The sequence below is a fragment of the Equus przewalskii genome, chromosome 1 (assembly GCF_037783145.1).
Source record: "Equus przewalskii isolate Varuska chromosome 1, EquPr2, whole genome shotgun sequence".
NCBI classification, from domain to species: domain Eukaryota; kingdom Metazoa; phylum Chordata; class Mammalia; order Perissodactyla; family Equidae; genus Equus; species Equus przewalskii.
Genome location: NC_091831.1, coordinates 5593812 through 6573522, shown reverse-complemented (window position 1 = coordinate 6573522; position 979711 = coordinate 5593812). Strand labels below are relative to the sequence as shown.

At 44.1% G+C, this 979711-nt stretch overlaps 4 protein-coding genes across 6 annotated transcripts; 3 read left to right on the top strand and 1 right to left on the bottom strand.

Moving 5' to 3' along the window:
* Positions 1–162117: 162117 nt before the first annotated feature.
* Positions 162118–665323, top strand: DOCK1 (dedicator of cytokinesis 1). 2 transcript variants are annotated; one of them, XM_070566542.1, is made up of 52 exons: positions 162118–162414; positions 215283–215366; positions 221707–221747; positions 224738–224793; positions 228606–228702; positions 231090–231238; positions 235739–235874; positions 236868–237025; positions 238166–238247; positions 238659–238794; positions 245371–245443; positions 248579–248658; positions 254473–254598; positions 259130–259254; positions 260466–260564; positions 261531–261603; positions 266796–266899; positions 267287–267470; positions 271960–272057; positions 276311–276400; positions 276749–276849; positions 280920–281054; positions 289995–290103; positions 334674–334744; positions 337638–337744; positions 355375–355502; positions 357238–357333; positions 474146–474247; positions 481368–481462; positions 558140–558218; positions 565403–565503; positions 574776–574834; positions 586305–586453; positions 596904–596989; positions 597175–597331; positions 602855–602895; positions 604174–604264; positions 607621–607740; positions 622096–622185; positions 623057–623161; positions 627119–627260; positions 627394–627472; positions 629004–629088; positions 631947–632033; positions 634880–635056; positions 636114–636197; positions 641322–641459; positions 648702–648847; positions 653231–653429; positions 657312–657465; positions 660153–660304; positions 664140–665323. In XM_070566542.1, the coding sequence occupies exons 1-52, from the start codon at positions 162369–162371 to the stop codon at positions 664233–664235; spliced, it is 5598 nt and encodes a 1865-aa protein (XP_070422643.1). In that variant the 5' UTR covers positions 162118–162368; the 3' UTR covers positions 664236–665323. The 2 variants fall into 2 exon arrangements, with proteins under 2 accessions (XP_070422643.1, XP_070422579.1); XM_070566478.1 differs by having other exon boundaries at positions 248516–248658.
* On the bottom strand, positions 364040–423672 carry INSYN2A (inhibitory synaptic factor 2A). 2 transcript variants are annotated; one of them, XM_008526047.2, is made up of 4 exons: positions 423462–423672; positions 402754–403948; positions 382487–382558; positions 364040–366627 (listed from the first exon to the last, which is right to left on the bottom strand). In XM_008526047.2, exons 2-4 carry the CDS (start codon positions 403941–403943, stop codon positions 366444–366446), a joined length of 1446 nt encoding a protein of 481 aa, XP_008524269.2. In that variant the 5' UTR covers positions 403944–403948; positions 423462–423672; the 3' UTR covers positions 364040–366443. The 2 variants fall into 2 exon arrangements, with proteins under 2 accessions (XP_008524269.2, XP_070422832.1); XM_070566731.1 differs by lacking the exon at positions 382487–382558 and having other exon boundaries at positions 423462–423601.
* Positions 665324–706229: 40906 nt separating the features above from the next.
* Positions 706230–759888, top strand: NPS (neuropeptide S). The gene is made up of 3 exons (XM_070589598.1): positions 706230–706422; positions 756076–756179; positions 759155–759888. Exons 1-3 carry the CDS (start codon positions 706230–706232, stop codon positions 759332–759334), a joined length of 477 nt encoding a protein of 158 aa, XP_070445699.1. The 3' UTR covers positions 759335–759888.
* Positions 759889–902337: 142449 nt separating this feature from the next.
* FOXI2 (forkhead box I2) lies at positions 902338–906156 on the top strand. Its single transcript, XM_070608881.1, has 2 exons — positions 902338–902989; positions 903731–906156. The coding sequence occupies exons 1-2, from the start codon at positions 902431–902433 to the stop codon at positions 904171–904173; spliced, it is 1002 nt and encodes a 333-aa protein (XP_070464982.1). The 5' UTR covers positions 902338–902430; the 3' UTR covers positions 904174–906156.
* Positions 906157–979711: the final 73555 nt, after the last annotated feature.

Genomic DNA, 979711 nt, shown 5'->3' with positions numbered 1-979711 from the left:
ATAGTTGTGAGTGCTGAAGATTTGATTCCACTAACCTACTGAGTCTAATAAAAGGAAACCCTCTTCAAAAAGAGGCAACCGAAATATTTTTATGAAGGCGGAAAAACATGTCCCTCAGGAGCTAGGCAATAAACACATGTGAAAATGCGATAAGTGCACATAAAAGACAACTGCTCCACACTCAGCCATACCATGAAAACAAGAATAAACACACAGATGGCAGGTGGGCTCCCCCAGGCCCCCATCCCTGGGTCTCCGGTGCTCTCCAAGTTCCAGAAGCCCGAGGACTGAAGTGCACTCACAGCCTGTTGAGGCCATCTGGCTGTCCCTCATAGTCAGAGGTGACCTGGCTGGAGTGCGTAGCAAGGCAGGGTACACAGAGCTGCTGCTGAGACCACAAACAAAGTCAAACAGGCAGGGGTGCAAAGTCTGAGCCAGGTGGGCTTAGAAACCAGGAGCTGGGGGCCACTCCACGGACAGAGCCAGCAGTGCCAGGAGGGGAGGTGGCCAAGGAAGCAGAAGAGCTTACTGGCAGGGCCGCTGAACCTGCTGGGCTGGTATTTGGTTAAGGCCTCTGTAACCCCTGTCTCCTAAGACCAGTGGTTTGTGACTAAGGACCATTTTGCCCTCCCCACCCCCAGGGAACATTTGGGAATGTCTGGAGACATTTGAGGTTGTCACAACTGGGAGGACGTGTCATGGCATCTGGTGAGTGGAAGCCAGGGATACAGCTGAACATTCTATACTGCCTGGGACAGCCCCATGACAGTGGATTAGTCAGTCCCAAAGGCCAGCAGTGCTGAGGCTGAGCGAGCCTCACTAAGACCACGAGGAGGACATTCGCAGTTTCAAATGCAAAGTGGGTCTGAGCTTCCCCGTGGTTTGCACGTGACTGGAGGTCTCCACCTTCCTAGAATTTCCACTTTGAATCTCAGACCTACTGGCAAAGCTGTGCAAACGCCCTGATTCTCAATCACACCGTCAATGAAGTGATCCGAAATCCAGAGGGTCCTGAAGCCAGGATGGCTGCCTCCATTTTACCCACCAGGCGGTTTCCTTAGAACTATTCCCTCATGGAGGGGAAGACACCCTGAAGAAAACCAATTTAGGAGAAATGAATTGTTCCCTCCTCTTGCAATGAAACTGGAAAGCTGTCATTTGACTAAACAGGGGTCATTACCCTTTGAAAGATGTCTTCCCTTTTGTCTGATTCAAACTAGCCATTTTTCATGTAAAAAATAAGCTAACTGGGAAATTACATTTTTACTCTTTTATAATACAGATTACAGAGATGAAGGAAAATCTGTCATAAACAATAGAAAAAGCCATTATTCAGATGAAGAGCAGCCTGCAGGAGGCCAGTTTGCTTGAGATGGAAGCCCTAAAATCTGCAGATGGCTCCAGCAGTAATTCTCTACCTTGGCCGCACATTAGAATCACCTGGGAAGCTCTGACCCGCCCGATGATCAGGCCACACCCCAGACCAATTACATCAGAACCGCTAAGATGGTTCTGGATAGTGTGCAACAGAATCACCTGGATGGTTTGTTAATTCAGGTTGCTGGCCCCACCCCAGAGTTTTCAATCTGTAGGCCAGGGGTGGAGCCTAAGAATTTGCATTTCTAACAAGTTCCCTGGTAATAACACCGCAGCTGCTGGTCTGGGAATCACACTCTGAGAACCACGGCTCTCAGGAAGTGGCCCAGGTGTTCCCACCACTGAGAGTCACGGCTCTGCTGCTGCTCTGGGACGGACTTCACCGGGGAGGCAGGGAGGAGAAGCAGGGAGGTGGGGCATTTGTGCCTCTCTGCTTTACGAATCAATGCCATCCTGAAATTGGGAATCCCTTAATGAATAGAGTTTGGAAAAGGAAAAACGGTAACTGTGGAAAGAATCAACCTGGCAGCTGCCAACTCAACCAAGTGTCCAGGTTAACATCACCTGTAAACAGGTCCTGTGGCATCATGGGCCCTCTAACATGATGTGACAAGAAGGGCACATCGTCTCCGGGGTGTTCATCCTCAAAATTCATAACTTCAGCCCGATAATGAGAAAACATCAGAGAAACTCAAATTGAGGGACATTTTAAGACATGACTGATCATTACTCTTTAAAAATATCAAGATTACAAAAGTCAAGGAAAGACTGAGGAAGTGCCGGATAGGAGGACACTGAGGAGCCATGAGGACTCAACGCCACATGGGGCCCTGGACTAGATCTTTGAGCAGAAAGAGGACATTAGTGGAAAGTCTGGGGAATTCCAGATAGGTCTGGAGTTGAGTTAACGGTGCCGTACCAATGCTAATGTCTTGGTTTCGATGAGTCCACTGTGGTTATGTAACATGCTCACACGAGGCAGAGCCGGGAGAAGGGAGCCTCTACTATCTCTGGAACTCTTCTGTACATTTAAAATTATTGAAAATAAAAAGCTAAAAAATGAGAACCCTGGGACTGTAAGATTTTCTCAACTCGTTTTATAATTTGCAATTTATGAAGAAATCCACAGAAGTGATCTAGATAGAGACACCACCATTCTCTAACTCAGTTCCCATTGGTTGCTGGTGACAAGGACAAGGTCAGGTACTTGATAGAATTGGGGACAGTACATGGGCAAATGTTTCCATTTTAGTAGTAAAGTACTTGGTTATTAGGAAAAATGATTACTCCATTATATGACTATGATAAGGTTAAGGAGACAGGAAAGAAGTGGCACAATTTGTAAAATAGAGATGTGATGCAAAGAGCCATGCACTCCTGACTAGGTGCCCTTTCCCAGCCTCAATTTACCCAGCTACCAAATTGGGGGCTGAGACAAGATATTCTTGAAGGTCCATTCCACTCTCATGTTCAATAATTCACGTATATATTGGGATTTTTGAATGATCAGCTCTTTTTGAAAGCAAGGCGTGCCTATTCCAAACACACCGAGAAATCTGCAGGAGCATCTGCAGTGATCTTTAAATGGCATTATTGGTGATTTAAGTTTCTTCTTTATACTTTCATGTTATTTTCCCAATTTTGCAAAAAAATAATACATCGTGCTTTTATAAATCAGGGAAAAATAAACTAAAATGAACATACAACAAATACAGGAATATCAGTGTTTTCAAGACCCACAGAAAACAAATTACATATGAGAAGGCCACTGACGATTTGGAATTGCTAATGACGTTCTTCTCTGAGAGCTACCACAAATTGATAAAATGTGTAAATATGAGCGCCTGAAGGCTCAATAAGATGCTCAAAGAAATGAGTTTATTCTGTTTTCCACAATGCAGAATTGATTTTTCTCTTGCCTTGAAGTCTCAAATTACGCTGTTTTGAATCTATTCCACCAACACGTTGCCAGGCTGTGGACGTGATCGAGAGTCGAAATACACAACAGTACAATTTGAATACAGTGTTGCAGAGTGTCGAGTAAAACCTAAATGGAGCTTCCTATGTCTGGCCATGACAGAGTAACTGGTTTCAGATTTCCCTTCTTACTGTAAAGAGCTATTGATGGACTGAATGTTTGTGCCCTCCCCCAAAATTCATGTGTTGAAGCCACCCCAAAGGGGTGGTATTTGGAGGTGGGGCCTTTGGGAGGTGATTCAGTTCAGATGAAGTCATGAGTGTGGAGCCTCCATGATGGGATTGGTGTCCTTATAAGAAGAAGAGACACCGGAGCTTCCTCTCCTCTGCAGGTTGTGTGGGCACACAGCAAGATGGTGGCCACCTACAAGCCAAGAGAAGAGGCCTCAGAATGACACCTACCTTACCAGCACCTTGATCTGGGACTTCCCAGCTTCCAGAAATAAATTTCTATTGTTTAAGCTCCCCAGTCTGTGTATTTTGTTGTGGCAGCCTGAGAAGACTGAAAACAGCTGTATGTAAAACTGAAGAAAATGTATGTGGCCACTCTTTTGAGGTGCTGGGCAACAGCCAGTACAGGAGAGTAACCCCTGAGAGAAGGGACACACCAGGGACATTTGGAAAAGCTGCACATTTGCTGGGGTGGTTTTCAGAGGCCAGTGTAGAAGTTCCTCTCCCACTCAGGATGATATCCTTGCTGAGCAGAGGAGTTGGGGGCTGCTGAGGCAGTTGGAAGGTGTGGAAGAATATGCCAGAAAGGAGGGAACTGTGAATGGGAGCTCCCCCTGGTCATTGGTGAGGGGTAGACAGAGCACACACAGATGAGACTATGAAATCTAACAAATAGGGTGGTGACATCAGCATTGTGGCAGAGTGAGAAGTTCCCTTTGTCTCTCTCCTCTAAATTACAACCAAACAGACATCCATTGACCAATAGAGAATTCCCTACACAGCACAACAGGATGCCTAAGGGATCCAGGCAGCTATACATCTGAAGGTGAGTGGACTGGACCCCCAGAAAGCAGTGGAACTAGGGGAGCAGCCCCCTCCCCTACCCCCAGTGGCAGCAATCCAGGGCATGGAACCTCGTGCCGCAGCCAGTGCACCTGAGAGTGGAGGCAAAGGCTGCCAAGCCCCGTGAACCCAAATGCCAGCAGGCTGGCAGTGGCCTCATATGTGTGCACAAATGCCTGCCAGGCTGTGCTGATCCCCACATGCATGAGAACACCCATGGAGCAGTGAGGGGTGGTGGCCACTGGAGAAGCGGTGGGAGCAGCAACACAACTGCAAGCAGACAGTATGGGAGCACCCAGCCCCCAGTGGCAGCACCCCTGCCACCAACTCCACCAGCAGCAGGGACTGCATACAAGTCTCCGGGTCCCCAGGGCCCTGCCAGCAACAGTGACACCCATGAATCCAGCACCCCTGGCAGTGGTGCAACCAGCTCCCCTAGACAACTAGGGAACAATAATGCAGGTGCTGCACAGGACAACAGCATCCAAGACCGTGGAGAACCAGTGAAGGAACACAAGACCCAGGTGACCAGAACCAAAGTAATAAAAGCCATACCAAAAAAAAGAGATGATTACTACCACAAATGGGCAGTCAGAGGACCAATTCATCAAACACCATGAAGAACTACAGTAACATGGCAGAACAGAAGGAAAATGACAACTCTCCAGAAACCAAATCTGAAGTCACAGAAGATTACAATCTAACTGAGAGAGAATTTAAAATAGCTGTCATAAAGAAACTCAACGAGTTACAAAACACCTTGGAAAGACAGTTTAATGAGCTCAGGAATAAAATTAATGAACAGAAGGAATACTTCACCAAAGAGATTGAAGCTCTAAACAAAAAAACCAAACAGAAATTCTGGATAGGAAGAACACAATTAATGAGATAAAAAATTATGTGGAAGGCATTAAAAATAGAGTAGACCTTATGAAGGACAGAATTGGTGAGCTCAAAGATAGAAACATAGAAATGATTCAGGTGGAGGAGTGAGAACTAAGATTTTTTGAAAAATGAAGAAATTCTTCAGGAAATATCCAACTCAATTAGGAAAAGTAACATAAGGATTATAAGTATCCCAGAGGGAGAAGAGAGAAGTGAGCAGAGAGCTTATTCAAAGAAATAATAGCTGAGAACTTCCCAAACCTGAGGAAAGAACTGGACATGCAACTACATGAACTTAATAGAATTCCTAATTGCATCAATGCAAAAAGACCTTCTCCAAGGTGTATAGTATTAAAACTGTCAAAGGTCAATGACAAACAAAAAAAATTAAGGGCAGCAAGATAGAAGAAAATAACCTACAAAGGAACTCCCATCAGGCTTTCAGCAGATTTCTCAGCAGAAACATTACAAGCTAGGAGAGAGTGGAACGATATATTTGAAATACCGAAAGACAAACACTATCAGCCAAGAATACTCTATCCAGCAAAATTATCCTTCACATATGATGGAGAAATAAAATCTACCCCGGACAGACAAAAGCTGAGGGAGTTCATTGCCACTAGACTTGCCCTACAGGAACTGTTGAAGGGAGCCCTCCTACCTGAAACAAAAAAGGCAAAGGTTTACAAAGCTTTGAGCAAGGAGATAAATAGACAGACAAAATCAGAGAATTGCAGCTGTCTATCAGAATAGGTTAGCAAACACTTAATTAAAACATAAAGGATAAATAGAAAGAAAGCATCAAATATAACTACGAACACTTCAACTTAGTCACAAACTTACAACACAAAAAAGAATAATTTGTGACAACAAAAACATAGGAGGGAACAGGAAAGGGGTGGAACCTGCATAGGCTAATGGAGATAGGAGGCTATCAGAAAAAGAATTATCTCATCTATGCGATCTTATATACAAAAATCATGGTAATCACAAAACAAAAAATTAGAGCAGAGTCACAAATCATAAAGAAAAAATTGAGAAAACCTTCACAGAAAACCACCAAACAGAAATGGCAGGCAGAAATACAAGGAAAAAGAAACACTAGAAATATAGAACAACAGGAAAACAAAAGAGAAAATGTCAATATTAAGCCCTCATATATCAATAATCACTCCAAATGTAAATAGATTGAACCCACCAATCAAAAGACACAGAGTGCCTGGATGGAATAAAAAGCAAGACCCAACAATATGCTGCCCCCAGGAAATACATCTCAGCTCTAAATACAAACATAGGCTTAGAGCGAAGGAATGGAAGGTGATAGTTCGAGCAAATGGCAAGCAAACTAAAGGAGCTGTACATTCATAAGTAGAAGATAAAAACAATAACAAACAAACACATAAAGACAGAGACTGGACTGATGGTTACCAGAAGGAAAAGGGGGAGGAAGGAGGGCAAAATGGGTGATTAGGCATATGTTTGTGGTGATGGATTGTAATTAGTCTTCAGGTGGTGGACATGATGTAATCTACACAGAAATTGAAGTTAACATACACTCAACATTTATATAATGTTATAAACAAATATTACTGTAATAAAAAAATTAGAGCATGTAATGGCCAGTGCCCAAAGGTCAGGATATTGGTGACCATTTGAGCAGGGTTGGTGACCTTTAAGCATTTGTGCCATTGGTTCCATTTTAGAGGGTTTGAATCAACCAGCTGGTATCCACAAGTGGTGTCATTTGCATTCTTGTTTTATAAATATATAAAGACCTATTATAATCTAATAATAAAAGGTCAAATAACTCAATTTAAAAAAAGAAAGCAGGTGTAGCCAGAGTTATATCAGAAAAAGCAGACCTCAAGATAAAAAAGATAATGAGAGATAAAGATGGACACTATATAATGATAAAAAGGACATTCCACCAAGAAGACTTATGAATACATATGCACCTATCACAGAAGCACCAAAGTGTAAAAAGCAACTATTAACAAAACTAAAGGGAGAAACTGACAGCAACATAATAGTAGGGAACCTCAACGCCCCACTTATGTCAATGGATAGATCATCCAGACAGAAAGTCAACAAGGAAATGGTGACCTTAAATGAAAGCCTAGAACAGGTGGACTTAATAGACATATATAGAACATTCCATCCCAAAACAACAGAATACACATTCTTCTCAAGTCCACAAAGAACATTCTCAAAGATAGACCATCTGTTGGGAAATAAGACAAGTCTCAATACATTTAAGAAGATTGAAATCATATCAAGCATCTTTTCCAACCACAATGCTATGAAACTGGAAGTCAACTACAAGAAAAAAGCTGGAACAATCACAAATATGTGGAGACTAAACATCATGCTACTGACCAACTATTGAATCAATGAAGAAATCAAAGGAGAAATCAAAAATACCTAGAGACAAATGAAAATGAAAACACAACATACCAACTCTTATGGGATGCAGCAAAAGTGGTGCTAAGAGAGAAATTTATAGTGATATAGGCCTACCTCAAAAAATAAGAAAAATCTCAAATAATCAAGCTTATGCTATACCTAAAAGAACTAGAAAAAGAAGAGCAAACAAAGCCCAAAGTTAGTAGACAGAAGGAAATAATAAAACTCAGAGCAGAAATAAGTGAAATAGAGGCTAAGAAAACAATAGAAAGGATCAATGAAACTAAGAGCTGATTCTTTGAGAGATAAACAAAATTGACAAACCCTTAGCCAGATTCGCTAAGAAAAAAGAGAAAAGACTCCAATAAATAAAATCAGAAATGAAAGAGGAGAAATTACAACAGACACAACAGAAATACAAAGGATTAAAGGGAATACTATGAAAAGCTATACACCAACAAACTTGATAATCTAGAAGAAAATGGATAAATTCTTAGAATCTTATAACTTCCCAAAACTGAATGAAGAAGAAATAGAGAATCTGAATAGACCCATCACAAGTAGAGATTGAAACAGCAACCAAAAATCTCCCAAAAAAGAAAAGTCCATGACCAAACAGCTTCTCTGATGAATTCTACCAAACAGTCAAAGAAGATTTAATTCCTATCCTTCTCAAATTATTCTAAAAAACTGAAGAGGATGGAACACTTCCTAACTCATTTTACGAGGCCAACATTACCCTGATACCAAAACCAGACAAGGATAACACAAAAGTGAAAATTACAGGCCAGTATTGCTGATGAACATAGATGCAAAAAACCTCAACAAAATATTAGCAAATCAAATAGAACAGTACATTAAAAGGATCATACACCATGATCAAGTGGGATTTATTCCAGGAATGCAGCGATGGTTCAACAGCCACAAATCAATCAACGTGATACACCACATTAAGAAAATGAGAAATAAAAATCACATGATTGGCAACTGGTCTTGCGGTGTAGTGGTTAAGTTTGGCTCATTCTGCTTTGGTGACCTGGGTTCACTAATTCAGATCCCAGGCACAGACCTACGTCACTCATCAGCCACACTGTGGCAGTGCCCCATGTATAAAGTAGAGGAAGATTGGCACAGATGTTAGCTCAGAGCTAATCTTCCTCAAGCAAAAGAAGAGGAGGATTGGCAATGGATGTTAGGTAAATCTTCCTCAGGAAAAAAAATCACATGATCACCTCAATAGATGCAGAGAAAGCATTTGACAAAGTACAACATCCATTTACGACAAAAACTCTCAATAAAATGGGTATAGATGGAAAGTACCTCAACATAATAAAGGCCACATATGACAAACATACAACCAACATCATCCTTAATGGTGAAAATCTGAAAGCCTTTCCTCTGAGAACAAGAAAAGACAAGGGTGCCCACTCTCACCACTCTTAGTCAACATAGTACTAGAAGTTTTAGCCAGAGCACTTACGCAAGAAAAAGAAATAAAAGGGATCCAAACTGGAAAGGAAGAAGTAAAACTCCTTTTGCAGATGACATGATTCTATATATAGAAGCCCTAAAGAATCCACCAGAAAACTATTAGTAATAATCAACAACTACAGAAAAGTTGCAGGGTACAAAATCAACATACAAAAATCAATTACATTTCTGTACATTAATAATGAACTAGCAGAAAGAGAACTCAAGAATACAATCCTGTTTATAATCACATCAAAAAGAATAAAATACCTAGGAATAAATTTAACCAAAGAGGTGAAAGACCTATACACTGAAAACTATAAGATATTATTTAAAGAAATCAAAGACAACATAAAGAAATGGAAAGATATTCTTGCTCATGGATTGGAAGACTAAACATAGTTAAAATGTCCACGTTACCTAAAGCAATCTACAAATTCAATGCAATCCCAATCAGAATCCCAGTGACATTCCTCATGGAAAATAGAACAAAGAATCCTAAAATTTATATGGAACAACAAAAGACCCCAAATAGCCAAAGCTATCCTGAGAAAAAAAAACAAAGCTGGAGGCATCACAATCCCTGACTTCAAAGTATATTACAAAGCTATAGTAATCAAAATAGCATGGCACAGGCAGAAAAACAGGCACACAGATCAATGGAACAGAATTGAAAGCCCAGAAATAAAGCTACACATCTCTGGACAGCTAATCTTCGACAAAGGAGCCAAGAATATACGATGGAGAAAAGACAGTGCCTTCAATAAACAGTATTGGGAAAACTGGATAGCCATGTGCAAAAGAATGAAAGTAGACCTTTATCTTACACCATACGCAAAAATTAACTCAAAATGGATTAAAGACTTGAAGGTAAAACCTGAAAACATAAAACTCCTAGAAGAAAATATAGGCAGTACACTCTTTGACATTGGTCTTAGCAGCAACTTTTGGAATACCATGTCTAATCAGGAAAAGGAAACAAAAGAAAAAATAAACAAATGGGACTACATCAGACTAAAGGGTTTCTGCAAGGCAAAGGAAACCATGAACAAAACAAAAAGACAACCCGCCAACTGGGAGAAAATATTTGCAAATCATATATCCAACAAGGTGTTAATTTCCAAAATATATAAAGAACTCACACAACTCAACAACAAAAAAACAAACAACCCAATCAAAAAAATGGGCAGAGGATATGAACAGACATTTTTCCAAAGAAGATATACAGATGGCCAACAGGCACATGAAAAGATGTTCAACATCATTAATTATTAGGGAGATGCAAATCAAAGTTACAATGTGATATCATCTCACACCCATCAGAATGGCTATAATTAACAAGATAAGAAATTACAAATGTTGGAGAGGATGTGGAGAAAAGGGAACCCTCATACACTGCTGGTAGGAATGCAAACTGGTGCAGCCACTATGGAGATGCCTCAAAAAATTAAAAATAGAAATACCATGTGATCCAGCTATCCCACTACTGGGTGTTTGCCCAAAGAACATGGAATCAAGAATACAAAGAGGTTTATGCATCCCTATGTTCTTCACAGCATTATTCACAATTTTCAAGATGTGAAAGCAACCCAAGTGCCCATTAACTGATGAATGGATAAAGCAGTTGTAGTATATATATATATATATATATATATATATACATACATATACACAATGGAATACTAGTCAACCATAAAAAGAAAAATCACGACATTTGCAACAGTGTGGATGGACCTTGAGGGTATTATGCCAAGCCAAAACAGCTAGACAGATTAAGACAAACACCATATGATTTCACTAATATGTGGATGATAAACAAACATATGGATAAGGAAAACAGATAAACGCTTTCCAGAGGGGAAGCAGGTGGGGAGAAGAGCAAAAGGGGTAAAGAGGCACGTATGTATGGTAAGGGACAAAAACTAGACTATCTGTGGTGAACACAATGCAGTCTATACAGAAACTGAAATATGATAGTGTGCACCAAAAATTTACAGAGTATTATAAGGCAATATGACCTCAATAAAAAAATTAAATTTAGCAAATAGCTGGGAGGTGATGAGGTACCAGAGGTTGCACACTGCCAGGCATCTCAGCTAGTGGAGAAGGGGTTACAGATGTGGAAAGGGGTAAAATCAGAGAGTGCTCTGTGATATTGGATTGGAATCAGTGGTCACTATGAACTTGTGTACATATGTGTGTACATATACATGTACGAGTACATACACGCACACATATGTACACATACACAGAATAGATACAGGAATAAATATAAACATAGGTGGTGTTTGTATTTGACAACAGTACCATATGATGTTCTTAGGAAATATACCCTGGAGCAATTAGGGGTAAGAGGGAATGATGTCTCCAACTTACTTTCATGTGGTTCAGAAAAACTGTAGACAGACAATGAAGAAGCAAATGGGAACAATTTGTAAACAACTGATGAATCTTGGTAGAGGGATATTGGGGTATTTGTACTATTCTCTGCAACTTTTCTCTAAGTTTGAAAATATATCCAAATAAAAAGTTACAAAAGAACTTGTCACTGAAAGGAACAGGAGCTTCCCTCAGAAGCATGACTTCAGCCCACTAATCTCACCCTGTAAGCCACTTCCACCAGTGGAACAGGGTGCCTAGCAGACGGCTGGATGATCCGATATGGGGTCGATACTTGCTGGACATCATACACCCAGGGAACAAGCCCAGGTGAGTAATCAAGGGCTAGCCACATGCTAACATGCTCTTCCAAAGTCCTGCACCTTGACCCCCTGGGCAGGAAACTTCCATTTCCTGGTCTCCCATACTTTCTATTGTCCATATTCTGGGCCCTTAGTGTGTGACATGCTGAGATATCAGCTGTGAAAACATCTTCGTAAACTAAAAAGTAGTGTGTGTGAGCGCATGCACATGCATGTGTGTGTAGTAAATTGTTGTCATTCTTATCTACTGACCATATACAGAATACAGCATTTGTGTCTTCTCAGGCTGGGGGCTCCTTCGAATCAGGGAACGTGTCCTATTCATCTTGGAATCCTACCTAAATCCCACAACAGCACATGGCACGCAAGAGGTTCTCAGTGTGGTGTGGGAGAAAGCCAGCAGGAGTCAGGAGACCTGCATTTTAATGGCCAGTGTTCTCCATGTGGCCTCAGTCTGCTCACCTTACCTCTCTCTGGGTTTGATTCAGTCCATCATCCACACACTAGTGCCATCAATAGCCAGTCTTAAAAGTAGTGTCTGAGAGTTATTTCATCAGTCAAGATTTAATCAGGGGAGCAGAAACACCCTGAGTATCTGAGGATCGTGGATTAAGAGATTTATTAAAGGTTGAGACTTTACACTACCCTGGGAGAAGCTGAGAAAGAACAGTTCCAAGGGGAGCTGGTGGAACAGAGGAGAGTAACTCCACCACCAGCGGCCCTGAAACCAGGCATGGCCAGCTGCCACGATGGGGCTGGGAAGGACTGAGGAGCAAGGAGGGAAGCTGCGGAAGGTGCTGCCTCTGCCTTGGGCTGCTGTCAGCCAGCGGGGCCAGCAATCAGGGGAAAGAGCTGGACAAGGCGCAGAGAGAGCAAGGGCAGCTGGAATCGGCCATACCCCCCGCCTCTGGCTCTGATGGCCTTTGGAGAGTAGTTGTGGTTACTGCACTTCCACCTGCTGTGGCACCTGCCGAGGCAGATGGCTCCCCCTAATCCAAATTTTGGTTCAGATGTCGAGACCGAGGACGCCACACTCACACCAAGAGGGAATGCAAAGGCTGACGACTCACGTCACTGAGGTCTCTGGGGAAGCAGGGCAGGCCTCTGAAGCCTGAAATGGCTTGAGAGAGCCAGGAGAGGAGCCAGGCTCAGGGGGTTATTGTGGTTAAGGGGTGGGGCCAACAGGAGGGCTCCTGAGCACAGGCAAGGGCTTTCCAGGGTCAAATCTCCCACCAGCACCAGAAGGACGGAGCGCCTGATTTTCTCTTCAGCTTGCCCAGACGTGGGGCAGAGTGGGAGAGACAGAGATGGCTCGGCAAACATCAGAAACCAGTCAGATTCCTCATCACAACCTTCCAATCGCACACAAATGTTCCCCAACCAACTTTAATGTGGGATTCTAGAGGGAAGGAAAACCTGATTCTAGTCTAGCCAAGTTGACACCACACAGAACCACCACTGACATCACTTGGCAGATTTCTGATTAACTAGACCCAATTTTGTTAGATTAACAACATTTTTGTAGTCCGCTAAACTAAAATCCATGGCTGAAGAGCAGAATGACATGAGAGAAAATTCGCATGCTCGGCTCTTGAAACATACAGCCCTTCCTTCAGTCTGCAGATAGAATATTGTGTTCCACATCCCAGCCAGAAAGCACACTTGAACCTCTCGACTCTCTGATCTTTATCAAGAACACTATTTTCAGTAGCGGATGTTTATGGGGGCAGCTGGAAAGAGACGTAGAGGCAGCGCATCCATTCCTCAAGCTTTTCCAAATTTTACCCCTGTATCCAGTCAGCTTATCAGGGCCCCACACACTAGTTTTGACCCTGTGATGGATAAAAATGGCCACCTATTCTTTGCTATTTCTCCCATCAAGAGGTGGAGTCAGCTTCCCATTTCTCTGAGTCTGGGCTAGCCCGGTGATCTGTTTTGACCAGTAGAATGTGGCAGAAGTGCTATTATGTAACTTCCAAGGCTGAGCCTTGGAATGTCTACACACTCCTAGATGTCTACAGCTTCCCCTTCGCTCTTAGAATGGTTCTGTTGGAACTCAGCAGCCATGCTACAAGAACTGAGGCATCCTAGTCCAGAGCCCAGCTGAGCCTCCAACTGACAGTGAGGGCCACCAGCAGCACTGTGAGGGAGCCATGCTGGATGCTCCAGCCCCAGCCAAGCTCACAGATGATGCAGCCCCAGCAGACTTGACCTCGCCACTGCCCAGCTGAATCCAATAAATTCCACAGACTCAGGAGAGAGAATAAACTGTGGTGGCTGTGTTAAATCACAAAGTTTGGGGTGTTTGAATGCAGCAATAGAGAACCGAAACACTGCCACCTCCACCCCCACCCCCATTATGGTATCTTTCGCTGACATTGCTTTGGTGTTGGGTCACCTGCTTGCATTAAGGGACGTTGTGAGAAACTGGTGCTCGTACAAAGGTTATTACTGTCTCCTGAGCTCTTGCAAAGACAAAGTTTGCAACAACCAACGCTATTGCTTGTGAGGACCTGGAGGAGAAATTCTTCTCAGGTGTCAGCCATAGAAGAAGCAGGCCACCTGCTAAACGACTCACCTGCATTTATCTTACTGCTGGTGGGAATTTTGTAGCTAACCCTGTTCCTCTCTTTGCTTTGTGAGCTGGAAGCTTGGGGCCAAGTTCGCGAGCCACCTCTGTCAGCAATGAACTCTCCAGCTTCATTTTTTTCCTACTTAAAATTTTCCTTTTCCTGTTTCCCTCAACAACTTAGTCCAGCATCTTGAATTACTTGCATTTTTGGAAGTTACATCAAATCCTTGGTGGACTGAGGCAAAATATAAAGGAAATATGGAGAAAACAGGTAAGTAAACATCCCAATGTAAGCTTCTAAATATGTCATTCCACATTTTTCTGTAAATGTCATAAAGTAACATTAAAATAAGAATATTTTACATACAACGAAGTATGTCTTGTCCACCATGAAGGACAGAAAAAGGAATTCCATGATCCTTTTTGCAATCTTGCTCTGATATTATCTTTCTCAAACTCTGTGTCAGTCCACAGCTTAAAAACCTCCCGTGATTACAGGAAGTAGTGGGCAGAATGATAATGGCCCCCAAGGATGTTCGCATCCAAATTGCCAGCACCTGTGAATATGTGGGGTTATATGGCACAGGGAACTAAGGTTGCAGATGGAATTAATGTTGCTAATCTGCTGATCTTAAAATAGGGAAATTATCCTGAACTATTTGGGTGAGCCGAATGTAATCACAAGAGTCCTTAAAAGTAGAAGAGAGAACCAGAGAGACGCAGCTCGAGAATCCAGGACTCTACAACCCGGCCTAACTTTCCCATCTCTTCTCCAGCCATTCTTCCATCTCTAACCCCTTCACCACCCCTATTTCCCTCCTCCCTCTCCCCCTGCAATGCCCACTGGACTGCTTGGCCTGGAGTTCTCATGCTTCAGGCACTGGAATGCTAGCCTTCAGCCTGCCATGTCCTGTCCCTCCCTGACTCCTCCCCCAACCTGTCCACCTGCTGATCTCCTACTCATCAATAAAGACCCAACTCAATGGTCACCTCCTCCCAGGAGCCCTCCTCGATTCCACTCCTGTCCTGCCCGCTGCTCTGCGTCAGACAGGAAAGGCCCCTGGCTGAGAACACTCATGCAGTAGGTTGTTACATCAGCATTGAGAGTTTGTTTTTCTACAGCTCCCCCCCGGAACCAACATTTTGAAGGCAAACAAACAGTCTTGGTCACCTTTGCCTCCCCAGTGCCTAGCTCTTAGTAAATGCTCTCCTAGTAGAACGAAATGGAACAAAAACACAAGGACACAACCACATTGCCCACACTGGCAGGTCTTTCACCATCTGTAAAAATCCTGTGTGGACAAATTGAAGGCAGCACAGGGTCAAGAGGCTGGCTCTGCCACCAGCTCACCTGGACTCCCTCCAGCTCTGCCGCCACCAGCCATGTGGCTGTGGACAAGTTTTTGGATGTCTCTCTGCATCCCTTTCCTGACTATAAAACTAGGAGTTAGGTAGAAAGCATCTACATTTCAGAGCTCCCAGGATAAAATGCCAAGACTAAGCACTCAATAATTCTATGTTAGTATTTACTTATTACCTATTAAAAGAAGCCTCCATTTTCACCAAAGTCTAAAAATGACACAAGTTTCAGCTTTTACTAATGGAGAAAAATTCTTTTGCGACCATAAAGGCCTGATGGCTTGCCAAGGTGCATCTACCCTTTTTAGGTCTTCTCTCCCAGCACACCTTCCAGCCTTCAACGGTCCTGTCTTTGGATGAAGTTTGCTTCACATGTGGAGATTACTGGAATGTGATTCTTACGGAGTCAGAGAGCAGCCAGCACACCACTCTTGAAATCAAAAAGCTTGAAGGGCAAGCAGGGTCCAAGCCGAAGTTTGCAGAAAAATCACCAAGGAAATGTGCTAACACACACCTGGAGCTCACCCACCCCCCCCCATACCTCTGATAAAATGGCATCAACAAGACCCACCCCCACGCAGTGCTGATACAGGGAGCGCCTTTAGAGAAAGCCTGGATGGTGATCTTGAAGTCCTTTCTTGCTGGATGCCTCAACAGAACTCCTGCGGGAACGCTGTATGAATTTCTGGCTCAATACTGACGAATTCCAACTCCCCCACCCCACCCCCAACCTACAGAGGACCGCACGTGCCTTTGCCAGCCGCATCCATTCCCCTCCTTCTGCAATAGCAGCCACACTTGGCCTTTGGGACATAGCACACAGTGATGGTGGCATTGTCAGTCGAGGTCCCTGGCCCCACTGTCCAGCTAGCTAGCGCTGCTCCCTGCAGAGGCCACCCATTCACCCCTGCTCCCCAGTCGGCGCAGCAGCCCCTCTGAGGCTGGGTTCTTCAGCTTTCCATCTGTCTGTGAGCTGCCCCCCACCCTTCTTGCAAATTCCTTTCTTGGTTTTATGCCAGCTGATGTTAGTTTCCATTGCTTGCAAACACCTGAATGGCTGCTCTGTCTGTGACCTGGTCCCTAGATGAGGCGCCAAGGGAAGGAATGTAACAGATGTTGGCCAAGAGGGTTTCCCAGGAAGGGCTGCCTCCAAAATAGGAACGAAAGAAAAACTGTCATGTTCTGGGTTTCTACAATAACAGCTATCAATATTCAAGCTGCTTCCAGATGATTTAACATGAAAGAGCAGCCCTCGAAGGCAGAGACCTGCCTCTTGTGAGCAGCATTTTAAGAGGTTGAAAAGCATCCGAGAGCCTGAGTGACATGAGGGGCCCTGGGCCGCGCTGCTCGAGCGGCAGCAGGAGAAATGTGGGAAATATAAAAAGCAGCAAATTCTTCTCTGTGGGGTCCTGGGCCAGATCTTCCGTAGGCACTCGGCACATTGGAGACCCAGGAACCTTTCTGGGGTTTAGATTTTGTGTCCGGCAGGTCGATGCCCACTTGGTGACTGCAGGAGGGACCCAGGATGGAGGAGACCGGGCTGCAGACTCCAGTAAGTGCCATCCTTGCCCATGGGAACCAGCCGTGGGCTTCCAGAACTCTGTGGGGAAGGGGAGGAGACTCAGATGGAAACTTGGAGACTCTGATGGAACGTGAGGTGGCCCTTCTTGGACCAAGTGAGGGGAACAATTATTCGTTTCATGGGCAGATCCTTCCTGAGGTCCCACTACCCCCCGACAGTGTCCTGGGGGCTGGGAAAACAACTGTGAAGACAAAGAGGAGCCCACCTGCCAGTTCACACCGACTAGCACAGCTGTAATTTTTTGTTTAAAGGGAGTGGATAACAAGGGTTGGTGAGAAGGTGAAGGAATTGGAATCCTCATACATTGCTGGTAGGAATGAAAACTGGTGCAGCACTGTGGAAAACAGTCTGAGTGGTTCCTCAAAAGTTAAACACAGAATTGCCATATGGCCTAGCAATTCTATCCTAGGTATATACCCACAAGAATTGAAATAGGTGTTCAAACACAGACTGAAACAGGAATGTTTGTAGTTGCACTATTCACAATAGCCAAAAGGCGGAAACAACCTAGATACCCACTAACAGATAAATGGATAGAAGAAATGTGGTCCATCCATACAATGGAGTATTACTGAGCCATAAAAAGGAATGAAGTACTGACACATGCTACAACGTGAATGAACCTTGATAACACACTAAGTGAAAGAAGCCAGGCACAAAAGGCACATATTGTGATTCCACTTATAGGAAATGTCCAGAATAGGCAAATCCATAGAGAGAGAAAGCAGATCAGTGGTTGCCAAGGGCTGGAGGAAAGGGGAACTGGGGAGTGACCGCTGAATGGTACGGAGTTTCCCTTTGGGGTGATGAAAATGTTCTGCAACTAGATAGAGGTGATGGTTGCACAACATTGTGAATGTACTCAAGCAAAACTGTCAGAGAAAGAAACCAGGGGGATGTTCTGATCTTCCCAGCACCTCTGGGGCTGCCATTCCCCTGTCCCCGCACCTGGGCCCTTATCTAACGGGAACGGAGACGAGAAACAGGAGTGGTGGAGACCTCTCAAAGGAACAAATGAGAAAAGGACTCAGACTCTGAGTGTTGACTCTCCTGTCAGGTACGATCTCCACTTTATAGGTAGGGAAACTGAGGCTCGGGGACATTACACAAGTTTCTCAGAGGTACGTCGGTAATGAGAGATGGAGCAGGGACAAACCCAGGCATCCTGAGCTCAGGCCTGTGGGCCTAACTCCAAGGCCAGCGGGGAAAAGCAGACTCAAGAAAAGGACTCGGCCTTTAGAACATGGACAGGGTCCAGGAAGGAGAGGGCTCCTGGGGCCTCCTGTGAGTTCTTCCCTAGGTCCTCTGCCCTGTGCTTGGTCTGTCCCTGCTGCCACCTCCCTGGCTCACAGACGGGGTGGAGTAACACTCCCCTTTCATCCCACCCCTCCAGAAAATGTCCCCGATTGCCCGCAGTGCTTGAACCTCCAGTACCAGTAGAGTTTCAATTTCCTCTCTGCCACCTGCAGGCTGCCTCGTCCAGCTTTAGGCAGGACCCAGGCCTAGGGCCTGTCATTTCCCCTAAACAGCTACTCTCCTCCAAGCTCCCCACTGGGCTCTCCCGCCCCTGTGCCTGCCGGCGGGTCTGTCTCCTCACTCGCTTGTCAAGAACTGTCCAACTGGGACTCCAGAGTGCTGGAGCGAAGGGACCTTGCTTCTACTTCAGGCAGGAATTTCCCAGGTCCCCTGCGATTTCCTGCTGCCCTGGGGCATGATCCGGTTAGTTCAAAGCAGCCAAACTACTCAGCTCTGGAAGCATCTGCTGCTCTTAGGAGCTCCAAGACAAGGGATTATGAATAGCAGTTCCAGGGCATTCCTATCCCCATGGCCTCAGGGTGTTAATAGAGTCCCCAAGGTCACAGAGCACTTCCATCTTTCCTGCCTGAAGCAAATCCTGACTCCTCTGCTCCTCAGAGACATGCTTTCTGCTCAGGGCAGAGACATTATCTTTAAAAAATAGGAGATTATTGTGAATCTGCAGAGGCGTGAACTGAGTGAAAATAATGAAAACAGCCAGAATGCTGTAATTATTTAATTAGGGAAAAAATAAAAGATAAGAACCTTTATCTAACACTTCAAAACACAAGCCAGAAATTCATTCTCAATACTAGGCAACTCAGCTCCCCACCCCCCTTCCAGAGGCTCCAGCTGGCCTGATTGCTCCCTGCTCCTGAAACGGCACGCCTCTGCACCCTTGCACATTCTGTCCTTGCCCCCAGGTCTCCATCTCCACCCCTATATATCCAGTCGGGAAAATTCTACTCAATTATCACGGCCCAGCTCAAATGGTTCCTCCTCTAGGAAGCCTATTGGCTGAACTGGTGGCTCCCGCCGCTGAGCTGCCTCAGAACCATGAACACATCCTGTTCTCATGTTTACTGAGCTGTGTTCCCAGCATTTACCTCTCTGGCTCGCCATGAGAGTGAGCGCTTTTGGAATAGAGACCTGCTCATCTTCACTTCTCCCATTCCTCTGGCACAGCCTGGGTGAACAAAGGCAGGGCTTCTGAAGAAGAGGGCACAGAGCTTCCAGCTCTGAAGGAGGCAGTTATGGAGCCACACATTGAGCCCAAATGTACGAGTCTAGTTCAAAACCTTGGCTTGAACACCCCATGCAGAATGGCCAGACTTGATGGATGAAGGAGACTGATGAAGACAGATCCAGCCAAGCAAGAGGCAAAGCAGGCTCCTGCCTTTGGGGAACTTGCATTCAGTGCCGAGACAGGCAGTAAAACAAACATAAAAGAATTTCTGGAAGAGAGAAAGCAACTATGCGTGCTACATACCATGTAAGAATGAGGGACAGAGGCACGATAACCGAATCCTTACCATAACAGAGATTACCATCAGAGCCATCATTACAAACAACATAATCCCCAGATCCTAACTTTTCAAGCCACAAACTCAGGTATATGCAAATGTAATTTCATTTTTTCATACTTGAACTTAATTTCTATCTTATATTCCATCCACCAGTGGCAGGAACTTGACTTTAGGTCATTCAGGTTAAGCCCAGACAATTCATGCTCCTCCTTCCTCCTTCTTCCTGGGCTGGTCTCTGAATCTGGGGAGGGGAGTTTATATTGTATCAAGCAGAGAAGGGGAGGAGAAGGGGTCCATGGTGTCATCTGTCCGAGTGACAGCTGCTATGGAGCCCTCATTCCCTCTAGTCACCAGTCATTGGCATCGATTTCTGCTAGCATCTATGAGACATCCTCAGTGCCATCTGGTCTACCAGTAAAGGTCCAACAAGGTCAATGTGAAGGCTTCTCGTCCCTGCCTCCAGGACGCGTCAGGTCAGCAGCCATTTCTGCCTATGTCTACATCCCCCTTTCAGTGGGGTTGCCAGGTTTAGCAAATAAAAATACAAACAAAGGATGCCCTTGTTTTATCTGGCAACTCCGTCTTTCAAGGACACAGGAGATTTTAGATGCTCTTGCCCAAGGCTCCGGGGCTGCATAAACGCCTACGAGACTTTCTCAGACCCAATCTGCCTAGACCCCCCAACCCCACCACATCTACCCTCTTACTGCTGCACCACATGGGACTAGGGTTTGCTGCTCTTCTGGACCCGACCAGGCAGTGGGGCTCAGCCCTCCCTGCTCTAAGTCACCCAGGCTTATTTAGTGGTTTTATCGTCCGTCCTCCGTGGGGGTATTTGCCCAACTCCTCAGGGTAGGGAGGGGGTCATGGAACAACACCCTTTCCAGACTCCTTGGTTCTCCCTCTGACTCTCCCCAGCCAGTATCCAGGCAGGTTATTTTTCTTCTCTAGAAAATTGGCTCCTTAAGTCCTCTTCTAATCTTACTTATCTTATATCCACACCTCAATTTCTGAAATAAAAACTGAAAATTGCCTCTATTTATTTTCTTTGAATTTTGGCTAAACTAACCTTACCAACCCTATCCTAAAGGCAACACATTTAGTGGGAGTAGAAAAATACTAGGAAAAAACAAAGATTAATCATTCAAAATATTATAGAGATATTCGCTTCCAAATAGGCTGAGGGAACTGGGGGCTGACCAGTGTGCCCATCTAGAACAGCTGTAACAGCTGATAATATACAGAAATAACCTGTGTTGATCCAGGTCCTGCAAGAAGAAGACATCAAATGAGAGTGAACGTGCAATGATTTTATTAGGAAAAAATGCCTCTTGAGAGAAAATTGAGAGGGAGCTAGGAAAAGGCAGGGAGAGTCATGAGACCATGACACAAGTCTGATGACAAATGAAGGAGAAAAGGAGGAAAGAAGCTGTCCCAGGCTGCAGTGCAGTCCCCTTGGGGAGCCCACAAGACAAGGCCAGCTGGTAGAGGAGTCCTGTATCTCCCAGGAATGGTCTGCCTTAGTATCCTTGGCACCCTCAATGACTGGCTGAGAGCAAGCCATGGGAAATGTGGCCTCAGGACAAAGGCAGTGATGGATTTCAGAGCACAGCAGCTGGGGTTCTTGGTCGCTTGTGCTCCCAGTAATTGGAGGTTTATGAGGCTCATTCTCATGCCCACCACATCACATGTTTGGAAGCAGTAGAGAGCTACCGAGGCATTGAGAACTGGAGGGACTAAGATTCCAGAGAAGGAAGAATTTTAGAGAGGAAACCTGGCTGTCACTGGCTGCCATTGCTCAGGGACATTTTCCAATTATAAGTATGGAAAGGAAGCTGAAAATATTGTAAAGCCTGCTGGAAAACTAGGTGGAGGGCCATGCGGGGGGACAAAAATATCCAGCAGAGTTCTTGGACATTTGGGAGTCCTCAAGAACATGGACCTCTTCCCTCTCAATATTAGCTGAATTCTGTGGCTGTCCAGATGTAAGCTAAAAATTTAGGCAGAAACCTCTGAAAAGCACAGTCTCAAGAGAAAGATTTGCATTCGGGGCCTTCCATTAAGAGAGGCCTTGCAGAATAAACTTGGATCTTAGCAGAAAAATCCTGAAGGGTTACAGATGAATCAGAGTAGACTGACCCTTACTAAGGCTGCAAGCAATCAGCAGCTCAGTCAGACCCTGATTGCCTTGGGATAATCAGCCACTGCTCTGTGTTCCCAGCAGAGAAAACGGTGAAGTTCTGTCTAGAGGAAAACAAAACCATTTGGGGCCTCTAAAGAAACAAATCACTAGGTCACCAAAAGACAAAATCACAAGACCAAATAAGAAGAGGGGGAAAAAATCTAAACAATAGAAACATTCCCTCAAGAATCCTGATATTGAAATTAGCTGACAAACTCTATAAAATAACCATAATTAACATGTTTCTGATAATCTTTTAAATGAATAATAGAGATGATAAGATAGATCACTTTAACATAGAACTATTATCAATAAAAAATTAAATAATTGGACATTTTCCAACTGAAATAGATAATGTTTGAAATTAGGAACTCATTCACTGGATTTAACACGGCAGAATACAGGATTGTTGACCTGGACTGGAAGACAGATGAATGGAAAATATCGAAAATGAAGCATGAAAAGGAAAAAAGGATGGAATAAAAGCAGAAATGAATGTTTAAGTATGTGCGTCACAGTCAAAATATCTAATATGTGCATAATTGGTCTAAAAGGAGAGGAGGAAAAGGATGGGACAGAAGCAATATTTGAACTCACAGTGGCAGAGAATTTTCTAAAACTGATGAGAGACATCAATTCACATATCCAAGATGTTTCATATAAATATAAAGAAACCCATAATAAGATATACTATGGTAACATTAATAAAAATCAAATATATGGAGCATATCATTTAAGCAGCTGAGGAGGGGAAATAAATTTTCTTCAGAAGACCAACGGAAAAATTAACAGCTGCATTGTCAACTGAATCTATCAATTCTAATGCCAAAGAAAAAATTTTTAACGTTCTGCAAAAAGATACTGCCAACCTAGAATTTAAAATTCAGAAAAAATAATCTTTCAAAGATAAAGGTAAAATAAAGACATTTTCAGACAAATAAAACCTGAGAAAATTTGTTGCTAAACTTTATTAAAGCAATGTTATTATTAAAGCAATGTTAAAGCAATTATTAAAGCAATGTTAAATATTTTCTTCAGGCAGAAAGAAAATGATCCCACAGAAAAAGAAAGAATTGCAGGGAAAAACAAAGACTAATGGAAAATGTAAGTCTGCAAGTAAATATAAAGAGGTTGATTGAAAGCATATTATGCAAAACAATTATAGTGATTTCTTGTAGGTTTCAAAATATATGTAGAATAAAAAATACACACATTGTTTCATGACAACCATTGGTGCAAAAAATAGAGGGGGTAATGGAGTTCAAGTGTTTTAAGGTTCTAGTACTATTGGAGAAATGATAAAATTAATTTGTTTTTAGACCAACATATGACAAGATTCATGTTGTGGTCTCCAGAGTAGCTAACAGAATAGGAGAAGAATGTGTAATTAATGAGGAAAAATGAAATGATAAAAAATATTTTATTAACCCAAAAGAAGGCAAGAAAGAGGGACACAAAACAGATGGGTTATGTTTATGTCGTCACAAACATAAGATGATAGATATAAATCCAAATATATCAATAATTAAATTAAACATAAATGAATTCAATTTTGAATATTTCAATATATTTCAATTAGATGACCAAGCTTTCCAGATTAAGTTTTTTAAAAAATAACTTTATACTGCTTACAAGAGTCATACTTAAAATATAAGTACACAGGATGGTTGAAAGAAAAAGGTTGGGTAAAGATAAGTCATGCAAACAACAACCAGAAAAAATATGATGCAGTTATATTAAAGTAGACTTTAAGGCATGAAACCTGCAGGTAAAATGGGATATTTCATAGTGATACAATGATGTGATCCTAAACATATGTGCACCCAATAACATACTTTCAATATACCTAAAGCAAAAAAATTTACAAAACTAAGAGAAGTAGATAAATCTAAAATATTAATGAGAGATTTTAACACACTTCCCTCAATAGTTTATAGGAAAAAAGACAAAAAATATACTGAGTATAATATACCTAAGATGTGAATAACACAATTAATCAATTTGACCTAATTGACATATACGAAACGCTGCTTTTAACAATTACAGTATACATACTTTTTTCAAACATGGAAGAAACATTTACCAAAATGGATCATATTCTGGGTTATAAGGCAAAACTCAACATGTTTCAAAATATTGAAATCATTCAGAATAGTAATCCATGGGTCATAAAAGAAATTGTAAATAAAATGCAAAAATTCTTGTAACTAAATGATGATAAAAATACAACAGATCAAACCTTATGGGATGAAGCTAAAGCAGTGTTTGGGGGGAAATTTATAGCCTTAATTTTGTATGTTAGCCAGCCCTGGAAGTCTAGTGGTTAAGATTCAGCACTCTCACCACTGCAGCCTGGGTTCATTTCCAGTCAGGGAACCACACCACCCATCTGTCTGTTGTCATATTGTAGCGGCTGCATGTTGCTGTGGTACTAAAAGCTATGTTAACGGTATGTCAAACACCAACAGGGTCACTTGCAGTGGACAGATTTCAGCAGAGCTTCCAGAATAGACCGACTAGGAAGAAGGACGTGGCCACCAAATTCTGAAGAATTGGCCATGAAAACCCTACATATAGCAGTGGAGCACTGCAAAAACACTGGGCAGGTTTTCACTCTGCTGCACACAGAGTCACTGGGAGTCAGAATTGACCCAGCAACACCAACAACGCAATTTCGTATGTTAGAAAGCGAAATTATTAGAAATATGTGATAAGCTTCAAACTTTGACTTTCCAAGTCAAAAACAAAGAAAGGAAATAAACACAAGAGCAAAAATTAATGTACTGGAAAACAAATGTTAATTTTTAAAAAGTCAATAAAGCCAATAATCAGTTCCTTAAAATGACTTATCAGAAAAAAGGAGAGGACTCAGACTGCAGATATGAGGAATTAAAATGTCATAAAAAAGATAACAGACTATTATGAACACTTTATACCAATAAATTTGATAATTTAGATAAAATTGGCAAACATCTTGAAATACACAACTTAGCAAAGATGTCAGAAGGAGTAATAAATCTGAATACTCTTTGTGTATTCCAGAAATTGAAGGATTGTTAACATTTTTCCCAGAAAGAAAACCCCAGGCTTAGCTAGCTTCACTGCTGAACTTCTCCAAATACTTAATGAGTAAGAAAGACAAAATCTTCCAGAGAACAGAAAAAGAGGGAAAACTTTCCAAATTGCTTACTGAGGTCAGCATCAACTTGATACCAAAACCTGACAAGGTTATTACTGAAAAGGAAAATTCCAGCATCAATCTGTTTCATGAATATAGATTAAAAAATCTTAAACAAGAGTAGATCTTAAAAGTTCTCATCACAAGAAAAAAAATTATAACTATGTATGGTGGTGGATGTTAACTAGACTTATTGTGGTGATCATTTCACAATATGTAAAAATATTGAATCATTATATTGTACACCTGAAACTAATATAATGTTATATGTCAATTAAATCTCAATTTTCAAAAAAGCTATCAGCAAAGAAAAAAAATCTTAAACAGGACCTTAGCAAACTGTATCCAGGATATATGATAATACATCACAGGACTAAATAAGGTTTATTCCAAAAGTGAAAGTTGAATTAACATTAAATAACAGTGCAATTAACCACAACAGAATAAAAGAGAAAAATCTCACAATTTCAATAGAGGCAGAAAAATATGTTTGATTAGATTCAACACCCAGACATAGATATGATTCCATCTATATGACATTCTCTAAAAAACAAAACTATAATGACAGAGAACAGATCAGTGTCTCCCAGGATTTAGGAGATGGGGAGAGTGTGACCATAAAGAGGTAACATGAGGGAGTCTTTGAGATGTCAGAGCTGTTCTGTATGTTAATTGAGGTAGTAGTATTTATATGAATCTATGAATGTGTTAAAATTCATAAAAGCATACACCAAAAGAAAAAAGTCAGTTTTACTGATGATATTTTAAAAAATTGTTTCATTAAAAAAGTTTTCAAATGAATGACTTCCATGGTATGTTAATTATATCTCAATAAGGCTGCTTTTTTAAAAAACTTTTTAATTCAACACTCATTTATGAAAGATACTATTAGCAAACTAGGAATACGAAAATACCTCTGTAGTCTTGTAAAGATTTGCTACAAAAAAAAAAAAATGCCACAAACATCATATTTAATGGGAATTATTACAACTTCCCCTTTGAGATTGGAAATGAGGCAAAGGTATCTTTTATCACTACTTCTATTAAACTTGTACCAGTTTCTGGCCAGTAAAATAAGGCAAGAAAAAATAAAGTGCATGAAGATTGGAAGTGAGGAAATATGCTTATGGAGAATGTACAAATGAATCTACAGAAAAACTATTAAAATTAGCAAATGGATTTAGCAAGATTGTTAGATATAAAGTAAATATAAAAAGACCAATTATATTCCCATATATGAGAAACAAAATAATAGAAAATGAAACTTTAAAAATTGCCATTTACAATAGCATCACAAAAATTCAAATGCTATGAACAAATATAAGAGAAATGTGGAAAACCTCTACACTGAAATTTTTTAAAAAATATTTAGACACATTAAATAACTGAATACATGGTGGGATATATCAATTTCATAAATTGGAACACAATATTGTAAAGATATCAATTCTCCCAAATTTACTTATATATTTAACACATTCTCAATGAAAATCCCAGCAGGCTTTTTGTGAACATTAACATGCTGAATCTAAAATAGAAATGAAAGTGCAAAGGGCCAAGAACAACCAAAGCAAATCCTGAAGAAGAACAAAGGAGGGGATTCCCATTGCCAGATACCAACTCAGATTACAAAGTTATAGCAATTAAGATAGTGTGGTATTGTCACAAAGATAGAAAAATAGGCCAGTGGAAAAGAGCAGAGTCTAGAAATAGACTCACACATATAGAGACACCTAATTTATGAATCTGTTGCACAGAAGAAAAAAAAAATAGTCTTCTCAGTAAATGGTGCAGGGTCAACGAGATACGTATGTGAGAAAAAAGAGTATTGTGACCCCTGCCTCACACCATAAAGAAAAAACATTTCTAGATGGATTCTAGATACAAATGTTAAGAAAAAACAATAAAGCTTGTAGGAGAAAAGAAAAAGAGTAATATTTTTATGACCTTAGGATAGGAAAATGCTTTTTAAAGAGGATAGTAGAAGCACTAAAAAGGGGAAAACTAAAAAATTGGGCTATATCAAAATTGAAAACTTCTCTTAAATCAATGAACATCATTAGAAGAATGAGAAGGCAAGCAACAGAGTAGGAGAGGATATATGCAATACACATATCTGTCCAAGAACTGATTTCCAAACATATAAAGATGTCCACAAATCAATGAGAAAAGGCAGACAATCCAACTGAAAAATGGGCAAATGACTTGAACAGGCACTTCACAAAAAAAGAATATCTAAATGGCTAAGAATACAAAGGCACTCAATTTCACTAGTCATTTGGGAAAGGCAAATTAACACCACAATAGTAGATCAACACAGATCCACCCAAATAATTAAAATGAAAAAGACAAAAAACATCAAAATTATGGAAGATTGGAGCTCACATACACTGCTCATGGGAATGCAAAATTGTTACCATAAATTTGGAAAATTGTTTGGCAGTATCTTCCAAAGCTGGGCATACACAGTAGATTTATTGTATGACCAGCAATTTCATTCCAAATTAAATATCCAAAAGAGTTGCCTACATATTTTTGCTAAAAGACTAGTACTAGATTATTCATAGCAGCACTTTTCATAATGGCCCAAAATGGAAAAAACCCAAATGTCCATGCAGAGTAGAACAGATAAATAAATCATGCTATATACATATAGTAGAATCCTTTACCATGTTAAAAATGAACAAGCTACAGCTACAGAAAACACTATGGATGAATCTTGCAACAATGAAGGGTGAAACAAAAGAATACCGTTTTGATGTCGTATCCACCCACACCATTCCCTAGCACTCCCTTCAAAAAGCAGGACCTAATTCCTCTCCCCTTGAGTGTGGGCTGGACTAACAAATGGAAGAAGCATGCAAGCAACAAGACTTTGGAGACTAGATGTTAAAAGGCAATGAAAATTCCTCACTCTCTTGCGTTGGTCACTCTGAGGGAAGCCAGCTGCCATGTTATGAACAGCCTGATGGAGAGGTCCACGTAGCAATGAACTGAGGCCTCCAACCAACAGCCGTGTAAGCTAAGCTTCTTAGAGTAATTCCTTCAGCCCAAGTCAAGTCTTCAGACAACTGCAGTCCTGACTGACATCTTGACTGCAATCTTAGGGGAGACCCCAAGCCAGAGCCACCCAGCTAAGCTGCTCCTAGATTCCTGACCCACAAAAACTATGTGAAATAATCAATGTTTTGAGCTACTAAGTTATGGAGTAATTTGTTATGCAGCAGTAAATTACTTTTATAACACATACTGCATGATACTATCTATATAAATTTCCAAACAGGAAAAATTAATTGTAGTATTTGAAGTTAGGCTAATGGTTGTATTTGGGAATATGTAGCAACCAGATAGAGACACATGGTGGATATGCTCCAACAATGGCCATGATCACTTCCTCCTTTCCCCATACACACATGCCACTCCTTTCCCTGGGCAGGCCTGGTGACTTTCTTTGATCAAAAGAATGTAGCAGAAAGGACATTGTGCCAGTTCTGAGCCCAGCCTGTCAGAGGTCTGGAAGCTTTCCTTTTTCAGTCTATGGAGAAGACAGCCACCATGCTGTAATGAAGCTCAGGCTAGGCCACCGAATAATGAGGCCCTGCCAAGAGAAAGAGAGGCCACGTGGAGGAGCACTGAGGTGCCAGACATTTGAATGGAGCCTTCTTGGATGTACCAGCCTAGTCCAGCTGCCCACTCAATGCAGCTAATTAACTGACCCAGACAATGCTATGTCGAGTAGAAGAAATGCTCACCCGAATCCTGCCTGTTCCTGACCCCACAGAATCATGAGAATAAATAAGTTGTGTTTATTTTAAGCCACAAAATTTTGGAGTGGTTTATTATGCAGCAATAGAAAACTATAACATGGATTCATGGGGTTTATGGGAATCTGATAATCTTCTGCTTCTTAAACTGGGTATGTTCATTTTATGAAAATATATGGAGCTGTATACTTATGATTTATGCACTTGACTATATGTTATACTACAGTAAAAAAAATCACTGCCAAAAACTATCAATCTATTTATTTATTCATTCATTTATTAATTTATTTAGGATCCTGGCACCCAGGTGTTCAAAGTTCTGTGAAGAAGTATTTGATGTCATAGAATGGTGGAAGGAGGGCAGGAAGGGAGATTTACGCCTAAACCTAAACATCAGACAGGAGTCCGTGTGGAGTGAGAGTCATGTACAGAAGCCCTGATGGAGAAGAGATCTCTTTCTACTCAAAGCATCAGGAAAGGCCGGCATGAATAGGAAGGGCAGAAAGGTCATGTCTACAGTGACAACAACCCCCGTTATCCCAGGACTGTCAGGGTTTTCATACTGAAAGTCTCCTGTCTTGGGAAACCTCTCAGTCCAACAGGGACAGTGGTCTCCCTAGAGGCTCGAGATACAGACGGGGCAAGATCAGGCAGAGGTTGAACACACTGGGTCTTCTAGGCGATGGACAGAATTTTGGTCTTTACTCTAAAAGCTGAAGATACAAGCATAAAAGTGAATATTGGTTTTATTTCCAAAAGAACTAATTTAGATGACTGCTTGATTGATTTGACTGATTATATATGGAATTGATACTCACCTATTCACCCCTATGTTAACTGGAGACAAAGCACTGACATCACTGACTAAAGTCCCCCGCCACAATTGCAACCTCTAACATCAATTATAGAGGAGGTCAAGATGCTCAATCGAGGGGCTGCTATTTCCCACCCACCAATCACTCATCCCCGCCTCCCTTCATCTCTTGCAGTTGCTTCTTTGGTTGGATGCACTTGGTTGCCACCAGTTCCAGTGACAGCTTCAGGGCCCATTCCAACTGCTTCTTACTAGTGGTAAGCAAGGTCTTCTTTTCAAATGTCTTAACAGTATGATGTTTTTCAAGGACGTCTTTTAATTAGAAACTCAAGCAAACCAAAAGAAGTCAATAACTGGGAGAGCAACATGGCACTGGAAATAGCATGGTATTTTGAGTCCTATTTCTATTCTGTTCAAAGGGTGTAACCTTGGAAATACTCTTGGACTTAGTATTTTTATCAATAAAATGGAGAGAATGATCATAATAGCTTCCCTGTCTCCATCACAGAGGTGTTGCAAGGAAGGAAAGAGATAAATTACATGATGACATTTGGCCAACTGCAAATCACAAGACAACTGGACTCTGATCAGACATAAAATGTGGATAATAGTACCACATAGGGTTATTGTATGGGTTTTTCCAAGTTTCATATTGAGCACTAAGGGCTGGGAACACAATGTGTGTGTGTATATGAAAACAAAGTCTCTGCTTCATGGAGCTTACATTCTGGTGGGAAAGACAGTAAACAAACTATAGCTTGATATCAGATAGTGGTAAATGATAAGGCAGAGTAAAGAGATAGTGAATCAGGGGTAAAGAAAGCAGTTGGCTGCATGTTCAGGAAACGTCTCTGCGAACTGTTTATATTTGGACAGGCATTAAAATGAAGTGAGAATGTGGGTAATGGGAAGATTGAAGATCTGCATTTCAGGCAAGAGAAATGGCAAATGCAAAGTCCCTGAGGCAGGGGCAGAAAGAAGAGAAACCTGCCTAGGGCATGTGAGCAAGGTGCAGAAGATGAGTTTTCAGAGGTAGGCAAGGACCAGACCATGTAGGTCCCCCTAAATCACAGTAGGGAATTTGCATATAATTGGAGGGAATTGCATATAATCAGGGAGTTGAACAAGAAAATGACACAATTGGATTTATGTACTTTGAAAAATGGCTTTGGCTACTATGCAATGAATGGATGGGAAAATGAGAAAGGAGAAAGGATTGGGAGTAAGGAAAGCAGCTAGGAGGTCATTGCAGACGTCTTTGCAAAAGATAAAAGCAACAATGGTGGGGAGAATGGGAAATAGTCCAAAGGGGAATGTATTCTGATGGTAAGGCTGATGGGACGTGCTAATGGATCAGGTGAGGATTTTGAGGTAAAAGGAAAACCAAGAACGACTCTAAATGGCCAACAGGTGTTCAACATCACTAATCATCAGGGAAATGCAAATCAAAACCACAATGAAGTATCACCTCCTACCTGCTAGAATGATTATCTTCAAGAAGACAAGTGATGATAAGTGTTGGTGAGGATGTGGAGAAAAGGGAACCCTTGTGCACTGTTGGTGGGAGTGTAAATTGGTACAGCCACTATGGTAAACAGTATGGAAGTTCCTCAAAAAATTAAAAATAGAACCACCATATGACCCAGCAATCCTACTTCTGGGTATTGATCCAAAGGAAATGAAAACAGGATCCCAAAGAGATATCTGCACCCCCATGTTCATTGCAACATTATTCACAATAGCCAAGACTTGGAAACAACATAAGTGTCCATCAATGGATAAATGGGTAAGAGAGAGAATGAAATATTATATATATAATGGAATATTATTCAGCCATGACAAAGAAGGAAATCTTGCCATTTGTAACAATATGGATGGAACTTGGGGACATTATGCTAAGTGAAGTCACATGGAGAAAGACAAATACTATATGATATCACTTATATGTGGAATCTAAGAAAGCCAGACTCAGAGAAACAGAGTAGAACAGGGGTTAGCAGGTGCTGGGGGGCAGTGAGGGGGAGAGTTGGGGAGACGTTATTTAAGGTCACAAACTTACAACTAGTCGACAAATAAGGCCTGGGGACCTAATGCACAGTATAGTGATTATGGTATTACCACGTTGTATTATTACTACAGTAGTATGACTATATCATGCCCTTTAAAGTTGCTAAGAGACTAGATCTTAACTGTTCTCACTACAAAAAAAAGAAATGGTCGTTAAGTGATGTGATGGAGGTGTTAGCTAACGTTCCAGTATATAGATGTGTCAAATCAACACGTTGTACACCTTAAATTTACACAGTTATGTGTCAATTGTATCTCAATAAAAAAATGTCTCAATCACATATTTGACCTGAGCAAATGGAAGAAGAGCCACAGCACCTACTGATAGTTAAATAAAATAATGCACGAAAAGCACTTAGAGTACTGGCTGCCGTGTAAACACTTGATATACTATTACTGTTGTTCATTAAAATAATCACTTATTTTTGTTACAACCAAGCTGGAAACTTATTCCAGGTTCTTGGGCTGGCAGAGCCGCTGGAAGTCTCCAATGCCTTTCCAGCACCCACAACCCCCAGCCCTGCCCTGGCCCATCCATGCTATAGGTCTCACTCCCCAGCTGCTTGGCAAAGCCATTTGCCGGCCACAGCAAGGCCACTTTCTCATTGGATCCCAAGGGAGCAGGAAGAAAGGCTCTTTGGCCACACCCGGAGAGCATCACCCATTGGTACCTGCAGTATTGGCCACTCGCTCTTCACTCTCTGGGCAGACTTCTTGGCCTCATAATTCAAAGCTCAAGCCTCTTTCTCCTGCCCCCAGCCTTCCAGCCCCTCCCTGTTCACAGCCCCTGGTGCAGGAGGGCCGACCTCCACCCCACCTCAGCAGCCCAGGTGTGCCTCAGTGAGGGGTTACGGTCTCTTAGCCCAGAGTTGCTCCCTCCCAGCTCCACTTCAGAATCACCTGGAGAACTTTAGAACACACTGATGCCTGGGCCGTTTCTGGGATGCTGTAAATCCGAGTCTCTGGGGAACGGGACCGAGCCATCCACACTGCAGTTTAAATGTTTTCCCAGGTGGTTCTAATGAACAGCCAGAGCTGAGACGCGCTCGGACATTGTTGTAGCCTGGCTTTGAGACGCTGAGTTTCTAAATGCACCACAAAAGGGAGGCAGATTTTCACCAGGGAAACAGTGTTTCAGGAGAATCTTGAAATAGAGGTACTCGTTCAACTGATTGGCAACGGCAGCTTGAGTCATGAGGACAAAAGCAAACAGTTGAATTTTTATGTAAATATTTCAGGAGATTCAGCTAACCAACAAAGATGCTAAAAGGAGCCTAAGAGTTGAAAGATATCAAATCATCATCAGTGCCGTCTGCACTGGACTCCTCCGTATGTAATGGGCACACAGTAAGGATCAGTGACTATGTCCGCATACTCACGTAGACACACAAAAACTTCTCTGAGAAGTTTAGAAGTTTCACAGACCTTTGGAACCACATCACCAGGCCTGTGGTTCCCAGATTACAAAAGCTTGAAAAAGATTGTGACTCCTAGAAAGCAGGAGCCACGTCCTTCAAATTCTACGACACCAGCGCCAAGCACAAGCCAGACCTGTTGAAGAAGGAGAGAATTCCACACCCGCCATCCATTTGATCATTCGCCAAGTGATTACAATTTCCACAGTTGTTGCACCAACTCAGCTGCAGTCCTGTTGTATATTGAGAAGTAACCTGCATTCTAGGCGAGCTCAACAGATAGGAGAACATGGCTCCGTGAATCCCCGGTGAGCTTTTCAATGCTTAGCAGCTTCTGTTCCTGGAGGGCTGGTGCGCCTCTGGGAAACATTGTCACCCCCCTCTCTCACCTTGAAGTCGAGGACCTCTTCACACAGAGAATGCAGTTGAAGCCTTCTCCAGAGCGGAAGGAAGAGCTGAGGAGAGCGGGTTTCTTGGCACAGTAAATTACTCTTTATGAAAAGTCTTTTATATGCTTCTCACAAGCCATCAGCGCAGTTAAGAATGATGTCACCCGGCCACTCTTGAATCCTAAGTCTCAGCAGCAGGAGGGTGTCATGCACAAGAGGCAACAGAGCCCAGGGAGCGAGGCCACAGTGCTTGAGACAGAAGTCAGGGCTCCCCCAACACCGCACAGAATTCTGCTGGCATTTTTAAATGCTCTACAGAATCTTTCTCAGTAAGAAATGTCATCTGCCCTCTCCCCTCCCATGTCCTTCCCTTCTCGTTTTTCTCTTTAGCCCTTCACTCTATTTTCTCTACTTTTCCAACAGTGAAATACTCAGCCTCAGGACCCACTGAGTTATCTCATTTTGTTTCGCTTTTTTCTTGATAGCCTCTGTATTGGATTGAATAATGTCCCCCCCGCCAAAAAAAATCTATGTGCTTCCTGGAACCTCAGAATGTGACCTTATTTGGAAATAGGACCGCTGAAGATGTAATTAGTTAAGACGAGGTCACACTGGCATAAGTTGGGCCCTTAATCCAATGTGAGGTGTCCTTACAAGAAGAGAAGAAGAGTCTCAGAGACAAACACACAGCTAAGAAGGCCGTGGAAGAGGGAGGCAGAGATCAGAGTGATGAACCCACAAGCCCAGGAACCCCAAGGACTGCCTACCACCACGGGAGGAAGCTGGAAGAGGCAAGGAAGGATTCTTCCACAGAGCCTTCTGGGAGAAAGCTGCCCTGCCAACACCTGGATTTTGGACTTCTGACCTCCAGAACTGTGAGAGAATAAATTTCCGTTGTTTTAAACCACCCAGATTGTGGCAATCGATTGTGGCAGCCCTGGGAAACTAATACAGCTCCTTTGGTAGATTTGAGGCTGGAATTTGTGTTCATGGGAGATCAGTGAGTGTGTATTTCGTACTCATATTTATTGTTGCAGGCCGGTATCTGGTCTACGGACAAGAGCTGGAGAGGAGAGGGGACCTCGGGCCTTAGGATAGAGTAGCAACACTGGGTTCGAGGGCGGAGGGAAGAGCACTCCCCGCTCGAGTTGTAATTGCATGGAATTGTCCCCCTAAAGGTAAAAATTACTAATAGAAATTCTCTTCAACTCACTGCACTAACATTGGAGTGCCAACCCCTGTGGTTCTTGTCTCTGAGAGTGCCACTCCCTTTCTTTGAGGACCTCCCACTCCCCTGCTCGGTGTGGGTGTGTTGGGTCCTCTACAGAGCATCTTTCCCAGCGGGGCCCATCCTCTAAGCCCATGCCATGGCCACAGTGCTTGGCCTGGGGATAGACACAAGAGTCAGTCCAATCCTCCTCTGAGATTTCATACACAGAGGAGCTGTCCTGTCCCCTGTCCCCTCTGGTCTCTAATCAGGGAAGCAGTAGGCCGGAACTGTCTCTGGTCGTTCCTGCATCCCCACACCCTGGCCCTGCCGTCATCCACGGAGGAAGCTCATGACCAGCAAGAAAAATGAGACCCCCACAGAGAGAGGCCAGGCAGAGAGATGAAGAGGAACAAGGAGGGGCCAAGCGATGGGCCAAGGACGTCACTGAGGTCCCGATCCTTAGACCAGTTTCACACAACCCAGTAAACTCCTCGTTTTTAAGTTACTTTGAGGTGGATTTCTGTCAATCACTACCAAAAAAGTACTGGGTAGTTACCTACCATGTCAGGTATAGAAGAAGATAGAGAAAGAAACCAGAATTTGGATTTTTTTCCTAAACTATTTATGAATCGTGGGGTCTCTGAGCAAAACTTATTTTCATTAAAATGCATTTGAAACTATCAGTTTTCCCAGGGTGCTGCGTGAGACTCCTCAGAAGAGACGCACGCCAACACGAGGTCCACGTCATACATTCATTCACTCATTTATGCAGCAATTCCACCCTTAGGTTAGCCGGTCCTTCCTCAGCAAGAAGCTTACAGTCCTGAGGCTAAAACAGGCATGTGGGAAATAAGCTCCATTGTCGTGAGTACTAGGAAGGCAAAATACAAGCTTTCCCAGAAGCTGAGATATCTGTCGACATCGTGTTAAATCGCAGGCATCAGTGGCCCTCAGGCTGCTCTGGGGATTACCAAACCCACGCAGACACTTCCCTGAAGGCCGGTTCTGGAACATGAATGAACGATCCAGCAGCAAAAAGGACGGAGATTCTAAGCACTCTGTGTCTTATGCTGCAACACTCATTCTATCAAAAGACCAGGAATTCTCACAATGCTGCTTCTAGCACTAAAACCGCTGCCCCTACTGCATCTACTTGTAGCACAAATAATAATGTAGATAGAGGGAAATTCCCCTGAAATGCAGCCCCCCACCCCGTGTTCCCCCCACATGTAATTACTGCTAACAATTGCTGTGTTTCTTAATACTAAGCATTTGCAAACATACATCTCTACACATAGAAATGCATAGGACTCTTTTTCACATAAATACTATATATTTCCCTGCAAATTGCCTTTTTTTTTCATCTTGGCTATATGACTGGGAGACCTTTCCACGTCAGCACAAATAGGATAAGGTCTGAGAAGTACAACCTCATGGTCAAAGGCTGGGAAGAGTTTAATTCTCAAAGACAATGTCAACTTGACCTCCAAAACCCCAAAGATCTGAAGTCACAGAATAGCACCCAGCTCTGGGGAGCCACTCAAGTGCCTCAGTTCCTGATTTGTAAAGGTGGTTGGGAACCTGTGCCCTGCTTGCCTCCCAGGGTTCATGAGAACCAAATCAGATGTAGTATATGTCCACATTGTGAAATGTACGACTCAGGGTGCCGATGTTGGGAACCACTCAAGAGACTTCAAAGGCAGGTGGCGGTTTCACAGGCAGGCTGCTCCCGTTGCCGGCCTCCGGGAATCACATGGCCGTTTGTCCCCGGCATTGTCTAATGAGCACCAAGCCTCCTCAATTGCAGAGCTAGCAAGCACAGGCTCAGCCAGGCATACAAATTGCAGGGCTTCCTTCGTATATTCAGAGCATGTACGCTTGGCATTAATTTAAAATCATTCATTTCTCTTCTTATCAGGGCAAAGGACATTGGCGCATTTTAGTGTTATCTTGAAGTTAATTTGAGGCTTTAAATATTTAAGGGTTTGATAACTTGTAGTCTGGACGGATGAAACACTGAGAGAGGCGTGGATTGTATTTATTTATCTGCAGGTAAGACACAGGACACCTCCCCCTTTTGAAATAACACTGACTTTTAAAGAAGTCTTTTTAAAAATTCATTTTCAGGCTATTGATTCTTTCAAAATGAAGATGCTCTAACCGAGAGGCAAAAAAAATAGCTTCTGATTCTATAGAATATTTGGGTTAGAGTGAATACCCAAGTGGGCGAGGATGGATGTTTGTAACATGAGCTGTTGGCATCATAGAACTCAGGCCCACCTCCTTTCCGTCTCCTTGCAACAGAGCCCTCACCCCGCCAGGGTCACCACTGTGCCAATAAAATGTGCCAGGGAGCTGCTCCTTCTGTCAGAAGGCACGGCTTTTGTTGTCTCCTAGGAAGAATGATGATTTTCATGAAACCACCCCCTACAGGTACCCTTTGTACAATTCATTCATTCATTCATTCATTCATTGAGGAAGCCTTGTCAGCTGACAGTTGATGGTACCGCCTGGTGGATAAAGAGCTCCTCACCCAAGTTCAATGCCAGCTCTGCTGCTCCCCAAATGTTTGACCTTGGGCGAGGATCTCCTCCACTTAAAGCAAGGTAGGGATTTTTTTAGAAGCACCTTCTTCTGACACTGAAGATTAATTACATAATGCACAGAAGCACTGAGCACAGTACCAGGCACATACAAGTGTTCAACGAATGCTGTGCACCCCTATGAATACTCTGAGCTGTGGGCAGGGTCTGGGTAAGGCACGGTGGGGGTGCCGAGAGGAAGGAGGACAAACCTGCACCTACAGCTTGGGGCCCAGATAATATATAAGATGTGATAAAGACGTAAGAGCCTGCAGAGAAGGAGTTTCCGAATGTAGAGCAGGATGTGGCATTTGAAGAGCCCAGCATCCAAGGATACCCTATGTGGAGAGAAGAAACACCAGGAGCTGAGACCCTGGCAGATGGCATCCCCCAAGGCTTCCTGGGGAGAGAAATCAGCTCAGGGTGACTGGAGGCTCGGGCGTGGGACAGGGATCCGTGGAAGGGAATACGTGATTTGGAAACATGAACAGGCAGTTTTGGGCACTTTCACAAAAGCTGCCCCATTGCATGGAAAGATAGATTAGGACCAGAGAGGGTGGCACTATGAATGCCAACCAAGACGTGGGCTCCAGGAGCGTCATCTGACAGCAGTATGAAGAACAGGGGAGGAGGGGAAAACCTAGAAGCAGGGAGACCAGGTGGGGCCTCAAAGGGATGCTCACTGATGCCTGGTTAGAACGGGGCTAGTTAAATGCATCATGATCTGCTGCTCCTCTGTCTACAGGATCATTCCTAGCAGCCTTCAAACATACTGTAATTTCCAATCTTGGGAGCAGGGGGAGGGAGAGGCCCGCTGGGCTCAAAGGAAAAAATTTTAAAAGATCAATTAAACAACAAACAAATAAAATACATGAAAATGCACCTTTCAGGAAAACAACATCATCTGTCATGTGCTGTTGTGATTTGAACTTTTTTGGTATTGTAACTTTGTTTGTATTTAATTAATCGTTTGATTTGTTTTTAGAGCTATAGAAGAGCTGTCAACATAAGGTTTTATTCCTTGTTCTATGTTGCTATATATCTTGTGCAGTGATAATAAAACAATTTAGTCATCAAACTCTCTCTTGACCCTACAGCCTCTGCAGCCATTGCTCTGTCCCTCTGTTGCACGTTACAATGAAATTCATGGCCAAAGATATCTGAACAGAATGGTCCAATTCCCCACATCGCATTTTCTGTGGCATTCATTCCAAACGGGCTTTCACTGCCAGGCTCTCCTGAAGGTCACCAGTGACCTCCAAGCTGCTCAATCCCATGATCAGCCTCATTCTTTATCTTGCTTGACCCGTCAGCAGCATTTGACATGGTGGATTATTTCTCTTTCAGGGAACATTTTCCTCGTCTGCCTGCTGCATCCTCCTCCTTTCTCGCTGCTGCTCCTTCCCAGGCTGCTCTGCTGGTTCCTCTGCAGCTTCCTAACCTCTAAACCTTGGAGCACTGAGTCCTAAGGCATTGCCTCTCTGTCTATATTCACATGCTAGGTGAGAACATCCATCATACGCTGATGACTCCTACATTTGTAACTCTAGTCCCGACTTCTGCCTGGAACTCCAGATTTGTATTTCCAACTGCCTGTTCATCATCTCCACTTGTGTGTATAATGGGTATCTTGAACTCAAAATATCCAAGACTAAATTCCTGATTTCCTCCCCTGAATCTGTTCCTCCTGCAATGTTCACAACCCCAGTAAATGGCAACACCATTCCTCCCATTGCTGGAGCAAAGAGTCTTGGAATCATTCCTGTCTCTTCTCTTCCTCTCTCAACCCACGTCCAATTAATCAGCAGAATCTATCAGATCTCCCTTCAAAATTCACCCATAATGCAGTCACTGCTCACCATTTCCATCAGTAACATCTGGGTCCAAGTCATCAACCTCGCTCTCCTGGATTATTGTAATAGCTTCCTCTTGGCTCCCTTGCTTCTGTCCTTGACCTTCCTACAATTTCTTATCAACACTTCAAAACTGTAAGTCAGATCAAGTCACTCTTCTGGTTAAAACCTTAATCTTACTTGGTCTTTCCATCTTCCTTGGAGGAAAAACCAAAATATAACCAGTGGAAGCACTGGCCTCCAGAGCCCTACAAGACCTGGCCCAAGCCTGCCTCTTTAAGTTCATCTACTTCCCTCCCCGTTGCTCAGTCTGCTCCAGCCATTTGGCCCTTCTGGCTGCCCCTGGACCACACCAGGGACACCTTCTGCCTCAGTGGTGTGCTGGACCCTGCTCCCACCCACAGGCTCTGGCTTACTGGAGACAATTATGAGTATCCCTTCCCAACTCCATATGCAGTAACGTCGCATTGGTGGTTTAAAATCAGCAACGGTGAGCATGTTTATATGACAGAAATCAGCTAATGTTGCAAATAAAGGCTCATTTTTTTTCAGAGAGCTGGTTGTTAGTTACTGCTGTGCCTGGAACAATCTTCCCTGATCTGTCACTCACTCTTTGCCTCCTTCAGTTCCCTTCTCAAAAGCACCCTCACCAGAGGGGTCCTCCTCTGTGACCACAGTACAGAAGATGGAACCCCTACGCACACTCCCTCTCCCACCCACTCTGCGTTTACATTCTCCACCTGACATGCTAGGTCTCTAACTGTTTGTTTATTGTCTGTTTCTCCCCTCTAGAATGTCAGCTCTGTAAAAGCAAGGACTTTCCTTTGATCACTTCATCTCCAGCACCAAGAACAGTGCCTGGCATGTTGAAGGCATTCGATAAATATTGTTGAATTGATGAATAAATGCATTTTTATGAATTATTCCACACATTTATGAATTTTTCAGTAATTATTCAATACAGTGAATGTTATACAATAAAAAATAGATCTATTATCCTGATATGTAAAGAATCTAATATTTAAATTTAATGAGCAAGTTGCTGAACACATTATAAAATAATGTATGTGTATATATACACACACACACACACACACACACACACACAAATATATTTACAAAAATGTCTGGAAGAATATAGAAGTCATCCACACTTTCATTTATATGCTTTTAGAATGTGATTTTTAAAAAATAATGAGCGTGTATCACTTTGTTTTCATACACTTCAAAACTGTTAAAGCGAAACGTGAAAACTCACTAGATTGTGAGCTCCGTGAGGACAGATCAGAGTCATATTCACCTGGACATCTTTGGTGTCTAGAAAGTTCTTTAGTGTCTACAAACTTCCTGGCAAACAGTAGGTGCTCAAAGATGCTATGGAATGGCTGAGTTCCAGTGAGAGCTAACACAAGCCTGAACTCAGAAGGCATGGAGGGGGAAGGACAGGGTGGGGTAAAGTGGGTTAGAACCGGCAGTATGTGAGTAAATATGTGGGGCTTTAGGAGCAAAGGAACAGGAAGTGGCAGAGATTCAGCAATTTATTAGCAGACATTGCCTGAGTGTCAGTTTCATGCCAGGCACCAGGCTGGTATCAGGGGACAAGATGAACAACGCATGGTGCAACCAGACCCTGAGGGTTTCAGCGTCAAGAACTGAAGCATAGAACCCTGGAGGAGAACTGGGCTTGGGAAGGAAAGCAAGGAGCCCCCTTGAGAAGTGTTGCACTTGCAGAGAAGTCCCACGCCACGAACCTGGGGAGGCAGCCAGCACTCAGAGTTGGATTCTATGTGTTTGGCCTCATGTCCCCTCCCCACTCTTGAGCCATTACTCACCAAGACTCGCTGCTTATACTCAGCATTGACAAAATGACCACCATATTGAATCCCAATTTAGGGTACAAGACCATTAACTTGGAAACGCCTCTCTTACCAGCCTGGTAATGTAGCAGGAGAAATGGACAGAATTCGACCTAGACAATGATGCCTTTCTTCTTGGGAAATCAAACTTGTCCTGGGTCCCTGATGATACCCTATTACACACACCATTATCTACACATTCAATCTAAGAGACATTTATCTTCTATTTTAAGGAATCGTGATAACTCATTAAGGAAAAGAAAAAAAAAAGATTGGGCACACTTCATTATGTGTTTTCCCTCAATTAGGTAGAGATCTCAGTGGATTAACTTTCAAAAAGATATAGGTCTTTCTTCTGACTTGGATTTTCAGTGGACTTTCTCAATATTAGGCAGTAGATATGAAGATAAAAATCAATGATACGCGGCAAACACACACGTTACTGCATTTTTAACATTTCCCCAAGTCAATTATTTTAGCCATAATAACTTGATAAAAATAAAGAATTTCCCTCTACTGTTTTTAAAGATTTTATTTCCAGAAATGTGATGGGTATGATAGGAAAAGTCTTAAGATTGGTATAACAAGCTTGCTTCTGCAACTAAGGAAGTCATTTGACCTCTATTACTCAGTTCCTCATCTGTAAAAATGATTACAATAATAATCACTTCACAATGCTGTCATGAAGGTTAATAATGTACTTTACAAGAGCGTTATGACATATTCCAGTAAGAGGAATTATTACTTGTGCTCATTTGTTAAGTAAAAGGGTTTTAGATGTATAGATGTATTATTAAAAATAATTGTGTCTTAAGCTTGTTGTAACTACTAATGACATACATTTTCCCGCAACTCTTGTTAACAACCTGCTTTAAAATAAAATCCAACATGCAAGTCATATTTATTTTCCCAAATGGCCTTAACCAATCATTATCATCTCTGCTTCCCAAATTTTGTAAATTCTTCTATCCATTGTGGGAACGTCCCTTACGTGATCCTTGTAATTACCACATGAGTAGTCAATTTTCAAATATTCTATACTCTTTTTTTCTTAAGATTTTATTTTTTTCCTTTTTCTCCCCAAAGCCCCCCAGTACATAGTTGTATATTCTTCATTGTGGGTCCTTCTAGTTGTGGCATGTGAACGCTGCCTCAGCGTGGTTTGATGAGCAGTGCCACATCCATGCCCAGGATTCGAACCAACGAAACACTAGGCCACCTGCAGCAGAGCGCATGAACTCAACCACTCGGCCACGGGGCCAGCCCCTAGTATTCTATATTCTTTGAGGGAAAGAATACATAAATAAACTGGAAAGGCAAGAACCTATCAAGCAATAGCCCAGAAGTCCTACTCATGACCAAAGTCTCCATGGGTTATTTGGCGAGTCACTGAAGCTAGTCTAAAGAACTTGGGTTCCATGAAAGCAGGTGTTATCTCACCCTGAGCAAAGGATTTCCACTCACCCAATTTCATCCTAAAGCAGAGCAGCCCAATGTTAATGAAGCAGGCAAAAAGTAAAGACTCTTTGGGCCACATTATGTCATCAGTAGTAGGGCACATGGGGACAATGGTGTGAGGATGGTGAGGCACTGGTCCGTTTGGCAACTTAACTTGCACTCACTTTTTCTGAATTATGCACATGGTGCCCCACACAAACATCTGCCTCTTTTTCTCCCCCTTAATTTCTCCCACATTTTTCCTCCTTACATCTCCCGCTTTCCACCCTCCAGAATATTTATGCCCCCAAATCCCAGTGGTTCAGAGAACAAGTAGGGGTTGATAGAGAGGGAGACACGGGGAGGCAGGAAAAAAATGTTATAGAATCTTGAGTCGTTCACATCATTCCAACATTTTTATTTCACCATTTAGTTAGCTGCAGATTTTATCCATTTTCCCGTTGAGGTCTCACGCTGTACTTGAGTTTCTCCTCTGAAAAGGTTGCAGTGCATTTGCGTTTTAAGGTGTTTAAATTATCACCAGTTTAGCAAAATGTTCATCTTTAGAAGTGACCCTCTTGTCCTTGGCCTTCATACTAAATGAAGGTGAGGATTAAAATTCAACTCTTTCCGCCAGCGCTTTCTTTAATGAGAAAAACAAAATTGGGTTTGAAGCAGATTAAATAACTCATTTGATGTCACTCGAGGTGAAGATGAAACATGAGGCATTCTCTAGAGGCAAATACATGTGTTTCACTATTTAAATGTCTTGAGCACTCAAATCATTTAGCATTTGGTGACACGGTGAACCTGTGGCTCTGTCCACCAGACCGGAAGCGGAAAGCCTTGGACATGCTATTACTTCTTGTGTCATTCCCACAATAGACAGCATCACACCATGTGGGACCTTTGGGATCATCCACAGATTCCCAAACTTTAATGTGCGTGAGAATCCTCTGGGGTGCTTGCTATAGATGCATATTCCCGGGCTGCTGCTCCAGAAAGCCTCCTTCACTGCATCTGGGGGCAGGAGATGAGCATCAAAATCTGAACATTTAACAAGTTCTGCGTGTGATGCTGATGCAGGTGGCCCATGGAAAACACTTTGGAAAATACTCAATAATAAGGCGATGTTTTCCAGTTAGGGATGCCCTTCACCCACCCTGCAGCCTTTGATGTGATCAGTGCCTTAGGAACATTTCACACTCACGATCGATTTATAAAGAAAACAAACCCAACAGAAAGGGAAACTCAAGAGCATCTGCCCTCTCCAGGTTTTAAACATGGTGATTGTCTTCCTTGCATCATACTTCATTCCATAGGACTTGACATATCTGATTAATATCACACACATCTACTTATTTCATCCACACACAAATTCCCTGTCAGTGCTTCAGAACAGAAGTGAACTAATTTTAGTAAATCACTCACTGTGTGGTGAAACCATAAGTTTTGCCTCCCAGACCAGCTTCTTTAAGGAGACTTGGGATGTTTGAGAAAGTCTGAGGAAGGGTGATAACCAGCAGCTCCAAAACACAACCCAGGTGAAGCTGAATTTACAACTCTGGGGGCTCATGGCTCAAAAGCGGGGAACCTTCTTGCTTAGGTGCTGGAAAATTTCCCAAGTGGACATGATCAGCCACTAACTCAAACATTAAACAAGTGACACAATTTATAATTGCAGAAAAGTTCGTTTGAAATATATTGAGTTTAACAAACCCTTTGGCTGTGCTTTATCATTTGTGAGTATTTCTTGAGCATGATATTAATGAAATGTTTCTATTGGGGACCCAGAGGGACTTACACTCAAATCTTTGCCTTGTCACTAACTCACTATTGGGATGCCCGAGGCTGTGGATTCCAATCACCAGCCTTTAGATTTCTTTCCCACGGTGGCTCCTGCTCTTGACACTTCCTAAAATGAAAGGAATGTCCTTGTGGGATGGTTGGTGGCAATAGAGTTATTAAAGGAAGGGCGTGCAGCTTTGAAAAGCCCATCAAAGTTGCCTCTTGTCTGAAACTTTCTTGGTGTTCTTGACAAAGGATCTAAAAGGAGAGGAAATTAATGTACTGGCTCTTAACATGCCACATGGAGATGCAGACTCATTGACACTGAATTGGCTTCTGCTACAGCTGCTCTTTTATGTGAATTCTCTCTCTCTCTTTCTCTCTGTTTCCCTCTCTCTCCCCCTCATCCTCTCTCTCTTCCTCTCTCTCTCAACAAGAAGGAATCCCTGCTGCTCTTTTTGAATTCTAGGACCACCTTGATCTAAGGCTCTGTGAGTTCTTGTTCTTCTTATGAGAATGACAATCACCCTTTAAACAACATGGCAAGAGATCAAAGATCTGTGTGGCACTTCACTAAAATCAGAGTGTTGACTCCTGGGGGCATGAAATACACTGTTCATAATTCCTACTGACAATACTCTGGCTAGATGATTTCGTCCTCGTCATCCTAGTGGATTTGCTATAGGAAAAGCTCCTGGAAGCAGAATGGAGGGGCCGTATGCCATCTGCTCAGTGGAGACAACTCCCATTAACGATATCGAGCTTGAAGGCATTTGCCTACAAGTTGAGCCTCTCAAAGTGGGATTTCCTAAATTAATGCTAATCCAACTTACATAATCTACTACTTGGGGCTTTCTAAAGACAGTGTGATTTAGCAAGAAGCTGTTCTGCGGCATTAAATGGGGCCCCAGTATAGGGGAACCCCTGGAGTCACCGTGAGCTTTGGCGGCTGAGAGCCCGTTCTTGCAACTAGTGGAACTTCCGCCGACCGACTCTCAGGCAGGTGCACAGGTGAGCAGCGCACAGAAGTGGGTCACTCATTGCAGGGCACATGCTCAAAGCCTCCAGCGAACAGAGGTAAGAAAAAACGGAAGCTCACCTGTTTGGGATGGTGGCAAATGTGAAAGGGCATCTCCCACCCAAAAAGATCCACAGCTATGGATCCAACGCTACCAGGCAAAGTGGCAGCCCTGAGCTGCCAGATTTTCTGGTGTTTCGAAAGAAGCCAGATATTTGGTTTTTAGGTGAAAGCCACTGAATTTTTCTTAACCAACTTAATGCATGCATATAGTTAGAAAATCAAAGGCTTAAAACCTGTGGAGATCAGTTGCCAGGGGTTGGGGGAGTGGGGAATGAATAGGCAGAGGACAGAGGATTTTTAGGACAGTGAAACTACTCTGTATGATGCTATAATGGTGGATACACATCATGTACATCTGTGAAGGTACAACATCAAGAGTGAATCTTAGTGTAAACTATGAGCTGCGGGTGATTATGACGTGTCAATGTAGGTTCATTGATTGTAACAAAAATACCATCTGGTGGGGGATACAGACAGCGGGCGAGGCTGTGCATGTGTGAAGGCAGAGGGCACAGGGGAAGTCTCTGAACCTTCTCCTCAATTCTGCTGTGAACATAAAACTGCTCTAAAAAATCAAAAGCAAAGAAGAACTGAAAAAAATCAGAGGCTTATAATAATAGCAGTCCCTGTCCCACCCCTCTCCCGCCATCATTCCCTTCTCACTAACCACCACTTTCAACTCTCCTTCTTATTTCTTCTGGTTTCCTCTATATACTAAAAAGTATGCTTATTCTGCTCTGTGTTAGTTTAGTTATTCTAAACATTATCTACTTATTTCCCTCATTCATAGGGGGTGATTTTCTCAGCTCTGACAGCACCCGACCCTTCCAACATCGTCACAGCCCCTTTTCCGTGAACTCAGTCTTGCGAGCTCCCTAGCTCCGCTGCTGCCGCCTCTCGCCCTGGGGCAGCCCTGTGCCTTGTCCGGAGGTGGGACCCCTGGTCGCTGGATTCCATGTTTTTCTCAGCTGTTGTTTTGTTGGGACGTATTTGTGGTGGTTTCCTAAAAAGGCTTCTTGGGAGGTAAATTTTTTGAGGCCTCCCTGTTTGAAATGTCTCTCTTCTACTCTCACACTTGATCGGGAATTGGCTGGTATAGATTTAGGCCTTGAGAACCATGTTCCTCCAGAATGTTGAAGACACCTGTCCACTGTCTTCCATTTCCAGAGTTGTGTTAGATAAATCGGATACACTCTGATTCATGTACCTTTGGCTGTGTCCTGCTTTTCTCTCTGCAACCTTTAGGATCTTCTCCTCATGCATGGTATTCGGACATTTTACGGTGACAAAGGGAGATGTCAGTCAGAACACCTGGGCCTAAAATTCCACAATGCCACTTAGGAACGGTGTGACTTGGGCATGTAACTTAACCTCATAGTGCCTCCATAAAACAATGAATGCACTCCATATAAAGTGGCTGTGCGGGTTAATGAAAGACAACAGCAAAGCCCTTAGAACAGTGCTCAGCACTGAGGGAGCAACCAACGAATACTGGGTTTTATGACTATTGATACCACCATCATCCTGCTTTGCTCCAGTTCAGTTGACCAGATGCCCTTACCCCAGGACCACACAGGCTGAGAGGCCACTGTTTGCCTCCCTTGCAGGCAAGACCAGCCTTTCCTGGCCCAAGCGCCCTGTGACCCCAACCCCACCCCACTCCCATTGTTTCGTAGTCATTTTTCTAGGCATTAAAACTTTTCCTCTTCAAAATCCCTCTGGTGAAAATAAACTGGGACTGATTTGGTAATGTCTAGTAACAGTTAAAATGCACGGCAACTCCGTGTAGTCAAGGCTGTTTGCAAGAAGGTGTTCATGAGAAGGTGTTTGCTACAGTCTTATTTGTGACGGCAAAAAATTGGAGACCTCTTAAAAGTCCACCAATAAAACTTGGTCAATAAATTATGATACCCCCACATGATGGAACTCTGTGCAGAGTTAAAATGAAAGAGGTACCTGTCTGTCCTAACTTGGAAGGGCACCCATGCCTGATTATTGGGGGAATACCACTGTAGAGAGTATATACACAAATTTGTCTAAAAAAAAATCGAGTGTGTACCAATATATAATTGATGTACATATGAGCAAAGAAAAAGTTCTGCAAGGGTACACACTAAACTATGAACGGTGATTATGCCCGCAGAACATAATTGATAGCAAGGGGGTGATAAACCAGATTTTTCTTTCTTTCTTTTTTTTATTTGAATGGACTAATTTTGTATTTAAAAAATCCTTAATTCTCTATTAAAATGCAGATTTCTATGGGACAGGTCATTCCATGCTGTGGTCCAGTTGCTTGGCTGGAAGCTGGGTGAGCCATGGAAGGCAGCATTTATTATACAATCTGCCGAGAACCAGCCCAAGGATTTCACAGGAAAAGGGACAGCAGAGCCCAGATTCTGTCTGTCCAGGGCTATCCCCACCTACAGACTGGAGCACAGCATTTGTCAATCAGCGGGATTTGTGGAGTACTGCCCAACGGCATAGCCTTCTTCTTCTTGGCCAGCTCCAGTTGTTCTGTGTCCTGTCTCTCCCAAGGATTTCCCTTCTCAAAGATGCTGCCTCTACACGGAGTTTGAAAACCAATGGACTAAACTGTAAATTGACCGGCCCCTTATCCATTCCACGTTTTCCCTTCCATAATGTTCAAATCACTTTATATTTTTAAACATCAGAGTCTCTACTTGGTCATAAGAATTTAAAGCCAGTTTCACAAGGGCAGCTTGACACTAGAGGCAACAGCAGTTCCCATTACATAAAGAAATCTTTGGCTTTCTCCATTCAGAGCTATAGCTCCCCTTCCCATTGACTGAGCAGCTAACTGACACCTGAACACTGCATTTAACTAAAATCAAGAAGGGCTGGGGCCTAGTATTTTTCTTGCAATCCCAAGCAATCTGCTGATCTTTCTCTGACACCACTTATTATATTTTAGTATTGGAATCAATTGAATGGTGGGTTCTAAAGGGAGCGACTGAATACATTTGCGCTTTGGGAAAAGCAGCCTCAGCGATCCTCATCCATCACCGTTAGATGGAAAGGGGAAATACCTTAAAGTGGCTCGTTTTCCTTCAACGGCAATATGCCAGAAGAGCACATAAGGATTCTATAACATGCAGCAACCACTGTGATTTATTCTCATAAGGCTATGCCTGAGCCAAAAGAGAATGTAAATCTCAGAGAAATCTTTCTCTGTTGGGAAAGTGGACGGGGCCATTTGTCCTCTAGGTACCAACCATGTAAAGGTTACAGTGCCCTCTGGTGGTAGCTGCTTTTTCCTGCACTGCGCAATCGCCGGCTTGTAAGATTCGCCCCACCAGGACCAAAGCAACTCAGTTCAGTGGATGGCCTGGGGGAATGGGAGGCGCAGAGGAAGAGAGTATCTGAAACTGAAAGTAAAGCAATCAACATTTACAAATGTGACGGGAATGACTGGTAGGTGCAGGTCTGGCTCTTGTGTGTCATACTGAGAGCTGGCACCCAACAGGCAAGGCAATAGGCTCTATCAAGTTCTGGTGTCCTCTCCAGATCTGCTGAAAAGATATGGTGGAATGCCCAGGCATGAGGAAAAACAGCACTGCCCAGTGGAAGAACACAGACTTGGGAGTCCATGAAGCTGGGTGTGGGATCCTGCTCGGTCACTCGCTGGTTGAGTGACATAGGGCAAGTCATTTAGCTTCTAGTGTGCTCATCAGTTTGCTGTCTGTGAATGGGAGAAAGAAATCCTCCCTCATGAGGGCAACCAACAAGACAATATGCAGAGTGGCTTACGTCAGGGCGTAGCAGAGAGCAGGCGGTCCCTCAGTGGCAACAGTCACTAAAAGTGTGCTGCAATTCCGTGTATTGTCTTAGATTCTTTATGCACCTTCATGAGACTATAGGAGACAACGGATATTTTTAAATTACTGATGTGTGTAGTAAAGTTGTGGCCTCTTTCCTCTAAAGTTGACGTCTAAAACTGTGAAAAATCTGATATGAATAATCATGCATGTTCTTTATTTTTCCTTTCTCAATTTCCCCACTGTTTCTTGTACCTCATTCTAAAATTAACAGGCCTCAATAGCTCTTTTAAAACTCTCTTGCAAATTACTCTCAAGCCAGAGAATTCATATTTTAGACAACCCTGCTTACTCAAGTTGATCCGAAGTATTTCAAGGAATCAAGAGCATTAACAACATGCCCACTAATTTTAAGTTGCAAACAGGCAACCATTCTATGTGTCATCTACTTGAACACTGAGCTTATATGTATGAAATGTGTTATTATTATCACATAAAACACACCAATGGTCTATGTCTTGATTAGGGTGTTAGTTACATGAATATACACATTAACAAATCACATGGAACTACATACAAATCAGTGCAGGTAAACTGGTGAAATCTGAATAAGCTGTGTGGGTTGTGCTAACATCCCTGGTTGTAATAATGCACTACAGTTATACCATGTTACCATTGGAGGAAACTGGGTTTTGAGTACCTGGATCCTCCCTGTACATTTTTGCAACTAAATACAAATCTATAATTATTTTAAAATAAAAAGTTAAAATAACAGTATACCAATGAGTTTGCCCTGACCCACAATTACTGGTAGACATATAACTGTTCTGCTGAGAGGTCATAAGGCACTAACAGCAAGCTGTGAACATAAAGTATGATCATTTGTATTCCTTTTTGTATTCGAGTACAATAGTTAGTGTTCCTCCAGCATCTACCACATTTTCTCAATTTTAAGTTTTAATATTTTTATATTTTAATCCTCTGGAAGTCAGGATGAGTCTTATAACAGATAGCATATCATAGTTCAACTAGCGGCATCTTTTCTTTCTTATTGGTACACAAAATAATGGTGCACTTTCAACTGATGGCATCCAAGAGTCAAAGAAATGTAATGAATGTGACAGTCATTAATGCTATTTACCCGATATGCCTGTTCTTCTTCCAGAAACATGGTAGGACTGCGCTTAGCTGCCCTCTAGAAATCCAGTACGGCTGTGGGATTGACTTTGGCCAATGAAATGTGAGCAGAAATCACACCCCTTCCAGAAAAAAGCCTTCAAATGCCTGTGAGCCATAGGTCCTTCTGCTGCCACTATGACCAACAATGTTACTGTTCCTGGTGTCTTTGTCAGCCTGTGTCCCACAGGGAAGGAAGTGTGCAGAAGAGCCCCACGTACCCATGATGAACATGAAGCATGAGCTGGAAAATAAACTTTTATCATCCTAAGCCACTAAGATTTCAGGGATGTTGTTACTGCAGAACTTAGCCCACCCTAACTAATGAAGTGATGGTCACTGTGGGCCGTTTCCCCTTATACAGCTGATTCCCATTCTTCGCGGTAGTTATGTTCTATAAAGTTGCCGTGAACACTGAGCTGGGGAGCACTGAACCACTGTCCCTAAAAGAAATGCAAGGTTAGGTTCCTGTGAGCCTCTGTGCACAGCATTTTTATCAGCTGGTCAATACATAACCTAGTTTTATGTGTGTTTCTGTGTAAAGACACCTTATTTAGTATATACTGTTAACTCATTAACCTTGAACTCTTGGCCAACAGCACTATATACATGCCTGAACAAAACTTATCCAACACACGTATTTTCTCCGTGAGGCACATCACAGCCTTCTTATGCTCAGAAACACTAGACAGCACTGTGGCGCTATTTTAAACAGTGAAATCACCAACACCAAGCACAAAACTAAAGCCAAAAACGTGGCACTAAATAAACTGCATAAACGACACTTGTTTACTGTATGAAAGCCAAAAAAGGAGGCAGCATATCACCTTGTTTGACCTCAGCTAGGAACGTGCACATTGGGCCTCTCAAATTTAAGCCACTCTGTGCATGTGCTTGTCCACAAATGACCACAAACACACAATGAGTACTGACTGGGGGTTACAAATAATCTTAGTAAGTAGATGAGTTCACAATACTCAATCCACAAAGAGGATCAACAGGACCAGCAGTTTATCAAGTATGTCTGTGGCCCCCTGGGCATGCTGAGACTCTTCAAGAGCTTGTGAGATCCAAACAATTTTCACAATACTACCAAGATGCTATTTGCCTTTTCTCTGTGTAGACATTTGCACTGATGGTGCAAGCAATGGCAGTGAGACTGGTGGTACCCTAAGACCCAGTGAAGGCGTGGCACCAAACTACACTAGTCCTTACGGTTCTTGACCACCACGCACTCGGAGAAAGAACAAAATAAGCCAGTTTCACTCAAAAATGTCCTTGAAGAAGCTGTCAAAATTATTCATTCCATTTTGTCTCTACCTATGAGGACAGGTCTTTAGATGGCCCTTGTGACAAAATTGGGAACTACACATAAAACGCTTCCGCTGCATACCGCAGGGCAATAGCTGGCGTGAATAAATTTCTTGTGCAGTTATTTGAGTTGCACACTGAACTAGCCATTTTTCCATGGAACTGTTTCTACTTGCAAGAACTTCTAACAAACTATGGTTATTCAGACTCGGGTAAATGGCAGACATTTTCTCTGGAGTGGATGAAGTGAGCCTGTCACTTCAAGGAAAACAACTGGAAGTATTTGTTGCCAATGATAACATTCAAGCTTTCAAGTGAAAATTACCTTTGGAAATCTTGCATATGCCACCATGAACTGGAAGCCTTCTGATATTTAAACACTTTTCTGATGTGATGGGTGCTGATGTTAACAAACCTAATTTTTGATAGCAGCTAATGAAATATATCAACATTCAGAAGAGCTGTCTAACTTAGTGAACCAACCCTTCCACAGGACCAGTGCATCATGTTACAAAATCATGCATGGGTGAAAGATCCATAGCAAGTATAAGATAGAAAAGTGGATTTTAATGTAACAGAGAATGAAAAGTCATTGATGTCATTCCATATTCCACTTGCAACCAACTTTTGAGAAACTACCACCTTCAAGTTTTAATATAGTATAAAAAAAGAATATCCACAATTACCTGAAAAGACTATTAGAATAGTCATCCTTTTTCCAACTACACATCTGTGTGAGGCCAAGTTTTCTGCAGATGATTCAACCAAATATCTCACCACACATTTCACGAAGAAGCAGATATGAGAATATAGCTGTCTTCTAATAAGCCAGACATTAAAGAGATTTGCAAAAATGTAAAACAATGCCACTCTTCTCACTGTTTTCTCTTGGAAAACGCAGTTATTTTTAATTAATATGTTATGTTAACATGTAATGGGTCTGTTATTGTTATTTTTGATTAGTTAATAAATAATTTTTAATGTCTCAGTTCAGTTCTAATGTGGTAAATCTTAACAGATAAAACCAAAATTAACAAAATTCTTCAAGATTCTCAATAGTTTTTTTTTTTTTTTTTTGGTGAGGAAGATTAGCCCTGAGCTAACACAAACCAATCTTCCTCTATTTTACATGTAGGACCCTGCCACAGTATGGCTTTCACAAGCCATGTGTGGATCCGTGCCCAGGATCCAAACCTGCAAACTCTGGGCCAGCGAAGTGGAACACACAAACTTAACCACTACACCACCAGGTCAGCCCCCTCAATAATTTTTAGGAGTGTTTGAGAAGTGCTGCCTATGTCATAGTCCTGCTTAATCAACACCATTATCACCCCATACACACACACACGCACACGAACACACATACACAGATTCTCACATAGGCCACAAGGCAAAGGTTCTAGATCTCACTCCGCAATACAAAGGAGAGCAGGAAGAAGAGGCGAGCTTGATGAACTAGAGACACTGAAGACAAATTCTCAGCCTCGCAGACTTCACGCCAGTGGGCTTCAGCTTTCTGAGTCAGTGCAGAACACTAGAAGTTATGTATCCAAGGACTTTGATCTCTCTATGGAGAGAACTAGGATCTTCATGAAGATGCAGCCTCTGAAGAGCCATTGACAACAGTCCTCAAGGGTCAGTGGGTGGAGGGTTTGCTGATGGTGAACTCCTATGCTATGTCCTCACCCTGAGCGATCTCAGCGGCTCACAGACATCCAACTACCACCTATAGCAGGATCTCTCAACCTCTCTCTGAGAAGCTGTGAAATGCCTTCCTGTTACCCTAGGAAAAATGCAATAGGAAAACAAGACCACAGCTGAAACTTGCAAAGCTGCTTAAGTTGTTAGTGAAGTCTCCCAGGTGGGTGCCAAAAGAGGGAACGACATTGTCCAGCTCTCCATAAAATGATTCAAATTCCTCAAAGTCCCACTCCTCCGGGGAGCCGTGCCCTCCAAAGCCTCTCAAGTTTTTCCTATGCGTCCCTCCTCCCACTTTCCTCCTGAAAAATTCCTCCAGCCCATCTTGGCCTTAGGGATCCATCTTCTTTCCACAAATACCTGTCCCATTTTCTTATATAATCAGTCTAACGTTCCTCTCTTCTCTGCTCCACTCATTCCACAGGGGAACACAGCAGAAGCCCCCAAAACGAAACATCAGAATCCCCCTTGGAAGGAGAATGGGACAGGTTGAAACTACTTCTGTGCAACTATTTTTGTACAAATCACTTTCTTTTCTAACAGGCAAATGACGTGCAGTTCCAAAGTCTTTTATTTTTTTATAGGACTAAGAGCTACCCATGAAATGTGTTTCTAAATTTGGAGTTCCTAAACTAAAATTAGCCCCGTACTAGAATTTACTGAGGATTCTGCCTGACAGTATTGCTTCTCTCCTTCCTCCTGTGCAATAAGCACTTGGAATTTTCAGGGACGATGCTTTGTCATTAATGCATTGTCAACATTGCCTTGAGTTGTTGTGGTTTGGGCTAGTTGCTATTATTCCATTTTAATTAGAAATCTGTATTAGTTTGACTTCATCATTATCACTTTAATTTCTTGTGTGCTATTTGGTTTGCTATATAATGAGATGCCTATTAGCCTCCATGGCATTTTTGGCCCATAATTTTCCAGTGCCCAGATTTAGGACAATGTATAATGGTACAAATATGAACCCTTCAGACTCCTATTGCTAAGATTTGGAAGATGTTGTTATAGATAATTATATAATCATAACTATGTTATATATATATATAATTTTGTTGTATAAATAATGTCCACAGAACGTCTTTGGACAGTGAAATTTTGTGGTTATTAAAAATACGTCTTTTCATACTTTTGAAGGATTAAAGTGCCTGTATCTCAAGTAACTAATGTCAAAAATGTTTAAGATACAATGATTTGTAGCATATGCTGATAATTCCCAAATCAGAATCTTTAGTCCATGATTTCTCCTAAGCTCTAGTTCCGTATATTCAACCAGGTTCCACAAACAAATTCATCATTTCCAAAATGGAAACCCTCTCCACTGCCCCACACCCAGCTTGTTCCCTGTAGCTCTTCCTGTCCAGGAAATGGCATCCCTGTTCACTTAAGTCACTCCATCTACATCCTGGCTCGCCTCTCTTTCCCGGTCCAATTTCTAAGTTACATCAGCGCTGCCTCCTAGATACTTCTTAAATCTTTTCTCCCCATCCCCACTGCTATCACCCCAAGGCATTACCATCCCTTGCCTGGATTTTTTTGCTGCTTTATTCTCGGCCTCTAGAATCATTCCTGGCACACAGTGGGTGCTTGTACAGAATATTTTCTGTTTGTTCTTTGGATCCACTCTCCTCCCTCCCCCCGCCCTGTCCTGGGCCTGGGAAGCTGACCTGATGGACCATTTCAGCAGAAAGGCTCGGTCTCTGGCTTCTTCAGCAGTGCTGGTCACAGAAATAAAATACAAGCTACTGATGTGAGCCACATGTATCATTTAAAATCTCCTAGTAGCCACATGTTTAAGAGTAAAAAGAAATAGGTGAAGTTCATTTTAATAATATATTTTATTTAACCCCATATATCTAAAACATTACCATATCGACTTACAATCAACATAAAGACTGTTTATTAATGAAATATTTTAGCATCTTTTTTCTCACTACATCTCCACTCTCCAGTGTGTGTGTTCCACTACAGCCCATCTCAATTCAGACCAGCCACATTTCAAGTGCACCATGGCTGTGTGTGATGAGTGGCCACCATATAGGATAACTCAGACCAGGAGACCAGAGTGAGGGAAAGGAGTAAGATCAGAATATTAATGTCTCTAATTCCCCCACTCCCACAGGGTCCTCACAGGCTGGCGGGTCCCAGCTCTTGTCAAGCAGCTCTCTGGCTCAACACCCAATGTATTAGTGCCCTGTGGCTGCTGTGACAAAGAACCACAAACTGGATGTGGGAGACATTTATTCTCCCACAGTTCTGGGGGCTATAAACCTGAAATCAAGGTGTTGGCAGGGCCATACTTTCTCTGAAGTTTCTGAGGGACAATCTGTTCCGTGCCCTTCTCTTAGTTTCTGGTGTTTCCACAATCCTTGGTTCCTTGGCTTGTAGAGAGAGGCATCTAGCCAATCTCTGTCTCTGTCACCACATGGCCTCCTCCCCATGTGTCCCTGTGTCTCCTCTTCTAAGGACATCCGTCATGCTGGATTAAGGGCCCATCCTTCTCCAGTATAACCTCATCTGAACTGATTACATCTGCAATGACCCTGTTTCCAAATAGCATCACATTCTGAGCTTCCAGGAAGGACATGAATTTGAGGGGACAGTGTCCAACCCAGGACACACTATACCTGCAGACTCCTCTGTGGAAGCATGAGCCATGTCCTTGCTGTTTCCCCATTGGTTTGAGATCCCTTCTTTATCAAGTGCTAAATTTCCGTATGCAATTGGGTCTATTTCCAGATTTTTCTATTCTGTTCCCTTGGTGGGTCTATCTATGCATTCACCAATTCCACACTATTTTAGCCATAGAGCCTTTCTCGCGTGTTTTGATATTTTAATTCTAGAAGCTTCATAGTATGTTTAACCTCTGCTCATCACCTCTATGGCTCATCTTCCTCCAGGTTCTCCTAGTGAATCATTCTCATTTGTTCTTCCAAATAAACTTTATAAGTGAATTGTCTAGCTCCAGTTAGAAAAAAATCAATGATATTTTTTAATTGAGGTTGCCTTTAATTTACAAATTGACCTGTGAGGAACTGACATATTTGTGAAAATGAGTTTGTCTATCCAAAATATGGGGTGTTATCCATTTGTGAAAATGAGTTTTTCTATCCAAAGCGTGGGATGTCTTCCCATTTGTTCATGATCCCTTTTATGTCTTTCAGGGGTGTTTACATTTTCCAAGGAGCCCTGAGACATTTCTTGCTAAGTTTATGCTGAGGGATTTCCTTTTCTTTCTCTCTGTTGTCAATATAGTCTTCTCGTCCGTCACCTCTTCTAACTGGTGTTTGTTTATATACATGACCACTTGATTTGTGTATTTTGACTTTATAACTTGCTAATTTACTAAATTTTCTTATTATTTTATTGTAGTTTGCCACTGATTCTTGGGGTTGCCACACAATCATCGTCTCTATCAATAGGGATATTTTTTCTATTCCTTTCTAGTATCTATTCCATAAGGGCTTCATTTGGCCTGATTGCAGTGGGAATAACACAGCGTTAAGCAGGAGTGGAGGCACTGGGCCTTCTTTTCTTGTTCTGGACCTTGACAGCAAAGCATCAAATCTTTCTTCCTAAGTAAGAAGGTACCTGGTCTGAGGCATGTATATTTACCATGTTATGAAAGCATCCATCAAATCCTATGTTACTAAGCGTTTTAAAATGAATGAGGGTTGCTGTGGACTGAATTGTGTCCTCCCCAGATTCATAGTTGAAGCACTAAGCCCAGTATCGTAGGATGTGACTGTATTTGGAGAAAAGACCTTTAAAGAGGTGACTGAATTAAAATGAAGCCAAAAAGGTGGGCCTTGATCCAATCTGACAGGTGTCCTTAGAGGAGGAAAATTGAACACCCACAGAGACACCAGCGTGGGCACACGCAGGAAAGACCACGTGAGGCAGCAAGCAGGAGACCATGTGCAAGCCAAGGAGCGGCCTCAGAAGAAACCACCCCTGCCCAGGGCTTGATCTTGGACTTCCAGCCTCCGCAACGGTGATGATAAATGTCTGTGTTTAAGCCGCCCTGTCTGCGGTAGTGTTATGGCAGCCCCAGCAGACTGACACACGTATTGAATGTTGTCAAGTGTCTCTTCTGCATGTATGGAGACGATGATATGATTTATCCTCTTAGCTCTATTACTTGAGTGGTGCATCAATATATTTCCTGATACTGGACCATCCTTGCATTTTGGAATAAATCTCACTTGTTCTTAATGCATAATTCTTTAAATGTGCTATTGGATTCTACTGGATAACTGTTTTTTTAAGTTTTGTGTCAATATTTATAAGTAAAATCAATCAGAAGTTTTTAAATTTTCAATGCAGTCTCTTCAAATTTGAAGATTAAGGATATACTCACTTGATAACAAAAGTTTCCTTCATTTTTTTAAGCTTTCAGGTAATTTGGGAAGTACCAAGGTTACAAGAACTGGAAAGGTGATTTTTAGGCCTGATGCTTTTGGGGAAAGATAGTGCTTTAATGATTTTTCGATTTCTTCTGTGGTAATAAGTCTGTTTAGACAATGTCTTTACTAGATTCAGTTTTGTTAAGTTATGTTTTTCTAGAAAATTATCCATTTCGTCTAGGTTTTCATATTTATTTGCATAGACTTGTGACAAGCACTCTCTTGATTTTTTTATTTCCTCTACTTTCTGAGTTTCACCCTTTAATACTTCTAATGCTATGAATTTCCACTTTCTCCATTCTTTTCTTGATTTGATTAGCTGGTGGTTTGTTTATTTTGTTGTTTTTTTACTTAAAAGAAATCCACTTTGGGATTTCTTATGATCTCTACAGTTTTTACATTTCCAAATGTACTATCTTCTTCATGTTTATTAAATCTTTCCTCCACTTTGTTTCCTATGTTTTTCTTTTTCTAGCTTTTCGAGTTAGTGTTTATTTTTTTCATTATTATGACTATATGTATTTAATGCTACAAGTTTTCCACTGATAACTACTTTAGCTATATCCCTTAGATTCTGATGGATCCTATTTTTAACATTTACTTACTTTCAAGAACTTCTGCAATTTCATTTTGTATTTTCCATTTGACCCCAGAGTTGTTAAATAGAGGGTGTTTTTTTATTGTTTTGTTGGTAGTGGTGGGTTTTGCTTTTTCTTGTTCTGTACATATTTTGTTTATTAACTCTTTATCAGATACGTGGTCTGCAAATATTGTCTCCCATTCTTTAGGTCGCCATTTCAATTTACTGATGGTTTCCTTTGTTGTGCAGAAGCCCTTTAGTTTGATGTAGCCCCACGTGTTGATTTTAGTTTTCGTTGCTGGTGCTTGCTGTTGTTTTATACTTAGAGTGGAAGGATGTTTTTATTTGTTAATGTTGTCAATTTCTGGCTTATTTTGGTCAGAGAGTCCTGCTTATATTATTTCTATTTCTTTAAATTCATTGAGATCTTTGTGGGATAAGATTTGATCAATTCTCTTAATGTTCCATCTGTACTTTAAAAGAAGGAGTCTTCTCTTACACTGTTGTTTATGTTTCTACATATATCTATAAGACTCACCTCACTGATTATGCTAATTAGGTCTTCGGTATTCTTACTAATTTTTTGTCCACATGGTATTCCTTCAGTTGAGAGAAGTGGGTTAAGTCTAATGTTAACGTGTTTGACGATTTCTCCTTGAATTTTTTACAGATTCTGCGTTACAAGATTGTTGCTGTGTTATTGCGTGCCTGCACACTATAACCGTGGGATCTTCATTGTGACTTGTAGCCTTGACATTATGAACTGTCTTCTGGGTCTTTTATAATGTTTCCAATCTGAATTCTACCTTGCCAAATATCAAGTTTTCTTCCTTGCATTTTTATCCTTTATTTATTTATTTATTTATTCATTATTTCACATAGTATAAGTTTGTCCATTCTTTAATTGTTAACCTTCCTGGATCTCTTTATTTTAGGAGTGTCTCTTACATAGGACATAACGCTGGGTTTTTCTTTGGTAGCCAAAACTCTAAGTCCTTCTTTTAATAGGCTAAGCCCATTGATATTTATCCTTATAATCAATATATTTTGCCTCAGCTTCATCATATTATATATTTGTATGTACATATATACATATGTGTATATATTACTACACACACAGATACACGTATATTGAAACACACATAATAGTCTTTCAGTGTGGTCTTTTTGATTTTTGATCTTTCTATCCTTTATTTTATCTTTTGGAAGCCAAGAAGATTTGCATTTTTGTGCAAGTAGTTACCTTTTACTAACATTATTTGATAATACTTTAGTTCCTCCTCACTAGCTTTTATCTATTGATCCCCTACTATAAACAACATCAGAATTAGCTAGTAGCCTCTTCTTTGCACTCTTATGCTGCTCCTCAATGCCTAATTGGAAATAATAGCACTTTACTCCCAGTTATACCAATAAGGTAATCAGGAAGATTATCCTTGGAATTATTAACTGTGAGGTCTTCAAAGTTAATAACGCCAATTTCCGTAGTTCAGTGAGCTGCTATTTCATTGATCAGTCCAGCCCTGCAGGATTCATCTAAATACCCTGCATCCTGAGTTATATTGAGGAGTTCATGGTCAAGGGCTGCCTGTTACTGAACCCCAAACATTTAAAGAATAAGAGCATAATACACTCCAGGGAGGACTGATTCCCTATACCCCTGATGGTCACCCTGCCCTCAGGGCTGTGTCTTTGGACATCTTCAAACAGTGGCCAAGTCAGTGGGATGTTTATTGAATGGTCAAGCTGTGCCTAGCACTGTGCTAGGTATACATGAAAGATTAGTTCATGTGAGTAAAGGGCGTGAGATGATGTCTAGCACAGAGGAGATTATCGTTACAGCTATCAGTATCATCATCACTCTGAACACATATCAAAGCTGACCCCAGGACGCTGAATGTCGTGAGTGGGCATATCCTGTCATTCATATCCCAAGGCCTTTTGGGATCTGACTGCAAACTCTTTGCCTGTTATGGACATTCATGCTTTTTTTCATGATCTCTTGGAGTCTATTCTACTTTCCTCTCTAACCACATCCTTTTTTCCCTCTGGGAAACCGCCTCTACCAAACTCTCACTCCTCGTTGTTGGAGGAGACCTGGCCTCATCCCAGAAGATAAGCTCCAGAGATGAAGCACGTGAGCAAGATCTAGGCCAATCAGGGAATAGATCGCATTTCCTTTGGTACACTGGTTGGTTCAAGGATATGCACATGACCCATCAGAGGCAATGAGATGCAATGAGACATTTTTTAGGTATCCTGGGAAAAACATATTATCATCTGCTAGAAATGTGAGGTCTGGAGCTGTTGCAGCTCTTTTGTAGTCTTGAAAAGAAAGCCTGTCTAGGTTGAAGTCCATAACTAAAGCCAAGTGACAAGATGGGGAGAAAGAGGGTTGGGACGTTTTTCGAGCCATGCCTAAAGCTACTTCTGACTTTCCACTTAAGTGAAACAATAGATTCCTTTTCTCTTTAGCTGACTGGAGTTGAATTTGGTCACTTTCAAGCACGAGAATCCTAAGTGACACATGATCTGATCTTGCTTTTCCTGATTTTGCTGTCTTCTATGCGTGCTCCATAATTTTCCACCTACTTGACTTTGTTCAAACTAATCCCTCTGTCTGGGAGCCCCTTTTTCCCCATCCCTGAATATCCAAATCCTTTTCATTTTTCAGGATTTAGATCAAATGCTGCCTTCTCTATAAAGAATTCTTTGAAGTATTCAGAGAAGATGAGGCATCCACTCAGCAACTTCTTAAATAGTCCAAGAAACCAATGTTCTTTGCATTCCCCTGGCAATTTTTCTATAACTTTGTAATTACCTTAAAATTTTTAAAAGTTAAACGTAAAAAAGTCTAAGCTCTTTAGTGAGCTTGTGTTCAGTAAAGTCAACTTCACAACAGTACTATTAATAACACTCTTTCTGTGGGATTGATTTGAAATGGCCCTAAATGTGTCCAATGTCTTGGACGAGGTAGATGGGCCCTTTGTCAAAGGGCAAAAGTATCCAGGATTTATCCCAGTTGCTGGCACATAGTAGCGACTCGACCGAAGTCTTTTGAATGAATGAATGAACAGGGATGGATCCCACACACAGGCATCAAAGTGTTGAGCGTGCAGAGAATCCATAGAACATTGTCTTCAATATTTTATGTGATGTAAGAAAAAATTATTAGAGTTCTAGAGTCTGGTCCCTGTTAAATAGTTAGGAGACTAAAAAGGAGATTTTCCATCAACTGAAATAACTTTACTTCCTGCAGACTGTGTAACGGTATAATTGAAGATTCATGCAAGACTAATGGATTCTTTGTGAAAGGAATGGAGGCATGAAGGGAACCTGATTTCATTGCGCAGTGACAACAGCAGCAGTTATTTATCAGAAAAGTAAATTGGATTTACTCGCTCATGGCACTGCCCCTATTGTAATGCTAAGTATGCGTGTGACCCAACTTACCTCCTTCTTCCCCACCTCCCTCTGCTTCACCTGCCCCTCATTTGTTGGCACTTCTTGCATCAGATGATCAATTTCCATGACCCTATATAAAGGTGTAATCATGTATATGGTCATAAAACTCATGGGTATAACATGAGTTACACCATCATGAGTATGACACGCGTATACTCCATCACCATCATGAGTACAACACCTCGGCAAACAAAAATCCCACTCTTCAGCCTGGCTGCTGCAGGCCCAGCTCCAAATCCTAACCTCACATAGAGGGCCTGGACTCTGACTGCTCTCTCAGAATGGAGCATCAGAAAGAGTCAAGTGCCCATGTCTCACATTTGGAAAGAGAATTACATCAGTTCAAAAGAGTCCATTCCTGGCCCCAACGCAGTCCCTATGTGACTTTGGTAAATCACCCAACAGCCGAGCGTCTCAGGCTGCTGGTCAGACTGGCAGATACAGTAATGACTGCCCTAACTTCTTCACAGTCATAGTGAGGATCAAAGGTATGTGAAAGCTCTAAGTAAAACAGTTTCCAGTACACAAAAGTTATTATCAATATTTGGATGCTAAGGCAATACGTAGTTATAGAGAAATGATACCAGAGCAAAAAGAAGGTAGATGAATTAAGGGAATTTGGTCCAATCTCCAGATGGAACGGAATGTCTGACTTCTCCTCAGATGATGCTGGCCTTCCACTGTCCCTTTGGCTGATAGCATCACCAGGAAGGTCTCTGGTTGTTGGGCAGTCTTGTGACATGGAAAGTCTTATCACTTTAGCGTACATTAACTTACCCACATCTCCAGGAGATAACATCTGTGGTATTGGCGGTATTTGGTCTGGCAAAGAGAAGAGCATTACTGAAGTAGTCTTGTGGCTTCTTCTGGTCTCTCCCCATTTAGGAAGAAGTAGCCCTCCTTCCCACCATCTTTTCTCACCTGCTCTTCCGTTCTGCTCCGTCACGGCTCTCCCTCTCTCGCGTGTTTTCTCTTCTTATAGCTCCAAGCCAAAGACACACTTAGACCTGCCCAAACAGAAAATGCTTCCTGCTACTGTGCTACCTTCCAAGCCGAAGGATTCTTCTCTCCCCCGACTCCCATGCCTCCTAAGTGAAGATCCATCCATCTCTCAGCCCAATTCTTTCCCACTTTGTCCATGTCCTCTTTCCTTGACCTTCTCAACCCGCCCGGGCCACAGGTAATACCTCCCTGATGACTCCTGAGCCTGACTCTCCTGGGCTTCCTGGCCCCCACTCCCCCGTCTATGGGGCGCCCTTACCTGACTGTCCCAGCAGACCATCATGCTCACCATAGGCTCAACTCAGTTTTCATCTCCTTTCTCAACCTTCTGCTTCAAACTCCTGTATTTCAGCCAGTTGGGCCAACGTTACTGCAGTCATCCAAACTGACAACCTTGGCATCATCTTTAAACACCCCCTCTCACCTCCCCAGCCCTGTGAAACCTTCTATTGTTCTTGCTGCCACCCTTGCTCAAGTCATCATTGCATTCCTCCTGGACACTAGCCCTCCAACTGCCTGGCCTCCCACTCCGAGTGTCTCTTCTTTCTAACACAGCTGCCCAGTGGATCTTCCTAAATTGCAGCAGGCAATAGCACAGCGTAAAAGCCTGCAGCCCCATGCCCACCTCTCACCTTGCTTCCTGTAGCGTTCATCCCTCCGCTTGGCTTTAGAGTCCCCTTTTGGTCTTGTCCAAGCCAAGTTTTGCAGCTTTATTTCCGACACCTCCTTTGCAAATACTGCATATTCCTCTGTAATCAGAGTGTTTGACCCATCCAAGCATGCCCCGGCTTCCGCGCCTCCGGCCTTCACTTCCTGAAGTACCCTTTCCAACCGCCTGTCTCTACTTGGTAAAGTCATTTGAGACTCAGCTCCAACTCCCTGTCAGGAAACCTTCCTGGATTTCTGCTTTTCTGCTCCCTTTATTAGAACCATGGATGGAAATTCCCATTCTCTCCACTAGATTATAAATTCCTGAGGGAGTAGGCTGTGTCCTGCCCATTGATGAATGCCACATAGCACCTACCCCATAATAGCACACAAAGCTTATTATTTGCTGTGATAAATCCATTTGTTAAAATAAATTCCTCTGGAGTGGATTTAATACCTCCTTTGAAATGAACCTTGTTGCTTTCTGATGTTTTTATCCTCTTGAAATTTTCAGAAATCTTTTCTTAGACTTGAATCATCTAGATAGATTTGCTTAGCTGGTGACCACAACATCCATCTTGAAATCTTACAAAACAATAATAATCCAATTCACCTGAATAACAGAACAATGCTAAATAAGGGTTTATGTTTGTGAGGTAGAAAATGCCCAAAGAAGAGAGAAATGCTGCTTGAATATTTAATTAGCAGTGATGCAAAGAACCTGAAGGAAATATACATAGAGCCACTCCTTCTGAATTCTCCATTCCCTGAAAGCTGAGTGCGCTGTTTCTTTGGCCAGGAGAGGAGACAATATCACTTCCAGAGTTGAAATAGAAGATTTCTGAACGTCAAGTGGATTCGGCAAGTCTGAACAGGTTGACGGGATAGAGAGAGCCAACCAGGGTCTGAACTGGGCCGGCTTCAAGCGGGTGCAACTCAGGCAGCCGCACAGGGCCCCCTGCCCAGAACCCTGGGCTTGGTCTAATGCTCTGATGTCACTATCTTGAAATTCTTAATTTTTGAAGAAAGTGTCCCGTATTTTCATTTTGCAATGAGCCCAGCAAATTACGCAGCCAGTCCGGGTCTGGAGCCTTTGAGGTCAGAGGAGCAGAGGATGAAGAAACACCAAGAATGTGGTGACATCAGTGAGCTGTCACTTGACTCAGGGGTGGAGGGAAATGCTTGCTCTATTGGAAAAAGTCACGTATTCCCTAGGAAAGATGATATAAGTTACTCTTCTCTTTTGTAAGCCAGCCTCTGAAGGCATTTTGGAAAGTTTTTCCTATCTAGAAGAAGGGGAGTAGAATTTCCCATGAAAATCTTAACTAAAGATTTCCATGTGGAATCACCAGACCAACTAAAAATTATAACACATAAACGTCTCTGGCATGTATGCTCATAAACACGTTTACAAATACTCCAGGACGCCATGTCTTGACTGCCAATTACTCAGCAATTAGTCTTCCGAAGTATGTCACTACGTGATCCCCTTTTAGAAAATGATGTTACATGACCATAAATAGCTTATATCCACAACTTGCGCATTTTCTTAAATGGAATATCTTGGTAAGAGATCGTATTTCCATCACACCCGAGAAAACGCTCCTCTGTTAATTGGAAGAATGAAGAAACCTATATTTTGTAGGCAAATGCCTATGCTGGAGGAACTAGCGGGTTTAACTACAATATTTGTCTTGTGACTCATTTTGGCTTTGACAGTTCGACTACAATAATTATCACTTTCTCAGGAAATATTTAATGAAGATAATAAGATAATCCTGTGCACTACTGCACTTTCTCATTGAATCTTTTTAATTCATTGTTTTAATGATAGAAAAATGTGAATCTGTTATTAAGCTAACACAAGGCTAAATTTTCCAATATGTTGCAAAAAAGGTACTTTGCGGTGTATAATTTGAAGTGCAGTTAGGCTGTATTTATTTATGTGGTGAGGTTTAAAAGTTATCTTAGTGGAAACGTCAACATTCTTTTAGGGAGGGTGCTGGCTCTATTTAGAAAAATAGTGATAATTTGCTCTTGGGGTGTAAAGTCAAACTCTCCCACTCAACTTGGCTTGAAACAAGTCAACAAAAGTTGTGGTTAAGCTGCTCTACATTTGGGGGTCAAGGAGAGAGGAGAAGAGAGAAAGGTTGAAGCAGAGCATCCCAGAGGCTTTTAAGATCAGAATAGTTAATAATTCATCATGAGTTGCAAATCAGGCCCATCTCCCCCAACATTCCTTCAAGTCCACCGCCCACACAAATGCCTCGAGAGAACGGGCAGCAGCATCCACTTGGGATGGCATGGAGCAGAGAGATTGTGGGTCCTGTAAGAGCAGAAACTGAAAGCACATAGGGATTTACCCAAATGTTGGGCAAGCTGGAAGATGGCGCGTGCGTAGATCTCTTCATGGTGCTTGGGGTTGCCCTGCCTTTAAGTCTCTCTTTCGACATTACTACTAATTTTCAAAAAGAGATTATTTCCCCTTGGAAAATCTTTTCAGTGACTTTTGTTTTTCTGATTTGAGAGATCTACTATGACTCTCACCAGAGTTTTCCCCTCTCCCTTCAGCTCCCCCCAGGAAAGGCTTTACCTTGAGCAAGGCACAGAAAGGGTTAAAGATGAAATGGCCCCTGCCTTTTCCTGGGGTGTTTTCTCCTCTCACTTTCTCAGTATGGACTCAAGAGAGTCAGAGTTCCTGTGTTCCCAAACCCCATGGAAGAACTCTGCAAGAAACGGGGGCAATAGCAACTTCTGGCATCTTGGCTCAGGGTTGAAAGTCCATACGCTCTCTTCCCTTCTCCCTTCTCTCCCAACCATAAACTGGAAATCTTAAAACGCACTCACTAAGTGAGTCCTCGTCCTCCTGTTCCCTCTCAACTGTCAGCCATTTTAAAATGTGTTTTCTGAGCAGCAACTCTGCATGACATACAAACCTATAGACAGTCTTGCTTAAAGCAGTATTTTCCTAGTTAGCAAGAAATTGAGAGATGGCTGAAAGAGGAAGAAAATATTAAGAAGATTCACCCACTAGAATAGCAATACTGTGTAACTAACCTCCAGTAATACACAGCTGTAATGTGCAACTTCGCTAACTTCCCCGGCTCTGCAAACCCATGATTTATCCGCTACTTGCAAATTCTAAAACCACTTCCTCTAAGTTTCTGGACGATTCTTCATTCTAGGGTCTAGGAGATTGTAACCAAGTCCACTTCACTCCAGAACGGCATAACATGACACCTGGAGGTGAGATGGCTCACTGAGGGTTTTTTGAACTAGAGTGAAGAGAAACTGGGAAAACTCAGGTATGTTTGTCAGCAGTTTCCTTCCTGAGCAGGAGATGCTGGAATTTGCATTTTGATGTAGTCTGTTTCCTAGCTCTGGGGAAACCAGCCAAAGGTCCTTCAGTTATCTCAAAGCAAAGAGACTCTACTGGAAAGGAAAGGGTTGAGAAAATGTGGCTTCAGGGCACCAAGCACCTCTGCATAGTCATCCAAGATGCTGTTATTTTTGTGGACAGACAGAGCTGCCAACACTGCAGGGTGTTAGTGATGGCAAAGTGCTTCTTTCCTCAGCGGGGACAGAGTCTGCCCTTTGCCCATGTATTCTCGTGCGTTCTTACGGAGCTACGGGTGCCTTCTCACAGCAGTTTGGGGAGGCATGGATGAGGTATAGCGATCTACAGCAAGGATGCACAAGCCTATCCATCACCTTACTCAAAAGACACCAGGCTCACCTTGGCCCAGCACAGCCCAGACTGCAGGTGGGATTTAAGACCAGGTAGCCCAGCTTGGAGAAATGTACTTGTGTCCTACGGCTGGAGGGGGAGCAAACCTGGATGGACTTCTTACTAGAGTTAAGGGGAAAACATGTCCTCCTAGCCTTGGGGTCCAGGACCAGTCTTGAGAGTGCACCAGTAGCAAGATGGAAGCCAGCTGCGGACCCAGGAGGGAGGGGGCCGGTAGAAGACCCTCTGCAGTGGTTGAATGTGATTCTGTTCATCTCCTATGATCACAAATCCACCCTTAATATCTTTCTAGAAGTTGCAACCTGGTCTTTGCTGTGCTGTAGGTCCCAAAGGAGCCAAGGGGAAGGCTACCTCAGCCTTTGTATTCGTTTCCTGTGACTGCTGGAACAATTACCACAAACTTAGTGGCTTAAAACAACACAAAGTCTACAGTTCTCGAGGCCAGAAGTCCACAATGGGGCTTAGGAGGCTAAAATCAAGGCCAGTGTTCCTTCTGGAAGCCAAGGAAAGGATCTGTTTCCTTGCCTTTTCTACCTTCCAGAAGCCTCCTGAATTCCTTGGCTCATGGCTGCATTACTTCAACCTCTACTTTCATCCTCACATCTGCTTCTCTGACTCTGACCTTCTAGCCTTCCTCTTATAAGGACCTTGTGAGTACCTTGGACCCACCCAGATAATTCAAGGGAATCTCTCCATGGCAAGAGTCTTAACTTAGTCACATCTGCAAAGTCCCTTTTGCCATGTAAGGTCACAGGTTGCAAGGATTCGGACATGGCCACCTTAAAGGGCCCTTGTTAGCTTTCCACAGCCTTCCACCCCAGGGCACAGGTGAGCATCAGCACCTGCATCCTGCAGAGGGGCCCACTGGAGGGGCAGCGGTGGCAGAGGCAGCAGTGGCAGAGCCCTGAGTTGCAGGAGGCCAAAGTGGAAGACCGGAAGGGAGCTCCTCCATATTTTGTTTCAGATTAACAATGAATCGTTTTCAGTATAAGCAAAACCAAAATAGGACACACTTGTACTAAAAATGATGCATTGTTTACCTGATATTCACATTTAAATGGACATACTATATTTTTATTTGCCAAATCTGGAAACCCTTGAGGAACTCAGGGAAATAGTTCCCAGGCATCTGGAAGGAAGATACTCTGAGGGAGCAATGTCCTACAAGGAAACCATTCGAGAGGCTTGCTATTGCAATTACATTACACATAGAACTCACAAATTTTATAGACTGCAATCGGTGCTCCCTTAACACTTTCTTTTTTCCACATTAATATTTCTCTGATCTTAATTTTATTGTCTTTTCTCACATATGTTTTATGCATTTTTGAAACATGGCCAGTGTTACCCAGATACTAAATATTTATTTCAAAAATGTGATTCCAACTAATGTATCCAACTGAACTTTTTATTTTTATAAAGCAAAAACACCACCTGGTGCCTTCGATAAACAGATGTGTGGCTCGTACAGTCAAACTCAGGACTGGGCCATTGACTATCAAAGTTCCTCTTGAACATCAAGAAGATCAAGGCAACATTAGTAACCAGTTATATTCCTTATGCATCGGAAAATCCCCAGACGTCTTTTGTAAAATGCTATGACTCTTTGAACAGTATTATAGGCTAGGTATTGAAAAAAGTCTCAAATAAACTGCCACATCATGGGAGTTTTCCTACGCAGTGGGCGACCAGAAGTGTGAACAAGTCCAAGGATGATTTAACATCGCTTTTGAAGAGTGTATATTCTTGCTTGAATTGCACAATAATCTGACTGTCTAGACCAGCCGTATCCAACAGAAGTAATGTCAGCCACATAGACAATTATAAATTTTCTAGTAGCTGCATTAAAATAGTAAAAAGAAACAGGTGAATTTAATTTTAATGATATATTTTTTAATTTATTTTTTATTGAGTTGATAGGTTACAATCTTGTGAAATTTCAGTTGTACATTATTGTCTGTCAGTCGTGTTGTCGGTGCACCTCTTCACCCTTTGTGCCCACCCCCCACCCCACCTTTCCCCTGGTAGCCACTAATCTGTTCTCTTTGTCCACATTTTTAAATTCCTCATATGAGTGGAGTCATACAGAGATTGTCCTTCTCTATCTGGCTTATTTCACTTAACGTAATTCCCTCAAGGTCCATCCATGTTGTTGCAAATGGAATGATTCTGTTCTTTTTTATGGCTGAGTAGTATTCCATTGTGTATATATACCACATCTTCTTTATCCACTCATCTGTTGATGGGCACTTAGGTTGCTTCCACGTCTTGGCTATTGTAAATAATGCTGCAATGAACATTGGGGTTCATGGGACTTTTGGAATTGCTGACTTCAAGCTCTTTGGATAGATACCCAGTAGTGGGATAGCTGGATCGTATGGTAGTTCTATTTTTAATTTTTTGAGGAATCTCCATACTGTTTTCCATAGTGGCTGCACCAGTTTGCATTCCCACCAGCAGTGTATGAGGGTTCCATTTTCTCCACCTCTCCAACATTTGTTACCATTTGTTTTAGTTATTTTTGTCATTCTAATGGGTGTAAGCTGATATCTTAGAGTAGTTTTGATCTGCATTTCCCTGATGCACAGTGATGATGAACATCTTTTCATGTCCCTATTGGCCATCCATATATCTTCTTTGGAGAAATGTCTGTTCATGTCTCCTGCCCATTTTTTGATTGGGTTGTTTGATTTTTTGTTGTTGAGTTGTGCGAGTTCTTTATATATTATGGATATTAAGCTTTTGTCAGATGTATTACTTGCAAATATTTTTTCCTAGTTAATGGGTTGTTTTTTTGTTTCAATCCTGTTTTCCCTTGCCTTGAAGAAGCTCTTTAGTCTGATGAAGTCCCATTTGTTTATTCTTTCTGTTGTTTCCCTTGTTTGAGAAGACATGGTGTCCGAAAAGATCCTTTTAATACTGATGTCAAAGAGTGTACTGCCTACATTTTCTTCTAGAAGCCTTATGGTTTCAGGTCTCAGCTTTAGGTCTTTGATCCATTTTGAGTTTATTTTGGTGAATGGTGAAAAAGAATGGTCAATTTTCATTCTTTCACATGTGGTCATACAGATTTCCCAGCACCATTTGTTGAAAAGACTTTCTTCTCTCCATTGTATGCCCCCAGCTCCTTTGGTTAAGATTAGCTGTGCATAGATGTGTGGTTTTATTTCTGGGCTTCCAATTCTGTTCCACTGATCTGTGCACCTGTTTTTGTACCAGTACCATGCTGTTTTGATTACTGTAGCTTTGTAGTATGTTTTTGAAGTCAGGGATTGTGATGCCTCCAGCTTTGTTCTTTTTTCTCAGAATTGCTTTAGCAATTCGGGGTCTTTTGTTGCCCCATATGAATTTTAGGATTCTTTGTTCTATTTCTGTAAAGAATGTCATTGGGATTCTGATTGGGATGACGTTGAATCTGTAGATTGCCTTAGGTAGAATGGACATTTTAACTATGTTTATTCTTCCAATCCTGTACATGGAATGTCGTTCCATCTCTTTATGTTGTCATCCATTTCTTTCAGAAAAGCCTTGTAATTTTCATTGTATTAGTCTTTCACTTTCTTAGGGTGAAATTCACCCCGAGGTATTTTATTCTTTTTGTTGCAATTGTGAATGGTATTGTGTTAATTTTAATGATATATTTTAATCAACATACCCAAAGTATTATTCTTGCAACATGTAATCAATAGGAACAATCTTTTTTTTCAAAGATTGGCCCTGAGCTAACATCTGTTGCCAATTGTCCTCTTTTATTTTTTCTTCTCCCCAAAGCCCCCAGTACATAATTGTATATTCTAGTTGTAGATCCTTCTAGCTCTGCTCTGTGGGATGCCGCCCCAATATGGCCTGATGAGTGGTGCTAGGTCCACGCCTAGGATCCGAACTGGTGAAACTCTGGGCCACCGAAGCAGAGCGTGCGAACTTAACCGCTCGGCCACGGGGCTGGCCCTCAATTAGAAACAATCTTAATGAGATACTTTTACATTCTCTGTTCCCTACTAAGCCTTTGAAATTTGGGGTGTGTTTCATACTTACAGCACATCTCAACTTGGAGTAGTCACATTTCCAATGCACAATAGCCCATGTGGCCAGTGAGCCCACATTGGTTGGAGCAGACCTGCAGTGTGCTGGACATCCAGTCAACACAGTGAGTTTTCTAAACATAGAGGCCCAAGCAAGTCAGAGGTTATCCTGGACTGATGGGCACGGTGAGGGCATTTTCCAGTCCTCTGATCATCAATGAGTGTCTTTTAAAATCCCAAAGAGACGCCCCATTGGTTTCCATTGTCATTCTTTCAAACATGAAAGATGAGGGCTCACACAGACAAAGGCAATTAATTGGAGTTAAGCAATTAGGAGAGAATTGTATGTTAATTTAGTCCTTTCCATCTACGGGAAAAGAGAAGCAGTAAATCCAACAGCCCAAGGCTGAGGAGGAGACAAGTTGGCTTTCCAAAACAGAACAAGTTTCCGAGCCTGCTTCAAACATAAAATGAATCTCAGCCTCGTGAAGGAAAGAGCTGTAGCAATTTAAAGCTTCTGGAGTAAATTGAAGTGTGGGGTCTGGGGGCCCACGGGCCCCAGGGAAGAGGGGTTCAGGAGAATCTTAATCTTCATGGGCAACAGCATCTGGCACTGGGAGTCCCGTGAGCTCTTGGGGAATTAAAAATGACTTTTAGCCCCAATGATGTGGCTGTGGGCCTGATCTCGTCCTCCCAGAAATGAGACTGTCACACACTATTAGATCCCCGGGGGTGACTCGAGGCAGTAGCTGGGAAGGGGAGCCCAGGACATATAACGCATTGTAGAGCTCCATGGAAATTCCTTTGTCACAGAAAACCAGTGGCCTCAGTCAGCCCCACATCTGGAATTCTTACCCCAGCCGCGCTGTTAACGGTGTCCACAGACCTATGCATGGCAGGGAGGAAGCTGGCGCCCTAGTGAAGTATTTCATTTTGTTCTCATGTGTGAGTGTATACAAGAGCTCACTGACATGTCAAACCAAGGCTCCGAGTCTACAGTTCACATATTCCATTTCTGAGGTTAATAAAATATACCTTAGGAGTCGAAATTGTTTCTCTGGAGCAAGGGATCTTAGAGTGTGAAGATTTTCACTATTTACAAGACTACTGTGAACAGACTTAGAATTGTAGCTGTTAGAACATTCATTCAACGACAACAGGAACAAAACTCCCACGGCCCATGTGGGATGGAACAGCCATGATTGACAGAAGGGAAGCTAGTCTAAGTTTCCAAATGCATTTTAGGTCCTGGTGACTTGTGTCCTGCGTCTAAATTCCTCTCGCTGAAGCAAGTGACATTTTGGCCTCATTTTCCATGTTTCTTACTGAGAATAGAATAACACTGACTGAACTACCATCGTTGTTCTGAATATAAGTCTTCAAAGCACCAATTGTGTGTGTGTGTCAGGGGCAGAGAGCCACGGATGACTAATATCACAGCAACTGGCTAACATCCTGCTCTACGAGATCGAGAGGTGCATCTGTATAATGATAATGGTGGCATTACACTTAAATGAGAACTTACGGAAAATGGAAACTTCTCATCCAGAAGGCTCTAAGCCTGAGATGCCATCTCCAGGTCCCTGTCTGTCCTAGGAAAAGAGGCTGATACCAAACCACCAAGACTAATAAGTTAAAATACACATCTTCCTCTTGGAACACTTCTGCTGAGGGAGATTTTTGGTAAAGGAACAGAGAACTGCAATGGACTGACTCCAGGCCTCTTCTGGTGACGATGTACCCTCCAACATTCATGGAGCAAACTTCCCTTTGTGGGTCCTTTGGGCGTGGAGAGAGCTGCAGCCTTATGGATGTCCTCACATGGCTTTTAGCATCCTGATCTTGGAGACACCTCTGACTCTAGAGCCCTGGAGGAGGAATAAATGAAGGTAAAGTAAAATCTTTTTTTTTCTTATTCTTAATTGATCTAAGAGATAACTATTTGTTCTACATAGTGATAGTAATAATAATGGTAATAGTAATAATTATAGCAAATGGATGAGTGAAGTGAATGACAGCAATAAGGACGGGAGGGAGAAATTGAGGACTCTTTTTTATTAGATAAGCTCACTATACATAAAATGGAATAACGTTATTTATAGGTAGACTTAAATTAGTTTAAAAATGCATATCATAAACTCTACCATAGGGCAAACATTAAATTTTTTTAAAAGAAGAATAACTGATACACTAAGAGAGTAGATAAATCTAACCATATGAAATGCTCAAATAAAATCAGAGAAGGCAGAAAAGAAGTCTCTGACAATAAATAGAAAACAGTTACAAGCATGGTTGGTATCAACATTAATCCAAATACGTCAATAATCACATTAAATATAAATTGTTTAAATACTATAATTACAATACAGAGATTGTCAGAGCAAAAAAAAAAGGACCCAAATACATGTTGTCTATGTGAAACTGACTATAAATATAAAGTTTAATGTAAAAGAAGGGAAAAGATAGACCACGCTAATACTATTAAAAAGAAAGCTGGAGTAGCTACATTCTGGGCCACAAAACACATCTTAATGAATTTAAAAGAATGGAAATCACACAAAGTGTGTTCTCAGACCACAAACGAATTAAACTAGAAATCAGTAACAGAAAGATAGCTGGACGGGGGCCAGTCTGGTGGCACAGTGATTAAGTTTGGTGCAGTCCACTTCACCGGCCCAGGGTTTGTGGGTTCGGATCCCGGGCACAGATTTAGACTACCCATCAACCATGTATGGTGGTGTCCCACATACAGAAAAAAATAGAAGAAGATGGACACAGATGTTAGCTCAGGGCCACTCTTCCTCAAGCAAAAAGAAGACTGGCAACACGTGTTAGCTCAGGGCCAATCTTCCTCACCAAAAAGAAAGAAAGATAGCTGGAAATCCCCAAATATTTGGGAATTAAGCAATACACTTCTAAGTAATACATGGGTGTAAGACAAATGTAAAAATATTTTGAACTAGATTAAAATGAGATTACAAGTTAACAAAACTTGTGGGATGTAGTGAAATCACTGCTTAGAAGAAAATACACAGCATTGAAATGCATATATTACAAAAGAAGAAGCTATAGTATCAATAATTTAACCTTTCGACTTAGAAAATTAGAGAAAGAAGAGCAAGGTAAGCCTACAGCAGGAAAAGAAAAGAAATAATGAAAATTAGAGCAGAAATCAATAAAATTGAAAATGAGAAAATCTATGAAATCAAAAGCTGTTTCTTAGCAAGATCAATAAATTGATAAGGCTCTAGCCAAGCTAACTAAAAAAAAAAAGAGAAGAAACAAATTATCAATAGCATAAATTTAAAAGGATTCGGCACTACTGATTCCATGGATATTAAATCGATAACAAAAGAAGACTGCGAACAACTCTGTGCCCACAAATTTGATAATTTAGATGAAATGGACCAATTCCTTGAAATATAAACTAATAAAATTCACACAGGGAGATATAAATATCCTAAAAGTCTGATATCTTTTAAAGAAATTGTCTTAATAATTAACATCCCTCCCAAAAAGAAGCACCAGATCCAGATAGCTTCGTGGATGAGTTTTACCAAACATTTAAGAAAGAAATAATGTCAATTCTCCCCAATATCTTCCAGGAAATAAAAGCAGAGGGAACACTCCCTAACTCATTCTATGGCTCCAGCTCTACCCTGATAACAAAATCAAATAAAGACATTATAAGAAAGGAAAAACAGACCAATATCTCTCATAAACATAGACTCACAAATCCTCCAAAAATATTAGAAAATCAGATTTAACAATGTATAAAAGTATGCTATTTCACAACCAAGTGGAATTTATTCCAGGAATGAAAAGCTGGTTCAACGTGTGAAAATCAATCAATGTAATCCACCACATCAACAGACTAAAGAAGATAAAGCATGTTGTCAAATCAATTGGCAGAAAAGCATTTGACAAAACTCAACACATATTCATGATTTTTTTAAAAACCTCGTAGCCTACTAGGAATAGAAAGTATCTTCCTTGATCTGATAAAGAACGTCTACAAAAAGCCTACAGTTAATATCATAATGGTGAGAAACTGAACACTTTCTCCCCAAAACCAGGAACAAGACAAAGATACCCTCTCTCACCACTCCTGTTCAACATCATACTGGAAGTGCAAGTTAGCAGAATGAGATAAGGAAAGAAAGTAAAAGGTATACGGATTGGAAAGGAAGAAATAAAACTTCTTTGTTCTCAGATGACATAATTATGTCAAAAATCCCAACCAATCAACAATGACAAAAAAACCCCTGGAGCTAATGATAGAATATAGTAAGATTACAAGATTATGAGTTATGGCAAGATACAAGGTTAATAGACAAAAGGCAATTGCTCTCTTATATACCAGCAATGAATAATTGGAACTTAAAATGGAAAAGAAAATAATTTACAATAGCATCCAAAAAATGAAATACTTAGGTATAAATCTAAAAAATAGTGTAAGAACTATATGCAGAAAACTACAAAACACTGATGAAAAATCAAAGAAGAGCTATATAGAGAGAGACTGCACATTCGTGAAATGGAAGACTCAATATCGTTAAGATGTAAATTTTTCCCAACAGGATCTACGGATTCAACGTAATCCCAATCCAAATCTCAGCAAGCTATTTTGCAGATATCGGCAAAATAATTCTATAGTTTATAGGGAAAGGCAGGAGACCTACAATAGCATACATAACACTGAAGGAGAACGAGGCTGGAGGACTCACACGGCCTAATTCCAAGAGTCACTATAAGGCTACAATAATCAAAACAGCACAGCGCTGGAGAAAGAATAGGTACACAGATCAGTGGGACAAAATCAAAAGCCCAGAAATAGACTCACACAAATATAGTCAACTGATCTTTGACTAGAAGCATAAACAATTCAATGGGGAAAAGACAGTCTTCTCAACAACCATATTGTATGCAAAAATCATTGGCTATCAGTATGCAAAAATAATAACCTAGACACAGACCTTACACAAAAATTAACTCAAAATAGATCATAGACCTAAATGTAAAATGCAAAACTATAAAACTTGTTGAAGGAAATATAGGAGAAAATCTATATGAACTTGGGTTTGGTGAGAAATTTTTGAATACAGCACCAGTGGAATGATCCATGAAAGAAAAAATTTGTCAGTTAGGTGTATTATAATTAAAACATGCTCTGCAAAAAACACTGTTAAGAGAATGAAAAGATAAGCCACAGACTGGGAAAAAATACTTTCAAAATACATATCTGATAAAGGATTTATATCTAAAATATGCGAAGAACTCTTAAAATTCAACAATAAGAAAACAAACAACCTAATTAAAAATGGTCAAAAGATCTGAATAGACACCTCAATAAAGAAGATATACAGATGGCAAATAAGCAGATGAAAAGGTGTTCGACATCATTTGTCCTTAGGGAACTGCAAGCTGAAACCCCCAAGATACCACTGCACATTTACTTGAATGGCTAAAATCAAAAACACTGACAACACCAACTGCTGACAAGGATGAGGAACAACAGGAATTCTCATCCTCTGCTGTTGGAAACACCAAATGATACAGCACCTTCGGAAGACAATTTAGCAGTTTCTTACAAAACTAAACGTTGTCTTACCATACAATCTAGCAATTACACTCATAGGCATTTACCCAAGTGATCTGAAAACTTATGTTCACACAAAAAACTACACATTCATGTTTATAGCAACTGCGTTAATAATTATCAACAACTGGAAACAACTAAAATGTCCATCAATAAGTGAATGGATCAACAAACTATGGTACATCCATACAATGGAATATCTTTCAGCGATAAAGAACCATCAAGCTCTTTATGAACCCTAAATGCACATTGTTAAGTGAAAGAAGCCATTCTGAAAAAGCTACATACTATGTGATTCCAACTATACGACATTCTGGAAAATGCAAACTATAGAGACGGTGACCGGATCCACAGTTGTCATGGGTTCTGGGCGGGGGTGGGAGGGCTGAGTAGGTAGAGCACAGGGGATTTTTAGGACAATGAACTATTCTGTATGACACTATGCTGGTGAACACAAGACAATAAGCATTTGTCAAACTCATGGAACTTGACAGCACAGAGAATAAATCTTAATGTATGCAAATTAGGCAAATTTTTAAAAAATCACTTAGGATCCTGGGGGATTCCAGGATGGAAGGCAGAATGTGACAGAAGAATCTAAATGTATTAAAAAGATATGAAACAATCTCATTGAAGGGGTGGGGAATAAGATGTTGACCCAAGGAGCTTTGGAAATGAGCAGAGGCTGTAAGACCAAAGGCAAAAGGAACTAACCATAAGCACCTTAGCTGATAAATCTGTTTCCCACGTGGACGTGTGTCAACAATTCTGAAACCATCAGAATATATAATGGAAGTGAGCAGTTAGTAAATGGCAGGAGCCAGGCTTCTCTCTGTTGGAGTGGGAAGTTAAACAGATAAGCAAGGAGGGGAGGCTGGACGATCCCTGTGGGAATGGATCAGAGGGGGAGACAGGAGTATGCTAAGCTCACGTTCAGCTCAATCTAGATGCAGATGGTTACACATAGAAATATTTACAGAGGTATGTATACACGTGGATTAGTATACACACAAATGACTGCTGCTCTGTTAGCTGAGAGGGCCTAAAGGAAATGACACTCCAGTAGCAACAGCACAACCAGCACCCAGACTTTGGTTTCTAACGCAATTCTTCAATGAAAGGAAACAGAGCTCCTTGGAGAAATGCCGATTCTAGGCCTGAGACAGGAAATTCACAAGTGGAACCTGGAGAATCTTGCAGAGCAAGGAAGCCTAAGAAAAAGGATGGGGGTATTTCAAAGGGATACAGGAGCAACTGAAAGAGCTCTCAACGGCCAAAGTTGGGAAAATTTGAGCACCAAAATAAAGTAAATAAGTACTGGATTATCACCCAAAGTATAAAATGAATATATAGAGTCCATAGTGATGTCAATAGTGATTAAATAAGTAAATAAATAAGAAAAAGTAGACAAATCTTCCATGCAGAAGAATTCCAAATATACTCTGCCTTCAAGGAAGGGGAGCATAACTCCTCACCCCTTAAGTGTGGGCTGCGTATGATGACTTTCTTCCAAAGAGTGAAGTAGAGAAAGGGAGAAGCAGAAGCAGAATTTGACAGTAGAGAAACCTGACAAACACCACCTCAGCCCGGTGATCGACGGCAACATCAGCAGTGAGGAGTCATAGCGACAGTGTGTGCGCTTGAGATGATGTGATGAGAATGGCTCTTTGCCTCTGTGGCCTTCTTCCCACCCCACAACCCCAATCCAATTACAAGAAAAGCATCAGACAAATCCCAATTGAAGGACATTCTAGAAAATGACCAGTAATCCTCAAAACTATCAAGGTCATCAAAAACAAGAAAAGTTGGAGAAACTGTCACCTAAAAGGAGCCTAAGGAGACAGGATGACTAAACCTAATGTGAGATCCTCGACAGGATCCCGGAACAGGAAAAGGACATTAGGGAAAAACTAAGGAAATCTAGATAAACTATGAACATTTTTATATATAATTCTTTTTCTCCTGTGTGTGTGTGTGTGTGTGTGGGTGTTTTTTTCGAGGAAGATTAGCCATGAGCTAACATCTACTGCCAATCCTCTTTTTGCTGAGGAAGACTAGCCCTGAGCTCATATCCATGCCCATCTTCCTCTACTTTATACATGGGACCCCTGAAACAGCATGGCTTGACAAGCAGTGCATAGGTCCACACCTGGCATCTGGACCAGCAAACCCCGGGCCGCCAAAGTGGAACGTGCAAAATTAACTGCTGTGCCACTGGGCCAGCCCCCTAAACTATGAACTTTAATCAGTAATAGTATATCAACACTGACGCATGAATTATGACAAATATGCCTTATTAACGTCAGATGTTAATGCCGGGGGAATTGATGCGAGGTATACGGGAATTCTCTGCACCATCTTGGCAATAATTCTGTAGATCTAAAACTGTTCTTTTAGGAGTTTATTTTTTAAAATCAAAGGGAGAGGATCAAAGTTGAAAGAACTCAGAGAACTCTGAAATCAGACATTTGCAACAGATTTGAAAAAAAATCAAAAAAAATTTTTGTCTACAAACATGTCCATCATAACAGTATTGTTGGTTAATCTAACTTAATTCTGAGCTAAATTTGACTTAATTATATCCTGTTATAGGCAAGATGTAGATAGATACCAAACTATTCAAGCATCAGATGGGCTGGGGATAAAATCTTAATAGAATGAGTGGCTTGTTTTTAAAAATGCTAAATCAGAACATGAAAATCCAGACATGCATGCTGGCTAAATCCACACAGAGACGGGGGAACAGGATCTCAGACACCGTGCTGCTCATGTGTGGCATCCTTGTAACTAAATTGGGCAGTTTGAGGAACACCAGGGAAGACAGACAAATGATAAGAACGGATCTAAGGAGATTATAAACGGAGCCAGAAAATACGAAAGTGAGATTTCAGCTGGATAAATGCCAGGTAAAACATCTGGGAAAAATAATCCCAAACACAGATAAAGTCACAGGGAATAAGGTGCCTGGAGACACTGGAAGAAATCAAGCAGAGAGAGCAGATTAAATATTAGCCTGTATGCAGTGTGGTGGGGAGTGAAACAAGCGGGCTGAACAGAGGTGTGCCTCTCCCGGGTTTAGTGGCGCCGTAACGAAGCCCTGACTCTCCTCCTGGGTAAGGTCACAGCTCTGGTCCTGCGGGAAGCTGGGGAGGAATGGGTGTGGAGCTGGCTTGTCCCGAAGAACAAATTGCTAAGAAATTCACTGCTCCTAAAATTCTTACCAAATGAGAAGGTGGTTCTTCATTTCTGCTAAGTGTTCATAATGGAGCAGAGTCAAAGCAATCCTTAGAACACGGGAGATAGAGAGGACCTTTGAAATCCAGTGTCTGAAGAGTTTAGGGCTCATGATAATGGGGGCATTAGAGGTCACTGGTAAGTGACAGCTCAACACCATTATCTTCAAAAACTAAGAACAACAGACAGCATTTGCTGCTAGCTCACCATGTGCCAGCCCTGGGCTAAGCATCTTACGTGCGTTGTCTCATTTAATCCTCACCACACCCTCCAAGGCAGGAATTGGTATCATCCTCATTATACAGATGAGGATGATGAGGCTCAAAGAAGTTAGGGCACTTTCCTGAGGTCCCCTGGCAATTGATGGCAAAGCCAGGACTATGACCAGAGCCGCACGGTTCCCAAGTCTGTGCACTTAACCTCAACTTGTCGAGTAAGCATTGCAAAGTGAGCCCCACACAACACGCAGCCCATGTGGAGGGCTGCAATGGCCTGAGTTGCTGTGCTGCAAAGGGCTTGGTCCAGGAGCTGGAAGTCCTCGGGCCGGAGGAGGGGCAGGGCACTCTTTCTATCTCTTTTGCTCTGCTCTCTCATGAAGGAAGTTTTACAGGGCAGCTCCAGCCCTGGGGGTGGGGAACAAGGCCGGAGGCTGTGCGCACTGCAGATCTGGGGACCCCAGTGTGGCCACACACCGGAGCCTGTCGTCTTTATCATCAGGCAACCTGATGTGTTGCTTTCCATTTGCCTGACTCTTGCAGGGAAGAGTCTTTCTCTCCCGCCCTCCCTTTCTTTCTCTTCTGAACTCAATCAGAGAATGAAGTTGGCACTTAACAGCCCCTCACTTTAATACTTGACACCGCCCCGGACAAGTGAACAACACAGCCCCTCTCTCTGTTAGCTGCTTTCTGCTCCGGAGAGAAGGGCAGTGCCAAGGCCTCAGGGCACCCAGGCAGGGGACGTTCCTGGCACATGGCGGGCACTGCCCCAAACATGTGGCTCACCCCTTCCTTGAGCCTTACTTCCTCCCACCACCTACCAACCAGAGGCCAATTCAACTGATCTTTCTTGAGCATCAGTCCTACGCTCAAAGGGGTCCTGGCAACAGCCCCCTTGCTAGGAGAGCATCCACTTTAGGTGGGAAGTTCCTGTGTCAAACCAGAAATGTCAATTTAAGCATCTGTTATGTTCCAGGCCCTAGTCTGACATGGGTGCAGGTAAGAAAAATCATCCGTTGCACCTACCTTAAGAAAATCAGTCTGGTGGAGGCCACCATCCTGTCAACCGGGAGTAAGAGAGAGTGGGTCCTGCACAGCAGCAGCTCTCGACCTCTTCCTAGGGGAGTAGCGGGTGGCCTCCCCAAGCCGAGATGCACAGTAGAGGTAGAATATACAGCTGACGCAATATAGAGAATAATAGAAAATAGGACGCAATGGAGGGAGGCAAGATAATTGGGACTAGACAATGAGAAAAGAAGAAAAAAGAAGGAAAAATGAAGAGACAAGAGGCTGTGTGAGCTGGAGGGCCACTGACAAGGCTTCTGGAAGCAGCAGACTTCACCGCGACTTTGGAGGGTTCCCCGACTCCATGTAGGCATGGATCAGAGGCACGGATGGGGTTCCACGTGGGGAACATGGGGGATCGGAAGTCAGAGGTGGTCCAGGTCCCAGCCCAGGCCTGAATCAGCACTGCCTTGGGGGAAAGGGGAGGATGGAGGGGGCAGAGGAGGACAGAAGGTCATAGAGAGCTCTGTCCATGCCAAAGGAACATCAGGAAAGCTGATAGAGATCTGGCCTGGCGTGTATGCCCATCCACCCCAGGCTAATTGTGGACCCTCGCCAGGTGCCCGGGTGGGCTCTGCTCCTGAGCAGCCTTTCAGCAGTGCGTGGGTACCCAGGATGGGCCGGAACTGTCCCATTATCCAAGGAAAGCTAGGAGGTTCCTTCCCCAGCCCGCGAGAGCAGCTGTGCAAAAGAGCCTATCTGAAGATCGGGGCAAAATGGCTGCAGGGGGGATCCCCGCCTTAGACGTGGTTCCTCACGGTCACAGAACCCACCTGGAGAGCAGCTTAAATCTCACCCGATCCAGCTGCTCAACTATGCTTGCAGAAGACGGAAATGATCTTGACAGTCATCGATTTGACAAACAGAAAGAGAAGGAAGTTCCAGAAGATTGACCCTCCTGCCATGTCCCAGGATGTCCCTCAGTGCTAACCAGGCAGGCACTAGCACGAGGCTGGAAGCAGGAGGACCACAGGCTTTGCTTCCTTGTTGGAGCATCTTAAACCTGTGGCCCCCGGGCTGAATTCCCGCCACCACTAGCCACTGCCTCCAAGACATTCCAGGAGCCCCACAACCACATTCTCAGCCAGCTTGCATCCAAAAGAGCCCCCAGAATATGTCTTTGTCAACCAAAAAGAAATTGTTTTTTTGCCCCGAACTTGGGACTTTTTGAGTAGTCTCCCTGTACCGATGCTTCCATTTACACCCTATAGGTTTTAAAACAAAGATAATTAAATGGATCTTTCAAGGCAAAGACCAACCGGTGTGACAGAAAGTTATGGTTAAGCACAAACTTCTGATTGAAATATGCAACTTACCAAACAGACCACGTGCCTCCTGCCTCGCTTGTGCCAATGCCAACAGCTGCTGGCTTGATTTTCACCGTCAAATATGGTAACTAGGTAGCTGAAGGACTCTGAGGGAGCCCAGAGTGTGGTTCCATCTACCAACGCTTTCGGGCTTTCTTCTGAGTCCTCACTTTCAAGCCTTGGGCGCCGCAGAGCTAGGTGACTTCAAAGCCTTAAGCTTCTCACCTGGGCAAGTGGCCAACTCAGAAGGCCCAGCAGAGAGCTGGTCTGTGAAGGGCACTCCTGCACGTGGCCACGTGGGCCTTCTGCCGCACCTTCCTACGTTGTTCTTGGGAGAATGCCGGGCCTGGGACAGACGGTTCTGGAGAGAGGAGCTCCTGAAAGTCAGAGGCCGGGCCAATGAAGCCACATGCAGGTGAGTGTGACAAGGACAGGCGCGGCCACAGCACCCCACGATGCTCTGCCCTTGCCTAGCGCCTGGCTTGCTAAGTACTCCGGGGGCCCTGGCTCACAACCTACCCTCCCACTGCCTGCCGATTGCCCTCTGCGGCCTGTTCCTGTTTCTGCTGACCATGTCCAACTCTCTGGGGCCCTGTGCGGGTTAAATCCTGCCCGCACCCACCCTTTTGTGTTCCAGCAGGTGGCTCACTGCAGAGTCCCCCCCGTGCCCCACATGGCTCAGCTCAGATTCGCAGATGACCTCCTTGTTTTCCTACGACAAAGCCAGCCCAGACCCCCAAATTCCCGTTCTTTGTCTCATAATGATTAGCTGAACTCTTTGTTCCCACTGACCAACCTGGACAAAATGCCACTAACTTGATTTGAGCAAACTCTCCTCCGGCTGTCCCCTTCCTGGGACCCCTGAACTTGTCCATGAGACTGGACCAATGAACAACCCCTTCTTGATGGCCCTACGGAGAATCAGCTGCCCTCGGGGAAGGACATGCCCTGATCCACTGTCTGACTGTCCCCTCTGGGCCCCCACACTGGTTCTCTCCAGCCTGTCGACTCCCCCCCCTCCCCCCCCGACGTAGAGAGCCCGCAGAGCCCACGGTCATGTTCTCCTTATCACGATGGTCGTCCCCTCCCCCTACTGCAATAATCCCTACGTCGTCGCAAAAGGACCAAGAACCATTCTATAGATAAGGTGAGCTGCACTGGGGCCAGAGCGAGGATTAGAACCCAGGAAGGCCTTGGACAGTGTTGCAGAGAAGCATGGCTCTCAGCACAGTCTTATACCTTTTCAGAGCAAAGAGTATACATTAAACACACCTAGGATACATTTTCAGAGTTTCAAAGAGATGTTTAGTTGCAAATTAGCAATTCAATATGAGCCTGAGGTCGGGAAAGGGATTAATAATGAGCACTACCAATAGGACGCAGGAGGGGAAGCACACACTCTTATTTGAATGGTTAAAGCAGATGTATGATGTATGTTTGATAGGCTATAAATCAGGCTTTTTTTAGTTCAACCCAAATCAGTTTTGAACTCCAATAGTTTCCCCATATACCTCAAAATATGAAAATCTCCTGTCACTTTTAGGCCAAGTTTCCCTGTGCCTAAGTCTGGATCTTTTTTTTTTTTTTTTTTTTGGTGAAGAAGATTGGCCCTGAGCTAACAGCTGTTGCCAATCGTCCTCTTTTTGCTTGAGGAAGACTGTCGCTGAGCCAACATCTGTGCCAATCTCCCTCTATTTTGTATGTTGGATGCCTGCACAGCATGGCTTGATGAGCAGTATGTAGGTCTGCACCTGGAATCTGAACCTGTGAACCCCAGGCTGCCAAAGCAGAGCACGCAAACTTAACCACTACACAACTGGGCTGGCCCCAAGCACATTTTTTATCTGACACCGCCAAGTCCAGTCTCCCACACGCCCTCTCAGTCTCCTCTCTCCTCCATCACCTGGGAAAGTCCAGTTCGTGACTCAGCTCACCTCCTCACAGAGCCATCCCTGACTCCACCCAGGCTTAGCTCAGTGGAAAGCGATGGTGTCTGATCAACTCAGCTCTAAATTGTTTCGTTTGTGTAATGGCCACATGACCTCAGAGGAGTTCCTTCACTTCTCAGAGCCAAGCTTGCTCCTCTACAAAATGCTGTTAAAGATGTTGAAGATGCTTTCCTCCCAGGAGGAGTAAATGGGGGCGGGGGGGGGCCGTGTAAAGTACTCAGTGTGCATATCTGGAAGCCAAGGCCGGCACACAGAGGGTTCCACAACCCCACTCCAGCACCTAAGACAAACCCACCAGCCCAGCCGGGCCCACAGGCCCTGCAGAGGACAGGACGGGGCGGCCCCACCCACGAGAGGCTCGTTACCACTGAAGAAAGGACACCTGCCAGGGCAGCGGCGAGGAGCCGAGCTTCATTACGCCACTTGGTACAAAGCTGCAGACACCTTTGGGTGTCCCAGTGCTTCCCCTCAGTGGTCCCCACATGGCCAGAATCCGGAAAAGTAGTAACAGGGGTTATTGTCTCTATTTCCGATGCACTGATCTGCGTTAGCACTGCAGACACTCATTAAAATATCCATTTTCGAGATTGCCTTCAGTTGGCCTCATAACAACTCATTGTGATGGCACTGACTATTAACTGCAATATAAGAAGTGCATTTCGTATGCAAAGTCTCTCACAACACGAAATCGGTGGGGAGGGAAAGTTCTGGAAGACGTCCTGACACAGCAAAGGTGACCCACCTCCTGCAGCTGACGCCCTGAGAAGCTGGGGGGCCTTCCACGTTTACTCACAACAACCAGGGGTCACAGATTTGCCTCTAAGGTAAGTTCTGCTTGGCCAGAACACAAATCTTGGTTTTGGTTGTTTTCTTATACATTTGAATATTTTCAGTTCGGGTGTGCTGACCATTCCAATGTGCCTTGTCTATTTTCTCACAGGCCCTGTCACTGTCTACTGACATGTCCCCACCAGATTCCCACAGTTGTCAGCCCTGCTGGGATTTTTATTTTGTGGCGTCAGTCAGGTCTCCTGCCTCCTCTACCGGTGACTTCTCTGTTAGACGTGGCGTCCCGTGGCCAGCTGACAACTTCGGCCATTTCTCAGGGGGTCTCCGCCCCAAGTCAGCCTCACAGGCCCAGAGAGTCCTTCAGGTGCCCAAGAGATGCATTTGAAAATCCAAGACTCAAAAACCCCATTTATCTAACTTTGAACGCACAATTTTCCTCTCTGGCCTAGCTTTTCTATTCCTAGAAATATATCCCAAGGAAATATGGTCCAAAAATATATGTGTATAATAATATTCATCAGAAAGCTGATTGAATACCAAAAAATCAGCAACAATTTAAATGTTGAGCCATGTAGCATTAATACATAATTTATAGCCAGTGAGAAATTACATAGCCATTTAAAAAATGATATACACACTATAATCAGATATTAGTTCATACCATATTAATGGCCTATAGCGCAGCGGAAAAATCACACCTTATTTTGTAGTGGCCCCAGTTTGCTTGGTCCCCTGATCCTCCCACCCCTGGGGCCTTGGCTGTTGCCTCCGTGACCTCGTGTCCCGCCCCTGCCTGCTGCCTCATCTCCTCAGGCCAGGGCTGGCTTGGGCTCAGGCCCCTTGGCTCCAGCAGCCAGGTCCAAACCAAAAACCCACATCGGCCACCACACCTGCCACCAGCCCCAGAAGAAGCATGAGCTGCAGGGTGGAATCCGCTTTCTACAATGTCAGCCCCTGGAGGCTGGTAACAAAGCACAGAAATGCCAGGAAGTGGATGTCCAGGGGCAACATTTGACGAGTGAGAGGCAAGAGACTAGAAGAAGGCCTCAGAGGAGAACCTCTCCTTTCCAACCCCTAACAGACTGTTCCAAGACGTGGAGGTCCCATATAGCCTATTGCAAGGCAGCGCACTGTTTCTTGTGAAGCTCTTGACAGCTCAACGATGCACCACCGCATATTTGGTTTTTCACCTTCTCTGCCTCCTTCCCTTTTCCTCTCTGTTGCCACTCCAGGATTGCGCTTCCCAGGAAAGCCTCAGGAAATAAGCTAGGTGCCTGGGCTAAAACAAAAAATATCTAATAGATACTCTGTGTGTTTGTGTGTACATGTGTGTGCGTTCGCGTGCCTGTGCATGCATGCACATGTCTACGAGAGAGAGAAAATTGTGGTCCTGGATGATTTTCACTTTTATATATTTTAAACTTTCTGTAATTTTAATAATGCATATTATTGCATTTATAATCATTAAAGTTTATTTTTGAGAATGTCGTCCACTGAAAATTCTAACCACCTCTGCGAGGGTTAGCCAACTGCAAAATCAGAGGGAACACAGTCCACGGGATCACCCTCACTTCTGGCAACAATTGCCAGTTTGGGGAGATTCCCAAAACCACTCTCAGGTTTGATAACTCGCCAGAAGGACTCACAGAACTCACGGAAAACTCACGTTATTCTCATGGTTATGGTTTATTACAGTGAAAGGATACAAAATTGAAATGAGCCAAGGGAAGAGGCTCCTGGGCAGAGTCCAGGAGAAGCGCCACATGTGGCGCTTCCGTCGTCCTCTCCCCTGGAGTCACGGGCAGCACTACTTTCCAAGCATCAGTGTGTGAAAATATGCATGGAGTATTGCCAGCTGGGGATGCTCACCTGGGGCTCGATGTCCAGGGTTTTGTGGGGCTCCATCACATGGGCATGGCTGATGGTCCACAGAGCTGATCTGTCTCCAGCTCCTCTGGAGGTCAACTGATACCACGAGACCTAAAGTCCTCAGCCTACATCACATTGTTGTTTTCCAGCTTGGTCCAAGGCCCCTAGGAAAACAAAGATGCTCCTATCAGGCAGGACGTTGCAAGGGCTTAGAGGATACCCCCCAAATTTGGGGCAAAGTCCAGCCCTCATTTTGGGCAAAGTTAAATTACACACAACCCCTATAGAATTCCTCAGTGCTCTTCCGGTGCCTTCACAGTGAAGTCCAGTCTTTGCAGACCGCTTTAAGATCTGGCTGCTGCTTATCTGCATGCTTCCTTCTCTCCACCCATTTGCCCCCTCCACCCATCGTAGTCTGTTGCATGTGCTGCTGTCTCCCACCTCCAGGCCCTTGCACGGTCTGTGTCCTCTGCCTGGAACAGCTGGCTAATGCCACCTCATGCTTGGACATGCTGAAGTGTGGGAGTCTTATGCCACAAAACTTTCTTCTTCCCTGCAGGCCATCTCGCAGGCAGCAGCTCTCATGACATGATTTTTTTTTTACATGTTGTTTCTTTGGGGAAAATAATACCAGAAAGAAAATCAGTGCTGGTGATTGAAGTAAAGTATCTAGGAGATGATGGTTCTTAGCCAGAAAATGGAAGTTTGGGACAGATTAGAGAGTGACATGCCAAATGCGCAGGGCTTCCGATGTATGCCTATTAAGATTTTAGTCTCTTCCTGGAGAAGCAATCTGGGAGTTGACTCAACAAGCAGTCCCACCGCTGCAGAAAGTAGACATTGAGTTAAACATAAAACTTCAGTGATATTTTGGAAGGACAGTTCACCGTAATGTATCAATATGCAGAGAAAACATGTAATTGTGAATTGACTTAAATAATTTATTTACTTAATTCCTTTTTAGAACCCCCTGTGTGTCATGCATCGTCCCAAGCCCTTTACAAATAACTTTTTTAATACTCTTAACAATCCCATGAGGTCAGTAATATTATTACCCTCCATTTACATGGGAGGAAACTGACACACAGAGAGGTTAAGTAACTTGGTGAGGATCACACAGTTCATAAGTGGTAGAGCCAGGATGGGCATCTGAGTGCTGATTCTATGGTAATAATGTAATTCACTAGAGCATAAACTTCAAAACACCAAGAACTGAGATTAATTTGCTCACCGCTGTATTCCCTGTTATTAGCACAGTTCTTGATACCTAATAGATACTCAACAAAGGTTTATTGTCAATTGACTAATTAATTAAGAGGACTAAATATTTTTAAATGTCCATTTGATAATTAATCACACTGAGGGCCTAACATGTGGAACATTGAATGGACATTTGAAGACATTAAATTATCTGCCTGGGCAAAAGGGCTCTATTCTCTAGGGTATGTTTTGTGGACATTGAGGGAAAGTAAATGAGTTAGGGATTCAGGGAAGGATCCACAGAAAGAGTCTGAGAGCCCTCTCCTAGCAAATAAGAGCTGGCAGATGACTGGCTGCGGTGAATATAGCTGAGATACGATTAAATAAATTTCTTGTCGAATTTTTGAGTATACTGTCAGGTTCATTAGTCAGTGCCCATAAGGCTTAGTTCAAGAGAATCACAGAATTTCAAAGATGGAAATGACCTTAGAGGTCATCAAATTTAACTTTCTCATTTCGCCTGTGATTTTCATAAAAAGAAACCAAGACCCAGGGCGTTCAAGTGGCCGGCTTATGATTATCACTCCTTTTGCCTAGCAGTCCCTCCCTCCCCTCGGACTCTCCTGGTCTGATACACCCTGCAAGACTCTTCTCAACCCCCATCCACTCATGTGGTCTTTCCTGCACCCTCGAAGCCATTGGAAGCCATTTCATCTCCTTTGAACTCCCATAATGCCCAGTTTGTAGTAGTCTTTAAAGCTTGGCTTTTTTCAGCAGCTGAGAGTGTGTTTAATTTCCCCAGATGGGCACAGAGCTCGGCAAGCGTGCGTTGAATGAATGAATCCACTCTCCATCTTGGCTTTCACGGTAGCACACAGCGGCTACAGGGACAGCTGGTTTCACAGTCCATGACATGATATGCCAGCTCGGGGCTTTGCTCAGGGATGGGGCCCCAGAAAGACTTTGTGTGAGAACTTAGACCTGTCATCTAGGAAGTTGGCGGTCATAGAGGCTGGGATCGCAAGCTTCAGAGCCTGGATTCACTTCCTTTCTCCATCACTAACTAGCTGAGTTATTTAGGCATTTACTTAAGTTCTCTGTCCTCCTTGTCTTTAAGTGAGAATAAAAATAAACTACACTTCACAGAGTTTTCATGAGGAGAAAATGGATGATGTTATGTGAAGCACTTAGAATAGTATTGAGCACACAGAAGTGCTCAATAGATGTTAACTGATATAATTGTTAATTTCTTATTATTGTGCCTAGAATAAAGCCTGACATACAGTAAGTGCATAATAAATAGTAACTGCTATTAGTTCCTTTGGCATCCACAGCCTTTGTCTCTGCCTCTAAATATACTTCAGAAGAGAAAATTTCAAATTATCCGAAGAAAAAATAATTCAGAATAGACTAATGAAACTGTACCTCGAAGGGCAGTCAAATAACCAGGGAAGGAAAGCTTATCTATGCAGGAAGAAATGTGTATAACTACTACAGAGTCTTAAAAATTCCATAAAGTTGCATGAGCAATTAAAACACATTAGGGACCAATTCCGTATTTGCTCCCAGAACCAAATGGTGTAATTGTGTCACTGTACTAATATCATCATTTCCATTTAGCGGAAAGAGTTCTCAGGTCATAAACACAATGGTTTTGCATTCTACCATAGCTGACTGCTATGAGCATAATCGAGACCTAATGACCCAGCTAGCTTAATCAAAGCAAGGAATCTTCTTTCCAGAAGCTTCTGTCACTTAAATTGTATGATCTAAACTTAAAATTATGGCAGAGCCCAAACACAAGACAATATCCATTCACCTTTCTGAAGCTCTTAGCTCTAAAGATTTAAAATATACTGAGCCAAGTACTTAGAATTCAGGGGAAAACGTCTCCTCAGCATTAAGTCGCGGGGGTGATAATAGTTATGAGGCATTATTAACCTTTCCTGCCCTAGAACCACATTTTACAGATGATGAAGAAGGATTTTGCTTTCTGCCCTCGACCTCAGTGCCTTTTCTCTAATTTTAAATATTAGTCTCAGGTCCTTCCGGCCTATGGTAAAAGGACATGGGACTCAAATTTTATCGTATTTTCTCATCACTATTATATTTCCTACATTTGGGCGAGTAGTCTAAATATCCAGCCTCATCAACAGTAGTAGGGGTCTCGGGGCCTCAGCGAGATCTAACAGACTGGCATCCTCCTGCCGCTGCCAGATCTTCACGCCAGCTCTGACAAAGCAGGTAAATTTGCGAGCGTAAGAAGGGCTTTGTGTCCAAGTTTGTAGGTCTGCTTGACACATGAGCAGCACTTACAGCAGGAAGATAGAAACAGAAGCCCCTGTCAGAAGGGGCTCCTCTAGCAGGGCATTTCATGAAAAGAAACAAGACCATTTAATTCCATTGTTCGGCTGCACTAGAGGGGTCACTGCCTTCTTGTCTTGGGGAGGAAAGTTTCACTGTGAGAAACGTTCTTGATGTATTTCCATCTGAATTTTATTTGAAGATAATTCTTTTGCTCTTGTAGGAAGTTTCTTTTTTCTTCATTGAAGGAAAAGCAGCCGTGCTGTATCATGCCCTTCTTTCTAAATAGGAGGGATGTCACCTACTGCTTTGGCCTTTCACAGGCCCTGAAATTCCTGTGACTAAGATAATTAGAGGATACAACTGAATAGCCAATGAATTGAAACATCCTAAAGTTGCATTTGCAAGAATTGGTTAAATAACTAAGGCATTTGTTCAATGGAATATTATAAAGCTCTTTAAAAGTATGAGACAGTCCTTGTACTAATACGGAAGGGTCTCCAAGACAACATATTATTAAGTGAAAAAAGCAAGGCCATAAACAGTGGGTATAGTATGCTACAATTTGCAGGGGTTTATATATATATATATATATATTCTTTATACTTATATATATGCACAACTTCACTGTAAGAATCCATTATAAATTGATAACAACTGTTGTCTCTGGAGAGGTAACCAGAGAACTGATGTACTGTGGTGAAAGAGAAATGTACATTTTTACTGTATAATCCATATATTTTTACTGGGCTATAGGATTTTATTCAGAGAGAGAAAGATTTACATTTTTAAAAAAAGAAAGATGGTCCTAGAAATGATGTTAGAACAATTGTCATCTATATGCAAAAAAAATAAAACTTGACCTACATGAAGATTAACTCAAATGGATCACAGATCTAAGTATAAAATACAAACCATAAAACTTTGTAGAGGAAAACCAGCAAAACCTAGGGTTAGATGAAGAGCTCATAGAAATGACCAAAATCATGACCTGTTAAAAATAATTGATAGGATACCAGCAAATGGTGGAATACCAAATGCTGGCCAGGATGTGGAGCAACTGTGACAAAACTAGAGTGGCTGCATTAATAGCCAACAAAATAGATTTCAAGACAAGAAATATTACCAAAGATAAAGCAGAGCATTTTACAATGATAAAAAAGGCCACATATCAGGAAGGCACAACATATTTATAATTGTGTCCCTAACAACAGAGTTTCAAAATACATGAAGCAAAACCTGATGGAAATAAAGAAGAAATAGACAAAGCCACAATCAGAGCTGGAGATTTTCATACCCCCTCTAAGTAACTGATAGAACAATTTTTAAAAATTAGCAAAGATATAGAAGACTTGAATGGCACTACAAAACCCCCAGCCTAATAAACATCTACAAAATACTGCAGCTAATACATCGAAAACATGCATTCTTTTCAAATGTACATGGAATGTTCATAAAGCTAGACCGTAAGCTGGGCTATAAAACAAGTCTCATGAAATAAGACTTTTTTAAAAAAGATGGAAATCCTAGAGAGGCTGTGCTCTGGCCAAAAATTAGACATAAATTAGAAATCATTCAGATATGCAGAAATATCCCAAATATTGGAAATTAAACAATAAACTTCTAAATAAACTATCAGTCAAATAATAAAGTGGAAGGCCTAAATCAATTATTTATGTTTTCACTTTTAAATCTAGAAAAAGAAGAGAAGAATAAACCCAAAGTAAATAGAGGAAGGACATAACAAGGAACTAAAAAATAAAATAAAAGAGAAAACAGACAATGGATAAAATTAAGAAAAGCAAAAATTGGTTCCTTGAAAAGTTAAATCAAGTTGATAAACCCCTAGTAAGAGTGATGAAAGAAGAGAGAAAACCAATCACCAGTAACAAGAACAAAAGAGGTGATATCACTACAAATGCTACAGACATCAAAAGGACAACAAAAAATTACAAATTATGTCAACAAATTTAACAATTTAGAAGAAATGAACCAACTCCATGAAAAAACCCACTTATTAAAATTGAAATTACATTAAACAGAGACTGTCATTAGCTCTTTCTCTAATCATGAAAATTAAATTTATTAAAAAGAACTTATCAAAAAAAATCACTTGCCCAGATGTTTTCACTGGTGAATTCTACCAAACATTAAGGATGAGAGAATAACAATTTTACATAAACTCTTTCAGAAAATACATAAATAAGGATCTCTTGCCAAATGATTTAATAAGATAAGCATAACTTTGATTCCAAAACGTAGCCAAAACATTGTAAGACAAGAAATTTATAGCACAAAATCCTTTGCAAATATTCTTAACAAAATATTAGCAAATCAAAAATAAATACATATATAATTATATATTGCTATATAACATAGTAGTATAATGATTGTATATCATTATAAATATAAAAATATAATATATAGTAATATAATAATATACCATATATAATGTAATATGTCATATAATTATATTATATTGTTTTATATAGTTGTATATAATATATTAATTATATTATGTAATAAAGTATAATCACATATTATATAGTTATATATATTATATTATGGTGGTTTAGTCACATAATGGAATATTACTTGGCAATAGAAAAAAAGAAACTACTGACATATACCAACATAGGTGAATCTCAACTACATTATGTTGAGATAAAGAAGCTAGATATAAGAATACATACATGAGTCCATTGCTATGAAGTCCTAAAACAGGAAAAAATAACTTAATGTGAAAAATAAATCAGAACAATAGCTGTCTCTTGGGGTAGGGAGAGGGATTGTCTGGGAAGGGATCTAAAGGAACTTTCTGGGGAGATGGAAATATTCTACATCATAATAGGGTTGTGGGAATTATTGGTCTTTGTCCAACATCACACAGTCAAAATTTGTATGCTGCAAAGTTTTTAAATATTACCTTTAAAAAAACTATGAAAATAAGTAAGTATGGAGAAAAGTGAGTAGAAATAATAATGAAAAAAATTATGGGAGAGTGACATCAGCATCACGCTGGAGTGAGCTCTTCCCTTAGTCTCTCCCCCCTAAGATATAATGAAAAGGACATCATAAACCATCAGATGACATTCACACAACATGATATAGGTCTGAGAGATCCACGCAGCCATATTTCTAAAGGTGGAGGTGCTGGACCCCCTGGGAGGCAGTAGATGGAGATAGGGGATCTCCTCTCCCTCCTGAATGGCATTGATATAAGGCACAGGACCTCATGCTGTGGCTGGCAGACAACTCTAAGAGAAGAGAGGGGAAAAGGGAGCCCTATGCAGGAACACCTTCACTCTCAGAGTTGCCTGCCAGCCCATGGGAACGTTCCACACTGAGGAGGTTAAGCAATCACATGGGTGTTTCCACCAAGCCAAGCAGCCCACCAGGGCAGACAGTGACTGCAGAGGTAGGGAGCACCCAGGACCACATGTGCAAAATAAAACCCCCCTCCCCCACAGCACACCAGCTCAGCCAGAGCAAGAGACTCCCATCAGAGCACCTGAGCACCTACATGTGTACAGCAGTGGCAGCCAGGGGACAAATGCAGAAAGGCCAGTCTGGCACAACTTCCAATAGACAGGTATAGCTGCCAGGGATTGCAGTGGGCTCAGAATGCACAGATCCTGCTCCCTGCCAGTGGCAGCAGGTGGAATCTGCAACCAGGTACTACCACTATGAGACAGGACAAGTCCACACCATGAAATAGCATGAAGAGGTATATTAGCACTCCAGACCAGAAGGAAAATGACAGGTACCCAGAAATCAATCCTGTAATTGCAGAAATTTACAATCTAAATGACAGAGAATTCAAAAGAGTTATCATAAAGAAACTCAACAAGAAACAAGAAAACTCAGAAAGACATTTCAATGAAATCAAGAATAAAATTAGTGAACAGAGGGAATTCTTCACAAAAGAGATTGAAACTATAAAAAAAAATCAGAAATGTTGGAGATGAAAAACACAATGAATGAAATAAAAAAAATATCTGGAGTCCTTCAATAACAGAGTTGATATTATGGAGGACAGAATTAGTAATTTAGAGGACACAAATGTAGAAATGCTTCAGATGGAGGGGAGGAGAGCTAAGACTAAAGGGAAATGAATAAATTCTCAGAGAAATAACCAACTCAATTAGGAAATGCAACATAAGGATTATAGGTATTCAAGAGGGAGAAGAGTAGGAGGAAGGAGCAGAGAGCTTTTTCAAAGAAATAATTGCTGAGAACTTCCCAACCCTGGGGAAGAATCTGCAATTACACATAAATGAAGCTAAGAATACTCTTAATTAAATCAATGTCAAAAGAACTTCTCCAAGGCATATATTAGTAAAAGTGGCAGAAGTTAATGACAAAGAAAAAATATTAAGGCAGCAAAGCAAAAGAGAATAACCTAAAAAGGAAACCCTATCAGGCTTTCAGTGGATTTCTCAGAAGAAACCTTGCAGGCTAGGAGAGAGTGGAATGATATATTCAAAATTCTGAAAGACAAAACTATCAACCAAGAATACTCTATCCAGTGAAAATATCCTTTAGATATGATGGAAAAATAAAAACTTTCTCAGATAAACAAAAGCTGATGGAGTTCATTGCCACAAGACCCCCCACCACCACCACAAGAAATGATCAAGAAGGCCCCCATACCTAAAAAAAAAAAACAGAGAGAGGAGGTTTACATAGCCTTGAGCAAGGAGATAAATAGACAGACAAAATCAGAAAATTGCAGCTCTCTATCAGAACAGGTTAGCAAAGACTTAATTATAACATTAAAGATAAAGGGAAGGAAAAGATCAAAAATAACTATAATAGCTTCATTTTAATCACAAATTCACAACAAAATGGAATAAGTTGTGACAATACTAACTTAGACAGTGAAGGGAAAGGGTGGAATCTGTTTAGAATAAGGAAATAAGAGGCTATCATAAAATGGACTATCTCATCTATGACATCTTTTATACAAACCTCACGGTAACCACTAAACAAAAAATTAGAACAGAGACACAAATGATAAATAAAGAGAAAACTGAGAAAGCCATCATAGAGAACCACCAAACTGAATGGGCAATCAGAAGTACATGGGACAGGAAACAAGGGAAATACAGAACAACCTGAAAACAAGTGATAAAAATGGCAGTATTCGGCCCTCATATATCAATAATCACTCTAAATGTAAATGGATTGAATTCTCTAATCAAAAGACACAGACTGGCCGGATGGACTAATAAACAAGACCCAACAATATGCTGCCTCTAGGAAAACACATTTCAGCTCTAAAGACAAACACAGGCTCAGAGTGAAGGGCTGGAAGACGATACTCCAAGCTAATGGCAAACAAAAGAAAGCAGGTGTTGCTATACTTACATCAGACAAAGTAGACCTCAAGATAAAAAAGACACTGAGTGACAAAGAGGGGCAGTATATAATGACAAAAGGGACAAGCTACCAAGAGGACATAACACTTATAAACATATAGCAACTAACACAGGAGCACCAAACTACATAAAGCAACTATTAACAGACCAAAAAAGGAGAATTGACAGCAACACAATAATAGTAGGGGACCTCAACACCCCACGTACATCAATGGATAGATCATCCAGACAGAAATTTAACAGGGAAAGAGTGACCTTAAATGAAACACTAGACCATGTGGACTTAATAGATATGTATAGAACACTCCATCCCAAAACAGCAGAATACACATTCTTCTCAAGTGCAGATGGAACATTCTCAAGGATAGACCACTTGTTGGGAAATGAGGCAAGCTTCAATAAATTTAAGAAGACTGATGTCATATCAAGCATCTTTTCTGACCATAGTACTATGAAACCAGAAATCAACTACAAGACAAAAGCTAGAAAAGTCACAAATGTGTGGAAACTAAACAACATGCTACTGAACAACCAATAGATCAATGGAGAAATTAAAGGATAAATCAAAAAGTATCTGGAGACAAATAAAAATGAAAATATGCCATACCAACTCTTATGAGATGCAGCAAAAGTGGACCTAAGAGAGCAATTCATAGCAGGCTCACCTCAACAAATAAGAAAAATCTCAAATAAGCAATTTTAAACTACACCTAACAGAAGTAGAAAAAGAAGAACAAACAAAGCCCAAAGTCAGCAGAAGGAAGGAAATAATAAAAGTTAGAGCAGAAATAAATGAAATAGAAACAAACAAACAAACAAAAAACAGTAGAAAGGATCAATGAAACTAAGAGCTGGTTGTTTGAGAAGATAAAATTGACAAACCCTTAGTCAGACTCACTAAGAAAAAAAGAGGGAAGGTTCAAATAAATAAAATTAAAAATGAAAGAGGAGAAATTACAATAGATTCCACAGAAATACAAAGGATTATAAGAGAATACTATGAAAAACGATATGTCAACAAATTGGACAATCTAGAAGAAATGAATAAATTCTTAGACTCATACAACCTCCCAAAATTGAATCAAGAAGAAACAGAGAATCTGAATAGACCAATCACAAGTAAAGAGATTGAAACAGTAATCAAAAACCTCCCCAAAAATAAAAGCCCAGGACCAGATAGCTTCTCTGGAGAATTCTACCCAACATTCAAAGAAGATTTAATGCCTATCCTTCTCAAACTTTTCCAAAAAATTGAAAATGATGGAAGACTTGCTAACACATTCTATGAGGCCAACATCACCCTGATTCCAAAGCCAGATAAGGAAAATACAAAGAAGGAAAATTACAGGCCAATATCACTGATGAACATAGATGCAAAACTTCTCAACAAAATATTGGCAAACCGAATAGAGCAATACATTAAAATGATCATATGCCATGATCAAGTGAGATTCATTCCAAGGTTGCAAGGATGGTTCAACATCCACAATCAATCAATGTGATATACCACATTAACAAAATGAGGAATAAAAACTACATGAGCATGATAAAAACTTTCAATAAAATGGGTATAGAAGAAAAGTACCTCAACATAATAAAGGCCATAGATGACAAACCCACAGCCAACATCATACTCAACAGGGAAAAACTGAAAGTCATCCCTCTGAGAACAGGAACAAAACAAGCAAGTATGTCCACTCTCACCACTCTTATTCAACATAGTACTAGAAGTTTTGGCCATAGCAATTAGGCAAGAAAAATAAATAAGAAGTATCCAAATTGGCAAGGAAGAAGTGAAACTCTTACTGTTTTGGATGACATGATTTTTTTTTTTTAAAGATTTTATTTTTTCCTTTTTCTCCCCAAAGCCCCCTGGTACATAGTTGTGTATTCTTCGTTGTGGGTTCTTCTAGTTGTGGCATGTGGGACGCTGCCTCAGCGTGGTCTGATGAGCAGTGCCATGTCCGCGCCCAGGATTCGAACTGATGAAACACTGGGCCGCCTGCAGCGGAGCGCGCAAACTTAACCACTCGGCCACAGGGCCAGCCCCTTGGATGACATGATTTTATATACAGAAAACCCTAAAGAATCTATCAGAAAACAACTAGAATAATCAACAATTACAGCAGAGTTGCAGGATACAAAATCATCTTACAAAAATCAGTTGCATTTCTGTACTCCAATAACTAACTAACAGAAAGAGAACTCAAGAATACAATTTCATTTATAATTGCAACCAAAAGAATAAAATATCTAGGAATAAATTTAACCAAGGAGGTGAAAGACCTATACAATGAAAACTATAAGACATTATTGAAAGACATCAATGATGACATAAAGAAATGGAATGATATTCCATCCATGTGGATTATAAAAGTAAACATAGCTAAAATGTCCATACTACCTGAAGCAATCTACAGATTCAATGCAATCCCAGTCAGAATCCAAGTGACATTTTTCACAGAAGTAGAACAAAGAATCCTATAATTCATAAGGAACAACAAAAGACCCCAAATAGTTAAAGCTATCCTGAGAAAAAGGAACAAAGCTGGAGGCATCGCAATCCCTCACTTTGAAATTTACTACCAAGCTATTGTAATCAAAACAGCATGGTCCCAGTACAAAAACAGACACACACCTCAATGGAACAGAATTGAAAATCCAGAAATAAAACCATACAAATACAGACAGCTAGTCTTTGACAAAGGAGCCAAGAACATACAATGGAAATAAGAAAGTCTCTTCAATAAACAGTTTTGGGAAAACTGGACAGCCACGTGCAAAAGAATGAAAGTAGATCATTATCTTTCACCATACACAGAAATTATCTCAAAATGGACTAAAAACTTGAAGGTAAGATGTGAAACCATAAAATTCCTAGAAGAAAATATAGGCAATACACTCTTTGACATCAGTCTTAGAAGGATCTTTTCGAATACCACACCTACTTAGGCAAGGGAAACATAAGAAAAAATAAACAAATGGGACTATATCAGACTAAAGAGCTTCTGCAAGACAAAGGAAACCATGACCAAAATGAAAAGAAAACCCACCAACTGGGAGAAAATATTTTTGAATCATATATCCAACAAGGAGTTAATCTCCAAAATATATAAAGAACTCATACAACTCAACAACAAGAAAACAACCTGCTCAAAAAAATGGACAGAGGATATGAACAGATATTTTTCCAAAGAAGATATACAGATGGCCAACAGGCACATGAAAAGATGTTCAACATCACTAATCATCATCAGGGAGATGCAAATCAAAACTACAATGAGGGGGCCGGCCCTGTGGCCGAGTGGTTAAGTTCGCATGCTCCGCTGCGGCGGCCCAGGGTTTCACCAGTTCAGATCCTGGGTGTGGACATGGCACTGCTCTTCAGGCCACGTTGAGGCGGCGTCCCACATGCCACAACTAGAAGGACCTGCAACTAAGGTATACAACTATGTACTAGGGGGATGTGGGGAGATAAAGAAGAAGAAAAAAAAACTACAATGAGATATCACTTTACACTCCTTAGAGTGACTATAGTCACCAAGACAAAAAATAGCAAATGTTGGAGAGAATGTGGAGAAAATGGAACCCTCAGACACTGCTGTTGGGAATGCAAACTGGTGCAACCACTATGAAAAACAGTATGGAGATTTCTCAAAAAATTAAAAATAGAAATACCATACCATCCAGCTATCCCACTACTATTTATCCAAAGAACTTGAAATCAACAATTTAAAGAGACTTATGTATGCAATATTCATTGCGGCACTATTCACAATAGCCAAGACATGAAAGCAAGCCAAATGCCCATCAACTGATGATTGAATAAAGAAGATGTGGTATATATACAATGGAATACTACTCAGCTATAAAACAGACAAATTTGTCCCATTATAACAACATGGATGGACCTTGAGGGTATTATGTTAGGCGAAATAAGCCAGACAAAGATAAACACTGTATGACTTCACTCATGTGGAAGATAAATAAACACATGGACAAAGAGAACAGATTAGTGGTTACCAGAGGGGAAGGGGATTGGAAAGTGGGCATAAGGGGAAAGGGGCACATATATATGAGGACTGACAAATAACAACGCTGAAATTTCACAATGTTATAAATTATTATGACCTCAATATCAATGAATGTTCACAATTGTTGAAACTGGGTGATGGGTACATGAGTGGTTCACTGTACGATTCTGTTTACTCTGTATACGTTTGAAAGTAAAGTAAAAGCTAAAAATTAAGTCTAGGTGAGGATATATGGTCTTTAGTGGATGATTTTTAAACTTACACGCACACACACAAAGGCACCACTGGCTCTGAGGGTAGAACCCCAGGGACTGAATGTCCAGTGAACAGTGGCCCATGCCTGTTCCCCTGTTTTTTCTCTTATGCCTCCTTAGATCTTCCCACCCTCTGGGCACACCTAGTGCCTGTCCACATCCATAGGATTGTTCATACCATTCCCCTAAACTTCCCTCTCCTCCTCCACATGGTTGAAGCCTGCAATATTTAACACAACCCCACGTCCCCCTGAGGACTTCTCCAATTGTTCATCCTACTTCACCATGTGAAGACGTTGCCATAACTTTCTGTGACACTTATCTTGCAGTTAGCACATATTATCTAGTAAGGTTAACTTTCTTTCATTAAATTTCATAGTTCCTAAAATGGACACCAACTTTAAAAATTGTCAGAATCTCCACCTTCTGGGTAGAAAGCTGCCATTTTGTTTTGGTAAACACATTGATGAATGCTTCTCTTCAACCCATGCTGGAGAAGGGAGGTCACAATACAGGAAGTTAACTAGTGAGAGGCATCTCCTGTCTTCCCTTAGGTTAGTCCTAATGCTGTGGTAACAATGCACATGCCGCAGCCAAGGAGTGGAGGAGCCGGGTCTGTGGCCAGCCTTGTGGCACAGGTATGCAGAGAGAAGAGCAGGAAAAGGGACTTACGTGGCAAGTCGATCAAGACACATCTCTGAATTCTGCTGCTTCTTGCTTTCCATCTCAGAGTTTCTCCTTCTTTTCTGTGATAGCTAAATTTTTGGTAAAACAGTTTAAAGTCTCCCTTTCTTTTCTGTTAATATGAAATGTTCTACATTGGACCATAAAATATTGATCGCGCTCACTTCTGAAACAGACTCACACATCAAACCTTTCCAAACAGTCTTGGAGAGGATCCTTAGCTCAGGGATTGTCTTCAGCCTACACTACAACAAAAATAGTACCAAGAGAAAGAAAGAAACCTTTTTCTTGTTCTCCCTTCAAGCCTCAAAAAGATATACACCTTTAGGGGCCGGCCCGGTGGTGCAGTGGTTAAGTTTGCATGTTCCGCTTCTCGGTGGCCCGGGGTTCGCTGGTTTGGATCCCTGGTGGGGACATGGCACCGCTTGGCAAAAAGTCATGCTGTGGTAGGCGTCCCACGCATAAAGTAGAGGACGATGGGCATGGATGTTGGGTCAGGGCCAGTCTTCCTCAGCAAAAAGAGAGGATTGGCAGTAGTTAGCTCAGGGCTAATCTTCCTCAAAAAAAGAAAAGATATACACATTTAAGGGAAAATATGAAAAACAGGACCATTGTCACTTTTAAAAACGACCTGGAACACTGTGAGTCTGGGCAATCTTCACCTTGGTCGTGTGTGCAGCTGAAACCTATGCATACTGGGACTCTGCAAAATCAAGGACGGCCTGTACCTCCCTTAGCAATTCATGACTCCTTAGAATTCGGAGCAAGGGGAACTTTCTGAATAAAGACAGGTGACTAAACCTACTTCTTTCACCCCTTTCAAAGCAACCCAAACAACATGAAAATGGAAGAAAACACCATCTTCAAAGGGACAGAGAAAGAGTCACAACTCCAAAGTACAAAAAGGATGCAAAGTACAGTAAAATATGGTCTAAAACAGAGAAGCCTCCAAGAGATAAGGCACGTCTTCAGATGTTAAGCTACTCACAGATGTCCAGGAAAGTTAGCGTCACAGTCCTGAAAGGCCACTGGAGACATCAGCCTTCGATGAGATCTGTGAATAGGGTTGGCCGGGTGAAAAGCAAACTGGTCAATGGTCAGAAGAGGTCAAAGAAAAGGGGAAACCATGATGAGACATCACTTTCATGATCTGAGAGCATCTGAACTGAGGGAGGTCATCAGAGAAAAAGAAGAGGAGGCAGCCATGACCAGATCGTAAAACAGAGAGGCTATGAGCAAGGACTCTGTAAAGGCTCCACTGACTTTTTGGTTAATGAAAACTGAGACATTACTTCCCTTTCATCTCTAAGACATCACAGGTGCAATGGACTGAATGCTGATGTCCCCCCAAAATTCACATGTTGAAATGTAACCCCTAATGTGATAATGTTAGAAGGTGGGGCATTTGGGATTTGAGTAGGTCGCGAAGGTGAAGCCCTCATGAATGGGATTAGCGTCTTTACAAAAGAGACCCCAGAGAGTGCCCTTACCTCCTCCACCATGTGAGAACACAGGGAGAAGGCGCCATCTATGAACCAGAAGGTGGGCTCTCACCAGACACCATATCTGCCGGCACCATGATCTTGGACTTACCAGCCTGCGTAACTGTGAGGAATAAATGATTGTTGTTTATAAGCCACCCAGTTTACTGTGTTTTCGTTATAACAGCCCACATGGACTAAGACAACAGGCAACTTGATTCTCTGATAAAAGAGATCAAAAAAGAGATATAGGGGCCAGCCCTGTGGCCTAGTGGTTAAGTTCAGCACACCCTGCTTTGGTGGCCCAGGTTCCATTCCCAGGCACAGACCTACCCCACTCGTCAGCAGCCATGCTGTGGCAGCAACCCACATACAAAATAGAGGAAGGTTGGTACAGATGTTAGCTCAGGGCTAATCTTCCTCAGTGCAAAAAAAAAGAGCTATAACGATTCAAACAGATATTATAAGGCATCAGAAGAAGATAAGCAAGTTGGAAGATCTAAGAAAAATAAAACGTTGAAGGATTCAAACCATATTGGAAACAACAAAAATTGGTGTTCAGAAACATAGCAGGGGCAAAGCAAAATGCAAAAAATGAAACCATAAACTTATTAGAGTTCTGCCTTCTAGTAACACAGAGCAGCTTGTGTCAGACTAAGCCTCGCGTCAGTTATAGTAATTATAAACTTTGGACAAAATCTTTAAAAAATAATGTTCGAAGACACTGAAGAGCAACCAAAATCAGGCAGAAACTGGAGGCAATTCAACCTTTGAAAGAAAGGAATCACACTGGGCGTGACCCCCGTTTCGTTGCTTTTCCTCAACAACACTCCGCTGCACAGGGAGGGTCAGAAAGATCCCAAGGAAAGTCACAATCCTGTTAGCAGAAGGGAGCAGAGGGGACATTTGGGGCTGCCAGGGTGACTAGAAATTAAGGAGGAAATCCAATAAGGAAGGGAGGCACAGAAAAGGGAGCCCCAGTGTCTGGGAATAATCTCCCCTCCAAATCTTTGGCTGGCCCCGAACAGTGTGTGCAACCAGTGAGACTCAAGCAGCTGCCATTCCCACAGGGAAAGAGGGTTTGGAATTTGAGTTACCAAGTTCGAGGGACTTGGTGATCACCCGGGTTTCTACTGAAACCCCAGAAAGGCCATCCCTTGAAAGTCAAGTCCTTATCCAAGCCAACTGGGAAATTGGCACTGGGAAGCTGGACCACCAGGGGCTCAAGGTCCAGATCATCTATTCCAGCTGCAGGGGTCAAAGGATAAGGTTGAGGTGAGACCAGAAGGTGGACATGCAGCCAGGGGCCCTGCGAGGCTCCACCTGCCTGGGCTTGTGTCACAGGAGGCTCCAGGTGGACCCTCATTCCAGAACCATCCTTCTCCTGATGCATGGGCTTCACTTCGCACAAATCTGCCTCATTCTCCATTCTCGGAAACCTGAACACCACTCATCATCTTTCCAGTATTTATTGAGTGGCTTCCTGTGCTGACTGCTGGGTTTCTTCCAGCTGGTTCTTTTCAGCTCCAGGCTTTCATTTTGGATCTCCCCTTCTGACAAGACACCATCCCTCCTTGGCACCTCAATGACAAGTCCTTAAATACAGCCTGAATCCTTGACAAGGGCAGAGCCAGACTTTGCAACATGGGGTTAAGGTGAGAGGGACATCATTTACTGTGACACATGAATCCAAGTCAGGACAAATAGTGTTGCATAATGGATGGGTCTGCTCCTCCAACCAGGGGTTTGTTATTTTCTCCCACATACACGTCTTTCCCATTAAATACCAATCAACTGGGGATCTTCCATGAATTGTAACCCTGTTTTGTAAATACCTTTTTCTGCAATGAGTACATACCGTAGAAAGAGGTTTTGGAGCCTTCTGAAATCCAGCATATCTAATGACTTTAAAACGTGTCTACATGACTACTTTTGCTGTTGTTTTTTGGGGTGTTTTTGGGGTTTTTTTTTTAATTGGCACCTGAGCTAACAACTGTTGCCAATCTTCTTCCTCTTCCTCTTCCTCCCCCTCCCCCTCCCCCTCCCCCTCCCCCTCCCCCTCCTCCTTCTCCTTCTTCTCCTTCTTCTCCTTCTTCTCCTCCTTCTTCTCCTCCTTCTTCTCCTCCTCCTTCTCCTCCTCCTTCTCCTCCTCCTTCTGCTCCTCCTTCTCCTCCTCCTTCTCCTCCTCCTTCTCCTTCTCCTTCTCCTTCTCCTTCTCCTTCTTCTTCTCCCCAAAGCCCCCCCAGTGCACAGTTGTATATTCTAGTTTAGGTCCTTCTGGCTGTGCCATGTGGAACACCGCCTCAGCATGGTTTAATGAGCGGTGCTATGTCTGCAGCCAGGATCTGAACCAGCGAAACCCTGGGCCACCAAAAAGGAGCTCGAGAACTTAGCCACTTGGCCACGGGGCGGCCCCGACATGACTTTACTGTTGAGGGTCAGAAAAATAAGTTTTTCTGAGACAACCTTCACTGGTTCATTAACCCAAATGTCTGTGCTCTGTTCACAAGAAATTGATTCAAAATGCTACAAGTGCTAACTGTCCACTGAGCTGTGTGGCCTTGAAGCTGGTCACCTGCTGTAAGCCTCTGTTTCTTCTACAAAATGGGAATAATGATGTCACATACATGATAGAGGCGTTCAGCAGATCAAGAACGCAGAGGAGAAGGGGCTGGCCCCCAGGCCAAGTGGTTAAGTTCGTGTGCCGCTCTGCTTCGGCGCCCCAGGGTTTCGCAGGTTCGGATCCTGGGCGCAGACACGGCACCGCTCATCAAGCCATGCTGAGAGGACATCCCACATGCCACAACGAGAAGCACCCACAACTAAGAATATACAGCTGTGTACTGGGAGGCTTTGGGGAGAAAAAGGAAAAATAAAATCTTAAATAAAAAAGAATGTATAGGAGCATTTAGCTCACGGCTGGTACAGAGGAATCACTCAGAGAAAGCAAGCTGTCATTCTAGGTTTGTCTCTATACGTAAGGGTTCGTGGAGGAGGGGCAGAGGTTTGAACCCACAGCCAGCGCTTAGAACTTTCTTACACTTTCCGTAGTACAGAGCCCTCTGCCCAACGCCTCGCACTCAGGAAACACAAGTCACAGTGACTATGGTTGTGAACCAGGGTCTACTCTTGCTTCCGTTGGTCTCTCTGCAAAAATGCCACTCCACCGAGTCTGCTGAAAGCCAGTCCTTCTTCATAACGATCCTCACAGGCCACGTGGGCCCCCAGAGAGACATTCTTTCCCTCCAGTCCCAGCCCCCGACTTCCCATTCTCCCTAACTCTGCCGCACCTGCTTTCCACACCTGGCACACCTGGCACCTCTCTTCCTGAAACCAGAAGGCTCTTGGTGTCCTGGGAGGTGCTTGGGCTTCCCTGCCAGGGTCGGAATCCTGGTTCTGCTTTTCATTCACTATGCGATCTCAGGTAAGCTCCTTAGATCCCCCACCTGTAAAACAGAGGCAGCCGCTCCCACTTGCAAGGGTTCCCCGAATGCAATGGACCGTGTGGCCCAGGCACAGAATAAGCCCCTGCTCCCCACCCCTGCGCTGAGAGCACTCCTGGTGGTGAGCTGGTATTTCTTTTGCTACCTGGTTAAGTTGCATGAGACACACGATGGACAGTGTCTTAGTCATTGTGTGTTTTCTGCTCAGCCCAAGACATTGTAGGCCCTCTGTGACCACCTCAAATTGACCTAAATGCATACCTCCCCCAGAACATGGAATAAACACTTACATCGCCCTTGTTTATTCAGCCTAGATCTCATAATATACATTTTTAATGTAATAAGAATTATTCAGAGTTATTAACTTTCAGAAACAGTCTTTGGAAAGAACTTCTAAATCTTCAGTAGGAGCTGTGTTTACATAAATATTTATTGAGTTTAAGGATTTCAGTGTATATTGTAAACAACACTTCCAGGCATAGTTTCTATTATTGCTCAGAATAGACCGAATTTAATTTTTCATATTCTGTTCTTAGTTACTAAGGACACATCAACCTGCCTTGGTATCTCGGGAGTCATTAGCATGTAGAAGCAAGGAAAGAAAGGAGCAGAGAGTGACTCTAGGATCCTTGGTCGACGTTATCACTCACCAGCTGTGGAATCTTAGATGAGTCAAGAAATTCTTCTATGCCTTTATTTCCCAGCTGTAAAATGGGGGTAACGACAGCATTGCCCTCGCAGCAGTGTCGTAAGACTTCAATTAGAAACTGTTTGCAAATGTGCTTGCTAACATGTAAGAAATACAATGTTAATAATCATTATTGTCCCTTCGCTATTGCAGTTGTTCACCAAAAATAGCTCTGAGCTTCCTGGGTATCTAATCACAAGAGAAAACCATAGTTTATATGGTTTTTAATGTTTAGTAAGAGGAAGCTTAACACTCTTTGGGAAAAAAAACTAACACTGTGCTGAGGGGGATTTGCCATGTTGATACAGACGGGAGACCAGTAATTTCCTAATGAATGACATGTTTGGGCCATTTTGGAAGAAACAGAGACCTTCTTCCTCGGAATGTTTCTCACAGTGACACCTGATAAAAGCTGAGGATGTAATATTGGATTGTCACTCAGGGAAGGGGTTCCCGCAGCTGGATTTCCTGCTCCATGCAAAGCCCTTCTCAGACCTGAGAATTTCTCAGTATCAGAGAATGGCTTCATTATCTATAGACCCTCCACAGGCATATGAGAGAGAAAGAGAGACGGGGAGAGAGAGGGAGTGCATGCTTCAGGTGTCAGCTTCACCTACTCAAAGGGCAGAGACTCTAAGATCCATGATTTCTCGCACCTGTCTCATTTGACAAGCTAGAAAGAGGTAAAAGTCTTTTCTAGAAAATAATAGTTCACAAATAGAAAAATCCCTAACCAAACTACTTTCCTAGTCCATAATAAATTCCTAAGCCACAGTTTATATCAATTAGCACAACCCTCATTTGTCTAACACTCAAATATTCGGCAAATATGTGTTAGGCATCTATTACAGTCCTAATGATATTATCATTGATAAAAGCATATAGTAAAAATAATAGCAAACATTTACTGAGTGCTTACTATGAGCCAAGATACAAGTCTGGGCTGTTCCAGACTTATTTAAAAAAGTGCTGTCTCGGGAGCTGGCCCAGTGGTGTAGTGGTTAAAAGTTCCCGCACTCTGCTTTGGCAGCCCTGGGTTCGCAGGTTTGGATCCCAGGGGCAGACCTAACACTGCTCATAAGCTATGGGGAGGCAGCGTCCCACATGCAAAATAGGGGAAGATGGGCACAGAGGATAGCTCAGGGACAATCTTCCTCAAGCAAAAAGAGGATGATTGGCAATGGATGTTAGCTCAGGGCCAATCTTGCTCACCAAAAAGCAAAAAAAAAAAAAAGTACTGTCTGAGCCACCACCCTGGAGAAGCAGAGGCCCTTCCTCTTCCCCCTCCTAGGACTTAGGGAGCAGAGGTCCTGGTGTCCACCCCAGAGGAGGGAGTAAGGAGAGCACTAAAGGCTGGGACAGGAACCTGAGGATGTGAGAATGCATCGTACACCAAAGGGTGGTATGGCCCATCTGCAGGATGAAAAGCACTGCTGGAGAGGTGAACACATTCAAGAGGGAAAGGTGAAGGACTCCCCGTACTGGAGAAATGGAGATTCCGTGTTGACCCCACATCTCTCTAAAGAGCTAGCCTGCAGGTCGGTCTTTTGTTGAAGTCAAATATCACCAACAGGTACCCACATGTCTGGAATCTTCCATCTGGCCTGCCCCACCCTGTCCAAGGCATCATCTTCTGTTCCCAGGCAGCGACAGCTGCTTCCTAACTGCCCCCTCCCCCGTGCTCTGCACAGGAGCCTGAGTGAACGTTCTGGATGGCAGATCTGACTTCGTCACTGCTCCCCTTGGAATAAGCAGAGCAGCCGTTCCCTTGCAACCTCAGGATAAAGGCGGACTCTTCACAAGGACTCCAAAGGCCTTCCCTCATCTGTTCCCACAACCTTCCCGGGCTCTGCTTCTCAGAGTCCTTCTTGTCACCCTCAGACCCGTGCAGTCTTTCAAGGTTCCCTTCTGCACCCTCACCTCCCGGCCTGGCATAAGCCTCGCCCACTCCCCTCCTCCCACTTTGCTCGGCTTGCTTCTCGTCCTTCGAGCCTCTGGGTCTCGTTCAACGGGAATCCTACGTGATCTTCCACCATGAACCTGCCTCGCTGACTGTTGTTGCCCAATTGCTGTCTGACGCCCGGGCCGGCTGCTGCTGCTGCTAACAGCCCAGTGGAGAGCCCAGGGCGCCCGGGAGACTTGGTGGGATGAACATATTAAAGACAACAGGCAGAAGACCACCCAAGAAGCCAGCTCCTGACCCAGTCTAGACCAACACCAGCGGAAGGGCCATCCTGGACCAACCAGCTCCTCACCTCTGCCTGAGGGCCAAACCAACCACAGGCATGGCTTCCATGAAACAGCAAGACAGGAAGGCACTGGCTGGAGTTCCTTTGGTGTCTGTCACAGAGATGTTCTTCTCCGATTACGTCAACACAAACGTCCCCGTCGTCCTCCGTGGCACTGGCCTTTCTTCGAGATGAGGGCCGTCATCATACTTTACATGTAGGTGCACTGTCTATTTCACCGTGTCTTCCCTCCTGAGCTCTGAGATAATCGTCTGCAGAACAATATACAACACATTCCAGGCCCCTGGGGTTTGAGGGTTGGTGTTTTCTTTTTGCCACATTTCTGAAATCAAGTGATTTTTTTTCCCTCTGTGACATGTAGCTCAGCACAATCTTTCACTTATGTTGCAAAATAGGGACTTCTCGGAATTTTGATGCTGAAGGTGCATCCTACGTGAAAATAATGGAATTGCAAGGCCATAGCTTTATCTGCAACCACCTGAATCCACCTCCCCTTCCCCACCCGCCCACCACACACTCCACAACCCCCAGGGCAATGCTCCGTGCCAAATTCAGTGAACCTGGCACATCTCCCCGGGATCTTAAGGAAAATGGATAGACTCGCTCTCTGATTTTGATCAAAATATCTAAGCAGAAAATACCAACAATGCTTTGTTTCCACACAAAACTTAGCCCCTTGGGAAATTACACTTGGATGATTTATGGAATGTGGGTCTTTAGCTGTCTTACACTTTGCAGCCGACAAAGACAACAATAATGTATAATTGATTCCACTTGGATCTCAGCGAGTCAATAAAGAACTTTGTTTATACATAATTTTGTTGGGCAAATCTCCCAGATGGTGCTGAAACGTTGCATTTTTAAGATGTTGAGTTTGGTCCAGGAGGATCATAAATTATAAAGATAATGTGTCTTTGTATCGTTACAGTCATCTAATTGTAATCACAATTATAGTCACTGTGAAATCTAACTACATTCTATTTTAGTATTTCTCTCGACATTTTTAAAGCTTCATTTATTGAAGAGCGAAAAGTCAAAATAGGGGCTCCAGAATCCCAGAGCACCACCTGCTAATGCAAGGGCAATTTTACAAATTAAAAACTATCATGAAAAAACATTTAATATTGTCATAATAGGAATCAGCAGTACAAATATAAACTTGTCAATAGGTTTTAGGTTAACTTTCTCACTCTATAGAAAGAGGTTTTAGCTGGGTTCCTAGGAAACTAACACTTTATCTCTGCAATAATTTTCCGCTCTCCAAAACATGTAATTTGTGCTTTTATTAAAGAAAAAATTATGTTTCTCTTGCTGCCGTATCCCACAAAAATGCTTGAACAGATCATCACGAAATTGGGAGGGTAGGTTTGGGATGGCAAGACTTAAAATGCAAGGTCCTGGCTTATGAAACATCTCTGGGGCCCCCTGATGGGTGCATCTCAAAGAGCCTGGCGGGTGTCCCACTGCAGCTGAGACTGGCACCCCAGCACGCCCCATGGGACTCTCTCCCAAGGGAGCAACAGGACCTGCATACTAAGACACTGGGGATAGAGAAAGCAACTGGTAGTTTCAAAAACCAGCCCCCGAATGGAAAATTACCCAGACACAGGCTCCAGATTGCAGGCATTGGCTTAGAACTAAGCTGCTTCTCCCAAGGGCAATGCCACATCACCTGCTCCAGGTGAGAGGCCTCAGGGATCCGGGATCAGAGGATGGTTAATGATTCTCTCAAATAATGGCAGGAAGCCCAAGTGGCTTCTGGATAGATGGGAGGAGATTTGGAGCAGAGGAGAAGGCCATGGAGGAAGGGACTAGAGCAGCAGTTCTCAGACCTGAGTGAATGTCAGAGGCATCTACAGGGCACTTTCATCAGAGATTCCCAGGCTGCACACCAGAGATTCTGATCCAAGGGTCTGGGATGCAATCTGAGAATACGAAGTCCTAGCAAGTCCCCAGATGCTGCTGCTGGTCCAGAAACCACATGTGGAGAGCCACACCGAGAGCCTTGCTGTTCCAAGGGCCATCCTTGCTGTTCCAAGGGCCATCCTTGCTTAGACCAGCAGCAGCAGCAACACCTGCGGGCCTGTTAGAAATGCGGAATCTCATGGAGAAAAGGAGTCACTCCAGCCCATGGCCAGTTAAACAGAGGAAGAAAAAACCCAACCCAATCCTCCAGGGGGCTGCTGGAGACACAGACACCCCTAACTCTGCTGACCTCGTCGATGAGATGAGCAGATGTATAAATGTTATCAATAAGGAGGCACTTTACTAAGCAGCTGCTGCATGCCAGGAGTTCGCACCTGAGAACATCCTCACGGCCCTGTGAGGTAGAGGGCATTGCTCTCCTTTACCCACAAAGACAGCCAGGGGCGGACCACTGGATAACGTGCCCAGAGTCACACAGTAAAGAGCAGGTTCAGGAATCCCACCCAGGTCTGTCTGATGCCTCTGCAAAGCGTGATGGTTGTTGTGTTGTTGTTGTGTTGTGTTGTGTTGTGTTGTTGTGTTGTGTTGTTGCCTAACCCGGTCTAGAGACCCCGTGCCTGGTCCCCAGCACGGTGTACCTGAAAGTGGAGACAGCACAACAGCCACTGCATGAAAGACCATCTCCCGAAAGTTCTCCTCTTTTCCCTGTCATTCTGTTGGCTGAATGAGTGCTGGGGGAGGGGTGGGTGGCAGACACAGAGTCTGACTTTGTGAGATTGAAGCCCACTCTGATCTGCTGTGTGACCTCAGACACATCTTTGAACCCCTCCGAGCCTCAGTTTCCTCATCTGTGAAACGGGAATAATGATAGCAGTTCCTACCTTGAATGTTTTGTTGTGAAGGATTGTATGATAGAGGATGTGAAAGCCCTATTCAAAAATGTTTTGTGCTTGAGTTGGGTTCGGTTTTGTTATCATTGTGGGGGTGTTAACTTGTGCACTTTCCCATGTGTTTTGTCAGCAGGGAAGGCAGCCCTGCCTCTTCCACAGTCGTAAACCACCTCATGGGGCCCGACTCTGAGTCTATGGTATGACTTGTCATCACGCCATTGGGTCCTCACCCCCTGGCCTTTCATCATTGGCCTTTCAGATCCACCTGAGAGCTTCCTAGATTGTGGTGACCCTACTGTGGGGCGGGGGATCTCGGGGTCCCAGAGAACCAGAGACAACTGAAGGAACGGGCGTCCCTCATTGGGGTCACTCAGCATTTCTGCTTCTGCTGAACTCTCCATCTTATTCCAGCTCGCCTCCAGGTGGGCCTCTGCTCTCTGCTGGCCCACCTGCCTCCGTCTTCACCAGCACACCCCACCCGCCCACTGTTCCAATCCCTCAGTACCTGTTGGAGAACAAATGGGACTATGCGAACCCTGTGTTATTGCAACAAATCTCCCAGAGGGCACATTTACACTTACCACTTACGGGGCAGGACCTCTGGTGTCTTATTTCAAACAACAGCTAAGGGTGAAATTTGAGATGGAGGAATTAGGGTCACTGGGCTTTTTCTTCGCTTGGGCTCTGCTGACAGGGCTCTGCCCATGACCACAGTTTCTGTAGGCCTCATTCTAACTTGGAGCAGGAGTCGCACCCACAGCTCCAGGGAGACAACACACGTAGATGCTTTCCATTACAGTGTCACGTGGATTGATAGGAAACATACCTATTTTTTTAACTTCTCACCTTGTTTTCACTTAAGGAGATTCACTGGTCCTGTACTTCATGATGCATTACAGCCCATCCATCCCACACCGTGTCCTGGACAGCAGAGGAGTGACCTGTGCCAAGCCCAGTGACTCTAGTGTTGGGGAGTCTATCAAGCCCCCAAGTGGTGGGTACAGGGGGTGAAAGGACAGAGTTGCAGAAATGCACGGGGGGCCTGGGCCCCTGTCTTCACCCTTATTCATGGTCTGCCACGCAGGGCCAGCTAGGTACCTGCACACATAGGCTGCAGCCACAAACAGGACAATAAAAGGTATTTGTCTTCATACCACCTAAAAGCAGTGTGCGTAGCACATGTGCCATCCCGTGGGAGTCACTGGCCCACACCAAAGAGCCTATAAATTCATCAAGTACACTTCCTCTCCCACTAATTTTGTAATTTAATTTTAAAAACATCAACTTTGCTTGATATGATCCATCCTTTCTATACTGGAGGGATCAGCATTACTGCTTTAAATTAAATATAATTTTGAAATGTGCCACCTGGATGCCACCGTCCCTTAAGGCCTTTAAACTATGTTCTCTTGGAAACAACGTGACATTTTAGCTGAACAGTGTCTTTTTTCCAGTTGTAAATGAGAATTTTATGTCTTCCAAAAATCAAAAGGGTATTTTCACTGTTATGATTTTATTATGCTTCTTTATAGTGTCGTTTGCTTTTGTGAAGTTAAAGAAAGCGGCGAGGTGGAAACCGGTAACAAATAGGGCATATTCAAATCGGGCTCCACAGTTTAAAGTTTTTATTCATTTAATTGGGGAGAAAAGTGTGTGTTTGTTTGGATATCTAATTATTGGGAAAGGAGAGGTTCATTTGTCTAAGTTAATATCCCTTAACCAAGTTAAAAATTAGCATACATCTCTTTAATTACACCTCGCAGTGACAGCAGCACACATCAGCCACATGCACAGGCCCATTTACCACGGTTCCCGTTCACCTAATCCACACACCAGGGTGGGAGGGGACATCCCCATCCCCTGCCCCCTGCACTTCCTGTTGCTGGAGAGACATCGGCCAGGTATCCCCCAGGACCCTCCAGACACTGCTTCTCCAGGGGCAGCTCGAAGTACACGTGGCCTTGTGTGACCAGCCTCCCTTAGTGTGCTCAGCTTGTACATTGCTTGGTGCGTGGATGTGCACAATAGCTGTCGAATGAATGAAGGATGAAGGAACGACAATTGAACAAATGCTTGGGAGCCCTCCGCTGTGGCATCACAGGGCATGTGGCCTCATATTTGACCTCTGAAGCCAAGCATTAATCGGCCACATGGATCCACTGTGGCTCCCGTGACGGCGCCCCCTGGAGGCTGAGGGGAGAAGGCTCCCTCCTGCTGCAGGTGATGGGTTAACCTTGAAGCACATCATCTGGAGGTTCCGTCCGTTCGCTCTCATTATTGCCAAAAACAAATGATCTGTAGCTTAAATGGCCGACACTGAGAAATGGTTGAGGAAATAGTAGAATCGCAATGCACCAAATTGCTATTAAAAATGATGTTTATACAGCACTTAGAATAACGTGAGAAATTGCTTATGATCTAATACTAACAGGAAACAAAATAGTCTATGCCATATAATGTTACATGAAGACTATTACAGCAAACGCATTTTTTTAAAAATCAGCGAATTCTAATAAAACACCAGAAGAAAACAGCAAGAATGCTGTCTGTGGGTGATGTTTGTTGCTCCTTTCTGCTTCTGCATACTTACAAGATCTTCAAGAGTGAGCATTTACTACTTTTATTATATAAAGAAATCGTAAAGTTTCTTCTTCCAAGAGAAGGGATCTATAGCACCTCTATGCCCACAGCCGGCTCAGAATTGCTACTTCTGGTTTCCTTGAAGGGGGGGTTCTGGTGACATCTGCGTGTCCAGGGGCCTTTCCCACACCTGGAGGGCTGTGGGGTCTGTGCTGCAGAGGAGTCCCCGGGCCCCACGCCCCACTGCAGCCACCCGTTTCCAGTGACTGCGAACTGAGTTAGTCCCCAGACGAGCGGGGTCAGCGGAGGACGGGGCGGGAGCTCCTGCCTCTGCTTTCCTTGTTAATTATTCAGGCCCGGACGCTGTACTGCCTCCCACATTACATTCCCAAGCTGTTTCAAAATCAATAACTAATTTATATGCAGTCCTCTAAGAAATAGTTAGGTGTTATTTTTTATCTCATTAAAATGCAACTTGAGCTTAAGCCGTGACCGACGCTGGGATTCGGCTCTGGCTGGGGGCTCTGGGGGTGGAACAGCCAGAGCAAGAGGATGAAGAGTCTCTAGACACCAGTCCTGCTGAGGGAAGGGAGGCTGTTGGGCAGGAAGTCCTAGACGCTTGGCCCGAGAGCAAAGCCACCGCGGTTATAGGGGAGGGAGCATTCTGAGCTCCCACCTGGAAATTTCTGTGTACCACGGTGTGAATTCACTTCAGGGATTCTAGTAACTCATGATAAATGGAAGGGGGAGTGTGTGTAGGAACGATTTTTCAAGGGTCCCATTGGAAGTCCTGCAATAGTGTGGTTATTACTGCTAATGTGCCCCCCACATCACACGTACCCTCTGGACTGCACGCCCAGGGAAACCACCATATGGTCACACACTTGCTATGCTGTTTCATTTTTAAAGAAAAATCTTTAAGGTGTTACATTTCATAACGTCTAAAACATTGCTGTCATGGGGACAAAATCCCTTTTTAAATCACTTGTTGAAACATTAGTCATTTAAGTTCACAAAGATATGATAAAAAATTTTATCACAGAACCATTTAGTTATAAAAGTAAAAGGAATTCATCTACCCTAAAACTTCCAGTGCACATTTCTTTTGCTTTGTTGGTGTTTCTGAAGCCCATCTATTAAACTTGCTTTAACAAGGGCCGGGGCAAATGGTGCCCTCGGCCCGGGTCTCGCATCTTCTCTCTCCTTAAATCCTAGCGGTCCTGTACACTCACCTCCAATGGCGCCCACTCTTGAGTCCCAGGTGGCACCAACACCGAGTCTTCTGGACGTCTTGGTTCTGTGTCTTCTTCCCCAATCCTCTGACTCTCCTGAGGCTCCCAGCGTGGACCCACCACATCATCACTACCCTGCTGGCGTAATGGGACGGGGCCATCCCCACATCAGTTTCTGGGAAGAGCAGAGGAAGAGAAGAACCTATGTTCAGGAAATAGACAGTGAGACCATCAACTAGAGGCATAAAAGGTAGGAAGGAGAGGGTGTGAGATCATTCCAGAAAAGTAGAAGGGCATCACTTTTGAAGGCCCCTGAATGCAATGCCAAGGCTTCATTCTGCAGGTAACAGGGAGCCATTTATGGTTTCCAAGCAGAGGGGTGGGGTGATCAGAGATTGGGTCTTGGAAGGTCCTGCAGTAAAAATTAAAGCTGGAAGAAACCATTCCAGCCCTCTAGCTGGAAGTCAAATCACCCCACTGGAGACCCTCTCCTCATTCCTCCCAGTCTCTCTCCATTTATGGAGGCTCCTTTCTACCCTGTGGCTCCACTTCTCTGTGCTAATGTGCCTCATCTTCCGTCTGGTCAGTCAGCTACTTGCAGGCAGGGGTGGTGCCTGACATGCCTCTCCCATCAGCACCTGGGGCAGTAATTGTTGCTACCCATGCTGCCTGGCTCTCTGCCTTATTTAAACAGGACTCAGAGCAAATTGTTGGCCGTAAGGAAATTAGATGAATGTAATGAACAAATGAAGGAATGAATGGATGCTTGAGGAAATGCCAGCTTTCATTGTCCCAGAGGCCTCTGCTTTTCCCACAGCCCGGAGGGGCCAGAACTGGCCGTACCCATGGAAATCTCTGGTCATTAAAGCTCAAATGAGAAGGAGATCCCTGGGCTCCTGGGCGCCAAGGGGGCCTGCCACACACAGCCAGGTTTCCTGTGTCCCCTCTGCTCCCTCTTGAGACCCTCTTCATCCTGCTTACCTCATTCCGAAAGGACAGAGACCTTCTCCAATACTAGTGTGTGCAGAGTTCATTGAACAAAAGAGTCACGCCATAGTCACCTCAAACCTCCCTTGATCACACGTCCTGGACCACACTCCTTTAGAAAAAGAGAAACCCTCACTGCTTAGGCTGATTACACCCGGTCTGCTGAGGTGCACAGTTCTCTCCCAGCTGAGCCTCCGCACCGTGAGTCCACCCCAGCTCCCGCACCTGGGTAATATTCTTCTGTCCACCGTACCTTGTCCAGGTGAACTGAGCCCCCTGGGTAAGACAGCATTGTTTAAAATTCCACCGCTGGACAAATATTACTGCAGAAACTGGGCTGAGAAGAAATACGACATGTATTAGAAAAGTACCTAGGTACTGGGTCTCCAAGTTATGTATATTTTTTAAATTAGCCTGTACCCAAGGATCTTTACATATGGTATTAAAAAGCAAACTGTTTGGAAAGCTGTAATAACTTTAACTGCAGCATAAAGGAAGGTAATATGTGGCATGATTTGCTTGCCATTTTGTTATTTGTACTGTATAGATACAAAATTTCAGAATCAGATGTTTTATGGGAAATCATTGCAATTCTGAAAATGTGACTGAACTTTTCCTAAATATATCAAACATGGAACAGCTTGTGAGCATACATAATTGAAAACAAAGTTTATGAGGCAGTAGATGTCTACAAATATCAACAAAAATTTAACAGAGCTCAGTCAAAATTTGTGTTTTGTATATTACACTCAGAAAGACTCTCCCCTACATATATCCACTGTTCATGTAGCTGATGGTGCTGAGCCCATTCACAGATGGGTAAAATGAGTTAAGGAGAGAGTTTATGGGGTTTGAGACTGAAGGAGCTGCCATGTACAGCCATGCAGGCTGTGCACTGCACCATTACAGGGGACCCCTTTGACACTGAGAACGGAGTGAAAGGCATCTGCTGGAGTTGCATAGTACACAACCTGCACAGCTGTAAAGAGTTCTTCATGAGCCACCACCCTGAGGGAGAAGCAGAATCCACCTGTGCTCCAAACACAGCCAAGAAGGAAAACAAATTTCACTTCTTAGAAAGAACTGCCTAGCAATAGGAACCACCTCCAATTCATTCACTCCACTCATTCATTCATTCATTTATGCAACTCTCAGAGCTGTGTATTCCCCCACAGCACCGTCACAGGGACTGCCAGGGGCTTCCTGCATCGATGAGAGAACACAGCTCCTCGGTCTGCTCTCACTCTGGGGTCCATGATCTCTCCAGGAATCCGGGTGTTTTTATCCCCTGTGCCTGCTCCTGGGCACGTCTGTCTCTGACCCCAGGGCCTGTGGGTTGGAACTCATGCTGTGTTCCAACTAACAACCAGGAAAGTTATTTTTGCCAGTGGAGAGTTCATGTTTGATAAAAGTCTCAACCACATCCTCCCCTGTCACGCGTGATGGATTCCTAACTCTGTCTGGCAGAACATTCAATGGCTTCCGGGGAGCTGCCCATGTGATAACCTAGAATAACTCTACGAAATGTGCTCCCATTTTAGGCCCAGCAAAAAGAATTCCATTCTAACAAATGATTTAGAACTGACAAAAAAAAAAAAGAAAGAAAATCTCACAAATACAATAGAAAGGAATAAGCAGTGAGTTGGCATCTGTTATGGCTTTTTTAAATGTCCTGTTGGGCGTGGACAGACTTTGGGACCGCCAACGTCTGTAGGACACAAAGCATCTCCTTGAGGTCACGCCTCTGGCCCCGGGTTCATTTCACACTGGAAAGCTCCTCGCTGATTCTTTGCTGCCTAACTAGTATTTAATAGAATCACACACATCAACGCACAGTGAATAATTGCAAGAACTCAAGACTCTTCTGGAGAAAAGAAGCGCCGGTGATTTAGGAGCTGGAAAACAAGAACTAAGAGAAAAATCTGATGGAATTAGGACTATTTTACCCAGAGAAGAAAAAGACTGCATGATGGGTCACTAGTTCCGGCAAGTTTATTAAAAGTTATTTTACACGAGATACCGACCATCTGGTTTCCCTTTCCTGAGCACAGAGAGGAAATGATTTTCAATTGCATCAGGAAGGGTTTAGGCTGGAAAAGAAGGACAAATTTCCAGATGCTTAAGGTTATTAATGCCGACTGCTGACAGGCTCTAGCCTCACCTTCTGGAAACGATTCGGGGCACAACAACTATTGTCCGTCCGGGCTGTTTCAGGGGCAGTCTGAGCCGAGGAAGTAGGATGAAGGAAATGATCTCTTTGAAATGCCTTCCAGCCCTATTTGTTGTACTAAACGTGCCTCTTGCAGGGGCATACATAATTCCTAGGCTTCCGCACTTTCCTTACTGCCTCACTTACACAGACCCTTCCTCCAGGCAGAAAGAGGCAGTTGCTCTGGTTCTGACTCCTCTTCTGTCGGGTGAGTCACAGGACATGCAACATGTCACAGGATCTCTAAGCCCCAGTTTCCTCGTCCGGAGCTGTCTCAGTGGAGGTAAACACATCAATGACTAGCCGCTTGCTATCTGCACCAGCTGTCATTCTCACCCCGCTGGCATGCCCTCCCCTGCATCTAGATCTGAAATCGGCTTCCCTGATTGCACCCAGGTGAGCTGCAATACCCTGTCCACTGTCCACCCTGATTGGTCCAGAGGTGGGTTTGGAACCCGAGGCTGGCCAATCAGGGTTCTTTGCTGGGAGTGTTCTACCAGAAGGTGTTGGAAAAAGGTCTTTGTTTCCTTTCTGGAGAGAAGTCAGCCAGGATGGGAGTCCATAGCTACATGATGCCCTGTCTCCACTACTTGGAGAAAGCTATTTGCGTCAGAATCCCCAAGACTGCGAGAGGGGAGACAAATGCTGAGAGAGCACTCCCGGGCCTGCATGTCAGCCCGCAGGCAGCCCTCCGGCTCCTATTTCCCCTTTGGTCTTGTGAGTCAATAGAACACTCCCTTTTTTTTTCTTCTTCTTCTCAAGCTAATTGGAGTTGTGTTTCTGTCATTTGCAACCCAAAAATCCTGACGAATATGGAGTAGGAATGAGGTCCCAAGGATGTGGGTGCTAGCAAGAGGCAAGGGCACAGAAGAGAGGACCCAACTGTCCTGCATCAGAAAGACCCATGAGCAATATCTATTCCTACCTCAGAGAAAAAGAAGAGACAGAAAGGAGAGAGAGAGGAGGGAGAAGAGAGGAGCCAGGTGATAGCAGAGGCAGGGCCCTGCCCCCGTCAATCGGCAGAGGGTCCAAGGGTGCTCTGAAGAACAGCAGTGCCTGTGCAGGATTCCCAACGCTTGCTGCATGCCCTGCCAGGTGACTATTCCCCATGACCCACAAACTATCAGGAAAAGTTCTGCCATGTGGAAACAGCCTCTATTCATGGTTGCTGGACGGCGAGTGATAAATCCAGAAGAAGAGGCCGAGGGTCACAGAGGGGCTCGCCATAAGGTGGAGACAGGAACAACCACAAGAGGCAGAGTATAGGGAGGCTTCTTCAAGGCTGGGAATCAGGGGTTCTGATCTGACTTCCTCAGGAGAGGTAAGCAGCGGCCATTTGTTGAAATCTAAGGGCTGGCTTTTGATTTCCTTGGGGCCAGGAATGGGTGCTTGAGTTACTGTTATCTGGATGTGGTGGAACATGAAGACCCCAGAAGACATTTGGATTACAAAGGAATAGGTCTTGAAATCAGAGGAGACATTAAAATGTGGACCCAGCAACCTCTTCAGATGTTATGAGTCACTCTACCGGAAGAATGATGTATGCAGGCAAGTAAATAAAATATTGTCCTTTGATGAAACAATGTTGCACAGTGATCCAGCATCTATACGTGAGCATCCTTTAACAACAGCTAAGTCAGCCTCTTTCCGTTTTTCATGGAGCATTTTACAACCAAAGGATATGTAGTGATAGAGAAAGGTTTTCCCAAGTCTTTTGGGGAGCCCAGCAGGAGCCAGCATCAAACAGAAATCGTGAACAGGACGGTGTCAGCAAAGCCAACACAATTATTGCTCCTAAATCTCGGAATGGAAGGAAGCAGATTTCAGAATGAAGCTGATTTGGGTGAGAATTACTGAGAACACTGTTTTAAGGAATAAGCTACCTTTTTTAACATGCTAAGCTTCTTCCGAAACTACTTTACCATTACATTTTAACAAAGAAGATTTAATGTGAGAGAAGCTAAACTTCCACTAAGTCATTTCAAATGCCCCCGATTCATATTTACTAATAATAATGATTTCCAAAAGCTCCTTCCTGCAGCCGAGAGCGGGCGGCCCAGCAGGCGGACACTGTGCACGGGGTAATCTCCATGAGTAATTGCCTGTCAGCGTGGCGCATGAAAGAGAAGCAGCAAGCTTACAAGACAATGCTTTGGTCTGGTGTCTAACTTGAAGACACAAAGCAGAAAACTAAGCTTGAGGAAAACGCTTTTAAACTTTCAAGTTTACATGAAATTTGGGAGTCTTAACCCCTAGGGAGGGCCTTAAAGGGATCAATGGATGCTCTGAACATTTGCACCAGACAGTTTTTATATGTCTGTGGTGTGTGCCTTTTCCTGCAAAGAGGATCCATAGCGGGGATGTGACTCTTAAATATTTAAGAACCACTGAATAAATTTACTTTTACCTGTGCTGTCCAATAGAACTTTCTGGAATGATGGAAATATTTTATATCTGGACTGTCCAAATTAGTAGCCATTGCCACATTTGCACATGAAATGTGGCTAGTGCAACTGATCAACTGAATTTTTAAATTTTATTTTAATTAACACATTTTAAAAGGCGAATTTAGGGCCAGCCTGGTGGCGCAGCAGTTAAGTGCACACGTTCTGCTTCTCGGCGGCCCAGGGTTCGCCGGTTTGGAACCCAGGTGCGGACATGGCACCGCTTGGCACGCCATGCTGTGGTAGGCGTCCCACGTATAAAGTAGAGGAAGATGGGCACGGATGTTAGCTCAGGGCCAGTCTCCCTCAGCAAAAAAGAGGAGAACTGGCAGTAGTTAGCTCAGGGCTAATCTTCCTCAAAAAATAAAATAATAAAAGGCAAATTTATAGAGATAAAGAACAAATCAGTGGTTACCAGGGGTTAGGGGTTAGGAGAAGGATGACCACAAAGGAGCAGCCCGAGGGAATATTTTGGAGTGCTGGAACTTTTCTGTGTCTTGATTGTGGTGGGGGTTACTTGACTCTCTGTATTTATCAAAGCTCAGGGAACTGTACAGCAAAAATAGTCAATTTATTGTATGCAAATGAAAAATGAAATTTTAAAAGATTTAATTGGCTCCTGGGGCATAGTAATTACCATATCGGATACACAGTTCTAGACCATCACTTAAAAAGACCCACGTGTGCAGGCATTGGCTGTAACTGAGCTTTCCTGACCGACAGACTCACTAGCTTAGAAACTCTTCCCCAAACCATTGCTCTAATCCAGCGCATTCCTGCCTCACTGATGAGGGCCACGTGCTAAGCGCAGGATGTTGCCTCCGTCTCGCATTCCCTCCATCCCTGCCGGGCGGGCTCACCCCTCCTTGGCTACCTCAAAGTCAGGCGGAGCAATGTTGTCACAAGTCTAATGCCATTGCCCCAAGTTCCATCTCCAGTCTCCGGACTGACCTCCTGCCTTCTCAGCATGCAAAGCTTCCTCCAGGCAGAGAACAGCCTCGGTGACCTGAAGGTGCCACCCTAGGCTTGACAACCTCCGCTGACGACCACAGGCCTCTTAGAAGCACTCCCAAGCTCCCAGGCTCACGCTCACTCTTTCAAACACAACTCCGGTTCCTTCCCTTGTCCTCCTGTATTAGCGTCCTAAGGCTACTCTAACAAAGTACTACAAACTGGGTACTTTAAAACAACAGAAATGGATTCTCTCGTGGAGACCAGAAGTCTGAAATCAAGGTGTTGGCAAGATTGGTTCCTTCTTGAGTGCTCAGAGAAAGAATCTATGCCATGCCTCCCTTCTAGCTTCTAGCGGCTTCTGGCAATCCTTGGCTTTCCCTGGCTCATGGCAGCATCACTCTAGTCTCTGCCTGCGTCTTCACATGGTGTTCTCCTCTCTGCATCACTCTGAGTCTGTGTCCTAATTTCCCTCTTCTAATACGGACATTAGAAATCGGATGGGGGGTCAGCCCCCGTGGCCGAGTGGTTAAGTTCGCACACTCTGCTTCGGCACCCCAGGGTTTCGCTGGTTTGGATCCTGGGCGCAGACATGGCACTGCTCATCAGGCCATGCTGAGGCAGCGTCCCACAACTAGAGGGACCCACAACTAAAAATACACAACTGTGTACCAGGGGGCTTTGGGGAGAAAAATGAAAAATAAAATCTTAAAAAAAAAAAAAAGAAAGAAATTGAATCAGGGCCCGCTCTAATTCAGTATAACCTCATCTTAATTAATTGGCAAAGACTCTTTTTCCCAATAAGGTCATATTCACAGTTATGGGTGGTTAGGGCAAATGTACCTTGGGGGGCATAATTCAACCCATAAGAAATCCCAATCATCGTTAGGACAGAGTCCCTTCCCCTAGGGTGGAGCATTCCAAGCCAGGTGTGGCCTCACCTGCGACTGCTTTTAATTTCATTTGTATACGCGTGTGTTTTCCATTGTAGTGTTTTTGCCATAACATGAGTATGCAATTCGTGGTGCCTGGCCAGTGTCCGCCTCTACTGAGCCCTTAATACTCAGGAGAGACTTCTATGCATCAACAGAAGGGCAGGCCCCCCGGGGCAGAGATGCATCATCTAGGTGGGTGGCCCATGCCCTGGTTCACAGAATAACGTTCATGGGGCAAATGGGACACAGTAGAGGAAGAGAAACGGGATTTGATTCTACAGCACGTCTCTTCTTACAGGTGACTGAATGAGTTACTTCCCGTTTTGAGCCTTAATTTCCTCGTTAGTCACATGTGAATGTAACGCCCACTTCTTAAGTTGTTCTGATCAGTAAATATCGCACGTATTGAGCTCTCAGCAGCTAATGCACCAATGTTGCTTTCCAAGACCTTCCCTTTATTATTATATCCCTTTCACTTTTCCACACACATAGGGGTCTTATAAAATAAAAATAATTTCTATTTAATACAAAAATGCAGACGACTATAAGGAATAAATGACAGTATCTTAATTCCCTCACTCAGAGATGGTCATTATTTAAATTTCTATGTATTTCCTTACAGTCTTTTTAAATACATGTATTTATACACACTGCTTCTGCAAAATTGGTTTCATTCTGTACATATTTGTTTTGTAACCGCTTTCACATAACAAAATAATACATTTTCATATTTAATTAAATGGTCTTCTAAAGCATGGTTTATAATGGCTGCAGAGTAATCCATCATGGATATAACATAATTTCTTCAATTAATACTCCTTTGTCAGCCATTTTTGCCGTTCCCAATTTTTTACTATTTCAAACAATATTGTGAGAAACATTCTTATGGATAAAACGTTGTGCACCTCTCTGATTATTCCTTTTAGAAAAGTTCGAAGTGGAATGACTTCAAACCACTCTCTAAACGACCATTTCATAACCTCTCCTTCCTTCTTCCTTCTTCCCCGCCTTCTCTTCATCTCGGCTGGTAACCTTCTTCCTCTATTTCACCGAGAGAACAGAAAGCATCAGAAGGGAACTTTCTTATCCTCCCTTGACCAGCTCAGGAATCCACCGTCATCTGGACCATCACGCTGTCTGGCCTCGCTCCCGTACAGGTGAAGTTCAGCCCCTCCACTTGGGTACCAGGTCCCGGCCTCTCCTGCCTACTTGGAACGCTGCTCTTAGAACTCTCTGCTTCCTCTCCGCGTCTGCACGGATCTTTACTAGATCTGGGTCATCCCCAACACCATGCAAACATGCTGAGTCATCTCCTATATTCCTTTCCTATGGCTGCTGTAACAAATCACCATAAACTTAGTGGCTTAAAACAACAAACTTACTATCTTCCGGTCCTGAAGGTCAGAAATCCAGAATGGGCTTTACTAGGCTAAAATCAAAGCATCAGCAGGATTGCATTTCTTCTGGAGGCTCTAGGGAAGAACCCATTTCCTCCCCTTTTCTAGGCTGCCTGTATTCCTTGGCTCATGTCCCCTCACTCCATCTGATCAAATCTCTCTCTGACTCTGACCCTCTTGCTTCTCTCTTTGAAGGAGCCTATGATTACACTGAGCCCACCCAGATAATCCAGCATAACACCGCCACTCAATATCCTTAAATCAAATCTGCAATGGCACCTTTTGCCATGTATGGTAACATCCTCACAGACTCCAGCGATTGTGGTGTGGACATCTTTGGAAAAATCATTATCCTGCCAACCACATCTCCCGTTTTTCCTCTCTGAACCCACTGTTGGGGTTCCTTATCCCACCAATGTCCTTCTTCTGCCAAGATCACCCACAATCTCCAGGGTGCCACATCTGATGGTCAAGCCTCAGTCCTGCTGTGCCCTGACGTCTCCTCTACATCTGCTCAGCTGATCATTGTTTCTGCATAAAAATATTTCTTTAGCTTTTAGGGTGCCAGAATTTCTTGGCTTTCTCATTTCACTGGCTACTCCTTCTCAGTCTCTCTCACTAAATCCTCCCCTTCCTCTTGACCATTGTGTACCATACGATTCACTTCTTCACCTGCACTGACTCCCAGAGTGACTTCCTTTGGTCCTATAGCATTAAGTGTTACCTTTTATTAATGATACCCAAATCTATATTCCCATTCCTAAACTCTCCTCTGAGCTTCCAGACTCATTGGTACAGTGACACATTCAACATTTCCCCTAGATTCTAACAGACCTCTCCAGTTTGGCATGTCCAAGACTGATCTCAAGGTCCCTCCACTTCCACCTGTCCAACATATTATTCCCATCTCAGCAAATGGCACAATACACCCAGATGCTCAGGAAAAACCACGTGGCTTCATCTTGACTCTGCTCTTTCCCTCAAAACCACATCAGGCCCACCAACTGGGAGAAAATATTTACAAATCATATACCCGATCAGGGGTTAATCTTCATAACATATAAAGAACTCACACAACTGAACTACAAAAAAATAAACAACCTCATCAAAATGTGGGCAGAGGATATGAACAGACATTTTTCCAAAGAAGATATACAGATGGCCAACAGGTACATGAAAAGATGCTCAACATCACTAATCATCAGGGCGATGCAAATCAAAGCCACACTTAGATATCATCTTACGCCCATTAGAATGGGTATAATCAGCAAGACAAAAAATAATAAGTGTTGGAGAGGTGGTAGAGAAAAGGGAACCCTCGTCCACTGCTGGGGGGAATACAAACTGGTGCAGCCACTTTGGAAAACAGTATGGAGATTTCTCAAAAAATTAAAAATAGAATTACCATATGACCCAGCTATCCCACTACTGGGTATTTATCCAAAGAACTTGAAATCAACAATTCAAAGAGACTTATGCACCCCTAAATTCACTGCAGCATTATTCACAATAGCCAAGACGTGGAAGCAACCCAAGTGCCCATCAACTTACGACTGGATAAAGAAGATGTGGTATATATATATACAATGGAATACTACTCAGCCAGAAAAAAAAAAGACATAATTGTCCCGTTTGCAGGAGGCATCACCTTGAGGGCATCATGTTAAGCAAAATAAGCCAAAGAGAGAAAGACAAACACAGTATGATTTCACTCATATGTGGAGTATAAACAAACTTACAGACAAAGGGAACAATTTAGTGGTTACCGGGGGAAGCGGGGGGAGGGTGGGTACAAGGGGTGCAGGGGCACATTTATATGGTGTTTGACAAATATTAATGCACAACTGAAATTTCACAATGTTATAAACTATTTAGACCACAACAAAAATTTTTTTTAAAAAACACATCAGACCCATCAGCAAGTCCTGAAGGTGCCACCCTTTTTTTTTTTTTAAAGATTTTATTTTTCCTTTTTCTCCCCAAAGCCCCCCGGTACATAGTTGCATACTCTTAGTTGTGGGTCCTTCTAGTTGTGGCATGTGGGACGCCGCCTCAGCGTGGTTTGATGAGCAGTGCCATGTCTGCGCCCAGGATTCAAACTGACAAAACACTTGGCCGCCTTGCAGTGGAGCGTACGAACTTAATCACTCGGCCACAGGGCCAGCCCCTGAAGGTGCCACCTTTACCACATGTCCCTAGATGATGCCTTCCATCCCTGCAACACTCCTCACACTGTCCCCCTTTCCTGGGTTACTGCAGGTACCTCCAGGTTACCTGGATTACTAGTCTTCCTGCTTCTAGTTCTGCCCTACAGCCTGCTTCTCATGCAGAAGCCAGAATGATCTTTAAAATTTTACATCAGATCATGTCATTCATATCCTCAAATCTTCCAATTAGACTGTGTACAAGACCAGGACGGTAAGAGTGCCCCATGGATCTCAGCCATGTAACAAGTGGATTAAGGACTTTGCTAACAACCAACAGACAGGTAAAAGACTCAACGCATTATTAGTCCTGGAGGGTTTCGGAGGTATTGTAGGAAGTAAGCTAGAAAACAGGTGGTGAAAGAGTGAGGTCAAGATTTAGGAGAGCTCCAACGAGTGGGCCAGGCAGTGGCTCTGAAGCCTGGCTGTGCATTAGAAGCAGCTCAAGAGAGTTTTGACAATACTGATGACTTAGTGTTCCCCAGATTATGTAAATCAGAATGGCTGGGCATGAGGTCCCAGCATCAGTGCATTCTAAGAGCTTTCCAAATGATCCTGCTATGAGGACTGAGAACCACCAGTCAAGGGTGAGAACATGGGAGTATGTGGATAAGGTGAGCAGAAGGAAAACACGGCTAGAAGTGAGAAGATGAAGCAGCTGAGAGGCCAAGGTGTCTGATGGCCATTCATGCAGATACTGAAATCTCCCCCACAAAACTGTAGGGCAAGGAAATCCAGGTCTAATTGCAGGTGCTTCCTTGGGCTGATCTCCTGGGCATTTTGTTGAGATAAGACGAGCGGTTTGTGGTGGTAGCTGGGAGTGTGGTCTTACCAGGGGCATGTGGGCCTCCTAGGGTCTCCCTCAAATTCTTCTGTACTGAGACCCAGAAGTGGGGTGATCTACATAGGATCACTCTGAACTCAGGGGGCCCCTTTTGTGTCTCTGGCAGGCAGAATAATGGCCTCCTGTGTTGGGTTAAATTGTGTCCACCCAAAATCCACATCACCCTGAAACTGAGAATGAGACTTTATTTGGAAATAGAGTCTTTGCAGATGGAATTAAGTTAAGATGAGGTCATACTGGACTAGAGTGGTCCCTAAATTCAGTGACTGGTGTCTTTATAAGAAGAAAAGACACACAGAGATACACAGGAGAGAAGGCAGTCATGTGAAGATGCTGGCAGCGATTGAAGTGACACAGCTACAAGCAAAGAAACACCAAGGAGTGCTGGGAGCCACCAAGAGCTGGAAGAAGCAAGGAAAGATTCTTCCCTAGAACCTTTAGAAGGAGCATAGCCAAAAGGACACCTTGATTTCGAACATCTCATCCCCACAACTGTGAGAGAATCAATTTCTGTTGTTTCCAGCCACCCAGGTTATGGTGCTTTGTTATAGCAGCCCTAGGAAATTAACATACCCCCAAAGATGTCCACGTCCGATTCCCCAGATCCTGTGAATGCATTATGTTATATGGCAAGGGAGAATTAAGGTGGCTAATCAGCTAACTTTAAAATAAGAAGATTATCCTGGATTATCCAGATGGGCCCATTGTGGTCACAAGTGTCTACAGAAGAGTCAGTGTTAGAGAGATGCGATGCTGGAAAGACTCAACAGGCCATTGCTGATTTTAAAGAAGGAGGAAGAGGCTACGAGCCAAGGAATGAGCAACCTCTGGAAGCTGAAAAAAGGCAAGAAAGCAGATGCTCCCCCAGAGCCTCTGGAAAGGAACACAGCCCTGCTGACACCTGGATTTGGGCCCAGTGAGACTCACTCGGGACCACGGACCTACAGAACGGCAAGGTAGTAAATTTGTATTGTTTGAAGCCACTAAGTTTGTGGTAATTTGTTACAGCAGCCATTGGAAAGTAATCATCTCAGAAAAGAAATTTTACCTTTTTCTATCTATTTTTCCCCAGTTGGTTTTAACTTTGCTATTTTTTTAATATATAGAAACTTAAAATTTTTACAAAGTAAACTCATATAATTTCCTTTATGTTTTTGTCCTTTCCTATTATACTTAGAGCTCCTCTCCATAGAGATTAGATAAGTATTTTCTTTATTGTTTTACATTTTTCATGATTTCAGTTCTTTTTTTTTAAAGATCGGCACCTGAGCCAACATCAGTCACCAATCTTCTTTTTCTTCTTCTTCTCCCCAAAGCCCCCCAGTACTTAGTCGTATATTCTAGTTGTGAGCACTTCTGGTTGTGGCATGTGGGACGCCGGCTCAGCATGCCCTGATGAGCAGTGCCATGTCTGTACCCAGGATCCGACCGGGTGAAACCCTGGTCCACCGAAGCAGAGTGCATGAACTCAACCACTTGGCCACAGAGCCAGCCTCGATGATTTCAGTTTTTATATTGAATTTTATAGTCCAGTAGCCCTTAACACTTTTTCTGGTTGCAGATACTTTGAGAATCTGACAAAAGCTATAGATGCCCCCACTTCCAAAGAAGAGAAACACATCCACGCAAAACAGCCACGATCAAGAACTTTCTCATTCCTGCCGTGGTTCCCTCTGGTGCACAGCCTGAAACAGAGACCTTATTTCAAAAGGGTTTCTTGTCCCACTAATACATCCCAGAAACAAAAATTTCAAATATGAAATAGAAGGCTTTTATTCCCTCAGAGCAAAGTTTTCACCTCTAGGAAAACAAGGTAATAAATCTATTTTAAGAAGTGGACCTGGGGGGGCTGGCCCTATGGAGTGGCAAAGTTCACGTGCTCCACTTCGGCAGCCCAGGGTTCACCAGTTCAGATCCCAGGTGCAGACCCACATACAGGTCATCAAGCCACACTGTGGCAGCATCCCACATACAGAATAGAGGAAGATTGGCATAGATGTTAGCTCAGTTACAATTTTCCTCAAGAAAAAGGAGGAAGATTGGCAACAGATGTTGGTTCAGGGCCAATCTTCCTCACCAAGAAAACAAACAAAAAAATGGACCTAGGTATATACCCCAAACAGTTAAAGCAGAGACTCCAATACTTGTACACCAATATTCATGGCAGCATTGTACATAATATCTAAAAGGTAGATGACTGAAATGTCCATCAATGGATGAATGGATAAATACAATGTGGTCTCTCCATACAATGGAATATTATTCAGTGTTAAAAAGGAATGAAATCCTGACACATGCCATAACATGGATAAACCTTGAAAACATTATGCTGAGTGAGATAAGCCAGACACAGAAGAACAGATATTTATGATCCCTCTTAAATGAGGTACCTAGAGTAGGAAATTTGCAGAGACAGAAAGCAGAAGAGAGGTTACCAGGGGCTTGGGGAGGGGGAAATGTGGAGTTACTGTTTAATAGCACAGAGTTTTAGTCTGGGATGATGAAAAAATTCTGACATGGATAGTGGTGATGGTTGCACAACATTGTGAATGTGCTTAATCTACTGAACTGTGCACTCAGAATTGTTCAGGGAGCTGTGTATACTTTACCACAATAACAAAAGAAACACTGGGGGGCTGTCCCCGTGGCCGAGTGGTTAAGTTCGCACACTCCGCTTCGGCAGCCCAGGGTTTGGATCCTGGGTGCAAACATGGCAGCGTTCACTGGGCCATGTTGAGGTGGTATCCCACATGCTACAACTAGAAGGACACACAACTAAAAATATCCACTATGTACTGGGGGGATTGGGGGGAAAAAAAAGGAAGATTGGCAACAGTTGTTAGCTCAGGTACCAATCTTTAAAAAAAAAAAAAAAAAAAAAAAAGGCACTCCTCCCCAGGGACTGTCCCAGTGAGCCCCAAATGGAGAGACTAGGACAGGCCTAGAATAACAGTCAACAGTAATACAGAATGTAAAAAATAGAGAAAGAATACAAACAATGGGACTAAAAAAATTTCTTAACAAAAATGGAAAAATGATTGGACTAAAGCTGTAGATGCTACGCACTGCTCACTTGCTGGTTTATTCATTCATTTCACAGCTATTTACTAAGGACCGACCACGTGCCAGAGGCTGTGCCAGATACATTGAGCAAACGCACACACACATAAGACCTGTCCCCTCTCCTCCCTGGGCTGAGTCCAGAGGCTGGAGCTGTGGTGTGCCACCCAGGTCCCCTTTAGAACTGAGTCAGTCTCCTTCCCAACTGCTGGGAGTGTTGGCAGGTGATGGCTCTCAGCTGAATCTCTCTCCAAGCATCACAAAGGCAGTCACCACACCTAAGATCGAACACCCTACTTGGGACAGCCTGCATCCAATGACCAGTCCATGATAGGGTATAAAGTCCTGGCCAACGAGGGCATCCCCAAGATGCCACTCCAGCTCAGGGTCCCCGTATGATGGGCTGAGGCCTATCTCGAGACTGCATTGCAGCTCAGCTCCTCCCTTTGCCCAGCCCAGCTTCCTCTACTCCCCTAGAGGAGTCGATCTGAAGGAGCCTTCCCAATAAACTTCCTGCACACAACTCTCCTTCGTAGAATCTGTTTCTCAGGGAACTCGACCTCAGACAAAGGGAAAGCAACACAAGTTGATAAAAAATGATAAGACAAACCATGAGTGATCCTCACTACAATGAACGAGACAATTCTCTTCCTGGGTGGTCAAGGTCGACCCGGTTGGGGGAGGCGGGTTTTATCTGATACATGAAGAATGGAAAGTCTTCTGGTGGCCGCAGGTCAGAAGGCATCCCACCAGAAGGGACAGGCGTGAGCAAAGAGGAGCAGCCAGGGAACGGCAAGGCATGTCCCTCAGACGGTGGGAGCCCGCTGCGGCTGGGCCAGGTATGCGCAGGGAAGCTGCAGAGGGAAAGGTGAGCCTCACTGACCTGTTTCTGCCCTGAACTCCGTCCAGGCCCAGAGGCTCCTCCTGATGAAGACAGTTTCCTGCCAGTAAGTCAGGGAGGCTGTCAGACCTGAGGAGGATCAGGAACTTTCAATAAAAGAGCTTTTGTGCATTGAGTATGGATGTCTAAGAAGTGGAGAAAATTACCTTCTGAGATAAATTGTTAAAGGAACAGCAACATCTTACTCTGAACGCTTTTCTCTTATAAGTTCCATATGGAGATATACAGCGACCTGCAGGAAAAAATGGGAAGGAATTATTCCTAACATCCCTTTTTACAGAAAATGATTCAGACAAAGACACAGGGAGAGGTCAAGCAATTTGTCCAAGGTCCATGATTTGTAGAATTACATTCCTGCAGGGCAACGGAGGAGTATAGTAGCATATTTAACGTTAACATTGATGGAATTTATAAGCATATAGACTTCCGGGGAGCTGTAAGGATTCTTAAAAGTCATTCATATCATTCACACCCTTCATGGAACAAGTAAAGACACTGAGATTCAGGGGGGTCAGGTAGCTCACTCAAAATCACAGAGCTGTTAGAATTAGACTGGGTCCCACCTCTCGGGAATTCTTAGGACTGAGCAGCCGTGGAAAGTTTTGTCAGCGACATAGCGGGATTTGGTGTGGAACACATCTTTGGGCTCAGACCAGCTTTATAAGTGGCCCCACAGACAATGCACTTAGCTAGATCACCGTGGCTGGTGAGCAGGAGCTGTAGAAATTGTTCACTTCTGCGTGCTCCATTGAGACCCAGAAAAATTGTAATGAGGTCCACTCCTGAGTCATACGGCATCAAATTACAACTTTCGAATCATGGCGTCTTATGGCTTAGGGCCCTCTCTGCAGTATATGGGCCTGTCATGATCCTAGCTCACTCAATTGTCCAGACTCGTCTCCCCTTACTCCTTACTACCGCCGAAGACCCAGCAACATAGAACCCCGACCATCCCCAAGGCCTCCATGTTGTCAGGATCTGGTGCCTTTACACATGCTGTGTGTGTTTTCTGGTCCCTGCTTTCCTCTGTTCTGCCAGTGAAATCCTGCTTCTTCATGTCTCATCTTAAAAAAAAAAGAATCTTCTACAATCATGTTTATAGCAGTAATAGTTACTATAGCCTAGAGGTCGAAACAACCCAAATGTCCGTCAACAGTGAATGGATAAACAAAATGCGGTCTATCTATACAATAGGATGTTATTTAGCCTTAAAAAGGAAGGAAATTCTGACACATGCTACAATATGGGGGAACATTGAAGGCGTTATGCTGAGTGAAACGTCAGACACAAAAAGACAAATAGTATATGAGTCCACTTATATGAGGCACCTAGAGTTGTCAAACTCAAAGACAGAAAGGAGAATGGTAGCTGCCAGGGACTAGGGAGAGGAGAGAATGGGGAGTGATTGTTTAACAGGTACAGAGTTTCAGTTAGGGAAAATTAAAAAGTTCTGGAGCTCGCACAACAATATGAATACACTTACCACTACTGAACGGTACACTTAGCAATGGTTAAAACGGTAAAGTTTATGCTAGGTGTATTTTACCACAATTTGAAAACAACTATTAAAAAAATGTCCATCCTGTGCAAAGCCTTCCTTGATACCCCACGTAGGGTGAGGCACCCCTGCCAGGTCTGCCCACAGCCCTCTAGACTCACTTCCATTGACACATTGACCACTGCTTCCTGTAACTTCTTCAAAGGTGCTTCCTCCAGCTATCCAATCAGGGGCCTCCTGAGGCGACATGGCCTGATTCCTGTTGGTCTCTGCAGCCACAGCCCCCTAGGCAGCTACTGGCATATGTTCAGGGCTCAACAAATCTTTGCTAACCAATTAGGACACTAAGGAGGATATTACCATGGGGTGTCAAGCTTTCCCCAGCTCTTTGGTCGGATCATAGACCCTGGACACTCAACCTGATGCCTCTACAACTGACAAGCTATATATAAAGAACCAGCTTGACAGATTGAACACTTTCCCCTTGAAAAATGGAGATGAATAAGAAAATATTGAGCATCCTGAAGCAATCGGATGATTTACAGAGACATTAACGAGAGCTGAGCCCTGCCCAGCTCAACTTTGCATTGTTGTCATCTAATTCACCTCCGTAGCCTTCCTCCCCTTATCAGGATCTGCAATCCACAAGCCCATAAATATTTTGGTAGCATATGACCAGGGGTGTCAGGGATGTCAGCCACAGTGATAAAAGTGTCTGTTGAAGAAGCTTGAGGGTGCGTCTTGGTGAAGGATGGACTGGAGACAGGACATGGCGAATGTTAATTACTGGGGTTTGGGATCCAGGTGCAAAGGCGGCCTTGGAAGGAAGAAGGAAGGAGGGGGCGGAAGAGCTGCTGAGGCCTGGAGCCTTCCTGGGCCTCTCTTCCCCCTGAGCTGCTTGCTGCCCTCAGTACTTGTGCTCTGGGCCCAGTGGTGAGGGGTTATTTGTCCCGACACAAGCCCCAGCCCTTTTTTGCAGCTCCCCAGCCCTTGCTGTATGCCCGCTCCATCTCCACGATCAGCCTCTGGCCTTGGGTTGAAATGTGAAACAGAACCTGCTGTATGGATTGCAGAGTAAACCCAGAGATGTGGGAGGAGAGGGGTCATCAGTGGAACTGGATGAAGGGATTGGAATCAATTGGAAACGAGTATCTCAGAGTCAAGGTTTCCCAGATGATCTACCACAATCCATACAAAACCACCAGGGAAAATGGGTCTGTAAAAGGGGCCTGAGGGGCTGGCCTGGTGGCATAGTGGTTAAGTTTGCACCCTGTGCTTCAGCGGCCCAGGGTTCCTGGGTTCAGATCCCAGGTGCAGACCTACACATTGCTCATCAAGCCACGCTGTGGCAGCATCCCACATACAAAATAGAGGAAGATTGGTAGGGATGTTAGCTCAGCAACAATCTTCTTGACCAAAAAAAAAAATTGGACCCAAAAGCAAACAGCAACATGTGTACACAACCAAAAGTCTTCATTGACAATCACAACAACAATAACTTGCATTGACTGAACACTTGCTCAATGCCAAGCCCCGTGCAAAGCAATTTTAAATGGACTATCTCATGTAATCCTCCAATTACTCTCTAGAGTATATTCCATTATCTCCACTTTCTTATCAAGGAAATTGAGGCACTGAGAGGTCAAGTGACCTGCTCAAGGACCTGTGTGATGTCTGGATAAGGACAAATGTGGAGAGGCTAGAAGGAAACCATCATAAATCAAGATAAAGAGCTGCAACCCTGGGGCTGGCTAGCCGTGGAAACACACGCTAGAAATTGCCGGCAACTGTAGTCATCCTCAACAGGCAGGCAGTCAGAAGCTGGAACTAAAATATTGTCTAGGTACCAAGCATTCCTGTTAATCAGAGGATAGGTTGATATTCAAAGGGGCCAGCAAGGAAGTAGGGGCGAGACTGACTGGCTGCCCCCACCTCAAGACGGTGAGTTCTGGGCGATGAGGCCAAGCTGGCTGCACAGAGGATGCCCGAGTGACACAGAGGAGCTGCTGCTGTCAAGGAAGGCAGGTTCCTACCCAGGGTCCCTGCCCACACACTCCAGCAAGACCTCGGCCACATGCAGGGGTGTCCAGATCTGGTGGTTCACAGGCATCCACATTCTCAGAGAAAAGCAGAGGGCAGTTCCTTGTCAAGAATCTTCAACCTGCCCCTTCTCCAGAATCTGTAATGAAATCTGCCTGAAATCACAGACTGAACTTTTAATGGTCACTCAGCGGAACCTGCAGTGAAAATGATGAAGTGCATTCCCCAGTAGACAGTGGGAATACACCCCCTCAGATTCTCTTAGCCCTGGGGTTGCGGATGCCACACGAGTGAAGCCCGTGCTATGCTTCGTACTCAGCACATATTTAGTGGGATCCCATATGTGCCAGGCGCTGTGCTGGGCCCTGGGGCTAAAGCATCAAATAAGAGGGCTCAGCCCTCAAGGTACTCACAGCTTCAGGGGATACAGGTCGGTCAGTCAGTCTCAAGGCTGCAAGAAGCCCCATGGCGAGAATGCACGTGGGGCTCTGCAGGAGCACAACAGAGGGTTGCTGTCGTAGTTTGGGTGCACCCAGAAGCTGATCTTGGAAACTAGAATTGGAATGCAAGGAGCCACCTCGGAGGTACAAGGCATGCTAGTCGGAGAGTGGAGAATAAGACAGGAAGGGGAAGCAGCAGTGAGGGGCGTTCTCAAGCCAGCCATGCCGCTTCATCCTGCTGGGCACTCCGGAGCAGCACAGACCACCCCGCTCTGAGCCGTCCCACCAGAGGAAGAGGGAGCTGGGGCTTTAATGCATAAAATCCCTCCAGTCATCCGCTGAGCCTACACCCAAAGGACTTTAATTCCCTGGCCCTTCTGACCTGCCACACAGGTGACGGATGACTCCATTGGCAAGCAGAATCCCTCAAGGGGGTAAAAAGAAAGGAGCCTATGCTGGCATTGGGACGCTAACCAGCGTGCCCTGGAATGGTGAAGGCGAGGAGACATGGCTAGGACACTCATAGTGTCTGCCCAACGGTCACGCACCTCCCAGTGCTTATTTTTAAGGGTTTGTCTTGTCTTTCAAACTAGAATATAAACCACTCTAAGGACAGAGGCCACTCTTACACCTCTCAGCATCCGGTCACACACCTGACCCTGTGGCAGAACAGGAGGGTTACACACATAATTCCCCCCAAGGACTCTGAGCTGTGAGATCACCAACTCTATTTTACAGAGAAGGAAGCACTCTCAGAGAGTCAGGGCCAGTGCATGTGGGCTATGGGTGTTGTGCACAACACCCCCACGGCGGTGCTTTTCATGCTGACTCCTATTTGAATGGAGCCTCCTGGAGCTGTACAGTGCGCAGCCTGCACAATCATATGCAGGGCTTCTGTGTGCCAAGCATCTCACTACTGGGAATCAGCAACAGCTTGGAACCCTCACCTGTCTAATCTGAAGCCCTGACTCCTAGTCCCTGCCTCTTCCCCTCCACGGCCTGGGGCAGGCACTTCATAATGCTGCTGGGTAACACAAGGTTCCTAAAGAAAACCCATCTTAACTCTTTCAGTCCCTTGAGATGCTGCTGAGTCATCCAGCTCCATGGCTTAAAGGATTTGCGCACATAACCAAGAAGAAACCAGACCTAGCCAGGAGGCGGGATGAGTCATGATAGGCAAAAGGAAAGAAACAAGCAAGAATCAGAGAGGGGGAGGCAGCTGAAAACACAGAGTTCTTTGCAAAACAATGGAGCATCTATAAGAGGCAAAGAGATAGAGGAAGAAATGAGGGCAATTTAGAGTAAGGAAGCTCTCAGTATTCCCAAAGAACTCAGAGCTTTGACTCCGGCTCCCAGCACATGGACCTCCCTTGGGGTCATCGCCGGGAGCAAGGGTTGTAGTCAGAGGCGTGCAGGGCAATGCTGGGGACCAGCCACAATTCCCTGCTAATATTTCTCTGGCAAGAACTTCATGCACAATCCAGCCTGATTCCAGCCAAGGGTCTGAGGCCCACACTGGTGGGTCAGTGAGGGCAGACTCCAGTGTTGCCTGACGACAGGGCCACCATCGCCAAGGGCAGACCTGGGATGTGCTGCTGCCCGCACAGACGTCCTTGCCTCCCTCGTCTGACTCTCAGCAGCTCCTCATCAGTGAGAGCATCATCTCATCGTAAACCTGAGTCTCAGAGATCTGGCTGCTCTTGGTCTCAATCTTGTTTCAGGGCCTGAGGCCATGCAAAACCCCTCCCAGGATTTTGCTAAATTCTTACAGATGTCTGCCCCCACACCCCAGCCTCATTGCTCTCCCCCACCACATACTCTCTCAGGATGCAGCAGTGTCATCTTTACCCCAGGCTGCTTAGGAGGAATGTCTTCCAAATGAATGCCAGGGGCCCCCAGGGAGTCATTCAGGCTAGGGTAATTTCCTCTTCGTTTCAACCCAGGAGTAAACTCCCCAAGTGATCACTTCCCATCCCTCATGGCTGGAAGCCCTATAGCTCTAGGAGGAGCTAGATCACTGAGAAGTGATGTGGAGACAAGTCCTGGAGGTTCTGGAAAGCAGAAACCTTCAGGAGAGCATGTGCCCAGCCTTGGAGAAGAACACACTCTCAGCCTATAGATAGACATTGTGCTGTGTTAACGAGGGCCCTGAAGGATTCCCCAAAGGTCCCTCTTGAACCACCCAATCCTTCTGCATCTGAGACCACACCCGCCCCTCCCTCCTGCTCGCATCCTGCTTCTGGCTTCTAGGACACCACCCTCTCATGCAAACCTGCACTTGAAATAAATATCTACGATCTCTGTATCCCGTCTCTGACCTCACTCCAAACAAACTTCTGGCTTCACGACTCCAATAAGATTGCTCGAATCAAGGTCACACATGAGCTTCACGTTGCCCAGGAAGTGGTCCCTCCTGTATTCTCATCCCAGTTTCTCAGCGACGTTCACAGTGGACAGCTCCTTCCTGCTGAAACACCATCTTGCCCCACCTGCCAGGACCCCGCCCCTTCTGGGATTCCCCTGTGATCTTTTAGATCCTCCTTCCCAGCCCCCTCAGCTGGTTTCTCCTCCTCTTTCTGATCCTACCTTCCCTTTCTCTCTGCACATTCTTCCCAGGTAATCACATCCTCTCTCCAGGCTCTAAATGCCATGTATTTGAGCCCCCTAGTCCTTATCTCCTGCTCACATCTTCTCCGGGAATTCCAGACCCCTACATCCAATTGCCTATTGACATGGCTCCTTGGATGTCTAAGAATTAGCTCAGACTTAACGGACCAATCAGAGTCTTTTATTTCCCTCACTTACCCACAGCCTGCAACTTCCTGCATCTCCTCCATCTCTGTAACTGTCCCCAACCACCGACCCAGATTTTCAAGCCAAGATCTAAGAGTCCTTGTGGAGTCCTTTCCTTACTCCACTTGCAACCGTTACTGAGTCCTGTCACACACCTGCTACCAGTGTGGACCACAACACCCTAATCTCCAGGGAGGACAGCACCTCCTCATGGGTATCCTGCCTCAACTCATGGACCCTCTTCAGTCTGCTCTCAGTAGAGCAGTGGGTAGAATTTTAAAAAACATTCCGTATGGTCCTACTCTCAGCCTAAAACTCAAGGCTTACCCCTACATTTAGAATAAACCCCAACCCTTTATCCTGGCCTTCCAGACCTCTAACTCTTGTCTACCTCTCAGCCCTGATTTGTTCCACTCTCCCTTTGTTCACACTTCACCAGCCACACAGCTGTGTCTGTTCCTTAAACACACCAAGTTCATTCTTCACGCTGGCTCTTGGCCCTCCTCAGTCCCTCTCCCCATCTTGGCATTGTGGAGTCCCCTTTTAAATGTCCTCTCCCAATCTCCACCCTCTGTTACTTCCTCCTGTTTTACTTCTTTGCAGAGCCCTTACCGCCATCTCATTTGTTCTCTGGTTTATACGTTTGTTTATGGTCTGTCTTCTCAGTCTCACTCACTGTTATCACTCCAGGGCTTGGAGCAGTGACTGAACGTTGTGGTCACTGAGAAGCACTTGAGTGAATTAAGAACGAGCAAATGTTTGAATTAACCCAAATGAAGGGGAATCAGGCTGTAAACTCTCTTTCAAAAATGGGCATCCTCAAGAGTCTTCTAAGGACTAAGCTCCTACAAGAACCATGAGATCACCGTTCTTCTATTCCCAAAGACCATGACGGAGGGCAAGTCCTGCCCAGAAGTCCAGTCGAGGACACTGCCTTCTAACTCCTCCTCTAAATCAAATTCATCATTGCAATTAGCACATTTTACAATACAGACTCAACCTGAGCTTGATGGTAAGTCAATGACCCCAGGAATGACAGGGAATAAGTGGGCCCATTTTGCAGTCCTCAGGCTCAAACTTCAAAGAAATGGTTATTTCCACTTTAACCCTTAACTCCTACAGCTGGCCACTCAACGCCAGGCCGTGAGTAACAGCTTTACAATCACACCATTGATCAACTGCCTAGGTTTTCTTTCATTGGGGTTTGGATTTTGATCTGTCATTTTGCTATAATTATATGTCAGGATTATACTTCAGTAAAAAATCTATCTGAAGCCAAAAGTATAGGTCTTAAATTTAGACATTAAAGAAAATGCACCAATACAAGAAAGGTTTTGTGCACCTCTATCAGAAAATAATCCAGAAGTTAGAGTGGCCCATAGCTATGCAAGGTCAAAACTTAGTGCTGTTATTGTTCAAACAGGCAAACTCTGGATGTGTAAAGAGCACAGTTATAACAAGGAAAGAAGGACTGGGCATATTAAACAGAAGTATGCAGGACTTTGCCCCCAGAGATAGATTTTGCCCTTTGACATCAGTTGGCACTCTCAGACGGCATGTACCTATAGACTTTCTCCTTAAAATTCTGATTTTAAAATCGTAATGCATTCTGTAATGTGTTGGCTTAGATCCTGATGAAGATAGCATTATTTATGTTATACTAAGTACTAATAGTAACTTCTATCACTGTATCCTAGAAGTGGGCTCTGTGACTTAAGGATGTGGTTTAATGGAGCCACCACCCCATTACTCCCTGTGTGAGATCTTGCTTGAGGACAAGCCAGTCCTGAGTGACTGAGGATGAGGTAATTCATTGTGCCAACAACCAGAGTCCTATTTAGAAGGCTCTTAGCTCTTTTGTGTTCTCTTTTCTTATCTCCCATCTGTTCTATCAACTCCTATCCTTCTTCCCTGATCGGGGTCAGGCCCTCATCACTTCTCACCAGGTGAGCCTCTCCTGATTCACTCCCCAGACACCCCACTGTCCTCACCCTCCAGATGGGCATCTTTAGCCCAGCCTCCCTACAGCAGCCCCTGTGTCTGCTCTAAAGTACAAATACAGTCACGTTGATACTCAACATGGAGGGGTGCCTACAGGAGAAGTCTTTAGCATCATATACCGAAGCAGCTGTGACCTTCACCCTTCCCACTTGAACTTCACCTTTCCCACGTTTCCAGTTTCATGTCATTTCTCCTCACTCTTCCGTCTCAGCACACACTGCAGCTACACCAGACTCCAGGCGGCTTCCTGTCTTCTTAGCTTCACTCACACTTGTGCTTTCTCTTTTTGAAAGGTGCCTCCTCCCTGCCCAGCTTGTTTCTACTCATCCCCCAAAGCATGGCGTCACCTCAGCTGGCCAGTGTTCCAGCTGCACAGGCTCAGCTCCAGGCCTCTCCTCTGTGTGCCCAACATCCCCGGGGCATACTCTGAGTCCCCAGTGAACCATTTACTCGTCCAGCTGCCCCACCTGACTGTGATCCCCTTGAGGGCAGGGTCTGGGTGCTTCCTGGGACACAGCAGTCATTCAACAAATGTTAATTGAATAGATCTGCAGTGGATGAATGAACAAGACAGCGCCTGTTATTACAGTTATTGCCAAAAGCTTTTAAAAATTGCCAGCTCCTGTCATCTGGGCCAAGAGGAACCAGGCAAGAAACCAGTGTCCAGGCCTGGGCAGAGAGGTAGAGGGAAGGTGCGTTAGCTCGTAGGGGCCACCATGAAGGTGGCCACAGGAATCAAAGGGAGGAACAGTCTTCACAGTGCCAAACACAGGAGGCTCTACTGTGGGTTTCAGTGAGGAAGACAACTTTTCTAACCTATGTACATTTGCTCAAAGGGGCCATGAACAGAAACGAAAGAAGAAAAGGATTGGAAAAGGAATTTGAGAGCAAAGATTTACAGACCTTTGGTATTTAAAAATAATAATTGAACTAGAGGAGAGGCCCTGAGGTATGCGAACAAGGCATTCACTCAACACAGGACTGGTGAGGAGACGTCCACGGCACTGCAGGGCAGCCACGGCTGAGAGTCGGGACGCGCGGCTTCCCTCTGGAGGAAGAACGGGAGGAGCAGGAGGATCTCCATCCATCCACTTAGCTTTAGTGCTGCACTGGGGAGCCACAAATAACTGACATCTCAAAGTTCCTGCTACAACAGGAAAGACAGGCTAGAACTGCCCCCTAAGAGGCCGCTAAATGTGACTGTTGGGTCTTGCAGGGGTCACAAGGTAGACATGTCCTCGCTGAGTTCCCCACGTGCCAGTTACTGGACATCAGCACTGCAGGTCCAGAAACTGAATCTAGGGTTGACCAGACATAGGAACAAATTCCTGTTAACAGAATTTCCAAGAGGCGAATGTATAGATCAGAACAGCTTACACATTCACTTACGTCAAGAAGTAAAATGCTAAGTCACCTGTAACACTCATGTCCATGGATCTGTGCATGCTGTCCCTGGGGAGAAGTCTGCAAGAGAAGTCATGCTGTCAAGGAAGGGCACTGGGGAGCACAGAGTCCAGCAAAGGCTGCTGGCTGGGTGACCCTAAGGCTAAGGCCAGGGGACTCTACCAGCCAACGCCCTGTCTTTTCTGTAAGGCCAGCTCTAACCCACTCCAGAAACTTGGACTTGAATGGACCCATCCTTGCTTTCTGCTTGCAACTTTCCTAGCCCCTCTCCCTTCCTCAGACCGCACATAGGGGATGAGGTTTAAGACTTTTGGAAATAATACCCAAATTAATTGGTGTCATAGTTTGGGAGCTCCCCAAAGCAGATACTGCGACAAAGACTTGAGTAAATATGGTTTTTGGGAAAGTAGAAGGAAGCACAAGGGAGGAAGTGAGGAAAGCGAGCCAAGGAAGGGAGAAAAGTCAATGACCGTTTGTTAATGATTAGGATGCTCCTTGGCCCCCACTGGGGGTCAGCTGAGATACCAGGTGGAGCATGCCCAGGAGAGCACTTACCCACCGATTCTCTTCCCCACTTGTTGAAGTTCATCCCCAGAGGCATCTGCTCCACTCCGCTTCCAAGCTGCGCCTGCGAGCACCTAGGCACACTTCAAGAGCCAGAAAGAGCCTCCAAGCAGAGGGGAAGAGAGAGAACCAGAGCTCAAGGTGGGGAGTCGTCAGGGCGCTGGGAATTGTCTGCAGGGGCAGATGCAGGCGCTTAGACCCAGGGAGTACACTACCGCTGGGCATTCTCAGACCCCATGGGCCACAGATTTACAATCAGCTAAATTGCTCCATAGATGGCTAATTATCTGATCCTTGATTCTTTTCCATTCTCCTTGGGGAGCATCTGCCAACAACCTCTGTTCAAGCCACCACCCTAGGTTCACGGTCCCACCACATTCAGCCAAACAATTCAACCCCAAGAATAGAAGCGATATTCCATGATGAGATTGTTCTTGTCTCCAGGACATTTTCATTCACCGTGGACTATAAATGATTCATAACTTGACTTTCCCCACCTATCACAAAAGATGAATTTTCAGTTCATTTTAAAGATTAATTTTAAACTTAAATCAGCCCCTAAAAAAAATAGAGTGATACTTAAAATAATCTTTTGGTTCATTTCTATTTTAATACAAAGATTAACAGACCTAGCCAAGATTTAAGATATCTCTTTACGCAATTAATATCTTAGAGTGAACTATTTATTATTGATATTAATGAAAACTAAAAAAATTATTAATTGGGCCTAAATTACAATCAAGTCAAAATTTTCCAAATTAAGATGTGATACTAAAACAAACACTTATCACTCCTTTCAGCTCATAATATAATTACAAAGACAATCAACCTGCTATTTATCTAGAGCATTCATTCAACCACATTATAAGCCATTAATTCTTAGAGAAAGTTCAGTTGCCACCAAACTCTTGGCTTACGTTTGAGCATCTAGAGTATATTCTTTGTTCTTCCTCCCACTGTAATAGCAAATGACAGTGACAAATGACAATAGCAGTGACATTTGCCACCTCTAGCTGCAGTGCAATTATGGAAGGAGTGGACCATAATTAAAAGCCATCAAAAAGCAAAGGTCTAGGGGAATTCTGAGAAAAGCAGTTGAAACCAGGAGGAGTTTTGCCCCTTTCCACAGCTAATGACTGCCAGGGGCCCATGGGAAGGCGATGAGAAGGGGCTGGAGCAGCTCAGGCCCTGTGAATGCTCAAAATTCCCCTGCCAGGGCTCCCTTCTAGGACAGGGCCCACACAGAGGAGAAGCCTCAGGAGAGAGAATCAAAAGTGATGAGGGCAGGGACAGTAGAGACAAAGGCAAGAGAAGATCCAGACCACAGCAGGGAAGGGGAGCGGATCCAGGAAACTTTGCTCAGAAAGCAAGTTGCTGTAGTTTTTAACAACACATGAAACAATGAGGAGGGAGCTCTGTGGAGTCAGAAAAGCTTTCCTGACCACTGCCTTAAATGGAAAGTCAGGAGAACTTATAAATGAGTAACAGACAAGTATCAAGGTCAAATGCCAAACAAAATAAGAAAAAGAGAGAAGAGGCAGAATATACACCCTATAGACAATCAAAGCATGCCTGAAAGATGTGGCAACAGAACAGATCAAACTTAGCTTATTTCAAAATAAGCTAAAATGCTACAACCCATGAGTGAACAACACTTAGGAAAACTCGGATATGAGATAAGAGCACTCACAAAAGAATCAGAAGTCAAAGAAAAGTTTATATAAAAAATGAAGACTTGGGGCCAGCTGGGTGGCATAGTGGTTAAGTTCACGTACTCCGCTCTGGCGGGCCGGGGTTCACGTGTTCGGATCCCTGGTATGGACCTACACACTGGTCATGGAGCCATACTGTGGTGGTGTCCTACATACAAAATAGAGGAAGATTGGCATAGATGTTAGCTCAGCAACAATCTTCCTCAGGCGAAAAGAGGAAAATTAGCCACCGATGTTGGCTCAGGGCCAATCTTCTTCACCACGCCCCCCCCCCCCAATGAAGACTAAATTGGAAGGAACGTAGTAGTAAATAAACACAAATCATGCCTGAAAAGAAATAGTGATAAAAAGTTTTTAATCAAAGAGAAATGAAAAAAAAGATGTGAGAAAAAGTAACAGATATTGAAGATAGGCAAAGAAGATTAAATATGCACATAATAGGAGTCCATTAAGAAGATAATCAAAGCAGGGGAAGAAAAATATTAAAAACATAATTCAAGAACAATTCCCTAAAATTAAACAAAGGATATGAAACTACATCTTGAGAGACCATACCACACACCTGACGTTACTAACTCAGAAGGACCAACACCAAGACATAGTCTAGCAAAATTACTGAGCTTAAAAAATAAAAACAAAAAAACCCACTTTCCGTATCTAGAAAAAAAAGAACATGAGACTCAATAGGGAAAGAAAATTAGATCACCTTCAGACTTTTTAACTGCAATGCTTCCTGCCAGAAGAAAACAGAGTACATATTTAAGAAACTCAAAGAAAGGGACTGTAAGCCAAAGATTTTTTTATCCAGCAAAACTGACTTTCAAACACAAACACAAATTATTACAAACACACGGGAAAGCAAGAAATGGCGTTTCCATGAGCTCCTCCTGCGGAATTCAGCAGAGATTGAGCCGCATCCCCAAAAATGATCGGACCACATCAGCATAAGGACTGGTGGCTGGTGGCGAGTGTTAAACACACCATTGCCTGTAGGACTCAGACTGAGGGTAAAGAAGGAGAGGTCGTAGTAAGTCCTGAGGACATGCTGTGACGATGCGGATAGGGACAACTATTTTTTTAAGTGGGGGAGGAGAGAAGGTGGAGCTCATCTGCTCAAAAAATATCTTATACATGTTCATGGTAGTATTAGTACCTTTATTCTGAGGCTGCTGTGTGCTCAATTTGGGATAAAACAAACATGTAATTATGGGCTATATTCATTCTCTCATCGCCTGTGTCCTTGAGATCCAAGATGCTTGGTATCAAAGAAGGTACAGATCCAACACAAAAGGACCAGAGACGAGGCTATGGCAGAGCTCTGGAGTCTTACTTTGGAGTTGGAAGATCAATACAAACTCAGGGAAATTTTTTTCATATATATGATTTTTTCATACATGCTCTTTTCAAATGGATATAGGTGGTCAAAAGGTACAAACCCCCAATTCTAAGAGAAATGATACTAGGGATGTAACATACAACATGAAGACTATGGTTACCACTGCTGTATGATGTAGATGAAAGTTGCTAAGTGAGTAAATCCTAAGAGTTCTCATTATACAGAACATTTTCTTTCTCCTTTCTTTCTATTTCTTTGTGTTGTATCTATATGAGATAATGGATGTTAACTAAACTTATCGTGCTAATCACCTCACAATATATAAGTCAAACCTTTATGCTGTACACCTGAAACTCATACAACGATGTATGCCAACTACATCTCAATAAAACTGGAAAAAATTTTTAACTAAAAATTAAAATTGCTGCTTCATATATTGAAAATATATATACATATATGTATATATATTTATTTACATATATATATAAAGTGGCTGAGAAACAATAATTATTCCAATAATAATAAGAGCCCCAATTGTCATCTTAAAATACAGTTTCTCTCTGAAAGAAATGAGCGCTTTTTGCAGAGATCACTGATCCTAGGTCTAGGGCAGAAAACATATAGAAGACCTGAAACATCTTTTAAGACCAGAGAGCACAGAAGCTGTCAAAAACGACTAGGGTCATGTCAGAAGGACCCAGGAGCCAAGCGAAATGCCTTCCTCAGACCAAAGATGGGACAATGAGCTTCAAGAATGATAATAACTGCAATGGATGAAACCCACCTTACCAAAAAAGGGATCACATTTGGAAGATGACAGAGAAAGGATTCGTTATCTTGAAAACTGGCAACTGGAGAAGAAGAATCAAGCATTATGCAATCTTTTCTAGAGGAATCATCCTCCTGGGGACCCAAGCAGTAGATGAGGAGACGTGTCTCTTTAAAATCGCATTCCAGCTAATAAATGGAGAAAGAAATGGTGGAATCAGAATATTACCACTTAGGGAGCTGGTCCCGTGGCCAGGTGGTTAAGTTCATGTGCTCTGCTTTGGTGGCCCAGGGTTCACTGGTTTGGATCCTGGGTGCAGACCTATGCACTGCTCATCAAGCAGTGCTGTAGCGGCATCCCATACAGAAGAACTAGAATGACCTACAGCTAGGATATACAACTATGTACTGGGGCTTTGAGGAGGGGGGAAGAAAAAAGAGGACTGGCAACAGATGTTTACTCAGGGCCAATCTTTCTCACCAAAAAAAAAAAAAAAGCACAAGAAAGTTATTACTATGAAAGTCAGGATAATGTTGCTTATGGGGCCCAAGGAGGGGTTGTGACTGGGACAGGGGCTTGTGATCTGGATGGGCTTCCGGGGTAGCTTGCCAAGTTCTATTTCTTACCCTAATAGCATGTGCCTTGAAATAATTCACTAAGCCATATATTTGATTTGTGAAGTTTTCTGTATTTGTGATTTATTTTATAATAAAAAGCTTTTAAAAAGCAAAAACAAAGGTCTATCCCACGAGGACAATTTCCATTTTGAAAGCTAAACCCTTATTTGCCTCATGCTCTTTTCTATGCATTATGAAATAACCATTTCTGTAAAACAAAGACGTCTTTAAAAATCTCTCCAGGAACTTGTCTCTAGGACCAGAATGACCACAAAGTTACTCTCTTGCTTAGTTTCACAAGGCTCTGTGTGGTGTCTGGAGCCTGCAAAATAGAGAAATTCACGCCCACAGCCCTCACTTTCAGTATAGGATTAACTCATGTTTCTTCACTACAACAAAAACTGGCTTCTCTATTATCTGCTTGAGACTAACAGAGAGACAATCTGAGATTCTGTAATTTCCTTAGAAAAGTATAGCCCGGCTTGGTCACTGAAGGTCATCCATGCCGGTTTGGACTTGAGCCTGCCAAGGGCTCCCTGCTTCACACTAATGAGTGGGTCTAAGTCGGTGTGAGCGTAGAAGGCACTCTGGAGACGCCTGACTCTGCCTGAGCCTTCCTCCCATGCCCTTAGGCTGGATACTTTCATTTGCACCTTGTTTATGAGCTTCCAGAGCCAGTGATTCAGCAAACAAAGCCACCAGGGCCCTACAGTGACGTTGGACTTGAGCCGTGACTCTATAACTCCCCCACTGAAGTCAAAACCAACCCCCTGCATATGCATTGCTCGAAGAAAAGGAAACCAGCAGAAAAGCAAGACGGTTTGCCTTTGTGAAGTGCACAGCTCCTTCTGCATTTGACCTATCCTAAACTCATCAAGGTGGACACTGGTGGTGCCCGCCCAGGTAACTTTATCTTCCAGTGCAGCCTAGCCCCAGCTGCTGTGAGTGTGGATGTGAACTTGAGAAATAATAACGCTATCTATTGTTGTTTCTAGAAAAAGGGGCTATACTTTTAAGATGCACCTCAAAAGGGCTGGGCTTCCGGGTTCTAGGAGCTCCCTGACAGTGGGAGGAATCAAGGCTTCCTACTCTCCCAGCCAGCAGCACAGCCCAGCGCAGCAGAAGCCCTCAGTGAATGACAATATGTAATAATAAATACGTATACTATGTGTATCAGAGTGTACTCGTATGCTCATATGAATAAATGATAATACTAAGAAATCTTATGGCATGCTTTCTGCCCTGGTTGGGGGTGCCTGTTGGGTTGACAAGGCTCACACACATAAACCAATTAAGAAGCAACTGAAAGCTGAACTCCATCATCTGCCTGCCATTTCCAGGCCCTTCTCCCCTCTCTGTTCGATCTCATACTCCAGCGACCTTTTTATTTTGAGGAAGATTTGCCCTGAGCTAACATCTGCTGCTAATCCTCCTCTTTTTGCTGAGGAAGACTGGCCCTGGGCTAACATCCGTGCCCATCTTCCTCTACTTTATATGTGGGATGCCTGCCACAGCATGGCCTGCCAAGCGGTGCCACGTCTGCACCCAGGATCCGAACCGGCAAACTTAACCACTGAGCCACTGGGCCAGCCCCTCCAGCGATCTTTCTGATCCTGGCGTCCAGCAGGCGCATTCCTGCCTCAGACCAACATATACGCTGTTCCCTCAATTCTAGTTACTCTGCCCCTAGATTTTCACAAACCTCTTCCTTCTCTTCATTCAGGTCTCTGCTCAGATGTCATCCTCTCCCAGAGGCTTTCCTGAAAGCCCATTATCTACCTGATTTATTTGCATGCTGGTTTGTTTCCTGTCTCTCTCTGGACTCTAAGTTCCGACAGAACAGAAATCTTTGTCATTTCTGGATCCAGATCTCGAATGCCTGGAACACCAGCAGACTCAAGAGCGTTCAGGGGACAGAAGTTGAGCGGTGGCCCCTGGCCATCCCCATCACTGGCACCCTGTTTCCTTCCAGTAGGGTGTTCAGTGCCTCCCATGGGGCCTGGGCAGTGTGCTGAAGCAGCCAGCCTCAAGCTGGGGTCCAGGTCCCGAGTCTCTTCTTAGTCTGGGGGACCTTCCTTCACCCCCCTGTCACCAACTAGCTGCCCCGATAAACTCAAAGGTGGGTTTGGAAGCATTTAACTGTTTTTCCAAATTGTTTTTTCCCTTTTGTTATGTTAAGGAGATGCAATCACCAACCACCCTGAGCCAGACCAGGCCTTACCACAGAGCTATGCCTATGACCTTTGCCTCATTTTTAACGCTAAGATCTCTCCAGGAGGAGCTTAGGCCTTATTACCATCACCTGCAGTGTGTGTGGAAGCATGTTTTCCAACTGAGCCTGCACAAGGGAATACCCACCTCTCCCTTTTGAATATTCATTCCCCATCCAAAATAAAAGGTCCCAGCTTCCCTTTGTCCCGGGACCCCACGACTCTGCAAATGATTCCGCACGTTCTCCTATTTGCTGCAAATACACCTTACGTTGTGACGCTGCTTCTGGTGGAGAGTCTAGTTTAACTCGCCAGGAGGGAACACCACTGGGGTTTCGGTAGCACCCTGATGCTACCATCCAGTACACTGGCCTCTTTCCTTAACCAATGTGTTAAGGCAGTTTCTCCAGAAGTAGGTCTGAGATTGGAGATCACGTTCAGAAGCAGGGCTCTCAAGAAAAGGGAAGAGAGGGAAGTAGGGAGAGAGGAACTCAGCACAAGACCAGCTTCAGCGTGACTGCGGCAGCGGGCAGGGTTCAAGGTGAGGGAGGGAGGCTGGGGGGGGGGGGGTGGGCAGTGGGCAGGAGTCACTCCAGAGTTGTCCCATTTGGAGGCATGAAGTGACTTTTTTTGTTTTTGTTTTGTGGTGAGGAAGGTTGGCCCTGAGCTAACATCCGTGCCAATCTTCCTCTATTTTATGTGTAATCCTGCCACAGCGTGGCTTGACCAGCTGTGCTAGGTCCGCGCCCGGGATCCGAACCCGCAAACCCCGGGCCTCCAGGGCGGAGCGCCTGAACCTAACCACCATGCGACCAGGCCGCCCCCTGAAGTCGCGTTTTGCGCTTCTATGCCAAGCAGTCCCTGGCCTCAGTCTGGGTGGGGTGGGGCTCCCGAGCGGGGCAGTGCTCCGAAGGTGGCAGCCAACGGTCACAGTGGCCGCAGGTAAGGTTCCATGGGCGGGCTCTGGACTCCGGCAGCCGCTGCCCCCCTCCCTTCTGCGGGCGCCCCGGGGAGGGAACGGCACTCGCCGGGAGGGCTGGCACCCTGGCCCAGCGCGGGATACGAGGAACGCAGGAGCCCGAAGGATCTCTCAGACATCAGGCCGGAGAGGCAAGTGCTCAGTAAACGTTAGCGCTCAGCGGCAGGCTTGCACAGCAGAGGGAGTAAAGGAGGCCTGGCCACCGTCCTGCCCTCCCAGGGGACCCCCAGCTCCTGAAGGCAGCCGCGCGGGCTGGGGGCCATCCCCGGGGTGCAAGGAGAGCGCGGCGGGGGGACTCCCTTTCCCCGCGTCACCGGGAGCCCCGAGCTCGAGATTTTATAGCCTTCGGAGATCCCATTCAAGTGGTGCTGTTCTTGCGGAATTTCTCCATTACTATTTTTACTTGCGGGGGGCGGGGAGGGGGGGAAGAAAATCAAGGAGGCCTAAAAGACACCGAGAGCACCTGTTTCTTAAAACCGTTTTATTCTGCTCGTTTAAAAACAATGAACTTCAGAAAATGAAGATCTCTTTGCAAATTGCTTACATCCAGAAAAGGAATGCTATGCATATTGTAATTATGAGATAATTAAAATAGTTTGAGATTTTAAATTTTATAGCATTATAAAAACCAGGTAGGTGAACCCTGGAAGGCATTCATGTGTCCACCTTGTCGGGGGTGGGGGTCTTAGTATCTCAGAGTTCAAGTGGAGTGTGGTAGAGGCAGAAAGAACCTTCCCAAAGGCCTGCCCCTAAGGGAGTCTAAACCACAGGGAGAGTCTGGTCGCTCACCTGCAGCAGGTCAGAGGGAGAGCCAGGGGCCAGCAGGGCCAGAAACTGTTCCAACAGGGTCTTATCTCTCATGTCCAGAGTTTGGAGATTGTGCGGGCCGGCAAGGCCATGGCCCTCTCCTGGTTACCATGAAGCACTGCCTTGGGCAAGTGCTGCCTCTCCGGATTACAGGCCACCTCCCTTTCTGGTCTGGCCCCCTCCAGTTCAGCAGAAGGGCTTCCTATCTCACCTCTCATCACATACGCCACTCCCTGCTGAAAACTCTCTGTGGCTCTCTGCCTGCTCATAAGACAGAATCTCCATGTCTCACCCGGCCCCCAGGTCCTTCAGGGAGCACGCTGCCACCCTTTCCCCACCCTGCGAACCCTCCTGCTGTGGTCTAATGTTTGTGTCCCCCCAAAATTCATATGCTAAGTCCTAACCTCCAGTGTGATGGTAGTAGGAGGTGGGCCTTCGGGACGTGAGTAGGTCATGAGGGTGGAGGCCTGATGAGTGGGATTGGTGCCTTTATAAAAGAGATCCCACAGAGCTCCCAAACCCCTCTTGCCCTGTAAAGACACAGCAAGATGGTGCTATGAACCTCACACCCGCCGACGCCTGGATCTTGGACCTCCAGCCTTTGAAACTGTGAGAAATAAATGTCTGTTGTTTACACAGGCTGTGGTATTCTGTTATAGCAGCCTGGATGGACTAAGACAGTCCCCTCTGGAGATACTAGATGCGGGTTTTGTAGCAAACACACACTCGTGCACACTCACACACACAAGCCCCAAGTGGCTTCCCACTGCCCCTGTGGCCTGCTGTTCTGATCTGCTCCTCTCCTTGCTGCCTGACTCACTCCTTCATTACTTCCACAGCCCCATTGCTGCTGCAGGGCCATGCTTCTCCTGCAAACCCTTCCCCTGTCCCCTCTGCCCCTCGCCTGCTCCCCTCCAAGAGGCCCTGCAGAGAGCAGAGTGCCCCGAGTATGGGACGGGAGAGGATTTGAAATGGGCGCACGAATGAACATTTCTTTCTTAAGGTAGTTAGGCCTTTATTTTTAGCTACTTTCTATTTGTGGCAAGTAATACTGGTTCTCCTTTTCAAAAACAGCTTACCTTTTTTGATTTTAAGAAAAATGTTAAGCAAATAATAACACAAGGGGTACTGGGCATGGCCAAAGTCCTCAGGGTGGCAGGAGGGGGACTCGTGGTAGGACCCAAGGGCCAGCTGTTCCTGTCCTCTCTCGACACACCTTTCTTCTGTAGCTGTTTCCTAGTCTGTTGTCCTCCAGACTGGGAGCTCCTGGGGGCCAGGGACATCTCTTGGCCATCACCGTGTCATCGGGACCCGCCTGCACGGTGTCCGGCATGCAGTGGGTGCACCATGCACACTTCCTGCCCTGAGCTGAACCCCATGTGGTCCTGGACCCTTGCCGGGCCTGGGTGTGCATCTGGCTTGGCCCCAGAAGCCGCTTCCTCATTGCCTGTGTTCCTGGTCCTGGGGTAGTGGCCCAGCACGGACAGGGCGTGTGTGCCTGCAATCTCGCTGTGGCCTTGCCTTGGGCTTCTCGCTGACTCCACTGTGGAACTCAGCTCTCCAGGGTGGCTCGGCAGAGCCTGTTTCAGGGCCCAAGAGTGAAGAAGGCATGTTGGTGAATGTGTTTGTGAGTCTCAGGCTTGTCCTTTTCTGGGGAGGGGGTCCCAAAGTGGGCCTTCATCATGCTAAGCTTAAGGTGGCTTGTGCAGGTTCAAAAAAAGGTTAACTGGGATTGGTTCTGGCCCCCCTGTCACTCATGCACCCCTGCATAGGCTGGATCAGCTGGTCTGCAAGCCAGGAGCATGAGCTTGTATCATGCTCCATGACATGTATCATGTATCATGACAGTCCATGCTGTGCACGGCCCCTGTAGCACGCAGAAGGGAGGCCGAGTCACCCCATTTATTCACTCACTCACTTACTCATTCATTCAACAAACATCTACTGAGCTCCCACTCTATTGATAATAGTAGCTAACATTTATTGCACACTCACTATGCTCCAGGCAGTGCATTAAATGCTTCCCACATAGTTATCTGCAAATGAGAAGCTGTAATTAAATGAGATAATACATGAGCTCCATAAGGGCTGTCTGTCTGTATTATTATTGCTCTCATCTCAGTACTATTAGCCCGAAGTGCCAGGCTCTGCAACTAAGATGCATAAGGCTCTCTCCCAACCTGTGTGGCAGTCACAGATCATTACAGGACAAGTTAAGTCTAGGTAAGTGCTGTCCCAGAGGGAGGGCCTTCTGGGAGCACTACAGAGAGAGTGACTAACTGCCTGAAGGGTGGAAAAACCTTACCTGGCTGACATTTGACCCGGCTGGGATGGCGTTAGCCTTAGCCAGAGGGAGAAATGCAGGGCTAGGAAGTACTGGCCTAGGAAGGCATTAGCTTAGATGTACTCTCTGCAGGAGCAGGTTGTATATGTCCAGGGACCTGGGAGGAGCAGGTGTGGTGGGATCCAGGTGGAGAGGGGTGCAGGCCCATAGTGCACCTGGTTAGCAGGGCCTGTTGAGAAGTACAGATTATCCTGGTGGGCTGGGCCCGTGCCTGTCGGGTCGGTGGTGAGCCTGGAGGTGCACTCTGGGTGTTGAGGCAGCTCCCAGCAGGGTTGCCCTGGGCCCAGGCCACACTGCACTGAGGGAGCCACCTGGCTGCAGAGCTGGGCCTGTATCTCCATCCAGTTGTGATATTGGGACATTGATCTTTATATCTCCAGGAAGTTTGGGTTTCACTCTAACGACACATGCAACTGTGCCTAACCCCCCTCCAGGAGGACAGGGGCATCCACTTAGTCTAGTGGTTGAGGTGGCATTGTGTGATCTGGATGATGCATATTACTTGGCTCCAGTGCGTACCTTTGGGCTGCTGAGACCTGGAGGCAGCAAGATCCAGGTGCACTGGTCCCTGAGGACGAGAAGTCTGGAGGCCTGAGCTGCAGTCCCACAACCCTGTCCACCTCCTCACCTGTACGGTGGCCAGTAGAACAACACATGTCACATCCACCCCATCAATTTGCTGTCAAGACTAAAGTCACATAGTGGGTTAAAAGTCTGGGGTCTGACGTTAGAATGACTGGGTTCAACCTTGAATCTACTGCCTGTTAGCGGTGAACTCTGGGCACGTTACAGAGGACCTTTGATGCTGAACCTCTTCATCTCAAGTTCGTGTGCCTGATGCACAGTAAGCCAACCACTGAGACACTGGTGCTTGGAGACGGAGAAGGATTTATTCGAATTGGCCAAACTGAGAAGGCAGGAGCAGGTTCTCCCAAATCTGCCTTAATAAGAGAAGAAAGCAGGGTTTTGTATAGAGCTAAGGCCGTTTCTGAGGAATAAAGGAGTAATTGTGTTTCTTTCACTCCAGATAAGCCCTTGGGCAATGAGACTGCTGGGCATCAACAGCCGGTGGAGGCTGGTTATCTGGTGATCATATCTTTCTTGAAGGCATTCTTTGTCTTCTATTTAAAACAAGCTCATAAATCCTTGTGACTCTTGAGTCATCCCTCAGGTTAAGAAAAAAAGCAGCAAATTGACAAGATTAACTTTGTTTCATAACAAGGTTGAAAGGTAATCTTACTGGATATTTACAGTGACCCTCAGGTACCTGGCTTTACCTTTAGGAGCCTCAGTTTCCTCATCTGTAAAATGGGGAGAACCACAGTGCCTAACTCATAGGTTATTGTGAGCATTAAAGGCTCTGAGTGCATTCGTGGGCACATTCTCAGTAAATTAGCTGTTATTGTGCATAGGTTTAATTAGTAATGTCAAAACCCTAAAGGACTTCCCAAGTTCATCCTCCTTTCCTCTTAACTCATTTTCTAGATCCAGTTTCTCTTTTCTGTAGTCCATCTTCCCTTTTGCCACCAGGGTGAGCTTCCTAAAGCACAGATTTGGAACCTGCTGGCCCCTTGACTTGGGGGTCACAGCCCTTCCCCTCTGGCCCTCTATCCTGCCAGCACTCTCCATCCCACCCCCATCCTCCTGTCCCAGGTGCTGAACACCTTCCCTGCTTGGACCATTTCTCACACTCTTCCTTCTGCCTGGAATGACAGGTCACTGTCATGTCTCACCTTCTCCCCCAGATTGTCACCTCTTTGTCTGCTTTCCCTGATTCCTCCAGCTAGCACACATTTCTCTTTCTTCCAGACACTGCTGAGTCTCCAGAGGCAGAGTGTGGGTTTGTGTGTGTGTCTGGGCCCCTTCACTGACATCCCCAGCGCCTGCCCGCAGCGGGCCTTTCGTAGGTTGGCACTTACCTAGACTCCTCCGTGGTGCCTGAGAAGGAAGCTCTGGGCAAAGGGACCAGCCCATGAGGCCCAGAAGAGGAAGTGCTGTCTCTGCCATTTGAACCGTCAGCTGGCAACAGCAAGACCCTGGAGCAGAGCCAGCCTCCAGCGCTGGGGCCCACATCCTGTCCCTGGCTTTTGAGGTGGCTCTGGGTGTATGACAGCGGGAAACCTTGGCAGCTACTGTGCAGGCAAATGCAAGAAGCCAGGGAGGAGAAATTTATTTCCCATTGTTCTGGAAGCTGGAAGTCTGAGATCAAGGTGTTGGCAGGTTGGCTTCTCCTTGAGGCCTCTCTCTGTGGCCACCTTCCATGCCCTCACATGGCCTTTCCTGTGTGCACACACATCCTTGATGTCTCTTTATGTATCCAAATTTCCTCCTCTTGTAAGGACAGTAGTCAGATTGGATCAGGGCTCATCCTAATGGCCTCATTTTAACTTTATCATCTCTTTAAAGGCCCCCAAATACAGTCACATGCCGAGGTACTGGGGGTTAGGGTTTCAACACATGAATTTTGCAGGGGACACAATTCAGTGCACAACACTGGGTCCCCAAAGGACAACCAGGATGGTGTTGAACAAAGAAGGAAGAGTCGGGCGAGGACAGATAAACCCAACAGATACTCACTGTAATTCCTGACCACCTCTTCCCCTGGCCAAGATGCTTCCTGCTCTATGCCCAGAGCAGTGGGCACTTTCAGAACCGGAGACAGGAGGGGTCTCATCTGAGTAAGTTTAAAAGGAAGAGGGGCTGGCCCCAAGGCCGAGTAGTTAAGTTCGTGTGCTCTACTTCGGTGGCCCGGGGTTTCACCAGTTCTGATCCTGGTCACAGACATGGCACTGCTCATCAAGCTATGCTGAGGGAGCGTCCCACATAGCAGAGCCAGAAGGACCCACAACCAGAATATACAACTATGTACTGGGGGGCTTTGGGGAGAAGAAGAAGGAGGATAAAAAAAAGAAGATCAGCAACAGATGTTAGCTCAGGTGGCAATCTTAAAATAAAATAAAATAAAATAAAATAAATAAAAGAAAGAGGCTGTGAGAATTCCAGAATTTCCCAGATAGCAAAAAGTACCTTAGAGATATGCACCACCAATCCCACCATGACAACAATGGCACCCATTTATGAGCACCAACTCTGACTTTATGGTCTCCATTTCTTTCCTCACTATCTTTGTGTTTTCCTCTACATTTCTGGGCACATGGAGCATATTGATAACACTGTTTTAAGGTCCTTGTCTGCTAATTCCATCATTCCTGTCCTTTCTGCATCCGTTTTGATGATGGATTCTTTTCCCTGGCTAAGGGTCACATTTTCCTGCATCTTTGCATGACTAGTCATTTTTGGTTGGATGCCAGACATTGTGAACTTTACATTGTTGGTGCTGGGTTTATTGTATTCTTTTAAATAGCACTGGACTTTATTCTGGCATGCTCTTAAGTGACTCAGGTTCAGTTTCATTCTTCTGAGCTTGCTTGTAACCTTTACTATTTACTAGAGCAGCCTGTAGGTTAGGGCTACTGTAGCCCCATGATGAAGGTGTGGTCCTTTGTGGGACTCTATATTATGAGGTCTTTCCACCCTGGCTAGAGGGTACACTAAGCACCATGTGAGCTCTGGAAATTATTCAGGGCCTGCTATTGTCTTGTGTTCTCGCTGCAGCTAGCCTCATGGAGTTTCACTCCACAAGTGCACAGATCAGTATTCAGAGACTCCGGCAGCCCTTCTGCAGATCTCTGGCTTTCTTTCTCTGTGTGGGCAGCCCTCTCTGCCTGGGTTCTCTGACCTGCAAGTCCCAGCAGCCTTGCCTTCTCTGGACTCCAGTGTCTGTCTCCACTCAGTGAGACCCCAGGCTTGAGTCTCCCTTTCTGTGCTTCAGCCCAGAAACTGCCTCCAGGAAACCAGCTGGGCAGCCGTAGGGCTCAGTCCATTAGTTTCCTTTCTTTCAGGGATCACACTCCTGCACCGTGTGATGTCTGATATCTGGAAACCATGTTTCATCTGGAGCCCCCACCAGTGTTAAGCTCTGCTACCATCATCCCATTAAATCTTCATGACACCCTAGAAGTCAGACCATTTTAAAAACAAGTAAACTTAAGAGCAGCCGGGTAACTTTCCTAGAGTCAGACAGCTGCCAAGCTCTTGGTCACGTGTCTGGTTGAGTCTATGAATGCCACCCTGCACTATCTGAGGCCTCTGAGGTCCAGAAGGGGACCCCGAGGGCATCTACAACCCTCAGCCCTTGCAACCCAGATCCAGGGCTCCTTCCATTCTAGGGCATTCTGCCAAGTGCAGGTGTCCTGGCCCCAGCTCCAGAGCTCATTTCTTTGTGTACTCAGTGTGGGAAGGAGTGCTTGGTCTGCATTTATATTCACAGTCACACTTGCCCACAAGGCACATTAGCGCAGCATGCAGCATCCTCTCCGGAACAACATATTTGCTCTGTGGAGCTGGCTGAAGTTTTAACACCCAGGGTCTGCTGTAATAACCTTCACGGAGAGTGCTGAGTCGTGCACCTGCAGGTGAGGCCCAGCCCAAGCTCTCAGGGTGAGGCCGGGCCAGGCTCCTGTCTCGCAAACTGGTTTTTAAATTTCAAGCACTTCCCTTCCTCCACTTTAACTTTATTTTATACAAAATTTCAAACATATAAAAAAGCAGAGAGATGAAACACTCACAGACCCAACACCTAGATTGAACAGTCTCACTTCATCTTTTTTTGTTTCTACTGTAATAAAGTCAGTGACCAACACAGTGACACTTCACTTCCAGACACTGCAGCATGCATCTCTAAAATATAAGGATGTTTTCCGACATAACCACAATACTACTATTATTACACTCAGTAAAGTAAATAATAACTTAAAAATATTATCTAATACTGGTCCAGAATTAAAATCTCCTGTTGTCCTTAAAATGTTCTAGAGTTGGTTTGTTAGAAGCAGTATTCAGTCAAGGACCGCACATCACATGTGAACGTTATATTTCTTTTCTTTTCTTTTTTTTTTTTTGAGGAAGATTAGCCCTGAGCTAACATCTGTGCCCATCTTCCTCTGCTTTATATGTGGGATGCCTGCCACAGCATGGTTTGCCTAGTGGTGCCATGTCCACACTGGGGATCCGAACTGGCGAACTCTGGGCCGCCGAAGCAGAAGGTGCAAACTTAACCGCTGCGCCACTGGGCCGGCCCCTCAACATTCTATTTCTTAAGTCTTTTAAAATCTAGAACTCTTCTCTCCCAGCCACCCATTTATTTTTTCAATATCAACTTGCTGGCAACGCCAGAGCAGTGTCCTAGAGAAGGTCCCACCTTCTAGCTTTGTCTGACTGTATTTCTTGTGGTGTTTAACTCATTCCTCAATCTCCTCTATTTGCTGTAAACTGAAAGTTAGATCTAAAGACTTGATTATACATTTTGTGCTGTGTGACATTGTGCACTGTGACCACATGCCTGGTCATCTAATAAGATGACAAGATGTGCCCCTGGGTCAAAGCGGGCAGCCATTAGATGCTTCGCTGCAAGACCACATTCCTCCCCTTTCAACTGGCAAGTATCTGTGGTCACGCCCTGTTTGAAGCCTGTAAAATCCCCACTTCCCTGTCTCATGCTCATCTGCGTCCTTCCCCCCAGACTCAACATGCCCCCTCCTCACTGTGCCTTCTCGTACCTCCCCCAGGCAAGGTTTTGCTGAATTTATCTCTTGAGTTTGCATCAAAAATACGGAAAATTTTTTGAAATTAAGCAAAAATACCTTTCAAAATTTAAAACTGTAATATCGATTATTCTTTTTCATTGCTCCATCCCAAAAGTCTGCTATGTCTTGGGAGGGAGTCACTAGTCTGACCTCCCACTGATGCTTAGGACGGGGCCCCTGGGAACCCCAGTACTCTGGGGTGGGTCGCACTTGCAAGCGTGGCACAGACCCAAGTCCTGCACGATGCCTGGGAGGTACTGTGGAGATCTGTGGCCCAGCCATGTCGACACAGGAGTCAAAAATACCCACTGACCACAACCCCCAAGGCTCCTGGAATCGGACATAGAGCCAGTCCCAAGCTCATGCAACCACGGGGCAATGAGCCAGGGCCGTGGACTCGATTTAGAGCCACAAATGAGACCATTGCTGGGGTCAGCCAGGAAATGCCGATGAACCTTCTCAGGGCTGCAAGGACTGCGGCCACATGTACAACTTCTCAGCCAAGCTTGGGCACACATCGCAATAAGGCTCATTGTCTCAAACACAGGGTCCATGGGCCCATGGTCCATCTGGAGTTTTTAAATTCTGATTTAGAAATTTATTTATGTGACAGTCTTACAAAAGTACATGAATTCCACACCACATTTATTTATATATTCAGTGGGTCACTTTTAGCAGAGTGAAAGTGGCAGCTGTTCTAGAAAATGTGAAGCAGGAGGCTATCAAACAAAGAGCATCACATGAGGAAGATAACCAGTCACCATGTCTTACCTGTGTAGCTTCATCTTCTCCTGTGACCCTCAAAATAGCCTCGTGGGGTGGGCAGCATTACCCCTACTTTATATGGAGGATGTCAGGGGCCTAAGGCTTAGAAACAGAAAATGGCCTGAAACGGAAGGAGAATGTTGACACAGCTGGCAATGGCAAGGCCAGGCCTCCGAGGGCTGTGTGGCTCTCGAGCCCCTGGTCTTTCACTACAACACCCCATCTTCCCCAATGTGCAGCCACACAAGCAGAGCTGAAATTGGGCATAAAAGAGAAGGTAGGGATCACCAAAGTTTGTTTTTCAGGTTTTCTTTGCAGAATTCCGAATTCCTAGCAAGATCTAAAAGACCATTCTACTGCAGGCCCATTTTGTGTCACTTCTGTGTTGTTCCCTATGCTTCAGACATACTGGCCTTTCGGTTCCTTGAGGGCTTTGTGTTCCTTTCCTCCCCAGGGCCTTTGCACATGCTGTCCCTCAGCCGTTCACCTACCTAGTTTCTGCTTATCCTTAAAGTCTGGGCCGACATTGTTTTCTCAGGGAAGCCCACCCTGACCTAGAGTAGGTCAGGCCACCATGTCGTTTGTCTTGGAGCACTCTACTTCTCCTGTACAGCACCTTCCCAGGTGTTCCTCCTTCAAGGAGTCAGAGTCACTAGGCCATGGGTTCAGGGTCTGAGCCCCTGAGGTTTCTAATTTCCACAGAAGGCTATAAGTGTGTGCATGAGGCTGTGTGATCGGAGCCTAGTTACCTTTGCTCTGTGGGACTTAAGTTCTTTATCAGTAAAACAAGGCCTATAAAGTTCTATGAATCTGTGGTTGATTATCGTAAACTCTCAATTCAAAGGCAATGGCATTGCATCCTCTTGAATACAGCAGATTCCCTCTCATCCACCCAAACTGACAAACTCCTGGCGCATTCCCAAGTGTTCATTTAATGTGCATTCTGGGTGGAACGCTGAGATTTCCCTGGCTCATTGTGGCCCCAAGGGCAGACGACGGGCCATCTAGGCAGCAGAAAGGTGGCCCACCTGGCCTTTCCTAGGCCCTACTGGTCCCCTCCCCAGCTCTGCCACCCAGTGCTGTCCCTACCCCATGGAGCCTTCCATCCTTTTTACCTTCCTTCCTCCAGCCCCTGAAGGCGCCCAGGCCGACTGCGTTGTCACTGGTTCTTAGGGCATGAAAGAGAGGAGGATAGCGTTAACAGTCCATGAAACCAAATTTACTCCATTTAGGGTGCTGCCTTCATTCTGAGGCTGTCTCCTTCCTCCTCCTTTTCTTGGCTTTAGCCTTTCTATTGCTTTCCAAAATCATGGTAAAAATAAATAGGCATGTGTGCTGTTTTAAGGTTTTCCTCGGAAGATCCGAAGCCCCATCTTTCACTGGAGTGAGCAACAGGAGAGTCTGAACACTCCCTGCAGAGCGAAGAAGTTCCTAAGAAGTGATGCGCGCTGCTCTAGACCTGGCATGGGTGTCCTTTCCCGGCCAGCACCTCTCCCAACTTCCTCTCTTCTCCCACTTCACACACCTTGAGTGCCGCTGAACCAGCAGAAGTTTCTGCAAGCCCGAGGCGGCTGAGGTCTCGGGCCTTAGCGAGGCTGTTCCTGCCTCTCCCTCCTGGCTTCTCTGGGTAACTCCACTCATTCAACACTCAAGCAAGAGGTCAACTTCCTGGAGGGTGCTCCCTGACCAGCACGGCACCATCTCTTCCCACCGCCTTGGGTGCCCTTGCCCAAGCACGAAAAGCCGGCCTATTTGTTGTTAACTTCCCTCATCACCCCCTCCGCCCTATGCCGGCTAGTTTGGTGCTCTGAGCACATCTGGGCATTGGGTAGGTGCTCAGTTAATGTCCGTCTAACGAATGCATGAACCACGTGCTCTGGAAGGCTCCTCCCAGTGGACCTCCGAGTTAGCTCAGCTCCAGGACTCACCACCAAGGCGGAACCTCATTTAGGGACATTACATCACCAGGCGCTGGTCTAACCCCCGTGCTGTACAAACCACACGCTTCATAAGACTCATAGAAATCCCTCGTCCCCCGGGGGCGCACCCCTCTCATTGCATGAGACCCAGTCCCCAGGAGGGCTCACTGGTTCAAGGAGACTCTGGATAATGAGAAGACGACGTCCCTGCGGGGGGCTCCATGGGGTGTCCGGGGGCCGGGAATGCGGGGGACGGGTGGGGCGCGCTGTGATCGGGCTGGGTTACCGGGTCGGCGGCGGCCGCGGGGGCCGCGGGGTAGGGGCGCAGCCGGGGCGCCGGCGGGGTCGGGGCGCGCGAGGGCGGGCGCGCAGCCGGCGGCCGTCCCGCCTCTCTCCGGAGCTCCCGGCCTTTCCCATCCGGCCCGCGACGCTCCGCCCGCCCCGTCCCACATGACACCGCCTCCGCCGCAAACTTTTTCCTCCCATCCTGTCGCGGCTCGAAAGGAATGGAAAATGGCGGCCTAGGCGCGGAGTTTCCTGCCCGACCGGCGGCGGCGGCGGCGGCTCTCGCGGCGGCCTGGGGCGCGGGCCCCGCGCGGCGCCATGACGCGTTGGGTGCCCACCAAGAGAGAGGAGAAATACGGCGTGGGTGAGCAGCGCGCGCCGCCCGCTTCGCGCCGGGCCTGCCCCGCGTCCCCGCCGCCGCGCCCGCCACTTGCCCCAACTTCTCGGGGCGCGGCGCTCCGGGCGGCCGGGGCCTGGCGGGGCGCGGGCGGCGGGGCGGGGGTGCGCCGAGCCTGTTGCAGCCGGCGCGGGCGGCGCGGGCGGGATGCGGAGTGGCCGCGGCGCGGGAAGAGGCGTCTTCGCCCCGCCCGCCCGCCCGCGCCGCCCGGCCGAGCGCCCGATCGCACCCCGTCGGCTGGCTCTGCCCACTCGGACCCCGGGCGCACGCTGTCCCCGCGCCCCCGCCGGAGCCCGGGAAAGCCGGGCCGGGGACACGCGGGGGTGAGGGGCGGGTTGTGTCACTTCCCGAGGGTGTCCCCTCCGACGTCCAGTGCTCGGGCGGGCACCCCAGTGGCGGAGCCTTCCAGTCTCCGGGGCTTCCCCTAACTCGGAGATCCCATTCTGCCCGCGGCCGAAGCCTTCAGTTTGGCTGGGCCCGGCCGGGCAGCCCCGGCGTCATTGTTCTGCCGCGCCTTTTTGCTTTTTGGATGAAGTTGTGTTCAGAGTCTGGGGCTCGGTGTGGACAGTTTCAAGTTGCAATGATCAAAGCGAAGAATTGTTCTCTGCCCAGTAGGAAGTGGCCTGCGCCACCCGGGCGGGCCGAGCGCGCTGCCCGCCACTTGGTGGTCGCGCCCTGGGCCGTGCGGGACCCTCGGAGAGGAGCAGCCGAGCGCTCCGCTGTCCCCGGGGCCCGGAGAGCTGGTTGGGGAGGGCGGGGACCTGTTTTGGCTCCGCCGCTCTTTGTCGTTTCCTGAGGGGAGTGGGGGAATCGGGTTGCAAGTTTACATTTCGGACGGAGTGACTACACATTCCAGAGAGCGAGGCTTTCCTTAATGGCAAACGAGCAGACCCCGGCCCTTGCCGCGCTCTGCCGGCCTCCGCAGGCCATTCGCAGCCCGGCCTGCCGAGGCCTGTGGGCTCCTGTCTTCTCTACCCCGGGTTCCCGTCCGCCCCGGCTGCCCTCTGGGATCCCTGGATGTTCCCGGTGATTTTAAGTCTCACTTTCCTCCTGCTTTTCCATCCAAAGGAGTCCTGACCACCTCCCTCACCCAGGCCAGACTCTGCCCCACTTGCAAGGCCTCTTGTGACCTTGGCCTCCCCTCTGCCGCTGGGTTGTGCCCTCTAGGGCTCCGGCTCAGCCTGCCCTGCCCTCGGGTCTCTGAGCCCGTGCAGCGCCCCGCTGGCTCCAGGAGTGTGGTGCCCACTCCCACGGCTGGTCTGGTTCAGTCCTGGCCCTCTGACTTTTGGAAAGCCTCCTAGGTGGCTTTAGCCCCCAGGGCTCTCCTTTATGAGACTCCAGTTGCTTATCTCTGCTAGATGCTTGGACAGTGGCCTTGGGAACAGGCCTGAGCCTGGGTCCCCCTCTCTGGGCCTACAGTGGCTTGTGCCACACACCGGTTGGGGGGCCTCCTGGCTTCAGGACCACTGTGACGGAGCTCCCTTCCTGCCTCTGTTTTAGAGATGTGGAAACTGAGGCTCAGACATGCACAAAGGTCAGTGGCAGAGGTGGGCTTTCTGACTCTGTGAGCTGAGCCTGCACCCTGTGTGCTTCTGCATGGATTCAGCTGGGGGCACGTCGTGCAGAAACCTCCCCATTAATCTGCATTTGATGAGGGAGGGTTGGGGTGGAGATGCTAGCTGGGATTGTTTCAGGTGTGGTGGCAATGGGGTCCAGGCTGTGGTGAGCCTGCTGGGGTGATGTGTATGGGGAGAGAACTCAGGACAGACCTGCAGGGAGCACAGCACTGAGAGATGGAGGAAGAGCTGGAGGACTGAGGAGAGGCAGGAGCAAGCAGAGGAGCCAGGGGCCCACCACCCTGCAGAGGGGGCACGGAGCAGCTCTAGCTGGGGCGCAGGGCTTGCCCCCTCTGTCCTGTGCGGTGGGGACTACAGAGGCAGAGGGAAGATCAATTGCTTCCCCTCTCTCACACCACTACTAAGTGCTGCTCCCTGGCTTGAACCCTTGCTGTGGTTCTAGAGTTCATGCTCTCCTGCACTGTACTCCCAGGAGCTGGGGGAGGGGCTTCTCTTTGGAGCACTGCATTTGAAGCCACCTTGATACATTTCCTTGGCTCCCTGGGTGATCTGATGGTGTCATTGAGGAGACTGTAGGTATGATACCTGTAGAGTGGCTTGACTGTCGTGTCTAGAGGACACCAGAAGGTAAGTTCAGGGATAGAGTGAGCAGAATCTCCTCAGTGGGGAGGTGGTTGAGGGCAAGAACATGGCTGTGTCCCTCCCCATTAAGTCACACGCCTCGCAGAAGCTTCCTTAGGACTCACTGCTGTGACTTCTAACGTAAAACCTTTGGCTGATACTTCAGTTTTAAGAAAACTTTTTTCCAAAGAAGAAAAGTGTCTGGATGGTTTTGCCAGGTGTGTCTAGGAAGGATGTGAGTGGCTGTCAGGTAGAAGAAAGAGTAGGGCTACTCTGCTTAGTTTCACAGGGTAGGGATGAGACCGCTGAACTGGGTGGAAATGACAAGGCAGCACAACTCGCTCAGCATCAGAAGGAGTTTTAAATAATAGAGCCTCCTACAGGGAGGGCAGGCCGGCCTGGAACAATCGATTTTGGGCAGAAGGGAAGGAAGGGATGCGTGCACTGGGGTCATCCCAGGCTTCCCACTTGTCTGGGATGCACAGGGAGGATTCCACTGGTTTTCACGAAGGGTGTGGGCTGGGAAGATGTAAGTGCTGGGAGGTAGGGATTCATTCCCATTAGCTAATTGGCTGTTTCTGCTTAAGGGAAAATTACTGGAGATACCCCTTCCCAACCACAGTGTTTTTCTGGGGAGCCTAACAACAGAGCTCTGTTTCCCTAGAGGCTTTCTGGGGGATCTGTGGGTGGGCCACACTTCCATTCTGGCCACTGACTTGGCCAATGAATGAATCACGAGGGGAAAGAAAATGATAAAACTCCATCTCATTTGGAAACATGAATCACAGCGCATTGTTTGCAAGTATTTGGACTCTGTTAGAAGCATTGTTTGTAAATTAGACACTTCAGTTATTTATTTATTTTGCAAAATCAGGCAAGGAGTAAACAGCCGATGTGTTGCTTCCTCAGCAAAGGCAGAAAATGCTGGTTCCCCAGATTCATGGTGGGGGCTGCGAGTGCCTGTGAAATTTACTAGCCTGTTAATTTCTCCCGTTGGGCTTGAGTTTGGTGGGTCAGTGTTTACAGACTTGGTTTATTAATGCTGGCATGAACTTTGACCTAGCTGTCACACCACGGCTTGGACCGTATAAACTTTTCCATCACCACCAGTAACTCAGAGTCTTAGCTCTCCACACCAGTAAGATTGTGTTCATATGGATCCTGTTCCTAAGACTGAGTAAAAAGATGCAGCATGTTCTGCCGTCACAGCTGAAGATGCTGTGCTCGCCTCTCAGTGATAGTGTGGGAGGTAAGTAATGGTCCCCCAAAATGTCTATGCCCTAATCCCCAGAATCTGTGAATGTTATGTGACATGGCACAAGGGACTTTGCAGATGTTATTAACATGAACCTTGAGATAGATGATCCTGGATCATCCACATGGGCCCAAAAAGCAGACAACTTTTCTGGCTGGTCACCGAAGAGGGACTCAGAAGAAAGATGCAGAGGTAGAGTCAGAGAGATTCTGAGCCTGGGAAGGGTTTAGTGTGCAGTTGCTGGCTCTGAGATGTAGGGACCCACTTGCAAGGACCAGATAGAGGCCTCAGGGAGCCAAGGGCAGCCCTCACCTGACAGCCAGCAAGGAAACAGGGACCTCAATCCTACAGTCCCAGCTGGATTCTGCCAACACCCAAAATGAGCCTGGAAATAGATGGCAGTTTGTTATGCAGCAGTAGGAAACTAAGAGAGCCGGTGTAGAGGGCAGTGGGAGAGTGAGGCTCTCTTTCTAGCCTTTAACTCTTTTTTTTTTTTAAAGATTTTATTTTTTTCCTTTTTCTCCCCAAAGCCCCCTAGTGCATAGTTGTATATTCTTCGTTGTGGGTCCTTCTAGTTGTGGCATGTGGGACGCTGCCTTAGCGTGGTTTGATGAGCAGTGCCATGTCTGCGCCCAGGATGCGAACCAACGAAACACTGGGCCGCCTGCAGCGGAGCGCGCGAACTTAACCACTTGGCCACGGGGCCAGCCCCTCTAGCCTTTAACTTTGTTTCGAAGCAGACAGAACACTAGTGGACCAGGTGTGTTCTTCGCTCTGGCCTCTTCCGGGTAGAACTCTCAAACGAAGATGTGGGCGTGGCTGCACAGAAACCTTTTAACTCCTGGGTCTTGTTCAGTAAGTGACCTTTGAGCAAATTACTCATGCTTTCTTAGCCTCAGTTTCCTCATCTGGAAAATGGAGCCAAGCCTGCCTATGCAAAGCCCAGCAAGGATTCATTGAGAGAATGTTGGCAGAGCACGGAGCCCTGTGTTTGAGATAAGCCAAGCACTCAGTGGAGTGTTGCTTTCATTTATTTTTTACTTAATAAAGCACAGTTTAGAAATGTCGTGGCAAGTGATTTCCTGCTTGGATTTAACAGCCGCAGTTGCTGGAAGAATGCTTTTCCTCAAAAGTTGATTTCTTAGTGGTGTATTTTTGTTCCTATATCGGGGGTAAGGGACATTTGCTTGGTGTTGGGGAGCATGATGTGTATATGCCGATTAGGTGTGAGTAATGATAATTGCTAGGAATAGTGTAATGTCCAAATAAATTTGGGAGTGTGGGAGTTGCAGCGAGATCTCTTGTTATCTAGAGTAGCAAGCAAGCTGCTACTTTGGGGAAGAAAAATTAGATTTGATTCTAAGTAAATAGAAATGCAGACATTTTCATTCACTGCAGTTGCAGAAAAACCAAATTAGGGCATATTATATTTCTACAAACCTGATTTTACTTTGGAAACGTTATACAAATTTTAAATTTATTGTTGTGCTAGTGTTTGCCTTAGAATATCAGACGTTTTATCAGGATTGTCTTAAGATCTGTGAACAGTTCTTTCTCTTGTTCTCTTGTGACTTCTGAGGATGCAAGTAGTGAAAACATAGACAAAGAAACAGGCTGTTGTTGAGTCCTTTGCTGGGTACATCGGAGAATGCCACAGTGTCTCTGCCCAAGCTCGCTCACTTGCGCTCTATCCTTCCCTCCTTCCTTCCTCTCTCTTTTTTTTCTTCTTTAAACTTTGCGTTTTCAGATAATTATAGACACATGCAGTTGTAAGAAATGGTACAGAGAGATAACCCATGTACCCATTACCAGTTTCCTCCAAAGTTATATCTTGCAAAACTATAGTACAGTGTCTGAACCAGGATATTGACATCAATACAGTCAAAATGCAGAGCATTTCCATCACCCCAAGGACCCCACATGTTGTTCTTTTATAGTCACACCATCTCCCTCCTCCTTCCAACAGAAGCCCTGGCAACCGTTAGTCTGTTCTCCATTTCTATGATTTTATCATTTCAAGACTGTTATGTGAACAGAACCACACAGTATGTAACCTTTTTGGACAGGCTTTTTTCACTCAGCGTAGTTCTCTGGAGATTCATCAGGTTGTGTGTGTGTATGTCAATAGTTCATTCTTTTTCATTGCTGAGTAGTGTTCCATGGTATGGATGTACCACAGATGCTTTCAACTGTTCCCCTGTTGACGGACATCTGGGTTTTGGCTGTTACAAATAAAGCTGCTATGAACATTCATGTGCAGGTTTTTGTGTGAATGGAAGCCTTCATTTTCTGGGATAGATGCCCAGGAGTGTAACTGCTGAATTGTATGCTAGTTGCATAGTTGGTTTTTTAAGAAACTGCCAGACTTTTCCAGAATGGCTGTACCATTTCCTATTTCCTGCAGCCATATATGTGTGATCCAGTTTCTCTGTACCTCGCCAGCATTTTTAGTTATCTCTCTTGTCTATTTCAGCCACTCTGAGAGGTGTGTAGTGGTGTGTCATTGTGGTTTGGATTTGCATTTACCTTATTACAGCCCATCCTTGAGGGCTGGCTTGGTTTAATTTGGGAGACGAGCCTGTGGGCAGGTGCCTGTGCTGTGGTTCGAGGGAGGGCTGCTGCTGGAGGTGGTGCTCGCAGGAAGGGCAGCAGGAGCAGGGCTACTGAGCTGTGAAATTGTTGAGTTTGTTCCTGGAAGGGCCCTGAGTCCAGTTGGAAAGATCAGGAGTGAGAGGCTGGTTGGCAGATCAGCAGTGCTTTACACTGCTGGCCCACGTGCTCGGCAAGATGGGCACTTTTCAAACTCCTTTTGTGTCTTGAGAGGATCTTCTGAGAGGTAAGCAATGAGGAGGGGACCCAGTGAGGGCACGGAGTTTGAGTTTTAGCCCTGCCACTACCTACCACTCTTTGTTCATGTGACCTGAGAATAGTCTTTGAACCTCTCCATCCTTTTCCACATTTTCAAAATGGGTTGCTAGTGCTTTTGGGAGGGTCACAAGAGCTAATCTACCATAAGGCAGTTTGGAAACACTGTTATGCGAATAGAAATAGCATTCTTCCTATGTTTGCTTTTATTAATAAGGTGGGAAGGACTTTGGGGCTGTGATTCAGATCAGTGTGTAAAGTAAAGTATGTGTATTAGTCTGCTGCCTTAACAAAGTACCACGCTGGGGGCTTAACCAAGAGGAATTTATTTCTCACAGTTCTGGAGGCTGGAAGTCTAAGATCAAGGAGCTGGCAGGGTTGGTTCCTTCTGAGGCCTGTCCTTGGTTTGTAGATGGCTCCTTCTCCCTGTGTCCTCACATGGTCTTCCCTCTGTGTGTGTCTGTGTCCTATTCTCCTCTTCTTATAAGGACCCAGTCATATTGGATTAGAGCCCACCCTTATGACTTCCTTTTACCTCAGCCACCTCTTCAGAGACCCCATCTCTAAATACATCCAAATGCGTGCTGAGAGCTGGGGGGGGTGGGGTGGTGGTTAGAACTTCAACGACTGAATTTTTGGGGATACAACTCAGCCCATAGCATTGTGATTATCATGACATAAGGTTTTTTGTCTGAATTTTCATCTGCCTTCAGTGGCCACCTTCTGGGTCATTTTTTCCTGTAAGGCTTTGGGTTCCCAGTGCTTTGCAGACGCCTGGGAAGTGAGGCGGGGGGAGCTAGCCGACTAAGCCCCCACTTCCCTCGCAAGGCTCATGGAATTGAAGTTAAGGACTCCTACTGGTTTCTGTGTTCAAACATCAGGATTTCTTGTCATCAGATGGTGACAGGACAGTATGATCAGATAGTTTGAGAGCTGGACACGAAGTCGTGTGTGTGTAAGTGAAGGCACACTGGGAGTGGGCTTTTCCTCTGGGGTGTCTCTCGGGCTCCACCTGCCTGTGTTCACCTGCCTTTAGTATTGAGAGACTAAGATATCCGCGATATTTATTTCTGGTCTCCTTCCATTTGTTTTTGTAGTGTGAGTAGGAAGGCGAGGCTCACTCTGGTTCTGGAATCCCAGTTCTCTAGGGATGGCAAGGAGGCTTTGCTACTGGCCTCGCACATTCCCTGTCAGCGCAGTGAACAACTCCAGGGGGCACTCTTCACTTTTCAGACCATGAGGCTGGCTCCTCCCACCGGGTCACACCATGCACAGCCTGCTGTGGCCCTGGGCCGTCCTGGGAGCGCTTTAATTTCAGTAGTGCATGGGGTGGGGGAGGATGTTGGCCTGTGACAAATTAATGACTCAGTGCTTCTTGATGGTCATTTATAAGCACAGCCTTAGCACGGCGCTCTGCAGTCATCTGCTTCCCTGCGTGCAGGTGGGATGCTGAGTATCCGTGCACACAGGCCCTCTCTGCCTTCAAAAGGCAGATGGTTTCACCCCCAGACAGATGTCTGTTAGCTTGTTTAATTTTCATTTGGGTGCCTTGAAGAGAAAAAGGTTTTCTTTTAGCGTATGGTATGTGCCAAAAGATCACAGGTTTGTGGTCATAGAGATCCCTCTTTGAATCTCAGCCCCATCTCCTGCTAGCTAAGTGACCTTGGGCGAGTTGTTTACCATAAACCTTCTTTAAAAAATTGATGATAATGCCAACCTTGTTGGGCAGTTCTGGGGATAAAGAGAGAGAACCCAGCACAAACCTTGCCCTTGGTCTGTGCTTGGTCAAGTGTTAGTTTCTTTCATTCTTTATTGATTGATTGTGGGGAGAGCCTTGTGTTGCTTGAGACTGAATTCCTGGTTTAATTCAGGCTCTCCCAGCATCCCAGTCTGCCTGGTGGGCCCTATTGCTTCTGCAGCCCCTGCTTGTTTGAGGGGAGGGTCGAAGATGGGGAGAGATGTTTCATGGCTTCCCTAGAATTTTAAAGTTTGCTCCGGGGTCGGATCAGGGGCCAGGGTTCCTCTTGATTCCCAGGGGCCCTGAAGGGACTAGATGAAGGCAAATCTCTAAAGCTCCCCTGGATGAATCTCATCACAAATGTAACTCGGGGGCCCGGCCGGGTTGCATAGTGGTTAAGGTTGCACGCTTCACTTTGGTGGGCGGGGGTTCACTGGTTCAGATCCCAGGCGTGGACCTATGCACTGCTTGTCAAGCCATGCTGTGGCAGGCGTCCCACATATAAAATAGAGGAAGATGGGCACAGATGTTAGCTCAGGGCCAGTCTTCCTAGAGGATTGGCAGTGGATGTTATCTCAGGGCCAGTCTTCCTCAAAGAAAAAAACCAATAACTCAGAATCTTTATCCTGTTGCAATTACTGTTTACAGTAGCAGTTTGCTGCTGCAGTCCCTCAGGAGTGTGATACAAAATTTGTATGCCATCTTAAGTGATTTTGCTTAATGTACTTGGATAAATTAGATACATTTTTATATATAAATGTAACTATTGTGAATTCCTTTCTGAGTTAGCATTAGCTAGCTGCTGAAACAAAGAGCTCCATCGTTTCACTGGCTTCATCCCACAAAAGCTTGTTTGTCCTTCCTGTTACAGTCCAAGTGGGCAGTGGGGAGGGGGCACAGGGGCTCTGCACTGGCTAGTCATTCAGGGATTCACACTTCTCTCCTGTGGCTCTGCCTTCCACTAGGCTCTTGAGCTCCTTGCCTTTCAGCTTGTGGATGGGTAAAGAAAGAGATGAAGGACAATTCACAGGAGATTTTCTTCCCTGCCGGGGCTGGAGGTGGTGCCCATCCCTCTGCTCACATTCCTTTACCCAGAGCTCAGTCCCTGGTCAGACATAATGGCATCTGGGGCTCAGGAATGTAGTCTGCTAGGTGCCCTGCAGGACGAGGAGGGGTGAGCTTTGGTGATCTCCACATGTTCCTCTCGGTACTTATTCTCCGTCCGTCAGTAAGAGTTATGATGGACCCTTTAGCATTATGGGCTCTGAGCCCAGGGATTGTAAGTTCTCACACCTTCTCATCCCTGGGAGTCACTGGCAGAACAGAAGTCCAGACCCCTACAAAGACGTGAAGAGATGTGAATGAGGGCAGATGCTGCCATTTCCCTTGATGTGTATTCTGCTGCTTGTGTCCTCTAGATTGCAGGGTGTTCTTCTCTGTGTACTTAACCCAGAAGGTGCTCCTGGCGGGAGGGGGTGAGGTGGGGTCGACTCGTGAGCATAAGGAAAGCTGCTTTCGAAATGAGTTATCTTCATATCTGCCTGGCACTTCCTGTTCTCACTATCCTAAAACGTGCATGGCACCCCCAGACCCCATGCCTGTTGCATTCTTTTGGCCTCAGAAGGTGGTGTCCTGAAGCCTGCTAATGAGATCTGTGTCTTTGTTTCTACGTGTTGGTTTTTGTTTCTTTTCTGGAATGGAATCTTTATATTCTGCAATAACCGAGGTCTTTATGACTAGGCATGCATCGAAAAAGGCTGGAGAGTTCCATCACAGCTACAGTCCCAACTACAGTAACTTAAAGTTAGGGGTGGGGACATTATGGTGTAGGGTAAAGAGCATTTGATTGGGAGTCGGAATGCCTGGAATCCAGGCCTGGGTGCAACACTTACGCCTCGTCCACCCTCCCCGAGCCCCGGGCCCTTCTCCTGGGAGATGGAAAAAGAATAGTGCTTGTGTTCACCTCTCAGCTGCGCCTGGAGGAGCTGGCAAGATAATGTATGCGGGAGAGCTTTCAGCAGGAAAAAGGACTACTCCTTGTTGTTATTAATCTTCACTTATTATATTATTGATATTAACTTATTATAATATTGATATTATATTATTGATATTTCTAGAGAAAATATACAATTTCTGGTGATCGTTTTAATGACTTTTTAATTGGAAAAGGGCAGTGTGGCATTGTGAGCTTTACTTTTCTTAAAATTTTCTAATTTTTATTTTATTTATTACTGGACAAGTTGTCTAGTAATTGGTTAACAGTATGAGCAGAGGAGCATTCTGCATAAGCAGCTAACCTGGGCAGGTGACGCTACGTGTAGAGATGATTAGCGGTGAAGGTACGTGTGTCCCAGCTTGAGTGGTAAACACAATTGTCTTAAGCTGCGGAGAAATTAGAGATATAGTCATGCCCCACATAACCACGTTTCGGTCAACGATGGACAGCGTGGATGACAGTGGTCCCAGGACATTAGTACCATATAGGCTCGGTGTGTAGTAGGCTATGCCATCTAGGTTTGTGTAAGTACACCCTATGATGCTAGAACAGTGATGATGATGAAATCGCCTAACAATGCAGTCCTCAGGACATGTCCCCGTCGTCAAGCGGTGCATGACTGTAAAAGAAAACTGCCTTCCAGTAACTCTTTCCTTCCTTCCTTCCTTTCCTCCTGGTTGCTTGCTACCTTTGTTCTTCGACATTGGGGGTCTGGAGCCATCCTCATGGGGGGATCTGGAGCCATCCTCATGGGGCTTTTATATTCTGGTACAGGTTAGCAATCCGTTATCTGAAATTCTTGGGGCTAGTGGTGTTTCAAAATTCAGGTTTGTCTCAGTGTGCGAAGAAAGGTGGTACCCCTGCAGATGGCTTGTGTGCTGACCACCCCCAGCAGGTCCGGGCAGCACCCCGCAGTCAAACATATGGATGCAGCTGCCCGAGTGTACCAGCATGCACAGTGGGAGGGAAATAACCTCTAATTAGCCTCATCTGCACTCAGGCTAGATTTTTGCCATTAAATGAATTACAAAAACTCTGTGGTTTTGGAGCTTTGGGGGGATTGCAAGGACGTGGATCTGTGAGATTTTTTTCATGGCTAAACCAACACGTTCTGTGTTTGTCTTCTTGGAGTGTAGCATCCATCCTGGGCCCTTGGGTTCTCTGATCCACGTTCTCAGACTTTGGTGGCTGCTGCCTGATTGGAAACCCCTAAAGTACCCTTTGTGGCCTTCTTGGCCTCATTTCCTGCTACACTCCTGTCCGGCTGGGTGCCTGGCTAGTGCCAGGTCACCATCTGCGATTTGCTGCCTTAGTGTGATGTAGGATTTGTGCCAAATGTAACTTGTTCCCTGCCACCCTCCCCAGTATTGCAGGGCTTATCACATTGGCCTCCTCACCCCTTCCAGAATTGACTGTGCCCTTGGTTCTCAGCCCTGGGCTGTTCCAATAGGTGTATATAACAGCTGCCTAGTGAGAATGGTCCTCAGTCCCCCAGACCTGGGAGGGATGAGGGAGGAGGGAGGGGAGTGGAGAGAGAGAGCCTGGCGAGCATGCCCCAGAGGCAGATTGAGGAGCCCAGAGGCCTGCCTCCCCCAGAACTCACAGCACTGTCCCTTCCCCTTCTTATATTTGTTAGCAGAATCCCTAAGAAAGCAGATTCTGGGCTGAGGGAGCTCTGTGGTCCAGAGGATGAGCTCTGGTCAGTGGCGCTCAGCAAGGGGCCTGGAGCAGCTGGCCCTAAGTCTATGTGACAGAGGCCAGCTCTGCCCAGCGGGGGCTGGTGCTGCACAGGAGGTGACCTGTTTGAGGCTCACTGCCTTGTCCCTGCGGATGTTCAGTGACGTCACTGCAAGGAAGGTGCTTCCCGTGGAGGCTGCCCAATCAGAGCCAGGACCAAGGTGCCGGGTTGGGACGTGTTGGGGCTCTGCAGCCCTCCGTGCCCCAGTCTGCTCACTTGTTGACTATGGAGGACAGTAGTTTCTCCCTCACAGGATTGCTCGAGGGCTAAACAAGCTAATCCATCTAAAGCGGATTTCTCGACCTGTGTACTGTTGACGTTCTGGGTCAGATAATTTTTGGTCGTGGGCAGCTATCCTGTGCATTGCGGGGTGCTTAGCAGCATCTCTGGCCTCCTCCCACTACATCCTAAGAGCACTCCCCTTCCCTCAGTTGTGACATCCCCAGATATCTCCAGCCATTGCCACATGGCCCCTGGGGGCAATTTGGCTCTCTGTTGAGAACCACTGATGTAGAATGCTGGGGGTAGTGTGTAACTTAGTCACACTCAACAGTTGTGACTTGGTAGTCTTGTGACTGTGTTATTGGAAGCAAAGTCTTTCCTGCGTATTTGGAAAGAAAAGAGAAAAACCTGCAGGACTTGCTTCCGGAAGCGTGTGTGTTGGGCAAGAGGATGGGGAGGAGGAGACAAGGAAGCGTGGTGCGCCCCGCTCACCCTCCCCACCCCCCACACCGCTGGGCGCCTTGGCTGTCCAGAGATGGTCAGGAGCCTGCCGTGTTTCTTCTCCTTTCTGAGAGACCAGCGGCAGTTTTGAGCTCAGGTCCCAGGAAAGATGCTCAGATTACCATGGGAATTATGGACCGTCCTCAACATTTTGGCTGAGAAATACCATTCAGGCTGCCCGGAGACCCTCAGAAATACAGGAACTCAAGCATTCGCTCTCCGAGTTTTATTTGCTGGAATAAAGGCACTTATCAAGCCCTGTTTTTTTTTTTCTAAAATAACTTATTTTCTTTAACATAATTGACTTTACCAGGGGCAAATAGTGATTTAGCAGGAGGGAAATGTGGGTATTTTTCTTCCAAATTGCTGTGCTGCTAACTTCACAAGATGTATTTTCAAGTCCTTCTAGTGTCATGTGTGTTCTGCTACCCATTTTTCAAAGGCAGGAATGCGTCTTGGTTCTCTGGGCAGTGTGGCTAGCCTGCCAGATTTCTTCAGATCGTTCTTGGGGGTTGTTGCTTTGAGGATCGGCCTGGAGATTTCAAGGGGAGGGAAAAGGGGGATGGGACCCATACTGGGGACTCCCACATACAGGAGGGATGGGACTTAGTCCTGCTGACTCCAGTGACGTTTGGTGGTATTTCTCACACATTTAACCCTGCGTGTTCTGGCAGGCCACGGTGCCTTTGCGTATGCTCTTCTGTCTGCTTAGAAATACCCTTTATTTTCCTTCCATCTGTCTAGCTTTTCCAGGCTCAGCTCAACTTGTAAACCTTTCTCCACTCACCCAGGCTGAATGAGGGGCCTCCCCCTTGCTGCTCTCTGCAGTTCCATGACATGCTTCTGTTCCTCTCGTGGGAGCAGTTGGTGTACTCTTTACCCATGTCCCCTCCTGGACAGAGGGCCCTTGAGGACAAGGGCTGAGCTGTCTTCCTCGCTCTATTCCCTGCACCTGGTGTGGTCCCTGGCACACCTTGTTAAATGAAGGCGAAGGGACAGAGAGATTTCATGTCAGCCAAGTGTCAGGAGCTGCCTTGAGAGACACACGTCTCCTGTTAGTGGGGAGTCACACCCTTGGATGAGTTGTCCCTTCCAGGACATGCGGCAGAGTTAGCGCAGGATTCCAGTGAGTGCTGGGATTAAATGGCCTTGAAGCTCCCTCATCCCTGACCGGGGGGAGGGGCTCCCTAAAAAGGGGCTCTGTCCTGAACTAAACTGGATGCCAGGTGCCGTGCTGCAGCCATATTCGGTGATATTGGGGAGCCAGACAGTTCAGCCACACACCTCTGTTGATGTGTTCCTCAGATAACTGGGGGCATCACCAGCATCTTGGTGGCTTTGTTATCCCTAGAACTTCCCCCTAAGTTTCCCCCTCCTCTCAGCATTGATACAAGATTACTTCTCAAGTCTCCCATTTAATGTAAGGTTCCAATAACGTGCTTTCTTAGTCTGGTTGTTGGTGTAGTTGACTGCAAGGGCTGTTTAGTCTGGTTGTTGGTGTAGTTGACTGCAAGGGCTGCATTAGCAGGAGGGAGAGGAGAAGGAAAGCTGGGTTTGAGAAGGGAGATGGGGTGAGTCCAGCTCCAGCGCCTGGTGGTCGTGGGCCTCTGATCATCTGTAAAAGGCTGGTCTTGCCACCGGTTTTTCCTGCCCCACAACGTGGTGATGAAAAGCCAGTGAAATCAAAGTAGACCGTATATCCAGAAGTACTTCGTGATTGTAAAGCCTTCAACCGTTAAAAGGAACAGTAAGATCGGCACCCTTTGTCTGTAGAGGTCCAGATAATAAATACTTTAGGCTTTCCAGGCCAGGAGGCAAAATTGAGGATATTTATATAACCATTAATAAAAGGGAACCATGTAAAAATGTAAAAACCAGAAAACACTTTGGCTCAGAAAGTTAAACATAGAACTACTGTATCATCCGGCAATTCTACTCCTAGCTTTATGCCAAAAGAATTGAAAACAGGCATTCGGACAAATCCTTGAACAGGAACGGCCATAGCACTGGTACTATTCCCACTACCCAAAAGGTGGAAGTGGTCCAGGTGGCCATCAGTGGATGAATGCATAAACAAGATGTGGCATAGCCATAAAATGGAATATTGTTCTGCCGTAAAAATGAGTGAGGTACTGATACATGCTACGACATGGATGAACCTTGAAAACATGTGGAGTGAAAGAAGCTGGTCACCAAAGGACATATATCTTATGATTCTCATAAGAAATGGCCAGAGTAGGCAAATCCATAGACACAGAAAGCAGATTAGTGGCTGCCGGTGGGGGTGGGGGGTGTGCGGAGAATGGGAAGTGATTGCTTAATGGGTATGGCGTTTCCTTTGGGGATAATGAAAAATATTTGAGAATTAGAACTAGACAGCGTTGGTAGTTGCACAACAATGTGCTAAATGCGACTGAATTGTACACTTTAAAATGGTTAATTTTAGGGGGCTGGCCCCGTGGCCGAGTGGTTAAGTTCTCACGCTCTGCTTCGGTGGTCCAGGGTTTCGCTGGTTCGGATCCCGGGCACCGACATGGCACCGCTCATCAGGCCACGCTGAGGAGGCGTCCCACATAGCACAACCAGAAGGATCTGCAACCAAAATATACAACTATGTACTGGGGGCGTTTGGGGAGAAGAAGAAGAAAAAAAGAAGATTGGCAACAGATGTTACCTCAGGAGCAGTCTCTTAAAAAAAAGGTTAATTTTATATTATGTGAGTTTTACCTCACTAAAAAAAAAGGTGAAAACCATTCTTAGCTTGTGGCAGTAAAAGCCAAGCTGTGCCTGGATGTGGCCTGGGGGACACAGGTTGCTGACCCTGGCTGAGATGTTAAGGATCTTTTAACTTTTGAATAATAACTGTTACTTTTGTAACAATATTGTATGCTAATTATGAACGGAATGCCAGCAGTATGAAACGTAGAAAGATGTAAAAAACCTCCCAGGCATTCTCCAAATAATGTACCTTTAGGAAATAACCAGCCCTGCAAGCGTATCTGCATTCGTGTGTCGGGAGTGGACAGAGAAATGAGGCCTTTGTAGACCCTTAAAGCCGACCACCGGGCAGTGAGCCTCCCCATCTTTCTAAGTGAGAACGGGGGGCCGTGGGGGTCAGCTGGCCGAGACCCTCTCTGGCAGTTCCTGTCCAGAGCTTTAGTGAACACAGGAGGCCCTGGAGATGTTGGGAGTGGGGGTGGGGCAGTTAAAGTTGAGTGAAAGGTTTAAAAAAAGAGCGATTTAACAGAAACCCAATTCTTTAGGATTCCTGCCTCTTCAGCCGAGTTGCCTCCAGTCAGACAGATAGTAAAATCTCCATTTCACAGTTTGCATCCGAGCAGCAGTTACCCGTGGGGACCAGACTTGGTCAAGGGCCCTCCACCGTCTGTCTGCACCCTTTCCCTCTTTGATCTCTGTGAGTTATAGGCAGCCCCTTAAAGGTGGGATTAGCATGCAATGAGCCTTCAGGGTGAGGAATCTGAGTCCCTGGAAATGAAGGATTGGATGACAGTGTTTCTTAAGGACAGAGTTTTAATAATCGTGGCACAAACAGTATAGCATTAGTACTGCCATTTTTAAAGTCGATGTTTTATTTACCTGCCAAAGTCTGCCGCTTACCTGCAAATAAGTGTAGCAGCTTTGCAGAGTTCCTTTAAATGTGTCAGCCAACAACAATTTTTTTACCAGCTTATAAAATTTTCACGGGCCTTCCCGCCTTTATCACTGACCTAGTGGTGATTCATCTCGTGGTTGGGAGGGCACCCAAAGCCCGAAGAAACGGCATAGTGGTGTTGAGTCTTGTTTTCAGCTTTTATGAACATTCCTTGTTTCGTACAGCCCGCCTTACTGGGCAGTAGGCCTAATTTGCCCTCTACTCGTGTTCTAAAATACTTTTAATTATGTGTCTCCTCAGCCAGGGGCGTGCACGCACACACGTAGTAGGAGCTGGCCGCAATCCTGGCATGACCCAGTCTAGCTTCTTCACTTTACCCGTCGGCTCTTGTGACGCCTGTCCTTACGGCTCGGGATTCCTGGTGCGTTTCTGAACTCACACACGCTGCAGAGTGGACGCGCGCCTGGGGCCTCTGCACAGAGTCCAAAATCTCGAGGGACGGCTGAGACCCAAATGAAGTCACACCGTTACAGAGCCTTTTGTGTGACACTTCCAGAGCATGGGAGCTTCTGATTTCTTCCTTTTCTGAGAAGATGAGAAGTAGAGGAATACCTAGAATGTCAAGTAGAGACAGTTTGTAGCAATGAAATCGGATTTTCTTAACTTCCACTTCTGGCGAGTGAAGTGAACACCAGCTTCATCCGAGAAGGCAGGGAGAGCCTGATAGCTGGGCTGGCCAGCACACAGACGGCGGACTTTGCTCTGGAGCACTGGCATTATCAAAGGGAGCTCGTCCAGCCATGTCGGCGGGAGCTTTGTGACTGGAATAAAGTACTGTGGCAATTTTAAATCAAAGGTTAAAAAGTCGTTGGTGACCAGTGGCATCCGTGGGAGTGTGAAGGGCTGCTGAGGAGTTAGTAGCATGGCCAGTGCGGCTGTGACTGAAGTGTGTCGGGCCAGTGCGGCTGTGACTGAAGTGTGTCGGGCCAGTGCTGCTGTGACTGAAGTGTGTCAGACTAGTGCTGCTGTGACTGAAGTGTGTCGGGCCAGTGCGGCTGTGACTGAAGTGTGTCGGGCCAGTGCGGCTGTGACTGAAGTGTGTCGGGCCAGTGCTGCTGTGACTGAAGTGTGTCAGGCCAGTGCGGCTGTGACTGAAGTGTGTCAGGCTAGTGCTGCTGTGACTGAAGTGTGTCGGGCCAGTGCGGCTGTGACTGAAGTGTGTCGGGCCAGTGCTGCTGTGACTGAAGTGTGTCGGGCCAGTGCGGCTGTGACTGAAGTGTGTCAGGCTAGTGCTGCTGTGACTGAAGTGTGTCAGGCCAGTGCTGCTGTGACTGAAGTGTGTCGGGCCAGTGCGGCTGTGACTGAAGTGTGTCGGGCCAGTGTGGCTGTGACTGAAGTGTGTCGGGCTAGTGCTGCTGTGACTGAAGTGTGTCGGGCCGGCGGCTGTGACTGAAGTGTGTCAGGCCAGTGCGGCTGTGACTGAAGTGTGTCGGGCCAGTGCTGCTGTGGTGACTGAAGTGTGTCAGGCCAGTGCTGCTGTGGTGACTGAAGTGTGTCGGGCCAGTGCGGCTGTGACTGAAGTGTGTCGGGCCAGTGCTGCTGTGACTGAAGTGTGTCAGGCCAGTGCTGCTGTGACTGAAGTGTGTCGGGCCAGTGCTGCTGTGGTGACTGAAGTGTGTCGGGCCAGGGCTGCTGTGGTGACTGAAGTGTGTCAGGCCAGTGCTGCTGTGGTGACTGTAGTGTGTCAGGCCAGTGCTGCTGTGACTGAAGTGTGTCGGGCCAGTGCTGCTGTGGTGACTGAAGTGTGTCGGGCCAGGGCTGCTGTGGTGACTGAAGTGTGTCGGGCCAGGGCTGCTGTGGTGACTGAAGTGTGTCGGGCCAGGGCTGCTGTGGACTGACGTGTTTCGGGCCAGTGCTGCTGTGGTGACTGAAGTGTGTCAGGCCAATGCTGCTGTGGTGACTGAAGTGTGTCAGGCCAGTGCTGCTGTGACTGAAGTGTGTCAGGCCAGAGCTGATGTGACTGAAGTGTGTCAGGCCAGTGCTGCGGTGGTGACTGAAGTGTGTCAGGCCAGTGCTGATGTGGTGACTGAGGTGTGTCAGGCCAGGCTGGGTGACCTCTCAGGGAGCTGTCAGGGAGGCTGCGAGCCTGTTAGAACCCTCATGAGGTGCACGGGAAAATGGAAAACCTCCCAAATGAGCCCTCTAACAGCAGGGATGTGATGTGAGGTGTGCCTTCGTCTCGGGGTGGGGAGTTGAACCAGGCAACAATGAAAATCTTCCAGTCCTGAGATCCATAAGCTGAGACCACAGAGGGGCACTTGGCTTGAGTTCAGACCCCTTAATTCCTGTTTAACTTTGGGCTGGTTAGTTAGCCTTCTGAGCTTCAGTTTGCACATCTGTAAAATGGGGAGAGGAGTACATGACATGATAGGTATAAAATTCTTAGCACCTGGTAGCCACTTGGTAATGGGAACGCCATCATCAGCACAACGTAGCCTGAAAATGGATCCCTGGTGACAAAGCCACCTATGTTTAGTGTCCTTTTGTCTTCTATTAAAAAAAAAAAGAATTAGAGCGCTGTTAAGTAGAATCATCGGATTTCCACATAAATTACTTGATGTTTGTTCTCAGTTCAAAACTACTTAGAAGCTTCAGTTTGTATTTAGATATCCAGGAAAAGAAGACAAAAGAAAAAATTAAACTTTGAAAAACAACATTTTCACACAAGGATTTGCATATATTTACATATTAACTTAAGGGAAAACACATTTCCTTATGCTTGCAATGTCTTGACTGGATCATTTAATAAACATTCAATGATGGGAGAGGGAGGATGTTATGGGTTAAATTGTGTTTCCCCTCAAAAAAGAGAAATTGAAGTTCTAACCCAGGTGCTTCAGAATGTGACCTGATTTGGAAATAGGGTCATTGCAGGTATAATTGGTTAAGATGAGGTCATACGGGCATCGAGGAGGCCTTTAATTCGATAGGGCTGGTGTCCTTATAAGAAGAAGACAGAGACACATGAGAAGAAGGCCGGGTGAGGATGGAGGCAGAAACTGGAGTTATGTTGCCACAAGCCAACGAGCATCCAGGAACACGTGGGGCTGCCGGGAGCTGGAAGGGGCGAGGAAGGGTCCTCCCCCAGAGGCTTGGAAGGGAGCATGGCCCTGCCCACCCGTAGATTTGGGACTTCTGGCCTCTGACACTGAGAGAACAAATTCCTGTTGTCATAGGCCACCAAGTTTGCAGTAATTTGTTAGGGCAGCCCTAAGACAGGGGATTAGGGCAGAAATGCCGTTGAGAAACATTTGGAAGGAGAGACTCATGAACTTTTAGGGCCACCGCAGACTCCTGCTCCCTGCGCCCTGTCCTCTGTCTCCATTCAGTGAGGAAGCTGGTGCTCAGAGAGGTCACACGCCAGTTTGTCTTTTGTATCATCTTTTTAGAAATTGTCTGGAGACTTAAGGTAGTAACTGATGTGCAAGGTATGTGATAAGGTTAGTGGATTTTTGTTTCTCTTTGGTCTACTTTTTTCTTTCAGTTCAGATTTGATGTGAAGTTTGTTGACCAGAATTTGTGGTGCATAGGCTCTCTGGCGCCGTTATCTGAGTAGATAGATGGTCTCTTTCTTTCCCTCTAGAGAGAATATCTATGAGTGACTTCATGCGTTCACCAGCAGACTTTGAGTGAGAGACGCCTACATGGTAGACACCCTTCTAGGTGTTGGGAATTCGGAGAAGAACGAGGCAAATTTCATTTGTGCCCTCGGGCTGTGACTGGCTAGTGGGAAAGATGGGGGCGGGGACCAGGCGGTTCTGAGCTCCGAGTTTGTGCTCTCTAGGGTGAGGACACCTGCCCAGCAGGCGAACTGTCTGGGCACGCCGCCGGGGGCAGGTGTCATTTATAGAGATATGGGGGGCCTACAGAAGATATGCGGGGGACGAGAGGGGATGAGGGCTCTCTCCAGAGGGAACTGTGTGTCCTAGGTTTGGAGGGGAGGTGAGTGGCTTGTTGGAGCAGCTGAAAGAATAAAACATGAATGGCGTGAAGACATCCCCTGGATTCAGCATATAAATCCTGAGTGAGATGAAGGACTCAGAGCCCCCGGGTGGAGTGAAGGGGCCTGGAGGAAGTGCGTGGGAGCACTGGACCCATTTCCCTGGCGCCCGCTCTGGGGCCAGCTTCACCCTGGCTGTCAGCTGTGATGAATTGTGCAGAGCTGTGTCCTGGGCTCAAGGCTGGGCTCTGCCCCCAGGGGACTCAGCAGAGCCCGCAGCCCGACTTGTAAAATTGCCCGGCGTTATTAAGTTTCCAAGTCCTAATTTACCAGAAACTAAGGAGAGATGGGCTTCCTTTCTTCCATTTATAAGCGTTGTTTTGCACAATTGCTGCATAGCCAGTACCGCTCTGAGCCAGAAGGGTTGATCTATTGAGTCTAGACTGGTGTTCCAGTTAAGTATTTAATCAGGTCACTTTCCGTAGCTTGGCTGTGGGCATTTAATCTCTGGAGGCATTTTCATATGTCTTGGTCGAGGATGGCGTCTCTGTCCAAAAGGGCTGCAGGGAAGAAAATGTGCTAAACATGAAAGCCAGGGTTGCCTGGGAGGCCGAAGGAACGCTAATTTCCAGCCGTGTGTAGATCTATCAGGTACTGATGAAAGTCCATGCAAGTTTATTTGCGTTGGAATTGATTCTGCAACTTGTTGTCAGGCCTTATTATGGGCTGGAGAGTTATTGGCCTGGATGCCAGAGAGTTAAGAGATGGTTTGCAGTTGCACTGATCTGGGGGTGAATCCTGGCCATACCCCTTGCAGGTTGTGTAATATTTAGAATTAACTTCACCCTCCATGCTGTGGTTTACTCATCTGCAAACTGAGGATAATGCTAGTTCCTACCCCTTAGTGTTGTCATGGATTAAAAGTCGACACCCAGGTCGTGTTGTTGTTTTTTGGACCTGCTCTTAAGAGTCCAGTGGAGAAATGGACCATTCAGGGTGACCATTCAGTTGCAGGACTGGGATGCAAAGTGTTTGTTGTTGGCCCTAGAAGGGGTCTTGGCTCTGTGGTGAGGGGTAGGCTGTTTGTGAGGCTTCAGTGAGGGGGCTCCTGGTGGTTCTTGGAGGATGCCGAGACAGGAAGGGAAGCAGAGAGGGAGCTCCTGGAGGCCAGGGGCCCTTGGGACGCTCTGCCTGGGCTGCAGCGTGGGATGTGGGGAGAGGACTGCGGCCAAGCCCACGAGCTTGCAGGCTCAGTTAGGGAGTGGGAGCTTTGTCCTGAGAGCTGCAGGACGAGGAACCGTTGCAGGGCAGAGCGGGGGTGGCAGGCAGAGGCGCACTTTCTGGCACAGGTGTAAGTTTATGAATCAGTTGCAAGATTTGTAAAAAATGTAATGGGGGCTGGCCCGGTGGCACAGCTTTAAGTGCGCACGTTCTGCTTTGGCGGCCCGGGGTTTGCCGGTTCGGATCCTGGGTGCGGACATGGCACTGCTTGGCAAGCCATGCTGTGGTAGCAGCATCCCACATATAAAAGTAGAGGAAGATGGGGGCACAGATGTTAGCTCAGGGCCAGTCTTCCTCAGCAGAAAGAGGAGGATTGGCAGCAGATGTTAGCTCAGGGCTGATCTTCCTCAAAAAAGGAAAAAGTAATGTATTGAGGCGAGAGTCACATAACGTACAATTAAGCATTATACAGACAACACTTCGGTGGCATTCAGTACATTAACGACTTTGCGCAACCACCTCTATCTAGTTCCAAAACATTTACATCACTCCAAAGTAAAACTCCTTACCCGTTCTCCCCTTTGCCTCCTCCCCTGAGGCTCTGGCAACCAGCAGTTTGTGTTCTGTCTCCATGGATTTATCTGTTCTGGACATTTCATGTAAATAGGATTATACAATGTGTGGTCTTTTGTGTCTGGCTTCTTTCACTCAGCACAATGTTTTCAAGGTTCATCCACGTTGTAGCATGTGTCAGTACTCCACTCCTTTTTATGGCTGAATAATATTCCGTGATACATCTGTGTACCACAATTTGTTTATCCACGCATCTGTTGATGGACATTGGGTTGTTTCCACCTTTTGGGTATTGTGAATGGTGTTGCTGTGAACATTCACGGACGAGTATTTGTTTGAACACCTGTTCTCAGTTCTTTTGGGTATAGACCTAGGAGTGGAATTGTGGGATCATATGATAATTCTATGTTTCAATGAATTGCATGATTCTTGGACATAACTGTAAACACTTCCTGAGCAATAAAGATGGATCCTCCCTGGTGGAATGTGCTGCCAACATCACAGAGTCACAGACAGGGTCCAGGGCTCAGTTTTGGAGTTAGGAGTTCTCTCGGGCCAGTTACCACACACACCCCACCAAGCAAGGCCTCCGTGTCTTGCTGGAGCCCCAAATGTGCAGGGTGGTCCAGGAGCCCTGCTCTGTCTGGTGCTTTGGGAGTCAGTGGCTCTGACATCCAGGGCATGGTGGAGGGGGGTGGTTCCCAGGATTTCATGAGGAAAAATTACTTGGGAGAAGGATGGGGGCAGTGTGGGTGTCAGCTTTCACACCAGTGCTTAGAGTGGATGTGTCAGCTGATGATTGTGCCCCTTCTAATAGGAAGCTGGTCCCTCGCACCCCAGGTACAACGGGACTGGGGTGATAGGACTAGGATTGGAGGAGGGAAAGGGGATGATGCCCCTGATGGAAAGGCAGACTTGGGTGTGCGCCCCATCTGTATCACATGCTAGCCAAATAACTGGGCTAGGTACACGCTCACTTTTTTCACCTCTCCAAGCGGTGCGATTAGGAACTGACCTTGTAGGGTCATGCTGAGGATGATGTGAGCTGGTGGGTGTAAAGTACACTGATGGTGCCTGCCATAAAGTCAGTGTGATTGATGAATGACACCTAGTGTCTGAATTTCCTAGGGCTGCCATAATAAAAGGCCGTAACAAACTGGGTGGCTTCAAACAACTGAAATATGTTCTCTCAGAGTTCCGGAGGCTAGAAGTCTGAAATCAGGGTGTTGGCAGGGTTAGTTCCTTCTGGGGGCTCAGAGCTCGAATCTGTTCTATGCTTCTCTTCTAGTTTCTGGTGGCTTCTGGCAGTCCTTGGCTTGTGGCAGCATCACTCCAGTCTCTGCCTCCGTCTTTGCATGGAGTTCTCTCTGTGTCTCTATGAGTCTCTGTGTCCTCATTTCCCTCTTCTTTGATGACACCAGTCATTGGATGAGAGACCACCCTAATCTTAACTTGATTCTATCTGTAAAGACCCTTTTTCCAAATAAGGTCACATTCACAACTACCATGGGTTAGATACTTGAACATAACTTTTTGGGGGACAAAATTTAACCTACGACACTAGTAATTATGAATACTTCAAAACAGACAGATCTAATCAAGAATCTTTTTCAAGAAGGTTATTAGAAAGGTGCTGTATAGAAGTCCGCACACCTGGGTGAGTGGGTGCTGCTGCCCTGGAGGGAAGTGCTCCTGAGTGGCAGTGCTTTCCTGATGCACATTATGGGATAGGCCTGAGCAGCATACACCAGCAACAAGTGAGTTCCTCCGTCTGGCCATCCGCCGGAAGCTTCTGTCTGCTAGAGCTGAGCTTCTGTAACTCTCGACTTGCTGGGCTGACAGTAACGGCTCCCAGAAGTTAGGGGAACCGGTGAAGGGGAGCAGCTGTTTGGATCTTAATAAAGTGAAAGTGGGCGTGACTGGGCCCTGGGGAGACCATCACCCTTCATCTCAGTGGTCCTACCAGCTACAGAAGCCAGCCAGGGATTCCAGGAAAGGGATTTCAACAGCTTCAAAGATGAGATGGGCACGAGCTGATTAGTAAAGTCCCTGAAAGTTCCAGTGATCCCAGAGGGACTGGAGCTCCTTGGAAATAAGATCTGGACTGTGTATTCCAGATGACCCTGGAGGGGGAAGGACAGCAGTGTGTTTTCATGGGAAGTTTCTCATGGGCTTCATCTTGGAGAGACATGGATGGAAGTGGAAGGGAGAAGCCCATGACCTGGGGTGGGTCACTCCTGCTTCAGGTCCTCATCTGTTGAAGGGACCATTGGCTTTGCAGGATTCTCTCCAGCTCTCCTTTTCTGTGGTTTTTATGGAAGCCAATCTGTAGTGGGAGGTGGCATAGCAAAGAGTTCATGCATTCAGGCTATGGAGTAAGACTCTCCTCTTATCTCTAGGAACCAAAATGTCTTCATCTATCAACTCATGTTGCATGTGGACCCTGCCTTCCCTAGCTAGTGTGAGGATTCAGTGAGAGAACAAATGGAAAGTGCTCAGTGTGGTGCCTCGTACGGAGTAACTGCTGTTACTGTTAGCTAAGCCAACTCACTCTCAGAGCCCGTTCCCGGAAAGTTATTAGAAAGGTAACAAGGAATTGTCGGATATTAAAAAGGCATGAAGTTGGTTGTTAACAAGATGGAGTAAAAGTGTGGGCGCATTCTTTCAGGCAGATTGACCATTTTTAGAGGATTGATGGGTAGATGGTGATTCATTAGTGATCCTGCCTGTTGGGTTCTAGAAGGTCGAGGATAGTCTAAGCTGAATGACAGAATCAGTATTCACAGAGGTCTTGATTGTCTAGGACTATAGGCCTGAAGACATCAGATGAAGCTCCACCAGGCTAAATGTGGAGTTTTACCATTTGGGATGCAAATCAGCTGACGAACCGGACGATAGAGGAGGAGGGCCTCCCAAACTAGCCTCCTGGGGGACGCAGAGATCGCTGCTCAATAAACTCAACCAACAGGGTGACAAGATTGCTGGAAAAGCAGAATTTACAGCATTCCAGACTGTCCTGGAGAGGAAGAAGAAGACTCTGTGGCTGGGAGGTTTAAAGAAGAGAAGATGTGAGGACACTCGGCGTATCCCTCGGCATATGGAAGTCTGTCCTGGAGCAGCAGGTGGGACCTGGTCTGGTAACACCAGAGGAGATGCAAAGCCTAGGGATTCAGGTTGAAGGAGTCAGAGCTGAGCTGAGCGCAGGGATGCTCTTCTGGCAGATGAGAGGCGGACTGTCCCCTGGAGTATCATGAAGCCGCCAGTGGAAGTGTGCATATCTTGATGCATGGGGTGGGTGTCACTCTAGAAGTCCCCAGGGGATGGAATCACATCTCAAAGGTCCTTTCCTCCTGAGACTTGGTTCAATTACTGCTGGTCTTGGGGGAGCTTTTTTAACACTAGGTGCCCAGGAGAGAGGTCATTGCGTGATATCATCATTGGTTCATGGACAGCTCCCTCTCTTCTCTGGTATATTTAACATACGTCCTTCAGTCCATTTTCCATGGGTTGACTTGGATAGATATGAGCCCTACAGACACTTTTGTGGCCGGTGGAGGAGGACAGTGAGGACTTTGGCTTTGGACAGTTGGAGGAGTGGAATGCCTGGGGACCAGGGGCTTGGAAAGGTAACAATGATGGATGGGCAGACCTCTGGGAGGCTGTCCTGTGTGCCGGGTGCTTGCTTGTCTACTTCCCACAGTTGGGAAGGACTCTTGAGGGGTCTGGTGGGTGTTGAGATATGTAGCTCTTGCAGGCATGTTGAGGTGCATTGTGACTTTATTTTGGGGGAAAGCAAATGTAGCCCATAAAAATGGTTCATGTTGGTGCTGCGATGCACTGGACGCCAGCACCTTCAGCATCTCGTGCCTGACGCCCTCCCTGCTGTGTGAAGCTGCCCCTCGAAGGAGCACGGAGCAGCAGAAGGGCGATTCTTAGTGGTGACCTTGAGTGAGACGTGCATGCTGTGACTTGCCTGCTGCACATGGTGGCTCCGTTGCAAACTCTACCTTCTAAGAGAAGCCAAGCGCCACTTGATTCACTTTCTCCTAATCGTAACGTTTGGTGTTTAGGATCCAAAGCTGATAAATTCTGCAAATACCCGAAGATGAGTTTTAACTTTATCTTAAAAAAAATCACTATTACCTGACGTGGAGCAGTAAATTGGAGCAAGACTGGGCAGCCACTTTAAATCCACATTGCAGGTTTTTAAGGTTTTATTCCTGCTTAAAAGATGGGTGTCAGCTTTATCTATTTTCCCACCTGCTATGAGTTGACTTTGTACGTGGCTCAATATCATGGCTAGCCATAGCCTATTTGGGATTTATGGGTTTTTATTTTATTTTTGTCTTGTCTACTTGATGGAGCCCATACAAGAATAGAGTGACAATAAGGATTATGAAAAGTATGGAACTTTTCCTTTGAAACGTGGACTATTACATTTTAGCCATGTAAAAGGCTCAATCGGCATGTCGCTGATATTCATCTAGAATTTTCTATTATCTAGAATTTTCAACTCCATGAGGTTGAAGAGTAGTCATAATATTAATACATTTCATTGATTTCCGATGAGCGATTGTGCGGTTTTATCTGGAAAACGCTCACGTGTGGTTGGCTGGTGCAGCTCACTGGAGAAGGGCAGGAATTGCTCCACCCCACATCAGGTCTGGGTGCCCCCAGAGGCGTTCTGGCTGCTTTACAGATGCAAAGAGCTGCCCAGGAGGTGTGGATTGGGGGCCTGTTCTTTGAAGGGCCAGCAGGGCTCTCGCGGGCCTGGCCTGGCCTCTGTTGCTGCCCCTGACACACCTCGCCATTGCTCCCCGAGGGCCAGCCAGGCCGAGCGACAACCTGGCAGCTGTTGATAAGCGAAGGTGTCCTGTTCTCTCAACCCGGAGTGTGCCCTCCTTCCCCAGGACCTCCTCCTTTCTTCCGCCTTCTCCCCTCTTCTCTGCTTCACTTCTCTCTGATCTTCTTTCAGGTTTGAAAGCCCCCTGGGACTTGCCTTCCGTGTGGTTAAGGTCCCCTACCTTGTGATGCCCACAGCATCCAGTGTTTCACAGTCCAGGGTTGCAGGCTGTTGGGACCCCTGGTTACTGGGTTATCTCTGCCATCAAACTAGGAACTTCATGAGGGCGGGAAGGCGTCTACCTGCCTGTCTTTGTATCCCTGGTGTGCGTTGCTGTCCTTGGCACAGGGCCTGTGCTCAGTAAATACCTGTTGAATAAATGAGGCTGAAATGTTAAAGTTCTGGAAACCTTTGATGATTTGTGGGAGTGATGTTGCACAGAATGTGTGAAATTGAGGATGTTCTAGAAAAGAGTTGGCAAACTTTTTCTGCTGATGGCTAGAAAGTAAATATTTTAGGTTTTGTGGACTATACAGCCTCTATTGAAACCACTTTCTGCTCTTGTAGCCTCAAAGCAGCCGCAGACAAGGCATCCGTGTGTGAGCATGCCATGTTCCAATAAAACTTTATTTATGGCCACCGAAATCTGAATTCTGTATAATTTTTGCATGTTGTGAAATATTCTTATTTTGATTTTTTCCCAACTACTTGAAAATGTAAACATCATTTTTGATCTCACAGCCATACAAAAACTGGTGGCAAAACCAGATTTGTCTAGGGGCTGCAATTTCCTGTCCTCTAGTGTTTGTGGTTACTATAGATTAGGATCTTGTTCAAATTCTTTCCCGACAAAGGCAGAATTCCCACTTAAGCAGAATAAAAAACATTAGTGTAAAATCAAAGACAAATGATTGAACCTATTGGGAGAGGTAGATTTCCAAAACTTTCCCTAACATACATGTTTATGTTGTTATATGAATGTTACTCCAGTAAATGGATCTTTGAGCCATTTCGAGTTAATTTTGGTGTGTGGTGTTAGGTAGGGGTCTGACTTCCTTCTTTTGCGTGTGGATAGCCAGTTTTCCCAGCACCATTTGTTGAAAAGACTGAATGATCCCCATTGACTGGTTTTGACTCCCTTGTTGAAAATCATTTGACCGTACATGTGAGGGTGTATTTCTGGGCCCTTTATTCTATTCCATTGGTCTATATGCGTGTCTCTGTGTTGGTATCGCACTGTTTTGATCACTATAGCTTTGCAGTAACTTTTGAAATCAGGAAGGGTGAGTCTCACAGCTTTGTTGTTTTTCGAGATTGTTTTGGCTCTTCCGGATCCCTTGGTATTCCTTATGAATTTTCGGGTAGGTTTTTCTATTTCTATACGGACCTGTTTACTTTTGCTGTATTTCCTAGGCTGATAGTTTAAGGGACCTCCAGGTTTTTATATTTTAATTTACATGTATTGATCTTTTAATTTTTCCCTCATTGGCCATGGCTTGATTGAGTAATAATCTACCCTTGATCTACCAGATTAGCGTTTCCTGGTACACGAGTTCAGGGACTAGAGTCGGTGTAGCTGCTGTCATTCTTCCCGGATGCTTTGGTTTAGTATTCGAAAATCACAGAAGTTATATTATTAGCCCTTTTTGTACTTGGGTCCCTCTTCTGGTGGCCATAAGTCTGGCATGTGCTTCTGAGTGAAGGAGACTGCCTTATTGGGACCCTCTGTCCTCTGAGGGTCATGCCCAGAGGCTGGGCTGAGCAGCAGCCTCGTTGAGCTGGTGGCTGGCCCTAGTCCTGGGTCAGGGCTGGAGTGGCAGTGAGTCCAGGGAAGACAGATTTAGAGGAGAGGCAAGAAAGAGAAGAAAGTAGGTACAATTTGCTCCTCCAAAATGCCTTTTTAACTGTGGAAAGCTCTATCTGTATGATATTTTTGCCTCTGATTTGCCCATTTCCTTGTAGTTTCCATAACTGACCAGAAATTGACCCAATGAATTAAGCATGGCTTAGAGGAATGGTGGCAGATCATGGGGCATTTGAGGACTCAGTGACTTGCTTTGCTTCATAATTTTGGTTAATTTGTTGGGAGTTGATTGAGAATGATTTGGAATAAGCCAGTCCTAGGAGGAAGGGATCCACGCAACCATTCTGCTTATTCTTTCAAACCAGGGTGATTTTCCAAATTAGATAATAGAGGGAATCTGGGGCATTTCATACTCAATATAATTTCTCAAAGTACCTATTTCAGTAAACAAACTCTTCGCTCCGAATAATTTGTAGGGCCAACTTTTGTAGTTGGCCAGTATTTGTTTAATTAGTGTATCAAGTAAAATTTGAATTGTATTGACAAGAACTGGAGTTGTGATAACAAACAGTAATTGCTGACTCTTTGTCTTATCAGGAAAATCAAAAGTGTCTATTGAATTATAGTCACTCTATTATGTCGCTCTGTGAACTCACCAAGATAATTCTTTTGAGGGTGATTAACTGTAATCATGAGACCGTATATATGAGGAAGCAAACAGATGGATAAACAACCGAAGTAATTATCAGCTGTACATTTACATTTTTCCATCACAGTATTTCAGAGACCCGCTGGTCCAGAGTAATCTGTTGGGTCATTGTCTGGAAGGATATTCTTCATAACATTGCTTGATTGGTTAATCTACCCTAAGATCTGACCAGAGGGCATTTCAACAATTTATCCTCCCAGAAACTGTTTGGAGCTTCATGTTTTTATTGGTATCTAGTAGTTAGAGAGGAAGAGAAAGTTTGATGGTATGTATTCTGTGGTTATGAAAGGAGGTGCTGTACTGTATGAATAAGCCCCAAAAAGAAACAGATAAAAGAGATTACAGTTTGTGGGTAGACTGCACATACCTCAATCTGGTGAAACTTTTCACTTTATGGTGCTGGTTTCGACTCTAGTCCTCTTTTAAAACACAAACACAAAACAAAATCAATCAACCCGACAACAACAAAAAAATCTGGCAAAGTCATAGTTAAACAGAATTTGTGGATTTTACCTGAGTACAATCGCCTTTCCTGGAAAACTTTCTCCTTTCTCTACCAGCCTTTGCACCCCACACGAAGAGTTCAAAAGCCCATGTGAAGATATCATGGCCAGTGGTTCTCTGCACGTCTTTTCGGCTGCTTTGTTTTGAGTGTTCTGGGATGTGGACCCCAGGCTCACATGGTGAGGAGCCGAGGGTCAGGAGGGTGCAGGGTGGGTGCTGGCACTCTGTGACGTTAGCTCATTGTCCCCAAGCTTCCTGAGTCCCGAGTGATGGGCACAAGGAGAGGTGGGCTCAGCTCCTCTCCCTAGTTTGTTTCCAGTGGCGTGAAGCTCACTCTCAGGAGCCAGTTGAGCCTGTGCACTGGATTCATTTGGGAGCAGGTTGCCTGATGTTACAGTAGAAATAAATCTTGAAAGACCTACCACCGTTAGAATCGATGAGTAATGGATGAATCTGCTTCTTATTTCTGATTTGCAGGAAGTTGCCTTAATGGCATGAGCTGGCCTCCAGGGATCGGCCATCTCTGGGAACCTGGGACCTGTGATGCAGCAGAGGAATATCATCCTGCTTATTTTTACTGTAAATACACTCAGCATTACCAAAATTCATTAAAAGATAACCACGAGCTGTCCTTTTAGGAAGCTTGTAACGGAAAGTAGAGGAGAACTGATGATTCTCTGGCTGGGTATTTATTTACAAGGCATTTCTTTCCAGAAAATACTTAAATAGATTATGTGTTTCACAACCTCAATATAGATTCTTTTAGTTTTCATGAGCACTTGTGATTTTAATTACCATCCTAAAAAATATTGATTTCCTTTCCTTTTTCATCTAGAGATGATCATTAAAAACAAACAAAAGGTTTAAGACCTTCTTTGTGCCTGACGGCTTTACTTTCTTTGAAGGGCTGATTATTCTATGTTCAGGAGCGCAGACTCTGGAGCCAGACTGCCTGGGATCAGATCCCAGCTCTGTCGCTATAGCTGGGTGACCTTAGGCAAGTCAACCCCTGTGTGCCTCAGTTTCTTTCTCTGTAAAATGGAGATGATGATAGCAGTCATGGCATAGCGCTAGGGTGATGATTAAATGAGTTAGCGTATGCGGGCACCCATTAGGAGTTATTTAAATTTGTGATCGTTGAATGGATTTTGGCTACATTCATACATTCTGTAAATAATTACCAAGGGCCTACACAATGTCAGTCACTGGGCAAGTCCCTGGGATACAATGTGGGCCAAGATAGACATGGAGGGATGGTAAGGAAGTGGGCAACCACAAGACAGAGTGAGGAATGGTAGGAGGGAGAAAGGGCTATCAAGGAAGGCTGCCTGGAAGAAGTGACATCTTAGTGGGTAATTTGAAGAATAGTTATGAATTAATGAGATGAAGAAGGTCAGGCAAGAGTAGCGTAAATATATCTGAAGGCCCAGAGGCATGAGAGTGCATAGGACATTGAATTTCAGTCTGGATCATTCTGAGGGTGGGTGGAGGATGGAGTGAAGTGCAAGTTGAGGCTGGATAGCCAAGGTGAGTCTTTGCAAGGAAGCTGACTTTATCCTCAGAGCAATGAGTAGTTATTAAAGGATTTAAAGGCGGAGAGTAACATCATCAGACTTTGTTCTAGAAAGGTCCCATGGACAGTGGTTTGAAGAACCACTTCTTGAGGAAGGAGAGGTGGTAGGAGATTGAGAGACTATGGCAGCAATCCAGGAGGGAGATGATGGTGACCTGGATGAGGACGGTGGCAGTAGAAGTTGGGAGAAGCGGATGGACTTGGGAAATATTTGGAGGATAAATGACACCGTGTTGTGACTGACTGGTTGTAGGGGGAGTGCGAGGGAGGCGTCCAGGCGGGATGGACGGTGCTGCTAGCGTCTGGGATGGGTGGTCCTGGAGAAAGATGGATTCCGTGACACACATTCAGGAAGTCTTTGTGGCGTTCCACAGGGAGCTGTCAGCTCAGTTTGGGAGGGCTGAGTGCCAAGTGTCTCTGAAACATGCAAAGGCACATACCTGCAGAGTGCTGGATCGACTGCAGCACTGTTGGAGAGTTGGGAGTCGACCCATAGATGGTGACAGAAGTCGGCGGAGATGAGTTGGGCGAGGAACCTCAGGATGAAGCAACTGAGGAGGAGGAAACCTGGAGAGCAGAGGCCCGGGGAAGACACCACCCCAGGAGTGGAAGTGGTCGGGAAAGAAAGGATGGGAGCCTAGCTGTTGCCAGGATGTCTTTGATGCTGTGGGGCAAGTTTCTGTGGGGAGGTGGTTGGAACCGGTGTGCTTTGTGGGGTGGGGGGGGGGTGGTGGAAGCTTCTCTGTGAGAGGGAGAGACAGCATGGAGTAAGTAGCTGGGGAGAGGCGTGTGCAGGGAGCGCTTTGGGACTGGAGGTGAGGAGGGTGTTGGACGGATGAAATCGGGAACTGAATCCCTGCTCTGCCAGTACTCTGTGGTAGTTATCAACTGCTGGGTAACAAAGTACACCAAAGCCTAGTGGCTTGAACAATGTTTATTATCTCGTTGTTTCTGTGGGTCGGGAATGTGGGTGTAGCTTTTCAGGGTCCTCCCGCTCAGGCTCTCTCAGGAGGCTGCATTTAAGACCGAGGTGATTTCAGGGTTCAAGTGGGGCAGGATCCACTTCCCAGCTCACGCAAGGGTTGTTGGCAGGATTCCTCTGTGGCTGTTAGCTGAGGCTGCCTGCAGCTCTTTGCCACGTGGACCTTTCCACGGGCCAGCTCTCAACATGGCAATGGGTTTCATCAGAATGAGCAAGTGATGAGAGAGACAGAGAAAGAGAGACAGAAGCCAGAGTTCTTTTGTAACCAGTCATGGAAGTGCCATCCCATCACCTGCTCTATTCTGTGGTCTAGATTCGCGTCACTAGGTGCCGCTGGCATGTAAAGGGAGGGGACCACACAGGGCACAGACACCAGGAAGCGGGGTTCATGGTGGCCACCTTGGGAGTCTGTCCATCCCAGCCTCTGAGTTTTGGGATGCCCTGGGGACCTCTTCCCATCAGGCCGTCGTGCGTGCCCAGCACCTGCCCTGCACACACCATGGTCGTTGTACAGGCAGCATCAGCTCTCTTATTGGTTCTTGTAGAAAAGGTGCAGGCAAACACCGACCTGAATTTCCCAGAAGCTCTGATTGAAAGGGAGACGCCTCTTTGGAAAAGAAAACATTACATTGTGGAATTCAGTGTCTTTTATAAAATATCGTGCATCGAGTGGGCTCACGTTTGGGGAGAGGGGAATGTTGCTCCTTGGGGAGGTACTCCTTCGCACATCCTTGCTCTGTGTTGCGTTGGGTGTGTTCTTGAGTCGCCTGTCCTGTCCTGGAGGAAGGAGCCTGCAGGGTGCTTTGGGGAGGGGTGGAGATGCTCCTTGGACTGGGTACCCCAGTCTCCTCATCACCTGAGGATAAGGGTGGAGGCTGTTCCAGGGACCTGCCGGCTGTTCCCTTCTAGGCATCCTTGTGTGTATTCTCAAAACCATGGTTTGAATGCTTTGAGGCAACTACTCAACTATCCTGTTATACTGTAAATAAATAAAACTTTATTTGCAACAGTAGGCATTAGGCCAGATTGGCCTGCCGGCTGTGGCTGCTGCCTCCTGATCTATGGAAGGAGCCAATAAAATGCCTTGAACGCTTTTCACTGATGGTCATACACATTTATAGTTTTATGTTGTGTTTTAGTATCCATGTTACAGTTTGCACAGTGGGCTGGTGGAGATCGAGTGGGGCACTTTTGAGAGGTGCTGGGGAGTGGTGGTTAAGGTTTTGCTTTCCTGACATGGCCCCTTCTAAGCTGTGTGACCTCAGAGAAGTTACTTAACCTCTCTGGGTTTGTTTTAACAATTGAGCTCTCTCTTTCTCTGTTCTTCCCTCTCACCCTCCCTCTCCCCACTCTCCTCCTTTCCCTCTCCCTCACTTCCTCTTGGTCCATAACTGAACTTGTCCTTGCTTTCAGAATCTGTACAAGTTAGATTTTCCTTGATGAGGTTTCTTGCACTTTCCTCTTTGTTGGGAGTATTTCCACTTGTAAGTTGGTACCTTAGAAGCAGAGCTTGAGATGGGGATTCTGGTCCAGGTGATTGACTGGGATGCCTCTTTCAGGAGAAACCTGGACGGAAGTGAGGGAAGCCAGCAGGACAGGGGAAGAAGCTCCGTGGTGTGAAGAGCACCTGGGATGTATGTGGTCCCCCTGAGCCGTGGGCCTGGCCTTCTGTGTTCTTGTATCAGTCAGTCAGGGGCTCGGCCTCTTCTGAGTGTAACCTCCTCGGCCTCTCCTGGCAGGGCGGCTTCCTGGTGCAGAAGGCAGCTGTGCCGGGCGTGCTGGCAGCCCACACCGCAGCAGACTGGGGCGTGGTAACTCCAGTACTGTCTATAACCACCACCCACTCCGCCTCTGCCCACTCTGTTGTGCCAGGCTCTAGGGGGGGACCATCTGGCCACGTGAGGGCCCTTGGCTCTTGCCAGTCATGCTGGGGAGTCCCCTGTGCTTCCCGAGAAGGAGGGGCACAAGCCAGGTGCCGTAGAAGTGCCTCTGCCCTCAGCGTAGGGCCAACCCCAAGGACGTTTCTTCCAGAATGGGTCAAATAGATGACCACAAATGAAAACAAATCTTTAATCTTGAAGGCAGATTTGTTTTTGGCTATATTCTCTAAGAGTAAAGTGTAGATCACGTCGTTTGATGATAATTTGTGTGGGTTTTCTGGGAAAATGAGTGTAGTGAGTGAAGCACTCTTGACTTTCTATCTGGACTTGCTAAGCCGTGCGCCAGGTCTCCTGGACCTCGTCTCCTTTTCCAGTCCTGGGGGCATGTGTGCCCTGAGTCCTCCTGCATGCAGATGGGGCTCCGTGGCTGGTAGTTTGTTTTCTGTTGGCAGTTGAGAAGCAGTTTCTTGGAAGCTTCTGGTGGTTTGCTGATGCCGGCAGCCCAGTGGCAGTGTGGCCGTGCACAAGGAGGTCACCAGCAAATCGCTGCAATGCCTCTCATGGTCATCTCCGTATTTCATTAAGTGTCAGCCTCGGGGTGTTGGAGGTCGTTGCAACGTGCGTTGTTGGTGAAGCATCCCTGATGGGCAGGGACGCCTGCTGGACGGGCCACAGTGACATCCTAGGGTTTTTAAAAGCAGCTTTATTGAGATTTTATTCACATACCGTGCAATACACCTGTTTGAAGTGTGTAATTCAATGGTTTTTGGTATACTACACTATTAATTTTTAAAAATTGTGGTGATACATGTATATATTTTAAGGTATTTTTATTTAGAAGTTTTGAAAAATGTGCATTTTTTACCTGGGTGACTTGCACAAAGTTAGATTTAGAAGAGTGTAAACGCATAAAAGGTGACAATGGAACATTAGACAAAACATTTACAGCCCTGTCCCACGTGTCACTTAAAGGTGCCGTCGATCTGAAAATGCAAAAGCCACGGAAAGATTGCAGACGTTGACTGTAAGGTTCTCGTGATGCTGATAGGGGAGAAGAGACTAAAGCATATGCAGCATTAACTCAGGATGTGAGTGGAAAACAGTTTACCACAGATGTGCTGCCTTCCTTGGAGTGATTAAAACTCTCAAACAAGATGGGAGATTCTGTTTATCTAGGGGAGCACTGCTCCTTTAAAAAGACTAAGGATCGCCAACCTTCCCCAGCTTAAAAACTAAAATATGTAAATTTAGTATTAAAACTAATCTAACTATAACTATATATAACTCTCTCCATCAGTGGGCTCTTTCCTCCTTGCAGTGGGTCAGGGATGCTGCATGGAGGGGCCCTCCGGTGCCCGAGGTGGAGCGGGAAGCCTCCAGTGTGGGGTCTAAGCACCAGCACACTGGACCAGAAGCCCTGTTTCCCAGCAGTCTTAGACTCTTAAGAAACCCGTGATTCGTGTGTCTAGCTATTCAGCTACAATTAACCCCAAACTTCCCATCCCTGGTCGTGTATCTGAGCTCCTCTGGTCCTTTGGGCTTCATTTTCCATCCTCTCCCTCACAAGGGACCCTTGCCCCCGTCAGCCCTCTTGAGGTGGGGGGTGTGTACCCGTGTGGCTTGTGTCCCCTCACCTGGTCCTCAGGGCAGGCTGAGGCAGTGCGAGAGCCTGAGTGTTCCCTGGTCAGCCAGGCATTGAGAATCCCTTACCTCTCACCCAGGCCTCCCTACTTGCACCCCCTCCTGCCCTAGAACCTGTTCCCCTTTATAACAGCCCTTTCACCTTTGCCTCTGGGACCCTGGGCAGCCTTCCAGATCCCATCCACCCTTGTGGGTGGTGGTGCAGGTGGTGAGGGCTTTCTGCCTCAGGGGCCCTGCTCTCTGCTCCCTGCTGGCCCCTGGATCCCTCTCTGCACTTGTGGGCTGACCTGTCCCAGCTGAGTCCTGAAGATGTAGGTTGCACATGCACTGGGTGCTGGGCACTGGGGGCATGGGGTTAACAGCCCCCCACTCCTATTCTCGTGTAGCCCTGTCTCTGGGATGGGAGGTGGGAGCTTCAGGGAGGCTCCTAAGCCATGCAGTGCTTTTGTGAGTTACAGAAAGGTGCCCCCTTGGGGTACACATACTGCTTGGCAACCAGAAGGTGGGCTGGATTTCAGCTCCTGCTTGTCCCTTCAGCCCTGAGCCTTTGTATAGTCAACAACCTCCCAACTGCACATGGCGGCCCTGACTGGGTAGGTGGGCGAAGATTGTCCAATAATGGGATTGCGTCCTTGCGAACTCCTCCTCTCCCCAGAGCATCCATCCATAGCTCCCCTGTTTGTCTCAGAGGAGCAGGGCACAGCTGGGACATGGATGGATCTCTCTGTGTGCTCGTGCTCTGAGCATGGGGTAGTGAATGTCCTCTCCGTGCAATAACTATAAATTCATGTTGGACGGGAAAATGTAGGAGTTTGACTGATGCAGGAAGGATCTGGAGGGGAAAGAATTACTAGAGAATATTTCACCTAAAAAGGACTTGGTGACAGGGTTTGCCTGTGACAGTCCTTGTGTGAGATTAGATGATATTTTGTGTGACTTTTGTTTTGACATCTTTCCGCCTGGTTTTATGAGAGCTATTCAGGGAGCGTCAGAGGGAGAGTGGCCAGGGAGGAAGAGCCTGTCCAGCTGCTGGGGTGGGGGCGGCGCTCCTTCGATGTGAGCCCTGGTGCTTTGTAGCAACGCATGTGCCACTGTCAGACACCTGCCTCCAAAGCCCGCTGTTCCCCACCTTCTAGACCTGTGAATCTGTGCAGGCCACTTGACATCTCTAACCCTCGGTTTCTCTACATGTGAAATGGGAATGATCATAGTAATCCCTGCCTTGTAAAGTTTTGTGATATTTAGATAATCCTCGAGAAGCTTGCAACAGTGGCTGTTCCATGGTCAAGGTGGAAGAGCTCCCATTACTGTTTTTGCTGGTTGTGTCATTTGGAGACCTAGCTTCCAGTGAAGGTTCTGCTGCAGCTCATCTGTATCGCTCACTGGCTCCATTTTTGGCCCGAGGGAGGTTGTTGTAGATTGTGAGCTCTCTTGGTGTAGGAGTCTTGTCTCGTCGGTCTCCACCTGCCCCTTGGTACGCATGGAGGGTCTTGGGTGGTAAATGTTCCTCCTTTGCTGGACTGGATTGGCTGATGGTCTTAAGGATGGTGTAAGCTTAGCCAGATATGACATGGAAAGGTAGGTTCTCCTCTAGACTGGGGTTCCGTTCATGGGATTAAGGGAACTGTTATTTCATTATGTCTCAAGGGCTTTCTGGAGTGAGGCATATGGGCCTTTGACACTGTCCACAATTGTCATGGCCCCTCTGAAGGGAAGGGGCGCGGGTCATGGAGGAGGCACTGTGAAGCCTGGTTTGTGAAGCTGCAGCATAGTTGCTCTTTGCTTGGGAGGTGCAGAACAGCCAGGGAGGCCTGCGCTCCTGGCCAGAGCTCACATGATGCCCGAGGCCAGGTGGGCAGTACACCCTCCTTCTCCTGTTCTTTGCTTAGAGCTTTGTATGCAGAAATGGGGATGATGCTGTTAGTACCCGCATTATTGGGCTCATCTGGGATGAAATGAGGAAATGCTTGAAGTCTTAAGTGGAGAGTCTGGTCTTAGTTAAGTGCAGAATGAAAGTTAGCTATGATTATTACCATGGTGGTGGTGGCGGTGGTGGTGTCGTTGTTGTTGTTGGTGGTGGTGATGATGGTGTGGTAGTGGTGGCGATGGTTTTGTTGTTAGGAGTGATGATGGTGGCTGTGGTGATGGTGACGGTGAGTCCTCCATCTTTTTCACTGAATGCCTTTGGGGCCGGGGCCTTATGGGAACAATATGAGTAAGATATCCCTCACTTTTGGTTGAGATTTTTCCTAGGAGACTGCTTTGGTGGCGGAAATATTTTTCTACATATGTTGGGGTTGGGGAGGTGTTGTGGCTTCTCAGTGGTCAGCTGCGGTATTATCTAGAGCATGCTTTGGGAGAGTCAGATGGAACAACAGGGAATTGTAGGGCAATGAGTGTGTTCTGATGTCAAATCTGTTGGAGCTTTAAAAGTTAAAAATGAAACAAACAGAAATAGCAGAGAGACGTTCAATTTTTTGCTGAGTGCGTTAAAAAATCCTGAGTGGCTCCTGTCTGTAGAGTATCATGGTGGACACACCGTTGCTGCATTTGCTGGGATGGATTCTCTGCTGCCTTGCCTTTATCCCCTTCTGCTTTTGTCCCGTTCAGCAGCAACTCTATAAGCAAGCAAATAGGTTTTTATAGCCTCTTACTAAGTATTTCTCATCTCTTGCTAAGTATTTCTACCATGGTGCAAAAGCAATTTTATTATGTGATTCTGTATTTTTATAGTCAATTGAAATGACTATTAAAATATAACATAGCTCGTCAGACTCTCAGTAGCTCGCTGGAGAGGCACTGCCCTTGCAAAATGGGGCGGCTGCATCCTGGAAAGAGAAACCTTCTTGGGAGCCAGAGTTGGATTCACATAGGACCCTGCACTTCTTTTTCGTTTTTGCTTATTATGGTAAAATGTGCTTATATAAAATTTACCATTTTAGCCATTTTTAGATGTACAGTTCAGTGGCATTAAGTACATTCACATTGTTGTGCAACCATCGCCACCATTCATTTCCAGAACTTTTCATCTTGCAAGACTAAAACTCTGTCCCCTTTAGACACTGACTCCCCTTCCCCCCTCTCCCAGCCCCCGGACACCACCATTCTACTTTCTGTCCCTATGAATTTCACTACTCTAGGGACCTCATATAAGTGGGAACATACAATATTTGTCCTTTTGTGACTGGCTTATTTCACTTGGCATAGTGTCCTCAGGTTCATTCATATTTAGCAGAATTCCCTTCCTTTTTGAGGCTGAATAATATGTCACTGTATGTATATATTATTTTTTGTCTGTTGGTTCATCGTTGATGGACACTTGGGTTGTTTTCACCTTTTGGCTATTATGAATAATGCTGCAGTGAACATGGCTGTACAAATATCTGTTCGAGTTCCTGTTTTCAATCCTTTTGGGTATAGACCCAGAAATGGAATTTCTGGGTCATATATTAATTATATATTTAATTTTTTGAGGAACCACCAAACCGCAGCTGCACCATTGTACATTCCCACCAGCAGTGCATAAGTGGTCCACTTTCTCCACATCCTTATCAATACTTGTTATTGTCTGCTTTTTTTTTTTTTAATAATAGCCATCCTAATCGTCTTGAAATTTTTAATAATTTTTGAATGAGGGGCTTTGCACTGTTATTGGGTGCAGAGAATGCATTGGGCCCTGAAAATTATGAAGCCAGTCCTGCTGCGAACAGATGCTGCTTTGGGCTCCCTGGGTGTCCTGTGGACACTCGGCCATGTTCCAGAGCATAAAGGTCTGGCCAGGTGTGGATTTGCGACCTGATGGGGCAGACAGAGGCTGTGCTGGCTGGGCCTCAAGGCCATCGCTGGCAGGCTGGGTCTCGGCAGAGCAGCATCTTGAGCAGTGAACAGGCAGGCAGGGCAAGACTCTCCCAGAGTCTGCTCGCTTGCTTAATGCCATGTCTTGGATCTGTATTCGTGCCTGGGTGTCCACGTTATGTGATGTCTGTGAGCAGACCCTGTGGCCTGCTCTGTGAAGGGCAGCTGACCTGCAAACACCTCTTTCAGATAACACGCACTGCCTTCCCCCGTCTTCGTGCACTGTCCGTGGAAGGCAAGTTCATCAAGCGATTAACTAAAGAAAGATTTGTCTTGTGTCTTCTGGGAACTGACAGGAGTGCTGCAGGAAGAACTTTGGATCAGACTTTCCACAACCTGATGAAACAGACACGAGAGGCAGGTGGCCCCGGTCTGGCCAAGTCAGGACCATGCCTCCCTCCATGAAGGCTGGGCCAGGCTGGCCTCTCTTCCTGTTTCCTGGCTTCCCCTTGCAAATGTGGAAATGTCCCTTCTCCCCACACAATGCATCTGAGCCAGGCTCAAGCTGCGACTGCCCAGTGTTGCCCCTCCCCTGTGGGAACTAGAGGGCTGTGTCCGGGCACCCTGGCTGTGCGATTGCTCATTAGCAGTTAGCATCGGGAGTGCATAAACACATCTGAGCAGGCTTCTCCCTTCCTGAGCACAGCCCTTTGTGGGGATTTCTGGAAGGCTGGGACTGCCCTGGCAGAGGGGGCATGCACTGGTCCTGACCTTTGGGCTCTGAGAGCAGCTTCCAGTCCTTCTCGTGCTGAGGCGCCAGGCTACAAGCATCTCCCCTCTGTTTGTTCTGGAAGTGAAGGTACCTGGTCTTGATCCAGTGCGACAAGTGAAAGGAGAGAGGGGCTCAGGAGGAGAGGGGAGGGCATGGAGCAGGGAGGAGGGCATAGCAAAGATGTTCATTAGGAAGATGCCAAGATATCACTTGTTTTGCTCTCCACATGCATTGCTGCTAGAGGAAAGCGTATCTTCCCTTTGCACATGAACTCTTTTTAGATTCAAGCTGACATTTATTGTGCACACGCTGGGGGATGGCCCTGGTTGGTAAGCCTTTACATGCATTATGTCCTACACACTGATGAAATGCTACCTTTACTGTCATCACTCCATTTCACAGAGGGAGAAACTGAGCCTCACAGAGCTCGTGTTACTTGTCCAAGGGCACAGAGCTGGGCTTTGGAGTTCAGCCCCTGTTTCCACTCCAGAACCTGAATGCCCTGCTAAGAGGGAATGGTTCCGCTGGTCTGCAGAGGTCAAGAGTGCGTGACATGATGCACTGAGGGGCCAGCCAGCCTTGAAAATGGGACTGTGCAACAGGGCAGTGGGGATGAGGGGCCCTGGAGCTCGGGTCCTGGGCTGTGGTCCCGGGTCAGCAGGTGATGAGGGGCCCCTTCATTTCTCAGGTATATCACACAGATACCTGTGTCTTGCTACTCTCATCTGCGACATGGGGCAGTAGTGGGACTGGCTGTGCTGTGTGGGAGGGTCAGGTCAGAGCAGAGTGAGGGGGCAGGGTGCTTTGTAACCTGAACGCGGCCCCCACACGGGAAGGACCGGAGCACGTGCCTGGAAACCGCCGCGACAGGGAGGGCTCGCCGAGGTCCTTCGTGAACACCCCCGTGCATGCACTCGGCTCTATTGTTTTCCTAAGAGGGCTTGATTGTTTTTTTAATCTTCAATTTTATTTTTATCAAAGCTAAATAATGTAACACTAAGGAGGAGGAATTTCAACAAACTACAAAGAACCCAAATGTTGCCTGCGTGCTGAGTGGGTCTTCCCTGGGAGTTCCAGCGCGGAAGGGGGTGCCCGCCTTCCGTGCCTGCCGGCTGCTCGGCGGTGCTGGACGCTCTTGCCGGGCACAACTTTTCGAAAGTGCGGGTATCTTTAATCAAGGCTGAAATTCCCATTGGTTGAAAACATGTTCACAAAATGATTCATGAGAGAAGGCTCATTACAGCTTTATTTATAATAGCTCCAAACAGGAAATAAATAACCCAGATAAATGTTCATCCATGGGAGAACACAGAGACACGTTGTGATATGTTGATACAATGGAATACTATTCAACAATAAAAAGAGCCAACTACTCACATGCACCATGTGTGAAACTCAAAATGTTGAGCAAAAGAAGGCAGATATAAAGAAATGCATGTAATATAATTGCATTTATATCCCAGAATTGACCAAATTCATCTATAATTCTTGGATTCTGTTAAATCCAAGAATTGATGGAATTCATATATGGTGATATGAATTATTAAACGGTGTTGTGTGAGGAAAATTGCCTAGAGAATGGCATGAGAGTACTTTCTGGAAATCTTATTTTGGGTTTACCTGGGATATAGCATTATCTAAAACTCATCGAGCTGATTACCTGATTGTGCATTTTATTGTGTCCATTAAAAATATATATGGATGTGAGTGTCTATCTGCAGCAGTAGGTGAGTGTATTTATATAGGTGTATGTTCTCATTTGTTATATGGTTCACTGCATTAAATTTTTTCTGTGTTTAGAGATATTACATACCACTGTCCTCATGTAATACCCAGGACTATTGCTTTTTTCATCCAGTGGTTTTAAACCCTTAGGTTTTGCTGCGACTTCAGAGGAGCAGGTTGAAGGGGCAGTAACAGCTTGTGGGGACTGCAGGAGGGGCTTTGTTTCTGGCATTTGGCACAGTGCGTTTTCCTGCATTTCTGCAGACACAGATCATGGGGTGATAAAGTGTCTTGACTTATAAGACAGGAGGATGGAGAGTATGGAGATGATGTTGGAGGTTCAGGGCCCTGTTAGAAAGAGTAGGTAGGTTTTCTCTAGGAGGCTGGAGTAGTTTGGGAACCAGAGTGTTAGTACACTGGAATATATGCCACACGACACTAGTGACTGTTTGCTGACACCCAGTAGGAGGAATTGGGGGATGTGACACAGAGACCTTTATCATTTAGCATCACAAATAAATAGGTCCAAGCCTAACTTTTTGTTCTCTTTTTTTCTGCTAGCATGTCCCCAGGGGTGGGGAACTGGCTCGCCTCTGTCCCTTGAAGTCCCCAGGTCCTGTGCCTGTTTTCACTGTGCCCGTTTTCACTGTGCCCTTTAGGTAGAACCTGTTTGACCAGTGTGGGGGAAGTGCAAGCCCTGGCCAGGTTTATAGCAGAGAAAGTAAGGTCTGTGTCAAATCAAACATTGGAGGGGTCCTGGCTGCCCATGGACCCCATCGGGACTCTCACTGTAACCAGTCTTGGTTGTGGGGTCTACTGGGCTGATGTCCCACATGGCCATCTGGTCTGTAGGAAGCCACTTGGGGCTGGCTGGTTGGTGGGCTGGCCCAGATCCTAGGACCCATGGGGCGAGGTCATTGTAAAGTCCCTGTTGCCTGGGGGGTAAATGCCTTACTATTTCGCTAGCATGTATTTTCCTAAGTTGCAATAACCTTTTTGCCTTGAAGAAGGATGATTAAAAGAGATTAAATGTTTTTCTCTATCTTGTCTCTACACCTCTTTGCTGCTGAGCAAAATGAAATGCAAAAATAGATAATTTTCAGGTCCTCTAAGTCTTTTCTTATTTGTGGGTGGATTTGCAAAGACTATCAATAATGAGGTCAGTGGTTTTCTATCCTAACACTGACTTTGTGAAAGACAAAAGTTTTGAAAAGTGGAATCTTAGTTTTCCTGTCGTGGGAAAGCAATAAAGCACCACAATCCACAACCCAGTGTATTTCCTAAGAAACCTGTCTGTTTTGGGCACTGCGACCTTTTGGACTAGATAGAAATAAGATAGTTGTGGATAAGGCATACAGTGATATTTTATTCTGAAGAAAGATATTAAAATATCTTTGAATTGTGTCTATCAGTTCAATTAGAATTTGATAAAAAGACTCTTTTACATATTTCTTTTCACTCTCTTATCTTCACCATCCCTCCTGCCTGTTTCCATCCAAAAGGCAAAAAGAAATATTGAATAACAAATGACAGTTCTTTCATCTTGTTATACCCCTGCTCCATTTTTTTAATTATTTAGATGAATTCCTTGTTTCTAATATCCAAACATTGCAGAAAATCCTGCCTCAGGGGATTTTATTGGCAGAGAAACAATCTCTCTATTCCTAAGAAATAAAGATATGAACCCCAAAGAGGTAACTTTTGTGACTTTGAAAGTAGTGTCCTTTTTAGAAATGTGGGTATTCTGTCAGACACACAGACATGCACACACACACGTGCGTGCAAATGCAACTGGTGGTGCTCTTTGAACTTGAGTCCATCTCCCCTTGTTTCCTGTTGCTTCTCCTGGTTTTAACCTGATGTGTTAAACCAGGTAAGGGAAGCTGCCACATCCACTGTGAATTTCTATGTGGAACCAGTGAATGTTTCACAGCTCACAGTAATGGGAGATGCTAAAGCCACTAGGAACTTGGCCTCATTTTCTATAGCAGCCTTTCCTTTTAGTCACTGCATCTTTTTTTATTACTATGGTAAAATAGCTGTAACATAAACTTACCATTTTAACCATTATTGGTGTACAGTTCTGTGGCATTAAGCACATTCACATTGTTGTGCAACCACCACCACCACCATCCTTCCCCAGAACCTTTCATCTTCCCCAGCTGAAAACTCTCCACCCATTAAACGCTAAATCCCGTCTTCCCCTCCCTCAGCCTTTGGCAACCACCATTCTACTTTCTGTCTCTATGAATTTGACTGCTCAAGGTCCATCCTATCAGTGGAGTTATACAGTATCTGACCTTGTGTGTCCTGCGTATGTCACTCAACATAATGTCTTCAAGGTAGCATATGTCAGCGTTTCCTTCCTTTTGAAGGCTGAATAATATTCCATTATGTGTATATACCATATTTGTTTATCCATTCATCCATCAGTGGACACTTGGGCTGCTTCCATGTTTTAGCTGCTGTGAATGATGCTGCTATGAACATGGATGTACAAATAGCTGTTCAAGTCCCTGCTTTCAGTTTTTTTGTCTATATACCCAGAAGTGTAATTGATGGATCATATGGTAATTTTAAGTTTAATGTTTTGAAGAACAGCTAAACTCTTTTCCACAGTGCCTGTACCATTTTACATTCCCCCCAGCAATGTACAAGATTTCCTATTTCTCCACGTTTGCCAACACTTGTTATTTTCTTTTTTTAAATAATAATCATCCTAGTAAGTGTGGAGTGATAGCTCATTCTGGTTTTTGATTGGGCTGGTGATGCTGAACATCTTTTCTTGTGCTTAGTGGCCGTTTGTGTATCTTCTTTGGAGAAATGTGATTCAAATCTTTTGCTCGTTTTTACTTGCACTGTTTGTTTTTTGTTGTTGAATTGCAGGAATTCCTTATATATTTTGGTTATCAATTCCTTATCAGATATATGATTTGCAAGTATTGGCTCCCATTCTGTGGGTTGCCCTTTCATTCTCTTGATAGTTCCTTTGATGCACAAAAGTTTTTGATTTTGATGAAGTCTCACATCTGTTTTTCCTTTTGTTCCCCATGCTTTTGGTGTCATATCCAAGAAAGTCATCATCAAATCCAATGTCATGACATTGTTTTCTTCTAAGAGTTTTATAAGTTTAGTTTTTAGGTTTAGGTCTTTCATCCATTTTGAGTTAATTTTTGTGAGTGAGATGAGAGCCCAACTTCATTCTTTTGCATGTCCATGCCTAGTTTTCCCAACACCATTTGTTGAAAAGATAGTCCTCTCCCCACTGAATGGTCTTAGCACTCTTGTCAAAATAATTTGACCGTATATATGAGAGTTTATTTCTGGATTCTCTCTTCTCTTCCATTGGTCTGTATTTCTGTATATACCACATTGTTTTGATTACCACAGCTTTGTGGTTAGTGTTGAAATCAGGAAGCATGAGGCCACTTATTTGTCTTTTAAGTTCTTTCAGCAATGTTTTGTAAAAGTTTTTGGTGTGCAAGCCTTTTGCCTCCTTGGTTAAATTTACTCCTAAGTACTTTATTCTTTGCATTCATTGTATCTTTACAAATAGTAGAGACAACACTTGAAGCAGCAGCTTTAGAACCAGGCTCTGCGAATCTTCTTTTCTCCCCTCCCCTCCACTTTAGAGGTCCTGCTGTGTGCCAGGATTTCGAGGTACTTGGCAGGAGTAACCCTCTGATGTCTGAAGCAGCGTCTGATTCAGCAGGCTCAGGGCTCGGGGAAGCTCTAACCCTGCCTGAGTCATTACCCCCAAATCAGAGAGGTGGAAGGATCGGGCGACGGGTCATAGAAGCTGGTAGTTGTATGAGTGCCAGTCTCTTTTTGATGATAGAATTTAGGAAACCCAGCCTCTCGCTCTGATATGGGGGAGGGAAGCGTGAGGATCTGGTTTCTGCCCAGAGTCAAATTCAAAGGATGTATATAATGTCTGATTCTTTCTACACTGTATTTCCTGAATGGATCCAGTGTGGGAAAGGGTTATTCCTTAGAGACCAGGCCGTGGGGTGACTTTACTCGCTGGGGCCGCAGCGTCCTCAAGCTCATTTCTCCAACACCAGCACCAGCTCAGCACTGGACCAGAGCAGGAGCCCGGCAGAGGCTTGGAAAACACTCTGTGTGTGGTTGGCATGGACCAGATAAACATGTGTGGGGCTTGTGAAACTCAAGGACCGTAGACAGATGGCCCTGTAGAATGAAGCCCTGTAGGGAGCACAGACAGGGCCCTTGTGCTGGTCCCCTTAAGGGCATGGCCTGCATTTTCCTCAGCTCTGAGAAGATGGATGCTGTTGAACATTTTTTCCAACTGAAGGCAAGACAAAGGGAATGAGATCACAAACAGAGCAATTAATTTTCACAAATTGACTTTTTAAAAGAATTAATTAGCTTTTAAATTGCTACTTGAAATCCTGAAGTCGTGTTTCAAGGGGACAGCGTGTGGTGTAGAGAGAGAAACTCTGAGCTGGGCAGATTTCAAGAAGTAATGTGTGGTCAAGCCCACGACTTCCTTAAGGAGGCTTTGAACCTGAGTGCTGATAGTGCATTATCTCATTAGATGGAAGGAACCCAAAGCAGAACCGGGAAAGCTAATATTGTGTCTGTCTTTCTCATTGATTGAATAAGTCTTGGGCTCCTGGATCTTTCCGTAGAGGGCAAGATCATTTTGAAGAGGAACAAATGACAACAGTTTTTGCTTTCACTCTATTGCAAACCTCACAAGAAGGAATACTTTGTGATCTGGTTAAATTCAGTGAATTTTTATTGAGTGCCTGCAAGGCATAGTTGTTAGCTACTGTGGGAAATCTGATGATTAATAAATGTTTACTTCTCCCAAGGAGTTTGGTCTGGAGGGAGAAACGGACATATAAATAAATGATTCTACAAGGCTGTGGGATGTCACCAGCTTATAGGAAAGTTCGGGAGCAGGCAATTAATTCAGGCATGTGTATACCTTTTTCTAGTTGAGAGAGAAAATCAGAATTCAGTAAGGATCTGTAGAAGGATGTGAAATTAAAGGCAGATGTTGTAGACAGTGGGATCTTCAGAAGTGGAGGAAGGAAGGGCATTCCTAGTGGCAGGAGCAGCCTGTGGTAGGCCTGGAGGTCAGGGGATGTGGAGCTAGAGGAGGGCGAGTAGGGTGGGAGGAGACAAGATTGGAAAGGTGGGTTGAAGTCAGATCCCACAGGGGTTTGAACGCTCTACTGGAGAATTTAGCCATTATTCGGAAAGCCAAGGGAAATGGTGCAGTGTTTTGGAGTAGGATATCAAGAAAGTAATTCTAGTGATGGAGAGAAGACAAGATAGTTTATACAGGGAGACCAGCTAAAATATTATTTTCCATCTTAGTGAGAGATGGTGAAGGCTTGGGCCAGGTGGAGTGGAGGGGTGGAAATAGTCTAGAATAGACACCGCGGGGTCCCAGGCCTGCTATCAACTCACTGTGCTACCTTGAGCAAGTTGTAACTCCTCTGTAGGGCTCTGTGTTTCCATCTGTTAAATGGGTTGATGGACTGTAGTGGGTTTTTTTCCTAATGTCAGAGTATCAAGTAGGTTTCTTGTTTTTCCCTCAGTAGGAGCTACATTTCATCAAATGCTTTTTCTGCACCAATTTGGATCATTGTATGACTTTTTCTCCTTTACTCTGTTAATGTGGTGAATTACATAGATTGGTTTTGGATGTTAAACCAACCTTGCATTTCTGGATTACCCCAACTTGGATTCTTCTGTGTAAGGAATGAGAAATCCATTAACATAATGTTTTAGACATTGGTGGACTTCAGGAATGCACAGGCATGTTTGTCTGTCAGGGAGCTCCAAGCTGGGTGTTGTGATTTTCAAGGGAGCCATCAGGAGGGCATTCTGAGGCTCAGAGGGGGCTGTGGCCAACTCCAGCTGAGGGTTGAGGAGGAGACCATGCAAGGCTTTGGCATTCTGGTCTTTCATCCAGCCTGGCCTTTGGTCCTCTACAGCCTCTCCACTGGCTGCTCATACATGGACATACATGCTCAGACTGTGGGCTGCTTAAACTCTGATGAGGGAAATTCTATATCCGCCTTGTAGGACTGTTGTGAGGGTTAAATTAGTCTCAACATGTGGAGCTCTTAGCCCGCTGACTAACCCATGGAATATACTCAGTAAATGTCAGTTAATATCATCAGCAGCATTATCACCATCATCATCACCACCATCATCACCGTTATCATCATCATCCGTGGTATCCCATTATTATACCATCAGCACCAGCAGCTTCATCCATAGTATTGTCACCATCAGTATTATTAATAATGTTTGTGCAAATGGAAGCCCTCCCGTCTGATTTCTGAGCCCCAGTTCTTTCCTTACATCCGGGCGGCTGTTTTAGGGGGATCAGGACATTTGAGCAGAGGTGATAATTCTGCCTTTTCCTGTCTCTGACGCATGTAAGTATATGTGCACAGACCAGAGTGTTAGTTTTTTATTTTGGGAAAAAAAGAGCCACACGCTTACTCATTCTTGGCTACTGCTGGCTCTTCCAGAAAAAGAAAAAAACCACCATCCTGGGAAAGAACCTTCATGCTGGGTTCATTGCCACATCCTTTCTCATTTCACTTTCACACAAGCAACTTGTCAGGCTTCTGCGCTGGACTCTGCAGTCCAGGATTGAGAAACTCCTGTGAATGTGCATTTATACCCAGTGACGCCCTTTTCTAGTGAGGCTCTTAAAAAAGGTAAATGGATTTGAGGAGGAGGAATCTATGAAGCATGTAGCCCGCCAGCCAGGGCGGGGTGAATGCCACACTCTCCCAAGACGTGAATGGACACGTGGTGGCCTTATTCTCTGGTGGAGTTGTTCCCAGGTCTGAACAGATCAGAAGAATAAAGAAGACAAATGGGGCAGCTTGCAAAAGGCTACCATCTTTGTGGTCCTATCAAGTAAACACGTTTTTAAACCCAGATGCCATCTGTCATCATCATCCTTCATAAAGGACATGACGCTTCTGCTCTTTCTTGTCTCTGCTCTCACCCCCCAGAAAGGGGCAGCTTTGAAAAGTCGCATAATCTGAATAAGGGATAGTGTTCTACATTGACTACTTTGGGGTTTATTTAAGAAAGATTTACTGCATTGTCCTCATTGTCCTATCACCTAAGAATTGGGAACCTCAGCACGGACTGGTCCAATTTAGATGCGTGCGATTGGGACCCCTGCTGCAGCTGCCGTCAGTGGTGAATAAATTAACCCCAAAGGACCACTTTTACCTTTTTTTCACATACCTTCCTGTCTATGCTTCTTATTTTCTTTTTTTCTTTTTTTAAAGATTGGCACCTGGGCTAACAACTGTTGCCAATCTTTTTTTTTTTCTGCTTTATCTCCCCAAATCCCCCTGTACACAGTTGTATATCTTAGTTGCAGGTCCTTCTAGTTGTGGGATGTGGGACGCCGCCTCAACGTGGCCTGACGAGCGGTGCCATGTCCGCGCCCACGATCCGAACCCTGGGCCGCTGCAGCGGAGGGCGCGAACTTAACCACTCGGCCACGGAGCCGGCCCCTATGCTTCTTATTGCTGCTGTAACAAATTACCAAAAATTTAAGGGTTTCAAACAACACAAATGTATAATCTTACAGTTCTAGAGTCACAAGTCCTGGGAAATGCGGAGCCTTCTGGAGGCTCAGGGGGAGATCCATTTCCTTGGCTTTTCCTGCTTCTAGAGGCTGCCTGCCTTGCGTGGCTTATAGCCCCTTCTGGGCATCACTTTGACTTGTGCCTCCATCATCACATCTCGCTGACTCTGACTCTCCTGTCTCCATCTTATCTGGATCCCTAGGATACATTGGGCCCACCTGGATAACCCAGAATTAGCACCCCATCTCGAGATCCTTAACCTAATCGTGTCTGCAGTGGCCCCTGTTGCCATGTAAGGTAACATTTTCCCAGGTTCCGAGGATGTGGATGTGGACGTCTTTGAGGGGCCATTATCTTCGCTACCACACTTCCCCACTCCCTCCCACTCTGCTGTCTAGTCATCTTGTGTAGTTGAGTCGTTTAATTTGCCTTTAAATATGGGATTGTTTAATCGGTAATACTAAGAGTTGGCACCTGGGCAGCCTGTGTTGTGTTGTGGTCCTAGCTCTGCTGTGTCATTTGGGACCGTGTGCATAAACCCTGGGAGGCCGTTTTTTTCCTTCATCTATAAAATCATGGGTCTTTAAGGCTTATTTCATAGTTAAATTTGAAGTTTCTGTATTCATGTATGAGATTTTCACAACTGCTTTTGTCTGCCTACCTCAGAGGTGGAGGGGGCGTAACTGAAAGGGTTTTGCCTGTGCGCCTTACAAATTCACTTGAGTCTGAGTATATTTATAGTGGAAATGTTCATTTTATTTTATTTTTATTATTTTTGACGTGTTTATTTTTTTCACATCTATAACAGAATAGGCATGCTGGCAGGCATGCTGTTAAGAACTGTGATAAATGCATTTATGGTTCCTAAAAGCTTAGGAATATGTTTATGCTGACCTGGGAGAGACTAGCATATGCTCTGAGCTTCCTTTACCTAATGCTGTTATTTCTTGTTAAAGATTCACCATAAAATGCTAAATAAACTTAATAACTACTAATAACCATTTATGTCAGTTGAGGACATTTAAATTTCATGAGTTTTGGTGAAAATATAGGAAAATACCTGTGAAAATGGAATTTTCTACACACACATGGTTTTTGATGTTTTAGAATTTTTGCGAACATGTGACAGTGCTTGCCCTGGCCTTTTAAAAAGGATTCTGGTAGTGATAGAAGTCTTTATTGCAGTAAAAACAAAATCCCCCCAACCACAATAAAAGCCTTTACAATTTACTGAGTGTTCACTGCGGGCCACCCATTGTGCCAAATTGCCAAATCCATCAGTGGCATTATTTTCTTTAAGACAAAAAATGCGTACACAATTCTGAGGTAGGTATCAATATCCTTATTTTATAGAGGGGGAAGCTGAAGATGGAGAGGGTAGGTCATTTGCTGGCGGCCACTCTGGTCTTCAGGGGTAAAGGTGTTACCCTGCCCATTTTGTCAGTCCCCAGAGGCCACAAGTGTGAAAACAAGGGGGCTGCTTGGGCCTGGAAGTCTAAGTGCCTTCACAGCCAGAGGTAGCCCAGCTATGGAGCTCACAGCAGGGGTTAAGTGTGCTGTGGTGCTGGGGATGTTTGGCGAAAGGGCAAACACATTTGTGGCCCTGGCTTTCTGGAAGAGGTGGCACCCTGCGGGAAGACCCTGTTGACAGGGGATGTCGAAGGAGGATAAGTTGGTACACACAGGTGAGGGATGGGCCCACTTCTTTCTTTCAGGGACAGGAATCGGGAGCGTGTGGTTGGAAGGCAGGCAGGCCAAGTGAGGTGGTCAGACGGTGGAGGACCCCCTTGCTTGCCAGAGGAGTTTGCATGTGACATGATCAATTTTAGAGATGCAGACAGTAAAGGTGCCATTTAAGGATGGCACTGTATTCAGGATGCAGGGATGAGAAACTGATCAGGGCTTTGAAGATGAGTTTTACATCCAATATGACATATTTTAAGGTAGAATCCGTTGGGAAGGAGGAACATCATGTATCTATGTATTTTTCCTTAATTGAGAGTGGGCTAATTGAATATTTTTTGGGTCTTAAGCACTTTCTAACATCGTTTTTTCACTGTGATGACTGCCTTTATCTCATAATGCGTGAGCAAAAGTGTGGTCTGAATTTAGTGGTGTGATTTTTTTAGATTGCTTATCTAGGAGGAATAGGTACTGCTTTATGTCAGGGTAAACATTTGAGTTTTCAGACATTTGTTGAATATTATCAGTTTTGAGGATTTCTTCTTAATGTTGAACATATTTTTGCCTGTTTTATTGTAATGTGGCTTTTTGGCTTAATATCAACATTGGTTATATGATAATTTTTTTAAATCAATTTGGTTTCCAAAGAGTATTCAGTCCATGTGTAATTGATTTATAGTTAGGAAAAAGTCATCTAATGAAACAATCTATTAATGGAAATATAAGAGAGTATATGAAGTGATAATTAAAATGTTTTTAATATCTTCAGTTTTCTTCTTCTTATAAACATTAAACAGCCATAAAAAGGATAAAGTTCTGATACATGGTACAACATGCATGAACTTTGAAAACATTATGCTAAGTGAAAGAAGCCAGGCACAAAAGGACAATATTTTTTGATTCCATTTATATGAGATAGCCATAGTCGTCAAATTCATAGAGACAGAAAGTAGATTACAGCTTATCAGGGGCCAGTTGCAGGGAGGAATGGGGAGTAGTTACTGCTTCCTGGGTATGGGATTTCTGTTTGGAGAGATGAAAAATTTTGCAAATTGATAGTGGTCATGGTAGCACAACATTGTGAATGTGACTAATGCCACCGAATTGTACACTTCAAAATGGTTAAAATGGTAAATTTTACATTCTCTAAATTTTACCACAATAAAAAAAAATCACTTATAGTTGTGTGGTGTTGTGAATAGTTATGAATTTCTCCTGCTTAAAACTGATGACTGTTTGTGTTTATCCCTTGAAAGAAAAGGCTCCTTTTGTGGGTATTAGAGAGAATGACCTAGGTGAAGATTGAGTGTATTTCAATATTAAAGAAACAAGTTGAAGCAACCCAGCATGGTCACTTCTGCCTCTGCTAACATCTTCTTCCCCCTTTTTCTTCTTAACAGCTTTTTATAACTATGATGCCAGGGGAACAGATGAACTTTCTTTACAAATAGGAGACACCGTGCACATCCTCGAAACATATGAAGGTACGTATACATTTTGGTGTCCTTTCGTTTATTGTTTGGGGCAGTTAGCATGCTTTTGCAGTGCCTCATGGGCAAAGCATTACCCTGCTAGGAAAGCATGCATGGTCATGTCCTTTCTCCTAGGATCAATGTTCTTGCGTGGTGGATGGCATCTCAGGGAAGGGTGGTAGTGAGTCTGTCTGTTATTTAAATAATGCTTTGTTGAGATGAACTTAAAGCTAAAAATTTCTGTTTTTAACCTCTGAAGGTTTCTGTTGAAATAGTTGTTTTTGATTAAAAAAAACTCATTGGTTCCTTTTTTGTAAATGTATGTAAATCTTGACTGTTAACTAACCATTTGAAAAGAAAATTAAAAAATACCTTTAAAATATTTTAGTGTTTAGCTCATTGTTTTGAGGTGTTCAATGGCAGTAGTGAGACTTTACATCGATAATTTCAACAGCAAAATTGCTGTTAGATTGGGGTTAGCCAAACCCTTCCAAGTAGGAAGTGGGGGTGGGAGAGGAAATTGCAGACATCCCGTAGTAATCAACAGACTGAACTTCACACTCAGGCTTTGGAATCTACTTTGCACAAGAGCGAAGCAGTGCTAAGCATCTGTGCACTAGGCAAGCTGTGGCTTGCCCCAGTGTTCTTCATACGTAGATGCTGGTGAGAAGCACAAACCTATTAAAATACCCATGTTCACGTCCCTTATTTCTCCATCTGATGCAGGCTGACTTAGAATTCCATTCCATTTGCACCTTTTACCCTAAAAAATGTCCTATGGGGTAGGAAAAAACCATATAAGCTTTAGTGGCATATGCCTGGAAGCAGATGTAACGCTGCAAAAACAGCCCCGGTCCTTAAGTGAATGAGTAGTTGTGATGGGCGCCTTCTGCTTGTTTTCAATTTTTACAGCTGACAGTTGGATTGCCTTATCTGCTCTCAGTATATATTGCCAATGGCTAAGAGGAAACAGAGAGAAATTAAGTAGAGGCTAAAGATCAAACCTCTCATCTCAGACACTTTTCTGATCTGAAGGGAAAAATGCTCTTACATCTTTTTTATTTCTGCCCCCGGTCAGTTGAAGTTGAAATCCTGGTTAATAAACACTGCACAATGACGTCATTCCTGAAGAGATAACAATTTCCTGTGCAGTCTGGGATATGGGGACTGTAACTTCTTGTCCTTTGCTTTATAAGAAGAATGTACTCTTTAAACAGTGGCATCCTTAGGCGAGTCAATGATCCTCGTTACACATTTAACTTAAAAAAAACGTGATAGCAGGCATCTGACTTTTTGGCCGGCGTCATGATAAAGGATTCTTCAGTTGAGCATTTAGTTTCTGGGCTAATCAATCTTCCAAATTCTGATTAAAATATTCCAGTCTTTGTAAAGACTCTTGAACATACAACAAATTCCCCTTCTTTGACAACTGTCTTTTGGTTTTAATCAGAATCTGATCAGAGAAATGCTTTTGGGGAAGTAGTTTTGAAAACTAGTTGGGAAACTTGGTGACTTCATTATCATCAAATCCAAATGGAATAATTGTTTTTCTACTCTTTCCTGGTGTTCTGTTTAAATTTCATGGTTTAGATTAGAGTTTGGCGTTTTCTTTTTCTTTCCTCCTTCTTGCTCCCACTTGTCCCCTGAGAAAATTTATTTCCGTTTGTCAAATTTAATTTTCTTTTTCTGTGTGATCCTTTTCAGGATATTGCTGGATTTTTCCAGAGAATATAATTTCTGGATGGTCATCCTTTATATTAAGGTTTAAAGAACAAATTTACCTTTGAATTATGGTTAATTTCTCTCTCTCAGGCTCCTGATGGCTTGGAGCAGTGAACAAAGAAAAGGACTTTACGGGTCACTGTGGAGGTAGAAAGAGCTTTGAGAGCTCATTGAGGACATGCCGCTGCCTTAAAGCAGGTCCCAGGGTCAATCAGACAGGAGAAGTGAGCTGAGAGCACAGATGTTTATTAAGTGGCTCTCGAGTGGCCAAAGATGTGCCAATCCTGCCGCCTGCTCATTTCCATAAGGATCTCTAGGGGCTGGATGCTGTACCTGAGGGAGATGGCAGGCGTTGCCCAAAGACTAGGAATGCAGGCACTGCACAAAGGTTAAGAAGTTAGTCTTTTGATTAAACCACAGCACCGGAACTTAATATATTCAAATTTTAAAAAGTGATAATGATATATTTTCTTCCAAAATGCACCTTATTTCCTCTTTGTGCTCCCAGCGCCTGTCAACTGAAGGTCTCATAAGAACTGTGTGGGAGTTTCCTGAGACTTCTGGGACAAAGTACCACATACTGGGGGCCTTAAGCAACAGAAACGTATTCTCTCACAGTTCTGGAGGGTGCAAGTATGAGATCCAGGTGTAGGCAGGGTTGGTTCCTTCTGAGGGCTGAGAGGGAGAAGCTGTTCCGTGTGTCTCCCCTAGCTGCTGCTGGTTTGCCGACAGCCTTTGCCTTGGCTTGTAGATGCAACACCCTGATTTCTGACTTCATCTTCACAGGGCGTTCTCACTGTGCATGTCTCTGTGCCTATTTAGCCTTTTCATAAGGACACCAGTCCTACTGGATTAAGGTTGATTTTGGATTAATGACCTCATCTTAACTTGATCTTCTGCAAAGACCCTATTTCCAGATAAGGTCACATTCACAGGTAGAGGAAGTTAGGACTTCAGTATCTATTTTGGGGGACATAGCTTAACTCAGACTGGAAAAGGTAGTCAGGTTGCCAAGGCTCTCATCTCATAGAAGACCACTGAGTACTGCAGCCTTGCCTCTCCTCAGCAGGCATCCCTTACACCTTGTCCCGGGTGACTGGCCTCCTGGCCCCTGTCCAGTGGACGTGCACGGTAGCTGTGCTTATCATCTTTCTGAGAATGATTCGTTGCTCCCTGAACCTCCATCCACTGGGCTGGGTCTGCCCCGTGGGGTCTGCAAAATGATGCTCACGGGACAGCTGTAGGTTCTTACTCCAGAATGCTCGTTGTGCATGTGGATGCTAACCGTCCATTAGGACACGGTTTGGTCAAATCTAGCCTTTGGTTCTCTTGTTGTTCAGTACTCAGAACACGACACAGTACACCTGATAAAGGTGAATGTCCTGTCACTTAAAGAGTGCTAAAGTACTGCCCTAAATGGCAAGTACTTGTGAACTGGGTAGGTCAGCCCACCTGCCCAGCCTGAGCCCCATCCTCTTTTGTGTGTCTTGGCCTTGTTGCTGGTGGTTTCTCAGATGAACAGTGAATGCAGCTGTGCACATGCTGCTTTGCTTGGCGTGACTCCTCCCTTCTCTCTCTGACTAACCATTAGCTGTCCTTGAAGACTCAACCTAAGCACACCTCCCTGGGCAGAAGCTCCTTCCTGACTCGCTCCTGCCTCCTTTGCTCTCCCTGCTACTCTGCCCAGTTGGTACCGTGTCTTGACTTGAGTGTGTGTTCTCCCATTGTTCTGCTGAGAACACTGCATGGCACTTGCAGACTTGGCTACCATTTTTCTATGCTGGACTGTGCCCTCCCTGAGTTTTGGGACTTACCCACATTTGCCCGTGCCTTGGGTGGGTGTCTCTTGTTTGGAGCAGGTTGGTTGACAACATGGAGGCCTGGGAGAAGTTAATCAGCCTGTTCATTCTACTAGCCATGAATCTCCCTACTCCTAGCCTCATCCCCTCTTCCCCATCCCCTACAGAGCAGCCGCGTCATCATCTTCTTATATCCCCTCATTCGCCTGCATGAAACCTTTGCAGGGACCTCTTCTCCCTTCACACTAAAACCTTGGTGCTCAAACATGGTTTGTGGTTTGACCCCTCTTTGTCTTAGGAGGTCTTCTAGTTTGTGAGCTCTTGGAGAGCCAAAATCGAGTCTAATTTCGTTCTGTATTTGCAGTCTCTGGTATGTAGTCTGTGGGCTCAGTTGGTCGAAGGAATAATGTATGCAAGAAATCTTGGGGAGGAAAACCATAGGTTTTCATTTTGCTTAGGAAGTCCACTAAAAAAGAAACTGCCATCTATTACCATAAGTAAAATAAAATAAAAGACTCCCTACTTCTTAGCCTCCTGGCCCACCCCTTTCTTCTTCCTCTTCTCATAGAAAACCCTTCTGGGTTTGAAGTGGATTTTTTTTTTGCTGGGGTTCTTGTACTGTTTGGCGTGCATATATTTTTCATGTATATAAATGTGATTGGAGCTTTCATTCTATTTCTTACTCTTGCTCAATGCACATTTGAAGATGCTCTGCTGTTGTCTGTGTATGTTTAGTCCATGTCTCTACTACACTCCCCACGTATTACTCACTGCTCTCCCATTACCTCCACTGCCGCCACCCTCGGTCCTGCTGCCATGGGTCTCCTCTCCTTTGTCTCTCCTTCTGTGGCTCGGTGTGCAGATGTCTTTGGGGTGCATTCCCAGGAGGGGAGTTGCTGGTCAAGGGGTGTGGGAATGTGTACTTCTGATAAGTAGGGACGCTCCTGCAGCCTACACTCCCAGCTACAGTGCCCGGGGCGGCTCATATCCTGCAGCACTAGGATTTCTACCACTCTGGTAATTGTGCAATAATACAGGGTTATACATTTTCATTTCTCTGATGATTATTAAGTTAGAGCATCTCTTCATATATGTTCAGGTCTTTTGGGTTTCTTCTTCTATACATTGTTTATAAACCGCTCATTTTTTACTTGGTTTCTTTTTCTTGTCACTTTGCGGTATTTCCTTACGTTTTCGAGGACATTCATTCCTTGTCAGTTTCAGAAAGGAAAGGGCACCTTAGTGCTGAAAATGCAGGAAAGATGTAATAACAGGACAGAGGGCAGTCCTTTAGATTGAATAAATATGGCCTTTTGAATAATTTATCACGTTGACCTCGCCTCTTTTTCCCTTTTACTGTCTGTGAACACTGCTCTAAATGGGCACTGATTCTGGGCTGGCGAGTAGAAGCCACTGAAGTAGACAGTGGGGCTGTCAGGAGGTAATCCTCCAAGAGTGCGGCTGAAATCTAGACATTTTGTATCTGTGGTCCCCTAATTGATCTGTTTATTCCCCTTGTCAGGAAAGTGACATGGGTTCCTTGGTCACATCTAGGTCTTAGCAGATTCCTTTGCAAGACTTTTGGGAGTCTCATCTTTTCTGAATGCTTAGAAAGCAACTGTTTAATAATCCCTTGAGGATTTTGCTCGTTTTAACCCCATCACTTACTGGTCTGTAATCATGCTCCCCACTTCTGGTTGTTAAAATAATTACTTCTTCAGAGAGATGCTGCAATTGCTACAGTATTTGCCCATTTTCAGTTTCTGAGCTGATTTTAGACGTGTTTGATTTTTTTGATACTGTGTAAGAACCCAGTATTTGGTTATCCTCTGGGAGTTTACCCAACTTGCACTTTCTGAGTGCTCTCCGTGATTCTCTGACCGGGTCCTTTTGCTTCTGTGGAGCAGAGTTGGAATTTGTCTGAGCTTTTGGTTTACTTTCCCAGAGCAAGGGGGCATAAAGCAACTTCAGACTATTTGGGATAAGGAAACGCCGCTGACAGCATGCCCTGGTGGGGTTGTTGGGAGGCTAGTGACTGGCCTTGGACCCCTGGGCATTTGCAGGACAATTTCTTCCCTCAGCCTGAGGGGAGGTGCCAAAGGTGTGGTCAGGTGTGGTCCATCATTGAATGGATTCTTCCATTTAGCATTTAATTTGTGGTGACAGTTCTAGCGTGTCTGTCTTCTACTCTCGCTCTTTTCTTTCCCTCTCCACGTGGAGGGAGCGGGAACTTGAGTGGAGGCCAGACCCCGCGGCGGTAGTCAGTTCCTGGGCCTGGTGCTTCCTGTTGAGGGCCGGGTCTTTGCCACAGAAGTACTTTGTGAGATCGTGGCTGCTCCAGGGCAAAGCTCCTCCCAATTGAAGAGGGAGGAAGTTAGCTCTCAATAGGTTGTCTGTTATGGGGCAGCTCTGATGATCTGAGGATGCTGGTATGTGCCCTTGGCAGTGACCCCCCATCCAAATCGGACAGAGGGAGAGAGAGGAAAATGCATGTCCAAAAGAGCCTACTCAGGGGCAAGATGTCAAAAGGACAATTCCTCCTTTTGGGACTGTCTTAACTTCAATTGATGGCTTCCAGGCCTTGTGTGGCAGACGGAGATGAAGGAGGTAGATGTCTGTCTGTGAAGGTCACTAGCCTCCCTTCAAGTACGGTTTTGAGATGCTCCCTACAAACCCTGCAATATATCTCCAAAGTGTTAGGATTATTGAATTCTGGTGACAAACTGACTTCTCTGGTTCTGCACAACAGTGAGTTCTGCACAGCATGCGGGTATTGCCAGGACCCCAGGATGTCTCCTTGTGCTGACTGTTTCAACTTTGTGTTTCTTTAGGGTGGTACAGAGGTTACACCTTAAGAAAAAAGTCTAAGAAGGTAAGTTGTTCTTGTTGTTAAACCCAGTGCATGTCTCTTCATAAATCACACTGTGAGAGGAAATCAATTCTGTCTCATTTGTGTCTAAGAGTTTTCCTTATGTATCTCTTTCTCTGAATTTAAAAAATACATGGGTTGAAATGTGGACTCCCTTGAATTGTTTTCTTCTGAACAATATGTGTAGATAGAAATTGCAGCTTCAATTCCGTGAGTGAATTGTTGGGCTGTGATACGGTGTTGCCCTGTTGTCATGAAGGGTGAAATCCTCTTTTCCTATTTAAACACAGGATGTGTAAGAGAATCATCTGGGTATAATGACTTCAGAAAAAAATACTGTTCATGATTTTCAGTCTTTTATTATCCTTGAGGATAAATTAACAGAGTTGGAAAGCTCCTAGGTGCTTCTTTCTCTCTTGCTTGTAAGTACTTTTATACCATTTAAGCCGGCTTGTACAAGAGAGAGGCTCTGCTATCCAAGGCGGTTTGCAGGCGTGGTTGTTAAATTTTTGAAGCTAGGACATGCAATTACACCTCCATCATTGTGGTAGACACTCCTGTACGTAGTTCCGTTGTGGCTTTTCTGTTCTTAGCTTCACAAAATCTAATTATGGCTCTTCTGTTTCATTCTATGATTTTGAAGTAATGTCCATTCTAAGCTGTGGTTACGCTGTCCACGTTAGCTTATACATTTTAATATCTAATTATGCTTGACAGATGGTTCCTTTTACTTCTGTTTCTTAACTTTGCCTTTCATTATCTCCTTATGGGGCTGGACTCCTCTTGTGGTCCTGAGCCTGTAACTAAGGCTTCTGAAGTCCAGCAGCTCAAGCACAGGGCTTTCTTTCTCTGCTTCCCCCGGAGGCCCTGCAACCAGGCCCTGCTGGCCACGTGGGAGCTGTTCCTCCTCTAGTAGCAGTCACTTGGGAAAGATCCAGGTTGAGCTCAATGGCAGCCATCCTCTAGCATAGTCCTGTTGCTGTTCTCATGTGAGAGACGCTGTTAGGAGTATTGGTGAGCCAGATCTGCAAATTGGAGCAAGGACCTCCCACCCCCACCCCCACCCCACCCAGCGCAGACTGGGCTATGAGTCTCTGCGCATCCAATGACCTGGAGCCTTGAGGTTTCAGCAAGGGAGGTTCCAACTAGGTGGTTGGTGGAATAGATTTCTGTAGGGTAAGTTCTATTTTCACATTGATTGCCCCTTCTATAATCAAGAGTGTATTCCTGCAGATGAAACCCTGAGTTTCATCTGAGAAAGCCACAGCTGAGGACTTTATTAATCAAGAGATTAGGATCGTGGACTACCAGCTACCACCTTCTCCATCCTCCACAACAAAGCTGCAACTTCCCGTGCCTCCCTGAGCTCTAGTCCTTCCTGCCCTGACACAGTAGGTACAGTAGAGCTGGGTAGGTGTATTTATTTCTCCATCTAAAATCTTCTTTGGCACGTGAAGCAATTGGAGCCTTAAAGAGGTCGTGATTTTGCCTTGATGGCCCCCAAGGCACTGGCAGAGAAGGGACTTGGCCCCCAGTAATCCTGACTCCAAGTGTTCTGGAAGCATCCTTTGTGTAGGTATTTATGAACGTGCAGTTGATCTGGGCTGGTCCTGAATGACCCCAGCAGGAGAAGTTGCCATTCAAGCCTCCAGTTATGTCTAGCTCATCCTTTCACTGTCCCTTCTTTGGCTCCATGAGTCCCGAGAGCAGGTTTACTGAGATCGAGGAGTATCTCTGCTTTTGGGGGTTGGCAGGGGCAAGACTGGCTTGTTTGTTTTCTTCCCCTCCATCTGAGCGCACACCTCTTGACGTCAGATGTGTACCTGGAGACCCTCCTGGGATTTGGAGGTGTGCTGAATAACCTGGACCTGAAGGTAGCTACCCAGCGTTGGGTCCCTTCAGGCCCTTTGTTGCTCTGCCTGTGTCTTTCTGCCTCACTCCTTCTTCTTTATATGAAATCTGGCCACTTTCCTAGGAGGCAAGGGGAGCATGAATCAGTGATGCTCAAGCTCTTCCCTTCCCAACCACGATCAGTAGTTGTGGTTTCTGGATCACCTGTGTAAATCCTTTAGGGTTAGATGCCAGGGAAACCCAGTCAGAAGCTCCTGTTCCCACAGCAGGTGCCTGGAAGCCACTGGTGCCACTGAGCGAGTTTTTGCCATGTGTACTAAATCCCATGCAGGAAGCCGTGACCGGCTTGTGTGGTGCTGCCCGAGACCCCAGCACCTGTGCCCCATGGCGTGCCTTTCAGGTGCTTGCCTACGCATCTCTCCAGCAGGGAGGTATTTTGCGTACTCTTGGTGATGCTCCTGGCACTTCACGGCTTGTGCCTGATGCTGAACGTCCTCTTGAGAAACTGCCTCCCTCGGGTTGAGGTGGGCCCATGTGTGTGGTGCACTTTAGAGAAGCAGAGCACTGTATGGATGTAAACTGGTGTGCTCCCCCTGGTAGTCGTGCAGACTGGGTGAAACTTGCCCCGTTTCTGTACTTTATCGGCTGTTTGGAGATTGCTGAGAAAGTCTCCACGGGTCAGGTAAGTAGTCAGTGCAGATGTGATTGTCAAAGGTGTAAACTGATTTTTGAGGACAGTTTGAGCATTTTGAAAGGAGGAAGTGTGAGAGACCATCATCAAAAATTGGTTTTAGGCATCAGTTGGCTGTTGATCTGCCTGTGTCAAGGTTGGCAACAAAACAAAACAAGCTGTGACCTGTGGAGAAGACACAGGAAAGTCCCATGGAATATTTTCTTTGCAAACAGATTTCTTCTGTTTTCTTCTAAGACGTATACAGCCTCTGACACACAAGCAGGTTGAGCGGTCTCTTTTACATTTCTTTATTTTCTTTGAGAAATGTTGTGTATGAGAGTTAGCCTAAGACTTGCAAAATTAGTAGTCATCCAGACATCCCTACCACCACGTTTTTGGGGGCAGTTGTTTGATTTGCAATCAGTATTCATATTGATAATAAAAACTACTGTCTTTTTTCCCCTCAAAGGGTATATTTCCTGCTTCATATATTCATCTTAAAGAAGCAATAGTTGAAGGAAAAGGGTGAGTCTGGTCTTGATGTTTACATGAAGAAATGTAATGATTTTATTAGGCCCTGCTGCTCTTTCATATGGCAGGGTAATATTTGGGGGTTGGACAAAGGGTGTGATTGACCATGATGTCACAGGACTTTTGGGAGAGAAAGGGGACTTCTGATTTAGAGTTGTGCACAATTTGGCTTTGAGCCTTCAGAGTCTTAGGTCAGCACCATAATTGCAGTCATTCTCCTTGAACCTGAGGTCGATTTTGGAAAACATCCTAGTGCTCTATGCATCCTTAGTGAGCTACCCATTAGGCAGAGGCTCCACAGCCCCCTAGCTCTGAGTTCATTTTTCTGGAAGACTTTGCAGGCTATGGTACAAATGGAGTTTAGGGTGAAGCAACAGTTGTTAAATTGGGATATGTGTGAATTTACGTTTTGTCTAATTGTGATGTATGTTTCTTAGGGGTCATAAAACTGATGTATAAGATCATTAAAAGGACATTTGTGGAGCAGGAACCCATTAGGCGTGAATGGCAAATGAATAGCCAGGTGTGAACTTGGAAGAAGGAACATTAAAATGTTTTCCTTTTTTGTCTCTGCTACATCTTCACACTCAGTTAAATATGTAAATTATAAAATTACTAATCATATGATTACTGCATAATGACATTTCTTTGGCTGATTACAAAATTGCCTCTCCAAGCGCTGTGCTTTTAACGTATGAAAAAGACTAGCTCAGGTTTTGCAGTTCCATGACGCATAATTAAAACGAAGAAAATAATTTGGAGGCATAAATGGTGATGACCTGTAATATGATATTTTTTTATACACATCAAATGTTTTGTATGCAAAGTTTTAAAGGGAAGGAAAAAAAGGAAAGTTTTGAAACTTTCAGCCTGTTGTGGAAATAATTGAATAAAGTACTCATTTAACGTATTTTACATCTGTCTGTATCAGAATCAGCATAGAAGTCAGAGTGCATATGATTCATTTTTAAGAAAGATCATTTAAAGGACATTTGTGGGGCAGGATATGTACAAACGAATATATGTAAAATGTAATTATGAAGCATAATAAGAAAGTGGACAAGAGATCATTTTGATTCTCAATAAGTAGAGTCGCACCCCACCAGACAGACAGACAGGCATGGACGGACAGACAGACAGGCATGGACAGACAGAGACACATTTGTTCCCGTTAGTCGTTCTAGTGTAAGATGTCCCCGGGTGTGAGCGAATGAATGGAGCACTGGTGAAATTAATAGCTTAAAAACAATTTCCCTGGCATTGCTTTGGGGCTCCCTGTGATTGTTCTTCATACCGTTTACCTAGCCCTAGCTGTCTTCCCTCTGCAGCTCCCACCCAAACCTAACCACCTCCTCCTGGAAAGGAACCTCCTGCCTTCAGACTTGACAGGTGGTCTCACTCCTTCTCCTTTCCTCCAGATGCCTGTGGACATCCACCTTTCCTTTCTTCTCCTGGTCCTTCCTCCTTTTCAGGGCAGACCACTCTTGCATGCTGCTCCTGCCTGCCTCCTTGCTCTCCAAGTTCATTATCCTAGCTCTCGTGCGTGCTCTCTCTCTTATATCTTCTCTCTCTTGCAGAATCTCTCTCTTGCGTGATCTCAGTCTTGCTGGCTCTCTCTCTTTTGCAGTGTCTCTCTCTTGCATGATCTCTTTATTCTCTCTGTACTCCAGGTTTCCTTCACTCTCACACATGCCAAATCATTACTATCTGCCTGCTGCCACCGATTCTGTACCTTTTTCCCCATAACCAATGCAATTCCCATTAGTCCTCTCTCCCATACTGACATGGTTGCCAACGTCTCTTAATTTCCAGACTTCCAGTGTCTTCTCAGAGCTCCTCTTCTGGAGCTTCCCTGCAGTGTCAGACCCTGGCCGCCATCCAGTTCATCTAAAGCTCCTTGTTTCTTCTGATGCTTTCTTACCTTGTTTCTGTTGCTACCCTAACCTCCTCTCCCTCTGCCTGCTGCTCTGGGTGCTTTCCTTGCCCTTCTCCGAGTTCTCTGCCGCCTTCCTTGTGAGATGCCCCCACTGTCCTTGCACCATCAGCTGTTCTCTCTCTATGGATGATGCTCGGATTGGGACCTCCAGCCCTGACCTGTTCCTTTTCATCTAGTTCAGTCATGCAAAGCCAAGTAACTAATACAAATGCCACCACTGGCTGAATGTCTGCTGTGTCCCACTCATTCTTCCGTGCACCCTGCATGACACTCCTTTCCTCGGGATCATCAACAGCCCGTTGTGGCAGACATTGTTGGGTTTGTATATTGCTGGCCCCCTGGCAGCTAGTGAGGTGGTTACAAAGACAGTATGACACAGTCATGTTAAATATGTTAGAGCCAGTTGGCATGTTAGTCCAAGGGAAAGATCAGTCCTATCAAAAGGGAGGAAGCTAAGAAGGATCCAGAACTGAGACCAGGACTCAGTGCATGCAGTGAGGCCCTCTCCACGTGGTGAATGTGGAGTCCAATTGAGGTTCAAGCTTCTAATAGCCAGTGGTAAGAGCCCAAGGGACTCAGCATGAAACTCAGGATCTATATGATGAAAACAACCCATTTGCTGATGAATGTACTCACACTGTGAGTGGACAGAAATTTCTCCCAGGAGACTGTAAGGACGTCATTGCAGAGTGCAATGAAGCACATTTTCATCAACATCTTTACTGGGAAACTTGCTGACAGACTTGGCAGGTCTGTTTTAACAATCACATCCTGTAATAGACACTGATGATGTCCCATCAAAGGGTAATTCCTAAAAGCAGCTTTGTGGGGGATGGTCTCATATGCACCCCTCCCTTACACATCTGGTCCCTGCTGTGCCAGCTGGCGCACGTGGCCCGACCTCTCCACAGAGACTGACTTTCTTTCAGGAACTCTGTTATTTCTTCCTTTGGGAGCCTCCATCATCAATAAATCACTGCAGTCCTGAACCCCAACTGTGAGCCAAAGTCAGGGCCCAGCATAGGTCTGGGCCTCGGGCAAATCGAGATCCGTAGGTGGGGCCTATTTCAGCATCCCTGGATGTTCCATGCTGGTTGGAGTCTTGTCTGTTCAAGACACACAGGACCTCTGGGGTCAGGTGGCCTAACTTCATAAGCCACAAATTCAGTGTCTTCCTTAGTCCCAAATATTCTGAGTCCTATTTAGCACAATACCTTACCCACAGCACGTGACCAGAAAGCTATGGTTGATTTGATAAAAACCAATGTAGAATAGATAAAGAGTTAAGAATAAGTCAAAGGTCAGCCTCTTGGGGTGGAGAGAAAAGGGAGAGAGGATTAGAAAGAGTAGCTACAGACATTTGAAAGCCATAACCTTGCTCATATTTCGCCAAGGATAGCTGCTTCATGTGTTATCATATAATGAATTTTATGCATGATGGAAATGTAAAAATCATCTCCACCCAAACCCGCATTTTAATGCCCCACAGATTGGTTGTAATATATGGCATCTATGAGATAGATGGGTACATATATTCTGAATTTACTTTCCGCTTCCCAGACCTTGACATTCTGAAGACTTTTAATGGGATATTGCTTGCCTCCTTCGTCTTAGCTTGACGTAGGAGGTGGACGACTTACATATAGGGTCCTGTGTGAACATCCTCAGGCTCTGTACACTTCTTACTTGTCACTCTTAGAGATGTATGTATTCACATGTGTGGACACATTTTTATTTGTATATTTTTCTCTCCATTTGCTTAAATATTTAACTCTATGGCCTAGATTTGGAATTTACAAGGTGCATCTTACCGAGTGTAATGAAGCCATGAACGCCATTGTCCTTTCCTCCTTTCCTTCTTTCTTCCCAGGCAACATGAAACGGTCATCCCGGGTGACCTCCCGCTCATACAGGAAGTCACCACAACACTCCGAGAGTGGTCCACCATCTGGAGGCAACTCTACGTGGTGAGAAAATGGGATGTTGAATCAAAGCTTAAAATAGAGAGTGGTCTTTTTGGACCGTGATCTACCAACAGGATGTTTTTCTTTTCCCTGGGAACCTCCAAAGCAGCACTTCAGGGTCCAGGTGATACTCAGAAGGAACAAAGAAAGCAACATGGCCTGATATTGTGGCCACCACTGGGGGCCGTGTGCCCTTTGGTCTGCCTTGTGTTGGGGTGCAGCCGTGCTCACTGTAATAAAGTGACTGGAAAGGAAGGAGCTACTGGGTTCCCCTTTCCTTGTGTTGGAAAGGGAAACAGGCTGCTTAGGGCCCCTGGAAGAAGCATTAGGCAACCTGCATTGATGTACCCTCAAAGTTTATATTTTGATCATGAAAACTAAAATCTACTTTTAAACTGTAATAGCTGCTTATTTATGGATGCAGTAGAGGGTGATTATGATTTATTTTTTTGCCGTTTGTCTGCCTGTTGGTGATGCCCCTTATTGCTGGAGAAGAACTACACAGCCTTCTAGATTGAAGCATGTTTGTTACAGAGGTGGGGAATAGTTTACATTCTGGCTTTGTGTGCAGTTGTCCAGCTCTCCTGATCAGGAAAGAAGTCTTATTAATGCAGAGAGGTTGAGGCTCTGACATCTTCCATTTCATAGTCCCTCAGGGACTTTCTTTGCACATAAATTCATATTTGCAGAAGATTACCTTTTGTTAAGCCTGTATTTCTATTCACTGTTGATTTCTCATATGCTAATGTTGTCAGCACAAAGCAAGGGCTAGGGAGAGAAGTCCGTGCATCAATTTCTCGGGCACATAGAAAACTTCCTGAAGTCCCACAGCTGCTCTCTGGGCAGGCTTGTTGTTTTTGATTATACAGTGGTTTCCTATAAATGCACAGTAATAAGCAGTTGCAGTAATTGTTCATCAAATGTTCTCAAAAACCTAAAAGCGTAAAGTTAGCCATGAATGTTTTGTGTAAATCTGAGCAATTCTGTAGTTGGTGTTTCATGTTCAACTTAGCAATTTTTAAACAAAAATATGGCAGCAAAGCAAACTGGAATTGATGCTGACTGATATGTTAGTGGACATGGTTTTAGCCATACAACCCCAAAATAGGCATTCCTAATCTAATGATCACCTTGGTTTCCTTTTTAAAAATTTACATTTGCCTCTTACAGACTTAGTATTGGATTGGTGCAAAGCCAAAGATGCTTATAATATGTTTATATGCCTTTTAAAAATTTTTTGCTCTGTGGTTGTAGATAGGTTAGCAAAATATTAAGGATTTTAGATATTTGATAAGGCTTTAGAGAAATGGACCAGCAGAATTACTAAGAACGGAACAAACATAATTTTGAAATAAACCATTAATTTTGACCATTTCATTTTCATTTAAGAAGTTAAAATTAGGATGATAGTATAAAGAAGAGCTCGTGGGATGTAAAATAGCCTGAAGGGTGTTATATGATGGGTGGGTGGTGGGGATCTTAGACACTGCTAGACAGAAGGTCAAATACTAGAAATAGTGGAGTGAGAGATTCAGATATGTAGAGGAGAAGTTATTTTAAAAAGTAGAAATGACCACATTTTAATTTTTTGGGGGCCATGATGTTTGGAATTTTATCAAGTTGGGTTTTACCCAGATTTCTTTTCATGGAAAGAACCACTGGGTTCTTTTTCCTTTGGGCAATCCCTAACTCCCTTGATGAATCGTCCTCTTGAAGTTGCAAAACTGTGCTCTTTGTACCATTCATCCCCTCGAGATGCTTAGAAAGTGATAGGAAGTGTGAATTTTGTGTCTTATTTGCATTTCCCTTTTGGTATAAACACACAAAGAGCTCGTAGATTCAGATTTGGCTTCCTGGGGAAGATTCTCTGTGTGCTGCGTGAACCAGTGTGCCAGGAGAGCCCAGCGCGATGTTCTTTTCTAGCTCAGTGGACAGCCAGATCTGGGGGTTCATTTTCTCAGTGTGCTGAGAATGGTCCAGGGCGAAGGGTATTCTGAAGACTCAATAGGCAAGATCTTTAGGCTGAGACACTTTCTGAGGGAGTTTCAAAGGATACTCGTCCATGCGCCAGACGCTAGAAGCTCGTGGGCTGGCTTTGAGGCTCCAAGTCCAGATCCTGCCTTAGTCAACTTCTTGATTCAGTGGTACATCCTCTGGAGTGTTGGATGGCATATTGAGGATTGTGAATAACTTTTTATCCTTTTAATCTTTTAGTGTTTGATAGGAACAAAATTCTGTATCATGTGTTCCAGTTTCATGCTAAAAACATCTTTTAATTTGACATTAATTGAAACCTATCGTATAAAGCATATACTGTACTTAGATTTGAAAAAAACCCCACAATACTATTTTATATCAAAAGCTTTACCATTGGCCTTTCCCCCCCGTAGCAAGATAACAGGGAGATGTTTCGAAGTGTACGACACATGATCTACGACCTTATTGAATGGCGATCGCAAATTCTTTCTGGAACTCTGCCACAGGATGAACTCAAAGAACTGAAGAAGAAGGTGACTGCCAAAATTGATTATGGAAACAGGTTTGTTTATTTGAAAGATGATTTCATGCTTAAATTATCCAATATAATAACATCACCATAAGCCTTGCAGAGACTAAAATCATATTTTATCATAAAATAAAATTTCTACCTTCAAAATAATGGCATGGTTTTCTTTTTTAAAAGGATGAGGTATTTTTTATTGGATCCTGAAAATCAGGAGTTTCTCGAGTCATTGTTGAAACCTGTTCTTCAAGTGATGGAGTCAAGAAGTCAGGGCTAGGGTATCCTGTCATTTTCCGTCCTCTGGAGGGGACCCCACAATGATTCCCCCTGACAAGGAACTTTTACTTTCTGCTTACAGTGTTTGACTTTGAGTCCAGGCGTGGGGATACTTTGTGCAGAAACAAGTACCAGGTTTCTTTCTGTGGAATGCTAAGTTCCTAGAATTGGAAGGGATTTCAAAGGTCACCTTACAACTTGTCACCAGCATAGCATGTCAGATTTGGCAACCCAAAATATAGCCAGCTAACTTTGAATTTCAGATGAGCAACAAATAATTGTTTTGCAAGTATGTCTCATGCAAAAGTTCCCATCTACAGGGACCTCCACCCAGTTCTGCTTGAATGCCTTTGGCAATGGTGTGCTCACTGCCTCATGGAGCTGCATGTTCTAGCGTTAGCAAGTGATTCTGATGCTGACAGGAAGTGAGGTTCAGTCATCCTAATTTTGCCAGGTTCTGTAGCCAGAATGAGGCCGTGCCCTTTCACACTGAATAACTGTTGGGTTGTTCGTATGTCAGAGCTGCAAGAAGCCTTAAAAATGATCTTGTCAACTGGTTCCCAAATGCTGGTGTCTCTCAGAACCACTTGGAGAGCTTTCAAAATACAGAATCCTGGGATCCAGTCCTTAAGATTCTGATTGCTGATGCTTGGAATGCTGGCTGGAAATCTCAGTTTTTAAAAATAGACTTGGGTCGTGATGGACAGCAAGCAGATTGGGTAACGCTTGGTTTAGTCCAACCCTCTCATTTTACACATTAGGATGTAAAGTTCAGAGAATAGGAGAGGTTTTCCATTTAGCTGAAGGGAGCCCTGGAAAAACTAAAGAAACTTTTTGTAAAATCAGAATTATGCAGGGCTTACCCTGTGGCTGAGTGGTTAAAGTTCATGTGCTCCGCTTCAGTGGCCCAGGGTTTCGCCAGTTCGGATCCTGGGTGTGGACCTAGCACCGCTCATCAGACCGTGCTGAGGTGGCATCCCACATAACACAACTAGAAGGACCTGCAACTAGTATATACAACTATGTACTGGGGGGCTTTGGGGAGAAGAAGAAGAAGAAAAAAAGAAAAGATTGGCAACAAAAAAAGAGAAAAGGTTGGCAACAGATGTTAGCTCAGGTGCCGATCTTTAAAAAACCCTCAGAATTGTAACATAATTTTGTTTTCTGGTAATTCATACTTCCAACTGTGAAAAGTTTCTGAAAGCAACATTATTAGTAAGATGTAGTGGTTGGATTAGAAAGGCTATAGGAGAAGGTTTTGGTTTTTTTCCCAGACAGGCAGACTTCTGGGTATAGGATATTAGATACTGTTGCAGTGAAACCCATTTCAAGACCACCTGCCTAAAAAAACCAAACTTTTGGAGCTTTGATTTTATTTTCTATTGGAGTATCATATTTTGAACTTATGTTCAGAGACCACCTGGTTAATTTGGCCGTGGGAATCTACCAAAGGACATTATGTCACAGAACAATCTAGTTAAGAAAGGAAGTGTTTCCAAATGCAATTTACTACTTTGATAGGAAATGCAATCCTTAATCAGATGGTTTTTGCCTGAGGAACTCAGGTCTACTCCATAATTTCTCTAATGTCCAATGCTCTGTGCATATCTTTCTAGTTCCTTCTTCAGAAAACAAAATAATGAGAAATAAAATCAAAGTGGTGAAAGTTCAGTTTTAAGATGATTTCTGGGAGATATTTGAGAATGTGATTATGGTCATGGACCATCTCTCTAGAAAATCGCACATACATAATACACACACAGACAGTTTTGCATCTAGTTTCAGGGGGATTCTGCCCTGCTTTTGTCACAGGTGCTTCAGGCTTCCATGGAATTAATCTCTAATGGTGTTAGAGCCTCTTGCTCTGCCAAGATGCAGCTTCATAGCGGAAGCTCACGCTGCATTCAGAACCACCTGAGCACTGATTGCTGAGAACAGTGCGTAGAATGGTTGGCATGAAGAAGATCCATGACAGGCCACTTCCCATGATGATTTGCCTGTGGCATTCTGGAAAGAGCATTGGCTCTGCCATGAGAGCCTTCTGGCCCAGAATCCAGGCTCTGGGCTCTTCTAGATGTGTCTTTGAGCTTAGGTGTCTTCATTTGTGAAACGGCTCTGATCGTCTCTCCTGGCAGGACTGCGGTGAGAAGCACATTGCAGAATGTACAGCAAGTTGGCACATGGCCTGGGCCCCCGTTCCTCAGGGAGCCTGATTTTGTGTGGCCTGCAGGACCTTCTCGCCCAGTCATCCTAAAGCCAAGTGCTTTGTAGCTCTGCTTACACCAGCGCTGATCCCCTCTCCACCCTCAGTAGCATGGACTCCACCCACACCCACACTGACCCCACCCACACCAGCACTGACCCCGCCCACACCAGCACTGACCCCGCCCACACCCACACTGACCCCACCCACACCAGCACTGGCCCCGCCCACACCAGCACTGACCCCGCCCACACCAGCACTGACCCCGCCCACACCCACACTGACCCCACCCACACCAGCACTGACCCCGCCCACACCAGCACTGACCCCACCTACACCAGCACTGACCCCGCCCACACCAGCACTGACCCCGCCCACACCAACACTGACCCCACCCACACCAGCACTGATCCCGCCCACAGCAACACTGACCCCCGCCCACACCAACACTCACCCCACCCACACCAGCACTGACTCCTCCCAGGGGCAGGTTCAAGGCAGAGATAAGCAGTAATATTTGAGAGAGAGGGGCTTTATCTCATTAGTGAAACATGTTTCAAAGACGACTAATGAGAACTTAAAAGATTAAAAAAAAATGTCTTTCTGTTCCTCTTGAGGCACCCACAACTATTGCAACTACCGAGGCTGTTTCCATGAAGAAGGAAAAACCTCTGTTTGTTTAAAAGACTGTTTAGCCTCATGCTGCTGACAAGCCTAGTGGGTCCTGCTTCACCATCAGTGAATTTGCTCTGTAGATAGTAAAGGAAAAGATGAGATTTTTGTCATTGCCTTCCACACGGTGCAGCGGTCCAGCGTAACTCTCAGAGCTAAACCTGTTTGACACATTATTAGACTTGCATCCAGCTTTAAGGTGTGTGACCTTCAGAGAAGTCAGCGATTAGTTTGTTTGGATGGAGTCTTTATTGCCCAGTCAGCTTTCCTCTTAAACTTGTAACTATTAAAGACATTCTCTAATTGAAATTTATTTTTCTTTCAAAAGACTCTTTCCTTTGTTGTGTGGTTAAAAAAAAAATTTCCTGCTTTTATAGGCTTGTTAATAGCAGGAAGAAAATCCCAAAGGCAACATATAAGGCCTCTGTGGTTAAGATCCTCATGTCTTATTAAAAAGAAAATTAGAACACAGCGCCATAGCGCAACTCTTGGTTTCTTTCTGTAATTGCCTTTGTTTATTCTTTAAAGAAAAACCATGGTAAAAATCCTCTAACAATTTCTTTGGACTTTGGGGATTGGAGAGAATGTTGCCAAAAAATATTTCCAGATATAGACAGACAGATTTATTAGCCAGGTGCTGCTCCTGTTTTGAGTTGGCTACTACGTTTAGCCATCTGGCCCAAGTTGCTTAATGTTATTGTGGGTAACTTCCATATGTTTGCTGTTGAAACACAATAGAACATCTTTATCAAAACATCTGATGGGCTAATTTAGGGATTAGCACTGACTCTAGGTGGAAGGAAAGCTGTGTGGTGGAACCTACCAGAGACAGTGGTGAATAAAGACAGTGGTGGGTGTGCCTTTGCTCCAGCTTTTCCTCTCTCCTTCCTCTCCCCAAGCCAGTGATGATGTCACAACCACCAATCTATGTCTTTGGGAATATGAGTGTGTATGTGACTGCATATATATATATATGAGAGAGAGAGAGAGAGAGAGAGAGAGAGAGAATGCATATATATACACACGCTATATACACACACAAATATATATATATTTAATTCTCTAAAATATATTTAGCATGTGTGTCCATACTCTTCACAGGGTAATTAGTAACATATTTTATTTGGGCTTTGTAGATCTATAAAATTTCTCATTGTAAGACAAAGTCACTATTGGACTTTGGAAATTAATTTTTTTTTCAATTCCAAGGATAATGTTTTAAGTTATAAAAAAGTGACCTTTCAGAATTATGTTCCCTAATATTTGTGGGTGACCCCAACTTTCTGTGATGTTTTCATCAGCTCAGTTGCTGGGACTGAAGTTGTGTTATAGAGTTCAAAGCCCTTGGTTTGTGTCCATGAAGTTCTGAATTCTTGCTGTTCTAGAATTCTTGATTTGGACTTGGTGGTGAGAGATGAAGATGGGAACATTTTGGATCCAGAACTAACTAGCACGATTAGTCTCTTCAGAGCTCATGAAATAGCTTCTAAACAGGTGGAGGAAAGATTACAGGAAGAAAAAGTAAGTTCAACTCTTTGTAATATGCCATTGACATTTGGAGTATATTTTCTCAGTAACAGTTTTCAACATTAGTAAAACATCAGTGAAGCCCAGAATTGCATAAAAAGGACCTGAAAAGGCACGAGTACACAGCATATTTCATACAGTGATGGTTGGAATGGAGCTCAGTGTCCAAACGTGTTGTTGATAACCTGAAAGGATGTCATCCCTTCAGGGGGATGTGCACAGCGTTGTGCTTCAACTTAGGAGGCAGGCTCTTAGTGACATTGACTTTGTGTTCTCATCTCATGGGAAACAACACTTTATTCTGCATTTCCTCTTTGATAGGAGTAGGGGAGTGAGGTATTCTAAGCTCACTGGGGACAGGGAACACCTGTCTTATTGATCTTTTTCATTGTCTATGGCCTTTAATGGTATCTGGTAGATAGTAGATAATCAGAAATTAATTGATTGATTGATTGGCTCATCCATTCATTCAGCAAGTATTTTTTGAGCATCTACTGTGTGCCAGGAATGATGAATAAGACAGAGATGAATAAATATAAATATTTATTTTATATTACATATAAATATATGAAAATAATATATTTTATTATATATATAATTTAAAATAATATAAATAAATATAAATAAGTAAAAATAAAATCCTCAGGGGGTTTGATCTGTTGGTAGAACCAAAAATTGAACAAGTAACCACACATGTAATCACCTTTCTGATTCATTGATTGACACTTGAATGTCAGTGTCTCTGAAGAAAGCACAGTACAAACTGTTATGGGATTGGGACCATTGCACAGGGAGCTATTATTTTCAGTTGGGTGCATGCGTGTTTGAGGATGTGAAGTGGGGACAAGGAAGTGACTGCATGAATGGCTATGCTGTGTTATTGCCAACTAGTTGTGCACAGTTTTCTATTCTGTAGGGAATGTAAAAAGTGAGGGTTGGCGATTGAGTGTTGCTAATGTCAACTTTCTGCTTTGTTTCCACTTACAGTCTCAAAAGCAGAACATAGAGATTAACCGACAAGCTAAGTTTGCTGCCACCCCTTCTCTGGCCTTGTTTGTCAACCTCAAAAATGTGGTTTGTAAAATAGGAGAGGATGCTGAAGTGCTCATGTCTCTTTATGACCCTGTGGAGTCCAAATTCATCAGGTCAGTGACAGTCCCTGGCTGCCGTCTCTCTTGGTTGGTCAGTGTTAGGAAAGTGGCATCAGGACCCCTAGAGTCTTGCTCTCACAGAGAGCTCCTGTGCTCTCTGGGACAGCGTGGTGTCAGCTGGCTGGGCTTTGGGCAGGGTCGGCTTTCTTGTGCCTGTGTGGATGTTTGATTGTAGAGTTTTACTCTTGTAAAGTCTTAAGGACCTAGCAACCAAAGATTGAAGTAATCCTTTGTTACCTATGTTGTGTTCCTAGGATTCTATATTTCTGGACTCCCCAGATATCACTCTTCTCTTAATCTTGCCTTCTTGAACTTTTCTATAAATGTCGTTTCTGGACCTTTGACTGTTGTTATTTCTCCAACATGGTTGGCTAGAATACAGTGTCTAGAACAATGCCTGCTACATAAAGGCTCTCAATTAGTATTTGTTGAATGCAATATGGTAAGTCCTGTCTCTGCCATTCTTGTCATTTTGATGTGGTCGTCTCTTTCCTGGTTCCTCTTTTGTCTCTAGTGTAACTTTCTCTTTGTCCAGATGGAAGGATTATGGTTTAAATTATGTATGTGTGTGTATGTGTTTAAAATTCCAGTATCTACACTTGTGTTATTCAAAATTTAAGAGCTTAGTATATGATGGAAAACAGAATAAATGGGTGAATTTTACTTTCACTTCTGGAAGGGGATCATTTTTTCTTGATATTTTGTATTTTTAGGTCATATTCGGCTTGTCATAGGCTCTGAAATAAACTTGCAGTGTTTATTTTATGCTATAAATGAATGAATGGTGAATTTTATACTATAGTCATTCTAAATGAACAAATATGCTTTTAAAATAAAAAGCTTTGAAATACTATTTGAAAATAGTTCCATTGCAATTATAACCCTAGTCTTCCAAAATTAAAACCTCTCAAGGATTTTGTACACGCATTCCTCGAATACTCCCTTGTAAGGGAAGTTACTTATCTTCTGTGCTAATGGAAGGGTGGCCTATTTGATGTTGTTTATATTTCTGAACTCATGTGGTTGGCTGTGTGGTGGACCTCCGTAGTATTATTTATAAGTCAATGTTGATGTTCATTTGGTACCCTGTCATATTTGGAAAGTTAACTGGCTTTTATTTCTTTGTTTTTCCAGTGAAAACTATCTGGTTCGCTGGTCAAGTTCAGGATTGCCCAAAGATATAGACAGATTACATAATTTGCGAGCTGTTTTTACTGTAAGTGCACTCGAAGAGCTTCCGTTGAGTCACTGCCCGTTCTAATGACTATTTGTAATGACCTCCTTCTGACTTCTCACCACACTAGATATGAGTCCTTGGATGCCTGTAATGCATGGCACTTTAGTAATAATGAAACGCCTTCCCGGAAATCTTCTGGGTCTCTAACTTCCCTTAAAATCCCCATGACGAAGATTTACTCCAGCACTTCTCTTAAACTTGTATCCTAAGTTCACTCAGCGTTAAATGACTATCGTTATTCAGTTCCTTTTTGTCATGTGAATAACTTACTAAAATGCTAAAAACTGGCCCACGAAAAGAGTCTCAATCCATCTTTTTACTGTCTGTTTCAATTGAACCTGCACTGAGTAATGGTTCTCCAACATAACTTATGGAAATTAATATTTCTAGGACCTTGGAAGCAAAGACCTGAAAAGGGAGAAAATCAGTTTTGTTTGTCAGATCGTTCGAGTGGGTCGCATGGAGCTCAGGGACAACAACACGAGGAAGCTGACCTCGGGCCTGCGGCGGCCTTTCGGAGTGGCCGGTAATCCATTTCTCTCCTTTTTCTTAAGTTTCAAAATCATCCCATTCACCCTGAGTTGCAGCTGCTGCTGAGTATTGGCCAGTGGGCCGCTTTGATTTATAAGCTTATCTGTTGGAGAGAAAAAACATCTATTAGTTCTTTTCTCTGTGCTTTCAAGTCGACGTGCAGCTCAGGGTGCTTCAGTCCACAAGTTTCAGACGTAAATTATACATTTGGTTTTAAAGTGGATCGCATCTCCTGGGGGGAGAACCTGACCCACATTCTCAGCCTGGCGGGAAGCCAGTCGGTGGAGGTTGGCAGGGTTTCTGGACTTGGTGATTGATTGATGGAGGAGCGAATTTGCACAGAATGGTCAAAGTGATAAAGAGGAAGAAGGAGAAGGAGCCTGAAGAGGACATGGTTATCTCAAAATAGGTGCTTTTTATCCTCCATATTTGTGTTGTTATTTTGGCAACAGCACAAGAAAAGTGAGAGATTAGTTATCTCTGTTCAGGAGAGATAAAAGTGTCCCCACCAAGTTCTAATTAATTTACTTCTTTCAATGTCGCTCTCGTTTTTCACAATTTGGGAAGTGATTTTCTCTCACTATGGGATGTTGCATTGGAGTTTCATCACGTGGACCTTATTTATTCTTGTCCTTTTTGTGGTCCTTTAGCACTTACAGGAATATGGGTGTGGGAAAAGTTCTTCGTTTCTGATGTGTAGCTGGATTTCTCATGTGAACAGCAATGGAAGACATTCTTTGCCTTGGCGCCTGGGAAACTCAGGGCTTAGTTTTTGTTTGTTTGCCTCTTCTAAATTGATTTTACTTTTAGAGCAGTTTTAGCTTCAAGCAAAACTGAGCAGAAAGTACAGAGATTTCAGAGTTCCCATGTACCCCCTGTTCCCACACACACAGCCTCACCCATCAACATCCCCCACCAGAGTGGTATGTTTGTTACAATTCATGAACCTATGTTGGCACATCGTAATCACCCAAAGTCCATGGTTTACAGTAGCGTTCACTCTGGGTGTTGTACATCCTCTGGGTTTTGACAAATGTATAATGACACGTGTCCATCATTATAGTATCATCAGAGTTTTCACTGCTCTAAAAGTCTTCTATTCTCTGCCTGGATTATTTTTGAAAAACATATAAAATCATTTAAGTTAATGATTCGCTACTTCATAAGGATTAAATAATAACAATGATATAGGCATTAATGAGAAAGAGGTGGGGCCGGCCCGGTGGCACAGTGGTTAAGTTCACACATTCTGCTCGGCGGCCTGGGGTTCGCCACTTTGGATCCCGGGGGTGGACCTATGCACTGCTTGTCAAGCCATGCTGTGGCAGGTGTCCCACATATAACGTAGAGGAAGATGGGCACAGATGTTAGCTCAGGGCCAGTCTTCCCCAGCAAAAAAGAGGAGGATTGGTGGCAGATGTTAGCTCAGGGATAATCTTCCTCAAAAAAAAAAAAAGAAAGAGGCACATTAATTCAGTTTACTTCCATTTACCAACAGGGCTGTATTTATGGAGTTCCACTGAATTTTCTATTTGTGAGTGAAATTTTGAAGGTGACATTGCCTTTCTGAGTCCCCACACCCCTGGGCTCTGGAAATCCTTTCACATTTTCATCCTTACTACCTGAATATTTACTTTAAAATTGTGCCTCTATTTTTCAGGACCTGTAGCATCATTTTTCTTTGTTTCTGAGGAAGATTCACCCTGAGCTAACATCTGTACCAGTCCTCCTCTGTTTTGTAGGTAGGTTGCTGCCACAGCATGGCAGCCAACGAGTGGTATAGGTCTGTCCCTGGCTGCCAAAGTGGAGAGTGCCGAACTTAACCAGCAGGCCACTGGGGCTGGCCCCCAGAACCTGTAACATCTTTTATATGTAATCTGATATTATAGTTGAAATACCTGTAAATTTTAGGGAATTCTTTTTTCTCTTTCCCACCTCTATGATAGCTTTAATGAAATACTGTATTTGCACCTGAGGTGTATTAAGCTTCCCTTTACGTGACCAGAGCAATCTTTGACAGTGTATGCAAGTTGGGCCTCTTTCCAACACTGATGCTGTTGATTCTCTGGTTATTAGATTGCCAACAGAGTGAGAAGTTCGTATGAGTGCACAGTTATATTTCTTAAACAATGATGACATCCAGACCAGAGGCTAACATTTTCTTCTCCTTTTGATTAAAATGGGGATTTTTCTCAGCTTTCACAGGTTGACTTTTGAGGCTCCAGGAAGGCCTGGGGAGGAGGGGTGGACAGGTTGATGGTTACAGATCTGGCTGATACCACAGTGGTGTCTCATCATTGGCAGCGTGCTCCTTCCTCTCGGTGGAGTCTGGAGTTAGGCGACCTTTGGGAAGCAGACCAGAGCCTCCCAGCGCTGGAGTTCTCTGTGGATTACTGACTCCCGGGTTCTTCTCTGGGGGCGGGCAGGGAGCCCTGACACAGTTCCCTGTTTTTGGAGGCCCCACCTGTGTCATGTCGGTAGTGGTACTTGGGCCTCTGCTTGGGTCCCTGGCCACAAGGCCGCCATTGTCTGGTCCCCAGACTTCTGCTGACCATGTGGATGGACCCCGTGGGTCTCTAGTTTCTTCTGTCTGGACTCGTGTGTCTGTCTGCTCCCCTCTGCTCCTCTCTGGCTGGAGCCTTCTCCCACCTTTGTGGCTGCAAGAACCCGTGTGAAGGGTTTCAGAGACACCTGGGAGGCACTTTTTCCTTTTGGAAGATTTCAGATGTGTCACTGTTAGAGTAGGTTTCCAGGTCAGGGGGATGTCCCTCTGCTCCCCTCCAGTGCAGCGACGGCCAAGCTATTGTTGGTTACTTGTCTCCACTCCCCACGTGGTGATGTCCTGTTCATCCCCGGGTGCTGAGCACCGAGTGGGGCGAGGGCTGAGGGGACAAATGCTCTCTCAGCTTCCACTTCTTTCTGGAGGGGCCAGCTTTCCTCGAGCTATGTAGCTGGTGTGTTTCTGTAAATTATAAGTAAGGATCTGAGCATTCTGCTTATATATATGTTCCAGCTTCCTACTGATGTCTCCGCTCTGACACAGGGGAGTATGTTTCATCATGTGATTTGACCATGTAAATTTTTGGCACAAAAGGCAAATATTTTAATGCATCGGTTCTTAACCCTAACTGTGCATGAGAACAGCCTGGAGCTGTTAAAGCATATTGTTGCTCAGGCCCCTCTTGAGCCAGTTCAATCAGAATCTCCGCTTTAACCAGCATCCCCTGTGAGCCTCTGTGGGCAGTGCAGTGACTGGCCGGATGCTGCCATCCGACTGCCTCGCCTCCCTCTATACACGGTGGCATCAGCCTGGGGCCTCCTTTCATAGTACACGCTTCTAACCACTTAGGACCTCCTCCGACCTCACGTTCTCTTTCTGGTTAAGAAGGGACACTTCTCCGCCTCACAAAGTCAGTCAACTTTCTGGTAACCATATTCTGTTCATTTGTCTGCAACGCCAATTTCCACGTACGAATTTAAGTTTGAAGCTTTATCCAGGATAACTTCTGCATGTTGTGTCGACAGAGCCCAGTTCCTTAAATTGAGCAAAGTGTTCAGGCACCTGTGAGCCTATGGTTCTGTCTTCTATTGGAAATACTAGGTGACATTTTTTTTTTTCCTTTTCCATAATGTAAAAGTGATATAAAATTGTAAAAATCATTGAAAAGAAAGAAAAGCATAATTAAAACGTAAGTTATTCATAATTCTGTGCAGCTGGGGCCATGCCTCATGATATTCTGGTGTATTTCTGTTTTTTTCCTCTGTGTGTGTGGTATATAATTTGAAAACAAGATCAGATCATACTGTGTCCTTTTTCTTTTTATTCTTTTTTGGGGGTTCATTTATTTATTTACTTTTTTTGTCTCTTTAGTCTCTTTTTTTAAAGCATCAGAACCATTTTTAAGTGTACAGTTCAGTAGGGTTAAGTATATTCACTCTGCATATTTTGTACTTTTTATCTTTTAAAAAACTTTGTATTATGAGCATTTCATTTTATTAAAGATTATTCAAAAATTGGAGTTTTTGCTGGCTGCAATCTGTGGCTGCTCATTCTTTCAGCAACCCCTCATTTTGGGGCTTTGAGGGTGTTTCCAGCTTTGTGGTATAGTAGGTATGCAGAGGACATCCTTGAACTCCGGTCTTTGCACCCGTCTTACTGTGCAGGGTGAATTGCTGAATGGAAGGGCGTGTGTGTCTTGGACGCCTCGATGCTTGTGCCCAGTTGCTGTGAGCAAGCTGTGGTCCCCGAGCCTGCCCGGCCCCTCTCTTCTGCAGCGTGTTTCTCATCGCCTGCCTCCCTGCTTTCCTGCTTTTGTTGTCCCTGATCCTCCACCACGATCGTCCTGACGCCACCTTCCTTCTCCTACCCCCTGCATTCTGGTGTCATGTGATGCCATCTGTTTGCTGGGCCTTTGCTGGCCCTCTTCCATCATACGATGGTGACTACATATGGCTGGACTCTTGGCTATTTTTTTTGGTGAGGAAGATTGGCCCAGAGCTAACATCTGTTGCCAGTCTTCCTCCTCCCCGCCAAAGCCCCAGAACATAGTTGTATATCCTAGTTGCAAATCATTCTAGTTCTTCTATGTGGGATGCCACTACAGCATGGCCTGATGAGCATGTGTAGGTCTGCGCCCAGGATCCAAACTAGTGAACCCTGGGCTGCTACCAAAGTGAAGCATGTGAACTTAACCACTCGGCCGTAGGGCCAGCCGTGAGAACTCTTGGCTTTCTTAAGACTTAAGACAGACCCTTATACCTGAACATAGAGACCCTGGGCAGTCAGTTTGGGGGCGATTCTCCCTCCACTCCTTCATTTCCCCCTTTAATGACAGGGACCTTTTGAGGCCCTAAGTCTCAGCTGCAGCAAGAGTTTCCTCGGCACGGCCTGTGTGCCAAGAAACTGGGAGGGAAAGTCCTTGGGAACGTATGTGATGACCGTGGTTTCAGGGCATCCTCCTCTGACGCTTGGGGTGGGCAGGCCTGAGGGGCATCACTTCCGGGAAGTAGCAGGACTAAGGCCGCTTTCAGCTTACTGGTGCTCACACTGAGGTTGCACTGCTTGCTCACATGCTGCCTTCCTGCGTGTGGTTACTGGGCTCCTCGCGTGTTCCAGCACGGGAGGCTGGGCTTCTGGCGGGGGAGTTGGATGATCAGGGACACTCACAGTCAGCTGGTGGGAGGAGTCCCATGACAGAGAGGAGAGGCCTGTGGACACCTAGGCAGGCCGCCCACTGTAGACTGGGGTGCAGGGGTGGTCTCCAGGTTCAGACTCACCGTGTTCTGGCCCACAGCCGGTTGTGTGGACTGATGCAGTAATAACTGCAGGCTGACTGGACTTTGGCTGTAAAATGAGCTCTATTTGATGGTTCTGAACTGCTGGTAAAACTGTGGTCTTGGGTATTATGAGCATCTTAGCAATAGGTGGATGCCGTGATCTAGTGCTAATCAGTCACCCAAGAATGTTTGAAGCTGGGACAGTCTTCTAACGGGTGGAGATCGGAGTCCAGGCCATTCGTCTTCTGAGCAACCACAACTTGATGTTCCAATTTATTTGCGCTTCTTTGACCTGTACCTGTGAGCATTCGTAGGCTCTTTGCTCTGTGGGTAGTACTGGTTCAGCAGAGTGTGGGTGGGTGTTTTCCCTCAGGACACACTGTGTACACTCTGTGGGCTCCATCAAACCAACCAGGAGGTTGGGAATGCTTCTCTTCTGGTCCTATAGACCTCTCCCCTTTATTTTGGTTGGGGAGGGTGGAAGAAATGGAAGTTGTCCCCATTTTCAATGTGTGATTATAGTCATCAGGGAAGGGATTGTGCCAAAGAAGATAAACGAGTTGTGTTGCTCCTTTCTCTTTAGTTAAGTGTGGAGGTTGAGTGACGATAGAGAAAGTGTCCAGTGCCAGCTAGGGCTGATCTTGGGGTTTCTCACTGTGTAGGTCAGAGCTTGGGTATCAGAGGCTTTCTAGCTCTCTGACCTGGGGCCAGTTCATTCGTTCGTGTCTTTGAGCCTCAGTTTCCTCAGCTGTACTGTAGGTGATTGTGAGGATTAGCTGTGAAGTGTCCTTTGAAACAGTGTCCACATTGTAGCTGCTTTATAGTTGGTTTATTATCAGGGGGACGCAGCAACTTGGGTGAGGCTCCAGAGCACTGCTGTCCAGTATGGTCCCCCCGCCGCCTGTGGTGATTTAAATGTAAATGAATGAAATCTAAGTAGAAATTCAGGTCCTCCATCACACCTGCCACGTTTTAGGTGTTCCTTGTCATCGCACATTTCGTCATCACACCAAGTTCTCTAGCACAGTGCGGCCCTAGAGTGGCAACTGGATAATAGGCAAAGGAATTTGCTAAATAAACAGCACCCTGTTGTTGGACCCCCAACCCCATTTGGGTCGACATTTTTGGTAACTTAGTCTTTCAAACATGGAAATACTTTAATCTTGACTATAAAAAAATTCCACCATACAGTTTATGCTGTTGTTTGTGAGAAGACATTCTGATGTTCTTTGTTTGTTTGTTTTCTGTGATTATAGCATAGAAGCAAAACAATCTGTTCTTTTCTTGTCCCTAGTGATGGATGTAACAGATATAATAAATGGAAAAGTAGATGACGAAGATAAACAGCATTTCATTCCCTTCCAGCCGTAAGTATGGAGCAAAGTACTTAACCACATATAAAGGAAAATGTATGTTTGGAATAATCATCTTCATAATTAAGTTTGGAAATTCAGAACAAATGGGGATTGATTATTTTATAATAATGAAAAATCTGTTTAGTCATTGCTATAGCACATGGACTTTTTTGTAGCCATAAGAATCCTGGGTTCAAATTTGTTTATGGTCTTGGAAGTGGAAGATTTTGCATCTGATCCCTGAATTGCCTTATCGTGTAGGACACGCAGAACTACTCTGAGCGTGAATGTTTCTTTACATAATTGATTTATTCTAGTAGTGGTTCACATCTTCAAAATACGATACTTTCAGATTCATCACAGGAGGTTGCTGGTTTTAAAATAGAAAACCAAACAAAATAATGATGAATTCTTTTGTAAAGTGAGAGATCATGCTTTAAAGCAAATAATCACGCTGCTGATTTTTCTGCCTTGGTTGTTACTTAGAGTGGACTGTGTCTGTGCTCGCCATTTTGAGGATTTGTCGAGTCTGACCTGAAGCCTGTAGAGAGGTGTGGGAAGCTTGAAAGCACTTGCAGGAGATTTGTTAAATTGATTCTCTGATTTGAAGGTAGATCCCATGGAAGAGGTTGAAAGAATTGGTCTTATTTCCCTGGAGATTAAAGCAAGAGGGTACCGAGATAATGGTCTGTGGTCACTTCAAGGGCTTTTCTGCACCTCAGACAAAGGTGGAGAGAAAGAAAGAGGAATCAGAGTGTTTTAGGTTAATCGTAAGAGACAGCTTCCTCCTGGAGGTGTGAAATCTTAGAAGAGTAAATGATAAAGGCGAGTTAGAATGACCTGTCACAGTGTCCTGCGTGTTCTGTCTTTTCTCCTCATTTCTATTATGACTTAAGTGGTTTCTCGCTTGAAACAAATTTCAGGGTAGTAACCCTCCACTGTTTCCAGGTGTTGGCTGAGGGTTTGTAGGGGCTGGTGATACCCACTGGGAGGCTGACGGAGTCCTGTCTTGCGGGGACAGGAGATGTGAGGCTGGCTTCCCTTTGCACCATGTATCTTTGCATGACGGACCAGCCCACTCAGTTCTGGGCTTGAGAACCAGTTGTTCAAGATGAGAATAGAGTGGTTTTCTTTACAGACAGGTGATCTTGTCAGATAGCATCCCGAAGCATCACTCAGTAGAAAATTTTGCAATCTTTTTGACACGAGAATACCAGAAAACCCTGCCTTATGAGCTTGAAGTCGGGGTCCAGTTATATGTATCTCACCACGCACAAGTGGAGGCAGGGGTCTTCTGTGGCTTGAATGCTTTTAGATTTACTCTTCTGTCCAGTATGGTAACCACTAGCCACATGTGGCTATTTAAATTAATGAAAATTAGATAAAATTAGAAATTTACTTCCTCCATCAGAGTAGTTCCATTTCAATTGTTCAGTACCGTGCATGGCTAGTGGCTGCCATATTGGTCAACGCAGATAGAGAACATCTTCATCATTGCAGAACTTTCCATGGGATGGTGCTCCTGTGGGAGTTCAGTTCTGCAGAATCTGGAAGTTTCCTCAGTAAACAAGGGGAACATCGTCTTTGAACATGGACAGATATTGAGGTGATAAATAAAATGCACTGTAATAAAATGATAATATTAAGTTGCTTCTTTTGCCCATGAGAAATAATGCAGCCCAGTGCTGTTTTGAATGCTATTTTATATATTAGACCTCAGAGGTTTTTGATACCCAGTGTATTACTGAGTTGAAATTACCTGTTGCCTGCTCCTGTCTTCTGGGAAGAGTCTAAGAATAAAAAAAACGTGGGTTAGTTAGTGTTTGAAAAGTTAGAGGGGTTATTAGTTTTAGATGCACTAATCTAAATTTCACTGGGATGTATTATGAGCTACTTGAGATGGCATGTTGGCACCATCTTTTTGCTTTTTAGTGAAATGTCCACTTTAAAAAATATTATTACATGTTTTTAACTCATTGTAATTTGTGACTCATTGCCGCATTAAAGGAAGACTAAATATACAGATTAATATTTGCAGTGTTAGAAAGAAAAGAGTAGCATGATATTAATACCAAATAAGCAATGAAACCACTTCTTTGGGAAATGCCATGCTAATGAAACCATTTTTTGCTCCATTAAAACTGATTTATGATATCACAAGCTAAGTTTTATGGAAGGAAGCACAGTGTACATTTCTCTCTCTCTTTGTCTTTTTTAACCTGGTGAGGTAAATTCAAATAGTCCTTGATTCTCTTGAGTAATGTAGGCTCAAGCAATGAATAACACTATCCTTGTTTCTAGAAATGATTTTAAACATTTCGTACATGACGTATATTTTCTTGCTCCTTGTATATTGTGCTTTGCTGTGCTACCTGGTATATTTCTTTTCACATGTTGCCTGTTTGTATTTATTCTCTTGGTCCTAGTGCAGCTTTATTAAAAGCTCTTGATCCATGGGCCCCCCAAACGTGGATGGTTTACATTCATAATTGTGTCACAGTTTCACTTTTTAGACACAGTAGTTGTGCTCTCCAAAGACCATGGTATTCTTTTCACATTTAAGTATTTTAGGCTATGGTGAGTACAAAGTCTTATGGAATAGAGTGGTAGCCACCCTAGCTTCCCAAGCAATTAGGTTGGAGGGATCTTTTTTTTGGTCTTGATTTTGCTTTTCCCTTCAAACCACCTGCTCCTTGACCTATGCTATGGTCAGGAATTATTAAAATGGAAGAAATGGCATAAAGATTCCTTGTGATTAAATGCCATCCAACCATGTTACCTTCAGATAAGTTTCCTTTTTTATTGTCTAGTAGAAATGGAGTGGAGGCCTGGTGGTGCACATTTATTTCCTGGGGATAGGATCAACCTCGTTTGCTTTACTTCTCTTGTGTGGTTCAGCATTTTCCTGATCAATGCTCTTCCCTGTCTCTCTTGTCACCTATCCCGTCCTTTGTCGTGCGTTGACTCATGATGACTCTCTCTCGCACTCGGTGACGATGATCTCTTGTGTTCCCTTGTTACCGTGACCTCTGGGTCTCTGTGCCCCTTTGTCTCCTGTGGTCTTGGTCGTCCCGTGCCCTCCAGGCTCGCGTTGGACGACGCCATTCGACACAAGCCGCTGAACATGTCATCCCGTTTTTCACCCAGGGTGGCAGGGGAGAATGACTTCCTTCAGACTGTTATAAACAAAGTCATTGCTGCCAAAGAGGTCAACCACAAGGGCCAGGGTATGTATTCTATTGATTTGTTTCTATAAATGTCCATTTACATGAATTTGGGACAGTGCTGTGTGGTTTGATGATGATGATGCAGAAGATGAGGATGATGATGTAATGGTGATGATGAAGGTGATGATGATGGTGATGACGGTGATGTATGGTGATGATATGATGAAGATGATGATGTAATGGTGATGGTGATGATGATGATGATGGTGATGAGGGGGAGGAGGAGGAGAAGGAGAATGATGATGATAACAATGCTAATGGTGCTATTGTTGCTGCGACTGATAATGATGATGATGATGGCAGTGTTGGAAATGATGTGTACTTTTCGTCCCTGATGTAGAGCTTATGAGAATTTTCTTGCTGATCACCTTTGTAAGCATTGAGAGGGGATGAGAGGGGAAGACTGAGTGGGATACAGTTAAATGTTTGCAAGGAGCCCAGAGTTGATGAGACTGGAAGTAACTCATTTGTTTGCCTTCCTCAGTCTTCTCCAGCCATCTCCTCTCATCCTAACCAGTTTTAAAAACTCTTAAATGACTTCACAAGAGAACACAGTAACTGTCCACTGGCTGTTATTTCACATTTCATCTTGCTGTTTAAAGAAACGTGGAGACATTAGACATAACCCACCTCCCATGTGCTCTTCTCTCTGGTTTTTCCTCGCTCATGTCATGCACTAATCACTGCCACATTGGTTTCTGGGACCCCTTTTCCCGTCCCCCTGGGAGAGTGGCTTCATTTTGCAGACTGACTCCCCTTCAGTTTTGTAATGGAAGAGATTTCTCCTCCCCCACTCTCCGTCTCACACTCATCATTTTTAATCCCATGCTGACAACTTTCCCAGCAACTGACCTTCTGTGGGCAGAGGCAATGAATCAATCATCTCGGGGGCTGGTGACAGTTGGCACTTGGGCTGGCCAGGAGGGCTGCCAGTAAACAACTGTTTGCTGAGGCCCCGCCTCCAGCCCCAGGGCAAGTCACCTTCAGAACTTCTCCTTTCTAAGGCTGCTTTAAGCACCCCTGGGAAATCCTCTTCTCAGTCCTTGATTAGATGCAGACAGCATAAACTCAGCAGAGCTTAGGTGAATAGACCTGGTTCACTGTCTAGTTACCTTGTGTCACCAGACTTTTAAGAAACAATTATCTAGATTGATTTCCCGTTGTTCTAAAGGAGAGTGTGAATTGAGTCTGAAGAATGCTCTGGAGTATTAAGGGACCTTTGGCTTTCTTTTGGTGTGACTGCCTGCCAGACAACTGCAAAATGAAAACCACAACCCAAAATGGTAATGAAACGTGGCCTCTGTAGACAGAGCAATTTTAAGCTGACCCAGGACCCATCTTCTCATAAATTAACAGCCCTCCCAATTTGCACTTTAATTGAAAACCACGGGGAGGTCCAATTAAAGCTGTTTCGATTGGAGCCCTTCTCAGGCTGGAGCGCCAGGCCCCAGGCCCCTGGCTCCCCTTGGATCTCATTCTCTTGCAGAGTCATCAGAATTTTGATAAACTTTTATTGCAGAGTCACACAGGAAAGGTGGAGGTTGGTGTCAGGCCTGCAGGAAATTACTGAGAAGGAGGATCCACAGCCTGCCTCTGTCAGTCTCACTGGTATTGTGGGCAAAATCTGTGTCACCAGAGGCAGGGGGGCTCATGCCGAGGGAGCCCAATTCCTTGAACTCCTGGGGAAGGAGGAGTGTGTTCAGGTCATTGTGAGAACCGAGAGACAGGAACTCTGCTTTTTCAAGGGGACCACAGGTGCCTTCCTGGACGGAGATGCCCTTGGGCAATGTCACTGAGTCAATTTTCACGAAAGCGAACACTGCTCCAGGGCTCGCTCTGGGGCCTGTTTCAGGGCATTCCAGGGAGACCTGGGGGAGCTGGCCCCAGTGAGCGCAGCACAGAATTAGCTGCTGTGTTGGCGGGGTTTTTCCCAACGTTGCTCCATGTTTTCATCAGTAGTGACCTGGGCTTACCCTGATGCTGGCTTTCCATCAAGTCACTGTCCAGAGTGCAGGGCAGGGGAGGGGCGTGGGGGATGTCCGTCCTCACAAAGAACCAGGCGTTTCCCACTGTCTGTTCATACTCACGGCCAGTCTTGCCTGAGCTCGTCTCTAGCCTTTGGCCCATTTTACACTGACACCAGACTTGTCACAATTGACAACATCTTTTGTATTTAGCCGAAATGATTCTGAACCCTGAACCCAGAGGTGCTGGGTGTTTTGTGGGGACCGTGAATCCTCAAACAGCCCTGAATCTGCTCCTGTTGTTGGAGAAATGACGGATGCTAATTCCTTTTGTTTTCGGTTATTCTGGTTAAGCAAAAGTCCACCTAAAACGTGCTTTTTCTTTGAAAATTGGCCTCATTTTCTCCCGTGAGGAAAGTGTTTTAAACCCAATGTAATCAGGAAAATTTACTTTCTGTGTTTAAGTTGTGTTATAACAAATTGACTTGTGTGGCTAAGTTCCTAGTTTGTGAACTAAGATAGTTGAGCAGGCTGGCGTTTTGAGAAGGAAAAGCCGTTTGAAAGACAGGATTTTAGAATGGTGGTGTTAAATGTTTCTTTATCTTCAGCCTCTATAAAGAATTTCCTCACCACACCCTGCAAGTCTTTGAGAAGTGTCTTCGAGTTAGAGTGATTCTGGAGACCTTCATTCCTTTGGGAGGTTTTGGGAGGTTTTGGGACGCACTCCTAAGATCTGAGAAATGCTTAGCTGCGTCCTGCTGTCCCCAGCAGGGACCAGGTCTGCGTCAACTGCAGTGGTAATTCCCCCTGCACTGCTGTGAGTGTCCCTTTTACTAGGTTTGCCCTACTGGAGGACAAGCCAGGGGTTAGTGCCCAGCCCTTCAAGGGGCCATCTGCTCACCTGTCCTGCAGGTCTGGAGCTGCACCAGCCTGTGGTGCTTTTGGGTAAATTTGAAGAAGGGGACCTGTCCTCTGGGTGAGTGGGGAGATGCAGTCAGTGCCAGGGCACAGGGCATGATGAACAGAAGGTGGGCTGGGTTTAGCTCCCACTGGCCTTTTTTTTGCTATTTGCCTTGTGCAGTGCACATCCTGAGCAATGATACATGTGCCCCTGTTTGGGTACCACCACCTGAAGTCTCTTTAGAGACCTCGTTTTATTGGTTCTTCTTCTCTTCCATTTCTTCAAATGCTCCCTATCATGATCGGGAATTCTATACCTTGAAAAGAAAGAAAAAGGGAAAACTGTAGAAGGAAAGAAAAGAAAAGGAAACCAAAAAAAAAAAAAAAAATCCTGCCTTGAATAATACATCTGTCTCTGTATACTGATTCTCTCTCTATCCTACTTCTCAGTAGAGATGCTTATGCCTGCTGAGAATCTCTCTGATCTTCATCTTCTGTCCTTCTTTGTCCTTCTCCCACCAGCGCTTGCCCCTCCGCTTACACCAGGGGTGCTCTAACTGAGGTCTTCGGGGGCACCCTGGTGGCCCCGTGCCTCAGACACTCCCCATCCTTGGGCAGCTGCATTTTGTGCCATCAGTCACATGGACGACGCCCCCTCCTGGTTTTCCCTGTTTCCTCTGGCCTCTGATTTCTGTGTCCCCTGCGGGCTTTCCCTGGGAGAATGCCCAGTGTCGGGAATTCTCCTGTACACAGGGGGCCCTTTTCTTTCTCTCCCCACACTGTGCTCTTGCCCTTCAGGACATCTCCCTGCGATGCAGGGTTTCCTGGCTTAGGGAATGGAACACCCGGCACCTGCTATTGGTCATGCCCACAACTGTCACCATCTCTGAGAACTGCCCCTCCTTCCACACCTCCTTCTCAAGTTCTGCTTGGACCTCCACACTGGGCACTCCACTGCCACCCCCTGTGGAGCTGAAGTCCCGCCAGTGTCCGCCTGGGTTCCTGCAGTGCTTTCTCCACTAGGATCCTCACTTCGCTCTCATCTCCCACCTACCCCGTCCCACACAGCCCCCAGAGCACTGGCAGGTCAGACTCTGGTACTCGCTCTCCCTCGGGGCCTCCCCACCATCCTTCAGATGGACCACAGCCCCAGACACATCTCATACCTGTTCCCCTGCATCTCGGGACTCCAGCTACCAGGGTGGGCACAGGCCTGGAATCCCCTCGCTTACCATGGGCCCATTCCTCAGATTTCAGTGCAATGTCCCTTCCTTTGGGGGACCTCTGTGACACTCAGAATTGCAGCCCTGGGATACACTCTCCACATGCGGTGGCCTTGTTCTTTCGAAAGTAGTTGCATATTTCACCGAGAGAGAAGTTTAGTGTTTAGCTCATGGAATGGAAGCTAAGCCCCTGGTGGGGATGTAACGAGCCTTCACTCTGTGTCTGCAGTGCCCAGCACGTGACTGGCACACAGCAGGTGCTCATTAGATACTCTGAATAAAGTAGAGGGACTGTCTAGATGTCAGGAGGAAAGGGGGTTTCACCAGCTGGCAAAGAGTAAAATGTCATTGGTGACTGTGGCCTTTCTTGACCACAAGTCGTGTAAATCTTTGCAGAGGACAACGATGTTTCCAGGCCAGCTGCTGGAAGACGGGGAGCTAGAGGCTGAGGGTGTGCGGTGTGGGGTTTGATCACGCAGAGGCAGCCTCCGACGGCGTTCCTTGTGTGGACCCATCGGATGCTTTCTACTTCCACTTAGAATGCAGGTTGTTTGTGGATAGGGTCTGGTCTGTGGTTTTCCCATTTGTCTTTGACTGAGTGTGGGGTGCTGAGCTAAACAGTGATGAATGGCTGGTCCCTGCTCCCTGGAAGGATGCATCTGGAGGAGGAATAGCTGGACAGACAGACAGACACACACACACGCACACGATAGTAGTGTAAGTGAGGACAGGTACCTTTATATTCTGATGAGCATGTGGGGTCCCACAGAGCTTAGTGAGTGGGGAGCAAGCAGGCCAGTCCCCTGAGGTCTCAGGGATGGAGACCCTGAGGTGCCAGCTGACAGTGACAACCTCCCTTCCCACCTGGGAGAAAGGCACCATCCTTGAAAACGGCTGAGAAAGCCAAGCAATTGCTTTGTGTCCTGCCTTTGATTTTGATAAAAGTGTCGCCTTTTTTCCCTCTTATTGTTACCTCCCGTTTGATTGCCGCTCAGGAGTGTTTTATACAAAATGCGATTCTCCATCAGCTTTGCAGAGGGAGAGCACAGCACACTCTCTCAGCTCACAGGCATTATCAAGTTCACAGCGCTCTGTCTAGGGCATCCTTTGCATTTTGCTTAGAGGGTTTGAAAATCTTCCTTCTTCCCCTTGGAGGAAAGGGCCGAGTGACAACCAGAGCATTTGTTCCTCCTTGGCTGTGACATTGTGAATCAGGGACCAGGCTGCCCCAGCCCAGTGCTCTGCTGCTCACCTTCTGGAGAGCGTGGATGCTGCTTAGCAATTTGAAACTTTCATGGGTTGGTGAAGCCGTGAATTTACCTTCTGATTCCTCCTCTGCTGTCACCCTTCTTGGGAGAATGGAAAATGATAGCCTTCTCAATCCACTCCCAGAAAAATGCTACCTTCTGGCTTATCTTAAATGTATATCAACTCAAAAGAGTCATTGGTCCTGGGCAGATGTGGCGCACAGCTGCTGTTCACGTGCAGCTGCCTGTCCGATAGGCGCCTCCTGCACAGAATTGTATCCCAGGTGATAGACACAGGTAACTCCCGGGTACCAGGCACCTTTTTCCTAGTTCCTTTCTCTTTCTTTCTCATACGCCCACATATCTTAACACGTTGAATTGAGAATTAAAAGTTGCTCATTCATTGAAATATGTTTCGTGAAATCTTCTTTTAAAAATGTACGAGATAAAACGTGACTCATGCAGCCGTTGTTTTTCTAGGTTTGTGGGTAACGTTGAAACTACTTCCTGGAGATATCCATCAAATTAGAAAAGAGTTTCCTCATTTAGTGGATAGGACCACAGCAGTGGCTCGGAAAACGGGATTTCCAGAGATAATCATGCCTGGTAAGAGCTAATTTCTTCAGTGCTTCTGAGCGTAGCGTGGCTGGAGCCGGCGTCTGGGGAGTTTATGCAGCCGGTCATGAAGAACGACGTGTGGACAGTGACTTGCAGGAGCCCTGGTGGGCGGAGGGTTGAGTGTGTGGGAGGTGATATGTAGACCCCAGTGTGGTTATGGATCATTCCTGCTGGCAGGGGCTGTGGCCGGAGTGAGAGCTGACCACTGGGTTCAGGCTGAGGGGAGGCGGTTTCTCTTGGTTATGATAACCTGGGAAGGCTGGTGGGGAGCCACTCCTGGCAATGCCATAATAGGAACAAGAGGGTGAGACAAGCATTGGCCAGGAGCTGAGCCCTGAGGACTTAAGGTGGGTTCTGTCAGCAGCTGGGGTCGATGTCAGCATGACCCTGAGCAAACCCTCGACTGTCCCATACTCCGCTGTTGCCCTTAATCAGGATGCCTGGTGGTTGTCTTTTGCCCCAGTGGTTAGTTAACATTCCCTGTTCACTGGCTGGAAGGACTGAGTGCCTTTGGTTGGGTAATTCTTACTAATGTGATAAAGTCCGGCAGGGGACCATTTTGAGAGTTGTGCGGAATTCACTTTTAGGCTCCACTGGATGGGTTGATTATGATGGTTGGTTCACTCTAGGACCAACGCAACTCCTTTATGATGACAACATGGGTTCACAATGATGCTCCTTGTGTGTATCCCTTATGATCCTGTAACAGCATTTGAATCATCCAGAACATGTTCAAAGTTAAGGGAGCACAATTTAGGTAAACATCCCCGGTTAGGTTCCAGGCTTTGAATAATGGCCCTGTGGTAGGTCGTGGGTTAAATATCTGTTCACCACAGTGGTGCACAGCCTCGAATCCCATCCTTTGGCCCCATAAGTGAGAATGCTGGACCTGGAGTCCAGTGGCTTCCTTTGAGTCTCACCTCTGGGCCTCCCTGGCTGTGTGGCCTTGTGCAAGTTACCTGCCCTCTCTTAGCTGTGGTTTCCTCATGTGCAGGATGAGAATAATAATAATTCCTACCTATAGGGCTGGTTGGAGTTAGAATGTTTTAGGATATAAGTATCAGAAAGCACAAGGCCAACTCAAATGGCCAAACCCTGAGGATGTTTATCAGCTCCCGCAACTAAGGAGAAGAGGCAGAGTGAGCTTCTGAGTCATCCTGGACCACTGGCTCTGGCTGTCCCACGCTCCCTCTGTTGAGGTGTCTCCTTTGCATATTGACTTCATCCTCTGGGACAGGCCCTGCTGCTATCATCTTCTTCCCAAACTCCAGTGTCCTGAAGAAGATGGCATGCTTTCTACCCAGTGTTTCCAAACAAGGAGCCTGAGCATCATCCCGACCGGACTGCTCAGGTCCCCTCTGGACCCTGAAGAGCGAGAGGCTGGGGTGGTGGAATATGCACATTGGCCCCCTGGACCTCTGGGTGGGTCAGCTCCTCTCAACTGCAAGGATTGTGTGAGGGAAATGTGGACACCCTTCACATCTGGATAGACATCTGATCAGAGGAAAGATGGAGGACCAGAGGGCAAATATTTACATCTGGGACTTGCTTAGTTCATATTATTTATCATACTAGCCCAATAATGGATTTTAAGCTTATTAAACCGATAATAGGATTGCATGTTAAGGTTAATCTCTGATATTTACATAATACTTTTCAGTTTCCAAATAACATTCAGTCATCTGATTTGATCCTCATGGAATGAATCTTGGGAAGCCTGTTAATATTTATTCTTTATATTTGTGGGATACTTTTTGGTTTGCAGAGAATGCTCCATTAGTAATCTAGCTTGATCCAATAAACGGATCTTGGAAACCTGCAAATTGGTGTTGAACTAATTCCCTCAAGATTAAGCTACAGCCTGAAGTCACATGGCTAATGAGCAGAGGAAGTGGGGCCAAAACACCCTGTGTTTGGCGATTCCCCGCAGCCTCCTCTTCCAGGGCTCTGCTGTATATTCACAGGGAGAGGTGTCCACTCAGTGCGCACGCTGTCACAGTTATTACTTTTTTATTTTAAGGCAGTTTAGGGACATGTTCTTTCTGCTCCCTCTGTCTTTCAGGGCTGATGTGGATCATTGTGTAATCTGTCTGGTAAATCGATAGGAAAGACATCTCAAATTGGTTAGACTGAATCATAGCGGCTTACCTGTGAAGGAGGAATGTGGCCTTCAGCACGTTATGAAACTATGGGATATCTACAGCTTGTATGATTCAAGTCTGTATGCAGCAAATTAATTTAGGCTTCTTAGTGGATGTGTTTGCATTTAGATTTGAAATGCAAATTTATAGATTAGGAGGATGTCATTGACATCAGGCATTTATCTTGAGTGGCCTGAGGATGTCCTCATGTTCATCGGAAAACCTGGGAAATTTCTAGCTCACACTGGGTCGTGTTTCCCTCATAATTGATAGACTTAAAAAGTATGTCTAAACTTCTAAAATCATCTTATAATAGGTTCATGGGGAAGCCATACACAGTTGACCGTTGTTCTGGTGGGTTCTTTGTGCTAAGTCAGAGGCGAGGGATCCGGTTGTGAGATTCTACCCTGAGTGAGTCACCCAAGTTCTGTGTGGCTGTCATCACTGACAGGCTGTGGGCACCATGTCTTACCCTTGGGGGAGAGATGGCATGGAGCATTTTCACTCAGACCCCTGGCCTTTAGCCCGTGTCATCCCATCTTTCCCATCTTGTTACGTGCATCTTACAGAGACCTGCGTCTCCTTTGCTCAGTGGGAGAGTCTGCTGTGTCGCCCTGGTCGCTGGCTATTCTTCCTTCTCCTGATCCGTTGGAGATCCCGAGTCCTTCTGAAGGGTCCTGGTGGGGAATCAGAGTTCTTACCTGAGCTGGGAAGGTGGCGGGAAGCTGGGAGGAGGTGAAAGAAGGGCTCTCTGAGTCCACCCATGTCTACTTCCAGTTCCCTCCTCCTCCAAATGACAGCCCTGTACTGCGAAGAGGCAGTTGCTCAGGGCCTCTTGAGAGTGCCCCTCTGTGGGGTTTACCTGCTGTAAATGGGGTCTTACTTCTGGGATGGCTCCAAGGTATGGATCTCCGGGCCAGCAGGAAAGTGAGACCATGGGGTTTAACCACATCCCTGCCCTGGCACGTGTTGGTTATCTGGCTGATGAGGCCTTCCTGAAGCTATTGCAGCCCTTTTTGATTATGGCTTTTGTGCTCTGATAGAATTTCCGGGCTGAGAGACCATACTGACTACTCTGGCTTGTCGACGAGGTTGTTTAGCGGTGGGTGGCCCTGGAGGTTGACTTGTCTGTCACACAGCTAGTTAGTGGCGGACCCTGGACCAACAGCCTTGCCTCCTGCCCCTGCGCTCCATCCTTCCCAGCTTCCCTCGTGGTCAGGGTCAGTGATTGCAGCTGCGCTTCCTCTCCCAGCAGCTACGGTGGCTGTGCTAGCAACCCACTGGGATTATTATAGTAATGACATTTAAATGAAAGCTTAATTTAATAGTTGGGTACATTAAAAGCAGAATAGAGCAGTAAAAAATGCAAAAGAAAAAAACAAGAAAGCAAGGGGCTTTTTTTCTTAAGGGATCTTATTCTTTGCCCAGAGCGGGCCGTTTGCTGCTCTTGACAGACCTGTTCCTTGGGGTCCCCGTGGGAGAGCCGGTGGGTCAGGCGTGGGAGGTTGGCCGCACAGACAGCAGAGGAGCAGTCACTGGGTGGTGAGGCTTCCTCTAAATCACGTTGCTAATGAAGCTTGCGGAGTTTTCCCACTTGGACCATTAGCGAGGCCTTCATATGTTCTCAGTAGGAAGAAGCGTCTTGAGCTCATTTGTTGTGTGTGTGTGATTTTTTTTTTTTTTTTGGCACAATTTAAGGCCCATCTCACTTTAAAATGCACAGGTCTGTGTTGTTCTCTTTCTGTTCCCTGTGGTCTCCATTTGGGATCCTGACAGAGCCTGCCAGGCAGAGGGAAGACCGTTTGGAAGGTTTTTCTCTTGACCTCTCTCTTGCTTCTCTCCTGATCCTAGGCATCAACTCAGGACGTTGGATGGTGGTTCCGATTCTTAATCAGCTTTTTGTTCAACTCTTTAGAAGGAGGCCAGCGTTGCCAGCTACATGCTTGCTGTGCTGGTTGATGTTGTGATACTTTTTGTCTACCAAGACTCAGATGATCACGGCCAGGGGTCCAACAAAGGATACTGATGTGGGTTGCAATGTGCTGTGGACACTCCAGAGGGAATGGGTCATTGCAAACCCCTTGACAGCATTTGACCCGCCCACAGAGGTATAGGAACTCCTGCCCAGTTGAAGAACCAAGTAGATAATTAGGGGCCTTGAAATTTTTCCTCTTTCTTGCAAGTCTTATGAGGATGATGAAAATTACTTTTGTCACGCCTTTAAACACTGAGACTATTTTGTAGAAAATATTTCATAATCCTGTAATACAGTATTTATAATATGCTGCTAGGAGAGGTAGTGAGTTAGACAGTTTTGCAGAATTCACGGTAACACTATGAATAATCGATTGGTTTTAAAGGTATAATTTTTCCCCCAGGTGATGTTCGAAATGATATCTACGTAACATTAGTTCAAGGAGATTTTGATAAAGGAAGCAAAACGACAGCGAAGAATGTTGAGGTTACGGTGTCTGTTTATGATGAAGATGGAAAACGATTGGAGGTATTTCTTGTTGCAAAGTTTAATGTGTAGTGTTTAAGTTTGACTTTTCAAATATTCACCTTAGTTCTGCTACAGAATGTGAAAGACATAGGTGGGGCTGCATCATCCCGTTTCTAGAGATGAGCATTTGCTCTTGCTTCCCTTCCTCTAGCTTGCCTTCGAGGGCTTGGTGTCCATCCACTGGGTCCTGGCAGCAGGCCTGTGTCAGGCGGTCCCTGGGGTCCTGACCACCTTCTTTGCCTGTCACTGTCATGGCATCCCGCTGGCCATGGCGTCTTGCTGGCATAAACTCAAGGCTCAAGGGTTACCAATCACACTATAAGTTCAGACCCCATTGTTACCACCATCTGAGAGATGAGGAAACTGAGGCCCAGAGAAACCAATAGACTTGCTCAGGGTCAGAGAGCTAGTGAGAAGTGAACTCGGGTTTGAATCCAGGCATCGGACCTTGTGCTCTTCTGGGTGGTGGTGGTTACGGAGACCTACTCCTCCACGGTCACAACAGTCTGCAGGACTCGGTGTCCTGGGAAGTGCTCAGAGGCTCTGGCGTCCTCTGATGACCGGAGGCTAAGCCGGAGCAGGTGTATTTGCCAGCTACCTCTCGGGACTGTGACTGGAGGCCTGGGCTCTCCTGGGCCCACGTGGCTGAGAGCAGTGCCCTAGGTATGCCCCTGAGGCTCCACTGTGCCAGGAGGTGGGTGGCATCCTTTCTTTCAGGTGGCCCATGTCCAGTGTCGCTGCCAGGCAGTGCTGCCTTGCCACTTGTGCTTTACCAGTATTGCTCCCACTGGAGTCAAGTGGTCAGTGTTTACAGCTGGAGGAACAGAAGGGAGTGTTGCCATCTCCTAAAGTTTGGTCTGTACCCCGTTATTCTGGACCTACTGAGTGAATCATGCAACTTCCTGTAGACCCTAATGCTGGAGTTATTAAGGGTGACAGTATGAAGGATGGAGGACAGTGGCATCCCCATATCACATAGCCATCAAGATCTGAAATGTCTGAGTGCAGGGTTTGATGCTGGCTACTGGCTTCAGATGGGTCTGTCCTTCCAGTTTGGGGAGTGTATTCCATTTGTGATGCGGTCTGTTGGCATTTCTGGAGCGCTCTCCCTCCTTCTTGTAGCGCATCTCCTGGGGGCGGGAGGTGGGGAGATGTATGCAGTGTCGAGCTCTGTGAGGTCTGATGTGAACTCTTTATGCCTTCCCTTAAAGCATGTGATCTTCCCGGGTGCTGGTGATGAAGCAATCTCGGAGTACAAGTCCGTGATTTACTACCAAGTAAAACAGCCGCGCTGGTTTGAGACCGTTAAGGTATCATTTACATGGTCATTTTATCCCATGGGGTTGATTATGAAATGCTCATGTGTATCCCAAGGAAGTCCCCACCTCTCACCCAACCCAGGGGCTGCTCGCTGACGGGCACCCTGCGTTGGCGGAGCAGCTCTTTCAACAAAGTCATTCAAGGTTGCTAGGGAACCACGCTGGCATTTCTTGGAATACATTTACTCTCATCTCCTTTTGGACATAAAAATAGGACTTTCATGGAGACAAATGACAGAGTACTTTAAAGATAGCTATTGTCTTTCTCTTCTCGGGTCTGTTTCATGTGTGGCTTACTGTCTTTACACCAAGTGGAAAAAAATAGAGATGACAACGTATGGAGGCTATCACTGGGGAGATGGATCCTGTTCCCATGGCACTGATGCTCTGCAATTCGTAATGCAGCGTGCCAGCATCCCCATGGCAGCCCAGTGTGGTAAACTCCAGCCCACTCGCCAAGGGCTTGAATATTTGAAAACCAAGCCAGGGGTTGGCTCTGGATACAGATGTTAGATATGAGAATGAGGGGCAATCTTCGCTTAAAGGCAGCATGTATTGGGTCTTTTTTCTTTTACCTAAGTCACAACAAGAAAGCTTTCTTCCTGCAGCTGAGGGCAGGTCCCCAAAGCTGCAGAGGGAATATAGACACCTCCAAAAAGGGCTAAAAGTGAAAACGGCAACTTTTAAAAATAGAGCCTTAACAGTGAGGATCAGAATGTTTAAAAAAACCTCAGCTGTCTCTCAGAGTCGGCTTGGCATCCTTTACAGTATTATCTTGTTTAAATTTTCAAAAGGCATTTGCCTCTGGGAAAATCATAGAGGGGATTAGGTATCAATATTTTCACCACTGCAGTGTAGAGATGTGTGCAGACTGTATGGGATCTCTCCAGCTGAATAAACCTTGAATGCAGGAAGATGTTGGCACAGGTGCTCACACTTCCTTTTTCCATTCCGAAGGTGGCCATTCCCATTGAGGACGTTAACCGCACTCACCTTCGGTTTACCTTCCGCCATAGATCGTCGCAGGACTGTGAGTAATTAAACACTTCATTATCCCATGTTGTTTTCAAGGGAAGACAAGGGGAAAGCTCAATAGGCCCCATTGTGCTGGATTGTTCTAGAACTTGGTTATAATAACACAATGAGGTCTTGACATTTGAGCTTGTTGCCCACGCTAGTCTGTTCCTGGGAAATGTCATTGACTCTTTTCATTGAGCCGATCACAGGGAATCTTAATTTTCTTCTAGAATTTTTCCGATGAGGTGCTGCCACTTCCCATTCTTTTGGTTTTCTCTCTCCATTTTGACTTGGAATACTATTCTGTCCATCACTGAGATACATCAGAGTTCAAATTTGGCTCTTAATACTCTTTGCATTGGAATTGAAAACGTTGAGACACTTTGTCTTTGCTGTGGTCCCTCATGTCTGGAGTAGGCAGAGCTGTTCTCGTAGGAGACGTTTGTTCACCTTTGACCGTGATGCCAAGACTTTGGGAGGAAAGGAATGGTGTTTGAATCACTCACCTTGAGAAAGAATTTGCTATCAGTGACTGAAGTTTGTCTCACCATGTTTGTTGGTTAATTGTTTACTAAGGATGTAGCCTGTGTTAGACTCTTAAGTAAGATATCAGAAAAGGAAGATGTGCCCCCTGCCCTTTGTGGTCTGTATCCAGTTGGCAGCGGGCTAAGATTTGGGAGCAAAAGTGACAGTGAGAATTGGCTATGGTTGTGTGTGCTGCGCCATCGAGGGAAAGGGTGGTCTTTGTGGCTGTGTTTGCCACCAATGACCCTATGGGGCCAGGGCCACATGGATGGGGCTCCTTTATCCTGGCTCTTTGTGGCCTCACAGATGCTTCAGCTTGGGCCTCAGCATCCCCATTGTCACATGAGGATAAGAATGCCCTGGGGATGTCTCAAAGACTAAGGGAGATGGAGGCTGCCGACCCCTTGGCACAATGCCTGACATAGAGTAGGGGCTCTGTAGAAGCCACTGATACTGTGATAACGTGTCTGTCCTTTTTACTGTTTCTGAGGGCCTGCTAGACCCAGGCCCTTGCTGAAGGGTGGGGCCTGCCAGGGAAGGGGGTGCAGTGGAGAAGCCTGGGAGAGTGAACACATGAGCAAAGGTTTGATGCTGGGGGTATGTAGACCCGTGTGGGGCCAGTGAGAAGCCTAGACCCACTGTTATTCAGAGGTGTGGGGAGGCATGGTGGCACACGAGAGCTGCAGGGTGTGTAGAGAGCGTGGATACCAGCCTGAAGGTGTACATGTGGTGGGGTGAGGCTGGGAGGTCGTTGGACCAAGGGCTCTAGAAGAGCGTGGCATCCATCGTGGTGGGGTGGCTGTGTTGAGGTTAGAGGGAGTGGGTAGAAGTGAGCTGGGGCATCGTTCCACCCCTCATCCTGTCCCAGTGTTTAAGCAGGCTCTAGAGGTCCAGCAAAAAAGAGGTCGAGGTTCAAGTTGAATGGTGGGAGAAGCAGGGTCCTGAAGGCTGGGCAGCTTGGAAAGTAGTGCCCACCATTGCGAACTTGCCTTAGGGCCAGGTCCAGGCCACTAGGCAGCGGGCCAGGATCTGCTATTCGTGCATGGCACTCTCTGATAGTCAAAGCTTCTGGATAAGAACGACTATTAATAAATGTTAACTAGCATTCACTATGTCTTACTGTGCTCCCGGCACAAGTATTTTACTGTATTATTTGGATTTGTCTTCACAACAATCCCCTGTGATACCAATATCGTCATCATCACTGCCCCTATTACAGATAAGGGAACTCAGGCTCAGAGACCTCAGGGCACAAAGTCACCTAATTAGTGGAAGAGGTCTGGTCCAAACCCCAGTCCATGTGCCTGAGCACCACACTCATGCCTTTGGGGAGTGGCAAGGCCACTCCATCACCTGTTCTTTGTTTAGCCCCTGCTGTATACACAACTCACGGAGAGGGATCCCCCGCAGAATTTAGGTTTGAGTTGAGGTGTGAGGTCAGCTTGCAAGAACCAAGTAGAGAACAGCAGCCTGGGAGTATCGTGGAATTAGGCAGACGTATGGGGTGAGCAGAGTGGGGTGCATGAATGAGGGACGCTCTGGGGGCGGGTGTGTCCTCAGCCAACGCGTAGAGGGAGTGGTGGGCCCTGTGCCCTGCAGGAGTGAAATAGCAGCGGGGGCAGTAGACCAGAGCACGGCCCAGTGGCCTGCAGGCAAGAAGGTGGGGAGCCCGGGGTGCGCAAAGACGGAGTTCTCAAATCCACAGAGGACTTGTCTCAAAGGCACGCTCCCCCTGTATAACATGCTCATTCTCTCGAATTAATAAATTACACTAGGGCAGAGGGATATCTTCTGTAGCATTTTAATTTTCAAAATCCTTGTTTTTCTTGTCAGTTTTAAGTACTCATTATAGACAAGATGCTATCACCCATCATACGCGACACATTTGCGTAATTAATGAAGTCTCCCTGGCCATGGCTTGTGGGGTTTTGGAAACGTGTTGAGCATCAGAAGTGTGATGCTGATGAAATTCCCAGCTGTCTGCCGCTGGAATGATGGTGGCCATGCAGCCTCTCCTGTGGCCGCTCTGCAGATACTTTGGGTCAGAAACAGGTAGAAAGAACTGAAGCCACATTGGGCACTCCTGCCCCCACCCCAGCTAAACGTGAGCTGCTTTCCCCTTAAAGTGGAGGTGAGCAAAGAGAACAAGTGGTGGGATTTCTCACGCTGGGATCTGTCCTTAGGGCTGGAAAGTTTGGTGCTGACATGACTAACACACTCCAGCAACTTGTTAGCAATTCCAGAGGCATCAGCTCATGCTTTACATGGATGCGAGCAGACGTGCAGCTCCCGGGTCCAGCCCGCCAGGAGCTGAGTTCCCCTTGTTTGTAGGGGGCCTCATTGGGTGGGGCAGCGCTGCCTCCTCTGGCCCCTGACGTTTTGTAAATTTGTTGGGTATCTTGTAATGACTGCTAATGAACTTGTAACAAATGCAGTCCATTCTCTTGTGTGAAGACGTGGAATGCTAATTAAAGGTGCACATTTGTATCTTGTGCCGATTAATAGTGGCAACGGGGAAGCCGTCTGCTGACAGGTGTGGTCACCTTCCAACCCATGGCTGCTTTCACCAAGACAGGTTTTTATTTTTTTCATGTCAGCCCAAACTTAGAAGGATCTGTTCTTTCTCACCAGAACATTAAGATATTTTGCATTTTCTAGTGCCCTTTTACAAAGCTATTTTTTCAAGTCCTAGGGTACATACTTTTTACTTTTCTCCTTTCCTTTAGTTTTGGTTGATGGATCATTCATTCATCCATCTAATTAGCCAGCGGTTAGTGAGGACCCTCCATGTGCCAGACACTGCTGGACACCAGGAGGTCAAAGGTTAGTGAGACCTGTTATCTCAGGCAGTGGCATCTTAGGGTAAATGTTTTGAGTCCCTGACTCAAGGTGTGTGGCTGTGTGCTCCTTCCCTCTTTGACCTGTGTCCTTTCATCTCTAAAAAGAGAATGTGGGATATATAATTTTAAGGATATTTTCTGGCTATGAAACCCAATGTTTCCATGCTATACTCAGATCGCATCTTGAGAAATTCTTGGGGAATCCATTTCCTCGGTCCAGGCTCCTTATCCGTCCCCACCTGATCTGGCCCCTGCCTACCTTGGAGTCCTCACCACCCAGTCCTCACCAGCCACACTGGTTTCTGTCCCCAAACGAGCCACGCCCGGTCCCACTCTAGGGCCTCTGCCTTTGATCCTCTCTTTCCCTGGAGGGTTTGCATCTTGGCTCTTAGGTCATCCATCTATTCAGAGAGACTTTTTCCAGCCATCTAACTGGATCATCCCTGCTCCTGCCCTCACTCTTTAGCAAATCAGCATTTTTGTTTTCTTTATTATCTGAAAGAACTTGTTTGTTGTTGGCATCTCCCCAACTAGAGCAAATATTTATGAATAGTAATATACACCAGGCACTGTTTCATGCACTGGGAAAGTAGCAGTGAGAAAATACACAGTCTGTTGTATTCCAAAGTCCAGTGGATGAAACTAAGAATAAACAACAACAAATTCTCACACACACACGTACACACCCACACACCCTGCGCCCCTGGTAATCTGGTAGTCATAAGGGCTGTTGTCTTAGTCCCCTCAGGCAGCCATAATGAAATACCATAGGCTGGGTGGCTTAAATCACAGAAAGTTCTTTCTCACAGGTCTGGAGGCTGGCATTGTGAGATCAGGGTGCCAGTAGAGGTGGGTTCTGGTGAGGGCTCTCTTCTTGGTTGCAGATGCCACCTTCTCACTTGAACTCACATGGAGGGGGAGACCTTTGGAGTCTCCTCCTCTTCTTAGAAGGGCACCAGTTCTGTGGGGTCAGAGCTCCACCCTTAGGACCTCCTTTGACCTTAAGTACCTCCTTACGGGCTTTATTTCCAAGGCAGTCACATGGAGGTAGGGCTTCAATATAAGGATTTTGGGGGACACAGTTCAGCCATAGCATCTATGATGAAAGGTAAGTTAGGTGAGGGGAAAGAGGATGACCAGGTTACTGATTCACTGTTTTAGATAGGCTGGTCACTTCAGAGCAGGTGGTACTTCAGCAGAAACTTGAATCAAGGAGGGAATGAGTCTCATGCAAATATCTGGGCGGAGAACTTTCTTCCCAAAGAGAACGAAATTTCACATTCAGGTCTTTAGTCCACCTGTAATTTACATTAGTGGATGGTATGAGGTAGGAATCTATCTATTTCGTTTTTCCATAATGATAGCCAATTTTCATAGTGAACGTTATGCCTCTTCATTGCGACAGCTTTATGTTTCCAGATCCTGTCCCTTCGCATTGTTCTGTGTGTCCCTGTGTTAAACCACACTGTCTTCTTTATTCTCACTTTAGAGTTAATTACTCATGGTTTCTAGTATTGCCGGCTTTCTGCCCTGTCCTTCTTTAAAATCGTCCGCTGCTCTTGGCCTTTTACTCTAGAATGAGTTTTCAAGTTCCAGGAGGAAACTCTTTCATGAGATTTTGATTGGAATTGCTTTGAATTTACAGATTAATTTGAGCACAACTATTCCTTTATTATAGGAGTCTTCCTACTGGTGAACACTGTTCATTTCTCCATTTATTTATGTTGATGTTAACATCTGTCAATAAAATTTCGTAATTTTTCCATAAAGGGAACTTCATAGCATTTTATGATATTAGTTTGTCATGACAGCACTTGATGATTATTGATTTCTATTGCAGCTAAGGATAAATCTGAGAAGATATTTGCACTAGCTTTTGTAAAGCTGATGAGATATGATGGGACCACTCTCAGAGATGGAGAGCACGATCTTATCGTCTATAAGGTAGAGTGTTTTATTGGTGCAATATCACTGATATTGACTGTTTCAGTCCTTTCTGGGCCTCCTAACCTGAGCTGACATTTCCCATCTTTGTGAGAAAGCTGCTATCTAGTGACACTTAATTATGCAAAAGAACCTTTCAGATGACCAGCCCTTTTGCTGGTCCTCATGAATGAAAATGATATACAATAACACATTAAGTGCTTTATAAAAAAATGCTCTGTTAACATTAATCTACAGGAATAGGGGAATCATTAAAATAAACAGTTTAGCAAATTATAAAGAACAAATATCGTGATTCTTAAAGGATTAAGGATAAGAAAGGATCGAAAAGAATTGCATGTGGCTGATTGTGAATTGTGTTCAACATACTGCATCTTTAAACTACAGGCTGAAGCGAAGAAGCTGGAAGATGCTGCAACCTACTTGAGCCTGCCCTCCACGAAGGCAGAGTTAGAAGAGAAAGGCCACTCGGCGACGGGCAAGAGCATGCAGAGTCTCGGTAGCTGCACCATCAGCAAAGACTCCTTCCAGATCTCCACTCTCGTGTGCTCCACCAAGCTTACCCAGAATGGTGAGTTTGGAGTGGACACCTTTTCACCCCAGGACTTGTTCTCCCTGAGACTGCATCCTTTTTGCTGCCCCTGTTGGGTAGAGGAGGCATCTCTAGGTGCATGAAGACTGCCTCTGGGGCACTCAGGGTGTCCCTCTGCAATGGCCTGTGTGGATGTCAATGGACTAGGAAAGTGGGGGTGGCATCCTTCATACTTCAGAATTCACACTCCAGTGTTGATCTAAGGATTGACCATAAAGAGAAAGCAATGGGTTTACTCTGAAGAAGGCTTTTTGGTCAAAGGAAAGTAGCATGGTTTAAGGGAAAGTCCACGGCATTTGGAATCAGATCAAAGATCTGGGGTTGAGCCCTAGACCTGGGCTAACCTGGGAATGACCTTGAACTAGCACCTCTGATCCTGTCTGGACCTCCTTTTCCTTGTCCGTGCACGTGGTTCTAATGCCTGCCTCAGTGGGCTTTGTGAGGGTTACAGAACTGTGGGATGCAAGGCCCCCACTCTCTTTGTGTCTTCATCTTTCCTAGCTACTGATTGAGATAATTACGAGTTTTTTTGTTTTTTTGAGGAAGATTTGCCCTGAGCTAACATCTGCCGCCAATCCTCCTCTTTTAGCTGAGGAAGACTGGCCCTGAGGTAACATCCGTGCCCATCTTCCTCCACTTTCTATGTGGGACGCCTACCACAGCATGGCTTGCCAAGTCATGCCATGTCCGCACCCAGGATCTGAACCAGCAAACCCCTGGCTGCCAAAGGAGAACATGTGCACTTAACCGCTGAGCCACCAGGCCGGCCCCGATTTTTTTTTTTAAAAGTTGATTTTGATCATATTTCTAGTCCCCCTGGTGGTGACATAAGGCACCCCTTGCTGATGCATGCACAGCAAACTGCAGCCTAATGCGGCATCAGATGGTGCCCAGTGTTCCTGTGCTGGGTCCGCCAGGCTGCTCTGAGCTCTGTCACCACTGCTTGTGGCCTCCCCAGTGACACGGTGTCTGGCCCGGGTGCTTCTTACTCAGAGTGCACAGGCTGGATGCGGCCGGGTCTCCTCTGCACAAATCCTGCCTTTAAAATTGCATCTCCCACAAGTGCCAGGATCGCAGCTGTGCAGAGTGACTTGATGCACTCTTGAAACTCAGCTTGGAAATCCAATTTTTTCCTCTTAGCCACCTGATGCGGGTTTTGATTATTAATATCTGTTGCTAACATGAATTGCATCCCTGGGGCTTGTCCGTAAATCTTGGCAGTAGTCTCGCAGTTGCCCGAGGAGCAGTCATGTTTGGACTTTAACGGGATAAACACAGGACAGGAGTAATCCCATCGTGTGGCAGCCACTGCCTTGTAGTGGAAGGTGCACTGGGGGTTTGGGTGTGCAGGCCTTTTTCAGCCTTGCCACGCCTGCTGTCCTGGGCAGTGCACGCTGTGCCTCCTCCCTACTTGTGTCCTGAGTAAACGGTGCAAGGGAAGGCGTCAGTCAAACCCTTCAGGTATCATCACAGTTTGTCCGAAGCGTTATGAGTTCTCCTAGCTTGTGGGGCAATGATCTCCATGAGCAAATGAAAGCTGTTAGCTGGGGCTTTGGGTTCTGTGCGAGCGGAGGAGGGGTAGAGAATGCCCGGGGAGCTCTCAGATTTAGTGCCCAGGGGGCGTGTGGTCAGCAAGATGGGTGCTGGTTTGGGACTGGCTTATGGAAAGGGTACCCCCTTAGGTCAGATATGGCCCTGGTCGTCCACTAGCCTGACGGCTACACTGTCCAAGTCTCATTAAACTCAGGGCAGGGGCAGCCTTTCTGGTGAGTCACCACCCCACCTGTGTGGCACTGTGCCTTTTCAGTGTGAGAACTGCCGTGTATTGCCATTTTCACTGTGTAGGAAGCCACTGTCTTATGCACGGGTCATATTCCAAAAGCATGTTTAGAAGTTATTTGAAACTTGAACATATTTTCCCCGTCAAAACAATGTTCTGAATAGCAGGTAGGTTGTGAGGCTCACCCACAGATTCCTGGTTAACCCACGCATCCCTGGAGAAGAGGACTGTGAACTAGGAAATCCCCCAGGTATTACGTTAGAGAAATCTCCCAGGGGATGATGTCGATCCCTCCTTGGACCTCCAAGCTCCTTGAATCTCACCAGCCGCAGGGTAGTTCCCTCCCTGGAACTGAGGGAGTGAGCAAGCGCCCTGATGCACCCTGGCCTTGGCAGCAGCTGTTAACCGTTGCCGGGCAACAAGGAAATTCCAATGTGATGCTGTTCATCAAGAGTAGAGCGGGGGACGTCTTTTGGCTTTCATTTCATACCAGCCACCAATTCCTCTTCTCGGAATGATGGCATGTCGGGTCTGTGCGAGATGGAGCTGCCTCAGTGGGCATCTGAGCATCGAGTTCCTGGATTCTCATTTGAGGAAGTCAATTTTCTAAAACCATGATTTGTTACTGTGAAGTTCCATTGCTTAGGCTGAATTATTCATTGAGATTTGTATTAAACATCTCTGTTCTCAGCATTATGTTGGATGCTGTGGGGGAAATAAGAAGTGTAAGATGTGATTGCTCTCCTCAATTAGCTTACTGTATAATTAGAGAGAAGTCATGAAATGCAGTGTTATTGTGGGCCAACTTCGGTGGCTCCCAGAGAATGAGGACGTGGAGAGGGAGAGTTTGGTTTGACCTGGGTGGCTGGGGGTGCTGGGCAAGCTCTGTTTTCTTAAAACGTGCTGCCCCTTCCACTTCAAATTTGCCCAGTTGTAGCTTTTCCCAAATTTACAACACAGAGGTAAAGCTCAGCCTCCCTCACATGCAGAGTGCCATGAACTTTGCATGAGAGGGATCCAGATTATTAACTAGTCTCCATTATAAAAATACTAGTAAGTAGTGAAATCTGCCTTAACCCTGGAACTGAGAGCATGTCTGGGCAGCATGTAGCCTTTATCATTACTTCACTTTTGATTAGAAATTAAAAACATGTTGGACCAGCCCTGGTGGCCTAGTGGTTAGATTTGGCGTGCTCTGCTTTGGCGGGCCGGGTTTGGTTCCTGAGTTCGGACCAATACCACTTGTCTGTCAGTGGCCATGCTGTGGTGCCTCCCATAGAAAATAGAGGAAGATTGGCAGCAGGTGTTAGCTCAGGACAAATCTTCCTCAGCAAAAGAAAAGAAAAGAAAAGAAGTTAATACATGTTAACTTCCATGATGAATGGCTAAAATGTTCAATTCCTGATCATCCCTGTGATAGACTGCTGCCATTAGTCTTTATGCTGGGCATCGTGCGAAGTGCTTTCTCCAGGTCATACCATTTAGTTCTTGCACCAAGCCTGTGAGTTAGGCAACATCGTACCCATTGTTCAGATAGGAAAACTGAGGTGAATTTACTCGCCCAAGGTGGCATGGCCCACTGGTATTTGATCCTCCGCTGTACATATTCCATAGTACTTTAGACTGCTCTCCCCTTTTCATCCTCTCATTTTAGCCCTTTCCTTTGTCAGCTGTCCTTGGGGGTGAGGTGACATAGATGAGAACGTGTGTTGTGGTGCTCATCACGCATATGCCTTTGATGTGGTTTGGTCCTTAAATTACAGTTGATGTCTTGTGTTCCCTGAAATTCTAACGATTGCCAAAATTATATTTTTCTTTTCAGTATTAACTAGAGTTTTTCTTATGGAGCCAATTTCTGCAGCAGGAGTTCATTCTCGAAGAGCATGAACAGTAAATTAGATGTACTTTGCTAATTGTGTTTTTTCTCACGATGGGATATTAACATGACTTCAAGTGAAAGTCGACAAGGCGTGTGGTCTTTTTTAGGGAGGTTTGGGATGCTGTCTCCATGCCTTAAGGAACATCTTGCTGCCTTAAACAGCGTCGTTTCTGGACATCGTCTTCCACATTTAGTCTGGGAAAACCAATACAATCAGTCTGTGATTTTTCTGTTACAAAACAAGCAAACAGAAATTCACCCCTAAGGAACCAATGGCCATGGAGGGCCAGGCGGGGGTAGTCGCAGGCTCAGCACCGCAGGGGACCCAGGAGCCAGGCGTCCGGTCTCCTTCCTGTGCTGTCACCTTGCAGTTTCAGTACTCGAATCAGTGTTAGTTATTTTATCTTAAAAAAAAAAGTCTTGCTCTCAAACAGGAAAGACCCCTTCGTAGCAGATGCCAGGCCAGCACTTTGTGGGTGAGCTGCCTCCTTCCAGACTTGCTGCTGCTTGGAATCTGCCTTCTTGTGGGTTGGAGAGGCCAGTCCTTCTTTCTTAGGCTCCCAAATATATTTTTAAAGCTTCTAAAGGGAAATCATTTCATAGTAAATGTTGGTGGAAATAATGAATTCAGCCACACTAGGTGCCAGGTATGTCGCTAGAAAGTAAGGAAATATTTAGCTGGTGAATGTTTCCAAATAGGGTTGATTTTTCTCTTTAAAACATTATGTGGACAAGAACCTCATGTGGTACGTGAATAAGGGAGACGGAGCTCTTGCTCGGAGGAACTGATGGTGGTTTTCCGTTTGCAGTGGACCTGCTGGGGCTCTTGAAGTGGCGTTCCAACACCAACTTGCTGCAGCAGAACCTGAGGCAGCTGATGAAAGTGGACGGTGGCGAAGTGGTGAAGGTAACACAGAGCCCAGGGTTGGGCTGTTTTCTGTCCATATATTAATGGATGTAGGCACTGCCTCCAAAGGTAGTATGGGATTGTGGTTATGATCCCTTTAACAACTACTTTCTTTTGGGTATAGACATACACCTCTGAGTGGACAGAATCCCTCTTGGACTCTGGTCTTGGAGGGTGGTCTGGCCTCACTGTGAAGGAAATGGGCTTTGGAATCAACCCAGTCTTGGGTTCTGGTTCCTCTTCCAAATGGGTCCTCGCTGCACGACTGACAAAGTTGAGTAAGCTCTGTAAGCCTCACTGTCCCCTGTTGGAAAATGGAGACAACAATCATGCCGTCTTCAGAGGGTGGTGGAGGTTAAATGAGATATGAAAGCCTGTGTCTGGCAGGTGGGAGGTGCTCAAGGAGTGTTGGGTCTGATTGTTATTATCATTGTCATTGCCATTCCTGTCACCATTACTATCCGCCCTGGCTTACCACTCCCCTAGAACTTCTGTAATTGATGGGGGGAGATAAGGGGTGTGTCACGAAGATCAGTGCTGAGATTGTTGTCTTGGCTGTTTTCCTCCCTTATGATCTTGGACTCATTTCTCAGTCTCACACATCGCAGGCTCTGGAGAAATGTTAGGTGCCCTCTCGAATCTTTATCTTTATTTATATGATAGGACAGACTAAGGTGATCTGAGATCCCTTTGAGTGTTCAAATTCTTTAATTCTTTATTGGGTAATGGTTGGTGGTTCTGATGTTCTCTTCAGTATTGGGCTCTCCTTACCTCTCATCTGCTCACATGACTTTTCCTTGTACATGAGGAAACGCATTTTCATTTTCAGAATGCTCCATTTTGGCTGGCGGACAGTAAGCCGGTCCCCACTTGTGATTTGTGAGTGAGGTCTCTACACCAGGTCTGTCTGTCGCTGCCTCAGTTCTTCACCCTCCATGAGAAGTGCTTGCAGAACGAGACCTCCTTATCTCTGTAAAAATTAATTACTTAAAGTGGCCTTAATTAAACAGCAATGTGGTTAACTCCAGTGTAAATTAATTTGGTTGCACCACTTTCCTAAGTTCATTGTATAGCCATTCAAACATGTCCTTGCTTATCTTCCAATTTTAATCATCTTTTCAGGTTTTTGTCTTTTACCTCTGGCTTGGACAATGTTAATTGCATTTTAAACTTTCTTGGGTTCTCTAAATTCCCTGATTCAGATGGAAACTGGGTGAATGAGTTAGCATAACTTTAGAAGACATGCAGTTAATGAAATTCTGTCCCTTTTCATTTTTAAGTCCCTGTATCGTGTCAGGAATTAGTTGTATTTCTGTTGACCCCTTGTTGCACTTACCAGGGAAAATCTGGAACCATCTTTTCCTCTTCTTCTCCTCCATTACCCTTACCTAATCTATTATCAAATCCTGTTGTTCATCCCTGGACATGGTTTTCACAGCTTCCCTCTCCTTCCTGTGTACACAGTACCGCTCAGGCCTGGATGACCTGTCCATCCCTTACCTGGTTTATCTGATTTTATTCTTTCCCATTACCAGTGCATCCTGTACACCCTGTACGCCTAAAGAGGTGAATTGACATGTCTTAGGCCACAGGGCAGTGAATGGGAGTCAGCACTGGAGGGATTGCCAGCGTGGATGGGGCCACATTTCCCCTATTTAAGGACACTGATAGACTGAGTGTTTGTGCCATTTATTCAAAGCCTCCCTTCTGTATATTCATAACTGGTGGGAGAGAGATGACAGTGCTTGATAGATTGAGAAAAGTATCTCCTTATTTAGTAAAAGATACAGTCTCCCATTTTGGCGTAAACTGAAAACAGTGATTTTGTTCCTCCCGTAGGAAGTCTTAGTGAGAGGATGGGTGTTGAAAGAAGCCCTTTCATGGCCCGGTGTGAGGGACCTCCTTCAGCTCGTATTCCCGCACCACTGGGGCTCTACAGCCAGAGCAACAGGGCTGCAGCTCTCTGCTGTCTTGCTCGGCTCTCTGCTGTCATGCTTCTGTGCTACTGACGGTGCCATTTTCCCTGGATGGGGTGGGTAGACCTATTGCCGGGACTCTGCGTGAACCGTGATGGGCCAGGGCTGGGCACCTGGTGAGTCTGTTGGCAATAACATTGGGCTGTTAGCAGATAGTGTAAAGTTTTGACCTTGGAAAGATTTTACAATCTGAACATGATGGGAAATGATACAAAAGTAACGAGGGGTAGAGGCCCCAATAATTACGGCATTGAGGAATTCCTTGGTGTCCAAAATAGAGCCCCTCTTGTTTGTGTGGTTTCCTTCTCCTGCCGTGTGTGTGTGACACTTCTGGCATAAATAGGTGGAGGGTGGCACAGTGGAATATAATGAGGATTTTATGTGTGGTGGGTTTCGGATCTCTTACTAGTTTTGGGAACACGTTCTTCCTCCCAAGGGAGATCTCTGAGATGTTGGATTGGCTGCTGTTGCAAGGTTGCCACAGCACAAGGGGAAGCAGTGGGGTGAGCACTGGTTTTGGAGCAGGTCCCTATGGTTTGTTTCCTCAGTCTGAGGACTCCAACAGTTTGAGATCATCTGTAGGGACACGAAGGCCTTTCGGATTCTGTGCATGGGCTGAGCCATCCAGGAGGATCTGGACCAGAGATCTCATTCAGCCATCTTGTTGCTGTCCCTGCTGTGGGGCTATCTCATCTACTCTGTTTGTTTTTAATACCCACTTCATTAAGATTTAATTCATATAAAAATGCAATTCACCCTTTTAATCTGCACAATTTAGTGGTTTTTAGTATATTTATAGACTTGTGCAACTATTACCACTAACTTCAGAACATTTTCATCACCGGAAAAAGAAACCCCATCCGTTTTAGCACTCACTCCCCGCTTTCTCTGCAACCACCAATCTACTTTCTGTCTTCAGAGATTTGACTGTTTCTGTATATTTTGTATACATTGAATCACACAGTGTATGACCTTTTGTGACTGGCTGCTTTCGCTTAGTATAATGCTTTCAAGGTTCAACCATATTGTAGCTCGTATCAGAACTGCATTCCTTTTTATGGCTGAATAATATTCCATCGCATGGATATGCCACCGTTTGTTTATCCATTCATCACCTGATGGACATTTGGGTTGTTTCCACATTTGGATCTTTACAGATAAAGCAACTGTGAATGTTTGTGTACAAGTGTTAGTGTGGACATATGTTTTCCATTCTGCTGGATATGTAGCTGGCAATGAAATTATTGAGTCATATGGTAAATCTCTGTTTAAGCCTTTGAAGAATTGTCAAACTGTTTTCCAAAGCCATCGCACCATTTTACATTTCTACAAGCAGTGTAAAGGGCTCTGATTTCTCTACATCCTTGCCCACACTTACTATTGCTGATCTTTTTATCAGAGCCATTATCATGGTTGTAAGGTGATATCTCATTGTGGTTTCAGTTTGTATATCCCTAATGACTAATGATGATGTATCCATCTTTCATTCCTTTTTCTGGCCAATATTCCATTGTATAGCATTCTGCCTATTCTTGAACTCCTCCACAAACAGGGAACTCATTACTCCCAGTATAGTTTTTCGGTTCATTTTACACATCTTTTGGGAGAGGATGTGGATAAGGTTTGAGGCCAGTTTCTAGTGGGACATAACTTTGAAGTCTCCGCATTTTTTCTTTTCATTAAATTCATGATATTTTGTCATTCTATGCTATGATATTTGTTTGGTGAATTATAGTGGGATATAAAGGAATTTCTAAATTACTCTTGAATAAAAGTACTTCCTGGTGCTCTGCTGTGTACCTCAGTTTCCGAATCACCTGCCTTTTCTGTCCTGGGGCATGTGGGTCTGTCGAAGGTCCTTCATTAGACTCAGCTGGAAATTTGTCCCTGTGTGACCTCTGCCTGCTCCCTAGCTCAGGTCCTACACTCAGAGTGTATGGGGTGAGTCACGTGCAGTCTTCCCAGGGTTGTTGTTGAGCTCTTTGTCACCAGACTGATAGAAATCGGGAATAGGTTGGAAAGGTTCCTTGAGAGGTCACCCCTCTGCTGCCGGTCTTTCTGTTTGACTCAGGGTGCCATGTTTTTGTTCTGAATTCAGTCATCTCAAATTTTTGTCTTATGCATCCAATGGCTGGGAAGATCCCTGAAGTTAAAATGGCTTAATGGGTGACATTTGGGAAAGGTGGGTTGGGGGTATGGCCAAAGATGGTAGTTACTCCAGGCTGGGAGAAAGCTGGGTGAGTTTACTTTGTCGGCTGACCTCTTGTGTCTCTGTAGTTCCTCCAGGACACCTTGGACGCGCTCTTCAACATCATGATGGAGAACTCCGAGAGCGAGACTTTTGATACGTTGGTGTTTGATGCTCTGGTAAGAGGCCTTTACTATTCATCTGCTCAAATACTAAGGTGCGCTTTCATGCTGCAGCCTTTGAAGCTGGGGGAGGGGATCCATCATCGGAACCTTGAAAGTGCTTTCAGTTGTAAATCCAATCAAAGCAGATGAATTGAGAGGGAGAAAGTTTCTTTCAATGCAGCGCCATAGTTAGGCAAACGTAATTTCTCAGTAAGAAGAGGTAACCTGGCTGACTAACTTCTGGCTGACTAACTTCTGTCTGAAAATGTTATGTACTTTATCGACTCACATAGTAGTGCCCATGATTCAGAGGAGATCTCAAATTGCTTTGCATTATTTTGCTGATGAAAATATTATTAACAGGTATTTATCATTGGACTCATTGCTGATAGAAAATTTCAGCATTTTAATCCTGTTTTGGAAACCTACATTAAGAAACACTTCAGTGCAACGTTAGCCTACACGTAAGTTCTTTTTTGTTGTTTTAAAACCAGGACTTCTTTTTTGCATGTTTGTTTGTTAAGGGTTTTCTCCATATACATTTGTTTATGATTGTACATTTCCCCCCTCAAAACTCTGAATTTACTAGGATAATGTTAATTATTGTTTCCCCCAACGGACCTCAAAATCTTGTCGGAAGAGATGTGTGATACATTATCATAACATTCTGGAATAAATTCTCGTTCTCCTCCACACCTTCCATTTGTCTTTGAAATTTTCCGTTTATGTTCAATGAGACTGATACGTGGGTGCAGAGTGCCTGCCACACTGCAGCTTCCCAAGGAGCGTTTGATGAGTGAATACATGGATGTGCTCCTGTTCTGAGATTAGTGGTTGTGCAGTGTGAATAAAATTCAGTTTTGTACTTTTCAGTATATCACTCTGCTCTGTAAAGAGTGCCTTCCCTTTTGTTCCTGAAGCTTCAGCTGTAACTAACTAGGATTCTTACTGCCCACTCAGCTGCTCTTGACCTGCCCCCACATCCCCGTACATGCCCCACTGGAGGTCTAGTGGAACAGCAGAGGGGATGTGTGCTGCCTGGGCCTGAGAAGCTGCTCTCCTGATGCTGAGGAGCACAGTCCTGGGACTGGGCTGTCTGGGCTGACATTTCAGCTCTGTCACTTACAGGTTTAAGTTGCTAAACTTCTCTGGGCTTCAGGCTTCTTGTCTGTAAAACGGGCATGATCGTAGGGTTTCCTGAGAATTTCAGTAAGTTATTACATGTCAAGCGTGGAATCATCTTTTGCGCTTAGAAAGCACTAAGCAATTGTTAGGTTTTGTTAATTAGAATTATTATAGTGAGTTACTCTTTTCTCTCTCTCTCATGGCGGGATTTATTGGCATTTATTCAAACTTTTTATTGTGTGAGTTGCAGTGAAAAAAGACAGATTTAAATAATTTCTTTAAGAACATCCCGCTGAGAATCATGAGAAATAATTCTCTTTAGTGCCAGTAAATTGAGTCAAAGCTCCCATCTCTGTCTTGAGCCTCCATTGGTCAAAACCTGTCTTCCTTGCCTGTGTGCAGCTGTGAACTCAAGGTCAGAGATCTGATGCCCACGGTCCTGTCCCTGATTCTTTCACATCTGCCTCGAGCGCATGTGTATTGCAGGACAGTGGGTGGTGCCTCAAGGGGGCAGAGAGCTGCAGCCGAGGTCCTCACGCACACAGAACAAGCCAGATAGGTCCTTTGTGCTTGCTTGCTAATCAGTGTTTGTTTAAAACATTTCCTTCTCTCACCGGAGATGCCCAGGTTTGTCCACACTTCGGACAGTTCCTTACAGACTGTGGGGAGAGCAGATCAGTGGCACCATCTTGCTATAGCAACTAAAATGTAGCCTGTTCGTGGAAATAGAACGGGGTTCATGGAAGTGGCCTGTAAACTGCTCTTAATGTGATGTGATCGCCTTCTGTGTCACTGTCACGGTTCTGCTTCTTTATTGAAACATGGCCAAACCGCTCTTCTCAGATTAGATTTTGTACTTTAATCTCAGGAAATCAAAACACTGAATAAGCCTACCACATTGCGTTCCAGATCCTTTTGTTGGCAGCTCTCTTCCTTGCCATGCCTTTGGGGCAAGAATACATGCACTTATTTTCCTAGAAAGGAAAATCGGGGAGTTTTGGCAAGTTGATAAATGGCAGAAACAAAAAGAACCACTTTATCTTTAAGTTATGATGGGACTGAGTCAAGAATTGGTATCCTTTCATTCAGTCTCTGTAATCTGCTGGAAAGGAAGTACTCATTTTGAAAAATGAGTATTCTTATCATGTTTTGATAAACTAGCAGCCCAAAGTGGGTTCCTCAGCAGTTTGAACCTGAGTATTTACGCCTTGAAATACCAAAGGAGATAATTGTGATTTACACAGTTCTAACCAAATTGTGGAAGGTTGTCTCTGTGCTAATGAAGTGCTTACGGCATTCTCTGAGCAAGGGGTCCTTGTAGGACTAAGTGTTATCACAGAGAGTCTCTGCCCCTTTTCCTCTGGAAGCCTTGGCAGGCGTGGACTTAGGTTAGACTCTTGTCCAGGTAGTTTGAGAGCTTTTAGCCTTTCTTCACAAACAACTCCAAGAGGAGAAATTAAAGATGACTATGGGCAGGGGCTGGCCCCGTGGCCGAGTGGTTAAGTTCGCGCGCTCCGCAGCAGGCGGCCCAGTGTTTCGTTAGTTCGAATCCTGGGCGCGGACATGGCACTGCTCATCAGACCACGCTGAGGCAGCGTCCCACATGCCACAACTAGAAGGACCCACAACGAAGAATACACAACTATGTACCGGGGGGCTTTGGGGAGAAAATGGAAAAAATAAAATCTTTAAAGAAAAAAGATGACTATGGGCAATGGGTGTTATTGCTTGGTGCTGCAACTCTCATAGACAGCTCCCCTGCATGGCCAGTTCACGGGTGCTGGGCCCCCATCAAAGTGACCGGTGCTGGTCCGAGTGAGAAGGGAGCGAGGCATAGGCTTTGGGGACTGTTGTTCGAGAAAACCAGCAGGACAGGCTCCTTTCTGTCCACAGAGCTACCTTTCCGGGAGCTGAGTCATGCTTCCCTCCCACTTAATTGATGCTCCACTTGACCTGCCCCTCTCAGCTAGTGCCAAGGGGTTTGGGGGTTACAAGATGGCCTGGCATATATGGATGTGGGTCTTTTGACTTCCAGATTAATTTTCTGGTTCTGGGTCATTCTCTTTGCAAATCATTCCTTCTTTTTATCCTTTTTGGTGATTAATCTGTTGGAAGAGTTCCCAAAATGCATTCTATGGAATGTATATTCCTTGGCATATCAATAGGTTTTAATAAGAAAAGGTCCAGTAAGTTTGGGAAAATAAGTTAAACTGAGTCAAACAGGTTTTATGCCACTTTAGATGTCCTATTGTTCCTTGAGAACCACCAGGAGAGGTATATGCTGAGCTACCCTTGCCAGCATAGGGTCCCGTGGGGCCTGTGGAAAGAGGATCCCTCTGCCTAGCTTCTTTCAAACACACTTGCACAAATGCTTCTCTAGTCCTGTCAGGTTTCTTTGCCAGAGTTCTGCAACCCAGTCAGTGTTAGAAATGACTTCATATTCACTTAGGCGCCTAGAAAGCTTTTTCTTGTGATTTATCAGTGAAATCGTTAATCTCAGGACTGTTTCCAGGTCATCCCTAGCTGAAGTCACCTTTGCTCTTAAGAGGGTCTCATAATAATCTCAATGAACAGTCTGAGGCATACTGGCTCACAGCCTAACTGGAAATGCTGTCAGTATCCTAGCAGGTTTTTTTGGTAACTATGATGAATATTTAAAAGCCACAGTGAATTCCTGTTGATTACATGAGAAGTTGCGGAGCAGACACGTTTGGTTAATGGGATAATCTTGGTGGTGGTTGTCATGCAGGTTGCACGTATGCTGCAAGTTTTTGGAGAGTTACCGTGCAGCCCAGGACACTAAAAATCGCAACTATATTGAAGTTAATTAAGTTGGCTTTTATGATTTAGAAGGGTTGCTTGAGAATCATTCTTACAATGAACAATGATTATTAGTTTATGGGCCAGTAGTGGTAGAAAATATAGAAGTTTGGGCAGAATTAAAAATTGATTATTATTACCACTGCCTCTGTAATTTGAAAATATCACATGCTCAGTGTAAAAAAAAAAAAGAGAGAATTACAGAAACTGATATGGCTGTAGAGGAGATCCCTTTGATTTTGTTATTTAACATTGGGAAAGCTAGTTTACCTATCTAAGCCTGTGCTTCGTCATCTGTAAATTAGGGATAACACCCTCCTCCTTGCCTTATAGTGTTGTTGTGAAGATTAAATTACATAATACATTTAAAAGCTTAGGAAAACATCTGAAACTTCGGAAGTGCTCATTAAATGCTCAGATCTCACTCTTCTGAGAGTTATTTTATGGGTCACTTTCTCTGTTGAGAATACATTTTACAAATATGCATAAACCAAAATAAAAATAACCCACTTGTGTATTTCTGTTCCAGTTAGGCGTTGAGATACTGCAATTTTCTGAACTTATTTATTTGTGTTTCCATTATGAATAGGAAGCTGACAAAAGTTTTAAGGAACTATGTGGACAATGCTGAGAAGCCAGGAATAAATGACCAGCTGTACAAAGCTATGAAAGCTTTAGAGTACATCTTCAAGTTTATTGTGCGCTCCCGGATCCTGTTCAATCAGTAGGTATCGCCCGTGCTGGCTCTGTAGGGGAATTCTGGGAAATCCTTGACGCCTTCGTTTTTCTTCTCCTTTCCCCTTCCTCTTTCTTCTTCTTTTCCTTCCTCTCCTCTTTTTCCTTCCTTTCCTTGCTTTCTAGCCTGACAGAGCAGTCATAGATGGCAGCACTGCGGTGGAGTAGCCCCTCCTTACCATGACTTCTCCCCGGGCAGTGAAATGCAAGCCCTGAGTCTGAGTTTGAGCCCTGTTCCTCAGTCTGCAGTGTGTGCATGAGAGTCGAACATTGTCTGTTGAAAGTGTTCCCAGTCCTTCCACGGAAGTGCAGGGTGTACACCAAGGGTTCTGAAGTTCTTCTCAGTAGATCTTAGATGGAAAAAAGCCCTCAAAGAACAAACAAAATTAAAACAAAACAGTAACAAAGCAAAAGCCAAAACCAAGTTAAATTGCCTCACTTGGGAAAAATGTGGGGCTTCCTCCTCCCTTTCCTTCCAGCAGAGCAATGTTTTGTTTCTATAGAGATATTCCCACATTGGAAATGGCTGTGTGGATGGACGCTTGATTGTTTCAGCTTAGTGACATCTTTCGCATGCTATCTGGATGAATTTATGTATTGTTTTTGAACTTTAAAGTGGATTGGGGTGTTTATGACTTCCTTATTTATAGAGAACATTAATATTTTTTTCTAGATATCTATAGATTAAGAGCTGTGCTAAAATAAAAGAGCTTTCAGTTGACCTATCATATTTAACTCTATGAATGAGGAGATGTGGAAAAGAGGTCAGTTGAACACTGAGGTGTGGAAGACGACTCACTCTGCTTGTTTCTTTTGGAGGAAGAAACAACTGCTTTGGGTGACCTACCCTGAGTGATGTTGCTTCATGTTGGTTATTCGAAGTTGATGTTCTTGTAGTGAGTTCTAAGCACAGAGATGGAGGTCATGAACCAATGTCCCTCTCGCTTAGGGAATACACATCACCTTTTAAAAGCACAGTGCTCTTGAAACATATCCATGAAAACTGAGAATTGAACCAGTGTGGACCCAAATCAGTACCTCTCTATTTCCTCTTCACTTTATCTTTGTTGGCCTGAAGTAGCCTTCTCCAGAAGGGCCCAGGAGAAAGGGAAGACATTCAGAATCCAATCTCGTGTGCACCATGGTGCAAGTAAAGCTAAAGGAGTAAGTTATTGACTGTGTGTAGAGGTATAAAAGTCACAAACAGGGTGGTGCCCATCACTGATCAGTGGTTACAGTGCCTGTGTTACTGGTCAAGGATTGATAGAGGTTGTGTTCACTCTGGGGTTCCCAAGATTTAAACAATACTCTATGCTGCCGTTTTTATGTATGAAGACGCACAGTTTGAGGCCATCATGCTATCATCCTTGACTAAGACATCAAAGGCACACTCTTTTATTTTGCTTATTATGGATAGGCGTGAATCTTGATGTGGAGCAAAGCCTTCTCTTTTCTTAAGGGGCAAAGCCATGTATGATTTTTCTCAGTGTCAGGTGTGAAAGATGACCAAGTAAACTAGGTTTTGTTTTCCTTTATTTTTTTCAATAAAATTAATTCTAGTCTATTAATTTAATAAAATTAATTCTATTAATTTTTAATTAATAAAGTTAATTTGATTATTCTTGGCACTCTCTATCTTGCTTTTATATTTTTCCCACTAATTTTAAATCTTGGATTACCCTAAACCTCTCACTAAGGTTAGATGATCAATGTGAATGAATGGAACAGTCAGGTGACATGGGTTTTGTCATATTTTATTTGAAAAACTTTTAATCTTGTACCATTTTTGATCAATATGACAATGAGTCAGGGTTTGATGATGCTCATCTCCTTTCTAAATACACGGCTGACTTTCCTTCTCATTCAGAGATTAGTAATCAAAAGAAACGTGCATTGATTGTCAGTGTGTTTCTGCTATTGTGGTAAATGCTATAATCTTTTACAAAATAATGCTGCTTAGAAAAGATTGGGGTCACCCAAGTGGACCAGTAGCAAAATTATTTCTCTCTCTCTCTCCTTAATCTCTTTCAATCTCAAAAAACAAATGGCATGAGATCTTAGAACCATGGTCCATAAACATTATTGAGTTTGATCTTGTAGAGGTTAGGAATATGATTGGCTGCATGTTATACAAAAAACCAGCTTAACACGGCTTAACCAGATGAAGTTCACTTTTTCCCCCCCACACAACATGGAGCCCAGAGGAAGAATCTGAAGCTCATGCACTTGGTCCCTAGTTTCCCCATGTCCTTGGCTCCTTTTATCTTTCTGCCCTACCATCCTTAGGGTCTCTCTCTTTATCTCACGGCCCCCAGGTAGCTGCTGCGCCTCCTGGCATCAGGACTGTGTTCCAGGAAGCAAAGAGGGGAAGGTGAAGAGTAAACAGCTCTTCTGGTTACTCTCCTTTTAAAGAGCTTTCCCCTGTCCCTACAAAGTGTCATGTGTCTTCATCTCACTGGACAGAACTACGTCACGTGGCCACCCTAGATGCAGGGGAGGTTGGAAAGGATTTTTAGATGGGCTTATTGATGCTTCCAACAAAACCAGAGTTCTTTTAGTAAAGTAGTAAGGGAGAGATATATGTTGGATAAGCCATTAACATTTTCTTCCTTGGGGCTGCCCCATGGCTGAGTGGTTGAGTTCAGGCGCTCCTCTTCCTCGGCCCAGGGTGTCACCGGTTCAGATCCTGGGCATGGACCTAGCAGCGCTCATCAAGCCATGCTGAGATGGCATCCCACATAGCACAGCCAGAAGGACCTACAACTAGAATATACAACTATGTACCAGGGGGCTTTGAGGGAGTGAAGAAGAAGAGGAAAAAAGATTGGCAACAGATGTTAGCTTAGGGCCAATCTTTAAAAAAAAACCCAACATTCTCTTCCTCAAATTCCTTTTAACCCAGAATTTCTGTTGCCTGACAGCTTAGAATGTCCCTAACTTACTTCGGGTTACTAAATCCTACTTAATTAGGCTTCTTACAGCTTTTTTTCCCTGTTAGGTTGGGGGTCAATCTCTGAGACTCCTGTCACCACAGTCTCCTTGGCTTTAAATCATTGGAGCCCTAAGTGACCCGCAGACGTGATTCAGCCCTACCATGTTTCGCAGAAATGGAGTGAAATACTCAGCAGACCCTTGCCCATGACCCAGGACGTGTTTTATGTTTGACATCCTTAGGAACATCTTGGTTTTGTTGCTTAGCAGCATGGCGTTGGCGCAGACCGTGATCCCAATGCTGGCTTTTGTCCTGGAGTGGCCCTCGCAGAGGCCAGGCCTGATCCCAAACTGAGTCTCTTTGCTGGGATAACTTGTGTGTCAAGAGCCGAGACCATCCAGGAAGGCGGTGAAGCTTCCTAGGCCTCCCATGACCCTTGTCTGGCCTTCCAGACCTGATCTAACCAAAAGTGTAGTGATGGCAATGGTCTTGACAATCAGGATCCCTCCCTGCCTCCTTCGTGTCTTCCTTCTTCTGTAAGTACTTAATGAGCTTGGGAGTCCTCATGGTATCCTAGACCTTAACAGTTTATTGACCTCATTTTTTTTCTCTCAGTGTTTCCTAAATGAGTATCTTGGCGGCCTTCGACGATTCTTGAGGGCAGAGAAGGACACGTTCCTTTTGAAACTTAGAACACAGTGTAGCCACATTGTGTACCTATCATAATACTTCTTAAATCTATAGTCGTAAAACTCTTGAGAAGATTCTGTGGTAGGAAAAAAAAGTCACGACCTTAAAATCATGCACAAGGCCACATACTTTTTCTATAGTCTTGTCCTCCTCCTCATCGCCACTGCCCGTGTCCTGCCATACTGTTTCAGGAGTTCTCCATCTATGATATTGGAGATGTTAATTTAAACTGAAATAATATTCCTATTTTGTATAGACTGCTTAAAGCGAAAGCAGTCCTGTGTCCTACACAGACGTCTGGAACGTTGATCCGTGACAAGCTCTAGGCAGTTCTTGTGCCTCTGGTTTTCAAAGGTGGGGGGAAGACAAACTAAACTTCTCATTTTCTTACCTGCAACACATTTATTACCTTGGGAGAAAAACAATTGTACTCACAGCTGGAATTGACAAGTGTGTTTTCCTTTTTGCAGTTGGAATAAACTTTTGAGGTCTTTTATTTTTCTTCTTCTTTCGAAGTGGTCTGCTGTATTTTCATAATGTAGTAGCTTTGTAAAATTCCAGGATAATTGACAGTAATTATTCCTCCAAAGAACAAAGAGAGGAACCTTTGGAGATGAAGATTTTGAAGCCTATCATAGTTATCCCACTATCTTTCTCACTATGCAAATCTGTACTTTCTGTTTTGTTTAGAAAGCTCATTTTGTTTTGAAATGAGAACAGCAGTTTTAAAACTGGCCCAGAGACATTTGGTTCGTGGGGAACCCATGGAAAGATTCCTGACAGCCAGGGGCACTTCTCCACTGGTTTTTGTTTGTCTGTGTTTTCCGTGTGGGCGGATTGCTTTAACTAGAAGGCCAGAAAACAGACACACACATCCTGCCTCAGACCTTCTGAATCAAATGACTAAAACCCGTTATCACTGTGTTCCTCTTCTGTCTTTCCGGTGCTTTGTGGAGTTTTGCCTGTCATCAGTGTTAGCTTTGTGAATAATTAGTTATTGATCATGAATAAGTTGTTGCAGATCTGTCATTTCGTTATCATTTCCTTGGTCACAAAAATAGAATGTAGGTTATAGACAAAGACCTTGTCATTCCTTGTTAATGAATACTTAATAACATTTAAATAGAGCAAGGAATGATGACTAGGTTTTGTTCACCTCTTTATCTGCCATTACCCCTCTGACTTCTTTCCTCTCGCTCCTTCCTCCACCTCAAGGTGGGTCAAACAAATGACTCTTTCTGGCTTATTTCACAAAACCAAGAGGCGAGACTCAAGAGACGTCCGTTTCATTGCAGAAAGATGCTTCAAAGGGATTGCTGTAAAGTACTAACCATTTATGTTTTAAGCATGATGCTTGGCAGCAGAGAACTAATAATTAAATTTTCATCCTTGAGGGATTCTTGGTGGAATTTTAAATATAAGAAAGACTCATTAATTATACCGTATAGATTTTGAAGCTGTTATTGGGGGCATACAGATTTAGAATTGTGATCTCTTTCTTGTGGATTTTCTCCTTAATCAACATGAAAAGCTTCCCTTTATCTTTTGTTTAGGATTTGCATGGAATACCTTTTCCTGTTATTTTACTTTCAACCTTTCTGTGTCATTATATTTAATATGTGTCTCTTATACACAATGTAAAGCTATATTTTTATTTCATACAGTCTGAAAGTCCTTCTAATTGAGTATTTACTTTACATATAATGTAATTAAGTCATATATTAGGTTTATAGCTACCATCTTTCTATTAATTTTCTCTTTTACCCATTTGTATTATTGTTCCCTTTTTTCCTCTGTTTACCTTCTTTTGTACCAGTCAAAATTTTGTCTTTATCAATCCATTTTCTCCTCTCAAAATATTCTTTTACTGTTCTTTTAATGATTATCTTAGAAATGACAACATGCATGTTTGACTTATTATAGAGTAATTCAAATTATTTTACTGCTCCCTTGAAACCGCTAGATAGGGCCACAAGAGCGGAACACTTTAGCTCCGTTTACTTCCTCTTCTTCTTTTTTTTTTTTGTTGCTTAATTCCTTTTAATATAGATAATTCCCACTTATAATCAGCAATCTTTTTCTGATAATCAGTTTTTATTCATAACAGTATTTACTGGGATATTATTTCTTATTAAAATGGGAAAATTACAATGCGTAAAACTTCAGCCTCAAACCCATGACCATTTTCCTTATAATAAAAACACACAATAAAACTCTTCTCTTTAAGTACGAAACTCTCAGTTTGGGGCATATAATTCCTTAACAATTCTTTTTCAACACCAAGCAATTGATGTAGATATTAACAAGTAATCACTTTGTGTCTTAATTTGGGTTCTGCCTCAAAATTGTTCCCCTGAAGATTGAGTAGCCTGGTATACTTATTCACCGACCCTTGGTGGGTAAATTTCCTGTTAGATTTACCCCTCTGGGCATTAACTAACTCCTTCATACTTTTATGTTGCACTGCTTATGGCTGAAAGATTTTTCTACTTCCTCTTCTTTTTTGTTAGGATTGTCATGCATTTCGATCCCACATGTATTTTAAACCCCTTAAGACATTATTGCTACTATTTTGTAGTTAGTATTTGTTCAACATGTTAGATATTTATCACTATTTTTTCATTTTTCTTTCAGTTCCCAGTTTCTCTCTGGGACAGTTTTCCTTCTGCTCAAAGAACTCCCTGTGGAATTTCTTTCTTTCTTTTTTTTATTTTCAAGATTTTATTTTTCTTTTTGTTCCCCAAAGCCCCCCGGTACATAGTTGTGTATTTTTAGTTGTGGTCCTTCTAGTTGTGGCCTGTGGGACGCCACCTCAGCATGGCCTGATGAGCAGTGCCATGTCCGCGCCCAGGATCCGAAGTGCGAAACCCTGGGCCACTGAAGTGGAGCGCACAAACTTAATCACTTGGCCACGGTGCCGGCCCCAAGAATTTCTTTTACTATAAGTCTGCTACAGGTTTTGTTTGTATGAAAATCATTTATTTCATCTTTGTTTTTGAAGGAAAATGTCATTTAGTATAGAATTCCAGATTGACAGTTTCTTCCTCCAGATATTATTCTGTCCTCTTTTGGTTTCCATCATTTCTGGTGAGAAGTCAGCTTTCAGACTTATTGTTACATCTTTGCAGGTAATGGTCTCTTTTTCTTTTCCCCTCTGGCTGCTTTTAAAATTTTTCTCTCTTTCTGTGGTTATTGGCAGTTTTGTGATAGATTGCATAGGAAAGCTTTGCTTTTTGTTTATTCTACATTTTATTTTCAGAGCTTCTTGAATTTTTGAATTGATGTCTTGTATTACTTTTGGAAAATTCGTGTCCATTCTCTATGCTAATGTTGCATTTGCTCCATTGTATCTCTCATTTTCTTCTGCAACTTCAGTTACCTGTGTATTAGATTCTTTCATCGTGCCCTACATGATCTCTAACACTCTTTTCTGTGTTTTCCATCTCTGTGCTTCTGTTTATTTTCCTATTGACTGTGTTCCATTTCACTATCTCTGACTTCTCTAATCTCAATCTAACCCATATAATGAATTCTTAATTTTAGATACTATATTTTTAGTTTTAGAATTTTCATTTGATTCTTTTCTTTAGATTCATTTCTCTACTAAAATTTTTCATATTAACTTCCATTTTCTCCATCTCTCCTTTATCTGTGTTTCTGTCTTTCTATTTCTCCATCTTTTTCTCTCTGTTTTAAAATATAACAATTATATTTATTTTGACGTTCTTGTTAGCTGACCACAATATCTTGATCACCTGTGGATCAGTTTCTGTTGTCTTCTTTTCTTCTTTGATTTGGCCATGTGGCCTGGTCTTTTGCTGTGTTTAGTAATTTTTTTTGAATGCAAGACTGTGTATATGTGAAACATCACAAGCTCCAGACGATGTGATCTTCCAGAGACGATCGTCCTTTCCCCTTCTAGGCAGAGAAAGTGGGGCTGACCTCCAAGGCTGCGTGTAGCCTTGGTAAGCCTCAGTAAGTCTCACTCTACGTTTGGTTTGCCACTTGTTCTCCAAGGTTTTCAACTGAGAGTCTGCTGTGTTATCTGGGGCTCCTCTCTCTGGCATTTCCAAACTATTCATCATCTCTGGAGACTGATGAAAATTCCACTCTGCTTTATGGAGGTTTTCGTTTTGGTTTTTAGCCTCCTATCCCAAGCAGCTCTAGGAAACGGCAGATGTCCTGAGGAGGGAGATTGACTGCACGCTGAAGCCTTCCCAAGTGTTTGCGAACGTTGCTGTCTGCCCAGCACTGCTCCGTGTCACCTGCAGCAGAAGTTCGTGACTCCATCGTTTTGATTGTTTGGTACACCATTTAAGCAAACCCCATTTGAAACCCCTTATTTACAAAACAGATACAGTAGGTTGCAATTTCTCCTTTGAGACAGAATTTGTTGCTTTACAATGGAACTCATTTAAATGTTAGATTACCTCTAGGGTAATTAATTATCACTTAGTTTACAAAATTTTCCATTTTCCACAAGTTTTCAGGTATGGTATACTTTTAATTGGGCAGAAAACTAGTCTATATTAATAAAACATCTGAGTTACAACATTTGAAAATGCAAATGCATTGCTTTTTGGTAATACAGACTTGTAGTAACTGCTGATAAATAATTTATAGATGGAACTTATTTATAATTAGCAACATACATTTGCATACATGTAACTAATGCACAGCTTCTTTATTATCCATTTATTGAGTATGTGCCACCTCTTGAAAGTTAGCCCGTTACCACCAATTCTATGATGAATGAATTTATATAGTATTATTACTCTGAAATAATTTTGAGTTCACTATTACAATGTCACTTTCAAATGGTTATGCGATCATGTTAAATTTAGGCAATTAAATGTCTTTGTGATTGTCAGTTATATGACATTATAGGTTTAAAGAACACTGGCAGGAAATATACCAAGAATATTAGTGGTGTAATCAATGTGGGGTAGAATTAAAGCTGAACTTCTCCGTCTTTCCTTCCTCTCTTCCTCCCTCTTTCCTTCCTTCTCTCCCTTTTTACACATTTCTGTTTTTTAGATTTATAAAACGTACTATGTTACCATGAACAAGCAACAAACAGTGTGATTACCAACCTGCTTTTTCAGTGTGAAGGCGTTATCTCCATAGCTGAGTGGTCCAGGGTAATGTGATTCCCGAGTTGCCGGTCACGTTTTGTGAATGTTGAGGACTTGCTCTTCCATTCTAACTTGTCGCCCAGGCAGCCCCTTTAATGGCTGTAGATGCAGGAGAAAAAGTGGCGAGGCGCTGTGTGCCCAACCCCACAGAGCTCTCTGTGTTCCACTGCAGACTGTATGAAAACAAAGGCGAGGCCGACTTCATGGAGTCGCTCCTGCAGCTCTTCCGATCCATCAGCGACATGATGAGCAGCGTGTCGGACCAGACCGTCAGAGTGAAGGTAGGCCCTCGTTTGCAGCAGCACCAACCACGCTCCAGGCCGTCTGTTCGAGGCTGGGCTCTGTGCGCGCGCTGAGTGAAGCGCGGACTGACAACACGCGAAGCCTGAACTTGAGCAGAAGGCCAGGAGTTGCTTTTGTGATGAACGTATTCCTGCTCCCTGTGTAATGAAATGGATTTTGGTTTCTCTGTAGGTGCCCTTAAATGCTGTCATCGCTATGTCTTTGCTCCTTGCAAGGAGAGGTTCTGAATTTGCTTTGCGTAAGTGTGGGGAAATCGATGAGAGGAATATTTTACCCGTCACTTGTCAGCGTGTCTTGGTACCTGAGCTTATGTGGGAGGCTGAGGCTGTAGGTGCCGCAGGCATCAGTGACACCTCAGGCTATGCTGTGGAAACGGTGATACATCCTTGTCCTTCAGTGTGTTTTTTGCAGAACAGCGAGGGGTCCAACCTTCCTGTGTTCCTGCTTTCCTCGCCACCTTTCATTACTCTTCTTGCCCTGAGGCCCTTTGGCAGGAAGACACCTTCATCTCAAGCGGGGTCTGAGTGTTCTTGAGGACACTCCTGGCGTGGAGGTGCCAGGGGTGGGAGCGTAGAGCAGCCCCAGGACCTGCACACTCTCGAGCATCCCTCTTCTAGCAGTTTCTGTGGGGCTGACTTACTGCAGAAGGAGGGTACAATTTGCAGTTTGCTGCCTGTGCTAATTCCATCAAAGAACAAGAATCTTCCAAATGATTGACTTGCGGCTTTCACTCTACTACTCATTGTGGCCGCCTCAATTCTTACTTTTCTCTTTTAATGTTTTTTTAATGTATAATTTCAGAAAACGTCTTTATGGCTATTGTCTTAAAAGTGTTTTGGGAAAGTGATTTTCCAGCTTTAAAGCTTAGCCTTCAGTCTGGAACAAAGATGTCTGTGTGCTCAGGCGTGTCTCGTGGTTGCTGTGACCTGGGGAACCAGCATAACGAAAACTGAATAAAGTCATAACATCCCTTTCATCTCTGAGGGATGCAGCTGGCTGGCAGGGCTGCTGGATTCTTCAGTATAATTTCTGGATCTTTATGTGAATTTGTTGTAAAAAACTGATGATCTATAGAGAAAGCTATGTGGTGTGTATATTAAAGTTTTAAGTTAGTTATTTTGGCAACTTGATATTGCCTAAAGCTCCCTTATTGTTCCAAGGTTAAAATTAGCAGCGTGTTCAGGACGTTTACGACTAAAATCTTGTGGCTTCTTACAGACGTGGGTAGTGTAAGAATAGATAAAAATTACAGGAAGTTTTGAGCCCAGAGGTAATTTTAGATTTCTAAATATACCCTTACATTATTCAATTTGATTGGGCTTGACTTGTGTCTGCCCACTCCCCTCGGTGTCAATCATTCAGTGACTGCAGACTTGGAAGGCCTTCCTTTGGTGGGTGTTTATTATAAGACTCGAGTGAGTTCAGTGGCGTTCACGCATTGATGCAAACCTTACTCTGCGAGTCAGAGGACTGAGTTTTCTTTGAAATGTTGCCTCCCTTGCTGCTACTTTTGTGTTTTGTTCTTTCACAATAGATGCTGTCTCAGCATCTGAGCTTCACCCTGGTTTTTGTGTTATTTTAACTCTGTAAGAGTCTCTCTGTTGAGATGGAAATACAGTGGTTGATCGTCTTACGTAGAGAAAATATGAAAAAGACTGTGGCGTTTCCGAGGGGTTAAACATTGTTTCTCCAAGCCCTTGTTGGCTGCTTTGATTTTTGAGATGACCTCTGTGCCCTCATTTGTGATTAGGAGGTCAGCATGCCCTCGTGTCTTGTTGGCCTTATTCAGGTGACCTGATGCATTCTGGAGCGTGGGAGGTAGTTGCTCTGTCTGAGAGGGTCACACCCTGCGGTCACCTTCTCCTAACTGAAGCCGTCTCTTACGTCCACCTTGCAGATTCGAGTCAGCCGTGGCATTTTATGCCTCAACTAAGGGAGAGGCAGGAGTTTCGGATAGTAATTGACTGTGGGATAAACACGGCATCAAAGTAGAGTTTCAACAGTGCCTCTTTCCATTTGACTTAGTGACAAAGTTTTTACCAGGGTCATTTAATTTAAGCGAGCAAACGCACAAATGGGAGAATACTTGGGTAAGTTTTTGGTAAATAGGAGAGGGAACCATAGCGAACGTGTGGGCAATGCCTTCCTCCACTCTTCTGCCAGGTGGCCTCCAGTCACCTCCCCGTCTGGATCCTGCTCGAGGGCATCCATGTGTTCCTGGAGACAGAGTTATCAAGGTGCCCGTATACTATCCCTCAGTTAATGTCCCCTAACCTCAGGGATGCTGCCAAATCCTTTAAAAAAATTTTTGATTATGGTAAATAGCATTAAAATTTACCGTTTTAACTATTTTAAGTGTACAGTTCTGTAGCATTAAGTACATTCACATTGTTGTGCAACCATCGCCACCAGCCATCTCCAAAACTTTTTCATCTTCCCAAACAGAAACTCTGTACTCATTGCACAGTAACTCCCTATTCCTCCCTTTCGTCAGCCCCTGGCACCCACTATTCTACTTTCTGTCTCTATGAATTTGCCCATTCTGGGTTCTTCATGTAAGTGGAATCATACAGAATTTGGACTTTTGTGACTGGCTTATTTCACTTAGTATAATGTCTTCAGAATTTGTCCATGTTATAGCCTGTGTCAGAATTTCCTTCCTTTTTAAGGCAGAATAGTATTCCCTGGTATGTTCATGCCACGCCTTGTTTGTTCGTGTGTCCATTGATGGACACTTGTGAGTAATGCTGCTGTGAACATAAGTGTACAAGTAACTGTTCAAGTCCTGTTTCCACTTCTTTTGGATATATACCAAAAGTAGAACTGCTGGGTCCTATGGTAATTCTATGTCTGATTCTTTTTTAAAGAGTTTACTTCTCCTTTTTCTCCCCAAAGTCCCCTGGTACATAGTTGTGTATTTTTAGTTGCGGGTCCTTCTAATTGTCTCATGTGGGACGCTGCCTCAGCATGGCCTGATGAGCGGTGCCATGTCTGCGCCCAGGATTCGAACTGGTGAAACCCTGGGCCGCCAAAGCGGAGCACGTGAACTTAACTACTCGGCCACGGGGCGGGCCCCATATGTCTGATTTTTTTGAGGAATTACCATACCATTTTCCACAGCAACTGTACCATTTTATTCAAAAACATGTTTTAAAATTCCTTGTTGAATTTACCTTAGCAGCTATTTCTGGCAGCTTCTCAAGCTTGAGGCTTATCACCCGTGCAACCCCACCTTTAGCAAATGATGTTGGTCTGTTTGCTTTACTGAGAAGATCCTCTGGGATCTGTCCAGCATCACCTTTTCTTTCTCACTTTCCTGTGAAGAAGAGAAGTCCATCCTACAACCTGAAACACACCCTCCACCTGTGCTGAGGTCTCCCCCAACCTCCCCTTCTTCTGCGGTCCTGAACAATCCCTTGCACTTTCCTCTCAGTCTGGAACCTTCTGTCTTCACCTCAGGTTGCCCCTTCCCTCTGCCTACAGCCATGCCCAGACATTATCAAAATTCAACAAGTGCTTTTGGGATCCTTCTTTGCCATCATGCTTCTCTCTCTCTTTCCCACCCCATGAGAGGGTCCTTGTGTCTATTGCCAGTGCCCTTGGCTCTCTTCTCTGGTCTATGCCATGTGATCACGGTCTGCCTCCCACATAAGACCCACCTCAGATGTGGCATCTCAAAACCAGACCTGGTCACTTTCTTCCATTGCCTTCTTTTCCCTTTGGTCACCTCAGCTGTGATAGCATGAGCCACTGGGTTTGTTCAGGGACCCTCAGTTACTCTTGCTGAAATTATTGCAGAAAGTCACTTAACTCTACTCCTGACACCCTCAGTGCTGTACCTGCCCTTTCTTGTTTCCTGACTGTATTTCAGTGTTTTCCTAAAACTCACATCTTGCGATGGCTTTCTTTTTCTCAGAAAGCTGTGATGTTCTCCAGCTGCCTGGAGAAATGGGTCAGATTCCGGTTTCTGCCATTCAGAAATCTTCATAGTGAACCCAGCCAGCTGTCCTAGCTGTTAATTCTTAGTGACACAAGTAGAGTGCCTCCCCTAGAGAACGCCAAACACCTCGGTGTTTGGAAGCTTCCTGAGGATTAATTCCCCATGCCAACGGTTGATAGAAACATGAGCTCCAAGTGCAGAATCGCGACGGCTGATATTTATTGACCACTTACTCTTCCAAGTGCTGTATATTTATCCACTTCTCTGATCCTTACAGTAACCCTTTGAAATAGGTACTATCATTGCTTTTAGATGAAGACACCTTGAGATATTAATTATGTGGCCCAACCCACACAGCCAGGATGGGGCAGAGTGGTGATTTAAGCCTGGGGCGCCCACTCTTCCATTCAGCATCTCTAGAGAGTGTTGCTCAGCACCAGCTAGCTGATGGTGTTTGGAGACAGGACCCATGCTCGTCCTCCTCACTGCTGGACACAGCTCTGTACCAGATGCTGTGAGGTTGTGAGGCATAAACATTCCTTGTGGAGCTTTCCATCTAAGTGTTGTCTGTGTTCATGCGAAAAGCAATTTGAAAACATTGACAGGGACTGGCCCTGTGGCCAAGTGGTTAAGTTTGCATGTCTGCTTCAGCAGCTCTGGGGTTCGCCAGTTCGGATCCTGGGTGTGGACATGGCACCCTTCCGTCAGGCCATGCTGAGGCAGCGTCCCACATGGCTCAACCAGAAGGACCTACAACTGGAATATACAACTATGTACTAGGGGGCTTTGGGGAGAAGAAGAAGAAGGAAAAAACAAGAAGACTGGCAACAGATGTTAGCTCAGGTGCCAATCTTTAAAAATAAATAAATAAAAACATCGAAAATATGCCACAAAAATTGAGTGTGTCTAAAGTGGGGGTAAAGGGAGTTCCATGGGGCTGGTCACAAAGCCTTCTTGGAGGAGGAGGTCTTGGTGGTGGCCCTGCTGTGTGGGCAGCAGGTGGTTGTGTTTGTTGACCACTCATCACTTGCAATGTTAGATTTGGGGCATTTGGGGCTTTGCAATCAGAGTTATCACAGATATTGACGTTTTCACTCAGGACCACAAATATTACTACCAATTCTGTGTGATAAGCCTGGAAAAAACTACCCTGTGACCTTGGCATAGTCTGCTGTTTAGTTTGGGCCTGAGGATTCCAGAACTTTCTGTAGCAGGAAACTTTGACCATGATCCACAGTAAGAAATAAATTCTTGGGGGGGTGTGTGTGTGTGTGTGTGTGTGTGTGTGTGTGTGTGTATGTATGATAGATTCTTGGTGTATGTATGTGCTCTGTTTATGAAGCTGAAATCTGTTTCATGAAAAAGTTCTTACCCTTATTCCATGTGATGTGCTCTGGCATTTTCTATTCTATTCTAGTACCTTTTAGTCTATTCTGAACTAAAGTATTTGACTAAAAAAATTGTTCGTTGACAGGCACTAAATTTATTTCCTGAACAGCTAATGTATCTCAACCCACATTTGGAGAACACTGCTCTTTATCATTCTTTAGATTTCTTTCACCGTTTCTTCTGTTCAGTTCACTATGAAAATCTTCATGGTTTTCTGTGTGTCTTCCTGTGTCTTATGAAGCCGTGGGCGTCTGGCGCTTGGTGACCTCCTGCTGGCGTGTGGACTGCACTGGGATGAGGGTCCCCAGCTGAGGTTGGCACAGCTGCAGGGGGCTTTGTCTTCCTTCTGGGGGCTGTCCCTGTCTCTTTCCCTGTCTCTTGCCATTCTAACCATCTCATGGTGCCGTTTCTGTCTGGCCTTCTCCAGAAGGTACTAGAAATAAGCTATACTGTAATCACAGTAAATACAGTTTTGGGTGAGTTTTGCCTTCCAAGAAGCACAGTGTTCATTTTCTTAAAAATAGTATCCTGACTTGGAATGAACTGTACTTACTTCCTTCATATCTTATCCAAAATTCTTCCTTATCAGAAGTTTTTGCCCCTTTTTGTCTATTTCTTAGCTATCATCTGGGGTCCACACTGTCTCTCACACATTTGTAAGTTTAGGATTGTTTTGTCCTCAGGAAAAACTGTCTGAATGTATTAGGGATGATGACAAATAAGGATCAGAAATAACGTGATTTCCTTGCAGATGAGGAAGTCAGGTTTCCTGGGTGCTTTTGACCTGCCCAGGGCTCACTTACAGCCACAGCAGCTCCCCACTCGCCCTGACTTCCCGGCCGGGCGTTCTGCACCTCGAGGGCTGCGTCCACAGTTTCCACGAGGAGGCAGGGTCTTATCCATTCCCTTCAACAAAACAGGCATCCATTGTGTCCTTGCCTTCAGTTTTAAATGTAATATGTCATCTTGTTAGAAAAATGAAAAAGCCAAAAAATTAATTAAGAAAAATAAGAATCACTATCATCTCACCTCCCATAGATTACACTGTTAGCATTTCTGTCTTTATAATTCTGTGCCTTTTTTCCTGAGTCATCATATTTACAGGTATATGATATATATCTACTTATATATTTACATTTATTTGTATGTGTGTGGATCTATACATACTTTTACAACTTTTGCTGTTCCACATATATTTCCCTGCGTCTTTTGACATTTTTCAAGAACTTATTTTTTAAGGTTACATCTTACTTCATGGTGGTATCATAACTTGCTAACCGATTTTCTTTTTTAGGGCACTTACATGGTTTCTGTTTTTCATTTCCATGAACAGTGCTTTAATAAGCCTCCTCAGCTGACCCCTCTCTCTATGGCGAAGACCTCATTCCATCTGGTTTGCTGTGATGCATCCAGATTTCCGAGTGCTCTGACATCCTATGAAAGTCATGAGCAGAGCTGTTAGTCATGACCCTGACCCGTGGACCATATGTACCTTTCATCTGGGCTGCTGTGTTCAATGCAATTGCCTGGCGTTGGCCCTCCGTGGAGCCCTGGTTCTGTGATTCCTTTTCATTCTGCACTTTGTGGACTGAGTGATTCAACTGCAGTGTCTTATGGCTAGGGAGCCATTTGGTCCTCAGAGGCCAGCTGCTTACGTAACCTTGGCTTCTCTTGGCATGGAATCAGTGGCCAAATCAGGCAAGGAGACGAGAGCTCCACCGAGTCTGGCTCCTTCAGCCCAGAATCATCTGAGCCCTGAGGAAACCAGCCTGTGAGATGTGGGGACCATCATAGACCAGCATGCAGATTAAAGGAACTGGGGCGCATTTGAGCCAGAAAGGTGTACTAAGAGCAAACAATAAAATATTTTCTTTGCTTTCTTTCCTTTTTTTTTTGAGGTTAGGTGAGAGGTTGTTGACTGTTATTTGATCCAAGAATGCCATAGACACGAGTCAGGGTTTGGCTTGCAAATCTCTCATCATTCATGTGGACAAGGATGAGAAGGTTTGGATGGCAACCTTCCAGGTCATGTTACCTGTGTTGGGGGAAGACTTGTTGAACCGGAATATCTGGGAGCCGAGGGCTGGCAGCTCAGGGGAAGCCAGCCATGAAGGGAATGCCTACACTTGATTGAGAATCAGCAACAGGCCAGGCCTTCTGGAGAGTTCTTCTGCTAACACAGAGAGAAGAGGGAGGTCCTTGACTACAGGAAGTGGAGAGCAAGCCAAGCTTGGCTGAGATATTAGTCTCCTAGGACTGTTGGAACAAAGTGCCACAAATTTGGTAGCTTAATACAGAAATCTGTTCTCATGGTTCCTTCTGGGTGCCTGGCTTAGTCAGCTCAGGCTGCTGGCACAGAACACCATAGACTTATAAGCGACAGAAATTTCTTTCTCGCAGTTCCGGAGCCTGGAAGTCTGAGATCAGGGTGCCAGCATGGTTGGATTCTGCTAAGAGCCTTCTTCCGGCCAGTTTCTCATTTCATCCTCATGTGGTGGAGAGCAGAGACAAGAAGCAAGCTCTCTTGTGATCCTTATAAAGGCACTAATCCTACCGCGAGAGCCCCACCCTCATGACTTCATCTAATCCTAATCACCTCCCAAAGATCCCGCCCCCTAATTCCATCACAGGGAAGGGTAGGGTATCAATGTATAAATTTTGGAAGGACACAGACATTCACTCCATAGCAGGGCTCCAGGAGAGTCTGATCTGTCTTTCTCCTCGCTTCTGGTGGCTGCTGGCAGTCCTTGGTGTTCCGTGGCTTGTTGCCATATCACTCCTATAGCTGTCCCCATCTTCACATGCTGTTCTCTCTGTGTGTCTGTGTCTTTGTATCTCTGCTCCTCTTCTTATAGGACATCAGTCATGTTGAATTTAGGGCCCACTCTACTCCACTATGACCTGATGTTAACTTAATTATGTCTGCAAAGACCCTGTTTCCAAATAAGGACACATTCGCGAGTACCAGAGGTTAGGAATTGAACGTATCTTTTTCTGGGACACAGTTTAACCTACAGTAGAAGTCAGTGTGGACATCAACATGGATGCCGAAGGCACCCAGGCCGGCGGTTGAAGAAGGGCTGGAGAGGAAGGAGGCCCTCAGCCAGGCGTCCATAGTCAGCTGGGCACACAAGGAGCTATAGACCCATGCTTCTCAGACCTCAGTGTGCGCATGCAAGTCACCTGGAGATCTTGTTAAAATGCAGATTCTCCCTCAGTAATTCTGGGGAGGGGGCACAAGAATTGTTGTTTCTAATCAGGTCCTATTTAATGCAGATGCTGCTGGTCCCTGGGCCACATTTTGAGTTCGGAGTGGCCAAGGTTGACCTAGTGTAGAGAGCATTCTGGTTGCTGTGTGAACACTAGTTGTGAGGGGAGAGCAGGGCCCACAGGAATCTCGGCTGGTGCAGGTGTTCGCTTAGGGACTGGCTTCACCTGGACTGCAAACTCTCAGGTGCCTGATGTTTTGGGCTAGTCAGATTTCACAAATTTTCCCTACACACAGATGGTGAGACACTTGCAAGTGAAGTCACGACTCATGTCAAAAAATAAGAAGCAACGACAAAAAAAGTGAAGAAAATATTATATGGCTTGCTCTTAGTAAACCTGTGGCACAAAATGCTTCCAATTTCTTTATAGTGCTTGCTGGTCCGTGCCTTCTACGCTCTGCAGAGGGTTCAACAGCCTGGCTGAGAGATTTGGACTCACCAGACACTGTGCCTAACGATTAATAATTTGGAGAGCGTTTGCCCAGCACTAGATTTCTGGGGTCTGTCTTCTGGCCACAGTTCCTTTGGGGAGTTCCACAATCTTCTTGGCTGCTTCCCTAGGCCTCTTCTTGCCCTCTTTTCTGGGAGAGAGACTACCCACACAGGCAAGACATTATCTGAAGCCTCTCGGATGGATATACATATTTCCTTGGCCACTTCTCTATCTTCATTCGTATTGCATGGTGCATTGCAACAGTAGCAGAAATGCAACAGTACCAGAAATGAGTATCATTTCTGTCTCACCGCTCTCCCTCAGCAAGCCAAATATTTCTATTGGTTTTCTACCAGTTCTAGTGCATGTGCATGAGAATTTTTACCATTGCAATATAGATAACTTGTAAAAAAAAATTTTTTTTTCTGAGGAAGATTTGCCCTCAGCTAACATCCGTTGCCAATCTTCTTTTATTTTGTACGTGAGCTGCCACCATAGCATGGAAACTGACAAGTGGTATAGGTCTGTGCTTGGAAACTGAAGCCTGGCTGCTAAAGCTGAGCACACGGAACTTGACCATTAGGCCCCTGGGACTGGCTCTAGACGACTTTTGATTTACTGCTTTTTTTCTTTTGAGGAAGATTAGCCCTTCAGCTAACGTCTGCTGCCAATCCTCCTCTTGTTGCTGAGGAAGATTGGCCCTGAGCTAACATATGTGCCCATCTTTCTCTACTTTATATGTGGGACACCTGCCACCACAGCATGGCTTGATAAGACGTGCTCAGGTCTGCGTGTGGGGTGCAAACTGGTGAACTCCGGGCTGCCACAGCGGAGCACACAAACCCGCTACGCCACCAGGCTGGCTGCTGATTTACTGCCTTTTTTTTTTTTTTTAAAGATTTTATTATTCTTTTCCTTTTTCTCCCCAAAGCCCCCCGGTACATAGTTGTATATTCTTTGTTGTGGGTCCTTCTTAGTTGTGGCATGTGGGACGCTGCCTCAGCGTGGTTTGATGAGCAGTGCCATGTCCGCGCCCAGGATTCGAACCAACGAAACACTGGGCTGCCTGCAGCGGAGCGCGCGAACTTAACCACTCGGCCACGGGGCCAGCCCCTGCTTTTTTATCCTTATATTACAAGCACCTTTCCATATTAAGGAGTAGTCATAATTATAACTGTAATGGCTGTGTGCCAGTTCAGAATGTGCACCTGAATTGAGGTGCATTCATTTGCTTAATGACAAGATTTTTCGTCATGTTAACTTTTCCATTGTTGAATGCTAAGGTTTTGCTCTTAGCATTTTAAGCCTGCAACGAATGATGTCATTGAGAAGTAGTTGGTAGCGTTCATCTTTCCTTTAATTTTGTGACAGATATCCTCCTTGATGATTAGTCCCCGTTCCTTCCTGTGTCAGAGGACAAGCTTGTAATTTGGGATTGCAGAATTCCAGGAGCTTCCCAGCTGTCTGCTCTGTACTGCCCCGTTAGTGAGGCTCATTAGTGAAAAGCATGCCTTTGAGTTTGTGGCTTCAGTGCTCAGGAACCTGGAGGGATTTCCTTCTCCGTACCCTTGACCTTGACCTTCAGAGGTCTCTCAAGCTCCCCTTCCACATCTGTGCCTTCCACCTCGGGGCCTGCCCCCTGCCAAAAGGCAAGGGGCCCTCTGATCCTTTTCTCCTTCCTCTGTCCTTGTGAGGATTTATTCAGTGTTCTGTGGGGGTGAGCAGCTCTCATAGACAGGTGGATCCCTAGCACCTCATCATTTGTTTATTTGTTCACTTATTTAAAACATTCATTCAATAATATGCTCCTTCTGCTGTGTGCCAGGCACTGTGCTAGGTGCTGGGCATACAGCATGAATAATACAGATGTGTTCTCTGTTCTCATGGTGATTACATTTGAGTGGGTGAGACCAATATTAACCAAATAAACACACCCATAAATATATAGTTTTATGATCGTAATAAGTGATTTTAAGCAAATCACAGCCATAAATCTCTAGTTGCAGGTTGTAGTAAGTCTTTTTAAGGAAATGTGAGGGATAGAGTGGCTAGGTATGTCAGGGAATCAGGGGGATTGGGAATAGTTTGGGGTTCAAGGAAGGTCTCAAGGAGGAGCTGGGTAAAGAACGCACGAGGTCGGGGAAGCTGCAGGTAGGGGCAGCAGACAGGAGGGCATTTGTTGCTTTCCAGAAATTACAAGATTAGTGTTTGTGGTTGGATGTGGTGTGCAACGAGAAAGCGAGGACTGTGGGCAGGGAATGGAGAGCCAAGTCTGGGTGTATCCGGCAGAGCCCTGTGGGTCTGTTCAGGATCCGTGGAAGCCACTGGAGAGGGCTCGATCAGGTCAGAGTTGGCTTTCCAAAGGGTCATTTGGCTGCTGTCTGCAGAAGGGATTGGGGCCGCTGAGAGAGGAAGCAGTGGGGTGAAAGGCTGTCAGGGAACCCAGGTAAGAGCATGGGACTGGGGCTAGGGCACCATTGACATTTGGGCTGATAATTCTTGGATGTGGGGCTGTCTTGTGCACGGTAGGATGTTTAGCAGAATTGCTTGCTCTACGCACTAGGTGCATCCCCTAGTATGACAACCGAAAATGTCTCCACACATTGCCAAGTGTCCCCTGGGGTGGAGTGGGAGGGCAAAATCTCCCCCCTGAGAACCATTGGTGAAGAGCTTTGGGAATGTGATGGAGACTTGCTGGTGTAATTTACAAGCTGTGGTGCTGGTTCTGAGTGGCAGGTGAGGAAGAGGAAGGGAGGTGTCATGATCACTTCCCAAATCTTTGCTCTAAGCACCTGCGTGGATGGAGACATCTTTAAGAAGGAAGCAGGTGAAGACTGTAGAATGTGTAGACATGAGGGTGGGCTTCTCCTGAGACCCTGCTTGAAAGTTACTTCCTTCCAGGAGCTGCTGTGTTAGTAACGGCCTCTCTCCGTGTTGGGAGACCTGTCCCTGTGTAGCTGTAGTGTGCCGAAATATCCTTATTTACTTCTCGTCGCACATTTTGGGTATCCCTTCATGTGTTTCCACCTGCCATTTTTAACTACCCTCTTTTAGGGCTGGGGTCTCATTTCCTTGTCCTGTTTCCACCCCTTGTCTGGTGGTGACTTACTGGTGCACGCTGGCTGATTGGCTGTCAGTGTGTGTGTGCAGATAAAGAGCTTGTTGCTATTGGATGCTTGGTTACGTAATACAGTGGAGTTAAATAGCAAACCCAGACTCTCATATGGTTCAGAGAGAACTTATCTGCTGCTTCTGTCCAGATGGATTGTGGAGCATGCATTAATCCTAATCCCTTACATTTGTGCAGGGCTCTCACTGGTCACAGCCTTTTGATGCATGTTATCTCTTATGATCCTCCCAGTGCCACCATGGTGTCCATTAAAAATAGTAATGAAAAAGCTTTCTAAAGAGGTGGGCAGAGAACATAATCATGTAAAGTCTGTGTGTTTTCATAGCTGAACCATTGATACAAACATTTATATTTCACCTCCACTGGCTCTTCTCTGGGATCTTCAAATTGCAGCTGCCCCGTGGAGCCCCTTCAGAGAGATTCAGTTCTAGGAAAGATGAGGGGGTTTGGTGATGACCAGTCTAAAAGAGGGTCTTCTCAAATGACCTGAAGATACAGGGTCTACAGAGCCTTACATCCACCTCACTTGTGGGATGATGCTTATAAATGCGTTTCCTGTGGCTTTTTGTAGATCCTTTATATATTTTGAGTTTCCACGGCATTGAGGCCTCTTGACTGTAAATTGCGTGAACCTCAAACAAGATCTAAATAAATGGAAAGATTTTCCAGTTTATGGATAAGAAGATTCAATATTGTTAAGATGTGAGATCTTCCCAACTTGATCTATAGATTCAGTGCAATCTAAATCAAAATCGCAGCAAGTTACCTTGTGGATATTGACAAGTTGATTCGAAAGTTTCTATAGAGAAGCAGAAGACACAGAATAGTGCACACAATACTGAAGGAGAACAAAGTCAGAGGACTGACACTACTTGACTTCAGGTCTTACTCTAAAGCTATAGTAATCTAATTGCATAAACCCAACTCAAATTAGCTTCAGAAAGAAGGAAAATAATGGATGTCGTTGGGGAGTCTAAGACGTTAGATAGGCATGACGGTGTCCAGAGGTTAAAAGGCATCCTCTCTTTTGGCTCAGTAGTTTCTTCTCTCTATTTGAGGGGGAAAATGGCCAGCAAAAGTCACAGGCTTGATTTTTCTTATTGTTTATAATCCTAGAGGACACGGGGTGACTGTCTTTTTCTTCAAGGCTCTCATAGCAATCCTCAGAAAGAACCCTAATTAACCTTCTTACTGTAAAAGAGAGACCAAGCTGAAAGGAAAAGTCTCAAGGAAGTTGGAAAGAGAAGCAGGGGCTTCGTACTGCAGAGAGTGGAGAGAGAGGGCTGAGGGCGGCTTGCAGGAGAGCTGCCGTGATATTTGTCAATGTAGCTGAAGTCCATGCAAATTTGTGACTTTGTGAAATGGGTTCTGCAGCTCTGGACCTGTCTACAGGGCTGATGGAAGGGGTCGTTAAAGCCTTCATTTAGGATTGGTGTTCCAGCTGGCATGCCAAGTAGCCCAGCTGAGGCCCAAGAGGAGACTAGACCTTAAATATGGCCGGAAAGAATTTTACTGAGAAATGTGTTGGGTAGGGCTATAGCATTAGCAAGTGTGAAACAGGAATATGTCATACATGAGCTTAAAAAATCATCAGCTCCATTAACTATTTTGCAGAACTTTATGGTGGGGTGTTTTGATGAAATCATGGACTTTATGTGAAGTCGAATTTCAAAAGCAAGCACGTAGTTAACATTGGGGCATCAGGGAAGTGGGGAGTGGGAAAGCCACCCCGGCGTTTTTTCAGGAATTTGCCCAGGAACAGAGTGGTCCTGTGAGGGAGGTGCAGCCCTGATTTCCCATTTTTTGGGCCCCCATGCTTTTCCCATGACATCCCGAGTCAGTAGTAAGTTTGTACATTCCACTGGCTTTATTTAGAATCCTGTGGCAGGCAGTATAATTTTGATGAGAAGCTGAGCAGTATTATTCTCCATGAACTGTGAATGTGACACTTTTTATAATTCAAGTAGAATTATTTTTCCCTGGGGAAATCCTATACATTCAATATGGTACATTGAATTAGGGAAGACGTAAAGGGGAAAAAAAAGGGCTATAAAAGGCGTATCTTATTAAAACAAAGCAGGTTTTATTCTTGCCTGTGTAACCTTTAGATACAGTGATTGAGTCTTAGTCAGAGACTCTCATTCTTTTTTTTATCATAAATTGTCTTCTCTCTACTTTAATGATTCAGATAGGACAACAGTCCTCATCGTCTGATTATGTAAAACGTAACAAAAGTGTAATTAATTTTTGAAAATGGTGTTTTCATTGAATTCCAAGAAATACACGTTGTGACCTTACACATTTTGTATGGTCACCACTCAAGATTAAAGGCAAAGATGCAGAGTTGCTATGTCCGAGAAATTAGGTGACCGCCAATTCCTTTCATTGTTTTTCATTTAAATGATTGATTTTATATTAAGATGGAAAAAAATACTGTTCCTACTGTCATTTGTCGGCGTAATCGTCTTGTGGTAGTTCATGGGTAGGTCATTCGGCAGATGTGTTCCCGTCAGTGCATCCTTCAGAGGAGTAGCTTTGTGGATTCATTCCCCCTGGCAGTCACCTTGCTGACTTACGTGGTTTACCAGTTAGCCCCTCTCCTTTCTGCCGCTTTATTTTTCCAGGTCCATAGAGTGGACGTGAGGACAGACCACTGGTTCAGCAGTATGTCACTTAGCTCCAGGTGATACGATTCATTTACTGACATTTTCCCTTGGGGAGTGTCTACTATGTGTGTGTCAGGCACTTAACCTTTGTAGTTTTCCACCTTCCTACTGCCACCAGAGATGGCCTCGGGGCAACGGGCAGCCGAGTGTTCTTTGTGATTCATTATTAAGACTTTGCCTCTCACAGAATCTTGAGCCAGGAAAAACTGTAGGAGGACTATTTTTAAGTGAAAATTTCATTTCTTAAGTTTGATTGCTTCTCAAAGATAGGTAAGAGAAAAGAATAAAGTATGGTAAAATAACACACATAGATCTACCAGTCAGAGATGACTCACTGTCGGCCCTCTGTCCTGATCATTTCTGAATTCTTTTTGTTCCTATATGGATTATATGTGTGTTTTAAAATAAGCTGATGTAAATACGTGGCCAGTGTTGTTACCTGCTTCGTTTCCCCACACAGTGTGAAGAGATAGCCCTTCGTATTGACACGGAGGGACATGTTGGTTGTGTCAAATCAGTATCCAATGAGATGCTGGTAAACTGAGAGCTACTTGACATCAAGGGACATGAAAAAGTTCAACCAAAACGATCAGCAAAGATGCATTAAGGAAAAACAAAGACTCAGGAAGCAGAGGTCCCAGTGTAAACCTCTGCAGGAACCTTGGAATTCAAGGCCTGAGGCAGAGTCCCTCCTGATGGTGTGGGGCCGGGTCTCTGCAGGGTGGGCATGCTGCGACACTGTGGCGCCCTGGCTTTTTTTACTGCACCCCAGTCCTCCAGAGGCCTTTCCATTCCTCTTTTCCTCTTCCCGCCCTAGGGATGGCCCTGCCTGGGCTGCTTCACCTAACCCAAGGGCTCATCTCCAGGCCTGGCCTCAGCCTCCTCTTTGCCCCCTGCCCATGAACTGGCTTCCTCATCTTCCTCCAGGCCTGCTCCTTCCTTCGTTCTTTCTGGGGGCATTTCTGTGTTGCGATTTCTCCTGCTTGTTTCTCTTTGGGCACAAGACTTCTGCTTCTGCAATGGCTCCGACACTTTCCTCCCTGCCTTCTTGCCTGAACTTTCACTGCCTTTTGCACTCCTCCGTGGATGGAGGCAGACAGGTGCCAGAAGCTTGTGTGTCCACAGTGAGTAGGGAGCCGATGCCTCTGTGGGAGTGCCCAGGAGGGCTATTCTTGGGGAAAAAAATTGTGGTAATTTAAACATCTGTGCGGGCAGGTGGCCTGATGTTTATTAAGTTCTTACCGAGAAAGCAACCTTCAGTGCTTCCCCATGTCCTCTTTAGATGATGAAATCTTTGTGGATGTTATTGTCAGGTGTAGTATTTTAATATATATGTATTTTAACATGTATGCAAAGGTAGTGTGGATTAGATTACTTGACTTGACAGCATGCTAAGTGCTAATTGGGTGCCCTGTGGGGTTGAACTGGCCCAAGGCCATGAGGAATATACAGAGAATGGTGTAGCCTTCTGTCTGCAGGAGAGGAAACCAGGTATGTGGTCCCCAAAATAGATAGCAGATGAGGTGATGCATCATTGCATCATTGGGCATCTAGATGAGAGATTGCAGGCAAGACAAGGACCCAAAGAAAGTGGTAAGTGGACTGAAATTACCAGATAAGGGCTGGTAGAAGCAGATAGGACTGGCTCTGAGCTTTGAGGGGTGGGTGGAAGTTGAGAGGGAACATTCCAGGGAGGGGGCGGAAAGATGGGAGGATGGGATTGGGAGGAAGAAGGAAAAAGAGAGGGTGGAGGTGGCAGGAGAGGATTGGTTTTTTGGGAAGACAAGAACCCAGGGGCTGGAGTGGAGATGTGCATCTGGAAGCAGGAGGCAGGGAGCAGGGAGCAGCAGCGGCAGCCTTGGTCCCACCCTGTGACCTTGGAGCCGAGGAGTATGGATGTGGTCTGTAATCAGATAGTAATATCTGAGATTCTCAACTGACTCACTGAGAATTGAAATATGGGTTGATTTTTTAATCTAAAATTACACTTTTAGAAAAAGATAAGGTCTCCCACGGAGGAAATAGGGGAAAAATGGACTTTTCCCATGAGGGTGTCTCTGTGAAAATTACATGAGTTCTTAGAAATTTTATCTCATGAAATTCTTTATTAGTTCTTTTATTTTTATCATGGGATAACTTTTTTCATTTAAATTCTTAAGTAGAATATGTTTTTAATTGATAAAAGTTTTCCTGGAATCTTGCAAGTCCCCTTTCTGAGTTTTGTGGCTCTCACTGGGAGCCCCTTCTCGGGGTGCATGGCCAGTGAATGCCCTCCTGGGGACTGTGACCATCTGTCCCAGGGAAGACACTTGGGGGAGTTGGGGCACTGGCATCTGTTCTTCACTCAAGGTGCCCTGATCTGCTCGAGAGGTGAGGAAACATAAAAGCAATGTCCTGCATATGTGAAGGGTATTGGTAGAAAATAATGGTCATTTTCCAAGTCTGTGTCAGTCATCTTTAGTAGATATGTCGTGTCCCGAGTCACTGTTTGACATGAAGATGGCTCTGTTCCATACATTCTGTTTCGTGGCTCTCCTTCACTTCCAGGATCCTCGAAGCTCCTTAGCCTGTCCTGGGCGCTTTCCACTTTCCTCATGCACCAACTCCTTCCATGCTGCCAACCCTCCTTCTCGGCACTGGAAAGCGCACTGGATTAGGGTGAGGGAGACACTGGGCACGTCCCTCCCTCTCCAATATCTCATCCTGAGAATGTGTGGAAGTGGTGTTATTGGGGCCTGAAGATTAGGTGACTTCCGATGGACTACAGCTGCACCTGCTTTCTGTGGACTAGTGTCTGCACGGAGCATCTCTTTGTTTATTTTCAACTTGTCTTTGTTCTGATGTTTTAGGACAGCATATTGTAAGCAGCATATTGTTGTTGTTTTACCCAATCCGACAATCTTTGTCTTTTATTTGGAGTATTTAACCTGCTTACTTTAAAAAAATTTGTTTAAAATCTATATCAAAAAGCTGAATTTTAAATTGAGGTGTAATTCATACATGTTGAAATGCGCAAATCTGATGTGTCCACCATACTCAGTTTTGACAGACGCTTACTTCTTGTGAGTCACACCTTCATCAGAAGGAAGGACATTTCCGTCACCAGTCCCTGTACATTGGGTTGTTGGGTGCGTTTCTTCCGTTCTCCTCTCTGGAATCTGAGCATCTCAATCCCGGTTGCCTCTGCAGCTCTGGTTCCTTCAGACAGAAATTTTTTCTCCACTGAATTTTCTCGTTCCCATCTGTAAAAAGAAAGGAAAGGGCTGAGACAGTGTTCCGAGGTCCTCTTTGCATTTACGCTGTGTTACTCTCTAGAAAGGAAACAGCCACCTCTTTAAAATAGACAATGAACGTCAAAGAAAACTTTGCATGGGCTGGAAAGGACAAAGTGCCATCATTTGTTTGCATTGGGATGTAATTTCTTTTAAGTGTGCACAGAGACAGATTTTTAAAAGAAATCTGTTGAGTGTGTAATGCAGTACTCAGTCCTTTAGAAGTGCTCTGTCTGTATGTTAAACTAATCGTAGCTCCTGCAATTAGTATGCCAGTTCTGTGATATTTAAAATCTTTTCCCTAGCTTTTTTTTTTTTGATACTGTGTTAAGTTCACTGGAGCAGCGTCTCATTCACACCCCACTTATTCATAAATTGGGGTAATTAATGTACTGGCTGGGCTGCCATTCACCTCTTCCAGCTAGAAAAATGAGACCTTGCCAGACAAATACATATTGTAATCAGGATTAAGCATTGATGGCATGCTTATATTTCCTAAGAGAATAAAATCTTTCCAGGTACCACACTATATACAAGTCCTTCTCAACTCTTCTTTTCCACGGGATCCCTTCCAAGTTCTCCTCCAGCTCAGAAATTCTGAGTCCTTGCCAATATCATGCTAAGTTGGGTTGTTAATTTCCTTTGAAACTTGAAAGTAATAGCATTTTGTCTTTTGAAAATTTATCATTCTTACTTCAGACTTTTTACTAATCTCTCTCCCCTCCCACCTTGCCAAGACACACATGCTCCAGAGTTTGGTTGATATTTGCTTTTGTATTATAATTACTATCTGATAGCCAACCATCTTGAGGTTTTCTTCACTGCAGCTACATTCCATTGGATCTGGAAAATGTCACATCATCTGGAGGTGTTGGGAGTTGTGTAATCATGGTCCTCTGAGTTTTTTCTGGCATCTCTGGCTCATGGCATCTCACAGAGCTGAACATGCACGTGCTTCCTGGAAGGAGCCCTAAGTGGGTACTTAGAATTATGTATCACAGTTGACACTGAGTCTGTCTCTATAAGCCTGTCTTTAATGCTAGACTATTAAAATCAGTTTTATTTATTCTGTGTTTGAATTTGGACTTTCCTACCCAATAATTTAATATTTTTTAAATGCCATCTTTGGTCTTTTATTTGTCATGAGCGAGGATAGAGTTAGCCAGCCTGCAATTTGCCTCTCTCTTCTCTCGCCCTCCCAGTGCCTACTCATTAGTCATAATTGTTTTCATAACCTCTTCAGAGTCTGCTGTGATCTCACTCTCACCCCTGAGTGACCCCCCAAGGTAGTTAAATGAGGTTTTGCTATCTGTGAATTAAATATGTCATCTCTATTTGAAATGTTCCTGAACTCATGGAGCTATATTTTGGCAAAATAAATACTATTTTCAGAAAATTAAAAACCCATCCATTTATATTTCCTTTTATTAGGAGACATCATGATTTTATGAGGCATGTAACTATCAGCTGACGTACACCTTCTTAGAAGAAGTGGCGGCTGGCAGTTTTGTGGTCTGGATGCGTGACAGTTCTGGCGAACTGATTTGCGCTTGTGTAGACCTTAAGTGTGGCATTCATTTGAGATTTCCTGACAGGAGGGGTACACTGCTTAATGCTTCCATGGTCCCCAAGTCTGAGAAGGAATGCATCCTCTGGGTGCACCCGCTACATCAGATCAAACCCTGGTGGTCAGCATGGTTCTCGTCTCTTGCCTGTCTTCACTTTTCTCTCATCCATTTTTGTCTTTTCCGCCGGGTCTCTGTACGGTTATATGACTCCAGCCCTGCTCTTTCCTCCGGCAACAGCAACTGCGACAGCCTTGGATTTCCTGGCCTTAATCCAAGACAGGGGGAAATGCTTGTGTCCTGGTTCAGCATTTTAGGCAGTCTCTTCAGTTCTTCTACCCTGCCATGAACAAACAGAATCATGGTCCCTTATGAGTTCTTTCAAAACTCACTTTTGTTGAGGTATAATAAATTCAACCCTGTGGAGGGTCTGGCTTAAAGAGTTTTGAAAATGTACGCACCCTCTCATCCCACCACAATCCAGAGTTGGAACCTTTCAACCCCCGTGATGATGAAACGGTTATGCTGGCCCTGCGATGCTTATATGTATGATGGTCCTTCACAGGAAAGAACTTGAACCCATAGAAGGCAAACAAGAGCCTCAATCTCTCTTCCTTTTGGCTTCTGCTTCCATTCTTCTCTCAGCTACAGGCTTTTGCTATTTTAGTCCTCTTTTCTCTCCATCACTGTGATGGGCAGCTGACACCTCAGGCTAGGAAAGGTTAATTGTAGTAATGAGGAAGAGGTGTTCCCACCAGGTGTCATTTCCTCGCCAGAACACAGAGCCTTCCTTTCTCACAGTCATTTCTCCTTCAGTGTTTGGAAATAGTCAGTCAGACCCCGTCCTTCTAGGCTCTGGGAGTTGGTGTCTGCCTGAGTCTGGCTTGTGGTGGAGAGGACACATAGAGGCTTAAGTGGGAGAATAAGAAGTGACAGTGGCTGTGTGGCAGGAACGGAAGGAGCCAGAACGTGCCCTGGCCTTCTGTCCCCCTGTGACTGGCTCCGAACACTTGTCAGCCTTACCCCTTCCTTTGCTTGCTCCTGTCTCTACACCAGGCCCCAAACGGGACTGCTCATTTCCTTGCCATGCTGTGGTGTTGCCTGTCTATGAGTCTTTGCATGTAGAGGTCTCTCTTCCTGGATGCATGCTCCCCTCCTCTCTCCCAGGGGATCTGCTAGCCAGCCTCTGAAACCCAGTGCAGAGGCCACTTATACTAGTTTGTCCTGGCATCCCGTGCTTCATGCTGTTGGACTCCCAGAGTCCTCCACAAAGAACTCTGATATTTTATTAAACCACCGAGAAGAAGTGTGTTGGCAACTGCCATTTGCACGCCCACTTTTCCAGCAGATCAAAGCTCTTGGCCGGTGAGCACTTGGCCTGGCATATCTTGGGTGCCGACACCTTATGAATAAATGAATACATGAACTGGGGACCAGAAAGTTACTCTGAATATGCACCTGCCGCTGGCATCCAAGTAGATGTACAGCACCTGGTGCCATCACTTTCCAGGCCACCTCCAAGCTGGCCGAGCAGCGCTGGTCCCTCAGTGGTGCCTCATCTCGTGGCTGGAGAGTGTGCCTCAGGATCTGTACTCTCTCCTTCTGCTGCCTCCTGTGGTGTAGACTCTTGACCTGACCGCGTTGATTTGAGAAACCCTTTGGGTATTAGAATAGGAGTTAATCATAGGAGAAACTCACTCCCTGAACTCGATAGTGAGGAGGTATGCTTCCTGTTGATAGATAATAAAACAGAGTGGAATAATTTGAATTCTTTATAATGGATGTGATTATAAATGATTTCCCTATTTACTCACATAAAAGGTTAAATGGAAGATGATTAGTGAGTTCTGTTTTCTGTTTTTCCTAAGGTGATTTCTTAATCTTCCAAACAAATTTCTGTGATACATAGAAGATAACGAAAAACCAACTAAAACTTATTTAGAATCTTTAAGAAGCTGTTTAAATCTTTTGAACTGAGCAGTTTTGCTGTTTCTTTATTATGTTATGAGAAAGGAGAGAAAATAGATTAATAGACAGCCCTTCTGCTGTGCTTACTTAACTGGGGTCAGGATGGCCACACGTTCTTCTGGTCACAATATTGGGCTCGTGGCACTTGTCGTAAGTAGAATGATGAGTTTTTGGATTTAAAAAATATTTATACTTTTCCCTCTTTTCTGTATTGTTCCTACAAAATTAGTATTCCTTTTTTTAAAGATTGGCACCTAAGCTAACTTCTGTTGCCAATCTTCTTTCATTTTTTTTTTTTCTTCTTCTTCCCAAAGCCCCCCAGCACGTAATTATATATTCTAGTTGTGGGTTCCTCTGGTTGTGCTATGTGGGACGCCACCTCAGCATGGCCTTATGAGTGGTGCCACGTCTGTGCCCAGGATCCAAACTGGTGAAACCCTGCGCCACTGAAGCAGAGTGTGTGAACTTAACCACTTGCCCATGGGGCTAGCCCAAAAATCAGTATTCCTAATGAACCTAAATCTTTCTAAATCCCATTGCTTGATATTGTCCTGTCACTTGATGACTTAAGAATGCTATTTTTTTTAACCTCCTTTATCCTTAAATCCTTCATCCAATAATCTCCTGACCATATCATGGGTGTTTCGTGACTTAGAATTAATTAATTCTTCATTGGCAAGTGATTGTTATACATTGCAATTAGGAAGATAACATATAAAGCCATTTTTAGCTAAATGTGTATGTTCTCCACCACACTTGGGTTCAAGAGGCGTCTAGTTATCACATTATAATTATCTCCTATTTTATTTTTGTTAAGCAGACAAATGATTCAAAGCCCCTCTCTCACTAGCATGCCAGACGTTAAATCTAATCATGATATAGGAGACCCTCTCCCTATATGGGCCTCTAGGCATAAAGGGGTTGGGGCCGTCCTCACCATGTCCAGCGACTTCTCTTTGGGAGCCCAAATGGAAAAATAAAAATGCTACTGATGCCCCCCACACCCACCCCCTCATGGGTGTGGTATTCTGTTCTACAAAGCAAGATGGCCTTCTATGTCATATGTCAATGAGAACAAAACACAAGTTCCTATCTCAACAGAATATTTGTTTGCCGTATCTTTCAGTGAGTTTCCATGAGGATTTCCATGGTCGAGGGAAAGAGCTCAACCATTACAGTGATTCTATGCAGAATACATCCACCCCAGAAATGCTCCCTGGTCCTGTCTGCCACACCCACCAGGGGACACAGAATCTTGCAAAAGTGAGCAAGAGGGTAGGGCAGTGCTCAAAGAGGGGTGGCTTCTGCAAAACAGGGCTGATCAGAGGTGTTTACCTCATGTGAATACTTGGGGAGGTGCGAGCCTGGGGCACTGACAAGGGAGGGCATTGAGATCCCTTTGCCCCCGTTGGGACGGAAGACCAGGAATCCCATGCCTTTGATTCCTGGCTTTTTCATCATCCTCTAATCCATCTCTTTTTTTAGCCATTGTCTACCCCAAACCTGATTCTTATCCCTTCAACCTTCTGGCCTCTGCAGTAACGGAGAAGCCTTGGGCCTGGAATGTGGGGGAGGATTCGAGGAAGAAAGGACGGCTAAGAATCCTTCTTACCCATTGGCCTTCTTCATTGTGTGGGCTTCCTAGACTGTTTTGCACAACAGTTAGCAGAATTTGATGGGCCAGTAAAAACAGATTGCTATCATCAAAAGAATTGCAGTCACCAGATCTTGTCGAGTACCAAGTACGTGTCAGGCAATCTTGTAGATGTGGAGGTCTGTCAGTGTCCGGGCATGGGGAGCAGAGCGTATGCTTTAGTCAGGGGAAAGAGACAGTAGAGAAGTGTATTTCATTAGTTAGTGATACAACAAAAATACAAAGCCACTGCTGTTTATTATCACTATTATTTTATTTAAGAAAGGACCTCCTGACCTTCTTAAAGTAGAAGGGATCCAGCCTCATAATAGGGAACAGGTCTAAAGTTTAAAAGCTTTTGACTGTTATAAAATGTTTTCCTTTTCTCTGTTTTTCTTAGTTGTCACAGTCTGATGGGTACATTGTGTTGGCTCATCCCAGGTTGCATGCGGGTGTTTAGGACAGGTGACTTCAGGATTCTTTGAACCAGAATTCTTTCTGTTCCCCAAATCTCACCTGTGGATACTATACCTTTTTTTAAAAGCCGTTTGGTGATTTTATTCCTACATGTATTCATTTGAAAAATATTTCCTAGTACCTATTAAGAGGCCAGAGACTATGGAAGGTGTTGGGGATGCAGAAAGATATTAGAGTCTCAGCTCTTGGGGAGGTCCTGAGTGAGTGAGGGGATGCGAGAGGACCCCAGTGAGGACACAAGGCCCCTCAGTCCTGGGGAGTGTGAAAACTGGAGGAAGTTGCTGTTTAGGTCCTAGGAACCAGATCTGGAGAAGCCCCCACATTGCAGGACCTGCTCGCCACAAGGTAATGGCCCGGTATATGCATGCCCACCATTTGTCTCTACCACTATTATTGACTCCAAAATTAGGTAGCCTTCTTGTTGAGGCCTTATAACATCTTTCTCATTATTCTGTTTAAAAAAAATACCAAAACACATTTGCCTGAAACCTTGATGCTAGTTTGTCGTGATTCTAAAAATTACCTGGCAGAACTGATAAAAAAAAGGAGCAAAGAAACAAACGTACATTTCGCAGCTTCCTGCTCCTTTGCACCCAAGTGTTGGATGTCATTATAATAAACCTTTTAAGGGTCATTCAAAAAGTAGGATAATTGGTTACATTGCCGTGATCATGAAAGTTCACGCATAAGTACCTAACATAGAAATTAAAAAAATAAAACTGCTAATATTATATAAATGGGGATTTGTGGCTTGGGAATTAATTTATTGTGGTCCATAAAAAGTCCCATATTATAAACATTTTAGATTCATGTAAAATGATGACCAAAAAATGGATGTTGGTGATTAAGACACATATAAAAGATACAAAAGTTAATATAAAATAGTTTCATGAAATGTGAGAGTAGACAAAAATATTTCTAAATTAATATCTATATGCTATGATGTTAGGAATCCATCTAACATAGTTTAGATAGAACATTAATTTAACATAGTTAAATTAATGGAGTATTATAAGTAGACATTTGGCTTTTATCTATAGGCATAAAATTATATATATTTGAAGTTGCCAAAATGTAAAATTCTCTCACTGGAAAGTGAGGGATTGTCTTAGATCCAGGGACACCTGACTCATAGGGGCGAAAGGCAGTTACATACAGCTGGGTGAGTGGAAGTGGATGAGGCAAGATATATTCGTCATGGGCTCCAGAAAGCTCCAGAAGGCTCCAGAAGGTGAAGAAATGTGGTCAGGTTTGGGTGGAAGGAAAGAACACTATCTGTTAAACAGGGGACCTTGTTCACTCTCTGCCTGTATGGCATTCACACCACATTTGCCAAAGTGGTACGAGTTTTCAGAAGATGGGCTTATAGTATTCCAAGCAGCACAGGAAACATCACCTTCTCAAGGGGGTGCTGAGAAGTTGTGCAGTGTTTAGAGCAACAGCTAACATAAGTCATTGCTTTATAAAATTTAACCTGGCATTGACCAAGTCTGAGAAATTTGTGCTGGGCTCAGTCCATGGTGCTCATGGTGATGGGGGAGGGAGGAGGGCTGCCCTGTGGATCCATCTGTGGGAGATTGTTGAGTCGTGGGTTGGTCCCTGGAGCTGTTAGATAGAATGGATTGGGGTCACTGAGAAATCCTGGTGCTCCTTCTTCCCGAAACCAATCAAGGGTTAACTCGGTGTGAGAGTCCGGGCCTTCCTGAGTATGAGGGCCTGGAAGGAATGTTAGTTTACAGACTTCATTCCCAAGAAACATCGCCCATTCCCCTGCTCTTGAACCAAAATAATTTTTATATTAATTGGTCAATAAAGAGAGAAATGACTCTTTGGCTACAAATACAAATCTTGGAAATAAATGGGGAGTCCCATCCTGAACTTTCTTCTTCGTGGTTTTATTTTTATACGTTATTGTCTTTGTCAAATTCCAGACCTTCCAAGATCCAGAGCTGAATTATTTAATTTTCTCTGATGATCATGTCACTTCATTTTCCAATAAATTATTTTCTTGAGATTGCTTTTGTATTTAATTTCAAAGTTTTCTCCAAATCATTCTAAATCATGCTTTGCAAATGCAAAGTGCAAGCCAGCAGATTTTCTCTTTTGATGGTGGCAATTAGATAAGTGTAATTGTAAAATGCATTCCAAATTTTATTTATCTTGATAACCAGTTAGCCACCATCAGGTGCCTCAGATTTTTTGTATCATCTGTCCAGGCACATTGTGGAGTCTTCAAATAACAAACCTTTTATACATTGGAAGTCGATGCTTTTGTCCTTTTCACTTCTTATTGACTGTTGACTGTCGTTTCCTCTGACATTTTCTCTATCCTTCAGTCACTTTTGGGAGTAGGCACTGTCTTCTTCTGGAGCTAAATACCATTTTTTCCAGATTGCAAACAGGGATGTTGCTCCCGTGTCTGTGTTAAACATACTCGTCAGAAATTATTAAAAGCTATTAACTTGACTGCTATGTATGTGCACGGTGGATACCTCAACATTGTGTTTGGTTTTCCCCTGTTTTTATGTCTTTACGTGAACTCTTGTTTTGGTTGAAATGAATCTATCATTTCTCTTAGTGCATCTGAAAACAACAATGATTATGGCGCTTTCCAGATAACTCACAATTTATTTGAACTGTAGCTAGGAAAGGACACATAAGAGGTATATTTTATGTCTTTTAGTGTTACCTGGAAAAATGAAGCCAGGTTTTGGGGGAAGTCATTTTAAAGGAATCGATGTTGCCTTTTCTGTGATTTTCATGTTTAATTGCATCACAGTTACTCATATAAAGGCCTGAAAGGTCCTGAGAATCTCATGTCGGCCAAGTGGTCAATGACTGCACCACCCTCAGCGTCAAAACTTCTATTAAAAGGAAAAAGAAAAACCCTGTGTTTGGAAAGTTTCTTCTAGAAGGGTTCAACAATTTTGCTGAGCAATCCTCTTTGTAATTTTAACATATCTTTAAGGCAATCAGTACAGTTTGGTTGAGTAAGTGAGAGAGAGAATGACTAAACATGTGGAGGGCGGGCTTCTTGCCTTGTAAGTTAGCTGAGCATTTATTGGTTTGCCTCTTTTATTAATTCAGCATGTGATTATTGAGCGCCAGTCCATTCGGTTCCACAGTTCTCCCCCGAGTGTTCTGCCAGGGTCAGGCAGAGGCTGGGGGGACCTGCAGTGCTGGGTGAGGCACCTCCCCTCCAGATGTGCTGGGTCCAGTGGGGCGGACCTAGGTAAGGCAGGTCAGCCTGTGCAGGGCTGATGTGCATGAGAGGAGTATCAGTTCAGCATCACCAGAAAACAGAACCACTGGGTGTGCGTTTATCCAGTGCAATGAATTGGTTTACGTGATCGTGGGGGCTGCCTAGGCAAGCCTGAAATACGTAGGGCGGGCTGGAAACTCTGGGGCACAAGCTGACACTGCTGTCCTCAGGCCGAAGTTTTCCTTCTTTAGGGAAACCCAGTTCTGATCGTAACGACTTTCAATTGGTTGGATTGAGCTCACCTCCTTTATCCAGGATTATCTCCTTTCCTAAAGTCTCCTGACTATAGATCTTAATCCCATCTGCAGATTACCTTCACAGCAACACCTAGATTAATGTTTGATTGAACAGCTGGGTGCTATAGCCTAGCCGTTGATACAACAAGGTGACGTTCACGGTACTGTTGTCCTGGGGGTGTGTGTATGTGTGTCTGAGGAAGGGACTGGTGGGCTCCCACTGCAGGGGCATCTCGGCTGCCTAGTCAAGGGCTCAGTGAATGAGTTAAGGAGCAGAGGGTGGCAGAGACAAAGGGGAGGAGGGGGGACACCTGGCTTCCTCAGGAATCTGGAAAGCAAGAAAGGTGTGGGAGCATAGCTTTGAGAGAGAGACATCAGCAGGGAGTGGCCAGGCTGTGGATGGTCTGGAGTGTTACGGGAGGAAGCTAGGACTTGGGCCTCTTGGGGTTGCACATTCCTGGAGGTGCTCAGCAGGGAAGTGACTGGGCCAGACCCGCCTGTCTGGTGGATTTCTCTGCAGTGGTCAGGGAGCGCCATGGGCTTTGAGGGGCTGTGCAGGAATTGTAGCACCTGCTCCCTGTTCTCCTGGAAAGAGCGCTCGGTACCCTGGAGGAACATTGCAGGGCTGTGGATGACTCGTTCCAGTGGAGGAGGCTGAGCAAATAGGGTGGAGATGGCGGAGGAGTGGGGATGAGGAAGGACCTTTCTAACTGGAAAGAGTGTGCTGGGAGGTGGCCTGGGCATAGGAGGAGGCAGGCTTTGAACAAAGCCAGTCCCGGCTCATGGGGGCTCATGAGCTCGCATAGAGGGCAGAGGAGGAACCTGTGAGGGCAACACGGCAGGCTGAGAGGTATAGGAGCAGCTGCTGTGAATGCGCAGAGGCCGTCTTTCCCCATCACCCTATTTCATTATGCACAGAGCTGCCCTGTCCCCCGCGTGCCTGCTCAAGGTGCTGTTACAGAACAAGAACGTGAAAACCAGAGCCGTTCCTGTAATTCCGCGTGTCCAGATGACTTGCTGCTTAGGGACAGGATGCCGTAGCTCTTTTGAATTTTAGCTAGCTCTCAGCATGCTCTGGGCTTCGTTCTCCTCCTCTTCCAGCAGCCACCATGAACCATAAAAACACCCAGCAAAACACTCTTTTATAATTCGTTCTGTAAGTATGTGTTGATCTTTCTCAAAGCCAGATGCTGGGTACGGTGTGGTAGGTACACTCACGAACAGCAACAATGTCTCTGCCCCTGTCAGGACACTGACAGGCTCACGTCTCATGACCCGTGGGTTTTCGTCCCCATTGGTAATTCTGAGGGACCTGAGAGGAGTTATTGTGGCTGGGTCAGGTGTGCCATTGTGTGGTCCTGCCAGGGGGAGTGTGTCTACCCCGTGGCTGGGGGTGGGGATGTTGGGAGAATGTCCTTTTGAAAGAACTTGTTTGTTGGCAGATTTGAACTTTCCCCACACTGGGCTGCATTTCCTCGAAGGGACCCCTTTTTTTTTTTTTTTTTTTTTTATTAATGTTATGATAGATTACAACCTTGTGAGATTTCAGTTGTACATTTTTGTTTTTTGTTAGTCATGTTGTGGGTACACCACTTCCCCCTCTGTGCCCTCCCCCCACCCCCCCTTTTCCCTGGTAACCACCGATCAGATCTCCTTATCAATATACTAATTTCCACCTATGAGTGGAGTCATATAGAGTTCGTCTTTCTCTGATTGGCTTATTTCGCTTAGCATAATACCCTCGAGGTCCATCCACGTTGTTGTGAATGGGCCAATTTTGTCTTTTTTTATGGCTGAGTAGTATTCCATTGTGTATATATACCACATCTTCTTTATCCAATCATCAGTTTCTGGGCATGTAGGCTGGTTCCACATCTTGGCTATTGTAAATAATGCTGCGATGAACATAGGGGTGCAACGGACTCTTGAGATTTCTGATATCAGGTTCTTAGGATAGATACCCAGTAATGGGATGGCTGGGTCATAGGGTATTTCTATTTTTAACTTTTTGAGAAGTCTCCATACTGTTTTCCATAGTGGCTGTACCAGTTTGCATTCCCACCAACAGTGTATGAGGGTTCCTTTTTCTCCACAACCTCTCCAACATTTGTCACTCTTGGTTTTGGATGTTTTTGCCAATCTAACGGGTGTAAGGTGATATCTTAGTGTAGTTTTGATTTGCATTTCTCGAAGGGACCCCTTTTCATGGCAGTATGTTACAACAGCGTATAACAGTGAGATTGCCATTAAGGAGAAGAAAAAAATCTTTTTTATTAATAAACAAATGTATTTGCATAAAGAAAGGAGAAGAGGGAACCTCTGTGTTATGGGCTGGATTGTGTCCCCCAAATTCGTATGTTGAAGTCCTAACCCCCAGCACCTCCAAATGTGACTGTATTTGGAGACAGGGCTTTTAAAGAGATGATTAAGTGAAATGAGGTCATTGACATGGGCCCTGATCCAGTGAGACTGGTGTCCTTATGCGTGGAGGAGATCAGAGATCTCCCGACACACACAGAAGAGAGACCATGTGAGGACACAGTGAGAAAAAGTCTGCCTACAAGCCAAGAAAGAGGTCAGCGAACCAAGAGGAGAGGCCTCAGGAGGAACCAGCCCTGCCCCACCTTGCTGTTGGGTCTCTGGAAGCTGTGCAGTCTGTGCATGTTACACATCCCTAGTGAACTCATACAGCTGTAACAACACAGCTCAATGAGTTGCCTAAACTTGGGTTTTGACGGCCTCAACTTGCCTCTCCTCCTCAGCAGCCTGATTCAGCTGCCACCCCGTGAAAGGGTTTTTTCCGTGGTGGCTGGAGCGGTGGCCAGAGCTTGATCGATTGAGTCCCTTGTCCTTCGCCTGCCCTGATGACTCAGCCCTACTGGAGTTTTCTTTGTCATCTCAGGTCCACCTGTTCCAGTCTCTCCGGTCATCTCGGGTCTGCCTGTTCCCTCTGTGGGTTTGAAGCCTGTTCCTGGGGCCTCTTGCCTGCTCAGCTCCCGCATTCCTGGAGCAATCGTTCTTGCTCCTCCACGTCCTCTGTGTGGATGGACAGATGGCTCCCTCAGCCTACCCCCGCCTTGCTGGCTGGTCATAGCCCTGTCCCACCCGACCCCTCTCTTCCTTCTCTAGTTTCACGTCCCCTGTGCACTCCCTTTGTTTCCTTCCATTCCTGTGTTCTCATCTCAACCTCCCCCGTGACATCCTTTGTGGGCCGGGGGGTGGGTGTTCAGGATAACTGAGGATTCAGACCCCCACATCGAAGATACTAGGAAAGAAAACCCCACCCAGGAGAGCAGGCTGCCCCTGAGTCCCGACACCAGGCCACAGGATCTTTGCGTGAGGCCCAGGGTGGGCCGTGGGGGTGGGGGGCGCCCTCGGGAGCAGAGGGGTTGACGCTCTGGTCTCCAAGAGAGACGTGGCCCAGGGCTGGTGTCTGGACGTGGTGATAATTAGTCTGCCCTGACCAGCTTTTCCTTTGGAGGAGAAGAGACTGACCCGTGGAAATATTTTTAATTACCTAACCTGAAGCTTTTCTTTATTTTGGCAACATTTATAAAAACTGCCCATATTGCATGTCTGAGAACATTTCTAAAAAGTTGTTAATTAGGATGTTCATGTTTTAAATCCTCTGACTTAGATAGCAAATGTTTGTTGAGACACCAGTTGGAGACACAACTATAGAAAAGTAGGGAAGTGTGTTTGGGTGGCATTTGGGACAGTGATGGTGTTGGGGACATTGGGGTGGCTCTCCTTTCTGGTTTCCTTGGATTTCTACCTTGGTAGATTTTATTACATCTGGCTTGATTAAAGCATTGGCATTGATAGTGGCTGGCTTCAGGCGAGATGTAGCTGTCCCTGTGAACCAGGCTCTGACACTGGAATCATTACTACGATGACTCATTTTATGCTTCGTTTTAGAGAGGGTTGGGGCACCTCACTGTTTCCAAGGTGTCGGTCTGACACTGTGGGAAGCCATCCTGTGGGTCGGTCACATGTGTTACAGCTCCAGTGACAGACAGCATCTCTGAGTCAGTAAGTAAAGAGCAGTTCTGTGACAATCTCAACGAAAAGTGTCATTTCACGGTTGGGGGCAGCACATTCTTTTTTTAAAAATTAATTATAATTTTTTTGTGGTGAAATACACATAACATAAAACTCACCGTTTTAACCATTCTAAAGTGAACGTTTAGTACGTTTATAATGTCATTCAAGCACACCAGCTAGGTCCAAAACATTTTTATCGCCCCAAAAGGAAACCCCCTTCCTGTTACAGTCACTCCCCACTGTCCCCTCCCCCAGCCCCGGCGACCGCTAATCTGTTTTCTGTCGCTGTGAAGTTGTTTATTTTGGATATATCATATAAATGACGGCCTAAAATAAGTGGCCTTTGTGTCTGGCTTCTTTTATTTAGTGTATTTTCCAGTAATTTCCAGGTTCATCCGTGTTGTAGCACGTGTCAGTGCTTCCTTCTCTTTCATGGCCGCATCGTATCCCATTGTATGGATAGACCTCATTTGGTGTCTCCTTTCATTAGCTGGGGACATTTGGGTTGTGTCCGCTTTTTGGCCATGGTGAATGGTGCTGCTGTGAACGTTCATCTGCAAGTCTTTGTCTGAGCATCTGTTCTCAGTTCTTTTGTGTATAGACCTAGTAGTGGAACTGCTGAGCGACATGGTAATTCTCTCTGCTTTATTGATGAATGGACATTCTTTTTATTGTTTTATCTATATGGACTCCGGAATTCCATATGAAGATCGATCTGAAAAGATTCCCTTCCTCCCCTCCTTTTTATATTAAACCGTTCTCTATAGGGCAAACACAGGGCTATCTTTTATGTTTTCAGACATCTAGGGTCTAGTTGAGGCCCAAGGGATCAAAGCTCGTGCTGTGTTTTTCCCTAAGTGGTAGAGAGGGCTGTCTAGAGGGGAGAGAAGAGAACTCTTAAGGTCAGACTCATGGGACAGCAAATCAATCTTGAGATTTTAGAAGTCATAGTAGAGATGTGCCTTTTCCAGGAGCACATCATGTCAAAATATGGCATTCCTAATCAAAGACAGCAAAATGAGTATTTATTTACAACCTACTAAATCGTCGAGCCTATGACATGGAAGAGTCTCAGGGTGGACTCTGTCTTCAAGGAAATGATTGAGCACCGACTGTGTGCCAGACCTCTTCCCTGCAGTGTCTTGTTTAATTCTTACAGGATGTGTCCTCTGGGAAAAACTAAGAGAAATCAGTACCAGTGTACCCCAGGGTTCAGGCACCAACTTGGGGATAAAACGAGCAGACTGAGGAAAGCTGTGATGGTGTGTCTTCTAGAGCTGCATTGCCCTACTTAGATTTAAATCCTTTCAAATTAAATAAAGCTAAAATTTTTACTTCTCAGTCACCCTAGCCATATTTCAAGTGCTCAGTAGACACATGTACCTAGTGGCCACTGTATTGGACAGAGCAGATACAGAATATTTCCATCACTGCAGGAAGTTCTGTTGGACAGGGCTGGCTAGACCATAAATAGTGGAGTGACCACAGCAGTAATGTTCATGTGCTGGGGAGGAGGGTGGGGAAGGAGGCACTGGGTGGGGAGGAGGTGTCAGGATTCCACCCTGGAAAGGTGGAGCCATAATCCTGGCTCTGTCATTCCTCATCAAGGCATACCCCATCCCTGCGGGTCTCACCTGCTGTGTCAGAGCCAGGGCCCAGCACACACAGCTCTTTGTTGGCTCACAGCAGAGGTCTCAGGCCCTTGCCTGTTAGGCACGATGTTTATTACTTCTCTCTAGTGAGACCAGGACAAGCACTGACAGTACATGCTTAGAAACTTACATAGTGATTTGACACCACTGTGTCATCCAAGTGGCATTTTGGTTTACTAGAATATCACTTTTATTGTATTTTACAAAGCTTTTGGTTGGAAACAGACTGAAAATGAAAGGAAACCTTCATCTTTTACTACAGGTAGAGGGAGAATCCTTGCCTTTTGGTCTTGGGACCGGGCGGTGCATTCATTTCCCAGGGGTTCCGTAAGAAATGAACACAATCTGGACCACTTCAAACAACAGGAATGAATTCTCTCACGGTTCTGGAGCCGTCGGCAGGGCCGTGCTGTCTCTGAAGACTCTAGGGGAGGGTCCTTTGCTGTGTCTCCCAGCTCCTGGCGGCTGCTGGCGGTCTGGCATTGCTTTTCTTGCTGCCGTATCCCTCGGCTCCTGCCTCTGCCTTCATCTGGCCTTCTTCCCTGTGTGTGCCTCTGTGCCCAGTCTCCTCTCTTTCTGTTATAAAGACACCAGCACTGGATTTAGGGCCAACCCTAATCTAGTGTGACCTCATCTTAATTTGATTTCATCTGCAAAGACCCTATTTCCAAATAAGTTCACATTTGCGTGTAGCAGGCGTTAGAACCTGTACATGTTTTTGGGGGACACAGTGTCACCCACTATGGTTGGGTTTGTGTGTGGGATGCAGGGCAGCCAATGTGCATGTGGCTTGGGGTTGGCTGGGAGTGGGAGGGGTATGCGGATCCCAGAGGGCTGGGTCCCTCTTTGATTTCACCGTTTCCTCTTCCCGAAGGGGGTTTCTTCTCCCTCTCAGGCTACAGCTGCCTGTTGAGTGTCTCCACAACCTTGACTGTCGTTTCTAGGTTTGTCTGAGGGTTGATGGAGTGGGCTGGGCTGTGGGTGGAAAAGAGCAGCCTGTGGGTTTTCTCCTTCTTTCTCCGTCTTCCTTCCTCTCTTGTCCTGCACAGGCCCCTTTTTCCACCCGGTTCTGCTCCTCAGAGGCTCTATTTTGTAAGATTGTTCAGACTGTGAGTCAAATACAAGTGTGATGTGTTATATTCTCCCGTCGCTGTTTTCAAACCGCTTCACTGCGAGTCAGGCCCTGAAGATGCTTTTGAACTGGACCATTTTCCTGTCTACCGACTTCTGAATTTCAAGTGTTTTTTAGAAAATCACCATCATTTGGAAGTCGTGCTTCGCTCCTGGAAGCTGTCTAGACAGGTAACCAATTTGGAGGCTTTGGGGCCCTGTTCATAGGGTCATCCTCTTCTCCCTGAGCCTCCTTAGGTGCATGGCTGTGTTGGTAAAAAGTAAAAAAAACCTTCGTAATTTAATTCAGGTTTGTTCTTGCCTGGATTACAGTAACACCCCTATTTAGCAGGACTCAATTCCTGGCAAATGGATTTTTGGAGGTTAAGAAGAGCACAGTGGCTCCAGAGACGAGGGTTTTATTCCCATCCGTGATGTGGTTAGCTGATTCCTCCCCTTTATTTCTCTTGCCTGGTACTGTTTGCTACTTAGTCCCACATCTGCTGGCGCCTGTGCTCTGCTGAGGGTTGGAGCTCTGTCCTCACCCCTTGGGTCCTGGCAGTCCACCCTGACCTTTCACTGTCTTATAGTTTGTTCTGTCCTTGACTGCTCTCCCTTTTGGTCTCCTGTGCACCTGGCACCGGGGAATCCAGGATGAGACAGGTGCAGCGTCTGGCGCTCATTCCAGTAGTGTGTCTTACCTGTGAGAGAGGAGGTAGAGCCAGGGCACACCTGAGCTCGTGGTCCTCCACCCTTTTCATACATGGGCACATAGAAACTCATCATCCTTGTATAGCGCAGCTTCTCATGGCTGGAGAGGCTCCGGGACCCAGGTCTGGCCAGGCTGACCCAAAGGCTGAGCGCTTCTGTGCTCTGGGGACCCATTTGTGACATAGCCCCACGGGTGGGGAAGCTCTTGTCTAACCTGGTGGTTCTCAACCCAGGGCTGTTTGGGAATGTCAGGGGCATTGTGTGTTTGTGACAGTGACTCCGTGTGTGCGTTGTGTGCAGGGGGTTATTCCTGACTTTGAATAGGCAGGAGCCAGAGGTGCTAAAAGCCATCCTGCCGATGAAAATAGCATCCCTCCCCTGGGAAACAGGGCAAGACCCTCTACCCTTGTTGATATTCTCCAGGGAAGGCATAACACATTGTTTGTTTATCTACTTGTTTTTAATTTTGGTAAAAGCCACATAACATTTACTGTCTAAACAGTTTTTAAGTGTACATTTCAGTAGTGCTAACTGTATTCACATCGTTGAGAAGCAGATCTCTAGAACATTTTCACCTTGCAAAACCTAAACTCTATCCGTTAAACAGCTCCCCGTTCCCTCCAGCCCCCAGCCTGACAAACAGTTCTACTTTTGGTCTCCATGAGTTTGACTGCTTTAGAAATCTCTTATAAGAGGAATCATACAGACATGCATATTTGTCTTTTTGCAACTGGCTTATTTCACTTAGCGTAGGTACTCAGGGTTCATCTATGCTGCAACATATGTCAGAATTTCCTTCTTTTTTAAGGCTAAATAACATTTCATTGTGTGTATATATACCACATTTTCTTATTCATTCATCCATTGATGGACATTTCGGTTACTTCCACCTCTTGGCTATTGTGAAAAATGCTGCAGCAAACATGGGTGTTCACCAATCTCCTTGAGATCCTACTTCTAGTTGTTTTGGAGATAATACCTGGAAGTGGAATTGCTGGATCATATGGTAATTCTATTTTGAAGTTTTTGAGGAATCTCCATACTGCTTTCCTTAGTGGCTATACCAGTTTACATTCACACCGACAGTGCAGAAGTGTTCCAACTCTCCATATCTTTGCCAACACCTGTTATTTTCTGTTCTGGTTTTTTTTTTTTTTTTTTGATAGTAGCCATCTTAATGCGTGTGAGGTGATATCTCATTGTAGCTGTGATTTGCACTAATGTTTAATGATGTTGACCATCTTTTCATGTTTGTTGGCCATAAGAAATTGATTTTTTTTTTAAAGATTTTATTTTTTTCCTTTTTCTCCCCAAAGCCCCCCGCCGTTACATAGTTGTATATTCTCCGTTGTGGGTCCACCAAGTTGTGGCATGCGGGATCAGTGCCATGTCCGCGCCCAGGATTTGAACCAACGAAACACTGAGCTGCCTGCAGCGGAGCGCGCGAACTTAACCACTCGGCCACGGGGCCAGCCCCCATAAGAAATTGATTTTTAAGTATAAGAGCTTGTACTGGATTCATTGAAGTTCATATCTTTTTCATTAATTTTTTGGTTTGGACTATGTGATATTTAAACATGAAATTACTCATAGGAATGATTTCCTCTAACTGCTAAATTGTCACTTGGGATTGAATGAACCATAGCGTTTTGGTGGTAGAGATGGGGAATGCTATTTTAAAGACCAGAATGTGCTTAAAGGAAGCTTGATTACAAACAGAAGAGATATTTTTAAATTTAAGATACATAAGATGAAGGTAGTCATTATTTAATAGGGTTTAAGGAATAGAAGCAGTTGTCATTATCTTTCTTTTTGTCTTGGATTTCTACAACGTGTAAACCAGGGTGGCTCAGAGTGGCACATGCTGGAATCTCTTCAAAGTGCTGTGTGTCTCTGTTCCTTAGCTGCACGAAGCCAGCATGTCCAGCCATCTGCCCTGTTTCATTCCTTCCCACTGAAAGGCACAACCTCGGGTCCAAGCATACCTATTGGCCAAGTGGTCTTACCACATTTTCCTGTATCACCAATGCTCTGGTTCTTCTGAGGCTGTTTGGCTATGCCTTAAATCTTCCAAAGAAGGAAAGCATAAGTCTGAAAGGAGAATTTGTGAGCCCTACATATTTTAACTCAAAACCTCCAAATGGAATCGTTTTAATATGCGTTTTCTTGAGAAATATGTAAATTAATAATTGCTTCATACATTATTCAAGAAAAACTTATTTTGTATCACCGATAGCTCTTGTAATCTTATATAAAGATATGCTAATGGATTTAATTAAAATAATTATACTGAATAATGTAGTCTGAACTTTACCCTAAAATAGTGTCTATTAATCATCATCAGTAGTAATATTTTTAGCCAGAGAGACACTTACAACATTAAACTGATACTAGATAGAAAGTGCATTTTTCGTTTTGTTTTACGGTTTGGATTAAGTTGGCTTTCTCATGAGATGCACGACAATTAAATTTGCTTAGAGAAGAGTGTAAAATTTATTCAATTTCTTGAACTTGAACTATTTCAGCAATTAGAAAACTTTCAGCGTTTTCTGCCATTTCATAATCCTTTTTATGCATTTTTTCCCCTCTAAAACTTTGGTTTCCATGTGCTTCTTGTCGTTTTGATTCAGTTCTGACCTCGCCTCCCTTCCTCAGTTAGGATTGCTGGGTACCATGAGTTCTTGATTGCCTGCGTATTAAGCGATGACCCCAATTTTAAGCGAGACAGTCAGCAACTTGCCTGTCTTTTAATAGAATTAGAAGTAGCCTTCCTACTGGGCATGGTTCTCTCTAATTTTGTTTCTGAGAACTTTCCCTGGCTTGCTGGCTTTCAGTCATTGCTCAACGGTGAGAAGCCCTATTGTATTCGGTGGTAATTTCAGTTTTACCTAAAGCCTTCGTGTGTCTGAGTGTGCAGGAGACGCGAGTGCATATTCTCAGCACGTCAGTGTGTCAGTGCACACGTGTCGATTGCCCCCAGGTCCAAGTACATTTAGAATTGGACCCATCCATTCTCAGGTGAACAGATGGAAGCTTTACTGAGTTCAAAGAGAAATGCAAGCCAGGTCTTAAACTGCTATTACCTTCAGTTATTTCGTAACGAATCTGAAGAAATAACTTTCTTGGAAAGCAAATATTGATTTGATAAGTTCAATTATGACTTAAAAAACAGGAGATGACTAAACAATGCTAAAAACAGTGCATTCATCTAAATTCCTATATTGTGCTGTTCTCTCTTCCTCACTAGGCCTTGTCATATGGCTGTGCTTTCATAGCTTATGTGGTCCATGGCTCATAGCCCTGGGTGGGATGGAGGAAGAGGACCCACTCCACACTCAGATCTGCCTCTTGAGCACATCCCATAGGCTTTATGCCCCTTTCCACTCTCATCTCCCATCCCACATGTCTAATGAATTGAGTAGTGACCGACCCACTGCCTGCAGGGGACCTAGCCAAGCCCTGGGAGGCACGCTGGGGCAAAGGGTTGCTGAATGTTCCAGCCTCTCTCCTCCATTCAGAAGTGCCTTGCACATTTGGAGAAAGATTTTGTTTAAAGAAAGAACTTATTTACAAAAGATAATGAGAGTAAGACAAAAACAGAAAAAAAAAATCCCTCAAATGCCCTCCATTTCTATTATCCTGACTACTTCTGTGATTTGGTGAATTAGTCCACTCAATATTTACCACTTTAAATAAGACTTCGTAAATGGAAGTTCTCACAGAGTGGAGTGTCAGGCTGGAGAGTTCTGCATGTTAAGGTTTTCCATGTTCATATTTGCACACATCCACATGCTCTCCTGCCTCCACTTCCTGTGGCAGCAATGCCCAACGTCTGTGGAGCACTAGTGATGTGTTAGAATAACGTGCTGAGCATTTTGCCTGCAAAACATCTTTCCAGCCTCCCACCAGCGCGCAGGGGCAGACACCATTAACCACCACCATTTTCCCAATAATAAGTACTTATAGGAAATGCCATCTTCTGAAGTTCACCTAGCAGGTGGTGGAGGTGAGCCTTGCAGACAGCCTGGCCCTGAACCCATTTCCCTGTCCAGTAACCGACACTGCGTCCCGTGGATCGTGCCGGGTAGGTTCTCTTGCCTGCATTCGGAACTTTTATTTCTGGAGGTGTCTTTCTGTAGATAAGATTGTGCCCAGCGCAGTCTGCACCGTGCAGGAGCCCCGCTCTGTCAGTCAGGCGCGCTGCATCTTGGGAAGCTCTTGAAGCCGCAGCTCCTTCCACTTGAGAGAGACGGAATTGAGTGAAGCAGCCTACAACTCCACAGAGGAAACAGGAGCCTTTGGCTGCAAACATGAGCAGAATCCAAAACACTTGAGATTCTCGACAAATAACCGATGTTAGAAATGGGCAAAGCTAGATGTGGTCCTTGACAGTAGTGGGCCATGGAACGGCCTTTGCAGGAAAGTTAGAGAGCCTGTGGTCCGGTGGATGTCCGAGTTCCCGCTGCCTCTTCTGGCTGCTCATCAGACTCGAGGGGATACAGTTGTTTCTCTTAGCTAAGGATGGCCATTTCTGTGGGCCGAAAGCAAAGAGGCAGAGTGTCTCTTGAGAATTCAGAGGTGACTTTACGCAAGCTCTGTCAGTCTGGGAGTCCTGGAGGTTCTGCTGTGTCCAGGATCCTCAGCCAGGCCTGAGGGAGACTAGAGAGAAGGCATAGGCCCGGCCACAGCATGGGAGCGTCGTCTGGGGGATACAGACATGTCGACCCTGGATTACAGCCCATAACAGGAATATCTGTAGATGCCTAGCCCAGAATCCGTGTGTCTTGAAGATAATGATGTCAAAGCTAAGGACTGAGGAGTGTTCAGAGATTAACTCTGAGTGTTTTGGGGGCAGGGACAGGAGTAGGGGAGAGGAGAGCAGTGACCCAGGAAGAGGGAACAGCATGTGCACAAGCCTCTGAGCTCTGACCACAGCAGAGAGAGGGTCTCGTCTATGTGGGAAACTGGGCAAGGCGTCAGGTGGTTGGAGAGTGTCCTGCAGATGGAGGCAGAGACCACTGAGGGGGGGGACTTTGGGGAGGTGGGATCAGAGCCTCTGAGGATGCTGGGTATTTGGGTCTGTATCCCAAGACCGAGGTGATGCCACTCAAGTATCTAAGTTAGATTTGCATCTTAGGAAAGCTGCCCTGGCTTGGAGCGAGGCAGGAACTCAAGGGGGTCAGAGCAGGGGCAGGAGGTTGGTTAGGAGGCTGTGTCATCGTGTTCGAGGGAGGTGAAAGTGGCCTGGACCAAGTAGTAGAAACTGTGGAAATGGAGAAGGCAGTAGAACCAGTGGGCATTTGATGGTGAGGATCCAGACTTTGTGATTGGTCAGCGGGGGTTGTGAGGGAGAGGGAGCTTCCAGCCTGATGCTGTGACCTGGGGCTCAGCTGTGCAGTGCCCTGAGCCAAAAGCACTGGGAGGTAAGGTGTTGGTCTCCAACTGCGGCAGGTGGAATTTGCAGTGTCTGTGGGACAGCCATGTGCAGAAGTCCAGTGGCTGTTGGGGGTGTGGATGTGAAGCTCAGGAGAGAGGTGAGCCAGGGTGGTAGGCACTAGGAGTCCGAAGCTTAGCTGAAGGTGGGGTCCCTGAGGAGCATGTGGAGAAAGGAGAGTAGTCTAGAACATGACTTCTCCAAAGAACACCCAACTTGAAGGGAGGGGTGGAGGACAGGGCCCTGCGCAGAAAGCTGGGGAGGAGTGGGTGCAGAGGAAGGCAGTGGCCTGGGAGTCAGGGTGGTGGATGCCACAGGAGGTGAGGGCTCATATCTGTGTCATTGGAAGGGTCACTTAAGAAAAGGCCTGAAGTCGCTGTGACCTTGACAGGAGTGGAGATGTGGCAGCATCTGAAGTCAGGTTGCAGAGGGCAGAGGAGGGAATGTGCTGGGCAGTGGATGCTGGCTGAGCCCAGGGCTTGGGGAAGTGTCTGTGCAGGAGAGGAGGGAGGGAGCCTGGAGCTCTGGGGTGGTTTTAAGGTGAGAGACTGGTGTGGGCTCAGGGAGTGGGGAATGAGCCAGCGAGGGTGAGAACTGAGCCACTTAGAAGGACAAAGGGCAGGAGGTCCTCAAGCAGCCAGCTGGGGAAGGGACCAGAGCCCAGAAGGCAGGATTCCTGTCCCTGGATGTGGGCGGGCGCTTCCTCCCTGAGCCTGGAGGGGTGGGCAGAGGCTGTGCTGGCAGAGGCCAGTGTTTCAGCTTAAGGGGGGTCAGCTCTGGGAATCCCTTTCTAGTGATAGTTTGTTTTTCTCTGAAGGAGGAGATGAGATTAATGGGGAGGGGATGGGTCCCAGGCTTGAGGAGAGGGAAGACAGACTGAAGCACTCACTGTGGGAAAGGAGAGTGGAAGAAAAGAGCCCAGGACCACCAGAACAGAGATGGACACGAAGTACAAGGGGTGGCACCCCCCACTCCTCCTTCACTTCATTCCTCTGTCCTGTCCTTTTGTCATGTGATCCAGGACTGATGTCAGGTGTGTGGTCCACCTCTCTTCTCTCTAAACCCCATAAGACATAAAGTCTGTAAGATGTTGGGCTGTTGGGCAGAATTCTCTCTTAACCTGTATTTTGGGATTTCAGTGGGCACAACCTTCTCTCTGGGTGTCACCGTGACACCAGTTGGGGGCAGCCTTTGGGAGCCGAGGCCCTGCTCAGGTGCTCAGGCTGCCTGGTTAACACAGCGCCCCGGGAGCCCCAGGCAGCGAGGGGAAAGTGGGCCATTGAGGCCTGTCTTGTTTGTCACTGTCCGCTTTGTCCATGTGAATTGGAAGCCATCAAGTTGCCACAGGCAGACAGTGCTCTACTGGGTGCAGGATAACGTGCAGGAAGCTGATGCGTTCTTTGCCCTCAGGACCATCACCAACCAAATGAGATGCTGTAGGGCCTGAGCAGGGAGTCTGTGCGAATGCTTATTATTAAATGTCACGATAAATAGTTTGTAGTTTTTCAAAGCAACTCTGAGCTAGTTGAAGCAGAACTTTCGGAACCAGAATGAAGTTGTTTCTGTTTAATAATGTTCTTTTCAAAAGTTGCCTTTCAAAGCGGATAGTTGGAATCCCTGGATCCAGCCAGCATCGAAGGAGAGGGTTAACACCTGGAAAAAAGCATTGCTGATGCTGTAGTGCAGAAAGTACTTTCTCATCCTTTATCATCTTGACTGTGAAGCGTTGAGAATCGTGGTGATGATTGAGTGTGGTGGTTTCACAGTCACCTGGGAGGTGGACAGACTTGCTCCAAATTCCAGCAGTGCCAGTCCGGACAAATGACTTCGCTTCGTGCCTCTACTTTCTCATCTGTGAGAGGGGTAGTAATAGACCTCTGTCATATAGCTGTTCTGAGGATTTGTTGTGTCAATAGAGTCGAGCACCTAGAAGAGTGTCTGCCGTGTACACAAGACTCACGTGTCACAGATTAGGAAACTGGGACTCATTTGAAGTGACTTGAGCCTGACCACTTCACTCTTTGGCATCAGAGTTGAGACTTGGGTCCAGCATTCTCTCCGGTGTTTTCCATGCCTACCTATCCAGGTAATATGTTTGTATTCATTTTTAAAAGTAAGGTGTAATTTGCATACCGTCATATAGTAGAGTTCCATCAACCCCCTACGTTCGCCATCCCCCAGTATAGACAAGCCCTCACCCCAACTCCATCCTCTGACAGCCACTGAGGTGCTCCCCATCCCTATAGTTTTGCTTTTTCTAGAATGTCTAAAAAATGGAATCATACAGTATGCAGCCTTTTGAGTTTGTCTTGTTTCACTTCTCTGAGTGCATTTGAGATTCATCCATGTTGCCTGTAAGGGACTTGGTTTTTTTAAAAATCTTTTTATTGCTAAATAGTATTCCATTGTATGGATTCACCTCTGAGGGACATTTGAGTTGTTTCTAGTTTTTGATGATTACAAATAAAGCTGCTGTAAACATTCACATACAGGGTTTTGTGTGAGCATAACTTTTCATTTTATTTGGGTCAAGACCAAGAGTGCAGTTGCTGGGCCATATGGAGGGTGCATGTCTAACTTTATGAGAAAGTGCCAGGTGCTTTTCCAAAGTTGCTGAACTAGTTTTGCATTCAGACTAGTAGCATCTGCAAACAGCTCTTGGTATTGTCCGGTGTGTGTGTGTGTGTGTGTGTATGTGTGTTTGTTTTTGGGTTTTTTTTAGCAATTCTCATAGATATTAGTGGTATCTCATTGTGGTTTTAATTTGCTTTTCCCTGATGACTAATGATGCTGAGCATCTTTGCAAGTGCTAATTTGCCATCTATATATCTTCTTGGAAAAGTGTCTCTTCAAATCTTTGGCCTGTGTTGGGGGTAAGATTCCTATCTTACTATTGAATTTTAAGAGCTCTTTGTATATGCTGGATACAAATCTTTATCAGATATGTGATTTGCAATTATTTTCTCCCAGTGTGTAGCTCATCTTTTGTTATCGTAGCAGAAGTTCTTTTGAAGAGCAGAAGTTCTTTATTTTGATGAAGTACACTTTTTCAGTTTTTTCTTTTACAGATCATGCTTTTGGTGTCATATCTGAGAAATCTTTGCTTAGCCCAAAGTCACAAGTATTTTCTTCTAGAAGTCTTATAGTTTTAAGTTTTACATTTAAGATCTATGAGCCATTTTAAATTAATTTTTATATAGGGTGTGGGTATGGAGTGAATTTCGTTAGGTGGTGGAGGTGGAGGGGTCTGTGTCCCTTTATTGCAAGTGACCATCCATATTCAGGGTATTATGTTTACGGTGGGTTTCTGCCTACTTGCTTTTGGAAAATAGTATTAACAGTTGTTTATGTAACAGGTGTGGTATTTTCCAGTGTTCAACGTGTTATCCTATTCTCTTTTCAGTTTCATTTTGAGCTTTAATGAAACCGCTGGAGGTGTTTGGCACGAGTGTTATTTTCCTCCATTTCATTCAGGGAGGGAGGAATCCAGCCTGTTATAAGGAGTCACTTAGATTCACATTGCAGGAAGGGGAGGCAGCCAGCATCAGAACACTTAAAATCCAGAAACTTTTCCCAACAGGATGTATTGAGGGGGCTGAGACTCTGGCTGCCCATGGAACTGAATTTTCATTGTAGCTCAGTTGAGTACTAGCTGTGTGGTCAGGGGCAAAGTGCTTAACATCTCCATTGTCCGTATCCTTGCCTTCCAACACAACTAACTCCCAGTAGGAGGTCTGTTGGGACTAAAGATGAAATGTACAGGGGCCCTAGCATAACACATAGCCTGTATTAGGATCTATCATTATTCCCATCCCTCTATTTTTTGAGAGAGTGGGTTTTCTAGAAGATACAGGATATGAATATAAGAGATAAAGTTACTAAAGAAAAAAATGATTCCTAATTAAGGGATACACAGATGTACAGGAAAACTGTTTTGGAATGGAATGAAGACAATTATTTTAATTGTTGAATATGATGGAGCTGCGGGGACTCGAATGGAAGAGGATTCTTCTGAGGGCACAGGTCTTCATTCGCTATAACTTCATTAGAGTCAAGGAGAAAAATCACATAAAAGCTTAGTACAGTATAGGCATTTGGCAGAAGGCTATAAATGTTGGCTTCTATTATTATCATTGGTATTATGTATCAAGATTATGATGTAATAAATCATCATTGTTTGTGGATCCGAAGTTTTTTCTTTGCTCTGTCTTTGTTGTGTTTAGCCATCAGCCTGTCATCTAGAAAGTGGTCTTTCTCTTCTTGGTGTGTCTGTGGTTCTTTATAGTAATTATAAATTTGTGTTAACATTTGCCAGACTGCACAAGGCTCAGCATTCTTCTCTGGTCTTGGTTTGCAGGGAGCAGCGCTGAAATACTTGCCTACAATCGTCAATGATGTGAAATTGGTGTTTGATCCCAAAGAGCTCAGGTAAGGAAGCACCCCGGGCGAAGGCATCCTGTGTGTCTCCTTTTCAGTGCATTTAATTTACGAGATGCTTGGGGTTCTGTCTCATATTGGCAGAGGTCAGTGCCCTGGATTGTTGTGGAACATGTGCTAGTGGTGGTATCTGTGCCACTTCACTAATTCTGTCTTTATATGAAAAAAGTATCATCTGTCAACAGTCACAATATTTTCTTTAGAGGGTTATTTATAGCTCAATGGGTATACAATACAAATTTGGCGTTTTGCATTTTTCTAGTGTTTGAAAGTCAATGTGTGGTTGTTGGGCTTTGGTTTTGTTTTCAGCACCTAAAAATTTTGCCACAAGAGCTTTAATATTCGTGTCTTGCCTCCTCCTCCTCATAACACGCACCGCTTCTCTTGGGGAGCCCCTCAATGAGGGGCTCTGAGCCTCAGGCAGAAGTTGTCATCTAAAATAATAGTCAAAACAAAACATAACCGTGGGAAGCTGGTCCTTGGGCTTTCAGACTGAGGGGCGAGGCCGGGGCCCAGTCCTTCCTTTTACTTCCTGATTTTACCGCCCTCGCCGTCCAAGAAGCCCGGTCTCGGTTGTTTAATGTGTAGACGTTGCTGCCGTGCCTCCTGTCTCCCCCCAGCTGTCTACAGCCCAGTCCTTATCTGCTTGTTGGTTTGGTTTTGATTTAACATTTGACACCATAAACTACCTGCAGGTGATGGCACCAACGCTGTTTTTACCAGCCAAAAAAGCCCACTTAAATATTAGTTAAGGGCCACCTGTCCCCCGGGTGGCTAAACTGAATGAAATATGGCACCCTTCCTGTGCTTTCTGTTCACCATAGGTCACTCACGCCCTGGAAGGGAAGGGCGAGGGGCTCTTGGGGAGCTGCTCTTCCCCACCAATCATCCTGTTTCTGATGAGCCTGAGGATTTAGAGTCCTGCATGGACACATTTATTTCATGCTCCCGGGAACTGCCAACACTGGTTATACTGTAACATGCCCTAAATGAGAACAGGAGGAACAAACGGGCACCGGCCCCATGTCTGCCCTCCCGGGGCTCTGGAATGCCCTGACTCTGAGCACGGCTCTCCAAGGGTGGCCCCCGAAACAGCAGCATCGTCAGTCCCTGGGAACTTGTTAGAAAATGCTGAGTCTCGGGCTTCTTCCCAGATCTGCTGGATTAGAAATTGGTGGGGGTAGGGGCCCAGCCATCTGGTTTTAACGAACCCTCCAGGCACTTCCAATGAATGCTCGTGTTTGAGAGCCTCAGGTCTGGAGAAACAGGACTTGAGGGGAGCTGTGGTTGGGTGGGCCATCACCGTACTCTGCGCCTGTCCTCAGTGTGCACTGGGCTCAGGCCCTCGTCCATTAGAGGTTCATAGTTGGTGCTTGTGCCATGTGCTTGGAGATCCAAGGAAGACCCCCTTCCCTGGGGCCTTTATGGCTCTTTGTGCCTGCATGTGTCTTCAACACTTTATCTACTGATTTAAAAAAAAATGACATTGAAAATCATTTATGTATTTTTTCCTGTTTAGAAAATTGATTCATATTTTGATGCAACAGAAGAGATCACAGAGGAGAATAACTCAAACTTAATTCCACTACCCAAAAATAGCCAGAAGGATCTGGATCCTCTGTTATCTTTTGTGCATGCACACACACTCATGCGTGCACACACGGATACCCCTAAAAAATTCAACGTTATATTCTTTATTTTACGATCAGCTCCTGCACTTAAGACGTCTTGTTTTCCCACATCGTGAAGTCGTCTCTCCATCATAATTTTTAATAAATTCATGGTGTTCCATCCTGTGCTGGCCCATCATTTAGTTAAGTAGCAGCAGTAGACACTGACATCGATTATGTGCTATCTCCCCACAGAATAGGCTTTACACAAAGCACTTTCTGTGTATTGTCCAATTAATCTTTACAATAACAGTATGTCCTAGATTCTGGTGTTAGCCCACTTTTATGCCAAACAAGTGTTCTTCTAACACTCCTTCAAAGCTTTATTGGCCAATTGTAAATTTTTCAAAACATCTCTACTGAGATATAATTTAGGTACTATAAAGTACATCAGTTTTAGAGTGTTCAATTAAATGGTTTTCAGTATATTTACAGAGTTGTGTGACCATCACCATAATCCAATTTTAGAATATTTTCATCACCCCAATAAGATTCCTTATGCCTATTAACAGTCATTTCCCATTCTCACTCAGCTCTAGGGAACCACTATTCTACTTTCTATATCTAAAGATTTTCCTTTTCTGAGCATTTCATATAAGTGGAGTCATACAATATGTGGCCTTTTGTGACCGTCTTCTTTTACTTGGCCTAATGTTTTCAAGGTTTATCCATGGTGTCAGAATTTTATTCCTTTCTGTGGATGAATTGTATGGTTAGGCCACATTTTGTTTATCCGTTCATTAGTTGATGGACATTTGGGTTGTTTCCACTTTTTGAGTATTATGAATAATGTGGCTGTGATTCATGTGTAGATATATATTTTCATTTCGGTTGGCTATATACCAAGGAGTGGAGATGCTAGGTCACATGGTAACTGTGTTTCACATTTAGAGGAGATGACAGTTTTCCAAAGTGGCTGCACCATCTTACATTCCCACTGGCATGGTCTGAGGGTTCTGATGTCTTCACCTCCTAGCCAACACTTGTTATTGTCTGTCTTTTGGATTATAGCCATATTAGTGGGTGTGAAGTGAAAAGTAAAGCATCACTTTTTGGGATGAGATTTTGGCTCATATTGTATAATGGGCATTGTCCAATATTCTGGTGGCATTTAATGATCATTTAATGACCTTGCATCTTGGTACTGTCTTGTTACACATTGGATCATTTTGCTGTATATCCCTAATGCATATCCCTTATGTTTTTCCTCATAGCAAAATGTTTACTGATTTCATCCTAAATGTTCCCATGGGTTTGCTGACCATTCAGAAGCTGTATTGCTTGATTGAAATCATTCACAGTGACCTCTTCACACAGCATGGTGAGTGGAACCCTGAGAATCATTAAATTGTCACATTATTCATTGTCTGTAGACCTTGCCCCTTCTGAATTCTCTCCTCATTGCCAAAAGGAGTGGAGGTTGCATCCAATTAAAACAGCTCCATTACAAGACAGGAAGATTTAGCCCTTACAAGAGAATGGTAATTGACATATAGTGTAGGTAATAGATCATTGAAAAATGAAGGCAAAACCTCGTAGTTTGTCATTTAGGTGTACGCCAGAGTCCTCGGATAATCAGCATACATTGTAGCCTTTAAGATAATGTGATTGTCTATCCCGGGGAGGCAATCACTTGCTTCCATTGACATGATTGCAAAGAAAAATTTCAAGTTTTCTTTAAATTTAGAAGTAATGGTTCTCTCTTATCCTGAACTTTGTATTCTTTGCCAGGGTTTCTTCAAACCCTGCTCAAAGTAATAAGAATTTTAATGATTCCTCAACTCATTTATCCTGAGGAACACCTTATATTTCCCCATGTTATTTCCTTACCGTTTTTATTAGTCATTTCCTTTCTATTTGGACAGACTGAATTAACATTTTACACTTGTCAAGCAGTTTTATTGAAAGCTTAGAACTTTTGCATAATTTCACAACCTTCCTCATTTATTAGAGGCAAATGTGAAGACTGTTGAGTGACATTCTGACTGAGAGGCATAGATTTATTCTGTTCCATTTGTGTCTAGATGGTTCCATTCATTTTCTTTCATCCCCATGTGTGATGTTGTTTTAGTGATGGAGTAGGCCAGGTCTGGAATGTCCCTGTTGAGTTACTGGCTGGACTGAGAACTCAGTGTGTATTTGGCTTAGTCCTTTGTATCTTCTGGGCTACTGGACTCTGTGTTTGCCTGCTGGCTTTAATTTTATTTCTTGATTTAACTTTATAAAATGCACTGGAGTCTACACTTAACAGCTAAGGCTCATGTTAAGAGAAAATGTTAAGACTTCACTTGGGTGGGAATGTTCTTCTAGGGAAAAAATGTCAAACCAAGAAGTGGGTGGCTTTCTGTAGCCGCCCCCCCTTGCAGGCCTCTGTCTGGGCCAGAAGCTCATTCTCACTTTCATAAAAGAAAGTCAACTTTGTCATCATTGTTTGAGACTCAATAGACATGAATCTCCTCCAAGCCATTAATCCCGACTGTCCATATTTCAGGTTCTCATTGGAGGGCTGGATCTTGCATTGCTCATTTAGAAGGTGTCTTCTAAAGCTTGTGGACACTATGGGGCTCAAGGAAGGCATGATGATGGAGGTGATGGGTAGGGAAACAGTTTCATTGTTTCCTTCTATATTGACTAAACTTTATACCAGAGCAAATAAAATCCCCTGAAAGTTTTATATCTGGGTCTTATTAGGTAGGTTACTAATGCCCCTTCTTCCAACCATTCAACCCCAAAATACACACACACACACACACATTCATGCACACACACCTTCACACCCCCCACCCCCCGCCCCCCGCAGTGCCACCAGTGAGTTAACAATTGTCAATGAATGACAATGGTCAGTGGACTGATTGTAGCTGACTTTTATTGAGTGTTGATATAGGGAAGACCTTCTTGAGGATGTATTTAAATATATTTCAAAATTTCTTGCAAAACTTTGTTCCATGTATCATTTAGCTCTCCTTGAATAAGGATCTAAGACATAAAAGAGTCAATTAAAAATATTTAAAATAGAAGGAAATGTTTTCTTCTATTGAAACTTACTCTATTTCTTTAGCTAAGAGAAAGCTTGAAGGGGAACTTACTGTTTATTTTTGGTAATTGTGCAGGCCTAGGTGTTGGGTGATGGTGTTTTTCTTCCTCTTTACTGTGCCCCATTTCTGTTTTCACTCTTGTTCTGTAAGTCTTTATCATAGACTGCCTCAAGTCCTCTTTTGGAAGTATGCAGTGTGCAATTAAATACCTAGTTTTGTTTCATATGGAGTTACCAGGACATATGATATTTTGGAATTATTAGCCTAGTATTTTTTTAAGTACAAAGTTAGGAGTTTAATCTTAATAGCAAGTTGCACCCATCATAGTAAATGAGATTGTACAAAATATATGAATCCAAAATTATCATGGGCTAAATGAGCTGAAATTAGCCTGGAGCTTCGTGTCTTACGAGCAGTTCCAGAATTGGCCCATCAGTAGAAGTTGTTTAAGCCATAATCGGCAGCCCAAATGTGCTTCAAACGCTCACTGGCTGCCTGGAAGCATTTCAGAATGCATTGTCCCATGTAAAAATGGCCTCGCTTAGAGGCTTTGAGTTTTAAGAATCTTTCTGGGTAAGGATAGCAGAGCCAGCCCTGATTTTTCTCATCTGCAAGCTCCCTGATTCTTCAAAGCAGCCAACATCTGTCTTACCTCCTTGTCAGGAAAAACTTATCAGTGGAAATCTTCCAGTTGGTCTGTTCTTACAAAGATGTTATTACTTTTGCAAAATATTCTGTGCTACCTTTTGTGCAAATATTTAAAGCCAAACCATTTTCTGATAAGATGTGATGGCTGAGATTTCTTGCTTTGTTCCATTTCTTGTTAATTTGTAAAAAATGTAGTTGTCTCTGTCCTCTTTCCTGATCCCAGTGGAATCAGTCAAACTAACTTCCCACGTGTCCAGAGTTTTAGAACTTGATGTAACTAGATTTAGTTGCCCAAGCTACTAAATGTGCCAGCCCTTGGGGAACATTCTTTTGGGGCTGTGGTCAGAGTACATCACAGTGCAGCTCCTCTGGTGACCTCTGTGGGCTCCAGGGCTTGTCATTGCTTATCAGCACATGTGTTGCCCACTCATGGAAGACACTCAACTTAATTGTTTTGCTCTGAAACATTTATTTCCATCTCCCTCCACTATCAAAGACATTCCATCGTTTTAAGGGACTCACTTCAATGGGAATGACAAGCTGATCTGTGTGCAGTGAGGCTGGCAGTGAATTCTGAAACTGGAATTGCTCCTCTGCAGAAAAGCCTTCCTTTGCCAGGTTTGGGTCCTGGTAGGCTAAGGCTTACAGTGACCTGATTGTTTTAGCCCTGTTTTTCCTGTTGCTCCTCTTCTGTCCCTTTACAGGACACGGAAACTGAGGATTCATCGGGCTGAGTTTGTTAGGCTACAACAGGAGATCTGTCTTTTGGCTAATAGGATTGTGTTTGTCTGGCCCCAACCTGTGTGGACAGCACAGCCGCCGTCACTGCTGTCTGCTCACAGGTGTACCAGTTGCGATACTCCTTCTGAATCAGGACTTTGCAACTCTTGATGCCTCCACAGCCTCCACCCTGGTCCAAAGGAAATGGGAGTTCTTCACAGAGCTGTCTCCTCCCACTGCTCATTTCCAGTTGCCATCTTAAGAAGTCATGCCTCATCACTAGAACCTGGGCCGTAGTCTGCGTTGTAGTTGCAAGGGTGGCTGTGGACTTGAGTTCTGGCCTCTGTACAGCAGAGACAATGTAGGAATTGTCCCTGATGTAAGAAGGCTGTTCAGAAGCTGAAGTGCAGACCTGACCACATCAGAGGTCAGTAGTAGACTGCTGATAAAGCCAGTGCACCAGGCCTTCTGGAGACTTCTGACCACTCGTTGTGCTTGGTGATGTGTGAGCCACTTTGGCCTTTTCTCTAAGTACCTGCTCCTTTCCCTTTGATTTTTAAAAAAATGAATGACTGCTTTGCACCATTTTTCCTGCAAGTAATTTAACTCCCTCATTAATAAAGAACTGTTTCTTTCTGATGCCCTTTCTATGATGAGGGCAGGTAGTACACAAGAGGATTGGGAGTGTGTGTGGGCTTTATGATCAGATTGCCTCGGTTCAAATCCTGCCTCTTTTACCTGCTAACTCGGTAACTTTGGGTAAGTTATCCTCCAGGCATCTTTTTCCTAAGCTGCCCTTTTCTTGTTGCCTGTGTCATATGTTTTGAGGATTAATATATGTTTAGTCCTGAGATTTGCACTCAGCATTTAATGCACATTCAATTAATGTTAGCCATGTCTGTCACTTTTGTTGAGGATTCAGTAGAAAAATGGCAGATAAGATCCTGCCCTCATCGGAGAGGATAATTAGAATGTCAAATATGAGCTGAAAGGCAACAGACCTGGACCAAATAATGAAACGGATTACACTGAGAGCTTTCTCTGCGAATTGCTGCATAAAACACCCCGAGAAACTCTGCCCCATGGCTCCTCATGGCACTGTCCACAATGTGAAATCATTGCATATTTTTACTCCTTGCCTTACTGTCTGTGGTCCCTCCCTAGAATGAGAGCTCTCCAAGCAGGGCCTTCTTCGTCTTGTTATTACTCTGTTGCTGTAACCTAGATTGGTGCCTGACCCAAGGCACACTCACAATGCATATTTATTGAGTGATCAAAATTGGACTTGGATGTTCAAAACTAGCACTTCTTTTCCCAGGGAGTAGCACAGAGAAGGAAGTTGATCAGCTATGTACATATGTAGTTCACTTGACCTAAGGGAGGAGAGGCTTTGTGTTTACATGGGAAGCTGGCTGTCTCTGCTGGTCTTGGCTGTGAGTGGATTGGTCATGGAGGAGGAAGGAGATGTCTTTGAGGTAGGGTAACGTAAAGAGAGAAAGAAAAGGAAGAGTCATGAGAGACTCAATATGGAGGGTCTTATGTGAGTAGTCTTATAGAATTAAGCCTATCTTGTATTTGCTTTTGATCTAATTATCCTCAAGTTTTGTGGAAATACGAAATAGGGGAGGGCACGGTTCAACTCCACCTCTGGGATCAAGATAGCTTTTTGTTAAAATTATGGAAAATTTTAAACATACAGAAGAGTGGAAAGAAGAATGTAGTGAACGCCTTTGGACCCCTCACTTGGCTTCAGAAGTTATCAAGTCGGTCAATCTTGTTTTTATCTATGCACTTCTCTCCCAGATATTTTGAAGCAAATCCCAGTCATCACAGCATTTCATTAGGATATCTTTTCAAATGCATGGTGGTGTTCAAGAGTGAATGACACTGTTTCAGAAAAGGGAGGATGTGCAGAGGGGCTGGTCCCCATGCTGGTGTCTGGAATCCACCTTGAATGTTCCTGCTCCTGCTCCTGTGCTGAGGTGAAGGGGTTTTGACTCATTAGCATGCTGTGCACGAGAGCCAATGAATGGGCGGTAATGGCTTCCAAGCGTTGTCTCGTGATGTGACTTGACTACTGGGAAGCTGGTTAAATAGATTATGCGCTTCACAAAAAGATGACTCTTGCATATAATCTGTGGTGTGGAGTGAACAGATTTTCAAAGCAAGATACAAAGAGACAGAAAGGTCAGAGCTTCATAATTTGTGCATTTGTAGCTTTGTTCCCATGTGGTTATATTGTTGCCCACATATCTGACAAAAGCTGTAAAAATTAAAGCTGAAATCCTATTATAGAAATGAAAAGTTTCAATGTAATTAAATTAAAATAAACACTAGGACACTGAGGTTTAGGATTTATGCCCACAAAAATGTTTTACATTAATGTTATAGAAATTGGAATGAAAGGAATCAACGTGAGATAGCATTAGCTTTTAAATTAGTCAAGAGCTTTGGACATGCTTGCAAAGAAGCCTTTGAGTTAAGGTGGGAGACCTGGTGGAACACGTGCCCTTACCCGCACAGGCTCCTTTCCACTGTGGTTCTGAACCTGAGACCTTTGGAAAGCTTGCTCCAGTTAACACTGAATCATTTCTTTGCCTTTCAAGGTCTAATCTTTCCATAGTCCCGTATGGAAAGTAGCCAAAGCAATGGACAGATTTTCTTTAGCACTTCCTATGTACTTATCATTGTGTCTTAAGGAGTTTTTTTGCTTGTTTTTGGAGGCTAGTGTAAGATTTGAAGATTTAGTGGCAAGACAATCCCTTTGTGGTCTTGACAGTAGTTTCATACTCTTGGTAGATTACTTCCTTCTAAGCTCACTTTTCATTGGCACCCCTTTGTCTGTTTTTGTGTTTTGGATTTTTTCCCCCGATGGTTGGAACCCAGCAGTGGGTAGGAGTGGGACATGTGCTATCCTCTCATTCCCTGCCCATTCCCGTAGTTCTTTTCCTCAATATAGCAAACAGGCTCCTTTTAGACAATGTTCATCAGCCTCATAAAACTTCTTTTGTGTTCCAAATTGAACAACACAGAGCTTCTTAAAAATGTAGGCCTTGAGAGCTTAAATTATTTTCCTCATTCTTATTTTCAAGGCGAAGGATTCTTTCCGTTATGAGGCAAAGTAACACTCTCCTTTTTAATGGTGGAAACATTAGTTACAGCAGCCCTTTGAAATCTGAGGGCAAAGGCCCAGATACCTATTGGGACTAGCTATTAGGAAATATTGAAGTCAGATTTCCAGACTGTTTTTTCATTTTGATTAGATCCAACATAGATAATTTATCTCTCTAAAAATTATCTTATTTTTTTTTTTTTTAAAGATTTTATTTTTTCCTTTTTCTCCCCAAAGCCCCCCGGTACATAGTTGTGTATTCTTCGTTGTGGGTTCCTCTAGTTGTGGCATGTGGGACGCTGCCTCAGCGTGGTCTGACGAGCAGCGCCATGTCCGCGCCCAGGATTCGAACCGACGAAACACTGGGCCGCCTGCAGCGGAGCGCGCGAACTTAACCACTCGGCCACGGGGCCAGCCCCTAAAAATTATCTTACTAATCAATTTCTTGTGCTTTAAATTGTAGAAAGAAAAGGTGTGTGTTTAATACAAACCCATAATAAAATATACCTTCTTAATGCTTTGATCTGTAAACAAATCAAAATAAAGTCTCTTGAGCTTCTCCACTGTGGAAAATGGAGAAATATTTCTCCTTATTGAAAGGGATCTTAAACTCAGAGCTACTCTGTAGTAGTTTTGTTAACTTGATGGATGTTGTCCAGAAAGAAAAATTGGGGTTGAGATCATCATGTGCCACAATCACTTAATGTACCAGTTGTTTAGCATTCTGGAGTACTTTAATTAGATAGTTGTGCTGATGACTTCTAATGAATGTTACCAGCTGTGAACCCCAACGACTGATTCTTTTAAATAATGGGGAATATGAATGTTATTCTCTCCTCTTCTATTTTTTTTTCATGCCTTGAGAAAATTTTAATCTTTATCTGTAAAGTACTGTACCTTTTTCAGCCCTCATTCTATATCTTTCATTAATAGTGTTTTTGAAAAGCCTGTTTGTTAAAACAGTGCAGCCCTTTAGAAACGGCTTGATGAATCTAGGAGGGTGAACTCAGTTTTAGTTTCTTAATTATATCTATTTCAATTCCATTGTAATTTGTTGAGCACCTACCATGTGCTTATGACTGTTGGTTGGTGAGTTTGATTTCTCTGAGTGGCTTCAGAGCCATCAACTTAAAAATGTATAATTGGGAAGACTAATTCTCTTAATTTATAGATAAGGACATAGGAGTTAAGTAACAAATCCTAGTCTGTATAAGCAGGACCCAGACAGGGAGCTGTCCAGCATCATGGTGCTGATTAAGGAGTTTTGTTAGCAATCCATCACCCGCTCTTTTCGTAAACTGTTTCACACCCATCATATGAGCTATGCATTTTGAAAACTGAATTTACTTCAAATGCCATATAGAACAAGATAAAATACAAATATATGAATAAATAAACACGTAAATGAATTAAACATAAATAAACTATGTAGTGTACTCATATGCTCATGGAATTTTCATCGTTTTTCTCTTTCTGTGAGGGGAGTGTTATCTGTGATCAAATTGGCAGTGCCAACAATTCCTCAGAGTATAGTTGGTCTAACCTTTATCTTAGTCTATTGACTCTCTGTTCTGTGCCCACCTCTGTGTGGGCTCCTACTTCTGTTACTTCATGTTGGGAGCAGGAAGAGCAATCTCAGAAGAGGCTGCCTTGATTAGGCACCAGGACAGCAAGTCCCTAAGTCTTCCCATTTCATGATTCCCTCCGGGCCCTACAAGCTGAGCTCCGTCCTTGCATGATATGTTGCCTACAGTAACTTGCCTGGGACAGTTGGAGGAGCCCCAGGTCAGCCTACAGGCTCCTATGTTCTCCTTCCAGACCTCATTCTTTTTCTGTTCCATGGACACCTCTCTGAGTGCACAGAACTTCCCTCAAGATGGAATGTACCAGTCTATATGTTTTTGACATTGTTTTTAAAATATGCATTTCATTGTTGGGACAACCAGGAGAGGCATGTGTGCTGGACCTCATTGGCCAAGACCTGTGTTGTGGGTTAACTTCACTCTCCTGGTTAAAAGAATGCATACCACTCCCCAGCCCTGTGTATTCTTTCTTGTATTTTTTCATCCTCAGTGTGTAGAGATTCTGCCCAAGGACTGGCACACCTGTAGGATTCCTTCTGAACTTCCCAAGCCACTTCCTTGATGTACTTCCATCCACCTAGAGAATAGATTCCTAGCTTCACCATTAGAGCCCACACAGTCTTCCCCAGCACTTTTACTTGACTCTAATTTTTTCATCTACTTATAGATGGGACTTATTTGTGACTGTTCTCCATTGGTTCCTCTTTCATTTCTTTCTTCTGACAAATTATTTATTACTACAATACTAATGAATGTTTAATCCCCATTATTATACTTCTCCAAACTAAAGGATACAAAATATCTGCTGCCCCACTCCCTTTTCCAAAAGATGACACACTTTTTACTAGACCCAATGGCTTTATCCAGAAGACAGTCTTAGACCAGCTGCTTTTTCCCATTGTTTCTGCAATTTATATCCTGTTGTGCTCCTCCTTCCAATTTCCAAGATACTTTTAATTCCTCTATCACCCTCTTAATTAAAATTCTGTGACATTGGGCATCTCAAAGCTGAAATGTAGCTTACCTTACTTCTGATCATTTCAGCACTCAGCTGAGTGGCACTGAGGATCTGTGACCACATCCTGACCAGAAGACTTACAAAGGTGCTGCTGGTTGATAGGGATAAAAACACAGTTGTATTTACTCCATTTCACAGACAAAGAGACTAAAGTTCAGAAAGTAAAAATAACCTACCTAATAAGCTTAGTCAATGTGAATTTATTCTCCTGGTATTGCTCACTCTCATGACTTGTTACATTAAAATGATTCTTGGGAAGATTTAATTTGCATTTGACATGTTAGATACCTGAATCATACATGTTTACAGGCATGTGCGCATGTCTGGATCATTTACTCTAAGGTGTTCTGGCTTTAAGATCAGGCATCTAATTCCGGCTCTGCTGCTGCTTAGTGGTGTAATCCTCACACATCCCTTCTCTCTGATTCCTGGCTCGCACTCTGTAAAATGTGGACATGAGTAGATAGTTCCTTATGATTCCTTCCATTGCTGACTCTGTTTTCTGCACTTCTGTTGCTTGAAGACTTGCAAAGAGGGAGAAATCATTTGAACAAATTGAATCATGTGGGTACAGAGTTCTTAGATGGTTGAAAAATAAGATGATTGTCTATAGAAGATAAATAGTGAGCATCCTCCATTTATATGGCTCTTACTGTTTAATTCTCATTAAAAGTGTTAATCTGGATCTCAGTTCTATATAACAGGCTCAAGGTTATTAAATGTACTTTATGGATCATTTGTTTAATGTGACCAAACTAAAAATTAAGAAGCATATTACTCACTGTTCATAAAACGAATGTTTTAAATGGACAAATTCATTCTCATATTTGCATCTTGCTTTAGTGTAGAGCTGTAATGGGGTTATAGACAGATATTCTGCTTGGACATTTATAAGCTGATGATGCCTGTTGAATACCTTTTATAAAGATTAATATTTTTTACTCTGTGCCCATTACCAGAGCATTAATCATCACAGCTTCAGCCTGCACAGCTGAGGATGAACAGATGTCAAATTATTGCTGTCTGTAATCATAGTGGATCACACTGGGAAAGGAGGATGTGGAAGGGTGGCCGGTGTGCGGCAAGACCTCTGATCCCCATGGCTGATTTGTGTGCCCATCGGGCTGCCTGTCCCTTCCTGGCTGCCTGGGCTGGGCTCACTGCATTCCTCTCTGTGCATACCATGGAAAACCGGGACAAGTGTGCTAGGTAGTTCTGGCTTCCTTGTAGGTCATGGCTATGCCTCGACTCAGTACTCATGGGCACTGACAAGTCTTGCAGTCCCAACATGTGATGTGAGGTCTGATAGGAGAAAGCTGTGGCTCTGATTCTGCCTCCAGTGGTGAACGCCAGCTCATGAAAATGAGACTTTGCACATGAGGTCTCTAACATCTGCTTCCTAGCAGACTCATAGATGATGCTACTCAGCAGATAAAGAATGTGAGCGACATAGGTAATTTAAAATTTTCTAGAGGCCAAATTTTAAAAGAAAGTACAAAGCAATTGGTGAACTTAATTTGAATAATATATTTTATCGAAAATATCATCTTAATATAACTTTAATCTAAAAATTACTAATGGCATACTTTACATTCTTTTTTTTCACACTAAGTCTCTGACATCCAGTGTGTTTTTTAACACTTAACAGCACATCTCAATTTGGATGCTAAATTTTCATCAGAGATGCTTCATCTGTATTTAATGAACATTTAATAAAATTTACCATTGACAGGTAGATTCACGTACTCAAGTTGCTCCACTTGTTCCAAACAGTTGTTTCCAATAAATCAAGCATTACTTTTTACATGTAGGTTTAAATTACTTAAAGTTAAATAAAATTCAAAATTCCATTCCTTAGTGGCACTAGCTACATTTCAGGTGCCCGGTGGCTACCATATTGCATACCACGGCTCAAGGACGTTAGTTTTCTTTGTGTACTGTTAGTTGCAAAGGCTGACTTTGTATATTAGTATAATTCCTATGATCGTTATTGACAGCTACCATTTAATGAATGCTTGCTGTTTGCCAAATATACATGTTGTATCATTTAATTCTCACTGTAAATCTAAAAGGTAAACAACAGCATTCCCATTTTGCAGATCAGAAAAATTAAGGCCTAGAGTGTTTAAATAACTTGCTCAAGATCCAAAGAAAAGAATGAGCAGAGTGGTGTTATTATTTCCCACGTGCTTGGGCAGACTGGACCTGAATGAGAGTAAAAGGCTCTGCCTGAGCCTCACGGTGTGGCCCCCGCTCCTGGACTTGGGGCAGGTGTGACTGCAGCTGGTTTCAAATGGTTGTCTGTGGGGAGTTTATTTAAAATACCAGGTTGTTTTGGGTTTTGTTTTTGATTGTCAGCTTTCCAGGCCGTGTGTTTTGAACCTAATGCGACCATCAGCACAAATCATAGTATAGAAATGACATCCGGTTCATGAGGAAAGGCAGGATATTCAGGACACCGAGTTGGGGCATTAATAATGTGACAGGGGATTGCTCTTCCTCACTTTCCAGAGTCTCATGATTTAAAATAGTTAATTGCAGGAGTGTGTGTGTGTGTAGTATATGAGTGTGTATGTGGTGTGTATGAGTGTGTGGTGTGTGTGTGTGTGTATGTGTGATGTATGTGCATAGTGTGTGAGTGTGTATGTGATATGTATGTTGTGCATAGTGTGTGACTGTGTGTGGTATATGTATGTGTGTGGTGTGTGTGTGATGAATTTATGTGTGGTATGTTTGTGGTCTGTGTGATGTGTATGTGTGGTGTGTGAATGTAGGTGTGGTGTGTATATATGTGTGGTGTGTGTGTGGGGAGAGTGTTGTGAATGTGTGTGGTGGGTGTGTGACTGTGTAAGTGTGTGTATGGGAAGTGTAGTGTGTGTATGTGGGGGGTGTGTTGTGAGAATGAGTATGTGGTGTGTATGTATGTTGTGTGTACTGTATAAATATGTGTGGTTTGTGTATGTGTGTGGGGGAGTGTGTGTGGTATGTGAGTGTGTGGTGTGTGTATGTGTGGGGGGTGTGTGATATGTGTGTGTGGTGTGTATCGTGTGTGAGTGTGTGTATGTGTGGGGGGTGTGTATGTGGTATGTGTTAGTGTGTGGGGTGTGGTGTATGAGTGTGTGTGTGAGTGCATGTGAGGAGTGTGTGTACGTGTAGAGTGTGTGGTACGTGTGAGTGTGTGGTGTGTATGGTATATGAGTGTGTGTGTGAGGAGTGTATGTATGTGTGCTGAGTGTGGGGAATGTGTGCTATGTGTGTGTGAGTGTGTGTGGTATACCTTCCTCCTTGCTCTTGACTTTTTGGCCTTGACTTACAATAAAATTTGAGGGACTTTAGTGTTATTTAAAGTGTGTGCCCCACTTCTTGGAAAAACTGAAAGTAGACTGACGTGCAGAGTAAGAGAGACCTTTGAAAAAATGAGGTTTTGAGAAACCTGTGTTAATTTTGCTTTTGGGGGGGTGCAGCTGAGTGGCTGAGCGGCCCTGGGAGGCAGACCTGCAGCCTCCTGCAGACCCTGTAATTTGATACTGTGCTCCTGTAATTGCAAATGAATGCATACCAACACTTGCACATCACACACGCATGCACCTGCACTCTACTGTCCAGATTGGCTTGGACACTGTCCAGTGAAACTGGGTCACCAGAAATGCGGGAGAGGTTTTGTTATGATGTCTTTATCCCTCTGATGTCTTGCAAGGATGGGCCAGGGCTACGCTGGACTTCAGGTCCCTCCTCAGCACGAAACAAGTGTGAAGTACTGTGGTTTCCAGAAAAAAAGTGACTGCAGACAGAAGTAAATAAGCTGCAACTGTCCTGGTAGGAAGAAAGAGCCCTCTCGACAGTGAGCATATGCACACACAAACACTCACATGTGTGCACACAGAATACCACCATCACGTCTTGGTTCACGTGCAGAGGCTCTTCCCATTGATGAGAACAACACCTCTGTTTTCCTGGAGATTGCCTTCCCGTAGGAGAAGAGGGTAATAGAACCAGTGGTAATTTACGGTGGTCCAAGAACTGGGCCTCTGAGGCCTGCCTGCACCCAGGCCTGTCGGTGGGCTGTGCCAGGGCCTGCAGATCACAGGTCACAGGCTGGTGCTGCCTCCAACTTTGGTCCTCTCAGCGTCTGAAGGACTCTGGAGCATTGTCTTTCTTCCTTTGGGGGCTTGAGATGTGTTTCTGAAGGGTGCTGCTGCCCTGTGACCCTCTGTCCCTGGAGGCCTGCACGAGATGCCTGGTGCAGCCTCTGAGGAAAGCCTGGGTGTCTGGCTGCCGCTCTCCAGGGATTGGTCCTATGATTTGTGAGTGGTCAGGGGCCGGAGCTCTGTCCTGGGGCTTTCCTCTGCATTGGAATGTCGGACTGCTTTCACAAACTCTTTCTGTAGGCATTGTCTCTTGTCATCCTCTCAATGAAGTATGCTTATCCCCATTTCCCACTTCGTCTTGACCTGCCATGAGTGGAGTGGATGATGAAGGATGAGTTACAGTTCTCTTGTGGATACTGAAAACATCCAAGTTGTGGATACGGGTCCATCCGAAGGATTATAACAAATGGGTTTTTACGTTCTCAAAGGACTAAGAGAATGAAATGTCTTTCAATGTGACAAAATGGCATGAAGTTTCCAAAAGATGTTTTTCATCAAGAGAGGCTGGATAACAAACAGGTGAAGCTAACACAGACCCCTGAGCTGGGTGGATAGCGGACGTTCCCGCCAGGCAGCCAAAGATAGTTGACAGCATCTCCCTGCCGAAGAGGAACAGGGCACTCATTGCTTCCCGGAGTACTTCTGACAAATGAGACCAACACACTCAATTACCTCCGAGAACAGTGAAGTCTACAAGTGTCTGTCGAGCGTAACAGATAAATGGAGCGGTAAGGGATGGATTTTGGCCAGGGCACCTGGGAACCAGGGCTTGAAGGGCTATTTCTGCCATCTCTGAGTCCAGAACTGTGTTCCTCAGATTTTCTAGGACTGTTCATGGACACACCCCGCCCCCTGAACCAGATTGCCAGTCCACTATGCCATCTGCCTCTGTCCAGTCCCTCCTAAGCTTGTTTCAGAGCAGTCTTGCCAGGCTTCCATAGTCATTGTTTTCCTTAGTCATGGTGTCAGGGTCTGCCTTTACCTGCTCGGGTCTTCAGGACTCTAACTTCTCCCTCTGAGATGTCTTGGAAATTCGACTTATCTCCCAAATGATGAGTTGTGATAGGGATGACCAAGAAGTGGACGTGTGGCCAAGGGCTCATCCCCTCTTGAGGGTGGTCATACTGGGCGATGTGTTTCAGGCCGAATGGAAAGAAGACCCATTCTGGAGATGTCATACCATGGACTGAGAGGATAGGCACAGGCAGGGCTGGACTCAGATGGGTTTGCGGAGGAAACTTCCCAGCCTGCTGGGTTCTAGGAGCTTCAAGTGTAGCCCCTACACTGGATGTTGTGTTGTGGTTAAGGTCAGCCAGTCAAGAGCTCCTGAGGGTGGAGGTAGTTTGTGAACATCGGGATTCTGTAGGAAGGACATTGGGTTTTTGGGATGCTTGTGGAATTTGTGTATTCCGTGGGTCAGCATTTTTGGCAGATGCATTTTGAGGCTGGTTTCACTGCTACGAGGACAGTTTCTTGTGGCATTTCCCTTAGACTGGCTTCATCCTTGGCCGGCTTTCTGACACTTGTGCACTCTCCATCATGGACAACACGTCTTGGCTCTTTGGAGCACTTCCCTCATGAGTTCAAGGGGCTGTGACTTTCGGAGAGATGCTTTCCATGGGGGCCTGAGTTCATCCAATGGCATCACAGGAAGGGCAGGATGAGAAGACCAGGGAATTGTACGAGGCCCCCTGATATCCAGGAGCACAGACGTGGAGGGACCATCCTAGTCCCCATAGGACAGTGCCTTCTTCTTGTGCTGTGCCGTGGTTCCCTGACCTCCTGTGGATTCTTGCCGTCATAGTCAGTGAGGCTGCCTGGCCTCTGCCCAGAAGATGTGCAGCATTTTAGCATCTCTGCATTACTTCTGCCTGTGTATCGCTTACTGTAATTGTGAAGTCAACAAGTAAACTCATATATTCATTGGACAAAACTCTTTCCGGAAAAGTGGAGGTGCCATCAGTCCTTTCTCGGGAAATAAATCAAAATGGAATTTGAAAAAGCCTTAGCATCGGCTCCCTACCTGTAGTGCTCTGGAAGACAGTGGAACAGAAGGGCTTGTTCTGCATCCTCATTTCTCCCCATCTGCACCCTACTCCCGCCTCCACCCCCAGGCCTTCGTTACCCTGTAGTCTTTGGGAAGGTCTTCTGAGCGGGTCTCTGCATATTTACAGGAACCATTCCAGTGCTACATGCTCATTTTTTTTCTTATAGCAAAAAAAAAAAAGCTCAGGAAACATTAATGCAAACCATGCTTTTATATATCATTAATGCTGTAAGTCTTAATATGTAAAACCCTAAAAACAAGCTGAGGATATTTAATGTTTGAGAGCTCTGCTGTCTCCTCTCTCGTGCTCTGCATTTTAAAGGAAATAGCAATAGCTGGGCCAGTTTCACAATACAGAGCTGGTGTCGTAAACAGATAGTTCATGTTGGAGGGTGGATGATGCTGGAGTTGAACGGGATTTCCCAATTGGAAGAGACAATTAGTAATTGCATTTTGTCTTTAATCTCATTTATATCTGTTTCCTTATTGTTCTTTAATTTTCTGAACATCCTTTCTATGTTCCTATTTACAAGACAAACGAAAACTCAGATGTTCTTTGACTCTGATCCTCACACCCCAGCGTCCTTTCATTTCATAGCCATCTGCCAGGAGTTGTGTCTGGTCTGTGCTGCTGATTCCATTTCTTTGTGCCTCTTCAATCCACACCAGGAAGCTGCCTTGGGAAGGGGTCTGGGTGCCTTTATTGCCACATCCTAAGGCTGTCCTGTTCTAACTGTTGTCCTGCCACGTTTAGCCACACTGACCACCCTGTCCTCCCTTGGTTTGGGTGATGTCACTCATCTCCGCCTCGTCTCGCAGCTCTCCTCACTCCAGCTTCATGTCCTACCCGTCTCCTGTTCTAATACCTACGTACTGATGCTGTTCACAGTTTTTCCTTCTCCTTTGACACGCTCTCCTTCCAGAGTCTTATTCACATACTTGGGTTTCATTATTGCCTAGAGGCTGATGATTCTCCAATTTGTATTTCTAAGCCCAAAATCTCCTCCAACGTCTAGAACCCTCTATCCATTTGCCTACTACATGGGGCCACTTGAGTGGCCAAGTTGCCCAAAACCAATCCCAGTCATTTTCTCCTCCCTTCAATGCACTTCTTTCGCCAGTTTCCTCTCCTTGGATGGCACACTCATCACCAGGAGGCTGTTCTTTTTGACTCTTTTTTTATCCCCCACACTCATCTCCGGTTAATCACCAAGCAGTGTATTCAGCCTGCCTCCAGTTTGCTCTTATTCAAGGCCTCTTCTTTCAAAGTCACCACTACAGCAGGAGCTCAGGCCTTTACTCTTTCTTGCCTGGGCTCTTGTAGTAGCTAACTGACCAGTTCTGTGCTTCCCATCTCTACTGCCCTGCCTGTGTAGCAGCACAAGGATCTCTCTAGCCTTTTGATCTGATCACATCTCTCCCCTATCAGCCTGGTCCAGTTCCTTACTCTTTTCCACCTCACTCATCATGTTCACGATGAAATCCAACTGCCCATCCCGCCTTTCATTCTGCCCCTCTTCTCCCCACCCTCCTGAACTGAGAACGTCACTGTGACTGCGTCACATGTTTCTGTCTCTGTAACTTGGTGGATAGGATTCCCTTTCCTGGACTGCCCACCCTACATGGCAAATTTCTGCCAGCAAGTGAAGGTACTGCCTCCCAAGGGAAGCCCCTCTGACCCTCCCCTCCAAGGTCAGTGCTTGCTCCCACTGCCCCCTCCCTCCCATCCTGATGCCTTCACCCAGGGGTCTGGGAGCCAGAGAGAGGCTGTGGCCCATCACCAGTATCTGTGTCACATTGTAAGAGCAAGTACCTTTCCTGGGCATCTAACCTGTGGCAGACCCAGGCCTTCGGAAGCGCGTCACCTTGTATCATGCCTCACAGCTGTGAGTGGCTAGTGCCAGCATGACCATGGTAGAGGTGAGGAGACCTTGGCTCAGAGAGGTGATGTGAGCTGCCCAAGAGGACCGTGCTAGGAAGCCAGCAGAATTTAAAGCTGGACAGCCTCACTCTTGAGCCTGAGCTCTCAGCCCTCCACACACAGTCCCTCTGCAAGTGGGAGCCCAGCAGAAAGTTGTCCCCGAGTGAAGACAACACGGAGAATTTAGTAGGTTATGAGCTGGCTGAGCTCAGAAACGTTAGGAGGCTGTAGCATATGGGAGTAGGAGGAAACCATGCTTTGGTGTCCTAGGAATAAATGAGAAATAGCTGCAATTCAAATAGTTTTTGTTGTAACAAGTATTTCTTCTAAAGTTGCAAATCAGTGAATTTATAGTTCAGCAGAGAAAATTAGTTAAAACCCCAACGTGTGTGTTTCTGTGTGCACACTATGGGATATATGTGTATTATGTGTTTATATATATGTATGTTTGTGAATTGTTATTGTATATTTACTTGGAGACGCACACATATATGTGGGCACATGTGAGTGTTTGTGTGTAAATTATTTGCATAGCGATATGAGTGATTTACTCACAGTCAGGTAATCTGAGCCTCTCCAGATGTCAGTGTCATGTCAGGGAGAATGTAAATGTAACGTGCTTGAAAACAGTGTAACATGCTAGGATAACAAGCTTCTAGCAAACATGAGTTGCATCTTGGTGGGTTCCCTGCTGACTGGCAACCCCATGTCCAATGCAGACTGCAGAGAGATCCTGCTTCCCATGATGACAGATCAGCTCAAGTACCATCTGGAGAGACAGGAAGACCTGGAGGCCTGCTGTCAACTGCTCAGTAACATCCTGGAGGTTCTGTACCGGAAGGACGTGGTGAGTAATGGCTGTGCTTGCTCAGGCTGCCTTCGAGGACCACGCAGGAAGTGTTGCCCTGTACTTCACATAAACCCCAGCCTCGCGGTACAGAGGTACCTTTGATTCCTTTAAAAAGCAAAGGCCTTAAGTTTTGGGGGTGAGCCTTTCTCTTGCTCTTTATGGAGTTGCACCCTTATGTTATATTTATTTATAAATATAAAATTATGAAATATGATAATTATATTACAATGATTATTCTTCCACAATACAAATATCTTTTTAAGTTTATTTCTTGTGACTTCTCAGCTAAATGCCTCCCAAGACTTAGATTTTGATCCTTAAGGTCAGACAAAGGTTTTGATGTTAAAAATTGGCGGTAAACTTGTGGAGATTAATTACCTGCATTCCTTTTTTCAATTCTTACTTTTTTAAGGTAGTACATACACATAGCTTTTTAAAAAAACAACTCAGTGGTGCTTCAAAGAGTTCAGAGAAAGAGCAGCTCTGCCTCTTCCCCAGGTTCTTCTCCGTGCAGGTTGCTTTCTTTCTGTGCTTTCTTAGCTGGTTTTTTAAAAAATGGTATCTCCTTTTGCATCTTCTAAATTGTGTCCTTATTCCATTGACCTTGGTTTTCATCAGAAGTTAGTGCCATACATATGGAAAAGTCTGACCTTAAGCCTCCCCATCCCCAGTATACCCACCAGACACACTTGTGCACACATGTGCATGCACATGTGAAGTCATTGATTCTCCAGGCATGTCTGGAAAAGTGTACAGGGCCTTGTCCATCTCTGCCTCCAGCAGTGGAAAGATGGGCCATGATTTTCAAGTCGACAGGGCTTCTTCTTGCTCTCTCCCACATGACCTCCAGACACCTTTCTAATCAACGCACGCGCACACACACATACCCTGTCCTGCCCACTCCTTTTCTGCACTGGCTCATTCTCTGGGCCTGGTTAGTGTCTTTGCAGAAAGAGGTCAGATCAAATTAGTTCACACTGATGGTTGTTATATCAGCTTTTCCGGTGATGTTGCCTTTGAAAGGTTTTGGAAGCGTTACCCCAAAGGCCAGCCTCCTGTGGCCCCATTCCAGGGCCTTCTCTTTTCTTAGTGGAGAAAAAGTTGAGAGTAAAGGGGTGGTGTGGCCAAACCTCACAGAGGAGGTGGTGCCTGCCCTGGCCTCGTGTGGAAGTGCCTAGAGAGTCCGTTTAAACATGTTGAGCGTTCATGAAGAAGAGTCAGCAATCCCATCACACACAAAATAAAAGAGCAAACTTTTCCTGACAGAAAATTCTGTGGCACTGAGGATTTTAGGTGGTTTGCTAAAATGATATTTAACTATTCTCTGTGATTGTTCCCCAAGTCATTGAGATTTGACACGCAGAGCAGTTTGCAGTTGTTGTCTGCCTGCCTTCCATTTACAAATGGCCAAGTGTCTAGAAAACTAATTGGTGGGCTAATCAGGGATCATAAACATTATATTGTTTAAACAGATTTGCTTTTATTTTTAAGGTTTGCTTAAATTAAATTACTATGATTATATAACGAGTTATCATTAATGGACTATAATTAATAAAATGCCTGGAGTTTTCTTCGTGAAGGCTTTTGCCTTTGACAAGGACCATTTTTCATCTCGTTAAGGGTTGTAATTGATTTACTCTTTCCAGGGTAAATGGATTCAATGACAACGGCTGGGGCTTGCATATTAATGATTGCCTTAGGATTTGGTTTTCACTGATGTGTCCTCCTCCAGGGCCCGACTCAGAGGCATGTCCAGATAATCATGGAGAAACTTCTCCGGACAGTGAACCGAACCGTCATTTCCATGGGGCGGGATTCCGAACTCATTGTAAGTGCTGAGTGACATACATTTGGGTATTTCATTGTGGCTGGGAGCATCTTCCTGAAGAATATCATTTATTCTCAATCCTGAAAATGCGTCCGGTTCTTTTCCAACTGCCTTTTGAAACTATGCTTATTTTAATACAAGATAGCAAGCAGTTGAGATGCATTTATTTACAGTCCGGTACATAAAAGGTAATCATTTTCCATGATTCTAGAAGCAAGTGTCAAAGTTGAAGGGTAAGCAACCAACAGTTTGGAGACAGAAGCGTTTGGCTCTTGTTTCTTCCTTAGTTACCTCTAGCAAAGGATGTGTAGTTTCTTCTAAACCTTCATTCTTCTGGCAGTTTCTTTCTACATATTTACCTTTAAGATGCCTTTAATAAAATTTTATGAACAACCTTAAAAAGTAATTGAGGTACTCCAACTTAGCTATTTTATTGTCTGCTCTAATGTATTGTTAGGTGTTTCTCTTATACAGAGTACTGAGGCATGGAACGGTATCTATTTCTTCTTTTCCAGAAAGTTTTAACAATAATTGAGACAGTCTTTCAAGTTTCACGTTATGGCGCCTTTTCCCCAGAGTTTATGGCTCTCCTCCTCAACCTGTTACTCTTAAGTTTGGTTTCTTAGGCAAAAGATGCACACGTAGGTCTCATGTAATTTCTTTCTTTTCTATTACGTGTTACTATTTAATTTGGTTTGGTTGCTGGCATTAAAAAACAATAAATAGCTTCCCTAATCATAGAACAAAAAATCTAGTTAGAGTTTTCACTGGCAATCAGCCAGGCACATTGGTCTTCCTTGGTGTGTGACCTTAGTTCTTTCTGCATTTCCTGGAGCAGAACAAGTAAGGTGACACTTGTCTCCTTCAGACAGCAAAGCAAGAATATAGCAGTGGGCAGCTTTTGGTTCCCGTGGTTGGCACCACAATAAAGGCTGTGGTTTTGGGTGAATCACAGATAGGTGGCACAGATGTGGAACAATCGCTGCCTTACTATGTTTCCGTCCAGTAAAAGACTCTAGTCTATGTCTCAGAGTTTCAGCATATTATGTTCAGATTTTCTTTTTTAAGAGATTTGGGCTATAACGTATATAAATTAGGAAGGCAAATGTTTCCTTGTAGATTGGCTTTATTTGCAGTAGGCTTTTCCATTATTCTGTAACCATAAATTTGTCTGCTTCTTCATGTTCTTCTTATATAATCTTCACTACTCTTCTATATAATCTAAAAACACCTTTGTGTAGGTGGGTGGAGACTGAGCCCCATGGAGTGAGACTTGGGGTGACTCCAGGAGTACTCCTGGGGTCTGGTGTTCCTGTCTTCTTGGGTCATGCTAGGGGTGTCCTTGAACCCTCTCATATTGTGGGACTGCAAGACAGCCTTAAGTAGCTGGATAATGTGTGGCTTGAAGTTGAACCAAGTTTGGTATCATTTTGCTAAGACCTCTTGGAATGGGCTGGATTAGGGAGGCTGGGGTGACATGATGTCGGCACTCACGGGGTTTCAGTGAGTGAGTGGTAGACCCTTGGGATGGGCAGAGCGGGGAGATGGCTGATGTGGAGGCAAGTGAACTGATGAGTTAGTCCCGTCTCTGGTTAGGTCTTGACTCGAGCTGTGTGCTCACTTGGGTCAGCCTGATGGTCAACAGTTAAACTGGGGAGAGGAGGGCTGGGAAAGCCCATAACAGTTTGGATTCATCCTTGGAATGTGGAGAGATTGTGAGATGTGCTCACAGCTCAATCAGAGGATCTAAGGAAGGTAGACAGGAGCATGCAGAGCATAGTGTCTTCTCTCAGACCATGTGGGCCAGGATGCCTTTGGGAAATATCTCATATCTCAGGCATAATGATAATAGTGGCAATAATAATAGCTGCTCTTCATTGAGCACTTATTTATGTTCTGGGCACTGTATAACTAATGGGAATATTCTCATTTAATTCTCACCTTTTGTCGTGTATATGCAACTGTAGAAAATCCCTGCAGAGAGATGAGAAATTGTTCTAGATCCCACAGCTAGCCTGGCAGCACTGCTTTGGAGCCCTGATTTGGTGCCAAGGCTTACTCTCCTTAGTCTGTTGTGTAAGATTGAGACTCATGATACTGATCTCAGTGGTATTCCAGGAGGTATCAAAGAGGACTCTGAATTCTGAATTCCTTCAAGATCTCTATCCTACTTAGGGAGGCAGCTGACCAGGAAAGTAGGCACCTTTCCATTTTCCACCTCTCGTTCATTTCCATGGGGCCAAACATTAGAATCTCCTGGAGGTAGAAGGGCCAGGCCAAGAGTCGGGTGTGCCTTTCCTGAAAGGCTTGGAGGAACCCATGTGTTGTGAGGACCCCTTAGGAGTTCCTTAGGAAGAGCCCTGAAGTGTTCTAAGAAGCGGGTATGGCAGTGAGGACCCATGCTCTGTCTTACCTAGCTGTGGCCCTGTTCCTACTGAGCAGTTGGCAGGGGTCCAAGGCACTGTCAGGGAATGGGGGTGGAGCAGGGCACGTTGCCCACCTCTGGCTCATTCCCCACTGCCCTGACCTTCTCCAACAGGAGTCTTCAGAAGCAGGAAGGGGATTTAGGTCCTAAGCTGACTCTTCTCAATTCCAACATTTCCAATATCTGTGAAAGGAGTCCAGACATTCTTTTTGTAAAACTAAGCTGCCACGGAAGGAATCTCGGAAAAAAAAAATTCTGAATAAGCTATAATTTAATGAGTGATGACAGCATCAACATGTTTTCAGGAAGGGCATTTGCCATTTAAAATTAGAGTTGTGTGGAAGGACCTCTCAGTCATCAAGGAACCGTGAGTCCTCATTGTGATGTCCACGGAGTGGGAAGACTGAAATGCTCCCCTGCTCAGTGTGCTTGACCTTGCTCTCCCCATCCTCTCAGATGGAGATTTATGCATTAGCTTCTTAATGTCACTGTTGTTGCTCTGTGAATTTAGATTAGAGGAAGATCCGGGGAAAAAATATGTCTGACAAGGTGGACAAAAAACTTAATCAGTGGACCTTCTAGAGTGGAAAAAGAGCAGAAAATGGTTTATAGACCTGTTTTGGGTAAGCTGTAACATTCCATTATCACACAGAGATTTCAATCCTTATGTGCTTGCTACTCATTTTTGTATAAATGTAATGGAAATGGTTATAACTATGCATCAGCTTTAAAATTCTAAGCAATTTCTGAAAATGGAGTTAAAACATTAAAGTGATTAAAAGAACTTTTGAATAAATGCTTCACTTCATGATTTATTCCATGGTATTGTCAACAATAATACTAGAAATGTGACCTCCATTTCCATTGAAATAACTTATTACTTGGGAATGCTGCTGTGGCCCGACAATTTCCCCTGTTTATGGATGGAATAGAGAACTGGGGAACTTCACACGTCACTGAGTAAGCTGTGATATATACAGCATAAGGCTTTTCTTTTATCTGCATCTGTGATGTTTTATGAAGACTGTGCAGTTGGTTGTATATCATTTGTTTTAGTTCATTTTATACTTTTCCACATTATATTTGAAATGGGCTGTTAGAATGTATCTCATGCATAGGATAAAAATATGCCATGATTCTAAGTATACTTAAAAAAAAAATCCATTTGGCAAGTATAGAATCATAGACCATGTGGATGTCTAAAGCAGGCCCTAACACAGAAGCCGTGCAGTAACCTTGCCACAGAATTCAGATGTCATTTTATCTCTACTCCAGTGTAGTCTGATACTGTAGAATAATTGAGTGAAATGCTTGGTTTTCTATTGTCTGATTTCCTATTTTATTTTTCTGTTCCTCTTTGTAAAGTTTTCTGGGCCCTCGGTGTTAGCATTCTTAGTGATCGTGTGTGGTTCTGAGCAAGTGGGATGTGGGATGGGTGCTCTTGTCTTCTGGGCAGGTGGCCGGGCCAGCCATTTGGTGGGTGATCTGGTCCCCTCTTCACCTCCCCCCTCCACTCCCCAAAGCTAGTGTGTCTTTGCTGCAATAAGCGCTGTACGCGATGCTGGGTTGAGAAGGGAAGAAATGAAACACAGAAGGACCGTTCCTTCTCCTGTGCTATTAGCTGCTGCTGCTTCTTTCAAATGATCAGATTTACATTCTGTTAATGGGTCTTTAAAAATGTAATCGAGTGAGAAGGACTTTTAAAGATTTTTCTATGGCCTGGATACACACCAGAAGACTGGCAATTACTAATTCACTAAAATGAAAATGTGGGCCTCTTCTGAGGAAAGATTCCCTTGGAAAATTCACAGAAGTAGGCTTAGGAAAGGGAAAACTCTGCCTGGATCCTCCACTTGGTCTTGTGACCAGCACACCTCCTGAGTCACTAGACGCAGGCGTCAGGAGTTATTTTGCTTCCATTTTGAACACTGCCTGTGGGGACACTTGGGATGGGAGTGTTTTTCGTCGGCAGCATCAGTGGTAGGGAATATGCTGTTCGTGAAAACCCAGGGCTCTCTGAGCCTGGGTGACTTATAAGGACCTGACATGCTTCTTCATTGGGAAAATAATATAACAGAATGGTCTTCCAGTAAATAGAGCCCTTTTACCAAGACTCATAACCAAATATTTTCACAAAGATGTTATGTCCCCATGCATGAACATTCCTTTTGCAGTCTTTATTCTAATGGAGTTTATGCATGAATGTGCCTTTTTAAAAATGCTGTTTAAATCTTCATTTGCAAAAGAAAAGAATACATTTTGAATGTTTCAAATGGACAGTGGCTGCTTTTGCATATGAGTGTCCTAAAAAGTGTCGGGAATTGTACTGTTTGGTGATAAATCTACTTAGAAAACATGCTTTCAGGAAATATCCTAACACAGGTACGCATGTGAGCCGTGATGACTTTATAAATTCATTTTGATTTGGTATCGGTACAGCAGGTTTTCCTGCCTTTCTCATATTTCTGTGGCCCTGATATTTGCTCGAGGTTGGTCACTGACTGTGGATTTACTGCAGAGGAAATAAAAACCACGTCACTGCTTGGGAAAAATATGGTCTGCAATTCTTGCATATTCATACCAAACCGCACAAGTATCTTAGGTTAATTATTGAGCTACTTAAAAGGCAATATGCTACTTCACATGACCTTCTTATCTGCCGAAATGTAGGCTACACATCATAGCATGATTAGTTAACACTAATTCACAAAATAGAATGTTATTGCTGAATCATATAGCTCTTTTCTTCCGGTAAATAAATCGGCCGCATACTGCCTGTGCCAAATGTGCCCGTGGTAGAGTTTTTCTAGATAAAAGGAGATATATCGGGGTAGAAAGCAGCTGCTGTGATCTTTAGGTGACAATGCACCAATGACACTGCCTTGCTTAGTAATCAAGTCAAATTTTTCTTGCTGATAAAAGTGCTCCAGGAGAATCAGTCCGGGCTTTGTAAATGTGCTACACTGTTACAGAAAGCGTGGGATGCACAAGTTCACGACCCATTTCTTGGTTTTGCTCTCTTCTATGAAAGGCAAAAAGCAAGCACTTTAATCTGATGGTGTGTCTTTGGAGTTGGAATTGAGGATTGTGTATCTCAGCTGTGCCATGCGTGCCATGGTACCCCAAGGCGCGTGGCATTGCAAGGCGTGCTTATTACTGTTTGAGACTGGAGTCAGCCTGGTGCTGGTCCACAGGCTGTGATGCCATATGTGCTACACCTCAGATCTCCATGGCAAGGGACACCTCGGCAACCTCATAGGATGCATGGGGCAGTTCTTCTAGCTTCCTAAGCCCTTTCCAAGATAGCATGGTTTCCCCACACCTTGATTCCCTTCCAGTTGACACTCTGCCAGAGTAGGGCAGGGTCTGAGATCGAAGGAGCAGATGCAGAGGCCCCGGGACTTCTCCTTGGAGGGCAGTGGTACACTTTCAGAGTGACTGGTAGGCACCTGCATGGCAGAATGTCGTATCTAGTTGTTTATAAGAGAGTCCCTCCGAGGCAGCACCAGTAGGTGGCTCACAAATAGTTACAGGCTATGACTTGGAGGATCCCTCACTGCTCTGGGATGGAGCATTGGGTCTTGCTCCTTCTCTAGACACCTGAATTGCACTCATCCCCTTCTGCTCCCTGAGGAAGCTGGGAGGTAGCAGGAGCCTTCTGTCTCAGCCTACCATGTCTCATCCTTGCAAGTAGACTCTGTCATTGCAGAGACCAGGAGAGGAAGTAGTGACCTCTTCTCTCCTAGGCTTCCAGGAGAGGTAGGGTGCTCAGCCCGACTGGGGCACTTGTCTTCTACCCAGGGAAGGGAAGAAGAAATGAAGGAGGTGGCCCATCCCCTGGGGTTGGGGACCTGCTTGATAGATGTTCTAGAGAGAAACTGTCTCCGTAGGGCCATCCTGGGATTTGCCATGGAAACACTGGATGGGTTCAGTTGTCTCTCTGAAGTTCTTTAAAAATCAGACATCAGTTAGCTAGATCCTGCTGTGAGCCTGGGCGATGCCCTGTGCCCTTAAAAAGTCATCCTGTCGTCCTGGCAGCTGAAGCCCATGCCAGGGAGCGTGATGTGGCAAGCTGAGCCAAGCTGGATTTCAGCCTCGCCCCCTCTCCAGCCAGGCCAGGCCAGCGGGCAGTGCCCATGCCTGACAGTGCTCTCCTCTCCCGAGGACCCAGTGAAGTTCTTTTCAGCCCAAACATCCTTTCTTTATTATTATTTTCTTAGATTACTTCTATTTTCCCAGATTATTGAGACCATGAAATAAGTTTAATAGCCACACAAAACATTACTTTTGATTTTTTATTTAAAAATTAATAAAGAACTTAGTGACAAGTATAATAATTTAATCTCTATACGTAATGCCATGTGTACATCTACATATGAGGGAACACTATACTTTTTACCTTGGTTTTGTATCAAAGTTTTTACTTAAATCTTTCTAAGAGAAGAATCATCATCTGTTAGTGACACATTGCAATTAAACTATGAAATGAATTTGAAAATATTTTTTTCTATTCTGAAGATAGTTTTATTTTTAAATAGGAATTAGTTTATCTTCAGTTTCCTTTTTGACTCTGAAAAATTTAATGATGATTATTATTATTTTTTGGTCTAGACTGCTTTCAGACAGTGATGTTGTTTTGTTTACTAGGATGTCCTCTTGTTCAGACAGATTTATGGTACTAATCGGAAAGCTGCTAACACCCTTATTTCAACTCACTGAGATAGCTGGGTTTCTTAAAACACAAGGAGAGATAACTTGTTGCAAACATTTTTATAACTTTAGTTAAAAACAGTATAAAATACATGAAACACATTTTTTAAATTTTATGTCTACATGAAACAATTGCACTTCCTTCATGGTACAGGATCCACTTGCTCATCCTTTTTGCACAAAAATATTTCTCAATTCTGTTGACTGATATTCAAGGATTTGTATCCTCATATAGTGTTTCCACAAAAGATGTGTTTTTCGTTGAATTGAAGCATACATTTGCAGGATAGTTTGAGTAACCCCCAAAGAATGTTTACATGATACACCCTTTTCATTTTTTCGAGTCCAGGTCTGATTGCTGATCACCAGGACCTTGTACAATCAAACACTTAGAACTAAAATAGATTTGCTGTTGAGTTGGGAGGAAAATGCATGGCAAGAAATAGCTCCAATCTGAAAAGTGCAGGTAGAGGTTCTTTTACCAAGGGTAACCACTTATTTTTGGCATCTAATCAGTGAGGTGTGCATGTCAGCACTAGATTAGATAAGAAACTGTTGGACAGAAACTTGAGGACTAGTTTTTCTCGTATGTTAACAAACTTCAAAATTTCAGTTGTACAAAAAGAGGCAAAATAAGATCCCTTCTTCCTATTGTGAAAAGCAAAAAATTGATAGACAAAGTCATTAATAGACTAGGGGCTTTGGATTTCTATAAAAAGATACTTGCAAAGGTGCAGAGGAATGAGTGAAAAAATAAAGGAACTAAGATTTATATTGCAATGTGTAATCAAAAGAGAACTCTAAGTGTCACTGTTGTTTTAAAAAATACCTAAAAACATTTGATTTCACAGCTTTCCCCTAGGTATGTCATTTAGTACAACTTACTAATAGGTTAAATGTGGGTGACGTTAAGTTTGTTGGTTGGTAGCAGCTAAACTAAACACGCTGTTTCTCTTTGAGATGGCCAGGTCTTCCACAGTTGTTACAAAGCATAACGAATAGTATAAAATGTCTGGCTGCACTTTCGGTGATGAACAATGTCTCAAAGATTGATCCACAGAAACACTTTCCGGTGGCAGAGAACGCCTGGGATTTATTGGTGACTGTATTATCCATTGTGTATCTCTATGTGTGTTTTCAAATTCTTGCCAGAATGTATCATTTGGCCTTTGGGTACCAAAAGATTAAAAATGAGATCTAAGAAAGCTTAGTGTCCAATAGCTCTGACCCTGTCAACTTGCAGTGATTAAAGGCTTGTCCGGACTTTGGGGGCCTCCTGGCTGCTGGCCATTTGGAAAATGAGCAGTAAACATGTCGCAGGTCTGGAGATGAAGAGAATGCTAAATTTGAGGTGTCAATGTGACACTGAGATGTGGTTACTTGGCTTAGCGCTACAGCACATGAAGGCAAATATACATATAGTCACATTTTAGAGATTATTCATGGTCTCCGACCACTTGAAAAAATTGTGCTTTCTCCGGAATTTGATGTGCTGAAAATTGCACTCGCCCCCTGCTTATTTGCAAAATTAAACATAAAAATGAAGTCCTTTGCAAACATAAGGCTTGCTTTTTCTTCTCGTTATTTAAAAAAAATAATAAAGGCTTGAAAATAATTATGAGTTTTAGCTGTGTACAGAGTGACAGCCTGCCATTTCGCAGGTTGATAATGTAATACTTGCCGATCTGGGGTGGGGGCATAGAATTTTTACTTACCATCTTTGACTACATAAGTTTTGTTTCAGATTTTACATTCCACATCTGTGAACTGCAAAGAACAGCTGGCAAGGTGCGACATTTAATACCTTGCTTCTGTTAATTATCTGTTAGTACAAAGGCCTTTTTGGTAAGCAGGGTGAGAACTGGGTGGCGCCCGAGTCAGCCAAGGTTCACTTGATCCTATTCATTTTGGAAAAGGATTGACTTAACTCCAGTGGGTTTTAAAGACGGCCTTTAGACTCCAAACACCATGAGTTTTAAAGGAACCAGAGTTTCCATCTTCCATGCTTTTTAGATTCAGTTTTGGATTTTTGCTTGGGAGTCGAGGAGTAAGTCTCCTGAGAGTAAGGCGAAGGTGCAACCTGAGTTTCCTCAAAAGGATGGAGTTTCTTCAAAACTGGCTGGAGTTTGTCTTCTTGCTGCTTAAAATCTAGCTCCACACTAGAAAGAAAAGAGAGGGCAGAACTTAGTGCTTGATCTTTCATATATAAAGATCTCCCTTAGTGACAGCAAAATTTACTGACATGCTACCAGTGTGATGATAATTCATCCTATGTTTATAATTTAATTTTATGGTTCAATATTAAGCAGATGGCTATTAGCTTTACATCTATGTCACCGTGAACTGTTTCTAATAGATTCATTTTCTTTGAAAAAGAACTTATTTGCTTTCATTGTGAACCCCTGAAGTGTTGTTAAGGTATACAGCTCGTATCAAAGTATAGAATGTGTTTTTGAAATGAAAAGTGTGACATCTGAATAACCCTTTTGCTTGTCCATAGACTGCACACATGTGCTTCATGGAATAAATAGAAAAACAAAAGGATGAGTGTTCAGGGGTCATCTTAGGACATATACACCAGGTGTATGAAAGCTCTGTGCCTGTGCAGCTTTTCACAAGATCAGAGAAATCTATTTCTCTCACCTGAAGCAGTCGTGAAGTGAAATGACCTTGGCTTATGTTCTTCCAAAATCTCATTCACTCGAAAAACTGGCAAGAGCCAAAATATCCAGTGTTGAGGAGAACAGTGTGTTTATTGAGCCAACACGATGGAACATTACTCAGTTGTTATCAAAGATGCTTTTTCAGGCAAAAACATAGACAGCACACCATGAAAATAACCCCAAAGTGTAATTACATCACTGAAACCGTAGTGTACAAACATGGAGCCATGTGGAAGGATATTGGCCAGCAGTGGTAATATTTGTGTTAGAAGGATAGGATTAAAGATGATTTTTAAAATATGTGTTGTTTCTTATGAAGAATGCTTCAACTTGCCTAGGGTCCTCCTGTTTCTTCATGGCTTTGGAAAGAACCATTGTTGATCCCCTATCTGTAACTAACTCTTAATGGGTTTGGCATTTGAGATGGGACCACCCCGGTCCAGTGTCACTTTTCTGTGATGATCCCAGCACTGCTGAGCTTTGCCCCCCTTCTGCTTAGCTCCCCGAGACCCCTATTATTTGGACCTGGGCGCTGCATCATGCCAGGCCTCCGGTGAATTCTGCTCCGTGCTCCTTCCATGTCTGGTCTAGATGCCAGACTAAATGTCAGTAGATTTCAGTAAAGGCTCAGCAATGATGATAATGCATGAGCTCATAACATTTTATATCCAGTGGAACCGTAAACCATTTATAAACATGAAATCCTATTGATCTAGAGAACCATTAATCCTAGCCAAATTTTGACATTTTGGAAAGACAAAACAGCGAAGCTGTATTATCTGGAGTTTTAAAACCAAGTTCAAGACCCGTCTAATGGACCATTTTATGTTTTAAATCCACTGTTCCATTTTTCTTATTGTCAGACTATAATATTACTGACAAAATTAAAAATATTGTCAGAGAAGTTTATGGCTAGTTACCCCCTGCTCCCAAAACAAGAATTATTTTTTTCCCCTGTTTCAAAGGGTCTCTGAGGCATGTTGCAGTTTATAGGAAGTAGAATAAAACTTCATGAACTCATGTTTTGCTAGTGTAGAATGTGTGACAATGGGGGCATAGTTCCTCTTAAGGACAGTTGTAAAAAGTGCTAATCTCAGGATGTGGTGCATTTATGAAAAAATGAGCCTCAATTTTGTGGCACAGTAGAAAGAATGTGGATTTCTGTCCTGCCTTTTCCACTTGATGTTGGGCGTGGTGAGTGAGGACTCAGATAAGTCCTTTATCTTCTTTAAGGTTCCGTTTCCTTCACTTCAAGGTAGATAATAATTATTTCCTGACTATCTCACTCCTCCCCCCACAAAAAAGGTCAGTGAAAAAGTTTCCTAAAGTGTAAGATGCAACTCAAATATTATTTTTTTCCTTATTATCTGTCGATTACTAATTTTGAGATGAGCTAACAGTGATAAAGATACCTATTAAAGAATTCTTCAACTTGAACATTTAACAAGGAAAACAAGAACCCTTCTATTGAGTCTGTGATATACTGCAGTATCCACTATGTTACACTAGGTACCAGCGTAATTTTATCAAGTTAATATTGAAAGCATGCGCTGTCCAGATTGTAGCCATTTTAACAGTCCCAGATAGGTTTCAGTTATTAGATCGGAGAGGGGTGCTAGCATTTCCTAGGCGAACAGCAGAATTCCGGGTACCTGTAATTATTGAATTTCCATTAAGCAACTACATTGGGAATCCTGTTATTAACCAATTTATCACACCGCAGAACCATGTAATCACAGAGTAATCTAATCTGAGTTCTTGTTAACAAAATGACTCGACTTTATCTGTTGGGTTGATTCCTGTTTGCGCTCCCCCTCCACTGAGAAGCTGCAACCAGGAGCAGTTTTCTGCATGGAGGGAGCATGCGCGGCCATGAATACCTGCTGGGAGATGCTTGCTCTGGGGCAGGCAACGCGACCCTGAGCCTGGTGCCTCCCTCCCCTCTGTAACATGCAAGTTGCGGTGTACCGGCCGGGCAAACTGTAGAGTCTTGTGCCCTGGCCATGAGGTGGGAAGAATGTGCTTTTCTCATTGGGGAAGGAACACACCAAGTCACCGGGATGAATCTGAAGCAGATAGCTGGCTGGAGAGGGCAGTATCTGAAGGTTAATAGTCTGGACAACTCTGGCTGACACAATCCTCAATCTTAACAGCCAAATAGCCAGAAGAAAGCAGCACCTGCTGTCCTGGTTAGAGGAGACGACTTGGAACGGAGCCACCAGGGGACATTCTAGGGCACTTTGACTCCTTTGTGCACAGATGCCCCTCCCTACTTAACACAGTGAGGAGTCCATAGGTGGGTTGGGAGGCTGCCTGATGGAGTGGTAATGGCCCTCACTTTGGGCTTCAACACTGATGTCCCAGTGACAGTGGGTGTGGGGATGGGGCCCTGGATGCTGCCTGGCAGACCATGTGGTGTGGGTGGGGTTGCCATTACAGAAGACATTGTTACTGTCCTCATGGCTGTTACTTTGTCCCCTGCCTGGAACACCTGTCTTGGCTGGTGGCATGGCTGGCCACGCCTTGTCCCTCTGTCCCCCAGGTACACATTGCCTCCTCATTCTCTAGTACCTTCCAAAAGATCCCCCATCACCGCTTTCTTTTTCCTTCTCTGCACTTGCCATGAATAATTATTTATTTGTTTCCATATTATTTTGCTTCCATCCCTCAAATGCAGGGGCTGTGACCAGGGAGAATGACCTGTCTCTGTTCCCAGCATCTACAGCAGGCCCTGAATCATGGTGCTTGCCTACCTAATATTTACTGAATTAATGAATGAGCACGGAGCCTTAAAAGACAAATTCCATCTCGGCTTTGGTCCCAGTTGCCCTGGTCTGCTCTGCCCTGGTCAGTAATCTTGTGGTGCCCCACTTTCTCCTCCCACAATGAGCCCCCTCCTTGTTGCAGACAAACAGACCTTCTCCCCAAGCCGACTTTGTTGGCGAGCTCTGTGACCTGGCTCCGTTCTGTCAGAATTTAATCAAAGAAGATTCTGAAACATTTTCTGCAAAGCACACACCAGGATCTTTTTGGAGCTTGGCTGCTTTCTTCCACTCCCTATTTCTCTTTTTCTGGAAAAGCCTGCAATAAGATCTTGGAAAGGATGGGTAAGGTCAGCAGGGTGCACTTGTGGGTGACCAGCTGCTGCTGTGCTCTGCTAAGGGAAACCTGAGAGTGTCATTTTAGTCCCTTTCCACTTTTCCTGTGGCCTGGAGGAAGGCCTGGCCCTATGTGCGAGGCTGTACTGGTGTTTTCTGCATGACGTTGCTTCTAACCGCCATCAAAGGCAGCAGGCCTCCCCTGTGTAGTCTGGACCTGCTTCAGAGTGGTTCCAGCACAGAGACTTACTCTGTAGTCAGATGGGCAGACGGAGCGTCTGTGTGCCAAGTCTGGGCTCCAGACCTCGTCGTCTCTTAGGACTTGGCTGGGGGTTTACCCAGCTCCCTAAAGCCTCCGGGTCTTGATGCCCTGCAGCACACCTGAGGCAGGGCGCTGCTGCTGGTGCCACTCATCTCCTGTGGGCGAGACCTGCTGTTTGCACTGCACTGTCAAGGGACTCACCCATCATGCTGAATGCTTATTCCTCGGGAGCATGAGCAGTCTGGAAAAGTCCTGACTCTGGAGTTTCAAAGCATGAATGTGAATGTGGAGCCAGGCCAGCCTTACCTGTGCTAGGTGCTCTCCCTTAATTATCACCCGAGTTAGACAAAGGCTGCAGACAGTGTGGGGTGAGACAGAAAGTTCCAGGACTGCTGGGGCTGTGTACAAGATTTAAATACCCAGAAGCTGCTATATGCTTATGTCTCTCCTTTCTCTGCCTTCGTCCCTTTCCTCCCACCAGACAACGGAACCATTCAATAAACCCTTGGCATTGAGAAGTCCACATGAACTGAAGCTGTGCCACTGTGCGTGCCATTGCAAAGCCATTTGGAGCACTCTGTGTGCCTCATGGTGATGAATGATTAGAGCAATGGGGTGTAGACTTAATTTCTTTGCTTAGTCTTTTTCTCTTAAAAATGAAGTTTTAAGGATGGGGGCTTTTCTTATGAAATTATTCTTCTGTACATTTCCAAAGAAATAAAAATCGGTCCTACATCCCAGCTGCTCCGTCTGCTGGCACCCTAATAGCTTTACTTGCTTCCTGGAGACTCTGCTAGGCTCTGTAGTAACACTTCTCCCAGCACTGCATGGGATTGTGCAGGAGTGTTGTTCTAGCTCCTCCGGCTGATACTCTGCTGTCTAATGCTCCTATAAATACACGGACCCTGCCACGGTTTCCTCAGCAAGCTGTCACGTACTCCTCAAATTAATTTAAGGGGAATGTATTTAAAACACACCATTCTCCAATCCCCTGTGTGTAGTGCATAAGAGTTAAAAGCAGGTGAATTTGGCACCCAAGCACCCAAGCACTTGTTTGTTTTCTAGCGTGGAAGGAAGCCTGAAATCTCGGATGTCTCTGGCCTCGACAGCATCAGCGTGGCTCAGTGGGCTGCAGAGCAGAGGCTTCTGTTTTTCTCTTTGAATTAGATCGCAGAGTCCCCCGGTGCTAACCGTGGCCCTGACTGACTCACGCTTTGCCACTGTGGATAAATCATCTCACCTTCTGGGACCTGAGCTTGCTGGGCTGTGTAATGATGGTGGAGATGCACTCCCACCCCACAGGGCATTCCACGAAGCAGCCACACTTGTGGGGAACCACGGTGCAAGCCCAGGAAAGCCAGTGCGTTGGGGTGCGTGATGGCGCTTACTGTGGGGAGTTGGATGGGACAGATGGTGTCTCCAAAGCACAATCCTTTATGTCTACAGAAGCAGCCAGAATCTGGCCGGCTGCACATTAGCACCATGGACAACACCAGCGTTGTTCAGAGGAACCTGAAAGTTAGGGTCCGCGGTCCAGACCTGGCTCCCTTGCTTGCAAGCTAGGTGAATTTAGGCCAAGTTTCTTCTTCATTCTGGGTCTCGGTTCATGTCAAAGAACCAGGACCCAAAACGGCCATCATTCTCTCCTGAACGCATTTCCATGTGAATTTCTGAGGGCACCATACATTCAACAGTTCCAAAATCGAATCTTTCCCTAGCCTGTTGCTCTGTCCTCCCAAACGTAGCCAGCGGCCACCATTCATCCAGCTGGCCAAGCTACCCACCTTGGAATCCAGCCTGACCTGTCCGTCCTGCCTGCTGCCATCAGTGGGGTCTGGTGCATTTGCCCTCAGCAGTCTCCAGTGTCCTTCCTGTTGGGCCCCCCTCCGCTGCCCTAGTCCAGATCTTCAGCAGTTTTCTCTTTGGCCATTGAAATAGCCAAGTCTCATTCTTCCTCTCTCCATTTCTCTCCCCCCTCAACCCTTTTCGAGTTACCAGTCTCCTTAGGAGGACCTGAAACTCCCTGACAAACTTCTGCTCCTCCTTCAAACCTAGGTCACATGCTGCTGCTGCTTTCTGTGGATTTTCTAGAATAACCACGTCTGCCCACTGCTCCTCTGGTCCTGTCCAAACTCTTCTGGAACAGATTGCTCCTTGGGCAGGGTTGTCTCCACATTTTTACTAGAGCACATCCAGCTCAGGGTGGACTGTAGCTATTTTTTCTCAGGACTGTGAACTCATTGAAAGGCGGACCATGTTTTATTCATCTTACATCTGTGGTGCATTTAGTACAGTGTCAGGCTCAGAACATGCTCTTTGTTTACTGAATTGAAATAAACTGACAAACTGAACCCAAAACCCCTCACTTCTAGTCTCATCAAAATGCTGCTGCTCTAGTTTCTACTTTCATTTACAATTTATTCATCAAAATAAATATATGTATAAAAAATAGGCCTATATGTTACATACGTATATTATATATATTATATATGAATACCATTCCAATAGTTTCAAATATTCATAATTTGTAATTACTAGCTTTTAACACTTTGAACATAGAAATGATTCATCATAGCTTTGAATCCTTCCCTTACCACTCTTACACACAGTAGGTACATAATCAATGTTTACAGAATAACTCTAAGATTTAAAATACCAGAAATAGATGGGTATTCAATAATATTAATTCAATATAATTAATCCAATTCAAATAATCAAATTCAATATAATTAATCCAATATATTGAATAATATTAATTCAATTAATATTATCAGTATTTTCAATATAGATTTATTGATCTATATTGATCTATATCCAAACTATAAGATCTATCCTCTTTTTCCTGGTATGCTATGGCAAGGAAATTATGATCACAGTTAAAAAAAAGCAAAACATTAGTCTGTTATTCCAGCTGTCAATTATACTATGAAGTATCTAAAGTTACAGTTAGACAGTGACTTTCCTGAATACATGCTGGTTATTTACCCTTACCTTCTTGGAGAACAGTCACACTCCTTTTATGCTTGACTAGAGCTCCAGCCTCAGTGTCCATCTTATCTGTGACTTTCTCTGAAGCACAAATACTGGCCTGGCACCCAGGCCTAATCTAAGTGCCCGAGTTTGAGGGCTGGCCAGATGCACAGGAACCAGGGAACCATGTTTTAACCTCCTATAAATTGTGAGGTTGAAGTGGAAACCCTCAAGACCTATTTCTAACCTCTGCCCATAATAATTTCTCAAGGAGGAATGCGACCAGATCACTAACAAGAGTGTCGTGTCTATTAAGTATATCTTCTGCCACACCCCTAGCAAGCCACAAAGATCATACATTATATTTAGAAGGGGTCAATAATTATTAAATGTAGCCTGCCAATATGCTGCCGTCCCTGGCCGCAGTGAAGAGCACGCAGTTTTTTATCTCTGGGTAGGAAGTGCGTTGTAACTGCACTGTTAAATGGAGAAAATACGTGACTGTCCAAAATAGGTTGTAGTGAGTCCAGCAGGTGCCAGGGGTGGAACACCAGGTCGGGTGACCTGATTGGCGTTGGCCAGGATCTTGGCCATCACCTCGTCTGCTCTTCTCATTTTGAAGATGGGCACTCTTCTGCCCAGAGAGAAAGACTTCTGGGGTCACAGTGCTGGAGCTAATGTACAAAGCAGCCTCACCCCCCTGAGCTACCTGCGCAGTACTCTGAGTTCTAGATGCTCCAAGGAGCTCCCCTTCTATTCTGACATGAGCAGAGAGAGCCATCTTCACTGGTATGAAGCAATGATAGTCTCATCACAGACCAGGAAACCATTAGCTTCTTGGTTTTTTTAATAAAGTCTATTTTATGTATTTATTTATTTATTTAGATTGGCCCTGAGCTAACATCTGTTGCCAATCTTCCTCCTTTTGCTTGAGGAAGATTGTCCCTGAGCTAACATCTGTGCCAGTCTTCCTCTATTTTGTATGTGGAATGCTGCCACAGCACTGCTTGATAAGCAGTGCATAAGTCCACGCCCAGGATCCAAACCCGCAAACCCTGGGCCGCTGAAGCAGAGCATATGAACTTAACCACTATGCCAACAAGCCAGACCCTGTTAGCTTCTTGCTTGTGTCCTCTGGTGTCACCCTGGACCAGTCTAAACCCCGGGCTCCCTGCCATCCCTCCAGGGATGTCATATCTATGAGATTAGTTCTTTCAAAATGACTGACGGTAGCAGAGTCAGCCGAGTGGCCCTAGCAACCACTGTCTTCTCTAGTCACCGTGCCCACCGTGAATTTCACATGACCTAACTCAGGGCATTGTGTTAAAGACTGAATCCTGTATTCAGCCCCTAGAAAAATCTCCATATTCATCTAAAAATGAATTACATTGATTTCCTCATGAAGTTGACAAGGTAACCCTGTCCCTCAGTTTTGGACATTGGTGAATGCCTCCTTTAACTTTTCCCTTTGGCATAACCAAAGGTGAACGTCTTTAGAGGAGGGTCATCAGTATAATTAACCTTTCTCCGCTGAATAAATTTTAAGTAATTGCTTTACGAATAATATGTTGAAATGAGTGATCAGTTTTCAGTTTTATAGCTGTAATCAAGTTTACAGCATCTGATATGTATCAGAATTACATTTAGAATTAACGTTACTAAAGGTTACTAAAAGGTTACTAAAGAGTACTAAAACATTTCTAAATCTTTACATATTGGGGGAAAAATAATATATTTTTAGAATTCTAATAGAAGAGAAAAACTTGAGTTATTGGCATTGGTGATTATCAAGGAGAATTTTTGAGGCCTGTTAAATCACTTTTTTTTCTGACTTTTAATTTACTTTATTAAAAATTTTTAAAAAAAATTTCATTACACCAGAATAACATTGCATAAGGTATTATCCAGGGAATCATTTCTCTCATCTTCCTCCCACCTCATCACTCACTGTAAATACTAAGAACAGAGCACTAAATACTAGACAAAAGGCTAATTTCCTCCACATGGTTCATGTTGTTAAAGAACTTAATATGCGCAAGTGGTGGTAATTGAAGCAGGACTGGAAGGGGCACTTCCACTAAGAGATAATCACTAAATGACAAAGGCTGCAAAGACTTCCCTCCAAGTGGGCTCTGGACAGGCAAGAATTGGCACCATTTCTGCCTACAAATGCAATTACCTCTCTGAACAGTAAGACTTCATTAGTCTCGAGGCTTTTAGTTCTGGAGGCTGTCCTGATCCTGCGCTACCCTCACCAGCTCTGTTTTTGCAGTACACCACAATCTGAAATTTCCATGCACATTTTTATCTGGAATCTTTGCAACCTTATATTTTGTGCTCTTATGGGTAATGCAATGAATTATCAAAGATGATTTGAGAAAATGCAACCCACTAATTCTGCAAATTCCTCCTTCAATCTCCTAATATTAGGGTATTTTATTCATCTTTCCTGAAATCCCTCCAATCATTTTTGGAAAAAGCTGGCAGAATTGAGGAACTTCCTACTTGAAAAGCAGTCAAAGACTGCAGTGTACTGGAAAGTTCCCCAGCTGCTGTAAAGATGAGTGCACACGTGTAGCAAGGCATCCCCTTCCATCCTTGGGCATGCTCTGGCTGTTTCTCCCCCTAGTTCCCGTTGGTTGTTCCTAACCTTCTTGCCTGGGGTGGGGGGCTCTAGAGAACACATCTAAACCTCCCACCTGGTACCCCTCCAAGATGATGCTGTCACCTCGGAGTCAGCTGTCCCCACCCAGGTCAAGCATCCTGGCTTCCTTCAGCTCCTCCTCATCTGCCTTTCCTCATTGTGTCTGTGGCCCCCACCTTTAGTACAGAAGGTTCCCTTTTGTCGGTGCTCTATTGTTACAGGGTCTTATGGTAGGGGGTGTGTTTGGGCTTGTCTTCAGCCAGATTACGACTCCTCGCCAGCTCTCAGCGTGTGGCACAAAGGCTGTCATCTCTAGGAGTCCTGTGCAAAATACTTGCTGAAGAAATGCATATAAAGCATCAAATGGAAAGGACTTCGGGTATTGTATCAAAATGGTTGTTTGAAATCCTGCCTGTGCCTGACCATTGATGGATTATATCAAATGATGAAAATATGACATAGACCACAGGGCATCTGCAAGCTCCCTCCCTCTGTGGTGTTGAAAACAAAGTGATAGGCAGAGCCTTGGTGTTCCCATCCACTCAGGTTCTCAGCCCACTCACTGATGCACTGCATAATTATTAATGTCACTCGAGGCCAGCTGTGTGGTGGTTGACGATACAGAAATGAAGCAGGTGTGGGCAGCATCCCCCTGGAGGGTACTGTCACTTCAGGTCTTGTAACTAATGGTAGGAACTCTAACACTTTACAGGGAGACTTTAAATTCTGGTAAAGATTCTATTTAGTCAATCTGAGTCAGCATTATTATTATCTTTGAAATCTTGCTTTCATTCCCAAAAGGCTTTGAATTGAGGTTAGCACGTGCTCTTTTCATAAAAATGTGCAAATTTGAATTCAGGCCATTTTGTGGTGGTGACGATTATACGAATTAACCACTTCAGTAAAGGAGGGAAATGGTACATCTCATTGTTCTTCTCTGAAATAAATCTGAACAAAAGGTGACTCATCAGTGGTGTGACTCATAGATTAGTCTGACAAGAGAATTACCCAGATAGGCTGCGTACAAAGGCTGTCAACTGCTTATGAGCAAAGATTATATTAGTAATTTATCCTTAAAACATCTTCTGAAATAATTACAGCTTATTTTGACAGGAAATATGAATGATCATCCAGAAAAGTTTTACTAAAGAAAAAGGAAACTTCCATCTCTTTTAATCTTTTGTCATGCTGAGACGGTCTTTAATTAGAATTTCACACTTGGTCCGGATCACAATTGAAGGGATGTCATCGTGGGAAGAAATGTGATCATGTCAACCACCTCAAAATTCCCAGTTATGGAAAATATCACTTTTGATGCTTGGGGTTTCAGTGGATTAGTGAGCAGGGCAATCAATTCACTGCCCAAGAACGGTTGTTCGACTCTACGTAAATTGATTTGCCAATACAGGAATGGATGTTATTTGGTTGAGAAATGCCTTGTGACTGTCCACCCTTTCACCTCCATGTGTATTTTCTGTTGAAGCGCCCAGACCCATTCCTTTCATAATCGTATATCACTCCCTCATGGGATTTCAGAGCTGGAAGGGACCTACCTCATCCCTTAGTACAATCTCGCATGACTTAGAGATTTCATGGACATCCCACCAAAGAGAGAGTAGGGGTTCAGCCCTAGCCCCTGGGGTGCCCAGTACCTGAGCAGCAGACTCCAACAGGCTGATGTTTCCAACTTTTTGCTTGTGGTTCTGGCAGGCATTTTCTCCTGAAATTGCTTTAAGACCTTTTGTCCTTTTGATGTTTTTTCTAAGTCCTGTAGATTTCCCTGACAGACTTATTTTTTACAGAGAAATATGTACCGCCACCCACGGCAAAGGTACATATTTATTACAGGATTGTGTTGATAAAACCACAGGGAGCTGGGTCTTGAACATGGTTCCATTTGCATCTCCCTGGGCCAAGTGTTACTGGAAACACAATGGATTCTTATGCTGCTTGGAGAGGGTAATTGATTTCAATTGAAAAGCAGTGTGGAAATGCAAGACAGACGGGGTCAAATTCATTGACCTCCAGGGCTCTCTGCCTGCCAGCAAACAGGTATGACAAATTGCAACATGTAGAAATGGCAGCTATGATGGCCCCTCATGTTCTCCCAGTCTCTGGGACAACCACAGTCCTTTGGCATTTCAGAATTTCTTTACTTTGAAACTCCTTTAACCTATTGAATCGTGAGGTGCTCCAGGTATCCCAAAGGAAAGACCAAGAAGAGTGGCAGAGATGCTGGTGCGAGGACTCACAGGAACATCTCTGAAGTCTGGGATGCAGGCCCTGGTACCCGAGAGCCTGGGTGCCAGAGCCAGGCTTGGAACCAACTGCAAGGACCCTGACCTTGAGCTAAACTCATTCCTTCTGACGGGATCCTCTCTATAGAGGTGTGCAGGAATTGAAGGATGGCTTGTTTGCAAGTTTCCTTGGTAAGAAGAAATGGACTTAAATCATAAAGACTTTGAAATTTGGACACTTGCCCTGGCTCACTTTGGGTCTATACTTGTGAGATGTTGTGGCTGCCCATGTGCACAGCTACAGGGTCACCTGAACGGTGATTTCTCCTGCCCAAGGACTATTGAGTTCTGAATGCTTTTCTACCAAAGAAACCTCTAATCTTCATGAAGCATTTGACATTTGAGGATTGAATCATAGGGCTACCCGAAACCTGAGAAATCATCTGGCAGAATTCTCCCTTGCTCCGCCCATCCCTTTCTTTTTTGGCAAAAGGGAACCCCGAGGGAAGTAACCTATCTCTGTAACAACTGTCAGCCACCAGGGCCAACTCAGATAGACATGAGTCCTCCAGGAGCCAGAGGGAGCATTCCCTTCATCCTCTTATATCAGACTTTGATATTCTGATAGGATTATAGAAGGCCCCTTAACCTACATGCTAGATTAACCACCACTACCCTGTCCCCTGTGACATAACTGACGCCCACACAGGCCAGATGCTCCTGGCGAACAGACTTCTCTGTTGTTGACCCGTGACCCTCTGTTGTTCCTTCTCCAGCTGCATGCTCACCAAGAGGAGGCTGTGTTTGAGTCTGTTTATGCCAGCTGTACTCATCATTGAAATGATGTGATTTATTTGAATGTTATGTAAACCAATGAAATATAACTGAGGCAAGAGAGAATGATTTCTGTGAGTTAGGTGCTTTGGAAAGAGGAGCGTGCTACAAAATATTGAGCGTGAAAAGGGGAGGAACAAATCAGCATCCAGAAGGATTCTGAATCAGGTTCTTTCCCAAGACCTCATTCCACTTCAAAGGAAGGAAAATGAGTGTGGTTCATGGAAGATAACCCCACTCAAGTGGGGGCGCCCACATTCACAGAAGACATCTGGGCCTCACCTCGAAACACAGGCATGGCTTTAAGTCACGTAATTGTAAAATCTCAATTTATATGACTCCACCTCTTTTGACTGGTTTTCAATTAGTCAACCAGAAGTGGGCTTCACTCCTCTTAGCATCTATAGAGCTCAGAAAACTTTTGCCTCATGTCAATAATGAATGTACAGAGTAACTTAAATTTTAATTATTTCTAATATAAAGTGATAGGAAAATTGAGAAACACAGTTTGTTGAATATGTTCAACTCGGTAGTCATATCAAGACCTTGCTTGAATTAATAGTTGGAAGACTGCGGGAACCCCCCTGAAATGGAACCGTTAAGCCTTCCAGAGGAACTTCTGTCTGCAGCAGAAATTTGAGGTTGGGGGCATTTTAGTTGTTGTTATCACTCTGAAGGGAGGGAGTTTAAAATACTTTCCTGAAAAAAATCTAAAACTCCGCTTTCTCTCTAGTACCATCTCTCCAGGGATGCTTTGCTCTGTCTAGAGGCCTGATGGTAGGGTTGGCATGGCTGTAGATGGCCTCGTCTCTACTCAGTTCCTGAAGACCCACACCACCAAATCCACGGTCCCTACAATCGCATCTTTGATGAAAAGATCTCTGAGTAGACATGCGTTTTCCCAGTTCATGAGAGAGAGCCAAAGCGATCACAATGGCCCGATCACTCCTCCTGGTGAGTCTTTGCTAAATTCTGGCGAATTCCTGTGGTGCTGGGACACTCACAGGTCTTTTGAAAAGTGGGCCAGTGGCTGGTGTATTGGGATTCATGCAGAATGGTGGTTGAGTCAGTTCTAAATTCCTGAAGGCTAATTCCTGAAAAAGACAAATTCCTGTCCTTCACAGGCTTGTTAAATCACTTTTAATAGCACTTTTAATGTATGTTACTTCTGGATTAGAGCTAAATTTATTTAAATTACTTCAGTTACATTGGAGAATGTCCTAATAAATTCTTTTTTCAGTTCCCCCACAACATGTTAAATGGGTTTATGCTCATCAAGCTCACTGTCTGAACCTTTTCTGAAAACTCTGCTCACTTCTGCTTTGTTGCATTAAAAGACTGGATGAGCTTCAGCTCCCAAACTGACAAAAGCTCAGCTGTGAGGATACCTGGCAAGGCTGCACCTTCCTCCCTTCTTGTGCTAATCGACTGATGTTGGGGCAGGTTTATTTTATGTCAGGGTTACGTGGCTTTGCTTTCTTGTTGATTGAAAATTCCTTTCCACCATATGAATGTAGTGAAAAGATTTCCACTAACCAGACTTCTCTGATAAGTTGCTATCTCTGAGAAGATAATTTGTAAAGTGTAGGAGTTCTTGCTAAACAAAGCTTGCCTGGGTGCTTGCTTTTCACCTCCTCCTTGTTAACAGTGGAGAACAATTAGGGGGCTTGGCTTGCTGGGCCAGGGCTGCTGCAGGGTCCTGGCTCCCTGCGTGCTGCTAGGGGCCTTTAGCTGCTGGCATTTGGCTTTCCCTAGAGCTTCACTTGGTGATGGTTCCAGCAAGGCAGGCTTTCTCAGTTCCGGCTCTTTTGACATTTTGGACCAGATGACACTCTGCTGTTGGAGGCCGTCCTGTGCGTTATGGGATGTTAGCAGCATCCCTTGCTTCTACTTACTAGATGCCAGTAGCACCTCCCTAGTTGTGACAGCTGAAAATGTCTCCCTCGAGACCTTGCCAGATGTCCCCTTGGGAGGCAGAACTGCCCTCAGTGGAGAGCCCCTGCAGTAAGGACTGTGCTGGTGTGACACCTGGTGCTCATGTCTGCCTTGTGGTTTCTTCTGCCTGCTCCCAGACAAGGTCACCAGGTGGCCCAACTCTGCTTATAAAGAACCTGGAGCCCTGTCCTGGATTGTGTGATGGGTTCAGGATTGTGTGGACTCAAGGTTTTTGCTATATTGAAGACGTTTATGCCCTCCTCCTGTCTCTACCTTCTTGATGAGAGGATGGTAGCTTTGAAGATCTTTCTAGAAAGTGTATTTGGTGGGAGATGGGAGTTCCTTTACATATATTTAGATATTTAACTATGCAGTTAGAATTGTTTCTGATAATTGGACAGATCAACTAAGTTGTTCTTCAGGCTTAATTTCTAAAAATGAACTAAATTATGACATTTCTTTTGGCTCTCATATTTTGTTTGTGAAAATTACATTTCTGAAAAGAACAAAAAAAGACAGTAACCTCTCTGAAGGTTGTAACCATGTCTTAAAATACTAAATTATTGGGGCCGGCCCCATGGCTGAATGGTTAAAGTTCTGTGCGCTCTGCTTTGGCTGCCCAGGTTCGTGGGGTCGGATCCTAGATGCAGACCTACTCCACTCATCAGCCATGCTGTGGAGGCATCCCACATACAAAGTAGAGGAAGATTGGCACAGATGTTATTAACGCTCAGGGCTAATCTTCCTCAAGCAAAAAAGTAAAAATAAAAAAACCCTAAATTATTGCCAAAAGCCTAATATGGCTTTTGCTTGTTGCAATTTCTGCTATATTCTTATTGATACTAGTAGTCTAAACACACTTCAAATGAAAAAACATGAATACCAGCTGTAGGGGTTCTAGAGAGGGGTTTATGCCCCAAGGGACATATGTGCCATAATACTTGTGAGTTTCCAGGAAGTAAATTGCACATTTGGTGTGAGCAGCCTGGGTTCTTCTGTGGTATTCCTCGCACATACAATTTGGTTTCCAGGCTTTGATCTATACCATCTGAAGGGTTTATATTTCACAGCCTTTCTGGAACACACAGTACAGTGCTCATGGCTATCGATTCCAAGGGAGCAAGCTATCAAACTTACACCAATTTTTGTAACCACTAAGATGCATTTGCAAGAAAAATGAATTCCAGCTCTCCCTCATCCCATGATCCTATACCTGGGGTTGAGTATTTAGAAGTAGCTTAGAATTATGGTCAGGTAAGGTCCTTTTTGTGTGATAGAATCATCCCAGCATGGCCCCAGATGGTACTTGCATTCGTGGGTAAACATCATTTGTCACTCATAATACGAAAGTGGGAAGAGGAGAATGTTAACATACCTATAGATAATACATGCACTGTTCCTGCATGTGTCACAATTAGCTGTGTCTTGCCCCGTCCGATATGAAAGCCTACAAGATAAGAACAGGAGAGCATTACAAGTGGTGGCTGGTGGTTGCTGGCTTTTATAGAGCAGACACCTCAAATCAGATGCTTTCCCAATGCCACTGCTCATCATGGTAATGGAAATTAATTAATGTGTATTTCCCATTTTGCTCCTGTCTCTGCATTTATTGTACACAACCAATGCAACGTCTACAGCTAAGATGATATTTAAATTAAATTTAGAGTGTGAACATAAGCTGGTAGATGAAGTAAATAATCTGATTAATCTGATTTTGTTATAAGCAGAGGGAATTTGGGATGTTTTAGTGCAGCTTTATATTTATGGTGTTTTGAAGAAACTTGGAGGGAAAACCAACCCCAGATATGCTGACTCCGTGGCTTGTTTTTGCCCCACTACCTCGTTGCTTGTTAAGAGTACACGTCCGCAAATTTCCGCCCTTGGGCCCAATCCCTCCCTCAGCCTGACTTGGTCCAGGAAGCTAAGAGTGGATTTCACATTTTTAAATGCTTGAAAAAAAAATCAAAAGAATAATAGTATTTAGAACGCATGAACATTAACGAAATTCAGATTTCAGTGTCCAAAAATAAAGATTGCAATTTTGTCAATAAAAAATAGTGAATATTTTTATATAAGTTCCTACACAATATCCTTGATTTTGCCTCATCTATGGCAAATTCCAGAATATTTATTCTCTGGCTCTACAGAGAAAAAGTTTGCTGACCCCTGTGGTGGAGTATCCTATTGCTGTAGTCATGCCTTCTGATTTCCTTGCTGTGCCTATATTCTCCGGTGAGTTCTGTCAGTCCTATGAGGCCAGACCAATTTGCTTTTTGTGAGGGAGATGCTAACTCTCTTCCCTCTAAAAAAATAACCTTAGAGTATTTTTTTGGAGTATATTGTGAAAGGTTGTATAAACTTAAAGCTTTGATAAGCAGGATTTTCTTGACCAGGCCTTGAATAACTCTCAGCCCAGTCATCCCAAGAAACTAGTTTGGGGGTGCTTTCCCAGTGTTTCTTGTAACCACTTTGCTGACCTTTCCTCTGTGATATTTTTAACAGGCAGGAGTATTTTTTCGCAGTATTACTTTGTACCCAGGGACAAACATGATAACCAGAATCTGTTAAATTCGTGGCAGAAGGAAAGCTTTCATCAGAATTGGCTTATACACACTCTGGGGGCAAATTTACATTTATAGAGTCACTCAATGTAGTAATAGTGTGCACAGAAGGTTTCCTGTCAACATTGATTGTCAATATTTTCATCACCTTCAGTAAGCAAACTTTATGCATCATGGATTTTGAATTGAAAATAACTTTTGTTTTCCTCATTATATTTTGTGTTACGTAAACATTTGACAAAAGGATTTTCCACTCAGTGCCATGATGTCTCAGTGAGCTTCAGTAAACTCAGACTTGACCTTTGAATTCTGGTGTGTTTTATTTTATTTATTAATAAAATGACCATATTCTGCCCCAAAATCATTCTGCCAGTCATTGCCTGTGACCCATTGTATTTGAGCCGGAATTGGAATCATAGTGTGGTTGCATTTGTGTTGACCTTTGTCCACCATCATTTCTTGTATTGAGCTCCTTTGATGCCCACATTGGGCCTTTTCCCCTCCCCTTGCCTTTGTCAGGAGAGAGGAGCAATAAAGAGCCTGTGCCTTACACCCTCCCTTTTTCTTCACCAGACACGGCAACTGTTTTTCTTTTATCCCTTTCCTCTTGATGACAGGCCTCAAGAGTACATTCCTCCTGAACCTTTCCACCTGGCTCCAGATTTGTCGAACCCATTCCAGGGTTCTTTCCTGTCATGACACTGACCTCCGTTCCTCCGTGCCTTTTCTATATATAATGCCTTTCTCCATCCAGCTGATTCTACTAGAGCTTGGCCCTAAGCTCATTTCTGACTAGGGTCACTTTGTACAATATTGTGCACAGTACTTGAGCCCATGTCCTAGCAATGACATGTCTGATGTGGAATGTGTTGTAAAACTGTTGGGTTGGGTTGCAGATGAGAGACTGCTGCTATTATTGTGTAGTAACTGCCAGCCAGGGGAGAAGATATATAATAGTTGTCTAATATGTGCTAGTCACATTCCAAAGTTTAGGTTTTTAAAAGAAAACAGACAAAATCAGGGGTCATTTCTTAACCTTTATCTGAGGAGCACTCTTTCTGGGTTCCAAGGTATGAATTCCAAGCTCACAGAACCTTCCTGCCCTAGACCTCAGGACAAATCTCTGTCAAGCCTCATCAATACCAACACCCCTTCCTTGCCTGGTAGCATAGATTCCCAAGTGTCTCACTTACATTAGAGCCTTGAGTCCTCAAATTAATTATGCTATCCTCATTTTACAGAAGAGAATACAGTAAGACTTCAGGTCCGAGATCTCATTATTCTTAGACCCCAGGCTTCAGATGCTCTGCGATGCCCTGTTTGTACCTGGGGACTGGTGTTCTGCACTATGTGTAATTGGCAGCTCAGGAGAGTCAATGAATCCTGCAATGACAGGACAAGGGCTTCAAGTACCTGAAATGCACAAAAGGATTCTCTTGCAGGACCTTGGAGTTCTTCAGTTTGAAACTGTTTTTTAAAGCTCTTTCTGAAAAGACTCTATTCTTATGACCTTGTAGAAAGCACATATATTTTTTTTTACCCTGTTACAGTCAATAAGCAAATAGTTATTAAGTGCCTACTAAGTATTGGGCATTATTCTAACCACTGAGGAGACATTTTTGAATAAGACAGAGTCTTTGTCTTTATGAAGCTTATAGTAGAGCAGGAGAGGCAAGCAATACATAAACACACGAATGAATGGATGGATAGACGGATGGATCATTTTTGATACTGCTCTGTGTTAAGGAAGTGTTGTGAAGGGGTGGCTTTGGCTAGCACATCAGTGACATGACATCTGAAATGAGACCTGAATAATAAAAAAGCAGTTAGTCATCTGAAAATCCAGGGTTGAATGTTGTAAGCAGAAGGACCATCACGTGTGAACATCCTGCAGTGGGAATGATGTTGGCATGTTTCCAGGATAGAAAAGAAGGCTAGTGTGGCTAGAATAGATGGAGCAAATGGGGATGGAGAGAGATGAGATCATGTAAAATAGGAAGCTCTTTGGACAATATTTTAAATTTAATGGAAAGCTACTATAGAGTTTTTCTTATAGGTGGGTGAAAGAATGACATGGAAAACACTTCCTCTTAACTTTTACTGTCACCCCTCTCCTTTTATAATATAATTTGCATTTAATTTCCTTTCTCTTCTTTCATTTACAACCCAACCTAACCCACTCAAACCTGAGATACAGTATAGTCTGGTTGATGTCTGTTGATAAGAAGCAAATGAGTCATCATGTCTACTTTATATGGAGATGTATCCATGGTGACTCTTTTTTTTTTTAGCTAGTTTAAAAGAAAATAATTGGTGGTCAGTCATATTTCCACCATATCTGTAGTATGAAGATGCAGTATGAAGAATCTGAAGTATTTTCAGGATCTCATTGCCATGAACTTCTCTTGCAGAGACCCTTCAGTATGTTTCTAAGGTTTTGTTTAGGACCTTTCTTGTGTTTTAAAGGATTCAAATGTTTGGACTCCATAAAGGTAGTTTATAGAAATAGAGGTCAACGAGAGATTAATTTGAGGGTGAAATTTAAAGTATTGCCCTTGCGTCATGTGGTCAAGTTCCAGGCTGCCTCCAGCAGCTAATGTCAATCAAGGTATGCCTGCCAAAGTTTTATTAAGCATGAGGATGTTCCCAGTAGAGAGCTTAAACTATGTAATCCATTGTGCTTATTGCTTTGATAATCCATCTAATAGTCTTTGGAGCTTCCAAGCTGTGGGGGTTTGGCTTCACTGATAGTTTTGTGGTCACATTAATAATTGTGTTGCAGCATCTAAATGAATATGTTCTCCAAATGCAGACAAAACAGATAAGTTCTTTCTATAGGACGGGGAACATAAAGTGCTGTGATGGAATTTCCCTATTTTTTCCTTCTCAATTGGAAGCAAGTCATAAAGCCAATACTTAGAATGATTATCTTTCTAGATTTCCACTGCCACAAAGAGAAGCAATCCAAAAACTCTGAAATGCTGGAGCAGATACTTCTCCAGTGACAGCAGGGCTAGAGATCTTTCGTGATTAAAAGTTTGGAGAAGAGAGAGCTTAGATTATTGATGTAAAAGCTGCAGAGGAAGAACATCTCAGTGAAAAATTAGACTTTTTTTTGTCTTGCAGTTAATTGCTACTGTTGTAAAGCTCTCTTCTTTTTTGTTTTGAAGAGCTTATACCTAATATAGGTTTATCATCCTGGTCCTGTCACAATGCCTGGTACACCCTAAATGTTTGGTTAATATACACTTGACCAACTAATAGAGTCAGTCTTTGCCTTCTCATATTGAAGCCCAATAACAGATAAATCTAATGAAAAAATTCCAAGTAAGTGCAAAAAGCAAATGAAAAGTATAAATTTTGAAAAGCTCTGGTCCTTACTTTTTTCCCAGTACGAACCCCTTTGGAGCTCAGTGATAAGCACGCTTATTATAAATATGGATTTTTAATGCATTATTTTTTGTAGACATCATTATTTATTGTCCCATTACAGTTACTTGCCATTTGTCTGTATTTTCTAGTCTTAACAATGTATATAACTTGAGTAAAATATTCAGCACCAAGGACAGCACCAGAACCAAGAGTCTATGGTGCTGTCTTTCAGTACTTTTTCTTTTCTCTCCTGTTGACCCTCTTGGCCCCTATCCCACAGTTCTAATCCAGGGACCAATTCCAGGACCTTCAACCTCTCCTCGCTTGATGCCCTTTGGACATTAATGGGTCAGGGTAGCCAAGTAGACATGAGTAATGAAATTCAAAGGGGGATGTAAAGAGCATGGACTCTGTGAAAGCACGAGGAGGAGGAGTTGTGCCTGATTTGTTGAAGCAGAAGGGATTTGGACAAGCTAATTTCACAAGGTGGTTTTGGTGGAGTCCAGTTTTAGAGTCATTTCCATTTCTGCTTCATAGTGAATCAGATTTCTTCACAAGAACTTGCTCTACTTTAAAGAAAGTAAAATGAGTGTCATTTAGGAAGACAGCATGGAACTCTACTCGGGGTACTCCCATTCGAAGAAAACATCAGGGCCGCCTTTCTTTAGCGGCCTGGAATTCTCAAGTTTAACTCAGCATGCAGTTTATCACTTTTTCTAGCTACCTGAGGCTTCTTTGCAATAATCTGCTCCAATTCTTTAGTTGTCTTTATAAAAAATTCCTGATAATAAAAATATACTTTTGTATATTTATATAAAAAAGACAACATCAGTGATAATTTTGGGTATGAAAGTTTTCAGTTATTCCTGTTGCCAATCACAGCAAAAGAGGCAATGGGGAGTGGAATTAACAGCAACAACAATAACAATAAAGAAGGAAGGCACGTGGCAGAGCTGGTGTAGCAGTTCTTATAAGAAAGCCGTGGGAATGATAAAGGAAGAAGGATGACTGCCAGCTTCAGCCTGAGCTATACCACGGCTGTGTCCTGGGAGGCAGGGACCGAAGAGCAGGGGACAGGAGTGACAGACAGCATCTGCTTTTTCATGAACACATCACAGGGAGATCTAAGACAGCAGGGCCCTAGGTGGTAGGAAAGGATGCTGAGAAATGTCAGAGAAAGGTCACCAGAAGCTTTCTTCCTGGCCACATATCCAAGCTGCTCAGTGTCTCTGAGACCTTGAAGATGGGGCCTGAGAATCAGGACTAACAACTCTGAGTCCTCCTCCCCCGTGTCCCCACCCTCCCCCCCCCCCAAATATTTGGTGAAAAAAGTCAGGAGAGAAAAAAAAAATACATTTCTTACTGTGCCTGTTATCAGAAGCAGCAAAGTCCAGCAAAATTATAAGCATCTCAGAGGAGAATGGTTGGCAACTGGAAATTAATTCTATGGTATTTAATAGTAATTACATTGGATTATTGGATTGACTTTAATGTGCTGTTTCTACTGCCACAGCCCCACAACACTATTTTCTCTGTAAGATCTTAAGTTCTCAATTGGAAATTCTCTTCTTGCCTTCTTGAATAACTGTGGATGGGGTGTTTGGTTTTAGATTTCAGAAAAGCATTCTTCTCTGAGCTACCATCACAGGTGTGTTAGCATGCAGCTGCTGCGGGCCCCTCTTCCAGCGTTTCACTTTTGCACCGAGTGCAGGGTGACCCAGTGCGAGTGACCTGGTTACTAATTTGCTGGTTTTTTAAATGGCATGTTGATTTTCAGCAAGTTTAGAGTTTCTACCACGTAAGCGAACGGCATTTTGGGTAATCTAAAATCAGGGCGTGATCCTTTAATTGCAGTCGTCAAAACACGAGTTACATAGGGTATTGGAATTGTCATTTTGCATTAACTCAAAGGTACATGTTAAGCCCTCAGCTAGAGATGGTGGTTGCTGCACAAAAGAACACGGCACAGTCTCTGCTCCCAGTGATAATTCTAGGCACTTGTTTAATTTATTCTCTTAATTCTGATCTCTCTTGTTCCTTTGGCTTTCTCACTGGGTGCCAAAAACCGTTTTTGTCTTCTGCATTCTAGTCCAGGTTTTTGCTCCAGCTGTCCCTTCATGATAACTAAGCCATCATTTATGTCAGCATCTTATAGGGGTTTTTCACTTAATAGTCTCAAAGTGGCATTAATTAGAGGCATAAAGTGATACCATTACTGTTGTGGGGAGAAATTAAATTTCAAAAAGTAGTCAAAGTCACCTGTTTTCAGTGACCCCCTCCTATGTTTGAAGGCCACCCCCGGCAGTAGTTTTGTCTTGTTCCTAAGGCTACGTTCTCACTAGGAATTTGCCAGGTTATGCCCCGGAAGTGTAGTTATTTCATGTATCAGCTGTTCAGGAGCTAACGTGAATTTAGCTAACGTGAATTCCCCATATATCCATGGTAACTCAACTATTCTCTTTTAAGCACTTGAGTGGTTAAATGCCAGGAATTGGGGAACATCTAATTTAAGTTTGTTATAAGAATATGAAGTCGATTTTCCTAACAAACACCAAGATTACCCATTGGTCAATAAAAGGCAGTACTGGCCTTCGTTGGCAATGGGAGGACCAGTTCCTTTCTCCCAGGAGCTGAAAGGAGCTGCCTTTTAGCCAGTGGCCAACTTGCTATGTTAGGCTGAGCAATTCTGTGTTCATTAGTGGCCTTGGATCCCCAAGCAGACAAAGCAATTTGTTTGTTTTGAAAACTGAGGTTGTGTTTTGAAAAACACAAAGTAACAGTGACCCCCCCCACCCCAATTCTTTGCAGCACCCCTGCCTCAGGAGAGTCTAAGTGGGCTCCTGGTTTTGAAGCCTTAGTGTTTGCAGGAGTAGCACCATCAACTGCCCTTCAGGTGCCTTTTGGCCAGCTGTCAATAACTTTCCCTACCAGAACACTCATCATTCAGTATTGTCGTGGCGTGCTTCATAGTTTTGTTTGCCCAGCTAACGTCTGGCGTGCCAGTTACAGGAGAGGTGGCAATAAAGGTTTGTGGATGCATGAAATGATGAATGAAAGAGCAAATGAAAAAAACATTAATTGGGAAAGTAATTTTGTCTCACTAGATCTATGAGGGTTGGTTTGATCTCTGTTCCAGTGCAATTTAGCAGCTCTTACTTGACATTTCAATAAAACTTTAAAGGACTTCCTTCCATGTTCTCTGCTCAGTGCCTTGAATATGGTATAGCAGTACCTACATTAGAGTTGCTTTAGTATCATCACCGAATCATTTGTGTTTAGAGAATTTTTATTTATTATATGACTTGGTTTTTCTCTTCTGCCCTTTTGCCTGTAGATGTGAGGCCAGTCCCATTAACTCTTGGTTTCCTCTATCTAGGACTTCTTGGAGGAAGGGGCTCTCACTGACACTGAAGTACACCGTACACTTCTTCTTTTCCACACACACTCATGTGATCCTCCTCAATATGAATGTGTATGTTCTAAACATTCCTTATATAAAAAGGAGTCGTCCTGGTTGACTCCACTAAGGGAACCCCGTGTCAAAACTCAGAAGGAACATCCCTCTACCAACATGATGGTGAGATTTATGGCACTGTCTAGTTGAGTCTCAATGCAGCTGAAAAAATGTGATGGCTAGCCTGGGAACTCCAACACCATGTATAATTTTAGCTTGTTGGAAAGTTTGCGGAGGTCCAAACAAATTACTTAGAAATGATGTTTTAGAGCACAACCTGTTCATAAGCTGAGGTGGGTCTTTCTTCTTCCCATTTGTCATACCCTTAATTTTTTCCACTGGAGAGTGAAGTTCTCAAAATTATACAATCTCCTTCTCCGTAAGCTAGCAATTGAGATATTGACTCTTGAAGAACTAGCTCTATATTTAAACCCTGTGTTATCTCATTAAACACATCAGGATAATTTTTAGTCATCCTGGTTATTTCTACTTAGTGTTCTAATTATAGATCTTAAAGGACTTTGCTATAAATTAGCCAAAATAACTAACTGGCCATCACCATGCTTCCTGTGTGTCAGCTCTATGCATGGCCCTTTGCTAGGGAGTAGTTGCTAGGATGAATAAAACATAGATCTTGCCCTCATGACACTTAAAGTCTAGAGGACATATGTTTCCAAGATGGAGAATTGCTTCTATATTAAGGGACTAGACGTCTATAACTTTGAGAAGTAGCACTCCTTCCATTGGACTGTTTCTATGCTCATTCAAACCAACATCGTTGGTTCTGGCCCAACCTCTCTGTTCTCTCATAGGCAGCTCAGCACTTCCTCTGGCAAATTCCCAGCACCCTGTTTGTGGCTCTCTGGCAGACCTTTCCTCAGTGGATACTGATGACAGCAAATAGAGGTGTCTTTCTAGGTGTGACTGAGAGCCTGTTGGTGGCCATAAACACATCTTCATTCATCTTCCCAATCCTGGCACTCAGTCCAGTGCCTTCCACAGAGCAGGCCCTGAGGTGTGCCTGATGAATATCTGTTTCTTTCATAACTCATAGGAAGTAAGCGCCCTACGTCCCTTCTCTGCTTTAAATGTCTCCACAACACTGATCACCATGGAACATGCCATAGACTTTAGCTATTATTTTGCTTTTAGTCTCTCTCCCCCAACAGAATGCCAGCACCATGAGGGCACAGATTTTTGTCTGTTTGTTCCTGAATGTTCAGTGCCCACCTCGGGGACTTAGGTATAGCAGATGCTCAAGAAATATTTTTTGAGTAATGAATGAGTGAATGAATGAATGAATGAATGTAGACTCTGTGAGAGTATCCTGCTGAGTTAACTGATACCATAGCCTCATGCTTCTCAAGAGAAAAATAGGGTGCTCAGCTTTGTGATGTTCCCAGCTGGATCCGGTGAGAACATCTGTCTACAGGTATTACCATGATCCCATCTTAAATTTCCCCAAACAAGTGGAAAAGGTCAGTCGTCTTCCGCTTCCCACACCCAGTTATTAAAATAAATGGCTTCGTCTGCACCTAAACCAGCCCCCTCCGCACCCCCAGGAAATGTCACTTCTCTATCCCGGAAGCAATCCTGGTGAATGCATTTCAGTGAGAAACACCCTATAAATAATGAACTCGGTGGCTTTCTTTAGACGGTGTTGACAAATTAACTTCTCTTGGCCTAGCAGCTCCCCAATTGTGGTGACACTATAATTCTGGGGAGGCTCTGGCTGTTAGGGAAGCTTTTAATGCTTGTTTTCATTACAAAGAATTAAAGTGAAACAACAATGGTGTTTAGTGGTAGAGCACCCCGGCTAGTGTGGAGGTTCAAGCCCGTGTGGCCTTTCGTCCCCTGAGAGTTAGCAGGAGTCAGGTGGCCCCCCTTGCTTTCTCCGTCAGCCTTCTGCCTCACCTTCAGCAGCGCTGCTTGTTGTCTGAGCCTCGCCCTGAGGCCCTGCCCCATCTCCCTGCCTGCTTCCCTTTACCTAGAGCCACACAGGAGGAAGAAGGTAGAATATATTATTATTATTACTGCATAGACATTATTATTACTGTCAGAAATACATGGGGATTTGGACACAGACACAGAGAGGAACACTATTATTAGGGCAGGACTTTTTTCTTTAGTGTTTTATAATCATATTTCCATAATATAAAATCATGGTATGTAAAAATTGGGGACGAGAGTAAATATTATTTTGTGAGTGAACTACCTAGTTATATTACAAACCAGGCAAAGCTCACAGTTTCTCTCATACTTTCCTGAAATCAAGGAGACACCATGTTGCAAAATGATGACAATAATGAGAAAAAAGTCACTCACCCCAGAGGGCACTGGGGGTGGCTATTAATAAGGACAACAACTTTTTAGGGCTGAGCTGAGGCTGAGTTGATTAACTTGTTTTCCTGGAGGAGAGATAAAGCTTAAGCTATAATTCATTGAAAATTAATGAAAATGAATTTTGGTGGCACTGGCTACCAAACTAGAATGAAAACAGGAATGTGAGTACAATCTATTAGAACAGATTTTCCTCTGGCTTGCCATCTTTCTCCAGCACCAGTACTGTCACATATCGTCTCACTGACAGAGGTTTTAATTTGAAGGCATTAACGTTGTGCATTCGCCAGTGGTTCCAGTGGTAACCTCCACAGAGGCTTTTATTGTTGATTTATCATTTCTTTTGATGTATGTTTTTAGAGCAGTTTACTTAACAGTTTTAAATCAGAACTTACTGTTCATGAAGCTTTTGTGCTTTGTTTTGAAAGCCTGACATTGTACCTTTCTTTTGGTTTTTAAACAAAAGCTTCAGAGTTCTTGTAGCTGAAGATTAAAATTTTTAAGTTTTGGTGTCATCATTTATGAAATTCTTGATGTCTGGCTATGAGACTTTTTTGGGAAGATAATCTAGTGCTGTAACCAGTGAGATATTGATGGAAAAAATTTTACTCCGTTTTTGGCCCAACTATGCCCATTTTAGATCATCTTTACCTAGGAACTTTACCTAGGAACGATTTTAGGTCATCTTTACCTAGTTCTCATAAATGTCCTTTCATATCTGGCCTTTAAAATACATGCATGCTTATTTTTATGTTGAATTGAAAACTTCCCTTCAACTCATTGTTCACATGAACCTGGACCTAAATTTGAGGAAGGCAGAGCCAGAGGGACTCGTGGTGGTCACTCGATGAGCCACTCACATTACGGATAGTGCGCGAGGGCCCTGAGGTGCTTTCCCCAGGAAGGCTGCTCATGGATAGATTTTTTTGCTTGGCACTCAGGTCCCTAGACTTCAAGATCAATGGCTTTGATTTTTCTAAAATTACCTCAAAGAAGGGATTCCTCTCACTGATTATGAATCCTTAAAAACATACTTTATTACTGGGAGCCCTTCAAAAGGTGGTTTCTGCTATCTCTAGCATCAGAAGTCTGCTTTCTGCAGAACATAAAGTCGCATAGACCTTACCAGGTCTGGGCGAGGAGCCTCTCAGCCCCTTCCAGTCAAAGGAAGAACCCAGATTTGCAGTAGCAACAAAAACACCAGCTTTTTAATTCTGTGCAGACTTACAGGTTTCCCATTTTCAGAGAAGGGAGGGTATGGGTGCTCAGGCCTGACGGGTCTAGATGTGAATTCTGTCTTTGCCATTTCTCAGCAGCCTTTGACCTTGGAGAATGCTGCTTAGCATATCCAAGTTTTAGTGTCCTCGTGGAGATAATTCTACCTCACAGTGTTATTTTCAGGATTAAATAAGACAATGCAGAATGGCCAGCATATTGGAGGTGCTCAAAATAGATGAGCTTTGTAGATGCTGTGCCGAGAGACACCCCAATGGAACCCTCCCACGGATCCAATGGGAAATAGAGCTCAAAGCATTTTTGCATAGCTTAGCAGAAATTGCACAGGATTTTAAAAAGTATTTGAAAACTAGAACTTGCATGGCATCTCTTTTTTAAAAAATCTGAATTCTGGGACACAAATCCATAAATTCCATAAACGTTCACGTCATGCCTTGAATTGCTCATTTCATCTGCAAATGGGTTGTCTCAATTGCCCAGTGGCTTGGTGGTGAGGCTGGCATTCATCTGCCAACTTAAAAGGCCGGGGAGGTATTTGAAAGCTATTTTAACATGCTGCACAGGAAGATTATTTAAATTACATTTTCAAGTATGTGTGATACCTACATGAAGCCCAAAGCGAGTATTTGGAATGTGTTTTATAGTGTTACAAATATGTTTGCTTCACTTTTCATATTAAGGATAGAAAAGCTTATTATTTTTCCAAAACTTAAAAATAGCGTTTACAAATTTATGTAAATATAAGCTATAGAAAAAGTTCACCATGACGCTGTGCATTAAATGAAGAAAAAGCTAGAAAGTATATGATGTGTGCTTTCATTTCAAAATCATAAAGCATGAAAACTTAGACTTTAGAACTTGAATATTTCATCACAAATATATAAAAGCCATGAGTGGCAACAGAAAAGGAAAAACAAAATGGTTTCCCTGAGAACTATTCAAAGGATTGCAACCTAGAAGGACAAGGCCAACTCCAGCAGGTGTAGCAGTAGAAGAGAGAAGCAATGGACAAAGTGTCGGGAGGAAAAAAGAAAACCTAACAGTGGGATCATGTACGCATTTATTGCGGCCTTCTGTAGAGAGGATTGTGTTCGGTTTTTTTCCTTTCTCTCTGTACACTTTTTACAAGTATTTTAAGGCAGTGGCTGAAATTATGATGTTGTTAGACATCTCTGGGAAAGTTGTTCTTAGAGCAGAAAGGAGCCTTGAGGTCCCTCCTCTCATTTGGACTGTCCTCCTTTCCTATGGAAGCGTGGAGCCCAGACAGTCTCGGAGAGCTCGGCGAGATGAGCTAAGACTAAACCCGTATTTCCTGACTCCATATCAGCAGCCCTGTCCGTGACGCCAAATAAACTTGCCCTGTACTTTTCTCTGAAAACGAGAACAAAGCTTGATGTCTCCATTCTGTAATCCTCAACTCCTCCGAACCCTTCAAAATAAACCAGCCTATATAATAAAGCAAGAAAATCTCTCTGGAGGTGTTCAAGCTTGCTCCCTTGCTTGTCCTCGTTGCAATTTAGCACTTGGAAGGCTGCTTCTCAGTAACAAAGTAGCCTGCAAGGATGTAACTTTTACTGAGTGCGAACACAGTCCGAGATTGAGAGCCTTGTCTTCTGTCTTTCACTTAATCTCCAAAAGAAGCCCATGAGGCAGGTTTTTGTAGCTCTCTTTTACACAGTAAGAAGCTGAGGTTGAAAGAGGTTAATGACCCCACCCACGCACAGTTAGCGGGGACAAGGGCCCAGTACAGTTGCCAACTCAGGGCTGGCTGAGCTGAGCCAGGCTGTTCCACTCTGCTCCTCTCCTGCATCTCATTCTCGGAAAATGGAAAAGCGAAGTGCACGGGAGGCAGACCTCCGTCAGCTGGCTGGAATGTGTTTGAATGTTTTGGGTTACAACCCATGTGCAGAGAGAGACACTGAAACTGATTATCAAGAACATTAGAAAGTGAAGTGCTGACGTTTTCATCCAATTCAAATAGGGACCGATAAGGGATAGGAGTGCGTTTGGCAGGGAAGAGGACCTTTCTGCTGCTGATTTCGCTGCTGAGCGCTGCATCCCTTGCTGCTCACATGCTCTGCTTTTCTGTGATGCCTCCTGCCAGATGCTGGGGAAGGCAGCATACAACCTTCCAGAGAAGATCCACAAGGATCATTTGCAGAACCACAGAGGCTAGTGAGACGAATGCCATCCACCTCTCCTCTTCGAAATCTGGCCATTCCTGGCTAACCAGGTGGAAGACTTTGATCTCAATTAAGTGCGTAGGTTTTGGCAGGAGTAACCCAATCATCCTTCTAGAGGGTGCCCAGCCAAACTGAGATGAGATCCCCTAACTGTGCCCAGCTGTCCCCTCAGCCCTCCAAGTGGGGCTCTGGAAAGTTCATCGTCAGAATCTCATGCTGGGACCTTGGTGATTCCCATGCTCATGTCCTGGCTGCTGCAGTGGTGCACATTTTCCATGTTGGTTCTTACTGCTCTGTGACTTAAAGAAATTAAATTGTCCCCTTATGCTCTCTCTGTAATTGTGATGCAGTATTTATTCCGTTTGGGCATGGGTAATTAGAGAAAATTCAGAGAGATTTCTCACCCCCTGACAGGTCCTTCTGAAGAGGGCCTGATTCGGAGGGATTTGTCAATATAAGGACAGAAGATAAAGCAAGTACCTAATTTCTGTCTATGTTGCATCAGTATCTAGGTGAATGCGGTCACATCACACAAATACGTGCTGTGATGATGACCTCTTATAACTGCTGGTGGGAGAGTGAGACCTTTTTCATGTTTTCATGAAATGCTTTCATGTATGCATGATACATATAAATTACATATATGTTTATAATACACACACACAGCATTCCAAAGCAGAATCCTGAAGGTTATATGGACTGATGAACAATTAAGGGTAGGCTTGAGCAAACCGAATGTCAGTGACCTGGGAGCTCTTCAGAAGTGGCCCTGAGTTCATTTGACTTGTATCCCTCATTGCTTGGCACAGTGCCCACACTTAGGAAACCCTGACAGAAGCCTTCTGAACGTGGGAATGAATGATGCACCTGTTTGTGTGGCAGTCACACACCTGGGATTGTCCTGCACCCATATTCTGACCTGGTTTTCCATTGAGTATAAATGTGGTCACTACATTTACAAGACCACGTCGCAGAAGTTGGCAGACTCCGGCCCGTGGCCAGATTCTGGCTACTGTCTGTTTTTGTAAATGAAGTGTCATGGGAACACGGCAATACTCATTTGTATATGTGTTGTCTGTGACTCCTTTCATGATATAGTGCCAGAGCTGAGTTCCTTCAACAGACTTTACGGCTCTCAAAGCCTTAAAGATTTGCTGTTTGGCCCTTTGCAGACAAAGTGTGCTGACATGTGCCATATAAGAAACGGACTCTGAGGTCTTCCAACAAACACACATCCTGTGAACCTGAGCCCTGACCTCCACATGTGTGTCCCACACAGGGCTCTTCACCCACTCCGTGGCTCTCCTCCTGGTTTTAGTCATTAAAAGGAGAACGAAGCTGAACAAGCATGAGTACGAGATGCCACATTGGGTTTGAGTTAACTCGTCCCTCAGACCTTTTTTCCTGTCTCCTTTGTTATCAAAGCCACTGTGAGTGCTGCCCTCAAAGGCCTCTGATCTCACGGTGATGCCTTTGGCTTAGTTTTCTATCACTGTGTGCCCTGGGCCTCACACCATGGAGAAATGCCCCTTTCTCAGTGTGGTGGAACAGGACCCGTGAGGGGGTCGCAGGGACTAATGGGAGACTGCATCGCTGGATTCACAGCCCTTTCCTGCAAGCTACCGGGCTCCTGGGTGGGTTTGTTATTTAGGATTTTCTTCTTTTAAATGGTAGTCTCCCATTTGGTCTGTCTCCGTGCAGCCACAGAGCCCCCGGAGCTTCATGATTTCATCTCTACTTATTGGTCACATTTAAGGTCCAGTTGTCTGCTCCTGCCTTCCTCCCCGACACCCAACCCTGCAGGTAATACCGGCCGATGCTGAGAGACCTGACCAATGAAAGAACCTCCTTCACTCTGGGCAATGGCAGATCCTGCGCTTGTGCTTGACAGCTCGGAAAAAGCTTCTCATGTTGTTCTCAGGTCTTCTCTGAATAGCAGAGTCTCATTAGGCCATCGCCAGCCAATGAACCCATCAAGACACTAAATGTGTGGGGTGCAGCATCTTAGTGGCAAACAGCCATCTTCCCCTGGAGGTGCCACATCACAGTTGCTGGTGAGCACGCACCATGAGTACTGCAGCCCTGCAGCCCGTGGGTCGGAGGCTCTGCTGCCCAGCAACCCATGGATGCTCTGGGGAATTATGACTGTTGACAAAAATTGGTTGGGTTTTGAAACTCAGTGCCTCATTTGCCTGGTTCTCAGCCTTCAACGACTATATGAGTGGCTTATTTAGGTAGTCTGTGTGACCCTGAACTTCCTGCGAAGAGAGAACAACAATCCGGAGAGCTCTGAAATAAGCAGGGTAATTTCTTGGCATTCACGCAAGCAGAGTGATCAAATGCTGCTGCCCTGCATAAAGCAAGCCATTTGAGTGAATTGCCCAGACGTTTTATAAGGGACTAAAGGCATGATTTTGAATACTTTTTACATGTCTAACTACTCACAGAATGCATCTTACTGAAATGCTCCTAGTAGGAAATGTCCTTTATTCAGTGCCCAGTGTGTCTTGGTTATTGCTAGGAGCTTTGTAGATACCATCTTTTGAGCTTCTACCATCCCTATTTGATAGAAGATGAAATGGAAGCTCCCTGAGCTTAAGTAACTTGCCTAAGCTGGAACCTTTCTCTGCTGAGGCCTTCCAGAAATCTCCATAAGCAAATGAGATTAATGAAAGAGGCTCTTAGGAAAAATAATTTGGAAGCTAGTGAAAGTGGTCGTGGTTGGCAACACAGAAATTCCTATGCACAGAGTAAGAACTACTGTAAAGAGCTCGCCTGGCAAACTTAATCATGCAGTTTGCACAAACTCAATAGTGAGTTTGCATAAACAAATAAGCAAATAGTGAGAAGAAAAAAAGTCTTATTATAGAGTTAATACATTCAGTATGCTTCGGGAAACATAATTTGGCCCACGGCCACTAGCCAAGCTCCAAGATTATTGCCTTTCCTAGTTCTGTCCTAACATCATACACAAGAGCAGGCCTGTGGCCTCACCCAGCCTGGCTTAAGCCTACAATGTGATGTGCATTCGAGGGCAAGACTTGTCACTGGGATTCAAAGTCATGCGCTCCGCGATGCACACCAGACGGACACCTTCCCTCACCAGGAGTCCCCTTAATGCAGGTAAAATTCTCTACAAAGCAGGCCCCTCCATGCTTTATTGAGGGTGAAGGGTGGGGAGAGAAATTGATTTTACCCAGCTTCTGAGCATTCTCTACTCTGACTAACTTTTCAACTTTAGAATATTTTCCAAGGAAAACTCTATTGATATTTTAACTTGGTCATGAAATTCTTTGTCATGTTACATAATGACTACACAACAATCTCCATAAAGTAGAGTGAGTTTTCCTGTTTTCTACCATAAGAGGCAATAAAAACATCTATTTCCTAGCTTAGTTTGAGTACATAAAATAAGTCCTGTGAGTTCCTCATTTTACTAAAACCCCTATTTCCCAGCTCAGATCAAGTACATAAATTAAGTCCTGTAAACTCTTCCTTCTAAAGTCACGGTCGTGGAGCATACCATTCAAGGAATCGGTCTGATGCTCAGAGGAGCAGAATGGTAAATTTTCAGAATTTTGTGAGCTGGTTGAAATTGGCCACGGGAGCAGTATTTACACCACTGAAATCAGCACATGTTACTCCCCCTCCTTCCAGGGCCAGTTGTTAAGGATGTGCCAGCACACCTCTCCCCACTCCCTGTGACTGCACTGGACGCAGATACTTGGGGATGGGATGAAGAATGAGCTTGTTTCTTATCTGCCCACCTCTGAGGCTGTTGTCTTCCCTGTGTTCTCACATGGAAAATAGTAGTGGAAATTGGAATTTTAGCCAAATTATGCATTGATCAGGAGAGGTCACCTTCAAGGTGGCCTTGGCGTTTGAAACCACTTGATTCTTTGAGTCCAGAGGGCTCAGGGAGAGGTGAAAACGAAGGTTTTTAGGATTCATCAGGATAAGGACCTGCCTTTCTATTGTGAGCTTGTCGTGTGCAGGCAACAACAGGGATTGATTTTAAAGCAATGTCATCCTTTGCCTTGATCTAAGGTGCTCAGGCCTCAATGGCTAGGAGGCAGGCACTGTGCCATGTTTTGGGGATGCTGGGTTGATGATGGAAATGTTCTCTGCCCTGTGCAGCAGCCAGTCGCCACATGTGGCTCTTGAGCACCTGAAATGTTGCCAGTGCGACAGAAGAACTGAATTTTCAATTGTAATTAATTTGAGTTTGAATTTCAATACCGACATATGGCTAGTGCTCACTGTATTGGACAGAGCAGCTCAGGGCTTTCAGGGACAGCACTGGGTGGAGGCTGTGTGCTGCGGGGGTTGGGACATTCATTACGCTGGACTCAGACATGGGGCTGCCAAGTGTTCTCCAGACCCTGACATGCTGACCAGCAAGACCAACATTCACACCTCTGGCAGGCAGCAGCCCAGTCACATGCACCTGGCACTGGCTAAATGGATGAGGAGGTCACCCATATCATCCTTGCCTCCACTTGCAGGACGGGCAATCATCTCCACCTTACAGGTGAAGAAATGAGGCACAGAGAGGTACAGCCCTTGCCCAGTCCTCAAAGCCAGAATTCCCAGCTAGACATGTCTTACTAAACACAAAACCACTTTGCTAGACTGTACACTCTCAGAGAACTCAGGGGATCCCATTTAAAACACATTTCCACACTTGTCCTAAGAGTGTAAGAAGGAGCCTCCATATGTCACCTGGCTCTCCTTTCACGGGTCTTGGTGAGTGTTTAGGCTTTGCAGGTTCTTATTGGGCACAATGCACAGTAGCAAATGCATTGGTTTTACACCATTTGGTGGACTTTATTTCCCAACTGGTGATGTGGGTATCTTGCTGTTTTGCTGTCTGGTTTAAGTCATTACCAGCTATATCAAAGTCAGTGATCGGGTTCCTGTTTGGGCTTTTAATTTTTCCCTGGGAATGTGGTCTACTGATCAAGAAACTCCTTGTAGACCCACCTTAGTGTGTTGCTTTTGGATATGTACATGTTCAAGTCTAAATGACTGAAATGGGATGAAAATGGGAGATGTAAACCCAAGACTGAACAAGGCCTTTTGGAAACATTCTATAATGTTAGGTTACTACTGATCTCCTATTAGTTTATTTTATGATTGGTTAGCAACTCTTTTTGCTTAATACTGTGGATTGCAAACAATACTATATAAATAGGAGGCAGGGGGTATTGAGAATTAACTCCCTTTGTGGGAGCTTTGTGCACAAAGCTGGAGAAGCCAGAAGCCAAGGGCAGACCCTGCACCAGGCACCTTGCCTCTGGAGCCAGGCTTAAGCCTCACTCCTGCCCTGGAATGCAGAGGTTGTTTCCTCCTGTTGTTGGCAATATACAAACACTGTGTAACTCAGCCACAACAATCCTCTTGAGGAAACTGTGCATGGGGTGGTTTGCTGCCCTGACAATGCATTTCTTGGTGTAGGTACATGCTGGATGCCAGCTTACTTAACCAGGGGTAGGGGCCCACAGCGAAGGGTGCTAATCACTTGAGGCAAAGCAACACGCCTCAGATCCAACCTCCAGAACGTGGGCTGGAGGACTCCAGAGAAGTTCAAGGTGGAATGGGAAAGAGAAGGCCTGGCAGTCTAAACAAAGGCCAGCAAGCCTTGGGCACTGTTTCGAGAGGCAGGGAACCAGCCCAGTGCTGGCTGTTTTGTATCAGCCTAGCACACTGCCTGGCCCACACAAGGAAGCTTCCTAGCTAAGCGGCTCAAGACTAATGTCCTAGCTTTAGGTCATTTGTTTTTAAATTTGCTGCTGCACAATTTCAAGTTCAAAAGATGGAAACCAAGTTTAGTAATCTGTTATCAGTGCTGAACAGTATTGGCTGTTAACTTGGGATCATTCCCTTTACAACCCAAGTGGACCCACAGGGCAACAGCGGGAAAGGCCTCTCTCTCCTAAATGTATACAGACAGGGCTCGTCTCAGGATGGGCCTGGCTGCTGGCAGTTCCGCGTAAGGAAAGAAAAACATCTTGTCGATTGTGTAAACCCCTGTACGGTCCTGCATATCAGCCTTATTCCAATGATGTAATATAAACAAGTCAGCATCTACTTTTCAAAATGCTATCTGAATTCTTTCTTTTCTCTTACATAATATGATTCCTAAAAGGCAACTGGCTTCTTATTTAGATTAGATAGTTTGGATTGGCCTATCTATTATACTTCATCAAAATCATAAACTTTTAGTCCTAGGAGATAAAAAGGAAAGATGAGTCAGTTCATTCAAAATATTAAGTATGGTTTGAATTCCAGGCCAGGCAGATGGGTGCTAACCAGCAAGTAAATCTTGAAAGTGAGGATGCAACGGCTAGTGTCATAAGATACTGTGACCCCTTTGAGCTCTCTCTGTCCTCAGACTCTAGCCTGTTCACAGAAATCCTAGCTTTGGGGGACTAGAGATGGACCCCTGGGGTGATGAGCCTGCAGAGCTTCATAAGAAACAGATGAGCATACATACCCTTCCCGATGGGCTTCTCCTTTTTCCAACTCCTGAATGACCCCCAAGAGCACTTTGATGGTTTCTTGGCTCGAACTGATCAAGTTCTCCATCATCTGAAGCTGTGCTTTCAGGTCGACCACTTCTGTATGAGGCACGATTTGTTGGCATTCTTCACCCACAGCGACTGCTGTCGGACAAGGCTGGTTCTCCTCCCCCAGCAGCGGGGCTGGAGTCTGCGGGGGCTGTTCGCTACATTCGGGGGACAAACGCTGCACTGGAGGCGAGCAGGCCACAGCCGTGCCCAGGGGCGCCTGGAGCCCATTGAGATGTGTGGCTCTCCTCCGCTCCTGGTCGGTCACCGGACAGAGGGACCACTCGCTCGCGGCGGCAGAGTTTGACAAGGCAGGCTCGGGGGCTTTTGCACTGGGGCCGGGTGCATAAACAGTGGCCACCTCCGTTTTAAACACCCTCCCATGAGCCGACGCAGTGGGTTCCTCAGCGTCTGGTGTCGCCCTGTCATGTTTTGCTTTCCCATGCAGCTGGTAATCAGGCTCTTGGGAGGGAGGCCGAGTGGCATTTGGGAGAGGGGTGTCTCGGCAGCTGTGCAAATCAGGGTTTTTGCACGGCTCTGCACAGTTGACCCCAGCAGGCGGGTCCAGCGCATTCATGTGTTCATCGGAATGGAACACCAAGGCCGCTGTCTTCTGAACCCGGCCCGCACCCCACGGTCGGGCCTCCTCCCGGGGCCCTTCCTCACTCTTCTCTTTCGCATCTATTACAAACCCATTGTCTTGACTTTTAAAGGCATCCGCAGCCGGGATGCTTTTGAGAGTCCCTTTTTTGCGGTCCAGAGGGAAGGTCTGGTAACACTTTTTAAGGTCTGGCGAGGTCTGCACACCTGTGCTCTTGGTGACGTTGGGGATGGACCTCCGGGCGGGCACTGTCATGTATTTGCGATAGGCTGCTCTGCAGGACACAGGCTTGGCCTCCCGCTTCTCGCCCAGCTGTCCTGCAGGGAGCTGCGCGTCCCTCTGCTCGTTCTGCGCCTCACAGATATCCTTAAAGCGCACCTGCAGGGCTTTATTCCGCTTTTTAATCTGCCGGTTGGGGTCCAGGGCATATTTCATCTCCAGGGCCAGGCAGGCGGCGGGTTCTACTTCACTCTCCGACGTCGTGAGTCCGCATTTGCCGGCTTCCTTACTGACCATGATTCCTGCATTCGGAAACATCAACAGAGGCGTCAGTGGAACAGAAACACGCACACAAACACGGGCGGCACAAACTTTTAGCCAGAATTACTACTGCCTGCTTCCTAATTATTTTTAAACAGGTGAGGTCGGCTTTTAATGTTAAGGAAAATCAGACAGGCGGAGAATTGCTGGCAGGCACAGCTTGAAATGCTTCTCAGATATTAAAGCCTGCTTGCTTTTCCATGTGGGGATACATTCGTTTCTTTTGATAGTGATGCATGTTTCCCCATTAGACAAACCTGCTTTACTATATTCATCACGAAACCCATGGATGCTGCCTCTTCTGCTTCGCAAATTATCGTTCACACACACACCTCATCGTCTCCACTTCACGGGCGGATGGGTTTCCAAATGCAACTTATTTGGTTTGGCTTTTGACTATTTTTTGAGGATGACGCGATTAATCTATTATTGGAATCCAAGAGAATTGCTGTTTTCTCTTAAAGACTTATTGGAGATTCTGGCTCCTGATCAGATAAATGTGGAGAGCCCTAAGATGAGGAACTGAAATAAATTTATTTATGTTAGCCGTTATGGATGCCATGGGAGAGTGGGCCCTACCACTTTATGGGAAAACCATAAAGGAGAAATGTTTGAGGTGTGGCTTGCTTGTAATGGGTTAACACCAGCCATAAAAAGAGCCTGGGTTTCCCTGCCTTTACAAAGGCAGTGTTAGCAGTTCTTTTCTTTGATTCTATGGAGAGTGGTGTTTGAACATACATTTTTTTTTAAAAAAAGGAATTATTCATTCTAGAATCAAGTTTTGTGTTTTGATCACAACCTCTGAAAATGAAAACAATGGTGGTTGTTTCAGTATTTAAATCCTGAAAGAAAATAAAATCATGAGGCTTTATGTTAATCATGCAAATTCATCTTGGGCTGAATTATTAAATGCAACTAAAAAGATGCAGGTGGCCAATGATTGCTCTCGGGGAACACCAGTGGGGGAAAATGCCTTCACTTTATTAGGCAGATTCACAGCTGTTTATTGCACATGGAAGAACTTTCTTGAGGGTTGAGCTTAAAGCAAGAAAATATAGTTAAGTATGTTGTTTGTGAGTCAGTGTTCGTCTTTTCCCCTTGTGTTCGAGAAGAAAACAGTAGGTGGGAGGAATCGGGTGTGTGGGGCCCTGGCACTGGAGCGAGGTCCCAGAGAGGCACGGTCACAGACACCAGCATGCAAGAACTGAACAAGAACAGGCTCTGGCTGCACTGCCCAGCCCAGCTGTCACAGACCGTTTGGGCCACCCTGGGGAGCCTGAGAACCCAACACAGAAACCTTCTAGAGCACATCTTAGGAAAGGCAAGACGCAGGGCTGCTGCTCCAGGAGCCAGCGGGTGTGTGGGCCGCCAGGTACTCCGCTGGTACATGAGGACTATACCTGATGCCTTCAGGTCTATGCATCCACTTTAAGGAGGAAACTGAGGTTCAGCGAAGTCATGTTACTTGTTCAACATCACACAGCAAATAAGACATACAGGCAGGAGCCGGCTCCTGATCTACCTGACTCCTGAGTCCATGTTGTTTCTATAACCCAGGGGCCCAACAAACAGAGGGGCAGGCCACTTCCCCCACACTCTCAGTTCTTACTGAGTTGAGACCACAGGCCTATGAAAGGCCCCTCCTTGCAGTCTGGGGACCCCATCACATTGACCTCTGCCTCTCAGACCAGCAAGGCCCTGGCACTGTGCAGGCCTCCACTAGTGTTCCTGAATGAAAGGCTTAGACGAAGTTCAAGTATTTGACCGATTATGCCCTGAACAAAGAACTGGTCATCACACAGAGGACAACGAAGATCAGCTCTGCCGGATTCGCTGTAGATTAGATGCGGGTTCCTCAGCGGTGGCCCTCCGGGCACTGTCGGCCAGGTGATGCTTTGTTGTGGGGCTCTCCTGCACAGTGCAGAATGTTCAGCAGTGTCCCCGCTTCCACCCACTAGATATAAGTGGCAGCCTCCAGTGTGACAGCTAGAAGTGTGGCCAAATGGCACTGGGGGGCCACGACGGCCCAGGTGAGAACAGCTGCATTTGACCTTTCACTCTTGGGTGGCCACAGTGTGTCCTGAGAGAAAGCAAAGTGACAGATGAAGGACAGATGGCAGGGTCCACCTCCCGGGGACAGGTGGGTCTGGGGAGCACCTGCTCTGAAGCTTCACTCTGGAAAAGACCCCACTCTGCTTTGGGCCAGCAGTGAAGCAAGTGCTCACCCCCAATGCCTCTGTGTGTCCTCTGACCAAAGAATTCACCCGAAACAGTCTCATCCGGGGGTAGTTTGCAGAAGACAGAGAACAAGCCTTTGGTTTTTGGTGCCTGACTAGGCGCTCCGGACATTTGGAGACCTTTGTAATCTGAAACTCAAAAATCTGGGCAGTTTTGGAGAGTAGGGAAAAGGAATGCAACAGGTCGCAGTGGAGTGGCTGTCCTGGCTCCGTTTTGGGAGGACTGGAGTGGACAGTGGGTGGGGCAGAGCCTGCCTGCTAAAGACAGATAATATATACCTTTCAGAGACACTTATCGCAACAGGTTAAAGGGACGCACACAGAAGGACCTGGTGTCTGGGAGAGTATGGGAGACGGTGGGGTATAATAAGGAAATTAAATCTTAACCCTCACTCTTATCTCATATTCGTTCTTTAACTGCCTTTGTTGTCCAGGTATGTCAGAATGTATTGTGCCATCATTCTGCAGAAGACCTTCATACTAGGGAAGATTTGAAAGAGAGAGCATTTTTACAAAAAGCAATTTACTAGTAATTTTTCAGCCTTTTCCCTGCCACTACTGAAAAATGTGTGTCTGAATAAGTTTGTACTACCACGCTATTCATCATCACGATTTGCCAGGAACTGCACTGAAATCATGCCTACATCAGTCTGCTGGTTTGGAAAGATATTCTGAGTCTTGGACCCAACCATCCAACTAATAAAACAAATTAGAAGAATTAATTGCCAGTGGCAAAATAATAATAAAAAAATTCCTAAGGTCTCTATTTTACAGGGAGTTGATAAGTATATAAAAAGCCATTTCTCATTAGCAAAAATGATGATAATACTTAGGATTTTTTTTTCTCATTTAGTTTGTTGTTGCTAAATTTTTCTTTAAGTAATAGTAACTGAGTTGTCCTAATCCCACTGATAGGAAAAGTCGTAAGGAATTCCTGTAGTTGACTTACTCTGGCTTCAGATGAAGTTATGAGTTGCTTTTGATGGCTGGATGATATTTTCTCTAGCTTTAGAATGAGATTTTCCTGGACATTAAGCCTTACATTGATATTAAGGTGGATGCATGTTTCCAGGGTGTTCCTTTACTGTTTGTTCAGGGGATCAGGCTTCTAGTGATTTCCATTAAGAAAATGATTTTGTCATGAAAGAAAATTGGGCATCCTATAGATGACAGTCCACAAGACCAGTGGAACCTTCCAGTGCAGTTTATTCATTACTGTTTCATCCATTCATTCAGCAAATGAATGTACATGTTAGTTTGATGTCAACATTCAGTCCACATGTTCCATGCTTCTGTGTCCTAACCCGGTGCCAGCATTCTCCTCCACAGTTCACCTGCATTTTCTCCTTGACCCGCATGGTAGCCTCACAGGGGAGGCACTGCTGCTATCTTCAAGATGCAGATTGAGAAACTGCGGCACCAGACTTTTTTGTAATTTGCTCAGAGTCACACAGCTTGTGGGTGGCACCCTGCATCCTTTTGAACCCCGTGCATTAAACCGCTTGCCCTGCCCAGGGAAATCTGTAACCTGAAGTGACCCCTGATAAACTTCAGGAAGCATCAAACAGCTGGGACTCGTCGGAGCGATTCTTTTGGCCTGTGGCCACGAGGTATCTGGGTGCAGGTTATGCAGAGAACGTCCAGGTAGGTCCCAGGAACACACCTGGCCCTGGGCACAGCCTCAGTGAGGGCTGCCTTGAGTTTTGGACTGAGCACAAAACCAAAAAGGCATTTTCAGCAATGGCTTGCCTTGGCTGGGTCACCTCAGAGGCCCGTGCGCTCTGGTTCTTGGAGTTAATCTCTTAGCTCTAAAGCAGCAGGAGTTCATAAAGTTTATTTTTCATAAGAAAATTGTGTTTTAGAATTCATCGGACTGTGCTGTCTTGAGGTGAAAATGGCGAGTCATGGTTGTGCCTGTCTGGCTCACGGAGAGCTAGATGTCGAGGAGCTGTTTGGAATATAAATGTCTTAATTACTCTCAAATTAAATTTCATAATCAAATGCGAGTTGTAAATATATAAACCCTGTATTTTTAGATTAGTGATGGAGAGTCATCTCTGCACGCTGCTTTAAATTAATAGCTTATATAAAAATGTTCATTCCAGCTTAAAGGAGTGAAAAATGGAAGCAACTAAATGCCTAACAATAGGTAAACGGTTAAGTAAATTATGGTGTACACTCACTCAGTGCACCATTAAAATGATAATTATAGTGATTATTTAGTATCATAGAAAAACACTTATGAAATAACGTTAAGTGAAAGAAAACAGTCTACTAAATTGTACTGGAAGAAAATGAACAAAAATGGTCATCATTGTGATATTAGGACTGCATTCGGGGAGATTTATTTTCCCTTTGTTTTCCAGTTTCTTGGGGGGAAGGAGCAGTGTTGTTATATTGTTTGCCAATTTAAAAACCATAGGGTAAAGTCAGTCCGTCTACACCTTAGGCCGAATGACAGGATCAGGCCTCTGGAAAGTATAAACACTTGGATCAGAATAAGAAGAATCTAGAAATGATTAGATTTGGGTACCAGCAGTCTCCCAAAGGTCATCTTTTATTGTTTTGAGCAAGCCTTGAATAAAGAAAGAAAATGAATTTCAAAGTAGTGATAGTATGTGTTTGTGTGTGTGTGTGTATGCGTAGTATATACATCTCCACACATACACATGGATATAGATGTGTGTGGATCAGCTGGGAGAGCAAGAGAGTGTTTAGTAGAAGATGTATCAATATGAGAGAAAAGTCACTGTTGGGATGGAATTTGCCATCTGTTTTAATTAGAAATAAGATGGATTTGACCTATAATCTGCACTTATAGTCTGAAGGAAACTTTGTGGGGTCTCAGCAGCTGACAAGAGAGACTCTCCATTGGCTTAGCTCTATTCTTGAACTGTCTGCGCTGATTGAGAGGTTTCCAGTTTGATCCTGCACTGTGATATATATGGCATGATGCAGTCGACTGACAGCGGGTGCTTGCGAGTGGGATGGCCTTGCCAAGACACCTCCCAGTGTCCATCAGTCAGTGGATGTAGCAAAAGAGCTACGCAAGCAATCCAGTGAGTCTGGAAAGAGGCTGTAGGATATTATTGGTTTTTCTAGTGGCTTTCCCGCTGTTGAGACACCTTGGAGTCGAAGATGCTGGCTGGAATTCAAGATTAATTGGGTCAGCGTTTTATTCCATATGCTGAGGGAATGCCTGAACATTAGGCTACTCAGAATGGGGGAGTGGTGAAATGACTATACCATTCTTTAACATGCAGCTTCCCAGAGGGAAAGGCAAGTAAGACAGAACCTCACCCATCAAATGAGTTCATTTGGGTTGTGAAATAGTTGACTTCCAGACCTATTTTATAGGCACCAATTGATTCTTCCAAAATGAAGTCCTGCTTTCCTTAGGGCACAGCTAACTGCTAGAGATTTTGGACTGTGTCTTAGATTCATCATCCATTTTAATTTCCTTTAATACACTGCAATGATATTTTTCCAGATATTTGTTCTCTTCTTCAGAGGTCACTGATTAAGAGGACTGAAATGGGGTAACTAAGTGAGTGTCGACACCCCTCTGAGACTGACCATTTACAGAGGAGGCTGCTCTCATCTCAGCGCTGTGGCACATCGGAGAAAACATGGCCAGGTTGTGTCCCAGTCCCTTGATTTGTGGAATATTGCAGTGAGGCCTCCATTATTAAGATCTGATGACCATCCAGTTGGAAGTAGGGAAAAGGGACACTCATGAAGCTTCAATGCAGGTTTTGAAGCAGAAGAAAAACCATCCTAGGTGGAGTTCCAGTTCATGTATATCTGTGATTTCAGAAAACAAATTTCAACCAAGAGAAAACCTATAGTCAGTTACTTCAGTGATGTAAATCACTGTTGCCACATAGACTCGCCACTGGCCTGTTTCTAGTGAGTGGAACAAAGGAAGTGACCCATCCATTTTATACATGGATGCTTAGGGCTTGGTGCTGAGGTTTTAGAAGAACCAGAAAATGGGCCTGTTCAATGGACTGGACTTCCTCTGTATTTGTGTTTGACTATTTACTGAGTTCTTTGATTTTCAGCTTATACTGATGTTAACCTTTGCTTATCCTCTGTCCAAACGGAATCTAAATTAGTAGAAATGAATAGGCAAAATTTTATGATGTTGGTGAAAATCAACCGGAAAAAAATCATTTTCCTCCAAGTGAGATGTTACGTCAACGTGAAAAATTAGTTTTATTTGCAGCAGTTAGCCTTGCTAACTAATAATGTCCAAAGAGTTCAGTAAAACTGGTTCCATCAACTCAGCAAAGTCATCTGTAAGATTAGTAAAAGGAACTAATTTCCTGATTCTTTCCTCTCCCCCATCAGTGAGACAGTCACAGAAAATGTTAGATATAAAGGCTCTAGTTTTGAGCACAAGTCATGAGTATATATATTTAGATTATTGCAGCAAATGTCCCACCTACTCTATTGCCTGGATGGCTCCAGGTAATTAAGCAATAATCAGCTGTTAGTTTGGGGCCCATAAGAGGTTGGGGTTGGTAAGACGCACAAGAGGTGGCCTGTCTTTGTTAGACTTTATGGGAATCTTACTCCCATGAGCACATGTACATACTGGAATGGACTTTGGCAGTATTTTGCCTTATTGATTAACTGATGAATCCATATGTCTTTTACTAAATGGCATGATTTTTCTGATGATACATCTGAAACTAAAATTAGAACATTGATTTTTTTTTCCAAAAAATAAGTCAAAAGAGTATGTTTTCCCTGCTGCTTCTCCCAGTTGAATCTCAGGATACAATTTAGAACACTCAGGGCAGGATTTCTTGCCCTTGGGTTACTTGGAGGTAACCGTTTACTACAATTGAAGTCATTGAGAGTTTAAGATGCAATCTGTCTCTCTGGCAAGGCCATGTCCGTCTATTACCATCAAAACCGTTCCCCTTGCAGTTTGCATTGTAGTGCGTCTCCTGGGTTTCTTTGGTCTGGCCAAACCATAGACTCTGCAAGGTCCTGGGTTTACTGCAGAGATAGCAAGCCAAGAAACAAAGGGAGAACTGAGCATTTCTTGTAATCAGCTTCTATTTATAAGTGGATAGCGAAGCACAGAGAAACTATTGCCCTAGGAGCCCGTGCACACAATCCCAACAGGAAGCCGTAGACAGAGTTAGTATGTGTGGTCTTCCCAGCTCTGATACATTGTGTCAGCCATGGTCCAGTGTGGAATGGCTGTCTTACTTTGAATTCTTCAGTCTTTCCTCTGACTCTTGGACTAAAAATGATGCAGGGATCGTTTAATTTGAGTGGAACAAAAGAACATGAATTGAGGCCCACAGCGTAAAGTGGAGGAACCTTTTCTTTCCTTCCATTGCAGCTGAGGGACAAGGAGTGGAACCTCAGAAATAGTCCATCACCCTGAAGAGAGATGTCAGTCTAGGCAACACTTAGGCTTGGCAAAGAGAGAGTGTGTACAGTTAACCACTTGGGATATGGAAACTGAGGGAATGTTGCTAGTAGCAACTGATAGTTACTCATCGCAGGTGAGCTAAGGGCGAAGTTTTAGCAGTCAATATCCAAAATGTCATTGTTACGGGGTGGGAGGATGAAAAGTGTCTGTATGCTGTATACTTTAAACTATGACATGCAAATAGCTGTCACATTTTGTTCCTTAAAGACAAATTCTACTTCTCATCAATCCTGGTGTTATTCTCTATTCTGTCAGGTCAGTTGGTTCTTTAATTCTTTCTTTGACCAACAGCTATTGTGAATTTCTTCATGCATAACAATAAGGAGCCACTTTTTTTTTTTTGGCTGAGGAATATTCACCCTGAGCTAACATCTGTTGCCAGTCTTCCTCTGTTCTTTGTATGGGAGCCGCTGCCGCAGCATGGCCATTGACAGATGAGTGGTGTAGGTCCATGCCCAGGAAGCGAACCCAGGCTGCTGAAGCAGAGCATGCTGAACTTAACCACTAGGCCACCAGGGCTGGCCCAGTAGCTACTTTTTAAACATATGAAGTCACATCCCATCCCCCAGAGACTTCTGTTCTAATGTCTTTGAAGGCTTGTCACCTTGTGCATGGAAAGCTCAGCAGTGTCTCAGGCAGCCTAGAGGGCTCAGTGGTCCTTCCTGGGAACTGGTCTGGCACAGAGCAATGGCCTGAGATGTGGGGTGGTCCATGCTCAACCCAGAAATGTAGCTATTGTGCTGACCTCAGCCGAGCATGGAGCAAAGGCACCCAGTGTTAAATGCAGGACTGAACTTGGCTTGCAATGGGGTCAAGAGACCCATGCCCAACTTGGAATAGCATAGAGTCGCTCAGTCCTTTTATTCTGAGGGTGCCCTGCCAGGTAGGTGCTGGCATTCCTTTGCCTGATTCCTTCCCTAGTTTAATCCTCATAGCTAGTCATCCATCACCAACTCCATTGATTTTTGCTTTTCCTTCCTGTTGCTTCACCTATTGATTTCCTCCTATCCGTTCACACTGTTTCCCACCGTGACCTTGGCGATCTTACATCCCCTGCCTTCAGCTGTCCATCGTCCCATCTTGCAGGTCCTTCCAGCCCAGGTTTCAAGTGCAAACATCTCTCCTCTCTGTGGATACCTATATGTGTCCCCGTTTGGTAGCACTTTCAAAAACCAATTTTTTGTAGGGTCTTTTATAATCTTTCCAACCCTGCTTATCTCCCTAGATTTCTCATGGTTACTCAAAAACTGTCTGCTAACGTTAAGCCAGTTCCCGTACTGTCTCTAGAACACATCATGGTCAATCCTACTTTGTGTCTTCATTCCCAGTGGTGTATGTTCCAGGACTGTGCCCCTATCTTCCTCTCCCCAAGATAGTCTCTTCTTGCTGGTCCAGATCCAGTCTTTCCTTCTCGGGCTACTCCAGTCCTCATCACTGCCTTCATTGACTCAGGGAATAACACCTGCATGTCTAGGGTGCCCCAGGCACCAGACCAGGTGTGGGCACTCAGGAAAATGAGGCACGGTTCTTGGGAATGTGGATCTCAGCATGGGAAGACATGGGTCTGTGGAAAACACCAGTCCACTGTGCTCAGGACTGTCATGGAGGTAGGAAGAAGAAAGTGCTAGGGAAGTGTTCCCTGGGGAGTCAGGGCAGGCTACACCCGGGAGACAGGTAAGAGCAGGGTTACAGCATGAGTCACTTTTCTTTGATGTGTGTCAGTTTTCTCTCCTTACACAAATACAAGCATTTGTAGACTAGGTCACTTTACGCTCCTCCTCTCTCCTGAACTTAATCAGCCTTGATACTTGCTACTTGGTTTAAGAATATAAGGATGTACATCACAGTACCCTCACAGCTGCGGCCTCACCCAGGACACTTTAAGGAGGGTTAGGCTGGGTGCACAATATTGTTGGTTTCATGGATTCTTTCAGCATTACTTGGACCCTCAGATCAGGTGGAACGTGACTGTATTCTGAAACCTGGGTAGGAATTAGATAAGTCAAAGGGAAAGGGATGGAGTTTCCCTTTAAGTTTAAGTAAAACCACGTCCAGAGTGATTTTTCTCTTCTGAACTTTGGCATAACTAAATTGAGTTTGGTTGTTGTACAGTGTTACTTTAAATTTTTTTGAGTGCTGATAGAGGAGAAAGAGATGGCCCACACCCTCACAAAAATGAGTAGATGGTCCAGAAGTGGTGTATGTTTCATATTTAATCGTGAAGTACATCAGGGCCCTCACAGCGGATTTGTTGTGTGAATGTCACTTGCTGCACACTGCCAGCAGGTTTGTTCTTATATTATCCAGCTGTCTTCTTGGGGGTGGAATGTGGTTGTAACAAAATAAATTACAAATTTAATTCAAAAATCTCCATTGCATGGATTAACATAAACATTTTAGAGCGTGGAATCTTTGCTAATCTCGGCCTTCTAATCAGAGTCTGATTGCTGGAGAGGCAGAACCACTGACCTTCAGGGAAAATCAACAGAGAGGCTGGAGCACACTTCTGAGTCAGGTTACTTCAGAGGGGAGTGTGTTTTGGCACAAAAGTTTTAAATGAAATAAATAACTTTCATTTTTCCTTACTTTGAATTGAGAACACAGAATATAAAATTATATTCAATAAATAAAATCAATATAGAGAACTATAATTCTAGACTGCTATGTGTCCATTCAGATGAATGTGGAGGGGAAGGAATAGGGAAATGAGGAAGAGAGAGACAACGGAAGGGGCACAGGAGGGTGAGAACCACACAGACAGACAGACAGACAGACAGACTCAGGAGAGGAAGGGGTGTTCCCTGCAGTGAAGTCAGTCCAGGTAAACCATATCACAGCCTGCCTGCATTAACTGGAGTAGAGGAGGCACATCCAGTTTTGATGGACCGGGGCCACTGCTGTCAGCGTCTCGGCTGCTCTGTATGGGGCAGCTACAGTAACCCCTTCTCCTCCCGGCCAGAATGGAACTTGACAGTTCATCCTGGGGTAAACAAAAGTCAAGGCTGGGACAGGCATCCAGGGTAGACATCATACAGTTTCGTGTTCTAGGAAGCACCCAACACACAATAAGAACAAGCGTTAAATGTCATGAGTAAGCCTATGTTAAGTTTATCTTTCTGTGCTCTGCTTCTATCTTGACTCTCTTGGGCCCTTCCTTGGACCTGATGCCGTGTTACTTCACAAGGATTGTGGAACAAGGGAAAGAATGAACAGTAGGATAAGATTGTGTAGGTTCACGAAGAGAAATTAGCATCATCGTGAGTGGGCAGTACTGATGATCATGAAAGGATTCTCTGCGCACATCAGAATCCCAAAAATACTTTTCAAAGGAAAACATAAATCTTTCCAGAACCTCAGATGACCCCTCTCTGCTTTGGCCTTCTTGAAGCTTTGGAGGAGAGCATAGGTGTTGAAGGAGTGGAACCCTTTACAAGTTTGTTTTTTTTTTTTTTTTAAAGAAAGCATTTCCAGCCACATAGGAGAAGAGAATCCAGAGGGAGGCTGTGCTCCTACAGGAAGCAGGAGAACATGCATCTTCCTCAAGGGCTCCATCCATGAGCCTGGCTCTCTGGAAAAAACATACTGGTCCCCACTCCAGTTCCAGGTCAGTCAGAATGTCTGGCGGATGGAGACAGGGCAGCAGAGCGCACTGTAACAATGCATCCATGAGAGAGCACCGCTGGGCTACAGGATGGGTTTTGTTTATTTGTCTTCCCCATCCTTCATCCTCTTCAATTTTCAACCGTATCCCCCAAGCACAGAACAACATGTGGCACCTAAAACGTACCCATAAATATTTACTGACTGAAGAGATGAATGAATGATGTCCCAGGGGAGCAAGGAACGCCAGCCCCTTCCATTTTTTCTAGAATGAAACCAGGACTTGGCCAAGTGTTGGGGTGATCACCAGCAGAGCCCAAGTTGCGGCCAGCAGGGTGCACCTTCCATGGCCCTGCTTGTGGCTCAGCAGTGGGGGTAGAGTCACGTGCCACAGAGGGGGACAGTTAGTAAACAGTCATTGTCATAGTTTAAGCTACAGGTCTTTCTGCAATGTGGAATGATTATTGAATGGCAAATTCCAAGTAAATGGTCGCCCGGTAGGTCCACAGCAGGAATATGGCCTATGCACACCTTGGCTGTTTTGAGGTTTCTGGTTGGGGGTGCAGAACATCTAGAATTCTGTCCCCTCCTAGGAATTCCATGGCCGGGGGCAGCTCTTCGCAGTCACGGGGTTTGAGATCAACTTTTAGTACACTGCCTGTCTTTTCAGTGAATGTTTACTTTTGGATTTTACATGCAGGATTTTCTAAATTGGTGAGGGGGTACTCAAGGTCATCCATTTAGCATTTTCACGTTCTGTAGTCTTTTCTTGACATGGTAATTCCTGGCTCTGTAGTATCACATGATTAAGAACTGGAGTTCAGAGATTGACTGTCTGATTTTGAGTCTGGCTCTTCCCCGAATTAGCCCAGAATCTTGAGCAAGTTATAAAACCTGGGAGAGTATACGTAATAGTCAGAGCTGACACTACTGTAGTGCTTGCCATGGGCTAGGTACCACTTTGCACATTATATATGTTCTAACAGTGCATTCTCCAACACTCTCTGAAGGGAAGTTACCATTTTTTATAAAGATGGGGAAACCGAGGCACTGATAGGTGAGTCCATGCTCATGGTCACACAGATAGTAATTGGCAGAACTGGGAGTGCAAATGTAGACAGTGTCGCTTGGATACTGCTCTCACTGCTCTGATCTGGGATGCGGGCTCAGTAGGTTGGTGCATAAAGCCCTCAGTATATGTATGGTCTTGGTGACGCTGCCCCTGGTGACGAGGTGGATGTTGACAAGGACAGCACACTTAGGAACATGTTATAAACATGGATAACACTGGATATGTTACTTGAGAGGAGCATGCTTGAAAGCCACGTTGAATGGCTGATTAAAAAGTATACAGTTTCGTAGGTTTTTACTTTAAGGCTGGCATGCCAGTGGTCATTTTCACTGACTCCTTAGATCTAGAGTTAGAATTGATGCTTCGATGTAAAATTTAAGTGATCTCTAGGAATGACTTGAGAGCCAGGAGCCCTGGGTTACAGCCCATTCTCTACCACTCACTCAGCAGTCGACCTTGCCCCATGGAGGAGGAGTGCACACCCTGAGCTTCCCCTGCCCAGTAAGACTGGGGGATATTTTCATAGATCCAGTGTTCCAACTGTATGATAAATTCCATCATTCTGCCTAACCCTGGGTATTTTTGCCACACTAGCAAATCTGATAGACACAATAAATAAAGTAGAGATCCACTCAGAGGGGAGTTAATATTCTATATGGAGACAAATATAAAAAGAACAAAACAACTTCAGCAGGGATGGAAACTACCTCTGTGAAGCCGCTGAGCTAACTACTATTAAAAAAAAACACACACAGTGGAATAATTAGAAAAGCAGTTATCATTGGGCTCTTCAATGGCCCAAGAAGGCAAATGAAAAGTAGAGTTTGAAAGTGAGAAACTTATCTTTCTCAGCACTCCTTTCATGTCAAACTGTACACTTGCACGTGGCATGAACTTGTCTTGGGAATGATTCCTGGCTATACTCCTGAGCTATACAAGTCTTAAGTGCATGAGTAACAGGAAACTAGTTGTTTGTGCCATGTGATTTCAACAAGGAGAAAAGATTAAAAAACAAGTCTTTATGCATCACTCTGATACTGATAACAAAAGAAGTGATAAATTGATGGATCTGGCACAAAGATCAATGGAGTTGATGTCATGATGTCAAATTGAGATGTGAGGTCAAGACCGAGAGACAGACGTCTTCTGGCTGTCTTGAATTGATCCAGTGAACTTTCCGTTATTTTGGTAAAGCTCTCCTGAAAATTCCTTTCCAGCAAAAATGTCAGCATTTGGGGTATAAGAGCATTTAATCCATCTGATGGAGGCAGGATCGAATTTCTCATTTCTCCTTGTTTGCTTCTTTTACTCTAACGCGAGGTCATTAAACTCAAACACATTCTTTCTTTAGAAACTAAACTTCCACCCAAGTGAAGAGTTACCAAAGAAACTCTAAGGTTGAGTTTGCTGGTAGAAAAACCCCAATCTTTGACATTTTTCTCTTTTCTAAACACTGTGTGGCCAGATGTAAGGACTGTCCATGTCTGGAAGTAGTCTTCCTTTTTACCACCTTCTCCTGATATTTCCTTTTAATTTCTATACAAAAAAAGTGCAAATGGAAGAGAAACAATATTATCCAATCTGAATTCCTTGAATTTCTAGCAAAATTATTGACTAGGTTTATTGTTAATAGCCTCATTAAATATTTATTGAGCACCTGTTATTTGATAGTACTATTCTTAGTCCTTTATGAATTTGTGTTGTCACTTCTTCAGTCTATGTTTCCATTCTCTGAAAGTATTTCTCATGGAAGTTCTAAGAAGTAAGAAATGATGAAAAACTCAATTTTTAAAATAATATCTCCAATTGGAAACTCAAACTCAAATTTCTAATAGTAATCCTATCTTTCCCCGGAAACTTGCTGGCTCCCTGACTTCTCTGTTTCCATTTATATCACCTATCACCTTATTTGCCTGGGGTAGCATCTTTAATCCCTTCTTCACGTTGCCATGTTACAAAGATTTGCCACTCAGGATGTTTCTCTCACAGCTGCCCCTTTGTATCCATCCCCAGTGCTATCAGTCGTCCTTGGTATCAGTTAATTCTCACCTGTCACACCCTCTCAACTGGTCTCCAATTTCTCTTCTCTGGTTTATCTCTAGCTATCAAGACTTAATCTTCTGGAAACGTATGTTATTGTTCAAAACATTCAATGGTTACTCATTGCCAATGAACAGAGGCTCTTCCTGTCCTGCTGGTTTCTCCTAAAACTGGCTTCAAACTACTTCTTCACTCTGCCCATACAAGTCTCTTTTTCTGAGCATCCGAGAACTGGGCCTAAGCTCCAGGTTCTGTGTGTGATGGGCTCAGGAGTCCCAGCTCCACCTTTGTCTCAGCTGGGCCATCACTCTCTCCTGGAAACTTCTAAAGCATGCGGTTTGTTCTATCCTGATTGTACCTCCCACCTCCTTTTGCCCTCCTGGACTTGAATTTCTTGAGGACTTGGTCTTGCGTGACACTGCACACATTGCCATGGCCACTGCTGCTACTGCTCAGTACATTTCCAGGAAAGAACAGTTTTTTCTAGACAAGTCCATCTGCCTGTCAGTCTCCCTTCCCTACATTTGCCCATTTTTAGAGCCCAGGTTTTACAGTTCCATTACATTTCCAAGGATGCTAAAATCGCTTACTACAAAATTAAGCAGATTTCACAGAGCAAAACAGAGATAATGTGAGGTGTTCTGAGTCTAACCACTAAGGACCAATGGAAAAGATAAGGAAATGGGCAATTGACAAACACAAGATACTTCTGAGGGAACAACCAGCGTGGAGGGACCCACCAGTGAAATGACCTAGAAACAAACAAAGCTGGGTCAGTTTTATTAAGGTTGGCAGTGAATATGATGTATCTCAATGGTCCTTCCTCAACTGAGCAGCCGAAACAGGGCCCCCAGACCATCAGCCTCTCCTTTCTCCCTTTTCTTTCTGGAGTACTGAGGAGAGAACAACTTTCATTTGCAAGGTTGCCTGTAATATTTTCACCCTCCCACAGCCTCCTTCTCATGTCTCTCATATGCTGTAGTTTACTGCATTTCATTTTATGCCCAAGACTAGGTTATTAAGGACTGAATTGGAATTTTCCACAGTAACTGCACTATAAACTTCGACCAGCGTTTTGCCATGCCGTTAGGATTTTTTAAAACTTTCTTCACCCCGTCATGGCTCTAATAGTGTAACTCAGGTAAACAAACAGTGTGCAAACATGATCCTCTCTCTGGTCTTTTCGAGCTCAAACTTCCTAACAGCAAGATGACACAGTAAAGAAAACATGTCTGTGGATGTACAATGCTTTGAATAATCAAAAAGCAATATTCACTCTCTAAAAGCAATATTCACAAACAGTGACTTTGGAGATAGTTCTTTTCAAATCCCTTTGAAAAATGGTATCAGCCAAAAAGTTTATAATTTACAAACATGATTCCATCTTGTCCCCGATATCTGCTTTTCTGTATTCAAGTTAATTTTCTCTCTGTCCCAATTAGAGCTGGGAACATGCACTCAGCAGAAAGACACAGAGCTTCAGGTTAGAGCGTTTTGTTTTTATTTAGCTCAGCGGTTTGTCACTTGATAATATCTTTGTATACCTCAAAGTCCCTCAACTCATCCATTATAGTGTGAATGATGTCTGAAGTACATATGACTCAAACCCATAGTGAATATCCCGATGGCTTATCGGAGAGGGGCCTCTGAAAGAGTTTATGTCAGGAATTGAATTTGGAACCAGGAAATGTCTCTGAAGTTACAGTTTTTCTTAATCTGAGATGTAAGATTCTTGGTTGCTTGGAGACACCCTAGGGCCTCCGGATCTGAAACAGACCCATTATCATACATGGTCATTATCATCCTGTACCTCGTATGTACTGTTTAATGTGAGATTATGTCTCAACAACTTGTTTATATGAATCTCGACAGGGTCCCCACAACTTGGTACCAAATCTCTAGTCTGTCCTTAATATACAAGAAAAATATACTTTTAAAATAAACTGATTAAAAGTTATGATGTTTTCCTACATTTATATTATGGATTGGCTCAAATTTTGGATAAAGACTTATCCAAATGTTTGTATGCGAATTTCATGGTATTAATAGTGTTGTCATGCAATATCAATCATATTAAGTTTTGCTTTAAAATATTGAAGTCATTCCATAATCTTATGAAATATTAAAATCAAATATGTGAGGAGACTAATAAGGATCTGCTTCATAAATTATGTCAGCTAATTTCGGGTTGGGGAATGAAGGTCTCAGTGGAATTATGGTGGGGAAGGGATGTGGTTCTTTACATTTATGAAGGAATTGTTTAAAGTAACGATGCCAGTTTTCTCTGGGGCTGCCAGTTTTCTCTGGGGCGTCCTAACAACCTCACGTTCCCCCAATGACTGTGGTTTGCCTCAAATATGCATAATCTGTGTTTACCCAAGCTTCTTGGGTGCTGCTGATTGGTTAAGCAGCAGCCTTGACATACACCTGCTCAGGTATCCTGTGGGCTGGTGGAGAGCTTTTGGGAAAAAAAAATTCCTGGTGGCCCTGTCTCTGCCTTCTGAAATTGATACACTGTTACTTTGCAGTGTAGCCGAGATTTCTTTAGCATGATTCCCTGAGAAGCAGCCTGTCCCCAACCTGAGTAATCTGCTTCTCATACAAGAGAGTTCAGTAGTTTTCCTAAATGAGACGGCCATGGGTTAGGGCGGATGAGAGCATACAAATGTCTGCGGAAGGGAATGCATCTGTCCAGCTGCTCTGCTGGGATCAACTGTTCGTTCTGACAGTCATTTTCATTTTCTGACTGCTTATTTCAGTGTGTAGGAGTCTTCCTGGTAGACTGATGCTTTCATGTACAAGTCTTTCATTCATTTACGTATTTACTTAACTTTCTTTTCTCTACAGAGGGAGAAACAAAAGACAACAATTCCTTCTCCTGCCATGGGGAAAACAATTGTGGCAGAACAGAGAAGCCCCCTAAGTAAATGGAGTAAGAGCGTATCCAGCTTTCCAAAGGGCTTTTCGAAAGCTCTTTGTGCAAACACGCAGCTTCCCAGCTTCTGCCTTCTAAGCCTATTTCTTAACCAGTAGTTGTGCTTCTCTGTAGGATAATGGTCCTGATTTAAGGAAAAGCTCAAAATCCTAATCAGAATAATAAAAAATGAAGTCGTGGCAACTGTAGTAAGTTTAAAGGCATACTTTGCTTTTCAAGGGCATCCTGTCTTTAAGTAGAGGTCTTCCATTTAGCTAAAGAAATTAAACTGAATCGTTCCATCTTTAAGGAAATGATGAATTTAGTGAAGTGAAGAAAAGCTCAAACTCTCTGTAGCTAACATAATTTATGCAAAATCATGCAATTAGTGATAGCTATGCTAGACATTTTTTCTCCAAATACGCCTCTAATAAAACCATCATGAGTAGCAGTGCCATCTAATGTAAGTAGTAAACATGGATAGTAAATTATTAATATCTGGTGAGGCATGCAGATGGCAAGACTTCCATTTTTCCTTTGAGCTGCTTGTGCACGTCTGCTAATCATTCTTGCAAAAAAATGGCAAAGATAAATAGGAACTTTTCTTTCAAAAGTACCATTCAACAGGATATGAATTTAATAAATAGCACAAAGTGAATAGTAAAAACCTGCACTTTTCGCCTCTGCAAAGTGAAATGATGGTTACCTTCTGCTCTCTCTGGAGCATAAGCTTAATGAGGTTAAAGCATTTTCAAATATGTACTACTCATTGGGAATGGCCCAGGTCAGGTGATTTGGGTGGCATTTTTCAATCAAGTGCCCAGCGCTGTCACCTTGACGTCCCCCCACTGGCAAGTGGAAAGGTAACCCCCCAGCAAGTCCTTGTGCAAGGGAAAACCTCCAAGCGCACCGACCACGACCCTCTGCTAGTCTGAGCTGTAGTCTTGAGAAATAATCCAGGGGCTTCCTAGCCAAAGCAGGTCTAGCCCAAACTTCCTTCCCACTCTGGCCAGTTCACCTCGGGATGCTTCCGCAGAATTTAAGCGCCTAAGCAGACAAGGTCAAATTAAACTGCTTCACTGACGCTTCTGGCTCAGGGGCCTGACCAGGCGTCCAGCCCCCAGGCACAGACCTGCAGCCACAGAAGGGTCCGGGCCAGAGCCCTGCTCTGTCGATGAGCCCAAAGCACCCATTTTCTCCCCTATTTACTCCAGAGGCGCCTCTCCTCCCCCACTCCTGGCATACCCTTATCGCTAGCTCCATCTCCCTGTGGCATATTTTTGGGTAGTAGAATGCTGAGGTCACAGGGACAGGCTCTTTATCCCCAGGATGGAGACGCCGGCCAGGAACCCTGAGCATGAACCAGCAAGACGCAGACTCTAGCTCTTGACTTTGGGCTCTAGGCGCTGCCCGGCCCCGGGCCGGCCCGCGGGCTCCCTCCTCCCTCCTGCCCTCGCCCGCCAGCCCGCTCACTCGGTCTGCAGCACTGGTTGGTTTCCCACGCTTGTCCAAGTCTGACACGGGGTGCCAGGCACCCGGAAGCCCCGCGGGCGCCGACCCCGGCCCGCAGCCCCGGGAAGCTGCCAACTCCAGCGAGCCCTGGCGCCACGGGAGGAGACGGGCATTTCACGTGGGCATCCGCCTTCGCTCCTGCTCGTGCCTCCCCTTCGCAGCCGGCGTCAGGGCCCCTCTGCTCGGACTTATCCCCCCGAAGTTAATCAGCCGTACTTGCCAGTTCGCTTTAGTTTGGAAAATTCTTAAAAATCGCGAAACGTTCCGGGGATACGGCCGTCCCCGGATCCCCCCAGCTCTGCCTGCCTAGGGCTGTCGGGCGCTCACGAGGCTGTGGCGTTTGTCTAGAATCGACATCGCAGACATGCAGCCCCGCTCCTCTCCGGCCGTTGCCAAAGTTGCCGGACGCCCCTCGGCGACCCGGCCGCGCCAGATGCAGTTGCATAACCTCGCCCCCCACCCCCGCCCGCGCCCGCCGCCGGTCCGCTCCTGGCTGCACCGGCACGTCCTGGCCCCCGGAGCCGCCGAGTCCCCGGCGAAGCCCGTTTGGGGGCGAGTGCGAGCGCCGGAGCCGGGGTCGGCGCCCGTCCGGGCGGTGCTCTGCCCGCGACCAAGTGCAGCGGGCGCCGGGGCGCGGGAGGAGGGCGCGTGGAGCTCCGCTTACCTTCCGCTGCTTACAGATAAGTCGAGGTCGGTGCAGCGCCTGGCTCGAGCATGTCTCGCCGCGGACCCGGGCAAGCCTGGCGCGGCGCGGAGCACTCCGGGCAGGGCATCCGCGGCGAGGCTCGCCGGGCTCGCGCGGAGGAAGGCTCGGCTCCGGGGACTTGGCCGGCTGCGCCCGCCGCCCGCCCCCTCCACCGCCGCCGGCCCGGCCCGCCCGGCCCGGCCGGCCCCCGCGCCGCAGCTCGCGTCCCTCCGGCCCGGCTCAGCGACGCGCGCGGGGAGGCAGCGGTTCGGCCGGCTCCGGGGACGCCCGCGCGCTCGCTCGCTCGCGGCGCGGCGGAGCCAGCCACAGCCACCCGGCTCCGTGCTCCTCCGATGTCCTCATTTACTGCAATTGTCTTCGGCGAGATCTCGGAGCCGGGGCCGGGAGGCGGGGGCGGAGAGGGGGAGGGAGCGGGAGGGAAGTCCTTGTAGCCGCCCCCGGGTCCCAGCTACTCAGCGGAGCCGGGCTGCCGGAGGAGAGGGCGCCGGAGCCGCGCGCCCGCCGCCTATGCGCCCGGCTGGCACCGAGGCGGGCGGAGCCCCGGGCCCCGCGGGGCGGGGGCGGGGGCGGCGCGGGGCCGGGCGGGCAGCGAACGTGGGGTGGGGGATCTGGAGGGAGTGGAGAGAGAGGGAGTGGAGAGAGAGGGAGTGGAGGAGCCCCCGCCCGCGGACGCCCGAACCCGAGCTACAGAAGGAGGTGGAAGGAGCCGCCGCCGGCTGCCGCCTGCGCGCGGGCATCCACCGCGGCGCGTCCTCGGGGTTTCTGGGCTGCAGGCGGCGCTGCGCGGCCCGGAAACTTGTTGAGTCTACCCTGGAGCCGCCTCCGGAGCAGCTGGAGGGCTGGAGATCCTGCGTTTTCTCTCAAGAGGGGTCTCTGGAGACCCCGCGCGATGGCTGCCTGTTGTGCCAGCCGGCCCAGCCCAGCGGGGCTTTGAAATCCCGGAGCGCGGGAGGCTTAGGCTCCTGCCCCCTCACCTGCGGATTGCTGGCTTGTGGAGGCTGGGGTCAGGGGCGCGTTTCCGTGCCGAGTCGAAACCGGGGTCAGACCCCCGAAGTGGAGACCGACGGGCAGGCCAGCTGGGAGTATCCTGAGGACCTAAGTGGGAGTGCCTGCCAGGTCTGTTGCCCGCTGAAATTTAGGAACGCTCCAGAGCAGGCGCCACCTCTGCTTCTAATCAAGACCCCCCCCCCCCCCCATCACACCACCCACCTGCAGATGCCACAGGGCAGCGTGCTGCCTTTATTTCAGGGTAGAGTTGAGCTCACTTGGGGAGGAAGAGATTTAGGATGCACAAGGAGCTACACTCCCCCCGCCCCCCAAGGAGTAGTAGGTCTTCAGAGCTCAAAGCAGCTGGCCCAGGGGCCTCCCTGATTCCTGGTAGTCTCTGGTGTCTGGACCTAGGACTAAGCAGCTCGCTGGATGCGGGTCTCCTGGCCTCCTAATTTTCCCAGGCTTGGGGCTTGAAGTTCATTCACCTTGAACATACTTGAAAGTAGCCACATTCATTAATCTGAATGTTTCCCGAGAAAGGACAGAGAAATGGTCGACCCAAGGGCAGTGACAGGCTTTGGGGAGTGGTATGGGAGGACAGGGAGAAAGTCCTTTCGCTAACCCACCTGTCCACACACAGCTGCAGGTGCACACACCTCTGCCTGAGCATCCTTGAGTCCCTGCCCCTACATCAGCTCTGTGCCTGGGACCCCAGCCATTGCTCAGTCCTTGTTCATTGAGCTGAACTCAGCCTAGCACCGTGCTTTATATAGTGTCTGTTTTTTGTAAATCATTTAATTGAAATGCTTTATTAATATATATGTGGATGCTTGAGGCATTGCATTCAGATATTCCAGAAGAAAAACATTGTAAAATCTTTTCCTTTTCCCTCTCACCTCTCAGCATCCTTTGGGACACAACTCTACAATCCTCTGCCATCCAGATATGCCCAGGAAGGGAGATCTGAACCTATGGATCCAAAGTCTGCCCACCTCACTCTTTTTATTATCCCTTTTTAACCCAGATCCCTCAAGTCTAATTTTCAGCCCGTTTACTTCTCTGGCTGGCAAGTGATGCTGGTGGGAGCTGGCTGGAGTGATATGCCAGGTGATGCGTGAGCAGCCTGGAAACCTGTAACCCCCGTTCTGCCTGGAAGGGAACTGATGTTGGGGATGTGTAGGACTTGGGGACATTTAATGCCAGGTGGTAGGGATTGTTGCCATGGATCCCTCCAACATAATCCACTGGGGATGTGCTGTTGCTCCTGTAGTCTCAGTAATTCTCCCAGTGGTCTGGGGAACTTTCTGTAAATCTTGCTTTATTGCTAATCCATAAAATCGAAATCTGCCTTCCATCTCTTAAACTTGTCACTGTAAATAAAGCTGCCAGGAAATACCGAAATTGTGCTAGTGGTAATGGAAAGCTAAATTTTGGGGAGCCGTGAGTGAAAACAGATAAACATAAATGCATGCACAGCAGGACAGAGCAGAGCCACAGGTGGCAGTGTGAGCTGGCAAGAAAACGGCTCCAGGGACAATGTTATGTGAGAGCCGCATGATGTGTAATTTATAATTCTAGGAAGAAAATGGAAAGCTCTAATTGGCAGATTAGAAAACCCACTTATATGAAGAGGAGAGTTTAATTGAACTTAGTATCGTCAAGACTATTTTTAGTTGTTCAATTGTCTAGTAGACTTACAGTTGTTTTCTGAATCTATTAAAATCATTGTATCCTCCCTCTTTCTTGAAGGAAGAAACCATTTGTCTGTTGTATAGCTTAATAGCAGGGCTCCAACCTCACAAACGTAAATATTGGTGAAAACTTGTTTCACGTGCCTTTGGCTAGGGAGGGATGGTCCACAGGTGGGATGCTGACGGGCCATCACACTGTAATCTTTAAAGCAAATACTGTGCTCTGGGACGGCTGGCTGGGGTGATGGGGGTTTCAACCATCTTCCTGCCCACGGACCCACAGTGCATTATTTTCTTCTGGATAAGACGTGCATATCTTTAGAGTCTAGAATGATTCATTATGTTCAGTTTCCTCAGGAAAAGAGTTAAAGGTGGTAGAAAGTAGATTCATCTTAGGAATCAATTAGGTAAAAATTAGTCTCTTACATTTTGCTTCAGATTTTTGCTAAAAGCGATGGACTTATAAAGGGAAAAATAGCTACTTTTAAAGTGGGATTTCCTGAAAGTAGAAGGACCTAAGGAATGAAATATCCTTAGGAAATATCTGAGTCTTTCTTCTTTGCCTTCTTCTTGGAAGTGTGCAGGTGCTGTGTGGAGAAGTGCTGGATTTGCAGCCCTACAGTTTGGTAAATTTGGGGGTCTCAATTTCCATATTAAAAAGGATGAGAATATACAAGTCAAAGATGTACAAGAATGTTCATAACAGTTGTGTCCATCTGGGTTCCAAAGAGGAAATAACCCAAATATCTATTGGCGGTAGGGTGGATAACAATTTCTGGGTTTATTCATGCAGTGGAGTACTACGCAGCAATGAAAAGAAGTAATTGCTAATGCATGCAGCAACATGAATAACGTTCACAAACATTACATAGAAAAAGCCAGACATAAGAGTATGTATGATATGGTTCCATTTAGATGAAATCCAAGAATGCGAAAAGGTTATCAACGGTGGTAAATGTCAGAATGGTGGTTCCCTTTGGGCATACTAGTTGCACAGGGCCGCAATAACTTCTGTGGTGCTGGATTGTTCTGTGTCTTGAACTAGATGGTCGTACAGTTGTATCCATATGGAAAAGTTCATCAAGCTGTTCTCTTTTCTCAGCATGCCTCCATTCTGTCTGAGCATTACCACTGAATCTTCACAGTGTCTACACACATGCTCCCCAATAATCTTTCCTTTAAGTGAACCAGCTTGTCAGTCAGTCAAATTAACTCGTATCTGCTGAAGCCGCTTTCTTAGCCAAGGTAAGAGACAAGGGGGGTGTCTGCAGCCTCACTGCTGCTGTAGATGAGACCTCATGTTTAGCTGCTTCAGAACTTCCGTCTTTGGGAGGCTGCCAGTAAACACCTGCCTGACTCTCGGGTGCAGCCACGGTAGAGTTCACTTTGGAGATAATTTTCCTGCCTCGTCTTTTAATGTTCTAAAGTGACTGTCAGGTGAGCTTATGTCTGTGACGGCGGGTTACATCCTCCAGTTCAGAAGCTGTGATAACAGATCAGCCGGGCTCCATCCCTACAAAGGAGAGGTAACTCAGGTCGACATAAACCTGGAGGGGAGAGATGAGTCACACCAGGATGTGTTTCTTTTCTCTTTCAAGAACGAGACACAGTGCTCAAAGGGGCTCCAGCCAGACCTCATCCTTCGCCTAGAAGACTTGCGAGAACCCCTTCTGAATCATCCCTTTGTCATATTCAGCTCAAGCATTCACCGTCTGCTTTCTGGACTGACTTTCAGAGCGTAAAGAGTCTCCCTCAGTGCCAAGCCCCCTGCCTGTAGCTCTTGCATTGTCCTGGCGACAAAGCTGTGTTTCCTCCTGGTGGGAGTCGGAGCTGTGTTTCTGAAGTGCTGGTCCGGGCTGCAGGGACTCTCCCCACCCCAGCCTTCTTTTCCTTCCATGATGAGCAATTCGTGATGGTTTATTGGCCTGGAATACTGTTTGGTTTGGAAAAACTGAACATCATGCAGAACTGGTTGAAGTCCCTGTTTTTCTATAAGGCATCATTGTGAATCTAATTTATCTGTAGGAAATGGAGTGGTTTTATTTTTAAAGAGAGCAAAGGTGGCTCTAGGTTTCCTTTAACACGTCACGCAGCAGAGGAAATAGTAGAAAGGAAGGAGAGTAGGCATAGGCTTCTGACTCTCTCCCCTCCACCCTCAAAATCCCTCATTTGCAGGGCTCTGATCAAACCCAAAGGCTTTCCCGTCTCCCAAGTCAGTTACTACCCTTCTTTCCTTTAGGTGGGCGTGCGGAGACAATGACCTCCTTTCCTTTATCGTGCTGACCTTCATTTGGTCGGTCTCGTGGTGGTGTCTGTGCGGATTTCTTATTGTCCAAGTCTAATCCACTGCAGAGCAAACCTCTTCCGGATGAGGCCGATGGCTCAGGGGCCTTTCCTCATGCCTGCTGCTCATGCCAGCAATCTCTTTGAGCCTGCTCAAGTCAGCTCCTCATAAAGCAGGTAATATGCCCAGCCTGAAGAATGATACCTTTGACCAGAATTAGGTCAAGGAGGGATAAAAATTGCTTTCACATTTCAGTGTCTGCTCTGCTAATCCACTTTGCTGGTGTCAAGACTCTTGACAGCCCTTCCCCGGGCCGTCTGCCCTGGTGCACACAACCTGAGGTGAGTTTAGGCCGGTGTCTCAGGGAGGCCTGAGGCCTTCCCACAGCGCTTGCCGTGGGGAGTCTGGTGTAGATTTCCTTGCTTGCTCTCCATTCCCCACTTAGGTTTCACAGACATGGAGGAGGGATGGGGGTCGGGGGAGAACACAGAACCCTCCTTGTTCCACTCTTTCCTTCCACAAACCCTGTTTGACAACAGTGATGATCCAGTTTTGTTGTGTGTCTACAGAATGCCAGGCACTCTGCAGTATCTCCTTTTGTCCTCATAAGACAACTGTGAAATAGATGCGGTTATACTCTTTTCACAGATGAAGAAGAGAAAGGTTAAGTCATTTCTCCAGGGTCACACAGCTGGAAGGTGATGGAGCCTAGATTCAAATCCACTTCTGTTGGATGCGGCAATGCAACCCTGGCCTGCTCAGGTTTATGATTTTCGTAGGAAGTTGAGATTTGCTCAAGAGCACATGTTAGTATTTAGTGTTACTCTAAAGTACCACACACTGCTCAGACACGGTGGTTCTACTTGAGCAGTGTCATTAACCAGCAGCATCCTCTGCTGGTACATCCTCTCCTGTCCAGAGACAGGTCCAGGCACCCTTCCAGGCTCTTGTGGGATCAGCGTGGCTCTCTCATGGGACAGACCCTGACTAGGAGTGTTAACTGCGGGTGCCAAGCTCTCATAAAGCAGACCGTCTGTCAGGCTGACTGAAGAGTGTCTTTGCCTGGGTGTTGTGTTACTTATACTCGCTATGCCTCCTCTTATCAGTTATACTTTGAAGGAAAAACAGTGACTGGAACAGCAGTATTCCATGATCATGTCACATTTGGACAGCACCTTATGCTTCTCCAATATAACTTCAATAATATTATCATTATCCTACATTTTCTTCAAAGAATAACAGCTATTAAGATAATCCATCACAGTATATGTTCCATATATACCACAAAAGACCATTTCAGATTCTTCTGGTGCCAGGCGTAATGACACTGTATTGCTGTGGTCTTTCAGTGAACCTAAACGACCCATTGGTGTGCTCGTCACCTGACTGGAGGTGTGTTTGCTTAGTAGAGTGGATCATGGATGGTGTGGTGGTGAGCTATGGTGCCTTGGGAAGGAAGCATTTTGTTTTTAAATGCCAAGTTCAAATGGGGAAGAGTACAGAATTTTTAAAAAATCTCTAGTCATGTTTGATGACCTCTAAGGCTGCACACAGATCTTCAGTTCCATGTGTTTCATAAACATTTCTTTTTTCATGTTATCGAATCCTCGAAGAACTAAATGGGTCATTCCTTTAATTTCACTGCACTGAGGGGTGGCAGATAGCCCTGTCTCCAGTTTGCCTGATTCGTGCTTTGGCGCATTCTGGTGCTATGTGGAGCTGCTGATGTGTGCACTGCCTGGGAAACTCACTTCTGGGTTCCCATCTGTTAATACCAGTGCACCTTTAGCTGACATTAAAGCAACGATCAGGGGCCGGCCCGGTGGTGGTGTGGTTAAGTTTGCGTGCTCTGCTTCAGTGGCCTGGGGTTCACAGGACCAGATCCTGGGTGTGGACCTATCACTGCTTGTCAAGCCATGCTGAGGTGGCGTCCCACATAGAAGAACTAGAAGGATCTACAACTAGGATATACAACTATGTGCTGGGGCTTTGGGGAGAGAAAAAAGAAAAAAGAGGAAGATTGGCAACAGATGCCAGGGTAGCTCAGGGCAATCTTCCTCACCAAAGAAACAAAAAAAACCTCACAAAAAAAACAAAAAAACAAAAAACACATACCTTTAAAAGAAAAGCTACTCATTTATCAAAAAAAGCAATAATCAAAAACATATTTTAACACATTCTTATACAATTTTAATTTCTTTCAGGATTCAAAGAAAAGCAAAACATTTTGATTTTAAATCTTGCGTTGTATTCTTTCTTCTTTTTTTAAGAAAAACTTTTTTTACTAAATCCAGTACCCGTAGGTTAAAATTCCTATGGTTAGAATGTGGTGCAAATGGTCACGGTTTACTCCAATCCCTGTATCTCAGCGGTCACAGCTCATGGCAGCTTCTCTCCCATCCCTGGAGGGAGAACTCTGAGGGGTCCCTCGACATTCCGAGGCCAGAGGATGGAGGCGTGTTGATATCCCTGAACATGCATTTCGTGCAAGTGATGGAGGCAGACCACACAAAGCTTGTTCTCGCTTGTGTTCATTGGCTGGCTACCTCAGTGGGTTGCAAGGAGAACCTGAAAAGTCAGTGTGTTTTTAAACAATAAATTTGAGCTGCAAATTTGGAAACTGAGTCACCAAAATGATGAGATAGGCTTAGTAGAGAAGTCTGTTACTCAGCGTAAAGTTTAAAGGAAATCTTAATTCATTTTATGTGTGTTGTCAACGTGAACCCCGAACGTTGGTTCTGGAATTTGTTCACTATTGAGAATGGTCACCTGGGGTTGGACAATTAAGTAATAAATGAGAGTTCAGGAGACCGGGATAAATGAGGCCCTAAATGGCCAATTTTGACCACAGTTCACCCTGTCGTCATTACACGTGATTTGCCCCGTCCTGGCCCATCTCGCACGGCAGATCTCTCTGGTCATTGGAATGTGGATCTCTGACTCCATTTGATCAGCATGAGCAAATGTAAAATTACCCTTTTATTAGGATGTCTTGGGCAATGAGCATTAAGCCCTGAAGTTCTAGCAGAAGATGAAATTTGTTGATGATTTATTTTGTTCCCTGATTCCAAGTATGAAAATGAAGAAATTCATTTTAATGGTATTTTTTTTTTCCAGCGGAGTAAATATTGTCACATGAAGTTGCTGATGATACTTCCGAGTCCCTTAAAATAAGACTTGTGATTCATTCACACCATGAAAATAGTGAAGCGTCGCCGTCTTCACCTGCGGATCCAGAAGTGATTGGCTCTTTCCTTTTTGGTCTCTGGGTGTTAATGAACATTTTCACCTCTGGAGCTTTCTTTGCTTGCAGCTCCAGTGTGGACTAGGAATGGCTGTCTGGTTCAGGCTCTGGAGGTCAGCCCTGGGAATTCCACTTTTAGGCGCTGCTGGTGTGGGCGAGTTGCATGAATTCAATCTGAAATTTTAGACAAATAGGCTAAGCAGATGAAAGCCGCCCGCGTGTTTGGTAACCGGCCTCTCCTGGTCACATAAGTGGACGGAGGCAGATGCCCACAGCATAAAGCATGTGGCTTTCCAGAGAGGTACTTTCCTTTTGTACCTTAGACGTGTAGAGTTCTTTGTTGAATTCTTGCTTTTTTGGATATACAGACTTTGTTAGTAGTTAAAGGACATTTTAAAACATTGCTGAAGTGAAATCAGCTTAAGGTGTGATGCAGGTGACAAGTGTTGAACATGGCTCATGTTTCTCCATGAAATTTAAATAAGCTTTGCTAAAGCAGAAATATCTATATACCATGTAAAATGCAAAGATCTCCCGTAGACTTCCCTATTCTTTATTTCTTGACAAGCATGCATAATCTCTGCATTTGAATACGGAACAGAATCAATATTTTAAAAGTTATTCATCCATGGGTGGAACTCACTTTAAGCAAACTGCTTACATGAAAGTGAGGCTTAGCCGCAGGTGAACTGTAGGGTTTCCCTTTAACAAAACCTCATCTTGATGAAGGCAACCTTCAAATAACCACTGTGTCTCATGCACTTACAGGGAGTTAGTTTGTCAAAATTTACTTAATTCATGATTTTATAGAAATGCATCTATTGCGTCAAGTGTAATCTATCATGTATTCTTATGAATATGCGTGTATGAATGCACCTACACGCTGACAGTTTCTGGAATGGTTTATGGTGGTTTTCTCCACATGTTCCATGATAGCCTGGACAGGATTTGAGCTGGCGGAGTGGAACATCGGTGCTCTAAGTTCCCTAAGGTTCCCTCTGCCTCCTGGATGGCCTTTACTCAGTAGAAACCAGAGTTCAAAAAATAAAGAAGCCGACCTATCACCCAAAGGGCCAGGCCCTGTGCTTTACACATTTCTCTCTTAGTTTCATCCCTTCAGCAATGTTATGAAGTACGAACACATGAAATGTTAATGGGGTCTGTGCACGGAAGGGCTGGGGTGCAGGGTGTGAAGGCGTCGTGGAATATTCCTTGCCTACACCACTCTTCAAAGTGTTAGTGAGTCAGAACTTCGTAACGTGCTCTTCTTAATACTTCTGTAGGTTTTGTCCAATTCGACTCAGTTTATTCCTGTTTTTATGATAGCCAACACTATGTTCTCCCTAATAGAAATAGACTTATTGGCTTATTAAATCTTTTATTTAAAGTGTATGCTAATTTCTTCTGGATAAACGACACGTCTTGGCATCTCAGGTCCTATTCTCCATGAAATGCAGACAGTTTTAGGGATAGTTTGTCCTCCATCAGGTGTTATTACAGCCTGGATTTTCATGGGGAAAAAGAACACTCCAGCTCTCGCTGTCTAGTCTTCACTGAGCTAACTCAGTGTCTGCCGCTCCGTTCTGCTGTGCTCGTCACGGTTCTGGAGCTTTATGAGATTTAGCACCTTGATCCTCCTCTTAGCTCCATGAATCTAGATATTGTTATCAGCACATTTGTCAGATGAGGAAAGAAGCACAGAGACATCAACAAATGTGACTAAGTCAGTCAGGAATCTTACATGGACACTGCCACCGAGGAGTTGTGGGTGTCTAGGAATTGTCTCCAGAAATCTCAGATAACAATTCGCCTTGCAGTGAGGCACGATACAGATGTATTTTGGCCTGTTTGTTTTTACTGGTAGCTGCATGAACCAATAATGCTTTTGGAAGACCTGGAAGTTCTGTTGCTGTTTTCCCAGAAACATAGAACATCATTCATTCTTGTACATGTTGAAAACATGGGTAATCAGCACATTTTGGGATTGCCCTCATAGGCAACTGACTTCACTACGTAATTGTGGATGGAAAGAATAGTTTATAGCAGGGGTCGCAAACTTTTCCTTAAAAAGTTACATAATAAGTATTTTTGACTTATTCTATAAGTATATCTAAGTATGAATATATAAGTATATTTGACTTATTATGTCTTGAATTACGCAGGTCATTCAGTCTCTGATGTGAAAACTCGTCTCTGCTGTTGAAGCAGGAAAACAGCTATGGACAACATGTAAACAGTAAAACTCATTTATAAAACTAGGAGGTGGGCCGGATTTGGCTCACAGGCTCTAGTTTGCAACCCCTGCTTCATATGTTGGGTTGTTCTGAAGACTTTTGATGCCGTATATAGACCCAAATTTTAAGGATGAGTTAATAAAGCGTTTGATTCATCACAAGAAACAATGTTTTTCCCTTTCGCTTCTCATGTGCACTGGATTCTAGGTGAACGTGTCCCATCTGAGGTTTGGGCGGGATTAGTGCAGTGTGTCCTGTTGAGGATACTTCTGGTGAGGGATAGGGTGATGGAGGTATCCATCTGTGAGTATTTGAGTAACGAAAAGTAACTCCATGTCTTAAGATTCACATTCTTGAAAAACAAAATGAAACAAAACAAAACTGGGAATGGCAACATCTTTGTCAACGTGTACTGGAAGAATTTTGCATTGCTGCTTATGGGAATACCATAGTTATTGGAGCTAAAATGCGGTAATCCCTTCCAAGAGAAAGCTGTGTATGTTGGGGGTCTTTGCCCTTCCACACTCCCCCTGAGAGAACACTGTATAAGTCAAGACAAGACAATATTGGACAGTTAATATTGGATTTTCATCTCTGGCTGATTTATTTAAGTGCCTCATGAAACCAAATGGAACCTCTTTGCTGTAGGCTTTTAACACTGGCGCTGTTATGGTGACTGATACGGTATATATTTTTTTGTTTTGGTAGTTTCTAAACAACTGAGATAAATAGCTATGTTTCAGTAATTGTTCTTTGTACCATATGAAAAATGATTTAAGTATTAGCTTAATGTGAACTTTTCGCTAAAATAAGGATCAATAATCAGCCAAATATCCTTATTAATGTTATATTTAACTTTTTAGATTTGAATATCATCAGGGAGTAAAGATTTCATGACCCTGTATCATTTTTTCAAACATGCCAAAAATGTGACACAGAGATCATTGAATTCAATAAACTTCATTGTGTGTTGTCACCCCACTTTAAAATTTGTCAGTACTATGTCATGTTAGTACTTTGCGGTATTCTCTAAAGACACAAGATAAACTTTTAATTTAATTTTATATAGCAGCATTTTGGTGCTGCCTGTCATTGGGACTATGGAGGTCCTTTATCAATTAAAATTAATTCATTGTGGGGCTGGCCTGGTGGCATACTGGTTGCAGTCACACACTCCACTTCAGTGGCCCGCAGGTCATGGGTTCGGATACCACCTACACACTGCTCAGCCAGTCATGCTGTGGTGGAGTCCCACATACAAAATAGAGGAAGATTGGCACAGATGTTAGCTCAGGGCCAATCTTCCTCACCAAAAAAAAAAAAAAAAGTAATAATGATAAATAAAATTTTTGTTATGCTATAATTTACCAGGTGGTAGTTAATATAATCTCTCTTTGGTGATGGTCATCTGTTTACCTAGCAATGAGAAGCTTACCCTACACTGCATTTCGTTCATCTTTGAATTTATCTTCTCATGGCATAACTCTTGAAAGCACTGAAATTCCTTTGAGTATCCAGGGGCAGTTCTTTGGTTTTATACTTCAGCCAGCAACGAGTGGCAGCTTTGAGAACCGGTTTTCATCTTTACACTAAGGTTTCACTTATGAGTCAGAATGTTTAACTCATAGAAGTTAGGAGAAGATCGAGCTTGCCTTTGTACTTTAAGAACAAAAGTGCAAGTGGGTGTGTGTGTGTGTTTTAGGTCTTGATTTGGATTTTCGTAAAAGAAAGCAAAATCTGAGGTCTTTCTGCGTGGGAAAATCTCCTTCAAGATTTTCTGGATGTTGAAGATCAGAGGAAGGGCAAGTTGAAGCCACCTGGAGAGCAGAGCCCGGGATGGGTCCAGCACACCTGTGACCTTTGGCCGCCTGGCGGTTTTCGTGACTTGCTAGACCTGAGGGTGAGGGTAGATCTCATCCCCATGTCAGCGCTGAAAATAGGATACAGTTACCATGCAGAACACCCCGAGAGGGTGCGGGGCTTAAAGGGAGTCATCAAATCCTTCCATTTTTACTTGGTCAGAGCTGCCTTTCATTTTAAAATCATGGATTTGGAAAATAGAAAAGTAGTAAAAGGGCAAGAAAATGATTCACACTAGTAAGTGCTGCATCAAATAAGTTGTGAAAATAAATACGTCCCCAAACCAGGGCAACTATGTGTTACATGTAGAATTTACTGAAAGAACTTTGGAGAGACCCAGGGATCACGACAACAATTAAGAGATGGGTGTGCCCACCTCCTCCTGTTAGCAGTGCACTCACATACACAGGACCTCTGAGCACATGCATTCAACTGGGCCCCATTTATTAATGCTTCTCATTTTCACTTTAGTTCACGCCAGTAGGGCTACAAGGGTTTCGATGTCCGCTATGCTGTTTTCCAAGGGCATGGAGACTTGGCTTAAGGAATCCTAGCTTGGCTGCTGTGCGGCTGGTATAAGTCATCATTCCCGCTTTATAGTCACTTGGATACATTACGATGCTGTGCCAGTCTTTTTTTTTTTTCAATCAAGAAAAAAAAAGGAGAAGATTTCTATCTCAGTTCCTTGGTTCCCTCACAGTGAGAATGAAATTTTTTATGAAGTCTTAAATTTGGTGGTTATTGTCCCATTACCTATAGAAACTACCATAAAGACTCCATTCTGCTCCCATCAACACGTGCTGTGGGCACCATCAGTGCCCATAACGTGGCCCCAGTGCTCATCCCGGGAAGAAGAGCCCCTGCTTGTCTCTGCAAATGACTCCCCCAGAAGCCGTGGAGTGCCAAGGAGGTGATGGGAGGCATTAGAGCCGCCGTTAAGGGCCCTGTGCCTGAGAATTTATTCCGAAGGATGGAGGACCGTGTGCAGTTGGACGATAATGCAGTCAGAAGGGGGCTGTCTGTGATTACCGGGAAATCTCTCTCAGGTGGAGCCCAGGAATTCAGAAATGCAAATCTACCAGGAGCCACGTCAAGCCATTTCTTTGTCCCTCCTCTGCTTTCTTGGCCTTTGGTTCTCCTGTCTGTTCCGCGTTGCACCTTTAGATACTAATGGCACAGGCCTCTGCCTGCGTGGGTGCCAGGCCCGGCTCTTTGCTCTGCCCCTCCTTGCAGGAGCCTCCAGGCTGGTCGAGGTTGGGAGCAGGATGACCTCTGCTGGTTTCTCTGTTTTTGTTTTCCTTCCCCGAGGATCCCTCAGCACATGAAGTTTAAAGCCTAATGCAAATTCTCTCCCTCTGCTGTATCATCCCAGGCAGTACTAAATTTCTTTAAAAGAGTGACATAAAAGCTCAGAATATGCCTGTGGCTGATTTCTGAATGTGGCAATGGCTTAATGACTTACTGCATTACAGCCAGCACCTCTTGGTCTCCTTTTTAGAGCTCCAGCTGGGCTGCCGAGCCTGCATCCCCATCACAGGGAGGGCAGCTAGGGACTGCCAAGAGGAACTTGCTGGAGAGAGGGGTGTGCGTGTCTCCTCTGTTGCGCAGGACGTTTCTCTTCATTTACTCGATGGGTTAATGGTCGAGGGTTCCAGGCAGATGGTGTCAGACACCTTAAGAGAAGAAACACTCCTCCTCAGGGTTCCTAAGACTCGTGTAGTGACCTTAGCAAAGCCAGCATCCCTGTCTCCTATTTTCTCTCTTTACAGAGGCATGTGGAGTGACTGCCACCCCCTATTTGTGATTTTGGGGTTTTGAGATATGATCTGACCAGTGTCCGGTCCTCCCTAAAGGATGCTTTTATTATTGTCATATTTGCTTCTGACTTTTGACAGCATTTATTATCAAAAAAAATTTTTTTAACCACGTTTTAGTTTTTGGAGCAATGTTAGGTTCACAGCAAAATTGAGAGGAAGATACAGAGATTTCCCATATACTCCCTGCCCTTCCACACACACAGCCTCCCCTACGATCAACATCCTGCACCAGAGGGTACATTTGTTACAATTGATGAACCTGGACTGACAAAACATTCTCACCCAAACTCCGTAGTTTACAGTAGGGTTCCCTCTTGGTGGTGTACATTCTGTGGGTTTGGACAAATGTATAATGACACGTATCCGTCATTATGGTATCATACAGAGTAGTTTCACTGCCCCCGAAATACTCTGTGCTTTTTATTATTGTCTAACATTTAACAGTTTTTCTTACTGAATTTTTAATACATTGATTTTTTTTTTCCTAGTAGAAATTATAGACTAGATAATTGGTCAGAAAAAGTTCAGACACCATAATTTTTTAAAAAATATACTCAAAGGTAATTCATTTAGTTGGTGAAAAGTGAAGACAGCCTGGTAGCTGCCCTCCCACCACCTGCTGGGTGGGGCCCTGAGTCCCCTCAGGGGGGTGCCCGAAGATACAAGCTGTCCTCAGGAACACTCACACTTTCCTGAGTTGGCCCTTGGCCTTTTGCACGTGGAAGTGAATCTTGCCGAGCCCTTTCTACAGTGTAAACCAGCCTGTTACTTGTTCCAGAGCACTGCAGTGTGTGCCATGATTGCAAAGTTTGAAAATAGTGCCATTTAAAAAGATTTAAACCTGCAAACAAAACTCAATTCACTTTTGAGAATACAGTGTGTTTTCTTCCATGAAGGGCTCAATACTTTGGAGAATAAGCATATATTGCAAAATTATCCAAAATTGGTTTTTATCTTGACAATGTGTAAAAATCAATTTGATCTCTTTTGGCTTTTAAAAAATACCCATCACAGGTGGGTGCGTCATTTTGGTTATGTGTGTTTTTTCAATGACTCGGAGGATAATATCTTGAGGGAAGGCGAGTCATTTAACCCCAGTTCACTGATTTCTCCAATTATGTGTCTGCTTGGATCGAGTATGAAATTGTTTCAAGAATCATTTTGGTCTTTGCATTCATGTAAAAAATGTTTTTAGAAGCAAAATTACACTAGGCCACTATGTGACAACACTGGTTACACTTTAAGAAAAGTGAGACTTCTTTTTTACAAGTTATTTGGTACTTATGTATGCTTGAAGGAATACGTATGCATGTGATATAACCCACAGAGAATTTGAAAATGTGTGCATAGCCTCCTCCACTGTCAACAACCCCACCAGAGAGGTACGTTTGCTACAGTGGATGAACCCACATGGGCACGTCATCCTCACCTACAGCCCATGGTTCAGTCTGCGGTTCACTCTTGGTGTTTTCCACTGAATGGGTTTCCACTAATGTATAATGGCATACCCAATATTATAGTATCATACAGAATGATGTCACTGTCCTAAAAATCCTCCATACTCCACCTGTTCCTTCCTCCCTCCTCTGAACCACTGACAGCCACTGGCAAAGCAAGCATTTAATACTCCTAACCTACTGCACATCCTAGCTTAGCCTAGCTTGTGCCTTAAAAGTGCTCAGAACACTTACATTAGCCTACAGTTGGGCAAAATCATCTAACACAAAGCCTATTGATAAGTATTTAATATCTTGTGTAATTTACTGAATACCCAACTGAAAGTGAGAAACGGCACGGCTGTGTGGGTCCAGAATGGTTGTGAGGGTGTCGGTTGTTCACTCTTGTGATCACGTGGCCGACTGGGAGCTGCTGCTGCCCAGCATCATGAGAAAGGATCATAGTGCATGTTGCTGGCCCAGGAAGACATCAAAATTCAGAATTCGAAATACGGTTTCTACTGAATGCGTGTCACTTTTGCGTCGTCATAAAGTTGAGAAATCCTAAGTTGAACCATCCTAAGTCAGAGACTGTCTATAGTTGGAATCATACAGTATGGAAACTTTTCAGACTGGCTTCTTTCACTTAGCAATAGGTGTTTAAGCTTCCTCCCTGTCTTTTCATGGCTTGATAGCTTGTTCCTTTTCAGCACTGAATAATATTCCATTGTCTGGATATACCGCAGTTTACTTATCCATTACCTGCTGAAGGATATCTTGGTTGCTTGCAAGTTTTGGCAGTTATCAGTACAACTGCTGTAATAACATCTGTGTGCAGGTTTTCGTGTGGATGTAAATTTTCAACTCCTTTGTGTAAATACCAAGGAACACGGTTGCTGGATCTTATGGTGAGAGCATGTTAAGTTTTGTCAAATTGGTTTTTCATTTGACAATTTAACATGGACATTCTTGCAGTTCATAGACAGAGATCTAAGTGTTTTGTTTTCTTTTACCAGAATATTCTTTAAAACGTTCCTCATCTGTTAATAAACTGAAGGCTATAATTTCTCCCCTAATTTTTCAGAACAAGTTTATTAGTACTAATCATCTTTGCTACAAATACATTCGTTTGTTTTTCATGGTGGAAGAGTTATTTTAAGACACTACTTGGAAGTTAAGTGTTTTCGGTAGCATTGTAAACAACGAGTAGGATCCTAGATAGAGAAGGAACACGACATGTAACTTTTCTTTCTATTCAGAACAATCAATGATATTTTTCAATGCTTTGAAAAAACTATACATCTAGAATGTTCCTATGAAAGATCTGATTTATTCTTCACAGAGTTCTCTTGTGTTCTTCTGGGCTAGGGTAGAAACTATATGATTTGGAATCATATTTTGGGGTGTTGTCAGACATTTTCTTTGACATGGTGATAAGATGTACTTAATGGATTGGTCACGTAAGACTGGATAACACCAAGTTGAACCAAATAAAAATGTTTCCCTATGTCAGTGTTATCAGAAACTTTAACATATTAATGCACACTATGAATTTGTAGAAGATGGCATAGGGCTTAGCATCAGAATGTTTTCCTAACGTTCCTTTCCAGGGAGCTGCTTATTTATTTATTTTTGTGAAGTATGCCAGTGTTCCAGGGAACACACTTTGGGAAACGATGCTCCATTGGCTGTGTATTCCATGTAGAGCCATGAGCTTTCACCTTGTAGAGGATTCTGCCTTGTTCCAAATGACTGATGGTGCTCATCAGCATCATTTTTTTCTATCAAAATATATCATGCATACAAAAGAATAAATACAATAAGTATGTACAGTTTAAAAAATAATAAAATGGGCTTTTGTGCCACCTCTAGCTCAAGATCTTTAGATACTCCTCTCCTCCAGTATATTTCTCTTTTTCCGTAATCTTTAGGCAGATTTTTGAGTTAATTATCTTCTTGGTTTTCTTTATAGTTTCATCACATATTTATGTATCCTTTAACAGTATTTTTTGTTTTGCCTGCTTTAGCCCCTCATACAAGTGGAGTTATGCAATATATGTTTTTCTGTGACGTGCTCTTTACTTTCAACATTACTGTTTTGTAATCTATCCATGTTGATGGGTTCAGCAGTGGTTCATTCATTTTCTTTGCTGTGTACTATTCCAGTTGTAGGCATATATCATGACCAAGTTACCCCCTTCATCATGCATGGATATGTGAGTGGTGTCAGTGTTTTTTATCAGAACACTGCTGTTAAGATCATCCATCTAACTGTCTCTTGGCACACCCATGTGAGAGTTTCTCAGTCATGTACTCTGGAGTGGATTGTTGGGTCACCATCTCCTTGAGGCAAACGCATACTTAGGCAAGGAGAGTCCCCAGGGCTTGTAAGGTTCCAGAATTCCAATCTGCACAGTAATAGTTGAAACTGGCACTCTGTCATGGTGATTCTTCCTCAGGCTCCTCCTCATTCTCTCTTCCTAATCCAGAATTATATTTCTGCATTGTATTTTTAACTGTACGAATGCACCTTCTGTGTGATGTGAGCATATCAGTGGCCTGACCCTGAGTACTCTTCCCATTGCCTCTCTCTGGCTTCCAGCTCCTCTGGAAGCCCAGGGCATGTAATCAAGACAATTTAGAACAGAAACCTCGGCTCAATTCTGTACCCTGTTTATCTTGAGTTGGTGCTAGCAAGTATGAATAATGATGGATTGTGAACAAATAGCTCTGCCATGTTTTTTTTAGACCCTGAAATAGATAGGATGGCTTTGATACTGCTCTTTGACTGATGGGCACTTTTTGTAACCAAATCCCATTCAGAGGCTTGAAATATGCTTCCACGAGGTTGATTTCGAGATAAATTATACAGGGCTACTGAAAAGAAAAGGCAGAAAAATCCTACTTATGCATGGGATGATTTATGGACATTTTCAAAATAGTCAAAACCCAACTTTTTTTGTAGCAAGCACAAACAAACAAAAAAAAAACCCCAGAAAACAACAGTAGCAGAAATATCTAAATAACATAGGAAGTGAGAGCAAGATTTCTCTTTTATTACCCAGTGCCTTCAGCCAAAAGGAACTCACCACTTTTATTCAAATATGGCTGTGAATATTCATTTGTGTCTCTGCTTCTGAATTATGTGACTGCACCTGTCCATCTGAAATGTAAACTTATGGTGATATTGCTCCCCAGTAAATGTATCTTTACTGTGACAGGAGGATTTACTCATAGGGATTGGCATATTAGAATCCCTGATACCTGGCAGTCAGGGAAAAGACTGGCTGTGGAATTCATGAATGAAATTGTTTTCTAGAAGGTGTGTAGTCCGCCACATCCTTGAGCTGCATCAGGAAACACAAAAATCAGGAGCTCCCCTTTAGAGTCACTTGCAAGCTATTGTAACCCAGTTGTCAAAGGTATTTTTCGTTATATTGACTCTCCAGTACCCAAGTTTAGAAGTGGCTTCTGTGAGCTTTTCTACCAAACTTCATGTGGACTTGAATACTTGGTCAAAAAGAAAAAACAAGTCCTCGGAACTGATCTGAAAGTGCCTGGTACAGATACTCCCTGGGCAGAGACGAGCAGAAGAGAGATTAGTGCATAGCTTTAGAAGCATTGCCAGCTTTTAAAGGGAAGGCCACTTGCTGTTTTAGTTAGTGGAAATTTGTCAGGGGAATTTTATTCTTTCAGAGAGAGCGTGTACCAGGAGGTACCACCCTGGAAGGATTCTTGAGGACCATGTGTTGCAGCCTCTGGGTTGGGAACCTCACTATTCCATCTGCTACAAAATGAAGAGGCTAAAACCCGTGCTCACACAGGGGCAAAAGGCTGCTGTTGATAAATTCATAATTTCTCCAATGCATTAATAATACTGCACCGCACCCTCATCTGCTCCAGAGCTTTGCTGTCGAGGAAACCTGTGCATATCTTGACGTACCCTTTATCACACATTTCGGAAGTGTTGCTTTTTCTCATGGCTTGTCAATGTGGGTGAAGTTTTGAAACATCAAAAAGGCCAACTTACTAATTTAACAAAAGATTCAGACCTGAGTAGAAAGTAGCTGCACAACAGGTGTGACTTCATGCTCTCCTTTCAGAGCGGGCACGTGTCCCGGGCAATGCAGACATCCTGTCTGTACCGGCATCATTTCCATTTGGTTGAAGTCCCAGCCTCATGATCCTGCCTTGAGACCAAGGCATGGCTCTTGCTTTTTAGAAGTTTGCACATGTCTGTTATTCTGTTAGCTCTGCTTTGCTAGGTGGCACTGCAGGATACAGATGTTCACAGAATAGGACGTCTCTTTTCTATCACTGTTCTTAGCGTCCAGCTGTGTCCCCTATTGCTGCCTTGCAGATGACATGGCCATCCACTTTGAGCTCCTTGCACGTAGCTCGTGCTTTGTAAACACATTTGATCCTAACCATCACATGTGAGTGGTCTCGGTTTCCTTTTCCTTCACTTTCATTTCAGAATGCCTGTTTTTCTATGTCCTATATACAGTTCTCTCCTGAACTGGAGACAAATATGCCTGCTTCTTTTCAAAGCCAATTCTAATTGTTCCTTGTTTTCATTCCCTCACCTTTTTAGGACTTGCTGCATTCACTATTCCCACGTCCTCGTGCATCTCCCATCTCTGCCTCTTGTCTCCATTCATGCTCTGTGTTAGAACTCTCCTAGCCCCAGAAATGCTGCCATGCCATGCATCCTTCATCCCAAGTCTCTCTAGTCCGCTCTTCTTTGTTCTGTTCACCATTTGCCAACTCCTAGAGAATATCCAGCTGTTGCCTGCACTTCTAAGGGCCCCTCCTGCCTTCTCACTTGTCACTTCTCACCTCTCACTTCAGGCACTGTTCTGTCGTGGAGTCTCTATCAGCCTCCTGATAACCACATTTGAAGCCCTTCAGACAGTCCTCATCCTTCTGGATGTCTCACGGGCACTGGATTACCTCTTCCTTGTTGCCGATGGATAATCAGAAAGGACACATTTGACTATCCATTAAGTAACAGAACCTTTCAAAACAACACTTGAGGGTAGAAATAATCACCCTAAATTTATATAGGAATGTATTGATACTCACAGAGATTAAGTAATTCTCCTGGTGTTACATTATATATGAAAGAATTGGAATTCTAGCCAAACATTTTCTAAAAATACACTTTAATCCCAGTGTATGACCCTCATTTTTATTTCTTTTACCTCTCTGAGCACTTTTACCCATTGTTTTTTCTGGCTTCTCTTAGTCTGGCTGGTTCCATCCTGTCGTCACTCTCCTGCTATTTTTGTTTCAGTTTCTCTTGTTTCTTCTTATTCTCTGCACAGATCTTGACCTTCTGTGCAAACTTCTGTTCTGCATCCGCATTTCCCATCATTTGCTAGAGCGCTTCACCTGCATCTCCCACTGGTGGTTCATATCTAATCTCTAAGCCAGGCACGTTTTCCCATGCTATCGCTTTGTCTTCCTAACATCTACTTTTACTTATAAATTTTGTCAACCAACAGAGTGTTCTTTATTTTTCTGAACTATTTTGTAACTATGAAATATTTAGGTCATTTCTAGGGATAAGTAATCCTGTATGGAACATCTTTCTGCCTAAAACATCTCTCCATTTAGGTTTTTTCCCTTAGAATCAATTCCCACAAGTGGTGTTGCTGAGTCAAAAGTATTTTAAAGGAGGACTTAAGCATATCAGTTTGGGAGATCAGATGAGCGAAACGGAATATTAAATTGAAAGCATAAGCTTTAAAGCTAAAAATGAAATGCTATCTATAAATCAGAAAACATTTAAATGTCTCTTTATGTATCAAGTATAGTTGTTTGTCATGTCTGTAAGCAGCGTGTTGCTTTGACTTTAGAGCCATTCATGGATCAGTAAATGGTCAGGAGCTTGCATTTCAACAAGCATGTTTGAATTCCCTGACTTTTCCTCTTGGTAATATTCCACATTCTGTTCTGTCAACTGTTGAGGTATCCAGTCCCACAGTAAGCACCCAGTTTGGCCCTTATACTAAAGCAATGTTTTCCTGGTAACAGTTCATTGATTTCGTGAATGTTCTTACCTGCTGGTAGAAGGTTTTTGGCCTTTAGAACAGTGTGTTGTTCACAAGTGGAGTCAGACAGGAATTGATAGAAGACTTAGGTTGTCAGACGGAAGAGCTCTCCTATGTATGACTGGAGTCAGGTGAGGATTTGAACAGAATTTTGACAGGGGAAATGCCTTGTACACATTGGGAGGGAAAACCATTCTCCAGCAGGTCAGTGGCCTCCCCGTTGCTGGCTGCAGCCATCACCTTTCCATCGTTGTGTCTGTATAAGGGACAGGGTTTGGTGTTCTTGCATAGTTCGTCCCACAGCTCTAATCTGGTTAACTCCAAAGAGGGATGCACCCTGGCCATCGTTTCTCCTCCTCCCTTCAGTTGTTGGCTGTCCAGGAGGATAGAGAGGTTGTTCATTCACTTGTCTCCCATATTTATCAGGTGATTACCATGTGCGCATGTCCTCAGTGCTAGGCAGTCAGTGCTGCACCCTGTAGCCATGTTCCCTGTCCTCATGGAGGCTGTATTATAACAAAGAGGGAGAGGGGAGGAGGTGGGAAAGGGAAAAGCAAGAAACATTCCAGAGTCACGCATCTCAGGACCTTGTATCCAGAAGCAGTGTCTGCTAAGGGGATAGCTGCTAACACCTTCTTCTTCCACTGTGACTTGACTTTGTCCTTGATTTCCAGATTTAAGAGATGAAAACTGGTGTTTTAATTGGATTCTGTGCATTACTTCTGTGAAACTGCATAGTGTAAGCGGTTTAAGCAGTTTCGTGCTGGGTTTATTTCATTAGTAATACTGTGTGTGGATTATAATTCTCATAAGCTGATAATATGCTAATTTGCTGGAAGCCAAAATGATGAGAAACCTACTGTGTGTATTGGCAGTCTGTGGAGTGTACTGTGCTTTGCCAGGAGATTCTGAACTCCAAAGAATTTTTCATCTTACTCAAAAAAAAGCAAAGATACATCTTTAAAATATTTCCAGTTTATGAATTTCATGTCCGCTTAACAGTTTCTTATCTGTTTGGAGATCCTCGTGGATATAATGCCAAAGTCGTGCTTCAGATATGTAATGCCAGCATCCTGGCAATCTGAGCATCCTCAAATATGCTTTTGCATATTGAAGAATAAAGTTTCTAAACATTTATCTGAGGAAAGAAATGCCACATGGAAAATATTTTTATGAGATATAAAAATTGTGGAATATAATTACTTTCATTAATTTAAGAGAATTTTCATTAAAATGTTTGAATGGGGATTTCCTTTATAGAAATATAAGCATAATTTGACTTAATGTGCATTAGTATATGTGAGACTGTGTGATTGAAAATATTGTGGTGTCTAAGTAGAATCTGCTAATTTTCTTTTTGTATTGCTGGTAGTAGAGCCAGATAAGTAACTTTGGTTCAAAATGGGATCATCAAGTCATAACATTTTGAACCAGAGGAATCTTTTTACTTTTATACTTTTTGGTTGGGAGTGGTGGGAGGGAGAATCTTCTTTAAACGTGGAAAATCGGTGACTTGTGTAGTTTCCAGGCCAGTCTAGATGCGATGGCTTCTCACTCCCACCCGGTCCCGTCTCCTGCCTGAACCTGTGCTCGCCAGATTTTTCTCACCCTACCAGCCGAGAGTGCTGTCTGCCAATGACCTCTACAGTCTGCACTGAGACAAGGCGGTGCCTTTTCAAAGTTCACATGTCTCTCTACTCTGTGTCCACAGTTGATACCTATTGTGTGTGCCATATTAAAATTCAGGCTCCTTTTTCTTTATTTTCTCCTTCTTTCTGCTGTTACTTCCCAAAGGACAACCAGTGTCATTAAGGTCTAACTTCTAGGATATTGGCTATTTAATTTTCCAAAGTCAGAGTTGGGCTTGTGCATTTGTTCTGAAGTTTTCCTTTTAGGTGAAAGTCGATAGGGGCATAAAAAAGAAAGTGTTAATTCGCTGTTGGACTGCACTTGCTGAAATACTCTACAAGTCCTACCAAGTGTGAACATGTAGATGCCTGTCTGTTCAGAGCACCCCTAAAGAAGTAAAGGTTTTGGTTAAGCTTCCTGCTATTTTGGGGTTACTTATGCAGCTTTTTGCCAACTTCCTCATCCCACTCGCTCACCACTTGGCCATTTTGTCCACATGGGCGGGTAGGTCCTATCGGATTGATTTTTTCAAAAGAATTTTTGTAAAAATTTAGTTGTGGTAAAATATGCATAGCACAAAATGTACCACCTGAACCTTTTTTAAGTATACGGCTCAGAGGTATTAAGTACATTCGCATTGTTATGCAACCATCATCTGCATCCATCTGCAGAACTCTTCATCCTCCCACACTGCAACCTTTGTCCCCATTAATCGATAACTCTCTGTGCCCCTTTCCCCAGCCCCTGGGACCCCAGCACCATTCTGCTTTCTTTCTCTGTGAATTTGACTGCTCTGGGTAACTGGGGCTCCTTTTGACAGCATTTCCTGATGTGGAATCCCCTGGTCATCTCCTTCTCAACCCACTTGATTCCAGTGCCAATGGAGACCCTGTCTGCGGAGCCCTTTACACTCTGCCCCATCTCTGTCCCCAGCCCACCCTGCTCTGTGATACTTCTCATGCGCCTGGCCTACACCTGGGGAAGGTGTGAGCTATCTCGTACCATTTGACTCGCATCCATGCAGCGCTCTTCAGTGTTCACACTGTCCTCTTCCTTGCTGATTGAGATGCTCAAGTCTTGAGACTCTGTCTTCACATTTCTGTATCCTCAGCCTCTCGTACAGTCTTTGGCACAGAATATGGGGTCAGAATAAATGCTGAGAGCAATAGGGATAAATTACAGAAAAAAAAGTTCAAAGATTTCATCTTGGTAAAGTTCCTTCCACTCCTGTGTCCTGAAGTGACCTTGGAGTGACCTGGAGTATCTTCCGGGGTAAATGAGCAGTTGCTTTTCTCAGTTCACATGATATTTAAATGTATGAAATTTGAAGTTTGCCCAGAGAGACACGGGAGAAGCTAAGAAAAAGACCTTGGGGAGCACCTGGACTGAGCAGATGGGAGGAGGAGGATGAAGAAGAAGAGAAGGAGGAGGAACAGTCAGAGAACTGGGAGGCCCAGGGATAGGTGTGGCAAAGCAGCTTTGACGGTGAATGGGTAAGAATAAGCTGGAGGTGGGGCTCCCACATTTAGCAAATAAAAATACAGGAAACTCAGTTAAATCTGAATTTCAGATAAGCAACAATTTTTAAGTATCAGGATCTCCCAAATATTGCATGAGACATGCTTACATTAAAAGTAATTTGCTTCTTATCTGAAATTAAAATTTAACAGGGTGGTCTGCATTTTGTCCTTCCATCCCAGCTGCAGAGGGAACCAGGCTCCCTGGGGCGGGGTCTAGAGCTGGACAAGGTGAGGATAGATGAGCAGTTGGAGAGCCCCAGTTCAGGGCAGGGGGAGTAGGTTACAGGAAAGTACAAGGGAGGATGGGGCTGCAGAAGTCTACCTCCCACCTTTAAGGAATTTGTCTTTTTTTTCCCTTTTAATTTGCCTTTAGCTCTGTTTTGAGTTGTTCTCTCTTGAATATTCACAAACTCATTCCCCAAACAAGAGCTCTTCACTGCCCTCTGCTTAGCCCGTCCTCAGAGGAGGCCATTGCTCTCCATCCCTCTGTGTGATGCCTCGGCACGCTCAGGGGAGCAGCTGGTGGGCGGAGGTTTTTAAGGATAGCTGCACATTCACTGGTTCAGATGTGTACTTGCTGAGAGTCACTTGTTTTTGTTTCCAAACCTCTTTATACCACCTGTCTGTGTTAAAATTATTCAGTTTTGTTACATTTCATTGGAAGATATTTTGATTTCAACAAGCTGTGGAACGGCCAAGAAAGGCCAGTTGTTAGACAGTTGCTCTTGAATTGGGTGTGGCTGAGACCATTGTCAGAGATTGGGGAAAATCATAAAAATCAAGGAGAATTTTCTATTCAATTTGCTTTTGATGTGTTGTCAAGCTTTTTAAAGGAACTGAAACTGGAAATTGTGGAAAATGCATTATGGGTATGATTTATGAGACAAAGAGGAGTTGACATTCCATTCACAGGACTCAAAAAAGAAAAAGAGGTCTAGTCCAAGAGGTCTAGTCCTTTTATGAACTGAATTATTTCTTCCTCTGAAATTCATATTTTGAAGTCTCAGCCTCCTCCAGTCCCTCAGAATGTGACCTTATTTGGAGATCAGGTGTCTGAAGAGGTGATTAAGTTAAAATGAGGCTGGTAGGCTTGGCCCCCTATCCAATATGACTGGTGTGTCCCTATTGGAAGAGTCAGACCCCAGGGGTGTGCATGCACAGAGTGACAGCCACGTGAAGAGGCGGCAGAGGGCGGCCATGGCAAGCCAAAGAGAGAGGCCCCAGAAGAGACCATCCCTGCCGACACCTTGATCTTGGACTTTCAGCCTCTTGAACTGTGGGAAAATAAATTTCTGTTGTTTCAGCTGCCCAGTCTGTGGTGTTCTGTTATGGCAGTCCTAGCAGGCTAATACAGATTTCGTATGAGGGTGCTAGTACTCATATGTTAAGTAAACGTAACAGGCATGTGTGTACTGTGTTCAGTGCCTCTCCAGTTTGAGCTGTGGTTTGGTTGTCTGATCACATCAGCTAAGAGCGGTCTCGTGTGTACCTTGTGTCACCACCCATCACCCTTTTGACTTCCCTTCAGCATCAGCTACTTTGATCCTTAGATTCACTGCTACAGTGCTCAAAACAAACCATGTAAATGGGGATGTCCAAAAAGTCTGTCAGCCCTTAAGGTCAAATGTCCCTTGCTTTGAGATGTCACAGTGAAATGGAAGGACTTAGTGAATTCGGCCTCTGCTGCAAGTGATAGCTTCCAGAGGGCTCTCTGGCACGGTTCACCAATCCATCTTGGGGAAGTGGTGTAACGGGCAGTTCTCAGAGTCGGAATGTGTCTTGAACTGATGATCTCTTGTGTGGAACCTGTGCATTATGGCTTATCTTTCCTTTACTGGGTTTCCTTCAGTTATTTCCTTACTTTAATACAGAGCTTAGTGCTATTTCATTTAAAAAATATTGAAGTTAAACATTTGGGAGGACATTCTGCATCTTTTGATGTTCAGCTTTTCTGTTCTGAAAGGCGGGAGAGCCATTGGCCTCGCTCAGAAGAGACTGATGTGCCGTGTGCAGACTGGCCTGCTAGGTAAGAAGGTACTGTTATGGTGAGAGTGTTTGACAGAGACCCTTTAATTCCGTGAAATGCTATTGGGGGATGCGATTCTAGTGGTGTTGTTCAGTGTTTTTGTCTCTCTAGTCTTTAGACTTGGTTGTAGGAGGGCAGTTGCTGCATCTGAGCTTTGAGAAGCAGTGCAGAAGGGGTTCAGATGTTAAATTTTATACAGCCTGATATTTCCTGCATTTATTTATTTATTTTTCTTCTTCTCCCCAAAGCCCCCCAAAACGTGGTTGTATATTCTAGTTGTAGGTCCTTCTGGTTCTGCTATGTGGGATGCCCCCTCAGCATGGCTTGATGAGGGGTGCCATGTCCCCACCCAGGATCCAAACCGGTGAAGCCCTGGGCCACCGAGCCACCAAAGAGGACTGCGCGAACTTAACCACTCGGCAATGGGGCTGGCCCTCCAGCATTCATTTTTAATCAGGATTGGTGCTTATAAGTGGCCCGTTGAAAAGTAGTTGCATAATTAGCTTACTAAGTCACAATTTCGTCATCATTCTCTTCCACATCTCTGAAAAAAAAAAATACACCCCATCTTAGAAACACTCCCCGCGTCACTGCGTTTACCTTCTTTCACAGTTAGCTTTTAGGAGCCACAGAAGTGTTTAGCATACCCATAAATACCGGGTTTGTAAAATTTAAATATATTTTTCAAACATTAGTTTCTTTCTTGTATTCAAGATTTTTACAAATGATTAAATCCCTGTGTTGTGAAGTTGACATCAGGAGGGACTCCATTGGGCGGAGGCAGGCTGACTCATGTAAGGGTTTTTTTGTTCACTCTTTTTGGTTAGTAATCTTTATGTACTAAACAAGTTTCCTTGGTAGATGAATTTTGTGGTTTCTCCAGATAGAGATCACTTTTGTTGTTGTTGTTGGTTTTCTCCTATTTTTTTTAAAATTAGCTTTATAATTTGGAATGGCTTAGACTTAGTGCAAAGCTGCAAAGATCACGTGTTCCCGTGTGCCCCTCACTCGATTTCCCCCAGTGTCAGCATCTGACATTCCCACGGTGCGTGTGTCACAACTAAGCAGTCAACCCTGAAAATCACTTTGAGTTTATGGAGATGTGTGATTATTTAGTGTGAATGATCGGTAAAAAATTTGGAAAAACACAAATCAGCATCTCGTGGGGATATTTTGAAAGAAAGTAGCTTAGGAATGTATACAAAAACAAATCAACTGTTAAATTTTGTATGCTTGTTTACAAAGATAAAAATCAATTCGTCCTATCAAAATTACCTTTTAATGCCCTTTAATATAACATGTTATTATTTAACTCACAATTTTTTGAGCCTAATAATTCCATTTTGCTAATGTACCTTTAATTCCTACTTATTTTATTTTTTTAAAATTTCATTTTTTCTTTTTCTCCCCAAAGCCCCCCGATACATAGTTGTACATTTTTAGTTGTGGTCCTTCTAGTTGTGGCATGTGGGACGCTGCCTCAGCATGGCCTGATGAGCTGTGCCATGTCCGTGCCCAGGATCCGAACCGGTGAAACCCTCGGCTGCCGAAGTGGAGTGCACAAACTTAACCACTCGGCCACGGGGCCAGCCCCCCAGTTCACTCATTTAAAACGTACAGTTCAGCGGTTTTTGGTCTGTTCACAGAGGTGTGCAACCATTGCCACAATCAATTTTAGAACATTTTCTTTTTTTTTAAAGATTTTATTTTTTTTCCTTTTTCTCCCCAAAGCTCCCCAGTACATAGTTGTATACTCTTCATTGTGGGTCCTTCTAGTTGTGTCATGTGGGATGCCTCCTCAGCATGGCTTGATGAGCAGTGCCATTTCTGCACCCAGCATCCGAACCGGTGAAACCCTGGGCTGCTGAAGCGGCGCATGCCAACTTAACCACGTGCCCGTGGGGCCAGCCCCCCAATTCCTACTTATTTCGTAGAATGTTAATATCATTCTTCACCGAGGAACCAATAGAGAAGACAAAGCATCAGACACTAGCTACGAGTGGGCGCTCAGCTCCTTTGGGAGAGGGATTTGTCTCTGTAAAGCAGTGCGGTTTTAGTGACGTTGGTCCATTCTCCGTAGCTCCCCTCTCTCCTTGTGTGCAGAGGAACCCAGGAAATCTTAGCTGACAGTGAGAATCAGAGTGGAACTATAGTTCTTGCTGCATCCAATGGTGAAGGATAAAGTGAAATGGTGCCCAGCAGTGCTGTTGAGGGAGAAATGAGTTACCATAACCCTGTGAAAATTCTGCTTCCTGGGGTTTGCTTTCTGCTCGTTAGCTTATCAAAATAAGTCAGAAACTGGCAACAAAAATGAGAAATTGATGTATACGATGTATAAACACATCTTGGGGATGTGTTTATAACCATGCATTGGGCTTACATGCTCCTTCTTAAAAATTCATGTATTTACTTTCTGTCCCAGGAAAATCCGGTTTTTTTTTATGAGCCATTAATTATTTAATAAAAAAAGATATTGTACATTAATTATGTCCAAAGACGTGGACCATGATTTTTAGGATGGAGAAAGACTATTAAATACTAATGTTCTAAAATGCATGTATTTTTTCATGATTTAAAATATTTGAAATAAATAATTTCAAATGAAAATTTGAGGCAGGAGTTTTGGAGGAAGGGCACAGAGGAGTGTTTATAATAAAAATTCTTTTAAACTCAAAATAGTAGAAGGTTAAGTACGTTTTAATGAACCTGAATATGTTAACTGGGCTGTTGTAATAGAAAGAAAAAGTTATACATAATCATTAAACTACAAGTAGGTATCACAAGAGTTATGTATATACTTTTGTAATCTAATTTTGAAGAAGTCACTATATATACATAAAATCTATTTTTACAAAATATATCTTGAAATTCACATTTCCCACTAATGAACTCTATTCTCTGCCAGTAAATCTGAATTAGAGAGGGGAAGTCCTGTGTTATTATGTGTCAAAAATATAGAAAGTAATTGATGGGAAGGAGAACAAGTATTGTAATTTGTTGTAACTCAATTTTCTAAGTACTAAACTGAGTTTTTTTTTAATAATTGAATGTTTTATTGGTAATGACAGGAAAGGAATAAGTTTCAGTCAGTCAAACTAAGAGTCCTCCCACTTACACCATCAAAGCTGCAGGCAGAAGAGAGTGTCCACCAAGACTTCCCTGAAGAGACGCAGGTGAACACATGGCGTGGCCTCTGGGCTGGGAACCTTGACATTTTCTCTGATGTCAGTCTTTCCTCTTAGATCCCAGAGAAATGACACAACAGAGGATGCAACCGACCCATCTTTCGTCTATACTCTCACCATCCCATATTGCCCCAGACTACCAGCAGCCAATCGCAGGGCTTACTCGGTTCCATCTTGATGTGGAGTGAGAATTCTGAGTTCTAGCTGCTCAACACATAGCTTAGAAAATTATAAGTTGCTTCAAAGTTATCTTTTTCACTTTTTCACTGTGTGATTGCCAAGAAAGCAATTGCATTTGTGTACAAGAATGTGCGAATGGAAAGCCAAATAACAGCTGTCATCCATGAGAAGTAGTTAATATCATATGCTCTTTCTTGGTGAACACCAAAGTTCTTGGTGTTTTGATGTTTTCTTAATAGGCAACTTCTTTCCCCATCATATTGATTGTACTTGTGGAGTGGAGTAGTGCCCAATTTGCAAGTAGAATGACAACATACAAGACCCAGGAAACTTGAAGGCAAATAAAATTGAGTAGTGTCATTCCCCCCCTCACCTCCCCCCCTCATTATTTCTTGGCTTCTGATGGAAAGTCAGACATGAGAACACGATTGGAGAATGCTGCCAGCCAGACCCAGTGGTTTGTTGGCTCCCCAGAGGCCATTGCATTCCATGCCAGGTGCCTAGAACCCTGTCTTGGCTTCCTGTTACTTTCCTCCTCTCTGACAAGCTCCCATAAAAAGGCCTGTTGGCTCCCAGCTCTCAGGTTCCTGATGCTTTCCCCATTGTCATTAGGTAGCGTCTCTGCCTGGACTGAATTTCTGCCCCCTCCCATCCCCACCTCCACCTGTTTAGGTGCTCCTGTTCCATTCCCCTACGGAACCCGTGTTACCCCATCCCGGTGCTGTCACATTGCATACAATCGCTCCTTTAATGAGTCATTTCTCCCCAGACACAGGGGCAGGCACCATATTGATTTATTTCTGTTCACATTCCATGCCCCAGCACAGGATCTGGCCTATAGCCAGCGATAATGCATATATCTGTTGAGAAGTGAGTAGATGATACTGAGGACCTTGTTTACAGCGAACTTCTCCATGTGGCCATCCTTGACTGCCACAGCTCACCATGTATCTCTTGCATTACACTCTGAAGAACACGCCTGTAATTGATATGCCAGCCAGTCCTCTTCTTTATCTATTGTTCTTGTCTTAGTCATTGGTTCTCTTGCTCTAGAGCTTCTGTCTTGGACACCCTCTCTTCAGGGCCAGGGCAGCACGAATATACTTGATAGAGGAGGACACCTGGCCATCATCAAGAGCCCTTGTGGGCAGGGGGAGGTGAGATTACACTTGTAAGGCTCTGCCAGTGTGGGCCTTCCTCACCTCTGGAGATGGTGGGCAACTATTTCTATCTAATATGCTTTATAAGCAGTGTTCCTAGTGCTTCCATTCTGTACCCTCAGCATGTCCTGAGTGCCTGTCTGACTGGCAGGAAGCAGACACAAAACGGGTGTGACCTGGGCTCTCTAGTCCCCCGATGTCTTCGTTCCAAGCCACCTGCCAGCAGCTTTTAACGGCAGCGTCTGCCTGCAGTGGATGGTCTGAGCACTGCACACATTCTTGTCCACACAGAAATGACCTTGCTCTTTCTGGACCCAAAATGGTACCCTCCGATTGGAAAAGGCTTCTTCGTGCTCAGTTATGAAGGGAAAGGAGTGCATAGAAAGGGGTGAAACCACAGTGATGCTCATCTCTTCCTCATTGCCTCACGGCTGCAGCCAGTAAATACCTCACATGGCACTCCATGCTGGCAGGAATTGGAATGAAGCCCCCTTTGACTTAAGCCTCTTCTATTGGGAAATTGACATTGGGGTTTTCATTATGGCTCAGACACAGATCTGGAAGCCAAGTCTCAGAGTGACTTTAGGGCTGGGCTGAAAATGGATTCTCAGCGATCCCACTCAGCTCCCTCAGTATAACATGGGATAAAGTAGGACTTTTTGAACCTTTCATAAGCCTGGTATATTGGATTTTTCTGAGCTCTGGCTGTTTCTTCCGCATTACCTCAATAACCCCTAGCTTGAATTTTACTGCCTGCCTTTTTATATAACTGATATTTGTTAGTAATCAAGTAGACTTTTCATCTGGTAAAATCACAAAAACATTAGCAATTTGAAGATAATTTTAGTATTTCAAAACAAGCCACATTTGCCTTCATTTGTTTTCCGTATGAAAGGATTATGGTCTCAGGTTGTAGAGTGCGGGTAGTCGAATAATTTGGCTGCATGATTTCCCTCTTTTCTGATGGAATGTAGATGAAGTGTGTGCCCAGTAACCCTTTCAGAATGTTGTTTCTGAGTCACGCCAACACTGCCCAGGCCCCGAAGTGGCAGAAAGACTCACTGCTTCTCTCATCTGCTGGGCAGTGACCAGCACAGTGCCCTGGGCGTGATGTTCTGTCAAATGCTATAAAAAGCCTGTTAGCAAAATGAAGTTTTCTGCTTCCTCATTTTTGCTGGATTATGTGCCTGCATTGTGATGGCTGGTGGGTACCAGCACACTTGGGTTTGGCCTTCGTCTTTGCCGCATGTTTTGATGGAGACTTACAATGATTCAATGTGACTGACCCACAAGGTGAAGCTCTGCGCGGGATAGAAAGCCACAGGCTGCACTGTGTATGGAGCAGAGCCTTGGTACTGCCTAGTAAATAGACTCGCAGACCATTCTTTTGTCTTCCCACAGGGCCCTGTGCCTTTGCTCTCCATGCAAAATCGCACAAATTCTTCAGCCTGTCGGACTGTCCTTATTACTGTCATTTCCATTAGACAGAGCAGGCAGTTTTGCTTTTAGACTCATCAGGCAATTCTTTTTTCCAGGGCAGTATTTAAATTTGCTTTGAAAATGATAACATGGAGGGAGAGCTTTCTTTAGAGAAAAGGTAGACTGTGAATCCAAGGTATTTTCTAACATTCAAATACCCTCACGGCAAACCCCACCACAGAGACATTTTGAAAACATGAATTCAGTACTATTAGATACAAGAAAATTCTGGTATCATCAATGTCTCAGAACATACATTTCAAGTTTATTGTGAAAAGTACTTCGGTGCATGAATTTCTTTAGAATGGTACCATTTAGCTGTAGGTTTAGAGATCTTTAAAAAGATTCGAAAGAAATCAGTGACTTCATCAGAAATACATTCTTTTATTAATTGGTAGGATCAGTCTCTCCTTATTTCCAGTTCTGGCCTTTGCTGGACTGAATAATTCCCTCTTCTGCTTGTTTATATTAGGCCTTCTTCTTTTCTTTGAGTTTAAATATTCTTTTAAAAAAATTGATGTTCCAAGGCACGCATTAGTTAGCCTTGTCATAGATTTATTGGTCTTTTCCAGGTGTGAGAAGTCTGTTGGTAAGCAAAACAAAGATCCCCACCCTCATGGAGTTTACATTCTAGCAAGAAGAGAGGATAAATAATGATTGTAATAAGCAGGTAGATTATATAATGCATATGAAGGGGACAAGTGCATGAAGAAGGTGGGATCATGGAATCAGGTATGCTGGGGCTGGAGATGGCTATACGTTTACATGGGATGTGGCAGGGTTAGCACTTGGACAGGCAGGCCTTGGAGCCAAGCTCTGAAGGAGGGGAGGGAGGGAGTCAGGGGGTCCTCTTGGGGAGGGGCCTTCTTCAGAGGGCTTAGGCTGGCAGTGTCTACAGGGGAGGGAGCTGAGCAAGTTCTAGGACCCCATGGAGAGTGTGGCTAGAGTAGTAAGGGAGCAAGAAGTTATATTAGGTTGCTAGGGCTACCATCACAAAATCCCACAGAGTGGGGGGCTTCAACAACGGAAATTCATTTCCTCCTGGTTCTGCAGGCCGGAAGTCCAAGATCAAGGTGTTGGGCAGGGTTCATTTCCTCTGAGGCCTCTCTCCTTGGCTTGCAGATGGCTACCTTCTTGCTCTGTCTTCACACATTCCTTCCTCTCTGTGTGTCTTTATGTGTTTCCTCTTCTTATAAGGATACCAATCATCTTGGCTCACCCTAATGACCTCGTTTTACCTTAATTACTTCTTTAGACACTGTATCTCCAAATTCCTTCACCTTCTGTGGTCCTGAGAGTTAGGACTTCAACATACGAATTTTGGGGCGTGGGACACAGTTCAGCCTATAACAGACATGGAGCCAGGGGAAAGGGGGAGCAACTCATGGATAGTCTTGTAGGCCCATACGCTGGTCCACATTAGTACTGCAATTTTGGTTTTTATTTGTGATAATTTGGATTTTATCCCAAATAATGGTGATTTTCTTACCAGAATTCCCATGTAGTAGTGTTTGAAGTTTCTGATTCTTTCAAATGAATGCCTCTTTATTGATCCTGCTTCTACTTAACTAATCAACCTAGATTGCTGCTTTTTGCCCCTTCATGACACCAAAAGAGCTGATTTAAATTCAAAACAAGTGGGCTTCATTATCCTGTATGCTTTTTGTTTATACAGGAATGAGGAGTGTTACAATTTGCAAACTTTTAACTGTGTAGCCAGATAATTAGCTTGTGAACAACATAGTCAATTTTGCAAACAAGTAGTGATTCTGGAAAGTAATTAAAATTAGTCATTATAGTACCACTTTGTGGATTTACCTTTCACTACATGCTGTTAAGATCTCGTCTAAGCAAGATTAATAAAAAAATAAAAAAGTCTTGACTGAACATCTGTTGCAAAGTGACTTCCAATTTGCATCTTCTTTATGTGGCTTGTGATTAGAGTTTTGGGTTCAGGTAAAGGGAAACCAATTTGATTTGTGATGCTTCCTTTTTAATTTCATGTGAGGCAAAAAACTGAAATATTTGCCATTGTGATAAGTTAAAAAATTAATCTTTAAAATCTGTGAATTTTGTTCGAGGAGAGAATCTCAACAAACCAATGTTTTGTTTTCTCTAATTAAAATTATGGTGGTCACTATCATGATCAATGCTAAATAATTTGCTAATTACAAAATGCAGCTCTAAACTTTGATAAGTTTAGTGGAATGGCCTCTTGTAGTATTTTCATTATGTCTATGTAGAAATAAGTAGGAAATATGAATACTGTTTACTTAACTTGGGGGAATTTCTCTATATTTTGACTGATAGCCCCTTGAATGTTTTTCTCAACAAGTGGACATCCAAGAGGGTTTTGTTTTGTTTTTGCAAAATGTGATGTGAAAGCATCTACAGTATATACTTGCCAAGTGTGTGATGTTACCTTGCTCCAGGATCAGAGGGTCTCCTTAAGATATTAATTGATGTCAACTCTGACAACTGAAGCTAATGTTTAAAATTAGCTCCCAATAAGCTCTCTGTGGATACACTCTGACCAATGGAATGTGAACTTCACGAGGGCTTCAAAAATAGTGCCTGATACACATTCTGCCTCCATAAATGTTTGTTAAGTGAGTGAGTAAATATTGTGGCTCCATTCCCCTCCTAGGAAATGAGATTTATAAAAATATTTCTCTTCTAAGTTTTATTTTATCATAACTTGACCTTACATAATTATGTTATGATTTTTGGAGAGTACCATTCTTACTCCATTAGTAAGAATTTTAAAGCATCCCTGTGTTCTCTTTTACTGCTTCATTTTATTGCTGATTCCATTTGCTCTTCAATAAGTAAACTCTTATTTTGTAACAATATACACAACCATATTTGTTTACCTTCACATGTTTTGTTATAGATGATCTCTAGGTTAGGAATACTTCTTGGACATGATACACAAGGTCTTTCTTAAACCAGAATCTGGAACAACTAGTTAAAAATTAGACCCTAAAGACATGCCCATTAAAATCTCTAAGAAAACAAAGACACTGGCCGTTCTTATTACAACTTGACATTTCCTTGGTGGTGACAGCCTGTGTAGTAAGTCTGGAAACAAATAAGACTTACAGTGATTAAAAGGACAGCACAAAGTTATTGACAGATGTTGATTTGATTTGTTTCGAACCACCCCCCCCCATAGCAAAAATTATTGGGAATGATAAAAGAGTTCTGCAAATTCAATTACCAAATATACACATCAAATTCAGTAGTTTTCCCCAGGTATACAAAAACAAATACAGAGAAAATTTAAAAGCATTTTGAAAAAAGCAGTCCTTCCAATCCTTCCAGCAATACAAGAGCTATTTAAAGTCTATGTGATGGAAACCACAAAATATTCCTGAATGGCATAAAAATAGACTTGAGCAACAAATGGACAGACATTGTATGTGTGTCAGTGAGAAGGCCGGTATCATAAACCTCCTCAATTAGTTTAAAAACTCACTGAAATCTCAATTTGAATTCCAGTGGGACTTATTTCAAACTCAGTAATGTGGTTCTAAAGTTCACGTGAAAGAGTAAATTGCCATGGATACTCAAGAAAAATGTGGAAAACAAGGGTAATGATGTTGGACTTGCAATACTGATTAACAAAACCATTTGAAAGCTACAGTAATTAAAGTATGATGCTACTTTTATTAAAACTAGCCTGGTTCTATTATGTGTAAGAGCAAGAAGGAATTCGCTGAAATATCAATAGTGGTTGCATATCACTTATAGGGAATTTTATGATTTCAAAAACGTTTTCTTAATTTGTATATTTAAGGTTATATAGTAAAATGCATACTTTTTAGTTCTGAATCTTGACAGGTATGTACACTTGTGTCACCACCACCAAAAACAAGATTTAGAATATTTCTGTTCTCCTGAAAATGTCCCACATGCCCCTCTGGAGTCAACTCCCCCTCCCTTTTGTCACTATAGTGTTTGCTGTTTCCAGAATGTCATAAAAATGAATTCATACTCTCTGTCACCTTTTGTGCCTGGCTTCTTTCGCTTAGCCCAATGTGTTTGAGAATTATCTACATTTATTCATCAGTAGTTTGTTCTGTTTTATTGCTTACTGCTATTCCATCATATGGATGTACCATGATTTGTTTATCCAACTATTTGGTAGTAGACATGTGTCCAGTTTGGCAATTATGAATTAAACTGTCTATAAACATTTGTGTAAAGGTCTTTGTGTGGACTTATGTTTTCATTTCTCTTGGGTAGATCCCTCGAAGCAGGATCGTGTGGTAAATACAGGATTAACTGTATTAGAAACTGCCAGACTGTTTTCCAAAAGCCTGTGTCATTTTGCCTTCAGACCAGCAATATAGGAGAATTTCAGCTGTTCTGCCTCTTCCTGCTTTTTTCTTTTCTTTTTAAACTTTAGCTGTTCTAGTAGGCATAGTGGTATCTCCTTGTGGTTTAGTTTGCGTTTTCCTAATGACTGGTGACACTGAATGTGTTCTCATGCTTCTTGGCCCTTTGTAGGCGTTCTCCTTTTGGGTGAAGTGTCTTTTCAAAAATATTTTGCCAATTTTTCAATGGATTGTTTGTTTTCTTATTATTGAAGTTTCAGAGTTCTTTATATATTCTGAATACAAGCCCTTTGTCAGATATGTATTCTGCAAATATTTTCTCCTATTCTGCAGCCTGCCTTTTTGCTTTCTTTTCAATGTCTTTCAAAAGACAAAAGTTTATAATTTTGAAGAGTCCTATCTATCATTTTTGTCTTTTATGTTTCATGCCTTTTATATCCTAAGAAGTATATGCCTAATCAAGGTCACAAAGGTTTTCTCCTGTGTTTTCTTGTAGAAGTTTTGTTGTTTTAAGTTTTGCATTTAAGTCTAAGATAGATTTTGAGTTGACTTTTGTATATGGTGTGAGGTATGGACCCCTCTTTCCTTCCTTCCTCCCTCCCTTCTTCTCTCCCTTATCTTCTTGTCTTTTCATGTGGTGTCTAACTGTACTATCTGAAAATACCATATTTTGAATAGACTATACTTTCTCACTGAACTTTAGGCACCCTTGTTGAAAGTCAATTAACCATATGTGGTTAATTGTGGTCAGTTTGTTTCATCTATGGCTGTCCTTTCATCAGTACCACACTGCCTTGATATCTGTAGTTTTATAATAGGTCTTAAAATCAGATAGTGTGTGTCCTCAGCTTTGTTCAAGGTTTCTTTGACTGTTTTCACGTTATTTCCTTTTCCATATAAAGTTTGGAATCAGACTGTCAATTTCTATAATAAACGCTTGTTGACATTTTATAACTATAGATCAACTGGCATCTTCATACTGATGCTTCCAAACCATGAACATGATGTATCTCTCCAGTTTGTTATGTCTTCTTTGATTCTGTCATGAATGTTTTGTGGTTTTAGTATACAAATTTTGTGACTTTAAAATACTGTCCTGTGTGTGTTTTTGTATTTTATTCTTCATCATCCTCGTCACACACCATCATCATTATAACCATCATTTGTTTCTGTAGCCAGGGACTGTGCTAATATCATACATACATAATGAATTTTAACATCTCAAGAATTCTAGATTTTAAAATCACTATCCCTATTTTATAATGAGGAAACTGAGGCTCAGAGATCTTAATTAGCCTGTTCTACTTTATGCAGCATTCATAGTCTTGGTCAATTGATTATTTCAATCTCTCTGCCCCTGAAACCTTTACTCTTTTCTCCTAAACTAATTTTCTCTTGTATACCTGTAAACCTTTACCCTGAAAAGAAAAGTATTGTCAAATATTGAAAGGAATGTGAGTGATATTAAGAACCACATTTGGGAGGGAAACAGGATGTTTTCACTCTTCCTTCCGACATTCACTGTATTTTGTTAAGGCCAGCATACATGTCTACCGTGAGTGGTCCAGATAAATTAGCCATTCCTGCATTTAAAAAGAATGCATGTGGTGGAGCTTTATGTGCAAAAGCAATAAAATCCTCCATTTAGTCATAGTTTAGCTCCTCAAACATTTTCTTGAGTGAATATTCCTGGATTTGGGTTGCTTAAAGCTCTTCGCTACTCCTCTCTCCCCTCCCTAATTGTGTCTTAAAATAGCTAAGTCATTGCTTGTATTCCCATTATTATATTCAGTAGTAGTTCCTATGTGTGGAAAAGAAATACTTCCTCCTTAGAATTCCCTTGTCAGTATGTAATAACTCCCTTTTATAATATTTACAACATTATGTCTTAATTAATTGTTATGTCTACCAGACTGGGTAGAAGCTGTTTTCCCTCAGCTTTTTATTTTGAAATTTTTCACATATACGGAAATGTAGAAAAAATAATACAGTAAAACCTGTATACCCATCAACTAGATCCACCACATAGTAACATTTTGCCATGTATGTGTTATCCTTGCCCTCCCTCTATTGTGTTTGAATATACGTGTAATGTAGACTTTTTTTTGCCAGACCAGAAGCTCGTCACTGACATCATAACACATCATCCCTAATGTTCATGCGTCTCCTAAGAATAATTCTGCTACATAGTCACAATATTACGACACCTACAAAAATTAACGATTCCCTAATATGATGGAATATCTGCCCCAAATGAAGTTTCTCCATTAACTTTTTTTAAGAACCCAGGCCAGTTGTCTTGTTAAATGTCCCACATTCTGGATCTGTCTGTTTATTTCCTCATGATTAAACATTTTTGGCAAAAAATACTACCTAAGTGATTATGTGTTCTTAGCATTTCATCACATCAGGAGGCCGAGACTGTAATGAGGAAGGATCCGTGGGGTGATACTTTCAGACTGAGTGAATATCTTCTTCCCCAATGACCTTTGACCTAACGGCTTCAATTCCCCATAAGGGTCCTTGCTGGAATCAGCCATGACTTTAGGAGTTGAGACTGGCGATTTTCTAATCCTCTGATTGCATCTACATTTTTTAGTCTTCTGTGAGGAAGAGCTTTACCTTTGTCTCTCATTTCCCTGCAAATCAGTCTAGACTCTTGGACGTTTTTTTTTAATTCAGTGGGTTATTATCCAGTGCTCTCATTGTTCATGTTGATACTCAGGTTGTCCCAGTTGTTCCCCTTGTGGCCAGGGGAGCCTCCTCAAGCTCCCTCCTGTGTCCTTTTGACTTGGTGCCATTGGTCTGGGAGACAGTTGTGTCCCAGGCTCCCTGTGTGCTCATCCTGGGTGGGGCTGTGCTTACTCGCCTTCTGACCTACCTCTAGGAACTCCGTGCTTTCAGCACGGCGCCCACTCAGTGAATGTTTACTGAGTGTTGTGTTTGTTAATACTCTGCACCATTTTGAATCTTCTCCTCATTTGACCTTATCCCCTTAGTTTCTTATGATGCATTCCAAGTGGCCCCATTTCCTCAGAATCTCGGGAACCTTTGATTTCCTCAAGGAAGTTAAGGGGAGACAGGATAGATATGAAGCCCCAATGGGTTGTGCCTTGTACTTTCTTTCTTTTCCTTTACACATTGCTAGATAGATGCATTGCTCTTCAGAATTTCTCTTGAGTACCCCCATATTGAGTCACACTTCCCCACAGTAGGAGATTTCGAAAATGAGCACTAAGGCATTTAGTTGCCCAAAACACTTTGGTGGCTTAGGTAATCGTAAGCTGACAAGGTGTGGGTGATTATTGTGATGTGTAGTGTTTTAGCATATATCCCCACACAATATATGTATGTATTTGTGAGTAAATATTTCCTAAGATATAATATCTTATAATAGATTATCTCTGTTGCTATTATATAATAATCTCCTATTTCAAAATATATTTTGTCCTCCTTATGATTCATTAAATTTTTTTAACACTTGGTATGTAGCATAGTTTCTTTCTCACTAACTCATCCAACCAATATAAATAATATCCTTTTGTGATTCATATAGAGGAATTTCATTTTATCCAAGAAAGAGTTTCAACTTTAAATTAATCCATAGCTATGATGGTAATAGTGTCCTTTATGGACAGAAGTCAATTAAAAAAAAACATGGAGGCAATTTGATCCTCTCTTCATTGTGTAAAATTTGATTAAGACAAAATTACTCTTGTTTCTATTATACTGTGTTTACAGATATTGTATATCATGGGAAAAGACTTAGAAAATCCTAAGCTCTCTAAGGTTCTAATATTATTTGATTTATTGAGTTTATGAAAATAAATATAAAATTTTCTCCTTTACTAAACTCTGACTTGTGTTAGCAACAAATGAATTATATTAACAAGTTGTATATAAAGTATGTATCCCTCGTTATACCATAAAGTATAATTGTATATATAAAATTTGATTGTAATTTATTTTTGCCTGCATAACAAATGCGAATATGTGTTTAATTTATTTCATTGAATAAGTCGCAAATAATTGCTATGGGTAACTTAAGATCCAAATATTCCTTTTTGGTATATTTTTTTTTTTTTTTTTTTAAGATTTTATTTTTTCCTTTTTATCCCCAAAGCCCCCCGGTACATAGTTGTGTATTCTTCGTTGTGGGTTCTTCTAGTTGTGGCATGTGGGACGCTGCCTCAGCGTGGTCTGATGAGCAGTGCCATGTCCGCGCCCAGGATTCGAACTAACGAAACACTGGGCCGCCTGCAGCGGAGCGCGCAAACTTAACCACTCGGCCACGGGGCCAGCCCCACCTTTTTGGTATATTTGGCCTGTAAACGTCTTCCTACAGTTACTGCCACTGTAAAATTGAAATTGATTTTGTTTTTAAAATTAGATTTCTTAGAGTGTCTGCAATAATATGAAATACTAGTACTTTATGAATTCAAGCAAGCACTCAATTTAAATTTAAGAATCAGGATTAATTTTGTTGGCTAGTAATTGAAAATAGTTGATAGATGACACTAGTATAATTTATCAATCATACTATTTTTAATTTTGTGTATTTCTTTTTACAAACATTTCTCACTCTATGGTCCGTTATAAAATAAGGAATCACAGTATTTTGGAAACCAAATAAGTAATAATTAACCATACCTTGGATAAAAGCATCATGGGACTGAGTTTATCTTTAAATGAAAAAAGGAACAAAACTCAGTCCTCAATTTTACCATGGATTGTATTTCTGGGACAAGGGTAGTAAGTTCAAATGATGTGAGTAAATATTCATTTTTCCAAGAACCTCAGTTTTAACAACGGTACCTGATTCAGCCTTTTTATTATATCTTATGCTTAATCAAATATTTAATTAACACATGCAATACCTTTGCAGAATACGGCAACGACTTGTGCTTCTAACATATTTCGCATGGCACAGTTTTCTGCTTCTTCATTTTACAGCATTGTTCTACCCACATTTTCAATGATCGTTTCTTCCTTATACTCTACCCTCCTCCCCCTCCCTATCCTAAAAGGGTTAAGAAATTTCATAGGACGTGAAAACACGTAAGTGAAGAAATAAAAGGCAAAGGGGAAAAACTGTCTTGTGTCTGTTTCAACAAACCTAAAGAGAAAGAACAACTTCACAAGGATCCTAAATTTGGAAGGATCTTTCCAATTATGTAATTATTATTTTAAATCTGAGTAGTACATTAGCTGGTTTATAAGGGCAAATAGTTTGACTTATCCTGAGAATTAGCTGTCCCCTGCGCCATCCTCTTCATGATCAGTTCCCGGTCCGCACTTGCAACGCTTTCTTGCTTTTCTCTTTTCTGGAATGTTTTAGGATCATTGTTTTATCACTAGTATTCTAAAAATCTCACAAATATAAGTCTTGGTCATGCTTGACACTCAGTGGGCCCTTTCATTCTACTTATGCATGCCATTTTAGAAAAATTATCTTAGATAGTTTTTTATTTTTATAAACTTTTGACAGCTTTATTGAAATATAATTTATATACCATAAAATTCATCTGTTTAGAGTGGGCAATTTAAGGGTTTTTAGTATATTCACAGAGTTGTTTAACCATTACCATAATCAATTTTAGAGTACTGTCATCACCCTTAAGAGAAACTTGTACCCATTGGCAGTCGTTTCTCATTTTCCCCCAGACCTCCAGTCCTAGACAATCACCATTCTACTTTCTGTCATTATAGGTTTGCCTATTCTGGATATTTTCTAGAAAGGGAATCATATAATGTGCTTGTCAATGTGACTGGCTTATCAATTTCTGCAAAGCAGCCAGCTAGAATTTTGATGGGATTGCACTGGATCTGTTGATCAATTTGCCGTCTTAACAATGATAAGTCTTCTATTCCATGGACATGGGGTATCTGTCCATTTATTTATATCCTCTTTAATTTTGTTTGACACCATCTTGTAGTTTTCATTGTCCAAGTCTTATACTTATTTTGTTAAATTTATTCTTAAGTATTTTGGTTTTTTGATGCTTTTGTGAATGGAATTATTTTCTGAATTTCATTTTTGGATTGTCCATTGCTAGTGAATAGGGAAGCAATTGATTTTTGTATTTTGATCCTGTATTCTGCAATCAGCTGAACTCACTTATTAGTTAGAATAATTTTTTTGTTGGATGTTCTATCACTTTGGAACAGTAGCTTTTGTGTCTTTATTTTCTTTGTTTTTTCTTTCTGGAACTCCTATTTATTAGATCTGGAATCTCTTGGATGGATTCCCTGATGTTCTCTCTCTTCTCTCTCTCTCTGTGCATGTTTATGTGTCTTTTTGGTCTCCTTTCAGGAGGATTTCGTTAGTTTTACCTCCAACAGTTCTATTAAAATGTTTATTTCTGCTAGTATAAATACTCAAGAATCCTTTCTTTGTCTTTGTTCTTTTTATAACATTATATTCTTGCTTTATGGATATAATCTTATATCTGTCTAAGGATAATAATTATAGTTCTTTGAATTCTCTTATCTTTCCTGAATCTTCCTTCTTTCCTCCATGTTCTACTTCTGTCTGTTTGCTCTCCCTTATTGATACTTGCCTGCCTTTAGCCCTGAGGCCCTGCAGTCTTGCTCAGATCCTGTTTCCTGTGTGTGCAGGGAGCTTGGAGACTGGGGGAGTTACTGCCTGGTGACCCTGTGTGGGCTGAGCTCTCACACGGGCACGGTCAGAACCTTGATGGGAAGTTAGTGGATATGCCCTCTGGGGCTGGTCAGTTTCCCCAACGAGGATTCCTCTGCTCTCCTGTTCCAGTTTGATATGGGCTAAGACTGGTGGAGGAGGTCTCCTGCCATACTTTCTCTTCTGCTTTGTTAGGCACCCCTCTGCCCAGAGAATAAACCTGTGGTCTCCTGCCAGGCAGTGAGTGGGAGAGTCGCCTTGGTGGACATGCTGGGAGTGGGCATACAGGCCACATTGTAAAGACATCAATGCTCTTGATTTCCACCTCACATGTAGCCTCGCTTTCTGAGAAATTGGTGCCTCCAATTTCTGAGACTTCCTAGGATTCTGTGCTAGGAATCAACAGGATTCCCGTTAGATAATACTGCCTGTCCTGCCTCCAGGGCTGCCAGCAACCTCTCATGCATCCACTTTTCACATTCCCGAATTCTCCTGTCTGTAGTTGTGTCTCTTCTCATTCTCTTGGTCCCTGTGGGTTTGTGAGTTTCACAAATGTTCGTTATTGTCAGTTTAATGTGAGGAAACAGAGATGAATGCATGTTTTGAATGGTTTTGAATTTGCTATGTGAAGCCCCTAAGTATATTTTCACAAACATCATCTCTAAGGAGACTTTGGAGGAATCTTTGGGCCAGTTAATAGCATTTTGAGATATTCCTTGTGTTAACTTTTTGGACTCCCTGTTTTTCTCTTTTAAATTTCCTTGGAGCGGATAGAACCTTTAAACATTTCCCATTGGCTTTCCCTCTTGAAGGCTGAAAGCCTTTGTGCTCCCTAGTGCTTCCACCTTATCTGTACCAACAACCTGCCCACACGTGGATTTATTTCAAGTCATACCTGCCTTTAAATGGAGGACTCGTCTCTCAGCTGCATTCGCTTTTCCTGCGTTTTAGTCCTTATAATTTTCCTTTACAGTGTGGATTCTTTGGCTGGAATGCTCCCTAAAACGAAAGTCTTTCAGAATTCACCAAGCCATACATCTTCCCACCTTTACTTACAGTTCTCGCTCAGCGTCATTTAGCAATATTTTGATCATGTCACTAGAAGATTACTTTTTCTTTAATTTTTAATGATAATTATGAGGTAGGTTTGTTTTCATCGATGTATTTGAAATTTAAACATACAAATGAGAGTTCCTCTTCAAAGTACTTGCCTTGGTGAAAACATGTTTAAAATTTTTAACAAGCCATCACTGGCAATCATGGAGTGTAATCCCAGATTTGATAAGTGGAATTTTCCTTTTTTTGTAAACCTGGTGCCTGCCCTCCAGACTCAGTGCTTCTGCGTCAGTGTTTGCAGCTTCTACTGTTTGGAGCCTCCCAAAGATCCTTTGGCATTGAGAACTCTTTGAAGAGAGTTAAAATTTCTGCCTGTGCCATGTGTCCCAGAGAGAGGCTATGTACCTCATGCAAAGTGTGAGCTCCAGGGTCATAGGAAATGTTCTTGTCTGGTTGACCAAATTACCAAGAGCAACTTCATACTTGACCTTCAAGTCACATGGCTAAGTCTGTATTACGTAAATGAGGCATGCCTTCACAACTCCTCAGGAATATGAATTAAAATCCTTGGGATTTTTTCTTCTAATTCATTCAGTCACTCAGATCTTAAACTAGGCAAAGTTGACAAAGATGCTGTTTAAAAGAATTCATCCCTGTGGCTGAGTGGTTGGATTCTTGCGCTCTGCTCGGTGGCCCATGGTTTCACGGGTTCAGATCCTGGGAGGGGACATGGCACTGCTCGTCAAGCCATGCTGAGGTGGCGTCCCACGTAGCAGAACCAGAAGGACCTACAACTAGAATATATGACTATGTTCTGGGGGGGCTTTGGGGAGGAGAAGAAGAAGAAAAGAAAAAGGAAAGAGGGTTGGCAAAAGATGTTAGCTCAGTTGTCAGTCTTAAAAAAAAAAGGTAAAAAGAAAAGAAACAACAACAAAAAGAATTCATCCTAAGTTCCCATTCTCCCATGTCTGTTCTTTTTTTAACTTTTTGTCTCCACATCCTGCAGTAACATCTTACGTTCATTTGCCTGCCACAAAATGTCTCCTGCTCCACCACGAGTGCTCCATTCAACCTGTCTTCCCTTCTATCTGTGCTCCATTCTACCTGTCCTCCATTCTACCTGTCCTTCATTCTACCTGTCCCCCATTCCACCTATCCTCGATTCTACCTGTCCTCCATTCTACCTGTCCTCTGTTCTACCTGTCCTCCATTCTGCCTGTCCACCATTCTACCTGTGCTCTGTTCTACCTGTCCACCATTCTACCTGTCCTTCGTTCTACCTGTCCCCTGTTCTACCTGTCCTCAATTCTACCTGTCCACCATTCCACCTGTCCTCCATTCTACCTGTCCTCAGTTCTCCCTTTCCTCAATTCTACCTGTCCACCATTCCACCTGTCCACCATTCCACCTGTCCTCCATTCTACCTGTCCTCAGTTCTACCTGTGCTCCATTCTACCTGTCTTCCATTCTACATGTCCTCTGTTCTACCTGTTCACCTGCCCAGTGCACTGGGGGCCCAAACAGATTTAAAACTGGGCATTGAGGGTAGTTCTAGGAGGGCTCAGAGGCGAGTTCAGTCCAGGGCTTGAGGAGCAGTGCAAAGCAGTAACCACATCCACACGGACAGGGGCGCCCTGTGAAAGAGATTGGTGAGGACACGGGAGGAGGGAGTGTGGGTCTCAGGGGCAGGGGGAGTTGGTCTCTGCTGCCAGATGGGCTCTTTTTCTCTCAGGACTAACTTTTAAAATATTAATATATTTTTTGTTTATAAAAGGAATCTGGGCTCATTCTCCCACCCCTGAAGACTATCTGGTGTCTTTTCTTCTAGTTGTTTCTTCTTTTTTCTTTTTCTATGCTATATTCTTTATATTGCTAAAATATGTTTATATAATTATGTACAGTTTTGTCCTTCAAGCTTTTATCATGTTATTAAAATATTTCATATTTGTATGGTTAATGTTTTAATGATTGCACATTTCATCAGAACATGATGGTATAGTTGCCTGATTTAGCAGATAAAAATACAGGATACCCAGTTCAATTTGAACTTCAGATAAACAACACATAAGTTTTTAGTATATGGATGTCTCATGCAATATTTCCAGTGGAATATTTGGGACGTACTTATTTTTCACTGCTTATCTGAGATTCAGATTGAACTGGGCGTCCTGTGTTTATCTTGCAATCCTACAAAATATCATACTACGTATACAGTTTCTTCCTATTGAATATGTAGATGTTTTCAGTGATGCAATGGACATCTTTGGGCGTAAAATTTCCTATTTTGAATTACTTCCTTAAGTGGATTGTTAGAAGTAGAATTACCAAGGAGATGAGTATTCTTTTTCCCAAGACTTTTCAAACCTATTGCCAAATCGTTTTTTAAAAAGGTTATAGCAATTTATGCTCCCACCAGCGGCGTGTAAGAGTCTCTTCTCCTGCGTCCTTGCTAACACTATCATCACTTAAATACTTCTTTGCTATTTTGGCAGGCAAATAATGATATATCATTTTCATCTTTGATTACTAATGAAGTTCACATGTTTTCTTTATTAAGCATTCTATGTCCTGATTTTTAAATTTCCTGCAACTGTATCCTGACTTCTTTTATCCCTATTTTGCATTGCTTTGAAGTCATAAAGAATATGTCTTATTTTTATTTATGTTTACTCATTTTTACTCAGCCAGTGGGGCTGAAATCCATCCCTCAGGACCAGGTTCCATACGAGTTCTGCACAATCACCACCAGCCTACCTGCCAACCTTCTTATTGTTGAAAATAAAAGCTTCAGGTGACTTCTAAATGAATTCCGAATAGATCAGTTAAAAAGCAGAGAATAATAATTTTCTTCTGAGCCTGCAGAATAAAAGTTTCGTTTTATGGTTTTCCCTCATTTCTGTTTCTAGTGTATGACTGGTTTCAAATATAGCTTCCATAAATACCTGCTTTATCCACCCTCGGAAGCCCCCCAATTTGCTCAGGCATCTGCTGGGATCCTGTGAGCAGTACAGCTTCATGGTATCCACAACACTAAAAATACTGCTACCCATGGGTGGGACTCCACTCCAGAGGCATGGGGGAGCATTTCTGTGAATTTTAGCAGGAATATCGTCCCTTTCATGGTAGGATCCAAAGCTTCAGCTTAGAAAAGATGAAATAGTGAGATTTGCTTCTTCTAAGAAAGGAAAGACTGACCAGTACCAATTCCTCCCGGACGGTTTTCTTAGTTTAAATAAAGAGCACACTGGCACTACCTGGCCTTTTGGCCTCTAACTCATGGTGATGGCCTGCCTCTGTCCTCATCCCTGGGGCCTACTCCACTTAGTCCCCATCGCTGTTAAGTAAGTGGCCATTTGGTTACCTTCACTGTGACGTTCTCATCTGGAGGGACGACTTCCTGACTGACCATTTGCATATTCCCAGGACGTGCTTTCTGGGAACTGCTGCGTTCACTTCAGTTTTTCACGTTGGCATCATGTCAGTTCCTGCAGCCTTTGCCTTGCGTGAAGTGTTCAGCGTGATGTGGCAGTCTGTTCCTTGCATTGAGTATGTCCACATGTCACCTGTTTGGTGACCTGGCCGGACTCCTGGTGCCCTGGGTTTCCTCATTCTTGTTGCTCAGTGCTCAAGCCCTCGGCATTCTCGAGACCGCTCTGAGGTCTTGCTTTTCTTTGTACTTTCAACTTGATGTTTTAAGTTAAGCCATCAGTATGTCACTTCTGATTATGCACAGCTGGCTTTGTGATTTCAGCGATTCTAATGTGTAAGCCTCCATCGTTTAACTCCTTTGACCTGCAGAAAATCGATGTGAGCCCCTGCTAGGTGCACATTGGCCACTGCAGGCCTCTTCTTGTTCTGGAAAAGCTCCTCATCTAGCGAGGTGGAGTCTGGGTCGTGGACAGCTCCATCAGGGTGGAAGGTGGGCCATCATCTGTGGTTGCCTCTATCTTTTCCCATCCTCTTCCAGCTTCCCCTGGTGAAGGCAGGAAGGTGGGCAAGTGAATCTCTAGCTCATGTTGGCCATCAGTAGCAGCCTCAGATTTGTCAGAAAAAGAATTAAAATGATATATGGATAAGAAGGAAAGAAATTCGCTCAGCCACGAAGCACCGGCCTTGTAGCCGGCCGTGTTGGATTCACACCCAGTTTTGCCCTTTACTCAGAGGGGAACGTCTCTCAGCCTCAGCTTCACTGCCTGTAAAATGAGACAGGAAGAGAATCTGTGGTGTGATTGAATGAGGCTGTGGTTCTCACGGCTCCGGAACAGCCCTTGCCACATTATAATTGATCAACACGTAATATGAAGACCATTGTCCAAAAGATGGCATCTCATAGGGAGTAAAGAAAATACAAAGGCAGCTCCTCTGGAGCTCAACAGGATGCCAGGTATTTACATATTTTGGATGTTCATATGCATAAATAGACATTTTGCCATGTTATATCTCATCCCTCCCATGGCCAACAAGCATTATTTACTTCTTTCCCTGAACACCAACTTGAAATATAAATCTCAGCAATTATAATCATTCACAAATAATTTACATTTCTGGACAAATGGAAGATACCTTATTATCATTATTATATTTGCTCAATTTGTAATTTTGTAGCACATCCTTTGAGAACTCATTTGGAAGGATATATGTAGACTATACATATAAAATGAATTGGAAAAAATATTGGACTTTAACATTTGACTGTAGAGCATGTCTTCCAAATTAATACAAAAGCCACTTAGGCGTTCAAATATATTACTTGTAAAAGTAGAGCTACTAAAAAAATGCAGTTTGGGAACTCATTTAAAAGGGCAAAATTAGGGACATGTCTGAAATTATGTCTCATCCTATAATTTTTCCAGACTTGTACTGGTTTAATGGGAGAAAATACACATCCTATGTTTCTTAAAATGTCATTAATTTAGGGGAAAATATTCAAAAGTAAGGAAGCCCTTTAAGATTTTGTTAGCCATGAACCCCGGAAGTGATACATTGCGGTTAATGGTGGCAGAACTGCTTGGCCTTCCGCCCACTCACCAAACCAAATCCCCTCGGTGCGCACACACAAACACGCGCGTGCACAGAGCTGCACACACAAGCGGGTGCACACCCACAGCCGCACGCAGACTGACTACTTCCATGTGCTAGTTGCTTTGGCCCTTGTCTTTCTCCTTGTCTTGATTTTGTTTGTTGGTTTCTTTTTTCTCCTTCTTTTCCTTTCCTCCTAGCTCTGTCTGGTGTGAGAGATTCCCCTCTCTCCCACTTTACATTCTGATGAGCCTGCGTTCCTCCACACATTCTTCTCCTGCAGGAGAATTGGACCATAACTCATTGTGGAGTCGCTGGTGATTGCCTCCACATTGGCTAAAGGGAATACAGGCAGATTTTGAGAAATAAAAGGCCTCTGTTTGCCATGGCCCAAGAGGAGGGGCTGCACACACATTTCGCTTGGTAATAAGGGCGGGAACTTTCCAGAGAGCACAGAACATAAGTGGCAGTGATTTCAGTCCTGTCTTTCAGTTTTGTGTATTTAATGCAAAAATATTTAAAGCTTATTTTTCCAGCCTGGACAGCCATGTGTCAGGAAGCATTTAGGGCAGTTAGAGAGAAGGAAACAGGGGGGAAAAAAAAAGATGGTGAGGTTGGAAGTGGCTGGTCACCTTCGATGTCGGCCAGCGAGGGGGTGGCAGAACTCTGGGCTTGTCACTCGTGCCTGGCTGCTTCTCTCTGACGGGTTTCGATTCCGGACTCTTTAGTTGATACCAACTTTTGCCCTGAGTGTTGTTCATTCCCCATCTAATTGTATCCTTTGATTCATTTACAGGGAAACTTTGTGGCTTGTATGACCGCTATTTTACGGCAAATGGAAGATTACCATTATGCCCATTTGATCAAGACTTTCGGGAAAATGAGGACTGATGTGGTGGTGAGTGTAACTGACCATTTTCACACAACTGTGTTTTGGGGCCAGCATTTTAGGCAAAACTCTGCTGTAAATATTTCCATTTTAAGGATGAGTTTTGCATGAGGACTTGCCTCCGCTTGATTTCAGAAGCCCCTGGAAAGGTCTAACTGAATCTGTGGGTCCTGACACGTAGACTTGCTTCTCATGCTGGGCTGGGGAGGGACTCAGATGTAAGGCCAGGGAAATCTCTTTTCTTCTTAGGTCAAAATTTCCTTTCTTGTGCCTTGGGATCATTGAAAATTTGGAGGTGTTACCCATGGAGAGTCTACCATTAACTTCGTTTATTGATTGACTTCCTAATAGCAGAAGCCAGAGAGCCTTTTCAGCCTTAAATTATACTCTGTTATTAATTAACTCTAATCATGGAAACTCATCAGCATTTCTCCAAATAATTCTCTAGTCATCCTCCGTAAAACTATGATACAACTTAATTAGGAGAGGTATAATAGAGGGAAATTTATTGCTTAGGAGCTCCCTCCCTAGCGACCTGAAGTCACATGGCCATATGGCAGATGTCCTCTGCAAAGCTGCAACCAAACTTGTTGGCAGAGTTCCCGATTAGACACTGACCTCAACTCTGGTGTCTGGTAGCACAGATTCCATTTCTGAGGCCCCTAGATTCCTACAGAGTACAGCAAATGCTACAAATGATTCCAGAGCAAGGTGTTGCACTTTACATCTGTCTTATTAAGGGATGGGAAGAAGAGAATGCATTTAATGATTTTTTGCAAAGGTTTATTTCTAATAAGAAATTTCCTAATTGTTTCCACTATATATGTGTGTGTGTGTCTATATATGCATATATATTTAAATTTCTAAGAAGACAAAAGTGGATCTATACCTTAAAATCATAGCAGTTTCCCTCAAATAAAAGTCAAGGAACAAGAATGTGTATATGTTTGTGTGTCTCTATGTTTATTTTTTTATTTTTTGGTGAAGAAGATTGGCTGAATTAACACCTGTTGCCAATCTTCCTCTTTTTGCTTGAGGAAGACTGTTGCTGAGTTAACATCTGTGCCAATCTTCCTCCATTTCATATGTGGGATGCTGCCACAGTGTGGCTGGATGAGCAGTGTGTAGGTCCATCCAGGGTCTGAACCTGCGAACCCTGGGCCTCCAAAGTGAAGCATGCGAACTTAACCACAACACCCCAGGGCTGGCCTCTAATTTTTATTTGTTTAGTATTAATGAGCAATTTGAAGTAGGGGTATACTGGTATATGTAATATATATCACATTGCTATCCTGTGGTTCTTGAGCAATTATGGCGCAGTGAAATCCAATTTGGTATGTGTAACATTTCATGCCTCGTGCATCCCTCAGCCCTGTCTTGGTCAGTGGAAGGATAGTTTAGCTGCACCTATATGTAAACAATTTCCTAAATAACATTCCTGGCTGAATAACAAAGTTTTCAGAATGAGAAGTATTACCCATCCTGAAAACTGAGGACTCCAAGTAATAATTTGCCCTTTATGAGAACAGTCATATGATCAAAATCCACATATGCAAACTGTTAAAAATATTTAATGTGAGCTGTGGAGTGGCGCTGTTGATTGGGGAGCTTCAGTGTATTGTGAAAAGTGATTATACAAAATGGTGTTTAAAAATGACTGTAATTTGCTGAATTCCAAGTGTGTGCACAGAGCAGATGATCGGATACTTACTACATGTTGTGGTCCTGATTTCCCAAGGGATTTTTTTCCTTAGACACGGCAGTTCAGAAAATCGATTATTTGCAGACGATTTGATATCTGTTATAAAACGGCATTTGTGGTTTGGATGTCCCGAATCTGTACTGCAAGGACTGTCAACCTCTTTTATTGTTGTTGAGCTGTTAGAACCTTTGTGTAATGTGCTCTTATCCATTAACTACACATGGAGAGCATTTGACTATTTTTCTGCTCTGACAACCTATCACAAAAATAAAAGATCACTTTGTGTTAACTAATTGGGAGTTAATTAGTATTCCAATATGAAAATAGACTAGACCATTTTCTCAAGACTACTTCTTTATAACAAGTGCTACTTCAAATTTTCAAATTTAGCCCTTTTTTGGTTGAGTGAGTTATTCCCGTACAAAATTGCAGTTATTATCAACACCAAAGTCACATGCCACAGAGCTGTGACTTTTACAGTCTCTCAAATGGCCCCTTGGGTCCCAGGATGGAGCACAGCATGAGACAGAAAATGAAAAGAATGGGCACATCACCTCAAAACTCTCTCACAACGGAGGCAGCCCCTTTAGGATGGTGAGCCACACAGGATCTGTAAATCCTTGTTCTGCAGTGGGGTTGTTGATCTGCAGAATGGGCCACTAGCTGTCATGTGTCCGAGTCTCAGAATCAGGAACAGAAGTAGAGAACTTGCTCAGAGTCTCCAGAGTAAGATCGAAGGTGATGAGGAGTGCTCTGGACCTTCCAGGGGAGATGCTGTCTTGCCGCTCATCCCAAATTCCCACTAAGAGGCCCTTGAGAAATGTCTGTTGAGTGACTGAGTGAACAATGACTTATTCAAGGACAGTGCCGGTAGAAGTAATGCTTGTTGGGTGAAGGTTGAGTGAATGCAGGATAAAGGACAGCAATGCTTGACAGAACCGGGGTGCTGCCGTCCCTCTCAACTCCAGCGAGGACTCATGGCCAGCCACAGGTTACTGTGCGGCCCCACTGCTTCCAGTGGCCTCCCCGTCTTCGGTCCACTTGTCAGTCACCTAGGGAAGCCGAGTCAGGCAGGCCTCTGAGCTCTCAGGGCCCTCCTCCTGGGATGTCCTCCCGCCTTTATTCAGCTTCAGTCCCACCCTTCTGAGAACCCCTACCTGACACCTGCCCTGGACTCACCAGGCAGACACTTGCCCTTTGCCCCTTCCTTCTTAACCTTGTCCATGCCAATCGACCAGCAGCCTGTACTGTGGTGGTGCAGGGTGACATCTCACACCTGGGAAGTAGTGAGTGAGGAGGCTCATGGGGATTATGAAAGCAAGAATGTTAACCAAGTACCTGCCCTTCCTAGGAAACATTCTGCTATTGGGCATGCCTAGTCTTAAAGAGCCTTGAGTTCCATGTGAAACAGCCACCGAAGGGTAGTTTGCAAGCCTGTGTAGGGCATGTCACAAGTGGGAGGAGAAGTCTCGTGCTGAACATCTGATTCTTTATTCCTGTGACCATTTCGTAAATGAAGCCTTAATCAAGGCACTCTACACTGGACAATGAGTCTGGGGGGTGCAGAATCCCCAGTGAATTTACTCAATAGCTGTTTATTGAGCGATGACTTTGTGTTAGCAGAGTGGATGAAACAGTGGGCAGAGTGGATAGGTCCCGCCTTCATGGCCCTATGGGCTAGAGGAGAATGTCACAGTCAGGGAGTCCTTCCAACCAACGCAAATTATCCATGCTTCAAAGGAATGGTCCTCGTAAAGTAGCCAGCCTGGACTGGGTCAGGGGGTCAGGAAGGCTTCTTTACAAGGGAGAGGGTTGTGGGATATTGAGCAACAGGAGGAAGAGCAATGCAGGTAGGGGGAGCAGCCTGTGCAGGAAGGAGCCTGTGCTGGGGGCAGTGAGAGGACAGGGGCTGAGGTGTGCCCGGAGAGGGGCTAGGGTGTCAAATCACACAGGACCCCATAAGCCATGCTCAGAAGCTTTATATTCTTTGCTTGTGTGTTTTCAACTTTCTGTGTCATCCATTTCCCTTTTTCCCCTAATTGTTTTAAATTTTTTTTAAAGCATTGATTTTTTGAGTAAACTTTCTATTTTGAGATAATTGTAGAGTCACATGCAGCTGTGAAAAATAATACAAAGAGGTCTGTGTATGCTGTACCCAGTTTTTCCCAATAGTACTGTCTTGCAAACTGGAGTACAATATGAAAACTAGACTGTTGGCGTTGGTGCAGTCTACTGATCTCTTGCTGATTCCCCCAGTCTCCCATGTGTTGTTCCCTCTAACTATTTATCATGAAAAATTTCAGACATACAGAAAAGCTGAAAGAATTGTACAATGAAAACTATTATTCTTATCACCTGAATTCAACAGTTGCGGGCGCTTGGCCATATTTGCCTCCTTCGTGTATCTCCAGGTACCTCTATTTAGCGAAATCCTGGAAGGATGTGAGAAACGTGCTCCTCCCCTAAGTGTTCAGCAAACATTCTCAAGAATGAAGACAGTCTCCAATGGCCCTGTTGCCCTTCCAGAACACGGCAACCATCCCCTCATACCATCTATATTTGGACTTCTTCAATTCTTCCCAGTCTTTCTTTCTTAGGAGCTTCCTCAAATCAGAATCCAGTCCAGATTCACCCATTGCATTTGGTTGTGTCTCTTTAATCCCTTTTGTTCTAGAACAGGTCTATCACCTTGTTTTTCTTCTTTTCATGGCATTGCTTTTTTAGTTTTTTGAAGGGACCAAGCCAATAGCTTTGCAGATATCCCTCATTCGGGAATTTTTGAGTTCTGCTTGGTAATGCCTCTCAGATGTTTCTCCATCCCTCTGAATGTCCTGCAAACTGGAAGCTTGGTCTAAAATTCAAGTTCATCCTTTTGGCAGGAGTGCTTCAGAGATGGTGTATGTACTCCCTGTTGTGTCCATTGGGAGCTGGGAATGCCAGGCTGACCACTACTGATGATGTTAAGTTCCATTGCTTGCTTAAAAGGGAGTAACTGCCAGATCTCTCTATTGTGAAGATACACACCCCTTTGCAATAGTCATGTAATCTTTGCGTAATACTTTGGCATCCACAGAAAGTTGGCAAGTATCCTATTTTCTGACAGTCTTTTCATCTGGTGAGTTTGGCATCCGTTGATGGTCCTTGTCTGAAACATTTATTTCTCTGGCATAGCATAATGGTGATTTCCTACTTCTGAGAGTCCAGATGCTTTGGCTTTAATCTAAGAACACTGGGAAGCCACTGGGGCTGTGGTTTAAGTGGAGACTGGGGAAGCATTGGTGCCTTGACCAGATTTGCGATTTGAAAAGGTCACTCTGGATGAAGTGTGGGGACCGAGAGTGGACATAGGTAGATGAGTTAGGATTCCCCACTGGCAGTCCAAGTGAGAAAGGATGACTGTCTGTTCAAGTGGGTGGGGATAGGGATGGACAGAAGCAGATTGGTTTACGACAAGAAGGTTTTGCGTATAGAATACGCTGATTGCTATTGTTAGAGGTGCCCCCTACTATATGGTGCATCCTCTGAACAATGACATTAAAAAATGCGGCAGGAATGGATTGGTGTAGAATGATGAAATTTGCACAAAATATCCCATATTAATCCTGTACTAGTCTGTTAAGCCTCATCAGCCATTCTAGGCAAATGCAGTGATGGGGACCACCGCCATGGCTAGTAAATTATGCAGACCAACAAGGAAGCCTTGCAAAACCTCATCTCCCACAATATGCAGCATTTTGTTTGATCAGCAAAGTACTAAAATTTAACAGCTGAGCCATACTAATGAAGTATGGGACTGTGTTCCCTAGAAAAGAAAAAAACAAGGAGTTGGAAAAATAGGCTTCTCTTCCAGAATAATAAAATCCAGACCCTGTATCTCAATTATTAGGCTTTGAGGAGTGATCAGCAAGAAAGCCAGCAATTTCATGCAAATGGAGATGTGAGTAAATTATGGCACTCAGCTGGCAAAATATGCAACCTGGTCATTAAAATGTGAAACTCTTGACAAAGTGGGGAAACTTAGGTCGTGAAATCTGAATTTCAATAATTAAACTGGAGAGAGAAGCCATTCATTGTGCAGGGGGACACCTGGAACACTCCTGCTCACAAGGCCTGGTGTCAAGGCGCGTGTGAGCGGAGTTTGGAGGACATTGTGCTGACTTTTTCCTCTTGACTTTGCCCAGGTCCCTAACCGCTCCTGAACTGGAGGCCTCTGTTCAAGGGTGATCACGGTTGCTTCCTGAGTTTTCATCATGGTGGAGGCACGCCCAACCCCTCATACAGCAGACATACTTGCCGCAACCAGGCATTGCTATTAAGGCTGCAGAGAGAGTATCTTAACTTTGAACATCAGTTTATCGTCGCTGTCAAATTTAACTTGTGGCTCTTTGCAAGAAGTACTTGTTTAGGACTTTGTGCTGGGAATTGCTTTCTTGGCTGCTTAAATTCTGTTCACCACTTTGGTCTTCACAGCCATTGCACCTAATTATGATTCAGTAGATTAAATAAATGAGAAATATCCACTCATTTGGCAATCTCTGACCATGGCCTCATTTTTCCAAGTGAATTCTCAGTTGCCTTTTTCCTTCCCACCCCAGATCTTGGGAAAGCATGTGGACTACTGGGGGGTGGGGGGTGTGGTTTTCAGGATAACCACCTGTTTTGTTCAGGTTAGCTCAGAAAAAGTGCCAACCTGTCAGGTTCAACAAATTCTCCTAATTCCAACAGGCACAGGGTGGACCTCTCAGAAATGGGTACCTCTTCCCCAGGCAGGGGCGGTCTTGTGCGTGTGGAAGCTGGGTGGGGCAGCAGGACACAACCCGTAAAGCTCAGAGGGTCATCTGTGAGACAGCAGAGGCATAATGAGTAGTTTATGGGGCTGTAGCTGCTATATACAAGAGTCTGGCAAAGTGACCACATGCTCAAATGGTTTACAGCAAGCTGAACATGTGCCGATGGCAGGAGTTCCTGTTTGAGCCTTTTGTTTGTTAAATTACATAAGAAAAAGGAATGGATAATTATGTGGCATATTCAACCTGATAGGCTCTGTTCACAATGAAAAATGGATGTAGAGTGAATATAAGAAATGGCTGGAACCTGCATGTTATGTTTGTAAGAGATATGTTTTCCTATAAGCAGAAAGAATAAGAATGCATGTTTGGGGATTGACTCTTTATAACTATTAGAGAGACATACCCAGGGTCTATTTCCAAATGTATCCTTGAGAAAGTTCTCCCGGGCAGGAAGTGCTCAGGCAAACAGAAAGATAAAAGTAACACACGCTCCTGTGAAATACATCTTCATTACTTTCTAGAATGTTTTCATTCAGCTAACAAAAATGAGGTCATTTATAATGCAGCTATTGAAGGAGGGCGTTGGCTTTCCCCTCTTTCTTGGTGGGCTGTCTCAATGTTTTGGTTTTTGTTTCAGGATTTCCTGATGGAAACATTCATCATGTTTAAGAACCTCATTGGGAAGAACGTCTACCCTTTCGACTGGGTGATAATGAACATGATGCAGAATAAGTAAGTACAGGGAGGAACGCTCTCGTCTTTTATGAGGCACCTAATTCATGTCTGGGGGGTGCTGGTGGTGTTGCCTGGATACCATGGGGGCTCCCCCTTCTGGGATGCAAATAGCTATTTGAAGAACGGGACCTGGAGATTGGGTGATTTCCTTATGCCAACAGGAGGTGCTGGCACAAAGACCTTGAGCTCTGCCCCTTGGAGGAAAACCAAGCTGAACGTGAGCCACCCTTGGTCTTTGTCAAGGGCAGGGAGGCACTGTTTGCCATCAGTTTGCCATCTCATTTTAACCACATGTGTTTATTAGCCAAAGGGATTCTCAGCACTGTGCTGGGTTTTGAAAGTGTTTGTTTGCATTTCACATATTTCAGCTTTAAAAGAAATCACAAGCGTTTTTTCATACTTATGAAATATTAAACTTATGCCTTGCTTCTCCTCTCCCTGTGAGGGCTGTTGGTTCATTTTCCAGCACTTGGGTTTTATAATTTCTCTTAGCACCAACAGAGCTCATCGTGTTCTCAGTCACATGCGATTTCTAGGAGAAATTTATGTTGACCTCTTCTTTTTTTCCCTTCTTTCTTATTGCAGTTTTTCTGGAGATAATTGTAGATTTAGACGGAGTGCAGTTGTAAGAAGTAATACACAGACATCTTCTGTGCACTTTACCCAGGTTCCCCTAGTGAGAACGTTTTGCAAAAGTATAGCACCAACCACAACCCTGGCATTGACATTGCTTCAGTTCACGATCTTGCTCAGATTTTCCCAGTTTTACTTGTCCTTTCTGTCACCACAAGTGTCCCCCTTGTTACCCATTTCTGAGCCACCCTCCTCTCCCCGCAGCTCCACCTTCTCTAATCCTAGGCAACCACAAATTTCTTCTTTATTCCTAAAATTTTGTCATTTCAAAATTGTATAAATGGAATCTTACAGTATGTAGCCTTTGGGGATTGGCTCTTCTCATTCTTCTTAATTCCCTGGACATTCATTCAGGTTGTGTATTAGGTTTGTTCCTTTTCATGGCTGAGTAGTGTTTCACAGTAGGGATGTACCAGTTTGTTGTTTATCCATTTTCCTGTTGAACGTCATCTGGGCCATTTCCAGCTTGGAGCTGTTATGAATAAAACTGTTATGAACATTCACATACAGGTTCTGTGTGAACATAATCTTCCTTCCTCGGGCACAAATGCCCCAGGGTGCAAATGCTGGGTAAATGGCAGTTACACGTTTAGCTTTATAAGAAAATGCCAGACTATAGCTGTGCCCCTGTCCATTCCACTAGGTATGGAAGAGGGATCCAGTTTCTCTGCGCCTGCACCAGTATTTGCTGTCGTCACTATTTTTCTTTTTAGCCGTTGTGGTGGGTATGGAGTGTGTCTCATTGTGGCTTTAATTTGTGTTTTCCCTGATGGCTTTGCCCTTCATTTGATGCTTTTTCTCCACCTTGTGGAAAATCCTCAGCAGCAAGAGCCTTTCCTGTGGTTGCTGCTTTCTGGGACCGCACAGACAAAACTAGTCTTGGGCACCACTGCTGCAGGATTCTGAGCGTGCTTCCGTTAGGATTAAGCCCGAGTGAGTGTCGTCCGTCTTAAGTCATACGTTGCTGTGACTGAAACCTCTTTCCACACATCAGGCAACATTTGAGCGCTCACAGTGGAGAGGACCAGGGGAGGCAGCTGAGAGCTGGGATGCAGCCATGGCCTGGGCATCAGGGTGGAGTCCTGGCCTCGGCTTCTCGCGTTTCCACCTGCTGTATGACTTTAGATTATTCACGTGGCTCTCTTGGCATCTGAATCATCTAGAAAACGAGAGACTTAAAGTAAAGCACTAGTATTCTCTTCTTTTTCTCTGTCAAGATTAACTTTTGTGAGTGACAATTTAGAATTACACTGAAGGGCTGCAGTGTTTGTGTTTCGAATGGCCTGTTTTTCACATAACAAACAAACAAATCAACAGCAAACAAAACCAACTGTCCTGGATCAGCGTGTGGACCCATATCCTCCTTGCTCTGCTGTGGGCTACAGCCAAAAATGACAGACCAGTCGTTGCTGTCTAGCAATAAAGTCACTCGTGGCTTCTGCATTTTAACTAGACTGGGCAGATTAATTTGCCACATCAGTAAAGAAACCACAGACCCCGTTACATTGTTGACCAGAACGGGAGGGCACTGCTGCATCAGGCCAGCAGGGCAGGCCCCTGGGGCAGAGTGGGGGAACCCGTGAGTGTGGACTCCTTTCTCTGCCTCCTGACCCTACACGTGGACTTGACCTGCTCTGCATCTCCCCTGCAGGGTGGCCATGTCCTGGCACCCGTGCTGTGCCTTCCATACCCCTGGGGGATACAGCTCCTGCAAAGGTCAGATGTGATGAGTTCCCTGAAGCTGTATGTCTTGGTGCCCTTACTCCCAGGGGACTCACCAAGATAAATTCACTCATCTAGGAGGGTACAGCCATACTCTATTTACTTAGTTTTATGCTATTTTTATGATGATTGAGAATCTGTTTTCAGTTTTAGCATTATTGGTGCATCATTCTCTCTTTCTGCTACTCTATCAACTGCCTCCTACCGCCAACCCAGAAGTATCTGAGCGTCGCCCCAGAACTGCATGTGGGTGAAAGCCACGTGTCTGTGGTTTAAACTGTGGAGCACTGCGGCCAGCACTTTCTTCTCCAGAGACCCTGTCCAGCTTCTCCCAGGATGTTTTATTGTTTCTGGGGTGAGGAACTGGCTTGACCTGTGCTCACTGGAATTGTTCATCCCCCGCATACCAGAGCCAGCTTGTCCCTGTGTCCCTACTCACCAGTGTACCTCTGCAGGGCCAGTTGCATGACAGAGATGCAGGTGTGCAGTGGCATCTTGGACTCAAGCCTTTGCACCTCAGCCGTAGGAGGAGAGTTTTTGTTTTCTCGGAAAGGACACTACGAGGGAGAAGCTCCAGTTTAGTGTATCTTCTTAGTGAAGGATATGATGGAGGCTTCTGAGGATAAAGACTTGTGTAGGTGATAATGGAATTGAAGCCTGGAGCCGGAAGTCCATCCTGTTCTCTCATTCAGTGTGCATACAGGCTACAGCCTTAAAAGACATTTTGATAAGGGAAACACTCTGAATGTGAAATCCCTGTGGTTTATTTTACATTGTGCACAAAATGTCATGTGGAACTGTCTAATCTAGCATTCTAGTACTCTGAGGCCAAGTCTCCAGCTGACAGTGTTTCCTCCATCAGAGCTTCCTAAGGGTGAGCAGTGTGTGTGCATGTGTATGATGTTTGTGTACATGCACCTGTGTATGTGGATACCGTGTGTGTGCGTGCACATGCATATGCGTGTTTGTGCATGCATGTGGTTTATGTGTGTGGTGTATGTGTGCATGCAGTTGTCTGTATGTGTCTGTGTACATGTATGTGTGGGTTTGTTGGTGTCAGGTAAAGACACTTTTATTATTGGAGATTCTGACTCTGAGAAGCTCAAACAAATTGGCATTCCCGTCACAGTTGACACTGTCCACAAGAACAATTCCCAAGCCAACATGAATAGCAGAAGAGCGTGCCACCAAAGAGGCATGTTAGACTCTGATCGAAGTTTGGGCTGTGATGATTGTAATCTTTACGCCTGCATCCCACTACCCCCAAATGCTGCTCCTCTGTTCAATAAACAATAGTGGTTTTTAGAAGCTGAATCAGTTGGATGTTTGGAGAGGGTATTGCCTTAATGCAGCCAACTAGGTAAAACTTAAAGCTATCTCAAGACATGTGGTTTGATGACCCTTCAGTTTTCTTTACCATCTTTGCTTGAATGCCAGTTTCAGAATGAAGAGTTTATTTCATTTGTTATTTAATGCACTCATTCTTTGTGATCTGTTACGTGTTCACGTCCTAGGGCTAAGGATGACCCAACATTTGGCGTGCTTTCCATGTGCGAGGCACGGCAGTGGGGATATTGCATGTAATCGTGTCCTTAACACCCTCAGCAACATTCTGAGACAGCTGTTGTTTCTATGCCCACTTTACAGATGGGGGAATTGAGGCATAAAGGTTTGGTAACTTTCCAAAAGCCACATAGCTGGGAAGTGGTAGGGCCAGTATTTAAATGTAGGCTGTCCACGCCTGTGTCCACACCCTGCCGCCTTGCATAGTCCTCCTATTTCCCAGAGAATGTTTTGTTTTGTTTTTAATCCTAACAACTAATCCTAGTCCTCTTTTTAATCCTAACAGCTTTTCCACAAAACTTACTACTTACCTGAGTGAATTTTAAGCCCAGAGGTCAAGATGTTCCTACATACTGTTTTGGTACCATTAGAAGTCTGTGCTATTAAAAGAGGGTCCTGTTCCTTACCGAGCTTTATGGAGTCCTGCTGTGAAGTTCTAAAAGAACAAGGTCTCACTAATATTATAATCAAATGATTCCTATAGAAATTACATAGATGCCATAGAACATTGTGTCTATGTCATTATCTGATTGTCTTTTTCTTGTTTTTTGCCTATAACTTAATAGCTTCATGTCTTACATGTTGCCAGCCTTCCCTGCTCCTCCTCCTCCTGGCATGCATCAGAGACTTCCTTGCCTCCATAGGATAAGTAGTGATTCCCAGAAGCTTCTGGAGTCTGTATTTAAGTTTTAATGGCACAGCTGGACATGCAGTTTGACCACCCACAGCTTAGAAATGGACAAAATCAGCCTCTGTGGTCTCTTAAATATTTGTGTGCTTGTTCAGCTTTGTCCCTGCAGATGTACTGTTCCTTCAATTCATGGGGCTTGTAAAATGTAATTAAAGATAGCGCCTGTTAGTTTTGGTGCAACAACTTGTAAATCAGGAATCCAAGTTATAGGATATAATGAATACCCCAAAGGACACCAGTCATTTGGTTGCTGTGTTCAAGATAGTAACTGATTGGCGGTGGCCTGACATTCTAGCTCTGCTCTAGGATATGATAGTGCCAGACAGCAGGATGACATTTAAGATAAGCACACTTCAGACACAGGAGAAGTGTGTTTGTGTGTTAGCCTCCAGAAGCGCTTTCTCATCTTCCCAGTGGGAAGCAAATGCTAAGTCTCCATTTAAGATCTCAGGTTGTATTGGAAGCACAGGCCGTCACTGTTAGCATTTAAGTGCTGGCATCCATCAGTGAACTCATTATCTAAATTTTTCAGATTTACGCTTTGCAGTGAGCGTAGCATAGTCTAATGTTGAAGAGATATGTGTGGCTATCATATAGTTCTCTCTAGTTGTTGACTTGTTTGAGTTTCTTTGTCTTTCTTCTAGTCTTAGGGCTTGAATTCATCCCGGTAGGGTGTTTGTACACTAATAATCCCCGACTAGAATTTTAAGGCATAGAAGTGACCTGGTAGGAAATGAGTCTTTTGGTTTGACTGAATTTCTTTTTCAGCTTGAAGAAAGCATTTGTTATTAACTGCTTTAATTTCGCTTGAGAAAGGCATTTCTACAGTGTGCAGTGGGTGAAAAAGGGGGCAGGACTGAGTATAATTTTCAGACTTTTAGACGGAGCTCTCTTGTTCGTATTGACTGCATCACTTGCAACAAAACCTTTGCTACATTTGTCAACTAGTCAGACTCGCGACAGAATTTTTAAAAATTCAACTACCCTGATTCAAATTCTCATGAGGCCTTGCTGCTTGTGTCATTCTCCCTCAGGGTGAGAAATAAATGAAACCAATGTTTTTTACTTCCTTTGAGCTATCAGAGTTTGCAACTGTGACTGTCAACCATTCTCATGTGTCCCTCTTTATTACCACAGATTTTGTGTCTCATACTTCCCACTTTCTTTCAGGTTAAGCTGAGGCTTAAAGGAGATTATGTTTATAAGTTGTAGTTTATATTCTACACACTTTCATACAGGACTTGGTATGCTTTACAAAGAATGATTCATAGACCATGAATATAAAATAGAACATGTAAAACCATAGAGAAAATTTGAAGCTTTCTAGAAGCCAAAAGACGTGAAGCTGCCTGGAAGTCAAGGCCAAAGGGAAAATATAATGGATCACAAAATTCTCACTGGATGATAAAGAAGATCCTTGCAGTTTGTCAAGGGAGACGGACAATTTATGATGTAGATCCTTATATATGACACATTGAGCAAGAGAATATCATAGTTAAAGAATCAGTTGAGAACTCACAATTCTGCCCACCGAAAATGGAAGAGATTATTATTTCAATTTTGAAATGCTTAAGATGTTACCAGTCAGCATGTTGGCCATAACCGAGGTTGGCCATAACTGATAATTGGACCTGTCCGAAAGACTAGTTTATTGAATATAATGGATTTTGCTGACATGCCCAATTTAGTCTTGTCTAGATATTGACCATTTAAACATTGGAGACCACCAGTCAAAAACTGTTGTCTGGTTTATTTTATCTAGAATCAAGTTAATCTTAGGTTTGTTCCTTTGTCCTTTCAAACTCTGAAATTGCATTCCAACTCGGAATTTGTGAGATCCTGTTGCTATTTATTTCCTGTGTCTAAGTGTCACTCATGTTTTTGGTCATGGCCACGTGGAGACTGTCCCAGAGCAGTCCAAGATGATATTTGCACCATCTGCGTAGTTCATCACCTTTTGACGGCAGCGTTGGCTCCTTTCTGTGTTGCCCCTTCTATTTCTCCTCTCACCTGTGATTCAGGCGTCTTTTGACCAGGAAGCATTTTCCTCAATCCATTAATGTAGTGTATTACATTTCCACCAACCTAATGTACATAATAGACATTTATAATCATTTATAATCATGTGTGGCTCCTTTCATAAGGTAAATTTTCCATACATATTTTTGTGACCCAGCAGTTCTCTCCTTTTAAATATAATACATTTCCCACTCCTGCATAGTATTCGTCAGATGTATCAGAGTCCAGGATGGAAAGCTCAATGATGTTTCGGCCAAAATTAATTTGGCATGTAGTCAGGACAGGAAAGAGCCTTAAGCCTTAGAAAGGGATTCCACCTTTGAGAAGCCAGGTTTCTTAGGGATAAATCATGGTAATGCTCAGAAAGCAATTTTGCAGGGTAGGCTATTTGCAGGTACAGTGCCATTTGGTGTCACTGCTGTGGAAGAATTTTAGTCCTTGCCAGCGCTATGCCTTAGGTCTGTGGATCGGAGAAAATGTACCATTTGCTTTAGGATGGGAGAGAGAGAGGTGGAGGTCCCCACTTGCTGGGGTCTGCCTCAAGGACCTTGGCCCCAGCCCCAGCCTGAAGATGGTAGAGTTGGGGAGGACTGTGTGTTTTCCTTCCTGTTCTGTCTGCCTCCCAGGAAACACTTCTCCCGAGAAAGGGCGTGCAGCTGAAATCTTTGTGCAAGTTGAAAGCACAGATATAAAGCATTTCGGGCTCAAGAGACTCCTGGATTATTTCTTCTCAGCATCTTTTTTCCTTCCTTTGAAGCCTTGGGTTTTAGTCAATGTTGTTACTTTTAATTTAATTTATTTTTTAAATTTACTGGTTTCCTGTTGAGGTTTTGCATACCTAATAGCTTGAAGATTTTAAGCACACCTAAGAATAATTCTTTCCTTTGAAACACTATACAGAAGCTATTGACATAAACACTGTCACAACACAACTAGCTAAGGACCAAAAGGAAAAAAAATAAATATTGTTTTTCAGTGAAGAAATAGGAATTCAAAGTCAGTATAATGGAAACATTCTGGAATGAAAATTTCCCTAGAGCTCAGCATGCCTGCCTTTTCCCCAGCTCATACACTTAATAATAATGCTATTTGAACCTTCGTCCTTTCCAAGGAAATTGGTCTTGCCTCAGATATTTTTTAGCTCAGACACCAGTTTGTGGGCACTGAGGCACAGGCCTGCCTCCTTGGTTGGGGCTGACCTGGGCTGCACCAGAGCACGTTTCTGGCTAGTCTCCCAGAGAAACACGTGAGACATTCCTCTGGGGCTGAGTTGTCCATCTTGAAGCACTGGTCTTCAAGACTGACATTGACTTGGATCTAGTAATGATGCTCTGGATCCCATGGCAGGAAAAGGACCCCATGTGCACCGTGCTTTGCTACCAGTTGGAGTTCTGTTTATCCTTTATGGTGTTTTCATAAATTATTTTAATATTTTCCTTGTAGTTATTCTATGGCATGCTTGCTTTTGCTCCTGTCTTAATAATTAAGCTTGGCTTAAAATTAAAGCACATAATTCCAGATTTTACCTGGTTGTTTATAACCAATTTGTTGCACATAGCATAGATATTTTATACAGATGGGTTTTATTCAAATTGCCTCTTTATTTAATTCAGAGATGAAAAATCAAACTACTCTCAAAGGAATGGCAGTGATGGAGAGCTCTTAGCCAGGGCTCTTATTTAAGGAGGCTGGCTTTGGAGGAAAGTTTTGAAAGGGCAAAGCCTGTTTAAGAATTCTCAAAGACGGCGCCAACTTTCCTGTGAGCTCCTGGCTGGTGTTGACGATGCCGTCCTGCTGGCACTTAATCCTGGAGGACGTACTCCACTTCACAGGGAACGAAGCCAAGTGCCTTCTCTGTGTGATGCATGAAACTTCTCTTAATGCAAAACAAAACGGAGGCAATACATTTTATTAATTAAGGTCGTTCTCCAGATCCTTCCATCCTACATTTTTACCTGCAATGCTCCTGGGACTTAGAAGAAAGCCTATGCAGTATAAGACGCTCTGATGTTAGGCTTTTAATTTAATCGAGAATGGGAGGAGGAGGAGGAAGCCAATGTTTATTGAATGCGTGCTGCTTTGCCAGAATTGTCTGAGATATCTTTTCAGTGGTTCTCAGCCAGGGAGGATTTTGCCCCCTATAGGACGTTTGGCAATGTCCAGACACATTTTTGTTGTCAACTGGTGGAATGAGCGCTGCTGGCATCTAGTGGGTAGAATCCAGGGATGCTGCTAAACATCCTTCCATGTTCAGGACTGCCCCTTACTCCAAAGAATCATTTGATCAAGATGTCAATAATATCCCCATTTTGTGGATGCAAAAACTGAGTCTCAGTGATGTTAAATACTTAATAGAAATACTTGCGATTCATTTCAATGACCCTCTTTATTTCCCATTTCTCAGCCACCCTTCCATGTCACGTGACCCAGCAAAGCCAGCACTCCTTAGAATAAATAATAGCAGCAGTCCCCTGAAGATGCCAGAGCAGAGCTTTCATGTGTTAGGGGGGTACCTGAAAACTGGAGGCAGTTGCCCCCAAGACTCCTTGCCAAGTGCTCCAGCTTTAAAGCAGATCCCTATTGGCGTGGCTCAGCTTCACTTGGCAATGGGAACAAGGTGGGCATTGGGCTCACAGGGATGTGAATGTATATCCCAGGCACCCTGCCGGTGCCTGGCATATAGGACATGTGTGGAAAACATTAGCAAGTGTCTCTTCTGGAGAAGTTCATTGTTTTTGTTTGTTTGTTTTAAAGATTCCACATATGAGTGAGATCATACTGTATTTGTCTTTCTCTGTCTGGCTTATTTCACTTAGCAGAATGCCCTCAAGGTCCATCTATGTTGTCACAAATGGCAGGATTTCCTTCTTTTTGGGAGCTGAATAATATTTCATTATATATATCACATCTCCTTTATCTGTTCATCCTTCGATGGACACTTGGGTTGTTCCCATGTCTTGTCTCTTGTGAATAATGTTGTAGAGAACATGAGAGGGCAGATATCTTTCTAAGATAGTGTTTTTCTTCCCTTTGATTCATACCCAGAAGTGGGATTGCTGGATCATATGATGGTTCTATCTTTAATTTTTTGAGGAACCTCCATACTGTTTTCCATAATGGCTGTACCAATTTATACTCCCACCAACAGTGCATCAAGGCTCTCTTTTGATAATAACCATCCGAACAGATGTGAGCTAGTATCTCATTGTGTGGGTTTCCCTTATGATTAGTGATATTCAACACCTTTTCATGTACTTGTTGGCCATTTATGTGTCTTCTTTGGAAAAGTGTCTATTCAGTTCCTCTGCCCATTTTTTAATTGGATTGCTTGCGTCCTTCAATTGAGTTGTGTATATCTGGGACATTAACACCTTATCTTTGGATTTTACCCCCTTATCCCATTTTTCTTCTGTGCTTGAACCCTCTTTCAGGTATGTGTGTAACAGACAGCTTTTCCTACTCAGGAACTCTTCTGGCTTTGTTGGTTGACATTAAAATTTTTTATTCAAAAAATTTCTTGAAAAAATTTGTCTTTTGAAGACTTTTGCAGAAAGAAACTGAGTGGACTTCCTGCTGGTGAATCGATCATCACCAGCGTGGTGACTGTCCAGATGGCGGAGCTTTACCTTGTTTCTGTGTGGAAGCTCCATGAAATGCAGTGTTTGAAATGAAATCATCTTGAAGACTGAATGTGGAATTACACCATTATTTATGAAATTTCTGCTATTTTCTAGACACAAAATCAGAAATAAAATGGAATAATATTTTGTCTCCATTTTCAGGAAAGCCTTACAGTGGAATACTTAAATTTTTAAAAGTTCACATATGTAATACATTTTCAGATCTATAAAAAATGATAATATTTAATATAATTTCTCCATAGAATTCAAGTATGTGGGGCCAGCCTCATGGCTGAGTGGTTAAAGTTCTGCACACTCTGCTTCAGCGGCCCAGGTTTGCAGGTTTGGATCCTGGGTACAGACCTAATCCACTCGTCGGCCATGCTGTGGAGGCATTGCACATACAAAAAATAGAGGAAGTGTGGCACAGGTGTTAGCTCAGGGCTAACATTCCCCGAGCAAAAAAAAAGTGGGGGATGGGAGGATTGGCAGTACATGTTAGCTCAGGGTGAATCTTCCTTATCAAAAAAAAAAGAAGAAGAAATGAAGTGTTAATAGGATTGTTGCATCTTCTATGTATTTCTACTCATATAAGACACTTTTCTAGGTGACTTACTATGTTTTCGTGCAATTCAGTACATTTGTATGTAGATCTTGGATGCTCCGTGGGAGAAATCACTCCTCATCATCTTGGTGGCCCCTCAGTGCCCAGTGGCCCTGCTGGCATGGAGCAGGTTCTCAACAAACAGTGGTTGACTGACTGAAAGAGGAGTATCGGTGGGAAATGTTCTTTACTGCAGAGTCAACTCATAAAATACATGACATACTTTTGTAGCAGGTGTTTTCCAGGAATAAAATGCAGTTACCCTTTTTATATTTGGATACATAAAGAAATAATTCTAGATGTAGATAGACATTGAACAAATAACACCTCTTATTATCTCAAAGATCTATTAGCTAGTGGATTTCTTTAATGGAAAGTTGTTCTAAATTTACTACAAAATGTACGCGGGAGCTCCCGGTTTATACCTACGAGCCTGCATGCTAACTGCGGGGCTGTAAGCTGCAGGAGGCTGCTGTCTGCTGGAGCTTGCTGTTTTGTGGTTAACCTTTGCAATAAGACTTCTGAGGAGGGTTTTTACTTAATACGGTACCTGTCAAATTCCCAGAGCTGCAAGTAAATTGAGGTTACAAATTATATTGTAAAGTGAAATATTTTGTGTTATTCTACAGTTTTGTTGATAGAAGAAGTAAACGAACTCTGACAGCTTGGTCTTTTCAGTTCAGTGGATTCTAATGGTTCAAAACAAAAACTCCGCTCCAAAAGGCTCTCCCCACTTTGCTGTATCAGAGACACTACAAGCCGTTCTCCATGCTTGGGGTCCAGTGTCCATCGACTCCGTGTCATGGATACACAGGATCTTAGGAAGGGATGGATAGCGCTAAATGTTAATATTTGTGAATATAAATATTAATCCTCCCCAGAAGGGGAAGGAGCTCTTAGCTATTCGACCCTATGGGTAGCTTTTTAGCACTTGCCACTTTTCTCAGCATGCCATCTATTTTTCATAGCAGATAAGATCTTTTTCCCACTTTGTCTGATTTGTTGCTGTTGAATCCCTATCATGGGGCTGCCTGGGATGCAGAGGCGGGAGGGGAGGTTAGAGGAGTCCCCACTCTCTCTCCTCTTCTGTGATTATACTGCCTTCTCTCCTGATTCATTGTGTTTAGGGGGAAACCCTGAGTGGGGTTTTCTGCAAGAGCTAGAAAATCCTAAATTATCAGATTGAATCCCTCAGCTGTGATGCAGTGGGATGGAATGGATGTGTTGAAAACGTGGGTGAGTGTGTTGTAGGGCTGGGCTCTCTGGATGGAGGCTAAGCGATAAATACCTCCCAATCTGGATTTGCATCTGGGAGCTTTCTACACCTCCGTCCTGCACACCTTTGTCGTGGCTGCGTTGGGCTCCGTGGCAATGGAGGCATTGACAGGTGGCACCTCCATCCCTTTCCTTGGAAGCCCCCCAGTCCTTGCCCTGCGGGAGCTGGCCTCCTCGCTGCACTCTCCAACATCCCTGGGATTAAGGGGTCAGGAATCTGATTTGATTCTTCAGACTGAATGTTATTGCTCGACTAAAGTAAGTGGCCGTCTCATTCCCATCTGAGGCTGCAGCGCATTGCGTGGAAGGTGTTTCTAATTAGCTATTAACCCGCTGATGATTTGGAAGTGGAATATAAGAAGCAAGGTGAATGTTGGCTAGATTTCTTTATTTTTGATATTAAACCTATGAATTAGGCTTGATTTAGAGAGAATGGAGTGCTCCTCCTTGACGAGATACGCTGCGAGGTGAACGTGGTTTGCATGTCATTTACGGGGCCGGCATTTCTGAGCAGCATTTGTCAAATAGTTAGGTGCTCTCTCATGGACCTTAAGCTCCCTGATATCCAGTGCATTTTGAAGTGAGTTACCATTATGGAGGAAAACGGCAGAGAAGGGAAATATCCAGCTGATCATTGATAATCTGCCTATAAAATGCATTTGGGGTGATTTTTCAGTTTAAAGAAACTGTATATACAACGTGACACTTGAAGGTAAACATGTAGTGAGATGGGGATTGTTGAGGGGAGAAGGAGTTGGAGGGGATCCTATGGGACTCTGGCTTAAGGCAGGCACGTGGGGAAGCACCCCAGTTTGCTCCCAACCGTCTCTAAGCCCAGACTATTGAGGGATGCTGTGAGTTCATCACTCTTGGGGTCTAATCAGAAAGGAAACTACTTCTTTCTCCAGGGGAGGCCTGCTTTTCCCTGACACCAGTTTCTAAGGAAGTTTCTCCTTGCTGTCCTTGGAGGGGAGGTAGGGCTTGATTTTGTTTTGTTTTACATCATAGAACATGTCCTCAGTGTCAGATTTGGAGAAGTCGCACAGGCCTTCTTTGTGTGTTACTCATGGTGGTCATCTGGGTCAAAGTCAGAAGGTGAAAGTAAATGCTGACTCAGGGCTAGTATCTCCAAGGTCGCTGAGGTTGTGTCAGGTCAGGCACTCACTTTGTAGAGGGAGAAGCACGCCTTCCTTGGAGTTAGACGGATCGTGGTTCAACACACCCCTGAGTCGGGTGGCCTAGGAAAGTAGTTTGACTTCTCTGGGCCACTTGTGGATTACAAACAGTCTGGAAAGACTCATGATGGTGTATGCCTAGTGCCTCGCAAAGAGTAACACTCCACAAAGGCTGGTGGTAGCACAGAGCTTTCAAGTTTCCCAATTCTCAGACTTTACAATTTGGCAATCTGTATTTGCAAAAATTACACTCTCTATAAACTACTTGGGGTGTCTTTACTTTTCATTCCATGAGTAATGGCTGTTGGGTGACCGCGTTCCTTTGCCTGTGATAATCCTCACAATTATTGTTACTGGATGATTATTATTGGATTAGTGGGAGGCAGGGGTCAAGCTTTCGGAGGCCGGAGAGCAGGGCAGCTCTGGTGGCTTCTTCATTGTCAAGTGTTTCTCTTCATTGTCAGGTAAGCTGGCCTTGCAGGAGGGGCAGCATGCCGAGCTATCTGCATCAAGCTGTCTGCAGTGCTAGTGATCTGGATTAGTGGATGGAGATAAATCCATGGTGTGGACTGCAGGTGGCAAAGTTTTGTGATTCAGTGTGTTCTTGCCCTGAGAGAGCCCTGCTCAACCCTGCTTGGGGGGGCTGGAATGACTTTGTATTTTAAGTGCTGTGCATGTCCAGTTCCATTGACCTGAGAGGGTGTCAGCCTTGGCTTTGGCCCTGACTCTGGTTCTTGTGGTGAGCAGGATGAGGACTGGGTCCGGCCGTGGCTGTGTGGTTCTCTTTGAGGTTCCAGGAGGCCTTTATCTGCATCCCTTGCGGCGTGTTTCCCCTTGTGGTCTTCTCTGGGGTGAATGAAGCTCACGGCCTCTGACTGCCCTATGCTCTTTTTGTCTGGCAGTGTTGGTGGCCTTGAGCCTGAGTTCTCTGTCACCCCAGGCAACAACGCTTGTTCCGAGGAAGCCAGACACATGCCAACTGGGGACCCCAGAGGAGAGTTTGCTCTGTGCCATGGGCCATGGAGCTGTCACTGGGCAGCACCCTTTGCCTTCCTGCTCAATGTGTGCAGAATTGGAAAGAAAATCCCCCTCATGGCTGGATTCTGTTTAGTTTACAGAGCTGGGGTGAATCACAGCCAAAAATGTTTCCTGGAGGAAGAATGACCTGGTCCCCTCCGGCCAAGGAGGTGCTCCTTTAGGAGGAGCTGTGACCTTCCTATCAAGGTGCTGAGTCCATGAAACAACCCGCCCTTTGAACGTGAAGCCTCCAGGGCTGTGAGCATCTCAGAACTCTGGGCTTGAGGAAGAGGAAGAAGGAAGGGTCTGGTAGCTTCAGAGCAGCCTCTGGTCAGCTGCTTGTGGGACCCACTGTGACAGATCACCTGGAGTGACCCCAAATGACTGAGGTAGAGGCAGATTCTGCAGTGGGTGTCTTGAGATCATTCAAAATTCTTGAGTGTAGACTCAAGGGGAACCATTTGTATTTGATGGGATTCCAATACTGATTTGCAGTTGTTCTATGAGAGACAAATCAAGGTCATGTACTCCCAGAGCTGGGGCATGCCCGAGGCTGGAGCGAGGTTTGGTAAGCCAGGACAGAGCTCTGCGGCCATGGTCACATGCCATCGCTGTGATGAAGGGGAGACGCCACACTGTCTTGTGACCTGGACACTTCCAGATATGCTTCCTTTTCACTCTGTTATTTTCTTTGAGATTCTGCTGCTTATAAAGGGAATATTCGTCAATTTAGTTGTTTAAACTTTTGGTTGTGTTGGGATGCTTTGGGAAGCTCATGGTGGATCATACAGTGAGCCCCGTGGGTAGCAGGAGAGCATCTTTAAGTCCCATCATGAAGGTGTTGAATACATCACTACGTCTCTTTTAGATCGTGTTTTGTCTTATTGCTAAATTTCACTTTAATCAGGTCTTCATTTCTTTAAAGTAATTCCCATTGGATTTCTAGGTTTATCTTTTTCTTCAAATACCCATTTCTGCTTCAAAGTTGAGCTATTCAAGGACAGGTCTTCTCTCACTTGGCAGAGGGTCAGCCCGGCCCTTACCATGAAGCTACGCACAAATTTGGGATTTAAAGAATACTTGTTATTGAATGGCTGTGGAGATAGAGGGATACCTAAAGATGCTTCCAGTCTTCGGAAATCCTCAACAAAGGGAACAAAGGGATGAAAATAGCACAGAGCTTTCAAGTTTCCCAATTCTCAGACTTTACAATTTGGCAATCTGTATTTGCAAAAATTACACTCTCTATAAACTACTTGGGGTGTCTTTACTTTTCATTCCATGAGTAATGGCTGTTGGGTGACCGCGTTCCTTTGCCTGTGATCTCTCCTTTCCAGCCATTGCTCTTGTGTCTTACCCCGATTCCTCCACACTCCTCCTGTTCTTATGGTTGCTGAGATCTCTCTGTTCCAGTTTCCATTGCTTTCATCCCTCCACTGGCTTTTCATGCATTGTTTTCCTTTGGGATTTCTGTATCTTTCCTCCATCTGAGACATTTGATGCACATTGTGTTGAAATAAGTGTCGTAGCTCCTCTCATCCACACAGTTACTCGAGGAGGCAAAACCAAGAGGCAGTGAGTGGATGGTCATAGAAGCTGTGGAGGGATTGGCCAAGGCTCAGGCTTGAGGCTCAAACTGAGTTCCTTCACTGGAAGGCACATAGCCTTGGGCAAGTCCACTAATTCCTTGAGTTTCAGCTTCCTCATTCGTAAAATGGAGATAATAGTGACTTGCAATGAGCATTTCAGAAGATATTGTAAAGCAAATAACTGGTCTACAGTAGATACACGGTGTCTTTGAAAAACAAAAGCAAACCAGGACATAGCAAAGGATCGGGTACCTCTAAAAATGAAGACTTTTCTAAAAGTACACTGAGAGAAAGATGTTGCGAATAGACAAAAGATGGAGCTTTCATCTGAACGACATACGAACATCTTTAACCCAGTGTGAAACCCTCAGTCGCACACACAGTTGTGTGTGTGATTTTGTATGATACTCTATATAATGTGGGAAAATTTCCTGTGGCAGAGATTGTGGTCTATGTGTATATTCTTGCTCATCTGTCAGTGCATATTTATTGATAATTCATTGAGGGAAAGGCATTGTTCTGGCTCTGGGGACATAGAATGAACAAGGCAGAGCAGCCCCAGCCTCCAGGAACTCTAGGCCTTTCAGCTGTCAGACTTCAGGGGCATTTGGTGGACGGGGCATTGGGGAAAGACAAGGAACAGAACAACAAGCAAATTAATAAATCCATGTCTAACCATGAGGAAAACATCAGACAACCCCAAAGTGGGGGACATACTGCAAAATACTTGACTTGTACTCCTCAAAACTGTCAAGGTCCTCAAGAATCAAGGAAAGTCTGAGAAACTGTCACAGCCAAGAAGGGCTTAAAGAAACATGAAGACTACAAATATTGTGGTATCATGGATGAGTTCCTGGAACAGTAAAAGGACATTAGGAGAAAACTAGTGAAATCTGAATAAACTGCGAGGTTTAGTTAATAGCAATGAGGCAGTGTTGGTTCCTTGATGGAGACAAATGTACCATAGGAATTTAAGATGTTGACAACTGGGGAAACTGAATGAGGAATAAATACTGGAACTCTTTTTCAACTTTTCTGTCAATCTAAAATTATTCTAAGACTTACGTTTATTTAAACTTTTTTTAAAATGCAGGAGGCAAGTTGGAAAATAACCAGATGGTGATGAGGATCGTTCAGAGCATTTGAATAGGAGGCTGTGATAGGCAAGGCTATGTGACACTTTAGACCAGGGGCTCAGCAAAGGGCTCTCCAGGGGAGTCACAGTTAAGTTGGGATCTAAATGATGATAAGTAGATGGAAGAGTGTCCTAATCAGAGAGAGCAGGTGGTACAAACGCTCTTGAGTGCATACGAGCACAGAATACAAGGATCAGAGAGAAGCCTGGGCTTAATGTTACGTCAGGGATTACTTTTGAGACAGAAAGTTGCTGGAAGCTTTAAATTGCAGAAATGGCATCGTTGAGTTATGTTTTGATGAGACTGTTGGGCTGCTGTGCGGAGCATAGAGAGTAGGAGAAAACAGTGCCAACTGGAGGGCCAATTGGAGCCTTTGGAATAATCCAGGCAAGACATGGCTGTTGCCTGGGCTTAGGTGGTCACTGGGGAGAGAAAGAGGAATGGAAGATTTGGGGCAACTTTTGGAGGTGGAGTCACATGGACCTGTTGCAGGCTGTATGCAGGCAGGGAAGGAAAATGAAGAATCAAGGAAAAGTCTTAGATTTTTGGCTTGAGCCAAAAGTTATTGGTGGAACTTCTAATGAGATGGAGAATCAGGTTTTGGGGGGTGGGGGGTGTTCACGAGCTCTGTGTTGCCCTAGTTTAGTGTTTCTCAACCTCTTTTTTTTCATTATCACCCTCCTAAGGAGAAGGATTAAATTAGATTTAAATTTAATTAAGAAGAGACATTAAATGCTAAGGAATAAGATTTTGTAAGGTAGGGTATGCTTGGAGGGCCTTGGGCCAGTATAATATCTAGAATGTTCTTCACCCTGTCCAAGAACCAATTTTCACCCCCTTAGGGGAGATATTGCCTCCTAGGTAATGACCTAGTTAATTATGAGGTGCCTAGGAGACAGCGAGATAGAGAGGTTTAGGCAGCAACTAGAAATTCAAGACTAGAATTCGGAAGAAAGGTAAGATTAGGAGATACAATTTGGCATGTCACTAGCATTTTGATGATGATCTCTGAGGCCACCTGGAGAGTGAATGTAACTGGAGAAGAGAAGCAGACTAGGCAGAAGCCCCAGGGCATTCGCATATTTAGGGGCGTAGCAGTTGAAGGTAAGTCAGCAAAGGAGACCAAGAGTGGTTCCCAATAACAGGAGAAAGGAAAGAGAAGACAGTGGTGAATTCTAACGTGAATTCTAACATGTGTAAGATAACAGAGAAGTGACCAAAGGATTTGGCCACACAGGGGTCATTGTGGTGGGTCGTGGAGAGAGTGGAATGTAGAAAAGTGGTTATGCTATCTGTGGGCACCTCCATCAGGATTGAGTGATGCCAGGGTTGGAGAAACAGTATCTGGAGGGAGCTGTGCTGTCAGATGGGTTTTTAGGTATTCGTTGTTGATATAGGGCGTGTTGGGAATCATCTGGCGGAGAGAGAAACTGATGAGGGGTGGGAGTGGGAGTGGTGGAGGAGGTCAGTGGGATCTATGAGGTCTCAAGTGGAAGGGATGGAACGGGACAATGTAGGAATAAGGACAATGCATCCATTGTAACAGGAGAGAAAACAATGTGTACAAATGTCACCATGTGTGTAGATGTGGGGGTTGGATGATGAGAAAAACTCTGTGATTTCTTCCTGTTTTCTCACTAAAGTATGAAGCAAGGCGATTATCAAGAAGGGGTTTAGGGAGTAGTCAGGGATTAAGCTACACCTACATCTCTGTGATGTCCATATGAATCTTTCACCTATACCCCTTCCCCACTAATACTCACTCACAGGTACCGACTGAGGTCCCGTGGCTCATGCTGCCCTCTTACATAAAACCTGGTAGAAGCCTCACAAGCAGACAAGTCTAAAAGGATACATTGCTTTAAATAACTCATGTGAAATCATCCTTCTGTGAACATTTCTAGATGGATCTTGTCTTTTAGGCTTCAGCAAACCCTATTAGCCATCAAGACCTTCTAGTCTCTCAAAATAGCCCTCTTCTTGCTTCCTCCCACAACGTGCATCATGGCTGTGTGGCCACTAGAGAGGCTGGGATGGGATGTTGGCTATGTAATGAGGGACCAGAGCCCACTGGAGAGGACTTGTATCCAGGGCCCACCTCCCTTCTGTAGCTGTCCTATACCCAAGGGCTTCCTGATGTGTGGGTTCCCAATGGCTGGATGTGTCTTCTTCTCTGTTTGACTCAGCTTAGGCGCATTCCCTTTTTGGAATGGGGACGCATTAAACATCTGTTTGCGGGTACCTTGACTGCTCACTGCCTTCCTTTCCCTCTGCTGTATGTTCTGTGATGCTTGGGTGTCTTCTATAACCCTTTCCCCTGATGTTCCTTTTCTGCTGCTTCAATTTAGAATCCTGGAAGACTACTGTCTTGTTCCTTTTCTTTCATACCTTGTGTCTTCCTCCCTCCCCACTCCGGTCCTTAAGGACAGCAAAGCAAAGCCAGGACACACTGTCATAATGGCCGTTTTGGGTCCCACCTGTGGTACACTTCAGTCAGGTGTCTTGCAATCCTTTCTCTATTTTGTTTAGGGTTATAGTACATACAGCTCTGTTCGGAGCTTCTTTATCAGGAAAATCTTCTTTATCAGGAAATCTTGGATACAGCAAACATTTTGAGAACCAAATTCTTCCTACATCATCCCGATTACTCCTTGGTCTCCATAAGGCCATTGTTTTTCCGACTCCTCTATTGCAGAAGGCGTGAAGGATTTAAGAAATCACATGGTAAGCGTTATGGGTCATTTCCTACTGCTGACTTCACCTTCCTAGTTCCTCAGTGACATGAGATGAATGTCCCTGGTGCTAGCAAGCAGCTGGTCAGTGTGTTCAGAACTCAGAAAGCTAATGGCCTAGATGCACCTTACTGATCATGTTCATATAGAAATGTCTCATATCTCTGGTCCAGCTGGAAATGCTAATGCTGGCCAGGGCAGCCATTAAGAAGGGATTCCTCTTTCAGCTGCCTTGGTGTTGAGAGTTGGGTTCCAAGCTCAATTGGAACATAATCAGTTTCCCTTTAGAAAAGAATGTTAATCTAGAAATATCTTTCGAGCATCAGTGATTCTGATGACCTTTTAACTTTAAAAAATTCTTGATTTTCAATGCTGCAGAAGCGTTTCGTCCAACATGATCATGAACGTTTTTGGTTGTTAACCAAAAAATTTGGTAAGGCAGTGGATCATTAAAAAAAATATAATACAGATATACCATGCACACTTTAACGTAAGATATAAGTGTACATTCATTTCACAAGACATTTTTTTTGTCGTGTTGCTTTGCTTTGTTTGTGTATTTGATTTAAGATAGGTCTATTGATTAGCATTTCACATAGTCTTTCTGGCATAAAACACCTACAATAAACCAGTTTTCTTCCCTTTGAAACTGAAGAAGAACTGAAGACAAGTTGTACAGCAGTTTGAACTCCTTCAGACGTCTCTGACTCTCCCAGTGGTCGCATACCCATCTGATTTGATGGTGGTTTTTAAAGTGAGTCATCTTTAGTCTCTTCAAACCTTTCAATTTCATTTTCACATAAAAGTTAACTTTCTTTTTGTAGTCATATTTTATGTTCTATTTGTTTTATATAATATTTAAGTAAATTATGCTGTTAATGCTAACAGGTTTAAAGGGTATAAGCCAGGTTGAAAACACATACAACTGTGTATACATGCGATACGTATGTATGTGCTTTGTTCTTAACTGTAGCGGTTACATGATAACCTCACTAGGGGAGTTGTTTAATGGAACCTGTGGTGTCATTGTTGTATAGATTTAAAAAAAATAAAAAACGGGCTGATCTGGTGGTAAAGTGGTTAAGTTCACACACTCCGCTTTGGCGGCCTGGTGTCCATGGGTTCTGATCCTGGGTGTGGACCTACACACCACTCATTGAGCCACACTGTGGGGGTGTCCCACATACAAAATAGAGGAAGATTGGCACAGATGTTAGCTCAGGGCTGATCTTCCTCACCAAAAAAAATAATAATAATAATAAAATAAATAAACAAATAAAAACCTCAGTTGAAGTAAAAATTAGATCCTCCTTGGTCAGTGTTGGGTGTAAGGGATTTTGCATATGGATGTCCCTTAAATCCACGTACATGAGAATAAAGAGACCTAAACTAGATTGTATGGGACCTTCCCAAGCAAAAGGGATCAACATATTTAAATTAGCATTAAATACAATACTGGCAATTATGCACCTACTCCTGTTTACTGTTACTAATTAGCTCTTCACCTACCTCTCAAAGATGGCAGGTTGATAAGCTCTCAGATCCTTAGAAAATGAAACCAGGCTTTATTAAGATCTGAGAGAAAAATACTAAAGGAAGCAGAACTAGAATTCAATGGTCCAGAGGGTTTCGTTCTCACTTTTCCCCTAAATATCTTTCATCCAATATGGAGAGAATCATATGAGTTTGAGGGAGTTAGTTACACGAAACTAAGTTGAGGAAGTTATAAAAAACAGGTCATTTAACTTTAAAGGTTTACATTCTTCCTTCGCTCTGGGTATTGAACCTGATCATGTGGTACCAGATCACACAGTACTGGATGTGATCACGTGGTACCTGATGTGATCACATGGTACCTGGTCATGTGGGGAAGCACCACGCAGGCACTGAGACTGGCAGAGGAGGAGGCTGGACAGGGGCAGGTGAAGAGAAGAGAGAAAAGAAACTTATTTTGTTTTCCTTCAAAAAGATGTGCTCTTTCTTGTCAAAATATAATCACTGATTTTAGCAAACTAGTGAGATGCTCTTGGCATTGTTTATCAGAAAGTCTGCTTCCATATGACAAATAGGAGATCAGAGCAACAGTGTTTGGATCTGCTGCTTGTAAGATGATGAAGGCAAAAGGTACGTAAATGGACTCTTGAGGTACGAACTCACAGAAACCCAGCACAAGGCCCACCACCTGATGGAGCTATTGTGCCCCCCCGATATACTCAGTGCCCTGAACATTCTGGGTTCCCAAAAACCGTTTGATGAATTGACAAATTCTGTTGTTCCTTCTTTATATTTAATTAATAGTTTTCCACCATAGTATCTCCTTCCAAGGGGTATAAATGGCTTTTTCACAATAAAATGGCATTCCTGATGCTTTGAAACAGCTTCAAAAGCCCCAAATACTTTCTTAGATTTCTAGGTGTATTTTGCAGGAATTATTATCAAGGGTAATGAAAATCATAATAAAAGCATTTAATATTTGTCGAGCCTTTAGTCTGGGCTGCACACTTTATCTGCATCATTTTATTTAATCCTCTCAGTAGCCACAGAAGGCCAGTCATGTGAGCCTTACTTTGCAGGTGAGGGAGCGGAAGGTAATACTGACTTAGCAGTTCCCGCAAGGTCACATGGATAAAAAGTCATTGAGGACCAGATTCAAATGAAGGTTTGCCTGACTCCAAAGTTCATGTTCTATTTTTTTTAATCTCCAGTTACTTTTCACCTTCATTGTACCTTCTTTATCCTTTTGGGGCTGAGTTGGGAGAAAGGCATGATAATAACGTCCAATAATGTAATTGCTTGGACAAGCATTTTTCCCCTATTGTTTTTACATAGACCTTCCTGCTCCCGTCTTAGCCCTCTGCCGGCCAAGTAAATGTTTGGGGTGTTAAAGGAAAAATTATTCATGACACTTGTTAAGGAGAACCATAAGGCCGACTTTATTCAGGACCATCATGATAGGTGTAGGGACCGCTGCAATGGGATTTTGCAGGGAAGGAGAGAAACTGGGCTCAACTCCAAACACAGCAAGGGAAATTGACAATTTATAGCCAAGGGAGCAGGGTGGGGTCAGCGGATGGAAAATCACCAAGGGGAAACCTCATGGGTAAGGGGGATTTTGGCTAAGTTGACTTGAGAAGATTCTTGCTAAAGGTAGGCCAGGGTGCTCAGACGTCACCTGGGGGACAGTGGAGGCTGAGGAACCCCATCAGATATCGAGGGTGGGGGATTCTGGCTAAACTGACTTAGTGGGATTCTTGCTAAAACTGGACAATGCAGAGAGGAAGAAAGGAGCCCAAAAGTCAGGGCCTGGTGGAGGAGAGAGTTCGGGGAGCCTGGGTTTGGTCAAGGAGGGAATCTTTGTCAGGGGACAGAAACATGGCTGGAATTCAAATAAAGAAGCGCATTAATGTTCACTGCAGAGCCTGTCCTCATGTTTTCACAACGTGCTTTGGACAAACAGCCCAGAAGGACAGTCCCGGTAAGCCTGGTGCACTTTCGCCCACTGCAGCTGCATTAAGAGACCGCTGTGCTTCTCCTTTTTATGTGGGGAGCTCAGGAAGCGTGCAGAGCGTGGCGGTCTGTAAAAGATGATTGCGTGCAAAGGAAACATTTATTTTCCTCCATCATTGCTCATTCATCACAGCAGCAGCTTTTCCATAATATCTCCATTTAATAGAATTGTAGAAAAGTGACCTTAAAATTGAGTCAAATTTCATACTTTGAGAGCACATTCCTTTTTAAGGGAATTTTTGTGGTTTAAGCAATTTATTTCATATATTTTAGTTTTTTAAAAGGGAGAAAGCTTTGTTCTTTGAGTAAAATTCCCTGGCAGTGAACACATTTTTTTTTTAAAGGATTTTTTTTTTTTTTTGACTTAGACAAAAGTGCCATCTATTTCACGCAGGATCCGCCTCCTCACCCTCTCTGATCGCCTTGCATTCAGACAGCTTTCAGGCACTTGGGAAATTGAAGGCCAAAATGAAGGGGATTCATTCAGCCTTGACAACTGCTGGGGACAGTGTTGGCAATTTGCTCCCTGTTCTCGCTGCACTCAGCCTCTTGCCGAGCACTTCGACATCAGAGAATCCAGGGCGCGGATCAGTGCTGCAGAGGTAAATTGTGTGCAGGGAGGGTTAGGAGCCTACAGTGGAAATGCAGAACGCCACGGTTCTGCAACGTCCACTGAGAGGCTGAATACTGCCGTCGATAACCTGTGCTCACTTAGAATTGAAGATGTCTTTCTGTCTTTTTTCCTCCCTTTCATTTTTTTATTCCAAGCCAGGGAAAATCAAGAATATTTTCAGCTTTCCCATTTGTAAAATAGACCAGAGGAAATGAAGATCAGTTCAGCCCCATGGTCCATACTTTATTCCTTGAGTTAGCAAATCACCGACACTATTTAGTTTAGCAAGTCACTCCGTTGGAATTTACAGTAAAGCCTTACTTAATATATTTCCATTTAGCGAGTATTTGTTTTAAATAACTGCCCTGGCCTCCTTGTTTGGTTTGTGCTGGAGACTTTGTTTCTGTGTTTCCAGTATGGCTGGAAATGGAGGCCCCAGGGCTTTGCCACATTGTTACAGTTTTATTTTTAAATTGAAAAGTGCATTTGCTTAATGTCCTTCAAGAAGCAAATTCATAAAGCTGCAGCTTTCCTAAACTGCAATGCCAAAGTTATAATTGGTAGAAAGTTAGCAAGAAAGAGGGATTAGCTCCTTGAGCCATGGCACAGCAAACTGTAAGGGGCTCAAGCAGGTCTGTGGCTTGGGGAGAAAATGATACGCAGTTTAGTGTGCCTAAGCACCCGGGCGGCGCACTAAGGCTGCCTTTGCTGGGAGAATTTGTAATAGGATAGTTCTCAACCCTCCTGGAGGAACTTAAAAGGACATATCATTCCAGAAAGGATTAGGAGGAAAGTCTTTCATTATTTGCCAGGAATCAGTGCTGTCCACGAGAATGGGTATAGCCAGCACTACACAGGCCTGATGTCCCTGGAAGGTGCGCATTCCGGGCTGGGTTCCTGGTTGTCTCATGACTCAGTGCTTCACTGGCATTGCCGAGGAGGGGAGGGAGCCTGCGATGGTCAGAGTCGGCAGAAGACACCTGAGGTAATCCTGTGCTCGCACACTCTCAGCTCGGGTTGGGTATGTATTTGAACAGGATACTTCGAAACACAAATGGAGCAGAGCACTTGTTGATTCAGATGAGCAGATGCTGACTTAGCAGCGACGCTTGGGGGGCTGGTTTCAGCCCTGATGCTGGGGATACGGGGATGAGGACAACCACTGCCCTAGAGGTCAGAGACGGTGTGTCAGTTCTGGGATTAGATTATAGAAGACATTGCAGCTTCTGGCGTGGTCGATGTCGCCCTCTCCCTCTCTCCTCTCTCTCCCGTCTCTCATCTCTCTCTCTCTGGGGGAAGTCCTATCTGGGAAGGATGTGTAAACAACCAAGGCTAAACCATTGGCGTGGGGAAGAAATGTGCACTGAATGGAGGTACATGCCGTGTGCTGTGGGCGCTGGTGCAGGCTCATCTGACAGGGGTTCACGAGGAGCATTAGGCAGAGTGGATCTGGGAACCGGGCTCTAATGGAGAATAGGATTTGGTCTGCAGAAGCAGGAGGGAGGTTCCTGGGGTTGAGGGCAGAGTGTGGAAAGACCAGGAGTTGTGCCAGGGCCTATATTAGGAATCAGTTGATAACCTAGGAGGGCTGAGCAGAGGAGGACACAGGATTTAGCAGGATAGGGCCTAAGAAAGGGGCTCTGAGGCCAGATCACAGGAGTCCGGGATGGCACCCTCCGGAGGCGTTGTTTCCATAGGAGCTGTCAAGCGGCTTCCTGCGTGGGGAGAGCAGGTGTACTGATTTCCTGAGGTTGCTGTAGTAAATTACCACAAAGAAGTGGCTTACAACACATGTTTATTTTCATACAGTTCTGGGGGTCAGAGTCCAAAACGGTCTCATGGGCTAAATTCAAGATGTTGGCAGGGCTGCTTTCTCAGAGGATCCAGGGGAGAATCCATTTGCTTGCCTTCTCCAGCTTCTAGAGGTTGCCTCCATTTCTTGGTTCATGGCCCCCGTGCATCTTCAAAGACAGCCATGACTGATTGAATCTTTCCCACTCTGTATCACTCTGACACTGACCCCGTCTCCCTCTCCCACTTATGAAGACCATTGTGATTACATTCGGCCCATCTAGATACTCCAGGATAATCTCTCCATCTCAAGGTCAGCTGATTAGCAGCCTTAATCTGTCTGCAGCCTTACTTCTCCTTTGCCAAGTAACCTAACACACATTCACAGCTTCTGTGGAGTATGACATAGACATCTTCAAGGGTAGTAAGGAAGACTGTTATTCTGCTTACCAAAACAGGCAAGGCTTGTCTTGGTCCCAGTATGTGAATGTCTAGAACAGGGCCTGGCACTTAGTAGGTGCTCAAACATTATCCTGGGATGCATAGTTGGTATACTACAAAGGCTTGCTTTCCTCTTTCTTTTCTCCTCCCTGCCACTGAAAGTGCTTAGGGAGAGATATATATGTTTTATTCTGGGAGGTTCTGGTACAAGGTTTATGGGGGCACTGACCAAAATTTTTTCCTTTGATACAAGTTATACCTGAGCTGACTCAGGGCAGATGATCTTTCCTTTGAGTCTCCGGCTCAGGGGAAGTTGAGATGTCTCCTTTGGCTCAGCTGAGTTAGAGTCTCTAACAGTTAAATTCTTAATCAACTTTAGACTTTTCTATACCTATTAACTCTTACCAACCCATGGCATTGATCCAAAAAAACATTAAGAATTTCTCAATTGCTTTGGCTGTTACAATACTTTTGGCCAGCAAACACAATGCTTTCTTTAGAGTTGATTAAAGTATGGAAGATTTATATGTGTAAATAGGCACAACTAATGTTTTGATGTTTTTTAACTTTCTTTTCTTTTCGGGAGGTTAGGGGGTGGGGTGAAGTTTACAAGTTTCTTGGAGAAATCTAAGCGGAAAGTAGTTACTCCTCTTCTAGCGGGGGAAATGATCAGCGGGCGCTTACAGCAGGATCATTGCTTCAAAGGAGTTTTTGCTACCCCTTCTTTGATTGACCTTTCAATTTAATCAACATTATTGAGGTATAATTTACATTCAGTAAAATTCACTCATTTTAAGTGTATAGAGTGTTTTCAAAACTTTCTTGATTCTGAGGTCATGTTGGGAGAATGAGTTTGAAGCACCACCACCCTTTTGTGTAGCTTTGTGGGAACGTTTCAAGTCTGCGATAATAACCCCGAGAACTGGCTTTATTAACCCTGATTCTGACTCCTTTGGTTGGTGAAATCACACGTGCCTGAAATACAGCTGTCATTTCATCTTTCAGCCATGTCCTGTTCTTCAGGACTTCAGGCACACAGGGTCAGAGAACCTTCCAGAAGGCTCACAGTTTCTTGGCCTAAAGGACCTTTGTGTTTAGCACGGATGACCTCAGGGCCTCTTCCCGCTGCTCCAGTTTTTTTCTCTTTCTGGAAGAGAGGCCAGAGGCACAGACTAACGTGGCCTACAGGGAGCTCTGTGGTCCCTCGATGTAGCTGGCTGTCTCCCATGAACCTGAGAGACACAGGCCGGGACTTCTGACAGCTGATTTTCCTCTACCTGGGCTGTGCAGGTGATCCAGCCTTAGCCGGCTTCGGCCGACTTGTGCTCAGAAACCTTGAGGCTTTAGCCGGCAGATGGTGATCTGCTCAGGAATGAATAGTCATCAGAATTGTGTTGCAAAGATCAATTGTAAAAAGCCAAGGTAAGCCCACAGAGAGGTCACCTGCGGAGAGCCGCAGCGCAGCTCACCCGTCCACCACACACCACACTCTCCCAGGCACGTTTTTCTTCTCTTCTCCTGGCCATTTCTTCCTTTGCTTCTTCAGCAGCAACAAGCATTTGATTGGCTACATATTCTCTTTACCTCAGCTTGTTTCCACATCATTCTTGAGAGCAAGCTCTGCTTTGGTGACATCCAGGTGTCATTTCTTAGAGGCAGACTTTTTTTTTTAAGAAAAAAAAGAAGAAAAGGCAGTCTCTTCAGAGTGATATTGGGGACCTGGCAGAGGGGACCGAGGTTCACTCATGGGTTTACCGACTGCTTTTCCGTCCTCTTTCCTCCTACCATGTAAGAACAGATAAATGTGGAAAGTTCTCCACACAGGGGCCATGCGTCCTGTGAATTCAAAATGTGCTAGAAGAGCAGGGTCTTCCGTGGGACCTATTTGGCTAAGAGGAGGAGTGTTGCTGAGGACTGCATTGGGCTATGGTGCCCTTGGCTGAACTCCAGAAGGAGGCCTCAGTGCCGTTGGAAGTTGTGCTCATGGAGCTGTCACTGGGGTTTTGCCTGGCTGCAGTGAATAATGAGTCATCAGTTTTGCTCTCCCAGCTGTGTTTTCACGCCCCCGCTCTTGGATGGAACTACTGGGTTCCTTGTCTGCCACAGGCAGTAATTGTTGGAAGTAGCAGGTCAGGCAAGGGAGGGGAGGAGTATACTTCACAGCCAAGCAAGCCAGTGAGGTCAGAGCAAAGCCCTTAGCTTGAGCTGAGCCCAGTTTTGCAGTCTTGACCTGATTTCTCACCATGGGGGTTAAAGAAGGCTCCAGGAGTCACGCTGCCTGCTCCCACCCTCACTGGGCAGAGGCAAACTGAGTAGTGTCTCCGTTCAGTCCATTATATTCATCAATTATAGAAGGCATGAAATCGTCCTATTCCCAGCCTGGGAAGGAGTGAAGAAGGTGTGTGTAATCCTACACTAGCACAACTCTTCTCCATTTGGATTCCTGCAGATCTTTTTACATGAATATTTTCCTTTCTCGTAATCTTAGTGTAAATATCGTCTGTGCATTACACTTTTACTTACCAGTCTATCCACAAGCATTTGTCCATGTTGCTACAGAGTTGTCATCACCAGCTTTCTTGTTGGCTGCATAAGAATCTATCCAGTGATTTGCCAGCACATTCCCCCATTTTTTGTGCATTTAGTCTGTTCCCGATTCTATCTGTTATAGATTACGTTGTGGTGAGTGTCTTCATGCATATGGGGTCTGTCTTTTGGATTATTTCCTAGGATACGTTCCCAGAAATGGGATTACCAGGGCTTGATACGTATTGTCAAATTGCTTTCCAAAAGCACTGTACCAATTTTACTGCAGCCTTGCCAGAATTCAGTATTTAAAAAAAGAGAAGTTTTGTTAATTTAATAGACAAAACGTTGCCTTATTTTGTTTACATTTGCATTTTTTGGATTATTTGCATGATAAAATACTTTCCATCCATTTTCTTTCTAACTGTGGTTTCTGTTTTGTAAACTATTCACAGCCTTTGTCTATTTGTCTATTGGCTTTAAATTTTTTTTAAAGGATTTTGTCACCATTTTTATACAGTGCTCATAAAACCCATTTAATATTTCTACAAATATTCTTCCTATGTTGTTGTTTGCCATCTCATTTGGTTATGTTTCTTTTTTAAATTTGTTTTTTGTTATTTTACATACAAATTTTTATCTTATTGAATCTTTCCATTGTTTTCTTTGTGATTTCTCTATAATGGCATCCTCCGTCCACAAATTTGATATTCAATTCTAGGTTTTATTTTTATTTTTTTATATTTAAACTTTTAATGTTATACAGAATTTGAGTCTTTGTGCTAAATGTATCTGAATTGATTTTTAAATCGCAACTAGTTATTACAACACCATTTATTAAATAATCCTCTATAGTTTAAAAATGACTCTTTCAATTAAATTTTTTTGGTAGTTATCAGTCATTTCTCGGCAAGCTGTTGCTTCAATGATACAATCTTTTATTCCTAGGTGAGGAGCACATTGTTTTAATTACTACTGCTTTATGGTTTGTTTTAATATCTGGCAGCATCAGTGCTCCCTCATTCTTGTTTATCTGATATTCTAAGGTATTTTTCTACCAAATGAAATTTAAAATCATTTTGTCAAATCTCCTATCAAAAGTAATTATTTTCAGATTCTGATTCATTGCATTAGAGCTGTATGTAAACCAGACACATCTTATGGTGCTAGATTTCATGCTCAATGCATTTTGTTTCTTTATTTTGAGAAGGAAATCCATATTTATTATGGAAAACATTGGAAGATAAAAAGTAAAGTTGCTCGTCACTCCCAAATGACCTTGCTGACCATTTAGTGTAGAACCTTCCAGTCTATGTGCATATTTCCCCTTTACTGGCTTTGGCGGTGGGGGGTTCCCCAACCCTGCTTCACCTTCAGTGCGGAGGTCAGAAAGGGACTCCATGCTGAGGACCCCAGATACCATCTGTCCCATCTTCACGGGGCCAGACCCAGGAAGCAAGGGGAGCAGATGTGGTGGCTTGGCGAAAGTGCAGTCAGATGGCCAAGGTCGCTCTGTCCTCTGGACGCTGGTGGTCTGTATAAACTGCTGCCAGAGTAGAAGGAAGGGGCATGAGGGCTTTGAGGATACTCTTCAGAACCTGCGGCAGCAGCCCTACCATGGTGCTCGACAATATACTCTCTGTGAAGACGGTGGCTTTGTAGGAAGGAATTACTTGAAAGACCTCCCTCTGGGCTCAGTGGAGCTGTCTAAGCAGATGATTCAATGAGCAGATATGATAGAATTGGGCTCCAGCGAGCCTAGGGCTGATGCCTCCCTCTCAGACCATCCTTCCAAAGCCAGAGCAGGTGTTCTCCTCTGGTTGGGGCATGGCGTCCCCGCATGCCCTTCCCAGTCGCTCACCCCCAGCATGCTCTCCTGGACTCAGCTACCAGCCTGCTTTTCTCCTATTCCACTTTTCCTGCCTTCCCTTCAGATAACTTCCAGTGTACGCCTCCTTCTCAGTCCCTTTCCGTGGTAATTAAACTATGAGTCGTGTATCTCTTACTTTCCACCTGGGATCATTTTTTTGGTTTTTGGTGTTTTTTTTTTTTTTTTTTTTTTTTGCTTGAGGAATGCCTGGGTCTGCTGGTTTTGAATTCTCTCGTTATTGTTTGTCTGAAACTGTCTTTGGTTTGACTTCATTTTTGAAGAATATTTCAGGTAAGGAATTTTAGTCTGGCTGTTACCTTTTTCAGCAACTTGAAGATAATTATTCTTCTGTCTTTTGGCTTTTATCATGTCTTTTGAATCTTATTGCTCCTCTGAAGGTAATGTAGCTTTTTCCCCAGTGGGATTTTAATCCCAATGTGTTTTCGATTTTTAAGCTTTTATTATAAAAGCTTTTGCATATATGCAAAAGTAGAATAGTGTAATGACTCTCTATTATACCCATTATTTAACTTTAACTATCATAAACCATGGCTCAGCTTGTTTATTTATCACCTGAACTTTGTCTCTTTCACCATTATTTTGAAGCAAATCCCAGGCATTATATCAGGGCAAATATAAACACTTCAGTTGTATCTCTGAAAAATAATTTTTTTAACACCATCACAATATATTATTATACCTGAACAACATTGTCCCACATCTATTTTCTATAGTTTGTTCAAATCAGTATCTAGACAAGGTACAAACATTGCATTTGGTGCTTATTTTTAGTAAGGTTCTTATAATCTTTAGGTTCGATCTCCCACTTTTTTTTTGTCTTACAATTTATTTATTGAAAATATTGCAATCTTTGTCCTATAGGAAATTCCACATTCGGGATTTTGCAAATTGGATCCCCATGGTGTTTACTTAACGTGTCGCTCTGTCCACTCTATTTACTGTAAACTGATAGATCTACAGACTCAATGAAATTAATTTCTTTGTTTGTTTGTTGTTGTTTGACAAGAACGCATCATAGGTGGTCTGGTGCTCTTTGTATAGCCATCACACTGGGAAGCACAGTATGTCTGTCTGTCTGTCCAATGCTGAGATTGATTAAGGTCTTTAGGTATTGTCAGCACTTACCCATTTCTCCAGATATATTCAAAATGTAGTTGGTTTTAACCTAATAGAGGAGCTAGTGATGATCATTGACTACGTCCATTATTTCCTCTGGAGTTACAAAAATTTATTATTCTAATTGTTATTTTATCTGTATTCATTAGCTGGAATTCTTTCATAAAGCAGAAAATTGTTTCACAAAATATTTAGTTACCCCAAAGAACAGTTTTTTAAAGGAAAGGAAGGATAAATACTTGCCTTTTTTATTTACTTGTTTTCTGAACAGTGAATTGGATCCATAGCACCCTCCAAGGATGACTGATGAGGTTGGGTTTTTCATCATGAATCATCATGTGTTTTAGCCTATTGCCATCATTACTGATTTTGCTGCTCAAATTGTCCCATCTTGGGCCAGTTGGACTCTCTTCACGTGGACTCCTGGGTCCTTTTCACACAGCCCAAGTCCTCTCAGATAGTGGCTTGGCTTTCTGAGATGACAAGATGTCTCAGGCTGAGCTGGCGCATTTCCTGCCCCAGACTTGGAATTAGCCAATAGCTGTAGTTGCTTTCAGTGGGAATTGGTATTTAGAGATCATACGCTGGGCAAGAAGGTGCTCATTGCAACTGAGTTAGTCATTGTTTCCAAGCCTTTTAGTAAGCAGAGCTGGAAAATACCTTTTCAACATAAAAAGCAACAACATGAACTCATACTGATATTTCCAATTCCAATTTAGGATTATGGAACTTTTACTTCTCTTTTTTGATTTTTTTATTTCTAATTTTTTTCACACTGAAAATATTGGTTCCTAATGACACTAGCATAATTGTTTTTTGTTGCTTTGTCCATATATACGTGTGTGTGTATATGTGTGTGTGTGTATGTATGTGTATAATATATAATTTATAATATATAATAGTATATAATACAGAACACATAGCATATAGTATATATTTCTCATACTCATTTACACATGTAAGTTTATAAAATAGCTTCAGAATAGCAATATCAATATTATTACCAACAATATGATTACTAAAAATAGTTTATTTATTTTTTTTAGGATTTACCCCAGAAGAAATATACAGTCAAATTATTTTGTTTGGCACACACATGAGGTGATTCCTCTCATGTGGCTAAAGTCATCAATTCGATATTTAGGATAATTTCATTCTGTTCTTGATTTTTGGTGGTTGCTCTTTTATTTTGTTTTATAATTATGTGTCTCAAATACACTAAACAGATGTTTTTAGAGTACTTTCATTTCTGCCACTCCCTTTCTCTACAGGAAACCATTTTTGTTAGTTTGTGCTTTATCTGTACATTGTTATTTAATGTTTAATGTAAGTAAATACACGAACACATTTATATTCCTCCCCCATTCTTATTCTTAATTAAATGGTAGCATGTTGTACATACATTTTTCCACCTTGTTCTTTTCATCTAACTTTATACTCTGGAGATTGGTCAGTAACAGTTTATAGAAATATTTCTTGTCACTTTTTACCTTCTCATTGTACTTCACTGTGTGGATAATAGCGCAGTGCATTCACCATGTCCCTGTTAATGGACATTTGCTTGTTCTTGCTCTTTTGCTGTAGCAGACAGTGCTTCCAGTAATAGCCTTGTCACACATCTTTTCAGAGTTTTGCCGGGAAGATTCTGTGCAGTGGGTTGGCTGGATTGAAAGATAAGTGCATATGCAAGTTTGGTAAATAATACCCAGCTCCATTCCGTAGGATTATTCAGTTGCACTTTACCACCAGAAATAAATGAGCTTACTTATTTCTCCACAGTCTTTCTGACTTATTGTGTTGCCAAACTTCTGTATTTTTCCCAATCTATCAAGTGAGAAATGTAGTTTTGTATGTCTAGATGTGGGGTGGGGGGTTGGTTGGTTTGTTTCTATAGTGGTTGGAATTCATAATGTTTTGGAAAATCCTCAGTCAGTATCTCTGTCATTATTGCTTCTCTCTCGTTCTCTTTCTCTCCTTTTTCTGGAACCGAAATATATGTAGTAGACTTCTTCATCATATCACATATATCTCTTATGTTCTTTTGTTGTTTATATTTTCCATCCATTTTCTGTCTGTATTTTAGTCTAAATAGCTTTTTCTGAAATATCTTCTAGTCCATATTTCTTTTTTCTGTCATGTAATTTTGCTGGTAACCTATGTATTTTGTCCTTAATTTCTGTTATGGAATTTCCCTCTGATTGTTTTTGCTAATCAAAAACTAAAATCCTTTATCCATTCTCTTAATCACTTAAACACTCTTGGTGCATCTGTTGCCATGGGTCTGTTTCTGTTGTCTTTTTTCTAGAGAAGGGGGTCTTGGGGTATGGTTATATCTTGATTTCTTATATGCCTGGATTTTTCTGAAATTAATGCCAGAGAGCATATGTATAAAATATATAGAGTTAATTGAGGATCTGGGTGATGTTACTTATTTCAGATAGAATTTGCTTTTTCTTCTCATTTCATGTGTTTTTATAGTGTATATATTTATATTGTACAATCAGCTCTTTTTTTCTGTGATATTCAAAATGAAAGTGAAGGTAGTTTTGAGTAGAAAAAGGTTTTTTATTGCATTTCTTAAGCTTTTTATTTTCAGTGTAGATTTCCATGCAGTTATAAGAAATAGTACAGGGAGATCCATATACCCTTCACCCAATTTCCTTCAATGGTAATAATATCTTGCATAACTATAATATATCATAACCAAGAAATTGACATTGATGCAAGCCATGGACTCTGCTTATATTTCACTAGTGTTAATGCACTTGTTCATCTGTGTGTATGTGTGTGTATACTTAGTTCTCTACAGTTTTATCACAAGTCGAGATTCATGTGACCAACAGTCCTACCACAGGATCCCTTGCGTTACCTTTTATAGCCACGGCTCCTCCTCCCCCTTGCCCTCCCTAATTCCTGGCAACCAGTAATGTCTTCTCCATCTCTATAATTTTTTCATTTCAGGAATGTTATGTGGATGGGATCATACAGTGCATAACCTTTTGAGAGTGAATTTTTTTCACTCAGCATAATTCCTTTCAGATCCATTCAGGTTGTTGTATTGTATCGATAGTGTTTTCCTTTTGTTGCTGAGTACTCTTCCATAGTGTGGATGTAACACAGTGCTTTAACCATTGAAGGACATCTGGGTTGTGTCCAGTCTGGGGCTATTACAAATAAAGCTGTTATGATCATTCATGTGTAGGTGTTTGAATGTAAGTTTTCATTTTTCTTGGGTAAATGCCTAAAGAGTGCCATTGCTGAGTCATATGGTAATTGCATGTTGAGTTTTCTAAGAACCTGGGAGGCAGGATTTTAAGGTTGCTGGGGCCTTGAGGAGGTGCATATCATAACTGAGACTTTCATCCCCTCCTGCTTCAACTGTGGACACGTGTCTAGAACCTGAGTGCTGCTGGTGTAGGTTGAGATTGAGAAGACATCACATGTCCTCTCATCTGAATCTTTTATGTCAGTCGAGGCTCTTGGTTACAGGGGTCAGGACACAGGCCCAGAGTAGCTTGGGCACAACACGGATTTACTAAAAGGACTTTGTAGGCACAGGTAAGGCAGTGGTTAGATGGACATCTGGGGATAATCAGAATTGGTAGCCTGAATGTTGTCTGTCCTTTTGCCTCTTAGTGCCTGCTAGCTTCGTTCCTTCCTGCCATTGTCCCCCTTCATCCTTGTGGCAGGCAGAGAGTATGGCCACCTGCCATCCTCAGTCTCAGGTCCCACAGCTCCCACTCGCAGACAGAGATTCATACCTGACCCTTAGATTGTGTTCTGGAAATCCATAGGTGGGACTCTGACTGTCCTGGTAGGTCAGATGGTTAGTTCACAACTCTGTATCAACCAAGTGCCAGAGATGGATGATCATTGTAAGCCAAGAGCGCCCCCTGTTGGATTAATCTGCTATGGGAGCCTGACAAGGGAGGGGGCTTGCTCCAGGTGATATGGGGGCTCAGCAGCTCAGCAACAATGGCCAGTTATTTGTCTCCTACCTTGTGGCTTTGCTTAATTCTCCTTGTTCGAGAGGCAGAGCTCAGCCTCCCTGCTCTCCTATCGCAGAGGGTGTATACTGTTTATTAGAAGCCTAAATAAATAGAATACAGAGGGACCGACGGCGTTTCTGGTCAGAAGCCGAGTGGAATGAATTGCAGCCATAAATAATCCATTAAACAAGGGGTCGTTGGCAGTAGGAGGTCCTGTGTGAGGAAACAGGTGAAGCCGGGCTCTCTCTGGGCTCGCTCTGTCCTCGTGGCGTGCTCAGCAATCCACGGCTGCATCAGGCTCCGTGCCCAGCACCACTCTGGAGCAAGTATCTGTGTCTTGACAAGGACATAAGCAGCAGCAGATCCTTGGAAAGTCTGCGTGTCCAGAGGGCCTCTGGCTGTAATTCATCGACTTGCCTGAGCTGAGTCACAGTTGGCCTCTGACAGCAGCTCTAAGAGACCACTCTGGCTCTAGACAGTTTTCATTATGTGCATTTCCAATATGACCACTCCAGGTTGCCATGTTTTTTTTCTTTTTTTCTTTTTTCTTTTTAAATCTTCTCTAAAATGTTTGCTGGGGCCTCCATGTCTAGGCAAGATGGGATATTTCCAGACACTGTGGGCTCTGTTGACCCTTTAATGCCAGCCCCAGGGAAGGAAGTGAGGGATCTCCCTGGGCCCCAGGAGCTTAGGGACTCGAGTGGCTCTCCCGCTGGTTGGGACATTCCCTGCTACAGGTGGTCCACTGGCACCTCTGCTGCAAAGCTCTTTTGTCTTGTGTCATAGCATATGGGAATATGAAACAGTGCTCCCATACATGTCTTTACAAGAGAGATGGGCCACCAACGTTTGTCACAGGGCTTCTGAGTATCATGCCCAAATAACGTGGAACAGAGGCCTTGGAACAGTGTGGATAACTCTGAAGAAAAGAACAACAGAAACTGACAAATCCAGGTGGGGTATTACTATCTATGAGTCACCTGTTTTCAGATTCATCGTTGCATACATCTTTGCGTCCTTCTGCATTCCTGTTGGTTGATTAAAGGTGCAGCCGGGCCTCTGTTTCACACTTGTCAGATAGCTATTGACCACGCTTATTTCAGAAGAAATAAAGTCCTTCCCGCCGCTCGCCCACAGCGATGGGCTTTACGCTTTGCACTTGCCAAGGAAAACCTGCCAATGATGTGAAGTGATGTTTGACCCGCTGAGAGTTGGTATCGGCAGACAAATTTCATGCCCTGTCTCCTGGCCACCCGTTTGCTGCCTCGGAGTTGTTAGGAATATTAAAAACAGGAACGGGAAGTCCCAACTTGACAGGTTCAATTTGTAATATGAAAAGCCCTGAGAAAAAATAAATCAAAGACCCCAGCAGTGCCCTGCCAAACCTGCTGGCCAAGAACTTGGCCAGACTGAGAGAGAAAAGGGGTCTGCTAATGGCAGGAGTGTCAGAGAGATCCCTCGTGGGAGGCCTGGAGCCTCCTCCACATGCACTGCAAGAAGAGCTGCTAGCAGCCAGGGTCAGGAAGGTTCTGAGACATGGGGCTCCCATTGCTCTGTATCTGCTGCTCCTTATCTTCAGAAGAAGCACAGAGTGGCTTTTCCTCGGGACATAAGGCACTGTCGCCTGATATCTACTCTGTTGTCTTGAAGGAGACTTTGGTGCAGGCAGGAAAAGAAACAAATGCCTGCCTCTGAGGAGGGGGCCCCGGTGGCCTGGCCTTTGAGGAGAGGACCCCAGTGGCCCGGCCTCTGAGGAGAGGGCGCTGGTAGCCTGCAGGTAGCTGTGGCTCTCCCTTACCTATAGCTTGGGGCCCAAGAAGGAATGCTCCCATCCTTGTCTGGACACCGAAGGGCCAGGACCCAGTTTTGTGTGTCACTTGTGTCCTCCTTCAGTGCACCCAGCTTAGACTGGGTTCATGGTCCATTCTCAGTGAAGAGAGCAGTGGCTTTGCTGACAAGGTGGATCTGTGTCCTTGACCAAGGCACACTTCTCCCTCTCCCCCCTCCCCTTGTGGACAGGTCATGCTCTTCAACCTGCTGGGCAGCCTTAAGAGGGGTGAATGTGGGGCCATGGCAGGGGTCCTTGCCTGCCCAATGAGCCAGATAATCCACCCCTCTGGATCTGGGCAACAGATTCTGTGAACCAATCACCCTTAGATATTGCATAGGGCCTGGCATGTAGGTGGCACCTAATAGAGATCTGTGGAATGACTCCACGAAGAAAAATACCAAGCAAAAACAGGAAGCCGCTTTGATTCTTCAAAACTCTGTGAGAAAAGCCAGGAGCCCTCCTCTTCCAGAGCACCTCCTCCCCCAGATTGCCTCTGACAAGGTTCTAGAACCTTCCTGACCTGGTCTACCTCCAGCATTCGAGTGCACTGAGGCTCTTCACTTCTCAGGGAAGTGGCTGAGGATCCGGCCATGGGTATGCAGCATGAGAAAGCCAGTGTGCCCTTGCTCACACGATGCTCAGCCTCCAGGGCAGATGGGGGGCGGGGGGCCTCTCGCAGTTAGCTGCCTCGCCAGCTCAATTTATGTGGTTACCCCCTGCCTGCCATCCTCGTGTTCCTTTGAGTGGTCACTGCCTGCTTGTTTTAAGCCTGATCTCGGATAGACCTGGAATGGAGTGAAACAGTTTTTATTTACAAGTTGAACTTTTTCCCAAGAGATGGGTGTTTGCACCAAGTGTTGTATTTTATGTGAATTGTTCCTATTCTTAAGTAAGAGTGACAGAACTATGGTGGGAGGGATTTGGGGACAGGGAAGGGAGCCCCTTTAAGAAACACGGCCCGTGGCTGAGTGCTGATGGAGGTCCAGGGTTCCTGCCTCACCCCAAGATTACCCAATCAGATAGCTACAATATATCAAGTTCTTCTTGTTCCTAAAAACAGTTGTAGGTGTCACCGAGATCTCGACAACATGAAAAACTTAAAATCAAGTTTGTAATAAATATTTAAATCTTCTCCCTTGGATACTGGTAATTGGGTTTTAAGTAAAATTAAACATAGAAGGAGTGTCTTTTGGGTGGACTGGCTCTGGCCTTCTTACAGCATGCTGTGTGGTTTGGGGAAAGTTTCTTAAGGTCTCTGGGATTTCCTTTCCTCATCTAAGAAATGAGTGGATGTTATATTTGCTGTATGATTTCTGAAGCCTCTTTTCACTCAAAAGATCTGTTTCAAAGATGCGGGATTACTTCTCCATACCTGACTGATCATTCGCCAGGCAGTCATCAGATTGCGTTAGAAAAGCAAGCTAGCCAGTTCTTTTTCACATAGACCCTTACAAAACCCTGAAACATCACAGCTACTCACAAGGGAAAGCAGAAGAAGAGGGAGACGTGGTGCCGGAAGCCAGACCCTCCCCTGTGCAGTGCAGCTGCACCTGCCATCTCCAGGAGGTCTCCGTGCTCCTGTCAGTGCCTTGACGTGCAGGCCTGTTCTTTGCATGTCAGTATGCAACAAATTGAACCAGACTAGCGGTGATCTCCTTTGTAAAACCGAAGATTATCCAGCAGTTGTTTGCTTTTCTCTCTTTACCCCCACTGCCAAAGTGAGCAAACCAGACACGTGCCGTTCACTCTCAAGATGCCATCAAGGCCCTGTCAATGACGGGTGAGACCTTGCTGATCCCTGCGTGCCCCCTCAGTCAGTTCCGAGTCAACACATCTGGGAAGTGGCTGCTGTGCAGCAGATGCTCTGCTCATCCGCCTCTGTGCTGACCTTCCAAAAACCGCTGGTCCTTTGGAAGGGCTGGGCCTGTGCACAGCCAGTCCCAGGACAAGGTGATGAGGGCAAGAAGAGGAGGCCGGTATCCTGGCATGCATATGAGGACGGGTGGAGGCCTTCCCACAGAGGGAAGAGATTGGTGTGTGGCTGGGAGCTGGCCCTGTGCTGCTGAATCTCAGGGGGCACAGTGAAGGAGAGGAACAGTTTGGAAACGCATCCTAGGGGGCCCATCAGCCACGTGCGATGTGAGCTGTGTCCTGCCAGTGGCTGGAGGTCGGGTCGTTCGGATTTTTTACCAGGAGAGAGACAGGGTCAGGTGTTCTGGACCACGTGCTGTGATCTTAGGTGAGGATGGTTGTGGAGACAGTGTGACCAGTGCAGAGGGTGGGGCAGCAGTTCACAATTCAGAGGACATCGGCAACTGGGAGAGTGCAAAGGAAGGATGGAAGCAGGAGGTGTTTAGGAGTCAGAATCTGTTGTTTTACCAGCTGTCTAGCTGTGGAAGGCAAGGAGGGCCTGAGGGAAGATGAAGGATGCTATTATTAGATATTAATCGGGTTTAGAAGGGAAGGTCGTCTAAAATTTGATTTGGGACATGCTTACTTTGAGATGCCTACCGGACAGCAGGATGAGCTGATCAGCAGGAATGTGGAAAGTACAAGTCTGGAGCTCAGAAGCAAGTAGCATCTGGAGAAACTGGTGGATAGTAGAGCGACCATGGGTCACAAGAATAATGAGCTCTCATTCTGGAGTGTGAGAAGAGTGATAAAAGAAGCGGGGGACCATCTTCGTGGAAGAGGGCAGAGAAGAGAGGAGAGATGGGCAGTGAACAGTGAAGAAGAGCAGAAGAACCAGCCTGGAGCTGTGCAGCTTATGCCAATGAAGGCAGCGGTAGATGAGATGTATTCTCATCAAGTTTTTGTGATTAAACAACAGGATAATATTCCTTAGCAACACGAAGCACCTCTCAATCGTGCTATATCCCCCTCCCAATTTTACAGTAATAAATGTTAGTAACTCTCTTTAGCATCTTGGAATATTGAAAACATAAACCCAATTCTCATGGCATTAGCTTGGAAGCCCTTGCAATGAAACTCAGTTCAATGAGAAAGGAAACAAGGGAAGCATTTTTAGAAGAAAGTTGATGACAGCTATGAGCATCCTGTCGGAGTGAGAGAGTCTGATCCCACCACCCATTTCCTGTTGGGATGCCTTCTTCTCTGCTTCTTAATCTGAATATTATTCATTTCAAGGTTTTGTCTATATTATCTTGAACAGAAACAAACACTACTTAATTAATCCCACCAAACATAATATCAGAAAAGCAATTATTCTCACCATGTGTAATAACCCACCTGTAGGGAAAATAATCCATTAAGTGTGAATCAATGTGAATTTTAAAACTATTGTTAGGATCAGATTGGTTCCTAGTTATGAGCACCATAATTTTAGTATTCGCTCATGCATACTTTGTGAAACTGTATTCTGTAACATTAAAACCTTAATACCCATACAAATAATATCTAGACGGTAATATCACAGGTCAGCCAATCAGATGTTTCATAGATGAATCCCTTTGTTTGGGGTTAGTTTGAATCTGTGACTAATTAGATAGTGAGTTCCCTATTTTGAAATTCTAGTGATACTTGTAGCAGAGGGCTGAATTTGTTTGCATTTTCGATAAATCATTCATTAACTGAAATGAAAGCTTTTTGTTAAGTTACCTCTCATGGTTGAGTTAATAGGGAGTTTTCCTTTCTTTTTAAATTTACTGGAGTACCCTTCACTTCTCCTTGGGTGAACCAAGCGATTGCTTGGACCATTGTCAACCAGAAAGCGTTTCCCCTCAGCATTTCTCTCTTCCCAGCTGGGCCATAAATTGTCCCGCGACTAAGATTGCTGTCTGCTTCTAGGGAACGTGGATGCCGAGGATCTGCTCAGAGCTGGGCTCTGTTAAACCTTAGGAAGACACATGAAAACTGCTGTTAGTTGATTTCAAGATCTAGCAGACTTATCTGAGTTTATATCACAAGACCCAGGGCCTGCGGTTAGCAGAACATCACTTATGAAAATCAGTTGGGCACATTTGTCAGAACTTAACTGCAGTTTGACTGTGGAAGGGACATGAAGGCCCTGCTCATGAGAGAGAGGAGAAAATCTACCCAGAGGTGACAAAAAGGCCTGGTGACTGTTTCATTCATAAAGTAACTCAGATGATCTAGAAATGTTCAGTGGAGGCGTGATACAGCCAGCCAAGGCATCTGTTGTGTGAAGGATTACGTCCTTCAACAGATCTGTTGAGTTCCTAACCCCTGGTACCTATGAATGTGACGTATTTGGAAATAGATGTAGTCAAGTTAGGATGAAGTCACACTGAAGTCACAGACACACGGGGAGAATGCTCTTTGACAGCAGAGGCGGAGGTTAGAGTGATGTGTCTACAGGGAATCCAAGGACTGCCAGCAGCACCAGTTACTAAGAGAATGGCATGGAACAGACTCCCATACAGGCCTCTTGGAGGGCTTGGCCCTGCTGACACCTTGATCTTGGACTTCTGGCTTCCAGACTCTGAGAGAATTAGTCTGTGTTGTTTTGCACGACCAGTTTGTGGTCCTTTATTACAGCGGCCCTGGGAGACAAGTGCACCATCTCTCAGCGATTCTGGTTAAGTTCTGATGTGATGTCCCAGACCTCTTCTGGCTACTTTGGAAGGTCACCGTGTTGTAGTCAGGGGTTGACAGGACTCAGGCAGTTCAACTAAGTTCTTGTAGCCCATGTTAGCCTCAACCCAGAAGAACTAAAGCTTGCATGCTGTCCATTTTCTCCTGCCTTTCTGGAGATAAGTTTCTATAAAAGAAAAGTACCTGTGTGAAGTTCTCTATCTCAGACTCCATTCTTGGACACCCCTCAGGGTCTTGTCTGGGAACATCCTGGCCTTTGGGAGCTGACTCTGTTTCTCCAAAGCCAGCTCCCCGTGTTAGTTGAGTGCTGAGAGGAGACGATCCAGGCAGAAAGGCTGGAAAACCACAGAAGGACAGGTGGCCAGGGGACTCAACAGGCTCAGCAAGTTCTGGCTCTCCTCTCAGGAATGTTCCACAGGCCAGCAGCAGCCTGGGGTTTCAGCCGGCTTCCTCCCGCCTGATGGCAGATGCTGGTGGGCTGCAGCAGGGGGCGCTCTTGTCCCCACCTGAGCTCTTGGGAATTGCCAGAGACCACAAAGTGAAGGGGGAATTAAAGGCAAAATCAGAAGGCCTCCCTCATCCCTGCCTGCTCCTGTCTGCAGCATCTCTCCATCTTCCATCCTTATCCTTGTGCTTTCCCGGTAATTCTGATTCTTTTCTGAGCTCGCCGGAAAAAGCTAAATAGGAACTAAGCCACTGAGAGATTGGGCTTGAACAAAGATGGCCGAAGCAGTAAAGGTCGGTGTGTTCTAGAATGGGGCACCCTGGAGCAGATAGCAGGGAGCTATGAAAATGCATAGACAGTGGTCCACTGGGGACCGCCCTCCAGGGAAATTGTGTTAGGCCACCAAATAGAAAAGAGACTCTCTCCCTTTTATGTCATGAACTTTACCCATCGTGCTGGTACCAGGGATTATATTCTAGTTTATTTTCTTTTTCCTTTTCAGGTGGGGTTCTGAATATATCCATCTTTGAATTCTTTCTGATTGTTAATTTTTGGGGTGCCTTTGGTCTTCCCACCAGCCACCACCCCGATGGCTGCCCCAGGCTTTTGCCCTCCTCAACTCTCCAGGCTGGCCTGCCTGTCCTCTTGAGGGCACCGCCCAACTTTCTCTGCTTTGTTTGCTCTTAAACTTCTTCCACCCTTTCTTCCTGGCTGTTTTGAAGGCGATGACAGGGAGCTGGAGAACCATCTCGTGCTTTCAGTCCCCCACGGAGCCCGGCAGGCCTTGAGGGCTGGGCACACCCCCTCCCTGTAATCCCCAGAACAGATACCAGCTTTTTCTAACCTCCAGCCTTGTTCAAATATTCCAACTGTTTGAGAGATGTCAGAATCATACCTCCCCTGGGAAGAGCAGTCGATGTTTCTGTCTTAGCAGAGACAACACGCATCTGTGAGATTGAATCTCTATAAAAGGAGCCAAGATCAACAAAGGGGTTTTGAAGCTTTCCCAGTTGCAGTGAGAGGCTGCCGTCCATTTCTGAGCAGGTGCGGGCCTCCGTGTCTGCACCACTTGGATGCAGGGCACCTCGGGTGGGGTTCCTCTGGACCAAGAGTTAATGGTTTCTCCGATGCAGTTTTATGCACCAGCACGATTCAACAAAAGACTTGAAAAGTAAATTTTGCTTCCTTTGAGCTTCTAGCCATGTATATTGACCTTGAAAAATGACCCAAATATTTGGTTGATTTAGCATACCCGAGTTTGTAAAACTAACTTCGGTGAGTACTGAACTAACAACTTTTTTTTGCAGGGGTAGGAGGAATGTTTGCAGGACAGGTTCACTTGGCTGTTTTCATAGCTGTGGAATAATAATTTCTCAAGGCTTTGTGGTCGCCTGTGAATATGGACGTCCAGGTTTCAGTATTCATAAAAAAGTTGAATGTACACAGGCAAGGGTTTATATGGGGTCAGCTCCCTAAGGATCCTTGAATGGGAGATGCACAGTGGGATCCTGCTGCCCCCAGACCTCTGTGGTGTCGCTTGGTGATGGCCTTGTGGGCCTGTCTCTTCCGGTGGCCCTGTGGGTTCACAGGACAGGGTCCTCACTGGCAGCCCTCAGACTCCACATACTGTAAGAGCCTCGAATGCTGATCTTGGTCACTTTCAGGCCCAGCTCTTTTCCACAGCCTCTGTTGTCTGCCCTCAGTCTGCCCTCGAAGGGTTCAAGCCAGTCTTGACTGCTCGGCTTGGCCAACCTGAGCGTGTACCTGAAACCCCAGGGTCGCTGCCCCCTCCACAGCCGCCTGTGAGGGAGGCAGGAGGGCAGGCTGCTGAGGAAGTGCTGATGGGAGTGACGTGCTCAGACATCATTTACAGAAAAGATGGGCACTGAGCTGAAGGGAGGATGCCCAGAGACAATTCCTGTGGGGCCAGAGCTGCCACCTGAGGGAATTCTGAGGCTGTTTTGTAATTCTCTTTTAGCTCTGAAGGAAAGCTGTGGCTGCTTTCCATAGTTAAAGGCAATTTGAGGACGGCAAAGATATTTCCCCCCACAGAATCCATTCTCATCTGGGGCTGTGTCGGAAGTCCAAGCCTTGCTGTGGAAATGGAGTGCTGAAGGGCACAATTCAAACAATTTTGTTCTCTAAATTTATTGTTTCAGTTGAAGTCTTTGTGGTTAATGCCGATCGTTGGTAGGTACACTATTCTATACACAGGTACAGCCTTTCCTCAACTCTTAGCCTGGAGGAGGTGTGCGTGGGTGTTTCCAAACACTGATGGAAGAGAAACATTTCAAAATGCATCTTGTCATGATAGCATGCAACATGGACATGCGATGCCAGCTCTGTGTGCAATGAAATTGTAGGTTTGAGGTCCCTAGAAAAGCTGCATTGTTCTTTAAATTTCTAGCTCCTTGAAACACCAGTGCGATGCTAAATATTTTACCAAAATGTAGCATGATTAAATCTTGTCTTTAAATTTGCAGTAAAAAACAAAAATGCTATACACTATTAAAAAATTGCTCTGACCCTTGTTAAAATGGTAAGGAAGACTTTATTCAGGCCTGTTGTGACAGGTGTTGAGACTATTTTGCGAGAGAGGAGAAGATCAAGTTCAACTCCTAATACAACAAGAACAAGTGGAAATTTATAACCAAGGAGCAGGCTGGGGGCAGGGGGTGGGGGGGTCAGTGAATAGAAAATTACTAAGAAAAGACAAGGCCAAGAACTTATCCATCCAAGACGGGGAATGGGAAATTTGATCAGCTATTGAGGGTGGGAGGTTCTCTCTAAACTGACTTAGCAGGATTCTTGCTAAAACTGAGCTGTGCGGGCCCAGCAAAAATGGGCTAAAGTTGAGACCTAGTTGAGAAGAGGGCTCAGAGGAGCCTGACTAAAGTTTGCTCAAGGAGAGAATCTCTGTCAGCACTTGATTGTTGCTCAATAGTTACTGACATCTTCTGGATTGGGCAGTGGGGTTTAAAAAGAATTCTTAGTGGAGGATGAGAGAGAGAGTATCACGTAATCACAGTGCATTGAAAAGTGCAAGGATGGAATCATGTACAGAATACAGCGTGGGCTCATCAACTGGAAAGGTTCACTCTGGGCCAGCCCGACACAGGGGGAGTTCAGCAAGAAGTTACTTTAGGGATGTTCTTCAAAGATTTTTTAACAGTTTGCTAGGATGAGAGTATGCGAGAGTGGAAAGGGCATCAGGATGGAGGGACAGCATGTGCAAAGCAATGAGGAGCACAAGAACCTCCTTGCCTCTCAGGATGGAGGGTTCCATGTAGGCCCAAGGAGCATTGGAGGCTCAGGAGTTGAGAGGAAGAGTAGGCAGAGGGAACCTCAACCAGCATTAACAAAAGAATCAAAGCTGTGCTCCTCTGTGAGGAACCACCCTCCCAACTTGTTACCCAGCTCTCGCTGACGTGACGTGATCTTAGTGGTCCCTCATGGACTTCAGAAAATAAAATCCTTTTGTGATGAGCAAAATCCTAGTGTATTTTGCATTTTCACTAATCATACCACAGAGCAAAGTGTCAACCCTTTTCCTGAAGTTTCTTGTACCCACTCGTGCCCTTCAGTTAAATTTTAAAGTCTTCCAAAGTAGAAGAAATCTTCCGCAGTGTGGTTAAACCGGAAGTTAGGTGATTAATTGCAAAAGTGGAAGCTATTTTGTGACTATCACTTTATCTTAATCTTTTTATTTTTACATAAAACACATAAATGTAGCTTTTTATTTTCTTTCCCTTTTTTTCTCTTTTTTTGGCTTATCTTTTTATGTAGGGCCAATGCCTTCTTTTGAATGTGGTTCCACTGATTAACTTTCATAATGCATGGTCGCTCTGTTCCATCCAAGGTTTCTTTAAAGTGGAGTTAGAAGATTTTTACATTTTCTAGTTTTTCTAGTTGTCTTACCCATGCCTAATTTTGCAGAATTTTTTTAGCTACTTACCTTTATAATCTTCTAAAGCATTCAATTTGGTTTTCCAAAAGTGGCTCTTCCTTTTTGGCACTCATAATTCATTGTTTCATATCATATTGAATGACCTGACTGACCTTGGGATGGTGCACACTGACGAGGGTGATCAGAAGAGCCCCTCTGTCTAGAGAGGAGCTTGGGGCTGCAGTTGTCATTGCGCTGTGGACACTGGTCGGCATGTTTTGCTGAGGCCCTGCAAAGCGTCAGTGAACTCTGGGACTTGTTTCCCTGGAAATGACTTAAGAGGATTTCTACTGTAGTTGAGCCCCCTACGCGTGTGTAGCCCTGTGCTGCTAGGTCTTGAGGGGAACACCTATGATGTATATGACCTGGTACCACCCTCGGGCATACAGTTTAGGAGGCAGGATGGCAGTCTGGTAACACAGTGCAAAAAATGAGACGTGCCCTCCTATCTTATCAGGAAGATAAGGCAAGGAGCCCCTGGGGGCCAATGAGCAGTAGTGGTAAATGTGCTCAGGCCTCAAACACTGACCCTCAATAACAAAATCTTATGTCAGATTGGCAATCTCTTTGCAATCAGATAAGAATCCAGAGGAACTTACATTGAAGATGCAGAATTGAGATGTCCATTTGTGTGGCATCTCTATGCTAAGATAGAAGTTTATTGATTTGTTCCTTCTGGTTGATTTCAGAGGTAGGTTTTTTTCAGAGCAGGGTTCATTTCAGCTGTTCATGTCATAGACCAGTCCCTGACCTTGACTGGATTGACAGATGGCTTGAAGGCAAGATTGTGGCATCTATGTTTTTTTTTTTATTTTATTTTTTTAAAGATTTTTATTTTTTCCTTTTTCTCCCCAAAGCCCCCCGGTACATAGTTGTGTATTCTTCGTTGTGGGTTCTTCTAGTTGTGGCATGTGGGACGCTGCCTCAGCGTGGTCTGACGAGCAGTGCCATGTCCGCGCTCAAGATTCGAACTAACGAAACACTGGGCCGCCTGCAGCGGAGCGCGCGAACTTAACCACCCGGCCACGGGGCCAGCCCCGGCATCTATGTTTTTAGATAAGGTAATTTGACGTTGAATGTTTCCTTTGGTTAGCTCAAGTGTATGTTAGATGTATATTAGATTTGGAGTTGTATGAACTTGGAAACCTCAAGAGTGGGTTGTCAGAAAAACAGTATTTCCTAGGAACAGGGCTCCATGTTCACTTCTTTTGTCTAAGTGGGCTCTTGATGGTTTCTGTGCAGTAGCAATGCCCCTGGCTCACAGGTGCAGGAGCGTGAGTGTCGGTGTTCCTCTTACAGCCTGGTTCATGACTGCATGTAGAAGCACAACTTCGGTTTCACAGGGGCTCTTAGAGGCGTTTTTAGGAGACTGACTACAGAAAACATATTTGTGTTGATGGGAATGAGAATTTTTTTCTTTCACGTAGATGTTTTTCCTAAGTTCAGCGTTAGACCTACTTTCTCTGACTTTGGCATTTTATGGTCCTCAGAATTTATCAGGGAAATATGTTTTGTTTATACTGACTACATTATGGGAAGCTTGGATAACTGTTTGGGGGGCTTTTAAATTTATCTCTGTGTGCTAGATTTTCAGCTATTATGAAATTAAACCAAAAGTGAAGCAGCAGGGGGGCATTAAAATGGAAGTTTGAGAATCTGAACGTCTTGATTTCTTAAAAGGAATCTTACCATAATCTCTCTCTGGATAAGAATTAAGACAAATATTTACATGTATAATGTGCAAAGTGTTAACAGTTAAATTAGCCATAATTGAAAAGATGCAATACACCGACAATAATTTGGGAACTGTTTTAAGATTAAAACTAAGATCCATTTATAAGAAAATCTTTTCATTTTTGTTCTTGTAATGTTAATTTGATAACTTCAATATGTTACTTTTCAATATATTACTTTGAAAGTGGGTAAAAAGAGGTTGAGAGAGCCAACTGGGACTGTGCAAATCGAATTTATGGTTCTTCTTATTTTTCTGGTCTTTCATCACTTTGTTCGAATATTTAAGTCTTGCGTGTTGACAGTATTGCCATTTTATGAAAGATAGGTGAAAATCCTTCCTTCTTTTGCACACATTTGGGCAGCTGGGTCCTCGGCGTGGGGTGGCATTGTAAGGCAAAGTGCTGCTTTCTCGCGTTTTGTCATTTTACCTTTTCAGGATCTGCACTTTCTCTACGGGACCATCCTCTCTTCCCCACCTAACCTCATGTCCTTGGAGATGATTTAGCCCTTAACCTGGTTTCCAAAAGCGGACACTAAATCCTCAAAGGCAGTTCTCATGTTCGATGCACTTTCATAGCAAACAATGTCCAAATGGGAAAGAAATGTGTTCTGCTGTTCTGCATGCAGCCACACCCTTCCCAGATCCTAGGAGGGGTGGCGTGCATGCCGGTGACCTGTCCACAGCCTGGCCTGGGACAGAGGCAGAAGCCAGACACCTTGGAGGCCCCTGGCATAGGTCTGCTGCCCTCGCAGGCCTGTCTTCTCCCTGGGTGAGGCCCTACTCTGAACCTGGGTCCTGTTTGGATCCCTTTCACAGCAGCGCCCCTGGCCCACCTCCTTTGTCTCACAGGCTTACATTTAGATGTCTGCTTCCCCTCCCACCCACCCTGCTGAGTGTCTGAAGACATCACAAGGTGCAGGTACCACCATCTCTGGGAAATCCTGCTGTCTGGGCCTCTCTGTCTCTTTTGTCTCTTGCTACCTACAGTCTTCTCATGGGACCTCCTCCTCTCAGGAGGGTCCCTTATCTCCTCAGCCACTTGTTTCCCTGGAGTTGTCATAGCCCAGAAAGTGAGGCTCTGTATGGGTGAAGATGGGGTGGGTAGCCCTCTGACTGTCTCCGTAAGTGGTCCGCATATGGTAATGGGACAGCCACCTGGTGGGCTGGTTCCATTGAAGACTGCTTCTTGAACCAGCAGTAGACCTGTGGGGAAGTGGCTGGAGTTGTCACACCTACTTTCTGGTGCACGTGGTTGCTCTGTTTCTAGAAGCACCATAGAATGAGTCTCACACTGTGTTTCTTTCTTTTTGTTTTTTTTTTATTAAGGAAGATTAGCCCTGAACTAACATCTGCTGCCAATCCTCCTCTTTTTGCTGAGGAAGACTGGCCCTGAGCTAACATCTATGCCCATCTTCCTCTAATTTATATGTGGGACGCCTACCACAGCATGGCTTGCCAAGCAGTGCCATGTTCAAACCCAGGATCCAAACTGGCGAACCCCATGCCACCGAAGTGGAACGTGCGAACTTAATCACTGTGCCACCAGCCCGGCCCCCACACTGTGTTTCTTGATCCAATCCTGTTGGCAGCCTGGTTTGTGGAAATTCAGAAACTGCTTGACTTTCTCTCCTGGCATGGCAACCATTAGGAGCTTACATTTGCTTCTGTTAATCCTCATGAGTATTTTGGTACCTGATTGGGACAGAGCCTATGTGCTAGCAGCTAGCCAGCTGCCCTCTCGGATATGGGACCCGGCCTCCTTGTTCTTCCTTCCTGGTGGAGGTGACCTGGGATGCAGGCCCACTCTCTGTTTGACCTCAGTTTGGTATTATCTACATCGTCCTCCTAATTATATAGCCACGACCAAGTGTCTGTTTCTCTGACCATTTCCAAGGCATTGGGACCAGTCTTATGGAGGACTCTGTTAATTTTCAGTGTTAATATTCTTTAATTAATGAGATGACTCACAACATTAAACAAGTCCCTTCACATCTTATGTTCTAGGTCAAGGGAATACCATGATCGCATTTTTTATTAAGGTCTTGGTGATAATTAAAATTGAGAACTCAGACTTGGGATTCTCTATAATGGGAGCGTGTTGCATGTTGTATCCCACACCCCACCGCACCCCCCTTCCTAATATAAAGAAAAGATGCAGCAGCCCATCCAGCATTAAGCAGATTACCCTGGGAAATGAAGGAAATGGGCTCAAAGCTCTCCTTCAATAGCTGAGTGCCAAGTTGGCTGGAATGGCTGGATGGCAAGTAAATTGTTGAGCTTTGTTGCTGCCTTATTATGAATTTGTTGATAGGGAACAACTTTTCTGACTGTTTACATCATGGAAATTTGATAATGCCTTTGTATGACTTAAACTGCATACTTTGTAAGTGTTGTCGAAACGAGGGAGTAATTTGTAACAGAAGCAGAGTATATAGAAACTGTTCTCATAAAAGTGTTCTCTGAATTGCTTTGCTTGCAGCTACAGAGGTTGCCATAAAGAATAATTTCTCATATTGGATTTTCAAAGCCACAGGAGTGGTCACAGAGCAGACAAGGGACAGCCCGATGATTTAAGACTATTTAATGCCTCAGTTGTCATGAAATAGAAGGAAATAAACTCCAGCGGGCTGCTAGAACACATTACTACAATCTCTTAATGCCCCAAACGAGGAGGCTGATTTATCTCCTACTATATCTTATTAGATGGCAATCTGAAGAAGAGAAGAAAAAAGGACAACCTAAGCCAATGGCAGAAAATTAAACTGAAATGAGTCTGATGCAGGCAGGCCTGTGTTGTTCTTAAGTTCAAGTCAAGCTTGGACCGAACGCTCCTTCCATGGACTTATTTCCTGTAGTGCACAGGTATTTGGATATGATGGAATATGAGTAAGAATGGGCCAGATGGCCATCTACCCCGGTGCTTCCCAAATGCTACTGTGTACATGAATCTCCCGAAGATCTTATTAAAATACAGATTCGAATACAAAGACCTGGGAAAGAGCCTGGAACTCTGCATTTCCAGCAAGTTCCCAGTTGTTTCCAAGGCACCTCTTCCAGGGGCCACGCTTTGAGGAGCAAGATCCTCACACCTCCTTGGTGATTGCAAACCGGCTACAAGTCATCCTTTATAGAGAGCCCCTTCTGTCCTCAACTGATGGTGGGTGAACTCCCTGACGCCCTCCCTCACTGAGCAGACTATCCTCGAGGTTCGCCTGTTCCTCCAATGGGCAGGGATTTTCTGTGTCTCTTCCAGGAGGCCCATTCCCTTGTTGCATCATGGTCTGTGAAGAGAAGGAAAGTTCCTCCACTGTTCGTGCAGCGGGTCCAGGATTTACGTAAACGACTTAAATTCTTCTGTCCTTTCCAACTTTCCTCAAGTCTGAGTCATCCCTGCTCCTTTTTCCAAGGGTCCAGGGCCTTGTTTTAATCATTCTGTAAGCAGTGGTCTTGGGCCTAGGCCCCCGACCTTCTCTCTGATTATTTGGGATGGTCTCCAGTTCTGCAGCCTGTGATGATCAGCTGATCTTATTTAATCTTTGCCCGGTGCTCCTGGCACCCACAGCATATAAGGTTTTCCCAATTTTACAGTTTGAATAGAAACAAATTAACCTGCTGTTCACTCACCTAGGAAAGTAGCTAGTGAAGATGAGCAGTAATGGACTTTTTGGTACAGCACCGAAATCCACATGCCAATAATAACAAAGCCATGTGCGGAGTCCTTCCTATGTCGTAGGCTTGCTGGCTGGGTTGTTTTTTTTTTTAACTTTAATTTAAAAAAAAAGGTTTTAATTTTTAATTGTGGCAAAATACTCATAACATAAAGTTTACCATCTTAAACTTTTTTTTTTTTTTAAAGATTTTATTTTTTCCTGTTTCTCCCCAAAGCCCCCCGGTACATAGTTGTGTATTCTTCGTTGTGGGTTCTTCTAGTTGTGGCATGTGGGACGCTGCCTCAGCGTGGTCTGATGAGCAGTGCCATGTCCACGCCCAGGATTCGAACTAACGAAACACTGGGCCGCCTGCAGCGGAGCGCGCGAACTTAACCACTCGGCCACGGGGCCAGCCCCCATCTTAAACATTTTTAAGTGTGCAGTTCGCTAGTGTTAGGTATATTCACATTGTTGTGCCAGAACTTTACCATCTTGCAAAACTGAAGCTCTGTACCCGTTAAACTCTGAATCTGCATTTTCTTCTTCCTCCAGCCCCTGGCAACCACATCCTACTTGCTGTTTCTATGAGTTTGACTTCTCTAGAAACCTCATATAAGTGGAATCATGCAGTATTTGTGTTTTTGGAACTGGCTTATTTCACTGAGCATGAAGTCCTCAAAGTTCATCCATGTTATAGCATAAGTTAGAATTTCCTTCCTTTCTGAGGCTGAATAATATTCCATTGTGTGGATGGACCACGTTTTGTTTATCTGTTTGTCTGTTGATGGTCACTTGGGTTGCTTCCACCTTTTCGCTATGGTGAATAGTGCTGCCATGTGGCTAAGCTGCACCTGCCGATTCTGAGATGAGCATCGCGTTAGTGTTGGGGAAGGCCCCAAGCAACTTCAGCAACTTCTGTTATAAATGAGTTTCGTTCACTTATGAGTTATTGTGAATGATTTCTTGACACCAAAGCTGCTGCCTCTCTAAATAATTTTGAATATATGTGTATAAATAGGCAAAGCCACATGTACCCCGTCTCCAGCATTAGGTTTCTCTTGAAAACTAGGAATCACAATGTGACAAAATCCCCTTGCCCGCTCATCAGGAGGGACCAGCTGGGCCACACAGGCACATCCGAGGGAGGCTGGCTTTCAATGTCTCCCCTGATTCCTCTAGGACATGGCTATGGGAGCTGGCACCTTGTCTGTCTCCTGGGGACCTTCATGCACGTGTGAACCGTGGCCTGAGTCACCCCTCATAGGACTGGCAGGGGGCTCGGCACCGGCATTTACAAAGATACGTGCTGTAGGGGGTGTTGTGTTCAGAAAGTGTGTGTTGTGTCTTTGCTTTGTGCTTTGGGGATTCAGAGATGAAGTACTTGGGCTCTGCTTTCAAGGTACTTCCCGTTCAGATGGGCAGATAAACATATACGAACAACTGTGATAGTGATGCGGTGATTACCCGACGGTCACCCTGCACGAGCAGGGCCGACAGAGGAGAAGCAGGTCCTCTGTTCCTGACCAACTGGTCCTGAGCCACAGGTACTTCCAGGTTTTAGGGTTTAGCTGGGCCAGATCTTTCTTCCTTTCTTCCAATGGGGTTATCCAGTTGGCACAGTGGAAAGCATCCCCTTCTCCACGAGAGAGGATTGGATGTGGTGGCACAGAGTGTTGGCAGTGAAAAATAACTAACAGCAAATGTACACATAGGTCTATGAGAGGAAACCTGTCCTGTGGACTGTTAAAAACAGACGAGAAGGGTTCCATGGCTGAATTATGCACCTCCCCCACAAGCCATATGTTGAAGTTGTAATCCCCAGCACCTCAGAGTGCGACTGTATATGGCGATAAGGCCTTTACAGAGATCATTAGAGTTAAAATGAGATCATTAAAGTGAACCTTAATCCTATACGACTGGTGCCCTTTCAAGAAGAGGAGATCAGGACAGACAAGTACAGAGGGAGAGGGCGCCATCTACAACCCAAGGAGAGAGAAGAAACCAACTGTGCTGGCACCTTGATCTTGGATTTCCAACCTCCAGAGTTGTGAGAAAGTAAATTTCTGTTCTTTAAGCCCCCCAGCCTGAGGTCCTTTGTTCTGGCGGCACTAGTGGACTAAGACAGAACCCTGTCATCTTCATCCTTTGGGAAGGCTGGCCCTGAAGTCCCGTCAGTTGAGTGTCAGGGCTCCAAGCGTCCTTCTCAGCCGGCTGGGGGCAAGCAGTGAGGACTCACTCTCATTCAGGATTTGGAGGAGAAGAGACTGATGGACTATGTTTACCCAACGGTAAAACTCCGTTACGCTGGTTAGAAGGTAGAAGATATCACTGATTTTTTCCATCAGAAATCATGCTGAGAGAAAGTTAGGAAAAGCCCTCTGTGTTGTGTTTGGCTTTGTGTTGGAACTCATTTTGAACAGAGCTTTAAAAAACAAAGGCTCTGCTTCCTTTCTTCTCTTTCTCATATTGGAAAGTGCCGTGTTTGCGTTGTTATTTTTGTGACAACTTGAGTTTGTTTTTTTGGACTGTGGGTGATTTTGGCAAAGATGGACGACTTTTACCTCAAAAGGAGAGTGTTGGCGAGATAACTGGGTGTGAGTCTATGGAACTGTAGTGTCCTGCAGAAAAATGGAAGTGCAAGGATGGGGAAACCACAAAATGGGGCCAGAGACGGTGATCGCTCACAGGCCCCGGCGGCTCCCACCCCTGCTGCCACCCACTGGCCTGACCCCCACCCTGCCAGTGCACTGGGGGTCATATGTGTGGACGGACTTGGAAATAGCAACCTTCCACCGAGAATGACGACCCCTCCCCAGGCCATGAAAAACACCAGGGTAGAACATAGAAATCCCTCTTAAGTAATCAAACATTTCACCTAAAACCTTCTTCACTGGGCTGCCATTAGCTAAAATGAGCTGACACTTCTCTGTAGACTCCTGTATCATTTTCCTGGATTATTTCCCAAAATTTGACAGACCTTCGTAAAGCTATTTTGTGACTTTGCTGACAGTTTTTCTGGGCCCACACTATGTATTTCAGCTATTTCAATCTTAACTCTGTGACCTCATTAAATGTGTATTTTTGTGTGAGCCTGTGGGTATGGGAGCAACGACACGCACTGTGTTCTTATTCAGGAATCCCGAGTTAAAAACAACCCTTTTTTTAGTGCACTCTCTGGGCATCTGAGTTTGGACCAGGAAAGAAATGCTTAGTCCACTATGACTTTTTACAGAAAAGCATTGAAACAGTGTTTTTTAACACTTGATATGATATGGCATCCTTTGATTTGTTGAAATCGTACACCTTTTTCTCTCTTCATTTGCTTGCCTTGTTCATGCAGGTGAGTCTCAGATGTCGACCCAGGTCCAAGTGTGTTGCTCCTCATGCTCCTCTGATCGCCTGAAATAATTTATAGTTACAGAACTGACAGGAGGTCGCGAGAACACACAGTGTCCAGAGTTAGGATTCTGGATTCTAGTTCAAATTCACTCACTGGTAATGCTGAGAAGGTAATTCACTAAAACCACCTGTGCTACAGCTCCCTGAATGGCAGTTTAACACAATGACATGTTTTGGAGCCATCTCATGGGGTTTGGTGAGTTGAGATAATCAACTTGGCTGGCTTTGAAAATCTTAGAACATCAAGTCTTTCAAACTTGCACACATGCCTACGTGTTCTGTGCATGCCACTCACCTGCAACTGGCCAGCCCTTTGCTGTTTTGTGTGTTATGGGGGGACAACTCAGTTCTTGCTTTGACGCTGCAAGGTGTCTAAACAACACAGCTGCCATGCTGTGAGGTACTCAACAGTCGCCACCAGTGGAATTTGCCACTGTTATAGCTCCAATAGGCTCTTCTTTAGCTTTGCTGAAGGATAAGAAATTCGATGGCCTTCGGTAATAGTTGAGCTGTTAGACTGAAGGCAGATAGGGTCTCTCATGTGCAGCTGGAAGCATGTCTGGGGCACAGTCGGTGCTCAGCAGCTATTAACCTTCTCTTCCCCACCATGGAGTAGAAATGTATGTAAGGAAACAGCTGGATACTGATTGCTGAATTCGATGGCATTCCAGTTTTAAAATGACAAATGAGTTTCCACATCATTTTCATGGTAACATTTTTCATTCTTTCTCTAGTCACGTGTTTATTGCGTGCCTACTAAGAGCCACTCAGAGTGCTAGATGCTGGGGATAAATGTGAGCTAATGCAGATGTGGAGCCTGCCGTCAGGAGTGAGAGTCTACGGGGAGACACTGGTCAGTGCTCAAACCACCAAATGTGTGACGCTAGTGACAAGTGCCATCCAAGCACTGTGACGGAGAGCTACATGGTTCTGTAGGAGCATGTTATGAGGGAAGGCCGGGAGCTGAAAAATTGGAAGGCGTTAACCGGGTGCTTCCAGGCAGGAAGTGGGAGCCCTCCAGGGAGAGGGAACAGCTTATCAAAGGCTCTGCACATGGGAAGTGCTGAAAGAAGGTCAGTGGGGTCTAGCACTTATTCCTCCTACAAGTTCATGTGTCAGGGCCCCCATGGCCACCTTTGATAAATACTTTTCCTCCCCTCTCCCCTTCTAGCTAGAATGAAGCCTCCCATGCTTTGGGATCAATATGGTGGCATTATCTCATTTTGTAAGGTATTTTGACTTTGTGTATGTTTGTGCCAGGCCTTGTTGTAGATGCTGGGAATTTAATAAGACTGATGAAGCTCCCATGGAGTTTGCCTTCTATGTGGGCCAGGGCTCAGACAGTGACCCAACAAACATATGACCAGACTGTACAACATCAGGGACTTACGAGTGTTAGGGAAAAATATGACTCAGGACTGGAGAATGCCTGGAGGGCTGCGCTGCTCTTGGCAGGGAGGGCGGGATGGCTTCCTTGGAGGGTGAGAGTGGGTTGTCCTTGACAGAGACTGGAAGGCTGAGGCAGCCTTGCTGAGGCTTTCCCTCGAAGGCTTGCTCCTGCCTGCTGCTGCTCTGCCACTCAAAACTGAAACCTTCCCCAAGGACGACAAAGAGGAAGAAAAGGAAACTAAGAAATCAAGAGAGATAAAACCCACAGAGATCGCCGAAAGCACGTGGTGCGAACACCGATCACACCAGTAAGAACATTGTTTCCATCCCCGATTTGCTTTCTCTTTAAATAGGACATTCAGTCATCACTTGACCATAAAATTGATTTATTGTGTGGAAATAATTTCCGTAGCAGGGGAACTAATTTGATTGTGTAGCATAAAGAAAATGTATGTGGGACAATGGGGAAGAATAGAGCCAAAATGAATCCAATATATTTTAATCTCTGCAATACAGATTATATTTTCAATTAAGAAGCTTAACTTGCATGTGTTCGGCTGGCGGGAGCTTCCCGGAGCACATTCCACGTGTGTTTACGGGTAATAAGTCACTTAGCATTAAGAAGGTAGACGATCATTAGCCCATGATCACCCAGTTGCCTCTCGTTAATAGCAAAGTCAGTGCACATCGTCACCATGGCCACTTTCCGGTGGTAGAAAGTGGAGTCATGGAAACTGCAACTATTGTGTTGGTGAATGCAATTTATTAGACAGAGCAAGGAAATCCTGAATTCCATGTCCTTCAGCACAAGCAGGGCCTGGTTCCCTGAAATCATGGTCAGGTGAGAAGGTGGCCTTTGGATCATCACCACCAGGCTCTCTGGAAACAGCATAGCACAGCCAAGTGGCTGAGCAGCTTGGTTTTATTAATTGTGTCTAACGAACATGGGGTTTGCAGCAGCTGACTTTGGTCTTTGTGCCATGGCTTACCTCCTGCACGGCCTTTGAGCTGCTCACTGCCTCTCAGCCTCACCGGCTTCTAGGTCAAGGGGAAGTCAAGACGCTAGCCATTGTCCACTGGTCTCGGATCTCATTTAATCTTAAATCAACAGATGAGGGGGAGCCGTAATCATTCATATTTTACAGGCAGTGGAATCTGCCTCTTGGGCTTCTTATATAGGAGTAAATAAGACAGCATCTAGCACCTTTCTGCAGCTAGTCCTTGCTCACAGTTCCTCATTAGTTCCTTTCTCTTTCTTCTTCCCAGTAGCTGTCTACTGAGCTGAAGATTCTGGGGCCTGGCTTTGCAGACTCTCACACTTTGCCTCACCCCTCCCTTCTTTAGCACAGACGTACAATTAGGAGAAGAGCATGAAAGAAATAACGGGGTCATTTCAAAACAAAACAAAACAAAACAGAGAGAAGGAATCTGGCAGGGAGAGCAGGGACAGATGTGGAGTTGGGTTTTTTTTTTTAAATCTATTTCGAGCCTTTCCAGAGGGCCGACACACAGGGGCCGATGCAGCCGGAGAGCAGTTGCATAAGTGGAACGAGAAGCCCAGGGCTCCCTCCCGCACAGCCACGTGGCTGGGAGCACGTCAGGTTTGATAGCGTCAGATCAGACACCGTGGACCTGGAGGAAGGACCGAAAATGAGGTCAGAGCCAGGAAACGGGAGTGGAGGCTGTAGACCAGAGAGCCACCCGAGAAATGGGCTCAAGGCAGGCCGGGTGGGCAGCAGGTATACGTGGAGGGCAAGGAGCCCGAAACCTGGACGTGGGAAGAGCAGTGAAGGCCGAGAGTAACAGTGGTGATAGGCAGCACACACAAGGTTTAAAATCTGGTCTCACATCGTTCCTGTGGGCATTCATTTGTTCTAGAAATATTTATGGAGCATTCAGTGTGGCTCATGTGGAAACGAGTCAGCACCAGGCCCAACCCAGAGGAAGCCGGGTCTGGGGCTCTGCCTGTGCTCGGAATGGTCCCTCCCTTAGAGATTTTCCCTCTGCCTTCTATTTCTCCAACACTGATGCAAGCTTACCTATAAAACGCTCCACTGGCACCACCCTCACCCCAGCCACCCCCATTTTGTTCTTCTCTTCGTGGCCTTTCACCATCATGCTTCCAAAATCTGTTCAACTGTGGGTACCAGTGATGTCCCTGCCAATACACCCGTTTCTCATTGACTCTCCAGTTGATGACGTCCTCTTTTTTAAAAGGTCTTGTCCCCCAGCTTCTGTGACCCCTCACCTTCCCACCTTCCCTGTCTCCCTCTGGCACATCTGGTTCCTCTCTCTCCTACTCCGCCTCCTCCTTTCTCCCTCATCCTTTCTCTCTTTCTCTCCCTCTCCTCTCGTCTCTCTCCCCTCTACCCCTGCCCCAAGTGTCTATCACAGGTTCATCTTTCTCTACCCAGAAGAAATGCTGGAGTCCCCTAGGCTCTATTCTTAGCTCGTACCCTTCCTTTTTTTCCCTTATTCTAAAATCTCTCTTCCGTGGTCTCTCATCCATGCTCAAGGATTAGTTTACATGTGGACTCAGATCCAGTTCCAAATGTACATCCCACCCTTGACCTACCATCTGATTCCAGACCTCACTCACACCGAGGGTCCCCAAGCCTGAACCCAGGGTCTTGCTGCCCAGAGGAGAGCTCTGAGTGCATTCCCGTGGCTGTAAATGTCTCTGTGAATGGCGCCGTCCATCCTGTTGCACCACGCACAAGGCCTAGTCGTTCTTGCCCATCCCCCTCCTCATAGTTCCTCCTCATAGTTCAGTCCATCACCCGTTCCTGACCCCCCCAGCTCCTGGACATGGCGGGTGCTCAGTCTCTTTAAAGAATGAAAGAATGAGTGGGCAGAATGAGAGGCAATGGGAGATGGGCACCAAACATAATTTTTTAAACCAGAGGTTGGGAAACTACAACCTGCTAGCTAAATTTGGCTCGCCACCTGGGTTTTTTTTTTTTTGTGTGGCCTACAAGCAGAGAATAGTTTTTACATTTTTAAAGGGTTGAAAGCAAAAAGTCACAAGAAGAATGATATTTCATGACATAAAAATTCTATGAAATTCAGGGGCTGGTCCCGTGGCTGAGTGGTTCAGTTCGTGCGCTCTGCTTCAGCGGCCCAGGGTTTCACCTCTTCGAATCCTGGGCACGGACATGGCACCACTCATCAGGCCATGCTGAGGCTGCGTCCCACGCACCACAACTAGAAGGACCGACAATAAAAATATATATATATATACAACTATGTACTGGGAGGGCTTTAGGGAGAAAAATTTTTTTTTTAATTTTTTAAAAAGTCTATGAAGTTCAAATTTCAATGTCCACAAATAAAGTTTTATTGGCACACAGCCATACCCCCTCACTTGATTGTTGCCTTTTGCTGCTTTTGCCACAACAGCAGAGTCCAGCAGTTGCAACAGAGACCATCTGGCCCACAAAGCCTGACTTATTTACTGTCTGGCCTCTTACAGGAAAAGTTTGCTGATCCCTGGACTAAACCATCTGGTGTGGAAAGTACCGTGTTAGTAATGGGCACATGTTATTCACTTGCTATCATCAATAATCGATAGTCAATAATTCTCATGTTAACTTAGAACTTATTATGTACAAGATGGTTTGGAGGACACAGAAAATGGCTCACACGTGGTCTCTGCCTTCCAGGAGACAGGATTATTACCATGGAAAGACTAGTGAAGAGTATAACCGCTTGGGAAGTAACTCAACATGGCTTTGGCCAGGAGAGAGGTGCCATATCGGTTCTTTGGATCAGTACCGGTGTATGGTTGCTGGACGGTTTGATGATTTCAGTGTGGTAGGCAGAAGAAGACTTCCCCAAAGATGTCCATGTTCCCCTCCCCACATCCTGTGGCTGTTATGCTGCCCGGCACGGAGGTATTAAAGTTGCAGATGGAATGTGGGAAGCTAGAGAACGCAAGAAAATGGAACTTCCCTAGAGCCTCTGGGAGGAAGGCAGCTCTTCTGACACTTCCGTTTTAGCCCAGTAACATCCATTTTGGACCTCTATCTTCCAGAACTGTAAGATAATCAAATTTGTGTTGTTTTAAGCCGCTAAGTTGTGGTAACTTGTTAGAGCAGCCATAAGAAACTAGTACACTCAGGAACATCCCTGGATCCCTTTTGAATTTCCTACTTAAAGAAAAAATGCCAGGACTCCTTTTGGTTTCCCCTCTGTTGATCTGCCATCAGCTCGACTTCCCTTCTCCTTGGCCTTCCCTCTTCCCAACCCGGGCCAGGCAGGGGTCCGAGATCCTCAGGGATGTCTGCCTGTGCCTCTAAGAATAAGTCAGCACAAAGCAGGACTGCGGCACCCTCGTCTTGATTTAATAGGACATTTGTGGATTTTGTTCTAAACGGCAGTTTCAGAAAGATTTTCTTTATCGCAGTGTAAAAAAGTCATTCGATTCCTTGCAGTTGTAAATTTTTGATGCTGCTGAACACTGGGGGCAGGTGGGATGACTCAGCCTGAAGAATAGAGGACGGTCTTTATTCTCCCGTCCACCCCTGGATCTTCACAGGGCTCCCTGGCTCCCCCTAACCCTCTTTCCCCTTCGACAGCATCCCGCCTGCTCACTGGGGCAGGGGGCGTGGAGAGCAGAAGGCTGAGCAGACAAAACCATCAGGGGCAGGGCCCCTGGGCTGGCTCTGGAGGAGTGCTGCACCTTGTGCCCTTCTCAGCATGGTCCACAGATGCGCTCCAGATGTCGAGTCACCCCATGTTAGATCCCCAAGAATCCTACAGAAAATCCAGTTAAGCACTTACACTTACAGGTGGTAAACTCCAGTCTCTTCCCATAGGTAGCCACCTCTTCACCCACCCCTTGCCCTCCTAGCCCTTTTCCTCTCCCATGCCTTTTCCGCATTCGATGTAAAGTGGAGGAGGATGACATCAGCTCATGCGTTCCTGATAATCTTCTGGAGTTCTTTGGCTCAAGTTAACCCAGCCCCTGCCCCGAGGGTGGCACACCCCAAATGCGAGCAGCCAAATCCGGTACAGGGCTCTGTGGCTGCTGCTTCGTACCGTGTGTAAAAATAACATTTCCTGAGAAAGCTGGAGACCACTTCTCCATAACCACCCTGCCGAGCGAGTCTGATGCTATTTCAGAGGCGTCTGCTCTGACGTTTGGTCTTGCTCCACACACTCCTTCCACAGCCTCTCAGTAACGTCCCCTCCACTCTGGCTGTCTTGCCCATTGATGCTTCTGGGACTTGAGCAAAGTACGTGTATTTCTTTTCAGCCAATTGTGCTAAAATAAAGGCAGGCTATTTAAACTGCAGTTTCCCCAATATAGCTTTTAAAACCCAAATATAGTTATCTATAAAGGGTACTTCTGTGGTAATGCCAGGCAGCTCAGTTAAATCTGTGGGGTGCTTCCTGTGTGGGGGTGCTTGCATCTGAGCCAGTGAGCCATGGGGTGGGGAGAAGGATGGGCAGCAGCTTGGCTTCTTATTTCTGCTCTACTCTTACTAGCTGGGTAACCTGGGCAAGTGGTGAGCCTCCTGGATCCTTCGTGTCCCACCTGTACATTATAGAGAGTTAAATATGTGAGCTCCTAGCCCAGCAGGTGCGTTGAGAATTGCTTGATCGATGTTAGCTCTCTCGTCCTTGCATGTGACGAAAAAGAGCCTACTTTTTTCCTACTGTGTATTTCAGCATCTCGCTGGTGTCCAGTGTTTCTCCCACTGCTGGGTGGTGTCAAGGTCAATTGTGAAATAAGCCACTATGCATCTGAGTCTTGCACCATCCCCCCACGGTGAGGTGTGGCAGCAGAGATGGAAAGAAGTACTGTGAGGGAGGATGCTGCTCGTGGACAGCTGGTTCTTGATTGTTGAGGAGCGGGGAGGGATCCTTTGGCTCTCCCCAGCCGAGCTGCATCTGTCATGGGATCAAGAAACAGCAGGTAAACAGAGATATTCTCAAAGCCATCAAGAAGAAGTATGATGTAGATGCTCACTCAGAGGAGACTCCTGCAGGAAGAGAAATCTGCTGGTGATGGCTTCAACCCCTGGACCTGAAATGACAAAGAGATGGACTGAGTAGAAATAACCCATCTCAAATTCAGTTGACAACCTAGCACTAGCCACATCTCCTGGGAAACATGAAGTAGCCTTAACTGTCATCTGCCTGTCATCTCATACTTGCCATTAATTGGGCATTCTTTAATGTAGCGTGTCAATGATTAGAATTCAGAAACAACTGGAAAGTTGATTTCCTAAGGGGCAGCTTGAGAAGACAGCCCCATGTTTGGCCCCCACTGAGGTTCTAGGGCAGGACTGGGGACTTGTGCACATGTCGTCTCATGGCTAGCATTCTCTCTAAGCCCATTTTGCAGATGTGACAGCTGAACTCTAGGCCAGCGCCAAGTCATGCCTCTGTAAGGTGGAGAGCCACACTGTTGGGAACTCACTGAAGGCAAGCTTTAGGATCTTTTTTGTAGATAATGTTAGTTGTTCATCATTATAAATGGGTGGAAGTTAGCTGTTATGCACCACTTTCCAACAGGTTATAATGAAAGAAAGTCTCAGATCAGAGTCTTCCACACACAGACATTTAGTCGAAAATACTTTCTCACCAACAGGCACAATCAATGCACACAGTCTGTTCTGAGGCTTCATGAGGCCCCACTTCGCTGTCTTTTTAAGTGGCCAGAAAGTCTCCCGGAGGTAGGATTTGTTTAGGCTTATAGTCATCATCAGGCAACTGAAGTCCTCCAAACCAGTGGCTTGACACTAGAGTGGAAGGTCAAGCCTTAGGTCCATGTACCCTATTTACATGAGTCGGGAGAGTCCCTAAAATATTTTAGCTCATCCGCCTACCAAGCATAGCATTGATTTCAACGAGGTGCCCCCATTTCTGTTATCCATTATATTCATTAAGAAGGCGCAAATTTCACAAAAGAAAATAATTTCTAACAATTATCATTCTCACATTTCTGCTTTTGATCAAGGTGAGGCTAACCGAAGCACTCTTCGGGAATGTGGTTTTCTGATGAAAGGTTGGAGACCAACTGACTACTAGAGTGTAGCACTCTCTGTTGAAGTACCTGAGGGTAATTTGCAGACCTCCTAAAACTAACCTTGTGCTTACTGTGTGCCAGGAACTGTTCTAGGCACTGTACACGTTTTAGCTCATTTAATCTTTACCACCTAGCAGGTTGATGTACTCTTGACACCCATTTCATGGATGAGGAAACTGAGGAAACCAGCTCAAGGTTTATACAGTTAGTCACTTGTAGAGCCTGGATTTCCTCTCAGGTTGTTTATCCCTGGAGTCCCTACTCTAACCACCATGCTAACCTGCCTCCAACACTGACTAGGGCTTGAGTCTCGGTCTTCCAAATATTACACCAGGGCTTCTGTTAAGGAGAAAGCTCAGAGTTGCTTGATAGCTCCAGTCAAGGATGTGGAGATGCTGACTGTTATCTAGGAAAGAATAAACAAGATCAAATGGTCTTAGGAGTAAAAAGTAACAGATTTTAACTAGATAATAGGGAAGGATTAATTAGTTTACAGGGAGAGAGTAGTAGAAACTGTTTTTAGAGATATGAGTAGGAGGTTATATCTTTTCTTCTTGAATATCACTTGTTAAAATAATAGATACACCCTATTTTCAGCTTTGTGGGCCATACCTTCTCTGTTGCGACATATAAATGAATGGGCATGGTTGTGTGCCAATAAAACTTTATTTACGAAAACAGACAGAGGGCCAGACTTGGCCCACAGGCTAAAGTTTGCTGACCTCTGAGATATGATATTGTCCAACCTTGGATATGATACTGTTCAATTTTATGTTTTTCTGCTTGGAGTTATAACAGGGACATGGGAAATTGGGTTCCATTAAATGAGGACCGCACTACTCTCAGTAAAAAGAAAGCCTTGTCTCTTTAGTGCAGATCAAAGGAATTATTTAGGTGCATTTTATGGACTATATGGGGAAGAAAATAATTTTTCAGTTCTTGAGCTCTCATGGTCTGGGTTGCTCCACTGAATCCAGTGAATAAATGAGCTTGCAATCAGATGACACCATAGGCTTAGAATAAGGTTATGCCCGTTAATAGAGAGTGTCACTCAGTGGTTTGCAGACAAGCGGCTTCCTGAAAGAGCCACTTCATTCTTGCAAGATCTGGTTCAGATTGGTTATTTCTGGCTTTATCTTCTAACCTCCCCTTCGCTAAACTGAGTCTTTCATCTTGTCATAAACACTCAGAACAGCACAGGGGCCAACAACAGAAAGAATCCCATGATGAAAGCCTCTCTCTCTGAGGTTAGTCTCAGGCTGCAGGGGAATGGGAGGGGGGCTCAGAAAAACCAGTTTGGCGTTGAAGTTTGTGGCTCCAAGTGTTCAGTGAGGGTCCCAAAGACCCTTCTCCTTACAGAGTCTTCTCTGCTGGAGTATGGGTGGAACTATGAATCAGATGCATGATCACTCCTGTCATTTTGTTATATTACCTGGAAAAAGGGATTATGCACATATAATTAAGGTTAATGATTAGTTGACCTTAAGACAGGGAGATTATCTGGTTGGGCCTAATATAATCACAGGAGCCCTTTAAAAGGACAGTTTTCTCAGGTTCATAGCAGAAGGAGGAGGCAAGAGATTTGCAGCATGAGAAGGACTCGACATGTCGTTGCTGATTTGAAGATGGAGTGTCCACGTGAGAAGGAATGCAGGCAGCTCCTAAGAGCAGAAAGCAGACCCCAGCTGACTGTCAGCAAGGAAACAGGGACCTCAAACCTACAACCTCAAGGAATTGGCATCTGCCTACAGCCTGAACGAGCTTGGAAGAGAAGAGCCTCCAGATCAGAACCCAGCTTGGCCAACACCTGGACCTGAGCCTCCTGTGACCTTAAGCAGAAGACCCCACCAAGCCTGCAGTGAGGTCTGACCCATGGAACTGGCATTGCTTTAAGCCACTGCCTTTGAGGGAATTTGTTCTATATCAACAGAAAACCTACCATGATGGTGGCTCTCCCCAGATAAACTTCACCTGAAGTCTGCCAGCCAGAGCCAGGGGCTGAGCTGCAGCCCTGGGCTGGTGCCTGTCTCTGCAGTACCATTAGGAAACAAGGTCTCAGAACCTGAGCACAAACTGCACCAGGCCACCCATGTCCACCTTGGGAAGTGAACCCTCTCCATGAGAGTCTTTGGCACTATCTAAGCTACTCTCTGTGGACGAAGATGGTTGAAGAAGGTTCCATACACTCAACAATTGAGTGATGGTAATTCTGAGCCACAATAGAATCAAAGAGCCGGAAGCTCTTAGTTACAAGACTTTCTCTTTTCTCATGAGCTTCGACACCAGCTGAGCTTTCGTGAACACTTATCTCCTAAACTCTCCTTTGTCTACTGAAAGCCAAGGAGATACTTCAGAGGCCTCTTTTGAAACAAATAGCAAAGAAGAGGACAGAGGCCTCATCTTTTGTATCTTTATCATACTCCCGACCGATTATTGAAGACCTACTATGACCCAGGCCCTTTCCACTGACTCCTCTAATTCCCCCCACCCATAGACCTCAATAAGGAAAACTGGAGGTCAGAGGTGTTAATTCACTTGTGCAAGGTTGCACAGCCTGTAAGTGATGGAACGTGATTTAGGCACAGATCTCAAGGCTCCTACTCTCTCCACTTCTCTACCTCTTTGTGTGTTTCCCCCTGCTCCTCTCCAAGGTGAACACCCCATAGAGAGGCCCCCCAGGCCTAGTGAGAGTGAATAATCAACTAAATGAATAGTGAATAGAAGCAGCAAATCAGCAATGAGGATGGGAAATGAGGAAAACATCTCCACTGCCAGGTAGCCACTCCCAGAACATTCTCAAGCACCTCGGCCCCCCTCAGTGTGCAAAATCCCTGTCCCGGTTTTTAGCCTGTGGCCAGTGAGCCGACAGCAAGTTACAACCATTTGCTAAATGATTACAGTGCCCATTAGCAAGTCTTGAAAATGAACCAGGATAAATTCTAGGCATAGCTGGAATATTCCAAGATGAAATAACTGGAAAGAAGCATTCCCCTTTGCAATTATCCTAGTGTCTCCTAAGAATTTCTGCCTTGAACCTTACAGTTGGCTCAAGGCCTCTGACTACTTAACTTTTTCCTGGGCTCCCTAGGTGGATTCAATTACACTGTGTTTTATTTTATACAAGATACATTGTGGGTGCTGTAGGGAATAAAGAGTCAGCACAGATGGACTGTCAATGGACATGCAGTAGAACTGAGGCATGCCAGGTAGGGGACCACTGTCACATGTTAAGTGAGACATGACATACTTGGGCCATAAAGGACTCTGAGTGGATGGTTGCTGTTGTCATTATTAGTCCTATTTATTTATGTTTATGATTATTTGTTACTGCCCCACCTACTCCCAGAACAGATCTGAACAACCTGATCCTTTGGGGAGTAAAAGTGAAAGATTCTTATTTCCGTGTGTGTGTGTGTGTTTGTGTGTACGTGTGTGTATGTGTTTCAAATCACGGAGCTTAGTCACACTGATGGTGGAGTTATGGACAGAAAAATCATGACTTCCACTGCTGTAGTTTCTAGAAATGTCCAGTTCTCTTTCCTTCTCATGTTTTTCTTTTTTCTTTTGGTAAAATATATGTAAACTTAAAATTTGCCATTTTAACTATTTCTATGTGGACAATTGAGTGGTGTTAAGTACATTCACAATGTTGTGCAACCATCACCACTGTTTATTTCCAAAATGTTTCATCACCGAACAGAAATTCTTAACTCCTCGTTCTGACCCTCCACTCTCCATTCCCACATATTTGGAACTCAGAAAATCCTCTAGATAGTAACATACACTCTTACACCCGGGAAAGCCCATCTTCCAGGACAGTCTGTGCCCATGCCCAAGGGACGGGGCCACGGTGACTCTTCCTTCCCTGCTTCCTCCGCCCTCCAGCCTGCCGTGGCACATCCACTCATGGTTGTCCTTGACTCCTCCAGTTAGTAGTCCTAGATGGATGCCAAGGTGCTGGGGGCGGCGGGTGGAGGGGGAGTAGTCTCTGGGGTGAGCCAGGGCCTTTACTTATTGTCACAACTGATTCTGTGAGTTGGGATATGCCCATTCCGTAACCGAGCAAAAACGGGCTCATCCTGCTCACCTCAATCTGGTGCCAATCAATTGCAAACAAGCCCGTGGTTGGAAAAGGAAAATTTATACGATTAGCCAGCATAATCGGAAGATGGTGGACTAGTGACCTGAAGAACCGTCTTAAAATCATACAGATCTTGAGGCAGTTTCTATAGGGGAAATGGGCAGATAAGGAGGGGGTTTAGGGATGTCCACCATCTGGTGTGACCAACTTCAAGACGCCACATTATCTCTTTCTTCTGTCATTCGTGATGGGTACCAACGCAGAATTTTTCTTTCAGGAGGGTCGTCATGTTCCTGGGGAATTCAGAGAACAAAGTTTTCTGGTCACAGCTGGGAGACATACGTAAGCGAGGGTCATAGAACCAGCAATCATGTATTTCGTAAAAGGGAGAGGTGCTTTCTCATCGGCCGACGTGCAGGCTAGAATGTGTCCACAGAGGCTAGTGAGTCACCACCACAGTTACAGTGTTGCTTCTTTTCTCTCTGATGTCTTCCGTTGTGGTGACTTAAGATCTTGCTGTTACAATTCCTTCTGTTTCCTCCAGCAACAGAGAATTCTCACTTCCCAGTGTTCGCTGGTAGGCGTTCCTGATGTGTCTGTCCTGGGGATTTTTTTCCTCTCACCCAAGGTGCCCCTAAATCCATCCACACTTATTTTGTGATGTTGAAATAGGTGAACCGGGCAGGCTTGGGTAAGGAGAGGAGAATAAGGAGGAGAAGGGAGTAGAGAGTAGAGGGATGGCGTGGCTTTGTGAATCTTTAACACTTGACCCTGAAATAAGACTATTAAACATGCTTGGTGCCCTGGAAGCGCAATGGCAGGCATCTGCCCACTTTAGTCTCCAAATCACTTTTGTCCCCGTACTTGGTAACTCCACTTCTGGGCTCCAAGTGGGAGGTTATCTCCTCTAAGCTTTGAAGGGGGCTTTTTAATGTCTTTTTGATCAGCAAGTTTTATTTTCCGATGACAAACAGGTATGAACCCAACCCTCCTCACTGAATTGGTGAAAAACTCTCCAAAAATCTGTGTAGAACACAGATCAGAATGTATCACAGCTTTGCAGAGACAGCAGAATTGTCTGTACACAGCCAGATAACTTTGCAACGCAACTACTCAACACGGCTGTTATAGTGGGAAAACAACCGTAGAAAACCCCTAAATGAATGGGTGTGGCTGTTTTCTAATAAAACTAATTATGCTACCTCACACCCATTATGATGTCTACTATTAAAAAAACAAAACTATCAAGTATCGGGATGTGGAGAAATTGGAATCCTTGTGTACTATTGTTGGAATATAAAATAGTGCAGCCACCACGGAAACTAGTTTGGGAGCTCCTCAAACAATTAAAAGTAGAAATACCATGTGGTCTGGCATTTTCACTTCTGGGAATAGACCAAAAGAATTGAAAGCGGGCACCTGAAGAGACATTTGCAAACCCATGTTCATAGCAGCATTATTTGCAATAGCCAAAAGGTGGAAGTAACCTAAGTGTCCATCAAGAGATGAATGGATAAATAAAATGTGGTCTATCCATACAGTGGAATATTATTCAGTCTTAAAAGGGGAGGAAATTCTGACACATGCTGCAACATGGATGAACCTTGAGGGCATCGTGCTAAGTGAAATAAGCCTGACACAAAAGGACAAATATTGCATCATTCCACTTATATGAGGTATCTAAAATAGTCAAACTCATCAAAATAGAAAGTAAAATGATGGTTGCCAGGGACTGGGGGTGGTGGAAATGGGGAGTGAGTGTTTAATGGGTGCAGAGTTCAGTTTTGCATGATGACAAGAGTTCTGTGGATGGATGGTGGTGATGGGTGCACAGCAATGTGAATGTACTCAATTCCACTGAAACATACACTTAAAAATGGTTAAAATAATAAATTTATGTTATATGTATTTTACCACAATTTTTTAAAAAGCCTTTATAAAGAAAACCTTTTTATTTACAAAAATAATCTGTGGCCTGTAGTTTGCTGAGCCCTGCTTTGAAGAGTGGGGGAGGCCATTGTAGGAAGCACAATTCCAACCAGGTGAGTTTGGTGAGAAGTAACTGACCTAGGATTCATACCCCAATTATTCTATAGGATGAGAGATGTATATGTGTATTTGTTATAACAATAATTAATGCCATTCACGAGACAGTTGCTACATCGCAGACACAGATTCCTCACGAAGGCCTGGTGAGGTCAGTGTTAAGAGCCCATTGTACGTAGGAGAAGACCGAGGCCCTGAGAACAGAGGGTCCTACCCAAAATCATGTGGCTCGTCAGTGACAGTGGTGCATCCTGAGCATCAGCTAGAAGTTGGGGGCAGTATGTGCACCAGTGTTAAGAATGTCCCATCACCTCTGTGCAAGGCAGGCACCTTCTGTTGCCAAGATAGGTTAGAAAAGTCTGACAAGAGAATGTATTTTAAGTCTTTGCTATGAAGTGGCTTAAACCTGGCAAAAATTAACTTAGAGAACACCATAAAAACAATAGGGGCCAATCTGAAAATGCTATATACTGTGTGATTCCAACTGTATGACTTCCCGGACAAGGCAAAGCTGTGGAGACAATAAAGAGATCAGTGGTTGTCTTGCCAGGTGCTCAGCAGGAGGGAGGGAGGGATGAATGGGCCGCACACAGAGGATGTTTAGGGCAGTGGAACTATTCTGTGTGATGCTCTATGCTGGACACGTGTCCACAGCCATAGGATGTACAACCTAAGAGTGAACCCTAACATAAACTGTAGAGTTCGGGTGATAATGACGTGTCAATGTAGGTTCTTCACTGGTAACAAATGAACCATCTGGTGCAGGATGTTGATAATGGGGGAGGAAGAGTATGTGGGAACTCTGTAATTTCCGCTTAATTTTTCTGTGAACCTGAAACTACTCTAAGAAATAAAGTCTGTAAAAAAAAAAAGATAATAATAATGTAGGAGGGGTTAAGAGATGGCATAGAGATGAAACAATCATGGGCAGAAGGTGGTAACTGTTGAAGCTGGGTGAAGGGTGCATGGTCTTTTACGCTGTCTACTTTTGTATATGTTGGAAATTTTCCTTAATACAGTGTAAAAGCAACACAATTGCAGGAATTTAGTTGTATCATGCTGACCACATGATTAAGGTTCCTAAGGATGGCAGCATAATTTAGTGACTGGATTGTGGCCTTGGTCTAAGGCTGCTCTTTCCTTCTAGGAACATGTACATCTGTCTCTCTGAGCTTCTGTTTCCCTATTTTTAAAATACTGGGTAATTCATGCCCCACAAGACTTGTGAGCATCAAGTAACAGAATTTCTGTGAAAGTGACGACAGTGCTTGGAATGTGTGGTGCTTAGTCAATGCTTATCAGCAATGCTGCAGAAACTAGAGCTGGTCAAGAGGGAGAGGAAACAGGAGAGCTGGGGTTGGTCTCAGACACTTTCAGGATTTCTCACCTTCTGCCCGTGGTGGCTCATTGGCCACAAGTACTGTTTTGGCTGGAATCTGAGACAGAATGTGCATGCAGGGTGCCACTCTGTTTAGCACGAGTCACACAAGTAGACCAGGCCCGGAGTTCTCTGCTCATGGAGACCCCACAGCAGGGACGACACAGTCTTAGTCCAGAGTACACACTTCCTGGGATTTCTCTTATTCCCATGAGCATCACAGACGGAGCCTGCTTCTACCAGGGCTGGCCAGCGGAAAGGCTCTGAGCAGTTTGGATTTTAGTTAAGAGTTTGATGGATGTTGAAGCCTTACTGACTTGAAAAAGAAATGAGGAAATCTTAGAAAAAGGAAAAGTCCCTAGTGCGTTCCAGAAACAGTGCAGTTGAATCTTTTGGCTTTACTGCTCCTGACCGCAGGTGTTCCTTCTCTGCTTTAAAGTCTTCAGGGCCCCCACTGCCCACCATCCAAAGGAAGACTCGGTGCCCTGGCATTTCCAGCCTCTCACCATCTGGCCCCAGCTGAACCTTCCAGCCTCATTTCCAGAAAGTTCCCGTGACAGTGGTTTTCCCACTGTTTCCCAAATCTCCAATATGGGAGGAAGGGCCCACCCAGACCCCCACCTTCCCTGCATCACTCCACCTCTTTTCTGCCAGGCTCTTTCTTAGAAGTCCTTCTTTGTGCATATGTCTTCACTTCCCACCCAGGGTCCCACTGTAGGAAGTGGCTGATCCTGTTTAGTCACCAACTTGACAAAAGAGCCACTCTGCCAAGTGTGGGATGTGCTAGAAGACCCATCGTCTCCCCTCCCCGTCTACCGGAAGTAACATTGCTGCATCTCTTTTTATCACTTCATCTTAAGTTGCTTCTCCTTCCCAGCATTCCTGAATTCTGCGGAAATCATTTTAAGGCAGATTTCCAGCTACTATTATGTGACTCATCGTTCTGGGATAGAATCTGTCACTTTTAATTTGTTTCCTTCTTTCCAACCATTTTGGGCAAAACATTTTGTTAAAAGATGCATTTTTTTTCCCCTGAAGAGACTCTTGTTTTACTGCCAGGGGTATTTAAATGCCCTCATATTGAATGCTACAATCTAATTATGTAACATAAAGTAAGTTTAAGGAAGGAATTTAAAAAACCCCACAGCTTCACCATTTGAGAAATGGGGCTTTGCATTCCGCTGGAAGTTCAATGTCTTTCTTGATATTTTTTTTTCTGTAGTAATGAGGCACCTCATCTTCGAGTTTTATTGGCAGCAAACACTGGCTAACAGAGATGCTAGAAATGCCTGAGGCTCCGTCATAATAAAGTCATTTTAGTGACTGTAATTGTGCCAGGAGCTTCTAATAGTTAAATTGGTTCCTGATTACGTTCCACTTGCTAAGTTCCCCTCTACTCAATTAACACATAATTATTTAGGACTGTGCTACTTTTATTGCTCTCCACATGTTGCTTTCCAATAGGCAGCTTTTGGGGACCATCTCCCCTTGGAGCCCATGAGGCATCATCGCCCTTTTTGTGCAAGAACAGAGCAGGGATATGGGCCGAGGGCAAGGCCTATGGGGCCTGCTCTCTAAAATGCTTGTGGCTGAGAGCCTTGGAACTAGGCAGGTAACTCTTGCGGGCAGAGCCTCACCCAACGACACCCAACCTGTCTCCTAAAGACGTGCAGAAAATTCACAGGGCATGTCTTCCCATTTTACCAAATGCTACTTGACATTGTGTAAAGTGTCAGCAGAGATCAGTGTGTGAATGACTTTGTATTACATGGCGACATCTCTTTCTTACCTTTAATCTCAAAGTTAGAAAAACCCTCAAAAACCCTTAGTTTGAGGGAGCTTCAAGGCCCTATAGTTTAGTACCTTCATTTGTTGGTTGAAAATATAAGAATCTCAAAAACTTGAGCAACTTTCTGAAGGTCACATAGCTAAATGTTTACAGGGACGTGAAGAGAGAGAATGAATTGGATTTAGACTATAATTGGATGTTTGTGTGCGTGTGTGTGTGTGTGTGTGTGTGTGTGTGTGTAGACAACAAACTCATATTTGACAACGTCAGGAATTATGGTCCTGGACAGACCACAGACCACTGGCTCTGAGAGATCTGTTAGTGTGAGTATAAACCAACAGTTCCTTAGGTCAGAACATTTCAGAATATGTGTAGTGCTCAGGGGTCCTTTTAGATGCTTTGGAGGATCCTGATATGTAAAAGACAAAGTTCCTGCCACCAAGGAAAGAGCTCAGGAGGTGGAGAGGAGAGTGGGGAAACCAGCTCCAGAATGCCAAATGCCTACTGAGAAAGTTGGTTAACAAGAACCTCAAAAGAGCTGAACCCCGCAGTAGAAAGTCTACTTGGAGTGCGAGGACTCCAGGGAGAGCCAGGGGCTGCCAAATATTCTAGGCTCCCTGAGCCCACTGACTTGGGTCAGGGCCTGATCTTCTGGGCCAGCTCATCCATCCTTCATTGGTCCATCCATCCATCCATTCATTCCTGTGACTAAAACTTAGTGAACATATGTGACATGCCAGATGCTGACTTGGCACTGCGAGTACATGGGTGAATAAGCAGACAGGGCCATTTGGGAACAGTTCTGGAGGACTTCCCTGTCCTTGAGCACAGCTCCAACAGTGCCCAGCACAGACAAGTCACCAGGGACGCAGAGGCCAGCCCACTCAGACTGCACCCTCCCTCTCCTTGCCTCTCGACGAAAAGGATTTGATCTCGAGCAGTGTTGAGCCAGTCTGAACCCTTCGTTTCAGACTAGTAAGGCATCCTGCTGTCCGTTCGCTTGGCTTAGCTTGTGTTCCTCTCCACAGTCCTCTGTGACTGAAAGCAGATTGTTAGGCAAAAGCTTTAATGTGATTTCCTTACTTATTTTCTCTAGGTTGGCATTTATTAGAAGTAACTCATGAATTACAGTAGATAATAGATATTTTGACCTAAAAGTTATTCTCTGTTTATTTTCTTTTTGACTAAATATTGATTTATCTTCAGATGGACTTGGGATGTTGCGAAGTTTTTAATCCCATCAAATGTGAACTGTAGGATATAATTTGCATGAGTTGTGGATGTGGCCCTGGATGCAGCCAGCCGGAGCTTCATCTCTCCATTGTTTCCTGCATCGATTACAGTTTTTATTTGATCTTTCCTTTAGTTTTCCTCCAATGATGCACATTCTGTGTTGTTTTTTGTCCTGGGTTTTAAAAAAATTTCTAGTGAAGCTAAATTATAGAATCTCTCACAGCACTGCTCATTCTCAGTGGTCATTTCATTAAAAAGTTTTTGTTCAGCCTTCTTATTTCAGCATGACTTTTTTTCAAAAAAAAGTCATTTTGAAAAATATCTTTATTTAAGTAACTGAAATTGTTCCAAAGCTTAATTAGAAGTGGCATATTGCACCTGTTTGGGTGCTATCTTGAGGCAAAATAATTAGCCTGTAATAATAATGTATGTTCTAGTAAGCTTGTCATTATTGTCATAGAGGCCTGGAGAGAAGGTCTTCCTTAAAGCTCATAGGACCATGGGTACTCTAGTGAACAGCTGAGTTCTGAAGCTGAAGGAAAAATTAAGGAAAAAAGACGTTCGTTAGTGGCCATAAGCCCCGTGTTTTTGTGCTGCAGCAGAGCCCATGCCCCTAATGACAGGAAGTTGTCTTATTCCATTGACACTTGGGTGATTTCCTTTGGTTGCTGGCATTAATGCAATGCACATCCTCAGATGTTATCTGAGCGCAGTTGCCGAGGGTCAAGTGGACAGGTAAACCATCTTCTCCCTAGCCACACATCTATGCATCCCGTACTTCAGAGAGCTGAATGTGACACGGGAGACCCCAGCCCAAGACTGGAGGGCTGATTAGGGTTGCCAGGTGTCCTGTACCTACAAGGCATGTCCTGGATTTAGTGATTTTGCCCTGGTCCTATATTAACTTGTCAGGATGTGCTAAATGCCCTATGTTCGGTTTTTTTTTTTTTTTGGATGACTTACAAAATTCAGCAGGAAGAGCTATTTTTTAGACTTAACTGGACATCCTATATTTGCAAAATCTGGCAGCCTTATGGCTGATGGATGCTGCTGCCCAGTCTGTACTCCTGGTTAATGGACAAGCCACGATCCCCAAGTCCCTTCATTAATAGTCACTTAAAACACGAATTCCTCCTTTATGGTTTTATTTAACATGGACACACACCCCATGGCCTTTACCAGGGAAGAATTCAAATAACTGACTCCAGTTTTCTTCAGTGATTGAGATAGCAAACTCCATCACAGGCCATTTGTTACACCTGTTTCTGTCCTTGATCCCACTGATAGGTTTCTTACTGAAATGATGTCTGCAAATCTGCTTTCTTAGCACTGTACACAGTAGGAGTGTGAGAGGAAGTGCCAGACAGTGGGTCTTGGGCAGCGGGTGGTGGTGGGAGGTGGTGATGGAGACCTCCTTAAAGCCCCGGGTGGAGATTCGCTTTCTCCATCCTCGCAGGCTGACTGGCCTTTAATGGCTCTGGGATGGCCAGGGATGGGGAGCTTCTCCAGGCAGGCATAGCTGAAGAGAGCATGTTCTCAGAGAGCGCTGCTTCCTAGTAACCTAGATTTCTCTTATACTTTCTGGCTGCTTCCTGCTGTCTAAATAGAGGAAGTGTAATTAAGTTTATTATCTGTGACCTAATGCTAATTCCTCTCGCGTCCTGCCTTTGTGCAAAGGGAGAAGGGTCATTTAAAAAGAAGTATCTGAACTAAGCTTTATTGTTGTAAACACTCTCAAGGGTAATAAAACAAATCTCCTGAATGAATAAGCTTGTGAAAGTACTTAGTACTCTGGAGTCATTTGTGACAGCCCGTATTGCATATTTCGTCATAGTAAAGTAAAAGTCAAGGTATTAAAGGATATGATATTTTGCTCGGAGTGTTTAAAATTGTGAATTGTCCATGAACCATTGAATTAAATCTCTGCTAAAATTCTTGTCAAATCACTTTCAGACCTACTAAGGCTTTTAAAATCAATTTAAACATGTAAACAGTGCCCCAAATTAGCATTTGGAGTATAGGACAAATGATACAGAAGTAAGCCACACCTCCAAGCATGGTAATATTTCACCAAACCATTCCAAGCCTGATAGCTGGTGTGTATCAGCACTTTCAAATGCTTAACTTTAAAAAGCTGGCTAAGCGAGGACCAATTTAATAATATAACATTAAGACATTGTGATGTGAGAAAAGGACTTAATTTGTACCGTTCCTTTTTTTTTCAAACTAGTTTTTTTTAGTGATACTTTTCATATGTTACTTTCAGGCGCTGTTATCTGGTCTGTTATTCTGCATGTGCTAATTTCTTTGATTAATTTGGAGAGTATCTGCATATAATTCTCTGGGCTTTTCACTGGCAAAACCTCACAGCTTTTTACAGGACTAAGTTCACTTTCCAGACAGTCTTGGATCGGATCTAATTGAAATGCCAAATCTACAAAAGTACCAGAGCAAAAGTGTGTAATTATGTAATTTTCTCTTGATCTTTCAGAGTCTTCCTGCGAGCGATTAATCAGTATGCAGATATGCTGAACAAGAAGTTTCTGGATCAAGCCAACTTTGAGCTACAGGTAAGAGAAGAGGGAGACATGACCTTTGTTGGGAAATCATGTTAAAACAAATTGTTCATCTGAGCCAATATCTTCTGTTTCTAATCCTCAAATTTAATTGGTCTCCCATCCAAGATGTGGAGATGGAATTTACAATATGGACATTTGGAACCAGAGCATTGAAAATTATGCCCTTGGGGTATTTGCTCAATTTAGCAAGGAAGGAGATGGAGCTGTCTCAGAGAGAAAGTGTTGGATCAGAGTGACAAGTAGGGGCTCTCTGAGCTGGGAGGCCACCATGTCTCAGTTGGTATGGTTGCCAAGATTGTCTCAGATCATCCTAATGTGGGGAGGAAAGGAGCTGCAGAGGAGGCCAAGTGGGTTTGCATCACTGAGCTCAGCTGGCTGGTAGAACTCAGGTTTTCCCTGATAAATTCTCTCCCTGCTTTGTGCTACCCACAGTGGCCTTTACCAGGCAAAAAGGCCCTACCCCTATATGCCTGGGGTTGTGGTCAGCTGGTCAGGCTCAGCCCTACTCCTCCAGTACTTGCAGCGTGTGTGTGTGTTTGTGTGTGTGTGATAAGGACTGATTTTGCCTGGCATCATTTCTTACTATACATCTGGTATTTGTGGCTCTCGGTGCCTTTGTACCCCAGATGTGTTTCTGCTAATAATCATTTTGCATTATTACTACTTAGTTTTGTTTACTAAAGTTTGCAAATACAGAAAGTGTCCAGATGCAAATGGCATTAGTTTCCTGGGCAGGATTGTTCACTGAGAGGAAACCTGAGGATTTATGTACACTCACTGGGTGGCCCAGCTCTGTTGTCTGTCACCAGATAACAGAAATTAGACACCCATCTACTGTCCCTTTTTCATTGCTTTCTCAACTTTTAGAGCTAATGTGATAGTCAATTTAGATTGAGTTCTAAGGTACCTATGCCCTTATTTCTTTTAAAATTTAAAATTTATAATTTATTAACATTATACTATATAAGTATATAATATAACAAGCACTATATATCTAAAAATGTTTTTTCACAATTTTTAATTTTTTATCATTTTCTCTGCTTAATGCTTGTTTTCACACGTCCTGAAACACAGATATATACTCATTGTGAGACATTCGTGCACTGTAAATCAGCACCTTGAGTAAAATATGAAAGACTCCTTCCCTCCCTTTTCACCCTCCACAGGGTAAATTTTAATCAGGGTGACTTTTTTGGGGGTGGGGAGGGAAGATTGGCCCTGAGCGAACATCTTTTGCCAGTCTTCCCCCTTTTTTTTTTTTTCTGCTTAAGGAAGATTGTTGCTGAGCTAAGCCCTGTGCCAATCTGCCTCTATTTTATGTGGGACGCCACCACAGCATGGCTTGTCTTAGCAGTGCTAGGTCTGTGCCCCAGATCCGAAACTGTGAACCCCAGGCTGCTGAAGCAGAGCATGCAAAATTAACCACTGGGCCACTGAGCTGGCCCCAGGGTGACTTTTAACTAATCATTGTGTGCTCTTTCTAACTTTTCTTTAAGCATTTCTGCGGACCTACGCATCCTTTCTGTTGGCTTTTAACATGAGTTGGATCATACCTATATGTTTTTCAGTTCTGTCATATTCCACAATATAAATGTACGATGTGCAGGCAGTCCTGTACTGATGACCTCCAGGCTGTTCCCATTTCTTCCCTGTTGCAAGCAATGCTACCGCGAACAGTCTGACAATGCGTCTCAGGGCTGCAGTGCTATAGAGAACAGGTTCCTGGAAGCATAATTGCCAGGCCGGATGGTAAGAAATTTTAAGTTTAATGGACATGGATAAATTACCCTCCTAAAATGCTTTAGCAATTTGCAATCCCACCAACCTTCTTTGAGAGCAACCATTGCCTGGAATCTTCTCCAATGCCAATTTCTTTAAAATGATTGGTTCTTATTTTTGTTGGGATTTCTCTGCCTGCTAGTTAGGCTGCAATTCCTCGTGGCCTGTGTGATTTCTGCTGTGAACCATCTGATCATTTCCTCTGCTCGTTTTTCTCTTGGGCTCTTTGTTGTATATTTTGTAAGTTGAAGTTCTTGATAGAGCCTAGTTATAGGTTTAGGCTTATCCTATAGAAATATTTAATTTTTCTGCAGTCCATCTGTCATTTCTTTTATGGCTCTTGGGTTTTAGGTTTTGCTTGGCAAATCCTTCTTTGCTTCAATGTTATCAATGTAACTATTTTTTATGTAGTTAGTATCTGCTAATACCGTTATAGTTGTGCTTTGTTTTTCTTTTAATTTTCCAGTGATTAATCCATCTGGGATTTCTATAGTTAGCGTTAGGAGTAAGAGTTTAACTTCACTTTTCCCCACGTAGTTTCATGAATGATGAGGAATCTTCTTTCCCAATGATTTGAAATGCTGCTGTAAAAAACACAGTTGCCAATGTGTGTGTGTCAGTTCTATTTTCTGTGTTCTTCCCTACTGGTTTTATACCCAGCTAGTAGAGCCAGGACTTCCCCATTAGTGTGTTATTACAAAATCATCTTGGCTCTTCCTGTGTATTTCCTCTTCCATGTGAAATTCAAAATCAGCTTGTTAACTTTTTTTTAATGCTGCTTGTATTTTAATTGAGATTCCTTTGGATTTATAAATAAATGTAGGGGAAATGTTACAGTATTTGGGGAAATACTTTGCAGTATTTATTTTTTCCCATCCCATACAGGAATGTTTAGGTCTCCTTTTTGTGACCTTCCTTAGGTTTTCTCATTGGATCCACATAGGCCCTGCCCCTCACTTGCTGGGTAGATTGCTGTGTACATTAAGTGTGGCTGCTGTGAGTGTGGGCTCCTTTTTCCCAGCACATTGGTTATTGCTACCCTTGTTCATTGTTTCATGAATAAGGTCCCCTGGATGTTCCCCTCATGCCCACATGCCTTAGCAGCAATGCGCTCTTTCAGCCCAGCAAAGCACCTTGCCCCTTGGCAGGTGCAAAGTGCATTCTATCCTGGAGGACACCCACTCTCCCACCCCCAGGGGGAGTGCTTGGGTGCTGTATAGGGAGGCAGCCTTCAGTGAGTGCTCTAGGCAGCTGGTGCTCTGATGAGGCCCATTCTTATGTTCTTACATCCTCAGTCTGCCTCACAGTTCTCTCTCCTGACGCTTCCTTCTCCTTAAACTCATCAGCCCTGAGGGCTGCTGCTTACCTTGTGTCCCTCTGCTCCTCCTCAGCCTGCTTCTCATTTCTGGCAAGCACTGTTCAAAGAACTCTTTTTCTTAACCTTCTAGTAGTAAGCTGCCAATCGGACACCCTATCACCTCCTCAATACTGTAGTGTATATTTCCTACTAACAAGGACTTTCTCCTACATAACTACAATAAAACTACCCAAATCAGGAAATTTACATCATTGTTACTACTATCTACTCCTCAGACCCCATTCGAGTTCAGACGTTCCGATCGCATAGACGTCCCAGTCATAGGTCCCATCACCCGTTGCAGTTAGTTGTCATATGCATTGCTTACGGTTTTGTTTGCTTTTAATGTGGAATTTTTATATGATTTTTTTAAGACTTTTTACAGCAGTTTTAGGTTCACAGAAAAATTGAGAGGAAGGTACAGAGATTTCCCATATGCCACCTGTCTCCACATATGCACAGCCTCCCCCGGCTATCAACATGCTGCGCCTGAATGGTACATTTGTTACAATCAATGAACCTGTATTGACACATTGTTATCACCCAGAGTCCATAGTTTACATTAGTTTGCTCTTGGTGTTGTACATTCTGTGGGTTTGCACAAATGTATAATGACTTGTATCCTCTATTATAGTATCATGCAGAGTAGTTTCATTGCCCTAAAAATCCTCTGTGCTCCACCTGTTCATCTTCCCTCCCTGCCCTGCATTCAGTTTTTGTGTCTTTTTTGTCTCCTTCAGACTAGAATAGTTCCTCACTCTTGCTTGACTATACTGTCCTTGACACTTTTTTTAGGCTTTATTTTTATTTTACTTATTTATTTTTTGTTGAGGAAGATTTGCCCTGAGCTAACATCTGTTGCCAATCCTCCTTATCTTTTTTTTTTTTCACTTGAGGAAGATTTACCCTGAGCTAACATCTGTACCAATCTTCCTCTATTTTTCATGCGGGTTGCTGCCACAGCATGGCCACTGATGAGTGTGTAGGTCCACCCCCTGGAACTGGACCCAGGCCACTGAAGCAGAAGGCATAGAACCTAACCACCAGGCCACAGGGCCCGCCCCTGTCTTGACACTTTGGAAGAGCACAGGCGTGTTATTTGCAGAAGGCCCAGCAGTGTGGGCTGTCTCATGTTTCCTTGTGCTTAGACCCAAGCTACACCCTTAGTAGGAATATCACCAAAGTGATAACCCCTCACCATGCCAGACCCTTTCAACCCCTGGGGCCCCCCTCACCCTGCTCGGGCTCTAACAGTGGCTAAGGGATTTTTGAGGTGCAGACAGTGTGCAGCCTTCCCATTCCTAAAGAAATGAAACCCTCCTCCTGTTTGGTCCAGTCTTGCTTCACGTGCAGAAGAGCCAAGATACCAGGCATGTGGAGCGCAAGGGAATCAACCTCCTTCTTCAGGGCATTTGATGACACTGTTCCCAGAAACGTCTCTCAGGCAGGTTTTAGGAGACTTGTGGCTCAGCAGTCGTCCTGGTCATGTGCGTGAAGAGGATGAGCAGGGAGTTGGTGACGCTGGCGTTTAAAGGAGCGTTCGTGTTTTTGTCAATGTCGGTTTACGGGCAGCCGGTATACGTTAAAGCATGTTCTGGGTCCTGCTCCGGCCATGCCCTGACAGTGATTCTCAGCATGCCCCTGAGGGTGGCCAGCGATTCCTGCCAGTGCTGTGACAAGGAGAGCACTGCCTGACATGGGCGGCCGTAGTCAGGAGGTGTCAGTTCCGAAAACAGAGGAAGCAACTGTACTTTAGTGACTCAAGTCACCCCTTTTATTCCACAAGGGGCTAAAAGAGAAAGTGCCTTTGTGGGTGGTGAAGGAGTGTGGGCTTGAGGTCCAGGACATCCCACTCCAGACCCTTGTTCCATGTCACGTGTCACCTGTGGCTTTGGGCGAGTCTCTGAACGTCATCTGAGAAACGGGGGAAGAGTGCTTACTTGGCTGGTTCTGTAGCGATCAAGGAGCTGCTGTGCTGCTACCGAAAGCGCCCAGTTCACGGCAAGCACCGCATAAATGAAGCCCACACACTCTGCTCACATCCGTGCTCGAAAATTGCCACTTACTTCACTGGTAACTAAAACTGGAGTCAATACTGTTTACACTTTATTTTTGTGTAACTCCTTGCAAGTGTCTCTTTTGATATAATAAATATTAGCCTCGTTTTGTAAATGAGAAAACCAACGCCCATACGTTTCTTCTAAAGAACACTGAAAGTGCATTCAAGCTTGGACGGGTGACGGAAACTCTGACCATCCGGGCTCTTTCCCACTGAGAGCAGGTGAAAGTTCTCCTGCAATGTCCTCTGGGACAAGAACAGTCAGTTCCTCAACCAGAAAACAGCCCTTTGCTTAGGAGTTCAGTTGTATCTGTAATGGCCAGACTCTCCGAGCCCCCTGCTGTAGTACCTAGTTGGGGGGGTGGTCTCCCCACTTGCCTCTCACCTCCTTCCCCCACCTCCCAGCTGATGCCACCTTCTGAGAGGGAGCCGAGCAGATGGAAGCAATCTGGAAGAAATGTCCATTGAGTTTCCATGTTGCATTTGAGAAATCCCCACAGGTTCATCCCTCAATTACTGGTTATGATTGATGGATCACTTACTTTATGCCAGACGTGGAATCTCGCCCCCACCCCAGCGCATTGTGGGGCATAGAGGGAGAATGACTAAGGCAGGACTACAGTGCCTGCTATGGGAGGGTGACCCGAGTGTGGCTGTGGGGACAGATTGTAGTGCTGTGAGGGAGAGGAAAGGGTGAACATACCTGGTCCAGATGTGCTAGCACACAGTGAGGGAGGTGGGGTGGGTGGGCCTGGCATCTGCAAAAGCCCAGAGGTGGGAGAGTGTCAGTTCAAGGATCTGATGGGAAGGCAGGCGAGATGCAGAGTGTGCGTGGGGAGGCTGTGAGAGGGGAGGCCAAGGCAGTGAGATTGGTGGACTCATCCTCGGGTCTGTTCTGACCTGAAAGGTGTGGGAAGTTCTTGAACGAGTTCGAGCGGGGCTCCCTCTGGTTGGTGTTAGTTCCCTCTGGCTGCACTGGGGACTGTGGGTTTGAAAGGGAGGAGGCCAGAGACAGGAAACAGGCTGTTCTGGTCTATGAGGGAGGGAGTTGGCCTGGATTGTCAATACAAAGGGGACGGACTTGGGAGGTGTTCGCAAGGTGAAAGCAGAAGGACCTGCTGGTTGATCTGGTGCAATGCGGCCAAGGACACAGCCCAGGGTGAGTCCAGGTTTCTTGCCCGGGCAGTGAGGGGGATGGTGGTGCCATTTATTGAGCACCAATGAGCTAGCAAAAACATCCCCGTTTGTGATCCAGGAGTTCTTCCTTCATTTTAATTATCTTGACTCAGTCTTAAACATTGACACAACCAGGAGGTATCCGTTCCATGACTTTAGGAATCTACCTATAATAACATTTCTTGTTGAAGAATACTTTTATATACAGAGCTTTATGACAAGAAAATCATTTCATAGTAAATTGTCTTTCAAGCACTGTAAAGTCCGTAAATCCTTGAAATATGAAATGTTTGATCTTTTTACTTCTGTTTTCCTTAGTTGTCTAGGGTTTATATATGTTTTTAGTATCAGAAAAAATAGTAAATTATGGAAATGTATATACTATTAAGTAAGGGGCTCCATAATACAATAATAATAAGAGAGAACGTTTATTATGTGTTTATCGCGTGCTCGGCACCACTTCAAAGCCTCTGCATTATTGACTGCTTTTACTCTCCAGCAATCCTGTAAGGTAGGTACTACTGAAATTCCCATTTTACCAGTGAGGGAACCGAGGCACAGAGAGGTTTGATTGTTTGCCGAAGTGGCAGGGCTGGGATGTGAGCACGTGCGCTGTGACCTCAGAGCCCTGGCTCGGCCCTGAACCACACCGTGGGTTGCTGGTTTGCAATTTGTATGTAGTGAGTGTGGTTTTTTAAACATTTCAGAAGTGTGTGTTGGGCAGGTGATAAACGTCTCAGGGTGTTTTTAAAACCCGAGGTTAAGCTGTCCCAAACTTAGCATGTCTCCCTTTTTGGCTTTCAGCTGTGGAACAACTACTTTCACCTGGCTGTCGCTTTCCTTACTCAAGAGTCTTTGCAACTGGAGAATTTTTCAAGCGCTAAGAGAGCCAAAATCCTTAACAAGTAAGTCGGCGTCCAGGAGCCTGCAACTCTATTAGCATAATTTTCATGTAGTCTCAAAGCCAACTTGGTGCAAATTGAGATGTAATCACCGTGTAATGAAAGGTGGTTTCAAATCATGAATTGGTATTGCCTTTTCTAATCCCTGAATCGAGATCTAAAATTGCAGGGTTCATCTGGTGGGTTCAAACTCAGTGGATTCAGGACCATCGGCACCACCCTGAAGGGGCGTTTGGGGAGAGCCTCGCTTTTGCTGAATATTATTGTGGTGTCATTCCACACGTGGTTTGCTTTATTGCTTGATTCTCCAATGCTGCTTTGAAAAAGCAAGCTTCTGACAAAAGCTCTTAGCATTGCTGGAATTGTTGAACACTTCGTCGTGGAGTGAGAGCTGTGCGTGGTTTCCTTCTTTGGAAGGGATAAGCCCTGTCCTCTTCGGGTGGGAGGTCCCTTCAGGGACTGAACTAGCCTTTGGATTGTCCTAAAAACCTCTCAGAAGCCCTGTGGAGGCCAAGGTCCCTGCCTGGCACCTTCAGCTCTGCATCCCGCACAGCTCCTGGTCCAGCATAAAGAAAGAACTCCTGCTCACGTTTCTTTCCAACCTTTGGGCCCCCGTAGAGTCTTGCCTCTTGTCTTTCTGGCTCAGTTTCACTAACTTCTAACTTCTCTGAGTCCCCCTGTCATGTGGACTCCTGAGAAGAGGTCTCCAATTGCTCCCACGTTGCTGAGTCATCAGTTCCTGTTTGTCATTTCTTGATACCTATGCGTCGTGTTGACTGTTCCAAGGCTTTGCCAGCCCCGGGCTGCTCCCTGAAGTTAGAGAGTCCAGAGGGAGTCTCGGAAGGTGACAGCTGCTTGGCCCTTCTCCTGTTCTGTGAGTGTGTATCTCACTTGCAGGCCGTGTCTAAAGCACGTTATCCCTGGGGAGAAACCATTAGTTCAGCAAATATTTACTGAGCAGATACTATATGCCAGCAACCGTCCAAGCACTTTATGTGCATTTTTCACAAACAATCATTAAAACAAAAACCAAAACTATTCATTAGGTTCTCTTCTCATCCTTATTTTCCAGATAAGGAAGGTGAAGCACATTGTGAACAAGTCACGAGGCCAATGTCACACACCTGGTCATTCTAATCCAGGCAGTTCAGAACCAAAGATTTGAACCTGTGCTGCATTTAGAACCTTAAATCCTTTCATGTGTGCCCATCTACATAAAGGTCAGCCTTCACGGGGCCAACTTCCCTTCATGCTTCCTCAGTTGAGTGACTCCAGTCTATTTGCCCTTGATGTAGACAAGTGTTTGTTGTTCAGAAAAGGGAAATGCACCTGTTCTAGCGCTGAGAAAGGTGTAGGCATAGTGGGTGCCCCCCGGTGACGGCAGGGACAGCGTGCAGCAGCAGCAGCCTGCCCTCTCTGAGCCAACACGGGTTTTTATCACTTGTCCTGGCTGAAGAGGCAGACCTTTCCAAGTGGCACTGGGGATGGTTCAACAGGGATGCATCCGCTTTGCACAATTTACATCCCTCTGGGGCTCCTAGGAAGTTAGGGATGGCTGCTGGTGGTTGCTTTGTCCTTGTTGTTTAAATGCTCTCTTGGTGGAAGTTGTTTGTAGTAGAAACGGTGAGAACCTGCACACTCTGAGAACAACACTACACACCTCATTCACAACCACTGCTGGCCGTCCGGGTCCCCAGGTTCTCCTGTCCTGCAGGAGGAAAGCTAGGCCGCAGAGGTGGGTTCTCCTGCCACGTGTCTGCAGGGCTGTCTGTGGAGTGAGGTTGGGATCCAAACCCAGCTCCTGTCGACGGCGGAACCCATTCTTTGCCAGGCGCGCAGCAGACGCCTGCGGGAGAAGAAGTGAATTTAAACCGGAAATCTGCCTTAAAGAGCTGACATCTCCTTCGCGGTTTTTAGAATAAAACAATTTGATTGGCAGCATTCTCCAGGCCAGGGCGGGGGGCGCTCACCATCTTGGCTACAGCAACATCCGTCAGTGCGGTAGCCGCACCAGGCCTCGGCCACCAAAGAAAATGTTTGCTTCCCACGTAGCCTTGTGCATTCCGGGGCTTCAAAGCCAAGGAAAATAAAACACAGCCAGCTGGTGTCTCTCCATCCAGAGCCGGCGGGCCTCTGAGTTGGGCCTTTAGTATTCTCCGTCTCACAACCGTGGCCGTATGAGACTCCGGATTTTCCCTTTGAAATTTTCTCATGATCTCCCTGAGGAAGAAAACCCCCAAAAAACCCTGAGAGGCCCTCTCCCAGGGGCGTAGGCTCAGTGTGTGGCCACAACAGGCCACCAGGGAGAAGGCGTTCTCCTGTCTGTGAGAAGCACTCCTGGCCTATAAGGCCATGCCGCTAAGATGCATGGCAGCTTCACCTGTGTGTGTTGTATTCTTCGTGCCTCTTGCTGTACCTTAAACACTATAATCAATGTGCAATTTTTATTTCTAAATAGCTGAACCTGAATAAGAAATATTTGAAGAGATCCTACCCAAATGTTTAAATTTTCTAGACACGCCCAGCGCCTAGAAATGTTTTAATTGGTTTCAAATTGTGCTCTGTGCTCAGTCAGGCCAGGGTCCTGGTGCTCAAGATGCGGAGATAAAAAGTTCACAGTCTATGGAGGAGGTAGATATGCAAAAATAATAATGATCGGAGTGGAGCATAAGTGTTCACTGGGTGACTTTGCCTCCCGGGGCTGGGCGGAGAGGACTCAGCCTGGGAGGCTGGAAGACCTGGGGCAGCATGGACCACCGAGCTGGGTGGTGAAGGAGGCTGAGATCTTTACCAGATTGACTGACTGAGCCAAGTGTCAACAAACAGCCAGTCCCAAAAGGGACATAAGGTCCTAAAAGGCATGGCTCGCTCTACAAGCAAAGAGATGCTCTGGGTTGGTGAAGTGTGAGTGAGTGGCTGCACCTGGAGGGCTGGGACTTGGGGCAGGGTGGGATGGGCCCAGTGATAAGGGAATTAACCACGCCAGTCTGAGCAAATGGCTGGGTGCTGATTTAGAGCACAGTGGAGCATCATTCATGTGGTAGGGTCTGAAAGAAGAGCGATGCCACGCCCATTAGCAGCCTCTGGCTGGCTCCATATTGGCCTGTGTGCTGCTCTAGGGTTTGTGAATCCAGACAAATGCATCTGAGTAAGGGCTGTGGAACCTCACACACAGCCCGCTTCCTCTTCCTCTTCTCTGCCAGGCCCTGCAGCTACTCACATCTGCCAGAGTGACAGCATTCTGGCTCAAAATAATAGAAAATTTCAGGATCAGAAGATCTGCCTGTTCATTCCCTCTTGTTAAGCTGTCTGTCCTCCTGATGACCCGGGTTGGGGAGATAATTAGGATATTCATTCCAAAGACGTTCCTCAAAGCGCATGGGAGTAACGTACAAGAATGGGCCATACCACTCCGAGAACTGATTATGTCAAACCCAAACTGAGTAAAAGATTTGCCAATGAACCACAAAATAAATAACCCCTAGGAATCAAGTCCATAATAAGAAAATTTAACTGACTCGACCTTCAGACATTCTTGGTGCTAGTGACTCTTAACAAAGGACAGAGATGTCAACGGAATGCTAAGCCTGAGCGTCATTTCTTCCTCCCATCCCACTGTCCAAGTCTTGTACACTGTTGGGGCTCAGGAAATAGGAGTCAAATGGGAAAGAGATGACTTGATTAGCAGCCAGCTTGACCATTTTAGTATACAAGGCCTCATGTCTCCTAGTATGGGACGCTGTGGCATGTGACAGCAAACAGGCTTCTGTGTTCAGCACCAAACCTTGTTCTGGATGAGAAGAGGGACTCATGAATTAGATCTCCAGCATATCTAAGCATAAAATGCCCACTTAAAACTTTTAGCCCAAGGTGGTCATGTTTGATGGCCCAGCTCATGGCAATGAATTTGGACCTGTGTGCAAAGACCACCCTCCACAAAGACCCTCTCCCCGGTCAGTCTTGGGATGTTTCCGCTCATTTTTTTTTTACTAGAGATGTCTATCCTCAGGCCAGTGTACCTTCTAAGAGAACAGGTTGCACAACTGGACCAAAATACCGCATAAACAAAACATCTCCATCTTTCTGATCACTGGGTTCTGAAATGCCAGTGTATTAAGTCAAACTGGACACATCACTTTTCAGGGAAATTGAAAGGAAATAAACAGGCTGTGACAGCCTTGTTTTGCAGTAGTACCTAATCCGAAGCTGCATTTATATCTTCCAAATAGAACAGGAAATATGATGTTTAATTTGTGTATGTACTATTTTTTTTCCAAAAGGCTCAAATTATTCCAAATAAATTCACTATAAACCAAGAATTAGAAGGGAGCCCAGGGAGACAGACTCAACAGTTGATAACCCTGTGCCAAGTTCCTGTTGGAAAAGTTAAGGGTCCTGCGTGCAGTGGTGATGCTGTGCTCTATAGAACATGATGAAACTTTATGCAGTGTAGGACACCCCTGTGCCTAGTAAGACTTATTCCCATCGGTCACATTTGGGGTCCCACCTCCTCCCACCTCCCCAGGAACTTACCAGTCTTTCCCATTAAAATAAAAATGTCTCACTCTGCCCATCATCTCCCTCCAGCTACCTCCTTGTCTCCCCGTTCCTCGGCCCCCCTACTCCTGACTCTGGTCGCAGGCCCCGGTACTCCACCTCTTTTCTCACTCTCGGAACTCCACTCCAGGTTCTCCTCCTGCTGTCTGGCCGCTCTGTTCCCTTGTCAGGTTCACACTCTTCCATCCGACCAAGAAGTGGCAGAGCTCCTCGTGCCCTGGTCTTAGGCTTTCTCATCCTATTCTCTCTCCTTAAGATAGCACTTTTCAAACTGTGCATCTCAACCTTTTATTGGGGCAGGAGAGCAACTTAATGGGTCATTGTATTAGTTTCCTAGAGTCATCTGCCATAGCAAATAACACAGACTCGGTGGCTTGAAACGACAGAAATTTATTGTCTCATAGTCATGGCGGTCAGCAGTCAAAATCAAGGTGTCGGCAAAGTTGGAGGCTCCGAGGGAGAATCTGTGCTATGCCTCTCTCCTCGCTTCTGGTGGTTGCCCCCAAGCCTTGGCTTCCTGGACTGTGGCTGCATAACTCCAGTCTCTGCCTCCATTTTCACATGGCCTCCTAACCTGTGTGTCTGTGTCTCTGAATCTCCCTCCCCTTATGAGGACACCAGTCTTTGGATTTAACCTCTCTCTCCCTCAATCCGTTATGACATCATCTTAACATCATGACATCTGCAAAGACCCTAGTTCCATATAAGGTCACATTCACAGGGCCTTTGCACCTGCTGGTCCTGCTGCCTGGAGAGCTATTCTTTGCCCTCTTTGTCTGGATTACACCTCTCCTTCTTCAAATCTTAGGGCAAGTTTTATTCTCCCAGAGAACTCCTACCACAGCCAACCTGGACCCACTGTTAAATTCTCTCACTCTTTAAAGAGCCATGATCATGGCCTTCACAAAACTACTGTATGTACATATATGTGTGTATCTTGTGTGATTATTTGTTTTATATCCATCTCTACTGCCATGCTAATAGCCCCCCAAGGTCTGTGAGTCTTGTCTGTTCTCCACATTATATTAACATTCCCATGTTAGCTCTGCACCTGGCCCAGTAAGTCTTCAGTCATGAATGAATCAATAAGTAGTGCTCACTGAACAAATCAATCTAAATGACCAGTGCAGCCATGATGGGGATGCTGTGATGATGCCCAGTGTGCGTTTTTAAAGGAAGGACCAGCCTGGCCTCAGTGCTTACTAGGACAGCCAGGGGCATCATCTCCTTCATTCTCACAAAAGCCTGGGAGATGAGCATCATGCATCATTGTCCCAGTACTACAGATGAGAGGCTGAGGGTCAGAGTGGTCAGGTAACTTGCCCAGTGTGCTTAGATTTGGGCTCAGGTCAGCCTTACCCCCAAACCTGCGCTGTCTCTGGTGGACATTGATTTTCCGCCCTTGGGATGAAGATTCCAGAAACCAGGTGCTGAGATAAAGCCTCAGAGACCAGATTCATGCTATTTTAGGTCGGAGGTATAGGCCTGGATGTGGGATCCTAGATCTACTTAGGCTGTGGAAAGTTTGCCTCCTGGGCCCCCCGTGAGGCAGGCACTTTGAGGGTGCTCACTCACCTTGTGGTGGGCGCAGGTGAGCTGGGTGTGGTGGCAGCGCCAGGTGACTCCAGCTGCCTGCTGCTCTAGCTGAGCAGAGCCAGGAACACCAGTTCACTGCTGGGAATCTCTGCTTCCTCAGCGGAAGGATGGCTAAGCACCATCTTCTCATTCAGCTCATAGTCTTATTGCCAGAGTCAAATGAACAAAAACACTCTGAGATGCGCCACAGCGCTGTGCTGTGACAACAGGGAAGTCCATCCTTGCCGGTCCTTAGCGGGTGTGCTGTGGGGGAAGAACATGGATTTTGGAGTCTGAAGACTTGGAATCTCCTCTCTCCTTGCTTGTGACCTTGGCCAAGTCCTTTTGCTTCTCCCCTCTAGGACTGGTTCAGTTCACTCAACTATAAATGGTTAGAGATGAACGTAGTTGTGACTGCTAAGGTTGCCCCCCGCTCTGGAATCCTGTTTCCAGGTTGTGAGCGTTAGCCCCGACATTCTCAATTATGGCTTTTTCTCCTCCTTGGGAAGAATGTACAAATGACTCGGGAATCCCTCTTGAGCTCTGGAGACGGCCGTAACTCTATATGGGGGTGATGCTGAGAGGCATAGATTCATCTAAGCTGCCTTCTTAATAAAACTAAAGAAACGGTCAGTCTCTCTGCCAGGAGCTGCACTCCCACCCTTCACCTTCTAGCTCCTTACTCCTCCTGTTACCTTTGTTCTGGCCTTGAGCCCCTTTGTCTGATTTGACTAGGAAAACCACATTTTTGTCACCTTTATACGCTAGGCCTGACTCTCGTGAGCGATGTGCTCCCAGAGCTTTGCTCACCCCCCTGTTCTCCAATACTGTGAAGGCACATTTTCCACATACAAGATGGTAAAGCAGAACTGGAAACTGGAAACCATCAGCACCTGAAGGAGCGGTGCAGACTCCCCTCTCCAGGCGGCCCTGCCGGTGTCCAGCTGTCCACTCCGGCTCTGGAGAAATGGCCAATTACTGGAGGCCGTGAGACTTCAGGTCACTCCTGAATGACCCAAACCGCCTCGCATTAGCCCTTCTTATTTTTTGAGAGATATCATGCCAGAATGAGAAGGAATCACTTGGCCGTTAGAAGAGTATTTAAAGTTGAGTTAGTCAGTCATTGACAGGCCAGCTGCCTGGGACTGGCTCGCACCTCCTCTGGGACCTCTGGCCTTCTCAGTGTGCTGAGGCCTGAACCTGTGCTTTGTGTTTGTGTTCTCGGGGTCCTCCCTGCAATGCGGGGTTCCCAACTCGCCAGATTCCCCACTCCACTGATTGGTGACTCACCCACCTGCCCAGCGGGACCCTCGTCGACCTTGGCAGGAAACATCAGCCCTGGGGTGGGGCACGCACGGTTCTCCTCTTCACGGCCTTCCTCCCCTAGTAAGTGCTGGAAGGATGCCCATCTCCCAGATCACCATGCAGCCAAGCATATACTCTCCAGGCCTAGGCTTTGGTGGCTGTGGGGACCCCTTTGTCATTTTTGCAGGTGCAAAATGGGAGTTGTAAAATGGCTCTACAAGCCTCAAAAGGACGCACAACTTAGTGGTGCTCAGATCAAATCATCCTTGGGCAATTTGTGGTACCAGTTAGACATTCAGGGGTGCTCTCCCGCTCCCCGCAAGCTCAGGTCCGGTAGCTTTGCTGTCAGGGGAAACTGACAGTGGTTGGACCTCTGCTCACTGTGGCCTTGGTGATAGCCTCATTCCTGGCAGAGATCCCCCCCTCACTTATCAAATTTAACTGCCTCAGTGCTCACTTGGTTGTTGAGCCAGGTGGGAAGGTCATACATTTACCTCAAGGACCAGCTTGTCCTCACAGGAAGGGGCTTACGCTCCCCGTTCAGTTTTCCCATCTGTACAATGGGCCGTGGCACCTGTACAGCTGAGGTGGACCGAGCTGGACTTCTAAGAGGAAGCTGCCTGGCGGGTTTCATCTTCCCTGCTTGAGATTATCGACGGTTTGTAGCCCTCTCCTGCTGTAAGTGACAGACAGGTGCTTAGGGGCGCTGGAGGCATTTATAATAAGGTGGCAGCCAGCTTGGTTGTTGATTTACCAGCCAGGATCTTTGCCTTTAGAGCCCCAACCCAGTCGTCTGTAATCAGAGCTTTTCTTTCCACATCAGCTGACAAGAGGAGGAACAGAGCAGGCTTGATGACACAGCTGCTAAACTGTAATACTGTGCGATCATTTTACAAATTATTTTTAATATAATCAACCTTTTCCTTAGGCAATAAAGGAAAAAGTTAAATTGCTCACAAACTAATAAAGGTTTATCTTCTGAAGCATCAAATTCTGTTTACTCACGAAACACACATCTCCTTTGCTGACCCACTGGGAGGAAAATTAGCATTTAGTTTCCCCGATAAACGAAAACCGGGGGATATTTGTTGACATCTTTAGGTGTTCAGCCCTTCCATGCACTGAAAATGATAGAGAAGCATGGGAGATATTCGGAAGAGGCCTTCCCTGCTCTGACTGTAGACTCCAGGGCTTAATTTTAACGTGTGAAAGCTGCTTATTGTGAGCGGGGTTGTAGGATGGCATTTGGTGTCTGCGTTGCCTGGATGCTAACAACATGCTTGGAAAACAAACTCCCCCTCAGGCCAAGGAGCCGGGTCTTTTTCTCTTCCCATTAGAGACTGAGGAAAGAAAAATCCATTCATTACTCTCTACCACCTCCCCCAGGGTCCCACGGGGGGAGGGGGGGGAGGAAGTTGCGTAATCTGTGGTGATGGGAAAGTGAGACTCCCCCGGCTGGAGTCCTCCTCCTTCAGTTCCCTTTCGTGGAAAGGAAGTTGGAGCTTTGACACTCTCTTTATTTGTCTCACTGATGGGAGACTTTAATTGCACTTAAAAAAATAATCTAAGTCTGGGGCCAGCTGGGTGGCATAGTGGTTAAGTTCGCATGCTCCACTTCGGTGGCCCTAGGTTCGCAGGTTTGGATCCCAGGTGTGGACCTGCCCACTGCTTATCAAGCCATGCTGTGGTGGCATGCCACATGCAAAATAGAGGAAGATTGACACAGATGTTAGCTCAGGGTCAATCTTCCTCACCAGAAAACGTAAATAAATAATCCAAGCCTGATTTTCAAAAGCTCTGTAGAGTGACTCAGTGTTTTTCCTATCCCTGGTTTTCAGATATGGAGACATGAGGAGACAGATTGGCTTCGAAATCAGAGACATGTGGTACAACCTTGGTGAGTAACTGGGATTTCAGGGCAGCATGGTGACTGTCTTGAATCTGTGGTGGATGATGACATTGCCCTGTATGTCAGTTTTGGGGCACCTTAAAAATCTGAATTGCTTCTGTTCCTCAGAGAGCAATTGCTATTCTTTGCAATGACTGTTTTCAGTAAATAAGAGGTGGGACACCAAAGTAAAGGGAAGAAAATCTGATTGGTGGGGGAAATAGAAAAATCTGTAGAGCACCCTCTTGTGTCAGATGAACACAGCTCAGCCTTAGAAGTCCTTTGCTCCTGGGCATCACTAACATTCCCTCAGTTTCTCATGCATCAAACCATGTAGCTCATCCTACTGTTACATATGCCACCCCTTACTGTATTCAGTTTCAAATACTCTATCTTCAAAAGAGTTTACTTGCCTACTCAAAACTGGATCCTGTCTTTAAGTACACTGCTACCAGGTGGTGGTAGCACAACATGCGTGTGCAATCAAAACTGTAAGGGATATGCGTGTTTAAGAGAAGAAATTAATGCAGGTGTTTATCACTATAAACTGCCCTCTTAATATTGCTTTTGCTGCATCCCGTAAGTTTTGGTATGTTGTGTTGTCATTTTCATTTGTGTAAAGATATTTTCTGCTTTCCCTTTTTGATTTCTTCTTTGACTCATTGGTTGTTCAGGAGTATGTTTCTTAATGTCCACGATTTGTGAATTTTCTAATTCTCATTCCGTTACTGATTTCTAGTTTCATTCCGTTATAGTCAGAAAAGATACTTAGTATCATTTCAGTCTCCTTAGATTTGTGAAGAATTGTTTTATGACCTAATATATGATATATCCCTAAAAAACGTCCCATGTATGCTTGAGAACAATGTGTATTCTGCTGCTGCTAAGTGGAATGTTATATATATGTGTCTGTTGGGTCCATTTGGTCTATTCTGTTGGTTTTGTGAAGAAAGATCTCAAATAAACAACCTAACTTTACATTTTAAGGAACTAGAAAAAGAAGAACAAATTAAACTCAAATTTAGCAAAAGGAAGGAAATAATAAAGATTAGAGCAGAAATAAATGAAATCAATAATAGAAAAATGCAACAAAACTAAGAGTTGGTTTTTTGAAAAGATATACGAGAGACAAACCCTTAGCTAGATTAACTAATAAAAATGGAGAGAAGCCCTAAATAAATAAAATCAGAAATTAAAGAGGAGATATTATGTCTGATATCACAGAAAAAGAAAGGATCATAAGTGACTACTGTGAACAATTGTATACCAACAAACTGGATAACCTAGAAGAAAATGGATAAATTCCTAGAATTTATTTTATGAGGCAAGCATTACCCTAATCCCAAAGTCGGACAAAGACACTACAAGAAAAGAAAACTGTAGGCCACTATCTCTGATGAACATAGATGCAAAAATCCTCAACAAAATGCTGGCAAACTGAATTCAACAGCACATTAAAAGAATCCTACACCATGATCAAGTGAGATTTATTCCTGGGATGCAAGGATGGTTCAACGTACCCAGATCGTTAAAAGTAATACACTATATTAACAGAATGAACAATAAAAATCATATGATTACAGTCATGCATTGCTTAACGATGAGGATAAGTTCTGAGAAATGCAATGTTCGGTGATTTTGTTGTTGTGTGAACATCATAGAGTGTGCTTACAGAAACCTAGATGGTACAGCCTACTACACACCTAGGCTATATGGTACTAATCTTATGGGACCACTGTCCTATATGTGGTCCGTTGTTGACTGAAACATCATTATGCAGTACATGACTGTATCTCAATAGGTGCAGAAAAAGCACTTGACAAATTCAGCAACCTTTCATGATAAAAACTCACAGCAAACTAAGTATAGAAGGAAAGTGCCTTAACATAATAGAGGCCATATATGACAAACCCACAGATCATACTCAATGATGAAAAACTAAAAGCTTTTCCTTTAAGATCAGGAAGAAGACAAGGTGCCCACTCTCACCACTCCTATTCAACATAGTACTGGAAGTCTGAGCCAGAGCAATTAGGTAAGAAAAAGAAAGAAAAGGCATCCAGATCAGAGAGGAAGAAATAAAATTATCTCTGTTTGCAGATGACATGAACTTATATGTAGAAAACTCTACAGACTCCACAAAAAACAATCGTTAAAACTAATAAACAAATTCAGAAATGTTGTAGGATACAAAATCAACATACAAAAATCAGTTACATTTAAATACATTAGCAACAAACCATCCAAAAAAGGAATTAAGAAAACAATCCCATTTACAATAGTATCAAAATGAATAAAATACTTAGAAATAAACTTAACCAAGGAGTTGAAAGACTTTTACACTGAAAACTACAAAACATGGATGAAAGAAATTAAACACAAATAAATGTAAAGACGTCTTGTGTTCATGGATTGGGAGGCTTGGTTTTGTTAAAATATTTATGTTATCCAAAGCAATCTACACACTCAGTGTTATCCTCTTCAAAATTCCAATGGCATTTTTTTTACAGACATTAAAAAAAAATCCTGAAATTCATATGGAACCACAAAAGATCCCAAGTAGCCAAAGCTATCCTGAGAAAGAAGAACAAAGCTGAAGGCATCACACTTCCTGATTTCAAACTATATTACAAAGCTACACGAACTGAAACACCATGGTACTGGCTTAAATACAGACATGCAGACCAATGGAAAAGAATAGAGAGCCCAGCAATAAGCCCACGCATATACAGTCAACCGATCTTTGACAAGGGAGCCAAGAAGACACAATGGGGAAAGGATAGTCTCTTCAATAAATGGTGTTGTGAAAAGTGGATATTCATATGCAAAACGAATGAAATTGGACTGTTATCTTACACCATACACAAAAATCAACTCAAAATACTAAAGACTTAAACATAAGACCTGAAATGGTATAACTCCTAGAAGAAACCATAGGAGAAGAGCTTCTTGACATTGGTCTTGGCAGTGATTTCTTGGAAATGACACTAAAAGCACAGGCAACAAAAGCAAAAATAGACAAGTACAACGACATCAGGCTAAAAAGCTTCTGCACAACCAAGGAAGGAAACAGCAAAATGAAAACGCAGCCTATGGATGGGAGAAAATATTTGCAAACTCTGTATCTGATAAGAGATTAACATCCACAATATGTAAAGAACTATAATTCAATAGCAAAAAAAACCCAAATAAGAAATGGGCAAAGGACTTGAGCAGAGACAAAAGAAGAAATACAAATGGTCAACAGGTATATAAAAATGTGCTCAGTATCACTAATCGTCAGGGAAACAGAAATCAAAACCTGAGTGATATATTACTGCACACCTATCAGGATGGCTGTTACGAAAAAAATAAAAGAAAACAAGTATTCATGAGAATGTGGAGAAATTTGAACCCTTCTGTGTGGTTGGTGGGAATGTAAAATGATGCATCTGCTATGGGAAACACTATGGAGTTGTCTTTTAAAATTAATATTAGAACTGACATGATGCAACCTCACTCCTGGGTTTATGTCCAAATGAACTGAAATCAGGATCTTCACAAGATATCTGCATTCCCATGTTTATTGCAGCATTATTCACAGTAACCAAAATATGAAAATAACCTAAATGTCCATTGACAGATGAATGGATTAAAAAAATGCCATGTGTATATGTATATATCTATATACACACTCACACACATATATATATACACACACACATATATGATGGAATATTATTGAGCCTTAAAAAAAAGGAAATCCTGTCATATGCAAAACCATGGAAAGGTCTGGAGGACATTATGCTGTGGGAAATAAGCCAGTCACAGAAGGACAAATACTGCATGATTCCACTTATATGTAAGGGAGTCAAACTCATAGAAGCAGAGAGAAGAATGGTGGTTGCTAGGGGTGGGGAGAGGGAGGGGGAAGTGGGGAAGTGTTGGCCAAAGGGTACAAAGTTTCAGTTATGTAAGCTGAGTAGGCTCTAGAGATCTGCTGTAGACATAGTCCCTAAAGTTTACAATACTGTATCGAACCCTTAAGAATTTGTGAGAATAGATCTCATTTTTAAGTGTTCTTACTACATTGAACAAGAAAAGAAAAAAAAAGATAAGAAATTAATATAATTTAATTGGTTAAAATAAGAAAGAATTTTCTATTAAAATCTCAAACGCTATGACATGTCATTCTTTTAGATAGCTCCTTACATGAATAAATAACTGACTATAATTTGGTGTCCTCTCACCATCTTTAATGTGTCCTCTGTGAACCTGGCCTATCTCTTAGTTGAAGTTAAGCTTCTCCTGGCATCTGTCCTCCGCTCTCAGCTTGCTTTGTGCCTGGGTATCCCTGGCGTCTTTCTTCAGCGTCATGCATCGTCCTGTGCGAGGCTTCGGTTGCATTTCCTGCCTCAGAGTCATCCAGGCCCTGCTTGCTTTCCTCAGGTTGGCACCTGAAGCCCACAGTGACTGTTTTCCTCTAGCAGGAGGCAGGCATCTGTCCACTTGTCTCTCTAGGTACCCCATTGCATCAGGGATTCATTTATTAACCCTCAGGGCTGGGGTAACCAATTGCCTCCCAACCTCCTCGCTTCTTGAATAGCTTCCTGCTTCCCTTGGTGGCTGGAGAGTGTGGCTAGAAAGATGCCCTCATGTACTGCTATTTCTTGGGCAGAATGAAACAAGGCGATAAAGATCACACGTGGTTTCTGCTGAAGGTGTGGAACTGGACTCCTGCACCCTCCTGAGGACCCTTCGAGCAGACAGGAGCAGGGTGTGAGGGTCATGCCTGTGATTTGGCTTGGCAGTCAGCAAGTTCAAGGTGGCCTCTTATCAACTGATGCCAGATTTCCTCAGAGGCATTTGACTCCTAATCCTTCACGAGTGCCAGGATGTCAGCAAACGTGTGTAAAGGAAAGCCCTATCACATCACTAGGGAAAGTTAGAATTTCTAAATATTCTTTTGTCTTTCTGTTTACTTGAAGGATAGAGTCTTTTTCAAATGGGTCTTTGCACAGAAAAATAAATGCAGAACATCTTGGGGGGAAAAAGTCTGTAAGATCCTCTATGGATAATACCAGCAATATAGAAATTAAGAAGCTTGGGTTAGCATGAGGCACCAGCTGGGTTCTCAGGAATAAAAATTCAGTGCAGAAGCCCCTGAGTGGAGAGGAAGAGCTGGTTGCAATGGCTCCGTCTGCCTGTGCTCTCAGTGGAAATAGAACCTGCACCCCACATGCTGTTCGGGTATCAGTGCTGGAGGCAGCTGAGGACCCCTTAAGGAAACTCTCTGCTCAGTCAATGCAAAGGACTTTGCTTCAGCAGCTTAAATGTCCACAATCTAAGTACTCACTATCAGGTGTCAAAGGGCTTGCTACATCTCCAACCAGAACCTTGCAGGCACCATCCTGTCCTTGGTCATCCTGCCATCCTTGGGAGAGTAGGAGCCCTGGACTCTGAGTGAAGACACTTGATGAGTCCCACTGGAGTTGTCATCCTTGCCCATGCCCACCTTTGAGGCCTCAGTCACATGACCCAGACTGTCTGGGCTTCCATTAGTTTTCTAGGCTGTAAGATAAAGAGGTTGAACTCAAGTTTTCAAGAGCCTTCCAGTCCTGAAGCTCAATAATTCTTTTGGTATATATTCGATGATGATCTCAGTAATGACATGCTAAGGCTTCTAGAACAGGGAGGAGGACCATTCATGATTCATTTTAATTGATCGTGCACTGACAGAGGCGTTTGTCATTTGCCCCGGCAGGCCAGACACTGCAGGACTCGTGCCAGGAAGGGACCGAGTGTAGCCCCATTGGAGAGAGGGGCAGGGTGGATGGGGAGGGACATTCAGAGAGATGGCGTGGAGGGAGCCATTCTCTGCTGGACCAGAGGGAGTCGAGGGCTTTTCTAGGCGCCAGCATCCACGGCGGAGGTGATATGTGCTCCACCTGCCATGGCCAGCTCTCAGCGTGGACCTGCTTCTCCTCTGCGTGGGGGCCTCTCTGAGGCTGTCCTTCACCCTGGCCCTTCCTAAGAGAGTGACAGCCCCTTCTTATGAGTTGTTCAGTTTCAACTCTAAAATACAAACTATGAGTGGTGTATTTCCCCGAAAAGGACAGTTTCAGGTATGTTTTCAAATGACAGCGCTTCATTGTGAATGCCTTGATAGTATTTTTTACATCCATCCTGGAGGATATTCAGACTGATCATTAACATATTGAAATATGCTTGATAAATAGCTGCTGTCCCAACTCAGCCTGCCCTGGCCCCTTACCGCTCCCCCAGGACTCCCCCCTCATGGCCCCTCCACTGAGGGCCCACTGCCTGGCATGGAGGGAGCCTCTAAAACTCGGCTCGAGCCACAGCTGGCCTGACTGATGGTGCTCCTGCCCTTCTGGTTTTCTTTTTTCTATAGAAATTGTGTTCATCACCACCTCTGTAGACCTGGAGATTGAGCACCCTTTGAAACTGGCTCCATTTCATTTTTGTGCGTTTGCATGATTGCCATGAAGGAAGGTGAGGTGGGCCCAGGGGAGTGGGTGCTTCTCTGTGATGCCACCTCCAGGCCCTTGTGATGGCGCAACCTTCTGAGGGTGTACTGTGGTGTGAATCAGCTCTTTAAAGCCGTTTGGGATAATACTAACAACATAGAAATTAAGAAGGTTGGTTTAGCAGGAGGCACCAGCTGGTTCTCAGGAATAAAAATCCACTGCAGAAGCCCCCAAGTGGAGGGGAAGAGCTAGTTGCAGTGGCTCCGTCTGCCTGTGCTCTCAGAGGAAGTAGAGCCTACCCCCTTGACATTATCTCTTGACATTATCTGTCGTTAGACTCCAGATAGGCTGAGTCAAGTGAGGGAGACTTTTGATTTGGAACGTCAAGGATGCAGTTAAGAGAGCAGATGCCCCATTTCATCCTGTCAGGTGCTGATTTGATTACAGCAATGAATGCATAAGATCTGTGTTTTGTAGCTTTTCAGCCAGGAACATTGACTCTGGCGTAAGCAGCAGCCCAGAGGTCAACTGTAAACCATGACGCTGGTCAATTAAGGGCAGGGAGCTGGTAACAGCAAGAACGTACCATTGACCGACATAATTGGGTTCTTTGCTTGTAAAATAATTAAATTATTTTTGAAAGTTAAAAAAAAAGTAATAAAAATATCAGCTGCCCACAGGATGTGCCCCAAGCAGCCCCTCTTAACGATTAAGAATAGCTGCATGGGGTCACCTCAGGCAGCCTGTGTCTTTCCCGCTGCGACTCTCAGGTGTTGGAGCCTGCCCACGGATGTCATTGCCTAGGCCGCCACTCTGGAAATTTGTGACAGCACATCTCAATTACCCAAGATGTACACAACCTATTTTCTACACAGCTTTTTTCTCTTTTTAATGGGCTCAGGTTTGGGAACATATTGGCAGGCTGATATAGCCAGCTCTGCCAAGAAAATAAAAATAGAAGTCAGATAAATTTATCATCCTACAATTAGTCACCTATCACTCGATCAAGCCTTAAGCCCAATGCTCCATGAGACAGTTTCTGCCTTGAGTCTTCCCAATAATGAGTGGGTACACGGAGATGAGTGTCTCAGATCACACCTCCACGCAGAGCTTCGGGCAGAGGATCCAGGGTCTGTTTTGCTGCATTTAATGCAAGTGCAAAAACGGCACTGCCCCATGGGACAGGGCAGCACAGTTTTTTTCCCTCCCAAACCTGTCATATTTTGAGTCTGAAAGAGGAAATCAAAAGCAGACTCTCTCCAAAAGAGAAGGGGGAAAATGTGCTCATTTACCCAGCTCTTGAGTTATTTATCAGAGCATGCCCTGCGAGGCAGCCTGCTGGAGCACCTGCTCTCGCTGTCGCCGCCTCGATTTACATTCGGTTTGTTACCTACGGCACGCTGGAGCCGGCATGATCTATCCACCCAATCCAGCCAGAACAAATGTGCTTACCGAAAGATCTCTATGGGCTGGGTTCGGTCTGGGATGTTTTTCACGCAGGGATTCCCTCCCTGGGTATTTTTGGGACTGGACAAATTGTGTGCTTTTCATTAAAGCTCATATACAAGGAGACCTCATCAGTTGGAGTGGGTGATGGAATTTTTTGCTCTGTCTACCTTTGTGTATACGGAGATTTTCCTGGGATAGGACTAGGTTTAATATCCCGGATTTCTGAATAGTGGTGATTGTAAAGAGATCATCCAGGGGGAGGCTGCTAATGGGGGAGAACCTGGGTTCTGTGTGAGAGCACGTCCCACTCCTGGGGGTGACGGCTCCATGTTTGTAACTAGGAGAAAGACTCTAGGTGAGTTTTAAAGAATTTGGGAGGAGTAACTAGGAGATGGGCAGGGTGAGTGGAGGTGACATATTCCCATTGTCATCTGATAATTAGCTTGTTCTTCTTTTGTCTCAAAAGGGAAAAAAAAAATGTATCCTTTTTTTCTTGAAGTCTACACTGCAGGAGTCACCTTGATCCTCATTGATTCCAAACCTGAGTCCATCATTACATTGAGCAAGACATGCTCCAGGGGAAATCCATAATGCAAATGTCAAAAAAAAAAAAAGATGAATACTGAAGAACCTCACTCAGCCCTGCTCACCTTGAGGACCATTCCTTCTCGAAGGTCAAATCCCCAGGGATATCATCACAGATAGAGCTCAGCGCTGGCCCCAGGCCAGCGTTTCCTGTATTAATGGGAAGTGTAATAATAGTCGAAGATTAGGAAACCGTGGCCTTTGTCATTTATTTTTCCAGTGCCTGTATCTGCAACCACTTGTTACTGCCTTCTACGCGCCTCCCAGCCCAGAACAATAAAAGCTGTCGTTGACAGACAGAGCTCTCTGTGACACTCAAATTGTGGTTGATGAACAACTCGCTGTCACTATCATCTGTTTTCTGAAACATTGGCTCTGACATTTTTTAGGCATAACACAAGAAAAGTGTCACCTGAGAGACTGGCTATAATAGCGTTTTTAAGAGAATGCTTTGCTGCAGTTACATGCCTTTCAGAAACATTGAGCATTTGGAGAAGTGACGAGAATCACGTTATTACAGCCTTAGTCAAAATATTACTGAAAATAGGATTTTAATTACATTCAGAGTCCTTATAGAAGGTTACATTTTGTGGGTGTCCACCCCATACAAATTTTAGAAATATATTAATTTAGGCTAATTGGGAGGATTATGTATTTTCTTAAGTGTAGTTATTTATAATAGCCAAATTTCTTGAATGATTCTCTTTACAGAAATCTTTATTAGTTGAGTTATAAAGAAAACCAAATTCTTTAGAGTATCCACTCTATTTCCTGATGGTGTGAAAATGTTAGTAAGATTGATTAACTCTGGATAAATTGCTGGTGTTAATAACAGAATGTCGCAAATAACTCATTCAAGCATTTAATTTCTTGTGCATTCTTCTGTTTTATGTTGGAAGTGAAATAATATAACTTGTAATGAGGTGAAATGAAAATAAATTAAGATTTCTGAAATTAACGAAAAAGGGGTAAGACTTTTAAAAGATCACTCTCTTGATAGGACCTGCCTCTAAATTACATTATATCACTTTATTTTTTTTTTTTGATGAAGATTAGCCCTGACCTAAATGCTGCCAATCCTCCTCTTTTTGCTGAGGAAGACTGGCCCTCAGCTAACATCCGTGCCCATCTTCCTCTACTTTCTACGTGGGATGCCTACCACAGCATGGCTTGCCAAGCAGTGCCATGTCCACACCTGGAATCCGAACTGGCGAACCCTGGGCCACCAAAGCACAACGTGCACATTTAACTGCTGACCCACTGGGCCAGCCCCTATATCACTTTAAATAAGGCCAACTCCCTCTTTTTTTAGAAATGAGTTGTCCAGTAGCTGGTGGTTCCTGCAGCTTCTTCTCTCTGCCTTTGCTTAGACCTTCCTTGGCTCACTTCAAGTTTTCTATAAGCTCACCCATGTCACTCCCAGCCCTCAGGAATTTAGAAGCAGCATATCCAGAGAGTGTGGGGGCCCCAGTGGGGGTGGGGCCCAATGGTGACCAAAAAAAAAAAGGAGAATCTGAGTTAGCAGCATCTGTCTGAGTCAAAGGCAGAGGCCTCAAAATGCAGGACACCAAGATTTTCAACAGAAATAGTTGAAATAGGAAAGAAAAATGGTGTCTGCAAGAAGCCAGTCTCTACTTTCTGGGGCACTCATTTTAGAGTTGTGATAATCGTAGCTAAAATGACAGGTTGCTGTCCTCTGCGTCTGGGTTCCTGTTACAGCAGAGAAGGAAGGGAGTGATGTGGACAGGCAGCACCATTTCTCTTACAGAGCAGTGGAGAGTTCTGGTACCCTGGAAAGCTCCTGTGACCAGCAGGCAGGAGAGGGCTCACTAAAATGAGGGACCCAGCTGACGCTTCCGAATCACAGATCTGGGTTCCAATCTGGCTCCTCCATTTCCACCGAACAGCTCTTTGGCCTTGGGAATGGCCCCAATTCCTCATCTGTAAAATGGGGCTAGGAACGGTACGCACTCTAGTGGAGCGGATTGATACTGGGGGAGGCTGTGCACGTGTCGGGACAGGGCAATACGGGAAATCTCTGTACCTTCTGCTCAGTTTTGGTGTCAAAAATAAAGTCTATTAAAAAAAAAGAAAGTCTGATAAAAAAAAAAGTGGAAGTGGTAGCTACCTTCCAAGGTCATCATGAGAATTCAATGAGTTGTTTTCTACGAGGCTTGTCATGTCATGTGTACTTAGGAAATGTTAGGTAATATTATAATATGTGTTACTATTCACAATGGCAGTAGCATTTGTTTAAGAACTTTTGAGAAACCTTTCCTGAATTCTTTAAAAGTCATGTCTGGACGAGATGGATGAGATAAGATTAATGAAGTAATTATTTAAAGGAGCGTTTTCCAATCACACAATAACCGAGGCAGGCGGCATCATTTCTGTTTTCACAGCTTCATATTCTGAGGCCTGTGCTTTGATTTCTTTGACTGCAATCATTCGGAATGTTCCAGACATCACTCTGCATTATTTACAGAGGGTCCAAATAGTAAATTCTTCTTCCTAAGATGTTGGAGATAGAGAGGACCCAAGGGACCACCTGTTCTAACTCCCTCACTTTATCGACTCTTGTTCGTTGTCCGCGAAGTTAGGTACCACGTGTCCTGCCTCCCAGCCCTGCTCTATCCAAAACTGGGTCCCCGTTAGCTGCTCGGGTCCTCGATCCGTGTGATGTAATTGTCTGTTTGTGAAATGGCGTTTATCTTCTCTACAGACAAGTCATGCCTACAGGCCTCATATTGGATGGATTTTTTAATAGCTTCACCTACAACATTTGGAATACAGTCCACTTCTTATACTAAAGGCTGGAAATGTTCAAAATTGTTGCTTGCAGACGAGAAATGGATGCACATTCCCAAGATCCTGGCATTCAAATTCACGATGATCTGTATTGTTTTGTTTTGTCCATTGAAGCCCATTTTAGAATCCTTTTTTAGATTTCTGAAAAATGTATTTCTTTATTCAAGGTCAGCACAAGATAAAATTCATCCCTGAAATGGTCGGCCCAATATTAGAAATGACGTTAATTCCTGAGACAGAACTTCGCAAAGCCACCATTCCCATCTTCTTTGATATGATGCAGTGTGAATTCCATTCCACCCGCAGCTTCCAGATGGTAAGGACAAAGGGTTGTGGTAAGTGGCTTTGGGAAAACAGGGAGACAAGCCTGAAAACCTTGACAAGCCTGAAAAGCCTAGAGGCTTGTAGATGGTTCCTGAGTTAAAGATGTTGAACATGGAAAATATAATTTCCTACAGCTTACAAGAGAAAAATCCTAGCTCTTTCCTTATTGAAGAAGCCTATCATCCTTGGGGGGGATTGTTCTCAATTTTTAGCTTTTACTTATTTTTATCTGGATTTACTTACACAGTAAACCCTGGATGAAAGTCTCCTTTTCACCTTCCTTGGTATGTGCACTCATCAAGGGTTTAATCAGATGTTACTGTGGTCTCCCAGACTGGCTGCTTATTGTGGAGTTATGTTATTCTAAAGTCTAAAGTCTTCGCTTTTATTCTTTTAAGTGCCTATCTCGGTTTTTTACCTGTGCAATGGAACTGATGAGAATTCCTCAAAGAAACTGTATGTAAAGTGCTCGAAACATACTGTATCAACAGGAAGTGTGAAATCTGAATAATTCATGCTTGAGAAGTAACAAAATCTCCTTCCTTGGATTCCATGAAAATAAGCATGGAGTTTCTGGACTCCTGGGGAGGGGTACACAGCCACGCGTACAAACCCACACACATGCACATGCAGTGAGTTTCTCCCTAGTGTGTAATGGTTTGGCCGTGAAGCTTTGCAGGAGGCAAGAGAAGAACCCAAATGGTAGGGAGTCCTCTAAATTGAAAGCTACCTTTATCAAAATATAGTAATTCAAGTTAATGTACTAGGCATTTTACATCGATTTTTGAGGAATTTTGAGGAAAGTTCCTATATTGAAAGCAAGCAAAAACTGCATCAGTTGCAGTAGCGAGATTTTAGTGGGATCTAATATTTAAAGGGTAAGTTTTCCTTCCCACCTTTGTGCTTTCTAGTTTAAAGGAACTTTGACTCATTTATAGATTTTAATTGGTCAGCCCTCATCATTGCTACCCGAAGGTAGTGGCCAGGAAGAACAATTTTTCAATTTCCCAGAACAAAAAACAGAGATACAAAGCTAAGAGACCCCTCGCCCTGTGAGTAGGGGTTGAGTTTAGACACTGACGTCAGGTAGACCATGATTGATTCGCGGCCTAGCCAGGTGCTACCTGGGCCTTGAGCAAATCACTGAACGTTTTTATGTCTCCAATTCAGAGCTGTAAAATTGGTATGAAATACAGTCTATTTGGAAGAGATGTCATAAAAAGTGAATAAAATGAAAACCATAAAGCCCACTCTTCCTTCCTTGTTTCCTTCCTTCCTTGTTTCTCCCTTTCTTTCCATGCGGAGGAAGATTTCCTTACTTTTATTTATTTGTAAAATTAAAGAGACTGTTTTAAAAGAACAGCTGTTTCTGTTTCTCTGGTTCACTCTCAGTCTTTGTACATATGTAATGTAATGTTGTTAACTTTGTCCAAATTTTTTTGTTGTTCTTTTTGTTTGACAATATATCAAAGGCATTTTCTTTGATTACAGTGTAGTAATGATGATTTTAATGATGGCATTACATTTCATAAAATGAGTTGGCTAATCTTTTCTTATCCATCCCTTTAGTTGGGCATTCAGGCTGTTTGCAGATTTTCACTGCTGTGAATAAATGTGCAGTGAACACATTCGTGCATAGAGCTTGAATTTCTTTTGAAAGTTTTCCTGGTGTACATTCTCAAAATTGGAATTGGATGATTCAAAATATTTTTGTAGCTTTTGACATTATCGCCAAATTTTTTAATATTATTGCCATAAGGGGGCCAGCCTGGTGGCGTAGTGGTTAAGTTTGCATGCTCTGCTTCAGCAGCCAGGGGTTTGTGGGTACAGATCCCAGTCACGGACCTACACACTGTTCATCAAGCCATGCTGTGGTGGCCTCCCACACATACAATAGAGGAAGATTGGCACAGACATTAGCTCAGAGACAATCTTCCTCAAGCTAAAAGAGGAAGATCTGCAACAGATGTTAGCTCAGGGCCAATCTTCCTCAGCAAAAAAATAAGTAAATAAATAAATATGTGTATATATATATATATATATTATTGCCCTAAGACTTGACCCATCTTCACTGCCATTGTCACTAAATCATGATCCAATGTCACTACCAACTCACCAGGACTAGGACTTATAACTTAAAGTCCTTCTTCCTAGACTGAAAATATGTCTGACTTTTTGAATTTTAGATGAAGCAAGCCTCAAAGAAGGACTCTATGAAAAAAATGCTATTAAATTAAAGAATCAGGTAAAGGAGAAAAATGTATTTATGTAGATAAATGTTCCTGGCCCAGGAAACTAAGCTCAAAGTCCTTCAAAACATTGTCATTTGTCATTCTTTTAAGCAGTCTTGGGGTCAAAATATGGGCAAAGGCAGTTGGAATAAAGATGTGGATGAGAGTTTGGTTTCTGAGTTGTTCCTCGTGTTCCTCCCATTCCTTTTGTCTCTTTCCTGTTTCACTAAAGTTTTAAAATATTCTACGGTAATCTCCTGCAGAAGTGCTTCATTTTCTCCAGTTGACAGGGTCTCAGGCGTGTCAGTAAACAGCACAGTTAATGAGAGTCATAGCATTTTTGCCTCCGTTCTCACCTTTCTGCCACCAGGGGTGGCTTCAAATCTGTCCAATATCAGGAGACATCTTTCCAGAAAACCAGCTGCTTGAACAATACCATGAAGTAGTTATGCCCATTTAATTCTATGTCACAAACAATTTCGTTAGCGTTAAACATGCCTCACTTGGATGTATGTAAATTAAAGCATACACAGGTCCACAAACCCACTGTCAGGCTAAGCAGAGTCAGCTCCTTGAATTTCTTGGTCAGTAATCATTGCCCATTTGTTCATTTGTGTTGTCATCTGCTTGTACCTTCTCAGACAAGTGATGGGGCACACTGAAGGATTTTAAAATGCAGAAAAACTAAAACTTGGGAAAAAGTCTCTGCTATATTAATCTGTTCTTATCAATTGGGAAAAGATCAATTCCCTTTTCTGTAGGGTTATCTCCATTTATTTTTTCTGTTGCTCTTATCGCAGCCTCCTAGGTGGAAGGTCATCCTTCCCAGACCTGCTTCCCCATTGTCCCCATTTCTGCCAGGCTCCTTGTCCTTTGGTTTTATGGGTATGGTTCACGTTGGCCTTGTCTTTGGTGGCTCTGCTGGCCTTCCTGGAGGTTTGCGACAACTTGTCTCATCTCCAGCATCCGTCTGCTTCTGTCAGTCCCTAATCCAGGGCTCTCCTGGACCACAGCATTTGTCCCTCAACTTGCTGTGTCTGTTCTAACTCCTTTCTATTCTCGGTTCAACCCTGGTCCTTCATCAGCTGCTCTTCCTAAGCATGAGGCATGCCCTCTGTTCCTTGTAGGTGCTGGCTGTGAATGTGTAGTGAGCGGGCATGTGGACAGAGGAGCAGTGCCCAGCCATCCCTGCCTCCATCCCAGGGAGCTTCTAGGACAGGGCTGGCTGGCTGCTATTTAATCTGCCACCAATCCAATTATCTAACCTTATTAGTCACATCAACAAGGGCTTAAATTGGCTCCACTTTTATAGCAGATGTGCAAAGCTAATGGAGTGAGGGGAAATCATTAAGGTTTTTTGTTTTTACAAAACTTTAATGTTTTGAACATAGGATGTAGCTTTTTTTTTTTTAAGGTTGCTATGTCTTTCGGAGTAGGGCTATTAATATGCTCCTGTTGGTGAAATATGGATTGTGTCCAGTTGTGTTATACTCTTACAGTTAGAGTGGAGAGGGGACCTGCTGGATTCAGAAGAAAAATCTGCCATTTTACTCAGGATTAAACTGCATCAAACTATTATTGGAATTTCAAAAACATGTGCTACAAATTGGCTTCTCTAAAGTGCCCCACAGTTGCTGTTCCTGTGTTCTTCAGCTGCAGTGGAGAGCATTTCATTAGAATGTTCTTACACTTACATTTCCCCAAGAGTCTACTTCTTCCTTGTGTCCACTTTTGCAAGAAAGAGCATGAATCTTCTTTCAGAATAAGGTGTCCTTGCCCATGCCTTGGGTGTTACTGGTCCTGCCTCTCCAGGGTCCATGCACTGAATGGTCTGGCATGGTGGTGGGATGGGATGGCATCAAGTTGTCTATTCCTGTGCCCTATCCTCCTGGTGGCCCAGGACACTCTTTCCAGGGCTGCAGGCAGTGCCTTAGTCAGCTTGATATCGTTTACTCTAGGCAGGTTTCGACAGGTGGCAAATAAGGTCTTCAAAGACCCACCAACTAAAATTCTCTAATGCCAATGGAAGTCGCCTGTGAGAGGACATGTTGTGCAGGGACCTGAAGCCAAGGGGAGAGTTGATCTGATCCACTGTGGAGGAGCTTGGACCTGGCAGAAGCATATGAACTAGGAGGCCCACATTTGTACAAAGTGGGCTTGAGCTTTTCCAGAAATCCTTCCCACCTACTAAACAATATACTTCGTGTTCAGCTGGTGTTCACGGCTATGGATCTGTGGTCCAGTGAAAGGAAGACTTTACGAGAGATTGATGCTGTATAAACTTTTTTGTGATCTGAACGGCTCACTCTCATCCCCACATCCTCACTTGCTGATTCGTCCTCTATCCCTGTTGGTGTCCTGGTGAGAGAGGGATGGTGCCTTCTTTTCAGGTTGTCCTTTTCCTCCTTAGTGCTTGCATTGTGGATGCTCCATTGGCATGGAGGCAAAAGTACATCGTGAACCTCAGCTTGATGTCCATTCTAGCTGTGCCTCTCATGGGTGCCTCTCCCTGCCCTGTGGTGGCCATTGTTGACCACAGGGACTCTAGCCACCCTCTGTCATCATTCCATGTTCTCATGTGATTCCTCTGCCCTGTCCATGTGGCCGTTTTGTCTCCACTCAATTAAAGCCCATTTCTCATCTTTTCTACCTCTTTCATTTTCTCTGAGTGCCTCCAACACTCCAGCTGCCCTTGGCCATCCTGGGTCTTCCAGCCCTGTCTAAGAATCTTCTATGATCTGGATGCCCTACCTCTTCTCCTAAATTGTCCCCTTCTACTGCTTCTCTCCTGGTCGTTAGTCCCACTGGACGTATTCTCGGCTTGCTTTCCTTACAACTCGTCCACTCCTCAAGTCATCCCTGCTGTCTTTACTGTCCCCCGTCCTCACCTACCCCACCCCAGTCCCAAAGCAGCATGTTTACACCAGAACTGAGGACTTTAGGAAATCTTAATATTTTTTGGTCAAAGGAGAGATCCCACCTGTGAAGATTTCAGGACCTGCCAGTCAGCATGGAGAGGCTTGGAGTCTTCGTGGTCTTAGTGCCTCTTAGATCATCCATGTAGACCAGCTGAGCTGTCTTACCACAGATGAATCTTCACCTGGCCTTAAACTAATCTCTCCCCATCTCACTGAGACCCCCCCTCAAAGGAATACCATTCTGAGTCTCAGCCTCACTGGATTTTGCTTCATCAAAGAAGCATACCTTTACATTCTCTTCTGGCACCTTTTTAAAGAATTCCCGTGTTATGTCTTTGGAAAATACAGAACTAACAGCTGAGAACGGCAGCAAATGACCATATGGGCTATATAGCATTAATAAAAATGGAATGGAAAAGGCCCCACAGCAAAATAATGTTTTCAATCATGGAGCTATTTTCTGTCATCTTTGTGAGGGTCGGTAAAATGCTCCACAACTTCCAGAAATTCCCATTTAGTTGTAACAATATTAGAACATGAGTAATCTTTGTGTTTGCAATGTTTCTGAGTTCTGTTTGAATAATCTCTTCCTCCTGCCCATGCTGGTAACCTTAAGCAAATAATTGAATAACCTAAGTGCATGTTGGCAGCTTCTGCCACTTGGTGGGAAAGCCAATGTATTTTGCACTGTAATATGAATGTGACTGTTTGGTGGTGATTTTATCTTGTTTATTCTTCAAGTCACTGGGATTTTGTTTGTTGATTTCTTTATTTTTGCTTTCATTTTTAAAAATAATACTTGATTCTATTGTTTTGGAGGCTTAAAGGGGGAAAATGGCATGGAAATTAGGCTTTTATTTCATTGAATTCCAGACCCAAAAGCGATCTGAGAGATCATGGAAACTAATACCCTGGACTCCAGGCTTTCTGATTATGTTGCATTCTATTCTTTTAGCCCTCCTGCAGAGAGAGGCCCAAACTTTCATAATCTCCTTTAACCGCATTAAGCAGGACTCACTCTGAGGGCATATTCCTGGAGTCCACTGTCGTTGCCTACAGCCCAGAAGTCACTCCTTGATCTGGGTCATGTAGAAATGGGGAGCAGCTGCGCCTGTCTGAGGTGTTGCCGGGTGTAGCAGCCACACAGCGAGCTGTTCCTGAGCCAGGCTGCTCCTCGTCTGGGGCCTTGGGGCCTCTAGAGTATTCATGAGTCTGCTCACGAGTATTTCACAAAAGCTTCAAAGTGAGCTGCCTGCCTGTTGGATGCAGAGAGTGTGGGGACTTTAGAACATGGGATATGGAGTGCCAGAGATTACTTAAGTGCGTATGTAAGTTTTCAGAGTGGTTGAATAAGAGGAATGCAATATACATTAAAATATTAGCATGTCTGAACACAGGGATTAAAGGGTGAGTGATAGATCTGGGGGAGATCAGTACCTTTTGGATGTCAACATGTGCACCTGGAGCCCCGAGGGTGTCGGAGTGCCAGGCTGCTCTCTGCCAAGACACTTCCTTCTTCTAGGTCAGGTTTTCCTGGAAGATACAGTGACTTTCTCCCACCCATCCCTCCTGTAATGCTAAAGAGAAGGCATGTGGCTCTCAAATTCCATTGGATTGGTCCAATTCCATCTGGAGGTACAGAAGCAAAGAGAATCTCATTCTCAGGGTTCTTTGGTACCAGGGTATAGTCTCCAACCATAGTCCTACTTCCAGTATCTTGTGAGCAGTTTTTCTTGAAAAACAGGAGAAAGTAGAGCACTGCAGGGCAAAGTGCAACGGTTTACTGAGTATTTTTGGAGAAGGGTCAAAGAAACCCTTTTGCTAATATTCTTAGCAGATTGTGTTCCTAGATTTTAGCTTTCACTCAGCTCTTGAAAACCTCTGAGCACTTCCTCAACGTGGTGAGCTATTTGTGCAAACCTTTCCATAATGGTCCACCTTCCTCCCTTGCTCTGACAAAGCCCCAGATCTCTTCTATAAATGTTTCTGGATGCCTGGAAAGTACAGGACTGGTTTTATACATGTATAAATACGTGATAGCAAGAATGGTACATATAACCCCCAACAAAACTCATGCATTCCCAACCAAATAGAATTGGCTTTTAGATTTTCCACTACTGAGACCCTTCACTCCATGATCTCTTAAACAGGAGCCGATAACCCATGGTTATCTGTAGCAAGGAGTGGTGAAAGCAATGGTTCCTCTCTAAGTTAGTTGAATTAACGGCGATGTCAATCTCCCTGTGAGCACAGCCCCCCTGTTCCACCACGTTCAATTTAACAGCAACCTTCCGAAAGCCCTGTAGTAATACGTGGCCTCTTAAGTTTTATATTCTTGGGGGGGCCACTGGTATTGGGTGCTTAGAGATGCTCTGTGGATATTTTTGTTGTGATAGTGGTGACTCAGACAAGAAAGGAAAATATAATGGTTTCACTTATCACATGAATGAGCCTCTGCTACCTTTTGAGCAATGCAGTAAACTCTTGCAAATTCTGTCCTAACCGTAGAGAACCCAGTTGCAAATTACCCAGCAGCATGCATTTACGAGTAAGATAATAAACATGATTTTTATAAAACCAGTTCTGCTCTATCAGCAAATGCACTTTCTCCGATTTATTTGGACAGGATCGTTTAATTCTGATCATGATAACAGTTCACAGCACACTAGCAAATTGATTCTAGTATATTCTGTAGAAATTAATGAAGAACCTGGAATTAGAGGCTTGCTGCAGATCTGTGGTATTGAATCCTTGCTGATAAACAGAATAGGTTTGCCAGGTGTTTGTGCAAATTATGTCGTTTAGACTAGAGGTTAGTAAAATTAGAATCAGCTGTGTTCTTCTGATTTACTTATCATTCATCCACTCTTTTTAGCAAACATTAAATTCATCAGTCAATATTTGATTAGCAGCATACTTAAGGAGCTTCCTTATTGCCCTTGTTTGTGACAGCTAGGTTTACGTGGAAGCAGAGAAAACATGCCATTTCCATAAAGAAGACTCCAAGTTCCAATGCCTTCTGATTATCTAGTGATGAGCAATTTGAAAATGCCTGTGTGTTTGCCCATGTTAGGATGAGGCATGTTTTCCTGCATTCCCTATGCCTTCTTCATTGTATGTTCATTAACGATGGGTGGGGTTGAATCCTGCGTTTTGATTAAATTCAGTGTTATTTTGTATCTCAATGATCTGTTCTGAAGAATCAGCATGCACCAAACCCAGTCTTTGGCGTTCCCGTCCTGGCACTGTTTGGGAGACAGGACTGCACTGAAACACCAACTTTTGGGCCAATAGCAGGCCATCTCCCTTCCATTCGATTCCAAAAACAACTGCCTTTCACAGAAGTTTTTTCTGTAAAGAGCAAGGTAATGGTGGGTTAGTAATGCAAAGGTATAATTTTATAGTAAAAGTCATTATCATGAGACTTCAGGTGGAAAAAAAAAAGCAAGGCATTCTTTCTTCTTCAATGCAACCATCTCTTTTTCTGTGTTGCTAAAATCCCTGAACTTCTCAGGCCAAACAGAATCAGAAAGAGGGTGTTTATTTGGGGTAGGATACAATGGAGAAGATCAAGAAAAGAATTGCAGGGGTTCGCTGAGGTCCGGCTTTTTGTTGATGTTGCCCAGTCCTTGATGTCAAGCGAGAATCAATACTTCTCTCCAGTCCTGTTTGAAGCCTTTGTTTCATCTGTAGTGTGATAAAATTGTGGCTTCAGGCAGCGTGTCCTGATCAAGGTCAGGCAGGTCTGTGCTTGCTTTGAGACTCCTCCCTGGGTCTCACCAGACCCCTCACCTTCTGCTTCGCAGGGGGCCACAGTCAGCTGCCACTGCAGCAGCAGCACCCTGAGTCCCCAGTGCAGTGCACGCTGCCTGCAGTACCTGCTGCAAGTGCTCTGATGAGTGTGTTCGCACTCGGCGTGTGTGGCCAAGAGAGCAGGTAGTGTCTTAGCAACCTGCTGGCTCTCTTCTTTGCTGATATATTAAAGCCCTCCCAGCTCCAGCTGAACACCAAGACTGCCCAATAATTTATGTGCGCATTGCACATTCATCCCAGTAGAGCGTCAACACCAGGCGCTATTCTAGGGGTTGAGGACACAGCAGTGACCAAGAAAGAAGAAAATCCTTTCTCTCAGGCAGCTTAGATTCTTAGGGGATCCTAATAATAGTGGGGGGTCTTGAGGATTGTTGCCTGGGAAAGCTGTGTCTGAGCATACATTTTAAAGGGATCTCAGAGGCCCTTGCATACATGCCATGGTGTGCTTGCTTTGTGAACCCTGAATTCAACTGTTTCCTTCAGTTGCTCCTTTGTCCACCTTCGTTCAGTTCAGTGTGGATGTCTCCATCTCTGGGAACTAACGCTCTCTCAGCCTCTCCTTCCCACCTGGCCCAAATCGATGGGTAACTTCAGGGCTCCCTTGCAACATGAGCACTGGCCTGGTTAGCATCCCGGTACTGAGGTGGCTCTGAATTCTGCCAGGGATGGGGGACTGGGCAGAAAGGATGAGGATGCACATTTATCGTTATTGAGGTAGTTATTTCCAGCATGATTAGCCATGGGGTTCATGACCCCTGTGAAAACATTTTGGAGATTTGCACCTCTCCAGAACTTAGAGTTTTCCCAAAAGCATGGGTCCAAGAGACACTCAACCAGTTCTGAGGGTCCTTTCCCACCCCTATGCTCTGGAAATCCCTTCAGAAACTTTGGGGAGTTAGGGGAAGACCTGCAGATGGACCTTCTGGAGGTGTCTACTGGTCTGTCTTTAGAGACATTGCCTCTCTTGTTTTTTATAATATTTTTGCAACCAGAGTGAGAAGTTTCACTAGGATCCATTGAGGAATGACAGTGAAGTGGCCCCTTGGATGTTTTCAGATTGCAAAGAACGCTTTGCTGGCAAGTGAAATGCCATCTGTTCTTTTCCAGGAACCAACGAGCTATTTTAGTTGCTCCTTGTTCATAGAAATAAAGTTTGAGACTTTTTTTTTCATGTTACTCCCTGACTTTTTTTTCCCCATGGTTTCCTTCTCTGTCTTTCTCTGATTCTTGCTCCTGCTATTAGAATATGCGTGTTTAGGCTCCATTAACCAGGGAAGGAAATGAAAGATTCCCCCTGTGGCCTGGGATCATCAGAAATCTCCGGGGGTTCAGGGCTGGCAACTCTTAAGTGAAATCAGGCTTCAGAGGAGGGTAACTGTCTGACGATGATCTCGCGCCGATTTATGTGCTGTCGACTCTCAGGTCATAAAATGAAATATCTGCCATGCTGATTATTTATGCTTCCTCTGTTTAATTATAGTTTGAAAATGAGATCATCACCAAGCTGGATCATGAAGTGGAAGGAGGCAGAGGAGATGAACAGTACAAAGTGTTATTTGATAAAATGTAAGTGTTGATTAACAGTGGGATTTATGTTGGAATAGAGACATAGAGACTGTAATTAGACTACAATGAACTTTGTAGCCCAGAAATAATTAAAACGTGTTAATAATGGAAAATATTTTAAATTGCACCTCAGTCAAGTTTCTCTCTCTGAGTGTGATTAACAAGGTGTGTATAATTATTTTCAGCCTCTTGGAGCATTGCAGGAAGCACAAATACCTCGCCAAAACAGGAGAAACTTTTGTGAACCTTGTTGTGCGCCTGATGGAAAGACTTTTGGATTATCGAACTATCATGCATGATGAGAACAAAGAAAATCGCATGAGCTGTACTGTCAATGTGCTGGTGAGTAAAAAGTTAATTACATTTTCAGTCCTCACAGTAAGTCAGAAACTGAACCAAAAAGTTCAGTCGCCTGGCCATAGAGCTTTCCGTGGCAGAACACAGCTTCCTTTGCTTGTTTCCTTGTCTGTTGCGGGGAAGGAATAATGAAGAACTTTTTGCAGATCTGCTCTAATCTGCAAGATCATCTCCCCTCTGGTTGTTTTCTGTGGTTAAGAATGATGAGCCATCTTATTTTGTGACCAGGGTGGCACCTTTATTGATTACAGTCTTAAGTGCTTCATTATTAGATCGTTGTAAATATGTCCTGTAGTGGTTTGAATGGTGGCCCCCAGAAGATATGTTCACATCTTAATCCTCAGAACCTGTGAATGTGACCTGATTTGGAAAAAAAAGGCTCCTTGCAGATGTGGTTAAGTTAAGGATCTCAAGATGAGAGCGTCCTGGATTACCCAGGTGGGCCCTAAGTTCAATGACAAGCATCCTTATGAGAGACAGAAAAGGAGAAAACATAGACACAGAAGAGAAGACCATGTAAAGATGGAGGCAGAGATTGGAGTGATGCTGCCACAAGGCAAGGGACACCGGGAGCCACTAGAAGCTGGAAGAGGCAAGGATGGATCCTCCTGTAGAGCTTTTGGAGGGAATGTGGTCCTGCCAACATGTTGATTTCAGACTCTGGCTTCCAGAACTGTGAGAGAATACATATCTATTGTTTAAGCCTCTATGTTTGTGGTAATTTGTTACAGCAGCCACAAGAAACTAATGCACGGCTGCATGGATAGCAAATGGCTTAGGTAAACTTAGCCACTGCCATCCATCGGGCCTCTTGCACACCTGCTATTACTGTGACATGGCCATGTTCTCTGGGCACCCCCTTCCTGGCATAGTTGTGGTGCATCAGGAAATGCTTTAGGACAATGAGCTTTTAGGAACCTTTATGACAAGCTCAGCTGAAGGAAATGGTTGGCAAACTCAAGGCCCTCAGGAGCCACACAACTCCCACATTTGGCTTCAGAGCTCTCTGCATCTCACTGCATCTTCCTCCTCTGCTGTTCCTGTAAGGACCAGAAAAGCGAAGTCCTGGCCCTGGTAGGAGTTTTCTCAACTTCCTCTGCCTGTCTGAAGGCAGGAATGAAAGAAAACACTACTCCTCCTTTGTTCTACTTGCTTCGCTTCTCTGGATTTTCCACATCACCACCTGGTCATTGGACAACATGTAGTTGCTAGCCCTGACTTCCATATCTACCATTGGTATGGACTTGTAGGTACTTTGAGCTCATGGAAAGAGACTTCTGTGCCAGGAGGGATATGATACATCATTTGTTCTTTAGAAAATCACCAGAAATGTTTGGGTTAAAAAAATAAACAAAACAGTATTTTCATCTTCCATCCGTTTTAGTGTCAATACTAAATCTAAGTTTTGCTATGAGGAACGTCACAGCTGAAAGCTCATAAGCAGTCTCAGCCCCTTCATTCTATGGCTGGACAACCTGTTTTGGCTAATGATGAACATTTCCTATAGCAAGTTTTCTTTTCCTTAAAAGTCGAAATATGGGGGACTTCTGGTTTGTGATCCAGCATATAAAAGGAGCTTGGAAGTTGTCACTGCCATCCTCACAACAAGAAAAAAGCTGGCAAACTTAAAATCAACAACTCTTCTTAGATCTACAAAGAGAACTTCTGCCTCCAAAACTGGAGAGACAGGAAAGCAGTGAGAATCACAGCTTATTGGAACAGGAGCCCAGTATCAGAGACCATCACTGGAGCCAGCGCTGGATTCCTTTTACCCAGTACATCATGTCCATTTTCAACATCAAATTACAAGGCATGCTAAAGGCAAAAACACGGTTTGAAGAGACAGAGCAAGCATCAGAACCAGACTCAGATATGGCAGAGGTTTTGGTATTATCAGATTGGGGATTTAAAATAACTGTGATTAATATGCTAAGGGCTTTAATGGCATTTTGCAAAAAACAGATGGGTAATATAAGCAGAAGGATGGGAACTCTAAGAAAGAATGAAAAAGAAATGCTAGAAATCCAAAACACTGTAGCAGAATGAAGAATGCCTCTGGTCTCACCAGTAGACTGGACAAGGGCGAGAAGAGAATCAGCGAGCTTGAAACGTCTAAATATGTTTGCATGTATGTCACAAGGGTCTTGGGCAACTGTGGGAATTACTGGCTTTGGCATCTGTCCCTGAGGTCTGACCCACTGGCTCTGTTTGCCTTTACATTCACCTGTAGACTGACTGCGTGTAGCAGAGCAGTGAGCTCGGCCCCAGGTAAGCTGGCCTCCATCTTTTGCACAGGAATGAGGCTGGCCCTTGCTTCGCTGTCTTCTTGCATTCTTGCCTCTGTCCACAGTAATTTACTCCTGTGGTGCCAGTCTGGTTAACATGAGATAGTTACAGGAAATCAGTATTTTCCTGCGGGAGAGCAATGGAAACCTTTTCAAAATCATTCCCTAGTGTGAACGTACTTTTCTAGTGCTCTCTTGGATTCTTAAGGGGATCTAAGAGGCCAATTTGTGTCCAGAACGAAGAATTATTAATATGTTTATTAGGTTCCCCAGTTTGTTGATTGAGACTACTATTTATTTTAAGGAAGATCTCTCATGCTCACCAGGATACAAAACCTGGTGGAGAAATGGTGATGTGCTGTGAAGGTGGCCTTTTATCAGAATCAGAATTCAGAGTCGGAAAACAGGCTCCTGTGATGACACTTAGTCACAGTTCCTCACAGTAACGTGTTCCTCTCTCCTATGGAGCCTTGCTTGTTGCCTACCTATTTTTCCTGCCCTCAGCACTAGGTAGATTTTTAAGTAAGAAACGTACCCATGATTCCTGAGATTTTCTGACATCATTAACTACCTTCGATTTGGAACATTCTGAATCACTCCATGAAGAGTCAAGTGTTCTATTCTTAACCATTTCCTGGGGATAATAAGATGGATCCCAACCTATCCCAATTTTTTAATTTGAAAAATAAAATAGATCTATGGGTTAAAGAGAAATGATAAAACTGGATTTTTACGGACAGGTGTTCTGTCTCTTCATATTCACTGCCCAGCTCACATTTAGTCATATAAATAAAAATATAAATATATTTTTAATCTTCAGGTCCATTTTTACCTTTTCTCCTGGTACTTTTCATATGAAACAGACTTTCGTAGAGATGAATATGTATATAATGAATAAACGTATGTTAGAAATATTTAAAATGTACTCAGTTTATCACTAAGCAGAAATCCCCTTGAAATCCTAAAGTTAAAAAATAAGATAAAGAGCATAGAATTTCTTGATGCCCTTTAAGCCCATTGCCAACTTTCCTTCAGAACTAGTGCTATTTTTTTTTAATGGAGTTAGTGGAAGCTTCAAGATTGTGTGGATTTGTTAATGTCCTAGTCTTCCTTGCACTTAAAAAAAAAATTTAAATGAGAAACACGAGCAGTCATTCTGTCCAGTGACCTAAGTCCCTTTAATGTCCCCCTGTGAGCACATCTGCATATATATTGGATCATGGTTCCCATCGGACAAAGTGCACATTTGTAATTAAGTAGAATTTAATTGTCACCTCATAATCATGCAATCTTTAATTACTGGTTGATAATTTTGTTGTGTGTCACCTCGTTCTTCCATGCAATCACCAACATATCCATCTCTAAGACTGGATAGATTCATTGTCATTTAAAAGATAAAAGTTACTCTGTTCATGGCTCCTTTACAAGGCTAATTAAGGTGGTTTTGAGTAGAATTCTAGAAATCGTGGTATCTCTTTTAATCATGAAGGAGTACAAAATTGACCTATAACGCAAATGCCCAACTTTTGAAGGATCAATGCAAGGTGGTGGATTGGAGTTGGGGGCCCTGTCCCAATGGGGTTGCTCAGAGAGCTGCCAAGCTTTGAGCCTGGCACGGACCTCAGCACTGATGCCAGGGGATTTGAGAGAGAGGACCATGGTGGGGCAGGATGCTGCCTGCAGAGCCCAGAAATGGAGCGCCAGACCTGTGTGAATTTTATGTAAGAAACCCAAAGGTTTTATATAGAAATTGGGATTTGAGATGAGTGTCCTTTGGTTCTAGAGAGGTTTTGAAGTCCTAGGAAGGGTGCAGAACTCAGCGCAGGCAGGAAATAGAGGACATTTCCATACTTGGAGAGAGGAATGAAAGTCGCATGATATCCCCATTGTGAAATTGTAAAGGAGAATGATCAAAAGCTTAGGAAAGGATTAAAAATATGAGAGCAAAGAGGATGGTGTGAAATCGTAGCTTGTAAATACTGGCTCGTTGGAGTTGGAAGTGAAGGGCTCATCCTCTGCCTTTGATGCAGAGTGTCTTTGTTACATCGCTCCGCGTTGTCAGCTGAAAATGTCCTCATTACCCAGCCACGGCGTGTGAACCAGAGGACGTTAAAATCGGGTGCAGCAAAACCTCAGATGCCCTCTCTTACTTTCTATGCTAAGTTATCATTTCTTTTCAGAGAGATCAATTCTGGAAGCAATGTCTTTTTTTGCTAATGAAATTAAACAGACTATTTCATCTTATTGGATGATTGTATGCCTTTATAATGGTGATATTCACTAGCTATCTCAGGCACCCTTTCTAGAGGTGTAACATTGTGTTGAGGTGCTAAGTTTCACGTTGGGAGTGGCGATGGTCTTTCCCTTACCTCAGGCCTTGTTAGGTGACTGTTCTATACCCTTCTGGTGCCTCATATACGAAAAAGATTTTAACATTAAGAAATATAATTTTGACAGAAATGTTTATGCTCACCCAGAAAATATTTTACTATATGTAGAGATAACCCATTGTTTGTAATCTGCTAACTAAACCTTTCTCCATCAGTGCTTATACACAAGGTGTTTTTTTAAGTGGCAACCAGTTTGCTTACTATATTTTAGAAGGTCTGTCTGTCTAGAACAGCACTGCCCAATAGAAATTTCTGTGATGATGAAAATGTTCTGTATCTGCACTGTTTGATACAGCAATGCTAGCCCCATGTGGCTACTGAGCACTCAAAGTGTGGCAAGTGCAATTGAGGAAGTGAATTTTTCATTTTATTTAATTTAAATTAAATTTACTTTACATTTGAATACATGTGGCTGGTTGCCTTCTTGTGGCTCTTGGTGAGGCTGGCCCCAGCGTGCTGAAACCATTTTGATGATGCTTATTCCCAGGTTTGGGATCTTTAATTTTTCTTCACTTCTAATGAGATTACTATGGTTAAGAATGGTTAAGATAGCGTATCTTTGGATAGTATCGGGTTTGAACTGACAGAAGTAGATTTCAGCCATCACAGTGTTCAAAGTGTAGGAAATGTAATCGTTAGAATCACCTTCTGAAAAAAGTGAAGGATAGTGTAAGATGATTTTGCATTTTATGTGAGTTTATGATTCTAATCCCAAGAGCTGGTTCCATTTGGCTGTTTTCGACACAAATTGAAGAACCGTGAATTTTTAATGTGCTTGTGATGCCTTTCATAGAACAGGTTTCTTAAACCAGTGTTGTGGTTTGATTTTTCAGAATTTCTACAAAGAAATTGAAAGAGAAGAAATGTATATAAGGTATGTAGGCATCCTGCCTGTCTGCACCGTCTGCATGTTTGTTATAATTGCTGTTTGTCAAGTCTGTGCTAAGAAATGTTTTATAACCGTGCAAGTTTATCTTGTAGGAAATCGTGGAGCCTAGAGCTTGAGTTGTTGGAGCTCCCAGTTGTGTTCCCAGGCCTTGTGCAGTTTGTGCCTGCTGGCGCAGAGGTTGGGGGGGTCATCCTTAGCCAGCTCCGAAGCAAAGCCATAAATGACTATTTCACAAGGTTTTCATACCTTCTGACCAATTCATATGACTCTCTTGAAAAAAAGGCACCACTACAAATTTTAATGTTTCACAGTAAGCCATCTGATCAAATGAGAAGTCCAGTTTTAACTTATCAGACATAGACAATGTTATAATTTTTCAGCCTATTCTTACTTTAACTGACAGCATATTCTTGTGTTTTGTATTATCTCCTGGGTTTTTCTCCTTCACTTGCCCTTTTCTCTAGAGTGATGGGCTGTGATTGATTTCCTCTCCTTCTTGGTCACTTTTAGGGGCCAGTGTTAAATATTTAGCGAGATTACCACTTAGAATAGACCAGAATAAACATGTAATACACATGGCATTAGTGTTTAATGGTGGGTTTACTATACCAAGCATTATTTTCTAACTTTTGATTTCTAAGATTTTTTTACTTTCTCCTTTAAAAAAGGAGAAATATAATATAAAATATAAATTTAATAAACTGGGAAAACAATCAGCTTCTTTTATCTTAAAATATAGGTTGTTCTATATTAAAAAAAACCTTTATTTCTTTATGGCAGAGAAATATTTTTGATCACATTCAATGTGATTATTGGAGCTCTTTATTTTTATGGATTTGTATTTTTATGGATTTTTTTGTGTATTTGGATTCAATAGAAATTTAAGAAATCACAATCAAACTGTATAATCTCATTTCGAATGTATGCAGAAAACTCTGGAAAAGATGAAAAGGCATGAGAAACCTTGAGGTACAATTTTACCTTCTTGTGCCATCTTCATTTTTGTCCTGAAAAAAGAGGATTTAAATTAAAATATGTATATATATATGTGTGTATATATATATGTATATATATATATATATTATCGTATCTTACTCTTGGTTTTTCTTAGAGCTTTCTGCACCAAAAGCTTTCAAGGCATGAATTGTGAGCATTGTACAAAGAAAATATAGATATGATTTACTGTAGAGTTTAGCTCTTGCAATCCTCAACACAAACTATTTGGCGACATTTTATGAACGTACCTCTTTTTTATCACCTCAGGTATCTGTACAAGCTCTGTGACCTGCACAAAGAGTGTGATAACTACACGGAAGCAGCTTATACCTTGCTTCTCCATGCAAAGCTTCTGAAGGTAATAAAAGCTACCACACGCTTTTATGATTCTGTCATTATAAATTAGAAGGTTATTTAAAATTTGATTTTTCTGTGACAAATTTTAGTAAACCTATAATTTAAGATTTTATGGATATTGACTAAATGCAATGACATAAACAGAGATATTTAGGAAGTACTTGGATTATACATTTGGCCCTACTGAATGCATATTTCACGAGATGTCATCACTAAGCAAGTTATCACTAAGCGTCGTAAACACTCATCATTGGGCTGTCAGCTAGCAGTGAGTTAGAGATTCTTTGATTTCTTATTCATGCCAGCAGGACTCAGTGATGATGAAGAATGACAACAATAAGAAGGAATTTCTGTGGTAGAATAGCTAAGAGACAGGATGAGACATACCCCTAATTATCTTAACAAAGAGTATAGGGACCAGATCATGACTTTTCTCTCCATGAGTTCACGTCGAGATCTCCTGTTAGTCCATCAGTTCACATTAATCTCCTGCCTGATTCTCCTGGAGAGTGTTGCTCCTGAGCACAGGTCTGGCATGACAGTTGTCAGCTCTCAGCGGTTCTTTTGTTATGCAGATAGCTTTTGATATTGCTTTTTTTTTTGTTTGCGGTAACATATTCATGCTCTCCCCCATATCCAGTTCCAGCCCAGCTAGTCATACAGAGTGGACCCTCAGTAAATAACTGGGTAGATGAACGGATGGTTGGATGGATGGGGAGATAGATGGATGGAAATGTGGGTAGATGGATAGATGGATGGAAGTATGGGTGGGTGGGTGGATGGATGTGTGTGTGGGTGGGCGAATGGATAGATGGATGAGGGAATTCCTACACAGCCTCTAGTTTTATATTTTAGAACTTTAGCAAGTCATTAGATTATCTTTCCCACGATATCCTTATAAAAAATTGAAAAATTAGGGGCTGGCCCCATGGCCGAGTGGTTAAGTTCACGTGCTCCACTGCAGGAGGCCCAGGGTTTCTTTGGTTTGAATCCTGGGCATGGACATGGCACTGCTACTCGAGTCAGGCTGAGGCAGCGTCCCGCATGCCACAACTAGAAGGATCCACAATGAAGAATATACAACTATGTACTGGGGGGCTTTGGGGAGAAAAAGGAAAAAAATAAAATCTTTAAAAAAAATTTTGAAAAATTATCCACTGGATAAACAAAAACAGTTATAAGAATTAGAATTTAATTAAGTGACGCTACAGAAAGACTACTCATTCAAGGAATCCTGTCCCTGAACTCAGGCCAGCCCCCTAAATGCTAAAAACCTGAATGAAAAAAACCAGATGAGACTGTGTTAAAATGGGCAGTAAGCAATATCTATTGGGTGATGAGAGGCATTGAGGAGAACACTGTGTTAGGGAGTGAAACTCTGGCAAGAATCTTCTAGCCTTTGGCCCATCCGGAAATCTCCAGTAGGTTCTGTGACACGAATAAGCACAGGCTGCTTCAGAGACATTGCAGTGTGGAGATTTCCCTCTGCCTGAAAACAAAGGGGTCTATTACAAAGAAAACACAAGGAGGCTCAGCTCAGTCTGGATGCCTCGTCAATAGTCATCAATAGTCCCCATTTGGCTTCAAAACATATAAACCTTTCCCAAGTAATGTAATTTATGAAGATAGAGATTTCGGTTCATGCAGCTGACACCAGCTGTCTCACTATGAATTCTAATGGCCTTAATTTGTTAGAAACCCAAATTTCAGTAACAAGGCGTTTTTGCAAATATGAAGATATTTCTTTTATACCAGAGAAATGAAAATGAGGTTGACAAACTGCCTGCTCACCCTTACTCTCTCTCACATAGTACATAAACTTTTATATGTGTGCGTGTGAATGTAAGAAATATATATGTGTGTGTGAACTATCATTTGTTTAATCCCTGAATTTATTTAGTACAGATGGATTTGTCACAAACCACATGAGGGTGTGTTTCACAACCCAAATCGGTAGTCCCAATTGCATTAGTCAAACTTTAAGGTGAAAATATGTGCAAACTACTTAAAGGTTTCTCAGTCTTACTTGACAGTCCTAGAGCTGCAGAGCCATTCTGGCCCCATGCTCTGAGCCCTGTTCCGTGGAGCCCTGGGGTCCAGCAGGAGGTGTCCAGGGCCCCTCTGGCTTAGGGAAGGTGGGGAGGGGTGTGTGCTGTGTGAGCCTCTTCGGGAGCCTTGCCGCATTCCGCAGACCCCTGCTCCTCATTTAGCAGGCTAGTCCCTTTGGGCCTTTGCCCTATACCACAGTGGTCCCTGTCCAGCTCTTCTCATTTTCCGTGCCCCACAAAATGTGGTACCACAGTTAGTCTCATTGCTCCAGATGTGGCCTGACCAACACTGAGTTCAGTGGGGCACCCCCAGCCCGACTTGGGTTCAGGCAGCCTGGAAGTCCCTTGCTTTCTTTGCAGCACCCTCACTGTGCTGTCTTAAAACAGGTCAAGCTCCACTGCCTGGGTCCACCTGATAAGCAAGCTCATTCTAATTATGTCCTCCGAGGAGTCTCCTCAGACCTCCCAGTGTGCAGTCTTGCTTTCCACTCTTAAATGACCATGAAATCTTTTTTTGCAGTGTTATTATATATCATTATCCTCTATTTGTAATAGCACTTTCTCTGGGTCAGGCACCTTCAGACTCATCTTTGCCCTAGTGCTTCTCCCATAGTAGCCCTATGCCTAACGCCCTTGGTTTGTTGGGCCTAAGTTCAGGAGTTTACATGTCAAATGAGCTTGGCTTCACTTTGGTGCGTCTCCCCAGCTTACTGAGACCTCTGTCATCTTTCATAAGTCCACCGACACTTCCACCAACACTGGCTGAGCCCTGCCTCTGTGCCAGGCAGTGTGCCTAAAGCTAATGGTACAAAGGCACTTCCCAGTCTGTGAGGAGCTTGATAGCTGATCAAGTCCCTTTCTTTATGACTTGTAAGTGTGATCCACGTGCCTTCTTGCTGTTGATTGAAATGCTGAGCAGCACAGGACCCAGGCCAGCACCCTGGGACTCCCCACTCGAGACAGCCACAAATCACCTGGTTTGTAATTCATCTCAGATGTTGCAAGGCCTTATCAGCAAGCTGACAGCTCTGTGCTTTCCAGATCCTTGGTGGGTTTCTCTTCTGTATGAATGTAGACCCAACTTTGCCTCCCTCTTGTCTTGCCTTCCTCTTGGGGCCTCTGCGCAGAGATTCTGCCCTCATTTCCAGGCCCCGACAGCCTGATGACAGCAGCCCCAAGTGTCCCTGGAATCATGGCCGCGTGTGTGCACCGAATGTGGAGCTCACTGTGCATTCTGACCTGAGGGTAGGCAAGTGGTGTACCGGACATGCCTTCGCCTGGCACTACTCATGCATTGCTTTTGCCACAGTGGTCCGAGGATGTGTGCGCAGCCCACCTCACCCAGCGGGATGGGTACCAGGCAACAACGCAGGGACAGCTGAAGGAGCAACTCTACCAAGAAATCATCCACTACTTTGACAAAGGCAAGGTAAAAAAATGCAATTTTTCTTGTTTTTCTTATATGTACCTTCCTGCAGTGTTGTAAATACATTTTTTAACACTTGATGTTTGTGAAACCAGAAATTTGTTACAAATCATGTTTTGGAAGGTTATATGCATGGTCCTCCAGCTGGTATTTCTAAGTAGAACTCTTTAAAAAAAATCGATCGTCCTTTTATAGATGCTCTCCTAAAAGTCAGGACTAAAAAACACCAGGATTTTTATAGTCCTTGCCAGAGAGAACCAAGTCTGGGACACTGGTTTTGGGGGAGAGTTTCTGGACACTTAGAGCTAATGTATTGCTTTGACAGTTTGTGTTTTTCTATTGTCACCGAAAAATTAATCCTATCATAGTACCAATATTAGCCTGCCCTGGTGGTCTAGTGGGTAAGGTTCGGCACTCTCTCTACCATGGTCTGAGTTCATTTCTCAATCAGGGAACCATACCACCCATCTGTCAGTTGTCACACTGTGGTGGCTGCATGTTGTTGTGATTCTGAAAGCTCTGCCACCGGGATTTCACATACCAGCGGGTCACGCATGGTGGACAGGTTTCAGTGGAGCTTCCAGACTAAGGCAGACTAGGAAGAAGGACCTGGCCACCCACTTCCGAAAAAATTGGCCATAAAAACCCTGTGAATAGCAGTGGAGCATTGTCTGATAAAGTGTTGGAACGTGAGAGGATGGTGCAAAAAGACCGGGCAGGGTTCCGCTCTGCTGTCCACAGGATCGCTAGGTGTTGGAATCCATTCTATGACACTAATAGCAACAGGGACCAAGATTGCTCCATTTTGGCAGCTCCTAGATTAATTGGCTCAAACAGAATTGTTTATTCCATTGACTTCTACTAAAAGGAAACATGCCATCGTTTTAATCAGCCAGGAATAGATCTCAACATTGTTGTTCACATGGTTCAGATAAGCAGTAACTATTAAAAAAAGGAGCTGCTTCAGCTTTGGAATTTTTCAAAATCTGCCGCCAAAGTGACTTCAGGGCTCCTTCTGAGGCTTTATCAAGATTATTAACTCATCTCGTTACCTGCTCTTTTTCACTCTGAGAAAAGTGACCAGAGAATTCTATGAAGATAACCTGTATTCCCTTCCTTGGGCTGTGGTGACAAACCTCTACACACTGGGTGGCTTTAAACAACAGAATTTATTTTCTCACAGTTCTGGAAGCTGAAAGCCTGCAATCAACATGGCAGCAGGGCCATGCTCTCTGTGAGAGAGTGATTGAATGGGGAGAATTGTTTCCATGCCTTTCTCTTAGTTTCTGGTGTTGCTGGCAGTCCTTGGTTTTCTATGGCTTGCTGACACATCACTCCAGTCCCTACCTCCTTCATTACATGGCATCTCCGTGTGTGTGTCTTGGTGTCCAAATTTCCCTCTTCTAAGAACACCAGTCATTGGATTTAGGGCCCCCCCATCCAGTATTATCTCATCTTGACTTGATGACATCCAAAGACCCTATTTCCAAGTAAGGTCACATTCACAGATACCTGGGGCTAGGACTTCAATATGTCTTTTGTGGGGGGAATACAGTGCTACCCAAAACAGCACGTATATCAGGAAAGGATGATGGCTACCCCTTTGTGTGGCTGTCGACATAAACCACACCTTATTGACAAGATAATGTGTGTTTTATTCATTCCCTTCTGTCCTTATCATAGGACAAAAATAAAAATATTCAGAATAGCATGTGGATTGGCTGGCGGCCACTTGGAAATAAGGATCAGAAATGTTCTGTGGACTACACCCAGTCCTGTAGCGGAACAGAATATATTTCTTCATAGAAATGAGATGCTTTCACCACTAAGGCTAATTACTAAAATTATATTAGCTTAGCCACGAGAATCCTATTTCTCAGCGAACTGCTAAAGAAATGGAGCTGATTCAGCCATTCCTTCCCGTGATGGCTTTCTGGTTTGTTGTGTTCTAGCAAAGGGTGATCCGGTGCTATGGAGTGCAGAAGAGCAGGAGGTAGGGACCTTGGGAGGCCCAGGAAGCCCAAGGGCTGGGGGTCATCAGGGCTGAGGAACGTTTCCCTTTTCTGGTGCCCCTTCTGGGCTTGCCTTGTGGCAACACAGCCTCTGACAGCATCAACCCCTGAGCCCTCTTCAACCACATTCCACCCCGTGTTCCCTCCCTTGCTCTCTGTGTTTCGGCCACACCATCCCTTTGGAGTCCTCAAATGCACCAGCCCTCTGTGCCTCTGCCCAACAGGTTTCTGCTGCTCCTGCCCTCAGCTCGTTTCTTCCCATCTCAGCATAAATGTCACTTCTTCTCCAACCTCCACAGTGTCCTCTTTTTTTCCTTTATAGCACTTACCACAATTTGCAATGACAGATTTACATGTATATTTCTTTAGCAAGTCTCCCAGTAGGTTGTAAGTTCGATGACGATAGAAATCACACATAGTTATTCCCCACAACATATCTAAATCTCAGAACAGTGCCTGGTATATAACACAGTGGGCATTTATTTAAGGAACGAAGAAATCAGTGAAGGAATGAACGAAAGAATAAACACTACGTATTTAAGAGTGATTCCTAACAAATGAGAAATACTCATTTAGATTGGATTTAGGGCACCCCCGTCCAGTATTATCTTATCTTGACTTGATGACATCCAAAGACCCTATTTCCAAGTAAGGTCACAGTCACAGATACCTGGGGCTAGGACTTCAATATGTCTTTTGGGGGGGGGATACAGTGCTACCCAAAACAGCACCTATATCAGGAAAGGATGATGGCTACCCCTTTGTGTGGCTGTCGACATAAACCAAACCTTATTGACAAGATAATGTGTATTTTATTCATTCCCTTCTTTCAATAAATAACAAATCAAAGAACAAAGTCCTTTTTCTTTTTTTGGCAAAGGCAGCCTCGTATGGAGGGAAAAAAGAATGTGTTCAATTTAAACAGTGGTTCTCAACTGGGAGCCACTGGATACTTTTAGGTTGTCATGGCTGGGGGAGTGGATGCTACTGGTATCTAGTAGGTTGAGGCCAGGGATGCTGCTAAATACCCTACAACGCATAGACAGTCCCCTACCACAAAGAATTATCCAGTCCAAAATGTCAGTAGTGCTGAGGTTGAAAAAATAATTCAAGTGACAAAGTACTACAGGTAAAAGGAGAAATGGGCTAAAGGAATGTCCCTGTGTTTTGGAGGAGACAGAAAGTTGGTTTTGGTAAAGGGATCAGTTAGCTAACCTGGAATCAGAAAGAGTGTGCTTGTTAACCAAAGTTCAGAAGGGTTGCCTTCACAGTAGCTGTTAGGGTTCTCTTGGCAGAACAGATTGAAAAGCCATTTCTGAGTATCTGTAACTTTTCCACAAGAATGTTAAAGAGAAACAAAGTCTGCTCGTCTGTCGAAAGCTAAAGTAAGAATGAGCACAGGTGAGGGAGAAAACTTCATCAAATGAAATTTGAAGTGCCTGGGTGATTAGCTGTGAGGAGGAAAAAAGCCATTTTAACATCAACAAGCGTTACGTTTCCTGGGAAAAAAATAAGAGGAGGAAGTAATTATTCATCTTCTGTATCAGTTAGAATGGGCTGGAACATGCTGGAGTTTCAACCCTTGAAGTCTCAGCGGCCTTACCCAACCCAAGTTTATTTTTCCCTCATGCTAATTCCCATCCTCCCTTCCCAGAACCCAGGTGAGGAGAGGCTCCACCACAAAGGAGTGCAGCCTCAGGAGGGACCATGAGTTGCCAGCCCAGCCCTTACATGCCCAGAACTGTAGACACACGCATTTCTGCTTGTGTCATTAGCTAAAGCAAATCGCATGGCCACAGTGAACTGGGGCAGATGGGGAAGCGCCAGCTTCCGCTCGTACATCTCCCAGGGCATTTAATTAGGCAAGTGAGTTGGGGTTCTAATCAAGGGCTCTCAAGGCACATGGAAATTACCTAAATGTGTGACGGTTATGAAAAAGATACTGTTCACACTAATCGCCCAAATAATGTGGCTTCCCACAACTGGACATGTGAGAATAGAGTTCTCTCTCAGAACTTGTGTTGGGCCTTGACCCCAGTTGCTCCATAGTTGAATTTCTTTCTTTCTTTAGGGAGGGGTTGGGAATGGTGTAGACAGGCAGGGCAGTGCAGGAGAAGCCATGAGAGAATGGACTCCTGTTTCCTATGGCTGGGATGCTGGAAATCTCACCAAGCAGGGAATGGAGAAGACGGGGGGGGGGGGTCACAGTAGAAGATCAAAGTTTGGCACTTTGTGCCAGATTTAGAATCACTTTCATTTAGGCGGTAAGAGCGAAACGTGGGTGTCCCTACCATGTGTGGGTGTATGTAGTAATTTGAGAAACATTTGTGCCTTTTCTGAAAGTGATGGAACCAGAGAAGTGCCCAAGGCCATTGCTGCAGATTGTGAAAGTTGATTCTGGGAGGACCTAGATGCACAACTTTCCATACTCCATTCCCAGATGGCAATTATGTTGGGGGAAAAATATCTCTAAATGGCTCATGGGTGATGGGTGGCAAGAGTAATAGCCAATGGAAACTTGAAGGAAGGGCTTGGTTAATGTGGGACCCCTCTGAGCAAGTGGGCACCAGGGAAGCCGGCTGTCACAGTGGGTGGGGCTCTAACCTGAGGTGGCCTATGCTGGAGACCTGAGCGACGTGCGGCCATTGGTACTTGAGATGCGGCCAGTCCAAACTGAGATGTGCCATCACTGTACAATACACATTGGATTTCTAAGACTTAGTCTGAAGAAAGGAGTGTTGTTATGGGCTGAATTGTGTCTGCCAGAATCAGAAGTCATAACCCTCGGTACCTCGGAATGTGACTGTATTTGGACATAAGGCCTTTAAAGAGAAAATGAAGTTAAAATGAGGTCATTGGGGTTAGCCCTGATCCAATATGACTGGTGTCCTTACAAGAAGAGGAGATTAGGACACAGAGGAAGGACCATGTGAGGACACAGGGAGAGGGCTCCATCTACAAGTCAAGGAGAGAGGCCTCAGAAGAAACCATCCTGCCGACAGCTTGACCTTGGACTTCCAGCCTCCAGAACTCTGAGAAATAAATGTGTTTTAGGCATCCAGTCTGTGGTACTTTGTTATGGCAGCCTGAGCTGACTAATACAAATGTCAAATATCTCATTTTTTGTTGTTGTTGATTACATGTTGAAATGATAATATTTCAGATGTATTAAATATTATTAAAATTCTATTTTTTTTTAATGTGGCTACTAGAATTTAAAATTACATGTGTGGGTTGCATTATGTTTCTGTTGTCAGAGCTGCTCTGAGCCAAAGACTTTTTTCTCATTGAGCACCAAGAACGTTATGTACCAGCACATCCACATGGATACGTGCTGGTGGTCAGCGGAAGCTTTGCTGCGTCCTTGGCGCCCTCACAGGCAGCCAGCTTTGCTTACGTGCCTGTTGGTATATATTCCTTATACTAAGTGAATGTTTGAAAAACTGAAATACGTTTAAGAGAATTAGAAAATGGGGACCAAAGCCAGGAAATAATAGGATTTGCATCAGAATGACGAGAAACCATAATCACAAGCACCAAAATTAGATTTTTGTTCCTGTGACCCAGTGTCATTTCTGTAATTTTGAAATAACTGTCAAGAGTATGGTAATGATTAGCATTAGGGAATTTGGAGGGATGGGCAAGTTAGCGGCTCCTTTATGGCCAGAGATTCTCTGAAGGAAGTACGTGCAGACAAGGCAAATGGTAGGGAGGGAAGGAAAGAGGTAGAAACAGAAGGAGTTATGAAGATAATTCGTAAGGGATCAAGAAAAAGCAACATAGCTTCATTGGAGCAAGATGGTATTTTCTGATACTTACCTATTTTATTATTAAAGTTTAGAATGATGCCTCTCAGTTATGTTTTCTTTTGTGCTTTGACCAAAGTCTATTATAATCCTATTGTTAGTTTCCCAAGCCCTTAAGGATGAGTCACATTTTCTCCTTGTGATTTGAATAGCCAAGTCGGGAATGAGAGTCACTGACAGGCTAGCTCTGGGATCTGCACCGTCCTGGCCGGCTTCTCCCTGAGGCTCTGCTGGACGGCTTGGGTCTCTGGGCAGAAGGCTACCAGTAGAGCTGGCTCATCTGCTGTCTCTTCTCGTGAGCTCTCATTCTCCCAGGCCTCCCAGTCTGAGATGCATCACCCACTCCCCTTCCCAGGGACCCCCACATCCTTCCCTGCCATTCTGCTCCCTGGGCCACCACTCTGGGTTCTAGCAAAGTGCCTGTGGTATCAGCTCATACTTCAGGGGTCATCTACCTCCTCTGTAGGCAGATCCAGCCTTTGCACCTGGCAGGGGAGACCCCTCGCAGCTGGGCTCTCCCCTGTATATCTGTCCTGTCCTCACCCATGACTTCTCACCTTTTTCCAAACATACTCTTTGATTCCTAACCACTTGACTTGCATGGTCTTCCCTGGGTGTGGAACGGACCTTCTTGCCTGCTGTCTCCGTATGCTGGACTTGTTCTCACCTTCTGGGCCTATTTCCATGCTCTCTCCACCTTGGAGCCTTTCCTGCCCCCACCATCCAAAGAGAGGGCCTCTCTCCAGACATCTCTGCCTGGCCTTGGAACTATTTATATATATATACCCTATATCCCAACTTTGAGTGTCTCACACTTTAGTGGCCCCCTAAGCCCCCTGGGATCTTGGTAAAATGCAGATTTTGATTCAGTCGATCTTGAGTGGGGCCTAAGTTTCTTCATTTCTAAGCAGCTCCCAGTAATGGCCATGCAGCTGGTCCAGGGACCACTCCTGGGTCACTAGGCCCTGCTTTGACTTAAGCTGCTTGAGGGCAGAGCAAGCTGTGTTTGACACTTCTGTTTGTCCCTCTGAGGGAGCCCTGTGCTGCACACAGACTGGACGCTCAGTCTTGTTTTTAAAAATAGACTTTATTTTTTAGAGCAGTTTTAGGTTCATGGCAAAATTGACCTGAAAGTGGAGAGTTCCCATATACCCCTGCCCCCACACGTGCACAGCCTCCTCCACTATCAACGGTGTCATTTTTTTTAATTGAATTGAGCAGATTCTGGCTAGTGTTTGAGCAAACAGTTGAAAAGTCCACCATCATTCAGACATTCTACAAAGTGTCTTCCTTTGGGTGTATTTGTTTCATTTGTGTGGTCTTGCCTCTTGACCCAGACTTTGAGCCCCGAGGGGTCTCAAGGTGTGCCCCTCGTCCGCCCTCCCCCCAGCACCTCACCTGGGGCACGTCCCTGACGTCACATCTGACTGTGCAGCTCTTAGGATCATGTGTTATCCGCAGGCTCCGGTCCCGAGTCTGGTGCTGACTTTGCTCAAGTGCTGCCTTCACTGCAGAGGTTGTAGGTCGGACAAAGACAAATTCTTGCAAGAACAAGGCCAGCCTTTCCTGCCTGGATTCTTGTGTGTCTGTAGACATTCTTTGCTCCGATGATCGCAGCAGTGCACAAGTGAACAAGCCGGGACAGGCACACGGGGGCCTCCAGCATCGGTGACAATCTCTGACTTCACTCCTGACGCTGGATTCACCCTAGCCCCACACTCTGCACAGGCTTCTGCAGCACATGAGGATTTAAATCTGAAGAATTTCTTTGATTTGATTTTACACTTCTTTCGTTTCAGGGGGGAAAAATGGCAATTCTGGTTTAAATCCATATATTTGTGTAAGGGAACTTCATACCACAGTTGAACTTGAAGACCAACCATTGCAGGAGACTGTGAAATTATAAAATGGAAACTGAATGGTACATCAACCTGGCAAAAGTATGACTCAGTGATAGCTCCATCGATACAGGCTGTCACCTTATATAATTAAGGAAATCTTCATTATATACGGAATATGTGGAACCTTCACAGCTAATTTTCACTGTTTTAAATGTGTATAGCTCCCTAGGGGGAATAGGGACTTAGAGAATCCAAGGCAGGTGTGTCTCATGAAAACCTCGTGCAGGCGGTTAAGGAGCTGGTGCCCAGGCCCGCAGATGGCATCTCCGTGTGCTGCGGGGAGAGCCGAGGGCACCAGCAAGAGCCTGGGGTCAGATTATGTTCAAAGTCTGTCTGCCTTTGTCCTCTGAAAGCCGCAACGCGGAATGGGTTTTCTGCTTCTTTATATTGGACACTCCAGCTTTTGAATTATGTTCTGTTATCTTTCCGTATTTCTTCCACACAAAATCATTCTCCTATTTTTGCTTTTCCACCGTTTCAAAAGTTTTGAATGTCTTTTAGCCTAGCTCTTGGTCTTTTCATCTTTTTCTTTCTCTCCATAAAATGTCATTTCCATCTGTTTCCCTTTGCATTCTCTTACAGTTCTTCCTTCCTGGGCTAATAATTACTCCTAGCGCCTTTTCCATTCTGTTTTTACCACCCATTTGCACATCCCCCCGAAAGCCTTCTGTCGGGTTTTATCCTGGCAGACGAACATTCTGTCCTGAAGATGCTCTGAATTGTCTGTCTTATTGTATTTGGTTGAGGCCTAGTAATTTTCAATAAAGCCCTTAATCCTAGTACTTCACTGAAAATTACCAGGCTTCTCTGTGGAGGATGAGTCAAAAATAGAAGGCCTGCTATCAGGAACATGTAGTCAGGGCGAGGGAGGCAGTATTAACCAATGTTAAACCCCTTCTGAAACCAAGAAACAGCCTGGCGGCATCGACAAAGTGGTCCATAGTCGATAGCGCACGTGACGTGTGAAGCTGTGTGCCTATTTTCAACTGGGATTCTGGTTCCTTTTCCCTTAAAATAACCTTGCCTCGACAGAGTTCACACTTTGCCTTGTGCCCAAGTCGAAAATGAGGCATCTTGCGTCATCTTGTGAACTAAAAATAGGGGTTTGGGCGCAAGATTCTGTTTTTGGTGGAAATAGTTGGATTTCTTTTCTGAGTATTTGGAGTGAAATTTTCTCCTCCTTTGAGTTTCCCTTTAAAATACAGTTGTTATTAAGAGGAATTGCAGGTACCAGGATAACGACTCCCTCTTATTGGTTTATTCTCAGCATTCCCCAAATTTTTGAAAATCCTGATAGTTGTCAGAATTTTTTCAATTAGCCAGAATTTACCCCACATTTTCAACGAGATCATATGTTAATTATTAAAAAAATACTCATTTATTATCAAAGCATGAGGAAATCAATTTTAGAATCGTTAACCACATTGCTCCCCCACTCTCTGCAGGATCCCTAACAAGTTTTTCTACTAACAAGCCTACTATGTGCCCGGTGCCATCCTGCACCCAAGAGTTACAGGGGTGGAGAAGACAGGCCTGCCTCGAGGCCCGCAAGTCGAGCATTAGGGCTTCTGGATAAGCAGATAAATATAATCCTCCTCCACTCAGTCACACTGGCGGGTACTGGATCTCCCTATCTAACAGGGACAAAAGTGATTACTTCTTCTAGGGAGAAAGGGAGGACTTCACAGAGGAGGTGACATTTAAATTAGTTTTTGAAGAATGGGATGAAGTTTGCCAGCTGTCAGCCAGGAGGGGCAGGAATTCCAGGGTGGGGATAAGGATCCTGAAGCCATCTCACTTTTCTGGGGAAGCTGAGAAGTCTATCTGTTGGAGGCAGGGGTTTCCTGGAAGACAGAGAGGACTAGGGAGCCAGTTTGCCAATGGCCTTGTATGTATCTTGAAAATAGTACTTACTCCGTAAAGTACGAGGCTGTGTGATGCAGATTTGACGTCCACATGCCCCTACCACACCGTTGTGGGCTGGTCTGCATCTGTCCACATATGCTCTGCTTCCTTCCTGTCCTGGGAGGGGCTCCCCATGCTCCTGTCCAAGGTGGCTCTTCCACCTGTGCCTGGATCCCCCCTCGCCCGTTCCAGGACCTCATGCCAGCCCATCTGCCCTCTCCCTGCAGCTTCCATGTTTTCCTCTCTCTTGGCTAATGCACACCTACAACCAGGTCATTGTTTCTCCCATCTTTAAAAAAGTCCTCTCTTGTTCTAACTCCCCTCTCTAGCTACTGCTGATTTCTCTTCTTTCTGGAATGCGCCTTAAAATGCTGTCTGTACTCACTTCTCCTGTCCTCTCCTCCTCTTCTCTCTGGAGCCCACTCCCATTGTAGGTGCCCCATAATTACCTGCGGATGATGGAGTGAGTGACAAAATGTGTGCCTTCTCCTTTGCAGCCTGGATTAGCCTAAAAATATATGCAAAATCTCTTTATTTAAAAAATATTTGACCCTTCCTCACTTTTTCTTCCAGGACATTAAAAGCTGAGCAAATAGTTTTCTGTTTTGACTGTTAAAGAATTGCTGTGGGAGAAAGAATCCATGTTGAGGAACATGATTCAGATGGGTAACGACTCCTGGAGTGCCTGGCTGCACCAGAAAGCGGAGTTCCTCTTCAATTTTGTTTGAGAGCCTTTCCACAAAGGCTTCCTAAGTCCAGCCCGAGTCCCAGATCCTGCTGGTTTCCTACCCCGAGGGGAGTGTGCCCCCTCGGACCACCTTCCTCAGGTGACTGGCTCCGTCTTGTTCACGCTGAGGGAGAGGATGGCGTTTTTACTGCAAGATCAGGCAGCTTTGAGCTGCAGACCACAGCGAGAATGCGCCATTGCTGGGCCAGGAGAGCGGGGCCTGACTCTCTCCTAGAAATGTCTTTGGGAAGATGTTGTTCCTTTGCTCAGTTTAGTTGAAGCCAGTGGAGAACACCAGGCGGACAAGGATGGGGCTTGGCTCAAGAAAACAGCCAGAGGCCTACTGAGAGTGGAGCTGCCTGCAAGGAGTCTCCGTTCTGGTGGAAGAGACTACAGGCAACATCAGGACCAACTGCACCACAGCCCTCAGAGTTGCTGTCCTTCTCAGGACACACTGTTTTTCCAGGGACTCCAGCCCCTCATCCTAGCAGGACTGGAAAGAGGCTCTCACCCACAACAGTCCTGGACTAGAGCACTGACCGGGCAGGGCCGTATGCTAGTTCTGGGCCACCTTGAGCCCCTCTGTCGCAGGGACCTCAACCAGTGGTCTGGATTCTTCCACGCCGTTGAATTTTTATTCATTTAAACATCAGAGGCCTGGGTAGGGCCCTGGAAATTCAGAGAGTAATTAAGTATGACTCTTTTCCCAACAACTGCCTGGAGAAACAGATAAATTTTAAAAGAATGACTGAACTTTCAGCATCCCATAAAGCATCTTCACCAGTGAGTTACTTACAACTAGTAAGCACATTAAACCAGAGCTGCCCACTGCTCTCCTGGTGAGTCATCACCAGCCTGAATTATTCGTAAGGGACAGTTGGCCCCGCTGCCATCTTTTCTTTCATCTGCTGCTGCCCCCTTATCCTGTGTGATCAAAATCGCCGTCCTATCGGACTGGTCAATCATCAGCCTTAGAGTTCTCTGTTGGAAATCAGTAGCTGACATGTTCTCTGCAGCCACTTCTGTCTTGCAACGAAGAAAGGAGTTTCATCAGAAGGAAAAAGTTTTCTATTCATGAAACTCGAAGACGTGAAGTTCCTGAAACCAAGAGGTTCCAAAAGAAAAGATTATCATCATCTCAAGACAGTGTAGCTCAGATCATCTGATGAAAAGAGGCGATGGAGGAACGTGCTCCATGTTGCGAGTAAACTCACGATTTCAAGCATGCTATACAATGGATTAAGGATTTCAGATCAGAAAATGGAGCTGTGTGTTGATAGGATGCTTTTTCATCTGCGGCTGGGTGAGCTCTTAAAGCATGGTGCGCTTCTCAGAAGGAAGCAGAGAAGGGGCATTCAATCGCACCGTTCCGATGATTCGGAATTGTCACTGAGATCACCTAAATCTAGTTTGTATTGAATCTGTTTTCTCTCTTGCGCTGAAATATTTTGCAAGGTATTCACGTTGGAAATATGAGTTACCCACACTCTTCAGAGCCCTATCCAATTAAAAGTAGATGAAAATCTGCTTAATGCAGAATCCTTTAAAACATGCTGGGGGCAGAAGGTGATGTGTGTTTATAGAAAACACATTCATGTAACCTCAGGGTGAGTCGGATAAGATATTTATTCAAGACTTATATTTCTTTTAAAAACAATTACTTTTGATATGTATCTCAAGCATCTCATCTGTCATTTAGGATAAAAAGAGATTAAGCTTTTTCTGAGCCATGAATTAGAAGACTTAACATTCCAGGCAGCTAAGAGTGTGTGCATTAGCTTGCAGAAAACTGAAGAAAAATCCGGTGAAAGAAAACAACAAGTAAAGGTAATGTTTTCTTTGAAATGGAAGTATGCTGAGGGAGGTACTGGTCACTGGAGCTGAAAACAAACATTGAAAGTGCAAGAAGCTCCCCTTTCCTGGAAATGTGAGCTGGGGCTCTGGCAAAGGACCCGAGAAAGCTCTGGAGTAGCAGATGAAGATATTCAAAGATTGCAAGTCAACTTGGAAAGCTCCAGCAGGATGGAGCAGACAGGGGGTGTTCTCGGGAGGAAACACACATGTGGACCGTGGGGAGGGCATCTCAGCCACGTCCTCTCTTCCCTGGGCACTGGTCCTATCTCCGAAATCTTTTTCTGCTCTGGGCTTATTTTGTCTTTCAAAGTATTAAAATGCAGCTCTTATTCTAGAATAGCTTTTTTCTCATCAAACGTAGCAGATGGTTTCTTTAAGTAGTAGCTATGAAAGGAGTATTTTAAGTGTGTTGGGTGATTCAGTATCAGTAAGGCCCTCAATGGAGTTGTTCAGCTAAGAGAAGGCAAAGATGAGCAGGCTGGTGAGGGGCGGCTGGAAGTGCTGGCACACGGTGGTTGTTATGGACTGAATATTTGCGTCCCCCCAAATTCGTATGTTAAAGTTCTAACCACGCCGTGGTATTTGGAGGTGGGGTCTTTGGGAAGTGACTGTGTTTAGATTGGGTCATGAGTAGGATGGGGGCCCCATGATGGGGTTCGTTCCCTTATAAGAAGGGGAACAGAGAGAAATCTCTCTCAAGGCCTTGTGACCCCACAGTGAGAAAGTAGCTGTCCACAAGCCTGGAGGAGAGCCCTCCCCAAGAACTGAATGTGCCTGCACCTTGATCGCAGGCTTCCCAGCCTCCAGAACAGTGAGAAATAAATGTCTGTTGTTTAAGCCCCCATGGCTGTGGTATTCTGTTATAGCAGCTCCAACTAAGACAGTCATCGAGAACAAGAACTTTGGAAAAACATGAAGCTGAGCTAAGTCTCCATGTCCACCCTGCTGTGTGCCCTTGGGCAAGTTACTTGCCTGTCTGACTCCCAAATTCTTTCTGTGCAAAAGAAGGTAATAAAGTACCCACCTGACAAGGTGAGGGACTTAAGCGAGAGAACGTAGGTGGCATGTTGCTGGACATAGAGTAAGCTCACAATCACTCGCTCTAATGACCAGTGCTACCAGCCTGTGGGAGTGCTGGGAGAGGAGCAGCGGGCAATTCGTGGCTAGGGACACAGTATGTGGGATGGTTGATGCTTTTCTGATTCTGAGTCAACAACCTTCCGTTCTGTTCGATAAACATTGTTGAGCAGGCCTGGGGCAGAGGGTCTTGAGGTTTTGATAATGCTTGCTTCCTGCCCTCAAGGGACTTACAGGTTTGAAGTAGGGGGATCCTGGGTCACTGTGGGACACAGAGAAGGAGGGCGGGCAGCCCCTGGGAACACTCCTGGAAGAGATGGTTCCTCCATATTTTCCATATTCTTCTCAAGCAAACTACTTTATTTTATTTTTCCCAAGGAAAATAAGGGAAATTCAGGCCTACTATATGTATCAACAAATTATTCCACATGGAAAAGTTTATTAAAACATTTTAATAAATCAGTTACCTGACTGGGAAAGCCACTTTCAAACTATTACCATACAAAGTTCCCCCTTTCAAAATGATAGCAGGCTTCGCATCCTCACGGTATTTGCACCCATAAAGCGACCTTCTTGCAAGCCTTCATTTAGAGTTGAAATAGATCCTGGTCTTTCTGACAGTCAAAACATAGTGTTTATTTCGTGGGATGATTTGGGAAAGGAGCAAAAGCAGGCCCCTAGTTTCTCCATAAACGTTCCTCGCAGCCTCTCCTTTGCCCAGCCCCTCGGCTCCTTAGATAGATGGGCTTCAGTGGCCGGAACTGGCAGCCAGAGAGACAGGGCGGGAGTGAGCGAGGGTCGGGCCGGCAGACTGCTGTGACTGCAGGCAGAGGGCAGCGTGATGGATGAACCAGTGGTTGACCAGCTGAGTCAGCTGACGCCCAGTCTTGAGCCAAAGGACATGGGCCTCTGGAAAATATTGGTATTTTTCAACATTATTGTCGTAGTGTTTTCAGACGAAGCAAGCATATTTCTCAACTGTTTTATTATGAACGGCTGTGTTACTGTTTTACTTTTTGACTGTGTGATTCAGGTTTGAGTTTCTCTTTCTCTTTTTCCTTTGTTTTTCCTCACAGATGTGGGAGGAGGCCATTGCCCTGGGCAAGGAACTTGCAGAACAGTATGAAAACGAGATGTTTGATTATGAACAACTCAGCGAATTGCTGGTAGGTCTTTTTCTTTCTATCTAAATGAGCACAGGCAATCTAAACTTGTTTTTCTAGAATTTCTCTTTCCCTTTGAATGTTGGGATTCTCCTCAGACCTTCTGTGGCCTTGGCTGTGGTCCTCCATTTTGTTCAGGAGAACGGTCTTGATGTACTTGCTAGTTCATTCTGGGCCACAAGTATTCATTTTTTATTCCCAACTGAACGTTTGTAACCAAACTTTAGGACACCTATGAACAATTTGTACATAAACAACTACTGACCGCATGGGTACAGTGGTGTTGGCAGCCTAAGAGTCTCTGAGAGTCTCAGCTATTTAAAACTGCGACCCGTCTACAAGAGGCAGACGGCTAGTAGCCCAGGCTTTCTCCTGCCGCGGAAGCTCTGTCGGTTTCTAACGACTGCCTTCTCAGCTACATCATTTTTGTGTTCAGCAGACTGACTTGACGTTGTAATGTGTATCATTAATTCAGAGCAGAATTCTGCCCTTTAACATTCTTCTTTAATGTATCCCAGTATCTGATCCATACCATTTTAAAAAATACTAAGGACCAGTCATTTAATCAAAAGAAAAACCATTTCTGTGGCACCTCTTTGGGTATTGAAAACACCCATAAATCACAACTGGCTGCTGAATTTGACTTTTTTGGCCAGATTCCCCTGCTAAATTCTGGAGGATGAGTGAAAATACTGTCAAAGCTATGTGGTGAGATTGACCGCAGGTGCATGTACCAGCACTGCCCCTCCCACCTTCTCACTCTCCCACCGTTTTAGAGTTGCCAAAGCTTGAAGAGCCCACTGGAAGAATCCAGAAGAATGGATGCTCAAATACTCTATTCAAACCTGAAACACATTTTCTTTCTTCCTTTCAGAAAAAACAGGCTCAATTTTATGAAAACATCGTCAAAGTGATAAGACCCAAGCCTGACTATTTTGCTGTTGGCTACTATGGACAAGGATTCCCCACGTTCCTTCGGGTAAATTTTGATTCTGTTAGTCTGATCCAAGATTGCTCCCCAGGCACAGTGCCCCTTCCCCTTCTGAGGACAGACTTGGACTTTGCATCCTTGGGTCTAAGTCTGACTCTTCATATTTTAATAGCTCTGGTCAGCTTAGGGTGCCAGAGAGAGGCTGATAATATTTTCTTTGGTTTCATTTAAACTTTCCATTTGATTTTTCCTAAGCAGAACTCTCCTTCAGAGACTTATGTGTATTTTTTAAATTGTGGTAAAATATACATAAGGTAAAAGTTACCATCTTAACCATGTTTAAATGTACAGTTCAGTGGCATGAAGTACACTCACATTGTTGTGCAACCATCACCTCCATCCATCCGCAGATCTTGATCTTCTTCTCCAACTGGACCTCTGTACCCACTAAACAATCACTCTCCCTACTTCCCTCCCCTGGACCCTGGCAAGCACCATTCTACTTTCTGTCTCTATGAATTTGCCTCTTCTAGGTGCCTTATGTAAGAGGAATTACACAGTATTGGTCTTTTTGTGTCTGGCTCATTTCCTTTAGCATAATGACTTCAAGGTTCATTCATGTTGTAGCATGTGTCAGTACTTCATTCCTTTTTATGGCTGAATAATATTCCAATGTACAGGTAGACCACATTTTGTGTGTCCATTCATCCTTCAGTGTACATTTGGGTTGTTCTGGCTATTGTGAATAATACTGTTATGATAATAGGTGCTTTTAATTATATGAGAAAATGGAAGTGGATTTTCATGGCCACAATGCTGGAAACTCTGAATCACTCTCCATCCCTTGGTCAGGCATGTGCTGTTTGACACATGATTGAAAAAATACTGTGATCATCAGCCCAATGCCCATTTCCTAATACTCATGGGACTGGAGGAGAAATCGTGTATATAAATGCTGCCTGACCTCCCAGTAGAATTGTTTAAAGCTTCTCAAAAGCTCATTCTTAGATGCATTGACCAGCGAGTCATGATTTCCTGTCGTTTCGTATCACATCTTTTTAAGACACATGGTTTTCTTCTGTTCTTGGAGACTGTGCATGATTCCTCTGGTTTTAGGGCAGCAGAAGCTATGTGCCCAGAGCACAGCTTCCTGGGGCAGTTAGATCCAGTTAGGGCATTTCCCCAGTCCCAGAGGTGTGCTCCTCGGGCCCCAGTGTTTCTGATTCCACAGGAGTTCCTGGTAGTTAAGACATCCCTTCATGCTGGCACCGGCAAGAAGGACTTCCTTGGTGAGGACCTGTCATTGTTTGTAAGAATGTCAACAAGTGACCCTCGCGGGGCTGGCCTGCTCCAGAAGGTGACCTGTTGGCTGGTCCCCTCACTCAGGGTCCTGCCAGGTGACAGAGGCATCTGGCCCTGGCCCTGTCACTGCTGGCCGGTCTCTCCCTGACAGCCTTGCCTTCATTGTGCAGCTCTAGCGTGTTCCAGGGGATTGCACTGGGCCGTCTCCCCCGTCAAAAGGACAAAATGCAAAGTACAGATAGAGAGTTGAACGAACTTGATTAATATTGAACTGACTTTCCCGCCACACCTGAATAATTCTGTGGGGCTGTAGCAATATATTTACTACGCTTCACAGATCACCTGTCAGGGGTCAAGCTGACAATGACATTAGCAGTTACAGAAAAGTGGGCAGGATGTTTGGCTACTTAATGCAGTGCTGGGAGAGCAGCCTCTGAGAACCGACTAGCTGTCCCTTTTGCTTTGTTTTTCTTTAAGAATTGAGCTCTTCTTTTTTTATTCATATTAATATTTATGACTCTTACACGAAATAAATATCGTTGACTATATGTGCATTTCCCCCTTGTTTTTGTGTTTGAAGGGACCACTTCAGAATGCAAAGTAATTGACATTTCTAGAAAATGTTATTAGTGTTTTCATCTATAACTCACTAGTGTTTTTCTATTAAAGCCTTTATATACATTTTTATTATTATGTCTTTCTTCTGGTGTAAAGCATGATAAATGCCTGCTAGTTACGCAGTAGCCTGTTATACATTAAATCTTCCTGAATTTCTGAAATGTTTGTCTTAATATAGCCTTAAAAGATGCCCACACGGTGTATTTATATTTCTAATTAAGACTACATATTACTTTAGTTTCTGCTTGACATTATTTTTTAGAGAAAGAGAACATTTTTCTCCCATAATGGGTACTTTAAGACATACCTAAGCACAAAGTGAAAAAAATTCAATTCTTAAACTGTTCCTTCTTTAGTGATTTACAGGAACTCAGACTAAGTTGGGACTAGGGAAGGAGGTAAATTGAATACCATAGGATTTCTCTTTATCTTTTAAAAATTCATTAGACAAATTTTAATTTGACTTTGAACTGAGTCTCTAGGAGATAAATATAAAAATATGCAGTGGATATGTGGAAGACAACAAATACGTGGACAAAGAGAACAGATTAGTGGTACCAGAGGGAAAGGAGGTCGGGGGTGGGCAAAAGGGATAAAGGGGCCCATATATATATGGTGACGGACAAAAATTAGACAACTAGGGGTGAGCACGGTGAAGTCTGTTCAGAAATTGATAAACAATAATGTACACCTGAAATTGCACAATGTTATAAACCTTTATGATCTCAATAAAATTACTGGGGAAAAAAATATGCAGTGGAATGCTCTTCTGTCTGTCTCTCTCTTTCTCTCTGGCGTCTGTCCAGGGTCATGACAGATAACAGAGCTGCAGCTGACTCATGACCAGCCAGTCCAGAGCCTCTTGCCCAGTGTCCCCTGGTTGAAACAATAGATATGCCCACGCACCTGAGTCTCACAAGGAAAAGTGTCAGCTCCCAGCCTCCTATTTCTCAGGTCCCATGGCTTCTGCTCACTGTCTTTTCCTTGCTGCAGTTTTCATTTGCATTCAGATGGCCCTAAGGTGGGGCAGGATAGGTGAGGGCAGGCTTCAGGAACCAGCAGTAGCGTCATACTACCCACTGCCATCTTTTTGTGACCCAGTTGAGTCTCAGAACACACTTCCTGAATCTGTGAAGGTGCAGAGACCTGTTACATCTTGGAATCAGAACTTTCCTTTCATATATATTTACAGAGTGATGACGCCACACTCAGACAGAGATGGTTTCACCAAGACAGCCTGTGTAAGGAGGCATGCTTACCTAGTTAACACCCACCCCAAGGTCACCTAGCCCGGCCATCTATACAACCCCCAGATGGACTCTCCAAGTCAGAATTTATGCAGGTGACAGAAGTGTCATTTGAGATGGAAAAACCCCAGCCCTGAGAAGGAGAGCTCTGTGTGTTTTACCTTGTCATTTGTTGGTGGAGGATTGTCCACACAACAACTCCGAGTGTGCAGTCAAGGAAGTCCTGCCGTCCGCCTTGTCTCTCACCACCAGGGGAGGCCGAGAATCTCGCCCCTCTCTGCTTTGCTCTGGACCTCTTTCCCTCTGCTTCTGAGGGTCTCTTGGCTGTGTCCTACACTGTGTCCTACAGGAGTCAGCTTGGGGTGGACATGCTCAGGTTCTGAGGCCCCACTTTCATCTCATGTTCTCTTAAATTCCTTTTGGCAGGATAAAAACTATTTAATTAAGGCCTACCTGGAAAAAAAAAAAAAATGAAAACCATTATCCACTTGCCCTGGGGTCTTTATGCTGCCTGAACATTTCATGCCCACTAGAGTATGGGCTCCCATTGCTCACTTGGTTTTCCATAGTTTTTTTTCAGTTGGTTGTTACTGTTCAGACTAAAATATATTATGAGACTTCAGTAATGTTGTGTTCCGAGCTTCTTAAACAGCATTAACTTTCGTGGCTTATGTTCCCGTGTTCCCGATTAAGACGACCAGTGCAATTACAAGTTCTTCTTCAGTTCAGTGACATTTTTTTTTAAACCGTCAAGCATATTTTGACGACCAATGCATTTGTGTGTGAACTCTTCCTGGCCCTTTCCCTGTGGTGCTATTTAATGAATGTCTTATTCCAGGGGAAAGTTTTCATTTACCGAGGGAAAGAGTATGAACGCCGCGAAGATTTTGAAGCTCGGCTATTAACTCAGTTTCCAAACGCCGAGAAAATGAAGACGACATCTCCACCAGGCGACGATATTAAAAACTCTCCTGGCCAGTGTATCCTTTAAGACAACCGTATGGAGTATAAAACGCTTGCAAGGCCGTTCACTTGGATGGGTGGGTGTGCCTGTGGGCCTGGTCATGGTTAATGTCCACGCTGTCTTTATGATCCTTATCCCTTCCCCTGCAGATATTCAGTGCTTCACAGTAAAGCCCAAACTCGATTTGCCTCCTAAATTTCACAGGCCTGTGTCTGAGCAGATTGTAAGGTAATCGATCCATTTTTATTACCAACATGAGGGTGGTGAGAGGCTGTATAGGGATCTGTCATTAATAATTTCACCTTTTAAAGGATGGATTTTAGCCTTTGATTAGCTTTCCATATGCTCTTTCTGTTTACTTAGAAGAGCGGGGAAGCAAATTATTTTCAGCATCAAAGAAGTGAGGGAAGAAGTTAATATGTGTGGGCTGGGAGGTGGCAAGGGCAATTCCTTTCCAGTAGTTTGAGAGGCAAGGGAAACTCAAGGAGGGGGAGGGGGCATTCTGGTCTCCTTATGACCCAGCAGGTGGCAGAATCCCTGTAGAGCTTTTCAGCAGCGCACAAGCCCAGCCCACACTCAGCAGATCTGAGTCGCATGCCGGGGTGTAGCCTGAGGGTTTGCATTTGATAAGGAAGGAAAGGGGGTTGGGACATTGGCTCTAGGGGTGTAATCCCTTTACCCTACAACGCGGAGATTGCATAACATGGGATGATGAGGCGGATTTTAACACTCCCGAGTCAACTGTCCAAATCTGAGTGAGATTTCCTGCCTCTCCATTGAATTGCACCTGACTTAGAAATGGTGTGGAAACACCCGCTTTGGATGTTTCTTTGATGTTAAGAATTTTCTTTTCTATTTGATCACGTTCTGATGAAAAGATCAACTTCTCTGAGGGCCTGATAATGCTCAGGATCTGCTTATTTCACATCCTGAAGTTTGGTGGGTCGTGCTCTTCCTCCAAATTCACTATGTTTCTTTAACCTTTCGTCAGCGATAATGGGGAATAAACCAACACTCTGGCCATTGACAGGTGGGGGCTTTCCTAAGGCGTATATTTTAAGTTTTGCAACATTTTTTCTCAGGAAGAGGCATTAAGCAAATAGGGAACTGTAGCATTCCTCAGATATTCCCCTTTGACGTGGGGACCCCGCCTGCATTCCCGTGCAGGGCATGAATGAGTCCCCCCAGCCTGCCTCTGGTGTACGTGTGAAACCCACGCTTTCCACACAAGAGCAAGGCACACTCTTGTTCCACGCGTGCTCCTCTTGGTGGTTCTAAAATCAGCCTTTTGTAGATCTGAAACTAAAGTATGTGAGACCTTTTAAAAAATAATGAAGATATAATTTTTAAAATTTTTAATAATAAATTATTTTAATAATTAATTGTTGAATTACTAAATTAAGCTAATAAGTTATGAATTACATGTTTAACCTCATAAGCATGTCCATGGAGAAGGAGGGCCTCTGTCCTGTCTCCTTCGCTTCACCTCTGTTTCTGGCCGTCTCACTCTTGCTCAGCATCTCTTCCCCCTTGAGGGTTTGCAGGGACCAGGAAGACAGAAAACTCAGGGTAATTTTTCCACCTGCCAACATCTCTCCTCCGAGGCTGGCGGGCAGAGATGCCACAGCTCTCACTGCAGGTCAAGGCTGGGTATATTTTAAGGGATGCGCTGACCTACAGGGAGGCCAGACCCTGCATCCAAAAGCAAATCGGCTGCTTTCTGGGTGGAGTGTCTAACGATTCGTCTCTCTCTACACAGTTTTTACAGAGTGAACGAGGTGCAGCGATTTGAATATTCTCGGCCGATCCGCAAGGGAGAGAAAAACCCAGACAATGAATTTGCGGTAAACAACCACCACCCCAAAAACTCATTCCACCACCCACAAAACTGCCTGTAGGAAAGGGTGGCCGCAAAGGCTACCCCAGTGCAGTATTCAGTGTCTTTGTGCATCATGGGCGGAAATCCTAGTGTATTACCCCTCCAAACTTAGTGAAACGATAGGCATTGCACAAACGGCATCGCTGAGGTCCCTGTCATATTCTAATAAGGTGGCCGGTGCTGTGAAAGTGCTTCCGCCTCGTAGCACACTTGCTTCCCTCCTGGGTGTGTTTGAGTTGGTCTTCTTCTGGGCCCCAGGTTTTGGAAAGGTGCTGATGGCTCTACTAGAAATAGGCATATGGAGGTGCCGAGTGTCTTACGTGGCTTCCTGCAGGTGACACGCAGCAAGGGGAGGGGCTGGGGCTCGACCCAGAGGCTCACTCCTTGTCCAGTACCCAGCGCCTGAATGTCACTGAGGCACGTCACACTGCAGCAGGTTTCCACATGAGCACTCCTGAGTCGTGGGCTGGGGGGTTCTTTATGGTGGGGGCCATCCTGTGCATCTCAGCTTGTCCGGCAGCATCCCTGACCTCTGCCCACTAGATGCCAGCGGCACATCCCCACTTGTGACAACCAGTGTTACCACACGTTGCCAAGTGTCTGTCTCCTGTTGAAAACCACTGCATTAGAGTCCTGGAAATATGAACACAGATTCTGACAGCCTTTTAAAAAATATACGTACAACTAGTTTAACGGATTCCATTTTGCAAAGGCATGAAATTAAACACAGTTTTTTAAAATGTTAACGTTTCTCCTTCCTCCTGCCTTGAAAACCCTGCCCCAGCAGGAGACTCAGTGTCTGAGTCTCCAGTCACGAAACGCTCTTCCTGCCCTGAGCCCAGTTCCCTTGTGTGTCAACCAAGAGTGTGGGGTCAGAGAATTCTAAGGTTGTCCCCAGTTCCAACACTGGTTATTCCAAGACCCTGTTTTTTGGTTAATGCGGGCATCCTGGGCCTGTTTGGTAACTGGTCACTGTAGCGTCATCTATAATAGTGAGAGAGGAGACAGCTGGGCACAGCCCAACCCAGACCCCAGCGCTCAGGCGGTGGCTTTCTAGTGGTCTCCGTCTGTTACGGTCATGGCGGCAGTAACGCTCTCCTTTGCATAGTGTCTCTCGACTGCCGGATTTACAGGCAGTACTTGAATCTCCCTCCCACCCCTCGCATCTGGCAGCTATGTATATTCTTATACTGTAAAGAAAGAGACACAAGGAGGTCAGGCAAATTGCCGATGGGTGCACAGCCAATCGGGGCAGAGCTAAGAATAACCCAGCCTCCTGACGTTTGAAGCTGCACTGAGCTTCGAGGCTGTCTTTCTTCTAAATGGCCCTGAAATCCCCTAATGGCCCCGTTAGGGCCTCGCACACGGATGAGGCTTTCAGAAGCCAGGGATTTAGTCCTTCACACGCCTGACAAAGCCTCAGGCTTCCAGATAAGCATGAGAGTGTTTGCGGGCCCTGCTGCAGGGCACCAGGCTCCAAGGGCGGGGCACTGGGGAAGCTGCCAGGCCAAGCAGGAGCCATGCCTCCAAACCCAGCAAGGCTCTGGACCCAAGAGCCAGCGAGGAGGAAGGAGGCAGAGAGACAGGGCCCGTGTTAGCCAGGGCTGGCCATGAAGCCTAGGGTGGAAGCCAGGGCCCCTCCTAGGGTGTGTTGACTGGGGGAAAGCACTGCGCTGTGGTCTGGGGGCGACTGTGAAAATGCAAACTGCTGTTTTCTAGGGCGGGTGCCCCCAAGGAGGGTAGCCCCATGGGGCAAAAGGAGCATTGGCCTGGGAGACAGGTAGCCTCTGCCTGTGTCCTGGGGGCCTCAACCAGCTCCATCCCTTCTCCCTCTCTGGAATCTAAGAGGTTTGGGATAGATGCTTTCTAAGACCCAGTCCAGTTTTCTGGAATTGTTGACATGCTATTATGCCATCTGTTTATATCTCGATCACTATTGACAGACTCCAACTGCTGGGTGATTACCCATCACAGGGAGGTTTACCACGGCAGAAGTTTGCCGCAGGCTAGACCTTCCAAAATAGGTGGTGGAATCGAAGATTTACCGTTTACCCCTGCGATGGAGTCTGTGCCCCCTTTAAAGAGGTGTAGAAGGATGTTTATCGGCTCAAATGTTAATGTCCTATTCCACAAAGAATATGATTATAAAATGGCATTTTTCTTTAAAAATATATATACCACACTTTTTAATAGTTAGTAAGAAGTCTTGAACGATAGATCCTAAAATGTTTAGCTTGTCATCTTTGGGTAGTGGGTGATTTTTCTCCCTTTTATTTCCATATCTTTATTTCCTAATGTAAACATGCATTAGTTATGCAAAAAAAAAAAGCAACCTTAAAGCTTAAAATACTGACTGATTTTATTAGAATGTGAGAGGTCACTTTTATGGAACCCAGTTTTCCTTAAAGCATTTGCACTTTTGAAATTCTCCTGAACACTAAATAAGGCTAACATAGAATTCATTAGAGCCTTTCCAAAAATCTGTTTGCTCAGAGGGAAGCTCCTTGTTTTGATGTATATAATTCTCCCTGACTCTCCTATTATATTTTCTTTGACGAATATGAAGGAGGTGGGCACCTTTGGCCAGGAAAGCAGGGGACGCTGATGTGTCCCGTGTCACTGTCTAACTCTTGAGCAGTTAGTGGCTTGTGAGATGTTGCCTCAACACAGAGCACAGAAGGGCCCTGCGTGAGTTCTCCCAGGAAGAACCCTGTGCTGCTCGAGGACTTGTCTCGGAGAGAGTTGTAAATCTGTGGGGCAGAACCTGTCATCAACCTGCCAATATCCTTCTCCTAACAAGTGTCGTGTGTGTTCTTTTTGCAGAACATGTGGATCGAGAGAACCATATACACAACTGCATATAAGTTACCTGGAATTTTAAGGTGGTTTGAGGTCAAATCTGTTTTCATGGTAAGGACCCCCCCTCCCACAGAAGGAATTGCCCATTACCCTCTCTTATACTGTCTACCATGCCCTCCTCACCTCTTCATGGCACACAGGTACTGTGGCCAATGTGGTCATGTGGCCAGCAGGCACACGGTAGACCCCAGATCAGACAGACTTAACCCATAATCAGCCTCTATGTTCCTGAGAGCATCAACTCTCCTTGTCTATAAATATTGTAGTGGAAATGCTGTGTAATCACAACCAACTCTAGCTTATAAGAAAACCAGAACTAAGATTGCATTTCTTCTTACAAAATATTTAAATCCAGTCACTGCTGTGCTGTTTTGACAGTTCTTTCTGTTAACTAAATGAAAAGTTTGAGACAAGTTCCAATTTACGTACACTTTTTAAGATCTTTCTTCCTGATGGTTTTATAGCCATTTACATGACAAACAACTTGATTAATAGTACTCGCTCATTTCGAATAAAAATAGCCTGAGAATATACCCCTTACTGGCACTTTTTAAAGAAATAATGACTCGCATCTGATTAGCTAAACTTTGCTTTGCCTCTGTGGTGACAGTTTTCATTGACGTGAACCAGGGCTGGGCAGAGATTGTGACTGAATACATAGAAGCCTCCGGGTGTGGCCATTGTCGGTATAAAGAGATCTGATTGAAATATGTGCATTTTGTCCACGTATCTCAATGCCTTTTATTTCCACCGGGCAGGATCCTATCCAGAGGGGTGGTGCCTCCATTTAGTTTACAGAGAGTCCCCTTGGGAACTCCTGATTTGGGCCACTCCCTGAGTGCGCCCTGCTCTGCCTCATCCCCATCCCAGGGGCTGCGTCCCCTCCTCCTGCTCTGAAGCTCGAGGGCTCTGTGCCTGCCCCCCCCCTCCTTGGGCACATTTCACTTCCTGCTCTGGGAGCTCCCATTCTGTGGCCCCATGGCACCCAGACAGGCCCCGACATATGGAAGGCTCAGGAGATATGTGGCAGGTGGCGGAGATCAAGCCTGTGCTGGCACCACTTGGAGCTGGTGATGTGGGTGTGAGAGGCCCTTGGCGTAAACAGGCACTAATCCTCCTAATGAGCCTCTTCCCGTAAGCCCTTTGTAATCAGGCACTCTGTGAGCCAGCCAGGGTGCGCACAAGGAAGGAGCTTAACAGCTTGGACGTGGAGAGGGCTGAGCCCTGACTTTCTGCTATGTGCTTCCACCACAGGCTGCGTTTGCTGTGTTTAACAGACTAAGAGGGTTGGAAGCCAAATAATCCCAGAATGATGTGCCTGAAATCCTGCCATCCACACACCCTGCCCCCTCACCTCGTGGGGACAGCCACCATGGGATATCTCTGGGGGTGGGGGGGGGGGTGGCAAACCCTGTTGGTTTGATAAAAATAGAAAACTATTCTTTCTTGAGGCAAATAGGATCAGTGACAGGGAGTTAACAGTCAGCCAAAATGGAATACTGCGCTAGAGTGTCCACTTGGCAAAGTTGTATGCCTGCGATGGTACATTCCAGGATCTGACATAGGATCCAGGTAGAGGAGAACAGCGGTCCTAGAATGTATGTTCAGGGTGCCTGTGTGACCAGGGGGCACCCTCAGCAGCCCGCACGTGGTTGGCCGCCTTTTCGTATGTACGAGCTCTCCATCAGTTCACAGACAGGCACAGCGACGAGCAGGCGGCTCTGTGAGATGCTTCCTCCGCAGCAACTAAGAGTGTCACTCTGGGATTTGGCGATGAGCAGAGTTGTCCATTCTCTGACCCTCTCTGCTCCTCCTCCCTTTCCCCTCCACCTCTCAGACAATCCCCCAGGGGCTGCAGTAAGAAGAAAGCGGAGGTTCTGCTTTGTCATTTGCTGAAAACATCCCAGGGTTCCTGGGCACGGGGTTTGAGGGGGAGGGCGCCCATTCCACCTCCTTTGGGAGAACCGAAATTATTGTGTGTTGTTGAGGTCATCCCTGGATGTGGCTCCGTGGCCCAGTCCTGGGTCTGTTAGAGCGAGGCCTGTTTTAAACCCGCCCACGTTCTCACTGCACCTTAGGGCTGAGTCAGAGAGGGGCGCTGGGCTGGGCCTCATGGGAGCTGCAGGGCCCCCAGGGAAAGGAGGGCATTTGCAGGATGGGCACAGGTGCAAGGGCGGCATGAAGGGGAAGGCGAGGAGGACGTATGGTTGGTGCCCCTGCCTTCTGTGCTGAAGGTCCTGCTGACCAGTGGTAGATTTTTAGATGAGGCTGTGAGGTCAGTGGAGAGTGGTGACCTGCTCTCTCCCCTGCCCTGGGGAGTGAGAACTCTTCCTTCACAGGAGGGTGTGTGCTCTCATGTGCAGGGCCCCTCTCTCTCCATCCCTGACAGACAGTGTAGGGGGCTTGCCTCCTGCCTCAGAGACAGTGACAGATCACTCAAAATTCCCTGAAATCTTCACCCTCTTTCAAACAAGTTGGGAACGAGACCATGGTTAAAAGGCTTCGTTTGTGAAGCCGATAGGTTGTGTTCAAGCACCACCCAGGGCTGTGTGTTTTCTTGGGATGACCACGCGTACACGCATACACTTGCAGGCACACACACAGCCCCCAGAGAGGGCAGCCTTGCACTGTTCCTTTGGAATTTGCATGTGAAGGCCACATCTATGGAAACACACAGTGCTACTGAAATGCCCGGGCAGCTCTTGGTTGGGCAGTAAGGGTTCTTGCCCGAAAATTCCACTGGGAAGAAAGGTACATGGGGAGTAGGAAGCCTGCCCCACTCTGAAATGTTTCTCCTCTGGCGAGGTCCTGTGAGCCAGAGGCCTCAGCAGAGGACCCCAGCAAGGGGTCCCCCAGCAACTGGCCTGATGTAGGGCTGTCGTCCTCCTTCCTCACAGGTGGAGATCAGCCCCCTGGAGAACGCCATCGAGACTATGCAGCTGACAAACGACAAGATGAACAGCATGGTACAGCAGCACCTGGATGACCCCAGCCTCCCCATCAACCCCCTCTCCATGCTTCTGAATGGCATCGTGGACCCTGCTGTCATGGGAGGCTTTGCAAATTACGAAAAGGCATGTGACAGGACAGCTTCTCTTTACAGCCTTGTCCTGGGACAGATTGAAAACTCCAAATGCTGTCTCCAAGCCCAGAAGCTACTCTAATCTGATTGAGTGATCTCAGCTGTGACTGAGCCAAGGCCGGGCCAGGAGCATCCAGAGGCAGCCTCTGCAGGCTGCAGAAGGTCACGGCCCGCCCCCAAGCCTGACCCACTGGGCATCCTGAGCCAGCCCTGGGCTTTCCCACCCGGTTGGGCTAATGGAACTCTGGAGAGTGACCCTTGGATGGCTTTCAAGAGACCTGGGATTGTTAAAGACCAAAAGATCCAGTTTTAGTGGAAAATCAAAAGAATTAGAATATTTTAGAGTAGATAGGCAGGACTCCCGGGGAAAATATCTCGATAGGAATGGACAGAAGTTGAAGGACACGGTGTGGTCTAGACTGGGCGTCTGCCCTGCAGCCCACCCGCCGCCTGGTTTTGAAGATCAGGTTTGGAACGTGGCCACGGCCGCTCATTACTGTCTGTGGCTATTTCCTGATACACCAACAGCAGAGTTGAGTAGCTGTGACAGAGACCCATATGCTCTACAAACCTACAGTATTTACCATCTGGGCCTTCACAGGAAAGGTTTGCTGACTTCTAGACAAGTTAACGGAGGCAGAGGGGCGGTGCCCCAGGGCAGCTGCAAGGGGTGGGGAATTGCCCTGGACACAGCGGTAAGGCTTGCTTAGAGCTGCTGTTAGGTGTGGAGCAGGCCCAGGGAGGGCGCAGGGTCGGGGCACGGGCATGCGAGCAGCTGCGGCTTTGCCAGACTCCAAGGACCAGGGGGGCCACCCTGAGTGCCCCTCCTGGCTGCCCGTTCACTCCGTTTGCGGTGTTTGACCTTACCAGGCATTCTGTCCTGAGTGCTGAGGAGTGTCCAGCCTGGTGGGAGTGAGCTCTGTGGCGGCAGGGGTGTGGGTCTGTTTTACACACGGCTCTGCCCCCAGGGCCTGGCCCACAGTAGCTATGCAAAAATGTGAATGGCTGGGTGAGCGGGTGTCCTGAGTGGCTCTCCCTGTCTCCCCCAGGCCTTCTTCACAGAGCGGTACCTGCAGGAGCACCCAGAGGCCCACGAGAAAATCGAGAAGCTCAAGGACCTGATTGCATGGCAGGTAAATGTCTGAGGCAGCCTTGCAGGGCTGGGCGGGGGAGAAAAGTGGAGCCTAGGCCTGGATCCTCCTGCACTACCTCTGCACTCACGCAGTGGCACATGGGCCTGACATTGGCCAGAAGGCATGTAGCCACGTTTGTCCCCAGATAAACTTACCCACCACTGCCATGATGAACTCAACTCCTGGGCTGCAGTCATGAATTTGAACACCCAGAAAGTTCTCTCTTGCAAATAAGCCTGCTCTGTTTCCTCCTTCAGTCATTTTACCAGCTGCTGGAAACTCTTTGTCTGGTATTGACAAAAAGGAATGAAATGCAAGGTCAGAACCGGGACATCTCAGGGAGCTCAGCTCCAGCCTGTCCCGGGAGGGCGCTCAGGCCCCCGCACCCCGCAGTCTGTGAGCACTGTGTCGATGGGAAACTGCAGGGGGCCCTCCCTTCCAGCCTCCTCACCTGTGGTCAGGGTTTGGGGAGGGTGGTGTGTGTCCTCATTGGTGTTTTCCCAGTTGTCATTCTGGATATTATTTTGCTTTTCTGCTCATGCTCCTGAGACCTTCTGAGTCTTTCCTCAGAGGGACATGGTGTTAAAGGGTGGTGACTCTGGAGGGTGTCTTGTGTGTAGCTGGAAGTGATTTGTTCACGCCTCTGTGCTTCTTGGCGCCTTCATGAGCCTGGTGGTGGGGGGGATGTCCAGACTCGGTTCTCACGGGAGCTCTGCCTGCTTGCTCGCTGCTCGGGGCAGCTCACTTCTTTAGGCTGCGTTTTCTCATGTGCAAGGCCAGGAGGATGCCATCTGACCTAAACCCCACCCTCCAGGCTGAGGAAAGAGGCTGTGGGAGGCAGAGGCTGGGGTCTCCCTGTGCCCGACTGAGTGTTACACCCCAGGCCACCTTGCTCATCCAGGGGTCCCAGGCTGCCATTTGGGGCCCTGACATGGCCTCTGAGGAGGTCCCTCTGTGGACACTTTTATCCTGGCCATCCCAGAGCCTTCCCTTAGTGGCTTCTCCATCATCAGTTGACTGGTGAGACCTCTTAGGGTGGAGTGGAGCTAAGGTTTGGTTTCAAGCCAAGTTATAAGTACTTATTATATATAATAGATATTTTTTTTATTGTGGTAAAATTTACATAACATAAAAATTACTGTCTTAACCGTTTTTAAGTGAACAGTTCGGTGGCATTAAGTACATTCACATTGCTGTGCAACCCTCACCACCATCTCTCTGCAGACCTTTTTCATCTTGCAAAACTGAAACTCTGTCCCCATTAACCAATAACTCTCCATTCTTCCTTCCCCTGGAAACCACCATTCCACTCTCTGTCTCTATGAATTTGACTTTTGTAGGTACCTCATGTAAGTGGAATCAGACAGTATGTGTCCTTTTGTGACTGACTTATTTCACTTAGCATAATGTCCTCAACATCCATCCATGTTGTAGCATGTCAGAATTTCCCTCCTTTTTAGGGCTGAATAATAATCCATCACATGAACACACCACATTTTGTCTATCCACTCATCTGTCCGTGGAACACCAGAGTTGCTTCCACCTTTGGGCTATTACAAATAATGCTGCTGTGAACATGGGTGGACGAATATCTGTTGGATTCCCTGCTTTGACTTCTTTTGAGAATATACCCAGAAGTGGAATTGCTGGATCATATGGTAATTCTATTTTTAATTTTTTGAGGCACTGCCATGCTGGTTTCCACAGCAGCTGCACTATTTTACAGTGTCACCAGCAGCAGTGCACACTGGTTCCAATTTCTCCACATCCTCACCAACACTTGTTAATTTCTGGTTTTGTTTTTTATGATAACCATCCTAATGGGTGTGACTTTGCCACAAATCTGTAGGCATCTGACATCTATTTGCCTTGGAATTATTCTCTGATAAGAAACCCTAGGAGCTGACCCCAAGGGACCTCGTTGGCCAAGGGTGGTTCTTTGCATGGAACGTAAGCCTCACGTAGGCAATCTCCCTCTGTTACTGAAAAAGAGAGAGAAAGAGTTTAAGAGTCTGAATGATTCCATTTTTGATGTTGTAGAAACCGAAGGGAACAAAATTCAAAACCCCTCTGAAGGCTATAAAACCATTGCTACACAAAAACTAGTTTGGTCTGCAAAAGTCCTATTGATTTTTTTTTCCTGTAAGCTTTTATAGCAAATTGGATTTTAAGAGTTTCAAGTCCTACAGAGGAAAATAATTTGTTCCCCAGGGAGAACTTTATGTCAGCACTGTGTCATCACCCCTAATAACTATATTAAAGGATGAATTTTAAAGCGGCTCACAGGATAGTTGAAAGGAAGAATCCGTTTTCTAGCAACTTCATTAAATCAAAGAGTGATGAAAAATACATATTCAAAACATTACCTGTGATTTCGCTTTCATTTGCAAATGTTTTGAGAACCCATATTTTAGTATCAGTAATTGAGTCATATGGTCATTAGAAATAAGTTTGGGATTATCAGAATGCTTTCTTCTGTTTTTGTTAGTTAGTTTGGTTTGGTTTTTTCCTGAAATTCATCAGGGCTGAGTGAGGCTTTCCTCTTGGGAATCCCAAGGCCTCGTTGGCAGAGTTTCCAATACTGATGTACAGTAAGCGCATTTCGGTGCCTACAATCATTTGGGAAGGCTGGTTGTTAAGTCCCGGGCAGCTCCTCGCTCTGCTGCTGCCCTCACTGCAACAGATGATGGTGCTGACCTGCTCTTCCAGGTGGGAGCTGGGGTCGTGCAGGCTTCGTGGGCCGCTCCTAGGTTTACAGCTGTTTCCAGGTCAGGAGTGAGCACTAGCCCCTTCCTCCAAGGCACAGCTCAGTCGTTCCCCTAACGCAGCTGTCTTGTTGAGCATCCCTGCCGAGTGTCCACAGATGAATCCATACAGACACGTATTAAACTGCTGTGATCTGTACATATTTCTCTTTTGAAATGTGCAAAGATGAAGGACCAAACTCACTCATCATCCCTAGCTGATGACAGGTGCGCCACTGTCGCCAGGGGTGGTGCTCCTGGAGCACTGAGCAGTGCTTCCAGATGTTCTGTGCTGCTGGCAGGCCGTGACTCCGTAGGGGACACACAGGAGCACCATCGCATAGAAGGGCATCTTTTAAGAGCAGGCTGTGTGCTCCCTTTGAATAACTGAAGGTGTGACTCCTCTCTGGGCTCTGGGAAACTCTTCAGAAATGCAGATTCCTGGGATCTATCCTAGAGCAAATCTGGGTCCTGGGGGTGGGGTTCAGCTATCTTCCCCAGAGATTTTGATGCTCAGCCTGGTTGGAACCTACTGCACGAAAGAGTGTCCAAAGACCATTTCAGGCATCAGTCCACGGCTTCTCTTGGTATGCTAAACACCTCATTCATTAGGAACGTGTCTACACAGAGCATCGCTTTATTCAGGATGCACTTCCTCCCCAAGTAGACACAGAACAGAGGTCAGACCCCAGCCTAGAAGAAAGTCATATCTGACTCATGTCGTGGACCTGTTGGGGGATAAATCTCTTACCCTACACACTTCACCTGCCAAAATGCAGCTCATGCAGTATTGACCTAAACCAAATGGTCTTAACTTTAGTCCAGCAAGTAGCTTCTTTGCTGTGAAGAATCTTCCCGATTAAGAGTTTTAACAAACCAACAAAAAAATTTAGAAACAACTAGACTGCGTTTTGCCCATTTGAGAAAGGTCCTTTCTACACAAAAATGCTATCAGCATCTAGAGTGGCTGTGCTTTGACCTCTAGATAGCACCTCCATGCTTGCCTTCGCACACGGATAGACACAACACATTTACCACCCCCCCAAAGTTATCCCCAGCCTGTCTTTGCCGTTCCCCAAGGCAGAACTCAGGAAGCAAAAGGATTACTGTGAGTATTTTCCACTGTTGAACCTCAACAAACTGCAGCTAGCCCCTGGGAAGCTGCCATCTGCAAGAAAAATTCATTTGGAATATTAAAGCATCCCATCTATTTTGAAATCTCACCTCCACTGTCCTTTTGGCAATAATTGGTGAGAAAGGCCTGTGCCTTAGGTATAGGCCCAACTGTCAGGAAAACAAACTTTGCTGGGTCCCTGCAGCCCCGGAGCAGGCAGGGTGGGCTGTCAACACGGGGAGCGCTCACTTCCTCCGTCCTTTCCTGGAGCACCAGGAGAGGCAACAGCTGTGTGCTATAAATGGCAACCAAATACATTTTATGGGTTGATCTCTCTTGATAAGATTTCTTGAATTTGTTCACATGAAATTCAATTGTGTACTTATTATCCTTCTCACTAATAAATCTGCTCGTTTAGATTGGTGTTCTGTCATATTAGGAAAATCTGTTTTTAATCAGTATTTTGATTTAATTATAAATTATTAAGAGGAAGCCTCTTCGCTTGATTGCACTGAAGAGTGTCTGACTCCCGGTCTGAGCCTCGGGGGCAGCAGAAGCCGGGGAATGGAAGGAGCCCGTCTGACACCCACCCGCAACAGCGGCCACTCGGAGGGTCTCTGTGGCTGGGGAGTGAGAATGTCTCTCTGTGACACTTTTAAAGGTCAGCTACATCTCCACACTCGGAAAGTGAAGTGTTGGCATGGATATTTTGTGACAGCAGTGTTGGCAGAAGAGTGATTATTTTTAGTCTTAAAGAAGAATAAATTTGGTTTTCCTTTCCAAATAAGACTATCCTTCAGGACTGTAGATCACGTATAATTAGATTTAGACATTTTGGAATATGGTCTCAATTGCCTATAAAGGCGATATTCTTAGCTAAAAAATCTTTGCACTGTGACATGACCCTTTGCTAATAGACCAAGTTACATCTAAACTAATTCGAAATGCAGCTCTTCTCATACGCAAGCAAAAACCACAGATAAGTCTATTCTGGATTGATCCACAAATGCCAGTCGGGCAAAGTAATCGAGTGGCCATGATGTGCTGAGCGCCTCACTAGACGTGTCCAGTTTAAAACACAAATGATTTTAATTCAAACGTTTTGGTCTTTGGGGGTAATGTGCCTGCTGATGAATTTAATCAGCCAGTTCGATTTGGAAACAAAAGCAGATGCCTTTTGCACGGTGCCGCTTACTGCCTGGTGTGTGTTCCTCTCCCTGGATCATTAACCAAGAAGTAAGGCATGTCGACCTCTCTGGTTTGCAGATTCCATTTTTGGCCGAAGGGATCAGGATTCATGGGGACAAAGTCACAGAAGCACTGAGGCCATTTCATGAGAGAATGGAAGCCTGTTTCAAACAGCTAAAGGAGAAAGTGGAAAAGCAGTATGGCGTCCGAACCATGGTAAGTGGGAAGCGTTGCAGAAGAACGGGGGGTGCTGTGCGTCACGCTGTCCAACTGGGTCAGGCTCACAGGGCAGAAGAGCTAAGACATGTACATGATGCCTGCTTAGGAAGCGGGGGTTTAAGGGATCTCAGCCCCCTTTGTCAGTCCGTCTGCCAGCAAACCACAACCTCCTTTCAATAGTTGGAAATGTCAGGGTGAATAAACATTCACGAATTTGTTTGATCACCAAATACCCCACTCATCTACTCTGAACCTGATCTACCCTTTTGCGGTGGGGCAACAGAGAAATCTCACAGAGGCCCATGCAACTCGGGCTGGTTCCCAGAGACCACACCTACAGTCATGCAACACAAACAAAGGGTTAAATGCCACACAGAGCAGCAGCCCTCACAATGTCCCAGAGCAAAAGTGGAGCCTGTGTCCCGTTGAAGGTCGAAGTCATTGAGGGGAGGAGTGATGGATTGCTGAGGTCTGAAATTGTTAGCAAAGACTTACCTCTTAGAGGGAGCACTCATTGATCTAGGCCAAGAAGGGTGAGCTGGAGATGGTCAGGGGAGGATACCACCTGGAGAAAGGACTCACTCATCAAAGGCTGGGAGGCAGGAATTTGAATGACAGGCCAGAGGCCAGTGCACAGATAGCCATGCCTTGGGCAGAAGAGAAATCGTAGGGAGGAATTGGAAAGGTGCCTAACCTCCAAGAGCCTGGAACGTCAGTCTGGGGCAGGAGGCTCTGCTTGGGGATGAAGGGCAGAACTGGGCTTTTGCTAAGAGTTCGTGTAAGGTTTCTGAGCAGGGGCCAGGATCAGGAGCATGATCCAATAGTGGCTTGTAATTTTTAATGATGCAAAATACCTCACAGTTTAAGCCTTATGGCAGGCTTGAGACCATCTTTGTGAACAGTGTCTTAGCAGCTCTGGGGACAAGGCCAGACACCACACATCCCAGCGCTACTGTGGTGTGTGGGTCACAGCAGCATTTCCATCCTTACTCACGGCCTCTGCGAGCCTTCGTAGGTCCTAACCTTGATAGCCCATGAACTCTGGAGATGTCAGGGACAGCAGATGCCTCTTGGCCCCCTTTCCCCGTTGTTCAGAGATGAGCAGCAATGCAAGCTCTCTTCTGCTCTACTGGAATCCCATGCCTGCTCCATGGAGGGGATGTGTGCGCACAAGTCTTCCGTGATCCTGCAGAAGGAAGGCGTGCTGTGGGCAGTTACTCCACTCTCACAACACACAGCATTTTTCTCTGCTTCCTAAAGAACCAGGTGTCCAATGTGGTGTGCCATTTTGGTTTCTTTTTTGGTCCAGCTCCATCTGTCCACCATTCTCTCAAGTTGTCTGCTGCTCGCTCTGTGGAATGCACTTCTTTTTTTCACACGTTAATCTCATTTAGCAAACACTAATTTAGTGCTTACCACATGCCGGGGACCTTTCCAAGTGTTTTGCAAATATAAACTTGCTTTAATCCATGTGAAACTATGAGGGAGGCACTGTGGTCATCCCCATTTTACAGATGGGGAAATGGGGACATGGGAAAGTTAATTAGCCCAAGGTCACATGCCAGCAAGTGGCAGACCCAGAGTTTGAACCCCATCAGTCTACCTCCAGAGTCTGTGCTTTTAGCCACTCCTCTGTTGTTTACACTGTGGAGCTTTCCTTCTCTTGCCTTCTCATGTGGTTGGAGACATAGAGACTGAGCTTCTCCCTGAGAGAAGTTCATTTGGCTGTGATTACACTCCATGCTCTCCCACTCTCCCGACCCCAGCAGGCCATGGCTGGGCCCCGGGCCAGCAGGGCACGAGCCTGACAAAGCCAAGAGTAACACAACTGCTGGGCTCTGGTCTGAAAACTCAGCAGGCAGGATTCCAGGACTGCCAGCCCAGTGGGGGGCTGCTCCAGGTGAGCAGGCTTGGAAATCAGGGTGCTCTCCTGCTGGGCCACGCTGGAGGACCCTTCATGCAAGTCAGAATCCTTGAGCAGTGCTTGATCACTTTGGAGCTTATAGCTCATTACAATCAGAGTTAAGTGGCAAGAAGAGTTTCAGAGTGCCTCGTAGTGCATCTCTCCCAAAGTTTGACGCTACTTTTAATTCTTTCTAAGAAATAAACACTTGTGAAATTTCAAAGTTTTCTTACCAAGTGAAAAGCTTCCTCTTTTATCAGTCATTTAATGTATATTTCAATATGACGGAAACCTGTCTGCCTCACCAGACATCCTTCACATCCCTTTCTCTACCGATATTCATTATTTCTGTGCCGCTTGCTCTTGGGCACAGGGGAGAGAAAGCAAGAGCAGGAAGGCAGGGGGTTGAGTGGTGGCAGGTGTCCCCCTACTCAAGGACAGCTTTGCCCTGTTCTGAGGCAGCTGCATTCTGAGACGGCATCATCACGACATCCCACCTTCTCTATAGGGGCAGCCAGGACACCCCCACCCCCCGCCCCAACCCCCACTAGGGGCCGGGTCAGGCTTATTGGGAGGGTGGTCCAGGAACAGAATTAAGAGTGCGTTTACCACCCCCCCCCCCCCCGGATGCTTGTCCCCTGCAGCTGCCTTCCTGAGTCGTCCTCCATCCTGGGACCTCAAAGGCAGACTCTGCAGCCAGCCTCCCTTGAGCAGGCAAAGGGACAGGCAGATGCCCCTGTCATTCTCTGAGAAATGTGGCAATAAAAAGCAGTCCGGGATGAGCCTTCCCTATCTTATCTACTTTGAAAACTTGCAACCATCTCAGAATACTTTGAAAAGCAATATAGTATCATCCTGTTTAAAAAAAGATGGATTTAAAAATAAAATCCCCATAGAAAGGACATAAACCATTTTGTCAATTTTTTTGAGCCAGCCTAAGCCGTAGAAAGGGGAGACTTGGACACCCTCTGACTCCTTAATCCACGGGCGGCTCGTCAGACCCTCTGGCTCACTCCACCTTGGCCTTCGTCTTGCCAGTCCTGGGCTCTAAGGAGCCACCGCTCCCTGGATGAAAGTGTGGGAGCCCAGGGTCTCCTGATACTTATGGAGCAGGAGTGCAGACCCCGGGGAAGACACGACAAGCACCAGCTGTGTTCAGCATTGGCCCCCATGCCTCTGCTGGCCCCTGGGCACATGGGAGGCATTTCTTTGTTCTCAAGCTCCTGAAAAAGATTGCCGTGTTTCTCATCCAGCCCTTCATCTTCGTCTTCCTTCAGGTCTGCTGAGGAACAGGGAACCTTGCTTGGTTCTGCTCTCTCTCTGCCCTCATCCATGTCAGTACTACCTACCTACCACCTGGTCCGGGTGCTGAGCTCAAGTCTTTCTCGTGAGCTCCACACCCATCTCTTAGACTGCCTCCTGGCAAACTCCCCGACACCCCTCCAGCCCCTCAGCCCAACGTGCACAGAGTAGAGCACGCTGTCTGTCTTCCCTGCTAATATCACACCACCCACTGGTCACCAGATGAGAAGCAAGGAGGCACTCTTCACCCCTCGTACCAGTTTTCACCATGGCCTCCCCCAGTGGCGCTTTGGTTTACCCTGTCACTCTTGCCGTTGCAGAGGCTCCCTGCCTCCTGGTTTTCTCCTCTCTAGGCCTCCCTCCACTGCTGCCAGTAGGACTTGTTCCAGTGGTTTTCTTACTGGGTTCCTCAGAGGCTGCTGGGAGGAGGAATGTTGATTGGGAGGTTAAGCTGGTAGCCCCTGCCTCAGTGGAGAAATTCAGCTTCACCTGTTCTAGGTGCTGGAGTTCAGTGGAATATTGCACCAGGGAGAGGAGGTGGCTTACAAGACTTAGAGAACACTCATGGTGCCAGGGGTCTGTCGGAGATGCAGAGCTGACCACGTGACTGCAAGTCCTTCAGCACCCCCCACTTCCACCCCCACCCTGTGGCCTCTGAAGGCTGAGATCAGGCTCCTACCTCCATGCATGCACCTCCCCACCTGGCGCTGCCCACCTGTCCCACTTGCCTACCCCAGGCCCACCTCCTCCCAGACCCCCCTAGATGCTAGCATGTGGCCCTTTGAGTTTCCAGTCCACAGCTGACATTTGGGCAGCATTTGGAGAAGAAGATTTTTCAGAAAACTATAAAACACACCTACTTCTCACCCTACCCCATAAAATACTGGTCACTGATTCAATTCAGCTCGGCCCACCCCACCCATGACTCCATGGGCAGTAAGTACTAGTGGTGGGTCAAGGTGGGGCATTCCGGCTCAGCTGGGAGACAATGATGCAAAACACATCCAAGTCATTGGGCAGGGCAGGGCTCGCTTCTGGTAAGAGAGCTGAAGTGAGTTTGTGCTTCAGGCCATAATAACAACAGCAGCAAGGACGAGGAAAGCTGCCATTGGGAGTGTGCCAAGCCCTACGGGCTTCCCCTGCACCATTTCATTTCATCCTCATGCTGGCCTCTCAAGGCGGGGCGCTCACTCCCTGTGTGCTCAGGAGGAAGCTAAAGCTCTGAGAAGTTCTGTAGTTTACGCAAGGTCACATCGTCGGCCCCAGAGCCAAAATTCTAGCTTAGTTCTAACTTCCCCACCCCCTGCCAGCCCTGCTGTTGGGACAAAGAGACGTCAGTTCACTCACAGGATTCAGTGTCCTGGCACTGGAGCTGCACCTCTCAGGACTGGGAGAGACTAATTCCTTCAGATGAAAAAAAAAAGTCCTGATGGCTGAGTTTCTAGAGGCTGCTCAATCAAGAAGGAATTATGAGGGGAATGGTCCAGCAGAGCCCACAGCCACACCCAGTGGGTGCCCTGCAAGTGCGGGACCCAAGAGTGGCTTCTCTCCCTCCTCGACCAGAGCCCTGCTCCTGACTTGCTCCTTTCTTTATTCTTCCTAATCCATAATCGTACATCCCGGCCAAGTCTCAAGGTTGCCTCTCGAGAGACATCACCAGCCCTTGTGGTCAGTGGTAGGATGTTCAAAGGCTGCTTTCTGAGCCTTCCCAGGTGCTGGACTGAGGTCCTTGCTGGCCGTCTGCACCTCCTGGCCCAGGACTGACCCCCTCCTGTGCACCCACTCACTCAATGCTCATGTCCCCCTGGCTGCTGTGAAGATCCACTCATCAGAGAAATGGAAAGCATCATGCTGGGCACTCTTAGGAGTGGGGCTCATGGCACCCAGATGTCAGAAGGTCACGTTTCTTCTCCACAGTACGCTCAGCCATGTCTCCTTGAGTGCTGCATCTCCATGTGCACAGTGGATGATGCTGGAACATAGAGGCAGCATCCTCTCAGCCACAAAAATCACCTGAGCACAAAGTTGCTGGCTCTCTTCCCTTCTGCCCCTCTCCTGGATCCAGAAACGATCGGGTCAAAGTCAGGCCCGAGACGGTTGCACAGGAGAGGCAGGAAGGCAGCCCTTCCCAGATTGGTAGGTGGGATGGCCTGAGGAGGTGGGTGTTCAGAAAGACAAACACTGGCTTCCAAAAGCTGATTCCCCACCTCTGAGACGTCTTCAGAAACTGCTGCTGTGGAAGAAATGGCAAAGAATAGCATGGATTTGGAAAGACAGAGGCTGCCAACAGGTCTCATTCGAAGTGTAAAGAGAGTCAGAGTCCCACAGAGATGCCCAGGAGGAGAGCAATGGAAGAACTGGTCAGGGTGGTGCCCAGGATGGTGGGTAAGGTGGTGCGGGCAGGGCGGGAGTAGCAGGCGGGACTCTTGCTTGGAAGTATCAGGAACAGTGGGGCACAAAACAGACTCTCAGGGCCCAAGCAAGAGGCTGGATGAGAGGAACACTTCAGATAGCTGGGCCTTGGCTTGCCATCTGAAAGTGGTTCAGAAAGGCTGAAAAGTGGGTACTGTAGACTTTGATTTCATATAGGAAACATTTTCACAATTTGGACTAATCTGCAAGTAGCCATTTCCTTTCTAGTTTCCTCGTTAAGACCAATTAATGACAATGGGCATCTCCAAGGAGAGGTGCATTGGTACCATCGTTGATGCTAAACCCAAGACTGACCAAACCCTCTGTGCTGGCAAATTCCAGCAGCATCTTGCTTTGAGTCACTGGTTGGCAAACTGGCCCACCACCCTTTTCGTAAATAAAGTTTTATGGCAACGGAACCGTGCTCACTCATTTCTGTTTTGTCTATGGCTGTTTTCCTGTTTCTGGCAGAGACCTAATGACCTGCAAGCCTAAAAGACGGATTATCCAGCCTTTTACAGAAAAAAGTTTACCAACTCCTGCTTTAAACTGTTCTTTCGCAATTTTGAACCTTTTACTATTATAAAGAGAGAGTGTATAGATCAAATAGTATTTGATGTGCAAAACACACATTTAAGAAACAGACCCACTTTTCAGATGTAGAAGTGGGATTACACAGTCTGGAATCAACTGTGGTTCCAAGCAGGTCTTCGAGAGGTAATTGACTGAGTGAGTTGCCAGCTTTGGTGGCGTGGGGTTGTGGGATGGGGAGACTGAAGCCACACAGAGAGGAAGTATTCTACAGGAATTTGCTTCCCACATCCTGAGGTAAAAGGAAGGAGCTTCTGCAGCAGCTGCAGTCCCAGATGTGCCAACATCTGGCTTGGGATGCAGGTACACTAGCGTTTTCTAATTAGATGTTGACACGTGCTGTGTTTCAGTGATACTTGTCTTGGTAATATACAATAATATTTCAAAGAAAGGATGGAAAACTCCATCCAGAGACTGTTTGTCTCCAGAATGCATCGCTAGTACACTGCCTGGCAGGGAGGAGCAGCTTGGGCAGCTCCGGCCGTGGCTTCATCTAATCCACTGTCAGATCAGTGGCAGGGGAGGAAATCCATGTTTAATGAAGCAGCAAGATCATCTTATTTTAGTTAGAGAAGTGCAGTCATTACACTTCCATGTATTTTGATGATCTGCCCGGTTTGTCAACATGCAGAGATGTACAAAGTTGATCGAAAGATCTTGCAGTTTCTTTAATCGTGTACTGGGTGTTACTCTATAAATTAAATTTTCTGGTCAGTACGTTCTTCCGCGACTTTGGAACAGTTTGACGCATTGTGCTCTTGGTAAAAAAAAAAAAAAACTGCGTTTAAAATTTTTAACAACCAAGAAGTTTCTTTCCAGTATTTTTCATATCAGGTAAGGTTTCAAAACAAACCCCCAAATAATCATCATTTTCGTCTTTGTCCCTGAACAAGAATAGGCACTGTTCATAAAAGTGTGGACAGTTTCAGTCAAGATTCCAGACTGCTAAGGCCACTTGGTCCCAAGAGTCTGACCGTGCCAGGCTGGAAGTCGTTTGGCACAGACATCAAATAAGCCTCTCTCTCTTGCAGCCCTCAAGTCTGGACGACAGAAGAGGCAGCCGGCCGCGGTCCATGGTCCGATCCTTCACCATGCCCTCTTCATCGCGGCCTCTGTCGGTGGCCTCTGTCTCTTCCCTGTCATCGGACAGCACCCCTTCCAGGCCGGGTTCTGATGGGTGAGTCAGGCTCAACGGCAGGGAGAAGTTGGCAGGTCCTGCAAGGAGCCACCCAGGTTCCTGGGTTTGTTTTATCACCACTGAGAGGATTTTTAAAATAAACTATGTTTGAAACTAAGACCCTCCAAGACTTTACAACTGTAGTGCCCAATATGACTTTCAGGGTCTTGTGCGTTTTTGAGAAAAAATGCTTCGGGTAAGGTGTCCATCAAATTTTAAAACCTCTAGTGAGTGTTCAGTCCCCTTCCACATGTCCTGGAAGAGTCGTGGTGCACTCCTTGGGTGCTGTGCTTGTACTTTTCATCCCTTGTCATTTCCATGGTGTCACACCAGTGCAGAACTGTCACACAATCAGCCTTACTTGAGAGCTGGCAGGGCCAGGTTATTTCTGTAAGATTTCTTAGGAGACCAGATTTTGCTCTTGAGCACCCAACAGCACAAGATGATTAAGAGGAACAGGAACCAAAAGGAGTCAATGTTGGTTGAGCTCCCACTGTGTTTCTTGCATTCACTCGGAGTCTTCAGAGAGAACCTCCATACTGATAATGTTCTGGTGTTTTTGAGTAGCAGACATGTAAAGTTTATTCTTTTCTTATTAAACAAAGAGAAAAAATGTCTCATGCACCTTGAACACCAGAGAACCACTTCTCATTGTTGTACTGTCAAGTTTGCACGGTTGTGTGCTTGTCCACCCCCATTTGGTTTACAATCCATCACCCTAGTGAACCTGCAGGCCCTGGCCCCTGCAACATGCAGACACGAACTCTCAGAGCGCCCCCAGGGATAGCTCAAATCTAAGTGCCCTTTGTTGCCAATGACCGATGTGCCCCATGGAGGATTGAAAACTATATCCGCATTTTTTTTCTTAACAGTAATTTTTATCAGGGTCTGCTGCTTATAAGGCCAAATCCATATGGAAATTCTCAATTTAGAAATATTTAAATCATGTGTGCTTATCACTTAGAGCAAGATTGCTAAAGAAATTTAATTCAGCTTCTCAAGAAAATCCCCAGGCTGGTTATGAAAAGGTTTTTATGTTTCCGAGAACGTAGGGGTGAGGGTGGAAATTGATGTAGAGGTTTCAGATAAAAGTGATGTATTGCACCTGTGAATACAGGAGCGCGAGCAGTCGTCTCCTCCTGCCCAGGAGATGTTTGTTTAACCTTGAACTAGAAGGCATCTTTATTAGAGCCCAGATTTTTGTTCATTCTCGGGGTTACCACCCTTAGCTATGTAATTAATCTGGAGAAAATGAGGCTTTGGTCTCCAATGGCACGGGTTATGTGCAGAATAAAGTTCCTCCTGTTGGCAGTTGCTTCTCCTAATGTGAAAAATTTAGCTCAACCTGTCTTTCTCTGGGTTCTTCGTGTACTCACCTGGATTTCACAGCACAGCTCTTTCCCTGAGCTGAAAGATGTCCCCTAATCCTCTTATTTCCTACATTAATTGTCTCAAGTTCTGCAGAACCCAGAATAAAATCATGGAGATTTTTCATTGTTGCTTATAATATAATAGATATAATATCTAATGCCTAATGGATGTTGACTTAGTGGTTATGGCATATCCAGTTGGAAAAGTCCAGGGGTCCCAAAACGCCTTAGTGATCAAAGTCAACACTGGCATATTTTATTGTAGAAAAATTTCAGACATAGACAAAGTGGATAGAATATTATAATGAGACCCCATACCCGTCAACTCCTAGCCAATCTTATTTCAGTCTGTATCCCACTCTCTCCTTCCCCCATATTATTTTGAAGCAAATCTCAAACATCATGTGATTTCACCCATAAGTATTTCAGTGTGAATTTCTAAAAGGTAAGAACTTTTTTAAAAAAGCACAACCATCCTACCTTTATCACATGTACAAAAGTAACAGTAATTCCATATTATCATCAAATATTGGTGTTAATTTCCAATTGTGTCATAAATGTACTTTTTTGATTTTGTTTGAAAATGACCCAAATAAGATCCCCACCTTGCAGTTGGTTGATATATCTCTTTAATTCTCTTTTTTTATTTAACTTAATTTTATTTATTTTTTTATTTATTTTTGAGGAAGATTAACCCTGAACTAACATCTGCTGCCAATCCTCCTTTTTTTGCTGAGGAAGACTGGCCCTGAGCTAACATCTGTGCCCATCTTCCTCTATACTATATGTGGGATGCCTACCACAGCATGTCTTGCCAGGTGGTGCCATGTCACTACCCGGGATCCGAACTGGCGAACCCTGGGCCGCTGAAGCAGAATGTGCACACTTAACCGCTGAGCCACCGGGCTGACCCCTCTTTAATTCTCTTTTAATCAATAGATTTCTCCTTCCACTTTCTTTCTTTTCTATTCCTTGTAATTTATTTGTTGAAAAGTCTGGATTGTTTATCCTGTAGTCTGCATTTTGCTGATTGCATCCCTACTGTGTTGTTTGACGTGTGTCTCTGTCCTCCATAGTTCTGCATATCGATAGTTGCATCTAGAGGCTTGATCAGATTCAGGTTTGATTTGGGGACAGGACAGTTTCATAGTTTTTCCGTTCAGAGGCACATTGTGTCTGGCTATCTTTCTTCCAGTGATGTTAGCAGCTATTGATAATCAATGCCTACGTTCAATACCATTACTGTTCAAATAGTATGCACCTTAACAACAACAAATCCTGCTGCCCATCCAGGTTTACTGGGAGAAACAAAACACAGGAGATGTGATTCTTGCTCTCAGCAGGCTGTCTCTTCAAGGGATTTGAAATGTGGTTTTGTGAATGATCCATCTAAATGTTGATTTGCACGTTACCTCTCGCATACTGGGGAGTGAGGTTGCTGTAATGGCCTTCTTAATCAGAGCACTGGTTTTGTTCTAAATGTCCCATTCACAAATAAGTTTAAAAGAAACCACAGCTATGCTGAAAATGTGACTGGCTTTCTAAGTTTCTTTCTCTTGCAATCAATGTCCCCTTGAAAAGCCAATTTATTCTCCAGATGGTCAAGGAAGTCAAGCTTGGAAGGTGGCTGTCAGGACTGGGGGCTCCCAAGGGCAGGCTCGGGGCCAGCTCCCTGTCCGACGGTCCACATTACGGGGACTGTGGTTTGTCCTGCCCCTGGCTCAGGGACTGCATGGGCACTGGGCAGCTAGAAGGTAGGGAGCTTCTGTGAACCTTCTTCATTTCCTATTTTGCTTCTCTTAACCATACGGAAATGATGTGTAGACCACCGTTTAAAAGACATTTATGAGAAATCGCAATATAGGCTACTCCTCCTAGATGTCTGTAAGACTGTCATTCCTCTTCAGGGACCCTATCCCTTTTCAAATACCATTTTCAAATGCTGTATTTTGAAAATATAAGATCCTAACAATACCTCCTGTGTGAAACATGCTATAAGGTTTTTAAGACATTTTCGCACCTTTATCCACGTTGGCTATCTCTCCTAACTCCTCTCTGCCACAGAGGGTAAGACTCCAACCTTAGAATTGGACCCATTTCTTTCCTCTCCTGATAAGACTTACTAGGACAGAAACAGATAGACATCTCCCCCGCCTCAGACAGTCCTGTCTTAAAATAGCAAACCACAATTGCGTGTAGATGTGTGTGCATACTCAGCTTTGACAGGTGCCTTAGAAACTAGTCCAAGATCCATTTACTCCATAGGCTAACCATTAACATGCTTTTAAGCAGAACGGTGGTGGTGGTGTCCTCATTTCACTTTGTGAATGGGGACATCCAGCCCATAGTGGTTAAGAGGATGTTGAGACTCACCAGTAAGTGGCAGAGCTAGCAGCCAGGTCCACTGCCTCTAGCACAGTTCTCAGCTGACAATCTGAGAGCATCTACACATTCCTACAAGCTGAGATCAGCTTGCTTCTCACTGAGCCATCCAGAAGGCTTTCCAATGGAAGCAACCAATATATCTGTAGTCTTAAACTAGCCATAGAAACTTGGTCAGAATCAAGGTACCAGAAATTTCTTTGCATCAGCACCTGCCTATTTCTCCTCATTGCATTTGTGAAAATTTCAGTATGAATCTATAAAAGGCGAGGGCTCCCTTTTTGAAATATACCCCAAATACCATCCTTGCGTCACAAATCAACAATAATCGCTGAGTATCATCACCACATATCCAGTCAGACTTCACATTTCCTCCTTCGTCCTATAAATGTCCTGTTTTTCTCCAGTTTGTTTTTATCAGGATGCCAGCACCGTCCATCATTGCAATTGGTTAATATGTATCTCAAGTCTCCCTCGGCCTCTCCTTTTAAATCATTCCTCTCCTGAGAGAATTTTGGGGGTCCCGGTCCACACTTAGGTTCGTCATGAGTGACTTTACATACATCTGCAGGGTGAAAAGCAATTGCTCTCCTGTTAAGCCGTCACTGATTTAAAGAACCATTTCCTATAGGTTTGCTCTGGAGCCTCTCCTGCCAAAGAAAATGCACTCCAGGTCCCAGGACAAGCTGGACAAGGACGATGCGGACAAGGAGAAGAAGGACAAGAAGAAGGAAAAAAGGAACAGCAAGCATCAAGAGATATTTGATAAAGAATTTAAACCCACCGACATTTCCCTTCAGCAGTCTGAGGCTGTGATCCTTTCAGAAACGGTAATTTCACGGGGACCGTCCCCTCACTCTGCCGTGGCTGCTGGACCTGCCTTTGCTCTACAATCAGGCAATGGGGCTGTCAGTGGGGGTTTATTGAACTTGCTATAAAATAGTCACTTGAGAATCCGGGGTCTCCCTCAATGCCCCCCACCCCCCATACACCCCACAGGTGAAAGGTGAGCTCCACAGGTGAAAGGTGAGCTTCCTTTCTCAGGGAGATGCTTGTTGGCCTTCATCTTCCATTCCGAAGGGGCTCAGGCGGGGTCCGCTGTTGGCAGGACCCACGCATTTGTAGGCTCTCTGCAGCAATGTCGGACTGGCTTCCAATATATGTCTGATATCTCCGAAGGTGAACAGGAATGCTCTTGTCAGAAAACAAACAGTGCTCTGGGTCAGCTAACACCTTTCCCTCCCCCCTTCATGACCAGAAATCTCTAAGCCACAGTTTCGCCTGGGTGTTATAATCTGCTCAGCTAGAGTCCAAAAGCCCCTTCCTGCCAGGTTCCACTAGCTGCACACGGTTCCATGTCATCCTCCGTGCTTCATCTGCTCCGTGTTTAAATCTCTTGGCCATCTTTCAGGAGGATTTTCGGGGACTTAAACCTGACACTTGCTGGTTAGTTAACATTAAACATGGATCCCAGGGAATCTCGTTTATTCTGGAGTCCAGGGCGTGTGATGGCAGTGACACCCAGGCAGCACACTCTCGTCCCTGGGCTGGGCAGGGCGGGCGGCTGCTCCCAGAAGTGCACAGCAGCATTTGGAGTCTGAGGGCAAAAAAGAGGTATGGACAGCTTCTGGAGTGAACTTTATTCAGAAAGGGCTATTTGTAGACTGGAAACTAAATAAAGAAGAGGCTCACCCAGGCTGTCAGCTTCAAAGGTTACTTCAGGCTTGGAGCCGCCTCCTCCTGGAAACTGATGGGCGTTTGCCTGTATGGGACCAAGAATGCCCCTGCCCTGGGCAGGAGCCCATGACCTGTCCTCGCTGTGATTGAAGGGATGCTTGATCGAAGGGCTCAGATGGGACCGCTTTTTGATAAGACATACCTCGCTGCTTGTTTATTTCTTGAACACCAGAGGGTGTACTTCATCCAGACTGCCTGCCACTCAGACCCGTGGTCCCATGTTGCTTGGCTGTCTAGAGGCAGAAGGCAAATCCGAGAGCCACAACATGGCCTCCTAGAAGGCGAATGCCCTTCTGAGACCTGAGACTCAGCTCTGACTGCAGCTGGTCTGTGGGTTTCATGGCAGCACGACAGTGGCCAAGGGTGTCAGGGCCCAGGGGAGGGGCTGGCCAGAGGCAGGCATTACACGCCCAAGCGCTGAGCCTCAAGCATTGGGATTAAGAGATTTCTGATGAACCACCCGTATTCTCTGTCCACTATTCTGGAGAGTTGAGATGCCAGCAACCCTGCTGGGACTGGCCAAGATCCCCTTCTCTCAAGCTCAGAATTCTCAAGTCGCAAGACAGCATAACTGGGTGGGGAAATTAACAGAAACATATTTTGAATATTTACTAAGTGCCAGACACTGTGCAAGTCTTTCATATATTTTTATTCAAGCTCCATTTTAAGATGTTAAAACTGAGGGCCTCAGAGAATTTGAGCCAAGTGGCAGACTTGATCACAATTAAGTTATATGAAAAGATGTCGAAGGACTTGCCAGGCACTTGACCATCACAGTACAAGTTCTTTCCCTCCCTGCTGTGGCCCTGTTTTCCTGCAAGGACACTAGCAAAGACGGGCTGAGTTCAGCACAAGGTGGGCCTCCCCATAGCTGACCCAAAGTGCCCTCAGCAAATCCACAGAGATGCACCAAGGTCAGAGCACAAAGCTTGACACTTCTGTCGGCCTCTGACAGTTCTCAGAATGACCACAGCTGCAGCTCCAGGGGCCAGGAATTCTGACCTCTCACTGGGAGCAGATTACTGTTCTTCATCCGGCCCAGCTACTTGTTTGTCCGCAAAGGGGCCTCTTCCTCCTGGTGGCAGGTGCTAGCAAGGTCCTCGAGTACAGTAGGCACCTGGAGGTTCCTACGCGCGTGTCCATGTGCCTGTGGCTGGCCCAGTACCCTAGGGTGGAGCAGGTGGGTGAGTGGGACCCCTGGGAGGGGGCTTTCCTGGACCAGATGCGGCAGCCCCATTCCCTGGGGCAACACCACGCCCCCTGGTCTTCCCCAGGCCGTCTAGGGTAGCCTTTGCTCTTTGCCTCCCACCTGGCCTCCTGAGCTTCTACAGAGGTTTCCTCTGGTCTCTCCGTGGGGCTGGGTTCAGCTTCCCACTTGATTTGCGTCATTAACAATTTCATGACCTTTAGCTGAGCCTCTCTGAGCACCAGGTGGGAGGCCGGGGCTCTCCAGGTGCAATTTGCCTCTCACCAGTAAGACATCCTTCAGCTCTCTGAATCGTAAGAAAGTGCCCTTAGGGAAGGGCGGGAGAAGCACCTAAACAATTCCTGAATCCCTGTCACCAGTCCACAAACACATCCACGGAGATCCCAGAGCTTCACCAGGCAGGCCCCGACCTCCCCCAGCGAGGCCGCAGGGAACTCATCAGTTCTGCAGATGACGGCTGACGCCTGGTCTCCGGGATCTGCTCCATCAGCATAGGATGGTTCTGGGAGTCAGCCTGTTGCCTGTGTCCCCCAGTCACCCCATTTACCAAAGCACTTAAACCTTCCTCCCCTCCTTCCAGCTTCAGCAGCCTCCAAACAGGCCCTCCTTAGCCTTTGCAGACCACTTAGAGGGCACACATCGCAGTCCACCTACTCTGCTGCTGGCCCTGACCAGCGAGACCCCCTGACCCCAGCCAGGCCCAGGAATCAGGCCGCAGCCCCAAGCCCAGAGCCTCCTGCCCTTCTTGGTGGGGGCGGGGTGGAGGGGGGATTCCTCCTTTTTGACTGGGTTAGTAACTTTTCTAATTCCTCCTACCTCAGCAGTTTGGAATTGGTTGTGTTCCCCAGGTCTGATGATCTGAGACCAAGTTGTAAGAAATACATAAATAAAACTTCTCAACATAACAAACACAAGAAGGGGGCTTAGATGGGGAAATGTCAGTTACATTTGAGAGTCAGAGACTGGCAGGAAAAATGTGGCGAAAAGTAGAGAGAAAGAATTCCTACTCAGCAATAACATAGCATGAGAGAAGAAACAGGAAATGGATCAAGAAAATCCCTCAGCAGGTTTCTAGACTTTTTCCTGTAGCTGCCAAGAAAGCCCAAGAAATGAGGAGCAGGCCTGAGCATTCCGGTTGCTGAGCAGGCCGTTTATTCCATTCTTGACCCTTGGGAGGTATTCCTCTGTGCTCTCACATGGCCCTGAACAGTGCAGCAATCTTCTGCCTGTTTTACATTTGTGTTCAGGAAACATGTGATGTGGGATCCACCCCCAGACTGTGTAAGCAGATTATTGTGAGGCCCTGTTTAAGTTTTCCAGACCCCAGACTGGGGGCTTCAACAGCAGAAATGTACTGTCTCGTAGTTCTGGAGGCTGGAAGTCCTAGACTAAGGTGTCGGCAGGGCTGTTTCCTTCTGAGGGCTGTGAGACAGAATCTGTTCATGCCTCTCCCCTGGCTTCTGGTGGTCTTACCAGCAATCTTTGGTGTTCCTTGGCTTGTAGAAACATCACCGCAATCTCTGCTTTCATCTTCACATGGTGTTTTCCCTGTGCGTGTGTCTCTGTGTCCAAATTTCCCCTTTTTATAAGGACACAGTCATAGTGGATTAGGACCCACCCCAATGACCTCATTTTAACTTGATCATCCGCAAAGACCCTGTTTCTGGATAAGGTCACATTCACAGGTGCTAGGGGTTAGGACTTGTGGGGTGACACACCCCAGCCCATGACAGACCCTAACTATGCTCTTTCTGTCCCTCCAATACAGATAAGTCCTCTGCGGCCCCAGAGACCCAAGAGCCAGGTGATCAACGTCATTGGAAGTGAGAGGCGCTTCTCAGTGTCCCCGTCGTCACCGTCCTCCCAGCAGACACCCCCTCCGGTCATGCCAAGGGCCAAGCTCAGCTTCAGTGTGCAGTCCAGTAAGAGGAACCTTCTCTGTATTCGAATCCGTGACCTTGTTCTGTGCTTCCCTCCTGATCGAAGGCTCTAGAGTTAGAGGCACTTCCTCTCCTTCCAGCAGATGGAAAGAGTTTTGACAAGCACCTGACTTATTGGGAATGTCCCTTAGGACTTCAGCAAATCAGGCCAGAGCCCAGTCCTGGGCTCCTGAGTTCTGTGGGTGGACAGTGTGGGCCCCCTCCAGGCTCTCAAAACCCCCTGCCTTGGGAGGAGACTTGAGAGGCCCATGGAACAGTCTCCCTTTTTGTATCACAGGGTAATGAGTCATGCGAGGGCCTTGGGCCTTCTTGTATCCAGGAAGAATGTAAAGTGAGGAAGCACTTCCGGGCTGTTCTGAAGGGCTAAGGGTATAGCTTTGTTTTCTCGTCTTGTGCAGTTTCTAGCCTGCCATAAAATGTTACCACAAACGTGGTGGTCTAGAATGCAGAAATTTATTCTCACAGTCTGGAGGCCAGAAGTCTGAAATCAAGGTGTCGACAGGGTTGCTTCCTTCTGGAGGCACAGAGGGAGAATCTATCTGTGCCTCTCTCCTGGCTTCTGGTGGATTCTGGCTGTCCTTGGCGTTCTTGGCCTGTCACAGCATCACTCCAGTCTCTGCCTCCGTCTTCACATGCCCTCTTCTCTGGGTTTCTGTGTCCTCTCCTCTCCTTATAGACACTAGTCGTTGGCTTTAGAGGCCACCAGAAATCCAGGATCCCATCTTGAGATCCTTAACTCATTATATCTATGAAGACCCTATCCCCAAATAAGGTCATATTCTGAGGTTCTGGGTGGACGTGAATTTTGGAGGAACACTATTCAACCTACCGCAAGTGATAACCAGCTTTTCGCAACTAAAGTCAGGCCCACCAGAGGAGGAAATCTTGGTGCAAAGAGGGTGGTAGGGAGTGAGGGCGGCAGATCAAGGGAGCCCAGAAGAACCCACTTTCCTTCCTGGGGCCGGAGAGCACGGCCCTGTGGAGTGGCTTGTGCAAGGCAATGAACGATTGTCCTCAGCACCTGGTTTTCTTCTTGCTGAAAGGGCAGCAGCAGCGATTCTGGAGACCCTCGGGGGAGGGGTCAGGGCTGCCTCTGTGGATGAGCCTCATTAGTGAGCGAAGAGTTCTCTGGGTGCTGGAAAGGAGGTGGTCTCTGGGTGCTGCCTCTTCACATCCTTACACTATTACCATGTGATCTTCTTCTAAAAATATTTTATTAATTTTATTAAAAGTAGTTAAAAACAGGTACCATTGTAGCTGCTGTGGAAAACACTTTGATGGTTCCTTAAAGTTAAATACAGAATCACCATACGCCCCAGCAAGTCAGCTCCTAGGCATATAACCCAAAGAATTGCAAACAGGGGCTCAGACAGATACTTGGATGCAAATGTTCATAGCTGCATTATTCACAGTAGCCAAAAGGTGGAAACAACCCATGTCCATCAATTGATGAATGGATAAACAAATGTATGTCCAGAGACATATCCATGCAGTAGGATACTATTCAGCCATAAGAAAAAATGAAGTTCTAATACTTGCTACAGCATGGACAAACCTCAAAAACATTAAGTGAAATAAGCCAGACATAAAAGGACAGATCTATGATTCCAATGATATGAAACCACTAAAATAAGGAGACAGAAAGTAGATTGGAGGTCTTCAGGGGCTGTGGGGAGAGATGGGGGAGTTATTGCTTTGTGGGTAGAGACTTTGTGTTTGGGGTGATAAAAAGTTTTGGAAATAGCGGTGATGGTTGCACAGCATTATGAATGTAATTAATGCCACTTTTTTGTGCACTTCTTGCTCCCACGATTCAATGGCAAGGCTTCCTTATACATTGACACAACGCTTCCTGGGAGGCATTTTCCTAATGAAGGATTTTTCATTAGATGGATCATTGTGGAAAATTCTGCAAGAGGCCCATCAGGAAAAATGTTTATTTTCCTCTCTTTTAAGATAAAAGAAAAACAAATTATTTCTAAGAGTCTCCGCACAGGTTGAGAAAATATGCTGTCAATCATTATTCCTCCATTTGAAAACGGCTGCTTTTTCAGTTTACTTTAAAAATCAATTGTCCTTCCCCTTGGCTTATTTAAAGCCACAGCCACAGTGACTGCTGCCGCTAATAACTTCATTTCATACAGTCGTGGGTTTTCCTATAGGAGAGAGATTTGAAGGGCAGGTGGCTGGCTTGTGCTGCGTTATTACACTTCACTTAGAGAAGCGCTCTGGGTCATAACTGCAGGAGGCTGGCTACACAGTCCTGGCTGGGCTTTGAAAAAGGCAGGTGTAGACAGGCCTGTGACACCCAGCTGTTTAGATGCCACCGAGAGAAAGGGCCTGAGGAGGGATCAGAAGGGGCCTGGGGTTGACATGGCTGTTTTTATAGTGCATCAATGCCTCCTTTAAGAGCTGGTTTTAGGTGTCTCATGGAACTTGGTGTTCTTTCTAGAACATGCCATTAGGAGGGGATCCCACCCTCTGCCTCCTCTACCCCTCCATTCTGTCCTCTCTGCCCCATTGACAAGTGTTTCTTGGGGATAAAGTGTTTCTGCCCCCCGCCCCCCCCCCCCCCACCACCACTCCCAGAGGGAACCTGAAGCAGCCGCCTGTGCATTCACGGCCCACGGGGATGTGGATGTGGTTGTAAACGGATCCCGGTTTTCCAGGTTTGGAGCTGAATGGCATGACCGGGATGGACGTGGCTGAGGTTCCGCCTCCTCTTCCTCTCAAAGGCAGCACGGCAGATTATGGGAACTTGATGGAAAACCAAGACTTTATCGGCTCACCGACGCCTCCGCCCCCTCCTCCTCACCAGAGGGTAAGTCGTCGGGAATCTGAAAAATGGGTTTTTACTCTCTTTCCCTCCACAAGGCAGATATCTCTCCTTCCTGATGTAAGTGTGTTTCCTCTGGGCTAGCCTAGACTTGATTTTGAGAAAAGAGGTCAAAGCGATCAGGTACGTGCCATCTGTAGTTCTGTGTCATTATGACTACACAGACACACACGTTCAGATGTGGGCCTCAGAACGAGAAAAGGGGAGAGAAGATCCAGACGGATCGAAGGGCCAGCCTCATCACCATGGAGGCCTTCTCCTTGAGGTGCAATTCTTGTGGAAGCTTGATTTTTGAAAAGTAGCTTTTCTATGAAGCGTTTGTCTGACTTTTTTAAGAAGTTGGCCCATGTTACACTGCATGGCTGCGGGCTCCTGTTGGATACCAATTTGGCCCATGACAAGCCTGTATCCCCACAATTCCTCAAGGCAGCATCATCCTCGTGTTGTTGACTCTCAATGGGGACAGGCACTGGCTGCATGGAAAATCTTCGGAGGAGAAGCCAGATATGGCTCCACTTTGGGCAAGCCCTCTGAGCTCCCTGAGGCCACCCCGCCCTAGCTGTGCCTGCAGCCCTGAAACCCTTCCTGCTTAGATTTGGGGTGCTGGCTGCCATAAGCATGAACAGCCAGCTCAGATCCTCATCAGCGCTGGTCCCCAGGCTGCCATCCCTTTGGAAACTCTGTTTTGGTCATTAATCTTGTCTGATGTGCTCACTGTTCAGTGGCCTCTGGGCCTGCCTCCTAAATGCAAATATTAGATAAAAGTCTTAAAAAGTCATTTAAACCAGCACCTCTGTTACCAGTTGGCAGTTCTAGAAACATTCTTTTGAGATCTGCCGCCTTCCTCTCCTGGTTCTCAAGGCTGCTGTCACATGGGGTTCTCTGTCCCCTGGGTGGCCGTGTCCGAGGTCAGCGCGCAGGTGGAGGAGCACATGAGAAACTGACCCGGCAGTCAGGGATGCGCCTCCAGGCTTGCCCCTCCCCGGCCACGTAATTCATAGCCTTACGATATTAAATCAGTGCCGTCGGAAGAGTACGGTCTCCCTGTTCCTATGTGCAGCTGCTCAGCCTCCAAAAAGCAATCATGGCAACAGAACTGCTGTAGAACATTGAAGACGTGACGTTGTTCTGTGGCTGCGATTTTTTTCATAGCAGTGAGGCGTGTTTTTTTCCCTTAAAAAACAATAAAAAACCTGCATGCTCTTTTTTTTCTGGAGACTTTTTCCCTGAATGTTCTACAAGTTTATTATCTCTCTTCTTGTGAGAGGAGTAGAAGAGAGAGGGGATTTATTTACAGTCTGTGAGTTCGATTATTCCTTTTGTAAGAAAACCAAGTAAGCAGTGGGGCTTCACCTTTGGTGCTGAGGGGGTGGATCATCCTTCTGTGGCTGCCACACCTTTCAGATCGGCCCCCCGTCCCTAGAGATGCCATGAGGGAGGACTGGCCCTGGAGAGGGGACCAGTTGCCCTGTGATGGCTTTTCAGGAGGCTGGACTGATTCTTTACAGCTACAGAAATGTAACATTGACTGACTACAAGTTAGAACAAAAGGAGACTCCGGGAGTCGAGCAAGAACATTGATTGGTTGGTGTGTTGTTTTCCTAACAGCTTAGTTAACTGATCGCAGCTTTGATTTATTGGAAAAGCAGGAACGCCTCCAGATGTCCCTACATCAGTGAACCGAGGGTTCTCAATTTGGAAGCACGACCAAGTCCGTTTTTGTTACAAATCATTTCAGGGACAACATTTTATCATCTCAGTTTCTTTGATACATCATTCAAAGTTACTGATACCACGCACTCTTGGTTAAGGAAGGAAGGAGCATGGACAAACTTTGGCTGCATTCATAAAGGAGTTGTGAGTGCAATTAGATTAATTACCCAAGCCTCTTTGCTGTTTGTTTCTGGTTTGATTTGCTTGCAGCACAAGAGCACATCCAGGTGACACGCTCGTGGGGTAGCATGTCATAGTTAGTTGGAAGTAGTTGGCTTTCCAGGGTGCCTCCCTTTGCGCAGGCCCGAGAGCTCTTGTAGGATAATGATCGCTTGTCTGCCATGGGGAGTGATCGATATCCTCCTGTCACTCTCATTGATCGGCCTCGGGCTTGTAGTCAACTCTATCTCTAGTTGTCGCCACTTTACGCTGTCATTCTTTCAAAATGGCTCTTACAACCAGTAATCTGAGCTATCGCTCTGCTTGATAGTGATAAACCTGCCAGGCTCATATTGGCATAAAGGGTGTCTGTGGCGTTGCACTTGTATCCGATGGTGTCAGCCCGGCCCTCCTTCTCACCATTGACCTACACTCTGGCTTTCACATGTAAACAACCTTTTGATCAGACTTCAAAACAGGTGTTTCTTTTAACCGTTGTTATGAACTTAAAAAGACTTACGAGCCTATTATTTTCCTTCCCTTTTTGTAATGTCTATCATTATATCTGTTCTAGTTTTCCACATGTAGACTCTTCTCTCTGTTGAGCACTAGGTCATCTAAGTATTTACTTGTCTGTGGGTCAGGAGGAAATTTGGGCACTGAGTGAGAGACTACTGCATCACTGTTCTGTCCTTGAAACTTCTTTTCTCACCTTGAGCTAAATGTGAACCTCCACTGAGAGGCTGTTAGAAATTCACTCCCCCCTCAGTTAGATGGTCGCGCTCTTGACTTCACTGGGTTTATGTTCTGCCTGAGGCTGCGCCCACTTATCCTGGTCTGTTGTTCATCCTCTGCTCATTCATTCGGTGGTCCATCGGCTCACTCGTCACTTCTTCATTCCTTCGGGTGTTCGTGTGTTCGTTCATCATCATTCAGCTCCCTCTCACTCAGTTACCTGTTTGGCGAACACATATTTACAGCTGCTGTATGTCAGCGTCTGTGATGCCCACGAGGGTGTGAAGCGAGAAGGCAACAGCTGCCCTCAGTCATTCACCCCCCACGGGTCCGTTAAGCAGGGGTTTGTCCATCACCTTTACAGTGGTCAATTCGTTCTTGGGAATCTAAGGCAAATGATGGCCAGTGGCCAAACCCAGCCTGCCACCTGATTTTGTAAATAAAGTTTTACTGGGACACAGCTGTACCTGTTTCTTTATATAGTGTGTTTCTCTCATGGAGAGTTTAAACATCCCCCTAATCTTGTTCATCCCCATCCGTTTGCGGTTTTGGGAGCGACTGTGGATGAAAAACTACCTTGTAAATGGGTCACTTGGATGGTGGCCACAGGTGCCGCCCATGGCCTGGCTGACCTTCTCTCATGTGGCCTTTCCAGTTCTGAGAGCAAGGGAGCACCTCTCACCCACCCCTAGGAGCATCTGCAAGGACTTGTTTGTCCCTGAACAGTTTAGGGGCATCCCCAGGGTCAAGAGGAGGGACCCATTGGGTCTTCATCGAGGCAGGCTCAGCTGTGACCCCACCAGCTGCCTGGGTGGCTCTGGGTCCTTCTTTGGTCATATTCACTTGCTTTAGCCATTTAAACTGCCCAGTTCTGAAACCAGTTCATTTCCAGGGGCCCCCAGATAAATAGCACCTGGATTTAAATTGCCACGCAAAGAGCAGCGGTTAGACTTCTCAGGGGCCGTGCAGACTTCTGCAGTGCCCTGTGAAGAGCAGTGAATCAGATGCCAGAAAGGCCTGTCACCCCCACAACTTGGTCCCGAGTGTAGCAGACCTGCCAGACCCGAGTCATGCAGAGAGGGCATCCCCATCCAGGGGTGCAAATTAACTCTCCCTCTCCACTGTCGTGCCAGGTCACACCCCACCAGGAGACCAATCCTTTCCTGTCAGAGCCTCCGTAATGTGACATCTCCCTGGTATTTGTGTCTTGTAGCATCTGCCACCTCCGCTGCCCAGCAAAACCCCGCCTCCTCCCCCTCCAAAGACGACGCGCAAGCAGACCTCGGTGGACTCTGGGATCGTGCAGTGAAAGCAGCAGGACGGTCTGGAAAGAGCGAGCCATCATCCCTCCTCTCTGTCCGTGTCTTCTTCCGTGTCTGGCGTTTACCTCGTTGGGGCTGTGATGTCTGACACTTAGTGCAATTGCTTTTCCTTAATAGGAGTTCATTTCTAGCCGTGGAGTGAGTGGCCTTTAGCCTCGGGGAGCAAGGTGCATATGGGTCTGGACGTACTGTTGTGTTTATCAAAACTGGGGGCTTCTGAGTATGTCCGTCTTGAGAGAGCCTAAGTCTTGCCAAAAGTCCTTTCTTTTTGTGCCAAATGACATGTTGGCAAAGAGCTCGGTTGGTCTGAGTTTAGCCCAGTAGGAGAGGTTAAGCCATCACCCTTAAGAACTGTGTAGCAACCAAGCTTCTGAATCCTCATCTTCTCTCCATAGGCCAACCCCCAACTTACACTCGAAGGACCTTTTATCAAACCCTCCTCGCTCCAGCTGGTGGTGTGACTTTTGTTGGTTGAGTGTCTTCAACCTACATCAGGCAATTAAGGTCAACCCTTTCAGGGAAGTTCCTGATTTCCTTTGGGATAATTTAAAATAGGGTATTTCTCAGCTACTGAACAGTTACTAATTTATGGAGTGGAAACACCATTAAAAATACTGGATCAAGAGGAAAAATAAATATGAGTATAGGAAGATAAATTTTCTTTCTTTTTAAAAAAAGAAAACATATACCACAAGAGACGGTTTTAATTCGGTGAATTCTTTTTGTCCTCATTCTGTACAGAAGTTTGTATATATGATGGTTCTTAGAACTTGTTTTAATTTTTGTGGTCCTTCGTTTATTGTAATAGACATCCACAAATGATTCTCAATATGTGTTCTTAATTTTTAACTGCTGGAAATGTAAAAAAAAAATGCAAATTAAGTTTTGTTGGTTTTTTTCAAAGCTCCAAAGTCCTACAAATGTTGGTGGACAATGATTTAAAAGAACTAACTTTGTACAACCTAATTTTTTATTCTATCACCTATATTTTTTTATTCACTATAATCATGATACTCTTCTAGTAGGCTCAAAAGTTAATCATTGACAGTGAAAAATAAAATGTTATTTAAAAAGACTCACATTGTCTGACATACTGTGTTTTTATCCCTTGATGTAAAACACAAATGCTACTGTTTCTATTCTGCTTTCTTAAAGAGCTTTGTGACCCACATTTGTATTGTGCGCATCTTCCCCAAGAAGTGTACTTCGCCACCCATTAATTGTCTCTGATTTGGGGTCCAGATAGACAGCACCCGTGTCCCTCTGTGTGTCTGCCTGTCCTTACAGATAGAGCAGAGCAGAGCCTAGCGCTTGCTGAAGCTTTCTCCCCTCAACCCGACCCCAGGGCTCTCTGGCTGCACGTCATTTCTGCCTCCTTTTAGCCTTTTCCGCTGCTAATTTGAGAGGGGGCTTTGTTTAGTGGCATGTGTCATTTATTTTGGGAGACATCAGACATCAGAGCTTTCTCTGGACCTTAGGTGGCAAGAAGCAAAGAAGGCAGTGGGCTCCTCTTTGGGATGTTAAGTGCTCTCACCCGCTCATTTTAGCTCGATAGCTGCCCCCCCACCCCCGCTTTGTTTTTATTCCTTGTAAAGATTCAGTTCACCCCCAGCAAATGTTAGACACATGTGAATATGGAATTTTTTTCTTTGTGAATCCTTACTCTTTGACTGAGACAAATTTTCATCCTCCGTCAAGTTGTGTTAGAAATTGGATATTATCCACCTTCCTAAAATAATTGCCTCTGCTCCACAACCTGGGAGAGCACAGGAGAGGCCAGCCCCTGGCTGGGGGTGATTTTTGGATAGTCAGCATTTCACGTTGCATAGCTGTCACCGAAAATTGTAAAAAGTAGTTCCTGGTCCTGTTTGGAAAGGGATAGTTTTTATTCTAGAATGGCATCTAGGTTCTAGTTCTCACCCTGCACCATGACCTCCTCCAGAAGTCACCCTGGCTAGTCCCCACACTCTGGCTGGATCCTCTCCCACCGGCTCCTCCCACCAACTGCTATGGTGGGCTCTAGAGCTGGAAGGTAGTGGAGGACACGACAGTTAGGAGGAGAAAACTGGACACATTTTATATATGTTTCAGAAATGTGCTAATACAAATTGTAAGTATGTGAATATATTCACAAAGAAGTGAACTTCTCAAGCGATACAGACACAAAATTTCTTCACCTTTTAAATCCAGTGTTGGATCGCAAAACTATAATAAAGGAGAAACTGGCCTCGTTGTCATCAAGTGCCTTCTTGAGACATTCCTTCCGGAATGAGGTTCCCGGGGCACGGCTTGCCTATCTAGATGCAATAGTGTATTCTTTATGCCCAGAAATGGTGTTTCTCAACCTTTTTTCATTATTGCCTCCCAAGGAGCCTTTTTAGACATTTATTTCTAATCATTCTCCCATCATGAAATTTTGTACAGGTGTACCATATATCTACTTATGGACTTTATGTATGTCTATGCTTTTTACATTAACAAAGTAGGATTTTTTTGGTCCCCTCGGAGTGATAATTGCCTTATTGAGAATGCATACTAAAACGGGAATGGTGAAGTTCGTATGTTCTATTTTTGCTTTGGTTTCCAGGAAGCTCAAAGCCAGATTTAGCTCTCACACTTTCAGTTAAATTTTGGTTTTATTCTTCTGCCTTCCAAAATGCTTACTGGTCTATTACAAATCCATCCATCCAGTTTAACATGTGCATGCCTCAAATCTTTATTAAAAGATAGTATATAAGCTATAGTTGTCAGGTGGGAAAGTCTTTGTCTTACTTAAAAATCACCCTGATGCTTGAAGATTGCTCCCTGGTATTTAAAGAAGTCATTTTTTAATCAGTGCTAAGATTAGTCTTTCATGTAAAGATCTGATCTCTTTCAATTCCTTACAGAGTTCGTTATCTCCAGCTCTGGATTCTTTTATGATATTGGGCTTTATGTTCCATGTTCACCAAAGTCTTTGTTGTTGTAATGATTTTTTTTCTTTGATTTAACTTTTGCTTTTTAGTTCTATCTCTAATTACTTTTTAGTAATTAACTTACTTTTTAAAGTCTGTTTGGGGAATTTTACCTTTTTTTTTTCTGCCAGTCTGCCCTTTCCGAGTTATTTGAACATCTACTGTTCAGTTGGTGATGGCTCAGATAAACTTCACAGGCAGCCTGTTGGTTCAATAACCCTTTGCTCCCAAATAAGGTAGAACTGATGCTCCCTGCTTCTCTCTCACCAACACAAAGAAGCACCTGCTCCAGCCGGGTCCGGCGACGGCCTCAGTGTGGTGGGCCAAGCTTGGGAGGGGACGCGGGGACTTCATGGAAGTATGACGCACAGCAAAGCTCCTTTTGATAATGCTGATGAGTTAGTGTGAGCCCTGGGCAAAAGACTTGTGGTGGTTAGTTAGTCTCACGTGTCAGCTTAGTGAAGCATAGCACCCAGTTATTTAAACCCTAATCTAGGTATTTCTGTGAAGGTGTGTGGTAGGTGTGGTTAGCATCTCCGATCAGTGGAGTTTAAGTAAAGGAGATTTTCCAGAGAAGAAATTCTGCCTCAAGGCTGCAGCATCAACTCCTGCCCGAGTTTCCAGCCTGCCGGCCTGCCCTACAGACTTTGGACTTGCCAGCCCCCATAATCATGTGAGCCAATTCCTTAAAATATACCTCACCGTCGCTTTTTTTGTACACGTATCTCCTGGTGAGTCTGTTTCTGTGGCGAACCATGGCACAAGCGTATAATGAGATTTTCAAAACAAAACAATTCACAGAAAAGACGAAGGGCGGAGCACAGCAAACCTCTAGTGAAGGGGTATTTTGACAGAAAGAGGTGACTTTAGAGATTCCTGAATAGAAGCCCAGATTTTCGAGACCCCAGAGAAGCCACTCATGACTGGAGTTTCTTCATCAGCCAAATGATAATAGTACAAACTGCTCACATTGTCCTTTGTTTCTGGGGGCTGGAACATCCAAACGGCTTCTTTCATGAGGCTGGCCGGGCATCCTTTCTCTCTCTCACTGTCGCCCTCTGTCTGTCCTGTCCTGTCTTTCTCTTTTTGTCTCTGACTCTGTCTGTCTCCGTCTGTCTGTCTCTCTCTGTGTGTCGGTCTCTTTGTGTTTCTGTATCTGTCTGTCTCTCTTTCTCTGTCTTTCTGTCTGTCTCTGTCTCTCTCTCTCTCTGCGTCTGTCTCTCTCTCTCTCTGTCTCTTTTCTATGTGTCTGTCTCTGTCTTTGTGTATCTGTCTCTGTTTGTCTCTCTCTGTCTGAGTGTCTGTCTCTGTCTCTGTGTGTCTCTCTGTCTCTGTCTCTTTCTCTTTATCGCTCCATCTGTCTCTGTCTCTCTCTATGTGTCTGTCTCTCTCTGCGTCTCTCTCTGTGGGTCTGTCTCTGTCTCTTTGTCTCTCTCCTCCTTGAACTGTCCTTCATCTTGCAGGGCTGTTCCACTGCTAGGAAGCTACTTTGCATGGCCAAGGTTTTCCCTGTTTAAACTCTGATCAGAACTTATTTTCTCTGCTAAACCATGTGAGGTCATTGCTGTGACCTTCCCATATGACCTGAGGGGTGCAGGATGCCCTTCATCTAAATCCCCCCCAGTCACAACTGTGGGTCCATCTGAGTTGCAGCCTCTCCCTGAGCTCCTGGCTGTGCTGGTTCCACCAGCTCCTCTGCGGCTTGGCTTGGGTTGGCCAGTCCTGGGAAGGGCGTCACACTTCAGCCCTGCTCGCTTGGTCTTTTCTTCTGTTGACAACCTTTGCAACATTTGAAGCCTCCAAAATTTGTCCTGCCATCCTCCAGCAATCATGCTGCCCTTCTCACCACTGGGAAGAAATCTCATTTCTCTTTCTAGCTTCTGAGCATCGTTCCTCACCTCCCTGGTCTCCTGTAGTTTTGTTCACATATCACCACCTGTTTACCTGTTACTACTAATTAATGTTTATTTTCAATATTGGAAAGTGCTGAATTTCATCTGTTCTTTCTCCTTTCTCTTATCTGGGTGTGCCATTTTATAAAACATTTGAAGCTACGTGCCGGTGCCTTCGCAGGCACTGTGGTGAAGGAGAGAGACCCAGTCCTGAGTGGTGAGGGAATGGACGAGCCAACAGCCATGTAGGATTCAGTTTATTGAAGGCCACATGTGGTGAGCACCGATGCCCAGAGAGTGAGTAGAATTGGACAGACTGGGAGGAGGGTCAGGGAAGGGAGAGAGTTCTAGAAGAAGAAACAGCACGTGCAACCTCCCGGAACTGAGAACCAATACTTGGAAAGAGCTTCCAGCAGACCAGCAGGGTAGGTCCAGCGTGGAGGAGCAGGCTGAGGGAGGCCAAGGATCTGGGCAGTGTCTAGATGGGGACTGCATATACTTCCAGGCCATTATGAACACCCTGGGCTTTGTCCTCTGTACTCCTGGGCCAGTGTCGAGAGTGGGAGGACCCACACAGCCTCCATGTCGTGTTCTCCTCTGAATGGAGTCATAGGGACCACAATGAATTATGATGGAGCATGAGGAAATATGAGGGAGCTTGGTAGAGCAGGATGGAACATGGCTAATGAAGGCCAATGTGTGATGGTGTGAGGCTACAGTGTGTCCAAGTGGACTTGTTGGCTACTCTAGAACACGTCAGGGTAAGGATTCTGTGCCCGTGGGGCACCTGCCTGTGCAGGCACCACAGGACAGACTTCCCTCACCCATGGTGCCCTAATGGCCCTTGGTTGCACTTACAGGAAAGGGCCTTTGGGCAGTGGTGTAGCTTTCCCTCCTGGGCTTTGATAGGCATTCAGTGCAGTCACAGACCTAAAGAAGCAGCAGGACCATCTCGCATTCTGGTGTCCCTCCCACCGCAAACATTTCATCAAGTAGACTTGTTCCTCATCACAGGCTATTTGGGTGGCACTTGATTCCTTCCATTAGGACCTTCTTGTGGATTTCACTGGTTCAAAAAGTAAAGCTCAGCTCCCTTTCTTCTCTTTCCCCTCCCTTTCCTTTCTGACAGTTGAGTCCTAAGGTCATTATTGAGGACAGAGCAAGGTAGACATCCACCCTGGGGACAGGGGTGGGGAGCCATGGGTGACAGAACCAAATGCAAAAGGAAGGACAGATGAGCAGTTTTCCCCCAGGACGCGCAGGTGGGAGTGCTCTCCCTGCAAAGGACTGGAGGGGAATGGAAGGTGTGGCCACAGGGTCTCCTCAAGTGTCCTCTGCTAGATGAAGCAGATGTCCACAGACATCTCGGTGGAAGCAGAAAGCCCCCAGAAGGAGCAGTAGGTTTCGAGTTTGTGTCCTCACCATCAGTCCATGATGTTCTTGTTGGGGGTGAGCGGGGAGAAAGAGGCGCCCCCAGGAGGGCCAGCAAGCAAACCTGAGCCCTCCCTCCCCATGATGCCTGCTCAGGCAGGAGCAGAAGGAATTCTCCCACGGCACCCTGACCTTGATAGATGGTGCTCACCACCGGTCAGTACTGGTGGCGTCCTTCTTTCTCCCGCAATCATGACAGGTCGTATCCACGGCACATGGTGCATAAACCGTGCAAACGCGCCCATGGAAACCACCCTTGGAAATGACCAGGGATCCAGAAGTCATCCAGAGAGATGCTTGATCACAGCGCCCTGCCTCGGCTGCTGCTGATGCAAAAGCGCGGCAATTCGGGAGGTAAAAATAATCAGTTTGGAAACGGAAATATTTCTGAATTAGCATAAATTATACTATTTAAAAATACTTGTTAACAGTTAATTTAGCATTCCGAACACTTGCGTTGGAGAGGAGGGCACTTAATATCGAATAAGGAGCTACCTGCAAAAGGCACGGTTATTTTTAAGCTCCTCCATATTTTTGGTTTCTCTGCGGGGAACACAGACGACAACCATGGCTTTCTTTCACTGCCTTGCTAAAGGTTTTTCATGTGAAAAGTAAACTTTGGAAGGCAAAGCTATTATAATGGAAAAGTAGCATCGAAATCATCCCTGACTTTTGGAAACATTAGTGAAATGAAGGTTCGTCGGTAGAAAGACCATATTATTTTAACCTTGAGGTAAAGAGTCTGCTGCTTCCTCTGGAGGTTTGATGGCCTCCAAAGGAGGCTCAACTGACAGCCTGGAGGCAAGGTGGGCAGAAGGGGCCTGTGCGTGCAGCTTTTCTTCCTTTGAATGTGCCTTGGATAATGACACCCCAAGGAAGGAATCCCGAGAATTAAATGCAGAGACTGAAGGCTGGAACCCTGCTGTCACTGGGTACCTTGGTCCTCCCTGCTGAGGCGAGAGAAGGTTTGCACAGAATTATGGAGGGTCTTCAATGACTTGGGCATCGTTCCAGGCCCAGCTCCCAGCAGCTCTGGGTCAGGGATGCACCAGCAGATATGAAAAAAGACACCCAGAGCCTGCCTCATCCGCAAGGCAGCCTCGAACTTTCAATACCTGTAGTGCCCATGAGGACAGTCTTGATAATGCATTTGTGTCAGATGTGAAGGAAATGGTGGTCCACAATTGGAACAGGCTTATGTTTTGGAACAGTAGAAAACAAATCCCAGAATTTTGTCTCGGGAAAGCCCCTTAGAGCTCCTAGGGCTCCAAGTCCTCAATTTTGAGGTTCTTCATTCATCAGAAAACTTAATGGAAGCCTGGCAGCCACAAGGCACTGGGCTAAGACACGGAATGGCCGTGCCACTTACCAACACCACACAGCTGGTTTTCTAGTAGGTAGCATTTTCAAACTCACTTGGGACTAGAAATGGGCAGTTCAGCATCGAGCCCTTTATTTTTCTTAAGGCTCCAAGCCTTCCCAAAGTGCTGTTAAGCACAACTCAGCACTAAAACTCGGCAGCAGAGTGGGCTGCTTTATTGGGCCACTTTATTTTTCTCTCTACAAGCATGACAAAGTAGCCCGCGGGGCTGTGGTTAGTTTTCTAACAACAGCGCTGTTGTGAGCCGGAGCTGCACTGCCCCAGGACGACCATTGCTGCCACAGCACCTCACCACACTGTGCAGATAGTAATTGCTCCGCGTTAGTATCCTGCCGAAAATTTGGGTAGCATCGTTTCACAGCACCTCTCATGGATAACCGTGTCGAAACGAAGAGAAGACTGTTCCGTGTGGGTGGGGACCATTCTTTCCCAGGCTGAACAATACTAAGCTTTGCTGGTGGAAGGGGCACGTTCAGTGCTGGTCTTCACACTGTGGCCACCTGGCCAGAGTTGGGGAGAAGAGACTCAGAGTTCCTAACATGGACGGGCTGCTTCCGAGCAATCTAAATGAAACCCAGGGCCTTGGGGGAGCCCGTCTTTGAGAAACGTGGATTCAAAGAAACAACATTTGGATAGAAAGCTATAACTGAAACCAATAGTCTTGCAGAAATCCACGAAATTTAAGGGAAGAGGAGGGGCATCGGGTATGTTTTTTGAAAGCCCAACAGAATAGTTTAAAAGTACCCTGTCCCCACCCTTGTCACCCTTTATCCTCAACCCAGTGGCAGCTGTGCCCCTAAGACTCTCCCCATTCCCAGTTCCCTCTGTGGCCCTCTGGGACAGCTCATGCCCTCCTATCCCAAAACATTTAATTCGTCCGTGCATTTCTGCTTGTCAGTCTCCCCACTTTTGAAGGTCCCCTCCTCATTCTAGGTCTCAGCTCTTTGTTCTCAGGGTCCCATCAGCCTCCTTGGAGCCCTCAGAGGCAGTCTCACAATCAGAGACTCTTCCCATTTGGGGATGGAGGAGCCTGGAAAGGCCATACACTCACCATCGTGGTTCCTTGTATGTGATGTGGCACAGATGGAGGCAGAAAAGAAGGGATGATGCCTCTGGGAAAGGACTTGGCCTCCTGCTCTTCCGTCCTGTGTCAGGGGTCAGTGCCCCACTTCCTGACAGCCACTGCCGCTTCTCCCCAGGCATCCTTCCCCTCCACTTGGGGAAGCACCCATGGACCCTCTGCAAATCCTCAGCTCCTGCTGGAGGTGGCAAGTGGCCACCTACCCTGCTTCCATTATGTGCCTTTCCCCCTCGTACCATATCCTCAAAAACCATTGGCTCCGTCTGCGGGGGTCGGGGCAGGTTGGGTGCGGGGAGGATCCATCCACCTTCGCTGGAGCTTGGGCCAACTGTAGAAGCTCACCAGTTCGGGGAACCCTCCTTGCCTTGTTCTGTTCTGTCCAGCAGACACTGTCGTCTTGGCCGTATGGTGACCAACCGTTTGCCTTGTCCTCATCCCCAGGCCTATGTACTCCTGACCCAAGGGTGGGTTTGTGGGGCATTCAGACTCCAGATCCCATGGTTTAAGGTTGCCCCAAGGGTTTAACAGCCTTATACCTCCAAGCTTAAAGAAAGCCTGAGCAGCTTCAGAGAAGCCCCTGATGCATAAACATCGAAGGCCACAGGGCAGGTGGGTGGGCGCTGTCAGCTCCTCAGCTGCGCTGAAGTCACAAGTCACAGCTGGGCCCCAAGGACGTGACAAGTCCTACTGAGAGCACCCACCATCCTTTGCAGTGTAGTATGAGGCAACACCATGAGCCAGGAGCAAGCAGAATAAGGAATACAGGTTCAGCAGGAACACTGAAGCCCCTGAAAATAAGGCCAGGCTTTGAGGAAACGAGAAAGACCACACACCAAGGTCAAGAGCTGCTGTTGGCTAAAGGACACCAGGAGGTCAGAAAATGACAAAAAAGTAAGGGGTCACAGATGGTGGAGGCTGCTGGGATGAATTCCAGGAGGATGGGGGAGGAATGCTTGGGAAGAGACAACCAGGAGCAAAAGGGACAAGGGCCTGTCCATCACCGCTGGCCCTGAGGTAGGTCTATGCAGTGTGACAGGAAGCAGTTTCCATGAAAGAAGTTTGCAGGGGGGATCAGTGTCCGCAGGAGGCCACCAGGAATGCGGTCCAGGTTCAGGCTGAAGAAGGTGCAGAGGTGGGAGGGAGGCGTCAAGGAACAGCTCAGGTGCAGGCGCGTGTGCTGACAAGGGACTGGGCTTCTGGAGTCAGAGCAGCAAAGCGGGGTGATGTCTACTTTGGGAAACTCTTGTCATCACCAGCCTGTCCACAGAGGGACAAAGTGGATTGACAGAAATTTGAGAAGAGAGAGGCAGATAGGGACGGAAGGAGGGAAGGGAGAGAGAAAGAGAGAGAGAGAGAAAGGAGACAGAACAGAAGAGGAGGGGAGAAAGAAAAAAGAACATCTTGCTCCCCTGCACAAGCGGAGCTCTACCTAATTTGCACACACTGGGGAACCTGTCATCAATTTCGCAGACTCAGAGAATGAACAGCCAAAGGAAGAAAAAGAAAAACAGCAAGCCCCCATCGATGCCCACCGGGTGCCCAGGCTTGCCTCTCTCTGACAAGGCTAATTCTCACCCTTTCCCATCACTTGCTCCCTCTCTGATACATTTCTTTGGTGGGACGGGAAATGCCATCTTCAGTCTGGGGAAAGTAGTAGAAAAAGAAAGTAGAAGTAGGAAAATCTTAACCAAATTTTAATCACTGCCATCAGCTTCCTAGAGACTCTTAGTAGTGGGCCAAGAAACTTATAATATTGGTGAATTACTAGTGTACATAAAATGTAATAATAATAATTTATTTTGTTATTAATCTCTTTACTTCCCAAAATACTTTCACATTTATTCTCTTTTCGGATCTTCAAAACTGCCTTGTAAGTAGTTAAGAGGAGTAACATATTTTCCTTCCCAATTTATGGAGGAGAAACTGAGACCTGAAAAGGCCGAGTGACGTGTCGTGGTGGCAGAGCCAAGTCCCATGACTTTCTGCGTACCTTTGGTGAGCGCAGCCAGGCGTCGATGAAACCCAGAGCATGCTGTGTCTCTTTCAGTCCTCTCCACACCCCTGGAGGTGGATAGAGATTGGCTTATTCATTTACTCAGCATATATTTCCTAGGTGCTGGGGATACAGCAATGAACCAGTAGACACAAATCTTTCCTCCCTCTCAGGACTTACATCACGGTAAGAACTTGGTCTCTGGAATCTGACAGCCTAGTTTGAATTCTAGTTTCACACTTACTTAATTTGTGCAAATTATTGACCTTGAGTAAGTTAATGAACCTGAGCCTCATCATCATCATCATTATCATCAGTCATCATATATAAGTAATATGAATGATAATATGAATCTATGTACCGGAGATTGGGGTTGATGCCCCAGGAGATTATTGTGCCAGCCAATCAGCATGGGCATCCCGCTGGCACCTTCTATTGATCCAGAGGTGGATGTGAAATCTACATTGGCTCAATCAGACCAAGGAGAGAGATTTATTCTTTACTCTTGGGAAGGAGGTTCTCTTGCTCCTGAAGGATGTGAGAAAGAAAGCTTTTGTTCCCATTATGACTATGCCTGGTTCCATTGCTCAGCCCTCTTGGGATCATGAGGAGAACGAATCTTAGCCTGACACTGGCACTGGGGACAGTGTATCAGTCACACACATTAATAACCCAGAAACTTAAGTGGCTTAAAACAACACACATGTTATTCTCACTCATGCTACATGACCCAGCTAGAGCAGAAGGGTGACCTGCTCATTATATTCACTCAGGGGACCAGGCAGGTGGAGGCTCCATGTCAACGCTGGCTTCCATAATCATCATAGCAGAGGAAAAGAACATGGTGAAAAGAACGTGCCCTGGCACTTAACACAGCCTCCCAGAAGGGCCCCATGTTGTTCTGCCTGCATTTCATTGACCAAAGCAAGTCACAAGGAGGTGGAGTAATCCTGCCATGTGCTGGGAAGGCAGTGGGTGTAGAAATATTTGATGAACACAGTGAAGAAGCAGAGAGAACCTGGGTCCCTGACAGCCTCACTGAGCTGCCATCCTCTCGCTCCTGGCTCTGCCTCTGGGTCTACAATTATGTGAAATCACACTTTTGTTTATCCTTTGAGCTACGTGTTTGTTTCTGTAAGGTTGGTATAGCAATGTCCCCTCTTTCCTTCCTGGTTTTAATATTTCGAGTCTTCTCTCTTTTACTCTTGGTCCATCTAACTAAAGGTTTGTCAATTTTGTCAATCTTTTCAAAGAACTGACTTTTGGTTTTAGAGATATTCTCTGTTGCTTTACTCTCTATTTTATTTATTTTTCCTCTCATCTTCTCTACTTCCTTCTTTCTGCTTGCTTTGGGTTTAGTTTGCTTTTCTCTTAGGTGTTTGTTACTTACAGGTGCAAGCATGCTCCCTGATCACCTACCTCGTGGTGGCGATTGAGAAGACTGAGTGACATAATGTGCCTGGTCAGTGCTGGGCACAGGGAATGGCAGGTGTCCTGATGATTATCTGACTTTGGAGATCCACGCTAGGAGGTAGGCACTATGATTAACCCCGTCTTACAGTGGAGGCAGCTGTGTCTGAGAAGTTTATTTGCCAAGGTCCCAGAGCTCGTTGGGGAAAAGCTGTGATTCCAACCTGGACTGAATTCCTAAGTTAAACTAGCCAGGCGTAGCCCCGTGTCCCCATGCCTCACTTGCCTTTGTCAGGGGAAGAGTGTCCCTGAGCGGGATGACAGCTTCACCACAGATAAGTGCTGATGGGAGGCTGACGGAAGGGCAGCATCCTGACTGGGCAGTGCCCACTGCGGCTGAGCTCCCGGCAGTGCTTGCTAACCTGTCACTCTGTGTCTTCCTTGGGAATGCTTGCTTGTTCTTCAGGTCACAGTCGCACTAAACAAACAATTTTCCCCTTAGAGCTGCCTTGCCTTCACTGCTCTTATTTCTGCCTGACAAAGAGCTTTAAGCGATGGGGCAACATAACTGAAAGTGACTAGTCACCATGCAATCCTGTGTGGGTGGGTGTTCTTTCTTGAGGAAGATGCTTGGATCTCCTGCCTTTGCAGGAATGATCCTGTCTTTAGGGATGCTGGGGGGGGGGGGGTGGGGTTGGCTGTGGGTCTTCTGTTGCGTGAGATGGGCGGAGGCTCTTACAAAGCCACAGCCATCCTGTGCTTGACCCAGGCTGGTAAATACAAGCATTCTCTGGGCTCTGTCAGAGCCCAGCCCACTCATCCTGATAGCACCGAGTCTTCTATGGATGAACTTGCCAGATTATCTTGGTAACTCCAGCACCACATAACTGGTCTTTGCACACTAATGAAATAGTGAGGGAACCACTGGGGGCTTACTTAACTCTCAGTTTATCATATTTTTCACTTAGGATGTGGCCAAGGCTGTCCCACGAAGGCAAAGTCTCTATTTACCCACCAACAAGCCAGGTAATGTTTTGCTCAGGGCACACACGTTATCCATGATGCCTCAAAGGATCACAAGTAACTTGGCATGAGTTAATGTTTCTGAACTCCAGAGAAAGCCCTGCCCCAGCAACTCCTAGTAACCTCTGCCCTGGGGAGTTACACAGAGTAAGGAGCGTGCTGCTGGAATGTTCAGCAGCTCCCCTCCTCTCCTTTTGTAAATGAGGTCGACAGGGGAGAGGCAGGTGCTTTGAGCAACAGCTAAAGACTCAGTAGACCCACAAAACTCCCTGCTTAGCTCCTAGGAAACTCTCCATGGCCCATCTACTATGACCTTGGGCATTTGAGTGTGTGTGTGCGCACACAGGTAAGCATGCATGAGTGTGACATGCTTTAGAAATCACTGTTAACAAATAGCTGTTAAAACAGAAAGGTTATTTGTCCAGTGCCTGCTTTCTGTTTTTCAGTGCACTAGACACTTTCTCTGCATTGTTAGACAAGATTTTATGCACTTGACAGGAGAGGAAGCAGAGCATAGATCTGGTGCTTCAACCCAGATCTAACTGGCTGCAAGTTGGACCCTTCACTCCACCCACCCCCTCAGTTGTTTCCAGGAGGTGATACAGATGTGTTAAATCCAACTGGGACCCAATGGGGATTTCAGCCTCCCCCTCCTCCTAGGTCCTGGCCCTCACACACAGGGTCACAGGAGGGGGCCCTTTATCATCAATGGCTCACAGAACAGAGAATACACAGCCTCCACATAGTGTGTGAGAGCACCCAGGAACCGGGCTAATGGGCTAACTCAGCTGTGTGTATGATCTGACTGGCTTACCCCTGATTGCCCCTGTAGCTAGGCACGTGGGGCTGGCTCCACCATCTGTGTGTGTACAGATCACTTCCGAAAATAAACTACCTGTCTCAGGCTCTACCCTTGGGCTAAAACAGAGACTGCGGACCCACTGAATTAGAATGTAAATGTGGAGGGAGATCACAGCGGAAGGACCTCTGGCCCACCAGGAGGGGGCAGAGTATTGGGAACCAAGGCCAGCCAAACCAGTTTAGGAGCACGTGGCATCAGAGACCAGGACAGAGAAGCCTGCTAATTGGCAACCTAAAGCAAACACTTGGGAGCTCCTCCACCTGTCTGCTGGTCCAACTCACAGTAAGGCCTTCGGGTTTTACAGAGGATAGTCAACCTGCCTTCTGAAACTACAAGGAGTTGCTCAACCTGACAAACCTGTAGTGCACACAGGGAGCCAGCAGAGGGCCCTCAGGGTTACAGGTGCCATATCCTGCATGGGAAGATGGAATCCTGGCAAGGCTCAGTGGCTCATCCATAACTCCTCCATCTTCTGCATGTCTACAAAGCCCTACTTCCGCAACTTGGCTCATATTCTCTCTCCCTTACCCAGCATGCCTTCCTATCTTGTGTCCATCACTCTATGCCCATCTCTTCCCTTGAACCCCGCCTGGCCCCTGGTCCAACCTGCCCCTGGGCAGACGGCTTGCTCCACCTCTACTCCCATATGCTGTTTGCTTGACATTTCTTGGGCTTTGCTTTCAGTTGCTTTAATTTTCTTGGGCTTCCCTTGGTTCCTCATTCCAGACTCTTTATACATGAAGCACACAACTAATAATTGCTGAATGAGTTAGACCAGCACGCTAAGTTCTGAGAATGAAAACAGAAGTCAGCAGAAACCTATGTCAGGAGCAATAAGAAGAAGAAAACCCTCTAAAACACATAATCTTTAATATATGACTCTCTCCTGAGCATATCGACTGTGAAAATGTCTGAGTGCCTATCTTGCTGAATTTCTTCTTATAATAAAATGTTAAGCTCCTCAGTAATGAATTCCAGAATCTAAAATATGTCTGTACGGAGCCATGCCCTGCCGTGACAGTTAATGTGAGTCTCACCAAGGGATATACACTGGACAGAGAGTCTTCTCCTCTGTTTCAGTCTTGCATAAATCCGTGGACAACTCCATGTGTCCAGGGAGACACTCTGGACTTCATGGTCCAGAGCCTTTCATCTAACAAACTAAGTCAATGTGCAGCCTCCAATTCTTTCTCTCCACCCATCCTAGAACTTGCTTGCTGGAGACGGTCTTGCTTCAGGGCCTGAGCAAATGACAGCTGGATGCCCAGAGCAGGCTGGGTAGAGGCATGGGTGGAGTGCCTCCCTGGCTGTTACAATGCCGGCCGTCCTGGTCAATGCCAACCAGAATCCATTCACATCACCAATGTTTGATGCAGGACCCCTGGCAGGCCTATCATTCTCCAGTCAAAGGCAGGCCTTCAGGAGGCATGGTCCCTGAGTCAGAGGGTCCTCAAGGGTACTTTAGAATCCCACAGGGAAAGCCACCCCCAGTGGCACAGCACAGAGAAAGAACTCACCCCACAGCCCAGAGATGCTGGCACTGATTCATCGGCTGAGCTACACAACTGGCAAGGGAGTTTCCCTAGCACCCCCTGATCTCTGATCTCATACCAAGCTCGTTCCCTCGCAGCCCCCTGAGACTTGCCTGATCGGTGAGCACACTGTCTGCCCAGCATGAAAGCAGAGCTCTTAGGATGTCAGCAAGCTGTGTCCTCAGATGGTATGAACAGACCTAATCTCCCGGGAAGCTGTACATGGGAGTAAGACCTGGATAGTGTTTGTCAGTGAGAAAAGGGTGTGGTTACTCCAGACTGTGTATCACTCTGTTATTAGAGGCTGGGATGCACAACGTTGCCTGGTTTTAGCCTCCAGGGGTGGGTGTCCCAATCAGGCTGGCCAGGGTCTGGTCTGTCTTTATAACCCCTCAGCACCTGTATCTCTGCCCATAATAAGTGTTTGGTCAAAATGGTGGATGGGTGGATTGATGGATGAATGGTTTTGAACAGCATCCTCCAAAGTGGACTATGTTGGAGAGAAAGAATTCTTCCCTGGGAAATGGAAATAATGAGCAGAGTAGAAATGCAGGCTGGATTTGAAGGACTACATAGAAGGGCATTTTGCAAGAGCTTCCTGCGGCTCTTTTCTGTTCTGGAACTTAATCCAACCTGGGCTCAAAACTCCTCCTCAGTCTCTTCAGACAAACGACACAGGCACTCCATTCCCGGGCCCCCGGCACCATTGATGCACAAGCGGTGCTCCTTTCCAGGTCTCCCCTGCCCCTGACACGTCCCACAAGATGAGATCGTCAAGCACAGAAGCCTTGATCTGGGGATGGTGAGAACTTACTGAACAACAACTTTAAATAGAAGCAAGTTTCAGCTGTAAAAGTGTTCCTGGAAATTCACAGGTAAAGCAAGTTGGGACAAATCAAAGCAAATGTTATCATAAGAAATAATGGTAAATGAAGCATTGTGAGGACATCCCTCACACTCACAGACACGGCTGCATATATTTTCCTAGCTCGTTTCAATACAATGATTCATTCATTGCAAAACAAACCAAGAATTAAAATCTAAAAAAGAAGAACGTAGACTAATTTCTATAAAATAAGAAATGAAGATGCATATATACAATGTCACTCATTTGTATAAGTTTGTGGGTCTGGATCAACAGGGCTGTGAAGGAGACTAGGAGAGAAAGTTATGGCAAAGGATGAGCGGGGATGCTGGGAGGGAGATGGACATTGGAAAGAGACACAAAGAGAGAGAGAGACAGACAGAGAGAAAGAGAGGTGGAGTAGCGATATAAGTGGAGAACACCATTATTCGTGGTAGATGGTGATGGAGTTAAGAACGATGGATAGGCTTGCTCAATAGTATCAGAGCTTGATGGTTTCGAAGGCTCTTCCTTAAGTTCTAGAAAGCATCCAACATCATGCTACTGTCTCCACGTTGATTTCAGAATAATGGTTCATAGTACACTTTCAGTCTTGCCTGAGGCATGCCTGATGGCTGCTGAGTGTTTGAAGTAAAAAAAATCTGTCTTTTTAGAGATTTTCCAGTGCCAGTCCCTCTCATTAATCTTCACTTAACCTCTTTTCTTGGCTATTATTACTAACTTAGCCTTTCAAATGTATTTTGACTCAAATACTTTTCAAAATCAATTCTGACATAATCTGGCCAATTTGTTGGAAAACGAAAGATATTCATTAATTTTCTATTATTGAATCATCATTTCATTTCTTCAAACACCTTATTGGTCACAACAAGCATTCATATTCATTTAATAAACTTACAGATTCCATTTGTTAATGTTATAGTTAGAATTTTTAATTTTATCTTTATAAGTGAGATTTGTTTATAGTCAAATTTTGGGTGAACTGTGTCCTGTTGTGTTCACATTTTGGTATTAGGACTTTTGTGTGGCTTTATAATATGTCAGTTTGGCTAGATTGAACTATGTTTCCCGAAAGTCTCTTCCTTGTGTGCTTTGAGCTCAAGTGCAACACAAGACATTTTTGTACGAGATTTGAGGGTAGAAATGAAGCAGCAGCCACGTGTGTTTTCAGCCTTGGCAGGTTTGTGCAGGGGCTTCTGTAGCTCACACATTTTCTCACCTATGTGCTGGCTCACCTCATTGGCATGGGCTACAGCTGGACTGCCACTGCCTTACCTTCTGAATCCCCTTTTAGCTTCTCTGACTCCAGGGCCAGATGTGGGTTTGGTTTTGCAATGCAGGGTTCCAGATTCTCCTATAGGACACCCATTTCATCAAAACACAGGCAGTGGAGCTGACATGGGTTCTAATCTGTCCTCATGGGTTTGAGGCAGCTTGGGCTCGTGGACTCAAGTTTTCCTCTGCTGTCCCCCACTTTACATGCAGTTGCTCTCCCCAACATTTGCTCTTCCCAGCTGCACGTCGGACTTCAAGCTCCACCATCAGACATGAGAACAATAGTATGATGGAGACTGTTCAGTCAGCCCTCACAATTGGTAAGATCACGTCCCTTTATATATGTTCTAGGGATCTGCCTAAGTGATAACAGAATTTGGTGCCAAGAGCAGAGTGTCATCTTAACAAAAGCTTAAAATGTGGGCGTGCCTTTGGAACAGGGCAGTGGGCAGAAGCTGGAAGGACTTTGAGGAGGGTTAGTGAAAGCTTGAAAGCCTTGAGGAGACCATTTGTAGAAGCAAGATGGCCTTTGATATGGGTGAATGCTTAAACAAAAGTGAGGAAAATCTGACTGAAAACTGGAGGAAAGGAGATCCTTGTTATATAGTGGCAGAAAGTTTAGCAACACTGTTACTTGTAGTAATGTCAAAAGTAGAATCCTGAATTGGATGATCTAGCTAAGGAGATTTCCAGGCAAAGTGATGAAGATGCAGCCTGGTTTCTTATTGCTGTTTATACTAAAATGTGAAAGGAGAGAGATAACCTAAAAAAAAGACCATTAAACATTAAAGGAAGTAGGACTTAATGTTTTTGAGACTTCTTAGTCTCTCCAGATAGCAAACAATGTTGAAGTTAAGAAACAGTTTCCATGTAAAGATCAATTCAGAGCACTCAAAAGAAAGCATGGTCTAAAGATGAAGTCAAGGGTGTTGCTTAAAATCCTTTGTTTAGACCTCAGAAAGATACAGTGTGGTGCTGCAGAGAACTATTAGTCAATTAATAAGGCTCCCAAGAATCTTAAGGGAGTTGTCCTTTAGCAGAAGCTCAAGGTAGAGCAGAATTTGTTTCAAAGATATTTGCAGCTGTGACTTTTGTCTAATGGAATGACTCTCCATTAAGATTTGTAGGACACCCACAAACTTTTAAAAAGAAGTATATTGACACAAATAACACCAACTTGGACTGAAAGGAACAGAGACAATACAAAATGAAAAGAGACAATTGGACCCCAAAGTGCTCCTGGCAGGATGCAAGCTGAGAAAATTTTGCTGGTACAAACATGGTTACGTTTTGTAGAAACAGAAAGGATGACTCAGAAAGCAGAACCAAGAGTCCAGAGGACAGAGCCAAGAGCCCAGACAGGGATAGGACTGAGTCCTAATAAAAAAACTCACAGCATTTTTCTGGCTGGATTTCAGAGTGTATGGTGACTTCTCTGTGCCTTCCATTTTTCCCTTTTAAACTAGTGTCAAGAGCATTTATTTCATGTCCATCCCATCACTGTATGTTGAATGCATGAGGGCCAGATAACTTTTCTCTGTGGTTCACACATCTCCAAGCAAGAGGAGAAGCTGTACTGAAGGAACTCCATCTGAGGAGCCTCTTCCTATTGGGATCTGATTCAGATGAAAAGTCCTGGATTTACAGCTAATGCCATAAAGAAATGGACATTTGGGAGAGGTCTTGCAAAGGGGAAGTGTGTTGTGCATGTGAGAGAAATATAAGTAATATGTAGCCAGAAAGCAGACTGTGTTGTTTTTAAAATATGTCCGCAAATTCTTTGACACACCATCCTTAACGATGTGGAACTTGAATGTGGACTGGACTTAGTGACTCTCTTTTAGTTAATATAATAAAGTAGAAATTACAGTGTGTAACTTCTGAGCCTATGTCATAAAAATCATTGCAACTTCCTCTTTGTTCTCCCTCTCAGACTACTCGTTCTAGAGGGGCCGTCAGCCATTCCATGAGGATACCAAGCAGCCCTATGGAGAGGCTTACATGGTGAGGAGCTGAGGCTACCTGCCAAGAGCCAGAAAAGAATTGAGGCCTCTGCCAGCATTCATGAGAATGAACCATCTTGGAAATGGGTCCCCAAGCCCCAGACAAGCCTTCAGATGACCACAGCCCCAGCCAACATGTTGACTGCAGCCTCATGAGAGGCTGTGAGGCAGCACCAGCCACCTAAGTTGCTTTTGAATTCCTGACTCATAGAAACTGTGAGATAATAAATGTTTGTTGTTTAAGGCCACTAAGTCTTGAGGGTAATATATTATGCAGTAGTGGATAACTAATTAGCTCTGTTATAGTGGAACAACAAATTGGGACATTTTCCGTATTTCATATACTCTGGGATGGTTAAAAGCACATAGAAATTATCAATTTCTTCGGAGTTTGACAGAACTCATAAACCCATTTGGTAACAAGAGGTTTTGTTTGTTTGTTTTAAAAATTTCTGAAGTAGTTCCTTGATAGATTTAACATTTTTTCTTTGGCTTATTTGGGTTTTTGACTTCTTGATAGTTCCTTGATAGATTTAAAAATCATTTTTGGCTTACTTGTTTCCAACTTGTTTTAAAAGTGATTTTCGTTTTCCTAAAAAAAATCATCCATTTCATTCAAACCTTGAAATGTCTTATTATAGAGTTGCTTGTTCTTTATCTTTGAAATTGTTATATTTGTGCGTATATCCTTTTCTCACTCATAATGATGTGCTTTTGTTGTCAATCATTTTTTCTGATTAGATTTTCCAGAGGCTTGTCTGTCTGATCGTTTTTTATAGAAACGTTGCTTGGACCCATCAAGGTTTTGAGCTTTTTTATATATTCCAGTTTCATTATTTTCTCTTTTTATCTTGATTAATTTCTTTATCATGTTTTCCTCTCTTTCACTGCTTTAGTTGCATGATAAGCATATATAAATTTTTGATTTAATAGTAAAAAGCTTATGAGTATGACCAAGATTTTTACCGAGTTCCCATTGTCATTATTATATAAACATTCTATAACTGCGATTCTGATTTCCTCTTGTCTCAAGTGTTAGCTGGAGGACTGAAATGTCTTACTTCCAATGGCTGAATTTGTTTTTATGATACATTTGTAATTTTATTACAATGTGGTCTGAGAAAGTGACCTAAACATTCTTTACTTTTTAGAATAGTTTTCATTTTTGTACATGGCCCATGGATATTTTGAAAGAATGTATATTATCTAGGGAGTATAAAGTTTTACATGTTTATATATTATTTTATATATTTGGATATACATATGTGTATATAAATATAAGTATACAAAAATATTAATAACACTAAAAACAATGTATATATAAAAAATCACCCTGTCCCTTTTGCCTCAAATCTCTGTCCTCCTCACTCTATCCGTCACCCTGTCATAGTTTGTCTTCCTTCAGAGACAAAATCAAACATCATCTCCTCTGCAGGGGTTTCCCTGACCCTCGGGCACAAGAGGTAATTTCCCCCAGTCACCTCTGGGTCCTCACAGCCCGTAGTTGTATCACCGCGGTTGGATCCCATCCAGTTGGAGTCAGGGTCTACTGTCCTCCCCGAGGACAGGCCAGGTCTCCCTTCTCTTTGCATCCCCAAGCATTAGCACTGTGCTCAGCACAGAATAGCAAATGGTTTTTGAATAATATATTATTCAAATATATACATCTGTAAATGTTTATTAAAGAATGTATTTCCAAAGCCAATAACTCTAGCGTCAGTTGAGTACACATTTTCTCTGTGAAGTGTTATGTTTTATGGAAAAACACACAGATTAGCCAACTTTTCAATCAAAGCACAATATTACCTTTGTGTTAAAATTCAGACCTTTTAGCAGATCCATTGTTATGAACTCTTTTTCAACTTTAGTCTTGTCAAGCTTCATTATTCTCAATCCAGTCTGACAGCTGGAGGTTAAAGAGACATCTATTGCCTTGCTTAGATTACCTGGTTCCTACAGGTAGCCGACTCGGTGGACGGCTACTGCCTGTGGAGGTCTAGTGCACACAGCAGGTCTGAAGGCCTCAGCACGTTCAGTTTGAAACTATTACCCAAAGCTTACCTGTAGCATTAACTCCTGTTCTACGCGATATATGCAAGATACCACACACTACATGCAAAATATTTTCTAGGAAAGAGTATTCATCATTTTCTTGAGTGTTACATGACAATTCTTTTTATATTTTTATTTTATTTGCAGGAGCTTAAGTTGTAACTTTTTCTTCTTTATGCTACTCATTTTCAAGGATTTTTGAAATGCAGAATTTCCTTTTGAGATTGTTTTAATTTGCAAAAAGGTCCATGGGTCAAAACATTGAAAGACTCTGGTCATCCTGTTGACTCCCTGAATGCTCATTGGATCAACTCTGTCATGGATTGAAAGGGGCACTGTACACAGAAAGTGTCTAATCATTGCTTGAAAACTTGAGAGCTTTCATCCTGCAGGAGAAAAAGGGCAACTCTTTGGCTAAATGATCATATTCTAATATACATTGTCAAATCTCGTGTGTGAGATGATGACATTTATAAGTGAAAGAAAATATTTCAACTTACCTCATTGTGCCCTAAAAGCAATAGTTAGATATAGAATTCTTTTGTCTTGTTTTCAAGCTCTCTGACAAAGATTACCACCCAAAGAGTACAATATAATCAGCTTATTGGACACTGATATTTTTTCTTCCGGCAGTTTATATTGGATGTAACTGTGCCCTCTACTGAATGTCAGAGGTGAATTTTGGTTAAAAAAAAGTATATTTTACCAATAATAATTTTTGGATGTTTTGACCAATGATGAAATGTAAAGTGTTTAAAAAATGTTTCCATAAAGGGAACTTTATTTCCTCTCCTTTTTCCTTTATGTGGCCACATTATTTCTTTCACTTTCATAGGTCAATAGGCATGAATAATCGCCTGGTGCTTCATTCTATTTATTGTATTATGAAGATGACTTCTAAACGTCCCAAATATTACGCTGCCATCGACAGACACGAGGGATTGTTCTCGTGAAGTTCTGTGGCGTGCGTCACCCTCCCAGGAGAGAGTGCACCTCCCCTCTCCAGGGAGGGGGCGGAGCTGCCACGGGAGAGTCTGCTTTGAATGATTTCTTCAAATTCTTCCACCTGAAAATGTTCCCCGTGCAAGAGAAAAAAGGTTAAGATGGTTCATAAATTTGTAACTAATCTGTTGACAATAAAATAATTGCTGTTGAAGAAGAACAGGTAAGGGATGCGGAAAAAAATAGAATGCCCTCTTTCTGCCCTCTTCGACTGTTTGTTAGCAGCTAAACATTTTTTGAGCAGGCTTGGTTTAATTTTTTCCTCTGATAATTGAGGTGGCTAGGGCTTGAACTAATTAAAACCGGCATTAAATAAGGATTGAATAACCTGACAAAAAGGTTTATTTGGTTTTTATTTTAAATACCAAGTGAAATGCCATCTGAGAAAGCATTTTTCTTTTGTCGCTCTAAGTCGTTAAAGATTTCCATTGTCAGAATGACTGCAGATTAAAATGTCCCTCCCAGAGAGACACTTGGGTGTGCTATTCTCTTAAAGAAGGGTAAACGATTCTCTAACTCAGCTGTCCTATTGTGGTGCTCCAGTTACTTCCTCTGAGTTATAGGTTTGAAGTCTTCTTCGTTGATGGAAGAGGCAAGATTAACATTTCCAGAAACATACGGGGAGTTGGGAGAAGCAGTTAACATGTATGGGGCACCTACTCTGTGCCAGTGCCTTCCTGGCGCTTGACAATCATCATCCCACTTAATTGTCACCATGACTCTATGGACGGGATATCATACCTTCAGTTAGTGGATGAAGTCAAGGTAGGACCCAGAGGGGTACAGGAATTTTCTCAAGGTCCTATCACTTATAAATGGCTAGCATCATTTGGCTTTCAACACAGCCTGGAATCCTATGTTTTGACATGGTTCATGTTCTACTGTTTTCTACAAGGCTGTGCCCACTGCATGCCCCCTCACTTCCGCTCCCTTTGTGGCCTATGAAGGGAACTCCCTCATTACCCCCAGTTCCCCTCAGCATGGAAAAAAGGAATTGGACAGATGAGATGTTCAAATGTCTTCTATTTAAAGTTCCAGTGGTCTATTTGGATCCAAATCCACAAGGATCCAAATCCTTGGCTGAGCCAAGGAAGTTGGGGAGTCTGTTAGGGCTTCTCCTCTTCTCTGCTCAGCTCTCCAGTGGATACGGGAGCCTTATTCCTGACTCTGCACTCACCACTGGCCCCCATCATCATTCAGTGCTGCCATTCCCCGCTTCACAGCGAAACCACCCCTGACATCTATGCTTCCATGCCTCCTACAGCAACTGAGTGCAAATAAGATTTTCCCTCCCCAGCCCAGTAAAATTCGTATGGCTAAGGTTCCCCAACAAGGCTGCTTTTGTTACATGGGTGAGCAATACTTCGTCCTTCCTGGCTTCCCCTCTCCCCAGCATTCTACACACTAGACCTTTCGCTTTGAAGGCATCCTCTTCCCTGGGTCTTCGGGAAGCCAACTTTTCCTGATTTTCTTCCCGCCTCCCTGATGGCTCCTCTTGAGAACCTTTGTGGAATCTTCCTCTGCCTGTCCTAGATCCAGGCTGATGTCTCCTCTCCCTCTGTGTCTTTCGCCCAGACTGTCTCCTGAGCTTCAAATGCAAATAACAACCACCAGGTACACCTGTCCTGGGACCCCCCCTCAGACCTTGAGAGTCACCGTCTTGTGCTGGCTCGTCTCCATCTGCCTTTCCCCTCTCCTCCACCCTGCTCGGTGCCCAGTAGGCAGGCCAGCATGGACTATGCCAGCTGGCTTCCTCATCCTCTTCTGTGGGAAACTGTCGGGTCTCAGGAGGTTAAAGTTGGGGGCTTTCTCCCCAGTTCCCTCCCTATGGGGCTGGGGATTGACTTTGTGTCCCCTTGCGCACAGCTGTTCTCTATAACTCAGCTAACAGAAGTTCCCCTGCATCTTCTGGTACTGAGGTGGCGCTGGCCTCCTCACCTCCACTTTATGGTGGTTTCGCCGTCCTTTGTTGCCCCTTAAATCCTGCCCACACCTTTATCATAAAAGTTATCATTCGCTATTGTCCCCTGGGTTACCTGATGAGTATGCCTTCTCTTCCCTGCTGACCAATATGACGTCCTCACTGGCTCTTTACCTTGCCTTGTCTGTGTTTCTTCTTGTCTGCCAAGATGCCCTCCCCATCCCCTAGTTGAGTGAGTGGCATGTCACCACCCAGGTGTCCTGGCCGGGACACTGGGACTCCTCCTTGACTTCTTCCCTGTGTCCTTCAGCTCTCCATCCCCGCTGCCACCGCCCTTGTCTAAACCACCACCATCTCCCAACCAGACACCCTGAAAGCCTGCTGCGTGGTCTCCCACCCTCCACACGTGCCCCTTTAATGCATTCTCCATGTTGCAGTTAGAACAATTCTTTCTAAAATACAAGTCTGATTATGTCAACCCCTATAAACCCTTATTGAATTCCCATAGGCCTCAGGATAAACCCTACATGTGTCGTGGCTTTTCCAGCTCTGACTGACCCTCTCAGCATCATCTCTCATGTCCACCACTCTGGCCATGATGAATTTGTTTCAAATGTACCATGCTTTTCCTCACTTCTGCCTCTTACATGTGCTTCCACTGCTTGGAAGCTGTAATTCAGCTGGTAATGCCAATTTATCCTTCAGATACCGTCTTAGACATCATTTCTTCCAGTAAGCCGTCCTTAATGTCCCTACAGCTGCTGTTTCCGTGCTCCTATAGTGTCCTGGACATCTTCTTCCTCCTCCTCATCAATAGCTATAGTGCATCAGACACTTGCTATGTAACAAGAGTTGCGCTAAGCACTCTACATGAATTATTTCCTTTAACATGCACAGAATCCCTGAGAGGTGGTATGGTACCTATACACTATATTGTAACAGCCCATTTATTCATCTAAAGCATAGACTGGCAAACTTTTCCTAAATGTAAGTATTTTAGGCTTTGTGGGCTATATCGCATCTGTTGCAACTACTCAGCTCTGCCATTGTAGCCTGAAAACAGCCACAGACCATACATAAATAAATGAAGTTGCTGTCTGCCAACAAAACTATTTACAAAGACTGACGACGGGCTGGGTTTGACTTGAGGGCTGTCATTTGCTGAGCCCTGCTGTAAACTAGACTATATGACATGTGGAGACAGGGTCTGCATCTGTACCAGTCACCATTGTGTCTCCAGCACTGGGACCAGCACATGATGGTGCTTCACCACTGTCTTCCAGCAGACTTGGGGCGGGACACACAACGAGGAAAATCCACGGTGTTTGCAATTGCTCAAGCTGATTGCTCTGCTCAGTATGCCAACATCTACCCAAGAAAGTCCTCCCCTACTGAGCCCAAGTCCACGTGGAGATCACCGGTCCTCCCTCTGCTCTCTGGAGCCACAGACAGAAGATATAACTCTCCTCCGGGGGAAACCCTTCTTGGGTGTTCCAGCAAGCCCTTCTCCAGGTTAAACCTCTCCCATCCCCATTAGTACCCATCTCCATGGTGGCCAGACTCTCCTTCACCCTCTTTGTCCCCTTCACGTGTTCCCCTTTTGGCAAGGTCCCCCTTAGATAACTCTCTCTCTCTCTTTCTCTCTCTCAAAAGAATACTCCAGACTCATGGGATGCCATGGTCCAGACACAACCCAACCCTGCATGCATCCCACCACTCTTGTCTCTAGTAGGTCCTTGCTTGGGCTGTAACAGGGCCACCTCCTGGGCTCTAACAGAGTCGTCTTTGCAATTCCCTGCCCTCTCTTAGGAGAGCTGCTCCAGAAGCAGGACTCCCCGACAGTTTACTGAGAATTTTTCTCACTTCCATCGATTTAAAAAAATTCTAAATGCAGAGTCACAGCAGGATTTTGATCTGGGGGTGACATGATGAAAACACTGTTTTAACACTGAAGATTCATTCAGCCAGCCTTGGAATTCAGGATGGGTTGTTTACGGGAGAAAGGGAGGCAGAGGGGCTATCCAAATGCAAGATCACGCTTTTTTTAGAGAGTAGAGTTAGAACAATTTCATGGTTGAAAATAGGGAAAATCATCTCATATCTCAGAAAGTCTCATTGCAACACCTCCTTTCACTTAAAATCACCATCATCAGTCAAGGGCTCAGCTGAAATCCCAAGGCTTCCGTGAGGCCTACTGTCACCATTGTCCTTTTCTGTCTCCTCCTTAGACTTTCTTAGCCCCTGTCACACACCTGTCAGCACTTGACTTGGGCTGGAGCTTGGTAGATGTGTGGCTTTTGGAGCTATGGATCTGAGTTCCTGAGAATTGGGATTGTTCTCATTTAGTCCCTGATGCCTGACCCGGCCCAGAGCAGGGGTCCCGTGGATAGTCGTGGACCTGAATGGGCTCTCCAGCAAGTGACCAGAAGCTGCAGTGGGCAGCAATGGGCACCACTGGCAGAAGGCTGCCTGGAGTCTGCTCTGTGTCTCCCTCTTGGAGCAGCTCAGCACTGCCCGCTCCCAGCACTCCTTCCTCTGTGTCTGGGGCTCCTGGCTTGGCTCGGCCTCTCTGGGGGCCCCACTGGCTGGTCTTGGTGCTGAGCCACACTGTGTACGTCACCCAAGTCCATGGCCTCTTCACAGCTCCATCTCCCCCACCGCTCTTGCTCACACTGAATCATTAGACTTGGGTCCCGAACTTCCTGGCATGAATCTCTTGGCAACATAATTTTGTAAAGGTGACTTCTCAGTGTTCCCAGGATTAAACAACACAATTATGGAGGCTTCTCAAAGGTCATGACTGTGCTTTTCAGTGCCCTAAAATGCTGCTTGAATTTTCTCAGATCGCCTCTGTGGGCAGTTCAGACATGCTTGAAATGTGAAGCTTAATCAAATTTCGTACACCAATACCTGCCAGGCACAGAGTAGATCCTTGCTAAGTATAAGCGGGGTGAATGAGTAAATCAGTTGACCACTGAATGAATGCTTTCTGATGATGGCCTTTGGTGCCATAGCCGTGACCAGACACAGCACTGAGCAACTCCAACAGCGCGTGCACATCAATGTCACTTAAACAGTTCCAAGATTCTTTATTTTTTTTTTTTCTCAAAATCAAAATTCTCAGAAAGCTAATTTTTCCACTTATTACCTATGCTGGTATTTCTGCTCCTCTTATGTCTCCTTGGACAATTGAACTGCCAGATTAATTTTCCTGGAGTGTGACTTCCATCCCAGAATTACAGGACTGCTACATCAAATACTTCCAAGGGCTCCCCTGCCTGGCGCTCGTCCTGTCCCCTGCGACAGGTCCTTGAGGCTGCCCAGTTTTGCCCAGGCCCCCATACCAGCCTTACCCCACCTGCTCCTGACTCCTCTGTGCAGGAGAATGGACTGACTTCTTGTTCCCTGGACCTTCTCTGTTTGATTGCTTCCCAGTCTCTACTTGGGTTCTTCCCTCTGCTTAGAAGGCCCTTTGCACTGTCTCCGTCAGTTCTGACCCCGCCAATCCTCCACACGGCTTCTCCTCCGGTTCCCCGTCTCCCTCCATGGGCAAGCCTCAGCTCTCTGTCTACGCCACTGTGGGGAATTGAACAGGAAATCAGCAGGACAGGATTCCAGGCCCAGGGGACCAGACGCCCTCTGCAGGATTCAGATGAGTCCCTTTGCCTCTCCGGGTGAGGTTTTCTCACACACAAAGTGTCTGGTTGGGCAGCTAACGTGCAGGGTTCCCTCTGTATTCACAATGCTGTGGCTGAGAGCACACTTCTTTCACTATGTTTTTTTTCTTAAACTGGAAATATTTTTATGGTTATGAAAGTGGTATATACTTATTGTTTAAAAATTTAGAACATTCTAGAAGTTCTTAAAAAAGAAACTCCCCTTAAGTGCTACCACCAGAGATAATTACTGTGAACAGTTTGTTTATCTTTCAAGGCCTTTCTATTCAAACTCTCAAGATTTTATTTTTTAGTACAGAGAATGGACTTATGCTAGAAACTTTCTCTTCATTTAAAAACATCTTTTCACATTAAAAGCTGTAGGATTGGCTCGTCTCTTTCAGTAGCTTACAGTGGATGCTGTCCAATGCTGCCCAGAGCTGCCTTCAGGTACAGGGTGCTCATCCTCAGCTGCAGAGAGAGCTGCCTGCTCACAGCTCACAGCAGAGGCCATCCCAGGCCCTGACGTGGTGGAAGGGAGCTGCCTGCCCAGGTGCCACCCTCTCCAATGACTGGTCAACGAGAGGGTGCGAAGGCCTGTGCCCCTGCCCTTTGAGTACCTCTGAAAGGTGTGACGAGCTGAGGCCTTCTTGTTACAGCATCTGCTCAATCCTACTGCCTCAGTGTCCTTGCAGATGTTCTTCCCGAATGCCCCAAATCCTCCAGGGTGCACATTTCTGTTTCAGGCCTGATTCCACTGACACCCAACCTGCTTGATAGTGTTTCATTGCATGGATATACCACCATTTAGTTAAACAGTGTCCTCCTTAGGAACATTCAGATTATTTCCCATTTTTCACTGTTTCTAACAATGTTGACATTGACATCTCTGACTATACATCTTTGAACAAACTTTTGATTATTTCGTTGGAGTAGCATCGCATGGTGTGTCTGAAAGGGTAGACCCTGCAGGTCTCTGAGACTCTTAGAGGAGGTCTGTGAGGTCAAAATTCTTTTCATGACAATACTAAGATGTCGTTTCTCTCTTTCACGGTGTTGACACTTGCACTTACGGTGCAAAAGCAGTGGTGGGTAAAGCAGCTGATGCCTTAGCAGGAATCATAGCAGTGGCAGCAAAACGCACACATGAGCATTACATGCACTCACAATTTTTTTAAAAAACAAGGTTCACTTAAGAATGTCCTTGATGGGGGCTGGCCCCATGGCCAACTGGTTAAGTTCTCATGCTCTGCTTTAGTGGCTGGAGCTTGCTGGTTCAGATCCTGGGTGTGGACCTACACATAGCTTATCAAGCCATGTTGTGGCAGCATCCCACATAGAAGGACTAGAATGACCTACAGCTAGGATACACAACTATGTACTGAAGCTTTGGGGAGAAAAAAAAAAAGAGGAAGATTGGCAGCAGATGTTAGCTCAGGGCCAATCTTCCTCACCAAAAAGCATACTTAAAAAAGAAAATGATGCCCTTGATGAAGTAGCAAACACTATGAATGTTATTAAATCTTGACCCTTGTATGCAGGTTCTGAGAAATGAACATAAAGCATTCAGCTACATAGCCTCATATGTGCATTGTTGCAAGGAGAAGCACTTGTGTGAGAGTTTGTTTTGAGCTGAACAAGCCGCTTCTTCCTCAGAACAGCATTTTGACTTCAAAGAATGACTGGCAGACGTGCTATGGCTATTCAGACTGGGGTATTTGCTAGACATTTTCTCACAAATGAATGAAGTGAGCCCATCACTTCAAGGAAAGCAACTGACAGTATTTTTTGCCAGTGATAAAATTCAAGGTTTCAAGTGAAAATTGGAATTTTGGAACCCTTGTATCAGCCACCATGAGCTTGACTGCTTCACAGTTCCTGAAGGACTTTACTGATGAGATGTGTGGTTTATTTTAACAAATATGACTTTTAATATTGTATAATGAAACGTGTCAACATTTGGAAGATCTGCAAATTCAATGAACCAGCATTTTTCCAGATGGCCAATGCATGATGGCACGAGGTCATGCGTGGGTAAAGAATCCATTCAAAGTACAAGATGGATCAATGCAATTTAATGCAGTGGAGTTTGAAAAGTTCATTGATGGTGTTTCTGGTTCCACACTGTAACTAAGTGCTAAGAACCCACAAATTGTTGAGTTTGCATGTAATATGCAAGAAGAATATCTACAATTATCTGAAAAGGCTGTTAACATATTGCTCTCTTTTCTAACGACATATCTGCGTAAGGTATGCTTTTCTTCATATACATCAACCAAAACAACATAACAACACATTGCATGTAGAAGCAGAGATGACAACCATCTGTCTTCTATTAAGCCAGGCATTAAAGACATATGCAAAACTGCTACTCTTCTCACTACTTTTTTTTTGTTTTGAAGCATATAGCTAATTTCATAAAACAACTTGCTTATGTTAACACATGATGGCTTTATTATTATTATTTTTAAATGTATTAATAAACATTTAGAAGCATTCTCAGTTTTAAATTCTAATAAGGTAAATTGGTAGATATAACCCATATAAACAAAAACAATTTGGGGTCCTCAATAGTTTTTTAGAGAGTAAAGAGCTTCCGAGACCAAAAGGTTTGAGAACTGCTGGCGAATACATCTTCCTCGTCCTCCCTCACCCTTAGCCAAGAAGGGGGAGATGGTACTCCCATAGGTCAATGATGGCATCACATTAGCTGTTAGGCCAGGTCCCCAGGCATCAAACTAAATGCACAGGAGAGGAAGTTCCCTACTGCTCCTGCGCCGCCATGGGTTGACAGGGGAGGTCCAGCGCCAGAGCCTTCCACCTGCCCTTCCCCTGTCTTCTTCCTGGAAGAGACACAGGGATCTAAAATCCCCACCCTCTCAGTTCTTGTATTTCTTAACTTCCAACAGTTCCAAGAGTTTTTCTCTCTTCTCTCTTCACAGCCTAGACCAGCGTTTTGCATGGGGTTCTACTGTTTGCCGAATATGTTGCTTTTTTCACATCTGTGGCTTGTCTTTAAATTTTTTGATGATGCCTTTTGATACACAAGTCATTTAAAATGTTTTGTATAACATACATTTTTAATCTTCTGATGTATATTTTGCTTTGCAGCCATGACAATTAAATTATTATTATTAAATTATTATAGTAAATTATTATTATTTTTTTCCTAAAGATTTTATTTTCTTTTTCTCCCCAAAGCCCCCCGGTACATAGTTGTATATTCTTCGTTGTGGGTTCTTCTAGTTGTGGCATGTGGGACGCTGCCTCAGCGTGGTCTGACGAGCAGTGCCATGTCCGCGCCCAGGATTCGAACCAACGAAACACTGGGCCGCCTGCAGCGGAGCGCGTGAACTTAACCACTCGGCCACGGGGCCAGCCCCATATAGTAAATTATTTTTTACCCTAAGGTTATAAAAATATCCCTCTAAATTTTCTTTTGGCATTTTAGTGTCTTCTATTTTTTCAGATTTATCCCTTTAATAAAATTAGATTTTTAAAGTTATTTTATTGAGGTATAATTTACATACAATAAAATGAATGCATCCATGTTAAGTGTCGGTTTGATGAGTTTTATACTCCTGATGAATTCATTTTTATATAAAAACGTGTATACTACATTTGTATACGTTATCTAACGTAACTACCATTATATGAATATTCCCCTATTTAGACCTTCAACTCTTGATAGATATTTGTTTCTATTTTTGGGCTATTGTTAACAAAACTGATATGAACATTAATATACAAATCTGTAAATATAGTCTTTAAAATTATATATTCAAATTGGTTATTATTGATGCAAAGGAAAGCTGTTTTGAAACCTATTTTCCTCTTGTATACAAGAATCCTAAGGAATGCTGTTTTTAGTTTGTATAGTGTTTCAGTTAATGCTCTTTGATTTTCCATGAAGACAGTAAGATAATCTTCCAGTAACAATCTTGTCTTTTCCTTTCCAATATTTAACAAATTTGCTTCTCGTTCTTGCCTCATTATGTCAATTAGAACCTTCAGAACAAAAGTTGGATAATAGCAATTATTCTTGTTCCTGGATGTATAAATCATCTATTGTTGCACAATGTTATGGGTTGCATTGTGTCCCTCCCAAATTAATATGTCCCTATTCCAATCCCTAGTACCCAAGAATGTGACCTTGTTTGGAGCTGGAGTCTTTACAGAAGTAATCAAATTAGAATGAGGTCATTAGTGTGGGCACTAATCCAACATGGCTGGTGTCCTTGTAGAAAGGGGAGCCCTGGACCCACAGACACGCACGCAGGGCGAATGCTATGGGAACGCGAAGATGGCCATCTACAAGCCCGGGAGACAGGCCCGGAACGGATCCTTCCCCCCCAGTCCTCAGAACCACGGACGCCTGGAGGTCAGACTTCCGGCCTCCAGAACGGTGAGAGAAGACATTTCCGTTGTTCGTGTTTAAGCCACTCAGTTTGGGTACTTTGTTAGGCAGCCCCAGCAAACTAATACATGAAACAAGTCACCCCAGAGCTTAGCGGCTTAGAACAGCTACAGGTTTATTTGTTCTCCGTGTTGCGGGTCTGCAATTGGGACTGGGCTTAGCTGGACTGTCCTTTGCTGGTCTCATCCAGGATCCCTCATGTGGCCGTGGTCATCTGCAGCTCGACCAAGGCATAGTGGCCCAAGAGGGCCTCACTCACGAGTCTAACGGTTCGTCCTAGCCCTCAGCTGGGGCAGCTCATCTCTACTCCACGAGGCCTATCGCGTCCTGCTGTAGGTGCCCGGGGCTTCTTCACAGGTGCTCTGAGAGCAGCGCCCCCTGGGGGTGCGGGCAGGAACTGCAAGGCCTGTGCCGCGACGGTTCCTCCTTCTGCACGCCCTTCACCTCTCCTGGCCCCTCCCCTCCCCCGCAGCGGTACTTTACTATTCTGCAAACACAGAACTATGTCTGGTCTCCCTCACTGTCCCATAACGGGTGGTGTCTATAAAAAAAAGAAAAAGTGCATTATTCATGTTTATAAAGGCTGCTGTTCCTCATCTAGAGACGCATTTGCCTTCCCTCTACTAGTTTCAGGGAACAAGTAATTCTCCGAGTAGTTCAACATCCACATAGAAAGGGCCTCCAGGTGGAGACCAAGGGGAATTTTGGTTCCCAAGTTTTCATTTTTCCCTTATGATTTCAGTGTTTTCAAAAGTTCACAGGAGAAAAAAAAAAAACAGAGGCAAAATAAGACAATTTCAAACTCTTTCTCACTCTCTCTTTAGCAGTTTAATCACTTGTATAACTTCATGAGAAGAACAGAATATTATTCCACCACCACGAGTCACTGCAACAGCTGAGGAAAGCTTTCTGGAAGGATGCGGGCCTCAGGCCTCACGCACCTCAGCTGGCTGCACAGACAAGTCCTTGACCTGGATGATTGCTGAGGCCCAGGAAGTGTGTGCACGCTGATGATGGTCACACGGCAGAGGGCCCCGCATCCTGACTGCCCAACTGCACACTCGGGAACTTCTGCCGAGCGGGGAGATGGAGCTTGAAGGTCGATTTGGAGGAGGATGTGCCATGAGCTCAAGGGCCTTGGGAAAATCAGGCGGCAAGAGAAGAACCATGCCGAGAGAGCCCTGGGAACAGGATCCCGGGTCCAGGCCCTCCAGCTGGAGAGTCTCTGGGCATGTGCTGCACCCTCTGGCTTCTTTGCCTCCATTAGGAACTCTGCCTGGAGACTCAGAGCCTCTGCGATGGTCAGGGGGTCTTCTGCCTCCTTCCTTCTCTCTACCCACAAACCCTTGGTGGGAAGCAAGTAGACTCCACAAACCCATGTTCAGAATCTGGCCCTGACATCTTTTTTTACTTTAAGCAATAATCTCTTTATGACTCAGTTTCTTCATCTCTAAAATGCAGTGAATAGGGAGCGAACCCCGTGGCCGAGCAGTTAAAGTTCTGTGTGCTCAGCTTGGGCGGCCTGGGTTCTTGGGTTTGGATCCTGGGTGCAGACCTACTCCTCTCATTGGCCATGCTGTGGAGGGGTCCCACATACAACATAGAGGGAGAGTGGCACAGATGTTAGCTCAGGGCTAACCTTCCTCAAGCAAAAAAAGAGGAGGAAGATTGGCAACGGATGTTAGCTCAGGGCGAATCTTCTTCACAAAAAAATAATAATAAAGATAAATAAAATGAAATGCAGTGAATAAAGGTGCTCTCCTTCTAGGATTGTTGGAAGGCTAGGACAAGAAAATACACAAGTACATATACACGGAGAGTGCTCTAAAAATATTTGTGGAGTAAATATCATTCCTTCTATATTGGTTTCCTATTGCTGCAGTAACAAATTGCCACAAATGTAGTGGCTTAAAGCAACACAAATGTGTTCCCTGCGGTGCTGGAGTGGGGAAGTCTCAAGGGCTGAAATCGAGGTGTCGGCACAGCTGCATTCCTCCTGGAGGCTGTGGAGGAGAATCCATTTCTTTGCCTTTTCCTGCTTCTATGGGCTTCCTGTGTCTTCGGCGTGTGGCTCCTTCCTCCTTCAAAGCTGGCAACAATGGGTCAAGTTCTTCCCGTAAGGAATTTCTCTGCTCTCCTCTTCTGCCTCTGTGAAATAGTAGAAAATACGTATATTGGTCTCTGGCCCCAGTTCCTGGCACAGGGCTCCTAAAACCTTTGGAATTTCCCCAGTGATCAAAGCACTAGGAGCATCTTTTGTTCTGACAGCTGGTCTTTGACCCCGGTTCCTGACACAGAGCTCCTAAGTCCCTTGGAATTTCTTGGGTGATGGTGATGCGGGGTCGGTGAGCCGAGGAGTCGAAAGAAAGATTTCTTAGACTCTTAAGATCTGGCAGTAGTGCTCTTTTATTTAGAGAATAGTATAGAATAGCATGGGGACAGGACCCATGGGCAGTCAGAGCTTCTGCTGCCGCTTCTGCTGCCCCTGCTGGCATGGGGACAGGACCCACGGACAGGCAGAGCTGGTGCGTGGGGACAAGACCCCGGACAGTCAGAGCTCCTGCTGCTGCCACTGCTGCCCCCGCTGGCATGGGGACAGGATCCGTGGGCAGGCAGAGCTGGTGCGTGGGGACAGGACCCACGGGCAGTCAGAGCTCCTGCTGCTGCCCCGAGTTGAGGGTTAGGGCTAATTTTATAAGGCATGGGTATGTGAGTCATTTCTTTACAAGATAAAGGAAAGAACATGAAAAAAAAGTTAAAATGGTACCAGTGCAGGTGGGGTCTGGTCATTGGGTGATCCCATGACTTTTAGACAAGAGTCAAATCGGATTAAGTAAAGGTTAGAAAGGTTAGAAGCCACCACCCTAAATCAGTTACATGAGATTGCCAGACAGCAATCAACTTAAGTTCTTGCCTCTGGCATTAAGAGTTTCTAGAGATAAGGCCATACCCCTTCTTCCTGGCACAGAGAGGGAGGCATCTTTACAGATAGAGGTTTCCCTTAGAAATGTAAATCTTTCCCAACAAAGGGACAAGCAAGCAAATTCCAGTCCTCGGAGCCTGCTTCTCATCTGTAGTTTTAAAAGTAACCAGCCTAAAAGTCCTCATCATAAACCGTTTTAAAATTAAGCAGCCTAAAAATCCTCATCAATGGGAGTACCTTATGTTCTAATGAGGTGACTCTGGATGGATAACTTCAGGATAGGGCTGGTCACCAGAAAGACCAAGCCATGGTTAGAAGCTGGAAACTTTCAGCCCCATCTCTCATCCTCCAGGAAGGGGAAAGGGGCTAGAGAGTGAGTTAATGATCAATCATGCCTAGGAGATGAAGCCTCCATAAAAACTCCAAAAGTCAGGATTTGGAGAGCTTCTGGGTTGGTGAACATGTGCAGGTGCTGGGAGAGTGGCACGTCCAGAGAGAGCACGGAAGCTCCACACGCCTTCCCACATAGCCTGCCCTGTGCATCCCCTCCATTTGGCTGTTTCTGAGTTATCACCTTTTCTAATAAACTGTTAGTCCAGTAAGTAAACTGTTTTCTTGAGTTCTGTGAGCCACTCCAGCAAATTCATCAAACCCAAAGAGGGGGTCATGGGAACCTCCAATTTGTAGCCAAGTCGGACAGAAGTTGTCGGTAACCTGGGGACCTACTAATGCAATTGGTGTCTGAGGTGGGAGGCAGTCTTGGGGCACTGGCCCTCACCCTCTCAGGTCTGCACTAAATGCAGTGAGTATCACAATTGAATTGAATTGTAGGACAGCTAACTGGTATCACAGATGATGTGGGCTCGGTGAGTCAAGGAGTCACCGAAAGAAAGATTTCTTGGACTCTCAAGGTCTGGCAGTAGTGCTTCTTTATTCAGAGAATTGCATGGGGACAGGACCCATGGGCAGTAAAGAGCTGCAGGCATGGGGACAGGACCCATGGGCAGCGAAGGGATGCCATGTGTTGAGGGTTAGAGCTAAATGTATAAGGCATGGGTACATGACTTATTTTTACTAGACAAAGGAAAGATGATGTAAAAGGTCATTAAATGATATCAGTGCAGGTGGGGTCTGGTTATTGTGTGGTCGTATAACTTTAGGTATGAATTGGGTCATATAGATTGGCATGTAGACCAGGACACCTTGGGCTTCTCCACCTAGGGCAGCCTTGGTCCACATCACAGAGAATTGCTTAGTCTGGGGAAAACCCCACACATATGATGTCAAGAGGTGCTGTGGAGCCATCTCGGTGGCATAGGGGTTAAGTTCACGCATTCTGCTTGGGCGGACTGGGGTTCACGTGTTCAGATCCCAGGTGCAGACCTACACATCGCTCATCCAGCCATGCTGTGGCGGTATCCCACTTACAAAATGGAGGAAGATTGGCACAATTGTTAGCTCAGGGCCAATTTTCCTCACCAAAATAAACAAATAAATAAAAGAAGTGTTGTGAGTGTGTTAGTAGCATGAGAGTAAAGGAGACACACGAGGAGGAGTGTAGGTTCTTCTGATACTCCCTCCCTCTTCCACAGTCAAGGATCTTGTGATTACATCAGGCACACCCAAATGGGCTAAGGTAATCTCCCTATTCTAAGGTCAACTGATTAGCAAATTTAATTCCACCTGCAGCCTTAATTCCCCCTTGCCAGGTAACCTAACACAGTGAATCTCCAGGGATTAGCATGGACATCTTTGTTGGTGGGGAGGGCATTCTTCTGCCTGCTGTAGCTTGTACGTATTTTTATATTTGCTAAAACAAAATAATAAGAGCATGATGAATATGACGAGAGTTACATTGCACTGAGCTCTTGGCCTGGGGCTGCGATGCACGGTGGGATGGCTAAGAACGAAGATCTTGGGGCCCCACAGCCTGGGCGGGAATCGCAGCTCACACGTTGACCGGCTGTGAGATTTGAATGATTTATTTAATCCTTTTATGCCTCCCTTTCCCAATTTGTCAAGCGGGAGGACAGTCACACTTCCTGTCTTATAAGGATCACACGAAAAACTCTTAGACTTCAGAGTCTGGCACTGAGTACTTGGTAAGCATTCGTTATTATTGTTAAATGAATGAAACTCCGTTAATATACTTACCATTCTTCGTTCACTAGAATGTTTTAGGGCCTTCCTGTTCTACAGTTTTGATGGAATGTGTGTACTTTTCTTTCACTAGGCATTCTAGAAGATATTTTTCTTGCTTCTCATCTTTTTTTTTTTAATTGAAGTCACATTGGTTTATAACACCATATAAATTTCAAGTGTACATCATTGTATTTCTACTTCTGTGTAGACTATATCAAGTTCACCACCAAACGTCTAGTTGCTGTCTGTCACCATACCCATGCACCCCTTATCCCTCCCCCCACCCCCCCCGGGAACTACCAATCTGTTCTCTGTATCTATGTGTTTGTTGTTGCTGTTTGATCTCCCACATGCGAGTGAAGTCACATGGTATTTGGCTTTCTCCATCCCACTTATTTTGGTGCAGCCACTATGGAAAACAGCGAGATTCCTCAAAAAGTAAAAACAGAACTACGTGGGCTGGCCCCGTGGCCTAACGGTTGAGTTTGGCATGCTCCTCTCCCACTCTCCGCGTTCGGATCCCCAGGCGCAGACCTACACCACTCGTCAGCCATGCTGTGGTGATGATCCACATATAAAAAATAGAGGAAGATTGGCACAAGTGTTAGCTCAGGGCTAATCTTCCTCAAGCAAAAAAAGAGGAAGATTGGCAACAGATGTCAGCTCAGGGCTAATCTTCCTCAAGCAAAAAAAATAAAAAATAAAAGAACTAGCATATGATCCAGCTATTCCACATTTGGATATTTATCCAACGAACATGAAAACACTAATTCAAAAAGACATATACACCCCTCTGTTCACTGCAGCATTATTCACAATAGCCAAGACTTTGGAACAACCAAGGTGCCCATGGATGGATGAATGGATAAAGAAGATGTGAGATATATACAATGGAATACTACTCAGCCATAAAAAAGATGAAATCTTGCCATTTGTGACAATATGGATCGACCTTGAGGATACTATGCTAAGTGAAGTAAGTCAGATGGAGAAAGACAAATATGTGTGATTTCACTCCTGCTTCTTATCTTCATCCAAATATGCATCATCTTTCTCATGTTATTACTTGGAGGACTAGACTTTGGCCTCCAGGGTCTCCCATCAGCTCTGCCCTCTTACGTAGAGTTCGACCACCACACCCACTCCATGCCAAAGAGGGCAACTGAGAGCAGCATGTCCCTGCTGTTCCCGCAGCAAGTTTTCAGTGCATAGATTCTGCTTCTTTGCATTCCATTTTGATTTACTCTCTTTGCCCCTAGTTCTGGTACCCTGTTTTCCTGAGGAGGTTCTCATGGTTCTCACATATTTGAATCAAAACTCTTGCCATTCCCAAACTCAACAGAAGTAAATTCACATACACAGATACTCATCTCCTCCTTAACAGGTTGGATTCTAAAGACTGTTCCCAGGGACACATATCCATATTCATATCTACAAAGGCTACACAGACATGTGTATATAGACACATACAGACACACCCTGTTCTCACTATTTTTTCAATTAAAAAGAAATCCCTACTATTATTTCCATCATAAGCATAGCCCCCTTCTCATTTGAAGTCTCAGCTCTTGCTGACATTCTGATTGTTTTTGTGTTCATCCGACACTATGAAGTTAAAGCTGTTATAACACCCCTCAAATGAGAGCTCAAGCTCCTCCAGCTAAAGGGCAGCCCAACAGAAGAGGCTTTGAAGACAGAGCATGACCACTAGCGCCATCTGTTGGTGGCGGACCAGTCAGTGCTCTTACTGTAGTTACCTTCTTTGGATGAAACATCTATGCAAAGGAGCTTCAGAGCTCAGATTTCACAGCTGGGTGGGAATGCTTCAATAGGCTACTGAGGGATCAGAGCAGCTCCAGACTCTTAGCACATCACTGAAGTGTTTCATCTCTTCACCAGGACCTTGAGGTAAGAGGGGATCTTACTCTCAAAGTGCCATCAGGCTCCCTCTGCCTCAGGGTTGCCTCACAGGCACCACACCCCTCAATGGTCAGATAGGGAGGAAAAAGGAAAATTCCTTAGTGTAATCTAAACTGGGAAGCAGAAAACTAAAACCAGGACTTTAACCATAGCCATGGTTTACCAAAAATAAAACTGCTTTGAGATCTTCACTGAGAGGAAACTGTCAGTGACATCAGCTGGGATTCTTGGTTATCTGTAATTGTCTTCAGCAAAGTAGGGTTATACTAGGTCTTCTGTGTGCGCATTTCTGAGTTAACTGCAGAACGGATGTCATGAAAGTTCTAGAAATTTTGCTAAATTTCTATTTTAGTCTCATTTATGATTCCAAATGAAAAATTCAAGGACAAGGTACAGTTTTAACAAGATATTTGGTGGGAGGACTTTCCTGTGCATTTGGGGAAGAGTTCTGTCTTCTAGCAGATGAAAAAATGATGCCACTATTTGGTGAAACTTCACTCTCGTTTGTGTATTGCCTACCCAACAACAAAATGACCATTAGGTAAACGAAGTCCTTCATCAAACAGAGGAACACAAATGCTGTATCTTAATGCAAGTGTTCCAGAGCCTGGAAAAGAGAAAGCCAAATTGAGTGCATATCTTCAAATACAGGGCAGGTTTCCTAAGAAGATAGGAGTGAAATAATCCCCATATGCGCTCACCCGCAGTAGTCTCTGTTATTGCCATCTTGCATTGGTGTGGTGCATTTGTTACAGCTGATGAACCAATATGCATCCATTATTATCAATTAAATCCATAGTTTACTCTAGGGTCACCCTTTGTGTTGTATATTCTATGGGCTTTGACGAATGCAAAATGTCATGTATCCACCGTTACAGTGTCAAAGGATAGTTTCACTGCCCTGAAAGCCCCTATGTGGGCCACCCTTTGGAGGAACCCTGTGGCAAGTGACCATATTTGTTTTGCCTTAGCCTGCTAATGATTGTCCATCTCAGGGTCTTTGTTCCCTCAAGATCCCGATGACTCTGCTTTCCTCCCAGCCCGTCTCTTGGTTCTTGCGTATTCTGCGATGGCGCTGCCCCTGAATTATTCAGAGGCGCGCTTTGCTTCTCCGGCACCACCTTGATTACCTTTGCCCTCTGCCTGAACCTCTGTGCTCCCCGCCAGTCTCCTTTGATCCCTTGCTCCAGACGGCTCGTCCTGACAGCCTGCTGGACACCGTTCCTCATCTGTGCCTTGTGAGTGCTTCCGTCAGAGGCCACGGCAAGGCTTCTGCTCAGCTCCTCGTGGATAAGTGACATCTGCTTTGTGTAATGAACCCGTACTTTCTCACTCTCACATCCCTGGTTGTGTCCCCTAGGCTCATTTCCTGCTCAGGAGCCTGCTGTGAGGAACAGTCTATCAATGCCTCTTTTGAAGAATCAAAATCGCTGATTTTGTATGCGCGGTCACTCGCAGCGCTTTAAGCCCACTTCAGAGATTCAAGGACATTCGTGCACCTCCCCAAGCCGACCGTGGCCTCCTGAGCGCTGGGAAGACGTGCACCCTCCCCTGCTCTTCGGAGCAGAGGGGGTTTAATTGTTTGTTCATGATTCGGGAAGCAAGCGGCGGGGCCCGAATTTATTCTTGAAGCGCACACTTGGGCCATGTCTGGATACGCTTCTCCTCTTAGCCGGCTGACTCCCAGCTGATGGAGTTTGAATCCATTCTGCTGTGGCTCTGGGCCTGAAGGTCCAGCCTGGGGATGCTGCGAGTGGTCCCAGCACTTTTAAGGAGTCGGGCCCTGTAATTGATGAGCTCTTCTGAGACCCTCAGTCCCTGGAATGTGTCCTTCTTTCCCCTAGCGGGCTTTGCCTCTCGAAAATTAATCTTGTCTGATTGGAGAGGCTTGTTAGCCTCACAGAGCCTGCAGCGTCTGCAGATTGCTCAGTTTCCCTGTGCGGAGTCACAGTTGCTTCACACACACTCCTTGCATCTTCTGCAGCCTTCGGCTGGTAGCACCCCAGGCAGCTGGGTTGGGGTCGAGAGCGAACTCCGCCGAGCCGGAGGCTTCACCTCTCCATGCTTGCGGAGCCCAAGCATATCGTGAAGGTTTCCAGAGAGGAGACCATCTGTCTGTTCACTAATCCACGTGGCACCAGGCAGCAACTTCTTCACCTGCTTCTGCCATGAAACCCCGTGGGGCCGTGCAGCTGCAGGAGGGCATTTGGCAGCTGGGGCAGTCATGAAGGGGACAGCGGCCCACGATGAAGGACCCTGACCTGGCTGGCATCTGCAAACCAAACGCAGGTGGAAACGTCAGCAGCAACGAAAAGGAGAACCCAAGTCGGGGAGATTTGCCATCTCATCATCCCGGGATGAAATTTTGTGCCAAAACCAGGACAGAAGCAGTTTGGCAGGGAGATGTGGGAGGCAAGAGGTGTTCTCAGGACTCTGCAGGTGAAGGAATGAGGGCAGAAGTCTGGGCAGAGATGGAAGGCATTCTGAGATCGCTCTCTTTTTTTAAACCAGAAAATATCTACATGTTTTTAAGATGGGGAAGTGGTTTGGGGGAGTGTGTATGCTCTCTCTCCAGTGGCATTTTAAATGATGGCTTAAACCAGGACTTACGTTCCTCCCATTTCTTCCCGCACCTGGCAGAGGGCTCACCAGGCAAAGAAGAGAGTAATGGAGCCAGGCTACCTGCAGCTCGGGTGTCTGCCTGCACTGTAAGACTCAAAAGCCAGCAGGTATATCTGAGTAGGGGTTTGGCATGATCCATGTGTTGTTCAGGAAATTTCGCCCTGGTAGCAGTGTGCAGGGCAAATCGGAGGCAGCAAAACTGAGGGCAAAGGCCTAAAGTAACACAGGGGCAGCGTCACTGGGAAGGAATGGGTGGTCTTGAGAGCCACCGTGGGGCAGGCTAGGAGAACAGGTAAACTAGCAGATACTATGGAGAGAGGTGGTAGTGACTTCTAAGGTTAATGAAGAAGATGGCAAGTCCATTACCAAAACTAAGTAGCTCAGGACAAAGGGGTGGGGTGAGGACACAGACAACAGTAAGCGCAAAAGCTTGAAGGCTCTCTGTTAGGGGACCAGAAAAGCGGTCCTGGAGCTCAAAAGAGATGTCAGGGGTAGGATATGCAGATACGAGAGAGAAGGTAAGGAGTTCATGGTTGAAACCGCGGGGTGGGCATGCATGTCTCTCAGTGACTGTGGACTGGGAAGCAAAGTTGATAGACAGCACAGTTGGGAAGGCCTCTGTGGAGGGGAAGCAATGAGCGGAGAGGGGATACAGAGTCCGGGAAGAGAGGCGAGGCAGGGAGGCCTCTGCAGAGGGGGAGGCCAGCTGTGTCCTGAGCTTTGGGTGGGTCAGGAAAGCTGGCTCGTGAGAGGCTGTGGTAGCTGTTTCAGCCCCTGAGGGGGTCCGATGCTGGTGGACTGAGGGCTGAGAGGGAGACAAGGATGTCAAGGTGACATGTTGCATGAGTTCTCCAGTGAGTGTCAATTAAGCATTTAGGAATTATGCCGATCTCTGCAGATTCAAAGGAGAAGATAAAGAAGCGGTGGCCCTGCCCCCCAAGGGCTTATAGTCAGGAGGGGACCGACATGGCTGTGAAGATGAACAGACATACAGCATCCAAGGGGCCACAGTGCCCAAGCAGGCAGTTCCCTCTGAGGCAATCAGAAGAGGTTTCACAGAAGGCGTGTCCCTTTAGCTGAACTTTTAAAGCTTCGTAGCAAAACTGTAATTAACAAAGCTGCCTACGAGTGATATAGAACTGGGTGAGCAGGTGCGCGTTCCCCACTCTCTGAAGATTGAGTCTCCTCTCTGAAACATGCGGGGGCTGGCCTGTGCTCTACAGGGGTGTTTCTGCCTCCAAAAGCCAATAGTTCTAAAAACTTTTGAAATATGGAAAACAGTATGGCGGTTCCTCAAAAAATTCAAAATAGAATCACCATATGATCCAGCAATTCTACTTCTGGGTATAGACCCAAAAGAATTCAATTTGCTCACACCAACATTATTCACAGCAGCCAAAAGGTGGAAGCAACCCCAGCGTCTGTCTGCAGATGAATGGATAGACGAAGTGTGGTATGGCCATATAGTGGAATATTATTTAGCCTCAAAAAGGAAGGAAATTCTGACACATGCTGTGATATGGATGAACCTGGAGGACATTATGCTAAGCAAAATAAGCCAGTCACATGCAAAAATACACTGTATGATTCCACTTATGTGAGGTACCTAGAGTAGACAAATTCATAGAGACAGACAGTAGAACGGTGGTTGCCGGGAGATAGGAGAGGAGACAATGAGATGTTGTTGTTTAAGGAATAGAGGATTTCAGTTTTGTAAAATGAAAAGAGTTCTGGATCACAAAACTAGAACAAGTAATACTAAAATATGTATGGAACACAAAAGACCCCAAATAGCCAAAGCAATCTTGAGAAAGAAGAAAGCTGGAGGCTTCACATTTCCTGATTTCAAACTATACTACAAAGGTAGAATACCGTATCATATGGTTTCACTTCTACATGGAATCTAAAAAAACAAAATAAATGAACAGACAGAACAACATAGAGAGGCCGGCCCTGCGGCCAGTGGGTAAGTTTGTGGGCTCTGCTGCGGCGGCCCAGGGTTTCACCGGTTCGGATCCTGGGCACAGACACGGCACCCGCTCATCGGGCCATTCTGAGGTGGCGTCCCACATGCCACAACTAGAAGGACCTACAACTGGAATATACAACTGTGTACTGGGGGGATTTGGGGAGAAAAAGCCGAAAGAAAAAAAGAAGAAGATTGGCAACAGTTGTTAGCTCAGGTGCTGAACTTAACAACAACAACAACAACATAGAAACAAATTCATAGATACAGAGAGCAAATTTGTGGTTGCCAGAGGGCGAGGGGTAGGTGGGATGAGTGAAACAGGTGAAGGGGATAAGAGGTACAAACTTCCAGTTATACAATAAATTAGTCATGAGGATGTGATATACAGCATAGCAAATATAGTCAATGATGTTGCAATAACTTTGTGCGATGACAGGTGGTAACAAGTCTTGTTAGGGTCATCGTTTTGTGATGTGAGTGTTGAATCACTATGTTGTACCCCTGGAACTAATGCAATATTGTATGTCAACTATACTTCAATAAAAAAAGGAGTTCTGGAGATGGTTAGCGGTGTTGATTGCACAACTATGTGAACGTAGTTAATGCTACTGAGCTACACACTTAAAAATGCTTAAAATGGTAAATTTTATATTATGTATATTTTACCACGATTTAAAAAAAGTGGTGTGAATACAAATATAACTCATTAAAAGTTCTAAACCTTCCCATAAAATTGGGATTTAGGACTTTTAGAAAACATAAAGCCACTGAAAAAGGCAAACCACATTAGACTAGGTGTCAGAAACTTTAGTTTTATTTAGTTTCATTAAAAAAGTAAAGCCCTTTGAAATAAGCAGTGGGCTGAATGTAGAGTAGGTTTGTTTGCACAGCTCTGTGAGTGGTGGGCGGCTGGCCCAGGCTCCAGGCTGCAAGTCCGGTTGAGGACTTCTTCACCGGCTTCTAGAACCGGCAGTCCCCTCGGGCATGACTTTGTCATGGCAAATGGCGGGAGCACAAGGGACCGACGCCAACTGCACTAGCACAGTTAAGGCCTCTGCTCATGTCATAACCACTAGCATTCTATTGACCAAAGCAAGTCATACGGCCAAGACCAAGCTAATGGGCAGGGGGAGAATATTCTGAAAACAAGAGGGGACTGCAAAGTAACACGACAATGGCTGTGTATGCATATAATCCTACAACAGAGAGTGAAGGAATGGGTCAGTAAGCCAGTCCACCTCAATCATATCCCAAAATCGAAGTGGTTTTCCTTTTACTGCAGAAGCCCAATTCCATTTCAGAGTGAAAATGACTGTTTCTTAAGGTTGCTCCATATTTATTTGACTTCTCGCAGACTCTTTTCTATAACCAGCCCTTGTTTTCGTAGATTGTGTTTGAATTGCTACCTGGGTAAATAAATCCTGGGCTCTCAGGCCATCACTTCACTGTTTGTTCTATTTCTGTTGATGAAAGTGGTTCACAGGATCTGAACTCTTCTGACTTGCATGTGCTCCACTAGCATCCTTCCTGCCTACCGGAGTCACACTTTTTAATTTTTGCCAATAGCTTTTTTTTTTATTTCCACACTACATCAATTTCATTACTGTGCAGTAGCCTGACCTCTGTGTCTATCTCTTGCTAATTTCCTAATACAATCTTGGTCATTAGTTGGAAACAGATCTAGACATTAAGCATTCCTGATAATGCCTCTGACATGTAATCATTTACTGCATCCATCACTCCCACCTTCATTATGCTGCGTGTCAAGAAAGTTCCCCAGTTAACGTTGGGAAGGTTGAAATCAGACATATTGTCATCACAGCTGAGTTGTCCTATCAGGGCTCTCCCGTTTCAGTGTAACTGCATGAGAAGACGTGCAGATGGCAGAATTTTTATTTGATAGTGTGGCCCAATTTCCCTGGCTTGCAGGAAATAAAAAGAGTAGAGACTCTCAGGAAGAACATAAAACGCTAATACTCCTACTCAATTTATCATCAATGACAAACATGGGCAAACATCCAGATGCCATTTTATGTTTCAGTACTTAGCGACTCACCTGTTAATTCTGGGCTTCAAAGCAACGTTTTTGGGAATCTTGCCTTGGTTTATTGTAAATTGAGTGGATTTCCAGTGAGAGGGCTCTCCTTTTGCCAGGATGCAAACACTGCTCGTGGAGGATACACACCTGTGTGCTTGCTAGTTTAGCAGCAGGAGAATGCTGTGTGGATGCCAAGAAAGGGCACGGGCTCTGCAGATGTTGGGCAGTAACCCAAGTTTTACAGGAGCAAGTGGCTAAACCACCTGGAATCCTGGGTTCTGGTGGGGCGTCCGTGGGCATGTTATGACATTGTTGAGTTCCGGTTGAGGCAGTGCTGAAGCAGGACTCACGCAGACACAGCATCTTTGCAAGAAGGTTGTCTGAAAGACAGTTGGTGGTGATCAGCTCTGCAGCTGTTGATCTCAGTCAGCACAAAAGATGTAAACATTCGTTTACCACCAGAAGGACCTGTGTGTGCTGGCTTCTCTGTGAGCCAGGAAAAGCTCCTGCTTGCCCAAGGCAGAGGTATGTCTTGAGGGCAGATGGCCTAATGGATAAGGCAAACTTCTTCCATTCCTGTCCCAATTCATTCTCCTGGCCTACCCTCCATGCTGTATTTGAGCAAATAGCTCGCCTCGAAAGGACTCATTTCAAGATGAGTAGCAACCAAAAAGGAATTTACGTGGGTCTCAGAAGTAAAAGTACGAGATAAAATGATAGAAAGAACATACTAAATCAAACGTAGGTCCAGAATACACAACTGAAGGAGAATCATGGCATGAAACAGCAGATGTTTGTGGACAAGTACTTTTCTGTGAAAGCAAACAAAAGAGAGTATGGTCACCGTGAAACAAGCGTGCATAAATGAGCTATAATCCTCAAAAGCAGATGATAAGACAACAGAAGGTGGTGAAGAGTGACCTGAAAGAGCTTCAGAAAGAAATGGAAGAGAAAAATCAGGCAACTACAGAAATAAACGCCAAATTAGAATCAGTAAAAAGGAGATTGACATTGCTAAAACTGCAGTCAGAGACTTGAAGGAGAAACTTGAGGAAATAAAATAGAAAACAGCAGCCTTTAGAAGATTGTAGAAAAAATGTTATATATTGAAGATAGACAGGGATGCACACTGCAAAATGCTGTCCTTGGAGAAAGGGAAACACAAAATGGAACTGAACGTATGTTTGAAGAAGTAACAGAAGAAAACCTCCCTGTGATAACGGAATTTCTGAAAATGAACTCAGAAAGAGCAACAAGAAAAACTGAAACAGAATGAAAACTTGGCAGAGATGGTCAGAAATTTAAAGACAAAAAATAAATGGTCCGAGTATCAGACACAAGAGAATTAAAATCAAATCACTTATTTGGTAAAACAAGAACGTCTGGAATGTTTGGGCCCTTCTTTAAAATATTAAGTAACAAAATACAGCAAAATGAAAAAATGAGGGTGAAAGGATTGATGACGAGCCTTGAATTTATTTAAATATGACAATTATGTAAACAGAACAGAATAAATATTGCCAACACTCAAATGTAGAATAATATAAATATAAATATTAGCAGGTAGAGTGTGGAGAAGGTGGGAGAGGTATAAATACATGGATTCTTCAGTTTTCAATAGGTGCTTTCAAAGATGACAAGTCAAGTAAAGATGATAAATGAAGGGAAGGTTTAAATATGTTAAGGTTATAGGTAATTAAAAACATTAAAAAATTTAAAAAATTTAAACAATTATAAAAAATAATTAAAAAGCAATGTAACTAATTAAAATTTTAAAAAGTGGAAATTATACAGAGTGCATACTCTGGTCAAAATGAGATAAAACTATACATTAAAAACTAAACAGAGGCTGGCCCCATGGCCAAGTGGTTCAGTTCACGTGCTCCGCTTTGGCAGCCCAGGGTTTCGCCGGTTCGGATCCTGGGGGCGGACATGGCACCAATCGTCAGGCCATGCTGAGGCAGCGTCCCATGTACCACAACTAGAAGGACTCACAACTAAAATGTACAACTATGTACTGGGGGGATTTGAGGAGAAAAAGTAGGGGGGAAAAAAGAGATTGGCAACAGTTGTTAGCTCAGGTGGCAATCTTTAAAAAAAAAAAAGCCTAAACATTTCTTATCATCTGGATGTTTAAAAATTCTCTCTTAAACACAAGTTGAACAGGAGATCATAACCAAAATTATCCAGAAAATTATAAGTAAAGAATTGTATATCAAAACTTATAAGTAGCTAAAGAATTAAAAAATGCATAACCTTAAATATTTTTGTTACAAAACAAGAGAGGCTGAAAATAAATGAATTATCATTTAAATGATGAAGTGTAAAAAAAAAGCAAAACAATAGGACCAATGAAACCGGAAGATAAAAGTAGAAGTTAATGTATTAGAAATAGAAAACCAGTAGAACTAATAAATTACTTCAAGAGATGGTTCTTTGCAGTGGGGGAGATAAACCGTAGCTAACATAATTAAGAGAAAAGGATAGAAGCTTAAATATCAAAACTCAGAAATGAGATTGAAAAATTAGGACTAATATAAATGTAATTAAAATAATTGTTCTAATAAGAATACACTTCATTACCACTATGCATAAATACCTGGATGGAATGGATGATTTATTGGGAAACATTAATTACCTAACTTTGGCCCTAGAAGACTATGGTAGAATATCTAAAATCGTCTTCCAAAGATATTCCGCTCGAATTGTTGGATCTCTGAATATGACGAAAGATCACCCCCATGATCGCGTTCTGCTATACGACACAGTAAAGCCTAAGACAGGGAGAGTACGTGGATGGACTTTATCTAGCCACGTGAGCCCTTAAAGCAGAGAGCTTTCTCCAACTGGCAGGAGAAGAGAAAGAATGATTTGACGTGTAAGAACTCAACACACCATTGCTGGATTGGAGATGGAGGGCACATGACTAGGAAAGCAGGTGGCCTCTAACAGCAGAGTGCACCCACACTGACAGCCAGCAAGGAAAGGTGATCACCAGGCCCACAGCCACAAGGACTGAAGTCTTCTGACGACTTGAATGCCCTTAGAAGTAGGTTCTTCTCTGGAGCTTCCAGTTAAGAGCCGAGGCCAGCTGATGCCTTGACTTCAACTTTGCGCAACCGTAAGCAGAAGATCCAGCTGAGCCTATACGGAATTTTTGCCTACAGAATTGTGAGATAATAAATGGATGCTGTTTTAAGGTGCTAAATTTGTGGTAATTTGTTACGGCAGCAATAGAAAACAAATAGAAAGATACAGAGCATCCAAGGAGATAAATTCCCGTGAAAGAAACAGAATCGTCAGTAAATTTCAGAGGCAAATGTTGTCAAAACTTCAAAATACACATGATCTAAATTATTTATTGAAACCAGAATAACAGAAAACAAAACTTGACAAACACAGCATAGCAATAAAAAAAGACTAAGGCGATCTCAGGTGTGAATGTTGATGCAGTAATTTGAAATAAATATTAGCAATAGAGTCCAGCAATGTATTACAAAAATCTAAGTCTACTACTGTCAAATATGTTTTCTTCCAGGAATGTGTGGATGATTTGACGTTAGGAAATCTGTTAATATATTTCAAGATATTAATTGATCAATGAAGAATGATCAAATGACCTTCTCCATGGATGGCAAAATATATATGTTAAAAAAGTTAACTTCCGATCTTGACAGTATAAAAACTTCTTGATGAAGTAGGAAAGGATGGAAGTGTCTCTACAGTGTAAGACTAAAACCTAGCATCCAGCTGGTGGGGCAAACACCAGAAAAATTTCCCGTAAAGTTAGGATAAAGATAAAGATGCCCACTGTAAGTTTGTCCTGGACACACTTAGACAATATTTGGAAGTGCATCAAAGGAGCTGTTAACAATGGCTTCTTCTAGGACTGGGAGTCTAGGGTAGGAAGAAGCCACTTTTTATTGAGTACTTTCTGTACTGTTTGAATCTTCTGAACTTGTGCTTAAAATGCATAACTTTGGATCCTCTGACTTTGTAATGCTTTGCCATAACAGACATATCAAATCAGTTAAGAAAGAAATATTTAAACTTTGGTTACGGAGCAGCCAGTGTTTGCTTCATTTTGGTATGAGGGTAGCTGGGAGGAGATACTTAGTACTCAGAGGTACTTCCTCTGACTCCTCCCTTCCTGGATTCCAGTTAAGGGTGATTCAGAGAGAGACCCACAGGCAGGTCTTGGAAGGCTAAACTCACCCCCCTGCCAGCTCCCATTACCTGCGTCCACATCTGTGTCAAGGAACACTCCAGTGGAGGATGGGGTGGGAACAGGAGTCGTTGTACCATGTGGTTCCTATTCTAACTCAGCATGAGACATCATTGCTCACCCCAGACAGAAGGAAATCTCAACACACACAACTTGAAGTTGATGCCATTCTCCTCTCACTATCTCCATCAAATCAAGCACATGGGAAGGAGAATTACAATTGGGAGGACAAATAAGTAGCATCGTTCCCTCAATGCCAGAAGTTTCTGGAGGTTGTCACATATTTCTGTCTCAAATCTAATTTGAAAATAAGAAAGACTCTGAGGAAACTTCAGAAAAGAAGCTTTCTGTTCCACCAGATTTGGGTTTTAAGCAATTCCCTTCCCAGAGATCAAGTGTCTGTCACTATGGACTTGTGAATTTTTACTTATTCCCTGCGTTAGAGTCATAGCCGGTGGGGCTGCAAAGTCAAAGATAAGAGGCCTTTACTCTTTGAGTGTTGACAGGCCTTTTGGCTCAAAATGATATCCCAGGCTCGCCATCCAGTTCTCTTATCAGGAATCATTACTTTCTTTAGAAAATCTTACTTCCTTTAGAGAGAAGTGGTATTTAGAAACCAAGATCTGGGCGCTAGGTAGGCTCATTGCTACTGAAGTTTCATTGCCTCTAGGCCTTCTCAGTGGGCAAAGCTAGGATTTTTAAAAAAAAATCGTGAGTTAACATTGATATTCCAATTCTAATTTAATATCATAAGGTTTTGTTTTTAATGTTTTAGATTTTATAGTTGTATTTCTTTTCTTTTATACTTAACATCTTGGTTCTTAATAGGATTAATACATTTACATTTGCTTGAGCCTATAATATACATTAAACTGTTTCAAAATTATAATACCAATATAATTTCTATCAATGAAATCACTACGTGAAGTTTACATTTATTTACTGTTGCTTTCATTGAGGTGATAGATTTACTGTATATGGATCACCTGAGTACTGGGTTCAAATGTCACTTGGAATAACTCGTTTCTGAGTCGTTATTTTACCAACTTGATCTGTAGTTAGTTTCATTGATCCCATTTGATTTGTATTTTTTAATTTTCTTCTTTTTCTCTTTTGTATTTAATTTTACTTTTTGAATATATAGCACATTTTCAGGATTCAGAAGTCAAAACTACATAAAAAGATATTCTGAGAAGTCACATTTCCATCTCTTTCTGCTCCCATTTTATCTCCCCTCCTTTGTTTCATGTAACAACACATAACTGTGATCACCTCTAATCAATAAGTAGAGATCCTGTTACTTTTTCATGACTGCATAGTACTCTCTTGCATGCACGTACCATAATTTATTCAACTAGTCTTCTGTTAATGACATTTGGATTGGTTCCAACTATCTACTATTACGAAAGAGGACGCAGTTAATAAATTTGACCATATATGTTTTTGTATTTGTGGAAGTTTATCTTCAAAGTAGATTTTAGAAAGAAGACAGTTTGGTCAAGGACAAATACAGAAATTTTGCTAGATGATGCCACATTCCCCTGCATAGAGTTCATGTAATTTTGTGTTTCTACCAGAAATATATCAGAGAGCCTGTTTCTCCACAGGCTTCTCAACAGAGTGTATTATTCAATGTCTGAACTTTTTTTTTTTTTTGAAAATGCAGGTAATATGTGTAGTTTTAATTTCTCTTACTTAATTTCTCTTAAAATCTCTTACTATGATGAGACTGAGTATGTTTTTATATATCCAGTGCCCATTTATCTTTATTTTACTCTGAACTCTATGTTTTGTACCTATTTTTGACATCAGGTTTACAGCTGCTTTATTCTTGCTATTTTAAGGAACTTTTTATATATTAGGAGATTAACTAATTAACTTAGATCTAAGATGTAAATATTTTCTCCCAGAAAATAGAGAGGAAAGTAAAAACCATATGACTCGGCAGGATGTGGGTGGGAGGGATGGATGGGGGAGCACAGAGGATTTTTAGGTCAGTGAAAGTACTCTCTCTGATACTCTAATGATGGACATGTGTCATTCTACATTTGTCCAAGTCCACAGAATGCACAACACCAAGAGGGAGCCCTAAAGTAAACTTTGGACTCTGGGTGACTATGATGTGTCAATGTAGGTTCATCAGCTGTAACAAACAGACTGCTCCAGTGGGAGAGGCTGTGCATGTGTTGGGGGCAGGGGGTGTGTGGGAAATTTCTGTACCTTCCTCTTAATTTTGCTATGAACTTACAACTGCTCCAAAAACATAAACTCTTTTAAAAATTAAAATTTTAAAAAATGATGTGAATTTTGACATATATTATGGGACTTAAAGATGACCCTTTCTTTTAGGGCCAGCGCTAAGGAGCACACCTTTCTTTTCAATACTTTGGCGGATGATTGAGAGGTGGGGTGGAGCATGCCTTCCCAACTAGGGTCTCACTGCAATAGTAAAATTATAGCAGTAATAGCTACCTTTTATTATCCAGCACGTACTCTGAGCCCTGTGCTGTGCCGTGCTAAGCACTGGCTCTATGAAGTAGTCGGCATTATTCCCTTTTTGCCAATCAGGAAACTGAGGCAGACGGATAAGTTAGGGAACATGCCCTAAGCCACCCAGCTAGCGTGAGAGGGAGACAGGATTTGAACCCCAGTTAATTTAACCCCCAAATCTAAACTCTTACCCTCTGGGCTGTTTGCCTCCCACTTTTAAAGGAAAGCAGTGGATTAGAATGGCAATGTTCCCATAAAAATGATGTGTAAGAGTCTGTCTGTGCTCACATGGCGGCAGCCTATTGAAACATCATGGCGGAGAACGATAATGAAAGAGACGACAAAGGGACCTGCCACTGGGGAGCCAGAAACATGGTTGTGGAGCTTCAAAGCACAGCAGAATCCCGCAAGAGTTGAGACAAGGCCATGGTTCTGAAGCGATCTTTGAGAGGGATGGCAGGGAGCTGTGGGGCAGAGGGGTCCAGCTGTGGCTGGGGGGTCCCTGAGCAATGTCCACCTCAGAGAGGTGTGCTTGGAGCTGGAGGCAAGGGTGGTTCGAGGGAAGGGGCAGGAAAGCAGTGATGAGGGTTTTGTTGCTTTTCTTTGTCAGTACACTCATTTACTGGAACCTCGTAGTAATGAAGAACTGGGCTCTGTCGCCACCAGCCTGCATCTGAATCCTGCTTCCACTCCTCTCTAGCTCGCACCTCGAGCTTCTGACTTAACCCTCTGTGTCTCCGTCTTTCTATTTACAGGCAGGGATGGTAATACTGTTGCACATGCTTTAATCCATGAAAACTGCCTGGCACTGCTGCCTGAATCAGAGCAATCACTCAACAAAGGTTTCCTGTTGTATTTAAAAAAGTAAAACAGGTGAATTTTAAAATATTGCATACACTGGGAGTGGCCGAGGGCACACAATTGATCTTCCTGCCTGCCATTAGGCAGGGCACCCTTTCCCGGGAGCTGGAGGGCGATGATGCAAGCTTGCTCTCTGTGGAGGACTTGTGTTCACCACGTGTCCATGCCTACCTCCTCCCTCAGGTGTCACAGGCTCCCAGGGTTGCAGGTATTATTTTCATTCCCATTTTACAAGTGATTTTCCCTTGTCACTGAGGCTATGACTGGCAAACCCAGAACTCCTATTTCCAAAGCAAAGCTGCCTCTAGATGTTCAGGATCCATATTCATATCCAAGATCATTACCCAAGATCTTATTTAGTGCCAGCGAGGCTCAATGAAATCTACTGACGTTATCGTATTTTATTCCATCTTGACAAAAATATGGAGGTGGGAGCAGTTTTTACTGCTACTCTGCAAGTTCGACTCCATTTTGATGATGAGAAAAACTAAGTCTCAGCAAAGCTAAGTGACCTGCCCAAGTGAAATAGCTAACATGGGCAGGAAATGTGATTTTAATCTGAGAGGGGTCTGATTCCACATCTAGTAATCTATCTTTCTTTTTACTGTTTATTCATTCATTTATTTATTGAATAGTTTAGTAAATTATAAGACAAATAATCTTGCAAACATCAGTCAAGAAATAGAATTTTCCAGCCACCTTATAAATCCCTCCATGTGCCCCATTCTAATCATAGACCCTCCTTCTCTCCAAACGTGACCACTATCTGACTTTTAAAGTAACCACGTCTTTGAGAATCTTTATGTTTTTGTCACCCAAGTGATCCTTAGACATTATAGTTTAATCTTGCCCATATTTTGAAAGGATATGTTTCTTTAAGTTTTGTGATAAGTACATCCTTTTCTTTCCTTACAATTTTTGTAGCCATTCATCCTGTAGTTTCCCATAGATTGGGCTTTGCTGAGAGCATGAGCACAGCGTGGTTCAAAATGCTCCCAGTCTTCTGTATTTCCTGGAATTTGGCATCTGGATCCCAAGGCTTGATCAGACTTAGGCTGGACCCTTTGGCAAGACCACAAGTTGTGTTCTTTCATCAGGAGGAAAGAAGTTCTGGTTTAAGCTCTTTTAAATGTTAGCAGCCTTGATGCTCCATGCCTGGATTCACTGATTCACTGCGGGTTATAGAATAGTGGTGTTCTCACTCTCCCCCTTCATTTGCATGTATTCACTGGAGTAATTTTATAAGGAAATACTTTCTTCGCCTACTATTTGGTCATCCAGTGGCATAGTTCTTATTGGAAAGGCAGAGTAAATGTTTAATTCTTTTCTCTGTTTTCCCCACTTTTAAGATAATGAATTGGTTTCTGGATTTAAACATATTTGTTAGAGTTCAATTAACTGCAATTCTTATCCTTATTGAAGCTCACTTTAATTGTCGCATATTTGATCAGCAGAAGTAGTCTCAGAGCTTCTTCGCTTTCTGGTATTAAAGATGTTCCAGATTCATCTTATATATCTCCTGCTCCAGACCTGCAATCAATCATCTCTCTAAATCCTAGTTTCTTTTCTTGGAAGAAGTATTCCAGAGCACTATTTGGGTTCTTGGAATTATCATTGCTACTGGCTGTTCATAGATACAGTGGACAGAGTTAGGAGATAAATGTATTTCTTCTCAAAATAAAGATATAACAATGTGTGAGTTCACAGTGCTATTTCCAAATTACATTCAAGGCTGCAGGGTTTAAACTCGACCTCAGTTACACTACATCTGAATCTCTTTTCTCTTACACTGAGTCTTGGTTCTCAAGGACACAGGGGCTGATAAAAGTAGAATTTTCCGTAATTACTCATTTGTTTCATCCCATCTACACAGACTAGAGTGTCACAAGGACAATTCTAATACTACCACCAACTAAGATTATTGAAAACATTTCATTGTTTCATTATGCCAAATAGTCCAGCTATATTTTCAGGTCATATAGCCATTACATATTATGATATTTCCCTTTTAGCTCTTCTTTAGTCTTAGTTCTGCAAGTAACTATATGTTTAATGCTCACTGCCAGTCCTCATGCTGACGACTCCCTGATCACTTTATTGTCTGAAGCTTGTTATCTACTAGATTCCTTAGAAAGATCTCACCTGAACCATAGTCCTTGAGTTCTTTAATCTTGGTAACCATTTGACTGTGCTCTTTATACTTGAAGATCGGCTTTGCTGGATATAAAATCCTGGGTCACATTTTTTCCCCCTTAAATATCTTAAATATGCTACTTCATTTTCTTTGGCATAAAAGCAGTGGTGGAAAAAATTTTCTGATAATAATCTAATTTTATTTTTCTTACAAATCACATTTTCTTTTTGCCTAGATAACTAATGGATTTTTTCTCACTTTTTCTTTTAATAAGTCTGGTAATTTTACTAGAATATATCTTCCTATTTGTTGTTCTGTGTCAATATTCACAGGTAAATAGTGTGCTGTTCCAATATGTAGTTTCATATTTTTTTCTTCATTTCAAGAAAGTTTCCTTGCATTAGAGTTTGTATTATTTTTTCTGTATCCTTCCTTTAGTTTTTCCTTTAGGTACTGCTGTTAGCTGTGTGTTGGATCTTCTTTGTCTATCTTCAACACTTGTCACACTATCCTGGATCTTTTAAAAAATCTCTTTCTTCATTTCTTTTCAATTTTCACCTACTATTTTTATTAAGACATTATTTGTTTATTTATGCTTGAATTCCTTCTAGTTGAATCCTCATTTCCAATTATATATTTAAATTTTTATTTCTAATCATGTCTTGAGTTCTGTTACCTCATTCTGAGTTTTTCTAATTATGATTTATGTTGTTATTTTGTGTTTTGTGTTGTTTTCTTAACATCTTTCACTCACTTTGAAATAGTTTTCTTCTTTTCTTACCACGGATTTTTGGAGTGCTTCATTGTCTACAAAAATTTTGCTCTGCTCCATAATATATTTTTACTTATTGTAAATTTGTATGGGGTTTGATTTTGATTGTATTCTGTTTTTTAAAAATTTATTTATGAAACTAGTTTTCCTAAACTTTTAGAAAGAAGCTTGATTCAAATACAGCTTTTCTAACTTCACAGAGCTCCTTCCTCTGCTGTTTAAATATGATGTTCAAAATAAGGCTGTTTGCTTTCTGATATTTCCTGGCTCTATTTCCTCCATCCCTATACCTTTATGTCACTTTCTATTGCTACCAACTCTGGCGCCCCTTTCCTGCTCGATTTTGAGGTACTTCTAACAGTATCTTCTCAACTTGGAGCTCTGTCCTCAACAGGAACCGTGAGGGTCAGTTTCAAGAACTCACAGGGGCTAGACAGCTTCAGGCCCTTCAAACTTCCTGAACTTAGGTCCCCGGCCCTCACCCACTTCTGGAACAGGCAAACTCTCTCCAATTTCAGCTGCACTTCTCAGATTGGCATGCTGAGCTTACTAGTAAATATCTGTTAACTATGTTAAGGCCTTCTTGTTCTCAGGTCTGTCTTCTGCTTTCTCCCATACTGACACCAAAAGTTTGGTAGTTTTGTGAGATTTTTCTCTCCTTGCTTGCATTTTGGGGTTTGCAGGAATGTCTTCCTGTCCAGTTTTGTTATAAATTTTGTCTATGAGTTTTGACTTGCAATGCAGTTTCTCTATCTGTTTTTATGTAGAGGTTTTGGAAAATTCAAAAAGTATACCCTCTGCCATCTTCCCTGAATTATATTCTTTATTTTTCTGAAAAAGAAATAGTATTAATTAGGGTTGTTCAGAGAATAGGAGATATATATATATATATATATATATATATATCACACACACACACACACACACACACATATATATCTATATGAAGAGATTAATTATGGGAAGTGGCTCATGCAGTTATGGAGGCCAAGAATTCCCACTGTCTTCCATCTGCAAGCTGGAGACCCAGGAAAGGCCTGAGAACTGGGGGACTGATGGTATAAGTCACAATCTGAGGCCAAAAGCCTGAGAATCAGCAGCTCGGAGGGCAGGAGAAGATGGATGTCTCAGCCCAAGCAAAGAGAGAGTGAATTCGCCCTTCCTCTACCTTTTCGTTTTACTCAGGCCCTCAACAGATTGGCTGGTGCCCATCCACATCGGGGAGGGCCATCTGCTTTACTCAGTTCACCAATGCAAATGCTGATCTCTTCTAGAACACCTCAGAGATAATGTTTCACCAGCTATCCAGGCATTCCTTATCCAAGTCAAATTGACGCAAAAAATTAACCAGAAATTAGAAATTATTTTGGACTAACAAAAAATATGGAGACTAATATAACAAATATTGCATAAGCACCATCCTGCTTAAGTAAAGCATCACAAATACCAGAGGAGCCCACTGGGTACTCCATTCACATTTCGCTCAACTCCACACCACCCTCACCACTCTCCAGAGGCAACCACTGCTTGACAAACAAATTGTGGTGTATTCACAGAATAGGACATACAGCCCTGCAAATCAATGACTAAAGCCACCGGTATCAGCCTGGATAGGTCTCAAGCACTCCAGTGCTCTTTCCACAATAAAATGTGCATTTCTCTCTTTGTTGGGCATGGAGGTAGCTGTTTTCCTCTCTTTCCATCCATGTGGGAAGCTGATGAACTGGCCAGTAGTTTCCTTCAGGGAGGCCTCACGCTGCCAGCTAATTCACTTTGATTAGAATTTTTAGTAGGCCAAATTTGGTATTTTTCCCATTAGAAACACAGACTTTTCTTACACTTCATGGTTTGTAATTTCCACAGGTTAATATGCTTTGCACCAAGAAAAACATAATTACTTTGCTCCAAGCTGTAAGGAGCTGTACCAACTCAAGAACATAATTATTGCTGTGTTGTGAACACGGCAGAGTTGATTCTTATTTGTGATCCTGAGTTATTATGCTACAAGTCTGCAAAATTATTTAGACAGAAATAATTATACCCAATGTAGTCAGATTCAGAGTACCACAGATTGCAGTAAATTAGGAAGCCTGATCCTAAATATATATATTATGTTATCTTGTTTTCGCTCTCTTTCCCTGAGTCATTTATTCCTTCCCTTGCAAACTTTTGATTCACTTAACTGCTTGTCTTTGAAGACTTTTTTTTCTCTTCGCATCATATTTTAATAAGATGTAAATTATGAGCCTCACAGATAATCAGTCCATCCTTGGCTGTCTGTCTTCTATGAGAGTATGTGATCGTGTGGATTCTCACCCCTGCCCTGAACATCCACCTGCCACTCAAAGTCAACATCAGAGACTCACATGGGTCTGGAAAAAGCGATGATCAAACAACCTCTAATTTGAGGGAGACCAAACTCAGCAGTAAGTGTTTAAAAACTTGCAGGCTGTGCCGTGCAATAGTAAGATCACTGGGCTTGGGGCTGTGAACCTACATGCTGGCTCCAGGGCTCACAACTGTGCTAAATTGTGCAACATTTTTACTTTCCTGAGTGCCACTTTTATCTGCAAAATGGAGTTGGTAAGATCAGCCCTCCCTAATTCAGTGCGTTACAGACTGTGTACTTTGTCAAGTATAGACCTTTATTAAGGTAACTGATAAGCAAGTAGTACTCTTTCTTTTTTTTGGCTGAATGACCTTGAAAGTCAGCACAAAGCAACCAAATTGAACAGGGTTTTATTTAACTCCATCACCTTCAAAGTTACCTGCTCTAGAATCTTCTGAGGAAGCTCTAAAAAAGTAACAATGCCCAGACCCCATCGCAGGGATTCTGACTTAAGTGGCCTGGAAAGAGGGCAAAGCGGCGTGTTTTTAAGAAGCTCCCCCAAGTGACTTAATGAGCACCCAGGACTGAGATGCTTTACTGCTCAGCTCCCATCCAAGTTCATCTAACTTTTCTCTTGTGATGAATTAACCCTCCTTCAAAGTATGCTGACTTTGCAGCTGGCTTTGAGTAATTATAGATTTGTGGTTCTCAGAGTGAGGCTGCTCGGAATCATCTCAAAAGATATTTAAAAGTGGAGATTTCGGAGCAAAATCCCAGGTCTGCTGAGTCAGAATCTCTAGGCGCAAAAACCAGAAATGAGAGTCTTTTTCTAAGCTCCCCAGCTCTCAGTGATTGTCGGGGTGCCAGCATGGCTTGTTTAGTTACTCATGGAGGGACTGCCTATTAGAAAAAAAACATGAGCGTGGGTCTAGATGTCTCCTTTGAAAAACCAAACAAGGTGGACAAAATTGAGTGTACTATTTGAGTCCGTGCTAAATCATTCTTTTATTGCTCAATTTCTCCCAAGAACCTTCCCTTATTCAACATGGCTTTATCAAGTACATGAGCACCTACGCTGGGCAGACTCTAAAAAATTTGCAGGCTGTGTGGTGCAGCAGCAAGACCACTGGGCTTGGGGTTACAAATCTGCATGCTAGTTCCATCGCTTTCAGCTGTGCTAACTTGTGTAACATTTTATATTTCTGAGCATCACTTTCTTCATCTGCAAAATGGAGTTGGTAAGATCAGCCCTGCCGAATTCAGACTGTGCAGGTCCTTGCTGGGAAACATTGATGAGTCAGACATGACCTTTTCCGCATAGCGTGCTGTTGGAGAACTAGTGATCAAAGAACACTGAGAGTATTCTTACACTTCTTTCCTTTTTGGTATTCTCAGGAGAAAATAAACACATAAAATATTTTAATATGTCCTGAAAATTCACGCCATTTGATGCCTATGTACATCTTTAATTCTGAGCAGTGTGGAGTCATTGCTCTAAGCCATGATGAGCCTATAGCGTCCACCCAGCTGAATTCCGAAGCACTCACTTCCTGTCATCTGACCCGGAAGGCAGAAGTTCATAATTACCGCATGGGTGCCGTCTACCTCTGGCCTCCTGAGATTTATGGAAGAACTTTTTCTCACCAACGTTCATTTTGCAAATTCCCCCGCTCCATAAAGTGTTGACTTGTCCTCATTCTTCCAAGTCAGCTGCTAAGGAGTCATGATCGCAAGGGATAGTAGGAGGAAAATCTTACTGTAGAGAAAATATTTCAGTAAATGGGAAGCTGTGACAAGGTTGAAAGCATCAAAGCTACTCTTTCTTTGTGATTTATTGTTTGAGAACCTCATGATATTTGCAAAAGGACTACAAGATTACAGCAAGGTCAATGCTGTCATTCATAAGAGACACAAGTCCTCTTTAAGGACAGCCTGGACCAGGTGTTAAAACCAGTCCCATTCATAGCTCTCTCTCAAATCTAGGATTTTAATGGATCTTAAATATCTAAGGCTGAGTTAATGACCCAAAAGACGGTCATTTATTCATTCATTCAACAAATGTGTGTCCTGTGTGCCAGACAACATTATGGGCTGTGGCAGAGGGCTATATTCACTCGGTATTCATGTTTCTGAGTTTGTGCTAAGGCAGAGGCGTTGCACCATGTGTTGGGAGTCGAGAGAGGTTAAACATGATTTCATCCTCAAAGAGCCTGCATTCTGGTGGGGGACACAGGCATGAGTTTTGGAGCTTGCTTGGGCTTTGGAGACAGAAAAGAATTAAAATACTGGTGCAACCACTTATTCTGTAGTCTTCAGAAACTTACTGAACACTTCAAAGACCAGCGTCCTCACTTACAAAATGGACATAACAAAAGTGTGAGAATGTCTTCCTCATAAGTTGCTGGGAGGGTTCCGTGAGACAAGGTATGGAATACACTCAGCTGGCTCAGTGCCTGGCTCAGGTCAATTCTTATCCTTCTTATCGTAATTATGCATAAGTCGTGAAAATTATAAAAATATATACATTAAAAAGTTACATTATAAAAGTTTGGCAGTCCACGGAGAAAGGACGAATTAAGCCACCATTCAAGGAAACAAACAAGTCTAGAAGATAGGACATTCTTCAAGACAACCGGGCTTGTCTTTTCAAAGAGTCCACATCATTAAAAACAAGTGGCAGACTATTTTAATTAAGAGACATGGCTAAACTAAATGCTGTACATGAAACCTGATGGAATCCTGGTGAGAAAAAAGCTAGCTATAGAAGACATTTGGGGACCATAGATTAACTAGGAACATGAACCAGACATTAGACAAGATTAGGAAATTATCATTCATACTCTGAGCTGTAATAATGATCCATATTTTCAATGTTCACACTTTGAAGAGATACAAGTTGAAATATTTAATAATAAAGTGTCAGGATATGTGAAACTTACTTTTTAGTAGTTCCACAGCAACCTCTCTGGATGGGTAAGGCAATTATTGACCACTGTTGGTTTGGATGGTGGATATTCATTTGGACATGCTATTATTCTTTCAACTTTTCTCTATGTTGATTATGCTCAAACTGTTTGTATGCTTGATTATATTCTTAAGAAAACATTGAAATTATTTTCTAAGTAAATACTTCATCACTCTCCCTCAATTTGGGAGGAACATTGGCGCTGTAGGAAGTTGCAAAGTGTTTCTTCAGAAACTTTTAGAATTGCCCCTACCACAAGGCAGGCACGCCAATGTCAGAGGCAGGGAAAAACTGGAAAACTGTTGAGATCCAGACGGGGCTCTGTGTCACCAGGACTGAGGGAAATTAAACCTGCAGCCCCGACAACAGGTCCACCCTCCTTCCCTCCTTGTGGGCTTTCCCTGTGGCCCTGGCCAGCTGCTCCCTTCTGAACTGTGTGAAGATAGGTCTCTTTTTTTAAAGACTCCAGGCACAAACTCTGGTCAGAGAGACAGTTTCTCACTGTGGGACCTTGGGCAAGTGACAACTTCTCTGAGCCTCAGTTTCCTCATCTGTGGAACGGACACAATGGTGGAACTGATGTCGTAGGCCTAACGTGCTGAGTCCATGAGATGATGCACGCAAAGTGTTCGGCCAAGTTACTGTCCCACAGCCAACTCTTCATAAGTGTTAGCAATTGTGATTATTGCTCTCCCTTCCGTTCAGACGAGACACTGGTCAACCCTTTCAAAAAGTGTTAAGGGGGATCAAAGAGCTGGTGATTACAAAACGACACAAAATCCGCAGGATTCAGTTCAAACTTCGGTGACGCTCTCTGAACCCGTCTGTACCAGGATCTCCCCGAACGCCCTTCGTGCTATTTGCACAGGATTCTGGTTTTACCGTCTACAATTTAGGTGTTCTCTATAACCAAAATCATCTGCCGCATTTCCCCTCAGACACAGTAAAGGTAACCCAGTTGCTTTCTGCTTAAAATATGGTCAAAATGGGGCTATGCTTAAGCAACTCAGGGTCCTCTCTCTCCTTGCTGATGCCCCACTCTCAGGGTGCAGTCTGGAGGCCATCAGGGTGGAGGAGCGCCTGTGTCACCTGGAACCTGGGGCGGGCCCTGGGGCCTGGGCTGCCTTTGTCCTCTGGGGTGAGGCTCATCCATCCAATCTCGTCATTGTATGTCAATGGCTGCTCATGAAAACTGACTCCCCTCTTCTTCGTAACCTTTGGGGCCTGTCGGTTCCTTTTCCAGGACCTTCCACTCCCATCTGGAGGGGAGGCAGGAACGTCTCAGGTGCCTCCCTGACCCATTGTGGGTGCACAGAGCTCCAGAGCCCCGGAGGACGAACACCTGGAGAGGCCTCCACGTGGGGGATGCCCTGAGCATCGGAGAAGCCTGAGCGCAGCTCTCCCGCGCCCTGGGGCCCTGTGCTTCGCTCTGCCCATCCTTCTTCTGGAGTTCCGACCTCAGCAGTGGGTCAGGGCTGCAGACTTCTCAGGGATCCGCTGTCCCTAAATTTGCGCCAGTCGCCTCTGGTCTCTTTCCTGTGACCAGCTGGGCAAAGTTTTATCTCCATTTGGACAGAAACAAGCGGGTTCTCTTTCTAATCTATTGTATATGGATTAACTTTATGCCCTCATCCTTCAGGCTTCAGCTTTTGATTTTCCAAATGAAAGTTTTTGGAATTCAAATCAGCTTTTCTCCCTCAAGAGCCTGGCCCTTGCAGGTGAACCAGAGCTTTCAAGATCATCTTCTGCTGCAGTCTCCTCTTATGGCCTTATTGTTACTCTAGGTGGGGGAGGGAGCTCCCGGGGAAAGCCCTTCCTGCAGCTTGAATCGTGGAGGGGAGGGAAGTAGGAAAAGGAATTCAAAGGAAAACCAGCAATTATTATAAGCTGAATAATGGCCGCCCAAAGAAGACCACGTCCTAATCCCTGCAACCATTTGTGTCACCTTACATGGCAAAAGAGACTTTGCAGATGTGATTAAGTAGCTTGAGATGGAGAGATTCTCCTGCATTATCGAGGTATGCCCAATGTAATCGCAGAGGCCTTTGCAAAGGACAGGCAGGAGGGGCAGAACCAGAAAAAGGAGATGCGACAACAGAAACAATGGTTGGAGTGATGAGCTTTGCAGATGGAGGAAGGGGCCATGAGCCAAGGAATTCAGGCAGCCTCTAGAGGCTGGAAAAGGCAAAGAAATAGATTCTCTCCAGGAGCCTCCAGAAGGAACACAGCCATGCCAAGGCCCATTTTTTTTTTAATGTCGTTTTATTTATTTATTTTTATTGAGATATAATTGACATATAACATTGCGTAACTCTAAGGTGTATAATGTGTTGATTTGACACATTTGTATATTGCCCTATGATTACCACCGCAGAGTTAGCTAACATCTCTATCACGTCCCATAATGACCGTTTCTTTTTTGTGGTGAGAACATTTAAGATCCAGTCTCTTCAGCAGCTTTGAAGTTGACAAGGCAGCATTGCTGTCTATAATCTCTACGCTGTTCATTAGGTCTCCAGAACTTATTTATCTACTAGCTGCAAGTTTGTACCCTTAAATAACCTCTCCCCAGTTTACCCCCTCCCTCCCCCCAGTCCATGGTCAGCACCATTCTATTCTCTGTCTTTATGAGTTTGGCTTTTTTAAATTCCACATATAAGTGAGATCATACAGTATTCTCTTTCTCTGTCTGACACTTAGCATAATGTCCTCAAGGTCCATCCACGCTGTGGCAAATGGCAGGATTTCCGTCTTTCTCATCCTGCTGACACCTTGACTTTAGCCCAGTAAGACTCATTTTGGACTTCTGACCTCTAGAACTTTAAGATAACACATGCGAATTTTTTTTTTAAAGATTTTTAAAATTTTTTTTCCTTTTTCTCCCCAAAGCCCCCCGGTACATAGTTATATATTCTTCGTTGTAGGTCCTTCTAGTTGTGGCATGTGGAATGCTGCCTCAGCGTGGTTTGATGAGCAGTACCGTGTCTGCACCCAGGATTCGAACCAACGAAACACTGGGCCGCCTGCAGTGGAGCGCGCGAACTTAACCACTCGGCCACAGGGCCAGCCCCGCACGTGAATTGTTTTAAGCCACTATGTTTGTGGTAATTTGTTACAGCAGCAATAGGACACCAGTGCCAGTGGCATGTGACCGGTGTGGGTTTGGGTAAAGAGTGCTGTCTCCCCTAGTGGACTGTACACCTCGTGAGTGTAGAATCCGGGTCTGTTTTGCTTGCTGTTGCGGTCTGCCTGTGGTAGGCACTCAGAAGATATTTGTTGGATGAGTAAATGAATTGTTCCCTTTCTTAAAGACAACCTCTGCCCTGAAGATAACCATCTGCTACTCTCAAGGACCGATTATCTTTTCATTCTGTCAGTTCCTGACCTCTGGTCTCTGCAAGATGTGAGTATCTTACTTCCTGCTTTGTAATCTGGTTTTCAAGGTCAAAACACCCCCGTCTCAGCTCTCCCCTGCAGGTCTCGTTTCTGCCCCAAGGAACATGCTTTATCCCAGCCAAATGGTAGGACTGGGATGGGGACATGGCAAAGGAAACGTCCCTTCCAGGCAAGACTATACTTTCTGCCTAACTTTGGAATTATTTATGGGGACTCAGGTCAGACCCCCTCATCCCACTCCATCTTAAATGACTTAGAATGGGTGGCCTCGCCACTCACCAAGATAGAAACACACCCCAGACCTCACCAGCCTCACATCAGGGAATCTGAGCTGGCCCAGAGGAGTCATGATCACTCTTCCACAGTCAGGCATTTTGCTCCCAAGAGCTTTAACCCTTCTCTGTCACTTCCGGTTCAGCTCTGAAGAGATGGGCTGACTGGCCTTTGGAATATCAGCAGATATGGACCCAAGGAGGCATCTCCTTCTCCTCCTCAGCACAGACTGTCTATGCCAGGGATAGCACATAGGTGTCCTTGTACATGACAACTGCAACCGATCAATGGCTGCCTGGGAAAAATTCTGAGGCTACATTTCAGTACAGAGAAGAAGAGTGCCATGATCGATTAGTGATGCCCGCATGGGCGTAAGGGGCTGGGGAAGTGACATCATCAATTTCCCATTCCTGTGCCATCCTGCTGGCATTTTTATGTGGCCTTGAACAACCCATTTTCCTTGTGCATGCCTCTCTCCAGCTATATTATAAATCTTTTGAGGACAGAAACCAGGACATAGACTTCTTTTGATATCGGCTCAACACAATGTTGACATGAGGGAAGCCATATTGTAGAAAAGAAGCCATGTTGTAACTTTGAATGACCTCTGACTAACTAACCTGGTTGGATATGTACCCTCCAGGAGATCCACTTCTCAGTAGATTTTATGACCCCTGCTTGTGCATATACCTCCCAGCTGCAATAAGATGATAACTTTGTTCTTTTGAGTTCCTTAGGAATGTGATGACCCTGAAACAGAGAATCTATGCTGATAGCCATCATGAATGAAAACTGAAAGATCTGATGTGGTGACTCCTGGGTCAACATTCCTAACCTCCTCCCCTATAACCCACTGGCCTATATAACTGCTTCAAGATTCTATGCCCCTCTTAAGATGGTTCTTTTGGACGTTAGTCAGCCATCTTACCTCTTGCTAGCAAGTTGTAATAAAATGTCCTTTCTCTGCCACCATCTTGGCTCTTGATAATTGGCTTTTGCCTCATGGCGAGCAGACTGTGCCCTTTGTGTGGTAACACTTTGAGTCCCCAGCACCCTGGCACAGTGCTTGGCACATAGTAGGGCTTTTATAGATGAATGTTATCTTCTCACTCGCAGAGTATTGAACTACTGAGCTAAATAGAACCAGAATGTCTTACTATATGTCATCAAACCCCTTGGAGAGCAGCCTATCTGCTTTCTCTCCTCCCTTCACTGCAGAGAGCCCCAGGCACATAATTACCCCGCCTTGATGACCATTGTTTAGGACCTTCTGCTGATTTTCCCCAGTTCCATTTGGGCTCTTTTTATTCTGCCCTCCACAAGTTAGAAGCCTTTTGCCTATCAGGATTTAAGATACACACAGATAGCAGCAATCTAATTCTGGCATTAAAGTAATTGTGCACGGGTTAATTTTCTAGGATGACATCTCTAAATTGGATAGAGTCACTGGTAGTTGGTAATTTGGGGAAACAACCACTGAAAATTTATGTACACACTGATATAGAATTTCTTTATTGCATGTTTTTTAATTGAGCATGTGGAATAGGATGCTGATAAAGTGGCAATTGTGACTCAGGATTTAGCAGAAATAATGATCCCAAATTCTTAACCATGTTGTGGTTAAGAATGAATCGACTACCATACAAATTTCGATGAGAAAATTCTTCTCCTAAATGATCCTCCCATGTTTAACCATCGTTCACAGATGACTCAGCTAAATGATCCGATGGGCTTTAATTCTCCCTTAACCTTTCTTTGGCATGACTACTAACCAGCTATCTTATCTCATAGAGTTCTTTCTGGTTTGCTAGGTATACACCAGCTGGTTTAAACCCTACTTTACCCTCTATACAAGTTGGAAAGTGAGGGAGGCCGGCCTGTAACCGAGATGTTGTATTATCTCTTGAAATGAGTTATACTCGTGCTTAAAGCTTTTAGCATCGCTGTGGGTGTCAGGAAGTGCCAGTCAATGCTGAAAAGGGTTAATCAGATTTAGTGGCTTGCCATCCAAGTTTTTATCAAATGTCAGGGTTTTCCGAATATGCTGCACATCCCCGAGATGAGCATATCATCGAGAGGGAAATTTGCAGAATATGTCTGTGCTGATCCCGGGACACAGAGGGAGTTGTTTCCCAGGCAACAGAAATGTCTTTGTGTTCGCTTGGTTCAGGGGGCTTTCTCAGTCTCTTCCTCCCTGGACTTGTGGGTTTTATTGGGAGCAGGACTCATCCTCTTTGTTGGGAGGAGGGCTGGGTATCCTCACTGAGCCGGCCTGGGATCCCAGCCGCCCATCGTCAGCCTGTCTCTCAGATGGGATGGGAGGATGGCGGCGGGTCAGAGTTAGGGGCGGGTGGAATCCAGCCCAGAAAGGTTATTACCCTCTTGCTTGACTGCAGATAAGCGGATTTTGGAAACAGATGGCTCCGTCCGCAACCCAAATTACAAGAGGCAGATTCAGTGGAGAGCGAAACAATACCTACTTTCTTTGCCAACAGATGGACAGGCTCTCCACTTATGACCCAGGTACAAGACACAGCTTCAATTACCTATATTTAAAATTCCAACCGGGGATGGTTATACGGGTATAAAAGTAAGGGGAAGCAATATCAAATGAGAGCTTAAGTATTTAGGAGCAGAGAAGAAATTTAAAATTAATGCTACTCGTTAACAATTTCAAACACAGATTTTTTTTGAAAAGGACAAACAGCCAGAGAGGAATTTCATGACAACAGAGTTGAAAGTCCTACTGTAATGAAGCACTGCCTCAAATCCTTCTAAATGGTTCTGAAGGGCACGGAACATCGACCGTTGTTTCTTAGAGCCTAGGCATCACCTCACTGAACCCCCTCGTGGGACTGATAAACTAAGGTCGTCAGGGTAAAGTGCTCGGGGCCTCTCGGGTGGGTAATGACTGAGCCAAGGTTGCCTCTGATCGCTTCTCCTAGACCAGGGAACCTCACGGTTCACACTGTGGCCAAGATGGTTATTCTTCATCCAAATCCATTTTCTCTCCTAGGCTCCTTCCCCATCCTCCCATGCTGCCATCACGATGGACCAAGACTTCCAAGCAGTGATGGTTCCTCTGTGTCTTTGCCCACCTCTGCTGGATGAACACAATGACAAGGCCCTACATGGCTTGAGATGATTTTTGAGATGGAAGGATCTTTGGTCCTGTAGCATAAACCCTGACAGCTGATTTACTTTTCTATTTTGTAATGCAGGTGGCTGACTCAAACTTTGATAGCCGAGGCATCCACTTCAAAGAAGCATCCACTTCAAAGAAGCATCCCCTTCAAGAGGACTATCTCGAATAAACACATTGCCAGCACAGGACTAGATAAAGAACCAGCCCCCACGCCCACACCTTTGTTTTAGAGATCTTGGTTGATTTCGATAACTGACCATCTGGGCCACTTGTTTATTTCTCTTCCAGTGCTTTAAATTCTTGCCCTTAGATTTTAAATTCACCAATAAAGAGCAAGCCCATGAAAATCTAGGCCCCTAACCTCAATCCCCAAAAAAGCAGAGCCCAGGCGCATGTGCTCACTCTCTCTCTACCTGTGACTTCCCTGTGTGGCCCCAGGTTTGCCATATGCTTTCCAGGACCTGTGAGTAATAAATCTTTTTTTTTCAAAGTTTCCTGATGGTCATTTCTGAAGGCCATCTTGCAATCATAATAAGGACCATGAGGACTGGTCCAGCCACAACATAGGTTATTGTTAGGCTGAGACCAGCACTAATTAGGCCTCATAATCACCACATGGAAGAGAGCCACAACTGCCCCACTGACCAGGGATACCCTCTGGGTGACTATGTGGGCTAGATCTGTTGTATTGGCTCCGTGGCACATATTTGGGTCTACTTGTTACTGCAGCCTAGCCTACACGGATTAATACACACATCATTTTGTAAATGTAAATAGTGTCCAAATGTGTTTGTTCAACAAGTTTGTTAAGGGTTATTCTGATTGGCTGTAGGGGTATCAGGGTATATAATGAGGATATGATATCCGCCATCATGGATTTATGAATTATGTGGGAGCAGTCAGAGGACAATTGTATCAATGAAAAAAATTGCAAACTGCTGTAAGATCTATGAAGGAATCAAAAAGGGCTTGAAAACTACTTTAGATAAGGTGCTAAGGGAAGGCATTTCCAAAGATGTGCTATTTATGCTTCTCTAAAGGATGGGAGGAACCAGACCTATGGAGAGGAAGGGAAAAGTGTTTCAGGCAAAGGGAATAGCATGTGCAAAGGCTCAGAGGCAGAAAGGAGTGTGTGTCTCTGAGAAATAGAGAGAAGGCAGAGAGAAGATCATACAGAGCCCTACAGACATGGTAATGAGTTAGGATTTGTCCTAGGAGCACTGAAGGAGAAGCACCAGGTCTGAGCCTAAAAGAGGACTCTGGCAGCTGCATGTGGGGAGAATGGGTTGACAGAAGCTGTTACAGAAGCAGGTATTCCAGTTAGGAGTGCGTTACGGGGATCCAGAGAAGAGGCGATGGGGCTTGGAGTCCAGCGTGGCTGGTGGAGACACGTGTCGGCTGTTTTGGAGTGAAATGACCACGACTCATCAATGCATTGAGTTGGGGGGAAGGGAACAAGTCTCAGATTTGCGTGAGCAGCTCAGTGGTTTATTTACAATGTGAGAGAGAGAGAGACAAAAATGGGAAGAAAGCCAAAGTTCAGTTTCAGACAAGCTAAATGAAGACGTCCCAGAGACATCCTTGAGGACGTGCCAAACAGATAGTCTGAACGGTCAGTCTGGAACACAAAAGGGAGCCTGGGCTTTCTATGCCCTTTTGAGACCATCAGTTTGTGGGTCACAGGTCAAGCTATGGGAATGCGCACAATCCCCTAGAGAGAAAGTGCACACGGGTGAGGAAAGGTCAGGACCCAGCCCTGAGGAACAGTCACACTTTGAGGACATGCAGGAATGGGGAGCCAGTAGAGGTGACAGAGAAATAGGAGGAGGGAAATTTGGACAACACGGGGTCTTGCAAACCAAGAGAAAGCTTCAGTGTCTGGTAAAAGACAGCCAGTTCCTTCCTCAGGACTGGAGACGAGGGCGCAATCACAATAGAGGAGGAGATGAGGGTGTGCGGGGCAGCCGTAGAGATGGGGCAGGAAAGGGGGGCGTGCCCAGGGAAGGAGGGGCCCATTAGCCAGGGAGAAGATTTTTCATATGACCCCCTAGGCCATGAGGAGCCAGCAGTCTTAAAACATCAAAATGACCAGCTCAAACCAGTGACTTTGAAAGATCACCTTGACAGGTCTGGAGCAGGCAGGTGGGGGCGGAATGAGTATGGCAGCAAAGGCAACAATTAGAAGGTCACTGTCATCATCCAGATGGAAGACGATGGACATCTGAAGCGGGATGGGATCAAAGAAGATGATGAGGCCAAGACAGGTTCAAAGATTCAGCAGAACCTGGGTTCAGACGGAGCTCGGGGATTGAGTGAAGGAGACAAGGACGCCTGAGGTTTGGAGGGGACACTATTGAAGCCAGAACTCTCAAAGCCGAGGCTCAGAAGGTCAATATCAGCTCAGTGACCAGAAAGGAATCTCCAACTGACCCAGATTCCTTACGTGTGTCTTTCACTCGTGTGACTAGCAGCATACAGTGTATGGAGACATTTCTTCAAAGTCTCCCTCCCTTCTATCTGCTTAGCTCACGTGCCCCAGGTGCCCTGGCATCTCTCTCTTCAAACGCCTCTCTGCAACCTCTCTGTGCACCTGGCCCACCTCTTGCCAACCCTGCAACATAAGACAAAAACCTACAAGTACTGGTTGGCCGTGCAGAATATTCCTCAGGGAAAAGAAGGAAACTGAATTCACAAAGCCAGAATCTAGGGGTGAGAAACAAGTCCCACCAAATGAGCAATAACACCCCAGCGCTGGAGTTTCCTCCAGGTAGAACAGAGCACCCTTTCCTGGGCAGAAGAGAAGGAAGCTCATAGAGGCAGCGAGGCAGCTGGGGTCGTCATCAGGCAAAGGGTCCCACTGAGACAACAGACGGCCCTTAGTATGTTCTCACTGTTCACCTGTGTGAGATGAAATGGCTGTAAGAGAATCAGCATCAGCCGGAGAAAACCAAATAACAGGCATGAGAAGGTGTCTTTTCAACTTTTGGGCATGTTTTGCAAAGCCACTGCCTGTTGCAATTGTTGCTGTCATTGTTTCCTAGAGAGGAAGTTAGTGTGGGACTTGGTGTGGGAGCCAGGGCATTCAAAGGCAGCCAGGTTTGTCTGCAGAGGGGAGCCACCATGCTGGCTATACTTCGGGAAGCCCAACTTCACTTAAACCTTATGAAGATCCTTTGAAAATGTGGTCCTGACCGTGAGCTGTGAAGTGCTACTGAAAGAAGAAAATAATACAGCAGTTATCTGAAATCACAAATTAGCACGCCAGCGTGAGACTGTCAAATAGCCACAATAGAGGAAAGACTGAAAATTCTTGGTTGCACTCATTTGCCAAATTGGAATAAAGATTTAGTCATTGCTGGACCAAAAATGACCTGCATACCACATCAACACAAGAATTTCCTGCCTCCTAGACGTTGATGCTTGTGATAATGAAGCATTCTGGTGTGTGTGTGTGTGTGTGTGTGTGTGTGTGTGTGTATCAAATTTCCTCTTTACTACGGAAATAAGGAGTTAGGGAGGTCCCAGGTCCTTATTGGTGATTATCAGTGTGTTTGAATATACTTCAATTTTGATGATTTAGTTAACTGTGAAAAGTACATCACGTTTTTAAAGAACTATTAGATCATCAACGCATGCACATTTCAGAGATTTAATGAGATATGATTGCAACGTGATGAGAATGTGATTTTTACTATAACTCTAAACTGATACATTCAAGAGAGTGCCATCCCCTTTCAAAATCATCACTTTTTGAGTCTACCCGTGTTTTCCAGTGTTTCTGTGATTGCTCAAATGACTGTTTGATGTGGTGTTCAGAGCCACATTATTTGAAACTCCAGAAAAATGGTTCTCGTGGCTTCCCAGCCATGCCTCAGTTTTTAGCCCAATAGTAGCGCCTGGCTTGATCCTCCACCAAATTCATGGCCCTGGTTCTGAATGATATTTTCCTCTTTCTGAAAGTCAACACCATCCAAAGCTAATTAGTTGAGAGCAGAGAAAAAATTCAAAGGAATAGTCTTCCTTATTCTCCCAAACTTGGATTTAAGGTGAGGTCTTTTCCCAGATAATTGTTTTTGGGTTAAAAATGTGTCTTCAGACTTCAGTTTATCATGAAGGATTATTCAGGAATGAATGAATGGATGAGGTCAACAAGCATTTGGTTAGCGTTTGTTTGGTGTCCCTTATTATGGGTCTAACACAGGGAGAGGTATTGGGCACACTGTTGGAGAAGCTATGGTTCTTGGTCACATGGAGTTCTTGGAGTGTTGGGGAGACAGACCCACACATGGAAAAGCAATGTGGGAAATGTGCACAGGGTATGGTTCCACAGATGCAATGCACGCACTGAGGCCAGTGGTGGAGTAGGTGGGCTGGAAGACCTCCCAGGCGTGACCAGTGGGAGTGGGGAGACAGTGCAAGGGAAAGAAGGCCAGCAAGGATGTGAACACTGGCGAACCTCCCAGAGTCAACTTCAGCCCACTGGCATATCCATGAGGGACAGCGAGGCAGTGCCTGGGACCATGATAGTTCATGGTCCATGAAAATGTTTTCATTTCTTTTAAAATCAGAAGGATATAAGCCAGCCTGGATTGTATTTGTTTTTATACCAATGCAGTCATAAAACATAATTTTTTTGTATTTCTTTAAAAGGAATTTTTATATTCCTTTTTGAAGAGGGGGCCCATGAAGACAAAAGTGCCTCTGGCCCGTGAAAGGTGTAGTGTGGCCCTGCTTCAGGATGACCCTCTTAAGTGATGGGTCAGAGTTGTCCCAAATAGGGACAAGACAGCTGGCCTTTCACCCTACGCAGGGACAGTTCCTGATTAATGACTGTCTGGGGATGTTAGCTCCCCCACTTGGTCCTCTGCTCCAGGAGCTCTGGGTGCTGGCCGTGGAAGGCCATTGGAGGGGCTGGGGCACAGAACAGCAAACAGGGATGGGAGAGCTGCTGAGCAGAGAGTTGACTGCTTGCTTTCAACTGAAAGAAAGAGAAGCTCCAAGAAATTCGGTGGGGAGTAGGGAAGACAGCAAGAAACAGGCAATGTTGTCACCAGGGACCTGAGCCAATGAGAACCAGCACTGAGGCTCAGAAGGGAGCCGCTTTCATTTTTCTCTCTTGAAAAATGGTGAACTTGGGGACGTGGGTGAGGGAAAGAAATGCATTGGTTCTCGCTGCCTTGCAACAGGTTGTCCCAAATCACTAACAGAGGCAAAAAGTGGCCCAGCCATCCAGGGTCAAGAGAATGATGCCGGTGTGGCAGAAGTCTCAGATTTGGTGTGAAGGCGGCTGAGACCGGAAACACTCTCTCCCCTGAGTGTCTGATATCCTTGGACAAGTGTCTGCCCTCAGCTGAAATCGGGCCGGGGCTCAGACCCAGACAAGGCCCATGGCGCAGGCTGGGACTGCGTGGCTGCTGTGCCGGCTGCTTTCTCTAAGAGGGAGCTTTTTGCGGAAGATGATAGGCACCAACTCCCCGGCCCCCGCTGACATTTACGCTCTCAGCTGCAGTTCTTTCTCCTGCCAGTCACTTCTTAATAAAGCATGTCACCTTGAGATGGTGCCCTGCTGAGCTCCTTCTGGCCTTTCTTCTTGCTCCCTGGCATTCTGTCCATCACTTGATGCCTGACTCCACCCACAGAAGTTCTCCCAGCACCACCGGCCCTTGACTTCGAGGTGGTCTGGTTGATTTCGGTTCCTAGGCCGTGCCAGTCTGTTCGCGGTTGACTGGCTCGGCCTCCTCACCACCTTCTGGAGAGCGGGAGGATGTTGTCAACATCAGGCTCTGCCTCTCTTATGTTTGCTAATTCCTCAGCTCCTAAAGAGAACCCGGCTATTTCCTAGAGGTAGTTCTTTAGAATGAGACAAACCCTACAGAGTGGTGATGGGGCAGAGCAGAAAATGCTCCAGTGTCCTAAGGAGACGGTCCAGTATTGAAATACCAGTTTGGCCAACTCTGTGCTCCAGTGGGGGAAGGTTCCTGTGTGCGAGGTCCATGTCATCCCAGAGGGGCCCGTACTCAGGAGGGCCCGAGGGGGGTGTAACGCTCTGCTGTTGCTGTCAAGAAGTTCTTACTGGGTTTTGAACCAGGAGCCCCACATTTTCATCTTGCTCTGGGCTCCACAGATTATGGGTGGGTCTTGGATCTTGGGCAAGGTAGTGAGGACAAGAGCAACCCCCACCCAGCAGCGTCAGGCCCTGTTATAAACACTGTGTGTATTAACACATCTCGCTCAAGCCTAGAGGTAGTTATTGGGATTTATTATTAGCTCCATTTTACACATGAGGAAACTGAGGCACAGAGAGGTTAAGTCATTTGTCGAAGGTAACAGAACTAGAACCCTCTGGCTCCGGGGTCTGTTCTCATGGACTGTGCTCTGCTCCACCGCTTCTCAGGCGGGAACTCACGGTCCCTGAGTACATCCCTGTGCCCTTGGCGGCTCGGCGTTCTGGGGCTTCCTGTGGGAGCAGCACTTGCTGGACCTCTGGAGATGGGCCCTGCCCCCTTCCCAGGTGGGTCTGGTGGAAGAAGTGAGGTGTCATGATCCAGCCAGGCCAATCGGACTTCCTCCCTGGGAACTTGCTCCAGGGCAGCGTTGCTAAGCGGTCTCCCACCTTGCTGATCCATGAGCTCCTGGCCACAGTGGCTCAACTCCTCCTTTAACTCCATGAGCCTCCCACAGTCTCTTCCGGTTTGGGAATTAGCCAGAGCCCATGTCTGTCTCTTACAACCATAGAACCCTAACCACACAGGGCCTCAGGTCTACTTCCGTATCACTGGTGACAATGTCTGCCACACTGGGTTGTGGTAACAGAATGATGCCTCCTTCATGCCTGGCACAGAGGTGACACATAGTAGGTATTCAGAAAAAGATGGCTGTTGCCATTCGAGCTAAAAGTTAAGGAATATATTTTTCATGTTCCTGCAACTTTGCTTTTTCGTGCTATTACTGGGAATTCATTCTGTGGCTGCACTGAGAAATTACATGTTTATCATACACTCAGCTGAGAATCCAAAGGAGCTCTTTATTCCAAAGTGAAATGAGGTTCCCTCTTTGACAGGTGTCTTTTTCGTAGTGCTGACATCTTTCTCAAGTAGCAGCTTCCTTTAGAATCTCTTGGAGCAGCCTGTGAAATTGTAACCTGTGTTGGCAGACAGAGACAGCCCCTCAGGCTCTCTAATTGCTGCCAAGAAGAGGTGGCACAGCCGAGGCCTCCTATGTCACATTCAGAACTTTGGAAGATTGGCCTATTTTCTGCCTGCAAGCCCCTCTCCCACCCTCCTTCCAGAGCATCATGTGTGACAATAAAGGAAACCAACAATCTGACATGTAGATGCATCGATGCTTTAGGCTGAATCGGGCAAGTCTGTAACAGGCTTTCCTGGAAAATAAGTAAAATAATTCCAAAAGGAGTAAAATTCAAAAATCCCCATAAATCTCTCACAATCCGATTATTTGTGCCATTCAAATCTGGGGTTGAAGTGGGCTGCTGGAAGGTCCTCCCAGCTCCGCTGCCCAGTGCGGCAGGTCCGACCGGCTGGGGGCGGGGCACCCTCTGGAGACCCACCCAGGGAAATGAGGCATGTCTTCCTCTTTGTGCCCCTTCCTCGAGGAACTGCCTCAATCTCATAGCTAGAAAGCCCCCAAATCATAGCCCACCCTTTCTCCACACTGCACTTTGAGGATTCACCTAGAAATCTCTATTTAAAAGAAGAAAAACCCCACAACTTTAGGACTTTAGGGCTGATGAATCTCCCAGGAAGCATACACTATCAGGAAAGGCAGAAGCAGCGCTAAGAAGCCAGTAAAACTTCCTAACACTAAGGGAGCTCCTGCAAGGATGGGCGTGGTGCGAACTGAGGCAGGCAGAGCCCGCTCCTCCTTCACCTCTGGGCCGCCGTGAGCAGCAGAGGAGTGGAGCCTAATGTGCTCCTTCCCTCAGGCTGGAGCCTTGCCTCTATCATAAGGCATAGGCCCCAGGGCTGTTTTTATTGCCGATTTCTTGAGCCAGCAACACTCCATCTACAAGGAAACTGGGTGGTAGAAGCAGTCAGTAGAAAGTTCTCAGATAGAGCGGAGGACAAAAGCAGAGGGATGTGGCCTATCTTCTTAGTCTCTGGAAGGTCTTCATCGTTTCCTCGCAGACCGGAACGGGTGACCACAGAAGAGAAACTGCAGCCGAGTGTTTCCTAAGCTGGGAAGAGAGCCTGAGATAACTGCCCGAAGTGTCCGTCAGCCTTCGGGTGGAGAGGGAGGGACCCAGAAGCTTCTGTTGCTCCTGTTGGAAGATGAGAAGGCCACTAAGAGTCCTCCCAGCATGAGGCCCCTTAGCAAAGCTGCAGGGTGAACGAACCAGGGTGGATGGAGCGGTCAGGGCAGGCCAGGAGAGGAGAACAGACTGGTCTCAGACGTCTACAGGACACTCTGCTCCAGGAAGGACCAGCCCATTAACAGGAATCTCTTGCCCACCAGCTGCCACAAGGTGGTTCCCACCTTACCTCCTGGGGAGGGGCTGGAGGCCGCAGGAGAAATCCCAGAGATGAGTCCTCACCCCACGGTGCCCATTGACTTAAAAGTGCTGTTTAAATCAAAGGAGACCCTTACTGACAGCTGAGTGACCTTTAAGTGACAAGTTTGACACCTTTCCAGACCCTTTCTCCCCCGCGAGAATCCTGGCATGGATCTTGAAGAGAAAGAAATCACCAGACAGAGAAAATAGAGGGACAACGGTTATTGCTCATTTACTTCTGTGTCTCAGCTGCCCCGTTTATAAAATAAAAATAAACATTCCTAAATTCACCGTGTTGTTTTAAGGATCGAATGCCTCAACAGACTTTTGAAGAAAACGAACTTGGTGTCCAAACATGAGATGAAACACACGCTATTGTCAGTGCTTTTCAGATTGCAGCCCCACAGGCAACTTCTCCACGTGTTTTGCTCTTCTCACAGCATAAGGAAGAAAGCAGGTGACAGTCATTGCTGATCTCTCCCACCTTCTTTCAGTGAAGAGAGATGCTGTGGAGATCGCAGGGACAAATTCCAGGAGGAAAGGGCAGGGAATGAAGGCAAGCAACCCCCAACTCAGCCCGCCCTAAGACTCCTGCATCCTCTGGTTGGGGTCGGGCGAGCACCTGCTCTGGTGCTGGTCCCAACTTGAGGCGCTCGTCCCATGAAGCAGCTCCATGCCAGACCCCTCCTGTTCTCTCTTCCTTGCTCCCACACACCCGCACTTCTCAGGTATTTCATTTTTCCTTTTGGTCAGCATCTGACCTATATTGCAGATGTTTCTCAGCTACAGTGGCCCCCCTTATCCACGGAGGAATACGTTCCAAGACCCCCAGTGGATGCCTGAACCCCCGGATAGTCCTGAACCCTATATATACTGTTTTTCCTATACATACCTATGATAAAGTTTAATTTATAAATTAGGCACAGTAAGAGATTAACAATAATAACTGATAATAAAATAGAACAATAGTAACAATATATTGTAATAAGAGTTACCATAGATCTTAGTAACCTTAGCGAACAGTTTTTTTTCTTTCTTTAGTAAGTCGAGAACTTTTACCTTTTCACTTGAAGGAGACACTTTATGGCTTCTCTTTGGCACATGCAAATTGCCAGAATCACTGTTCCTGCATTTCGGGGTTGTTGAGTATAATGAGTGTTACTTGAACATGAGCACTGTGACACTGCAACACTCTGATAACCGAGATGGCTGCTAAGTGGCTAATGGGCAGGTAGTGCCTACAGGTGGATCTACTAGACACAGGATGGTTAACCTTCTGGGCAGGATGGAGCAAGATGCTGTGAGATTTCATCACGCCGCTCAGAAAGGTGTGCAATTTAAAACTTATGGATTGTTTATTTCTGGAATTTTCCACTTAATATTTTCAGACTGTGGTTGACTGCAGGTAACTGAAACCACAGAAAGCAAAACGGTGGAAAGTGAAACTGCAGATTCAGGTTACGGGGGGCTACTGTACGCATCTGACAAGAAAAGGAGAAATGACACGTATATTTAGAGGAAGTGAGATGCTTTCATTGGGCTCAGCAACCTTTCATTTGTCTGGGAGTGAATTGTAGTATCTGTTACTAATTGTAGGACTAAAATATTAGTTGAATGCCTTTGAATTGTTCGCAGGCAACTATATTTAAATAATCAGCCTAAATACGCAGGATGGCAATGCAACAGCAATGGCACATGGACCATAACCATCCACCCGGAACCCAAACTGCATGTAGCGTGGAATTTCATATTTATAATCAGGTTAATGTTCCTTTTTGCACAGAAATTTAAATATACTTAATACTCATTGATAGCTTCAGAATTCTAAATAAAATAATTTAAAAAATGGTAAAAACTTTTCACAAGGTAACGAGAGTTTTGGTTACGTGGAAATTTATCTTCATCTTCTTTAGGGATCTGAAGTTCAGAAAGTGCTCTCCCTCAGATATAATGACACCAAATTAGTTTAGCTGGGAGATCAGGATCATTTTGTAGGCCAAGGCAGAAGCTTCCAGTAGATAAAGTTGCAAGTGCCTGGTATTTATTTGTCCATGAATACAACCCTAATAAAAGACTATAAAGTTTAAATGGGTACATAGTTGGAAAATAACTATGGAGCTCATAAAAACTGGATGGTAGAATCTGTGGATGAGATGTCTAAGCCTTGGGGGAAAAGACAAGGAGAGAGGTTGAAAGCAGGAACATATTCAGCAGATTCACGCTGAGAGAGAGGATTTACGGGAATCCCCGAGTCCCGGAGGGCTGCCTACAGGGAAGATCCCTCACTCAGCAGATCCAGCAGCCTGGTTCTCCCCTCGGCAGCCCTGAGGGTCTGAGGATTTTTTTTCTCTGAGCTTTTAAACTGGGAGCCCAGGCCAAGTTCTGTCAGGGATGCAAGCCCTCTCCCCAGTCCCATGATGGGGGCTGGTGGGACGTCAGTGGCCTGGCAGGAGCTGCTCCTTTTCCTCCCACCTGCTTTCCTCTTTATGATACCCAGAGAGGTCATCTGGGAGATGCCTCTGGAGGGTGGAGGAGGGGAGCAGGAGGGAAAGGCGGGGCTGGAGCTGGTGGTCATCTTTTTGTAGACTCTTATCTTCCTTGGGCACAGATGTGTGGGGTCACATCCTGGCTGGAGCACCACAAGAATGACTCAGGAGGTCTAAACCAGAGCCCACATGGTGTCTCTGGTCCACATCTGTTGGAAGACTGGAATAGCTCCTATCTTACAAGGCCCTGGTGAGGAGGAAATGAAGTCATGCGTGTAAAATGCTTAGCACAATGCCTGGTACACACTGTGCTCTTTTCTTAGTCCACTTGAATCTGGTCTCCTCTGGAGGACATGGGGAAGAGAGAGTGGCACAGAGAGAAGAGATTGCCATCTATTATCCTGGCTTCTCCTTCTGAGCTTCCAGGCTCTCATCTCCACTTGGCTTCTCCAGCATCCACTCACCCACCAGGCAAGGGGGCTCCAGTTTCCTCCTCTGACCTTGACTCCTGTCCTTCCTTCTGTGCCTCCTCCTCACTTCTGCTCTTTTGGTATCACGGTACCCTCCTCTCCCTCAAGCTCATTGCCACACTTAATCAATCAACCCATCCTGGCTCCACTTGGCCATGACACCCTGTACTGCAGCATCTGGTCAGCCACCCCAGACGCATCTTCATGGGTACCGTAGATCACCTCTCAAGACCCTCAGAAACCCATTGCCAATTTCCAGAGGCAAAACCCAGGCACCCTTGCATCTTTGGTGTTGTTCCCAGAGTCTTCCCTTTGCTGCAGGAAGTATGTAACATAGGGACTGGGTCTGTCTTGCACATGGATCTTACCCAAGCTGATAGGCAGTCCCATCAATCTTGGATCTGTCTCCCACCCCCATCATGGCTGGAAAAGAGTGTGGGGATGGGTGACTGGTGGCATGTCAGGCAGGAAGAGGACAGGCCCTGGCAGCTCATAGTTTATATTTCCACCATAGCCCAGCCTGTGATTGATGAGAACAGAATGTGGCCCAAGGAGGAGCTCCAAAAGTATTTGTTGAATAAACACATTCTTCCTCTAGAGTAAAATTGAAGAGGTTATTTCCTTATAAAACAAAACTTTGGCACAATCCTGTTGCTGCTTACAATGCACTCATTCTCTTTATTTCTTCACTCATTCATTTGTTCACACATTCAACAAGTAATCATTGAGTCCTTACTGTCCTTCGTGTGGAGAATGAAGCGGTGAACAAGATAGTAAGCGCCTTGTTCCTGGTGGGATTGGGGCAGGGTACCAAAAATAACCAAAAGAAACAAAGGTATCAGACGATCATGGTCATGTGGTGGAGGGTTCCTGGTGGTTTAGTGGGAGATCAGGGAAGTCCTCATTGAGGATGTGACATTTAGGCCAAGATCTAATGCAAGTCGAGCCAAGCATGCAAAGTCAGAGAGAATTACATCCCAGGTAGAGAACTGCATTCTAGGTTCAAAGGAGAGAGAGAAGGTCAGTGTGGTTGGGAGGAGAGGGTAAATGAGGCTGGGAGGTGAAGTGAGTCCAGATCATGTGCACTGTTTCTCCACTGTGGACCATGGTTGGCATTTTGGCCAGATCACTCCCTCAGTGTGTGGAATTGCATCTGGTCTTTGGGCACTAAATGCAAATAGTACTTGCAGGTAATTGTGACAACCAAAAGTGCACACCTCTTAATCTCTAACCCCCTTAGGAGGCCAGTACCATCTGAGTAGGGCTTTTAGGCTTGAGACAAGAGCCTGGACTTTACTCCAAGTGCAATGGAAGACATTGCAATGTCAGTGTCCAATTTATGTCATTAAGGATTGTTACAGATCACTCCGGCTATTGTGCGTTGAAGACCCTAGGGAGTAAAGAGTGGAAGTGGTGAAGCCAGGCAGGAAGCTCTTGCAGATGTTCCAATGAACAATGATGGTGGGAAGATGGAAGAGGTAGATGAATTCAGACCATGTCCTGGGGAAAGAGTTGGTAGGACTTGCTCTTATGAAGGCTAAGGAAAAGAAAATAATTCAAAGATAATGCCGAGAATTTTTGGATCATGTCATTGTTTGTAGAGATTGAGAAGACTGGAAAAGACTTTTAGATGGCCAAGTGGAGGCGTATCAAGTGTGTTAGCTATATATATACATATGGTGCCCGAGGAGGCGTAAGAGCAGGAGATGCAAATTGGAGAGTCAAGGGCATGCCTTAAGACTCTTGGAGGTTCTTCAGGGAGATTGTGTAGAAACACAAGAAGGAGGTCCAGGATAGAGCCTGGGCACCTGGAAGTTTCGGAAGTGGACGAGAGGAGGAAGAGCCAGCAAGAGGCAGCAAAGGAATAGTGAGGAAGGAAAACATCCTGGATGGTGAGAGGAGAAAGTGTTTCAAGAAGGAAAGAGCTTGGAAATCTGTGTTCAATGCAACTGAGAGATCAAGTGGCATAGGAACAGAGAGGTGACCTCACATTTGCTAAGATCTTTGTTGACCTTAACAGGAGTCCTGGTGGAGGTACCCGCTTGGAATGTGTTAAGGAGCTCATGTGGGCTATATTTAAAATCATCCAGATGTCTTTTCTGATACAAACTATATCATGTTTGTAAGCTAGTGGTACTAATCTATCAGAGAGGGAGAGAGAAAGCGAGAATTGCAGGAAAGAGAGGGGAGATAACTGTAGGCACAGAGTCCTTGAGGAATTGGGAGGCTTGGCCCCTGATAGGAGCAGGACTTTCATCCATAACAACAAGGCAGGGACCAGTACATGGGTACAGACACGAGTGGGTTGATGGTTTTTAAGGTGAGAAGATAAAAGAGTTCCTGACTAGCTGTTTCTGCTTTCTCAACCAAGTAAGAGGCAAAGTCGTGAGCTCAGATTTGTGTGTAGGGCGTGAGGTGGGGAGTACAATGAGGCCATAGCAGGGATAGAGGAGAGAAGATATGAAATCACCGCCTTACATGCTATGTGATTGAACCTACTTACCAGGTACATCATGCACATTGGGCACGTTTGGGCTCATTGCAGATTTGTGGTCATGAATTTTTACATGAAACCGGGAAACATTGTTGTGTGGTTTTCCTGTGGTCAGAACCTGAGTGAGGCTCAGAGATAGGGTCACTTGGGTTTTCTCAAGGTTGGAGTTTTGCTAGTTGTGTTCCATAGAAGGACAGAGATACTCTTGAGGGCATAATTATGATGATGAACTGTGGGCTCTGAGGTGGATGGTGGGGGAAGAGAGGACCCCAAGAGGGTGATGGGTGGTGAGGACGTGGCAAGAACAGAGACCAGAAAGCTAGTGCAGTTGAAGAGTCTCTGGAGAGGGAGGACTAGGGTGGACAAACAGGAAGGTGGGAGGCTGCGGTCAGCTTTGGATAGAGATGACATTTTGGAGGTGCCGCATTTTTGAGTGGCTGCGATGAGCTGGTGAATAAAGTCTCTGTTGATCATCTCACCACCCCCGCACATCCAATTAGAAACTGTGTTGGTTAATTTCTGTCTCCAAAACCTCTTGATTTTATCTCCTCCTCTCCACTGCCACTGCCACCACCTTGGTGCATAGCTCCATCATCTCATCTGGACCCTTACCAGAGCCCACAGAGGGGCCTCTCTGCCCCAGTCATTGGCCGCCCCCTTTGGCCTGCTGCTGGCAGCCAGACCATTCTTCCAAAAAACAGATCTGCCTAGTCCCCTGCCCCTGCTTAGAGGCCTTTGATGGCCTTTGTGGGCCTCAGAACCTGTGATCTCCCAAATGGGTCTTTGTGGCAGGCAGCCAGACTGAGCCACTTGTGGGTCCTCACGTTACTGTGGGCTTTTTCCCTGTCCCGGCAGGGCACATGCTGCTCCTGCCCCTCCTCACAGTCAAGGCCGAGTTCTGTTAGGTGCTGCTCCCAACCCTACTGGGACTGTGGAGTTCCCGTAGCTTCCTACCTTCACTCCTTTTTGGGTTGCCTAATTGATGATCCCAGAACCTCACACCATCCCTAGCATATAGTGGGCCCTTGCTGATTCAGTTGTCACAGCTGGGTGGTGGTGCTATTGAGATCTACTGAATAGAGGCCAGGAAATGTTGCCAAACAGCCTACAATGCACAGGGCAGCTCCCAGCAATCAAGAGTCACCAGCCCAGAATGTGCTGACGCTGTGAAACCATGCTCTAGAACAAACAAGGAGAATTACTCACACTTTTTACATTCCGCTATCACCTTCTGGATTTTCTTTGCCTTTTATTTACATAGAACATTGATCTTAAACACTGGGCCCATTCTGAATGCATATATGAAAACTATAGCAGAGGATTTTTGGAGCAACCATGAAATGGAGCAATGATTTATTTCAATAAATTAAAGCTCTGCACAACCCTTTATTTCTCCTACCCTAGGACAAAGCCAGAAAATGCACTTAGCCACATTCTGCATTTTAATTATACATTCAGAGGATATAACTGTTGTGTGAATTAAGAAGCAGTAAAACTAAATTGATTTTTCCATATATGCTGAAAGATGCAGGGCTTAATGCGCATTATAATTAGGGACAATGGAATCAATTGTAGAATTTTTTTAAGACACCAAAATCCTAGATTACATTGCACTGATAACCTCTTCCAGCTTGTCAGTTGTTTCCCTAAAGTCATTTTAACACAATTTCAAGTCCTAGTTTTAGCAAGGAGATAAGCCCAGTTAGCAGTAAAGTTGGTGCTGATGGGAAGTTCCTGGTGTTATAACAGGAAGCTCTGGAAATTAGAAAAGAAAAGGCCTTCTTTGATCATCTTAGGCCAAAATACGTCTGATTTGATGTACTTGAACTTCTGAAGCATGATTCAGAAAACGTCTCTCAACTTCAGGGTTGACCAAGGAAAAGCAAAAGTCAGAAAGAATTTGTTCTTTCTCTCCCTGGCTTTCACACTGATGTCATGAGAAAATATGTGAAAAGGCCTTGGGTGACTCTGAGACAGTTACATTGTGACAAATAAGAGGGTAAACTTTCAATGAGAAGTCCATTAAATTCCAAGACTGAGTAGAGAGCTAACCTGCCCTTTAGGTGTTGACAGTGGGTCTTCGCAGATTCTAATTGCACCATAAATATTCGTCATAGACATCACACTGCAGGCACAGTCACCAAAAGTGGTCCAGTCCCAGGCAAAGCCTCTGTGAGCCACTCCGGGTAGAGTTGTTTGGGGGCTCCTGACTCCAGTCCCGTCTCCCCCTCCCTGATATGCCCAGAAGTCACCCCACATTTTCAGGCATCCAGTGCTTGGCCTTCTGTCTCCTCCCCACAATCAAAACCTAGTTGGAAAAAAAAAAAAACACTTGCATTAGACAGGTCTTCTTCTGGTTCATAAGAAGTCGGCCTCTATCAACAGTTTGGGAAGAAAGCTGAGATGCCCTCTGAAGTCAGGGCCATTTACATGACAGAGCCCCAGTCCTGCCCTCCCACAGGGTCTGCCCACCTGCTGCCTGGATCCTGTTCAAAATGCAAAAGCAAATCCTGCTGTTGAAGCTTAGCTGAGAACTCAGTGAAGACAAGAGATACAGGTGTCTTGTTCAGTCTTGCGGCCCCTGCATTCAGCACAGGGCCCAGTACATAATAGATGACCAAAAAATTTGTATCCAGTGAACAAATGGTAGACTAAACATCTCTTAAACTAGACATCGTTTGTTGTGGTTGATTCACGCAGCAGAAGTTTCTTTTGAAGGCATTCTTTCCTATGGATAAATCCAGGGTTTGAAAAATTGATTTAAAAGGCTTACCACGCTCTAATTTTGATTACAGTGTATGACGGTGGTCACGCTTTGGTCAATTGTCAGTGTGGGAGGAGGGGTCCCTACCCCCAATCGTGGTGCCAGGTGGTACTATCAGATGCTCTTTGGAGCTTGGGGAGGAAAGGACAGCATGCCAGCAGCAATTACAGGGCTGGACATGAGAAGGAAGGCTGATTCCTGCACACCGCATTCAAGGCTTTTGTGATTTATTCCCTTCAGTGAATGTTTACTGAACAGCTACTGTGCTAGCTTGCTGCTTAACAAAACACTCCAACACAAAGTGACTTAGTAATTATTTTTATTGCTCACATGTCTGTAAGCCTGGATAGCTAATCTAGGCTCACTGGGCTGGATGCATCCACTGACCTCAGCTGGGCTTGCACGTGTGTCTGGAGTTGACTGCTGGTCAGGCTGTAGGCTGGGTGTGTCTGGGGCAGCTCTGGTGCAGCAGTCTATCATCCTTCTCCTAAGATCTCAGGCCAACATGGGCTTGTTCTTCTCAGGGCAGCAACAGAAGTGCAGGAGGACAAGCCCAATCATGCAAGCGCTTTTCACACTTTTGTTGCATTATGTCTGCTGAGATCTATTGGCCCAAACAAGTTTCATGGCTAGTTGCAAAGTCAAGGGGTGGGGAAGTGCACTTTGTCCATGGAGGGGAGACAGAGGAAGGAGTAAATATGTCTGAACAAGGATCTAACCTACCTTACCAAATATGTACCGGGAATAGCTCATCAGCCTCACTCACTATTAAGTCTTTGTACTCTTTTGCTAGTCCAGCCTTCCAACAAATGAATAAATGAGTGCCACGAGGGCAGATGGCAGAGGAAAGAAGAACTACCATCTGTTTGCCTTTGTCTGTGCTGAGATAATTGGAACTGGTTATAGGTTTGTGTTTAGACCAGTGGTTCTTAGCTTCAGGGGGCAGGGAGATTGGTCATGGATATTAGGAAATCTTTGAGAATCTGATGAAAGCTTTGCTTCCTCTCCCAAGATGAATGTCCACATGCACAGAAGCATAATAATCAACACACAATTTTAGGAAATTCTAGGGGTCTGAAGCCCCCGCTGTGGATCTCCTTGGGATGTCATGGATGTCATGCCAAGAGCACCTGGTCTAAATGCTTCTACCTGGAAGGTTTAGAGAAGTCAGGATAGGCCTGAGTTATCAAGAGGGCCTTCTGGAGAGCCTGTTGACCTCAGATTTCCCCGGGAGTCCATCCTAACCAACAATAGAACTCGAGGGGCTCCAGGGTTCCCAGACTTAATCAAACCCCTGGATCTACCATACTGAACCGTTTCCAAGTGATGTGGATTTGTCTCAGCAAACAAATCAGGCACCAGCAATATACCCAGTAATATCCTCAGAAATGGGAAGCTCTCAAGAAGAAGTGCCCAGGGGACAATGCAAACATTTGAAAGGAGGAGAAACATTTGAAAATTGTGAAAGGCGGTATACAGTTAAGCATCCAGATGACGCCATTAGGGTCAGCAAAAAAGGCGTCTCAGACAACTGTCTTGCAGAATCTCTGAGGACAGAACGGGAGACGTGAGCCTTAGAATTGCAGAGGGCTGCTCTGCCCCGAACAAGCAGGAGAACAAGAGATAACCAGCCAACTCACTGTCATGTCCAGCAGAAGGGCCAGGGCATGTGAGCCAGGGTAGGGGTGGGGACGATGACACCCGATAATTTTCAAGTGATAGGATACGGAAAGGGTACCAAGAGAGTCACAAAATATTCTGTTTCAAAGACAGAGAGAATTACGCTGAGAGAGAGAGAGAGAGAAAGAAAAAGAGAGAAGAGAGTGTGTGTGTGTTTTGGTTGATGGAGGAGAAAGAGCTTGAATTTCATAAGTGCTCTCTCTTCTGGTGCTGAGTAGACGAACCATGTCCTAGGTTCGTGAGCGGTGGTGAAGCACACTGGTTTGAAGTGCGATCTCTGAAGTCACATAGAACTGGGGTCAAAATCTGGCTCTGCCTTTCACAAACTGTGTGACCTTGGGCAAGTTGCTTAATCTCTATGAGAATCAGTCTCCTCCTTAGCTGAGATTGGAATTCGTAATAGTGGCTTCTCCTTAGAATTGCGGTGAAGACAATGAACTGACCCATACAAAGCACCTGTTGCAGTGTTCAGCGTGTAGTAAGCACTTGATAAAAATTGGTCATCATTATTTTGTATTTGGCCTAGGTTGTGTTAGTCAAGCATTTTCGGTTAAATGACTAGTTTTATATAAAGTGGGGTTTGGCTTATATAAATGGGGGGGTAAAAGGAGAGAACTAGTTTCAAGCGTGGTTAGATCCAAAAGTTTACCAAGGCCATCAGGTGTCACCTGCTTCTCTCTCTCCTTCCTGCTTTGCTCCCCTCTCCCTCTGCATCTCCGGGCTCTCATTTCTGGTGTGGGCCTGCTTTCCAGGCAAGCTTTCTCTATTCAGTGGTAAAGATGTTCCCTGGCATCTCCAGGTAAACCTAATCTGTAGCGATATAATTTTTTAAAGTTTTAGTTTTATCACAGTTAATAATGCACCCTATTTAAAGGATCAAATAGTTCTACAGGGCACTTTTGTGAAAATAGCAGTTTCTGCCTCCTGTTCAATTTCCTCTCACAGAGTCATCAATTTCAACCCTTTTTGCTGATTATCTTTCTATTTACCTCTAAATAACATGATACATTTTTATTTTTCATTTTTCAACATTGTATCTTGAATTCTCTCTATACAAGGTAGGCAATTCACCACACCACAGAAACACACCCTTCCCAACTCCTAGTTCTCTGGGTAGTTAAATCACCCTTTGGTAAGATCATTATTCAATAATTACATAATTATAACTATGTAAATGATACTCCCAGCTGAGTCAAGTAGTTAGCTGTGATTACTTCTGTTTCTTATGTAACTTTCTCTTCATTGGTGCGAATATTTGTTTCTCTTTTACTTTTGGGTATTTTTCTATAGATTTGTTGCTAATGTAACTCCAAGTTCTTTAGCTGCCTAGTTCTCTCAAGATATTCAGCTATTGTTGGGCTTTCATCTTCTTGAAGAAGTGTCTCCCAGAGTCTTCTAACACACACCAACCTGGACTTTTTGCCCTTCAGGTCTGATGTGCATATCTCATTGGGGCCCTCTCTTTACTGTCATGCTGGGAGTTTTCTTCTTTTGTCTCCTGTATTTATCTCCCGTTATGTGTATCTCACATTTTCCTCCTTAGAGGTTCATACATTTATTTTGGTGACGCACATCCTGAAGTGCTTCCTGAGAAACGGTGTGTGGGGAATACAATTTTGAGGTCTTGCATATCTGAAAATGTTTATTTTAATCTTGTGTTTAATGAATACTTTGGTTGGGAATAAATTCTAGGTTGGATATTATTTTTCTCCAGAATTTTGAAGGCATTGTTCCATCATCTTCTAAGCTATCAGTATTATTTTTGAGAAACCCAAAATATTTCTGACTTCTAAATCTTTGTAGGTAATCTGGAAGCTGGTAGGATGCAACTTGCTGAAATTTTATGATGTTGTATCTTGGTACGGATCAAATTTATCCAAAGTGCTGGACACTTGAAGAGTCCTTCCCTTATCGAAAGTCATAATCTTCTGTTAAGGGAAATGTTCTTTAAATTTTTTATTGATTATTCCCTTCCCTGTCATTTTTTCTATTCCCTTTGCTAGACATTCTGTTATTTATATGTTGAATGTGCTGGTTGAGTACTATTCTTTAATTATATTAATTTTTTCCCTTAGTCTTTTTTCTCTAAGGTCTAGGAGATTTATTTAACCCTATCTTTTAATCTTTCTATTGAGTTTTTTTACAGTTCTAATTTTCATGAGCTTTTTTTGTCTTCTAAATGTTTCCCTTTATATGGCTTTCTTTTCTTATCTTTTAGATACAATGTCTTCTTTCTTGGAGGATATTAGGTATTTTTTTAAGTTTTCTTCTTTTGGATTTTCTCTTATTTCCTTCAAATTTCTTTCTTCATCTTTATTTTGGTCTTCATCTTTCATAATAAAATACAGTCTCTATTTCTTTGTTCTTGTTGGGTTCTGCCTTTATAAATATTCCTTACTCATTTCAGTTACATCTCTGTGTATACTTAAGAGGGAGCACTAAAAAGTCCGTAAAATTTTTTTGTGTGTTATTGGATATTGTCAACCCTGGACTCTAAGGAATTGCTCTTGGCTGGGCAGCTTTATCAGGGAATCCTGATGTCTGGATCCCTAGGTTTTTCATCTTGAGCTGGGCAGATTCTCCAGAAAAGGGTCTTCCATTCATTTGTCTTGAGGGCAAAGACTTGTCTAACAGTGTTCCAGGAGGCGTGTCAAGGAGGAGATCCATGGGTCTCAGCATTGAGTATAACACTTGTTCAACCTTTGTTTATAAAAAAGTGTGCCCTAATACTGTGTGCCTGAGTCCCTCAGTCAGGAGGGCCTCTACTTTACCCTTTTCTTAGAATAAACCTGTAGTCTCTGCCAAAGCAGAAGTTGTCTGGACACAGGAAGTGGGGAGGGGATGTGAGATTGAATGGATTCTTAAACTTCTAATTGATCCTCCTTTTCAGTGCTACCTTCACCACATCCAAAAGTAACTGGTTCCATGAATACTTGAGTCTTTTGAGGGACTGTTACTAAACTACCATTTTAATAGGCACCTTTCTCAGTTCTGCAGTCATGTGTCTCTTAACAATGGGGATATGTTCTGAGAAATGCAATGTTAGGCGATTTCATAGTTGTGCCAGCATCTGAGAATGTACTTACACAAATCTAGATGGTATAGCCTACTACACACCTAGGCTATCTGGTACTAATCTTACGGGACAACTGTCATATAGTCGTCTGTCGTTGACTGAAATGTCATTATATGGCACATAACCGTACTTAGTTAATTGCTCATCACTCAACAAAACATTATTGCTGTCATCTTCTCTCTCATTCTATGATCAAAGGTATTGGATCACATGCCCCAGCTCTCAACTTGGCACTAATTCCTGTGGTCTGGGTTCTCTTGAAAGTCCAGGTGAACTGTTTTCTTATGGTAGGAAACTGTGACTATGTGATTGACAACTACATGAGAATCATACTGAGTGGCTGTTCCCAAAAGAAAGAGATGGAGCACTGATAAATAAGCAGCAAATGTCCTAGACATAGGGCAGCTTTGTCCTCCAAAATGTGCTGATCTTGAGGAGGCAAGGATTTTCCTCGGCTGCTTTGCATTCAAAAAATGTTGCCTCCATCTTAGAAACACTAGTTATCAAGCAGAAAGCACCTCCCTTGATGTTTTTCTCCATTGTAAACCTCGACAACATCTGTTCACACTTAGCCCTCCTGAATCAATTTATTAATGCGGATGCCCATTGAAGTGCAATGAGAGCAGAGGCTTCCTGGAGAAACTCCATGCCCTGGAGAGATAAAGGAGGCCAGGGCAGGCAGGCAGTCCCAGCCTGGGACTTGGGAATACACATGGAAAGGGGTAGAGAGAGTACTCATCCCTAATTTGAATGACTAGTGCCAAAGGGGGGTGATGTGTGTTTCCCTGCTGTAACCTCAGAAGCCCTAAAGGAAGGAAATTTATTGTCGAAAAAAATAATCTGTGGGCATTTGCCGGTAAATGCTCTTTATTCTCGTAAGGATCCCTTTTGTGTTAGTCTCTGAAACAAGATGTCTGAGACATTCAAAGGAATAATGTCATCCTTAAATGTTTAATCTCTAAGCTAAACAAACTTCTGGTTCGTCTTGAGACCTCTGGCCGTCTATGTCACAACGATGCAGTTTAGAAGACAATGCTTTTGAAGGACATTTTTAATGGCAAATTTTGAATGAAGTCAGTCGTTGGTAGTTCAATGACAATGTCTATACGTTATTGTCCTTTTCCAGCTTAACAAGAACAAAAGGCCACGGCCAGACCAATTAGTCACATACGATGGGACGTGATGACATTTTTACTCTTAAACTTTTCTGGTATAAAAGGGTCACCCAAGGAGGATCTGACAGAAAGCGTGAAGAATTTGGCAATAAAACCACCGATCTGCAGAGATTTTGGAAAGTCCAAAATGATTAGGTAAAAGATTACATTTTTCCACCAAAAAATTTTGAATTTGTTTATTTTTTAAATTTATACTTGCCTGGATGAGACTAATCTGAGTTTGTTTTTTCCTACTCTGCAGCTCATTAAAATTCAATCTCATTCTAGTTCTGTCGATTTCTACCATGCATGTGCTTTGGTCTTATCCGATTCCATCTTCTAAGGTAAGAGTTTTGCCTCTATTTTTGATTCTTGACTAGATAACTAAAATTGTAGAGTATGTAAATTCAAAATAATCTCAAGGAAGATGTGGCAGAAAAGTAATTTCCTTTATTATTAGAGCTTTCAATGAAAAAAAGTATAAGGAGAATCAGGAAAATTAGTAAAAAGAAACATTTATGTGGCAATAGGTAATATTAGATCATATTAAAATTTGTTCTAAATTATTTAGGAGCTGGTCACTGCATGGGAAAATATTTATTTCAATGTACCATGTAAATTGTGTTGTCCATGATGACTTATTCATTCCACATATAATCAAAATGAACATTTAATCATTGAGACTGTATTAAAAATGTAACGGACCCCTTTCCAAAAAACTGTGAATTCTCTAATTTTATAACAATGGTAACTTTTTCAGATGAAGAAAGTAGATAAAATGTAAGATCTCAATAAAATATCACATAAAATATTAATTCATGTATTTATTCAAGAATATTGATTAAGCCCCTAACCATATTTATTGAACTGTTCAAGACATTCATAAAATGATTGTCTTTCTTTGGAATTTTAATTACTTTTCCTACACGATATTTCAGCTGTTTTATGACAATAATTTGTCTAGAATTTTAAAGTATCTTCTGTCACTGGTAGTGTTTTGTGCTTTGACTTTGCTCCACTAAAACTTAAACTGGCACAAGGTAATTACTGAAATAAACGTAATTTATGAAATGACTTTTAGGATAACAAGATGCCACATACCTAAGTAATAAATATGTGTCCAAACATAATGATCTAGCTATTTATATTATTGGTTTTCTCACTAATCTTTGCATCTGTCATTTTTCTATTTCTTGTTTACTTAATCTGGCTTCTTTTTTCTGGTTTTACTCTCATGAACATTCAACACTAATTTAGTCATTGATTCTATAAGACACCACATTGATCCCGTTGATGAGTCACCATCCATAAATTGGTATATCTTCTCAAGTGGCTTCCTAATTACTTTCTATTCTTTCCCCAAAGGTTTGTTCATGACATTTCCGTTGAAAAAGAGGCATTTGTATGCAGCCTTTGTTTTTTTAAATTAAGAATGTATTTTCTTCTAATGTACTTATGAAATCTGCTTGTCCATAAATGAAATATTTCTTCCTTCACTGCATTTTCCATATTTCTATTTCTGCATATGACAATTTCATTCTCATTATAACCCCATCATGTAGTAGTGGTACCAATTTGACTGTTTAGGGTGAATGATTATGTAGACAAATGACATATAGGCTTCGGTAATATTTGTTGAGAACTTCATAAAGTCCATCAACCAGGCAAATACACCATATTATTCCATTAACGAGTCTGCTCTGCCAAGGGCTCCCTTCAATGATCAGCAGAGGACATCGGTATCTTTTTAGGGATGTTTTCGGGGATCTCATAACTAGAACCGATGCATTTCTTTTGCAATATAAGGATGGCATCTTGAGTATTTCTGGAAAGAACTGGAATGCTTCCCTTTCTGAAGTGACTCATAGGCCTTTCTTTCCTGGGGATTTAAAATAGATGGCATTATATCACGCTTAGGTTTCCTCTGTTAGCACAGGGATAAACACATAGTGGGTGTGCAAATAAGTGTTTTTGGTTGGTTTTCCCACAACCAATATTTCTGAAACCCTTTTTGACTATTCCCAGATCCAAAAAGCAAAACTCAACAAACACCCATCTTTTTTCCAAGAGGCCAGTGGGGGTGCTTTGCCTGGGAGCTCTGACTGCTGGATCCTTCAATAAGCCCCCTGGTCGTGGGGGAAGAATCCCAGGGAGCACTGTATGCATTCCGACTCCATTTCAACTCCCGAAGTAACCCCAAACCAAAGTGGTTTTCCTGCGCTAGGAGAGGCAAATGTATCATTTTTACTTTGTAGTATGTTCTCTATTTACAATGAAAGACGTCAGCCCCCTTTTCCTCTTATAGCTCTAGTATTGTCGAAAAACATGTCCTCGGAGTCAGAGGCCTCAACTTAAGTTCCTGCCTCATCTACAAGCCATTTAATTTCCTCATTTGAAGGAAATTATAATTGAAGAGATAACAGCACTTACTTCTTAGAGCTTTTTGAGGGGATAAAATGAGATGATGCATATGAAGCACGTAGCACAAAGATCATTGATAAATCTTTGCTCTTGTTACTGAAGACATTTGCAGTTGTGCCTTGTCCTTGTTGTGCTTCTTCTGAAACCGGGAAGGAGAGGACATGTGACAAGTGTTGACATTTTTACCCAACCTCTGGGTCAGGTCGGCCTCTGGGACTTAGCAGCCCTCTTCCTTGGGACATAGCCCTCTGCTCTTGTATGTGATTACTGCGTCTACAAAGTATGGGATGGAACTGCATCTTCTCAATGGCCAGTTTGAGCACTAAGATTCCAGAGCCCTAAGATTCTAAGATTCTTTCATGACTAAGTGCCCTCTCCACTATTCTACATTATCCAGGCCTTTGAGCCACTGATGAGGAACGGAACCAAAGTCAAAAGATGAAGATGCTGATGTTCAAGTAGAAAGACGTCCTTATGGAGAAACTTGGCAAATGGCCCAGGACAGGCCCAGAGGGAAAGTGGTTCCAACTGAAACCTGAAGTTTGGTTATCAGGGCTTGTTTTTCTTAGTGAATTTAAAAAACTATTCCCAGGACTAATTGGTGTCACTTGAAAGATTCTTTATAAAGTAATAGGGAGAGGATAACTCTATACAGTGGATGATGAAACTACTGAATAGCAGCAATTACATAAGTAGTGCGAAAATTACACAGAAGGGTAGATAGCTCCAAATAGTATTTTGTATTTGGATAAATTATATATTGTGTTTTAGAAAAATTTTCCTCTTAAAAGATTGGATATATTGGACTTATTGCCATAAGATTTGGAAAATTGTTACTATTGAAGTAAACATTTAACCCTAAAGCTGTATTCTCTCCCTCTTCCATCTGAATTGCCAGGTGTCTGGAAAATCTGATTACTTTCTCATCCTGCTGAACAGCTGCCCAGCCAGGATGGACAGGAGCGAGGGACTAGATTTTCTAAAGCCAATTTTGGAGAAGACGTTTATGAAAAGGTCCTTTCGCAATGGAGTTGGCACAGGGATGAAAAAAACTTCCTTTCAAAGAGCAAAATCATGAATGAGTGTGCAAAGAACTCTGGGAATTAATCTCAAACTTTGTAGAGTGTGACTAATGTGCTAAAAGTCACTTATATCTTTATCATTAAGTATTGGTATGCTCTCAACTCTTAAATATCTTTTCTCTCCTGGCTTGTACAGAGTAAACTGAGTTTAAAAAAAATGTAAACCTGTCTCAAACTCCCGCTGTAAGAGAATAAACTATTTAGGTGATCAACTAGTAACTGTCCTGAGTAGGGATGGACACGTTCACTTTGATCTTAAATTGGCCAGAAAGTGTGAGCATTTTTACTGTAATGACAATGGTATGATTTTTTCCTGCCTGTAATACTGTAATATCATAATATTGAATTTTTTTCTTTTAAATATGGTTTTCTGAAATGACTTAGCAGGGCCAATTCTTTGGGGATGTGCTATTTCAGTTTCTAAGAGAGTCTTGTGAAATTAACCAATGTTAAGATTTATGATACAACTGTACTTTCCTTGATCAATCAGTTGATACCAGAAACACTCATTACCAGGGCCCTCTGGATGTAACACTTATCCCCCTTTTCATCAAATATACTTAGACATGGATTGTTGTTTTGTCTTGGAAATTTGTTGTCTTTTTTTAAATCTTAAAACCCAGAAATACTGCCACTAACGATAATGACAACAGAGAGACTGCTGGTTGCCCAGGGTGTGTGTGGGAGGTCCTCTGTGAGCCAGTTCCCCAAAGCTGTGTGATTAACGCGCCACTCCCTCTCCTGCAGGAAAGACCCGGCATCCCCACCACTGAAACTCTTGACATTACTTTTCTAAAAAGGATAATGCAACATTGGTTGACGTGTTATTATTTCAAAAGCACAGCTTTAATAAATGTGTATGTGCACGTTCGATTTTGCAACACACAAGGGCATTCTAACCAAGAAAGTCATTATGTTTTCCACTTGGCTGTGTGTGTGCAGACAAAGTCCTAATGCACTTTAGGACTAGGGACCCTGTAGGCTTTTGCTTTCTGTCCCTGTGGTCCCAGCCTTTGTTCCTATGGCGGCAGCTTTAGAAATCTAACCAACCTGCCAGTGGCAGCTCCACTCTCCTCACTTTCCACTCCAAGGCAAAATTCTTCTCGGAGCATCTGGAACGGCAGCAAAGGAAGTCATCCCTTAGCGACTTCCTGCCTGCTCACAGGCTCTGCAGCACCATGAGACCTAACGGGTGAGATGTAAAGTGCTTCCAATAAACTGTGGAAAATCTGACAGAAGATTGTTGGGGAAACTGGTATTTTTTCTCCGCCTAGCATTATTGGCGGAGAAGCTAAATAGATAGCCCGATAGGTGTTATTTACTCCTGCAAAGTTGAAAAACAGTCACTGCATTGATAGGCTCATGGTGAGTGTGGTGTCAATCGGGTATGTTGTGCAGGGAAGAGAAAAGATTGTTATTGCAGGGAAATCTTCCTAATTTTCTATTTGCATTTATATGGATTGGTTAGAATAATAAAACACCAAAAACATAATGGGAAAAATTCTCTTCCCATTTCCAGATCTAAAATATCGTTCTAACCTCAGGGGGAAAAAGGCCTTCGAAAAAGTATTTGCGCTCTCAAAATTGTAGCAGAGGAAAAGCTGGCAGGCAGAGAAATTTGCTTTCTGAGGATAAATTGTACCTCTTGCTGAGGTTTTAGGAATAAAGTGTTTTGGATGAAAAACACTCCCAAGTCCTGTTTGGATAGTGTCACTAGAGAGGTGACCAAAGGATGGCCCCATAAACCTTTGGGGAAAGTGAACCCTAAGATAGTGTAGCACTGAATGGCCAGTAGATCGCATTCAGCCACTGACACCAGTTTTGGCAGGGTCCTGAACAAGCCTGCCGGCTCCCAAGGCTGCATGGAGAGTGGCCTGGGATAATAGGGGTGGTGATGAGAGGGTCACAAGATGTTGGTGACCTGAAGCTTACCTTTAGAGCCAGTTGCCTCGGGTAAGGCTTGGGAAGCCCTCAGAATGCAAGCAACCTGAGGGACGAGCGGCATTGCAAGTTAATTTTGGTCAACGCTACCTTAGCTTGATTAAGTTTCACTTCTTATCTGCAGAGATTTTACTGGAAGGGAAAGAAAAGACCATGGGCCCCTGGGTGAGAGAATGCTGGTGTGGAGAAGGTGATCACACAGCAGGACCTGGGGGGTAGGGGAGCTTTGACAGGATGCCAAAGAACCCTGGCCACACAGACAGTGCTTGGATCCCAGGGCCAGGGTTACTCAGTTGCACGACTTTGCTCAAGCTTCTAGAATCTCCTTGAACCCAAGTTTTATCACCTATGAAATGGGGCTAATACTACTTACTTTACAGGATTGTTCATTGTTCATGCATTGGTCAAGTCAGTCACTTGACAGATATTTATCAAGCTCCTACTATATTCCAGGGAGAGTGTTCTAGGCATGGGAATGCGGTAGTGGAGAGCAAATTCCTGCTCTCATTGATCTCTTATTGGAGGGGGAGAAGGGTTGGAGAAAACAAGATTGTATAAGTTAGATGGTGGTAAGTGAAGGAGAAAGAGCAAGGAAGGGGAGAGGGGGTGCTGAGGGGCAGGAGTAGGGGTGTCATTTCGGATACTGTTGTCAGGGAAGGCGTTGCTGAGAATGATAGTAAGAGTTCCAAAATTCCTAGAGTGGAGTGAACAGTGAGTAGGTGGAAGGAGATGGGACCAGACAGGTATGCGGTTTCTGTAGGGTCTTGTCAGAACTTTTGCTTTTCCTCTGAATGACACTGGAAGCCCCTGGAGAGTTTCGAGAAGAGAAGTGACATTATCAAATATATCTTTTAGCATTCACAAATTTGTAAGAATGAGAAATAAAATGTATCCATAGTAGGTCTCAATAATAGTAGCAATAATTCATTCTATGATTGACACCCAGGAACTCAGATTCCTTTCCTTCCTTGCCTGTTTCACAATTCTGCCCTGGGAAATAATTAAACTGTGAGCTGGAGGCCCTGGTTGGGCAAGGACCTGGGTAGGGAGAGCTGTCAGTCTCCCAGATGCTGAGGAAACTTGCATGAGAGATCAGATTCCTGTTCCATCAACTAAAACTTGTCTTAAAGGTGAAATTCTATTTCACTGGATTCTCTTTCCTCTAAGAATGAGGGACATTTTGTTCTCACCAACATTTACTGAAATTTCCATAGAAGCATCCCAAATGTTGAGGGAGGGGGACCATGAGCGTGCAAATTTGTGGGTGGACAGCCCACGCAAAGAAATACAAGAATTAAGATTTCAACTCACTTGAATTTTTGGGACGCCCATCTCATTTTCTTTCGGTTGGCGATTTATTTCTAATGCAGAAACATTAAAAAACAAACAAGGGTGTCTGCTACAAAATTTCCACTCCACTCCGCCTCGTGCATTTTTGAGCAGTCACATGAAGGAGCAACATTTTAGGGAAGGAAAATTTGAAAACAATTGGATTTCATTCCCCACATATAGTTAGAGCCAGAATACAGCAATTTGACATCAAAGTCCCATTTCTACACTCAATATTTTCTTCTCTTTTTGGCCCATCAAACAACAGCAAGAAAGAAACCTGCAGGAGGCTCTTTTCTGCCTCTCCCTGTCTGGACTCCCTCTCTGCTAATACTCACGCGGACCCCTTTGGGAAGGGTAGAGGCCGGCTTCTCTGTCGATGGAAGACTGTTCTTTACTTCTCCTCTGTGGAGGGAAGATTGTTTTCTGGGTGGCCTGACAGCTCCCTCTGGGCTGGCGGGCATGAGCTCTGTGACCCTGCCTTCTCCACTTTGCGTGTGCTGTGCAACTTTCAACTGCCCCCCAGCCGGGGTATGCAGCTTTCCTGAGCAGCTGACAACCCAGCCAGTCTGTTTCTCCCTGGCTAACAAACCCATTCTCCTATTTGCCCTATAAAAAGTGAGCCAGTTTGTGGGATCTCTCTCTGAGGGGCACAAGCCGTGATGGATCCAACCACGCAGGCCCAAGCACACCTCTCCGTGGACTAACAAAGAGGCAGATAGGGTCCTGCAGGCATTGGCCAGCTGTTGAGCCTTCTGCCCCAAAGTTCCACCTTCCACGGTGTGGGCTGGAACTGAGCCTGGACCTTAGGCTGACTCCTTCCTGGCTGACCTCTGCCCAGCAAGGGCTAATGCCCTAGGTGGAGAAAACTTACAAAAAATCAAACCTGAAGAGATGGCTGCTAAGTGGGACTCAATATGCGGTTACAAGCAGCCTCCTCTGCACTGGTAACCAGGCTCCCACCTACCTGCTTTGGGACTTCGTAGTGAGTGCTTCCTGGACAGAGTCCCATTTACTCCCTCTGCAGCCCGGGAGAGCCGATGGGATGTTGTTATCTCCACGGACAGACCAGGAAACTGAAGCTTACACAGATCTAGTGATTTTCTCATGGGAGATCATGGTCAAATACCTGGTAAATGGCAGGTCTGCCTGACTCCAGAGAAGGTGCCCCATGACCTGTGACATCCAACTGCCCACAGCATGATATCAGGCAATGAATGGAAGAAAAGGAAATAAGAAATCAGAGAAGGTGTACGTGGTGGTGAATTTTCTGTGTCAACTTCACTGGGCCATGGGGTACCTGGATATTTTGTTAAACATTATTCTGAGTGTGTCTGTGAGTGCGTTTCTGGAGGAAATTAGCATTTAAAATGGCTGACTGAGTAAAGCAGGTTGCCCTCCCAGATGTGGGTGGGCCTCATCCAGTCCACTGAAGGCCTGAATAAAATGAAAGGCTAAGTAAAACAGAATTCTCTCTCTCTGCCTCACGGTGTTTGAGCTGTGCCATCGGTCTTCTGCTCTCAGACTCACACTGGAACTATCCTGGTGACTCTCCTGGGTCTGGACATCGCAGCCTTCATCATTGTGTGGGCCAATTGCTTATAATCTCTCTCTCTCTCTCTCTTTCTCTCTCTCTCCACGTACATCCTGTTGGTTCTGTTTCCCTGGAGAACCCTGATGTATCAGTTTTCCACGTGACAAATTACCAGAAACTCAGTGGTTTAAAACAACACGTATTTGTCATCTTCTGAAGGTCAAGTGTCCAGACATAACTGGGTCCTCACGAGACTGCCATACAGGGGTCATCCAGGGCTGTGGCCACATCTGAAGACTCAACAGGGGAAAGGTCCACTTCCAAGCTCACGTAATTGTTGGCAGAATTCAGATCTCTGTGGCTGAGGCCTGAGTGCCTCAGTTTCTTGCTGGCTGTTGGCAGGAGACTGTCTTCAGTTTCCAGAGGCTGCCACCAGCTCTTTGCCACTTGGGCTCCCCTCCATGACTGGCAGCTTCATCAACGCCGGCAAAGGGGAGAATCTTCCATCAAATGGACACTGCAATTTTATGTGACTTACCACAAAAGTGACAGCCTGTCACTTTTGTCATATTTTATTGGCTAAAAGCAAGTTTACAGGCCCTGCCTGCAGTCATGGGGAGGGGCTTACACAAGAGTGTGAACACCAGGAGGTGGGATCAGGGGCCATTTTAGAGTCTGGTTGACACAAAAGTTATGGGTGACTGCCTTGGCTGTGGGAGATCAGCATCTGTCTAGACTGGAGCCCTAAGAAGGAGTAGGATGCACATGAGATATGACCGGTACTATGTGAGCAACACCTGCAAGGCAGAGTCGGTGCGGTGCCTTATCAGTGGGTTTATGCACGTCAGACAAGCTTCTTCTCCCCTCAAGTGGCCGGCCTGCACCCCCATGTGCTGTAGAACAACCTTGGAGCAGAGGCTTAGATTGATTTTAAGGCTTAAACACATAGTGAAAGTTAAGCTATTGGAGTTCTCTTTCATCCCAGGCCCTGGTTGAAGAGTGTGCACGTATGAGCTTGGTCAATTTCTGTAACTACCTTAAAAATACAGTAAAATACCTCTAAGGTAGGTGCTGTTGTTAGCCCCATTTTACAGATAAGGCATTAGGAGCAGAGAGGTTAAGTAACCTGCCCGAGGTCACATAGCTTGTAAGCAGTGAAGCCAATATGGGAACCCAGGTGGTCTGGCTCCACAGATGGAGTGCTTCCCCACCTCCTCAAACCCTTAGACTAAGAAAGCTACCATCTTCCGAGAGTGTTCGGGAGTTTTTGAGCAGCACAGGCTGGTTAAAAAGAGCTGGCTGCAGCTGGATTATAAGAGAGACAGGGTAGAAAATAAATAAAAAGGCAAAAAGGACACGGTGAAAGGAAATGAAGATGTATTTGAAATATCCAAGATGTGTTTCCCATGGTGAAATGTGTTCTCACAGGAGAGAACAAGGAAGCAATTAGAAAATGACTGGATTCAGTTCAAACAGAAAATTCTGAAATTATAAAGGAGCTGCCTATGCACTTGGTAAACACTGACGTGATATTGAAAGTAGCTTTTCTGTAAATAACGCAGAGATAGTGTATTTCCTTCTACAGCAGTGAAATTGCTAAAAGTTTTACTGGAGAAGACAGCCTACAGGAGGTTTGTAACTCTTATCCTCCTGTCCATGATAGGACTTCTTGCATCCTTGGGCAAGCAGGTTAATAATTATCAAAGTGAATTATGGTCACTGCCAAAGGATGACATTAGCTAGAATCCTGCTTCCTGCCACCATGATGGAAACCCTCCAGGTACATAAAAGAATTATGGGTTAAGGTTCTTTTATAGCCTTTAACAAACAAGATCTGCAGCTCAGAATTGGTGCATTATGTTCTCTCTCCAGGCTCCTCTGGGCTTTTGTAACCCAAGCTGGGTATGTGGCTATGGCAGTTCTGAGGGGTCTCATATTGCTTGAGATTTATAAGCACAGCCTTTGGATTTAGACACATGTGAGCTCAGCCAGCATTCCACTTAACAAGTTCTGTGACTGTGGACATGATCCCGGACTTGTCCAAGCCTCAGTTCCCTTTTCTGTAAAACGGAACCCATAGTGGCATTGCAATGGAGCCGTAGTGAGACAGAAGTGAAACAATTCATGTTATGCACCTAAGACAGTGCTCGATCTTGTGAGTGCTCCGTGAATGGCGGCCAGGTGCAGCAGAAGTTACGCACATCCCAGTTTAACATCGCATATAAACTGGGTGGATAACTCACACTTACAAATTGAGATGGTGAAGAATTGGAGGCAGATATTATTTGTTGATGATGGAAATATAGATTGGATGTTATTTCAAATACATGCTAAGCTAATATAGATGCTGGTATGGCTGAGTCCTGAGAGAAAATTTCTATCTTCTTTAGAAATGATTGCGGCCAATATGGTAGATTAATTGAAGTACATCGAGAGACAGAATACACAGACAAGCGATGGTCAGATCATATACGACAATGCAGACCCGTACCTTTGCAGCAACCAGCCCAGGAAGTGAATCTGCAGCAACTGGCCCAGAACGGTCAGGACTTGATCAATGCCTTCCAATTTCTCTGTTTTCATGCTCCACTTCCAACTTAGAACCAGCAGAGAAAGCCAAAAATGCTCCCAAACCAGTCACATAGCTTGCCCCACTACTAATTAGCCTGCCCCCGGCTCCCCCACACCGACAACCTCCAGTCAGGGCACAGCTAAAGCCTTCCCTTTTTCCACTATAAAGATTTCCTGCCCCTCTGCCTGCCTTTGAGTCTCTGCCAAATACAAGCGATGGTGGCTCAGCCCCTTGCCGTGGCAGTTCTGAACAAACAGCCTGTTCGTTCTCATTTGGGTGGTCTATTTATTTCCACAACACTGACAAAGCCAAGGTGGCACGGCTCAAGAAAAACTTCACAGGGGCTCTACAATACTGGTCGGAAGTCAAAAATCTGTTGCCACGAACTTTTTAAGGTGTTTTTTTTTTAAATAAAGATACTTTTATTCATTTATCTTACTATGAATTTAAAAATCAGACATTTAGAAAATTTAAGCAAAGAAGGAACAGGGAAACAAAAATAGAACCCTAATCTCACTACCCAGAGGTCAACACTCTCAACGTTTTCAGGTAGCTGTGTGACGTGGAAGGGAGCATGCACATGCGTGTGCACACACACACACATACATTTTTATATAAATGTGATCACACAATTCTCATTCTGAAATCTGTTTTTTCACTTCAGCGATATGCATGGATAGCTTTCCATGTCTGTGAATGTTGAAATATAACATTGTGTTTAAAGTCTGTGTAGTATTTAATTGCATGCATATATCACAATTAGTTAAACCATCCCCTATTAATGACATTTAGATAATTCAGTACTGTGTTAATGGGAAAAATGTTACAATATATACTTCTATACATTTGGCCAATTGCTTCATAATGATAAAATGCCAGCAGTGGGAAAGCTGGTCAATAGATATACACATTTAAAATCTCAACATATATTGCTAAACTGCGCTCCAGAACAGTCACATCACTATAGGAACACTGGACATTGTCTATCTTTTTCAATTTTGCCAATTAGTAAAAAGCAATATAACATTGTTTAAATTTGCACTTTTTCATTTTTCATTATTTGTAAGGATAAACATTTATCCATATCAGTCTATCTACACACACACACACACACACACACATACACACACACACGTTTGGAATTGTTTTATGATTTACCTTTTCATGTACCTGGCTCATTTTTTAATTGGATATCTTTTTGTATCCATGTTAAAAGCTTGTTATATAATAGGATATTAAACATTTTGTCATAGTTTATAATTATATTTTTGTTTTCTTTGTATTTAGCTTGCAAATATCTTTCATTTTTCTCCTCCACAGTTTCTGGCTATTGGGTCATGGGAAAGAAAATGTTCCCATTCTAAGATAATAAAAGGTTTTAAGGTTTTGTTTAAATCTTTGATCCAGGACATCATCTCTTGCTGAGTTAGCTCGTATCCTCAAGTGTATTTTCATAAAGGTACATTAATCCTCTTTGCATATTTAGAATGTCCTTCTGCTGACTTCTCATGTAAATAACAGCTTGTTGAGTGCACCATTTTGAGGTTAGAATATTTTTTCTGTCAAAATTTTGTAGACATTTGATTGCTCTTTTCTCTTAGAATCTTACGTTGTTGAGAACTTCTAGCCAGTCTTTAATTTTTTTGTTTCTAGGTCGCTTGTTTCTTCTTACTGAATATATGTAAGATTCTTTCAGTTTCTTTAAAGTTCAGTAATCTTACCAGGATAGATAAATCTCAGTATTTATCATTCGCTATAAATTTTCCAGGTAATGGTGTTTCCTTGAAAGTTCTCTTCTCTTACATTTTTATTATCTTTTAACTCTACTTGTTTATTCTCTAATTCATAGGACCCAATATTCGCATCATCTCCAATGTCTATCACATTTTGATCACTATCTTGGTCTGAATTCCCCAGAACACAGAATATGGGCAAAACTTCAAGGCAATCCTTTGTTTGGAGTGCAGTCCCAGGACAGCAGGGATAAAAGAAAAACGGAAGTGAGGCAGAGAAGGAGGAAAGCAAATACCAGGTTGTAAGTTATGAGTCGGTCACACTGTCATCAGAAAACACAGCTGGTATTCTGTGGCTACAGACCACTGGGTGTTGGAACTGGAGAGGGGGTGGAGGTACAAACCATTTGTCTATCAAGTCTTTGGTGGGATTTGTCTGTGGGCTTCTTTCCGTCAGTGTTTGCCCTGAGGGGCGCTTACTCCTCCATACTTCTGGGCTGCGTTGCCTAGGCCTCCAGGCAGCTGCCAGGGAAACCGTGAACCCCGTCCCATCGTGCAGAGCTGCATCTGAGCCTGGAAGTGGTGGGAGGAGCAGGAGCCCCTGGTCCTGTCGGGTGGGATGCAGATGCAGACAGCCAGTGGTATTGGGAGAAATGGCTGAAAGGGGGCCTGGGAGCAGGTGTAGCACTGGCTGCGCTGCTCAGAGCCGAGCTGGCAGTGCCTCTGCAGCTGTGGTCCAGGCAGTCTGTTCCGAGCAAGGACAGCACCCCTGGCTGGGGCTCCCCGAGGGGCCCCAGTGCGTGGAGCCCAGAATCTGGGAGGCTCATCTGTTGGGGCCAGTACATCATTTTCTCTGTCATTCTTTTGTTTCTTTGTCTTTTGCCTCTGTGTTATTTGTGACTTTTCATTCTTGTCCTGAATGTTATTAAATTGGTTTCTACAGTATCGATTCAGGTAAATGCAGCTTCTAAAATGTTTTTAATGTCTGCAATAATACTGTTTTTCTCTTTATCTTTATTTAGGCTTACCAGATCTATTTTAATCTCATTCTGTTATCTTCTTTCATTTTTTATCTTTGGTTCTTTTTACTCAAAGATGCTGAAGAAAATTCCCTGATTTATTTGATTTCCAAAAATGACCACTCTGGGATATTTATTCTCTCTTCCTTTTTTAAAAATAAAATTTCAGGATAATCATGCATTTTGAGTGCTTACTATGGCAAATATTTTGTTACACATTTAACATAGGCTCTCTCTTAATCCTCACAACAAAAGGATGACATAGGTAGTATTATCTCAATGAGGCAGAAGGAGATTAATTAAACTGTCCAAGATTACACAGCTAGAATGTACAGGAGCCAAGGCTTAAACCAGCTGTGCCTGACTCCAAACCACGTTTCCACTTGTTGAGCACTTTTTGTGTGGGAGGGCTTGCTGTGCCTTCCCAAATAGGCACGCATTGCCTTTTTCACCTTGCTTATTCATCGAATTAGCTGCAGAGCCTTGACCAGGCTATTACACCACAGGGGCTCAGTTTCCTCGTCTGTGATATGGTTACACTGTGTTCTCTCCAGCTCTGAGCCTTGTGGCTCTATTGTCTCCATCCTCTGGGCTGCTCTGGTTTTGGAGATCTAATCCAGACTTTCAACTTGAGCTAATACTTGCCCAGGGTTGAAACAGTGAAGTTGCAATCTTAGCTCCTTGTCTGCTAAAAAGAAGTTTTGAAAAGCAGACACAAATGCCAGACATTCTCCAGGCAACATTTTCTTGATTGAGTAGCAGAGTGCAATGAACCACTGATTACTAGGAGCAGAAAAACAATTAGAATTTTGCCTCTCAGAGCTCAAAGGGTGGAATGAATCTTTGGTGTAGACTCTGTCTTTATTGTTGGAAGGGTCACTTCAGGAAGCCCTCATACCCACCGGGTGTAGGTCAAATACCTACTCTGTGTCCTCAGCGTAGGCCCAGACCCTGGCTACATGCAAATCCCAAGCCAAACTTCTCAGACCAGGGGAATGAATACTCTTTCAATAAGATCAAATGCTGTCCCATGGGGAGAACGTACATCTCCACAGGGTAGAATGAAAAATTTTAAAATTGCTGTTATTGGCAATTTTCTTCAGTTTTCAAGAGGAGACATTTGAGGATGTTGGAGATATGTGGGGACAGAGCCTATGAGATGGGCTTCCATTAGGGGCAGGAAGATGTCTGATTTTTAACCACAAAGTCCAGTATTTGGACTTCATTTCCAGAAATCAAGGTGGTGTCATGAAGTGACTTGGTCATGATGTCCTTATGCTTTCTTCAAGTTTGCCTGGTGGACATTGGCTGTTTGTCACCACCCAGTGTCCATTGCTCCTTCTTCTGGTAATGGTAACAGAAGATTGCGCTTTGGGGACCCATACTCCCTTACTGTGGGTCCTGTGGTCACCGTGAGGCTTAGCCCCAATTTCGGGGGTGACCATTCAACCCACTTGGTTCCCCTCCACAGGAGTGGGTGCAGGGGTCAGCACGTGAAGCCCAGACCTTTGCTGAACCTGCCTGGAAGGAAAATTCTCTTTCTGCCATGGCCTTGGAGCTTTGAGGATGGGCACTGTTGGCAGCCATTTTCCCATGATGAGGGAAGACTTTGAATGGTGGTGAGTGATGTGGGGGTGTGGGGAGATAATCAGGCCCTGGAGTCCGTCCCGCCTGAAGCCATGTCCACCCAGCCCTTCCTTTGATGTGAGCCAATACTTTCCCTTTATTCAAACAGCTTCGAGCTGAGTTTTCCGCAGCTTGCAAACAGGCGCTTCTACCCCACCCTGTGCACCACTGTGGCTCGGGTGCCTGAGCAAGAGCTTCAATGTTCTTTATTTTTGCTGAAGTCAGATGTCAGCCCTTCTGCCAAGGTCTTGGTTTCTACTAAATAACTTTGATGTTCTCTAATAACTTGGCCATAGCATTTCATTTGCCCAAGGAACCTGCCTTAGGGTGTTGTTTCACTTGAAGTCTTACATAAAGCTTTCAACAAGCAAAATTAATATAAAGCTATCCTCTTCTTAGGTGGGAGACTTCCTTCCCTCTGCTTCAGTGTGAATGCTAATATATTCCCAGGGCGAGAGAGTGGGTACGAGAAGACTCTGAATTACTCTCCATCTCAAATGTGCACTGAATGTCTGCCTCATATAAATTGGGAGTGGTGAGGAATAGTAAAGGCAATGGCATCTTCCATTATAAACTCCTACCAAAGGGTGTGAAAAAAGGTGAAATAATGGAGGAGGAGGAGAAGGATGAGGAGGAGGTTATAAAAATCTTTTGTTTTATTTTGTGGATATAACCATAAAAAATAATGGCTTCCATTTGGATAAGGCTTTTTCTTTTTATTTCTCAAAGAGAATTCACATCCATATCTGAACTGACTTAGGTAGAAAAGATATTGCAATTTCCATTTTACAGTTGATGAAACTGAGATCCATAGAAATAAGCCAAGGACATGTAACTAATTATGAATCTATGCTGGTAGTAGTACACAGTGGTCTAACTCTCTGGGTTCTCATGACAAGCACTGTCTCTGTTTTCTGATTTATAAAATATATTAGCATGTTATATTTCAAAAGGTGCACGCATGAACTTACCACTGAGAACATGGAATCTCTTCTTCAGGATCCCAGAAGTTCCAAATTTATATAAGGACTTTGCAAAGGGCCAGCATTACAGTTGAGGCTATGTTTTCACTAGTAACTCCTAAAAATAGTTAAGTTTAAAGCTTGCATTCAATATTCTACAAGAGCTTTTGGAAGTTTTAAATCACTACTCAATTTTCTATTTCTCTTTAAGATTTTCATTTCAGAAGCAGCAAATCGTATCAGGTAGGAGGGATAGTCATTTGCAAGACAACGGTTAAAGAGCAACCGTACTTTAATTATAAAGTAGAAACAGCTACTGTTTGCAAATTGTGTGGGCAGGTGGATCTCCCTGGGCTCCTGACCTCAGATGTATGAGCAAAATTAGGCGGGACCGGAATGCACTAGACACCATCCCATCCTTGTCAGGATCATGAGCTCTGCTTCAAAGACCCAGTGGCAAGCCCAGCTTGGGGTTGACTAGCTGGCAGCCTTGCACACGTTGCTTATTTCTCTAGGATTTAGTTCCTTAATTTGTAAAATGTCCTTAATAACAGTAACTGTTTTCAGGGTTTTATAAAGATTAAATGAGGTAATATACATAAACTTTCAGTGTGAGGTCTGATACCCAGTAAGTACTCACCAAATGTTGCTATTATTTTTAGCATCATTCTTAGCATAGCCCCACCACCCTCAATGTCATCATCATCAGTGTTGTCGTCATCATCAGAACTAAGTTAGATCTCTCTTTTGGGGAGTCTAGTTGTCCATCTTGCTGTGATCTACCCAAGTTCGCGTCCTGACTCCAGCAATCCATGACCTTGTTTGTCTGCACGTGATGGAGAGATGTGCTTTGCATATCATACCTAAAGCAGCACACACAGCAGTCAGAATAAAACATGACAAGAGATGTAATTCTTTTACACTAACATTATGTCTTACGTCATTAAAGCCGAATGACTCAGTCACGCTACAAACCACTAAGAAATTAGAGGGTCATGTGGGTGTTCCCCATTTTCCAGCCATAGTCCTGAGTGACTTGAAACCAGCCTCCCTTGCTGTTGGTCGTCACAATTCTGCTTCTCTCTCACTCTGCTTCCCCCGGAGCTCTAATTCTGCACAGCCCAAGGGGAAATTCAGGACTCTGTATGAGGATCCTGCCCCATAAGGGGGACATTTTACTTGGAACTACTTCCAGGTTTAAACCTGAAGACTTCATGTGCCACGGTCCTACTGACTAATGCCTCCTTGTAATGATTAAATGGCTTAAAAACAACAACAACAACGTGGCTCAGAAAATCACTTGCTGTTAGGAGACCCCTCCATCTGGGTATTTTCACTAAGAAAATACTGCGGGAAAGCACTGCTAAAAGCTTCTGAATCTCCAAAGTATAATTTGACTTAATTAAAGAAAAGCAAGTCTTCCTACTTGGTGAAATGATTTGGGACAGATGTTGGAAAAAAATATGCTAAAAATTAAGAAAAACAGATTTTTAAAATCTATCCATTTCCCTTCTCCTTCCTTTCCTCCATAGTAAGGTGTTCAGTTTCTGGAAGGAAGAGAAGTAATGATAAGATTTAGACTACGTATCATAAAAAATCATAAGGCTTTCAAATTCTTACAGTATAGTGGTTGTGTGGGATGTCTATTTACTTTCAGCTACATTTTCTTTGCTTAAGTTATGTGCACGTTTCTTTTTCCACATTTAATTTTAGGATGGCACTCTAGTGCGCAGAAAGTATTTACACATAGAAAACTAAGTCTATATGGCTCAGCAATTATTTGTGAGTATAAAATCCAAAATTTTGACCCTTGTGCAACTGCAGACACAGCCCTCTGAGCTGGGTGTTCATTTTTTTTTTTTTAAGTTGTAATATAACTGGTTTTGGGATTTGATGCAGAAGCCACTAATACAAAACACTGAAACATAATAATTCTGGCTTCTTGGGATGTAGACATAAACATACAACAAGTTTTTCGTGCTACTGGACATCAGGAACAGCGTTGGGCTTGTTGTGTGGTCAGATCCCTGGTGAAGGAAGACACTCGATAATCTACTAACGCCCAAGGGTCTGTAGTGCGCCTCTTTTACTATATACCATGAGATTTAAAGGAGAAGGAGGAGGAGATGTGTCCCCTGTCCCCAAGCAGCTGCCATCGACTGCGGCTTATTGAAATACTGCAGGAGCTAAGTGAGCAAGTAAACAAGTGGAGACAGAAATGTGACGAAATCACCTTCAGTTGGATCCATGCTCCAAAAAGGAACTTTCTGGCAAGCAGAGGAGAAAGCTTCCTCTCTGAGGGTGGCATGACCGACCCCTCCTGGCACTTGGATTCCCTCATCGTTGCTGGCTCCGAGAAACATGTCTTGTGTATTTCAAAGCAACTTTGATCCCAGCAGACTCTCTCTTTTCCTTTCTTCTTCCTTCTTCACCCTAATTTGAAATGCTGCTCCAAGTGAGCCCCAGGAAAAGATCAACCCTGTAGAAGAGGCTTGCAGCCTCTCTTGAGGCGCTTTTGGCCCCATGTGCTGCAGGCAGAGAGAACTGCAGGAAATCGCTATCACTTGCTTCCGAGGAAAGCCAAATGGCATTTGCAGGGGGTGGGGTGGGAGCATTGGTTAAGATTCCTTTGGTGGCAGGTAACAAGAACTCAACCCAAACGAGCCTTCAGGAATAAAGGAGTGTGTTGCAAGGATGTGGAGTAAGGACTGTGGCTGGACCTCAGAAGCCACTGGAGCCAGGACTCGCCTCAGCAAGGCCCTGTCTACGTTGGCTTCATGCTTCTCTCATGCTATTGAAGAGCTTCCTTCACATGGTCGGACATGGGGCCACCTTGAGCTCATCTAACAGCTTCAGCCACTCCGAGGGAGGTGCCTTTCCCTCCATCAATCGGCTATGGCCAGGAGTTAAGACTCCTCCACATGAACACGGTGGATGACATGTTGAACCTCATGTATAAACCACACGTATGTGTGTACAGACCTCGTTTATGAGTTACAGCTGTGGGGGACTGGCATTGGCCACACCAAGATACGTCTCTTTGGCATGATGATTATTTGGGGCTGGTTACTTTGCAGACAGGAAAGCAACTGAAAAGTAGAGTTTATTTACCCTTTGTTAGGAGACATTTACGTTTGTAAGGAAATCTCCATCTGTAAAGTTGCCTCCCTCTCTCTACCAGGAAGAAGGGGGATGACGTTATCTCTAGAAACTCTTAATCAATGCCAAAGGCAAGGACTTAAATCCGCATAATAATCTTATTCCTGTTTCTGGTAACCTCCTTTAACTGACTCCCCCCACCCCCAACATCCTCCTTTGTCTTTAGCTGGATATGATATTTAAGGTGGGGGCTTCAGCCATTTTGGGGAGTTGCTCAGCTTGTCTGAGCCTTTCCCATGTATACATGTTATAAAGCTTTGTTTAATTTTCTCCTGTTATTCTGTCTCACATGAATTTAATTCATTCTCTGGCCAGACGAACCCAGAGAGGGTAGAGGAAACGTCTCCCTCCCCTACACAAGCATGAAACTACAATATGCAGGTGTTGTGTAAGCGCTGACAGTTATTTTTTTCTTTTTTATAATACAAATGCATGACTTAAGCTGCAATTGCTGAGGCATCTATTTCAAAGTGGCATCCACTTCAAAGATGGCTATCACAATAGAATAAACACACTGTCAGCCACATGACTAGAGAAAGACCCAGCCACCTCCACACCACCCCTCTGGAAGGCTCCTTTGTTTTAGAGATCTTAGCTGATTTCAATAACTGATCATTTGGGCGATTGGTTTTTTATCTTCTTGTGCTTTAAATTCCTGCTCTTAGATTTTAAATTCACCAAGAAAAAGTGAACCCGAAACCCTAGGCCCCCACCCTCAACCCCAGTCAAAGCCTGACCCCAGGCCCACGCACACACTCTCTCTCTACCTGCCACCTTGCTGTTTGGCCCCAAGTGTGCTGTGTAATTTCCAGATCTGGTAAATAATAAACCTTTATTTTCTCAAAGTTTCCTGATGGTTATTGCTGAAGGGCATCTTGCAACTATAATAAGAATCACAAAGGTAGCTCTAACCACAACACTGGTTACTGACAGGCTGAGACTGGCATGAAACAGGAGGGTCATTCTTAGAAGGGAGCCGTTCAGGGAGATAATCCCATGGAAGTGTGGTAGAAGGAGGACTGCTATTGATCTTTTGTTCCTAAACAGTCTTTTTTTTTTGAATCTTTGAGGGTCTACAAAACATCAAAACATCAGATGAATCAGTAGGAAAAAAAAATTAAGCCAGCCAGTTGTTTTGATAACATGTTGACTGGACTTGGTCATCAAGATTAGTCATTCTTGATGTCAAGGCACCTTCCCTCAGCTTTTTGGAATAGAACAGGTGACCTGAGCAGTAAGAGATAACAGTGTCCCCTCCACAATCCCCCTGGGCCAGCTTCATTTCATGGCCCTTCCTTGTGCACAAACATTCTATCCTTCCCTGGAAAAAGATGAGTGATGGTTAATTTTATGTATCCAATTGACTGGGCTCAGAGATGCCCAGGTAGCTGATAAAACATTATTTTGGGGTGTGTCTGTGAAGGTGTTTCTGGAAGAGATTAGCATTTGAATCAGTGGACTGAGTAAATCGATCTGCTCTCACCAATGTGGGTAGGCCTCATCCTGACCATCATGCTGAGGGCTTGAACAGAACAAAAAAGCAAAGGAAGGGCAGATTCCCTTTCCGTTCGTGAGCTTGGACGTCTGTCTTCTCCTGCCCTCAGATGTCAGAGCTCCTGGTTCTTAGGCCTTCTGACTCAGACTGAATTATACCACCAGCTTTCCTGGGTCTCCAGCTTGCAGACAGCAGATTGTGGGACTTCTGGGCATCCCTAGCCACATGAGCCAATTCCTATAATAACTCTCCTCTTATATATGTCAATGTAGACCCTATCATTTTCTGTTTCTCTGGAGAACCCTGACTGACACAGATTGTTTTCAAGCAGAAGAAGCAGCTCCCAGGGCTGCTTGTGTCAGGGAACATGACTTCCCCTGGATTCCTGGTCACGTACAACAGTGGGCACATTTGCATGGGTAGCCACTTCCATGGGGTGATTAGGAAATCCTCAGGTGATTTCAGAACTAAATATTTCCACAGAGCCTGCTGGGTGTGTACTTATTTCCAAGTTTCAATATGGTTCTCTTATTTCTTGCTAGGTGCAAGTTTTATGTCAGTTTCCCAGGCTGATGCAAAAATATAGCAGTTGCAATTGATTTGTTCCATTCTCAATTTTTATTTTATGTCCATAATAATAACCATGTCCAAAATATGGTCCTTATAAAGATATAAATATTTTATGTAGAGATAAATATTTAGCATAGTTTTTAATGGCAGACAAGTTTAAATATATTACATAAAATGCTTAAGTTAAAAAATTGTAATTAGACATCATAAAAGAATATAAGAAGTTAGTTTCTTCCATCATATGCCCATTAGAATGTGGGAAAGAAGATAAGATTTGTGAGGTGGCATTTCCATGTTACATATAAAAGACAACTAGTGTGCCAAGAAGACCAGTGATGTGCCCATTGCAAGTTGGTGTGAACTGAAATCAAGTCCTCCCCACCGCACCCCCCAACCACAATAGCATCTAAAATGATTATTTAGTTTTTTGGTGAATTTTTTGAGGCGTTAGTGGGATTGTTACATTGTGGAAGAGAATTCAAATCTCCACAAACACATTTAAGAAACAACCAGTGAGAAGAACGCAGGCTGTGTCACTTTCAATGAGGGGTTTGGAAAATGACCACTAGAATTTACGCTTCACTAGAACGGGCTGTAAAGTCCCTGGGGACAGGGTATATTTTTCTTATTTCCTGTTGCAGTCCTTGTACTTAACAGAGTGACTGGAAAATAACAACAACTTACTGACTAAATGAATATATCCTGCTTATGCCCTGCTTTATTTTTAAGAAATGACTAGCTAGGAATAAATAGAGCTGAAAAAGATCTAAGGAATCACAGGGGATCATAATTCCATTTAAGCACAAATTAAACACTAAGATGATTCTTAATGAAAGACAGGAATCACTTCCATTTCTGTTTGATAGTAAATTAATAGAGTACTTGACATGTGAGCAAGGAAGACATCGATTAGCTGACTTTTATCTTCATGGAAAATGGGACAAGAGAAATGAGTTAAACGTTAATATGTGATACTTGAGGTAGACATAAGAAAGTGATTTCTCATGACATTGATTTTTAAAACCCTCATCAATGAAATGTTGGTAGGCCTTCTAGTTAAAAATGAAAGATGGAACACGTGTCTATATTTATATCCTCCAGAAACTGCACTAAAATCATTTAAAAAAGGGATTTTTAAAACAGGCATAAACCCATAAGGACAAGGAGAATGAGAGAGGAGACATCAGCAACCAAATTTTGGAAGTTGGAAAGATGATAGAAAAGGATAGATGACTTAGCTGACCCTAGAAAACCTAACCCTAAACTGGCAGTGGGAAAAATTTAGAATTAACTTGATTTACACCAGACAATCCTCAAAAGGCCTAATAATTAGTGTCACTGGAAATCTCTAGAAATAGGTTACAGTGGGGTGACCAAAATAAGGAGGATTTTTAGAAGGCTGTTTAAGAAGAAATCAGATCTCTAGATTCCCTCGTCCATTTTAGGGAACCACCTTTCACTTGCTCCCTTGCATGGTCTAAGATTGGAAGTTTATTCTTTGGCAAGAACTAAATAGGAGGGTCTCTGGATTGGAGGGACTAAGCATGATTGAACAAAGATGTACTCTACTGAGAACTCAGGGGTTTGGTGGATGTGGACACACTGGATGCTGAGAACCTCTCTCAACCCTCTGCTCTCACTCAGCTCCTACAAGGGGGAACCTCACCCTCCAGTCGGAAGACGGGGAGACTCTTCCCTTGGTTATGTGACCAAAAGGAAGGATCTAAAGATGCTAACATGGGAAGTTCCCTGACTAAGAGTCAGCCGGACCACCCAGCAGTAGTGCTCAAAGAAGACAACCTCCATCTAGTTTTGAGCTCCCAGTAAGCTCTGCAATACCCTCTACTTAATAGGAGCAGACAAGCAAAGATTAAGAGACAGCTGAGGGAAGTCTCTAGCATGGAAGATAGTTACCAACACTTACAAATAGGAAAAAGCAACTTCAAGGAAATAGAATTATGCAGGAAGAGAAAAGCAACAACATGAAAAACCAAAGCAAACCAAAACAACAAAAAACTATTGGTAATGTCCTTACAGAGAGAAGAGAATATAATGAAACCACAAACTAAGAACTGGATGCTGTAGAACAGGATCATTCAAGGAACAAAACCATCACCACCACCACCAACAAAAAAACATTACTGGGAATGAAAAACACAGCAATAGAGATCACAAGTCAACAGAAAGTTTTGAATACAAGTCAAGAAGGACTCCAAGAAAGCAGAACAGAAAGATGAGGAAATGTAACATACGAAAAAAATAGTTACAAGATGACTACAATAGGTTCAGTACTTGAATACTGTAGCCCCAAGAAGAGAGAAAGAAATCATCAGTGAAATAATTCAAGAAAATTTCCCATAGCTGAAAGGCCTAAGTTTCTAGTTTGAAAGGATACACCAAATATGTAGTAAAATAGATAAAAATAGACCTCACTAAGGCACACGTCATGAAATTTTAGAACACAGAGGACAAAAAAAGAAGATCCTACAAACTTCTAGAAAGAAAGAGCAAAGATCGCATGCAAAGGACCCAGAATCAGAAAGTCTTCAGACTTCTCAGTAATACTAACAAAGAGCAGAAAGCCAATGGGGTAAGATCTGTATAATTCTGAAGGAAATGGTTTCCTCTGGAGAATTCTATACCCAAGCAATCTATCTGTAAATTGGGAGAGTGAAATAAAGATGTTCTCAGAGAAGTATGGTCTCAGAAATGTGCTTCTTATACACTTCTTCTTAGGACACTCTAGAAGGATGCGCTTCCCACCAAACAGAGAATAAATGGAGAAAGAGGAACATGGATGAAAGAGCAGATGATAGAGACAGAAGTGAAATGAAGGGAACCCTGAGAGGGATCCAGGGGACAGTGTGCTCAAGCATCAAGGGCAACGGTTCCAGGTTGGAGCAGGTCAGAAGGCTCTGGGAGAGGCTTGGTCAGGAAGTTTAAGCAGATAAAAATCTGGATGTATCTGAACATCTTGAGAGGAAATTATACCACTGACGAAGCTGTTGTGGTTGGATTAACGATAAGTGCAAAGACAGTTAGACAAATTAGAGAGAGAAAATATGAACTCGAGGGAAAACAAAAGTTGTGCCAGAAAAGAAAAGCGACCTTAGCTTACTGTGCGGCTCACATGGGAATAGCGTCACAAAGTCACAATATGCAAACAACAAATACTGCTGTCACCAAAGTTATGATTTAACTATACGATGCCTAAAACTGAAAAATCAAGAAGCAATACAAGTGTGTTTTTGGAGATATGGAGGTGAACGCCAAATAATCAGCTGGAGGTATTGAAAGTGGATGCCTCTGGGAAGGGGGAAATGGGAGTGAAGGGGGGGCTCACTGTTCTTAGAAGGGCACTTGTATGATTAATTCACTGTTTAACCTGTGCACACATATGAGTTTGATAAAATTAGAAACTAACAGAAAGAAAGAACAAGAGAGAGAGAGGGGGAGAGAGGAGGGAAGGAAAGAAGGGAGGAAAGAAAAAAGAGGAGGGAGGGAGGGAAAGAGGAAAAAATGAAAGGAAAGGAGGCTATATAGATTCTTTCTTTGGGGCAGACAACACTTTGGGGGGTCAATACATGATCTTGATGGTGTACAGGGCTCTGGACCTCAGGCAGCAGCATTTTCACGATGCACAATTTGGCCTACTGCGTGTGCGTTGGCACATTTTCTCCTCCTCTCTTCATGACACTAATTGTAAGGTTTAGCTCACTCTTGAACTGACTGTAATCATTCATTAACCAACCAAATGAATATCACAGGAAAATTCTTCCAATTTAGGCTGGGCTCCGCCGGACATGTCTGACGTGAGTCAATTAACACGAGTGTTGCTTTTGCCCAGCTGTTCACACATTCCTGGTACACTTGGGAGATCACGGCTCTGTTTGTAGAATTTACAATACAGATTAAAGGAGAATTTTACAGCTATTTAGAACAGATTTTTGAAGACAACCCTTTGATCTCCTCAAGTCTTATACACTTGCAGGTTTGGCTGCTGTGTGGGAGAGAGGAGTGGGGCTTCTCTGGGGAACAGCCAGAGGCAAACAGCCTTTCCACTGATGCTGATCTCCTGCATGTTATTTGACTTCAGTGGGAGGAGACTTGTAACAAGGTGTGCACTTTCGCACCATCCTCCTGTTTTGCATTACAAGTGACACTGTCAGAATCACTGGATATCAGCTTTCTTTTTTGACTAAAAGGGGCGTGTGAGAGACCAAGAGCAGCCGAGTAGGAGTAGGAGGGGAGCTAAGAGGTCCCCTGGATTTGGGTTCACGTTTCAGGGCTGTCATTCATTTGGGCAACTGACGTCACATCTCTAAGCCTCAATTTCCTTACATATAAGACGAGGAGTCCAACAGTCTTTCAAAAGTTCCTGAGAAGGTTATCTGAGATCATGTAAACATGATGTTAGTGCAGTGCCTGGTGTACAGGTGTTCAACGAATGGAACTTTTATTATCCTGTAAACTGCCTCGTCTATAACCTTGGTAGCCACTGGCTACCTCTTCTGAAAGAAGAGGACCTCTTCAAGGAATACCACTTACCTTTCAGATGGGGACTCATCGCACGCATTCTTATTTGCCCAGAACAATAACCCTGAGAAATAGGATGAGCAGATAGAAGAGAGGATCAGAGGAATTAAATAACCCCCTGCTGGTCATCCAACCGGTCTGCATGTAAGTAAAGAGTTGAACCCAGGCACTCAGTCATTTTAATGCCACGTGTAGGAATATTCTCACTGTTGTAATAACTGGGGATCAGTTTGAATAGAAAGTTCTTCATTACACTGAGTTGGAACTAGCCACTCATTGAAGTCAACTCTTTTCTCTGATATGATGACCCTTAGAGCATTTGAAAACAGCTACTCTGTCCCTGACGTCTTCCTGACCCAATGGTTTGAAGCTAAGCCTCAATTACCACCACGTCCACGTCAAATGCTGGGTGTCTTCAAGGCACCAGCACCTAGGAGGACATGCGTATTCTGGATCACTGGCCAAGGTCCTATTCAAGGACATTTGGAAGCTTTCTCCTCTCTGGTGGCCATTTTTGAGTTCTACAGGATACTGGGTTCTCAGATCCTCAGATGGCCTTGCCACAAAGCCATTTGTGACAGCTTTTATTACAAGCATTAGGCTTATTTAGTCATCTCTGCAAGCTTATATAAGATTGAATAGTGTGAAGATTGGAGTAACTACCCGAAAGAAAAGTATTCAAGGCCCATTTGCTCTTGGCCATGCCACCCTTATTTGGGGGCAGGTTTTGCACTACTACTTACTTAAATCAACAAAGTGTCTTTAACTTACACAATAGTTTTCGTGGACTGAAAACTGCAAATACGAGGATGCCAGTTTCATCTTTCTGTGATTTGCTATGCAACCCTGGGCAGGTGACCCCAATCCTCCAACCGTATGGGGAGCTTAGCATCTTGTGAGCAGCAGGAGAGGGCAAGGGAGCTTTGCAATACCAATTAGTAAAGATCATCCTAAAGGCAATGCCAATTAGAACAACATACCCTTGGAAATAAATCTTTGGACACAAAACAACTCAATTCTTATCCTAGGGAGAGAAAGGAGGCACCGATTCTAGATTAGGAGGGAAAATACAGACTGACCAATTGCTCCATGCCGCTCAGTCTTTCCTACTGGGCTTGGGGGTCAGGGTGTCTTCTGGCTATAGGCACTGGCTTTGAATACGTCTGTGTGGGCTTTGCATCCAATTCCCAGATGGCGTCAGTGCAGATGGTGCCGGCAGCACATACGGGTGGGAGGATTCAGTCCCTTGGAGGAGTAAAATCATATTCCCAGATGGGGAGGTCAAGGATGTGGATATTTTTGGTGCCTTTCAGTAGGAGGACAACATTATTCCCAGACCTGATTGGCAATCTTTTTTGGCATAATGGAATTTAAACGTTGGCAAGGATGCTACCTTGTTTGTCACCTGAATGTGTTACAGCAATAAAACTCAGGGTGCTCTGCTTGTCTGTGACGTATGACTCAGTGGTGCTGTCTGCAGGGAGTGCGGGAGAAAAGGCTGCGTTGGATAATTTTAGAGAAGAAAGCTGAGTACAATTCTCTTCTCCTCCTTGATAGAACACAGGAAAGAGGAACGGTTCACCTGTCAAAAACACATCTTAGCCACACAGCTCAAGTCAACTGGTAAGCCAGTCAGCGGAAGTATAACCCTCAGGATCCATTCATATAAACCTTGACAAAGGGGCTAGCAATAGAAAAGGTACCAAACATTTTAATTTCACCTCGTATCCTTCCTGTAATTTCCTAGTGGTAGACACCTACTCAGGAACTCTCAAAAACTCTACTTCCCATTGTTTAGTTAGAGTTTTAAGCATTTTAGGGAGAAGGACCTAAAAATCCATCCTCTTCAACAATTGATAAAATGAATCAGAAGTAAAGTGTGCATAGTATTACTTTATCTTTTCTTAATGAAAACACTGCCACCAGCTGGTTAATAAATGGTTTTGACTACTTTTTTTATTAAGTGAAATAAGCAACTCATTTCCCCTTCGTTTAAAAAGGGATCACAATTTCTAGTAGGGATAATTTTTTCCTCTTTTCATAAAAATTAATAGCATCTCATAATGTTTTTCACTCTTCAATCATTTGTGGAGTAAGATGATCTGAAAAATGCCTGTGCCTGCTGTTCTCTGAGCAGCAGTGGAAGCATTTTAGAGGATACTGTTGGTTTACAGGAGGAATTGTTGAATTTCCTGATTTCAGCCCCGTGAATCACACAATGCCCTTCATCTAGCTCATGGGATAGTGGTCCTCATTTCCACAAAAGTAAGGAGAGCCCAGCTTAGTGAGCTGACTATCACAGCAAGTGTCCTCTAGTGGCCTCAAAATACCTCAAAATTTGGTGGGGTGGTCCTTCATTCCCCATCGAAATGGGCTCCAGCTTTATCTCTGCATTCGTACATGACGTGCTCCAAAGGACTTATTTTGGCTTTAGAACATCTTTAAGTGACCTAAGATTTCTTCAAGTGTTAAGACACAGAGCAACAAAAAAAGGAGAAAAACCAAAACAGCTACATCTGGAAAGCATGGAGTAGAACTCAAGGCTCCCACTTGACCAGATTTTATACAATCAGAACCATCATCTTGATACTCACTTGCCTTCATCCAGGTCAAATACGGCAGCAGGAGCAGGAGCTGTGCAGGTCACCTTGTTTGGAAATATCCTTTACTGAGGCGGGCTGGGAGTCTGCGAAGGGAGCTTGAGTTTTATGGAGCACAGGGCTGAGCATGATCCACATGCCAGGCACATTCTAGGCTCTTCCTCACAGGTGGCAGAGCTGGACCTTCAAGATCGGGAAATGTGGGGCTCCAGGGGAGGGTGGGAGAAACAACACACTGGGAGCCCATCTGATGTGGTACACCCCCATTGAAGCCAGGTCCAAATGAGCACTGAGCGGGTAGGGGGTCACCCATGGGGGTGGGAGCAGAGGGAGTGCGTGACCAGGAGGCAGCAGCCCCTCAGACCAGCAAACACAGAATGGGGTGGGGGGACCTACGGGGGCCCATGATTTAGAATCTCAGCCACAGAAGTGGTTTTTATTTTGTTTTCTTGAGGTTCAGGTTGATTCTAACCAGCTACGGCTGAAATATCAACGCCTAGGGTGTTCCTGACCGCCCGAGTCCAGCAGAATGTTGGTGGATAGAGCTGAGTCATTCGGGAACTGCTGAATTAACCAAAGCTGAACAGTGTGTAGCACTCCCCAAACTTATTCCATTACAAAGTCCCTTTTTACCCAGTGGGGGCAGGACTTGTGCCCACAGAATGTAAAATGGGAGACTGGCAGGGCCCCACTGCATCTCTTCCACACACAGCTCAGGATGCCCTCCATACACAGCTCAGGATCTCTCCACACTCAGCTCAGGATCATCCCCACACTCAGCTCAGTATCACCCCCACACTCAGCTCAGGATCCCTCCACACTCAGGTCAGGATCACCCCCACACTCAGCTCAGGATGCCCTCCACACTCAGCTCAGGATCACCCCCACACTCAGCTCAGGATCACCCCCACACTCAGCTCAGGATCCCCTCCACACTCAGCTCAGGATCACCCCCACACTCAGCTCAGGATCACCCCCACACTCAGCCCAGCATCAGCCTGGTGGGACCTGAAAGACAGGGGCCATATAATAAGTGTAGGATTTCTATGAATCTCCTTCCTGCGGTGCCATAAAAAGCTTGTGAGATACATTACTTTTTCTCACCTCCCAGCCTGTGGAGTAGGTGACACCAGCCCCAATTTGGAGATGGCAGACAGGCTCTGAGAAGATCAGAGGTCTGCAGGAGCTCATACAGCGGGCAAGCTGCAGGGCTGATATTCAGACTCACATGGTTCTGCTCCTTCCACATCACGTGGTCGGACAAAAGGACAGGGAGACTGGGTGTTGACCTCAGGTCTGCCTAGGACTAACTGGTGACCTTGAGCACTTTACTTGCCCTCTCTGAACTTCGGTTTTCTGACATGTAAAATGATCTCTTGAGGACTTTAGCTGTTCTCATGTTCTAAGGTTCCCACAACCATGACCGTGTGTGTGTGTGCATATGTGTGCACACTCATGCACACACACAGGGTACTCACTACAGTAAGAACTTAGTATGGGAAATCATGTCAATGCCCCAACCTTACACAACAATCCTATCAACTGAATTATCACACTGAAATTTCATTCCAGTTGTTTCCGTTGAATACAGTCAAATTGAAGCCAGAGAGAGACAGAGACAGAGAGACAGAGGTGGCATTCGCTGGAGTGCCTTTCCTTCTAACTAATGAGGAAATTGTTAAGGATTTCCTAAATTAAAAGATTCATTTCTCCTAAATGTTTTAATAAGAAAGAGGGAGGGATCGTTAAGAATTTAAAATATGAAAATAAAAACTCTCAAAGCTTTCTAAGCACCGATACTAAGCTGTAACATCATTTGTTAACTGCACGGTTTTGTAGAATTCTTTACACATCATACTTAACTCAGTTGAGTTCAGGGGCACAAAAGCATTTACGCAACACAATTCCATTATTTAAGGGCAAGTGTCCATTTCAGGAGGTTGTAAGTGACTGACGGCTTTGGGATTCCACGTGGAGTCGATGTTCAAGTCAGCAGCAAAGCCAACATTTTCAGTTTCCCTCAGGCCTTCACAGCATCTGCAGAAGCGAAGCATAGAAAAATATTTTTTATTAAAAGATTCTGTTCAAAAATTTTTATTCAAAATAAATGAGCTTTATGTAACTTTTTTAAAAAGAAAATTTGCTTGAAAAATTCTTCCTGGGCTGCTACCAAACTTCTTTCTTAGCACCCAGTCAGCCTGACACTTTAATAATATCAAGACCTAAAGGAATTGATGGTTTTGGTTTTGGCAAAAGATGGCCATCAATTTTTAACTGGTTCCAGCTCTTCCCACGGGCTCTCTGCTGCCAGCTCTGCCTCCCCCGGGGGCTTCTCCCCAGCACAGAAGGATGCGCCTGACGCTGATTGGCCTGAGTCTGGGCTGCGGGGGCTCCTCCTCCACTCCAGTCATCAAATGGAAGCCCCCAAAGCAAACACACCCCCACTTCCCTGAAGAACAATTTCCCCAAATTGGATGCTCCTGGCCTCTGCCTCTTCACCCCAGGACCTCAGCTTCTGAGCTCAAACTGAGGGAGTCAGCAGCAGCATCTCACCGTACTTGGGGTCTCAGAAGGTTCTCTCTCACCCCGAGCTGCCAGCATCCCCTGCACAGCCCTCCCCTTACAGGAGATGCAATAACCTCGCTGTGCAAACGGGCCCTTTCTGAAATCCAAGACCTACAGGCTTCCACTCGATTACCCAGACTTGATCTGCAGGGACAGCATCAAGGATCCAGGCAAGCCAGGGTGGCCTCTGGCTGGAAGGTTTTGACAAACAGCTCTGCATTTTCACGCATTTTCCATTTGGCCTTTTCACGGTTTCTCTCCTGTTTTGTTCTCACTCCCTCAAGCCCTATGATTTCAAGAAGAAAGTTTTTACCACTCTTTGGACGCCACTGTGCTGGCACAGGAACAATGTAGGGGTGGGTGGAAGCAAATCGAAAGGGGCTCTTCCTGTGCGCCTGTCCCAGCTTAGAGCAGATTCTGGCTGGGGCGGCAAGGGGGTCGAAGAGAAAACTCTGGAAAACAGAACAACTGGATTTTTCCTGCTTCATCTGATGTAAACTTTTCTGTTTTTTGGTTTGGAAGACTGGCCCTGAGCTAACATTTGTGCCAATCTTCCTCTATTTTGTTTATGGGATGCTGCCACAGCACAGCATGGCTTGATGAGCAGTGTGTAGGTCTGTGCCTGGGATCCAAACCTGTGAACCCTGGGCTACCAAAGCAGAGCGTACAAACTTAACCACTGTGCCACCAGGCCAGCCCCTGATGTAAGGTTTTGTCTCATTCTGTTTTTACATTGTGAGAGTAATACACACTTAGAAGTGCCCTCATTTTATTAAAGCATATGTGACAATGTTTCCTCAGTGAAGAGAACAATTCAGTTTAAGTCCAGAGGCTTTGCTGTGATAAAGGAACGACCGGGAATCGGTTACTCCACCAAGCACATGTTGAACTCATACAGTTGCTGTCGTCTCATCCCTGTTGTCACATTACCTACGGACACTTGCTTCAGGAGATTCTTCTAGATAGACACAGCACTCTGAATTGCTAAACCCAAACACACTTTTAGATGTTGCGAAAACAAAATAAAAAGAATACATTCGTTGTAGAAAATTGGAAAATAAGACAAAATGTAAACAAAAAATAAATCTTGTCACCAGAGACAACTTCCTTTAACATTTTTTATTTTCTCTCAGTTTTTTCTTTCCATTTTTTTATTTTTTCCATTTTTTAATAAAATGTTTTTAGAACATAACTTCATATATAAAGGTTTTTGTGTCCTGATTTTTAAATTTAGCATAGCATGAGAATTTACCATTTTATTAAATATTTAACAAAGCACAGTTAGTGTTTGCATAATATTCCATTATGTTATTATACTTTTATACTTTTAATGCAAATGCTCGTTTTTTTCAATGAAAATGTGTTGAATGCCACTCCGTGTCAGGGGCCATGTGTTGGACATCTCTGTACTTCCTAATCTTTTAGCTTTACGAACTTTATAATGTTGAGTATATTTTCGCTACATCTTTATGTACAGCTTTAATTATTTTATTAGGGTAAACTTTTTCAGAAGTCACTGTTGGATGAAAAGAGATTAACGCATATTTTTACTAGCTTTTTATTTGAAAATTTTTAAACCTACAGAAAAATAAGAAGAATAGTGTACCGAGCATATTGCTCAGATTCACACCAATCGTGAACAGTTTGCTCATTTTCTCTCTCCACACGCACACTTTCTCTCTCTTTTATTTATTTATTTTTTTTTAAAGATTTTTATTTTTTCCTTTTTTCTCCCCAAAGCCCCCCGGTACATAGTTGTGTATTCTTCGTTGTGGGTTTTTCTAGTTGTGGCATGTGAGACGCTGCCTCAGCGTGGTCTAATGAGCAGTGTCATGTCCGCGCCCAGGATTCGAACTGACGAAACACTGGGCCGCCTGCAGCGGAGCGCGCGAACTTAACCACTCGGCCACGGGGCCAGCCCCTTCTCTCTCTTTTATTGAGAGTCTTTTCCCTGAACAATGTGAACGTTGGAAAGTAACTTGCAGACACCGTGATATTTCACACACTCTAAACACTTCAGCCTGCAGCTCCAAAACAAAGACGTCCTCCCAACAATCATGCTACCTGCATCAGGTCGAAGAAATTTACCGTTTATTCAATAATGTTAACCAATATACAGGGCTCTGATTTTTCCCCCAACTGTCCCAATAATGCCCTTTGTAGGTGCTGGTTTTTAAAATGTTGTTTTGTTTGTGGGCTTATCTTTTTGGCACCAGATCCAATCGAGATCACGTGTTACACTTCCTTATCAGTCTCATTCTGCCCCCACCCCACAGATTGATTGTGGTAGAATTTACACTGAGTAAAATTCACTCTTTTTAGGTGTATAGTTCTATAAATTTTGACAAACTTATATAGTAATGAAACTACCTTGGTGGTAGTTTCAAGACATAAAATATTCCCATCTTGCCAAAAAGTTTGCTCTCATTTTTTTTTTTTAAAGATTTTATTTTTTTTTCCTTTTTCTCCCCAAAGCCCCTCGGTACATCGTTGTGTATTCTTCATTGTGGGTCCTTCTAGTTGTGGCATGTGGGACGCTGCCTCAGCGTGGTTTGATGAGCAGTGCCATGTCCGCGCCTGGGATTCAAACTGACGAAACACTGGACCGCCTGCAGCGGAGTGCACAAACTTAACCACTCGGCCACAGGGCCAGCCCCTGCTCTCATTTTTTTATAATCTATCCCTTTTCCCTCCTCACCCCGGAAACCACTGATCAGAATTCTATTCCTAAGGCTTTGCCTTTTCCAGAATGTCATTTAAATGGACTCACACGGTATGTAGGCTGTTGGGTTTGACTTCTTTCAATTAGCATAATACTTTGGGGAGTCAACCATGTCCTTGCATGTGTCAGTAGTTTATTCCTTTTTATCACTGAGTAGCATTCCATCATATGGATGGAACAAAATTTGTTCATCCATTTACCACTTGATGGACATTTGGGTTATTTCCAGTTTTTGGTGATGATGCATAAAGTTGCTGTGAGCATTTGTGTGCAAGTGTTTGTACACCTAATTTCTTTTAGGTAAATCTGTAGGCGTGGGATTGTTGGGTTTAATACTAAGTGTATGTTTAACTTCATGAAAGCCTGCAGACTGCTCTTTTGTGGTGGTATCATTTTGCACTCCCTTCAGTGGTTTATGAGGTTCCAGTTGCTCTGTATTCTAGCCAGCATTTGATATTGCCTGTTGGTTTTTTTTTTTTAAAAGCTCTTCTAGAAGGTATGTTTTGGATCTTACTGTAATTTTAGTTGGCATTTTCCTAATGACTGATGATGTTGGCCCTCTTTTCATACTCTTATTTTCCATCCATTTATCTTCTTTGCCAAAGTGTCTGAGTTTCTGTTCAAAACTTTTGCCCATGGGGGTTGTTTGTTTTCTTAATATTGAGTTTGGAGAGTTCTTTATGTAATCTGAGTACAAGTACTTTATCAGTTATGAGTTTTGCAAATACGTCTTCCCGGTCTGTGGCTTGTCTTCTCATTTTCTTAATGGTATCTTTCAAAGAGCAGTCAAATGATCAATTTTCCCTTTTATGAATCATGCTTTTGGTTGTATCCAAAAAATCTTTGCCTGACTCAAGGTCGCAGAGATTTTCTCTTATGTTTTTTTTCAGCGGTTTTGTCCTTTTAAGTTTTACATTTAGAATTAACCACTCTGATTTAATTTTTGTATATAGCATGAGGTATGAGTCAATGCTGACTGTTTTGTTTATTGATGTCCAGTTATTCCAGTACCGTTTTTTGAAAAGAAGATTCTTTCTCCATTGGATTACTCTGATTTATAAACAAAAGGATACAAGAACAAAGATTATGTAGAGTGATGTCGATTCAGAACTATTAGATTTCGTGGTACATACATATGAAAAAACTGAAGATTTACAATTCTAGTTCATGAAGCCTACAAATGCAAAACTAAAAGCCAAATGATCCACTTTTTCTAGGTGTTCATTTGCTTGAAGGGAGTTTGGCTAAGAAGGGCATTCAACTGCCAATCCTTCAGTACTAGAATTTAATGTTATATAACAAAAGTTAGTAAGCCTTTGTGTAATTCTTGTTCCTTCAAAATGTTTGTGCTACTATTCTAGTTTGTATAGATTACAAGATTTTTAATATACAGAAAATGTGAACTTTTCAGAATTATTAGACTTTAAGGAAAATTTTCCCTCCCTACGGCCTCTTTGCATTTCACCATACAGCCCTGGGGACACCCAGTTCATTCCTCTACTGTAGGGGATAATTAGATGGGAAAAATTTAAGCTCCTTTTGATTTCTTTGCATTTGGTTTTTTCTCCAAGAGTTTCTTGTTGCCACTTAATCACACGTAAATTCTGTATTCCAATTCATTGTTTATGTATACTTTAATATGAAAAATAATCGTTTAAATATACCATGAGGAACAAAAGATTTTCTTCCTTCTTCGTTATTTAGCAGATGAAATGTTGGTGCACTGAGTCTGCCGATTTCCAAAAACTGGACTGAATTGCAAAAAGCTGTCTCTGCATATCAGGTTCTGTATCCAGACCCTCTTTCCTTTCGTTAGCTCAGCATTTCAAGAATCCCAGATAGCATAAAGGGATTAATACTAATGGTATGAGTATTTATCACATTTCTACCAACAATTTGAGAGTAACTGTGATGGGAGATGCCCCCAACACTGCCCATGGTATTGTACAGCACAGTATCTGGGCTTCCACTGGTGAGATAATAACCAGAGACAATAAACATGTCTTCCGATTGGGAGGCCAATCATTTGTGCATATGGCGGACTAAGGGTGTCTCTGACTCTCTCTATGATTTTTCATTCTGTAATATTTGCAAGTCCATCATGTGGCTAAGGAAAGGAGTAAAACAAGCAACAAGAGACACCCCCTACTCTCCTGGAGCTCAGGGCCTGGTAGGGAAGCTTGGCAATTGCACCCACTGCAACTCACACAATGGGGAGTTCTGGGGACTGAACACACGGGAACGCACCCTGGTCAGTCCTTCACATGGTTATCATCACAATTATTTCTCAGTGAGGAAAGACGATTGATGATGTACTTTATTTTGCTGCAAATGCAGTAACTCTCAGCACACATAAATGAGCCAACAATCTCCAATGATTAATCGGCTTCATGATCAGTTGTCTTCATCCAATTCCCAAGCTCATCTTCATTTCAACAATCTTGTCATCTGCAATAAACGTATCATTTTCCCTTGCAATTGTTGATTAAGAATGTTAAACATCTGCTAAAATAAACCAGATCTGTGTGCCACTGTCTATCGTTTGGAAGAACAATGATTCATTCCCCTTGTCCAAGTGATGTCTATTATTTTTCTCCTTGAAGAAAAATAGCAATTCAACCACGAATAGGAAAAAGGTTTCTTCCATCTACGTCAGCTACTATCTGCGGATCAGGACAAAATTCAAGGCCAATTCCCACCTGATTAAAACTTGGAAAAATAAACAGGAGAGCACTGTCTATTTTATTCAATGTATCGTTTTTGCCACTCTGTTTGACACTGCATTGGTTAGGAATACAGGCATACCTTGAGATATTGGGAGTTCGGTTCCAGATCACCACAAAAAAGTGAATATCGCAATAAAGAAAGTAACATGATATAAAAGCTATGTTTACACTATACTGTAGTCTGTTAAGTGTGCAATAGCGTTATGTCTAAGACAACAACATCCATACCTTAATTAAAAAAATACTTTATTGAGGCTGGCCCCATGGCCTAGCAATTAAGTTCAGTGGCCTGCTTCAGTGGCCTGGGTTTGGATCCCAGGTGCAGACCGACACCACTCGTTGGAAGCCATGCTGTGGTGGTGACCCACGTACAAAATAGAGGAAGATTGGCACTGATATTGGCTCAGGGAAAATCTTCCTCAGCAAAATAAAGAAAAATACTTTATTGCTAAAAAATGCTAACCTCATTTGAGCCTTCGGCAAGTTATAATCTTTTTGCTGGTGGAGGATCTTGTGAAAAATGAAGTGCAATAAAGGGAAGTGCAATAAAGTGAGGTATGCCTATATTCCAGCTGTAAATAACGAGGACTAATAGCTTAGCTTGGGATTTATTTCATCCACAACACAAGAATTTAGAAGTTGGCCACCAAGGGCTGATAGAGGCGCTCCCAGGGTCTAGGTCATTCCTCATTTCCAGCTTTGCACTCCACTACCTTTATGGCGGTCCTCCTCATCATCACACTTGCCATCTCCTGTCACAAGTTGACCCCTGCAGCCTGGCATCAAGCAGGAAGAAAAAAAGGAAGGAGGAGAGAGGTGAAGGAGCACCATATCAACCAGTTCTAGCTGCAAGAGAGTCTAGCACTGTGCTTATTTTAGCTGGGTACCTTGTGCCTGGAATACAATCATGGTTTCATTAGTGAGGAGAAAGAGGGAATAGACACTGGCTGGGCAACTGGGAAACTCTGCCATAAATACCTAGAAACCAAGGGACAGGCTATTTGAGGGGAGATGTGCTTGATATACTTAAGAATGTGCCATGGACTATAGTAGATGTATCAGAAATGCTCACACCCTGATCTTTTACGATTTTTGTGCACATCTGCTGTCATTCCTAATAGGCAGTACTGGTGTCCCTTTGTTGGAGGGCTGCTTTGCTTATCTACCAGGAGAGAAGGGAAGTGCTTGGGAATTTACATCCCCTAGGATCAGCCCTTAACCAATATTATAAGCACGTCAGCTCTGCCTGCACTAATAGGAATGACTCTGAGATGCGATCTACTTATCTCCCCATCTTCCCTGGAGGATTAAGCCAAAGCTGCACTTCTTGGGCTTCTGCCTAATGCCCACCCTCACTTGACCTCCTTGCCTTCCTGGATCGCTTCTTAATAAAGTGTTTTCCCAGACATCTTCATCTCAGGGGCTGCTTCTCAGCAACCCTAACTAAAACATCAACTGTCATCATTTGAGCCTGTAGGGACCTGAAATTCGCCACCCCAAGATATGTCTCTTTGGCATCAGGATTATTTGAGGCTGATTGCTTTTGATAAACTGGGACAGGGAAGGAGGAATGGAACTTGCCCTTTGTTGGGACACATTTACGTTTGTAAGGTAAATCTCTATCTGTGGGGTGCCTCCCTCTCTGTACCAGGAAGAAGAAAGGTGATGACCTTCTCTCTGGAAACTCTTGGTCAATACCAAAGGCAAGGACTTAAATCTGCATTTTATTGTGCTTCTCTGGCAACCTCCTGTAACTAACTTCTCTCCCCCTCCCAACTTTGGCATTTCTTTAAGGATTAAGCATCTTTCCTTAGGCTAGGAACTGATTGCTGCGCTCACCTGTGACCGCCCAGCTCCAGACAATGGACTTGCCTCCTGCTACGCCCTCTGAAACAGCAGACCACTACCTGCTGTGTCCATCAAGCTCTGTGTGACAGGGCAATCTTGTGACTATTGTGGGAGGGACGTTTCAGTCACATGTGAAGCACCCTGTTTGGGGATATAGAACCACTATGTGCACCCCACTTCTTCTGTACCCTTTCTTCCTTTGGGAAGAAAGGCCCCGGGCCATGGTTCCTCATAAAGCTTTGTTTAATTTTCTCTTGCTATTCTGTCTCATGTGAATTTAATTCGTTCTCAGGCCAGACGAACCCCCATTTTGGGAGGAGAAAATGTCCTCCTCCCCTACAAGCCCCATCAGCACATCCAAACATACATTTTTTCCCTAGTCAATCCAGCAGTTACTAAAAAAGTACTTACACATTGTTAAAAATTTCTGTGCCATGCCTGCCCATCAGGCACAACCATTGCGGCATAATTACTATTTATAGGTGTCACGGTCACAAGCATTGTCAACACAGATCCATAGAATGGGATCAACCAACTGAACGTAAAAAAATCTAGTTAAGCTCAGTCTCTTAACCATTTATTTGAGCAAGGGTGACTTTTAATCAGAATAAAATGCCTTCTTCTCATGCTGTTTGAGAACAGTTCGTTTTCCAGGAAGACTGCTTGTATTGGTTCCAAACTAGAATCAATCATACTGACAGGGTGGAGCTCCACCAACTTTTCTCCTGTAATGTGAATTTCACTGTTCAAGTGATTTCTGAAACCAACCTTGATGGAAGAGTCAAGCGATCTCTTATTTTAAGTTTTCTTTTGCTTGTACTTTTCACTCATTGTTTCTAGTCAAAAGACCGCCCTTTCTAGCTGCCAAAATATTCTTGGATTTTCTTTAAAGCTTGCAGGTTTATTTTCAAACATTCCGTCATGATCTGGGTTTTGCATAATTTATCGCTCAGCTTTCTTGAACAGGAGATAAGTGTATTTACTTTGCCACAATTATGAAATCGATCTTTGAAATAACTTTCTAAGAACACCCATGCCTTCTCAATCAGCTGATTCCGCTGACTTCTGGTGTCTTGGCTATGCTTGAAGCACCTTCTGCTACATAAAGTTTCATGTTGAAAGCTTCAGAACAAAGGTATATCTGTCTCAATCCTCAGTGACTCCAGAGGTTTTGAATGTCTTCATTACCTGGTATATTTTCACTTGTTTCAAGCTTAGACGTCTCACTTCCCTTTTTAAAAGCAACACATTTCAAGTCCCCAGTTGAAAATATAATTCTTAAATTATAATGCTTTAATAGGGCAAATGAAGAATGGCACTAACTCAGCAAGAGCCGAATTTGCAGTCCTTTTTGTCATGAAATTCACTGCAGCTGGAACCAGGCAAGGCTGCATTTTGATAAACTAAACGTTTCAGCCAACACAACAATGGCAGAAAGTTAAACTGGCTTGTGCTGGCCGATTTTATTTTCTGTAATCAAACACTGGCTCAGGAAGTGACACATTCACTTGAAAAACGACTTCCAGTTCAAGCTTTTGCACCGAGGACGTGTTTTCACTTCCTCAGAATAAACCTCCAATGACAATAAAAAGAGGACAAAAGGGAATAAATTTGTAAAAAAATTATTACACCTTAAAATGGCAAATGAAGAATGACTGGTACTCATAAAACCCATCGCTTTTGAGCGCATTTATGTTATCAGAGAACTTTCTGTGGCTGACCCTTAGCTAAGTCCTGTTTTTTGTAAACAAAGTGTTTAACGGAGTGCAACTTCCTCAAGAAGGTGAACTGATTGGCAGGAGCCAACGGCATTTTCTCAATTCAGCACCAGCTCATCAGGTGACAATCTCATTGTTCCAAACCCTCAGCTTTCCTTTCCAGGTGGGACCTTCCAGTAGGAAACACGCTAGACTGATAGGAAAGGATTACAAGCTGGGACACTCTCACAAGAAATATTCAGTGGGTCACAGACTTTGACGAACTTCTGGATGAACCAAGCTGGAAGAGCTCCCACCTTAGAACATGTGCTCAGGGGACTGGAGTCAGTGCGTTTTCCCAGTGGACAGCACCTGGGGCAGGAGTGGAAGGAACTGGAGGCAAACGCAGTTGAGGACCGCTTGTGCATAGGGTTGACCCCGCTTCCCCCATGAACCATGCTGCGTATCCCCCAAAGCACAAGAATGAGACTCCTCACCTTAAAATCGAATCACCAGTAGGGGAGGAGCTTGGTTTCAAACACTTATTGAGCACCTACTGTGTGTCAGGCATGTGCTAAGCCCCAGCAGACAGGAGAAGCTGATTCTGGTAACTCCTGCTTCGTCCTATGCAGCTCTCTGGGAGACCCCTCCAGAGCTCCCAGCAGAGCCGGCAGAGCAGATTTAGCAACTGGGAGCCCCCTCCTACCCTCCTGGAGCTCAGATTGGTAAATCACTGATACACAGTGAGAATTTCTCCAAACACCGCCTATTTCTATCATGAACCAATTGGGCCATCTGTTGGGTACCTTTTTAAGCACCGTCAATGTGCCAAGAAACGCTCTGTCCAAATTCACGTTCAGCGAAGGGTTACTGGGCCACACCAGTCAGCAAAGAGCTCAGAACACTAGACTCGCTTTAGGAAACTAAAAAACTCTTTAAAAAGAAGTTTATGCTCTGCTCATCTGTTTCGGGGGAACTTATAACACCCCATGACACGAATAATGATTAACCAAGAAGATACAATTAATTACACCATTAGAATTCCCTGTGATTGATTTTTTCCATCTCACACTCCAAACGCTGGTTTGTTCCATGATCCTCACTGAGAGCTCGATGTGGAGCTCGGTGTGTTTCCCACCCGCAGAGACTCGACTCCTTGTCCACTTGGTTCTTGGAGGTCTTCTGGGAGGAGTGGAGATGTCCCAGGGCAAATCCAGACTGAAAAAAGAGCTATGCCTTTGTAGTGAGATCTTTTTATGTGAAGGAGACTTAAAATTCCCACTGCTAAAACTATGACAAATACACAAATTTGGTGGCACACATCCCTGCTGGCCCAGCGCCCAAGGAAATTCCCCGTGCCTTAACCTCCCTTACTGGGCTTGGTTTCAAGATGGTCCGTGGCTTGTCTTTCTTTTTATGCTCCAGGATACTTAGCATCCTGAGGGCTGGCAGGGTTCTAAATAGCCCAAGGAATGTATCAGATGGTGCTAGAAGAAGAAAGGATTTTTGTCACTTGGGTTGTTTTGTTTGTGAGTTTTCTCAAAGAGAGAAGGTCTAGCAGGTTTGGTATCTGAGTATTTACAAAATGATCCAGGCAAGTGGGGAGATCTGATGATTAGGAGAGAGCGGATGATCTTGCTAGAGCATCCTCTTGAGTAGGTGAGGGATGCTCTGCAGTGCACACATGGTAGGCCGGCCTACAGATGTTTCCTCCGCGGTAACAGGAAGGAAACCAGAGTGAACTGTCCTCCAGACACAGTGTGTTTAATTGTGGAAATTAAACGACAACACAAAAGTTGGTTCTGGTGTGGTCTTGGAGAATGCCACCTTTCCTCCTGATCTCAAACTACCAGTGTTTGGTTGTGACTCTAACTTCTACCTTTTGGGTTCTAACAAGGTGCAAAGACTCCCCCATATTTGATTTATACGTGGGTAGGGAGGCGGAGGCACTGTGACATGAACACGACTTCACTTTTGTTTTTCCTTTACAATGAATAAAAGTTTTCATTAGGGTAAATTTACAAAAGCTGCTAGGAACATTACATGTGACTGAAAAATGGGTGTTTTTCAATAAGCAATTGGAAGGATGGAGTTGTCATCCCCAAGGTGGGGAGACTATGGGTAAAGCAAATTTGGAGGGAGGGGGAAGACAGGAATTCAGCTGGGGGAAAAATTTAGAAAATGTAAAACAATCCTCAAACCTCTCCACACTAAAAGAAAAGCCAAACAGCTCAAAATAAAAATAGAAAAAGAATGTTCACAGCCAAAATTAATTGGTAAAGAAATGTAAACGGGCAATAAACCAATGAAAAAAACGTAACCTCATAATCAGGAAAATGTATATAAAATATTAATGGGAATGTATTTATTTTCTAATCTGATTGGCCAAGGTACAAAAAAATTGATAATATCAAGTGCTAGTGAGGATGTGGTTAGCTATGCAACTTCACGGACTATTTAAGGAAATTTTAATTGCTAGAGATCCAGGAGATGCTTTGGGAGTTCGTTCATATTACTAAATTGCCTGGGGAAAATTGTCTTCAGGTTGATTTAGCTTTTCAGGTTTTATGGAACTCTGGTGAACTAACTTTGAGAAGGAAGATTTTCTTTCAACAGGTTGCTCTGTTAGATTTTGGCTACTTCTAGACTAGAAAGTTAAATTGAATTTTGAAAATAAACACTAATGCTTTCTTCCCTTTGCCAAATTCAATTCCACTGAATAAGCCATTGGGATGTTAGAGAAATTCAGTGGCAAGAAAAGTGCTGGGATTGATATTGTTCATTACAATCCTGAAATGAGAGATTCTTGAACCTTGCACAATTGGTCAAGAGGGCTTGGAAAGTGGACACAGAAGCAAATAAGGTTTAGGGGTTAAGTCTGGAAGAAATCGTTTTTTATTGTTGCCATTGCTGCTAATTTAGGCCAAGAGGATGGTGGGTGTCCAACTATTGTTAAGTATAGACAGCCCTTTCCAAATGCAACATCAGAAAAAATTCCAAATTACCTAGTTCCATATAAACCACATTCACTAGATACATCTCTAATTCTTCTAATGGAGACATGGCTCTGGTAGTCTTAAAAAGCCCGGAGTGTGCAGACACAGCCACCCCATCAGGACTGTAAGATCTGTGGTAGCAGGACTGGATCTATTTCCCCTGGTGACTCCTATGCATCTATTGTAGTACCCGGCATAGAGAAATCACACAAAGACATAGAGAAGCCATTCAACCAATGTCCGATAGATGAATGGATGGATGGATAAGACGGGTGGGTGGATGGATGGATGGATGGATGGGTGGACAGGCAGGTACCAACAAGAAACAAACTGAGTTTTCACTGCACAGGAAAGTTGGTTCTAAATAGCCCAAGGAAAAACCTGGCTCCAAAGAAGGCTTGGAGCACAAGCGCTCAGAAAAAAGACCTAGATAAGTAACCAATTAAAAGGAGACCTTCTCAGAGCCCTTTGTTTACAGAGCCCTTTGTAGAGCTCAAGATTGTTTCTTTCCTTGCATTGGCAGCATTTCTATGAAGTGGTTCTTTCCTGATTCTGCAGATTTAATTATGAAGGTGTGCTTTCTTATTTCCAAATAACTGGATAAAACAAAAAGATTTTGTTTTGGCTTCCCAGATTCCTAACTTGTTTTCAGAAAAATGCTAGCAAGGGCTTTTCTTTTAATTCTTATGATTTTATAAAAGAAAGCAAGCTGAATTTGTAGGCTATTTTGAAGCAAATGACATTTCTCTCTTGGTCTTATTAGTTAGAAGATGTATCTAGTGTCCTATCTGTGTGCTGCAAATTCAGTGCAAGGGCTGTTTGAAAATGCTTACCACATTATTAGCCACATGCTCTTTGCTCATCGTCTATGGCGATACTCACAAGGCACAAATGAAAGGTGTGTGAGTGATTCCTGTATATTTCACACTTCTCTGAGATTTATAACTCTGCACCATCAGTGGACATTTGTGAAACAAAGTCTCTCCAAACTGCAAAAACAAATTTTTATAATGTTAGCATGAATACAAAGAAACTGGAGTTAAAATAAATAGGCAACTTCTGTGCCTTCCCTTCCTCTTATGAAGAAGAATGGTTTTGCAAAGGAAAATTTAAAGTATTAAAGACAAAATGAGATATTCTTCTTGTAGGCTCTTTCATGCCTCATAAATTGTTTCTTTGATAAAGAAACATGGAAAGCTCTTGAAAAACTCTGACTAAAGAGAAAAATGGACCAGCTCAATGCTTTGTAAAAGGTAGCTGTTAAGTAAATACATTTTCAACGGATTTGAAAATATTTTTTTGGAAGCTTTTCAACAAACAATTTCCAAGACAAAATTTTAGCATGTTTGTGCTTATGATAACTTCTGGAAGTGAAATTCTCTCTCCTCACATTAGGGATGCTGCTGGGTCATAACTTGGGGGCCAACTGGAGAGCAGATGAGGCTGAAAGCATAGAAGAGTGGTCCTCAGCTGGGGAAGATTTTGCCCTCCAGGGGGTGTTGGCGATGCCTGGACACATTTTTGGTTGTCACAACTTGAGTATGGGATGTGCTATTGGCATCTAGTGGGTAGAGACCAGAGATACTCCTAAATATCCTATAACACACAGGATAGCCCCACACAACACAGAATTATCCAAGCCAAAATGTCATTAGTGCAAAGTTGAGGGCATCTGGTCTAAAGGTTTGCAGTGGGGCTGAAGGCCAGGGCTGGGAGGCAGAGCTTCTGCTGCCAAAGATGGGGGAGAGGCTCCCAGTCCCTCCCTTCCAGGTGGGAAGATGAGAACAGCTGGTCCTCTCCAAGGAGTGAGACCACCACACGTGTTTAACAACCAGCTCATGTTTCAATGTACATTTTTGGTCCCCAACTCAAACATGACACCATAAATAATTTTAGAATTTATCTTTGACAAATTATGATTTTTCTTATAAAATTAGGTGAAAATAAACTAAAGAGTGTGCATCCCTTGCTAAATGGAAAGAAGCCAGACATGTTATAAATAGCACTCAAGATTATATTAAAATTAATTTGAATGAAATCATTAATAATATACAGATAAAAAATGAAATTTCCTACACATAAAACATATTTTTAAAGTAATATACTTACAAGCAAGCACATTAAATGATTTCAAGCCCTAAGCGGTTTCAAGAGACTGTATTTTCTTGAGAACGATCAATGAGTGAAGATTCTTGGGAATGTGACCTCCCAGGGGGCCTCAGCAAAGAGGCGGTCTTCAGTTGGGTCCAAGCCTCAATTCCACCCTTTGCTCTCTGCATCACAGACTCCCACCCCCACCCAACCCCCGCTTACCAAAACATTATTAAAGATATTGTATACATTGTAAGCAAGCACATTTCCAATGTAGCTGCTCTTTAAAGACATAACTTTTGGAGAAATAAAATGTTTATCATTCAACCTAAGCCAAAAAATGCATATTGCTTATCAATCTCCTTACTTACAAGAGAGTGAACTCACCTCACTTTACATACACTGTAATGAGCCCTTCTGTATACTGAATATTCTTTTTATTATACCAAGTAAATAATGGCAGCTACTGCCTCAGGACTGCTGCTCGCTGAAACTGCTTACCATGGTCGTGTCACACTTCAGATAGGGTGAGGGGAAATTCTCTAAAATTAATAAACTGCTTCAAATGTAAGATCTCCTTAATGGTGACTGAGTCCAACATTCACTCATTCTTCTCTCATAATTTCAAACGCAATAAAGCCCTCTTTATACAAGACTTGCAAAATAATTTCATTTGTGCTCCTGTTTATTGCTCATCGTTAACAGTTTTTTAAATATCAAAGGTTTTCCTTTCACTGCCATACTAGTGGATTTTCTAAATGAAAACTTATTACACAGTGGTTGCAAATATACACAAACATTTAAAAATAAGTTGTATATGTGTGTGTGTGTGTGGTTTTTAGCCACAAGACTGGGGAACATGGAGATGTTTGGTCCAAGGTAACGTGGGACTTTCTCCCCCACATGCCAGTGCAAAATCTGCACCTGCTGGAAGGGTGGGCAAGCTGACCACAGTCCTGGAGACCAAGCTGACCACAGGATCAGAAAATGAAGCTTTTATCCCACGTTTTTATCTAACTTTTATCAGAGTTAGAATGCTTATCTGTTGTTGTTGGTTTTTTTTTTTTTTTTTGACACACTTTTTGCCTCTAGATGAAGAGGCTGCATTGTCAGTAAAGTAAAATGAAGATTGAGTGACATTTTGAAGACTGAAGGATCACAGTTAAATGCATGAAAAAGGAATAATGACATAACATCTCTAAGTGAGCTCTGCCTGTACCCAGACCACCTTTCACCAGACAGAGCAGCTATCTAGAACGAGTGAGTTCTGGTCCCATGTCCTGTCAGCTGCCTGACATGGAGCAAAATCCAGACAGCTGCTCTGTCCAGTAAGTAGGCCACATTTGGCTCATTTATCAAAGGAAAATGCTCATACCCAACTTAGTGCCTGCAATGATGTTTAAATGAAATCGCTTAGCACAGGGTCAGTCCCTTAGCAAGCACTCAATACCTGATGGTTAATTATATTGATAAAAATATTCAAGCAATCAAAGAGTGTCGAAGTTACAGGAAGCAAAGTTGTAAAGGGGATTTCTGGGCCATGCCTGTAAGCCAGGACCAGAAATGGGCTCTTAGGATGCCACAGTGATGTGTGTTTTCCATGGATAATCTTTGGATGAACTTAGGTGTGAGTTTAAGTGATCCAGACCAGTCCATATACTTCCTCAGCCTGCTGGTGAGAAAGTTCTCTCTTTACAAAGGGATAAAATTCCATACCCAGACACATTTTTTTATACGAAGAAAAATGTGAAGGACCAAGGGGAGAGAATCTGGCCATAATACCCTGTTGTTCTGTTTCAACGGGAATCGGGAAATGCACTCCCGTCAGTTGTTAAGCTGTGTGGTTGAAGAAATCCATTGTTTAAACAGTACTTTGAAACCTCTTTTAGGTTCAAAATGAGTTTCAAATAATTCAAAGAAAGGAGACAAAAAAAATACCAATATTGTTCCTTTAAGAAACTTAACTGGTAAACTGGAGTGGAGCTTGGCAAAGACAGCATCGTAATACTGATTAAGGAGAAAGTTCCAGTGTGAATCTCACCATGGAAGGGGTTTACACAATAACGGTCCATTTGGAAGGAACGGCCAGAGGTCCTCCCACGGCCTTCTTTAGCCAGGCTCACTCATTCTGTTTCTTCATCTGTTTCCGTGTTTGAACTAAAGAGAAGGAAAATCGCAGGACTTGAGGTCTTTGGAAGTTTCCGGGAGACAGTCCTAGAGAAGAGTATTTCACACTGAGGAAATCACATTGCACAGCAAAGCACTTGTACGGAAAAAGAGAAGCAGCAGCAATTTCTAAAGCTGCGGTGGCAGACAGGCTGATGTCAGGAGCAGGCCTTTTGTTACCTCGAGTACTAAGAAGAAATTGAAGATTTTTCTGTGGGTCAGAATGAGAGAACCCAAAATTGCGTTCAATGATGACAAGTGGCATCTGGAGAAGATCCAAGGGAATTTAAACGGCACATCACAATCGCGTAGTTTTTCATGTTGCTCCATATGATGTTTCTTTGCTTGTGACCAGCAAATACATTGAGTCACTTAAATGTTTAAATGCAGGGGGTGTGTTTGTTTCTATTTGCTTGGTGTGCGTCATGCATGCCCCTTCTTCTGGTGACTGCTAAGTGCCCCTCATCCGCTTAGCCTGATTTCTCTCGCATCACCATAGGGGTGGACGTGGGACCCAAGCCTGGCCAGTCCATGTTTCCAAGTGCCAGCAAAGTGACTAAACCAGGGATGAGCACATGGCCAAGTCAGGGCAAGCAGAGTTCTGCCGTGGGAAATCACATATGGGCACTCGGGGGAGAAATTCCCCAGCTACAGTAATGAGATGACAGCTGCAGAATCTATGTCCCCACCACCTGGAGCAGACTGAGAGATGAGGACAAGATTGGGACAGAGACCACAGGGAGAGATGGACAGAAAGCGAGAATCCTAATGGCCTTATTTGAACCCATGGCTCAGCGGTGTCTGAGCCCTTCCTGCCTGCCCTGTCCTTCCCAGTTATCTTGGCCAGTAGATTCTGTCTTTTTGCCTAAGCTAATCTGCGCTGGAACTTCTGATTATCATGAATTGTCATTTTCATAGTTACATTTGTAAAGGTACAGCCGATTTCTGCCTCCTTCAGTTAATCAGTTCTCAGTGGGGTTTATCTACTGGTTCTACACATTTATTAATTAAGACCTCCAGTTACCTATGACAGCAACCATTGGGATGATGGACAGAGAGAGTAACTCTATAGGACTGACTTTAAACACTGAAACTGATTATGCTGATAGCATGAAATATCTTACATGTATTTCTCACTTGAAAACACAAAAGTAAAAAATATTAAGCAATTTAATATGTTGAATTCCTCTTTGGTGATTTAGAATGCGCATCAGGACCTACTCTGTCAGTGTTTCAAAAGAAGGCCAAGTGGGCATCTCTCTCAGCCAGAGGCAAAGGAAGAGTGAGCCCGAGTCACCAGCACTGAGGTGGAAAAGTAAGATACGATCAGGAAGTAGGGAGGACCACCAAGCAATTCTAACAGGAATGACTCCAAAAGTAGGAGCCATGAGAGTGTTCAAAGGCAGAGGTCCATGCAGGGACTAGCGATGGCTGGTTGGAGGAGGAAGAACCAAGCTGCTATCTGAAGAGGGGAGCATGTACACTGATGGACCAACTGACAGGAAGGGGAGGAACTCTGTGGGAGAAGAGGGGAATGGGCAGGAGGAAGAGGACTTGGACTCAAAAATGAGCATGCTACATCCTCAGCCCAGGAAGGAGCACTGGCTCACATGGACCTTATGTGCTGGGAAAAGTTGGAGTTAAGCCTGCGGTGAACACAGGGAATGGAGAAGGTGGGATTTGGACATTAGTCTGTAAATAGGCAGTGGAAAGTTAAGGTGCCTGGCTGTTTCTGAGCCAGAGGTGAAGCAGTAATGATGATGATTGCTCATCCCAAAGCTGTGCCCAGTTCCACAGCCTGCCAGGGCACAGGGCTATCTTGACACATGTGGAAAAATGAAGGGTACCTGCACATCTCCTTGCAGAGGGACAGAAGAGGCTTCTCTGAGAAAACCCGTTCTGAGTGAAGAAGGATCCAGTTATGATAGAAGGTCTCAGCTACAAAGCCACAGTCCCCGCAGTGGGTGTTGGCTGTTCTCTGCTCTGTCCCCAGCACCGTGATGCAGGTCTGTATCTAGGAAGAGAAGTGTGTAGATAAAAACTGAAAGGGGCTTCTCCCTAAACTCTGTGCCATATTGAGCCCCAAGAAGCCTTGTGTTGGCACCCCTAAATGAAAGCAGCAAGAAGAAAGAGAGCAGATCTCCCTCGCTCTGTCCATGGCAGCCTAAGCAAGGGCTCAAGGTCACCTTGTGGGGACTGCTGAAGCAGGCAGAGCAGCCAGGCTGCTTAAGGCATGGGGAGAAGCCACTTGGCAAGGTGGCAGTGGCTGGCAGAGGAGTGTTGGGGTGGAGGGAGGCAGTCACAAGAAGTGAGCTGTTCAGGAACTGCTAGAGATATGAGGGTGGGAAGGGACAAGTGGACTGACAGGATGTCCTGCATCAGCAGTGTGATCAGGTGCCTGTGAAATACTGTTATAAACCATGAGCTTTGGAGACGTGGGACAGAGGACTGCAGACTGCCTTGCATGCGTGGATGGCACTTAATGTTTACAACGCGCTGTCCCAACAGATCGCCTTTAATCCTCCTGACAAACCGCAAATGAACAGTGGTGAGGCCCTGTCCAGGGTGCTGGCCACAGCAGCGCAAAGGAAGAGGCAGATTCCAGAGCCCATGGAAGAAAGGACAGTTGGAGCTCCACAGCTGGCTGCGTGGAGGATGAAGGAAAAAGGAAGGAGTCTGAGGAGAGCCCACATTTGGAGCTAGAACAAGGTTCAGTGACTGAGAAATCATTACCAGGGTCAAGTATGATGACTGCAATTGAGGTATTGAGCGATGTGCCACTAAGATGTTCCATTTGACTGAGCAGTATAACAAAGCTGATGATCAGATTATCCTGAGCTCTTTCTCCACAAATTGGAGAAATTATTTATCTGCCATAAAGTTGTCTATCATTTTTCCTTCCTTTCCTTCAGCCTTTTAAAGGAATACTATATACTATGCTATATACACATACTATACACTATGATATATACACATACCACGCACTGTGCTATACACACATACAGTACAGGGTGCTACATATACATACTGTATACTGTGCTGTATACACATACTGCATGTTACACTATATACTATGCTATAAACATATTGTACGCTGTGCTGTATATGCATATTATGCTCCGTGCTATATATGCATACTATACACTATGCTATAAACACATACTATACACTATACTACACACACATACTATACACTCTGCTATATATGCATACTATACACTCTACTATATATACACGCTATATACTATGATATATATGTATACTATACATTTCACTGTATACACATCCTATATATACATACGATATACTATATTATATACACATATGATATAGTATGCTGTATACACAGAGTATACACTGTACTTTACACACTATGCTGTACACATATGATGCACTGTACTATATACACACACTATACACTGTAGTATAATATACTCTACATCACTGGGTTAACTAATGTGTCAGGAATGCCTGACCTCCCCTTTTGCATCTATTTGTGCTATTTTCTCACTTCCTCCTACTGCAATGGGTCAAAGCACAGCCCCCATGTCAGAGTATTCAAATTTGAAGTCTGAGGAAGGCTCGGAGCTCACCTGTGTCACCTGGCTCTCTTTTAATTCCTGCTTTCTGCATTGTCTTTAAATTCAATTATTGGGAAATTTCCAATTGTGTCCTTCTGCGATATAAACTCAGAATCGCAAATGAGCTGTGTCTGACTTCCCTCATTACTATTCCTGTCCGCAAATTTGCTCAGCCTTTTTAAGAATAATATTTCCTTTCTTTCCAGAGGTGTTCTGTTCTTGCTTCATTTGAATAAACTGAAATCCATTAGCCTATTCTTTCCTATTCTCTAACAAGGATGCCAACATAAAGGAAGGACTCTGGATGGTGTGGGATAGCATTTCTCTCAATAGTTGCCTACCTCCCTCAGCTCTCTTCCTCCTCTTCCCTCACTTCCTCTCCCTTTTCCATCCCTCTGCCCCTCTCTTCTCTCACCTCTCCTCTCATCCTGCAGCCACTTGGATCTCTTGAGAAGCAAACTGGAAACAATACAGTACCATCCAACCTGTCTGCAAAGCATGGCGCCTGACACCCAGGGCAGCTCTAGGTGGGGTGGGGCATGAAGCTTCTACTGAGGGGTACTTCTTTAGGAAGAAGAACACAGAAGTAGAAACACATAAATAGTGTGAAGGAAAATGTTTGTTTAAAATGAAAAATATCACAACAAAGTACAAATTTTTAAAAAGCTGAAAGATCCACAAATGTCACAAAATCCAGAACAAATAATATATTTTCCTATATATTTGGCTGCAAAGTCTGATTATCTTTACACAAAAACAATTTGGCAATCATTTTCTATAAAGTAATGCCGTCCAATAGAAATATAATGCCAACCCCAAATATGAGTCACATTTATGATTTTCAATTTCCTAGCAGTCACATTTAAAAAGATAAAAAAGAAGTGAGCGTAATTTTAATCATATGTTTCATTTAGCCCAATATAGCTCAAATATGATAACATAATATTAATAAAAATATTAATAAGGCCGTTTACATTTTTTTCCTTATTAAGTCTTCAAAATCTGGCATGCATTTCATGCTTACATCACTCCTCAATCACATTAGCCACATTTCAAGTGCTCAGAGCCACACGTGGCTAATGGCTATCATGGAGGACTGAGCACCTCTGTCAAGACTAGAAAGATAGGGGCCGGCCCCGTGGCCAAGTGGCTAAGTTCGCGCACTCTGCTTCGGCCGTCCAGGGTTTCGCTGGTTCGGATCCTGGGTGCGGACATGGCACCACTTGTCAGGCCACGCTGAGGCGGCATCCCACATGCCACAAATAGAAGGACCCACTACTAAAAACACACAACTACGTACCAGGGGGCGTTGGGGAGAAAAAGGAAAAATAAAATCTTTAAAAAAAAAAAAGGACTAGAAAGATAATCCAGTCTTTCTTCTGTCACGTGGACTAAAATTTATTTATTTTTTTACCTTTTTTTTTTGAGGAAGATTAGCTCTGAGCTAACTACTGCCAATCCTCCTCTTTTTGCTGAGGAAGACTGGCCCTGAGCTAACATCCATGCCCACCTTCCTCTACTTTATACGTGGGACGCCTACCCCAGCATGGTGTGCCAAGCGGTGCCATGTCTGCACCCGGGATTTGAACCAGTGAACCCTGGGCCGCCGAGAACCAAAACGTGCGAACTTAACTGCTGCGCCACCGGGCCAACCCCTAAAATTTACTTTTTATTATTGATAATTCAGAAAGCTTTTTTTAGTCTCTAAAACTTATTATTGCTAATGTTGTGAATTACTTAGGATTATCACGTTTGTGAAAACTTCTGTCAAACTTCTCATATACAAGCCGTAAAGTTTCAGGTCATTTCGAGTTTTCTACAGCGGGGATTCATCTGAAAGGCTCTTTGAATTGAGGATCCTCGTTCATCAGTTTGCTGTCAATATTCACATTGTAGTGGCTGATGGCTTTGTCTTATCTTTGATGTCAGAATTTCACGACAAATCAGCAAGAAATTGAACAAGAAGAACCTGTATAAATGGGCTTTGGCAGGGCCTTTTACGTGGATGGCATGTAGCGAAGCAGAGGGTGAGAGGATAAGATTAGAAAAGTGGGTGAGAGTCAAGGAAGGAGGTGGGAAAGGTGTCTACAGCTGGCAAGAGGCGAGGATTTCCTCCTCCTGCCTTTCAGTTAACAATCAAGACCCGTACATGGATCACTATGTTGGAGACAATCCTCCATGGTTCTCCAATATTTCTGCACATCTCAGTAGAGCAACTGATGGCTTCTCCCCAAGGCTATCTTTCCAAGGATGTTTGCACAGCAAGTGACCTTGGAAGAGAGAGATAGTGTCTCCCTGTAGGGCAGAGGGTAGATTTGTTTCCTGAGCAGGATGATAAAGATAATGTCTCCTTGTAGAGGCAAAGATTGGGTATGTTTGCTAGCAGTACCTTATAAGATTGTGGGTTTCCTAGACTTGGGTTCCTCAGCTGTGACACAAACCCATTGTGTGCACAGCATCCCCCAGGGCCACTCTGCCTCAGCCCAATGGGACTTAGGGGACAAGGGGACTGATGTGACCATGAAGTTCGTGCTGCCTGGTCTGATGCGAGGACTAAAGTCCTTTGTCTCTGACCAGGAGTCCCATGTCTTCCGCCAGCATCTATGAAACTGTGGCTGGGTCACTTGTGAGCTTGCAAGTAGGGTAAGATCTCAGACTCTTCACAATTCCTGATGTACTAGGAGCGTGTGAAAGCTATACACTGTAGTATTAAGACTGTTAGCATTTGAGACCTATAAACCTGGGTATGGCTTCGACTCTGTGTTTTGCTGCCTCAAAACTGTGGCTGTAATAACTTTACACACGAAAGCAACTGCAAGTCACGTATCCCACCGAACCCAAAGTAAATGCATCCTCCATCAACTTCCTTGAGCCAACCCCAAAGATGCTTGTGGCCACGCCACACCACCCAAAATGAGGAGAAATTGGAGCAGAAAGAGACAGTAGTCTAAGCTGATGGGAGTTAAAATATTTTGCTTTGGTAAGTTTCACATGAGAAAACATTCAGAGGCCCCCCCCATAGCTTGGAGGGTCCGCTGCAAGTGAGATAAATTCCTAACCTGCAGAAGGCTGTGCCTCCTGAAGCCCCTTCGCCCACAGAGATACTCCAAGCGCATGCCTGCCCCGCCCGCTGAGCCGCCTGCTCCCCTAGAATCAGTGGTGTCTGTTCCCAAATCTGTTTATGCCAGTCGTCCTTGAAGTTTTTTGAAATACAAATGCAGAAATAGTTCTGCTTTTTATGAAAACCAAGTTGAATGCTTTGGGAAAGACTTGATAAAGTCAAGTCATTTAAAAATTGCTTTCAAAAAAGAAGTATGAGAGAGAACATTGTAAAAGCTTAGAAAAAAAATCACAAAAATGTAGAATTTTTGTTTCAAAGTCTCTTCCAGCTTCTATTCCTCTCAGCTTCCCAAACTCAGAAGTCAATAATCCATGCCCCAAACACCTATAAAACAACCACCCCAGCAATGATTTTCTACCCTGCTCCCCATTCTTTTTCTTTTTTCTTGTCAAATAGAAATACTTGGTCAGGGTAAAATTGACTCCACTGGAATGTAGTAACTCTCCTAAAAAAAGTCATTAAAAGCCTGGCAAGGTCGATCTGCTTCACAGAAATGGCCCAGAAATGACCATTAAACGTTATCACAAGAGTGTAAAGTAAACGACTGCCTTGCAATGCCCTTGGGCATTCTTTCTTTTCCTCGGTGGCCCACTCACCCATCGCAGTGCCTACATCCGTACGTGCGTTCCTTCTCTGTGGCTGCGGTAACAGATCACCACCGCTGAGCTGCTTAAACAACACAGATTTCTTGTCTTACAATTCTGTAGGATAGACGTTCAACATGGGTCTCACTGGGCTAAAATCAAGCTGTCAGCAAAGCTGTGCTCCTTCTGGAGGCTCCATTCCTTAGCCCTTTCTGGCTTCTAGAAGCCACTCATATCCCTTGGCTCATGGCCCCTTCCTCCATCTTCAAAGCCAGCACCTCGTCTCTCTGCTCCTGCTTCCATATCACGTCTCCCTCTTGCTCTTTGAAGGACCCTTCTGATTACATTGGGCCCACCTGGAAATAGTTCAGGGTAATCCCCGCGTCTCAAGCTTAGCTGATTAGGAACCTTAATTCCATCTGCAAACTTAATTCCCCCTTGCCATGTAGGCCTGAGATTCTGGAAAGAGATTCTCAAGGTGGTCCTTAGAGGGACACTCAAGCATCTGTGCATCCCAGTTCAAGGCTGGCCTGACACAGCCAGGGCGGGAACAGGGAGGGGAGACCATGCCAGTGCTGCCTCAGCGACTCCTAGGAGCAGGACGGTGCCCTGGAATCTGGGCACTCCAGGAAGCGGACTGGATGGCAAGCTTCCGTCTTCTATCCCAACTCTGATGAGGGGTCAGGCTGGGCTGGGGGGAGACACAGAGAAACTTTTCCTCAGAAGCAAGCTGGGGTGTAAGGTCAGGGGGTCAGGAGGAGGATTTATAAAGCAGGATGGAATAAAAGTTGTCCAGAAATCGACAAGAGGCCAGAGTTGAGGAGACATCACCAATGGAGGTTCCCAGGGGTCAAAAATGGCCAAGGTTTAAGAACAGGGATTCCTCGTATCCAATTTTAAGTTGATTGGCTTTGAGTCAGTCACACACAGAGCTGAGGGGAAGGGTAGGGGTCCAGCTAAGCACTGCAGTGAAAAGGAACACGCAGAGGGTGGGCAAGAGCAACGAGGTCAAAACTAGTTCAGTGGAGGAACAATGTCAGAACTGGGGGGACTAGGAGATGCATAGCCCCTGCCCCTCTAAAAACCTCCCCAGAGGATTGAAAAGGACAATGGCTTTCCCACCATCCCTAGAATAGGGTGGTCCAGACACTTAATTCTTTTTTTAATGTAAAATGTATATACAATGACATGCACTAATCTTATCATTTGCTGCATGTTGACAGATGCATACACCTGTATAACCCAAATCCCCACCAAGGTATAGAACACGTTACCACCACCCCAGAAATTTCCCTCATGCCCTTCTCCAGTCCAACCCTGCTCTGCTATGATTTTTTTTAAATTAATTAAACTTTTATTTTGAGACAATTATAGATTGACATGCAATTGTTAAGAAATAGCACAAAGAGATCCCGTGTACCTTTTACAGAGTTTCTCCCAATGGGAGCATCTGTTAAAACTACGGGACAATATCACAACCAGGATACTGACATGGATGCACTCAAGATGCGGAGCATTTCCATCTCCACAAGGACCCCTCATACTGCCTTTTGTAGCCACACTCTTCCTTCTCTCACACCCCTCCTGCTCTCACACCCTCTTAAACCCCTGGTGACCACTTATTTGTTCTCCCTTCCTAGACTTTTGTCATTTCAAGAAAGTTATATAAATGGACTCATACAGTATCCAAACTTTTTGGGTTGGCTTTTTTTCCCTCCTCAGCATAACTCTCTGGAGACTGACCCAGGATGCTGCATATGCCAATAGTCAATCCCTTTGTATTGCTGAGAAGTGTTCCATGATACAGAGGCACCACAGTCTGTTTAAGTGTTCACCTTTGGAAGGACATCAGGTGGCTTCCCGTTTTGGTTATTGTGAGCGGAGCTGCTATGAACACTCATGTCCACGTGCTCGTGTGGACAGTAGTCTTCATTTCTCTGAGATAAACACACAGGAGTGCCTTCCTGCGTCATGTGGTATTTGAGTGTTTATTTTTTAATATACTGTTTAATAAACTGCCAAGCTGTTTTCCAGAGTGACTGTACTGTCCTGTAGTCCTACCACTGATACACGTGTGGTCCAGGTTGCTCCTTCAGCTCCAGGCCTGGGATACATGAGGCAAAAAGCAACCCCAAGGAACGCTCCAGTCTGTTGTTTCTTGGGTCCTGAGGCCCCCAGCTAGTCTGCCTTTTCTTCTCACATTTTAGAGTTTTCTTATGTTTATTTTGTACTCGTAATGACCAGGGTCTTTATTTAGTTGTATTTAGTGAGAAGAATAGAAAAAGTGCAGCTACTTCAACTTTCCAGGAGCAGACCTCCTCACTTAATTCTTTTTTATAGGAACTTCTATTGAGGAATAATTTACATACAGAAAAATTGGCACATTTTAAGTGTGTAGTGGTTCACATTTTTTACAGTGTGCACCCATTGTGACCACCACCCAGTTCAAGATGTTGAATCCCCAATCCATTCCCCTAAAAAGTTTTCTTGTGCTCTTTCCTGTTGGTAACCACCAACTTTCAGGTAAGCACTAGTCTGACGTTTACTATCATAGATTAGTTTTGCCTCTTTTTGAAATTCACACAAACAGAATCATGCATACTATTTTGTGTCTCCTTTTCTGCAACATAATATTTTTTTTTGAGGAAAATTAGCCCTGAGCTAACATCTGTCACCAATCCTCCTCTTTTTTGCTGAGGAAGACTGGCCCTGAGCTAACATCCGTGCCCATCTTCCTCCACTTTGTATGTGGGATGCCTGCCACAGCATGGCTTGATAAGAGGTGCTAGGTCTGCACTGGGATCAAAACCAGCGAACCCCAGGCTGCCAAAGCAGAACGTGCAAACCTAACCACTGCACCACCAGGCCAGCCCCTCTGCAGCTTAATATTTTTGAAATTCAACCATGTTGTTCCAGGTATCAGAAACTCATTATCTTTTACTACTGAGTAGCAGCTCATTATATAAATATACGACAGTTAATTTATCCTTTTAAAAGTTTGTTTTAAAGAGTAATTTGATGCCAACAAGCTGAGCAGTTGGAGATGAAACTTCACTGGTAAGGCCAATGACACATAGGTTATAAAGGTAACGATGGCAGAGAAAAATCACAGCTATTTCAGATAGCTTGTGACAGGTTAGTGGAAATGCATGGGTTACCTTCCTCAACTACAGTAATTTTAGGAAAATCCTATTAGGCACCCAAAGATATCTGCACCCTTTGAAATTACGATTAGTGAATAGTTAGGAGTCCCTGAAATCTGCTATGTTCATGCTCTCAGAATTCACCACACGATCACTACTATTTTAGCAGTAATATGCCTGATAAAAAATAATAAATAAGGAAAATGAGATGCAATTACTGACCAGAAAAAGACTATTCCCTTCATATTTTACTTTAAAAAATTTAAAAAGCCAGTTCTCATTGCTTTGCTTGTAAAGCAAAACAAAATATTTTACAAAATAGTGAAACGTTAACTCAATTACAGAGACGGATTTTGTTTGCAGAGATTTCCATCATAACGTGCAATGACAAATATCGCTGCTGCCGGCGGGGAGGGGTAAGACTCCACCGGTCTCAGACTGCAGGAATGTGACCTGTGAGCCACCGAAGCAGCAACTGGTTCAGACACGCGTTCACTGTGGGCTTGTAACGTGCGCGCTGCAGGAAGAACTTCTCAGCGCATAGAAAGAAGGCCCCTGCAGAGAACCTGCCCAAAGAGAGCTTGCAAATTAGTTGGGAGAAAAGACAAATGCCTGGAAAGTAAAATAACAATACACGCTTTCTTAATAACCATGCTCTATGTGAATAAAGCCATCTGTGAGTTCATAAATTCGTCACACAAGATTTTGCCCAGCACTCCTGAAGTAATGCTATGGGGGAGATGTTTCTTTCATTTTGAAGGAAGTGGGACTCAAAGGAAACAGGTGGCTTGCCCGAGGTCACATCTGGTGAGTGTGTCGCACAACTAGGAGCCTGGATACCCTCCCTGATGGCCCCCTCGTGCTGAATCGCACTTGTGGAGAGGGGGCTAAGATCTGAAATGGCTTCCCCCGTGCTGGCTCAGAATGCAGGAGACAGGAGAGGATGTGCAGGTCTGAGCAGAAGCTGAATTTCAAGGGCAGGTTGGATTTGCTAAGGTAGATGAAGAGGGTACCCCATGAAGATGGAATCGTGTGAGCCAAGCCTTTGTTGCTGACGAATACAAGTCAGGTTTAGGGGAGAGTGTTCAGGAGATAAAGTCGTGTTTGGATTTCCTGACCTACAGGGCCAGGGGAGGCAAGATGAGACACATTTTTAAAGAAGGGCTGAGATGAGAACTGGAAGGTGACCAAACTAAGAGAGACGCTGGTGGCTGGGCTCAGGCTGGGGGCAGTGGAGATGAAAAGACGCATGAGATTCTGCTTATGTCTGCATACATGCTTTTTTAAAATGTACTTTTTTTTGCTTTTGTTTGTTGTTGAGTCAGCTTTCAGTCTTTTTTTGAAAGGCAGACTTGATGTGCTCTGAGTCAAAGGAGGTGAGGGAAACAGGCCTTCAGTGTGAGGTCCATGTTCACCCTGCTAGCTGTTGGGCTGTGCTCACAGTGTGCTGTTGCTGTAGGAGGCAGGCTACTTGCCTTTGGTGTCCGTTTTTGTCCACCCTTTGTCTTTGGGGTTCTCCAAAAACTTCTTCCTCAGTAAGGTCTGAATGTGCGGTTCTTTCCGTTGTAACCCCCATTATCACACAGGACCCCTAGGATGTGTGTTGAGGGTTGGAGGAGAGGAAGCGGTCTTGAGCCCTATGATTGGGTCAGTCTTCAGTGAGCCCGTGTGCCTGGGGCATGGCCTTCGCAAGTGCTGCTCAGTTTTGTTTGTTTTTCTCCCTTAGGTGGCACAGGAAGGCTAGAAGGGGCTAGCGGTGGGTATTTCTCTTCCCCCAGGTAGGTCAAGCTGTGGGAAAACCCAAAGTGATTAGGCTCCAATAAATAGTTTTGCTTGAGGGCAGGCTTTTGTGAAGAACAGAACACTCTGGGCATATTTCAAAATGAATGTTTTTCCTTTACCTCTGCCAGAGCACGATTTTAACCTGACCTACACTCTGACAGCCTGACAAGGATCCTAGATGTAAAACTGCAAATGCAGGGGACCCCAATGCTGGGTCTCCCTGGAGTTTTTAACTTTCGAGCCTGCGCACATGCAGCCTCTGGCGATTTGGTTGTTACCATTTAGGTCTTCTTACCCCAGCACTGGCTCCAGGGTCCTGTCTGCTCCTGGGTGTCTGCTCCCATAAGCTGGGACTCTCTGCATCCCCCTGCCTTTTTCTCCCATTTTAGGGGCAGCAGTTGCCCTGTGACCTCAGCTCTCCAATGGGTCTAAGAAGAATTGGTTCAGCTTTTTTCTTGTTGTGAGGACAGGAGTGACAACTTCCAATCTCCTTACATGTCAGACCGCAAATTGCAGTTTTTGACCATTTTATTGTGAAAAAAATTTAACAAATACAGTATTAGAGAAACCCCCTAAACCCATCACCCAGCTTCAATAATTGTCACCTCAGAGCCAAGCTTGTTTCATCTATACCACCTCCTGCTTTTTCCAAATCCCAAAATTATATAATTTCATACGTGTACATTTCCCTATGTGTCTCTAAAAGATGAGGAACACTGAAAAAAATCTACAATACCATTTGCACAGCTAAAAAACCCCACTCGTATTTCCCTAATATCACCAAATATCCTTAAGTTTTTCTGATTACACCATATCTTTTAGTTTATTTGAATTAGTATCCAAGCTAAGTTGAGCCTCTTTTTTAAAACTATAGCCTTTGTTTTACTAACCTCTACTCTTTCCCTCCTCTCCCTCTGTTTCTGACTTTAAACCAATTTTAATACTATACACACACACAGAGTCATGTGACAGAAATTTAGTCATTATTCTACAAAAGTGAAATTAGATTACACGCACTACTATGTACCTTAGCTTTCTCACTTAACAGTACATCTGGTAGATCAGCTACCAGCTGCTAGAGATCCAGCTTAATCGTTTTAGAGAGCTGCATAATATTCCAAAGCAAATATGTAGCAGAACTTATTCAACTACTCCCTTATTAATGATCACTAGGGCAAAGAATACACTAACATCCCTGTGCATGATATTTACCTATAGGTGATATAAGTTTTAAAGCATAGATTCCCAGGAGTGGTATTACTGGGTATAAGTGTAGGGGGGTTTTTTTGTTTGTTTTTGCTGAAGAAGATGACTAGCCCTGAGCTAACATTTGTGCCAATCTTCCTCCACTTTATATGTGGATCACCACCATAGCATGACTGACGAGTGGTGTAGATCCTTGTCCAGGATCCAAATATGTGAACCTGGGGGGCTGGCCCCGTGGCCGAGTGGTTAAGTTCACGTGCTCCACTGCAGGCGGCCCAGTGTTTCGTTGGTTCGAATCCTGGGTGCGGACATGGCACTGCTCATCAAACCACGCTGAGGCAGCGTCCCACATGCCACAACTAGAAGGACCCACAATGAACAATATACAACTATGTACTGGGGAGCTTTGGGGAGAAAAAGGAAAAATATAAAAAAAAAAAATCAAATATGTGAACCTGGGCCACCAAGGTGGAGTGCACTGAACTTAACCACTATGCCACGGGGCTGGCCCCACAGGTAGTGTTTTTTAATGGCTTTATTGAACTATAATTTACATACAATAAGCTACACCTATTTAAACTATACAATTTGATATGTCTTGACATTTGTATGTACCCATGAAACCATCAACACAATTGAAATCGAACGTGTCCATCACACCCAAAAGTTTCCTTGTGTCTTATAATCCTATCTACAACTTTTCCTTTAGCTCCTCTCTCCTGTCCTCAGGCAAATTCTGATCTATTTCCTGTCATAATAGAATTTTTTCATTTTCTAGAATTTTATATGGATGGCATCATACAGTATTTACTCTTTTTTTGTGTGTGGCTTCTCTCACTCAGCATAATTACTTTGAGATTCACCTGCTATGCTGTATGTACCCATAGTTCATCCGTTTTTATGGCTGAGTAGTATTCCATTGTATGGATAAACCATAATCTGTTTATCCATTTACCTATTGATGAACATTGATTTATTTCAAGTTTGAGGATATTTTAAATAAAGCAACCATGAACACTGTACATTCATATACCAATGATATTTTGGCTATGATAAGGCCTTTACATTTCCATATGAATTTTAGAATAAACTTGTCAATTTCTACCAAGAAAAAAAATGCTTGCTGGAATTTTGACTGGGATTATGTTGAATCTATAGATGAGTTTGAGGGGAATTACAACTTAGCAACAGTAAGTTGTCCAGTCCGTGAACATGGCCTATCTCTCCATTATTTGAGTTTTCTTTAATGTCTTTCACTTTTATAGTTTTCAGTGTACAGGTCTCGAACTCCCTTGTCAGATTTATCCTTAAGTGTTTCATATGCTTTTGAGACAATTGTAAACCGTATCATTTTTACCTTCAAGTTTTCATGGCTACTAATTAGAGTTACAATTTATTTTTGCATATTAATCTTGTATCCTGTAAACTTGCCAAACTCATTTGTTAGTTCTAGCAGCCTTTTGTACATTCTGTAGCATCGTGTACATAGATGATCATGTTGTCCATGAATAAAGACAGCTTTTACATCTTCATGTCCCATTTGGATGACTTTTATTTATTTTTGCGTTCCTGCACTGACTACAGCCTCCAGGACAGCATTGAGCAAAAGTGGCAAGAAGAGAGAATTCAGTCTGCCACTACTAAGCAGCGTTAATCAGAGTGAGAAAGTGCCTTCTTTTCCTAGACTACTGATAACTAAAGAAAAAATAAGGAATAGATGCTAGATTTTGTCATATACTTTTTGTGTGTCTATTGAGATGATCATGTGGTATTATTTTTTCTTTTATAGTCTGATAATGTGGTCAATTACATTGATCTTCCAATGTTAAATCAATATTGCATTTCTGTGATAAAAACCTCACTTCCTCATAATACATTATTTTTTGCATATGTGTTTATGAAGGATATTGGTACGTAGTTTTCTGGTACTTAGTGAAGTTTTGATATCAGGGTAAAGATAGGTTCCTAGAATGAATTGAGAAGTACTCTTTCCTATATAATTTTCTGGAAGAGTTTTTGTAAAATTGGTATTATTTCTTCCTGAAATGATTGATTGATCATCAGTGATGCCATTTGGACCTGAGTTTTCTTTCTGGAAAGTCTTTAACTACAAATCTGACTTCCTTTTGAGTGAACTTTCGTAGTTCTTGTGTCTCCATGAAATTTATTCATTTCACCTAAGTTGTTGAATTTCCTGGTGTAAAGTGGTCCATAATACTTCTATCATTTTTAATATCTATAAAATCTGTCAGGGTATCATCTATGTCAATCTTGATACTGGTAATTTGTGTCTGCTTTCTTTCTTTCTTGATCACCTTTATTAGTTTTGTTGATTTTTTCAAATAATCAACTTTTGTTTTCATTGGTTTTCTCTGTTAATTTCCTGTTTTGTATTTCATTGGGTTCCACTCTGATCTTTATTATTTATTTTCTTCTGCTTGGTTTGTATTTGAGTTGCTCTACTTTTTAAATTTTCTTAAGATGGAATCTGAGTTCGTAAATTGTGGTCTTTCTTCTTTTCTAATATAGATTTTTACTGCTATAAATGTCCCTCTAAGTATGGCATTAATTGTGTTCCACAAATTTTAGCATGTTGTGTTTTCAGACATATTAACATAGTTTCAAAATACTGTGTTTTTGTCACAAAATACTGCTTAAAAATACTCTTTTGATTTCTTCTTTAACCCACTGGTTATTTAAAAGTATGTTACTTTATTTCTAAATATTTGGGAATTAGCTGATATCTTTCTGTTACAGATTTCTAATTTAATTCCATTCCAGTCAAATAATAAACTTTGCGCAAATTGAATCCTTTTAAATGTATTAAGACATATCTTTTAGATCAGAATTTGGTTAATCTTGGTAACTGTTCTGTGTGTACTTGAAAAGAAGGTGTATCCTGTTAATGTTGGGTGAAGTATTTTAAAATAGTTGATTATGCCAATTTACTTGATAATAGATTCTACTCAATTCTAAGCTGCATACAAGAAATCCACTTTAAATATAAAGACAGAAATAGGTTAAAAGTAGTAGGATCATAAAAGATATATTTTACAGTGATCAAAAGAAAGCTGAATTGGCTATATTAATATCAAAGTAAATTTCACATTTCCTTACTGATTTTTCTGTCTATATGTTCTGGGAATTATTGAAAATGAGGGCTGTAATCTCTGGCAACTTTGAATTTGTCTATTTTCCTTTATAATTCTATCAGTTTTTGCTTCATATGTTTTGAAATTCTCTTATTGGATGCATAAATATTTAGAATTGTCATGTATTCTTGATGAATTGACCCCTATATCATTATTAAATGACTTTCTTTGTTTCTGATAATATTCTTTGTTCTGGAATCTAATTTGTTTGAAGATTTAGAACAATTTGGCCATTATTTCTTCAAATATTTTTCTATCTCCTTCTTTCTGTTATTCTTTGCAGACTCCAATTAGACATATAGTAGGTCAATTGAAATTTTGCTACAATTTGCTGATTCTCTATTAACTTTTTCATTATTTTTCTCTCTATTTTATTTTGGATATTTTTGATGACTATGTCTTCAACCACTCTTTTTTTTGCAATGTCTCGTTTGCCGTTAGCACCGTCCAGTTGCTCATCACTGGTCAGGCAGCAGGGCTTGGTCTATAAACTGGGCAGCAGTTAGAGCTGAGAAATCTCAAGCAAGTCAAAACTGAACAGTAAGATGGACATAGAGAAGGCTGACTCGCGACTAGACCCATCGCAAGCAGGGAGCCGTGTGATGCAGCAAGGACACAGACAGACTCGCACATGGGTGACAGTCAGGTTAGCATCAGACGCTGGAGAGGGGAAAAAGAGTGAATCACAAGACTGGGGACTCTCCCAGCTTATGGGGAGCCAAGTCTCCAGTGACTTATCCATCCTCCTTGGGCAGACTGATCCATGAGGGCAGGGACGAGTGTCTGTCCTGTTCATGCCAAGTGCTTGGTGCAGAGAAGCTGCTCGTGATATATTTTCAAATAATTGAAAGAATCAGGCCCATGGACTGTCAAAGACCTAAGAGCTGGGTTTAGGGCAAAAAGCTCGTGACACAAGCTTTTGGGTTTTGGGATTTTGTGACCTGAAGCAAAGGGACAGATCAGCTCTTCCCTCTAAGAATTTCTCTCCAACTCTAGTTTTCTGGCAATTGTTATATTTTTACAGAGTGAGGGGGGCATGAATACAGGGTAGTTATACTTATGCCCATAATGCATAATAGGTACCAAACTGATCCAAAATAAATGGATTATGTTTATAATTTTCATAAACTGTAACTTTTAAATAAAATGAAAAGAGAAGTTCTCCAACACATCTCAAAATTTCTAATTACCAAAAAACAATTTTGAATACAAATGCCCCAATCTATTATTAAAAACAAGCACATTTTTTAAGTGTAACTCCTAGTGAATCACGGTTGCTCTGACATGATGTTACAAATCCCTTGCAAAGGCGATCAAAAGCCTTTTAACAGTGTTTAGCAATGTTGGAGCCTCCAGTGCTACGAGGAGAAGAGGTAAGAATTAGGAAGGCTGAGAAATGAGGCCAATAGCAAGTGTGGAGACCTCAAAACTGTCAAGGTCAGCAAAAACAAGGGATGGCTGAGAAACTGTCAAAAGGAGCCTAAAGAAATAAGACAACTAAGTGTAATGTGGGAGCCTGGATGCGATCCTGGAACAGAAAAAGGACGTTAGGTAAATAAGAAGGAACTCTGAATAAAGCACGGAGTCTAGTTAATGTTAATATATCAATATTGGTTTGTTAACTGGAACAAATGTACTATGATGACATAAGATGTTAATAATAGAGGAAATTGGGTGTGAGGTCTATGGTAACTCTTTGCTCTATCTTCCCAATTTTTCTATAAATCCAAAATGGTCCTAAAAAAATAAAATCTACTTAAAAGTAGAGATAATGAAAATGAACTTGTGGAGGCCTAGATGCCATGTGTAGCTGCACCGAAGTGGTTTTAGTGGGCTAGTTTTATTATTTAACAATCTCCATAGCTCGAATTGCGCTTTCTCGGAGCATTGCAGTCAAACAAGTGGTAATGTATGCACTAAATCACTCTTATTTTACCTTACTTAGTACTTCAGGCATCCTTACACACGCATTTACTCACGTTCACGACAAAACAAAGACACTCGTGGCTTCAATGCAGAAGTTTGAAGCTTACTTCTGATTAGTCGAGCAAGTGCTCTTAAACGTACTGTTTGAAATACAGAACACCACCTGGTTCAGTGTAAAGCCATTTTATGGGGACAAATGGGACGAGGAGAAGACTAGAATGTGCCAGACAAAAGATGGTTCTTGAGCTTTTCTGGCCATCTTCAAATCTTCACATTTGTGATGCTTTATGTCACATTGAAACAAGTTTCTTTTGTTTAGAAACAATAAATTTTCAAAAGGACAGTGATGCTGCTGATGCAGTGCAAAGCATGGTACCATTTTCACACCTCATTTGCATATTTTTTATTTAAGCCTCATGATTACTCCAGTGAAAACACTGTCATTTGATCTGAATATTCAAAATCTGCTAGAGTAATTGACAGGTCCTTAAGATATATCAGGTCGGACAGACAGAGTGTATTTTCCAATGCAGGTTGCTGTGAGCGTTATAACTCAGCACCAACTGGAGGACGTGGCATCAGCAGAGCCAGTGGGAGGCTACTCTGAGCCTGGAACACTGATCATGGATGCTGGGCAGAACTAGGACTTAGCAAGATTTAAGCTTAAAGTAAGAATAGTAATCAGCACCATTTCCTGAGCCACGATACATGTCTGGTCCACCTAAGTGCTTTAGACTTATGTTCTCTCCTTTAATCTCCCCACTGCCCTGTGAAGTCACCAGGCCCTATCACTGCATCCTCTGGACAGATGCCAAAACCAGTGCTCAGGTGGCTGGAGTGTCTTGTCTGAGGCCCCATGGCGCGTGGGTAGTGGAGCTGGGGTTGTTAGCGAGAACAGTGTTTGTAGCAGATCTAAGTCCCAAGACCCAGAACCCTGGAAATGCTGGACAGATATTCCCGTCTGGTCTGTACCCTCGCTAGAATGATCTGTGTATTTTTTTTCACAATCTTTATTGAGACAACTTGCACACTTTCAGAAAAGTTAAAAGAACAGTACAATGAACACCTGCATATCTTTCCCCTAGACCTGAGGTTTGTTAACGTTTGCTTCTCTCTCTCTGTAACATATTTTTTGCTGGACTATTTGGGAATAAATCACAGACACCATTAACTTCACTCCCGAATTCTTCGGAATGCACCTTCTAAGAATGAGGACATCGAGTGAAGGATATTCTGGAGCAAATTTATCCAAAAGAGAAACTGAAGCTAAGATGGGCACAGAGAATCCCACTGCCTTTGGAAAACCTTCAGTCTCCCAAGCTGGAGCATCAGGTTCTCCCCTTCTGGCCCCAGAGATCATATCTCCCTGCTACCGTTTGCTGCACACGCCTGACCACCCACCCTGGCCTGAAAACACTAGCAGCTGGATGCTGCTGAGCCTCTGCTCACCCATTCCCTTCTCCAACCATCTAAATCCTGTTTACTCTTTAAGGCCCAGTGGGTGCCGCGCCTCTGTGGGCTTCCCCCAGTGTGCCAGTCTGTGGGGCAGCCCAGTGTCTCTCTAGTCAATAACCCTCACACGGTTCTGCTTTGCTTTGGGGGTTTTTCTGTCTGACTCTCCCATTGGGCAGCAAGCTCCTTAAGGGCAGAAGGTGAACAATTCATCTTTGAATCCCCCCTAGAATGGGGCACAAAGGCTTATACACAGTAGGTGCTTAATAAACACTGATTGCTCTGGATGGATCAACTTGCTGAGGATAAATGGCACATCACAATACTCCAGAGTTTAGACACTAGAAATGTTCTTTTTTTATTAGAAGAAAAAAGAATCATTTGAATTAATTCACAGCTCCACACACAAGACAATCCAGACCACTAGAGTGGACTCAATATCTCAGACGGTAGCTCTTAAAGACAGAAGTACTTTCATTTCCTTTAAATACCATCATAATGAAAAGAGCCGGCCACGTTATAAAGTCATCTGGCTTTTAGCATCAGCAGGTAATTCCATTCTGTTTATACTGGGGATTTTAAACCATGCAAAGGAAAATGAAATGCTATTAAAAAGAAAATCATGATTGACAAAACTACAGAAAGGGGAAACTTTTCTATCTTCAAAAGTGCCTGTCACATCAAAAGAATGCCACAAAAAGGAGTTGTTAACAGCAGATAGTTAACAGTTACGTTATTCCACCCACTGTCACAGTTGTAGAAAAAGGCAGTAATGAAGCAGTGGAGATGAACAGAGCCTATTTAGAAGGGGAAAAAATACATTGTGTTTCTGAATGCAACAGCTGCATGTAAGTGTAACAAGATCCTGGCTCAGATTCTAGCTTTGGATCCTGCCCCTCTTTGTAGGGTCTAATCTGCTCTTGTAAGACCTGGCAAAGGCTGTCAGTAAATGCATCAGGGACGTTTTTCCCAGCATGGTGATGTGGCAGCTGTTTGAAGAGCAGCTGCATCATGTGGATTTGGGGTCAGCTTGCATGTGAACACAGCCTCTCTGGTGGCTGACTGCGGGAGAGGTTAATGTCAGGCTATGCCAGCCTGCTGGCTTTCCCTGGCAAAACCCTCTGAGATGACCCCATTCTGTACAGCTGGGCAGCTGTGGTTTTGTTTTCTAAACATATAAACAATCTGTTCCTTCTTTAATAGGGCTTAGTAGGAAGGACTTTGAGTCAATAACATATACAACCTGAGAGAACTATCACCTTCGTGTTGCAATGGGTCCTTGGCATTCATCCTCTGATGGGGCCAGCATCACCTGGGAGAGCCCCTGGAGGCCCCATCCCTCCTCTGAATGGGGCACTTAGGAGACTTAGCAATGAATGAATTCCCAGCGTGTGATATCATCCTTTCCTCTGTGCCGACATATGACACTCCCCAAAGCCATGATAAAAACTCACTGAGCATCAGATGCAGCCAGGCTGATTGTCCTCTCCCCTCTTGGCTGCTTTCCTCTTTGAGAGGTATGGGAGGACATATGAGAGCAGGTTTCAGTACTAAGATGCAGAGTGTTGCAGAAGTAAGAACCACGTGGTAGACAGGTTTATCTGATCGGTATGCGCTCCCTGGGGAGTCAAGCCTCCCAATTCATTATAATCCCATTCAATTCCTTTGCACTAGGTGAGGCTGGACTCTCCTTCTTGGTCCCAGGCATGAGCACATGACCCAAGGTGGCAAATCAAAGTCCTCTGAGCCACAGGGGGAGGCCGGGAGATGGGCACATGACCAGACCAGGCCAATCAGAGCCCTCCTGGAGAGGCCTTTTCTCTTGTTCTGAGAGAAAAGCTGAAGGCAGCAGCGAGTCTTGGCCAGAAGCTGTCTCGCTCCAGTGTGAATGGAAACAACTGGAAATGAGCAAAGCAGGGCAGGCTGCATCAGAGAGAAAAAGGTGAAGGTTCCACGACAGTGTTCACCCAAAGCCTAGAGATGGTTTAGTCCTTGGATTTTCCAACTACATGACCCAAACAATTCTCTTTTAGCCTCACTCCAATTGAATTGGGCCTCTGTCACTTGCTTCTGAAATTATCTTGTTTACTTATTTGCTTCCTGTTTTGTGTCCCCTCCTAGGATAGGTGCTCCATGAGGTCAGGGACTCTGTCTGCCTTATTCACTGTTTTTCTCAGCTCCTAGTGTGAGTGTCGCGATCCAATGTACACACTAGGATAGATGCGGAGAGGGCTGATGGCCACTCTGAGTTTATTATAACCAGCGTTTCAATATATACATAGCTTACATCTGTTAAACATACACGGGTGTTCTGGACAATGTAATTAGCGGATGCCAAGAATTCTTAGTGATTTCTCAAGGAGCCCTTCCTCGGCCTCTGTTTTGATATTATTGTGTTTTTGCTGGCTCGTATATTTTTATCTCGGAGCATGCAAGGCCTCCTAGGCAACGACCCCTCCTGATATCGTGTCTCCATCTGTGCCCCTGGGCGACTGTGCCTGGCTTAGGTTGCCTCCCCCTGGAGGTCTTACCCATCATTGGCTGACCAGCCTTCTCACCTCCAGGTCTCAGTTTGTTGGCAAGCCTTTTCCAGTGATTGTTAACCCTTCCCGCATCAGGGGCGGCTATACCTAGGACATTTCCTGCACACGGTGCCGGTGCTTACCACATTTGGAACAACTAGCCATCAAGGATGCTGGGAGGTGGGAGGATGTGTAAGGTTTGTGTTAGGATTTGTGGACCTAAGGTGTGAGTTAAGGTTGCTGCAAAGGCAGGACCTGTGTCACCCCACTACTGCCCACGCTCACATGGGCTGGCAGGGAGCTGGGCTGAGAGCTGGTGCAGGTGTGGGGTGCTTCACCCGGTACCAGGACTGGGAAGACCTGCTCCCACAAGGGCGGCCATAAGGCCTTGCATCCCTTGATTGTGGTGACTGTGGATGTCTAAGGAGGCCTGATCTGTGAGGCTCTGAAGTGGCTCCAAGAGCAGAGGTACTCGGGGTCCCATCAGAAGTGTTCATCATAACTGGTGAAGGCCCCGAATTAGTTTAGTTTCCTGTGGCTGCCGTAACAAATTGTCACAAACCGGGTGACTGAAAACAGCAGAGACTTATTCCCTCGCAGTTCTGGAAGCCAGAGGCCAGAGTCAAGGTGTCAGCAGGCCCATGCTCCCTGTGGGGGCTCTGGGGAGAATCTGCCCTTTGCCTCTTCCAGTTTCTTGTGTTCTTTGGTGAGTGGCCACATCACTCCAATCTCTGCCTCCGAGGGCACAGTGCTTTCTCCCTTTCCACGTATGACAAAACTCCCTCTGCCTTATATTGATACAGGTGATGGCATTTAGGGTCCACCCAGGTAACCCAGGATAAGTCCTTCCTCTCAATATTTTTAACTTAATTGTATCTTTTTCCATATGAGGTAATAGTCACAGGTTGTAGGGATTTGATGTGCATATCTTTAGGGGCCATTTTTCAGCCTGCCACATACCCCTTTCCAGGGACGGAAAGAGAAGGACTTGAAGAGCCAGGTGGAATGTCCAGGCTCGAGGCACAGAAAGAAATCAGCAGGCTAAAAGGAAGTGAGTATTCAGAGCCGGTCACCCCACCCCAAAATGTGGGGTGAAACATCTTGGGAACTCAAGAGGATGAGGATGCCCAGGACTTATCTGGGAATTACCAGACGCGGGGTCCATGGCAGCCTCCTACCCCTAAGACTGCACTATGGCTGGTGGAGTTGAGGTAACCCACCTACATCTTGCTTTGAAAAGGTTGGAGCTGTGAGTCTGCCAGTGGAAGGCAGGGATCAAAGGGCAGAGGGAGGTTTGGGTGTGTGTAGGGAGGCTGGCTGGTGAGGGCGGGGAGAGTGGGTCAGACAAAGGGGATCCTGTAGCTGCCTCCCAGCTCCAGAAGTAGACAGACATTTGAAGCAAAGAGCAGTCTTTTGTGTCGTGATGATGTCTGCCCTCCCTGCCCCAGGGGTGAGCCACGGAAACACACTCTAGGAGGCAGGGAGTGCAAAGGTAATCCAGGTGATTCTGGGAGATATTTAACTCCAGCTGCAACTGACATGCCCCTTCCCCTGAAAGCCAAGGAGGGTGTGTCTACTGCCTTCTCCTTCTTGTTCTCAGCAGGCCAGAGAGCACTAGGATGGTGGGGGAGGTGTGCAAGACAGAGAAGACACAGTAACAGTGCTCCTTAGTGTGGAGGCAGAGCGCATCAGTTTAAATTCTGGCTGCTCCACTTACTGGTAGTATAACCGTGGGCAAATGACTTAGCTTTTTTCTTCAGCTTTAAAACAGGGATAATGATGATGTTTACATCATTGGGTGAGTGACACAATTAAATGGAATAATACAAGTACTACACTAAGAACAATGGTTGGCAAAGACGAACACCTCAACAGATGTTCACTACAACTATTATTGGGTGGGAGTTCAGAGACCCAGATCGTGTGCCCTGAATGTGATATGGATTGTGGGTATCAATTGAACACTAGCCAAGGATGAAATCCCGCAAGGATTCCACAGAAGACCATGTAGTACCTGCTCCTCTCAGGGCACTCACAGGCCAGGTGGGCACCAGGGCATAAATATGTGAACATTCAAATGAAAATGGAATTTAGAAATAGTCCAATGCAACAATAGCTGGACGAATCCACTTGGTTCCATCTTCTAAGGACATCCCAAATATGACCACTTCTTACTGCTTCCCCTTCTACCACCATAGACAAAGCCTCTAACCTGAACCATCACAGCGGGCATCAAACACGTCCCCCTGCTTGTCCCTACCCCTGCTACAGTCCATTTTCCTTATAGCAGCCAGTTTGGTCCTTTTAAAATGCAACCTGTAGCATGTCACTGCTCTTCTCATAGTTTCCAAAGGCTTCTGTGATATAATAAAAAATAAATATTTGGTTCTTGTCCCTAGTTCCTGGTAGAAAGCTCCTAAAACCCTTGGAATTACCAGAAGGATCAAGCCCCACCCCACCCCAACCTTCCAGGAAGAGAGGGGGGCTAGAGATTGAGTTAATCACCAATGGCCAGTGACTTCATCCATCCATCATGCCTATGTAATGAAAGCTTCAGAGACCTTATGGGCTGCAGAATACATCAAGGTGCTGGGAATGTGGGGTGCCCAGAGAGGACAGGGAAGCTCCACATTCCTCCTGCCCCTCCGTACCGTGCCCTATATAGCTCTTCCATGTGGCTGTTCCTGAGCTGTATCCTTTGTAACAAAACCGGTAATAGTAAATAAAGATTGTTCCTGAGTTCTGTGAACCACCCTAGCAAATTACCAAACCTGAAACTTGGGGGGTGGGGATTATAGGAAGCCCCTGACTTTGTAGTAAAGTTTGACAGAAGTGTGGATAATATAAGGACCCAATACTTGTGACTGGCATCTGAAGTGGGTACAGTCTTTTGACACCGAACCCTTAACCTTAAAGTCTGTATTAACTCTGAGTAGTTAGAGTCAGAACTCAATTGGATTGTAGGACACTCAGCTTTTGTCTGGAGAATCAGAGAATTGCTTGTTGGTGTTGGAAACATCCCAACTTACAATTCCTTTTTGGAGTAAAGTCAAACACTCTTACCTTGGCCTATGAAACCCTATGTAATCTTCTGCTACCCTCTCTGTCACTCTTGTTTTCTCTCCAGCCTCATCTCGTCCACTGTCCTCCACCCCCAGCCTCCCTGTCCTCACCACTGTTCCTCGAATTCAACAGCACACATCTATCTCAGGGTCTTTCAGTTACTGAATCTTCTTCCCCTGGATGGAACCACGGCTCTCTCCCTACTGTCATTTCACTATCCTTTTAGCAATCACGCCTTCCTTGACCACCCTATCTAAAAAGCATGACCCCATCCCTTTGTTCCAGTTTTTTGCTTAGTTCTTATCACTGTCTTATGTTATATTTAATATTTCTGTATTTTTCATTTGCTAACCCAAACTAGAATATTAACTCCTTGAAAGTCAGGAATTTGTTTTGTTCATGGTTTATTCCATTAAAAATTTTGTTGTATGAATATGTTAGTCACAAAGTACAACGTTCATTTATTAAGGCAACCATTGAACTTTTATTAAACCCAGAATACGCTTTCAAGAAGCCCCCAGTAGGTGAACAAATTGTAAAATCAATAGAGACACTTAGAATTAAGGAAGATCAGAGGAAGGAAATCTCTTAGGCGTGGAGGAGAAGGGATTTGAGGAGACTCCTGATGGACGGCAGGCTCGACGTTTGCCACTTCAGACCCAAGGCTGGGGGGCTGCTGGGGCGGACCCCAGTGTCTTAAATCTGTGAGACAACTGTACCCCTACAGGGTGCAAGGGATTGCAGGTGACATGGAGGTGTTGGAAAAGAATCCAAGATTACAAACCAAAAGGATACTTTTGAAGGGAAGTCAAGATTTTAATGAAATTAATAAATATTTAAACACAATTTAATCCGAAAGCTCTTTATTTGGAAAATCTTAATAATGAAAAGCTCTCCAAAATATTGTTTCACGCTCTCCTTTATTCTTTATAACAAACAATTTTAGCTCTAAAGGGAAAACAGTCAAATTAACGTTTTCTGCAGCTGAAGCCATGGATACATACCTGGCAAGGGCATACACATACAGAGCTGAGAATGAAGCCCAAGGAAACCTGCCAGGCTCCAGGGGTACTTTGGAACCAAATTCCTCTCTTTTAAGAGGCCATGAAGATCTAAATCTTCTTACAATGTAAATCCTCACAATCCAAAAGTGAGATATGGGAAAACCTCATTAATTCAGATGTTTCTATTCTCAATTTGTGACCACTTGAATTTTACCTTTGTAATGAGGAATTTGCAAAGCAAATTAAGAATGTAAATAAGATTAGAGAGGGAACTTTTAAACTACACAAGACGACAAAGTGTTTTCATGAATTCATTTGCATACAAAATTGATAGGCTAATTAAAATATCTTCTAATTAATAAAGCCACCTATTGCACATTAGCCTGATAAAATACATTTACTTGAAAATAAGTAAATTTTATTTTTCTTAAAATAGTCAGTGGCTCTGATTGTTGTAAAATTGTGAGGTTTTCCTGATCATTTAGTACTTAGGACTGAAAGTCAAATCCCATCTAATATTTCCTCTTTAATGTTTGATTATTATGTTTTTAAAACCATTTTGCATAGGTATGCTTTCACTTTTGTTTTTAGGTCAGCTTTATTCACTGGTTGTTGGATATTTGGATTTTTCACAATTCTTGGTTATTATGAACAAAACTGCTGTAAATATTCAAGAAAAAGTTTTTGTGTGGATGTATGTTTTCATTTCTGGTTAGTTCATATAGTAGGTGCATGTTTACCTCATAAAAAAGTGTCAAACTGTTTTGCAAAGCGTTTGTACCATTTTGCATTCTAACCAGCAATGTACAAGAGTTCCACTGCCCCACATCCTTATGAATGCAATTTAATTTCAGACTTTTAAAATTTTAGCTATTCCTGTAGGTACATAGATATATTTCATTGCAGTTTCAATTTGTAGTTCTCTAATGACTAATGATGTTGAGCATCTTTTTATGTACAAATTTGCCATTCAAATATCTTCTTTGGTGAAGTGTCCAAATCTTTTGTTTGTTTTATTTGGATGGTTTATCTTCTTATCATCATGTCATAAGAATTCTTTATACATTCTGATATATGTTTTGCAAATATTTTCTCCCAATCTATAGTTTACCTTTCATTTTCTTAAAAGTGCCTTTGAAGAGCAAATGTTTTACATTTCAATAAAGTCCAAATTATGAATTTTTAAAATAGTTGGTGGGTTTTTTTGTATCTTATTTAAGAAATTTTAAAATAGGATCATTAAGAATTCTTTAAAATGTTTTTTTCCAGAAGTTTTATAATTTAAGGTTTATTTATAAATGGTTTTGTTAATTTTTATTATACAGTGTGAGGAAACTTTTTTTTTACGTATTGCAATTCAACTATTCAAGCACCATATATTGAAAAGATTATCTTTTCCATTGTTGAATTATCTTGATAAATTCTACGTGTGTCTCTTCCTTAACTCTCTATTCTGCTCCACTGATCTATATGTCTGTCTTTTGCCAATACCACTCTGTCTTAATTACTATGGCTTTAATAATAAGTTTTGATATCAGGTGTCAGTAGTCTTTCAACTTTGTTCTTCTCTATAATTTTGGGGGGCTATTTTTGAAATCAGTTTGTCCATTTCTAAAAAAAATAATTGGTATTTCATGGCATCTATAGATAAATTTGAGGAAAATTCACATCTTAACAATATTGAATCTTTTGGTTTGTGAACATAGGATATCACTCCCATTATGTTTTCCTGATGAACTAACTACTTTATGATTATGAAATATTTCTCTTTAAAGTAAGCCTCAAAAGGATCAAATTGATTTCATGTAACTTAACTGCATCCCAAAAGAAAGCCCAAAAATATTTAAAGAAATACAACAAAAGTCAGCAACTAACATGTAAAATTCACAATGACTAGCATCCAATCAAAAATTACCATGCATGCAAAGAAGCAAGAAAATGCAACCTATAACCAGAAGAATAATCAATGAACAGTAACAGACACAAAAATGACACAGATCATAGAATTAGCAAAAATAGATATTGAAACAACTATTATAAACTTTTTCCATTCATTCAAGAAGGTACAGTAAACCACAAACATGAGGAGAATGAAAGATATTTAAAAAAAAACCCAAATCAAACTTCAGAGATAAAAAACATTACCTGAGGGCTGGCTCGGTTGTGCAGTGGTTAAGTTCGCACGTTCTGCTTTGGCCGCCCAGGGTTTGCCGGTTCAGATCCCAGGTGCAGACATGGCACCGCTTGGCACACCATGCTGTGGTAGGCATCCCACATATAAAATGGAGGGAGATGGGCACAGATGTTAGCTCAGGGCCAGTCTTCCTCAGCAAAAAGAGGAGTATTGGCAGCAGTTAGTTCAGGACTAATCTTCCTCAAAAAAAATAATACTTAAAAAAAACACAAAACTTTACCTGAAATGAAAAATAAACTGAAAGAGGTTATCAACAAATTAGGCACTGGAGAAGAAAAGATTAGTGAACTTGAAGACAAGAGTGATAAACCTGCTCCCAACATCTGCCATCCATCTACTTTGTTCAGTTCCAGCATGTGTGTGTAGTGTTATCAGAATTGCTAACCTGTACCTCCATAGGTAGCAAATTAATCAACCAGCATACAACATTTATGTACAGTTTCTTTTAACTTTACTTTTATGGTAACATTTCCAAAGTTACTTACCTCAGCACCTTGCACCCCCATCCCCTTCAGTGAGGCTGTTTCATATATTTATAATGAATTAGAATCATTTATCATATTCTGCATTCTCTCCTGGGATCCTCTGATCTCCTAAATAATTTTAAAATTTTTTTCTTACATTAATATTCATCCTTTGTTCTATAAAGTTCTAGGAGTTTTGACAAATGCATAATATCATGACAAATGCCTTACAGTATCATAAAGAATCATTTCACCACCCTAAAAATCCCTCATGCTTCACTCATTTAACTCCCTTAAATTCTAGCAATCACTGATCTTTTTATTATTGTTCTAGTTTTGCCTTTTCCAGAATGTCATGTAAATAGCATCATACAGGGTATAGTCTTTTCAGACTGCCTTCTTTCACTAACCAAAATATATTTAGTATTCATTCATGTTTTTTATAGCTTATTAACTCATTTCTTTTTATTGCTCTGTACTATTTTTTAAAGCCCAAGTATTTATTAGTTTCTCTGGACTCAGACAGATACATGTATATGCATCTGGGAAAAAATAAAGAATATCTTCTTATCTCAAAAGATGGTACTGTCATCCATCTAATTGCGCTGGCCTGAAAACTGAGAGCCACTCTAGCATCTTCTTTATCCCTCCTCACATTCAATTCATTGCCTATTCCTATGGATTCCATCCCCCACATATATCTTGAATGATGCACTGATTTTCCTCCATTTCTACTCCTATTACCCTATCCAATTAACTACCATACCTCAGCCAGGCTGCTTTAATAGATTTCTAATCATTCTCCCACTTCCCTTCCAATCAATTCTCCAGGCAGTAGTTAGAGACATAATTGAACGTTAAATGCGTGTTTAAGATCCTCCCATCTTCCTAATTGCTTGGAATGAAATCCAAACAATTTAATAGAGTTGTAGGACCTCTCAAGACTGAGATCGTGTCCACTCTCAAAGTTCAGTTGCCATTGCTGTCCCTCTCAATCTCTTGCTTCTGCTGCACTGGTCTGTCAGCTCCTGGAGTAAGTTCCTTCTCACCCCAGGGCCCTTCGACATACTGGCCCCTTGTAGGAAAGTCCTTTCCCCAGCTGTTTGCGTGGTTGACTTCTTCTCATCCTCAAGTTTCCCTTTTGAAGTCACCTCCGCAGAGAGGTCTTCCTTGTTCAGCAGATTGAAAAATGCATCCCTCTAGTTAGTTTTGCTCTTAGCCTAAATCACAAATTTTAACTATATGTATATTTTTTGTTTGTTCTCCTCACTATCTTATAGGAGCCATTAGGCAAGTATGAATTTTGTTTACCACTGAACTCCATCACCTAGAACTATGGCTGGAGCATTGCAGGTGCTCAAGAAATACCTGTTGAATTAGTGGATGGATGAACTGTAGGAATAAGAGAAAAAGCTCAGGCCAACCTGGCTTTAAGTCCTTGCTCTCAGTGACCTTGGGGAAATTTGTGACATTTCTGAGTCACAGTTTCTTAATCTCTTAAATAAATGTAATACTCTTTCCTGGAAAACCTAGGGCAAAGATGAAAATAATAAATATAATACAGATAGCTTAATACTTGACTACATTGTAGAAATTCAACAGATGCTAGCTAAAGACATCTTTCTGGTAATTTCTCTTTTAATTACCACATGGCCAGATGATATGAACTATAATTTTTGCTTTTTAGAATTTGTTGAATTGTTTGTTTATTCTTATTTTATATTATATGCTCCTAATTTTTGTAAATGTTTCCTGGTTTTCGGATACAAAGAATGCTAGAGAGAGAGAGAAGGAAAAATAGAAACGTTAAGGCCTCATAACAATTGTTTCATATTTTACTTTATATACTTTTTATCTATTTATTATTTTCCTTGTGAATGACACCTTTTATCAATATCAAATTACTCTTTTCCTTTTTAATGGTTTTAGCCTTAAATTCTGCTGTGTTTGAGATGGATATGGCCACTCCTTTACATGATTATATTTGCCTAATTTAAATTTTTTTACTCATCCTTTTATTTTTAACATTCCACTGCAGTTTTATTTTAGGTGTGTGTCTTTAGGTAGCGTGCAGTTGGATTTTCTTAAATCTAATCTAAACTCTTGGAGATATATATCAAAGTTCTCAGACACAACTTACAGGGGAATCAGTTCAACTACAAATTCTTGTTCTCATTTACTTCAGATCCTGCAGCCAGTGTGGAGCCCAGAAAGCTGCCTTTTAATTGTAAAAACCAGTTTTCTGAAATATCCAATCTATAGAAGACTGTTTAGCAATCATTAGATAAAGCATTTCACTTCTTCCCATTCTATCTTATGCATGGCTTCATTTTACGTTTGTTTACTTTGTTTTCTTTTTCTATGCGGGCTAACTATATTTGGTTAGTTTTCCTCCATCTGTTTTGTTTGTTTGTTTGTTTTTAATACTAGTGAAGTATACCTTTAAGAATTCCCAGAAATATTTAAACCTGCGTTTTCTCTAATTACAAAGTCAAGAATTAATTTATTTCTTTTCGTTCCCCCTTGCCCCAGGTAAAAGGAAGAATTGAGCATATTCTTGGTTTGAGGCCATAATTATTATCATCCGTGTATGCATTTTTTATGGTATGGCTCTTTGGTTTCAAGAATGTTTATTTGTATTTACAGTCTTTCTAGAACTATGGCTACAAGTGTTCACATTTAGCTGTCTGTTTAATTGGCTTACTTCTTACAAGCTGTCCTTTAATAGCTTTCCCAAGCTGGAGCATATAATGAGGCCACACCTGTCTGTTAGCAGGAGCGTACATCAATGTGTTTTTAAAGACCATCTCTCTGACTTTGCACAGGGGAGGATGTCATTGCATTATTTCTACACATGATCAAAATTTGGCTGGATATAAAATTTGGCCTTACAACACTTCTCCCCCATGACTCTGTGGACAGCGGTGCTCTGTTTTTTGGCTTGTGGTTTTTCAAAGAAGTCTGAAGCCAGCTGAGTTTTCTGTCCTTACAAGCAACATGCCTTCTCTGTCTAGGTGCTTCTGGGAGTTTTGCTTTAATTATCTTATTCAAAATGCGATATTTTCTAATTAATTTTGTCTGGAACATGGTGGCTATTTTCAGTCTACATATAATCAGATTTTGTTTTTTAACTGAGGATACTTTTTTCTAGTTATGCTTATCTTTAACCATAATTCTCTTCCAAGCATTCTGGTTTCTTCACTAGATAAATCACCATTTCTTCAGACTGCTCTCCTCCTGCTCACATAACGTCAAGTTTTTCAGTAGAAAGAACCAGCTTACAGAACTGCTAGTTAGGCGTACAAGGTCCCCGACCCCAGCCCTCTGCCAATATTGCAAAAGAAACCCACAGTAACTCCCATCGGCTCCCAGCCTGTCATCCTCTTGGGGTTAACATCCAAAATATGTGAGGAACTCATAGAACTCAGTAGCAAGAAAACAAAGCTTGATTAAAAAATGGGCAAAGGACCTGTATTACTTGTCAAAACAAGATAAGTCAACATGTATGTTCCATTACTTAATTTGTATTAATACATAATGTGCAGCTAAAATTATAAGTAACTGTATATAATAATTAACTAATGTGTAACTAAAATTACAAGTCAGTTATAAAACAAAGAGTGAACAGCATGGCATTCTTCAGTAAATGTGTTTATATGCACATGTGTCAAACTCTCGTGTTTAGCTATTGAAAATAAATAAATTAGGTACAAAGTCAGTAATAATGCCATTAAATTCAAAACACTTCAAAATCAAACTTTTCCTACATATTTAATTAAAAAGAAGATGACATATTGCCAAAACTCAATCTGTACAGCAGTTACCTTATTTTATTTTTTGTTACCAAGTCGTTGAAACTATGAAATGTTTTTTGAGTTGCATTGAGAATTTACATAAAAATAAAAAATACTTGATTACATGATTTGAATATAATGAGTCTTCACTACTTTATGGAATAATACATACAAATTCCTTTTTTTTTTTTTTTTTTTTGGTGAGGAAAATTGTCCCTGAGCTAACATCTGTTGCCAATCCTTCTCTTTTTACTTGAAGATGATTGTCACTGAGCAACATCTGGGTCAATCTTTCTCTATTGTGTATGTGGGACACTGCCACAGAAAGGCTTGCTGAGTGGCATGTAGGTCCATGACTGCGATCTGAACCCACAGACCCCAGGCTGCCAAAGCAGAGCACATGAACTTAATCACTATGCCACTGGGACAGCCCCAAATTCTTAACATCACAAGTTTTATCTGTGAGTTTTATTTTATGTACCTTGAAAAATGTAGTTGTCCCAGAAAACATTCTAGCTATATCTAAAAGAATCAGTGTTTTGTTGGTGAGACTATGAGGAAACAGGCATTTTTACATATTGCTAATGGGGATACAAAATAGCAGAAACCCTATATTAGGCAATATCTAACAAAATTGCATATGCCTATACCTTTGAGACAGCAATCCCTCTTCCAGGAATCTACCTTGAAGACACACGTCCGCAAATATGAAGCAACACATACCTAAGATCACTACGAAATTATTTCTGATAACAACAGATGTGAAACAACTCAGACATCCCTCAGCAGGAGGCTGGTTGAAAACCCCATTTGCATCTCCCCAAAGGAGCATTATAGAGCCATGTAAGTGAATGAGCGAGTCTTCCATCTTCTATATGAAGGCATCTCCAGGACACATTAAGCGATAAAAGCAAGATGTGGAGCAGTGTATGTATCATGCTAAATTTGTGAAAGAAGGAAGAGAAAATAAGAACCCATAACTGCAAAAAGCAAAGCTTTTAGAAGGATAAAGCACTCTAAGGTAATAAAAATGATTATTATATGGGAAATAATGGAGGGAATGAGGATGCAAGACTTCACTGAGACCATATGGTTTGGGTTTTTGAGCCAAGTTAATATTATACATATTCAATAACTGAAATTAAATCAATAGAGAAAAGCAAACCTAAAATTGGAACTAAATGGGATCCAAAAAATCCAACAGTATATTAAACGAGTAACAAAATATCTCAAGTGACTTTTGCATTCATACATTGATAGTACGTCATTAGTGGGATATACTCTAAAGACAAAATACCATTCTCTACTAAAGAGAAACCAGAATTACCTGAAAAAAAGGTCATGTCAGGCCTGAGGCAGGAAAAGTACAATACCTCAGTGTGTCGGAAAGGCAAAGAGCGCTCAAACGTTCGCGCAGAGAGAGCGTGTCAAAGGCTGCAGAAGAGAACAGAGAAAGACAATTTAAAACATCATCCCATTTATGAGAGAATCGAAAACATAACGTACTTAGGAAGAAATTTAACAAAAGACATGCAAGACCTTTTCTGAAAACTACAAAACAGTGCTGAGGAAAACTAAAGAAGACCTAAATAAAAGGACAGATATACCTGGTTTGGATTGATACATTTAATAATGGTGTTACTCCTCTAGGACCTGATACATAGAAACAATGTAATATCAATCAAAATTCCAGGAGGGTTTTTTGTGTAGAAATTGAAAAGCTGTTTATAAAATTTATTTGGGGCTACAAATGAGCTAGAATAGCCAAAGCAATTTTTAAAAGAATAAACTTATGTTACATGATTGAAGACACACAATAAAACTGCAGTAATAGGAACAGTATAATACTGACACAAGGGTAGACTTACAGGTCAGTGGGAAAAAATACAGGCCAGAAGCAAACTGTCACATATATGGTCCGTAGATTTTTGACAAAGCTACCAAAGCAATTCTAGGGGGAAAGGAAAATCCTTTCAACAAAAGGTACTGAAAAATTGGATATTTATATAGAAAAAAAATGAGCATTAACCCTTTACTTGCACCACACATAAAACTTAACTCTAATGGATCATAGATTTAGATGTAAAATATAAAACTATGAAACTTCTGGATGAAAATATGGGGGAAATTTTGTGGCCTTGGTTTAAGCAACTATTTCTTAGATAGGACACAAAAATGAACCATAAAGGAAAAAAATTATAAATTACTTTATCAAAATTTAAAATATTTAATATTTGAAAGACACTGCTAAGAAAACACACTGAAAGAAAATACCATATATTATATTACATACGTATACAAGTATCTATATAATATATCAAAGGCCTTAGATTGAGAGCACTAAATCCTAACCACTAGACCACCAGAGGAGGTTCAACGGCCTTATATTGAAATATATGGAGAACCCGTAAAATTTACTAGTAAAAAGACAAACAACTCAAAATAAAATGGGCAAAAGATTTGAGCAGATGTTTCACCAAAGAAGATAAGCACTTGGAAAGATGAACAGTCATCAGGAAATGAGGTGCCGGTACGCACTCAGAGCGTGACCAAAATTAAAAAGACTAACCCCAAAATGTTGGCAAGGATGCGTAGCAACTGCAGTGGCATACATTGCTGATAGGAATATAAAATGGTACACCCATTTTGGAAACTTTTGGGCAGCTTCTTAAAAAATTAAACCTATACTTACCATATAGCCCAGCCATTTCAGAAGTAGGTATTGACCCAAGAGAAATGAAACATATATCCACAAAAAACTTTTACACGAATGTTCATAGCAGCCCTATTCCTAATAGCCCCAAGTGGAAACAGCCCAAATGCCCATCAGTGGGTGAACAGATAAATAAAACGTAGCATGTCCATACGATGCAGTAGTCAAGAACTATGAAAAGGAATGAACTAATGACATGTCAAACTAAATGGGGATGCAATCATGAAAATCCACACTGAGGGGAGATCCATGATACAAATAACTCTGTTTCTTTCAATTGCAGTGAAGAGAGAGACTGACTTATGAATTAAAAGATTTGAGAGACTTATCAATTAAATGCTATTTATTGACCTTACATCAATCTTGAGTCAAACAAAAAACCTTAAAACAATTATAGAACAATGCAGAAATTCAAACCCTGAACTGACAAATTATTAAGGAATTATTACATTCCATAATATAAAATATTAAGGAATTATTGTTATTTTTAAAAGTATGATAGTAGTACTGTAGTGATGCTTTTTAAAAAGATATTTTAGCTCTAGTGATACATATTGACTTTTTTTTCTTTTTCTTTTTCTTTTTTAAAGATTTTATTTTTTTCCTTTTTCTCCCCAAAGCCCCCCAGTACATAGTTGTATATTCTTCGTTGTGGGTCCTTCTAGTTGTGACATGTGGGACGCAGCCTCAGCGTGGTTTGATGAGCAGTGCCATGTCCGCACCCAGGATTCGAACAAACGAAACACTGGGCCGCCTGCAGTGGAGTGCGTGAACTTAACCACTCAGCCATGGGGCCAGCCCCCATATTGACATTTTTATGGATAAAGTGATATGTCTAGGATTTGTTTCAAAATCGTCTATGGAAAAGTGGGTGGAAATATAGTGGAAACAATGCTGGGCTACAAATTGTACATATCTTAACTCATTTATTCCTTGTAACACACCTGTCAGGTAAATATGATCACTGTACCCACCTTACAGATGAGAAGCCTGAGGCACAGAGAAGGAACTTGCCAAGCCCACAGCCCATGATCCTAATCCTTGTGCAGCCCTGCCCTTCACTTCCTTTGATCAGCTAGGCTCCCAGAGGAGCAGGAAAGAAGTGCAGGGGATTGAAACTGGCCACTCCCATGTATCTCTTTGGTTTGATTACTTTTTTTTAAGAACAAAATACTCTGAAAGAGACTTTGATCTTCCCTTAGCTGCCTAAAAGAATGTAAGATAGAAGACCTGTTCCAACACGGAGCTAATAACATAAGATATCTGTAGTGTAATGTAAAATGGGTCTCATTGTCTAAGGAGGGCCCAGCAAACACTTGTTTAACAAACATTTCATTTCCTTCTCCATGTAAATTGCCTTCCTCCCCTGTGAAGCCCCAAATCACTACCCCCCAACATTTCCCCTTTGTCTTTAGCTGAAGATGGTATTTAAGGTGGTGGCTTCAGCCATTTTGGCTGAATTATTCAGCTTTCCTGGGTTTCCCCCATACATACATGTTATTAAACTTTGATTTTTCCTCTGTTATTCTGTCGCCCGTCAATTTAATTCTCAGACCAGTGAGAAGGGCCTACAGGGTAGAGGAATTGTCTTCCTCCCCTACAGAAGCCAGCACTACTCTGTGAAACAATGGTACCATGGAAAAGAAGCAGGCTCCTTCTCAATTTGGGTCTATACTAGGTTATTCTCAGAAATGAGTGACTGGTTTGGAGACAGCTGCACATGCTCATAGGCAGCCTTCATAGTAGGATTCAGCATGCCCGGCCAGCTATACTGGTTAGAACATTGCAAAGGAGCCCAACCAGGAGAATCCATGTCCACTTCTGATGGCCAGGCTTGGCGCTCCTTCCCACTTCCTCCCCAATGGAAAAATCCCACAAACGTTCATATATTTTAGCAGGGGGCAGCCTTGAGAGAGACAACAAGCCAGAGCATTCTGTCCAACCCAAGCCTGTGGACTCAGCCAGGCTCCCCTTGGGGAGAAGCAAGCCTTGCTTCTGAATTACCTATGGCCATCTCTGCCACTAGATGGTAAGACCCTCAAGGACAGGGACTGTGGGTCTTTCACCACTATCCCCAGCAGGTAATTAATAAAAATTTACTAAATGACAGGAGATATCTTAATTTTACTCTGCTGGCAAGGGTGAAGTGACATGGGCAGACTCATACACTGTGACAGTGTGTAATGACACAACTCCTTCGGAAGCAATTTGGCAACATGTATTAAGTCTTTAAATTGTTCATACCCTTTGATCCAATAATTCCACTTCCTGAAGGCAATGATTCTAAATATGCAGTGTGGATGGGATGTATTCATAGGATATACAATACAGCGCTACTTATAATTTAGAAAAATGAAAAATAATTTAAATGCTGAATTTAAGTGGGAAGAGCTGAATAAATTCTCGTGCAGTCTTGAAAATTTATAGTTAATTTTATGTGTGTGTGCACTTTAATCTAGGCAACAAAGAAATGAAGAGAGAGCAATATTGCCAAGTGAGATTAGATTCTTCTTTCACAGAGCTTGGATGGTTTTCTCTATTTGCAATTTTTACTTCACAGTGTTTATAATACTTTTATTAAGTATATATATAATATATTTGGGAAAGAGAGAGAGGATAGAGAGCTGATCTGTAGCAAGCCAAAATCCATCATTTTCTCTAAATTTTTAAAAACTTATAGGACAATGTCAAATAAGAGAAAGTGTGGCCCCAGTGAATTGCCTGCACTTCACATTTTTATGAGCTTTTGTTTTATGTAACCATTCTTTGGGACATCAGAATGCTCACCTTGTCAAAAAATGGCCCACTTCTTGGTCAGGATATTCTATTTGTTACATACTGAGCAGCTTGCTGTGTTAAATGCTTATGAGGCTATATTTTAGTATCACTTAAACAGTTTAAAATCTTCCAGTGTTTACTTCCTTTTCTTTTTTGAATGTGTTTGAAATATGAGGTTGAGGACTTGGTGCATGGAAATAATCACTATAGCACCGAGAAGCTCTTATTCTAGAAGCAGAAGCAGCCCTCGGCACGTTCCTGTTACACCCACATTCAAGAATCGTCATTTTCCTTGGGATTGCTAACACACTGGGCACTGCTTTGAGATGCTCTGAAATGCTCAGCTCGTTAGAGACTGTGAGACTTGGAGGACGTGCTTTATTCTTCGTGCTGTGACTGTCCATGTATGTGACTAGGGACGAATATCCTGGGGTTGAGTCTAACAGTGTAATCAAACATGCTTTTAAGGAATGCTTGGTCTGCTTATTTTTGTTAAAAATAATTATTTTCACTGACAAGAAATATCAATGACAAATGTATGAAACAAGCAAGTTTGAAATTTTACTAAATAAAATTTAATTTATTGAGGCTGCCCCTAAGCTGAGTGGTTAAGTTTGCATGCCCTGCTTTGGTGGCCCAGGGTTTCGCTGGTTCAAATCCTGGGCACGGACATGGCACTGCTCATCAGGCCATGCTGAGGCGGTGTCTCACATGCCACAACTAGAAGGACTCACAACTAAAAATACACAACTATGTACCAGGGGGCTTTGGGAGAAAAAGGAAAAATAAAATCTTAAAAAAAAAAAAAAAGAAAGAAAGAAAATATAGAAAATTGCTAGGTAGAAAAAAACATAGAAAAAATTTAATTTATGGTCATCTGCAAATTTAAAGTTTGATAAACTGTTTACTATGCAAATCCAAGTTTTTAAAAATACCTAGATTATGAAGTTATGACTAAAAAATCAAAATATTTATGTGTATATATATATATATATACATAAGAGAGAGAGAGAGAGAGAGAGAGGTTTGACCCTGGAAATAAATCTGAATCTCAAAGACAGAACATAAACAAAATATTTACATGAAACATTCACATCTGAGAGAACATTCATTTTATACCAGTTATATATATTGACATCTGGTTCTTGTTTTGATCACCTGAAAATATAGCTATCGCTTAAAACTGCAGCTTTGAGTCTAAATTTTGTTTAGGGGCAAATATATAGAACATGGCAAAAATATTACGATGTACACTGAGCTTATACATCAACTCGTAAATTGTAACATCGTCTGTCTGAAGCTAGAGCTGCCCCCTTTTTATAGATTTTTTTGATTGTTGTTTACATACCGTTTTTTGAAAGAGTTTCAAGATGGAAGCCTTCAGGTGGTCATGAGTAACTCCTGGTCAAGGTCATTGATTTGCCACTGCAAGTGTTCACACATACCCTGCAGGTGCTTTGCTAGACGCTGGGTGCAAGGAAGCGGGGGCGCAGTGTGAATTGGACACGGGACACAGTTCCAGCTTTCTGGGTTTCAGTGCCTCTCATTCCATTTCTGTCTGAGTCTCATTATTCATTTAGTAAATGTTTTCTGACCTCTTCCCACGGATCACTCACCGTTGTTGGCACTGGAGTTGCAAAGGTGAGTAAAACTACAGTGCTGCTCTCTGCTTCTTAGCTTTCATTTGTCTCTCTACCTGTGGTGGTTTTAAATCACATGTACCGTATAGAGTTTCAGTTTTGCAAGTTGAAAAAGTTCTGGAGATCTGTTGCATAACAATGTGAATATACTAAATACTACTGAATTATATACTTAAAGATGGTTAGGATGGTAAAATTCATGTTATGTGTTTTTTAAATCATAGTTTTAAAAGACACTGGAGAAATATTAAATAATAAAAAAGTACAAATTCTTTCACAAGCCTCCCTTCAATGGCTGGGGTCTAATTCCTCTTCCTTTGAGTGTCTACGAGACTTAGTGCCTCATCTCCAGCAAGCAGAACGTAGCAAACGTGATGCTATGTCATTTCCAAGGGTGAGCCTTTAAAAGGATTACTTCTGCCTGGCTCTTGTGCTCTAGGATCCCTTGTTCTGAGGAAGGACGGAGGTCATTCTGTGAAAGCACTCGGCAGCCCACGTGCAGGCAGGAACTGAGGCCTCCCACCAACAGCCAGCACCAACTTGCTAGTCAAGTGCCGTCTTGGAATCAGATCCTGCAGCCCAGCCAATCCTTGAGGTGCCTGCAGCCCTGACCAACATCCAACTGAACACAAGAGAGACTCCAGGCCAGGACAATCCACTGACTCACTCCTGAATTCCACAGAAAAGATAATAACTCATTGAGTTTTGAGATGAGAAATCATGTTTATATCTTCTCAGTCCAAAGTCAGTGTGGTCCTTTTGTTAGTATTTAACACAGCCTATGCCAAAATCTCATCAATGATTTGTGGAGCCCCAGGAGATCCACGCTAGAAGGGACCCCAGAGCTCACTCGTCCAATGCCTTCATTTAGCAGATGTGCAAACTGAGACCCAGACTGGCTAACCAGTTTGCCCCAAATCCAGACCAGGCCAGCTAAGACTAAGACCCAGAGAGCTGACGCACAGCCTGGTGCGCCATGCACTGCATATCGATCTTCATCTGGTGTTAGATTGATCTGCCCATCACACTTTCTATGACTGGAGAGACTTCATTAGCTCTGACAGAGAGCCTGTTAATTAGTCCCATGAACCATCTCCTGCTGAGCACCCACATGAGGCCCTTCTGTGTGGAGGTGCTTGAACTGAATCCATGCATAAATTCCCAGTCACTACAGTGTGGCCGGAAACGAAATAAGCCAAGGCAAGCCGCACCACCAGCCTGGTCGGATGCCAGCCATGCCATCATATCACTATACACGTACATTTAAATTTTGATAGACTGTTCGCTTCGCCTAGTTCCCTTCAGCACTCCTCTTCCAAAACCTCAACATGGACCAGTATGTGAAGAGAATTCATAAGTATCAATACTCTTGACCGACTTCCCAGAGGCTCTTCCTGTGTGTTTGCATTAAAAAGTTAAACCTAGGGGCTGGCCCCGTGACGTAGTAGTTAAGTTTGAGTGCTTGGGTTCAGATCCCAGGCACGGACCCTCACACTACTCATCAAGTCACTCTGGGGCAGCCTCCCACATACAAAATAGGGGAGTATTGGCATAGATGTCAGCTCAGGGACAACCTTCCTCAAGCAAAGAGAGGAAGATTGGAAACAGAAGTTCGCTCAGGGCCAATCTTCCTCACCAAAAAAAAGAAAAAATTTAAACTTGGGTCAAGAGGAAAAAGAAACTATATTCTGTAGATGTTTTTAAAGAAATCAGAAAATTTAGCTAAGTTAGTCATTTCTAAAATCCAAAAACAACTCAATGAAGTTATTTTTGAAATTCAGTATCTTCTAGGTTTTTATTTCTGAGGGACAATGAATATAATTTCTCTTTCTCTCTCTCTTCCTCCATCTTTCTTCCTTTATTCTTTCCTTCTTTCCCCTTTCCCTCCTTTCTTTGTTTATTCTTGAGTTTTTATTTGCCCCCAATAGTTTTTATCTAGTTAATTCTTTCACCTGGTAATTTATTCACCCTTATTTCCCATGGGGTTCCTGGCTTGCTCCTGGATTTATTTGTCTTTTTTCTGGAGCACATCCTCCAAAGGGGTTTTCAAAGAAAATCTTTGAGAAATAAGTTTTCTGACCCTTAAATGCCTGAGAATATATTTGTTGGACCTCACACTGAAATTATAATTTAGCTGAACAGGAAGTGTGTTCTTGTTTCTAGGACTGCTGTTGGAAAATCTAGAGTCAGTCTGGTCCTCATAATGCTGTGGGCCATCAGCACTTTTTACCCAGAAGCCTTTGGAATTTTATATTCATCTCTGAGGGTCTTAAATTACATGTGTTTTTTTCCTTATTTACAGTTTGCATTCTATGAACCTTTGCAATCTGAGATCTTTAAATTTTTACTTCTGAGAAATTTTTACTTGTCTTTGCATGTGTTTTCTTTTTTCTTTTCCTCTTTTTTCTGGGACATCTTTTATATGTATTATATACATAAGTATAAACTATTCTTTATATCTCAACTTTTCTTTTATATTTGTCATCATTTTGTTCCTTCCTGATGCCTTTGAGCAATTTTCTCAATTTGATTTTCTAGATCACTAATATATTACTTGGCTGTGCCTACTCTTCCATTTATTCCTCTGTTTTTCATTTATTTGAATTATTACACTTTTAACACGCAGTATCTGACCTAGTTCTTTTTCAGAACTGCTTGTTCCTGCTTCACGTCACCAATGTCCCCTCTACAATCTCATTCAACTTGTTGTAAAGTCTTGATCATTCTGCTCTGTTAGTTCTGGTTCATCCAGTAAACATTGTTCTCTTTTTCTTTTCTTTTTTTTAACTTTGAGGATTTCCTCAGACATCTGATTGATTTTGCCTTTGGAATCATTTTCCCCTAGGGAATATCAGTTTCTTAAAAGGTAATTTTTATCCTGGAATCGGTGGCCAAGGTCATCGCTTGTCCTGATCCTGGTGGGTCTCAGAAGGAGGGAATACCCATGGAATAGAGCCCACAGAGACACGATGTGGACTTGACCACTTGTGGTTTATCATAAGAAATACGTATTTGGTCTTCTTCCCATTTCTGGCACAGCGCTCTTAAAACCCTTGGAATTTCCTGTGACCAGAGCAGTCCTGGTGTCTCTTGTTATGTTAATGAAGTGACTTTTGGACAGCATCTAAGAATGGGGGCTGTTTTCCAGGAAAACCAATGACAGAGAGTTGGAACTTTCAGTCCCACCCCCAACCTCCTGGAAGGAGAGAGAGGCTGGAGATTGAGTTTGATCACCAATGGGCAATGATTAATCAATCATGTCTATGTAATGAAGCCTCCATTAAAACCCAAAAGGAGAGGGCTCAGAGAACTTTCAGGTTGGAGATTTGGGGAGAGGAGCGTGCTGGGAGAGAGCATGGAAGCTCCTTGCCCCTTCGCACATGCCTAGCCCTGGCTGTTCCTGAGTTATATCCTTTTATAATAATACATAAATAGGGGCTAGCCCAGTGGTGTAAAGGTTAAGTTCTCACCTTCTGCTTTGGTGGCCCAGAGTTTGCTGGTTCGGATCCTGGGTGTGGACATGGCACCACTTGGCACACCATGCTGTGGTAGGCATCCTGCATATAAAGTAGAGGAACATGGGCACGGATGTTAGCTCAGGGTCAATCTTCCTCAGCAAAAAGAGGAGGATTGGCAGCAGATGTTAGCTCAGGGCTAATCTTCCTCAAAAGAACAAAAATATATATATATAAATATAATAAAATATAGGTAATATAATAATATATATAATAGTTTAGTAACTAAAATATTTCTCTGAGTTCTATGAGCCTCTCTAGCAAATTAATTGAACCTAAGGATGGGATCGCTAGAACCTCCGATCTATAGCCCGTCCGTCAGAAGCCCAGGTGACAAAGCCTGCCTGTAATTGGGATCTGAAATGGGGGCAGCCTTGTGTACTGAGCTCTCCAGCTGTGGAATCCCGTGCTATCTCAGGGTAGATAGTATCAGAATTGAGTTGAATTGTAGGACACACAGCTGGTGCCCAGAGAATTGCTTGTTGGTGTGGCGAAACCCCCCACATAGGAATTGGGTGAGCAGAAAATTTACCACCCTATTTGCTGCACCTTTATAGGGGACCCTAACACTCACAGCCTCCCTTTACCTAATCTTTATTCTCTTTAGAGAGACCTACCCCCTTTATTTTAGTCACCCAGCCTGCCAAGGAGAAGGGGCCATCCAGAATGCCCACATCTGTCACAGGAGAGCTCTTTGCTGTTCCAATATCAGTCTCCCACCCTCATCCTCATGGCTGTTTCTCTGTCCCACATTGGTGATGGGAGGGCAATGACCACCCTAGGGCAATGCAGCAAAGGGAAGAGCGTGCAAATAATGGCTCTTGCCCAACCTATTCCTCTCCCATCCCAGCCTACCATCTGCTCCTTCTCTGCCTCACTGGTATTCTCTCCCTAAAACAGGTCACAACTCCATTTGCGTCCCCAGGGGTCCTCCCGGGCTTTCTTTTCCTTCTCCAAAGCAACGCAGATTCCTCTTCCCTTTTTGGCACCTTCAAGTTTGGCCCGGGAAGGGAGCCAGCAGCCCACGCTAGCTCTCTATCTCTTCCTGATGGTGAACAGTCATAAAATAATATTAACTGTGTCTCCTTAAACTTTTATTCTCAAGGCAAGTTGTTAATTTAACTAAGGCCGTCTGCATTGATTAGAGTGAATGCACTGACTGAGCTTCAGTCTATAGAAAATTCCAACATGCTGTTGAAAGTCAAACCCCACCTTTATTTACTAAGGAAGATGCCTGAAGCATTCACAATTTATTCATTCAATCAACAAATGTTTATTGAGCACTTACTGAGTGTCAGACACTGTTTTAACTTCTGGGGATATATTAGCGAATCCAAAAGTTAAAGTCCCTTGTCTTGTGGAACTTCAAATAAACTATACGCATAATAAATAAGGAAATTATAGCATTTCAGAAGGTGCTAAGTGCTATTTTTTTTTTAAGTCGAAGAGAGAAAAACAATCAGGACTGGAGAGAGGATGTGGGTTGCAATTTTAAACAGGGCAGTCAGAGTCGTTTCAGTGAAAAGGTGACACATGAGCTAAGACTAGAAGGAGCAGCAAAGAATTGAAGGAAACCCTGGATCCAATGTTAAGGTCAACTAAGAGCTTTTAGAATTACAAGGAAAGCAAAAAGACAAGCAGGAAGTAAAATGACCAGCCATTCAGTGCTGATGGTGTGATGCGGATGCACCAGCCATGTCAAGGATGCCATGTGCAGCAGATAAAAGGATGACTTAACCAAGTCCTCATGCCAGACATGGACTCCCTGCTCCAGTGCTTTCTTTCATGAGAGGATAAACCCTTTCAGGTTAAAATACTCTCGTCAAATATCTGTAACTGATATATACCAGTAAGAGCGCAGTCCACTTCATCTTTGAGTTAGTATGGCAAATTCCTATCATATTTCCAGAAGGTAGAAGAAAGATGACCTCAACATTATTCTTGGATGTGATGCTAGAGAGTGTTACTCACGGGGACACCTTGAATTTACCCCTTAGAGTCAGGATGCAATCACTGAGAGGCTGGCGGGTCATATGGTCCCCATGGCAGGGAGAGTATCTTGTACCCTTGATCTCACATCCCTGAAACATGGCCAATGATATGCTGGGTACTCAGCGGAAAGTTTGCTGGAGACTATGAGAACATATTAACAGTTTCAGACTGTCAAAATTTGAGAACCAGAGAGATACGGTACATCAAACTGTGGGGGACTGGAATTGGCCACCCCAAGATATGTCTCTTTGACATGAGGATTATTTTGGGCTGGTTACTTTTAAGAACTGCAGACAGGAAAGAAACTCTGAAAAGTAGAATTTACTTACCCTTATTAAGAGACATTTACATTGTAAAGGAAATCTCCATCTGTAAAGGGGTCTCCCTCTCTGTACCAGGAAGAAGGGGCGATGACCTTACCTCTAGAAACTCTCACCAGTGTGGAAGGCAAGGACTTAAATCTGCATAATAACCTGACCCTTGTTTACTGTACTTGTCTGGTAATCTCCCATAACTGACTGCCCAACATCCTCCTTTGTCTTTAGCTGAAGATGATATTTAAGGTGGGGGCTTCAGCCATTTTGGCGAGTTGCTCAGCTAGCCTGAGCCTCTCCCATGTACACATGTTATAAAGCTTTGTTTAATTTTCTCCTGTTATTCTGTCTCATGTGAATTTAATTTGTTCTCCTACCAGAAGGACCTAGAGCGGGTAGAGGAAATGTCTTCCTCCCCTACAAAGCCCTCATAGCCTTCTATCCTTGGGGACAAGGTAGAGAAGTATGGTCTGGATGCTAGTTTTATTAGGTAAGTCGTTTGAACAACTAGACTCATTTAAAGCTGCCCTCTTCAATATTGATTGAAAGATCTCAATCAATATACAGGAAAGTTTCTAATCTGATTTTATTTCTGTTTTGTTTATAAATTTTATCCAATTTTTATTAGCTTTTATTCAGCAATTTCTATTGTGTTACTTAAATCCAGCCACTAGAGTAGACATATAAACAGCATGTTACCAACTTCAGGTAAAGGAAGGGAAGCAATTGGAAGGTTAGGGAAGAAAAGGAAAGAAAATAATACTCATCAAGAATTTATAAGTGCTGGCAGTGTACCAGGCTTTCATACATCATTTCACTAAATCCATACAATGATTAATAGATGAAGACACTGAGGCTTCGAGAGGTTCACCTGTTGGCTCAAGACCCACAGAGCTAGTGGCTAGAAGAGGGAGGATTCTCTTCTAAGGCCATAGTTCATCCTCTTTCATGCGACTCAGTGTTGTCTGTGACTTCCTGCTACAAAATCTCCAGGGGGCCTTGTCTGAGCTGCAGATTCCTGGGCTTCCTCCCTGGCATGCTGAATTTTAATGAGGAATAGGGAAATAAGAGGAAGAAGGGACCTGGCCACAGAATTGTCTAACCAGCCTCTGCCCACCCCAAATCCAGGACTTAGCTCACACACTGAAGTTTGTGAACCACAATACTCCACCATATTGCCTTAGCTCAGCATCATCAGACTGGGGACTTAGGGCCCAGGGCTTTTCAAAGGGATACAGAACCAACAGTGGTTTCAAGAGGGTCTCCATCCACATTTACTCCTTCCTAAAAGTGGCCCTGAGAATGCAGCTTCTCCTTTCTTTCCTTCTTGATCACAATCACTTCATCCCTTTAACAGAATAAAAGGCACAGTTCTTACTTTTGTATACTGCTCTGGGGTGTGAAACCCAGCCCCACACAAAGGGATGATTGAAAATATCCAGGTCACTGTGAAAATGTGAAAGACTCTAACATACGGGTACCAATTCCTTTTTCAATTCAGATGTTTCCCAAACCTCTGCTTTTAACAAAACTGAAGGAGGAATTAATAGAGCTGGTAGCTGAGAAATAATTAATTTTTTAAAATTTTGGGACATTTTGATTTTTGGCATATAACTCAAAAGGATTTCAATGAATCACTATCATGAAGCTTCTTTTACCTATTAATTTATGTCAACAAGTTCTCTCAGCATTTACATCTATTTTAAAATAGATGCTGCATGTTGCCACATTTTTAACAATGTCGTATTCAACTATGTTTATTATGCATATTTAAACCAACTGTAAAAATCCCCATCCATTTTACCAAAAGATATATTTCCTAACATTTTACAGGTGTTTAATTATTACTTATTAAAATTTGTACTATGTGTTATGCTGTGTTGATCAGTTGCATATTGAAAGTACTTGTAATGGTAGCCTCAGCCAGAGTAAATTTTTTAACACACCTTATGATCGCAATAAATTTTTTAAAAATTTAAAGTAGATATACATTTTTGTTTTTTTCAGAGAAACATTGAAGGGTGAGCAATAGAAGACTTTCAATCAGAAAATATCTTAGAGAAAATTCTGTCAGAAGTGGAAGAAAAATGCAAGTTCAAACAGAAAAAATAGGGGCTGGCCCCGTGGCCGAGTGGTTAAGTTCGCGCGCTCCGCTGCAGGCGGCCCAGTGTTTCGTTAGTTCGAATCCTGGGCGCGGACATGGCACTGCTCATCAGACCACGCTGAGGCAGCGTCCCACATGCCACAACTAGAAGGATCCACAACGAAGAATATACAACTATGTACTGGGGGGCTTTGGGGAGAAAAAGGAAAAAATAAAGTCTTTAAAAAAAAAACAGAAAAAATAAAAATATAAAACTTCTAACTGTCGAATTAAAACTATTTTAGGCGGTAGGTTGTTTTTCAAAGTTCTTTTTGTGGAGTAAATGAGCCAAATCGATTGGAGCCTAGGATCCTAGAGTAGCAAGCATTCGCAGCCCGTGGAACTCAAATTGGTGAAATAACAGTGATGCCCAGGGATGGAGTACCAGGCAATGCGAGTGGGCGGTTTAAAACGTGCTCAGGGGGCCTGAAGCACGTCTTCACATCTTGAGAAGATGGATTTAGGCTGGAGCCCAGGTCTCTAAATTCAGTTGGATGATGAATTCAGGAAAGATGAAAAATGATCTCAGAAAAATGAAAGTTTGAAGTTCCTAACTTAGAGGGCAGTGATAGAAATTGAGTTGTATCAAATTTAAAATTTTAAAGTTAGAAATATTCCAATAGAATACATAGGAATACTTAAAAGAGGCTGAAGAAAAAGTTATCATATTTAAACCTCACATTTAAGAAAGAGAATTAAAATAGTAAAGTATTATGTCTATCAAAATTAAACACAAACATACAGAGTTTCATAAAGTTGTAGAAAAGGACATCACGAAATGTCTAAATTCTCCAACTTGCTGGAACACAGGGTATATTCCTATCCACTTACTTTTTTCTAACAGTTTTCTGCTTATCAAATATATTGCGATGCCAAGGTTCAACCCCCAGGAAATGAATTTTCTTGATTAGAAGAATTTCAGCCAGAATTTTGGAATTTCAGGATTCAGTTTTAGCCTAAATAACTACTTAGAATGTTGGCAAAGCAATTTTATGACCAAGTGTAAATTGAAAGCTCTACTATTCCAGAAAAGTAAACTTAATGCATATCAAGAAGCAGATACATCTTTCGTTTGATGAGCCTGCTGCATGCAGAAAGAAAATGCATTTCTGCACTTGAATTATCCTCACTTTTAGACGAGCGGAAAAAACAAAATTTTTATACTTACACTTAGGTCAAAATATTATTTGAAAACATCCTGGAGAGACCCATTTAAAAATATTAATTACAGCTGCTATTATAACACAGCAAGCAATAATGTGACCTAACATATCGGCCCTGAATTTTCAAATACCAAATTGCTACTTTCAAAAAAAAATGCATAAAATGGATTCTAATAAATCAAGGGTTATACCACGTGTCAAATAGTCTCAAATATATTCCTATGTGTAAGCTATGAATCTAGAAATTGGGTCTTAACTTCCAGCACACAGCTCTCAGTATAGTGTAAAAGGAATAACACCATGTAACTTTAACTTTCTGAATATTTTCTCTGAAATACTTACTTTACAGCCCAAATCATGGTGTTAGTCAGTATGAAAAGACTGTGGACAACACCGAGTCTATCTTATGCTGTGAGAATCTTTTGATCTTCATTAACTTGTCTGTGTGTGTGTTTGTGTGCACGCGTGTGTGTGTCTTGCACACACTGTGTTTCAGACCTCAGGACCAGACCTTTAAGCACTGACCTTGCTTAAAGTCTGACTAGGGATTTGAAACTCATAAAGTTCTTATTACTGACCGTTCCCTTACAGGAATCAAATCTGACTCTTCCTTGGGTGAAAGTAATAAGCGTCTATTACACATGACAAAAGAAGAAGATGACTTGCTGTGTGCGCTCTTTTGACGTGGGAAAATATACTTTACCCCTGTCTTAGAAATGGATTTTCCATAGTGGGAAAAAAGTAAAAAATGGTTTAGATGAATGTGTCAGAAAGTATGAGCATTGGGTTCGTATTGATCTGATCAAGACTTATGAGCAGAGGTAAAATTCGGCCCAGAAAACAGTTTGGAAGGAAATGCACCCAATGACTTCAGACATTGAAGGCTTCATCAGAAACTGCTGTCCCTGTATGGACTGAAAAATGGCTAGGCACGCATGGTTTCAAAGGCCTGGTGTATCAAGGACTTTTTTTTTTTTTTTTAAGATTTTATTTTTTTCCTTTTTCTCCCCAAAGCCCCCCGGTACATAGTTGTATATTCTTCGTTGTGGGTCCTTCTAGTTGTGGCATGTGGGACGCTGCCTCAGCGTGGTTTGATGAGCAGTGCCCTATCCGCGCCCAGGATTCGAACCAACGAAACACTGGGCCGCCTGCAGCAGAGCACGTGAACTTAACCACTCGGCCACGGGGCCAGCCCCTGGTGTATCAAGGACTTTTGCTCCATTGATAGAGCATCCAAATCTCAGCTTCATCAGAAAGTGGGGGAAACTCCAAGCTGCCACTTTGAGTTTGTGTGAGAATTAAATGTCTCATTCATAACTGGATGATCAATAATTGTTTCCATTTCTTCACTCCCTGTTTCTCTCTCCTCATCCATTTCCCAAACCTCTCTATGAAGTAGAAACTATTTAAAATCTAAGTCAATAAAGATGCCTTGGTTGTGAGTAAAGCTTTGGTCCTAGCTTCCCAAAGACATTCTAACTAGAGAATACTGGATCAATTTGCAAGCAATTAAACAGAGGGATGTGGTTGAGAGGATACTGGTGGGGGAGATAAAAGACTTCTGCCCGAATCCCAAGTACCTTAGGCTGTCCAGTGGATCCTGGCAAGTCACTCTAGCTTTGGACTTCCCGTATCTTAGATGGGGGATGAGAGCATCTATTCTGCATGATTCACAGGTTTTAGGTGGCTCATTTAGAGTGCACATAAATGCACTTTTAAAACTTTAGAGCGTCATAGAAAGTTTTTGCAATTAAACATTTCCTTTTCATCCCCCTTTGTTGTACATACTCTGAATTTTTCAGAAAAAGATGTGATTTAATATAAGGTGAATTGATCCTGTAGTCAACACTTGATTATTCGTGCTTAGAAAATAAACGTCATACACAGATAGTGACTTTTTGTCAGTAAGTTTAACCTTCTTCCTCAGGTGACATTAAAGTAATTGGAATCGTGCCTCTCACAAGGAATTACGAAGGTCCATAAGGAAGATTCATTTAATCGAGATTTCTCTGTGGCTATGAAAGAAACATCTCAGAAACCGGCGGGCTGCCAGACATTGTTCAAAATCGCTTTAACCTGAATTCCTGCCAAACTCAAAGATTCACACAAAAAATATCACTCCAGCTTCTATTCGGATATTTTACATGTACAATGGCTTCCTCCAAGTTTGTTTTCCTAATTCAGGTTTTTTGAGATAAAGCTAGAAAATAGGTCATTTTATTGTTAGAAAGGTATGTCTGTTATCTTTTGTATCTCAGTTTTACTGCTTTCACCATCAATGCTAGTAATTATTCTCATAGGTGCCTATTTGTGTGCAAAGGTGTGTATGTATGTAAATGTGTGTGTGTTTATTAGTACTGTTACACTCTGGGAAAAAGTCAAGGAAGATTAATAGGGAGTAAAATTTCTAATAACAACAGGATATTAGAAGAAAACATGAGAATAATTACTTGAGTACATAAACAATATTATTCAAACTTATTATTTTCCATTCGTTGAATCCATAATTTATATCTTTAATAAACTTCAGCATTTTCTCCAAAGTACATCCCAGTTGTCTTTATTATTCGCATAACAGGAAGACTCATGATGCAATGTAATTATATTGTATAAATGAACTTCTAATCACTGTTAAGAAATTATTGAGGAACATCTAACACTCAAAAATCTTGACAAAGTTAAACCCTACAGATTGTAGAGCTTAATTCTATTTAATCCTCTTTGGTTCCATTGCTGTTACAGATCTCTAGAAAGCATGATAAATATTATATTTAAAAATCTTGTGTTGAGATGGAGTTAAACTTCTTCAGAGAGAGTTCATACACAGTCCAGAATTTCAAATGTCATGAAATAACAGGAAGTTTAAACATGTGGTTGAATTTTTCAAAAGACGGATACACAATATTGATTGCTATCCCAATTTTATTAACAATTGAATTGATGTACCATGTTAATTAAGGTTTACTAACCAAATTTTGTGGCTTACTATCAAGTGTTTTATTGTTTTACACAAACCAAATTTTGAAGAAGTATGTTTCTACTTATTCTGTAAGTATAACTTTTTTCCCTTCTACAATGGCTTTGCATGAAGAAACAAAGGCTGAAGAGAGAATAAATGTGAATTACAAGGGGATTTCCTGGTAGCCAAGGTAATGAAGACTACTTAAATATGAATAGCTCCACATATCCACTGTGAATTTACCAATCAACCGGAAGAGCAAATGAAACCCACAAAAATCCCATGCTTTCTGCAAAAATAAAAAACAAGTAATGTTTCTGAAGGAAAAAGGATAGCAAGGAAGAGACTTTGAAGACTGCGTGATGAGGGGGAAAAAAGGAATAAGTGAGGAAATTTAGGGTTTTGCAAAACAGAATAAAATAAAAATAAAGTCAAGGGTGCACACCTTCTCTCCAAAAGAAGCTGTCCATTGAGGAGATTGCACTACACATAAGAAGAGCATGCTCTTGTAGTCGTCCCAGACCACTGACTGTGTGTGTGAATGACAGAAACATAAAAAGTCTTCATCTGTAAAGATCCTCTAAGAAGAAAACAAAAAAATAAAAATAAAAACATTTCAGCTGATAACAATTCTTCTCTCGTCCCCAAATAACCATATAACAGAAGACAGAGGCAAGAAAAACTCCTAAACTGAGTTAAATATCATTAAAAAAGCATTTGAGGATATGGAAAACCACCATGTAAGAGAAAATTTTTAAATTTAAACAACAAGAGTTGATTGAACTTAGGGAAGAAATACAAGACAAAGACAAAATCATATCAGAAATGACAACCATATTTCATGGTGCCCAAGAGAGAATATATTTGAATAAAAGCTTAATAATAGGCATATAGGAAAAGAAAAATAGAAAATACAGAGGAAAAAAAGAGGAAGAGGAGGAGCAGAAATGTTTAGGGGGAAGTGGGTGAAATGGAAGACATGCAAAGAAGACCTAACATGTATATAATTGGTGCCCCTAAAACTGGACATCAAATAATGAAGCAGAACTAATATTGAAAACTATAATCCAGTGAAACTTTCTGCAAAGACAAGAAGACCTGACTCTACCTGGTGAAAGAGCTCCATAGGAACCGGGGAGAATTGACCCAGAATAACCAACTCTGAGACATAACTAAATAAAAGCATTAGATTTTAACAGTAAAAAAAAACACTCAAAGTCTCTATAAACAAAAACTCCAAACTATTTACAAGTGCAAGAGAATTCAGCTAGCACCAGGCTTCTAAAAAGTAATATGCAAAGCAAAGCAAAATTGAGTAACATTTTCAAGAAACTTGAGGAAAGAAACTATGAGCCAAGGATTTGATTTTTGGTCATGTGTCCTTCAAGTATTAAAGAAAAACACAGGAAAACAGTTTTAAACATGCAAGAACCCAGGGAATTCTGTGCCCATTAGTCTTTCTTAAGGAATTTACTAGAAAATAAATTTTATCCCACCAAAAGAAGATTGGGGAATAGCAACAAAAGAACTGATTGTTAGCTTTTAACTAGATGCAAGAGCAAAACAAGGCAGAAAAGTAATATCCAAATGTTATATATTTTGATGTAGAAATAATGCAACTGAAGATGACGGTGCTTGGGAGAGGGGAAGAAAAAACAGAATAAGCTCATTTTAAATTGTATAGGCACTATGTGGGAGTCAAAGGATACTATTAAAAACAGAACAACCCAATAACAAACACAAATAAAAAAAAGCAGGGAACTATGCAAATTAAAGAAAGCAAAAATAAATAAATAAATAAAGACTTTCCTAAATACCAAAACAGAAGAGCAATTAAAACTCATTCTGTAGAGAAGAAAACGCAGCAAATATTACACCTAGAAGTTATAATATGTAATATGATAAGGTTGAGACCAAATGTATCAGTCATATCACTAAATGTGAATGGATGTAACTCACCAATTTAAAGAAAAAGATTTTTGATTTTGCTCACAAAGCACGACCTCACCCTATGATGTATACAAAGGCACATCTAAAGGCACACCTGGAGCCCTGTGATTTAGGGAGGCTACCGTGAAGGGCTGGGCAGAAGGGCTCTGGGCAAATGAAAGAAGAAAGAAGTCAGGGCTTCTATTCCTTATGTTAAAAAAACGTAGAGTCAAAAAAAAAATCTTTAAAAAAATTAAATGTGACAAAGAAGGATACTTTTGAGTGTTAAAAACAATTAAAAATAAAGATATAAAAATATGAATGCCTGTGTGCCAACAAAATAGAGCAAACACTTTTATAAAGCATATGTAAGAGAGGTAAAGAGATACAGAAAGAAACACTAATAACAGGAGACTTGAAATATTACTCTCAGAACAAGTCAGATCAAGGAGACAAGATAAAGTAAGTAAGAATATAAAATAGTATATCTTCTGGATATATAGCCAACTTTATACATTAAAATAGAGACTACTCCTCCCCAAGTGTATAGGGAATACTTGTCTTATAGACTGAATTTTTGTGTTCTCCCAAAATCCGGATGTTGCAGCCCGAAGCACCAACATGACTGTGATTGGAGACAGGGCCTTTAAGGAAGTAGTTAAGGGTAAATGAGGATGTAGGGTGAGGCCCTGATCCAACACAGTTAAATTTCTGTTATTTAAGCTGCCCAGTCTGTGATATTTTGTTAAGGCAGGCCAAGCAGGTTAACACAATTCACTAACATTAATCATGTATTAGCTTATGAGACAGATTCAGTAAATTTTCTAAAAGGTGGAAATATTACACACAATACTGTCTTATGATTCAACAAGGCTAGAAATAATAACAAAAGTTAAAAATATCCTTCCACTGAAAAATTAAGAAGCCCTCTATTAAACAATTATTGAGTGAAAGCACAAACTGAAATTAAGGAATCTGAAAAATAATATTGATGAAAACACAGCATATCAGTTTATACGGAAGACATAAAGTGGTGATCAAAGGAAAATGTACAGCCTTAAATTCTTATAATTTTTAAATAAAAGGATAAAATAAATTACCGAATTTTAAGCTGAAAAACAAGAACAAGAGAGCAATCCATACAAAGAATACGAAGGAAATAATAACCATAAACAATAGAAATTAATGAGATAGGGAAGAGAAAAGCAATATATCTAATAACAAATCAAAATTCTGTTTTTATTAACAAAATTGACAAACCATTAGCTGAAATAATCGAGAAAAAAAGGAGAAATAACTTTACAGAATAAGAGATAACAAATAGAAATAGCCATTGAAACAGAAGAATTTTTTTTTTAAATTTAGATACTAGTTTACTGACTTCTGTACAAATGAATGGAAAACCTAGATGAAACTAATAATTTATTAGGAAAGTATAGTTTGCCAAAATTGACCTCATTCAAGAAAAATGTTAAATCAGACCAATATTTGTGGAAGTAACAGAAAAAGTTTAAAGGTTAAAGTTAAAGTTAAAATATAATAAGAGGATATTATAAATAAATTTAGGCCAACAAATTTGACAACTTTGATGATATACACAAATTTCTTGAAAAACAAGATTTGCCAAACTGACAAAAGAAGAAAAAGAAAATTCAGACAACTCTACATCTAATAAATAAACTGGATTCTTAATTAAAAACCTTCCCCAAAAGAAAACTCCAGGTCTAGGTGCCTTTACTGGTGAATTCTTCCAAACATGTGGAGGGGAAAATATTAATTTTACATAAGCTCTTTCAGCACAGTATAGATTCAAAACCCAACAAAGCATTACAAGGGCAGTGCTGGCGCATGAACAGGCAAACAGTACAGCAGAGCAGAGCAGAAAGTCCAGAAAGAAATCTGCATCCATGTCCATATCCATCTGTTGTAACAAAGGCCCACAGCAATCCAGCAGAATACAAGTCTTCTCAATGTCAGTCAGATAGCCATATAGGAAAAGATGAGCCACATCCCCTGCTATACATGAAATGAATTCAAGATGTACCATAGACTTAACAGGAGAGGTAAAACAATGAAGCTTCTAGACAAACACATAGAGGAATATTGTTATGACCTTGAATAGGTAAAGATTTCTTAAACAGGATATAAAAAGCACCAACATTAAAATTAAGAACATTTATTCATCAAAGGACAATATTAAAAGAGTGAAAGAGAACACCACCCTGGGAAAAGATATTTTTAATTCATATATTTGACACAGAATTTTTATCCTGAATATACAAAGAGCTCCTAAAAATTAAAAAGAAAAAGATGCTACAGTAAACAATTTGGGGAAAAAACGTATGCAAAGAAGGACATTGTAATGGCATCTAAAAACGGCTCAACGTCATTGGCCATCAGGGAAGCAAAGAGTCAAATGGCAATGAGCTCCACCTACACTCCATCTCTGATGGTTAAACCTGGAAGGACTGCCAGCACCAAACATGAGGAGCCTGCTGCCTTTTTTTGAATTCATGAATACTCTGTAACTTTGGACCATGTGTGTAATACATTGATAAAAGTGTAAAATTAACTTTATTCAAAGGACTGGAGTTGGATTGTCAGTTAAATGACCATTCAAACCAAAATTTAGATTCTACAATCATTCTTGACGAGCATTCTTGAGAAAGTAGCATGTTCCAGGTCTGAGGAGAAGCCTTCGCAGGCATCATCATTGAATCCTCCTATGCTAAACAACCAGTGTGCCAGAGGCAGGAAAGAAAGGAGGGACAAGCAGATGCTGGGGCCTGCCAGTCTGCTTTCTTCTATTAAAGTGAGGACCAGGTGGTAGCTGGAGTGGCAAGAAACAGTAATGTTTCAGGGGGAAAAGTCTCACCTCCAGTGGGTAGAAATTCCCAGGCATGCTAAGATGCTTGAGTGGTAAGCCAGCATCAGCAGCAAGCTGGGCGGTGATGCCTTGCAGGGCAGAATAGCCCCAGGCAGGATCACGTCCAGAGAAGCCAGCCAACGGAAAGAACAGTGGCCCATGACACATCCTTAATTAAACAGAAGCAGAGCCTTTTGCAGTCTGAGAGTTGGGCCTTATTTATCCAAAAGGGGCAGAGAACAGGATTATGTTAGCCTGTCGAGTTTCAAGAAATTTCTAAGTAAAAAAGAATATCTTTCTAGTTGGATCCAACATGGATTTTAGGTAGGCATGCATTTCACTCTATGGTTTTGGCAACTTTGAGGTCCTTCAGGTTCGTTGAGGCTCCTAGTTACTTCACTTTAGAAAAATTTTAGTTTGAGCTAAAATAACTCCAATAACTCCAGCAAAATACCTCTACACATGACTTTATTTCACAATGCTGCTGCTGATTTTCCCAGGAACTTAATTTTGAAGGACCATTCAGAGTTTGGGGGATACTGAAATGATTCTTGGGGAGAAGATGGCAGGTACATGATATAATGGAAAGAAGTGAGATTTGTCACCTCATAGGTGTGTGTCCAACCTTGGCTCTGACCCAAAGGGCATACAGTCTTGGGCAAAGCCCTTAACCCCTCCCCGTCAGTTTCCTTTTCTGTAAAGGAGATCATAACACTTGCCCAATCTGTGTGAGGGGTCGATGTGAGGGGAGCCTTCACAAATGGGTAGTATGCTTTTTAGAATTTAAAACGCTCTAATAAAATGAGGTTATTGTTGTTCTTAATCATTTCAGTGATGATTCAAAATGTACAGGCCAATATATTAATACATTTCATTATACCTACTCACTGAAGTAGTCTTAAACTAAAGCTGTATAATAATATTCAAGGGTGGCCAAAGATACCCAAGGTTTGGCCTTGCACTACCAGCCTCTTTTGAAAGAATTATACCGAGATTTGGGGAAATCTCATTGGCTCATTGGTGAAACGACAAGCCTGAGGATTATGAATACCAGAAGACGACTGAGTGTGAATGACGCCCATATACGAACATGGTGCCCCTCTTCCTAAGTTCAAGTGGGTCTGCCTGTAATCCACAGCTAAGCAAGGCAGAAATCAAATCTTATTGATAAGATTTTAGGATATTTTAGTGACTTTTAGTATTTTTAGCAACTTTTAAGAATGTCCCGTTTACCTAAGAGTAGTCCAGGACACCAGGAGTAACACATTGAAAATCGAAGAGAATCCGTTGTTGTCCTAATCACTGAGGCATGCATGTCCTAAAGTGGTCCTTCTCTTTGCAATATTCAATAAGGCTGACCCAAGATCCTGGCTCTTTAGAATCTAGCTGAATGCCGGATTTATATGCTTTCATCCTTTTATCACCTGACAATCAGAATACAAATTACATTCTGGGATGATCTACAAGGAACGCTCCACTGTAAAGAGCTTCATTTGTGCTTCTTTAAACAAAACCCACTCTGAATTCTGTCCTTTCGTCTTCACAAAGGACCCACAGGGCAGTATTGTGAGTATATATCAAAACGAGGGGGCAGTCCATCACTGAGTGAATTGCACCTCCCAGGGTCTATTATGCCATCCATCACCAAAGCAAGTTGTTGCTCTAATGATATATTAGTGTAATAATCTGCTCAGGACACATCCGTGATGTATTACTCAAAAGATGGCCCTACTTGTGGAAGTGAAGCGAGGCCCCAGGAAGAGCCCGGGTACCCTGACAGGGGATTGGAAGGTTTCTACGGAGTCTAAAATCAGCCAGCAAGTACCGCATAATGGAAGGCACTTTCCAGGGAGCAGAGAGAAATACTGGTTTTAAATTAAATCTCCTGTCATCTTTGTAATAAATCTGTAGCCCTATTTGACCTTGGTGTCTTGGCTAATTCTAATTTGCAAGCACCATCTTGGTCAGTGGTGAGGAATGTGGAATTTCGCTCTGGGGAGTTTCTGAATCACAAGATAGCCAGGCTCTCTTCTGCATGCTTTTTTCTGAGATTTAGGAGGTTGTGGTGCAGAATACCGTAGAGATTTTTCAATTAGTTTGGAATAATTGAAATCACCTATAACGATAACCTTATTGAACACATACTTGACCTTCTCACGTGGTGTTTCATTGCTTCTCCTGCTCTATAAAAATAGAGTTATTTTCCTCCCTGATCCTCTTCTCTCAAGATGTTTCATGTTATTAAAAACAGAAGATTGCTTGTCAAATGTTTTATTTGTCATGCATGTGGGACCATCGATCGTCTTTCCTCCCTGCGTGTGCACGTGTACCTTGTTAGCTGAACTCCACTCACCATGCTCATGTGAAAAATGCTGCTAATTGGATCAACAGATATATAAAAACTAATTAAAACATAGCATCTACAACGTCATAACTGCACTTGTGAAAGAATAAGAGAAGCATCACAGTAAGCGAAAAAGTCCACCATGAAAATTGGTCTCTGTGGACATAATTGCTCTTGTGGTAGAGGTGGGTTCCTTAGGCAGCATTTACCACGGTGGAGGCATTCATCTGCGTTTGGCATTGAATTAGTCATATAGCTGTCATGAAGAAAGCACAGCGCAAAAGGTCAGGTAGTAAAGGAGAGCAGCATGTCAGTCCAGTAGTTCTCAGGATGCTTCTGCAGGTGGGGCTGGTCTGCACTCTCTCCCTCCAGGCTTTAGTATCTGCCTCCAAGCACCCATGAAACAGCCTTCTTTGACCACATGTGGGTCCAGAAGATCCTAAGCTTGAATGGCTGACCTGTCAGATGGTGCTTTAGGTTGGTGATCACAGAAAATGTTCTACATGAGTTTACTTAGGGAAATTATGGAGCTACCCTTTCAGGCTTCAGTTGGTCTGCGAGGGGCACTCTAGTTGAACAGAACTGTGGTATCTGAGAAACGATGCTCCCGGATCATTGGTACAACCTACTTCCCAGTCAGCCTCCTTTTCCTTCACTGTCTCAGCTTCTGCTCCCTCTCTTCTCAGCTCCCAACTAGACCTCACTCCAAGTCCTCGCCTGGCCAGTGCAGCTCCAGTCTTCAGGTCACATCTAGTCTCCAAATAAGGCAGAGACTGAGAAAAGCAGCGAACTGATGCAGGAAGGCCTGCTGTATCCATGGATTCAGCTTCCCTGGCAGCTGACGTAGAACACTGGGCGAACGCCAGCTCTGCTGCTGTGCCACAGTGGCAGTGATGGTGATAGTGACAATGACGTTGATCATGGCTGAAAAATAGCAAAGCAAGGGAAACACGGTACAATTCTGATAAAGGAAATTAGGTCATGCCTTCAAAGAATTTATCATCTTGATGAAGCAAGATTTATCCCAGGAAATCAAGGATGGTTCAAAGCATAGATCACATACTGAATGCAAAACCTGATAGGAAAAGATCTGCTTGTGCAATGCTAGTTTGTGGCATTATAAATCGGTAGAGTCCTTTTGGAAAGCAATTTAGCAACACATATTCAGGGGCATAAAAATACGCATGGGCTTTGCCCATTAAGTTCCCGTCCAAGAATTTCACCCAAGGGGCTCATTCAAAGGCAGACATTGCACTCTTTTCCATCTCTCTGTTCCCCTGCTCGATGCTTATGTCTATAGTGGCAGCTTTGGCTTCAACACAAAACTGCCAACTCTGGAATAGACATCTCCAGCTTTGCCTTCAGGTCCTGTCCCAAACTTCTAAAGCACTGAGCACTTTCCATATGGATGGATTTCTCTCACAAAACCAATATTTCCAAAATGAAACTCCTACAACCATTCCTCTTTGCTCTGGCCAGGCTGCAACCTCGGCGCCTAGTTCACCACCTCCCCTCCAGAACCTTCGAAGTCCTTCAGCACCAAGGCCTCCTGTCCCACAGCCCTGCCTCTGCCAGGCCCTTCTCCTCCTGCCTGGACCACAGGAGAGTTCACAGAGCTCCCAGCCTCCCATCTCAACCATGCCAAGCGGTCTCCACATGCTGTTTTGCTGAAGCACGAGGTATGTGCTTCTCTTTTCTACCCCAAAACTACCCCTCTTGCCTGGTCTTCTCTTCATGTAATTTCTATATAGAATATCCAAATTACTTGATATGCCCCCAGACTGCCTTTTTCAATCACCCTTCCTACTGCACCCCTCCTGCATTAGTTTGCTAGGACCGTTATAACAAAGTGCCACAAGTGGGGGCTTAAACAACAGAAATTTATTTTCTCACAGTTCTGGAGGCCAGAAGTGCAAGGTCAAGGTGTTCAAAGAGTTGCTTCCTGCTAAGGGCTATGACGGAAGGGTCTGTTCCAGGCCTTTCTCCTTAACGTGTTGATGTCCATCTTCATGTTTCTATGGCATTCTCTGTCTGTGTGCCTATATCCAAATTTCCCTCATTTATAAAGACATTCGTCACATTGGATGAGGAACCCACCCTACTCCAGTATGACCTCATCTTCACTAATTACTTTTGTAATCACCCTATTTTCAAATAAGGTTACATTCTGAGGTACTAGGAGTTGGGACATCAACATATGAATTTTTGTGGGACACAGTTCAACCCATAACGTCTTCTCAAACAATCTTTGTTTTAAAACTCTATTGAACCAAGACAACACAATGGAGAAGAGAGAGTCTCTTCAACAAATGGTGTTGGGACAACTGGAGATCCACGTGCAAAAGAATACTTGGATCCTCGCCTTACACCAAATATAAAAATCAACTCAAAATGGATTAAAATTCTAAACATAACACCTGCAACTATAAAACTCCTAGAAAAGAACATAAGAGAGAAACTTCATGGGATCAGATTTGGCAATAATTTCTTGGATATGACACCAAAAGCACAAGTAACCAAAATAAACAAATGGGACTACATCAGACTTAAATACTTCAACACAGTAAAGGAAACAATCAACATAGTGAAAAGGCAACCTATGGAATGGGAGAAAATATTTTCAAACCATATATCTGATAAAGGATTACTATCCAGAATATGTCAATAATTCCTGTAACTTAACAAAAAGGAAACAAATAACCCAATTAAAAAATAAACAGAGGACTTGATAGACACTTCTCCAAAGAAGACACACAACAGGTACATGAAAAGATGCTCAACATCACTAGTCATCAGGGAAATGCAAATCAAAATCACAGTGAGATATCATTTCTCCCCTGTTAGGATGGCCACTATCAAAAAAACAAAAAGTGACAAATGTTGATGAGGATATGGAGAAATTGGAACCCTTGTGTACTGTTGGTGGTAATGATACAGCCACTACAGAAAACAGTTGGGGAGGTCCTCAAAAAATTAAAAATAGGTTACCATATGATCTAGTAATATCACTTCTTAGTGTATATCCCAACGAATTGAAATCCGCATCTAGAAAAGATATTTGCACACTCATGTTCGTTGCAGCATTATTCCCAATAACTAGGAGGTAGATGCAACCTAATCGACTATCCCTGGATGAATGGATAAAGAAAATGTGGTATGTACATACAATGGGATATTATTCATGCATAAAAAATAGGGAAATCCTGTTATACACCACAACATGGATGAACCTTGAAGACATTCTGCTAAGTGAAACTGACAGTACAAAAAGACTAATACGGCATAATTCCACTTATATGAGGAATCTAGAGAGGTCAAACTCATAGAAACAGAAAGTAGAATGTGGTTACCAGCAGCTGGGGAGGAGGAAGAAGTGAAAAGTTGTTCAATAGGTATAGAGCTTGTTTTGCAAGATGAAAGAGTTCTAGAGAGCTGTACATATTGTTAATACTACTTAAGTATACATGTGAAAATTGTTAAAATGGTACATTTTATGTTGTGCATTTTTTACCACAGTTAAAAAAAAACGACTCTATTGAACCGAGCACCTCCACGAATGCGCTGACCTTTCACACCACAAGACGTTGCTCATGTGGGTCCAGCTGCTAAGTTCCAGTGGGTATGTCAAGTCCTAACAAATATCCCCTCCTCTATTGATGACTAGCTAGGGTAATATACTGCACCATTTCATTGGAAGAATACTAGAATGGATAGTGATCAATACTAGAATTAATCAATTCTACTGAATATTGATTAATATGAATCTATATTAGAATTGAAGTAATGTGGTGTCTACTCTGCAAGAGTGAGAACCAAAGCCATGTCCCACCTAAGGCCAATGTTAGAGAGAAAAACGTTCACAAAAGTCCATAAGCTGGGATGTTAAAACACTTCTCTCAGCCTCCTCCAAATCCAGTACTCTCCTCTCCTTCACCTTGGCAGCTCCCATGTAACAAAGGGACAGAAGGAAAATTTTGTGACCTGATATTAGATAGTTGTCCTGTGTCACTCTTTGAGAGTCCAATGTATGTAAGAGCAGCAGCCAATTCTACACAATGCTTTGGCGATCCCACGACACCTAAGTTGTACAGATGGGAGGACCACATCCTGTCAGAAGGAATTGGTGCATATGGAGGGATTCCAAAGACATTAGTTGGGGCAACAGAGAGAACAAAATTTCATCAACAATTGTCTGGCCTTCTGATCACATTCTGTTTTAATGCCACATAAGGGAGGGGGAAGCAGTACAGACAAATCAAAAATTTGTCTGAGTTCACTTCTAACTATCTTTTAATATCTTAAACGATTACTAATAACCCTTAGTAAAGTCCTTCTCTGTCTTTCTAATTGGAGAATCGCTGCTTGTGCTGTACTGCCACAAGACATTATTTGACTGGCTTTGTGTTGTAGATGGTTTCACATCTGTCTCCCAGATAGGCCACAGATGAGACCCAGCTACTAATACACTCGTTTAAAACAGAATACCTGAGCCCCTACACGTGCCAAGCATCACTCTTGGAATTGGGACTGGGAGGGGTGGTGGGTGCAGTGAATGGGCTTTCAGCATTCATACCCACTTCTTTCCAGTGTGCCCTTCTTCACTTCAGAGGCTGGAAAGGTAAGAAATGGCATTTTACAGACTCCCTAGCAGCCAGGAATTGGGACGCAAATTACAGTGCAGCAGTCAGATGCCCTCATGTGGGGCATGGAAAGAAGAAGGTGGGTGGGAGCCACTGTTGACTCTGCTTTTCTGTCTTTCCAGTCATTCCCACAGTCAGGCCAGGTCGTGGCGATGTGGATCACAAGAGGTGTGGGCAACAGGAGCTGCCTGCTCCCAGTTCCTTGGAGGGTTCTCTTCTTGAAAACAGAGGTCCCTGTGACCATCTCTAATTCCTCTTCCATTAGCCTTCAGCCTTTACAACACAATTGTGTAAACACCTAATTCCCTGTGCAAAATCTCTTTCTGCTGCTTAAAACACCTAGAGCGCTTTTGGTTTCCTGCACCAAACCCTGACAGTTACAAATAGTGACTAAGACTTGGTTTCACCATCTTGGAGTTTGTAGGCAGGCAAAGAGGTTAAAATACGGAAAATCTCTAAGCACCCACCAAGGGGGAAGTATTTCAGGAATTATGGTAGATTAACTCTAAGGAAATAACTTAGACATTTTGCTGACACTAAAATTTATAACAGTGAAGAGAAAGCATAAAAGGTATTTTATTTGCCAAATAAAGATCCAATAAATCAAAACAGAAAATGTTTATCATGATTGCATCTCTATATTAAGTTTTATACATGGATAAATATCATTAGTAAACAGAAAAATAAATAGTTAATTGTGAATTTTTTATTCATTTGAAGTTTCATTTAAAGATGATATAAGTTGTTTGGGTAAAAATAACATAAGAAATATAAAGAATTCGTGGCAGGCTCCATAAGGAAGTCATAAAGATGATGAAATGAACTGGAAAATAAACCAGAGGAGCAAGGCTGTAATTTAGTTTAGAAGCTATATTAATAAAATATTTAATATAGTATTCTTCCTTTCATATATAAAATTGTGCTTCTCGACTATCAGCGTATGCACCTACTGAATTGCTTTTCCAATGTATTCTTGAGTAAATATATGTTCCACGCACAAGTCTGGCTGAGGGTGCCGTAGCGGGCAAAGCAAATTCTTTGCCTTCACAATTGCGCTAACCCACCTACATTCTTATCTCAGCTCATAGTCCAACATATTCCCACCCACCCATTTTACACAGAGGGAGGGGGTCCCAGAGAGGTTAAGGAATTTCCCAAAGGCACACAGTTGGTCCATGGCACATGTGGAACTAAATCCTGGGGCTCTCAACATTTTCAACCCCTCTGAGATGGAGAACAAAGGCTTAAACCGTGAAAGAGGGCTCTTAGGTTAGAAATAGAGAAAACTTCCCAGTGGCAAGGGCTATTGAACATTATTGCAAGTCATGCAGGGTGGAACTGCTAGAAAATGAAATGATTCAAAAGGAAAAACACATGTAGGAGAAAAAAAGGAAACACAACAGAAAAGGCAAGAATGAAAAAACTGAGTCTCATGCATTGATTAACAACTGGATGTAACTAATTTAGCATTAATTGTTTTGTTTATTTTTGTCTAGAGGGTAGAAAAATAATTGCAAATCTGTACAATGTGCAAACGTATTTTATAATTTAAAAATCCCTATGGCATTTCCTTATTTGGGAGTCAGAGAAAAAGGACAAAATGTTCCTTCTCTCCTTGGAAGCAGGATGGCATACTACATTTTTTTTCAGCATAATACGCAAACATTTTAATGTGAAAGAGTAAGTAGCCCAGGGATGCAGGAAACATCTGGTCAACCGAGCAAGAGCGCCTGTCAGCCCCTGCTCTGCACCCAGCGCTGCGAACCTCATCCAGCCCCTATCAGGCAGCAGGAGTGAATGACACCTCTGTGGGCTTAGCAATGCCATAGTGATAGGGATGTTTTCTTAGAGGCCTGTGGCATAGCTCCGGCTCTCAGCTTGAAGAAAGAACAGCAGAACAAAGCTCTTCTCAGCACCAGAGGCGATGACTCATCTCTTGAAACTCAACTCACAGCAGCTGATGAACCAAAAAGGTAAAAATCTCCGTGCCTGAAGAGTTCCTTGGTCCACAGGCTGGCAGGCCTGGAGGAGACAGGACTTCTGGAATGCAAGTTCTGCTCACTCCCTAAGCCAGAAGTCTCAAACTATAGGTCATGAGCTCAACCTAGCCCACTGATACATTTGTTTAATTTTTACTTTCACCAAATTTTAAATTCAAATTAATTATTGACATTTGAAAATTTAGAGTTTCACAGAAACGTATGGTTTTTTGGCTTCTTTTGAAAAGGAAGAAGAATCAACACCCTGGGCCTGCCCTCTTGTGGGGCAACAATTGACCAGAAGTGGGTAGTTGCTGTTCTGCTTGCACAGGACATGAGGGCTTCAGTTTGCTCAAATCCTCACCACTCCCTATTGCCTCCCCAACACTGAGATTAAGAGTTGCCTGATACTGACTTAATTCATTCCTGTACTTTATGTGCCCGATCCCAGTAGGCAGTGGAGTTTGCAATCCCTGTCCCTGTGCCTCCAGAATTCCTTGCTACATCGGTTCCTACAATTTATAAGTTCCAAGCCTTTATATTCAGTGTTGAACAAAGTGAGCATATGATGAAAAGGGCTAACTTGCTATTTAACCCTCAAATCGTCTCCCCATGCAGGAACTCAATTCCCTCATCTATGAAATGGCGTAGAAGCCCTAGATACTCTTCCAGGTTCCAACATTCTATTGGCTAAACCACCTCACAGTTCCCCTTGTTCCAGATATCAATCCTGCTTAAATTCAAGTGCATTAACATTGGATTTCTTTTCCTTTCTCCTGTGTTTGGCATTTGTTCAAAACTTTTAATTACTTGAAAACTGGTTTGAGTTGTCAGTGACAGAACATTGGTGATGTGGACAGCCAGGAACCCTTCTTGAACCTAATCACCATCCACTGGACATGAAACTGCTATATGCACAAAAAATTCCCCCAGCCAGTCAAGAAGCTCTCCTGCAGAACTGGCAGTTCTCATAAAGAGGCCAGAGATTCAACAGGCTTGAAAATTGAGCTTCCTTCTCTCCTTTGGAATTGATTTGCTATAGTCAGGTTTGAGACAGCTTGACATGGGAGAAACAGTCTGAAAGCCCTTCTGTATGAGTTCCTACATCCCGCATTTCAGCCCTCACTGAGGCAGTGGACTGACGCATGGCCTTGGCATCCACTCACAGCACCTGGGGAGGCAGAAGAAGGTAGAAGGCACAGCTCTTGCAAAGTGCTTTTGTGGGAGGCTGCTCCCGAGGAGGAAGCTTCCATGGAACATCAACAAATGTATTCAGTCTCACGGAAAAACATTTTTTGGGAAGTAATGTCCTTGAGTTTTTTTCCCTTCAAAAAATGCCCAAGAGTACAATGCATCTTGCGGTTTCTTACCAGTTAGGCGGCACACGGTAAAATATGAGCTAAAAGGTCTAATTCCAAAATGCGCAGCAGAACAGACCTTCTTTCTTTGGAATGAATTTATTTGTCATTGCCCAGCTCGAGTCTGTTTTAAACGGCTCTGCAATACATGGTTCCAACGAGGAACTGAAAATGAAGCAAAAATTCTTCAAATTAAATGTGGTGACAAACGAAAACATGCTTATTTTCAGCACTAAAAAAACCTAATGAGAAGAGTGAGGATCTGGCTTTGGAATTTCTACATACTTAGTTCTACACTTTGGAGCGCTGATCACTATAATACACAGTAAAGAATAAACACTTAATTTGTTTATCTGTTGATCCCTCTAAATAGTAGTAGGTGGGGCAATTGTTTTAAGTACAGAAAATAGAAAGTTTCTAAATATTGACTTCCCTCATATAATATATTAGACCAACTTTCTTTCTGAAGATTTTCTTTCTTGAAAAAAATGTATAAACTACTTTATGGCTCCCTTGCAAATAAAAATGCTTGTAGTATAAATTTTATCTACTGAAGTTATCAGTAACATTTAGGCTGAAGATGATTTGCTTCTCTTGTGCCTCTTCAGATCTGCTTGCTTCTGCTCCTCTGTTATCTATTTGCCTTCAACAAATCGCTGGATCTTCAGGATAAGGGATGCACAATTGCTTCTGAAAAAAAAAATGCTTGCAAAACAGTACAGAAATCTAGCCTGACACTTTAGTCACCTCATAAAGAACGACTATCCCAGGATGCTTTCGCTTCAAGAGAAAGCCGAATTGAACACAGGCCATGAGCTGAGTGAAACTGAAGCCAAGACAATTCTCTCCTGTTCTGCCATTTTTACTCCATTGTTTCTTGGTAAAAATTGGAATTGTCTCTCTGCAAGAGCTCTGTGTTAAAGCGACAATCAGGTGTGCGGGCAGGAAATGATCCCTTGGCTCCACATTAGTAAAATGAGCATTTTGGGCGAGATTCTCTCTTAATGTCACTTCAGGCTCTGAGAGTCCTTCTCTCTCTGGCTATTTCCCTAATGTCCTCACAATCTGAAAAGAATTAATCTACCTTCCCTGATACAGAAATTAGTTTCCCGCCCATTTCACTAATCGGACCATCACCAATATTCGTTTTTCTCTACATAAAGAAATCTTACCTTTAATACACTTGACTTTCACATCTCTGACCTTTTAAGCAATGAGCTAGTTTGATTGAGGTTTCATGGATTAGATTGTAAAATACAAAATCTAAAAGGAGATTTGTATTTTTAATATGATGTCATTTAACCACCTTGTGAGGAATAATACAGATGAGAATGATTGTTTGCCATATTGGGCCAAAGATGAGGGACTTGTGTGCAAATCTCATGGGAAAACGTGGAGGTCTTTGCTACAGGAATGCTGGGGCGGTCTGGGCTCGTCGAAGCCCACATCGTGAGTTGTGGGTAAAGCGAGGCCACGGACAGGGCCTGGCTGAGCCTTCTTCAGACCGTGTGTGGATTCTTTACAGGTTTCCCTGGTGTCAGGGAACAGAATTCTCCCTCGAGTCCAGGAAGATTGCTTTCGAGAGGGTGGGTTCTGGACCATAGTTGACCCAGCCAACTCAGCCACTTATCTTCTGCGTGTCCTAGAGCAAATTATCTCACTCCACTCGGCTTCTTTCCTCACCCATAGAATAGCAATAATAGTATCCCTTCCATCCTGTTGAGTTACTGTACAGATTAAATGAAAAATCACATGGACATGCTTGGCACGTTGCTGAGCATATGGAGAGCACGCACACATTTCAGAAATCAGAATTTACCACTAACTAACCTTGCAGGAGCAAAGAGCCCAGTGCCCTCTCCAATCCTGAAAGACAGTCCATGAAGAGCTCCCAGCCTTGTCACCCTAATGTCAAGAGCACTTTGAGGATCTTTAGATATAACGTAAGAGGCCTTTAAGAGGCTGTGTATTAGCCACGTCTCGGGTCTAATAATAACGTTAATAATTATTCATGGTGGATAAAGGTAATCAGGAAACAAACTGATTGCTAGTGCTCTCAGAGAGGGCACATCAAGGCCGTGACATGAATCACGTCACCTTGCTAGGAAGAATCAAGCACCAGAAACCACTAAACTGACAAGAAAGTGGGGCCCAGTGTTTCAAGCCCGTTGGGAGAGCAAGGCCAAGAGACCCACTTTTGTCTGCACTCAAACTACCCTTTCATGACACTGAGTCTTGGTCCATTCTTAAAACCTGGAAGTCCTGGACAGGTCGGCCACTTGTAGATTTTTTTAAGAGGTCTACATCTGCCTCGTGCATTCCTCTGTTCATTTGAGCATTCGTTCATTCATTCTTTCATCCACTCAATACTTACCAGGCCTCTAACCACATGCCAGGGACTTTACCAAGTGTTGGGAACACAGTGAAAAACAGAACATGCCTGATCCCTGCCCTGGTGGGGAGCTTACAGTCTCCTAAAAGAGACAGATACTACACAAAGAACAGTCACACAAATAAACGCAGAGTTACAAATTGCAGCAAAGGTTATCAAGAGAAAGGACAAGGTCTTATGAGGATAGCAGGGGGACTGTTTTCTGAAGGGGATGAGGGAAGCTTGCACCGAGGAGAGACTTTTAAACTGAGCCCTGAAGAATGAGGAGGACTCAACAAGTCAATCCTGAAGGAAGAACATTCTAGACTTCACAGATGGAGAGCCTGGTGGGGTTTCTTGAAGGAGCTGAAAGATTGCCAATACGTCTGGAGCTTGGAAAGAGAGCAAGAGTAGCTGGAGCCGACACTGCAGTGATGCTCAGAAGCCCACCAGGGAGGGGCTTGAGGATACGACAGCGATTTGTGGCTTTGTCTCAAGTGTAAATAGAAGCAACTTAAAAGTCTTAAGGGGGAGGATGAAGTGATCAGAATTGCAGTTTAGAAAGCCTCTTGTGGCTTTTTGAAGGCTAATTCAAAGGGGCAGCATGACAAGCAGGAGTGGGGCTCAGTTAGCAGAGGAGTCCAGGTGCTGGAGGATGTGCAACTGAGTCAGAAATAATTAGTTATTATTTTTGTTATTTAGTCTAACCTCAATCCAGATGACTGAGACTATCGGAGGGGTGTCAAGATGACCTGCTACCCTGGAGAGCCTCAGGGCTCATTCTAACCAGGTTCAGAATAGTCCCTTCAGACCCCTTCTAGACTGAGAGGTTTCTGGCATCCACAACCCTGGCAAAGTCACAGATATCCACAGATCTCTTTTGGGATGGTCTTTCTGTTCCTGACTCTCAATCTCACATGGGTTCAATCCTTTCCCAATTGTTGACGAAACCAACAGCTTGTCTCCGTGGTGTCCACTAAAACAGACAAGTGGATTGAGAATTGAGATGAAAACAGAAAATTCAACCCATCATTTAGATGGGCTGTCTATCAATGAGGATCCAGTCAGGGGGCAGGAACCATTCAAGTTATTTTAGCAAGAGAATTTAATATAAAGAATTGTTACCAGGTATTACAGAATTGAAAAAGCAAAAAGCAAACACTAAAGGATAGAGCTTGGGGAACAAAAGGAAGTAGTAGAAATTGTCAAAGCTTAGAAGCATAGAGGAGGGATCTTGTGGATCTGGGACCCAGACCTTTAAGGAGAGGGTGTCGCTGCTTGGCTGGTGGGTCAGGTGTTCCTGAGGGGCACGCGATGAGGTTGATTCTCCAAATGTTGGAAAAACTGCAAAGTGGGATCAGTTATTTCTCCTGGAACAAACTGATGCTGATGGGCACAGGCAATAGAGTCCCTTCTCCATCCCTCAGCCTTGCAGTTTCCCTCTCGTGCTCCCTGGTGGCAGTTCCCAGCAAGGAGCTGTCAAAACATGGAATTTGCAGGGTCCCAACTCCAGCTTCACAAAGCAGAGAAAAGAAGGGTGGATGTGGCTGAGAGATAAAGATCGACTACTGACAGAGTCCCAAACGATTATTTGGCAAAAGGTAACCCACAAGTTCAAAATTTAAAATAAACATTTTCCATTATTTTGTAGAGATATACGCATTTGCATTGGTACATATATTTTCAGATGGTTGATAGACTGTTGACAGATACATAGATAATAGTTATAAAATACAACTTTTCCTTATTACCTAGTAAACATGCCTACCTCTAAGATGCATTAAATCTGTGGAGTGTATAAAGAGCTCTTACCACTCAATAAGAAGACAAATAATCCAGTTAAAAAATGGTCAAAGGATCAGAATAGACATTTTTCCAAAGAAGATATACAGATGGCCAAGAAGCACATAAAAAGAATATCAGCACATTAGTCATTAGGAAAATGCAAATCAAAACCACAAAGAGACACCACTTACCCACCAGGACAGCTAGAATCGAAAAGACAGATAATGACGAGTGTTAGCAAGGAACTCTTGCTAACAAGTGAAGCAATTGGAACCCTTGTACACTGGTAGTGGGAACATAAAATGGTGCAGCCACTTTGAAAAATAGTCTGATAGTTTCTAAAATGGCTAAACAGAGTTACCACATGACCCAGCAATTCTATCCTAGGTATATACTCAAGAGAAATGAAAACACATGTTCACACAAAAACTTGTACATGAATGTTTACAGCCACATTATTCATAGGAGCCAAAAGGTGCAAACAAACCAAATGTACATCAACTGATGAGTGGATAAATAAAATGTGGTCTACCCACACAATGGCATATTATCTGGCACCAAAAAGGAATGAAGCAGTGATCCATGCCACAGCACGGGTAAACCTTGAGAACAGTATACGAAGAGTAAGAAACCAGTCACAAAAGGCCACATGTTTTATGATTCTATTCATATTGTGTCCCCAATAGGCAAATATAGAGAGGGACAAAGCAGACTACTGTTTATCTAGAGGTGAGGGTGCAATACGGTGTTTGAGGAGTGAAAGCTACGTGACACAGGCTTTCTTTTTGGGTGATGAAAATGTTCTAAAATTGATTGTGGTGACGGTTGCACAACTCTGGGCATACACTAAAAACCGTTGAATTGTACACTTTAAATGAGTAATTATATGTGAATAATATCTCAATAAAGCTGCTACCTTAAAAAAAAGGAGTTTAAAGCCTAAATGCCTCCAAGCATTTTCATTTGAAGAGAAAAACAACAAGAAACCCAGTCATGAGACATCAGCAAAAGTCATATTTAGACTTTCCCTTCTCTTAGTTAAGAAAGAGTGTTTAAATATTTGCCCCAAATCCCACAACTGCCAAATGACTTAGAGGGGATTCAGAAATAAGAGCTGTCCAGCCCTACAGCTAGAAACTTTGATTAGAGTCATCCTCATCTTCCAGGCTTCTAGATTTCACGGCTTCCTCCAAGGCCTTTGTGTACAGTGGGCTAGTTTTTACAGGGGACAATTTTGCCCAGCCAAGGGGTCACATGAAGGCTAATCTTCCTCCCAAACTCTGCTTGCTGAGCCCTGATGTGTCTGGCAGAGGAAGTGGCCCCACTTATTCACAATGACATGTATTCAGAGACTGTGCCTCCCGGGATCTACCAGCCCTTGTGCTATTGATGTCACACATACATGACATCCAACTATGTTATAAACCACACAATACAGTGTCACAATTTTTGTTTTGATCAACCGTGTGTTTTAAAGAAGTTAAGAGAAGAAAATAAATTTAATTTACCCCCACATTTACCATTTCCAGTACTTTCCATTCTGTTGTATAGATCCAGTTTCCCATGTGGTATCGTTTCCTTGCAACCTGCAGAATTTCCTTTAAGATTTCTTGCATTGCTGTTCTGATGGTGGAAAAACTCTCTCTCAGTTTTCACGTATCTGAATATGTCTTTATTTTGTTTTCCTTTTTGAAAAATGTTTTCACTGGATACAGAATTCTGGATGAAGATTTATTTTTCTTTTGGTGCTTTAAAAAATATCATCCTATTATCTTTTAACCTCTATTGATACTGATGAAAAGTCAGCTGTTGTTTATGTTATTGTTTTTTTGCGTCCAATGTGTCTTTTTCCTTGACTGCTTTCGAGATTTCCCCTTTACATTTAGTTTTCCGAAATTTAATTATGATGTACTTAGATGATTTTTTTCCTTTGTATGTATCCTGCTAGGCATTTGCTGATATTCCTGGATCTATAGGTTCAAGATTTTACTAATTTAGAAAATGTTAGCCCTTATTTATTCAAAGATTTTTTGCTCCATTCTCTCTTGTCTTCATCTGGGACTCCAATTATGTATCAATTTGATTACTTGATACTGTCCCAAAGATTACTGAGGGGCTTTTAATTTTTTTCTATTTTTTTCCATTTATTCTTCATCTTGGATAGTTTCTCTTAGTTTATCTTCAGGTTTAGTAATTCTTTTCCTGCTGTCTTCAATTTGCTGTTAAGACCATCCTGGGAATCATATCTTTCAGATATTATTATTTTTAGTTCTAGAATTACCATTTTGTCCTTTTTTTAGTTTTCATTTCTCTCCCAAGATTCCCTATCAGTTCATTCATAATGCCCCATTTTCCTTTAAGTCCTTGAACGTGTTTATAATAACCAATTTAAAATCCTTACATACTAGTTCCCACATCTAGGTCAATTGGGAGGATCAGTTTCCGTTGCCTTTCTTTCCTCTTGATTATGGGTCACATTTTTCTCTTCCTTCCTATATTTAGCAATTTTTTTATTGTACACTGAACAATGTGGATGATACATTGTAGAGATCCTGGATCTTGTTATATTTCTTTGAAGATTGTTGATATTTTTCCCAGAATGCAATAAACTTTGGCAAATTAAAGTATAGATTCTGTCTTTGGGTGGGTAGAAGCTAAAATCTTTACTCATTTCTTTCAACCTTCCATCTTTTGCTTTTTGTCAGGCCTCTTATAGTCTTCCCTCAAGCACATATAGTTCAGGAGTCAGCCAAGGATTTGAGTGGAGTTCATATTCAGATTTTGGGTCTCCTCTTTCTGCAGTTCCCTCTATTTCAGGATATCCTCTCCTAATTTTCCAGCTACTCTTACAAGCCTGAATTCCATCCTTTAAATATTTAAGGCAGTAAATCTGTGGATTTCTCTTTCATTTCTAGCTACCCTCTTTGGTGAAGACTGGTGAGTGTCTTCAAGAACAAGGCTGAATAAATGCAAATCTCACCCAATGCATTTCCTTCATTTCAGTATACAACTGTCTCCACTTTCTACCTTCTTTTGGTCACTTCCTAGTATATACCAATGGTTATGTTAAAAATATTTTATAATTGTAATATGTGGATCAATCTAAAACAAGCTACCCCATCATTGTTGAAAAGAAATATCTAGGTTCATATTTTTTTAAATTTTAAAATATTAGAACGTAATTCTAAAATTGTAGTCCTAATTTGAATGACCAACAGTAACTGGGGTTTCAGGTTTCACACTTAGGCTAGCACAGGGTACTGTCAAATTTTTAACAATGAGATAGATTTTGAAACACTGTATTATTGTATTTATTTGCATTTCATAATTGTGCATGAGATTTTCTTAGGTTAATTAGTCAGTAAAATTTCTTCACCATGAACTACATGCTCACTTCCTTTGCTTGATTTTCTGTTGGGTTGTCTGTCGTTCTTTCAAGTATTTTATGAGCTTTTTGTAAATTAAGAAAATTAGCCGTAAGTTTGCTGTATGGATCACAAATATTTCTTCATACTTTGTATTTTGACTTTACTTGAGATATTTTATCCATACTAAAATTTTAATTTAATTTAATTTATTTACTTTTTATTATTTTTTATTTTTATTTTTTTCTCCCCTAATCCCCCCAGTACATAGTTGGATATTTTAGTTGTGGGTCCTTCTAGTTGTGGCATGTGGGATGCCACCTCAACATGGCCTAATGAGCAGTGCCATGTCTGCACCCAAGATCCGAACCCTGGGCCGCCAAAGAGGAACGTGCAAACTTAACCACTCGGCCATAGGGCCGGCCCCTAAAATATTAATTTTAAATAGAACTTATCAGTTTTCTTTTATGGCTTTTGAGTTTCATGCCCTGCTTAAAAATGATTTCCGCATTGTAAGATTACACATAAATTCGTGAGGTTTTTTTTCTTTTTGGTCTGTTATGGCTTTATTTTATTTTATTTATGCTTTACCCTTCGATCTGTTTAAAACTGATTATGATCTAAGAAGTAAACAGAAATCTTTCTCTCTATCTTTTACTTTCTTTCTAAAGGCTAGTCTATAGTTTGGTTATACTTTTTAATAAGTAATCTTCCTTTTCCCTTTGTATTTGAAGTGCTTACGTATACTAGATTCTGAATCACCTCTAGAGCTTGAGCCTTTTGCTAATCTGCTGCTCTGTTCCTCTGTGCTGTCCATCTCTTTTTCAGCACCAAACTCTGTTCATTATTGGGACTTCACTTAACATGTTAACATCTATTAGGACTAGTCTCAAGGAGTAATTGCTTTAAATGTGTTATGCTTTAATAGTCCAGTTCTGTGAACACTTTTCTTCCATTTCTTTACTTTAATCATGGCTATTAAGGGGATCTGGCTGCAGCACGTGCCAGGTTTCTGCTGACAATGTTCATCTGGCAACTCAAGTCGTCCCCATGTTCCCTCATGCTGTGGTCTAAAGATATTTCTCTCAGAGCTTTCTACCCAGTGCAAGATGATGACATTTTTAGAGAGAAGAGCCCTGTTTTGGAGTATCCAGGCATTGCTTTCCCCTATAAATAACAGAAATTACATTTCCCATTTAAGTATAACAAAAATACTTCTAATATTATAAAAATAAAAAGATCTATGGAATATATTTCAGTTGTAATAAGTGATCATTATCAAATTGAATTGAAAATAATTTAACGTTACAATAATAAATTCATTCACTAAATAAATGAATTTGACAAATGCTCTACAAACCTATAAATAAAACTAAAATGTGCTAAAAATTAGAATCATAGAGCAGAAAACGTTTTTAAAAGATTACAGACCTAAACACAATGCTGAGTTTTGTATGCATTCAGGAGGTTTTATTTCATTCCAACACAAGATGTTGTTTGTTTGCTGACATTTATTCAGATGCAAAAGCATTTCTGCTGGAGAGGCTAATGGGAGCCTGGGAAAGGCACAGAGCAATTAGTTACAAACATTCACTGAAATTTTATTTTGAAATGAAATCTACTTCTTGGTAAGATGAGTGAAAACATGAAAGTTAAAAGGAATTAGAGATCAGACAAAATAAACAAAAGTGCATATTGCAATCTGAGGGAGATGAGAGCCATTTTTCCTGTTGATGTTTAATATTTTTAATTTATGTTCGAACCCAGCCCCAAGAGAAAATAAGCCAGGGTTTCAGTACCAGCAAATAAAATGTAATAAACCCGGAGGAGTATATTAAGAAAGCAGTCCACTCTTGCAAAGGTGATGGATGACTGAGCCCTTATGAAATCATGGAACCGAAATGCCGAGCAACAGACAATTTTTTTAAAACTATATATATGTATATATGTTTATGTATATGCAAATGTATATCTATGCATATGTATGTGTTTATGTACATATATATGTGTTTATAAATAAATGTGCGTATATTTTTAGTTTTACCTACTATTGCTTTCAAAAATGGCACTTCATATTTTATTTTATTTTCCACTAAGCTACCTAGCTTTTAGAAATATCCTTTACCATAATTTTATCACATGCTAATACCACTTCACAACCAAAATACCACTTCAAGGCTCAGAAAACATTTGATAGTGGTAGATAATGCTTAATTATAAATTTCTTTCTCTTTTTTAAAAAGCTTAGCTCAAGAATGGAATTCAAATTATTGGCTCATCAACTTTGAAATACTAACATACATAGAGAAGGCTTTTAGTCATTTGCTAAAAGATAGACCACAAGTCTCCCATAAGTATTAATTTAGGCAATTGTCTATGCAAGTGTTCTTTTAGTTATTCTTCACAAACGGAATTCAACATCCCTGAAAGGCGTCAGGTGGCAGTGGCAGCCTCCTCACCATATAAAATATAACGCCAAAGATGCTGAGGGCCATCTGTTGAGTAAACACTAGGTTAAGCCATTGGATTGTATGCTAAAAAGAATACATCACAGCAGAGGGCCCCCACCCCAAGTACAGCTGTGTGTGTGCAGTGCTGGGGGAAGGGGAAAGGAAAGAAAAGAAGAAACCAGTGTTAGCTGATGGTGAAAGAAAGGACTTGCCAGCCTCCTGACTGCCAGAAATGACCCCATCAAGAAATCACAACTTGCATTGGCTGAGGTTGGAAGGTGGCAGTGGAAAAAGCCGTTTCGTACCGCGGGAGCACTCCAACCATGGCCGCTCCTAACAGACAGCAAGAGCCCAAATGTGGGGCTTACTGGAAAATCGCACAGGGGAAATGGGGAGAAATCCTGAAATAGGCACTGTTCGACAGTCTCCGGGTTCCTTTCAGCTTCTGGCCTTTAAAGCAGCACTCCCTTCCCCCAAATTCCCTCCAAACTCAAAGGGCTTTGACTTCAGAGCTGTCACTCTTTGAGCTGCACACTATTGTTTCCATCTTTCCCCATATTACAGTGTTATTCATAAAATATGAAGAAAAGCTGGCACCAAACAGGACGATGTGTGTGCCACTGCTCTGGGACCATACAAATAACGAAATGTTCTAATTTTCTCTGGGGCTCTCTATGACTAAGCTGAGAACTAAGGAGACAGAAACTACCCTAGAACTTGAAGGTGCTTCCCGAGTGCTTGCCATCCACTCCTACATGTCTCCTATTTTTAAAGGTTGTGGTGGGAAAAAATGCCACTACTTTGCCTTGGAACTTAAGGGCAATACAGAGCATCATCACGGGCAGCTGTCTCTGAGGCATCTAGCATCTCTTCTGCTCTGCTCCTGTGTGAGTGGCTTAGCCTTCCTGCCTGGTGAGTTCAAGCCCGACGGTCAGAGAATTCCAACAGAGAGAGACATTGGTGCTAATGTGAAGCTTTCATAGGACAAGGGCCAGCTGAGTGGAGTGAGGCGGGAGGAGTGAGGAGGAGGATGTGTCAATCGAAGCCTGAAGTCATTTCATAGTAGCCACATGGTGAAAATGATCAGGACCATTAGCAACCCAGCTGGACCTGCTTTGCTTCTGCTTAGCACCAGCATTTCAGAAGCACCTCTCGTGCCATGACATGCCTTGGTTGTATATTTTAATTCTTGTCTTTGATTAAACATTGATCATAATGCATCACTTCATGATGTTTCATGAGATGAAAATTCTGCACTTATCTCTGAAAAATTTTACGACCTTCTTTTGCAGAGGAATTGATCATAGGATGGTTTCCTACTCAGGAAGATGGATGACTTGCAGTGGTGCCATGTCCTGGGCATCACGAGCTCACCGAGAGGCCGTGATTTAATGAAAATGCCTCTGGACTACGGCCAGCCACGCAGTGTCCTGCTTCATCCAGAAAATAAAACATGGGGCTCCCTTGACTAAACGCTTTGTCATTTTTACTTTAATGTTACACATGAGTGTAGAATCCTGAGCTTCATTCAGTTCCTAGAAGATACACATTTTTGGACTCTTACATCCTCCATTTGCATCCAGGTCAAACTATGTTATTATTCAACAGGTATAAAGTACATGACCAGTTTTGACATGAGAATGAGAGAAAGAGTAGAAGTTCAGATTTTTAAGAACTCTGTTGTAGGGCTTTAAAATGCCCACCTTCTTCCCCTGAGACTTGTGTAGGAGACTGCTAAGTGGCTTCATTTACTTATCAGCCTTCATTTTCCCAGGGCCAAAGAGTGGGTGAACACACCATTCACAGGCGAGTCTAGGAATTCTGCATAGGGGACATCTGTGGCTGCTCAGATTTGACATTTAGAAATAAGCACGCCACTCGTATGGATTTGCGCATTATAGATGGTTTCTCATTTCCTTCTTTAATAGAACCAAAGATTTCTAGATCAGAGCATAATGAACGAATTACCAATCTATGCACCTCTCAAGCAATTTTAGCACTGATGTGACTTCTAAATTGTGAGTTCTTTACTTCTGATTCCTGTATTTGCATATCTGTTCAAATCCAAATGATTAAAAAGGAGCTATCAAGGCTGATAGACCTAAAATTAGACTTTGCTCATTTGGAATGTACACATTAGAATCGATGTCTCTACTTGCTACTTATCTCTAAGCCTTCAGTGAAGGAGAATGAAGTGTATCAATACTGTGGGACATTTTATTTCTTCAAAAAATTTTCTTCAGAAAGAGTCATTAACAGCATGTAAATTAATCAGCAATAAAAATCCATGCGCTTTAGAAAAGCGTTCAGGGCATTTTTAAAAAAACAATTTTAGGAAAGAGTAAATTTCTACCAACTCAATTTAAATTGCCCTCCAATGACTTCAGTCCAAGAAAAAATAGTAACAATCTCTTACACTTAGAACTACTATAGGTGTTTTTTAAAAATCATTTTATCAGGGCTGGCCCGGTGGTGCAGCGGTTAAGTTCACATGTTCTGCTTCGCTGGCCCGGGGTTCACCGGTTCAGATGCCAGGTGTGGACATGGCACCACTTATATAAAGTAGAGGAAGATGGGCACGGATGTGAGCTCAGAGCCAGTCTTCCTCAGCAAAAAGAGGAGGATTGGCAGTAGTTAGCTCAGGGCTAATCTTCCTCCAAAAAAAAAAATATTTTTATCTAATACACTTTTCCATGAAAAAACAAGCTTTAATGCTTATTTTTAAACTAATGAAATGCACTTTGATTACATCATACTTCTCAGTAGTTTCACATACATTTGTTCCCAGGAAAATTACTATAAGAAACATTTTTTTAAATCCTTTTTTCTGTTAAAAAAGTAATTTGATATTTTAAAAAATTATACAATATTTATGGACCTCTCTCTGAAATGCAGTGTTCAGAAATAACATCCATAAAAAAATAAAGAGCTTTTAAAAAAATCACTTTGTTTTGCCACATCTCCTGCAAGTCAGAGGAGGACAGGAAGGATCAGTCCTGCTCTTAAAGGAGCGAGACGCCGTCCAGGGCTTCGGGGCTATGACACTAAACCTGGCAACACATGTGCTTTTCAATTATGCTTAGATAAAATCAGAACCAGAAGGATCCAGTCTGGGTTTTGACAGCTATTTAATCAGTTACTGTACAGGACACACGATATGGCTGTCTACTCTTTCCAGAAAGCAGCGGTTTCACAAAGAGCCAACGAAGGCACGTCTACCTTGCCTAAGCAAAGACTAAGTCCGTGACCTTCTCTTGTAGAAATGACACTGTTTTCAACTAACACATTGTCGATGCTTCCTTCAGAGGCTGCGTATCTGTTTGGGATGCAAAATTACATGATAGGAATGTCAGGCACATGATAGGAAGTTAATACAGCACAGGTTCCAAGGTGATTTGGGTTGTTAATTCCAAGCTGGAACTGTCCTTTGTAATTAGTAATTTGATCACCCTGCTCTTAAAGGAAGGTACTTGGAAAATAAAACCATGATTCCTTCAAGGCAGATTCTGGACCCAAAGTAATGTCTTGAAAGAATCTTTGCATCCATCTTGCTTTGACTTGATGAGAGTCCTGATTATATTTCCCCCTTGAGTGATTAATTGTTGAAAAGAGGAGTCCTGCCATCTGGGACGACAGCTTATCAGCAAAAAAGCGAGTCTTGGTGTGAGCAATTGAACCGTGTCCATGTTCAAACCCCCATTCTCAGGTCTTCTGTATCATCAATTAAGGTGTCTTGAGGATTAAGTTACCTGGGTCTGGCTCGCCTTGCTGAAGGGGCTCCTCATTAGGGACAAATGCTGTAATGACTCCCCGAAAGTATCCTACTCGGCTATTAAGTGCTTGGGAGGTGGGGTCAGCTGCTTCCTTGAAACAAGAAGGTGTTCTCTCACCCACACCCCCGCTGTGCCCTGCAGTAGAATCAGACAAAGAATCTTTCCCTAAAGCACAGGAGGATTCTTTTTCTACTCGCTTCCTCCTCCATGACACTCAAAGGTCTGGGAATTACCCCTCCCTCAAATAGAAGCTTACAGACACTCAACTCAACATACTTTTTGGTTCCCACACAAAATTATTCTCCTGTTACTTAATACGGTAAAACAATCTTTGAGTCTTAACTCAAAGAGGTCTTGATCCAATGCTTAGACTAACTATTTTACAGGAATAGGTCCAAAGATCTGGTTTCGGTAATTGCTTTATAAGCGCTGTAACTTCTTAGAGGTTTTGAAGCTTAAATAAGCGGGAATGAATGGGTAGGTGATTAAGGCTGGGATGGGGATGCAGGAAACACTGGGAATAGGGTCCCCAAATGCTTACAGGACTTAATTTTATGGTAATTATTAAACTTTGCTGATCCTTACAAAACTTCAGATTCAACAGGTTGTTGGGAGTCAACTAATACATCTTTAGACTTGAAAGTGCCAATTATCGAGAAAGGCAGAGATGAGGTAGGGGACTAAAGTCAGAAGGATGGTTTGAAAATCCATATAAGAGAGCAATTAGACTCCCCAATCACCATCCAATTTTTTTGAGTACGCTATACCCACAAAAGAAGAGAACATTCAGTTTCTGGAACAACTAAATCAGAGGGTATCAGACTCAGGAGCATCAGGCACAGAGGAAGATGGGAGTAAAATGTCTTAATCAAACCAGGAGAATCAGTGAAAGTCCACAACATGAACAGTGAGACCTGAGTCCTCATCCCCCTGCCAGCTCTGCAACCTCACCAGCAGGTGCTATACCCAGGTAGAAGACTGGGGCATCCCTCGGGGAAATTGCCTCCATATTTTTTTTCTGAGTTGACATTCAGGGGTCAATTCAAAAGTTGCCCTGATTTCTGTGCACGCACACACACACACACATACATACACATACACACACACATACACACTCGTGCAGCTACCAGGCAACCTTTTATCACCTCACTCCTAAATACAAATGACCAGCCAAGGATCACAGACCTTTACTGACAGCCTCCAAAATAAAAGATAAAGATTGGAATTATTAAAACCTTAAAAATTTTTAAATGAACTCAAAGGAAACAGAGGTAACACAGGATGCAGAAGATAATTTCAAAATAACCATAGTTAATGAAGCATCCATGAAACAAGAACAAGAAGCTATAAAAAGAAAGAGTCAAAAAATAAGAAAGTCTGGTTTAAAAAAATTGTTAAAAGTATCCATGAAAACTAAAATAATAGTAATAATAATCAATAGAAGGATTAGAACATGAAGTCAAAGAATTCTCCCAGACAGGAGAATAATCACGAGAGGAGAGGATTACTAGGATACAAAAGACAGGAAAATAGGGCATCAATCTAAGGTTCCAACATCTGATTAACAGGCATTGTAGACAGTGAGGCAAGAAGAATGGGGTAAAATGATTAAAAACAACGGCAATATGATTATTTCTCGTATCAAAGGATATAAGCTTCTGGATAGAAAGGCCACTATGTGTCCAAAGTAATGAATGAAATAGAAATCCAGAATCATGAATCTTCAGAACTCCAAGAACAAAGGGAAGACTTTAAACACTTCCAAGGAGAAAAAATATATACCATAACCCAAAGATCAAGAATTTTAAATAACTTTGTACTTCTCAGCAGCTTTTGAATCTGTAGTACAATGGAAAAATATCTTCAAAGTTGTACGTAAAAATAATTTCCAACCTATAAATCTATACGCAGACTACTAATCAAAGTGAATGTGAAATTTCAATGTATGAAATTCTCAAAAACATGTACTTCCCAACCACTTTTTCTTGAGAAGCAACAAGAAGTGCTCTATCTACCTTCAAAAGAAGTGAATAATCCAAGAAAGGGAGAGATATAAGTCCCAGAAAGCAGGAGATTCAAGAACGAAAGAGGAAAAAGAAATTCCCTGGATGATGGCAAAGGAAAGTCCCCATGAAAATAGAGAGGAGGCAGCCTGGTTTAGAGAAATTAATTAAAAGAAGGACTCCAGAAAGACGATTTCTCAGACACATACACAAAACTAGGTAATTTATTATCTGATAAGTTAGACTATGTGAAGAATTGTACAAATAAGCCTTGTAGAGATAATTGGAGGTATGGAAAGGCTTAGTCAGATGTTCAAGGGAAACAAAGTAAATTTTAAAAACCGAGGCAATTGTTAACTCTTGGAAAAATTAAAATTTACGTAAAAGAAAATGCAATCATACCATTCTGCTTGGTCAGCAGTGAATGATATTTACATAATTAAAATAGCTAAAATACTGAAAATGAATTTAAGTAAAAATTAAGATACTAAACTGGGGGAATGGGTTGGAAGATTAGGTACAAGTGAGCCAAAATCTCATCTTTCTTAAAATAAATCCAATAGATAAAGCTAAAAATTGATGAACCAGGCAATAGCAATATCTGCAAATTATTTAAAATGTGGAGGTGAATATTTTAAAAATCAGGTTAAAGCTTAAAAGTTTTAACTTCTCTGGAGCAGAATGAGGTAGGACGATGGGAAAGGAAGTAAGTTCTTGCTATAACCTCTTTATATTACTTTGATAAAAAATTAAGAAAAGAAAATGGGTACAAGCGTGTAATCTAGAGTTACAGAGGAAATTTTAGAATATTTAACACAGAAAGAATTAAAAGTGGTTCCCTCTGGGGAACAGCGTTGGCGTTGGGGGGAAGTAGATTTTAATGTTTCACTTTCAACACTTTAGCATCATGTACATATAACTTTAAGAACAAATAAAAACAAAATAACTACAAGATTAAAAATTAATGTACTCAACTTCATTATAGCAATTTAAAAAGACAGATATCAAAATATCTAGTAACCCACCAAAAGGAAAATGTTCTAGCTAACACATATTGTGGGCTTGCTCAGTGCCAGTTACTGAGTTAAATGCTCTTACATGGATCATCACGTTTGATGTTTAAAACACTACGGGGTAGTCACTGCCACTCATCCCCAATTTAACCCACAAGAAAGTTAAAGTTTAGCAAGCTTAAAATAACTTGACAAGTCATGGTGGAGGAGGATTCAAGACTAGGTAATCCCAAACCCCAACCCGATGCTCTTTAATCACTCTCCTGCCTTCCTGCTCTGCAGTTAGAAGTCTGCAAAAATGTGCTCACAGCCTTTCTTTCTTCGTGTCAAAATGCAGCAGCAGTGAGTAATGTTCTGAAGATGTCTGCGAATAGAATTTCAAATCTTACACTTCACTTTTGCTAAAGTTCGTGTTCACATCTTTCATTTATGTTGAAAAAGCTTTCCCCCAGAATCTGGATTTTGAGTCTATATTAGAGTAGATAACTGTGTTAGGCTATAAAAGGAAGCCCTAGTTTCAGAAATGTGAGTGAGCTCTAAGGGAAGAAAATGTCCGAGATTTGAAAATTCGGTGACGTGATCCAGCAGCACAAAGCCCACTGCCGATCGAACTATTGGTATTCAGGGCAAGATACTTCATTTATGAACCTTAACCAATACAAATCCCGAAGACCAAACCTTATACTTACCACCCACCCAAAGCGCACTGAGTGATAAAATGAAAGGTCGAACACACCAAGGGTTGATGAGGACCAGAGCAACTGAAACTCCCACAGGGCTGGTATGCAAACTGGTGCAAGCTCTTTGGAAAATTGTCAATGTGTAATAAATCTGAATATATACATTCCCTATGACTAGGGAATTTTACTCCTGGAATGTCACACATATTCTCAACAAAAGAGTTGTGAAGGATGTTTACAGCAGCACTGTATCTAATAGCCAAAATACTGGAAACAGTACAAATATCTACCAGGAGAAGAGATGGATAAAGAAATTGTGGGACAGTCACACAATGGAATATATTACAGCAAAAAAAAAAAAAAATGAATGAACTATAAGTACTTGCAACAATATGAATAAATTTCACCAAAAAATGCTGAATGAAGGATCTAGACACAAAACAGCACATACTAACAACTGCATTTACGTAAAGTTCGAAACCAGGCACAGCTCACCCATGTTAGAAGTCAGCATAGTGGTTGCCCTCCATGACTGGGGGGGCAGGAGGGCCTTCTAGAGTTCTCTATTGTGCTGTAAGCTTCTGGGTGGTGGGGGCATGGACGAATTCACTCTGAATATTCACCAAGCTATACATCTGATTTGGGGGCTTTTCTGTAGAAATATTACTAACATTTACAAAAAGAATAATGAATTGAACAAAGGAAAGAAGCCTACATACATTCTTATGCATATTTACCTTCAGCTTAATTGGGCACATTATAAATTCCTGGTTTAGAGCAGAAAATAGTGCATATACCTATTATTATAACAGGCTTAGCTATCCTTGCCTGCCCCAAATTGTTATCCCAGGCCCTTCTGTCTTTGTGCCTTTGCTGTTTCTATCTGCTCTTCCCAGACTTACTTTCTTCCCCGCCCGACCCTGCCAACATCACATCTCCACTGGGAGCCAGCATGGCATGCTGGCATCATCCTAGCCTTTTCTGCCCTGCACTGCTGTTCGATGCTTGCCTCAGACCTTCCTCCCCGGCATGCTGGCTTCCAAACAGCTTCTCACCTTTCAGGACTTAACAGATCCTACCCTACAGTAGGTGTCGAGTACATTCTTGTTGATTGAGAATTAACACATGTCTTGTGATAATTTCCAAGAACTGTGATGTGTGGTCAAGGAAGAAATCACAGGAACTGGCATCACCTTGCTCCACACACTTTCGTGCAGGAGACAGCTTGTTAAATTGACGACCACGGACAAGCCTTGAGAGGAAAGAAATGATCCAGAAGGGTATTGTGCAATCAAGGGTGGAGGAGCCATGTAAAGTTTCAAGTGGAGAAGCCGCTCTCTCCTTCAAGGAGTGCTTTCTCGAGGCGTTTGCGTGCTGGGTACTTGTCCATCAACCTCTGACAAGTGGAGTAGACCTTAAGTCAGGAGATTTACGATTCAGAGACCTTACTGAACCATCCCTGGTCTCTCTTTCCTTACCGTAAAAAGGTGATAATAACATCTACTTCTCCTATTTCATGGGCTACTGGAAAAATCTTAAATGAGACAACCCCTGTAAGGGTGTTCTGCATGTTCCGAAGTGTGGATGTGAAGAACTGTAATTTTTTACTAGTAGCACTGCTTCGGAATTATACCATTAAAAGTAACACAGCAGCACCAAAATAATCCAACCACTAGGACCTAATTAGCTCTCCGAGTATCAGGGTCTAACTAGGACAACAGACGCTACCCCAGGTATTACACACAGCGAGGACTTAGCACAGGGAGTTAGATGACAAAGTTATTGGATCGAGTATTGTTACAATGACATCAGGATCTGCAGACAGCTGCCCACCTCTGCTGCAGCCAGCGCTAATCTGAGCCTGCAGCCCACTGCACCTGCTCTCCTGAGCAGGACTCCAGCGGTCTTCTGCTGGCTGCCACTTGTGTGGGAAGAACTCAGCTCACCTGCCACTGCTGCACGTGCTCCTGCCAGAGCTTGCAGCTTCCCACAGTCCCCTGCGGCTGCCCCTGACCTATGGCCCCGCCTCCTGAAGCACCACGGGAAACAGAATGGCTCATTCCTACCCCTGTGTGAGGCAACCTCGAATGGGCAGAAGCTTACGGGAATCCTGCTTCTGATTGTACAGCTGCTTCTGAGGGCATCTATCCTGGCACAGCAAAAGAGCATATAGAAAAGCCTAGAAGGGCAGAAGTATAAATACATGAGTGCTCCAAACAATATCTGACACTGTATTCAATACTTGTTATTTCTAAAAAGTATCCAGCCCTGATCATTGTAATCACATCGATATTGAGAGAGAAACTTTGACCCATCAGTCTAGAATGTAAAAGTCCTTCATTTAAAAATAAGTGGTAAGAAAAGTAAACCTTGTAAAATGTTTCTGGTTTTCTAAGAACTTCATTGAACATCCTTTCTTTTTAAAAGGTATACATATAAACAAAGTGTTTCCTGTGACGAAAAAAACCCATAATCTTGCACATTACAAAGCATTTTTATAACATATTTTATTCTTCACAAAACCTTTCTGAGATATGGCATGCTTTACAGATAGAGAGACTGAGGCTCGGGAAATTTAAGGGCTGTGCCAAGGATGCACGGACGGTCGGTGGTCTCCCTGGGAGTTGGAGCCAGCTCCCCTGCCTTCGTGGTGGGAGCTCCTCTTGCCCTCGGGAGCCTCTCTGAAGCAGTAAAGGTGCCGGTCAACAGAAGGAGCTGGAATGGGTGGGAAAGGAAGCGACGACTGGACCTGTTCCTCATAAACTGATCAAGGGGATACCTCAGGGTGAAGGAGCCAACCTTGAACCGATGCCCCACTCCCTGGTGCCCGGAGAGACACATCACTAATTACCACCTTGTAATTAGACTGGTTTCATTTTCTTAATGCAATTCTCTACAGATGTGTAACCAAACTAGACAGATGTTGGGTGTTCGGCTTCATCTGCCGCTGTTCTATTTGTAGCCATGTGAAGGTAACTAAAGACACAGGGGATATTTCTAAAACCCCGAAGAAAACAACTTCTTTCCCACAAGCCCTTGGGAGAATCTGATGGAAACAGAGCAAATGCTCAGCCATTGGCCAGGCAGAAAGCAGTGCCTGGCTTGGCAAAGAGCTCAGGGTAGGAGTCCTCTGGACACAGTGCGTTTTCATTCAATTCCAGGTCATCAAAGATAATGCTCGAGCTGATGTGGGCACACGGGACCATCAGATGAAGTCCATGGAGGTGGGAGGGTGTGAGCTGGGGGTACCAATCCATTCCAGAAAGCATCTCTATGGTTTCAATACAAAAATGACAAAAGTGCAGAAACCCAAAAGATTAAACAGTGCTATGAGGAAACAAACTTCAGGGGCTAGCCTCTGAAAAATGCTCCAGTTCTGGAAAGGGCAACAAGAGGAAGAAGAACCAGACCCATTTAACTGATGTGTGGAAATGGCAAAAGCTGGGGACCAAACAATAGACAATCATTATGTACAAATGGGAGCATCATTTCCATCAGCCAGGTGTCCCAGAAACCAAATTAAATAAATAAACAAACAAAATGTAACATATTAGTATTATACTATATAATTTATATTTAATTTAATATTGAAATTTATTTAATGTTATTAAATAACATAGTATATAGCAAATATATATTTTGTCATATACAATAATTATATAACATATAATTCATATATTAATATCATAACATATAACAAAGTATATGATAAAATATAAAATACAATTACTATATTATTAATATGTATTTAATTTGTATATATAATAGTTACTTTTTAATAACAAGGTATTAAGCACTAACCAGGTGCTTAGCAGGCATAACCTCATTTTACCCTCCCGATGAAGCTGGTACTGTTATTACACGCATGTTACTCGTGGGGATAATGAGACTTAGAGAGTCTTGGTAACTTAGGTAAAGGCGCAGAGCAAGGAAATGGATTCAAAGCCAGGATTGTCTAAGTCCAGAGCCCACGCTCTTAAACGCTGATTTCATTGCCACTTTGGCAAGATGTGGGCTCTCATGTCCTTTTGAGTCCCAGCACAAGCATCCTTGGCTCACGCTCTGGGTCAGGACAGGAGAACGGTCAGGGGAGATCTGCATGGCGAGGTCTGGAAGACCATGCACACCTTCCTCACTTCTGGAGAGGTAGCAGTCTTCTCTTTGCGGCACCTGAGCAGACCAAGTGCCACCGCTGGAGAAACAGTGCCTTCATTTCCGTGTTTCGTATCATCTCCATCTGCATCTCTGGCGAGGAAAGGCCAGGAGCCCAACCACTTCTGTCCTCCTGCGTATGCTGATCCGGGTCAATGCTGAACCAATCAGGAGTCAGGAGACATTGATTAAGCTTAAGAAATAAAATGATAAGAAATTGCAAATAAAGCAGTTTTTTGATGTTTAATTGTTACAAGACGTAGCTAGAGTTACACCTGGGCAGCAGCAAAGGAGTAGAAATGCCTCAGCAGTCATAAGAACCCTAATCTCTATCCTGATCTGTTATGTTTGTTACCATATACATTTCATAGTGAAAATAGGACTTAGACACTCATACATTTGGTAAGTTACAGTTGTAAAGAGAAGGTCTCACTTTTACAAACCAGTAGCTAAGGATTAAAGGATGCTACAAGATGGAAAGCGAGGGCTTCTCATCCAACCAAGTCATTTACACATGAAGCTTGCGGCGGGGGAGGGGGGGGGGAGCGGGGGGTCTCTGCGCACCCAAGGTCACACAGATGGGGAAGGAACAACCCAGGCTGGAAGTCTGGTTGGAACTCTGGTGGGCTCTCTGTCGCTGCCACTAAACTGGGTGGGTTCAGCTCATAATCGGAGAAAGTTTATACTCATTCCAAATACATGTTCATTTTTTAAAAATCCAGGGAATATTCATGGTATTTAACTACAATAGGTCTTTCTCTTAAATAAAGTGTCTATACCTATTATAAAGGGAGGAAAGGTTATGGCCTTAAAAACTGCTTCTTTCAAAAATATGTTTTTTGATGGCTATGGATTCTGAATATTTCTTTCCTCCTATCTATTTCATTATCTTCTTAACAGGGAAAGAATGGAACTCGATCAACATAAATATGGGCCTTTTCCTTATCAAATGTGGCTCCCTGAGAAAATAGATGCTATACCTTTCCACTAGATGGCATTACAGTCACACAATTAGGGACAAGAACATTCTAAAGAGAATGATTCTAAAGAGAGTGGATTCATTGTCTCATCTCCTGCTTACTGGAGTTTGCTATTTGCTACAACGAAGGTAAACCATGCTCATCATAAAAAAATTCATTTAAAAAAACAGACTAGTGAAGCGAAAAAATGCATCCTTAATTGCCACCCTGATAACATTAGCTGACATGGGCCAGGAGATGTGCAAAGTGCTCTACATGCTTTACAACATTCAACCTCGTTGGGAGGGGAGGACCTGAGAGATGGTTATTGTTACTGTAGTAGAGATGAGGAAACTCTGGATCTAAGTTAACTCATCCAGGATCACAGTTAGTAACTCGCAGAAGCAAGACGCACACCTGAAGACTACAGGCTGGCTGTTCCTCACTGCCAAAGCCAGCCATGGTCAGTGTCCTCCCACTCAGCCTCTGAAAGTGTCTGCCAGGCTGCAGAGATACAAGATAACAAATATCACCCTGAGACTTAAAACATCCTTAGGCGATCCAAAAGGTTGCCATAACTTTTAACCTTCCAGTAACCCTATATCAATTCCATCACACCTATTTATTAAATACGTATATACATGGATGAAAATAAACATTGTACTTAAAACAAACATTGTATGTTTTCCGAGTTGTTACTTCTCAGCAAGTTCAAGGCTTTAAACCTACATGGAATGAAATGAGATGAACCTAACTATCTGCCAGAACAGCAACAGACCACACAGAGAAAAATATTTCAAGTGCCTTTATAACATAGACTTTTGACTGGACTTCATTAGTGGGATACATTTTAAGGATAAAAAAGAGAACTACAAAAAACCTTGACTCTCATTTGGTATTTTTTCTCTTAATAATGATACCGGTGTGGTTATTTGAAGCCATAGAGGTACACTGTGAGATAAAGCAAGAAGAAATTATATGAATGTTATTAGGAGTCAAATTTCCAGTGTAAGAGAAATGAGATACAGGTGTAGAGACAAAGTTCTTTAAAAGAAAAAAAAAAAAGAAAAGAAAAACCTTTAAGTGTTAAACTTACATATGTAGTATAATAACCGATGATTTTTAAAAATATGTTTCCTAGCTCTGTCTACTGAAAGGTCTAGAAGCAATGCACCCCTTCACCAGGAAAAAGAGTACCCCTAGCCCCTATGTTTTGGTTTATTAATACTATTTGCTCTAAAAAGGAACCAGGGAGGCCGGCCCCATGGCTGAGTAGTTAGGTTCATGCACTCCACTTCGGCGGCCCAGGGTTTCATCAGTTCAGATCCTGGGCATGGACATGGCACTGCTCGTTAGGCCATGCTAAGGCAGCATCCCACATAGCACAACAAGAAGGACAACTAGAATATACAACTACATACTGGGGGACTTTGGGGAGAAGAAGAAGGGGAAAAAAAGGAAGAAGATTGGCAACAGATGTTAGCTCAAGTGCCAACAGGAAAAAAAAAAGGAACCAGGGCCCCCTGGAGAAATGGTGGATTCCAGATCTGGGTCAGAGAAAGTACAGAGTGAGCTCAAGACAGCTCATGTCATAAAGTGAAGAGACATCCAAAGACTAGCAGGCCACATCAAAAGGACATGGTGGCCAGCTCAGAGGGACTCCCAATGACCCAGTTCTGGACAATATAAGCATCAAAAAATGATCACAAATTTTTTGAAACATTCACTGTATAAAAATTCCTGAGTCCGTAAGAAGACTCAAAGAAAGAGAAATCCAACAAAACAAAACAAACACTTACTGTTTCCAAATAAGATGACATCTTCACTAACACTTAACTCTTAAAATTGATCAATAAAGGGAAAGAATCACGTAAATTTTTTGTCTTTCTAATAAGAATTGTAGTTCAGGGAAACCAAATAAGTCGAGTTACTGACAGAAAGCTTTGTTTTACAGAAAAATGACAGTTGGTGAATGTTAAAGGAATGACAAAATTGGAAATTTTCCATTTTGCAACTCCCAACAGAGTAATTAGTTCAGGCAGTGACCATCAATGGAAAAAATCAATAGCAATTCCTACCCGGGGATAACTTTACCTGGGGAGCTGGATATTTTCATTGTATTGTGCATCATCCCACAGATTAGTTCCTAATTGCCTTACAACGGAGAGGTCTAGCTGACACCGCTTAACCCAATGATCAAACCAGGTGTCAGTGACAGAGGACCCACCTGACATGTGCCTCCTGATGTGATGGGGAAAACTACTTAACCCAAATCTACACCAAGCTTGAGACCTAACTTCCAGTATAAAGGAAACACAGGGGATACGGTAACAAGTTCAACATCACCCGGGGGAAACAATCAGACAAATCCGATTGTGGACCTCCTACAAGTCAAACGGGCACTGCTCTTTTCAAAGAGTCAATGCCTTTATTAGAGAGTTTGGGGCAGGAGGAGGTAGGGGCTGTGCTAGAATAAAAGAAGCTGAAGGGACATGACAAATACATGAGAGCTTTCACGGGTACACTGAATTCCGATTTGAAAAGCCAAAGGATAAAGAGCTATTTAGGGAAAATTGGGGAAATTTAAATATGAAGTGTGTATTAGATAACATTAAGGAATTAACAGCTAAAGTGTCAGTTGCGATTATAACGTTGTGGTTATGGAGAGAATGTCTTTCCTTTTTTTTTGGTTGGATGCTGATACGTTTCAGGGCAAAAAGTCAAAAGGTTTATAATTTACATTTAAAGGCTTCAACAACAAAATACATGTATACACAGAGATGAAGCAAAGACAGCAATAATTCACAAATTTGAATTCAATGTTTGAGCTTATTTACAATAAAAGTTAAAATATATAAAATTTAAAACAGCTTTCAAGTCAATGCGATGAGATCTATTCAAACATTATATTTCAGTAGAGCCAGGGTTTTCCCTAGTAAAAAGACACTAGAGTATATTTGGGGAAAAATATTTTAAATAAAGCCTTTCTTCAGTTTCATATCAAGAATATAAATAACATATTTGGGTATGGGAGAGTATTTGTTAATATGTAGGGAGGGCCAAACTCTAAACTCAGGATCCATTCTCTAGACCAATGGATGGCGGATTAATTGAGAGACAGACAGAATGCCAATAGATACCAAACAGTAAGTCCTTAATACTTATGCTTGAGTGTTTTACATAATTATCTCCTGTAGTCCTCACAATAACCTACGAGATGGGCACTATTAGCTCCACTTTGTAGATGGAGAAACTGAGGCTTGTAGGGGTTGAGGAGACTACCCATGCAGCTGCTTGAGACTACAGCCGAGTTTCGAATCCAGATCTATCTGTAGCTAAAGCTCTTATCTTCCCCATTTGCCAGCTGAAAAAAATTCTTGGCAGTCTGCACACCCTAATGTTGCTTTATTTTTTTTCTCTCAATAGTACGAGTTTGAAACAAATTTTAGTTTGCTTCATCCATGGGGTGCTGAGGAAACAGGATACATATTAACTGGGACACCTCATACAGCAAAGCACTTCAGAGGTGGGGGAAATGGGACTCAGGAGGGAGTCATTGACCCAAGATCCATTGCTGGAGGCAGGGTTCAAGCCAAGGTCTGGTTGATGCCACAGTCCAAGCTCTTGGCCTCAGTGGCCCCTGCCCTGACCCCTTCTAGAGGGAGAAACTGGAAATCCATATAGAATTCCAGAATTGGGGACGTCACTTAGAAGACAAAAACTGCAAAAGTCAAGAAGAGTTTTTGTGGCTGTTGTAAATGACCCGTTCCAAGACCGAAAAACCCTTCGGGCTCTCCTCAGCTTTTGAGCATTTAAAAGGGTTAGGCAAGCCCTTCTAACCAAGCTGGTTTCTGACAATCAGCCTTGAATGTCAGCGGACATGCCTTACTTAGAGTTCCACACTGGGGCCAGTGAGAAGTGAGGGGCCGTTGAGAAGCGGGAATGTCCTCCTAGTGCAAAAGGGAGTTCCCGAACTGGAGTGACATGGCCCCTTGGGTATTTTTGGTTTCTGTTGTTGTTGTTGTTTTTAAGTTTTCTGTTGCTGTGTGACAAATTACAAACTTAGCAGTTTAAAACAATACTCATTCATTAGTTCACAGTTCTATAGGTCAGACATCCGGCAAGGCATGGCTGGGTTCTCTGCTCGGGCTAAAATCAAGGTGTTGGCCACTGCATCTGGAGCTCGGGTCCTCTTCCAGGGTCATTTCTGTTACTGACAGACTCAGTTCCTTGTAGCTGTAAGACTGAAGGTCCTGCTTCCTCTCTGGCTGTCAGCTGGGGGCTACTCTCAGATGCTGCCATTGCTCCCGTGGCCTCTCCATCTTTAAGCCAGCAATGACACATCAAATCCTCTGACTTCTGCTTCTTCACCAGCCAGAGAAACTCTCTGCTTTTAAAGGGCTCACCTGATTGGGTCAGGCCCACTTGGATAATTTTCATATCATAAGGTCAACTGACTTGGGACTTTATTTACGTCTGCAAAATCCCTTCACAGCAGTACCTACATCAGCGTCGGTTGAATAATCAGGAAATCTCCGGGGGGCCATCTTTAGAATTCTGCCCACCATAGCTTTCTACCACACCAGAAAGAGCTGTCTGGCTGTTGTGTGGATAATATACTGGAGAGGGGCAAGATGGGCAGCCTCTGATTAGAAGCTGTTGCAATAATCCTGAAGAAAGATAGTGGCATGGGCCAGAGGAATGGGCTTTGAGTTACAGAGAGATGGTTGAGGTCAAGAGATACCACATTAAGAAGTCTTGCTGACTAACTAGACACGGGAACGGAGTGAGGGAGGAGTCCAGGAGGATTCCCAGGTTTTGACTTGAACAATTGGATGAATGATATTATCATTCACGGAGATACTATAGAGAAACAAGATTAGGTATGGGAGACAATGAATTCAATTTGGGATATGTTGAGTTGGAGAGAAAGATGCCCAAATGGATGATAGAAACTGGGGACTCATTAGTTAATACAAGAGTTCTCAATGGGGGTGATCTGGCCACATGGGGACTGTTGGCAATGTCCAAAGTCATTTCTTATTGTCACAGCAGAGGGATATTGTTGGCATCTAGAGACCAGGGACACTGATAAACATCCCACAGCGTACAGGACAGCAAAGAATTATCCAGCCCAATCTGTCAACAGTGCCGAGGTTGAGAAATCTTGAGTTAATGGCTGGTTGTTAAAGACACAGGAGTGAAGGAGAAGAGGGCCAGGATCAGGGCCCTGAGAGGAGGGCAGGCCAACCCAGAGCCTGAGAAGGAGCCAGGGAAGGGGAGGCAAACCAGAGGATAGGGTTAAAAAGCAGGTAGAAAAAGGGGTGTAGGTTCTGGAAGGATGCAAGAGCTGCTGAGAGTCAAGCAAAATGAGAATTAAAAGCCACCATTGGATTTAAGATGACAGAGGCCACTGGAGACTGTGCCTGAGCAGTTTCAGCTGAGTCCTGGGGGTGGACACCTGTCTGGGCGGAGTAAGGAGTGTGTTCTCAGAGGCGAGGACAGGGCAACTCTTCTAGAGGTTGGGCTGCTGAAGAGAAGCAAAGAGATGGAGCAACATCTGACGAGGGATTCAGGCTGAAGAGAAGATTTGTCGAGATGGAGAGGACCAAGATCTGTAAATGCTGACGGGGTGGAGTGGTGCGGGGGGACAATCACACAGTGAGGCCCCTGAGAAAAGTCTGGGGATGGGAACCGAGGAGCACAGCACCTCATGCTCACAGCCATGCCTGGGAGCACCTCCTCAAATGGGGCACCTCGGAGGCCTCGTGCCCCACCAAGTCCCAGTCCTGCCCAGGACAGAGACTGACTTAAGGAAGAAGGATGCCCCTCCCACCCTGACCAGAAGGAAGGAAGACAGATGCGGGTGCAGCTGCGGGTGGGCGTGGAAGTTTGGTGGAGGCAGGTGCGGGAATCTATCCTCAGAGTAGGCAGCAGGGTCCCTTTTGAGAATAAAGGAGAAGGGGATGGGGCAGAGGCCCGAGGAAGGGGGCCAGTTCTGTTTAGGAAAACCCAGCAGAAATCCTGCACAGAGCTGAGGGCCAGGGGAAGCTGGACACCACAGGCGTAGACAGCCTTTTTCGTTGTTATTCCTTCCCCCTGAATTTTTTTTCTCTTGGAAAAATTGTCTTCAGGGTTCCATCCAAGACTGACTCAAGTGTTAAAACACTTTTCCCACAAAATAACTGTACTCCACCTACCAAGACTTATTCTATGAGTCCAACCTGTTGAAAAATAAGGAAATTGTTACAGTGGAGACAGACGATGAACATTGGGCTCAGAAAACAAAGAAAGGTGATTTAAGAATGCACATTCAATCACAGCACAAATTGTAAAGATTTTTATAAAGTAAAATTGAGGGAAAGTACATAAAAGTTCAACTGATTTTCTTAGAAGTCCTGAAACTCACAAATGTTTAGGTTATGATATTAACAGAAAGAAAGGCTATTCAAATTAAAGGGAACTTGGAAAGAACTGTCCTTGTTTTTTATTCCTTTACGTTGTAAGTGATGACCCAAGTTCTTTAAAATAACTCTCTCTGACTTTATTATCCCAGTAGTGCAGTTAGCTGTAGACACAATTAATTCCTCCTCCCGAATCATTGTGTTACTCCACCAAGACAAGTATCTTTTACATTCAAAGCCTTGGACCATCTCGAAATTCCCCACAAGGAGCAGTAGTTACAGATCAGCTGCTGGAACAAACGGAAGGCCTGGCCGGACCCTGGGGATTCAGGCCATGCTAGTGAGCCCGCCCCCTGGCAGTTTTCTATCTCCCACTCTTTGTCCATTACCTGCATAGTTCTAGTCAGGGCAGAGCTGTCCGCCTTCTGTGATGTTCTGTCCTCATGAAGTGTGTTTTCTGGAAAGCTGCCTCCTAACCAGCAGTCATTTCAAAATGTCAGGGTGGGGGGGGGGGCGGCGGGGAGGGGCTGGCCCCATGGCAGAGTGGTTAGAGTTCCACCCCCTCAGCTTCAGAGGCTGGTTTGCCGCGGGATCCTGGGCGGGCACCTATTCCACCCATCAGTTGTGCTGTGGAGGCATCTCGAATACAAAATAGAGGAAGGCTGGCACAGACGTTAGCTCAGGGCTGAACTTCCTCAAGCAAAAAAAAAAAAAAAGAGCTTGGCAAGGGATGTTAGCTCAGAGTGACTCTTCCTCACCGGAAAAAAAAAAAAAAGTCAGGTGTGGAAACCTGCTCAGACCCTCAGTCAACTAAGCATTGTTTTTGTCGAGGGGAGGAGAGGTGTGTGTGCATATGCTCACACCCAGTTTGCTCCGTAATGAACACATCTAAGTCAAGCTGGCAACCACATTTGCTGAGGGGAAGATGTTTTCTTTAAGAGATAGTTACAAAAGAATGCGTCACATCTACAGAGAACACTGTGTTTAAAATTGTGAGGACATATTGAAAATCACGAAGCCAAGAGGCCGATGGTTCTGGCTGCTGTTTTTGACAAAAGCAAGAAAAAGTAGGGGAGTATTTCCCATCCCGAGTACCCCACCCCCTCCCAAAGCTGTCCCTGCAGTAAGGGTCTGGAGGGGGCTTCCAAGGGTGCTGGATCCCCACAACCTGTGCTCCTTTGACTACAATTGGAAAGCTGTGGGGAACGGGCGAAGAGGAAGGCGGGGCAGGCGGCTGAAGAGCCAGCCTCAAGGAATGCATTGGGCGTTTCTTTCCCGTCGCTGGTTGAGAGACCAGCCTCTCTGGTCTCTACTCTCTAGACGCCGGTACCAACCCTCCGGGACTGCCTTGAGTTCGCCCACCGCTTCCAAAAGGGCTCTTACTTCTATGAGGAGAGGCTGATGTCGAAATAGAGGGACTCTCCCTTCTGTCGTTGGTTAAATTGTTCCACAAATTGATGGTCGTACATATAATTGGAAATTACAATCTGAAAGGCCTAAGGCCACACCTACAGTCGACGGCTGACTCAAGCTGGAAGCTGGACTCCCTAATTCCAAAGCCCAAGTCTTCCCTTCCATCCAGTCCTCAGCGCCACCCCGCCGGCCTCCTCCTCTCCAGGGCCAAAAGCGGAGGTGGGAGGGGCACGTGAGAATCGGAACTTTGGTCTTTTAAATGAATTCAAATTTATTCTCTTTGACGGTTCACAGTCCCTGGAAATATCGAGGAGGGGGCCAGGGCGAGACCAATTTCCACAAGACTGGCTCTAGCATCGCGGGCGACGAATTTCGCAGAGATGGAGCACGTCTCCTCATCTTTGAACCTTGATGGCAAAGCGAGAATTTTCGCTTCTCCGCGCGAGGGCAGGCGGCCCGAACTCAGAGTCCGGGAGGCCCGCGCTCTTCCAGGCACCCCGGGCAGAGGGCGCAACAGCCCGGCCGGGCCTCGCGGCCGAGCCTCCGCGCCGTCGGGAGCCGGCGAGCCTGGGGAAGCTGCCGGGAGCTGGCAGTGCCAGGGCCGGGCGGATGGTGCCCTGTGCACCGCAGAGACGGCCCTGTTTTCGCAGGATCCGGGGAAATCCAGCGGAGGGTTTTGCCATTCGCTGCACTCGTGGCCCAAGGCCATTGCTCGGACAAGCCAGGAGGCGCCCTGAGCTCTCCGGGCTTCGGAGAAGCGAAGTCTTCCCTCGACGACTGGGGCGGCCCGAACTCCCATCGTTTCGACCCTTACAGGGGTTTGGTCCACCTTCGCACGTTTATCGCGCGGAGACTCCATATGACTCCAGTGCCACTGTCCTCGCGCAGCCAGCCCTGGCCTTGGGCCCTCGCGTCCTCTGCTTGCCACCTGTCTGCGCGGCCTCAGCCCCGCGACACCCGTAGATTTCATCACAACTCCTTGTCCAACACGGCTGCCCTCCGCTCCCCCCACCAGTGGCCCCAGCAATACAAGGGCCGCGGGGATACGAGATTCCGAAGGGGCGGGGTCCCCCGTGGGCGAGCAAGGGGGACGCTGGTTGGACTGGGCTCCCACGTCGCAATCTTGGGGGCCTGCGGGAGTCGTGGTACTTGCCCGAAGGTCCAGGGCGGCCGAGGCTGCGGAGCCCTGGAAGCCAGAAGAGGCTGGGATCGGTGAGATCCCTGAGGACCCAGGGCACCCGTCGCAAAGGCCACAAACGGCTTTGGCCCGCGGCGCAGCCTGCATAGGGTGAGGGAATTACTGGGGTGGTTCGTCAGGAGCTCATGGGGACCGGGGCGGGGCGGAAAACTGACCCCAGGGCGGGGACAGAGACATCACTCTTCCAAAGCCGGCGAGGGAGGGGGCTGGCCACCGACACTCACCCGGGCTCCGGCCCCGACGGCATTTAAAGGGCGGAGGGCGGGGCCCGGTGGGCCGCACCGGGAGCTGCCGCCGGACGCGCTGGATGGGGTGCCCATGAGCTTCGGCGCGGAGCCGCCCGCCCAGGCCCGGGAGCGGCTCGATATGGCCGCGTACTGCGACGGCTCAGGTGTCTGCCCGGCCCAGCACAGCCAGGCCGGGGCCGCCGCGCACCCCGCGGGCTACGCGCGTGGGGATGTGGCCGCGGCGGGTGGCGGCCCGCGCCTGTGGCTGAATGCAGCTGCTCTCAGCCCCGCGCCCTACGCGCCGGGCCCCGGACCCGCGCCCCCGTACGCGTCCCCCGGCTACGCGGCCCCGGGCCCACTCCTGGGCGCCCCGGGCGGCCTGGCGGGTGCCGACCTCGCGTGGCTAAGCCTCTCGGGCCAGCAGGAGCTGCTGAGACTGGTGCGGCCGCCCTACTCGTACTCGGCGCTCATCGCCATGGCCATCCAGAGCGCGCCGCTGCGGAAGCTGACGCTCAGCCAGATCTACCAGTACGTGGCCGGCAACTTCCCCTTCTACAAGCGCAGCAAGGCGGGATGGCAGAACTCCATCCGCCACAACCTGTCGCTCAACGACTGCTTCAAGAAGGTGCCGCGCGACGAGGACGACCCAGGTAACGAGGAGCGCCCGATCGCCGCGACCAGGACCCTACGGATTCCCGCAGCCGGGCTGCTGGCACACGAGGGAGGCGGGCGGCCTTGGACAACCCAGGCGCCACAGCACAGCTGGGGGGGGAAAAGGGGAGGAGGAGGAGAGAGGTGTCCCGCCGAGCCCATGCTAGGAGACCGGAGCAGCGCCCTCAGGCCCTGACTTCAGGTCTAGCGCGCTGCGAGTCTCTGCAGGTCTGCGCGCTCCCGTGAAGGAAGGAGCAGGAGCGCTGGCCAGGTGGGCGATCTTTAGAGTCACTCCTCTGGGCCTCAGTGACCTTTGCTGTAGAATGGGGAAGACAATGCCTACCCTAAGGTTCGGTGAGGCAAATGAGATGCCGCTTTGGGAAGCGCTGGAGCCCGCATAGAGGCCAGGCATGGCTGGCTCCGCTTCACTGGCAGAGCGACTGCCAGAATCCAGACGGCTCTGCACCCCATAGGCCTTCTTTCTGGCCTTGAACTTAGCGGGGCTCAGTTTTTCCTGGGGGTCGCCCTTCCCTGGTCTTTCTGGGATGTTCACATTCTTTCCAGGGAGGCTGTGGAAGCCCGTTCCGGTACAAAGTGCCACTTCAAGGTTGGGACGGGGATGAGAGCTCGTGGAGGGGTCATCCGGGGAATTTTTCTGAAGTTGATGGACGTTTCTCACGTTCACATCATGTTCGGTCAAACCCGGCATTTTCTGAGCTGGGTCCTTTCTTCTACCGCAGGTAAAGGCAATTACTGGACCTTGGACCCAAACTGCGAGAAGATGTTCGACAACGGGAACTTCCGAAGGAAAAGGAAGCGGAGAGGGGAGGCGAGCGTGGCCGCCCCCTCGGGTGCCCGGAGTCCAGGAGGGGCCAAGGGTCCTGAGCTGGAGTCCCTGGGCGCGGCCTCCCCGGACCTGCAGGCCTCGCCCTCCCCGCCCGTGCCCGAGGCTGCCACCTGCTTCTCGGGTTTCGCCTCGGCCATGGGCGCCCTGGCCGGCGGTCTTGGTACCTTCCCCGGGGGCCTGGCTGGCGACTTTTCTTTCGGGAGACCGACGACGGTCGCCGCCCACGGCTCCCACACCCCCAGCCCCGCGCCCGGCTTTGCCGCTGGCCATCAGACGGCGGCCACCGGCTTCCACGTCGGCCACTTGGTCTACAGTCGGGAAGGGACCGAAGTTTGAAGGGAGGCCGGGGATTGTCCCGAGAGTGTCCCGTCCAGAGGCGCTGAGCTCAAGCCCTGTCTTCCCGCCTGGTGACGGCCCAGCGTGTTCGCGCCGCAGCAATGAACGCGGTGGAGGGAGGGCAGCGCCCGGGTCGCAGGACCTGAGTTGAGCGGGGCCTCGGGCCTCCCAGGTGGCCCGCCTGTCGTGCGCCCCTCTCCCAGGCGACCATTCAGGTGGGGAGAGAGGGCGCTCCCTGCTCCACCTGTCCTTCCAGTTCGCCTGGACCTGAACCCAGGCTCTCCAGGAGATCCGCTTTAAAGGGGCGACGGGCTGGCGCTTAGCCCCAGCCTTTTCGATGAGAGCCTGGCTCACCCCAAAGAGCTTTCTTAGTAGCAGGAGCGCGGCCCGGGGCCCAACTGTGGCCAATTTCCTCCTCTGGCGCAGCCTGGACCTCCTGGCGGCTCAGGGCCTTCCCTCGGTGCTCCAGGGACGCCGCGGGGGTTGCAGGAGCAGCTCCAGCGGGCCAGGTGGCTTCCTTCACCCTCACCGGGAGTGTGCATCGAGGGGGAGCTGGGACCATTGGGACTGGGACGCATGTAAGAAGGACTTTCCAATTGCTGGAGCTGCCCGTGACGGAAGGGAGGAGGGCTGCCTGGCGGAGAGCGGCCCTAGGGGATACCAGCTCCTTTCCCTGTCACTCAGTGTGCGGGCCTCATCGACCCTGTCCTAGGACCAGGCGCCTCCGGGAACACAGGAGCAGTGCCTAGCACCAGAGAGTCGCAGGATGGGTTCAGGTTTGCCACCCACGCTCACACTCGCTCCCCCCGCCCCCGCCCGCCCTGCATCCCCCAATTTGGGCCGAAGCTGCCTGCTGCATGCAGAGCTGAGCAGCCGCCTCCTGTGTGGATTTAAGCCTCCTCACCCGGTCTGTATTTACCGTGAAGGTGAGAAGGTTATCTTTGGAGCCAACAGCCACTGGGAGGAGAAATTTTGACCTCGGTAACTCCCCGAGTTTCTGGTGGCCGAGGTCCCCCGGGTCATTTCAGAGCCTCCTGGAACTGCAGGCTCTTGGCCGGGCACCCGACTTCCCTGTGCTTGGGGCAAGCGAGAGACGCGCCCTCCCTGGAAGAGAGCAGGGGAAGGACACTGTTAACTTGGAGCGGGGCAGGGGATTCAATGAGCCAGAGCTGGAGCTATCCCCCCCACCCCCCCCCCACTCCGCCTCCACCGGCTGCTCAGGTTTTCCGTGGTTAACTCCAAATCGGACTGCTGGGCCCAGCGCTGCCGCTGGTGCTGGAAACGAGCAAAGCCCTTGTTCTTGGAGCTGATCCAGCAGGGGTCCTGATGTCTTGATGAACAGTGGTGTGTGTGTGTGTGTGAGAGAGAGAGAGAGAGAGGGAGGGAGGGAGGTTGGAAGCATGGATAAGAGTTGGGGTGAATTTGGACCCTGGGCCGTGTTTCATTGAACCTTTCTGGTGGCGCCAGAAACTTTCTAAGTCCTCACAAGGCATCTGCTGCCACCAGCTTGAGCAGGTAGGCCGTGAGCTGGTTCTGTGTGTACTATCATGCTGCCCAGCCAAACTCACCACCAACCCATCTCTTTGGGGGAAACACTCCCCCAATGTAATATAATTCAAGAAGGCCAGAAAACAAAAAGAAAATCCTTACCTTATAAATAAAAGAATTTTATCTTGAGCCTATTTTAACAAACTAAAATGCTAAAAATAGACACCAATGTGTGTACTTGAAGGTGCATGCTGTTTTATACATTAGAAGAATTCTACAGCTATTTCCAACATCCCCTGTTTAGACTCTGCTTTTGCAGGAAACTTGGAGAGAAAGAATTTTTTAAAAATGTTTGACAACATTGGGAAAATACAATGTACAATTTGACAATCGATGGAGCTGTCAGGAAATTGGCTGACAAACATGTATGTTAACGTTGTGTGTCATAGCTGTATGACTGCTAGAAATTGGTGCAAAGCTGGGTTTTTTTTTTCTTCCAACAGTGGTTTTTCTATTAAAATTGAGAAAAAAAAAACTTCTCAAAAAAATCTTTCAGCTTTTGGTTTGTTTGACTAAAAATTGATTTTTGAGATTTAAAAGTTGTTCATCCTTTCAAGCTTTATACCATGAATAGGTAATGGTTAATCACATAGATGGAATCTTCATGAGAAATGCGTAGTTTAGAATACTTCTAGGAGGGCAGGGTATCTGGAAATCAGAATCCGTCCTTCCTGCGTCGTGGTCCATGTGTCTGGATACATTTTCACAGTGTGGGGGGTTCAGTTCGTGGGCCCCAGCACAGTCAGCTTCATAGTCACTTCTCGTTATCCTAGAGGGAAGAAACTGTGTGCTGAGATCAGAATAAGGAAACTGAGAAATGCAGCTTGCAACCAGTTTATAATTAAATACTTTCTTCTGGCCAGGACTCAGTAAACTTGACGGTAGTCCCGAAAGCAGGCTACATGTGGGTGACTGAAGGACCAACTCCTGTTGGTCAGACGGGAACTGCTGCCAGCCCAGGAGAATCCTCTCACCCAGGAACTCAGAGCCCCATTGTGGTGCTCAGGCCCCCGCTTCCCCACCTCTCTGTCCCTTTGTTGCCTTTGAAATAGCAAGGCCTACAGAAAATTTCAAATTATTTTTTAAAACACTAAGACTTTACGAAAGGAATGCCTCTGTCTGATGTCATAGGCAGAGGATGATATTTGTTAGAGTACTCCATTCTTAGTCTGAATAAACATTTAGGTGCTGATGAACAGTTTTAGATATAGAAACAGTGTGTTTCAAACTTCAGAGGGGAAAGACAATCAAAATTACCAGAATACTGGGTGATTAGCAATTCTTCCCATTGTCAAACAGTAGCGGTAATTTTCAGGTGATTAAAAACCAAAGAACGTAATAATAAAGTAAGTTGTAATCGGGTGAAGAGGAATCCCCATGCAAAGAAGAACCATTTGTGATGAAGACTTGAAAATTTGTTGAAAGTAATTTAAAAAGTAAGGACTGAATTTCAGGATGTGAGTTCACATTTCACACATTGATTAAACCTTGAGTATGGTTATTTATGATGAACATCACTTTTGCATTTTAGCAATGCTGCCTTGGGATATTAACGCTCAACTTTCAATCGTTAATTTCCCAAGTGTATCCATTGCAACCAAGTGGCATTTTTCCTTGAGGGAAATAGCATCACAGTAACCATAACTCTTCAGTGAAACAGGAAACTGAAGTCCATCGCCATTTTGCTGTTAGAAAAGCCAAGTCAAAGGGCTAAGAGCTCTCCCTCCAGAAGGTCATCTAATGAGAGCTAAAAAGACTGCTGGTAGACATGCAGCCTTTCTATGGCTCATTCTCAGAAATGTGCCTTCACGTGTGTGTATCTGCACACACACACGAGTACACACACGCATCCCTGAGCTGTGTCTTGGCCAGGATCCTCAAGAGAAAAGTCATAGATCATAGCATCTACCCTTGATACTCAAAGGCATAGTATTTTCAAATAATACTATGAGAAGATCATATTTGCATTCAGGATTTGACTTCAGATGGAACATGTGCAAACATGACAGAATGCGATAGGGGTCGACTCACATACATCCTAATGAAATATGATGCATCCAATAAATCTTTTCAAGAGCCAGTTATATACTGGGCTTAGCGGTAAGCCCTGCAATAGATAGCCTGGGCCCCTTGCTGCTCTCACTGAGCCTTCTTCCAGTGGATGAGACAGAGACGAAGGAGCAATTACAGCTTATACCATGGCTATTTGGCTCGAAAATGATGACTTTATGATCAAGTCAATAAGCCATGTCATTTGTAAACAGACACGTACTGCATTGTGTCTTTAAACACACCTCACTGTGTTTTCCACACTCTGCTAACTCAGGACGTGTTTGATTTCTTAGTTGTATAACTTCATTGGGAGTGAGGCCAGGAGTTGAGCACTGCTCGGGGCTGGAGCAAGTCTGATCTGCCCGCTTCTCCATAGCATCATTTAGGAACCTCAACGTAAAGCCTGTCCTCTCATTAGAAGATCTATCATCTGTTGATGACAGGAGAAGGCAACTATTGTGACCAGAGCTGGCCTTTCCCAGGGCTCCTGGGCATGGATTCCTTTGGTGCCTCCTTTAGTTGTCTTTTGGGGAAGGCTTTCTCTTGTAATCTAATATAAAATTTGCTAAACAACATTATTCAAGGCTAATTGCCTGGCACCTGCAATAAACTGATTCATTTCTCTGGTCAGCTATGTTTGGTCGCTGAACACAAAGAATGTGAAATAGTCTTAGCTTCTCTCAGTTCACAGGGGATAAATGAATAGTATATTAAATTGGATTTTCACACACAAAAAAAATCAGCTTGTTCCCCTGCTTTAATACAGAGCAAAGTGAACTGATGAGTCATCGAGGCCGTCTCCACCCCCAAGAGTCACTCATTCATCCATCAGACTTCGATTGCACATCAACGTGAGAGGACTCAGACGCTTAACGGACATTATCTCATTAAGCCCTCTCAACCATCCAGTGAGGCAAGTATTATGATCCCCATTATACTGATGTGGAAACTGAGGCTCTGGCTGATTAATTGACGTGCTTTCCAGAGGTCACAAATAATACTGAGCTGGGTCAGCAGGAGCCTCCCTCCCTCCTGTCCCTGGTGCCACGCCTCCCACTTCATCCTTCAGGTCCTAGAGACATCACACTTCTCAGGCATCTTTCTCTGACATCCAAAGTCAAAGTTAGGTGCCCCTCTGCTCTGCTCCTACCGCCCCTGGATGGACTGCGTCACACCCTCACAGACTGGTCTATGTGGGGAGGATTCGGCCTGCTGTATTTCACAGTGACATCCCCAGTGTAGACACCCAGGTGGTAGCAGCTGAATGAATGAATGAATGTGTGAGTGAGGGTAGCTGTACCCTAAGCTTTCCATACACTCTCCTTCCTGTCATAACCCCTCCAGTCTCCTTGGATGGGCCTGATTCCTCCCTACATAGGGCCAGGCCTTTTGCTGAACCTTCCAGATACAAAAATGAAAGAGACAGAGCCCTGGGGGCAACTGTCGTGGGGAGTGCCCTGTGCTGGAGGACCACATGCAGAGGGGGCGTGGGGCGGGGGGCAGGGGTTCAGAGATGGAGTGGGAGATGAGGCCAGTGAGGTCTGGTTAGTCCGTGTAAGTTTCTCACTTCAAATGTGAAAGTCGTCATAATAACACAAATGATGTCCCAGAGAATCTGGGCTGACACCCTCGTGGCCACACCGTGATGAGAGGTTAGCTATGTACGTCTTTATCTCAGGGATGATTCCTTATTTGCCAGTGACGCCCAGGCATTGCCCAGGCCTTTCACCTCTGCTCTGCCCGGATCTGTATCCTGTCATTGAGAACAAGGCTTAGCTCCCAAGACGGCAAGAAGGATTTGAGGACTGGAATTGTGTCTTGCTTCTGGATTCCTCCCATAGGGCCTGGGCTTCACAAGACTGAAAGATGGGGAGAGGTAAAGAATCTGTGTGCAATAGATAATTTTTGCCGCCTCCTCTAGAGGTGTCTCGGAGCCCCTAATCCGTGCCGCAATCCATCACCTGTGGCTGGCCCTCACTCCTGCATGCACCAGTGGCTTGGCTCTGCCTAAGGCGCACATTAACTTCTGCACCTGAACCAAACAACTCTGCTCCCTTTGATTGGACTTCACTTTGCTGAGTCCACTTTACCCCGAGAAGCCTCAGGGCAGGTCAGTTTAGGGGGAAGATGAACTTACAGAGTTCGTAGAATTAATGCTTTAATGAAAGGCTTCTGTTTCAAGATTCTTGAAAAGTATCATGCTTAATTATTTATGCTTGTTTTGTAATCCTGAGTGGACCAGGACTGCCTGGGTGCTTTATTTACACTGCCTTCTTTGATTTTTTTTATTTTATAATTTCTACTAAAAAGAATAAATCACATCATATTTTAATTGGGAGCGATTAAAAGCAATTTGTCACATTATTTAAACAGTGTAACATAAGGAAGAAATTATAAGAGAATGAAGGAGGAAAAACTTTTAAAGAATCGTCTGTTATGCAATTCTTTTTTTCCTTTTTTTAAGATATAATTGACATATAACACTATATTAGTTTCAGGTGTACAACATAAAAATTCGATATTTGTATACAGTATGAAATGATCACCACAATAAGTCTAGTTAACATCCATTACTATACATACTAAAAAAATTTTTTCTTCTGACGAGAACTTTTAAGATCTACTCTCTTTGCACCATTTAAATATACAATACAGTATTATTAACTATAGTCACCAAGCTGTACATTACATCCTCATGGCTTATTTATTTTATAGCTGGAAGCTTGTACTTTTTACCTCACCTTATGCAATTCGTCAGAGATTTATTGCTCCCAAACTTTTTTTTTGGTCATTCGCTATTGCTTTAATTTTTCTACAGTGCCCTGGTTAGCATATATAATACATGAATGATATGTAAGAAACATAAGAAATATAAGAATCTACAACAGTAATACTTTTTTATTAACAAGACTTTATTTCCTCACTGGTGGGATGTTCCTTCATTTTCAGGGTATGACTGTGTAAGTCTGTTAGTACACATAACCATATTTATGCATTCATTGCAGGAACAAAATTAAACTGAGATTTATAACAGGAAAACGTCATATATTTTCAAGTAACTAGTAAGATGGATGTTTCCACATTCTTCTGACCTCTCAGGAGGGACCCCGCTCTTCAGCTCAGATTTCACACGGGCTCCCTCATACCGCCACCTCAAAGCTCCCTGTGGGGTATCCGCAGGAAAAAAGACTGAGCATAGCTGAGTGTAGAATGACAAGCCACCAGCCACTGCAGTAGGCTTTCACAAAACCAGACACGATGCCAAGGGCATTGTGAAATGCAGGGGTTCCATTTAGAGGTCATCTAATCAAATGCTTTATAAATGCTATCGCTCGGTGGACTGAGGGAAATCAAGAGAAAGCAAAATTGTGGAGCTGGGGTTTTGAATTTAGGAACACAGAACCCTATAGTTGACACGAACCAAGCTAAGATGCACTAAAGGTAGTGAGGGTGACGGCTGTCCCTGCGTGTCTGCTGTAAACAGGGGCTGTATAGACACATCGTCTACTTAGAGCAGACAGGCAGGGAAGGTATTATTACCTTAGCTTTACAAATGGGAAAGCTTGGGCTCAGAGAGGTTACGTGACTTGTCCAAAGGGAGGGGAAAGTGAGGACCGAAGTTTAAAGCCCAACTTGTCTCACTCCAAGGTCTGTGGTTTTCCCATCTTCTGCACTGCCTTTTATGTAACAAATGGTGGTGACAGAGAAACGCCATTTCCTTAGTCCCCAAGCTCTGCTCTTGAGAACTTCATCTATTGTGTCCCATTCCTGTGGAAGATCAGGCAAGGATAGAAACATGACTAACTTATGTCACTATAAAAAAACATGATTCAGTAGGTATGATTTAAAAAAATAAAAATTATGACTAACTGTTCTTTATTATAAAATATAATTTAGTAGGTATGATTTTAAAAATTAAGAGAAATCACTAAATGAATAGAAATACAATCTATAGCTTCTAAGCAGGAGAGGAGAAACAAAAAATTTACATCAGAAAATTCCAAATTACTTATCATATCGGGCCCACCACCTGTTTCTGTATGGCCCACAAGCTGAGTGGTTTTTACAATGCTTAATGGTTTTAAAAGAACACAAAAGAAGACTATTTCATGACATGTGAAAATTTCACGAAATTAAAATTTCAGCACCCATAAATCTGGATTTAGCGAGCACAGCATGCCCGTTCATTTACGTGCTGTCCACCTCTGCTCTGCCGCTGCATCACAGCCCATCACAGCCAACAGCTGCATTTTAGACACCAGTGCGGCTCCCACGGCCACACACACTGCAAATCCCAGTGACAGCTATAGCATAGCATCTCTAGGTCCACGTGTGTTGACATCCCAAGACTTTTTTTCATTACCAGCGTATCCCCATCATATCAAAACAAGAAAAGAAGAAAACCGTCAACTTCAAATGTTGCAGTTTTAAGGTACAGTGGAGTTTGGATTAATTTGTTGCCAAATTAGATGTATATTATGCAATGACACCATAGATGTGCTAAAAGAGCATACTATACTCCACCACTACCAGACTCAGCCTTCCTCATTCAGGACGGCGATGGTCAGAACAACGAGAAAACTTACAACGGGCTGTCTCACCACAGTGGAATTTCTTCACAAAAATAAGATAATAAACTGGACAGTCACATGCAAAAGAATGAAAGTAAACCATTATCTTACACCATACACAAAAGTCAACTCAAAATGGAATAAAGACTTGAAGGTAAGACTTGAAACCATAAAACGTCTAGAAAAAAACATAGGCAGTATGCTCTTCAACATGGGTCTTAGCAGTATTGTTTTGAATACCATGTCTCACCAGGCAAGGGAAACAAAAAATAAACAAATAGGACTATATCAAACTAAAAAGCTTTTGCACAACAAGGGAAACCATCAATAAAACGAAAAGACAACCTAATAACTGGGAGAAGATATTTGCAAATCATATATCTGATAAGGGGTTCATATCCAAAGTATATAAATAACTTATACAACTCAGCAACAACAAAACAAACAACCCAATTAAAAAATGGGCAAAGGATCTGAACATTTTTCAAAGGAAGACATACAGATGGCCAATAGGCACATGAAAAGATGTTCAATATCACTAATTATTAGGGAGATGCAAATCAAAACTACAATGAGATCTCACCTCACGTCCATCAGAATGGCTATAATTAACAAGACAAGAAATAGCCAGTGTTGGAGAGGATGTGGAGAAAAGGGAACCCTCATACCCTGCTGGTGGGAATGCAAACTGGTGCAGCCACTATGGAAAATAGTAAGGAGACTTCCCAAAAAATTAAAAATAGAAATACCATATGACCCAGCCATCCACTACTGGATATTTATCCAATGAACTTGAAATCAATAATTCAGAAAGATACTTGCATCCCTATGTTCATTGCAGCATTATTCATAATAGTCAAGAGGCAGAAGCAACCCAAGTGCCCATTAATGGATGAATAGACAAAGAAGATATGGTACAGATATACAATGGAGTACTACTCAGCCATAAAAAAAGATGAAGTGGCGCCATTTGTGACAACATGGATGCACCTTGAGGGTATTATGTTAAGTGAAATAAGTCAGACAGAGAAAGACAAATGCTATATGATTTCACTCATATGTAGAAGATAAACACATAGATAAGGAGAACAGATTAGTGGTTACCAGAGGAGAAGCAGGTGAAGGGAGGGCAAAAGGGATAAAGGGGCACATATGTATGGTGACGGATAAAAACTGGACTGTTGGTGGCAAACATGATGCAGTCTATACAGAAACCGAAATATGGTGATGTACATCTGAAATTTACACAATTTTGTAAGCCAATATGACCCCAATACAATAATTTTTTTTAAAAAAACACAATGAGACGTCACCTCATGTCCATCAGAATGGCTATAATTAACGGGACAGGAAATAACAAGTGTTGGAGAGGATGTGGAGAAAAGGGAACCCTTATGCACTGCTGGAAGGAATGTAAACTGGTGCAACCACTAAGGAAAACAGTATGGTGATTCCTCAAAAAATTAAGAATAGAGCTATCAAGTGGTTCAGCTTTTCCACTTCTGGGTATTTATCCAAAGAACATGAAAATACTAAGTCGAAAAGATATTTGCACCCCTATGTTCATTGCAGCATTATTCACAATAGCCAAGACTTGGAAATAACCTAACTGTCCACCAAGAGGCAAATGGATAAGGAAGATATGGTATAGGTATACAGTGGAATACTGCTCAGCCATAAAAAAGATGAAATCTTGCCATTTGCAACAACATGGATGGACCTGGAGGGTATTATGCTAAGTGAAATAAGTCAGATGAAGAAAGTAAAAAACCGTATTATTTCACTCATAAGTGGAAGATAAAAACAAGAACAACAGCAAGGAAATAAACACACAGATTAAACTGGTAGTTACCAGAGGAGAAGCAGGTAAGAAAGAGGGTGAAACGGGTAATAGGGCATACGTACAGTGATGGATGATAATCAGTCTTTGGGTGGTGAACATGATGTAGTCTACACAGAAATTGAAATATAATGACACTCACTCTAAATTTATATAGTGTTCTAAACCAATGTTACCTCAATTAAAAGAAAAGATAGTAAAAAAGAGGCTGCAACCAAAGTAACTTTCTGGGTATCTCATTCATTAGCCCGGCAAGGAAAGCCATTTCCTTACGATGAGCTCCTTAAATTGGGTTTGATGGCAGCAGTTGAAAAAATGAGCCCAGAATATGTCCAGAAAAAATAAACTTGTTTAAGACTATTAGCTTTTGTTCTCAATTTTGTTCTATTGTAATTATATAATATAATCTGAATATCACTGATAAAAATTTTGTGTGAATTTGTTTTCTCTATTGTTATATGCGTATCATAAAATGTCCTCAATTTTGTCCCTTGGCCTACAAAGCCTAAAATATTTACCATCTGCTCTTTACAGAAAAATGTTGCTGACACTTGATTTATCAGATGATAGGAAAGGAGAGTGGGAAAGGATCATTTAGAGCAAACACAAAGTGGGACCAGCCCGGTGGCATAGTGGCTAAGTTCACGTGCTCTGCTTTGGCAGCCTGGGGGTCACAGGTTCAGATCCCAGGTGTGGACCTATGCACTGCTCATCAAGCCATGCTGTGGCAGCATCCCACATACAAAATAGAGGAAGACTGGCACAGATGTTAGGTCAGCAACAATCTTCCTCAAGCAAAAAGAAGATTAGCAACTGATGTAGCTCAGGGCAAATCTTCCTCACACAAAAAATAAATAAACAAAGAACAAACACAAAGTAAGATGGTAGAAATTGAAATTTAAAAAAGCAGTAGAGCCAGCCCTGTGCTATAGAGGTTGGGTTCATTCGCTCCACTTCAGTGGCAGAGGCTTCACAGGTTCAGATCCCAGGCACAGACCTACACATTGCCCATCAAGCCATGCTGTGGTGGCATCCCACATACAAAATAGAGGAAGATTGGCACAGATGTTAGCTCAGGGACAGTCTTCCTCACCAAAAAAATTTAAAAATATATATATATATGGTAGAAATAAGTCCACATACATAATTGATCATAATAAATGTAAGTGGTTAAACTGCTCTGGCAAAGACGAGGATTGGCATGATGTGTGTTTAGTCTAGCTATAAACTGCTAAGGACTACATCTAGGATTAAACCCAAAAAAACTGAAAGCAAAGAGGGAGAAAAAGGTACAGTAGGCACATTCTAACCAAAAGAAAGCTGGTATAGCAATATTAATAAAAAATAGGATTTAAGTGGAAAGATATTAATATGGATAAAGAAGAAAACTGTGTGATAATAAAAGGAATTGACCATCAAGAAGTTACAAAGAATATATTTAATCAGCAATATAGTCTCACAATTCAACAAAGAAATTCTGACAGAAAAAGATACATTTGACAAATCCACAGAGTAGGTGATTTGAACCGCTTCTATCTAGATCAAGCACATTAAAAAACAGTTACTAAGATTGTGGACTTGAATACCAGAATGTGATATAACAGAGATAATTAGAACCATAGGCTAAAAAGGATAATCATACACATTTTGTATGTTTTATTTTATAAATTAACCACAGACCAGGTCACAAAGGGAAATCTCAACCATGATGAAAAGACTTTGTCACATAGACCATGTTCTCTGACCACAATGCAATTAAACTAGAAACCAACAAAAAGAGATCATTAAAAATGTCTGGATAATAAAACAAATTCTTAAAATCTTTAGACTCAAAAATTTCATGGGTTATTGAGGGGTTGAAATGCACAATTATGAAAGTGCTTAAGAGATGGTTGTTAGAGCTAAATATTTAGCATTTAATGTTTCTTCTTTTTTTTTTTTTTAGGAAGATTAGCCCTGAGCTAACGTCTGCTGCCAATCCTCCTCTTTTTGCTGAGGAAGACTGGCCCTGAGCTAACATCCGTGCCCATCTTCCTCTACTTTATATGTGGGACGCCTGCCACAGCATGGCCTGCCAAGTGGAGCCATGTCCACACCTGGGATCTGAACTGACGAATCCAGGGCTGATGAAGCGGAACCACACTTACCCGCTGAGCCTCCAGGCTGGCTCCTATTTAATGAATTTCTTGGAAAAAACAAGGAACATCAACAATAGTCATTACATGTTCAACAAAAGTAACTAGAAAAGAGCAGTGATTTTAAAGAAACGAGAAGAAGGGAAATCATGGCAGTAAGAAAAGACTAATGAAATGGAAACAAAACAATAGAGACAATCCATAAAACCAAGCACTGGTTCTTTAAAAAAATCAAGAAAAATGATGAACAGCAACTAGACTTTTGGTGGTGAACACGATGCAGTCTATTCAGAAGTCAAAATATAATGACGTACACCTGCAATTTATATGTTATAAACCAATGTGACCTCAATAAAAAACATTAAAGATAAAAATTTTTTTAAAAGACTAAAAAAACATGAGCACAGACTTGATGACTTTAAAAAAAGGAATAAAATAAGCAGGCAAAATGTTAGAAAACCAGATCGAGAAGAAAAGAAAAAGGCAATCAATAAACAACATTAGGAAAGATGGGTACCCTCAGCCCTTCCACCGTCCTGCCCCCGAAATGCTGGCTTACTTACTCAGAGTCCCCATCACTGTGTGTTCACTTGTGGCCCCAGAGTTTCTCCCAGGGACCTTGCTGGTGCCCCACAATTGCTTCAACTGTCTCCTGATGGCCAAATCTGTTTCTTCAAGTTTAACATTACTTCTGAACTCCAAACATGCCTACCCACCTGCCTCGTGGACGTCTCCATGTTGATGTCCTTCAAGCACCTCAAACTCGCTGTGTCCCAAGGAGAGCTCATCATCCTAGAGACAAGAGTTTCAACACTGAAGCAGGAACCAAAGACAGTTTTACAGGGACCAGGAGGTAAGGCCATGGTGTGTGGGGGCAGAGCCTATGGACAGCTATTTCAAATGCTGACCCCAAAGAGGAGACAGTAGGAAGTCAAAATTGATTTTAATTTTGCTTGATGTTTAAGCAAGGGGAGCAGGTTTAAATGCAGAGAATAAAGGGACAGTAGGAAGGGGAAGTGAAACATAGAGACAAGAGAGGGGATGGCAGCTGGAGAAAGCTCCTGAGGAAGCAGGCGGCTGCTCAGAACATGGGGAAGGGTTGACGTGGAAGGAGAGAAGGCCGTCTCCTCCTTTGTGACTAGAGGGAAGGGGCTAAGACAGGATGTGGTTGCCAGAGGCTTCTACCTCTAGTGCCCTTGTTTTTTGTCTCCCCTGGTGACTTTGGGCTTCCCTGAGTCCTCCTCCTCCTCAGAGGCTCTTCAGCTGTGGCCCAGTGTTCTTACCGTCAACCCCTGGTGGGGTGGAGGTCAGGTGTGGAGGAGGGGAAACAGTCCATGATCTTGTGATGATTACATCTCCGTCTCTTAGTGCGCCTGTGTCCTTGGGCTGTGACCTTCACAGGTGTTTCTTGGCGCCCCTCTCCCTTTGCTTAGAGTCAGAGAAATGCTTTTCCCCAAGGCCAAGGCCATAAGGCCCTGGTGAAGTGGTTTCCCCTGGAGAGTAAGCTTCTGTTATGGAGCTCACTCTGGGTGTATTTCACAATGCTTACCCCTCTTCTTCTCCTGCTGGGCCCTCAAAGCGATCTTTCTTGGCTCCTCCATGATAACTTGGTGGGATCCCTGGAGGCAAAACCCAGGAAAGTCTCGGGCGCCCCCAAGACTGTGGCCCCTGGGAGCTTTGCACTCTCACTCAAGTTTACACTTGGCCTCAAGTGATTCCTCAAGGTTCCCATCTCAGGGCGCCTGCCAGTTTATCGCTCCTGCGGCTCCTGCTCCAGGGAAGAGATCTCATCCTGACTTTCTCAGGATTTTAGAGTGGCAGTTTGCCCTGGGACCTCACTTCTCTGATGGGTCCAAGAAAAGTCACTGGTCTTCGGTTTGTTCAGCTTTTTTTGTTGTAAGGATGGGAGCAACGACTGTACTTGTATTTTAAAACACTCCCCTTAGAATTTTTAAAATACCATGAGTGTAAGATGAAGCCAAAATTCCCTTCATTTGGACCTTATCACAAGGTGCTCTACCATCTGGCCCCAAACGGCTTACCCATCTCTCCATTCTCATCTTCCATAACTCCTCCCACCCACCTTGCCAAGTGTGTATAGCGTCCTTTCTCTCCCCTCGTCTCCCACCACATCCTCGTAATCCTCAAGGAGCAGCTTGTTCTTCTTTCCTCCATTCCCAGATGGAATGAATTAGTTCCCTCTCCATGTCTACACACACACACACACACACTTTCTGTGAGGTTTGACACCCTGTCTTAGTCTGTTCTGGCTGCTATAGCAAAATGCCACAGACAAGGTGGTTTAAAAACAGCAAAATTATTTCTGACAGTTCCAGAGCTCACAATCCAAGGGTGCCAGCAGATTCAGTTCTGGCGAGGGCCCGTTTCCTCATAGACGGCTGAACTTTCTCTATAACCTCACATGGCAGAAGGGCCTAGGCAGCTCTCTGGGGTCTCCTTCATAAGGGCACAAATCCCATTCATGGGGCTCCACCCTCATGACTAAGCACCTCCCAAACACCCCACCACCTGTCACCATCACACTGGGCATCAAGATTTCAACACATGAATTTTGAGGGGACACAAACATTCAGACCATCACACACTCGAAGGAGTGATATTCATGTATTTGTTCCCTTTCCACTGAAATACGTGACTTTTTTTTCTTAGAACATGTGTCCCTCATCCACCTCTTCCTGTCTGACAGGCTGGCAGTACACAGCAAGCGATAAATATTAGTTCCTGCCCCGAGCACCCACAGGAAGATGGAAACGTTTGATTACAAAGGGGATTTTATTGCACAGAACCATGGGAAGGATCCGCACTGCTCACGGGCTTGCGCCTTCGGCCCAGCCTGGAGGATGCCTGGCTCATTTCTAGGTTTGCTCCTGCTCTGTTGACACTCTCCTCACAGCTTCCTTAGAAACACACTAAGTGAAGAGCTGGATGTTGTATAACCAATAATACGACTTAGGAAAAATAAACAGAACCCCATGCATCTGTAAACATTTGCTTGTCTCGTTTTGCATGTTTTCATTTCTTGAGTAAATTATCTGACTTAAATGTATGAGACCCAACATGAGGGAACCCAGCGCATCCACCGAGGAAGAGACAGTGGGAAAAACACACTCTGCACTAATGTGTTTTAAAATGCGCTCAGACACGCCTCATAAAACAACAGACAGCAGCTTCTGGTTAATTAAGCTGGAGTCGCGTTATTTTTTAAATAGTTGAGAGGGGAAAAAAACAGGCAGATTAATTACTTTTGGATTGAATCGGTGTTATATTTGAGGGGCTTGAAGGAAGTTTATCAGAATTATGAACAGGTGGATGTATTCCTTCTCTCAGCAAACATTGGGTGCTTAAGCTGTACTCGGGGCCCTACAAAAACAACGTGCCGCGAGTCGGGAAGGTCAGTAAGGAAAAGGAGGGCCATGGACTTGGGGGAGAGGGCTATATCCTTCTCCCCGGCGGCATGTGCCCCAAGACAGGCTTCACTGCCAGGTGGCTCCTACGTGAACCCTGGAAGGCTGAGCAGAGATTCGCCGCGGGAGCTGGGTGGGAGGCACTTCCGGTAGCAGAAACTAGGTTGGCAAAGACTTGAGTCTTGAAACCGCGAACAGTTAGATGTAGGGAGATGGCGGGGTGACTGCGTGACCCGTATCACCGAGGTTCCATCAGTGGAGGAGAGAAATGCAGCGGTGAAATATGAAGCGGCTTTAGTCACAGTCTTAATATGGAAAAGAACCAGAAATCAAGTCAAGATGGCCTTGTTGCTGGGAGAAGAATCCAGATTAACCACTCAGGCGATCTTCCCAGGAGAAGGGCTTACGGAACTAGAACTTTATTCTAAGTGAAACTTGATCCACGTGTTTCTGCTCTGAGCCAAAAAGACTACTTTGGGGTCCCAGTCCCACCCTCCATCTCTGGAGATATGCACTGCCTGGTCTTTTAGCTGAGAGGACAAAATCCTACGAACTCTTCCCCAGCTCCATTGGAGAGGTGATCACTCAGAGGTCAGGTTTCAAGTAGTAGTTCTGTTCTTCTGCATTTTAAAACGGGCACTTTCTCTGGCTTCCAAAATAATCTTCCATTAAAATACCCACTGAATGGAAAGCTCCCTAATGTGTCTGTCTTGGTCTCTGTACAGACTAGCCCGAGCTTGGGGCACGTGATTCTAGGCGATGAGCACCCCTGTGATACATGAAGTGCGCAAGAGGTAATGGATATTCCCAAGGTCATATGGTGGCAGTGTCCTCACATTTACAGAATGTCAGGTCACCTCTTCTAGGCCCCCCTGGTAGGAACCGTTCCCCCATCAAAGGGACACAGTCATCACTTCCCTGTGACTCCCTTCATACCTTCCGTACATGCCCCCACGTGCCTGTCCCACCAAATTGGGACTTACTTGTTTATGCATCTACTTGCTCAATAGGTCATCTGCTTCTTGTGGAAGAGCCTAGAACTTAGACTTCTCCGCCACCAGTGTGCAGCATCCTCCCTGGCATCCAGAAGACATTTGATAAGGATTTATTTTGCACTTATTTTACCCACCACCTCCATTTTTTTTAGCCAAGATGTTTCTGACCCATCACTGTGTCTTCTCTGCCCCTGCCAAACACCTTGGGTTCCCCCAGTATTTAGCATCTGCTTCATTCCAGGCCCAGAGCTAAGTGCTTCCACCAAAAAAGCCTGTTACCAGCAAGTGGACAGCCTTTCTGGGGAAGAGGGTCTCTCCCACTACTGTCATTAATAATTGTATTTTTCTCCAATTTCAGCTGGGTATAGGCAACTTTCACAGGTATGTTTATTCTGTCCACAGACTCTGACACTCAAATTTATATGAATGATGAGCTGACAGCCAGACCCTAGATAAATCCTACTCTGTTTCTTTTTGCAAGTGATACACCTCGCCACTCGGGCCGTAGGTGGCTTTGCCATAACCCAGCTTCAGCCAACCTTAAGCGCTGAATATCAGCAGAAGGAATTCAGAGCTGATGGGGCAACGCAGCTTCTGAAGGTGATATTTGATAGGCAAAATTCCTTTCCAAAACGCACCCTACAGGCTTCAGATGTTTAACTGAAAATAATCATAATATTGAACTCAAAGCTTCTACAAGTTTATAGTGAAAAACCTGATCAGATTACATATATGATCAAGTTTTATTCTTCTCTTGAAATATTGGAAGACTAAAATGTAATAAAAATGAAAATATTTTCGAAAACTATTTCTCCTGATGTCATTTCTCTGAATAAGATCCTCAATTTTTACTTACAGATAGATTGATAAATAGTGGAAATAAAAAGTCTACAGCTACAAAAACCTCTTTTAAACTGAGTTTATATGAAATACTTAGTGTAGCTGTATTCAGCTATGCTGGCTGGAAACAACCTTCCTGACCATTTTGCTTGTCTAAACAGTGGTGACAAGTACTCGGATGACCAGTCTGATGATGGTGCCATGTGTTGGTCACAGGGCAGAATTGGTGTGGGGGAGGGGCTCAGGTTGAAATTTCCTTCTCTCTTCCCTCCAACCTAACTTTCCTCCATCAGACAAGCCTCCAAAAAGTTTATTTCAGAGTGTCTCTTTTCCATTTCTCTCCCCAGCTGAAGGTTCTGCGGGTGATAGGTTCACTGTTTCAGCCTCACTGTAGTGTACAAATGGGAGTATTTCCTCCTAACAATGGAACTGAAAACAGCATTTCCTGTAAGAACCCAAGCCCACGACCTTTGGGGTCTACAGGGTGAGATTACAAGAAGGCCCCACTTCATCTGGTTGTCCCAATCAGCCATAAAATATGCCTCTCTCTTTAGGGTCTTTGTTTTTCCGGGAAGGTTGCACACGGTCCTCTAATGAGTGTAGAATGTGGAGTAGTGTTGAGTTCGTCCTCCTCTGCCCCAGCATCAGCATCATATGGACAATCATATAATTTTAGAGAGAAGACATTTGGGAAAAGCATAATCATAGGAAGGTTCAGCTGAATTACATGCACATTTCTGCACATTTCATCAACAAATGTATAACTGACCTCAGTAAGATCTAGAAGTCTACACATTTTTATTCGTTATAAATTTGATTCATTAAAAGTTTTATACAATAGGAACACAAAATTGGGAGAAGAATTTTTTTAATGACCTCTTACCATCTTTCAAGCATCATCAAAAACCAGTTTGGCACACAGTTCCTTGTTTGAGGGGGGAAAAAATTGTCATTAGTTTCACTTGAATCATTGCTATCACTCAGTAATGAATGTGAGTCATTATCATCCAATCACTCTCGTCTCTCTTGCCTGGGTTGGTTAATGACTCTCTCCAGCTTTCAGGAGAGAGGCTGGGCTGGCAGGGAAGAGCACAAGAAAGGGACGATTTGTTTACACCATCACCTTACTTTCCAGACACAAACTGATGGACAGGTAGCTAAGTTAATCAAGATGAGTAAGACACCAAGTGAAATCAGGTGGTTTCTCTGCCCCACCAATCGCTCCTCTTCCCAACCTGTGATTCATACTGCAGCCAAGGTTGATTTCCCAGAATAGAGGTCACTCATTTACCTCTGGAAATATCCAGGGAATCCAGAAAACTGTGAAACTTCGCCTGGAATTCATGTTCCATTAGAAAAGGCAGTAATAAGGCTTTGCAGTTTCAAGCACATGGCCATTGGGAAGCTGTCTTCCCATCAGTCTGTCATTCCATCTCCTCCCACAGAGCTTTCTTCCTAATGCTGATTCCTAACCTCATTTTATTTTTTCTTGTGTTTTGACCACATTGTCTTCCTGTCTCCCTAATTGGATAGTCAACTCCCTGTGGACAAAGCAGATTATTCTTCTTATTCCCAAGGCTGAGGTATGGGGCACGTTGGTGAGCTCTCAGTAAATATAGGACAAGGGACTGGTGGATAAAGTGTCAAACTGTGTGGTGTTCATGCTAAGAGCAGCTGGATGCCAGAGAAAGCTTGGACGCTCCCATCGTCTGTGTTAGCATAACCTAGCTTTCCATCTCTAAGGCGATATGGGAGATTGGGGGCTTGATTCATCTTTTCAGGAGGTCCCAAGGGCTGTGGGAAGGGTAGAAGCAGCCCAGGCTGATATGGGGGCCCCTCGCCTCCATCCCCAAGCAATTACCTTCTAAGGAGAGAGCTTGGGACCCTCCCAGACATTCTGTCTGGCCTCTGAGTGCCTAGGAGGGGCTGGCAAACCTCAAGGTCAGTTAAGTACGAGCCCCATCCTCTCTTCTGCATCCTCCACTGCTTCCCCTAGACAAGCATGGGCCCCTGTCGCTCCCTCCAATCCACCCACCTCTGTAGCCCCAAGCTAAAGACTCCTGGTATCCTGGCTTAACACCTTTCAGTAACTCCTTCCTTTTATCCTGCAAGGCTCTGCCACCTTGTCTTTTCTCAGGCCACATTCATACCCCTCAGTCTACCACGTGCAGCCATACAGGGTCTTACTTTTTCCTTTTCTCTTCTGCTTCACTGACTGCACATACAGCTTTTTCTGCCTGAATTCTCCTCCCAGCGCACCCACTGCAGTCATCCTTCCAACCCCGACTCACCCCCCCAGGCTCTTTCTATTGTCCAGGAAGCTCTCTCTGGGTTCGGCCTGTCTTCATGTCCACAGCCTCCTTGCCTGCTCTCGTCGATGACTCAGCACACTCTCCATCACTCTTTGAGGGTGGGGGCCATGATTGGACTTTTCATCACAGTGTCACCTGGAAATACCACCATGAGCCAAATCCAGTCTATTGCCTGTTTTGTATAGCCCTGGGATAAGAATGGTTTTTAGAAGGTTGGAAACAAAGCCAAAGAAGAATATGGGACAGAGACGATGCGTGGCTGGCAGAACCTGATGTACTACCTGGCCCTTTTCAGAAAAACTTACCAACCCCTGGCCGAGAACACTGCCTGGCACACAGTAGGTACTCAGCAAATATTTACTTCATGAATGACTATTGGTAGTTGAATGCATGTGCGGTGGCGTAGTGTGGAAGAAGTGCTCTTTCGTCCTCACTGGCAGATTGGCACAGATTAAGCTTCAGCTTCTGGGAGTGACAGTTGGGAGCCTCATAAAATTGTCCCTGACATGGGTTGAGAGTATTTAGGGGGTGGAAGAAAGATGTCTTTCTGATATGTTTGCATCTGAAACTGCCGGAGGCATTTTGAGTACAAGTAGCTGGGGCGGGTCCATTTCCTTCTCTCCAGGGTACATGTTCAGAGGGACCAAATGAAGAGCGGGAGAAAAGCCTAGTGTGTTTACGTGCAATTTAATCCAATACTCAGAGGATCTTTTATGAACTATTACTATACATCCTGTTAGCCTGTAATAAACACTTCTATGATTTCATATTGTTTTTCTAAACCACGTTTTAGCAAGTTTAGAGTTAACATAAGCCTTTGCTTCAAAGGTTATATTCCCGAGACATTAAAACAGGATCTGTAGTAAAACAATTTGACATTTCACTGAGCCATTTCTTTCGTACATTGAATGTCAAGGAACACAGAAGAGACTCTCTAATTAATGATAAAGAACAAAGAACAGTCAAGTTTATTCTTCCTTAAGTCCGTTGCTCCAACTTGATTTGTCAAATAAACAGCTGTCTGAGTTCCACTCAATGAGCAATAAATATTCTGTCTCCTTGTCTATTTTCTCTTGCAAAGAGGGACAATTTTCAGCACAGTCCACTAACAAACAGAATAAATTGAGATCCTTGAGATTGTTTTCCAAGCCTTTGGCCCATGTTTCATTGCAACCTATAATTTTGTTTAAATAAAAAGCTGAACAAGAATATAAGAGCGTTTCTGACAACAAGAGAGGCAGAGGCTTGGGAGCAAGAATGACGGTGACTTGTTTCAGGGAAATGGAAGATCAGTATGGCTGGTGCCCAGCAGCGGGGTGGCAGAGAGGAGGCTGGAAGGCTAAGCAGGGACCGAGTCCTCTGGGCCTTGATCCCTCAGAGCAAACCAGCAAAAGGGTGGACACTTATGGTGCTGAGAGGGGCTGACCTAGTGAGGAGGGGATTACGTGGATGTAACCATTTGCTTTTGGGGGAACAAGTATGGCAGAGTAGAAAGAGCTGAGCGTTGGCTTCATACTCTGGCTCTACGTTTGCTGTCAGGATGACTTCGGGGAAATTGTTTACTTCCTACGCTGCCTGGGTTTCCCTTTCCCCTGGGGTAAACGACACCCCGCCTCACAGGGTTTCTGTGGGGACTGGATGGGGAACTATACACAAAGTGCCAGGAAAATGCCTGGCACCTGGCAGAGGCCCAAGACAGGTTCATTACTAATCCTGCAGTTACAGACCATTTCTGAAAGTTTCTTCCTTTGCAATAATAATAGCTGCATTTTAGGTGCCAGACTTTATTCTAACTGATTTTTTACGAATTAATTTGTGGAATCCTCCCACCCAATGAAGTAAGACTTATTGCTGTCTTTATAGAATAGGAAAGTGAGGCACAGAGAGGGTTGAGTAACCTGCCCAAAATGACACAGTGACAAAGTGTAGAGCTGGAATTTAAAGCCAAGTAATCCGGCTAGAGTCCTCCCACAACCACAAGCCCAGCTGGGCTATCATGTATAAATTACCCATCTGACCCCCACAAACACTCCCTAAGATAGATAGATTATTTTCATCATGATTTTCCATATGGGGAAGTTGAGGCTGACAGTCTAAGTGGCTGGTCCCTACCTGACCTTTCAGCTGCGAAGAAGCCATGCCGGGACTCTGACCTGAACCAGAACACTGACTCCTGGGCCCGTTCCACCACCATCTGGGAGACCCACACCCCAGAGATGAATCAAAAGCACCTTCCAGGTTAATGACTGGAGTACACATCTGTTTGCAAGTCTGCGAAAGCCTTGTGTAACAGAAGGATGCTCCAAGAATGTCACTCTCTCTCCAGGCTTGATGCCTGTAAAACTATTTGAATTAGTGTCTTTGATTGTAAGATCCTCACATATTCCAACACGTGCAAATCAAAAGAGCTGTGATCTATATGTGTGATTTATATTTATATTATTATTTATACATATAATAGAAATAGACTTATACATACTATTTGTACATGTTATTTCATAATAACTAAGGACATCCAAATCAACTTAGTTTTCGAAAGAAACAACATAGCGATAAATCTTGATTTAAAAGCCAGAAAAGATAGAAGATAAATAAAATATGTCTATGTGCATGTATACACATGTGTATTCTAATCCTGGAAAGTATGTTCTCTGAAAAGACAAAAATGTTAACTGCTTGAATTCTCTATAAAATGAGAAGCTTAACCGGGACCCCACTAATGCCATTAATAAATTACAGTTGCAAAAAGCCAGACGTGGAAACCCCTTGGGATCAGGCGTGCCTGTGTGGAGATTCCTCACCCTCTGCTGGTGTCTGCCTGTCTCATTGCTACTGTTTAACCTGACCTGTCTTCATGTTTTAGGGCTGGGCTTAGCACAGAGCCACACATCACCCTGGCTGGACAGTTATGAGTGGCACTCCGAAAGCTACAAATAACAAAGAGGGACACGATGACGGTGAGCATGCTTGGAACCGAAATCACAGCTCTGTTTTTTCCGGAAATGATCCATCCTCCAACTATGCCCCAGCAGCTTCTTGCTGACTTTAAAGTAACCCAACAAGAAAGGAGGAGCCTGAGCTATTTCATGCTTGTGAAATTTTCTACCCCTTTGATGGTGAAGAGAGAACAAATTTGGAGAGTTTTGCTTTCATATCCAAAAATTGCATGCTGATTATTTACCAATTAAATGCACAAGGAAATCAAGTGAAAATACAAACATTCTTAACTATCAAGTGTCAGTTTGATTCAGTTACACTGAATCAAGACCTTTTATATATTTTGAGGAAAAATTTTCTGATGATTATTCCATTTTTTTAAATGCTTAGGAAAATGGATCAGAGATGTAAATATAAAAAATGAAACATAAGTACTAGATGAAAACATGAATGAATTTGTCTACACAGCTTGATACAGATTGAACAGGGAAAACCTAAAATCCAAAACCAAGAGGAAAACAATTGATAAATTTGATTTCACAGGAAATGCTTTTGCATGGCAAAAGGCAAACTTATTGTCTTGATGTACCAAATATTCTTCTTTGTAGTAATATATCTTGTCTTTATATCTATTTGTGTGATATTAATGTAACCACTTCAATTGGAAGTTTCCATAGAATATCTTTATCCAGTATTTAACTTTCAGTCTGTTTGTTTGTTCAAAGTAAATATCTTGAATTCTTAACCTATGTGTCATTTTTTTAAAGGTCTTTTTTTTTTTTTTTTAAGTATGCTTTTTGATGAGGAAGATTGGCCCTGAGCTAACATCTGTTGCCAATCTTCCCCTTTTTTTCCCCCCTAAGCGCCGGTATGTAGTTGTATATCCCTGTTGTAGGTCATTCCAGTTCTTCTATGTGGGATGCTGCCACAGCATGGCTTGATGAGTGGTGTGTAGGTCTGCACCCAGGATCCAAACTGACAAACCCTGGGCCACTGAACTGGAATGTGTGAACTTAACCACTTGGCCATGGGGCCAGCCCCCTAACCTATCTGTCTTTTGATAAGAGTTCAGTCCATTTGCCTTTAACTAAATTATAGATAATGTTTTAAGATTGCCATTTTACTTTATTTATTTGTCTCATCTGTTTATTTTTCATCTCTTCTTCATTTCCTGGTATGTGTTCGTGTGTGTAAATGGTAAAATATAGGAAACCTGTAATATTACATTTCTGTTTGCCCCCATGTATATTCTTAATGATATTGTTATCCTGTATATTACAGCTGTAGATGTTATAACCCGTCAATACAGTAGTGTCATATTTAATTTAAGAAGTCACATATCTTTTAAGAAAGTTTAGAGAAAAAATACATTAAAAATATTTTATATGTGCCTACACATTTAACATTTCTGATACTCTTCATCCCTCTAGGGAATCTGTTATTTGTGCTATTTCCCTTCAGCCTGAAGAACTTACTTTGGCAGTTTTTGTTAACCTGTCTATTGCTGATTAATTCTCTTAATTTTTATTTACCTGGGAATGTTTTTACCTTGCCTTCCTTGTTGAAGGATAACTTCACTTGATAACAAATTTTGAATTGACAGGGTTTTTTTATTCAGCACTTTGAGAATGTCGTCTTCCAGTTTCCGCGATTTTGAATGAGGAGTCGGCTGTCGATCTCGTCACTGTGCCTCTGATGTGACACGTTCCTTCGTTTCTGGATGCTCTGAAGATTGTTCCTTCATCCTCGGCTGTCAGCAATTTGGCTCTGGTATGGTTGGGAGCAGTTTGACTGTATTTATACTTCTTCGGGTTTGTTGAGATCCTTGAATTTGTAAAATAATGTTTTCCACCAAATTGAGACTGTTATTTCTTCAAATAGATTTTTTTTCCTGCCCTCTTTCCCTCTTCTTTCCTGGGATTCCAGTTACACACACGTTTGGTCACTTCATATTGTCCATAGGTCTCTGGTGTGCTGTTCATTTTTTGGCTTATTTTATTTCTCTTTTGGTCAGATTAGGTCATTTTTATTGACTCATTCTCAGGTTCACTGACTCTTCTGTTATCTCCAAAGTGATATTGCACCCAGCTAGGAAATTTTTATTTCAGTATTGAACGCTCAAGCTCCAAAATGTTTTATAGTTTTCATTTTTCTACTGAGATGCTCCAGCCATTCATTGGTAGCATATTTTCTCCAATTATTTAAATGTTTTTCTTTTAATTCTTTGAACATCTTAATAACTACTCTGAAGTCTTTGCTAAATCCTGCAAATGATCCTGTTTGAAGTCTATTTTCATTGACTGCTTTTCTTCCTGAGTATGGGTCACACTTTCCTGTTTCTTTGCACATCTAGTAAGTTTTGGTTAAAAACTGAACAGCGTAAATTACATGTGGTAATGACTCTGGGTCCTGTCATATTTTTCTGAGAATTATTGGCCTTTTTTCTGGATTTAAGCCACAAATTCTATCTCCCCACAGTTGGCAGCTGCTGCTATCCACTCTTACAGCCTCCTTTGCTCCTTTCGTAGCTTGACCCCCTGCAGGTCTCCCCTGCTTGTGAAATGTGGTTGTCAGCTGAGAATTTGAGGAGAGATGAGGCTCAACCTCTCTGTGTTTTCCTTGCTTTTAGAAATTCTCCTCTAATTTTCAGCTGCTCTGCGGGATTTGAGTTCTGTACTCTTACACTCTAAGCCTATTCAGCTTCAGTTTTCTGCCACCCAGTCTTCTCAAGGCTGGGGAATGCATGCTGCTAAGACAAAAAAAAAAAAAAAAAAAGCACCAAACTCACTGATCTGTTTCTGCATAGCTTATCTCTCAAGAATCTATTTCCCTCTGTCCTCTTGTGCTTTTCATGCAGTTTCCCCCTACATCTGCATTAAGCATCTGTATTATGAGTTTGGGAGTTTGTTCTCTGAATTTGGGTTTTATCCTTTCTGAGGTTCTCATATTGCCATAATTTCCACTTTCAGTTTTCAGCCTCTTTCCCGGCCAGCTCTGAACTCTGTTCTCTGGAAGGAAGATCAAGTTTTGTCCAACTACCATTTCTTATAGCCACAGCTGTGGGGTTAATCAGCATCCTTGTTCCAGTGAACCACGAACTCACAATGTTTATCTCTTCCATTTGCCATCTTTTGCAACTAAACTTCTCTAAGCTTTTGCTTGCTTTGGGATGCTTTCTAGTATCTTTAAATAGTTGATTATTTTATTTTACTCATTTTTTACATTTTTTTCTGTAGAAGTTCATGTGACTACTTCATTTCTCTACCAGTACTGGAAATTGAGAGGTTTGGGGGAAGTTTTCATTATTTTTTTATTATTTATTATTTCCTAGAGGTTTTTAGTTTTGTATCTATTAAAACTTACAAATATATTTTGTTATGTCAGATGGTCCACATCTGTTCTACGTTTTGGAAGGAATTTATTGAAATGTTATTTGCAGCCTAAGATACAGCCAATGTTGGTTAATGGTGCCCCATAGGCAGTGAAAAAATAGGCATATTCACAGTTAGGTAGAACAGAATAAAGTTTGCTATAGGTAATAGGTAATTTTAAAGTTGTCTGTATCACCTGTTATGTTTTGTCTTCTAGGTTTAAGATAGGATGGTAGAGGTGCTTATGCCTCCTGCTGCTATTTTGTTTCTGTCTACTTTTTCCTGTTTCCTAGAGTTTACATTTCATGCATATTGGTGCTGCTATTATTGTTATATATTATGTTCACACTGGTGCTAATAATACTGTATGTTATTTGGTACATAAAGACTTATGACAGTTATAGCCTTATTGTATAATGTACCTTTATTGTTGTAAAAAAAACTTCTCAGTAATTCTTTTCAACGATAAATTTTTTATTATATTATATTTTCTGGTCATTTGACATGATTGTAGTTGTTTAAAACTAATCTGTGTGTTCCTGTCCTGATATAAAAATATTGAGTACTAGAGTTTTGCTGCAAGATTGCATAGGAGCATGTGGCAAGATGGAAAATATTCTCATGCCCTCATCAGCTACTCCTCCCTTCTGAATTCTCTCACGTCCAAGGCTGAAATGTCCAGCAGGCTCAGCTCCTGAGTTCGTGTGACTCACCTTCTCTTATTCCATAAACGTTGCTATTGAAGGCAGTTTATTCTTTACTCAGCCCTGTCTATGAGCTGGGCACCATGATACTCACTGTAATGAGGTGACATTGAATTCTTCCAACAATTCGACAGAAAAGTATTATTATCACCGGTTGTACAGATGAGGATGCTGAGACTTAGAGATAAATTTGCCCAAGGGTATGGGTTCTTTCAAGGCATTTTTCAAATGTTTTATTGCAGCTAGGCCACCCAGGTACTAGTAGGGATCAGAGTAAGAAGTCAAACAAGACTTTTAACTTCAAACTCTCTTATTTCTCCACCCACCCGTATCTTAACCACCACCTTCTCTCCTCTTTCTCATACCACCTCCCAAAGAAGAGTTGTGATTGCTGCGGAGTTCGGGTGGGACCTCTCCATGGAGGGTGCCTCTGCTTATGCGTCAATTCCTGGTTTGATCGGCTTTGGCCGAAAGCCTCAGGAAAGCACCCACGCATGCGGCCGTGAGAGTCACTGGCGACTGTTTCCCTGGGAAGAAAGTAGAGTTACCGGTGTCCATCCGGAGGCTTCTGGAACACCGTAAGGAGCCTTCCCGTGCTGTGCCACGCTGCTGCCTTCAGAGCCTCCAGCTCGTTGCTTTACTGCCTCCGCTGTGGCCAGCTTTTCCAGGGCAGTGGTCTCCTTCAGTCAAGCTGGTATTCCCAGAGCCCAGCACATGTCTGTCCCCAGCAGGCGCTCAGCGCACACTTGTTGAGTGATAAACACAGTTTCTCATCAGAACGCGTTCTCTGCCCAGGAAAACATCACTCACTCAGATTAGCCAAAAGAAAAACAAGTTTGAAAAACATTGTTATAGTCTTTTATGCTCTTTTGTAAATTCTGAGCCTAAACAATAACTGATTGAGAGTTATGTCTCGGGGCTTTTAAAATGATACATACAGATAAACGTCAGTTAGAGCAGCTTTTAAAGTAAAAATGGTGCTGTCAACCCCTTAAACATGAAGAGCTCTCCTCTTCAAACACCTAAATAGACTCTCTCATCTCTAATCTCTCCATCTTTGGGCAGAAATTCTGAATTTATAAAGTTTTAGTGACCATTTTAACCACTAGCATGCTACTACAGATTTCTTTTCTTTAATAATTTTCTAACAAAAGATCACATTAACAATCCCAGGCACGAGGCACAGGCATCATGCATTTTAACAACTTTTATAATTCTAACTTTGTTTTTTAAGTTAATATCTCCTTTTAATTATACCCAGCAATATCACCCAACTGGTTTAAAACTTTCTCTGCATATATAACTGAGTCATGACAAAAATCCTCAAGGTTTTACTTTTATACATTTTTTATTTAATGGGCTATATAGTTTGTGTGTATTTGTGATAGGCTTTCATTCTCAATGTTCATCAATTAAATACTTCAATTGAAAATGCAGATAGTGGAGTTCGCCGGTTCAGATCCCAGGTGCGGACACGGCACTGCTTGGCAAGCCATGCTGTGGCAGCCGTCCCACATATAAAGTAGAGGAAGATGGGCATGGATGTTAGCGCAGGGCCAGTCTTCCTCAGCAAGAAGAGGAGGATTGGCAGCAGATGTTAGCCCAGGACTAATCTTCCTCAAAAAAAAAAAAAAAAAGAAAAGAAAATGGAGATAGTTAATTGTGTTCATAATAATTAGCCTCCCTTTTTTCTTTATCTACAAGATCCCAATATTATTGCAGGGGGTGGGTGGTGGAGATATACCTGGTTTAAAAAAAATAAATCTACATTTCTTATCATTCCATGCAAATATGGTAGCCCTGTGACTAAATTCTGACCAATGAAATATGATCAGAAGTTGTTTGGTGACTATCTGGAAAAATATTAAAATTGGACTAAGGATGGGCATATTCAAGTTGTGTGCTGCCTTTTTGCCCTTTGTTCTTTGTGTTCTTCCTCTTTGTCCTGAATGAAATACAGTCATGATGGCTGGAGTTCTAGCAGCCATTTTGAGGTCATGAGAATGAGGGAGACCCCTGAAAACGGCAGAGCAGATGGTAGAAGGAGTCTGGAACCCTGTGATTTTGTGGAACTACCATTCTAGGCCTGACTGGCTTCTTCCAGATAGTTTTTATATCAGAGGGAAATAGCACCTCCATTTAGTCCCCTAGAGAATGCAAACTCTCAGCTCATCCTCAACATGACTTTCCAAGGAAAATTAGACAAAGTTCAAAATAAATGTATGAGAAAGAAGTAAAGTTCTTGCAGCCCGGGAAGTGAGAGGCAGCGGCAGGTGATGAAGGCAAACCATCAGTCTACACCCAAGCTCTACCTCACACACTCTGTGATGCTGGGTCAGAGAGAAAATGCCAGTTTCAACCTCCATCGTATCATCAAGAAGATGATGGTTGATTCAATTCACTCATTCCTTCCTCAAATGTGCGTTGAGTGTCTAGCATATGCAGCACTGTGTTTGGTGTCTACAGATTCAGTGACCAGCAGTGACATGCAAGCCCTGCTGTTGTGTCACTCAAGCTTGGATCCCAACTTGTGCTGGCAAATAAAAGACAAAGAAATCATTATTTTATATATCTCGGGAGAGATATTGCAGAGTGCTTGATGAGGGGACATGGGGACCAAGAAAGGAGAGACATAGGAAGGAGCAGGAGAGGAAGGCCCTTCTCATCTCCCAGGAAAACAATAACTTTTGATTTCTACTCTTGCCTCCCAACTACAGGCACACACAGACACACCCTCTGGGGTAGTTCAGCCCAGTGATGCTGTCCAGGTTGGACCACTCAAGCCCTTGGCTTGCACTCTGGCTAGCAATTTGCATACAACCGGCGCAAACTAGTTGTTGCTCCTCAGCCTCCTAATCCAGTATTTACCTACAAAGCAAATATTGTTTACTGATACTTTTCAACTGAAACTTGATGCCGATAGGCACTTCAGCCAGGGGTGGGGTATACTCTTGTCTTTAAAGGACTCCAGCTTTCATTTTTCAAAACCATTTATTGGCTCTCTCCTCTGGTTCAGCCTTTCTTAGGGCACCTGGGGACAAAGGAGAAGTCCCTTGTTGCCATGGACATCTTTTTTCCTGAGAGCGTTTCAATACTTAGTGTTGGACATTTGCTCTTCCGTGAAATTTCATGCCAAATCAATAGTGTGAAAAGGTGACAGAAGGTGAAAGAACACTCACAATCTACATCCTTGCCCTAGAAAATGTCAGAACACGAGGAAAATTAGACACAAACAACAACTCGCATGTCCAACTAGAATAAAAATGGCTGAAGCAACAACATCGGATCCATTTCCTCAAGACCTTAAAGCCGCATGCTCATTTTATGACTTAAAATTCACAAGCACCACCCAGGAAGAGGATTTGACCCTTTTGGTGATCTTGTGAATCAAGATGGTGAGGAAGAGGAAACACACATGTGAATGAGGTCAGCTAAGTCCTTCCTTGCGTACATCCCCCTTCAATCTTAACTGAAGCTGTAGATCCTTCGTCTCTGAATCTGGGAAAGTAGAAGTTGCTGGAAGAACAGTTTGGTCTAAAAGTGTCTTTTCCCATCTGGTGCTGAACTTTCCACCATTTTGACGGTTACTCCACTTGGTCAAACCGTGCATTTCTCCACTCTCCAGCCCCTCGAAACCCGACCCCCATTGAAAATGTAACATGGAGACAGTGTGGCTTGGCGAAGCAAGCCCTGGACGGGCATCAGGAGACCGGGGTCTCATTCTGGCTCTGCCACCCACTAGCTGTGTGACTGGAACCAAAGTTGGTTTCTCTGGGTCTTATTTATAAGGCTGAGAGAACTAGACAATATTATCTGCAAATTTTCTTCATCTATGAAGGTTGTCACCTAGTCGATAAAGTAAATTTTTAACTAGGTAGCATCTCTGAATTATGGCACCAGCTGATCTGCTTTAAAAGCAGAGCTGTGACAGAGCAGGGAAGTGGGCCCCCTACAGGGACGGGGGAATCTCATGTTCTAGGAGCAGAGCGGAGCCGGGGGACTCTGGGGCCTGTGCCCAAGGATGCCACACCTCTGCTGTTCCCTCTGCCCAGTGGAAGGAGTGCCCTGGTTAAACAGCCTGCCTGCCTGTAAGTGGGCAGGAGGCCACACCCTCCACCCCCTGCACCCCATCAGGCCTAAGGCTGTTTGAGCACGTCAGGGAATCTCCCAGCATCCTTCAGTGATACCCTGGATGTGGTCTTTGGAAAACTGCGGGCTTGAGACATGCATTCATTGTCCTAAAACAACAATTTTCAGATTTTTATTGTTGTTTTTGTTTTGTTTTACCCAAAATTAATTTTGCAGAGAAGTTGGTGCTGTTTCTCGGAAGAAAGAGGTGGCCTTGGGAAATTTTTATTCTTGGGGGTTTTACCCAAAAGCCAAAATCACACTTGCAATTGCTGAGAGAGGTGGTTCCACTGGAGGAGCTGGCAGCTTCCCCAGAAACACAGGAAAGTTTATGAACTGCACAGGAAACTAAATGGGAAAGGCAGAGCCCTGTGGTTTCCTCAGGCCTGGGTGAGCCAGGTAGACCGTGCGGGAGAGAGAAGAGCATCAACAGGACGCTCTGTCCCGGGCATCACTCCACCTGGGTCCACCCGGCAGGAGGGCCCCGGCCCAGCCCAGCACACCTCCACCTCTGCACACAGGAACATGGGGGTGGCAGCCATGCCTGCCCTGGCAGCCCCAGCAGCACACACTCAGCTCCCGCTCCTGCCGGGGGAAGGACGAGCAGGCACACTGGACTTCCGCGACAGGGCAGCGTGGTTGGAGCTCAAGGCACTGTGGAGGGATTGCCCATGGTGTGCTCACAAAGAACCTTGTTTAGGGGGTCGCGGAGGCCTTAAATATTTTCTTATCGCTCACGACAGAAAGTGCCCTGGGACTGGGGAAGAAATCAATCACTTTATATGGATGTTCTTACTGCTCACTCAGAGCAAACACTTCACACTTTCAAATCCTGCCTGCCAGACATATGTCAACAGCAAAATTAATGCACATTGTGATCGCGTCATCTCAAAACGAGACTATCTTTGTAATCAATTACACCATGGTCCTCCAGCATTCACTTCCTGCCAACGTGCAATTTAAACAGCACTTCCAAATAGTCTATTTCTGATTCTCGAATCTATGGCAATGGCTTCTCAGAACGGATCCCTTGCAGAGACGTTACCAAGTTGATGCCAGAGACCAAGGAGCCAGCACAGGAAGTCCCTCCGACACTGCCTCTCCCGCCCCAACCGGACTGGATTTTCTGTAAAATGGGGTACGGGTCTTGCACTTTTGGAGGATTTTCACCTCTGATCTTGTGCAATTCTCATCTCATCCCTGCGCCCTCCCCAACCACTCTGGCTGACCTCCCCTCTTGCGCTAGTCTGCTCTTTCCTGGAATTTGAATTTATAGCTGAATTTTATATCATTAATCAAATGCCATCCAACCAAGTCTCATCTTGCAAAGAACAAAAAGAAAACCCCATAACCTCACATTTTCTGGGAATATATTTGATTGTTTTATTCTGAATTTCCACCAAACAACTTGACATTCTGGAGTATTGTTTGCAGAATAGGATTACAATTAAAATTGTCCTCAAGACATTTTTGTGCATTATGATGATGTATAATACTGATGGCAGAAAAAGCACAGATATTGGAGCCAATCTCTTCTAGGCTCAAATTCATTCCAGTTCCACAATTTACCGTGTGATCTTGGGCTGGTTAATTAACCTCTCTGAACCTCAAGATTCTCATTTACCTATTTAAGTATCTAGCACATTGCCTAGCATATAATACACAATCAAACTGAAAGCTCCTTTCTCTTTCCTTATCCATTTCTAGATAGGAAACCGACAACTCCAAAAGTTAAGTAATTTGACTAATATTGCATAATAACAATTATTGTCATTTATTAATTATTATAGTTATTATTTCCATTATTATATTGCTATTGTGTCCATTATAATAGCTAACATTGAGCACTTTTTTCTCTCCCAGACACTATGGTCAGCTCATATCTATGCACTCCAGAAGGAGCATGCAGCAGGCGGAACCATCGAAAATTTCGAAGCCATTCACAATTAGGTTTCAGAAACATAAGCAAGCAACAAAAGGACATATGGGCATGCTGGACATCACCAAAACTTAAGACTTTCGTGCTTCAAAGGACATCATTAAAAGGTGAAAACACAGCGCACAGAAAGGGAGAAAAATTTTGCAAACCATATAGCTGATCAGGGACTTGTATCTGGATTATATAAAGAGCACTGTGACTCAGTAATAAAAAGATACCCCAGGGAAAAATAGGCAAAGGATCGGAATAGACGTTTCTCCAAAGAAGATACACAAAGGGCCAATAAACACATGAAAAGATGCTCAAAATCATTAGCTAGTGGGGAAATGTATATCAAAGTCACAGAGGGGGGCCGGCCCCGCGGCCGAGTGGTTAAGTTCTCGAGCTCCGCTTCAGCGGCCCAGGGTTTCACCTGTTCGGATCCTGGGCGCGGATATGGCACTGCTCGTCAGGCCATGTTGAGGTGGCGTCCCACATAGCACAACCAGAAGCACTCACAACTAGAATATACAACTATGTACTAGGGGGCTTTGGGGAGAAAAAGAAGGGGAAAAAAAGACTGACAATAGATCTTAGCTCAGGTGCCAATCTTTAAAAAAAAAATCACAGAGATACCACTTCACACCCACTAGGATGGTTAAAATTAAAAAGACGGATAATAACAAATATCAGCAAGGATGGAAAGAAAACAGAACCCTTGTGCACTGGTAGTAGGAGTGTAAAATGTAAAATGTAAAATTCACTTTGGAGAACAGTCTGACAGTTCCTAAAATGGTTAAACACAAGGTTACCATATGACCAGCAATTCCATCCTAGATACCTGTTCAAGAGAAGTGAAAACATGTGTGCACACAAAGACTTGTCCAGGAATGCTTACAGCAGCATTGTTCCTAATGGCCAAAAGGTGGAAACAACTCAAAAGTCCATCAGCTGATTAAGGGATAAATAAATGTGGTATACGCATACAATAGAATATTATTCGACCATAAAAAGGAATAAATTACTGATACATGCTACAATAGAGTTGGACCTTGAAAACCTTGTGCTAAGTTAAAGAAGCTAGTCACAAAAGACCGCATATTCATCTATGGACAGCTCATCTTCGACAAAGGAGCTGAGGGCCTGCAATGGAGAAAAGAAAGTCTCTTCAACAAAGGGTGCTGGGAAAACTGGACAGCCACATGGAAGAGAGTGAAAATTGAACATTCTTTTTCACCATTCACAAAAATAAACTCAAAATGGATCAAAGACCTAAAGATTAGACCTGAAACAATGAGTCTTCTAGAAGAGAATATAGGCAGTGCACTCTTTGATATCAGTATCAAAAGGATCTTTTCAGACATCACAACTCCTCAGGCAAGGGAAACTATAGAAAGAATAAACAAATGGGACTTCATCAGACTAAAGAGCTTCTTCAAGGCAAGGGAAAACAGGATTGAAACAAAAAAACAACCCACTAGTTGGGAAAAAATATTTACAAGTTGTATATCCGACAAAGGGTTAATCTCCATAATATATAAAAAAGTCACACAGCTCAACAACAAAAAATCAAACAACCCGATCAAAAAATGGGCAGGAGACAGGAACAGACATTTCTCCAAAGAAGATATACGGATGGCCAATATACACATGAAAAGATGCTCACAATGATTAGATCACTAATCATCAGGGAAATGCAAATCAAAACTACACTAAGATATCACCTTACACCTGTTAGAATGGCAAAAATAACCAAAACAAAAAGTGACAAGTGTTGGAGAGGTTGTGGAGAAAAAGGAACCCTCATACACTGTTGGTGGGAATGCAAACTGGCATAGTCACTATGGAAAACAGTATGGAGATTTCTCAAAAAGTTAAAATAGGAATACCATATGACCCAGCCATCCCGCTACTGGGTATCCATCCAAAAAACTTGAAATCAGCAATTCCAAAAGTCCCATGCACCCCTATGTTCATTGCAGAATTATTTACAATAGCCAAGACGTGGAAGCAACCTAAGTGCCCAGCAACTGATGATTGGATAAAGAAGATATGATATATATATGTAAAACGGAATACTACTCAGTCATAAAAAAGGATAAAATCGTCCCATTCACAACTACATGGATGGACCTTAGGGTATTATGTTAAGTGAAATAAGCCAGATAGAGAAAGACGAACTCTGTATGACTCCACTCATAGGTGGAAGTTAAACATATAGACAAAGAGAACTGATTGGTGGTTACCAGGGGAAAGGGGGGATGGGGGGAAGGCACAAAGGGTGAAGTGGTGCAGCTACAACATGACTGACAATAATGTACATCTGAAATTTCACAAGGTTGTAAACTATCATAATCTTAATAAAAAGTTAAAAAAAAAGACCACATACTGTATGATTCCATTTATATGAAATATCTAGAATGGGTAAATCCATAGAGAAGGAAAGTAGATTAGTGGTTGCCTAGGGCTGGGGGTTTGGGGGAAATGGAGAGTGATTGCTAATAGGTACAAAAGGTTCCTTCTGAGGGGATGAAAATGTTTTAAAACTGACTGTGGTGATGGTTGCACAACTCCGTGAATATACCACACACCACTGAACTGCATACTTTAAATGGCTGAATTGTATGGTGGGTGAATTATATTGCAATCAAACTATTATTTTTAAAAATAAGCAAGTGGTTAGTATATGTTCATTTTTTTCACAAGCTGGAGTCATAATTTTAAGGCAATCTGTGGTCCCTGAGCAGCCCCTATGTCCCCCCAAACACACCCAGCGATCAGGCAACTGTCGATGAGCATTGGTGCTGAAGGGAGTTGGGTGACTGCCCAACGCAGCAGCCTCATCTGGTCACTTGAAGCTTCACGCACTAAGAAGTCCCACCCTCTGCACCCGTGCCATTCTGGCCAGGAATGCCATTCCAGCTCTGTCTCCATCAGGTAAACTCTGGTGCTTCTTGTAAGGCATGGCTTTGGGGTCCCTTCCTTTGGAACCTCACTCAACTCTTCCGGTAGGTTACCCACCTTGTCTGTTCCTCTGCTCACAGACTGGTCACACTGCATTACCGTTAGATGAACACCTGTTTGCACCCGCTCCCAATTAGGCTTTCAGCTCCCTGTAGGTAGAAACTGAAACCTGCATCTCAGTGTCCAAGGAGACCCCTGGGCCCTTACCCAGTGTCAGACACAATGATACAGTGTTCACACGCACTGCAGTATTTAAGCCTCCCAAAAGCCTGCCAGAGTTAAAATTATAAACTACAATTTTCCAGTAAGGAAACTGATGCTCAGAGAGGTCAAGTGACCTTTTCAAAGTCACAGAATTAATACTTAGCAGAATCTATATTGAGCCTAGGCCCTGTGTGCTAAAGACCACAACCTCTTATGAAGACTTGAATGACCTCTCAAGATGACATGTACACACCTATTTCCCTAAAACCGCTCTCTTTCTCCTTCTAGTTGCTCCTGCTTTTCCTCTGGGGTTTCTGCATCCTCCGGCAGAGGCTTCTGGACCTTGTGTTGGGGCATGGCTTTTCTTAAGGTTGACTTCATCTGGGATGTATGACAAATGGCTCCTTGTTTTCTTGGAGGAAATTCATGCCTCTTCATTGAAGAATGTCCTAACCTCCTACCCTGTCTGGTTGCTAAGCCAGTCTTCACCTGGGCTTTTGACTGTCCATTGCTATTTCTTTCTCTTTTTTTTGGCAAAATTCTCAAGTCTGGGCATTCCTGAAGCTATGCATATTCTGCATGAGTTCTTTGGCTGGTATTCTGTGAGTGCAACGTCAGGTCAAAATGTCCACTGGGAAATAACCCTTCAGACACTTTGGGAAATAGTTCCAGCAAAGCCAAGGTGGCGTTGCAGAGAGGTGCAAGAGCATCCGGTTGCCACGGTAACAGTGGCTGAGCTTCTGGCGCAGCCTGCAGCCCAGTAAACACAGTATGTTGTCTCATTGCCAGTGAAAAAACAAAACAGCATTCTTAAATCCAGCCCGCTTCCTCAGCGTGCAGAACTTCGATATGTCAAAGAGGCACATCAATACGGTTTCATTTCTTCATCAGTGTTTCTCTGGAAACTGAAGTGGTAGGCTATGCAACAGCTGAGACTTCCCTTAATGACTTTAGAGCTGGAGTTTCTGTAGACTTCCTCTTTCCATCTCTATGCCAAGAGCTCCTGGGATAAAGATGAGTTTGACCCACACTGTTGCTAATCTGGGACACAATTCTTATAATCGAACAGAGAACCCAATTTCCTTTTCGAATGTATTTAGAAGATATGAAGTAACTCAAATAATTTACAGTAAATATTATTTTTACACTGGCCAGAATAACACCAAGACACCTGCCTTTGCCGACATTCTGAACAGCTGAGACAACTCCCCTCACTGTTGACTGTCAATACAGTGGACAAGAACAAAGAGGTGCTTCCCAAGGTCACCTCGGGTGGGCACAGGCAGGACCTCAGCTTCCAGAGGTTGCACTCAGACCACCGGGTTAGTCAAAAAGGTGGTTTTTCACTCTAGAAACTCCTGTGGCATTCCTTGCTGAAATCTGGGGGGCCAAACCCAGGAGTGGACCGGGACAGGAGGGGGCGGGGGGACCATGGTTAATGTGATGGGATCATAATTGTTGCTGCCCTACGGCTTTTCCGAGAGAGGAGGGAGCTGGGAATCCATTTTTTCTAGGTTCTAGCAGATGGGAAGAACATGCAAAAATGAACAGCCTGGTCAGAGGCCGTGCCCTGTGTGGGCCCTGCAGAGGCTCCAACCAGAGGCTCCCAGCCAGACTTCCCGCCGTCTCTCTCTGTGATGACTTCTGCTCGGCATTGGCCCCCATTGGCCAGACTTGCCTTTCCCTGTGCAAACTCCTATGTGGGGCCTCGGAACCTCGCTCCTCTGCCCCTGGGCCCCTTCACCTCCAGTCTCGCTTTGTTTCCCGGCAATTGCACAATGATGGTTCTCCAGAGCCTTCCTGTCTGAGGGGGACCAGCCCACGGTCAGATCCCCTTCTGGACACTGCCCACTGTGTCACTCCACTCTGCACTCCATTCCTTGAACAGTAGTTATTGTCTGAGCTTGTTGAAAATGTTGCTCTAGAAAAGCTTAGTCTCCTACTGGGTAGGGATACTCTCTATTCTTTTTATTTTAATCCTAAGCGATGATGCCCGCTTCTGCTCTGCGTAAATCTTCTGGAGTTGATTGACTGATTGGCACACCTCTGCCGCTAATCCCATTTGGTCCCCTCCATCCGCAGTTCTACAATGCCACCTCCCCTATTCACACACGCTTCCTACGAAATGGCCCTCTCTTTTTGAGCCAGTGTTTGTGGGGTTGCTCATCCTGTGTGTGCTTTCCAATGGAACCTAAGTTTTAACAAGATCCTTGTTTTTTAATCACAGCCATGAAACCTACGCTGTAGGAATAGTGTGAACGAGCATTTTAAAAAATAAGGCTTGTTCCTTGCAGTTTGGTTTGCCCTAAGGGATTCTAAATGTGCCTGTGGTTTCCTTAAGAAGGGATTAGAGCCTGGGCGCTCCTCCACTGTGGTCAGTTGACTGCCTCATCACGCAAAAGGTGCAATCTTAAAGGAAGAAGGCAGAAGCAGAGGGGAAGAGAAAGTGCATTTCCATTGCTAACTGTCCCCAGCCCAGACAGCAGCCAGGAGCGTGTGAAGGTTTCCACATCCAGATCTGTCTGTCACATTACTGCAGCTTTGCCACCCTCTGCTCCTGCCCCAACGCAAATTCAAACAGCTCTATTGTTTTACAAAGAAAGATGAAAACCACCCCAAGCTGCCCTTTCCTGCTCATGAGAAATTACTGCGGCGACCCAGTACTGTCTCAGGGTCAGCAAAGCTGAGACGGCTGTCAGCTCCCGATTAGCTCCGTCTGCCAATGACGCATCTGGCGGTGATGTCGGGACCTGGGTGCAGAGCTGAGCAGCCTTCTCCAGCTGCAAAACTAGATCCGCCTCTCAGAGGGAACCCATCCCATTGTTACAATGACGCGTGGAAGAGCTTGTGTGCAGACAGTTTTTGGAAGAGAGCTAAAACTCGCCCAATTCCATAAAAGCTGTGAATCTGCTTCTCTGTTGTGGGGAGATGAGAGACCATGACCCTAAGAGGGAGTGGGCACGTCTGACTGTCTGCATACGCCCCATGCAGAGTTCTAGATTCTTGACCTGATGCAGGCTGAGACAGTCTTCACCTTTAAGGATGGGGAGGTGTGCAGGTAATGACTCCATCTCCCTAAAGAACAGCAGGGCATGCAGCCTCTTCCTTGTAGGCTCCGTCAGCTTGTGACCTCATCGTCCACCGCATTTTCCCATTCATGCTTCACACTCTAGCCATGTGGAAGGATTTGAGGTCCCTAGCCCTACACCTGCTCTTGCAGAGCTCCATGCCTTCATGCTTCATGTTCTTGTTGCCTGGAATGCCTTTTCTCCCTTTCTCCATGGATGAGTTCCCACCTATCCCTCAAGACCCGATGCCTTCCCTGACCCCAAGCCCAACAGGGCTTGCGTCTCTCTCCTTTGTAACCCTACAGGAGTTTCTGTCATATCACAGTTAGAACACTTACCAAACTGAACTACAGCTATTTATTCACAGGTCTGATTCCCCCTCTGGACTGCAAACCCCACAGAAGAGAAGGACCATATTTTGTCTTGTTTCTCTTTGTACCATCTGTGGTGATATATAAGATGTGTGTTGGATAAATGGACAATTGGACCAATACGAGGTGTTAAGTTTAATATTCCAGTTAATACCATCATCTTATGAGCTCACCGTACAAGGAAGGTGTGCCTTCACTTGACCCCGGAGTTCTCTGGACCGTTGGACAGAAGCGCATCACCCTTACGTTGCTCAAAGATATCATGACAGCCCCCAGCCTCCGTGGGATTGCGCAATATAATGTTGATGATTCGGCACTCTGTAGAACTTAATGTTTCTAGCAGAAGAATCTCAATTACTTGCACATGTCAAATTCAGCATCTGCTCTTTTCAAAGCAGATGCAAAGAAGATATTGATACTTGATGTACATTTTAAAACTACCAGGAGAAGAGCCAGCCCTTTCAGCATCAGAACACGTGCTGGCCACTGACGCTTGCGCTGGTATGTAGAGATAGCGAAAGTCTGCAGGATCTTCTGTTTGTAATTCACCTCCCGCTTGAAAATCAACACCAGTAGGAGGTTATATGGCAAGTGCATGAAGGAGAGTCATTCTAGCTTCTCTGAAAGCTAAATCAGGTTGCCTAAGAACCCCTGGAATTCAGTCCCACAGGGAAGGTGACCTGATGCTCCAACGCGGAATTCCAGCCACTTCTGCATCCAGGACAATAGATATAGTTTACAGGTGAGTCTGCTTGCAGTTTGGATCATGACAGTGACTAAAAGTTGCTCCATAAGCAACCCACATAATTATGGAGGGGGAACAGGTTGACTCTGTGAATCCTCAGGGAAAGGTAATTAGACACAAGCATCCACGTGTGAGGCACAGAGTCCAGGTCCCACGGCAGCCAGTCAGTTAACATTCCAGGGAGCAGTCTCTCCATAAGTAGAATGAATGGGGCTGGACGTAGGGTTTGCGAGGTCTCTTCTAGTCCCAGGCTTTTATTCATTTTACAGACCCAGACCTGCATCTGCTGCAATCTGAAATTCCAGTGTCCCCGGCTCCACCAAGAGGAGCCTTGACACCCTGATGGGGACATCTGTCATTGAAACTCACATGTCACCTTCTCAGGCACGCTCCCAGCTCTCCTGACCCCCTTCTCTGCTTAGTTTTCTCCATAGCATTTGCCGCCACCCCATACCCCGTGTGTTTTCTCATGTAATTATAGGACTGATGGCGGCAAGGACTGGTTGTCTTCACCTAACCTAGTTCCCAGCACATAGTAGGTTATTAACAAATATTTGTTGAATGACCGAATGCTCCTCTGCTTTGAAAAACCTGCAGTATCTCAGGAGCAGAATGATGAGGAAAAACTATTTTTTACCTCAATGGTATCCGTTACTGAGAAAAAGCTTCGGGGGTTAAATTATGGAGCAAATGGTGCAGTATGACTGTGTCCTAAATAGTCTGGAAAAGTCTGTAATAGTCCGTACAAAGGAGAAAAAAAGGTGCAGAATAAGTGAGTGGGTGATTGGATTATTGCAAATAATTGAAAAATGAGTCCTTTTCTGCTTCGGTCAATTTCTGGAAAAGTGGATTGATAGAGCTGATTCAAACCCTTAAGAGCACATCTGATCTCTATTTCCAGTGCTTTCCATTCCTCCTAAGGCTAGTTCCACCTGCCTCCACTTTAATCTCCAGTTTGCACAGATGAGAGAAGGATTAGAAAATAGATAAAAGTCAAGTTCTTGGTTCTCCCGAGATCCATGTAATGACTTTGTAAGCCCACAGCATAATTCCTTTAACATTTTTTACATGATATGCACCCCGCTGTGGGGACCAAAAATCTCTGAAAGCGACCTCCTGCTAGCAGTGTGACATAAAATCTAAGTTTTAACCCCAGGCTTCTCTTGTCTCACCTCCTCTGCCCCAGGCCTCAGCTCTCAGATGTCTTAGCAAGGCCCCAGGACCACGGGATCTGAGCCCGACGTGCAAGCATGATTTAACAGGAGTCGGGTTTCTGGGGAAAATAACCACGTCTGTCTCAGCATTCCTTAGACTTCACTCCATAGAAACTGCGAACGGGAGGACAGAAAATCAACAAATTATTATAACAAAAAAAGGTTGGATGTGTTGATCACAGTAAAATGGGATTCCCTTAGAAGAGATGACAAGCTGTCGTGTCAGAATGCAGTCCACAAGATTTGAAAAGAATAGCTAGGTTTGGGGCTGCTGGGAGGTGTTAGTGAGAATTCACAAATTTGGTCAGGGACTCCAGAGCAAACAGCTCTCCTCTGAAAAGTGACCTGGCAGCCCAAGTAAATAAACAACATGGGAGAGGCAGCTTCCACAAGCCACTCCCAGTGAGCAGGGGTCCTCGATTGCTCCAGAAGAATGGCTCTGTCAGCTTCACAGGGATTCAAACGAATGACCCCACTGAGCACTTGGAATCTGATGCTTGGTTCACAGGACACTCTCCACACAAGGGGATGTTGGGAGTCTAGGTTTAGGCTATTTGACATTCCAGCCTTTCCTTCTCATCAGCGTTTCAGACTTTGCTCTTGATTTCTATATTAACTACAGAATCTGAATATATAGGATCTATGATGTAGGATCTGTTTTAACCATATGGTCCTCAGAGGTGGGATTAAAGCATAACTTTTGTTCATTTATTCATTCATTCAGCAAACATTGAGTGTCCACCATAGGCTGGAGCTTTGTGAAAAGTTGGTGTCCTGGCATGAAGGTAATATCTCCCTCTGATCTTGATTGGCCAAGAGCCTAATTTTCTAAACACTTCTACTCACACACTCACTTCAACAATTTAACCCGTCTGTACTCCTTTCCCTAAGCCAGACAGTGAATTTGTATGCAGTTCATGGCACTTTCTGTGTCACGCCATCAAACCCCACTCGCCCCCCAAACCAGCAGCTACAGAACATTTCTGCTTTGCCACCCATGTATCCTCAGTGCTTTGGGTTCATAAATCCTGTTGGGAGCTACTCCAGCTTACACAAAGTGAGGAAGCAGAGAGGAAGAAGCACCAGGGCGTAGCAATGTCTCTCTTTGGGGGCCCTGAGATCTTCAGTTTGTAGACACATGACATCAAATCTTTGTAAGGCAAGTACCCAAGGACCAAATTCCAGGAAGCTTATCTCCAGCTCATTTCAAATCGTGAAATTGGTAGCTGTGTGTGGGGAGGGAGGAGTGGAGGGGGCATGAGGAATTGAGTGTAAAGGAGTTGAAAGGAGCTAGATAGTAATGGGGAGTTGACCATGTGCTAAGATTGTTGTAAACATATTAAACACCCGTTCCCCAGCCAAAGTGAAGCTGAGTGACTGTGTTGTGAGTTGAGTTGTGTCACGAGAGGCAGTTTAGAGTGAGGGTTAACGGCTTGGTCTCTCCAGTTAGGGTACTGGTTCTGGCTGCAGGCTTCTACGCCTTAGAAGCTGGAAAATCTTGAGCAGACTACTTAACCTTGATTTTCCCAGCTTTAGAGTCAAAATGAGATAATGCACGGAAAGCACTTAACTCAGAGACGTGGATTTAGGAAGTGCTCAGTAAATCTTAGCTCTCTTATGCTGTATTTAGTGCTAGAAGCCAAATAGACTGTCACCCAGAAAAATGTGCCATGTGACTTCCCCAGCAAATTGCTCAGACTCCTCCTGAGTTATAGTGTCTTTCCTCTTTCCCGCTGCCAGGCCAATTTCTACACATCTCCTGAAGCCCTGCTCAGTTCCCACCCATCCTCTATGAAGCCCTCTTTAACCTCATGAATGACGGATTCTCAACCCAGCAAACTGGAAGGACCTGAACAGCTGTTGGTAAGTTCAGAGCCTTCTGCAGAATCCAGCCGAGACCACGCAGCAATAGCCCTGCGGAGTTCATGAAAACCCTCTAGTCTGTTGACAAGTAGGGCTTTGATAAGGAAGCTGCAATGATACTTAGACCTCTAAAGGAAGGGCTAACGTCCTCATCACTAGTCCCCATCGCTAGTTCAGCCAACACATCAGCGCGGGGATAAATACACACGGCAGCACGAAAGGCTAGCGCTGGGCATCTGGACGTCGGCAGTATGGGTGTCATTATCTATGTAATGATGCATAGTCAGCATAGCTGACTTACGGCTTTATGTCTCTGAGACTGTCTCTACACCTTTCCAATGGCCTCGTGTCACTGTGGAATCTCTCCAAATACTGTGGAAATTTATAGCTCAGCACAATCAGTTCTGTTCTCGCAAATGAAAAAATACCTTGTGTCATCTCAAAGGAAAGTGTGACCTCTGCTGGAAGGTCTTGGGACTGGAAGGAAGGAAGAAAGGAAGGGAGGAAAGGTTCTAGGAACCATTGACTAGAGGGAGAGAGGGAGGAAAAGAAAGGAGAAAGAAAGAAGGAAGGAAAGGAAAAGGGAGAGAGGGAGAGAGAGAAGAAGAAAGGAAAGGAGGAAGGAAGGTCCTTGATGCCAACCCAGATCTCTTCCAGTCTATGAAATGCCAGGCTGGTAAAGCCTGTTGGATTGACTGTTTGGCTTCCTTTCCTCTGCGTTTTCGTTCATGCCCCCCTTGCATGCCTCCCAAGGGTGAAACCGGCCTTCAGTCACCCCCAGGAAGCAAAGCTTCTGTAAGCTCATCTTAACCATTCACTACTGACCATTTTTAAACCTGTTTTCAAATAAGATTTTGGAGACAATTATTCTCTTACTGCATTTTGAAGCTTTGGCATTCAGTCAGGAAAGGCAGCTTTTACATGCTGAAAATTGTACAAACTTCTTCAAGTTCCTTGTCACTGAATCTCCTCGGGTAGGGGCATGGGGAGTGGGGTTGCTTTGCTCTGAGAAATACAGCCCTCTAAAACACCCCTTCCCATGTGTTCCCACTTGATCAAGTGGCTGGTTAACAGCGAGCCCACGTGCATCACAGAGACCCCAGGTTCTTAGACACACAGCTCCCATCCTTGATCAGTGCAAAGGCAGAATCTCCCAGTACTCATCAGTCAGGGCACTTGGAATCTTAAACTCAGGTCTTTACCACCTTCTGGTACACAGGCAATGGCACCAGAAAGGTGCCCACAGTATCCTTTAGAAAGAAAATTAATCCTGTGGATCCCCCACAGGCCTCACATGCCTTCTGGGTCTTTGGTCTGCACTAAAATTCCCTTTGTTTTCTGAATCACACATAGCAATTTTGTGTCTGTTTTATAGCCCTATTTTGACAGACAGAGAAAGAGGGCAAAGAAGAAACAGGGAAATTGCCACTGTGGACCATTAACAGATCAACAATTTGAGTAGGGACTGCCATGTAATTGTGGAAACTACTTGACCATAAATACATGTACAAGTGAAACTCCCTCAGTTTTGGAAAATGTACACCACCAGCAGGTTATTTAATTGCTAAGATGAAGTGAGGAAGAAAGGGCCGGTAACTGGAAGTTTTCAGATAGTTAACTGGAGAGGTTGAACTCATATTGCTGAAAACATAATTTCTCCCCCGGCAGAACTTCTCAAGGGTTGGGGAGAATTATTTGAAGATGAGAGGCAGTCACCATTAAACCCTTCTCCCCTGGATTTCAGCAAATCTGTCCCCTGTGACTCCTCTTACCAGATCTTCCTCTTACTCTTTCTGTTCTGGGAACTTCAGCCTAGAGATGCCTGTCATTGCCTTCTCTGGCCCACAGTCTTCTGGGACAATCTGTTCCCCACTGTCCTGGGTGCTCTGTTTATATTACATGACCAGATGTATGGTCACAGCTGTTTACAGAAACATGAAGTCGTTGGCTGGTCTGAATCAACCCCATTTGTTTGTTCTAGAAAACTTGAGGATACCCAGACTGAGTTCGTCTGTGAAGATCTTTCCCTGGAAGGTGACGTGCAGCCAGGGCCAGGGTGATTATTTATTTATTTATTTATTTTTAAAGATTTTATTTTTTTTCCTTTTTCTCCCCAAAGACCCCCAGTACATAGTTGTGTATTCTTCGTTGTGGGTTCTTCTAGTTGTGGCATGTGGGACGCTGCCTCAGCGTGGTCTGATGAGCAGTGCCATGTCCGCGCCCAGGATTCGAACTAACGAAACACTGGGCCGCCTGCAGCGTAGCGCGCGAACTTAACCACTCGGCCACGGGGCCAGCCCCCCAGGGTGATTATTTTTCACCATTTGACACAGGATAGTGCAGCAGAGGTGCAGACAGAAGCAGAGACAAGAACCACATGCCTCCAGAGAAACAGAGAAAGTAGCCTCACTTATTGACTCCTTATGGCCCCGGTCTAGGCCTTTGTAAAACCTGACCCTCCTTTCTGTCATGCGGTCCCAAAGATACCATCACCACCTCTGTTACCATCATAGGCACCACCATCTTCACCGGCATCACCAGCATCATCTTCACCATCATCATTACCATCATCACCACCATAACCCACCATCATATTCACCATCAGCAGCGGCATCATCACCACTATCATCATTATCACTACCCTCACCTCCAGTACTACTTTCACCATCACCAACATCATCATCATTACTACTTTCACCTCCAGTATCACTTTCACCATCACCACCATCATCACTATTACCAGTGTCATCACCATCACCACCAAAACTATCACCGTCACCATCACACCACAACCAGGACCATCATCACCGTCACCTTTATCACAAATATCACCACCACTGTTAACCATCATTATTACCATCATAACCACCACCTTCGCCATCAAAATCACCATCACCATCCCATCACCAAGAACATCATCAGCTACTCCCCTTACAAGCACTGTTACCACTTTGTAGCCACCTTCAATTACCATTAACACCATTAATATTGCCATCGGCAGCAAAATCATCTCATTTGGATAAAGCTCATTTGAGTGAGTTTCTATTTTCTGCAGCTAGGTGATCCCGAACTAAGACGGGTTATGCATGAGGAGGGCCTTAGATTCGAATATCTAAAAAGTTAAAATGGTGACAAAAATATTGGTGCCAACCCAAAATACACAAGAGAAATAGATCATGCAAAACATTGGGTTTGGTAGATTTTTGTGAGGGAAGTCAATAACATTTTGCACCATTAAAATTTTTGTGATGCAGAGAATGACCTCAAAGAAAAGCAGAACTACATTTTGCATTTTCTTTCCTAACACATTCTCACATGCTGTGGATTAGTGGAAACTTCACATGGAGTCAGGAGATCAGGGTTCCACCTCTGTCTGTCGGCCTTACTCTCTTCTCAACTCTCCCCTTCCCTGTCCAACCCACGCCAGGTCCCTCCCTGCAATATCCTTAAGCCAGTCTGCATACTGCACTGCTGGACACCGAGGGGAACTCAGTGGCTGATGGACATGGCTAGGAGGAGACCCCAGGAAACAGGATGTAGGAAAAAATTTGGAGAAGGGGCTGGAATGCAGACATTCTGCATACAAAACAGTCCTGACTGATGGACGGAAGACCTTTCGTAGGTTCATATTGCAGGCTGTCAGCTCCCCATGCGGCTCAGGTGTGTCTTCAGGGCTGCCAGACTCCTCCTCCCAGTAGTGAGCAGAGCACACACAACCGGTTGGAAGAAGTCCCTCCTACACCATCACCTGGTATCCACGGGCCAGGGACTGTGACACTCAGGCCACACCTATGTGTAGGTTGTGTTCATACATGCCTTTCCTCTCCATTTCCACGACAAGGGAGCGAGAGCACCTTGAGAGCACAGAGCACATCTTATTTAGACGAGAGTTTGACTTAAAGGCCTAGGAATCAGGCAGACCAGGATTAGAACAACTTTGGGCAGGTTGCCTAATCTCTCCCAGCCTCAGTTTCCTCTTTTGTGAAATGGGGGCAGTCACAATATCTACTTTATAGGGTCTTGTGAGTATTAATAGATCATAGTAATTACTTTTATTAAATGTTTATCATTTTCTGGGTCTAGTGCCTGGCACCAAATAAAGGTAAACAATTTTTGTTTTGTTTTTATTAACCATTGTCTCTTTTGCAGAGTCTAAGCCATAGTTGTTCAGTTAGTGTTAAAAATACAAATAAATAAACATTTAGATTTAGTTATGGGCAAAACTCTAGAGATGGGAAGTGAAACCCTACTCAGAACCATATCTTACCATTCCATGTTTGCCACGGCCACCTTCCTCTCCCGCTAGAAGCTCCTGGAGGGTGGACCCTGAGTCTTAACTCAGCTTTGTCTTCACAGCCCCTACTGGGGCCAGGAATATAGTATATAGCAGGTGCCCAATTAAAGTTTATGAAACGCAGTCATGTTTATCTACTGATGCTTTTCAGTGATATTTTGGGCCCTTTAGATTGAGTTTAGAAACAAAAATAAAACGGCCCTTAAATAAGAACAGGTGGAGATGGATGATTTGTTGAAAAGAATGAGTGAGCGACAAAATAAAGACCTTCGCTTCGGAGAGCTGCCACCTCTGCAGGTGGGGCCTGTTTCGCCCGCAGTTGGTGCTGGCATGATGTAGGGCTCTGCAGATCACACAAGGAATTAAATTCGGCTTCCTGAGAGTACAAAACTGATCACCAGAACAGCTTTGTCTCTTCATGGCATACATCAAAAATATTGTTTACAGACGGCCGACGGGCTACTAATTACCTCCTGACACCCTCAGATGACACTCATTTGTTTCCCATGCCGGCCCTGACAGCCGTGAAGCGTGTGCCTGTCACCCGATGTTGCAAGTAGCAATTTCCCCGGTTGGGGTTGCCGACCCCGCTCTCCTTTCAGTGACAGAGATCAGGGCATTCCTCAGCCGGGCAGCCCGACCCTCACACAACCTAATCCATTTTTGGCAGAACTCCCTTCAACTAATGAACACTGTTTGTTGGGCTGTGGGTTCCAAAGAATTGCTGTGTGATCGTGTGTCACAGTCCTTGGAACTCTTTATGGGGGTGGGGAAAAAGAAAAAAAACCTCAGGATCTGGGTGATTCGAACATTAGGCAACTGTTATTTTAATAAGAGTTCTTCTGTTCATTGACAAATTGAGCAACCCGGATCCACAAACTCGCTTTCTCTCAATTTAGGATTCTAATTCTCCACTCAGCCAATTTGTGCATCCTGCCCCCCATTTTAAAGCAGTCGATCTGAGAAAGTAACTGAGGTGAGAAGGAGGCTTTAGAAATCCCACCTGTGTCTTAACAAAGTAAGAGATGTACAGAGGACTCACGCAGATGGAGTGCCTCCCATGAACCTGGCATCGGGCAGCATTTTAGGAATCTTATTGCAGACTTCCCAACTGATAGTATGACAGGAGGATGTCTAGGTCCTTTTGAAATAGTATTTCCCATTTTCCCTCACGTTTCACTGACTAGTACACAAAATGTACCCTTGGCCAGTGCTTGGGGAATTTTTGAGTCTTGATGTTCTTGTAGACTTTACTCACATGTTCTCTTCTTCCATCTGAGTTCATTGTTTTCTATTTAACAAACATTTACTGAGCATCTGCAATGTGATAAGCACTGTTTTCAGCCCTGGCTCCAGCAGAGAGCAAGTCAAAGGCCCTGCGCTCAGGAGCTCACAGTCCACAGACAGGAAAAGAGCAGCAACTAGGGGGATCTTGTCATGTCAGGAGGGAATTGGTGTCATGAGGAAAATGAACTGTATTGGAAGGACTGAAGGATGCAGGAGAAGAGAATGTGTTCTTAAACATTCTAATATAACAGGAGTATCAGTCAGGGCTCTGGAAAGAGGCAGGCAGAGCACTCAAAAAGACTGATCTGAAACCATTGAAGGAAGAGACCATTCTGGAGGTGGGGGCTGGGTTAAGGGACCACCAAGGACACGGGGGCCCAGCAACTAGCAACAGGGGGCAATGGTACCTTCTTGGGCCTGAAGCAGCAGAGAGAGGATGGAATTATCAGGGCCAGAGGAGAGCCTGGCGGTGGAAGAAAGAACGCTGAGGCCTGGGGCAAGCACGGGATGAAGGCCCACATGCCACAGGTCTAAATGTCCTAAAGTGATACACAAGCTAACAAGTTGTTAAATAAAACTTGCTCTGTCCCCCTACCATGATAAATATATCTTCATGATGAGAAAATAGAAGAATACCAGTTAAGCTACAGTTGTGTATGTCTGACAGTCAATAGAATACCACAGATAACTGAATTTGATTCTTACTACCCCTCTTTGGGTATTTTGTTGATAGGCTGGCAATATTTCGACAAATAGTAAAATGCCTACATAATCCTTAAATTTTTATATACTTAAACCACAAAATATTTTCCATACCTTCATTTTAGCAAAGTTACAAATTATGTTTCATAATCAAGATTTTTACATAACTTGTATTCTATTGACAATGATGCCAAATTAGACAACATTTCTTAGTTGTCTCTTTTTTTTTTTTTTTTTAAGACTTTATTTTTTCCTTTTTCTCCCCAAAGCGCCCCGGTACATAGTTGTGTATTCTTCGTTGTGGGTTCTTCTAGTTGTGGCATGTGGGATGCTGCCTCAACGTGGTCTGACGAGCAGTGCCATGTCTGTGCCCAGGATTCGAACCAACGAAACACTGGGCCGCCTGCAGCGGAGCGCGTGAACTTAACCACTCGGCCACGGGGCCAGCCCCAGTTGTCTCTTTTATTATACTTAATTTGGGGGAAGTCTGCCCTGCTGAGGCAGTAGCAACTGGAATGGGGAGTAAAATTTTAAGCAATACTTAAATTCACAAGTGAAGCATAAATTTTACATATCATATTCAAAAATTGTAACGGGATTTCATATGATAAATTATTGTTACTGAAAAAACTCAAAATATTTTAAGTTTATCATATAAATCATTCTCACTTAGTAAGCAATTTCACTGCCTCTTAAAGCAATATCTAGATATATACAGTATTAGCTTTTCTTTTCTCTTTCAAATTTTTCAATACTGGAATTTTATGAAGAAAACTGAAAATAATAGTATAGTGTTCAGTTTGTTAAATTCTTTATTTGAGACATCAGTTTTGTTTGCAGAAGCTAGTTTCAAGATTATTTTATAGAAACTTCTCTTTCATAGTCATGCAAAAGTTCTTTTTGTTGTTCCAATTTTCTGATATGCTTTATGGAACGTCACTTTAGTTACGTTTCACCTGTAGTTTCTTTCAATTTAGATTTTGCTTTCTCTAAAAAATTCAAAAACATTTTTAATCCTTTTAAAAGTGAAAATAGCCAAACTCTGATCTACTTGACTGGTTTGGTTTGATTTTGCTAACATTATTAACAGCAAGCAACAGTGTCTAACAAATAACTGTGGTTATTGCAGACTCAAAATTAATTTGATTTTTCACAAAAGACCAGCACTTAATCCTTATTCGAGGATCTTCTGTTGATATTGCTTAACCCTCTAGCGTGTCTCTTATCTTGTCTAAATTAAACCTAAGTGCTTTAACAGCATTTATCCAGCATATGCGTCTAAAGCAGTTGCAAAGTCAAATTAGATATGTGTTTAATCAAAATGTTTCATTGTAGACAAATGCAGAAAATACCATTTATGACCTGAGAATGATGCCAAAGAATGGTGTAGCTTTGGCAAAAGCGTCTTCTCGTGTTACTGCAGAAAATTGGGGTTCTCTGCCCAATGGTCATCAACAAGCCAATTAATTATGGCCTCAGCCTTTGGGGGAGAAATCAGCTTTTATTCTGCGAGATGGATCTGCACGGAGACGGGGGCGTGTGCCCTCAGATCTGTCTCTGCGATTCAGATTTGGGGCAAAATTTAAGAGGTTGGGGAGAACAGGCTGATACGTGGAAACGCTGGTGGGACAGGCTTTGATTGCTGGGCTTCAAGCATTTATGGTAAGGTTCTAAACATTTACGGCAGGGTGGGGAAGGAATTTTCACACCAGATCTTCCTGAATGAAGGATCCCTCACTTCTGATGAGTCCGACTTTCAACCTCCTGTCGTGCTCCTGTCCGTGGGTTCCAGGGGAAGGAGGATCTTTAGTTCCGAGGTCATTTCAGGTCACAATTTCTTCTTTTGCACAGGCCATGGCACGTAACTTTGCAGACTTTCTGAAAGCCAATTCTTGTTGATAAGAGATGGGATCATTGAACTGGTCCTGGAGGGCCCGAGCTTGTGCTGGTAACAAATGTGCCAGTGCCTGCTGTGTGAGGCCCACCAGAACCATGAACCAGAACAGGAGGAGGAGTAAGAAAATGGGCAGGGGCGCCATCGGTGACTAACACTCCCTGCAAGAATCTCCGCATTGCTGAGCTTGAGAGGAAGGAGTTGATGAGAAATTAGTCTTTTTTTCCTCTGTCTGAGATCTCCTGCCACTCAAGTCCTCTCTGCTCTCCAAAGCAACGTCCATCTCCTCCTTGGTGGTGGCACAGCCGGCAAACCCAGGTGGTGGAGGATGGGGCTGCCTTTCACTGTGAGAACACCGGGAAGAGATATGGAGCAGTGACCTGGGCCCTGGAGGACGTTAGTCATGGGACAGATGCTGTGGGTTACAAGTCCAGGGGAGGAAGATCTCTTCCCCTCTACCTTCCTGGGCTGGGGCCCCAGAGTCAAGCTAATAAAAGACAGATTAACAAGAGGGGGGAAAAACAGTTTTAAAGGAGATCACAAAGGAGAATATGGCTCAAGGAGGCAACCAGATGACTGAGACTTATATACCATCTTAGGTTAAGCATAGGAAAAGGGGTTTGGGCTTCTGGTGAGGGCACAACTCACAGGCAGGGGGAAGGGAAGCACGGAAGTGGTGCAGGCACCAGCCTCTCAGGTGAGGACGGTTGTCTCCAGGAGCAGGTCCTTCCTGGTAGGGAGAAATCTCTATTAACGGAAAATTTCCCATATAAATATAAATTTCCTTTGCAAAAGGGGAAATTCAGATTCTATCTTTAGGCAGTTAGGGGGTGGTAAAGAGCTTTTCCTGCATCTGTTGATTCTCAGATGCCTTTATCTCAAAGTAACCCTATACTAAAGAGGGACATTTTGGGGTGGCGTGTTCCAGTACCCTTCCCAAGTGACAGAGGCAGTTGTTAGTTCCCTAATACATTGATGTGTGCACATGTTTGTGACACGTGAGGCCTTCTGACGTAGGGGAGCCTGAGCAGGGGTCCCTCGCACCCTTGTGTTTGTATGGGGCCCATTTCAAAGGAGCAGTGTCCCAGAGGGATGCAGCCACCTCCAGAGCAGCGTAGGCAGGAAGCCATAGAAACACCCCATCCTCTCTCCTTGGAGAGGGGAGTTCACCCTCCGAGGAACAGAGCCCTATAGAGAGAGTAGAAACGGATGGGGGTGCTCAGATCCAGCCTCAGTGAGGGTCTCCACATAATGCAGCTGTCTTCTCTCAACGTAGGACAGAGTGAGAATGAATTTTTATTTCCAGGAAAGTAAAGCAAATTTCCTCAGGCAGAGGATCCAGCACCTGAGAGTGGTCCTAGCTCTGAAGAGAGCGCTCTGCTTCTTAGAACCCCTGGGGAAGGTGGGGTAAGGAGGGGGTTGCCAGGCAACAGCCCGGAGGGGAAGAGAGAACCATCATTGCCAACAGAAGTCCATCTCCCCTGCAGCACCCTGGGCAGCCCCGAGAATTTGCATGGACGTCCTGGGCTGCACTGCTCAGAGCTCTGCAAAAGGCTCCACATTACCCCAGCCCCTGACAGCGCAGGCAGAGCGGTGAGGGGATTTGGTTTTTCTCACAGAATACGCCTTGATGGAAGGGAAATTCAAGTCTTTTATTTTTGCATAATTTTGTAAATTATACACATTTTGCCAATTTAGCCTAAATTGGTCTTTTCCTCACCCTGATCCCTATTCATTTAAAAATAATAATACTTGACATGCAACTCTCAATTTTTCAGGCTGCTTGATGAGAACAGGTTCGACTGTTGCCTAAACCTCTTGCTTGTTGTGTATTCCACAAATCGTTGTAAAATCAGAGAGCATGATTTGTGTGCTTAAGTGAAAAAAATAAAAGCCCCCACTGACTCGTCGTTTAGCACGGCTTTCAAAGGCTCTGACGTCATATTGGGAGGTGACGGCAAGTCTGCACATTCATTTGGGGTTCTCAGTGTATCTGAGGGAGCCAGCTGGGAAGAAATAGTCCCCAAATGCTACAGTCCCCAAAAAGAGGCCCAGGCTGCACAGGGGCTCCATGCCGTGAGGCCCAGCCTCTGACCTTCCCCTGCTATTTGAAGGTCAGGGGTCTTGATGCTGTATTCTCCGGCAGCAGCTGAGAGCCCGCCCAGACAAACCAGGGATCACCTGCTCCTCTGGAACCTGTCCCTGCTGCGCAGCCAGGCAGACACCTGTGTGTCATCAGTAAGTTGCTGTGAGGTGGGAAGGATTCAGCAGCCAGAGACGGGAAACCTAATTCTGAAGACCTCCCAGAGGTCTTACGCAGCGCACTTCCTCTCACTCTATCTTCGTTTCTACAGGTATAAAATGAAGGGACAGGACCACCAAGATCTGAGCAGTTCAATGTGGTAGCCACTAGACACATGTGGCTATTTAAATTCCTATTTAAATTAGTTAAAGTGAAAAGTCAGTCTTCAGTCGCACTGGCCACATTTTAAGTGCTCAACAGCCACGTGCGGCTGGTGGGTGCCATATTGAACAGTGCAGATTATAGACAATGTCCACCACCACTGAAAGTTCCATTAGCACTGATATAAGTTTTCTCAGGCCCTCCCAAGGCCGGCGTTCCATGAAGAGGATGGGTGATAACCCACCTGGCTACTACCTCCTACCTCACGGGGTTGTTGCGGGCGTTGTGGGTGTACAGTACACTCTTTAGTGCTTGTGGTTGTATCAAAATAAACTTTAGCTTTGTTATTGTCTTGGGTTCTCAGGGACCCTGTAGGGCACTGCCCAGAAACAAAAGCCCTCAAGTGGCCTAGAAGAGGATGTTTCATTGGACCAGAGAATGTCAGCTTGAGATGGGGAAACAGGCCCAGAGACGCTGCTGCCTACAACAAGGAGAGCCGAGAGTTGGGGGGACCAGGAGAGACTGCTGCTCACCAGCCTCGTGGAGGGAGAAGGGTATGCTGAGCAGATCCAGGGGTACGGGAGGAGTGGTGTTCCCCAGACTTGAGGGCTAGTCCCGAGAGACGGATGTTCGAGGCAACACGCCTTTAGTTACAATTGTTGCTGACTATTGAAAAATCTGTCACGGGCTCTGATGGAAACTTCCCAGCCTCCATCAATACAGCAGACATCCTGGGTACCAGTCAGAGAGGCCAGGGCCCCAAAGTCCAGAAGAGTGCAGTCTGATATCCATGTTTGCTTGGAGAGCGGATCAGCTGGGCTCAGCCTGGAGAACCCATCCAAGATGAAGATGGGCATGCATGCTCTGAGACACACAGGCCTGGCCGCAAGCCCTTCCTGGGTGCGTCAGGCCTCAGTGGCAGCTGTGAGGCATGCTGACGCCTGCTGAGGAGCCCAGGCCTGCTTTACTCAAACACACCTGTTCACCCGGCAGCTTTCTGCCTTTACTTGCGTGCCCAGGTGTTTGGGTGAAGGTCTGGAAAGAGCAGCGCGCAGGAATCTTGGGATGGGGAGAGGGGAGGCTCCCCTGACCGGGTGTGGGAAGCAGAACTTTGAGAGCATCCTAGCTTGCTCTTGTTCATCCTCACAAGGTCCCCAGAGGCTGGTTCAGGATCCCACTTTATAGATGAGGAAACCAGAGCTCAGAGAAGCAATTTGGTCTGGGCCAAACAGTTAAAAAATAGCAGAGTCAGGACTCAAACCCAAGCTGGCCCAGCTTCCCAGCTCTTGTTTCTACTTTCCGGCACAGAAACCTGACACCTAACTCTGCTCCAATGTGCCAGTTAGTCATTCATTCACCTGTTGACTTGATTCTTAATCAGCCCCCTTGAGCTGGGTGCTGGGGGAACAGCAGGGCCCAGAACCACGAGGACCATATCGTAGCACTGACATAACGCAGCCCCAGTAGTTAATTTCCTCTGCAGTGAATTTGACAAAGGTCCAGGTCACAGGAGAGCCTGGGGGAACCTCTCCTAATAGAGGGTGGTCAGGACAGGCTTCCTTGCGGAGGTGATCTTTGAGCTAAATTATGTGGCTTCCTGGTGCCTCAGTTTCCTCGTCTGGAAAATGGGAATAATCATCATCCTGCTGTGCACCTGGAAGGGCTCCCAGGAGCCTCTCGTGGGAGGCGACTGTAAAGTGCTTTTCAGACAACCTCAGGTCCCCGGAGGTAGAATTGCAGGGGCCCAGAAAAGAATGCAGCGTAGAACCTCCTACCATCTTGTTTAAGGTCCTTTAAAGTGCCTTCTCCCACCTTCCCCCTTCAGCAAAACGTGGACGTGCTGGCTTCAGGGCCTGGGCTCCCCCTACAGTGCTCACTGATGAGCTCGAACCCCGGCCCCAGAGAGATGAGCCGGGTTTCATCTCTGCCCGCCTCTAGCACAGCCTCTTGATGACTTGACCCTCAGGCCCAGCCTCTCTATTGTAATTTCTGGCTCTCTTTTTCTCTCTCAAGTCCTAGGTGACCTCAAAATGTCCTTTCCCACATGCCTCAAGCTCTATGGGGTGCCCCTGCCCCGTCATGGTCTCCTCGGAGGCTGGAAAGGAGGGGACGCCGGGAGCCACTGTGGCCAGCCATTCCCCATCAGTTCCGTGCCTTCATCTCTGCAGTCGCCCAGGGAGTGCCCTGGTGTGTGTGGGGGGGTGGGGTCAGGTTACATTCCAAGCCACAAACACAGGGACTCCCGCCAGCCCAGGGTTTTTACAGAGACGCCCCTGCAGGACCCCCGAGAGGCGCCTTCTCATTCAGGCCCCCAAGCAGAGGCCATGGTGGCCACCCGGGCACCCAAGAGCTGTAGCCTCAGGAATCCTAATTCAACTCGTGCCCCTCCCTTGGGCTGAAGACTGAAACCTTGTGGTTAGAGCTTTAGTTCTTTAGCTTAAGAATTTGTTATTATTGTGGTGGTTTTAAACTACATCCGCAAATTGGTTAGCACGCTTCAAGAAGTGCAGCTGAATTCCTCTCCCCTTGAGTCTGGACTGGACTTGGCAACTGGCTTCTAGTGAATAGACTATGATGGCCATGACTAGGTTACAAAAGGCATCAAGGACTTTCTTCATTCTCTCTTGCAGATCACTCACGCTGGGGGATGGCAGCTGCCATGTTGTGAGGATGCTCAAGTAGCCCTATGGAGAGTCCCATGGTGAGCTGAGGCCACGTGCCAACAACCATGTGACTGCGCTATCTTTGAATTGGCTCCTCCGGCCTCATTCAAGCTTGCAGATGGGTGACTACAGCCCCCTGTCAAGCCCCGAAATCCCTGTAAACCTCCTGAAATCTTGACTGCAGCCTCAGGCAAGACCCCAAGATAGAACCACGTAGCAAGCAATGGCCAAATTCCTGACCTACAGGAACAGTGTGAGGTAACAGATATTTATTGAGGTTGCTAAATTTGAGGTCAACAGCGAATACAGTGCTAAATTTAAAAAAAAAAAAAAAAAGAAAAAATCTGAACAAACTTAGCCTAGACCATTCCTTAGGAAGACGCCATATTGGAGACTACCCCGCTGTCTCCCTACGGTAACTGGGCATTACCGTATTCCCTCTAGAGAAGGGGCAGATTGCCGGATGGATGTCTGAGCGCTGGTTGAAGTAATTGGTTTGCCTTTCATGGTACCACGTCTAACAACAATCCATCCACACCTTCAGGGACTGGAATCCTACTCCTTGAACCGAGGTGCTTTCTCCACGACAGGCCTGCAGGTACCTGGGTGGTCTCGCTGCCCACCCTTGGGAGGTGCCATGGCAAGAGGCATTACTCACACCATCTTTCTCTCTTAAAAGTTTTTGGACAGAGCCCATACAGTTGAATTTGTATAAATTATGTGCTTACTTGAGATTACTCTACTGTACTCAAATTTCATTTTAAAATGTATTTTAACTCTTTAAACGCCGTAATTTTTTAAAGTACATGCTCTTTTATAAACACCAAATTTTAACACTCTAGTGTTCACCAAAACATTAATTTTTTTCTAGTTGTTTGACTTTATAATAAATAAATGTCATAACTTTGGGCTTACAAAAATGCTTGCTAATTAAATGCCGTATGAGTTTCCTAGGGCTGCCATAACCAAGCACAGCTAACCGGGTGACTTGCAACCACAGAAATTTGCTCTCTCACAGTTCTGCTGACTAGAAGTCTGAAGTCAAGGTGTTAGCAGGGCCGTGCTCTCTCTGAAACCTGTGGGGGATCCTTCCTTGCCTCTTCCCAGCTTTGGGGGGTTTGCCGGCAAAGTCTGATGTTCCTTAGCTTGTGGCTGCATCACTCCAGCCTCTGTCTTCATGGTCACCTGACGTTCTCCCTGTATGTGCCCTGTCTTCACATGGCCTTCTTAGAAGGACACCAATCACATTGGCAAAGGGGTCCCCCTACTCCAGAATGACCTCATCTTAACTTCACTAATTACATCTGCAATGACTCTGTTTCCAAGGAAGGTCACATTCTGAGGTCCTGGGGTTTGGGACTTTAACATATCTTTTTTGGAGGGGGGACACAATTCAACCCACGGCAAACATTTTCCTTTTCTGTAGTAAGTCAGGCAAGGCTTCAATGATTCTGCTTCCTTAAAGTCTGAAAACTAGTGATCTAACGGAAACATCCCTGGAAGGAGTGGGCCCCCAGGAAATAAGTGTTGAATAGAGGAGTGGATGGGTACCAGGGTCCCAGCTCTGTCACAGTACACATGCTCGTGAGCAAGTCTTTGAGCTGCTCTGGGTCTCGCCTCCTGACAAACAATATGGGCACAATAGGCTCCTTTCGCAAGATGATGCCATGAAGCAGCATGCGTCCTTGTGGGAGAACTGGGGTCGGCTCTGACCTGCCCCTCCTGGTGGAGAGATCTTCTGGAAATCCTTCGTACAACAGATTCTTATTAAGTGCCTACTATGTGCTGGCAACTGTCCACCAAAAGAACCGCTCAAACAGGAAAACTAATGTGGTGCCTGCCCCCGTGCAGATACAGTCTAAGGGGAAGACAGCCCCTGATCATGTAACCCCATTCCACAAAAATAGCATCCTCCAAATGCCTGGAAGGAGAAACACTTGGTGCTCTGGGTGCTCCTGAGTGAGCCCTCCACACAGCTCCTCAGGATGAACAGAGGGTCGAGGCCTGAGCGCAGGGAGCATGGTGTTATGGGTTGAGCTGTGATCCTCCCCAAATTCATAGGTGCAAGTCCTAACCCCCAGAAGCTTGGAACGTGACTGTATTTGGAAATAGGTTCATTAACAAGGTAACTAGTTAAAATTAGATCATTGGGGTGGATGGGGGGCCCTAATCCGTTATGACATGTGTCCTCGTAAGAAGAGGAAATAAGGACACAGACATAGACAGAGGGGAGACCATGTGAGGACACAGAGAAGGCGGCCATCTACAAGCCAAGGAGAGAGGCCGCAGAAGAAACCAATCCTACTGATACCCTGGTCTTGGACTTTTAACCTCCAGAACTGTGAGGAAATAAATGTCTCTTGTTTAAGCCACACAGTCTCTGATACTTTGTTATGGCAGCCCAAGAAAATTAATACACACAGAGAAGCAGGAAGGGAGGAGCATCTTGGTCATTAAACAGCATGTGCTATGGCCCTGGGGTAGAAGAGAGAGTGGAAGATCTAGGGATTGATAAGGCACTGCATTTGGGGCAGAGAGAGGAAGGGAGGGTGCAACACAAATTGGGCAGAGAAGTGGTAGGCCAGACTCCCAGGGCCCAGGGGCATTAATAAAGAACCTTCTAAGAAATGGAAGAACATTAGGTGTTGCACAGGAGGGAGACTGGCGTGATTAGGTCTGCATGTCAAAAACCTCCTTGTGGCTACTGTGTAGAGAAGAGGCAGGTGCCAGGGTGAGGGCAGGAGAGCAGTTGGGAGCTGAGGAGGCCCAGGTGGAGGAATGAGGATGACAGAGGCAGAAGTCAGGTCTGGTTTCCACCCGTGGATGAGGGAAGTAGCCTGCATAGCGCTTTCTCCAAGGCAGTTTCAGGTGCAAAGGCCCATTGATGACTAATTCCACTTGTGATATATTTGATTGATTCCATTAGACTAGGAGAGAGGTTCTCTTTTGGTTTTGCAATGATGTACTTAAGCCATAAACTAATGTTAATAGTAATATTAGCATAATTGAGATAATCTAGAAGTTTATACAGATGCCTGAGGTGTTAAACATCACCGTTATTGAGCTCACCATACAGGCCCAGGAAGTGCTGGGTGCGGGGACTGACTTATGGGAAATTCAGCGCTTTGTCCATTGGCGGTCATTTCTTATTTGGAGCCAGAGCACGCATGGCTCTCAGGGTCAGAAGACTGAGTGGTGGCTGGGAGTCTCCCTTGTTGGGTCTGCAAACAGGGCCAACCGGCTGCATCCCTGAGGAATGTGAGAGTCCACTCTGCCTGCAAAGACTGTGAAGGAAGGAGCCAAGGTCCTGAGGCAAACTCTCGCTCCTTGATCAGGAAAGTGGTGGCAGGGCCTGCAGAAAACTGGCTGGGTGGGTTAGTGCTGGCTGGGGCAGAGTCACGAGGTCCTGGGAATGGCCCCCCAGCTCCCTGAGCTCATGCATCTTCTGAAATCAACACTCGCTGTCACCATTGTCCCAAAGAATCCTGAGAACCAGGTGGGTCGAAGGCAGACCCTGAAGGCAAGGTGAGGACAGCTTCTTCAAGAGGCCTTTGATTAACCCTCCTAGAGACACCAGCCGGCCACCTGTCTCATAAGGTACATGGGAACAATGAAACCCCTGTACTGAGAACCACTGTCCCTTAGAGATGTCCTAGAGGGCTTGGAGTCAACCCCATGGAGGGCTCTCTGGGGCACGTGTGGCCGTGTAACTTCCCATCCCCAGGAACACACACACAGGTCTCTACACCAGGGGACCTCACTTGGGGTGATTTTGCCCCCCAGGGACATGTGGCGATGTCTGGACACATCTTCGGTTGTCACAGCTTGAGGGAGGAACAGTGCTACTGGCAACCAGGGAGCAGCGGTCTGGGAGGCTGCTCAACATCCTGCCATGCCCAGGCCGGTCCCCACGACAAAGGAGCATCAGGCCCAAATGTCAGTAGTGCTGAGGCTTAGAAACCTGCTATAAAATTATGAAGCCGACTTTTGCTAAAAAAGACCTTGGAATTTCCAGTCAACTTCCCTGGCTAGACCATGCCGTACACGGTCTATAAACCATACTTCTGTTGCAGGCATCAGTTTACAGAGATACCGGCCAAAAGCAGTCTCCTTTTCATGACGCAGCCCTTCTTTTTCCGCTACTTTGTAGTAAAGATTCTGGGGGAACACACACACAGAGTCTCCTGATAATGCACAGCCCATTTTTTTCTCCTGGTGGAAACCCTGTCCCAGGCCCTTCTGGCCATGCCGAGCGTGATCACAGAGGCACACTCAGAACCCTTAAAAATTGCCAGTAATTAAGGAAGCTAGAAAAATGCATGGAGGCAGGCATGTGAGAATGCAATTCCTTTAGTCCCCACATGCAGAATGGAAATATGAATTCTGGGGTCCATTTTCTCTTTGTTTGGCGTTCAAAACATTTTCTTTGAGTTGACACACTCAAACTTTAAAAGACGGATGATAATGTAAAGACAACTGAAATGTCATTTGACAGGTGACGGAATTTGTCTTTTCGCTGATTTAGACTGATTTTTCACTGCAATTACACTCCACTCTCAGAGGAACCCTCACTGGGGTCTCCTAGCTTTTAGTACAATTAAAAGACACCCAGCAATTTTTGTGCAAAGGAAAATATTCTGCCTTCTTTGTCAGGGGACTTTCCTCACTTACATACTGCTGAAAACCCAGAGAAAAGCAAAGACGGAGGGAGTGTACAATTTTGTTCACCGAAGTGACAGATGTATTTAAAAAAATCATAAAAAACATCGTTTAATTTGGGAATGTTTGGAGGAGAAATGCAGCTCTTCATTTCTGCAGGCTGGTGGTGTGAATTGGAGACAGAAGCACAGTTGAACTAACTCAGGTTGGTGACAATGGGTTTTCTGTTTAAAGAGATATAACTAAAAGGAGCCTCCGAACCTTCTCATCTTTCTACTTTCCCTTTGCTAACAAGCTTTCCATGTTCCCAAGAGAGCAGTCGAGAAATACTGATGGCGTCGTCCCACTGAAGTTATACGGCAGATCAGTCCTTGGCCACCTGCCTGAAATAGCCCTCTTAGGGAAAGAAACTTGCTCCTTCCCTAGATATTTTTCTTGGAGAGCAGGCACTGCAGAGTGGGCACCGGAGGAAATCCTTTTTGTACCTTTGTGACAGCAAGAGGTGAAACAACCATCAGAAGGGGGCAAACGGGAGGGGTGGGATGCAGGTGGAGAACGGAATGATTCACAACAAGAAAACTGGGCGCCAGCCCCCAGAGCTGCAGCCTGGTGCAAGGGAGCTGTCTAGATCTCAATTTAGGAAAATACAGGACTCAAGGAATACGTTGGGTTTGCCAGAGGTTGACACTTAATAGGAATAAAACCAGTCAACCCAGTTATACAGCGGGCAGGGTCTAATCTACATCAGATCCTCGCCTCCTGTGAAAACCAAGCGCTTCTCTGTCCGTCTCCACCAACCGCAGCAGCCTTCCTTCCAACGCGGCACTGGAGGGCACGACCTTGGCTTCTGCTTTTGTTGTAAAGCATCACTCATTCCACAACCTCTTAGCTCCGAGGTGTTTGTATCAATTTCATAATGCTAAAAGCCTTATCTTGTTCTGAAAAAGAAAGGATGTCACTGGGCTCTACGAAGTAGCTTTATTAATGTAATCTCTCAGCAAAATGATCTTTACTCTGGAGAGCATGCAGTTTTACATGTTTGCCTCATATCCCTTTCTCTTGGGATGCATCAGCCATAACATCCTTAAATAGAAACTAAAATGTTTAAAAAATTTCTCTAGTCTCTCAATTTGTAATCGGAATAGTAGTTCATTTCCTTAAGATTAAAACAAGGGATGACAAGAAATTATTGGAGTAAGAGGGATTATTTTCATTTTACTGCATCAACAATCCACATTCATATGAAAGTATTTCTCGTCAACAAGAGAATGCAAGCTCAGAAATTACAGGAGGAATTACCATCAAAAGTTTTGCTCTATTTTGTTTTGGGCACTTCTAAAAATCACTCACTAAGAGTGGGCAGGATAAACTGGAGACCCTGCTGGCTGAGAGCTCCTCCTGCATTTGCAGAAGACAGATGAAGATAGATGAGGTGGGCTGGCAGGTTCCCCTGTCAGGTTGAGTTAAGGTACCACGATGTGGCCTTTCCACAGGCAGCCAGGTAAATCGAGAAGCACAGGTCAATAAGGACGTGGGAGGGGTCCCCTGACTCTCCATCCAGGAGCCATTTGTCTCTTAACTGCAGCTGTCCATCAGGGCCGGGAAGGCGTTATTGGTTCGCATGGCTTTAAGCTGGTTTATTTTCTAAACCTTATTATATAGATAAAACTTCATTCCCTGGAGAACTCACTGGAAGGCAGTTCCCTAAGCCTTTTAAGAGCTGAGAACGGCAGAGCCGGGCAGAGCGGTTGTCGATGGTTTCCTTAGGTGGATAGCACATGTGTTGTCAAGTACACGTCTTCATTCAATTAGGAAGCCAGTCTCTCGGCACCGCCAGCACCTGGGCCTTTAGCATGAGGCTTGCTCAACTTCGAAAAGCGACCGAGGGGAAGGAAGCTTTCTCAAGGGTGTTATGTTCCCTTGAGAAACATGAGTGGAGCTTTCTCAAGGGCAGCTCCTAACCTCTCTGGAATGACATTTTGGGAAAACACTTGGCTCGAGTGGATTGGGGCATTCAGTGCAAGTGAAAAATTTCCTTGGAACGTGTGTGAGCTGTGCTCGTCCAGTGGCCATCAGCCACGTATTCTGCCTACAAGGGCCACATGCCTGGGTTTGGTGGTCAACCAACCCCTGAGGCTGGCTCCAGGCCCGCTGCCCTCGGAGGAGAGGAGAGAAAAAGTGCTGAGTTTGCTTGGGTGTCTTTTACCAAAGGCACAGTGTGGACTCTAGATCCTGGGATGACAAAGCCAATTTAGATCAATGGCTTTCAAGCCACGTGGGAGGTCACTAGAGAGGGGGCACAGGCTGCAGGAGTGTGGGCAGTGGGCCCACAGTGAATACAGGCACTGAGTGAGCGGTGAGGAGGGGGAGAGAGATACACAGGCAAGAATAAAAAAATGGCCCTCGGGTCTGTCCCTGGATTCACCCCACATCTGTCCTTTCCTTGCCCATCCTTATTCTGGCTCGTACAGATCTCTCCAGACTGCCTGGGTGAATCTGCACTCTACTACTAACTAGCTAGCTGTGTGACCTCATGAAAGTTACTTAACCTCTCCAGGTCTCAGTTTACCTAGTGGGAAGATGGGGATAATTATGTATCTATTTCATGCAGTTATTATGAGGATTGATATCATATATAAAATGCTTAGAACAGTGCTGGCACCTGGCAAGTGCTATATCCTTATTGTTGATCATTAATATTGTAATTTATTGGCATCAGCCAAATAAGAAAATGGCATTGTTGGAACTGACCCTTCATTATATATGTGGAGAAACAGACAAGAGCCACAGAACTGACGTGCCCACGGTTCTGGGGCTGGTAAGCGGCAGCCCCAAGGCCAGGCTCGGCTCCCTCATAGTCCTGGACCTTCCCAGCGTGGTCTTCCTTCTCTACACTGCAAATCTCTATCTTGATCTTTCTGTCCCTAAAAAGGCTCCATGGAGAGCTGGCAACGTCTATGGGCAAATAACAGTTATTTTAGAACTGTGCCTTCCCCACAGACACAGGCCAAGTCTCACTTCGTGAACCACTTTTGTCCAGGTAGACGACCCACAGCTTCCTGGGACTCCATAATCTGACCTGTTTCCATCGGCTGATTTCACTTGTGGCCAACGTTGAGGCTTTGGGGGTTTTGGCCTGATTATAAATATCATCTCATCATCAAGGTGACATCTCCCATGAGATTTTTTTTAAAATTCTACTTTTAGGAGATGGTGAACAATCAGTCTTGTGGGCCATTGTTCCTCGGGGTAGTAACTCGCCGCTGAGTAACCTGTCTCGGGGAAGCCAGCTTTGGAAGAGTGAGGGTGGTGACGGCAGGTGCTGTGGAGGAGCTCGTGGGCACTCGGCGGTGTTCGCACAGAAGGCACCTCGTACAATGTGGCATACCACTCTCCGATGGCTTTGCTTGTTTGTAGGACTTGGATGCTGTTGGGAAACACCACAAGTCTTCCTAAAACGAGGTTTGGTGGCGGAAACTTGATTCAGGTGTTGGTTTGCTTCAATCCTGTCTTCTAAGACTTACCTGTTGAGTAAAGCTTCTCTCTCTGAAACGTAAGTTTGCTCTTTCTGTTTTATGAATATGTGCTTTGGAAGAAGGAGAAAACCATAGACCAGGGTCCCAAGAATAAAATAACTTTGGTATTTGGAAATCTTCCATCACACGGTTGCAGCCTTTATGATTAAGGTTTTCCCCTGAAGGAACTTGCAAAACAAAGTGTGTGTGTGTGCGTTTGTGTGTATTGTGTGTGCATGTGTGTGTGTGTCTAATTTTGAAAGTTTTGATTCTTTAGGTGCTTTTCAGTTAAGGGTTTATCCCACAGCTCTGGTTTCCTCCATAAATCTGGAAAGCAGGTGAGTGTGCGGAGGTTTAAGGACGACTTGTGAGATGCCAGCAGGGTTCCTGGGACAGAGGTCCTGTCTTTGGTCTTTCGTGTCCTCCTAGTACTGTGTATCCAGGAGACAGTACTCAACAAAGGGCTAATAAATGAATGAGTGGACGAAAGATCCATGAATGAATGATGGACTTGACCACAGCCTCCCCCGTGAAATATGTCTCAGCTTCTCTGTCCAGTCCAGATGACCCAAGAGGACGGGAGGAGCACCCACTGTGCGCAGGGCTGAGAGCCATCTGGTGGGTCTGCGGGACCTTCCCATCCCCCATCCTTGGCTCCCTCCCAGACTCTGTGCTGGGAAGAGCTCAGGAACCCTCAGCACCCAGACCAGAGCCTGCTCCTGGCTCCGTCCTCCCTGTCCTGTGGTCATGAGCAGGTCAGTTACTTTCTCTGAGCCCCAGTGCCTCCCCTATAAGGTGAAAATAATACTGACCTTGACTTGTTCACTGGACAGTTCTGGCAAGCCGGACAGTTGAGCCAAGGACTATGGACGATTTCTGGTTGTTGGTAATATGAATGATACAGAAATAACAAACTAGATGCATTAAAGCATTCTATCAACCCACAAGTGTGAACTGGACATGTTATACATCTGGTCATAAGAAATGAGATGGGAAGCCATGGGGAGGCCAGATCATGGAGGGGCTTGAAACAGGGCCAAGGGATTGGGGAGGGAGGAGGAAGGTGGCAAGCAGGTATCACCCCGTCAACATCTCCCCACGTAATGCACCCCTGCGAGAGCCACTTTGGGCAGGGGTGTTGTCTCCCCTTCACAGATCAGGAGTCTGGGGCTCAGCTAGGATACGACCTCCTCAGAGGCACTGTTAATGAATGCTGATGGGCTGCCAGGGGAGTAGGGCAGTGGAGGGGGGGCTACGGCCTGCCCTTAGAGTTGGAGGGAATGGCTCCTTGGATCTCTGTGGTGGACTCAGGGATGAGAATCCTCAGCATGAAGCTCTGGAGAGAGGTGCTGGACGTCTCCTTTGAAAATGTAAAGTATCTTCCCAGGTCCAAGATGCCAATGATGGCTGGAAGTACACAGGCAGATGGATCATTGCCCCTGGTTGACCTTTTAGGAAAAGACTGCCCAGGAAGAGCAGGCGTGCCAGCTTTCTTCCATTGGGCATCCTTGGGGTAAAACCAGCCATCAGCAGAGTTCCCAACCCCAAGCACAGATGACGGGAGTGATCACATTCACAGACACACAGACACACACAGACACACACAGACACACACAATATGGCAGTGGGTGTTCTATGCCCAGCGACTACTGCAGAGAAGGAGAGCTTCTCTGCAAGGTCCCCTGGGCCCTGACAAGGAGCTGTCCAACAGGGAGCTGTCACAGCTTTGGAACAAGTCGTGAGTGACCTGGCCCATCCATGGGAAGGCTTGACTGACCACACTTGGCCTCATGTCCAGTGGGTTCAACTATGGAAAGAAATCTCAAAACAGGACAAACTGCCCTGTGTGAGGTGGTCCTCAGTCAACCCAGTGGGGTCACCCCTTCAGGGGATAGTCATGATGAAGCCAGGCAAAGAGTATGAGCATGTCATGGGGAGCCGAGCAGAAACACCCCAGGATACTGCCAACTCTGCGTAGGGCACTCATTCTTCCCTGCAGATAAAGAAGAACCAGGGTCCCAGGCCGCCCTACGTGGTGGAGGTGAGGGAGGACAACCTGGGGAGACTGCTGGAGCCTGGAGACTCCACCAGGGCAGAGGGAGCCCCACCCCAAGAAGGTCCTGCATGGCATTTTGCCGACTTCTGAGGCCGCCAGCTTCTCCTTCCCCATCTCCCCAGGGATATCATCACCAAGCTCATTATTTTGCTGTCTACTTGACTATTTCTCATGCACAAACAGAATCCCGGAGTTGCTCAGGGACTGAGTGATCTCTGTATTATTTCTCAAATGCACTACAGTCTGAATGCTCGCTTCGCTTGTTCATGACCAGGGCTCAGCACTGGCCCTGCAGATGTGTAGGACAAAGAGGGGAATCGAGTCCCTGTGGGGGGTTCCAGGTACCCTACTCTCTCTCAGAAAAGGACAAAGCCCTGTGCCTCTTGCTCTCTTGGGGCCTCTTAATCCCTGTTATCTTCTGATTAAGTGAAGGGGCAGCAGAGGAAGAGATTAGCGGGGTATTCGGCCCCTGTGGGTTTCTGTTTACAGGGAAACACAGAGAGATCTCTATCACGGCCTGTCATTCATCCGTTCAGCACTCAGTTCACCAGCTATTGAAATGGATCCGGGGAGATTCCCAGGCTCTGTCTTTGCAGGGCAGTCTGTGGGGGGTGAGAGAAGCTGCCCAGCACTGGGAGGTTCCACTCTCTGCCCCACTCAGGGCTGCAGTGTCCCAGGGAACTGCTTACTGGGAGCATCACCCCAGAACCAGGAGGGGGCCTTTGCAGTAGAGGGTGCCTTCTTGTGGGGAGGTCTCATGATTTTCGGGCTCAGCCCTCAGCCTGGGCCCTTCCCATGCTCCGTGCTTCTCCTGGGCCCCTCCCACGTCTTCTTCCACCACCCGATCCCAGACTAATGACTCCCAAAGCTTCGGCCAGACCACTCTCAGGGGTCCCGGCTGACATGGCCACCTGCCTCCTGGATAGCCTCCCTCCCATGTCCCAAATCCACTGGAAGTCGGCATGTCCCAAAGTGGACTCTTCCCCACTGGCCCAGACCTGCTCCTCCTTCAGTGATCCCTCGAAGTGAAGGGCCCACCACCCACCCGCTCTCCTCCACCCCAGAAACCACCAGGGGCCCCTGTCCTGCCTCTTCCCTCCCTCTCAAACCCAGAGCCCATCAGCTCCAAATCTTTATCCTCGCTAAATCGTGGTCTTCCCTCCATCCCCACATCACTCCTTGGGGCAAACCCTTGCCTGCTCTCCCGCAACCCCCCACTGCTGCCACAGCCTCTCTCCTGCTTGCTCCATTCCCTCCCGCCCTGATCACTGAACAGTGGCCGGAGCATTTGTACATAAACCCAGAAGGCCCAGCTAAATAAATCACTCATGGCCACGCCTCCCCAGCTCGGAACCCACAGCATCTCATGCCTTCAGGGCAGATTACAGAGGAATCCAGCCTCTACTTCCTCAGCCTGCTTCCTCACTGTGTTCCTCCTCCCACTGAGTCCGGACCACCCTCCCCCAATGGAGCCCCCATGGCCCAGCACAGCCCCTCATCTCCTTGGCTTTGCACCTGTGGCTCCTTCTACCAGAATGCCCTTCCCTCCCTTAACTGCCTGACTAGTTCCTACTGGCCTTCACGTCACCTCCTCCAGGAAGTCTTCTCTGATATGCTCCTCAATCCCATTGCACTCTCCCACCTCCTCCAGTGATGCTGCACTTTTACCTTTTGCTCCCTAAAGGGAGGCAGACAAATTCCACCTAGCGCTAAGTTAGTCTACGCGGGGGCTCACACACTGGGCCGCAAATCTGTTGCTTCTTAGATTTGGGGTAAAGAAGCCCATCACTATGTCTCAGAAGGAAAATTCACCAGGGTTAATATCACTGCAGCCTACAGGGTAATTGGGATTTTTTAATTAAACATCTTCAACAAATCATACATTTAAGAGCATAGCTGTGACCTTGATATAGTATTCTGTGTGTATACATATGTACGTGTGTGTTATATAGATTTGATTACATAGTTACATAGATATAAAATTGTACATTTATAGCCCATCTTTATTGCATATACATTACATGTATACTTACACATAATATACAATTTTACGTATATAAAAATAGAAATGTGATACACCTATGTAATAAAGATGGGCTATACCAGAAGCTCTGACTTTGAAAAATACAACTTTGTGGTTTTGTTTTACTAAAATCTATGTTCCTCTGTCAAGCATCTCTGAACAATGGAATTGGGTGACAAGCTATGCAAATACATCTTTTTGAATTTCCACGTAGTCTTCTGAAACCACGAAGTGCCAGGTGCAGAGACAGCCTTCACTCAGCAAGCATTGACCTGTATTTCACTCGATGAGAGCTATTTCGCCTGTTTTTCTCTTCTCTAGTAATTTTCACTTCCAATCTACCTGTGACAGGAAACTGGAATGTACTGTCCCAGCGTGTGGGACAGGCTGCAGGTCACCAGGAACCGTTGGTGGGGGGGGGGGGGGGCGGGGCAGATCCGCAGCTCTGTCAGGAGGGGAGAAGACGAGGCTCTCCTGGGAACCCCGGTGCTGCGTGGCAGGTTTGAAATGATGCACAACCCTTGTCTCCGGCCACCTTGCTGGTCCCGACTCCACCGCTTGCCCCACCCTGCACAGACACGGTGCTTGGGGACACACAGGCACTACACCCTGCTACTGCGGGAGCCCCACAGTCAAACATGTACTGCATCAACATTGATAGAAGAGGTCCTCCTGTGAGTCACCCACTCTGCTGGTCATCGGGGACACGAAGACGAAAGCGACCCCGTACCTGTGTTCACAAGCTTCCAGGCCGGGACAGGAGCAGGGGGTTATAGGTACTGAATGACAGCAAGGTTGTGTGACAAGGTGCCCAGAGGCACCAGGTGACCGGGGAACCCACGGAAAGCCATCCCCAGAAGATAAATCCTCATCCCTGATGGGGGAGGCTCCTCAAGAGACCTCCCCGGCCACAGCCTCTGCTTATGTGTCTGCAAACGCAAGCCTTCCTTCAAGGCCCCTGTGCCGGCCACACCTCTCCCCTGGGTCCTCCCTGCCCCGCCATCATAATGAGGACCTGGGAGAAGCCACCCTACCAGCCACCCCCAGCCCACAGGGCCCGGATGAGGGCACTGACATTTAGAGATGCCAAAAGTCTCTCTCAAGACTCAGACGACATTGCACCTGGACAGGACCCCAAGTCTCCCATCCTCCACTCACTCACTCAGCAGTGCGTGGGCACCGATCAGGGGCCAGGAACCTATCAGGCACGTTCTGCCCTGGGCCGCCCTCATGGAACTTCGATTTTAGAAAAGGAAGGTGGAGACAGAGAATCAGACAAACCAGGAAATAAAGTTGGAGGAACGCAGTGGAAGGGTGATGGACAGGCAGCAGGCGGGGTCTGTTAGGCGGGAGGCGAGGAGAGGGGTGTGTGAGGGGATGGTACCCACTCAGAGGCCGACGGAGAGAAGGGCCGACCCCGTGCGAGAGGGACAAGCACAGAGAGGAGTGAGGGTCCTCACATCCCTCCAGGGCCAGCTCAGTGACCTCGGGTGACCTCGGGTGTTCACCACAGGCGGATCTGAATAACACACTGCGCTCTGAGTACAGTGAAAAACACATGAGTCTGCGTGGTTCCCCAGCCTATGTCACAGTAGGTTCTGCTCCATCACAGCAGCGCCGGCTCCTCTGGGGCCGTTGTTTATAGAATTAACCCACCTGGGTTAACTCAAATAAATCAAATATGGACACAACACCTAAAAGGAAGGACACCAAAAAAAAAAGGAAAAATGAATCTCCCTTCCTCCCTAGATTTCTGTTGGAGAGAATGATAACATTATTCAGAGAAGGATCGTCTCCAAGAGCTGTAAATTTATGGAAAATTTCTGTTGAGAAAGAATTCAAATGGAGGCCGTGAGAAATCATTTTTCAAGAAGAAATGTGAGTTTCTCCCTCAGGCGACCGGACGTTTCCTAATGGACCCTCCGAAGGCCGTGGGTCAGGGGCTATTAGGTGAAATGAATCCTCCCCAAGCCGCACAATCCCATCAAAGGAAGAGGGTGGGAAGGAGCGGGCATGCCTCCTCCTCCCAGTTCCAGTAAAGAAGCCGTTTGCTCAAAATGCAAACAAGTTTCCACTCTGGGAAGGATTAAGCAAGACTGTTAAGCTAAAGCTTGCATGCACCCGCCAGCAGCTGCTCTGCTCCGTTCCAGAAAGATTGGCCACGCCTCTGAGATTATATCCTTTAGGGACATCCCTGACTTCATGAGATTCTTCCTGATTGATGGTTGTCCTCAAAAAAGTGATCTAATTATAACACGAGAGGACTCACTGCCTTCCACTCCATCTGCCCTCAAGAGGGGCTGGGACACAAGTCTGCAACAATCAACCCCACCAGAAAACAGGGTACAGAAATCAATCTGGAAGTGCTCGCTCTTGGCTGCTGGTTGCCGTTCTTCACTTTTAAGCCCAATAAAACAATTCACTTTTACATCTCAATTTCCACTGCAGAGAGCTTGTTTCTAGAAGCGGTCCCCTGGGAGGTGGGGACTCTGTATCCGGGAGAAGTAAACCCACGCAGGTCAGCGGGGGACAGCCACAGGCAGGGCTGCTGTCACCGCGCGGGGACTCAGGGCTTTGCGTAAATGCACTTCCCCGGAAGCTGTCATCCAAGAAGGGCAGACGGCGGGGCCCAGGTGTGGCTGCCATTCTTCAGGGCAGAGAAGAAAGATGTTTTTATAAAAGTCACTGTCTGAGATGCACAAAGTGAATCCTGAAAACTGAGCACACCAGGCGTTCGAGCATACGCTGTTTTCAAAACCCCGGGCACTGTTTTGGGGTTGGTCCTCTGTCACTTTCCGTCCACAAGCCACAGTGGGACTTGGCCTGGTGTGGGGACTTATGCGGGGTCGGTGAGCCGAGGAGTCGAAAGAAAGATTTCTTAGACTCCTAAGATCTGGCAGTAGTGCTCTTTTATTTAGAGAATAGTATAGAATAGCATGGGGACAGGACCCATGGGCAGTCAGAGCTTCTGCTGCAAACATGAGTGGAGAGTAAGGCTAAATTTAAGGAATAGGTATGTGAGTCATCTCTTTACCAAGACAAAGGAAAGAACATGGAAAAAAGTTAAAATGGTATCAGTGCAGGTGGGGTCTGGACATTGGGTGATCCCATGAGTTTTAGACAAGAATCAAATCGGATTAAGTAAAGGTCAGAAGCCACCACCCTAAATCAGTTACATGAGATTGCCAGACAGCAACCAATTTAAGTTCTTGCCTCTGGCATTAAGAGTTTCTAGAGACAAGGCCATCCCCCTTCTTCCTGGCACAGAGAGGGAGGCATCTTTACAAATAGAGGTTTCCCTTAGAAATGTAAATGTTTCCCAACAAAGTGGCAAGCAAATTCCACTCCTCAGAGCCTGCCTCTCATCTGTAGTTTTAAAATTAACCAACCTAAAAATCCTCATCATAAACCATTTTAAAATTAACCAGCCTAAAAATCCTCATCAGGGACGAACCTCGGCTGGGCTGGTTGGGGAGGGTGAAGGCGGTGAGTCATAGGAGGCCCCGGCCTTGGCGAGCTGGGTGGTGGGCTGTCAGCCAGGGAAAGAACTGGACTGCCCACAGTGAAGACGGAGCAGGTCAGCCACAGCCTCAGAGCGCCCCCAGGAGCTTCAACTAGACACGAAGCTCAGGAAGATGGAGGGAGAGGCAGACAGGACGGGAGGGCCACCCTGGCCAGGGCTCAGTGATGGGGACTCAAGGGCGGGGAGGAAGGAGCAGGGGCTGAGGTCAGGGTAGGGGGGCTGGGATTGCCCTGCGTGGGCCATGGGCAGGGGGAGGGCAGGGGGATGCAGGACAGCAGCAAGGGGCCACACAGGAGCCGTGGGTGGACGAGGGGAGGTCATGGGGCAGCTCTGAGACCTTCGCCTTGAAGACAGGCCTGGAGGATGCTCACAGGGGCCGTGAGGAGCAGGAGACGGAGAGAGGTGGTGGTTTTGGGAAAGGGGAGGCAGGTGGGAGAGATCTCAGTCTGTCTGGGGTACCAAGGATGGCTTGTCTTTCCAAGACTTCTCTGACCAGACTTTCCAAAGAGCTTTTTATAATTCCCACTTAGAGTTGGGAGTTTTTCCAGACGGAGAAGAGGTGCTAAGCCTCCGCTTCGGTGGGGATTCCAAGAATGTGCAGGAAGCAGAGATGAAGTTGTGTCCAGCAGGAGAGGCCACAGAGGAGGGCACTGGGGCCTCCTGGCAGAGGGAGACAGGATGCCTCATGCCTCGTCCTCCCCTCTCCTCAGCTAAGAGAAGATGGACCCTAAATGGGAGAGGGCAGGACACACTGCCTGGAGATGGAAGAGCTGCCCAAGGGAGGAGAGCAGAGCCAGGAGGAGCCATGCCCCTCTGGACCAGGGTGGGTCTGCGGGCCCAAGGGAAGGGGACCCACCCAATGTGAGGGTTGACCAGGCGGGAAGGGGAGAGAACCTAGAAAGGAGAGCCCGCACAGAGATGCTAATTCCTGATAGGACTTTAGAACTGCGCATTCAGAGTGGGTCTAAGGAATATTCTCTTGTTGGTTACCAACAGGCCAGCTGCTTTTTTTTTTTTTTTGATTGGCACCTGAGCTAACATCTGTTGCCAATCTTCCTTATTTTCTTCCTTCTTCTTCTTCTCCCCAAAGCCCCCCCCCCCCCCCAGTAAATAGTTGTATATTCTAGTTGTAGGTCCTTCCAGTTGTGCTATGTGGACGCTGCCTCAGCATGGCCTGACGAGTGGTGCCATGACTGCATCCAGGATCCGAACCAGCAATACCCTGGGCTTCTGAAGCTGAGTGTTCGAACTTAACCACTCGGCTGCGAGGTCGGCCCCTCTAGCTGCTTTTGAGGAGGAATAACTGAAGAATATGTCCCTGTTCAGAGGGAACATAGATTCAGGGAAAGCAAACCATTTCACTGATGCAGGCTTAATTTAATCAACTTACTCTAAACAAGACGGATCCAGTGACAGGAGCCCTCAACCTGCCATGGAGGGAGGGAATGAGAGTGCCCAAGAGATGTAAATAAAATGCTGAGGGTGTGCAGCAAAGGGGGCCCCAGAGGGCTTCCCGGAGGAGGTGGCATATTCTCAGAGGCTGGAACAACACACTGTAGAAGAATTAAGATCTTACGTTGTAATGGGTAGGTGGGTGAGGCTAGGGGGAGGAGGGGGCATTTCCAACAGTTAGAATCTACAAGGACATAATAGGCACAGATCTTAAAAAGGATTTCAGGAAAAATAAACTGTGTGGTGACACCCATAAATGGTGACGGGGACTGTCATCAGCTGGGTGTAGTGACGGGTGACCTTCCCCAGTGTGGGGATGTGACATTAATCTAGCTGTTCAGTGGCTGTTGCCAACATGAGGCCCATCGGTCTTCTTGGTACACAAGTTCGCATTTCCTCCAGGCTACATTCACGAGGTGATGGTGTCCTACTGCCAGGGGCCATGTCCTCTAGTTGGGGGAGACGGCGAGGAGGACCACACCACTCCCGGCCCTCCATCCCGAGAGTCGGGGTCCAGCGGGGAGACGCCCAGACTCCTTATCCGTCAGGCTGAGTGGAAGGGCAGACAGCACCAGCCCTGCTAGGTTTGGGGCCTCTCCACATTTCTTGAATAACATCCCAGCTGCTTTTGTCAGTCACCCAGACAAGAGGGAGCCTGAGGGAGCCCTAGAAATCGGGAGAAGCAAGCTCACCCACAGGTATGATGGATGGGTGTGGTCCCAGCACACTTAGAATCCATAAGCCCTGCTCTCCCTCTTGGCACACACTCCCTCACCCTCAACTTGGGGTCTGCTCCTTCCTGTCCTATAGGAGAGAGGCACGCTGCACACAGCAGGCTCCTTCTCACTCCGGGAAACCAACGCCGGGCTGCTGACAAAGATGGCTCAAAAATGAACAAAGAATCCAACTTTAAAAAAAGTAATACAAGCATCCGGCAAAATGCTAAGTCAGCATTTACCAATATCTGCTTCCTGGTCCATGAAGGTAAGTGTTACACACACACAGGCAAATGCAAAAGACCCTAATGACAAATTAATTGGAGGAAGGGTCAATTTAGCTGGATGGGCAGCCTTCTCCCCTGCCTGACTTCTTGGAGCCTTTAGTCTGCAAATGTGCACGGGGGACTCTGCAGGGGGCCTGGGGCAGCAAATCCCTATTTGAAGGAGCATCTCGAGGACAAGGCATCTCTAAAAACACTGGGGGGGACATCCAAGTGAAGGCAGGTGGGCTTCCGCTCCTCCTGTGTCTCACGTACAGGAACGGTCCCTCCACCGGTGCAGACACGTGCCAGAGGCCTGGAGCCCGGCTCAGAGCTCGGACCAGGCAGCGCTCGGTCTCTGCCCTCCTTGCGCTTCCTGATGAGCGGAGCAAGGCACACGCGGGCTTATGCTGCCCTCTAGTGGTGTCGCATTGACACGGCCTGATTGATGCTGCTGCGGAGTCCTGGGGCTCGCAGGTCCTCTAACGACGTTGTCCCCACGTCTCAGAATCGAGCGCCCTGCTGTTACAGGAAATAGTGTCTAATGCTTCCATAATGAAGTCCATAGAGACTAGCACCTGCTTATGCTCCAAATTTCAAAAGATAAATATAATGCCTTAACTCATATAAAGTTAAACTACAAGGACTAAAGGGAAAGTAATTTATGGAAGATATAGTGAGTATTTCAGTGACTCACCAGAAGCACAACTTCCAAATCGTCCGCTAGGAGGCAACAACGCTCCCACTGAGACGTGCTCATCTAGAGCAGAGGCCAGACAGTAAATACTTAGGCTTTGTGGCCAGAGGCTCTCTGTCATCACTGCCCAACCCAGCCAGGAACCAGACAGCAGCTATAGACGGTGCACAAGCCCACGGGCATGG

Coding starts and splice junctions, on each gene's coding strand:
- INSYN2A (XM_008526047.2), bottom strand. CDS start 403,943: ATGGTCAGTAAGGAAGCCGGCAAATGCGGACTCACGACGTCGGAGAGT. Junction 382,559..402,753: donor GGAGAAGCCCATCGGGAAGG/GTATGTATGCTC, acceptor CTTATCTTGTAG/GCTTTCATATCGGACGGGGC. Junction 366,628..382,486: donor AGTGCATGTATTATCTATAG/GTATGTTAACAT, acceptor TTTTCTTTCTAG/TGTGGAGCTAGATTTTAAGC.
- NPS (XM_070589598.1), top strand. CDS start 706,230: ATGAAGGACCCTGACCTGGCTGGCATCTGCAAACCAAACGCAGGTGGA. Junction 706,423..756,075: donor GTGTTCTCAGGACTCTGCAG/GTGAAGGAATGA, acceptor GACTAATCTGAG/TTTGTTTTTTCCTACTCTGC. Junction 756,180..759,154: donor ATCCGATTCCATCTTCTAAG/GTAAGAGTTTTG, acceptor CTGAATTGCCAG/GTGTCTGGAAAATCTGATTA.
- FOXI2 (XM_070608881.1), top strand. CDS start 902,431: ATGAGCTTCGGCGCGGAGCCGCCCGCCCAGGCCCGGGAGCGGCTCGAT. Junction 902,990..903,730: donor GCGCGACGAGGACGACCCAG/GTAACGAGGAGC, acceptor CTTCTACCGCAG/GTAAAGGCAATTACTGGACC.
- DOCK1 (XM_070566478.1), top strand. CDS start 162,369: ATGACGCGTTGGGTGCCCACCAAGAGAGAGGAGAAATACGGCGTGG. Junction 261,604..266,795: donor CCATAGATCGTCGCAGGACT/GTGAGTAATTAA, acceptor TTTCTATTGCAG/CTAAGGATAAATCTGAGAAG. Junction 648,848..653,230: donor TCCAGGCCGGGTTCTGATGG/GTGAGTCAGGCT, acceptor CATTTCCTATAG/GTTTGCTCTGGAGCCTCTCC.